Below are 1,153,130 nucleotides of genomic sequence, written 5' to 3' on the forward strand. Positions count from 1 at the left end.
TCACATCGTCATCTTCTAGGATATGAAATAGCTCAACTGGAATGCCAGCACTTCCACTAGCTGTGTTTGTAGTGATGCTCCTTAAAGCCCATTTGACTTCACATTCCAGAATGTCTGGCTCTAGGTGAGTGATCACACCATCGTGATTATCTGGGTCATGAAGATTTTTTGAATAGTTCTTCTGTGTATTCTTGCCACCTCTTCTTAATATCGTGTGTTTCTGTTGCTGCTGCTGCTGCTAAGTCACTTCAGTTGTGTCCGACTCTATGCAACCCCATAGATGGCAGCCCACCAGGCTCCCCTGTCCCTGGGGTTCTCCAGGCAAGAACACTGGAGTGGGTTGCCATTTCTTTCTCCAGTGCAGGAAAGTAAAAAGTGAAAGTGAAGTCGCTCAGTTGTGTCCGACTCCTAGCGACCCCATGGACTGCAGCCTACCAGGCTCCTCCATCCATGGCATTTTCCAGGCAAGAGTACTGGAGTGGGGTGCCACTGCCTTCTCCCAAGGTCCATATTATCTCTGTCTTTTATTGTGCCCACCTTTGCATGAAATATTCCCTTGGTATCTCTAATTTTCATGAAGGGATCTCTAGTCTTTCCCATTCTATTTTTTGCATTGATCACTGAGGAAGGCTTTTTTATCTCTCCTTGCTATTCTTTGGAACTCTGCATTCAAATAAGTATATCTTTCCTTTTATCCTTTATCTTTAGCTTCTCTTCTTTTCTCAGCTATTTGTAAGACCTCCTCAGACAACCATTTTACCTTTTTGCATTTCTTTTTCTTGGGAATGGTTTTGATCCCTGCCTCCTGTACAATGTCACAAACCTCTGTCCATAGTTCTTCAGGCACTCTATCAGATCTAATCTCTTGAATCTATTTGTCACTTCCACTGTATAATCATAAGGGATTTGATTTAGGTCATATCTGAATGGTCTAGTGGTTTGCCATACTCTCTTCAATTAAAGCTGAATTTGGCAATAAGGAGTTCATGATCTGAGCCACAGTCAGCTCCCAGTCTTGTTTTTGCTGACTGTATAGAGCTTCTCCATCTTTGGCAGCAAAGAATATAATCAATCTGATTTCGGTATTGACCATCTGGTGATGTCCATGTGTAGAGTCTTTTCTTGTGTTGTTGGAAGAGGGTGTTTGCTATGACCAATGCATTCTCTTGGCAAAATTCCATTAGCCTTTGCCCTGCTTCATTCTGTACTCCAAGGTCAAATTTGCCTGTTACTCCATGTATCTCTTGATCCTACTTTTGCATTCCAGTTCCCTATAATGCAAAGAATATCTTTTTTGGGTGTTAGTTCTAGAAGGCCTTCTAGGTCTTCATAGAATCGTTCAGCTTCAGCTTCTTCAGCATTACTGGTCAGGGCATAGACTTGGATTACTGTGATATTTAATATTTTGCCTTGAAAATGAACAGAGATGCTTCTATTCTTTTTGAGATTGCACCCAAGTACTGCATTTCAGACTCTTTTGATTATGAGGGCTACTCCATTTCTTCTACAGGACTCTTGCCCACAGTAGTAGGTACAATGGTCATCTGAGTTAAATTCACCCATGCTAGTCCATTTTAGTTCACTCATTCCTAAAATGTCAATGTTCATTCTTGCCATCTCCTGGGTGACCACTTCCAATTTACCTTGATTCATGGAACAAGCATAAGCACTCAGTCCAGTTCAGTAGTTCAGTCATGTCTGACTCTTTGCAACCCTATGGACCACAGCACGCCAGGCTTCCCTATCCATCACCAACTCCTAAAGTCCACCTAAACTCATCTCCACTGAGTCAGTGATGCCATGCAACCATCTCATCCTCTGTCCTCTCCTTTTCCTCCTGCCTCCAGAAGTCCACCCAAACTCATGTCCATTGAGTCAGTGATGCCATTCAACCATCTCATCATCTGTCCTCTCCTTCTGCTCTTGCCTTCAATCTTTCCAGCATCAGGGTCTTCTCAAATGAGTCAGCTCTTCACATCAGGTGGCCAAAGTATTGGAGTTTCAGCTTCAACATCAGTCCTTTCAATGAACACTTCAGACTGCTTTCCTTTAGGATGGACTGGTTGGATCTCCTTGCAGTCCAAGGGACTCTCAAGAGTCTTAATACCACAGTTCAAAAGCATCAATTCCTTGGCACTCAGCTTTCTTTATAGTCCTTAACTCTCACTTTCATACATGACTACTGGAAAAACTATAGCCTTGACTAGACGGACCTTCTTGGCAAAGTAATGTTTCTGCTTTTTAATATGCTATCTAGGTTGGTCATAACTTTCCTTCCTAGGAGTAAGCGTCTTTAATTTTATGGCTGCAGTCACCATCTGCAGTGATTAAGCTCTGAAAGTGAAAGTGAAAGTGAAGTCGCTCAGTAGTGTCTGACTCTTTGCGACCCCATGGACTGTAGCCTATCAGGCTCCTCCGACTATGGGGTTTTCCAGGCAAGAGTGCTGGAGTGGAATGCTATTCCTTCTCCAGGGAATCTTCCTGACCCAGGAATTGAACCTGGGTCTCCCACATTGCAGGCAGACGCTTTACCATCTGAGCCACCAGGGAGGCTGAGCGGTAAAGCTCTAATGGAATTTATAACTGAAACAGAAACAAAACTAATGTTTATTTTATATTCTAAGCATCCTAATGGGTGTGAAGTGTTATTGCATAGTAATTTTGATTTGCCTTTCCCTATCAAGTAATCGAATATTGCTCTTTACAGCATCGGACCTTGCTTCTATCACCTGTCACATCCACAATTAGGTGTTGTTTTTGCTTTGGCTCTGTCTCTTCATTCTTTCTGGAGTTGTTTCTCCACTGATCTCCAGTAGCATATTGGGCATCTACCAACCTGGGAGTTCATCTTTCAGTGTCCTATCTTTTTGGCTTTTCATACTGTTCATGGGGTTCTCAAAGCAAGAATTCTGAATTGTTTTGCCATTCACTTCTCCAGTGGACCACATTTTGTCAGAACTGTCCACCATGACCTGGCCATCTTGGGTGACCCTACATGGCATGGCTTATAATTTCATCAAGTTATACAAGGCTGAGGTCCATGTGATTAGATTGGTTAGTTTTCTGTGATTGTGGTTTTCAGACTGTCTTCCCTCTGTTGGAGAAGGGAACAGGAAGCTTCCATGGAAGCTTCCTGATGGTATAGAAGGGAACAGGAAGCTTATGGAAGCTTCCTGACTGAGGGGGAAACTGGGTCTTGTTCTGATGGGAGGGACCATGCTCAGTAAATCTTTAATCCAATTTTCTGTTGATTGGTGGAGGTGGGTTCCCTCCCTGCTATTTACCTGGGGTCAAACTATGGTGGAGGTAATGAAGATAATGGTGACCTCCCTCAAAAGATCCCAGGCATGTAATGCTACACTCAGTGCCCCCACCCCTGCAGCAGGCCACGCCTGTGCCCAGAGATGCTGGGGCATCCACAGGCAAGTCCAGGACAGTCTCCTGTGGGGTCACTGCTCATTTCTCCTGGGTCCTGGTGCACAAGGTTCTGTTGTGCTCTCCAAGAATCTATTTCCCAGTCCAGTGTAAGTTCTGGCAGCTCTATAGTGGGGTTAATGGTGACCTCCTCCAAGAGGGCTTATGCCATACCCAAGTCTGCTGCACTCAGAGCCCCTGTCCCTGCAGCAGACCACTGCTGACCTGTATCTCCACAAGAGACGTTCAAACACAGTTCTGTATCAGTCTCAGGGGTCCCTGGGTCCTGGTGCGCACAAGGTTTGTTTGAGCCCTCTGAGAGTCTCTGGTGGGAATGGGATCTGATTCTAAACGTGAATTCCCCCCACCTACCATCTTGCTGGGGCTTCTCCTTTGCCTTTTGATGTGGAGTTTCTCCTCACAGTCACTCCAGCGCCTACCATCTTACTGAGGTTTCTCTGACCTTGGACGTGAGGTATTGGTCCAGCATGGTGCAGCTGCCACTCGCCTGGTTCCAAATAGGAAAAGGAGTATGTCAAGGCTGTATATTGTCACCAGGCTTATTTAACTTCTATGCAGAGTACATCATAAGAAATGCTGAGCTGGATGAAGCACAAGCTGGAATCAAGATTGCTGGGAGAAATATCAATAACCTCAGATATACAGGTGACACCACCCTTGTGGCAGAAAGTGAAGAGGAACTAAAGAGCGTCTTGATAAAAGCGAAAGAGGAGATTTAAAAAGTTGGCTTAAAGCTCAACATTCAGAAAACTAAGATCATGGCATCTGGTCCCATCACTTCATGGCGAATAGATGGAGAAACAGTGGAAACACTGACATATTTATTTTCCTGGGCTCCAAAATCACTGCAGATGTTGACTGCAGCCATGAAATTAAAAGACATTTACTCCTTGGCAGAAAAGTTATGACCAATCTGACAGCATATTACAAAGCAGAAACATTACTTTACCAACAAAAGTCCATCTAGTTAAGGCTATAGTTTTTCCAGTAGTCATGTATGGGTGTGAGAGTTGGACTATAAGGAAAAGCTGAGCACCGAAGAATTGATGCTTTTGAACTGTGGTGTTGGAGAAGACTCTTGAGAGTCCCTTGGACTGCAAGGAGATCCAAACAGTCAATCCTAAAGGAAATCAGTCCTGAATATTTATTGGAAGGACTGATGTTGAAGCTGAAGCTCCACTACTTTGGCCAGCTGATGGGAAGAGCTGACACATGACCCTGATGCTGGGAAAGATTGAAAGCAAAAGGAGAAGGAGAGGACAGAGTAAGAGATGGTTGTGTGGCATCACCAACTCAATGGACATGAGTTTTAGTAAACTCCAGGAGCTGGTGCTGGATAGGGAGGCCTGGCACACTGCAGTCCATGGGGTCACAAAGAGTCGGACATGACTAAGCGACTGAACTGATCAACTAATCGTCCCAAGTGGCTCAGTTGTAAAGAATCCAGTTGCCAATATAGGAGATGCAGAAAATGCAGGTTTGATCCTTGGGTCAGGAAGATCCACTGGAGGAGGAAATGGCTATTCACTCCAGTATTGTTGCCTGGGAAATCCCATGAACACAGGAGCCTGGCAGGCTACAGTCCATGGGATGGCAAAAAGTCAGATAAGACTAAGCATGAACATATTGACTAATGAGGTTTAAAATCCTTTCTTGTGCTTATTGGCCATTTGTATACTCTATACATGGACATCACCAGATGGTCAACACCGAAATCAGATTGATTATATTCTTTGCAGCCAAAGATGGAGAAGCTCTATACAGTCAGCAAAAACAAGACCAGGAGCTGACTGTGGCTCAAACCAAGAACTCCTTATTGCCAAATTCAGACTTAAATTGAAGAAAGTAGGGAAAACCACTAGACCATTCAGGTATGACCTAAATCAAATCCCTTATGATTATACAGTGGAAGTGAGAAATAGATTTAAGGGCCTAGATCTGATAGATAGAGTGCCTGATGAACTATGAAATGAGGTTCGTGACATTGTACAGGAGACAGGGATCAAGACCATCCCCATGGAAAAGAAGTGCAAAAAAGCAAAATGGCTGGGGAGGCCTTACAAATAGCTGTGAAAAGAAGAGAAGCAAAAAGCAAAGGAGAAAAGCAAAGATATAAACATCTGAACGCAGAGTTCCAAAGAATAGCAAGAAGAGATAAGAAATCCTTCCTCAGCGATCAATGCAAAGAAATAGAGGAAAACAACAGAATAGGAAAGACCAGGGATCTCTTCAAGAAAATCAGAGATACCAAAGGGAACATTTCATGCAAAGATGGGCTCCATAAAGGACAGAAATGGTATGGACCTAACAGAAGCAGAAGATATTAAGAAGACATGGCAAGAATACACAGAAGAACTGTATAAAAAAGATCTTCACAACCCAGATAATCACGATGGTGTGATCACTGACCTAGAGCCAGACATCCTGGAATGTGAAGTCAAGTGGGCCTTAGGAAGCATCACTATGAACAAAGCTTGTGGAGGTGATGGAATTCCAGTTGAGTTATTTCAAATCCTGAAAGATGATGCTGTGAAAGTGCTGCACTTAATATGCCAGCAAATTTGAAAAACTCAGCAATGGCCACAGGACTTGAAAAGGTCAGTTTTCATTCCAATCCCAAAGAAGGGCAATGCCAAAGACTGCTCAAACTACTGCACAATTGCACTCATCTCACACGCTAGTAAAGTAAGTCTCAAAATTCTCCAAGCCAGGCTTCAGCAATATGTGAACCGTGAACTTCCTGATGTTCAGGCTGGTTTTAGAAAACACAGAGGAACCAGAGATCAAATTGCCAACATCCGCTGGATCATCAAAAAAGCAAGAGTTCCAGAAAAATATCTATTTCTGCTTTGTTGACTATGCCAAAGCCTTTGACTGTGTGGATCACTACAAACTGTGGAAAATTCTGAAAGAGATGGGAATACCAGACCACCTGACCTGCCTCTTGAGAAATTTGTATGCAGGTCAGGAAGCAACAGTTAGAACTGGACATGGAACAACAGACTGGTTCCAAATAGGAAAAGGAGTTCGTCAAGGCTGTATACTGTCACCCTGTTTATTTAACTTCTATGCAAAGTACATCATGGGAAATGCTGGGCTGGAAGAAACACAAGCTGGAATCAAGATTGCTGGGAGAAATATCAATAACCTCAGATATGCAGATGATACCACCCTTATGGCAGAAAGTGAAGAGGAACTCAAAAGCCTCTTGATGAAAGTGAAAGTGGAGAGTGAAAAAGTTGGCTTAAAACTCAACATTCAGAAAATGAACATCATCGCATCCGGTTCCATCACTTCATGGGAAATAGATGGGAAACCAGTGGAAACAGTGTCAGACTTTATTTTTCTGGGTTCCAAAATCACTGCAGATGGTGACTGCAGCCATGAAATTAAAAGACGCTTACTCCATGGAAGGAAAGTTATGACCAACCTAGATAGCATATTCAAAAGCAGAAACATTACTTTGCCAACAAAGGTTCGTCTAGTCAAGGCTATGGTTTTTCCTGTGGTCATGTATGGATGTGAGAGTTGGACTGTGAAGAAGGCTGAGTGCCGAAGAATTGGTGCTTTTGAACTGTGGTGTTGGAGAAGACTCTTGAGAGTCCCTTGGACTGCAAGGAGATCCAACCAGTCCATTCTGAAGGAGATCAGCCCTGGGATTTCTTTGGAAGGAATGATGTTAAAGCTGAAACTCCAGTACTTTGGCCACCTCATGCGAAGCGTTGACTCATTGGAAAAGACTCTGATGCTGGGAGGGATTGGGGGCAAGAGGAGAAGGGGACAACAGAGGATGAGATGGCTGGATGGCATCACTGACTCAATGGACATGAGTCTCAGTGAACTCTGGAGTTGGTGATGGACAGGGAGGCCTGGCATGCTGCGATTCACGGGTTTGCAAAGAGTTGGACACAACTGAGCGACTGATCTGATCTGATAACTTCTTTGGAGAAATGTCAGTATCTTTATTTTTTAAATAAACAAACCACACATTATTATTTTATGTTTTTACGTTGAAGGATGATAATTGATCATATAAGTTGACTAGATCACCTATATTAATCTTTCCTCATGATCATTTAAATTTTCCTTTTTATTTTTCTCTCTTTCCTACACAGTAGATTCTTTAAACAAAATACTTCCATGTTTGTTTAAATATTAATGTTAAACTATTTTCAACCCACAGTTATATATTGCAATCATTTGCTCATTTCCTTGTCTAGACTCTGATCTTCCTGACACTGGGGAATATAAGGATTTAATGGTTATATCAATGAAGTCTAAATTAATATTTCTTTAACTTATCTTAGGACTTTATTTCAGATTATCTAAAGTAATAAAATTGTTTTCCTACATCTTAGGCAGAAAACTTCCTGGCCACTAGTCTCTCTCAAAGGCTAAAGAGTATCATGCCATCTAAAAACTTTGAAAGATGGCAATTAAATAATAACTCTTAATGATGACTGAAGTTATTTAAAAAAAAAAAAAAAGACAGAAAGGAGTAATGACCCTTGATAGGACCAGAAAGTGACTGATAGACTCTAGAATTAAAATCACATTTCTCACATTGATTTTTTCTATATTTATACCTGTGAACATAAAAGAAAGCTTCATATATGGCTGAGAAATGCATTTTATTAATGTTCACCCCTCTGTGTCTACAGGAAACTGTCAAATGAAAATGATAAGAAATGTGAAAATGTAAAAAGAGAGACAACATCAGGAAGAAAAAATGAGAAAGGAATAAAAAGATAGTAAAAAATGGATAATCAAAAGTAAAAGGTTTACATGAGAATAAGAAAAGAGAAAAATGAATCAATCTTAGGAAATCTGAATAAAGGTGAAACAAAGTGAGAGGATATAATAATTACATTGACGACAGAAATGAGAATTATAAGGAATGGAAGAATTTAAGTAAACAAGCAAACAAAAATTTCTCCAGTCAAACATTTTCCCTTTTGCCCTCAGTTACCTAAAATTAATCTCAGTAGCAAATATTGTTGAAAGAATGCAATGCAGTCGCTATAACTTTGAAGTATTTTCTTGATGAGGACAGCACCTTTGCTGAAAGTCAAAGAAAAGTATGTTTTTAGTGCTGTTTCTACCATGTATTAGTTGGATTACCTTTAGTATGACAGAGTTGTATTCTTGGTGTTTTTGAGGGAGGAACGTTTATTGCTGTAAATTTTTACTTATTTGTATATGTTTATATCTCATTCATTCACCCACTCCATCATTTATTTTCTTAAATAAACAATTAAAGAAGTTCCCTGATGGCTCAGTGGTAAAGAATCCACCTGCTAATGTAGGAAACATGGGTTTGATCCCTGGGTAGGGAAGATCCCCTGGAAAAGGAATGGGTTACCCATTCCAGTCTTCTTGCCTGGGAAATCCCAATGACAGAGAAGCCTGCTACAGTCCTTGGGATCACAAGAGTCAGACACAACTTAGCAACTAAACAATAATCTAGGTTGGCAATATCTACTATTTGAAATCAGATAGTATAACTGCATTAGTCAAATACTAGCCTCTCCATTGTTGCTATTCAATCACTAAGTTGTGTCTGACTCTTTGTGACCCCATGAACAGCAACAAGCCAGGCTTCCCTGTCCTTCACATCTCCTGGGGTTTGCTCAAACTCATATCCTTGAGTTGGTGATGCTATCCAATTATCTCTTCTTCCATCACCCCCTTCTCCTCCTGCCTTCAATCTTTCCCAGCATCAAGGTACTTGCACCAAAAACAAACCACGAAAAATGAAAATAGAAAACATTACTGATAGCTCACATCTACCTCTATGTTCTTCCCCCATCTCTCCCAGTGTCTTCTTCTTCCCTCTTAAAGATATCAGTATTCGGGGCTTGATGTTGATCATGCCTTCACTTTTTATTTGATACATGGCTTAATGAGATGAATATGTAAATCTAAAAATCTGTTAAGCTTTGAATTCTTCCTTATGCACATATGCAACAGTTCCCATGAGTCACTATCGTAATATTTTTTGCAAATATCTTCTTCACAATTTAGGTTTGTCCTTACACTTCCTTTGGAGTTTTATTTATTTTTATTGAGGTGACTGTTGCTGAACAGAAGTTCCTATTTTAATGTAACTAACCTTGTTAATTGGTTAGAAATGGGGTTAGATCCCCTGGAAAAGGAATGGGTTACCCATTCCAGTCTTCTTGCCTGGGAAATCCCAATGACAGAGGAGCCTGCTACAGTCCTTGGGATCACAAGAGTCAGACACAACTTAGCAACTAAACAATAGCGCGACTATGAAATTTTCAAAAATTAAAGTTAATGACGTGCCTACCATAGTGTCTGACACATAGCAATTATTCAGTAAATGATAGCTATCTACCCCCTTTTATATTTTAAAATGTTAATATGTAGCTTATTACTCTGTATGATAGATTATAAATTACTTCAGTTTATTGTGAATGTAAGTGAATTTCACAACATAGAATTTCAATACATAGCATAAAAAGCAAATACACATCAAATTATCATCTATAGTTCTATTGCCATTTATCTGCTCCATGTTTTCAGATTACTGAGATATGAAAACCAATACACACACAAATACATGCACATGCATTAGCAAGGAAGGTAGGTTTTGTCCAGTGTTTCTTTGCAAGTTATAGTAAGCAATTCACATTAACTTAAAGAGGAAAAAAAGTAGTGAATAAAGGAAAGTAGGAGGTTAGAAGAGATGGCAGGTAGGAAAGCAAGAAGAAAGAAAAATGGAGTGAGGGTAAATGAAGGAGGAGGAGGAGGAGGAAGGGGAAGGACCAGGTAATAACTATATGTGTGTGTATATATATATATATATATATATATATATTAATATATTAGGAAAGAGTATACATATACATATATATATATATATACATATACATTAGCAGGTAATATATATTTCTACTCTAAGAACCAACCCATTATAACTAACTGTTTCTAGCCTCCTTCCCAAACTCTCAAACAATCTTTTCTAAATAGAGCTACCCCTTAACAGACCAATTGATTGTTCATTATAAGCATTATTCTTCTGAGAGTCTACTACTGTGAATACTGAGGAAACTCAGTGATGAAGCAGGCCTTTTTTCCTACTAAAATGTTTATCTACCATACAGTTGCAAATATTCTCTTTTTTTACATTTATAGCATCCTTTAATTTCATAGATGGATATCTATTTTAGTTCCATACATTTTTTCAGGTTTGAATTTATTATTATTTTATAATAAAAACTAAAATTAATTAAAACTCCAGATCATAACATTTAACTGCATTGAAAAAAATTTCAAACTCTGAAGTGAAAGGGAATCTATTCTCAATTTATAAATCTTTTTTTTTATTAGAACTTATTGCTTAGTATTTGAAGATTTACCCTTTTTGTGTAATCTCATCATTCTTGGATGTTTCACAGTGAAAAAATAAATCTGCTTCCATAGTAAGGCCAATAACTCTGGAGGAATGTATATTTGAGGGACTCCTAATTTTCTATTGTTATATTTGTATCAAATAGCATAAGCATAATATCACATAGGGAGACCTTTGTAAAACACAAAACATTCTGGTTAATAAAATGAATCAAACTAAATAATGCTTTTTGACCTTTACCACAATTTGGAGAACATTAATGCTTGTGGCTGATAACAAGTCAATCATTTATATAATGATATCCATTAGACCTCATGGATATCAAAGGCATTATTCATGTCTATTAATCAGCTGCCTTTGGCTAAGCCTAGCTAATTTCTTTCCCCTGGGCCACCAGTATCATTAGTAACACGTTACTCCCGTCACTCAAAAAGCTTCATGATGAACCTCTGCCATTGTTTGATATGTGTTACCTCCTTGGCATTATTAAAAGGTGCCATTTCATTATTTATATATGCAACCTAATTGTTTTTCAACTGAGAGTATTAAGAAAATAAATCTGTCATATAAATGTGTAAAGTGACAAATAACTCAACAACTGTTTTACAGGAATCAATTAGCCTGATTACTCTGAGGACAATATGTGACTTGGTAAAGGGTTTAACAAGACCTTTATTTCTTTTAGCTTCTGGACTAAGGAGGGTTTTCCACTGACTCACATTAGAATCAAGTGGGATTCTTGATGATTTTTAACACAAAGTGACTCAATGCTACTGCTTCAAATATTCAGTGTATTTACTACACTTCTTTACAATTGATGAATGCAGGCTTAATTAGAGGAATAGAAAAAAAATTGAGTAAAGGTGACTTCCAAAAACCCAAAGAATTGATGAAGGCTCCCTCTTTAATAAAACTGAAGATATGTGAAAGTCAAAGTTTTTAAAGTCAATGGCAGAATTCTGGGAATATATAGGCATATGGAGAAGTAATTAAGATTCTCTAAATAAATTTTCAAATGAACACCTTAAAAATCATTACTACAAAAGTCATATTATAACCTTATCACTGCCACTCATGCATCAGCTCATCAAAGAACAGACTATAGTAATGATAATATGTGTATAGCATTCTTACTCTGCTAAACATTTGCTTGCATTAGTCCAGGTAATCTCAACAAGTATATTACATAGGTTCCCGTATTATCCGTATTTGATAGATCAACAAACTAAAGGTTAGAAAACTCAAAGTTCACACAACTGTTGACAAAATACAGATTCAAACCGAGATCAGTCTGTTAATATTATCAAAACAAGTAGTGAGAAATATTGAAATATCTGAATTTAACAATTTTAGAAACAATTCCACAATGTTAAGTTTTTAAGAACTAAGCATTATTTAAAAATCTGGTAGTGCAAAGAAAAACCATAGGCATTTTTTAAAAAACATTATTACCCACAGAAAAAACTTTAAAATTTCATGTATATATTTTCTTTATTGAAGGAAATTCATTAACTCAATATTGCTCATGTTACTGTATATATAAAAGGTAAAAATGTGTTATCTCTTGAGCACCACAGAATTAAACATCATCTTCTCATGTGTTTCTTAAAAATTGTTACTCTGTTAAAGATATTTTATAGTTAGTTTTTGTAATATCTAAGAACAAGTGTGCTCAAAACCTTGTGTAGCCAACACCAGAAAATGTTGGATATCACTCAGCAAATATTGATTTTTTCATGCTCAACTGTGATTGAAAGAGAATAAGTAAATGTAGGGTGGGTTGAATAAAGAGAAAGTCAATGACCAGACTGCCTTTGCTTTCATATCTTGGCTGTAATAAATATGCTGCTGTGAACATTGGGGTACATATACATTTTTGAACTAGTGTTTTCGTTTTCTTTAGAGATATACCCAGAAAAGGAACTGTTGAGTAGTATGATAGTTCTACTTTTAGTTTTTTTGAGGAAACTCCATATTGTTTTTCTCAGTAGCTGTACCAATTGACATTTTCACCAACAGTGCACAGGGTTTCCCTTTTCTCCACATCCTCACCAGCACTTGTTATTTGTGGTCTCTTTGTTGCCAGCCGTTCTGATATGTTTGAGGTGGTATCTCATCATGGTTTTGACTTGCTTTTCTCTAACTGACAGTGTTGAGCATTTTTTCATGTGCCTGTTGACCATCTGTTTGTGTTCTTTGAAAAAAACATCTATTCAGGTCTTCAGCTCATGTTTTAATTGGTTTGTTTGTTTTGATGTTGAGTTGTATCAGCTGTTAATATCTTTTGGATATTAACCCCTTATCCCTCATATGATTTGCACATTTTTTCTACCATTTAGTGTGTTGTCTTTTAATTTTGTTGATGGTTTCCTTTACTGTACAAAAACTTTTAAGTTTAATTAGGTTCCATTTGTTTATTTTTGCTTTTTTTCCCCTTTGCCTGAAGAGACAGGTCCAAAAAATATTGCTATGATTTGTGTCAGAAAGAGTATAAGTATTCTCAGAAAGTGTATAAGTGTCAGAAAGAGTATAAGTATAATAAGTATTCTCCTTATGTGTTCTCCTAAGAGTTTTATATTTTCTGGTCTTACATTTACATCTTTAGTTCATTTTGAGTTTATCTTGTATATGGTGTTAGAGAATGATCTAAGAGGGAGATTTATAGTATACAAGGTTACGTCAGGAAACATGGGAAAAAAATCTAAACTTACATCTAAAGGAAATATAAAAAGAAAAAACAAATAAAGCTCAGTTATATGCATTATATGTAGGTAAATATGTGTGTGTATATTAGATGATAACAATTAACTGGTGTATAAGTTTATCTTTGAAAAGTTAATTAAGGTTAAATAATTACCTCAGGAAGTGCAGTCCCACTTGCTAAAGGAGATCCTCCAGTACCAACTTCTAAATTTATATTTATATTACAAAGAATGAAAATTTGACCCATTCTGTTCCAGTTTCTTTTAGTTTAATGCCTGGGAGTTTGTTAATTCCAAATTTACTCACAGCATGAGAATCACTTTTTTTAAAAAGATTTTCGGAATAAGTACAGGAATTTCTCTTATTGGAGGTAAAAATAAGAATCTAGTCAGTTAGCATGTCTTTTCATCTAACAATTCATTTAGAGCCCAAAGAGTAGGTGAAAGATTTTTGGCTAAACTGACTTTGAACTAAACGTGTTCATAAAACTTTCTATCATGCTGATAGTAAGTTTCTAAGAAGTGGACACACACACACAAAGTTTGAGGTGTAGAAACATATAATACTATACCTAATTAAATAATCTGATACATTTTGACATATTTATACAGAACTTTCATGCCATTAGAACAATCAGGAAAAATGACTCCAAATGTTTCTTCCTGCCATTTTGTTGCTTAAGGGTTTATAGTATTTATCTTTAATGTGTTATTGTCTACCTTCAAGTGAAATTATACCTAGGTGTAGGTGTAAGAATCTCAAAACAGTGTACTTTCTCCCCTCCAGACATTTGTGTTACCATTGTGATGTAATTGTTTCTGATCAATATGGTTAAATATTTATAAATGTTTTTGAAGAGATGTGTATTCTGTTACTGTTTCAATTAGCACAAGTTGCTTGATTTTAGAATTTCTTTCCTTATTTTTCCCTGCAAGTCATTTGTTAAAATAGAGAAGTTGAAAGCTCCTGCTAATTCGAGATTTATCTATTCCTTGAAGTTCTGTCAGAGTTTGCTACATGAGAATTCATACTATGACTTCCCCACGTAGTTTCCATGCATGTGTATGCTGATGATTACTCAGCTGACTACTAGGGATTGGCCCTACAGATCTCCTGAGTGGCTCTCTGTGCAACTCTCCTGTTTTTGTTCTTTCCTGCACATCTTCACCACCTTTTCCATCTTAGACTCTCACTCCTGCCTCTTAAAGTCGAATTGTCTACTAGGCTCCTCCTGGGCTAACCATGTTTGTAATGGTACCTGAAAAATTTCAGGAGGCAGTTAGCTTTGGCAAATGTAGGACTTCCTCCACTTATTTCCCATCTCTCAGGAATCACTGTCTTTCATTGCCTGACGTCCGGTGCCTTGCAAACCACTGTTTCATTTATTTTGTTTGTCTTGTGTTGTTTCAGGAAGGACAGCAAATCCATTCTTTGTTAATAACTTTTGTTCAAAAGTGAAGGTGGGGTCTCTGTTTATAAATTTCTGGGTCTCTGTCTTCCCGAATACTCTCTATCTATTAATTTATGTAAGCATCTGAAACATTTTTATCAAAGTTAAGACATTTTTCTGTTTGAATCAAATGAGTTATTAGTCTTTAGCATATCTTCTGAATTTCCAGTTTTCTTCATGGCCCAGTATATGAAGAACTTTTTATTATTTACTCATTCAGTACATATTTATTTAACATTTACCCATGCAGTGTTGATATAGGTGCTGGAAAAATTAGGAAAAACTCCTAATGAAAATCTCTGGTAAACTAAAGCTGATATTTAGGAAGAGGAAAAGGGACAGAAAATAAACATGTAACTGTAAAATAAATAATACATTAGGTGGTGATATGCAGTGGTAAAAGGGAAAAATGCTAGAGGGTATAAACATTTTTATGACTTTAGATAGAGGCGTCTATAGTGTCCTCACAGAAAAGTTGACATTTAAAGAAAAACCTAAATGATGTAAGTAAGTAAACATGAGGAAACCAGGAAGCATTTTTCTGGGGAGGGCTTTGTGCTCCTGAGGAAAGGGTGTGCCTGGGGTAACTGAAGATTATTAGGGATTGTCTTTAACTCTGATACTCACAGAAAAATTAGAATTGACCATGGTGGTGCAGTGGTAAAAGTTTCACCTGCCAGTGGAGGAGATGCAAGACATGCAGGTTCGATCCCTGTGTCAGGAAGATCCCCTGAAGGAGGGCATGACAACCCACTCCTGTATTCTTGCCTGAAGAATGCCATGGACAGAGGAGCCTGGCCAGCTACAGTCCATAGGGTCACAGAGAATCAGAACTACTGAGCAACTGATCATGCACCCACATACATGATGTTAAATTTAAAATGAATGTGCTGCTTTGTGTGTGTTAGTGAATGGAGGAAAACACCTTTAAACTACTAACATTTTTATGTTTATAGTGTTTTATATAATGTGCTCTTTACATATAAATATTTCCTTTTATTTTAATGATTGCTATCTGTGTTTGAGGCAGGATTACTATTATTCCCACATGGCAAAGCTGGCACTCTGAAAGGTTAGGGATGTAGTAAGCTCATGCAGTGAACAAGTAGGAGCTCCCAGATTTCGACCCTAGTCATCATCTGCCCTCAGAACCAGCGTCAGTTTCATCCCTTGCTGTCTCACATTGTTCAGTGATCTTCCTGAAAAACCGTATTTCTATGACACATTTCTGTACATAAAATATTTCTACAGTGAAGGTGCCCACAGAATTACAAAGAAATGCTGATACAGTGAAAAAGATGTTGAAGTGTGAACTATGTTCACTCTATGCCCTGTAATTACTCCCACAATTAAAGCTTTGAATTGACACCTTCTTCTAAGAATTGAATTCCTTCGGTGTATGGAAATACTCATCCTGATTACGAGAGTATTTTTCCTTTTCTCTTAAAAATATCAAAGTTATTATACTTTTCCTCATTTTCTGTATCCGTTTATATCATTCTGGTATTGATTAGTCAAATACCATTTGTTATTCTTTTTAAATATTTATATTCAAATGGGTGAGCGTATTTTTGTTCCACTTAACTTCAGTAGCTCATTAAAATTCATATATATATGTGTATGCATGATTTATTTATCCATGTGATGCTTAATATATTTTGAAATGTTCTAGTTGTCATTATGGCTGCTGCTGCTGCTGCTAAGTCGCTTCAGTCGTGTCCGACTCTGTGCGACCCCATAGATGGCAGCCCACCAGGCTCCCCTGTCCCTGGGATTCTCCAGACAAGAACACTGGAGTGGGTTGCCATTTCCTTCTCCAATGCATGAAAGTGAAAAGTGAAAGTGAAGTCGCTCAGTCGTGTCCTACTCCTAGCGACCCCATGGACTGCAGCCTACCAGGCTCCTCCATCCAAGGGATTTTCCAGGCAAGAGTACTGGAGTGGGGTGCCATTGCCTTCTCCATCATTATGGCTATCATTTGGAATTATAGAGAAATTCATGTAGTTCATTTAGCTGTACAGAAATTAATCTCCCATATACAATTAATAAAAAATAAGAAAAACAATATAATTCTATTACATAAGTTTCTGTTAATATTAATAGTGATATCTAATTTATACTATAGTCCTATTAAGCCAAGAATTTCTTGAAATTATAATTTCAAATGTGTATTTTCCATAGATATATGAGATAAGTTCATAGGTGTTTAATCAGCCAAGTTAACAAAGACATGCAGGATTTTAAACTTACCTCAAAAGTCCAATTAAAATAAAAAGGTATAAAAGAAAACCCATGCAATAGAAGAAGGTCATTGTACAAGATGATAATTATTTCATTAGGATTTTCTGTACCTTAGTTACTGTACTAAATTTAAATATTTTAAATGGCAATTTGTTTCATGTTATATTTGACTCTATATGGTTCTAACATGTTTAGTTTTATGATTCTTGTGTATTATCATATGATTATTTGTATAAAGAGTATGCATTTGTGTGTGTTTGTGTATATTAGATGGATGCTAAGTCACTTCAGTTGTGTCCGATTCTATGCGACCCCATAGACGGCAGCCCACCAGGCTCCCCCGTCCCTGGGATTCTCCAGGCAAGAACACTGGAGTGGGTTGCCACTTCCTTCACCAATGCATGAAAGTGAAAAGTGAAAGTGAAGTCGCTCAGTCATGTCCGACTCTTAGCAACCCCATGGATTGCAGTCGAACAGGTCCTCTGTCCATGGGATTTTCTAAGCAAGAGTACTGGAGTGGGGTGCCATTGCCTTCTCTGGTATATTAGATTATATCTCCCTAAAGTGCAGTATTAAATGCTGTGAATTTTTTTTTGCTTTACTCAGTTCTTATTTTGGGAATTAGCTACCAAATTAGCTGCCCCTGCCCCTATCCCAGACTTCTGTGACTAGCAGAATATTCAGCATGCAGTAGCAGGCACTCAACTTATGTTTTTCCAATTAGCATTCTGATTTTTTTTTCCTGCTTAGAAAAATGCATGTTTATTTTAGTCTAACTAGTCCTTCTGTCATTTTATAGGATCAAAAATTAGTCTCAAGATGGAAATTCTCTGGCGGTCCAGTGGTTAGGACTTGCCACATTCACTGCCATGGCAAAGGTTCAATTCCTGGTCAAGGAACTAAGGTCCCACAAGCCTGACAAATAGAAAAAAAAAAAAAGCCAGGAATTGTATAACGTATCTGAGTCTTGATGGAAAATAGTAATCTATGCACATTAAGCATGTAAAATATATATACAGTAGATGCCCTCAAAATAACATGGAGGAGTCTCCAGAGCTGGTATTCTCCACCAACAGGGAATGATTAGATCCAAGAAAGCACCCCAAAAATTGAAAGCAGACTTAAAGCCCTGAGAGTGAGTGAGATACATTTTAAAAACTATTTTATTTAGGTGTAGCTGACTTGTTAAAAAGCTGTACATATATAATGTGTACAACTCAATGAGTTTGTGTACACCTGTGAAGCCATCATCACCACCATCAAAGACTTAAGCATGTCCATCAACACCAAAACATTCCTCCTGCTGCCTTCATTAATTTTTTGTATGTATGGTAAGATCTAACCTATTAGCAAATTTTAAGTATATAGGGCTGTACTATTAGTTACAGGCAATATAGTGGGCAGTAGAACTTCAGCACATCTTATTCATCTCACATAACTGAAACTGTGTACCCTTTGACTGTCACCTCCCCATGTTCCCATCCCCCAAGCCCTGGTTATCACCGTTCCACTCTGATTCTATGAATGTGAATATTTAGCTGCAACTTTCTTTGAACAACCCAACTCAAAATGTATACAATAATAATAATGATAGTGAGCAATTTGTTTTACTATGCAAAATTAAGGCTGATGAATCACACATATTCTCAAACTTTAAAACAATTAGAAATGGTTAAGGGAAATATAAACAAATGGGATAGTAGGAAGAGGTAAAGGTTAAAAGTCTCAGAACATAGATGGAGGGAGCATGGGGAAAAAGAAAATAGAAAAACCACCATTATAAAAAAAAAAAAAAACCTTACAGATATAAGGTTAAAATAGAATTCTTAACCCTCTATTCTTCTTCCCAGGTGTTAGATGTTTCAAAGACTCAGTAGATTTTTTTTTTTTATATATACTAGTCATTACCTTGAGTAATCAATTACCTCAAAGAATTAATGATTAAAAATTCTAGAGAAATTTTGATAACCCTAATGTAATACAGCAACCCTTTTCCAGTTTTTAATTAGATTATTTATTTCTTTGCTAATGTCCAATTAAATTATTTTATTGTACTCATATTTTGTCCTTAGGTGGAGCTCACCTCTTATAAAGGGTTCACCTCTTATAAAGTTTCCCTAGACAATGAGATAACAATTTCTTATTATTTTTTAAATTTATGCCTACTTAGCCTTCATTTTCATAATTTTTCCAAAAATATAATCGATATATTGTTAAATATATGTCTTTATTTTAAAATAGTCTCATCTAATGCTTTTTCCTGCTTTTATGACTTTGTTATCTTCATCTCTCATCCCTAATTTATAGAGTCAAAACTTTGAATGTAAATTTAGTGCACTTCAGGTGAAATTTTATAAAGTTAGTAGTAAGCCAAAATTGTCCTAGAATGAGGCATCTGTCTTATGATACCAACAATCCTTGAATGTTAAAGTTATTTTTGTTAATACCTTGAGGTTGATGGTCAGGAGGCTAAACAACTTCATCAAAGAAATGTGTAAATCTAGAAAGAAGATGTATTAATTTACAATGAGAAATAGAGTCAAGCAGATTATTTGACTGGTCCTACACTGTTTTTGTTTATTTATACTGATTCATAGCATTGTTATTTTATGTAGGACATATTCAATGTGCCTTTTTTCTCTTGACACACACATTGTTAAATACTCCTTTCCCTCCTACAAACATATACACATATAATTTGATATATATACATATATATACAAATGTAACATTCATAAACATATACAATGTGATAAAATTCTTGATCCACGATAGATTTACACTGAAAGTTTTTCAAGTTCTATAGAACATATTTCTTGCTATAGGCTCTCCTAGTGTGATGGTTTTAGGAAGTGGAGACTTTGGGAGATGATCAGGTTGTGAGGGTGGAGCTCTCAGGAATGGGCTTTGCTGTTGTTGTTCAGTTGCTAAGTTGTGTCTAACTCTTTGTGACCCCTTGGACTATAGCATGTCAGGCTCCCCTGTCCTTGACTATCTCCAAGAGTTTGCTAAACTTCATGTTCATTGAGTTGGTGATCATCCTCTGATGCCCCCTTCTGCTTATGCCTTCAATCTTTCTCAGCATCAGGGTCTTTTCCAATGAATTGGCTCTACTCATCCTGTTGCCATATTAAAAAGCAGAGACATTACTTTGTCAACAAAGGTCCGTCTAGTCAAGGCTATGGCTTTTCCAGGGGTCATGTATGGACGTGAGAGTTGGACTATAAAGAAAGCTGAGCACTGAAGAATTGATGCTTTTGAACTGTGGTGTTGGAGAAGACTCTTGAGAGTCCCTTGGACTGCAAGGAGATCCAATGAGTCCATCATAAAGGAAATCAGTCCTGAATATTCATTGGAAGAACTGATGCTGAGCTGAAACTACAAAACTTTGGCTACCTGATGTGAAGAATTGACTCATTGGAAAAGACCCTGATGCTGGGAAAGATTGAAGTTGGGAGAAGAAGGGAACAACAGAAGATGACATGGTGGTATGGTATTATCGACTCAATGGACATGAGTTTAAGCAAGCTCCAGGAGTTTGTGATGGACAGGGAGGCCTGGCATTCTGCAGTCCATGGGGTCACATTGTGTCAGACACAACTGAGCAACTGAATTAAACTGATCCTGTGGCCAAAGTACTGGAGCCTCAGCTTTAGCATCAGTCCTTCCAATGAATGAAAGGACTGATTTCCTTTAGGATTGACTGGTTTGTTCTCCTTGCTGTCCAAGGGACCCTCAAGAGTCTTATCTAGCACCATAGTTCAAAAGCATCAGTTCTTCAGTGCTCAGTGGGCTTAGTGCTCTCATAAAAGAGACTATAGAGAGTTCCCTCATTTCCTCCCCCAGTGAGGATACAATGAGAAGTCTGTAACCTAAAAGAAAACTCTCAAGTGACCATGCTGGCTCCCTGATCTCAGACTTGCAGCCACCAGAACTCTGTGAAATAAATTGCTGTTGCTTATAAGTCATTGGCATTTTGTGACACCAGTCCATGCAGACTAAGACTTTTCACAGTTTTTAACTTCAATGAACAATTATTTTTCCTTAGTCCCAAGATCATGGAAGTAGCCACCTTATAGTCAAGTCTCATGATGTCAACAGCTTTGTTTCTGTATTTAGATTTTCATTATATCTCAAATACTATTGTTTCCTCTACCTTTTTGCTTATTGTTTAAATTTAAATTGTATCTGTTAATATAGCTATTGTTAATTTAAAGATATGGTAATACTAGCAACTAAACAGATTTCATGGCATTAACTTAATATAAACTGTGCACATCTAAACTCTAAGTCAATGACTTTTCACCTCTTAATTGTGATTAATTTATCCTAATATTTAGTATGTTAATAGAAGAGAATTTCATGATGTCCTTTCTCCTTCTATATTTTAAAATCTATTTAAGGGAAATTTATTTTTCAACCTATTATTATGGGGACTAATGACTATAATTTGGCACAAGGGAGGGTTCTCAGGCAGTGGTAATGTTCTCTTTCTTTATCTAGAGGATTGCTATGTAGGGAATATTCTTTCAATCTTTGTCAATATTCACCAAGGTTTACAATTAACATTTCTACATCTTATGCAATAAGTGTTTCTTTAATACAAATTTATTTAAATACATTTTGGGGTTTATCTGTCATTTATAAAATGAAATCTTTGCTTGCTTGAATTTTGAAGTTTATAAACAGCATTGTTAATCATGTTTAAAGTGTAACTTTTCTCTGGATATCATTTAGAGGCAATTATATTTAGACTCATACATTTGCAGAATTTTAAATATGGAAAGCAGTAGAATCATCTATTTCAACCCTCAAATTATATAAAAGAGCAAAGGAGACATAAAAAACTATAGAGTTAATTAGTGGAAGAACTACAATTAGAAACTAACTCACTGGATAATATTCTCTTTTGACATATTTAAAAATAACATCTGGGTCACTCTGCAATTCAACTTGCTTGGGAAAACAGTCACAGACCCATTTCAAGGAGGATAAATAAAAGTATAGATATGATACAAAGTCTGAAATAATTGGTTATTTGTGGTTATTTAAATCTCATTTTAATTTATATTTCATAATTACTATGTTCTCCTTCATCTGAAATTTTCACATCATGTGCTGCCATGAAGTATTATAAACAGTTTGAAAAGATACAATGTCATGTTGTCATCAATGTCATGATTATAAATGATATTCTGAAGCTTGGGTGCTACCAATATTAGACTTGAAAGGAAATGTACCTTATACTAAAAGTACATTTTTATATGCATATTGGTTACATGTAATTGAATTTTATGTTCATTCCACTGATAAATTTACAGATTTAATTTCCATTCTACTGTCTCATCTTCTATTGAAAGCCATGATCTCTATAACAGGATTAAGAAAATTTAGGCTGACATATAAGCTAGCATTCTTTCCTCTGGGACATTCAGAGGTCACCATACCATTGTGATTTTTTATCGAGTAATATATAATTAAACTGGAACTTTTTCCAACAGGATATTATAAGAGATAAAATACTTAGTTTCAAAAACGATTAAACATTTATACGAGAATAGCATATGCTAGGCTAAAAATAAAAGCTATTAATAAAAGCTTTTATGCAGTATTGCTGTCATCAAATCCATCTGTCCCTGTGAGGACTCAGCATGTTCATCCTAGAGTCAAGAGATGCCCTGTTTTGCAAGGACTTTGAATGACCTACCACCCATGAATACAGTCAGATCTCTATATACTTTTGGTTAGATAACAGAACCAACAAAAAGGATACTGTTTTTTGAATCCTGTGGTCTTCATTTCAGTTATCATTTTGCCATGGTGGTTTTTTTTTTTTTTTTTTTCAGTGTCACTGAAACAGCTAACGTTACCACTTATACTTATTCATACATGGGATATCTATGATAATTTGGAACTCACTTTCCAAAGTGGTTTATCCTGTTATTAGCTACAGTTGTTAGAAATGTTGTCTTGTATTAAATAAAAATGGATTTGCATATTGTTTCTGTCCAGTGGTATTTGTTTAACAGCTTTAGTTTACACAAAACAAATTGTAACTTTTTTTTCTACAGCAACACTTCCTGTAGCTATGGTATTGGAAAAAAAAAGAAAAGAAAAAGCAATAATATGAATTAGAGAACATGGCAGAAGGAAGAATTGCTACTATAGTAGCAATTAAGTAATGGAAAATAATTCATAAAATAATATGAACAGGTTCATGGTGGACTCAGTTCCCTGTTTCATAATAATCTATGTCTAACTTTCCTAGCAACTTATAATGTCCTCCCAGATGACAGCACCCTTATCTTTATAGTGTTTGTATCCTCAGTGTCTGGTAACATTGCTATCTACAATTTGTTCAATAAATATTTGTTGAATGGATTCATATTACTTAATATAGATTTTTAAGTAGACTTTTTTTAAGACTATGATAGGTGACTAAATTCGAACATTCTATTAAGTCAAACAGATTTGGCTCATGTCTCACCAAAAAATGCAATGGGATTAGACATTTGGAAATCTAGAACAGATCTCAATGGTCCAATATGTTCCAGATCAATAATGTGAGAGTAAAACATATCATGATATAAATTCTGATTTCATCTTTAAATATGATTTTACAAATGTTTTGGATTGCATTTACAATGTTATTTTATTTATATTTACATATAAATGTAAAATATAGATTTGATGAAATACTAAGAACAATAAAGTAAGAATAGAGGGGTATTTGCAATTATTACATTAACTAAAATCCCAAGATAAACCAAAACCATAGATAAAAATTGATTTTTTATGCCTCTGTTGTTTTGTATACTTTTTACTCCTATAGGAGTCTGAAAGAACAGAAACTATGATATGAAACATATCTTTTGAATTTGGTTGTTAAGCTAAGATTTGGAGCCGAAGAACTTCCAAGGGTCAGCTTCATTCCTCAGATTTACCGTTGTGTATCTTATTCTCTCCCCAGGGTCAAATTCCCTTCTGCTTCCCAGACAATCATTCTTGTATAGTGTTCTCTGTAACTTCATATTCTCCTATTTCTCAGTTCTGTTCCCCCAATTTGAAGGCCTATCATCCCCCAAACCCCACATATACTCCCCCCTCTCATTCATACTCCTCTTTGCCAAGTGAAACCTCCATTCTCCTTCTATGTTCAGTTTAAGTAAAACCTTTCATAAAAACCCCAAACAGGAGTTGTTTATCCATTCTCTGATCCTATACTTTCTATTTAGCATTTGAGTTAAATATCTGCATCATTAATCTGCTTCTCCCCCTCATTTATTAGATCTGGATTTCTGAAGAATAGAGAGCTGTGTTATTCATCAATGTTTTCCCAGGCCCAGCACATCATCTAGAACATAGAGGACATTCAATCAATCATGAAGGCCTGTATGAGTGAATAAATGGCAAAGCTGAAAACAGGGCAGATAAACCCGAAACCTAGACTTAACAGCATGTAAGCAAATTGGATAATATAGATATTATAGCATATGGAAACATAGGACTCAAAAAATAATTGAAAAGAAAAACATTAAGAGTCACCTGACAGACATTAGCTGGAGGAGGAGATGGCAACCCACCCCAGTATGCATGCCTGGATAATCCCATGAGTATTATCCAGGTACCTGGTGGGCTATAGTCTATGGGATACAAAGAGTCCTTCACGACTGAGTGACTGAGCATGTACACACGACAGATATTATTAGATTTGCCAATTGTTAGTGCTTTAAGAGAGTTGGTTTGTGCAGATGAGAGTCAAAACACCTGTATTATTCATTTAGTGCTGCTAAGTCGGCTGCTAGCCAACTCTGTGCAACCCCATAGATGGCAGCCCACCAGGCTCCCCCGTCCCTGGGATTCTCCAGGCAAGAACATTGGAGTGGGTTGCCATTTCCTTCTCCAATGCATGAAAGTGAAAAATGAAAGTGAAGTCGCTCAGTCGTGTCCGACTCTTAGCGACCCCATGGACTGAAGCCCACCAGGATCCTCTATCCATGGGATTTTCCAGGCAAGAGTACTGGAGTGGGGTGCCATTGCCTTCTCCATACATGTCTTGATATACTGTGAAAGTGAAAGTCACTCAGTTGTGTCCGACTCTTTGCAACCCCATGGACTGTATAGTCCATGGAATTCTCCAGGTCAGAATACTGGAATGGGTAGCTGTTTCCTTCTCCAGGGCATCTTCCCAACCCAGGGATCGAACCCAGGTCTCCCGCATTGCAGGAGGATCTTTTACCAGCTGAGCCAGGAGGGAGGTCCTTTATATATGGTACTATTTATTATTAGTTTATGTTCTAAGGGCTTTGCTCTTCTGAAAACATTTGGTAAGTACTTTGAAGTTACTGGATATTTCTCAGTTCATACTACATTTCTGTATTTCCTGGAATGTGGCTGAACATAAGAAAGGTTCACATTCATAATTTTAAGTTCAAAATTGTATCCATTTTTCTAAGGAAGTCACTTCAAAATTTGATGAGTCATGGTAAGTATTTTGGAGCTTCTCTGGTGGCTTAGATGGTAAAGAATCTACCTGCAATGCGGAAGACCCAGGTTCAATCCCTGGATTGGGAAGAACCCCTGGAGAAGGTTATGGGTTGAATTGTGTCCTCTCTACTCTAAATTTTTATGTTGAAGTCCTAATCCCAAGTATCTCAGAATGTGACCTTATTTAGACCAAGAGTCTACAGTGGAAATGAAGTGAATATAAGATCATTAAGGTAGGCCCTAGCCCAGTAGGGTTTCCCAGTAGGAGCTAGGGGTAAAGAGCACAGTTGCCATCACAGGAGACTTAAGAGAGGCAGGTTCAATCCCTGGGTTGGGAAGATCCCCTGGAGTAGGAACTGGCCACCCACTCCAGTATTCTTGCCTGGAGAATCCCATGGACAGAGGAACCTGGTGGGCTACAGTCCGTGGGGTCGCAAAGAGTCAGACACAACTGAAGTGACAGCACACAGCACGCCTAATCCAATATGACCAGTGTCCCTAAAAAGGGGGAAGTCTGGACAGAGAGATGCAAACATAGGGAAGACCATGTGAAGAAACTAGAAAGAAGACAACTTTCCACAAGCCAAAGAGAGAAGCCTTGAATAGATCTTTCCCTCATACCCACCAGGGGACCACATCTTACCAGCACCTTGACCTCAGATTTCCAGCTTTCAGAACTGTGAGGCAAAACATTTCTATTATTTAAGCTAACCAGTCTTTGGTACTTTGTTAAGATGAACTTCACAAACTAATACAACAAGCAGTCACTCAAATATCAAAATGATACCATAAATTCCACTTTTTGTATCTTGCCTTGTTTTGGTAATGACCTTCCCCTTTTAGCCATGTAGAGTGTACTGTCTAATGTCATGGATTAAATATCATAAAAGATATTTTTCCTTTCTTATTTTCTGGGTTTTCTAATTTCTGCTTTTAACATGTAAGATTTTATTTGTTGAAACTCTTTTTTATTTAGAAAATGAACAGAATGACCCTGAAACAGCAATGTTTGCTACAGACTTTGTTGAAGATTCTTAGAGCACTTGAAGAAATCAAGTAGAAGTCAAATATTTGGAGTCCTCAGGGATACTCTGGTGCCTTGAGAAACTCCAATTATTTCTTCCTCTCTATAGACTTTTTCCTCTCCTTAGAAAATGGTGAGATTTATTTTTCCTTTAAATCACATAAATCATTAATTGCAGTGGCATGAAGAGTATCTCAAAATTATAATACTGCAAAACTCATTAAAAGAAATTTCTCTTCTTAGTATAAGATCTGGATTGATAATGAAATCATTGAGTAAGTTATATAATGGGATTTGCTATCCCTGGTCGATGTACAAACTGTTGATACCTAACTTCCCCATTTTCCCAAGATACTAAAAAGATATCATAGCAATGATTTATTTATACAGTGACAAAATACAGCAAGTTGAAAGTGGCTTTAGATAAAGCAGGTATTTTTGGTAACATCATAAATATAGGTAATAAAGGAGGTGTTGTAAAACAATGTACTTTTCTTCAACCTCTTAAATTTTTAATAATCAATTGATTTTGCTTATATGAATATGTATTTCTAAGCTAAAAGCTTATCTGTAAAATTACAAAAATGTACCATTAAATAAGTTTACAGCCTTTTTATTTTTTTATTTTAGTGAATGTTTTGTAGAAGAATACAAATCTCACGCCAAAATACCTGTTTTGATTCCAGTTGTATATAATATAAATCAGTTGAGACAAACATTATTGGTCTTGAATAAAGTTGATGTTTTTGTCGTTTAGTCCTTAAGTCATGTCCAGCTCTTTTGTGACCCCACGGACTATGGCCTGCCAGGCTCCTCTGTCCATGGAATTGGGCAAGAACACTGGAGTGGGTTGCCATTTTCTTTTCCAGGAAATCTTCCTAATCCAGGGACAGATTGCATGTCTCCAGCACTGGCAGGCAGATTCTTGACCACCCAGCCACAGGGAAGCCCCAAATGAAGCTTATAAATCTCATAAATTTGACTTTCCATTTTAATGAAATTGCTGAAAACAGGCAGTGGTAAATTCTCAAAATTAGTCTGGGATAGTGGTTGTATGAGTTTGTTAAGGCTGTCATAACAAAATACTGTGTGACTTAAACCAGGTAAATTTATTTTCTTGCAGTTCTGGAAACTAGACATCCAAGCTCAAAGTGCCAGAAAGTTTGGTTTCTTGTGAGATATTTTTCCTTGGTTGGCCTCTGTCCATATTCTCACTGTGTCCTTACATAGCTTTTCTGTGCTATCTGTATGTTCAAGTGTCTTATAAAGACACCAGTCAGATGGATTATGGCCCACCTTAATGGCCTTATTTTAACTTAGTCATCTCTTTATAAGGTCATATCTCCAAAACAGGCACATTATGAGATCCTGGGAATTAGGGCTTCAACATATGAATTTGCAGGGAAACAATTCAGCCCATAATGGTGGGGAAAAGGATTCTGAACCCTTGTCAATCCCCCTCGTTCCAAACAAAAGGCTGAGTTACAGCTCTAGAGCTTCAGCTAGCAATTTACCTGTGCATTTAGGTAGATGGTGCTTAGTAACTGAGAAACAGCATTATTATTAGTTAGTCATAGTTTTTAGAGAATTCTTCTTACATTTTGTCATATTGTAACTTCTTTTCCCATTCATGAAATTAGGAAATATTTATCTTCTTTAATTCTGTGTATCTAACATCCTCTCCTCAAAAATCTTCTTCAGGAGCTTCCTTATATTGAACCATTGTTTCTATAGAATTAAAACAACTTTTTTCATATTCACTTAAATTAATGAATATCATATCTGTGAAGTATTACAATAGCTCTTATTAATGATATTGTTACCAATAGAGACACAATTCCTGACCTAATTGAGTACAAATCTTCCACAACAGAAAGGCATTATTTAAATTACCAGAACAAATATATCATTAAAATATATGATACAAGCTATGAAGTAAGCATATGGGGATAATATGAGATATTTCATATCTCATAATATGAGAACTCAGTTAAGAGTCAAATGTACTGGAACTAAATAATGTTCTTCACAAATGGTTATGTAAACACTATGGAAAAGCATTCTAGACCCCGCAAAACTCAGACCAAATGATTATGATGAATCAGATGATGAGACATTCAAGATATATTAGAAGGCATGGCTGTAATACAGGAGTAGTAGAGGAGAGAATGGGATAGTAGGCAGATTGTACACACACGGCAGTATAAGTGATAGTATGCACTTTGGTATTTTTTTAAAGACCATTCAGAATGTAAATGATCAGAGGTGAACAGACTCATGAAATATTTACAAGGTATAATTGATATAATGATTGGATTTATGGTTTGAGCGTGAGAGAAGAGGCATTTCAAGGAGGATTCTTAAAATTTGGATTTATGAATCTAATAGTATTGATTCCATTCATTGAGGAAAGGAAGCTATGGATAAGATGGTAAGAGGGAAAGTCATGCATGAACACTGCTTTGGGCATGTTAAGTTTTAGGTGTTTATTAGATATTTAAATATGGAACTCAGTAGATAAGTAATTTGTGAGCTCAGAAGAAATGTTTAGACTCTGAAAGTATAAATGTGGAAAAACCTTGGCTTATTTTTAAAGTATGAGTGCGTGCATGCTAAGCTGCTTCAGTCATGTCCCACTCTTTGCGACCCTGTGGATCCTACAGCCATAGTTCCCTGTCCATGGTTCATATATATTAAGTATGCGTATATGTGTATATATATATGGCTTCCCTGGTGGTTCAGTGGTAAAGAATCCACCTACCAAAGCAAGAGACTTCGGTTCCATCCCTGGATCAAGAAAATCCCCTGCTGGAGAAAGAAAAGGTAACTCACTCCAGTATTCTTGCCCGGAAATCCCATGGACAGAGGAGTCTGGTGGGCTACAGTCCATGGGGTTGCAAAAGAGTCAGACACAACTTAGTGACTAAACAACAGCAATAATTTTATATATCAGATCAGATCAGATCAGTCTCTCAGTCGTGTCCAACTCTTTGCGACCCCATGAATCGCAGCACGCCAGACCTCCCTGTCCAACACCAACTCCCCGAGTTCACTCAGACTCACGTCCATCGAGTCAGTGATGCCATCCAGCCATCTCATCCTCTGTCGTCCCCTTCTCCTCCTGCCCCCAATCCCTCCCAGCATCAGGGTCTTTTCCAATGAATCAACTCTTCGCATGAGGTGGCCAAAGTACTGGAGTTTCAGCTTTAGCATCATTCCTTCCAAAGAAATCCCAGGGTTGATCTCCTTCAGAATGGACTGGTTGGATCTCCTTGCAGTCCAAGGGACTCTCAAGAGTCTTCTCCAACACCACAGTTCAAAAGCATCAATTCTTCGGTGCTCAGCCTTCTTCACAGTCCAACTCTCACATCCATACATGACCACAGGAAAAACCATAGCCTTGACTAGACGAATCTTTGTTGGCAAAGTAATGTCTCTGCTTTTGAATATGCTATCTAGGTTGGTATATATATATATATATACATACACATATAGACCTTACCTTACATTCTATGCAATGCCAGATATAGTAAATCCAAGGGCCTTAAAGGAGCAAAGGGTGGTGCTAAGCCTGGGAAATTTGGTTGCTTATTTTCCACAATGTAAGTAATTTCAGATTTTTTTTTTCTATAGTAATTGTCGATTAACATAAACAATGGGACATATCTATTTGTGTTAATTTTGCTTGTGGTTAATTCTAATTCATGTAAATAAAGTTGAATGAATAGATTTAAAGCATTTTCAAAACACGCATTGAATTGCACAGATTAATAGCAAAAAGTATTGAAGGAAGTCCTTGTTAAGAATGTTTAAAACATGCTACCGAATTATTTTAGTCCTATTTTTATGGAATATTATAATTTTCTAGAGGATTTAAATATACTTTAGTCAGAGTTTTACCAAAAAGATATTTATAGTATCATAGAGAAAACAGTGAATTACAACAGTGTACAAAAAAAGGATAGATGTATATAATGTAGTGGGAAGTGACATTTAGATGGCATTTTGAAGGATTCATAATTATATGGGGAAACATAAAGAATTCATTTTGATTCCAACTCTACCTTATAGAGTTTTTTAAATTAATTTATTTATTTTAATTTTACCTTATAGGTTTATTTTGAGGATTAAAATAGTCAATGTTATGAGACACGAGATACTTATTAAACAATTGTCTGGAAAATACGAAAAAAAATAACTGTTAGTTATCATTACTCTTTCAAAAATTTGTAAAAGGAATTTTACTGGTTATTCAGTTGCTCAAAGAGAAAGTATCCTACTATTTAAAGCTTCCTATTTAAAAAATCTAAAATGTGAGCTTTCTAGATTATTGGCTTTAAAATGTATCAGAAAGGGGGTTATTGATGAGGTATGAACACAAGGGGAAAGAGTTTGAAAGTGTATTTAGAATTACTGAATTTATATCAGAATTAATTAGTTTTATTTTTTTTCCTAATTTTATTTTATTTTTAAACTTTACATAATTGTATTAGTTTTGCCAAATATCAAAATGAATCCGCCACAGGTATACATGTGTTCCCCATCCTGAACCCTCCTCCCTCCTCCCTCCCCTTAGCATCCCTCTGGGTCGTCCCAGTGCACTAGCCCCAAGCATCCAGTATCGTGCATCGAACCTGGACTGGCAACTCGTTTCTTACATGATATTTTACATGTTTCAATGCCACAGAATTAATTAGTTTTAGTTTAGGCTTATTATTGGTTGAGAGTGTATCAGTAGTTTCACTATATTCTGCATATCTATGGAACTATATTCCTGCATTAACACTGATAAATTCCAGGTTTGGCCTTTTAGTTGTTAGACTGTCACAGTGTTTTTTTAATCATTTAATTAAAGAGTAGCAAAAAGCAGTGTTAAACCTAATGAAATGAGGTAGTTTATCTTATACAGTAGCTAAAAATGCAACTGCTGTAGTGCTGACAAGAGTTGATTCAATGAAATGAAAACACCATCTGTGCTGAGAAGACATATACCTGTTTGTATGATTTTCTTCTGAACAGCCCCTTGTTTACAGTGTAAGTGAATTTTATATCAATATAAAGTGTGAGTTTACTGCTGCAGAAGTCCGTAATGTAGGAAACAGACACATTGAAAAACCTAAGATTGATTATCCTTGTAAAAAGCATCAACACAGCATGCACCAGTGAATATGTTGAAAAGCACAGGAGAGATAGGGGTATATTTATATTCACCGGAGGTTAAATCTTGCATTATATGTTCTGGGGAACATTTTAAAACTCTCTCCATATTAGAAAAGTTAAAATGGCAAAATCTAATAACTAAACATAAAAATGAGCATTTGATTTTAAATTCTCTTAAGACATGAGCTTTATCTTACACTTACAGTAAGCTGTATCTGCATATCATTTTAAAGTGTACTTTTACTTTCCATACTTCCTTCCAGGGAGGTTAAAAATACTGTATCGAGTGGAATTTATTACTTACCAGGCACTGGACACTGTACTGAGTGCTTTTCATGGTGGTGATAGTAATGATGATATAATAACAAAAACAATAAGCACATACTCAGACCTGGCACTGGGAGGCTCTGGGAGGTTTATGAGTATATCCTTCAATAGTCACAATTTTCCTGAGGATCAGGAAGAACCTGTGTTACTAAGCTTCAGGTTCCTAAACTCTAGGTTCTGCTAACCCCCACCTCTGCCCTGCTGCTCCTCAAGCCCTAGAAGGGCGAGTTGCCTCCTTGGGTGATTCTCTCTCTAGGTCACCTATAGGATCTCATTTACCCTTTCATCTCTCCAACACCTTGGTACCTAATTTTCTATATGAAAGCCCCTGCCTTGATTTCCTTGTGTGGTTTCTATTTTCCAGTCTGGTCTCTGACCTTTCAATCACACATGATTTAATTCATGTATTCCTTCAAATTAAATTCAGTTCCATTCAAGAAATATTTATTGAGGGCATAAACTGTCAGGCACTATTACAAAGGTAAAGAAACCAGAGTCTTCAGATTAAACAAGCTGAAAGAAGGCCCTCTGAAAGAAGGCAATCTGTTTGTCTCATTCTTCAAGCCACACCCTTGAATCATCAATACCTATAGTAATCCTTTATGGAGCTCTGAAGTATAACTGCTAATTATCATGACCCAATGAAAATATTTTAATACTCTTCCTTCTAACTTCATAATTTAATTTTATTCTCTGCTTTTTAAAGATATATATGTATTTTCACCCCAACTCCTTTAAGAAAAATACTAGATCTATTTGAGCAGATGTGCCACCTGTACAAAACAAAAGTAATAAATGTAAGTATTAAGGGAATATTTAATAGTCTTTAACAGGGCTTCCCTGCTGGCTCAGTGGTAAATAATCCACCTGCCTATGCAGGAAACACAGGTTCGATCCCTGGGTTGGGAAGATCCCCGGGAGAAGGAAATGACAACCCACTCCAGTATTCTTGTATGGAAAATCCCATGGATAGAGGAGTCTGGCAGGGTATGGTCCATGGAGTTGCAGAAGAGTAGGACATGACTTAGCAACTAAACAATAAAAACCAGACATAATCTTGGGTTAACATATATGTAGATTTAAATAAGAGTTTGGAACTATTGTCTCAACTTAGTGTTTATTAAAATTTTATTATTATTATTAACATTGCATTAAAATAAATTTCTTTTCCCTGCCATGGTCTGTTCTAATTCTTAATGAATGAATGTGCAGTAAAAGAATGATCACTTTACCATGTGTTCAAATATGAAAGATTGTCAACAAATAGTTCTTTTTTCTGATTCTCCAAGCACAGGTTACTTTTCAAGTTGTTTGCATGGTGCTTCCTGGAAAATGAATTATCTTGGATTCAAATGGCTAGAAAAGCTATTTCCACTGTTAAGTGGTAATGAAAACAATTTGATATTACTTACTTTCCTGGTCAGAGTGCCACCCTTTGTGCCATGTCATGGCTGGCCAACTATAGCTTCCGTGCAACCCTTTGGCATTGTCAAAGGGAAACATTGTAATTGGTTAGGTTAGATATATAAGGAATAATTGTAACAATAAATTGATAGTTGTATGGATGCTCTTGCTACAGTGATTTTTGTACTTTTATGTAGAGTAAGTCTACTGTTTATTTATATTATTTGGAATCACTTCAGTTTTGCAAGGATGCTTCTTTTAGCAATTACCTCAAAAACAGGAAAGTCATGTGTAATGTAAATTTAAATATGTGTTCAGTTACTAAATCATGTCCAACTTTTTGCAACCCCATGGACTGCATCATGCCAGGCTTCTCTGTCCTTCATTTTCTCCCAGAGTTTGCTCAAATTCATGTCCATTGAGTTGGTAAGGCTAGCTAACCATCTCATTCTCTGCCTCCCCCTTCTCCTTTGGCTTTTAATCTTTCCCAGCATCAGGGTCTTTTCCAATGAGGTGGCTCATTGAAGTACCAAATTCAATTACTCAAGGAGTTTAATGATGGACACATAACTTGCACTTACTGGTATTTACTGTTCCACATAGGCACAGATGATATCATTTATTCATGAAAATCAGGTGTCACAAATCTTGCTAGAAAGCATCACCATTCATTTTATACGCCTTGTAGTCATTTTAAGAAGGTAATTTAGCACATTCAGTTGCAGAAGTTTCAATTACATATCACTCTATAAAGTATTACTTTGCATTTAGATCAAATGACCATTCTACTAAATCAATTTCACTCCTTTATAATCCCACATTTTTTTGTGTGTAGGTAGAAAACTAAATGTTTTGGTTCCATTAACTGAGAACCTCACATATAGTTGAATGATGCCCTGGATATTTTGAAAAGGAAATAGTTTCTTTAGCTATTATTTTTTCCTGCTATATTATAGGCTCTAGGACAGAGAAATCCCTGAAATGTAAGTGGGAAGAAAAAAGGGATAGGAACGTACAAAGATAAACTAGATTATTATTCCAAGATATACTGCTTTATATTGAGAAGAATTTCTTTTTCTCCATTTCACTACTTCTGTCCAATTTTCCTGTGATTTTATTAACTGCTAAATCCTCTCTGTATCATTTCTATTTTTAACAATCATCATTAAGGACTTTTACTGCTTTAGGCATATGCTATGACAATATATAATTCAAATATTAACTATAAATAAAATGGACATATTGGCAAATAGACATGAAGTCAATGCTTAGAATTGTGCTTGACTCATAATAGATATTGAATAAATATTTAGTGAAAGAGTGAAAGGAGAAGACAGACTGTTAGAGAAATTAGACTTAAGAAAGACATGCAATAAAGAAAAAGCACCTGACAAAGCATGCTAGGAACCATTGACTTTAGGCTGAAAGAAATTGTAGGTCAATGGAGAAAGAAACTGATTTATTCAAATTTCATGTATGTGCATAATTTTAGGATAGTTATAAATAATGGCTTTCGTAAAACAGTTTGAAAACAAGGAGCTATTTCCATATTACAGAACCTGAAATACTGTTCATTTAAATAGTTATTCGCTTTCTGGCATGACCATATTTACATAGCTATAGATACAGTTTGCATATAGTTCAACTGCTGATTCTGCCTCAGTCTGTTGAGAAAGTTCTTGATAAAGCATAGAAGAATGGTCTCCTGAAAGCTCCAGAAGTTTTGATAATCCAGCACCAGGTACTAAATCTCACCTTTCATGTTCTAATTAGCAATCCATTATTACTACATATGGCTTTTAATCTTTATGGCCATGCACTATGTTTATTTTTATTGTTAAAACTGATAGCAAGGTAAGCTCTTTTGATAGGGGCAATTCATTTAAGTTAAAACACATTCTTGCTCTCTACAATCTCATGCAATAAATTCTGATTCCCTTTGCTTCCCTTTATGTCTTTGGATCTTATAGCAACATAAAATCACAACCACAGTATCTACTGGCAAGAGTAAAGAAAGAGTTGCCAATTTTTCACGATCACAGAGGGAGGGTTATACACTTCTGTTAACTGCTCCGAAACAAGCTGAGGGTCATCATTTCCATAAAGTTTTTACTGATTGCCTAAATCATGAGTAGTGTACCCCTTAAAACTCAAATGTCTTCATTTTTTTATTCTGTCTTGAATAAACCTTATTAGTATATATTTTTTAAAAAGTTGTGTTTATTCAAAAATTTAACTAAGAATACATATATGAAATCCCTTTATTTTTAATTCAGCTGAAAGAGGCATGCCTTTATGGCAAACAAGGTTCATATATTTATGTCCCTCTCTCACAATTACTATTATGTATTAGCTACTGAAAATCTTTCTTGAAGTAATACAGAAATGGGTGAATATACATTTAAGAAAGGCATCTCAATTTAACAACATCTATAAGTTTTCAGTTACAACCTGCTGTATATTTTTATGATGGTATTTATTCTTTCATACAAATATGTACTTAGTGCCTAGTATGTGCTGGTTCTGTGGCTTTGATAGTTAAAATATTGAAGAATAATACAAATATTTACTTCATGCACATGCTGTGAATTCTTCCTAGTTTATTAACAATAGTTCTGTGCTGCATTTTAAAGAGTTTTGTTGAGGTAAGACATACTTTGTTCAAATTCTTGGGACAAATTATTTTTTTTCTTCATGTGTTATGATTGTCTCAAGCCCTTGTTCAGCCTTGGTGGTGTACCCTACAACTTGGTTCACTCAATACTCACTCCAAACTCCTTTCATTATTTTATTTAACTTGGAAGCTGAAAGATAATTATACAATTTTTCAGCTTTTCCATGCATCTAGGGGTAGGTGTATGGCACAATTTTGAGCAATGGTATACAAACAAATAACTTAAGTACTAAGTTCTGGGTAAATTTTCTTCCCAGCAAGAAGGTAGAGATGGAGCTAAGGTTATCATCTTGATGGTCCATTTTTATTCACTTAAAATTGGATTTCATGATTAGAGCTATAAAGGCATCTTGTGATGGTTCAGTCACAGACAGTCCTCAGATGGCACCAAAAAAACATAAAAAGCTTCTGTCTCTAATGGCATCCCTGGTGGCTCAGACAGTAAAGGTTCTATCTCCGGGTTGGGAAGATCCACTGAAGAAGGAAATGGCAACCCACTCCAGTACTCTTGCCTGGAAAATCCCATGGACAGAGGAGCATGGTAGGCTACAGTCCACAGGGCAGCAGAGAGTCAGACACGACCTAGCAACTTCACTTTCTTTCACTTTCTAATGGCATTATTGAACAGCTGACCCAACATCAACAACTGTCTCCTTCAGACATCTTATGAGTAATAAAAATAAAATCAAGTTTACCTAAATCATGAAAGTTAGCTTTTCTTTTACTTGCAGCTGAATACATTCCTAACTGACTCTCATTACAATTGAAGATAACTCTTGTTTTTTTAATCATTTTATACATCATGGCAGAACTGAGGTGAAATTGCAAATTCACTTCATTAGAAACAATGATTTTGTTCTCTGTCTCACAATTTATAGATGAAAATTACATTTTGCATTTTAGATTTATTAGAAATGATTTGGGTCAGAAATATGTCAGTTACAGGCAGTAGTCCATCAATAAACTAAAGATACTCTAAGTTGGTATGTTTAATAGGGGAGGGAGCAGAAATGTTTTCCCCTTTAGAAATATAACACTTATTGAGAAATGCCAGGAGGTGCTAGTACAATGTGGCTGGTGATATTTTTCTCTTCCACTATAAGTGAAGATGTATGAAACTAGAAGCCAATTTTTCTCCTGTGCTGAGAAATTGAGACTGGATAGCTAGAGAGAGCTGAGCACATTCAAGCAGAATAAAAATACTATGCTATCAAAAGACTCCCAAATAAAACCTCAGCAAAAGAAAGCATGCTACAGGCCCAGGGATTTTCAATACTTATAGAATTATAAGGAAGCAGGGTGTTAAAATTTATTTTCTATAGAAAAAGAAGGAAAAGAGAGAAAAGGAGAAAGAATACATTGTTATTAAAGAATGGTAATTGAAATAGCAAAAAAGGAACATGTTAAACTTTGCTATTTGTATTCATTTAAAGAAGAATTATATTTAAAAAAATTTTGAATACACCGTTTGGAATTCTGAATAGAGTAGGCCTCAGATTATGCAGTGACAAGAAATGGGTCATTTAATTTAAAAACTATGTCCCAAGAGTGACTAGTAATCACACATACATTAAAAGACTTCAAACATAAAATATAAAAATACAGGAATCCTCATTTAATGTAAGCATAAATATCAATTTTCAGGATTAAAATATATATTTTATAGTTTTTACCCATGTTTAAGTGAGTAGCAATAACAGACAATTTTATTACAGTATGGAGTTTTACAAATTATTTAACTCAGTTCTCATTAATATAAGAACTCTTTATTATTTCTTCATATTTATCAATTTTAAAATATAAGACCGCGATAATAACTAGAATAAACAATGTGGCATAACAAAGATAACATTTTAAGTACATAACCAATGGGAACATTGAGTACATGGACATGTTAGTAAAGTTATCATATGAACCATTGTCACAGTTAAATGATTATGAAAGTAAAAGGGGTTATTAATTGGATAGAGCACTGGGAAACAGGTATGAACTATGACAGTCCCAGGAAAAACCTGAAAGTATATTCACCCTATTAACTCTGAATATTTAGATGGTGAGTATTCATTTACCTCTGTTATAGCTAAATGGGGTATAGGATCTATTATAGGAATTAGGAGATGCAGATAAAATGCAATTTATTATTAGGTGTCGTTATTTACTTTCAATTCAGTTCAGTTCAGTTACACAGTCGTATCCGACTCCTTGTGGTCCCATGTACTGCAGCACTCCAGGCCTCCCTGTCCTTTTAGAGAAAGTTAAATCAATGGAATTATATACTACATTTATATTTAATGTGTATTCTTTTTACTCAGATAAAGAATTTATGATGAAACAAAAGAAATAGTCATCTGAAATAGACCATCCTTTTCATTTAATGGCATTGACCAGAAATAAAAATACTTAAATCACACTCTTAATACTACCAAAGACCTTCCTAATTGTGAGGCTCATTCTGTCAAGAAGAGTCTTGGCACCAGACATCTCTGCCCCATCTTTCTGAAAGGCCAGCACTACCATGGTACTGAAGGCCATGCATCGTAGATTAGGTGGACCAGATGTATATACCAGATTTGCTAGAGTCCATCTATAAGCTATAAGACAAATTGAGTTGCACATGGACAAAAGCACTTCTCTTAGGGCTGATTCAGATCAATTTCCCTTGTTTGCCATTTCCATCCACTTTCACACTCTTTAGTTTCAACATTTTCACTATTATAGAAGTTAAGGTTGGTGTGCTATAAAATGTAAATTGCACTGTATCAGATAGAGCGTTTATGTTTCTTTTGGTTTGCCCTTTTATAGTGAATGATTATGAAATGCATGGAAAATGACTACCCAGACTCCGTCTTATAGAAATATTCTTCTAGAATTAATGAAGTTAGTATAAACTGTATTCTGAAGAAAAATTTTATGCCAATTTTTATTTTAAAAAATAAATATATAACCTTCACCTAGATCCACCAATTAAGTAACTCTCCTTCTCCATTACGCTCTCCCTTCTACCTTCTTTCCACCTTTTCTTTCTCTTCCTCCCTCAGACACTCACTCCCTCAAACACACACACACACACGCACTCTTACACTGAAACACATAGTTGTAGGTACCATGACACATCAGCTCTAAATATTTAGAATATATCTCCTCTCAAAAAAAAGACAGTCGTCTTCTTGACCACAATATAATTATCACCTCTGGAAATTTAACCATATCATTATCAGTACTTAATACATAGCACAGATTTAAATTTCAAGAAATTAACCCAGAATACAAACAAAGTTTTGTCGTGAACCTGTCTCCTGTTCTAGACGGGTGTCTCATTTCTTTGGTATTTCATGGTATTGAAATTTTTAAAGAATCAAGGCTAGCGGTTTTCCAGGCCTCCCACTTACTCTACACCTCTCATATCTCTTCACTGTGCCAGACTAAAGTCAAGCTCAACAAGGTCTTCTTCCCCAGATGATTCTGCCAGGCCTGTTCCCTTGGCTGTGGTTTCATGGATAGTAGGTAGGGACAATGGGAATCGGTTCATCCATTCATGTGCATCAGTAATTATATGATGAAGCTTTAGTTCTCTTAAGAGAGTCATCGTTACTCCCACCACTTACCTGCCCTTCATTGAATTTCTTTACTATGACATTCAGAGCACTGAGCAGAAATAGCATCAGGTCAACACCGGGTATGGGCCTTCCTGATGCTTTGTTTTAAATAGTCAGATTCCCCTCATCCGCACCAGTTCTAAGCTGGCTGCTAGGAGCCAAGGAGGCAGATGCCTTGCAACCGTGGCCCTGAGGGCACACCCAGTGGGGAGGACAACTAGCCTTGATTCTTTAAAAATTTCAATACCATTTGAATCTAAATCAAGCTGTCTATCATTGTTTCTTCATTATTATATCCAGATTAAACACTTTTGGCAGGGACTCTATGTAAGTAGTAGGGCTTCCCTGCTAGTTCAGATGGTAAAGAATCCACTTGCAAGGCAGGAAACGTGAGTTCAATCCTTGGGTTAGGATAATCACCTGGAGAAGAACACTCCAGTGTTCTAGTCTGCAGAATTCCATGGACAGAGGAGCCTGGTGGGCTACAGTCTATTAGGGTCACAAAGGGTCCGACAGGCCTGAGCAAAGATCGACACTGTCATGCTACAGAAATGGTGCTATGACTTTAATATACCACATCAGAAAAATATTTCTGTTTATTATATTTCCCAAAATACCAACATAGTAAACTATTTGCTCATGAAAATACTTTTATTAAAAATAATTTTATTATTGTGGCTACCATTTCTACAACCAACAGCAAAGCTAGTAATTAAGATTTAGAATATACCTGAGAATCTCAAAAGTACCATGTTCAAAGATACTTGGATTAATTCTTTTTTTACTTCCTCCAAATGGTTATCAATTTTATATAAAGTTATATTTATTGTTTTGAATTTCTATTCAATTTTAGTTTTTTTTTCATCCTACACATTTAATTTTCCTTTTAAAATATGGAAAAATGTTAATAGAATTTAGAAGGCAAATATATCAAAATGTATCCTCAAAGAAATTCCATTCCCTTCACTGAATCTATTCCTACCTACTAATTTGGTAATCAGATTTATTCCTTATTTCTTTTTTGTATGTGTGCAAAAGATATTTTTTGTTATATAAAATTGTATTATACATGCATTTTAATAAAAATAATATTATTAATTTGTTTTTGGCATCAGGCACTGTAAGGATGATTGAAAAAATTTGAAACAGGTTGTTGTATGAATTTGTAATATTGATCTTTTCCATCTCTCATAAATTACTCAACCAGGCCAGATGATAAAAATCTTCGCTAAAGAAAATATGGCATTGTAGTTCTTATCTATGCACTAAATAGTTTAGCAGCAAAATAGCTTTCAACTGACATTTGGAGATGCCTTAATTGATGCAGCTGTTTTTCATTTTCTGTTTTGGATTTGATTGTCTGGGCAACTGCATAATCCACCTTTATTTTGCACATTCATATTCATGTTTACATACTTCAGTTCAGTTCAGTTCAGTCACTCAGTCGTGTCCAACTCTTTGTGACCCCATGAATTGCAGCACACCAGGCCTCCCTGTCCATCACCAACTCCCGGAGTTCACCCAAACCCATGTCCATCGAGGGCTAATGTTACTATACTATTTTTCTTCATTTATTTTTTACAAGTTGGATTTTTCCTATTTTGTAATTAAGGAGTGAATTTCATCTTGGGATCTAGGATTTGTTTTTAATCAGTGAGTACTTCTCTGTTTTGCCGCTTCTGTAAAAAACTGTAAGAAATAATTAAAATTCGAGATTTGAGATCAGCTTGTTTTTAAACAATTGACAGTAAAGAATGTGAACTGTGAGTAGCAAAGTAGTGGCTGCAAAATAACTGAGTACCAAGATATATAACTCCATGTAACCTCAGAAAGCGGGGACTTGAAATGCAGTGATACACACTCAGTTTTTCCTTCTTTTATTTAACTCTGCCAATGAACTAGTCAAAGGAAATGCAAAGAGAAGAGAGTACTCCCTTTGATAAGTGATCCCATAAACTGTGGGCTTACCAGAAGGCACTTCCCAGTTCTTTCCAACTCTTTGTGACTCCATGGACTGTAGCCCACCATGCTCCTCTGTCTATGGGATTATCCTAGCAAGAATACTGAAGTGAGTTGTCATTTCCTCCTCCAGGGGATCTTTCCAATCCAGATATCATACCCAGGTCTCCTGCATAGCAAACAGATTCTTTACAGTCTGAGCCACCAGGGAAGCCCAGCCTTCAGAACCGTGAGAATAAATTTCTCTTGTTTTCATTCTCCCAGAATGTGGTATTTTATTACAATAGCCTTAGGAAACTAACATAGTGACTAATGGCTTGCTCTCTTTTACTATCAGATTTTCATATGCACATTCCAAGCACATCCTAGACTCTGTCTCCCACACCGCCAAGGCAGTGTTCCCTGTCTGTCCAAACAGAATAATCCTGGCCAAAAACATTCCTCCCAAACTCTCAAAAGAACTCAAATGAACCTAGAAAGCAAGAAGTTGAATTTTCTTGCAGTTTTTCCTCCAACCTCATGGTTCTTACCTCTACTTCCTATATTAACTGCTTTGTTTTTTGTTTTTACAGCTTTGTTGAAGTATAGTTGATATGTGTGTCAGTTGCTCAGTTGTGTCCGACTCTTTGTGATGCCATGGACTGTAGCCCACCAGGCTCCTCTGTTCATGGGGATTCTCCAGGCAAGAATACTGGAGTGGGTTGCCATTTCCTTCTCCAGGGGATCTTCCCTACCCAGGGACTGAACCTGGGTCTCCTGCATTAAAGGCAGATTCTTTACAGTCTGACCCAGCAGGGAAGCCCACATTGATATACAAAGAACTCTATATGAATATGTACAATTAGAAGAGTATACATAAACACCCAGTGATACCATTACCATGATCAAGGTAAAAGACATATCTAACACGTCCCAAAGTTTCTTTGCCTCCTTTTTTTTTTAATTTTAATTTTTTTTTGTCAGATAAAACTTTCATTTTGAATTCACCCTGAGACTCTTACTGTGTTGAAGGCTCCCCAGAGTTCACAGTTGGCATCACAGAACACAGGGCTTCTCAGATCCTGTGGGTCTCATTATAGAATGGCTTTGCCTTCCTGTCAGTATCAGACTGTGGAATATTGACCCTAAAATCAAAGTGTCAGTCCCACTCAGTGCTTTTCAAGCATCCTAAAAACTCAATGCTAATGAAAAGTGTTTTATTTTCTATTCCTTCTTTCATAATAGGATGCAAAATGAATGATCCTTAATTAATAACTGCAGGTTTTAAAAGCCAGTATAAATATTGTCCTTATAAGTGCTCTATGTTTAAGGGAAAGATATATAACTTTCCCTACTGGGGAAAAGCTAAAATTTATAGCACAGAGAAAGATAAAATTGAATTGGGTTGACACTTTACAAAGAGAGTATATGGGCATTGTTTGTCAGTTTCTAAATTATTTTTGTCTGGTGCATTCCTTCAAACATTGGACAATAGAAAATAGGTATAATTCATGACACACCCTACAGGACTGGCTATTTTCTACTAAATTAACCACAACAAATGGAAACAACAGACATTCTTCCTACACAGATTCTGGTATAGAATTAATAACACTGACACTCACTAAACATACAAAATAACATGAATAAGAATGAGAATTTTCTATGGAAAATTAGGCTACTACACTCATATTTGCTGAACCACTTAGAGTATTTTCCTAGTGTAATTAGAAACACATTTAATTCATATCATTGAACTGTGAATCCCACCAGCACTTTATATTTTTCCATTTGTTTCTTTATTTTAGACAATTATTCTTTCACATCTTGTTAGTGAACTTAGATTTTAAGTATATTACAAGAATAACAGAAACCACCATTTCAAATGAATCTATCCCATATTCCAATCCTATGTAAAGTAAAACTGTGCTCAGAATAAGGAGACATGCTAAACAGAAGCAATTTGAAAATGAGTATTATTAGGACAGTGCAATTGTCACTCCTTTATTATAGTAACTACCTTCGTTCATGACAGTCTGTCTCCCCTGGGTTTGTTTCTTACAACAATCTCAGTACATTAGTACCCTACATCCTGTCATAAGCAATGTAATAACATACTGAAATTTCTTTAGTCCCAGCCACATATGGTGCCCAGAAGCTTTGTATATATTCAGCAGCACAACTAGCTCTGTGTGTTCCTGAAATTTAATGAATCAAATGCTGCTTTCTCCAATGCCTTAGCATATCTTTGAGCTTTGAAAAAAAAAATCAGTATTTTTCTTCTATGTGTATGTGAGGTAAGAGGGAAGGGGAAAGTATTTGAATAAATGAAAGCTATAAAATATTAATTATTTGGATAAAATAAAATTATTTTTCTTTTAATAACAATATAGATTAATTAAAGCTAAATAAGTTGAAATAGGGGCTTTCCTGGTGGCTCAGATGGCAAAGAATCTGCCATGTGAAATGTGAGAGACCTGGGTTCAATCTCTGGGTTGAGAACATTGGAGAAGGAATGGCTACCTGCTCCTATATTCTTGGGGCTTCCCTGGTGGTTCAGATGGTAAAAAAAATCTGCCAGCAATGCTGAAGATTGAGACCCAGTTTCAATCCCTAGTCAGGAAGTTCCCCTGGAGAAGGGAATGGCTTACCCACTCCAGTATTCTTGCCTAGGGAATTCCTGGGACAGAGGAGCCTGGCAAGCTACTGTCCGTGGGATCGCACGGTCAGACCTGACAGAATGACTAACACTAACACACTAAGTTTAAGTAAAGGTCCTGTTGGCTGTACATTAGTGGGAAGGATTACTTGTATTTAATATATTAATATGTGTGCATGCTCGGTTGCTTCAGTCATGTCCAACTCTGTGCGACCCTATGGACTGTAGCCTGCCAGACTCCTCTGTCCATGGGATTCTCCAAAGCCAAAATACTGGAATGAGTTGCCATGCCCTCCTCCAGGGGATCTTCCCGGCCCAAGAATCAAACCCGTGGCATCTTCTGCATCACAGGTGGATTCTTTACCACTGAGCCACCAGTGAAGCTCCTATCACTATGTAGAGTTATATAAAGGAAAGGTCAAGCATTTCAATAGTAATATTGTATTTTGTGTACTCTTTTTGCTGCTGCTGCTGTTAAGTCGCTTCAGTCGTGTCCGACTCTGTGCGAACCCCATAGACAGCAGCCCACCAGGCTCTGCCATCCCTGGGATTCTCCAGGCAAGAACACTGGAGTGGGTTGCCATTTCCTTCTCCTTTGCGTGAAAGTGAAAAGTGAAAGTGAAGTCGCTCAGTCGCGACCGACTCGTGGCGACCCCATGGACTGTAGCCCACCAGGCTCCTCCATCCATGGGATTTTCTAGGCAAGAGTACTGGAGTGGCTTGTACTCTTTTTATGATTATATGAATATGGTTTAGTTTGCCCTTAGTAGAATATACACTTCCTCATGTGAAATGAAAATATCTCCTGTCATATTAAACAAGAAATGTCACAGCCGTCAGCAGTTTCTTGCCTCCAAATGTGAATGAGGGCTCCCAAAACTGATCCAGTGGATGCTTCCACTCCCCATGGTGACTGCTCCTGAGCGGGGGATGCAAGAAGCTGCCATCTGCCACTCCTTAAGGTGAACAAGAAAACAAGATTGGCCCCAGATAGCTGAGCTGCATATGAAAGGAATGAATTCAGTGGGCCCAGAGGCTTGCATCTTTCCATACATAGAATGCATATCCCATACATAAATTCCTTAACTTGATACCTGTTCTTTAATGTTCAGACTGCCTGCTCTCTTTGTTGCAAACTTGTATATAGCCTGACTTACTCCTGCCTCCTTCGAGCAGTTTTCTCAGAGCTCTTGAGATGCTGTCACTGGGGGCTCAGGGTCCTAAACATTCCCACCAAATAAAATAACCCTCAACTTTCAGGTTGTGACTATATTTTTTAGTCAACATTCATAACCATGGTTCAATAATAACAGTTTAAAGACTCTGATCAGTACCTAGTCATTGGAGACAAAAGTTTTGACAAACATCAGTAAGAAAATGTAGAACACCTACTAAATTAAGAATTAACTTCCTGTAATTTTAGTAAATCTGTAAAAGTTATAGCAGAATTAAACTTGATTCAAATTTTGGTTAAATTTTTAAGGAGTAATAGAATAATATTATTTCATGCCAGAAAACCCTTCTCAATAAATTATGTGATAACTCTGAAGGTGACTTATGGAGAATATTAACAGCCTTCTATTTTCTCAGCCAAGTTTATGAGTGCAGAGCAATGTTATATCTGTTTGAATTGTTGAACTTCACCAGTTTAAAATGGCTGGGAAGAGATTTTTAAAATGTGATGACAGTTTAGTCAAGGCAGAGAAATCAGCATGCAGGAAGACATATAAAGAAAAAGAAAGTGAATCATTTACGGTCTTTCTAGTCATTCAAGATGGTTATATTGTAGAAGGTGTCACACGAGTGTATGTTCCTGGGTTCTTTGTCTCGTTACAACAAAGATTTGGAGCGACAGACATTAAACCCCCTCAGCCAGCATGTCACAGCTCTCGGGTCTTGGACAGACCTTATTATAAGTCTCAGGTCTCGAATGGACCATGTTATAGCTCTTAGACAAATCAGCGTTACAGTTCAGTGTTACAGCTGTATTTTATTTAGAAGATAGCAGGAAAATCCATCTTCAAGGAGTGAGGGCACGTCGATCCAAAGACGCGAGGAGAAGAGCGCCCCAACGCACGGGAGAGGGAGAGAGAGAGCTAGCTTTGGCTCCTCTTTTTATATGTTTATCTCTCCCTGGGCCTGTCCTATGTAAATTAGGCCAGCCAGGAGTGTTGTTTTTACCTGAGGTCCTCACTCCGGTCCTTGGACCTTCTTTTGTTCTATTTTTGTGGGCTTTTCCCTTCCTTGTCTTTTAGCCACCGCCATTTTGGACTTCTTTTTCCTATTCTACCCACCTAACATAGGCATGGATCATGCTTATAAGAAATGAGCTAGGATTCCAAAAGATCTTAGATGCCTAAAAATCACCACTTTATCAAAGTGCCTTTATCAAAAGACTATGAAGAGACTCAAAGGAATTTAAGCAGAGAAGTAACAGAATTATATTTGCATTTTAGAAATGCTAGTAAGATACCTTGTAGAGAATAGATGCAAGGAGAGATTGCTGGTAGGAAGAGGTGGTTTGCAAGTTTCTATAGGGCAGGGCACTTTTTCTTGAATTCCTTTCCCTCCTTGAAAGAATCTGAACATGGAGTGTTATTGGCAACTGCTTTATACCTTTATCACAGTTGTTCATGGATTGAGTGAATTTTTTGGAGGCTATATTGTAACCCCAGAAGTCTAAAGAAGTACATGGCTCATCCCAGTGTTTGTAATGCATCCAGGAAATATGGTAAGAAGCAGGAATCTACTATTGTCTATGATCCAAACAATACACATATCATCATCAGTTTAATAAATTCTAGGAAGAAGCATTCAGTCCAAATGTCTTGAAACAATAAACAAAGAGCATTTGAAGAGACCCACAATTTTGTGACTACCAAAACTCTAAGGGACATATTGGTAGAGTTTCGGGGACCATTGTCTGTAACCCTCAGGCATGACATCTGTCCACGAGGGGTGCCAAATCAAAGCTTGTCATGAAGGAGGAAACAGAACAGGCTCCATCTTGAAAGCAGGACTCCATCTTGGGCCAGTCGGTGGACTTAGCTATATGCCCAGTATCTATGCAAACGACAAACCAACAGGAAAACCAGGCCCCCGGAAGGAAGAGCCCCAGGGCTCCCCATCACCTAAAAGAATACCCTAATTTTCTGTGTGACCGAATAGAATCATACATTCTATTATGCTTATCGGAGTATGACCACAAGCCTATTGATAATTGTCTACTGTTAACTACCTAGGCTTAAGGCATATGAATCACTGGTTAACTTTGATTGTATCTTTCTTTTTCCTTTGTTCAGACTAGTTTCAGGGAATTTGGGGGAGGTGGGTTTGGGCACTTACGCTTCAGATATATAAGGTTTTCACAAAAAACTGGTCGGGGTCCTTGGCTAAGAGGAGACTCTGCTTTGGGCCCACTGGTGTATTAAACTGCACTCCACTATCTGCATTGTTCTTCTGAGTGAGTTTGTTTTCCGGAACGTGTGGCTGCAACAGTTGAACTCTGCCATCCTCTCATACCAACACATGCACACACATTTTTATAAATATTAGCTAGATTCTACTTTGGAGTGCAGAAAGAAAGGCTGTAAATTTAGGGTTAGGAAATAGCATTTACTCCAGAAAGAAATTATCTGAAGTCATAAATTCTCATCCAGGTAAGGAAAACAGGAGCAGAGAACAAAGGTGCTCTCTGAGAAACAGGTTATATGCTTTTATTCTACTGTGCTCTTCACATTTTCAATTTCCTAACTATCCTCTTATCTTTTTATTTCTTTTTAATCTTTAGTGTTTAAAGATTTTGATTATGAGAGGCTATGCCACAAGTAAATATGCTGGTATCAGGTCTTAGGATGTACACATCACAAATATGTGAAAACTTTTCTTGTAAATTAATAACAAAGAGTTAAAATCTAGTTCTGTAAGAGAGGAGCAAGCCACTTCCTGATCTGTCCATGAAAGAAAGCAGGATGTCAAGAGGCTAGGGTGCAAGATTCTTCTGTTACCCTTGCCTTTCCTCAAGGAGTTGTGTCATGCCACTGGCATGACATATAAAGAAGCTTGAAGCAGGACTAGGTTTAGGAATATATCAGCTTGCATGCAACAATAATGTGAGCAGCAACAGAACATGATTTGTATGTGCTGTGCTAAGGTGCTCAGTGATGTCCAGCTCTTTGTGATGCCATGGACTGTAGCCCACCAGGCTCCTCTGTCCATGGAGATTCTCCAGAAAGAATGCTGGAATAGGTTGCCATGCCCCCCTCCAGGGGATCTTCTCAACCCAAGCATCAAACCCAGGTCTCCCACATTGCAGGCGGATTCTTTACCATTTGAGCCACCAGGGAAGTCTTGTAGACGAAATGTTATTTTTTTCTACTTATTTATTTTTTTCTTTCTTTCTTTAAATGAAAAAAGTATCATCTGCCATCATGCAGAATGCCAGAGAATATGATCCTGAGCTCATAAGACTTCTCAAAACTACATCCAGTGAAGGCTCACTATGGGCTGAATTGTCACCCCTAAAAATTCATGTTGATACCCTAAATCCCAGTACATCAGAATATGACTTATTTGGATTCTTCAGATGTAATCAAGTTAAGATGAGGTTATTAGCATGAACCCTAATCCAATAACATTTTTGTCTTTGTGTGTGCATGCATGCTATGCTCCTGCAATGCAGGACACCCAGGTTTGATCCCTGGATCAAGAAGATCCCCTTTAGAAAGGAATGGCTACCTATTCCAGTATTCTTTCCTGGAGAATCCCATGGATAGAGCAGCCTTGCAGGCTACAGTCGATACGGTCGCAAAACAGTCAGACATGACTAAGCAACTAACACTTTCAAGGTACCTGCTAAGGCGCTTCAGTCCTGTCTGACTCTTTGTGATCCTATAGACCATAGCCCTCAAGGCTGTTCTGTCCATGGGATTCTCCAGGCAAGAATAGTGGAGTGAGTTGCCATGCCCTCCTCCAGGGGATCTTCCCAACCTAGGAATCGACCTGTATCTCTTACATCTCCAGCATTGCAAGTGAATTCTTTACCACTAGTGCCACCTGAGAAGTATAAAGAGGGAAAATTTGTGCACAGAGACATATATGAAAGGAAGACAATATGAAGAGATGTAGAGAGAAAATGACCACCAATAAGCAAAGGACAGAAGTGTGGAGCAGATCCTTCCCTCAAAGCCCTCAGAAGAAACCAACCCTGTCATCACCTTGATTTTGGATTTCCAGCCTACAGAAAGGTTAGGATTTTTATTTAAGACACACAGTTTTGTAGTACTTCATTAGAGCAGCACTAGAAAACAAATGTAGTACCTTTTTTCCTTAGGTTTCATAAATAGACAGTATCTCCTTGCCTTCAAAGGACTTTACTTATCCTCTCCAATGGGTCATGACTTAACCCTTTCCAATGGATCAAATAAAGCTCTACTGTCCACATGCACTTATATATCCTTCTTCATGATCAATTTCTTGGCATGGGTATTAGTAAAGGTCTCAGTCAAAACAGACATGGAGACATAGTTTTAAACTTGAAATAACAGAATTGTCCCTTAGAACAAAGAGAACAGAAAGCTAATCTATTAGCCAGTAGGTTGTCCATGATTATCCACATTTCATGAAATCTTTTATGCTCTACATTCTTTTTGGTAATTATTTTGAATCTTTTTATTTTTATTCATTTACACTTATTTTACATGTTTTATATATTGTACTGAGCCAGGTAAAATTATGGAATTATGCAAATACCTTTGTAGTATACATCTGTATTTTCCAATATGAGATTTTTATTCCAACCAATTCAGCATGTATATTAGCAGCTCAGTGTGTATCAGAAAATATTGTTGGAGATTGGAATACAGCAAATGACAAAATGGATGAAGACCTGCTTCCAAAACAATAAATATAAAAAGAGTTATGCATTGTGTCAGAAACTGAATTGAAAAGAGAAACATGTATTTGCTCCTTTTCACTCTGGAGTTTTTAATATCTGTAGAAAACTTATGGATATTATGAATTCATAGAGTAAAATGCAAATCCATATGGCAACTGTGACCTGCGTGCTGGGATTGCAGACTACCAGGCTGTATTGGGAATTAAGGCCTGGCAGATGATGGATGGCGACAGTGCTGTTTCACTTAATGAAGCCGCTATTGAAGCTTAAAAGGGGAAAGATGACAAGAGGGAACTGAGTGCTTTAGTCTTTGTAAAAAGTAAAAGCTTTGCAAGATTATACCAAGAAGAACTCAACTCACTACTTTTTGAACTTCATTAATCTTTTCTATAAAAATCTATCTCACTGTCAAGTGGCTCAATAGCTACTTTGGGAAAATGCTTTGCTTCTTTGTAATGGAACCAGTGCCTTAATTGTCCTGAGGCCCCAAGGATGTTCCACCTCACAGAAACACTAAAGAGGTGTGCAATGCTCTGGAGAAGCCAGTGTGAAGATGCCAAAATGGTCCAGTCAAGACAGTCAAAACTTGTGACCCGTGGGGCAACTTTTCTGTATTAATTTGTTTCTGAGAACAATAACACATGGAAGAGGAGATAGTGTTACCAAGAATTTTCATGCAGAGATGTTTATTCTTGAGTTAAGGAAAGAGAAGCTTTTGAAATTGTTCTAGTGAATCTTTTTTGTAGTGTGAGCTTAAGGTTTAATGGAGAAGGCAATGGCAACCCACTCCAGTACTCTTGCCTGGAAAATCCCATGGATGGAGGAACCTGGTAGGCTGCATTCCATGGGGTCACGAAGAATCGGACACTTACTAAGCAACTTCACTTTCACTTTTCACTTTTCTGCATTGGAGAAGGAAATGGCAACCCACTCCAGTGTTCTTGCCTGGAGAATCCCAGGAACACGGGAGCCTGGTAGGCTGCAGTCTATGGGGTCGCACAGAGTCGGACACGACTGAAGCAACTTAGCAGCAGCAGCAAGGTTTAATAGCACACACTTTAAGTGTAGTCAAAAGGCTAAACTAAATGTCACAACAAAATATATATCATGAAAACTCATACTCCTAAAAGCAGTCAAATCATTTTTCGGCCGCAATCCCCAAAGCTTTGCATCATCCCAATTAATATCTATTTTTATACAAAAGAAGCAGGAAAACAAGGCATGTGAATTACCCAAGTCTCCTTCCTATGGAAAGCATTCAAAATCCAGCACTATTTCCTTCTTTTAATATTAAAATATGGACATTGATTAATACAAGAACATTTTTCAAATAAGAATGTGTAAGCAGTAAAAATAATTTTGAATGAATACTTCATTATTAACTATTGTTTTTCTTTTGAAAACCATGAGGCAGACAGTTTTCAGTTGTGATATGTGGCCAATTAAATCATCCTGGTATTCTAGCATAGCTCACTTGTATCATACTTTGCCTTCACAGTGCCTGATGTTTTGTCTTTAACACAACTCTATTTCCTTTTAAATCATAGGTACTTATTTTCAGCTTCTTCTTCCCCCCATTGGTTCCTGCATCTGTGAGGTGGGTGGAACTGGCTCTGTATCAGTTCCAACCCTTTAATGATAGGGATCGCATACTAAAAAAACACAGTCTCGAATGCCAAAGGCAGTGTGGAGGAGGCAGAAAATGAGGACAAAGTCTGCTGCTGGCCTAATAATTCGACTTAAAAAATATAGCATGGTGTTCCTGGGGGTTATTATTCTTCTAGCATTCAAAAGAGAATTTAGAAAATCTGAGTTACCAGTTGCCTTTTATCATTTTGATTTAAGCTCATATAAAGAATTGGCCAAAATAGAAACACTACTCACTTCTGATTATAAATGTGAACATACTGAATAAATAAACTAGTGAAATACAATGTTACAAATGAGAAAATAAAAGAGAAAATATGTGTTTTTAAAAAAATTTTAACTGTTAGTCATATTTTTCCCCAAATGTTCTTTCAAATTTAACTGGCAGCAAGATTAATCCAGGATTTAGTTCTTTGGCTATTCATACAAGGAGAACATAAATTATTAATTACAGAATTTCAATTACAAAGTCATTTGAATCTAATTTTTGTTCAGCTTTTCTGGTTTTATTAAATCAGCATGAAAATATAACTAACTATGCTGTTGATCCAAAGATTCAGGGACTTAAATTAAGCAGATCTAATATGGGAATTAGGCAAAAGTAATCATAAATATTTCCTCTTTTATAACAGTTTTTCTAAGATTTTAATATTAAATTTATAATCTATTTGGGGTTTCAGTTTTCACCTTTTACATGTGAAAATCTTGGAAACTGTACTCCCCTCCTTAAAATTAGAAAAAAACTGGCAGACTAACATCAGTGACTCTTATTGGGCAAAGAACAAGTCTCCATAGATAAATCTAGAGTCACAACTGAGACTTCTTACCTGGAGCAAAATTTCTGGATCTGGAATACAAACGTGTAGGTCCCTTAAATGGTGATCTTGATGAATTACTGGAGGTTGATTTACTAACATGAGAATGCACAGGTACCCCCAACACATTCCTGGGCTTCACCATCAAGAATCCTACCAGGTTCGCATGGTAAAAATATGAAAACTACCATCAGGTTGGTCTATTAGGAGAATAACTATTGTAAAATACTCAGAGAGTCATCCCTGTGAAGTGATGACTTATTTCTTAAGGAGAAAATCATTATCAGATCCTTGTCCTAGAGCAGCGGAAGTGAAAGTGTTAGTTGCTCAGTCATGTCCAACTCTTTGGGACCCCAGGGACTGTAGCCCAAGAGGCTCCTCTGTCCATGGAATTCTCCAGGCAAGAATACTGGAGCAAGTTGCCATTCCCTTCTCCAGGGGATCTTCCAAACCCAGGGATTGAACCTGGATCTCCTGCATTGCAGGCAGATTTCTTATCATCTGAGCCACCAGGGATGTAGCAGAGCTAAGACATTTTTCTCACTAGCGTTCCTGTTCATGTGAATGTCACAGGTCAGAGACAATAGTCAAGAAAAGAGATATTTAACTGGAAAACTACAGAATGCTTGTCTCAGGCAACTTACCCCTGCACTGACAGTGCTCCAGAATGATAATGAATTATGGAAGAATGAGCTGTAAGAGATAGACTCTTAGAAGTACTTAGGAAAGTCTCAAAACAAAAGAATTGATGAGACAAAAACAATAGAAAAATGTAAAGTCTGTGGAATATGTATAGCTACTGCAAACATTAAAGAGTGCCCAAAGTCCAGACAGATTAACATAAGGTCCTCACACTAATGGCTCATTTACTTCTATTAATACACTTAAAACATATGTGGCTTTCAATAAAACATTAAAAGGTATGCCTAAAGATAGGAAAAGACAAAGTTTGTAAAGTTATACGATAATCAAAACATCTCTATGACATAAATGTTGGAAGTATCAGAAGAGGAATTTAAAACAATGGTCAATATGTTAAGAGTTCTAATGGAAAAAGTAGACAGCATGCAAAAACAGATGAGAAACTGCGTGTTAAAAAGCAGAGACATTACTTTGCTGACAAAGGTCTGTCTAGTCAAAGTTATTATTTTTTCCAGTAGTCATGTATGGATGTGGGAGTTGGACTAGAAAGAAAGCTGAGTGCTGAAGAATTGATGCATTTGAACTGTGGTGTTGAAGACTCTTGAGAGTCCTTGGACTCTCAAGGAGATCAACCCAGTCCATCCTAAAGGAAATCAGTCCTGAATATTCATTGGAAGGACTGATGCCGAAGCTGAATTTGCCACCTGATTTGAAGAACTGACTCATTGGAAAAGACCCTGATGCTGGCAAAGATTGAAGGCAGGAGGAGAAGGGGAAGACAGAGGATGAGATGTTTGAATGGTATCACCGACTCAATGGGCATGAATTTGAGTAAGCTCTGGGAGTTGGAGGTGGACAGGGAAGCCTGGCGTGCTGCAGTCCGTGGGGTCGCAGAGTCGGACACAACTGAGAGACTGAACTGAACTGAATGTAAGCATAGACATAGGATTTCAAAAAGCAAATCAAAAAGAAATGAGAGAAATAAAAAACATTGTTAATAAAGAAAGGATCCCTTTTATAAGTTCACAAATAGACTTGACTTGGCCAAGGAAAACAAAGGTTAAAGATATTGCCAAAGAAATTTCACAAATAGAAATGCAAAGGGGAAAAAAAAAGAACAGAATATACATTTTCAAAAGATAATTTCAAAAGATGTAACTAACATGCATGCCACTAGAATAATAGTAAGAGAAGAATGAAAGATTTGAGTAGAATAAGTATTTAAAATAATAATGGCTTAAACATTTAAAAAACAATTTATACCAATTTGTTAATCTCTTTCAAAAAATAGCAGAGGGAATACTTCCTAATTCATTCTGTGAGACCAGATTTACACTAATACCAAATCATACAAAGACACTACAAGAAAACTGCAAACCAATATCTGTCATGAATATAGATACAAAAATTTCCAACAAAATACTAGCAAATTTAATCCAACAATTTTTAAAAATATTTATGTGAGGGAATTTCAATGTGCAAGGTAGGATATGTCAAATGAATCTAGGTGTTTATAGTATAAGAAAGGAATCGGTCAGTTTTTTGTTCACCTGAAAATATTTGCTTTACCTTCCATCTTGATACTTTTGGCTAGTCTGAAATTTTAGATTTATTGAAATTTCACAACATTATTTTCTGGTTTTCAACCTAACGTTAGGGATTATATTATCAGCCTAATTTTTAGATGTGTGAACTCTCCTTATTACTGAATGTTAAAATATCTTTTTATTTGGCTTCTGAAATTTTGAGCAATTAGATATTAACATTAAAGTTAATTTCTATAACTAACAATTTGTACTTTGATTAGTTTTGGAAAGTTCTTAGCATTTTATTTTTAGTTATTTGCTCTTGTGCATAGCCTGCACTTTTTCCTCTGGGATCTCAAATAACCTGCATATTGATTTTTCCTCTTTCATCTTTCAGTCAATTGTTCACTTAACTTCTGTTTCATATTTTAAATCTTTGGTTTCCTGTGCTGCATTTGAGTAGGTATTGCAGTTGTGTCTAACTTGAGTGCCAACTATTTAGTAAATATTTAAATTTGGAACTATAAACCCACATGTATGTGAAAAATGGAGTATTTCCTGCTATATCAGTAATCAAGGGTGTCACAATCATCAGTGACAAACATCCAGGGAACAGGAAGGAGAGAAATACCTGTGATCTAACAGCCATCAGATTGCAGCCACTCTCCTATGGTGAACCCAAGGGAGCTTTGGATATGAAAAAAAAAACATATCTAGATATGGCTCTAGATAGCTGACATACATATGAAAGGAATTATTTCAGTGAACACGGAATCTTGCATCTTCCCATGTATCAGTTCAGTTCAGTTGTTCAGTATGTGTCCAACGCTTTGTGACCCCATTGACTGCAGCACACCAGGCTTCCCTGTCCATGACAAACTCCCAGAGCTTGGTCAAACTCATGTCCATCGAGTCGGTGATGTCATCCAACCATCTCATCCTCTGTCATCCCCCTCTCCTCCTGCCTGCAACCCTTCCCAGAATCAGGTCTTTTCCAATGAGTCAGTTCTTCGCATCAGGTGGTCAGACTGTTGGAGTTTCAACTTCAGCATCAGTCCTTCCAATGAATATTCAGGACTGATTTCCTTTAGGATGGACTGGTTGGATTTCCTTGCAGTCCAAGGGACCCTCAAGTCTTCTCCAACACCACAGTTCAAAAGTATCAATTCTTTGGTACTCAACTTTCTTTATGGTCCAACTCTCACATCCATACATGAGTACTGGAAAAACGATAGCTTTGACTAGATGGGCCTTTGTTAAAGTCTCTGCTTTTTAATATGCTGTCTAGGTGGGTCATAACTTTCCTTCCAAGGAGCAAGTGTCTTTTAATTTCATGGCTGCAGTCACCATCTTCTGTGATTTTGGAGCCCGAGAAAATAAAGTCTCTCACAGTTTCCATTGTTTCCCCATCTATTTGGCATGAAGTGATGGGACTGGATGCCATAAACTTAGTTTTTTGAATATTGAGTTTTAAGCCAGCTTTTTCACTCTGTTTCGCTTTCATCAAGAGGCTCTTTAGTTCTTCTTCACTTTCTATCATAAGGGTGGTACCATCTGCGTATCTCAGGTTATCGATGTTTCTCCCTGCAGTCTTGTTTCCAGCTTCTGCTTCATCCAGCGCAGCATTTCACACAATGTGATCTGCATATAAATTAAATAAGCAAGTTGACAATATACAGATCTGACGTACTCCTTTCCCAATTTGGAGCCAGTCCATTGTTTCATGTCCGGTTCTAACCGTTGCTTCTTGACCTGCACACAGATTTCTCAGGAGGCAGGTAAGGTGGTCTGATATTCCTATCTCTTGAAGAATTTTCCAGTTTGTTGTGATCCACTCAGTCAAAGGTTTTAGTGTAGTCAATGAAGCATAAGGAGAGGTTTTTCTGGAATTCCCTTGCTTTCTCAAAACCCAACAGATGTTGGTAATTTGATCTCTGGTTCCTCTGCCTTTTCTAAATCCTGCTTGGAGTTCTTGGTTCAGGTACTGTTTAAGCCTTGCTTGAAGAATTTTGAGCATTACTTTGCTAGCCTGTGAGATGAATGCAATTCTGTGGTAGTTTGGATTGCCATTCCCTCTCTAGGGGATCTTACCTATCCAGGAATCAAACCTGAGTCTCCTGCATTGTAGACAGATTCTTTGCCATCTCCTGCATTGCAGCCAGATTTTTTACAGAATGCTTTTACCCATAGAGAAATTTTATTTGCTTCTATTAAGAGCCACTTAATAGCTTCTTTCAAGCATCACTTCCCCAGCTCCCCTTGCATAAAGGCTTAGTGTCCTTTGATACAGGCTTTCATTGGGTTAACCTTGCTGTTTACCTTCCATCTTGCTTACTTTACCCCACTTCCTGCTTCTTGCATAGATGCCATCTCCTTAATTTAATGTTTCCTCCCATCCTTCCTTCCTTCCTTCATCCTTTTCTCCTCCTTCCTTTCTTTCCTTTTCCTTCCTCTTTTTACTTTTTTGAGTCAGAGAATTCCATTGGTTACTAGTGAGTACAGGAATGCACTAAAATATATATATATATATATATATATATATTGTGTAATTTTATAGGAGGGATCCCAGAATATGTAGTTCACCAATAGAATGATAACCTTTTCTTGACTGATTTTTGTAAAGATTTTTAGGGTTAGTGATATGAGTCTATTTGTACATGGTTTATTTTCTATATATAATCAAGTTAAGTGCAGGAGAAATAGGGGAGGAGAATTTGGGGGAATATATATGGTGAAAAACTTATTATCCTCTCATAATCCCCCTCTAAACATTTAATGATAGAGGATAAAGTATAATATACAAACAATTACTATTCCCGATGATTAGAAGGTGGTTCAGTTTTCTCCAAACTTTAATTTCTGTGACATCTCTGTAAGGTAAGCATTAATGATGTTTATTACTACTCTATTATGGTTTAAGAAACTGAGTGCAAGAGTAGTTATTTAATTTATTTATTTCCTATTACACAGCTAATGGTGGTGTCAGAATTCAAATCTAAGATAGTCTCTATCAATACTTCATGCTTTATATACCTTGCTGTGTTTAAAAACAAATTAAACATCTAGGTGAACATGCAGAAAGGAAAAGAAGAACAACATGGTGAAATAGGACTGTTGTCAAGGGCACTCTGGGTCAAACCTTGGAAGCAAAGTACGTTAATTAAGATTTTGAATTCTGAAGGATATTGGGGGCTTAAAGTTATTCAGACAGATAATAGACTAGTCAAGAAACTACCTTGGCTGTGTATGAAGGTCACAAATAGTCTGCCCTATTAAAGAGAAATGAATATACCCAATACTGGTATCATATTTCAATATGAAATAGAGCTAAATGGATAAAACCTACAAGTGGAAGCATTACACAGTGTACAAGATAAAGGAGGACCTCATTTATTGTACAGATGCATACTGCAACTGGGCATAGCTAGATAATATGCAGTATGAATTAGCCTCCATGCAAAAGTAATCCCATACCTATAATTCTCAACCAACTTCAAGGGAAGGGAGATAAAGATTCCTTGTGACAGTAATGACTGTTAGGGATTGGGGCTTCTAGAGCAAATGAATTCATATCAGTCTATTTTGAAAGGAGGGATACTGAGGCATACTTCCTTGTTAAGCTGCTGAGAAGGAAGAAGAAATCAGTCAAAGATATTCAGATTTTTCTGTCCTAAAAATAACATCTTGAGTTGAAAGCTTATCACAAGCAGAAAGCCAATGAAGCCAAATAGCATTAGTCTTACAGTTAGCATTCTAGGTAAACCGCTTTAAAACTAGATGTTAGGGACTTCATATATGGATAGGATTTAGAAGAATCCAGACAGGTTTTGCATCTATGGTAACACAAAAATATCCCAAGAGAAAAATTTTGTCAAAATGTTTTATGACCTAACAAAGATCAGGATGCAAAAAATCCATGACCAAGTAAGTTCTAAAGAGAAATAACAATATATATCTAGTGGCAGCCTCCATTCCTGAATAGATTTATCTGGCTTTTTATTTAATTCAGACAAAGGAGCAGCCTGAACAGGTTAGTGGAAATATTCAGTGAATACGTTAATGGTAGTATGGTTTGACAGAATATGGAAAAGCATAAAAAGTAAACACGAGTGACCAGGCCTGAATAACCACCCATATAGGGAAGAAGAAAGTGAAAGTGAAACCCCATAGACCATACAGTCCATGGAATTCTCCAGGCCAGAATACTGGAGTGGGTAACCGTTCCCTTCTCTAGGGTATCGTCCCAACCCAGGGATTGAACCCAGGTCTCCCTAATTGCAGGCAGATTCTTTACCAGCTGAGCCACAAGGGAGAAGAAAGCACAGAGAAATTGAGGATACTGTACATTTTTTCTGCCCTTGAATTCTTGAATCTTGCTGGAGTTGAATTCTTATATGTATTAAAAATATCTCAATATTGCAGTTCAGATCTCTGTTGGAATATTAACAAGGTCAAAAGCTATTGAGGGTATAGGACATTGAAAATTGATCTAATCACAGGTGAACTCAATCTAATTATAGCTCTGGGCCATCACCAGCTTAACTCTGTTCTAGGAGGAATCTGAGTAATTAGATCTTCTTTTCAATCACAATAAAGAGTAATGGGCTTTCAATCTTAAGAAAATCAACACAACAAAACCATAGTAATTATAATTCCTTATATTTTATATCCAACATATGGAATAAAATTATGAAAGTGTATAAAATATGCAGAGAAGTATGGTAAAGGAAATCTTCATCAATAAAAGACACTAACAATAGGAATAGATGAACTTTTTTATCAACTTAAGATTAGCAGACAAGGATTTTAATATACCCATTAAAATGTATAAAATGAAAGGAGGGAATAATATATGAAGATATGGAAGTTTCAGGAAAGGAAAAGAAATTCTACATAAGAAATAATGGCAATTAAATTTTTAAAATTAAATTTAAACAATCAAAAGTTAATTGAATGGTTTAACAACATATTGAACACAACAAAAGAAAGACCAGCTTAACAAAATGTAACTTATTTCCAAAGGGAGAAGAGAGAGATAATGGGATAGAGAAGTCATTGGAAATTTAATGACCTATATTTTAAAAATTTGATATTTAACATCAACCATATATCTAAGAACCTCTACCTATCCAAAGTTAAATTAACGCAAAGCAAAAGATGTCCAAGCACATCATATTCAAATAGCTAAAAACCAAAGTTGAACACAACTAGAGAAAAAAATTACATAAAGGTAAGTGATAAGGATGATGACTGAGTTTTCACAAGAAACCATAAAGGTAAACATATGAAAATTTTCAAATGCTATGAGAAGAATAAAATGATCAAATAAAACTAATTGAAAAATGTCAGTGTTAAGGAAAATGTCTATCAAAAATGTTTTATTCATCAAAATGAGGAAAGTAAATAAAGAATTGGGAAACTGCAGACTAGGAACACTATATTATGAATATTGATAATATTCACATATTATGAGTTTTATTTATTTTTTTTTTTAATTTTATTTTATTTTTAAACTTTACATAATTGTATTAGTTTTGACAAATATCAAAATGAATCCACCACAGGTATACATGTGTTCCCCATCCTGAACCCTCCTCCCTCCTCCCTCCCCATACCATCCCTCTGGGTCGTCCCAGTGCACCAGCCAATAAATAACAAATATATGGATATCACAAAGAAAATATATTTGAATGTACAAACAATTCTTATAAATTGATGACTAACGGTCAAACAGTTCCCACAGGAGCAAACAACTTGAACAGGCATTTCACAAAGTAAAGTATGAATATGGCCAATAAGCAGAGGAAGTTATGGCCAGTGTCGGTAGAAAAAAATAAAACTATAAGAAGATACCATTATATACTCCATCAGAATTAAAAATATCCCCAAAATGTTAAAAAGCCAAAATATTAAAAGTTTTCGTACATAAAATTTTAGCAAGAGTGTAGCACCAAGGAGCTCAAACTTTCATCAGTTCAGTTCAGTCACTCAGTTGTGTCCAACTCTTTGCATCCCCATGAGCCACAGCACTCCAGGCCTCCCTGTCCATCACCAACTCCCGGAGTCCACTCAAACCCATGTCCATTGAGTCCGTGATGCCATCCAACAATTTCATCCTCTATCGTCCCCTTCTCCTCCTGCCCTCAGTCTTTCCCAGCATCAGGGTCTTTTCAAATGAGTCAGCTCTTCCCATCAGGTGGCCAAAGTACTGGAGTTTCAGCTTCAACATCAGTCCTTCCAAGGAATACCCAGGACTAATCTCCTTTAAGATGGACTGGTTGGATCTTCTTGCAGTCCAAGGGACTCTCAAGAGTCTTCTCCAACACCACAGTTCAAAAACATCAATTATTCGGTGTTCAGGTTTCTTTATAGTCCAACTCTCACATCCATACTTGACCACTGGAAAAACCATAGCCTTGACTAGACAGACCTTTGCTGGCAAAGTAATGTCTCTGCTTTTGAATATGCTGTCTAGGTTGGTCATAACTTTCCTTCTGAGGAGTAAGCGTCTTTTAATTTCATGGATGTAATCACCATCTGCAGTGATTTTGGAGCCCCCAAAAATAAAGTCTGACACTGTTTCCATTGTTTCCCCATCTATTTGCTTGAAGTGATGGGACTGGATGCCATGATCTTAGCTTTCTGAATGTTGAGCTTTAAGCCAACTTTTTCACTCTCCTCTTTCACTTGCATCAAGGGGCTTTTTAGTTCTTCACTTTCTGCCATAAGGGTGGTGTCGTCTGCATATCTGAGGTTATTGATATTTCTCTCGGCAATCTTGATTCCAACTTGTGCTTCTTCCAGCCCAGTGTTTCTCATGATGTACTCTGCATATAAGTTAAATATGCAGGGTGACAATATACAGCCTTGACGTACTACTTTTTCTATTTGGAACCAGTCTGTTGTTCCATGTCCAGTTCTAACTGTTGCTTCCTGACCTGCATACAGGTTTCTCAAGAGGCAGGTCAGGTGGTCTGGTATTCCCATCTCTTTCAGAATTTTCCAGCTTATTGTGATCCACACAGTCAAAGGCTTTGGCATAGTCAATAAAGCAGAAATAGATGTTTTTTTCTGGAACTCTCTTGCTTTTTTGATACCCAGTGGATGTTGGCAATTTGATCTCTGGTTCTTCTGACTTTTCTAAAACCAGCTTGAACATCTGGAAGTTCACGGTTCACGTATTGCTGAAGCCTGGCGTGGAGAATTTTGAGCATTACTTTACTAGCATGTGAGATGAGTACAATTGTGAGGTAGTTTGAGCATTTTTTGGCATTGCCTTTCTTTGGGATTGGAATGAAAACTGACCTTTTCCAGTCCTGTGGCCACTGCTGAGTTTTCCAAATTTGCTGGCATATTGAGTGCAGCACTTTCACAGCATCATCTTTCAGGATTTGAAATAGCTCCACTGGAAGTCCATCACCTCCACTAGCTTTGTTCAAAGTGATGCTTTCTAAGGCCCAGTTGACTTCATATTCCAGGATGTCTGGCTCTAGATGAGTGATCACACCATCATGATTATCTTGGTCGTGAAGATCTTTTTTGTACAGTTATTCTGTGTATTCTTGTCACCTCTTCTTAATATCTTCTGCTTCTGTTGCTGCTGCTGCTGCTGCTAAGTCGCTTCAGTAGTGTCCGACTCTGCTTCTGTTATGTCCCTACTATTTCTGTCCTTTTTGAGCCCATCTTTGCATGAAATGTTCCCTTGGTATCTCTAATTTTCTTGAAGAGATCTCTAGTCTTTTCCATTCTATTGCTTTCCTCTATTTCTTTGCATTGATCACTGAGGAAGACTTTATCTCTCCTTGCTATTCTTTGGAACTCTGCATTCAAATGGGTACATCTCTCCTTTACTCCTTTGCTTTTGCTTCTCTTCTTTTCAGAGCTATTTGTAATGCCTCCTCAGACAGCCATTTTGCTTTTTTTGCATTTCTTTTTCTTAGGGATGCTCTTGATTCCTGTCTCCTGTACAATGTCACGAACCTCTGTCCATAGTTCATCAGGCACTCTGTGTGAATATAAAATAATGTCTGCAACCCATTGGACTGTAGCCCATCAGGCTCCTCTGTCCATGAGATTTTTCATGCAAGGATACTGGAGTGATTGCCATGTTCTTCTCCAGGGGATCTCCCCAACCAAGGGATTGAACCCACATTTCCTGTGTTTCCTGCATTCCTGGAGGATTCTTTACCTGCTGAACGATAGGGGAATATCTACCACTTTGTAAAACAGCAGTTTCTTTGTAAGAGAAAACTTTTTGTATAACATTAAAATAATTACCACTTTCTCAAATTAATCTGAACTAATATTTTGTAATAGAATCTTCAAAACAGTTTTTCACTGAAAAATTACAGTTTTATTTATATGGCACATGAAACAACAATTGCCAATGCCATTTCAAAAAAAAAATATTACACACGCTGTTACTCAAAGCAAGATATTATATAAAACTCTAATAATTAGGTAATTGTAGCATATTTCATCGGAGAAGGCAATGGCACTGCAGTCCAGTACTTTTGCCCGGCAAATCCCATGGATGGAGGAGCCTGGTAGGCTGCAGTCCATGGGGTCGCTGAGGGTCGGACACGACTGAACTACTTCACTTTCACTTTTCACTTTCACGCATTGGAGAAGGAAATGGCAACCCACTCCAGTGTTCTTGCCTGGAGAATCCCAGGGACAAGGAAGCCTGGTGGGAGGCCGTTTATGGGGTCACACAGAGTCAGACACGACGAAGCGATGCAGCAGCAGCAGCAGCAGCAGATTTCATAGGTCAACAAATATTGCTAACAAATACAATAGAAGGTCTAAAAAAACTACTGTGATGAGAAAATTTATACAACAGAGACTGGGGGAGAAACTATAAACTTTCCAATAAATTTTTCTGAGTTAACTGCTTTTTTATAAGAAATGCATAAATTCTGATTTAGCATTATATACAGCAAGTATTTTCACTTGGCATGTAATTCTCAATTTCAAAAACAAAAATTTAACATTTTTGCAGAAAATCCTATAAATTACTCTTATGACCTAAGTGTTTAAAAACATTTAAAAATAGGACACAAAATATACAAACCACATAGAAAAAGATTAATATATTTAGCTACTGAATACATTAAATATAATAAGTCATCATAAATAATAAGCAAACCAAGCAACATACATATGGAAGTTAATTTGCAGTGCATAGTTAACTAATTAAATGTTATAGCCAGTATATGAATATCTCATACAAATAAATAATGAAAATATGTATGACCCAATTATAAATCAGCTATTCATAGAAGGAAAACAAAGTCAAAATCATTAGATTTTGTGATGCTCTCAGTCTTCTTATAATCAGTGGAAAGCAAAACATTTTGAATTAAAAATATTTGCAAAAAATTTGAATATATAACATTAGCAAATGAGGCTTAGGTGTCAAACAGGGGATACTTCACATAGTCATGAAGGAGAGTAATTTGTACAGCCACTTTTGAGAGTGACCTCAACAATAACTAAAGTATGTATTACCCTAAAATTCCACCTGCAGGAATATCACACAAACAAGAAAATACTCTAAGAATGTTTATCACACTATCTTTTATAACAGTAGTCACTTGGAAACACTGAATTTCTGTCAGGAGAAATATGGACAAATGTCCTACTTTTTTTTTTTACAGTGAAATGATAAATAGCAATGAATATGAATGAACTTGAACTTCATACACATACGAATATGGATAATCTAATCCAGAATCAAATGTTAATGAAGTAAGTTTTAGAAGGATGACAACGCCACAATACAATATATATGTATATATGCTGCTGCTGCTGCTGCGTCGCTTCAGTCGTGTCCGACTCTGTGCGACCCCATAGACGGCAGCCCACCAGGCTCCCCCGTCCCTGGGATTCTCCAGGCAAGAACACTGGAGTGGGTTGCCATTTCCTTCTCCAAATATATATATATATATATTTTATGGGTATGTACATATACCCATATATATATATATATATATATATATATATATATATATGAAGAGCCCTGTTTACCCTTGCTCACCCCCTTATAAAAATATCAACTTTTCCAAATTTTAATTTTATTATTCCAAAATATTTTTTATATCAGACTATGTACATATACATATAAATATATTTATTATATATTTTATACATATATATATTTATTATATATTTTATGGGTATATGTACATAGTCTGATATAAAAAATATTTTGGAATAATAAAACTAAAATTTGGAGAAGTTGATATTTTTATAAGGGGGTGAGCAAGGGTAAACAGGGCTCTTCATATATATCTGTAATACATTAAAAAACTGTCATATATAGGATTAAATTGTTAAAGTCAATAAATCTGCATTGTGGGTCTGAAGTAGTCTGTATTATTTTCTCCAGTAGCTCAATGGTTGATATTTTGGTAGTGAAAGGAAGAGAGACAGAGGGAAAGACAGGGAGAGTGACAGAGGGAAAGAGAGGGAGAGTGGGAGGGAGGAGGAAAGAGAAATAGGGACAGAGGGGGAAAGAGAGAGAGAACAGAAGAAGAAACAGAAGGCAAAACCCATTATGCCACTATACATTTTTAACTTGAATATGAAGTCTGTGACAAATACATTGAACGGCTGTTTTCAAGTGTGGTTTATCCAACCTTTGTTAAAGTTGATATATTGTATTACATATGGGAAATGCCTACTTTATGTCTAGGTAATCAATTCCAATAGAAACCCAGCCATATAGTGTATTGTTCAGGCTACTTAAACCTGAATTCTAGTAATCTTACTTTACTTTCATCTTGAGACTTGTTCCCATTCTGCTTAACACTTATTTTCTTACATTTAACCATAAATGATTTATATCCTTAAGGTTCCCTGAAGTTTGGGGATACAGTGTTCTGTATTTTTGTTAGAACTCAGTTAAATATTATTTAGTTCTCAGAAATTCCATCATTTGGAATTAAGGTCTACATGGCATTTACAATATGTTTGGCTTTTAGACATATGTCTATTTCTTGCGTTAGTGTATGAATTAATGGAGGACAAAGACTTCATGTTTTGATTTTCTGTCCTCTCTTTTCCTTTGCACTATCCTTTGTGGTGGTGTCCTTACTGGCTTAGTGACTAGAGATTAGGTGTCAGTCGTGTCTACCTCTTTGTGACCCTATGGACTGTAGCCTGCCAGGTTCTCCACCCATGGAATTCACCAGGCGAGAATACTGGAGTGGGTTGCCATTCCCTTCTACAGGGGATCTTCCAGACCCAGGGATTGAACCCAGGTCTCCTTGCATTGCAGGCAGACTCTACTATCTGAGCCACCAGGGATGCCCCATGACAGTATTCTGTGCTACCATAAAGGTTTCATTTTTTTTTTACTTATAGAAAAAAGAAACATGAGAAAACTGCCATTCAGTTTTCACTTGTGCCAAAGTAAAGTATATGTTTGTTCAAATCTAGAGGAGTAGTTTTCACGGACATTTTTTTTCCCCAGAAATTCTTTGCACTTTTATATCTTCCTTCATCATTTAGGAGGAATTGATAACTTTCTATATTCACTCTTTTATGAGGCAGGGCATATATACTTGAAGCTAAGTAACTGAAACATCTTAAAGGAAATAAAACTTAGAGATAATTGTCTTAAAGGCAAGAACGATTTTTCTCCATTGAGAGAAATTTCTAAGAAGTGTTTCTTAAATCTAGAATTCTCCTCAAAATGTTAAATGCTAAAAAAAAAAAAAAAAAAATGTTAAATGCTGCTGCTAAGTCATTGCAGTCATGTCCGACTCTGTGCAACCCCATAAACAGCAGCCCACCAGGCTACTGTCCCTGGGATTCTCCAAGCAAAAACACTGGAGCGGGTTGCCATTTTCTTCTCCAATGCATGAAAGTGAAAAGTGAAAGTGAAGTCACTCAGTCGTGTCCGACTCTTTGTGACCCCGTGGACTACAGCCCACCAGGCTCCTAAGCCCATGGGATTTTCCAGGCAAGAGTACTGGAGTGGGGTGCCATTGCCTTCTCCTGTTAAATGCCAAAGTTTAATAAAACAAAAATTATAGTTTTTTTAATTAAAAAAATAGAGTGGGTAATAGTAGAAAGTGATAGAAGAGCAAGTTTCTGACCACCAAAGGGATATAAATTACCTGTTAAAAGTGAAAACAAGAAATGGGAGATGAGAACCAGAAAGTACAAAAAGATGTGACCTATGTACAGGTGAAGATATTTCAGCAGATTCAGTTCAGATCATTCGCTCAGTCGTGTCCAACTCTTTGCGACCCCATGAATCATAGCACACCAGGCCTCCCTGTCCATCACCAACTCCCAGAGTTCACTCAGACTCATGTCCATCAAGTAAGTGATGCCATTCAGCCATCTCATCCTCTGTCGTCCCTTTCTCTTCCTGTCCCCAATCCCTCCCAGCATCAGAGTCTTTTCCAATGAGTCAACTCTTCGCATGAGGTGGCCAAAGTACTGGAGTTTCAGCTTTAGCATCATTCCTTCCAAAGAAATCCCAGGGCTGATCTCCTTCAGAATGGACTGGTTGGATCTCCCTGAAGTCCCAGGGACTCTCAAGAGTCTTCTCCAACACCACAGTTCAAAAGCATCACTTCTTCAGTGCTCAGCCTTCTTCACAGTCCAACTCTTACATCCATACATGACCACAGGAAAAACCATAGCCTTGACTAGATGTATCTTTGTTGGCAAAGCAATGTCTCTGCTTTTGAATATGCTATCTAGGTTGGTCATAACTTTCCTTCCAAGGAGTAAGCGTCTTTGAATTTCATGGCTGCAGTCACCATTTGCAGTGATTTTGGAGCCCCCAAAAAATAAAGTCTGACACTGTTTGCACTGTTTCCCCATCTATTTCCCATGAAGTGATGGGACAAGATGCCATGATCTTCATTTTCTGAATGTTGAGCTTTAAGCCAACTTTTTCACTCTCCACTTGCACTTTCATCAAGAGGCTTTTGAGTTCCTCTTCACTTTCTGCCATAAGGGTGGTGACATCTGCATATCTGAGGTTATTGATATTTCTCCCAGCAATCTTGATTCCAGCTTGTTTCTTCCAGTCCAGCGTTTCTCATGATGTACTCTGCATATAAGTTAAATAAGCAGGGTTAAAGGCCCCTAAACCTTAATTGGATTAAGGGATCTTAGGAAGGTGTAGAGACATACCCAAGTTCTGGAAGAAGTCATGCAGTGTGAAACACATTTTCATTTTGTTCTAACTTGTGAATTATCAAGATTCTTTCTGCATGTTGCTACCAAACTTCTTCCAGTTTTTGATAACTCACCATACCCACTTTCTCCCAACAAAGAATGCAAATTCAAGCCATTAAGAAAGCAGGGAAGGCTGTAAAATGAATTGAAAATGTGTTGGAAAACATAAACCCCAAACTATTTTTAGAGATTCATCGTGACTGCTTGGCACTTAAAATTTTAAATGCACAAAAATTTAATTCCCAGAAATACATTGAACACTTTGAACATTCTCATAAGACATTAAGAGAAACACATTTTTGATCAATTTGATGAATTTCTTATTTGAAAAATTCAGAAAAAAAGGCATGTTTGCTATATGATAGATTTATGTTTAGTGAAATAATCAGACTGACAATTTATTTTCAGCACATTGACCTGACTTTCCTTGATGGTATGTTTTTACAGTTTAAAAATTAACGTGGAACCTCTGATTGGTGTGAAGTTTAATATAAGCTTTAACATAAATTTCTTTTATTATTAGGTATGTTTGGTATCTTAACAATCTCTTTGCCATTTGATACATTTAGTTCTTGATATGATAACTAATTTCCAAGTGAAAATATGGACATTTTGAGTATTATACTAGGGAATGCTTGATGTTACTTAAATATCATTTTAGCTGGTTTGTTTTGACACCAGACTGGCAGAGAGTGGCTGTCAAAATGTACTGTTGAGTGGGGTAGAAATTCAGGTTCCCCATTGGGCCTCCATTGACACTGGACAGGGAAGAACTCGCTCTTACTCCCAACAGGGGAGAGGGCATTCCAGCTACCATTAGGGATCCACTGATACCGCTGGGAAGGAGGTTACCTTGTTACCGTGGGGTACTGGTGAAAGCCCTAGCTGTCCCCTAGGCTTCCTCTGGCACCCGCCCCAGTGTGAAGAAGAGAGGCTTCATTACAGACAGGTGAGGGGAGAGATGCACTCTTGCCTTGAAATCTGTGCTGACTCTTGGCTAAAATTCCTTGAGATGCTGACATCTAATTTGTGCACTTCTCTGTATCTATGTCATACTATAGTAAGATATGCACCTTCTTATCACTTGGTGGGATGAAATTCCTTACTCAGATGTTTAAAACCACCTCACAGAGGTGATTGGTACCCCTCCTGGTGAGAGTGGGAATCCAGGCATCTGTACTGGTTAATTTTATGTGTCAACGTGTCTGGACCATGAAACCCAGATATTTAGCTAAACATCCTGAATGTTTCTGTGAAAGAGTTTCGTTGTTTGTTGTTGTTTTTTGCTGAAGTTAACTTTTAAATGGGTGGACTTTAAATAGATCGCCCCCGCATGGTGTGGGAAAGCCTCCACCAATCTGGCGAGGCCTTACTAGAACCAACCCAATAAAAGCCAGTGTTCCGGCGGCAGCGCTCCTTTGGGTTGCACCTCTTCCTGGAGTCTGCGGTCTGTAGTCCTACTCCGTCAGATTGGGATTCACCAAGCCTCCACAATCATGTGAGTCAATTTCTTAAAATAAATCCTTTTCTTTGTATATGTGTGTATGGATATATGCATGTGCAAATACATCCAGTTTGTTGTGTTTCTCTGGAGAACCGTAAGACAGGCCTGCCAGCCCTTGCTGGATTGTACACAGATGGGGCTATCAGGTTTTTTTCTGTGCTATTTGGGTGGAATACAGTGGTTATCTTTGAAAAGCTTTGTGTTGTGTTAGGTTGCTCCTTCAGTGGTCCTTGTAGAGACCGTAGAGCTAGGTGAAGGGAATGGCGTTTTTACCTCTATGGGTAATTAAAAAAAACACAACACACCTGTGTGGTTTCTGGGTTCCTGCTGCCTGGAAATCTGGGATACGGGCATAAAGAAGATAATCCATGGAATTTACCACCACGTGGCTCCTCAGTTCCTCACTATTCTATATTTTGGGTATTCATTGCCTGTAATAATTATGCTTTTCATGCTTATGTGTTCAAACACCTCTGACTCTTTGTAACCCCATGTACTATAGCCCGCCAGGCTCCTCTGTCCATGGAATTTTCTAGGCAAGAATGCTTGAATGGGTTGCCATTTCCTACTCCAAAGCATCTTCCCAACTCAAGGATCGAACCTGCATCTCTTGCGTCTCCTGGATTGGCAGGGGGATTCTTTACCACTGCGCTGTCTGAGCAGCCAAATGAGGCTTTTTACCTTTTTATTTTTTCTACTCCTTAGTCCCTGTTCCCCCTCCCCCGCTCTGTTGCATCTTGAAATAGTTTTTAGTATTTGAGTTAAATTTAATCTCTCTTGCACATTTTGTCATTTAATGTTAACTACTGACATGAGTCTGTCTGGTGTTTTTCTGTTCACTTGTTTTAGTAACCCCTTTCATAATTATTTACCTGTTTAGAATCCATTTATATACTGAGCAGAATTTCTGTTTTGAGGTCTGAATATCACTAATGCTTGTTTAAGAATATTATGTTGAGGTTTTGTGCTTTATTAATGATTTGAGAAGATTTTTTCAGCACCTCTAATACTTTATCATTTTCTAGTTGCATTTTATGATACTGTGCATTATTTTGAAATTGCTAGTAAGTTCCTGAAACATCAGTAATAATTATTTCTCTGTAAGCAGTATTAAAGAATTTGAGCAGCTTCTCAGGTTTCTTAAATCAATATTGTAGTATTCCATTGGTACTAGTAAGTGCAATTTCTTTAATGGATGGCATATTTTGAGGGAGAGAGTATTAATTTCTAGGGACTCCTTTGTTTCTATAGAACTTTAAATGATCTCCTTGCTTCCTTTTTCACCTTACCACCTTTCTCTTCAAAAAAGTCTTTCTCTTCCATATAACTAATGTCTTGGACTCCATTTCTGGCCTTTGAGGTCTTCAGATTAAGGCCCTTTTTCTCTTACTAATAGCACAGTACTGCATTTAGTTCCTGGAGACCTGTTTTTGGTCACTGAACCTAGAATTCGCAGTAGTAGCAATCATGCAACAGATTCTTCTGAGGGTTAAATTTGTTGTCAGGGTTCTTCCTGAGTTCCCCGTGGATTTTCTCTTGCTTCCAGCTGGAGGCAGTTCTGTTTCTAAAGGTCAGGCATTATTTGTTCCACCTGGATCATCCATGCCACTCTTCTTAAGGTCTGTAATGTTAACTATATTTTGTAAATTCTCCTTTGATTTGCAGTGTAATATTCATAAGTTCCAGGAGACATCTTTGGAGACCATCTGCCTACCATGTAATTAATTTCAGATAATACCCATTTAGATAAACATTCCCCAGTTTCACTATTGAAATACTTCAGTATCCTCTATTGGATGCTAATTGATTATACTAAAAATTGCCCAATAAATCATACACTATCTCCCAACAGGCAGTGGATAACTGTATATGGAAAATCCATTAGAAAAGTACTTTTCCCATAAAATCCTCATTTAGCTTGTCTCCCCTTTTTCTGAGCAGTGCATTTGAAAATGTAGCTTTAATAATTATTGAGCTAACTCCTTTATTTATGAAAAAATGTATTTGTGATTTTTAGACTACCATGTGATATTCTTCTGAGTCTTTTCACCTGCCATGTTTCACTTTACACCTAATCAGCTCCAATAACACTACTTGTATAGTGCTTTATAGTTCACAGGTGCTTAAAATATACAACCTCATTCCATCCTTAAATAATTGTGCTATTTTCAGGTAAAGAATATCAGAGATTCAGAGAACTTAATTTTGACGTGAAACCCTATGACTCTTGACTACAACTGAAACTTAAGCACATGTTTCATTATGCCAAGTTAATTTCTTTAAGTTAATCTGTAGTTACCAGAAATATTTTGCTTCGCTGACCACTTAAGCCATGTGTCTTTTTTGCAAAACTTTTTTTGTGCATACATTTTAGAAAAACTCTGCTTTTACATATATATTTTACTTAAAATTTCAAACAATTTTTATAATTCATTATTTCTATTTTGAGAGTCCTTTTATCACAGCTTTTCTGAAATTAACTATAGGTGAAGCAGTTATTTACATTCTCAATATTATGCACTGTTTATCAACTAAGTGAAGTCCAGGACATTTCCCTACTAAGAAGTTTCTCGAACACTTAAAATCTTCTATTAAGTCAGTTTGCTACTGCTAAGTCGCTTCAGTCGTGTCCAACTCTGTGTGACCCCATAGACAGCAGCCCACCAGGCTCCCCCGTCCCTGGGATTCTCCAGGCAAGAACACTGGAGTGGGTTGCCGTTTCCTTCTCCAATGCATGAAAGTGAAAAGTGAAAGTGAAATCACTCAGTCGTGTCCGACTCTTAGCGACCCCATGGACCGCAGCCTACCAGGCTCCTCTGCCCATGGGATTTTCCAGGCAAGAGTACTGGAGTGGGGTGCCATTGCCTTCTCCAATTAAGTCAGTTTAAGAGCTATTTATTGACTACCTGTTAAGCTATTTATTGACTATTCTGTTAAGTCTCAGACTAAAAGTTGGAAGAATTAAATATGAGAAAGTCATGATCATTACTTTCAAAAAATGACCTTTCAAGAAATAGGCAATCCTAATTCTACCTAAACTTTTTCAAATAATAAAGAAGCAATGGACTGGTTCCACAGTTTCTGGCAGTGTTACTGTTTTGTCCTATTAAGAAAGCCTAATTGGAAACAAGTTATGACAAGTCAGTTTTCCTCATGAAATACTGATACAAAAGCCCTAAGCAAAATCATAGCATAACAAAACTATTAATACACTGAGTTTGATATATCATGGCTGTAAGATTGATAACAGGAATACAAGTTTGTTTTACATTATAAAATCAATAAGAAAAATATTTTTTAGTATGTAACAAGATTCTCTTCTACTTTCCAATAACATTTTCCTTGCTTCCTTCTGAACCCTAACCAGCAGTATCCTCCAAATTCATATTTCTACCAACTGCCTTTTCAAGGCAGTTTGTATCTTCTCTATCATGCTCCTCAATATCCACCAGTCTCCATCCTATGCATAGTTTAATGGTCACTTTCACATTTTAGGTATTTGTTAGAGTAGCAGCCCCACTTCCTAGTATCAAACTTTGCCTTAGCTTTCTATTGCTGCCTAACAAATTACTACCAGCATAATGGCTTAAAACTATACACCCAATTTATTTGGCCAGTCAGGTGTCCATGCCTAGCTTAGCTGAGATCTTCTGCTTGGGAGTCTCACAGGAATATATTTGAATTGTGTTCTTATTTGGAGGTTTTATTAAGTAAGGATCCATTTTGAAGCTTGCTCAGGTTTTTGGCACAATGAATTTTTTTTTTTTTTCTTTTGTGGTTGTAAGACCTAGGGCCACAGCTTCTTGGTGTCTATTCCTAAAGGCAACATGCATTTCCTTGCATGTGTTTACTTTCCTAACATGGTCTCCTAAGCCAGCAGTGAGAGTTTCTAGCCAGTTGGCTAGCAAAATAAAGTCCTATAAAAGGCCGTGTAGCCCTGGCAGGCTACCGTACATAGAGTAGGACATGACTTAAGTGACTGAGCATAGCACAACCATGGGAATGACAGTCCATCACTATGACCTTATTCTTTTGGTTAGAAACAAGACATAGGTTCTACCTACACTCAAGATAAGGGGATTTCACAATACCTGAAACAGTGGCTGACTTTATTTTTCTGGGCTCCAAAATCACTGTAGATGGTGATTGCAGCCATGAAATCGATTCAGTAAATATACTAAAAGCCTTTGACAAAATTCAACACATCCATTCAAGTTAAAAGACGCTTACTCCTTGGAAGGAGAGTTATGACCAGCCTAAACAGCATATTAAAAAGCAGAGACATTACTTTGTTAACAAAGGTCTGTCTAGTCAAGACTATGGTTTTTCCAGTAGTCAGTATGGATGTGAGAGTTGGACGAGAAAGAAAGCTGAGCACCAAAGAATTGATGCTTTTGAACTGTGTTGGAGATGCTTTTGAACTGTGTTGGTGTTGGAGAAGACTCTCGAGAGTCCCTTGGACTGCAAGGAGATCAAACCAGTCCATCCTAAAGGAGATCAGTCCTGGGTGTTCCTTGGAAGGACTGATGTTGAAGCTAAAACTCCAATACTTTGGCCACCTGATGCAAAGAGCTGACTCATTGGAAAAGACCCTGATGCTAGGAAAGATTGAGGGCAGGAAGAGAAGGGGACAATAGAGGATGAAATGGTTGGATGGCATCACTGACTCAGTGGACAGGGATGTGGGTGGACTCCAGGAGTTGTTGATGGACAGGGAGGCCTGGCGTGCTGTGGTTCATGGGGTCACAAAGGGTCGGACACAACTAAGCGACTGAACTGAACTCAGGAATGTTTGGATCACCTTTTGGTCTGACTTCTGCACTCTAAAATGTGATTTTCTGAGAATTTTTAACTAGAATGGATGTGTTGAATTTTGTCAAAGGCTTTTAGTATATTTACTGAATCGATCTTATTTTTCTTACTGTTAAGATGGAAAACTTTACTGATAACATCAGGTTTCTCTTACATCCTAAGATAAACCTCACTTGATCAAGTTGTATTATATTTTTATATATTTTAAGGTCTGATTTGAAAATTTTATGTGAGGCCTTTTGCATATAAGCTTCTTTGAATTATTTTTTCCTTGTAATATCTCACATTTTAATATCACAGTTAACCCTAGCCTTATAAAATTAGAGTCAGGGTATGTTTCCTTTTTCTCTGTATTTTAAAAACACTTACAGGTTTGGCATTAATTCTTATTTTTATTATTACTGTAATTGGCTACTGAAACAATCCAGCCCTAGAGTTTTCTTACTGGGAGTTTCCTTAATTAAAAATTGTACACATATTTATTACTCTGCAGATTTTTAAAATGCATTTAGTGTCAGTTTCAGAAACGTGCCTTTTAAGGAAAGTTTTCATTTCTTCTGTTGAAATTATTGAGAACGTTTCATAATATTCCCTTATTCTTTTGGTATGTGTAAGAATTGGAGTTATAACCTTACTTTCCTTTCAAATACTGCTAATTTGTATCTTGTTTCTATTATGGACTGAATATGCCTTCAAAATTCATGTGTAAAGCCCTGTCCCTCAGTGGTATTGGGATGGGGCCTTTGGAAGGTAATTAGGTTTAGAGGCGGTCTTGAGGGTTGAGCCTCCTGTGGTAGGGTTAGTGCCTTTAAAAGAAAAGGAAGAAGCACCAGAGTTGTCACTTTTATTTATGTGAGGACACAGTGAGAGGCAAGGCAGTCACCTGCAATCCAAAAGGAGGCTCTTACCAGAATCAAATCATGATAGCATCTGATCTCGGACTTCCAGCCTCAAGAACTGTGAAATACCTGGTATGTGATATTTTGTTATGGCAGCCCAGGAAGACTATTTCAGTTTCTTCTTTTATGTATTTTTTCTGGGTTTTTATCAGTGTTATTAATTGGTTGAGATAACCAATTTATTCTTTGTCTTTCCCTATTGGTTGTTAATTTTATTTTGAATTCTGCTCTCATAATTACTTTTTCTACAACTTTCTTTAGTGTTAGATTTCATTTTCTAGATTAATAGAGTATATAGATTTTCATCCTTTGCAACATTGATATTTAATTCTGTTTTCCTCTATTCACTGCTTTCAAATGTTCTTTTGAAACTATTTTAAAGCATTTAAAAATTTCACTTGTGATTCCTCCTTGACTCATGTTTCTTTGTTGTTCAATTGCTAAGTTGTGTCCAACTCTTTGCAACCGCATGGACTTCAGCATGCCAGACTTCCCTGTCCTTTTCTGTCTCCCAGAGTTTCCTCAGATTTGTTATTTCCCACATGTATGGGAGTCTCCATATGTGTAGGGAATTTTTTTGACATGACTGTTAACTGATTTTTGGTTTTTAAGTTTGATTGTGTCCATGTGAGAAAATAGTCAATCTAAGTGAGCATTCCACATGTACTTTAAAATGTAGTCAATAGGCATTGAATATAGTAATCCATAAAAGTTAGTTCAAGAGATTGATAGCAGGTTTTTAGACTTTCTATATAGTTATTTTTTTGTTTACTGATCAATTAGCTATTAAGGAAAGCTTGTTAAATCTTCAATATTATTTTAAATTTGTCTTTATGCCTTAGTTCTTTCCATTTATGCTTCATGAATTTTGATACTTTAATATTTCATTTTCCTAGTAAATCACACCTGATTTTTGTATAATGTTCAAATCTTATTTTGCATTGCCAGTTTTTTTATGCTTGATGGTGGTTAGGTATTTTATTTTCCATTCAGTTGTTTTCAACATGTCTGTGTTTTCATTTAAAGTTCATTGTATAAATACATCTAATTATATTTTTAAAATCTAGTTCACATCACAAACTCTCTAAAATAAGATGTTAAATCTACTTACTGTTTGGTATTTAGAGTTAACTATACCATCTTGCTAATTGCTTAATTTTCATTCTATTTTTGGTTTGTCTGTTCTTGATTTCTTACCTTCTTTTGGGTTATTAAATTTTTAGTGTTCCCCCTTTTTTTTTTATCATGTACAGTCGCCTTAGTTGTACTTTATTGTTTTTAGTTGCTCTAGACTTAATATGTATCCTCATCTTCCCACAGTCTACTTTTGATCAAGTCCTCCAACTTTTAACTCCTCATGTGACATTTCACACTTCTCAATTTTCACTAAACTCTTTGTATTTCCCACTTTTACCTTCCATTTTTTTGCTTCTAATTTTCCATTTTACAAATGTAATAACCCTTTAAACTCTATATTAATTCTGTTTACATGTCCTGCATCTTTGTGACTCATGTATTTTTAACTTCCACATATATTTTAATACCATTTTATTGGACTGTTACTTTCAAGTAGTTAATTATGAGAAAGTATATTCTTATGTAATTTTCCACATATTTATCATGTTTTTTCTTCTTTTTTGTGGATGAAATTTTTTTCTGTATCATGTCATTTGTCTTCAACCTGAAAGGTACCCTGTAGTTTCCATTATAGTATGTTATCTGTGCTTGCAGGGAATATTATTATGTTATTTGGATATTTGTTTAGTCTCATTTAAAAAAATGTTTATTACTGATATATAATACTAGGATTATATTTTTTCATTTTTGTTTTGGCCATTTTAAAGATTTTATTCTGTTCCTTTCCCAGGGAAGTCAGCTGTCACTATTATCCTTGTTTCCTAGTAGAGCATGTTTCTTTTATCTCTGACTGCTTTAACTTTTTTCTTTACATTTGGTATCCAGCTGTATGACTCTGATATACCTAGATATCATTCTGTTTATAAATTTATTTATGAGTTAGTGATAGTCATACAGTTTTTCAAGTTATATGTCATTATATGTTATATATGTTATATTATTAACAGTATTGTGTTTCTCCTGTACAGAAAGGTGATTCAGTTATACATGTATCTACTCTTTTTCAAAGTTTTTTCCCATGTATGTTATTATAGAATGTTGAGCAGAGTTCCCTGTGCAATATAGTAGGCCCTTTTTGGTTATCTGTTTTAAATATAGCAGTGTGTACATGTGAATCTCAAACTCCCAGTCTATCCCTCCTTTCCCTCCTGCCCCATTGTTAACCATAAATTCATTCTCAAAGCCTGTGAGTCTGTTTCTGTGTTATAAATAAGTTCATTCCTATCATTTCATATCTTAAAGTTATTTTCTAATTTTGTGTTCAGACATTCTGACATCCCAATAGTATGCAGAACAATTTGCCCCACTGTTTACAAAAGTATTGTTAACTAATTGGTATGCCTCCTCCTTCTTTGATTTGTCTGTTACTATGCCCAGTTGGATAAGTCCATTCAATACACTTTTGATTTCTGATATTGTACCTTTTGGATATAAAATGTGCTGTTGATTCTTTTTGACAATTTTTATTACTCTGAAGATATTTTATATTGTCTCACTCATTAAGAATCTATTTTTGTTTATCATATTTTATATAGTACTTAAAATATTTAAAATCTTTATCTGCTACATTCATTGTCATCTGGTTCATCTTAAATTCTGTTTCTATTGCCTATTTTCTTGATTATGATTCATAGTTTTAAGTCTATTAATTTTGATGGAATGTTGGACATTTGGATAATGTAGGAGGTCTTACTATTTTTCTCTGAAGAATCTTGATTCTTAGAATAGCAGGCAGTTGAAATAGTGGATGGTGAATTTGGACTTGGATAGTTTTGTTCTTGTACTTTTTTCTCAAGCACCTCTTCCTTGGCTGGGCTCAACTCTCTTGTGAGTTTTGTCAGGGCTTCACTGGGTCTTGTGAGAGCAGGTCTGAGATACAGTTCTTATTCCGAAGGTGCCTCACAGGGAAGATAGAGATATTAAGAAGATGTAAAAGACACAGGTTTACTGTGAGCTGCCCTTGTGGCTCAGACAAGAAGAGTGTGCTTACAATGCAGGATACCTGGATTTGGCCCCTGGGTCGGGAAGATCCCTTGGAGAAAGGAATGGCAACCCACTCCAGTATTCTTACCTGGGAAATCCCATGGACAGAGGACACCATCCATGAGATCACGTAGAGTCGGACACGGCTGAGTGACTAACATTTTCCCTTTCACTTTGTTTACTATGATGCCAAATCCTGATTGCTGCTTCCTCAGTTCACTGGGACAGGGGTACTGTACTTGGGTTTTCTTTACTTGTGGCCATAGTGGGAAGCTACCTCAAGCCATGAAACTGTGGTGGCAGGCCCACCTCATTGTGTCTCTTCTTTGAGACATCATTCTGATACTGCCTATTGTCCATTAAAAAAAAAAGTTTCATAAATTTTGAATAGTATTATGGCTGTTTATAGTGCATATTGGGCTTCCCAGGTGGCATTAGTTGGTAAAGAACCCACCTGCCAATGCAGGAGACTTAAGAGATGTGGGTTCAATCCCTGGGTTGGGAAGAACCCCTGGAGGAGGGCACAGCAACCTATTCCAGTACTCTTGCTTGGAGAATTCCATGAACAGAGGATCCTGGAGGGCTACAGTCCATAGAGTCACAGAGAGTCAGACATGACTAAGTGACTTAGGGCACACAATATTAGGGCTTCCCTTGTGGCTCAGACAATAAATAGTCTGCCCACAATGCAGAAGACTACAATTGATCCCTGGGTTGGGAAGATACCCTGGAGAAGGGAATGGCCCACTCCAGTATTCTTGCCTGGAGGATTACATGGACAGAGAGGCCTGGTAGGCTACAGCCCATGCTGTCCAAAGTGTTGGACACAACTGAGCAACTAACATATAGTGCATATTAACAGTTTTCCCTTTCTGGCTAAAAGCAGAGTTGTTGTTCATCTTTTTTTACTCATTTGCTGAATTTTTTTTTAAGTATTTTTTTAGCATTGACATAATATTTAAAATTAACCGATGATAATAATTATTAATATAATTGTCATTTTGTGCCACAGCACATAGGGAATTGCAGTAAAATAGGAAAGATTTTTTAAAATTTTAGTAAGGGCATATTTTCTCTAAGAACTGAAAATTTGCTCCCATGACCTACTTAAGGCTAACCCAAACCTTAATTCAGAGAGTAAATTGGTTAAAATGGCAATTAATTGGCAGTACCTGCTGCAGAGTTGTGTTGAGGTCACAGAAGAAATATCCACTGTTATGAGAGGAGTTTATCACTCATTGGCATGCAGCCCCAAAAAATAGTGTTAGTATATTATGTTATCATAATTTTTGCATTGCTCATCTACATAAAATATAGAGACAAATGTCTCAATCATGGTAGGAATACTTAGGACATATTTCTTGTACGAAAATGTGCACTATTCTATTACAAGATACTGTGATCCAGTTGTAGAGTACATTATTCTCCTCAAATTACAGAAAATCAACCTTAAAAGAAAGTAATCCTTCTTAGATATAAAAAGGCATCTCAATCAGCATTAATTATATGCTAATTTCAGGACTTACAGATTCTGACAAGAGTTGTCACCTCCTCCCAACAAAACCCATTGTGAATTGCAGGAATCTTCTTTGCTTCTTTTGTTTACATCCTGTTAATATCAGTTCATGTTAGCAGTTACTCACTGGTTGGTATGCAGATTAGTTTTGAATGTGGTCAGCTATAAGGAGTTTGAAATGATACTAGGATTAGAAAATACTTCAGGAGTTTTGCAAGTTGCCTAAGTTATTTGATTCACCAAGTTTGACAATAAATGTAGCAATGAACAGAAGAACGCCTGATTTTGTTCAGCAGTCATTTAAAAATGTGTCGATACATACTAATAATTGACTTCACATTAAGGATAAGTTGATTAAGAATGATTATTTTCCTTTTGGAATTGAGAAGAGAGGTTGGGTAATTTGCATCAGTTCTCACGGGTGGTTGAATTCACAATCAAGATTTCTGAATCCAAATGCAGTGCTTTTTCCTGTCTACTATACTGTCCCTTTATTCTAGCAAACATTTCCTTGCACGGAGAAAGGAAATAATTCCTTTCCTACTCAGGTTTCTATGCTTTTTTAACCTTATTCTAGCTGCCAGGTCTTTTTCTGTTTTTTTTTTTTTTCCCACCAGATTTCTATTTGAATGGCATACTTATGGTCCTACCTTGGTATATTATAGAAAAGTATGCATGTTGCCATATATATCAGATGGTAATCTCTGAAAATTGCTCTTGGCTAAAAATTTCATTATAAATGTAAGATACCATTAGTACAATGTGGAAATATTCAATGGTTAATAACCATTTAAAGTATTCTCTCTCCTTCATGAAGCAGTTATTATTCATAACCTATAAGATATTATCTGGTGAATCAGATGATAAAGAATCCACCTACAGTGCCAGAGACCTGTGTTTGATCCCTGGGTTGGGAAGATCCCCTGGAGGAGGTTATGGCAACCCACTCCTGTATTCTTGTCTGGAGAATCCCCATGGATAGAGGAGGCTGGCAGGCTGTAGTCCACAGGGTTGCAAAGAGTTGGACACAACTGAACAACTAAGCACAGCACAGCACAACATAAGATATTCAAATAGTAGCTATTCCACTCGGTTTCACATTGCAGAGGAAAGCCCTTCTCATTCAAATATTTTGGTATGTTAGGAAATAAAGGGCTCTGGTTTAGGGAAAAGGCCAGAAAAATAGGATTAATTATTTTTCAATAGGTGGATCTCTGTTATGGGATCTGAGGGTTGATATAATACAGACCTTGTTCATGACTTTAAAAGTTTCAAATAGAATGGCAGTCATGTTTACTTGAAGTCACTTTTACACTTAAAAAGACAAACTTCCCCCAAATGTGTGTGCTTCAGAGTATTTGGAAACCACAATATGAAATTATTCATTATTAAATTACCAGGGCTTCAAATAGAAACTTATTACTGTATAAATTGAAAGTGATAAAATTGCATTTCCTTGAAAAATATATAGCAGATCCATTAATATAGGTCCTCTCATTAGTGTATTTCTAGTAGACCTCCTTTAGCATTCACAGCATTGTTTAACTCTCAATAAGAATGTAGACTATTATTAGGGAGAGGGTAAGTAGAAAGTTTGGGGGACATAGATATCCTTGTAAAAATCTCAGCTTTGTATTTAAAATTAGTGTGAGGTGAGATAACTTATTGAATCTCTGAGCCACAATTTGATAATTTTTGTTAAAGAAAAATAAGGTTAATGTTTAAGGGTTTAAAACATGTATCAAAAATACAATATAAGCTAATTACCTCTGATAAAAAGGGCCTTCAATAAAGAGTGGACATTATTACATTTGTCAGTGCTGCCTAGTTGTATGAACTTTGAGAAACAAGGTTACTTTTTCTGTTCAATAGAGTTGAAACAACAACCGCCTCTTTCCTACCTTGAAAGAATGAAAATATCAGACAAAGTTGCTGGCTGGATGCCCAAACCCTTCACTTTAATTCTCTTGGGAATTAACAAACTTGATGTGAAAAGAAAAAAGATTTTTTTTTACTCAGAAAAGAGCACTAAAACACTGAATAGAACCTTATTTTCTTTACCTGCAATCTGCAAGTAGCTTTTTAGCTATAAAAAGTATGCTATGGAGAATTTGTAACACCTATACACAACACAATAAAGAATCTACCTGCAGTGCAGGAGACGAAGGTTTGACCCTGGGGTTAAGAAGATTCCCTAGAGAAAGGAATGCAACATACTCCAGTATTCTTGCCTGGAGAAATCCATGGAGGGAGGAACCTGATGGACTATATAGTCCATGGGGTCACAAAGAGTCAGGCATGACTGAATGACTAACACTCCTTACAAAACGCAGACACACACAGACAAAATGACGTATTCTGTATGTTGACTTTCCTTGAGTTTTCAAAGCAACTAGAAAGTTATTTTTATATTTTGTGCTAGTGATATATAGCTTTTATATCTTTCTGCTAGCTAAGTTCAGTTCACTTCAATAATTCAGTCGTGTCCGACTCTGTGCAACCCCATGGACTATAGCACACAAGGCTTCCCTGTCCATCAACAATTCCAGAGCTTGCTCAAATTCATGTCCATCCAGTTGTGATGCCATCCAATCATCTCATCCTCTGTTGTCCCCTTCTTTTCCTGCTTTCAACCCTTCCCAGCATCAGGGTCTTTTCTAATGAGTCAATTCTTTGCATCAGGTTGCCAAAATATTGGAGTTTCAACTTCAGCATCAGTCCTTCCAATGAATATTCAGAACTGATTTCTTTAGGATGGACTGGTTGGATCTCCTTGCAGTCCAAGGGGATCTCAAGAGTCTTCTCCAAAACCACAGTTCAAAAGCATCGATTCTTTGGTGCTCACCTTTCTTTATAGTCCAACTCTCACATCCATACTTGACCACTGGAAAAACCATAGCTTTGACTAGACGGACCTTTGTTGACAAAGTAATGTCTCTGCTTTTGAATATGCCGTTTAGGTTGGTCATAGCTTTTCTCCCAAGGAGCAAGTGTCTTTTGATTTCATGGCTGCAGTCACCATCTGCAGTGATTTTGGAGCCCTCCAAAATAAAGTCTGACACTGTTTCCATTGTTTTCCCATCTATTTGCCCATGAAGTGATGGAACCCGATGCCATGATCTTAGTTTTCTGAATGTTGAGCTGTAAGCCAACTTTTTCACTCTTTCACTTTCATCAAGAGGCTCTTTAGAGTTCTTCTCTGCTTACTGCCATAAGGGTGGTTTCATCTGCATATCTGAGGTTATTGATATTTCTCCCGGCAATCTTGATTCCAGCTTTTGCTTCATCCAGCCCGGCATTCACATGATGTACTCTGCAGTAAGTTAAATAAGCAGGGTGACAATAAACAACCTTTACATATTCCTTTCCTAATTGGAACCAGTCTGTTGTTTCATGTCCAGTTGTAACTGTTGCTTCTTGACCTGCATATAGATTTCTCAAGAGGCAGGTCAGGTGGTCTGGTATTCCCATCTCTTGAAGAATTTTCCACCATTTGTTGTGATCCACACAGTCAAAGGCTTTGGTGTAGTCAATAAGACAGAAGTAGATGTTTTTCTGGAACTCTTTTGCTTTTTTGATGATCCCATGTATGATGACAATTTGATCTCTGGTTCCTCTGGTTTTCTAAATCCAGCTTGAAATTTTGAGCATTATTTTGCTAGCATGTGAGATGAGTGCAATTGTGTGGTAGTTTGTACATTCATTGGCATTGCCTTTCTTTGGGATTGGAATGAAAACTGACCTTTTCAAGTCCTGTGGCCAACACTGAGTTTTCCAAATTTGCTGGCATATTGAGTGCAGCACTTTAGCAGCATCATCTTTTAGGATTTGAAATAGCTCCACTGGAATTCCATCACCTCCTTTAGCTTTGTTTGTAGTGATGCTTCTTAAGGCCCACTTGACTTCACATTCCAGGATGTCTGGCTCAAGGTGAGTGATCACACCATTGTGGTTATCTGGATCATAAAGATCTTTTTTGTATAGTTCTTCTGTGTATTCTTGCCACCTCTTCTTAATATCTTCTGCTTCAGTTAGGTCCATACCATTTCTGTCCTTTACTGTGCCCATCTTTGTGTGATATGTTCCCTTGGTATCCAATTTGAGGAGATCTCTAATCTTTCCCATTCTATTGTTTCCCTCTATTTCTTTGCATTGATCACCAAGTAAGGCTTTCTTATCTCCTCTTGCTATTTTTTGGAACTCTGCATTCAAATGAGTATATCTTTCCTTTTCTCCTTGGCTTTTATTTCTCCTCTTTTCTCAGCTATTTGTATGGCCTCCTCAGACAACCATTTTTCCTTTTGGCATTTCTTTTTCTTGGGAATGGTCTTGATCACTGCCTCCTGTACAATGTCACGAACCTCCGTCCATAGTTCTTCAGGCACTCTGTCTATCAGATCTAATCCGTTGAATCTTTGTCACTTCCACTATATAATCATAAGGGATTTGATTTAGGTCATACTGAATGGCCTAGTAGTTTGCCCTTCTGATGCTGCTGATGTCACTTCAGTCGTGTCTGACTCTGTGCGACCCCATGGACTGCAGTCTACCAGGCTCCTCCATCCATGGGATTTTCCAGGCAAGAGTACTGGAGTGGGGTGCCATTGCCTTCTCAGGTGGTTTACCCTACTTTTTTCAATTTAAGTCTGAATTTGGTGATAAGGAGTTTGTTATCTGAGCCACAGTCAGCTCCCACTCTTGTTTTTACTGGCTGTATAGAGTTTCTCCATCTTTGGCTGCAAATATAATCAGTCTGATTTCAGTGTTGACCATCTGGTGATGTCCTTGTGCCGTGTCTTGTCTTGTGTTGTTGGAAGTGGGTGTTTGCTATGACCTGTGTGTTCTCTTGGCAAAACCCTGTTAGCCTTTGCCCTACTTCGTTTTGTACACCAAGGCCAAATTTGCCTTTTACTCCAGATATCTCTTGATTTTTGCATTCCAGTCCCTTGAAAAGGAAACCTTTTTTTGATGTTAAATGTAGAAGTTTTTGTAGGTCTTCATAGAACCATTCAACTTCCGCCTTTTCAGCATTACTGATTGGGGCATAGACTTGGATTACTGTGATATTGAATGGTTTGCCTTGGAAATGAACAGAGATCATTCTGTTTTTGAGATTGCATCAAGTACTTCATTTTGGACTCTTTTGTTGACTAGAGTTTCCTCTCTTAGCTAAAAGTTAGCTAACAAAAACCAAGATTCATTTACGAATTCACATGAAATGCCTGGTCAACTATATTTGTTGTCCCATGTTCCCAAGCACTGTTTTATCCAGAATAAAATGTTTCAAAATACCACCTAGTGTTATATATGGATATCTGTGTTTACTGTAGTCTATTCCTTATTAATCATTTATATGAATTGTTTTTAACATTCAACTCATTTTTCCCCTGGCTTTATTGAGACAGAAAAGACAAAAAAAATTGTGTATGTTTAGGGTGTGCAGATTTTTGCATAAGGAAGTAGCAAACCACTCCAGTACTCTTGCCTGGAAAATCCCATGGATGGATGAGCCTGGTAGGCTATAGTCCATGGGGTCGCTAAGAGTCCGACTTGACTGAGCGACTTCACTTTCACTCTTTACTTTCATGCATTGGAGAAGGAAATGGCAACCCACTGCAGTGTTCTTGCCTGGAGAGTCCCAGGAAGAGGGGAACCTGGTGGGCTGCCATCTGTGGGGTCACACAGAATTGATCATAACTAAAGAGACTTAGCAACAGCAGCAATCTTATTCCATTGATCTATGTGCTGGTTTTAATACCAGGGCCATATAGTTTTTATTACTATAGTCTTGTAATATAGTTTGAAATCAGGAAACATAGTGTCTCCAACTTTGTTACTCTTTTTTAAGTTTGCTTTGGCTATTTGAGGCCTTTTGTGGTTCTATACAAATTGTTCTATAGGATTGTTCTATTTTGGTGAAAAATAACATTGAAGTTTTGATGGGGATTGAACCTGTGGATTGCTTTGGGTAGTGTGAATATTTTAATAATATTGTTCCAATCTATGACCATGGAATCTTTCTATTTATTTATGTCTTTAATTTCTTTCATCAACATCTTAGTTTTCAGTGTGCAATTCCCCCCACCCCTTTGGTTATAAATGTTTCCCAGATATTTTATTCTTTTCAATGCAGTTGTGAATGGGATTGCTTTCTTAAGTTCTTTCAGATTATTCATAAGCAGTGGGTAGAAACACAATTTTGTATATTGAATTTTTGTAGCTTGAAACTTCACAGAATTTTAGTTCTAACAGTTTTTCATGGAGTCTAATTATATATGTGATGTATATTTTATATATATATATATACACATATATGTACATTTGTGTTTATATACATGCACACACCAATTATCTGGGCACTCTGTGGCCCATCACAGATGTTTTCATGATGTTAAAGAATTGGTGATCAAAACAGTTATACCACTTGGGGACCTAAAATGTGAAGTAGACAGCCCATGAGGGGTGTGTGTGTGTGTGTCTGTATGTTCATGTAGGACAAATATATAATAAACACAAAAACAAATATCCAAATAAACAAAATCAACCTTACTCTCACTCTCTTCTCCTTTCCTCTTTCCCCAACCATCCCTTTCTAATAAAGTAGAAAAAATATCAGCACAGATTTGCATAAATTTGAAGGGTTTTTCAAATTTATTACAAAAAAATTTACCTTTTGTTACAAAAAAATTACCTTTTGTTACAGAGTCCCTGGTGTGTAAAACAGAAAGTTCTGCAAAAATATTACCGTTTGTTACAGAGTTCCTGGTGTGTAAAACAAAGTTCAAATGCCTAATGTTTGGGATATGATAGTTGAAATAATCCATGGAGAAGCTAGTTTGGAGGAGGCAGATGAAAATAAGGCATTGTCAAAAATTAGTCACTGGATGAACAGGACCCAGAAATAACAATGAACCTGAAAACCTATGTGGCATAATTCATATCTGAATCCAGTGGAATTCAGACCAGTGGTAAAATATGAAGGATTTTCACAAAATGGTTTTTGTCCAAAAATTATTTTGGCTTCATGGAAAATGTGTAGATGGTACTTAAGGCCTTATGACATTGACCATCAAGGGACTCTTTTTTGGTTCAACTAAACATTAAGATTTACACTATGTTAGACCACATTTGGCACCAGTCTACTCAGAGATCGAGATTAGCTCCCACAGCATGGTCTTCCCCTTCAGTGAATATCCTTGAAGCAGTCCATATGGAACCAGGAGAAGAGTCCCACAGGCAGGAATTGCTTGTTTTGAAATCCTTGTATTATCTAAAAGCCAAAAACCTTGTTATACTTCCAGATGCATTGTTTCTGGGTGCTGTACAAGGGATATGATCGTTTACAAGAGTCACTGAATGTCATTGCATTTAGAGAATCTCAAATCAGATTGTCCAAAGATATTTTATTTCATATATGCTTCCTCCCATTCCTGAAAAAAATTACCAATCAGGCATCATTTTTATGTAAAGTAATATTGCCTAGTAATTTTGTTCATAATGTCATCCTTGTAATGTTAAAAACTAGAGTGGGACACTAAACTGAAAGTCAGGTAGGTTCTCATAAAAAGGAAAAAAAGGGGCTTTGCTAAACCTTTGCTCATAGATTCCCTGTAGATCATAACATCTGGGGGAAAAGAGTTCCAATAGAGATAACTGCCAGTGCCAAGAATCTAATTCAGAAATACGTCTGCAATATTTGAACAACAGTCAGGAGCCAAGAAGTCAGACCCTTCATAAAAGGTGGGTAGAGTTAGATGATATTGACCTTTATAGACATTAGAACACTTTGATTTTGACTTAAGTTTAAGAAGATAGCAAGTAGTTTAGAGAATGAGCTTGACAAACTCCAAGTAAGAAGTTTGTCATGAAGGTAAATGTGCAAGAAAAATGTCTGTTTTATTTTGCTTTTACCTTAGTCATTATGTGTTAAAATGTTAGAATTTCTTCATATTCCTTCCTTGATATCTTATTAGTTTTCAAATTTTTTATTGATGTATAGTTGATTTTAAAATATTAGTTTTAAATATGTAACATAGTAATTATTTTTATAGATTATTCTTCTTTAAAGTCATTATAAACAAATGGCTGAATTTCCCTGTGCTGTTATCCTTCTTGCATATTTTATACATAGTTGTTTGTCTCTTAACTTTCATACACCGATCTCTCCCGACCCCACTTCCCTCTCCCTTGTGAGAACCACTCGAATGTACTCTATATCTCTGAATCTGTTTTCTTATAGACAATCATTTGTTTTATTTTTTAGGTTATACGTATGGTAGTAACAGTTTATCTTTGTCTGACTTAATAGTACTCTATAGAAAGTCCATCCACGTTGTTGTAAATGGCAGAATTTCATTGTTTTTTTGTGGCTGAGTAATATTTCTTGATACAGATATATGCCACATTTTCTTTTTCCATTCATCTGTTCATGGGCGCTTGGGTTGTTTCCATATCTTGGCTGTTGTAAATAATGCTGCTATGAACATTAGGGTGCATTTTGTTCCAAACTAGTGTTTTAATTTTCTGAAGCTATATATCTGGCAGTAGAATTGCTGGATTGTATGGTAGCTCTATTTTTTTGTGTTTTGAAGAACGTCCATACTATTTTTCATATTGGCTGCACCAATTTACAGTCCCACCAACAGTGTGCTCGAGTTCTCTTTTCCCTAAATCCTTGGAACATTTGTTATTTATAAACTTTTTGAGGATAAATAACTATTTTGACAGGTGTGAAGTAGTATCTCATTGTGGTTTTGCACTTCTCTGATTAGCGGTGTTGAGTATATTTTCATGTGCCTGTCGGATATCTCTGTATCTTCCTTGGGGAAAAAATACCTATTCTGGTCTTCTGGCCAATTTTTTATACTGAGTTGTATGAGCTGTTTATATATTTTGGATATTAACTGCTTATTGATCATAACATTTATATTTTTTTCCCATTCAGTAGGTTATCTTAGGTATCTAAGATAGCCTTTATGTCACTCTTAATGGTTGTTCATATTTGGACCTTGGGGACCCAAGATTGGTGTTTAAGGTACAAACATAAACTTTTAATTTTTGATAAGTAGTTTGGTAATGTAGTGGAACTTAGTAATAGAGTAAATGTGGTAAAAAAAAAAAAAAAAAAAAAACTAAGTAGGCTCCTGATATATTTTTCTATGAAAATGCACGTAACAGCAACATTGTTCTCATACCTTACTTGTTTTCTCATACCCGTTTCTCCATTTCATTTTAAATATGCCTGTCTATACAATCTAAGGAGTATAAGCTTGGTAGGAAAGCCATGTTAATATTTTGATCTTTGCTTTAGTTCAGAATAACTTCATCTAGTTGAATAGTCTCCACTGGTCTTATTTGCAGATATTTTCAGTCCTGTTTACACCTGTTTTGGGGCTAGAAGCAGTCAAATTATCCAGATTCATTGTATTATTTTTGCATATCTGCTTATAACCTTGGCAAATTTTTCTTGGTCTTTTTTAGTTGTAATTGCCAAACTCAATGGGGAAGCAATTAACACCCATTAGATTTTTAGATTTTCCCAAACACTTTCACTAGAGATATATGTTCAGGAAGAACTTTAAAGTTATCACAGAAGATAATTTACCAAATATAAGGAAAAGATGAAAATAATAGGTGAACAGATAGGAAATCTAAAGCAAGTGAAGTGAAGTCGCTCAGTCATGTCCAACTCTTGGCGACCCCATGGACTGTAGCCTACCAGGTTCCTCCATCCATGGGATTTCCCAGGCAAGAATACTGGAGTGGGTTGCCATTTCCTTCTCCAGGAGATCTTCCCGACCCAGGGATTGAACCCGGGTCTCCCACATTGTAGGTAGATGCTTTACCGTCTGAGACATCAGTGAAGTTCAAAAAAGCAAGTAAATGAAAATTATTTTTGAATTATTTATGTAATCTTAAATGTTAAATTCAACAGATGGGCTATACTAAAGATTGGAGCAGGTTGAAGCCAACAGAGAAATGTAACAGTGGTAAATGGACATAGCATTCCCTCCAATCTGAGGGAAAGAAAGCAAGGGATGAAAAATAAAGAGAATCAGTGAACTGTGAAATATTATCACATAATCCAAAATATGTTTACTAGCAATTTCTGAAATAGAAAAAATATTTCAGTCTACAGTTTTGAGAAATCTGAAACACAAGCAGGATTGACGGATGGTATATCGAACAACCAAAAACACATATATATACAAAAATATCTTAAGCATTCACAGAAAAAAGATGAGTAGTGAAGAGTTGAGCGGAAGGCAGTACAAATAATGGGAGTATAGCAAAAGGGAGCTGGGAGGTAATGCAATGACAAGTTCAATTCAATTTGCTGAAAGGAACAAAAAAAGTCTTTCAATCCAGATACCTCTGTTGTTTGGTCTTTAAGTTGTGTCCAACTCTTTGTGACCTCATGGACTGCAGTATGTCTGGCTCCTCTGTCCATGGGATTTCCCAGGCAAGAATACTAGGGTGGGTTGCCATTTTCTTCTCCAAGGTCTCCTCTCCAGATACCTATAAACACCCAAAACAATTCTTCAAAGAAATGAGAGTAAAATAGATTTATATATAACCAAAAGCTATAAAAATTTAAATAGCAGTGTATCTTTGGTCTATTAAATCCTAAAGATAATACTTCATGCTGAAGGGAAACATCTGAACTATCAGGAAAAATAAAGATGACACTTCATGCTGAAGGTAAATGATACCACCATAAGGAAACTGGGATCCAGAGTAGGGGAGTAGGGAGGAGTGCACCAGGAATGACAAATATATAATTAAGATAAATGGCTTCCTTTACTAATTTCTACTAAACTGGCCTGCATCTATGATTCATAAAAAACTGCCATCAATAGCACGTTGGATGCATGAAAAATTACATTGTTGAACTATTCTTATATTTTTCACAGTATGGTAAAATATATGACTGGTATCACTCAATATAAAGGTCAAATTCTTTAACCAGTATCAGCAATTTAAATCCAGCAATATATTAAAGTTATGATATAATCAAGGGAAGTATTCCAGATATCTAAGAACTTTTTAAACATTTTGTTTTATATATTTGAAAACAGTTCATCACATTAACAGGATAAATAATAAAATCATGAGTTAATTTCAATACATTAGTAACATTTGAAAAAAAATCTAATACATATCCATGATAACTCTCAAGTGTCTACTAATGGAAGGAAATTTCATCCGTTTAATAAAAACAATTACTAAAATGCTCAGATAGCAGCATACCTAATGGTGAAATACTCAGTGCTTTCCCCCATAAATTGAGTTCAAAGCAAGGATGAACACTTGTCTTTCTGTTCAACATTTTATTCAATACTATTGAAATAGTGAAACTTTCCAATAGGATAGAGAATAAGTCAAGGATGTCAGATCTCACTTCTATTTAATCCTATACTTGATTTTTAGCCAGTGAAGTAATTGAAGATAAAATTAATAAGGGGCTATTAATTAGGGTATAAGTCAAATTGTCTTTATATGCTGATAATGATTTTTCCCCTTAGAAACACTAAATTATTTTATAGGTATGTGTCTGTAATTTCTATGTATATATATAAATAATTATAACTAAAAAATTTGGTTGCTTGATTCAAGGCCTATATCTATGTGTGTGTGTATATGTGTGTGTGTTCATATGGGAAACAACTGGCAAATAAAATTATAAATCAATTTCATTTATCAGTTCAGTCACTTAGTTGTGTCCAACTCTTTGCGGCCCCATGGACTGCAGCACACCAGGCTTCCCTGTCATCCACCATCTCTCAAAGCTTGCTCAAACTCATGTGATTGAGTCTGTGATGCCATCTGACCATCTCATCCTCTGTCATCCCCTTCTCTTCCTGCCTTCAATCTTTACCAGCATCAGGGTATTTTCCAATGAGTCAGCTCTTCCCATCAGGTGGCTAAATAGTGGCTAAAACAATTTTCCCTCTTGAACAGTCCAAACTTAAGCCTTGTAGGGATCCTGTGTTGGCTCTGCCTTGTCCAGAATCTAGTGATTCAAGTCTTTCCTTTTGTGATTTCTAGATTATGATGTTTATCCTCATGGTCTGAGATAGACAAATGTCAGCCATCATTTCCATGTTCTAAGAAACTGAAAGGAAGTGAATGAAAATGTTTAATTGAAACAGACTGCTAGATATTTCTCCAGCAAAGATGGATTTATTCAGGGTCTGCAACTATGGTGAGCCTCATAGTAGTCCCTAAATGGCAAGGGAAGAAGAATTCTTACAGAGAGGAAAAAGGAAGCTGTGAGGGTCATAGTAAAGAAAGAGTACTTGGTTTTTCATTGGCTGGGTCCTTGCTAAGAAAGAAGAGGAGTAAGTATGTCTTCTCCTTGTTGGTTTCTGATATGGTTTCAGGGTGTGAGAGCTCCCCTTTCTGGTCTCCCAAATCTATTCAAGCTTTCTGTTTATTAATTTTTTATGAGGTTAAGGGACATGATTTCTTCATTTTCTGTCATGAGATGTTGTAATATCACATTCCTGCACATTTTATTGACCACAGTTAGTTAAAAAAAAAAAAGACAGTGTGAAATGTATATGCGACAGTAAGAATTGGTTGGGCTTCCCTGGTGGCTCAGTGGTAAAGAATCTGCTTGACAATGCAGGAGGTGCAGGTTTGATCCTTGGATCAGGAAGAGCCCCTGGAGAAGGAAATAGCAACCCATTCTAGTATTCTTGCCTGCAGAATCCATGGATAGAGCAGCCTGGCGGGCTACAACCCATAGGGTCACAGAGAATTGGACATGACTTAGAGACTAGACAACAACAAATAATTGGTGAAAGGCTCTATTGCTATAGAAGAGAACAAAAAATGTTCAGTTCAGTTCAGTCGCTCAGTAGTGTCCGACTCTTTGTGACCCCATGAATCGCAGCACGCCAGGCCTTCTTGTCCATCACCAACTCCCAGAGTTCACTCAAACTCACGTCCATTGAGTCAGTGATGCCATCCAGCCATCTCATCCTCTGTCGTCCCCTTCTCCTCCTGCCCCCAATCCCTCCCAGCATCAGAGTGTTTTCCAATGTGTCAACTCTTCGCATGAGGTGGCCAAAGTACTGGAGTTTCAGCTTTAGCATCATTCCTTCCAAAGAAATCCCAGGGCTGATCTCCTTCAGAATGGACTGGTTGGATCTCCTTGCAGCCCAAGGAACTCTCAAGAGTCTTCTCCAACACCACAGTTCAAAAGCATCAATTCTTTGGCATTCAGCTTTCTTCACAGTCCAACTCTTACATCCATACATGACCACAGGAAAAACCATAGCCTTGACTAGATGGACCTTTGTTGGCAAAGTAATGTCTCTGCTTTTCAATATGCTATCTAGGTTGGTCAAAACTTTTCTTCCAAGGAGTAAGAATCTTTTAATTTCATGGCTACAGTCACCATCTGTAGTGATTTGGGAGCCCAAAAAATGAAGTCTGACACTGTTTCCACTGTTTCCCCATCTATTTACCATGAAGTGGTGGGACCGGATGCCATGATCTTCGCTTTCTGAATGTTGAGCTTTAAGCCAACTTTTTCATTCTCCTCTTTCACTTTCATCAAGAGGCTTTTGAGTTCCTCTTCACTTTCTGCCATAAGGGTGGTGTCATCTGCATATCTGAGGTTATTGATATTTCTCCTGGAAATCTCGATTCCAGCTTGTGTTTCTTCCAGTCCAGCGTTTCTCATGATATACTCTGCATATAAGTTAAATAAACAGGGTGACAATATACAGCCTTGACGAACTCCTTTTTCGATTTGGAACCAGTCTGTTGTTCCATGTCCAGTTGTAACTGTTGCTTCCTGACCTGCATACAAATTTCTCAAGAGGCAGGTCAGGTAGTCTGGTATTCCATCTCTTTCAGAATTTTCCACAGTTTCTTGTGATCCACACAGTCAAAGGCTTTGGCATAGTCAATAAAGCAGAAATAGATATTTTTCTGGAACTCTTGCTTTTTTGATGATCCAGCGGATGTTGGCAATTTGGTCTCCTGTTCATCTGCCTTTTCTAAAACCAGCTTGAACATCTGGAATTTCGCAGTTCACGTATTGCTGAAGCCTAGCTTGGAGAATTTTGAGCATTACTTTACTAGAGTGTGAGATGAGTGCAATTGTGCGGTAGTTTGAGCATTCTTTGGCATTGCCTTTCTTTGGGATTGGAATGAAAACTGACCTTTTCCAGTCCTGTGGCCACTGCTGAGTTTTCCAAATTTGCTGGCATATTGAGTGCAGCACTTTCACAGCATCATCATTCAGGATTTGAAATAGCTCAACTGGAATTCCATCACCTCCACTAGCTTTGTTCATAGTGATGCTTTCTAAGGCCCACTTGACTTCACATTCCAGGATGTCTGGCTCTAGGTGAGTGATCACACCATCGTGATTATCTGGGTTGTGAAGATCTTTTTTTGTACAGTTCTTCTGTGTATTCTTGCCACCTCTTCTTAATATCTTCTGCTTCTGTTAGGTCCATACCATTTCTGTCCTTTATCGAGCCCATCTTTGCATGAATGTCCCCTTGGTATCTCTAATTTTCTTGAAGAGATCTCTAGTCTTTCCCATTCTGTTGTTTTCCTCTATTTCTTTGCATTGATCGCTGAGGAAGGCTTTCTTATATCTTCTTGCTATTCTTTGGAACTCTGCATTCAGATGTTTATATCTTTCCTTTTCTCCTTTGCTTTTTGCTTCTCTTCTTTTCACAGCTATTTGTAAGGGCTCCCCAGACAGCCATTTTGCTTTTATGCATTTCTTTTCCATGGGGATGGTCTTGATCCCTGTCTCCTGTACAATGTCATAAACCTCAGTCTATAATTTATCAGGCATTCTATCTATCAGATCTAGTCCCTTAAATCTATTTCTCATTTCCACTGTATAATCATAAGGTATATGATTTAGGTCATACCTGAATGGTCTAGTGGTTTTCCCTACTCTCTTCAATTTCAGTCTGAATTTGGTCATAAGGAGTTCATGATCTGAGCCACAGTCAGCTCCTGGTCTTGTTTTTGTTGACTGTATTGAGCTTCTCCATCTTTGGCTGCAAAGAATATAATCAATCTAATTTTGGTGTTGACCATCTGGTAATGTCCATATGTAGAGTCTTCTCTTGTGTTGTTGGAAGAGGGTGTTTGCTATGACCAGTGCATTTTCTTGGCAAAACTCTTTTAGTCTTTGCCCTGCTTCATTCCGTATTCCAAGGCCAAATTTGCCCGTTACTCCCGGTGTTTCTTGACTTCCTACTTTTGCATTCTAGTCCCCTATAATGAAAAGGACATCTTTTTGGGGTGTTAGTTCTAAAAGGTCTTGTAGGTCTTCATAGAGAAATGAAATCTTTAGTTTTTGTCACACAGTTAACTAAAATTAAATTAAATGAATTAAATTTAATTAAATGAATATAAAAAGTAGCATATTTTAATCAACTCTATAAAAATTTTTAGAAATAATGGTGAAACTAAACTTCTGATCTTCAGCAAACACAGGTATACCTGTGGCAGATTCATTTTGATATTTGGCAAAACTAATACAATATTGTAAAGTTTAAAAATAAAATAAAATTTAAAAAAATAAAATAAAATACATAGTAGTCATATGTATTTTCTTGCCCTAGAAATGGAAATTTTGAAAGATAAAAAAGTGTAATAAAGAACACTTTCTATGAATTGGCTGTATTCATAAAGTCTGAACCAATTACAGACTCTCAGTTTGGGTCCACCAGAAGTATGAATACTTGAGATGGAGTTTAGGTTACAGGATGTTAAATAAGGATCAAGATCTCTGAAGGGTAAGGGGAGGAAGAAGAGTTGAACAGAGGACAAAGTCAAGCTGTGATGCAAACTTGTCAGAGCTTTGACCAATATAGTAGGACATCTGGAACAAGTATTGCCTGGCAGAGTTGCCTGGTGTTGACTTGAAAAGTCAGAACTTTCTAGCTCACTTCTTTCTCTAGATGTTATCAGCCTTGAATAAGGTATGATTTGGGCAAATCCACTTTTGTAGTTGAGATGTTAGTCATCAAATGTGTTCTCCCTACTTCTTTCTCTAGCACCCTGCCGACTGTTTCCTGTGACTCTTCCCAATCAGTCTTCTTTGAGCTGAGTTATTTTATTGCACTTCCAAGCTCCTGGAGCAGTGCATTCTTATGTCTGACCCTTCCAAGGTCTTTTTCTTCCCTGTAGCATAGTGGCATAGTGATAGTAATTTTTGAGATAGTGGTTGCTCAGTTCATCTGGGGATCTGAAAGACCATCATGAACAGAGCCCTCCTACAGGAAATGACTAAGTACACTACTCAGTTTAAGGGTTTATTACAACAACATAATTCAGTCCATTCTCACAGATATCCCCTCATGATTTCTTGGGGAGTAGAATTCTTGGGGAGAAAGAATTCTTATACTTTCTCCTCAAAGCTTACTTCCAGACTGAAGTCATAGATACATAATACATTTTAAAACACACTTTAAAAATCTAGTCTGATAAACTTGTTCTTTTATGAATATTTTAAATTGAGGTATAATTCACATAATGTATTTTCATATGTACAACATAATTTTTTAATATTTGTATATGTATTATGGCATAGTGGTAAAGAATCTGCCTTCCACTGCAGGAGATGCAAGAGACATGGGTTTGATCCCTGGGTCGGAAAGATCCCGTGGAGGAGGAAAGGGCCACCCGCTCCAGTATTCTTGCCTGGAAAATTCCATTGACAGATGAACCTAGTGGACTACAAGTCCATGAAGTCTCAAAGAGTCAGATACGACTGAACACACAGACACACATTGCCAAATAACCATAATAGGTCTAGTTAACATCCATAACCATACAGAGTTACAAATTTTTTCTTCTGATGCGAACTTTTAGCAACTTTCAAATATGTAAAGCACTATTATGAACTGTAGTCACCACACTGTATGTTACATCCCCATGATTTATTTATTTTATAAGTAGAAGTTTGTACTTTTGACTCTCTTCACCTTTCTTCCTACCCCATCCCCCACTTCTGGCAACAACCTGTCTATTCTCTGTTTATAAATATGGTTTTGCTTTTGAGGGTTACTTTTAGATTCTGCATATAAGTGAGATTATGTGGTATTTGACTTTCTTTAACATTTCATTTTGTGTGTGTATATGTGCGAGTGTGTGCACGCACACATGTTCTCAATTGTGTCTGACTTTTTGTGACCCCATGGACTTTAGCTAACCAGGCTCCTCTGTCCATGGAGTCTTCCTGGCAAGAGTACTGGAGAGGGTTGCCATTTCCTCCTCCAGGGTCATTTAGCATAATGACATTCCATTTAGCATATTGCCAAAATGGTAAGATTTCCTTTCTATGGCTGAATAATATTCTTCTGTATATAGATTAGATAGGTAGATAACCACAGTTTCTTTATCCATACATCTGCTGATGGACATTTTGGTGTTTCCATCTCTTGGCTGCTATAATAGTGCTCTAATGAAAATGAGGTACATATATATTTTTGAATTAGTGTTTATATTTCCTTTGGGTAAATGCTCAGAAGTGTTTTCCACTTGTGGTGGATACACTAACTTATATTCTTACCAACAGCGCACAGGGATTCTCTTTGCTTCACATCTTTGCCAATACCTGTTACCGAATATTTCTTGTCCTTTTGATACTAGCCATTCTGACACATGTCAGGTGATACCTAATCGTGATTTTGATATGTATTTTCCTGATGATTGGTGATGCTTAGCCTCTTTTCATGTGCCTGTTAGCTTGAGTATATCTTCCATCAGAACTGTTTATGTCCTTTGCCCATGTTTAAGTTTGATAGTTTGCTTTTTGTTCTTGAGTTGAATTAGTTATTTATGTTTTGGATATTAACCCTTTATCATATATATCATTTCCAAATATTTTATCCCATTCTGTAGGTTTCCTTTTCATTTTGTAGGTTTCTTTGGCTATACAGCTTTTCAGTTTGATATAGTTTCATTTGATTTTGCTTATGTTGACTTTGCTTTTGGAGTCAGGTTAAAAAAATAACAAGACCAATGTCAAGAACCTTACCACCTATGTTTCTTTCTAGGCATTTCTTAGTTTCAGGTTTTATGGTGAAGTTTTTAATCCATTTTTAGTTGATTTTGTGTATAGTATAAGATAGCAGGTTCAGTTTCATCCTTTTGCATGTGACTCTAGTTTCCACAGTGCCATTTATTGAAGAAATTATCCTTCCCTTATTGTATATTCTTGGTGCTTTTGTTATAACTTAGTTGAACCTATTTGTTTAAGTTTATTACTAGGCTCTTTATTCAGTTTCATTGATCTGTGTCTCCTACCAATATCACAGTATCATTCTGTTTTGATTACTATAGCTTTATAATATTTGAAATCGGGGCATATGATGCCTCCAGATTCTTAAGATTGCTTTGTTGGTTTTGTTTTGTTTATTTTGGTATATATGTCTTTGATTTTCTATAAATGTAGAACTATTTGTTCTATTTCTATGAAAAATGCCATTGGAATTTTGACAGGGACTGCACTGAATCTGTAGATTGTTTTGGGTGGTTTGGAAATTTTAACACCATTAATTCTTCCAGTTCACAAGCATGGGACACCTTTCCATTTATTTGTGTGTTTGTTTTTTTTAATCAGTGTCTTATAGATTTCAGTACATGAGTCTTTATCCTCCTGATTAAATTTATCTTAGGTATTTTATTCTTTTTGATGAGATTGTATATAAGGTCATTTTTGTTAATTCTCTTTGTGATTTTTTAATTAGTGTATCAGTCTGATAAAGCAGTTAAGCCAAATCAAATCCTATGTGATTCAAGTGTCAAAGGATATTATGAAGCCAAGCAGTGTGATTCTGAATACACAAGATAGTGCACACAGTTCAGCCAATCAGTGACTACATTCGTTGTCAAGGAATGTTTCTCAGAGGAAAGGGGGTGGACATTGACACAGGATATGTACAGAAAGAAAAAAAGTCCTGAACCCACTGCACAGTGCATAATCAAAGTTGAAATCTAAAACAATTCATTTACCTTTCTTTTAGAATCACAGGAAAAGTTGTCAGAGAGGTAGAAGTTATAGCTTATATGAGAAATTAAACCTGGAGAGGGATCTGGAGTGAGTCTATCCAACCTGCCATTCCAATTGTTAGCTGAGTTCTGAGAAGCAGGACAAACAGGTTTTTCCCTCATTTAAATTCCCACCATGTACATGGTCTATACCATTCACTTATCAACTGATCCCATGCTGTTTTGTGAGCTTTCATATTATCTTTACATGCCATTTGTAACATGTATTGCACATTTGTTTTTATTATGCTTATCTCTTTTTCCTAAATAGACAGCCATTTAGAAACATAATCTCTGTGGGTTATATTGCCAAAATGTCCCATATTATATAACACAGAATTTAGTGATATATTAGAAACAAGATAATATTGATAAGTCAATATTTTTTATACATTCAAATATTGCTTTCACTATTTACTCTCTGTTATCAGAAGTTGTAGTCATGTTGACAAACTGCGTAGACAAAAATGGATAAAAGAATGCTTGTCCCAGATGCCTTAACAAATGGTGTAGATATTATCTTTCCATGCATCAGTCTCTGATAAAAACATGTATTGTCTTTACAAATATAATCAGATGGCCATTATGTCTAAACACTCATCAATACAGGAAACTTGATTCTTAAATTACCACTGACTTGGGTATACTTGGAAAAATCACTTAAACCCTCTGTTTCTTCGATTTGCATTGTAAAATGAGAGGATACAGCATTTTACATTTGTTTTTTTATCACATACTTCTCCATTGAGTCCTCAGCACAAAGCAAAGAGATAAATACACTTCTTTCATTACTATTTTTGTTTTTGATGAAAAACAAAGGTATTCTAGATTATGTAACTTTTATAATAAGTGAGGAAAATGGAATTTGAGTTTAAGTTAAATCTTAAATGTCTTCAGTCCCTAAGTTAAATTGTTGTAATGAATGGAATCATATATAAGTATAAATATAAAATGGACTAGAAAATAGAGAAAAGACCAATAGTTAATAATATCAAAAATAGATCCATTATTTCTTCGAAGTTAGGTAAAATCTAAACATCCTTTTTATGATGCCACCAAGAAAACATTTATGTTGGGGTCTAGGGTTGGCTAGACCAAATGTGCCTCAATGGCATATTAATTATTTTGAATTAAAGTTACATAGGAAATGGCCAAGGAAAAGGGACTCTGACCTTCCTTTCTTTCTTCCTGAAAGCAGAGAAGATCTGTCTCATGTGAAAGATACCCTTCTCACATTTAGAAGTAGAAAGACACCATTGTCATCAAAGATAATGGAATTTGCACCTTGAAGTCCAATTAAACAGACCTGTTACCTCTTTAACTTACCCAAGCCCAAATTCTGTTTAGATTCTTCACTAATTGGGCACCCAAAACCTAAGTTTCTTTGTCCTGTCATTTCTTCACAAGTTTATTGTTTCTTGGTTTAAAAATTATAAAACTGCCTACTCTGGCCACTTCTTAGGTCTTGTTTCTATGGGACTTCATGCATATGAATTAAAATGTTTCTCTCTCTTCTCTTTTTCTTATTAATATGTTTTTGTCAATTTTTTATTATTAGTCCTGCCACAGAACTCAAGTGTACTCCTCTTAAGGAAATTTTCCTCCCCTTGACACTTACCATACAAAATAAATATATAACATTATCTGAGTTTTTAATATGAGCTATTTTAAATAAGGTAACATAATCTAGTGTAATATTACATATACCAACCACAATTATTTGAAATGAGGTAAGTGATATAAGATAATCATAAAAATAAATGATTAGGAGTTAAAATAAGCACTAGTATGAATATTTCTAATACTATGTTCCAAAATCTTGAACTACTAGATAATTACAATTATCATCTAACTTGAATTTGTTTGGAGGATTGTTTGTAATTGAGGCTAGGGAATAAGAACAGAGCTCATGTCTTCCATTAGATCAATCAATATTTTAACATGTTCAGTTCAGTCGCTCAGTCGTGTCTGACTCTTTGCAACCCCATGGACTGCAGCACGCCAGGCCTCCCTGTCCATCACCAACTCCTGGAGTCTACCCAAACCCATGTCCATTGAGTCGGTGATGCCATCAAACCATCTCATCCTCTGTCGTCCCCTTCTCCTCCTGCCTTCAATCTTTCCCAGCATCAGGGTCTTTTCAAATGAGTCAGCTCTTCGAATTAGGTGGCCAAAGTATTGGAGTGTCAGCTTCAACATAAGTCCTTCCAATGAACACTTATGACTGATCTCCTTTAGGATGGACTGGTTGGATCTTCTTGCAGTCCAAGGGACTCAAGAGTCTTCTCCAACACCATAGTTCAAAAGCATCAATTCTTCAGTGCTCAGCTTTCTTTATAGTCCAACTCTCACATCCATACATGACTACTGGAAAAACCATAGCTTTGACTAGATGGACCTTTGTTGGCAAAGTAATGTCTCTGCTTTTTAATATGCTGTCTGGGTTGGTCATAGCTTTTCTTCCACGGAGCAAGCATCTTTTAATTTCATGGCTGCAGTCACCATCTACAGTGATTTTGGAGCCCCCCAAAATAAAGTCTGCCACGTGTTTCCCCATCTATTTGCCATTAAGTGATGGAACTGGATGCCATGATCTTAGTTTTCTGAATGTTGAGTTTTAAGCCAGCTTTTTCACTTTCCTCTTTCACCCGCATCAAGAGGCTCTTTAGTTCTTCAGTTTCTGCCAAAAGGGTGGTGTCATCTGCACGTCTGAGGTTATTGATATTTCTCCCAGCAATCTTGATTCTAGCTTGTGCTTCATCCAGCCCAGCGTTTCTCATGATGTACTCTCCATAGAAGTTAAATAAGCAGGGTGACAGCCTTGACATACTCTTTTCCTATTTGGAGCCAGTCTGTTGTTCCATGTCCAGTTGCTTCCTGACCTGCATACAGGTTTCTTAAGAGGCAGGTCAGGTGGTCTGGTATTCCCACCTCTTTTGAATTTTCCATGGTTTATTGTGATCCACACAGTCAAAGGCTTTGGCATAGTCAGTAAAGCAGAAGTAGATGTTTTTCTGGAACTCTCTTGCTTTTTCAATGATCCAGTGGATGTTGGCAATTTGATCTCTGGTTCCTCTGCGTTTTCTAAAACCAGCTTGAACATCTGGAAGTTCACGGTTCACATATTATTGGAGCATGGCTGGATTTTAACATGTACTTTTGATTAAAAAAAAAAAATAAACTTCTCTTCTTTGAGGTAAAAAATCAAATATATTCCACTAACTTTAAAAATTAAATCTTTAGATTACTAATCTGGTGTAGCTAACATGTGTATATAGGTAGCATGCCTAATTTGCATGAAAGTGAGTAAAGGATGGTTCATCTCCTGTCCCATAAAATAGGAACTTGTTTTGGTAGTTGTTGTTGTTCTTATGAAATGTGATAAACATGTTTATTTAAAACTTGTTTTTGAACATGTTGTTTTTGAAAAAAGTTAAAAAGTGGAAAACATGTTTTTACCTTGAATGTGTGTAATATAAATAAGATGCTTGCCTGAGATACAAATTAGAGGGAAGCAGTAACAAGGATCTGTGGTGACCCCTGGCTCCTTTCACCCCTTACTGAACATTTTAATATTATGGCCTACCCACTCATACTGCTGTTGAGCTTTGAGCACCAAACGACCTCTTTGTCTCTCATGGAAAAATCAAATTTTCTGCAGATGATGACACACTAACTGTGAAGCAACTGCATTGTCCTTTTAAGGACAAAACAATAAAAATCTTGCTGGTACAGTTGTGATTCAGAGGTCACTGTGCCTCAAAGGCAACGAGAGGCTGACCATGTCTGATGATGTAGTGTGTCCCTAATGCCCTTCTTCCTCCTGTGTTCACCGCCTCAGCTGTAAATCTTACATTAAACAGGAGTGTGCTTGTTATCAGTGACATCTCTCCATATTGTCTGTCTTTTTGTTCCCTAAACTTAAGCCTAGTGACCCCATGCAGTGTTCAGTGACAGTTAGGTAGGGTAGAAAAATGTGGTGAAATATAAAAGCTTAACTGTCTACCACATGATAACCCATATGGTCCTAGTTCTACAGATTGTCTGCCTGGTATAAAAGTTGATTATAATGATGTGTCTCTGATAGCCAGAGCAATGGCTCTGGCTAAAATGGAAGAAGTCATAGGAACCAGCTTGTATATTAAGGCAGACCTACAAAAGGTAAGAAAAGGATTCTGCCATGAGTCAGAAACATCAAAAGCCCCATGGCTCCTACTTATTTAAAGGAAGAAGATATTGGTTTATGGCAGATCAAGAAGTAGACCCAAAGACATGGCAGAAAAATTAAAAATCAAAAAAGCAATAGTCATATGTAAAAATATTACCAAGTCTTTACTAAGGTGGATGTTCAAAGAATGGAAACATTGATTGTTTGAACCTAATAAAGCCATCAAAACCCATAGTGGCAGCCATGGAATTAGTAACCGTAGTGGTAGAGTTAAATGGATATGTTAGGCACAACCAGAAAGGTATAGTGGACCGCCTTCTATAAGTTGAAGGAACAGAATAAATTAAAAAGATAGTAATGGGATCTGGACCACCAACAGAACAAAACTAAATTTTGTAGCATTAGAGTTGCTATAGGAAAAAAAAATTGAGGGATCAATAAATGCTTTGAGAATTACTGAGAATGCTCAGTATAAATCTTACTCTTTACAAATTAAATATAAAAAACTATATACACATACTCAAAAATGTGTGTGTACACATATCTAAGCATTATTTATGAAGAAACAGAAAAATCTTTAAATTCATAATTGATAGGAACATTGCTAAAGGCAAACATGTTTATTACCTGTAGGTAGCATGAAAGAATGTTCATATATAATGAAAATGATACTTTGGTGACAAAAGGAAGAATGAAAACAAGAAAACACCCTTAACTGAAAACATTCCTTGCCAATAATACATAAACAATGATATAATCCAGATAATTAGAAAAATCTATGAAAGCCCTGGTAGAAAAACCAAATGTCTTATACTGGAAACAAGAGCTGACTCATTGGAAAAGACCCTGATGCTGGGAAAGACTGAGGGAGGAGAAGAGGGCAACAGAGGATGAAATGGTTGGATGCTGTCATTGACTCAGTGGACATGAGTTTGAGCAAACTCCATGAGATAGTGAAGGACAGGGAAGCCTGGTGTGCTGCAGTCTATGGGGTCACAAAGAGTCAGACATGACTTAGTGTACAACATATACTAGAACCAAGATTTGGATTAAAAAACAACACAAGAACACAGGGGGAAAAATAATGTACTCTAGCCTGCAGCACTGTAAGTCCTCTAACCAGATGACAGGAAAGTGAACAATGGAGATGGCTGTTAAAAAAAAAAAAAACAAAACTATTTCAAGATGGCCATTAAAAAAATACTAAACTGTAAAAGCACCAGCTTATGAATGTAATAGAGATGGGTATTGGGGGAAAAAACTAAGGAAATATGCGAACAAATAAAATTGAACATAGATAAAAATGCATGTAATCTTGTTATACATACTGTCAAACTTCAAATACCCATCTATATAATATCAGAGGAGTATGAAAGATATCATAAAATATCTTAGGAAAAAATTCTGATTAAACAACCAGTACATATACCTCTCCGTTTAGCTAGAAAAGAAAATCTATGGGAAATAGAGGATGGTTTTTTTGGACCATTTTTCTTTTAATTGTTCTCTAAATTTTTATCAGAAAAACAAAAAACAATATTGGAAACGTGATTCACATGTGGAGAAAGGAGATTCATGTTGATCTTAGTAATTAAATAGAAAATATCACTGAAATAGCAGGTTCACTGCACAGCAAAGGTTAATTATTAGACAAAATTTCAAACAGCCCCTAAAAACACATGTCAATTGTACCTTTGAGCAGTGTAGATGTCTCAGTACTCACAAGAAAATCATTCCCACTTTGCACTCACAAAGAAAATTGTCTTATACACAATGACGATTAGCATAATGAAGTAGAAATAGTCTGGCAGTTGCAATCTATATAGAGTTGTTTTTTTTTTTTTTTAAGTCAGATTTAAAAGGAAGGTTTTGGGAGGAAAAGTAATTTTTCCTTGACTCTTCTAGGTTCTTGACTGAGACCCTCTGTAATAAAAAGCTCAATTAATAGGATAAAAACAGAAGTGTGTGTGTGTGTATGTGTATGTATGTGTGGGTTTTGCAGGTGATACTAGTGGTAAAGAACTATGTATGTGTATATACATGTATGTTTATATGCATACATGTATGTTTATAGGTATACATGCATGTTTATATGTATACATATATGTTTATATGTACATGTGTGTGTGTACCTCCTCTCTTGCACAGGGAGGGAGACACCCTTCAAATGGAGATTTCACTTATAAATATTAAGTTTCTCTTAAGCAAGGGTAACTTCTACTGGTTTTCAGAGCTTTTCCTATGTTTGATGTTTCTTAACAATCAGCCTAAAATCGTTCTTATGCCAAAGATGCCTATTTTAGGGTGGCATATTCTTCCCTTCAAAGGATTAACAGTGGAATGTTAATATATCAAGAGCAAGGGAACTAAGTAATAGGTAATCAAGAAATAATATAATAATTGTGTGGGTACAAAATAGAGAATAATATATACAAGTGTCAGTAGAATTAGCACAAAATATGATTAAATTCTTAAGATAAAGTCTTAGAAAGTTAATTTACAACTGGGTGGAGAGAGAATTTGGGAGATTTACTTACCTCTGAGATGTCCATCTTCCCATTTTAAGGAGAAATGACAGCAGAACTTGGACATTTTTAAGTCTTAAAGAGGGGACATGGCCAGGTTTATTTTGTTCTTGGGGAGATGCATTTATATTCTCAAAGCTTAGAGTGACAATCCAGGAGTCTGTCCATTCTGTCCCAGGGGCAAAGAATTTTCTGTCTCTCTACAGGAGGGAGTCAGTGGGAGGTACTTCCTCTTTCTCCTGTAAGCAGAGAAACCCATTTTCCTCTGTTGCCTATGTTACAGACTTTGTATCAGTAAAATACATGACTTGGTTTTGTTACCCCAGGTATAAAAATAGAGCTATAGGAAAACAGTGTCATTATCTATTGAGTTTACATTACTGAGCACAATGTAAGAGCTGTAAGTTTGTTTTACTCAGGTCTGGGAAACAGCCTCTCAGTAGCTCTGAGAAAATCACTTTGTGGAGATAGGAGAGAGGCTAAGGAATGTGTGCAGTCATCTCAGTAAAAGGTTACTGATAGTCCCAAGGAACAGATATCTCAGTTAATGATTATAGTGCTTTGTCTGTGAGTAGAAAGATGCATGAATCAGGGTTCATTACAATTCTTCCTGAGATAAACATCTAACTACCTTAAGAGGCCTGTTTTTCTAAAGTGCAGAGTACCTCATCTTGTTTTTCATTCTGAATTCCTCTCAGGGTGCATGGTTAGTCAGCAACTGTGGTAGCTAATGACTTTATCCTTGTGGAACTGGACAGTAAGCTGTATGCTTTGTTTTACATCATTCAGTTCAGTTCAGTTGCTTAATCGTGTCCAACTCTTGATGATCTCACAGACCACAGCACACCAGGCTTCCCTGTCTACCACCAACTCAAACTCAAAGCTTGCTCAAACTCATGTCCATTGAGTCAGTGATGCCATCCAACCGTCTCATCCTCTGTCGTCCCCTACTCCTTCTGCCTTCAATCTTTCCCAGCATCAGGGTCATTTCCAGTGAGTCAGTTCTGCAAATCAGGCGGCCAAAATATTGGAGTTTCAGCTTCAGCATCAGTTCTTCCAATGAATATTCAGGATTGATTTTCTTTAGGATTGACTGGTTTAATCTCTTGTAGTCCAAGAGACCCTCGAGTCTTCTCCAACACCACAGTTCAAAACCATCAATTCTTTGATGCTCAGCTTTCTTTATAGTCCAACTCTCACATCCATACATGACTACTGGAAAATCCATAGGTTTGACTAGACGGTTGACAAGTTTACATCATTACTTGCAGTTTAATTGAATAATGATAATTATTACCACTGATTACTCTTACTAAGATCTCAGTTCAGTTCATCACTCAGTCCTGTCCAACTCTTTATGACCCCATGGACACTAGCACACCAGGCTTCCCTGTCAATCCCAACTCCTGGACCTTACTCAAACTCATGTCCATTGAGTTGGTGATGCCATCCAGCCATCTCATCCTCTGTCGTCCCCTTCTCCTCCTGCCATCAGTCTTTCCCAGCATCAGGGTCTTTTCCCAATGAGTCAGTTCTTTGCATGAGGTGGCCAAAGTATTGGAGTTTCAGCTTCAACATCAGTCCTTCCAATGAATACTCATGACTGATTTCCTTTAGGATGGACTGGTTGGATCTCCAAGATCTAGGAGAAAACAATATTAAGTTTAGTGGATGTCTTCCCAGGACTAGAAATGCCATACTGAAATATCTCAGAGTTATTAAATATCTACTTCAAAGCGATTAAGTAATAACTTGTAAGTCATCTCTGGATGAAATTGTAGGTTGCTAATCACTGAGATCCAGGGATTTATTTCACAGCTAGAGTAGTTCAGAATTGGACTAATAGAAAGGATATTATGTGAAACTTGTACCTACTTTCTAACCCTAAAGCAAAAAATAGAGAGGTGGAATAAACTATTAAAAACAGATATAAAGGAAAAAATAGATTCAAAATAGACTAATGAAAAATTGATGTAAATACTGCTAGATTTCCATTAGATAACTAAAAAACTATTAAAAGGATAAATTTGCCTTCTTCAATATAGATGGCAATTCCCCATACACTGCTGGAATAACTCTACCTTTGAAAAGTACGTATGTATAGGTATGTGTATATATATATATATATATATATGTGTGCATATATGTGTGTGTGTGTATACACTCCATAATTGTGGAGTCAGTGACAAAAGTTAATGTGATTTCCATAAAGATGATAACCAAAATAGCCATAGCCACTGTGTATAAGTGGGGTAACAGTGGAAAATATAATTTTCAGAAAATAAAATTCTGAAATACTGCACCAGAATTCATATAGTATGTGAAAATATACTATATTGTTTCCTAGACAGGTATTTTCAGTATACCCATATTTTTTTTACAGGCAATAATTTAGAGTTTTATGAGGTTAGTTACAATAAAAAACTGTGCTAATCCTCAATTCTGAACAGTTTTGAGAAATATAAATGATATGTTTAATATGTAATCACTAATTTCCACTTCTTGTTCTAAAACTGGTTATTAAGCAATCATGCAGAAATAAAATACAATCGATGTTTTATTAGAATGAGTTATTTTTTCAGACCATTTAAAAAATATGGTTATATTTACAGACCAATATGTAGGCAATTATGAAATTTATGAATCTACTGATAATCCTTTAGCATCAACTCATTTATATGTTGATGAAGCTTACTAATGTTTCGGAACAATCAAACTGACAGTTATATTACTTAAAGGAAACAACTTATTTATTACTAAACAGACATCCTAGTAACACTAATTTTTAATCACTTTAGTGATGACTTTAAATGGCTTTAGTCACTGAAAATGTAGTCAAAATATTACATTATTTTAGGTACTATATAGGAATGATTGTTCTCTCCAAGGATTAATTTCAGAAATACTGCCATCTTGTGGTGGTCTTCACAGAACCTCTAAGAATTAGAAGGACTTTAAGTGAAAACAAAATTGTCCTCTAATGAGATAAATAGACCCAAGTGAATACCCTGGAAACTGAGGGAGTACAAATAACCTTTATCTTGTCAATGATGAAATATCTCTTTAGTATGCAGCTAGGTGTAAAATTTCAGTGCAGTATTTCAGAAGCAGAAGAAAGGTATTTTATTTGCCTATACTTTTCTTAATAGGAAATAATTCAAGGAGAAATCTAATCAAATACTAATATTTAAAGAGAGAACTTTCTGTTTGTCTCTCTTCAATTTATTTCAGTGTAACAACTCCTTACTGAGTATATGTTATATAAATGTTACGCACTATTTGGCAAGCAGGCATGGGACAGTCGCTACATTTTGATTTCCTTTTGGCTCTGGATGGTGTCCAGTTTCATTTGTACTGTTATTTGGGCTATCAGATTCAAGGGGATACATTCTTATTTTGATACAGTTGGATTGCTTTATGCTCCAAGTATTAAAATTTTCTCCACTCTGTCTAGCCACAGTGTATAGAAATACAACTAATATAGAAAAAACAAGTTTTAGCTTAGGCTACTTCATTTTACCACTGAAATATGATTATTTGAAATACGGAATATGATTATTTTCATTTAATTTTCTCTTATTTACTAGTTTGACTCCAAATTAAACTCAGCTGTTTCCCCAAAGTTACCTCTAACTAAAAGTGGGTAAAAAAATACTAAACATGATTCAAAGACCACTGCAAAACTTTTCACAGGGGACTTCCCTGGCAACCCAGTGGTTAAGACTCCACACTTCCAATACAACGGGCATGGGTTTGATTCCCGGTGAAAAATAAATAAAAATTAAACAATAAAATTTTTCATAAGATACTCACAAAATCACAATCTCCATTTTGTCTATAGACTCTAACTTGTTAATTCAGATGATTAATTATGTTAATTTATGGCTTACTTTGTAAAGGTACTTTGTTACATAAATATTAAAGATGGGGAGCACATGTATACCTGTGATGGATTCATTTTGATATTTGGCAAAACTAATACAATTATATAAAGTTTAAAAATAAAATAAAATTAAAAAAAAAAAAAACAATGAGAATATTATGAAAATTTAGTTTGAAGATGGAGAATTTCTGTGGTCTTTTGTACCAAGGGAATGCCTCGACCTGTAATGAGGCACTGAGAGTATTTGATAGATTATGAACACAAGAACGAGGTCCATAAATACTTTCAAGACCAGATCAGATTCAGCTTCCTCTGGTAACTGAAGCAGAAGGAAGCATTTTCAAAGTGATGCCAGGGTAAAATGCCCTAAAGCTTTGAGTATTGAAGCAGTTTTCACACAATAAAAGGAAAACTCCTTATTCGGCAACTTCGCCCTTGCTCTCAAGACACTCTTTTATTTTCTGCAGCGGAAATTAATGTGAGCACTATCAATGAACTCAACCTTGTAATAAGCTCTGCTTATGTCTTTGCCAAATGTTTTGTGTATCTCTGCATCCAATTCCAAAAAATTCAAGTGCTTTTACTTTCCACTATGAAACATTAACTTAATGGAGAAAGCTCGGTATTTTCCTTCAAGATTGAACCTTTGACCCTGAAACATAATCAAGAATATTACTGCCCTTACTTTTCATGTCTTCAAATGCTAAAAGTCAGTATTAATAAGAGGAGAAAATTTATTGGTTTTGAATAAGTACTGTTGCTGATAGGGCAAGACCAAAATAATATGTTTTCATGTGAATGACACAGCTTCCACTGATGCTCATTGTTTTTAATATTTTAATTCAAATTAATATTTGAATATAATCCATAATGTGAAAGAAAAGCAATTTTTACAGATAAAAATTCAAGCATGATTGGAAATGACAAAATGAATAAGAATCTTAGCAAAATGCTACTTATAACAATTTTTCTTCCAGTTTTATTGAGATACAATTGACATACAACACTGTACATGTTTAACATGTACAGCATAATGATTTGACTTACATATATCATGAAATTATTATCCCAGTTTAGTGAACATTCATCATATGATATAGACACAAAATTAAAGAAGTAGAAAAAATGCTTTCATTGTGATCAGAACCCATAGGGTTTACTCTTACTGACTTTCATATGTAACATACATCAGTGTTAATTCTGTTTGTCATGTCATAATATTACATTCTTAGTACATTATCCTCTAACTTGAAGTTTGTACTTTTTGACTGCCTTCATCAAATTCACCCTATCTCCATCCCCTGCTTCTGGTAATCATGTATCTTTTTCCTTGACTTTGCTTTGTTTGTGAAGTGTAATTGACCTTCAACACTGTGTTAGTTCCTGTTACACAATGTAGTGATTTGATATTCCTAAACATTTCAAAATTATCACCATGGTAGAGCTAGTAACGGTATGTGACCATTCAAAAACATCATTGTTACTGATTTTATTCCCCATACTGTACATTTCATACTCATGATTTATTTTGCAACTGAAAGTTTTTACCTCTTATTCTCCCTCACCTATTTCTTTTCTCCCCCTAGCCTCATCCCTTCTGGTAGCTACCTGATTATTCTCTCTATCTATAACTCTGTTTGTTTGTTCCTTTATTTTGTTTTTTATATTCCACCTATAAGTGGAACACAGCGTTTCTCTGACTTATTTCACTTAGCGCAACTGAAATAGGTTCATCCATGTTGTTGCAGATGGCAATATTTCATTATATTCTGTGCCTGAGTAATATCCCATTGTGTGTGTGTGTGTGTGTGTGTATCTGTGTGTGTATACACACACAGGCCCCATCTTTATCCATTTATCTTTTGGTGGGCACTTTGGTTGCTTCCATATCTGGGAATTGTAAATAATGCTCTGAAAATTGGCATGCATATATATCTTTCCTAATTAGTGTTTTTGATATTCTTTGGATAAATACCCAGGAGTGATATTGCTGGATCATGTGTGCATGTGTATCAAATTGCTTCAGTAGTGTCTGACTCTTGGCAATCCTATGGACTGTAGTCTGCCAGGCTCCTTTGTCCATGGGGATTCTCCAGGCAAGAATATTGGAGTAAGCTACCATGCCTTCCTCCTGGGCATCCTCCCCACCCAGGGGTCAAACCCATGTCTCTTACATCTCATGCATTGGCAGGCAGATTATTTACCACTGATGCCACCTGGGAAGCCCCTGCTGGATCATATGATAGTTCTATTTGTAGTTTTTTGAGCAATCTCCATACTGTTTTTTATAGTGGTTGCACCAACTTACATTCCCACCAATAGTGCACAAGAGTTCCTTTTTCTCCACATCCTCTTGAACATTTATTTATTGTCATTTTGTTAATAGTCATTCTGACATGTGTAGGTGATACCTCATTGTGATTTTGATTTACATTTCCCTGTTTAGCGATGTTGAGCATCTTTTCAAGTGTCTGTTGGTCATCTGTATGTTGTCTTTGGAAAAATGTTTATTCAGGTCCTCTGCCATTTTTTTTTTTGATGTTGAATTCCATGAATCCTTTATATGTTTTGGATATTCAGTTCAGTTCAGTCGCTCAGTCATGCCCAACTCTTTGCAACCCCATGAACTACACCACGCCAGGCTTCCCTGTCCATCACCAACCCCCGGAGGCTACCCAAACCCATGTCCATTGAGTCGGTGATGCCATCCAACCATCTCATCCTCTGTCGTCCCCTGCTCCTCCTGCCTCAAACTTTCCCAGCATCAGGGTCTTTTCCAATGACTCAGTGCTTCGCATCAGGTGGCCAAATTATTGGAGTTTCAACATCAGTCCTTCCAATGAATATTCAGGACTGATTTCTTTTAGGATTGATTGGTTGGATCACCTTGCAGTCCAAGGGACTCTCAAGAGTCTTCTCCAACACCACAGTTCAAAAGCATCAATTTTTCTGCTCTCAGCTTTCTTTATAGTCCAGCTCTCACATCCATACATGACTACTGGAAAAACCATAGCCTTGCCTAGACAGACCTTTGTTGACAAAGTAATGTCTCTGCTTTTTAATATGCTGTCTAGGTTGGTCATAACTTTTCTTACAAGGAACAAGTGTCTTTTAATTTCATGGCTGCAGTCACCATCTGCAGTGATTTGGGAGCCCCCCAAAATGAAATCTATCACTGTTTCCCCATCTATTTGCTATGACGTGATGCAAAAAGCAAAGGAGAAAAGGAAAGATATAAACATCTGAATGCAGAGTTCCAAAGAATGGCAAAAAGAGATAAGAAAGCCTTGTTCAGCGATCAATGCAAAGAAATAGAGGAAAACAACAGAATGGGAAAGACTAGATATCTCTTCAAGAACATTAGAGATACCAAAGGAACATTTCATGCAAAGATGAGCTCGATAAAGGACAGAAATGGTATGGACCTAACAGAAGCAGAAGATATTAAGAAGACATGGCAAGAAAACATAGAAGAACTGTACAAAAAAGATCTTCACGACCCAGATAATCACGATGGTGTGATCACTGACCTAGAGCCAGACATCCTGGAATGTGAAGTCAAGTGGGCCTTAGAAAGCATCACTACGAACAAAGCTAGTGGAGGTGATGGAATTCCAGTTGAGCTATTTCAAATCCTGAAAGATGATGCTGTGAAAGTGCTGCACTCAATATGCCAGCAAATTTGGGAAACTCAGCATTGGCCACAGGACTGGAAAAGGTCAGTTTTCATTTCAATCCCAAAGAAAGGCAATGCCAAAGAATGCTCAAACTACCACACAATTGCACTCATCTCACATGCTAGTAAAGTAATGTTCAAAATTCTCCAAGCCAGGCTTCAGAAGTATGTGAACCGTGAACTTCCTGATGTTCAAGCTGGTTTTAGAAAAGGCAGAGGAACCAGAGATCAAATTGCCAACATCTGCTGGATCATCGAAAAAGCAAGCAAGTTCCAGAAAAACATCTATTTCTGCTTAATTGACTATGCCAAAGCCTTTGACAGTGTGGATCACAATAAACTGTGGAAAATTCTGAAAGAGATGGAATACCAGACCACCTGACCTGCCTCTTGAGAAATTTGTATGCAGGTCAGGAAGCAACAGTTAGAACTGGACATGGAACAACAGACTGGTTCCAAATAGTAAAAGGAGTTCGTCAAGGCTGTATATTGTCACCCTGCTTATTTAACTTATATGCAGAGTACATCATGAGAAACACTGGAAGAAACACAAGCTGGAATCAAGATTGCTGGGAGAAATATCAATAACCTCAGATATGCAGATAACACCACCCTTATGGCAGAAAATGAAGAGGAACTCAAAAGCCTCTTGATGAAGGTGAAAATGGAAAGTGAAAAAGTTGGCTTAAAGCTCAACATTCAGAAAACGAAGATCATGGCATCCGGTCCCACCACTTCATGGGAAATAGATGGGGAAACAGTGGAAACAGTGTCAGACTTTATTTTTCTGGGCTCCAAAATCACTACAGATGGTGACTGTAGCCATGAAATTAAAAGACGCTTACTCCTTGGAAGGAAAGTTATGACCAACCTAGATAGCATATTCAAAAGCAGAGACATTACTTTGCCAACAAAGATTCGTCTAGTCAAGGCTATGGTTTTTCCTGTGGTCATGTATGGGTATGAGAGTTGGACTGTGAAGAAGGCTGAGCGCTGAAGAATTGATGCTTTTGAACTGTGGTGTTGGAGAAGACTCTTGAGAGTCTCTTGGACTGCAGGGAGATCCAACCAGTCCATTCTGAAGGAGATCAGCCCTGGGGTTTCTTTGGAAGGAATGATGCTAAAGCTGAAACTCCAGTACTTTGGCCACCTCATGGGAAGAGTTGACTCATTGGAAAAAACTCTGATGCTGGGAGGGATTGGGGGCAGGACAAGAAGGGGATGACAGAGGATGAGATGGCTGGATGGCATCACCAACTCGATGGATGTGAGTTTGAGTGAACTCCAGGAGTTGGTGATGGACAGGGAGGCCTGGCGTGCCGCGATTCATGGGATCACAAAGAGTCGGACATGACTGAGCTACTGAAGTGAACTTGTGTAATATAAAATCACAGTATATGTGCAAATCTGTCTATATTATTACATTCATATAAAAATATTACAGGTTAGGAGTTAATAATTCTAGAAAGCATGAAATTTTAAAAAGTATATCTCTTCAGTGCAAGTTTTTTGGAATAATATATATATATTTCATATAGAGATATTTGGACATATGTTAGAACTTCTTTGAAAGATGCCAATGTATATTTTAAACAAGCATTTTAGAGTTCGTTCTGAATATAAAACCAGGAAAATGCAAAAAATCATATGTATTTAATTTCTAAGCAGAAATTCAAATGTACTCTGTTATAGGTAAACTGAGGCACTTTAAGTTTTTTTTCAGGAGTTTATCTTTGCGTACGTATGGTGAAATCTCGTATCGTTGAACTAAAGGGGATCACGGTAGCTCTACAGAAGCTTATCAGGTGGCACCATGGTAAAGAATCTGCCTGCCAATGCAGGAGATGTAAAAGATGCAGGTTCGATCCCTGGGTTGGGAAGATCCCTTGGAGTAGGAAATGTATTCTGCAGTATTCTTGCTGGAAAATTCCACAGACAGAGGAACCTGACAGGCTGCAGTTCCTGGGGTTGCAAAGAGTCAGACACAACTGAGCACACACACAGAAGCTTGGAGAGCAGTTTCTATGGAGAAGATCAGGAAGTAAAGCAAGGAAATTAATAGGCTGTAGCTCAAACAGGTGGCTTATTTAGCAACGCCTAATTGGTTGGTTGTGTTGTTCTTAAATTTTACTATCTTGGATTCAAGTACATTAAGATTTTGTTTTGCTTATATAGGCTACCAAGGCATTAGAGCCACCTCAGTGTAATGGCCTCTCTCATTAAATACTTTAACAGATCTTAAATAATTAGATTTTGTGTTTTATTTTTTCAAACAGAATGGAAAAGTTTTGCTGAAATATATCCTCATCACTTTTTGCTGTTTTATTTTTTCTTTGTTTTTTTTATGTCCCCATCAACACAACAATGAGAAGGAAAATTCTAGGAATTGTCTTCCTTTGGAATACATAAATCTAAACATGACTTTAAATTGCCCTTCAAGTGTAAATACAAAGACAGGAAATAATAATTGTTTGTAAACAAGTACCTATAGAAAAATAGTTCATTCTTTCTAAATAACTAGGATTAATCAATCTAAAATACAATGATTTCCGATTATGTAATTATGAAGAAAATATCCACAGTACAGACATAGATTGTTCATCTCTAGAGATGTATCTGTATAGATTTGTTCATCTGTATCATGTATTATCAGGGAAAGCATTTGAGACCTGAATGAGCTACTTTGAACCTGAAAACCATTCATTGAGATTCTCTGTTTATGGGAACTTTGTTGAAGTAATCAATTTGGAATTTTTTAAAATAAAAATGTACCTTTGTGAAAATTTCATAAAGATAAGAATTTTTGAAATTTAAGAAATTAGATAAGACTTAGTGAAACTGGCCAACTACTTTAACTTCTGCAGTGTTGTTTCAAGTTTAAGTTTAAGGTTCAAGTTTCAAGTTTAAGGTTCAATTCTCTACAACCTCCTCTCTGGACCAGGACATGTGCAGGGACAACCACTTCAAACTGTCCTGGGCAGGGCGGCCCATGTTAAGTGGGCAACAGTGAATAAACAGGATTCTGGAAATGAAAATATAGAATTTTTCCTCTGCTTGGACATTTATTAAGCAAGGATTGAAGATAACGTCCATAAGAAGAGAGAAACAGTAGTGAACTTGGCATTGTTTTGTCCAGTCATTCAGCTTCTATGTGGTGCCCATTGTGTGACATGTGTTCAGCATTTAGAGAGCTGTGGGTCTGGAAGTTAAACTAAACAGCATTTAAATTCTAACTGAAGCTCTTGATTATATTTCCCCTTTGTCAAGAATACAAACACTACATTCAGATGGTCAATATCAACATAATCTTTAATAAGAACCACAAATGTGTCCCTGAAACAGAGCAATAACAACCCTGTTTCCTTCTTATATCTGCTTCCAGTGTCTAACAGAATACAAAGATGGGTACAAATGGGACACTAAATTAATTGAAAAGCCAAACATTTTTCTAAAATTCCCTCTGTACTTCTCCTGGGTCTTTGATTTATGATGTTATTTGAATATTCAAATCCCTTTTGTAGAGTCTAAGAAGCATAAATTAAAAGTGAAGATGGAAGCAAGAGACTTAGTTTTTCATGTGTACATATTTTCATTGTTACCTATGCTGATTTTTTTAAAGAAAAATCAATATGCTTGGATAATTTTCAGCTTTACAGATCATTTTGCTTTATATAAGTTCTAATGTGTCTAATAACAGTGAAGGAGAAGGAATATAACCACTATTAATTTTAAAAATTGAGTACGTCATTTTTCTAAGACCTTTTGATATAACTATCATTTTGCTAAATATTCCATAGTATTTAATAATTGTTTTGTAAAGAAAGTTTTATTTTCAAATGCTCATTTAATCTTGTTAAACTATTCATTTTATTTCATTTAGTATAAGAGACATAGTTGTGGTGGTTTAATTGCTAAGTTGTGTCTGACTCTTGCAACTCTATGGACTACAGCACACCAGGCTTCTCTGTTCATGAGATTTCCCAGGAAAGAATATTAGAATGTGTTGCCATTTCCTTCTCCAGGGATCTTCCCAACCCATGGCTTGAACCCAGATCTCCTGCATTGCAGGTGGATTCTTCACTGAATGAGCCACCAGAGAAACCCATAAGAGACATACTTAGAACAATTTATTTAAATGTAGTAGTTATTTCCATCATTTTATGTATTACTGATCCATCTTGACATTGTTGTCTCCAAGTATTATCAGGAAATAGAGCAGGAATGCATGAGAGAAGGAAACTTTGGGGAAGGCCAGGGAAGACCGTTTGAAATATAATTTTTGATTAGTATATTATGTTTGTTCCTGGCTTGGTAAATAGGGCTGTTTAAATTTTCTGTGTTATTTCAAGTGTTAGCTTCCATATCTTTTTGCTTTCCCCACCATCCTAATCTACCAAAAATAGTTTTTTTCAAATATTGCTTTGCCTTATAAATCTTTTTTATACTGTTTATTGTTAGCATTTTGCTTTTTCAGAATAATACTTGTAGTATTATTGAACTGGGAAGTATGTTATGTTGTTTCAAATCACAAATATTTTATCAAATGAATTTTTGGCATGTATTATCAGCATGCTGCTGCTGCTAAGTCGTGTCAGTCGTGTCCGACTCTGTGCGACCCCATAGATGGCAGCCCACCAGGCTCTGCTGCCCCTGGGATTCTCCAGGCAAGAACACTGGAGTGGGTTGCCATTTCCTTCTCCAATGCATGAAAGTGAAAAGTGAAAGTGAAGTCGCTCAGTCGTGTCTGACTCTTCTCGACCCCATGGACTGCGGCCTACCAGGCTCCTCCGTCCGTGGGATTTTCCAGGCAAGAGTACTGGAGTGGGGTGCCATTGCCTTCTCCGTATAAAACATAGAATTTATCATAAATGATGTTAAATATATGCTGTGCTGATAATACTGGAGAAGGCAATGGCACCCCACTCCAGTACTCTTGCCTGGAGAATCCCAGGGGCGGCGGAGCCTGGTGGGCTGCCGTCTATGGGGTCGCACAGAGTCGGACACGACTGACGCGACTTAGTAGTAGTAGTAGTAGTAGGTTTTATAATGACTTTCCATAAGTAAGGAAAAGAGTTTTTGCATGTTTGATTATTTATGAGAAAACTGTCTAGTAATGCTGTTTATCTATTGATTCAAAATGTTAATCTAAATTTTTTTATATAACATATATTATATTTCACAAAATATAAATTCATTCACTCATGAACCTATAAAAATCGCCAGTGAGAATTCATCATTATATTGTCCATAAACCTTGGCTATGATTGGGCATCTAATAAAATTGTTTTTTCACCAATACATTTCATTGCATTTTATGACTTAACAGTAAATATAACAACCTTGCAAACTTAGTTGAATTTTTGAAGATTTAATCAATTTGAGCATAATCAATTTTTGCCTGTTTCTTTTAGTTCTGATTAATTTAAATTTCATTTCCACCCCTTGAGTTATTTTTTTTTTTATCATGGACAATGGCCTAGTATATGTTAACTTTACAATTATTCTATGAATCAATGTGTATGACAAAATGTGGCATGTTTTTACTTTCATCTGCCCCAGCAAGAATGGCTTTTATGAACATGTGTATGTTTTTGTTTGTACTTTGTAGTTTTCTGTTTATAAGGTATCTGGATGACTTTGAATTGGCTGCCAGCATTATTCTTAAGAGTTTCTATACAAACCAAAGTATAGAAAACTTGGGAAGTTATAACAAAAGAATCTTAAGTGGACTTCAGTGTACCTAAAACTTAGACCATTCCTAAAATCATCAGAAGAAAATTAAAAGCTGTAAAACAATACATGACCTTTTTTAAAAAGCTGAGGGGTAATCAGAAGTAAAAAGGAAAATGCATGATAAATTTATGATCTGAAATTCCCTTTTTTTAAACAACAAATGACACATTTTGCGTTTTAGAAAACAAAATCAGTATGTTGAATGCAAAACTGAGAATTTCCCAGAATGAAAAGGCAAAGCAAAATTAAAAAGGTGGTAATAGGAAATTTAATACATGAAGGTAATCGGTATGATGAATGATTTGAACTTTATAGAATAAACATCTTTATTTTTCACCTCTTCAAACAAGTTCCCTTAAATATCCATTTTCTGTCTCTTGTTGACACCTTGGGCTTATTCTACAGCTGTCTATTCATGTTAATTAATAAGACACTATCCCTGTGGTAATTAAGACTCACTTTGTAATTAAATGAGTTTACTTCATTCTAAGCCATCACTTCAGTTGTATACCCAGTACAATGCTTTGTCCCTCACTTTATTGGAGACATGATTTACGACCAATATACAGCAATAAGGAGGAGAGTTTGTTTCTTCTCTCCATCATTATTTTTCACTCCATTTTGCATACCCTCTACCTTCTGTTTTTTCATCCACCAAGGAAAAAACAAACTGAATGGACATCAAAGAGGCTAATTCTTTTTTTCTGGTGGGCATTCCAGTATTGCTACCTCAGGGAACATAGATGTGTTTTAGTCTTGGAGGTTCTGCAGGAGTTTTCCCCACTGAAGAGTGTTCTGATATGAAAGTGCATCCTAGATGTGACAGCTCACTATGCACAGTCTCCAGGTGTCACTCTTCATAGTACGTAAAATAGGCCCTGGCCACATGGGACCTTTTGCCTAGTGACCAGCCTTTTGGGAGCTCAAGCTCAGCTCCATTCTGTAGCATCCACACAGACCATGGTAAGGTCATACCCATTTGCCTTTCCAAACGGAGGAGTAGTGACTCTGTCTCTGGACCCCCTCTCCACCCTCTGTATTACCCAGTCTTCCAGAGATTATATGTTAGATTCTTTCCAGAAATCTATTCCCACATTGAACTCCCATGGAAGCTTCACAGTGGCCCTGTGGGCCTGAGCAAGACACTTGCAATTTTGTGGGCATCCTCAAGATCTATGAACTGTTTTTGTGGACTCCTCATGATGTGGCTTGAGATGGAAAGACTTATTTCTTCACTTCAGGGCAGGAGATGGGTGGCTCAGATAGGAAAGAATCTGTCTGCAATGCAGAAGACTTGAGTTCAACCCCTGGGTTGGGAAATTCCCCTGGAGAAAGGAATGACAACCCACTCCAGTATTCTTGATTGGAGAATTCCATGGACATAGGAGCCTGGTGGGCTACAGTCCATGGGGTCTCAAAGGAGTTGGACAAAACTGAGCAACACTTTCCCTTTGAGCCCTGGCGGCTCAGCAGTGAAAGAATACATCTGCAATGCAGGAGACTCAGGTTTGATCCCTGGATGGGGAAGATTCCCTGGAGAAGGAAATGGCAACCCACTCCAGTATTCTTGCCTAGAAAATCCTATGAACAGAGGAGATTGGTGGACTACAGTCCACAGGGTCTCAAAAGAGTAGGACACAACTGAGAGACTAAACAAGGGAAGGGGATGAGAAGGAAAGTAAAAATAAAAACAAAAGGGATAGAGGAATAATACTCCCAATTTGAATTACTATTCCTGTCTCAGTATTTGAAGCAGAATCTAAAGGATCAAAAACGTCTGAGGACTTGTGTGTGTTCAGTCACTTCAGATGTATCCAACACTTTGCAATCCTGTGGACTGTAGCCTGCGACTCTCCTCTGTCCATGGGGATTCTCCAGGCAAGAATGCTGAAGTGGGTTGCCATTTCTTCCTCCAGAGAGTCTTCCCAAACCAGAGACTGAACCTGCATCTCTTATGTCTCCTGCATTGGCAGGAAGGTTCTGTACACTAGCACCACCTGGGAATCCCCTCGGCGCAGTTCAGTTCGGTCACTCAGTTGTGTTCAACTCTTTGCAGTCCCATGGGCTGCAGAATGCCAGGCTTCCCTGCCCTTCACCAGCTCCCAGAGCTTGCTCAAACTCATGCCCATCAAATCAGTGATGCCATCCAACCATCTCATCCTCTGTCATCCCCTTCTCCTCCTGCCTTCAATCTTTCCCAGCATGAGGGTCTTTCCAGTGAGTCAGGTCTTTGCATCAGGTGGCCAAAGTAGTGGAGCTTCAGCTTCAGCAACAGTCCTTCCAATGAATATTCAGAACTGATTTCCTTTAGGATTGTCTGGTTGGATCTCCTTCCTGTCCAAGGGACCGTCAAGAGTCTTCTCCAACACCACAGCTCAAAAGCATCAATTCGTTGGTGCTTAGTTTTCTTTATGGTCCAACTCTCACGCTCATACATGACTACTGGAAAAACCATAGCTTTGACTAGATGGACCTTTGTCAGCAAAGTGATGTATGTATGTATCTGCATGTATGTATGGTTAATATTATATTGAAACTCATCTAAATGTGAAAAACTACATTTGAAAATAGTTATTTTATATTAATTTAAAAATCATGTCCTTATTTCAGACAATATTTCAAAAATATCTGTCATTTAAAATTGAAGCCCAGTCATCATAGTTGTACAAATCCCATTCCATTTAATTATATTTAGGGTATTCACAAATACATTTACCAAGTTAATGTTACAAAGAGAAATTCCACTATATTTTTAAATTTCTCAGATAACTGATAAAATTTATTTAAAACAAAGCAGACATTCAGTTTTTTAAAATTTCTAATGATTATCATCTGGAATGTGTTTGGTGGTTTAGTTGCTAAGTCGTGTCAGACTCTTGAGACCCCATGGATTGTAGCCCACCAGGCTCCTCTGTCCATGGGATTTTCCAGACAAAAATACTGGAGTGGATTGCCATTTCCTTCTCCAGGGGATCTTCCCAACCTAGGAATCGAACCCAGGTCTCCCGCATTGCAGGAAGATTCTTTACCAACTGAGATATGAGGGAAGCCCTACGAATTTATCATGTCTTTGTAGATCTCAATGTGAAGTTTTATTTAACTGTCTGCACATAGAAAATTCTACCAGAAATATAAAATCCATTAGATATTGGTTAAGTAAATCTTAGGAAGAAATATTTACTTTGCACTAGAGAAAAAAAAATGCTAAATACACTGTTTGCTCTGGCAATCTTTTTTTTTTTTTTAATCTTTTAAAGTTAGAAGACGGCTGCAATCTAATAGCATATAAATATTTGTCCTTTCATTAAATAGGTCCGTATGCATTTCTTATGCTTCAAAACAAATGTCCTCAAATATTACGTGTGTATGTATGTATGTGTGCATGAACTCTCAGTCGTTTCTGACTCTTTGCAGCCCCAGGACTGTAGCCTGAGAAGCTCCTCTGCCCATGGAAATTTCCAGGCAAGAATACTGGAGCAGGTTGCAATTTCCTGCTCTAGGAGATTTCCCAACTCAGGGATTGAACCCATGTCATCTTCAATCACAAGCAGATTCTTCACCACTAGCACCACCTGGGGAGCCCCAAATATTACTTGATAATGCATAATTCTTGACCTCTTGCCTGATGAGTTTCTGAACTAGTTGCCAGAGTAGGTCTCTTAGTTTCTCCATGCTGCTGCTGCTGCTGCTAAGTCAATTCAGTCATGTCCGACTCCGTGCGACCCCATAGACAGCAGCCCACCAGGCTCTGACATCCCTGGGATTCTCCAGGCAAGAACACTGGAGTGGGTTGCCATTGCCTTCTCCAATGCATGAAAGTGAAAGTGAAGTCGCTCAGTTGTGTCCGACTCTTAGCGACCCCATGGACTGCAGCCTACCAGGCTCCTCCATCCATGGGATTTTCCAGGCAAGAGTACTGGAGTGGGTTGCCATTGCCTTCTCCATACATATTACTTATTGCCTTGCCAGATTTTCCCGTCAACAGCAGCAACCCTGACCTTGACTTATAAACAGTGTGCTGAGTTTCAATCAAATAAAATAAGGTCCTCACAGTACATCATGAGGAGATGAGTTTTAGTGAAACTGGTAACCATTAAAGTGATAAATTCTTGTAAAACAGTTTGTGTGTGCATGAGTGTGATAGCAAATGCAGTGGAAGTGCTCAAAAAGCAAAAATCAAATTTATATTCTTCTAGCTTTCCTAGAGAGAAGGTGTCTGAAACAAGCAAGTCATTTAAATTCTTGGATTTTCTCATCCTAGAATTCTATATTCTCTCAAACCATTTCTTATTTAACTAGAGTCCTAGGGGCTAGAAGATTGCCAGAAAGTCTAGTATTTCTTGCTCATGGACCTACAATAATTCCTGAAATGTAGAATGTATTGCATGTTGTTTGTTGTAAACATAAAGATATTGAAATTCTGTTCACAGTAGAACAAATTGAAATCTAGTGAGTTTGAAGGTAAGCATTATAGTTTCAGGTGTAGCCATCAACTAGCTGCAGTAGACACAATTGTAATGAGCATGTATCTAAGATAGTTGATTTTGGCACTTTTTTTTTTTTTTTTTGGCCTTCAACATTTACTCAACAGAGCCTTCTGTTCTAGTGTAAAACTTAATCATTTGAATACATTGAATATTCAGATAATCACATGATTCTCATAAGCCCTCTGTGAAAATTAAAAATATAAATATAAAAATATAAATCTGCCCTTGTAGATTATCTATTCTTGGTAATAGAATGAAACATCCTTTATGGCTTTTACAATGTCATTGAGAATTAATACCTTAATTATATAATTTGGGGAACTTTGGTTTTTTTTTTTTTTTTTTTACTACTGAAGTGATAGGTGAGACCACAGTTAAATGAGACTATTTTGTAGATTTCTGTAATATATTGTCCTTTAGAGGTCTTAGTGACTACAGAGATAAATCACCAACAAAGCCAATTAACATACAAAAAAAATCATTTTTCCTGCTCTTTTATTTTTTTTAATAGTTATATCACTCTTGTAGCTAGCAGCAGGACAACCAATTCACATCAGGTAGATCAATAACAGAATTCATTATCTTGGTTACCTAAGCAATCTAAATGTAATACTGGTTCAAGTAGTGCTGAGTCATTTGCTTAAACTACACTTTATAAGTTTTCTTGATGTTTTTACATCTCTGTTCAACTGGATTTGCCCTCAGATTCTATAAGATAGCGTCCATTTCATATTTCTCAGTGCAACCGGTGAAAACAAAGGAAACCTTCAGTTCAGTTCAATTCAGTTCAGTTGCTCAGTCATGTCCCCCTCTTTGTGACCCCATGAATTGCAGCACACCAGGCCTCCCTGTCCATCACCAACTCCCGGAGTTCACCCAAACTCATGTCCATCGAGTCAGTGATGCCAACCAGCCATCTCGTCCTCTGTCGTCCCCTTCTTCTCCTGCCCCCAATCCCTCCCAGCATCAGAGTCTTTTCCAATGAGTCAACTCTTTGCATGAGGTGGCCAAAGTATTGGAGTTTCACCTTCAGCATCAGTCCTTCCAAAGAACATCCAGGACTGATCTCCTTTAGAATGGACTGGTTGGATCTCCCTGCAGTCCAAGGGACTCTCAAGAGTCTTCTCCAAGACCACAGTTCAAAAACATCAATTATTCTGTGCTGAGCTTTCTTCATGGTCCAACTCTCACATTCACACATGACCACTGGAAAAACCATAGCCTTGACTAGACGGACCTTTGTTGGCAAAGTAATGTCTCTGCTTTTGAATATGCTATCTAGGTTGGTCATAACTTTTCTGCCAAGGATAAAGCATCTTTTAATTTCATGGTTGCAATCAACATCTGCAGTGATTTTGGAGCACAAAAATATAAAGTCTGACGCTGTTTCCACTATTTCCCCATCTATTTGCCATGAAGTGAGGGGACCAGATGCCATGATCTTCGTTTTCTGAATGTTGAGCTTTAAGCCAGCTTTTTCACTCTCCTCTTTCACTTTCATCAAGAGGCTCATTAGTTCTTCTTCACATTCTTCCATAAGAGTGGTGTCATCTGCATATCTGAGGTTATTGATATTTCTCCCAGCAATCTTGATTCCAGCTTGTTTTCTTTCAGCCCAGCATTTCTCATGATGTACTCTGCATATAAGTTAAATAGTGTGACAATATACAGCCTTGACATACTCCTTTTCCTATTTGGAACCAGTCTGTTGTTCCATGTCCAGTTCTAACTGTTGCTTCCTGACCTGCATATAGGTTTCTTAAGAGGCAGGTCAGGTGGTCTGGTATTCCCATCTCTTTCAGAATTTTCCACAGTTTATTGTAATCCACACAGTCAAAGGCTTTGGCATAGTCAATAAAGCAGAAATAGATGTTTTTCTGGAACTTGCTTGCTTTTCGATGATCCAGCGTATGTTGGCAAATTGATCTCTGGTTCCTCTGCCTTTTCTAAAACCAGCTTGAACATCTGGAAGTTCACGGTTCACATACTGCTGAAGCCTGGCTTGGAGAATTTTGAGCATTACTTTACTAGCGTGTGAGATGAGTGCAATTGTGTGGTAGTTTGAGCATTCTTTGGCATTGCCTTTCTTTGGGATTGGAATGAAAACTGACCTTTTCCAGTCCTGTGGCCAATGCTGAGTTTTCGAAATTTGCTGGCATATTGAGTACAGCACTTTCACAGCATCATCTTTCAGGATTTGAAATAGCTCAACTGGAATTCCATCACCTCCACTAGATTTGTTCATAGTGATGCTTTCCAAGGCCCACTTGAGTTCACATTCCAGGATGTCTGGCTCTAGGTCAGTGATCACACCATCGTGATTATCTTGGTCATGAAGATCTTTTTTATACAGTTCTCCTTTGTATTCTTGCCACCTCTTCTTAATATCTTCTGCTTCTGTTAGGTCCATAACATTTTTGTCCTTTATTGAGCCCATTTTTGCATGAAATATTCCCTTGGTATCTCTAATTTCTTGAAGAGATCTCTGGACTTGCCCATTCTCTTATTTTCCTCTATTTCTTTGCATTGATCACTGAAGAAGGCTTTCTTATTTCTTCTTGCTATTCTTTGGAACTCTGCATTCAAGTGAATATATCTTTCCTTTTCTCCTTTGCTTTTCACTTCTCTTCTTTTCACAGCTATTTGTAAGGTCTCCCCAAACAGCCATTTTGCTTTATTGCATTTCTTTTCCATGGGGATGGTCTGGATCCCTGTCTCCTGTACAGTGTCACAAACCTACGTCCATAGTTCATCAGGCACTCTGTCTATCAGATCTAGTCCCTTAAATCTTTTCTCAGTTCCACTGTATAATCATAAGGAAACCTTACATAATGGTAAAAACAAAGAACTTCATAAAGTTCACAAGTTTTTGAAAATCATATTCATGTCTGAATGTGCATGTATATATATAGATATCATGTATATATATATTTCCAAAAGGATATAATAATCTCATAGATTATTACAGCTTCAAATCCAGCTTTAAATCTGATGTTAAGCTCAGATATAAGTTGTCAACATCTGATAAAGTGCATATTTAGCCAAAATGTAATAAAAGGAGAAAAAGGTGGGGATAAGTTTTTAATCTTAGGAGGATAGAAAACTTCATCTCACTGTTAGGTTTAATGTCTAGATCAGGGATTTCCCTGGAGAAGAGAATGGCAACCCATGCCAGTATTCTTGCCTGGAGAATTCCATGGACAGAGGAACCTGGTGGCTACAGTCCATGCGGTCGCAGAGAGTCGAACATGACTGACAGACTAACACACATATATATCTTAAAACATGATCCTAAAATATAGAAGAGAAATAACTCCGAAAGCTAGTAATGAACTAAGGCATGGGGGGTTTGTTTTTTTGTTTTTTTGCTCTTTTGTTTTGTATTTTTACATCATCTGTACCCCCCTGTTTGTTCTTACCCATTTTGAACATATCTGAAATGTGCAGATGGCCTTCCTTTATTCAAGACATAGTCCTCTGCGGCCAATATCTTGTAAGTGTGGTTCAGGTGGGCAGGCAGAGAGAATTCCAAGCATTTTGCTAATGCATATAATTGTAGACCAGGCTTACTTTTATCAAAGTCTAGCATCTATTAAGCAGTGCTAGGGATCTTGCCATTTATATTTTTCTATCCAGAAGGCTCTCTCTAGTCAGCAGTCTTCTGTGCTGTTTACCCTATTAGGATTTATGTCCTGGTTTCTGTTTGACCTCTGGCTCTTTTTTGGCTTCTAAACTGGTTTTAACCACTGACTTGGAAAAAGAACAATGGTCTGATGGGTTATGGGGAAGCATAGGCTACATCTCTCCTGAAATGATGTTAGGCAGAGAGTTCCTGAGAGGAGTTACATTAAATCCAGGAAAATACAGCTTTATTCATATCATATCTTATTATTTTTACAGACTTGTGTTTTAATATTATTATCTTGGTTCTCAATATCGATCTCCTCTAACCCTAGCTGTGTCCAGGTTGGGTTAAGTAATCTTGGATTATAGGACACATGAGATAAACGTCCTCATCTTGTTTTATCCTCTTTATAATTTCAGAAAGTTTTCTTAATTCTGGTTCTAAAGGAAGCAGAACTTGACAGAATTAAGGTGATGATATTTCATTTTAGAGGCGTAAGCTCAAAACTATGAGAAAGGTGATGAAAAGTGAGGCAAAACAAGACACACTGCTTCTCTACCCTCTTCTGCTACATTTGTATGGGCACTGGTTTTTATTCTTTAGGAGGAACTTTTTAAAACAGAAATCTAAGATCACCTGGTAGAAGATTTAAGTTCCTTCTTTTCAACATATACACTTTATTATTCTATTTTAATTATTACGTTTGAGTTTGTCTTTGAAGTCTACATTTAATGCATCACTGTTTTTAATGGTTGTAATCTCAAGGTTGTAATTCCATTTCTAGAAAGAATGGCTAAATACCAAATTATAAAGCTAACACATAAAGTCTAAAAGATGGCTAAGAGTAGCCATTTATGTTTCTTATTTTTCTTATCAATGCTCCCTTTGATGTTCATCTTCCTCTCTATTCTTGCTGCCTTACAATGTGTTAGGTGTTCTAGCCCTTGATAAGGGAAGTTGAAAAATATGTGATGTATTTTTTTTGTTCTATCATATCACAAACTAAAATATGTACTCTAAAAGGCAAACTTTTAATGTGATCCTAATAGCTGTCTCTTAAAGTTTATTCTGTATTCTATTATGTTTAAATCTTTATTTCCTTTGACTTAATGAAAGTCTCATGTTGGTCAATTTGTATTTCAGGCTTTTTCAAGGTTATCGTGAAAATTTGTTATACATGATGGTTGCTTGTATTGGAGTAGTTGAGAGCACAGATGAAAAGGAATTGAAACATTTAAGACTTGGGGAACAGAATTGATAGGACTTTGTAATATAGAAGGTGTGTGAGAGGTGTAAAGAAATTATTTGTTTAAGCTAATTAAGGGAATGACAGTTTTTGTAATTTCCTCTGGTATAATCTTATTCATACACAAGCACAGGTGTGTTCCATTATTTCAATTTTGATTCTAATGTATTTAAGACCAATTAATATAGTTTTGAGTATTTTATATGCAATTATCATGTCCTCTATTATCACAATGATTTATTAATATTTTTGAAATTTGAATATTTTATAGGTGTTTTTTATAATGGTATTATCCAGTTTGGTTTTTAAAAGTCTTAAGATAATTGGATAAAGACATTAAACCTATAAATTAATACTTGTAAGCAAGATACATGATTTGAGTCTCTAAATTGCTAAACGTGTTTTATATGTCTTAATACTACTTTTAGAGCTGTCTTTTCTCACCTTGAAGTATACTGATTTACAATGTTGTGTTAGTCTCAAGTGTACAGCAACGTGATTCCATTTTACATATATCCATATATTCTTTTTCAGATTCTTTACTCTTAGGAGCACTATAAAATATCGAGTATAGTTCTCTGTACTATATAGTAGGTACTTGTTATTTATTTTATACATAGTAGTGTTTATATATTAATCCCAGATTCCTAATTTATCCCTTGCTCCTTCTCCCCTTTGGTTAACCATACATTTATTTTCTATGTCTGTGAATCTGTTTCTTTTATGTATTTATTATTTAGGTTCATTTATATCATCTTTTAGATTCCACATATAAGTAATATCATGGTATATACTATATCTGTTTTGGCTTACTTCTCTTAGCATAGTAATCTTTCAGTTCAATTCAGTCGCTCAGTCATGTCTGACTCTTTGCGACCCCATGACGCCAGGCTTCCCTGTCCATCACCAACTCCCGGAGTTTACCCAAACTCATGTCCATTGAGTCGGTGATGCCATCCAGCCATCTCATCCTCTGTCGTCCCCTTCTCCTCCTGCCCCCAATCCCTCCCAACATCGGGGTCTTTTCCAACGAGTCAACTCTTCCCATGAGGTGGCCAAAGTATTGGAGTTTCAGCTTCAGCCTCAGTCCTTCCAACACCCAGCACTGATCTCCCTTAGGATGGACTGGTTGGATCTCCTTGCAGTCCAAGGAACTCTCAAGAGTCTTCTCCAACACCACAGTTCAAAAGTATCAATTCTTCGGTGCTCAGCTTTCTTCACAGTCCAACTCTCACATTCATACATGACCACTGGAAAAACTATAGCCTTGACTAGATGGAATCAATAAGAACAGTAGGAGAAACTGAAAAAAAAAGTATCAATTCTTCGGCACTCAGCTTTCTTCACAGTCCAACTGTCACATCCATACGTGACCACTAGAAAAACCATAGCCTTGACAAGATGGACTTTTGTTGGCAAAGTAATGTCTTCCTTTTAATATGCTATCTAGGTTGGTCATAACTTTCCTTCCAAGGGGTAAGCGTCTTTTAATTTCATGGCTGCAATCACCATCTGCAGTGATTTTGGAGCCCCAAAAAATAAAGTCTGACACTGTTTCCATTGTTTCTCAATCTACTTCTCATGAAGTGATGGGACCAGATGGCATGATTTTCGTTTTCTGAATGTTGAGCTTTAAGCCAACTTTTTCACTCTCCTCTTTCACTTTCATCAAGAGGCTTTTGAGTTCCTCTTCACTTTCTGCCATAAGGGTGGTGTCATCTGCATATCTGAGGTTATTGATATTTCTCCCGGCAATCTTAATTCCAGTTTGTGCTTCTTACAGCCCAGCGTTTCTCATGATGTACTCGGCATATAAGTTAAATAAGCGGGCTAGGTTCATCCATATTACTGCAAATGACATTATTTCAATCTCTTTTATGACTGAGTAATATTTCTTTATATATATATATATACACACATGTGTATATATTGATACATGTGTATATGAATACATATGTACCATATCATTTTTATCCATCCATATCCTCAATACTGTTTTAATATATATAAGCCACATACACTGTTGTTTCTCTAAAAACAGATTGGTTGCCAAATATTTTCTCTACTTTTATTATTGCTAGTGTAAGGAAATGTGCTAATTTTATTCATTTATATTTGTATAATTTATTGTGCCTTTATTTTTTCCTCTCCATATATATTTGGTTTTTATCAGAATCATCATTTAAATTTTCATGGTTCTAGAAAAATTATTAAATTATAACAATATTAATAGTAGGCTTTGTTACCTTGATTTTTATTTGAATGAGAAGAAGTATTTCTCTTATTTTTAACATAATCTCTCCTCATTCATACATGCTCTATACAGTCAGCAAAAAATAGATCGGGAGCTGACTGTGGCTCAGATCATGAACTCCTTGTTGCAAAATTCAGACTTACATTGAGGAAAGTAGGGAAAGCTATTAGACCATCCAGGTATGACCTAAATCAAATCCTTGACAATTATATGGTGGAATTGACAAAAAGATTCAAGGGATTAGATCTGATAGACAGAGTGCCTGAAGAACTATGGATGAAGGTTCATGACACTGTACATGAAGCAGTGATCAACACCATCCCCAAGAGAAAGAAATGCAAAAAGGCAAAATGGTTGTCGATGAGGAGGCCTTAAAAATAGCTGAAAAAATAAGAGAAGTGAAAGGCAAAGGAGAAAAGGAAAGATATACACATTTGAATGCAGAGTTCCAAAGAACAGCAAGGAGAGATAAACAAGCTTACCTCAGTGATCAATGCAAAGAAATAGAGGAAAACAATAGTATGGGAAAGACTAGAGATCTCTTCAAGAAATTAGAGATACCAAGGGAACATTTCATGCAAAGATGGGAACAATAAAGGACAGAAATGGTATGGACCTAACTGAAGGAGAAGATATTAAGAAGAGGTGGCAAGAATACACAGAAGAACTATACAAAAAAGATCTTTATGATCCAGATAACCATGATAGTGTGATCACTCACCTAGAGCCAGACATCCTGGAATGTGAAGTCAAGTGGGCCTTAGGAAGCATCACTGTGAACAAAGCTAGTGGAGGTGATAGAAGTCCAGTTGAGCTATTTCAAATCCTGAAAGATGATGCTGTGAAAGTGCTGCACTCAATATGCCAGCAGATTTGGAAAACTCAGCAGTAGCCATAAGACTATAAAAAGTGTTTTCATTCCAATCCCAAAGAAAGGCAATGCCAAAGAATGTACAAACTACTGCACAATTGTACTCATCTCACATGCTAGCAAAGAATGCTCAAAATTCTCCAAGCCAGGCTTCAACAGTACATGAACTGTGAACTTTCAGATGTTCAAGCTGGATTTAGAAAAGGTAGAGGAACCAGAGCTCAAATTGCCAATATCCATTGGATCATCAAAAAAGCAAGAGAGTTCCAGAAAAACATCTACTTCTGCTTTATTGACTATCCCAAAGCCTTTGACTGTATGGATCACATCAAACTGTGGAAAATTCTTCAAGAGATAAGAATACCAGACCACCTTACCTGCCTCCTGAGAAAATCTGTATGCAGGTCAAAAACAATAGTTAGAACTGGAAATGTAAAACAACAGACTGGTTCCAGATTGGGAAAGGAGTACATTAAGGCTGTATATTGTCTCCCTGCTTAATTAAGTTATATGCATGTGAAATGTACATGCTGGATGAAGGGTACATCATGCAAAATGCTGGGCTGGATGAAGCAAAAGCTGGAATCAAGATTGCTGGGAGAAATACCAATAACAGATACACAGATAACCCCAAGAAATGATAAAGGATGGCAGAAAATAAGAACTAAAGAGTCTCTTGATGAAAGTGAAAGAGGAGAGCAGAAAAGTTGACTTAAAATTCAACATTCAGAATACTAAGATCATGGCATCCAGTCCCATCACTTCATGGCAAGTAGATGGGAAAACAATGGAAACAGTGAGAGGCTTTATATTTTGGGGCTCAAAAATCACTACAGGTGGTGACTGCAGCCATGAAATTAAAAAACGCTTACCCCTTGGAAGAAAAGTTATGATCAACCTAGACAGCATATTAAAAAGCAGAGACATTACTTTGTTAACAAAGGTCCATCTAGTCAAAGCTATGGTTTTTCCAGTAGTCATGTATGGATGTGAGAGTTGGAGCATAAGAAAGCTGAGCGCCAAAGAATTGATGCTTTTGAACTGTGGTGTTGGAGAAAACTCTTAAAGAGTCCCTTGGACTGCACAGAGGTCAAACCAGTCTATCCTAAAGGAAATCAATCCTGAATATTCATTGGAAGGACTGATGTTGAAGCTGAAACTCCAGTACTTTGGCCACCTGATGGGAAGAACTGACTCATTGTAAAAGACCCTGATTCTGGCGATGATTGAAGGCAGGAGGAGAAGGGGACAACAGAAGTTGAGATGGTTGGAAGGCATCACCGACTTGATGGACATGAGTTTGAGCAAGCTCGGAATTTGGGGGATTTTCAGGGAAGCCTGCTGTGCTGCAGTCCATGGGGTCGCAATGAGTTGGACACAACTGAGCAACTGAACAAACTCCTCATTCATGACTGCTCTTGAAGTAGCTTTGCAGAAATAATAGACTTCTCCAAAGCATGAACTATTATTTTGAGGAATATCATTCAAATGCAGGTATTTAAAAATGGTGAAAAGTGATAATTTTCAGAAATATTCCCGAGTTTTGCCCAATCTCATTGCAAAGAGTAGTTTGGCTGCTTCTGAAGTCTTTACCACACCAGATTCTATATCTGTTGGTTCCAGAATCATAGAGCAATTTATCTGGAAGCTGAAACCATTTCAGGACATACCAACTTTCAGATTATTGGCTAAGAATTAAAAAATAAAGAGGAGTGAAGTGGGGGATATAAACTAGCCAAGTGTGATAATTTGAGTGATGAAGAGGAGTCGGTTTACAGACTCACTGAGATATATTTTGAGATGTGTTGAAGGAACACAGTTTGGATGAGGGGGTTGAAAGGAGAGCAGTAGAGCAAAGGGAATTATTTATGAGATCCCTCAAAGCTAGTGGTTGTACATTTATAAAGCCCAACACCCTGAAGCAAATAATACAGAATCTCAGCTATAATAGTATTGAAGCTTTTGAATAGAACAAGAGAAATTTCTGGTGACTGTGCACAGAAATATAAGCTGCAGCATTTATAAAAATCAGCAGGAGTCATTGAAATCAGTCATGAGTTACAATTAATTCTTATGGGATAGATTCTTCCTATATGTGAAGGGGACTAGATACAGAAAAGAGAATTCGTTTTCTGTTTAAGAGCATCATTTTTGTTGTTTAAAAATGATGTGATGAATAGATAAGTATGTTTCTGTATAAATTATGAAGAAATTTCAAGAAAGGACTGATAAAATTCTTGTATGCAATTTCATAAATTTGATAATTTTCATTTTCAAAAGTTTGTATTAGGCTTATTTTTGTTAACCCTTTTTTATAATAAATATTATTTTTATTTCAAACAAGAGAGTAGTGAAAAGAGGTAACATGTTCACTGTGGAAGAGGACCAGTAACTTGTTCAAGGTCACAGTAAAAGACTTAGAAACAAAAGAAGACATTTTAAAATTTTCTTGAGATTTTTAAATAGAGTAGAAAGAAAGGAGTTAAGTGTGACAGTTTTAATTGGGCTTTCCTTGTGGCTCAGCTGGTGAAGAATTTGCCTGCAATGTGGCAGACCTGGGTTCAATTCCTAGGTTGGGAAGATCCCCTGGAGAAGGGAAAGGTGCTCCAGTATTCTGGCTGGGAGAACTCCATGGACTGTATAGTCCAAGCAGTCGCAAAGAGTCAGACATGATTGAGCGACCTTCACTCACTCACTCCGGAAGAGAGGAGTTAAGTGTGACAATTTTAATTGAGCCAAGATACGAAACACAGAAAGCCTTTAAAATGGAATGACTACACATACAAAATTTTCTTTCAGTGTTTGTTTCTATGTTCCAGACAGCAGCAGTGGTGAATCCCAGTTTTGTGAGAGCTTAAACTCAGACAGTTTGCAAGACATCTTTAGGTAAAAAGTAATACAAAATGATTTTCAAAAGTTATATTTGATAAAAGATACATATTTAATGAAAATAGATAATACTAAATTTTAAATAACTGACACATGACACAAACATAGTAAAATTAAGAAAAAAAAAAAAAACTTTAATTTTGTGACACACTATACTTATTTTGAGGCGGGCATAGCAACCCACTCCAATGTTCTTGCCTGGAGACTCCCCATGGATGAAGGAGCCTGGTAGGCTAATCTCCAATATTCTTAAAGACTTCTCTAGTTTTTCCAATTGTATTGTTTTCCTCTATTTCTTTGCCTTGTTCATTTACAATGGCCTTCTTTTTTCTCTCCTTCCTATTCTTTGGAACACTGCATTCATTCGGGTATTTATTTCCCTTTCTCCCTTGCCTTTCACTTCTTCTCTTTCCTCAGTTATTTGTAAGGCCCCCTAAGACAACAACTTTGCCTCTTTGAATTTCCTTTTCTTTGGAATGGTTTTAGATACTGCCTCGTGTATGATATTATAAACCTCGATCCATCATTTTTCAAGCACACTCTCTACCAGTTCTAATCCTCTGTCACCTCCACCATATAGTCATAAGGGATTATATTTAGATCAAAGCTGATCTAATGATTTTCCCTGCTTTCTTCAATTTAAGCCTGGATTTTACAATAAGGACCTCATGATCTGAGCCACAGTCAGCTGCAAGTCTCCTTAGGCCATAGCAAAAAAATTTGCTGAGTTGTGGAAATAGTTCAGAATTTAGGGAAGCTAAGGTGGCAAGAATTCACAAGAAAGAGTACTAAAGAAAAGAAATCTACACATAGAACTCTGGCTGAGTCTTTTGATTGGTATGAAGCAGTATATGCTTATGAAGAAATCACCTAAAGCCAAGACACACCAACAGCAGGACACAAATCCCAGATGTCATGAGGGTGCAGCGTAGGTAGAGTGGAGAAAACCTACCAAGATACTACAGATCATATAAAATACACAGAAGCATTATGCCTTATTAGTGGGGCCAAGTTTTACCTAGGAAAGGTTACACTAGTTTCTGGGAGATTAAACATGCAAAAAAAAATCACACATTGAAAGGATCAAATCATTTTTAAGTAATGTAACTAAGTCAAAGCTAAAAATATTTCAAAGAATATTACCATCCTCCCCAATATATCTTGCACCAAGTAAAGTTCAAATGTATGCCATTCAATTATTAAACATACCAAAAAACATAAAAATAACAATTATGCACATCAAGAAATAATTCTAGATTTGGAAATTAAATTATTAGACAGTATAATTATCACAGCTATTTAAAAGATTTCAGTGGTGACGGTGGAAACAAAACATACACATGATAAAGAAATATCTGAAAGTACCAAAAAGACACATATCAAACTTACAAGAATAAATATGTAACTTTAGAGAATATCAGCTTATATATCACCTTAGACATTGCATTCAAATAGAAGCTATCCACAATTTTAAAAAACCTGAGCAAACTAAACTGTGTTCCATCAATGATCTATAAGTCGGCATTAAGCATCTTAATATTTGTGTAGGGTCCCAGAAAGAGAAGTTAAGTGTGTGAAGACAGCAGAAAAATAAACTAAATCATTGCTTACAATTTTCAAAAATTGACAAAACCCCTAAACATAAATTTCAAAACCAAGAATTTCAAACACCAGCCACACTAAACATGGAGAAAATCACACCAATACTCATTATGCTACAAATGTTCAGTGCTAACAATGAAGAGGAATCATAAAAGTGGCTGAGAAGAAAGACACATTGTCCAGAAGAGAGAGACATGTCCAAAGGAGCAGAGGCTTACAGATCACTTTTTTTAAATGAAGTAAGCCATTATGTTGTAAAGCAACATCCTTATGATTTTTAAAGAAACTTTCAAACTTACAACAAATAAAGGGAGAAAAGCCATTGGCTGCAGACCAGGATTTTAAGAAACATGAAGTTCTTCAGGTAGAAGGAAAATGATACCAGGTGGACATTCAGGCCTACAGAAAGAATAATTACTGAAAATGATAGATAATGTGGTAAATATAAAATATATTGTATTTAAAGAATCTTACAGAAATTTCAAAGTTTAAAGCAAAAAAAAACCAATAATTTTAACAAGTATTGGAGTGTGTAGCATATATAGAAGTAAAACAGTAGGGCAATGATTGTGTGAGCACCAGATTATGCAAAATAGGATACTCTGATACTATTTTACTGTAAATGAAATAATATTGAGTGTTGACTATGATGACTAACACACTATAAGCCCTAATATAACCAATAAAAATCAGAACAAAGGTACAGCAGTAAGAAAAAGCCAGTGAAATAAAGTGGAATGATATAAAACTCAAGCAAAATAAAAAGAGAACAAAAGTAGATGATTAAAATAGAAAACAGTTACTAATATGGTAGGTTTAAATCCAAATATATTAATAATCACACCTTGTAAATTATTTAAACATCCAAATTAAAAGGCAGAGACTGTCAGTTTAGATTAAAATACTTAAAACAACTACTACAGCAAAAGGCACAACCATTTGAATAACCGATCAGTTTAAGAATGAAAGAAGATACTGTGCTTGTATTAGTGGAAATAAAACCAGCCTGGCTATATTATTATTAAAATAGTTATATATGATTGGTGGGAGCAGAAACTGATACAGTCCCTTTGGAAAATATTTCAACAGTTTCTTTTCAAGCTAAATACATAATTATCATTTGACCCAGAAATTGCACAACTTAGCTATTTACCCAATAGAACTGAAAGTATTTTTGCCAAAAAAACTGTAGGTGTTTATACTATCTTTATACATAAACTCCCTCAACTGGAAACAACCAAAATGTCCTTTAAATGATGAATGGATAAGCAGTGTTACCCTCAGACATTAAAATACTGCTCCACAGTAAATCCAAAGTCCAGATTCAGTTTCAACATGAATTACATCACAAATGCATTATGCATAGTAACGGAAAATACACAGTGTTCGGATGATAATGTGTTACTTCACATGCAGTGTAATTGTACAACAGCATACTTCTACTTCCCCTTATTTTGTGCTTATGTCGTTGCTGAATATTTCACTTCTACATATGCTCACATATCTGTTGTATAAATATATGGGGATGTTATGGCTGAATAATAGCATAGGTGCACATCTCCCTTTTTAAGAAACTTCTGCTGTTTTCCCAATGAACTGTACCATTTTACATTGTCATCAGAAGTTTGAGAATTCCAATTACTCCAATTTCTACCAGTTTTTGGTATAGTCAGTGTTTTTTAATTTTAGCTTTCTAGTGTGTTAAATGGAATGCCATTATGGCAAAACTTTGAACAATAATAATATATTAGAAATTATTTGTATATTAATGCAAATGAATAATGATAATATCTTTCCATTTGGCTATGGCCATTAAATATAAATTACTAGGTATAATAGTGAATTTAGCACAGTCACGGAACATGCGATTGGTATTAAAAAGTATAATTGCATTTCTATGTATCAACAAAAACACATAGGAAAGAATACTGTATACAGTGCCATCAAAGAAACAAAAATGCAGTGTCAAATATCTGTAGAATAAGTATAAGGAAATGTACGCAAGATCTCACTGAGAACTGCAAAAATTTGATGAGGGCCAAAATTAGCCAAGGCAATTTGAAGAAAAAGAACAAAGCTGGAAGGATTACATTATCAGATATCAAGCCTAAAGCTATACTTTTACAAGTGTTCAACAGAGCATAGAGAGGAAAAAACATTTAACAATAATCTGATTCTCGACAAAGGGAACACATCAGAGCAGTAGGTGTTTATAAAAATATTTCAGTAAAGTTGCTACATCAATTGGATATACCAGTGAGATAAAAATAAATCTTGGCTTCTACACTATTCACAGGTTTTGCTATTCACACATTGTAAAAAAAAGTTCTAGATAGATTTAATACTTAAATATTATGTGAGAAAAAATTAAAAAACAAGCCTTCATTACCTAAGATAGTAATGAATTTCTTAAGATAAAAACAGTTGGCTATAAAAAAATGTGTTGAAACAACTTAATCTGAAGAATTTCTGTTTATCAAATAATAGCCTTAAGAGTGAAATAGAAGCAATAGTGTAAGAGAAGATATTTTAATAATATGTCTAACATTAATTATATAGTATCTATAGTATTACATTAAATTTTTCTACAAATAAATAAGTCAAAGAGAGAAAACCCAATATAAATATGGGCAAAGGATAAGATCTTTTAAAAGCTTTTCACAGGAAAGGATATTTAAGGGGCCAAATAACATGAAAAGATGTTCTACTTCAGAAAAGGAAGTGAAAACTTCATGGTGATACCTCTCCATACTCAAAAAGATGGCTAAATTTTAATTAGTGAAATCTGATAAGGAAGAACCAACCAAACTCTCATATACTGCTGGTGGGAGATACATACTCTGGTCAATACTGGTACAGTTGAACCACTTTATATGTATACTTTATAGCCTAGAAGTTCCACTATATGTTTATATACAGAGTACTAAAATAAAAATAGAATAATCCTGTAAATTTATCAAAATCTTCAGAGCAAGACTACCTGTAATAATAAAGGCTATTGACAGCAGACAGAAAATTAAATTCTAGTCATTCCACATAATAGAATGTTATATAGCAAATAGAATGAAAGATCCACTGTGTGTAGGAGTAAAGTTGAATCTCATAAACATAATGTTGAGTGAAAGAAGCCAGGCACAAGACAGTGTCTTATGATTTCATTTATAGGAAGGGCAAAAACAGGCAAAGCTAACCTGTGCTGTTAGAAGTCAGCAGAGTGCTTACCCTTTGAGTGGTAGGAGTGCCTCAGAAGGGAAACACTCAAGGTTTTTCTTGAGCATTAGACATATTCTTTGTGTATATTTTTACAATGCAAGGGATGATTTGCATGGGTATGTTCAGTTGTGAAAATGTGTCTCCTCTTTTCTTTCTCCTCCAACTTTTCTTCTGTTTGCTAAAACAGAACATCGTATGCAGTATAGAAGAAAATGCAATTTGACCTCCTACAGAATATTTGGACATGAGGCATATTATCTGGCAGTTGATTAGTTGGGCTGTAGTGGACTATTGGCTGATCCCTTGGGATATCAGCTGTGATTGTCTTATGTAATTCAGTTCATTCTCAGAATCACTGATTAGTGGCTCCACGTTCAAAAATAGATATTAGAGGGAGAGAAGCCATTTTAAAGCTCTCAATTATTATATGTGATGCCTAGCTCTCTGGGATTAAATTTCTTTGTCATATGCATTGCTTCCAGGTAGTTGGCTGCAAAGTAGCTGTATCATAAAACAATCAAAATTATGACTGAATATATGCAGATATTAAGTCCGAAGCATTCAGGCACTTACAGGCCAGTTATCTGGCACCATTATATTCTTAAATTACTAAGTTTTTAGGGTATATTTTAATTATCACAGGTAATTAAAAATTATGCTATCCAGATAAGATTAAAAAATTGTGGCCTATATTACATGGAAAACTCCTTGATACTCTGTATTAGGTTTGCAATGATGCACACATTTCAGTATCATCCTTTATTATTCTTTGAAGTGCTCCTAGATATTGATTCGTTTGGGGTGTTCAGTAAATTTAATAAATAAAAAATATTGAGAGACATACTGCTGCGGTAAGGAAATTTCCTATTTATATACGCATTAACTTAAGTTATGGAGTAATGGATTCTAGTTCGGTTCAAAGGCAAATCAATGTCATACAGAATGGGGCAATAAAACCATGCCCCATAAAACTTTTCCTGAATATCAGCCAAATCATGGAATATTTGGCAGAATTCCTAGAGTTTTCTTGCAGAATACAGCTTTAGAATTTCTTTAAATGCTCATAAGAACATTTAATGTACATGTTGCCAGTAAACTAGAAAGCTTCAATAACTTTTCATTACCCTGATATTCAGAAGCCAGTCATTATTTTCAGCAGCTCCAAACATTTGGATCAGAAAATAAGTTGTATTCTCTTAGAAAACTAGATTTTTTGTGTCATGAGAGTGCGCTACCATAGAGCTCCCATGGTCTGGTCTGAGTAGTCTGAATGAAATGTGGAGATTACTTAAAGCAGTGAGTGGCTGAAACTGAGAAGAGGTGACAAATGAGAATTGAATGGATATAGATTTAGAGCTTTAACCCTAATTTCCCAAAAGTATGAGGCAAGGAAATGCAGATGAATAGAAGATTCTCAAACAACATGGAAATCCAGAACATTAAACAAAATACTTTAAAGAATTTTGAAGAGAACTAGGACAGTTGTTGTACCTGTTGGGCTTAGATGCTCTAGTATCCTCAGAGAAAATGATAGGTTTTAAAAATGGAGTCAGGCAGAGTAACCAAATTTCCATGATTGGAAGTGAGAAATTTTTAAACCCTAGACAGGTGTAAAGAGCTGACTCATTGGAAAAGACCCTGATGCTGGGAAATATTGAGGGTAGGAAGAGAATGGGGCAACCAGAGGATGAGATAGTTGGATGGCATCATCAACTCAATGGACATGAATTTGAGCAAACTCTGGGAGAAAATGAAGAACTGAGAAGCCTGGTGTGCTACAGTCCATGGGGCCTAAAGGGTCCGAAGAGACTTAGCAACAACAGACACCCAGAAATATTATCATGGTACCTCTAGATGTTGCGTCTTCATTTATTCATGCTACTATTTATCCAACCCTGATTTCTTTTTTCTTTTTACATTTTGCCAATTTATTTTCAGGAGTTCCTATCTGGAAAAAAATTGGAAATTCTGTATGTTCATTTCAATGCCCTACATTCCAGGGCCTTATCTTCCTTGCATCTATTGACTTTATACTACATGTTAGAAATGGTCTCTTGCCAAGTGGTAAGTAATTCATTCAAAATGCCTCAATCTAAAAAATAATTTTTGAACTCCTCTAAGTGGAAAGTTAAAAGTGAGTACAAAATGGACCTGATACAGTTTCAAAGTCCCAGAATCTGATTCTCAATGTCTCTTGTATCAGCTATAGCATTTTAGTATGTAGTTTTCCTTCTCAGAAAATATTTCTCCTTGTGATCTCAAGAGGGCAGCAGCAACAGCTGCTCCAGACCTCACAGGAGATGGAGGAATTGAGAGTGAAGGAGAGGTGGATTTTCACAAGAAAAAAAAAAAAAAAGATGTCATCATAAGATCTAGAGGGTATGGCTACTGATTAAAAAAAAAAAAAAAAAAAAAAAAACACCCTAACAACAGTCATAGAGAGCAACAGTTCAGTTCAGTTCAGTTGCTCAGTCATGTCTGACTCTTTGCGACCCCATGAATTGCAGCACGCCAGGCCTCCCTGTCCATCACCAACTCCCGGAGTTCACTGTAATTCAAATGAATTATTGGACTCACTAATTTTTCTGTTTTTCCAATTTTGTTAGTAAGCTCATATTCTATGTTAGATCGCACACAACAGTAACTCTTCTCTGGTTTAAGGGCCTTCCTCATGCTCCTGGATTTCCTCTACCTCTCAGCCAACTCTTCCCTTGATCTCAAACTCATTGACCCTACTACCCTGCTCACCATCATTAACAAAACATAGATTTGCCTGGCAGATTCTACTCCAGCTCTCCAAAGTTGATCTAATCTTGACTCAGTGGTATCTTTTGCATTAGTCTGTTCCTGTTTGTTTGGAGTTGTGGTTTCCTTTTTTATTCAAATCCATATTTCTTTTCATAAAAATATACCTTTTTTTTTTTTTAATGTCTTTCAGTTCATTCTTTGGTTTTAGGCCAAGAAGAAGAGGCTATAGTTCTATCTACTGCTCAGATTTTCACATTTTGATTCTTATCCATAGCCCTGAAAAAAAACACCACATTCCATGATCATCCATTCCTCCTGAATTGTGAATTGTGGATTCTTTCTTTCTTTCCAAAAATACTATGAGTTTTCTTTGTTGAGATGAAACCTCTGTTTTTACTTACTGGTAAGAGACAATGCTACTAATTGTGAAACTATCTTTTCATAACATTCAATTTATTGCTTTAGCATGTTTATTTACCCTTTTGCATATATGTGTTTTACTTTGAAATATGGCTTTCATTTATATTGTGGGCTAAAATTATATCTGTAGGACATTTTAAATTATAGTAAATGTCAAGAAATGTTTTTTTTAAATTGAGATATAAGTTTTCAGGAAAGTAGCCATTTTTCAAGGAAAATGTGTTTAGTTATATAAATATAATTAAATTGTTATTATACTTTAGTTATTACCTAAAATATTTGTGTTTTAATTGTCACAGACGCCACTGAATAATGATGTTTAAGATTTTTGGAAAAAGGAGAGATGTGCTTCCATAAGTTCTTTTTTAGCTGGTGTTCTATATTCTTTCCATGTTTGTTCAACTCAGTTCCAGGACAGTTTTTATATCTAGTATTGTGTTCCCACAGCAGGTGGGAGTTCAGCCTACTCATATAGGTGACATTTGTATAGCATTTAAAGCTCAGCTGGTATAATTCACAATATTCTACAGTATAGTTTCTCTTCATGCAAATATAGTATAGAAGGTACTTGCCAGAGACACTTAATAATTACCTGAATTTTTAAAAGCACAAGCAGCTAACAATACCATTGCAGCAAGTATACAATTATCACACACTGACTAATCCACTTCTGGCAAATCTTCAAAGACCCCAAAATAAATGAGTAATAAATGGAGGGTCTATTGTACTATTTTCAGTGCAGATAGGAGAAAATTTAGTAAGAATTATTATTAATGACACAGGATCACAACTAAAATATACAATTATATAATCCTTTTACAGTGTTAAAATTGGATAAATTATTGACCGTTTTATTTAATGAAATTTCTAGTTAACTTAGAATAAAAACATTTTGAAAAGTATTTCCTCTAAACATCATGTGGAAATGGAGATTTAGTAGACTCTTTCTGACTATAACTCTAATATCTCTAATAGGAGATTTCAGAGCAGAATATGCGAGGAGTTCATCTGCATGGTTTATTTACTTATAACAACTATAAAATCATGTCAAGTTTTTTCTGCCATGAAGAAAGTAATTTCTATTTCCTGATTTTGTAGGAAGTATGTCCATAGCCCATAGTTCATCTATGGTGGAATGGATACATTGTTCTGCTATAAAAGACATGTGACAATTATAGGTGACTCTTTTTTAAAAAAAAAATATTTATTTTTATTTTTGGTTGTGCTGGGTCTTCTCTGCTTTGTGCAGGCTTTCTCTAGTTGCAACAAGCTGGGGCTATTCTTCATTGCCGTGCGTGGGCTTCTCATTGCTATGGCTTCTCTTGTTGCAGAGCATGGGCCCTGTAGTTGCAGCTTGTGGGCTCTAAAGCATGTTCTCAGTTGTTGTGGCAGCCAGGCTTGGTTGCCCCATGGCATATGGGATCCTCCTGGACCAGGGATTGAACCTATGTATCCTACATTGGCAGGTGGATTCTTACCTGTTACATCACCAAGGAAGTCCAATCATAAGTGTACCTTAATTGTCTTATAAAATTTTACTATTTAAGCTTTTGGGAAGTTGAATATTTGCTAATAAAAATAATTTTATAAGAGTGAGTTTTGAGAGCCTGTTGGCACAAAAACCCCATCTGCCCAGTTGGGACCACCAGACTTTTCTTTTATTCAGCAAGCTTGAATCAGCCCAGCACAGATGCTTACTTGAGGATGAGAATAGCACTCTTCTCCCTGCAGCCCTGTAAGAGGAGTGTCAAAACAAGCAAACTGGACTATGTTAAAATAAAGCACCCATTTAAATTGTGCCTCCCTCACGTTTATTTTATATATATATATATATATATATATATATATATATATATGGTCCATCAATGTAAAGTGTCAACAACTTAGTCACATCACTATTTTGATACATATCAGGAAATTGCTGGTTTGAATTGCTTAGGTTTTCTTATTCAATTGGTGATTTAGGAGAAGACAACTTAAAAGGAGCAACACATTGACCTGAAATATATTTATTTCTGAAAAGGAAAATGGAAGGCAAGGAAATAAGAAATTGAACAAAAATAAACTTGTGTGAACCCTAATGGGATTTAAAAAAATGAGCCATAGAAGGAAGTACTGGTAAAATATCATGTAAGTAAAAACAGTAATTCATTCTGCTTGACAAACATCTTAGAGCAGCAGATGAAAATGTCTAAGTATCTAAGTCCGTATGTGTATTTACTCATTTTAGTGAAAGCATATTATTCCCATAGAAACCAGTAGCAGTAGAGTTACTGTTAAATATCATTCTGTGAATAAAGACCAAAGGAATGAAAGAACTATCTGTACCTTTCCAGGATACTTCCAGAACTTTATGGAAAAGAGATGAAAGACATGATAATCTAAAGCCAATTAGACCCTGTTAAAATGCATCTCTTTATTACCGGTTAATGAAAGATAGACAATTATAGCTGATTTGACTATGAAATGGAACCCCTTGCTGTCTTTTTGAAATGTTTGTCAACACTTCAGTGTGAACTCCTCCCAATAAACCATCTGCTTATAATTTACTTGAATCTCATTACCAGCAACGTGTACCAAAGCAGTGAAACAAGCAAGAGGATTTATGTGATCTGCCTACTGAGATACTGTACCTAATGCTTCTTAACAAATCACCTCTTAATAGTCACATACCTTAGTTTTATTAATGATGTAGCTGTGTCTTTTTTATCTAGAAAATAACATGACACTGTGAAATCATGATTTGCTGAATCATGTAGAAATGTACATTCTTTCACGTACATGGTTCCCAAGTACATTTGAGCTGTGTCAGCTGGCCCATTCTGAACTAAAATGTCAATACCCCTACCAATCCCCTTAAAAAAAATTCAATCTTCTGCAGCTAATTGCCATATCAAATGCAATGAATCACTGTGTACTGACCTAATTCTCCGATGTTGATTTTTGAAAGCACAATGCTCTTTTGGTTGCAGCCATACTTTAGTTTGTGTCTTCAGTGGAAATCAGTTTCCTTTATCTCCATGAGCCCATTGTTTCTGTATGACTCATGTTACTCATATCATACAAGCTGAGGGCATGGAAAATGGATGATCTCTATATACAGTGATTTGAATTTGGTAGTGCTTGGATTATTAAGAATGGCATAGGCAAGATAGATGAGATGATGAAAGCATAATTGAAGCACAAGCTGGAATCAAGATTGCCGGGAGAAATATCAATAACCTCAGATATGCAGATGACACCACCATTATGGCAGAAAGTGAAGAGGAGCTAAAAAGCCTCTTGATGAAAGTGAAAGATGAGAGTGAAAAGGTTGGCTTAAAGCTCAACATTCAGAAAACAAAGATCAGGGCATCTGGTCCCATCACTTCATTGGAAGTAGATGGGGAAACAGTGGAAACAGTGTCAGACTTTATTTTTTTGGGCTCCAAAATCACTGCAGATGGTGATTGCAGCCATGAAATTAAAAGACGCTTACTCCTTAGAAGGAAAGTTATGACCAAACTAGACAGCATATTCAAAACCAGAGACATTACTTTGCCAACAAAGGTCCGTCTAGTCAAGGCTATGGTTTTTCCTGTGGTCATGTATAGATGTGAGAGTTGGACTGTGAAGAAAGCTGAGCGCCAAAGAATTGATGTTTTTGAACTGTGGTGTTGGAGAAGACTCTTGAGAGTCCCTTGGACTGCAAGGAGATGCAGCCAGTCCATCCTAAAGATCAGTCCTGGGTGTTCATTGGAAGGACTGATGCTGAAGCTGAAACTCCAGTACTTTGGCCACCTCATGCAAAAAGCTGACTCATTGGAAAAGACTCTGATGCTGGGAGGGATTGGGGGCAGGAAGGGAAGGGGAAAACAGAGGATGAGATGGCTGGATGGCATAACCAACTTGATGGACATGAGTTTGAGTAAACTCCGGGAGTTGCTGATGGACAGGGAGGCCTGGCGTGCTGCGATTCATGGGGTCGCAAAGAGTCAGACACGACTGAGCGACTGAACTGAACTGAACTTGGTAGGTAGTTCAGACACAGATTCACACTCCTATGTAAATCAGTGATATAAGTAAATATGAGCATTCTCAGAGATCTTTTAGCCAGAGGTTCTTACATGTATTTATAATTACAACATCTGAAGAGGGTTTTCTTTTTAAAATTTTTATTGTAGTATAATTGATTTACGGTGTTGTGTTAGTTTCAAGTGCACAACAAAGTTAATCAGTTATACAAATATCCACTCTGTTTAGATTCTTTTCCCATATAGGTCATTACAGAGTACTGAGTAGAGTTCCCTGTGCTATACAATAGGTTCTTATTAGAAGAGTCGGACACGACTGAGCGACTTCACTTTCCCTTTTCACTTTCATGCACTGGAGAAGGACATGGAAACCCACTCCAGCGTTCTTGCCTGGAGAATCCCAGGGACGGGGGAGCCTGGTGGGCTGCCGTCTCTGGGGTCGCACAGAGTCGGACACGACTGAAGCGACTTTTCAGCAGCAGCAGATTTCTATTTTATATATAGTAATGTGTATATGTCAATCTCAGTTTTTCAATTTCTCTCTCCTTCCTACTTTCCCTGCTGGTTATTAAAAGGTTTTTATTTATTTATTTATTTTAAGAGTTATTCTGGGGTTGTACCCTTAGAGATCTAGAGATTCTGGATCAATTAACTGTTATAAGGCATGACTATCTTTATTTCTAAAGCTCCTCAAATGGTCCTTGTGACTGTTTACAATTGGAACCATATTGTAAAGCCAAGTTTTATCTAGTTAACCTAATCCTTTGGTTCATCTAGGATGTGTGTTTGATGTTCAGAATATGCCAGGTTTCTTTGCTCATTTGACAGAAGTTTTCCTACTACATGGGTTTATCATGTTAATTATTCTAACATGAGATGGGAAGATGACTTTAATTTTATACAAACACATGGAAATAAATGTATGTGTGTTTCCCTTCAGTCAATATCTACTTAAAAAATTAATTTCTCAAAAATTTGAAATTGTCACTGGAAGTGGACTTAGAGAAAAAATTTGACCATGTCTAATACAACATTGCCAGACTCTAACTCTTAGTTTTCTGATTAATTCATATTTAGTCAATTGATTTAACTAATAATGTATATAGCATTTACTATCTGCCAACATGTTTCCTAGCACTTTACAAATTCTGTCTAATTAAAGTGCTGTTTTAATTCCTGTTTGCAGATAAGGAAACTGAAGCACACAGAGAGGTTATTAAGTGGTTTTTACAAGTCACAACAGCTGATGAATATTAGAACCAGGGGATATTCTCAGCTCCTGAATTTAAACTCTGTTATATAGCTAAATTTAACTTCAAAACATAGATGGACAACTTTATAACATTGCAAATATTAATACAGTTTTACTTTGGAATGTCTAAAACATTTGTCTTTAAAAATAAAAATTGTCAACTTGCATTTAATTTATAAATTAATAGAATTTAAATACATATGATGGCCCTAGCAAATGATCAAAGCTGTTTTCATAATTCAGGTGCAGGGATTCAAAATTATAACAAATACTACACAGGGAGTCAATGCAGAAGGATAAGATCCAACTTACAATTTTCATCTCTTTAGAAATTCTAAATGAAAGGTAGATTTTCATTCTCAGTGGTCAGTAATTGATGTCACTATGATCAAACTGCTGTAAGTTAATGGAGACTCAATGATCTTATTCCAGCATCAAAAGAAAAGAGCTTTTTATCCTCCAAAATGATACTTCTACTTACTTTGTTATTACTGTTTAGTTGCTAAGTCGTGTCCAGGTCTTTGTAGCCTATCAGGCTGCTCTGTCCCTGGGATTTTCCAGGCAAGAATATTGGAGTGGGTTGCCATTTCCTTCTCCAGGGAATCTTCCTGACCCAGGGACTGAACCCAGGTCTCCTGCTTTGACAGACAGATTTTTTTTTTTTAACCACTGAGCCACCAGGGAAGCCCACATAAACTTACACTATGATTTAAATATTTCTCAGAAACCTCTGACATCTAGAATTCTTATTGGTTATTAAAACATATGAGTAAAGAGTATAGTTATTTGAGTAATTCAGGTTCATGATCAGTAGAGTCCAAGTCAAAAATAGATTTTCTTTTCCTTTTCCCAATTCAATTCTATACCCAAATGTATGTATTTTGAATTTAATATATATTTTTCCACAACTGGAATTTTTTCATATAATGATACTGGGCCATTTTCTTTGCCAAAGTGTATATATGTATCTTATTCCACATAACTGGATCTTATATTCCTTTGAAATGTGCCATAAATTATTACCATGAAAAATAAGTTCTTGTTTTCTAACGTAGTGATGATGTATATAGGTGTTAATATTTTTCAAATGGCCCAGAAGAATATAGAATTCAAAATAAAAGCCTTCATCTATGTAACTGACAAAGACAACCAGTGCTAAAAGTTTCAATATGCAGATCAGGAAGCAACAGTTAGAACTGGACATGGAACAATAGACTGGTTCCAAATAGGAAAAGGAGTATGTCAAGGCTGTCCCCTGCTTATTTAACTTATATGCAGAGTACATCATGAGAAACACTGGGCTGGAGGAAGCACAAGCTGGAATCAAGATTGCTGGGAGAAATATCAATAACCTCAGATATGCAGATGACACCACCCTTATGGCAGAAAGTGAAGAAGAACTAAAGAGCCGTGGATGAAAGTGAAAGAGGAGAGTGAAAAAGTTGGCTTAAAGCTCAACATTCAGAAAACTAAGATTATGGCATCCAGTCCCATCACTTCCTGGCAAATAGATGGGGAAACAGTGGCAGACTTTATTTTGTTAGGCTCCAAAAATCATTGCAGATGGTGATTGCAGCCATGAAATTAAGAGACGCTTGCTCCTTGGAAGGAAAGTTATGACCAAACTAGACAGCATATTAAAAACCATAGACATTACTTTGTCAACAAAGGTCCATCTAATCAAGGCTATGGTTTTTCCAGTCGTCATGTATGGATGTGAGAGTTGGACTATAAAGAAAGCTAAGCACAAAAGAATTGATGCTTTAGAACTGTGGTGTTGGAGAAGACTCTTGAGAGTCCCTTGGACTGCAAGGAGATCCAAGCAGTCCATCCTAAGGGGAATCAGTCCTGGGTGCATTGGAAGGACTGATGTTGAAGCTGAAACTCCAATATTTTGGCCACCTGATGCAAAGAGCTGACTCATGTGAAAAGACCCTGATGTTGGGAAAGATTGAAGACAGGAGGAGAAGGGGACAACAGAGGATGAGATGGTTAGTTGACATCACCGACTTGATGGACATGACTTTGGGTAAGCTCCGGGAGTTGGCGATGGACAGGGAGGCCTGATGTGTTATGGATCAACACGTTGCAAAGAGTTGGACACACTGAGTAACTGAATTAAACTGAATGTCCATTATTTTATATATGTGTGTGTGTGTGTGTGTGTAGTTTATAGCTACCTTAAAACTGTTTGCTTATCTGTTTTTAAGAGCATTTGTTGATGTACCATCATGAATTAGAATACTTTCATTAATTCATATTTCCTACTCTTTTCACATGTACTATTAGGGGTATTTTTGTAATTACCTCAAGAGTCGGATACAACTGAGTGACTTCACTTTCACTTTTCACTTTCATACATTGGAGAAGGAAATGGCAACCCACCCCAGCGTTCTTGCCTGGAGAATCCCAGGGACAGAGGAACCTGGTGGGCTTACCTGTCTATGGAGTCGCACAGAGTCAGACATGACTGATGCGACTTAGCAACAGCAGCAGCATGTTATTTTCATGATTGAACTTTTACATTAAAACATTTCTTGATTTGCAAATTGTAAGCAGGCCTTGATACCTACGTAAAATGTTGCTTTAGCAACTATTCACATTGATTCCTCCATCCTCAATTTTTTCAGTTTTTACTGCATCATTTCCATGAATACATACCTACTATTTATTCTAAAAAAAAAAAAAAATAGGTACTGTTCATATCCTCACTTTTCTGCTAACTACTGTTATACTTTTTTTCAGTTTTCAGCAAGATTCCTTCAAAATAGGTGATTATAATTTCTCTTTCCACTCAGTTTATTCATACTCATTTTAAAGCATTCAATCTGATTTATTTTTTAAATCAAAAGGAATCAATGCTAAGAGGTCAATATGTTTATATTTTTTAATGATTACTGATTTATTTGAAATTACTTGATAGATTTTTTTTCTTAATCCATAAAAGTCTATGGTTTTTAAGTGAGTGTTGCATCTATTCATATTCATTATGATTGTTGATTTATTTGGAATTATGTACACTGTATCTTTCTGTTTTGTATTTAACATTATTTTTTGTGCTTCCTTCATTAACCTTCCCTGACTTCCCTTACACTGACTGGATTTCTTTGACTTTCATTTTTCTTGCTCTGTTGGTTTGGATGATATATACATCTACACATTCTTTTAGGTTTTTCCCTTTAAATCTTAACACAAAATACATATATATGCATATTTTCAGTAAATTACAAGCTTGCCTTAATTTTTCAACTTTCTCTTTGCTAATTTAGATATTTCTAATATCTAAACTTAATTTTAAACATATCAAATTGGATTATTCTAATTACAGTTTTAAAATTATAGTTGTATGGATTAGTAATATACTTTAATGATTTACTTGCTTGTTCTCCTTGGAGGTCATTACTTTTTTTTTCTGTGGTGCTTTTAAATTTTCTTTCTGAAATATATTCATCCTCTGAGAGTTTCTGTACTCTCAGATAAATCAAAATATATTTATTTTCCTAATGAATAACAGGCTGTTATTCCCTTGTAGGGGCTTCCCTGGTGGCTCAGATAGTAAAGAATCTGCCTGAAAGGCAGGAGACCCTGGGTCGGGAATATCCTTTGAAGAAGGGAATGGCAACCCACTCCAGTATTTTTGCCTGGAGAATTCCATGGACAAAGCACCCTGTGCAGTTACAGTCCATGGGGTCACACAGAGTTGGACATGACTGAGCAACTAATACACACATTCCCTTGTATGTAATGATCCTTAAAGGTTATCTATATTTTCTTTTCTCCCCCTGTGTTTTTGAGTATTTTTGCTCGGAGATCTTTTCTACTCCATGAAGATCTTCCTTCTTGTTTTCAAGATGCAGTCTGGCTTTTATTCAAATATTTAATCATAAGTATTTTTCTTTTTACAGAGATTGTCTTTGCATTTGAAGTCAGCTAAAGTTTTGAGAATATTTCAGTGAAGTATTCTTACATTCATGGTTAGGAAAATATTCAGAGAAGGTAATATTGCATCTTTTACCATGATACAATCTTACATCATCAAAGACACTCAACATACTGAATAAGTTTCCCTGATAATGTACAGCTTATTGAACTGTTTCTTTTTGTACAAAAAGTGCTAGAAAATTTATTTCTTCTGAAGGAGTTAAAGGGCCAGGAACATTTTTTTTTTCCGATATCAGTGTCCTTTCTTGAAAGATAACTCTTTTGTCCTCTTCCTCTAAAAAAATAAGCTGAGGAAACTGAATTAAATCACCTCCTATTTCTAGTCTCATTGTCAACACCATTTCTCAGTTTCCTGAGTCTGCAAAAGTCAGTCCGTTAATCACTACCTCTTGTCTACCTAGTTGAACAAATGGAAGAAACTGACCTTGTTTCAATCACTTGAATCACCAATTTATCTTGTATCACCTGGAAATACCTACAAGTACTCTAAGACTTTTCTTTGGTTTAGGATAAACATGTTACTCAGTTCTTTAACTTCCTTCTCTTATTTCATATGGTATCTTCTGGATTTTCTTCATACTGAGTCTCTATCTATAAGCAGGTATGGCAGAATGTATCAGTGTTCCATAGGATTATATATTTTAGATATATAAATATATACAGAAAATATTGTTTGTATCCTTAAAGTCCCAAACTGTTCCAACTCACAGATTTGCTTATTTATTATCCTTAAGTAGAAATCACCCCCTCTCAGAGAAAGCATGTCACTTGAATTATTAACTATACATTTTCAACTTTGAAATATTCTGATTCTTTAACTTTCCCATGCACTCCTCACTTTTCCCCTACCTCCTTCCTATTGTTTATTTTATTCAAATAATGCTTCTCTTTTTCCTTACATAATGTTTGTATAGGAGACCTGTATACTTACTAATATCTCAACTGCTTTTCCTTTCTTCTTCTGTGGCTAGATTTACCTTTACAGATAATTTTTCAGTATTAGAAAAGATAATAAAGCCATGTGATCCTCCACATCTGTGTTTAAACTATTCTATTTTTACTTAACATAATAAAACCATGTAAAACGTTGTCTAAAAATATTGTAGCAGTGTCTGGGGATGATGCAAAACTCTCCAAATGGGTTTTTTATTGCCATCTTTGTGATAAGGAAAAGATTAAAAATTGAAAAAGGCATCCTTTTAACTTTTGCAAGGAATTATTTAGGCAAAGAGAAATATGTTTATATGCCTGAAGTACAGTGCCCAAAAATAATTATTACAATAATAACTTCATTAAAAATAAAAATGAGCTCATTTAATTGAATTACTTGTAATTACAAATCAATTAGAAACACATCCAGAAAGGTTATGGCATTTTTGGGCTTCAGGTTAGATAACTCTCAGCGGAGAGAAAGCTCATTAACAGTTCCCTATTTAAAGATGAAATAAATTAAGACCTAGGCTTTTAAAGATTTAGATAATTTCTTAAAACATTAAAAAAAATATTTAAAGGAATGAATATGAAACAAATTTCTTCAGGATTCAAGGTTAGAATATAGTTCATATCCGAACAGTATACAGCTATGTAGTATAATTCCTAATAAAATTTATTTTTAAATTTTGCAGTTTTTCTTTTTTTTGGTCAAAATTACATCTTCTGTCAATAATCCCCAGTTGTCCTGCTGTTCAGAATTTGCAACAAATTTAAGCCCTCTATGCCTGTTAACACCTCAAATACTGTTTTGTACTTGTGTGACTCTAGTGAACTGACACTGTATGTGTTTCCTGATCTGTAAAATGAGATTTGTAATAGCATTTGTTTCTTGGTTATTTTGAAAATTAAATATGTGCAAAGTTCAAACTGAAGAAAATTTAGTAATTTTAGTGGTTGCTGCTGCTGTTATTACAGTAATAGTTACTAGTTAATAGCAGTTACTAATAATTAGGCAACAGAGGATGAGATGGTTGGGTGACATCGCCGATGCAATGGATATGAACTTGGGCAAACTCCAGAAGATGACGAGAGAGACAGGGAAGCCTGGCATGCTGAAGTCCCTGGGATCTCAAAGAGTTGGACACAACTTGGTGACTGAACAATAGTAATTACTATTATCTTTCTTAGCTTTCTACTTGTACATTTCCCTTTTTGGTTTGCATATAAAGGACAGTTTATCATCTAGAGCTCCAGTCACAATCCACAATTTCCCTCAGATTCTTCCCATGTATATCTCTCCTCTAATGAGGCTACATCCTCTTGTAACTATTTTATTATCTGCACCTCTGTCATACAATTTTTCCTCTCTTCTACTTCTTTATAGTCCTTTATTTGTGGAGACTGTACAGCTGAGAATTTAAAACTCATTGTTAACTCCTCCCCAACACACACACACACACACACTTCATTTATCTTCCATGATTTTTTTCTCTCTCCTGAGAATCGCTACCTTTGAATGCATGTGAAAAATGATAGGTAACTGAAAGGTCAATACTTTGTCTAAAAGAAAAAGCATCAGCAAACGGCCAACGCAGGTTTGGTTTGCTCAGTTTTCATGTCATAAAGACTGATTTTTTAACTCATTGGATTGACTATAAGAAAAATTTAATGCACCTTCTACCATTTCCCAAGGAGTCTTTTTATAATGAAAAAGAGGGAAAGAGAAATGAAAAAAAACAAAACAAAACAAAACACATGCTGGTTAATAAAGGGAAGCTCAGTAAATTCCTCATAATAAAATTCCTGGGCCTTAGATAGGGAAGCATACAACAATATTCTGATGTTATATAGTTCTCTTTATTCTGATTATTTTTAAAATTAGGTTTTCATCATTATGTATGTACTTATTTTAGTGGAGTGGTAGAAGATAAAATATTGGAGGTTGCTTGTTGTCAAATACTGTTTAAATCCTCAAGACTCAGTAATTCTGTGTAATAATAATTCTAATTCTGAACTTTTGAGTCTAAGGAAATGTCTAAGCTTGAAGAGTGCATTCATGGGTGTGTGTTTGTGAGAGAGAGAGACTCTAAGTTTTAAGTTCTGCGTATTCATGTTTAAGAGAGGAATAGGAAATAAAGAATGAAAAATTTTAACAATTTTTGGTTTATTGACTGGATCTCTGTCAGCAGGCCTTTCCCTGCTGAGGTATATGTTAATTTTCTCTATTATTTTTATACACTGTACCTCAGTTTAAGATATATATAGCTTGAATCAAATTGTTTTCTGTAAATGAAAGCAACTGTGACTTATTCCAAGCAGAATCTGTGATTTTTATGGATTAAAAAATACCTAAGGCAAGACAAATTTTAGCAGAAACATAATCTTGTTACTCAATTGATAGTACACAGTCCTGCTTTCATTAACATATTAAAATAGCAATGTTGGTGAAGGTATCCATTGTGCAGTGTTAGAAGTATCCCAAAGTGGAAAGGGCCTGGTCCTGTTCATACCATAAACATGCTTGGACAAAAGTAATGCCAACATATTTTAAAAAGCATCTGATAACATGTAGAGTTAAAGTAGTTGCCAATAATCATTAAGTGGATTTATAGCTTAAACAGCTGGATTATCTTAAAGATATTTGAAGAGAAAGTGTTAAAGTAGCTACATGCAACCCTAGGTTCTGAATTCTCAGAAAGCTGCATGTGTGTTTGTGTATTGTGTGTGCATGCTAAATCACTTCAGAAGTGTCCCACTCTTTGACACCCAGTGGACTGTAGCCTGCCAGGTTCCCTCTGCCCTTGGGATTTTCCAGGCAAGAACACTGGAGTGGGTTGCCATGCCCTCCTCCAGAGGAATCTTCCCAACCCAGGGATCAAACCCACATTTCTTATGTCTCCTGCATTGGCAGGCAGGTTCTTTACCACTAGCACCCCCTGGGAAGCCCACAGTACTCTAAGATGCAATTAAATGTTTTAGAAAATAAAATTTTAGCAACATAAACTCAGGAGAACAGCTGTCTACAATATCATGGAATTACTATTTCTAAAGTTGGTCTTTATTAAAAAATACATTTTTATGTAAGTTAAATTCTCTTTATAAAGCATTAATGGAGAAACATTTCTCCAAATCTACCACCTAGCTATACCCATCATTAATATTCTTCTAAATAGACTTTATCACTTCATGGGAAATAGATGGGGAAACAGTGGAAACATGGCAGACTTTATTTTGTGGGGCTTTAAAATCAGTGTTGATCGTGATTGCAGCCATGAAATTAAAAGACACTTACTCCTTGGAAGGAAAGTTATGATCAACCTAGATAGCATATTCAAAAGCAGAGACATTACTTTGCCAACAAAGGTCTGTCTAGTCAAGGCTATGGTTTTTCCTGTGGTCAAGTATGGATATGAGAGTTGGACTGTGAAGAAAGCTGAGCACAGAAGAATTGATGCTTTTGAACTGTGGTGTTGGAGAAGACTCTTGAGAGTCCCTTGGACTGCAAGGAGATCCAACCAGTCCATTCTAAAGGAGATCAGTCCTGGGTGTTCTTTGGAAGGAATGATGCTAAAGCTGAAACTCCAATACTTTGGCCACCTCATGCGAAGAGTTGACTCCTTGGAAAAGACTCTGATTCTGGGAGGGATTGAGGGCAGGAGGAGAAGGGGATGACAGAGGCTGAGATGGCTGGATGGCATCACCAACTAGATGGACATGAGTTTGAGTGAACTCCGGGAATTGGTGATGGACAGGGAGGCCTGGTGTTTTGTGATTCATGGGGTCGCAAAGAGTTGGACATGACTGAGTAACTGAACTGAACTGAAATAGACTTAATTGCTTAGAAGAATTTTAGATTTACAGAAAGAACTGAGACAATATAAAGAGGTTTCTCATATACCCTATTCTTAGTTTCCCACATTATTGGTATGATACACTTATTAAATTTAATAAATTATTAGTAACTAGTCTATCTTACTCAGCTGTCCTTAATTGTTACCTAATGTCCCTTTCCTATTCCAGGATCCCATCTAGGATAACATATTATAATTAGTTGCTATGTCTCCTTAGACTTCTCCTGACTCTGACAACTTCTGAGATTTTCTTTGCTTTTGATGATCTTGCCAGATTTAGTGATTAATGATCATATATTTCATATAATATCCTTCTATTGAGATCTGTCTCATTTTACACTATGATTATGATTTTGGGGAGGAAGATCACAGAGGTAAAATGCCATTTTTATTATATCACCTTAAGGGTACATACTATTGATATTAATTATAACTGTTAACATTGACCTCAGTCACCTTGTTGAGATGGTATATGTTAGTTTTCTCTACTGTTAAGTTATTCTTGAAGGCTTCCCAGGTGGTGCTAGTGGTAAAGAACCCACCTGCTAATTCTGAAGACATAAGAGATGCAGGTTCAATGCCTGGGTGAAGGAGGATCCCCCAGAGGAGGACACAGCAACCCACTCTAGTATTCTTGCCAGGAGAATCCCCATGGACAGAGGAGCCTGGCGGGCTACAGTCCATAGGGTCACAGAGTCAGACACGACAAAAGTGACTTAGCACACAAGTAAGTTACTCCTGTTCCCTATTACATGCTACATTCTTGAAAAGAAACTCACTCTAGGATGTCCACACTTAAGCTGCAGACAATTATAACTCTTTGAAGATGTAGAGTGGACATAAATTACTTAGAATTCTGCAGGGGAAATTTTTCTCTTCACCATTTTTTACATTAAGTCATTATGTACATCAGTATGTACTCATGCATATTTATTTTGGAAAACACTTTTCCTGCTTTAATTGATATGATCATATGGTTATTATTCTTTATCCTGTTAAAAAAGGTGGATGGATTACATTATTTCATTTTCAAATGTTGAACCAGTGTTGAGGACCTTCAATAAATCTGACTTGCTTGTAGTATATATGTTTTTGTATATTGATAGATTCAGTTTGCTAATGTTCCATTTTGTTGGGGGCCAGCGTGAGGCACTCTGCCAGTGGCAAAGGTCATGAGAAAGGAGGCTCAACGTACGCAAAGGCGGGATCGAGCCTCAGGAGTCCCCCTGGAAATCCTCGAGCATCTACCCCCATAACCAGAGCCTGCCTACTTTACTACTTTGTGCTCTCACCTACACCTCTGACTTTACGGGGGGCTGTCCCCCACCACCTCTTTCGGAGAAGGCGTTAACTTAGAGCTCCAGTGATTTTGGAGTCCCCCAAAATAAAGTCTCTCACTGTCTCCACTGTTTCCCCATCTATTTCCCATGAAGTGGTGGGACCGGATGCCATGATCTTAGTTTTCTGAATGTTGAGCTTTAAGCCAGCTTTTCACTATGCTCTTTCACTTTCATCAAGAGGCTTTTTAGTTCTTCTTCACTTTCTGCCATAAGGGTGGTGTCATCTGCATATCTGAGGTTATTGTTATTGATATTTCTTCTGGCAATCTTGATTCCAGCTTGTGCTTCATCCAGCCCAGCGTTTCTCATGATGTACTCTGCATGTAAGTTAAATAAGCAGGGTGACAATTGTTGGGAGCCGGCGTGAGGCACTCCGCCCATGGCAAAGGTCATGAGGAAGGAGGCTCAACATATGCAAAGGTGGGATCGAGACTCAGGAGTCCCCCCTGGTTATGGGGGCATCTACCCCCATAACCAGAGCCTGCCTACTTTACTTCTTTGTGCTCTCACCTACACCTCTGACTTTACGGGGGGCTATCCCCCACCACTTCTTTTGGAGAAGGAGTTAACTTAGAGCTCCAGTTAATAAAAACTTCTGGGCGTGACAAGAGTGTTTTAACCTACAAACTCCTCTGAAGGTTCTCTAGCCTGCCTGACAGGCTTGTCCAGCCACATGTGATTGCTCACAGCCTCCCAACCGTGAGAGGCACGAGATGCTTTAAACCTTCTAAAAACAACTTCTTTAGAGAAGTTAGAAAACTATTAGTATAAGTATAATGGGCTGATTAGAAATTGTAATGGTGAAGGGTTTTTCGTTTGTTGAGCCAATGTTTGTTGCTAAGTCTCCACATCCCCTGCCCTTACACACATTAATGAATATACAGAAGAAATAAGTATTAACCTTTGATATTAATCACGTTAGACCTCAGGCTAAGTAAATTCTTTCTGGTACCTTCGGAAGGTGGAGTCTTTTTTAAGAATAATCACCCCTGGAGAAATAAGTGTCCTGGTTGACTGACCGCTGTCACAAGGAGAGGGTCATAAATTGTCAGCAGGCCCCCTGGCCAGAAGATGATGTAACACCCCTAAGACCTCTGTATACATTTGTATGAAGCACCTGACTTTGATAAAAGTCAGGACTGCTGACCCCACATGACTTTTGCATAACATCTCAGTGTATAAAAGTAGACCATGGAAAATAAAGAATTGGGATCAGTTTCTCGAAATACTGGTCTCCCCATGTCGCTCTCTCAAACTCTGGCTGAGTCTCCATCTAGAGCGCAAAACCCACCAAGTTTACTAATTTTGCCTGGGCTTCTAAGATCCAACCAGGGAGGCTTCAGTGTCTCCTCTCCTTCAGGAGAACGGAAGGACACCTGCGGCCTACGTAAGTGGTGCAAACTTCTTTTCTTGAAGTTTTACTGGTCTCCCGCGTAAACCAAGCTACTCAGCCTCTCTTCTCCACTGAATTTTCCTACTGAGCTATCCTCATTCTATTGCTCTTTACATCTCTAATTAATATCTAATTGAAGCTATTGTATCCTGATCCTCGCCGACGCCGTCCCTGCTTCGAACTCCCTGGATCAGCCGGGGCTGGACCTCGGCACCATTTGTTGTTCAGTTGCTAAGTCATGCCCAGCTCCCCTGTTCTCCATCCTACCCGCCCCTGCCAAGTTTGCTTAAATTCATATCCATTGAGTTGGTGATGCTATCTAACCATTTCACGATCTGCCACCTCTTCTCCTTTTGCCTTCAATCTTTCCCAGCATCAGGGTGTTTTCCAATGAGTTGGCTCTTCACATCAGGTGGCCAAGTATTGGAGCTTCAGCATCAATCTTTCCAATGGATGTTCATGGTTGATTTCCTTTAAGATTGACTGGTTTGACCTTCTTACTGTCCAAGGGACTCTCAAGAGTCTTCTCCAGAACCAGAGTTGGAAAGCATCAATTCTTCAGCACTTAGCCTTCTTTATGGCCCAGCTCTCACATCTATTAATGACTACTGGGAAAACCATAATTCTGACTATATGGACCTTTGTTGGCAAAGTGATGTCTCTGCTTTTTAATATTCAATCTAGGTTTTTCATAGTTTTCCTTACAAGGAGCAAGCAAGCATTTTTTAGTTTCATGATGGCAGTCATCATCCGCAGTGATTTTGGAGACCAAGAATATAAAATCGGTCACTGCTTCCACTTTTCCCCCTTCTGTTTGCCATGAAGTGATGGGGCAGAATGCTATGATCCTCATTTTTTGAATGTTGAATTTTAAGCCAGATTTTTCACTTGGCTCTTTCATCCTCCTGAAGAGGCTGTTTAGTTCCTCTTCATTTTCTGCCATGAGAGTGGTATCATCTGCATGTCTGAAGTTGTTGATATTTCTCCTGGCAATCTTGATTCCAGCTTGTGATTCATCCAGTAGAGCATTTCACACAATGAACTCTGCATAGAAGTTAAGTAAACAGGACAATATACAGCCTTTTTGTACTCCTTTCCCAATTATAAACCAGTCTGTAGTTTCATGTCCTGTTCTTACTGTTGCTTCTTGACTCACATGCTTCTCAGGAAACAAAGTGGTCTGGTATTCCCGTCTCTTTAAGAATTTTCCACAGTGTTCCATTATTTTTAAAAACATCAGGCCTGGTATACTTTATGCTAGATATTGATCAAAAGATTGATTTATATAAATTGATATTAAAATAGTTCAAGAATCCTATGCTATACTTAAAATCATGTATCTTTAATGTAACATCAGAAAATAAAGTAAAAATAAAAACATTGTGGATGTTCTAATTAAAAACATGTTTTGTGGTGAATAAAAAGGTTATTCTATGGATACGAAAAGCAATTATGGAGCACATTAAGACTGGAATCCTTATGTAATGTTTAGCTGTTTATATTTTAAAATCAAGACTTTACTAAGTCCTTAGGAGTCTTACACAGCTTTTAAATTTTTTTCTTTTTAATCTTCAAATTCTTGTTAGTAATATTATTATTACAATGTAACATCTTATAACATCTGTAGTCTGTTAGGTAACCATTTATATTTGTTTATGTTATTGCTGCTGCTGCTGCATGGACTCATATTTGAAGCTTTTTTTCTTCTTGATTTCTTTAATTAGACTATTTCTTAATTGGTTAGAATTTTATCTTCGATATATCAAGGAAGGTTCATGTGTGTTGTCATTCCTGAGTTCTTTGATAGTTGACACTACCTGTTAGCTTATATCCTAAACTTGGTGGTTTAGTTGCTGAATTGTGTTCAACTCTTGCAACCCCATGGACTGTAGCCCACCAGGCTCCTCTGTCCATGGGATTCTCCAAGCAAGAATACTGGAGTGGGTTGCCATTTCCTTCTCCAATCCTAAACTTGGAAACATCTAAATTGCAGTATTCTCAGGGTGCACTTTCCATTATTCGGAGCTTTCCAACTCTGTTTTTAAGTATTTTATTGTATGAGAAATGTTTAATTCTAGGTTAACTGGTTCTCCTTTATCCAAGATTTTTTCCCATTTGGTGGCTTTCCTCAAACTTGAAGTTCTGTAGTGTTTTTCTGTATTATAAAGGATCATGAAGAATGTATGTGATTATGTCATTTTTACCTTGTACAAAAACCTGTTTCTTGCTGTTTTGAATTTTATTCTCCCAAATGCTATTTTTGTCCTTGATCTGACTTAAGTCTGCAAAGCTACATTTATATCCCATTTTTTCCCTTTACATTGTCTTAGAGATACTGTTTTTAATTAAAACATTATTACACTATTTAAGTATTTAAACTATCAGAATTTTTTTTTCTATTTCAGCATCATACAAAGTAGTCTGCCTTGTGCATAATATGATCCATTTACATTAATTAATTTTCATTGCTACCATTCTGTTTCTTCTTTTTTTCTCGCTTGGGTAACATTGTCCACATCTTTTCTTTTCTCTTTGACATATCCTCACTGTAATCTCATCATATCTATATTGTTTGTTTCCCTGCTTTCTTACTGTTTAAAACTGTCATTTCCTGTTTTAACCACATATCTGTAGCCTGAGAACATGGCAGGTAAAGGAGAAAGCTCAAGTGAGCCATGTGCCCTCCTTGTTAGAAAATTCAAACTCTGTTTTGGAATCTGCAATGATGTTGAATGCTCATGCAATGTGTCCTCAGTGCCTGCCATGGAATCTGGCACATTATAGGTGCTCAATAAATGATTGTTGACTGAAAGAAGGAATAAATATCTTAAACCAAAACACCTGTCATGTAACTGAATGGTTATTACCCTTCTGCTACAGATTATTGCCCCATTCATTATATTTGAAATTCACACTTCAATTAGCATTAGGAGGCTCATGCAACGCTATGCAAAACTGGAATTGACACACTGTCACATTCACTCATAATTTATTAACCCAAGCAAAGCACACGGTTGAGCCTGATACTGGGGAAGAAATATATTTGCCATCCTTAGGGAGGCATTAAAAACACCAGATGGAAGAGGGTGGATACTTCAAAGAAGCAAATAAATATTCAGGAACAAAAATACAATGGATCTTCAATTGTTCCACTCTTTTCATGCAGGCAGCCCTTTCTAGAGCTCACCAGCCTTAATAAATGTAAGGTAAGGACACAGTCTCAGATTTTTATTCTTCTTATTTGAAGCTAGTATTAAGAATTATCTGTCCTCTGATTGCCTGTCCTATGTCCCTCTAGATATTTTAGGCCTCAGTAATCTTGACTGCCAATACTCTTGGCACCTTTTCCAGTTTCTAAAACCATATGTTAGTTTGCTTAGCAGACACTTTTTAAGGGTTTTCTTTATAATGTTTAATTATTTTAATAATTAAAGAAAATGATAACGTGTTATAGTTCACTTCTGCCTTTTTTACATCCATTCAAACTCAAGTTTTGGCCACGGTCTCTAAAGCAATAATATGTAGTCTGGTATTCTTTCATACTACCATCTCTCAAAATTATGACCTTCAGTGTAATATAGCTTTATCCATGCATAGTTTCAGATACTTAATATATGATATAACACATTATAGATGGTTAGTCTAGTGTTATGGCTCTGTTATTATTTTCTTTATTACCTATCAATATTATTCATATTGAAGATAAAGAATTTTTTTAAGAATTTTATTTATACTGTTCTTTTTAATATTGAGAAACAAAGACACTAAAATTTGCCAGTATTTTAAATTTTATATTAATTTCTTCACATTCTATTTTTTGAAAACCATTAAATCTTTAAAAAATGTACCCTTCAATTTAAACATATTTAGATATATGGTATTCTTCACATTTTTGCCATGTTCTGTTAAGATCTGTAAGAAAACTGCTAGGTGGTGAGTTATATTTATGCATCAGAGAGTAATCTCAGGACATGTACATAACCAGAGTCTGCACGTTCAGCATCAATTTTTGTCATTTGTCTTTTTGATGGTAGCCTTTCTAAGAGGAAATGTTAGGTTATATCTCATTGTGCTTTTGATTTGCATTTGCCTAGAAATTAAAGATGTTGACCACCTCGTATGTACTTTGTGGCCATTTGAATATCCTTTTTGAAACATTGCCTATTCAAGTCATTTGCCCAGTATTTAATTAGATTGTTTGGTTTTTTGTTATTGAGTTGTATGAACTCCTTATATATTTTGGTTGTTAACCCCTTATCAGATATGTGGTTTGCAAATATTTTCTTTTGTTCCACTGATTGCCTTTTAATTTTATGAATGCTGATTGCTAAGTCACTTCAGTCGTGTCCGACTCTGTGTGACCCCATAGACGGCAGCCCACCAGGCTTCCCCATCCCTGGGATTCTCCAGGCAAGAACACTGGAGTGGGTTGCCATTTCCTTCTCCAATGCATGAAAGTGGAAAGTGAAAGGGAAGTCGCTCAGTCATGTCCGACCCTCAGCGACCCCATGGACTTCAGCCTTCCAGGCTCCTCTATCCATGGAATTTTCCAGGCAAGAGTACTGGAGTGGGGTGCCATTGCCTTCTCCGATGAATGCTGATACTGCTGTGCAGAAGCTTTTAGTTTGCTTGTGGCCCTTGTTTGCTTTTTCATGTCTTTCTTAGATGTCATATCAAAAAATAGACTGCCAAGATTCATGTCAAGAAACTTTTCTCCATTTTCTTCTAGGACCTTTGTAAAGTTTCAGGTCTTATGTATTTGTCTTTAATTCATTTTGAGTTCATTTTTGTAAGTGGTATACAACCTTTTCATTCTTTTACATTTTTATGTCTTTACTGTTATTCTATTTTCATTCTTTTGCATGTGAATATTCCATTTTTTACATTAAAGAGATCACCTTTTCTCCATTGAGTGTTCTCGGCTACTTTGTCAAATATTACTGAATTTTGCCACCTTGACCATTTTTATCTCTCTCTCTTTTATGAATACATTACAGGATATGAATATATCCAGTTATTGTTCTTTCTTTCCAATTTAATATATATTTCTTCACCATAAAGTACTTGAATTTTATAATTTATGAAAATGTGGAGGTGTTTGGTAGGTAAAAGTATGTCAGCATTGTTAAAACTAATTGCCTAAAGATTTACAAGGGAAGACACATTTAAAGGCACAATCATTACAGTAATTGCTGCGTTGAATGCTGTGAACTTTCACTATATTATTAAGCAATGCCCTAGAGAGGTGTCATTTCTAACACATGGTTTCTAACATGGCATCTCTTAAACATCTGCCAGTGAATGCCAAATTTATTGAGTATATATTTCTATAATTATGTATTAAATCATTCATAATCAATGAAAACATTATCATTCCAAAATGCAGATCTCATCTACAATCTACTTAAAAGTGTAGAGAATTAGGTTTTAATATCTAGAGCTATAAAATAGCATAAAATCAAAGAATTTTACTTTGTTGGAAAACAATTTAAAGAGAAAAATAGGGTAAGATTATTAAAAGTACAACAGCCACCTGGTTTTTTAAAGTAAATACAAATGACAGAGATTGCATACTTTTAAAAACCAAATGCAATGCCTTTGTCAACTTAAAAATTAGTCACAATCTGAAAGGTGAGAGTTATTTTATTTGGTGGGAAATTAGGACTTCAAGCCAAGGAGGTAGCATCTCAAGTGGCTCTGAGAGACTACTCTAAGAAGTCAGGAGAAACTGCTCCAAGAAGTCAGGAGAGGAGGGTTATATAGACGTTTCCAACAAAGGGGGCAGATGGCCTGAACATCAAAGATTATTGTTAATTAAGGAAAACCAGCTATCTCAAACTGAGGAATTTTGTTGTTATTGTTTAGTCGCTAAGTCGTATCTGACTGTTTATAACCCCATGGACTGCAGCACACCAGGCTTCCCTGTCCTTCACTGTCGCCCAGAGTTTGCTCAAACTCACGTCCATTGAGTCAGTGATGCTATCTAACCATCTCATCCTCTGCTGCCCCCTTCTCCTCTTGCCCTCAATCTTTCCCAGCATCAGGATCTTTTTTTAAATATAAATTTATTTATTTTAATTGGAGGTTAATTACTTTACAATATTGTATTGGTTTTGCCATACATCAACATGAATCCGCCACAGGTATTCATGTGTTCCCCATCCTGAACCCCCTCCCACCTCCCTCCCCGTACCATCCCTCTGGGTCATCCCAGTGCACCAGCCCCAAGCATCCAGTAATCATGCATCGAACCTGGACTGGCGACTCGTTTCATATATGATATTATACATGTTTCAATGCCATTCTCCCAAATCATCCCACCCTCACCCTCTCCCACAGAGTCCAAAAGACTGTTCTATACATCTGTGTCTCTTTTGCTGTCTCGCATACAGGGTTATCATTACCATCTTTCTAAATTCCATATATATGCATTGCCTGGAAAATCCCATGGACGGAGGAGCCTGGAAGGCTGCAGTCAATGGGGTCGCTAAGGGTCGGGCACTACTGAGCGACTTCACTTTCACTTTTCACTTTCATGCATTGGAGAAGGAAATGGCAACCCACTCCAGTGTTCTTGCCTGGAGAATCCCAGGGATGGGGGAGCCTGGTGGGCTGCCATCTATGGGGTCGCACGAGTCAGACACAACTGAAGTGACTTAGCAGTAGCAGTATACTGAATTGGTGTTTTTCTTTCTGGCTTACTTCTCTGTATAATAGGCTCCTGTTTCATCCACCTCATTAGAACTGATTCAAATGTATTCTTTTTAATGGCTGAGTAATACTCCATTGTGTATATGTACCATAGCTTTCTTATCCATTCATCTGCTGATGGACATCTAGGTTGCTTCCATGTCCTGGCTATTACAAACAGTGCTGCGATGAACATTGGGGTACACGTGTCTCTTTCAATTCTGGTTTCCTCGGTATGTATGCCTAGCAGTGGGATTGCTGGGTCATAAGGCAGTTCTATTTCCAGTTTTTTAAGGAGTCTCCACACTGTTCTCCATAGTGGCTGTACTAATTTGCATTCCCACCAACAGTGTAAGAGGGTTCCCTTTTCTCCACACCCTCTCCAGCATTTATTGCTTATAGACTTTTGGATTGCACAGGATTTTTTCCAATGAGTTGGTTCCTCACATCAGGTAGTCAAAGTATTGGACCTCAGCTTTAGCATCAGTCCTTCTAATGAATATTCAGGGTTGATTTCCTTTAGGATTAACTGGTTTGATCTCCTTGCTGTCAAAGGGATTCTCAAGAGTCTTCTCTAGCACTACAGTTTGAAAGCATCAGTTCTTCAGCACTCAGCCGTCTTTATGGTCCAACTCTCACGTCTGTGCATGACTCCTGGAAAAACCACGGATTTGATTACATTGACCTTTGTCAGCAAAGTGATGTTGCTACTTTTTAATATGCTGTCTAGGTTTGTCGTAGCTTTTTTGTCCAAGGAGCAAGCATCTTTCAATTTCATGGCTGCAGTCACCATCTTCAGTGATTTTGGAGCCCAAGAAAATAAAATCTGTCGTTGTTTCCATTTTTTTCCCCATCTATGTGCCATGAAGTGATGGGGCCAGATACCATGATCTTAGTTTTTTGCATGTTGAGTTTTAAGCCAATATTTTCCTTCTCCTCTTTCACCTTCCTCAAGACGCTCTTTAGTTCCTCTTTGCTTTCTGTCATTAGGGTGGTGTCATCTGCATATCTGAGGTTATTGATATTTCTCCTGGCAATCTTGATTTCAGCTTGTGAGTTACACAGCCCAGTATTTCGCATGATGTCCTCTGCATATAAGTTAAATAAGCAGGGTGACAATATACAGCCTTGACGTACTCCTTTCCCAGTTTGGAACCATTTTGTTGCTCCATGTCCAGTTCTAACTGTTGCTTCTTGACCTGCATACAGGTTTCTCAGAAGGCAGGAAAAGTAGTCTGGTATTCCCATCTCTTTAAGAATTTTCCACAGTTTGCTGTAACCCACACAGTCAAAGGCTGCAGAAGTAGATGTTTTACTGGAATTCTCTTTTTCTATGATTCAATGGATGTTGACAATTTGATCTCTGGTTCCTCTGCCTTTTCTAAATTCATTTTGTATATCTGAAAGTCCTCAGTTCACATACTGTTGAAGCCTACCTTGGAGGATTTTGAGCATTACCTTGCTGCAAGTGTCTGGGCTTACTGAATCATTTCTTTTCTTTTTTTTTAAAAATGTCTCCCTTGCTTAGGGAATGTCTGTAGCCTGACAGCAAGTATTCTTCTTGAAATCCCTTAGAACTCACTGGTTCACACTGGAGGGCTGTAATCTTTAAGTTGCTAGTTCACTTTAGGGAGTGGCAGATGGCTGCTCTTTGCAGGCATTGTTCCTCCTGGACTTTAATTCAGTTTTTGGAGGGCTGCAACCATGGATAGTTGTGACACCCTTGTTTATTAATATGGTAGAAGATATTCTCTTTCATATGTTAATGAAGGATATTTTTTACAGTTTAGTAAAGGATAAACATCATTTAGGATAAACATTAATTTAGGATAAATTATTTATCTTTAGAAGGATAAATTGTTTAGTTGAGAAGGATATATTATGTTTTTACTGTTTAGTATCACACTCTGTGTAAGATGAATTGTAGCAAAATAAATTCACTCAGTCCAAAACATCTATACTCTTCCAATTACTAAGATTCAATATGTGTATCTCTGAATATAGCTCAATCTTAAACATCACTCAGGGATTTGAGTCTCATGCTGAGGTTACAAGTAGCATTATTTGGAAGATCTGCTTTTAGTTTGAAATTTTCAGTTTGTATTGATCACAGTGGCCTTAATGCCCACCCCCCAACCTCCAGCTTCACTAAACTTTAGACAAGCTTCTTACTAACTATAGGCCTCTGACCTCCCTTTACTTATAGCACTTACTTTAGAAGACTTGTAACTGTAAATTCTTCCTCTGCCCTTTTGAGATGTAAAACTTCTTAAAAGCCTCTTGCAAGTTTTACAACCTAGGAATGTTTTTCTCAAGGAATTGAGAGCCATTTATTTGAAATATAATCATCAAAGGTGATAGTACAGGCATGCCTCCCTAGTTTTAGTGTGCTTCACTTTATTGTGCTTTGCAGATACTGTGTTTTTGTTGCTGTTGTTTAACAAATCGACAATTTGAGCAACTCTACATCCAGAAAGCTTATTAACATCATTTGTCCACCACTATTTGCTCATTTTACTTCAGTGTCACATTTTGGTAATTCCTGCAGTATTTCAATTTTTTTTCATGGCTATTATATTTGTTATGGTGATCAGTGATCTTCGTTGTTACTATTGTAATTATTTTGGGGTGTCATGAACCATGCCTGTATAAGTTGGGAAACTTCAGAAATAAAAATTATGTGTCTTCTGACCTCTCCACCAACCAATAGTTCCTCCTCTCTCTTCCTCTCATTGGGCCTCCCTCTTCCCTGAGACATAGCAGTATTGAAATTAGGCCAGTTAGTAACCCTGCAATGGCCTTTTAGGCGTTCAAATGAAAGAGTCCCAAGTCTCTAAATCAAAAGCTAGAAATGATTAAGCTTAGTAAGGCAGGCATATCAAAAGCATAGGCTGGAAAGTAGGCCTCTCGTGCCACTTGGCCAAGTTGTAAATGTAAAGGAAATGTTCTTGAAGGAAATTAAACTTGCCACTCCAGTGAACACAATTATGGCGAAAGGGCCTTATTGCTGTGATATTTAGAAAGTTTTAGTGGTCTGGATAGAAGTTCACACCAGCCAAAACACTCCGTTAAGCCAAAGCACAATCCAGAGCAAAACCCTAACTCTCTTCAATTCAGTGAAGGCTGAAGAAGGTGTGAGAAAGTGGCGGAGGAAAAGTTTGGAGCTAGCAGAGGTTAGGTAATGAGACTGAAGGGAAGAAGCCATTTCCATAATATAACAAAGGGAAGCAGCAGGTGCTAATGTAGAAGCTTAAACTTATCCCGAAAATCTAGTTAAGGTAATGACGGTGGCTACACTAAACCAGAGTTTTTCAGTATAGACTCAACAGCCTTCTATTGGAAGATGTCATCTAGGACTTTCACAGCTAGAGAAGCGAAGTCAATGCCTGGCTTCAAAGAAGATTCTTGCTAGGGGCTAACAGAGCTGGTGACTTTAAGTCAAAGTCAGTGCTCATTTACCGTTCTGAAAATTCTTGAGCCTTTATAAATTATGCTAAATTTACTGTTCTCTGTAAATGGAACAACAAAGCCTTGAAGACAGCGCATCTGTTAATACCAGGGTTTACTGAAATAGAAGCCCCTGTTCAGACCTACTTTTCTTTTCATTGGCAATGCACCTTATCACTTAAGAGCTCTGATGGAGAGGTACAATGAGATTAATGTTGGTTTCATGCCTGCTAACAGATCTATTCTGCATGAACCAAGGAGTCATTTCAGCTTTCAAGTCATGACCTAGAGCATCATCCAGTAAATTTCCACTAGCTGATTTCAGCCCAGAGAAAACCTGCCACCCTGTATTTCACTGGAGTTGACTTTAAACTCAGTTTCAGCCTCTGTCCTCTACCATAGTAGTCTAGAATGTCTTCATTGTGTGATTAATTTTGTCCATTTCAGTGTAGAATCAACGTTCAAATATTTTAGTAACTTTTGAAGGGACCTTTAACTTAGCTTATTTAGTTGCACAGTGGGAAACAGAGCAAAATAAAATATCTGACCTTGAATAACATCATCTGGATTTGAGTCTGTTCCTCTCTTTGTAAATTATTAAAGGATGCAGTTCATTTTTTCCTGTAATCACCAAGTAAGCATTGCCGCCGCTGCTGCTAAGTCGCTTCAGTCGTGTCCGACTCTGTGCAACCCCATAGACAGCAGCCCACCAGGCTCCCCCGTCCCTAGGATTCTCCAGGCAAGAACACTGGAGTGGGTTGCCATTTCCTTCTCCAATGCGTGAAAGTGAAGCCACTCAGTCGTGTCCGACTCTTAGTGACCCCATGGACTGGAGCCTACCAGGCTCCTTCCTCCATGGAGTGGGACTCCAGTGTTCTTGCCTGGAAAATCCCATGGAGGGAGGAGCCTGGTAGGCTCCAGTCCATGGGGTCGCAAAGAGTCGGACACGACTGAGCGACTTCAGGACATGATGACGATGAAAGTAAAGATGGAATACATATTGTTTTACTAGCATTGCTATGTACTTGATGTTTATATCTCCCACAACATCATAGATTGTAACCTAATCTTCGATGTGCTGCTATTTGGAGGGGGGACCTTTGGTGAGTGATTGGGTCATGAGGATGGAGTCTTTTTGTGACTTGGATTAGTGCCTTGGGAAAGAGACCCCATCACTACTAGCACAGCAATAAGAGAGTGTTTATGAACCAGGAAGTGGGCCCTCACTGGATACTGAAACTACTGGTGCCTTACTCTTGGACTTCCCCTCCACCAGAACTGTGAGAAATTAATTTTCATTGTTTGTAAGCCACCCACCCAGTTTTTGCTATTTTTATTTAGCAGCCCAAATGGACTAAACACCTTATACTTACTTACCTTTACCAGATTCATTTTTGTTTTTCTTCTAGTGAATAGACTTAGTGATGGGACAGTGTATGATTAACCAGGAATATGATTAAGTTTGGCCTGAACATTGCTTTTAAATGTTTCTTTAAATCAGTGTCTCTGAGAGTAGTATGATTTTCTTAATGTAGTTTGATGATATTTGGCAAAACTAATATAATTATGTAAAGTTTAAAAATAAAATAAAATTAATTTAAAAATTTTTTAAAATATATCAAAAAATAAATAAAGATGAATCAATTTAAATAAACTGATTTATGTAAAAAGCATATGCTGATCATCATTCTAAATGGTAAAGCAGAGCTGTTATGAGACTTCATAGACATATCAAATGGCAGTGTATGATCAGCAGTGACAACACACCTTTAGTCTATACATCCTTCCAAATTGTCTGAGACACCTTTGACATAATACTGATGTTACAATAATTATAATCACATTCATTCATTTACAATTGCTTTGTAAAAAATATTCTGAGTTGAACTATTTAATCCAGAGCTCCTGCCACTTGATTTTGGTTAGGAAAAGTGGTAAGATAAAATCAGATGATAGGAAAAAGCCCAGCAGTTTTGCCAACATAAAATGAAAATTTTCTATATTAAAATATCATAAATACTGTCAGTATACAAGCAATATTAAGGGAAATATTCTCAATATAGAAGGCAAAAGATTAATATATAAAGATTTTCTAAAACAAGCATCTTAACCTGCCTCCTGACAAACCTGTATGCAAGTCAAGAAGCAATAGTTAAAACCCTATATGGAACTACCGATTGGGATTGGGAGTTCAGGATTGGGTTCAGGATTGGGAAAGGAGTATAACAGGGCTGTCTGTTGTTACCCTGTTTATTTAACTTACATGCTGAGCACATCATGAGAAATGCCAGGTTGGGTGAGTTACAAGCTGAAATCCAGATAGGTGAGAGAAACTTCAACAACCTCAGATACACAAATGATATCACTCCAATGGCAGAAAGCAAAGAGGAAATAAAGAACCTCTTGATGAGAGAGGAGGAGGAGAGTGAAAAAATGGCTTAAAACTAAATATTAAAAAAACTAAGATCATGGCATCTGGCCCCATTACTTCATGGCAAATAGAGGGGTAAAAGGTGGAAGAAATAACAAACGTCCTCTTCTTGGACTTTAAGATCATTGTGGATGGTGACTGCAGCCATGAAGTCAGAAGACGATTTCTTCTTGGTTGGAAGCTATGACAAAGCTAGACAGTGTTTTGAAAAGCAGACATCACTCTGCTGACAAAGGTCCATATAGTCAAGGCTATGGTCTCCCCAGTGATCACACATGTTTGTGAGAGCTGGACCATAAGGAAGGCAAAGCACCAAAGAATTGATGCCTTCAAACTGTGATGCTAAGGAAAATCAACCCTGAATACTCATTGGAAGGACTGATGCTGAAGCTCCAGTATTTTGGTCACCTCATGCAAACACCTACTCATTGGAAAAGTCCCTAATTCTGGGAAAGATGGAGGGCAGAAGGAGAAGAAGGCATCAGAGGATGAAACGGCTGGATGGCATCACCAGTGCAGTGGACATGAACTTGGGCAAACTCCTGGAGATGGTGAGGGACAGGGAGGCCTGATGTGCTGCAGTTCATGAGGTAGCAAAGTGTCAGACACAACTAGGCAACTGAACAACAACAACAAAATAAAGGAAAATGAAGTAATTTATTTTTTAAAAAATAAACTATATTTTTTCAGTAAAACAGAATAAGATATTCAAAGCCATCAGATTTTAATAAAAATCAAAAGGAACTGTCCATCTATCAGATTGAGTCAGACACAACTTAGCGACTGAACAACAAGGATTGTTAATATATAGTACTGTTGATATTAATAATATCATTTTATGTAAAATGTTGATCTCTAAGAAATAATCCAAATATCTTGCATATATATGAATGTTTACTGCAACGTTGTTATAATGACCACATATTACTATTACTATAAATGACTTTTGAGGGAATGATAAACTATGATTCACTCATAAAAAATAAAAACTGTGAAATCATTATATATAGTTACCAAGAGCAAAGAAATCTAAAATAATGTTTTAGGAAAAGAGATTTTAACAAAAGCAAAATAGTTGCAAAATTATGTATAAGAATGTTAAAAACAATTGTTACTGTCTACACACACATAAATGCACATAAATATTCTGTATATTCATATCAAATTTTTCCTGATTGTTACCTATGGGTGGTTAATTTATAAGATTTTAATTTCTATCATGTATGCTGCTTTAGTTCTTGGTTTTTTGTTCTTTTTCCATTGATATGCTGTTTTCTTACATTGTTTTAGTTCTGAAAGAGATAAAATGTAAATAGCTAGACATCAAAATTATTTCAAAATTTGTTTTAGGAAAGTTTTACATGGGATAAAAATTTCCGTAAAGCTATGTTTTTAAAATTCACTGATGGTAAATAAAATAATTGAATTATTATTAATATTTAGATATGCCATTTCTCCATGAAATAATAGCTGATTCATGTCAATGTATGGCAAAACCCACTACAATATTGTATAGTAGTCTCCAATTAAAATAAATTAATTAATTTTAAAAATTTGGCGGATTCATTTTGATATTTGGCAAAACTAATACAATTATGTAAAGTTTAAAAATAAAATAAAATTTAAAAAAAAAGTAGAGAGAGAAAAAAATAATGTTACACCCTTATAATTGTCATACTATGAATATGTAAATTTCTTAAAATTTATCCTGAATTCATCACTTTAGGTGAAATGATCAAAAGAGATATGAGAGTTTACTATGAATTCTTTTTTTGAAGTATAGTTCATGTACAATATTATGTAAATTATAGGTGTACAGTATAGTAATAATTTGTAAAGCTTCTACTCTATTTGCATTTATTATAAAATATTGGCAATATTCCCCGTGTTATACAGTAAATCTTTGTACTTTTTTTTTTAAGATGGAATAGTTTACACCTCTTAATCCCTTACCACTATATTGCTGCTTCCCACTCCTCACTGGTAACCATTAGTCTGTTCTCTATATCTAAGTCTCCTTTTTTGTTATATTCCCTAGTTTGTTGTATTTTCTAGATTTCATATATAAGTTATATCATACAGTATTTCTCTTTCTCTGACTTATTTTACTTAGCATAATGCCCTCTAAGTCCATCCATCTCTGCAAATAGCAAAGCTTCAATTTTTGTGTGTGTGTGACTGAGTAGTAGTCCATTGTCTATATATGCCACATCTTCTTTATCCTCTCACCTGTTGATGAACTCTTAGGTTACTTCTGTATCTTCACAATTGTAAACAATGCTGTAGTGAACACTGAGGTGAATATATCTTTTCAAATTAGTGCTTTTTCTTTCTTTTTTTTTTAAATTTTATTTTTTAACTTTACAATATTGATTTTGCCATATATCAATATGAATCTGCCACAGGTATACACATGTTCCCCATCCTGAACCCCCCTCCCTCCTCCCTCCCCTTACCATCATTTTTCCAAATATTTACCTAGGAGTGTCATTGCTGGGTCATAATAGTTCTATTTTTAGTTTTCTTGAGAAACCGATACAGTTTTCCACATTGGCTGAATCAATTTCCCACCAATGGTGTCCAAAGAGTCCTTTGATTTCTATATCCTCACCAACAATTCTTCTTTGTTCTCTTTGGTGATAGCCATTCTAATAGGTGTGAGTTGATGCCTCATTGTGGTTTTGACCTGTATTTTCCTGATTAAGGATGTTGAGCATCTTTTAATGTGCCACTTGGCCATCTGCATTTCCTCTTTGGAAAAATGTCCATTTGAAAATCAGGTTGTTTACTTTTTTGATTTTTAGTTGTATGAGCTGTTTACATATTAGTTCCTATCAATGGTAGTTGATGATGACCCAATGGGATGCCATGATCATTCAGTAGCAAAAACTAAATAAAACTCATAGGTCATTTGTTTTATGAGCAATTATATCATTAACTCCTGGAACTTTAAATTTTCTTAAGTTTATTTTTTCATTGGAAGAGAATTGCTTTATAGTGTTGTGATGGTTTCTATCATACAACAAGGCAAATCAGCCAGTTATACATTTATCCCCTCCCTCTTGAGCCTCCCTCCCTTCCCTCATGCCACCCCTCTAGATCATTACACAGAACCTGTCTGAATTCCCTGGGTTATACAGCAACTTCTCACCAGCTGTTTTACATATATGTTGATGCTTCAATACTGAAATTTTTAAAAATGATCATTGTCAAAGAACTTTAAGGTTTGCTTTGGTTCAGAGAAAAATACTAGATCATTCAGGTATGACATAAATAAAATCCTTTACCATTATAGAGTGGACGTGAGAAATAGATTCAAGGGATTAGATCTGATAGACAGTGCCTGAAGAACTATGGACAGAGATTCGTGACATTGTAAGGAGGCAGGGATCAAGAACATCCCCAAGAAAAAGAAATGCAAAAAGGCAAAATGGTTGTCTGAGGAGGTCTTACAAATATCTGTGAAAAGAATAGAAGTGAAAGGCAAAGGAGAAAAGGAAAGATATATTCATTTGAATGCAGAGTTCAAAAAAATATCAAGGAGAGATAAGAAAGCCTTCCTCAGTGATCAATGGAAAGAAATAGAGGAAAACAATAGAATGGGGAAGTCTAGAGATCTCTTCAAGAAAATTAGAGATACCAAGGAAACATTTCATGCAAAGATGGGCTCAATAACAAACAGAAATGGTATGGACCTAACAGAATTAGAAGATATTAAGAAGAAGTGGCAAGAACACACAGAAGAACTGTACAAAAAAGAGCTTCATGACCAAGATAACCACGATGGTGTGATCATTCACCTAGAGCCAGACATCCTGGAATGCAAAGTCAAGTGGGCCTTAGGAAGCATAACTATGAACAAAGCTAGTGGAGGTGATGGAATTCCAGTGGAGCTATTTCAAATCTTAAAAGATGATGCTGTGAAAGTGCTGTACTCAATATGCCAGCAAATTTGGAAAACTCAGCAGTGGCCACAGGACTGGAAAAGGTCAGTTTTCATTCCAATCTCAAAGACATTGGCAAAGAATGCTCAAACTACTGCACACACATCTCACATGCTAGAAAAGTAATTCTCAAAATTCTCCAAGCCAGGCTTCAACAGTAGGTGAACTGTGAACTTCCATATGTTAAAGCTGGATTTAGAAAACCAGAGGAACCAGAGATCAAATTGCCAACATCTGCGGGTTCATCAAAAAAGCAAGAGTGTTCCAGAAAAACATCTACTTCTGCTTTATTGACCATGCCAAAGCCTTTGACTGTGTGGATCACAACAAACTCTGGAAAGTTCTGAAAGAGATGGGAATACCAGACCACCTGACCTGCCTCTTGAGAAATCTGTATGCAGGTCAGGAAATAACAGTTAGAACTGGACATGGAACAACAGACTGGCTCCAAATAGGGAAAGGAGTCCGTCAAGGCTGCATATTGTCATCCTGCTTATTTAACTTATATGCAGAGTACATCATGAGAAATTCTAGGCTGGATGAAGCACAAGGTGGAATCAAGATTGCTGGGAGAAATAACAATAACCTCAGATAAGCAGATGAAGCAGAAAGTGAAAAAGAATTAAAGAGCCTCTTGATGTAAGTGAAAGAGGAGAGTGAAAATTTGGCTTAAAGCTCAACTTTCAGAAATCTAATAATGTCATGGCATTCGGTCCCATCACTTCATGGCAAATAGATGGGGAAACAGTGGAAACAGTGACAGTGTTTTTTGGGGGTCTCCAAAAAGATGGTGGCTGTAGCCATGAGAATAAAAAATGCCTGCTCCTTGGAAGTAAAGTTATGATCAACCTGGAAAGCATATTAAAAAGCAGAGACATTACTTTGCCAACAAAGTTCCGTCTGATCAAAGCTTTGGTTTTGCCAGTGAGCAAAACTGTATCTCATGTCAAAACTACATGTCTGTATCTACATGTCAAAACTGTATCTACATGTCAAAACTATATCTCACATCACATGTATGGATGTGAGAGTTGGACTATAAAGAAAGTTGAGCGCCGAAGAATTGATGCTTTTGAACTGTGGTGTTGGATAAGACTCTTTCGAGTCCCTTGGACTGCAAGGAGATCCAACCAGTCCATCCTAAAGGAGATCAGTCCTGAATATTCATTGGAAGGACTGATGCTGAAGCTGAAATTCCAATACTTTGGCTCCCTGATGCAAAGAACTGATTCATTTGAAAAGACCCTAATGCTGGGAAAGATTGAAGATGGGAGGAGAAGGGGATGACAGAGGATGAGATGGTTGGATGGCATCACCAAGTCAATGGACATGAGTTTGAGTAAACTCCAGGAGTAAGTGATGGACAGGGAGGCCTTCCATGCTGCAGTCCATGGTGTTGCAGAGATCTGCACATGACTGAGCAACTGAACTGACTGACTGACTTGGCTCAGACAGTAGAGTCTGCTTGAAATGTGGGAGACCTGGGTTGGATATCTGGGTGGGGAAAAATACTCTGGAGAAGGAAATGACAACCCACTCCAGTACTATAACCTCAAAAATCCCTTGGACAGAGGAGCCTGGCAGGGTATAGTCCATGCAGTCACAAAGAGTCATACATGACTGAGTGACATCACTTTCTTTCCCTTTCATTCTCAAGTAGAAAGAAAGTATTTCTAGTGGAGGTTGCAGTCCATATTTTTTTTGCAAACCATATGCTAAACTCAAGAAACCCTCAATGAATTGCATCCCCTTCTGTCCCCTGGTTTCTGAACAGACTGAATGGCAATAATAGCTAACACTTTTACAGTTCTTATAATAGATCAGATAAGAGTCCAAGTTACATTCATCTTTATTCCTCACAACTGCATGAAGTGACCGGAATTTTATTTTCACTTTATAGGTTAGGAAAGTGAGGAAGAAAGAAGTGGAATAAGTCATCCAGGATCATATTTCTGGTAAGTACTGGTGCTCTTACTTGAATCTGTTACTAGCCTTCAAAGTTTTCTTTCTTCCTTTTTATTTGTTGTATTGTGATTATGTCTGCCTTTAGGCTGTACTTCAGATATCAAATTTATAAATGAAGACAATGTTCACAGAGCTGAGATATGAAACCAGGCAGTTTGATTCAGAAGCCAGGTTCTGAACCATTGTTTTCACAGGATCTACATTTATGCTTACATATACCTGTCAATCTGTCTGTACTTACATAGAATGTATATGAATATAGGTGCTTAATTTGTATAGCATCCACAAACACATAAATTATTGTTTTCAGAGAAAATACGTATGTACCTTAAAATTTACATTTTCCCCAAAACTAACTCATTAAGTCAAATGGAGACTGATTCATGGAGTTCATCTTGTTTGTGATGCAGGGCCTATTGTAGGATTGGTTCCTTCACGTTGAACCAGACACTACTTACTATGGCCATCGGGGATCTAAAACCAACAAATCCCTTTTTCCCCAAACAGAAATGGAGAATCTTTTATGAAACAACAGAGTCATCTATACCCCACTTTTAGGGAGTCAAGCGAGAGTTTTTCCTCTAAGAATCTGTGGTACTGAACACAGCATACTTCTGTCTTAGCACTCATGGACCTTGGTCATACATGGGTAGGGATTTGTGGTGACAAGAAAGGTGGTATGGACAGTCAACAGTTTTTCAATTTTGCTAAGCTTAAATTTCCCCTGTATAAATAAGGCATCAGGATTAAACACTCTACTGTTTGTAATAAGCTTCTGGTAAATAGTAGAATAGTGAGTCCCACTGAAAACACAGATTACCACAGATTAATAATTACCACCAACTCAATGGCCATGGGTTTGAATCAGTGTGATGGACAGGGAAGCCTGACATGCTGCAGTCCATGGGGTTGCAAAGAGTTGGACACGGCTGAGCAACTGAACTGTACTGATCACCAGTAACATGATCTTTCTTGAAAGGATGATGAATGTGCAAACCTGATAGGTTCAGGGAGAACAGGAGCATAATCTAAGGGCAATGCTGAGGAAGCATATGACTAGGGAGATAAAACTGAAGAACAAGAGCCCAGGGAATCAAAGGGGAACCAAGGACCCAGTTCACCCTATCAGCTCAGTTCAGTTGCTCAGTTGTGTCTGACTCTTTGCAACCCCATGAACCACAGCACACCAGGCCTGCCTGTCCATCACCAACTCCCGGAGTCCATCCAAACCCATATCCATTGAGTCGGTGATGCCATCCAACCATCTCATCCTCTGTTGTCCCCTTCTCTTCCTGCCCTCAACCTTTCCAGCATCAAGGTCTTTTCAAATGAGTCAGCTATTTGCAACAGGTGGCCAAAGTGTTGGAGCTTCAGCTTCAACATCAGTCCTTCCAATGAACACCCAGGACTGATCTCCTTTAGGATGGACTGGTTGGATCTCCTTTCAGTCCAAGGGACTCTCAGGAGTATTCCCCAACACCACAGTTCAAAAGCATTAATTCTGAGCTCAGCTTTCTTTATAGTCCAAATCTCACATCCATACTCTCCACTGGAAAAACCACAGCCTTGACTAGACAGACCTTTGTTGGCAAAGTGATGTCTATGCTTTTTAATATGCTATCTAGGTTGGTCCTAACTTTCCTTCCAAGGAGTAAGCGTCTTTTAATTTCATGGCTACAATCACCATCTGCAGTGATTTTGGAGCACAGAAAAATAAAGTCTGACACTGTTTCCACTGTTTCCCCATGTATTTGCCATGAAGTGATGGGACCAGATGCCATGATCTTAGTTTTCTGAATGTTGAATTTGAAGCCAACTTTTTCACTCTCCTCTTTCACTTTCATCAAGAGGCTCTTTAGTTCTTCTTCACTTTCTTCCATAAGGGTGGTGTCATCTGCATATCTGAGGTTATTGATATTTCTCTCAGCAGTCTTGATTCCAGCTTGTGCTTCATCCAGCCCAGCGTTTCTCATGGTGTACTCTGCATATAAGTTAAATAAGTAGGGTGACAATATACACCCTAGACATACTCCTTTTCCTATTTGGAACCAGTCTGTTGTTCCATATCCAGTTCTGTTACCTCCTGACCTGCATACAGGTTTCTCAAGAGGCAGGTGAGGTGGTCTGGTATTCCCATCTCTTTCAGAATTTTCCACAGTTTATTGTGATCCACACAGTCAAAGGCTTTGGCATGGTCAATAAAGCAGAAATAGATGTTTTTCTGGAACTCTCTTGCTTTTCGATGATCCAGCGGATGTTGGCAATTTGATCTCTGGTTCCTCTGCCTTTTCTAAAACCAACTTGAACATCTGAAAGTTCATGGTTCACATATTGCTGAAGCCTAGCTTGGATAATTTTAAGCATCACTTTACTAGTGTGTGAGATGAGTGCAATTTGGGGGTAGTTTGAGCATTCTTTGGCATTGCCTTTTCTTGGGATTGGGAAGAAAACTGACCTTTTCCAGGCCTGTGACCACTGTGAGTTTTCCAAATTTGCTGACATATTGAGTGCAGCACTTTCACAGCATTATTTTGCAGGATTTGAAACAGCTCAACTGGAATTCCATCACCTCCACAAGTTTTGTTCGTAGTGATGCTTCCTAAGGCCCACTTGACTTCACATTTCAGGATGTCTGGCTCTATGTGAGCTATCACACCATCGTGATTATCTGAGTCGTGAAGATCTTTTTTGTATAGTTCTTCTGTGTATTCTTGCCACCTCTTCTTAGTATCTTCTGCTTCTGTTAGGTCCCTAAGTTCACCCTATACTTACCGTTGAAAGAGTGGACACAGATGCTGAGATGTGAAGAACTATTTTCATTTTTAAATTCAGCACTTTTTGGAAAGATGCATGAGAGTTGAGTGACAATTCTCTACAACTATAAAAAACACTCTTAAAAATATTTTTAAAAATTTTTGTATAAGAATGCTGCTGCTGCTAAGTCGCTTCAGTCGTGTCCAGCTCTGTGCGACCCCAGAGACGTCAGCCCACCAGGCTCCCCCGTCCCTGGGATTCTCCAGGCAAGAACACTGGAGTGGGTTGCCATTTTCTTCTCCAATGCATGAAAGTGAAAAGTGAAAGTGAAGTCGCTCAGTCGTGTCTGACTCTTAGCGACCCCATGGACTGTAGCCTACCAGGCTCCTCCATCCATGGGATTTTCCAGGCAAGAGTACTGGAGTAGGGTGCCATTGCCTTCTCCATTATATAAGAATATTTACATTAAAATCTGGAAATTCTCAGGGCTGAAAGTTTATAATTGGGAAGAGATCGTTATCAGCCCTTATGGTGAACTCTGTTATAACTGTTACAATATGTTATAACATAACACCATAACAAGTTATGGTGAACTCTGTTATAACATGGCTATAAAAATATCCATGATATAGACTGGCATTATTATCTAAAATCTCCTCTTGTTGCATTGGCAATAAAAAGTAGAGTGTCCACAGAGGGGTTAGTGTGAGTAATAATGCAAAGTTTAATGCCTTATCTTTTATAAATTGAAAGCAATCAAGACATGAGAAATATGACATATAAAAATAAGCTAAGGATTAGAAACATTGTATATGCAGAGGTTTTAATAAATTTATAAGTGAATTACTACAAAATCTGATCTGTCAAATTTTAAATTGACCAAGGGTTATTACAAGATTTACATATATGCTTGTTATTGCCCTGTTTTTAATAGGAAAACTGCAATCAAAGTAAAATCAATAGACTTATTGCATTAAGATGAAAAGATATCAGTTACTAATTGGAGAGGTTAAGGTAGATCTAGGTATATAGGCGTGGCAAAAAAGAGGTCTAAAGTAAAATAAGTAAAAAAGATAAATTACAGATTTGTGTATGTATGTAAGTATGTTTGTGTATATTTATGTGTGCAACTCGGGCTTCCCCAGTGACTCAGTGGTAAAAGAATCCCACCTGCCAATGCAGGAGATGCAGAAGACACAGGTTTGATCCCTGGGTCAGGAAGGTCCCCTGGAGGAGGAAATGGCAACCCACTCCAGTATTCTTGTAGGAAAACTGCCCTGGACAGAGGAGCCTGGCAGGCTACAGTCCGTAGAGTTGCAAAGAGTAGGATACAACTGAGTGACTGAGCACACACGCATGTCTATAACCGAATATATGGGTTTGTGTGTAAGAATATATGTTAAACTGTATGAAAGGTGTGTATATGTAGATATATGATAACATGCACCTGTTTACATTTAGAATATTTCTGGAAATATACAAGAAAATGTAAAAATAAATGACATAGGGACTTGAATGGTGACAATGAAAAATCAGAAGATTTTAAATTTCATTATTCCTGAGTTTAATACCTTTTGAAGTTTTTGCCATGCATGTACATATTGTATCTTAAGGTTACTTTAAAACTTTGTTGCTGTTGTTTACTTCAAGAACTTTATATACTTGATTCCTCTCTGTCACATACAATAGTAGAATCCTCATTTCTGGTAGAGAAAAGGACTGGATATTAACCTCAGTTCTGTTCAGAGTAGGCTCAATAAACTAGTGAGAATGAAATGGAAAACGGTACACAATGGAAAAACCAGCAATTGAAGTTTAAAACTTCCCAATTCTGACTTCCTGAGGTATATTTGCCAAAACTTCAAAGGACTGCACAGGGGAAAGAGTGATAAGTGTATCTATAAAAGAAAATAATAGAAATGTAACTGGAAAAAAAGAGGACAATTATATTGGGTACTAGAGAGAAAGGGATTTTTAAAAGAATAAACTTTTAAAAAAGAAAATAATTATATAAAAATGGCTATCATGGCCCTTAATAGCAGCCCTGGGGAAAGCAGATACCAGTGGCAAAGTCTGTTAAAGTTGATCTCATCAGGTTGATCAGAAAGTTCATGTTTCTAGGAAGAAATGCAACTCACAGCTGTAATTTCTGCTTCCATAACCACTCTACTTCAGACAGAATGGAAAAGTCACTGTTAGGCCTATTCAGGTCATTCCTTCTCTGCCTTAAGGGCCCTATATTGTGCAAAAGGAACATAAAAGAAATTTTGTCTATCTGTCCAGTAGACCATTAACCTTTCAATCAAAATGTTACATTTAAGAAGCAGGGTGCAAAAAAAAATGAAACATATACAAAGCAAAACTACATAATTCTATGCATTCATGTGAATAAGAACAAGAGAATACACAGAAAATGATCTAGAAGTTTAGACATTAAATTCCTCATTATTACCTGTTGAGTTGGGAAAATGAGATTGTGTATTAGATATGGAGAGATATTACTTTATCTGTTTTTTGAATTTTAATAAGATTTTATTATGATTTTAGATGGTATTTTTAAAAGTGAATAAAAAGGATAGATGAATAAGGCAATGGCACCCCACTCCAGTACTTTTGCCTGGAAAATCCCATGGACGGAGGAGCCTGGTAGGCTACAGTCTGTGGGGTCGCTAGAGTCGGACACAACTGAGCGACTTCACTTTAACTTTTCACTTTCATGCATTGGAGAAGGAAATGCCAACCCACTCCAGTGTTCTTGCCTGGAGAATCCCATGGATGGGGAAGCCTGGTGGGCAGCCGTCTATGGGGTCACAAAGAGTCGGACACAACTGAAGCGACTTAGTAGCAGCAGCAGCAGACAGGCATACTGCAAGAAAGAAAAGTATGATCCACTAAATTTAAGATTTTATCTGGTATTTTTAATCTAGATTTTAAGTTTGAAGAACTCTTACTTTTGAGAAGCTAAATAAAATGTATTATGGTTTTATTTCCAATGCCAATATAGCCACTTTCTTTGATCCTTAAGCCTATAGAAGATAGGTGAGTTTATCTGCTCTGCAAATCACATTCCTTTGTGTTGGGCTACAGTTAATGCTGCAGAGAAAGAATTAGCAACTATCAATAAATCATTACATATATAATAATTTATATATTTCAATCCAGCCTCTTGTTAATTAAGTTAGTACTTTTTCTCCATCTGTTTTCTGTCTTAGTTCTCAATCGGTTTAAAACTCAGGGAGGAAGAGAGGTGTGGATTAGTGATCCTCTTTCAAATATTTGACATTTAATAAAGTATAATAATGCATATTTTGTCTCCATGGAAAATAAATCACAATAGTATTTTGAATAACAAATATAGCCTCAGTGAATTCCCCTAAATAAAATATGTTATTCACATTCTCTAAAATGAAATAACTCTAGAAATTAAGATTGCATTTAAAATTAAAATATACCAAAGAAAATTTGAAAATAAGAATTTTCCTAAATAAGGAAAATATTTTTGAAAAATTAATGTTTGTCATAGCCAAACAAAATTTTGAGTCAGTGAATTAAAAAATCTTGAAACAGCAAACTTTATCATTTTCAGAAAAATTCATGCATCCTAAATATTCAGAATTGATATTAATATGTTTTTCAGATAAATCACAGAACAATTTATCATAAATTCTGTATCCAAAAGGAGAGAGAGAAGATGGAGTCCTTATCTTAAAGTTATTACTTTTTTAAGGTCTCTTTTCCAAAGTTGTTTGGAATTAGCAAGGCAACAGAATATCAAAAAATTTTTTAAAAGTTAAACTGGCTAAGATTTGTCAAAGCACTTATCTCACCAAATAGTATTCTCATTTCTTTGTTCTTCATTGTACTTCTTTAAACCTAGTTTCTGTTATACAGTGTGAAACCATTTCTGCTTCAAAGTCAAGTCTGTACTCCTAGCGGAAAGCTATAATTGGAAGTGGTCTGTTAAAGTGGTTCTTTAAAGGCAGAGGACTTGTCTTTTGCTTATGTCCATGATTTCTTGAATGTTGGATATTGTATCAGTCAGATTTCCAACATGACCCTCAAACTGAGTAACTGCAGGAAAATTTAATACAGAGACTGTTTTACAGAGATGTGGGCAGGACAAGAAATGAGGAAAACACAGTAGTTGTGGAGTGTCCTAGAGCTAGCCACTGTGGACAAATAACATACTGAGGCTCAAATGTTGAGCAGAGAATCCCACAGAATCACTCAAAGAGACCTGCCATGCGACATAACATGCCACAGAAGAGACCCAGGGTCCTCCTTATTGTCCTCCCTCCTGGAGCTTCTGCCAGTGCTCTTTACTCTCTAGTCTTAACTGAAACACGAAGGATCTCCTTGGTGATGTACTTAGAGGTCAGCCTCCCAGGGCATAAAGCTGAAGAGAGAAGATTAAACATGTATCTAGAGGGACAAATAAAATTAACCTGGCTCAGATCTCATGAAAGAGAGGGAACATGTCACAGGGCATTTGGCATCAACACTAAGCCTCAGAACCAACAGACCTACAATGTTTCATCTTCGGAAGAGCATACCAATTCCTTGGCAAGAAGATAAGGTCATGAGGACACTGATGATATTGAACCAGAGATAAAGTTCAAGGTTTTGCATTATATTTGGTTTTCTCAGTAAGCCATACTGAAAAAAATGTTAGCATCGTAATAAAATAGATTCACACCTGAGTCAGGCAATTTAAGCATGCCTTTCACCTTACCCAAGAGAAAACCTTAAAGAAGCACAATGTGAAAACAAAAATGTGACATCCAAACAAGATCTTACAACACACACCACCGGAGGAGGCAACTGTCTATTTCATGTGCCTCAGGCTAACCTTCTCCCCTGCAGTTCTAGGAATCCCTGTGTCTGTCAGAATGGTGGCACTATGCTTCCTTTTTAAAGGAGAAGTGCCTTATAGATGTCATCAGTTTTGAATTCAGTATGAGGTTGCTTAGATTATGCAATGAATTTCACATTGCATTGTATAAATTGATTTAAGGGATTAAGAAATATGTTCATTGGTAAGTATTAATAGGCTTATGAGTCTAAATAAGATAAGCATTATGACAATAATCATAAAATTCCCTGCTTGTTGGAGTATATCTGGGACCAGAATGAAGACCCATTTCTGATCCAATCAGAGATGTGATCCATTTGAGAGTTGTCCTGCTCTACTAGAGTTGACAGTTTCATCCAAACCAAGAATGACTACAATCGTATGTTTTGGACAAAATTCAGGGGAAAGCTGTGGGGATAAGGTGAACTAGTGTGGTATACATTTTGTTTGATGAGATGATGTTTGAGATTCAACTGGAAATCCATTATTTTCTACATCATCTACAGTAAACACTGGGAAATGAATATAATTTAAGATGGGTTACCAAGACAGTCAAGTAATAATCCAAGAGAAGACATTAATAATAATATCATATAAAAAATAAAAATTAAAAAAAGTTTTTTCATTTTTTACTTAAAAGGATATCTGTTGTGTACTAGACACTGTGTTGCTGCTGCTACTGCTAAGTTGCTTCAGTCGTGTCCGACTCTGTGCAACCCCATAGACAGCAGCCCACCAGGCTCCCCCATCCCTGGGATTCTCCAGGCAAGAGTACTGGAGTGGGGTGCCATTGCCTTCTCCAATGCATGAAAGGAAAAGTGAAAGTGAAGTTGCTCAGTCATTTCCGACTCTTAGCGACCCCATGGTTTGCAGCCTACCAGGCTCCTCCGTCCATGGGATTCTCCAGGCAAGAGTACTGGAGTGAGGTGCCATTGCCTTCTCCAGACACTGTGTTAGGCTCTGAGAATACAAAATAAACAAGACAGACAAGAATCTGACCCCATAGAGTTTACACTCAAGTACCCAAAACAGGTAATGAGTAAATAAAACAGATGGACAATAGAATACAAATAATGACATGTAATATGAAGAAAACTAAAGTAGGATAAGGATATGAACCTTATATCAAAGCTATGGTTTTTCCAGTAGTTATGTATGAATGTGAGAGTTGGACTATAAAGAAAGCTGAGTGCTGAAGAATTGATGCTTTTAAACTGTGGTGTTGGAGAAGACTCTTGAGAGTCCCTTGGACTGCAAGGAGGTCAAACCAGTCAATCCTAAAGGAAATCAGTCCTGAATATTCATTGGAAGGACTGATGCTGAAGCTGAAGCTCCAATAATTTGGCCACCTGATGCGAAGAACTGACTCATTGGAAAAGACACTGATGCTGGGAAAGATTGAAGGTGGGAGGAGAAGGGGACGACAGAGGATGAGATGGTTGGATGGCATCACTGACTCAATGGACATGAGTTTGAATAAGCTCTGGGAGTTGGCAATAGACAGGGAAGCCTGGTGTGCTGCAGTCCATGGGGTGGCAAAGAATCAGACACGACTGAGCGACTGAACTGAACTGCAGGATATAAAGTCATGGGAAATTCTGTTTCAGATAACGTGTCAAGAAGCTGACATTTGAACATGAACTTGAATTAAGTCTGAGAGCCAGTTATGCAAATATCTGGGGGAAGACCATCCCAGATAAAGGAAACATCAAGGACAAAGATCTTGAAATGGATTGATAATTGGCATGTTTGATGAACAGCAAGGGGTCCATTGTATCTAGGCATGGGAGAGAAACCAGGACTGATGGAGTGGTAGTCAGGAGCCAAAACATTTAGAACTGTTCAGGCAATAGGATAGGGTTTGAATTTGTTTTCTAAATGTGGAGTGATTTGGAATAAAACAAGGAGATGATCTGAGTGAAAAAAAAAAAAGCAGTAGTCACTCTGTATTGTTTTGAAAGGAAACGGGAGGAAGATTGATTCAGGGAGACCAGTTAGGACATGATTGATGTAGTTTAGATGAGAGATGATGATGATCTTGTATACCCTTAGAACTTGGAGCCTCTCCTATCAGTACCCCTTCCATGTATTAGTTTTATGTCTGTTTTGAAATCAAAACTCTGTTCCCTTCTATAGTTCTCAAATAATCATACAGCTTTTTCACTTAGACATTAGACAGCCAGTTGAAACACTGGGTATAGAAAACATATATAACCTAAATGTGATTTGACATCTGCAATAAGTCTCTGATGGTTTCTCTTATTACTTGCCAAAACATTCCCCAATTACTACTTTGCATTTTCTTCATAAGACTCAGCATCATCTTCTGTCATCTCTAGACCAGCTGTTCTGATTGTGAAACTTCAAATAGTTTCTCTAATCACCAACCTCCCATGACTGTGTTTTAAGTTCTGAAAACAACCTGGGATAAATTTAGAAATCAAGAACAAAGCACATATGAGTCTGTAGGTTTAACAGCTTGTGGCTTTTAATGGCATCTGTCCTCCTGTCTTTGAAAAGCTATTTATCACCACAATTCCCTACTGTACTGTTTTGAAATGGTGGCCTTTTTATCTTCTTCACCCAAACATTTCATGTAAGCAAAATCACTAGGATGAGAATAGGAATATCATATTTGTTAAATAACTGATTTCTGTGTGCTTTGGGAAAAAGTAAAGGTTTCTGGCATCAGATGTTCAGATAAAAGTAAACTCGAGATTTCTTCCAATACTTAAAAATATTTACATCCAACATTACCAGGTCACATACCACGTTAGACTTTTTTCAGCTTCACACAAGCATGAACAACACGTGATACATCAGAACAAAGTGGCTGGTGAGATTAAGAGGGTTCATATTAATGGTTTATTCTGTGCCATTGGGTATGAGCATCATCTATATGGGTTATAATTACATCATTTGAGAAATTAGAAATTTCAGTTAAACATATTTAAGCTTCCTTTGGAGTATGAACACATACATGTTTTTGAGCAATAAGCAAATACACATTTTTGAGCAATAAAGTAGAGATCTATCTTATCAGTATTTCATTGGGTGCTTCCAGGTTTAGTTCCCCAACAAAATGATGGACTGAATCACTAAAGGAAAAGGATAGATTAGATCTTTAGTTCTAGTGATTCAGTACAATCCATTATCAAGACAGATTTTTACTTCTGAAGTGCTTATTAAATTAGTAACACACAATACCAAGTAATTTAGCTTGTAATTTTTAATAGTTGCACAATGGGATTCTGTCCTATACTTTTAGAAAAATAAATCATCATTTTTACACATTTTAAGGACACAAGTCTGGCAAGATTTTCTTTACAATACGTGATTTTTTTTCTCTCCCAAATGCATTAATAATACAAGTTTTCCTCTCTTTTTTTTTTTTCCTAGCATCACCACAGTATTGTTCTCTACAGTGTCAAAGTTAGTTTTGTAGCAGTAGATTATAAAACAAGCTAATGTCATCAACATGAGGTTGTTATTGGGCTCAAAATCTTGCCTGTCTGTGGACACATTTCTTTGTCAGGGTCCTGCCATCTCTTTCTCCACAAACTCTGAAATGAACAAGGGAATTCTGTGAAATGTAATGTCACTTACTACCCTTTCACTTTATATTCACTTTGTAGAAACTACTGGCCACATCAATTTACACTATGAATAAAGTCCATATAGTGAGTAATACAGCAGTAGAACAAGGTATTCTAGTCAACCCTTCAGGCACCTAAACTGGTGAAGGCAAGTATAGATGTGAACACTAGCAGAGAACTGAGTTATTTCTATAATTTTAGAAATAGTGAGCTCAGTTTCTTTTTTACCCAAGGAAAGAATAAATCATCTGTTAGTCATAGGCATAAATGTGTGCAGGTCAAAATTAACTTTCTAAAGCTTCACCCTACATACCCTGGGGGGAGAAAAGTAGAGGACCAATTGAGACAGTGTAAATGATACATGTATTACTATCCATTTCCAATGGCAAGATATATCAATAAGTTATTCAGATAGCAACCTCTCTTCACTTTCTTTTATCTGGTTAAATACAGCACTGGATGCTTTGTTTAAAAAGGTTTTGTTTGGTTTTTCCTTAATCAGGAAGACTTTCTTCTTTTCGTTACACTTGGACACTGTCATGCATTTCCACAAGAATGTGAAAAATACCCCTATTAAATTAGTTCACAGATAAGAGGTATAAAGTAAGAGCATAGAGGGGATATCACCTCTGTAAGTTGCCTTGATTTAGAGTTACCAGATTTTATGGTGATTTCTATGTTAACTTCAGGTTTCAGCTGTCAATTTTACATTGCCTCTCTTCCCTGTACATATTACACCTGTTAGAGCAGAGTGCCAATTATTTTGTACTATAGCTTGTTAGAATTTAGTAAACCTTAAGTATAGATGAAATAGGAGAAATGAGGATTTATGTTATTTATGAATAGGTTTCAAGAAAAACATACCTAGACATTTATTAAAGTAGGTTTATCTGCCTGCATATCTTATTTGAATTGCCATACTGTTTACAGAAACCACTGAAATTAGTTCATTTAGTCCTAAGGCTCATGAAATAATTTGATACAACTTGATTTAGTGAGAAAATGCATGTACTATTTGCTGTCTCTTACTTATTAATGTGTTTGCTTTTATTTGGCTGGGTTTTTTTTTTTTTAACTGAAAACTGTTTGATGTGTATATGTGTTTTATTGATACTTGATGTGGTATTGTCATGTTTCTTTTAATATTTAACCAGAATCATATTTTAATTCTATCAGATAAATATATTTATGCCTTTATTTGTATGGATTATTGATGCATCTATGTGAAATTTTTAAAAAAATTTTCTGTAAGTTTCTTTTGTCTGCCAGCTACTGTACTGCTCCAAATTATTTTTTAGATGCTCATCTTTTTTCAAGGGTAAAATGAGCCTGAAATAAATATCTTAAATATTAAGATATTCACTTAGCTCTTCTAATTGTCTAGTTGGACAGTCTTAAAATGAAACTCAATCCATTTATCTTAGCAAATATTAATTTCAAAATCAATGATAATCGTTCGATGGCTCAAATCTCAGTGTCCACTACTAAACTGTTAGTTTTTCTAATTTATAAAATGTTTTGAATTTATCTGAATTAAAAGAAGCATTTTTAAAAGAGAAAGATATGTGTACATAAAATGTGTACATAAAATGAGATGTTCAGGGATACATTTTTGAAATGTTCTTTACCTTGGAGTGGCCTCAGGTGTGCCACTCCTATTTTATGCCCCTTGCTCTACATGTTGAACTGCTCACCTTTTCCTCTTTTTATTATACTCTTAGGTGGCCCAGCTCTCTGAAGTTTGCATGATTTATATTCTCCTCAACATTTATCTCTATGGGCGCTGCTATACATAAACCCCCTCATTCCTTAACCATGGTGCCAAACTGCAGATTTATGTTGGATTTAAGTGCAATACTAAAAGCACCTTTATGTATATCTTCATATGACCATAACTTTAGAACCAAACAGCAATATATGTGTTGTCACAAATACAAAGATTTTTTAATAAGTAAAAACATATTTAATATAAGGATTAGTTTGAATAGCCAAAAGAGAAAGGATTTGTGTACTAAACTGAATGTAAATCCCAGGGTCCAATCTGGGTAATATTTAGTTTCTTAATGTAGAAATACAAACTCAATTCTAATGATAATCTTTCATTACATTTTTATATCACTTGGACTCAAAGTGAATTATCAAACATTTAAAAGACTTTTCATTAGAGTAGATTTTTAACTTAATTTTGCTATAGTTTTTTAATGAATCATCAACTTATTTTTTACATCTCATGTTATAACTAGAATCTTTAGAAATAACAATATTCTAAAAATTGATTAGATGCCCTTTACCACCCATGGCCTAGCAGTTCAAGATGGCCATCATTAGATGAATAAGTTTCCCAGTGGCCATAAACCAGAGATAAATTAGAACTCAGAAACCATTTTATTTTTAACATAATTTGATCTCAAAAGGGTAATCTTAATGATAGTATTAAAATGATTCTTAAGACAATTCCAATTAATTTACCATGTGAGCTGAAGGCAAATGAACTATACTAACATGAAGCTAAAAAAAGAAAAATTAGAGTTAATATAGCAAAAATTGTCATACTAAAAGCAATTATTATATTTTCAACAGAAACATATTAGAAAACCTCAAGTGACTTGTTAGTGTGTATAACTATGGAACACATTTTTAATAATCAGAAATATGAGCCAGATTGCTTTTAAAATTAATATTTATTTGAAATAAATGTGTTATTAGATAAAACTGGTTAAAAGACCTATCCCTGAAATTACTATTCTTTAAAAAATTATTTCTTGACAATTTAAGACTTGTCCTATACCTCAAGAGCAAACACATTTAATATTTAGCTATTTTATTTGGTAATTATCTCCACAGGTCAACAGAATATGAATATACTGTTGTATCAGTTTAAACCTTAACTGTCAGCTTCTTTTGTAAGGTTTTATCATTTTGACTCAATTTTACCCTCTATTTTCCTATCAATATAATTATGCCTCAATTTTTATTTAAAAACATTTAGGTTTTCCATCATAACTTTTTAAATAGTGTTCATTGCTGAGTCTAGAAGATTATCTGATTACATTTCCTTCCTCTGCTTTTCTTGTATTTAAACTGGAGTTAAAAATTGCCCTCTTTTGATTTGGTTTACTTTCAACCTATGAATATCACCCCAGAAAAGCTCTATAAAATGCCTCAATAATTTTTTCATATGATCATGATTTTTTTTATCTCATTTTCAAGCATATTTTATCTTCTGAACACCTGACTTGCTGAGACATCTGACCTTCTACTAAAACAGAGTCTTTGTGTTCTCTAGGCCTCTTATACAACTATCATATGGATACTTCCTTTTTTGCCATAGTCTTGGGAATTTTTTTCATCTGTCTGCTATATGAGATCTCCTATTTCCTTGGTCACAGTTCTATCTTTGTTCATTTCCTTGTTTTGACAGAAATTATCCTTAGGTAGCTTCCTGCAAAATAGACACCCTAGTCAAACATTCTATACTTTGAAAGTCTAAAAATGCTCTTATTCTTTTCTGCTATGGATTAGGTAGTCTGAAGGGATGAAGCATTTTAGATTGTAAGTAGTTTTTACTCATAATTTGGAAAACATTGTTCAAGACTCTTCTTTCTTCTGCCACATTCGAGAATTAGTGGGAAAGAATCCGCCTTCCAATACAGGAAACGCTGGAGATGCAGATTCCATCCCTGGGTCAAGAAGAACCCCTGGAGAAGGAAATGGCAACCCACTCCAGTATTCCTGCCTGGAAAATTCCATGGACTTAGAAGCGCCATGGTGTCGCAAAGAGTTGGACATGAGTGAGCTATTGAGCAAGTGCGCGCGCCTGCGCGCGCGCACACACACACGCGCACGCACGCGCACACACACACACATACACACACACACACACACATTCTGATTCACCATCCTTTGTATTGGACCTACCTTTTTCTGAAATAGTTTGGTGTTTGTCTCGTATCAACCCCCTTATTGAGGGATGGTGGCACACTCCAGGGCTACAGAGATGTTTGAATAATTGACCCCTGACACTGAGAAGAGGAGATTAACACAGTTCTATTAATTTCATTGCTTACAGTCCCTTGGAGGAAGCTGTTTCTAGGAGTTGCACTTGGGTAAGAAACCAGGGGCTGGGGGAAGCAGGCTTTGTTGTACCAAGAGGTTGGACTGCTCTTCATTCCTGTGGAAGGATGTGATTGGCTTATTTAAATAATTGCCTGGACTGACAGGAAACAGAACCTTGGGGATAGGTAGGAACTCTGTCTGATTTCTTATAATGAGGAGGGTTGTTTGGCTAGCGACCCTCATCTGCAGGAGCAGAGCAGGGTGCAGAGCAGCCATTGAGGCAGTCCAGATTTTACAAAATCAAGGCAGTGAATAATATTAAAGTGGGGACTTAAACCCCATTTAGAAACTTACTCTTTTTATATTCTACAATTTCATGGTTAAAAAAAAAAATGTTTTAATAAGAGACTCTTTTTTCATTCCCTGTGCCAAGCATTTTTTGGACCTTGTCTTTCTGAAAATCCATGTACCTATTTCTGAGGTTATTTTAATTATTGCTTTCAGAAGTTTCCATTCCTTTAATTTTACTTTTCTCTGGTTGAAGTTCTTATAGTTAGGTTTTGGATTGCTTCCATTTCTCTACTAATTTTCTAATCTATTTTCTCCTATTGAACGTCATCTTATCTTTTTTGTTTGTTTTCCATGAGAGATAAGACTTTACTTTCCTTACACTTATTTTTCTATATTTGTAGCTATTATATTTAAAATACCAATACCTCTTTTTTCTGTTAATGATTTTTAAGTATATCCTATGGACAGAGGAGCCTAGTAGGGCTAGTCCACGGGGTCATGAAGAGTTGGACCCAACTGAGCGAATTCACTTTCACTTTTCACTTTCCTGCCCTGGAGAAGGAAATGGTAACCCACTCCAGTATTCTTGCCTGGAGAATCCCAGGGACGGGGGAGCCTGGTGGGCTGCCGTCTATGGGGTCGCACAGAGTCAGACACGACTGAAGCGACTTAGCAGCGGTAGCAGCAGCAATACTTCAACAGCTTTAAAGACATTACTACTAATACACATTTTTTCTTTCATTGTTGTCATCATTTCCTTTTTTCTGTTTGCTTGCTTTGTCTAAATCACTCATCCTTAAATGTTGGCAGCTCATTTATATTTACAAATTAGGTACTAAAAATTGATTGGAAGCTCAGTGTACATTGAATTTACTGTAGGGTAGTCAGGTGTCCTGCCTGTGCGCAATAAATCTGGCCGCTGTTTTTCTGGATCTGCTTAGGCAAAAGGGCAGCTAGTCAGATATGAACTTAATACAAAAAAAAAAAAAACTGCATTCCACATTGTGCACCTACATTGGGTATGAAGCCCAGGGACAAATATAGACTTTTCAAGTGTTCAGTTCCTAAGTCACGTCTGACTCTCTGTGATCCCATGGACTGCACCATGCCAGACTTTCCTGTCCTTCACTGTCTCCAGGAGTTTGCTTAAACTCATGTCCAGTGAGTTGGTGATGATATCTAACTATCTCATCCTCTGCTGCCCTCTTCTCCTTTTGCCTTCAATCTTTCTGAGTATCAGGGTCTTTTACAATAAGTTGACTCTTCTCATCAGGTGGCCAAAGTATTGGAGCTTCAGTATCAGTCCTTGCAGTAAATATACAGGGTTGATTTTCTAGACTTCCCCCATCTATAATCAACTTCCCACCAAGCTCTCATTTTTTGCATCAGTACTCATGCTCACACAATATCAAGTATGTCAGATCCTGAAGCTTTCCAAACGTTATGCTGGGTTTTCCTTTAGCTCACCCATTCCTTCACCTCCACTCCAACTTTAAGGTAGTTAGGTATGACATCTTCCTCTTTGTGCAGTCTTTTATCATTTATTTCTTCTCTCGTGTATGCAAATACTGTGGGGAAGGTTTGGAGATTTATTGTACTTCCACTGAAAATGTGAGTGTACAGACTTGAATTTTTTTCTCCTGTTTTGATTTTCTTATTATTAAGGGAAATATTCTTAAGGTTAAGATCAAAGATCCTAAATTTCAAAAATAGTGAAAGTGAAGTCGCTCCATCGTGTCTAACTCTTTGTGACGCCATGGACACCAGGCTCCTCTGTCCATGGGATTTTCTAGGCAAGAGTACTGGAGTGGGTTGCCTTTTCCTTCTCCAGGGAACTTCCCAACCCAGGGATCGAACCCAGGTCTGCCGCATTGTAGATAGATGCTTTACTGTCTGAGCCAAATTTCAAAAATAGCTTTCTTTAAAAAAAAAAAAAGAAAAACAACAACAACTTTGTTTTATATTGGAGTATAGCAGATGAACGATGTTGTGATAGTTTCAGGTGGACAGCAGAGGGACTAAACCATACACATATACATGTGTCCATTCTCCCCAAACGCCCCTTCTGTTGGGGCTACCACATAAATTGGCACAGAGTTCCCTATGCCATATGTCGTTGGTTATCCATTTTAAACACAGCAGTATGTACATGTCGATCTCAAACTCCCTAACCCTTCCCCTCATCCTCCCCCCGTGGTGACCAATAAGTTTGTTCTCTAAGTCTGTGAGTCCATTTCTGTTTTATAAATAAGTTCATTTGTATCATTTCTTTTTGTGCTGTGCTTAGTCACTCTGTTGTGTCCAACTCTTTGCAACCCCATGAACTATAAGCCAGCCAGGCTCCTCTGGCCATTGGGATTCTCCAGGCAAGAATACTGGAGTGGGTTGCCATGCTCTCCTGTAGGGCATCTTCCCAACCCAGGGCTCAAACCTAGGTCTCCCACATTGCAGGCAGATTCTTTACCATCTGAGCCATCAGGGAAACCTTCATTTATTTTTAGATTCTGCATATAAGGAATGTCATACAATATTTCTCCTTCTCTGTCTGACTTACTTCACTCAGTATGACAGTCTCTGAATCCCGATGTCATCCTTTTCTTTAAACTCTCTGGGCATCACTTTCCATATATTTAAGCAACAAAAGGAAAAATTATAATGTAGACATCATATGACGTGTTCTGGGGGTTAAATTGGAAGATCATTGAAAATAACTGGCTGCGTGGTTAGCATATAGCAGAAGTAGAAGCTAAATGTCATACTGTTGTTTCCATTTTAAGCACCAACAACATCATCTGGAACATTTTCATCATCACTTCAAATATCTTTATTCTTCAGTCTTTCTTCTCCATTTACCTTGCTTACCATTTTTCGTAAATGTAGTCTTTCTATAATAAATGGGAATGACTTTGAATTTCTCTTTATAGTTTCTATGCTTTGAGTGATACTTCCATTGTTTTAATCATTTCCATATTGTTGATTATTAATACAACCTCACCTCTAGAAATTACCTTTCTAGAAATCCTGTCCTATAATTGACTTTATTCTACCTAAATTTATCTGTCTTTCATTTGCAATTGAAATTTAAAATGATCCCAAACACCCATGAACCCACTATTTTTAAATAATTTGATTTTAACACTTGTAGCTTGATGACTTGTTCTCCATTCTTTAAAATCCTCAGATCAAAACCTTAGAATAAACCTTAATTTTCTGAAAACTACTTTTTTGTTTTCATTAGCACTGTCCTATCCTATTTCATTCTTAATTTCTACTTGATTAGAAAATATGTCTTCAAACTAGTTTAGTCATCTCTATATATCTATATATCTCATTCTTGCAGTCATGCAGAAAACATTATTTCTTCTCTTTTCAGTGTCAAACACTATACCAGCCTCTGTAAATGAGTGCATTAATGGTTCTGTGTGAGGTGTATGGATAAAGTGATGAACTCAAATTTAGGAGTCAGGACTCTTTAATCTACATAAAAGCCTTTGAAAAAAAGATGAGTTGGAAAATGGTTCACACAAGTCATTCTATGGACAATTACTAAATTAAGCTGTCTTATTCATGTACATACTTCTTCAATAAGTTTCAGTTTCTTCATTTCCTGTCAAGTTAAATCTTCAGCTTGACATTTAGTCTGTTGACAAAATGAGCCAATCATACTTTCAGCCTTCCTATCCTGGTACATCTTTAGGTGCTTAGACTATTTTCTAATGTACCTGGAACATTAGAAATTTCTTCATACACTATCCCTCTCTCTTTTTTTTAGGGAGTCATACTATCTTTTTTATATCCTAATTTTAAGTATCTTCCTCAAGTTTTCTCCTCTGACAATTCTGCTTGTGAAGCTCTATTTATTTCCTCATTGAAGCATTTTCTGATATTTTCTCCATATTATTCCTGCTTCCACAAACTTTCTTCACTGCATATTTTAATGCCTTTTGTAGTATTTATGGTATTCAGCTTTTTATTATGTCTATACTGGATTGTAAACTACTTGAGAGCATTCCCTTTCGTTTATTATGTGTCTCTCATAACAAACTGTGTTGTATTTAATGTGTTCCTATATCTGTTGATTTATGTTTGATTTTTAATGTCAAGTTAATAATACAATCTTTCTTCCCCCAAAACAAAAACTTTTCTGGAAGTTTTTATTTTCATAAATATTGTATCTTCAGCAGTTATGCTGAGTTTAACATCTAATTTTTTTTTTCCCCAAGTGAAATGACAATGAAGCTTCTGTGCCAGTATCATTACCTAGTTTCTTCAGAGGTAGGAATTACGATAAGGTATTTGCTATATAAATTTCATCTTAAGCTAAACTGCCAGGAGTCAGAAAAAAAAATTGTCTTCAGAGCTAAGAAGAGTCTCACATTTTTAATACTTCTTAAAATTCATATCTCTAAAAATATATGCTTGGTTTTTGTACTAATTTTGTCCTATTAGACATGTTAAATAATTAATGCAATGCATGGTTTGGTGTATGAGTACATGTGTGTATAACTCATGCACACATTACTACTATTAAATTACATATAATAACAATACAAAGTGAAAGTGAAAGTGTTAGTCACTCAGTCATGTCTGACTCTCTCTGACCCCATGGACAGTAACCTGTCAATGCTCCTCTGTCCATGGAGTTTTCCAGGCAAGAATACTGGAGTGGGTTGCCATTTCCTTCTCCAGGGGAACCTTCCTGATCCAGGGATCAAACCCAGGTCTCCTGCATTGCAGCCAGATTCTTTACCATCTGAGCCACCAGGGAATACAATACAAAGTCTGTATTAATACAAATCTTAATAAATAATATTCACATTTGTTTCTCTATAACACAATTATGTAGGTAATGGTTAGGAGGTATGTTTTAAAGTAACATAATCCATTAAATTTGAAGCTGTTCATAGAGCATTTACATTTATGTACAATTCTCAAGTTCCTATACTGCATAAATTTAACAAGATGCAAAATACGGTTCTGTTTTTGACATGTACACGCAGTAGTTGTGGTGCTTGGGCTTAATTCCTCCACAGCACGTGGAATCTTCCCGGACCAGGGATTGAACCCATGTCCTCCGCACTGGCAGGCAGATTCTTATCCACTGAGCTACCAGGGAAGTCCAAAATGCAAAATGTACTACTTAACTGAACTTCTTAATAGTTATATTTATTATTTCTATATTTGTTACTTTTAAAATGTGTTATTTGCTTTTAATTTATGTCTTTTCCTGTTTCTAACAGAGATTAGTCATGCGTACACACATGTCAGTTCAAGGTCTTCTTTAGGAAACAAATACCTGAATACATATAGAATGGCTTGAGTGAAAAGTCAGGATGCTACAAAAGAAAGGAATGAATGTGTAGTATTTTCTCCCAGTCGGCACCTCTCCTGAGATTAGATTTATGTCATTCCATTTGCCACTTAAGAGGTATTTTAGTCATAAGAATGGACGAATATTGTGTCTTTTTCAGTCTCCATTACAATTTCTGTGATGAGACTATGGTATGGAAATGTTAATGTTTTATATATTTTTGACAGTAGTAATGTACAATTCTATTTTGACCTTTCTAGTGTGATACAGATCGATTAGCTGGGCACTTTATTTCTTCCTTTGTCTACTGCTGTAATAGTCTATTAAGAAAAAAGGGCAAAATGATCAATCAATCAAACTTTCTAATGTTTTAGATAATAGTCCTCCAGTTTTGCCTAGTTAAGATAGACATATATTCATTGTTTAAATATACCCATAAATATATTTATGTCAGCATAGTGTTCTATTATTTTTAATATATCATTAAAATTTTTTTCTTCTGAATTTTAGTTTTATTTAATATCTAATCTCATGGTCTCCACTGCCAGTTATAGAATTTTTTTTTTAAAGCAAGAAAATAGCTTTTAGCTTCTACTTCCTAGGAAGTTGGGTTGCTTTTTTTGACAAAAAGATTTTTCTAGGTATGTTGGACAAAGTAGCGGAGTCACGGGTATTATTCAGGATAGTAAAAGATCTTGAGGTTTCTGCACATACAAGCAACATGACTGAATCATTTGAATGCATACTTTCAAGTTATTTACTTATGATAATGCAGACAGAGGAAAGAACAATTCAAGTCTCTCCCTTTTGGAGGATCCACATATTACTGTATAGTTTAAACTGGTTCTTATTTGTTTTGTTCAAAGTTTTCTCTGTTGTGAACACCAAACATTCCTCTGAAAACTCTATATGCAATGTCAAAATCACTGCATTACAAGTGGGAGAGAGGTTTAATAAGTAGTGTCCTGCTGGGTCTGGCTCACTCTTAAGGAAATCAATTAATAGCAATACAGTGATTAACAGCACTGTAGGCTGGGTTCCCAGAGTCAATAATTTCCATTTTCACCACTGCAGGGATACATAAAAGAAATACAATCTGTTATCCTGAAGTTAAAACTAGTGTTTTTGCCACCTATTTGGCAGCTTTCAAAGCATTGCAAATTATTGAGGGTCACTGCTTATGTAGTCCAGGTGGCTATTATGCTTTTGATTTCCAGTAGGAACATATTATTTGAATATTTGGAACTTAAGTATAGTGTCCACCTCTTTCCAAAGTGAATTTAAAAATGTAATACAGTCTCACTATTTTGGGAGGACCCAGCATGGTTTGAGATGCTATAAACAAAAAGAACTGGAATTTCTTATCTTTTCCCCTGATAACCTTTTGACTTTCCCTCGATTTTTCCAACACAAGGTAGATTACACTGTTTTGTTAAAGAAAGGAGAAGAAGAAAAGGAGTTATAAGCTGACATTTATTTGTGTTTATGTGGAAGCAATGAAACCATTAAACATGTTAAACTCATAAACCTGTAACCCTGGAGTGTTCCCTTCCTAAGTTATCTCAAGAGGAATCTAGGCATCAGCATGATAACTTTGTCTCACATACCATCTATACCCAATAGATAGTCAAGGCTGCACTTCCCCTCCTTACCTTCTCTGCTACCACTGCCTCCTCCTACATTCAACTCATATCTGTCCAGTTCTCAATTTGTGACAGGCACTCTGTCTTGAATTTCACCTGGATTTTTATACCTATTTATGGTTGCTCACCGGAGAAGGCAATGGCACCCCACTCCAGTACTCTTGCCTGGAAAATCCCATGGACAGAGGAGCCTGGTAGGCGGCAGGCAGTCCATGGGGTTGCACAGAGTTGGACACGACTGAGAGACTTCACTTTGACTTTTCACTTTATGCATTGGAGAAGGAAATGGCAACCCACTCCAGTATTCTTGCCTGGAGAATCCCAGGGACAGGGGAGCCTATGGGCTGCCGTCTATGGGGTCGCACAGAGTCGGACACGACTGAAGCGACTTAGCAGCAGTATGGTTGCTCATGCCTCTAGGTTAGCCTCATCCATGACCTTCGCATCCCTGCTGTTAGATCATCTTAATGTCTCTAGATAGAAAATTTAAAAGGATTCACGTACCTTTTAAAGTTTGGATCCATAATCATATTCCTTAAAGAATTGGCTACTAACTCCCTCTCTGATAGAATCTTTTTTCTGTCACCTAGAGAATATTTAAAATTACCCAACAATACTAAGAAATCAGGTTCTAGACTACATTATTAGCATAAACTAATCTTTATGCTCAGGTTTCATTTAACTGACTTGCCAATTGCTTAATTTCGTTCTACTCAATCTCTTTAACCTACCAATCTCGATTATATATCCCTACTATGTGCCCCCATAACAACTTGTGCTTCCTTTTATTTTAGCACTTATCACTTTGCATTTCTGTTTTATGTTAAAAAATCCCAGGGACGGGGGAGACTAGTGGGAAACCATCTATGGGTTCGCACAGAGTCGGACACGACTGAGCGACTTTACTTTCACTTTCACTAAACCTTTAACTTTGAGATCACTGTAGGTTCATATGTGGTGGTAAGAAAAAATGCAGAGAGATCCATGAGCCCTTTATCCAATTTCCCCCTCTGGTAACATATGCAAAGCATATTACAGCCTGGGTATTGACACTGATATAATCCACTAATCTTTTTTTTTTTTGCCCGTTTTCTTTTTCTTTTTTTTTAATTTTATTTTTAAACTTTACATAATTGTATTAGTTTTGCCAAATATCAAAATGAATCCATCACAGGTATACATGTGCTCCCCATCCTGAACCCTCCTCCCTCCCCATACCATCCCTCTGGGTCGTCCCAGTGCACTAGCCCCAAGCATCCAGTATCATGCATTGAACCCAGACTGGCATCTCGTTTCATACATGATATTTTACATGTTTCAATGCCATTCTCCCAAATCTTCCCACCCTCTCCCTCTCCCACAGAGTCCATAAGACTGTTCTATACATCAGTGTCTCTTTTGCTGTCTCGTACACAGGGTTATTGTTATCATAATCCACTAATCCTACTCAGGTCTACTCAGGTGTATTGGACTGTGTGTGTGTGTGTGAGCATGCACATTTGTTTATATGCAATTTTAGCACAGGTGTAGGCTTATGTATCATCCCCATGGTCAAAATACAGAACAGCTTCAACACCACAAGGATTCCTCAGTTTCCCTTAATGTTATTCCCCTCTTTGATTTAACTTGTTCTGATTGCATAATAAACTCCATGAGATTGGGCCTATTGCTATTTAATAAATATTGGTTATTTTCTGGTTGGATGCTTTTGTGTGGTGCCTGTGTATGTGCGTGTGTGTGAGTGTTTGGATGGATAGATAAACATATGTATACAAACAAAAAAATATAGTTCTTTGATTTTGCTTTTTATTAAGTTGATCTTGATGAAAGTTCTTGTCAATATCTTTGATTTCACATCCAAATGTTTTATTTCTTTTAATATGATAATTGCTATATAATGCTACAGCAGAGCACTTTGTCGGAAAGTGTGTGTGTGTGGTGTGATGCTAGAAATTTGACCCTAAAATGCTTAGTACAAATTGTGGCACACAGAATACAGTGTTTTTGGAAGCTTGGATATCAGGAAATGTGTGATTTAGCACTTCGCATGATTACTGTGATTCACACATATTTGAATTCATGCTAATGCTCTGTGCTAAATTCAGTTAGGTGCCAAGATTTTGAATTTGGGTGCATCCACAATATTTTCCCCTTTTCTGTTTATCTGCTTATTGTGATTGGCGATTACCAGCAGCTGTTGTGCACATTTGCTGATAATAAGAAATGTTTAGAGTTCTGTATCCAGTTTCTCTTGCTTCAAACCTTCTGTGAAAATCAGCTTATCTCCATTTGGCTTTGACTCGGTAAGATTATGTCTTCCCTGTGAGTTTAGTCCTTCCATCATGGGTATAAATCACTGAGATTGGACACACAGAGATGTTGGCTAGAGAGAACAGGCAAGAACAGGGTTCATTCTGGCTCAGTAATTGGAATCAACCCTCATCTTTTACAATAAAGATTTAGAGTTGGTCATCACACATGTTTATCTGTATATCCTTGCATTGTTAACTGGTCCCTGGGTTAGAAGACTGTTTTTTAACAGTGCTTCTATGAAGAAGATCCAACCAGCAGACAAAATGCTGCAAATGGATGCTCAGAGATTCCTCATATTTGGATGTTAGTGCGAGTATGAGGTTACCAAAGGAAGATTTCAGAGATAGTCCGTAGGCATTCTTCAGTTCCATTTGTACAGTTCAGTCATGATATGTGATCTAGAATGGTATATCTTGAAGCAGAGTCTAAAAACCCACAGTCTCTTATCCAATTCATGTCTCTGTGAGTATATCTGTGCCAGAGTAGATAATACAAGAGTGGCTAATACAGAATGAAACAGATCCATTGATTGAGAGGAAGTGGTAATCTTAATTCATCTTAAGTAACTTCTTTAGCAAAGCTTAAGTTAACATGGAAATTACTTAAGCATTTACTTAAGTTAACATGGAAATATGGTTCCCCACACTCAAGTTTTAACAGATTGTATATTAAACAGTTTATCTGTGTCAGTAGCATCTACTCAGTAATCTGAAATACTTCAAATGCTTTTAAAGCCATTTTTGTTTAACTTTAGGTAAATGAGTTTCATTCTGTTAGCTTCAGCAGAAGAAAGGATATTCATTAGTAATTCCATAATTCTCAGTCTGAGAATTATTAAATAGTTGTAAAATTTTCTGCTTATTAATATTACCTGGGAGGCTTTTAAAACCCTGATGTCAGGTAATACCCTAGATCAACTAAGCTGGGCTTATGGGAATGGGACTCAGGCAGCTGTAGTTCTTTCAAAGTTCACAGGAGATTCGAAGCAGCAACCAAGTTTGAAAACCAATGATTAATCAATCATTTTTAGGTAGTCATATGAAAATAGTCATTGCCTCTGCCTTTTTGGGGTAGAAGTCTCTAATTTGTTTGCCCATCGCTGTCATATTGATATTTTTCATTTGCTCTGCTTTACCATCATAAGCACCCCCCTTAATGGTGAGGTCTAAATATTGACAAAATATTTTGTCAATAATTTTTTTTACAGAATATCTCAGAGTTCTTATTTCTGTGTCCTAACCCATTTAACAAAACTCATGATGGCTTCTCTGTTAGTTTTAAGTATGAGAGGCATATAGTTACATTTACTAAAATGTAGAGAGAACAGTTTGATCTTTGACAAGTGTATGCAATCATGTTCACCCTTCAATCAAGATATGCATTTTCACTGTTCTTACTTCCATCTCCATGCAACGTAGTTTTTAATGACTGGATAGTTTTGGTTTGTATGAGTACATGTATGTTTGTTGGTGTCATATTGATATACATTTGTGCCATTTCTATTTCCTCCAGTATAAAATTTAAAATCAGTATCTACTTACATATATATCTGTGCATATGTACAAAATTTCTTCAGGGTAGATAGCCAGAAGTAGAAATCTTTAGTCAAAGCACATGTATCTATTTACTTTTAATAATACTTCCAGTTTACCATACAATATATTGTTTTAGATGGCAGGCCAGTTTTCCTTCAGGTTGTGGAACTAAGGATCCAGATGATGACCACTCTGACCATGTAGAGCAGGGCTTTACACTGGACTGTGAATGCTGTAGTGTGTTTCAGCAGAGAAGCTGACTTTCCTTCTTACTTATTGCTCCTCCATATTTATTGTGAAAGTACAGATTTAATTTAAGCTTTGCTACTCTTTCCCCAACCCCAGTAACCACGGAAGAATTTCCCATCACTTTGAGTTTAGAAGTTTATTTAGAGGTAAACATAACAGTCCAGCTATTCTTATAGCCATGAGTGGTTAATCTATTTCTCAAGCAGCTCTTCAATTAAGTACTTATACTCAGCTGACTTTTAGTTGTTTCTGAACTTTGAGTTTCTTAGCAGCTTCTATGGCAAAGCCTGTTCTTACTTATGCAATAGTTCTGTTTTGTGCCTGTTTGGGCTTTTTTTTCTTTTCAAAATATGGTATCATTGGAGAAGGCAATGGCAACCCACTCCAGTACTCTTGCCTGGCAAATCCCATGGACAGAGGAGCCTGGTAGGCTGCCGTCTATCAGACATGACTAAAGCAACTTAGTAGCAGCAGCAGCATGGTATCATTTGTTTTCTATTAAGTTCTGTTACCTTTCCATTTCTTGCTTTATTGCTATTATATACTTAAAATATCCTTCCTGCTAATTCAAAGGGGTTGAATTGAAAGCAGGTAGAAGGAAATAATAAATGCATGTGTCCTGTCTGTCTCCTGCAAACAGAATCCTTATTTTGACTCTAAGAATCACAACTCACATAATTTCAATAACTGTGATCAACTCATAATATAGCATACTGAATATCTCCTCAAAATTTTATTCTCTTCCTGAAGCTAATAATCACTATATTATGCTGTTCACTCTTCTTAATCTTTAACACACAAAAAAAGAGCCAAATGTAAAAAAAATATATATATATATATATGTGTATATATATATATCATTTGATTTAAACTATTTGCTAATATTGGTATATTCTTGCTGAGCATTTTTGATTGTTTGTATGTGCATGCCTGTATGGATGGATATCTGTTGGAGTTCAGAGGGAACTTCAAACTAAGATAATCCTTGACTCAGAGTCATGGCTGAAGAATGGATAGTGCTTGATTCTATAAGAAGATTATGCAAACCTTTGCTGCCTTCTCTGCTTTTCTGAGATTCCTGTAACTACCTTTTCTGGATAAAAACATAAAATTAAAAAAAAAAAAAAAAAGACTCCAGATTCTCAAAATCTTTAGGCACCAAGGCATTTCTGCTCCTAATCTCATTCAAGGTGTGAGAAGAAATGGGGTGGCATTAAAATTGGCTTAGATGAATTGTAACAAGCACAGTAAAAACACAAGAAACCACTGACTTAAGAGAAAAGCAATAGAATTTAGTGTGTCGGAAGGCCCATTTCCAATTTTTAAATTGTATGTTAATCCAACTATTGCACAAACGTTTTGCAGGAAAGTGAGCATTAATAAAGGTCTTCTTTAATAGAAGATCCTTCTAGATATTTTAGTATTTTGATCATGGCTAACCAAAAAAGAATTTGGGGGTAGGTTTTTTGCTTTCTTTTGATTTGCTTTTGCTTATTTGTAACAAAAAGTAAGATAATGAAATGGGAAGAAATTTGCCTTGGCTTATTTAGTGGCAACCCACAGGACTCCTTCATATGCATAGCCCTTAGACCAAAGGAAGTCAGGGACTTTGACCTTGAATGTGAGTAGCATAATATATACAGCTTGATAAATCGGAGGTCTCCAGAACATCTTGGGAAATTTTAGTAACTTTAGAATCATGACCCTTATTAATAATTTTCCAGTTAGGTACAAAGATATAGAACTATGGCTTATTTATAGGTTTTACATTTTCTAAATGTTTAAAATTTTATGTAAAAATTTTCATAACTGTGCTTCAAAAGAACACACTAAATTCAGCATACATATATGTGTTGAAATAGAGAAAAGTTCAGGTCCAAATTAGGGTGTTATTATTTTGAACCATTATTGTAAGAGTTATAGAGAAGTATTATAAAAACTTGATTTTCACGTATTTGAAATACATGATTAAGAATATTAGGGCACTTCAACCAAAAAGTGGTACTTTAAAAGAACTTTCCATTAAAATAGAACATTTTTCCTGGGTTAATAATGGTGCTACTAGTACTTTTAGGTTGTTTGCAAAGTATAAAATATTATTAACTATAAAGCAAAAATAAATATACAGTTGGTTAATTTTTGACCTTATCAAATGAATTTATTTGATCAAAAAGTAAGTGAATCATATTAACACTTACAGGCTGTTTACCTGTAATATATACATTTCATAAAAATAGAATGAGAACTTGCAGATTCTGTGCAAGGTAGGGTAGGATAAGCTGCAGTAACAAATATATACAAAATGTTAAACACTTAAGCAAAAAACAATGTATCTAATAATCTAGGACTGATATTCCCAGTCAATGAGAAAAGATGTGTGCATGTGTAATAGTTGTCATGGCGAGATGATCATGGGGGTTCTTGCATTTGAATCCCAGACTAATAAAACCTCTTCCGTCTTCAACATGTGGCTTCTCTAAGCAACAGAAACAACAACAATAAAAAAAGAAGGGGAAAGTTTAGCACATCGAAGAGTGCTCATAGGAAATTTTATACGTCTGTCCTAGAGGTAGCACATAGTACTCCCTTCTCATTACTTTGTAATTTAGTTTTGTAGCCACATTTCGCTGCAGTAAAGGTCAGGATGGTAATCTCTGCAATGTGCCCAGGTGAAAAACAAGAGAAATAGTAAAACAAAAACAAGAAAAACAGTATGTATGATTAACTGATTTCTGAATTCAACTTTGCTTTCTTTATGTCCACGGATCTTGAACACTTGAAGAGACTATTTAGTTTCCTCATAAATATGATCTGTTACTTCTTTTTAGAATGCAACATGCCTTTTAGCTCTTACATGTTGCATATATGAATATATGCATGTGGACACACACACACACACACGTACACAGATTGATTTTGTACTTGGAAGAAGCCAAATTTGAGAATTTGAAAGGTAAACTTTCTGACTCTAGGATACTGGTTTGGTTTCCTCTTGAACAATCAGCTGTGCTGCATCCTGCCAAGGTAAGACATGGAGACAGGGAAGGTCTTAGAAATGGGAGAAGCTGCAGGATGTGGCCCCAGAAAGAAGCAGCCCATTATGTAATCACTTGTGCTCTAAGTACAGTCACAGCTCAGACAGACTTCCCCTTTTATGAAAAAGGGTGCTGCCAAACAGTAGAAACAAGGGACTTCTGAGAAATTAGGAGCCCAAGACAGCACTGCTGCTGCCAAGTCAGAAGCAGGTAAAAGAACCTTTGTCATCTTACACAGCTGTGGTTGCCTCCAGGCCTGTTTCTAAAGCTTCTCTATCCTTTGCAGAAGGAATTATGAAGCACAGAGATTTCTGACTGAGCACAGTTAGATTTCAAGGACTTAACCACCTACTCATGAATCATCTTGCAAGAATCTTCATACACTTTGAAGACTCTCCCTTCCATTTTCTGTTTTGCAGTCCTTGAAAGTATTATGCCACAAGCTTGGAACGTTCTCCTTTTTTCTACCTCTGCCACCCCCTCCAGTCTGTTTAGCTGAAAATTGTTTTCTTCAGATCCCAATAGTCTTGATTCTTTGAACATCCTAGGCTGAATGAGCTCTGCCAAGTCAGAGTTGCTCCTTTAGCAGTCTATATTTCACCTTGGAGACAGATGCTGTACTGCCATTGTTCTGTTCAATGCTTACCTTCCCCTATTAAACTGGAAACTTCCTGAGGACAAGGACAATCCACATTACACCACCCAGAGCAGAGCACAGACACCCCTTGGCAATAGTAGGTGCAGTAAACAGGGCAAAAAAAAAATGTTTTGTTATATATCTTCCATGCATGCATGCTAAGCCACTTCATTCCTGTCTGACTCTTTGTGCCCCTATGGACTGGAGCCTACCATGCAGCTCCTCTGTCCATTGGATTCTCTAGGCAAAATACTGGAGTGGGTTGCCATGCCCTGCTCCAGGGGCTCTTCCTGATCCAGGGATTGAAACTACGTCTCTTAGCTGCGCTGACAGGCGGGTTCTTTACCACTAGCGCCACCTGGGATGTAGCATATATCAGTCAACACCTACCATAGACCATTCACATATCTGAAGCAGTTATTTTTACCTACAATTCCAGGAAATTGTGAGGGCTCAGAATTGGAGGTATCCTGCTTTGTTCTGAAATCAAGTGTTTCCTGTGTATATTTCAGTTGACCAAGTACATGAGTGGCCAAGACTGTAGCACACCTGTAGATTATCTTGCTTGTGTATGTTTATGCCTTAGAAGGTTATAAATATGTGAATGGACATTGCAGTTCCATCCGTATAGCCAAAAAAAAAAGGTAATTTAAAACAAATATTCCTTCTATGGATCAGTAGATTCACGTGTTAAAAAGAGGTTTGCTGCTGCTGCTGCTGCTAAGTCGCATCAGTCGTGTCCAACTCTGTGTGACCCCATAGACGGCAGCCTACCAGGCCCCACTGTCCCTGGGATTCTCCAGGCAAGAACACTGGAGTGGGTTGCCATTTCCTTCTCAAATGCATCAAAGTGAAAAGTGAAAGTGAAGTCTCTCAGTCGTGTCCGACTCTTAGCAACCCCATGGACTGCAGCCTACTAGGCTCCTTTGTCCATGGGATTCTCAAGGTGAGAGTACTGGAGTGGGGTGCCATCGCCTTCTCTGTAAAAAAAAGGTCACAGAGCTATAAAGATAAGGTGTTAGGATGGCAGTATGTTCCAAAGTTATAGAAAGGTGACATATCTAAGTATTAATAATTAAGAACATAGATTGTGGAGCCAGATCTTGCGTGTATGCTAAGTCGCTTCAGTTATGTCTGACTCTTTGCAACCCTGTGGACTGTAGCCCACCATGCTCCTCTGTCCGTGGGATTCTCCAGGCAAGAATACTGGAGTGGGGTGCCATTTCCTTCTCCAGGGGATCTTCCTGACCTAGGGACTGAACCTGCGTCTCTTATGTCTCCTGCATTGGCAGGCAGGTTCTTTACCATTAGCGCCACTGGGATCTGGATCTCCCAGATCTGGAGTTCAGATCTCAGTCCCACTGCTTGTATAACTTTTAGGGAGTGATATAGCTTCTCTGTGCAACTAGTTCCCCATTGGTGGTAAAAACGAATGAAAATAATATCTTTTATATAGATTAGATCATACAGATTTTGCTCCTTCCCCAACAACTCATCCTTTTTCATTTGCTTATTAATTTTCAGAAGCATTGTACATAAATATTATTATTTACTTTGGGAAGCATCAACAGAATATGATTTCTGAATGTGTAGTAAATCGGCCATTGAAATAAGAACTCTACTGACTTACAAATTCAATATTATTTTTGTTAGATTACAATTGAGTAATGGTTGTATATATTGCAAAACTTAAGCCAATACCATGATTGTATTTTTTTTTAAGATACCCTATAAAAACTAAAATTTAGGCCTGAGATATTTCATCAAGACTGTGTTCTTACTTTCAGATGGAGAAATGTTGAACAGCACTAATAATATGCAGTAATAGCATTAGCATCTCAAACTAGGAAAACTCTATCACCAAGCAACATTTTGCTTTGTTCAGTTTAGTTTTTTCCTAATAAATGCTGATTCATTCTACTTGAATCAAACCTGTAGATAGTGCTTACAAAGTATAATATTTTTCAGTCTTTTAAAAATAAAAGGGAAAAAATGTAGACAGCACACAAGAAAAGCCATTCTTAGTGCTAGCCAGAAAACGTTAGGTGTTAGGTGTGAAATGATGTGTATAATAGTTAAAAGACTATGTTGCAATCAGAACGAACAAGCTGTGGGCATGGATCATAGCAGAGTGGCTCTGCTCTAATATGCTAAAACATAGACCAGTGATATAATTTGCTCTGATTGTGACAATATTGCCTCTTAGTTTACAATTTTATGCAGCACTATTCTGTGGAAGCCTTTAATATTATTTTGAATGCTCTAGAGTTTTCCTATAAGCTTCACATATATTGCTTAGAATTTGGTCATTGTAATTATAACCTGAAAGTCAATTGCAATATCCTTTAAATTAAGCTTGGCATCTGTAGCTTAGCTACACTGTGTAGAATATAATTCTATTTTTTTTTAGTCTAGATGGTCAATTATAGTGTTCTACCACATGCAATCATTATTATCAGTTTATTCAGGTCTGCTTATAAAAGAAATATGTGATCATCTATGGGGGAGGGGAGCAAATTTTATACCGTGAATCTGAAAAGTGTTCCTTCCTTAGTACATAGGAAGGGAGAGATTTGTTTGGCTTAATAGTGTATAAATAACATTGGAAAATATAATTACTAAGATACAATCTCAATATTTTGCCCAAGTTTAGCCCAGCCATTTTATAATGCAGACACTATCACCAATGTCTTACAGTCCAGGCCTAAGATTTCCTTATCAAATATTGAAAAACAAAGTCATATTTTCAGTTTCATATTCATTGACTGCAGGGGAGTGGAACTATCCATGGTCCTTAATCTATTCTCATGACTGAAATGCCTCATGGACTCTATTTACTTAGTAAGTACAATCCAGTACTGTGTTCACAACCCAGGTCTGCCACTTAATTGTCTTTTTGGGTAAATTACATTTTTACTTTATACCTATTTCCCAAATGCATACATATATAATGTTAACTATAGTATAATGTCTATACCACAGGATTCTGAGGATTAAATAAGCAGGTACTTAGAAAACATTTACCACATGCCTAATAACTTATTGCTTACTAAATATTAAATGTTAGTATTACTGTTTTAAACAAGAAAAAATATATTAATTCCTCTTTACTAGTATTCTTTCCACAGAACTCCTCTGCTGGGTAGTAAGTAATATTTCTCAAAATAATCAATATGTGCAAATGTTTTATCTAAATTGATGATGAAATAAGAATGAATATAGGCAAGATAAAATTTCAGGTAAAAGCTTTCAAAAAGAGCAGTTATGTGATGTATCTTAAGTAATTTCACTTTTAAGCAATAATTTATTTTTTTTATTTTTAAGTACAACATGTAAAACATTAACAGTTCTCTTTTCAGAGGATTAGATTAACTCATAATAAGCATTTAGAATTCTCTATAAACTATTTAATTACTATTTAATATAATGATCTTAACTTTATTACATTATAACTAAGGAAACACACACATTTCCAAGAACTCTTAAATTAAGAGTGTGCATCTGTCAAGTATTTTTTGAAAAGGCAATCAAAATAACTGAGAAACTTATTTTTTATGGATGATATAACCCAAATGCAGATGCAGTAGGACATTCTCTGAATATTCTGGAGTTTAATGACCAATCTCATCTTCATTCACCATTTTTCAACTACTTCTGCTTAAAAGGATAGAAGTAATTCTAAAATCATCTTTCATACAAACACATATACTGCTACAAAATAGAAGAGCTGTAGGAAATGCAAATGTAATACATTTCCTGAGCAAAACATTAGCCCCTTACCTCTGATGTGTCTTCACAGCTTTACCTTTGAAAGGCACTGCCAATTGGAAATCAGCAAACTGTGTGAAATCTTTTTATAGTGAAATTGCACAAAATCCAGCAATTATTAAAGTTAGATAAAATTAAATATAAAAAAAACCTGCATGATAAACAGAATGACACATGATTTTTATATTTATTGGTTGCAGATAACATATTGAAGTTACTTTTTGGCCCTTTCTGTTTGGGATAAAGACCATCATTGACTTTGGGATACTGAAGGATCAGATGTTACCATGCCAAATGGGAAATAGTGATCTTCTTATCCAGAAATTAATTGCCTTTTATAAAACAAATACATTTCACCATAATGAAAAATGTTATATTTCCTGAGCAAATATCTCATAAGTCATTGCAGAAGACCTAGATTTGAGTCATTTTTAGGAGCCATAATGACTGTATTTTTTTTTTTATTAATTGATCTGTATATGCCTAAATGGCAACCCACTCCAGTATCTTTGCCTGGAAAATCCCATGGACAGAGGAGTATGGTGGGTTCACAAGTCCATGGGTTCACAAGGCAGACACGACTTAGTGACTAAACAATAACTTCCATCTAGCCATCTCAGTTACAACTATCTTTTTTTTTTTTAAATGAACTAAGATTGAGTTAGGGGCTTTTTTTGTGATTTGAAATCTAGTGCTCTCAGGCAATGGTCAACCAGACAAATCGTTTTAAATTTATTATCACAGAGCATTCATATGTTAAACTAGGTGAAGAAGTGGGAATTTTTACTCCACTCTCAGGATTTAAGGTTTTTTCTGAGGAGTCCCAGATCGTCCCAACCCTTTCCTACTTCTTAGAGTAAGGTAATGAACTGAAAGTATTCAAGTTGGCAGCCTACGCCCTTCTGATTAGTTCAAAATAAATGGGCTCCTCATCATTATTTTTCCTGTTCAACAATCTATTCAATTCCAGGATTGTGATAATGATGTTTTCTCTTATAGAGCTATTGTGCTACTTAATTAATGTTTGTTACATACTTGGAGATCCTTGGATGGTAGATGATATTCTGGTGCCAAGTACATTATTATTTCATTAAAATTAATGCCAAGATGAAACATAATGTGGAAGGTGATGGCCTGGAAATTATTTCCTATTACCAAGTGGAAAGAATATATTTGTTTGGCAGCTTTCTAAGTACAGTGTAAGCAGGTGCCCACCAGCAGAATGATACATAGAAGAGAAATATTTGATCCAGATAATTTAAATTTTAATTGAATATTTACAAAGTATACAAAGTCTGGGTTTCATTTGCGAAGTGGAGATTCAGACCAATTACTTTGTGAGAGGACAAATAGAAACCTGTAAAAAACAAAAACAAAGTTTCAAATTAAATCACTAAGAAACACTTACTGTAGTGAAAGAGTGTGAGCCTGTGGTCCAGAAGATGGGCTTGAATCCAGGGTTCATCAGTGTTGATGTTGCTTGACACCCAGAAAATCTGTCTGGTTCACTCTTGCATTTCAGTAGATACAACACTGGGCACATACCAGGGACCCACATCTATATGTAAATGAATAAATGTGTTCATGACTTTGGGCAAGACATGTTATAATGTAAATTTATACTACAAAGTATTACAAAAATCAACTTGGATAATAGATATAAATGCTTTAAAAGTATGAAAGTGAAAGTGTTAAAGTCGGTCAGTCACGTTCAACTCCTCTTGACTTCAAGGACTGTAGCCCACCAAGCTCCTCTGTCCATGGAATTCTCCAAGCCACAATACTGGAGTAGGTTGCCATTTCCTTCTCCAGGGGATCTTCCTGACCCAAGGACTGAACCTGGGTCTCCTGCATTATAGTCAGATTCCTTACCGTCTATTTAAAACATTCTTTCTAAAACCTTATTATATAAAATCTCCGTAAAATTAAAAATAAACTAATTTACTGACTTAGATAAGGATGCTTTCTATTTACCCTCTCTAGTTTAAATTTCCACTTTTTAGTTTTATGTCATGTACGTTCAGAACAAGCCATACTGTTTCTGACACCACAAAACATAACACAGATTAATATTTAAAATTTTGATTATAAAATTCTGAAATTCACTAACATTTATCTTACAAGACATGGAAAATATAGCCAAGGATAAATAATACATTTTAAATAAACTCTGTTACCACTACTTGGAGAAAATACAGGGGCATTTTCAATGTATTTCTTTCCTCTGCTGCACATATACACACATTCTCACACATATAAATACATGCATGCTACATTTTAATTTCATATTCTGAATCAGTAAATATCCTCAAAATATTATTTTGAGTGGTTACTAAATATACTTTATAAAACCATTTATTTAAAAATTAATGGCTTATCTCTCCAATGTTTAATTAAAATAAATAGTGTGATAAAATGCATATGTGTAAAACTTTCATAACCATTGCTTTTTATTTCCCAATCAATTGATGAGAAATTATTGTTTAAAAGATCACTAATAAAAATTTAATGTTCCTATACAAAATGTATAATAGCTCTCAAGACTGTAAGAATTACACTGCCATCACTAGTTCCTATACTTATGCTTATTGCTAATTTATATTTCATATTTCCTGACATATGTGTCCATATCCTTTGCCCATTTTAGTGTTTTGCTTGATGCCTTTCATTTTGTTCATAATGAATTATATGTAACGTAGAGAATGCTTTTTGTGTAATAAAAACTTTAATCGTCATATATTTTCACATTTGGAACAAAGTGTCTTAGGCAGGAACATGCCTGGAGTGTTAGAAGGAGAGGAAAGTGGTCACTTGAGTGGAAAGGAATGAAGCAGGTAATTTTAAAAAATGATGTCTGAAGTTGGGGATTGAGGGCATATAGGCCTAGCAGGATATGTAACATCATTAGCATTAACTTGAAGTAATGTTGGAAACTATCGCAGGGTTTTGAGGAGAGAAGTCACTTAGCTTTTTAAAGCATGATTCAACTTTGGCCACTGTCTTTTTACAATAAATTTTTATTGGAATATAGTTGATTTACAATGTTGTATTAGCTTCAGGTGTACAGCAAAGTGAATTAGGGATACATATACATACATCCACTCTTGTGTAGATTTTTTTTTCCATACATCCCATTACAGAGTATCGAGGAAAGTTCCTTGTGCTGTACAGTAGGTCCTCGTTAATTATCTGCTTGGCTACTGTCTTAAGAATAGTCTGTGAAGGAGGCAAAGTGAAAGCAGAAAGACAAGTTAGGAAATACTACATAAATCAGGGGAGAAATGATGTAGCCTTTACATGATGTAGCCTTTTAAATAGAGAAGCAGTAAAGATGGTAAGAGAAAACCAGGTTCTGGAAATATTTTAAAGATATCGCTAAAAGGATAGTTAATTAGACATTTATTCTGCTGTGATATTGGTGATTATATATACAAGTCTAGATTTCAGGGGAAAAATCTGAATTGGAGATGTAAATCTTAGAATTGCTGGCACAGAAGTAATACTTAAAACTCTGGGAAGGAATGAGATCCCACAAGAAAAATAGGAGAAAAGGAACATGCAGTGAGCTCTGGGCCACTTTATTTATTTATTTTTTTTTTAAATTTATTTATTTATTTATTTATTTTTTAATTTTTTTTAATTTCAGATATACACATGCTCCCCATCCTGAACCCTCCTCCCTCCCAACCTCCCCATACCATTGAATGGCATTGAAACATGTGAAATATCATGTATGAAACGAGATGCCAGTCCAGGTTCAGTGCACGATGCTGGATGCTTGGGGCTGGTGCGCTGGGAAGGCCCAGGGGGATGGTCTGGGCCACTTTAATACTGAGAGGAAAGAAAGGAGGGAAGAGACAGCAAAGGAAGCAGGAAAAAGGGCAGAGGAAATGAGATACGAGGCAAGTCAGGAAAAGTGGAAGGGGAATGGAGAAGAGCATGGGCAGTTGTGACAAACGCTAATCCTCAGTCAAGTGTGCCGATAATTTAACATCTTAGAAGGCAGGATCTCCATGTCTGTGGGGCATACACCTAATTGGATTGGGTTTCAGTGAGAATTTGGAGTGGAAGAGAGGAGGAGAGACAAGTCATTCAAGGACTTTTGCTGTAAAATGGGAATAGAACAATGATTAACCAGCAGGCTGGGTAAGTCGGTTCAAGACAAACTCTATATTTTATTTCATACTTATAGTGAGAGAAATACAGTCTACTTGTAAACTAATGAGAATTATCTAGTAAAGAGCTAGGATTTGAATGTGTAAACTAAACAGCAAGAATTACTGTAGCAAAGATCTCAACTAAAAACGACAGTAAGAAACCTAGTGCAGGAGTACAGAGTTTGGTTTTACAAAGGAACAGGAACAACCGAGTTTTGAGTCACGAAGTTAGGTGCAAATGAGGAAGGTGTGTAGACATGGTAATGAGAGCCTGTGGAAACTGTTCACAGTGCCTGATCCTTATTCCTTGGTCATGTGTTTCCTTGAGTGAACATCCTTAGTTTTTTTTTTTTTTTTTTATTTTATTTTTAAACTTTACAATATTGTATTAGTTTTGCCAAATATCGAAATGAATCCGCCATAGGTATACCTGTGTTCCCCATCCTGAAACCTCCTCCCCCTTCCCTCCCCATACCCTCCCTCTGGGTCATCCCAGTGCACCAGCCCCCAGCATCCAGTATTGTGCATCGAACCTGGACTGGCGACTCGTTTCATACATGATATTATACATGTTTCAATGCCATTCTCCCAAATCTCCCCACCCTCTCCCTCTCCCACAGAGTCCATAAGACTGATCTATACATCCGTGTCTCTTTTGCTGTCTCGTACACAGGGTTATTGTTACCATCTTTCTAAATTCCATATATATGCGTTAGTATAACTGTATTGGTGTTTTTCTTTCTGGCTTACTTCACTCTGTATAATAGGTTCCAGTTTCATCCATCTCATTAGAACTGATTCAAATGTATTCTTTTTAATGGGTGAGTAATACTCCATTGTGTATATGTACCACAGCTTTCTTATCCATTCGTCTGCTGATGGGCATCTAGGTTGCTTCCATGTCCTGGCTATTATAAACAGTGCTGTGATGAACATTGGGGTACACGTGTCTCTTTCCCTTCTGGTTTCCTCAGTGTGTATGCCCAGCAGTGGGATGTAGTCAATTTTATTAATCATTTCCTATAGGACTTGTAGTTTTCACATCTTTCATTAAAAGGTCTTCCTTTATTTGATGTGATTAAAATATATTCCTAAACAGTTCACCCTTGAACAACATGGGTTTGAACAGCATGCTGTTGTTGTTCAGTCATGTCTGACTCTTTGCAGCCCCATCGACTGCAGCACGCCAAGCTTCCCTGTCCATCACCACCTCCTGAAGCTTACTCAGACTCATGTCCACTGAGTCAGTGATGCCATCCAATCATCTCAACCTCTGTCGTCCCCTTCTCTCCTGCCCTCAATCTTTCCCAGCATCAGGGTCTTTTCTAAAGAGTCAGCTCTTCACATCAGGTGGCCAAAGTATTGGAGCTTCAGCACCAGTCCTTCTGAGAGAGCCAATTCCTAGGCAGGTTGATAAGAAGTCTGGGGTCCCTGAGGAGGAGAAAGGGGTCTGGAATTCTCAAGGAAGAAGAAAGGACAAACATCTTTTTTTTCCTGTACATTTCTTAGTCTTAGTCACATAAAATGACTTTTTCTTTAAGCCTGGAACTGATGATTACACAACAAACAATTTAGTTTAAACTCTGTACTAAGGATTATATAACACCAATGTATCCTGCTTGAGGACAGTTTCTCCTTCCTGAAAACCTTCTGGCTAATCTTGTTATCCTAAAATGTAAGTTATGGGAGTGGGTCTAGTAAGATCTTTACAACCTGGAGACGTTCTTTTGATTTATTGTAAAAACTAATTGAAAAGTACATAACTCCCTTGCTAACTAACACTAGTGAGGGGGGCACTCTCTGTCCCCTTCTGATGTCTATGCCAGAAGCTTTCCCTGTCCCTTTTCACTTTAATAAAACTCTGCTACTCAAAAGCTCTTGAGTAATCAAGCCTGGTCCCTGGTCTCGAAGATAACTCTTCTTCTTCAGAGATCACTTCCAATGAATATTCAGGACTGATTTACTTTAGGATTGACTGGTTTGATCTTGCTGCCCAAGGGACTCTCCAGAGTTTTCTTTAACACCACAGTTTAAAAGCATCAAGTCTTTCGTGCTCAGTTTATGATCCCAGTGCTCACATCCATCCCAGTGCTCACATCCATACATGATTACATCCATACAGCTTTGACTAGAAAGACTTTGTTGGCAAAGTAATGTCTCTACTTTTAATATGCTGTCTAGGTTGGTCATAGCTTTTCTTCCAAGGAGCAAGCATCTTTTAATTTCATGGCGGCAGTCACCATCTGCAGTGATTTTGCTGCTGAGTCGCTTCAGTCGTGTCCGACTCTGTGCAACTCCAGAGATGGCAGCCCACCAGGCTCCCCCGTCCCTGGGATTCTCCAGGCAAGAACACTGGAGTGGGTTGCTATTTCCTTCTCCAATGCATGAAAGTGAAAAGTGAAAGTGAAGTCGCTCAGTCGTGTCCGACTCTTCGCGACCCCATGGACTGCAGCCTACCAGGCTCCTCCATCCATATGATTTTTCCAGGCAAGAGTACTGGAGTGGGTTCTAGAGCCCCCCAAAATAAAGTCTGTCACTGTTTCCATTGTTTCCCTATCTATTTGCCAGGAAGTGATGGGACCAGATACCATCTTCACTCTTTGAATGTTGACTTTTAAGTCAGTTTTTTCACTTTCATCAAGAGGCTCTTCAGTTTCCGTCATAAGGGTGGCGTCATTCATCTGCATATCTGAAGTTATTGATATTTCTCCCAGCAATCTTGATTCCAGCTTGTGCTTCATCCAGCCTGGCATTTTGCATGATGTACTCTGCATATAAGTTAAATAAGCAGGTGGACAATATGCAGCCTTGACGTACTACTTTCCAGATTTGGAACCAGTCTGTTGTTCCATGTCCAGTTCTGTCGCTTCTTGACCTGCATACAGATTTCCTAGGAGGCAGGTCAGGTGGTCTGGTATTCCCATCTCTTAAAGAATTTTCCACCGTTTGTTGTGAGTCACACAGTCAAAGGCTTTGGCATAGTCAATGAAGAAGAAGTAGATGATTTTCTGGAATTCTCTTGCTTTTTCTATGATCCAACGATGTTGGCAATTTGATCTCTGGTTCCTCTTCCTTTTCTACATCCAGCTTGAACATCTGGAAGGTATCAGTTCAATAGCATGGATCTACTTATATGCTGATTTTTTTTTTCTTCTCAGTAAATAGATACTACAGGACTACACATCTACAAAAAAGTAGGAGTAATCTAATTTACAATCTAATTAGTAATCTAATTTGAATTTTAAATATTAGAAATGTATTTGAGGGAAATTACTAGTACTGTCTCATATGTTTTCATTTATTGTGTTTTTTTCCTTCAGTAAATTCCTACACATACTTTGTTAGAGTTATTTTAGGTACTTAATTGTCTATTAATACTGTAAGTGGTATGAAGTGAAGTGAAGTCGCTCAGTCGTGTCTGACTCTTTGCGACCCCGTGGACTGTAGCCTACCAGTTTCCTCCGTCCATGGGATTCTCCAGGCAAGAATACTGGAGTGGGTTGCCATTTCCTTCTCCAGGGGATCTTCCTGATCCAGGGATAGAACCCAGGTCTCCCGTATTGCAGGCAGATGCTTTAACCTCTGAGCCACCAGGGAAGCCCCTTGTAAGTGGTATACTTTTTAAATTTTATTTAAATATCTGCTTAACTTGGAAGAATAATCAGGAAGTCTATATTTATCCAACACCTGCCCCTTGAATAGCTCCTAAGACAGAAGCTATTGCTTTCAAGTCATTGTTCAATATTAAAATGATGGTTCCAGTAGAGTGCAATTGAAAATTTCAATCTGACTCCCAGGTCATAGATTTTTCTCTTTCCCTACCTCTGGGCTGACACATACAATGAAGCCCTGGAGAAGATTATTTTACTCTTCCTTCCTTGTTCATTACTTTCCCAACTTCTCTGCAACTTCTGGTTTCCCTTCCTTCTTCAAAGTAAGTTTAGTGTCAAAGCAAAGAATTTTACTGGACAAAGTTAAACAGGTAAGGACAATTTACTCAAGACTATTGTAATAGAGGTGAGAGGCCACAGCTCAGTCTCAAATAAACGGTTGGAGAGTTTTTAAGAACTGGAGTGGGGAAGTGTTAGGCCACCTGTTTCCTATAATTGGCTCTACCCAAGGGATAAGTAGACTTCATAAGAGGAAGCAGGTTTAAAACTTGGAGCAAGGCTCCAATTGACATCAGCCTCCTATCATCCCACAGAAACTAGAAGATAGATGCTCTATCCTCCGTGATGACTGCATTTTGAAGGTTGGCTCCCAGGTCCTTCAGAAAGAAATTTTAGGTAGTAAAACTGGCAAGAGGCTTTTAAAAAGATTTACATGTCAATGTGGCAGAGGAAGAATTTACAAGTACACTTTTTTCCTAAAGTAAATGTTCTAAGTAAAGGGAGGTCAGAGCCTTGAGTCAGGAAGAAGCTTGTCTAAAATTTAGTCAAAATGAGTGGAAGATTAAGGCCATCTTGATTAGTGAGTGCACGTTTCTTTTCCCTGTCTTGTGCCTTAGCCAAAATTTAGAGACTATAGGAAAATCCCCTTCTTTCATTTGTAACTTTTTCTAATTGTTTATACTGGTGTTTATAAATACAACTGATCTGTGTAAATTTGTGTATCAGTCCAAAAATTATTTTTTATAAATTATCTTGCTAGCAAATTATGACAGTTTTCCTTTTTTGAGATCAATATTTTTCTTTTTTCCTTAGATGTTTTACTTCCTGTGTTTACCCAAACCTCCCTTATTCAGTATATGCAGGGATAGAAGGCATTCTTTTCTCCTGCCTGACTTTAAAGAGAGTACTACTAACATCTTTAAGAATGGGTAAATTCTGTTAATTAACTATGCGTGTATTATTTCATTCACTCAAATCAACATTATAATATATGATAGTATCTGGCATAATATGTACTCTCACATTATTTTTCTTTTAAAATATGTTCTTGGATGTTCTTATTTATCCTTCATCATTCTTTCAAATTTAAATCACCATTGGGATTTCACATGTATACATTTGAGTCTATCAGTACAATTTTGCAGATAAAAATCATAGATTTCTAGAACCAGATTATTGTTATTAAATATGTTTTGTGCTTTCTAAAGATTTACTTTTGCTCTTTCTCTCTTATATATCCATGTTTATATTACCTTAAATCAACTTTCCTTTTCATTTTCAAGGATGCGTGTTATATTTTGTTTCATTTCATTCCGTTTTTCATGTTATTTATTGTCACATTAATACCCTACATTTAAATATATTAATTATATATTGAAGTGAAGTGAAGTCGCTCAGTCATGTCAGACTCTTCGCGACCCCATGGACTGCAGCCTACCAGGCTCCTCCGTCCATGGGATTTTCCAGGCAAGACTACGGGAGTGGGTTGCCATTTCCTTCTCTAGGGGATCTTCCCAACCCAGGGATCGAACCCAGGTCTCCTGCATTGTAGGCAGACTTTTTACAGTCTGAGCCACCAGGGATGCCCTTCTTAATTATATATTAATATATCTTACATTCTAATTATTTGTCCTTATTCTCTAGATTATAAGAGAGAGTCCTACAGTTTTCATCTGTAATACTGATTCTAATTTACATAGTTTTCTTTCAAAATAGACCGCTTTAGAACTTTTTAGTTTTCCTTATAATATTTTCATATCCCTATGAGATTCCTTTTCTTCTCTGTTTATTTTTATCAAAAATTCTCATTATGTTATCATCTTATCTTTTATCTATTCTCTACGGTCAGCATTTTGAGTTGTGAGTACACAGTTATATTTTTCATATTTGTCTTCATTGCTATTCACTTTTCATGTTGGCTTTTTATCAGTTTTATTACAAATTCAAGTGCTCTTTGTTTCCCAGTCTTAAATGGAGAGGGCTCCAGCTTGGCTGAGGTTTTGACATAAATAGAATGGGTAAATTATTTCTGCCCTCCTAATTCTCTGAGTCAGAAAGCAATCTGGATTGTAATATATGTGTACCCAACTGTCTGTTGTTTAAAGTTTATATCTGATATGATTCTACTGAAATTAAAGGGCTTTCATTTTTTCAATGACAAGAATTTATTAGTGGAGTATTTGAAGCAGGATGCAATTCTTTCCTTTTCAGAAACAGCACATGAGCCTCTGAAGCCCCTCACATACCAACACTCCAGCTTTTTCCATCTCTGTCTTGGCTTATGATGGACTTCACATCCTAGGGATAACAGATCACTGAATGTCTAACTCATTCCTAAGATGGAATGAGAACCAGAGCATTTAATGTAGTCACATTTGAGGGGACTAAGAACAGAATATTCCTGTAAGGTGTATTCATGTATATTTTGGGTGGATGAAGGATCAGATATTTCCCCAGTCTCGTCTGGGAAGATTCGTTTTCTTTGTGATTGCATGGAAATCTACCATCATCATCTTAAAGTTTTTCATTTTTTGCTGTAGGTCTTATGATAGCTCAGTTGGTAAAGAATCCAGCTGCAATGCAGGAGACCCCGCTTCGATTTCTGGGTAGGGAAGATCCGCTGGAGAATGGATAGGCTACCCAGTCCAGTATTCTTGGGCTTCCCTTGTGGCTCAGCTGGTAAAGAATCCTCCTGCAATGAGGGAGACCTGGGTTCGGTCCCTGGGTTGGGAAGATCCCCTGGAGAAGGGAAAGCCTACCCACTCCGGTATTCTGGCCTGGAGAATTCCATGAACTATATAGTCCACAGGGTCACAAAGAGTTGGACATGACTGAGTGAGTTTCACTTCCACTATCTCTGTTATGGTTCAGAACTGTTTCTTCAGGGACCTTGCAAATCCTTGTCTGGTGTTCACAGGTTTTATTTAGTATTATAACTTTGTGTCTCTTGCTGTGTTTTCATAGATATTTCAATTGGAGTTCAGTAACCTCAGCTAGCAGGCATTATTTCAAATTGTACTCAAATTTGGCATTGTTTGTGCTATATATTTCATCAAATCAATAGGTAGCAGAACATCGTGGAAGATTTTGGCAATAGATTGACTGCTGGCCTTTCCTTGTGAGGCCAAAATTTGGGTATTAGTTTATATTTTTACAGGTATTTGAAATATTTTATGAAAAGTAGGTAATGCAGTGTCTAGTAATAGCTTAAATTCTGAATTTCCAGTTTCATTTTTCTTAATCATATTTTCATTTTTATGATCATCAAATAAGCTAACTCACCTTTCCATATATTTTCAAAGTATTTGGTCACAAAAAAGATGTTTTTAAAATACTGCCACATTTAGTTATACTTTTCAGGAGAGAAGTACTTTATAATTATATTTCAGTAATAACCTGATGGGGCTTCCCACGGGATGCTAGTGGTAAAGAACCCACCTGCCTATACAGGAAATGTAAGAGACACAGGCTCAATTCATGCCCTTGAGGAGGGCATGGCAGCCTACTCCAGTATTGCCTGGAGAATCCCATGGACAGAGGAGACTGGTGGACTATAGTCCATAGGGTCGCAAAAAAGTCAGACCTGACTGAAGCGACTTAGCACACAAAAACCTGATGGATAATGATATGAATGTGCACTGGCTGTCTTATTTTGGTGATGTTTTCCCAGTACAGTGCAGCCACATAATAGAATTCCATACACCTGCAGACCAGGGGACTACATGTTATTAAACTCTTTTGTGAACAGTTGACATCAAGAAAGTCTCACACTTTTCACCTGTTTTAAGTAACTCACAAAGATATTTGTCACCCAGCTTCTCGGTTCCTAGTATTGTTTTTCTGTCTTATTCTTTTAAAAATAATTGACTCTCACGGATCCTTTCATCTTTTTAAAAGCAGAAGGAGGGGCTTTAAAAGCAGCAGACTGGGCCAAAAGAAAGACAGAATAATGCTTCAAAGGAACAGTGAAGTGCAATTTGAAACTGTGTTACAGCACTGGGAGCTGCTCAAACACAGAAAGTGTGCTCAGGCTTATGAGAGCTGCCTGCATGCACCACGACTCCTCCAGTCACTCCTATGGAAAGTTATAAGCAGCGATGCAATCACTAAATCACAGCTTTAAACCCCAAAGAAGTGTCTCTCTTTCAGGGCAGCGCTACTGATATTTGGCATCAACTTGGCTAGCTTTTGACCCTTTCCTCTCTGACAGACCTCTTATTTATATTATGCCCTCCTGTCTTAAGCGTGCTTCTCTCACTAAAATCACAAAGTAAGGGGAAAGAGAAATATATCAGGGGTTTTTTTTTGATGCAAGAATCCGTTCAGTGCTCTCTCCTCTTTCCTCAACTCAGAGCCACAGGATAGAGATATGAAATGTTATTAACCACCTAGACAATATACAGTAGCCACATAAATAAGCAGAAGACTACGTAGATTTTTTTTTTTCCTCATGTCCATAGAGAAAACATGATCTCTTTGTCTGCTGATAAGCAAGAGACACCTGAACACACAGGGCTTTAAATAACCACCACTTGAACATGTCTGACTGTTTTGTGAGGCATAAATATGCACACAGGGATGATTCTTCCATTCCATGCGGCATCAACTCCTTGGTAACTGTATTTTGCTGGCACCTAGACTGATTTCAATGGTCTGTGATTTTACTCATCTGTCTGACAATCTTGGGAAGGAGGAAAAGGCTGAAAGCTGAACTCAGCTAGATCCCCCTGCAATGTAATCTTAGGACTTCTCCAGCTCGTCTCCCCAAATAGCTGGCCATCTTTCATGGTGACTCAGACTTCCAAAAGGCTAAGGGTAGCACTTGCTGCATGTTTTAGAGCTTAAACACAGAGTGTCACCAGAGCAGTCTTGAGCCAGGCCACAAGGAGAATAAGAATATACCCAACTCTCAAATGGAAGAACTAAAGAATTTTTGGCATTCTGTTATCCATTTCAGGACACCATGTATTTTTAGGGCCTAGTAATAATATATGGAATAATAAATGTCCTTCACGTTAGTTTCATGCATGCACTGAGCTCAGTAGTGTTTACTAATTCAACATTGCAGGTGGCAAACAGGAATTCACATGTTAATACAGTCATTATGTATTCCCTGTCTTGTGTGTGTGTGTTTGTGTATGCAAGCAAGCATGCAAGCCTCCCCTTCTCCACCACTCCCCAAATCATCTGTGTTACAGAATAAATTTGAGGCAGCTAGACTGGATTCCAAAGCATTTTAAAGTGGTCTGTGGTAAGAGTCAAAGAAGATAATTTATCTCTAGGAAACAACATGGCATAAGCACCATACAATCAGCAGTGGGTTAACCAAGTGTTATTTTAAATCATAAGTGTAAAACAAATTGCCAGTGGTTTATGAACCAAGACATAACCTCTCTGAGCTCATCCTCTCTTTTACCCTTAGCCAAAGACATCGGAGGGAAAGGCAGCAAAACAAGAGCTAGTAAAGCTGAAAGCAGCGATAAAAAGAGGGAAATAAGGTACCTGACAATGCTGCTGCTGCTAAGTCACTTCAGTCGTGTCCGACTCTGTGTGACCCCATAGACGGCAGCCTCCCAGGCTCCCCCGTCCCTGGGATTCTCCAGGCAAGAACACTGGAGGGGGTTGCCATTTCCTTCTCCAATGCATGAAAGTGAAGTCACCCAGTCGTGTCCGACTCTTAGCGACCCCATGGGCTGCAGCCTACCAAGCTTCTCCATCCATGGGATTTTCCAGGCAAGAGTACTGGAGTGGGGTGCCATTGCCTTCTCTGGCCTGACAATAATAGAATAGAATTATTCAAAGGAAAGGAAGTGGGAGTAAAACATGAAAGATAAAGATGAAAGCAAGGGGAGGAAAAGAAAAATATAAGGAAAATGGAAAAGAAAACGGAGAGAAAGGAAGCGATACTAGTTACTTTTTTCATCTCCGATACAGATAATTTGTATCCTACCAGGTATCCATCAACACAAAATGTGCTTTATTTCCATGATAGCTATCTTAAGGTAAATTATTAAGCAGTTATTAGCTAAATATTAAGACGGAAGAATTCTTTGTGGGGTTTTTTTTTTTTTTTGTGGCCTTTCAAGTACTTGATATAATGCTAGAAATTGTATCAGTTCAGTTCAGTCGCTCAATCGTGTCCAACTTTTTGTGACCCCATGGACTGCAGCACGCCAGGCTTCCCTGTTCATCATCAACTCCCATAGCTTACTCAAACTCATATCCATTGAGTCAGTGATGCCATCCAACCATCTTATCCTCTGTTGTCCCATTCTTCTCCACCTTCAAAATTTTCTAGCATCAGGGTCTTTTCCAATGAGTCAGTTCTTCGCATCAGGTGGCCCAAAGTATTGGAGTTTCAGCTTCAGCATCAGTCCTTCCAATGAATATTCAGGACTTATTTCCTTTAGATAGGACTGGTTGGATCTCCTTGCAGTCCAAGGGACTCGAAAGAGTCTTTTCCAACACTGCAGTTCAAAAGCATCAATTCTTCAGCACTCAGCTTTCTTTATAGTCCAACTCTCATGTCCATACATGACTACTGGAAAAACCAAAGCTTCAACTAGACGGACCTTTGTTGGCAAAGTAATATCTCTGCTTTTTAATATGCTGTCTAGGTTGGTCATAATTTTCCTTCCAAGGAGTTAATGTCTTTTAATTTCATGGCTGCAGTCACCATCTACAGTGATTTTGGAGCCCCAAAAATAAAGTCTGTCACTGTTTCCCCTTCTATTTGTCATGAAGTGATGGGACCAGATGCCATGATGTTAGTTTTCTGAATGTTGAGTTTTAAGCCAACTTTTTCACTCTCCTCTTTCATTTTCATCAAGAGGCTCTTTAGTTCCTCTTCGCTTTCTGCCATAAGGATGGTGTCATCTGCATATCTAAGGTTTTGGATATTTCTCCCAGCAATCTTGATTCCAGATTTTGCTTCATCCAGCCCAGCATTTCTCATGATGTACTCTGCATATAAGTTAAATAAGCAGGGTGACAATATACAGCCTTGAGATACTCTTTCCCCGCTTTGGAACCAGTCTTCCATGTCCGGTTCTAACTGTTGCTTCTTGACCTGCATACAGATTTCTCAGGCAGGTCAGGTGGTCTGGTATTCCCATCTCTTTCAAAATTTTCTACAGTTTGTTGTGATCCACACAGTCATACTGTATGCTTAACATTAAATCCAGGTTACATGAAAGGAAGATAATTCAATCTAAATATTTGTCCCGCTTAGAATATAATGAATGGATCATAGGTATTGGCTTTTTATATCACCTTTGTAGATATCGTCTAAGTAAAGAAATGAAAAAATTAAAATAAGTAGATATTGGTCCTAATTATTAGATAAAAGCCCATAAGGTCATTTTCACTTCCTTGATAAAAACTTGCAACTTGGTTGAGGATATGTCTACAATGAAAAGGTAAGTATTAATATTAACATATATCTAATGAACATCATCCAAAACAAAACAAGTCTTTTTTTTTCATAATGCACATTTACCATATTCATCACAATGCTTATGACACACACAAAGCCATTATTGCCCTGTGGCATAACACTACCCATAACTGCAGTAACACTGTAACTTGTTTCCAGTCCTTCTTTTAGGAATCTAAAGTGAGACTGCCATCTTAAGAAAGGCTTTTCTTAGAACCTCAGCTCATTAAAAAAAAAAAAAGTCTACACAAATTTATTCTGGGATTCTAAGGGCACCTTCAGTTGAACATAAAGAACCTCTTATGAGTCTAGCTTAAGAAATACACCACCTCTAATTATACACTATTTCTCTTTTATAATGTAGTATATAAAGTTTAGGAACATATACATCCAAATTGTATGCAAATCCAAAAACGTAGCTTTACAGGCGTTATTATGTATTTGTATGTCTAGTAGAAATGATTCCTGGAATGTAGTTAATCTTGTTTATATGACCATGATTTTGTATTTGTTTTGTCAGTTTCTGGAATCAATTATAATGTGTATATAAATATTATAAATAGCTCTCATTTGAAATTATCAAATTATAATGGCTGTGTGTGCATGCTACGTCGCTTCAGTCATATCCAACTATTTGAGACCCCATGTACTGAAGCCCTCCCGGCTCCTCTATCCATGGGATTCTCCAGGCAAGCATACTGGAGTGGGTTGCCTTGCCCTCCTCCAGGGATAATGGCTGTATATAAACATTATTAACTACTAGAGAATTTAACTAAAGCCTCTACTTCAAGTGTTTGAGTGTGTGTATACATGTATATGTAGTATATGTAGTAATTTTCTAGGGATGTTTGAAGGTGTATTAGTGCTATAATATTATGTACCTTAGTAGTAGTTTAAAAGTTTATCTAGAGTAATCTACATCAGATATTTCAGAGAAGAAGCAAGACTATAAGAAATACTATATTTATATAGAACAACAACTATATTGTTCTATTAAAGCTCTTCCAGGAAGGAAGGGTCTCCACTATGTATTCAAACATTTCTGATTTTTCATTGTTTCTGGTTCAAATAAAAACAATCAGAAGAAGACAGATACTTCTTTAACTTATTATATATATTTCTCACAAATTTATTTTCTCCAAAATTCCCTGATATTTGTATACAATATATTTTATATAGGACATTTCAGAAATTGTGTTTTGGGCATGCCTGCCCCCTACCAGGGAGAAGGCAATGTCACCCCACTCCAGTACTCTTGCCTAGAAAATCCCATGGACAGAGGAGCCTGGTAGGCTGCAGTCCATGGGGTCTCGAAGAGTCGGACACGACTGAGCGACTTCACTTTCACTTTTCACTTTCATGCATTGGAGAAGGAAATGGCAACCCACTCCAGTGTTCTTGCATGGAGAATCCCAGGGACAGGAGAGCCTGCTGGGCTGCCGTCTATGGGATTACAGAGTTGGACACGACTGAAGCAACTTAGCAGTAGCAGCCCCCTACCAACCGTCAACTTCAGAAGAAATAGCATTGTATTCAAATCTTTATTACGTAATGACTTTCAATTGCAAAATATTCTCAATTAAATTTTAGAATCAAAATTCCTTTTTCTCGTCTTTAAACTCTGAACTTAATTTCAAAATTTAAATATATGTTGGAGAAAAAATGCATGCATAAATGGCTTGTTGACAAATATGAAAATTTAAATATTAATATAATACTTTCAAGATATTTAAATTAATGTTTAAGTTCATACATATGTATTTTGGACAGATATTGTAGTGTGTATTGTATATCTGGTATTATTATAGGAGCTAGAAATTTAATAAATATATGCTGTTTACATAGTTTTAAGATATGTCCACCTTGAATCAGAGTATGTTCTTTGATGAGATGAAATATTTCAAATATTATTCTTTAATTCCAAAAGGGGCTAACAATTTTTGCAGCTTAAAGAACCAAAACAAATATTAAAATTAAATCAGTACTCCTCTTAAAGTCAGAAAAGATTTGAATTCTCATTTAATCTAACATCTTATTTAATCTACTAATCATTCTACATTATCCTTGATATATAAAAATTCAACTATTTAAGAGCAATCTATTTCATCGTTTTCAGGTACCTGTAGGGCAAAACTCTTGCTTAAAATTAATAAAAACCTGCTGTTTGTCATTCCCAGATACATGGAGGTGGGGAAGGGGGATGTAGACAACTTATCTAAATTCTAAATATTTATATACTTAAGAGATATACATAATTAATCATTTACTTTTTATTTTAACATCTTTATTTTCCACTGGAATAGAATTTCCACAAGGATAAGGATTTTATTTTGTTGACTGCTGTCCGTCAAACATTTAGAACAGACCTTGCTCACTAAAAAGAAAAGAAAAAAAGAAAGAGAAGTCGCTCAGTCATGTCTGACTCTTTGCGACCCTATGGACTGTAGCCTACTAGGCTCCTACATCCATGGGATTTTCCAGGCAAGAGTACTGGAGTGAGTTGCCCTTTCCTTCTCCAGCCCACTAAAAGGTGTTCCATAAATAACAGATGAACAGATACAGTGTAATAAGTATAAAGGAGAGCCTGGCAGATGCTGTTGAGGAAGCAGAACATTGCCCTGGGCCACGTGACCCCACCTGTAGCTACAGTCTTTTTCCAACAGACTGCATCTGTATCCCTTCTCTAACTGAGAGCTTTCTCCAGCACCAAGGACACTTAACTCCCCATGTCAAATACAGTTCTATAATTATGGGATTCATCACTCCAAGAGCTGTGCTCCACCAATGCAGGACGAGTGTTAGTAGGTAAATGCTGGAGTCTGTTTTCCTCTGGCAAAACAGCTCTGGGGGTTTGTTCCACTGTATTTTTCAGACCTTCCCCACACCCAGAGAGGATTGAGCCTTAGTTGTCCTTATGAGCGACTCCCTTATTAATATAATTTTTATTAAATTTTCTCTGTCCTATTTCCCCCAGATATTCACCTTTGCCTGTAAGGACTACACTTGGGAGAACCCAAACTGTAGACACTTAAGTCATCAATGATATTTCCTCTTGGCAGTAGTTAGTATTACATCAAGTTGAGTTAATGAGCAAGCACATAGGAATAAATGGCTTGTTTGTCTGAATTAGGAAAAGAGCAAATTTGAGAGTCATCAAAATTATGCATTAAAATAACTTAGTCAATACTTAAAGTACAAATAGATTTCAAATATGTTTTGTACAGCAGTGTGCATTTATATTGTCTTTATGTCAGCGCCTGTCACCCTGCTACTTCTAAGTACCTTTCTAAGTTTAAATTGTAGAAAACTCATCTTATAAATAACAAATAGTTTATCATTTCATATTTAATAATTATCTTTCCTGAAGCTTAAATAATTACATTTCAACACATAGTTAAAAACAACAAAATCTTTAATCTTGTATATTTCTTGTCAACAGGGTTTTCAGACTTTGTGTATAAACATTCCAAATATCATTCTGAATATTATTTGTTTCCAGTAAGTTTTCAACTACGTTTGATTTTTGAAATACCTCTTTTTGAAAATATGAACTTTAAAAAAGTAATATGGAATAATTTATTTTAACCCTAAATGAGGAACAGCAAAACTGACATATGTTTTTACATATATATAACTTAGCAGTGGTACTTTTTGATATTGGGTATGTTTATTTTGTATGATTTTGTAAAGTGATGTAAAATGAGATGTCTTCTCTGTTACCCAAGACATTACCTAATTTATGTGATGAAAAGTGAACAAAAGAGGATTTTACATTTAGTGAGAGATTCTATCTTAACATCTCTCTGTGTATATGCTATTAATATATAAGAAGGTATTATTACAATGACTATGCCTTATTGCTAAGTCAAATGACTATAATGGGTTTGTTGGTGTTAATGTAAAGCGCCATAATACAGTGTTTGAAAAAGACAGGCAAATTTATTTCACTTTTCTGTACTAGTTCTAAATTAATAGTCAGTGTTTACAAGACAATTCTTATAATTTTCTACTTACATTCCACTGACAATCACTTGTGCATTTCACTGCAATGGAAGTGAGACATAGAATCTAATCATGTTACCAGAAAGGAAGACACATTTTGAAGTACGACTCCCTCTTCCCTAAGGAAATGGTTAGGGCTTAGTCACTTACAGGTATAAAATCATTTCATATAAATTTAGAATTCTTGAGATTGGTATAAGTTTAAAAGACAATATATATTGTATTCATCCCCACTGAGTTTGCTTAGTAAGTTATGTTTGACCAGCTCTTATGAACAAAAATAATAACAGGTTACTAATTACTAATTAATTCTTCTAAAATTCAAAGAAGTTTAGAAGTAGAATGTCTCATGTAGGCATGTATAACTGCTTGAACATATATTTATTTCAGAATTATTACAGAATCACTCATTCATAACATTGTTAAATTTTTTTCAAAAGCTGAAATATAGAAATTGCAATTATTGCACATATTCCTCCCTGGTGATAAAATCAGTGGCATTGAGCCCATGCCCAGCAAAGACAGCTTCTTTTTTCAGTGAGCTTATGTGTACATTAATAACATAACAAACAAATAAAAATCCCAAACCCTTGCCTACTGCTACTCCTTAGAGAGCTGAAAATATCTAGTAATTTCATCTTTCAACATAACATAATATGTTGAACAAATTGTTTAGCCAAAACATTATCGTTAGAAACATTTACCTGATCTTCATATTGTCATAAACTTTAAATATTCATCACCATGATTATTAATAATAATTGTCTCAGCCTTTAGTTTCAGAAACATCAGGCTTCTTTGCATTGTTCTAATATGTGGAGATAGAAGAATATATAAAATTGATGATTTACAAAAGAGAAAGCCAGAATGAGTCAACTTGATAATAGTTTCATCTAGCTTAGTGAAATATTTTTGAATAGTGCTTATTTTTGAAAGAAAGTAGGCTAGGCAAGGACATAAAAATGCAAGGGTATTTATCTAGTTTACTAGGTTTATAAATTGTATTGTTTAACCATGGTTCTTCTTCCTCACTCTTGCAAAGGTTTCATATGGAAAAAAAAAATTATTTCCCACAGACTTTTTCCTTGGCCAGGTAATTTTTTTGACCAATAGAAGGTGGACAGAACAGAGTTTGCCACTATTTCCTTTCACCACCCCAGTTTTTCCATCTTCTACTTTGAAGGGCACATCATATGTAAGATACACTCCTTCATACTGGTTCCCAAAACAAGGAGACATGTGAAGCAATATTGCATCCTGCATCAAAATCTAGCAAAGATAAGCCCAGGAGAGCTCTGAAGAGTCACAACACATTGTTAAACATGAAAGCAAGATAGAAATGCAAGGCATTGTAAATGGCAGTGTTGTCGATTGAAGGTTATGCATGAGTATAATAAAACTTGCCAATACAGACATTGATATCATATGTAAAATGCTGCCATAACAAAACATAAAGTATGTGGCATTGACATTAGAGATAAATGGTAGTTAGCCATTAGGCTGCTATTATAGACAGAAAAATTCAACCTGTGTATAACAGTGGAACTAAATTTGATAAAATTCTATCCTGAAATAACTTGGGGTAGAAATGTTCTTAATGGATTTCTGAATGAGGGCACAGAAGTCCCTTGAGCTAAAGTGATATGTGCTAGTTCTGAGCAGAAACCTTAAGATGCATGGCATGTTTCTATTTACCCTTCTTGCACTCTTCCTTCCTTCATGAAAACCCCAAGTCCCAGATGAGAGGTGTGTTTTCCTTTCCGCAGGGAGGAGGCATGTGGAACTGACTTACTCCTAATACTTACCCTGTAGCCAATCTCAGCAAAATCTAGCAGAGATAATCTCAAATCCCAGTGCACATATCTACATACTAACATGCCATCCCTGGTTTACTTGTCATTATTAGCTTTGTGAACTTAAAGAAAAATGAACAATGTAAGAGTTCAATTTTATTCAGGGTCATGACAATAGCCAAGGACATAGTCTCTCACTAGCTCTGAGAGAACTGCTCTGAAAAGGCAGGGAGAGGACCATTTATGTACGGTTTTTGGCTGAGGAAGATACGCATCCAAGCATATATTCCTAGTAAAAGATTACTGCTAATCTCAAGTTAATGATTTTTAGTGATATTCTGTGTATAGGAAGATGTAGTTATCTAGGTTCATTAAAATTCCTCCTCAAATCCATATCAATCTATCTGTGGAACCTGTTTTTCCAAACTACAGAATGCCTTGTCCTGTTTTTCATCCTGAATTCCTTTAAGGGTGTTCTGCTGATTAGCAACCGCACAGGTTACAACTCAATTTTTGTCGAACTAGGAAGTAAAGTAACGCTCCTTGGTCTTTGCTTATCCCTTAGTCATCACTTTTACTTTATTTTGACCATTTTCCCTTAGAAAATACCTTATTTCCTAACAGTATTTACTCTTCCACAAAAATAATTGCACATACCTTTTATGGACAGTACCTTTCAACATAAGTTAGAAGTATTTGCAAACAGGATAGATTCTGCTTCATATGCATCCATTAAAATTCTTGTTTCTTGGTTTGATCTAAAATGTTAAAGTATAATCTTAAGTAATCTTCAGTGTGCATTAGGTATCCACAGGCGTTCTAACTGTATATTTAAATTTTTAAGTGATTTAATGGATAAATTTAAATACTCAGTCTTTCCAGTTAACTTCTCAAAAAAAAATCAGAAACTTGATTTGGTTTAAAAAGCATCAAAATATAAAATAATAAGAAAAAGAAACATAGTGTAGAGTTTTTTTTTTCCCTAAACTTAATTAGATATCCTAGAACATTAGATAACTTTAGTAAAATCCATGCAATTAGTAATTAACTTGAAATAATCTAAACGTAACCTAAATATAAAGGCTTCCCAGGTGGCACAGTGGTAAAGAACCCACCTACCAATGAAGGAGAGGTAAAAGGCACAGGTTTGATCCCTAGGTCAGAAAGATCCCCTGGAATAGGAAATGGCAACCCACTCCAGTATTCATGCCTGGGAAAATTTCATGGACAGAGGAACCTGGTGGGCTACAAGTCCATGGGGTCACAAAGAGTCAAACACAACTGAGGACACACTCACAACCTATACATTAGAAAACAGCTTGGCACTTTGTTTCTTTGGCAAGCAATTTAACCTTTATCATTCTTGGTTAAACCGGAAATCTTTGAATGATCTCACGATCACTTTTGGCTACAAGGAATACAGTGAATTAGACACTGTATAAGAGAAGAGATCTACTACACAACTTTGTAAAGAATCCGAGCACTGTTTCACGTACTATTGGGCCATACAGTACACACAAATTTAGGGGGAAAAAACTGAGGTTTTCATCATCTGAAAACTTACCACCATGATAGAAATTTTATTACACAGATATGGCATGACCATGTAATCAAATAATTAAAATTCATTTTCACTGCCAAATATGTATTAATTTTGTTATTAAAATATTTTGAAAACAAAGTTTTTTCCTTTTCTACAGTAATACTTTTAAATTTATGAAATGATTACACTTGTAATCCATTTAAATATTCATCCTATTATAATTTTGTCTTTATATTGCATGCGTGCTGAATCATGTCCAACTCTTTGCAACCCTATGGACTGTATGTAACCTGGCAGACTCCTCTGTCCATGGGATTTTCCAGGCAAGAATACTCAAGTGGATTGCCAATCCTCCTCCAAGGGATCTTCCAGACCCAGCAATCAAACCCACATCTCCCGCTTCTTTACCTTTACCTAAAGGCAGCTTCTTTACCTCGGAGCCACCTGGGAAGGCCCAGGTTGTCCTGATATTACTGCCCTGTAAAAAAAAAAATATATATATATATATATTTAAATATTTAAATATATTTAAAAAATATATATATATATTAAAAAAAAAAACCTCTGTATTTTAGAGAGCTTTGATATATAAAATTTTTAAGTACTGTTTCACCTAATAGATATATGTCTCTGGGAAATCACTTAAGATTCTTGTAATAAAGAAATTAGTTATTGGTTTCAGTTAGCACTTTCTGCTAAGTTAGCTGGTATTTGAATTGCATATAATCTTCTCATTAAAAGCACACATTAATAATTTATCTAGAGATAATATTTTAGCAGGCAGTGTTTAAAAGAGTTTAATGAACTACAAAATGTTTCACAAATCAGTCATCTATAAATGACTCCTTGAATATTTTTCCTGATTTCAGATTTTAGATTAGTATAATAGTTACGGGGTTTTAAAAAATCTCTACAATCAGCCATATGCCTCAGAATCTTTCCAAAGTACTGTATACTAAATCACACTTTTCATGATGCTTAAAAAGGTAAATGTTTTTAAAATGCATGTTATAAGTAGCTATTATGCAGTATTTTAATCTAAATTTCAGGCTACAGAAATACTGGGAATGAGATAAAAATATATAGTTGAAATAATAGTTTCAACTCTTTCTTATAAAATGATTCTTAAATAATTTCTGTATCCATTTTGAGTAACCTGATTTTTCTGAAGGTGGTTTTGTTCCTATATCATCTTTATATTGGATCGAATCAGTAACTCTTCCACTCAGAATATTTTAAATCTATTAAAAATAGATAAATCTCAACCTATTATTACAGTGCAAAGTGAAAGGAATTCATTTTTGTTTCTATTGCCTTAAATGTTGGCAGCATTGTCACTCATTTAGTTATTATGAATAAAATTAACACACAGCAGAGTATGTAATATAAGTATTATGTGAATATTTGTGCATTTCCATTTCACTGGGAAATCCTCATTTCATCCCCATTTGATCACCAGCATTGTTTCCAAAAGTCCTATTTATTAGTAAAAATAATTTTATCTTCATACTTAGCAGTGCGGTAAAGAATCCGCCTGCAATGTAAGAGACCCCAGTTCAATTCCTGGGTTGGGAAGTTCCCCTGGAGAAGGAAGCAGTTACCCACTCCAGTATTCTTGGACTTGGTGGCTCAGATAGTAAAGAATCCACATGCAATGTGGGCTACTTGGGTTCGATCCCTGAGTTGGGAAGATCCGCTAGAGGAGGGCATGACAACCCACTCCAGTATCCTTGCCTGAAGAATCCCCATGGAGAGAGGAGCCTGGTGGGCTACAGTCCATGGGGTCACAAAGTGTCAGACATGACTGACTACGCACACACATGAAAAGTAGGCAAAATATTCTGATGCTATGTTGTATAAAGGAGACCAACATATATATATATGAACACATATAGGTTACAACAATTCTCAACATGTGTGTGCAGCTGTATTCTTAGAGAAATGTACATGGATGTATGTTTATGTATCAGAATATTATGAAAAAGGGAAAGGACATGCATTTTATTTTTAAATATTAATTGGCTATCCTGGGTCTTAGTTGTAGCCCATGGAATTTTTGATCTTCGGCTGTGGCATACGAACTTTTAGTTGTGGCATGCGGGATCTAGTTCCCTGACTAAGGTAGTCCAGTGTATATGCTTTTTAATAAATAAGGCGGGGTCTATTAGAGTACAAATGATAAAGAAACAGCAATAATGTGTAGTTTTGATGTGTGTGTGTGTATGTGTATGTTAATCACTCAGTCCTTTCCAACTCTATGACCCTATTCCCCAGGCAAGAAAACTGTAGTGGGATGCCATTTCCTTCTTCAGGGAATCTTTCCAACCCAGGGATCAAACCCAGGTCTCCCACAGATTCTGCAGGCAGATTCTTCACCATCTGAGCCACCAGGGAAGCCCTTGGCCATACCTCAAATGAATATTTCGAAGCATGCCATCTTCAGAATTGTACCACCTTTAAAACTTACTGCTCATGTAAGACTCAGAGTCTAAATGATTCCAAAAGTCAAAGGTGTTTTTAGTTTAGCCTTATAATTTCTTTACTAATAAGAATCCTTTACACAATTACTGGGCTTCCCTTGTTGTTCAGCTTTTAAAGAATCCACCTGCAATGCAGGAGACCTGGGTTTGATCCCTCGGTTGGGAAGATCCCCTGGAGAAGGGAAAGGCTACCCACTCCAGTATTCTGGCTTGGAGAATTCCATGGACTGTATAGATCATGGGGTCACAAAGAGTCAGACACGTATGAGCGATTTCGACTTTCACACATTTACTCGGCATTGCATTCACCACTAAGTACACCCAAAGTTCTTTCTTAATCATAGATCTCAAATCTGCATTATTTTTCTATCACTTTGCTCCCATGTGTCCCCCTTGAGCTCAGTCCTCAGAGTGGTCTCTGTTTCTCCCTCCCTCCACCCCCCTTTCTTTCTCACTTTTTTTATCTGAGATATTTTATCAAAAGGTTGGTTCCCATGTCCCATTGTTTGGAGTTAGAACCAGTGGCTTTTCAACCCTGAAGAACTTCTTACCCTTCATCTCTGACTGTAAACTGGCCCGTTTCTTCATGTGTTCACTTATCCCTTACAATGTGTTTTAAAATCTATCTCATAGAAGCCAGCACACCCTAACAAGTTATGTTCTAAGTCCTGCCTTCAAGACGCTTCTCCTCAAGTGGCTGACCCAGCAAATACATGTTTATTTCCTTATTATTTCAGGTGATGATTTATTAACTCTTGTAGCTTAAAACATGGATTGCCATTTTTTAAATCCCCAATATTAATCCCCCATGTGGCTAAGTCAATGCCACATTTTTGGTTTTTGCCAAGGCAAAACCCTGCTTCAGAAAGTCACTTTCTGTATCCGTTGTGTGTGTACACACTCAGTCGTGTCTGACTTTGCAGCCCCAAAGACTGTAGCCCACCAGGCTTCTCTGTCCATGGAATTTTCCAGGCAAGAATACTGGAGCCGGTTGCCATTTCCTACTCCAGGGGATCTTCCCAATCCATGGATTGAACCCATGTCTCTTACCCCTTCTTCATTGGCAGGCAGACACCACCTGGGAAACCCTTCTATGTTAGTTAGGCACTGTATTTAATAATGGGAAAGAAAAACTATTCATCAAATAGCCTTTTTCCTGGTATTTCAATGACATTAAAAAGAATGTTTGAGAACAAGTTATTTTAGGTAAACATGTAGAAAAAGAAAAATATGAAAGGCTGCTTGAGAAGTAATAAGAATGAAATACAATGACGGTGACATCCCCACCCCCAAAAAAATACAAGATAAATTATCTCTTTAAAATACTTCCATTGCATTTTTTACAATTGCGAATTAGGGGTTATGTTTCCCTAACTAAATCCTCCTCCAGATATCAAAGAAAGATGAAAAAAGATGAAAAAGGAAAGCCTTCAAATAGAACAAAGAAATTGTTTCTTTACTACTGAGCCAACATCTTCACACAATCCTGACTTTTTAGATGAATAATGAATCACAAAGAAGTTTACAAATGAATGATGCCTTTCCCTCTGAATCAAATAAAAATAGAAAACAACTGTAGAATCGAAGTTGTATAAATAACAAGGGGTTAATTAAAAACTAAAGACACCCACAGCATTTTATTCAAGGCTGGAGAGAGTGGCAAGTTTGAGTAAGGATTTCCTAAATGTAAACAGAACGGGGAAAGGAAACTATTTTGTTGAAATGAGCTTCAAGAAATTGATTTTTACTAATGATAATAAATAGAAATGTTCTCAAGGAGGCAAGTTCAAAAGGTAAATGAGTCCAGGAAATCACAGCCTCATTCAGAAATTATTCCAGCTGTTATTTTCTCCATGTATATAAAGAATAGAAAAAAGAACAATAAACCATCTCAACTCAGATCTACATCATATGTGAAATTTAAATTCACTGACATGGAAATAGGAGAAAAACAATCAGGATAAAGGTATTTCAAAGATATACTTCTAGAATACAAAATAGAGTAACATCCTTTAAACTATACTTTGCATTTATGACCAACTAAAGCATCAACATTTTATTTGGCAGTAAATGAAACAGATTAGGTACTAATGATAGCAGTTAACATGTACAATTATTTTTAATGTTTTATTTACACATTTATTTTTTCATTGGTAATAGTAATACAATACGTGCAATACAGAAAAACAAACCTGTATGTTACCCCTGCCCTGGGTTCTAACTATCTTTCCAGGGGCCACCACTGTTGTCAGTCCTTGTTCATGCTTTCAAAGATGGTCTCAAAGATATTTCAGGTATGTATAAGTATATATGCATATACAGTTATCCACATATGCATGTTTATACGGGCAAAATGTAGCCCACTGTGCACAGCATTCTGCATATTTATATATATTTAATTTGCAATATATCTTGAAATTTTTACATATGTAAATATGCAGCTTCTGTGTTCTCTTTAATAGCTACATATGTAAGCATATATATGTATACCTGTGTATGACTGTGCTATAGTTATTGTCAGCCTAATAATAAAGATCAGATAATACAACTGCCATGTCAGCCGACATGGGATATCTTGATTTCAATTAATATTTCTAACTGCTAAAACATAAAAGGACAACAGTGCCTATTGCCTCACTCTGTCAGAATATATTATCAAAATGTGATTGTGCCTAATGAAACTGTGAAAAATGGCATCTCCTGATTTTAGGTTTTTATTTTTTTATGAATGAGATCAAATACTTATATGTTTGAAAGCTATTTATATTGACTTTTAGTTGAATTAACTGTCCATGTTCTTTGTGTTTTCATTACATTAATGGATATATCATGTTGACATTTTGAGTATATTTAAAAATTGGAGAATTTAACCCTTTTTATGTGATATAAGTTGCAAATATATTCTCATTTTTCAACTTGTCATTTTTATGTATTTCTTCTTCATGCAGATATTTTACATGTATTTGAAATTATCAGTTTTCTTTTATGATACCTAGATATTGTATCAATTTGTTCACTCTAATATTATTATAAAATCCGATGTTTTTGAAAGTTAAGATTTAATTTCTCATGTTTAAGTTTCAGATTTATGTAGAAATATGAAATGTGTAAGGTAGTAGAAAAGAATAAAACTTTGATTTTTTTAACTATAGTTGCTATACATTATTGTATATGTATTCATTATTTTAATGTATATACATTAATGTATGTATTGTATGTATGTAATTACATTATTATTGTAATGTGTATATATACATTATTATATTACTGTATGTTTCTGCTGTACAGCAAAGTAAATCAACTATGCCTATACATATATCCTGTCTTTTTAGATAATTCCTTTCCATTTAGGTTACCACAGAGCACCTAGTAGAGTTCCCTGTGCCATACATGAAACTTCACTTTTTTAAAAAAATGTTTTGTTTTTACTGGGGTATATAACCAGTTCACAATGTTGTGACAGCTTCAGGTGAACAGGAAAGGGACTCAGTCATACATATACATGTATCTATTCTCCTCCCATCCAGGTTGCCACAATGAGTTGGGAACTTGGCTTTTTTATGACGACAATCTGTTGTCCCCGTTGTCTCTCTGGTGGCTCAGATGGTAAAGAATCTGCCTGAAATGTGGAAGACCTGCCTCCAATCCCTGGGTCAGGAAGACTCCCTGGAGAAAGGGAATGGCTACTCATGCCGGTATTCTTCCCTGGAGAATTCCATGGACAGAGGAGTCTGGCAGGCTACAGTCCATGGCATCACAAAGCGTTGGACATGACTGAGTGACTAACACTCAACATATATTGAATAATTTTTACCTACTGATACAGTACATTAAACTCAAATATGTTTTTCTAGATTTTCTATTCAGCAGTGTAACACTTAAACATATTGTACTTTGAGTATCAATTTTATTTCAAACTTTGATAAGCCAACATAATGTCTCTTAAGTTTATATACTGGCTTGACTTTTCATGTTTTTTTGTTTGTAAGTTTCTAAATTGAAAAAGTTGGTTTTGGTGTTAAATCCACAAAAATTTACAAACAAACTTAGGGAAAATTAAAATCAGGAGGTTTAAGAGTTCTATCAAAAAATATGGTATGTTTTTCTGTTAGTTTATATAATTTGTGTTCCAGGGTAGCATTTTCTCTTTCTGATGTTGTTTTTGTAGTTGAGCTCAGATTTATATGCAATTGTAAGAATGCTTCTTTTTTGCCAGTTGATATTATGTTTTTTGATCCTTATCCTATTGATGTGGTAGATTACATTAATTGATTTCTGAATGTTAAGCCTGCCTTCTACACCTAGAATTTTTATTTTAAGTCGCTCAGTCTTGTCCTACTCTCTGCAACCCCATGGACTGTAGCCTGCCAGGCTCTTCTGTCCATGGAATTCTCCAGCCCAGACTGCTGGAGTGGGTAGCTGTTCCATTCTCCAGGGGATCTTCTCAACCCAGGTCTCTTGTGGATTCACCACCCGAGCCATCAGGGAAGCCCAAGAATACTAGAGTGGGTAGCCTATTCCTTCACCAGGGGATCTTCCCAATCCAGGAATCGAACCAGGGTCTTCTTTTGCAGGCAGATTCTTTACCAGCTGAGCTACCAGGGAAGCCCCATACCTAGGAAAAATTCCAGTTAATTGAGTATAACATCTTAATACATTTTTGGATTTCGTTTACTAATATCTTGTTAAGTTTCTGCACGTATATTAAAGAAAGATAATAGTCTGTAGATTTCTTTTTTGTAGTGAATTTATTTGCATAGGTATTCATTATTGAATCAGATTACTTAGTAGATAGAGATAGTCATATCATTGATTTCTCCTTATGTAAGTTTTGGGAGTTTGTGTTTAATTCTGTTTCATCTAAGTTATTACATTTGTAGGCATGGAGCTGTCTGTATTATTCTGTTATAATCTTTTGTGGGATTATAGGTTCATGAGGTCAGAAGTGAGAACCCTCTCTCACTTCTGATACTAGAAGTTTGTCTCCTCTCTTCTGTTTACTTGGTTAGACCAGCTACAAGTTTTTCAATATTTTTCACCTTTTCAAAGAATCAGCTTTTAGTGGTGGTGATTTTCTCTCCAGTGTTTTATTGTTTTCAATATCATGTGTTCTGCAGTATTTATTATATCTTTCTGCTTGCTTTTGACTTAAAATTGCTCTTCCTGCTCTAATTTCCTAAGGTGGAAATGTAGACTATTGATTTTGGATCTTCTTTTGTCATATATGCATTCAATGATATAAATTTCCCTCTAAGCACTGCTTTTGCTGCAACCCACAAGTGTTTGTAAGTTGTATTTATATTTCTATTATATTCAAAATATTTTTCTCTTGAGAATTTAAGTCAAATATTAAAATTGTCGCTTAATGTCTAACTGTTTGAGGATTTCCCAGCTGTCTTTATGTTATTGATTTCTAGGTTAAATCCATGTGTTCTGAGAAAATTCATTAAGCTGTTTTTTATGGTGCAGGTGGTGGTCTCTCGTGGCAAATGTTCCATATGAACTTGAGAATAATGTGTCCTTTGCTACTGTCGGATCTTGCTTTCCTTAAGTGTTATTTTCAGATAGCAGGAATTTTCTGTAGGAGAGAGTTCCTTTATTCTTTGCTTTCCTCAAACTAGCCAAGAGCAACAACTGTCTGGCTTCTCCCCTGCACTCTGTTTCATCACCCCTGCCTTTCTGCCTCACTGAGGGATTGATTTCCTTCACAATTCCTTGTCTGTGTAATTCCTCAGTAAACATCATCGCCTTTTCTGTAGAATCATCCCAGACCATGCACAGTTATAGCTATTGTTTTATATAACATGAGAATACTCCACTTTTCAGATATGGAAGATCCTGTTGGTTCTATAGGATTACCTAATCCACAATGATAAGTAGATCAATATACTGTATCAGATACTTCAAAGAGTTTGTTCAGCAGGGCCACTAATTTACATGAGAATTGCTTGATATTACTCTAATAAGAGTAATTTTCTAAAAAGCATTCTAAAATAAAGTACTTGGAAATGGTATTTTTAATAAATAGCCTAAAAGTTTGGGGAAATGTGTTGATAAACTGCAGGGTACAGAATAAGTAATCAGGGAAAGAATTTGTTCAAAATTAAATAAACACTTTGTAATAATATGCTAATTATAAAACCAACATTTGAAATCACCCATTGTATGTTTTGTATGAAATGCTTGTTATAATGAGTCTAATTTAAAAGAAATTGAGATGCTGATGAGGTAATGGAGCTGAAATGATCTCAGTATTCTTTCTCTTAAGGAAATGTGCTCAACAATCATTTATAAAATGCATATCAACCTCCGGTAAGCCAGGACTGTGGAAGAAAACTATAAATGTGGTAGAAATTAAAACAGCTGGTTCAAAAAGATACCTTTAATATTTACATAATTGTCTGGGACTGAAGTGTATATATTTCAAATGGGTGTTATTTACCTAATAATCTATAAAAAGTCATCTGATCTATCATAGATTTTTTCCTTATGCCTTATGCCAAAGCCTATTAGAGTCCTTCCAGCGAAATATTAAACCGTTAGGTTATAAAACTTACAAATGAGCCATTACTGTCTATTAGGTCAGTACAGGTGCTCTGTATGGGCCATCTCTAGGTTAAAATGGCTTATAATATTTCAGAGATAAAAATATCAAGTCTGTATTACAATGATTTACTATAAAAGATGCTATAAAAATGAAATACATTTTCCAAAAAAAATACTTGAGACATTTTTGAAAAATGTGTAATTTCTAAACTTTTTTAAAAACATATTTGAAAGAATTATTATACAGCTGTAAATTTTTTAGAAAAGTCTATATTTATAGATTATTCAGATGCTATTCTAATATATTCCCAGTTATGTGGGAATAAAGCTGGAAGAATTATCCTAAATTATATCTGAGACTGGAATTCAAGACCACAGATGAAGATGGAGAATTAGCCATGTCTGGAAGAGGAAAAAGCACAGAATTTCAGAGTTCAGAGATCTGTGTTACAATCTGAGCTCTGACACTAACTGTAGAGGCATTTTATTCATTGTGTCCTCAGTCTTACTGTTTCTGAAATAGTCTTACTGTTTCTGAAATAAGGAAACAGTATAATTTCAAAGGACAAAATATGGGTTAGTTAAGTATCTTCAAGACTTTCCTAGAACTCTAATTTTTCTAGATGAAAAAAAAAAAATTCTTGTTTGCCTAGCTAGCTTATCTATTTCATTGAAATTTTCAAAGACCCAGCTTTAGGGTTTGTTAAGGTTTTCGTTTGTTTGTTTTTCATTGATTTCTTCTAATTTTTGTTGCTGTTTTTCTTCCACTTGCTTTAAGCTTATGGAAGAAATATTCTTATTTCTTTAACCTCCCAAGGTGAAAGCTTAGATTATTGATTTTAGATCAACCTTATTTTCCAGTATATTAATTTCATCCTAAAACATTTCTTTTAACCATTCCTCTGGCTTCATCCCAGATTTTTATACATGGTAATTTCTCAATTACATACTTCAAAATATTTTACATTATACCTTTGTCTCCTATTAGTAGTAGTATGTTGATTAATTCCCAATTATTTGGAGATTTTCCAGTTATCCTCCTGTTTTTTAGCTCTTGTTTAATTCCATTTTGTCCTGAGAACACAATTTGTATAATTTATGTTTAAAATTTGTCCAGGTATGTTTTATCACTTTGATGGTAGTAAATACTAATGAACACCTGGGACCTTAAGAATAATGTGAATACTGTAGATTCTGCTGCTGTTGGATGGAGCATTGTATAAATGTCACTTAGAACAAATACATTTATATTACTGTTTAGGTCAACTATATACTACTGATTTTCTTTTATATTTGACCAATCATTTCCTAAATGAAAGATGCTGAAGCCTCCAGCTAAAATAGTAAATTTGCCTATTTTATTTCTATCATTTTTTTCCCTCATGTTTTACATTCTTTTTTGAGTGTATATACATTTCGGGTCATTTATTTTCTTCGCTTTTGAACTGTGGTGTTGGAGAAGACTCTTGAGAGGCCTTTGGACTGCAAGGAGATCCAACCAGTCCATTCTGAAGGAGATCAGCCCTGGGATTTCTTTGGAAGGAATGATGCTAAAGCTGAAACTCCAGTACTTTGGCCACCTCATGCGAAGAGTTGACTCATTGGAAAAGACTCTGATGCTGGGAGGGATTGGGGGCAAGAGGAGAAGGGGACGACGGAGGATGAGATGGCTGGATGGCATCACTGACTCTTGGACGTGAGTCTCAGTGAACTCTGGGAACTGGTGATGGACAGGGAGGCCTGGCGTGCTGTGGTTCATGGGGTCGCAAAGAGTCGGACACGACTGAAAGACTGATCTGATCTGATCTTCTTGGAGGAGTGAACCCTTTATTATTTAACATGCCTCTTTAACTCAATAATCTTTCTTGTTCATAAGTGGGCTTTGTCTGACATTAGCTAATTTAGATTTCATTTTGATTACTGTTAGCATATTTTTCTCCAACCTCTTGCTATCCTTTTGTCTGTTTCTTTGTATTTAAAGTAAGTTACTTTTAGACAAGACACAGGTCTCTTGGACCTTTGTATTTTATCAGTTCTAACAATCGGTTGGTGGTGGTGTTTTTAGACCATTCATATCTAACGTAATTATCATTATGCTTGAATAAATATATGTCATGTGCACAGCTATTTTCTATATGTCACATTTGTTCTTTGTTTCATTTTCCTCTGCTTTTTCTGTTTAACTTATTTTATAAGATTGTCTCAAGTACACTGCTTTTTAAAAAAAATTTAGTGGTTGCTCTAGAATTTTCAATACAAATTTCTTACTGTTAAAAGTTCACCTTCAGTTAACATTATACTGTTTTATATATTACTTAAGACAGAATTCCCAATTCTTTCCTCTCATTCCTTATAACATCACTGTCATTTCACTTATCCGTATGTTATAATCCTCCAAACACTGTCACTGATATTAAAGTAAGCAGGTACCTTTAAGATCAATTCATAATTTAAAAAATTATCTTTACTCCTTCGTTTTCTTTTTATTGATCCAAGTTTCTGATCTATATTCTTTTCTTTCTGCTTTGAGAACATCTAAAATCTGCAAGGTAAGTCTCTTGAGCAAATACCTCAGTTTTTGTAAGAGAAAAATCTCCATTTTTGAAGGATGGTTTCAATATATGTGGGCATTTTTCAAATCTATTTACTCCATTCTATTCTCTCTCAAAATTTCTGATGAGAAATGCCCTGTAATGTTAAATTTGTTCATAAATACATAAGATTTTTTTTTCCTTTGGCTGAAGATTTTTGCAGTCTGAAAATAATATTTAGCTGTAGTGAGTTTGGGGGGATTGTTTGTGTTGTTTTCAGTATTACTCTGGTGTTATCTGAGCTTCTTAGTTCTGCGGCTCAGTGTCTGGAATCAGTTTTGAAAACTTCTCACCCATTATTACTTCAAATATTCTTCTGATCTTTTCTCTCCCCTCTACTCTGGCATTCATTAAAAATAGTTTATACATTTGAAATTGTCTCAGAGTTCTTGGATATCCTTTTCTATCTTTCCTTATTCTGTGTGTTTCACTTTGTTGTGTTATAAATTGTGAGGAGTAAGCATTATCTAATATTCCAAATAAATCTTTTATTTTGGTGATGGACAGGGAGGCCTGGCATGCTGCGATTCATGGGGTCGCAAAGAGTCGGACACGACTGAGTGACTGGACTGAACTGGTAGGGAACTATGTTCTGCTAAAGTCCTTTCCCCTGGAAAGTATGCCTTTATTATGGTGAAGGTCTGGACATATTATGTACTGTTACTCCTGTCTTCTCCCTGCCAGCGCCATGAAACATCTTTCTTGGATCCTCAATGTGAGAAATTGGTACATTTTCTAGACATATTGGAGTCTCCCAAAACTGTGATAATGAGGACTTCCTCATTCTCACACTAGTCACATTCAACAATCCATCAAAATTATCTGGTGTGTCTACCACTTTAGGGCTCCAGTATCATCTGCACCAAGTAAGCAGATCCCAGTCATTAGAGCTCTCTGGAAACATCTGTTTCTACAGATTGAGGTTGCAATACCCCCAGTTCTGTGATTTCTTAGAAATCACTGATCTTCTCTTTTCCCTATTTTTTTTTTTTTTTTGATATAAGGATGGGATAATGATTTCCAAGCTCTTTACATGTAAGAAATGAGATGTAAAGTATAACTAAGTGCTTTTAGCATAAAATTCTTAACTAGGGGGTCCCAGATGGCTGGTCTGTTTTTCTTTTATTGGTATGGCTCTATAAGCCCCATTCAGGAAAATTCTTAGAAAAATAGATCTCTAGAGATTTTATCAAGTTTGGGATCTGGACACCATAATATTAAAAACTACCCTTGATGATTCTTTTGTACAACCAGGTTGTAGAAACTAATGTTCTCAAAAATGTTATTGTTGGCTAGAGCTATCAATTTATTATTCTATATTTTCTAACTTTTAAATGTCTAATATATTTTAAAGCAGTTATTATTATCTTAAATAGTCTATTTTCCATTTTTCTTCAAGAATCTGATCCCACAAATTACTATAATCAAACTGTTGGTTGTCATCAGTGTCGCAAACTTGACTGAAATTGAGGTATGGTATCGAGGTACGGTATAAAGGTATCCATTAAAATTCTAGAAAGCCCTTAAAAATGATACGTGGAAGTATTAATCAGTTTCCTTAAATGATAGAGCAATCCATTCAAATCATTAGAGGGAAGGAAATACCCAATGACATATTTAAAATTCTGTAGTAGAAAGTGATTTAAATTAATTAGGAAGATATAATTGGGGGTCTAGAAAATTTGATATGTAAAATGAAGTTGGAGACCATGTTTAATATTAATAAAGGAATTCAGATCCCGGAACACCTTTGACCTGTCTCTAATAGTGCAAAACTGAACAAATAGAACCTTGGAGTATTTGATAAATTTCTCTCAAAATTGAGGCTAATTTTGATACAACTTTTATTTGTAGATATAAGCAGTATATGTACATTTATATGTTGATAAATATATTCTCTCACAAGATTAAAGTTATAGAAGATTAGAGGAGACTGAGTGAACTAGAAAGCATTATTATGTGAGAAGTCTAGATCTGTATTTTCTTCCAAATAAAGTTTCCTGGAAGAGATAAACCTGGAAGATGCTGTTCCTTTGAGCTCTGAAGCTTTCACTCCTGCAGAGCATGTTATCTTTCCCAAAACTTTGATATGAATAAGGGAAAATTTTTAAATCAAAGTTCGGTGCTACTAAAATATTAATATCCCAAAATTCAGAAGCCTGAGCAAGATATGTCGTCACTGGGCCACAATGTATATTAAAAAACAAAAAAAAAATCTTAGCCAATGACTTATTGTTCCAAATAAGAATATAATAGTAGTATCCTTACCTAAAACACTTAAAGACTCATGCCTTATACAAAGTGCCTAAAATGTAAGCAAAGTGTACTGGTGCTAACACATTGAGCCATTTCCTAGGCAATATTCCTCAAAATAGGGAGTTAGGATGAAACACAGCTGAGTGTTTAAAATAGCTAGATAACAGTATTTTTTCCCCTTCCCCAAATTTCAGTTCATATTTTTCTCATATTGATCTCTGATCCCCTCCACCCAAATTAAATGTATTTTTCCACTGCAGGAGAAATGATATAGTAGGCTTTGTGTGGTTTGCTGCCTACCATTTACAGTATTAACCATGAAAGTATAAAATAAACTGTGAATTCAGTGCATGTTTATGTGTAAACTATCTGCGTTGAGAAGATGCTTCACTTGGTCCCATAGGGTTAGTACAACCTCATTTAAAGTCAGCTTAGCTAGCAAGTAGTCTTCATGTATATAATAAGATTTCTGGTACCCTGGATAAGAATAAGGAGATAAAACTTAAATCATAGTACATGACACTTCAAAAGGTTTTTTATCTCACCTAATTTAAGATTCATAACTAAAGCCAGGCTATGATTTTATTCTGACATTTCATCTGCTTAGCATAAGGAAGAGTCATCATGACCTCAGAATCTGAGCCAGCCACAGCCATCCAGCAATCTAATTTTATACTCGGTAGGCTAGAATATTTTTCATCATTCTGGAAATGTTCTGGTTCATCTAGGAAACACTGGTCTTATATTTTACCTTCTTAAATAGATAATGGAGTAATAGTGATCCTCTAGATTAAGTTTATTTAATGGTTTTAAAATGTAGATTCAAAAAATCTTGTCAATGAGAATAATCCTCTTTAGGTGTTTTGCCAGATGCTTGGTAACAACTGTTCTGTAGTGCAATTTACCCTGAGATATTTGCTTCTTGAAGTTTTCCTGATTAAGTGAATCAGAAGTAAACAGAATGCATTTTATACTCCTCTAAGTTTCAGATTGATGTGCAACACAAATTAAATTACTGTTAACTGCTAAAAATGTTCATTTTCATGCTTTAATTTTAAATTCTTGTGTACATAATACTTTCCCACTGTTAATTTAGCTTTAATCTGATGCAGTTCTATTTAACATATAAAAAACTGGTGACATAAAAATCTATAACTATTTTAAAGAATTATATTTCAAGATTCTGCCTTTTCTGCAGGTAGATGAGTAATACATTTTTGAATGGTGCTATTAATACTACTAAATTCTAAATAAAAATTGAGGCCCATGTATGATTAACAGAAGCATTAGGATACTTTGTGGGCTTTAGGCAGAAGGTGAAAATCAGCAAATTATGTGTTTGTGGGTAAGCTTTCTAAGGAAAAGAGAATTGAGAAAATATTTGATTAAATGATCATGCTTCTAAGAATTACATAGATCTGAAATCCTATAGTCCTTTTTAAAAATATTTTTAAATTCCCCACCACAAATCTCCAAAAAGTAGAATGTTACGACTGAAGCAGAAAATCAGGGAGGAATACCTTCCTAGCATTATCTGCTCATTTCCCCTTTAAGAAGCCCCATAAATATCTCCAGATCACCATAGATTCTGAAAAACTACATTTTTTTCACATTTCTATAAGCTTATCTGCAGTTTTCCCAAATTATTTTTTTTAGCATTATGTCTCTTAGCAATGCTTTTAAAAGTGTCTCTTAAAGATGATGAGGTCAAAGAGAGTTAAGACACTTATTAATAATGTTTAAAAGGTCAAAATCATTGAGCATGTGAAGCATGAAATAAAAGAGCATTCTAGGGATATATCTATTAATACCTTACAGTTAAGAGCTGAGTTGGCTTGAAGCATGACATCACTGAAAGTACAGGTATAAAAAGACATAGAAGCTAGCTAACAGACATGCCCTGAACAAGATTAATGGTTCTCCAGATGTGATTTACAGGAAACTGACTGTCCTCAAGGACATTGCTGGTTGTCTGCCAGCCCAGGTCTGTTGAATTAATGTTTAAATTATTGAGTTGGCCAAAAAATTGAACATCTTATGGAAAACTCTGAATGAACATTTTTGGCCAACAATATTTACCTACATCCTGCCTAATTCAAAGGTGACTTGGATTTGAACTTCATACTAGAAGAAAATTGAGTAAATGAGTAAATTAGCTAAGATTCAAAGTATGATACATCCATAGAGATATCACTACTTAATACAGGAGGTCCAACATCATTGTCAGAATTGATATAAAAACTGAAATGAGTTCACAAATGTCTAACATAAGGAAAAATAATTGTTAACTATAGTGTCCATGACATAGTACCTGTCTTCTCAGTACTTACAGTCCAATCTGTGAAACAAATATGCAGTTTCAATCCAATGCCTTATGGAAGCCTATTAGGTCAAAATATGTGGCCTGGTTTAGTACAGTAAAGGAGGGCATGACACACAATGGGAGTGATGTTCTAGTATCCAGGCAACTAAGGCACTTGTAGTGGGACTAGAGAGATATAGAAGAAGTAGATATTTGCAATATTCAATGACTGCTTTTATATGGAACATGGAAAAATAAGAGAAACCAAGAAAGAATATCTTGGCTGATTGCATATCTTTGGCTGGTGCAGTGTTGTCTAAGATTAAGAAACAAGAGGAGGAGTGTGTTCTGAGGAAGGAGAGATGAGTTTCATTTTGGACAAATGGGGTCTGAGGCTGCCCAGAAGAAACAGATCTCTGAAACTAAGGATAGTGAATTTTTCCCTCTGGGTCTTCAAAAGAAGACATATAACAGAGGAAGCAACTTCCTCAAAACAACATTTTTATATAAATAACATACCAAATTTCTTAGGTCATTTCTTATGTATTCCTCTACAATAGTCCAGAAGTAATATTTAAATATAGTTAACTGAGAGCAAATTTAAAGGTTTTTAAAGAATATATCATCCAATGGATGCATGTATATGTATGCCTGAGTCCCTTTACTGTTCACCTGAAACTATCATAATACTGGTAATCAGCTATACCCCAGTATGAAATAAAAATTAAAACAAAAGTATATATCATCCAGGTAGAGACCTTGAAGGGTTAGGCTGTGGATAATTTTCTTCTCAAATTCTTTTAGTTATTATAATGGGAACTTCATCTCTTTGGGGACTAATGGGAAAACTACTTTTGCCTCTGCCTTCATCCTTGTAACTATTTATTCTGATTTCTGATTAGTGGAATGACAAGAATCTCACAGCTACTAGTATTCCTTCCTCTTAGTAAGGATTGAAGTGTTAAAGATGACTGTTTCTATGTTATTTTCACTTTTAGGCTAGAAAGAATAGCAAGAAGACATAAGAAAGCCTTCCTCAGCAATCAAAGCAAAAAAATAGAGGAAAACAACAGAATGGGAAAGAATAGAGATCTCTTCAAGAAAATTAGAGATACCAAAAGAACATTTCATGCAAAGATGGGCTCAATAAAGGACAGAAATGGTATGGACCCAACAGAAGCAAAAGATATTAAGAAGAGGTGGCAAGAATACACAGAAGAACTGTACAAAAAAGATCTTCACAACCCAGATAATCACGATGGTGTGATCACTCACCTAGAGCAAGACATCCTGGAATGTGAAGTCAAGTGGGCCTTAGAAAGTATCACTAAGAACAAAGGAGGTGATGGAATTCCAGTTGAGCTATTTCAAATCCTGAAAGATGCTGCTGTGAAGGTGCTACACTCAATATGCCAGCAAATTTGGAAGACTCAGCAGTGGCCACAGGACTGGAAAAAGTCACTTTTCATTCCAATCCCAAAGAAAGGCAATGCCAAAGAATGCTCAAACTACCGCACAATTGCACTCATCTCACACGCTAGTAAAGTCATGCTCAAAATTCTCCAAGCCAGGCTTCAGCAATATGTGAACCGTGAACCTTCCTGATGTTCAAGCTGGTTTTAGAGAAGGCAGAGGAACCAGAGATCAAATTGCCAACATCCACTGGATCATGGAAAAAGCAAGCGAGTTCCAGAAAAACATCTATTTCTTCTTTATTGACTATGCCAAAGCCTTTGACTGTATGGATCACAAACTGTGGAAAATTCTGAAAGAGATGAGAATACCAGACCACCTGACCTGCCTCTTGAGAAACCTATATGCAGGTCAGGAAGCAACAGTTAGAACTGGACATGGAACAACAGACTGGTTCCAAATAGGAAAAGGAGTATGTCCAGGCTGTATATTGTCACCCTGCTTATTTAACTTCTATGCAGAGTACATCATGAGAAACGCTGGACTGGAAGAAACACAAGCTGGAATCAAGATTGCCGGGAGAAATATCAATAACCTCAGATATGCAGATGACACCACCCTTATGGCAGAAAGTGAAGAGGAACTCAAAAGCCTCTTGATGAAAGTGAAAGTGGAGAGTGAAAAAGTTGGCTTAAAGCTCAACATTCAGAAAATGAAGATCATGGCATCCAGTCCCATCACTTCATGGGAATAGATGGGGAAACAGTGGAAACAGTGTCAGACTTTATTTTTTGGGGCTCCAAAAAAAGGCAGATGGTGACTGCAGCCATGAAATTAAAAGATGCTTACTCCTTGGAAGGAAAGTTATGACCAACCTCGATAGCATATTCAAAAGCAGAGACATTACTTTGCCAACAAAGGTCCATCTAGTCAAGGCTATGTTTTTTCCTGTGGTCATGTATGGATGTGAGAATTGGACTGTGAAGAAAGCTGAGCACAGAAGAATTGATGCTTTTGAACTGCAGTGTTGGATAAGACTCTTGAGAGTCCCTTGGACTGCAAGGAGATCCAACCAGTCCATTCTGAAGGAGATCAGTCCTGGGATTTCTTTGGAAGGAATGATGCTAAAGCTGAAACTCCAGTACTTTGGCCACCTCATGTGAAGAGTTGACTCATTGGAAAAGACTCTGATGCTGGGAGGGATTGGGGGCAGGAGGAGAAGGGGACGATGGAGGATGAGATGGCTGGATGGCATGACTGACTCAATGAACGTGAGTCTGAGTGAACTCCGGGAGTTGGTGATGGACAGGGAGGCCTGGCGTGCTGCAGTTCATGGGGTCGCAAAGAGTCGGACACGACTGAACGACTGAACTGATAACAACAAATCATTCCTCGTGGAATTCAGGTTTCATAAAATAAGCACGTCTGGATCTGCCTTTTAGATGCAGGTTTGAATGGGAGCCTAATTTATCCCAGTCTCAGGACAAGGTACGTATGAAACTGTGACTTTTTCTTAGGCTGCCTAAGTAACTGTCCAATTGCAGACCAAATCTCCTTTTGCATAGGTCTCAGATGGATTTTGGAAAAAGTGACAAATCTTTATTTTTGCAGCTTTTTATCTAATCTACTTTTCCCAGAAAGAAAAATTTATATTTTGATGCCAATTTAATGTTTGTGTGTTTTAAGTCTTCAAGAATCTGTAGCAGCTGGGGTACAATTTTACCCTCAAAAGAACACACACAGTCTCTCATTGGGATGATTTTTGGAGTATTCAAATACTGAAGAATGGATGGTATACATTTCACTTAAAGTATAGAACAGCATTTTGGTTAGTGTTTCTAAGTGTTTTGGTACTTAAGATTTACTGGAGAAATAATTAAAATGCATATTTTCCAACACAAACCACAGATTCCAGATAAAACAGATTTGGAGTAGAATCCAGCATGTATTCTGAATGGATCCAGTAGAATCCATTCTTTAAAAAGAATGGTAGAATATTCTGATTGAAATATTCATGAATCTTACTTGTAAGAGACAGTTATCAGTTTAGGAGCAAAACAGCAAATGTCTCAAGTTTTTGTTGAATGTTATCCATGTTGGAATCTAAAACTTTACAAAAGCTACATAAAAAAATAACTTTACTCATTGTTAGTTGAAACAGTGTTGCTTATCTGACAAACTGATGGTGATCCATATTGTAGACTGAATAAGAAAAAAATAAAACCATACTTCCCTTAATACTGAGAATTGGAAAACACAAAAAGAGTATGCTGCAATAGGATCAAAAGCCACAGAGTCGTAAATTATCATCTTTCGACTGAGTTTTGAGGAATCAAAAATCAGAAAACATGCATATACCGTTATAAAACTGAGAAAAGATATCAGACCAGAAAATAAGCCAGTTGGTAATAGGATAGAAAGATCCCATGGAGTAATGGAATCATACCCATATTCAGTAATATTCAAAGCAATAGCCAATTTTCACCCTGCAGTTCCTGCTCTAAATCTTTGTCTTTTGTGTGTGTGGTTTGATGCCTATTAATTGTTACATTAAATTCCAAGTTGTTGTTGTTCAGTTGCTAAATCGTGTCTAACTCTTTGTAACCCCATGCACTACAGCACACCAGACTCCTCTGTCCTCCACTATTTTAGATAAATTGTGTTATGTTTACTTTTTATAAAAAGAGTTAAAATAGATACCTCTCCTGGGCATTGTTTTATATGGTATCAGAGCGCCAAAGAAGGAAATGGCAACCCACTCCAGTGTTCTTGCTTGGAGAATCCCAGGGATGGGGAAGCCTGGTGGGCTACCGTCCATGGGGTCGCACAGAGTCAGACACGACTAAAGCGACTTAGAAGCAGAGTGCCGAAGAATTGATGCTTTTGAACTGTGGTGTTGGAGAAGACTCTTGAGAGTCCCTTGGACTGCAAGGACATCCAACCAGTCCATTCTAAAGGAGATCAGCCCTGGGATTTCTTTGGAAGGAATGATGCTAAAGCTGAAACTCCAGTACTTTGGCCACCTTATGCGAAGAGTTGACTCATTGGAAAAGACTCTGATGCTGGGAGGGATTGAGGGCAGGAGGAGAAGGCGACGACAGAGGATGAGATGGCTAGATGGCATCACCGACTCAATGGACATGAGTCTGAGTAAACTCCGGGAGTTGGTGATGGACAGGGAGGCCTGGCGTGCTGCGATTCGTGGGGTCGCAAAGAGTCAGACATGACTGAGCAACTGAACTGAATCCAGAGACCATGCACTTTATTTTATTCACTTTCTGTTTACCTACAGTGTATATGATATATTAACATGAATACCTTAAAATCACTCAGAATACTTTATTACTATTAATACTGAATAAATAATACATAACTCAGTTTTCAAAATATTGCAAGAGAACTTCTGTTAACTGAATTACCACCTAGTCATTTGCTCTCGTGCATCTGCCTCAGGTGTCTGTCACCATCTTATTATACCTTCCACCTTAGATTGTGGCTTGTTTCTTTAATTTACCCTATCTGTGGGGTAATTCTGAACCTTTCTAGGCATGTTTTTATATTACTCTTGGTTTTCTTCCTTTAATAGAAATTGGATCAGTTGGGATCTATCTAGAAATTGGAAACCACTGTGGTGGTAAAGAATCTGCCTGCAAAGTAGGAGACCGGGGTTCGATCCCTGAGTGTCAGAAAGATCCCCTGGAGAAGGGAATGGCAACCCACTCCAGTTCTTGCCTGGAAAATCCCATGGGCAGAGGAATCTGGTGGGCTACACTCCACAGGTTGCAAAGAGTCTAACATGACTGAGCAACTGACAATTTCTCCACTTTCTTTACTTTCCTAGTCATTTCTAACAGGAAATTGGTTACGTGGTGGCTGGAAGAGCAAAAATAGGACTTTCTCAAATAAAATGGAGAATTAATAATTACAAGCAGCAGCTACCACTTTTAAGTCTAAGGGAAAAGAAGAGGAGATAGAGTCGTTAAGAACCTAATAGTTCAGAAGGAGTTGGTCAGAGCGGGCGCTCGGACCTCTGTAAAGTTAACCTGTCTCGGTGCTTCTGCTACCTGGGGTCATACAGTCAGGTTGGCTCTGAAGATGGAGGAAAAAAAAAAATGGAGATTAAAGTTTGTCACTGCTTCTACAGCAACACTAGGGGAACAGAAGTAGTAAATACTTTCTTTACAACTCCCATATTCCAAGCTTTCTCTGGTTTCTACTGCCTGACCTAAATTAAAGTCAGCTCTCAGTGAAATGAATCCCAGTAACAGAATCAGAGTATAGAGGGTTTAATTTAGTGCTGAGAAACAATAACTTTCACTGAAAAAATTAATCTTTTATATGTGCTTTTTAATGTAACTTATTTTGTACTTCTCATTATAGTAATTAACTTCCCTGTGTGTAATAAACATGTTTTCATTTTAAGACTGTGACAACAAATGTATATAAATTATAAATAAAATTATGATTCTTGCTCAGAGAATTACCATCCTATGCATTGAATGAGACTCTCAAACACAGAGTATTTTATGACTATTCAACTTGTAGCTCCTTGAAATGTTTCATTCTTTTTTGTCCTGCATATGCATTTAAAGCTGTAAATGTCTCTCTATACAGCTTTGCTTCAGCTGCATCTCCTAAGTTTTATAAGCCATGTTATTTTTCAGTGCAAAGTATTTTATAATTGTTATTCCAATTTTTTGACCCATTGGTTTTGAAGTTTATGTCTAATTTCCAAACATTTGAGGATTTTCTAATTATTATGTTGTTGCTTTCTAGTTTAATTCCTCTCGGATAAGAAAATATTCTTTGTATTATTTCAATACTTTGCAATTTGTTTATACTTAAGTGTTTAGCATATAGATTCATTTTGGAAAAGTGCCGCATTGTTACTAAAAATGATGTACATTTTGCTTCTTTTGAGTGTAGAACTCTGTAAATATCCAACAGGACAGAATTTTTATATATATTCCTTACAGCTTTGTGTTAGCCTTTTCTAACAGTTACTAAGATTTGCATTCATATAACCAAGTGTGACTGGTAATTTTTCTGTTTATTTCTTTAAATTTTGGCTTTTTGCATTTTTAAGTAAATTAGGATTGTTGTATCTCCATTTTTATAAAGACCATTTATCCACATAAAATGTCTTTCCTTTGCCTCTAATATTTCCTATATCAAAGTTTTTTATATTAGTATAGTTATATCAAATTAATTTGGTTAGTATTTAAATATTTTTACAGTATACTTTTTAAAAGTCACTTTCTATATTCTCATCTAAAATGTGACTTTCATACAGATAGGATGGCAGAGCAGAAAGACATGAGCTCACCTCTTCTTATAGTAACATGAAAATCACAACTAACTGCCAAACAATCATTGACCAAAAAATTGCTGGAAGAAAGAAAGTGAAAGTGAAGTCGCTCAGTTGTGTCCAACTCTTTGCGACCCCGTGAACTGTAGCCTACCAGGCTCCTCCGTCCATGGGATTCTCCGGGCAAGAATACTGGAGTGGGTTGCCATTTACCAAAAAAGATACCTTACATACAAAGACAAGCAAAAGCTACAGTGAGATGGTAGGAGGAACACAATCAAGATAAGATCAAATCCCATAAACGCTGGCTGGGCAACTCGCAAACTAGAAAATAATTATACCTCAAAAGTGCACCCACAGGTGTGAGAGTTCTGAGCCCCATGTCAGGCTGCCCAGCCTCAGGGTCTGGCAACAAAAGGAAGAGCATCTAGAGAATCGGGCTTTGAAGGCCAGTAAGATTTCATCACTGGGATGAGGGAAACAAACTCCACTTGTGGACAGCACCCACAGGGTCTCCTTAGGACCCAGGGCAAAAAGCAGTGATCTCATGAGATGAGGCCAGACTTACCTCCTGTGAAGGAAGGGGCTGGCTGTGGCTCACAGTGGGGACAATGGAACTGGTAGTGGTAGTGCTGGTGAGTACTCCTTGGTGTAAGCTCTCTTGGAGGCTACTTGGTTTTCTAACCAAGACCTGGCCCCACCCGGCAGCCTGTGGGCTCCAGTGTGGGAATGCCTCAGGCCAAACAACCAACAGGGCAGGAACACAGGGCCACCAATCAGCAGGCAGGCTGCTTAAAGTCTTACTAAGTACATGGCTACCTGATAAACATACACAGATTCAATAGCAGAATCTAATAGATAAGGCAGACTAACAGGTAAGTGAGCTGAAAGAGAATGGTGGAGACCACTACTATGGAACATAATAAAGAAAAGAAATGAGTACAGCCTAAGAAATATCTGGGACAACTTTAAATGTACCAATATTCACATTATAGGGGTCCCAAAAGGACAAGAGAGAGAAACAGCCTGAGAAAATATTTGAAAAGAAAATAGCTGAAAAATTCCCTACCATGGGAAAGGAAAAACTCACCCAAGTCCAGGGAATAGTCCCACACAGGGTGAACTCAAGGAAAAACATGGCAAGACAAATACTAACCAAACTGACAAACACTAAAGACAAAGAAAATATTAAAAGCAGACCCAGAGATTATTATACTAAGTGAAGTAAGTTAGACAAATATCATACGATGTCACATATGCAGAATCTAAAAATGATACATATGAACTTATTTACAAAACAGAAACAGACTCAGAGAACAAAGTTCCAAAGGAAAGGCTGGAGGGAGGGACTGATTGGGAGTATGGGATTGACATGTACACTCTATATTTAAAATAGACAACCAGCAAGGACCTACTGTACAGCAAAGGGAACTCTGTTCCATACTCTACAATAACCTAAACGGGAATGTATAACTAAATCACTTTGCTGTATATCCCTGTAACTAACACAACATTATTAATCATCTCTACTACAATATAAAGTTAACATTTTTAGATAAAAATTAAAAAACGTGACTTTCATAAAAATAAAATGGCTCTTTAATGTTTTTAGTCCTTTGACAATTTTTGTCATTTAAATAGATTTCTTTTATGTTTACTTTATTCTGATACAGGTAGACTTAGATCACCATCTTGCTATTTATTATCTAATTGTTCCATGTATTTTATTCTTTGCTAACATCCCTTTGAATAATGAATTATCTTTTCCTATTTTATTTCTTTCATGCATATGTTATTTATATTGTTATATATTATTCTTTTTGTGGTTAGCTGCTAGAGATAATTATTTTACCACATCTCAAACAACATGAGAACTTTACAACAGGTCAGCTCCATGTATTGCATTCTAAACTTTGTGTGATTATCATAGGTTATTTGCTTTAAAAATCAAACATTTTCTTCTTTTTCTTTTAAATATAAAAATACTTTTCCAGTTTGCCTACATATTTTTCACATATACTGCTGCTGTTCATTCATTTCTGATTATGAAGTTTCGATCAGAATCTTTTCCTTTCCACATTTTCCCTCACAGGTAATTCCCCAAAAGATTGTCTCAAGTGATAGTTAATTTCCAAAGGAATAGGAAGACCCTACCCAGAAGTTACCTGCAGATCTTGCCTCTCTGTGCATCCCTGCCCACTCCCTTCCTCGTGAAAGATAGGTAGAGTAAAAAAGCATTAACTTGTAGCACCCTAACAAAAGAACTGTGCATACAGACCAAAAGAATATTTAATTTAAAAAATCCCAAATGCAAAGAAGAAAGTACAGTCAATACTCAACAAATATATGAAGAAAGCCAAAAACATAAACATTTTACAGCTGAAACTGAGCAGGACCCTGCAAGTCTTTCTCGCACAAGCCCCTCCGATGTCCCAGACTCTTGTTTGTGGGACAAGCTTTATCTCCCAGGCATCCCTGAGTTCCAAACATAGGCTTAAGCAGTTAACCATTTAATTAGGGACAGGAATGGGAACAAAGAAGCAACTGAGCAAGGAAGGAGATAATAATATAAGCAGTAACTTAAACTGTGAGATGGGTTCAGAGGACCTTAACTCTCCTTTAGCAAAATAGATAAGAATGTTCATCAGAAAGTCTTGTGGAGACTAGACTCCCCCACCAAGTGCAAACTGCCGACCTCAAACTTGTAGACTCTGGACTGGTTGGAGTTGGAAGGTTAATAGTCAAGATTTCTAAAACACCACCCTACTACTTCACCACCAACCAATCAGAAAATTATCCATGAGCTGATGACACATTCTGTGACCCTTTTCCCTTAACACTGTCTTTAAATACCCTTGCCTGAAAACCACTGGTGGTTTGGGTCTTTTGAGCACTAACTGCTCGTTCTCCTTGCCTGGCACCATGTAGTAAATGTTGTATTGATACTTTCCTTCACCACAGCCTGGTGTGAGTGGATTGGCTTTGCCATGTGTTGAATGAGCAGACTTAAGTCCTGATCCATTTGGCACCATATCAACAAATGGAAGTACTTACAAGTTCATAAAATATTCTATCATGGGCAAACAGTTTAATCAATCCCTACATATTATAATCTCAAAGTTTCAATTTGGACCTTTTCTGCTGACTCTACCTTAGAACTTTCCTATACTAGTTTTTCCAAATTATACCTACTTCTGTCTTCCAGAACAGAGGTGGAGAATTTTACTTTGCCTCTTCAGGGACTTAGATAAGTTTTGATTTTTTGTAAGTGTTCATAACTTTAAAATCTGAAATAAAAGTGATTCGTGATATTTACAATGAATACAGTTTTAAATGAAGTATGACAATAAGACAGAAGAAATAGCCTATCAAAGAAAATATAAACAATGGAAAGTTTTAAATAGTTGTTGAAGTATTTTTGAAATATTAAAAGAGAAGCTGTGCTGCTCTTACATGCTGCTCTTACAGAGTTAAATAGCATATTACTTTTCTAAAAGATCTGTCCAAGGAAATCTATCCAGAGTGTAGCACAGAGGAATTGACAGTGAAAAGTATGCGGAGGAAAGACAAAGGAGGTAGATAAAAAAACTGACATTCTAAATCCTTATAAAGGTGAACAAAGGAGAAAGGAGAAATGGAAGAAAGCTTCTCCTTAAAGAAATAGAATATACTCCAAATCTGAAGGAAAAGCAGTAGAACAGATTGAAAAGACCAGGAATTGATGGGAAGAAACATACCTACATACAAATAACTATGTGCAGTAGAGCTACTATTAACATAAAAAAGAAGCCTGAACCATTGCCCTCGTTAAAAATTCTACAAATGACAAATGATGGGGATGGTGTAGAGAAAAGGGAATCCTCCGACATTGTTGGTATGAATGTAAGTTGGTGCAGCCATTATGGAAAACAGTAAGGGAGTTTCCTCAAAAAACTAAGAATAGAGTTGCCATATGATCCAGCAATATGACTCATGGGCATATATTGGGAGGAAACTATAATTTAAAAAATATATATATGCACCCTTATGTTCAGAGCAGCACTATTCACAATAACCAAGACATGGAAACAACCTAACAATGTGCATTGATGCATGAATGAAGATGATGTTATGTTTTACATACATACAATGGAATGCCCCTCAGCCATTAAAAAGAAATAACGCCATTTGCAGTGATATAAATGGACCTAGAGATTAGCATACTAAGTGAAGTAAGTCATAAAGAGAAAGACAAATACCATATGATATCATTTATGTATGGAATATAAACTGACACAAACTTAACTATGAAATAGAAATAGATTCATGTAGAGAACAAATTTGTGGTTGCCAGTGGGGAAGGGGGATGGGAAGGGATAGATTGGGAGTTTGGAATTAGCTGATGCAAATTATCATATTTATAGTGAATAAACAGCAACTTTGTGGCTCAGATGCTAAAGAATCTGCCTACAGTGCAGGAGACCTGGGTTCAATACTGGGTGGCAAACCACTCCAGTATTCTTGCTTGGAGAATTCCATGGACAGAGAAGCCAGGCAGGCTGCAGACCATGGGGTAACAAAGACTTGGACATGACTGAGAGACTAACACTTTTAACACAAACAGTAAGACCCTACTGTATAGCACAGGGACCTATATTCAATACCATCTGATAAACTACAATGGAAAACAATATAAGAAATAAAATATCATAGGTATAACTGAATCACTTTTCTGTGCAGCAGAAATTAACATTAGAAATCAACTATACTTCAATAAAAAATTTTCTGAATGTTTTCAGATAAAAGAACATTAAACTTTTAATAAAGCAGAATCAGGGCTAATTGGAAGACGACTGACTAGAAAGATATGACCTTCTTCCTCTAACAAAAACACCAAAATCACAACTATATAACAAAACACTGGAAGCTACAAAAAAAGATATTCTACAACTAAAGATGAAGAAGCCACAATGAGATGGTAGATAAGAGGGGGTGCATGCTAAGTCACTTCAATCATCTTCGACTCTATGTGGCTCTATGGACTGTAGCCTGCCAGGCTCCTCTGTCCATGGGATTCTCCAGGCAAGCATACTGGAATGGGTTGCCATTTCCTCCAGGGGATCTTCCCAACCCAGCGTCTGAACCCTTGTCTCTTTCCTCTCCTGCACTGGAAGATGGGTTCTTTACCACTAGCACTGCCTGGGAAGCCCAAGGAGTGGGTACAGCTGTGTTAAAATCCCATACCAGTGGGCAGTGAATAACCTACAAACTGGAAAATAATTATATCACAGACATTATCCCACAAGAGAGTTCTGAGCCCCATGTCAGGCTCCCCAGCCTGGGGGTCAGGCATCAGGAGGAAGAGCCCCCAGAGCATTTGAATTTGAAGGCCAGTGGGGTGTGATTACAGGAACTCCATAGGACTTGAGGGGAAAGAAACTCCACTGTTAGAAGGCACACAAAACATTTCATGTGCACCACAACCCAGAGAAAAAGAAGTGACTCAGTAAGAGCCTAAGACAGACCTACCTGCTGGTCTTGGAGAATTCCCTGGGGAGGTTGTGGTGGTGGAGTGGGGGACAGCTGTGGCTCACTGTGGGGACAAAGACACTGGTGGTGGTAGTTCTAGGGAGTACTCATTGGCATGAACGCTCCTGGAGGCCACCATTTGAGACCTGGCCCCCACACAATAGCCTGTAGGTTCCACTGCTGGGACACCTCAGACCAAACAGTTGATACGATGAGAACATTGTCCCTAACCTCAGCAGACAGGTGGCCTAAACTCTTCCTGAGCCCACAACCACTTATTAAACACACCATTTACATAGCCATGCCACTTAGAAGACAAGACCCAGCTCTACCCACCAGTGGCCAGGTGCCAATTCCTTCCAATAGGAAGCCTACAGAAGCCTTTTAGACCAGCCTCATCCACCAGGGGCAGACTGCAGAAGCAAGAGGAACCACAGATCTGCAGCCTGCTGAATGGAGATTGCAAATAGAGAGTTAGACAAAATGAGATAGAAAATGTTCCAGATTAAGGAATAAGATAAAACCTCAAAGACCAACTAAGTAAAGTGGAGATAGGCAACCTTCCCAAAAAAAGAATTCAGAGTAATAACAGTAAAGATGAAGCAAGATATCAGAAAAAGAATGGAGGCAAAAACAAAAAAGTTAAAAGAGATGTTTAACAAAGAGCTAGAAGCTCTAAAGAACAAACAGATGAAAAATACACTGGGAAGTATCAATAGAAGAATAAACAACAAGAAAAGATAAGTGAGCTGAAAGAGAGAACAGTGGAATCACTGTTGTGGAACAGAAAGAAAATGAAAAGGAATGAGGACGGTCAAAGAGATCTCTAGGAAAACTTTAAAGACATTCAGTTCAGTTCAGTTACTCAGTTGTGTCCGACTCTGCGACCCCATGAATTGCAGCACGCCAGGCCTCCCTGTCCATCACCAACTCCCGGAGTTCACTCAAACTCACGTCCATAGAGTCGGTGATGCCATCCAGCCATCTCATCCTCTGTCGTCCCCTTCTCCTCCTGCCCCCAATCCCTCCCAGCATCAGTCTTTTCCAATGAGTCAACTCTTCACATGAGGTGGCCAAACTACTGGAGTTTCAGCTTTAGCATCAGTCCTTCCAAAGAACACCCAGGGCTGATCTCCTTCAGAATGGACTGGTTGGATCTCCTTGCAGTCCAAGGGACTCTTCAAGAGTCTTCTCCAGTACCACAGTTCAAAAGCATCAATTCTTCGGCGCTCAGCCTTCTTCACAGTCCAACTCTCACATCTATACATGACAACTGAAAAAACCATAGCCTTGACTAGACGGACCTTTGTTGGCAAAGTAATGTCTCTGCTTTTCAATATGCTATCTAGGTTGGTCATAACTTTCCTTCCAAGGAGTAAGCGTCTTCTAATTTCATGGCTGCAATCACCATCTGCAGTGATTTTGGAGCCCAAAAAAAGTCTTTTAATTTCATGGCTGCAGTCACTATCTGCAGTGATTTTGGAGCCCAAAAAAATAAAGTCTGACACTGTTTCCACTGTTTCCCCATCTATTTCTCATGAAGTGATGGGACCAGATGCCATGATCTTCATTTTCTGAATGCTGAGCTTTAAGCCAACTTTTTCATTCTCCTCTTAACATTTGCATTATAAGGGTCCCAGAAAGAGGAGGGAGAGAAATAGGGCCTGAGAAACTCCTTAAAGAGATATTAGCTAAAAAAATCTTCCTTAACATGGGAAAGGAAGCAGTCACCCAAGTCCAGGAAACACTGAGAGTTCCAGGCAGGAGATATATTTATATATGTATGAATATATAAAGTGAAAGTGAAAATGAAGTCACTCAGTCATGTCTGACTGTGACCCCATGGACTGTAGCCCACCAGGCTCCTCTGTCTATGAGATTTTTCCAGGCAAGAATACCAGAGTGGGTTGCCATTTCTTTCTCCAGGGGATCTTTCTGACCCAGGGATCAAACCCAAGTCTCCTGCATTACAGGCAGGCACTTTACCCTCTAAGCAACCAAGGAAGCTTTATATATATATATATATATGTATATATATATACCTCAGATCAGATCTGTCGCTCAGTCGTGTCCGACTCTTTGCGACCCCATGAATAGCAGCACGCCAGGCCTCCCTGTCCATCACCAACTCCCGGAGTTCACCCAGACTCACGTCCATCGAGTCAGTGATGCCATCCAGCCATCTCATCCTCTGTCGGCCCCTTCTCCTCTTGCCTCTAATCCCTCCCAGCATCAGAGTCTTTTCCAATGAGTCAACCCTTCGCATGAGGTGGTCAAAGTACTGGAGTTTCAGCTTTAGCATCATTCCTTCCAAAGAAATCCCAGGGCTGATCTCCTTCAGAATGGACTGGTTGGATCTCCTTACAGTCCAAGGGACTCTCAAGAGTCTTCTCCAACACCACAGTTCAAAAGCATCAATTCTTCGGCACTCAGCCTTCTTCACAGTCCAACTCTCACATCCATACATGACCACAGGAAAAACCATAGCCTTGACTAGACGGACCTTTGTTGGCAAAGTAATGTCTCTGCTTTTGAATATGCTATCTAGGTTGGTCATAACTTTCCTTATAAGGAGTTAAGTGTCTTTTAATTTCATGGCTGCAGTCACCATCTGCAGTGATTTTGGAGCCCAGAAATATAAAGTCTCACACTGTTTCCACTGTTTCCCCATCTATTTCCCATGAAGTGATGGGACCAGATGCCATGATCTTTGTTTTCTGAATACTGAGCTTTAAGCCAACTTTTTCACTCTCCACTCTCACCTTCATCAAGAGGCTTTTTAGTTCCTCTTCACTTTCTGGCATATATATATAATGCAACAAATAACATACAAGGGAATTCCCATAGGATTATCAGCTGATTTTTCAGCAGAAACTTTGCAAGCCAGAAATGGCATGATATACTTGAAGTGATGAAAGTGAAGAAAGTACAACCAAGAATACTCTGTACACAAAGACTCTTTCAGATTTGATGGAAAAATCAAAATCTTAACAGACAAGAAAAATGTAGGGGAATTCACCACCAAACCAGCTTTACAACAAATGTTAATGGAACTTATCTAGGCAGAAAAGGAAAGGCTACAACTAGAAATAAGAAAACTATGAATAGAAAAGCTCACCAATAATATACAGTAAGGTAGGAAATCATTCACACATAGATATGATATCAAAACAATCAATTGTGAAAAGAGAAGAGGACAAATGCAGGATATTGGAAATGCATTTGAAATTAAAAGACCAGCAATTTAAAAGTCTTGTTTATATATAGATGGCTATTTTAAAGCCTCACAGTAACTGCAAACAGAAAATCTACAATCCATAAACACACAAAAAAGAAAAAGAAATCCAAACAAAAACAGAAAAACACCTATAAAACAAATCCAAAAGGATTAACAAAATCACAATTGGAACATACATATCAATAATTAACTTAAATGCAAGAATATCAATGCTGCAACCAAAAGACATAGACTGAATGGATACAAAAATAAGACTGATATACAGGTTGTCTGCAAGAGACTAACTTCAGATCTAGAGATATTTACAGACTGAAAGTAAAGGAGTGGAAAAGGGTATCAAAAGAAAGCTGAAATAGCAATACTTATATCAGATAAAATAGACTTTAAAATAAGGACTACAAGAGACAAGCAAGGATACTACGTAATGATCAATGGATCAATCCAAGAAGAAGATATAATAATTACAAATATTTATGCATCCAACATTGGAACACATCATTACATACACAAGGCAAATAATAACAGAGGAAATTGATAGTGACAATAGTTGGGGACTTTAACACCCCACATAATCCAATAGGGAGATCATGCAAACAAAATTGACAAGGAAACACAACTTTTAAATGACACATTGGACTAGATAAACTTAACTGATATTTATAAAACATTCCAACCCAAAGCATCAGAACACACTTTCTTCTAAAGTGCACATGCAACATTCTCTGTGATAGATCACATCTTAGGGCACAAATCAGACCTCATAAAATTTAAGAAAACTGAAATTATGTTAAGTATCATTTCTAACCACAGTGCTATGAGATTAGAAATCAATTACAGAAGAAAAAAAAAGAAATCAATTACAGGAATAAACTCTGTAAACATACACAAATGCATGGAGGCTCAACAATATGCCACTAAATAACAGATCACTGAAGAAATCAAATCAGAAATCAAAATATACATTGGAAAAAATGACAACAAAAATATGGCAATCCAAAGCCTGTGGAATGCAGCAAAATCAGTTCTAAGAAGGAAGTTTATAGCAATAAAATCCTACCTCAAGAAAGAAAAAAAAATCTCAAATGAACAACCTAATCTTACACCTAAAGTAACCAGAGAAAGAGCAACAAACAAACCCCAAAGTTAGTGGAAAGAAAGAAATCACAAAAATTGGGGCAGAAATAAAAGCAACTAAGAAAACAACAGCAGAGATCAGTGAAACTAAAAGCTTGTCCTTTGAGAAGGTTAACAAAATTATTGGTAAAGACTCCTCAACAAAACAAAAGGGAGAGGATAAATTAGAAATGAAAAAGGAGGAGATACAATGGACAAGGCAGAAATACAAAGGATGATAAGACAATACCACAAGCAACTATAAGTTGCTTATTGCCATAAGCAACTATATGGCAATATATATACCAATCACAAGTACTGAAATTGAAACTGAGATGTAAAATCTTCCAATAAACAAAACTCCAGAATGAGATGGCTTCACAGGCAAATTCTATCAAAGATTTAGAGAAGAGCTAACACACATACTTTTTAAAGCTTCCAAAAATTTGCAGAGGAATGAACACTCCCAAGCTCATTCTATAAGACCACCATCGCCCTGATACCAAAGCCAAACAAAAATATCACACAAAAAGAGAAAATTACAGACCAATATCACTGATGAACATAGATGCAAAAATTCTCAACAAAATACTAGCAAACAGAATCCAACAACACATTAAAAGGATCATGCACCTTGATCAAGTGGGAATTTACCCCAGGGATGCAAGGATTCCTCAATAAATGCAAATCAATAAATCTAATATGCCATATTTTAAAACTGAAGAATAAAAATCATATAATCATTTCAATAGATGCATAAAAAACTTATGACAACATTCAACAGCCATTTATGATAAAACCTCTCCGGAAAGTAGGCATAGAGGGAACCTACCTCAACATAATAAAGGTCATATATGGCAAGACCACAGCAAACATCATTCTCAATGATGAAAACAACAAAAAGCATTTCCTTTAAGATCAGGAACCAGTCGAGGATGTCCACTCTCACTACCATTATTCAACATAGTTATGGAAGTCCTACTAAGTAAGTAAGTGAGTGTTAGTCAGTCATGTCTGACTCTTTGTGACCCCATGGACTGGAGCCTGCCTGGTTCCTCTGTCCATGGGATTTCCCAGGCAAGAACACTGGAGTGGGTCACCATACCCTTATCCAGGGGATCTTCCCAACCCAGGGATCAAACCCAGATCTCCTGCACTGCAGGTGGATTATTTACTGTCTGACCCACCTAGCCACTACAATTAGAAGGGGAAAAAAGAAATAAAAGGATAAAGCAATCCATATTGGAAAAGAAGTAAAAGTGTCACTGTTTGCAGATGACATGATACTATACATAAGAAAATCCTAAAGATGCAATTGGAAAACTACTAGCACTAATCAATGAATTTCGTAAAGTTACAGGATACAAAATTAATACACAGAAATATTGTGCATGCCTATATACTAGCAATGAGACATCAGAAAGAGAAATTAAGGAAACAGTTCCATTTACCACCAGCAAAAAAAAAAGAATAAAGTATCTAGAAATAAACCTACCTAGGGAAGCGAAAGACCTGTACACAGAAAACTGTAAGATACTGATGAAAGAAATCAAAAAGACACAAACCAATGGAGAGATCTACCATGTTCTTGGACTGAAACAGTCAATATTGTGAAAATGATTATAGTACACAAAACAATCAACATTTTCAGTACAATTCCTATCAAATTATCATGGCATTTTTCACAGAACTAGAACAAAAATATTTACAATTTGTGTGGAAACACAAAAGACTCGAATAGCCAAAGCAACCTTGAGAAAGTCAAATGGAGCTAAAGGAATGAGGTGCCCTGAGCTGGAACTATACTACAAAGCTATAGTAATCAAGACAGTATGAAACTGGCACAAAAACAGAACTATAGATCAATGGAACAGAATAGAAAGACCAGAGAAAAACTCATATTCCTGTGGTCACCTAATCTATGACAAAAGAGGCAAGAATATACAATGGAAAAAAGTCCCACTCTTCAGTATGTAATGCTGGGGAAACTGGACAGCTCTGTGTAAAAGAATGAACATTCTTTTTACACATCTTTGTAAAAAATTAGAACATTCCCTACCATCATATTCAAAATGGACTAAAGACCTAAATAATATAAGACCAGACACTATAAAACTGTTAGAGGAAAACATAGGCAGAACACTCTTACATAAATCACAGCAAGATCTTTTTTTTACCCAACTCCCAGAGTAATGAAAATTAAAAAAAAAAAAAAAAATCAGTGTACCTTATTCAAAAGTTTTTGCAAAAGAATTTTGTAAAGGTTTTTTACAAAGGTTTGTAAAGGTTTTTGTAAATTTTGTAAAGGAATTTTGCAAAAGCTTTTGTAAAGGAAAGTGAAGTGAAATCCCTCAGTTGTATACGACTCTGTGCATCCCCATGGACTGCAGCATGCCAGGCTCCTCTTTCCATGGGATTCTCCAGGCAAGAATACTGGAGTGGGTTACTTCTCCAAAAGTAAAGGAAACCATTAAAAAATGAAAAGACAACCCTTAGAATGGAACAAAATATTTGCAATCAAAGCAACTGACAAGGGATTAATCTTAAAATATACAAACAGCACATGCAGCTCAATGTAAAAGAAAAAAAGTCAATCCAAAACTGGGAAGAAGAACTAAATACATATTTCTCCAAAGAATACATACAGATGGCCAACAGGCACATGAAAAATGTTCAACATCACTAATTATTAGAAAAATGCAAACTGAAATTACAGTGAGAATGGCCAGCATCAAAAAGTCTACCAAGAATAAACACTGGAGAGGGTGTGGAGAAAAACCAATCTTCTTATACTGTTGGTGGGAATGTAAATTACTACAGTGATTATGGACAAGAGTATGGAGATGCCTTAAAAACTAAAAATGGAACTACCATATGACCCAACAATCTCACTCCTGGGCATATATCCAGAGAAAACCATTATTCCAAAAGATACAGGCACCTCAGTATTCATTGCAGCACTATTTACAATAGCCAGGACATGGACACAGTTTAAATATCTATCAACAGAGTAATGGATAAAGAAAATATGGTACAAATGTACAATGGAATATCACTCAGTCATATAAAGGAACAAAACTGTGCCAACTGCAAAGACATGGATGGACCTAGAGACAGTTATACAGGGTTAGTAATTCAGAAAGAGAAAAATATAGTATAATAACGAATATATGTGGAATTTAGAAAAATGGTACAGATGAATGTATCTGCAGAGCAAAACAGAGACACAGATGTAGAGAACAAACATACGGACACCAAGGCGGGAAAGGAGGATGGGATAAATTGGAAGGTTGGGATTGACATGTATACACTACTATGTATAAAATAGATAACAAATGAGAACGTATTGTATAGCACAGGGAAGTCTACTCAATGGTCTATGATGACCTAAATGGGAAGGAAATCCAAAATATGGGATATATGTATACATACAGCTGATTCACTTTGCTGTAAAGCAGAAACACAACACTGTAAAACAACTATACTCTTATAAAGAATTTTTAAAAGAAAAAAGAAATATTGACATCATACCAGGCATCTTTTCTCACCAGAACCTTTTGAGACTAGAAATCAACTACAAGAGAAAAACTATAACAAAAACACAACGCATGGAGGCTAAATAATATGCTACCAAACAACCAATGAATCATTGAAGAAATAAAAAAGTAAATTAAAAAATACCTAAAGACAAAGGAAAACAAAAACACAGCGACCCCAAACCAAAAGCAGGGCTAAGAGGGTGGTTTACAGCAGTACAATCTTACCACAAGAAATAAGAAAAATATAAAACAAGCAACCTTAGTTTTACACCTAAAGCAACTAGAAAAAGAAGAATAAACAAAAGCCAAAGTTAGTAGAAGGGAAGAAATCAGAAAAATCAGTGCAGAAATTGAAAAGATAAATAAAACTAAAAGATGGTTCTCTGAAAGATAACCAAGATTGATAAAACTTTAGCCAGGCTCATCAAGAGAAAAATTAAGTGTTCAAATTAATAAAATTAGAAATGACAAAGGAGAAGTTACAATGGACACCAGAGAAATACATGGAATCATAAGAGGCTACTACCAGTAGGTATATGCCAATAAAATGGACACCCTAGAAGAAATTGGACAAATTCTTAGAAAGGTCCAACTTTCCAAGACTGAACCAGGAAGAAACAGAAAATATGAACAGACCAATCACAAGTAATGAAATTGAAACTGTGATTTAAAAACTCCCAACTGCAATTTTAAAAATCCCCACAAACAGATGGCTTCAGCAGAAAATTCTATCAAACACTTACAGAAGAGTTAACACCTATCTTTCTGAAATTATTCCAAAAATTGCAGAGGAAGGAACCCTCCCAAACTCATTCAAATGAGGCCACCATCATCCTTATATCAAAACCAGACCAGGGTACCACACAAAAGAAAATTGCAGCCCAATATCACTGTTGAACATTGGGGAATAAAAACCATATGATCATCTCAATAGATGCAGAAAGAACTTTTTATAAACTTCAACATTCATTTATGATAAAATCTCTCCAGAAAGTGGGCATAGAGGAAATATACCTCAGTATAATAAAGGACATATATGACAAACACACAGCTTACATCATACCCAATGGTGAAAAGCTCAAAGCATTTGCTCTAAGATCAAAAATAAAACAAGGATGCCCACTTCTCACCACTTTTACTGAATACAGTATGGGAAGTCCTACCCATCACAATCAGAGAAAAGAAAGAAATAAAAATATATCCAAACCAGAAAGGAAGAATTCAAACCATCACTGTTTTAAGATGACATGATACTACACATAGAAAATCCTAAAGATGCCACCAGAAAACTATTAGAGTTCATCAATGAATTCAATAAAGTTGGAGGGTACCAAATGAATGCACAGAAATCTATTGCCTTCTATACACTAACAACAAAAGAGCAGAAAGAGAAATTAAGGAAACAGTCCCATTTACCATCACATCAGAAGGAATAAATTACCTAGGAATAAAGAAGGCTACCTAACTTCCACAGCAGTTCAGTAGTAAAGAATCCACCTGCAATACAGGAGACGTGGGAGACACAGGTTCAATCTCTGAATCAGGAAGATTCCTTGGAGGAGGAAATGGTAACCCACTCCAATATTCTTGCTTGGAAAACCCCATAGACATAGAAGCCTGGGAGGCTACACTCCATAGGTGCAAACAGTCTGACACAACCGGACATGCATGCATGCATGCAAACCTACCTAAGAAGGCTTGAGAACTGTACTCTGAAAACTGTAAGACACTGATGAAAGAAATCAAAGATGATGTCACAAAAAGGAAGGGCATACCATGTTCTTAAATTGGAAAAAAATCAACACTGCCAATTGACTTTACTACCCACGGCAATCTACACATTCAATGCACTCCCTATCAAATTACCAATGGCATTTTTCACAGAACTAGAAAAAAAATTTTTTTAATATGTATGGAGACACAAAAAACTCTGATTAGCCAAAGCAATCTTGAGAAAGAAAAACAGAGCTGGACATAGCAGGCTCCCTGTCTTCAGACTATACAACAAAGCTATGGTCATCAAAACAATATGGTATTGCACAAAGACAGAAATAAAGATCAATGGAAGAGGACAGACAGTCCAGAAATAAACCCATGCATCTATGAACTCTGAACTTAACTGATCTATGGTCAATTAATCTACAACAAAGGAGGTAAGAATACACAATGTAGAAAAACAGCTTCTTCAATATCTGCTTCTGGGAAAACTCAACAGTTACATGGATGAAATTAGAATATTCTTTAACACCATACACAAAAATAAGCTCAAAATGGATTAAAGACCTAAAGGTAAGCCTGGGTATTATAAAACTCTTAGAGGAAAGCATAGGCAGAACACTGTTTGACATATATCACAGAAATAACTTTTTGGATCCACCTCCTAGAGTAATGAAAAATTAAAAAAAAAAAAAAAAAAACTGGACCTAATTAAACTCAAAAGCTTTTGCACACAAAGGAAACCATAAACAACCCACAGGACAAAAAAAATTGTAAATGATGCAATCAACAAAGGATACAGCTCCAAAGCATAAAATCAGAAATGCAACTCAATATTACAAAAAAAGCAAATGGCAAACAACTCAATCAGAAAAATGAGCAAAAGAACTAAAAGACATTTCTCCAAAGAAGACATCAGGGTCGGATCAGCTCAGTTGCTCTATATGTGTCTGACTCTTTGCAACCCCATGGACTGTAGCACTCCAGGCTTCCCTGTCCATCACCAACTCCCAGAGCTTGATCAAACTTGTGTTCATTGAGTCAGTGATCCCATCCAACCATCTTATCCTCTATCGTCCCCTTTTCCTCCTACCTTCATCTTTTCTAGCATCAGGGTCTTTCCCAATGAGTCACTTCTTCCTATCAGGTGGCCAAAGTACTGGAGTTTCAGCTTCAACATCAGTCCTTCCAATGAACATTCAGGATTGGTTTCCTTCAGGATTGGTTGGATCTCCTTGCAGTCTATGGGACTCTCAAGAGTCTTTTCCAACATCGCAGTTCAAAAGCATCAATTCTTCAGTGCTCAGCTGTTTTTATGGTCCAACTCTCACACCCATATGTGACTACTGGAAAAAACTATAGCTTTGACTAGACAGAATTTGTCAGCAAAGTAATGTCTCTGCTTTTTAATAAGCTATCTAGGTTGGTCATAGCTTTCCTTCCAAGGAGCAAGTGTCTTAATTTCATGGTTACAGTCACCATCTGCAATGATTTTGGAGCCCAAGAAAATAAACTCTCTCACTGTTTCCATTGTTTCCCCATCTATTTGCCATGAAGTGATGGAACCAGATGCCATGATCTTAGTTTTTTGAATGCTGAGTTTTAAGCCAGCTTTTTCACTCTCTACTTTCACTTTCATCAAGAGGCTCTTAGGTTCTTCTTCACTTTCGCCATAAGGGTGGTGTCATCTACATATCTGAGGTTATTGATGTTTCTCCCAGCAATCTTGATTCCAGCTTGTGCTTCTTCCAGCCTAGCATTTTGCATGATGTACTCTGCATAGAAGTTAAATAAGCAGGGTGACAATACATAGCTTTGATGTACTCCTTTTCCTATTTGGAACCAGTCTGTTGTTCCATGTCCAGTTCTAACTGTTGCTTCTTGACCTGCATACACATTTCTCAGGAGACAGGTAAGATGGTCTGGTATTCCTATCTCTTGAATTTCCACAGTTTGTTGTGATCTACACAGTCAAAGGCTTTGACATAATCAATAAAGCAGAAGTAGATGTTTTTTAGGAACTCTCTTGCTTTTTCAGTGATCCAGTGGATGTTGGCAATTTGATCTCTGGTTCCTCTCCTTTTCTAAATCCAGCTTTAACATCTGGAAGTTCTTGGTTCATGTACTGGTGAAGCCTGGCTTGGAGAATTTTGAGCATTACTTTGCTAGTTAGTGTGTGTGATGAGTGCAATTGTGCTCATTATACACACATAGTTTGAACATTCTTTGGCATTACCTTTCTTTGGGAATGGAATGAAAACTGACTTTTTCCAGTACTGTGGCCACTGCTGAGTTTTCCAAATTTGCTGGTATATTGAGTGCAGCACTTTCACAGCATCATCTTTCAGGATTTGAAATAGCTCAACTGGAATTCCATCATCTCCATTAGCTTTGTTCATTGTGATGCTTTCCAAGGCCCACTTGACTTCGCACTCCAAGATGTCTGGCTCTAGGTGAGTGATCACACCATTATAGTTATCTGGATCATGAAGATCTTTTTTGTATAGTTCTTCTGTGTATTCTTGCCAACTTTTCTTAATATCTTCTGCTTCTGTTAAGTCCATACCATTTCTGTCACTTATTGTACCCATCTTTGCATGAAATGCTTCCTTGGTCTTTCTAATTTTCTTGAATTCCTTCTATTTCCTTGCATTGATCCCTGAGGAAGACTTGTTCTTATATCTCCTTGTTATTCTTTGGAACTCTGCATTCAGATGGGTATATCTTTCCTTTTTTCCTTTGCCTTTAGCTTCTGTTTTGTGAACAAGTTCAAGAGAAGCTAAAAGCAAAGAAGACATACATATGGCCAACACATATGTGAAAAGATACTGAACATTGCTATTTATTAGAAGAATGAAAATCAAAACCACAATGAGATATCAGCTCACATGCATCTGAATGGCCATCATCAAAAAGTCTACAAACAATAAATACTGGAGAGGGTGTGGAGAAAAGGTAACTCTCCTACACTGTTGGTGGAATATAAATTGGTATAGCCACTATGGAGAACAGTATGGAGTGTTTCCTAAAGAAACTAAAAACAGAGCTACCATGTGATCCAGCAATCCCACTGCTGGGCATATATCTGAAGAAAACTCTAACTCAAAAAGATACATGCATTCTATTGTTCATAGTAGAACTATTAACAATAGCCAAGACATAGTAGTAACCAAAATGTCCATCAACAGATGAATGGATTAAGATTTCATGTGTATATACAATGGAATACTACTGAGTCATAAAAAAGTGAAATTATGCCATTTGCAGCAACATGATTAGATGTGGAGATTATCATACTAAGTTAAGTAAATTAGACAAAGACAAATATGATATTGCTTATATGCAGAACAAAAAAGTGATACAAATGAACTTGTTTACAAAATGGAAACATATTCATGAATTTAGATAACAAACTTATGGTTAACAAAGGAGAAAGGTGTGGGGGAGGGATAAATTAAGAGCTTGGGATTAACATATACACTACTATATTAAAATAGATAACCAATGAGGACCCACTGTATAGCACAAGGAACTGTACTCAATATTCTCTAATAAATTACATGGGAAAAGAATTTGCAAAGTGATACATGCATATGTATAACTAAATCACCTTGCTGTATACATGGAACTGATACAACATTGTAAATCAACTACTCTAATGTAAAATTAAAAAACAAAACTGCCAGTGTTCTCATTAAAATAAAATCTTTGGAGACAATGAACAGCATTTTAAAAGAGGAATAACAGATTCTATTTCTAAGTAAATATGAGGTTTGAGTGAAAAAACATTTAAACATGAAAATTCTCAGAAACTATATATAACACCTATAAATTCCCAATGGAAGAAATTCTAGAGGACATACTTCTTTAATTCAAGAGAAAGATAATTAGGTTGCAGGAAGAAAATGTGAGCGATGTAGTTAGGAAGGCTAAATTTTTTGGACTTCCCAGGTGGTGCTAGTGGTAAAGAACCTGTCTGCCAATACAAGAGACATAAGAGATGCGAGTTTGATCCTGGGTTGGAAAGATCCCCTGGAGAAGGGTAAGGCAACTCACTCCAGTATTCTTGACTGGAGAATCCCATGGACAGAGAAATCTGGTGGGCTATGGTCCATAAGGTTGCAAAGAATCGGGCACGACTGAAGCACGTTTGCACACAGATTTTATGTATTAATATGCATAATGGGACAAATTATAAATCTATAAACAAATTTATGTAATCAATAAGGGAAGTGAAGACTGATGGTAAAGATTGATAAAGACTCCCCCTTAGACCAAATTTGACAGAAGATAGCTAAGAGAATGAAAAAAAATGAAAAGAATGATTAGTCATTTGTTTTTTGAGACACAGACTATAGATGCTGATTAATTCTATTTGTACTTGGAAAACATAAGTTTAAATATGTGTGCTAAGTATTGAAAAGAGACTTCTGATTCCTGACCATAATGTATAAAGAAAGATTCTCCTACTAAAATATAAATAGTCTTGAATTGAGACATACTTTGTAAAGCATTTGTGGGCTCATAGGAAAATAAAAATAAAAATCACCAGAAAGAACAAAATAAACAAAAAATAAGCTAAATTCAGACTAGGATAATCACTGCAAGTAATTGTTTTACCTTAGTTTAAATGTCAAAAAGCAAGTTAAGCTATGAAATTAAAGCCTTGAGTCTGTACCAAGGTGTGAGAATATTAGGGTAGAACTATCAAAGGTAATAAAGTTGGTCCAGATAAGTAGAATCCTTGTTTCCTGGCAAAAGTAAAAGTAATTTTCATCTAAGCTGAAACTAAACATGTCTCCAACTCAACTTCCCTGGGTCCCCAAAAGTCCCAGCAGGCACTACAATGCCATTTAACAAGAGGGACAGTCTAAAGAAGTAGAAACTAGACTGGAAAGAGGTAGTTATTAAGGATCACGTATCTTTTATTTGAAATATTGACAGAAAGAGCTGATCAGGAAAACACTGCTAAAATTCCTGTTACTGGAAAAAACATTTTTCATGCAGAGGTCCAGTCAGGCCAGGGGTCCTAAAATGTAAGCCTATCTAGCTTCATGGTTAGTCTGTTACCCTGCCTTCATTCCTGCTCCTCACATACGCTTCCCATCCATGTACACTTCAAGTTAGCCTAGCTAGCCTATCATTGCAATGATACTGGAAGGAGACTAAGTGTATTAATCATCAGTTTGTCAGAATATGTACAGAGATATTCCAATTCAGATGATGTTTATTTTATTGTCCATGGCTTGTAATTGCTTTGCCCTCTGAAACAGAATAGCAAGATCAAGCTCTGACAAGAACATAAAATGGTAGCATAAAACCCACACTAGGAAAAAAGGAGGCTTAGGTTTTAATGTCATTCTACATGCTAGAATGACATTGCAATTCTACATACATTTCTAACAAGTACCTTACCTGACTTTTACTGAGTTTTTTTTTTTTTTAAAACAAAGAAAAGATGCATAAACTGAATGAAGAAAACATTAAGAAACCAAGTATATTTAAAGGGAAAAAAACTCCTATAATGCCAGTTCTTTCAGACATGTTACAAAGAGAGCAAAGGAAGCATGTTATAAGCTCAAATGATAAAGTAGCTGATCTAATAAAAAAATTTGAAACAGCAAGGAAGAATAGTTATTGCTGAAATCTATATTCTCACTTTAAACACTGAGGAAAGGGACAAAAAGAATAGTGTGATAAGAATGAGATAATAGGTACAAAGAGACTGATGATCCAACAGAAATGTCTTAAAATGGAGACTACATCAACGGAAATCTTAAAAATGAATTCAGAGAAATGACACAGCAGAATTTCCCTGAAATGAAAAATTGCATAAGTAGATTAAAGATGCCAATTATACCAAAATGAATTAAAAGATAAAAATCAACATTGAGTTCTCTACTGGATGTTAAAAAGGTCATATATTTTAAAAGTATATTTTGTCTAGGTAGAAAAAAAGAAAGCCAACCACAAAGGCAAAATCAGAGTAGACTCAGGCTTATTCATAAAACCAGAAACAGAACAGCAAAATTTTGAAAGCACTGAGGAAATATTGTTACCAAGAAAAATATATTCATACTAATTCTCATTCAAGAATAAAAGCTAAAGTAATATATTCTCAAATATGAAGAAACTCAGAGACAGCATTCATAAGCCCTTTGGGGAAAATTACTTCTTGAAATTTAGCTAACCGAGAGACAGTCAAAACATACAATTCAGAAATGAGAAGCCATTTAGAAGAACTGGTGGTGTTTATTCAAATCATATAAACTAAAATTTGGAAACACAGAGAACTAAAGAGATAGACCAGAAGTGTAAGCACTACAAACTTGGCCCAGGTCCAGATGTATTCCAAAACACAAAAGTTGTAGAGAGTGAAAGTTATGGTGATAATGACTTCATCTCTGATAGCAGGGAGTTAATAATAAAAAAATTATTATGAAACAGAAATACAATAGAATTATTATAAAGAAATAACAATGCATTATTAGAAAATAGAGTTTATGAAGAAGTGATTTCAACATCCCCTAGAGCACAACTTTAAGTGTTTTTTTTTTCCTCCTGAACCCAATACAATCAGTCCTTCACTCCTCCTATCACATAGAAACTGCTTTTGCTAACATCACCAATGACCGTGTTGTCATACCCCATGACCGCTTCTCAGCCTGCATCTTATCTGCCCCGTGTGCAGCATTTGACACTTGAATTACACCCTTCTTCTGACAAGACTTACTTTCTTCACATAGGATATCAGAGTATGTCCTGATGTTGCTTTGACCTCACGGCCTACAGCTTTTTAACATTTCAATTAATCTTTCTCATACTAGAAGCTGTAAAAGTTATAGAGTTCCTAGGTTATGTCCTTAAACAACTTCTCTGTCCATACTGACTACTTTGGGGATCATATGTAATTTCCTCAAAACACACAATGAATTTTAAATTTCTGTATCTAGCCTAAACATGTCCCTGAGTTCTAGACTCAAGTATTCAACCACTTTCTTGACATCTACATGTAGATATCTAATAGATATCTCAAAGTTAACATGTCAACAGTGAAACTCCTGATACCACATCCTACCCCACTCCCCTTTGGTTCTCATACTGCTCATCCAGTCTTCCCCATGTTAGTAACTGGTAACATTATCTTTTCCATTGGCTCCTTGTTCTCATATCTCATCTCATATCTCATCAAACTCTGATTGTTTTATCTTTAAAAGACATCCATCTTCACTGTAGCTAGTACAAGCCACTATTATCTGCCAACTGTATCATTCCAATGACTCCTTACTGGCTTCCCCGCTTTTATCTTTGTTCCTAAAATCTACTCTCAGCAGAGCAGTGTGTGTTAGTGGCTCAGTCGTGTCCAGCTCTTTGTGACTCCATGGACTGTGGCCCACCAGGCTTCTCTGCCCATGGAATTCTTCAGGCAAGAATACTGGAGTGGGTTGCCATTTCCTTCTGCAGGGGATCTTCCCAACCCAAGGACTGAACCCGAGTCTCCTGCTTGGCAGGCAGATTCTTTACCATCTGAGCCACCAGGGAAGCCGCCAGCAGAGCAGTGAGAAGGAGCCTATTAATATTCAATCATTTTATTTCCTTTTGGGCTCAGAAACATTATATTCTTACCTGTCTCAGAGTAAAATACAGTAACACTTTCTTTGGTTTTTTACCAGTGTGAATCTGATTTCCATTACATCTCAGCGTCATAGGTAATAACTTTTGGTCAACTGGAAAGAAGGACTTTTGGAAGGCAAGACTTTGAAAGACCAATAAAGCCACTATCATAGAAAAATTGTAATGGGTAATAAGTAAGCTAAGAAAGTGTTAGTTTGCTGGTTGTTTGTAAACATACTAAATTTTTTTAAGAAAATGAATTATAAATTTGAAGTCCAAAATTCTTGGCTCAAAATCTAACTAGATGAAAGATTTCTCTGATTCTGTGTAAGAATTCAGTGCAGTCATTGCATTATATATATTTTACCAAACTACAGTATCAGCTGAATTCACAGCTTTGAGCAGACTCACATGTGAAAAGAAAGAGCCTGTAAAGAAACATAACAGAGGAGTCAGAGTCTCCCTTAGAAATGGAAAAAACTACTTTATGAGGGTCTTGATACCTTCCCTGAAGACACTGTGATGATGTCTCTAAGGCACTTTATTGGCCAAGGAAAGCACCTTTCTTTCTTTACCTACTGCCAAACAACCTCCAGGCTCCTAGAGTCAGAGTCCAGCATTCCTCAAAGGACCAATACAAGTTTAAGCTCCCAAAAAAGTATAAACTCAAATCTCAAGATATCTATCACCTTACATAATTACTACTTTTTGTGGTGAGAAACTTTCAAGTATATATTACTGTTGACTATAGTCATCATGATGTACATTAGATCCCCAGATATGATTCATTTTATAACTTGAAGTTTATATCCACTTGACTATTGTCCCTCCTTTGTACCATCCCCAACCCTTAACAACCACAATTATTCTCTTGCTTCTATAAGCTGGGCTTTTTTAGATTCCACATATAACAGAGATCATATAATATTTGTCTTTCTCTGACTTATTTCACTTATTACAAAGGCCTCAAGGTCCCTACGTGTCTCAAGGTCTGTACATGTCACAAATGATTTCTTTCTCTGATGGCTGAATAACAAACATCTGTGTGTATTATATATAGACCACATTTTCGTTATCCATTCATCTGTTTATGGTCACTTAGGCCATTTCCAAGCCTTGGCTATTGTGAATTAATACTATTAATACACTGAACACGGGTGTATAGATGTCTTTTCAAGATAGTGATTTCCTTTTCTTCATATATATATACCCAGATGTGGGATTGCTGGAGTATATGGTATTAATAGTTGTATTTGTTATTTTTTGAGAACTCTCCAAATTGTTTTCCATAGTAGCTGAGCCAATTTACAGTGCACCAACAGAGTACAAGGATTCCATTTTTTTTACATCCTTGCCAGCATTTGTTATCTCTTTTAATAACACCCATTTTAATAATAGGTGTGAAATGATGTCATTGTGGTTTTGATTTGCATTTTCCTGATGATTAGTGATGTTGAACATCTTTTCATATGCCTGCAGGTCATTTGAAATATCTTTGGAAAAATGTCTATTCAGTTCCACTGCCAATTTTTCAGGTTTTTTTTTTTTTTTTTTTTTTGCGATTGCGTTGTGGTTTGTTTACATATTTTGATTAACAACCCTTATCAGATAAATAATTTGCAAATTTTTTTCTCATTCTGTAGGCTGCTTTTTTATTTTGTTGTTTTGTGTGTTTTTTTTTTTTTTTCCCGCTATGTAGAAGCTTTTTATTTGATGCAGTCCCACTTACTTACTTTTGCTTTTGTTGCTTGTGCTTTTAATCTCATATCCAAAAAATTGTTTCCAGGACTGATGTCAAGGAGCTCCTTCTCTATGTTCAAATGGCTGTTTCTGGGAAGGGATGAGTGTTAGAAACTCCTGTATTACCATTTTTCTGATGTCACCCTTACAGTAGTCTTTTTGTTATAAATGGTTAAGCAGTTTCTAATATTTACATGAAAATTCACAGGACATAGGATAGGCAAAATAATCTTGAAAAAGAAGAACAAATGTTAAGGATTTGCACTATCTGATCTCAGTACTTCCTATAAAATCAAGATAGGGTGGAAATAGTGTAGATATAGACAAATAGGTCAATGCCAAGAACAGAATCACTAGAAATAGAGCCACAGGTAAACAGTCACTTGCTTTTTGACTCAAAGCAATTTGATAGGGGAAAAAAGGTCTTTTCAAGGTGGTGTTGAAATAGATAAGTGTATAGGAAATAAATGAAACCTCATTCCATAATAAAAATTAATATGAGCAGTATCATAGACCCAAATGTAAAAGTTAAAATAATGCTTAGGAAGAAAGCAAAGGTTATCTACACCCTGAGTTATACAAAGAATTCTTAGGGACAGCACAAAGGCACTAACCATATAAGTAGTAACTAATAAATATGACCTCATCAAAATTTAAAATTTCTATCAAAATAAATTTTAAGAAATGAACAAGCCATAGATTAAGAGAAAATACCCCTCATGTGTCTAATGACCAACCTGTATGTAGAGTATATTTAAACAACCCTAAAACTTAAGAAAAAGTTTGGTACTTTTTTTTTCTGTGATGACTTATGATTAACTGTAAGCTGAATTATGATCATGAGAGATGTCATAAATATTTCATTACCTTTGGCACTATGACTTGAGAACTCCTCCCATTGAGGGGGGCTGGCACTGTGACTCCCATGGACCAATAAAATCCAGGGTAATCATCATGTGCCATTTCCAAATTCATGCACCAGAAAACCTGCCTGGTTCTTCACTCATGTAATTCTGCCTACTTTCCATATGAACAAGCCCAAGCATACAAGTTGGGGATTAAGAGACCACAAGAGGTGATGCCCTTTCACACTTAAGGCTCTCCTAGACCAGCCCAACTTCACTTATTCAGCAGCTGACTACAAATGCATGTGTGAGATCAAGCAAAACCAAAAAGGCACCAAGAGAGCCCATCATAAATTGTTTACTCAAAGAATTATAAGGTAAATAAATGATTGTTTTTAACCATCTTTTTAAAAACTGTCTACTTGTAAGATGTCTACTCATATTTTCTGTTTTTCTTCTTAGAATATTTGCTAGAATTCTCTAATGAAGTCATCTGGGCCTAGACTGTTCTTTGTAGGAGCAATCATCCTTATTGACTTGGATCCTCCACCCCCATCCCCACACCATGGGGCTATATTCCCAAGAAGTTAAAGCAGAAATAAGCAATTAAAGCAGAGAAAAGCATCACCATTTCCAAGGCAAACTGTTAAATCTCATATTAATCCAAGTCTAGGCCCTAACCACTAAAGCCAAAGAAGATGAAGCTGAATGGTTCTATGAAGACCTACAAGACTTTCTAGAACTAACAGCAACAAAAGATGTCCTTTTCATCATAGGAGAAAGGAATGCTAAAGTGGGTAGTCCAGAGATACCTAAAGTAACAGGCAAGTTTGGCCTTGGAGTACAAAATGAATCAGGCCAAAGGCTAACAGAATTTTGCCAAGAGAAGACATTGGTCATAGTAATCATCCTCTTCCAACAAGAGATGACTCCATTCATGGACATGAGCAGATGGTCAACAACAAAATCAGATTAATTATATTCTTTGCAGCTGCACATGAAGAACCTTTACAGTTAGCAAAATCAAGACTTGGAGCTGACTGTGGCTCAGATCATGAGCTCCTTATTGCAAAATTCAGACTTTAATTGAAGAAAATAGAGGAAACCACTAGGCCATTCAGGTATGACCTAAACCAAATCCCTTATGGTTATACAGTTGAAGTGACAAATAGATTCAGGAATTAGATCTGATAGATCTGAATAACTATGAATGGAGGTTTGTAACATTGTACAGGAGGCAGTGACCAAAACTATCCCCAAGAAAAAGAAATGAAAAAAGGCAAAATAGTTGTCTGAGGAGGCCTTACAAATGGCTGAGAAAAGAAGAGATGCAACAGACAAAGGAGAAAGGGAAGGATATACCCATTTAAATGGATAGTTCCAAAATATAGTAAGAAGAGATAAGAAGGCCTTAAGTGAACAATGCAATGGAATAGAGGAAAACAGTAGAACAGGAAAGACTAAGAAAATTCGAGATACCGAGGGAACATTGCATGCAAAGATGGACACATAAGGGACAGAAACGGTATGGACCTAACAGTTGTAGAAGATATTAGGAAGTGGCAAGAATATACAAAAGAACTACACAAAAAAGATCTTAATGACCCTGATAACCATGATGGTGTGATCACCCACCTAGAGCCAGACATCCTAGAATGTGAAGTCAAGCGGCCTTAGGAAGCACTACTACAAAAAAATCTCATGGAGGTGATGGAATTCCAGCTGAACTATTTCAAACCCTAAATGATAATGCTGTTAAAGTGCTGCACTCAAAATGCCAGCAAATTTGGAAAACTCAGCAGTGGTCACAGGACTGGAAAAGGTCAGTTTTCATTCCAATCTCAAAGAAGAGAAATGCCAAACAAAGTTCAAACTCTCACACAACTGCACTCATTTCATATGCTAGCAAACTGATGCTGAAAAATCCTTCAAGCTAGGCCTTCAACAGTATGTGAAATAAGAACTTCCAGATGTACAAGCTGGATTTACAAAAAGCAGAGGAACCAGAAATCAAATCGCCAACATCCGTTAGATCACAGAAAAAGCAAGGGAGTTCCAGAAAAACATCTACTTCAGCTTCACTGACTACACTAAAGCCTTTGACTGTGTGGATTACAACAAACGGTGGAAAACACTTAAACAGATGGGGATATCAGACCATCTTACCTGCCTCCTGAGAAATCTGTACGCAGGTGAAGAAGCAACAGTTAGATCCAGGCATGGAACAACGGACTGGTTCAAAATTGGGAAAGGAGTGCATCAAGCTATATATTGTCACCCTGCTTATTTAATTTATGTGCAGAGTAAATCATAAGAAATACCAGGCTGGATGAAGCATGAGCTGGAATCAATACTGGGGGTGGTGGCTTAGTCGCTAAATCATGTCTGACTCTTGTGACTCCATGATCTGTGGCCTGCCAGGCTCTGACCATGGGATTTTCCAGGCAAGAATACCAGAGTGGGTTGCCATTTCCTTCTCCAGGGGATCTTCTGAACCAAGGAATCAAACCTGTCTCTCCTGTAGCTCCAACACTGCAGGCAGATTCTTTACTGCTGAACTACGAGGGACATAGCAAGGAGAGATAAGAAAGACTTCCTCAAAGATCAATGCAAAGAAATAGAGGGAAACAACAGAAAGAGAAAGACTAGAGATCTCTTCAAGAAAATTAGAGATACCGAGGGAACATTTGATGCAAACATGGGCTTGATAAAGGACAGAAATAGTATGGACCTAACAGAAGCAGAAGATATTAAGAAGAGGTGGCAAGAATACACAGAAGAACTGTACAAAAAAGATCTTCACAACCCAGATAATCATGATAATGTGATCACTCACCCAGAGCCAGACATCCTGGAATGTGAAGTCAAGTGGGCCTTAGAAAGCATCACTACAAACAAAGCTAGTGGAGGTGATGGAATGCCAGTTGAGCTATTTCAAATCCTGAAAGATGATGCTGTGAAAGTGCTGCACTCAATATGCCAGCAAATTTGGAAACTCAACAGTGGCCACAGGACTGGAAAAGATCAGTTTTCATTCCAATCCCAAAGAAAGGCAATGCCAAAGAATGCTCAAACTACTGCACAATTGCACTCATCTCACACGCTAGTAAAGTAATGCTCAAAATTCTCCAAGCCAGGCTTCAGCAATATGTGAACCGTGAACTTCCTGACATTTAAGCTGGTTTTCAAAAAGGCAGAGGAACCAGAGATCAAACTGCCAGCATCCACTGGATCATCAAAAAACCAAGAGAGTTCCAGAAAACATCTATTTCTGCTTTATTGACTATGCCAAAGCCTTTGACTGTGTGGATCACAATAAACTGTGGAAAATTCTAAAAGAGAAGGGAATACCAGACCACCTGACCAGCCTCTTGAGAAACCGATATGCAGGTCAGGAAGCAACAGTTAGAACTGGACATGGAACAACAGACTGGTTCCAAATAGGAAAAGGAGTATGTCAAGGCTGTATATTGTCACCCTGCTTATTCAACTTATGTGCAGAGTACATCATGAGAAACGCTGGGCTGGAAGAAGCACAAGCTGGAATCAAGATTGCCGGGATATGCAGATGACACCACCCTTATGGCAGAAAGTGAAGAGGAACTGAAAGGCCTCTTGATGAAAGTGAAAGAGGAGAGTGAAAAAGTTGGCTTAAAGCTCAACATTCAGAAAACTAGATCACAGCATTGGGTCCCATCACTTCATGGGAAATAGATGGGGAAACAGTAAAAACAGTGTCAGACTTTATTTTTTGGAGCTCCAAAATCACTGCAGATGGTGACTGCAGCCATGAAATTAAAAGACGCTTACTCCTTGGAAGGAAAGTTATGACCAACCTAGATAGCATATTCAAAAGCAGAGACATTACTTTGCCAACAAAGGTCTGTCTAGTCAAGGCTATGGTTTTTGCAGTGGTCATGTATGGATGTGAGAGTTGGACTGTGAAGAAAGCTGAGCGCCGAAGAATTAATGTTTTGAACTGTGGTGTTGGAGAAGACTCTTGAGAGTCCCTTGGACTGCAAGGAGATCCAACCCATCCATCCTAAAGGAGATCAGTCCTGGGTGTTCATTGGAAGGACTGATGCTGAAGCTGAAACTCCAGTACTTTGGCCACCTCATGCAAAGAGTTGAGTCATCGGAAAAGACCCTGATTCTGGGAGGGATTGGGGGCAGGAGGAGAAGGGGACGACAGAGGATGAGATGTCTGGATGGCATCACCAACTCAAAGGACATGAGTTTGGGTAAACTCCAAGAGTTGGTGATAGACAGGGAGGCCTGGTGTGCTGCGCTTCATAGGGTCGCAGAGAGTCAGACACGACTGAGAGACTGAACTAAACTGAACTGAACTGAACTACAAGGGATATAGCTGAAATCAATATTGCTGAAAGAAATATCAATAACCTCAGATATGCAGAGGATACCACCCTTAGGGCAGAAAGCAAAGGAGACTTCAGAGCCTCTTGATGAAAGTGAAAGAAGAGAGCAAAAAAACTGGCTTAAAACTCAGTTGCAAAACCTAAGGTCGTGCATCTGGTCCCACTGTTAAGTCGCTTCAGTCATGTCCAAGTCATTGCAAACCTATGGACTGTGGAGCCCACCAGGCTCCTCTGTCTGTGGGGTTTTCCAGGCAAGAAGGCTGGAGTGAGTTGACATGCCCTTCTCCAGGGGATCTTCCTGACCCAGGGATCAAACCTGTGCCTCCTGTAGCTCCTGCACTGCAGACAGATTCTTTACGACTGAGCCACCTGGGAAGCCCTGGTCCCATTACTTCACGGCAAAAAAATGGAAACTAGGACAAACTTTATTTTCTTGGGCTCCAAAATCACTGTGGACTTTGACTGCAGCCATGAAATTAAAAGGTGCTTGTTCCTTGGAAGAAAAGTTATAAGAAACCTAGATAGCATATTCAAAAACGGAGACATTACTTTGCCAACAAAGGTCCATATCGTCAAAGCTGTCATTTTTCCAGTAGTCATGTATGGATGTGAGAGCTGGACCATAAAGAATGCTGACCTCTGAAGAACTGGTGCTTTCGAACTGTGATGCTGGAGAACTCTTGAGAGTCCCCTGTAATGCAAGGAGATCAAACCAGTGAATCCTAAAGAAAATCCACCCTGAATATTCATTGGAAGGACTCATGCTGAAGTTGAAGCTGTAATGCTTTGGCCACCTGATGCAAAGAGCCAACTCACTGGAAAAGACCCAGATGCTGGGAAAGACTGAGGACAGGAGAAGAAAGGGATGACAGAGGATGAGATGGTTGGATGGTATCACCAATTCAATGGATATGAGTTTGATAAAACTCTGAGAGATAGTGAAGGACAGAGAAACCTGGTGTGCTGGAGTCCATGGGGTTTCAAAGAGTCAGACATTACATAGGGAATGAACAATAAGAAACAATTAAAATACTCTTGGATCACTTTCTCAGCAGGAATCAGGTGGCACACACTCAATTTAGGGTAATCAAGGACTGTTGAATGATGGATCAAATGTGATCAGGAGAGAGAGATCACAAGGGACATTTGAGTTCTCTGAGTTTAGCAGTACTAATACTCCAACCCTGATACCCAAAGGATCAGGGAACAGTGATTACTGGAAACTGGGATAAGAGAGGAGGCGTGCTCTCCTTTTAAGGGATGCCTCAGCCTAAAGAAACCAGAAAGAGAGCCTCAGCTTTACATTCCTCCCTGCCTTAGATCTTTTGTCACATCTCTAAGGTTGAACTCAATTGGAAACCAAAGAGTGAGAAGCCTATTCTTGTGGTTAAATAGGTGATCCTCCCGGAGCAAAGAACGAGACACAAAAAAAGGTTATATAATGATGTGGGACAGCAAAATGATGTTACAGCATGTAGAGCACTCAAGAAAATATACATTTTTAATTTATAGATATATTTTTTAATGAACTGATGTATGGATGAATGTTGCTGTGTCAATTGTTGCAGTCACTCTGAAGGCAATTTGGAGGCATTCATTGGCATTTAAAATACTCAATTTTGTATTTCTGAAGTACCAAAAAAGTACAAATGCACTGAGGGCTGAACTCTGGAACAGTAACTAAGAGAAAACTTTGGTCACCATCTGGGATTAGTGTAAGCTTTAAGAGAATCTTTACATCTATCTATTGTTTTCTAAACATTAAAAGGCTATTTTGTATATGTACTGCTTTGATAATGGAAAGAATTTAAATTTTAGAAAAACAAATACACTAATTATACAAGAGTCAAGATAAAATAATTCTTGCCATTAATCATTCCACCCTTGTGGCTTTTAGGTTCTTGGTTGCCAAAGGAAAATGAACAAGATTATATAAGATTGTCTAATGAAACATTCTAGTTGAGATGTTTTATTTCTACAAAGCTCCTCCCAGTATTAAATACTGTACCTCTATAAATTCTTCACATAAATTATCATAAATGACAGAAATAGCATTCATGGTACTATCTTATTAGAAGTTTTAATCAAATTGCATAAGCATTCTTCATAAAACATTTTCTTTTACCAAGTAGTTAAAAATATAGACAGTACTATTTGAAGGCTCAGTGAAGAAATTAATGATGTAATCCAAATACATTATATTCAAGTAGTATAATCTAATAAGAATAAAGATATCATATTTTCCATTATTTTTATATAATGTATTATTTAAAGTGTTTTCATAATGACAAGTATATAAACTTTATCTTTTTAATACAATAATCTCACCAAAAATAGTGATCGTCCAACAATAAACTCACTAGAAAAGACCCTGATGCAGAAAATATTGATGGCAGGAGGAGAAGGGGATGACAGAGGACAAGATGGTTGGATGGCAGCACCAACTCAACAGACATGAGTTTGAGCAAGCTCTGGGAGACGGTGAAGGATAGTGCTGGCGTCCATGGGGTCACAAAGAGTCAGTCACAACAGAGTGACTGAACAACAAACAAAAATATAAATGATCTGTTGCTGTTTTTCAATTATTCATCTTTCAGGTATGGTTGGAAAAATTAATAAAGTAACACATGGACCAAAAAACATAATTTATAACAAAATGAGATTATATGATTTTTTAAATGTATGCACCTCTTCTCACCTTTATCAGTTCACATTTAAGCATTCTTTAATATAATGCGTTTCTAAAATTTAGAGAAGAGATATTTTATACTCATTATACATATTTTGTAGCCTCACCATGGCCAAACTAGTTTTGGCATAATATACAAAAGCAATTATATTTTGATGCCTTTCAAGGGTTTTATTACTGAAAGCACCAGATGGAATTGTTGTTGTACTTATAACATTACTGAGGCATGACTTTTTGTAAAGGGTTGTATTTGATCTGCTTACAGATACCAGAAACACAAGTCAAGTCTAAAAAACACAAATAGGAAAATCTAAAAGGAAATCTGAATAAAAAAGATTATGAATATTTAATCCACAATTCTTGGATTTCCTATAAGAATGATGAGGACTGATTACATTGACAGCCATTTTGGTCAGAATGTGATATTAAAAAAAAAAATACACACACACATATAGATCAAGGAAAAGAATGGATGGATTAACAAGTGTCCCAAGAAGCAATGCAAGTTTTAGTCCAGTAGGTTGTTACTCCAAGGAGACCTACAAGCAATGGTGAGTCATCCATTAGCAATAACTTTCCGTTTCTTTAAAAATCCCCCTCCAGATCACACCATGTCATTATTCCAGATAAATAAAAAATGAATATTAACTGCATTATTGATGCTTGATTCACCTCTGGATGATGAGGTCAATCTCAACAGTGGGGAGTTTTAACAGAGTCTTGACAACTTCAAGTCTTAGGCCAATGCTTAGGAGAACAAGACTTTTCTGCATGACATTTGTATTCCCACTCTGAAGGCAGAAATTTTTCCTGAAAAATTATTTTACTCATGTAAAATGTGTTATTTGCATTTTCTGCATATGTGAACCCAGTCCAAATAACTTTACAACGCTGCATTATCTTCTCCAATTTGACACAAAAATCACTTCTTAGTCTCTGGGTAGGTTTGTTATAGCCTCTCTTCCTTTGGAGATACAGAGAAGACAGAGATGGCATGTATTTGCCACTGCTTGGTTTTAAATGAATCACTGTATCTGACATCACTTCAGTTCAGTTCAGTCGCTCAGCTGCGTCTGACTCTGCAACCCCATGGGCTGCAGCCTGCCAGGCTTCCCTGTCCATCACCAACTCCCAGAGCTTACTCAAATTCACATCCATGGAGTAAGTGATGCCATCCAACCATCTCATCCTCTGTTGTCCCCTTCTCCTCGAGATAGTTTTCATCCAGATATTACAAAGGACAGTGGATCACTAACTGGCCCAAGGTCAAAGAGAAGGATGGAGTTTTAACCCAGGTTAAAACTGGTTAAAACTCTGATTCCAAAGTTCTTCTACTAATAAGTTACAATTTCTCCTAAAATAAAGCATTGAATTTAGTATTTCAAGCTATAAATAATGTTTTACTGGATTGAATATCTTCCTATAAAAACCAACATCGACCCAGAATCTCAGACTGTGACCTTCTTTGGAATTAGAGCCTTTGCAGATCTAATTACATCAGATGACAACATTATGGATCAGTGTTGTTCAGTCACTAACATGTGTCTGATTCTTGCATGTCCCAGACTGCAGCACACCTGGCTTTGCTGTCCTTCACTATCTCCCCAAGTTTATTCAAACTCATGTCCATTGAGTCGGTGTTGCTCTCCATCTCATCCTCTATCTCCCCCTTCTCCTTTTGCCTCTAGTCTTTACCAGCATCAGGGTGTTTGCTAATGAGTCAGCTCTTTGTATCAGGTGGCCAAAGTACTGGAGCTTCAGCTTCAGTCTTTCTAATGAATATTCAGGGTTCTCCTTTAGGATTGACTTGTTTGATCTCCTTGCAGTCCAAGGAGCCCTCAAAAGTATTCTACAGCACCACAGTTCTAAAGCATCAGTTCTTCAGTGCTCACCCTTCTTTGTGTTCCAACTTTCACCTCTGCACATGACTACTAGAAAAACCATAGCTTTGACTATAGGGACCTTTGTCTGCAAAGTGATGGATCTGTTTTTAAATATGCTGTCTAGGTTCGTCATCACTCTCCTTCCAAGGAAATCTTTTAATTTCTTGGCTGCAGTCACAGTTGGCCCTAAATGATATCCTTATCAGAAGGTCTTGTGAAGACACACAGACATGGACACATGGCACAGAGGGAAGAAGGTCATATGAAAACAGAGGCAGAAACTAGAGTAACGCAGCTACAATTCAGGTACATCAAAGTTTCCCAACAGGCCCCAGAAAGTAGGAAGGAGCAAGGAAGGAGCAAGGAAGGATTCTTCCCTCGAACTTTCAAAGGAAGCATCGCCTAGCCAGTGCCTTGGTCATAAGTGAATAAAGCGGTTATTTTAAGCCACCAAGTTTGGTGCATTTTGTAAGCAACCCTGGAGAACTAAAACAAAGGCCAGTTAACAAAGAAGGTGTGACATTCTTGTCACAGGGCTACTATAAATAAATGTTATTTAATAACTTAGAAGGTGCTCAGAACCTAATATTTCATCTAAATCATAATTAAAGACAGTAGCCACCAATTTTCTGGTTTTTGTTTCTTCAGATCAGATCAGTCGCTCAGTTGTGTCCGACTCCTTGCGACCCCATGAATCGCAGCGTTACTGTCTTATTTGACTACCACATTCCCCCTGTAGAGCCAAACCCAAGCATTCAATATTCTTAGTGCTCAAGAATTTGTTGGAGAAATGATTTAATGAAAGGTTAGCAGAATTCATCATTGAAATGCCCAGAGTAAATGTATGGAAAAGCTGACTAGTTGAAGGCCTTGATAAAATTTTTGGCAAAACAATCACAGCCAGTATAGGACTTAAGTCATGGACTTTTCCTTTTACATATACAAAAAAACGTATAAAGATGATGAAATGGCTAAAGAACTAAACTCCATTTTTGCTCACTGCCACTTGAAAGAATACTTGCCAAAGTGGAAGACAACATAAGAATGGAATATATGGTTTGTGAAAAATAATTCAGATTGCCCCATCTTGGTAAAAGAGAAATTACCCGAAATATCTGCACACGGGAGTCATGTCTCCAAAATCCTCAGTAACTATAAAAAGTAGAAAACTAAAACTATTCAATACAAGCTGATAAACTTTCTGCACATTAATATCTAAATTTTAAAGAACTGCAAAAAAAATCATTTGCAATGATGAAAATATCCAAGAATCTACCTGGAAAGATGTGAACTGATTTGAGCTGGCTTCTTAGTAAAGAAGCCAATTTCAAGAACAAAGGAAAAGGAGCTCTTGACAGATCCAAGATAGAAGAGGTCTCCATTGTCCTTAATTTGGTAATTTATTTTAACAACCACAACTTTAGATCTATCTACATGCTGTATTTTTTTTAACTTTTACCTTTATGTTTCAGTCATATGCTTAAGCATTGTGTCTTTCACACCATGTCTTTTCTGTGGTCAGTAAAACATTTTTCTCACCAAGCAAGAGGAAATAAAACCTACAACCTTCGAAACAGGGAGAAGAGATCAGCTGAATCTACTTCTTATGTTTTATTTTCTTGGTTCTGCTCTTTTGTGAAATAAAGAAAGCTCTTCTCCTCCATCCATATATTGAATTTATGCAGTAGCCACGAGCCCTGCACCGTGCAACTGAACACTTTTAATCAAGAATGAACAAAAAGACTGCGACATAACTGGACATATGATCCAAGAGTCTAAATTGTCTTTGGTTTAGCCCTCTTGTTTCCATAGCTTCTCTGAATCCTGGAAGCAGAGTCTGAGGAGTTGCTAAGCATGGCTGACATTTCGCAGGTGTTCAGAGCATCCTTGATATTAACAACACAGGACAAGAAAGATCCACCCTTGTGCACAATGCTGAATTCCACAGAGACAGCTCATTTCCTTTTGTTTTCTAACTTGCCATAAAACACATTTTTTCTACAACTTGGTTTTTTAAAAAAAAAGATTAAGTTGTCTGCAGTTGAAAATTAACACAAACACTGCTTATAAATTTATTGAACTTGATTAGATCCTCTCAAGAGTCTCAATGTTTTTGACAATTTAAATAAGAATTATTAAGTGGGTGAATTTGCTCATCTGTTTTGGCATACAAATACTTCCATAATGGAAACAAAGCATTGTATATAGACATTTCCAATAAAATATATCTTTATATAGAAACCATATTAAACAAACAACCAAAATCTTAATAGCAATGTATTTAAATAGAATACAAAGTCAAAAGATGTTATACTTGCAACACTTATGAACATGTAACCTGAGGCAAGTTATTTAACCTCTTTGAGTCTCAAATCCTTATCTGAAAACTCTGAGTAGGAAGATATGCCCTACCAAACTTCATGGGCTAATAACCATGTTATTAGAATTAAGTAGGATTTTTAAAAGCAATATGAAATAAAGGTATCCTCAAAATTTATAGACTGATACTTTACTTTAAAATTGTTTTATTTTTTAATAATCAAGCAATTACATATTTTTAAAAATTCATCAGTGTTAAAAAAAATGCTAAAAATAATAATCTCCTTCTCCACACTTCTTTATCTTACTCTCACTTCCCACATCACCAACCTGTGATACTCTTGAGTATTTTGGCTGTTAATTTCTGTATTTCTAAATATGCTTTTATAATTTATTTCCACTTTTATAGTCATAGATTATTGATATTCTGTTATGAATCACTTAGCTTTTGGGAATCTTCTGCTCCCTACTCAGCAGTAAAGAATGCACCTGCAATGCAATAGACATGGGTTTGGTCCTTGGGTCAGGAAGATCCCCTGGAGGAGGGCATGGCAACCCACTCCAGTATTCCTGCCTGGAGAACCCCATAGACAGAGGACCTGGTGGGCTACAGTCCATGGGGTGGCAAAGAGTCAGACATGACTGAAGCAATTTAGCACATGCACACATGATGTAATACACTAGGAGTAAGTTTCCATACTTGTAACATTTTGTCTAGAGTTATTATTCATTTTGTTTATACCCCTGTAGCTAATATATAATATGCTTTAATAGATCTGTAAAAGCACAATAATTGTTCCAAATGCCCATGTACCTCAGATTCCTTCCATAGCTGTCTTCAACTCTAAATTCACCTGGACAGTTGTCAATATTGGGAACTGCTTCTATGATTCACCTTTGGGAATCTCTTGTTTCCTGAATGCCATCTTTTTAATGTTTCTTTCTTAGTATATTCTCCTGTCTCTTCTAAAAGAGGAAATTATAAAAAATGTACTGTTTTCTAATTATTTGTGTATTTTACAATGTTATAACGCATCCTGTCGCTTGAGTGAACCTGGCTGACTTTAGATCTCTCCTGCTCTCCAACCTCACTGTGCGGTCTCTCCTAAGAGGCTATCAGCAACATTAGGCTGTTGAGTGCTACAGGCCTGATTCACCTGATAAAAACACCCAAAGGCATAGATTCTAGTGCCTTCCAGCATAAACCCTGTCCTTGCAGTGATACAGATAATGTAGCAGACAATGTGAAATCTGATAACACTGAAAAACATCTCACTCACCAGACTCCATGCCAGTGAAAAAAAAAGTTTACAGTACCCAGAAGTTCCCAAATGCACAGGCTGGAATTTATCTATACAAACCATTCTGTACCAGATTTTGACCTTATCTAATTTTCCATCTAATATCTCTTTCAGGATAGGACACAGATCCTGTTTACTTCTCTCCCCAAGTCAGCCTGCTCACCTATAATGTCAAAATATACCGAGTGAGCTGGGTTTTTAGGCTATATTTTTCACATCTCATCACTTCTTATTATATTATGTATCTCTTTAAAATCTTTGCAGAGAAAGAGCACATCCTTTTCTTAATATCTTATAGACAACAGTTGTATTAAATGGAATCCATCTGTTTTTTTTTCCCCCTATTCTCAATACTTTGGGTTCCATTTTTTAATGCAAACCATTTTAGCCTCTTCAGATTGTTAACATACTTCTAAAATGCTGTTAAGCTGGATTTGCTTAGTAAATTTTATTGTCAATTTTACTCCTCTACAATTTCCTCTCCAAGGTAATGAAATACCTTTAAGGATTTGAAGTCATTATTCCACTGATTTCTAGGACCCAATATTGCTATTCCACTCTGATTCTTAATTTGGATGGCTGCTTGTTGTATCAGCGTGGACTTCACTGAAGCACAGACAGTAAGCAGATCTTTTTTTGAGGGTGTTCAGAAGCTTCAAGGTAAAAGGGTGAAATAAACCATTTAGAAGTAGAAATATCTTTGTAAGAAGACCTGGGGTTTCAATTACTTCCCTATTTTTGCAGTTTTACACTTTAATATTTTATAAGTGTACTAGGAAATAAAATTTATAAACCAAACAAACTGATACAGAGATGCTTATGAGAAAAAATTCTCTTTGGTAGCTAAAGGATTCTGAATTATAACTTAAATACAGAAATGTGATTCCTTAACATAAAACTTACTGTTTATTATTAAAACACAAAATGCCAATCATTCCAGCTAAACTGCAACAAATATGATATCAAGGTCTGCATATTGGCATGCTTTCCTTTCCTGCTTCATGGTAATTACCTCTGCTTATCCATTTCCTTTTCTCATGAATCCAACTCAAATTGTATCTTTGAGCCTAAGACTATTTTAAACAAATGAAGAAAATGTGTAATTGTCAAATTGAACTAAATATAAATATATAATCAAGAAAACTGCCAAATTAAAAAAAAAATACATAAAAGGACATGTCCAAAATCATATATTGATCATCTGCACAGTTTTACCACACCAGACAACAGGTCAGATTTTAACCTCATTTTCCAACATACTTTCATTGAGTAACAGTGAAGATAAAAGAAATTTCCAAGTTCCTGTCCTTTCTGACCCATTGAGCTGCTCTATGACCTTCCATCTTGACATTGTCGGACCCCAATTTCACAATCTATAAAACCATTCCTGTTAGATTTACTACTAGACCAATCTTCTAGTCTTCAAATACTTTAGAAGAAGAAAAGATGACATATCCATCCTCTCACTTTATAGTATGTGATTCAAAAGAACACATGCTTCTCTGTTACTTATGTCACTCTGTAATCCAAATTTCACAGATTATATTTTTAAATATTTTGATATATTTTATAAAACTTTAACATATTGTGTTAATGTTGATTGAAAAAAGAATCTTCAATCTATAAATTTAAGTAAAGTATAATTAGAAAGTTACAGAAAACATGAAATATATAATGGCCACAATTATATTTCTACAATAAATTTTTCTTCTTTGAAAAAATTTTTATTTTAACAGAACTGAATAAAAAGATAACATCTGGAATTCTCAGTACAAAATACAACATTCATGGACCACTTACATAGACTGGATATACTATTCTCTTTGCAGATATGAGCATTTTTAGTTCTCTAGTAAAATGTATTATAAAGTAAAGAAATTGAAAAGCTTAGTAATAATGAAGATTGGGATTTTACATAACTTTGACACAAAATATATCCAAGTTGAGATGTGCTATCATCTCAACTTCTTTAGTCTTCACGTCTTTAGATGGCCTTTGCAAATACTGTTTTGGAGACTGTTAGCATCTTCTCCAAGCCTTCTTTGCTCACCCTTCTTCAAAAAATATTGTACATGAATATAGCAATATTGTGAGGGGACTTAAAGATTATTTCAATCATATTTCAGGAATGTTAGTCATTAGATCAGTGTAATTGAATGTTTCAATATTAGCCACTTGATATTGTGATAATGAAAAAGTTGCCTTCAATTTTGTTTAAAAAGTGAAAAATTCACCTTTACATTTATTGTACTTATCAAATTTTTTTCTTTGAATATGAGTCAATATAACCGGATGGCAGGATTGTTAAATTAAGAAGGTCAAAAGGAAGCACATACACCCTCAGTATAACCACCACTCTAAGGGTACTTTTGAGAAAGCCTTCCTCACTAACCAGAGAAATAGGATTAAGGCAGGCTGAATTCAAATTTCCTTACCCCACACCTAAGAATCTGAAATCCTTACTGTAAGTGGGAAGGGAGCTAATATCTCACTTGTCTTCTTCAAATAATTATAGGCCATTTATTAGAAACCAGAAAAAAGACTTAAAGTCAAGATAGTTTGCTGCTGCTGCTGCTAAGTCGCTTCAGTCGTGTCCGACTCTGTGCGACCCCAGAGATGGAAGCCCACCAGGCTCCCCTGTCCTTGGGATTCTCCAGGCAAGAACACTGGAGCGGGTTGCCATTTCCTTCTCCAATGCATGAAAGTGAAAAGTGAAAGTGAAGTCACTCAGTCGTGTCTGACTCTTAGCGACCCCATGGACTACAGCCTACCAGGCTCCTCCATCCATGGGATTTTCCAGGCAAGAGTGCTGGAGTGGGGTGCCATTGCCTAATGTTAAATATCTTATGTATAATTTAGCAGAAGCTGGATTTCATAAAACAACTGTTGGTTGGGACATTAACTGTACATTAATTTTATGGTTAATGTACAGTGAATAAAATATATTTGTATAGAGTATATTCGTACTAATACAAATGCAACATAATCAGTACAACTGAATCAAACAATTGAAATATAGTACAATGAAATATATAACTAATACAATATATTTAGTAAAATAAATTTGGGGAGCAAAACTTTGCATTGAGGAGAATATCTCTGGGTTTAAAGACCTAGAATTATTTCCTAAAGGGTTCCTCTCAAAACATCTAGTTGCAATTTTGTAACCCTAAGAAATAAACTGTGTGTGTAAAAATCAATTTTAATTATGACCTAAATTTGTTTTAAGGGCTTCCCTGGTGGCTTAGTGGTAAAGAATTTGCCTGCCAATGCAGAAGTGAGTTCAATCTCTGGGTCAGGAAGATCTCAGAGAAGGAAATGGCAACCCATTCCAATATACTTGCCTGGGAAATCCCGTGGGCAGAGGAGGCTGGTGGGCCAAAGTTTACAGGGGTCTAAAAAGAGTCAGACATGACTTAGAGACTAAATAACAATAAAATTTGTTTGACTCTTAAATATTCAGGTGCAGTACCCCAGAATCTATATAAAAGAGCTGTTCAACATTTACCAAGAGGAGTGACTATTTCTCTCAAATAGACATTTTAAGTTGTTTGATATTTGTTTAAAATGTTATTCCTTCAGTTCTAATGAGGTAGATGAAACTGGAGCCTATTATACAGAGTGAAGTAAATTAGAAAGAAAAACACCAATACAGTATACTAATGCATATATATGGAATTTAGAAAGATGGTAACGATGACCCTATATGTGAGACAGCAAAAGAGATACAGATTAAAGAACAGAGTTTTGGACTCTGTGGGAGAAGGTGAGTGTGGGATGATTTTAGAGAATGGCACTGAAACATGTATATTATTACATGTGAAATAGATCGCCAGTCCAGGTTTGATACATGAGACAGGGTGCTCAGGGCTGGTGCACTGGGATGACCCTGAGGGATGAGATGGGGAGAGAGGTGGGAGGGGGGTTCAGAATGGGGAACACATGTACACCAATGGCTGATTCATGTTAATACGTGGCAAAAACCATTACAATATTGTAAAGTAATTAGCCTCCAATTAAAATTAATTAATTTAAAAATGAAATAAAATGTTATTCTTTATTTTATCCTCAATATTCTACAAATCTCATTTTTTAGATTGACTGGGGATTAAAAGGATTTGCTGCTGCTGCTGCTAAGTCACTTCAGTCGTGTCCGACTCTGTGCGACCCCATAGATGGCAGCCCACCAGGCTCCCCTGTCCCTGGGATTCTCCAGGCAAGAACACTGGAGTGGGTTGCCATTTCCTTCTCCAATGCATGATAGTGAAAAGTGAAAGTGAAGTCGCTCAGTTGTGTCTGACTCTTAGCGACCCCATGGACTGCAGCCTACCAGGCTCCTCTGCCCATGGGATTTTCCAGGCAAGAGTACTGGAGTGGGGTGCCATTGCCTTCTCTGTAAAAGGATTTAGATACAACCATTACACTACCACACACACATACACACAATATATATATGTAAGCAATGTAAGATTTCATAATTTATTGAGCTAAGATTCACAGCCTTTGATTAAATGATCAGGAATGTCTATCAGTTTAGCAAAATGACTTATACATCAGGTTATTGATTCCTTTATGTTTAACTCATCCAGGCCAAGAATAGGAGTGAAGAGAAGACAGTTCCTGGTAAATGAAATTCCAATCAGCATATTGGTGTTGTTTCAAGAATAGGAGTGAAGAGAAGACAGTTACTGGTAAATGAAATTCCAATTTCAAATTGTGTAGTTTAAGGCTGAATTATCACTTTGCCGTATTTGACCTTGGTGTCTCAGATGGTAGAGAATCTGCTTGCAATGTGGGAGAGCTGGGTTCAATCCCTTAGTCTGGAAAATCCCCTGGAGAAGGCAATGGCAACCCACTCCAGTATTCTTGCCTAGAGAATCCCATGGACAGAGGTGTCTGGCAGGCTACAATCCATGAGGTCGCAAAGAGTCAGATATGACTGAACAACTAACACTTTCACTTTATTTGACCAAGCAATTAATACATTAAGATACAATATTTTAAATGTGTTGGATGCTTGCCCTCTTGCCATTACATAAAGAATGTCATCAATGCTGCCTACATGGTTTTATCATTTTAATTGTTAACAGCCTCAGAAAAGAGCCTAGCCATCATCTGTCACCTCTATGCTGTATTTCCATCCTGCCCCTTTGTGAACCCCCATCACATTTGGGACACTTCTGATGGAGGGAACAGCACTGTGGCTTTCTTTTCTAGGCATCTGTCTATAAGCAACTTGACTTGCTATTTAGGCTCTAGTATCCTTGCAGAGTATATTTAGCAAGTACATGAGACAATAAATTGTGAGGATTTCTGTGTATTCCTGCTATATAACAGGGCAACAGAAGGCTAAGAAGATTCCAGTTTTATATGATGTACTGCTAAAAATCAAGATTTTTGGAATTGACATGAATCTACATTAGCTCCAGATTACAATTCATGTTAATTGCATAAGATGGCAATTTTGTTGAAAATTTGGCAATATTGTGTAATTTAATCATTAAGTGTTTTGATTTTGATGAATCTTTATAGATACTTTACAGGGGAAAAAACCACAGAAGCAAAAACCTATTATGGTTAACTAGCTATCAAAAAGGAGTGATTCCTCATCCTTACTGACTGCTGCTGACACCAAGATTAAAGTACTATATTAACATATTACATTAAGTACTATAGTAATATAAAATGGGGTCATAATCTTTAACCTGGGCAAATATTGGGATAGAAAGCTATGTGTTGTCTAGGGTATATTTCTTTGAAAACATTCACATACATACACTCACAACCACACACAATGTCCTATTTAACACACATTACATCTGAAATCTTCACTGACAACAGTAAATAACAAAAGTTTTACTTGAATCAGCAGCTGTCATGAGAAAAAAATTTGTGGATTTCTCCAACATGGAAAGGAAAATGAAAATTAAAATAAATGCAAGTATGCCAAAAAAGATTAATCAAACAAAAAGGTTCCAAATAATTATACATATATCTCAGGAAGAATCATAATAAATCCCTAGAAATATACAACCTACCCAAACTGAATCATGAAGAAACAGAAAATCTGAAAAAGACTAAGGAGACTGGAATAGTAATCAAACACCTCCCAACAAAGCGAAGCCCAGGACCAAAAGACCTCATTGAGGAAATCTATCAAATATTTAAAGAGAACTGATGTCAATCCTTTTCAAACTCTTCCAAAAATTGAAGGAAACACACTTAAACTCATTTTAGTAGGCCAGCATTATCCTAATACCAAACACAAAGACATTACCAAAAAAAAAAAATTACAGACCAATATTCCTGTTGAACTTACATGCAAAAACCTCAAGAAAGTATCAGCAAACTGAATTTTCCTTCACATTAAGAGGACCATACACCATGACCAAGTGAGATTTATTCCTGAAATCAAAAATGGTTCAACATTTGCAAATGGACTGACCTAATGGTCAACACCGAAATCAGATTGATTATGTTCTTCGCAGCCAAAGATGGAGAAGCTCTATACAGTCAACAAAAACAAGACCAGGAGCTGACTGTGGCTCAGATCATGAACTCCTTATTACCAAATTCAGACTTAAATTGAAGAAAGTAGGGAAAACCATGAGACCATTCAGGTATGACTTAAATCAAATCCCTTATGATTATACAGTGGAAGTGAGAAATAGATTTAAGGGCATAGATCTGATAGAGTGCCTGATGAACTATGGAATGAGGTTTGTGACACTGTACAGGAGACAGGGATCAAGACCATCCCCATGGAAAAGAAATGCAAAACAGCAAAATGGCTGTCTGGGGAGGCCTTACGAATAGCTGGAAAAGAAGAGAAGGGAAAAGCAAAGGAGAAAAGGAAAGATATAAGCATCTGAATGCAGAGTTCCAAAGAATAGCAAGAAGAGATAAGAAAGCCTTCCTCAGCGATCAATGCAAAGAAATAGAGGAAAACAATAGAATGGGAAAGACTAGAGATCTCTTCAAGAAAATTAGAGATACCAAGGGGACATTTCATGCAAAGATGGGCTTGATAAAGAACAGAAATGGCATGGACCTAACAGAAGCAGAAGATATTAAGAAGAGGTGGCAAGAATACACAGAAGAACTGTACAAAAAAGATCTTCACGACCCAGATAATCACGATGGTGTGATCACTGACCTAGAGCCAGACATCCTGGAATGTGAAGTCAAGTGGGCCTTAGGAAGCGTCACTACGAACAAAGCTAATGGAGGTGATGGAATTCCAGTTGAGCTATTTCAAATCCTGAAAGATGATGCTGTGAAAGTGTTGCACTCAATATGCCAGCAAATTTAGAAAACTCAGCAGTGGCCACAGGACTGGAAAAGATCAGTTTTCATTCCAATCCCAAAGAAAGGCAATGCCAAAGAATGCTCAAACTACCACACAATTGCACTCATCTCACATGCTAGTAAAGTAATGCTCAAAATTCTCCAAGCCAGGCTTCAGCAATACGTGAACCATGAACTTCCTGAAGTTCAAGCTGTTTTTAGAAAAAGCAGAGGAACCAGAGATCAAATTGTCAACATCTGCTGGATCATTGAAAAAGCAAGAGAGTTCCAGAAAAACATCTATTTCTGCTTTATCGACTATGCCAAAGCATTTGATGGTGTGGATCACTACAAACTGTGGAAAATTCTGAAAGAGATGGGAATACCAGACCACCTAACCTGCCTCTTGAGAAATCTGTATACAGGTCAGGAAGCAACAGTTAGAAATGGACATGGAACAACAGACTGGTTCCCAATAGGAAAAGGAGTACGTCAAGGCTGTATATTGTCACTCTGCTTATTTAACTTCTATGCAGAGTACATCATGAGAAATGCTGGGCTGGAAGAAGCACAAGCTGGAATCAAGATTGATGGGAGAAATATCAATAATCTCAGATATGCAGATAACACCACCCTTATGGCAGAAAGTGAAGAGGAACTCAAAAGCCTCTTGATGAAAGTGAAAGTGGAGAGTGAAAAAGTTGGCTTAAAGCTCAACATTCAGAAAACGAAGATCATGGCATCCAGTCCCATCACTTCATGGGGAATAGATGGGGAAACAGTGCAAACAGTGTCGGACTTTGTTGTTTTTTTGGGGGGGCTCCGAAATTACTGCAGATGGTGATTGCAGCCATGAAATTAAAAGATGCTTACTCCTTGGAAGGGAAGTGATGACCAACCTAGATAGCATATTCAAAAGCAGAGACATTACTTTGCCAACAAAGGTCCGTCTAGTCAAGGCTATGGTTTTTCCAGTGGTCATGTATGGATGTGAGAGTTGGACTGTGAAGAAGGCTGAGCGCCGAAGAATTGATGCTTTTGAACTGTGGTGTTGGAGAAGACTCTTGAGAGTCCCTTGGACTGCAAGGAGATCCAACCAGTCCATTCTGAAGGAGATCAGTCCTGGGATTTCTTTGGAAGGAATGATGCTAAAGCTGAAACTCCAGTACTTTGGCCACCTCATGCGAAGAGTTGACTCATTGGAAAAGACTCTGATGCTGGGAGGGATTGGGGGCAGGAGGAGAAGGGGACGACAGAGGATGAGATGGCTGGATGGCATCACTGACTCAATGGACGTGTGTCTGGGTGAACTCCGGGAGTTGGTGATGGACAGGGAGGCCTGGCGTGCTGCGATTCATGGGGTCACAAAGAGTCGGACATGACTGAGCGACTGAACTGAACTGAATACAAGATGGCATGGCAAAGTAAGAAGATCCCTAGTTCACCTCATCTCATAGGTACACAAAGTTACAATTATTTACAGAAAAACTATTGATGAGAAGGAGAATCTACCAGAAAAGAACTTCTAAAAACTAGAGATATGAAGAAGGAACCACAAGGAGACAGGAGGAGGAGCAGATTCACAGTATAGTCAAAACCTATACTTTTTGTTGGATGACTTGCAAATGGAAGAGTAATTACAATTCCAATAGGTTTTTCTCAAGGAGTGGGGAGACTGAACCCCACATCAGGCTCCCCAGTCATGGTGTCATGAACTAGTTAGATGAGCTCTGACAATGTTTGGCTTTGAAGGAAGCAGGGCTTACTTAGGGAAGATCCAAAGGGCTATGGAAAGTAGAGATCCCATTCTTAGAGGATGCACACAAAATCTCATATACTCCTGCCCCTATGATAGAAGTAATTTGAAAGGAGCGTGGGTCAAATGAACCTGCTAATATTGTACAGTCTCCCAAAGAGACAGGAGGGAACTGGAACTCATCTGGGGGCAAATACACTAGTTACTGCCATTTTGGAGAGGTCACTCTACAATGTGGACGCTGGACTAGAAAGTGCCATTTTGGAATCCTCCTTTGAACTTATTAATTTCAGGACACAGCCCTGTGCATGCTAAGTCACTCAGTTGTGTCCAACTCTTTGTGAGCCTATGGACCATAGCCCACCAGGCTCTTCTGTCCATGGAATTCTCCAGGCAAGAATTCTAGAGTGGGTTGCCATTTCCTCCTCCAGGGAATCTTCCTGACCCAAGGATCGAACACATGTCTTTCATGTCTCCTGCATTGGGAGGCAGATTTTTTACCACTAAAGTCACCTGGGAACCCAAAATGAAAGAATTAGTCACTCAGTTGTTGTCTGACTCTTTGCAACCGCATGGACTGTAGCCCACCAGGCTCCTCTGTCCATAGAATTCTCCCGGCAAGAATACGGGAGTGGGTAGCTGTTCTCTTCCCCAGGGAATCTTCCCAACTCAGGAATTGAACCTGGTCTCCTGCATTGCAGGCAGATTCCTTACCATCTCAGCCACCAGGGAAACCCACCCCCTACAAACTAACCTGTAGGTTTGTTACTGGGAGGCATCAGGTCAAGCAACTACTGGGCTGGGACACAGCCCCACTCATCAGCAGGAAGGCTGCCTTAGGACCCCATGAGTCCACAGCCACCCACTGACATGTCTGTATCTACCAGTGACAGCAAAAACAAGACCAGGAGCTGACTGTGCCTCAGATCATGAGCTACTTATTGCAAAATTCAAACTTAAACTGAGGAAAGTAGGAAAAAACACTAACTCATTCAGGTTTGACCTAAATCAAATCTTTATGATTATACAGTAGAAATTACAAATAGATTCAAGCATTGTATCTGATAGACAAAATGCCTGAAGAACAATGGACCAAAGTTTGTAACATTATACAGGAGATGGTGACAAAAACCATCCCCCCAAAATAGAAATGCAACAAGACAAATGTCTGAGGAGGCCTTACAGTAGCTGAGAAAAGGAAAGACGTGAGAGGCAAAGAGGAAAGAAAAGATATATATCCAACTTAATGCAGAGTTCCAAAGAATAGCAAGAAGAGAGAAGAAAACCATCTTAAGTAAATAATGCAAAGAAATAGAGGAAAACAATACAACAGGAAGAACTAGAGATCTCTTCAAGAAAATTAGAGATAACAAGGGAACATTTCGTACAAAGAGGGGCACGGTAAAGGACAGAAACGATATGGACCTAACAGAAGCAGAAGATATTAAGAAGAGGTGGCAAGAATACACAGAAGAACTGTACAAAAAAGATCTTCACGACCCAGATAATCATGATGGTATGATCACTGACCTAGAGCCAGACATCCTGGAATGTGAAGTCAAGTGGGCCTTAGAAAGCATCACTACGAACAAAGCTAGTGGAGGTGATGGAATTCCAGTTGAGCTATTTCAAATCCTGAAAGACAATGCTGTGAAAGTGCTGCACTCAATACGCCAGCAAATTTGGATAACTCAGCAATGGCCACAGGACTGGAAAAAGTCAGTTTTCATTCCAATCCCAAAGGGCAATGCCAAAGAATGTTCAAACCACTGCACAACTGCACTCATTTCATATGCTAGCAAAGTAATCCTCAAAATTCTCCATGCTAGGATTCAACAGTACATGAACTGAGAACTTCCAGATTTTCAAGCTGGATTTATCCATTGGATCACAGAAAACCAAAGGAATTCCAAAAAAAGCATCTACTTCTGCTTCATTGACTATACTAAAGCTTTTGACTGTGTGGTTCACAATATACTGTGGAAAATTCTGAAAGAGACGGGAGTACCAGACCACCTTACCTGCCTTCTGAGAAACCTGTATGCAAATCAAGAAGCAATAGTTAGAACAGGACATGGAAAAATGGACTGATTCCAAATTGGGAAAGGAGTACATCAAGCTGTATATTGTCACCCTGCTTGCTGTACCGTTGTAAATATATATATATGTGTGTGTGTGTGTGTGTGTGTGTGTGTGTAAGCACTGCACATTGTATTTATATGCAGAGTACATCTTGTGAAATGCCAGGCTGAATGAAGCACAAACTGGAATCAAGATTGCCAGGAGAAATATCAATAACCTCAAATATGCAGATGACACCACCCTCATGACAGAAAGTGAAGAGGAACTAGAGAGCTTCTTGATGAAGTTTAAAGAGGAGAGTGAAAAATTTGGCTTAAAACTCAACATTCAAAAACAAAGATCATGGCATCCAGTCCCATCACTTAATGCAAATAGATAGGGAAAAAATGGAAACAGTGACAGACTTTACTTTCTTGGACTCTGAAATCACTGCTGATGGTGACTGTAGCCACAAAATTAAAAGATACTTGGTCCTTGGAAGAAAAGCTATGACAAAGCCAGACAGCATATTAAAAAGCAGAGACATCAATTTGTCGACAAAGGTCCATCATGTCAAGGCTGTGGTTTTTCCAAGAGTCGTGTATGGATGTGAGAATTGGACCATAAAGAAGGCTCAGCACCGAAGAATTGATGCTTTCAAACTGTGGTGTTGGAGAAGGCTCTTGAGAGCCCCTGGGACTGCAAGGAGATCCAACCAGGCAATCCTAAAGGAAATCTGTCCTGAATATTCATTGGAAGGACTGAGGCTGAAGCTCCAATACTCTGGCCATCTGATGTGAAGAGCCGACTGATTGGAAAATACCATGATGCTGGGAAAGACTGAAGTCAGGAGGAAAGGGAATGACAGAGGACAAGATGGTTGGATGGCATCATCAACTCAATGGCTGAGTTTGAGCAAACTCCAGGATATAGTGAAGAACAGGGAAGCCTTGTGTGCTGCCATCCACGGATGACTTAGTCATCCGTGGATGGCAGTACACAGTTTTATCTGACTTTTTGCCATTTTCAAAGAGTCAGATAAAACTGTGTGACTGAACGACAGCAACAATCAAAACCTACCAGAGGGCCCAGGAGCAGTCCCCCATAGCAGCATGCAGTTTCCAGACACAGGGTCCACAGGGCCCTACAGCCAGAAACTCTGGGACTCTGTGGTATCCACCAGTGAATAGCCACCAACCACAATACCCCATGGGCCCTGGACCCATTCAGCAACAAACACACACCAGACACAGAAATATAGCAGCCCTCCAGCCTGCCTTCTCAAGACCCAGTCAACACACCAGCAGGCCAACCAGAGTCCTGGGACTCCCAGACTCCAGCCTGCCCACAAGCATGCCACTTCAGGTCTGAAATACTTCTGATTCACCACCAGCCAGCCAGCCATCCTGGGATCCAGCCCCACTAGCCAGTGGGCCAGTGCAAGCTTTGGGATGCCCTGGAATCCAAAGCCAGCCATGTCAGAAGCCAGCCGCACATAAGAGCAGGCCAACAACAGATGTGGGAACACTGCCCCCCTCCCCAGTCGCCCACCCCAGAACCCAGCTTTCCCTGCTGGTGAGCCAGTTCTAGTCCTAGGAACCCTCAGGTTCCATACACCTTGTGATTCAGTCCTACCAAACACTGGTCATCAGCCTCTACACAAAGTAGGGCCTGGCAAGTAACTGGACAGGAGCCAGTCAAACCCACCAGATAACCCATAGTAGTCAGACCACAACGACAGACAGACTCACTCAGCCCACATAGGGGCACCACTAGAGAAGAGAGTGTGCTGATTGGACACATATGGCTTCTTCTATAAAAGGCCATTCCTCCAAGGTCAGGAAATATAACCAACCTACATGATACATAGAAATAAAAGCAGCAAATTAGAAAAAATGAGGGGACAGAGGAATATGCTTCAATGAATGAACAGGATAAGACAGTAGAAGAAAAATTAAGTGAAGTAAAGCTAGGTGATCTACCCAAGAAAGATTTCAAAATAAGAATCATATACGTGGTCAAAGAACTTGAGAGAGGAATGGATGCATAAGACTAGAAGTTAGAAGTTTTCAACAAACAGAAAATATAAACAACCAGAGAGGAATAAAATAACTGAAATGAACAATACACTAGAAGAAATCAACAGTAGATTAAATAGTTAAATGATACAGAGGAATAGAGTGAGCTGGAATATACAGAGTAGGGGGAATCAAAGAAGCTGAACAGAAAAAAAAGAATAAAGAATAAAAATATATGAGGACATTTTAAGAGACCTGTGGGATAATACCAAGCATAATAATATTCTCATTATAGGGTAACCAGCAGCAGAAGAAATAGAAAGGGGCAGAGAACATACTTGAACATAAAATAGCTGAAAACTTCCCTAACCTGGGAAAGGAAACAAACATCCAGACCTGGGATGTGTCTCAGAATCAACCCAAAGAAGAATATTGTCTGCCCTCTGATGGATGAGGATAAGAGGCTTGTGCAAGCTTCCTGATGGGAGGGACAGGCTGTAGGGAAAACTGAGTCTTGCTCTGATGGGCAGGGCCTGCTCAGCAAATCTTTAATCCAATTTTCTGCTAATGGGTGGGCCTGTGTTCCCTCCTTGTTAGTTGTTGGGCCTGAGGCTGCCCAGTCAAAGCCTCTGCAGTCCAAGTACTTATGCCAACACTCCGCATCTCCCAGGACTACTGCTTCTGCCCAGTGCCCCTGTTCCAGCAGCAAGCCACTGCTGACCCAGGCCTCTGCAAAAGACCCTGAAACACTCACAGGCAAGTCTGGCTCAATCTTTGTGGGGAACACTGCTTCTTTCCCCTGGGTGCTGGTTGCACACAAGATTTTGTTTGTAACATCCAAGGGTCTCTGGTGCCTTTCCCACAGTTTCTCCTTTATCTTTGGATGTGGGGTATCTTTTTTTTGGTGGGCTCCAAGATGAGTGCATATCCCTCTACTCTAGCATCTTTTACAAGCCTCTTATCCTCATCCATCAGAGGGCAGACAGAAAAAAGCAAGAACTACAATCCCATGGCCTCTAGAACAAAAATCACAATCACAGAAAACTAACAAAAATGATCACATGGATCAAAGCCTTAAGAAATTAATGAAGCTATGAGCCACACTGTGCAGGGCCACCCAAGAGAGATATGTCATGGTGGAGAGTTCTGACAAAATGTGGTCCCCTGGAGAAGGCAATGGCAAACCACTTCAGTATTCCTGCCTTGAAAACCCCATGAACAATATGAAAAGGCAAAAAGATATGAAACTTGAAGATAAGCCCCCCAGGTCAGGAGGTGTCCAATATGCTACTGTGGAAGAGCAGAAAAAAATGAAGAGGCCGGTCCAAAGCAGAAACTTCACCCATTTGTGGAGAGTCTGGTGGTGAAAGTAAAGTCTGATGCTGTAAAGAACAATATTTCATAGGAACCTAGAATCAAGGCAAACTGGATGTGATTAAGCAGGAAATGGCAATAGTGAACATTAACATTTTAGGAATTAGTGAATGAAAATGGATGGGAATGGGTAGATTTAATTCAGATGACTATTATATCTACTACTACTGTGGACAAAAATCCCTTATAAGGAATGGAGTAGCCCTCATAGTCAACAAGAGAGTCCAAAATGCAGTACTTGGGTACAATCTCAAAAACGACATAATGATTTCAGTTTGTACCCAAGGCAAACCATTCAACATCATGTTAATCAAAATCTATGCCCCAATCATTTATGCTAAAGAAGCTGAAGTAGAACAGTTCTATGAAGACCTATAAGACTTTCTAGAATTAACACCAAAAAAGGTGTCTTTTTCATCATAGGCAACTGGAATGGTAGAGCAGGAAGTCAAGAGATACCTGGAGTAACAGGCAAGTTTGGCCTTGGAGTACAAAATGAAGCAGGGCAAAGCCTAACAGAGTTTTTCCAAGACAGTACACTGGCAATAGCAAACACCCACTTCCAACAACACAAGTGAAGACTCTACACGTGGACATCACCAGACTGTCAACGCCAAAATCAGAATGATTGCATTCTTTGCAGTCAAAGATGGAGAAGCTCTATACAGTCAGCATAAATAAGACCGGGAGCTGACTGTGGCTCAGATCATGAACTCCTAGTTGCAAAATTCAGGCTTAAATGGAAGAAAACTGGGAAAACCACTAGGCCATTCAGGTAATGACCAAAACCAAATCTCTTATGATTATACAATGGAAGTGACAAATAGATTCAAGGGATTAGATCTGGTAGACAGAGTGCCTGAAGAACTATGGATGGAGGTTCATAACACTGTACAGGAGGCAGTAACCAAAAAATCCTCAAGAAAAAGAAATGCAAAAAGGCAAAATGATTGTCTGAGGAGGCTTTACAAATAACTGAGAAAGGAGAGAAGTAAAAGGCAAAGGAGAAAGCAAATGATATACCCATTTGAATGCAGAATCCCAGAAATAGCAAGGAGAGATTAAGAAAAAAAAAAAAGCTTTCTTAAGAGTATAAAGAAATAGAGGAAAACAATAGAATGGGGAAGACTAGAGATCTCTTCAAGAAAACTGAAGATATCAAGGGAACATTTCAGGAAAAGATAAAGACGAGAACAATAAAGGACAAAAATAGCAAGGACCTTACAGGAGCAGAAGTGATTAAGAAGAGGTTGCAAGAATACACAGAAGAACAATATAAAAAATATCTTAATGACCTGGATAATCACGATGGTGTGGTCACTTACCTAGAGCCACCCATCCTGGTGTATTAAGTCAAGTGGGCCTTAGGAAGCATTACTATGAACAAATCTAATGTAGGTGATGGAATTCCAGCTGAGCTATTTCAAATCCTAAAAGATGATGCTTTTAAAGTGCTGCGCTCAATATGCCAGCAAATTTGGAAAACTCAGCAATGGCCACAGGCCAGTAAAAGGTCAGTTTTCATTCAAATCCCAAAGAGCCATGCCAAAGAATGTTCAAACTACCATGCAAATGTGGTTATTTCCCTTGCTAGCAAAGTAATGCTCAAAATCCTTCAAGCTAGGCTTCAATAGTACATGAACCGAGAACTTCCAGATGTACAAGCGAGATTTAGAAAAGGCAGAGGAACAGAGATCAAATTGCCAATATCTGTTGGATCACAGAAAAAAGAGAATTCCAAAAAGAAATCTGTTCTTTTTCATTGACTACACTAAAGCCTTTGACTGTGTGGATCACAACAAACTGTGGAAAATTCTTAAAGAGAGGGGAATACCAAATCACCTTACCAACCTGAGAAACTTGTTTACAAGTCAACAAGCAACAGACAGAACCTGATATGGAACAATAGACTGGTTCAAAACTGAGAAAGGACCAGTACATCAATGCTGTATATTGTCACCCTGCTTTTTTAACTTATTTGCAGAATAAATCATGAGAAACCCCAGGCTAAATGAAGCACAAGCTGGACTCAAGATTGATAAGAGAAGTATCAACAATGTCAGATGTGTAGGTGATACCACCCTAATGGCAGAAAGCAAAGAGGGGCTAAACAACCTCTTGATAAAGGTGAAAGCTGAGAGTGACAAAGTGATCAAAAAACTAAGATCATGGCATCCAGGCTTATCACTTCATGGCAAGTAGATGGGGAAACAATGGAAACAGTTGCAGATTTTTTTTTTTTTCTTAAGCTCCAAAATCACTATGGATGGTAACTGGAGCCATGAAATTAAAAGATGCCTGCTCCTTGGAAAAAACTATGACAAACGTACACATTGTATTAAAAAGTAGAGACACCACTTTGCTGACAAACGTCCATCTAGTCAAAACTCTGGTCTTCCCAGTAGTCATGTACGGATGTGAGAGTTGGACCATAAAGAAGGCTGACTGCTAAAGAATTGATGCTTTCAAACTGTGGTGCTGGAGAAGACTCTTGAGAGTCCCTTGAACTACAAGGAGATGAAACCAGTCAATCCTAAAGGAAATCAACCCTGAAAATTCAGTGGAAGGACTGATGTTGAAACTGAAGCTCCAATACTTTGGCCACCTGATGCAAAGAACTGACTCCCTGGAAAAGGCCCTAATGCTGGGAAAGACTGAAGCCTGGAAGAGAAGTGGTGACAGAGGATGAGATGGTTGGATGGCATCACCAACTCAGTGGATATGAGTTTGAGCAAGCTCTTGGAGATAAAAAAAGGAAAGAGAAGCCTGGTGTGCTGCAGTCCATGATGTCACAGAGAGTCAGACATGACATAGAGATTGCAAAACAACAAAGTGGACTACACCAAGAAACATACACTTTTATTGTAATGGCAAAAATTAGCGATAAAAGAATATTAAAAGCAGCAAGTAAAATCCATAAGTTACATATATAAGACAATTCACATAAGGCAATCAGCTGACTTTTCAGCAGAACCTTGCAGTACAGAAGACAGCAGCATGATAATGTTTAAAGTGATGAAAGGGAGAAACCTACTACCAAGAATACTCTTCCCAGCAAGCCTTCTATTCAAAATTAATGGAGAGATCAAAGTTTTACTGACAAGCAAAAGTGAAAATGATTCAGCACCACCAAATCAGCTTCACAAAAAATACTAAGAGGACGACTCTAAATGAAAGACAAAAAGGCACACTAGAAACATGAAAATTAGGAAAGGAAAAACCTAACTAATAGAAGCAAATATACATTCAGTTCAGTTTAATTCAGTTGCTCAGTCATGTCTGACTCTTTGAGACCCATGGACTGCAGCACGCCAGGCTTCACAGTCCATCACCAACTCCCAGAGTCTACTCAAACTCATGTCCATTGAGTTGGTGATGCCATCCAACCATCTCATCCTCTGTCATCCCCTTCTCCTCCCTCCTCCAATCATTCCCAGCATCAGGGTCTTTTCCAATGAGTCAATTCTTCGCATCAGGTGGCCAAAGTATTGGAGTTTCAGCTTCAGCATCAGTCCTTCCAATGAATCTTCAGGACTGATTTCCTTTAGATAGGACTAGTTGGATCTCCTTGCAGTCCAAGGGATTCTCAAGAGTCTTCTCCAACACCACAGTTCAAAAGCATCAATTCTTCAGTGCTCAGCCTTCTTCACAGTCCAACTCTCACATCCATACATGACCACAGGAAAAACCATAGCCTTGACTAGATGGACCTTTGTTGGCAAAGTAATGTCTCTTCTTTTGGATATGCTATCTAGGTTGGACATAACTTTTCTTCCAAGGAGTGTGTTTTTATTTCATGACTGCAGTTGCCATCTGCAGTGATTTTAGAGCCCAAAAAATGAAGTCTGCCACTGTTTCCACTGTTTCTCCATCTATTTGCCATGAAGTGATGGGACCGGATGCCATGATCTTTGTTTTCTGAATGTTGAGCTTTAAGCCAACTTTTTCACTCTCCTCTTTCACTTTCTTCAAGAGGCTCTTTAGTTCTTCTTCACTTTCTGCCATAAGGGTGGTGTCATCTGCATATCTGAGGTTATTGATATTTCTCCCATCAATCTTGATTCTAGCTTGTGCTTCATCCAGCCCAGCGTTTCTCATGATGTACTCTGCATATAAGTTAAATAAGCAGGGTGACAAGATGCAGCCTTGACTGCATCCTTACCCAATTTGGAACCAGTCTGTTGTTCCATGTCCAGTTCTAACTGTTGCTTCCTGACCTGCATACAGATTTCTCAAGAGGCAGGTCAGGTGGTCTTGTATTCCCATCTGTTTCAGAATTTTCAATCGTTTATTGTGATCCACACCATCAAAGGCTTTGGCATAGTCAATAAAACAGAAATAGATGTTTTTCCGGAACTCTTTTGCTTTTCTGATGATCCACTGGATGTTGGCAATTTGATCTCTGGCTCCTCTGCCTTTTCTAAATTCAGCTTGGACATCTGGAAGTTCATGGTTCATGTATTGTTGAAACCTGGCTTGGAGAATTTTGAGCATTACATCACTAGCATGTGAGATGAGTGCAATTGTGTGGTAGTTTGAGCATTCTTTTGCATTGCCTTTCTTAGGAATTATAAGGAAAACTGACCTTTTCCTGGGGTCACTGCTGTGCTTTCCAAATTTGCTGGCATATTGAGTGCAGCACTATCACAGCATCATCTTTTAGGATTTGAAATACCTCAACTTGAATTCCGTCACCTCCACTAGCTTTGTTTGTAGTGATGCTTCCTAATTCTTGCCACCTTTTCTCAATATCTTCTGCTTATGTTAGGTCCATACCATTTCTGTCCTTTATTGAGCCCATCTTTGCATGAAAAGTTCCTTTGGTATACCTAATTTTCTTTAAGAGATCTCTAGTCTTTCCCATTCTATTGTTTTCCTCTATTTCTTTGCACTGATCACTTAGGAAGGCTTTCTTATCTCTCCCTGCTATTGTTTGGAACTCTGCATTCAAATGGGTATATCATTCCTTTTCTCCTTTGCTTTTGGCTTCTCTTCTTTTCACAGCTATTTGCAAGGCCTCCTCAGACAGTCATTTTGCTTTTTTGTATTTCTTTTTCTTGGGGATGGTCTTGTTCCCTGTCTCCTGTACAATGTCCCGAACCTCTTTCCATAGTTCATCAGGTACTCTATCAGATCCAGTCCCTTAAATCTATTACTCACTCCCACTGTATAATTGTCAGGAATTTGATTTAGGTCATACCTGAATGGTCTAGTGGTTTTCCCTACTTTCTTCAATTTAAGTCTGAATTTGGCAATAAGGAGTTCATGATCTGAGCCACAGTAGTGGTAATAAATAAACTACAAACAATGCTAGCTGAAATGTTATAAGACTAAAGTAGGAAATATCTGAAATATGTAGTGAGGGATATATGAAGCAAAAATATGCAAAATATGATAACAAAAGCATACATAGGGGTTGGGGGGAGAAATACAAGGTTTTAAAAATGCATTTGAAGTTAAGAGAGGAACAACTTAAATAATCACACACACACTGCTATATATAAACATCATGGTAATCACAGACCAAGTCTATAAAAGATCAACATACAAAAGAAAAATGAATCCAACATAACACTAAAGATAGTCAATTAATAACAAGAGAACAAAAAGAACTACAAAAACAACTGCAAAATTATAAACAAAATGATGATAAATACATATACATTAATTACATTAATTGTAAATTGACTAAATGCTCCAGTCAAAAGGCAGAGTGACTGAATAGATACAAAAGCAAAATCCATATACATGGCACATACAAGAGATTAACTTCAGATCTAAAGAAAGACCAAGAATGAAAGTGAGGATGGAAAATGGTATTTCATGGAAATAAAAATGAAAGTAAAGGCAAGGAAGAAATACATATATAAGACAACTGACTTTAAAACACAAACTGTAACATGTAACAAAGAAGGACATTACATAATGATCAAGGGATCAATCAAGAAGATAAACAATTGTGAATACAAATGTACCCAAAATAGGAGTACCTAAATACATAAAGCCTGTCCTAACATCTGGCTCAGTGGTAAAGAATCTGCCTGCCAATGCAGGAGACACAGGCTTAATCCCTGGGTTGGGAGGATGCCCTGGAAGAGGAAATGGCAATCCACTCCAGTCCTCTTGCCTAGACAATCCCATGGACAGAGGAGCCTGGCAAGCTGCAGTCCATGGGGTTACAAAGAGTTGGACATGACTGAGCATGAGGGAGAAGGCAATGGCACCCCACTCCAGTACTCTTGCCTGGAAAATCCCATGGATGGAGGAGCCTGGTAGTCTGCAGTCCATGGGGTCGCAGAGAGTCGGACACGACTGAAGCAACTAGCAGCAGCAGCAGAGCATGCACGCATGCACAATACATAAAGCATATGTTAACAAACATAAATGGAGATAATGGTAACACAATAATAATAAGGAACTTTAAAACCCCTCTTACATCAATGGACAGATCATTCTGACAGAAATAAACATTGGCCTTAAATGATACATTAGATGAAATGAATTTAAGGATATATATAGAAGATTTCAGCTAAAAGCAGTAGAATATACATTCTTTTCAAGTGTATATACAACGTTCTCCAGTACTGTTATATGCTAAGCCACAAAACAAGCACCAATAAAATGTAAGAAAACTGAAATCATATCAAGGGTCTTTTCTGACCACAATGCAATGAGCATTGAAATCAAGTACAAGGAAAAATATGCCCCAAACACAAACACATACAGCCTGAAAACTATGCTACTAATCAATGTATCACTGAATATATCAAAGAAAAAAATAAAGTACCTAGAGACAAATTAAAATTAAAACACAAATGAAAATATACGGGATACAGCAAAAGCAGTTCTATGAAGGAAACTTAGAGCAATCTATGCCTACCTCAGGAAATAAAAAATCTCTGATAAACCTGACCTTACATCAGAGGAACTAGGAAAACAACAGGCAAAACCCAAAATTTGGAGAAGGAAAGAAATAATAAAGATCAGAGCAGAAACAAATGAAATGGGGACCAAAAAAAAAAATAATAACAACTAGAAAAGATGAATGAAACTAACAGCTGGTTCTTTGAAAAGATCAAACAAAAATTGATAAACCTTGAGCCAGACTCATAACCAAAAGCAGGGCGTGGGGGGAGTGGGTGCAGATCAATAAAATCAGGAATGAAAAAAAAGTTACAACTGACAGAGAAATACAGAGTATTGTAAGAGATTACTATGAACCATATGCCAATAAAATGAACAACCTTGAAGAAATGGACAAATTCAGAGAAATGTTCAGTCACCCAAAACTGAACCAGGAAGAGAAAATAAGAACAGACCAATCCTGAGGATGAAAGTGAATCCATACTTCTAAAACTCCTAAAAAACAAAAGTCCAGGACAAGATGGTTTCACAGGTTAATTCTACCAAAAATGTAGAGAAGGGTAACAACTTACCCCTTTCAAACTATTCCAACACTTTGTAGAGAAAAAAATGCTTCCAAATTCATACTATGAGGCCAACAGTGATACCAAAACCAGACAAAGGTATCGCGAAAACAAAAACTACAGGCTAATATCACTGATGAATACAGATGCAAAAATCCTCAACAAAACATTAGCAAATAAATCCGCAATATGTTTAAAGGGTCATACACCATGATCAAGTGGAATTTATCCCAGTTATGCAAGGATGATTCAATATCTGAAAATCAATGTGATGTATCACATTAACAAAATGAATAAAAATCATATGATCATCTCAATATGTACAGAAAAGTCTTTTGATAAAATTTAACATTCTGTTATGGTAAGAACTCTCTAAAAAGCTTGTATAGGGGTAACATACCTAAACATAATAAAGGCCATATATGATAAACCAACAGCTACCATCATGTTCAAAGGTGAAAGGCTAAAAGCATTTCCTCTAAGATCAGGAACAAGACAAAAATGCCCACTTTTCATCACTTTTATTCAACATAGTACTAGAAGTCCCAATCACAGCAATCAGATAAGTAAAAGAAAAGGAATGCAAATTGGAAAGGAAAAAATAAAACTGTCACTGTTTGCAGATTACATAATATTATACAAAGAAAATCCTAAAGACATCACCAAAATACTACTACTAGAACTTAACAATGAATTTGGTAAAGTTGCTGGATACAAATTAATATACAGAAATCTGCTGTATTTCTATACATTAAAAATGAGTTATTAGAAAGTGAACTTAGGGAAACAACCCTATCTGTATAATCTCATCAAAAAGAATAAACTACCTAAGTATAAATCTGAAGAGATAAAAGACCTGTACTCAGAAAATTCTAAGATGCTGATGAAAGACACTGAAGATAACATCAACAGATAGACAGACATACCAAGTTTATGGATTAGAAATTACTAAAATAATCACACTGCCTAAGGCAATCTATAGGTTCAATGAAATCCCTATCAAAATTATCAATAGCATTTTTTTTTTACAGCAATTGAACAGTGATTTTAAAATTTCTATGGAGCCACAAAAGGTTCTGAATAGCCAAAACAGTCTTGAAAAAGGAAAACAGAGGTGGAAGTATTGTGCTCCTTGAGTTTAGGCTATACTGCTACTGCTGCTGCTAAGTCACTTCAGTTGTGTCCGACTCTGTGTGACCCCATAGACGGCAGCCCACCAGGCTCCTCAGTCTCTAGGATTCTCCAGGCAAGAACACTGGAGTAGGTTGCCATTTCCTTCTCCAATGCATGAAAGTGACAAGTGAAAGGGAAGTCGCTCAGTCGTGTCCAACTCTTAGCGACCCCATGGACTGCAGACTACCAGGCCCCTCCGTCCATTGGATTTGCCAGGCAAGAGTACTGGAGTGGGGTTCCATTGCTTTCTCCATTAGGCTATACTAGAAAGCTTCAATAATCAAAACAGTATGGTACTAGAATAAAAGCAGGCATGTAGATGAATGCAACAGTATGGAAAACTCAGAAATAAATCCATGCACTTATGTCTAATTATGACAAAGGAGGCAATAACAAGCATAAGGAAAGGTGTTTTTGTTTTGTTTTTTTCCCCAATAAATGGTACTGGGTAAACTGGGCAGCTACATGTGTAAGAATGAAAATAGAACATTTTCTCACACCGTTAACAAACTCAAAATGGATTAATATCTAAATATAAAACTGGAAACTATAAGACCCTTTTAGAATAAAATATAGGCAGAACATACTTTGACATAATCATAGAGTTTTGTTTTTTTTTTTTTTTTTTGACTCTTTCCTTACACAAAGGAAACCAGAACAAAAATAACAAAGAGACCTAATTAAACTTAGAAGATGTTGTATCACAAAGGAAACCACCAACAAACAAAAACACAACAAATTGAGTGGGGGAAAATTTGCAAAGGATATTACTGATAAGGGATTAGTAGCCAACAACTATAAACAGCTCCTACAACTCAACATCAAAAAACAAAAAACCTGATTAAAAATGGGTGGAAGATTTGAATGGACATTTTGTTAAAGACATACAGATGACCAACAGGCATGTGAAAAGATGCTCAACACCATTAATAAGAAAAATAGAAATCAAAAACACAATAAGATACCACCTCATGCATGTCAGAATGACTGTCATCAAAAAGACCACAAGTATTTGTGAGGATCTGGAGAAAAGGGAACCCTTGAATATTGTTGGTAGCAATGCAAATTGGTGCAGCCACTGTGGAAAATAGTATCGAGTTTCCTCAAAAAACTGAAAATAGAACTATCATACAATCCAGCAATTTCACTCCTGGGCATATATATCTGAAGAAAATTAAAACACAAATTTGAAAAGATATATGCATCCCAATGTTCACAGAAGCATTATTTACAATATCCAAAATATGGAAGCAATCTTAGTGTCCATCAACAGATGAATGGATAAAACTCATGATATATATGTATAATGGAATACTGCTTAACCATAAAAAAAGAATGCAACTTTGCCACTTGCAACAACATGGATGAACCTGAAGGGTATTATGCTTAGTTAAATAAATCAAAAACAAAACTTATGTTATCACCCATTTATGGAATCTAAAAAATAAACAAATGAATAGAACAAAACAAAAATAGATTCAGATATAGAGAACAAACTAATTGTTACCAGTGGTGAGAGGTAACAGGGGAGGGGCAAGATAGCAGTAGAAGATTAAAAAGCACAAACTATTGCTTATAAAATAAACTACAAGAACATATTATTCAGCACATGGGATATAACTGATATTTTATAATCACTTCCAATGGAGTATATAAGGTAAAAATTTTGAATCACTGTTAAAAACTTGAAACTAATAATATTGTAAATCAACTATGCCTCAATGAAACATAATAAAAAAAATTTATTCAATTGATATAAAAAGCATTTGCCAATGAGTATTGTCACCCTGCTTATTTAACTTATATGCAGGGTACATCATGAGAAACGCTGGACTGGAAGAAACACAAGCTGGAATCAAGATTTCTGGGAGAAATATCAATAACCTCAGATATGCAGATGACACCACCCACCCCTATGGCAGAAAGTGAAGAGGAACTAAAAAGCACTTTCTTGATGAAAGTGAAAGTGGAGAGTGAAAAAGTTGGCTTAAAGCTCAACATTCAGAAAACAAAGATCATGGCATCTGGTCCCATCACTTCATGGGAAATAGATGGGGAAACAGTGGAAACAGTGTCAGACTTTATTTTTCTGGGCTCCAAAATCACTGCAGATGGTGACTGCAGCCATGAAATTAAAAGATGCTTACTCCTTGGAAGGAAAGTTATGTCCAACCTAGATAGCATATCCAAAAGAAGAGACATTACTTTGCCAACAAAGGTCCATCTAGTCAAGGCTATGGTTTTTCCAGTGGTCATGTATGGATGTGAGAGTTGGACTGTGAAGAATGCTGAGCGCCAAAGAATTGATGCTTTTGAACTGTGGTGTTGGAGAAGACTCTTGCGAGTCCCTTGGACTGCAAGGAGATCCAACCAGTCCTTTCTGAAGGACATCAGCCCTGGGTGTTCACTGGAATGACTGATGCTAAAGCTGAAGCTCCAGTACTTTGGCCACCTCATGCGAAGAGCTGACTCATTGGAAAAGACTCTGATGCTGGGAGGGATTGGGGGCAGGAGGAAAAGGGGATGACAGAGGATGAGATGGCTGGATGGCATCACAGACTCAATGGACATGAGTCTGAGTGAACTCCAGGAGTTGGTGATGGACAAGAAGTCCTGGCATGCTGCAATTCATGGGGTTGCAAGGAATTGGACAAGACTGAGCATCTGAACTGAACTGAACTGAAAGTATATACCAGACCACCTGACCTGCCTCTTGAGAAATCTGTATGCAGGTCAGGAAGCAACAGTTAGAACTGGACATGGAACAACAGACTGGTTCCAAATAGGAAAAGGAGTATGTCAAGGCTGTATACTGTCACCCTGCTTATTTAACTTATATGCAGAGTACATCATGAGAAACACTGCGCTGGAAGAAGCACAAGCTGGAATCAAGATTGAGGAAGAAACATCAATAACCTCAGATATGCAGATGATACCACCCTTGAGGCAGAAAGTGAAGAGGAACTAAAAAGCCTCTTGATGAAAGTGAAAGAAGAGAGTGAAAAAGTTGGCTCAAAGTTCAGCATTCAGAAAACAAAGATCATGACTCCCAGTCCCATCACTTCATGGGAAATAGATGGGGAAACAGTGGAAACAGTGTCAGACTCTATTTTTTGGGGCTCCAAAATCACTGCAGATCGGTGATTTCAGCCATGAAATTAAAAGATGCTTACTCCTTGGAAGCAAAGTTATGTCCAACCTAGATAGCATATTCAAAAGCAGAGACATAACTTTGCCAACAAAGGTCTGTCTAGTCAAGGCTTGGTTTTTCCAGTGGTCATATATGGATGTGAGAGTTGGACCGTGAAGAAAGCTGAGTGCCGAAGAATTAATGCTTTTGAACTGTGGTTTTGGAGAAGACTCTTGAGAGTTCTTTGGACTGCAAGGAGATCCAACCAGTCCATCCTAAAGGAGATCAGTCCTGGGTGTTCACTGGAAGGACTGATGCTGAAGCTGAAACTCCAATACTTTGGCAACCTCATGTGAAGTGTTGACTCATTAGAAAAGACTCTGATGCTGGGAGGGATTGGGGGCAGGAGGAGAAGCTGACGACAGAGGATGAGATGGCTGAATGGCATCACCGACTCGATGGACATGAGTCTGGGTGAACTCCGGGAGTTGGTGATGGACAGGGAGGCCTGGGGTGCTGCAATTCATGGAGTCACAGAGTCGGACATGACTGAGCGAGTGAACTGAAGTATAAGCATCACATTAACAAAAGAATAAAAATTACATAATCATCTCAATGTATGCATAAAAATTATTTGACAAAACACCGCTCCTTTCATGATAAAAATTCTCAACCACTTAGGTATAAATGCAATATATTTCAACACAGTAAAGGTCATATATGACAAAACCATAACTATCATCATTCTCAACAGTGAAAAGCTGTTTTTCCATTAAGATCAGGAACAAGATAAAGATGCCACTCTGCCACTCTTTTCAATATAATATTAGAAGTTCTAGCCTGAGCAATTAGGAAAGAAAAAAAGATATCCAAATTGAAAAGAAAAAATTAAGATTGCCCATTTTCAGATGATATGATCTTATATTTAGAAAACCATAAGGACTTCACCAAAAACTGTTAAAAGTAATAAATTCAGTAAAATTGCAGTATACAACTCAATGCAAATCAAAACACAAAAATTTATTACATTTCTACACTTTGAGGATGAAAATGTATCAATCAATTAATTTTGGTATCTTTAAATGGGGTGTGATATTGGAAATCTTGAATGGAATAGACTGAAGTCTATGAAAACTGAAAGATTTAAAACCTATGGGATATTCCAAAAGTGTCATTTAGGAAGGGAAAAAAAATAAGGAAATTCAACAGCATGATAAAAGGCAATTACTGTAGACAAAGAAAACCATTTATTTTTTTGCGGTCCACTGATTAAATAGTCTAATAATTGTTTAAAGTAATAGTTTGATAAGATGAATAATGAAAAAATAGCCTAACATTAGCACTTATTCCAAAACTTCACCTAATTTCTGCTGCAGTCTAGGAAAGGACTATGCTAAGTAATTTCATTCACATAGGCTAACCTAGGTATGGGGTGAAGAGATCTCTAGTCTTTCCCATTCTACTGTTTTCCTCTATTTCATTGTATTGTTCGCTTAAGAATGCTTTCTTACCTCTCCATGCTATTCTTTGAACTCTGCTTTCAGATCAGTGTATCTTTCCTTTTGTCCTTTGCCTTTCACTTTTCTTTTCTCAGGTAGTTATAAAGCCTCCTCAGACAACCATTTTGCCTTTTTGCATTTCTTTTTATTGGGATAGTTTTGGTCACTGCCTTCTATACAATGTTATGAACCACTGTCCATAGTTCTTCAAGGCACTCTATCAGATTTAAGACCTTGAATGTATTTGTCACTTCCACTGGGTAATCATAAGGTATTTGGCTTAGGTCATACCTGATGGCCTAGTGGCTTTCCCTACTTTCTTCAATTTAAATCTGAATTTTGCAATAAGGACTTCATAAACTGAGCCTCAGTCAGCTCCTGGAAAGACTAGAGATCTCTTCAAGAAAAGAGAGATATCAAGGGAACATGTCATGCAAAGAGGGGTACAATTAAGAACAGAAATAATATGGACCTAACAGAAGCAAAAGATATTAAGAAGAGATGGCAGGAATACACAGAAGATCTATACTAAAAAGATCTTCATGACCCAGATAACCACGATGGTGTGATCACTCACCTAGAGCCAGATATCCTGGAATGCAAAGTCAAGTGGGCCTTAGAAAGCATCACTAAGAACCAAGGTAGTGGAGGTGATGGAATTCCAGTTGAACTATTCCGAATCCTAAAAGATGATGCCGTGAAAGTGCTGTACTCAATATGCTTGCAAATAGGGAAAACTCAGCAGTTTTCATTCCAATCCCAAAGAAGGGCAATGCCAAAGAATGTTCAATCTACTGCTCAACTGCACTCATTTCACAGGCTAGCAAGGTAATGCTCAAAATCCATCAAGCTAGGCTTCAACAGTACATGAACTGACAACTTCCTGGTGTTCAACCTGGATTTAGAAAAGGCAGAAGAACTAGAGATCAAATTGCCAACATTCGTTGGATCATAGAAACAGCAAGAGTTCCAGAAAAACATCTACTTCTGTTTCATTGACTAGGCCTTTGACTGTATGAATCACAACTAACTTGAAAATTCTTAAAGAGAGGGGAATACCATACCACCTTACTTGCCTCCAGAGAAACCTATATGCAGGTCAAGAAGCAATAGTTAGACCCGACATGGAACAATGAACTGGTTCAAAAATTGGGAAAGGAATATATCAGGACTGTATATTGTCACCCTGCTTATTTAACTTACATGCAGAGTATATCACACGAAATGCCAGGCTGAATGAAGCACAAACTGGAATCAAGATTTCCAGGAGAGGTATCAATAACTTCAGATATGCAGATGACATCACCCTCATGGCAGAAAGTGGAGAGGAACTAAGGAGCCTCTTGATAAAGGTGAAGGAGGAGAGTGATAAAGCTGGCTTAAAACTCAACATTCCAAACACTAAAATCATGGCATTTAGTCACATCACTTGATGGCAAATAGATGAGGAAAAAATGGAAACAGTGGCAGATTTTATTTTCTTAAGCTCCAAAATCAATGCAGATGGTGACTTCAGTCATGAAATTAAAAGATGCTTGCTCCTTGGAAGAAAAACCATGACCAACCTAGACGTTGTATTAAAAAATAGAGACATCACTTTGCCAAGAAAGGTCTGTATAGTTAAAGCTATGGTCTTTCCAGTACTCATGTATGGATGTGAGAGTTGGACCATAAAGAAGGCTGAGTGCCGAAGAATTGATGCTTTCGAACTATGGTGCTGGAGAAGACTCTTGAGAGTCCCTTGGAAGCAAGGAGATCCAACCAGTCAATCCTAAAGGATATCAACACTGAATATTCATTGGGAGGACTTACGCTGAAGCTCCAATATTTTGGCCACCTGATGTGAAGAGCCAACTCATTAGAAAAGACCCAGATACTGGGAAAGATTAAGGACAGGAGGAGAAAGGGGTGACAGGATGAGAAGGTTGGATGGCAGCATCAATGGACATGAGTTTGAGCAAACTCTGGGAAGAACAGCGAAGTCTAGCATGCTGTAGTCCATAGCGTTGCAAAGAGTTGGACACAACTGAGTAACTGAACAATAACAATGGGAGTGAAACTTTTTACATCTTATATTTCATGATAGGCCCTAAGTTTAATGCTTAATTGATTTCTATTTCAACTGTGGCTGCTAATAACTAATGCTTGGCTATAGAATTTTAAATATTAAATTATCTATTCAAACAGTGACATTAAAATTGATGTTTTTCAACTGATTATCCAAATATATATACAGATACTTCTTAGAATAGTTGTGACCTAATCTAGAGACCCCCTTGATATCTTTTTTAGGTTTAGATAATTCTTGAAAGCAAATGCAAATTATGTCTTAATTTTCTTCATTAAAGTAAAGGTATCACCCACTGGTTAGTAACCAGAATATGAATTTACCAATATCCTAATGATCCATGACAGAAGAAAGCACAGAAATCTGAGGCAATGGCTCTAGAGGAAAACCATCAGAGACCAAACTTGAGCTTTGCCTCTTCCTGTTTATGTTACTTTGGGCAAGTTATTTCACAAACCTGTCCCTCAATTTCCTTGTTTTTTTTGTTTGTTTTTTTGTTTTTACATAACTGGCTAATAGCTGTTTTATTGCATAAGATTATTATAAGAGGGAAAATAAAATAATGTACAAAAGTCATCAGAACATTAATATTAACTAACATACTAATTTTGAGTTTGCTACAAGTGGCTCATGTGAAAATCCAAATAAGCATTCTTTGGGACTTCCCTTGTGGTCCAGTGGCTAAGACTCCACACTCCCAGAGCAGGGGGCCCGGGTTCAATCACTGTTCAGGTAACTAAATCCCATATGCCACAACTAAAATCTGGCACATCCAAGTAAGTAAATACTTTTAAGATAGCCATCATTTGAAAAAAATAAGGGGAAAAAGGTAGGTAGACATTGTCCTTCCTTCCCCTAAATTTTATTGTTCTCATCTTCCTGCCTCAAGCACATTATGTTAACACCTTGACATTTTTTCTGGATTATATTTTAATATCCACCTTAGTATAAGAAATGAGTAATAAAGATTGCCTAGCCATGCCCTTTTATAAAAATATACATAAAACATCTATAACTAAATAGCAGCAAAATTATTTTTCTTATCCAAATGAAAGAGTATATACTGCCTTTTAACAAGCAATATAATTATATCCTGTTTTTCAGTTTGTTAAGTGGGAAACAAGATGTATTGATCAGTTCAGGTCAGTCACTCAGTCATGTCCAACTCTTTGCAACCCCACGGACTGCATCACGCCAGGCTTCCCTGTCCATCACCAACTCCCAGAGCTTACTCAAACTCATGTCCGTTGAGTCAGTGATGCCATCCAATCATCTCATCCTCTGTCGTACCCTTCTCCTCTCACCTTCGATCTTTCCCAGCATCAGGGTCTTTTCTAGTGAGTCAGTTCTTTGCATCAGGTGGCCAAAGTATTGGAGTTTCAGCATCAGTCAGTCAGTCAGTTCAGTTGCTCAGTCGTGTCCAACTCTTTGTGACCCCATGAACCACAGCACGCCAGACCTCGCTGTCCGTCACCAACTCCCGGAGTCCACCCAAATCCATATCCATTGAATTGGTGATGTCATCCAACCATCACATCCTCTGTCTTCCCCTTCTCCTCCTGCCCTCAATCCTTCCCAGCATCAGGGTCTTTTCAAATGAGTCAGCTCTTCACATCAGGTGGCCAAGGTATTGGAGTTGCAGCTTCAGCATCAGTCCTTCCAATGAACATTCAGGACTGATCTCCTTTAGGATGGACTGGTTGGATCTCCTTGCAGTCCAAGGGACTCTCAAGAGTCTTCTCTAACACCACAGTTCAAAAGCATTAATTCTTCAGCACTCAGTTTTCTTTACACTCCAACTCTCACATCCATATATGACCACTGGAAAAACCATAGCTTTGACTAGACACATCTTTGTTGGCAAAGTAATGTCTCTGCTTTTTAATATGCTGTCTAAGTTGATCATAGCTTTTCTTCCAAGGAGCAAGTGTCTCTTAATTTCATGGCTGCAGTTGCCATCTGCAGTGATTTTGGAGCCCCCAAAACTAAAGTCTCTCACTGTTTCTATTGTTTCCCCATTTATTTGCCATGAAGTGATTGGACCAGATGCCATGATCTTACTTTTCTGAATGTTGAGTTTTAAGCCAACTTTTTCACTCTCCACTTTCACTTTCATCAAGAGGTCCTTTAATTCTTCTTCAGTTTCTGCCATTAGGGTAGTATTATCTGTATATCTGAAGTTATTGATATTTCTCCCAGCAATCTCAATCTTCATTCCAAGTTTGTGCTTCATCCAGCCTGGCATTTCACATGATGTACTCTGCTTATGAGTTAAATAAGTAGGGTGACAATATGCAGACTTGACGTACTCCTTTCCCTATTTGGAACCAGTCTGTTGTTCCATGTCCAGTTCTAACTGTCGCTTCCTGACCTGCATACAGATTTCTCTGGAGGAAAGTCTGATATTCCCATCTCTTTAATAATCTTCCACAGTTTCTTGTGATCTGCACAGTAAAAGGCTTTGGCGTAGTCAATAAAGCAGAAGTAGATGTTTTTCTGGAACTCTCTTGCTTTTTTGATGATCCACCAGATGTTGGCAATTTGATCTCTGGGTCCTCTGCCTTTTCTAAAACCAGCTTGAACACCTGAAAGTTCATGTTTCACATATTGTTGAAGCCTGGCTTGGGGAATTTTGAGCATTCTTTTGCTACCATGTGAGATGGGTGCAATTGTGCGGTAATTTAAACATTCTTTGGCATTGCCTTTCTTTGGGATTGGTATGAAACCCGACCTTTTCCAGTCCTGTGGCCACTGCTGAGTTTTCCAAATTTGCTGGCATATTGAATGCAGCACTTTCACAGCATCATCTTTCAGGATTTGGAACAGCTCAACTTGAATTACATCACCTCCACTAGCTTTATTTGTAGTGATGCTTTCTAAGGCCCACTTTACTTTGCATTCCCGGATGTCTGACTCTAGGTGAGTGATCACACCATCGTGGTTATCTGGGTCATGAAGATGTTTTTTGTCTAGTTCTTCACTGTATTCTAGACTCCTCTTCTTAATATCTTCTGGTTCTGTTAGGTCCATACTATGGACAGAGGTCCGTGACTTTGTACAGGAGGCAGTGATCAAGACCATCCCCAAGAAAAAGAAATGCAAAAAGGCAAAACAGTTATCTGAACAGGCCTTACAAATAGCTGAGAAAGGAAGAAAAGCTAAAGGCAAAGGAGAAAAGGAAAGATATAACCCTCTGAATGCAGAATTCCCAAGAATAGCAAGAAGAGATAAGAAAGCCTTCCTCAATCATCAGTGCAAATAAATAGAGGAAAACAACAGATTGGGAAAGACTAGAGATCTCTTCAAGAAAAGTAGAGATTTCAAGGGAACTTGTCATGCAAAGATGGGCACAATAAAGGCTGTATTAATCAGTTGAAATGATATTAAGAGTAGAAGTTTTATAATCTCTACCCTTCTTCAAACACTTTACGTTACTGCAATTATAGAAGTTCAGGTTAACTGTCAATGCAGGAGGAATTTAAATTACAAAATTTAGAGAACTACTATTGAGGTAGACTTTTCCATCCTATAGACCTATCATGTCTCCGTACAGTGAAATGTAATCAATTGCATTTACTGCTGCTGGTAAGTCACTTCAGTCATGTCCGACTCTGTGTGACCCCACAGACAGCAGCCTACAGGCTCCTCCATCCATGGGAGTTTCCAGGCAAGAGTACTGGAGTGGGTTGCCATTGCCTTCTCCGTAGCATTTACTAGTAATCTATATAAAAATGTGGGTCAGTATCTAATACAATTTGATTATGAAAAGAAATCTACCTAACTCCTCTATTTTTGGTAGCCTGAAAGTCAAATAAAATGAAAAGTCCCTCAGTCTCTTTGCAACTCTTTGCAATTCCATGGACTATACAGCCCATGGAATTCTCCAGGCCGGAATACTAGAGTGGGTAGCCTTTCTCTTCTCCAGGGGATCTTCCCAACCCAGGGATTGAACCCAGGTCTCCCGCAGTGCAAGCAGATTCTTTACCAGCTAAGCCACAAAGAAGCCCAAGAATACTGGAGTGAGTAGTCTATCCCTTCTCCAGAGGGTCTTCCCGATCCAGGAATCAAACTGGGGTCTCCTGCAATGCAGGCGGACTCTTAACCAACTGAGCAATCAGGGAAGCCCCAACAGAAACAAAAAAAGACAGACTGAGGGAGAAGAGAGAGGGAAAGGAGGTGTAGTGAGGAAAAGAGGACGGGAGAGGGGTTTAATGATTCTGTGCAAATACTACAGATCACAGATTCACAGTCAGTCATGGGCAAGGGGTTAGTGGGAATAGACTATCTTTGTATCTCATTGCAAACTTTCTCAAGAACACAGCCCTTGGGATTATTTTTAATTGGGAAAATACCACATGATTATACATGATTTGCTTTCCATAAGAAAAACATATTTTTAAAAGTTAAATACATTAAATATAAGCCCTGAGTGTTATACAACTACTGACTCAATTTCTATTCGTCCTTAGTTGGGAATCAGAAAGAAGATTCACTGGATTCAAAACGTACCCAGTTCACATAAATTCAAAGCACACAAATATAGTAGTATAGCATTCAGCCAGACAGCAGCTGCATCCAGAGTTCTTGAAATATCTCAGGTGCAAATGTTAGGTCCTCTGCCTCAGGAGGAATATTTCATTACAAGAGATGAAGTTGAAGTGCATGGGGACCACTTCAATTTAGGATGGAGCCTCCATCATCCCTCACTAAACTTTTATACTATTCCAAATAACCCTTGGAGCATGTGCCAACTCATTATAGCTGAAACCCGCCAATCAGAGGTTTAACAATGAACACTTTTGATTCCTGAGTACAGCTGGCTTGATACAAATGAACAAATCAATACTCTACATTTATCTTAACATATTATTGACTAGAGACATATTAATATATCTTTTGTTATGTAAATGTGATTGACCAGAGATGTATCGATATGTTTTTAGACAGTGATACAATTAACATCACAGTGCAAAGTTGTTAAGAGCTTAATGTTCATTATACAACTTATGATTGTCACTATGTCACATTTTGCTCTGTAAGTTTTCTGTTCCAACCTTGTGTGTATTATTATTGCAAATTTATTATCATAATTTTTTAAATGATGCACTGTGAAATTTCTATTTTCCACAAGCAACTGTGAAAGTGAAAGTCACTCAGTCATGTCTGACTCTATGCAACCCCTTGGACTATATGTCCATGGAATTCTCCAGGCCAGGATACTGGATTGGGTAGCCTTTCCCTTCTCCTGGTGATCTTTCCAACCCAGGGATCAAACCCATGTGTCCCGCAGTGCAGGTGGATTCTTTACCACTGAGCCACAGGGGAAGCCAAGCCAATAAAATGGACACCCTGAAAGAAATGGACAAATTCTTAGAAAAGTACAACCTTCTGAGACTGAACCAGGAAGAAATAGAAAATATGAACAGATACATCACAAGTAATGAAATTTAAACTGTGATTTAAAATCTTCCAACAAGCAAAAGTCCAGCACCAGATGGCTTCAAAGGCAAATTCCATCAAACATGTAGAGAAGAGCTAACACCTATCCTTCCAAAAAGCTGCAGAGGGAGGAACACTCCCAAACTCACTCTTTGTGGCCACCATCACCCTGATACCAAAACCAGACAAAGAAATCACACATAAAAAAAGAAAATTATAGGCCAGTATCACTGATGAAAGTGAAAGTGAAGTCACTCAGTCGTGTCCAAGTCTTTGCGACCCCATAGACTGTAGCCTACCACACTTCTTCATCCATGGGATTTTCCAGGCAAGAGTACTGGAGTGGGTTGCCATTTCGTTCTCCAGAGGATCTTCCTGACCCAGGGATCAAACCTGGGTCTCCTGCATTGTAGGCAGACGCTTTACCGTCCGAGCTACAGGGAACATTGATGCAAAAAACCTCAACAAAATACTAGCAAACCAAATCCAACTATACATTAAAAGGTCTTACACCATGATCAAGGGGGATAAATCCCAGGGAAACAAGGATTCTTCAGTATACACGAATCAATCAGATACACTATATTAACAAACTAAAGAATAAAAATTATATGGTTATCTTAGTAAATGCAGAAAAAGCTTTCAACAGAATTCAACACTGATTTATAATTTAAAAAACTCTCCAGAAAGTGGGCATAGAGGGACCCTATCTCAACATAATAAAGGGCATATATGGCAAACCCACAGCAAACATTATTTTCAATGATGAAAAACTAAAAGCATTTCCTCTAAGTTTAGGAATAAGATGAGGATGTCCACTCTTGCCACCATTATTCAATATAATTTTGGAAGTCCTACCATGGAAATCAGAGGAAAAAAGAATAAAAGGAATCCAAATTGGAAAAGAAGTAAAATTGTCAGCTGTTTGCAGATGACATACTATACACAGAAAATCATAAAGATGCCACCAGAAAACTACTGGTGCTAACCAATGAATCTGGTAAAGTACCAAGATACAAAATTAATACACAGAAGTCTCTTAAATTCCTATACACTAACAGCAAAAGATCAAAAAGAGATATCAAGCTAACAATCCCATTTACCATTACAACAAAAAGAATACCTAGGAATAAACTTTAAGAAGGCAAAAGCAGATGAATGGATAAGAAGGCTGCGGTATATATACACAATGGAGTATTACTCAGCCATTAAAAAGAATACATTTGAATCAGTTCTAATGAGGTGGATGAAACTGGAGCCTAATATACAGAGTGAAGTAAGCCAGAAAGAAAAACACCAATACAGTATACTAACGCATATATATGGAATTTAGAAAGATGATAACAATAACCCTGTATATGAGACACTGATGTATAGAACAGTCTTTTGGACTCTGTGGGAGAGGGAGAGGGTGGGATGATTTGGGAGAATGGCACTGAAATATGTATAATATCATATATGAAATGAGTCACCAGTCCAGGTTCGATGCACGATACTGGATGCTTGGGGCTGGTGCACTGGGACGACCCAGAGGGATGATATGGGGAGGGAGGAGGGAGGAGGGTTCAGGATGGGGAACACATGTATACCTGTGGCAGATTCATTTTGATATATGGCAAAACCAATACAATATTGTAAAGTTAAATAAAATAAAATAAAATAAAAAAGATAAAAAAAATTAAAAAAAAGAAGGCAAAAGACTTGTACACAGAAAACCATAAGATACTAGTGAAAGAAATCAAACATACAAACAGACGGAATATACCATATCCTTGGATTGGAAGAATCAGTATTGTGAAAATGAATATACTACCCAAAGCAATCTACAGATTGAATACAATCCCTAGAAAAGTGCCAATGCCATTTTTCACAGTACTAGAAGAAAAAAATCTTACAGTTTGTACAGAAACACAAATGATTCCAAATAGCCAAAGCAAATCTTGAGAAAGAAAAATGGCACTGGAAGAATCAGCCCCCTGACTTAAGACTATACTACAAAGCTACAATAGTCAAGACTATATCAATAGTCAAGACTATATAATAGCAAGACTATAAGATACTTGCACAAAACAGAAATATAGATCAACAGAACAGGATAGAAAGCCCAGAGATAAACCCACACACCTATAGCACTAACCTATGACAAAGGAGGCAAAACATAAATAGAGGAAAGACAGTCCCTCAATAAGTTTCACTGGGAAAACTAGACAATTTCATATTATAAAAGAATGAAATCAGAAACCCCTAATACCATACACAAAACATAAACTCAAAATGGATTAAAGACCTAAATGTAAGACCAGACACTATAAAACTCTTCAAGGAAAACATAGGCAGAACATAAATTGCATCTTTGACATAAATTGCATCAAGATCTTTTGACCCACCTGCTAGAGTAATAAAAATAAAAATGAACAGGGCCTCATTAAACTCAAAAGCTTTTGCACAGCAAAGAAAACCATAAACAAAATGAAATGACAGCCCACAGAATGGGACAAAATATTTGCAAATGAAGCAACTGAGAAAGGATTAATCTCCAATACTTACAAACAGCTTATGCAGTTCAAGATTTAAAAACAAAAAAACTGGGCAGAAGACCTAGATAGACTTTTTTCCAAATATGACATACAGATGGCCAATTAACACATGAAATGATGCCCAACATCACTAATTATTAGAGAAATGCAAATCAAAACTACAACAAGGTACCACTTCACACTGGTCAGAATGGCCATCATCAAAGTCTACAGACAATAAATGCTGGAGAGGATATGGAGGAAAGGGAACCTTCTTACACTGCTTGTGAAAAGGTAAATTGATACAGTCACTATGGAGAACAGTATGGAGGTTCCTTAAAAAGCTAAAAATAGAACCATCACATGACCCAGCAATGCCACTACCGGGCATATACCCAGAGAAAGACATAATTCAAAAATACACATGCACCCCAATGTTTATTGCAGTGCTACTTACAACAGCCAAGCATGGAAGCAACCTAAATGTCCATCAACATAGTAATGGATAAAGAAGATATGGTACATACACACAATGGAATATGACTCAGCCATAAAAAGGAATGGCATTGGGTCATTTGAAGAGACATGGGTGGACCTAGAGAGTGTCATAGAGAGTGAAGGGAGTCACAAAGAAGAAAACAAATATCATATATTGATGCATATATGTGGAATCTAGGAAAATGGTATAGATGATCTCATATGCAAAGTAGAAAGAGGCACAGAGGTATAGAACACATGGATACCAAAGAGGAAAGGAGGGTGAGACAAATTGGGAGATTAGGATTGATGTATATACACTATTGATACTATGTATAAAGTAGATAACTAATGAGAACCTATTCTGTATCACCAGGGAACTCTACTCAGGGGTCTATAGTGACTGGCTGGCTCAGAAGGTAAAGAATCTGCCTACAATGGGGGAGACCTGGGTTTAATCCCTGGGTCGGGAAGACACCCTGGAGAAGGGAATGGCAACCCACTCCAGTATTCTTGCCTGGAGAATCCCATGGACAGAGAAACCTGGTAGGCTACAGTCCATGGGCTCCGAAAGAGTTGGACACAACTGAGCAACTAACACTTTCACTTTTCATGGTGACTAAATGGGAAGGAAATCCAAAAAAGAGGATATAATATGTATATGTATAGCTGATTCATTTTGCTGTAAGCAAAAACTAACACACTATTGTAAAGCAACTATACTCCAATAAAAATTAGTTTAAAATATGAAAGTGCCCCCCTCCCACAAAGGTCCAACTTGTTGACTATCAGGTGAAAGAAAAGAACATATTTTAGAGGAAATAATACCCATAGGACTAAAAAAAAAAAAAAAAAAAGCGGCCAGTACCTGCAGTCTGCACTTCCAAGACAAAGCACAGTAAAACACAGCATTTTTGTAATAGACCTTCTGTTCCCCTGCACAGAGGTGCCTGCTATCCGCCTATCACACTCTAATATTAGAATGCTTCAGCAAGACATTTACAAAGTTTCAAATAAATGCCTTAAGTACAAAAAACAAAAAATAGTTGTTGATATTTACTCAAACATGGGTGTTTCAACATTCACTTACATAACAAATCACCAACCACAGGTGTTAATTTCTGCAAAAATCCCCGTCAATAATGTGTTAACTCAATACTTTGCAGAAGACAGAGTTACAAGAAAGCAGACCCAGTCATATTGCCAGGTCCTCCTGGAGTTCATACCAAATGAATGAAACACTGAAAACTAAATTCTTAAGTATTTAAGCACTATCTACAGATTTTTATTAATTTAAAATCCCTAGACAAGTTTAACGGAGAAGGCAATGGCACCCCACTCCAGTACTTTTGCCTGGAAAATCCCATGGGCGGAGGAGCCTGGTAGGCTGCAGTCCATGGGGTTGCTAGAGTCAGACACGACTGAGCGACTTCACTTTCACTTTTCACTTTCATGTATTGGAGAAGGTAATGGCAACCCACTCCAGTGTTCTTGCCTGGAGAATCCCAGGGACGGGGAAGCCTGGTGGGCTGCCATCTATGGGGTCGCACAGAGTCGGACACAACTGAAGCGACTTAGCAGCAGCAGCAGCAGACAAGTTTAAACTGAATACAAACTTTTTATTCTGAGTACTTTTTAACATTTCAAACATCCTAAACAGCAAATAAAACATACTGAATTAACAATACAAAAAAGATTTAAAATATATAATTTACATATAAACACAATGTAAGTGTATGTCTTCATTATATACAAGTAAAGTGAAGTGAAAGTCACATCCAACTCTTTGTGACCCCAAGGACTATACAGTCCATAATTCTCCAGGCCAGAATACTGGAGTGGGTAGTCGTTCCCTTCTCCAGGGGATCTTCCCAATCCAGGGATCAAACCTAGGTCTCCCACATTGCAGGCAGATTCTTAACTATCTGAGCCACAAGGGAAGCCCTAGAATAGTGGAGTGGGTAGCCTATCCCTTCTCCAGTGGATCTTCCCGACCTAGGAATTGAAATGGGGTGTCCAGCATCACAGGCAGATTCTTTACCAACTGAGCTATCAGGGAAGCATATATAATAGTTTATAATTTTGCTTATAGCTTTATTTTAGTATCATTTATGGTTCTATTAGGGCTTCCCTGGTGGCTCAGTGGTAAAGAACCCACCTGCCAATGCAGGAGATGTAGGTTCGATCCCTGGGTCATGAAGATCCCCTGGAGAAGGAAATGGTAACCCACTCTAATATTCTCGCCTTGGAAATCCCACAGACAGAGGAGCCTAATGGTCTATAATCCATGAGGCACAAAAGAGTTGGATAAGATTTAGCAACAGCACGGTTCTAGCAATATGAGTTACATACTTTATAAGTTGCTTGCAGTATTTTTACTAGAAGTTAAAAGAATACCAAATCCAACTAGCCAAGGATCTAAATTATCCATCTACTGATTTTTGGCCAAAATACAGGATTAGGATTCTTTTCCTTTGGAGATTCAAACTGAAGACTCTCTTGACATCAGCCTGACATTTATTTTAATGTTTAAATTGATTAAAATGTATGGTGTAGGCACCCATATCCCAAACACAGAGAAGAAAGTCTAACAATCAGTGAATCTTCAAAAGCAAGTATTTGTTAAATTGTTATTAATAATTACCTTTTGTTCAACAAGTTTTGCTTTTTGAAACCTAGTTTGAATCTCAAAATATACCTATCATCCATTCCCAATTTTGTTTTACCTTTATTTCAAAATCATTGACCTAATATCATGATATGTTGACCTGTTCTGCTAGCACTATTAAAATTTTACCTCATTAGCATTTTATGATGATTAATAGTATTGAGGCAGGATATAGAAGAGCCCCAAGTTAAGCAGCCAGAATTAGTCCCCTGTGGACAGGTATCCCCAAAATAACAGGAGCGAGAGAGGAGCTTAGTCCTGCCCAGATAAGAGATAAAAGACCACATATTCCTCAAAGTCAAGGAGACCGTCCTGACTACACATGTACAGAAAGACTCCTTGAAAGTCAAAAGAGAGGTGGCATCACTTCATAGTAAGTGATGTCAACCTACCCATAAGCCTCTGTGCTAGAATTCATCTTGGCTAAGAAATGAACATGCACACATAGAGGACTCAGAGTAATGCCAAATACGAACTCAGAACCAGGCAGAGCAAGAGGATTGGCCAAACGAAACCTGGGAGAAATGCCCCATAAAAGTGATTCAAACTACAATGAGGGTGTGACTCTCTGAGCCCATCCGGGTGCCCATCCACACACATCCTTTTTCCTCCTAATATATACTTTTCTTGTTTCTCTACTTTCTGTCTCGATGTGGAAATTTATTTCTACACAGCACATAGGCCAGGGCCTTGTCATTGACTACCAGTCCCTCTTGGCTTAGTGGCTAGGACCGAGTGCTCTCACTGCCGCGGCTTGACTTCAGTCTCTGGCTAGGAACCGAAATCCTGCTTCAAGCTGTTGCAGGTCAAGGTCACCGGACATCAGTATCATTTAAAAAACTCATCTCCTAAGAGATGAGGACTTTGTGTCTTATCAGTTTTCCTTTTTTGAAACATTTGACCAAGGAAACACTTTGATCTCAATATTTAAATTTTTTCGTTTTTTCTCACTGTGACAACCAAAGCAATTAACTTTGACTCCAGTATACTTTGTCTTAATTGATATTACCACTACTTAACTGAAACAGTTGTTATTGCTTCTGAAATACTGATCCTGTTATACTCAGTTCCCAGTCATTCCTGGTTCCTGCCTATATCCTATGTTTTTTGTATCACAATTGCCTTCTGTAATCACAAATACTATTACCTCTTTCTATCTGAGTATTATTAGTCAGGTAAGTAATGTTAGCTGTGTAACCAACAACCCTAAAATCTTGGATGATTAACAATATAAATGTTAACTGGTGGCTGTTGGCTTATGCCAAAGTATAAAATGGTCCCCCAAGTGTGGGAAGAAAAGGTTCTAATAAACCTCTGCTTTATAAAGGGTGCAGAATTTCAGAGAGCCTGTATAACTGACGCTTGGCTATTTCTAATATACAGCTTCAAATTCACATCCAGTCAACAGAACAAGGAAAGAACGAGATCATGGAGCAATTCTTAACTGTCTTTTGCCAGAAGTGACACATCATATCTGCTCACATTTCATTGGTGGCAACTAGTCTTACGACTCCACTTATAATCAAAAGAGCTAGAAAACAATTTATACTCAAGAAAAAGGAAAAGCCAAATAAACATCCGGCCAATCTCTGACACAAATTTCACATAAACATGAATCTTATAGACTCAAATTGTTCCAAATAATGATTGTTTTTATCATTATCATCTTAACACAAAAGCTGCCATGACATTTCCAGTGTAAGCTTTCACTTCTTCCTAAAAAAGATGTTGTCTGAAAAAAAATCCTTTTGTTGTAGGCAATACAAATACATAAAAGAACCCTACTGATCTTTTCTATACTCAAGACAGGAAGTCAGCTAAGGTACCAATTCCTTTCAAATAGAAAAGAGTAGTAAAATCCAATATAAAGACACTAGAGCTGGACAGGGGCCAGTTTCTGGGTGAGTTTTAGCAGCAACATAATGGAAAATGTATATGTAAGATTATAAATTGAAATTTATTTTTTAAATTTAATATATTGTTATATTATTAACATATTATGTCACTGTGCTTTTTTCAATATAGAAATGGGGTTTTATTGACAAAACTAGGAATTTCTACAACTTTGACTGTAGTTACTTTGTACTTCAGGTAAAACCTCTCCAGGCTCAGTTGGGAGCCAAATCAAAGTATTTCCAGGTGAACGATGCTTTGGGTCCAGTTATTTCTGAAATACACCTTTCTACTTATGACTATAATTTGAAAATTGGTCTGACTTCAATAGCTAATAGGCAAACTGTGTCAAAATTTCCTTATAAGATAAATGGTAAATTGTACTAAAGACACACTACATTCTCTTATAAGGAGAACTCAGCTTACCATGCTATCACAAATCGTTATAAAAATCTTAAAACTTTATGTAACTAAATTTCAGGTTTCCAATTCCCTTCACACTTTGAGCGGAAAAGCATCATCATTTATTTTTATTACTGACTCCTGAAATTCTAAGTTATTTTGCGTATTTCATTTGCTGGGCCTTTTCTGTTGCAAAATTCATTCATATGCAGAATTACCCATGATATTCTGAAGAAAACAGGATGTCATTCTCTAAATGAAACACTTGGAAGGAGGGTTATTTCTATTTCAAGCCTCCAGTTTATTTTAATTTATTTTGCTGATGGAGCCAAGATCTGCAAGAACAGTCCCACATTCTCATGCTGATTCTAAGTGCAAAAGTCTACATCATGACCTTTGTATCAACAGACACAATATATCTTTAAAAATAGAGTATTCCAGCTGTATGTGCCAGGGCCCTAGTGGCTTCAAACCTAAACAGATAACATCACTACAGAAAAGCTTCAATCTTGAGGAGAATGGGTTTTGTACAGTTGAATGAGAATTTTTGTTTTTTTTTGGTTTTTGTTTTTTTAAAGCAAATGCTGAGCTTAAAATATATTGCCAGAGTACCAGCATCCAAAACAGAGTGAAAATGTATGCCTCAACTTAAGCAGTTTTTGTCTGTCACTCATTTCATGGTTTATAATCATTCTCAAGTGAATATTATCAAGAAGGTGCTTTTATCTCCATCTCCCTTGGGTACCCTTCTGTACCTCCATGAATGACCCTCAGAGGAGCTTTAGAGGGAGACTGCATTTGCTATTCACATTTGATTGTGCAAGTTCCTGCTGCTGCTGCTAAGTCGCTTCAGTCGTGTCCGACTCTGTGAGACCCCATAGACGGCAGCCCACCAGGCTCCCCCGTCCCTGAGATTCTCCAGGCAAGAACACTGGAGTGGGTTGCCACTTCCTTCTCCAATGCATGAAAGTGAAAAGTGAAAGTGAAGTCGCTCCCTGGGATGGGGTCAAATCAGTGATTTAGGAGCCTTCGTCTCTGCTGCTCATGCTTTCTCCCTCTTCTAGGACCACAGAAGACGATAAACAGCCACTAGCACGTTTAGAGCAAGCTATATGATGTCAAAATAATCAAATAGCTGATATTTTTTAGGATATATATTGTCACTGATTCATATGTCCTTGGAGGCCAACATAATTATTGTAAAGGAGAAGGAAGTTTTGAAATTGAGAATGTGGTCAATGCGGGCCAGGGTGCCCTTAAAGTACCTAGCAGTTTGGATGTTTTTCTCAAGGTGGGTAAATAGATATCCAATGCAATATCAATTAACATTGTATATAACATTGTAGAGTTTTCTACGGTTGACATCGCATTTAATAAATGAACCTTCTAAGTTTGATGGTATAAGTATTATGCATACTTCTCAGCTGAAGAAAGATTTGGAGAATTTATTAATACGTGATTTATTCCATCTCCAAGTTAGTATGTGCTAGAATCAGCATTTTATAAAACTGATCCTTTGATTCCAAATCTTATGCATGCTTATTGTACTACATTAGTGATTTTGTTTCAGATTATATTCTGCAGTGATATGGATCTCTATAAAGGAATTTTAAGGATCACCCACCATAAGGGGAAAGCAGAGAATCCAAGCCAGTGGGACTGCCAGCAGCATCTTTTCTTGCTTCAATCAAAGCAACCCTGTTTCTATTGCTTAAATTGGTATTTGATGTTAAGATTACATTTGAAATTTTTTTAAAACATCATAATTCCAATAAGTAAACAACACAAACAAGTTTCCAATACGAAACATTGTATATGTCATGTACAAAGACTGCTAAAAGTGATTCCTTACATTAAAAGTTCATATATCAAGCTTACCTCCAACTCAAGACTTCTGACTTCAGATTGTGAGATGGATGGAGTGCTGGCTACACCAAGATGGCAGCTCAAGCTTTACCTAGAGAAATAGGAACTATAAGGTTAGAATATTTTTGAAAGGCTACCAAATTTATGTATTTATTATCTCTGCTCATCTTATGTAAAGATCAAGTTGTATGTGTTTTAAATTATTAGATTTAGCAAGTGTCCTTGGCACCTAGGACACCAGTTTTTCTATGAGAAAGGTGACTTATCCTTCTATGACAGGATCCTGAATCCAGGCCACAGCTGACTGAATTAAGGTTAACCTCTAATTCAAGTTGGGCCAATTTCATTATCTTCCACAAAAACAAACAAAAAACACATAACTACAGGTAGGTATCTCAAGCTAAAGGTGAATCATATTAATCGTGTAGCTACAAAAACTACAAAACGTTCCAAGTTTCTTCTCAAACTTTTCTTTAATATTTCCTCTAATTCCTTGACAATTTTTTGTATTGGGGTATAGCCAATTAACAATGTTGTGATAGTTTCAGGTGAACAGGGAAGGGACTCAACAATACATATACATGTATCCACTCTCCCCTACACCTCCCTGACATTCAGGCCACCATATAACATTGAGCAGATTTCCATGTGATATACAGTAGGACTCTGTTGATTATCCATTTTAAATATAGCAGAGTTTTCATGCCCATCCCAAACTCCCTAACTATCCCATCTTTGGCATTTATTTTTATTGTTTAAGGTAGTTCAAGCTTTTGTACATTTCATGCAAAGATAGGCTCAATAAAGGACAGAAATGGTATGGATCTAACAGAAGCAGAAGATATTAAGAGGTCGCAAGAATACACAGAAGAACTATACAAAAAGACCCAGATAATCATGATGGTGTGATCACTCACCTAGAGCCAGACATCCTGGAATGTGAAGTCAAGTGGGTCTTAAGAAGCATCACTACAAACAAAGCTAGTGGAGGTGATTGAATTCAAGTTGAGCTATTCCAAATCCTGAAAGATGATGCTGTGAAAGTGCTGCACTCAATATGCCAGCAAATTTGGAAAACTCAGCAGTGGCCACAGGACTGGAAAAGGTCAGTTTTCATTCCAGTCTCAAAGAAAGGCAATGCCAAAGAATGCTCAAGCTACCTCACACACTAGTAAAGTAAGGCTCAAAATTCCCCAAGCCAGGCTTCAACAACACGTGAACCATGAACTTCCGGATGTTCAAACTAGTTTTAGAGGAACCAGAGATCAAATTGCCAACATCCATTGGATCATCAAAAAAAGTAAGAGAGTTCCAGAAAAAACATTTATTTCTGCTTTATTGACTATGCCAAAGCCTTTGACTATGTGGATCACAATAAACTGTGGAAAATTCTGAAAGAGATGGGGATACCAGACCACCTGACCTGCCTCTTGAGAAATCTGTATGCAAGTCAGGAAGCAACAGTTAGATCTGGATGTGGAACAACAGACTGGTTCCAAATTGGGTAAGGAGTATGTCAAGGCTGAATCTTGTCACCCTGCTTATTTAATTTATATGCAGAGTACATTATGAGAAACACTGGGCTAGATGAAGGGTGGTGTCATCTGCATATCTGAGGTTATTGATATTTCTCCCAGCAATTTTGATTCCAGCTTGTGCTTCATCCAGCCCAACACTTCTCATGATGTACTCTGCATATAAGTTAAATAAGCACGGTGACAATATACAGCCTTGACGTACTCCTTTTCCAAAATTATCTCTCTGTAAAGCTTACTAAATAAAATCACAATTAAGTGACAAGGATTTTAGGATATTTCAATTCAGTTTCTCTTTTATTAATTTCTACCTCTAATCCATAAATCCATTTCTGTATTTTAAGACCCTTCAGTTTTTATGGTTATTACTCTAAAACATTTGAAAACAGACTACTTAATTTTATAATCTTGTCTCAGATATGATCATGACTGCATATGGGTTTTTATCTGAGTACATACTCTAAGACTTTTCCTAAATGATCAAATGAAGTAAAATCCCTATTTTACACCACACTCTATTAGCAGAAACGTAGACTCTACAAAATGAGTGGCCATATATAAAGGAAGATTTTACTGAAGTTTAAACTTCTGAAATTGTATTGTATTTTGCAGTGTATTATTTTATTAACCTGGGGAAAGAGGACACCTTGCAAATCTTTTAGCACCCATCATTATTGAATTAAACAGACTATTTGAAAAATAAAATCCTCATGGTAAACTGCTGAATTGGACCATTCTGAAAGCCTTCTAATCATTTTTATGGTTTGTTCTTAATAGTTGTACATTACTGCCTTATGTTCCCTTGGTTCATGTACCTATCAATTCATAATTGATTACAATAACCTCTCGCCTGTCCTCCATATCTCTGGCTCTTTTCTTTATTGTCACCCCAAACCCAATTCGACCTATACCAAACTTATGAATTAATCCTCATAAACACTGCATTCTCTTCCCAGCTTGTTAAAATGAGATCAAAGTACTTTAAAAAAAATTAATTTTAACACTTTTGGGAGACATTCAAAGATCTCCAAGTTGATACTAGCTTGCTCAATAGAAACTACTTTTATGGAGCCAAGCATTCATAATGTATTTTCTCTAATCTTTATAGTACACTTGGTTATTCCAGTTTTACAACTGAAGACTGAGGCCTAGAGAATGTAACTGATTTTCCAAAGTGATATAGCTAGTAAGTAGAGTCATCTGTTCTTGGACCCAAGTGTGTCTGAATTTCATAAAATATTTCATTAAAAATAACTTCCAATTTCACATAAATTTGGAAAATAATCTATAAGATATCCATCTTTCAAAATCAAAGTTTTTATTAGTACATTCACATGCCTCTTTTCATGGTTTCACTAGGGATTTTTTCCTTTGATGGTCCACAGCTGTGCTTCAATATCTCCTCTTTCCACTGCAATGGGTATATGCACTACTCAGGTTTTTAAATAGAGTACTACACACCGTGGTTACTTCAACACTAGCAAATGACCTAGGCATGGCCAATTCAAATCTTTCCTAGGCATTAGAAAAGTTACATTTACAGAGACATTTTTAAATGTTTATGGGTGCTAAGGTCACTTCAGTCGTGTCCAACTCCGTGTGACCATATGGACTGTAGCCTGCCGGGCTCCTCTGTCCATGGGATTCTCTAGGCAAAAATACTGAAGTGGATCACCATGCACTCCTCTAGGGGATCTTCTTGACCCAGGGATCAAACCCTCATCTCTGACATCTCCTTCATTGGTAGGTGGGTAATTTACCACTAGCACCACCTGGGAAGCCCCTTAAATGTGTACTGCTGCTGCTGCTAAGTCGCTTCAGTCCTGTCCGACTCTGTGCCGTCCCCAGATGGCAGCCCACCAGGCTCCCCCGTCCCTGGGATCCTCCAGGCAAGAATATTGGAGTGGGTTGCCATTTCCTTCTCCAATGAATGAAAGTGTACAGTGAAAGTGAAGTCACTCTGTTGTTTCCAACTCCTAGCGACCCCATAGACTGCAGCCTACCAAGCTCCTCTCCAATACTTTGCCAGGCAAGAGTATGGGAGTGGGTTGCCATTGCCTTCTCCTAAATGTGTACAGAACAAAGCAAATAAAGCCAAAGGATATAGAAAGTGAGTAACGGAAACCTCTAGGTCCAAATATGTGTAAAGTAAACTTGACCTTTGAATTTCACAGACAGATATGACAATGAATTTTTTTTTTGGACTAAGAAAATTTGAATTGAGGTTCTATACTTGCAATCAAAATAGTCCTGACATAAACTGTAAGATTTATATACCGTCCAATGTACTTTGGCAAAAACTGCACAGTCCATACTAAAAAATAACACTTTTAATTTTCTTCATAACATTGTAGACTTCAATAAGCATTTTTTTTCTGGACTGTGTGGTTTCATTTCTCTGATGTGATACATGTTTAACTACATGTCAAGAAGCTGCTAGGTTTTTTCTTTGTATCATTATATTTGCCCGTAAGTTTGATTCATATTAATATTCAGCTAGTTACTACAACCTAATCTTAGATTCTCAAGAAGCTTAGCCCCTGGATGGGATTCTTGATCCAGTAACTAAGATATTCTCAGATGAAACATTTAAGGAGATGAGAAATACAGAAGAGAGGAAGAAGCCTACAATATGTACATGCAGATGAAATCCACCTTCAGCCTAATCTGATGAGGAATTCTAAGCAGAGGAACATCCACAGGGCCATCTTATCCTGAAGCAAGTTGTCTCCTACACTTTAAGGGGAATTCTAGGGAGAGGAGTTTACCTTCAACTGTTAGTAGCCAACTCTCACAGGACCTGGGAGATGGGTGATCTCAGATCAGGAAAGGAGATCTTAGCAAGGCAACTGCAGTCTACCACAACCACCAACTGCCTCCTAAACTGCACAGTATAATCTAGAAAGAACTCAAGTGTTACAATCAGACTGAATTTTTTTAAGTTAAATCCAGTTCTTGAATTTCTGGGTTAACTTGAACAAGTTAGCTCTCATCTACTGGCCTAGGAAACTCCCTTTGTCATGACTTCACTGTTCTTGTTCAGTCCCTAAATCTTGTCCAAATCTTTGCAACCCCATTGACTGCAGCATGCCAGGCTTCTCTGTCCTTCACTATCTCCAGGAGTTCGCTCAAACTCATGTCCATTGAGTCAATGATGCCATCCAACCATCTTATCCTCTGTTGTCATCTTCTCCTCCTGCCCTGAATCTTTCCCAGCATCAAGGTCTTTTCCAATGAGTCAGCTCTTCGCATCAGGTGGCCAAAGTATTGGAGCTTCAAGCATCAATCCTTCCAGTGAATATTCAGGACTGATTTCCTTTAGGATTGACTGGCTTGATCTCCTTGCAGTCCAAGGGACTCTCAAGACTTATCCAGTACCACAATTAGAAAGCATCCATTCTTCAGTGATCAGCATTCTTTATGGTCCAACTCTTACATCCATACATGACTACTGGAAAAACCATAGCTTTGACTATATGAACCTTTGTCAGCAAACTGATGCCTCTGCCTTTTAATATGCTATCTAGGTTTGTCATAGCCTTCCTTCCAAAGGGCAAGCATCTTTTAATTTCATGCTACAGTTATAATCTGCAGTGATTCTGGAGACCAAGAAAATAAAATCTGTCACTGCTTCCACTTTTTCTCCTTCTATTTGTCATGAAACGATGAGATCAGATGCCATGATCTTAGTTTCTTGAATGTTGAGTTTTAAGCCAGCTTTTTCACTCTCCTCTTTCACTTTCATCAAGAGGCTCTTTAGTTTCTCTTCACTTCCTGCCATTAGCATGGTATCAAAGTTGTCATAACTAGAAGTAATGTATTTGAACCTTTTTCATATGATAGGTGCTCAACAGCTAGTAATTGTTAATATGTACATTTGAAAGCAAGCACTTGGTGCCTTTTTCTAATCTCTACCAATTCAGAGAACATTTGATATATACAAATAATTTTAAATAATTTAAAATTTTTGTTATAACTTCTCGCCCCCAAAAAGGTCAGGTGAGGTCATATACATAATAAATGTCAAACTACCTTACAATCTTCATTCTTACACTCTGTCCTAACTCAAACCACAAGCAGCTTCCCCTAAAGTTGTAGTCATTCTTTCTTCTACAATACTCCAAGCTACCTCCCAGAAATGGCCTTACTTGGCCATTTTGAATTTTTCCTTTTGTATTAGTTTACAAGGTCTACCATAACAGATTCCCACAAGCTGTGTGGCTTAAAATGTATTCTGTCACAATTCTGGAGTCTGGAAATCTGATATAAGACGGCTGTCTTCTATATTTCTTCTCATGGTCTTCCCTGTGAGATGTCTGTATCCTCATCTCCTCTTATTAGGACACCATTCATGTCAGATTAGGGACCACCCTTCTTATCTCGTTTTAACTTAATTACCTTCTTAAAGTCCCTATCTCCAAATAGGGTCACATTCTGAGGTACCAGTGTTAGGACTTCAACATCTGAATGGGGGAGGGTACATGAGTTCAGCCTTAACACATTCACTTGTTTGTAGCTAATATTTACCAGACACACCGTTCTTTCCAGTGTAAATCCTACTGGCCTTTCTGGCTTCCTGACACTGCTTGTTGCTCTTCAAGGTTATGTGTCCAGTAACTACTCTGGCAAAGTACTCTATTGAGTACTTTTCGGGCAGGTAAGAGTAATATGAATGGTCATGAATTAACATTTCTATCACATTTTATTTAAAAAATTAGTTAGAAACATATCTTACCATCAAACATATCATTGAGATTCATTATTGATAATAATAATGTTACAGCAGGCAGTGGTCATCTTACCAGAGATGTGAGGGCAAGTTGAAAGAACACTTACTTTGTGAACCTGAGATTATTAGTTGAAGATAATACGACGACTTCACTTTCTCCTCAGTCAAGGTTTTGGTTTTATTTAATTTCAAATTCAGAGTAGACCATAGACTGAACTCTTAGAGAGATGGTATTTACTTTATAAATGTAGAGCTCTTGCAAACAGATATGGTTACTAGAAAGAAAATTACTAGATCAAGATTCTGTTTGCCTGTACATCACATATATCACATCACAGTTTTAGAGAGCTTAGTGTTGTGTTTGCCTCTAACTGCTGCCTGAAGACAGTGTCAGGGCTGGACAAACACAAGTCGAGGAGAAGATGGCTGACATTTTTGTAGTAGAGAGTCAGCTGGTGGGCTGCCTACCAGGCAAAAGGAGTCACTTGTCTACTGAGAATCATGTATCCCCCAACTCAGAGGACTGGAAATCACAGTTGAAATAGCCTTAGGTTCAAAGTCAAGAGCCAGATAATGAGGTGATGGGAGGTATAGGCTATAACCTTACAAATTATTTAAAACAGAAAGAGAGAAACTTAAGACCAGTTAAGATTTTTATTTAACTCTCAGTTCTATAAAGAACATATTCATCATATTTTCTTATTTAATAAATAATTTTCCAAGATCTGCCTGATTACTGATAAATAACCCAAAGCTTTCCATTCCTTTCTTTTGTTCCAGTATGAATTTTTAAAAATGAGCTCAACAGCTCAGAACCTTCAGAGTCATCATTAACTTACCAGTCTTTATTTATTAATGTTCCTTCCTGACATCTTGTGCTCCCTTCTATCTCAAGTATTTGTAAAATTCTATTCTCTTCAAACCCTTTGGCTACCATGAATTATTTCTGCCTTTTCCTTGTACTGAAGACACAAATAATGTAACATATCTTTAAGTTTCTTTTTTTCCTTTCTCCTATTTTGAATATCAGCTTTTATTAAAACAGAACCACAATCAGATTTTTATAAGATACTAATGCCTAATAGTGCAATTTGTGATAATATATTTTCAGACAACCTGGAAATATGTAAACATAAGACCTATGTAATTTATGATGGATATATCTGTATATATTTATACTTAATGGTACATTCACATGTTGGTGACATTATATACTAATACTAGCAATATGCTAGTAATATTTGACAAAGTATTTTAAGACAGATCCTAAGTCAATTTTAAAGTATATTTTCTGTAGGAATTAATCACAGAATATAGGAACTAATCATTATATTTAGTTGGCAACTAAATGTAATATGCCATTCTGAAAGAATATAGAAAAAGGACATTAGAGAAAAACCAGTGAAATCTGAGTAAGTACAGAATTTAGTTAACAGAAATGTACAGTGTCGATTCCTTAGTAGTGACAACCATACCACAGTAACATAAGTTGTAAACAATAAGAACTGGGCAAGGGATAAATGGGAACTTCTGCATTACATTTGCTACTTTTCTGTAAGTCTAGTTATCTTAAAATTTTTTATTAAAAAAGAAAAATATACATATATTTTCTGGAGTGGTGGTGTGTGCCACCTAGATTCCCCTTCTAGCCTAAAGCACACCTTCCTCCAGTTGCTGGGTGGGTTGGCTACTGTCAGGTCTTAGCTGATTCCATCTCAGGTAATTGTTCTCAGCTGAGAAGAATATACTTGTCCAAGGTCCTGTCTCCTCCTGAAGGTCAGTGTGCAGCCAACACCTGGTTGATCCTGGGATATTAATAGCTGGTGCCCTTGCTTCGAGTTAGAGCAAACTAAAATACTGTTCCTTCAGCCTAGAGCTCCCCAAGGATAGACTGAGACCTATGGGTTTACATCACAGTTCAGTTCTTCTCTATTTAATCTTGTTTTCCTTTACTCTTCCACAGATGTTGACCCTGAGGGTAGTCCCTTATAAACTTTTAGCATAAAAATTTTTGCTTCATAATCTATTTTGCAGGCAAACCACCATAAAACTGTTGTTACCAGGAGTGCTCCAAGGAAGCAGGCTCTAAAACAGAATGTTAAAATCGGATCACCCAACAACCAGGTACACAGTGCTATCTCCATTGGTTGCAGGCAGTTGAAATGCAACTGTTAAGCTTTGTCAATAGTTACTGTCTTTTTTTGGTGAGATAAGACATATACACTGGCAGCTATAATATTTAAGTTCCTTGGAAGAGCAAGTTATAAGAACAATCCTACCTTGACAACTCTTACTTGAGGAAGACATTAAAAAGTAGGTGACTAATCACTGAATCAAAGTGGGTGTGCAAGGCAGAAGTCCTCTTTGGTAGCATAAAAAGACTCATTTCCTATAACCAGAGACCAGTAAAGGTAAGGAAGAAACCCACGGCTTAATTATGAAAGGTAGTAGCGTTCCTAGGGAGGAGAGGAAAAAGAAATCTAAAAAATTAGACCAACAATTCAATGTAATTCAATATAAGTAGCAAAGTTCAGGAACAGTTAACTCTTAGCCCCAACTACACACCCCACGTTTGCTATACGGAGCATGCTTGGGACAGATGGAGTAAAACTTGGCTTGAGGAGAGTCCACTGAACTCTGTCTGGACCTGCCAAAGTGGCCCACTCCTTACTGTTAGAGGGTAGAGCTACTAAAGCTACAGCAGAAGCTCTGGTTTTCAAGACAATATGTGTACTCTTTCACACTTCCCCTCATGGCCAACCACTATTACCAAAGCTACGTCACAACATGCTTGGGGATTGGGGAAGTACTGGGCATTCTCCTAAGAAACAAGGTATTATGCTTTGGCAGGGATCTCAGGAAACAGTATTACACATACTGCTCTTGAAGCATGGAGAAAGTAATGGTCCACCCTAAGTTAAACAGAAATACCTGTGGTAGACACTTAAAGGATCAAAACACTCGGAAATAGGCATGTTAGAGTACATATGCTGTGTAAGGCTGGAAAATCCACTAGTGATTCAAGAACTTGAAGAACCAGAATGGTACAGAATGCACTAGTGAGAGGAACACAAGCATGACTATAAACCACAAAGGTTGTTGACACTTGTAACAGGCACAATTGTAATATGTCATAGAAATAAGCTCTATGTAATATGTCATAGAAATAAGAAATAGTAACATGGATTGTTCACTCCCTCTCCCTCATACCAGAGACCAGATGGAAGTATTTAACCAGTGAAGCAAACAGAATTACCATTGTCTTAATAAGAGATGAAGTTGGCGTAAAAGCCAAGAAAGCTGATTGCAAAGAGGTATGGATATAGTTAATATTCAGTGTCCCTAGGATCAAAGTTGGACAGGCAATGAGGTCATTGTTCAGTTTATATAATAGATGGGGAAAGAAGGGGAGAGTGGAGAGGGAGGTGGAGGTTGAGGAGATAGAGGGTCCAGATACCCATGGCATTTAGATAGATACCCATGGCATTTAGATAGATACCCATGGCATTTAGCACTGTTGCACTCATGGGGGTAGAGTGCAGTCTCTATCACCAGGTGACAGAGGAGGGAAAGTAGTAAGCTTTGTTCAAAAGCTATGATTAAACCATAATCAAAGCTATGGCTTTTCCAATAGTCATGTATGGGTGTGCGAGTTGGAGCATAAAGAAAGCTGAGCACCAAAGAATTGATGTTTTTGAACTGTGATGTTGGAGAAGACTCTTGAAGAGTCCCTTGTACTGCAAGGAAATCAAACCAATCATTCCTCAAGGAAATCAGTCTTGAATATTCATTGGAAGGACTGAAGTTCCAATATTTTGGCCACCTGATGCAAAGAATTGACTCTTTGGAAAAGACCTGATGTTGGGAAAGATTGAAGGCAAGGAAGAGGAGGAGATGACAGAGGATGAGATAGTAGAATGGCATCACTGACTCGGTGGATATAAGTTTGAGTAAGCTCTGGGAGTTGGTGATGGACAGGGAAGCCTGGCATGCTGCAGTCCACGGAGTCACAAAGAGTCAGACACAACTGAGCTACTGAACTGAACCGAGGTGGGTTCCACATGTGGAAAGTGCTCATGTGCTCAGTTGTGTCTGACTCTTTGTGACCCCGTGGACTGTAGCCCATCAGCCTCCTCTGTCCATGGAATTTTCCAGGCAAGCATACTGGAGTGGTTGCCATTTCCTTCTCCAGGGGATCTTTCCAATTCAGAGATTGATCCAGTATCTCTTGTATCTCCTGTACTGTCAGGCAGATTCTTTTACCACTAGCATCACCTAGGAAGCCCCCCAAAACAGAAGGGTTTTATTTGTTTTTGGTGTGTCGCAAGACCACAGGGCATGTGGGATCTTAGTTCCCTGACCAGGACTAGAAACGAAGCCCCCTGCACTGGAAGGCAGAATTTTAATTACTGGCCCACCTGGGAAGTCCCCGCACTAGGAGGCAGGCTAAAATGATCTGCTGCTGTACTTCTGCCCTACCCAAGACAGCAGTAAGGGGACCTCTCCTATTGAATAAAGCTTCAGGCAGTATGCTTAGTTGTCATCTTGTGAGGGGACCCAAGATTAAAACACTTAAGACACGCAGTAACAAAAGACGGGTTTTTGGACCATGCCTAGAAAGAGAAAAACCTGAAGGCCAGGGATAAGGAGGTGCCAGGATTAAGCATGTGGAAGGCGCCAAAGAAGCGGGAAGAAAGAGTGAGGTTCTTTATATTTCTTATTAACCCCTACCAGAGAGTATCCACTACAAAAGGGGCACTCAACAACCAAGGGGACAGAATTACTTGATCCGTTATTCTGACATGATCACCAACCCGTGACATTGTCTACCCCACGGCAGGCATGTTAGGTTCACAAAAGACTCATGGTGGTAAAAATATGCATGGCTCCAACCGCCTAAGTTCCTGCTCAGCAAAGCTTATGTAGCCACTACAGTTGCTAAACGTCCAACTTTTAGCCAGAAACATCAACCCTATGTACTAATGTGGCATCCTACCTAAAGGAGAAGAATCTGCCGCTTGATGTTATCAAACCAGGTTCCTCTGGCTCTAGCACGGCAAGCCAGCCGAAATGCCAAGACATCGAGGTTTGCTGCAAAGCGCAAGTTTACTCGCAAGGCAATCAAGCCAGAAGACTGGAAAACAAGTCTCAGTTGGAGAAAGGTGCCACGCGATTGTCTTTCTGGGCAGGCGTAACTAAGCTAAAGGTGGGGCTTTTGAAAGGTCAACAAGCACCGACACTTGCGCATGCCCAGTTGAAGAGCCGGTGGTCCTATCCTGTCTTAAGCAGTTCAGCTGAAACTAAACGCAACTGATTTGAAGTTTCTAGAAAACAACTCAGGCACACATCTTATTATTTAGCCTACCTGCTCTTTGAAAGATGTAAGTCTTCAAAGATGTTTGATTAGTAAAGGCAGGTGAAATGGATTTAACCCATGGTTTCAGTGCCACGTTAATTACACTCAACTCCTTCCACCCCGAAAAAGCCAACAGTTAATTTTGGACAGAAAGAATACGTATCTAGGGCATACATTTGCCTTTGTCATACCACTATTTTAAAAAGTAAAAAACTGTTTAATCCGCTAATAGACCCAGCATGACACTGCCTCGGACTTGGACTAAAGGAATCATTTCATGGCAAAGGGGTGCCATGAAATGACACATGACCACTGAATTCCCTGGTCTTATCAGATATCACGGCCTCCCAGCAGTTCCTGACCTGCTGTGTCCTCAGAGGGTAGAATATATATATATATATATATATATATATCCAGCAGCCATGCATGGGAGAGATAAAAAACAAAGAACTATAATCTCAAGCACTTACATTATTATTTTAAGAAGGATTAAGTAAATTCTCAATGTTGAAAACCTAGAAAGAAGAGGGGCTTCCCAGGTGCCACTAGTGGGACAGAACCTGGCTGCCAATGCAGGAGACATGAGAGGTGGGTTTGATCCCTGGGTCAGGAAGATCCCCTAGAGTAGGGCTTGGCAATCCACTCCGTATTCTTGCCCAGAGAATCCCATGGACAGAGGAGCCTGCCTGGCTACAGTTCCTAAGGTTGCAATGAGTGGGAATCAACTGAAGCAACTTAGCAGCAGCAGAGAGTGATGTTTTTCAACCTTGAACTCTTTAACTTAACCATTTGTCTGTTCACCTTGCATCACTAGCTTTCCATATTTGCATGGAAATCAAAGGACTGAACAAAGAGAAGACAGCACCAAAACAGCACGTACACACCACATAAGACACTTACCATCCTAAACTGGTTTTTCTTCCTTGAAACACGTTGTTGCTTAATCAAACCTGGACTTGTCTTAGAGAGACAGCACTGTGCATCTGTGAGATGGGAACCCATGACTCTGGGTTGACCCAGGAATCGAGAATCTTAAGAATATGAAAGTCAAAGAATACAAATGTTGCCACATGAGCTCTTCACAAACCAAGAAGTCCTTCAATAAGGAAAATCTGGCTTCCAGCAACCTGAGTAGCTTGTTTACCATATATGGGTTGATCGTTGACTAGCCAATCAACTTCTGCCAAGTTTGAACTTCCCCTAACTCCTTAAATTTTATCCCAACCTTGGATGGAGGAGACAGGGTTGATGATCCCTGCCTCCTGTCTCTTTTGTCTATCAACCTCACAATAAAGCTATTTCTTTTCTCAAAAGCAAGTCCCATAGTATTAGCTTCTAAGGGCTTCAGGGAGCAAGCCCTTGCTAGGAATCCACAGCAGGAAATAGTCTCTTAGGAATAGGTAACTAAAGTTGCATGTTAGAGCCTTATTTATACACAACAATGTTCATATTTGTTTCAATATTGACAAACTGGAGTCAGCCTAAACATCCATCAATAGGGAATTAGTTATATAGGATATGGTATATTTACATGATGGATGTATTGTAAATGTAAACGGCAGTCATTTCAAATTTTTTTTCTATTGACTGATTTCCCCAGATTATAGTTACTTGTAGCACCTAGCCTAGAACACAGGACGTTTACTGTCTAATCCAACGAGCTATTGCCCATACAGTATTTGTCTTGATCTCCTTATATAGAACACGCTAGCACCATCAGAGAAGGCAATGGCACCCCACTCCAGTACTCTTGCCTGGAAAACCCCATGGATGGAGGAGCCTGGTGGGCTGCAGTCCATGGGGTCGCGAGGAGTCGGACACGACTGAAGCAACTTAGCAGCAGCAGCAGCGGCAGCACCATCACTCTCCCATCCACAATCCATTACCTGTTCTTCCAAATTATGTACTTTAGGTTGAAAGATGTAATCAAGTCCTGATTAGTAATCACTGTATGTGCCTATAATTCACAAATGTTTAATATATGCCATTGTTAAGAATAAATACATTTTATCTTGCTTTTAAAAATATATAATGGCATAATTATCACTGTATAACATTTTGTAGAAAATCAGAATAAACATAAAATGTAGCATAGTCTGATTTATAAACATTGGGTATTAACCATAATGGGCTTCCCATTATGGCTCAGTGGTAGAGAATCTGTCTGCGATGCAGGAGACCTGGGTTCGATCCCTGGGTCGGGAAGATCCCCTGGAGAAGGAAATGGTTACCCACTCTAGTATTCTTGCCTGGAGAATTCCATGGACAGAGGAGCCTTGCAGGCTACAGTTTATGGGGTTGCAAAGAGTCAGACACGACTGAGCAACTAAGATTTTCACTTTCATTAACCATAATATGATAAAACTTGGTGTGTACATTTGTTGGGTACACCCCACAGGCTTTGTAGGGCCCAGCATCAAAACAAGTATCAAGACTGATGGAAGAGTCTGGATTCAGCAAGAGACATCTGTGACTTAATGAATAGGGGACCTTACATATCTGAAGCAGGGTCCTGGAACGACACTCCACTGTATGCAGCAGATGACGGGCAGGATATGTTGGTGTCCGACTTTGCTTGAGGTGGTTGGAGATTACCCGTTACAGGGGAATTGATGTCAAGTGGGCGCATCAATGGGTTTCCCAGGTGGCGCTAGTGGTAAAGAACCTGCCAGCCAATGCAGGAGACACAAGAGACGCAGGTTTGATCTCTGGGTTGGGAAGATCCCCTGTAGGATGGCATGGCAACCTGCTCCAGTATTCTTGCCTGGGGAATCCCATGAAGAGAGAAGCCTGGCTAGCTACAGTTCACAAGGTCACAAAGAGTCAGATGCGACTGAAGGGACTTAGCACTCAGGCACTCATGCACTCACACAGGGGCTCATCAGTTGCCAGGGAAACCAGTAGAGGGACCTGCCCGCCCATTACCTCCCCTTGATAAGAACAATCACCAGCTAGGGCCTGGGGCAACTACGCAGGATGGTCAGTCCTGTGCTCAGGGTTTAGGTGAAGCAGGCATTCCTCTGCCGGGGGATGTACTGAGGACAGGAGAACAGTCATCCTGAGTGGCCTGACCATACATTATTTCCTTCTTATACTTTTCCATATTTTTCAAATAATTTTACAATTTTATAATCTGAAAATAAGAGCTACATTAAGACAAAAATAAGGAAAAGTAAGCAAGAAAGAATGCAAAAAATAAAAAAGTTAAATGATATAAAGCCCTATCCCAAATCTCTTGTGTACCTGATTTGAAACATTTTAGAGGTTTTTAGAAATAGTTTTTCTTTGTTGAGCATATTTCAAAATCTCTAAGTGAATTGAAGTAAATAACATTTAGCCTAAATGAATGCTAGCAACGTTGTTCTCCAGGGAATAAAATTTGCTTGAAGAAAGGCAGGGTCCATTAGGATTTAGAAAGAACACACAAGTTAGTACACTAGGCCAAACGGAGGCAGAAATTGCTTCTAAGGCCTGCTATTGCCTCCTTTAATCTCACTCCTCCTGGTTCTTTGTTAATTTATCCATGAAGTGGATATGAATATTTGTCTTTCTCAACACTCTTTCTCAATTAACAAGAATTAAAAGTCTACCTTGATATATATATATATATATATATATATGAAAGAAAGGACTTACATCAGGCAATTTATTACTTAAAAAGCCACTTTAGTTAACACCTTTCTGTGTTCTACCCAAGTGATACAGCTACATTAAAGACAAAGCCATTCCCTCCAAATTTAAACAGTTGGCATAAATAAATAATAAATCTATAATGCATTGGACATGATGTGTGATAATTATGTGCCTTCTCTTTTCATGCAGCCATATCAAAGAGCCCAGTCATTCCCTGTTTTACCTCACCATTTACATGCAGTAAATTACTTCAATTTCTTTGCTCATTTATATAGTTAACAAATCTTGATATACTAATAAATACTGTCTGTTACCTGAATTGGAGAAGGAAATGGCAACCCACTCCAGTGTTCTTGCCTGAAGAATCCCAGGGAGGGCGGAGCCTGGTGGGCTGCTGTCTATGGGGTCGCACAGAGTTGGACACGACTGAAGCGACATAGCAGCAGCAGTTACCTGAATAGCCACATTAAAGCTCAAAATGGCTTTGAAATTGCTACCTATATTAAAACAAGCCATACAATCAGAAGGCAAGGGAGTGGTTGTTTAATGTCTAATATATTTCATCATATTTTAAATGAGTATATGCCCAACAGAAAGCCATTAGCACACTCAAAACAGGCTATACTTTAAGGACTGTTTATAGAGGGGTTATTTACAAAGCGTGGGAATTGGGAAAGCAAGGCTAGTTCAGTAAACTGGTTAGTAGTAAGCTTGGAGATCAGAGGGAGGAAAAGACTAGTAACTAGAATCTGGGAGGAAAGTGTCCTACAGAATCAATAGCCTTGGGAACAATAGTCATCTTCCACTGAGAGGCAGCCAACTCAAGGCATCCTGGCAGGAGCAAAGCCACGTCACACTCCCTGGTCTCACCCTCCTCCTTCTCTCTAACTTCCTTCTTTGCTTGCCCATGATCAACATCCAATCTGATACAGAAGGTAAGAAAGCTTATAGATACAATCTATAAAGTTCAACTTGCCAAGACAGAGAGATGAGGAAGAGCCTGATATGTGTACCTGGAGGTCAGAAAGAAAACATTCCACATGATCAGTGAACTTTTTCTCCTTCAAATTGAATGTAAAATATAATGATATTAATAATAACAGCTTATATTTGGGTAGATCTTTAGTTAGTCTAAACATATGTTATCTAAACAGAGAGTTCAGACTTGCATTTTATGATCTCTTCATCCTCTACAACGTGAAATGATATTCAGGATGGAATTTCATTTTCTAGAGGCTCATCAATTCAAAGCCTCCTAGATTCCCAAGAATAAAGACAGAAGATAACTTGTTTTATATGTTCAATCATTTAACCAGTGAAGAAAAGTCGACACATTTTAAGGCTCAGTTTTAATTTCTGTCAAAATTATTCATATTAATAAGTCAGTTATATAAGGTTTGCGGTGAAAAATAGTGGTTCCCACCTCCACACTCGTATTTACAAAAAGTGGGAGTTTTTGTAACTCCCACTCTTCTAGAATTTATCTTCTTTGTTCTACATAACATTCTTGTAAAGTGACTTTTTGATCATTTAATTTCGGGTATTCACTCATTAGTTTGCTGGGGTAGCTGTAACAAAATGTCATAGAGCTGGTGGTTTAAACAACAGAAATTTATTTTGTCATCCAAAGAACAGAGCCTGACTGTCGGGATTCTAGGAGACAAGTCAGGGAAATGAGGGGATGATGACTGCAATTTTTTATGCTTTTACTTCCTTAACTCTCTTGCTTTCTGTACAACACAACGACCCTTGCTTATCCTCGTGGGCACCTTCCAAAGGTCCTGCTGTTGTACCTGCTTTTCTCAGGGTCTGGGAAGTCACTCCAGCTATGAAGAGTAGAGGAGGGTTCTATGACTCTGACTGCTTGTAAAACAGATTTAAAGGAATTCTCCTTTCAAAATCCTCCCACTTTCAGAGATACCTGGTCATAACAATTTCTGAGATTTGGGGGGTATTATGTGATACAAGTGTGATTATTTCTTGGTTTTTAGCATTGCTGGATTAATTCTCACTTTTGACAATATGCTGAGTAATTTACCACTTAACTTTGCATTTCAGCTTTGAAAATTATCCTGCTCAAGTTTTTTTTTTTTTTTTCCTTTTCTCTTGACTGTGAATTTGTGTTAGCCATTACATACTTTCATTGTTTTAGTGGGTTTTCTAGAGAGAGCCAAATTATATGTGATCAGTCTGCCAACTTTAACTGAATGTCCAATATTTTTTCCTTGCTGTTTTCTTAAGAACTAAATAAATTCATAGTTAGCAAAATGCTAAAGCAATATTGCACTCCATTCAGCAACCATCATCAATGTTATATTTTATTACTAATGCAACTAAGATTTTTTTTAAGAGGGTTAAATTGCTCACAAACTCATTCTGCTTCTTTTCCTTACTTACTTCATTTCTAAAATGCAGCAACTCATATTTTCTGATAACATAACCAAATCATTCAGAATTACTGACCTGAAGCTTAGTAAATATAAACTGTGACTTGGTTCTCTTTTCTAATACTTTTTCATTTTCTTTCCTCAAAAATATACTTCTGCTCTGACATCACTTTCTTGGATCTCAGTTTTTTGGCTTTTTTATAGTTCTTTTTTGAAAATTTGCCACTTCTTTGTGTTTGATTTTCACTTATGTATGGATGATGTCATCACATGTATATCCCTTTCCCTCATTGGTCATTCAACTTTATATTCACAAGACTTACGTGATGTTGCCATATTAAAAATAAGCTATTGAATACATAAGCATGTCCATACATTAACCCTTTTTATCTCCCAGGATATGTATCTTTCCCTATTTCTCAATTGTCCTTTAAGAAACTACCATGTTTCTGATTATTGAGGTTAGACAGTAGACTTCTTCCTGTCTCCTTCATTGTTTTGCCGCATCTAATATGCCAATAAATCCTACCATATCGTTCTTTAAATAACCTCAAGATTTCTACTTCCTCTGCTTTCTTGGTATTGCTATTCTCATTCATCTGCATGTCATAGAAATCTGTATTCAGTAAATATGAGGCCATTTAATAAATTTGTATTGTATTGTCCAAATGATAGATTTTGCACATACAATAATCCAAAATGAATGCTGGAAATGTTTCAACCCAAATTAAGGTAAAACCTGCTTCTATTAATCTATATAAGTATCACAATATATTGACATCTGAAAGTGAGAGGAGAAAAAACAAAGTGAGTAAATAGTGTTTTATTACTATTACTACATCATCGATTTAATTCATAAGGACTTTGGAAAACACTTTCCCCAATATCTATTAAGGTAAAAGCATATTAATATTTATTCAACATTGATTAGTTTATTTAGTACGTACTATGTGTTAGTTGTTGGCTGGGTTTTGGTTTTGCTTGGTTAACAATACAAATTTAAATAACAAAATTAGAATGTGACTTCTCAATGTTCAAGGTGAGCAGGTTGACAAGGTTTTATACAACAGAATATGATAGTGCTAAAATAGAGGTAGGGACAAGGCAGATGGGGATTGAAAGGGTGCGATTTTAAACTACATCCAACTAGGTCTTGGACTTCCCACATGACACAGTGATAAAGAATCTACCTGCCAAGCAGGAGATGCAGGTTCAATCCCTGGGTGGGGAAGACCCCCTCGAGGAGGAAATGGCAATGCATTCTACTATACTTGCCTGGGAAATCCCATGGACAGAGGAGCCTGTCCTCTGGGCTACCATCCATGGGATCACAGAGTCAGACAACACTGAGCAACTGAACACGCGTGTAACTAGGTCCTGCTGTTAAGGAAGTCTTCTCAGAGGAAGAAGCGCTTTAAATGAGTATGGATTATTATGAGAGGACCTTCCACAAGAAGACATCAAATAGACAGGATGACATGTTTAGGAAGCTGTGTATTAATTATCTTTTTTCACAATTCATCTTTGTATTAGGATAGATCACAGGTCATACTATGCACTGATTAAAATGATTTTGAAAATGCATTGCTTTTTATTAATTTAAATGGATGTACCATACATGTTAATTTAAAAAAAACATATACTACGGGGTAACTAACACCCTTGGTGTTTTGATAGGTATAATTCACCATTGTTCTTGGAACTATGCTTTATATACTGTAGTTCCCTCCTTCTGAATGATGAATATCCCTGTTGAAAATGACTGAGAGTCATGCAAATGGCACATAATAGAACAGTCTGTACAGTATGTATGCAAAGCAGGCGGCTTTGTAGAAAGAGCTCTGAACCAGAAATCAAGAAACCTAAGTTCTGTTTCCAGACTTCTCTCTAATTAGCTGTGTGACCTTTTTAGAATCAATTATCATTTCTGTGTCCTATGTTCTTAATTTAAAGAGTGACTTGCACCAGATAATGACTACGATTCTTTTCGGCCAAGTTATATATGTCAGTAAAATGACAAATGGACAATTCCCCTTGCCTCTCTTCCTTCATAATTGTGTCTGGCAAGGTTTGACCTTTGTTTCTAAGGTCAGCACAGAAGCCAATTTGTCTCTCTTCTCTACTCCCATAGAATTGTATTTCTAGCTTTCGTAAAATTCAGTATAGAATACAATTTAGCATATAGCTTCCGGGGCCAGACGGCTTGTTTTTTTTAACCCAGTTTTGCCACTTACTAGCTATAAGATCTTGGAAAAGTTTTCTTAATCTTTCTGAGAGATTATTTTTATATCATCTATGTATTTGTTAATTTGTTTCTTCAACTATTTATGGGTATTCCAATACTACCTACTTCATAAAGTTGTGAGATTGAAATGGGTTAAGGCTCTAAAAGTGTTCAGAAGAGGACTTAGCATAGAGTAACTGCTCAATAGATGATAAATTATTATTACTTAAGATATTGACAGTCCCAATAATACTCAGCCTACGCCCTACAAAAAGAGCTGGTAAGAGACAGGACAAGTAAAGAGCTATTCTTTTGCAGGATGAAGTAAAATTTTGTCTTCTTTTGCTCTGTAGCACAGGCTTCCCACATGGTGCTAGTGGTAAAAAACTCACCTGGCAATGCAGGAAGCATCAGGAAAATTCCCTGGAGAAGAGTATGGCAACCCACTCCAATGTTCTTGCCTGGAGAATCCCATGGACAGAGGAGCCTGGCAGGCTACAGTACATAGGGTCACAAAGAGTCAGACATGACTGAAGCAGCTTAGTATGCATGCACCCTCTGTAGCACATGTTGTTTATTCTATTAGGTGTTTGATAAAGAAGTGTAGAATCGTTCACCTCTACCATACAAACACACACACACATACACATATACACACACAAAACTGTGAATGCGGCACTGATTTCTTTGTGTCCCTTATAGCATCTAATAAATTGTCTTCATCTCATCCTTCATCCCTATATGTGAGGCAAAGCTGGGAAATATAAGTGAACAGAACCATCTATATAATCTGTGGGCCCTAGTACAAAATGCAAAACCTTTGTTCAAAAACATAAAAAGTTATTAAACAATAAAACTCTTTCTTCTGCCTACTTTCTCTGTTCGTGCATATGCACCATGTTGCATCAGATTTCAGTTGAAAAGCACCAGTTGAAAGATAAAATGAAGAATTTCAAAACAGTTACAGGGACAGAATTAAGGCAGAGAATCAAAATCTGCAAATCCATACAGGTGAGATTCCCAGAAGGATGAAGTTTACAGCTGAGAGAGAAGAAGTGAGAAAGACAGAGACAGAGAAAGAGAGAGAGACCAAGAGATGGAAAGAAAGAAGACAGAATGAAGGGAGAGGGAGCTGATTAAGGTATTCCCTACTCCATAATGTAGGGACTAAAAGGGACTTCCCTGGTGGCTCAGATGGTAAAGCGTCTGTCTACAATGCGGGAGACCTGGGTTCAATCCCTGGGTTGGGAAGATCCCCTGGAGAAGGAAATGGCAATCCACTTCAGTACTATTACCTGGAAAATCCCATGGACAGAGGAGCCTGATAGACTACAGTCCATGGGGTCACAAAGAGTCGTACGCGACTGAGTGACTTCACTTTCACTCCATAGTGTGAAACCACACCTATCAATCTAGTGCTTTAATATTGCCAGAGTCTTGTGTTATCAATGATAATTCACAGGGGGGAAAGATATAAAATTGAACCTAACCTGTAGCATATTAAGTTCATCATGTAGCTCCTCCATTTTTTAATGGTTCGCCAAACACATTTGGGTAAAACTCTAAGCTTCTGAAATGGTTACAGCACTCTGTTGATCTGAGCCTGTTCTACTACTCTCTCTTGCATCCTACCATTTCTTCCTATTTCACTATATTCCAAGCACACTGGCTTCCTTGCTGTTGCTCTAAAATGTCAATCATCCTCTTGTCTCCCTGTTTAACATTTTATCTTATATCAGCCTGGAATATTTTTCCCAAATGTTCATATGATCCATTCTCTTACTTTTCTCTTATTTCTTAATGTACTCTGATTAACTGGTGCATATTAGAGGGGGCCCTTTTTGATATTCGTAGCCAAAACATCTTTCTTTTTCCCTCTCTGCCTTTTTCTCTGTCACTGTCTGTCTCTCCCCACTCCTTCTTGGTTCATCTCCTTTGTAGCATTTATCACTACCTTTCATGTCTATACTTTTTAATTTATCTATCGCCTTTTCACAGTAGACTATAAGTTCCATGAACCCAGAGATGTTACATTGTTCATTGCTATACCTCCATTACATAGAACCCTGTCTACCATGTAATAGATGGTCAATAAATATTTGGGGGTATGAAAAAAGGTGTGAAGTAATATAGTCTATAGTCACTAGAGCTGTAAAACAAAGAGACAAAGAGGTAAAAAATATTTAGTTAATATTAAGTATCAGATCCTGTGAGAGATATGTATGCCATCTACCTTAATAAAACTTAAAAAAAAAAAAAAGTAAACCCAAAATAACCATAAGGAAGGAAATAATAAAAGCAGAAATAAACAAAAATGCAAATGAACAAGTAATAGAAAAAGACAATGGAAAGACATTTCCTTCAAAAATCCAGAGTTTCTAAGCCTGTAGCTAGAATTATCAAGACAAAAAGAGGTAAGACACATTTCAATATCATAAATGAAGGTTATATCATTACAGAGCCTACTGCATTGAATGAAATATATATAAACACTTTTATGTCCAACAAACATTTGATTAACTTTAATAATATAATTTCCTTGAACGACATACACTACTATACAGCCAAAGTTTATTCCATATAAGACAGATGTAACAGCATTATATCTACTTAAAAAGTGAATTTTTAGTTAAATACTTTCTCACAGAGAAAACTTCATACCAAGAAGTCTTCACTGGTGAATTTTATCAACATTTAAGGAATAAATAATAAAAACCCTATAAAATGATTGTATAGCACAGAGGAAGAGAAACTTCATTTTATGAGACCAGCATTATCTTCATAGCAAAGCCAGACACAGTCAGTGTAAGAAAAGAAAACTGAAGATCAATAGCTTTAATGGTCAAGGGTACATAAATCTTTGTTAAAACATTAGCAAATCTTACCCAGAATCATGTAGCAAGGAAAATAAACCATGAAAAAGTATTTTGGTATGGCATGTTGGTTTAATATTCAAAAAATTAAATAGTATATTTTACTATATTATTAGAAGAAGAAGTATATAGTATATTTTACTATATTTATATAGTATATATAATAGTATATTTTACTATATTATTAGAAGGAGAAAAATATTTTTTCAAAAGGTACAGAATTTAATTTCAAAAATTGAATATCCATTCATGATAAAAAAAAAAAAAAAAAAAAAACAATTCCCAGCCTATTAAGAATAAAAAGAAATTTCTTCAACCTGGTAATGGTAGTCTAGGAAAAATACACTGCTAACATCATATATAGGGGTAAAAGACTGAATGGTTTTTCTCTAAGGCCAGCAAGATGGCAAGCTTATCCATTTTTGCCACTTCAATTGAACACTGTGTTAGAGACTTAAACCACTGCTCTAAGGGAAAAAAAATTAAAATTTTACAAGTTGGAAAAGAATTACAGTCATTTTTATATGCAGACCACAGCAACATTGAAAACCTAAATCAGTTAGTCAGTCAAATAAGCAAGCAAGTGATAAAAAAGCTTGTAGAATACTTAGCTTAGCAAGGTTGCATGACACAGATCAATGCAGACTAGGTTGTGTTGGCATATACTCGCAAGGAACAACTGGAAATGAAAAAAAATTTTAAAAACACTTTACACTAGCATTCAAAGACATAAAGTAATTAGGCATGAATTCAAAATATCCTGCAGCTTACAAAACACTGCTGTGAGATATTAAAGGAAACCTAAGCAATGGAGAGCTATACCACATTCATTCATCATAAATTGTCAATTTTTGTCAACTGATCTATAAATTCATTGTGGTTTCAACAAAATTTCTATAGTCTTTTATGTAGAAATTAACAGTTTGATTCTAAAATTTATATGGTCATATAACAGATCTGCTATAGACAAAAAGTTTTGAAATTATGAACATGGCGGGAGGACTATGACTACCTGCTTTTGAGACTTACAAGATTTCTATTATAAAGCTACTACTGTAGTCAAAGAAGCATAGTGCTGATGCAAGGATACAGGTATAGATGAGTGGAATGGGACAGAGAATCCAGAGATGCACTCACACATATGGCTAATTAATTTTCAAAAGTTACCAAGGGGCTTTAATGGGAAAAAAGAAGTCTTCAATAAAAGGTCCATGAACAAACTACATATTCATATAGAAAAGAATAAACTTTGACCCTCATCTCATGTAATACATACAAATTGACTCCAAATGAGCCACAGACCTAAATAAAAAAGCTAAAACTAAAATAAAACTTAGAACAAATATAGGAGAAAAACTGTAAGGTTTGGGAATAGACAGAAATCTCTTAGGACAGAAAAAGCATTAACATGAAAAATAAGTTGAACTTCAACAAATGACAAACTCTTTGAAAGAGTCTATAAAGAAAAGGAAAAGGCAATCAATAGAGTAGGAGAGGGTATGCGCAATACATGTATCAAACTGAATATGCATAATGAATACTTTTTTAAATGTTACGAGTGAAAAATAAGTAGCTAGCCCAAGCAAAATAGGCAAAAGATTTAAATAGAGGTATTGCAAAAAATTTTATCTAAGTGGACAAAAGGTATATAAAGATAATATACATCATTTGTTATTAAAGAAATACAAATAAATCTATAATTAGATACCAATACATACTCATTAAAATGGCTAAACTGTAAAGATTTACCATCCCAACTGTTGGTGAGGTTGCAGAGCAATTAGAACTGAATGAAGGGAAGATATATTCCACAACCACTTTGTAAAATATTTTTGACAGTTTACTGAATAACTAAGCACATGTATCATAAGTGTTAGTCGCTCAGTTGTGTCCAACTCTGTGAATCCATGGACTGTAGCCTACCAGGAGCCTCTGTCCATGGAATTCTCCATGCAAGAATACTGGAGTGGGTAGCCATGCCGGATCAAACCCGGGTCTCCTGCCTTGTAGGCAGATTTTTTACTGTCTGAGCCACAAGGGAAGCCCCCAAATTATATATATCAGTACATGTGTATGTTTAGATGCTCAGTTGTGTCTGACTCTTTGTAACCTTATGCACTATTGCTCACCAGGTACCTTTGTCCATGGGATTCTCCAAGCAAGAATACTGGAGTGGGTAACCATTAAATCTAGCAATTCCAACATTCTAGGTATTTATGCAAGAGAAACGAAGAGGAAATGAAGCTATATGTCCCCAAAATACTCGTAAACAAAATTTCCTCGGACATTTATTCAGACATCAAGTACATGAATTGTGACTACTTTTATATGAAAATTTGAAAAGAGAAATATAATTTATAATGAAAAGCAGATCAGTGATTTTCTGGGGTTGATTTTAGGGGTTTGAATTGACTGGGAAAGTACATGGGAAACATTTTTGGGTACTGCAAGTATTCCATAGTTTGATCGTGGTTACTCATTAAAATACATATTTATATGGAGAAATTTTATTGTATGTACATCAAACAATTTTATTTCAGAAGAATTTCAGGATGTGTTTTTTGCATATGATCTTTTTAAAATATTTATTTTTATTTATTTGGCTGCAACCAGTCTGCAACAGGCATGTGGGGTCTAGTTCTCTGACTAGGGATTGAACCCTGGGCCCCTTGCATTGGGAACAAAGAGGTTAGCCACTGAACCTTCACGGAAGTCCTGCATATGATCTTAAACGAAGCCAATTAATCATCTCTGAATTTATCACATTCTTTCATATCCTGTGGTGTGAACTCTACCTAGACAAATCCTGAAGCTGAGCTAGTCTTCTGAGCCCTGTTCTCAAGCATCCTTCTCTTTACTAAAATTTCAAGATGCCTCATAATGGAAGCCTCCAACTTGTGGAGGAAAAAAATCCTTGTCCTCACATATAGCAGTTTTTCTGCTATCATTTTCCTCTGGAAATAAATTTGCTGATATCAAAGTTTGTATTTAGAAGATATACTCTGTTTAAGCTAGTCATGCACGCCACTTTCAATGAGAATTATCTGATTGAATATTTTTAAAATGGCAATGCTTAGAACTCTCGAAATGACCTATGATTATATTTTATACAACCTGAAAAATATTTCAAGGGGATTTAGAAAGATTTATATGGAAATTCTATCAAAAATATAAATTTAAACTAGATTTATTTTTAAATGTTTTCCCCTTCTTTCTACTCCCAGAAATTACCTCCTTTGCTGGGTCCATAAACATGGTATTAATCATAGGGCAATATAGTCTAGACAAGTCATATAATTACTAATCAATTTCTTGTATAAAACATTAACTTTCACTTTATTTCCATCAAGCTAAAGATATCATAGTATTTTTTTAAATGATCACATTTGCCCTTATTAGAAGTGCTTGCACTATAAAAGTCAAAACTCGAGTAAGTTTTACTGATACTCCATCAGAAAATGATGTATGGATTAAAATAGAATATATCCAGTTTTATACCCCATAAAAGTGAGAACCACATGATATGTGATGCTGGCTGACTCTATAGCATGTTATCTAGACAATTTATTGTGATGTCTAGCTGTATGATGCACATGTTAAAGTGACCTTGTTGGACTTTATGGCTTACAATCTTCTGTATTTGTTTACACATCCAATTAAAAATCTTTGGTAAATTAAACATTAATCATGATTTTCTTGTTATATATTTTAAACATTTACATTTATGACTTAGTATAACATCCATTTGTTTAATTATTCAAACTCCAACATTGTCATTTTGGGTATTATAAATTGCAGAATTTTTATTTTATTCAAATAAGTATAAAATTGTATGTAGCTAGAGATATCCCTATTGGCTATATATATGAATAGGCTCAACAGCTTAATGTAATCCCTCTAAAGACTATAAAACTTTGCCCGGATATAAAAATTCAATAATGAGCATGTTTTATAAATTGAAATTGATGAAATAATAGATCTATGTAGAGTCTAGATACTTTGTAGCTTGTTACTTGAAAGTCAAATCCCTTTCCTTCCATAAAATATATTTCTTGATCACAAGCGTCAATCCACTAACAATATTCATGTATATTAGAATAATGCCACCAGAGTAGTGAGGAAAGAGAAGTACATAACAATCTGATGAATTTGGAAAAGTATAGCATCACCATCCCTAATTCCAATTCCAAGTAATATAGCTAATTATACAGCAGAAATTCATATACAAGGAATGTTTAAAAATTAAGCTGGTGAACTATTTTTATAGTGCCATTTAGTTTCCTCAATCAATTCTGAAATCTTCCATTAATATCTATGCCTATAAACATGTCTTTAAAATGATTGATAAAGTTCTTTTAAGACGACATTTTACTACCTTTTTGTAACTTAGCTTGTGTTAAATTATGTTTAGTCACTTAATGGTTCTCATGGTTTTCTTTTCTCAAGGAGTGATAAGGAGTGGAGAGCATTAAAAAAAGCTCTCTTTATGGGCAGAAGACAGCACCTACTGTGGGTCTATCAAGTGAGAGGCAAAGATATTAAATAAATTGAATCCTATTCCATCCTTGAAGAATTTAAAACAGGGTAAATACTATCATAGAGATATAAGGTTCTATTGGAATAAAGAGGAGGAAGCTTGCAGCTAATGGTTTTGATGACATACCTGAGTAAGAAATTACCAGATAGAAAAGGAGAGGAATGGCACTTACAGCAGAGGATCCAGAAACAACAACAAAGGAATACAAAGGAAATCTGGAAATGGCAAACATTCTGACAACATATGTCTGTGTTGGTGGTCGTTCAGGGTTATGGGGAGGGGCACGCACAGATGTCAGGAAATGAAATGGAACCATTGCCTGGACTATGGTAACTGTATGACCTGGATAATGATCTCTTCAAAGTTCAGCAGACAAGGGAAGTAAATGTCTTGTTTCATTTTTCTAATTTCCAGCAGATCACTGTGCACTGCAGACCTTGTGTATGCATGTTCAGTCATGTCCCACTCTTTGTGGCCCCGTGGACTATAGCTCTCCATGCTCCTCTGTCCGTGGAATTTTCCAGGCAAGAATACTGGAGTAGGTTGTCATTTCCTGCTCCAGGGATATTCCCAACTCAGGGATCAAACCTGCATCTCTTGCATCCTCTGTGTTGGCAGGAGGATTCTTTACCACTGCGCAACCTAGGAAGCCACTGTAGACTTTGGGTGGAGGGAAAATTTGTTAGAATCTCCCTGGCGATTCAGTGGTTAAAACTCCATGCCTCCATTACAGGGGGCAAGGGTTCTTTAGGCCAGTTAGGAGACCACGGCCTTGGGCCACACGGAAAAGAAGAGTTTATAGAAAGAATAGCAATGAAATAGAATGCATGCAAGGACTTGAGAGTAATTTTATACTTTGTTATAAGCACTTTACTTTACTTACCAAAGTAGCTAGTAAACTTTTTATTGATTCGATACAGAGACACTATAAGTACTTCAGTTCAGATTCTTACTTTCCCTATTCAATTAAATTTTCTCATACAGCCAAAAGCTACATTCTTACCTCAGGAAGAAATGCTTTTTTTTTTTTTTCTCATCAAAGTTTTCCACCTCATTATCTAAAAATGACTCATCTTGTTAGGGTCACTCACATGCTAATACATCATTATGCTTGTCTTCATTTTCCCACCTAGGACAGAATTTATTTCTCTTTCTTTGCTCTTTTTTTGTATTACTTATACCTTCTGTTCTAGCTTTTATTCTTTTTGTTATATTTATTATCACATAGAATCCTCCAGGGTGGGGATCATGCTGTGTTTGACCATCTGTGACACGGATTTCTTTGATCATAAATATGGGATAAATGTATACTGAAAATAACTGAGTCAAACTCAACCTTAATTTTTATAACGTTATCTTTGAGTGATAAACTGCCATGTGATATGTTATAACACAGAATCCCTAGTCTATGATTCGTGTGGGCATATTCACCTTTATTCAATATTATACACAAAAGAGAAGTGTACCTTTGAATTCCATCTATATATGTAAGAGTTAATTTTTGTTCTCAAATATTTGCATGTACACGCTTTCACATTTATTATAATATTATAATGAAGAGTTTTATCATAACATCTAATTTTAGATTGATTTATTCAAGTTATTATTACTACTAACAGCAAACTATTGGTCCCATAGAGTTTTACTACATTTAAACATTATTTCAGTGCCTAAAATAGAACACTAGAATGAAGTTTACTCTTGATTGGACCATAGTTTATTGATAAGACTTTGAGTTATGAGTCCTAACAAGTTATTCTAACTGTACCTCCATTATATAGGCTATTTTGACATAAGACCTTGATTTTTTTTAATTGTCTTTAACATGTAGTCATCCATTATTTCATAAACACAACAATACTTTGTATGTCAAAAATAGGATAATATTTTCCCATACATTACAATTACGATAGATTAGACTTTTCAAAAATGGCTGCAACAATATTTCTAGTCCCACACAATCTTCTAGAATCTTGCCCTTCTTCCATCAAAGGTTGGAGTCTAGGTTCCATTCACTTGACCTTGGAAGAGCCTGTTGAGGAAATAATGAAGTAGACTGGCTCCGTGTGATAGCCAAGTTTAGATATCACAGCAATAAAACTTCTGTCTGGCTCTTGTGTTGGATGCCTGCCCTGGGAATCCAGCCATCATGCTATGAGGAAGACCTGACCACATGGGGAGGTCTGCATGTCTGAGCCCCCACCCAACAACTAGCACCACCTGTCAGCTAAATGAGTGTATGTCACATGGCTTAGAGATGAGCCTTCCTTGCCAAGCCCTAACCGCATTACAGATTTAGGAGCAAAATAAAATTTTTGTTATTTGAGACTATGAAGGATTGTCTAAAAAGGAATAGTCACATGAACAAAGGTAAGTAAAGTGTTTGTAAGAGGTACATTTTGCATTATAGAGCCTTTCCTTGGAATGTGAATGTGACCTCCAGAACAGCAGTTCTTGCTTGTTTGCTTGGCTTCTGTATTCTTGGTGCTTAGAACAGGACTTGGCTCAGAGTATTTAGCACATAAAGTAATAATAAATTTTTGATGAGATCTATATAAATCAAAATAATAAAGGCTTTTGGAAAACATGAAATTAAAAACTTTTGCAAAGTGAAATTTGTCAGAATGTTTTCCAAATTTATGAAAATGTTACTACACTTAAGAATTAGCAAAAAAAATTTTGGGGTACATTTAGAGCCATAAGAATCTCAAAATATAGCACATACCCTGTTTCTCACATTCAATTCTTGTTTTGTTTCAAATATGCACTTATATTGACCCTCAACAGTATGGCTAATTTGGTATACCAACTTTTTATTTAGTTGTGTGTATTTATTCATTTAACATTTTACTAATACCAGAGATACAGGAATTTATTTAATATATCAATACGTATTTCATATGTTCTTTCAAATATCAGGTAATACCTGTAATTTTGATTCAAAATATGCTATTATTCACCCCAAGGCAACTATTCTTCTGAATTCTTGATTTGTAATATACGTTGGAAGGTAGGTGTGTCTTTCTTAAGGTTTTCTCCTAGAGGAAAAGTTTCTGCAGACATTATCCAGCCAAATGTCCAGATTCAGCTGTGTTTTTCACTTTACTGACTTGATGCAAAGCATATCTTCTCTAAACAACACCAGGCTTTAGGGAAAATTTCCCTAATGTAAAAAAATGTTTTATTATTTACTCTGCATTGTGATGCAGAACTCATTCCAAGTGTGATCGACAAGCAGGAACATTAACTAAATAGGCAGAAGCACATAAAAATCAGTGTGAGAAAAATTACTGAGTAAAAAGTCACTGAGTATAATATTATTAGGCATTTTACATTTCGGTACTGTAAATTTACCTATGATGAATCTTACAAACCTCCCACAAAGATATTCCAGTATGTTCTAAAAAATAGCAAAATTATTCATTGATTCTTGTCATTTATAATCACTAGGCTCAGTAAATTCAGAGGAAATTCTGTAATTTAAGTATTTTTAAACTGAAATTTATTAAAATATCATAAACCATTATTCTATTTATAGAATTTATATATTGGACAGAAAGAAATATTTATGAAATAATATAAACTCTTATTAAATAGCTTTGGTTTTTACTTTATTCAAATAATTATCTAGATACAGTCACTACCTTAAAATTTGTCAAATGATGAGATTTGTGTTTTACAAAAACTAGAAATACTCTACAGTAAATGTTAAATTGCAGATTTCATAATGTTTCACTTTGAAACTATATCCTTTGGAAGTCTTTGGAATTAAAAATATAAAATAACAACATCAAAAGCCTAACACAAATGGTTTTAGTTCTAACCCACTGCTCTTTTATATATTTTCCAAAGGTGGCCCAACAAAGAATTAAAATGAAGAGCCCTATTTTTCAAAGACAAGTATTTAAGAACCTTACTCATACAGACATTGTATATCATAGATATTATATTTTAAATTGTTAATACAGTATTTCATATTGCATATAATGCATAAGTGATAAATTTCATTTCATAGATGTATTATATTTTGAAACACATAGGGTGGGTCTTAAGCTAACAAATACCCAAAAGGATGTAAAACAAAATGCTAATTTCACTGGGTAAAGAATGACAAATTTATTGCCTCTTCTAATATTTATCTGAATTATGAAAAGGATAAAAGTAAAAGTGTACCACAGTCTATTATAAGGGACTATTAAATTGAAGAGAATTTCAATGATTCTCTTTTTGAAAATGTAGAATACCAAATAGCTAATGGGTTAGTAGTTTTCCAGACCAATAATTTACAAATAATAACATAAGTAATATTTTACTCAGAAGTGTGAATAAGAAGGATAAAAACATATCCTCTTTCACTTTCCCAAAAGGATTCAACAATTGATTGAATCCTTCAAATTTATTTATTCTCATCTTGAATACTTCCTAAAATATTAATACTAAATAGAAAGGCTTCTGAAATTCACCTTCTGCTTATATTTTCTGACCCCACTTTCCTTAAACCTTCTGCTTAGGAAACAATCCATGAGTTGTAGATCCCATTTGATTCCCATTTCAATACTTTTATTTGTCTTTGTTGTTGTTGTTGTTATATTTTCTTTCCAAAAATCCTCTCAATGCCATCTTCACTTGAACAAATTTGACTCAGAGACCTTAAAACTAAGTTCAAGGGTGTGCTGGGTGTCCCCAGGGCCACTGCCACTATTTCGGATTGGCTGGAAAGATTCACAGGAGACAGGAGATAGAGATATTCACCGCTAAGATTTATTAGAGCAATGGAGTTAGACTACATGGCTGCATCATATGGGGAAAAGGCACAGTGCCTGAAGGAGTCCAGTTTTTTTCTGTCTCTCAATCCCATGAGGTGGCACAGAATGTCCTCTTTTTCAACTAACAAAATGCCCGAACATTTGTGTGTTGTTTCTACTCAGAGAAGCCCATGAGAGACCTAGTTGGGGGACTGGTCATGCAGGCACACTCTGCCTCAGTCCAGTTCAGTTCAGTCACTCAGTTGTGTCCGACTCCTTGCGACCCCATGAATCGCAGCACACAGGGCCTCCCTGTCCATCACCATCTCCCAGAGTTCACTCAAACTCAGGTCCATCGAGTCGGTGATGCCATCAGGCCATCTCATCCTCTGTCGTCCCCTTTTCCTCCTGCCCCCAATCCCTCCCAGCATCAGAGCCTTTTCCAATGAGTCAACTCTTCGCATGAGGTGGCCAAAGTACTGGAGTTTCAGCTTTAGCATCATTCCTTCCAAAGAACACCCAGGGCTGATCTCCTTTAGAATGGACTGGTTTGATCTCCTTTCAGTCCAAGGGACTCTCAAGAGTCTTCTCCAACACCACAGTTCAAAAGCATCAATTCTTTGGCGTTCAGCTTTCTTCACAGTCCAACTCTCACATCCATACATGACCACTGGAAAAACCATAGCCTTGACTAGAAAGACCTTTGTTGGCAAAGTAATGTCTCTGCTTTTCAATATGCTATCTAGGTTGGTCATAACTTTTCTGCCTAGCATGTATTAATATTCAAGACTCTCAGATAGGAAAAAAAACGTGTTCAGCATAAAGCATATGGTTTGCATAGTCTAGGCAGAATGAACTTTCATTTGTTAGCTACTGACTGGGGGCCAAGTTTCCACATGCCAATCAAGGGCCAGTCTTTTCAATCAGGTCTTTGTAAAGATGACATCTCAGATTTGCTATGATAAGTCTTGTTTGCACATGAAGTAACCCCTGAAGATTTAATTCCGATTTCTGGAGAGGTAGATGCTGATCTTAAGTGCTCTCCCTGGATATCTCAGTATTTCCTACTTTGGAGTACCATTACATCTAGCCGTCTCACCCATTTTACTCCAGATACATTTTTACATGAAGCCTAGAAAATACTAAGCACTTAATAAAAGTGCTTAGTAAAGAAAATGTAAATAATTCCTGTTGGCTCAGATGGTAAAGAATCGGCCTGCAGTATAGGAGACCCGGCTTCGATCCCTGGATCAGAAAGATCCCCAGGAGAAGGGAATGGCTACCCACTCCAGGATTCTTGACTGGAGAGTTCCATAGACAGAGGAGCCTGGCATGCTGCAGTCCATAGGGTCACACAGAGTTGGGCGCTACTGAGCACCTAACTACTACTAAGTCCCTTTACTTTAATGTCTGTATAGTCCATCCCCTTTCTCTTCTGAACAATTTATCCCTAATATTAAGTAAGACTGGATAAATATATGTCCATGTGTCAGGTGGAAAGGAGGCTGGCTGAGCTATGGTGCCCTCAAGCAGGGAGTTGGAAGTAAGGAAGGATTCCACAGGGTAGGAAAACTTGCACAAGATGTTGGAGCCCAACCATGATGAGATATGCCTATGGAGAGGTAACCTGACATGTAGTGTCCCAGCCTAGAGCGGTGACTAGGGCAGCCAGGCAAGGCGCGGAACGGTGGGGGTGTGTGTGGGCAGGGTCCAGGAGAGGATTTGACATCTTGGGGCAGGGGTAGAGGGGCCACATGCGGTAGGGGGTGCAGGTAGGCAGTGAAGAGTGGCAGAAAAGAATGATTAGCTCCATAAAGGAGGATCAATAAAACAAATAAACATACCTAGAATAATGAGAGATAGGACTCATGTTCTTTAACCAAATAGTCCACTGATTATTTTGATAAAAACATACTCCTCTGTTAGGGAGAGAGAAGTAAGGAAATAGAATATGAGTACCAGTGAAATGTATTAGGGCTCTTGATTGCTAATAGGTTCTTAAAGTTTTTTATTTTCCCTCTTTCAAGAGTAAGTCACTGCATCTAAGAGAACTAGAAGTGAAATTAGAGATTTGGAAGAGATATTAGTCTCCAAATGTTTAATATCAAAAAATAAACTTGTAGAACCAGAATCATAAACTTGGGTGTTCCATTAAGTCACACTATCTTCTGCATATAAAGCTTACTAGGACATCTGTCTGAACACACCTGTGGGGAGGGTAGCTTCTTTCCCTGAATAAGTTTTCCTTCCCTGTTTTTCATACCTATTCTCCCAATCACTGGTCTCACAGTTGGCAGCACATATCTTTTTCTCCTTAGTTTTCCATATTCAACATTCAAATAATCATATATGTGGTACAATTTTTTTTTCATAATTTGTCTTACGTCCACCATTCACTTACTTTTTATTGTATACTTTATTTGGAGTAGCTAGGGTATTTTTTTTTTTTCTGTTGGTCTTTTCTAACTTTCTCCTGCATGTAGCTAAAATGAAATAAACATACTTGTTGTTTTATCCTTAAAACAGTCATAGAACTAGACACAGTCAAAAAGTGTTGAAAAATCTTTTCAAACTCCTTTCTCCTCTAATTTCGCAGTTTCTTTTCCATGCAAGCAATATCTACGTCCCACACAGTAACTTCACCTCTCATCATGCATTATCCAAACATTTTCATATTTCATGTTTTAAATGTGTTTATATATCATAAAATATGTTTTAAATATTTATGTAATTCTTCACACCTCCTTCTTACCATGAAATCGTCTGCTAGGGTAGAAAGCTAAGCTTTCCAAAATGTACTATCTGGAGTAGATTTCATATTTCAAAAAAAATAATACTGAAAATTAGACACCTATAGATGAAAACATAAAAGGAAATTACTTTATAAAGCATTCCAAGCTTGCTACCCTCCCCAAATCTATACTCACAGAACTCTTTAAAGTCAGTAGGAGTTCTGCCCCAACAAAGGCTTCATGCAAGGGGAAAAGAAAAAGAATTTAAACATAAATAAGTAGAACAAACTTTAATAAGCTCTCTCAATAAGTGTTTACCTGAGGGACTGGAACAGCTGCAATGTAGAAACCTGTTTAATAACACTCTATTAAATAGTCTATTTAAATTAAAATCCAATGCAGTCTAAGTTGTAAACAAACAATATTTACATAATATCAATTTCTAAAAGTAGGGTAATATAGTGATCTTCTATTAACCAAATTTTTAAAAATATTGTATTGTTGTGCTTTTCTTTTCATTCTAATACTTTGAATGATTTATTAACATCAACTCTATAATTGTATATAGAAATAATGAAGCAAATATACTTTGTGTAGCAAAGTGGCTTGCTGGAGCATATCAAGTAGTTTTAAAGAAAGTAAACAAATTAATTGCCAATTTTCTCACAGAATGTGGTTTCTTAAATGATGAAAACCTTATAAGACTTTAAGATTTTCAACAGCCATGAACTACTGAAGACTAATTTATCTTCTTTGCCAATGTTAGTAACATATGCAAGAATTTACTTTTTTCCAGTTTCAGAAAAATGAGACTTTTATTTTTCCGGAAACTTCACTGCTTCTTTCTCATTTGTAGTCACAATTCTAAGTTTATGGCACTGGAATTATTCCATAGCAATTAATCCAAAGTTATAAATATGATAATAAGTCCAAGAAGTAAATTTATAGGTTCCTTCTTATCTTCCCTCTTTTCCCATCTTTAACAAACAGTTTCTTAGAATAAAACACTTAGGGAAAATATTCTGAAGTGAAACTAACAAGCAAGGTTATGTTTGAATTGAAAGAGATTTCCATGCTCTTCTTTTTCATCCCAGATATCAAACTTCACCTGAGGGCAGGCTGATCTTGAACAGCTTGGGTCATGCTAATGTCTAACTTGGTGTCTTGCATATCTTAAGTGACCTGTAATAACACCGTGCTAAAACTGATTTTTTCCCTGTAATTTGTTCTCTGCTTCTTCAACCATAGGAACAACGTGAGCTTCACCATTCATGAGATCATGAATATTTTAATAACAAAAGTATATTCTGTATATTAAAACAACACCGTGTTCCTTCTTAATGATGGCCATCCCATGAGGCAGGATTGAAGCTGTAATATGAGGGTTAGATTTTGTATATCTATGTTCAAAATCTGCTGCCTTTTTGGAGTGCCAATCACATGGAATGTGACGGAGTCTCAGGGCAGCACTGCAGGAACTTGGAAAGTCTAGTCCATTTTTATCAGATAAAATATATTTAAGATTTTCTGTATCTGAGGAATAAAGCTTCTGAAATGGGTTATTTTTAATGGGAGATGTTCAAAGTCTAAAACCTAAAAAGGGGACAATCCTTTGAAAAGGACTTTGAAAAGGACTTTGATGGTACTAATAAAGGGGAATAGAAGTTAAGCTCAGGTTGCCAACTTATCTTTTTAATAGTGCTCCAAAAAAAGGCACAGGGTCATTGCCCTTTCCTTGATGACCATATTCTAGGGACACTGTGAGGTATTTGAAATCTCAAGTATGTTTTAGACATTTAACTAGCTTTACCTGTGCTGTGACTTTCTCATGTCCCCTGCATCTTCGTAGTGTGTCAGGTTTTATTTCTCTGAGGAATAAAGGCCAGAGAGAGAGAGAGCGTTAAAGAGAGACAGTGGTTTTGTATATCTTCCACTGAATCAAGAATCTGAACAAAATCATCATTGAAAAAGTACTTGGGCTAAACACAAAATAATATGGAGCCCAGAAATTAATACAGATAAACTATGTATTTTATATGGAATCATAATTTTTGTGAAATTTTGTAATTGCTATCAAATGTTTGAAGGTGAAAACATTTATTTTTTTCCCTAATATTTAACACTAAAACAAATGTGTTGCTTTAAGAAAAATAACGTATGTGAAATTTGAAGTTGCTAGACCTTAAGATCTAACTCACAAAATTTCAATTACACGCTAAAGGTTTTGCTTATTTTTCCTGTTTATTGAATTTCTTTCTTAATTCAGGACTTTTTTTTTTTCTAATAGGAATGCTGCTGCTGCTGCTAAGTCGTTTCAGTCGTTTCCGACTCTGTGCGACACCATAGAAGGCAGCCCACCAGGCTCCCCCATCCCTGGGATTATACTATATTAAAATAATCTAATACAGGGTTATTTGGAAATGGGTAAAGGTGGTCAGAAGGTACAGACTTCCAGTTATAAGATAAATAAGTCTTGGGATGTAATGTACAGCATGATGATGACAGTTAATAATACTGTAACATATATTTAAAGGTTGCAACAATACAAATATTGTATATTTGAGAGTTGAGAGTTGGACTGTGAAGAAGGCTGAGCACCGAAGAATTGATGCTTTTGAACTGTGGTGTTGGAGAAGACTCTTGAGAGTCCCTTAGACTGCAAGGAGATCCAACCAGTCCATTCTAAAGGAGATCAGCCCTGGGTGTTCTTTGGAAGGAATGATGCTAAAGCTGAAACTCCAGTACTTTGGCCACCTCATGCGAAGAGTTGACTCATTGGAAAAGACTCTGATGCTGGGAGGGATTGGGGGCAGGAGGATAAGGGGCCGACAGAGGATGAGATGGCTGGATGGCATCACGGACTTGATGGATGTGAGTCTGAGTGAACTCCAGGAGTTGGTGATGGACAGGGAGGCCTGGTGTGCTGCGATTCATGGGGTTGCAAGGAGTCGGACACGACTGAGTGACTGATCTGATCTGACCAGAACAAGAAAAAAAAAAAACACTAACAACATGTGGTGATGGATACAAACTAAATTGAAAATTTTATTGTGGAGATAATTTTACAATATATACATATATCATATTATATATGTCAATCATGGTGTACACCTAAAACTAATACCATATATACGTCAATTATATGTCAACAAAAACACTGCATGCTCAGTCATTTCAGTCCTGTCGACTCTTTGTGACCCTATGGACTGTGGCCCACCAGGCTCCTCTCTCCATGGAATTCTCCAGGCAAGAATACTGGAGTGGGTTGCCATTTCCTTCTCCAGAGGATCTTCCTGATGCAGGGCTTGAACCTGGGTCTCCTGCATTGCAGGCAGATTCTTTACCATTGAACCACCTGGAAAACAAAACATTAAAATAATCAAATACAAACTCTTACAATGGGTTGTCAGAGAAGAGGTTATAAGAATGTAGTTGGATATACTAATCTAGATATTGCAATTTGTTTACATCTGTGGAAGGTTAGCATAACTGGTTAAAATATGGGATGAACAGATGCAATGCTCCCCTTCTCCATGGTCACAGACAGATTTCCTGTCCTGGCCATAGACCTCCCAGAGATGTGCCATGGGGGATGAGTAAGGTAGTATGTACCTGTCTGTGCAAATTCATCGTCAGTATGAAAAACAACAACAAACTGGCAAAGAGAATTAATTATTGCAGATATTGTTGTGTTTATAGACTTAAAGGAATATGTGATTTAGGCTTAGCAGACCTGGAAAGGAAAACTGTGATTCAGATGTAGAATATAATCTTTGAAAAATCTTGAGTTTTGTTTCTTTTTGCCTAAAATAAATATAAGAATAGCAAAGCCCTTTTAAGAGTCAACTACAGTATGTACATTGAGAAAGCTTTTTTTTTTTTTAAATAGCCATACACATTTGTCTCATTGTTAATCTGTTTTCCATTTTACATCTTGGTATTAGGTCAGCTTGATTCTCTGACTCTTTTAGAGAGTTATAATAATCTATGGGCTTCCCTGATAGCTCAGTTGGTAAAGAATCTGCCTGCAATGCAGGAGACCCTGGTTTGATTCCTGGATCAGGAAGATCCACTGGAGAAGGATAGGCTACCCACTCCAGTATTCTTGGGCTTTCACCTGCGGTGCGGGAGACCTGGGTTCAATCCCTGGGTTGGGAAGATCCCTTGGAGAATGGATAGGCTACTCACTCCAGTATTCTTGGGCTTCCCTTGTGGCTTAGCTGGTAAAGAATCTGCCTTCAATGCAGGAGACCTGGGTTTGATCCCTGGGTTGGGAAGATCCCCTGGAGAAGGGAAAGGCTACCCACTCCAGTATTCTGGGCTGGAGAATTCCATGGACTGTGCAGTCCATGGGGTTGCAAAGAGTTGGACACAACTGAGCAACTTTCACTTCACTTCATAATAATCTATAATGGAAAAAAGTACATATTAACTATCAATTACTCATTCATTCACTCAATGAACATTCACTGTATTTCTACTGTGTGCCAAGTTCAATGGAAGATACAGAGGATATAGAGATAAAAAACCACTGCCTTCCCTTAAAGAAGTTACAGTCTAGTGGCTAAGGACAAAAAGGAAAGACACAGACCTTAACTAAGCTATTACTGCCTTTGATGAGCACTTGAGGTGGACATCATTTTGAAGAGATTAGGAAACAGTTGCTGGAGGATGTGACACTCAAGGTGAGTACTTGAGACATGGGAAAGAGATTCATGAATCAAGCCCCAAAATCAAGATAAAATACACCCAAGGGTGAAAACTAAAAACAGCTGAGCAAGACCATGACTAAGCTAATATTAAGATAGCATGAGATGAGGCTTAGCAGTAGAAGTTGAGACCTTGAAGGGTTATATTCTCTGCTGAGGTCTGATTACTGAAAAAGATGGAAGACTATTAAAAGGGGTAGTGACATGATTATAACTGCATTAAAAAAAAAAACTAAATAGAAGACAGACAGACTGCAAAGGAAGAAATAATATTGATCCTATCTTCAGGTAACATGATTGTCCACATAGAAAACCCAAGAACTAATAAGGAAGTTCAACAAAATTGCAGCTAGAGATCAATTCACACTAACCAATTGCATTTCTACATACTAACAATGAACATATAGAAACTGAAATTTAAAAAATATACAATACTATTTACAATTGCTCCAAAGAAAATTAAATATTTAGTTATAAACATAATGGAACATCTACAGGATCTGAAAATGCTGATGAAAGAAACTGAAAATAAGAGACCTAAATAAATAGAGAGACATACTGTATTCAAAGATTGAAAGACTCAACATGGTAAACATGTCCATTCTATTAAATTGATTTATAGTTATAATGCAACATCTATTAAAATCCCAGAAAAGTGTTCTGTAAACTTAGACAAGTTAATTCTGAAATTTATATAGAAAGACAAGGACCTGGAATAACTAAATCAATTTTGCAAACGTATAATTAAGTGGAAGGAATAACCTGACTTGAGATTAAGAGTTACGATACAGCTATGGTAATCAGGAAAGGGCTGTGTTAGTGAGGGGATAACACATATCTGTGGAACAAAATAGAGAACCTGAAAATGAACCACAAAAATATACCCAACTGATTTCTGACCAAATAGCAAGAGCAATTTGATACAGAAAGGATACGTTTTTCAAGAAACTGTGTTGAATATGGACCTCTGCTCAATGTTATGTGGCAGCCTGGAAGGGAGGGGAGTTTGGGGGAGAATGGATACATGTATATGTATGGTTGGGTCCCTTTGTTGTTCACCTGAAACTGTCACAACATTGTTAATCTGCTATACCCTGATACAAAATAAAAGGTTAAAAAATTAAAAAAAGAAATGTTGTTGAAGTAACCAACTATCCATAGGCAAAAAAAAAAAAAAGAATCTTGCCCTTACACAAAAAATTGACTCAAAAATAGGTGGACTTAAAGTGTAAGACTATAAAACATTTAGAAAAATATAAGAACATCTTTAGAAACCAGGTGTCAGGTTTAAAAATAATAATAATTTTAAAATCCATAAAAAATATAAAAAGTCATTTATATTGTTCACTCTGTTTTTATGTATATTCACAATTTGCATAATAAGATTTTGCTTGCTTTATAAAAAGGAAAATTTGATAAATTGGACTTCAACAGAATTAAAAAAATCTTTTTCTTTGGGAAACACCTTTTGATGAGGATGAGAAGACAAGCTATGGACTAGGAGAAAATAACATATCTGGACAAAGAACAGTTATCAGAATATATAAAGAGCTCTCCTAAGTCAATAGAAAAAAATAAAAAAGACACCAAAACAAACAAGCAATTAAAAAATTAAAAAATGGACCAAAAAAAGGAACATACATCTTGCTGAAGAATATACAGATGGAAAATATGCACATAAAAATATGTTCAACAAAATTAGCCATTAGAGAAATGCAAATTAAAACCACAATCAGATATCATTACCCACTGTCAGAATAGCTAAAAGAAAAATTAGTGATGATGCCAAATATCAGTGAGGATGCTGAGAAACCTTACTGGTGGTGTATAAAATGACACAGTCATTCTGGAAAAGATTATGGAAGCTTCTCACAAAACTAAACATATACCCATTACAGAACCTAGCAGTTGCACTCTTGATTTTCCAAAGAATTGAAAACATGTTCACACAGTGACTTGTACATCAATGTTCATAACAGCTTTATGCTAAGTTGCTTCAGTCATGTCTGAATCTTTGCCATCCCATGAACTATAGCCCAGCAGGTAACTGACCCAAATGTCCTCCAGTAGGTGAATGTTTAATCAGAGTGTGACACTAGTCAGCAATAAAAAGGAATGAGCTATTGACACATGAAGCAACCTGGATGGGTCTCAACATAATGGGACTGGGTAAAAAAGACAATCTCTAAAGTGTACATATTGCATGATTTCCTTCATAGAGGATAAAACTGTATGGACCTAACAGAAGCAGAAGATATTAAGAAGAGGTGGCAAGAATACAAAGAAGAACTATACAAAAAAGATCTTAATGACCCAGATAACCATGATGGCATGATCACTCACCTAGAACCAGATATCTTGGGGTGTGGAGTCAAATTGGCCTTAGAAGCATCACTATGAACAAAGCTAGTGGACGTGATGGAATTCCAGTTGAGCTATTTCAAATCCTAAAAGATGATGCTGTGAAAGTGCTGCACTCAATATGCCAGCAAATTTGGAAAACTCAGCAGTGGCCACAGGACTAGAAAAGGTGTTTTCATTCCAATCCCAAAGAAAGGCAATGCCAAAGAATGTTTAAACTACTGCACAATTGCACTCATCTCACACACTAGTAAAGTAATGCTCAAAATTCTCCAAGCTAGGCTTCAACTAAACTTTGAACTTCCAGATGTACAAGCTGAATTTAGAAAAGAGATCATAAAAAAAAAAAACAAGAAAATTCCAGAAAAACATCTAATTCTGCTTCATTGATTACACTAAAGTCTTTGATTGTGTGGCTCAAAACAAATTTTGGAAAATTCTTAAAGAGATGGGAATAACAGACCACCCTACCTGCTTCCAGCAAAATCTGTATGCAGGTCAAGAAGCAACATGTAGAACTGGACTTGGAACAACGGACTAGTTCCAAATTTGCAAAGGAGTACGTCAAGGCTGTATAATGTCACCCTGCTTCTTTAACTTACATGCAGAGTACATTATGTGAAATGCCAGGCTTGATGAAGGACAATATTATTGGGAGAAATGTCAATAACCTCAGATATGCAGATGATACCACCCTTATGGCAGAAAGTGAAGATGAACTACAAAATTGATGTAGGTGAAAGAGGAGAGTGAAAAAGCTGGTTTAAAACTCAACATTCAGAAAACTAAGATCATAGCATCTGGTCCCATCACTGCATGGCAAATAGATGGGGATACAATGGAATGAGTGAAAGACTTTATTTTCTTGGGCTCCAAAATCACTGCAGTGACTGCAGCCATAAAATTAAAAGACACGTGCTCCTTGGAAGAAAAGCTAAGGCAAACCCAGATAGCATATTAAAAAGCAGAGACGTTACATTGCTGACAAAGTCCATCTAGTCAAAGCTATACTTTTTCGAGTAGTCATGAATGAATGTGAGAGTTGGACCATAAAGAAGGCTGAGTGTCGAAGAATTGATGCTTTTGAACTGTGGTGCTGGAGAAGATTCCTGAGAGTCCCTTGGACTGCAAGATCAAACCAGTCAATCCTAAATATAATCAACTCTGAATATTCATTGGAAGGACTGTTGCTGAAGCTGAAGCTCAAATATTTTGGCCACCTGATGTGAAGTGCCAACTCACTGGAAAAGAGCCTTGATGCTGGGAAAGGTTGAAGCCAGGAGGAGAAGGGGACGACAGAGGATGAGATGGTTGGGTGGCCTCACTGACTCAGTGGCCATGAGTTTGAGCAAACTCTAGGAGATGGTGAAGGACAGCGAAGCCTGGTGTGCTGCAGTCCATGGGGTCGCAAAGAGCTGGACACAACTGAGTGACTAAACAACAACAGAGGATAATAGATTAGTGATTGACAAGAGATACCAAAGGGGGAGTGAAGGAGATGGTTATGGCTGTGGTTTTGTGGATCCTTGTAATGGTAATCTTCCGTATGTTTGTTGTGATGGTGTTCACATAAATTTACACCTGAGGTAAAATTAGAAAGAACTAAGTATACACACATAAAAATGAATGTATGTAAAGCTGATGAAATCCTTATAAAGTCCATGAATCCTATCAATGTCAACTTCCTGGTTGTGGAATTGTACTATAATATGCAAGAGGTCCGGAGAAGGCGATGGCACCCCACTCCAGTACTCTTGCCTGGAAAATCCCATGGATGAAGGAGCCTGGAAGGCTGCAGTCCATGGGGTCGCTGAGGGTCGGACATGACTGAGCGACTTCACTTTCACTTTTCACTTTCATGCATTGGAGAAGGAAATGGCAACCCACTCCAGTGTTCTTGCCTGGAGAATCCCAGGGATGGGGAGCCTGGTGGGCTGCCGTCTATGGGGTCGCACAGAGTCGGACACGACTGAAGTGACTTAACAGCAGCATGCAAGAGGTCACTTTGGGAAGAAACTATGTAATAGATATAAGGGAAACCTATCATTTCTTACAGCTGCATAAAAATCTATAATTATCTCAAAATAGTTTTACAAAATCAGTCAAGGAGCAGTATAGGAATAGAATGGTAATGAGGGTGGAATACACAAGGGTCACTGGATGAGTGTGTGTGTTTTTAGGAGGGAAGTACTGAAAAACAGGACATGAACTATGATGCCTGTCAGGTTTCTTTCTTGGACTTTACTCACCCAAGGAGAGAAAACAGGAGTAGCTGACTCAAGAAGAAAAGTGATGAATTCAATTTTGATTTCGCTGAGTTTATTTTCTGTCAGCCAAGCACAGTATGTAAAATGTAATACAAGGAGGAAAAACAGGAATTTCTGGAGAAGAGAAAAATATACAGTCTTTTGCTGGAATTTTTTATGTATACTCTTCACATAGCATTTCAACACATGAATGAATATTAAAATATCAGTAACCTGTATATCACAACAGGGGAATTTTTGAACTTAGATGCAAGAGTAAATATATAAAAGTATCTGTGGGGATCTCAAAAGATAGCTGAATAAAATGAATTGCATATCCATTATGCAATAAAATAAAAAGGAACTGAGTTACCCACTATATGCACCAAGTTCCCCATCGATGTTCAGAAGTATTATTCTGCTTAATCCTCATGATAGGCCTCAAAAGTTGTTTTGTTATCTATGTTTTCTAAGCAGAGAAGTTAAGTCATTTGCCAAATGAAACAAAGCCAATGAGTTACTTCTCAGGCTAGAATTTGAATCTAGATGTGTTTGACTTCTAAGCCCATTAACTCTCCACTATCTTAAGAAGCTTGTAGAGAGTGAGGGAGAGCAGATCATAAAACCTTAAAAATTGCAGTTGTGTTTAGTTGCTCAATCGTGTACTTCTCTTTGCGATCCCATGACTGTAGCCCACCACGATCCTCTGTCCATGGGACTTCTCCAGGCAAGAAAACTGGAGAGGGTTGCCATGCCCTCCTGTGGATCTTCCCAACCCAGGGATCGAACCCAGGTCTCCCGCATTGCAGGAGGAAAATTGCAGACTCCATATAATGGCTTATTTAGGAGGTTCGTTGGGTTAAACATACACATTTAGATTTGTAAGTTCAGTTTCCTACAGGGAAATTTTAAAGGTTCTATTTAGGTCACCTGCTTCATCTCTAAAGGATGGCATGCTAGTTTGGCATCAATTGGTTATTCATGATTACCCATTCTCTGGATGCACCTGGCATGTCTGGCTTGGAAAGGGGTTAATTTTTGTCCTAAGCCCTAAGTAGTCCTAACAACAACAGCCCCTTCTTTTGATTATTTTCCCGTTAACAGGTCAGATGATTGTTGTTTTCAGGTGTGCAGGCTATATAAATTCCTTAACAATCATCTTTCAGCTCAACTAAGGCAAACAGAATAACAGCAGAGGTCTTCAGTTCTGTATTCGCAAATTTACATGCTATGTTAGCTCCGACTTCATTAACTACTAACTAGGGATACCCTAAGCCTCTACAGCAGTAAGCAAGATTGCAATCTTTGCATCTCTACAGAAAACCCTGTGCACTGTGAGGTTTGTTTTTCTTCTTCTCTGGTGATTTTCTATAGACTCTGTTGTTTAGTTCACAACTTTTCTTTGAGGTATTCTGTTTCAAAATTTCAAGATTGAGACACCATGCCTAAGATCTCCAGGGCTTGAAAGTTGATTCAATTTAAGACTATACATCACAGTCCAATCTACTTATTTCACAAATCAAGAACAGTCAAACCAAATCTCGAAAAGGTAATTTTCAGGCAGAAATTGGGCGTCTCTCCTTAATCAACATGTATGAAGCCTCACTGTTTCCAAACACTTTTATTATTGTTATTCCTCAGTTAATCTAGCTTTAATTTTGAAAGGCATTTCAACGGAAACTCTCCACATTCCATCCCATATCCATCAAAATTCAGGGCAGACGTGAGTAGTGTATCTCCTAGAAATACTAAAAAGGTGGGTGGTGGGTGGATTTGAGGATATCAGCGTGATCTGATGCGCTGTTGGGTCAGTTCATTTTGATTCTTCACCTTTCTAAAGCGTCCAAACCTGAGGTGTGGGTTTAACTTCTCGCCATTCCCGCCACCTAGTGGTTGTACATGTTATATGTTTGGTTTTAAGGAAGATGCCTAAATGACTGGGGGGCGGGGTACACGAAAAACACAACGCTTGGCCGCGACAATTTCTTAGTCTCTCACATCACCTACCCCTCACAGGGACAGCTTTAACTACTTTAACCATTTCAGATCTGTACTCAGAGAGGCGCAGAGAGAATGAAGGGGACGCAGACTCGCGGAGACGCATGTCCTTTGACGCTGACATTTAGAAAAGGGTTCTAAATCCTTCCTGTCATTTGCAAAGGACGGGAAAAGGAGTTGTGGCGAGACCTGGACCGAGGTGACTGTCTGACTTTTCAGCAAGTTGGACAGATGACATATTAACTCCTGCAACGTTAACGTCTGGTGTGAACAAATAAAGAGGGGAAAAGCACTTAAAAATTCCGCCGCGGGGCTTTGCAGGTCTTGCTACCCAGTAGCCCTCAGAAGACAGCCAATTCCTGCGCGTTCCGCTCTGCTCACTCTCCTTCCCAGCTTCTCTCTCTCTCTCTCTTTTTTTTTTTTTTTTCCCACGCTCGCTCGCCTTGAACCGGGACCCAGGCAGGCAGAAGCAAGGCATCGGTCCCCTTGCTCCTCTCCTCCACCAAACCACCGCAGCCGAGCGCGTGAAGCTTCCCTTTGTTCAACGAGGCTCCGCTCTCCTCCCCAGCAGATCCACCTGGACGCTCTCCCTCGGTGACATTTTTGCGCCGGGGCTGGTGGGTGGCTGGGGTGGAGCGAGAGGAGCCCGAGGGGGCGGGGGCGGAGAAAGGTCAAGCCGAGGGAAAGGCAGGAGACGCCTTTCATAACCTGCGTGGCGGGGAGGGCGCGCGGTTATTTATTTTCTCCTTATTTATTGATCGCACGAGCAGAGCGGCGCGGGGAGCCCAGGGGAGATGCCGGACCACCCACTGGCGGGGAAGCAGCGAGCCGCCCTCCCGCGCCCCCGCGCTACCGAGCGCCCCTTGCCTCCGCGCTCCGGCGTTTGCCCGCGCCGGCCGCGGCTCCGCCGCGCCGCCGCCACCCGCCCGGCCGCCCCGCAGCCCAGCCGCCCCGCCGCCCCGCGCCGCGCCGCTCCGGCCCCGGCCACCGCCGCGGCGCAGTAAGTTGGCAGCAGCGAGTCCCCTCCGTTCTCGCCTCCCCCGCACCTTTTGAACTTGTTGCTGCTGCTCGGCTCGCCTGCTCCTGGCTTTTGGAAGGTGAAAAGGAGGAGGGAGGCACGGAGGGATGGGGGAAGGGGAAGAAGAGCTCGCTTGAGCTTTATTTATGCTCCCATCGGCGCGTCGGCTTAGGCTGTTCGCGAGCTGCTTTCTCGGGAGCCCTTTCCGGGTGCACGACGAGGAGAAAGTCTCTATGCAACTCAGCCCCGGCGCGCACTTTACCAGGTATGTACCGCGGGAGAAGCGCGTTCTGCGCGGAAGCAGATGCTGCTGCCGCGGCAGCGGCGGCGCCTGCCAGCTCCCGGGCGCTGTAACTGTCACACTGTACCTGAGCTGAACTTGAAAAGAGAGTAAAGGGGAGATTGGGCGAGCGCTTTCGGCAGAACCCGGGGGGTGCTCGTAGACGCGGGGAAGGAGGATCTATACTAACGGCCCCCCGCAGTCCGGCCCACCGCCCAGCACCTCGTCTCTGCAAATATACGGCCCGAGGAGTCGAGGCGGCCACCGGACTCCCCAGGAGACGTGGGGCAGCGGCTGGGACCGCATCTTGGAGGCTACTACAACAGGTCGCCTTTTTGAGACTCCTTTGGCGGGAAGGGCCACTTGGAAAAGCGAAGGTTTGAAAGAGCTGAAAGGGAGAGTGGAAGGGTTCCCTGATTCTTCAACAGAATACCACTCAGTGACTGTCCTTGTCTCTATTCTACACAACACATACTGACCCCACGTTATCCAGACTGTGTCGGGGAAGAAATCAGAGACACCTGTTTGAAATCAACTGCAGCATCTAAAGTCACCTGTGTACTTATTTGTGCCAAGGCTGGCCCAGTCCAACTGCTGGAAAGGTTTGGTTAGGTTCTGTTGGGCGTGATTATTAGGACATTGTATTTCCCCCTTCCTGTTACTCCAAAAATATTACCTGTCTTTGAGGGAACTTGCCCTTTTGCGAACTGTGACTTCCATCAGGAGCCCTCCCTTGAATAAGGCTGATACGTCTGGACCACGTGTCTCAGTAGTGGTTTCTTTGACGGGCAGAAGTGGGTGATTGTGGCTACACTGAGGGAACCACTGTAGACTTGATTGCCCTTCCGGCATCTGCTTGAAGGAACCATGGCGGCAGGAGTAGCAGCGTGGCTGCCCTTTGCAAGGGCAGCTGCCATCGGGTGGATGCCTGTGGCCTCGGGGCCCATGCCAGCTCCCCCGAGGCAGGAGAGGAAAAGGACTCAAGATGCTCTCATTGTGCTAAACGTGAGTGGCACTCGTTTCCAGACATGGCAGGACACCCTGGAACGCTACCCAGATACTCTGCTGGGTAGTTCAGAGAGGGACTTTTTCTACCATCCGGAGACTCAGCAGTATTTTTTTGACCGTGACCCAGACATCTTTCGCCACATCCTGAATTTCTACCGCACTGGAAAGCTCCACTATCCTCGCCATGAGTGCATCTCCGCTTATGATGAAGAATTGGCCTTCTTTGGCCTCATCCCAGAAATTATTGGTGACTGCTGTTACGAGGAGTACAAGGATCGCCGGCGAGAGAACGCCGAGCGTCTCCAGGACGATGCTGACACGGACAACACCGGCGAGAGTGCGCTGCCCACCATGACCGCTCGGCAGAGGGTCTGGCGGGCCTTTGAGAACCCCCACACCAGCACCATGGCCCTGGTGTTCTACTATGTTACCGGGTTCTTCATTGCCGTCTCAGTCATCGCTAATGTAGTAGAAACAGTGCCATGTGGGTCCAGCCCGGGTCACATTAAAGAACTGCCCTGTGGTGAGCGGTACGCCGTGGCCTTCTTTTGCTTGGATACAGCCTGTGTCATGATCTTCACAGTGGAGTACTTGCTTCGCCTGGCGGCAGCTCCTAGCCGTTACCGCTTTGTGCGAAGCGTCATGAGTATCATCGACGTGGTGGCCATCCTACCATATTACATTGGGCTGGTGATGACAGACAATGAGGATGTCAGTGGAGCCTTTGTCACACTCCGCGTCTTCCGGGTCTTCCGCATCTTTAAGTTTTCCCGCCACTCTCAAGGCCTGCGCATTCTGGGGTACACGCTGAAAAGTTGTGCTTCAGAGTTGGGCTTCTTGCTCTTCTCGCTCACCATGGCTATCATCATCTTCGCTACAGTTATGTTCTACGCTGAGAAGGGGTCTTCGGCCAGCAAGTTCACCAGCATCCCTGCTGCTTTCTGGTACACCATCGTCACCATGACAACGCTAGGGTAGGTGCCATCAAGGGAAATGGGATGGAGGTTAAATATGTGATTGTTGTGCAGATACTAAGTTTATATACTTATTCAGAGCAAATAATCTTTCTCTTTTTTAAATGGTTTTAGGAAAATATTCTTTAAATGTTTTTGAAGAACTCTTTTGATCTATGAAATGAGTATGATACAGTGATTGAAGTATTTAGGGAGTTGCTGGCCAGTGTTGAATATTAATGCTTGAAAGTGATAAATACATAAAGTTTAAAATTCCTGAACATAAAGATCATTGATATTATATGTATGAACACATAAAATTACAGTGAAAAACACAAAATTTGTGTCCAAGTAAAGGTATGAAAATACAAACTATGTATTGAAATGCCTAGAAAGTGCTTCGGTGCATTGAAATGAAAAGTTTGCATGTATATTTGAAGTATTATTTTCATATGAATACTTTGGCATACACTTTCCCACTAAGAAATATAATTCTCATTTTACAGCATTTTAAAACATAGATTATAGATATTATCAAAGGATTTTGTGATACATATGCACATATCCATCATATGCATTTTCATCATGGCTGATAACTTATGCAGTGTTTTAGAATATCAGAACTGAAACTGATCAACTCAACAAAATGCAGTGGAATGATATTTGCAACATATTTTAAGATTTTAAGTTCATAGTTTCAAATAAAGAAGCAAATGACTTATCCACACATTTGTAAAGAAACTGCAGATCCCATCAGGCAATGGGCCCATGTCCACACAGAGGGCAAAGCAGTAGCTGATAGATTGATGGTCACCAAGGTCTGGTTGTATAAGGGAATTTAGCGTCCTGATTTCCTTCTAGAATTCTTTTCTTCATTATTTTATTTGGCATTAATAGTGCTTTGCAACCAAAGGGACATATTCTGAATTAATATTGTTCTTTAAAATAAAATTTAAGCTAGAATTAAGATTTTTAGATGATTGAAGAAAGATACGACATTATTACTCGTGTTAATTAAACTGCAGAACAATAGCAGCATTTATATGTTAGAGAGTATGGTAAAATAAAATGATAAGATCCTTTAACTTTTATGAGTTCTTAGATAAGCCAGGCTGTGATGTTAGTGCCATTTTTTCTTCAGCTCTATGCTGCTTTTCTTGCATAATTAATCAGTTCAATAAGGATTTGGTAATGGCTGTAAGAAAAGAAGTTATTCCCAAGGCTGCTTTTTAAATTTTGTGTTTCAGCCTAATTTAATTGCCTTCTTTAAATGACAGTGTGGTTAAAGTCAACTTGATTTTATTAGACATATTGTATTGAACAGAATTTCTCATGTTGTTCTATAGCTAATGGAATATTTTAGATGTGATGAATTTCTGGCTAAGTTAAGAAATTATGGTAAAGTAAAATATAGTGACTTATGGTTTTGATTTAGTCTCACATATTTTTGAAGACCTACTAGTGGATTTGTAAAAATGAATCAGTGAAAATTCTATATCCAATCGTTTATATTTTCCTTTTATCTTGTTGGTAATTTTGGGACACATTTTGAAGAAGATGCAGAATACCTTAGCACTGTAGGTGCTTAGTTCTAACCCAGAGGTTTATTGTGTTTATGTCATTTGAAGTCTGTATTAAGGGCAGTTGGATAGTGTAAATTACTGGAAGAACTTCAGATGAGAAGTACACATGAGTAAAAAGAGGACTCTATGTTAAGAGGAAATGAAAGAAGTATTAAAAGGAAATATATTTTAAAAAATTAGGTGTCTCTGGCAGTGTTTTTCATGAAGTATCAGTAAATCATTTTAATACTAAATGCCCTCTACCTGTTTGAATATAGGCATTATTACAATGAATGTTGATGAGGTGCTAATTTCATCTGGCTGGAAAGTTTCAGTCCAGATATGAAAAGTTAGTATTATTTTAAAGCTTCTTTCCTGAAATGACTTTCAAATTTTTATTTTATTTTGAAATTTATTTTTGTTTTCAGGAAAAGATAAGGAAATGTTAAGCATTAATGACAATTTTTGTTATATAAATAAAGTGCTCATAAACCTCTAATTTTGAAATGATTTGAGAAACTAAATCAATGTGCCTGAGTAAAATCTATGAAATTGTTTCAGTTTACAGGTTCTTTATGTTACTACATAAGAAAAGTTAAATAAACACACTTTCTCAGAACTTGGAAGCAAAAGGGGAGGTCACTTTTTAGATTTAAGTTCCACTCTAGTTGAAAATTTTAATTTTCAGGAAATTAAGGTATTAATGATCCTGATGAAATATAGCACTCTAATTTTTAAGATGTAGAAATGTTGATGCAATGAAGATACAATCCATTTATTGGACAACATATATGAACATTTAACAAAGCATATGCTTTATAATATAGCAAAGTTTCCTCAAAAAATGTCTTCTGTTTCTCATCAAAATAGATTTATAATGTATTGTACTTTCCTGAAGAAATAGATTTAAAAAAAAACCCTGCCTTTTTGGTGTCTTAACTTTGGTTGCATTGTGACTCAACAGCTTTATTTAAGAGTAGAAAATATTCAACAAAGCCATTACTTGAATTTATTTTTTACGCTGTAGTCTTGTGTGATGAAGTGTAAGATTCAAACTTTTTGGAAAATATGCAGTAGTTGAAGATAAAATCAATCTGTGTCTGATAGATGACCAGGAATTTCCCATTACAGTGTATGAGCTCTTTTACGTGGCTATTATTTTTAATGGAGCTAATGTTCATCAATTAATGATAATAGAAGTGAAAATGGAATCTTAGACAGTGGTTTTCAAAAGTTTAGTTCATGCAAACATTATCTACATAAGAAGAAAGAGCCAAGAATTTGTAATTTGGGACTGGCAAAATTATCTGTTACCCTCTCAGGTCATTTTAGGCAATATTCAGGTGGTTTTTTGGTCTGAAGAAATGAGTGGGGTTTACTATTGTGTATTCAGCTAATCATTTTAATCCTGAAATAGCAAATATCTGATTATTCTATATTTTATCCATGCTCATTATATAAGTAGTTAATTAATTTGCCAGTAAAATCAATACTTTATAATTTTAAGCCTACCTACTTCCTATTAATTAAGTTCAAAATATCAAAAGCACAGTTTTCAAAATGAATGAAAGAATGTCAGAAAAGTTGTGTGTGTGTGTGTTTTTTTTTTTTTTTTTTTAACAATGTTTAAATCTAATGGCCCTATATGTCTCTTCCTCCATTCCATGGAGGAATTCCATGCTCTTTCTGAGCATACTTGTTGACCTACATGGGGCCCTGATGACCTCTTAACTCTCCTGCCTCCCTCTTTTTCTGTAATGTAATCTCTAGTTCCTACCCTAAACTGCTTTGGGCAAGTAAGAACCTGAAACTCCTCTCTTGTCTTAATGACCTCTGGACTGTAACATACCATTGTCGTTTCTCAGCGGGAACCAGGGATGAACGTCTCCTGCTTTGGTAGGTAGATTCTTTACCACTGCGCCACCTGAAAAACCACACGCATGAATATTGCTAAGTGAAGGTTACTGCTCAGTCACGTCTGACTATTTGCAACCCCGTGGACTGTGCTGGGCTCCTTTGTCCATGGGATTCTGCAGGCAAGAATACTGGAGTGGGTTGCCATTTCTTTCTCTAGGGGATTTTCCCAAACCAGGGCTTGAACCCAGGTCTCCTGCCTTGCAGGCAGATTCTTTGCCATCTGAGCCACCAGGAGAGCTCATAATGTGTTAATCAAATATGTCTTTACAAGGTGCAGGGGAGGGTACCAAAATTTATATCTTTTGGTGAAGAGCTGTGCTGTGAGTAACATCCATTTTTACTTTGGCATACTACAACACATTTTTACAAAGTTCTTTATAGATTATGTTACTTGAGAATTGAAAATGAATTTATAAAGAAATGTAGAAAATGTGATATATATTCCTCTTTTAGCATTATGGGCAACCAAATCTTAAGTGTATACATTTTGTTCTAGTCACCATCTGAATTAGAGGTAATATTTGACATGAGGTATATATTTTTAAAAAGTGTGTATTTACCCATCTTTCTGCATTATTTTCTAAGAGCATTTTTTTGGTTGTTAGACAAAGATATGTCAGGAAGAGATGATATATGTATTCTAGGTGCAGCATCCTAGAAAAGGGATCATTTTCTAATTTTCAGTGGGTCTGATATGATATTCTTTTTTCTTTTCAGGATTTCTTTTTAAAGTACAGATAGACTTGATCTTATACATATTTTATTTGTTTAGTCACTTCATTTAATTCTGATGTCATGCAGTTTGTTTTTGTGTAAACTTTCCTCCTAATTTTACTCATCTTTGAAATGAATTAATGAAGTTCAAATTTCTTATTCCCTAGTTTCTGAATTATTGGTGGAAGGAAATTTAGATGTTATCTATTTAAAATTCATCATTTTACACATACAAGATTTTTTTTTTGGCCTGCTCATAATTACACAGTTAATATTAGTGGTACTTTCTGAAATTTCATTTGTTACTCTTTTTATTCTCTCAAGACCTTAAAACATTATCTGCTGCTAAGTCACTTCATTCGTGTCCGACTCTGTGCGACCCCACAGACAGCAGCCCACCAGGCTCCCCCGTCCCTGGGATTCTCCAGGCAAGAACACTGGAGTGGGTTGCCAAACATTATCTAGGAATGTGCAATAATAATTATCTGGGGATTACTGCTGATGCTCAGAGATAAGAAAGGAATAAATTTATTCTTTCCTGCATTATTTTAATGCATTTCTCTCCTAGTGCTACTCTCTATGACTCACGTTTTCCACATCTCTCAGTATCACTGCTAATTCTGCATTTATTCATACTACTACTGCTAAGTCACTTCAGTCGTGTCCGACTCTGTGCGACCCCACAGATGGCAGCCCACCAGGCTCCGCTGTCCCTGGGGTTCTCCAGGCAAGAACACTGGAGTGGGTTGCCATTTCCTTCTCCAATGCATGAAAGTGAAAAGTGAAAGTGAAGTCACTCAGTCATGTCCGACTCTGTGCGACCCCATAGACAGCAGCCCACCAGGCTCCCCCATTCCTGGGATTCTCCAGGCAAGAACACTGGAGTGGGTTGCCATTTCCTTCTCCAGCATTCATTCATACAGTACTGGAATTCATCATGAGGGGCCCAGTTGACACAACACAAGCATGTATTCTCATCTGGTGAACTATTAAACCATTTGAGGAAAACCTACTTAATGGTGAAATTGTACCTGGCCTGATGGATAAGAAAGTAAATCAGTTATTTTGCCTGAGTTATCTAAAAAAGAGTTTGCCTGTGGATTGTTAAACACTGTACAGTTTAACTTCTCTTTCACTGAAAGAAGGGGAATGGTGAAAAGAACTTCCCTGAAAAGGAGGTATTGTTCTTCTGAGCTGTAAGAATAATTTTGCTCTTTTTTCCCCCTACTCTCCATATGTCTTATATTGTCTTCTGAGCATGAGTGTGTGTGTATATATATATGTATATGTATATATATGTGTGTGTGTGTGTGTATATATATATATATATATATATATATATATGTAGGCATTGTTTTCCCACTAACTTCAGCTGCTACATTTGATGGTGTGGGGTATGGTCTGGTATTGAAGAGAAACTCAGGGTGAAACGCCATCTCTACATGTCTGTGTACATCTGCCTTTCTCCTTGTGTTAGTAGATTCCATTGGAATTTTTTGTCCTTTAGTTTTCTCCTTTGAGAGCCAGCTTTTACACTGATCTTCTCCTTGAAGTCTTCTCAGCCTCTCAAACTTACATCATCTGTAATTGCAATTACACTTGACAGTAGTAAGTGCTATTTTGGGGGATATAATTTATGGTTTTATACCTTGCTCACCTAACTACATTGAAAGGCTTTTGAGGTTTGGGTCTGTACCTTTTGGAGACTTGTTACCTGTTTACTCTGTTGATGATCATTCTGTGAGAGGATATGTGGACACCATGGAGAGCTCCTTAGTCATAACTCATACCATTGCAGCATTATCAAGAGTCCACTAATCTAATCTTATGCTTTGTTCCATGTTAAAAAAAAAAAAAACAAACTTGAAATTTGTTATTTGAACACTTTGTCTTTGGATGTACTACAATCCATCCTTTTAATTTTTCTCTTTTAACTAAGGAGGGCTGTAAGTCATTCTTCTCTGCAAAGTTAGAGTTAAAAGCTGTCAATGGCTATTTCCTTAATCAGTTTGGTATCTGGTGAAAGCTGGGTAAATTGCAGATGGCTCCGGGAAGTATATGGAGATATGTTATAATGTACGTGAATCTGTGCAGAGATGTACTGTCTTCTCTTTCAGGCTCAGTCTCTTTCTAAAGATGAGTAACTCAAGGGGCTCATGGGTCAGAAAGATACCTAGATGACAGATACTTAGTCACTAGAAAGGTATTCTCTGTCTTGGTAAACACAAATTGGACTTTTTTCCTTTATTTAGGTTCACTTGTAACATGGAATTGTTTAAAAACAGAGAACTATTGTCTGTAAATGACATATGAGATAAATATATTCTCTATTCAGGAATAAGTTCTCATTCTAAGTGATTAAAAGGTGGGTTTAAAGAATGTAAATATACGTGTAGATACTTATTCTGGTACGGTACAATCAATTTTGTGCTGAAAAGTTTGACAGATCTGTTATGTAAAGAAGATCCGAATCATAAAAGTGTGGGGAGAGGAGGGAATGAGTTATCAGAAGTTAATAATGAGAAAAACATAACAGAAAAGAGTAGGATGACAGTTGAAATAATGTCAAATAGAATGGGAAAGTTTTGTTCTAAAAGTAAAAGGTCTTGTTCCTTTTGTTCTTACGTGGGCCTCATTCTTCCATCTTTCTTACTTTCTTCACGTTTAAGAACACCAGGAACAGTACTTTTGGAAACTCAAAGTCTTACCAGTTATTTATGCTCTCAGGAGATAAAAATGTGACTCATAGGGTTCAATTACATTTAATAGATTTCTGCTGATCACTTGCTACCTGTCAGTGACCACGGCAGTAAGCATAATAGCCAACTTTCAGACCTTAGGATCTGTGTATTCTAGTAGGAGAAGCAGAAAGTGAATACAAATATATAATATAGTTCCAGGCAGTGGTGGGTGCTATAAAGAAAATAAGGATAGGAAGTATGCTATTGTGGAAAGGGTATAGTAAAAGCCTTTCCAAGGGTGATGATGGCTTTTTGAAAGGATGAAGAGGGTCCTCTGAATATCTGGATGAAGAGTTTAGAAGAGAGAAAAGAAGTACCAAGACTGCAAGGCAGGAGGAATCTTGGTGTGTTCTCCCTAAGGCTGTAATTGAAGCAAAGCGAGGGAGGATCTTAGGAACAAATACTATCTGAAAGGTAGTTGGGATGACATGACGTAGGACATCATGGACCATAGTAAAGACTTTTTGGATTTCATTTGAGACATAATCAGGAGATATTGGGCTTCCCAGGTGGCGCTAGAGGTAAAGAATCCACCTGCCCATTCAGAAGACATGGTGATGCAAGTTCTATCTCTCAGTTAGAAAGATCTCCTAGAGAAGGACATGGCAACCCACTCCAGTACTCTTGCCTGGAGAATCCCCATGGACAGAGGATCCTGTGGGCTACAGTCCATAGGGTCGCGATGAGTTGGACACGACTGAAACGACTTATAACCCACGCATGAGGAGACGTTAGAGAGTTGTGAGCAGGGTAGGAATGGGATATGGTTTCTGTATTAAAATAAGCCCAAGCCCTGAAACATTTAAAATCTTAAAATACTCATTTTAACATTAATTTATTTCCCATGTATAATTTCTCATTCTTTGCTAGATTCATTATACTTACCTTAACTTAAAATTTATATCCAATTATTCATGAGATTTTCCAGAAAAATGGAGTACTTTATGAGTGCATGATTAAATTCTTCCTAGCTGACAAAAATAAATCTAGTTCAAATGAAAAACTGAAATTCCACATTTTAGCTGAAAAGACAAAACTGGTTCTCAATAGAAATGGAACAATCTGGGAAATGACTGAGGATAATTCTTTATTTTGAATATAGATTTGCAGACTTAGAGTTGTCAATGCTAATGTTAGTGTTTAAGAATATCACCTACACTTTGGATTCTATTTAAAGATTTTTCATTTTTTTTCAGTTTTGTATAGGTACCAACCTGAAATACATATATCATCTTCAGGTGTTTTGTTATTTTTGTGAGTTTGAAAGTAAAAATGGTTTACGTGTCTTGAAATCTGTGAAAATTGCCAGAGGATATGTATTTTTAACCCAAGTTAAATTGGAACCAGCTTGTAGCAAATGTATAATGAGAATTAACAGAGGCATTGCTTTGTTGAGAAACACTGTGTTACAGAGTAAAACATAATTATGAATGGATAATTGGAGAGAACTTGGGTTTGGAAGAACAAGAATTGGATTAACAGCATAAAGGTATCTATCTATCTATCTTTCCATCTATTTGTCTATCTCCCCAATAAGCAACTTGTGAAAATACTTCCTGTATCTAAGGGAATTCAGTGTGTCATCTCACTTGGACATGTTCTTTTCATTAAAACATCTGCCCTCCAAATAGTTCTGCATCCTACCCAGAAGTTCTATCCAAGAGATTTGATTCCTGGTGGAACAAACTAGGACTCATGGGGGTATCACAAAGGAAAAAGTCCTGGTATTTACTTTTCTTTGCCTGTGGTGAAAGACAATCACACTCTCATTATTACTATCTTTGGTATATTTTTAATGGAGAACTGGTTTCCTTTCACTGTGCTACAGAAATTAAGCTTTCTAAAGCTGTATCAATATTAATGCATTTTGGAGAAAAATCCTTATGCATATTTTGGATAACACTTTGGGACTTATGAAAATGTTTCCAGTTCTTACCAAATGTGGTGCTTTGGAAATGAAAAATAAGCATATGTATTTGTATTCTTAAATTAGATGGACCTAGTCATTCCATTAGACATTTTGTTGGGTCAGAAAAGAATGTGCTTATGGATTCTCCCTAATGTCTGATTTTCTGCTTTAGTAAAAAGGTACTAAAATCATGGAATTTTGAGGTACAGGGCTCTTTAGAAATCATCTTGTAGATAATTCCTAATTTCCTTGAAGAAAATAGGAAAAATAGAACTAGTTAGTGGAAGAACATAAGCTAGATTTCTGGGGAATATTGAGGTCTAATGCTCTTTAGAGCGCAATACACTGGAAGTCTTCTTTCCTCCATATTTCTTTCTCTTTAAATGGAATATTGCAAACAAAATCAGGTAGTATATATGCAGACTTAAAAAGACCTTAGATAATTATGGCATTTCATTGTAATATAAATAAAACTTGTTACTTTCAGTGACTTCATATTATATATATGTATGTATATATGTATATTTCATAGTCCTCCATTAGATTATAAATTATTTATGTAATAATATATATGAAATATATATTTGTATCTATATATGAATGAAGGGACTATGAACTGGTAACACAGATAAACAAATTCATGTAATAAGTCTCATTTGTTCATTCTTATCTTGGTAATTTGCTAAATTACCAATTTGCTAATCTGTTAAATCTTGTTGAAACTAAAAAGAATTCATTATTGAAGTTTCAACTTTGAATTTAGACAGTTATCTAAAGAGATGATTTTGTTGTTTTAACATCAACAATTTTGAAAACAGGCTATGAAATCAGTGTTAAATAATTTGCTTGACTTGTTTTGGTCTAAAGAGCAGGAATTCAAAATTTGAAATATCAGATTCATTTACATTTTGCTCCAAAAATATTAAGGTATGTTTTATTCATTAAATGAAAATACATATTAAGATTCAAATTAAATAATACTTTAAAATGTTTTTCAGTTCAGCATTATATATCATATTTCGAGGTGATGTTCTCAAGCTTATTTAAATAGTACATTTCTATTCTGAAAATCATAATAAAAATTGTGTTTTTTTTTCCCTAGAATTATTAAGGGGACAACAACTCCTTTAATTTCATCAAATTTTTGACAATTAATATTCTAGAAATTTAGTTAGTAAGCAGATACTTGTAACACTTTACAGAAAATCTTCAAGATGAAGCTAAGTTGATAAATTATAACCAAGGAGCTTACATGTCAATAGAAGAAACATTCAGTTGAAGAAAGCTAAATGTTTGATACAAATAGCTTAAAGAACTAGTCCAAGATGCAATGCTTTTATTCTGCTTTAGGTGCACAGAATTTAACTAGTTATTACCCTTTTGCATGACATACTTCTGTCATTCATCCATCATGGTCCTCCTTATTATTTTATTTAATAACTTTTATTCGTGTAATATGCACAGGTGAACATACCACCAAACAAAAGCTATTTCATTGGTATTTACCTGAATCTAATCATAAGCACCTCTTCTCTCCATTTTGTCCCATTGTCCTTCTGTGCTATAGGTATTCATTATTTGAAATTATCATTCTGAAAGCTGTATGTTTAGTGGAGGTTTTATTGACTTTATAAAAGAATATCTTGCTATGTGCAGTCTTTTTGGTTCTTTCATGCAATATTTTGTTATTTAGGTTCATCCATGTTGTTGCCATGCATTATAATTCATTTTTGGCTGCTATAAAATATTTTATTCCATTGTGTGAATATACTACAATTTATTCAACCACTCTGTTAATGACATTCAGTTTGATTCTGAGTTTTTCAGAAGGGTGCTCATTTGCAAATTGTTGACATGTACAGTTATCTCTCCTGTGTATATAACTTGGAGTGAAATTGGTAGGTTACAGGTATGAATGTACAACTTTGAGGGATAAATCCAGATTTTCCAAAGTTGCTGCATTGATTGGTACTTCCACTAGCAAAGAGTAAACAAAAAATGTAAATAAGTAAAATTTCCAAAAAGACAATTTCTATGAGGCAGTGGGACCAAGTGAGGAGAGGAAGATACTGGCTAAAATGAAGACATTAAGGATTTTTTTCAATTGATACTTCTGCTTTTACCTTGATCTTTTTAAGATAAGCAATGATTATCATTGTAGCAATTATAACTTGCATTTTATTCAACTCCATGACTTGTGGTTGAATTCTTATTTTTTCAGCCTAAGAAGGTCTACACATTACATTCATATTTTCATAATGTAAAATATTAATTTCTATATGTTTGAACTCAAGACCAACCATATCCAAGTCAATAATATGAAAAAATGAAACCTGAAAATACCTGACTAGGCTTTGGTTCACTCATCCTTGTGAAATTAAAAATGAGGATTGAAGTTGATATTCAATTGATTCTTCTGATGTTTCATAGTATTTTATAAAATGTTACATATGCTAAGAAAGTAGTCAAATCCTCTCTATTCACATTATCCAATTTATCAGAACTTTGCTGTAGTTAGAGAAAATATGCTAATTTCAAGGCTTCTCAGACATTCAGAAGGGGATACATCATTGTGAAATAGGATATAAGAATAAATGTCAAGAGGAAATTACTTCCATTTCAGGAAATTCTTAATTATGGAAATTAAGTGAATATTATTTCCAACCCTTCATAGATAACTTTGCAACTTCTTACATGTTTTAAATGAAAGACAATTGTTTTGAAAAGCTTAATGAATTTACAGTGTATACATGTTGAATTTTTTTTTAATATAGCAATTATGCTTTAGGCTTTAAAAATTACATGAATTTGATATCAAATACCAGAAATACCAGAAGATATCACTGTAAATATGCTAATAATAAAAGAATGTAATTTAGAAAATTACTATAAACTTTTATTTATGAAAATAGGGTACTTTATTAAGGATTGACATAGTCCTAGAGTAAAGTGCCTATTGATTTCTCAAAGAATTTTATTATTTTTGTGTAAAGAGTCCAAATACCTTCAAAATCACCTAAATGAAAAGTAAGATTATTTTATTTCAAAACAGTTGAAAGGAGGTGATTTTTTAAATCAGGTAGCAAATTTTGGCACTATATACTGAAGCATTTTAAGCCAAACTTTGCATAAATTAATAAATCACTTTATAGACTATTCTTTTTTTAATTCTGTCTCCTTGTTATTTCCCACATTATTCAGTGCCCAGTTTCAGGATCTATATCCATTGTTTTAAATATTACTAAAAATATGTCTGAATGCAAAATGCTCATATACGTTTCAGAAACACAAACATATGCTATGCTATGCTAAGTCACTTCAGTCGTGTCCGACTCTGTGCGACCCCATAGATGGCAGCCCACCAGGCTCCCCTGTCCCTGGGATTCTCCAGGCAAGAACACTGGAGTGGGTTGCCATTTCCTTCTCCAATGCATGAAAGTGAAAAGTGAAAGTGAAGTCGCTCAGTCGTGTCCGACTCTTAGCGACCCCATGGATTGCAGCCTAAGAGGCTCCTCTGTCCATGGGATTTTCCAAGCAAGAGTACTGGAGTGGGCTGCCATCGCCTTCTCCAACACAAACATATATGTCAATACAAAATGTACAGATATGTATGTATTATACACATTTGCATATGTTGATGTACACATACCTTCTCCTTTTATTTTTCTGGAAGGACATAAAATGAACTATTGATAATAAAACTTTTAAGAAGTCTGGACATGTGGGATATAGAAAGAACCATTTTATATTTCATGGTGTAGCATTTTGTATTAAAAATTTTTTTTCATTAGCATATAGAATTTCTCTTAGAAGAGGGCTTTCTAATGATATTTAGGATCTTTTTTTTTATGATTTTATTTTATTTAACTTTACAATATTGTATTGGTTTTGCCATATATCAAAATGAATCTGCCACAGGTATACATGTGTTCCCCATCCTGAACCCTCCTCCCTCCTCCCTTCCCATACCATCCCTCTGGGTCGTCCCAGTGCACCAGCCCCAAGCATCCAGTATCGTGCATCGAACCTGGACTGGCAACTTGTTTCATATATGATATTATACATATTTCAATGCCATTCTCCCAAATCATCCCACTCTCTCCCTCCCCCACAGAGTCCAAAAGACTGTTCTATACATCAGTGTCTCTTTTGCTGTCTCATATACAGGGTTATTGTTACCATTTTTCTAAGTTCCATATATATGAGTTAGTATACTGTACTGGTGTTTTTCTTTCTGGCTTACTTCACTCTGTATAATAGGCTCCAGTTTCATCCACCTCATTAGAACTGATTCAAATGTATTCTTTTTAATGGCTGAGTAATACTCCATTGTGTATATGTACCACCACTTTCTTATCCATTCATCTGCTGATGGACATATAGATTGCTTCCATATCCTGGCTATTATAAACAGTGCTGTGATGAACATTGGGGTACACGTGTTTTCATATGTTTCTATATAAAAACTTTACAAATTTTATTTAAAATTAAATCCCTTCTCTTAAAATAATCATTTGATAATTCACTCAAAAATGGTCTTTAGTATATAGGACAATAGAGTCAAGCCAACATGGATTTAAACACAAGCTTAGCAATGTTGATCAAGTTATGTTAAACTCTACCTGAGATTTCCCATCTACAAAAATAGGTTAGTAATATCTACCTGGTAGGACTTTTATAAAAATTCAATGTAGATATGTAAAGTTCTAAAACATTACCTTCTACATAGATGCTATATGAGGAATTATTATAATATTATTATTAAACATATGATATTAAATGTAATATTACATATATATATTTTTTGCAAAAGAAGAAATAGTAAAGGAGCAGAAGGAAAGTTTGGGAAGGTATGGTATGTCTATGGCTTTGATGATAGTAATGGTTTCATTGGTGTATATTTATCATCCAAATTCATTAGAGTTTGTGTATATTGAGTATGTATAGCTTCAGAGAGAGAGAAGGACAGGCAGGAAGAAAAGCAAAGGGAAAAAAAAAAACTCTTAATGAAATAAAAGAATAAGTCTCTAGTCAGTTATCCAATAAACAATTAGGCAAGAAATGACTACTGAAGATGAGGAGGAGTTATTAATTGAAGACACACATTCAATCAGGAGACATTTCCTATTTAGAAGCTGGAATTTAGATTTACCATATGAAACTTTTTGTCATTGAAAACTCAACAGTTAATACATTTGATTACCAAATAATAAAAATCCTGTGTCTCTGGTAAACTTGTTTTGATATTATGTACTTAATTGAGCTCACCTTTATTATTTAATACTCTGCCAACTTTTAAAGAGGATTTGAAACAGTTTACTCTCAAATGGACCAAAAAGATTAAATAAAACAAGTGCCAAGTATTAAAGATGAAGGGGAAATGATGGAGAACAAAAAGTCCTGTTATATAAAGCTTTACCAAGCATAAATACAGCTCTGGACTTCCTGGCAGCCAAAGAAAGGAGGGGAAGTGTAGCACATTTTACAGCTCTGTTTAGCCAAGAAAGGAAAGTATCTAACTTCATGATCAGTTGTTTTAGAAGAGTAGAGCCCAAGAAAAATTTATCATGTGATCTTTATAAGCAGGTTATTTAACAACATAATGAACAGTATCTGCACCAATGACTTAACAAAGTATTTAGAACTATGTTTGAACTGACCATATATTATACACATCTTTATAAGAAAAGTATATAATAGTATCTTAAGAATATGAAAGTATTTTCAGAGGAAATATAAACTATATAATAAAGTATATTGCTTCTAGATAATTATAAGATTCATTTGTAAAATTTATAAAATTCTGAGTGATGGAAGACCGTAAGAATTAGGACCACCTGGGACACTCAGGAAGATCCTCTGGAGAAGAAAATGACACCCTACTTCAGTCTTCTTGTCTAGATAATCCCCATAGACAAGAGGAGTCTGGTGGGCTACAGTCCATAGGGTCGCAAAGAATTGGACATGACTGAAGCAACTTAGCACACATGCATGCATAGGACATTTAGAAAAATGTAGCTCCTTAGCAGTCACCTAAAACAAATAATGTCTGGAGGTGGAAACTGTGACAACTGCATTTTCACTTCTGTCATGAAATATTAACAACCAGTGATCTGGAAGAATGTATGTTGAGGATACCTCCCATAGTTTCATCCACCAATATTACTGACCTTGAGCTGATTTTTGAAAGGAGGTAAAAACACACTGTTTAAAACAATGGATCCATGGATGAATTCAAGTGTATTTCTAATAGGCAAGTGGATTTAATTTTTAAATAATTTTGTAAATTCTCTGTAAATAAGGGAACACTGAAAAATGACACTTTGGTCCTTGTTTTTTCATTGTACTGGCCTGTCAGGCATCAAGTACTTAATATCCTTTATGCATTGTATGCATACTCTTTTTCTTAAGAGAAAAATAGCTTTTCATTGGCCTGAAGAACTTTATTGCATTTCCTTGGTGACAAATAGGTGGCATATATTTGTAAGTATGCAAAGTTCATCATATTCAGTTCAACTCACTCGTGTCCAACTCTTTGCGACCCCATGAATCACAGCATGCCAGGCCTGTCCATCACCAACTCCTGGAGTTTACCCAAACTCATGCCCATTGAGTCGGTGATGCCATCCAACCATCTCATCCTCTGTCGTCCCCTTCTCCTCCTGCCTTCAATCTTTCCCAGCATCAGTCTTTTCAAATGACTCAGCTGTTCACATCAGGTGGCCAAAGTATTGGAGTTTCAGCCTCAACATCAGTGCTTCCAATGAACACCCAGGACTGATCTCCTTTAGGATGGACTGGTTGGATCTCCTTGCAGTCCAAGGGACTCTCAAGAGTCTTCCCCAACACCACATTTCAAAATCAACAATTCTTCGGTGCTCAGCTTTCTTTATAATCTCATGTGAATTCTTACTTTCATCTTTTGTCCTTTGTCATTCCTTCCGGTTGGGATTTGGGCTATGGAATTTGCATTAAGAGTAACTTGTAAGAGGACAATAAAAACTAGATTTGGAGGTGAAAAAATCAAAACAAAACCGAAAAATAGTGATCTAGATGAAGAAGCAAAAGTGATAGTTTTCAATATTAGCTAAACTAGCACAACTCAACTTTTAGAAAACTAAGATCATGGCATTTGGTCCCATCATTTCATGGCAAATAGATAGGGAAACAATGGAAACAGTGATAAACTTTATTTTGGGGGGCTCCAAAATCACTGCAGATGGTAACTGCAGCCATGTAATTAAATGACACTTGCTCCTTGGAAGGAAAGTTATGGCCAACCTCGACAGCATATTAAAAAGCAGAGGCATTACTTTGCCAACAAAGGTCCATCTAGTTAAAGCTTTGGTTTTTCCAGTAGTCATGTATGGACGTGAGAGTTGGACTACAAAGAAAGCTGAGTGCCGAAGAATTGTTGCTTTTGAACTGTGGTGTTGGAGAAGACTCTTGAGAGTCCCTTGAACTGCAAGGTGATCTAACCAGAAAGAAAATCAGTCCTGAATATTCATTGGAAGGACTTATGCTGAAGCTGAAACTCCAATACTTTGGCCACCTGATGTGAAGAACTGACTCATTTGAAAAGACCCTGGTGCTGGGAAAAACTGAAGGAAGGAGGAGAAGGGGACAGCAGAGGATGAGATGGTTGAATGGCATCACCGACTCAATGGATATGAGTTTGGGTAAACTCCAGGAGTTGGTGATGGGTAGGGAAGCCTGGCGTACTCTAGTCCCTGGGGTTGCAAAGAATCAGACATGACTGAGCAACTGAACTGAGCTAAAACTAGCAAAAGTAGTAGTTATGTATGTATATATATGCATGCATGCTAAGTCGCTTCACTTGTGTCTGACTCTTTGTGACCCATTGGACTGTAGCCCACCAGGCTCCTCTGTCCATGGGATTCTCCAGGAGTACGTTGTCATGCCCTCCTCCAGGGAATCTTCCTGACCCAGGGATCAAACCCGTGACTCTTACATCTCCTGCATTGGCAGTTGGGTTCTTTATCACTAGCACCACCTAGGAAGCCTATATATATATGTGTGTGTGTGTGTGTGTGTGTGTGTGTGTGTATGTATATATATATATATATATATATATATATATAAAATACATGGATAGAAATTCAGTAACCTTCAATGTGGGTGATGAATGGATTCTTTTTTGTAAAAGCCCCATCCTATCTTGTAACAAAGGACAAGATGTTGTGGCTAATGGCCATTAGTCCTAGCATTCTGTAGAGTAGCTGGAATGAAGACACAACTGCATCCTTTTGGGAGTTTGAGATTGTGAGCTTTTAAAGTTACTGATTTCCTAAACTCTCAGGAGTGGCTGGCCTGATCTTTCCTCAGTGTGGACACAAGTTAACTGACCAGTTGATAATGAACATAAGGAACATGGAGTCTTAGATCTGGGTCTCTGAAGAAGGGAAGAGCTTATGAGAAGCCAAGACAGCACCCAGTATTAAGTCATTCTAAATCTCATGAGACCAGAATTTTCTTTAGGTACTTTTTTCTCCTTTTTATTCTTTTCTTTTTCTTCTATATAAGCAGAAAATTGGTTCAGAGGATTTACTTTCCAAAGAGGATAATTTTTAATCACATGTTAGGAATTTCAACTGTGGAGAACCTAAAGATAGAAAACAAATTACTAGTGCATTCTTAGATTATAATTGAGCATAAGGAAAGTTTTATGTAAAAATTCAGAGAATGACTGATTTGATGTTGAGCTTTTTAATTGGCTTTTCATGGCTGCTGGCCTGTCCAAAATAACTTTATGTTCTTTCCTGGTAAATATAGGAAAGTATGTAATAAACCTTTTCACATGAGGTGTGGATGCAAAGAGAACATACTTATGAAAGATTGATTGAGAATTCCTATGACAAGGAACTGAAATTTTCTTCCTGCCTTGGAGGGTGCTGTCTGGTTGGCTATGAATACAGGATTTCTTGTTATTAACCTTAGTTAAAAGAGGAAACTTTTGGTCAAACCTTATGATTCAGTGATAAAAGTCTTGATAATTGTAAACTCATGGAAACTTGAAAGTCACTTTGTCAGGATTAAGAGACTGGCTTGACATTTCAAAATCTTAATTGGAAGTGAGATTAGTTAGATGGTGCAGGTTTATTCCAAGTCAGGTAAATAGGAAAGACAGTCTTATAAACCCTCCATAATGACACTTTTCCTATACAGAATAGATGTGGGAAGAGAGAGAAAGGGAAGGAGAGAGAGGGAGAATATGAATGAATGAATGAGTGAGTGTGTAAGGAGATAATTTGATTCCTGTAATGGGGCAAGGGAAAGTCTAGATTTATTGACAGGAATGATAAGTGAAAATAAGTAATTATTTAATTAAGTGTGAGAGAGGAAACCAAAATAAGGCCTCTCCTTTAAAAACATGTTTAATTCAAATGGCTGTAACTAGTATCTAAAAAAAAATTAAGCAAATTATTTTAGTTAAAATAGGAAACTGGAACCGAAAACAATAGAATATATTTGAGAAATAGGTCTGAATTTTGATATGAAGTTCTTTTAGGAGAATATCAGAATATATTCAACAGAAATTCATGTTCCGAATCAGGTATCCCAGTAAAAGGATCTTTGGCTTCTATGGAAGATTTGAGCCAGACATAAATATCAACCAAATATCACACATGTCATCCTTCAAAGTTCTGACCTGCTATTGAAATCTGAAATATTTAAAAAAATGGATTTTAAAGTTTTAATCCAGAATATATTTTAATCGGGTCTATAATATTTTCACCTTAGTTTTAGTTGCTTTAGAAGAATCTGTTTAATTGAAGAGCTACACATGCAATTTATTCTTAATAATTTGTTTCTGACCTCACATTGTATTTCTGTTTATTTGTGGTGTCCCTAGGAACCAATTAAGAAAATACCCAGGAACCTATAATGCTCTACTTGTAGCCTTGTTGTGTTTAAGGTGCTTCACTATGCCTGCTGACAAAAGTTCTCTCTTCAAATTGAAGAACCTCAGACTTTAGTTGAAATCTCCCCTGCAGCTTTTATAACAATGCCTGGAACATTGCTTTGCGAATTGCAGATGCTGAATAAAGATTTTTATTCCTTTTTACTGTAGAGTTAAGTTTCCAACTCACTTTAAGTACTTGTATCACTCACAATACTTTCTAGCTTCTTCTGTCTCAGCTACATATTCTCTGACACACAGATATCTGCATATAGAAATAAAAATCCCACAGATGCAAAAGTTCAACATACATTAAAAAAATTACACTTGAAATAAATGTCTAGAGTTTTGACACTTTTTAATATGATGATTTATTCCTTTGTAAAACTGTTTTCCAAATCCGTATTCACTTTCCTTAACCTTCTAAAGTAATTGTCTACATTTCTATATTATTTTCTCATCTCTATGCTGTTGGCTCCTAGCTATACTTATCTATCCTGGGCCAGTCTTCTGAGCTTCAGACAACAATTTCCAGATTTATGCTATCAGGAAATATTATGGTCTTGGTTTTTATAGACAGCATAAGAAGTGGCCATTAAGAGAATATTTCCAATGTAATGGAAAACCATTAGATATAGTGTATTTTCTAGCTAGCACATTACTCAACATCACATATACTAATAGCTATAGAAGTGTGTATATATATATATATTTTTTTTCTTCTATGCTAACTTGATTAGAGTTTAGATGTTTCCTGTGTGACTGATGAGAAGAATTTTAAGGCACATGCAGGATCACCAGTAATGTATGCCATGGCCAATTAGTGACATTGGCCATAGTGGGGAATTGAGGAGCATTTCTTACCTGGCATAAGCAGCCTCAGTGGCAGAAAAATGCAGAGTATATTCTGGGCACAGCGCATAGATTCCTTTGGCACTCAAATATCTGTTGAATGTTGACTGAACAAAAATCTGGAATCATTTGTCACATTTTAAAGCTTAATAAATTCTGCTGTGAATGAATTTGAAAGTAATTATTGTAACACAAATAACAGTCCCTTCACTTGTAAATTTTATTTGTTCTAATATTTGTACTTTTACTTTTCTCATGTGTTTTGACCCTCATAGGTGATAAATATCCCTGGAATAAATGGAAATGAATAAAAAATGTCTTTATGAATGCATAAAATTCTATTCATATTTGCAAAATTGGAGAAGCAATTCTAGCAGGAGAATGGAATAGAGATTGAATTAGATGGCATTTGAATCTTGTTTTATGGTTGTAACACTTGAGCATCCCAAATAATCTGTGATACATAACATATGACTTTATCTCTCTGTAATGTTATTCTCTGTAACTATCTCTCACCATCACCTTAGCATTGGTATTTATTAATAATCAATTGAAACTGGTGTACATCAAGTTTTGCATACAGTTGAATATGCTGGAACATTATTGTGTAACAGAAACAAATATGGTGCCCAGAAAAACAAATCCATGGTCATATACAAAACATAGCAAGTAAGCATTAGAATATAGATGTCAGTTAACTCAATTTATTAAGTATCCCTAGGTGCCAGAGAATATACTTGGCACTATGAAGAAAAGATAAGTATGAGAGACTAATTTCTGTGCAGAGCTGGAATTTTAAATCCTGGCTCTTCTCACTGGCTGACTCTACAGAGCCTGGATACAGTTTAAAGATACATTTGTGTTTGCCTGGTATAAGATGTGTGAAGAACTTTTTAATCCTCTGAAATGAGCGATTGTTTGCCTGGGTTGGAAAGAACAAGAGTCAACCCTCAATTCTTGTAGTCAAGTTAGAGACTATGGAGTATATGAAATTGCAAGGATATTTGAACACAGTTATTCTATCATGGTCTCCTTTCCTCCTTTGAGGCCTGTCCTAGTCGATAGGAAAGAATGGCTAGGCTATATTAACATAACTTTTGAGTTGATTTCTATAGCTGTTGTTTTTCTCTTAATGTTTTTGTTGGTAAAACATAGTTGGTATTTGCAATCTTAAATCCAAATGGACATAAGATTGCCTATGTCCCTTGTAGTTTTAAATAATGCAAAACATAAATTGATAAATAATTCAGTGTGTGCTTGCTAAGTCGCTTCAGTCATATCAGACTCTGTGCAACCCTATGAACCACAGCCTGCCAGTGTGCTCTTTCCATGGGATTCTCCAGGCAAGATTACAAGAGTGGATTGTTGTGCCCTCCTCCAGGAGATCTTCCCAACCCAGAGATTGAACCTGAGTCTGTTCAGTCTCCTGCATTGGCAGGCGGGTTCTTTACTGCTAGCGCCAACTGGAAAGCCACTTAATTCTGTATCACAATGCTAAACACAAATTGATAAATAATTCAGTATCACCATTGAGAATGTTATAATATTTGCTCTCTAAGTATGTTGCTTAAGAGATAAGTATGCTGAAATATATTAAATGTCTTTAAATGTTCTAGTTGTATTTTGAAGGACCCATTTCTTTGATAAGAGGGCAATTCATTTAAATATTACTTCTTGATTTTCTTAGTGCTTTTACTCCCTTGGTTCGAGTTAAGTGAGAGTTGTCGAACAGTACTTATTTATGTTCTTATAGAATCTTGAAGCTAAAAACTTCCTTGTAGGTCATCTGGCTCTAACTTCTACCAGTCGAAAGCCCCTCTTCTTAATATATTCTATTTATATGGACTTCTATGAAATTTTTGGAATATTCTGTGTATTTGGAAGTTTAAGACCACCCGATTCTTTGCAGCACAGCTCATGTTTTATCAAGTTTTAAAAACTGAGCTGACATGGGACACCTTTCTGTATCATCCATTTAGTCAAATTAGGTTTTAGAGATTGAACAGAGTATGTTTTCTTTTTTTTCCCCTTATAATTTATATATTTTTGGTTGCCCTTGGTCTTCCTTGCTGCATGTGGTTTTCCCTAGTTGCAGGAGTGGGGGCTCCTCTCTGGTTGTGGTGCACGAGGTTCTGGCTGCAGTCAGTGGCTCCTCTTGTGGACACAGGCTCTAGGGGCGGGCTCAGTAGTTACGGCGTAGAGGCTTAGTTGCTCTGCAGTGCTTGGAATCTTTCTGGACCAGGGTTACGAACCTGTGTCTCCTGCATTGGCAGTCACATTCTTATCCACTGTACCATCAGGGAAGTCCCCAGAATATGTTTCTTTTTCACATTCTTTCCAGGGCTATGCTTGATATCACTGAAGAGTGATATCAGTTCCTCCATAGGCTTTTCTCTGCTGGGGTGAACTTTCTTAAGTCATTCAAACTTTGTCATGTTATGTGATTTCTGGACCCTCTCATTGCCTTGATCTCAAATCCTCTAAAGCTGATCTGACTGGAAGAAAGTACATTGAGATCATGACCTGCAGTGACACTAATACTGTGTATCTCTGAAGAGGGCCTTAATGCAATGACTTGTATCGATCTTGTGGTAAAATAACAGGTCTTTTATTTTTACTTGAAATGCTATAAAACCTTTCTTTCTTCTCTTTCCTTATACTATTTACTACTTGAGCATAAATTCTACCAGATTTTTAGAATCCTTGCTAAATTTCATTCTGTGAGCTAATAAAAATGCATTGTTTGAATGTTACCTAGCTACATGGCTCAAACTTCTCCATGTGTCTGTTTAATTATATTATAAAAATGAAACAGAACACACAATAGACAGTGTTCTTCTGGAAAAGCTATAAAGGAGTCCGCCTCCCTGGAAGTGTTTATCCATATCATTGTACCTGAAGGCATCCATCTAGTGCAGATAGATACTTAGAATCCGGTAGGGCTGGGAGAAGAGAAGCAGAGAGTATATTAAAAATCCTAATTGAATTGTTCCAGCACCCACGGGCTATTCTGGTTCTGTTTGACCAGCAGCTGAGGTTCATTCAGATTTCTGGTGATTTTTCCCTTTACTTCCTAGGAAGATCATCAATAATGAGCCTATTAAGTCAACTGAGATAGAAAGAGGAGAAGGGTCAGACACATGCAGCTTTCCTTATTTGATCAGATTCATTCCGAGGGATAAAAAATGGAGACCATCATCATTATCACCATGACAGAAGCTCTCATTTAATGAGTCATTACCCCAGGTCAGGCGCTGCAATCAGTTCTGTTTTACATACATTGTTTCTCATTACATGTGATTCTACAACATAGGCCTTACTTTTATTTCACAGATATACAAAATGTGACTTAGAAAAAATTGATATTAATTTTTAATTGATAATTAATTGATAAAATTGATATTAATCCAGAACATGTACACTAAGCACGTTGGTGTGGAAATTATTGACATTTGTCAAATAACTAGTAGTAGGAAGGTAAACTGCTTTCCTAGAGGTAGCGGTGCTGTAGAAAAGGCTTGGTTCAAAGTGCATCAGGGCCAGCAATGACAAAACTGCATTTCCTTCTCTAGAAGTGTGTTTACGAAGACTGTTAGAATGTTCCAAGCGTGTGTTTTTGTGATTTGTAGTGTTCCTAATTGGAGTCACTCAGGATGAAACAATCCTTAGACCACAGCCATTCTAAAATAGTTTACTGAAAAGATGGGTACGTTGTGGAATCTTCCTTATCTTTTAGCCTAAGGAAAAAGCTTCTAAGATGTTTTCTGACATCTTCTGTTTGAAGTTATCATCCAAGCATCTTTGAAATAATACATTCCTGGCTAAAATATACATTCAGTACAACAGAGAGGATGAACTGTGTCACTACTTTAGAAACAGACTTTATGTTGTCTGTAAGAAGTTAGTTATAGACTCTCATCTGACTTGCTTGTTATTGATAACGTGTTGCTTTAGCTCTAATGAACATATATTAAGTCAGAAAACTATGTCAGCTGACACTCAGTAAATGGACAAACAATATTTTCAACAATATTCATCTCTTTTTTTCTGCCTGGAATTAATTTATTACATTCTATCTCATTTGTAAAATCACTAGATTGTTCAGATCAGATCAGATCAGTCGCTCAGTCGTGTCCGACTTTTTGCTACCCCATGAATCGCAGCACGCCAGGCCTCCCTGTCCATCACCAGCTCCCGGAGTTCACTGAGACTCACATCCATTGAGTCAGCGATGCCATCCAGCCATCTCATCCTCTGTCGTCCCCTCCTCCTCTTTCCCCCAATCTCTCCCAGCATCAGAGTCTTTTCCAATGAGTCAACTCTTCACATGAGGTGACCAAAGTACTGGAGTTTCAGCTTTAGCATCATTCCTTCCAAAGAAATCCCAGAGCTGATCTTGAGAATGGACTGGTTGCATCTCCTTGCAGTCCAAGGGACTCTCAAGAGTCTTCTCCAACACCACAGTTCAAAAGCATCAATTCTTCAGCACTCAGCTTTCTTCACAGTCCAACTCTCACATCCATACCTGACCACTGGAAAAACCATAGCCTTGACTAGACGAACCTTTGTTGGCAAAGTTATGTCTCTGCTTTTGAATATGCTATCTAGGTTGGTCATAACTTTCCTTCCAAGGAGTAAGCGTCTTTTAATTTCATGGCTACAGTCACCATCTGCAGTGATTTTGGAGCCCCCAAAAATAAAGTCTGACACTATTTCCACTGTTTCCTCATCTATTTCCTACAAAGTGATGGGACCGGATGCCATGATCTTCGTTTTCTGAATGTTGAGCTTTAAGCCAACATTTTCACTCTCCACTTTCACTTTCATCAAGAGGCTTTTGAGTTCCTCTTCACTTTCTGCCATAAGGGTGGTGTCATCTGCATATCTGAGGTTATTGATATTTTTCCCGGCAATCTTGATTCCAGCTTGTGCTTCTTCCAGTCCAGCGTTTCTCATGACGTACTCTGCATAGAAGTTAAATAAGCAGGGTGACAATATACAGCTTTGACGTACTCCTTTTCCTATTTGGAACCAGTCTGTTGTTCCATGTCCAGTTCTAGCTGTTGCTTCCTGACCTGCATACAAATTTCTCAAGAGGCAGATCAGGTGGTCTAGTATTCCCATCTCTTTCAGAATTTTCCACAGTTTATTGTGATCCACACAGTCAAAGGCTTTGGCATAGTCAATAAAGCAGAAATTTCTGGAACTCTCTTGTTTTTTCCATGATCGAGCAGATGTTGGCAATTTGATCTCTGGTTCCTCTGCCTTTTCTAAAACCAGCTTGAACATCAGGAAGTTCACGGTTCACGTATTGCTGAAGCCTGGCTTGGAGAATTTTGAGCATTACTTTACTAGCATGTGAGATGAGTGCAATTGTGCAGTAATTTGAGCATTCTTTGGCATTGCCTTTCTTTGGGATTGGAATGAAAACTGGCCTTTTCCAGTCCTGTGGCCACTGCTGAGTTTTCCAAATTTGCTGGCATATTGAGTGCAGCACTTTCACAGCATCATCTTTCAGGATTTGAAATAGCTCCACTGGAATTCTATCACCTCCACTAGCTTTGTTCGTAGTGATGCTTTCTAAGGCCCACTTGACTTCACATTGCAGGATGTCTGGCTGTAGGTCAGTGATCACACCATCGTGATTATCTGGGTCATGAAGATCTTCTTTGTACAGTTCTTCCATGTATTCTTGCCATCTCTTCTTAATATCTTCTGCTTCTGTTAGGTCTATACCATTTCTGTCCTTTATCGAGCCCATCTTTGCATGAAATGTTCCTTTGGTATCCTTGATTTTCTTGAAGAGATCCCTAGTCTTTCCCATTCTGTTGTTTTCCTGTATTTCTTTGCATTGATCGCTGAAGAAGGCTTTCTTATCTCTCCTTGCTATTCTTTGGAACTCTGCATTCAAATGTTTATATCTTTCCTTTTCTCCTTTGCTTTTCACTTCTCTTCTTTTCACAGCTATTTGTAAGGCTCTCCAGACAGCCATTTTGCTTTTTTGAATTTCTTTTCCATGGAGATGGTCTTGTTCCCTGTCTCCTGTACAATGTCACGAACCTCATTCCATAGTTCATCAGACACTCTATCTATCAGATCTAGGCCCTTAAATCTATTTCTCACTTCCACTGTATAATCATAAGGGATTTGATTTAGGTCATACCTGAATGGTCTAGTGGTTTTCCCTACTTTCTTCAATTTAAGTTTGAATTTGGCAATAAGGAGTTCATGATCTGAGCCACAGTCAGCTCCTGGTCTTGTTTTTGCTGACTGTATAGAGCTTCTCTATCTTTGGCTGCAAAGAATATAATCAATCTGATTTCAGTGTTGACCATCTGGTGATGTCCATGTATAGTCTTCTCTTGTGTTGTTGGAAAAGGGTGTTTGTTATGACCAGTGCATTTTCTTGGCAAAACTCTATTAGTCTTTGCCCTGCTTCATTCCATATTCCAAGGCCAAATTTGCCTGTTACTCCAGGTGTTTCTTGACTTCCTACTTTTGCATTCCAGTCTCCTATAATGAAAAGGACATCTTTTTTGGGTGTAAGTTCTAAAAGGTCTTGTAGGTCTTCACAGAACCATTCAACTTCAGCTTCTTAAGTGTTACTGGTTGGGGCATAGAGTTGGATTACTGTGATATTGAATGGCTTGCCTTGGAAATGAACAGAGATCATTCTGTCGTTTTTGAGATGCATCCAAGTACTGCATTTCGGACTCTTTTGTTGACCATGATGGCTACTCCAGTTCTTCTGAGGGATTCCTGCCCACAGTAGTAGATATAATGGTCATCTGAGTTAAATTCACCCTTTCCAGTCCATTTCAGTTTGCTGACAGTGACTTATAAAATAAAAAGGTATGATTACAAAGTATATATTTATAAAGACATTATCATGTGACTTAAAATTTAGAGCAACATACATTTACATTATAATGAGCATCTTAGCATGGTTTCCTAGTTTACTAAAAATTAATTAGGACTTGATTAAATGCCATTCCTATGATAAAAAATTTATAAAAGTCATAAATGCGGTAAAGAATATTTGCAAGGAAAATATACTTGTTAGGTAAACACTGCAGCCTGTGTTGTACATTTAACTTCTTTACATTTCTATTATATATACTGTATCTATGTACATAGATATGTAAACATGCAGACATATATATAAAACATATTTGAAAGGCATCTATGTTTATTTATCTTATGCTTTCTCTTCTGTATTAATAACTTTTAGAGGTCAGGACTTGTATCTAACTTAATTTGATCTAATATGTTCTTTTGCTGATTTTTATGTTGGTTTTGATTAAAATATGCAGTATATTATTTATAAAGGGAAATTATCTCAGTTTGGAGATAATGATTTTCAATATGTAGCACTAAGAATTCATATTGACGCCAAGGAAGCAAACTCAATAAAATATCAGTTTAGTTCAGTGTTGGCTGCGAGAATATTAAAATGTTCTGTTTCAGTAACTATTAGAAAATATCAAGATTCTATTCTTTCCTTTATTCAGCAAGCATTTTAATGCCTACTCTGGACATGCTCTTACTAAGTGTTAAGGATACAAAGATGAATGAGGCATAGGTTCTGCCTTGAAGACATATGCTATAGTGTAATTTGTCTCTCTCACAATACACACACACACACACACACACACACACACGTGCTTATATTACAGTGTGAATGGAATAAAGGGAATAACAATAAAGTTATGCCAGGGAATTGTAGGAGACTTGGAGAGGGACAGCTGATCTAGCTGGGAGTCTCAGAGACAGCTGCTTATAGTGAGTTTTGAATAAAATATATAAGAAGGAATATGAACTCTTAAATGAGGATGGAGAATGGGAAGATCATTATAGATGATGGGGATAACAAAAGCAAAAGTCTAGAGCATTTTAGCAGTAATACAAATATTAGATATCATAAGTTCAGTAGGAGAAGGCAATGGCACCCCACTCCAGTACCCTTGCCTGGGAAATCCCGTAGACGGAGGAGCCTGGTGGGCTGCAGTCCATGGGGTCGCGAAGAGTCGGACACGACTGAGCGACTTCACTTTCACTTTTCACTTTCATGCATTGGAAAAGGAAATGGCAACCCACTCCAGTGTTCTTGCCTGGAGAATCCCAGGGACGGGGGAGCCTGGTGGGCTCCCGTCTATGGGGTCACACAGAGTCGGGCACAACTCAAGCAACTTAGCAGCAGCAGCAGCAGCAGTTACTGTGCTAATGGTTTTACATGGATTCTCTAGTTTTTGTCTTACCATAACTCTATAGAGATTTGCAATTTTTATTACTATTTTTCAGATGAGATAGCACAAACTCAAGAGTCCAAATATAGGAAAGTTAAGATTCAAGTGCAGGCATCCTGACTTCAAAATTCCTGCTGGCAAGCACCTTTATACAATCTTGACTTTGGGGTTGGAACACTTCCAGTGCTATAGAGTGGCTATAAACTGTTTCTTCAAAAATGATTCACAAGTGGGCTGGACCCCATACAGTGAGGGTTTATGGAAATTTTTGAGGTAAACACTGAATACTCAAGTATAAATTAAAACAATTGGACTTTTTCTAATGCACAGTGCTTAAGATTTAATTCTGTTTTCCACACATTTAAAAGGTTGGCATAACTCTTCTAGTGCTGGAGAATTTATCTGTAGTCATTCAGTCTCCTCTTCGTAGGTCAGGATTATATTCATGTACAGTATTGACAAGTGTGTTGCATTTGAAGTTGACATTTCTTCCAATTTTGGAAAGCTGTGTTTTACAAGCCATGTTCTTCCAACTGAAGTGTTTGAGGTTATAGTTCTAATTGTGACTTTTGTCCCATGAAATTTTCAAAAAGATTCAACAAGCTGGATCTCATTAAGTTGAATTTCTAAGACCATGGAGAAAGGAAATCTCTATTTCTATTTAATCTCTTAAAAATGAATATCTGATTTCAGATAATTCTCCTGAGAAACACTTTGTCCTAATAATTGGCTCCATATTATCCTTCACTTTTACAAAAGCCTAACTCAGTATGTGTCTATAGTGTGATCAGGTGGGAATATTAATTTTTTTGAAAAAGTTTCAAAAAGTCTATAGTGAAGTAGTCTAAGAAAGAATTCTTTATAAGCATCCTAATTATCTAAGTGGTGCTCATCACATAAATTTGGAAGAATAAGTGCAATACTGTGCTATACATAGTTACTGAGAGATGCAGTTTTCCAGTAGTTAGAGAAATGAAGAACCAAACATATGAAGTAGTCTTTGGATCTGTTGAACTTCCCTGGTGGCTCAGACGGTAAAGTGTCTGCCTACAATGCAGGAGACCCGGGTTCAATCTCTGGGTCGGGAAGATCTCCTGGAGAAGGAAATGGCAACCTACTCTAGTATTCTTGCCTGGAGAATCCCATGGACGGAGAAGCTTGGTAGGCTACAGTCCATGGGGTCGCAAAGAGTCAGACACAACTGAGCTACTTCACGTGGATCTGTTGGCTAAGGTAGAAAAACCCAGAGCTAGACCTGGAAAAGAGGCATTGTTACCAGGAGCCAAGAAAGAGCAATTAGAATTCCCAAACACTAAACCTTTCATCCAGTTAGTAATTATTTTCTAAGAATTTTTTAAGCTGTTAATTTTTTAGAAGTATAATTTTGATATGGTAAGGAGACCTGATTTCATTGTTCTTTTTATTAGTGAAAGCTCTTACTTGACATTTATATTCTGTGATGCCTCTGTTAAATCAGATTAGTTTTAAATAACTTCCCTGCATCAGTGTTATTTTTCAGAGACTATTTTTTAAAATATTTCTATTCATGGCTGTTTTATGAATAGCTATCATTTCCCATGGATTTCAAGCCTGCAGGCCTCTAACTGAAGTGTTTTGGACATTTTTGGAGATATTTCCTCTTTGTTCTGTTGAGTAAACATTTCACAATTAATACTCTTTTCAAGTGTGTTGATATACAAAATTTTAGTTCAGTATTGTCCAGTAGAATTTTCAGTGATGATGGAAATATTCTATATCGTTTGTGTTCAAAAGAGTAGCCACTCTTTTGAGCACATGCATTATGGCTAACATGACCAGCAGTTGCATTTTAGTTGTTGTTGTTCAGTCACTAAGTTGTGTTAGACTCTTTGCGACCCCATGGACTGCAACACACCAGGCTCCCCCATCCTTCACTATCTATATTTAATTATTTAAAATTTTAAAAGTCACATGTGGCTGATAGCTATCTTGTGTAGAGCACTTCTAGTTACGATATATTAATTGTACATTTAACTATGACTAGTACATTTTTGTATTTCTAAAGATGTATATTTGAGATATTAATTTAGACAAGCAAATGCATCATAAAAAGATCTATACAAAGGTGGCACAAGCTTCTACAAGGACTATCCTCTCCCTGGATAACTTTCCTGTAAAATTAGAACAATCGCCTAAAAGGGAAACTCATTGAAATAGAGTACTCCAGCCATGCCACTGTGCTACGATGTTGTTGAAAACAAAAATAAGTTTTCACGTTGAGAACAACCAGAAATATGAACTATAGCAGTCCACTGACTAAAATTTTCTGGCCGCTGATACTTTTCAGTCTAGCTATTTAGTGATTGATGAGTTCGTGATGTTAAATTGAATATTCAGTGTGATTCAGATGATAAATGATTGAGAGTACTTCCTTATCCAGCCATACATTTCTGGTTCCTGCTAATAAACTCTAAAAATAAATGTCGAGAGCCAGCACAGAAAAGGACATTGATTTAAGCGTTTCTTTTAATTTCTGCTTTAATGAATTCAAAACAATAAATGTTAGAGCAGACTAGGGGATGTTTCTCTCAAAGCCTAATCTTGGAGAAACCACACAGAGGATTAAGATCCATTTTTGTTCTGCTCATGTATGTTAATAATAATTGAGCACTGCTATTAGGAAGTGTAACTCTTAAGCTGTGTTTGATATGGCTACTGACTCTTGATCCAAGAGAAAGGGTTGAGGACAGATTCATGTGTTAACGCATCATACATCGTTCAGCCTTACTTGTATTACTGTTTGGTTCTTTTTCATCTGTTTCCTTAGTAAAAGTTTGTACCGTCAGTAAAAGAAACAGGTAAATGCCATTCATAAACATAAATAAATGAGTCAAAATATGTGAGTTAAGAGCTTGATAAAGAGTGAGACTGTCATAACTTTTACACTTTCATCCTTCTCTGTGTGTGTGAGAGAAAGGGAGAGAGAAACTTGCATATGAAAATTCTCCTGGATATGTGAGGTTTTCACTATCTTGTTATATTAATATTTACCCAGTTTTAAACACCAAATTTGTATGGTTTAGACTTAAGTTTAGCTACGAGTAACAGAAAATGAAATGGCTTAAACAAGAGAGATATTTATTTATTTCTCAAATAAAGTCAGTATTCTAGAGATGTTTTGGCTATTTCTTTATCAGAGACACAGGCTTCTTTTATCAAGTTCTCTATCAAGTTCAATACATGGCTTCTACCTCATGATCAGGTGGCTAGCTGAGCTCTTGATATCACATCTGCATTCCAGAGAGTAAAAAGAAAAGGAAAATAAAAATCCTTACATTAGATGCCTTTTAAGAAATTTCTTCCTAGTTTCCATAGGCAGTTTTTCTTTATAGGCCTGATATGACCTGAATGGTCTAGTGGTTTTCCCTACTTTCTTCAATTTAAGTCTGAATTTGGCAATAAGTAGTTAATGATCTGAGCCGCAGTCAGCTCCTGGTCTTGTTTTTGCTGACTGTATAGAGCTTCTCCATCTTTGGCTGCAAAGAATATAATCAGTCTGATTTCGTTGTTGACCATCGGGTGATGTCCATGTATAGAGTCTTCTCTTGTGTTGTTGGAAGAGGGTGTTTGTTATGACCAGTGCATTTTCTTGGCAAAACTCTATTAGTCTTTGCCCTGAATGAACAGCGATCATTCTGTCATTTGTGAGATTGCATCCAAGTACTGCATTTCGGACTCTTTTGTTGACCATGATGGCCACTCCATTTCTTCTGAGGGATTCCTGCCCGCAATAGTAGATATAATGGTCATCTGAGTTAAATTCACCCATTCCAGTCCATTTCAGTTAGCTGATTACTAGAATGTCCACATTCACTCTTGCCATCTCTTGTTTGACCACTTCCAATATGCCTTGATTCATGGACCTGACATTCCAGGTTCCTATGCAATATTGCTCTTTACAGCATCGGACCTTGCTTCTATCACCAGTCACATCCACAGCTGGATATTCTTTTTGCTTTGGCTCCATCCCTTCATTCTTTCTGGAGTTATTTCTCCACTGATCTCCAGTAGCATATTGGGCACCTACTGACCTGGGGAGTTTCTCTTTCAGTATCCTATCATTTTGCCTTTTCGTACTGTTCATGGGGTTCTCAAGGCAAGAATACTGAAGTGGTTTGCCATTCCCTTCTCCAGTGGACCACATTCTGTCAGATCTCTCCACCATGACCCGCCCATCTTCGGTTGCCCCACGGGCATGGCTTAGTTTCATTGAGTTAGATAAGGCTGTGGTCCTAGTGTGATTAGATTGACTAGTTTTCTGTGAGTATGGTTTCAGTGTGTTTGCCCTCTGATGCCCTCTTGCAACACCTACTGTCTTACTTGGATTTCTTTTACCTTGAGCGTGGGGTATCTCTTCATGGCTGCTCCAGCAAAGTGCAGCCACTGCTCCTTAACTTGGACGAGGGTTATCTCCTCACCACTGCCCTTCCTGACCTTCAACGTGGGATAGCTCCTCTAGGCCCTCCTGCGCCCGCGCAGCCACCGCTCCTTGGACATGGGGTTGGTCCTCCAGGCCGCCGCCCCTGGCCTTGGGTATGGGGTTCGTCCTCCTGGCCGCCACCCCTGGCCTCAGGCGTGGGGGCTTGGGGTAGCTCCTCCTGGCCACTGCCCCTGACCTTGGATGCAGGGTAGCTCCTCTCAGCCGAGCTTAGTGCACCGAAGTGTGCTGGTTGCAACCGCCTGCGCTTATTGACTATGCCAAAGCCTTTGACTGTGTGGATCACAATAAACTGTGGAAAATTCTGAAAGAGATAGGAATACCAGACCACCTGATCTGCCTCTTGAGAAATTTGTATACAGGTCAGGAAGCAACAATTAGAACTGGACATGGAACAACAGACTGGTTCCAAATAGGAAAAGGAGTACATCAAGGCTGTATATTGTCACCCTGCCTATTTAACTTCTATGCAGAGTACATCATGAGAAACGCTGGACTGGAAGAAACACAAGCTGGAATCAAGATTGCGGGGAGAAATATCAATAACCTCAGATATGTAGATGACACCACCCTTATGGCAGAAAGTGAAGAGGAACTCAAAAGCCTCTTGATGAAAGTGAAAGTGGAGAGTGAAAAAGTTGGCTTAAAGCTCAACATTCAGAAAACGAAGATCGTGGCATCCGGTCCCATCACTTCATGGGAAATAGATGGGGAAACAGTGGAAACAGTGTCAGACTTTATTTTTTTAGGCTACAAAATCACTGCAGATGGTGACTGTAGCCATGAAATTAAAAGATGCTTACTCCTTCGAAGGAAAGTTATGACCAACCTAGATAGCATATTCAAAAGCAGAGACATAACTTTGCCAACAAAGGTTCATCTAGTCAAGGCTATGGTTTTTCCAGTGGTCATGTATGGATGTGAGAGTTGGACTGTGAAGAAGGCTGAGCGCCAAAGAATTGATGCTTTTGAACTGTGGTGTTGAAGAAGACTCTTGAGAGTCCCTTGGACTGCAAGGAGATCCAACCAGTGCATTCTGAAGGAGATTAGCCCTGGGATTTCTTTGGAAGAATGATGCTAAAGCTGAAACTCCAGTACTTTGGCCACCTCATGTGAAGAGTTGACTCATTGGAAAAGACTCTGATGCTGGGAGGAATTGGGGGCAGGAGGAGAAGGGGACGACAGAGAATGAGATGGCTGGATGGCATCACTAACTCGATGGATGTGAGTCTGGGTGAACTCTGGGAGTTGGTGATAGACAGGGAGGCCTGGCGTGCTGCAATTCATGGGGTCGCAAAGAGTCAGACACGACTGAGTGACTGAACTGAACTGATATGACCATGCCTCCCTGTGAGGAAGCAGCTTGCTAATCCAGGGGTTTTTGACAGAGGAGATGAAACATTTAGGTTCCAATAATAAGATTTCCTTTTGAAGATTAATGTTGAAGTAGAATAACTTTCCTGCCTAATTGTAGAAATAGACTGTTATTTTGGCACATAGTAGAACTGTTTATGATATGTACAAACCTCTAAATGAAAATCCAGAACTGGCTATCTGTTGTAGCAAAGTTAGCATTAAGAAAAAGCCACAGTAAAAAGTGGCTCAGATGGTAAGGAATATGCTGGCTGTGCAGGAGATCTGGATTTGATCCCTGGGTTGGGAAGATCCCCTGAAGAAGTAAAAGGCAACCCACTCCAGTGTTCTAGCCTGGAGAATTCCATGGACAGAGAAGCATGGTGAGCTACAGTCCATGGGGTCACAAAGAGTTGGACTCAATTGAGCGACTAAACATTTTCCATTTCTTTCTCACACAGTAAAAAGAGTTGGTTCCATTGAGGGAAACAAGTCCAGGTCCTAAGAAACACACTTCTTTTAGACAATTTGGGAAAGATTCACTTCACTAGATTAAATTAACTTAGAATGGACTAAATGGACTAATTCATGTTAGTAGGACATTTATAGTTTTGTAATTCCATTGTATTTTGTCCAGAAAATAAGAGGCAGATGATAAAACTTAAACTAATGATGAACTCCTCAGAGCCAAAACATAAAAGAACTAAATGGTGTTTCCACAACAAGGAATCATAAATTCATATAATATTCTTGAGTTCTGGACTTGCATTCTGATGCTGGCTTAGCAGAAAGAGAATGAACTAACAGCATTTGTATTGCTATTTAATAATACTGGTATAGGTTTTTTTTCATTTAGAAATTATCTGAAGCATAGTGTTTATCCTTAAAGTATACAATGAACATGGATATTACTCAAGAAAAAAAGAACACTAAGTAGTGAACATATACTAAAGGTATATTTTCCTTTTGATCAAATTATTTGTATAGTGACAGGTGCACTGTGAATATTCTCACAAATTTAATGAAACAGATTATTATGTTAAATGAAAGTTTTAATTATCATCCAGGAACTTTAACAGCTAAAATCTATCCTCCCCCATATACTTCAAGTTCACCAACCTTATGATACCAAAAGATCAACTTCACATTAAGCACAATAGATGCAGTTTCTGTGGCCCACATTACTTTCTGAAGGTTCGTGGAATGAGTTCACTTACTTAAAAGAATAAGGAAAAATGAAATTTTAGGTCAAAAATTTTTAGTAATTGATATCAATGTATTTATATTTATGCCAACACAGTTATAAAATACCACTTTTAATTATTTTAAGGGAGAGTGGGGTTATAATGTCTCCTTGGATAGCCACATAAGAATCTGAAGAAATACCTCCACTGGACATGAAAAATTGCATATAACAATCATACAACACATAACAAACAATAACCAAAGTTTCTATAATATTAAGTATGGAACCAATGCTATTATGTTTTATATTAATTAACTCATTGAATCCTTACGGCAAGCTTCTGAGGCAAGTATTGTTGTTATAATCATTCCTATTTTATGTGGTTGATGTTACTCTTTCACAAGATTTAGAAACAGCTGCTTCTGAGCATGTAAACATAAAAATGCACAACCACTACATTAGTATCTGCTCAGTAAAGCAATGAAGCAGAAGTAGTCATCAGGTGAATGTTGAATTTCTCCTGCCAGATTTACCAAAGATCTCATTTTTTGGGTGCATTACCATCCAAAAGCTTAGAAGAGGCTTTAAAGGTTTTTTCTCTGCTGCTGCTATTGCTTCTGAGCTAATGAAATTTAATAAATTTAATAAATTTCTGCCAATTTATTAAATCCTGGAATTATTTTCTTTATAAATAAGTGCCACCAAACTACCACCATGTTGGCTCCAATTCTATGGCAGCTCAGTTTCTTCAGAGGAATGTGGTATGGCAACCTCTGAAATTGTATGATTCCACTGTTATTTTTGCTGGCAATAGAATCTGAGTTTTACCAACTTAGAAATTTTGCTTGAATTATGCACATAAAGGTAGCATTTGTATAAGCTAAGATTCAAATAGAGTTTATATAAATTGACAATATATTTTAAATTAATTTATTTATTTTAATTGGAGGCTAATTACTTTACAATACTGTAGTGGTTTTTGCCATACTTTGACATGAATCAGACATGGGTGTACATGTGTTCCCCATCCTGAACCCCCCTCCCACCTTCCTCCCCATCCCATCTCTCAGGGTTGTCCCAGTGCACCAACTTTGAGTGCCCTGTTTCATGCATCAAACTTGAACTGGTGATCTATTTCACATACGGCTCCAAAATCACTGCAGGTGGTGATTGCAGCCATGAAATTAAAAGACGCTTACTCCTTGGAAGGAAAGTTATGACCAACCTAGATAGCATATTCAAAAGCAGAGACATTACTTTGCCAACAAAGGTTTGTCTAGTCAAGGCTATGGTTTTTCCAGTGGTCATGTATGGATGTGAGAGTTGGACTGTGAAGAAGGCTGAGCGCCAAAGAATTGATGCTTTTGAATTGTGGTGTTGGAGAAGACTCTTGAGAGTCCCTTGGACTGCAAGGAGATCCAACCAGTCCATTCTCAAGGAGATCAGCTCTGGGTGTTCTTTGGAAGGAATGATGCTAAGGGTGAAACTCCAGTACTTTGGCCACCTCATGCGAAGAGTTGACTCATTGGAAAAGACTCTGATGCTGGGAGGGATTGGGGGCAGGAGGAAAAGGGGATGACAGAGGTTGAGTTGGCTGGATGGCATCACCGACTCGATGGACATGAGTTTGAGTGAACTCTGGGAGTTGGTGATGGACAGGGAGGCCTGGTGTGCTGCAATTCATGGGGTCGCAAAGAGTCAGACACAACTGAGCGACTGAACTGAACTGAACTGAATATATGTGTTTCAATGCTAGTCTCTCAAATCATTCCATCTTCACCTTCTCCCACAGAGTCCAAAAGTCTGTTCTTTACATCTGTGTCTCTTTTGCTGTCTCTCATATAGGGTCATCATTACCATCTTTATAAATTCCATATATATGAGTTAATATACTGTATGGTGTTTTTCTTTCTGGCTTACTTCACTCTGTATAATAGGCTCCAGTTACATCCACCTCATTAGAACTTATTCAAATGTGTTGTTTTTAATAGCTGAGTAATATTCCATTGTGTATATGTACCACAGCTTTCTTATCCATTCATCTGCTGATGAATTTCTAGGTTGCTTCTGTGTCCTAGGTATTGTAAACAGTGCTGCGATGAACATTGGGGTACTCGTGTCTCTTTCAATTCTGGTTTCCTCTGTGTGTATGCCCAGCAGTGGGATTGCTGGGTCATATGGCAGTTCTATTTCCAGGCTTTTAAGGAATCTCCACACTATTCTCCATAGTGGCTGTACTAGTTTTCATTCCCACCAACAGTGTAAGATGGCTCCCTTTTCTCTGCACCCTCTCCAGCATTTATTTTTTGTAGACTTTTTGATAGCAGCCATTCTTACCTGTGTGAGATGGTACCTCCTTGTGGTTTTGATGTTCATTTCTCTGATAATGAGTGATGTTGAACATCTCTTCATGTGTTTGTTAGCCATCTGTATGTCTTCTTTGGAGAAATGTCTGTTTAGTTCTTTGGCCCATTTTTTGATTGGATCATGTATTTTACTGGTATTGAGCTGCATGAGCTGCTTGTATATTTTTGAGATTAATTCTTTGTCAATTGCCTCATTTGCTATTATTTTCTCCCATTCTGAAGGCTGTCTTTTCACTTTACTTATAGTTTACTTCACTGTGCAAAAGCTTTTAATTTTAATTAGGTCCCATTTGTTTATTTTTGCTTTTATTTCCATTACTCTGGGAGGTGAGTCATAGAGGATCCTTCTGTGACTTATGTCAGAGAGTGTTTTGCCTATGTTTTTCTCTAGGAGTTTTATAGTTTCTGGTCTTAAATTTAGATCTTTAACCCATTTTAAGTTTATTTTTGTGTATGCTGTCAGAGAGTGTTGTAGTTTCTTCTTTTACAAGTGGTTGACCAGTTTTCCCAGCACCACTTGTTAAAGAGACTGTCTTTTCTCCATTGTATATTCTTGCCTCCTTAGTCAAAGATAAGGTGTCCATAGGTGTGCAGATTTATCTCTGGGCTTTCTGTTTTGTTCCATTGATCTATATTTCTGTATTTGTGCCAGTACCATACTGTCTTGATGACTGTAGCTTTGTAGCATAGTCTGAAGTCAGGCGGGTTGATTCCTCCAGTTCCATTCTTCTTTCTCAAGATTGCTTTGGCTATTCGAGGTTTTTTGTATTTCCATTCAAATTGTGAAATTATTTGTTGTAGTTCTGTGAAAATTACTGTTGGTAGCTTGATAGGGATTGCATTGAATCTATAGATTGCTTTGGGTAGTATACTCATTTTCACTATATTGATTCTTCTGATCCATAAACATGGTATATTTCTCCATCTATTTGTGTCATCTTTGATTTCTTTCATCAGTGTTTTATAGTGTTTTGTAGTTTTCTATACATAGGTTGTTTGTTTCTCTAGGTAGATCTATTCCTAAATATTTTATTCTTTTTGTCACAATGATGAATGGAATTGTTTCCTTAATTTCCTTCTCTGTTTCTTCATTGTTAGTATATAGGAATGCAAGGGATTTCTGTGTATTAAGTTTATATCCTGCATCCTATATTTGTTGATTAGCTCTAGTAATTTTCTGATGATGTCTTTAGGGTTTTCTATGTAGAAGCTCATGTATCTGCAAACAGTGAGAGTTTTACTTCTTTTACAATTTGTATTCCTTTTATTTCATTTTCTTCTCTGATTGCTGTGGCTAAAACTTCCAAAACTATGTTGAACAGTAGTGGTGAGAGTGGTGTTGTTCCTGACCTGAGGGGAAATTCTTTCAGTTTTTCACCATTGAGGATAATGTTTGCTGTGGGTTTATCATATATGGCTTTTATTATGTTGAGGTATGTTCCTTCTGTGCCTGCTTTCTGGAGGGTTTTTGTCATAAATGGATGTTGAATTTTTTCAAAGGCTTTTTCTGCATCTATTGAGATAATCATATGGTTTTAATCTTTCAATTTGTTAATGTGGTGTATCACATTGATTGATGTGCAAATATTGAAGAATCCCTGGGATAAAGCCCACTTGGTCATGATGTATGATTTTTTTAATATGTTGTTGGATTCTGTTTGCTAGAATTTTGTTGAGTATTTTTACATCTATGTTCATCAGTGGTATTGGTCTATAGTTTTCTTTTTTTGTGGCATATTTGTCTGGTTTTGGTATTAGGGTGATGATGGCCTCATAGAATGAGTTTGGCAGTTTACCTTCCTCTACAATTTTCTGGAAGAGTTTGAGTAGGACAGGTATTAACTCTTTAAAATTTGTAAAATTCACCTGTGAAGCCATTTGGTCCTGGGCTTTTGTTTGTTGGAAGATTTAGTATTACAGTTTGAATTTCTGTGCTTGTGATGAGTCTGCTAAGATTTTCTGTTTCTTCCTGGCTCAGTTTTGGAAGGTTATACTTTTCTAAGAATTCATCCATTTCTTCCAAGTTGTCCATTTTATTGTCATATAGTTGCTGATAGTAGTCTCTTATGATCCTTTGTATTTCTGTGCTGTCTGTTATGATGTCTCCATTTTCATTTCTAATTTTGTTGATTTGATTCTTCTCCCTTTGTTTCTTGGTGAGTCTGGCTAATGGTTTGTCTATTTTATGTCTCTTCTCAAATAATCAGCTTTTAGTTTTGTTGATTTATGCTATAGTCTCGTTTCTTTTTCATTTATTTCTGCCCTAATTTTTATGATTTATTTCTTTATACTAACTTTGGGGTTCTTCATTTCTTCTTTTTCTAGTTGCTTTAGGTGTAAAGTTAGGTTATTTATTTGGTTTTTCTCTTGTTTCTTGAGGTGAGTTTGTATTGCTATGAACCTTCCCCTTAGCACTGCTTTTACTGAGTCCCATAGGTTTTGGGTTGTCGTGTTTTCATTTGTTTCTGTGCATATTTTGATTTCTTTTTTGATTTCTTCTGTGATTTGTTGGCTTCATTCAGAAGTTGGTTTCATTCACACATTCAGAAGTGTGTTGTTTAGCCTCCATATGTTTTTATTTTTAATTAAAGTTTTTTTCCCTGTAGTTGACATCTAATCTTACCGCACTGTGATCAGAAAAGATGCTTGAAATAATTCAAAGTTTTTGAATTTACCAAGGCTAGATTTATTGCCCAGATGTGATCTATCCTGGAGAATGTTACATTTGCACTTGATAAAAAGGTGAAATTCATTGTTTTGGGGTGAAATGTCCTATAGATATCAATTAGGTCTAACTGGTCCATTGTATCATTTAAAGTTTGTGTTTCCTTGCTAATTTTCTGTTTGGTTGATTTATCCATAGGTGTGAGAGGGATATTAGAGTCTCCCACTATTATTGTGTTACTGTTAATTTCCTCTTTCATACTTGTTAGCATTTGCCTTATATATTGTAGTGCTCCTATGTTGGGTGCATATATATTTATAATTGTTGTATCTTCCTCTTGGATTGATCCTTTGATCATTATGTCGTGTCTTTCTTTTAATTAATCAACAAAAATAACAGAAATTGTGCTGCCATCATATTCTGCCTAACCCCCCTGATGCTTCCTTGAATAAGAGAACAGGGCAAATTGAAATAGGTTACTCAGTGGATATTTCTTACTAAAATACATGTTTGCTAGAATCATATGTATAATTTCAGTATTACTGTATTATGTTTTTCATCTCTAAATATAGCTTTAAGTTACTCATTGGAAGTTAGAACAAATTCTGCACAGGTAGTATTTCAACACATTGCTATAAGATTCTTTCTATATTATACATTTATATACATATTACAAATATATAACACAGAGAACTATTTACCTAGTTAATTTATCTACAATAGCTAGTGTCATTAGTGAAGACACCCTGAAAGTTCAAAGCTGTTCTCTTACAACTTATCTAGCTGTATTATTACTGTAATAAAATGAATAACTGCATATTCTATGCACTTTAAATAATTTTAATTAATACACTAAGCATACTATTAAAAAGGGTCTTAAAATGTTTTATGTATGGTTGAAATGTTTGGGTCTAAGAGAGTGATATAAAAACAGCTTGTTAATTTTATTCTACCAGAAAATATAATGTCGTCTTGTTAGAACTCTTGCCCAAACTGTATTTAAAAGTGTCTTTCTGAACTAAGAAATATATAATCTTTTAACCAGAAACCATCCCAAGACCATAGACAATTTATCAGAATAAATCATACATTTGAAGAGCTTGAATAGATTTTAGAGGTCATCTCATCTAATGCTCTCATTTTACATATGAGAAAAATGAGATGCCAAAAGGTGAAGTGATCTTTACAAGGTCACTCAGTTGTTTACAGGCAGAGATAGATTAGAAATAAAAACAAGCTGTTAGAACCTCAGTCTCCTCATTCCCATCCTTTATGGTACCTTTTGTTTCCTGTGCTACATGTTGTACAATTCAAAGTTCTTTTTTTTAATATACTTTACATTGTTTGGCAAACATGTATTATAAAGAAGAGATGAAAGATGGTTATTATGAGTCAAAATGATTTGAGATTTGTCTTTTGGCAATAAACTTTTCATAGATTAAAATGGGAGAGATGAGGAAATTACTTCATAAAAGAGGTATTGTAGTTTCAAAAAAGAGTAGATAATGAGGTTTATTCCACAAGATCAATGATCAAACTCACCTATAGTTGTAAAAAACAAGCTAGTCTTACCTCTGTGGATTACGAAACAACAAAATTAGTGATTTTTTTCCCACAGAAGTTGAACATTTCTTTTCCAAATAGAGCTACTGTTTACTTATTTGGAACAAGAGGCTTTAGAGGTTAAAGATCAGATCATTAAATACTTGTCCTTGAAAACTCAGAAAAGGCATTTCAATCAGGCTTTCACATCCATGGGTTCCATCACTGACTGTCCTACATTATTTTATTATATATAAGGGACTTGAGCATTCTTGGATTTTGGTATCCCCTGGGTTTTGGAACCAAGTTCCCAAAGGTCCTGAATATAAGTTTGCTTATTGCTTCTGGATATTCGGCCAAGAACAAAATTTTGATTTTGGCAGAATTAGGGGAAATGGCTTTTATGACTTCAACTTCTTTTTGGATGTATCAAGATTTAGAATTATTTTTTGGATATTCATCTGGAGCAGGAGAAAATAAGTTCAGTCTGTCTTCCTAGGCATCCTAAGGTGGGTGAAATAGAAAATGTACCTTTCTACTTTCATTCTGAATATACACACAAACACACACACACACACTCATATCTCTCTTCAGTGTGTCAGTGTCTCTTTTAAAATAACACCTGCACAAATGAATAACTAAAAATTGATCTGTCCAAGAAAGGGATCCTTTTTTCTCTTAGGAATGTTGGGAGGATTAACTATTGTAATATATGTAAAATAAAGCACTTAGTCAAATGCCTGGAACAGAGTAAGTGCTCAATTACTGTTATTAATTGTGGTTGTGGTATTACCTTTAGCTGTTGAGTTAGTAAGGCTTTTTTTGTATGGCACTAAAAGGTATTCTGAAACAACTGGGCCAAATTTTACTTGCACCAGCCATGAATGAGAATGCTCATTTTATCTGTGTTTACCCTATCAGCATAAATGTGTACTACTTTTTTTTTATTTTTATTTTTTTGCACCTCTGATACATAGTTAAATATAAAATAAATCCATTTAATCATAGCCAAAATATAAGTAATAATGATTCTATCCTAGGAATAGGTAGGAGAAGTTCAGTGTCTTGAAATGAACATGGCACATAGAAAAAATAATGCCTTTTAGAAAGATGGTTATTGAGACTTTTTTTGTTTGTTTGTTTTTAATAATGTAAGGAGCAAACTGAATGACACCTGTTTTTTTCTTGGTAAGATTCCACATAGATGGAGGCCTGTTACAGTATTCTCAAAGTGTGGTCCTCAGATGGCAGCACTGATGCCATCATCCGGGAACTTTTTAGAAATGCAAACTCAGCAGGGCATAGCCTTTAAAAGAATGAGATAGCCATAGGATATAACAAAAACTAGGACCACCTAGGTCCAAGATGGTGGAATATTCGACTTCCAGTTCACCTTGAGCCTCATCAAGCGCTCAGTGTAATACATCAGCATAAGCTATGTGACACACCCACCATGACATGACAGTTCCAAGGCTGATCATCAAAGACCAAAAACTGACCACCAAAGACCAAAGACCTGGAAATCTCTGCCTCTTCCCCAAAATAGTTGGAATAATCCTCCCACTCATTGGTGGTGGTGGTGGTGGTTTTTTAGTCTCTAAATCATGTCCGACTCTTGTGACCCCCGTGGACTGTAGCCCACCAGGCTTCAGTGTCCATGGAATTCTCCATGCAAGAGTACTGGAGTGGGTTGCCATTCCCTTCTCCAGGGACTCTTTCTGACCCAGGGATCAAACCTGGGTCTCCTGCATTGCAGGTAGATTCTTTACCAACTGAGACACTAGGGAAGTCCCACTCATTAGCCTATGAAATTACCTAGCTCATAAAAACTATGCCATATTTTAGAGCCACTCTCACCTTCTGAGATGGCTCACACTCTGTCTGTGGAGTGTGTTTCTCTCTAAATAAATCCACTTCTTACCTTAAAAAAAAAAAAAAAAGAGAGAGAGAGAGAGAGAGATAAAAGAGAAGAAATGCAAACTCATATGCTCCAGCCCCTCCCCTACCCCCAAGATGATCTACATTAAGAAGTCTGGGGGCAGAACCTATCAATCTATGTTTTAAAAAGCCCTCCAGCTTATTTCGATGCTCCTTAAAGCAAAGGACCACTGATATATAAAAAAGGCCTCTTTCAATTTTTTTCCTTCCATGTCTCACTTTCAGTCTCCTTCCTTTTACCACCATCTTTTCCTCTCTCTCTCCACCTATCTCCCTTTTTCTCCCTCCATTCTGCCCTTTCTGTTCCTCTGTCCTCTCTACTGTGAATAGGTGGTCGAAAGTAAGCAGTGAATTATTCTGAAACTAGAGAAGAAGACTAATTTAAACTAAATACTCAGCTGATAATTAAACGAGCCTGGATAGAAGTGCCTGTCTCCTTGCATTCAGCCCCACATTCTTTTCACTGTGCCACAGTCTGCTAATAGGTTGAAATGCTCTTGAAGAAACCTCCTTCTATTGTCAATATTATTGTCCTTGGAGACATCGTCTCCCTGAATATAATAGAATTTCAAAGCTTACTGATTTAATCTTTCATGCTTCAGATCCAGACACTGTGCTATATTCTAGGTGAAAGATTGCTATTTCTTTATTATTAAAGGAGGAATTGTGTCTTCCTAGCTATAATTAGTTACATCAGCCTTCACATCAAAAGGGTAGTAATTTTCTGAACCAGAGCTTTGAAAAGTAGCAAGAAAATAATTTTACAAGTGTCTTTTTCAAGAGCATGAAAATTATGAGGCTGTAGGTTCAAACTGTTCAGTTGAAAATGTGTCCAAGTTAAGCCAGACATAAATTTGAATTCTCTTTTTTTCTAGTGGCCCTATGTTCCTATGACATTTTATCTTACCCTGAAGGCTTCATGAGGAGTTGATTAGATAAGTAAAAAAGTAGACAACCTGTAATAAAGGAAATTAAGTAGGTGACATCTTCAACCCAGAGACAATAAGGAATTTTTTCTTAAATCTTAATGAAGCAATGATAAAGCTGTACGTGATTTTCTGCTTCCCACTTTAGTCTCTTTTATTCTCAACCATAAGCTCATTGTTCTCCAAACTGTTCCACTTGCATTTTCCTGCTCGGAATCCTCAGTGGCTTTGCAGAGTCTATGGTTCATAGCTATCCTCAACCCTCCAAGTAGTTCCTCTCTTGATTTCGATCTTCAAGTTCACTTTCCCTAAATGAGACCAGTCTTGTCTGTACCAAGTTTAGCCCAGGTTTTCCTGAAGGCATCCTGTAATAAACTTTCTTACTGCCAGCTTAATTTTGATTTTATGAGCAGGGTCTTAAATTCTGAATTTGAATGCTTTTTAAGGGCCTAACAACTGATAGCAGATCAGTTTCTGAGACTACTCAAATTCATCTTTGGCAAGGCTCTTAACATATATAAGAATGGTTCAGTTCAGTTCAGTTCAGTCAGTCGTGTCTGACTCTTTGTGACCCCATGAACTACAGCACGCCAGGCCTCCCTGTCCATCACCAACTCCCACAGTTTACCCAAACTCATGTCCATTGAGTCGGTGATGCCATCTAACCATCTCATCCTCTGTCGTCCCCTTCTCCTCCTGCCTTCAATCTTTCCCAACATCAGGGTCTTTTCAAATGAGTCAGCTCTTCACATCAGGTGGCCAAAATATGGGAGTTATAGGTTTGAGTATTTCCTAACTACATGTTAATACAATTGAATATTTAAGAAAAATCAAAGTGACTATTATTAGTTCACAAATAATATTCAGCATCAGAATTACAAAAATGTATATGTACTGAATATCCCCCAGAGTTTTGTACCCTAGTCTTTCATACAAATTGTGAATCTGAGCCAATACTCTACTCCAGCCCTGGCAAAAAATAAGATATTTTTTCTTAGAGGAAATTAAATTGATTTTTAAAGAGTAAACAGTATTTCAGACCTAAGCATCATTTGGTCGCTGTAAGGTTTTGATTACAGTCAAAATATATTCATAGGTTCACTTTTAAAACACCTACTGTGTTTAGGATTAGGAGTAAGTTTTCATATCTTATATATTTCTTCCACTAGATTTTTTTCCCCCAAATTTTATGTCATTAGATAACAAGACATAGATCCTTTGGAGAGCTTCACTTTTTACATGAAAAATAAAATTTCACAGCAAATAAAGGGAGCATAGATTATTGTAACTACTCTTTTCCTTGCACTTATTCCTTTTAACAGTGGAAATTGTCAGCAAAAAGTGAATGTTCTTCAAAAACAGCACATGAGAATTTCTATAATTATTCTTTTACAAGGTGGCAAAAGTATACGAATAGGGGATAGTGATGTACCTACCTACCCTGGTGCATCTCTTACAACTTTTCTGTAATGTGTACTGATGCAGTCTTCTCTCTTGAGCATAGTGCATTCATAGTGTCATCGCATTTGGGTTAAAACTACAGCACAATATCTTTCTCTTCTTCATCTTGAAAATAGTTTTGAGAACTGACAATTCGACATCTACCTTGTTTCTGAAGTGAGACAGTCTTCCCAGTAGTAGAAGAAGGTTGAACAAGTAGAGAGAAGTGTTTAAACATGCCTGTGCTGTTAGGTATCTGTTGTAGCACAGCATGCATTACTCATGTTGCGTGATCTATCCTGGAAGCATGTCTCAGCCAACTGAGTGCAGCATATCCATGTGTAAAATATTGGAGTCACTTTATAGAACAGAAGCAAGCTTTAATAGATGCTGCACAAGTTTCTAAGACCAGACACCGTGAAGATTCTCTGGGCTATTTCATTAACAAATTGTATCTCTGCAGCCTGCATTTCTCTACTTATTTATTGAACAGATAATAGGAAGTAACTACTTTCTTTGTGAAGTCATAAATAATATGGCAGAAGGATATTAAATGCACTGAGATGTGACAGAAGAGCTAAAACTTGTGGGTTTTAGAATTTTATGATGCAACCCCCCTTTTTTCCCCCACAAGAACATGTAAAGTAAACAGATATATTTGAGTTGTTTACGTGGGCAATTACCAATTTAACATTTTAGCTGTTGAAATTCAACTCTCTTAAACCCAAAGCTGCTTAAACTTTTTCCTAGAATATCACTTGCTGAAGGACTTTACTAAAGAGAAAAAGAAAGTTATCCCTTAGCATCATCCATAGTTCAGCTTCAAATGGTATAAAACCTTTTATGATTATAAAGGTGGTTTTATGTCCATGCCTCTCATAATCACTGTATGGCTCCTATAAAGGTGATGGGAGGGCACTGGCTCTTCTGGTCTAACATAGCTTTATCCTGTTTACTGAAATAGTTCCAAGCAGTACCATGCCGGGATGATACATTACCATCCTTATTGCTGTCAGCACGAGAGCTCTTTTGGTTTGTCTTTTGAGGGCTTAGTAGGAATGTACAATTATTTTTTAACAGTAAGTGAGCAAAAACTCAAAGGTAAAATTAGAGAATTAAGAGTTCAGGGAGCATAGGCATTATGTTTTTTATTATCAAAATTATCTCAAGTTCTATTGGTCCATATGATTTGTTGGTTCAGACATTGTTTTTATTTGTTACTGATCACTGAAACATGTCTCAGTTTCCTTATCAAGAAGTCTTAATTGTTTTGTCTAAAGAAGTACAGGGCAAGAGAAAAATGGCCTTGGAGACAGATACATCTCAAGTTAATTTTATGTTTGACCGGTTATCAGCTGTGTCAATGGCTAATTACTAACTTCTCTGAGACTATTTCCCTACCTGAATATGACAGATAAAGATTTCTAGTTTGCAAATAAACTTGAAAATAATTATCTCTTTTCCTTTCTAAGACCTTATTAAACTGAATATAAAGCCTGGGTGACAACTAATGAATGTTTATCATATGTTTTTAAGGACTGGGAAATGTGTTGTTATTCAATTGCTATGTTGTGTCTGACTCCTTGTGGACACTGGTAGATGACCCACTAGATCAGATATGCTGAAAGCTAAACGTTTTCTACAAAGAACACCAACAGAAAACAAGGCAGTGTGGTGCGCTTCAGGAAGCCATGCAGCTCAGGAAGTTGAAATACTCTGTATTTTGGAAGAAATGAGTGGAGAATGAGTTAAAGGTCTTTCTTGAGAATGATTCTTGAGAATCCAAAAAGATGATGCTGTTCAAGTGCTGCACTCAATATGCCAGCAAATTTGGAAAACTCAAGAGTAGCCACATGACTGGAAAAGGTCAGTTTTCATCCCAATACCAAAGAAAGGCAATGCCAAAGAATGCTCAAACTACTGCATGATTGCACTCATCTCACATGCTAGTAAAGTAATGCTCAAAATTCTCCAAGCGAGGCTTCAACAGTACGTGAACCGTGAACATCCAGATGTTCAAACTGGATTTAGAAAAGGCAGAAGAACCTGAGGCCAAATTGCCAATGTCCATTGGATGATCAAAAAAACAAGAGTTCCAGAAAAGTATCTACTACTGCTTTATTGACTACACCAAAGCTTTGACTGTGGGGATCACAACAAACTGGAAAGTTCTTAGAGATGAGAACACCAGACCACCTGACCTGCCTCCTGAGAAATGCAGGTCAAGAAGCCACAGTTAGAACTGGACATGGAACAACAGATTGGTTCCAAATTGGGAAAGGGAGTTCATCAAGGCTGTATATTGTCACCCTGCTTATTTAACTTATATGCAGAGTACATCATGAGAAATGCTGGGCTGAATGAAGCACAAGCTGGAATCAAGATTTCTGGGAGAAATATCATTAACCTCAGATGTGCAGATGGCACCACCCATATGGGAGAAAGTGAAGAAGAACTAAAGAGCCTCTTGATGAAAGTGAAAGTGGAGAGTGAAAAAGTTGGGTTAAAACTCAACATTCAGAAAACTAAGACTGGATGCCATGATCTTAGTTTTCTGTGTATTTGAAGAATTTTCTACAATTTCTTCAAATCTTATTTCAATTGTTACCTATGTAAGTCCTTTTCTGTTTGCAGAGCGTATGAAACATTTCAGGGAAAGGGAGAGAGAGAAAATGAGAAAGAGAATAACATGAACAACACACAGTGTTAATTTTAGGATTAAGAAGAGCTTTAAAATGTGTACATAAAGGATAAATGATTTATCTGAAGCTAAGTCACTTGAATTAAGCTAAAATTTTAAAAATTGTTTATCTTTTATAATGGTAAATATATTAATAGAACTTATAGTTATCTTTTAGTAGCACAGCATATATTATTTACAGTTTCTAAGGACAATGAAGAACAGTTTAACTTGATTTATCCTACATTATATTAATGTTTTCTTTAAAATAAATTTTTCTTATTCATAGATAATTGACGCCTGTCGGTATTATTTGCAAAAAGCTCACTTTGATATCTGGCTTAAAACATATAGAATGAGACAAGCAGAGGATTGAGTTTGTTTTTGTGCCTTTATTTCCCCCCTATAGAGTTTACTGCTAGTATATGTAATTGTCTTTAAATAATGTGGTTAAAGGAAAGCTAGTGTATATTATAGAAAGTCAAAGTATATTTTGCAGTTTGTATTTTGCTTGGTGGATGGGTACCTTAGACTCTTTGTATTCTTACTTTCATAGCATGTATACTTTTTTTCTTTTTCCTTTTCTTTATTTAAGTTCCTGGTAAATAAAGCATAGAGGCATCCCAAATCCTCTTGTTAGCAGAACTGTGCTCTTTGGGAATTTTTGCCAATATATCCATAATTCTTAGTTGAAGTTTCAAGAAGCTGAATAAGAATGCCTATTTTAAAGATATTTTAAGTGTTTTATAGATAATTATTCAAGTGGCCTTTGTTATAAGGCAAAATCACAGAGAACAATATAAATATTTAAAATATGTCAGAGTTTCCCATTACAGTGATAGTGTGATTTTATTAATTATAGAGTAAATGGGATACAATGGGATCTTTTAATTTGAATAAGACTTGGTAATAAGCCCAAAGTTCTAAACTGCCTTCTTTTAGTAATAGCAGTGACTGATTTTGGTTGAGTACTACAATATTACAGTAACTATCCTGAATGGATTATTTCCTTATATCCTTAGAACTCTCTCTCTTTTTTTTTTTTAACTGGAGTATAATTGCTGTACAATGTTGTGATAGTTTCTGCTGTACAACAGAGTGAATCAGCTATGTGCTGTGCTGCGCTTAGTCGCTCAGTCACGTCCAACTCTTTGCGACCCCATGGACTGTAATCCACCAGGCTCCTCTCTCCGTGGGATTCCCTAGGCAAGAATAGTGGAGTGGGTTGCCATGCCCCCCTCCAGGGGATCTTCCCAAACCAGTATCGAACCCAGGTCACCCACATTGCAGGCGGATTTGCTACTGCCTGAGCCATCAGGGAACCATATGTATACATATATCCTCTCCCTCTTGAGCCTCCCTCCCACCACTGCCATGCCTCTAGGTCATCACAGAGCACCGAGCTGAGCTCCCTGCACTATACATCAACTTCCCACTAGCTGTGTGTTTTACACATAGCAGTGTATATATGTTGATGTCACTCTCCGAATTCATCCCACTGTCCCCTTTCCCCACTGTGTCCACATGTCATTTCTCTACATCTGTCATACAGAGTTAAGTAAATCCTTAGAACTCTTAAGAGACAGTGATTTCTTTTACCCACTATTTTTTAGATGAGTAAATGATACAGAATTGTAAAGCAGTTGCCAAGTTCATACAGGTAGAACATGATGGTGTAGAAGATATTTAGAATAGATATTTGATTCAGCTGTGGATATTTAAAAATTCCCATTCATGGGCGTGGCAATGAACATCTTAACATACAACCTCAGACAATTACATAGAGGCTTAACTAATTTTCCCAGGTTTTGCCTAAATATGAGCATTATCATCATGGGAATTACAGAAAGTAAACTCAAAAGAGTGGATATTGACAGTGGTAAGGATAGTAACCACAGAATAAAGTTGAATAAATGAATATATAAATGGTAAATGAATAGGTGAATGGGTCTTCTTCAACTATTTCAAGAATATCCAAAGGAGCTCTTTTGTTCTTTTTATTTTTTGATCTGATGGGATCCTTCCCAACATTTTCACAAATCTTGGGCTTCCAAGTCTGATGGCATTACCTGATCTAGAAGGATCTAACATGGCACAGGGCAGTTAAAGACATTCTAAGGGCTTTTCCACCGCAGAAATTTGAAAAAGTGAATTTACTGATGGTAGTTTGTTGATCATTTGGAACTTTATTAACCAATGCTGCACTCAGGAAGCCAGTAATTGTCTGCTTACTTACAAATTTCCATTTTTCTTTGTGATCCCATGAAAACTTCACTGAAAATAGTATATCTGGTTCAGCAGAAGATTGGATTGACGGGAACATGCATAAAGATGCTTGTGGATTAGAAATTTAGCCTCAATTACTGCTGACTAGGGCAGTTATCTTACATGAATTAATAAAGATAGTTTTTTTAATCGTATTACTCTGAAAAATAGGGTATTTCTGTTGTATATGTGTATACATGTATGCATGGAAATGAAATGGAAGATGTATAGCTTGTTCCATTATTAATGTAAGGACTTTCAGGGACCAAAGCGAAAGTGAAATTCGCTCAGTCGTGTCCGACTCTTTGTGACCCATGGACTATATAGTCCATGGAATTCCCCAGGTCAAAATACTATAGTGGGTAGCTTTCCCCTTTTCCACGGGATCTTCCCAATGCAGGGATCGAACCCAGGTCTCCTGCATTGCAGGCAGATTCTTTACCAGCTGAACCAAAAGGGAAGGGACTAAAAGCATTTGTCTTAAGTGTTTTCTTGTGAAAAGAAACATTACCAAAATTAAAAAAAATACATTGTTGTAATATTGACTATAGAAAGCATAGCAATAATTAATTAAACTCCAACCACATTTTCTATCAGTTCTGTTTTTCCTTTCAATAGTAATTACAAGACATGGATGGCAAAGACAGGGAAAATTCCTGAAGCTGTAGCAGCTGGGTCTTTGTTGAATACCTGTTGGCTTCTAAATTGCTTCTAGGTCTGTCCCTGCTGGTGGAGTGCCTAAGTTTAGTTGTTCTTCAGAAAACTCTGCTCAAGATGTCTACAGGGAATTTTTTGTAAATTTAAAGAACAGTGTCCTTCTTTGGAAACATGCAATAATTTTAGAATCTTGTGATATTATATTGTAAGACATAAGCCAACAGTTTACACATCCCTGTCCAGGAAGCTGAATAATAAGTAATCCTGGGAATTTAAACTTCTATTTTAAGCCTCTGTAAAGGTACTCTCATTTCTTTTGTATAAATTCAAAAAAATCAGAGTCTGATCTTTGACTCATTTCAAAAGTATCCCTATACTAGGATAGAAAAATGAACAAGTGCAAGTGGAAAGAGCCCTATTCAGATTGAGTGAACTTATTTCCAGTTTTTTTTGTAATTACTTTTGTGGAAGGTTATGGATAACATGGGACATTATTTATTTTCCAAATACATTTTTTTGTGTGTGCTACTTGTCAAGCAGATAAGACCGAAGACCATATGGACCTTTTTTTTCTTTTTCCAACTCTTGGCTTAAAAGGCTAATTAGTAAGATGAATGATTTATAGACAGTATGAAGGAATAAATGCATAATCAAATTATTACTTAGTAATTCTTTGGCATTTCATATATTTTATTCTGATTATTCCACAACAACATAAAGAAGAAATTATAAATCCCATTTATGCATAGGGAACCATACTTTAGAGGCTTGACTGGTCATTCATTCAGCTAATATGTGTTAGAGCTGGGATAAGCAATGGATGTATAAACAACATAAAGAATGCCAGAATAGTTACAAATTTGTTTCCTGTATATGTTATAATGCAAACCACTATATAATTATAGCCAAGCACAAAGATATATGATATGTGGTTTGAAATTCATAATAATTTCTACTAAAATACAAGTAATCTATATTAAATATGAAAAATAATGAAATGTTATTATAAAAAGTTGAGTGTGTTAAATTAAAATTGCATCTGTCTATTAGCTACATTGGAAGCTTATGTCATAGAGCTCTTTCTTTTTTTTTTTTAATTTTATTTTATTTTTAAACTTTACAATATTGTATTGGTTTTGCCAAATATTGAAATGAATCCACCACAGGTATACATGTGTTCCCCACCCTGAACCCTCCTCCCTCCTCGCTCCCCATACCATCCCTCTGGGTCGTCCCAGTGCACCAGCCCCAAGCATCCAGTATCGTGCATTGAACCTGGACTGGCGACTTGTTTCATATATGATATTATACATGTTTCAATGCCATTCTCCCAAATCATCCCACCCTCTCCCTCTCCCACAGAGTCCAAAAGACTGTTCTATACATCAGTGTCTCTTTTGCTGTCTCGTATACAGGGTTATTGTTACCATCTTTCTAAATTCCATATATATGCATTAGTATACTGTATTGGTGTTTTTCTTTCTGGCTTACTTCACTCTGTATATTAGGCTCCAGTTTCATCCACCTCATTAGAACTGATTCAAATGTATTCTTTTTAATGGCTGAGTAATACTCCATTGTGTATATGTACCACAGCTTTCTTATCCATTCATCTGCTGAGGGACATCTAGGTTGCTTCCATGTCCTGGCTATTATAAACAGTGCTGCGATGAACATTGGGGTACACGTGTCTCTTTCCCTTCTGGTTTCCTCAGTGTGTATGCCCAGCAATGGGATTGCTGGATCATAAGGCAGTTCTATTTCCAGTTTTTTAAGGAATCTCCACACTGTTCTCCATAGTGGCTGTACTAGTTTGCATTCCCACCAACAGTGTAAGTGGGTTCCCTTTTCTCCACACCCTCTCCAGCATTTATTGCTTGTAGATTTTTGGATCGCAGCCATTCTGACTGGCGTGAAATGGTACCTCATAGTGGTTTTGATTTTCATTTCTCTGATAATGAGTGATGTTGAGCATCTTTTGATATGTTGTTAGCCATCTGTATGTCTTCTTTGGAGAAATGTCCATTATCATCACTGATAGTCACAAGTTTAAGGGAAACACACACATGATCTGATCTGCAGAGAATATGAAAAGTACAATAATCAAAAGATACATCAAAGTAAATTGTCAATTTATTGATCAATCAAAGCTTACTCCAATGAATTGCCTTGTAAAGGGGGACAAAAGCATTAGTAAGATTTATTTCAGGCCCATGCAAGCCTTAGAGAATTGAACCTTGTTCAACATTTCATTACAGCTTCTGCTGTTTCCTCTTCTTCCTTCCACCACCACAGATACATGCTTAACTCCCACTCACAAAAGCAGAGTTTGAGCAGACCCAGCATTTTCTGTGGAAATGGATGAATTCACAGGAAACAGTGTTTGAGTTAATAATTATTACACTTTAATCTGAAAACTCCTGATGATGTGTAGTGTGGGAGGCTTCTCAGGGTCTCTAGAAATTTAAACCTTTACAGGTTACTTTCAGGTGACACAGCAAGATGAGAAACAGTGGAAACCTATGGTACTTGAATTTTCTAAAGCAACGTGGAAGACTCAGAAGCAGAATGGTATCTGAAACTGTCCACTACTACTCCTGCAGTGAAACTCAATGTCCCTTAGCAAGACATGGAAAATAGCACATTTATTGGCTCTGAAATATTTGGCACGTTTTGGTGTCACTCTTCCGTTCTGGAATAGTCCCTTAAGCCCCAGTATGTGGGGGTCACTCTGACTCTGATAGTGACCCCTCGATCACCATGTTGTAGATCACTGTTACAAATGAAAGGAAAGTCAAACAGTGAAATATTGAGGGTCTTGTTTTGTGCTTTTTCCTTGAAAGTAAGTATTTTGGCCTTTTTAAAAAATACTTAGTATTTTTGAATTAGTGATTAGCTTCAATTTGGGGATAAGCAGATTACTAAGAATCCAATGATAGTATACATTTTAGAACAGACAGATATTTAAGTCAAAGGAAAATACATGCAATAAACTGTGGGTCTTTGGTATCTCTTAGCTGTTTGGTTTATATTGAACCAATGGCTTTTGTATATTTGTTATATAAATATTTATATATATATATTGTGTTTAATCCTTGAAGAGGTATTTCTAGACAAGAACATCCAGTTATAAGATAATTTTGATGATATTTTAAATACAATGACTGTTAACATAATATTTATAATTTCCTTTTACCTTTATATATTCACATAAATCACCCAGTTAGGTAAATCTTTAGGTAAAATTTAAAATCATATTCACCTTAAACATTAGCTAAATTATTATCTTACTCCCAGTGAAAGTGAAGTCGCTCAGTCATTTCTGACTCTTTGACCCTGTGGACTGTAGCCCACCAGGCTCCTCCGTCCATGGGATTCTCCAGGCAAGAATACTGGAGTGGGTTGCCATTCCCTTCTCCAGGAGATCTTACCGACCCAGGGATCGAACCCAGGTCTCCTGCATTGTAGGCAGACACTTTACCGGAATAAACAAATTTAAGCTACAATCTTTGAGTGAATTTCAAAGACTAAGTGATCTCATCAATGATTGCTTAGAAATTATGTTTCAACAGAGATTAAATAATGAATGAATAGAACCTCAATTTTACTCCAAAGTAATAGTTAAGTTTTATTCTCTTAAGTAACATGTGGGTTATGACAGTGGACAGTTTGGGAAGTATAGCAGTAAGTTCAAAATGCTGAATTATGTGACATAGTACTCAACTGGTAAACAAATGTATTAACCTGTTGAAACTAACTTTAAAAAATTTTCCAGACTCTGAGAGCTCACACATGTAATCTTCTTTGTTTTTCACCGCTGTCAAGTGGCATTTATGACCAACAAGAACCTATTCTAATTTGTAGCTGACTGAGAAATAGCAAATGTTGGTAAAGAGCTACAAAGAAGCTTACTGCGTTCCCTATGACCAATGAGTTTCATGGTGCTGTCTCCTGAAATGATGGGAGAAAAAGTCTTAGAATTGTTCATTGTTATCTGGACTTCTCATATCCAAGAAGAGTGAACATGGAAATAGGTAATGCTGATACATATTCTTAGATAGGGCTTCACTGGTGGCTCAGATGGTAAAGAATCCACCTACAATCCGGGAGACCTGGGTTCGATCCCTGGGTTCGGAAGATCCCCTGGAGGAGGGCATGGCAACCCACTCCAGTATTCTTGCCTGGAGAATCCCCATGGAGAAAGGAGCTTGGCAGATTACAGTTCATGGGGCTGCAAAGAGTTGGACACAACTGAGCTACTAAGCACACACTTGCTTAGACTTCTTTCCCTAACAGTACAAATCACTAGGAGAAAGAAGTTATTAGGACAAATACGGTTTTAAAAGTGAAACACAGATAAGTTGGTTTCTCTAGATGTTACATCATTGTGTTTCTTTATAATGGCAACAATTCTGATCTATTTTTTGACTTTCATTGTTATAAGAACTGCTTTCAATGGGATTGCAGAAAGTATGTCAGATCTCAAGACATTTTAGCTTTAGTATTTAGATAGACCTACCTAAGTTGAAGACTAACAATTCATTACTGAGAAGTGACCATAGCATAGATGAATTTTTGATCTCTCATAGTTGGAGAAAATGAACTTTGTGAATTAGTGTCACGCTTAAAAAGTTTATATAGCACTTTTCCTCTTAGGGAAACTTTAGCAGTGGTGTTTTCTCAGCTCTGTTTATTAGCGTAAATTTCTGAGGGATAGTAAATGAGCATATGTTGGGATTTTATTATATTTGGCATGGATTTCTGAAGCTTTCCTCAACATGTTAGAAATTAGATGGTTTAACAAGATCTGTAAAGTTAGTAAGAATTAGAATTACCAAATCATTGGTAGGTGAGATGCAGAAAGTCAACTAGAGAAGTCAACAGACTACTTGATAATCAGAGTATGAGAGCACATTAAACATTAAGACTTCCTGACAAGCCATTAATCAGAAGAGAATATGTGCACTCACCCAGTTCTGGGCAGGTTCATCGTAGGAAGTGGGACAGACTAAGTACATAGCACACAATCTGCTAAAACTATCTCCTAGAATAGTTTGGAAGAAATAATAGCAACACAGTGTTTTTTTCTAAAACTGTCCAGATTTCTGTCTCCTACTTAAATCTTCTAAGACTCAGTCTTTCGGTTCATCGTGCCTGATGCATACGTACTTGATGGCACAAGCCTATCCGATATTTCTAACCAACTGCTCTCTGTGCCTGTTTTTCTTTTGCACTTTCACCTAAGCTCCTATGCATGCCAATTTGTGTGTCTGTGTACTCAGTTGTGTCCAACTCTTTGCAAGCTTGTAGATGGTAGCCAGCCAGGCTCTTCTGTCCATGGGATTCTCCAGGCAATTATGCTGGAGAGGGTTGCCATTTCCTCCTGTAGGGGATCTCCCTTGACCCAGGAGTCGAACCCTGCATCCCCGACTTTGGCAGGTGGATTCTTAACCACTGAGCCACCAGAGAAGCCCATCTATGACAATACTTGATGCTTATAATTAGCTTTCTTCAACTCGAGGAAACCTAGCAGCTGTCACATAGCCTCACTGATATATTTGTTCCCCTTTTTCTCCAGTGCTGTCACAGTTATTATAGTTCATGAACCTTGATGTCCTATCAATTGTGCAGCACCAGACCAAGAAATCTAGCCCCTGCAAACTGATGAAAAATAACTAAATCATTTGTAACATTGTCAAAACACAGTTTTTACAAATGCATCAAAATTCCAAACATCTGAAAGGAGTTGCTGCTGCTGCTGCTGCTAAGTCACTTCAGTCGTGTCTGACTCTGTGTGACCCCATAGACGGCAGCCTACCAGGCTCCCCTGTCCCTGGGATTCTCCAGGCAAGAACACTGGAGTGGGTTGCCATTTCCTTCTCCAATGCATGAAAGTGAAAAGTGAAAGTGAAGTCGCTCAGTCGTGTCCGACTCTTAGCGACCCCATGGACTGTAGCCTACCAGGCTCCTCCGTCCATGGGATTTTCCAGGCAGGAATATTGGAGTGGTTTGCCATTGCCTTCTCTGGGTAAGCGTACCTTGAAACAAAACAAAACAAAGTATAAGATAAATGCATAAATACATCAATAATTGGTGTATGTCTTTCTGAGGGGAGAAAAGTTGGAAATATTATTTGTTTATTCCCAAAGTTTAAATATATCCATGGTTGATAAAGTCATAGTATGTTATAATAGAAAATTAAAAGTATCTTCAGTTTTAGAAATTTAAAAGTTAAAACCATATCCTTTTTCATCTGCCTTAATATGTCTTGCAAGATATGGAAATCCATGTGCTCTGGTTTCCATACCACTTTTCCTTGTACCTATTAAAATTCCAATTTTGCTTTGAGAGAAAGAAAAGTGATTCCACTTTTAGGATTATTTAGCTAGCTATGTGATGCAAAGGCAATTTTCAGATTTACATTCTTATCACTGCTTCTGTAAGCTCAATTATTTTAACAAGGTCTTTCCAATTTCCCCTAATGTTTTTCATAACTACCTCAAGCTTATGTTTAAATCAAAACTCATTTTTGAAATAACTTATTTCTCCTAGACTTCTGAAGCTTTCAGCATCGTACTTGTATGAAGTTCCTGTTACTACCTATGAAATACAGTATACAGATTTTCTTTTTCCCCAGTTGGTTTATTTGAGCTACAGCCAAAGTAATTAATGTAAATTTTAGTTTTACATTTAACAGAGTATTTTCAAATCAAGATGATGTATTAGCTTCTTGTTCTGGTTACTATGAAGAAGAACTAATGACATTTTAAAACAATAAAATTTCCATTATATATGATAATATAGCATGTACGGATGTGAGAGTTGGACCATAAAGAAGGCTGAGTGCTGAAGAATTGATACTTTCGAATTGTGGTGCTGGAGAAGACTCTAAAGAGTCTCTTGAACAGCAAAGGAATCAAACCAGTCAATCCTAAAGGAAATCAATCCTGAATATTCACTGGAAGGACTGATGCTGATGCTGAAGCTCCAATACTTTGGCTGCCTGATGTGAAGAGCCAACTCATTGGAAAAGACTCTGATGCTTGGAAAGATTGAAGGCAAAAGGAGAAGCGGTAGCAGAGGATGAGATGATTAGATAGCCTCACTGACTCAGTGTATGTGAATTTGAGCAAACTCCAGGAGTTAGTGAAGGACATTGAAGCCTGGCATGCTGCAGTCTGTGGGGTCACAGAGTCAGACTCAACTGACTCTTTAGTGACTGAACAACAACAACAGCATGCTAAGCAGATTCGAGGGATCTGCTTTACAATATAGTACTTACAGTTAATTAACAGTACTGTATTGCACACTTCAAAATTCGTTAAAAGAGTAAATCTCATGTTAATTGTTCCTAGCAGGGGAAAAAAAAAATAGTCTATGGGTAAAGCCTTATATTTGGCAAAGTAATGATATAGATTTTTATTGTACTAAATTATTGTACCTTATGTCCAAATTTTAAAAAATCAAATTGTGACATGCTACTTGCAGATCATTTTTGTAAGTCATTTATATATTCAGTGCTTTATTGAGCAGAAATATTCAGTTCAGTTCAGTCTCCCAGTTGTGTCTGACTCTTGGCAGCCCCCATGGACTGCAGCATGTCAGGCCTCCCTGTCCATCGCCAGCTCCCAGTTTAGTCAAACTCATGTCCCATTGAGTCGGTGGTGCCTTCCAACCATCTCATCCTCTGTCGTCCCCTTCTCCTCCTGCCTTCAATCTTTCCCAGCATCAGGGTCTTTTCAAATGAGTCAGTTCTTTGCATCAAGTGGCCAAAGTATTATTATATATCTCAAATTTCTGAAAAAAAAACAGTTAGGACTACTTTTATATCAATCTGTTTAATGATGAATGGTAGATGTTCTGAGAAAAATAAAGCCATCAAAAATGACATCACAACCTCTAAAAATGCATTAATTATAAATTAGATTATTTTTACATTATTATTTCATTAACCTTTAAAGTATTTCAACACAATTTATACATGTGGTACCTACCTAACACACAGCAAGTTTGTGTCCTTACTTGTAATTACATCCTTCTCCAAAAAAAGGAATGTGTATGTTATGCTTTCAGCATTCAGCTGTGCACAGCCTGGATTATATATTTTCACTGAGAGCATCTCACTAATTAAAAAAATACTCTTTTACTGTATTTGGTCCTAATATGACTTATAAGTTACAAGTTACCAAAGATTTAAAGTTAGGTTTAGGGTTGTGCAAAGTGAGACAGATTGGTTTTCATCTTCAACTTCATCCCAATTTGATTTGTGCAAATCTGTCATTTGGCTGAGATTATAGTACATGGCTTAGAAATTAAATTGCCTTTGGAGATTATTGCTACTGTGCATGTGTAATTAAGTGTTCTCATTATTGTCTATAAAGCTGTACAGACCTGTGGTTTTATGGGAAGAGTGTAAAGCCAATGATTTCAAATCAATCAGTTGGAGAATTCTGAGATGTTCCAACCACTAGTTTTGTGAGAAATTTTAAGAAGCACAATCATCCTACAGTCAGCCTGGAATGACATAAAGTAGTAAAAACTATGCCATATTAATTAAACAAGGATTCATTAAGCACCTGCTATGTCTTTTCCCACTGTGTACTCTAATGTGTGAGGGCTGTCATGAAAGATGTAGGAGAGCTAGGGAATGTTAGATGTGAGAAGAACTTTAGACAAAATCTTGGTCCAGTTTTCTTACTTTATTGTTGAGACCTAGAAAATGTGAGTGGCTTAAGCTCTCGCATCTAAAATTAGTGTCAGTACTAGAATTAGAACACACAAGAGAAAACACAATTAAAACAAGTGAACCTAAGAACTCAGAGTAGGTGTTGGGTTAACTATAAAGATGTGGTGGTGGTGGTGTGGTAATGCGTGTGTGCTCAACCGTATTTGACTCTTTCTAATCCCATGGACTAGGAGAAGGCAATGGCACCCCACTCCAGTACTCTTGCCTGGAAAATCCCATGGATGAAGGAGCCTGGAAGGCTGCAGTCCATGGGGTCGCTGAGGGTCGGACACGACTGAGCGACTTCACTTTCACTTTTCACTATCATGCATTGGAGAAGGAAATGGCAACCCACTCCAGTGTTCTTGCTTGGGGAATCCCAGGGATGGGGAAGCCTGGTGGGCTGCCGTCTATGGGGTCGCACAGAGTCGGACACGACTGAAGTGACTTAGCAATAGCAATCCCAAGGACTATAGCCAGCCAGGCTCCTCTGTCCATGGAATTCTCCAGACAAGAATACTGGAGAAGGTTGCCATTTCCTTCTCCAGGGGATCTTCCAGAACCAGGGATTGAACCTGTGTCTCCTGCATTGGCAAGCGGGTTCTTTACCGCAGTGCCACCAGGGAAGCACTGACTAAAGATAGTGAAGTGTAACTGTTCAGATTACAGAGTGATGCCATGGAAGGAGCATCAAGGGATGTTTAAATATAGTATTTGGTTTTATTGTTATATCTAGATCATAGTCCTTTTTCAGATGCGATCATTATCACTGATTTCATATGAAAGATGAATTATCTGTTGATTATTTCATAATGACCAAAACATGTGCTGAATTAACACTTTGTAGTACTTTACATCTAACTGTAACAGCAACACAACATTCTCATGTTTCTGCAGCATACCTGTATGCTCTAATGGCTATGCTTGCTGCTCATTTGGCTTGGAAATATCTTAAAATAACTTCCCGGTGGTCTAAATCCAGAGGTTGTGGACTGAATAAAAGCTGATGAGAAAGTCTTTCAGTGGTGTATGTAATGTTTTTAGGGCTTCAAGCTCTCTTTTAGGTCTTATATTGAAGAAAATGGAAACACTTTTTATCAATCTACCAAGTAAAATTCATAGTCGATACTAGCATGCCAAATTCAAAAGATGACTTTCAAATATTTGTATTGCTCTTTGTGAAAAATGCTTTAAATGCTTATAAACAGATCATCCTTACTGTATCTCTTAGCAACCTGGAAATTAAATGAAATAACCTTATGTCTACATATGGTAGACTTTAAATTTTGTAACGATCATTGGTGTTTTAAATTATTCACCTATAATTTAGAGACATGATGCTGTTGTTCTCATCCCTGCTAGATAATTTTCCTTTCACTCACTATATTTTACTCTTCTCGTTCCCTGTAATGTTACTACATGGACACATCAGAGCATTTAGTTTTTTATTTTCTGAGCTATGGTTCCCTTCCATTAAACTAATTAATAGAGATGATTCTAATACCTTTCTTTCTGAATGAACCTTAAGTTTCTGTTTCATCTTTTTCTTATTTCTTATAAGGCTGTAAATATAATCTCTGGCATTTCTCCAAAATCAGCATGGAAAAACATGGGAAAACCTATATAACTATGTTTTTTTAAAGAATAAATTATAGAATAGTAATACAGTATACCAAGTTTCACTTTTCTTAAAAATCTAAGCCAAAAATAGGACAAAGACCTTACAATTCACTATGCTATTCCATCAACTTCATACATTACAGTAGACTTTCTTATTAACATCAAAAATAATTGGCATGGGCATTTACATTTCTTCATAAGGTGCAAAAGCTTTTCAGAATATTGGTTATGAAACTGAAAGCAAATGGAATATCGAATCGAGTTCTTACTCTGCTTCTGAAGGTTTGCTTGCTTGCTAAGTTGCTTCAGTCATGTTGACCCTTTGTGATCTCATGGACTGTAGCCCCCTACCACCCCTCTGTCCTTGGGATTCTCTAGGCAAGAATAATGGAGTGAGTTGCCATTTCCAATAAAAAACACTATAGTTAATTCATCTAAATTTGCCATGTTTTTGTACGTTCTTACTTTAAGCCATTGAAAGAACAAAATGATGTCAAAATCACTTGGGAATTATTTTTAAAATATATTTTAGATAATTGTATTGCTAAATCAACACTTAAAATGTTTCAGGAAACTAGAAATAAGGCTTAATATAATTATATTCTTGATTCCATGAAGTCTTACAGTATAAATATTTTTGCCCTCCATTTTATATAGAAGTCATAGAATCAATATTACAGTGCACGTTTCATGCTATATATTCTAATTAGCATTATGTTATCTTTTAAGTTATGAAGTATTTTCTTAACACTCAGATTATAGTTGGTCAGCATTAAAATGTCCTGACATCAATTCCAATGTGTGGAGAAGGGTGTTCCCCCCACCACCCCAGGTACATCAAGCAGTGCTCCAGACATCATCAGGGTGGCCTACAGACAGATTCCACAGGTTAGGGAGAAATAGTAGAAGACTCTTTCCCCCACTTCTTTTGATGCCAGGTTCACGCTTGGCATCATCTGTATGACCAACTGGCTGTAAATCAGGTTCCCAAGACCCCCTCTTTAGGTATGATTAGTTTGGTAAGTAGCTCGCAGAACTTAGACATTTTTCTTACTAGTTCACCAGTTTATTATAAAAGAATTCAGGAAAAACCAGAGGGAAGAAAGAGATGTTTAGGACAGGTATGGGGATAGGTACCAAGTTTCCATGCCCTCTGCAGGTACACCACTCTCTCTACATCTCCACGTGCTCACCAACCCAGAAACTCTTCAAACCTAGTCCTTTTGGAGATTTTATGGAGGTTTAATTACAAAGATATGATTGTTCAAATCACTGGCCTTTAGTGATTGAAATCACTCAGCCTTCAGCCACTCTCCCCTCCCAAGAATTCAGAGGGTGGTACTATAAGCTCCAACCGTCTGATCACAATATCAGTTTCCAAAAGTCATTTCATTAACCTGGCAAACAAAAGACACATTTATCACTCTGAACACTTAGGAGATTCCAAGGGTTTTGGGAGCTGTGAGCTAGGAATCAAAGAAGAAGACTGAATATATATGTATAAGAAATATATTTTGGTCATCTGAATGAACAAATATATATTTTTCTTGTAAATCACAATATCACAGTATTAAATATTAAAGTACATATGTTGCTTTAGGCTGCTGGTGCTGCTAAGTCGCTTCAGTCGTGTCCGACTCTGTGCAACCCGATAGATGGCAGCCCACCAGGCTCCCCCGTCCATGGCATTATCCAGGCAAGAACACTGGAGTGGGTTGCCATTTCTTCTCCAATGCATGAAAGTGAAAAGTGAAAGTGAAGTCGCTCAGCCGTGTCCAACTCTTAGCAACCCCATGGACTGCAGCCCACCAGGCTCCTCTGTCCATGGGATTTTCCAGGCAAGAGTACTAGAGTGGGATGCCATTGCCTTCTCCTTGCTTTAGGCTATGAAAATACAAATGTAAGAAAATACTTTTAAAAAATTTTAACAGGAAATATGCTGAAATTCAAGTTTGTTGAGTCAATCAGCCTGCCTGAGTAATTCTGTCCCACCTAGAGCTCCTTTGCCATTTGGTACTATCTGCATAATAACAAACATTGAATAGTTTTCGAACTGCATGTACCAGGCACTGAAAGTACACAGAAGATGAGTAGCTGACAGACTCATAACATAGTAAGATAGGTGTAATAATGGCCAACTGCACAGACTGTAGCCTACGAAGCTCCTCTATCCACGGGATTTCCCAAGCAAGAACACTGGAGTGGGTTGCCATTTCCTCCTCCAGGGGACTTTCCTGACCCAAGGATCAAACCTACATTTTCTATGTCTCCTGAGTTGAGGGCAGATTATTTACCTGCTTAGCCATTGGAAAAGCCCCTTATATAGAGATACACAGGTATTGAAAAGGAAAGAGTAATCATATCTGTAGAGAGAACTTAGAATGAATATGACCCTGCCAGGTGTTCGAGATTGGAAAGAATATCCAGGGACTAATAGATGCAAAACCCAGAAGTATGAGAATTTGGTATGTCTGTGGTTCATTGTGTGCATGTGCAGCTTATAATGCAATCAGAGTGAAATCATGTAGCTGCAAATTAGGGAGATGCCTTTCCACTCTACGCAAGGACTTCAAGTCACTCAGGAATTTCAAATCAATGTGCAGTGTCGCTGCACATTGGAAAACTGATTGAAGTGGGTTGAAATTGAAAGCAGAAAAGTTAATTAAGAGTTTATTGTAATGGCTGAAAAGGAAGGAAATGAGTGAAGATTGTAGTAAAGGAGAGAGGCACAATTAGGAAGTAGAAGCAAAGGGATATAGTGACATCCTGAAAATGGGAGTTGGAGGGAGGAAGGTAATCGTTCTGCCTCTGACCTGTGGGGGAGAGCAAGATAAAGAATGCAAGAACAGCAGGTTTGTTGAAGATGAGAAGTTTGGTTTTGGATGTTAAATGGTTTGTGGAAATGTTTGGTACCTATAACGCAATATTTTATGAATGAATAAAGGATTGTTCAGTAAGCATATGTTGCTATGCTTAGAATCTATATCTGAAGTGTAGTGTTTGAAAGGGTCCACAGTACCTTCTGTTGATAAGTGCTATCATTTCCATTCACATATGCATACATTCATCAGTTAGTTTGTTCAAGAGATAGTCATAGATTTTGCTGGGTAGCCATGTTTCTGCTTAATCAAAAGCCACAGTCTAGCCTTCTACTATTTTAACTTAGCAGAAAATACTAACAGGTAAACTAACAATTACAGTGCTCTGTGGCTTACTACATTGGGGAATGGTAATTTGTTGTTTAATTTGCATGTATGTGATTATTAGGACAAATATTTAAATAATTATTACCTAGTGCTGTTTCTTCTGTCTATGGATTTTCTGTCTGTATCTTTTGACCATCTGTTTGTTGAAAAGCAACAGTTTAAATATCATTTGACTAGGTCCTTTATTTTTGTAATATTAATAAGCTTTGTTTATTGAAAATGTTATTGTCCATATCATATACTTGATTATTATTTGTTGTTTTTTTCTATTATTAAGACCACAAGAATGTGTTTGCACTTTATTTTTTTTAATTAATAATTTATTGTTGGTAAAAAGACTGGTTAGAGGTAGTTTTCAGTAAAAACCTTTATAAGACCTTGCATCACAAATATACAGACACTATAAAAATTGTGTCAGGGAGGTTTTGGTTCTAAACAATTCTGCAGAAGGTCCTAGTTACACTTTCCAATAATGAAAAATGTTTATAATCAGGTATCTCAGAGATGGTGACGACACATGTGACCAACCTTGCATTGTGCCTCGAGAGAATATGCATATCTACCTTTTTTTCTTCCATTCTTTAACTTTTCTTTCTAGTCCATTTCTTCTCATATACATCTACTGTTCTAGTTAAGTCCAACACACTCTCTTTTCCATACTTCAGTAATATGTCTTGGAAAGAGGAAACCAAATTTTGGATATCTTTCTGTGCTCCCTATCACAAATAATCACTCACACAGTAAGTATTTATTTGGTATAGCATTCTGGAGATGTTAAGATATATAAAATATGCTTAAAGTTCATTACAGAAGCTCAGAAGTTCTGTTCAGTTCAGTTGCTCGGTTGTGTCCAGCTCTTTGCAACCCCATGGACTGCAGCATGCCAGGCTTCCCTATCTATCACCAACTCCCGTAGCTTACTCAAACTCATGTCCATTGAGTCGGTGATGCCATCCAACCATCTCATCCTCTGTCGTTCCTTTCTCCTCCCACCTTCAATATTTCCCATTCTTTTCCAATGAATCAGTTCTTCACATCAGGTGGCAAAGTATTGGAGTTTCAGCTTCAGCATCAGTCCTCCCAGTGAATGCCGAGTTCCAGAGAACAGCAAGGAGAGATAGGAAAGCCTTCCTCAGTGATCAATACGAAGAAATGGAGAAAAACAATAGAATAGGAAAGACCAGAGATCTCTTCAAGAAAATTAGAGATACCAAGGGAACATTTCATGCAAAGATAGGCACAATAAAGGACAGAAATGGTATGGTCCTAACCATAGCAGAAAAGAAGCAGAAAATAATAAGAGGTGGCAAAAATACACAGAAGAACTATACAAAAAAGATTTTCACGATCCAGATAATCACGATGGTGTGATCACTCACCTAGAGCCAGACATCCTGGAATGTGAAGTCAAGTCGGCTTTAGGAAGCATCACTACAAACAAAGCTAGTGGAGGTGATGGAATTCCAGCTGAGCTATTTCAAATCCTAAAAGATGATGCTGTGATAGTGCTGCACTCAATATGCCAGCAAATTTGGAAGACCCAGCAATGGCCACAGGACTGGAAAAGGTCAGTTTTCATCCCAATCCCAAGAAAGGCAATGCCAAAGAATGTTCAAACTACCACACAATTGCACTCCTCTCACACACTAGCAAATAAATGCTCAAAATTCTCCAAGCCAGGTTTCAATAGTATATGGACTGAACTAACAGATGTTCAAGCTGATATTCGAAAAGGCAGAGGAACCAGAGATCAAATTGCCAGCATCTGTTGGATCATCAAAAATCAAGAGAGTTCCAGAAAAACATCTACTTCTGCTTTACTGACTATGCCAAAGCCTTTGACTGTGTGGATCACAACAAACTGGAAAATTCTTAAAGAGATGGGAATACCAGACTACCTTACCTGCCTCCTGAGAAATCTGTATGCAGGTCAAGAAGCAATTGTTAGAACCTGACATGGAACAATAGACAGGTTCCAAATTGGAAAAGGAGTATGTCAAGGCTGTATTTTGTCACCCTGCTTATTTAACTTATATGCAGAGTACATCATGAGAAATGCTGGACAGATGAAGCACAGGCTTGAATCAAGATTGCCGGGACAAATATCAATAACCTTAGATATGCAGATGAGTCTACACTTATGGCTGAAAGTGAAGAAGAACTAAAGAGCCTCTAAATGAAATGAAAGAGGAGAGTGCAAGAGTTGGCTTAAAACTCAACATTTAGCAAACTAAGACATGGCATCCGGTCCCATCTCTTCATGACAAATAGATGGGGAAACAATAGAAACAATGACAGACTTTAATTTTTGGGGCTCCAAAATCCCTGCAGATTGTGACTGCAGCCATGAAATAAAGACACTTGCTCCTTGGAGGAAACGTTATGACCAACCTAGACAGCGTATTAAAAAGCAAAGACATTACTTTGACAACAAAAGTCCATCTAGTCAAAGTTTTGGTTTTTCCAGTAGTCATGTATGGATGTGAAAGATGGACCATAAAGAAACCTAAGCACTGAAGAACTGATGCTTTTGAACTGTGGTGTTGGAGAAGACTCTTGAGAGTCCCTTGGACTTCAAGAGATCCAACCAGTCCATCCTAAAGGAAATCAGTCCTGAAGCTCAGAAAACATGACATTTGTAGTAATGAGAAAAGATGAGTAGGAAATTGCCACTAAAGTATCCAGAAAAATGTAAATAAGGATATTACAAGTAGAAAGAATAAGTTCATTGTGTATATGTACCATAGCTTTCTTATCCATTCATCTGCTGATGGACATCTAGGTTGCTTCTATGTCCTGGCTATTATAAACAGTGCTGCAATGTTGAATCAGTTCTAATGAGGTGGATGAAACTGGAGCCTAATATACAGAGTGAAGTAAGCCAGAAAGAAAAACACCAATACAGTATACTAACGCATATATATGGAATTTAGAAAGATGGTAACAATAACCCTGTATGCGAGTCAGCAAAAGAGACACTGATGTATAGAACAGTCTTTTGGACTCTGTGGGAGAGGGAGAGGGTGGGATGATTTGGGAGAATGGCATTGAAACATGTATAATATCATATATGAAACAAGTCGCCAGTCCAGGTTCGATGCACGATACTGGATGCTTGGGGCTGGTGCACTGGGACGACCCAGAGGGATGGTATGGGGAGGGAGGAGGGAGGTGGGTTCAGGATGGGGAACACATGTATACCTGTGGTGGATTCATTTCGATGTTTGGCAAAACCAATACAATATTGTAAAGTTTAAAAATAAAATAAAATTAAAAAAAAAGAAAGAAGAAATTCATAGATTCCTAAATTAAATGCTAAGTATTGATATATTGCCTGGAGAAGAGAATGGCAGCCCAGTCCAGTATTCTTGCCTGAAGGAGTCCATGGGGTCCCTGAAGGAGTCCATGGGGTCGCAAAGAGGTGGACACAACTGAGCGACTAACACTTCACTTCATTGATATTTTGGAGGCAATAGATGATTCTGGTTGGCTGGAGAACTGTACACATAGAAGAATCCATGCAGGGAAAGGAAGGTAACCTAGGTCAGATTGTGAAGGATTTGTTGTGCCTTACGAAGAAATTTTAATGTTCTTTTGGATTTTTGTTTATTAGACATTGAGAGAGGCCAAGCATTTAAATCAGGAGAATGATATGAATAGACATTAAACGTTAAAAGGTGTCTCCTTTTATATGAGAGGGGGTGACTGAAGAAGAGAGATGCTGACATATTAATACATAGTGATTTTACCTCTAGATGGAGTTTTTTAAACTATCTTATTCATGCTGTGTGTTTGTATGTGCTTGTTGTGATTTCTGAAAAATGCATGTTGAGTATGTGTATTTTGTAGGGAGGATTGGAGGGTGTATCATAAAGATGCAGAACTTTTATAGAAAGTACATCAAACTTAGACAGTTTTAGTGCCTAAGTTTAGTTTAGTGCATTTAGACAGTTTAGTGTCTGTGTTGATGAAATGTGATTGTTGAGTATTGAGATGGGGGCATCTCCTGAAGAGAAACGGGAAGATTAGAGTCATTTTTCAGCTTTAGAATTCTGTTGTTGAGTCCAACAACCATGTTTTATTTATTTACTTTTTTTCATTATTATCAGTACTTTCAAAAGATAATTACTAGTAACAGAGGGAAGTCTGTGTAAAAGGAGTTAACGTAGATGCAGTTGCTGAAATGTAGGTTTTAAAAATTGAAAAAATACTGGAATTAGTAAAGTGTATGCTAGCTATTGATCTGAAAATTAACAATGACTAAGATTAAAATAAGACAGCATGAAAAGCAAGTATTTTTCAAGCAGCACAGTGGTAGGGTTTTGTGTTTTCATTTTGGGCATGCAAACTATGCTTTTTTGTGAAATTTTATATTTTCAGAAATATAAATGATACATTGAGTTTGAACAAATGAGTATAAGAACCATTTTAAGAATATTTTTTTGAGCTGAGGAAGATACAGATATCGGATAAGAGATTAAGAAATAGAAAAAGGTAATTTGGACAGTAAAACGAGAAAAATAAGGCTGATGGATTAGTTTAATCCACACTCTAGAGATTTTGAGATCTAATCTATTATATGGCATTTCTAAAAGGTGTTAAAGAGAAACTATCGGACAACATCTTGAATATCTGAACTAATCAGTTACTGGAGAAAGGAACTAGATAATGGTAGGAGGCAGTTCATGGTTAATTGTTCCTGTTTTATTTGGTCATTCTTAAATTTTTCAACTTAATAATTTGGCAAAGAATATTTACTTTTCTAAGAACCAACTCCCAACTTTTATTGTAAACCTGGATGAGAACCAATCTAAATTCTCCGTTTTTACCATTAATAAGTTTTTGTTTCTAAGTAAGTTCTAATGAGGTGGATGAAACTGGAACCTATTATACAGAGTGAAGTAAGCCAGAAAGAAAAACACCAATACAGTATACTAACTCATATATATGGAATTTAGAAAGATGGATTTAGAAAGAAATAACCCTGTGTATGAGACAGTAAAAGAGACACTGATGTATAGATCAGTCTTGTGGACTCTGTGGGAGAGGGAGAGGGTGGGGAGATTTGGGAGAATGGCATTGAAACATGTGTAATATCATGTATGAGACAAGTCGCCAGTCCAGGTTCGATGCACGATGCTGGATGCTTGGGGCTGGTGCACTGGGACTGCCCAGAGGGAGGGTATAGGGAGGGAGGAGGAGGAGGGTTCAGGGTGGGGAGCACAGGTATACCTGTGGTGGATTCATTTCAATGTTGGGCAAAACTAATACAATATTGTAAAGTTTAAAAAAAAAAAAAAACTTAGGTGAAATGAATCAGTATTGCAGTGAAAAGTCTTTTAAAAAAGGGTAATTGAAATCAATAAAGTATATAAATTCGTCTAGTTAATAACACTTTTTATGTCAAATATAATCTACCTTTATAGGCTTATGAGTTTTAGAACTGCAAGAAAATTCAACATTGAGTCATTCTCGATTATATACTTTCAAGTGGGGAAACTAAGACCCAGGGCTACTACATACCTCACATAAGATAGCATTACCAGTTAGTGACAGAATTAGGAGAAGATCCAACTTCCGTTGTTTGTGGTTCTTCCTGCCACACAGCAAGGACATGTATGTCATATGTTAAAGTTTAGAGTATTTTAAAGGAAACAGTTCATAAAGCAAACAAAAGTACTTCTAGTTATTATAATGTAACTTTTATCTTGAGATTGTTATTCTAGTTTTGCATAGATTAAATAAGATGCTATTTATACTTCACATAACTTATCCATTTAAGGAATCCTTTTTTTTTAAAAAATTTTGCCACTGACACCATCTAACATTTAGACAGTTTCTGTATCTTGTTCTCTGGGTGTTAGGTCACTGTAGGAATGAGAGGTGGGTTCTGTGATGATTTAGACAGGTAGAATGGGGGTGAGTGGGAGGGAGTCTCAAGAGGGAAGGGATATATGTATACATGTAGCTGATTTACATCGTTGTACAGCAGAAACTAACACGACATTGTAAAGCAATTATACTCTCGTTTTAAAAATTAAAAATAAAGTTGATCAAACATACCTAAAAAAAAGCAATAAAAGATGGCACTCTTCTCTTGGTTAGCTAGTTAGTTGTTGTCTGTGATTTGAGCAGAACTCAGTAGTATTATTGGCCCCAAATATATAATGACTTTCTCTCTTAGTAACAGGTAATGTGTTCCAATAAATGAGTTTTATCTGTTGGATCAATGAATACTTGGCTTTTTATCTTGGGCTATTAAACTAAAAGTTTTAAACTAAATCCTGGATGTTACAAAAGTAATTTTTTATATAAAATAACTTTCTGATTTATAATGCAAAAATAAAACTGTTCTGAAACAAAGTCATTGATCAGCACAATGGCTTTGATTAGTAGGTTCAAATAATGACCTGGAAGAAAAACTGTTAGTATTTAAAAATAGAATCAGCCATTTGAAAATAGCAATGTCAGTGAGTATGAAATCATTGGTGATTAATATTGACATGGCGGTGTTGGCATGTGCTACGATGAGGTGTTGACCTTTGGTCATAATGGAGCCCAATACTCACAGTAGAAAAAGAAAGTGACATCTAAAGGGAAGTGGGAGAATAATAGTTCAATTACCAGTGAAATTAGGAACTCTAGTTTTCAAACTTTTTCTTAATTGCACAAATTGATTTCTTTGAAGATAGGAGTTTGATAAATGACATGGGGTTGGACCCACATAAAAGCTTATAAATGAAACCCTCTCTGGTCACATTCTATTTTCTTATGTTAATATATTATTAAAATATTATCTGTATAAGCATTTAAATATTTATGTTAAGTAAATATATGACTGTTTATTCATATGTTGAATATGCACTTCCTTGATTGGGAAAGACCAATACAGAACACATTCATGCACAGCTGCTGCCTTCTATTCTTTTGAACTGACTGAGAAGAGCACTCTGATAAATTGAATGTATCCTTTTTAGTACAGTTCATTAATAAATGTTTCATTACTTTATGACAGAGTGGAATAGAAAAATGACTCTTGTTTTATACTTTGATCGTGGACATCTGGTCAAAAAAAAAAGTGGAAATTTCTGACTTATACCCAAATGTTCACAAGGAAAGTGATTACATATAATATTTACATTAATCTATTTCTTTAAGTGATTTGTTTAGTCACAACAATATGCATAAGTGAACATAAACATCCATGTATATTTATCGATATGGAAGTAAAATCAAGAATAATTGGTGGCCTACTGCTGTAGGAAAAATGGATTTTATTTTGTCTTTAAAATGGAGAATTGGAAGAACTCTTCAAGAATGTTTTACAGATAATTAAAATCATATTCTGCCAGACTCAGAATGTAAAATAATGGATCAGAATAAATATTTATTCATTTTGTTCTTCCACATATTCTGCAAATATGTATTCAGAGCCTATGTGTGTATCTTCTGTCTTGCCTGCAAGAATGTAAACCACAGGAAAACAGTGACATGGTTTGCCTTGATCACTGCATTATACCCTGTACCCTTCACTGTGCCTCAACAGCAAGAGACAGTCAGTAAACACAGATGAATGAGTAAGTGCCTGGTACTGAACTGCATGATACGTATATGGTGGTGGTGGTGGTGGTGTAGTCACTAAGTTGTGTCTGACTCTCGCAATCTTATGGACTGCAGCCCGCCAGTCTCTGTCCATGGGATTTCCCTGGCAAGAATACTGGAGTGGGTTGCCATTTCCTTCTCCAGGGGATTTTCTCAACCTAGGGATTGAATCCACGTCTCCTGCATTGTAGGGGGATTACCACTGAGCCACCAGGGAAGCCCTATGATAGGCAGATGCCGATGATCAAAACAGATCTATTCGACTGCCTTAATGTCCAGCTGAGGGACTGAGGTAGATGAAAACATCAAATACTTATATCAATAAGTATTTAGTGGCAATTGTGTTAAACACTATTAAGGGAAAAAAATGACATTTTTTTTTCAGTTTTGTAAATGTTTGTTCAGTCGCTAAGTTTTGTCTGAATCTTAGCAACCCCATGGGCTGCAATACACCAGTCTCCCCTGTCCTTCACTAACTCTCCTGGATTTTGTGTAAATTCATGTCCATTGAATTGGTGATGCTATCTAAACATTTCATCCTTGTCTCTTCCTTCTTCTCCGGCCCTACATCTTTCCCAGCATTAAGGTCTTTTTTAATGAGTCCGCTCTTCGCATCAGGTGGCAGTTTCGGAGCTTCAGCTTCATATATCTTCCAATGAATATTCAGGGTTGATTTCCTTTTGGACTGACTGGTTTGTTCTCCTTGCTGCCCAAGGGAGTCTCAAGAGTCTTCTCCAGCTCTACCAAAAGCATCAATTCTTCCATGCTCAGACTTCTTTATGGTCTAACTCTCACATCCATTCATTACTACTGAAAAACCATAGCTTTGATTATATAGACCATTGTCAGCAAAGTGATGTCTCTGCTTTTTAATATGTTGTCTAGGTTTGTCATAGCTTTCCTTCCAAGGAGCAAGTGTCTTTTAATTTCATGGCTGCAGTCACCTTTACTCAATGGCTTTGGAGCCCAAGAAAATAAAATCTGTCACTGGTTCCACTTTTCCCTTTCTATTTGCCACGAAGTTATGAGACTGGATGACATGATGTTAGTTTTTGAGTGTCGAATTTTAAGCCAGTTTTTTCACTTTCCTCTTTCACCCTCATGAAGAGGCTCTTTTGCTCCTCTTCACTTTCTACCATTAGAATGGCATCATCTGCATGTATGAGGTTGTTGACATTTCTTCTGGCAATCCTGATTCCAGCTTGTGATTCATTCAGCCTGGCATTTTGCATGATGTACTCTGCATATAAGTTAAATAAGGAGGGTGACAATATATAGTCTTCTCATACTCCTTTCCCAATTTTGAGCCAGTCTGTTCTTCCACATAACGTTCTAACTGTTGCCTCTTGACCCACCTACAGGTCTTTCAGGAGACAGGTATGGTGGTCTGGTACTCCGATCTCTTTTAAGAATTTTCCAGTTTGTTGTGATCCACACAGTGTAATCCACACTTTAGTGTAATCAGTGAAGCAGAAATAGATGTTTTTTTCTGGAATTCCCTTGTTTTCTCTATGATCCAATGAATGCTTGCAATTTGATCTCTGGTTCCTCTGCCTTTTCTAAACCCAGCTTGTACATCTGTAAGTTCTTTGTTCATGAACTGCTGAAGCCTAGCTTGAAATATGTCACTTTGTTGATAATTAATTTCTCTTCCATGTTGTCATAAAATATGCATTGTCATAAATCATGCATTCTAAGTTACTTACATTTAGGCTCAAAAGGAGAAGAGATAAAGAATATGAAATCTATGACATTTCTGGCAGGTTATACTCTAGAACTAAGGGTGTGAATTTGAATATTGTCACCTCTGGTGACCTATTGTCATAGAAGGTCTTTTGAGATTGCAAGTGGTGTTACACAGGAGCTGCATCAATCCTTAAAGATACAGATGGCTCTACATGAGTTTTTGCACACCTCAGGAGGGAAGGCTAATGTTCACTAAATTCAGAATGTGTTTGCAACTGTTTTGATCTCCACATTTATCTAAAACATTTCCTGTATAGACTACTTAACATTTAGAATTCCATCTACCTCTCTTCTTGTGTCAAGAATTACTCTCCCCAAACTGTAAATAGGAAGATTTACTATTTTAAGACTAAACTTTGTTTGCTAGAATAAATCCCAAATTATAGCATCTAAATAAATTTATGAACTAATAAAATTATAGGGAATGATCAGTTTTAATATGAGGCACAAAATACACTGTTTGACACTTTATAGCTTTCCTTGTTATTAACTGAGAAAAAATGTGCAACTAAATCTTGAAAAACCTGTATGCAAGTCAGGAAGCAACAGTTGGAACTGGACATGGAACAACAGACTGGTTCCAAATAGGAAAAGGAGTACGTCAAGGCTGTATGTTGTCACCCTGCTTATTTAACTTATATGCAGAGTACATCATGAGAAACACTGGACTGGATGAAGCACAAGCTGGAATAAAGATTGCTGGGAGAAATATCAATAACTTCAGATATGCAGATGATACCACACTTATGGCAGAAAGTAAAGAGGAACTAAACAGCCTCTTGATGAAAGTGAAAGAGCAGAGTGAAAACGTTGGCTTAAAGCTCAACATTCAGAAAACGAAGATCATGGCATCTGGTCCCATCACTTCATGGGAAATAGATGGGGAAACAGTGGAAACAGTGTCAGACTTTATTTTTCTGGGCTCCAAAATCACAGCAGATGGTGACTGCAGCCATGAAATTAAAAGACGCTTACTCCTTGGAAGGAAAGTTATGACCAACCTAGATAGCATATTGAAAAGCAGAGACATTACTTTGCCAACAAAGTTCTGTCTAGTCAAGGCTATGGTTTTTCCAGTGGTCATGTATGGATGCGAGAGTTGGACTGTAAGAAGGCTGAGCACCGAAGAAGTGATGCTTTTGAATTGTGGTGTTGGAGAAGACTCTTGAGAGTCCCTTGGACTGCAAGGAGATCCAACCAGTCCATTCTCAAGGAGATCAGCCCTGGGATTTCTTTGGAAGGAATGATGCTAAAGCTGAAACTCCGGTACTTTGGCCACCTCATGCGAAGAGTTGACTCATTGGAAAAGACTCTGATGCTGGGAGGGATTGAGGGCAGGAGGAGAAGGGGACGACAGAGGATGAGATGGCTGGATGGCATCACTGACTCGAGGGACGTGAGTCTGAGTGAACTCCGGGAGTTGGTGATGGACAGGGAGGCCTGGCATGCTGCGATTCATGGGGTTGCAAAGAGTCAGACACGACTGAGCCACTGATCTGATCTGAAGATATCTCACATTAATAAATGTAGCACTTTTCGGCGTATGGGCTCATTGAAATCATTCATTTGATTTGCATTTTAACTGTCTAGGGCCTATATCCTGTTTTTCTCCATCCTGAATCCCCTCAGGATTCGCAGATGGGTGTGGCTGCAATGGCAGATGGCTTGACTGTTGCAACATCCTTTGTTTACTGATATGACAACATTCTTCATCTACATTGAGTTTATTAAACTCTGTTTATCATAAAAGAATAGAAAATATGCAAACTGAGAGTTTTGAAAAGTACTTTATAGAGATGATCACTCTTCCTATATGAGAATTCTGCTTTTTAAAAGTTTTAAACAAAACCCTTAGGTTTTTTTTTTTTCAATTGAAACTTTCTATCCAATAATGTGGTAAAACTCTTATTCAAGTCTTTATTACTCTGAATAAATTTTATAGATTTCATGGGAAAAAAAAGCCAAGAGCTAGGCATGTGTTGTTTTTTCCCTAATTATTTATATTTGTTATTATAATGTGTGATTTTTAATTGTCTTGTAAGTAGAGATATAACCTTTTAAAAAGCAAACTCTTTCATCATATTTAAGAATTTGGGGGATTTATTTTTTAATTGAATTTATATGAAATTTGTGAAAATATCAATTATATAACATGGTCAAATTCCCATTGAGTCCTTTCTTCCTTAGGTGAGTTTGAGAGCATGCCTCAACAACTGGGTTCCTAAGTCTTCAGATTCAGTGTTATCTCAGATCTCATGGAGCACATCCTAAGATCTGTCACTAATAATCACCCACTAACACATATATCTTCATGTTTCTCAATTACGTCCTCTAATTTTTCTTTCCGCTACAGTTCGTATACTTTATTTGGATTTCATGATTTAATCTCATGGCATTTCCAACTGGACCTCATGGTAACATCTTGCAATAGCTCAGTCTTTATTGATAGAGTCTTCATTGTTTATTTCCAAAGAATACAACACAGATCTTATGAGGTTTTATAAAAATGTTTCTTAAGTGCTTCAGTAGTCATAGTCATTATTCATTTTTTAGTCAACATTTGATGATATTTTTCAGTTAACTTTGTGCTATGTTCTATACATTATCTCCTTTTATTTTTAGAGCCACTATATTGAGTAGACACTATTATTGTTCTCCCTTTATATGTGAGGATGCTGGTGCTTAGAGCAATTAATTTGCCAACAGCCACACAGTATAGCACAGTGGATAAGAAGAACAAGGACTGAGGGCAAGCTGCCTGGGTTCAAATCCCAGGTCCACCTCCTTCCTGTTATTTGAGCTTCCCTGGTAGCTCAGGAGGTAAAGAATCACCTGCAGGGCAGGTGAACTGGATTCAGTTCCTAGATTGGGAAGATTCTGTGCAGAAGGGAATGGCAACCCACTCCAATATTCTTGGAGAATCCATGGACAGAGGAGCCTGGTGGGCTGTAGTCTATGGGATCCCAAAGAGTTGGACATGACTGAGTGACTGACACTTTCACTTTCACTTTCACACAAGTTCAGTTCAGTCAGTTCAGTCACTAAGTCGTGTCCGACTTTTTGCAACCCCATGAATTGCAGCACACCAGGCCTCCCTGTCCACCACCAACTCCTGGAGTTCACTCAGATTCATGTCCATCGAGTCAGTGATGCCATCCAGCCATCTCATCCTCTGTCATCCCCTTCTCCTCCTGCCCCCAATCCCTCCCAGCATCAGAGTCTTTTCCAATGAGTCAACTCTTCGTATGAGGTGGCCAAAGTACCGGAGTTTCAGCTTTAGCATCATTCCTTCCAAAGAAATGCCAGGGCTGATCTCCTTCAGAATGGACTGGTTGGATCTCCTTGCAGTCCAAGGGACTCTCAAGAGTCTTCTCCAACACCACAGTTCAAAAGCATCAATTCTTCGGCACTCAGCTTTCTTCACAGTCCAACTCTCACATCCATACATGACCATTGGAAAAACCATAGCCTTGACTAGAGGGACCTTTGTTGGCAAAGTAATGTCTCTTCTTTTGAATATGCTATCTAGGTTGGTCAAAACTTTCCTTCCAAGGAGTGTCTTTTAATTTCATGGCTGCAGTCACCATCTGCAGTGATTCTGGAGCCCAAAAAATAAAGTCTGACACTGTTTCCACTGTTTCCCCATCTATTTCCCATGAAGTGATGGGACCAGATGCCATGATCTTCGTTTTCTGAATGTTGAGCTTTAAGCCAACGTTTTCACTCTCCACTTGCACTTTCATCAAGAGGCTTTTTCGTTCCTCTTCACTTTCTGCTGTAAGGGTGGTGTCATCTGCATATCTGAGGTTATTGATACTTCTCACAAGTGGTTATTGATATTTCACATGAGTTGTAAATAGCAAGTTGGGAATCTAGGATTATCTGTTTCCTAAGTAAGTATGCTTCAGAACTGTGCTGTGAATAGATGGATCTGTTTGATTATAGCATCAATAACAGACATTTTACCTTAAATAATGAATGTATCAATGAATTTATTGATCAATCAATTGATGGATGAATCAGTGAATCAGTGAGTGAGAGAATTAGTACATAAAATGCATACTTACTGAAATATGTCTCAACAATAAGGAACGACAGGGAATATTATCAAGAAATGTGAAAATTTAATCTATAGTTTGCTTATCTGTCATTTCATATTTTGCTTCTAAACTTAAAAATAAGACAGTAATTTTCTGAGCCTTTGTATAAGATGCATAGACATACTACAATCTTAATTTTCCCTCGAGTATTGAATATACAAATACATTCAAATTTGTTTTAGTTATATGTTCTTTAAATGTGAGTCTTCCCTGGTGGCTCAGATGGTAAAGCATCTGCCTGCAATGCGGGAGACCCAGGTTCGATCCTTGGGTTGGAAAGATCTCCTGGAGAAGGAAACGGCAACCCATTCCAGTACTCTTGCCTGAAGAATCCCACGGATGGAGGAGCCTGGTAGGCTACAGTCCATGGGGTCGCAAAGAGTCGGAAACGACTGAGTGACTTCACTTTCACTTTCTTTAAATGTAAATTATGTAAATTAACAGATGATATTTCAGTAAGTATGCATTTAATATTTGTGAAACTCAGCTTTCAGTACTTTTTAAAACATCATACTTTTATCTCACTAAAGTCATCTGGGAAATACCATAAAAATATCTCACTATAAATTGTTCAGTTGGTTACTTATTTGCCCTGTCATAATTCAGTTATGAATCCCTTTAACCTAGCTAATGGTGACTGCAACCATGAAATTAAAAGATGCTTACAGCCTTGGAAGAAAAGTTATGACCAACCTAGATAGCATATTGAAAAGTAGAGACATTACTTTGCCAACACAGGTCCGTCTAGTCAAGGCTATGTTTTTTCCAGTGGTCATGTGAGAGTTGGACTGTGAAGAAAGCTGAGCACCGAAGAATTGATGCTTTTGAACTGTGGTGTTGGAGAAGACTTCTGAGAGTCCCTTGGACTGCAAAGAGATCCAACCAGTCCATTCTGAAGGAGATCAGCCCTGGCATTTCTTTGGAAGGAATGATGCTAAAGCTGAAACTCCAGTACTTTGGCCACCTCATGCGAAGAGTTGACTCATTGGAAAAGACTATGATGCTGGGAGGGATTGGGGGCAGGAGGAAAAGGGGACAACAGAGGATGACATGGCTGGATGGCATCACCGACTCGATGGCCATGAGTTTGAGTGAACTCTGGGAGTTGGTGATGGACAGGGAGGCCTGGCGTGCTGAGATTCATGGGGTCGCAAAGAGTTGGACATGACTGAGCGACTGAACTGAACTGAGCTGAACCTAGCTAATGGGCAGCTACTGCAATATATTGTCATGGAAATAAAATAATATCATGTTGTAAGACAAAACTACAAGATAATGAAAAAATAACTAACTTAGTATTTATTTATACCCACACATACTTTCTGATTCAGAACCTTAATGTAAATGTTCCTTGACATTTCAAAATGAAATTTTATCTCCCAAGAATTCATTCTGATGCTATTTTCATGAAAATTTCAAAATTTAATGAATTTTAAGGAAAGAATTCTTGCTTTTTCTGACAGAAAATGATGATTTTTGTCCAATAAAATGAGAACATGTATGTTTGAATCATCATGTTGTCTTTTCTGAACTCATCTCCTGCTTGCTCAGGTCGTTTTTGACAATGAGTGAACTATTCTGAGCTCCAGAATTAGCAATGATTTGACAAAGAATTCTTTCAAATTATTCTTAAGCTGGCCACTTTGGGTTCAAAGTAACTGTTTCTGTATCGGGAGTAAAGGAAGTTTTCTCTGCTGTTACCCACACAGCTAAGAGGTGTTTTGTTTTTGTTTTGTTTTGTTTGAGTCCAGTGAATTTCAGAATTTCCAAAACTGTAGAAAATGCTTGCTGATTGTGCTGCAGGTTTGTCCAGGACTCATGTTTCACTATTCACAACTTTAAAATTAGCATATATTGCAATTTATTTTACATCCTAAATGATTAAATAGAACTCTCTGTTAATATTCACTACTGAGTACTGGTGAATTTGTTAGTTTCTTTTGTTTTACTATAAGTAAATCAAGCTCTATAGAGAGAGAATATTGAATATTGATCCAATATCTAGAACTATATGACCTGAGTTGAAACCCCAGCTCCTAATTCACTAGATAGGTAAACCTTGGGCAAGTTACTTAAACTTTTTATGTATTAAGTTTCTTCTTTGAAATGAGAATTGCAAAATATGTACAGTTTTTGAAAAAACAGGAGTCCATCTATTTTAAATATGAAAATGAGTGCCTGGCATATTAAAAAAAATCAGTAGGTATTTGCCAACATTACTATTCTTCATATAGGCTTTTTTTTGTCAAACACAAACACGAAAGCTGCTGAAATAAGAAAAAGACACAAGAAACTGGTCATTTACTCATATCAAAAATGATAGATGAGTTCCATTTTATGGTGTGAAAAATGATAGAACAATTACACAGGTGCAGATGAATTAATTTATGTAGATATTTGGCTATTTCATTATTTTTATGCTACTGTTTCTAAATAAAGCATGGTGTTTTCAACACCTTAGAAAGGACTTTAAAAATAGATTATAAAGCATCAATGTTGTTAACTATGTAAAATCCACAGACAAACCTAATTGAAATTAAAATGAGGAATAAAACAGGTTACAAACTGATCTGAAAATAAAAAAAATATTGCAAATAATATTTTAATGAAAATTTCACTGTGTTACTTGTAATCAGCTTAATTAATTTTCTTTCTTAATCATTTTTTTAAGATTTCAAAGCAATATAGCTTCCTGTGTTTTAGCTTTTCATACTATGAGAGTTAACAGACATATAGCATGAAACATCTAAGGAGGTAACATTTTTCCAGATTTAAATGTTAACCATATGTCTTATTGGGCTTCTTTTTAGTATTAGAGGTAGCTAGTAATATTCAAATAAATTAATATGTTTTAATTATAATTTAGTTATTTTTTTATGATTCAGATTTGTAGTGAAAAAGGATCAAGGTAAAGAATATTTGCTTTTCCTCTTTTTACCTTATCCTTTTTTAAAAAAAATTCTGTTTTTAATAGTTGAATACTTTTATCTTGATAGTTTTCAAAATTGTTTTGTCCTTGCCCTGGGATCTGAAGAGTGCTTTTTCATTATGAAAAAAGATATATATATATATAGAGAGAGAGAGAGAGAGAGAAGTATAAAAATATGTGTGTAGTTCAGGGATGGATTAGATAGGTCAGGTAGATTTTGCTGCTATTTTCTCTATTAGAGGAATAACAGAAAACTGTTTTTGCTTTGTTTTAGCTTCTGTAATGCATAAGTTAATTGAATAAATTAACAAAGATTATAAAGTAGTAGCTATGCTTATATTTATATTCTGTAAAAACATATAAGAATTTGTCATGTTAAAAGAAAAAATGCCAGCATAATAAATTATCTTGTGGTTCTTCAGAAGTAAGTGAAAGAACCCACAGAACCCAAGAGCCATGCTGATATTTGCCTGCATTTAAGTACCACATTCTGAGATTTTAGAATACCTAGATTTTATACCATTCTTTCTAGCCACAGGCATTTCTTTGCTTTTTTTTTTTTTTTCTTCTTTTAAAATGTCTTTTGTATCCCATTCTCCTGCTTTATTTTAGTAACTTTACTCCATTATAAGCAATACCTGCTGCAGTGTTATTAGGAAAGTATAAAGTAGTAAACAAGTTAATACCAGAGGCAATTATCTTCCACCAAATTAAAACAAGAATAAAATAATGATAAAATAGTAAAACAATAATAAAAAAATAATGAAATAATAATTTAAAGTATCAGAGAAAGGCAAATATCCACTTGTGGAATCATGTTAAAATGTTCCTAACTTTAAGCCAATTATTACAGCTTATCAAAACTGATTTTTCAGCACTTCCTAATGTGAGACATAAGGCAGTTTGCCAAATATATTTTATTCATGCTTAAAAATCAATGATACATTTACAAAGCAAGTTTGAGGGGACTGATTATGTGGAGTAAGAAAAAGTAGATGTGGCTGACATTTCTTGGAAGGTTCTTTATTAAATGTAAGAAACCCAAATGCAGTTAGCGTTTCATTTAATCAAGTAGTGTTTCCAGTATAAATGAATAGCTATTGAAGCCTTTATATCCCGTACTTTTTCTTAAATGCTTCACTGAATGTTTAATACCCTGACATCCCAGTTTGGAGCTTATTTAAAGGAGTCTTTCATAAAACTTGGGACAGAAACCTGCCCTAGACGACCACATGGGGAGTTGTACAAAAGAGAAACAAATTATAAAAGCTCAGTGTTACTTGGTGTCTTAAAATTTCTCTCTTCCCTCTTTCTCCCTCTTTTATTTTACCAAAAAAAAAAAAAAAATGGTATTAATTACTGATCTACTTTAGCTTATGGAGCCTAAATTTGACAATTTTACATAAAGTTTCAAATAAAGTCATTTTATAATAAGTGAAAAGAGAACTTGACAAATCTGAAATTAAGCCATCAGAAATTTGCCCAACATAATAAAGATAACTTATTTAGCAGGTTCAAAATCATTTCACTTCACATGCTATTATAAAATTATGTAAATCAATACACACATCCAGATTTGTTGTGAATGGTCTTTGCTGCTTTTGGTATCTTCTAGACTTTATCTTCCTAACAATCACTCCTTATAGTATTGTCTTATAATCAGAAGAGCATGGGACTGGAGAACAAATACCTGAATCCGATTCTGTTTTAGTCACTTACTTACCATGTTATTCTGATATGTTAAGAAAACTGAAGTTCTGCAGGATTATCTTAAATTCTTCATAGGTTTATTGCAAGAGTTAATGGAAATATCATTTGTTTTCAAATTATGAAGGGCTTATAGTAATCAGATTATTATAATGATAGATCAATTGATGTAATTATGTTCAAATGTTTTTTCACTACTTGGCTGGGTCTTATGAAGTCTGAGTTTCTTTTTCCACACAGATCAGCCATCCTGCAGATGGTTTCTGTCAATCATCAGAAGAAAAAGATGATAAAAGATGGGCAGATCCTTAGAAAGTCAACCCCATTTGTTGAAAAGCAACCCAAACTTTTCAGTTTGGGTCAGACCAACAGTCTCTATGGAAGCACTTTAGAACCTTTGCCTTAATGGCACAGTTGGCAGGATAAGAAAAAGAAAATTTTAAAGTTGTGGAAAGAATTTATATATTTTTCCAGATTGTAATCCACTCATTACATAATTTTGACTGAAATTTAATCAATTATAATTATTCTTTCATTTTGATCAATACAAATATTTTAACTAGCTAATTCCATTCATAATAACACTTTGGTACTGGATTCAGTAGAATAGCTATTAGCATGAGTAAAAAGAAATTATTATTGCCAAAATTATACTTTATATAATGTATTTGTAGACAGTCTTCAAGGACCATCTTCTAAAGTACTTTTCAAAACATGTCTTGATACCTTAGATCTTTACAATTTGTTAGTTTAAAATTTTTTATTTTTAAATTTCATGTATAGTCATTTTTATCTCATGTAAATTAACTACAGTATTAATTAATTTTATATTAATTTTGTCTACTGACAGAATTCCATGCTATGGTATAAGGGTAGAAGGAAACTAGATAATAGATCTGGTTGACATTTTAAGCTGTTAATACTTTTATTTTGGTTTTCTGTTGCAATGGACAGTTCTTTAAGAGGAACAGAGGAAAACCTAGGTGTAGAAGAAGAAAGAGGAGGTCATGAATCTATATCACAGGAACATCAAAACAGGTCAAACAGCCATGGCAGATTAGACTAAAGAATAGAATATTTAAGCAACAAAATAGAAATTTTGAAATAGTTGAATAGATGCCATTTTGAAGATTGATGGTAGTTATTCTACCTATTTATAAAGGCTAGAACTAATGGCAGTCAGTGGTGGTTCCAGGATCATTCATTTCATTTTGTGTCTTTGGAAAAACAGAATTTTCTAATCAGTTTAATCACATACCTATAGAATTAGTTGCTTTCTTCTTCTGATCATTCTCATTTTGGGGGGCTAGGTCCACTATGTTTCTGTAGTAACACATATGTGTTCTCACTAGTGGGATGATAATTGTTTCTGACTTGAAGAACGTGCATTTCAATAAAGGCTAGAATAAAAGTTAACCTTCTGAGAACCTGCAAACAAACCAATTGATGATACTCAGTAAAACCATACTTTCCATAATTTAGTGTTTGTCCTACGAGTCTCGGCAACTTGGTTCATGTGTAAAAAGTTGTGCAAGTGTTCCACTTTGAACTTGCCTCTAAAAGGGAAAAAGGATTATGCACCTCACTTCTTCAAATTCTGTGTCCTGGGGTTAGTAGTAGAAACATTTATTTGTGTCACTTTGAGGACCTACCATGCTAAAATATCGTGACTTCTTCCTAGTATGTAGGTTTTTTAGGCATACGATTTTAATCTGTGCTTCTGTAAATAAAAACTAGCTTTTCCCTTTTTTCCCAATTCTTTTTGCCAGAGTAAGGATACTGTCACAGTTTAAGACCTATTCTCCAAGGTGAATGTGCCAAGTGCTAGATTGGAGGTGACTCCTTGAAGACTACAGCCTGCCTGTGCTAAAGTGAAATGTGAAAGTCGCTCAGTGGTGTCCGACTCTTTGTGACCCCATGAACTTCCCGATCAAGTCACACCCCTCCTCCCATTGAAGAAGTGAGGGATGGAAGAGTAGGATTGAGTTTCAAGAAGCAATACAAATAGGAGACATTTATAATGACCTTGGTAACAAGTCATGGTGTATCTGTGTCTTTTGTATGTTAGTCACTCAGTTGTGTCTTTGCAACTCCATGGATTGTAGTCCACCAGGCTCCTCTGTCCATGGGATTCTCCAGGCAAAGATACTGGAGTGGGTAGCCATTCCGTTCTCCAGGGGATCTTCCTCGCCCAGGGATCAAATGTGGGTTTCCTGCCCAAATCATTGCAGTTAGATTCTGTACTGTCTGAGCCACTAGGGAAGCCCAAAACATTTGGCCTCGCCCCATAGCATGAGGGATCTTATTTCCTCAACCAGAGATTGAACCCACAGCCTCTGCTTTGGAAGTTTAAGTCAACCACTGGACCACAAGGTGGGTCCCATGTCTTTATTTTACTTTAATTTGTTTTCCCTTCCCTTTCTTGGCAGCAATAATGTGAAGATTGCCTTTTAAAGTAAAACGCCCCCAAAGTTACTGCATTAGAAGCACAATTTAATTGCTACATTCATTTTAATCATGGGATTTTTCCTATTTGGCTCAAATAATTAATCATACTTAGGGAAGCACAAAGAAGCAATATCTCAACCAATATTGCTAAGAGGTAAAAACTTATCCTAATGTAAACTCAAAACTATCTATTCTGATTATTTTTTTTCCAACCCTATTGTTTAAGATGGGGCTTTCCTGCCAATGCAGGAGACACAGGTTCTATCCCTGGGTCAGGAAGATCCCCTAGAGAAGGAAATGGTAACCCATTCCAGCATTCTTGCCAGGGAAGTCCTATGGGCAGAGGAGCCTGGCGGGCTACAGTCCATGGGGTCACAAAAAAGTGGGAGATGACTTAGCAACTAAACAACAAATTGTTTAAGACAGGATAAACATAGTTATCCAGTATTTTTGCCTGGGAAATTCCATGGACAGAGGAGCCTGGCAGGTAGTCCATAGGGTTGCAGAGGGTTGGGCACGACTGAGCGATATACACACACACACACACAGAGTTACTTTTTTTTTTTAAAGTTCCCATCTCATTCATTTGTCACAGGAAGTATTTAATCAGAAACCATCAAGGCTTTGTCAAGAATATTATGTAGTTTCTTTAAGGACAACAACAAGGGTAACTATATTGAATAATGGCTGTATCAATTTCCAAACCTTAGAATATACAATTGTGTTAATAGTAACCCTGCTCTCCCATTCCAGATTCCTAACCTAAAACTTCAAGTAAATTGTGCATATTGACATCCAAAGTAGTTTCACCTCCTGTTTTGTTTGTGTGTGTGTGCATGTGTGTGGCTTATATGTTAGTCTGAGTTCTTTTCAGGCCCCTTGACATAGTCTGTCTTGCCCTTACATGTGTAACTTCTTCCCTAGGAAGATGTTCTTTGAAATCAGGTTCTATGAATGGTAAATATGTTTATGTCTATCTCCTACAGTTCGGTAGCATAGGGATATACTTAATGGCAATAATATTATTGTAAAAATATGCAAGTAATTATACAAATCATTCATATTCTGAGTTTTGGTCAAACCAATATATGCTTCTCTATATGTAGAGGGAGTTAGAGTTATTGCAGTTCTGAAGTTAAGTACTTTTGTGAAACAATCAGTTTACTAAACGTAGAGGGCAGACAGGTGAGAAACTATTTCCCTTAAATGTACAGTTCACCCAGTGCATTATTATCAGGTATGATGCTTATTAAAATCTCCAAGTAGTGGAGGTTGGAATTGGAATGACAGAAGCCTAGATCTGTATTTTTTTTAAGGATTATAGGACAATTCTCATGAACACTAAACAGACAAAATAAGCACTGATCTAAGAAATTGTTTTCTCTCCAGCAAGGATTTGTTTACAATCCTAAACTCTGTTTTCCCACATGAACAGGCACGATTAACTATGCCTCATGAGTAATTTTGTTAGCACTGTTTGCTCTGCTTTGTTGTTGTTGTGCTCTTTGTGGAACTTACTAATAAGGAAAAGAAAGAAAAATAATAGGTGTCCTCAAGAGTGAACATACTTACCATACTGCAGAGTGTGGCCCATATCTTTAAACTAGAATCTTACTTAGCTTTTCAATAATATAATACTATTTTTATTCACCTGACTAATCAATGGTGGTTCTTTTATTTATTTAACTTTTGCAGGTAGGTCATTTAAAACATGAAGGATATTCTGAATGAATTTCCATGCAGGTAGTAATTTTTGCTGAGTTGGGAAGATCCCCTGGAGGAGAGCATGGCAACCCACTCCACTATTCTTGTCTGGAGAATCCCCATGGACAGAGGAGCCTGGTAGGCTACAGTCCATGGGATTGCAAAGAGTTGGATATGACTGAGCAACTAAGCCCAGAATAGTAATTTTTGCAATTGGAGTTGAAGTTATTTTTTAATCTGTTCAAGCCAAGATCGTCAAATCTAATGTGTATATGATATAAAACATTATAATCTACCAAAGATTTGATTTAATGTGGCTCTCTGCACTTTGTGTACATAGCGAAGCAATGCAAAATACTAGGAAGAACACTGCAGTGAAATTCAGGAGATCTGGGTTCTGTTGGTGAGTTGGTTTCTGAATGTCTTTCACTCTGTTCCTCCATCTGTAAAATCAGGAGGTTGAAATACATTTCAAATAAATTCCCTTCCTGTTCTAAAGTCATATTTCCACTTAACTTTCTAGACCCAAGGAACTAATATGCATTTGTGTATAAATTATATATAAATAAATGCATGTGTATTTTATACACACACACACACATATAAAATGACAAAACAAGAGCACACGTAGGTATAGAGTTTGGAAGAAAAATATTCCAGAGAATCAGTTTATAAAAATTTTAATGAGATGTATTTTTTGTTTTGAAAACAAAATTTTTCAGTTTTCTAACACGGTAACAAGAACTTGCTCCTTCTGATAAATGATTTTTAGACACTGTGTTCTTTTGAAGTTCCTAGAAGTTTTTATTGAGCTGCACAGAATAAAGTCTATTAGAACATGATATGCTGTAACATGATGCATCAAAAATGTCAAGCTGTTTTACATTTCAGAGTCTCACAGTAATAAAAAGTGTCCTTTTATCCGTTAAATATAACATCTTTACAGAAGAACACTGATAGGAAGAGCTTTAGAAATTTGAACAGCTTAATGATACCACTGAGCACATTGAGTTTGTTATTCACGATGACTGTATTGTCTTTAGGCATCCTAATTATGACTGTTTCATTACCTCTTATAAGTTTATTACTGTATTATTCATTTGTATCATAGTGTGTGACAATGAGCAGAAGTCCAAAACATAATTAAAATATGAAATGCTTGCACAGTTCAGACATAATGTGTGGGTTTTGTTTCTTTTTATACCTCTTTCTACTCACCTTGTAGTAGAATGTATAGTGAAAAGTGATATAGTCAGTCTTTACTTGAATTATTTGGGGAGGGAAACTTTAAAGGGCTTTGTTTTATCTATATTATTTATGTTCTTGCTTTCATTTTTGTCTTCATCTTTCTAATGTAAAGCTGGATTTCTTAGAGTGTTTTACAGTGGTGTTTTCAAGTTACCAGTAGAATTATCTACCTCAGATACTTTGTGAATTCTCTTCCCCTAGGCTTAGTATTGCTTGATGGTACTGTCTTATCAACCTTTTTGCCTGATAATGAGAAAACTGTAAACATAAGTTCAATTTTAAAATGTGTGTTTTTCAAGTGTGTGTTTTTTTTTTTTTTTTTGAGGTGAGGATTGTCTACATATACAAGTTCTTCATAGTATTTTTAAATTGACTTCAGTTATATAAATATTTTTAAACTGCAAGTTATAAAGAAGCATCTGGTTTATTCAGTAAACATATATTTAAATACACTAAAGGTTTTCTATACAGAGCTGAGTGTGATGAAGGGCTCTAGCCTAGTAGGCAAATGACCTGGTTTCAGATTCTGTCATTCCTACTTTCTTTAATTGCTGTAAAATATTAGGCAACATTAACCTTGAATTTCAATTTTCTCATTGCAAACTATGCAAAAGGTGGACCATTACTGCAGTATTCAGGAATAGACTAGAAAATTATTATGGGGAAACATGTAGAAGAGGCATAAACATCACATGCCTGATTGGATTATAGCTTTAAGGTTGGTCACAATTTTGAAAGTCTGTTATTCTGTATAGAGAATTATTAATTATCATTTAGATGTATAGTAGCATCATATTTCAATTCTCAAGGATACATTTCCACTTCTCTGTAGAACTCTGTGTGATGTGTGTATGTCTGTGTCTATTTGTGTGTAGAATGTCAGTTTGACTAAGCTTATACTTCATTATTGGTTCCTCTATAATTTTACATATTTATTGTACACTTGCAATGTGTCTACACTATTCTAGGCACTAGGGTTTCTTTAGGGGAACACGTGTACATATGGACACTCACAAAATATTTAAATAATTGGGAAGTAATAAAGCTATGGAAAACAAAGCAGAGCTAAGGAGAAGAGAGTTGGTTTGCATTTTCACTTAAATGGCCAAAGTCGATGTCATTGAAGAGGTGTTATCTGAAGTGGTTCAGAGGAATAGGCAAGCAAATATCTGGAGAACATCTCAAGAGAGAGGTATACTAGTGCTAACCTTTAGAGCTTAAGTATGTGCTCGGTGTGTTCAGTGAGGAGGTCAGGTGGCTGGAGGTGAATGAGTGAGGGAGCAATTAGCTCAGAAAGGAAGTGAAGCTGTTCTCGTAGTCACTGTAGCGCCTTCTTGACGTTTGTACTGACTTGAGTTTCACTCTAAGAAGAGGAACTAGTAGATGGTTTGGAGCAGAGGAAAGATTTGATCTGATTTAGATTTTACAAGGATCACTGGGTGTTGTGTTGAAATCATTTGCACATAGGTGGATGTGGGAAAACCAGTTGAGAGATGATTTCAGAATCATTGGAATAATAATCGTGGCTTGGCATCAGTGTGGTACCAGTGAAAATTTTCAGAAGGGTTCTGGATATATTTTAAGATACTGCAACAGGATTTCCCCCAAATTGAATATGAATGTGAGAAGGGAAAAATCTGGAATGAGGCCAAGATTTATTTTAGCAACTAAGAGGATGGGTTATCCATTTAAATGAGAGAGAGAGGGGAAAAAAAAAAAAAAAAAGCCTGAGTGGAATAGGTTTACAGGACAAAAGAATGAGAAGTTTAGTTTTGTGCATGTCAGTTGGAGATATCTATTGACAACTCAATTCATCTGACATGTAGGTAGTTGTATATATGAGTTTGAGGTTCAGAAGACATGTCTGAACAAGAAGTATAAATTTGGGTGCTGAGGACTTATTGCTGTTATTAAAATTTATCTGCTGATTGAGGTCATAGTGTAGTGCATGCAGACAGAGAAGAAGAGAGAATAGAAGATTGAAATCTAGGGAACTCTAACATTAAGAGATCTGGGAGAGGAGGAAAAACCAACAAAGATTGAGATGTAAAAATAATATTGTTAGACAAGAACCATGGTAGTGTTATCATGGAAACCAAGTGAAAAAAATATGTCAAGCACAATGTACTTGCTGTTGATTAGTATGATAAGAACTGATTAGTATGATCCTATCTCAAGATATTTTGCTGCAAAAATGAGATGATAATCAGTTATAGCTGTTAGGTGAAATGGGGTTTAAAGGACGATTCTTTTAAAATGGGACAAATAACCTTTTTGCTGGTGGTGATTTTCTATACTACATAAAAAAATTAATAATGCAGAGAAAATGGAATCAATTCCATTGTCCAGTTATTGGATATATGATGGAAATCGCGTTTAGTGCACAAGGGAAGGTTTTAGAGAGGAGTAAATACCATTTATTTATGGAAACTTAAGAGAAAGCAAAGTATATGGGTTCAATTGTGGTGGACCAACCTAGACAGCATATAAAAAGCAGAGACGTTACTTTGCCAACAAAGGCCCGTCTAGTCAAGGCTATGGTTTTTCCGGTAGTCATGTATGGATGTGAGAGTTGGACTATAAAGAAAGCTGAGCACTGAAGAATTGATGCTTTTGAGCTGTGGTGTTGGAGAAGACTCTTTAGAGTACCCTGGACTGCAAGGAGATCCAACCAGTCCATCCTAAAGGAAATCAGTCCTGGGTGTTCATTAGAGGGACTGATGTTGAAGCTGAAACTCTAATACTTTGGCCACCTGCTGCGAAGAGCTGACCCATTGGAAAAGGCCCTGATGCTGGGAAAGATTGAGGGCAGGAGGAGAAAGGGACGACAGAGGATGAGATGGTTGGATGGCATCACCGACTCAATGGACATGAGTTTGGGTAAACTCCGGGAGTTGGTGATGGGCAGGGAGGCCTGGCATGTTGCACTCCATTAGGTTACAAAGAGTCAGACACGACTGAGCGACTGAACTGAACTGAACTGACATGTGACTGTGAGGTTTTCTGGAGCTTCTTTCTAGTCATTTCAGTTTTCTCAGTAGAGGCAAAGCAAAGCTAATTAACTGGGAGTATTACAACAGAAGTGCTGGAAATTTAAGAATAAAGGAGAAAGTATGAAGTCCTTCATGGGTGGAGAGTACATGTACTAGTGAAATATGCTATGATTGTGGGCAGCCCTCAGCGTCCTCAAGCACTTTTTCAAATTGAATTTAACGTGAGATCATTTAGAATTGCTGTGTGTTTCTACAGGCATATTTAGCTGCACAAGTGTAGGTGTTGAAGAGGCAGAGAGTTAAATCCAAATAGGACTGTAATTTTGCCTAGTGAAGGGAGTTGAGGGACATTGAAATGTGTGTCATTCAATTGATTGAAGATCCCAGTGGGCAGATGGCTTGAGATACTGGAACAAATGAGCTGGAAAGAGGAGATGATGGTCAGAGAACTGGATGCATAAAACAGATTGTGAAAGTATGGGTATTACTTGTAATGAATAGATCTAGAAATGGCCATGGAGTTAATTGGCTGAGATAACAGGGAGGACAAGATATTTAAAAGAAAGAAGATTAAGCAAGCAAGAGGCCACATGTCAGGAAGGATCATATAAGTATATACTGAAATTGTCAATAATTAAATCAAGAGTCATGTTGGAAAGAGTGACCATTAGGCAGGAGCTAAAATAGTTAGGAGACTTGGAGGAGTTAATTGGAAAGTCATTAAGTGACTGGAACAGTGAAGAAAATGGGCCATATAATCTGATGACAGGAGACTAGAAGCCAGGATTCATAGGGAGAAGAGGAGAAAAATGATATAGGAAGGATCATCATAATGCGAGTGGCCATCTTTCAGTGTGACCTTTCATAAAAGGCAATTTCTTACATGAGTTTTAAACTTTTTTTCTGTCCAGCTTGCGTTGAAACTCACTGAAATAGTTATAACAGTTTGAACTTTGATATTGATATTTAGAATAGAGAAGAATAGTATTTTGAACACAAAGTGTCATGAAAAAGTACATAGGTGAGAGAGGCTGGAGAGAATTCTGTGTTAGAGAGAAGGATGAAGGAATGACAGAGGGGTGGGCTCCGGTCACGCTCTGCCATCGTGAGTGGCGTGCTCTTCATTAGGTGTTTCACCTCTGCAGTGGGGGTAAAAATAACGGCCTCGCAGAGCCCTCGTGAGGGGTAAGTACAATGATTTATGTAAAGCACCTGCCACAGAATAAACCTTCAATTAATATGTGTTCCCTTCTTTAAAGTAGAGATTCAAATATTGAACATATTTACAAGGCACTGGAACAAAGATAGAATTCTGAGGGAAATAATTTCTATTTCTATCACAACTGATAAATGATTCATGAACTCATTCATGTACCAACTGTGTGTTATTTCAGTGACTTGAGAATGTGCTCATGGACTCTTAGAGATTTCCTTTTTTGATTTTCTAGCTTTATATGACTTATTATAACACCTATAGAGAATAACAATCAGAAGAAAATCTGGCCATGATTCTCTTTTCTAGTGAATACTAAACCAAGTGTCCCTTTTTTGTTTTACTTTTTAAAATTATGTGGATATATACTATATATTATGTGATCATGGAACAGTATGTAAATATATACAGTAAACATTTAGTATTTTATAATTAAACAATTAGAATATTTTATGAATAATGGAATGCATATGACTGATAATTTGTTGTTCAGTTGCTAAGTGACTTTTGTGACCTCATGGACTGTAGCATGCCAGGATCTTCTGTCCTCCACTGTCTCCTGGAGTTTGTTCAAATTTATGTCCATTGAGCTGGTGATGCTGTCTAACCATCTCATCCTTTGCCACCCCCTTCTCCTTTGGCCTTCAGTGTTTCCCAGTTTCGAGATCTTTTCCAATTAGTTGGTTCTTCACATCAGCTGAATGAGAATAGTATAACTTTAAAGACAATATGCATTTGTGATTAAAAATATGCTCATGTTGAATCCCATGGATGGAGGAGCCTGGTGGGCTACAGTCCACAGCAAAGAGCTGGACACAACTGAGCGACTTCACTTCACTTCATGTTGAATAAATGCTATAAAATAATTGTAATCGCTTATATACAGAATTTTAAAAAGCTTTGAGATACATTCTCAGTCATTTAAGATCAACAAGGGAAGTAAAATATCACCCAAGAAAAACAAAGATTCCATATAAAGTTGTATATTGTGTCAGAGGGAGGAGCTTCATTCCGTGTCTTCATTCATGGAGGTATTTAGGACCTTTGACATCACCTCAACTGTTATAGTCCTTGTCAGATCCTCTGTGTGTAGCTGGTAGAAAAGTTCAAAGGAAGAAAGCACATGAAAGATTGTAAAAGTCTTTTTATAGGTCAAGCCTCAAAGTAGTTGAACATCATATTTGCTCACATGGCATTGGCCAGAACTAGTCATAAGGTTCACCCCAGTGCAAAGAGGTTGGACAATACAGTCTAAACATGTGGCAAGAAGGAGAATGTGTATTTATGGGTGAACTAGCTGGTCTGCTCTGGAGCTGCTGTATTACTAGATGTTATATTAGAAGTTAGGTATGAACTCTGTGGTTCAGCAAAAATGTAGAAAATGGATAGGTCATTTTAAGCTATCTGAATACTAGGTAGTAGGTAATGCTTCACAGAAGATAAGGACAATCCAGGCAGGCCTTGCAATGCTCAGGAAATTTGGTTTGTTGGGAAAGGGTCCATTCTGTTTTTCAAGGAGAAAATAGCAATGAGAGTAGAAATGAACTTGCAGTACACTTCAGCAGTGAAATTCATCTGAAGGGGAAATTGGCTTCAATTACTAAGGCATAAGAAATCCTCATACATATTTAGATAGGACAGGTAAGTTGACTAGACTAATGTTTATATGGGATACTGAAATGAGAGATGGTGTGATTATTGACAAGCTGTATTTGTGGTTATGTTATACTGAAGGTAATATACTATTGACAATATGTTTAATAAAGTTCATAGCAAACACAAGTGTAATCCTCAATTCTAAAGCTTTAATTTTGTTTTAATCTGAATAAAGAACTATTTTAACATGATATTCAGGATAGTTTCTTTTTATTGAAATCACTGTATAAGCTGATGAGAATTTATGTTTATTTCCAGGCAAGGGTTTAGCACCTCAGCTCTCATTTTAGATACTACTAGATCCATAATTTTAGACTTGGAAAGAACTTTTGAAGTAATCTAGTCTTAAAAAGTCAAATGACCTTTCTAAAGCATCACAGTTCATCCTAAATCTACATCTGGATATAAGTCTCCTAAATTCTGCAGTTTAAGATTATTATGAAGGAAATCATATTTTCTATTGTCTTAATTATAGCAACTGAAGTGTGCACATCTTACGTTGAAAGGGTCTTGACTAGATTGTCCTATTACTTTGAAAAATAGCTTAATTTAGCTGCAGTTTAAGGAAAAATAGAATAACTAATATGGCACACAAGTGGATATACATTAGAAAACAAATTATGGAGAACAGACTATACCGCCTACTCAGAACTGAACCAGACAAGATAAAGCATGTAAGAACAGATATTGCAGTAATGAGAGCACAGCTGTTTAGGATTTGACGGAAATGTGGGAGACATTATTCATGGAACAAAGAAAAGAAACTTAAGAGAACAGCTTTGAAGCAGCACCTTCATATTTAGCCTCATATTGCATATTTTACATATTTTAATCATATCTCACTTCCTTCCAAAATAGATTTGAGATAGTTTATAGGAAAATAACATTACGATAGCTTGAATGCAAAGATATAAGTGGGGTTTGGGGTATTGGGATAATAATACCAGATTTCTTATACTAGGTTACTAATGCCATGGGTAAACTTTTATTAGGACAAACTTTTGGCATTTAGCTTCTTGGCATTCACATCAAAAAAGAAGAGCAAACTTACAATTTTTGGTAAAATAAGATATTATTCAGTAAAAAGAAGGAGCAGCTGGGCTTTTATCCTCCAATAGTTCTGATCTCTAAGAGGAAATTATTTTGTAATTATTTAATAAGGCAGTTTTACAAGAGTTAGCTTCACCATCATCCTGTAAAAGAATACTAAACTTTTATTTTTTGCCTGACTCTCTGTTGAATTCTTTGGACACAGATGAACAGGAAGCATCCTTACCCTTAAGGAGCTCACAGATAGTAAATGGGTAGTAAACTCCATCAATGGGTTATTTGTAAGCCATAATGGGAGCCCACAGGAAGGAGTGGTCGGCTCAGCCAAAAGAAGAAAACCTCATGTGGGAAGAAATATTGAGTTGATCTTAAAGTATGAATAGATCAAATGTTAAAAGAAAAATGAGCAGGACTTTCTCTTATCTGAAAAAATACATAATTTTGTGCAGGTATTTTTGAGAGAATCTTTGGAGAACCAAAACAGTAATATTCAGATGTTTAAACTTTAGGAGAACTGGTTGGATAAAAAGTACTAAAATTTGAGGAATGGGTGTTTGATTGATACCTTTGACCTTATTTAAACATAACTGGTCATATATTTTTCACCCAGTAGTATGATTTTCTGTTATATAAGTTGTAAGATTGAGACGTTTCCTGCTTTTAAAATGAAAGTCTGGATTATTTTTAATTGTGTTAAAATGTATATTACATTGAATTTGCAATTTTAATCACTTTGTGTGTTATTGTTTTGTTCAATATAAATTTAAATTATTGTGCACCAAGTCTCCAGAATTTTTTCATCTTGCAAAACATACTATATCCACCAAAAAACAACTTTCAATTTTTAACCTCACCATTCCCTGACAACCACCATGATGCTTTCTATGAATCTGACTACTCTAGATCTCTCACATAAGTAGAATCATAAAATAGTTTTTGATTGGCTTATTTCATTTAGCATAATGTCCCCAAAGTTCAGCCCTGTGATCAGAATCTTCTTCCTTTTAAAGGCTGAATGATATTCTAATGTATATATATTTGTTGTTGTTTAGTCACCAAGTCATGTCTGACTGTTTTCTGACTCCATGGATCATAGGCTGCCAGTCTCCTCTGTCCATGGGATTTCCCAGGCAAAACTATTGGAGTGGGTTTCCATTTCCTTCTCCAGAGGATCTTCCTGACTCACGGATAGAACCTGCATCTCCTGCACTGACAGGTAGATTCTTTACCACTGAGCCACCTGGGAAGCCCATTGTATATATATACCACATTTTATTTTATGGATATGGAGAAGGCAATGGCACCCCACTCCAGCACTCTTGCCTGGAAATCCCATGGACGGAGGAGCCTGGTAGGGTACAGTCCATGGGGTTGCTAAGAGTCAGACACGACTGAGCGACTTCACTTTGACTTTTTACTTTCATGCATTGGAGAAGGAAATGGCAACCCACTCCAGTATTCTTGCCTGGAGAATCCCAGGGACGGGGGAGCCCGGTGGGCTGCCATCTATGGGGTCGCACAGAGTCGGACACGACTGAAGCGACTTAGCTTAGCTATCCATGGATATATCTACCTTTTAACTGTTATGAATAGTGCTGCTGTGAATATGGGTATACAAATATTTTGTAGAAACCCTATTTTCAGTTCATTTGAATATATACCTAGAAGTGAAATTATTGAATATCTGGTAATTTTAGTTTTAATTTTTTGAAGAATTAGTATACTATTTTCCATAGCAACTGCACCACTAATAGTGCAGAAGAGTCCCACTTTCTCCACATTCTAACATTGATTATTTTATTTTTTCCGATAGTAGCCATCCTGATGAATATAAATGACTTTATAAGTGGTTTTGATTTGCCTTTTCCCAGTAATTAGTGACGCATGTTTTCTTATGCGTCTTGGCCATTTGTAATCGTCTATTAAAAAAATGTCTATTCAAGGTCTTTGTCCATTTTTAATTGAGTTATTTGGTTTTGTTTTATTGAGTTTTGGTTCTATATTCTAAATATTAATAACTTTTATATCTATGATTTACAAATATTTCCCCCCATTCTTTATGTTGCCTTTTCGTGCTGTTGATTGTGTCACTCAGAAATGTTCTTTGAAGCAACTCAAAGGAAATCCAGTAGTTGAGATGTTCATGGATAGGGAAGGAAAACCTTTGCCCTAGCAGGCAAATGAGAATTTAAGATACTAATTAATTCTGTTTTAAAATATGGGTTGTTAATGCTCATCTTGACAAGGATGAGATTATTGTATTTAAGTCCCTAAATGCAGCACAGATTATGCTGCCCCGTGGCATATTTAATAATAAAAAAAAAAAAGACAGTTTAAACTGCAAAATTTAAATTTTTCCAAGTATGAGAAAAATGTATACTTACTATGAAAGGAAATTGTTTCTTCAAAATTTGCTGCTTTTATTTTTCATCTCTCTCTCTTAGTCTCTCTCCTTCTTTGTTTCCGTATCTCTCTCTCTGTAAATTTCTTTATACTGTTCCTGCCTTACTGGTGCCTTGGTCTCTCTATTATGAAATCTAGAATATGGTCTTGATGAAAATGTGAGAGAAGCTTCCTTTTAGATATTTCACTGACTGCTATGAGCAGTATTAGTAATACAAGCTGTCATTTCTGTAGTACATACTAAGAGTGGTCGTATGCTCTGCTCTGAAAAGGAGGATAGAACAGTTTATTTCCCAAATAGTTAGTTCTCTCCAAATATTTAGTTCAATGAGGAAATTTGAGGCAATACAACTGGATGAAATATGTTTATGGCCTTCAGTGTTTACTATTTCTGATTGAAACTATAGGATGAGTGATATTTACCCAAATAGGTAAGTCCAAATCTTTACATTGTTTGAATTTTCCCAAGCCAGGAATTGGACTGGGGACTCCTGAAGTTGTTTCTAAGAGGGTTTAAACTCAAAAATGTTAACTAGCATCTATATGATTTGTAGCTTTGATGATTTTCCAGGTCTTTTTTTTTTTTTTTTTAACCTTCCAATATATAGTTGTTAAGCTCATAATTTGAGTCTCTAGCCCTTAAATACTCAAGTAATCCTAACAGGTTTGGGGCTATGTACACACAGTTATGAAAACAAAGAGACCTTGTTCTTACCCAGCTATTTAACATCTACATCTGGGCCCTTCACTTATATGGATTTGCAGACTCAGTGGCAACTTCATTAAGGAGCTGAATAACCTCAAGAAGGAAGCCCTTATGTTTGACACTAAAAGGTACATTTTCTAGATGAAGATAAATTGGGAACTGTTGAACACTATAATGCTGCCTCTTTGATTTCAAATATGATGATTTCTCTTAGGTATCCCACAAACCACCATTCTACAGAATGAAGTGATTGTTATAGATTAGTCTAGCCAGTTTTCTTCCTGTTATGGACTGAATGTGTCCCCTCAAAGTTTCTTTGTTGAAATCCTAACCTTTCACGGGGATTGGTGTTAGGAGATGAGGGCATTTTGGAGGTAATTAGGCCATGATGGCAGAGCCCTTATACAAGGTACACCAAAGAACTAGCTTGCCCCTTCCACCACATGAGGTTATATCTGCTGCCACTGCTGCTAAGTCACTTCAGTCGTGTCCGACTCTGTGAGACCCCAGAGACGGCAGCCCACCAAGCTGCCCTGTCCCTGGGATTCTCCAGGCAAGAACACTGGAGTGGGTTGCCATTTCCTTCTCCAATGCAGGAAAGTGAGAAGTGAAAGTGAAGTCGCTTAGTCGTGTCTGACTCCTAGCGACCCCATGGACTGCAGCCCACCAGGCTCCTCCATCCACGGGATTTTCCAGGCAAGAGTACTGGAGTGGGGTGCCATTGCCTTCTCCGGAGGTTATATCTAGAAGGTGCTATTTGTGAACCAGAAAGTAGCCTCTCTCCAGACAACAACTGAACTGTGAGAAATAAATTTTCATTGTAATAAGCCACCAGTCCATGGTATTTTGTTATAGCAGCCTGAACAGACTAAAACACCTCCCTAAGAGGGCTAACAGGAAATGCCCACTCCAGTATTCTTGCTGGGAAGTCCCATGGACAGAGGAGCCTGGCAGGCTATAGTCCATGGAGTTTCAAGAGTCAGACATGACTTAGAGACTAAGCCAGAACCAGAAGAAGGCTAACAGAGGCTTGGCTTCTGGAGATGCTGGCATCATTTGAAGTCTTTCTGAATTGAACTTTAAGAAGCCATTGCTGATCCTGTTACTAAAACCTCTCATGATTATTTTGTTGTTTAAATGATGTTAAAAGATTTAAAAGGCTCTCAGTTTAGAACCAAACAAACTAGGCTCATGTGCCTAAACAAAGATAATATATATCTTGCTAGGTAAAACTCCAGTCTTCTTATCTGAATCAGGAGTTTAGCACTAACCATTTTTGTGCATGCAAAGTAGCTGAGAAATAGTTCCTCTGTTTTGAACAGAGATCAGAACAGCTAGCCTGCTCTATCCTCAATAAAACTGATCAAAACATACTTGACAACCTCATTGTAAGTTAAAGCAGTCTCCCAGATCCAGCATTCTTTCTAACAAAGAATATGAAAGACCAAAGAGAAAGGGTCTTGTCTTGCTGCACCTTAATAGATGCTGCTTTACCCATTATTAAAGATATGTTTAGACACTTCCTTGGAGGTCCAGTGGTTAACACTCCATGCTTTCAATGCAGGGGATACAGGTTTGAACACATGCCATGTGGTATGGACAAAAGTTTTAAAAAAGGTATGTTTAGGGATTAACCGTATCTTTATTTTTTGGATATAAGACTGTATATTTCTGAGTTTTTGTGTATTTATTAAACTTTTGTTTCTTAGTTCCTATAGTTTACTAGAGTGTCCTTACAGAGACGGATGTCATGCCTTACTCATCAGTATATCACTGGTGGTAGAGTAGGACTTGAACATAAATAACCTACCTAGAGAGTCCATAATAATATACCAAACACTTGATAAATATTTGTTGAAAATGTGAGTAAACATGTTGGCATATATATTTGTGTTATAGGTTCCAAAGAATAATTTTAATTGACCCACTCTAGAATTGGCATCATTCCTCTCTGCTAACATCTCACCATGTGTCCCATTTATGGCAAGTATGCCATAACCTATTTCTCAATTTTCTTAAGAAATTCAATTTTGTTCTTCTACATCCACCTGAAGACGACTCACCATGCTTTCCTGAAATCTCTCATGGATTAATTAGATGAATATCTCACACTGTGTGAAATACAAGACCATCACCATCACCACCATCATCACCACCACCACCACCATCACGACCACCATCAGTACCACAATCACCATCACCAACACCACTTCACCATCATGTGTGATCTACACCCTATCCACACACATGTGCACACACACACACTCACATACATGATGCTTTCCTAGGGAATGTGAACATTTTAATGGTGTCTTTCTAGATTTAATCCACCTACCTTCAGTGTTTAGGCCAGAGAAGTAAATATGAGTAAAATAGCCGAAAGTGCAGCCACTCATCTCAGGTAATATCTTTGGATGGATGTTCACTGTGGAAATAACTTGATTTTTATGGTCTTTTTTTTTTTTTCTGGAGTGCATAGTTGCTATGCTGGTTATGCAAATTTGCCCTGTCACTAAATCCTTTTCATGGAACTTTACTGTCTATAAAGGGGAGCTTTTAAATTTCTATATTATTGAAGATACCATGCAAGTTAATTTATTTGACAAATGTTTTTGAACAGCAATTATAGCCCAGATACTGTTCTGTATACTTTATCACTGAGCAAAAACCCTGCAAAGACTGTGACCCTATTGGGGATTTAATTTTAAATTTTGTTTATCAGTTATGTTATTGTTTCTCTATCTTTTACTGTTTTTAGGCTGTAGTTCATTATACACATCATAAAAACAATGAGATCTTAATGTTATATATTATTCTTTCCATCAAGTGCTTTTTTAGTGCCTTTAAAAATGCAATAGACAGTAATTGAATTAATTATATATATGACAGGTAGATACACTATATTGTATATAAATGTGTCTCTGTTATTTAATGGATAAAAAGTTTTTATAACCTGATATAACATTATATAGATAAGATTTTTACAGATTTTGCAGGTATATAAAATAATACTATTTATGATGTAATTTTATCAGTGTTTATAAAAACTACTTAATTATTAAAGTTTTCATCTGTTACCATCAAGTGAGGTTCTCTAAGTGTTCCATACAAGAAAACAGGCATCATTTTTATTGTTAGCATAGTTCATTTTCTCAACCAGTTTATTTTGTTTAAATTCCAGAATCTCATGCTAATACAGTGTTAAGATTACAGATTTCAACCTTCATAACTCAATAAAATGAAAAGTTAGAGTTTTAATAACAGCATTAATTTCCTTATATTTCTTAAGCCTTATAATAAATTGTACATTTAGAACACTAACCAGCAGTACCGGAATTATATATAATCAATGTTGGACAAGTTAATTTTACTAGGAGGATCTAAACTTTCACATTCTCCAATTTGTTTTTAAATTTACAGCTTTATTAGTGCCCTAATGGAAAGATTTTGCATTTAATTTTCTAATTTTTATGAAGCAGACAAGAACAGATAATAAAGGTTGAAAAGTTGATCGTGATTATTTCAGCCTGATGACTATTTTATTAGATAATTTAGAGACAACCCTGTGAATTTTTAATCAGTGTGTTTGATTTCAGAATGCTTATGCTTATAACATGTCCATGATAGTTCCACCTTGGTTTCTTAGAAAATTTCAACTTAGAGACAGATTTCAATTCACCTGATAGCCTGTAGCCGAATACCTGTTATATATTGCAAGTAAAATTAATTGTCAAGTCCTAAATTGGCATTCCATTCATGCTTTCAATTTGACAGGTACTGATTTAAGCAACATACACTCAGTTCCACTATGTATATTTAATTGTTAAATCACTTATAAACTTCAACAACGTAAAATTGAATCCAAACAAATAGCTACCTTAAGCTGGTATATTCCTACAAAATGTTGTCATAAAGTTATTTGAATGTAGTTATTAAAATAAAAATGGCTTTTAATTATCAATCAAATGATATTTTTATAAAAATCTTGTGAATTATCTACATTAAGTATGCAAATTATTCTATTATGATGGAAAAGCCATAGTTTTTTAGAAAGCATTTCTATGCGTTATGCATTACATATGGTATAAGCTTTATTTTGTATTGCATATTACAGTTTGTTTTTTATGTTACCTATGTTTTATATAGTGTATATTCATGGCTTACTGTGTCCTATGTTATGTATATTATGTATCATAGTTATATTTTTTAAAATTTACTCATTGGTTTAAGTGGGACCACCTAAAAAAATCTGAGAGAATGCACACACACACACACAAAATCCAAGATTATGATCGTCAAGGACTCTTTCTAGGTGCCCAGCAGTGTTGGCAACAAGCAAACACAAAGTATACTGTAAAGAAAAATTGACAATGTGATTTCATGTTTTTATTTATTGACTCTTGTTCAGAGTTCAGGTGCTTGGCTTCAGGTTTGTGGATTTCATTTTTATTTTCAAAGTTCAGATAAATATAGATCTGGTAGGCAGTTGTCTTTATTGTTTAATTTGACATATTCCAAAAATTTTATGCTGAAAAATATATCTCCACCTGTCTGCCATGAACACAGCTAACTCCTGGTTCCATATTCTCTGTCATCTTCTGTAACAATGGTTATTAACCTTATCTGGATCACAGACCTCTTTTGAGGACATGAAGAAAGCAATAGACATTCTTTCCATACATGCTATCCAGTGAAAATGACATATATATATAACTTAATGAGTTTTATACATCCACTCTACCCTTCCTCAAGCCAATCAGTGGGCATGTGATGACTTGCTTTTACAAGTTTTTAGAAGGAATATGTTTGGATTTTTCCAGTTGGGGCAATCTGTCAGCAGGTTAATCCTAGTATATAATTTAACTTGTATATGTTTATATATTACAGTATATTTATATCCAGTAATTAGGTAGAATCTTCAAGAATTGAGACATATGACAAAAAATTCAAATTCAAAGTCTACATTTGTAGATAATTCAGAGAACACTTTGCAATCATTACTGATAATTATTAAGCAAAGAGTCCCTTGGACAGCAAGGAGATCCAACCAGTCCATCCTAAAGGAAATCAGTTCTGAATATTCTCTGAAAGGACTGATGTTGAAGCTGAAACTCCAATACTTTGGCCACCTGATGAGAAGAACTGACTCATTTGAAAAGACTCTGATGCTGGAAAAGATTGAAGGCGGGAGCAGAAGGGGACGACAGGGGATGAGATGGTTGGATGGCATCACTGACTCGATGGACGTAGGTTTGAGTAAACTCCAGGTGTTGGTTGGTGATGGACAGGGAGGCCTGGTGTGCTACAGTCCATGGGGTTGCAAAGAATCGGACATAACTGAGTGATTGAACTGAACTGAACTGATGTTTCAGGGGCTTCCCAGGTGGTGCAGTGGTAAAGAATCCGCCTTCCAATGCAGGAGATTCACGTTCAATCCCTGACTCAGGAAGATCCCCTGGAGAAGGAAATGGCAACCACTCCAGTGTTCTTGCTTGGAAAATTCCACGGATGAAGGACTCTGGCAGGTTACAGTCCATGGGTTTGCAAAGAGTCAGATAGGACTGAGCATGGATGCACACATTCTTCATGTTTCAAATGCAGTTCTACACCCTCGGATAAGTGAAGATAAAGTTTCTAACTTCAAGGAAATCATAATCTAGGAGTGAGAAAGACATGTCAGATAATGTTTACAGTAAAGGAAAGATTTTAAGGAGGAAATTGACAAAATAACCATCCTTATCATTTATTAAAAACTCACTAGATGTCAGGCTGTGTGATAATGCTCTCTGTGAACTTACTTAGATAACACTCTATGGGAATTATCTCATTCTGTCTTTGCAACCATGTGTGATAAATACTTTTACTAATTTCGTCTTTCATAAAGGCAAAAGTGAAGTTGCTCAGTCATGTTCAACTCTTTGTGACCCCATGGACTGTAGCCTATCAGGCTCCTCTGTCCATGGGATTTTCCAAACAAGAATACTGGAGTAGGTTGCCATTTCCTTCTCCAGAGGATCGTCCCCACCCAGGGATTGAACTCAGGTCTCCTGCATTGTAGGCAGATGCTTTACCTCCTGAACCACCAGAGAAGTCGTTCAGAAAGGCAAAAGTATAACAAAAGGAGCCTGAGTAATTTGCCAAGGTCACTCAGCTAGGAGGTGGCAGAGGAAGGAATTGAGCTTGATTTGTTGACACAGAGCCTCTATTTCTCAATATTGCATCATCAAAATTTGTAACTTCAGTAGGAAAGTAGAGGTTGAATAGAAGGAGATTAGGGGAAGAAAACTAGTTTTAGGGCAGTTTTTTTTTTTTTTGAGATACTGAAGGCTTGAACTAACTCCATCTTGATAGTGTTAGAAATGATTATATAAAACATTGGACTTGATTTTATATATAAACAGTGAAAGTGTTAGTCACTCAGTTGTGTCTAACTCATTGTGACCTCATGGACTGTAGCCCACCACTCTCCTCTGTCCATGGAATTTTCCAGGCAAGAATATTGGAGTGGGTTTCCGTTTCCTTCTCCAATATGTAATCAGTGAAGGAGAAAAAAATCAAGAGTGACTACCAGGTTTTTAGCTTGAGTGACTTGTGTAATGATGGTGTCAGAGACAGGAAATAAAAGATGAATAGCATGAGGAACAAAGAAGAAATATGACCAGTAATCAATTAAGATTCTTGAAATAGCAGTACCCATAAGACGTCTAGTGGACCCTTGAACATACGGGTTAGGAGCTCAAGAAAGGGTTTTGAACTTGTGTAGGGCCCTCAAATTATGCTCCACAGCCACCTAGGGGGTCTCTAAGATCACTCAGGGAATCAATGGGGTCTGACACTCTAAATAATGTCTTAAATCTATGTCTTTTTTCACTGTCTTGATATTTGCATCGATGCTGCAATAATAATAATGAATAGAGGTGCCTTAGCACAAATGAAGGCAGGGACATCAAATTTTCACATTCTTCATGCCATATTTTCACTGCTTAAAAATAAAGAGCCAGTTTCACTTAGGAATGTGGAAGCAGTAATTAGCAATATTAATCTTAGTAAATTTCAACCTTTGAGATTTTTAATATTTAAATATTTTGTGTGATTAAATGGTAAATATTCACAGAGCCCTTATGCTTCAAACAAAATAGTCTGCTTGTCTTGAGAAGAAATAGTGCACGTGCTCAGGTGGCAGACTGAAATAGCCACTTCTTTCATGCGATACCATTGGGTTTTTTTGAAAGAACAATTGCTATGCCTCCTGTGATTACTGAGATGTGTGTATTTGGCAGATATTTCTTCAGAAAAGAGTGAAGTGAGCCTGTCATAATCACTACCATTAATTTTCCAGCTTTCTAATACATAAGAGACTTTTATGATAGTGTTGGTGGTGATGTTGACTTGTGGGTTGTTTTTTTTTTTTATATTTGGTGTATAATGAAATGTGACAACACTTGAAAAATGAATATAACTCAGGGAACTGTGTTTTACAAATGACAAATGTCCAGTGCAGGATGTTACAAAATTATGCATGGGCAAAAGGTGAATTTAAAGCAGAAAGTATAGGAATGGATTTTCATGTAAAAGAATGTCAAAAGTTCATTGATGGGTTTTCCAACTCCACCTTGGAACTACTTTAAGAAACTGCGCTTGTCACGATTTGGTATGGTATCGACAAAGAATATCCACGATTATCTAAGGATGCTATTAAAATATACCACCTTTTCCCAAATAAATACCTTTTTTTAGGCAGAATTGTCTTCATATATTTCAACCAAGAGAACATATTAACAGATTGGAAACAAAAGCAGACAGGAAAATCCAGCTCTCTTCTGTTAATCTAGTCAGTAAAGAGATTTGCCAGAATGAAAAACCAAGAGCCACTCTTTTAATTTATTTGAGAAAGTATAGTTATTTTTAATGATAAAGATGTTATTTATGTGAGCAGATAATGAGTTTATTATTGCTTTTTTAAAGTAATAAAAAGTTTAAATTAAAAAGTTAGAGTGTATTGGTTGATTTAGAAGTGGTTTCACTCTCAGTTCTAACAGAAAAGATATAGCTCAGCCACTCGCCATTCCCTGAGGTTTCTTTTAGATAATCTTGTGTCCCTTTGCATATGACTTCCATTGCAGAAATGTGTCCATACACATAAAAATCATGTGACTAAGGAGATGCTTATTTGATATAGGCACATATACTTTAAGGGAATTTTTATTTTGCTTTGGTAACTTTAAATATATTGTAGACAGAACTCATAACATTTTATATATTAGATATAAATTTTGTAAACTGCAATACTCTTTAGCTTATATATGTATCCAAAGGAGAAGGCAATGGCACCCCACTCCAGTGTTCTTGCCTGGAGAATCCCAGGGATGGGGGAGCCTGGTGGGCTGCCGTCTATGGGGTCACACAGAGTCGGACATGACTGATGCGACTTAGCAGCAGCATGTATCCAAAATATATTCAAATGAATAATATTGAGCCATATTTTTGAAAGAAATAAAGAATTCTTCAAGTCAGTATCCTGATAAATTTAATGATTCTTCTTAAACCTTATCCATCTAAACGTCTTCTTTGCTTCATTGTGTATGGAAGCTAACATGTGTCTTCTAATAAGAAATTCATACAGCAGAAGCCATAGCTTTATCAATTTATATAGTTATTTATAATTTTGAGAAACATACTTGGTAATATTTCTAAATCCTCCATGAAAATTTTCTTATAATAAATGAAAATATTTCTTATTGCTTGAGAAAATCTGCATAATTAATTTGTACTTAGGTACTTGGAGAACTTGTTTTTGTTTTTTAAATTATTATAGTAAGGAGCTTTTAAAATGTTACATTTTAGAGGTAAGAGCTGCTATATATCAAATAACTCATTTAGATGAGGAAAAGTTATAAGAAAGGACAAATTCGTCTCAATGGGAGTATGAATTCTGTAATTCCTATGTGTTAACCTTGAACTGAGGGAGGGCGCCTAATTCTATATGCCAACTCCAAATCAGTGATACTCTAATGGAAAACTACTGAGATGTTATATGCTCCCTGAGCAGATAGAATGCCATCCCTGGTGATTATATAATTATAACATTTTTTTATAAAGCCATGAAATAATGTGTGCTCCCAGAGGTATGCCATTAATATCATACAAACTATAATTACACTGCTGAGAGTAGCTGCTTTAAGGATAAGAGCAAATAGTAAGCTCTTTCTTTATAAATATAAAATCTTAATACACTGTAATGGAAATTCTATATCATAGATAAATAGTTTCAATGACCACAAGTCCTACAGTAGTGAATAATGACAATAGGTAAGAAATGAGATGATTGTAAAATTGAAATTCTGTTGCCATGATTTAGTTGAAAATAGTTGATCAAAATAGAGAACCCCAGTTTGCCTCACTGTTTGGGTATAACCAAGTGTGGAATGTTGGTAAAATCAAGAAATAACTAAAATGGAAGGAGGAAAAAAATTCACGATTTTCGTTTCCTCCTCCTCCCTTGCTATCGGCTCCTTTTTGGCTTGTCATATTTTCTTCTCCAGCATAGACTAAGAATCTAATATTTCACAGTACTCTCACTGTCTCTGTGTCTTCTTTTATTTTGGCCACTTTCTCCAGACTGCTCTCAAGCTCCATGTGAATCCAGTCATTCTCTTTTATTTCCAGGCTAGTTAGCATTGCTGGAAAGAATTACATGCCCCTGTGGATAGATATCTATAAAAAGTTAGGGTAACAGACCACATTGTGCTTTTCAGTACGGCTTTGCCCCTAGTAAGCTCTTTATTTATTTATTGTTATTGTCTCTCAACATCTATCAGACTTCTCATAATACATTTACTGCCTTTTGTCATCTTTATTCTTTCCCTAATTTATTCTTTTTCTAATTGTACTATGTAAAATTGTCAAAATAGCCAACATTTATTAAGCAAGTGTCATCAGAAATTAGAGTCAGTGCTTAACAATTTCTTTTAATTCTAACAATAGTTGAAAGTTAAGTGTTATTATCCAATTTTTAAATGATTAAATTGAAGACCACCTACACAGTTGTTAACTAGAGGAGCCAGGATTCAAAGTCAGGGTTTTATGACTCCCAAATCAAAATCATTTCCATTACAGTGCACTCTCCCTGTTTTATACTGGGATTCTTAAGTGATTTTAACACTCCTGGTCTAGCAGTAGTTTAAATCTTCCTTAAAGAGAACTTTCCTCTGTAAGAATCTGAAATTCACTCATTTGTGCATATAAACATCTAATCATCTAGTATTATTGCAATGAATCAAATACCCTGAGCAATATAAGAGATTTTTTTAAAAATTGGATAATTTTATTTTCTGCCCTGGAGAGCATCAAAGTCAAATAAGGGAGATATGAAAAGTATTCAGTAAGTACAAGTAGTATGTTAATTTTCCAGGGCTGCCATAACAAAATATCCCAAACTGGATGTATTAAGTAAAAGAAATTCCCTCTCACAGTTCTGTAAACTGTCATCCAGGATCAAGGTGTTTGCAGGTTGGTTTCTCTTGAGGCTTCTCCCCTCAGGTGCAGACAACTGGCTCCCTGCCCTACCCTCATTTGGCCTTTCCTCTGTGTGTGTACTCCTGGTGTCTCTTGCTCTTAAAAGAACACCAGTTCTAGGATTAGAGACCTACCCTTTGACTTCATTTAACTTTAATTACCCCTTTAAATACATTGTAACCCTTTTTGCTACAACAGCAGGAGCTATTCTGTGGCATAGGTAATTAAAAAGAGAGAGAAAGTGATCCTCACTAGTCACAGGTGGCATTCATTCATTGTTCTTTAGTGTTTCATCTTTCCCATTGTGTGTCATAAGGGATGGTAGTGGTATTTTACAAACTGGAATAAATCAGGTTATGATACTCAGCGCTTTCTATAATGGAACAGATTGAGCTCTGTCCGAAGCCTACGTTATAAATAGCAACTTTGGAAAAGATTTTATACGCTGTGCTTAAATAGTTTCAGGAATTTTCTGCCAATAAAGGTGCCTCTCCTCTCTTTGTAACAACACATTCTGTACAAGTAAAGTTATCCGACAGTATATGAGAGGATGGGAAATTGTTTTATATTCACCTCTCTGGTGACCTTTTAAACACAGCAGGGCTTATACAATAATCAGTGTAGGCCACGGAATGTTGGACGTCTCTAAGCATTTCAGATATTGTAAGACTTCATGATATTTTAAGATCTTCACAATGTTGAGTACCTGTACAATTAAAAACTATATAATATTACATCTATTTTGTATAAATGGCAAGGTAAATTTTCATTCTCATTGTTTCCCTTGTCTTTTCCATAAAAATAATGGCCAGTATAAATAAGGAACCAACCTAGACAGCATATTAAAGCAGAGACATTACTTTGTCAACAAACATCCGTCTAGTCAAAACTGTGGTTTTTTCCAGTAGTCATGTGTGGATGTGAGAGTTGGACTTATAAAGAAAGCTGAGCACCAAAAAATTAATGTTTTTGAACTGTGGTGCTGGAGAAGACTCTCAAGAGTCCATTGGACTCCAAAGAGATCCAACCAGTCCATCCTAAAGGAAATCAGTCCTGAATATTCATTGGAAGGACTGATGTTGAAGCTGAAACTCCAATACTTTGGCCACCTGATGCAAAGAATGGACTCATTGGAAGAGACTGATGCTAGGAAAGATTAAAGATAGAAGAAGGGAATGACAGAGGATGAGATGTTTGGATGGCATCACTGACTTGATGGACACGAGGCTGAGCAAGCTCTGGGAGTCGGTTATGGACTAGGAAGGCTGGTGTGCTCCAGTCCATGGAATCACAAAGAGTCAGACATGACTGAGCGACTTACTGAACTGATAAATAAGGGAAGCAGACTTTAAGAACTTCTCCTTTGATAATGAAAGTGCTTAATTTGGGAACAAGTTCTGCTCAGAAAAGATTTTAACCAGAGAATGTAAGTGTGGAAATTATGTTAATATGGCCTTTTCCTTTGGGGGCAGTATAACTCCCCATGCAGAATTCTGGTTTAGGCTACTGAGGAAGATGGTAATGATTTCTCACACCAGCTAGCTCATTTCCCTGTGTCAGTTCAATACAATATATTTTACTGACCTTTATTATGTATTAGATCTCTGATAGGTCTTGCAGGGAGAGGACAAAGGGGTACCTGTCTTGATTTCAAGAAACTATATAAGGTTGTCTTTAGTCTAATAATTTTTCTGAACAAAGATTTCCAAAGACATTCTAGTAGAGATAAAGTTTATCAAAGTCTTCTCCACCCACCCTTTATTTTACTATATGTTCTACACTCTTGTCACATCATATCATACTTTAATCTCTGATATGGAAGCTTTGGAAGGCTATCAACTTAAATGTTACAGAAATTTAACAGAGTATACCCAAGCTCTGTTAAAAGATGATGCCTTTGTACTAATATTATTTAGCTTTATTTGACATTCACTTTGAAAGTAGACTGAGTGGCTCTAAATAAATTTTTAATTAAGAATCTGATTTAGATAATTTGGGACAGCCTGAAGCTTAATTTCTTTTCCCTGTCTCATTAACTCTTTTTTCCCCATGTCCTTTCTTCATTAAAGGAAATGTGATTTGGTGCTTACACTAAATATTGATGCTGTCATTGCATATATTTCAATTTAACAAGACTTACATTTTGGATACAAGGAAACAATGAATGGGGCATTTAAGTAAATTCACAATTTTCAAAAAATGGAAATCGCTTTTTATCCATTTTACTTCATCGAAGACTTAAAACAATGTGTTCATTTTGCTTTTTCTTTTTCCACTTTGTGTTATTTTTGAGCCTAATCTGTGTAAGCAACAGGTAAGATTTGTTTAAAACATTTGTGCAGACAATATCATATATCTTTGTTTGACCTCGGACCTGGGGTAGCTCTTCTCGGCCACCGCCCCGACCTTGGGAGAGGGGTAGCTTAAATGAATTACTGCTACTGCTACTGCTAAGTCGCTTCAGTCGTGTCCAACTCTGTGCGACCCCATAGACGGCAGCCCACCAGGCTCCCCCGTCCCTGGGATTCTCCAGGCAAGAACACTGGAGTGGGTTGCCATTTCCTTCTCCAGTGCGTGAAAGTGAAAAGTGAAAGTGAAGTCGCTCAGTCATGTCCGACTCTTAGTGACCCCATGGACTGCAGCCCACCAGGCTTCTCAGTCCATGGGATTTTCCAGGCAAGAGTACTGGAGTGGGGTGCCATTGCCTTCTCCTAAATGAATTAAGTTCAGCTCAAATACCCACTCTCTTTCTATTGACACACATTTATTGGTAGGCCTTTCACTATTGGACATTCATTGTGGCAGGAAAATCCATGCTTGTCTGTGTGACTACATACAGCTTTGGTGGTGCTTACATAATCTCCAGAGTGGTCCCTCTGTTTTGACTGGCACAGTAACCTTTATCCCTACAGGTTGAAAGTTCCCATGTAACCCAAGTGTACACTGAACACCTGAATTAAACCATGAAACTAAGGGCTGCTTAATGAGTTGCCTTTAGGCCACCCTATCCTAAAAATTTTCCTATCTCACTCTGGAAAATGGAATAAAAAAATCTTTTTCACCCCTTGGCATGAGCAGAGCTCAGGCCCTAGAATTAATTTCTTATTGCATTCTAAAGATGAGACCGCTTCTCTTTTTTTTTTTTCTTAATGAATATAGCTTAGAAATAAAACATAAGTTAATTTCTCAGTAGATTATCTGCCTACATTAAGTTTTCAATAAATCACCTTCCTGTGCTTAAAAGGACAATTTGTAAAAGCCATTGATTCGGGGCTGGAGACTTGGGATTTGAGGCGTTCAGGACAGATAAGAATGAGAAAGACCACTGCACAGTGAGTGAGCTGAATGTTAAGTATGTGTGTGAAAAGCAGAGAGCCATGATCGAAGACCGAAAAGCAGAAAGGCAGAATCAGAAGTGCTGGAAAACACAGCTTCAACATTTGTACATACTGATTTGCTATAATCTCATTAATCCTTATTTGGCTCATTAATGTAATGAGAGAATCTGGTTGAAAGGAAATGTCAAAGTAAGTTCTAATTCTATATTAAAGATTTTTGTGTGGCTGTTCAATTACCTTGAAGAAGTCTAGTTTATTTCTATACCATCAGAACTATGTAGAAGGATGTACAGTTCCTGAAAAATCTAGTACTTTCTTTGTGAATTCCATAAACATTATGGCTGTATGAGGGTTTCCTAAAAGTGATATGGGAAGTACAGCAGCAAAATGATAACCTCACCAATAGCCTTCCATTTTATGTAACTATGTCTGTACATGCGAAGTCGCTTCAGTTGTGTCTGACTCTTTGTGACTCTATGGACTGTAACCCCCCAGGCTCCTCTGTCCATGGGATTCTCCAGGCAAAAATACTGGAGTGGGTTGCCATGCCCTCCTCCAAGGGATCTTCCGGACCCAGAGATTGAACCCGCCTCTCTTACCTCGCTTGCACTGGCAAACGTGTTCTTTACCAGTAGCACCGCCTGGGAAGCCCTTCTATAACTATAGGAATTTATAACTAAATCTACACAGTGTTGTCTCCCTGGGTGGTATTTAAGATATCATTTATTTTCAATTGATCCTAAATCCTTCCCGATGAAATTATAACTAAATGTGTACTAGAAGAAAGTTGCTGCTTTCTTAAGGAATTTAAGTTCTTAAGAAATTTTTTTTTTCTAGATTATGATCGTCCAGCACTTGCTCCATAAATAATTTTTTTGGAACTATTGTAATGTCATGGTCTTTATATAGCCCAACTCTACTCATTTAAATGTCTTTAAAAGTTAAAAGTTACTTATTTTTTCCTGGTTTCAATCTGAGACCATCCTACTAGTATAAACCATTTATTTGCTTGATGGTTTACAATCCATCACCCTGTTCATCTTGAGGTTAACTGAAGGTCTCAAAAGGCATTTAATTAGAAAAGGAAGGAAAAGAAAAAGTTTTGTTTTCAAGGCCAGCAAAGTGGTGACCCTATGCTAATGGTCTGGTATTTAATTGTATTTCCAAATAAAAATATGTAAATCGACTGTGAATGTTGCAGCATATGAATAATGGCAAAAGCAGGAAAACAACGGAGACGCTGTGTGCTCTAATAGCTTACAGGATCTCTGGGTTCTAGCTCTAACTCCGTAATAACTAGATGGCTGACCTTTTGAAAGTCATTTATCCTCCCTGGGCTTCAGCTTCCTCAAGTATAAAATAAGAGGTTGCTGTAGATTCTGCGTAAGTTTCCTAAAGGTCTTTAATTCTCTGACATAGGCTATATATATTATGGCTTCCTATCAGGACCAGTTCAACAAGGAAATACATCTTATCTTTGAAAACTACACACTATATTTTCTGCCTTTTGATTGAGTACTTCCAGAAGTTGGACCAATGGTGTACAGAATCAGGAAACATCCGAGTGGAATATTTTCCCAATAAATTATTAATTGGGACATAGAGGGGGAGGGGTGAAAGGAGGGAAGAGAGTTGTCTTTTAGGGTGACTCTGGTATAAATCCTTGAGTGCCTAGTAAATTTCTTTAACTGCATATGCCCAAACTGAAACTTCTGATATTCTACACAAAATCTCCTTTAGTTGCATCTTAGCTATCTCAGGTGATAGATATCACATCCTTCCAATTTCCAGGTGAAACATCTTGGAGGCATCCTTGATTCCAAGCTTTCTCACATCCCACCGGTTATCTACGACTTTTTGTTCTAAATGTATCCAGAAAACAACCACTTCACATTGCTACCACACTGGTCAGAGCCATTGTCATCATTTATCTCCATCATCACACCAGCCACTTAACCAGAATCTCTGCTCAACCCTTGCCCCATTTTCAGTGGCCAGAGTTCTCTTGTCAAAACCTGAGTTTTGTTTCAGAGATGTACTGTAGCTTCCCATTTGAAGCAGAGTAAAACCCAAAGTCCATATAACAGTTACCACAGCCCTACATGATCTTCTCCCATTCTGACAGTTTTTCCTGACATCTCTTTGCTTTTCTGCCTTTCTGGTATGTCTCTGCAAGCTGTTGCTCTTGATCGGTCTGCCCCAGCCTCATTGGCCTTCTTACTGCCTTTCTTATTCCTGGAGAACATGAAGGACCTTTGTGTTAACACTCACTACTCCTTTGACTGGAACACTTTTTCCCAAATGCTAACTGTATCACCTCCTTTAAGATTCTGCATTATTGTGTTATTGAATCCTGCCCCTCAGTTTGGTTTGTTCACTGATGCATCCTGAACCATCTATTGATAGAACAGGTCCTGGCATAGAATAAGGTACTCGGGAAATGTGTGTTGATGTATTAATCTTAACTGCTGTACTTCTACCACTGCAATTTGTCTTACCGTCTTAGTTGCTAATCTCATCCACATCCATGGTGTGCCTAGTTTATAAATCGAACCCTGACATCAGCTCTGTACTTTGTTTTGCCTAATTCTCTTGGTGGGGGGTGGGGCACTTCACCATTGCCCAAAGTGCCATCCACAGCTATGTACTAAGTGTTCTCCAGAAGAAAAAAGCTTAGTTTAGTAAATGGAGGCCTTTTTGATACTCAGGTTTCTCTGGAGAAACACAGCGAGGAAAAGAGTAGATCAACTTTCAAAATAAAACCATCCTCAGACTAGGAGACACACCTTAAGGCTAGGAAAAGCTGAGATGATGATAGGAGGATAACAGAGATTGTAAGAAGCAAAATAGAAAAGGTACAAAGTACACAAAGAACATATTGGAAAACATAGTTGATATTGTCAACAAAGGAAAAAAAAAAGAGGCATTTAAAGATGTAACAAGATGGTGATATTATGACAAAGCTAAGGTAAAATTCACAGCTGTTACTCATCTCTTTGTATTTAGCTTTGAGATAGCAAGCCAGGAAGGAGGGAAGGAAGGAAAGGAGGTGCTAAATCAAGAGTACTAACTGACATGGCCGGCTTTTGAGATGTGTCCTGAACCAAGGAATCACTTTTCGACTTGGGGAGCAAGAAGAGTTCAAGGCTAGGTAGACAAGAACTACCTGGGTATTGTATCAGATCATAGTGATCAGGACTCCAAGGACAAAGAAAACTGAAAGGCCCTGTACCGCACAGGCCGGAAGTCCGTGTGTCAGTTAGAGATCTTGTTCCTTTCTTCTGTCTCTACTTAGTGCAGAAAATGCAGGTGTGTGTTTGTCCTGGGTTTGGTCAGTACCCTTGACAATCCTGTCTTCATCTGAGAAAGGTAAGGGCCGAGGTGCTGGGCCTGTAGGGGATGAATGCAGTGATGAGAAAACTACTGACATGTCAATTGTGCAGTTACTACTTTTTATGCCCTTGGTTAAGGCTGTAGTAAAAGAAGGAAATGGAAAATGCCACCTGCAAGAAAAGAAAAAAATGAGTTTTTTTTTTCAAACTGGGTGCACATGTTCTAAACAGAAGGTCTGTGTACATTATTAATATACATTTCTGTATGTAGGGAAAACACGTGTTTAGGTGAATCATTTGTGTTAAAGACAATTATAAATAAGGCAGCCATGGGGATCCTCACAGTGCTGGTTAACCTCTCCTTCTCAAGGACCTCTGGGACAGCCCAGCCTGGGAGACTTTGCAGACAGCAGACGGAGCATGACACGGTGGCATGGTGAGTGACAAGTCAGGAATCTGAGCAAACAGGGCCAGAAAGGACGGAAGCAACCACTGTTACTGAGCCTTGGACATGGTAAACTGGTAAACTGCAAAAAGCTGCCTTTGTCTCTATAATCAGTGTGTGTGTGCATACGTGCTCAGTTGTGTCCAACCGTATGCTACCCCGTGGACTATAACCCCCCCAGGCTCCTCTGTCCTGGGATTCTTCAGGCAAGAATACTGGAGTGGGCTGCCATACCCTCCTCCAGGGGATCATCCCTGCCCAGGGATAGAACCTGCATTTCCTCCGTCTCTTAAATTGCAGGCATATTTTTTACCCACTGAGCCACCTGGGGAGCCCCTCTACACCCACAGCTGAAAAGAAATCAAGCAGCAGATCTGAGAGAATTCAGCAGTGGGCCTGTTGTTACAAGAGTTACCACCTGGGCTTCTCCCCTCAGGCTGGTTTGGTCGATTTTCCTGGTGGGTAACTTTGAGTTGAAGAGAATAAGTCGCTGAGGGTGGCTCCACCTGCTTCCACTCTGCAGACCCACACCACTCTGCAGATTCTGAACACCATTCCCAGACTAGTGGAACATAGTCCATAAATACATGCAGATTCTAGAAACTTCCCATAGTAAACAATTGTGTACCCAGGCAGGGCCCCTGTGCTGGGTTCGATACGACATTGTGACTCCATGAAAGAGGAAGAATCAGAGTCCAGAATCACCTCCTGGTCTCTCACATCTTTCAGATTCTAAACTGAGTGAGGGCCAACAGGTGGAGGGGGTAACCCTTAGACATATCCGTAGGTTTAAGGCACATATTAGTGCCTGGGCAGAGCTTCATGGGTTTAATTTACATGCAAACTGGTTGTCAGACACTTTATTGAGATGGACAGAAGGAACCCTCATGCAACCTTCCTCCTAGGGCTTCCTGCCTTGGCCTATCAACTGCATTCTACCTTGAAGCCCCACTTATTAATAGCTCTTTCCCACTTATTAATAGCTCTTTCTTTCTATATATTCATTATATATATAGTGAATCTCATATATATACATATATATATATAGTGGGAGTCTATCCCACTACTTTGGCAAGAGTCACATATGCTTTCAAAACAATTATTAAGGCCATTGTTTTTCCTCCTAGTATAACACACTGCACATCGTAGGTGCTCATTAAACATCTGTTGACTGTTGGCCTCTTTTGTTTATGTTTTGGGGAGTATTTTGGGATTTGGCATTAACAATTCAGAAATTTAGTCCCTCATGTGTCAGAAAATTCAGATGTGGTTTGTGGGATGAAGTGATTGCTATTCAGTACAAATTAGAGCTTTTTATTCTAACTCCAGTAAACTTATGTGTTTAAAAAAATATATTTTTAGTTTGCAATGTGTGATTGCATAATGGAGGCCTAGTAATTTTTTTTCATTAATATTCATTTCACTTAGCAGTTCCTTTTTGTGTCTTTGTTTCTGACTCAAGCTGTGGTTTAGTATGTTAAAATGACATTCCTTAAAAGGAAGTTCTATAGCAGACTTTTAAATAGGCGATCCCCACCCCTGTACCTCTGACCCGCCTGTGCCTAGGGCTGCTTACTTGTGTGGGGTCAGTGGATTCACCTCCTGTTTTACAGGTGTGTTAATAAAGCTCTGTTATCAAGCAGACCTCCCCACTACCCCCGGGGTCAGCCCTTTGTGGAGAGCCAATCTGGTGCAGAGGAATCAACAGAGGGTGAGGTGTCTGTGATGTAGGTGTCTACACCAGAACTCAAGGTGTGAACTCAGATCATTTCACCTCCCTGAGCCTCAGTTTCTTCATCTGTAAAGTGGGGATGGTAAGTCTTCGATTCAAAACTGAGCCCGGCACATGGCAGACACTCAGTAAATTATCTTATTGTTCATGGAGCCCACGTGAATGTCATTGGGTGCCTGGCTGCTGCTTCAGCTGACTCATTCTGGGAGTTAAGTTATGTCTACCAAAGCCAGAACTCTCAAGTTCTGAGCAAAGACAACCCCCTGAAATCTGAGTATGGGTCAACACAGCAGGAGCCAGGGCAGTCAACAGAGAGGGAAATGAAAAGCAACAAGAAATGCACCAGAGAGACAGCGCAAAAGATAAAAATGCTGGAAAGAATGCCTGCTGGAGAAATGGTTAATACACTCAGCCATATTTGTGGCCAGGACAATCACACCGTAGGAATACATTACCTTGTCCTTAGTAAATGTAGAACCAAGTACAGCAAGGCACCAGGAGGGCAGGGAAAAGCATAACCAATAACGATCAAGAGCAAGAAATGATAGGGTGGCTAGTTTTCTCCTGGCTAGGGAAGATTTGCCATCTCTCTTCCTGGAGCCATGGCCAAAGCCAGGCTCACACTTTTCTAGTAGATGTGTAATTAGATGAAAAGCTTAATTTAGCAGTTTGATAAGTTCCATTAGCAGTTTATCTAGGGCATGTAATTAAGCCATTTTCAAGAAAATTCTTTTTGGCTAAAGTCTCCAGTTGAGGATTCTAGTGGAAGATGGTTCATAGAATACATTCCCAAATCCATGAAAATTCTAGAAACCTTCTGGAGCAGACACTAATGTAACAGTCAGGGCTGGCTGTACTAAATTTTGTATGACATTCCGAACTAGATAAGTGAGTACAATCAGAGAGTCCAGAATCAAATCCTGGCTCTGAAATTACTATGACCTTGGGTATGTTATGTCTGTGTTGCTACTCCCTCATTTAGAAAGAGTGGGTGATAATAACTGCTGTATAGAACCTTTGGGAGAAATGTATGTGGTGCTGTATAAATGGCTTAGCAGAGCATAGCCCAGAAGAGTGAAGTAGAGAATTAAACCAGAAAATAACAAAAAAGAGCAGCAGAAAAACTGCCCAAGTGGAGAGGGCATCTGATAGCAAGACCACCGTGCAGAAGAAGGAAATGGAGACACAGGAATATCATGGGACTCTCTGGAGCCAGGGTTAATACCAAACCCTGTCAGCTGGAAGGATGAAAAAAGTTCCGGTGATGGTGGTGGTAATTGCACAACACTGTGGATGTTCTTAAAATGCCATTGAACTGTACACTTAAACATGGTTCAGTTCAGTTCAGTCGCTCAGTCGTGTCTGACTCTCTGCGACCCCATGGACTACAGCACGCCAGGCTTTCCTGTCTATCACCAACTCCCGGAGCTTGCTCAAACTCGGAAATTTTATGCTATGCATATTTTGCTCCAATAAAAAAAGACCAAGTTAAAGAAACCTTGTAAATATAGTTGAAAAAATAAAACATAGCACTTTGTACTAATTTAAATAGGAGTGACCTTGGGTAGTTTATCAACTTTTTTGTCTGTTTCGTCTTCTGTTCAATTAAGTGGAATAATAGTTGTTAGCCTCACTCATCTCTCCCTCCTTCCCTTTTTTCCTTCTTTCTTTCTTTATCCTAAGAAGTGAATGAGACAATACACAGGAAAGCACTTTAAGAATTCAAAATGTGGAGGACTTCCCTGGTGGTCCAGTGGTTAAGATTTAGTGCTCCCAATGCAGGAGGCATGGGTTCGATCCCTGATTAGGGAACTAAGATTCTGCATGCTAAGTGGTGCAGCCAGTTTAAAAAAAAAATTAAAAAAAAGAATTCAAACTGGTATATAACCTCAAGGCATGATTTCGGTTTCTAGGAGAAGATAGGTTAACAGCTATTGAATGCGTGTTATGTGGCAAGCATATATTTTGTGTTTATAATGCATCTGTTTATAATATTTCATATTATGATATATAGTTTATAAATACTGTTTCATACATGGTGGTTATTGTATTTTTGCTATCTGGGATCCATGGAAGTAAAGGGATATATTTAAGGTCAAAGCATAAATAGCAGAATTTAGGATTCGTACCCTGGTGTGCCTGATGTCATTCTGCCAAACTTGTTTCCTGTGGTTTTTAGAGAAGCAGATTCATGAGGTGAACCAAAGGGCTCAAGGCAGCTGGGGCTTTCCTGTTCTATTCTGACAGAATATAATGGCTACTCTTCTGTTTTCTTTGAAAAAAAAGATAAAGGGGGTCTGAATAGCTTCTTCTCTGGGGTAGAGCTGGGAGATAATTTTGGAAATGGTGTTTCTTTTTCCTGATGATATTAGCATTACTGCAGTATCTCATCACGAGGATCCTGAAGTTTTAATAATTGTTCTAAAGTCAGTGTTAAGGAAGTACCTCGATGGGGAATTTCAGGACATGAATAATTTTTAAAAGCCCCACAGATGATTCAAACAGACCTTCCTTGCAATGAGAATGTCTATTCAGTGGTTTAAAGCATTTTTTAAAAAGCAGAGCGTGGGGAGAGACCTTGCAAAATTTTAGAAGTGTCATTCTGATTACTAAATAGCTGTGGGTTTGTTTTTCCGAAGAAAGCCCAGAGACTCAGCTTGTAAGGGTCAGTTCATTTCAGAAAATAGTGATCAATTATTTTCATAATAATTTTCAAAGGAACACATAGCAACGAGGACACAGCTGTTAACAGCTAAATCTTTCTCTTTCATTGTCCTGTCAAGGTGACCAGGGAAGGGTCCCATCAATCCTGACAAATACCTGCTTTAAAGGTTGAAGTTCCTTTGGGATCTTTGTTGCCAGAATGTAAAAAGACCTGGGATAGTTGTTTTATCTGATACTAATTCAGCTGGGCAAGCCATAACCAGGCGTGTCACATCCAAATGTCTGAACACACTGCTCATCTCCCGCCGTGATTGGGCTTGGATTGTAGTACTATGTCCAGGTTCATTTGATCCAAAGCATTTCAGCTTTAGCTTTTGCCTTTCACTGGCCCCAGTGCAAGAAATCTCCAGAATGTAAAGGTTAAAGATTTCTTAACCTTTAATAATTTGATTATATTACTCTTCAGGTTCTTCTTGCAGATCCAGAGATTATTTTTCATTGTTAGTGGTGAAACTGCTAATTGTTAGTTGAGAATAGGGTAAAGAATTTTTATTTTTAATGAAACTTCATTGGGTATCAAGGTATTGTTTGACAGTTTAAGTATTTTTTTATGTGGAAGCCTAGTTAACTACACTGAAAGAAACCGAATCATGTATCCTTGATGTAAATTTTAAAAGTCTACTTAAAGTGCTTCTCAGTAAATGTGAAAATGACCAATTATCTTTGTTATTCTAAAGGTTAATTTTGTCTACTAGAGGAATTCTGATTGTAACTTAGGAATATTTGATAGCATTTTTATTTCTAATAAAATGTACAAATTTATCCCAAAGTATATAAAATCTCTATGCACTCCATTTGAATTTTCAAAAGCAATCATTTTTACTAATTCTCCTTTATCACTTTTGTTTTGTTAGTAATATGAAGGTGTTTATAGGAAATTTGACTGCAAGTCAGATCTCTTAGATGTAATTATTAATTTCCATTGAAACCTGAAAGGGGAGAAAACTATAATGGAGACAGAGAATACTTTCCTAGAAGATGAAGGACAGAACTAAATTAAAGAAGGCATTGCAGAGAAATTGAACCACTAAGTTTCTCCTGAACTATTTTTGTTGTTATTTAGTTGCTAAGTTGTGTCAGTCTTTTGCAACTCCCTGAACTACAGCCTGCCAGGCTCCTCTGTCCATGGGATTCTCTAGGCAAGAATACAAGAGTGGGTTGCCATTTCCTTCTCCAGGGTATCTTCTCAGCCCAGGGATCAAACACAATACTCCTGCATTAGCAGGCACGTGTCCTTTACCACTGAGCCACCAGGGAAGCCTCAAATATTTTTACTTCATCAGATTTCAGTTATTCATTGTCCTTAAAAGGTTACACTGAGGACAACCTACAGCTGCTCATTTCCCAATAAAACTGGAGTTCCTGACTGGACACACTTAAGTATGTTGACAGGCACTGCAGCAGAGGCCGTATTTGGTGCTGGTTTTATTATTTTTGCTCCTTCTTTGATCCATGTACTTGAGCTAGAGCTTGAGAGTCAACAGTACTTTGGAGGTTGAGGTAAATTGGTTAAAGCAGAAAGGAATTTTGAAAAATATAACTTCAAGTTAATATTTCATTAGGATCAGTTCAAACTATCCAAATGTGCACCAACCCACTTTGTTGTTGCTTCAAAAAAAAGGAAAAATCCACAAACAACTTGCAAAGCATGTGGCTAATTAGTTATCTCATATTTTGCTTCAGTTTATTTTCAGCTCTGTGAAGTTAGAAAGATGTCACACCAATGACTTGTTTTATAAGAAAAAAGGCACTATTTTAATCTTCAAAACACAACAGCTTGCGGGGGTCAATCTTTTAAAGTATATGCTTCACTGGTTGCAATTATTAATCAGTTTCCTTCAGGAAATGTATGAAATTAAATATTAAAGTAGAGATCTAAACAGTGCTCCAGTCTCAGGGCTTCTGAGAGCATGATTTTCTTATTAGCCTGAAATAACTGACCTTTCTCAATCTAAATGTAAAATCTGCATGTATATGAAATCCTTATTCTGTCTCTACCTCATCATTTGGCCTTTATTTACCTTTTTGTAGGCACAGTTTCTTAAAAAGTTTACTTTCCATGATGGCATAGTTAACTGCTAAATAAAGATTTTGTTTATAAAAAGGAAGGTTTCACATTATGCTCATTTTGATGTTGTTTCATTCAGCTAACAATATTTATTTACTGCCTATTCTGGGCTTCCCTAGTGGCTCAGATGATAAAGAACCTGCCTGCAATGCAGGAGACCCAGGTGCGATCTCTAGGTCGGGAAGATCCCCTGGAGAAGGAAATGGCAACCCATTCCAGTATTCTTGCCTGGAGAGTCCCATGAACAGAGAAGCCTGGTGGGCTCCAGTCCATAGGGTCACAAAGAGTTGGACATGACTGAATGAGTAACAAACGTAACAAGCATTTACCGTGCCAGTCACTATTGGAATTGCTTGGAATCAGTGAACAAAACAAAGGACCCTACCCTCATGAAACTTACATTTTTATGGAAGATAAAATACATGAATATTAATCGTGCATCATAAGCAAATTACATGGTGTGTTAGAAGGCGATAAGTGCTGTGGCAATAATAAAAAAGAAGATGCAGGCGAGTAAGTGGAGTCATGAGTGCCAAGTGCATGTGGGGATGGAACAGAGAGTTGCATTTTAAAACGGATGATCTGTTTGCCTTATTAGGCAGGTGACCTTTGGACAAAGACTTGAAGGAAGTGACGACCTTAGCAGTGAGAATACTTTTGAGGAAGAACATTCCAGGCAGAGAGAGAAGCTGGAACAAAGACTCAAGAGCAAAAGCTTTTCCTGGAGTGTTTAAGGAGCAGCAGAAGACAGTCTGGCTATAGTAGAGTAAACCAGGGAGTGGTCTCAGGAGATGAGATTAGACAGGGGCCAGAGGGCTGTGGACCTGTGCAGATCCTGGGCATAATTGGTCATGAGAGGAGCTCTGAGAAAAATGAGAAGCTACTGCCACGTTTTGAGCACAGAGTGATGTCATCTGATTTATTTGGATTGTGGATACTGTCCAGAAATTGAGTCAAGAGGAATTTCTACTTGATTAGAATTGAGTTCAAAAAGATGCACACTTATATGTTTTACCTGTGAAAACCACAGGTATCTTGGTAAATAATATTGATAGCAAATAATAATAGTAATAGCTATAGTCATAGTAAATATTAATATACAAAGCATTGCTCTATGTCAGATACTTCCTCTGTTTTACATGTGCAAATGCCATAAATTTTCACAACTCTCTTTTGGGTGTAAACTGTTATTCTCATTTTATAGAAAAGAATGTGAGGCATAGAAAATTAAGTTCCTTACCCAAGATCACAGAGCCAAAAAGGGACGAAGTTGAATTTAAATCCAGCATTACAGAATGCCTTGCTCATAACCTGAACTTCTTATGTGTTGATGCAAAGATTATTTATAGGAGAAGCCCCAAATAGGAAAAGGTAAATGAATGCTTTCAAATTGTGGCTGGAGAAGACTCTTGAGAGTCCCTGGGACAGCAAAGACGTCAAGCTAGCTGATCCAAAAGGAAGGCAACTTTGAATATTCATTGGAAAGACTGTTGCTGAAGCTGAAGTTCCAATACTTAGGCCACCTGATGCGAAGAGGTGACTCATCAGGGAAAAGACCCTAATGCCGGAAAGATTGAAGCAGAGGGAGAAAGGGATGGCAGAGGACAAGATGGTTAGATGGCCTCATCGACTCAATGGACATGAATTTAAGCAAACTCTAGGAGACAGTAGTGGAGAGGGCAATGGCAATCCACTCCAGTACTCTTGCCTAGAAAATCCCATGGAAAGAGGAGCCTGGAAGGCTGCAGTCCATGGGGTCGCTAAGAGTTGGACATGACTGTGGAGCGACTTCACTTTCACTTTCATGCATTGGAGTAGGAAATGGCAACCCACTCCAGTGTTCTTGCCTGGAGAATCCCAGGGACAGGGGAGCCTGGTGGGATGCCGTCTATGGGGTCGCACAGAGTCGGACATTACTGATGCGACTTAGCAGCAGCAGCAGCAGCAGACAGTGGAGGACAGAGGAGATTGAAGTGATGCAGTCTGTGGGGTTGCAAAGAGTTGGACACAACTTAGGAACTGAAGAAAAACAATGAATAGCTCTGAGTGTAGAATGAATCTTATTGAGGGTTCAGGATGGGGAACACGTGTACCTGTGGCGGATTCATTTTGATATTTGGCAAAACTAATACAATTTGTAAAGTTTAAAAATAAAAAGAAAAAAAGAAAAGCACACACAAAAAAAGAATGAATCTTATTTTGCTTCTTTACAAGGAAAAAATTACAAAGCTGAGAAGTATTGACAGGGCTGAAGAGGAGTAATTATATTACTAAAGATAGTAATATCTTATGTCTGTGTTGTGGGGACAAGTCTGGTGTTATAAATCTCAAGAGCCTGCAGCAGTTTTACTCCTTACTATTATCATTCTAAGGAACGATAAGGAACGGCCCTCATTTGGGACATGTCTGTGTTATAAATAATGGCAAAGAGAATATGCCAGGCCATAGGCTGCCTCTTAAGTCTGTTAGGTAACAGACACACATGGCCTCTGCCCACCTTTCATTGGCCATTGCAAGTCACATCACCACTCCTGAGCTCAACAGAGCTGTGCTATATACACATCCCACAGGAACAGGTCCCATAGAATGTGACAAGAAATAGTGAGGAGATTGTAATCTACCACAGTGGCACTGACTTATTTGAATCATGCTTACATACTTTGTAGCTGCTAACCTGCTGGCATTTTCTAAGGCTGGACCAACCTATATATAAAGTAGTACACAGCACAACTAATGGATTCCTTGGGTTAGGAGATCTCTTAGTCTATTTAAATCAGTGCCTAGGCAGAAAACCATTGTGAAGAAGAGCGGAAGTTTTCCTGATCAGGGCTCAGTGGGGGAAAGGATGGGAGACGTGTTCTTCTGGATTTTTCTCAGCAAGTGGATTGTAAGATTCCATGAAATCAGTTTCTTCTAAGGAAAATAAAAATAGCATACTCTAAAAGGTTGGGAGACAGGTAATCTGAGTTGCATCCAGCTGTATATATCTCATGAAGGGAGAGAATTAGTTGGACCTAAAATAAACTTTTATTCACTATCTTATCTTCTGCTTTCATTAGAAGATATATGTAGTATCATAATGTATCAATTTGCACATTTCTTCCATGAAATGTTTGCTCCTAAAAACAAAGCCTTGGTAGTCAGTCAGAATTCATGAAATGAAGAAGTGAATGAATGAATGAAATGACTAACTTGAAGCCAGGTGACTTTATTTGATCAAGGTTGTCCTAAAAGCAAGTGATATGCCAATGGTTCTAATAATTTAATTTTTGCTTTTGATGCTTCACTTCATAGAATCTTTCTAAGATTTTTTTTATAGAATGCAAGATTCTTTAACTTCTGTGGTACTTTACAATTTTCAAAAATTTCATACATGGATTTCATATAATTTTATAATACACCTTTTTACCCTATCCCTGTGCTGCCCCTCCTGCCTTCCTTCTCTTCACTTGTAACCACTAGTTTGCTCTCTGTATCTGTGAGTCTGCTTCTGTCTTTGGTTTATTCACTAGTTTGTAGTATTTTTTAGATTTCACATGTAAGTGATTATGGTATTTGTCTTTCTCTGTCTCTACACTTAGTATAATGCCTTTCAAGTCTATCCACATTGCTGCAAATGGAAAAATGCATATATATCTATATATATATAGATATGCCACATGTTCTTTATTCACTCATGTGTTGATGGACACTTAGGTTGTCTCTGTATCTTGGCAATTGCCGATAGTGCTGTTATGTATGTCGGGCTGCATGTATCTTTTAGAATTCATGTTTTTGGTATTTTTGGATGTATACCAAGGTGTAGAATTGCTGGGTCATATGGGAGTTCTGGTTTTAGTTTTTCTGAGAAACTTCCATACCATTTTCCGTGGGGGTTGCACCAGTTTACATTCTCACCAACAGTGGAAGAGGGTTCCATTTTCTCAACTTCCTCATCAACATTTGTCATCTGTGTTCCTTTTGATGATCACCATTCTGACAGGTGTGAGGTGATATCTCATTGTGGTTTTGATTTTCATTTCCCTGATAGTTAGTGATATTGAACATACAACTCAACATCAAGCAAACAATACAATTAAAAAATGAGAAGGAGAACTGAATAGACATTTTTTCCAAAGAGGACGTGCAGATGGCCTCTCCAGGAAATCATGAATGGATCTATACGATTGATTTTCCTCCACAAAGTTGAACTGTGCACTAGAAGGTCTTTCTTAGGAATGGGACTGCTCAAGGGGACGTAGCCACTCTAGAATGTCATAAAAAATGTGTTCTATATATCAGAGAACATGTGTTTTTTTGTTGGTTAGTTTTGTTTTGTCCTTTCTGAGTCTCTGGTATTATTTTAGATATCAGTTATAAGCTGTGTGATAGAAATTTTCTTGAGAGTTAGGATAATTTTAAGATATTTTTAAAAGAGTAATTTACCCTGTTTATTTCTTGAATTAATTGTTTTGCTAAAGATTCTCCAGTGTTTAAATATTCTACTAATTTTTCTTCAAACATCATGCTTCCTATCCTCTCATTTCTTATGAATCTAGAATTGCTATAAATCAAATTGATCTGAATAGTGGAAATTTGGAGTTTTCTCATGAACAGTTACTTTGAAAATTTAATATCACTATTTACTATTCTACAATGCAATGAATAAAGGTTAATATTTAAACATCTGAATTCCTTTTTGTAAAATAATTTACTTCTATATACCTATGTATATGTGTATATATATGTATATGAACTACATTGTTTCTCTTTCTTTTTTTTTTTTTTCCAGATGAAAATATCCTCCTAGTTTGTAGATCCAGGAGAAAAAGACACAACATTTGGAATGATCTTCTACTTTTTACAAAGAAAAAACTCACTTATTGAACTGTAAACCCATTTTGTAACACCTCTCATTTCTTTTCCTTTTTTTAAATTTTAATTCCAGAACTTTTGCCCAAATAGTCCAAACTTTGAGTGGGAATTTATCTTTTTCTTTCACTGATAAACTTCTTTTGTGATAGGTGTCCTTTTCCATAGAAGAACAGGACTGCTAAGTTTGGCACTGTCAAATACTCTGGAATCAAAGCCCTCTGCTCAGTCTCCAAAATGGAATAGCTGCCACCAGCCTTTCAGCTTTAAGCCTTTATGAACTTGGACTTTTGGGACACAAGTTAGAAGTCTGTCAATTGAATTCCCTTTATAAAGTTTTACTCTAGTTAGGTGCCCTTAGCTTCATTTCCCCTCAGGGATCCTGTGACTTCACTAGAATGTTCTCTGAAAAAATTGATACCTTTCAGTGACTTGTGCCTGAGTCCTGTTGGAATTTTCAAATTAGTTGCCAGTGCTCTGGCACTCTTTCCTTCCCCTAGTTAATTATTAAATTCAGGCAGTAATTTACTCGATTTTTATAGAGGTTGTTTCTACCCTGGCAGTTTTCCATCTTATTTTTGCCTTCCTCTTATCTCATACTAGGTTTTTTAAAATATAACATTGATTTACTTTACTTCCTTTTTCTCCTATAAAGAAGGTAGAAAAATACAATGATCTGATCCTTTTGCTAGGTGGAGAACAGAACTCACACCTCGGCCCTGGTCTCATTTCTGACTGGTGTTAATTGGCACATTGCAATCCAGAATAACCAGTGTACATGTATCATCTCAAATTCGAAAGCAGGAGATTCTTCTATAAGAAGTGATTCATAATGAAATGTAAAAGCTCTTTACCACCTCCTTATAATTGACTTAGCTTTCACTTGCTTCTTCATTTTTGAAAGTCATAATGCACTTAATTGTTCTTTAGGCCTGTTGGTGCTACTGTAAGGAGGGACCTTTCACAGTTTCTGGGTTTCATCAAGAGCTATCTCCACACTGGGAAGAAATGTTCATGAGTATAAACACTTCAAGCTTTAAATAAGTGAAAGTGAAGTCACTCAGTTGTGTCCAACTTTTTGCAACCCCATGGATTGTAGCCTACCAGGCTCCTCCGTCCATGGGATTTTCCAGGCAAGAATACTGGAGTGGGTTGCCATTTCCTTCTCCAGGGGATCTTCCCAAACCAGGGATTGAACCTGAGTCTCCCACATTGTAGGCAGACGCTTTACCAACTGAGCCACCAATACCTTCTTAATTTTAAACTTTATATCTATTGATAGATTCAGTAATACACAAAATTTAAAATCCTATATGTTAACAAAACTTATTTTACTGACTTTTTCTTTAAACATTTATTTGTGTGGGTATTGTTGGGAAGGAAAAATAATTATCTCTCTACTCTTCTAGGTTCTTGGCTAAGACCAAACCCTTAGCTCTAAAATACTTTCTCCAACTAAAGACAAGAGAGGATGTTGTGGGGCAGAGAGCCAGTTATGGGAGGTTTTCAGGCAATAGCACAGTAAACAAAGGTATGATTGTTATTTAGATTTAAGTCTATACCTTCTCCATTGATAAGAGTTTCTGGAGATTTAGCCATCTTAGTCTTCTGGTCTAGAAGGGAAGACACCCTTACACATGGAAATTTTCCTTATAAATGTAAATGTCTTTTGCAAAAGGGTAACTTTTACTTTGTATCCTGTGTCTTCTCTTTCTTAAAAAATAAATGACCAGCTCAAGATAATCCCTATGCCAAAGAGATATATTTTGAGGTAACAAATTCTGCTCCCCTTCAGTGTCAAGTTTCAGCTCAGAAAAATACCATGGAAAATTTGATGACAAGTTTTCCTGTTCACTATTGAGGAATTTGCTGGTGGCTCAGATGGTTAAGAATCTATCTGCAGTGTGGGAGACCCAGGTTCAATCCCTGGGGCAGGAGGATCCCCTGGAGAAGGGAATGGGAATCCACTCCAGTACTCTTGCCTAGAGAATTCCATGGACAGAGGAGCCTGGCGAGCTACAGTCCATCGGGTCATAAAGAGTCGGACACAACTGAATGACTTAACACTTTTCACAGCATTGAAGAATTAAGGCAGTGCCATTCAAATTAAACAATTCTGTAGTTTCTCTGCCTCAATTATGAAATTTTCAGAGAGATTTGAAATCTCATGAAAATGAAATATAGACTGATTTTATATTCTATAGTTCTAAATTTTCTGACTAGTGTAATAAGGCCAGAAATATACAACAGTTGAAATAGTTCATTCTACTACTAGCTTATTTGTGGTTAAAAAAGTTTTCATAATTAGCATAGTTTTGTTGAAAGAGCAGATTGAAAGTATTTTTAAAAATTGTCTACAATTGCCTTTTTGAGTAGGTTTTTTTCTTTCCTTTTTCCATCTATCCCGGAGGAGAAGCCTGTCTGTTTTAGCCTGGGATTACATTTTTTTTTATTAAATGTAATTTTTAGCAATTCTTCATCATTATCATATAGTTGTTTGACCTGTATATTTGTTTATTATTACTTCAGTGGGTACTCCTTAGTTTATTCAGGTAACAAATATTTAAACAAAATTTTAGAGGGAACTGAAAGGTAAAGTATTTGTGACCAAAGATGGTGTACTGTAAATGAGCATTTTATGATTCTGATTTGATTATGACCTGGTTTACTTCCTTATACAATACAGTTTAGTGTGTGTACAGTTTAGTGTGTGGGGTGAGAAAGAAAGCAGATTTAGACTAAAGGTTAAGATATTAATTATATCCCCTGTTACTGTTTTAAGATGTTCCTTAGTTGAATTACTGCAAGTTCCTCCATATAGTTCTCTCTCTGCCCTGTGTCAATTTCATCTTCCAAATTGCCAAGAAGTTAAGCTTCTTAATATATACTTTGATCTTAATTAAGAGACTTTCTTTAAAGATCACACATTGCTTTTCAGATAGAATTTAGACTGTGTAATGGGCAACCTGTGTTCTTTCTTATATAGCCTCTGTTTTTCTTTCATCCTCAAGGCCTGTAACACATCTTCTGAATTACTAAAGCACTTCTCCTAAAAGCACTTTGCCCTTTGGTATTTCCATACCGTTAGACTTTGTGTTTCTTTTGTCTGGATGAACATCTCCCCCTTCAACTACCCTACTGTATTTTAACAGTCCTTTAAGATATAAGTCTGCTAGTTGAGTCTGTCTTCCATATCCCCAAACGTGAAACCCACATATAAGTAGGGCCAGCTGTACTGTGCCACTTTATATCAGGGAGTGGAGCATCCATGAATTTTGGTATCTCTGGGGTCCTAGAATACAGCATGGGGATCTAGGAGCCAATTCTTCCCTCCACTGTATTTGTTCTGATGATCTTCACCAATCCTTATCTATTCAGGCCAAAGTACTAGCTCTTTTCAGGATTTGAAGACCTTGCACCTTTCTGAAAAAGAAACGTATTCCTGCCTTTTAATCATTTCTCACATCAGAACCTAAGCTTATTCAGATGAGCAGTCACTTGCCTCACATCTGACAGTGGCAGAGGGCTGGGAACCTATTAGATGCACGACACATGGTTTTGTTTTGTTTTCATTTTTTATTTAGTTGTTTGATGAGTATTCCACAAACTCTGAATTAAAATCTTGAAAGTCTCTTAGACTATAGTATTTATGATTTGTGTAAATACTCTTTGTTTCCAGTGGAACATACATTTTTGAAGGAATAAGTAAAACAGCTATATTTTCTTCACCAAACACTATTAACAATAACAGCTAAGTAAGAATTATTAATTGAGGACTTCTGTCCATACCAATTCTAATCAGAATATCCTTGGCAATTCAGATTCCTTCTGTCTCCTATATGTAAAAGCTGTGTGGCACATTGCTTATCACATACCATGCAAAGTCTTTTTAGAAGAAAGACTCATTGTTCAGTTCTATTCCTTGTCAGTTTAAATGTACCATAGCAATGGAGATATGCCTTTTCAATATGGTACATGAATTTATACCAAGGCTTGATAACTGAACTGTCAGAATCCTGAATTCATCAGAGACTGCATTATTTTTATGTAGATAAAAAGATATAGTTCTCCACTCTATTACATAAATTGTCATCATAATATTACAGTTAAAATTAATGAACCATTCTCTGGCATTTGAAAAGCCAGTTATCATAGAGTTTTCCTGATGAAGCTCAAGTTTATAAATGAATTAAGTCTGTGTGGTTGTTGCAACAATCATGAACTTATTTTTCAACATTATAAAATAACCCCTTTCTGCCCCCAACAAAGGCTGGCATGACCTAAAAAAAGTAACCAAGTTATATTTAATCAAACTAAGTTATATAGGGCTTTAAGGGAAAAATAATCCTATGAGGAATATTAATTGTCTTAGCAAATATTTCTTACTTAAATGTGAATATTTGCCTTAAAACATATTTTGTTTTTTCTACTTTTAATCAGTCTCAACCAAGCATGCACACTGCCATACCCTTGGTATATATGACTATAGGTCGAATTACATCATTTGATATGCCTTTCTTGTCTCTCAAATAAGAAACTGTCTTTTAAAGTATCAAGCAATATTCTCGGTGACTTTTATATATATTCCATTGCCTCCTTTTGAAATTCCATTAATTTTAGATGAATTTCAAGTATCAAAAAAAGGCTGTTGAGTAGGGGGAAGGTCACACAACGTGTGAGCTAGGAACCCAGTTACAAATAAATAATCTTTGCAAAAATCTTCTATCAGCTTTTGAGGAAATGCCAGATTTTCTTTGCCTTATTAAGAGAGTATGTTATTGAAAAACCTCATTTATATTCATTGAATGATAATTGGCATCTCCCTATTGTTATTTTTAAATATTTCTCATATTTTTATATAAAAATAAACAGTTAAATACAAAATAATTTATAACAGGGATATAAATATAAAAGAAGTTGTTATAATTTGTATATATATTGATATATGCATTCTATTAGAATCACTAGACCAGAAATATCAGGAACTCTGAAATATTGAGTTTGAGCCTATTGACACCATTTATATCAGTTCATTAGCTAATTCTGTCTGCCTTTCAAGAATCATGAAAAACATTGGTCTCTATCAGTTTTAGCTTAACTGGATGCTAAAATGACAGCATTAAAAAATTCACCAATACTAAGTTTTTAAGAGATTTGTACATGTTTATTGTTCCTTTTAAATGACTTTGATGACTTACTAAATTTTTTATTTTTGTCCAGCTTTTCTGGTAGTATGGGTAGAAACTATAGCTCAGGTATTCTCTCTCACACAGGAGATGGGCTTTTTAGTGTATGTCTTCTATTCAGTGGAGAAGGCAGTGGCACCCCACTCCAGTACTCTTGCCTGGAAAATCCCATGGATGGAGGAGCCTGGTAGGCTGCAGTCCATGGGGTCGCTAAGAGTCGGACACGACTGAGCGACTTCACTTTCACTTTTCACTTTCATGCATTGGAGAAGGAAATGGCAACCCACTCCAGTGTTCTTGCCTGGAGAATCCCAGGGACGGGGGAGCCTGGTGGGCTGCCATCTATGGGGTTGCACAGAGTCGGACACGACTGAAGCAACTTAGCAGCTTCTATTCACAGTGTCTCTTAATATTTTGACTTAAGTTGAAGTGAGGATGTTTTCAAATTACAGTTAGATTTTTTGTCTAACATCAGATGTGGTATTGAGGAAACTGAACTCTGAAAACTTGGGTTCAAATTCTAGCTCAGGTCATACATCAGCTGTGTTTTTAGACAGATCACTTACCTTGTGTAAAAGTTAACTTTGTCCTCCTAAATCTGAAAGTAATCATCTTAACTTAATTCCCCCTGAGAGGTTTTAGAAGGATCAGAGAAATATGGGGTATAGGTTTAATTTTTAAAGCAAATTATATGTAGATGAAGTATTTGTCATAGAATGTTACAGTTCATTCCTTAATTTGGTGCATAGAAAGTACATCCAGAGAAGGCAAACAACTGCAGGTTGATGGACTCAAGATTATAAAGCCAGGAGGAGTTTATGTTAGGATTGGTAAAGTTTGATTTTTCCCATCCCTTGACTAGCTCTTTATCCTTTTTAATTTCCAAAATCAGTGAGCAATATGTTAGTAGTTTTCCTAGATATGACAGTTTTTAAAAATACCAATTTTGTATACCTGGCATTCCCTACTCTCTGACCTTAATAAAGGAAGGAATGTATAGGGTCAAGGCAGTGTATTAAGGGGTCAAACATAAGTTTATATTCAGGCTTGCCACTAAGATTCTTAAACTCCTGTCTTATTTGTATTTATGAGTGGGGGCCAGTATATTTGTTTTGTATTATTTTTTAAATGGCACATATTTTAGGACTTTATAGTATTCTATTATATTTCCATGGCTTTGCCTATACTATCCTGTCTGGAATGATCTTACCCGATCTGTCCACCTAGAAAACCTCTGTATATCCTTTCCATTTTGTCTCAGAAGGTGTGGTGTCCTCAGTTTGCCTTCTGTAATGCAGTCAGACAGCTTAGGTGTCCCTCTCCATATGCTACCCTACATATGAAATGTCACCCCCTCTAGAGCTGTTATTATTGGTTCATTTTTCTTTCATTTTTTGCTTACCCTTTTCCCAACCAGACTGTATACTTTTAGAAGAAAGAGAATGATGCATAGAAAGTACTAGATAATTACTTAGTAAATGAATGAATATAAGAAACATCTAATATATTCTGTATCTGTGTGTATATATATGTGTGTGTGTGTGTATATATATATATATATATAATTTGAATTTTAAAATAAGACTTTAAAAGCATTTATATATGCAATAGTTAAAAATATATCTTATGATTACTACATGCCATGATTTCCATTTTTAGGAATAAAAAGAAGGCTAGTTAAAAGTTCAGAAATACATCAAAAAACACATATTATATTGCTTTTTTTCAATAAGTACGAATTTTGACAAAGATATTTGGAATAGAAACTTTAGACCAGCAATCACAAGTTTGTATATCTCCTTTGATTAAACTAATACCAGCTGAAATGAAAGTTTTTTCCCCATGGAATATTTTGTGGGAATTAGGAATAAACTGCCTTTTAATTAAGGTATCTCAATAAATGGTACATCTATATCAGAAATTTCTTTAGTGGCCCTCTATTGTCACAAATATAGATCTTAAGTAAGTGTGTGTGTGTGTGTGTGTGTGAGAGAGAGAGAGAAAAAGAGAGAGAGTTAGTCACTCAGTCATGTCTGACTCTTTGTGACCCTGTGAACGCCAGGCTGCTCTGTTCATGGGATTTTCCCAGGAAGAACACTGGAATGGGTATCTATTCCCTTCTCCAGGATATCTTCCTGACCCAGAGATTGAACCTGGGTCTCCTATATTGCAGATGGATTATTTACCGTCTGAGCCCCCAGGGAAGCCCTTTTAAGTAAATACAGTAACTTAACTGAGTACAATATGATGCAGTATAATAATTGTATAAGTCTTGCATTAACTGTAAAAGTTGCTTGAAATAATAGATGTTTTTATTAGGAAAAAACTACATGCAAAGCAGGTTTATAGAAATTTGATTTTTTTACTGCATTACCTAACCCTATAAATCTTTTGGTATAATCTGCTTTCACATAACTGTAAGAGCTCACTATTAAGTAATAGTTCAAAAACTCAAACATCTAAAAAATGTAGCAAGAAATATAGAAAGTTTCCTTGAATGTTTTGCTTTTTTTTGTTGTTTGATTCTTATTTCATAAAGAATATGTAATGTCATATACTAGAACTATTCTAAGAATCATTACAAGAATGATAAAATCTTAGTTGTAATATTGCTTTTCTCAGTAGCAAATGGCTCATATCTTCTGTAATCTAGGCAGGAAATTTATATCCATGTTTAAGAGGAGAACTCATTTGTTAACTGCAAATATAATAAAATGGAAATAAGTGGCCAGGAAATTTTAATAGTTATTTAAAAGAAGGTAGATCTCTACCAATGCATATTTTTGATATTAGAAAGGTTTAGTGTGCTTTTTCTTCAAGGTTAACTCTTTCCTAAGGATGGAGGAAGAAAGATGATTCTGACATATAGCATAGTCAAGGAAAGCAAGACAGTGTATTTTCTATGAACCATAGAATTTCCAATGTCAGTAATGTAATTGAGTTTGAAAATGCCACTGATAATATTTTGGTTTTTGGCATGCAGCCATGGAAGAAGGCCTTCACCCATATATAATAACCTGTGTCAGGGAAATAAAAATGATTGCTGAATTATTATTATTACTCTTATTTTGTTGATGAAATAGTGGCACAGAAAAATTAGATAAGGTGTCATACTATAAAGTCACAATTGATCAATTTTAGCTTAAGTTTCATGACCCTAGCTTCCTTGCCAATTGTCTATACTGCTTTCAAAAATGATACGTTAAATGTTGTTTATTTCAATGAAATAAAATATATTCAAAAGTCTTTGGGTGACTTCCAAAGAAATTTTAAATTGGCCTTTCTTGAAATCATCCTTAAAATACCTGGACACATAATCCATTACTGTCTTGGCCTAGAAGTCTTTCTAAAAGATTTGTTTCTTATTCCTCCTTGTTGAGTACACATGAAAGTGAACTTTCCAAATGTCTTGAGTTAGATTATATGATATTCTGCCCAATAAAATGTAATTGGGGGAAATATGTGTGATGTGTGGGCAGGGGCAGAAGACACTACTAGCCGAGCCTCTTGTCCAAATGGGGGATGCACAAAGTCAAGTTGACCTCATGTGTCACAGGCACAGTAGTCCTACTGCAGACATCAACTCTATATCAATCAAATATAAATTTTTCATTGACACTAATTATGATGTTATGATACTGAGCTTTGGTTGGGGGGAGGGGTGTTTGTTTGTTCCCAGAACATAATCTATACTATCCTGACATATATCTTATTTTCTGAAGGAAATATGATATAGGATAACTGCAATAAATGTGTTTACTATGTGAAAATATGAATTTATGAGAAAAGAACAAGATGACAAACATCATAATGCCAGTTCAAATTGTAGATAGCTTTTAGAAATAATTATCGCACACAGAAAAGGACATCAGTGGTCATAACTATTTTATCTGGGAATATTATAAAATCCTTACTAGAATTGCTTTACCAACATCATCATATACAGTACTATAAACAGGACCAGTAAGTCACATGTAATCATGTGACTAATCTGTGTATTGTGGGACAGTGCTGTCTTTGTTATTCGTATATGTCTTTCCTCTACTCATTTATAAAGTACTGTATTTGTTCTAAGGTGAGTAGAGGACCTTTAGGTCAGGGGAGTGTGTGGATGATAAATTGGTGCCTGACAGCTTAAGGCCTGGTGTGGCTTCTGGTGCAGCACAGATTCCTTAGTCGTATGACTTTGGGAAATAATCAAAAAAAGCTAAAGAGTATAACACAGGATTTTAGAGCTACAGACTTACTACTGAAATTACACTAAATATTTTTGTAAAGAAAATGCCCAGTTTTATATTGGCACTGACTACTTTAGAGACGAATCATGGCCACAGTATATATAAAAAGCTGATAAAGAAAAATAGTATAAGTCCATTCCCCAAATCTAAACTGAGACAGCATTGTGGCCTACAACATATAACCAGATTTGCAGATTTATGTATGTGTATATACATTATTTGGAGAAGGAAATATACATTATTAAAATTGTTTTAGATGCTGCTGCTGCTAAGTCGCTTCAGTCGTGTCCGACTCTGTGCGACCCCATAGACGGCAGCCCACCAGGCTCCCCCGTCCCTGGGATTTTCCAGGCAAGAGTACTGGAGTGGGCTGCCATTTCCTTCTCCAATGCATGAAAGTGAAAAGTGAAAGTGAAGTCGTTCAGTCGTGTCCGACTCCTAGCGACCCCATGGACTGCAGCCTACCAGGCTCCTCCGTCCATGGATTTCCCAGGCAAGAGTACTGGAGTAGGGTGCCATTGCCTTCTCCAGTTTTAGATGCAGTTATCTCAAAAGCACTGATTTACCAACAATAGTGGTTTAATTAAATGGATTAAATTGCAAAATGATTTCTCAAGGAATTCTCAAAAGCACCAAAGATTTAAAGGTGTTAAAGAAAGTTTGAAGATATGAAAAATTCCCAGAATATATTGCTAAAGAAATCAGGCAACAAAATATTACACATAATACAATTCTTATTTCTTGAAGGTAATTATATACTATAATTGGTTTTTGCTCATGGGAAATGATTTCAAGTTTCATTGTTAATAATATGATACACAATGAAAATAAAACGTGTCAGATTTATTTGTGGCTACATTCTGCCAAATTCTTTATTATCATTTTAATTTGATATAATGGGAGGGATAAAAGAAAGCCTTTTTTTAAGTGTTAGATGGAAAAGTAAGTAGTAAATTAGTGATGATGCAATAATACTTAGAAATGTTTATAATTTCAGATATATCTGAGGAAGATTCAATTGTCCTCAGAAATAAGATCCTCCCAAATATTAGCCAGAAATATAGGCAAGAATTGGGCTTCCCAGGTGGCGCTAGTGGTAAAGAACAATCCTGCCAATGCAGGAGACCTAAGAGACATGTGTTCAATCCCTGGGTCAGGACGATCCCTGAAGGTGGTCACGGCAAAATTATGAGTAAATGGTTTCTATGATGTATAATTGTAAGGTTTGATTAGATTGAAATTTTCTTTCTGGTAGAAAGAATTCTTAGGTATGTTAAAAAATTATATGTAAATATGACTATGCCATAAAATTTTAAGGAAGAAAAAAGAAGAAATTAGTACTTTCTTGTTTGGTTTCCCTAAAACTAAATAATGATAAAAGTTTAATGCATAAGTTTTATACTTATAGAAATAAGACTATAGTCAGTGGTTTTATGTGATTTACTTACTTGACTTTATAGTTGGCCTAGAATCCAATCAACTTTGTCATGCTGAACATGTTTTATTTTTCCTTAAGTAGTTTGAAGAATATGTATAGCTAATTATGAAGCATATTCCAACTAGGAGAAAGTTTTTTTCCTTTCTATTATAATTCAAGAAAATAGGGAAATATTTTAAGATCTAAAAATATCCAATATTACTTTCCCCAGATAATCTCATTATCTGAATGTGAGTCCAAGACCCTAATTGGTTAAATATTGATTAGGTCATTTAAGAGCACAAATTAAAATTTTATATAGCTAAATTTCCATGCTGGGTACAAAAACATGGTAAATTTGTTAAGCTACTGGAAGACTGCAAGCATAGAAAAGCATTCTATCTATTTTAGAATATTTATAATGCATTTTTTTGTCCCAGATGAAATAACAATGTTTACCACTAATAGAATTCAAATACAAATGTAATAACTTGGTAATTTTTTAAAGTCTAACTGCCACATGTTGTTGAAATTTCACTGTGGAACAGAAATATCTGCTCTGTTATTCCTGTAAACTTATTACTTTTTGCTACTCTGAGTTAATGACTAAAATTAATATGCAGATATACATGAGTATCTTTCCATGAGTATATTTTCTCATCCTTTCTTTTTTTCTTCTTCTACTTTTATTGAGATATAATGGACATATAGCATTTCATATGAGATATAATGGACATATAGTATAAATTTAAATGGGGCGTCCCTCATAGCTCAGTTGGTAAAGAATCCACCTGCGATGCAAGAGACCCCGGTTTTATTCCTGGGTTGGGACGATCTGCTGGAGAAGGGATAGGTTACCCACTCCAGTATTCTTGGGCTTCCCTTGTGGCTCAACTGGCAAAGAATCCGCCTGCATTGCAGGATACCTGGGTTCAATCTCTGGGTTGGGAAGATCCCCTAGAGAAGGGAAAGGCTACCCACTCCAGTATCCTGGCCTGGAGAATTCCATGGACGGTATAGTCCATGGGGTCGCAAAGAGTCGGCCACGACTGAGCGACTTTCACTTCACTTCATTTCATAAGTTTAAAGTGTATATGATTTAACTTACAAATATCATGAAGTGATTATATGATTCATCAACATTCACCATCTCATATAGATATAAAATCAAAGAAATAAAAACCTACCTCCTTGTGATGAGAACTTTTAGGATTTATTCTCAATTTTCATATAGTATAACTTACAGCAGTGTTCATTGTATTACTATTTATCACTGTTGTGTATTACAGCTCTGGTACTTATTTATCTTATAACTGGAAGTTTGTACCTTTCAACTACCTTCATCCACTCTCCCCACTCTCATCCCCACACACTGGCCTCTGATAACTACAAATTTGATCTCTTTTTTATGAGATTGTGTGTTCATTTGTTTTTGAAGTATAATTGACATACAACACTATGTTAGTTCTTTGTACACAACATAGTGATTTGAAATTTCTGTACATTTCAAAATGATCACCACGGTAAGTCTAGTTATCATTCATCCTGACTTTCATGTAACCAGAAAGTAGTGGCTAAGTAATAGTCAAATTGAAGTATATTGTAGTATTAAGACTTTGGGGATATTACTAAAAAAACCCCTATGGAAGCATTCCAAGGATTACTCTTGAGTTATGTTTTAGATCATCTTTCTATGTTCCTCAAGAATATTTGGTTTTAATAAATAGTGTATATTATACATAATCTTTCTTTTTTCCCTCATACTCAGAGTTTTCATATTAGCAGAGTCACTCAATGGATGTGTTTGCCAGCCACACCATGGCCATCGTCTCAAATGACATTACCCATCTGCCCACTAGTCACATCTAGGTTTTGTATTTTTTTTAATTTTTGAACTTTGGAGCATAGCCTATTAACAGTGTTGTGATGGTTTAAGGTAAACAGTGAAGGGACTTAGCCGTGCATATACATACATCCGTTCTCCCCCAGACTCCCCTCCCATCCAGGCTCCCACATTGCTTTGAGCAGAGTTACATGAAGTCATATCTCAGTTTACGGCTCTGACCTGCGTGATTCTAAGGCATACATGTGGTTTTGTTTCTCTTGAAGAAAATATTTTAAGGGTGTAAAGGTTCAGATGTCATAGAATTGTCCTGAAATTTATTTTGAATAATATCCTACCACTTTTTTTTTCAGTAAAATCATTTTCCCTTGAATTCTTAATGCATTATTTAAAGCTTATACTTCATTTTCTTTTCCTTTTTTCCTTGTTTTTTTTATCAAGATTTTCTTTTTATCTTGTTACTCTGTGTCAGCCAACAGATCTAATATGCAAAGTTTGCTTTTATACTCACATTTATTCCTTACTGAATAAATAAAGAACTTTTCAGCACATTATGGTTATTTTTTGGAACAGTTTACTTGATAAATGTGAAAATATTAAATTTTTTTCTTTTTTGATTATCAAAGAGTGATTATTTAAACTATTAGAGGCTATTAAGTATATATATGAAACCAAATAGTGTTTCATGTATTAAGCACTAAATGCTCTACAGTTTAGTCAGAAATCATGTATTTGTTGACATATGATGGCAAAATAAGGGACAGGACTTGACTTTAGCAAAACATCATTGAATATGTGAAAACAGACAAGCAACCTTTGGTCCCACATTTGATGTGTCAGTATAGAAAATGTATAAATATATGTACATACACACACATACACACAGATGTGTGTACCATATTACCCTCGTATGTCTAATCTCAGAAGAAAAACTAACAACGCAAAGCTTAATTAAAGAGACATTCTCTGGCAGTATTAAATAACCTTTAATTATTAAGAAGACAGCATTTTACCTTTTCATCTTATATTCCAGATCATCATATATGCTGGCTTATATGTAAATTAAACCATATTAGTAAAACTAGATCTATCTACATTACCAATATGATTAAATTACATGAGGCTAAATGTAACAAAGTTTGTATATACAGATCTTCTTCAACTTATGTTGGAATTATGCTAATGAAAGTTGCTTCAGTTGTGTTGGGCTCTTTGCAACCCTGTGGACTGTAGCTGCCACACTTATCTGTCCACGGGGATTCTCCAGGCAGAATACTGCAGTGGGTTGCCATGCCTTCCTCTAGGGGATCTTCCCCACCCAGGAATCGAACCCTCATGCATCCCTTATGTCTCCTACATTGGCAGGCGGGTACTTTACCACCAGAGCCACCTGGGAATCTACTTGTATGTTGTACAAGTATGTTGGAGTTAATACTCAATAAACTCACTGTAAGTTGAAAAATATAAGTAGAAAATGCATTTTAATACACCTAACCTGAACATCATAGCTTAGCCTAGCCTGCCTTGAAAGTGCTCAGAACATTTATATAGCCTACAATTGGGCAAAATCATTTAACACAAAGGATGATTCATAATAGAGTGTTGAATATCTCATGTAATTTATTGAATACTGTTCTGAATGTGAAAAACAGAATGGTTTTCTGGATATAGAATGGTTGTGAGTGCATCCGTTGTTTATCATTATGATTGCCTAGCTGACTTGGAGCTGCAGCTCACTGTTGCTGCCTTGCCTCATGAGAGTATCATACCACATATTGCTAGCCTGGGAAAAGATCAAAATTCAAAATTTGAAGTACGGTTTCTACCTACTTGCTTTCACACCATCATAAAGTTGAAAATTTCCAAGTTAAACCATCATAAGTCAGGGACCATCTGTATTGCATTCTGCTTCTCAGTTATGTATCTATTGATAAGTTTTATAAATCTTATATAAACAGGGAGCAAAAGACTGTCAACAAGTTAATATTTAGATAGTGGTACAGTAGTAGTTGCTGCTAGGTCTCAGTACAAATTGCTCCCCTTCCCTCCATCCATACGCATAATTTCAGTATGTATCTGATACTCCTGTGCCTGTATAACATGCTCTATAGTTTTACAATAAATTTTAGTGATACTATTTTTTGAAATTGGACATGTGTGTCAACTATCTATTGCTGCATAATGAACCACCCCCAAAACTTCATCACTCAAAACAACAAGTCACTCATTTTGCTCATGGGTCTGCTCTTCAGGCAGGATTCAGCAGTTAACAGCTGGTCTATGCCATGGTGCTCACCTAGGGCATCTGCACTGAAGGAGGGGGCTGAAGGAGCCATGTCCAAGATGATGCATTCATGTGATTCTTGGGCTGGTTCAAGTATACAGAGTACTGCATACCACTGGAAACTGTCCACTAGTTGCTGCTGCTGCTAAATTGCTTCAGTCGTGTCCGACTCTGTGTGACCCCATAGACAGCAGCCCACCAGGCTCCCCCATCCCTGGGATTCTCCAGGCAAGAACACTGGAGTGGGTTGCCATTTCCTTCTCCAATGCATGAAAGTGAAAGTGAAGTCGCTCAATCGTGTCCGACTCCACTAGTTGACTTGACCTAAATCTCTTTCACACAGACATACAAAATCTTTTAAGAACTTTGATTTTCCTGCCTGGAAGGTATTAGGCACAATATAGGTAACAGGCTAAGTGAATCTTTGCTTAAAAATAACACTCCTAGCCATTCTGAGAGCAAAATTCAGAACTGCTTCATATCACTGCTACTCATATTCAGGCAGTCAAATCTTAATAACATGGCCATATCTAGCTTAATAACATGGCCATATCTACCAGACAAGGCTGGTAGTGTAGTCTTGAGCAGGGAGTCCTTATGCCTAGCCAGAACTCTATTCTTGTACAAGAAAGAATGAATTTTTAGTGAAAACTAGCAGTCTTTCATAAATTCCCAGACTAATTACTCTTTCTTTTGTTTATATAAAGTAAGCAAAGATATTTGTACATAATTTCACTTAAAGCATGGATCCTACCATTTTGTAAGGATGAGTTTTTCTAATACAGAAATTCCCTATGTATCTCTGAATATCCCATGCCTAGATCTATGCCTTGAAAGAAAAAAAAAAAAGTGGTTGCTTAATAAACATTAGTTAAATGGCTGAATTTTCCAGCTTTCAAAACATCCACATTATCACCAATTATATTTGTTTACTCCCAAAGTAAGGAGACTTAGTATATAGATGAATACTGAAAAGGGGCAAATTTAACTTCTAATTTAGAATAGAAGAAAGACTACTCAATTCTTCCAAATTCTTAGTCAGTAAAAAAACAGCTATCAAAGCCAGTAACTCTGGCAGAAAAAAAAATGCCCAGTTCCAAGGGATTTGATGTTTTCGTATGTAGACTCATTACTGTTCTAGAAATAGCTGAACTGTGAGCAATGCCTAGCCAAAGACAACATTAAAGGTTTTGAGGAGAGAAAAGTTGTCTTGATATACACAGTTTCATTGGTCCTGTACCAGTATTTTCATATGTTTCTCCTTTCCTTTACAATTATAGCTCAGTTGGCTGGTGCACTGGTTTCCAGTCGTTCTGCATTGAGCTATTTTCATTCTAGCTCATAGTTATTTTCAGTCTCACCTGGAAATGAGTGCAGTGACCACCTGATGATACCGCTTCCATCTAGCCTTCTTTGTATTCCAAGATGGAGCACACGTTATTTTTGGTTTGACACTGCTTTGTATTGATTCTAAGAATTCAGTGCAAGACTTTCCTTTTTTTTTTTTTTTTTGTCTAGCCTCAGGAGTCTGTCAGAATGACATAGCCATTAAAATGTAGGTTTGACAGTAGCACAAAGTCAGAAGCATTTGTACATTGTTTATGCCAGGAGTTGCTGCACTCAGATTTCAACTTGGAAGATGACTCTAGAATAGTTCAGGATATAGAAGTATTTCTGAAGAGTTAAGCATATTTATTTTTATGTTTGTTCCACATCCATTTGTGAGATGTTTTATATGGTCACATGTAATTAATGTATCACAGGTTAATAGTTTCTCTTGCCAACACCTTTCTCCTCTGGCCCTGGCTGCCTTCTTGCCTCTCCCTCCTCAGTGGCTCTTCAGAGCACAGAATGATCTAAGATTCTTCCAGTATTTCAGGGTTGACTGAAAACCACAGATGACCCCAAGGAGTTCCATGAGAAGGGCTCAAGTAGAAAGAGTAAATACAGATCCAAATATTCCTTGGTACTTAGGAATTCTTCTTAAAAAGGCAAAAGAGTTAAAATTAAGGCATCCCTTTCTTTTATATTTAGGAATTCTGAAATCTTTGTGGGATTTAGAATGTTTTTAAATCTAAGAAATGCAAACCATTTACATTTATAGTCTACTGACAAATGCTGACATTTCCAGAAATTTCACTGTTGAACAAAACGGCTGATCACCCTTACCTCCTCATAAAGAAGTGTGCCTTAACATTCTTAACATTATCTTAACATTGCTTGTATTAAGCTGCTTGCTTTCCAGAGATTTCTTTGAAGGAAATGGAGAGGAAGATATTGAGAAATTATATTCTACTTAACATTTCCATAATCCTCAATCAAAGTATGACAGTAATTAAAGTGTATTTCTGTCCTTACCAACTTCAGTTCTTTATTCAATGTAATTTTTCCAGGGAGGCCATTCTAACTAAACTAAATTACTATGCCCATTACTATAGGCTTTATTTTTCTTCTGAGCACATGTCACTGTCTAACACACTATATACTTTATTTGTTGTCTTGTTTGACATCTCCCTTCCCCCACTAGAACATAAGCTCCTTGAAAGTAGTGACTTTTGGTCTTTCTTGACTATTGGCTAGATTCCCAACAGCTAAAGCAGTGTATGCCACATAGCAGACTCTCAATAAATAGTTGTTATGTGAATAATTGAATGACATGTTGAATAAATATGTATATTATTTTTACTAAAAATTCCATGTTATTTATAAGATTTTCCAATTTATTGTCAAAGAATTTTGGTATTATTGACATTTATGTTACTTTAGTTTGACTCTTGAAGTAAAGATGATGACATGGGAAAATTGCCAAAAATAATAGAAATTATAATTGTTTTATTTTCTAATGGGCAATTTAATGAAGAGTTTTAATATTTGTAATTATCTTTACATTTGAGTAACTTATTTTTTTGCCTGTAGGTCATTGCATAAGCCAAATGGGGACTTTTGCACTAAATCTAAGCACATGGTTCTCCTTATAGCTATAGCCCCCTCCCCTGAGTCTTTTCATTATGCAATCTATTAAGATAGCAACATGAAATCCAAGTTTTATTTTATAAATTGATTAGGAAAATAATTCTTCTAAATGTCCTTTTGTGAATGACAAAGATAGGGAGACCTTGATCACAAGAAGTTTGGAGAAAATGAATATTCTCTTTTAACTTGTATCCTTTAACAGTTGAAGATTTCCTTTTTCAGTAAGCTTTGAAACTTCTCTTTGTTTTACCATTATAAACCTCTCCCTGAATTACTGTCTTTTCTTAATAGGATACTAGTGATAATAGATTATTATTTTTGCAATTATTATTATTACTATCACGAATGATAATTTTGTGATGTTTTTGATCATCATTACAGATGAATAACAGTCATCAACATACATTTATATAATCAAAGAAAATATATGAGATTCTTAGGCTAAAACTGGGCTTGTCTTGTGGCTCAGCTGGTAAAGAATCCACCTGCAATGCTGGAGACCTGAGTTCAATCCCTGGGTTGGGAAGATCCCCTGGAGAAGAGAAAGGCTACCTACTGCCTGGAGAATTCCATGGATAGTATTTTCCATGGAGTCACAAAGAGTCAGACACGACTGGGCGACTGTCACTTTCACTTTAGGCTAAAGTTCTCAAGTAAAATTCTCAACGAAATTAGTGTTAGTTGGCCATTACCTGTTTTCCATAGAACTCGATTATTGTAAATGTGTTTAGATTTTTAAAGTTTTGATATATTTAACTTTTTTAATTGAACAGGTTATCTTTTAAGTGTTTACTAATTATTCTAGGATAAATGGAAGTTTAAAGCACCCAGTATCTATTTCAAATTATTGATAAAGTAGAAACTTTTATGGTGATACAGAAATTAACCCCTGCCCCTGGGAAAAGCATCTTTATATAATTGAATAAAAGCCAACTTTTAAATTCAACTGTGTAGAGTTTTCTAGGATCAGTAAAATACACCTGCTGATGCAAATGAGAGTGTAGGAAGAAATATTTTGGCCTAACATCATCAGTATAATCCATCGCCTATGCCTCAGTGCCAACATGAGGCATTAGTATGCAAAGTAGGTGCCCAATAAGTATATGCTGAATGAATGAATGAGTGTGTGCATAAATCTCCTTTCCTCAGTAAGATAGAGGCCTGGGTCCGTGACTCAGATTGTGGTAAGAAAGGGCTGTGATAAAGGTGGAAGGTAAGACCTGTTTGTAGTTTTAGGGAGGGGACCTAAGGGAACCAAAATTAAAGCCCAAGCCAGGAAATTTGGGAATAAAAGGACAATTGGAAAACTTTAAATCCATGGGAGCTGATTGAGAACAAAAACCACCCCAGTGAAGGTTCTGCTATAGACGTCAGTCCAGGTGGACTAGAGCAAAGCTGTTTATATGGGCTTCCATGGGTGTGTTCTCAGAGATGTGAGTTTGCTCTACAGTAATTCTGTTTTTGAATGAGTGATATTTCTTTCTAATCATCTAAAATAAATAAATATAAGCCTATTTCTTGATGAATATATATGTATATATATTCTAGAGTTTATTAGACTTCACTCCTTGCTTTATAATTTTTATGTACAAAATATTGCTTCCATGTTGTTCTATTTAATTATCTAGGGCTACTGAGAAAAGAATACAAGTAGACAACACATAAATAATGCATTTTCAGTAAAGAGAGGCCAATGACCTTAACCCACACAGTAGAAGTAAGAATTTACAGTGTCCATTAAGGAAAGTAAGAGGACAATGATCTTCACATAATATGTTCAATAGGGTGGGCTTAGTGGATTCAAAGGTTTAGTGGATTCAAAGGGCTTCCCTGGTAGCTCAGTAGTAAAGAATCTGCCTGCAGTGCAAGGGACACAGGAGGCACAGGTTAGATCCCTGGGTCAGGAAGATCCCCTGGAGAAGGAGTGGCAACCCACTCCAGTGTTCTTGCCTGGAGAGTTCCATGGACAGGAAGCCTGGCGGGCTTCAGTCCATAGGGTCTCAAAGAGTTGGACACAACGGAAGTGACTTAGCACACACAGTCGATTCAAAAGGTATATAAGATAGCAGTTACTTAATTTGCCATGTGCTAAAAATTATTCAGTTTAAAAATCATCCTTTAACCTAACTTGTTAATTTCATTTAGAATTAACTTGTATTTGTGTTGGTTTCACAGTTTTGTTTTTAAATTGTAGCATTTTAGTTATTTTAAGCTTATGACAATTATAAGCAGAAGGATTGTTTAACATAGATTTATATTTATATAGTTGTGCAGTATAGAAACAAACTTCTCCTGGGTTGTTGAAGCATTAAAATAAAGGTATTTTTCAAGTTTCAGTTTGAGAAGTGGAGTCATGAGAAATTTCTTCAGTCAGCTATTAAGGAGAGAGAGCTGGTTTGGAATTTTAATCTCATTATAAAATTCACAATATATATTAATATTATCTCATTATATATTATTTGATAAATGGATCAAATGTTTATTTCCTATTATAATATTTAAGTTGGCATTAACTAATAAGGTAAAAATGAGCACATTAGCAACTTCTCAAACCAAATATATATTTTTTATTGATGTATAGTTCATCTACAATGTTGTGTTGGTTTCAGGTATACAGCAGAGTGATTCAGTTATATACACACATGCATCGCCTCTCTTTTAGATTCTATTCCCATATAGGTTATTACAGGGAATTAAGTAGAGTTCCCTGTTCTTCACAGTAGGTCCTTATTAGTTATCTATGTTGTGTATAGTAGTATGTGTATGTGTCAATCCCAATTTCCCAATTTATCCCTCCTCCCAACCATACTTTCTACATTACTTTTCTTTGATTTGATTTCATAAATATAAGGTGTTATACTATGTACTAATTAAAATATAAAAATATATGATACAGAGTTTCTAAAAATGGCATATTCCTTGTTTCTAGGGATACATTCCTTGCGATGATCATTCTGATCACAATGATGATGGTTGCTATAGCTTAAGGGGAATTTACCACCTACTAGTGGTGTGGTTTATGTTATATAATCAGTGCTTCTATATTTTACCTAGTTTAATCCCCATGGTAGCCTCATGACAAAGACATAGTTATCATTCCTGTCTTATAGATAAGAAAACTGAGTCTTTCAGAGCTTAGATAATTGAGCTAAGGGCACACAGTTTTTGCAAAGTGGAACTGGATGGGATTCAATTTAATCCCTAAGCTATATAATTCCCCTCAAAAGTTATATTAAAGCATCTTTATGTTTAAGATCCAGTATTAAATAATATAATAATGTAAAGATAAGTAACTAGAAGATAGTTATGACTTTTAGTTTTCTTCATTTTGTGTATCAATGAATATGGCTTTGTTCATAATTTTTTACTTGTTCAGTAATAGATACAAATGAAGCCTATTTGTCATTCATTATTCCCTGGGTAATTCACATTTAAAATTTGCATAGATTGGAAGTGGATGATATTGCCAATATCAAATATAAAAAACTTGGTTTTTAGAATGTTTTAAAAGAGGATATTTCTTAAAGTTAGACCTATTAATATTTTCCAGATTTACTATGTGGATATTATGAGTAATTTTTTCCTTATATTTAATTTGTTCTCCAGGCTTTTTTATGTAAAAAGGTATTTATCACAACAAAGCCAGTGATAATGACTTTGAGAATGATTTTCTTTCTGGGATGATTTCTTTTGCAATTCTAGAATTGCTCCTCCAGAACTGTCAAAAGTACCATTACTTCTCTTGTAATGTTTATGTTAATATTAGTTTATAGGTCAGAGGTGATGTTGTCATTTCACATAACTACTGTATTTGTTATGGTTTAGTTGCTAAGTTGTGTCTGACTCTCTTGCAACCCCATGGACTATAGCCCACCAGTCTCCTCTCTGTTCATGGAATTTCCCAGGCAAGAATACTGGAGTGGGTTGTCATTTCCTTCTCCTGGGGATTCTCCCTACCTAGGGATTGAACTCGTATCTCCTTCATTGGCAGGTGGATTCTTTACCAGTGAGCCACTAGTGAAGCTCTTTAACTACTGGATATAGAATACTAAAATTGATGTATACAAATATCATAGAATTTAGAGATGTTTTATTAAACCTAAACTATTTGCCAATCTGTCCTATGTGGATTCCAGTGGTAAGAATACATATTTAAAGCAAATATCATTTTTATATTAAATTTATGTTTATTACCATACTGTGTTTCATTCAGTTTTTTCTTCCAAACTGTAATGGAGATGTTTGATACTCAGTATGAAAAATGAGTTAATAGGGTGAAGTTTGATAGTCTCAATTTCTCTTATTTTGTTTTCTGAACTGTCCACAGTACCCAGACTTTTTGAATTAATGGACTTTGAATTAATTTCCCATCTAATGAAACTATGTGACCCTGAAAAAGATTTAATTTCTTTGTGCTCTAGGATACATATATATAAAAAATGGGAGATAAGAGTACATAACTATCAGACTTGAGAGAATTAAATCAGATACCAGTATGTTACCATTTCCTTCTCCCACTCCAGTATTCTTGCCTGGAGAATCCCATGGATGGAGAAGCCTGGTAGGCTACAATCCACGGGGTCACAAAGAGTCGGACACAACTGAGCGACTTCACTTACTTACTTACCAGTATGTTAATTGCCTGCCATAATACCAGGCTCATAGAGACTGTGAATATTAGTTACTTTTACCTAATAAGTACTGAAAAAATCATTTAAAATTATTTACTTTTAATCTTAGATACTGTCACAAGGAGAGATTTCTTAGTATCATCTAGAAATTGACTTTCACTTCTCTTTAAGCAGGTAAAATGCACACATGTACTGTTCAAAGTTTTACCTAATGTTTGCAATGTTTAATGTACTTTCTTTCCTCTTTATTTTGTATCAGTATAACCCTGATGACCTGTAGTTTGTTTAAACATCACATATCCTATGAGATTTGATTATGGAAATTTGTGAGAATATAAGATTTTGATATTTCAGACCAATTACTTTGTTTTGGTACTTAAGTTACTTAAATTTTTTTTTCATGTGATGATTTTGTCAGCACCTCATTGAAATATCTCCAGATAAAGCCATTAAATCACAGGGTGATTAAGGTGTATTCTTTTCTATTTTTAATGCATGCAATTTATTCTTAGAATTTCTTACAACTCCACTGTGTTTAGTAATCCACAGATTATACCAAAAATTTCCAAAATTCTCCAATCACCATAAACTTCAAATGGTGAAATTTCTGGAAGGGAAGCAACTTTTCACGTTACTTGTAAAAATGTATGATTTCATAAGGGAAACAAATATGGTAAATTAATATAGGCAGATAATATATTCTGTTTTAGGACATAAATAATCATTCTAAGTATATGCTATAATGAATTTGTAGGAGGAAAAATAACCAGGAATGAAAGAGACTCTAGTGACTATCTGTTAGATCTTCCTGCTGTCAACTCACCACTTAAACCATCTAAATCAAATGAAATGTTCATATATGTCTTACGATTAATGTTGCTTTGACCTGCCTTTGACTGAATGAGAAGGAAAGTAGTTTCTTTTAGCTTTATTGGAAGCAGATAGATTCTTCTTTGGCTACTTGATTGTCAGAAATATGCTGTCTTATGTCATTCAAATTAAGGATGCTGTTTATATTCTCCATTAATGAAACTCTCTTACTTCTAAGTCCTCAAACTTTGGTGCTTAGCTATGTGGGATTTTATCCTAAAGATTTCTAGTTTCATATATTACTGCAAGGTCACATTATTTCTGCAAGAATTTGGCTTTGTTTGTATTTTTTAAAAATCTTTAATGTATGGTGAACTCAAAAAAATTATTCCGCATTCTTTAGTTACAGTTTTACATTGTACAGGGCAAACATATTTGAGACAGTTTTCAGTAACTGTTCTAATATTTAATTTCAAACTCAAGGTTACTCAATATAAGTAAATGTTAACTAGTAAAATGGCTCCAGTTCTTTGACTTCTCATTTAATATTTAAGGTAGAAACTTAACATTGGCTTGGATTATTAAATAATTAGATTTTCCAGTGACATAGAAATTGTATTTTTTTTTCCTCCCTAACCACAGTTGCACAGAATTTGTACTCTATGTATGTAAGTTGCCTATTTTACTTGGGTGTACTTTTTATGTTCACTTACAACTTCCAACAGAGCAAGTTCCAGAAGTTCAGCCATACATTGAGGTAAATAGTTTACCCAGATTTAATAGCTGAACTTCCAAATATAGTCAGATTAATAGGTTCAAGTCCATAGTCTGATCTGGCCACATGCAAGCAATTACTTGTTTAATTTGATCCATGTACATAGCTAAGTTGGTCAGTGTCAAACCCAATATTTACTCTTTGACCTAATTGTACATTCTGTATTGGTCAAATTAATTATAAGATCAATTGGTTTTCCTCCTTATTGTTGAGGATATTATGTGAAGCTCTGTTTAGGGCTTCACAGAGTCGATTGGTATGCCTCAGCTAATAGTTTCCTGATTTATATCCTCAGGGTCAAGAAGTGTTTTTTATGTTAAATGTCCGTGACACTCTGCTGACTTAGCCTGGAACAATTCCAAATGATTTACTCTTTGGGATGGCTGCTGCTGCTGCTGCTGCTGCTGCTAAGTCGTTTCAGTCGTGTTCGACTCTGTGTGACCTCATAGACGGCAGCCAACCAGGCTCCCCCGTCCCTGGGATTCTCCAGGCAAGAACACTGGAGTGGGTTGCCATTTCCTTCTCCGATGCATGAAAGTGAAAGTAAAGTCTCTCAGTCACGACCCCATGGACTGCAGCCCACCAGGCTCCTTGGTCCATGGATTTTCTAGGCAAGAGTACTGGAGTGGGGTGCCATTGCCTTCTCCGTTGGGATGGCTATACCAGTCATATTTTAGCATCCATAATAAGACTTTATTATATGATTTATTTTTCAATAGAAAATTAGTCATCTAACTTGAATTTATATTTTTCACTGAGTTTATATTTTTAACTAACTAGATTATTATTTGTGAGTTTTTATTAACACCAGGAAATGGTGTACCTTCCAGCCAACTCAGTTAATTAGACGGTAAGTATTCAGTATTCCTGAGTTTAATTTAGGTTTTGTGTGTGTGTGTGTCTTAATATAACACTCTAAATAATTTTTGTGTGTTTAACAAGTGTGAGCCATTAGTCATAGGGTGATTCAGTGGCAAGAGCAAGAAACTTTCAGATCCATCTCTGACACCCTATGGAATACCATGACCATGTTATAAAACAGACCAGACATTAATGGGATTTTGTTATCGTTATTTTACTGAATGACCTGTCTTGCTAAATGATTTCACTATTCTATTTTATTAGTAGTTAGCATGTCCTCTAGGCTCTGGAAAGTCAAGCTATCCACATTTAATTATTTTTCATTTTCTTTAAGTTAATCTTTCTGAGCTATTCCTGTGTTACTTATCTGATTTTCTTCCTTAGTTTATCTACAGGTTGCTAGGAATGAAGACCCTGTGTCTATGTATGCATTTTATTCTCCATTTGACTTTACTTTGTTGAAAGGTGATATAGCAGTCAATATAAAAGTGCTATTTTAACAGCTAAAATTATCTAAACTCAAGTTCAATTTGGAGTCTTCTTATTAAAGTCATTCACCAAAGTAGAAAAAATCATTTTAATAAGATTCAAAACATACCCAAGAATATTGCTAAAGACCCTGGTATGTAAGACTAGATATTTTTAACAGATTCCCCACTTATTCAGTCAGTATTTGGTACTTCTTTCCCTTATTCCACTGTTACATGTAAGGTTTTTTGACTACAACTATAATACAAATACAATACAATACAAAGTTAGAACATTCTAACATATGTGTTTCTTTCTCTTGTATCATGGTCCTGTTGGGTGATGGACTTTAAAGTTCTCAGTGGTAGTGCTATAAAAAGTCTCTACGTTTGTCAAGTTTAACAGTGGTCCTCATTTTCTTTAAAATGTGCTAGTTAACAATGAAATCCTAACTTTGGTTAATCTGTTTACTTGGTGACTGAGGTCAAACCTCTAATGAAAGGCAATGGAATGAATATTCAAGTTGTAGTTTTAGCATTTCTGTTGATGGGTTTACTTAAATAATCCTACTGTCCTGGTAATTTGTATCTGTTAGAGTTTGAAATGAGTATAAGGTGCTCTTAGCTATTGCTTCTTTTTTTGTTTAACTCTATATGAGCAAATCAAGGTCATTTATGGAAAAATAGAAACAGAGAAAGACATATAGACTCAGTCATTTAAAAACTGCTTTGAAGGCACAGAGGTCATTAAGGATAAAATAATAACCAATTTCAATAGTAGAGGCAACTCTATTATTAAAACTGAGTGTGAAAACTTTCTACAAAGGGAAAATTTATTGGCAGAAAAAGACATGCATAGCAAATATCATAATAGTGTGTTCAAATAATCATGGCAATTGATATGACACCCACAGTCTTCAGTATATTCCAGATGGGCCAAGAAGAAAAAATAAACATTATTATCTATGTATTTAATTGATGTTCATAGTGATTTGCATGGTAGTTTTGACCACTTTGGCTTCATTGCTGTGGTTCATCCTTCTATATTTCTGATTGTTTTACTTCCCTAATAGAACCACCAACCAACCAGACAACCACCCAGGAAACCAACCTATCTATCTTCTTATCTACTGCCTCTTGTATAAGCAAACAACAAATAAAAATGTTCTATGGGAAACAAACTAACAAGTGAAAACAGTCTCTAGCTCTTTATTATACAGGATGAAATGAAAATTCGATAGTGTGTTTTGTTCCGTTTTGCTCATTTTTCTTTTCCACAATTATCTCATGTAGTTCTTAGGGTCAATACAAAACCAAATGCAAAGGACTCTTCACTCCTTCCGCCCACGGACTCTGCTGTGCCTCCAGCGCCTCTGCTTTTGCAGCTTCTTTTGGTTTCCTTTGCCATCAGCTCAGCCTAATTCAATTTAAAGTCCAATTCATCTCAGTTCTCTGACCCTTTCCCCTCCTGTGCTGTCCTTAGTCATGTCCAACTCTTTGCAACCCCATGGACTGTAGCCTGAGAGGCTCCTCTGTCCGTGGGGATTCTCAAGGCAAGAATACTGGAGTGGTTTGCCATGCCCTCCTCCAAGGGACCTTCCTGACCCAGGGGTCAAACCTGTGTCTCATTCTCTCTCCTGCTATAGAAGGCAGGTCTTTACCACTTGTGCCACCTGGAGTGAAGTGAAGTGAAAGTTGCTCAGTCATGTCCAACTCTTTGTGACCCCAAGGACTATACTGCTGTTGCTGCTAAGTCACTTCAGTCGTGTCCGACTCTGTGCGACTCCATAGACGGCAGCCCACCAGGCTCCCGCTGTCCCTGGGATTCTCCAGACAAGAACACTGGAGTGGGTTGCCATTTCCTTCTCCAATGCATGAAAGTGAAAAGTGAAATTGAAGTCACTTAGTTGTTTCTGACTCTTCGAGACCCCATGGACTGCAGCCTACCAGGCTCCTCTGCCCATGGGATTTTCCAGGCAAGAGTACTGGAGTGGGGTGCCATTGCCTCCTCTGATGGAATTCTCCAGGCCAGAATACTGGAGTGGGTAGCCATTCCCATCTCCAGGAGATCTTCCCAACCCAGGGATCAAACCCAGGTCTCCCGCATTGCAAACAGATTCTTTACCATCTGAGTCACTGGGTAAGCCCAAGAACACTGGAGTGGGTAAGCTATCCCTTCTTCAGGAGATCTTCCATACCCAGGAATTGAACTAGGATCTCTTGTGTTGCAGGCAGATTCTTTACCAACTGAGCTACCAGGGAAGCCCTTTCCCCTACTACTTCCCTACATTTCCACTGCTGCTGCTAAGTCACTTCAGTCGTGTCCGACTCTGTGCAACCCCAGAGATGGCAGCCCACCAGGCTCCCCCGTCCCTGGGATTCTCCACTGGAGTGGGTTGCCATTTACATTTCCATACTACCTTGTAAATACATATGTTTGTTCTTAGGCACTGCTTAGTGGCTAGAATTTGGAATATGTGGGGGAAGTAAAACATCTTGGTCATTGTGAAATTAGCACAGTATTAACACCTATTGGACTCTTAACCATAGGTTATTTAATGAATAAATGAAAAGAATGAAGGAAGGAATAATATGGTATGTGGAAGTCACTCAGTCATATCCAGCTCTTTGTGACCCCATGGCCTATATAGTCCATGGAATTCTCCAGGCCAGAATACTGAAGTGGATAGCCTTTCCCTTCTCCAGGAGATCTTCCCAACCCAGGGATTGAACCCAGCTCTCCCACAATGCAGGCAGATTCTTTACCAGCTGAGCCACAGGGGAAGCCCAAGAATGCTGGAAAGGGTAGCCTATCCCTTCTCCAGCAGATCTTCCCAACCCAGGAATCAAACCAGGTCTCCTGCATTCATTGTATGTTTATTAATAATTTAAAGTTACCTGGGGGCTCTTGTTAAAGTTAGCATTTATCATACATCTATAATTATTTTATGGCATGTGGGGCATATTTTTATTAAAGTTATATACACATACACATTCTATAGTGCTTGGGAAAATAATAACCAATTTTTAATCTCTTACATTAAAAGATATGATTTGCTTTCCAATATATGAAGAAACATATTTTGGCAAGAATGGGGGCCACTTTAACACCTTCTCAGTAAGAATTCTCTTTATAATGTTTCCTAAATATTTGCCATAGTACTTCCATTTACAAAGAGCTAAGTATTTTTGACCTTAAAATAGGATGCATCGGAAGGGATACAATCATTCTTTTACCCTTCATGTTTTTTCTTCTACTAAATTATTCATTTGTGATCAGGGAAAACGTGAAGTGTGACCTGATTTCTAAGAGCATTTTATTTAGTAGAAATTATGTAGTAGGTCTTACACTTCTGAAGATCCTTGCAACATAACATCTACTTTGATGGAAAACTGATTTTATTATCAAGCATGAATGCTATTTAATACTTACCATTTTAATTATTTGATATATTATAACTTTAAAAATTTAATTTTTTCTTTTTAAATTCATTCTCCAGCATTTTCTCTTAAATGTCTTCCTGTACTCCACAGTGTATATTTTACACAAATGTCTTTCAAGCTAGTATCTACACTGTTTTGTAATTCATTGTCCACCTAACTATATAATAAACACTTTCCCATATGATAAAATATTCTTCTGTATTATGCTGGTTAGTTCAGTTAAGTTCAGTTAAGTTCAGATAGTTCAGTTAAGCTTCTCAGTCGTGTCTGACTCCTTGTGACCCCATGGACTACAACATGCCAGGCTTCCCTGTCTGTCATCTACTCAAAATCATGTCCATTGAGTCAGTGATGCCAGCCAACCATCTCATCCTCTGTTGTCCCCTTCTCCTCCTACCTTCAATCTTTTCTAGCATCAGGGTCTTTTCCAGCAAGTCAGTTCTTCGCATCAGGTGGCCAAAGTATTGGAGCTTCAGCTTCAACATCAGTCCTTCCAATGAATATTCAGGACTGATTTCCTTTAGGATTGATTGATTGGATCTCTTTGCCATCCAAGAGACTCTCAAGAGTCTTCTCCAACACCACAGTTCAAAAGCATCAATTCTTTGGTGCTCAGCTTTCTTTTCAGTCCAACGCTCTCATCCATACATGACTACTGGAAAAACCATAGTTTTGACTAGATGGACCTTTGTTGGCAAAGTAATGTCTCTGCATTTTAATATGCTGTCCAGGTTGGTCATAACTTTTCTTCCAAGGAGCAAGCATCTTTTAATTTCATGGCTACAGTCACCATCTGCAGTGATTTGGGCCCCAAGAAAATAAAGTCTCTCACTGTTTCCATTGCTTCCCCATCTATTTGCCATGAAGTAATGGGACTGGATGCCATGATCTTAGTTTTCTGAACGTTGAGCTTTAAGCCAACTTTTTCACTCTCCTCTTTCACTTTCATCAAGAAGCTCTTTAGTTTTTCACTTTCTGCCATAAGGGTGGTGTCATCTGAGTATCTGAGGTTATTGATATTTCTCCTGGCAATCTTGATTCCAGCTTGTGCTTCATCCAGCCCACCATTTTGCATGATGTACTCTGCATGTAAGTTAAATAAACAAGGTGGCAATACTTCTTTCCTGATTTGGAGGCATTCAGTAAGTGATAGCAATAATAAACATTTGTTATTATCATTGCATTTAATAAACAACCGTACTAAAACTCATCTCAGTTCTTTCCCCTCCATAAAGTCTTCGTTTATCATTTCCTCTAAAGCCAACCTCACCCTTTCTGAGCTCCTTGCTTATATTTTCTCTTAATATCCACCATTCTTTTACTGAGATGATAATATATATGTCTTTGTCTCATCCAGTATATTGGATATTAGAGCTTTATTTATCTTGTATCCTCTTTAGTGTTGGCTATCATACAGAGTAGAGACACAAAATTTAAATATTTTATATATAACACAATACTTAATATTTTCACAGTGTATGTGGTTCAGCGGAAACTATCAGAGCACTTGTAATACTATATAGTCTCCCTTTCACACAGTGGGTTCTGTGGGCAGAATCTATTGTATATTCATCATGCTTACAGTGTGTTAGAAGGAAAAAAGTTAGATCATGGGCTTCTTGCCCTTGAAAAAAATTGGGTCTTGCTTTCATTATTTAAAAAATAAATATTAGATGCCCTTTCACTTATGTGATATGATAGAAAACCTTAAATCTTTATATAGCCTTGTAAGTGTTATATTAAAATATCCCATATTTTTTAGAACCTCATGTAACTCAAACATCTGGAAAAACCTATTAACAAATAATGTATAGATTTGTCAAACGTGTTTTTTTATACTGTCATTCTTCCCATAACAATTTTTGCATATATCTTTCTAATAGGTAATTTGAGCCTAAACTGATTATGTAAATTAAAATTTCAGGGAGGCTGTGTCTATGAAACACTAACAACTCAATCATATTATCTCAGAGCATTATTAAGCACCTCACTGAGTAGGAGCAAAAACAGAGGTCAAGGCATTTTGGTTGTCTTAATGTGGTGCTTCTGTTTTGATTTTTTTTAAGTTACAGCTGAATACAACTGTTTTTTATATTAACAGTGATGCCTTTGAAAAATATCTAAATGCATCAGGGCTATACAAAAGGAAAAACACAGTGATGTCATTGGAAAAAAATTAAGGAAACATTTTATCATTTTTTTAAGTGTGTAAAGTAGAAGGAAAACAACTGGCACCCAAATAAAGGAAATTCATGTTATGAACACATGCAGCTGTCAAACAGCAACATTCCAGAACATCTAAACCTTCCACATACTTAGAGGGCTCTGTGCTTATTTATCACAGAACCTGTAATGCTCTGTTTCTGTCTTTTATTGACTTTCCCTCTGGAAGACATTTCATCCTTTTCAAACCATCTTTACACTCCCAGAGCCTACCTAGTACCTGGCACATGGAAGGCAATTGTTGTTTATGGCTTCAATTAATGAAGTAAATAATTATTTAATTAATTAAAGGATGTCTGTGCTTTCCAAGGATTTTCAGACTTTCAGTGTGGAGAAAAATTATCTGCAAATTTAGTTTTAAAGTGTAATTTGATAACTTCTTTACACATGGATTCTAATTCTATATGTTATATAGCCTAAAAGAGTGCATTTTAACAAGGTCACCAGTGTTTCTGACTCAGGAGCAAGGATCAGCCTTTGAAAACATTGATAGAATATCATTCACCTGATTAAGAACTCTTCCTGATTCAGGTAAGTTTTAGCAAAATCACTGGGCCTTGTTCACTGATTGAGAGGGTCACAGTGAGTGAGGATTGAATATAGTGTAAGAAAAGGCCCGAAGGGCTCATTGGGCACAATGGTGAAAGCCTTTGCTCAAACTTTCCCCAATTCCATGTCTGTTAGATTTGTGGGATTTGAATGAATAGGAAGTAAAGCCAAAGACAAACTTGAGAGTGTGGGCAGACTTCAGGACATCTTAAGTATCCAGACAAAGTCTAGTCTTCCAGTTGAGCTGCATTGGGGTCACTATCCAATGGTTCAAGCCAAGAAATAAGCAAGGAACAAAATCTAGGCCAGATAACCGACAAGCATCTCATCTCAAGATATAGATCATACAAGGATATTGAGACCAGGAAACTCTGAGTATGACTTCTGATTCCTAAACAGACCCTTTCTTCCTCAGTTGCTGTTTTAAGTTCACTTTCTCAGTGTTACCTGATGGGAGCTAGCAAAGTATCTGCTGCTCCCAGCACTGAGTATACTTCTTAGGTATTGGCCATGGTGGAAGGATAGATTGTCTAAGTGTTTATACTATCAATTCATCAGAATCTTTGAAAAATATTGCTCAAATCCTTGGACAGTGAGTCACAACTGATACATCAGCATCTCTGGGGAGCACACAGTAGGAGTTAGCTTCTGAGCGTTCTTTAGGTGGTTGGTTCAGATGGTTGGCCTGGTGTGAGAGCCATTACTTTGAAAAGCCTCCATAGGCATTTCATTAGTGAAGAAAATTTATTGTATCTATTAGGAGTCATATCTCTCTGCCCCCATCTTTAACCACATATTTCTGCCTCTTGCACACAACTCCTCTCCTTATCTGGCTCTTAGGAGTCTTCTGTTCAAAATTACTTTGTCATGAGTCATTCTTTCTAACCTTCTAACCATAATAATAATTTCCTCTCTTCCTTTTCTAGCAATTTTCAGTCTAAAAATTTATTTTTCTTTCCTTTTATTTCCTCTGCACAATTTATATCCTAAAGCACTTTCAAATTACATGTCATAATGTCATGTACTCTTCCCCCTTCCATTTTTTCATGCATACGCACATAGGTAGCACATTAGCTGACTTACATTTCTAAAAATAATCAGGGGCCAGTGACTCTGTGTGAACAAGTGAGCAAGGTCATTATTAACCTTAAAATGTAAGAATAAAGTTACAAAATAGGAAAAGTTGCTTAGAAAATGGAAAATAAGTTCAGAATTTAAGCAGGACATCTAAGATGTTTTATACTCCGACTTGTTTTAACAAGATTCTACTCTTTGTAATTCATTTATAGAATGGTTATGGCCTCCCATTGAGTCTGTGCTCCCATTTATTCAGCAACTGTAAATAATGACCATCAGCAAAGCTTTTGAAATCTTCAGATGAAAGGAACTAAATTAAGGCAGCTTCCTGTGTGCATCCCTTTCTCACAAAATGGATGCTGACTGGAATACAGAAAGCAAGGAACAGCAAGCACAGTATAGTGATCTTAGCAACCTAGTGTAGTCTAGCTTTTGAGAGCCATAGATGCTTCTTTTCTATGTACTAACAATTGCTTTTTTTTTTTTTTAATAAATACTGTTTTTCTTAATTGGAATGTGGTATAGTGGGTTTTATCTAAAGATATGAGAGAGATCAGAAAAGGCAATATCAAATCAATTACATTGTGTGGATTAATGTCACAGTAGTTTCTTCAGTTATTGCAAGCTGGTTTCTATTTTAAGGTTATTAGTCATGTACTGTAGTACCTGAGAGTGAAAACTTGCATTACCATCCAAAGATGCTTCATTTTGTTGCTTAACAGGGAAAATTTTGATAAATAAATTCCAGCATAATTTTTTTCTACATTCCTGGGAACTTAAAATGAACTTATAATTTAAAAAATTATATACAGATTATCTTTTTTGCATAGTTTACTTTTACAATCTACATATTTTAAATTATTAGACCGTTGAGTTTGTAGTGGATGATGTTTTAATGTTAATGAAGTGCTTTGTAAAACCTTCTCTTGGTATTATAGTTGAGTTATGGAGATAATACTTACTACTCAGGGCAAAGGGTGTCTAATTAGGTCAGTGTGATACATACAATTGGAAAAGATTGCTTGAAATATCAGTTGAGCTCAGTTGTTCAGTCATGTCCAACTCTTTGTGACCCCACCATGGACTGCAGCACACCAGGTTTCCCTGTCCATCACCAACTCCTGCAGCTTGCTCAAACTCATGTCAGTGATGCGATCTAACCATCTCATCCTCTGTCATCCCTTTCTCCTCCTGCCTTCAGTCTTGAAGTATAGAATATACTTAATGTAGATAACAATGGATTTGCAGTTAAAATGTTATATTAAAGCTCTTTGTCATTTAATCACTCTATTATATCTGATGATGTCAGTATTCAGTACTGTAGAATGCATAGCAAAAAAACAATGTTCCTTACTAAGGTCAAGTTATTGCTGGACATCATATGGGCTATAAGAAAAGGAGACATGTTCTCAACCTTCCAGGACCTCAAAATGCATTTGAGGGATAGATAGATAAAAGGATAGGTAAGCTATATGCTTTTGTTTTCAGAAACACACATCTCACACTCCTTATTTTTCATACAACTCAGCTGACAATTATTTATATCTTTTAGGCTCTCCTATTCTGTAGCTTTAAATAGTTATTTAAATTCATGAACTTTTGTACCTCAGAGAAGATGCATTTGCTTGGTTTTTTTGTATTTGTTTTCTATAACAACTTAGGTATTGTGGATAAAGCAAAAATCTATTAAATGCTAAAGTGTTCATTTTATTCCTCATTATCATTTTGTTATTATAGGATGTAAGCATTTTTAAGTGCACTGTTTATTTCCTTGATGTCTTAAAAAAGAATAAATCGAGGGTTTTTTTTTTCTTTTTTTTTTTTTTTTTCTGTTTAGAGGTGTCATTATGTGCATCTTGGTTTGTGATCATTTCAAAGTAAAATTGTCACTGTTGAGTGGATATGATGGAAATCTCTTGGTTTCCTGGAAAAATGCATTATTGATCTACCTTTATGTCATTTTTATTTTTTCAACTAAAAATGTATGAGGCAGTTACGTGATTTCCTGTGCCTTTTCTACTAAATGACTACTAAATTAATAAGTGAATCAAAGGCTAAAGCATACTCCTTCCAAGGGGTAATTTCATTCTGTAGAAAGCTATCAACTTTATTATTGGTATCAATGATTCTTAGTTTGTCAGTATCTTTGAAATGTCATCTCATAGTTCCTCATCACCAATGTGTAAGATCACCTACAACACCGCAGTATTCACCCTATCTTCTATAGCACTTGCTTTGATTTTATTTCCAGTGTAAAAAGGAGAAGTATTTTTAACTTCTGTAGTTTTTGATAGAAAATTATATTTTTAAGAGTGGAGAGCTGGGGTATTTGCAGAATTTTTGTGACATATTGAAAAGTTAATAAGATTAGAAATTCTATACTTAATAGTATGGCAATAAGAAAATTAATAACTACTTGATAATGTCATTTTACCCTGAAATTTTTTCATTCCTAAATTACATTTGTTTTTTGAACATTCCAGGAGTTAGATCGTTTTAAAAAATGAATTTTCTACAAGATTCATGAAATTCTTTTAAAGCCTCAAGGTTTTGCTTGCTATCTTTGTTTAAATGTCTGATGTAATTATTTTATTTCAAATGCCAAAGCTTGATTCTGTGACTAATACAACTTAGTAAGCTATAGCTGCTGCTGCTGCTGCTAAGTCTCATCAGTTGTGTCCGACTCTGCGACCCCATAGACGGCAGCCCACCAGGTTCCCCCGTCCCTGGGATTCTCCAGGCAAGAACACTGGAGTGGGTTGCCATTTCCTTCTCCAATGCATGAAAGTGAAAAGTGAAAGTGAAGTCGCTCAGTCGTGTCCGATTCCTAGCGACCCCATGGCCTGCAGCCCACCAGGCCCCTCTGACCATGGGATTTTCTAGGCAAGAGTACTGGAGTGGGGTGCCATTGCCTTCTCCGAAGCTCTATCTACTTGTTTGCAAAATGAGGTTTTAGTGAATGCGGTAGCAATAGTTATGGTCCCCGCAAAGATGCCTATATTCTGATCCTCAGAATCTATGTGTATGTTGTGTTACATGACAAAGCACTGACCTTAGCATAAGTAGGTTATCTGTATTATCCTGCTGGGCCAAGGGTCCTTACAAAAGGAAGAGAGAGTCAGTAGAGTCAGAACTAGAGAGGGGGTCCTGAGAAAGGCTCAAATCATTGCTGGTTTTGATGCTAGAAGGGAGTCATGGCCCAAAGAATAGTGGGAGTCTCCAGAACCTGAAAGTGAAAGAAAATGGTTTCTTTCCTAGAGCCCCACAAAGCAATATCGCCCAGTGAGACCCATTTTCGGTTTCTGACCTCCAAAAGTGTAAGATGATAAATTTGTGTTGTTTTAAGCCATTTGTGTGTGTGTGCTTAGTCGTGTCCCACTCTTTGCAACCACATGGACTGTAGCCTCCCAGGCTCCTCTGCCCATGAAATTTTCCAGACAGAAATACTGGGGTAAGTTGCCATTTCCTCTTCCAGGGGATCTTCCCAACCCAGGAACTGAACCTGCATCTCCTGCATCAGCAGGCAGATTCTTTACTACTGAGCCATCCAGAAAGCCCTTAAGCCTACAGGCTTAGGTAATTTGTTACAGCGGCAATAGGAAGCTGTTAAAACAGAGTACTGGAGTCAAAGATAGGAGCATTCTCATGATGTTTCATGGAGAGTCAGTCAACCAAAATTGCTGAATTCCCGTATCTTGGTGATTGTGTGTAAGGGTACCTTTCTGAAATATTGCCTTGTTCAGAATCTTTGTATAGCGCAAATAGCTACACATGTTGAGGCCTAATGCAGAGACAGGGTAGATGAACGACCGCTGCACTGACACATCAACATTTTCCTATATTTCTTTTTAAAAGTAAAATTGTAGAAATTCATCTTATTTCCGCTCATGTTGACTTTTCAAGTTACTAGACATCAAGTTAGAAGTCTTGTAAACACTCTCTTCCTGTAATATTCCTGTTATGAAATAGTATAGTCACCTAGCTTAGTGTTTCTGTTCTGCTGCTGCTGCTGCTAAGTCGCTTCAGTCGTGTTTGACTCTGTGCGACCCCATAGATGGCAGTCCACCAGGCTCCCCCATCCCTGGGATTCTCCAGGCAAGAATACTGGAGTGGGTTGCCATTTCCTTCTCCAATGCAGGAAAGTAAAAAGTGAAAGTGAAGTCCGTCAGTCGTGCCCAACTCTTAGCGACCCCATGGACTGCAGCCTACCAGGCTCCTCCGTCCATGGGATTTTCCAGGCACGAGTACTGGAGTGGGTTCTGGCATGTAATAAAACAGGCCACGCTGCCAACTCTGTGTTGTGGCTTACCGTGTCAGGATGGAAATGCTTTAAGCCTTCAAGGACTACAGTAAGGACAAGGCTTTGAAACAACCAAGGTACAATTAAGTTGGATCTACAAATGCAGGCTAGCCATAGGCTGACAAAAAAATAATATTTAAAAACAACTGCAGTGACTAAATATGCCAGTTGGGAAGTAGACCTTGACTCAGTTAAGGATAAGCTCCTCTCCCCACAACCCTTCTTTAATATCCCAAAACTAATTTATCTCCACAGATGAGAACCAGGAGAACTCTGAACCTGGAGTTTGGAGATTCACCCTGAAGTATCTAAAGATTCCACTTTGAGTCTATATATTGGTTAAGCAAGGTTTTTCAACCTTAGTCCTACTGAAATCCGAGTCAGATAATTATTGTTGGGGGGCTGTCCTGGGAAGTCAAGGATGTTAAGCATATCCATGGCCTCTGCCCACTAGATGTCACTAATGAACCCCTGTGTCAGTCGCTCAGTTCAGTTCAGTTGCTCAGTCCTGTCCGACTCTTTGCGAGCCCATGAATCACAGCACACCAGGCCTCCCTGTCCATCACCAACTCCCGGAGTTCACTCAGACTCACGTCCATCGAGTCAGTGATGCCATCCAGCCATCTCATCCTCTGTCGCCCCCTTCTCCTCCTGCCCCCAATCCCTCCCAGCATCAGAGTCTTTTCCAATGAGTCAGCTCTTCACATGAGGTGGCCAAAGTACTGGAGTTTCAGCTTTAGCATCATTCCTTCCAAAGAAATCCCAGGGCTGATCTCCTTCAGAATGGACTGGTTGGATCTCCTTGCAGTCCAAGGGACTCAATCATGTCCAACTCTTTGCTACCTCATGGACTGTAGTCCACCAGTCTCCTCTGTCCCTGGAATTCTCCAGGCAAGAATCCTGGAGTGGGTTGCCATTTCCTTCTCCAGGGGATCTTCCTGATCCAGGGATCAAACCTAAGTCTCTTGTGTCGCCTGCATTGGCAGGTGGATTCTTTACCACTGTACCAAAAATAAACCCTTACTCTGGTTCTAACAGCCACCATGGTTTCCAGATGTTGCTAGCTATCCCCAAGGGGCATCACCACCTCTGACTGAGAACCATGGGCTTGCAGTTCTTGAGCCATTAACCTTGTTTTCTGCAATGAGACTCCACTTCAGTAGTTGGGCTTTGTCTTAACAGCAGCTTTCTAGGTACCTGTATTTATAGCCAGAAATGGACAGCCCCAAATTTAAATATTGTATTCTCCCTGTGTTGTGGAATATGGAGTCGCAAAACACACCTCAGAGGACACTCAAGACAGTCAAGTACAGTTTATTATGCCAGCAGGTCCAAAGGGAATCAGTTCCCAACAAGGACCCTGATGTTCCTGAGAGGCTGTTTTATACCACCTCCCCTCCACTATGTGACTGGTTACATGTTAGCAACCTCTTTGTTGCATATGATTGACTTTTACAACAAGTAGGTGCTAGGAGAACAAACAATTAAGATTAAAGGAGGGGAACAATGATTATACATCAAGGGGGGGATGTCTCAATGGTAAATCTAACAGGAGCAGCCTGACCTCAACTACAGTCTCCGTTTGCCATCTGTAGGGAGGGAAGTCTCCAGGAGACTGGGCTTTCACTAGCAATGGTTTTCTCCCTCTGGGGCAGGGTTCAGGCCCAGTTCACATCCTGCCTTTAAGATGGATGACAGCTTCAAGATGGAGTCTCTCCTGCTTTCCTCACACTGGCCCCAATACCTGAATCTCAGTCACCATGAAAATCATATTCTCAGCTACAGTATTCTCCATCCCTCCTCTCTGCACATGAACCATGTTTGTGTAAAACCTCTCTGATAAAATATTCTACCTTGCTAGATTTTACTCATTGACTTCTGGAGGCATCTTCCCCAACTGAGCCAGCCTGATGGATACCTATAATTTTTTCATCCTGTTGATCTGTAGTTTGTCCCATTCTACCAGAACTATGCATCTTGCAGTCCAATTTATTTTTAAAAAGCTATCTATCCTCATCTCATTTTCACACAGAGACCACAACCAATAGTTGAGACCAGGATAACAAATAAGACTATTTACAAGTAACAGAAACCAAATAGAGAGAGCTTAAGTAGAAAAGCAATGCAAAGCAAAGCAAGACAAAAATGGGGAACTGATAAAATATCAAGTATCTCAGAAAATCAAAACAGGCAGAATGACCTCAGGATTGCATGCAAGAATTGGGAAGTGGTCAGGCATCCTGCTTTTGTCTCCATCTCCTCCACATCTTCTTGAGTTTCTTTTTTCCAGCTGTCTGGCTTTCTCTCATGCACTGTCCTCATGTCAGGATGGTGAGCCAAAGCTCCCAAGAGTTTGTAAGTTCTCCTTTTCGGAGATTAATCCAAACCAAACTCTACATTTGTGACCACACGTGTGTGACAAACACTTCTCACTGCCCGGTAAGAAGATGCCCCAGAGATGACAGCCACAGATCAATTCAGAAACTTACCCAAATTACCTGGTCACCAATGCAGAATAAATTCTCTATTTTTAAATATAACGTTTATGATTGAAAACAATTCCTCATGCAGAATTTTAATTGTATGAAAGCAATTAAAATATGAACATGTCCTCTTTGGGAAAAACACACATTAGAATAATTATGTATCAGCACTCATTTCACAGTTTATTTAATCAAAGAGACATTTTAAAGGCAGTTTTGCCTAGATACAAAAAAATGTTTTCTGTTAGGGAAATAGAAATTTAATTTTCTTCTGCATACAAAGAAATAAAAATATTAAGATATTTGAAAAGAATTTCTAAGGGTTTTTGCTCAGTGTTCAAACTCATGTGAAAACAGAAATCTATTTCTAAGATAAAAAAGGATAATATAACCTTTGTGTGAAGCTACGATGTTGATTTTTTTCTTTCTGTAAAGCTTGTTTGGTCAGACCATGCTTGAAAATTAATGTTTCAGCAGAGAGCAAAGAAGGAAATTTCAATGTATTAAGACAAAAACCTGGGAAGTTGGGACATTTATGTTTTCTTAGTAAGGAAACTCTGCTTTATTTTCTGACAAGTTCACTGACAGAGCTTTAGAAGTAACATAACGGTATCTGCACTTACCTGTCAGCCAGGAATGAATCATTCTTGAATTTACTAAAAATGACATGATCAACGTGGCATAGTAATGAACACTGGGGAGGGTTTTAAGATACCATGTGGCACCAGAGCCTCTCATTAGTGCCATGGGTCTGATCACTTATTAGTACATGTCATTTTTCTAACCTTTACAGCATTGCTGGTAGGATACAGCAAACACTGCATATCTCTACATTTGTGACACGTCTTAATGTCACATCTCTTAATAAAAAATACCATTTATAGCTTGTTAAATTTTCTAAACATGTTTTAAAGATGATTAAATGGTGTACAGCAAGGAAAATGAGAAAAATCGATAGATTTTGTGAAAAATAAGTATGCTAATACACTGAATGGGAAGAAGTGCTTGTTTCCTGTCAGTTCTTCTGTCCTGGTGAGGCAGCATACGATAGGGGCAAGAGCGGGTGATTCAGGCTAGGATTCGAGACCCAGCTCTGCCAAAAATAACGTTTCTCTTAACTTCTCTTAGATACTTTTTTGATCTAGGATATAGGAAAAGAGTTATATGAATCTTTTATTATTACACCTGACTTTTTTTTTTTCGGGCTTTTTCTGAATGTTTTTTCTAGTATCCCTCTCTCTCCATTGATAAATCAAATAACAAGTGTCAGGCATGGTGATAGGCACCACAGGTAAAATCAGGGACTTCATTGTATAGGTGTAAAGATAATATTGTGATACGTCAGTGGATTCATTCAGCTCCGAATTCATATTTGACTGTATAAAAACTCTTTGGGGAATGAATTTAACAAAGTTTTAATGCTGTTTATTTGTGGTTAAAAAGATGATAGAGAGAAGGTAATGGATTTGTGATTTAAATGCCTCCACCTGAATTTCATAAGTTAACAGGAGAAAGCAAAGGATCCATGTTTTTTCAAAAGGATCAGAAATAAAAATATCTAGTATAGCTTTAGTATTTTAAAGACCAAAGCATTTTATAAAAATTGTGCAAAAGTAACTGTTGGTGGGAATGCAAACTAGTACAGCCACTATGGAGAACAGTGTGGAGATTCCTTAAAAAACGGGAAATAGAACTGCCTTATGATCCAGCAATCCCACTGCTGGGCATACATACTGAGGAAACCAGAAGGGAAAGAGACACGTGTACCCCAATGTTCATCGCAGCACTGTTTATAATAGCCAGGACATGGAAGCAACCTAGATGTCCATCAGCAGATGAATGGATAAGAAAGCTGTGGTACATATACACAATGGAGTATTACTCAGCCATTAAAAAGAATACATTTGAATCAGTTCTAATGAGGTGGATGAAACAGGAGCCTATTATACAGAGTGAAGTAAGCCAGAAAGAAAAACACCAATACAGTATACTAACGCATATATATGGAATTTAGAAAGATGGTAACAATAACCCTGTATACGAGACAACAAAAGAGACACTGATGTATAGAACAGTCTTTTGGACTCTGTGGGAGAGGGAGAGGGTGGGATGATTTGGGAGAATGGCATTGAAATACGTATAATATCATATACGGAACGAGTCACCAGTCCAGGTTCGATGCACGATACTGGATGCTTGGGGCTGGTGCACTGGGATGACCCAGAGGGATGGTATGGGGAGGGAGGAGGGAGGAGGGTTCAGGATGGGGAACACATGTATACCTGTGGTGGATTCATTTCGATATTTGGCAAAACTAATACAATATTGTAAAGTTTAAAAATAAAATAAAATTAAAAAAATAAAAAAGTAAGTCCTGTACATTATTTGTTACTTGTACTTCTAAAGTTGACATTTACCATGTGCTACTTCAAAAGTCTATCACTGCTGATACCTCGTGTGGCAAATCCCAGGGGATCCTGACTATCTTCTGATATTTCCTCAAGGGTGATTTGTAGTTGGGCAGGTCCAGTAGGCTGAGTGGAGCAGATTAATATGAATATAAGCAAGGATTAGAAACAAGAGTGATGTAAAATACATCTTACTCAAAGATGGCATCTTATTCTGATGACTTGCTAAAAATGCAGAATAATTTTTAATTTGCAGTTAAAAAAAACACATTCTATGTATATTTACATAAATGTTTCAAGTAAAAGGAGTAAACAAGCACTAAAATATATCGGTTACATGCATACCATTATAAGGTTCTATCTGCCAAATTTATAACAATAAATGTCACCTTCAAATCAAAATTAAGAGAACAACAGGCTTTTTTAAAAGTCTGATTTGTCAGGTAGTTACTGAACTATCTGTCATCGTATGACTAATTTGTCTTTCTAAAGGCAGAATCATGACAGATATTAAATGTAGAATGAAGGTAGGAGTATTCAGTACTTTAGTGGTTTAGACCTCAGAAAACTCCTGGGGAAATACCATATGCTAGTGTGGCTATAAATTGCATTGAGAGTTTATTGGTTTCTGCCATGGTATGGTAGGTATTGGTTAGTGATGAAAGTGAAGGGAAATTCATTTGTTTGTAGCTTTCATTTTTCAGTTGTGTGCTCTCTGGTAGATGTATTTGTCTTGCAGAGGCAGAAAGGTGCTACTTTAGAATTCAGTTCTAATCACATAAAAATATCTTAATGTAATCTATTTGTTCTCCAGTGGAACCGGAGAGATATAAAATATCTGGTGAAGTAACTATGACGCATCAATAGTTAGTCATAGTCGTAATGGATGAAATTTGCCTTTACTTCTTGAATACAGTTATTTTTCCCTGTCAAAGAATAATTATTTCAAATAAAATTCAGAGCTCTAGCTTTAAGATATGCATTATTTCTTCTAGGAATCTTAAAGTCAGCCTAGTTTGCACAACATAAAATATGTAAATTCCCCATCATTTGAAATTCTCTTTCACTGCATTAATATAAAAGCTTATGATTTTAGTAAATCCCTTCTGCTGGTTTAGAAGCAGCAACAAAAGATGAGTCATACTTGCCCTGAGTGAATAGGAAGAGAATCCAGGTATAGGTCAAAGTGTTTAAAGAAATTTTTTGAAAAGCAAACTTACGCATGGTAAACATTTAAATAACTTCTAGTCAACAGCAGAAATATGTGACAAAGTAGTGCATGTTAATTGCAAAAGTTATGACTTAGGCAATAATTGCCAAGGAGTTCACAGGAAAAGATCACTTCATTGAGGAGGTGAGCCGCACATTTAACCACAGGTAGGAACTGAGCTGAGAAATGAAGGATGGGGTCAGGGCCAGAGAGGCCTTCTTGTCAGAAAAAATGCCCAGAGCTTAGGCAGAGAGATGAGAAAGTAACATGTCTTTTTAGATAAGAGTGAGCATGGATATATGAAGAGCTTCTATATGGAATGGAAAGGCTAGAAAATTAGCTTAGAGTCAGAGAATAATATCTTTTGAATGTCTGGTTAAGTGGTTTTGATTTTATCCTTCAAATAAGTATTTTCCAGATCATAGTCATCAAACAGTTTTATGATATGTGATTGTTACTCCTGGGGAAGGAATAAAGATAGGAATGAAGCTTAGAAGTTCAATGTGTTTGGGAACTTCTCAATTAAAAATAAAGTAAGCAACTTTCCATACAACCGATATTCATATAGCCCTTAGTATATTAATGTGCATTGTGAAACTATGAGGATACACCTTCAGATATGCTAGAAACTTAAAAGAATTTGATATTATTGAACAGTACTATATGAAGACATAAAGGTGAAGGGTGAGGCTAGAAAGTTATACTGAAGAGTTTTCACTTGATCATCCAAGTTCTTGATTATGTAGGTGATGGGGAGTCAAGGGAAGGTTATAGGAAGATTATCATATTCAGATTTATACTTTTGAACGGTCATCCTGGTAACAAGCCAAGAGATTCCTATAATTGCTTATTTAAGTAAGGGGGATCTGAACCAAGGAAATAGAAGCAGAAATGGACAAAAAAGGTCAGTTCAAAAATATTTAAGGAATATAATCTTAAACTCCTGAATAGGAAGGTTACAAAGGAGTTAAGAATGAATGTTGAACTTGTAACTCTGGAGATTGAGTGAAAAGCAGTATCAGTAATCAATTCAGGGAACAAAAGAAGAGCTGAATGGGATGAAAGAGAAATAATGCAAGGAGACAAACAGTGAGATATATCTGTGGTGGATGTTGGGTTTGTGGTCCCGGTAGTATAGCCAGAGAAATCTATCAATGAGATAATCAAACTTACATTTCTGGAACCCAAATATGGATTCTAATAGGAAGGAAATCTAATTTAGAGATAAAGATTTGCAAATCACTGCATGCTGTAACACATGTGAAGACATGGGAGGTGATGAGAACACAGCAGAACAATAGTGAAGACTGAAGGATCACCAAGGATATCATCTGAGAAAAAAAGAGATTAAGACTAGAATTACCCAAACATGGTATTAGAAATTATTTTATAGTCTACTGCTGTTCAGTTCAAAACCAGACTTCCTCATTATTTCATCAGTTAGTTGTGATCAGTGCCCTCTCTACCTACACACACATGCACACACACACAGAGTTTGATGTTCTTATTCACTGAGGAGCATGCTCGGATACAGGGCTTCCCTGGTGGCTCAGATGGTAAAGCATCTGCCTGCGAGGTAGGAGACCTAGGTTTGATCTCTGGGTTGGGAAGATCCCCTGGAGAAGGAAAAGGCAACCCACTCCAGTACTTTTGCCTGGAAAATTCCATGGACAGGGGAGCCTGGTAGGCTACAATCCAAGGGGTCACAAAGAGTCAGACATGACTGAACGACTTCACTTTATATTCAGATACAGATTGCTTTCTTTTTTCCCCTTCTTTCTTTATTTGAATGATACTGTAATTGTTACAGTGCTGTTTGTTGAGACAACTATCCTTTCTCATTGAATTACCTTGCTTGTTGCTGAAAATCGTCAGACCACATGTGTAAGAGTCAATTTTTAGACACTATATTCTATTCCATTCCATTAATGAATATACCTTCATCCTAGTAGTATGTTTGTTTCTATAGCACCACACAATAGCATTATACTGAGTCTTTAAATGAAATAGTGTAATTCCTCCAAATATGTTCATTAGAATGCTTTTGGCTATGAAAGGCCCTTAGTAATTCCATGTAAGTTTAGATTAATTTTGTCACTGTTTACAAAAATTCCTTCTGAAATTTTGATTGATATTTCATTAAATGTGTAAATTAATTTGGCAAATATGCATCTTAATAATATTGTGTCATCTATTTCATGAACATGGTACATCCCAGCACTTACTTATGTCTCTTTTACTTTCTCTCAGCAGTGTTCTATAGTTTTCAATGTAAATATCCTGAGCATATTTTTCATAAGTTTATTCCTGTGTATTTCATGCTTTTAGATATGACTATAAGTGGCATTTTTAACTTTAAGTTTTTACTTGTCTATCATCCTTGAAGAATGTTGAGACAGTACGTGTGGGGAAAAGCACACATCTTTTTACTGTTACTTTACTTTATACCTGGTTATATGTTAACTAGTTAAAAACAAACAAACAAACAATGTTTTTTACTTCTGTATTTTCATAGTGCACGATTAAGTGTTACATAATGTACAGGTTATATTACTTATTATTTACAAAAGAAGAAATTGAAGATTGGAAATATGTGCCATTCTCAGAACTATAGAAAAAGTAGTAGCAAATGATGCAGCAGCACCTGGGCCTTGTGAATCCTGTCTCTCTGGATTGTTCTATTTTCCTCTCAGGTTACCTAGTTAGGACTTTGGCAACTTGTGTAACTAATTGCATCTTTCAAGAGTTATATATAGATAATTATTTCTGCCTGAATACTATCTAGCAGCCAGTGATCAGTAGGTACAACTGGATTAATGTGTTTTACTTCTAACACTATCATACTACATTTTATTTTTTATTTATGTTTTCCCTGTTCCAAAAGAATATTAAAAACAAGGTTTCTTTATCATTGCTTAGTCAGGAGTCAAGTAAAAATGGATTGATTTATAATTATTTAATTCCATTATTAGTAGACTTTAGAACTGAGTCACTGAGAAGTTACACATTTAAATCATGCAAATAAATAAAAATTAAATTCAGAATTATTGAATTGGCATGAACATAGTTTTAATATCCTACCTCTGTCTAGGTAATCAGTGATGGTGGTCTTTTGATTGGGTTGTTCTCAGTTCTGCTCCTGTGTATTCAAAGTCTTGATGTATCACTTCCTTATATGTATTGTAGGGAGAGCTTAAGATTTTACTACACTTTACTAGGTTTGTGACTCACCTGTTACCAAGACTTTTTTAGTTGGATTCACTTTTCCTATTCCTTTTGAAAATTCATGTTTAGTACCTACACTAAACCGCTACTTGTGGTCTCCTACATAGTTTCCTTTTCTGTAATTTCTGTTTTTCTTTTCTGAGCCTGAAAATAACTGTGGCTGATGTCACTCTATTCTGAGCTCACCACTCTGTGTCATAACCAAGGATCTTTTTATGTTGCTAGCCTTTTCTAAGACAATGCATTCATTTTGGAAATACTTCTTTACACCAGATCATGTGTTTTTCATTCACATGTTCAATATAAATTCCCTGCTTTCAGTTAGTTCTGTTGAAATCCTAACCTATGAAAAATCTTGGAAATTTCTTGATATGATGTAGAAAGTGAAAGTTAACTTGCTCAGTCGTGTCCGACTCTGCGACCCCATGGACTGTAGCCTATCAGGCTCCTCCATCCATGGGATTTTCCAGGCAAGAGTGCTGGAGTGGATTGCCATTTCCTTCTCCAAAGAGTGATAATTGTGACTACTGGCACCATCCTCCCAATTCAGTAATGAAGAAGAATGTTTATTTAAGAAGAAAAACATTTAAAGGAAGACTTAACATTCACATCAATAGGGACCATGTTGATAGTGGCTAGTTTATAGAAATCTGCTGAACAATCCAGTGAAATGGTAACATGCTCTTTGAGTAAAGTAAAAGTTTGAAGAGTTATTGAAGACTGGAACATTATCTGCAGCACCAACAGTTTTTCAACTAGGAAATAACTAGAAGTAGAAGAATTTTAAGGTGCTAAACAAACCATAGTTTTTTATAGGTTTGTCCAGATATGTCTACATTTGCAATTTATTAGAAAAATATGTGGTTAATTTTTGACATTTCTTTGATATATAATATCAATAATCGTTCATGTGTATTTATATACACATGTATACATATACACTCATATATCTAGAGAGAGAATAATCTCAAACTATTCAGTACAACATAATGAAATTATATTTCAGTAGCAATTTGATCCTTTTCATGTAAGTTATTCTTGAAATTCTGAAGAAGCATTGTACTACAGTTTATAATAAAACATCAAGAAAAAGTTCTTCAACTTAATAGGAAAAGAGAAATTCATGTTACTGCCTGTTAGTTGGCATTTTCTCTCTGAATATTTTAAATAAATGCTTCATGTTAGGTGATTAACATTAGCTAGCTAGGGGTTTTTCTCTGTGGAAGACTTAGATAAATCAATGCTTCCAGGATGATTTTTTGGCATTATAATATATAGTACTGTTTTATTCCTTAAACTGATTTATTATGTTTCAGATATTTCCTAAGGCAATTTCCTTTTTTTCTGAACATGTACAGTGAGTTAATCTATTAGACTGAAGTTCAATTTTTTCCTCTTGTACTAAATCTGATGATGTTATAATTCTCTCCTGCTAGGGAAAAAAATCTCCTGCTTAAAAAAAAAAAAAAGGCAATATAGGGTGAAATCCTCTATTTGGAAAGCTTTATCCTTTATCATTCTTAATAATTTTTTAAATTTCATATTGGGAACAGTCTAATCATGCCAAGCTTTAAAAATAACAATAACCAAGTTTCATTCTAATAGTTCATTTATATCAAAAATATGGTTCCAGAGGCAGAAACCAAGACATTGTATTTTAAAGTAGTTTAAACAGATTATTCTACTTTCAGCTAGATCACAAGCCATTTAGGGTTTTTCCAAAAAATTTTCTTCCAATAATTACCAGTTTTCTAGTTACCATTACCTCCATTTGAGTATTTCATCACTGTGGATCATTTAATTAAATTTATTGAGTCCATTTACTTCCGTTTTCTTCTGCAACCCAGTTCCTGCAGTGATGGTGCAGATTGGTGTGAGTTACCCTCACGATACCCTATTTGGTAGAGTCTATTGCCTCATTTTGACCTCTTCATCTCCCACAAACTTTTCTGCCATGATTCAGGCAATCAGTCTCACAGCTGTGCTCTATATTTATCCCTCAGAACCGTATCACCTCCACTAATTTAAGCATTTTACTTTGGAAGTATACCTTTAATTATTGAAATAACCTCCATATAACCTCCATATGTGGAGAAGGAAATGGCAACCCACTCCAGTATTCTGCCTGGAGAATCCCAGGGACAGAGGAGCCTGGCGGGCTGCCGTCTATGGGGTCGCACAGTGTCGGACACGACTGACTCAACTTAGCAGCAGCAGCAGCCTCCGTATGATGATTTCCCACTTCATCATTACTTCAGTTTCCTTACTGCTACTGTAATTGTCCTTTCTTCCTTCATCAGCTTGGTTGTTGAAGCACCCTCACTTCATCATTCTTCCACCCTATCAGGACATCCAGTACCTTCTTATCACTATCAGATATCTCTCCTTATTGATTACCTGCTCCCACTCTTTCCTTCTATTTTCATTTTTCTTCTTAACCAGCTTGAATTGCATGGATCATAATGTCACTATCCCAAATTCCATTGCCCCACTGGCTTTAACCTTCTGATCATAAAAATCACAAACCCCTGATGAAGGCAACTATTCGTTTTATGTGGCCTGTGTCTGTACATCTGGGCTCAGCCAGATACAATAACAATACATGTCAAATTAGTGCATACATTACTTACACACATGATATGTAGTTTACGTGAATTAACTCAACTGGACTATTATTGTCATAAAATCCTACTATATTTTTTTGCTCCTACCTTCTGAAAATATTACTTCAAGCCTGCTCTATTCTATACAAATTAAATCTAAATTTATAGGCTTAGTCTAAGGCCTGCCTTTCCTTTCCATTCTATATTTCATTGTAGGCCAGTTAACCCAGTGAATGGCTTCAGCTCAAAACCAGTTGTTCATGCCAATGACTCTGATTATATTTCTAACTCATTCCTCTCCTGACCTCCAGAGGAGTGTATCAGATCTCTTCTAGATATCACCTGTTAGATGTTCAAAAGCACATCACATTCAGCGTGTTCCAGATTATACAGTATTACACCCCTGTGCTCCTTCTGTGTTCCATCCCTTAATGGAATGGACAGTCCTCTTCCTATTTACAAAACTAGAAAATTAGAATCTGGAGAGTCATTCTGAACATCTTTATTTCTTTCAGTCTTTATTCAAATCATTAGCAAGCCTTGTCAAATATGTTTGAGTCACTCCCTTTCTGAACATCACCCACATTGGCACACCCAGGTACGTCTTCTCTTGCCTGGATTGCTTCAGTAGTATCCTGTCTGGCCTGCCCATGTCTTTTCTTAGGTGTCTATCATTTTTTCTGTAACAGCCAGAAATTGTTTGAATTATTAATCTTTCTTAAAACTGTTCTACCCCATTTTGTGCTACATCTGCATTGGCTTTTATCAGTTTATTTCATGTGTCAACCCTTTGTCTGCCTCAGGGCCTTTGCAAATACTCTTGCCTCTATTTCAAAGGTACCCCCTCCCTATCCCACTTTTCTCCCCCACCCCACCCCCCACCTTTGCCTACTTGTTTTATGCTCTTGGCTCAAATATCACTTCATAGAAATCTCCTTGACACTCTAGATAATATTAATTTCTTGCCATTGACTTTCACAATAACTTATAATCATTTCCCATAAAATCTGGCTTAATAACTCTAAGTATGTATTAAAATAACAGTCAATTTCATGACAATCAGTTCAATTCATCAAAAGATTTCTTAGTGTCTACTTTAACACCAGACCAAGTCTGTGCTCTTAAAAATCTCATAATCAGAGAAATCACACACATTTTTAAAATTAAGCAAAACAGTACTTTCAAAGAATCATACAGCCCTTCTTTTGATTGAATGAATGTTTCCTTTGTAGCTTCCGCCAGGCACAAAAGAAAAACACAACCTGGCACTAAAGGGACTTAGACTAGGAGGGAAAATGGTTTTAAAAATGATAGTAAGCTATATATCATGCAGATGTTAAGAAAGCTTTCTGATAAGGGAAAGGTTGAACATGCTGATAAGTATTTTAAATACCTTCCTAATAGGATATCTAGTACCTAAATCCATGCAAATCATAGGAAATGATTGTGGCCCCTCTCCCCATGCCCCATTCCCCCAGGCAAGAAAAAGTTAAGTCTGTGAGAATGAAATCGCAGAGGGACTTATACAAAGTCATGCATTTGCTTTTCTTGGTTGTTGGAATAAATCTGAGCTAATCATAGCCCATCCCCCTCATCCTTCCAAGTTTTTCATTTTTTCAGATGACTGAAAAGATTTATTGAGACCTTCCGGCTGTTCATTCCCTAATAAAGTTCTCCCTCAGTCATCCTGCTAATTTGGTTGACTGGTCTATTTTTAAAAATTAGCAGTTTTCAGAAACAGCCTCCAGTATTGTGGCTATGAAAAATCTGTTGAGAAGAAATAAAAGGCTAAAACAAAATCTAATATGTAAGCAAGTATAAATTTTTTGGAATGATATACGATCCTGTGTTGTGCCACTTTAGTCCCTGAGGCAGGAAAAAAGCAATCTGGTTTTCTGAAACATTCAAATTTCTCACCTAAGCTCAACTAAGAATACATCATTACGGGAAGCAGAGTGGAAAGTCACATTTTATCCTTTAATTTACAGTGTCTCAGTGAGAACAGCACAACACAGAATCCAAAGTTTAAAGAAAGAAGATCTGGCTTATGGTGGATATAAACTTAATTTCTTTGAACCAGGTATCCAGGCCCTGCTGTGTAGATTTAACACTGGGCGTTCTAAGACTTCTTTTACTGGCCTTTTATAAATTTCAGAAATATATGTAATAAATGTTCAGTTAAAAGAAACCACTAAATAGCCACTTGGTAAAAGCTGATCCAAGAAAAGATTTCAGTTGGATTATGAAGTGTTTTACTTGTTTTAAGATAGAACACCTTTTTTTTTTTTAAGATTGTCTTTCCTCTAATACAAAAGGTCAATTCTACTTTCTACCTCAGTTGTGATATTAATCTCTCCTTTTCTTTCTAAATCCTATTAAGAGATCTTAGAAGCTTGACTTTATCATCTTAATGCCAAGATCTTGGCAAGCATTTATCTAGATATAAACAAGGATGCCTTTCAGAAGGTTATATTCACATTGTGATAACGAAGAAAGGGGCTCATACATAAATTACGATGATATCACAAAGTGTAGTGTTTGGTTAAGATTTATAAAGCACCTTTTATTATTTTCCCAACCCAATAAGCAAGAAAAGTTAAGGAGAATTTATCTTGTGATAAAAAGATACACCTCAAGAACAGACTACTTTCAGCAACCAAAGTCTGCCTTGAACTGGATTTAATTTGTATCCAAAACACCAACTGATCTCTCAACCCATAGAGCTTATCAGAATCACCCTGTACAGGAAAGGGGTGGCTTTTAGAAATACCCATTCCCCAGATGCCTGACATGCAGAGATTCTAATGAAATTGGTTTCTAATGAGACTCTGGGAAAAATTGAAGGCAGGAAGAGAATGGGACAACAGAGGATGAGATGATTGGATGGCATCATCCGCTCAATGAACATGAGTTTGAGCAAGCTCCAAGAGTTGGTGATGGACAAGGAAGCCTGGTGTGCTGCAGTCCATGGGGTCACAAAGAGTCAGACACAACTGAGCAACTGAAACTGATACTGAATGGGACCCTGACATGGGTAATCTTTGATTAGTTTACCACGTGATGCTTCTGTTCATCTAGGCTTGAGAATCACTGGCTTCGCTTGACCTCAACTCACTACTCTCAATTGAGCAGCAGCATTCAGGCTAAAGAAACAACTTTGAGTAACTGAAACTCTGAGAATGCTATCTAGCCTCCCACCCATAAGGGGTTGGACTCTTTTTTTCATTTAATTGTTCCACCAAACGAATCCATTGCTTTACTATCCTAACCATTGCTAAAATAGGCATTAAATTATTCAGGCAGGCAGGTCATTCGGTGAAAAAAGAAATCATGAGTTAAATCACTTGCTTAGCTAATTGACACTTTCTCTCTGCTGAAAATTCAGTCGATTGGCCTTCCCTAAATCCTGTGTTGGTGAAATAATTTATCATTGTATCACTGAATCCTTCTGCCTTTTTAAAATATATAAGTGAATATGAGTGACTCCCTGCATTATATTTTCCTCTAAAAAGTCTTGTTCCTGTTGTCAAATTGGAACATATTGTACTTCCTATATATATCACCCACAAGTCATTTTTAAACCTGGATCACTGTCTATCCTGAAATAAAAGGGCTACTACCAGGGAGGGGCAACTTTTTCCTCCTGCAGCTCTTAAAGCTTCAAATTCCCATCTGCTATGCATTGCTGAAGGGGCTGCTAATGAATTTCTCATAGCTTCTGCATTTTTAGGAAGCAAAATTAAAATGACTGGTCAAAGAAAAAAAAAAAGCCCTTTATTTGTAAGTGATGTCTGTTAAATTTCAGCATATTTAGAATGCAGGTGAATCCCATTTGTCCTGGCAACATGTTACAGGCATTTGTATATACAAAGGATTCTCCTTTTAATGCGATTGACTAAGCAATAGGATCTAATATGAAGCCTCTCTTGGAGCTGAGCCAAAATATGTTCTTGGCTATTGGAGCACCTTAATTGACAAGGCAGGAAATGGCAGTGGTAGGAGGTTTTATACATGCAATTGACCCTGGAACAACATGGGTTTGAACTGCATGAGTCCATTAATGGGAGGGTTCTTTTTAAACAGTAAACACAACAGTGCTACATGTCTGCCACTGGTTGAATCTCAGGGCTGAACCTCAGTTACAGAGGAAGCACAGCACATGGATCTTCCTCTGTGCAGGGGACGGCTCCCCTAAACCCTTCATTGTTCAAAGGTCAACTGTAAATGTGTGTGCATGTGCATGCGTGTGTGTGTGTGTGTATGTCAGGTGGTGTGTTCTTTTCCCTCAGTGTTCTTTTCTCCTCACAGCAAAGATCTGAAATAATGGACCAGTGGTTCAGTTACATCTCAAGATTTTATTAAGCAGACAGCAAACATTACACCACAAAGAGGGGAGGGCTGGCTGACCCAAAGAAGCGGCCTCAACACTACTGGGCTTCCCTTTTTCTTACTTTCTGTCTCCTCCCACTGGAGCCTGATTGGTTCTGTGTTATGAAGATAGGGCTCATACTTGCCATCAATCAGGGATGTGTTTTTTTCCCAGAAGTTACCACTCTAGTCCTGGAATTTTTCCTATGTTCTCTTTCTCCAGGGCTTTCTTAACCATCATTTTGGACTCACCTTTTTTCTACTGACTACCTAAGATACACACACACACACACACACACACACACACACTCTCCCGCCACACACGCACGTGTATTTAAGGATATAGAAAAAGTTAAAAATACTGTAAAAAATTGATGGCTACAACTTATAGTCGGGATCTCAGAGTGAATTCCATTAATCATCAGTGTTTTGACTGATTTAGAAAAAATAAACATGGCTGGCCTAAGTAAACTTCTCTGCCAGAAAAAAAATTTTAGAAAGATACTTTTTCTCTCTCCTTCCCTAACCCCTACTAACTAGACCCTGAGCAAAGAATCAGGAAGTTAAGGTCATTAGTTTTGCATAATGGTAAAAATACAGTTCTCTGAATTTGAGTTCTGGCTTTGTCAGTTTCTTGCAGCTTGGCCTTAAGGAATTTTCTAATTTAAGTTTCTTTTTTAAAATTTACGTTAGGGTTGTTATGAATACTATACAATTAATGCATTTAAAGCCTATAGTTAGTGCCTTGCATAGAATAATTTCTCTGTGATTAGTAATGATAAATATTGCACTGCAAGAAAGATATTTTCATAAGTAGACATTATACCAATTTTACTTTTATAATATTCAGAGATTTAAAATTACAGAAAACAGAAACAAAGAATTTATTGGAACACAGTACCTCTTTGCAGTTAGGAGGTTAGTAGAGGAGACTTATTATAAGATTGCGTGGTTGGTTTAAAGGGCTCAAGAATTATTTGTAGAATTGATGAAAATAGGTCTTGATAGGATGGGAAGGAAAAAGGAAGACTTTGGCAATGGTGTATCTCAAAAGAGCAGTTTCCCAGGCACTTAATGAGATGAGCTTCACTTAACTAGTTGCAAGCCAATCATACATACACTGCATGCTCAGTAGTCAAGGACAACTTCAGTAGAAGAGATGTGTATCCATCTGGAGTGGAGAGAGAAGTGTCTCAAAAGACATTTGATCAGCCTGCAAGTAGACAGTGAAACAAAATCCATAATCTTGTCATCTGTCTTTTGATGACTAAGGAGGTGGGATACACTTTCATTTTCTGAGTATAGATAAGAAGGAAAAAATAATGTCAAAAAAAAATATTATGAAGACCAAAGGAAGAGAACACTGTCCTCAAAATGATTTCTGACATGTATATGCCATTGAAAACTATTAACATAGGAATCAAGCATTCATTGTATAATTTGACATATATAAAATCATGAGCTTTGTGAGACAGAAATGTATAAGAGAAAAAATTCAAGTGCTGAGTGATTTTGTTACAGCAATAACAATATATTATACTATTATTGTAATTATGGTTAATTTAGTGACAGGTATTTGATCCTATAAAAATAAAATATATCAATAAAATACATAATGGTAAGAATGAGATATGACTAACATATGGAAGAATGAGATATGATTGACACATATTCAGTTATGAGATTGTACTTGACACTATTAGATTTCCTAATCGTAGTATGTGCACTTCAAGGATTTGCCACTTTAGTGACAGGTGTGGCTAACGGAGGGGTGATGCTTAGCCAACAACAATAATGTCAGTGTCCTTTATGTGTGAATTGAGCACTGTGATCATATTGTCATAATAATTGTAAATATAGATAATTATCTCTCTGTTAGAGATGATGAAACTTTGGGTCAGAGAGCTTAGACAATTTATTTTGCATAGAAGTCCAGGGCAAAGACCTTGTCTCTTGTCTGTGGCCAGGAAACTTTAGCCTTTCCTGTCAAATGACTGCCCACATGACATCCCTGCTGAAAATCAGGTTTCTATTTTGAATATAGAAGAACTGGACATGTTCATCACAGCACTGATTTGTAAGGAAAGCAATGTGAAAGTGTTTAAAACATTTACCATATATTATTGGGTCTGACCTTGATGACACTAAGAGCCTTTTTCCAAAACTCCACTGATGATTGTTCATTTTCAGCCAGGTTTAGAGCTTACTGTTTATAAATGCTATTTGATGAGAACCTGACATGAACCACCTTGATCTTAGTTTACAAAGAATTCCTGTTTTTAGTTAGGACCATATGAATACCAGTCATCATTTCAGGCTGCTCCCTCATTATGGAGGTACCACACTTTGAATTGCTAGGCTGGTCTAATTATAGCCTAGATAGCAAGGTAGAACTCCTCCATGCACAATCTTGGAACCAGCCAGCCCAGCACAAATGCTTCTCCCCAGAAAAGGGGTGGGAGCTCTGGACTTGCCCTCACTTTTTAAGGAGTTGTCACGGTGAGGGCACCACCTGTCAGAAGCGGCTTCTGGGAGATTCAGTGTAGAGAAGCAGCAGGATGACTGTGTGGTAGAAGGCTGTTCAGTACATCCTCCCTGCACAATCTTTAGGAAAATTACTAAGTTCAAAGTGCTAAATGTAGAAAAAGAGTGAAGGGGTGGATCCTCTCATCTGGGCTTGGCATATGTAGCATGGTTGGAGTTTTGCATACTCTAATACAGATATGCCAAAATCTGTTCCCTCTTTATGTTCTAAAGTGATCTAAATATCCTCATGAGCCTTGCCATTCTGGCTGGTTGAAAATAAATACAAGGTTCTCAAGCTTTCCTTATTTAAAACCTTTTGTTGTTGTTCTTCAAAACATTTCGAAACAGTCTCAAGAAAATATGGGATCAATTCAAATCCAAAAAATCCCACTCAATGCTGTTTTTCCCTTTTCTCCCTCCTTCATCAGTGCAGTTATCTTTATGAGACTGGAAAAAGGATCTGTTTTCCTAGGGCTAACTTCTGAGTTTGGACTGGTTCTACCCTCATGTGTTATGGTGAATCATGTTGTTGGGGTGCCCTTCTCTGGCCTTGGTGACTGCTGAGGCATTTCTGTCCCTCTTTGCTTTTCATATGTTACCTGTTAGTAGCCTCTAACACTAAAGCTATCCAATGAGGATAACCATAATGTTCTCATTCTTCCAAGCTGGTTCTCTGGACTCTGCTTCTTTAACTAATGCTGTAAACCTGAGGCTAAGATCCTTCCTCCATCCAGACTCCTGTTTTGGGTTCCCTAGTCTGTAGCTTTAGGTCCTTGGTTACTCTGCTTGCTGTGAACGTAGCTACTGGGCAACCCTCTAATCTTTGACTCAGTTTCTCCCTCCCTGTACCCATTGGGACCCTGTGAGATTTGGGAAATTTTTTCTACTCCAGGAGTCAACATGGAATGCTTAGTTGTTCAGTCATGTCTGACTCTTCGCAGCATCATGGACTGTAGCCCACCAGGCTCCTCTGTCCATGGAATTTTCTAGGCAAGAATACTGGAGTGGGTTGCCGTTTCCTCTTCCAGGGGATCTTCCTGACCCAGGATGGAACCTGCATCTCTTTTGTAGGCAGGCAGATTCTTTACCACCATGCCACCTGGGAAGCCCCAAGACAGTATATCAGAGTCAATTCACCTCACTGCTCAGGGATGTCATTATCCCCAGTATCTGCCACCCAGTCTTAATCAGAGGTGGAAGAACAGGCTCAGAACAGTTTGTCTCAATTGGCTATTGAATTTTAATAGTAAAGGACTGGTTAATGATAACAATGTATCACAAAATCTTCAGAAGGAAAATTTGTGAACCATTTATTTTGTGTGTAGCCATTCTAAATTATTGGTTTTTCAAACCAGTACTTTTCAGTGGAAACAACTTGACCAAAAATTTGTCCTAGACTTCAAGACCCACTGCTCAGGGATGTTTGTAAGAGCACACTGAAGGCATTCTGTCCTAGGACTGATTCTTTGTTGATGCTTCCCACAGACATTTCTGAATTGTTGCTATGCATGTAGCTCGTGGTCTACTGTATACAGGACTTCTCTCAGAAGCCTGCAATCATTGTGGGTTACACCTTTAGAAAAAGATACAAATCTTTTGCCATGGGATTTTCCCAAACTCATCTGGTTAGTCTTCACCACCTTATAGCTTTTAAATGGAGACCTTAGTGTCAGAGCTCTTAATTGACTTCTCTGCCTCCAGCTACCTCCCCTAGACCAGAGGGCACTCGGTTCCTTGATGTCCTCTTTCACAGAAGTCTTCCTGTTAGTCTTGTTGCCTCGTCTGAAAGTAGTGTGGGCCCTTCTTTCTAACCTGAGACCATACATTTGGAAGGGTTTTTGGCAAATAGGATTTATTCATTAGCTCAATACTGTTTAAAAGATTTCCCTAGACTCTGAGGGAGGCAGTTCTTTGAAGATATCAGAAGTCCATTGTCAGACTACACCTTCAACTTAACCCCTAAAGTAAGAGCATCCTGCTGTCTTAAATATCAGTCTTACAGATCACACCTAAATTGATATTTGAGTTTGTTGTTTGTTTTTCTCCCAGAAAGCCGCTTACAGAGTCTCCATATGTTCTAAGCACAAGAACCCCCATCTAAGATGGAAGACAGTTGAAACTGAACTAACTTGTCTTCCTTTACCCTCCTTGACAGACAGGAAATATTTCTCACTCTCAAAGAACCTATTACCATGTTGGCTGGCTCTTATAACAAAATGATACATTTTATCACCTTGTTTACTAACCCTTCCTGTTCTGGTACATACCGCTGGCATTTTAAATTTTGGCTTTCTATCAAAAGCAAACTGCTTCTTATAGTGATTTTGCTCTTTATTTTCTATCAGAGTATTTGAACTCTACTTGAACACAATAAAATATAATAATTTTGGATATATTAATTCCCACATTCTTTTAAGATAAACTTGCTTGTTTCACACTAAGCTTAACTATAAGGCACTTTTCTTAATTCTTCTCATGGATAAAAATATTTAAATGCTGTGTTTGTGCTCAGTCATGTCTGAGTCTTTGTGACCCCCTGAATTATAGCCCACCAGGCTCCTTTGTCCTTGGGATTTCCCAGGTAAGAACATGGGAGTGTGATGCCATTCTATTTCAGGGGATCTTCCTGACCCAGGAATCAAACCCAAATCACCTGCGTCTCCTGCATTAGAGGCAGATTCTTTACCCACTGAGCCACCTGGGTTTGCTTAGTGCTCAGCCATGTCCGACTCTTTGCAACCCCATGGTCTGTCCATGGAATATCTCTAGGCAAGAATAATGGAGTGGGTAGCCATTCTCTTCTCCAGGGATCTTCCCAACCTAGGAATAGAACCCTGGTCTCCTGTATCGCAGGCAGACTCTTTACATCTGTGCTACTAGGGAAGCCACCTGGGAAGCCCATTTAAGTGGTAGGTTATCCTATAGGCTTCTGAGAAAATGGTTAATTACTCTGTGTTTCTGAAGTTCTCACGGTATCTATGCCATTGACAAACTGTAATGTCTTCTGTTGATATCGATGCCAAAGTTAATGTTATTTCAATGGAAACTTGACTCTCAAGTCAGTGGAGCATTGTAACTATGCAGCTTTGGGATCAGAACCTTGGGAATTCAAGCCCTAGCACAGCCACCATTGGGTTTGTAACTCTGTGCATGTTAATAATGTCTCTAAAGTTGTCATTTCCAAATTGTAGATGGTATTAACCTCTTGACGAAACTGAATGAAGCCCACATGAGATAAAACATATGAAGAGTCTGGTTCAACATAAGACCTATAGGAAAAGAGTGAATATGTTATCCAGTGGTTTGTCAGATACAATTCAGAGCAACTAATTAAGATGATGCTATCACATTGCCTTGCAAATCAATCACAAGTAATTAAAGTGGTGGGATATTTTGGTCATAATCTCTTCTGTTAATGGTGGTGACGCCTAACCCTGAAAGCTAAGAACGGATGCCATAGGAAGAAAGATGCATTTGATCTGGAGGCTTTTTTTTTTTTTTTGTAATGTCTCTGGAACTAGGTCCCCTCTTTAATAAACAATCCATCCCTACAGATGGATTTGACCTCATCTTTCATTTCATAAGCAGAGACCAGAAATCAGCCCCATATAGGAAATCTGAACCCAGCTACTAAAGAAAATAATTGGAAGTATCAAAGTAAATGGAATTAAAAATAAATTATCAGCTTACTTGGCAATATTTGTGAAGTCAGGTTTAATCTACCACTTAATCTAAAGGCAAATAAGTGAAGGACAGTTTTTTTTCTCCACATCTTTAAGGCTGAGCTAACTATTTTGTCCTTTAGTGTGGCATGCATCTTGCTAGTGTACTTCCACAGTTAATATCTGCTGCTATCACAGATTTGTCTTGAAAAAAAGAAAACATTGCAAGACAAAGTTTACTCAAAGTGGGGACAATTTGATTCAATTTTTCTAGTAAAACTTCACAATTGTTTCTCTCTCCTTATTGTTTTTCAAGGATGGATATAATTAGTTTTCTTTGTATGGCATATTTGTATATTGTTTCCTCTTCTTTATGCTCTTCTCTGCTATGTTTATATTTATGTAACAGGTGCAAACTGAGCATATAATGGAGGGAAAAACACAGTAATAAACAATAATATCTTGGCTCAGCCCCTCCATCTAGGTTGCTAGAAATTTTATCTTGCCCTATTCACTCTCATTATAAAGAACATTTTGCAACTTTGCAAAGGGATATTGGAATGAAAATACACACATACATGCACACAGACAGCATTCTCAAGGCCACAGATTTGTAATTCTTGCAGGAGGCAATGTTTCTCAGCATCTATTCAATAAACAACTATCTGTGGGGTAGTTAATATCCAAAGGAATATGGCATACAGTGATGAAAGAGTTGAAGCAAACACTTGAATTCTACCTTCATGTTGACCCCAGGGCCAACATCACCTATTTAATTTGCACCTACCACTGCTATATGTTCTAGCTACTTTTATACTGAAGACATTTTCTATTTTCTGTCACAGTACTGTCTCAGTAACTTAACTCTCTTAAGATTCTCTCTTTGTTATTTAGCACAGCAAAATCTCACTGTGAGTGTGCTGCAGAGCCCCATCCCGTGATTCTATACTGCACCATTCCCCCAAGTCACACCGTCGTTTTCAGAGATATACTGGAAGCACATTAACCCTGACCCTATTGCCTGGCTGTATCATGTTTCCCCCTGGCTTGTGAGGAGCAGGCAAAATGAAGTGATTTTTCTCAATCACTTCATCTGCTACACCATTCTTTTTTATTCCTTTTTAAATTCCCTACTAAATTTCAGTAAACTTCTTTTACATTCTTCTGTCTCTCCCTTATAGTCTTCCTCCCTTCCTGTTTCATTTTCATTTTTTATAACTTGTCAATTTTATTTTGGAAGTAAGAGAATGACCTGCATATAGTACTGACTTTTGTTCAGTCACTCAGTCGTGTCTGACTCTTTGCAACTCCATGGACTGCAGCATGCCAGGCTTCCCTGTCCTTCACTATCTCCCAGAGGTTGCTCAAACTCAAGTCCATTGAGTCAGTGATGTCATCCAACTATCTCATTCTCTGTCACCCACTTCTCCTTCTGCCCTCAGTCAGAGTCTTTTCCAATGAGTTAGTTCTTCGCATCAGGTGGCCAAAGTATTGGAGCTTCAGCTTCAGCATCAGTCTTTCCAATGACTAATCAGGGTTGATTTCCTTTAGAATTGACTGGTTTGATCTCCTTGCTGTCCAAAGGACTCTCAAGAGTTTTCTCCAGCACCACAGTTTGAAAGAATCAATTCATCAGCGTTCAGCCTTCTCTATGGTTCTTGTCTCACATCCATTCATGATTACTGGAAAAACTGACTTATCTATTTATATGTAAATTATCTTAGGTGTATCAATAATGGATTGTAGTTTTAAAATTAATAAGAAAGTATCTCCTAGGTCTAAAATGAAAAGAACACATAATTAGGTTTGTATTCAATCATAATGCTTCAATGAATGAAGGGAAGAAAAAAATAAAAATTAAACTCTATTTCTTATAATATTTACTTAAACTGAAATATATTCTCTACATGTCAGCCTACCCAAAATATAAAATCCTATCCAAATTTCATTTTCATAACACTTGTATGTCTTAAAGACAAGGGTATTCATTTAGTAAAAATCAAATGGAAGAAAGAATTTAGAAATTCTTCATGTTCTACAAAGCTTCTATAACACTGAAAATTGATTTACATGTTAGCATTTTCAAGATGCTGATGATCGATTTAATTTTGGGCTTGACTCTTAAAACTGAAATTACCAAGCTAAATTTAAATGTTGTAATCATCTTTCCTGCAGCCGTAGAATACACTACTCTCTTTGGAAAATATTGTAAGGGGCAGTGTACTGTTTGTTTACAGGTCTCCCTTGCATTTATAATATTACTTCAAGTGGAAAAAGCTCCATGGGAGATACCTTCATTGTCAAGTGTACATGATGAATACAGAAAAATCCCAGTTTGGCATTTTAAGCTAGTCATGTTCTCTCGTTTGCTTTGATGTAGAGAGTGGCCTCTGAGCAAATCCCCCGGTGTCTCCCAGTGCCTTTGTCACAGTTTGTTTCATGTTTATTTTACCTAAGTCAGTGTCATTGGATGGTTTTGATCATAAACCAGCATCTGCTAATATTTCACACATATTTAAATTACATAAGGACCCCAAGTTCCTAGAGTATAGCACATATTCTCTCAGCCCTTTTCCCACATATTCTGCCACAGTTCAGGAATGTCCTGTTGTAAGCAGAGCCTTGTCACTCTGCCCCGTGGGCTGCACTGCACACTCAAACATCATTCAGAGGACCAGAAGTCTTGATGAATTTTAGTCTGAACCTTAGACTGACCACTTTTTGTCTCCAGATGAGAAAACTCTTCAGACCATTAACATCCACAAATGGGAAAGACTGAGCTGGGCAAATCAACATTTCACCCACTATTCTAAGCAATGCCATGTGCTACCCTAGCAATGCCAAGGCTCCAGTATTAAGGATAGTAAATTGTGAACGAATTATTAAAAGCTGGCAATGAATGTGTATTTTTTACATGTGAAACAAATATGAGAGTCTAAGAATAGGAAAATGTGTGAGAAAATCTTTATCCATTTTTGTAAGAACCTTTGTATGAAAGAATTCTTTGAATCTGTTAAAAAGATAATACTGATACATTTTAATTAAAAAATTCAGATTCTTTTTTTGTTTGCTGCTAGAATAATTTTTACTTCATTGGTGGTGTGTCTCTTTTCTCACATAGTTATAGAGAAATATATATATGTATATATTTTATCATATTTATAGAGATACCAGTTATCTAATAATTGAAAAAGACGCCCATCTCTCTCTCTCTCTCTTTTTAGTCTTTGACATGTCTGAAAATCTTTCAAAATTGTACATTTTTGTAACATGTATCCTTCTGTATGATCATACAGTCACCCCTGTTTCCATTTTGTATAACAATGAGCTGAATTATAAGGTAAATCTGGCAAGCTCTAGGTACTTCAGTTGGTTTACATCTTATTTGAAAATGTTGGGAATGGAAACAGTAAAAATATAAAGCAATACCTATGAAATTCTCAGAGCTATATTTTTCAATTTGAATGATATACATACTGGAACATAGGGCATTTAAACAAAATGCATTTATCATATTCTAATATGGGTATCAACCCATTCTTTAAACATCTCTACAATTAAAATTCTATAAAACCAAGTCAACAGGTAACTGCCTTAGTTGATTGTGTGACAACTACTAACAGTATGCTGCTTAATAGCTAACAGGGGCTACATTCTGTGGAGCAATCGATTCCAATATACTGTAATAAATGCTATGATAGAAGAGGTACAGATGCTACTGAAGCAGAATTGAACAATGATGAAGTGTCGAAACAATAGCATTAAACGGCAGGAACAGAAAGTGAATATCATGAGAAAAGAAAGAATTTCATTCAAAAAGGATAACATATGTGATGACTAGGAGTCTGGAGAGAAAAAATATGATATTTAAGAAACTGAAGATATGCTTAACTTTATCATGAAGTTTGATGTAGCTGTGGTAAATGACAAAAGAGGAAAAGGTTAAGAGGGTCCAATTAGGAAGAATCAAACTATGAGAAAGCATTTGGGACTTTATATTGAGGGCAATGGAGAACTACTAAAGAACTATAAGTGAATTAACTCTGGCTCTAGGAGGAGTAAATTGGAAGGAGATTGATGCAGTGCATAACATTCAGGTGCATATTGAAATAATTTGATTGAGAGGTGTTTTCTGAACTAAATAAGAGCATTATTGATGGATTTTCAATCAAAAGAAAAAAATTGAAATTAATTTATAACTTGATTTCTTACCTTTAAATGTAGACTATAAAAAGAGCACAGGCACACCTGAAACATTTCTTAAAAGTCCTCTGTGTGCTTCTAAATTTGTAACCTCTATTCCTTATGATTCTCCAACACAACCAAACTCAAAGTGAGGTTCATTGACCTCTAGGGTTCCCCCAGGACATTTCTGGGAATTCACAAGATCAAATCTAATTTCATATTATTAAGATGTTATTTTTTCCCTACTGTGTTGGTCTTTTTACTAATGATGCAAAAGCAATGTTTGTAAAACCCTTGATAGTTTTGTTATAGTCACTTGTGGTCATTATATTCCTCACTTGCAAAAGAAACCTTTAAAAGCCAGTAAATTACTAATTTTAATAATTAGTAATGTAATTAGTAATTTCAACCCTTGGGTACTCATCTTTTTAATAATCTTGTGACCAAATGGGAGAAGTGCAAGAAGAACTTGCACTCCATGTAAACTGTCTCAGGGAGGGGAGGTAGAAGGGAAAAAAAAAATTCATGTGGTTGTCTTCAGTTGTGAGCTGAACTAGACAATTTTTCCTTTGAGCTTCATCGTTACCTGAAAGAGCAAGACAGACAAACTTGTGATTGTTCAGATTTGGTTGTCTGGCTGACATATCAAAAAATGAATAAAATGAACCCTTCATGTAAAGAAAAACCACTGACAATATTTGTTACCAATAATAAAATTCACATTTTCTAGTGAAAATCAGAAAGTTGGAAAACTCGTGTCTGTCACTATACGATTGACATCTAATAAAGACATTCTTGATGGGACTGGAATATTTTTTAAGTATGACTTTTTTATTTAGTATAATGAAATATGTCAACATTTGGAAAATCTGTCTCAATGAATTAATGTTTTCCAAATGACCTAGATATGATTTCACAAACTTATGTGTAGATAACAGATCCATTCAAAGTGAAAGCTGAACCAATGGATTTTAATGTTACAGAGTCCATCTCACTGATGGGTGTGTTTATTTGCTAGGGCCGCCATAACATAATATCACAAACAGGATGGCTTAAGCCACAGGAATTTGTTTTCTCAAAGTTCCAACCATTGTTTGTCCAGCCAAGATCAAGGTACCAGCAGATTTGATTTCTCCTGAGCCTTCTTTCCTTGACTGGCAGATGGCCATCCTCTTGCTGCATCCTCATAGGGACTTTTTCATCCCTGTTATCTCTCTCCTTTTTATAAGGTTACTATTCACTTTATAGCAGAGCTTCACACTTGAAACCCCGTCTAATCTTAGTTGCTTCTTTGAAAGCTCTATGTCCAAAAACAATCACACTGGGGTTAGTGCTTCAAACATAAATTTGGAGGGACATGATTCAGTTTATAACAATCTGTTTTTGGATTCCATATTGAAATCAACTTTTAAGCATCTACCACTTCCCAAGTTTTGGTCTAGTACTGAAGCATATCCATAATTATCTGATAAAGCTGTTGAACTATTATTCCCTTTTTCAAATATATATTTTTGTGAAGCCAGATTTTCTTCACATACTTTAAACAAAACAGAGTATAAGAGATTGAACGCATATATCCAGCTGCCTATATTAAGCCACACATTTGCAAAATGTACAACAATGCCTCTCTCCCACTGATTGTTTACTTTTAAAGATATTTATCATAAAAACATGCTTGATAAATATCCAATGGAATTTTTTCTATTATTTTTAATGCATCAATACTTTTTATCTTAATATCTAGCATGATTAATATCTGTAACCACAATGCACATAAACAAAACCTGTTTTGGGTCCTCATTACTTTCTAAGTGTCTGAAGGGTTATTTGGACCTAAAGGTTTAACATCTACAGCTTTAGAATATCAACACAGATGTTAGCTATGAGACTTTATAACTTGTGGTTACCCTGAAGATGACTCATCAAAGTCAAAGAACAAGTTAGAAGAAATCGGCAACTGATTTAAAAAAAAAAATATATATATATATATACATATATATATATACATATATATATATATTTGCCTGAGAAATACTTGTATTTAAAGGTCAGGTAGAGAAGAATGAGCTGGTAAAGAATGAAAGGAAGACCTACATTTTGTGAGGTGCTATACTGAGATCTAGGTACACTGAAATAAGCAAAACAAATGTGGTCCATGCTTCCACTGAGCTTACAGTTCAATGGAAAAAGGGGGGGAAATTTTGGGGGGAGAGGGGCCAGGAGAGGGTTTAGGAGGGAGAGGTGAGTATTGATTACTGCAGAGAATACATTTAGCTAAGGACAAAACAGTACTCCCCATGGAGTCAAGGGGGTTGGTCGTGGTGTGCTTGTTGAAAGCAGAGTTAGTGGGAATGGAATGGTTACAACACCCTGAGGATTCTGCCTTTTTAGCATTCAGAAAATGGGTCATCATCCAGTCCTCTCTCAGATGAGAAAGGAGGACTGTCCAGTCTTTGAGGGAAGGAAAGTTTCTGGGTTAATCAGCCTCATCATTAGTGTTTGGTGCCTATCACCCTACGTTTCTCTCACTTTAATCACCGCTCCTCTCTCTCTCTGTCTTTCATAAACACACACACACACACAAGCACACACAATCCTCCATTCACAACTGTTCCTGAGACCTTAGATTAGGATGCAGTGGTAGGAGGGTTATTACTTCATTCAACAACATAAATCCCTGTTGATCAGTTCTAATTCCTAAAGCCCATGGCCTCAGGATGAATCCACATTTAATGCCACTAAATGTATGCTCATTCATCCTAGATGAATCCTAGAAGACATCTCCTGAATCAATCAAAACATTAATATTTTCACTATGACAGATCTTCAAATATTTAAAGACAGTCATTTCTTATCCTTTTAGTATTTTGTTCTTCAATGTAAATATCACCAATTCTTTCAAGCAGTTCTCAGTTGACAAGATTTGTATTACTGCATTCATCCTGATAGCTTCCCTCAAGACATATCTTGGTATGTTAATGCCTCTATGAAGATTGCTCAGATTGCATTCTGTATTTCTTCAGGTGTGTTTACAATTATACATGTACATTGGAACTATTACACCTCTTGACATAGAAACTACAGTTTTTTTTAATAATTTAAAGAAACATCATAAATGTACATTTACTTGTCTAGTGTGGCAAGGATAATGCCACGCTAGACAAGGATGATGTTTTGTAGAGACATATAAAATGGAATACCATTCATACCTTATATATATATATATATATGTGCGTGTGTGTGTGAATATAATATACATATACTTGTATATGTGCATACTTAGCATTTTTAGAGAACAATTTCAAAATAGCTTTTAAGAGAAATGAAAATAGTTGTAACATTTTGCCAAGTAACACCATTCCTGATAATTGATTTTATAGGGATAATTTTAAAAAGGATAACCCCTCTGCCATTGCCTGAGCTTGAACATCTTTGTCTCTGTCCTGGAGAATTGTTCGTTTCATCTGCAGTCTCTTCCTTGTTAGTCTGTCTACTGCTTCATTCCCAGACATGTTATTCTAAGTCCCAATTTAGTCATTTCACCTTTCTACTTCAAAACCCTCCAGTGGTTCCCCATCAATTGCAAAGTCAAATTTCCTAACTCGATTTCCATGGCCTTTCACAGTCTGGATCCTGCCTGTTTCCATATCCATCTCCTACTCCCATCTACCCCTCCAGGCTTCAGTCATACGGTGGGTGGGTGGGTCTTATACCTCCAGCTCTGACCTTTTAGAGGATGCAGGAAGGTGACTTGAGGAGGGTGAGAAGAGGATCATAATCAGTATTATCTGAAAGTTTTTCAAACTGTAGAGGTCCCTCTCCCATTTCTCAGAAATACTCATATCCCCCAACCAGAGGTGGGGACCCCTTGTTGAGCGTCGTGGCAGTGTTAAGCCATTGTGAACAGAGAGTGTCATGTCCTTTGGTTGAATTAAAATAGATAAAAGATGGAGCAGCACTGCTCTCCCTGTCTGTGTGCCGTGTAAAATCCAAATCTCTTCAGAATTCTGTTCAAATATACCTTTTCACTGAAGCTCTGTCTGTCTGCTATCACCAGGGCTTCCATACACATTGTATTCATTTGAGCTATATCAGACAGCTATTATTTGGTCATTTTTAGCCCTCAGGACACTCAGTGTAATATGGTTCAATCTACTAGCAGATCTCTGAGCACATCTCTCACTGCATTTAATCCCTTGTTTATAAATAAGTCTGTCTCCCACTTTGTTACCTCTGGAGCATAGAAAACACATTGTATTCCTGATAGCCAGCACTATTACCCGGCTTGTAGTAAATGCTCGAAAAATGAGTATTGGATGAAATGATGATGAATTTAAATATATATATAGACTAATACTCAATGGTAGAAGTAATATGACATTTTATAATCATCAAAATTAGTTCAGTATTGAGACCATGAGCAAACATGCAGTACTACTTGTAGTATAACAACAGGATTAAAACATAAGATGGTTTATGCAAGTAGACAAAGTTTGAAAAAAGCATGAAATGTTAAGATAAGTGATGAGATTATGATAATTTTATAAATTGAGAAATTATGTTCTTTTAACTTAATATTTTTAAAAGAAATGCATTTTTAAGTTTTGGTTAAATACAGGTGGGGTTTCCCTGGTGGCTCAGATGCTAAAGAATCTGCCTGCAGTGTGGGAGATCTGGGTTTGATCTTGGGTTGGGAGGATCTCCTGGAGAAGGGAATGGCAGGCCACTCCAGTATCCTTGCCTGGAGAATTCCATGGACAGAGGAGCCTGTCAGGGTACAGTCCATGGGATCATAAAGAGTTGGACGTGACTGAGCGACTAACACTTTCATTTTTAAATACAAGGTTCAGTTCAGTTCAGTCGCTCAGTCATGTCCAACTCTTTGAGACCCCGTGAACCACAGCACACCAGGCCTCCCTGTCCATCACCAACTCCCGGAGTTGACTCAGACTCACGTCCATCGAGTCGGTGATGCCATCCAGCCATCTCATCCTCTGTCGTCCCCTTCCCCTCCTGCCCCCAATCCCTCCCAGCATCAGAGTCTTTTCCAGTGAGTCAACTCTTCGCATGAGGTGGCCAAAGTATTGGAGTTTCAGCTTTAGCATCAGTCCATCCAAAGAACAGCCAGGACTTATCTCCTTTAGAATGGACTGGTTGGATGTCCTTGCAGTCCAAGGGACTCTCAAGAGTCTTCTCCAACACCACAGTTCAAAAGCATCAATTCTTCAGCACTCAGCTTTCTTCACAGTCCAACTCTCACATCCATACATGACCACAGGAAAAACCATAGCCTTGACTAGATGAACCTTTGTTGGCAAAGTAATGTCTCTGCTTTTGAATATGCTATCTAGGTTGGTCATAACTTTCCTTCCAAGGAGTAAGCGTCTTTTAATTTTGTGGCTGCAGTCACCATCTGCAGTGATTTTGGAGCCCCCAAAAATAAAGTCTGACACTGTTTCCACTGTTTCCCCATCTATTTCCCATGAAGTGATGGGACCAGATGCCATGATCTTCATTTTCTGAATGTTGAGCTTTAAGCCAACTTTTTCACTCTCCACTTTCACTTTCATCAAGAGGCTTTTGAGTTCCTCTTCATGTTCTGCCATAAGGGTGGTGTCATCTGCATATCTGAGGTTATTGATATTTCTCCCAGCAATCTTGATTCCAGCTTGTGTTTCTTCCAGCCCAGCATTTCTCATGATGTATTCTGCATAGAAGTTAAATAAGCAGGGTGACAATATACAGGGTAGGCATGTGTCATACCATTTGCTTACTGTTGAGGGCCTAGAATGTTATGTCTTTACATCTCCTTACATTTTCGTTATTCAGGTGTGTTATAGATGATCAACAACTGTTTGTTAAACAAATGGAAAATTTAAGTGCCCAAAAGTTTAGGTAAGGGAAAAATAGCTAGAAAGTATTTGTTAAGGGATTCAAGTGAATCAAAGCTAGACTTGCTTCAGTCGCATTTAGAAGAAGCACTGGTGAAACAATTAAAAATGGGTCCAGTGCTGTTGGAGGTCCAACTCCCTCAGATCCCGGACCTGTGTCCTAAAGGTGGTGATGAGGTCAAGCTTCCTGGGAGAGTTTAACTAAACCACAGGAGGGATCTACCAGAGAAAAGATAGCAAGTTCTTATTAGTTTTACTTTTTTCCTTTTCTCCTTTTGTGCAGTAGGTAAAACTACCAAAAGGAAAAAAAGAAGGAGTGTCCATGCCTCGAATTCATCTCTTTCAGTGCTATCAGTGTAGAGTTTTCACTGAAGCCCAGGGAGGCTGACAAATCACACTCCTGAGCCGCGGTTGTTAGCCCTTTCTCTTGTAAGCAGGACCTTGTAGCACTTGGGTCTGAGCACAGGCTATGGTTCTAGGAAACACCATTTCTTCTTATTTTTCTTTCCTTTCTTGCATTTTACTTATTTTTCTATCCCAATTTTCTCCTCTGTGAATCATGCAGGAATTCATATGCAGTGAACTGAAGAAGAAACTGTACTAAAAAGAGAAATGGTTAAGCCAAGAGCTCCTATTCTGGTTTGGAGTTTATTGCTTGTTTGCCTTTGGACAGTGGCCTCTTGTGGGGACACAAACTATAGAGATTGTTAAAGCTCATGGGTCCCAATGTGATGCTTTGACCTAATTAGTTTATTTTCACTGCTGTGTAGAAAGATCTTAGAGGAAAAAATAGACCTTTCCAGGTGTGAGCTATTACCCTGAAATAGCATTTCCCACCTGCGTTCATCTGCGATCATTGTCCATTAGTAAATGTCAGAGGACACATTGTCTTCTACTTAAGACTCACAGGAGTGGCAGAATTTAAGAAAAAAGAAATGAGATGTATTTGCATCATAGGAAACTATTGACATCAAATCTTTAGGAAGAAAACATGAATAATGTACTGAATATTAAAATTCATATATATAGACAATAAATTTTAGACTGTCTACCTTCACATTCCTTATAGTTTGCATTATGTTTTCAAAAGCTTGTGTTTCTTAAACTTTGAAAGTAACTGGATATACAGGAAGGACAGCATCTCATTTTTACAGAAAATAGTATAAAGCACAAGGTAATGATGGGTGTCACAAATGGAGAAGCTTGGTAAAAAATGAATTGTGCATTCATACAATTTAGAACCAATCTAACCTTAGACTGAACATTAGTAATAATAATATTAATAACAACAGAATTCAGGAGAAATCTAAATAATTAAATTGAACTATAGTTCCTTCTGGAATATATAACACTTGTGTATACATTATGGCTGGCCTCAATGGAATCCATCATCTCTACCCTTTCCCTTTTTTCCCTTTCTCAATCAAGTATGTTGGTTCCATATTTGGGCAATGGAAGTGTTTTCTCAGCTTTCTTTAGCAGACTTTGCTGCCCCATGAAGGTGCTGTGTGCTATATTAAGGAAAATTAAGATCCAGAATTTAGATCTGCAGCCATGTGATACTTGGTCTAACTAGATGGAAATGTTAGGAAATTACACTTAGAGTATGAGGGCTGAAATGTTGATCATAATAATTTAAAATATGACTACAGACTTGAGAAGTACAGAGCTTAAAAGGAAAAGAGACACACAAACAATAAAAAAAAGGGAAGACCGTCAGATTTTATTATACTTCTGAGATGGATAAACTATTGTTATATATAAAAAGATTACATTATTTCCAGTCAAAATTAGCTGTCATCATTGTTGACAAGTTTAAGGGGAGTACAAAAAAAAAAAAAAAGTAGAGAGGAAACCCAGGGTAGAGTAGACAAATATTCTCATGGTTGATATTAATATGTACAGTGATTCAGGAATGAAGGGTAGTCTATAAATAAAATAATGATGATATGTAGTTTAGTTAAGAAATATAGAGTGGGAGATAAATAAAATAATTAAGTAGATTATGTTAATACAATAATTAGAATGCAGTATTTGATTAATAAGAGTTGTCCTATGAGTCATTTACAAACTTGTAACAGAAAGAAATTTCAGTGTATAAGCTCAGGTGTTCAAGTATGCAAGAAACAGTTTTCTATATTTTTCTCTAGCTGAACTTAATTTGTATTCTGGGCCCCAGTTCCATCAAGTGGCAGAAACTCAATCTCAATCAGCTTTCCCCGACTCTCCTCCAGGACTGTGTCTACAAATTGCCAGGTGGGGGGCCATCTGGCCCTCCGTGTCATCAACTATCCCTGCTGGCACCCGCTGAGACGTCCTTCTTTCAGTCTGGTCTGTGGTCACTGGTCCTTGCAGGTTGCCACTGCAGCCTCCTTGTCCTCATTCCAAGGACACATTCAGTCTGCTGGCTCTCTCTGCATTTTTTGCTGGAGAAATTTTGCTTCTCCTGTCCTGCCCTAGGCTAAGGACAACTCTGTGAGCTGCTCTTAGCCTACATGCCTACTCAAGTCTTGCCTTTAGAGAGTCCTGATTCATTTGAAGTTTTTGTCATTATTCTCCCAACACTGGGTTTATTCCGTGGACATTGATAAAGCAATCATCGTTTCTCAGCAATGTCTCAGTGATAGCTAGACTCTTCTTTTTTGCCTCTCACTTTCTTTTTCTTCCTAGCCTATGGAATTTTGCCATGGAGAGGGAGCTAACATAGGAAAACAGCTTTTATCTACACTTTCTGCATTCTTCCAAATTGTTTGGGTTTTGAAACTCAAAATCCTATGGCTATATTTTATCTCATTTTATTTCTAGCATGTTGGTCACTAATTGATACAATGAGAATGAAATATTCTAACTACCTGAATTAGGGGAAGGAGCATAAGATAAAAAAAAAAAAAAAGTACCAAAAAGAGAAGTCACGTTGGTAATATGATAATATTCTAACCTTCTAGAGCTAATTTTCAAGTAATCAGATAAAATTAATTAAACCTGTATTATGTATTTACATATATGCTACAGAACAGTATGGTAATTCATTTCACCTGTTTCTTATCAGATACTGAACAATACAGAGAATATGTTTCTAGATTTGAAACTATTGGTTTTTTGTACTAACCATTGGAAACAAACTGAAGCCATCACATTAGACTGCAGGTCTGTGTTGTCAGATTCTGAATGGCTAACAAATGTGACCCAACTTTATCCAGTAATAAAGTTTGGAGTGCCTTTAGAGATACATACCTCTTAGGTATATTTCCTAAAAATCACTTCTCTGACTTGATGAATTAGAATTTAAAGAGAAGTGATTATGGATTGTGCTACATAGTGAAAGTTTGGAAGATTTGACTTTTAATGATCATGAAAGGTAAGGTATTTATTTTGGAAGTCAGATGAGCAGCTTGGCAACTTATTATGAAGCTGAAGGGACTTTATAGAGGACCAGTCCACCTCCAATCAAAAGTGTCCACAGGCAGCCTCATTTTTTCCAGGAACAATTTAGGATTTGTGGCAGTAGGGGTCAAGTGCTTAATTTAGTACCCACAATCTTATAGATATTAGTAATAAGTGAAAATTCAATCTAGATGTTATCATGAGTTGGTCATAGTGGTGGAACAATTTCCTTATGCTCTCCTGGAACATCTTATGCTCATTGTTAGTATTCTTAGTGTATCCACTTGATAACAATGTGTTCAATTTCAGTCAGTTCAGTTGCTCAGTCATGTATGAATATTTGCGATCCCACAGACTGAAGCACGCCAGGTTTCCCTGTCCATCACCAACTCCAGGAGCTTGCTCAGCCTCATGTCCATCAAGTCAGTGATGCCATCCAACCATCTCATCCTCTGTCGTCCTCTTCTTCTGTCTTCAATCTTCAAACACTAGCATTAGGGTCTTTTCCAGTGCGTCAGTTCTTCACATCAGGTGGCCAAAGTATTGGAGCTTCAGCTTCAGCATCAGTCCTCCCAATGAATATTCAGGACTGGTTTCTTTTAGGATTGACTGGTTTAATCTCCTTGCTGTCTAAGGGACTCTCAAGAGTCTTCTCCAACACGACAGTTCAAAAGCATTAATTCTTTGGCACTCAACTTTCCTTAAGGTCCAACTCTCACATCCATTCATGACTACTTGAAAGACCATACCTTTGACTATATGGACCTTTGCTGGTAAAGTAATGTCTCTGCTTTTTAATATGCTGTTTTGGTTTGTCATAGCTTTTCTTCCAAAGAGCAAGTGTCTTTTCATTTCATGGCTGCTGTCACCATCTGCAGTTATCTTGGAGCCCCCAAAAACAAAGTCTGTCACTGTTTCCATTGTTTCCCCATCTATTTGCCATGAAGTGATGGGACCAGATGCCATGATCTTTGTTTTTTGAATGTTGAGTTTTAAGCTAGTTTTTTCACTCTCCTCTTTCACTTCCATCAAAAGGCTTTTTAGTTCTTCATCGTTTTCTACTGTAAGAGTAGTGTCATCTGTATATCTGAGGTTATTGATTTTCTCCCAGCAATCTTGATTCCAGCCTGTGGTTCATCCAGCCTGGCATTTTACATAATGTTGAGTTCAATTCAGTTCAGTTGCTCAGTCATGTCCAACTCTTTGTGACCCCATGGACTGTAGCACACCAGGCTTTCCTGTCTATCACCAACTCCCAAAGCTTGCTCAAATGCATGTCTATCAAGTCAGTGATGCCATCCAAGCATCTCATCCTCTCTTGTCCCCTTCTCTTCCTGCCTTCAATCTTTCCCAGCATCAAAATCTTTTCCATTGAGTCAGTTCTTCGCATCAGGTGGCCAAAGTATTGGAGTTTCAGCTTCTGCATCAGTCCTTCCAATGATATACTCTGCATATAAATTAAATAAGCAGGGTAACAATATAGTCTTGATGTACTTCTTTCCGAATTTGGAGCCAGTTCATTGTTCCATGTCCGGTTCTAACTGTTGCTTCTTGACTTGCATACAGATTTCTCAGGATGCAGGTAAGGTGGTCTGGTCTTCCCATCTCTTGAAGAATTTTCCACAGTTTGTTGTGATCCACACTGTCAAAGACTTTAGCATAGTCAATGAAGAAGAAGTAGATGTTTTTCTGGAATTACCTTTTTTTTTTTTAATGATCCAACAGATGTTGGCAGTTTGATATCTGGTTTCTGTGCCTTTTGTAAATCCACCTTGAACATCTGGAATTTCATGGTTCATGTACTGTTGAAGCCTAGCTTGGAGAATTTGAGCATTACTTTGCTAGAGTGTGAGATGAGTGCAACTGTGTGGCAGTTTGAACATTGCCTTTCTTTGGGATTGGAATGAAAACTGACTTTTTTCAGTCCTGTGGCCACTTCTGAATTTTCCAAATTTGCTGGCATATTAAATACAGCACTTTAACAGGATCATCTTTTAGAATTTGAAATAACTCAGCTGAAATTCCATTACCTCCAATAGCTTTGTTCTTAGTGATGCTTCCTAAGGTCCATTTGACTTCACACTCCAGGATGTCTGGCTCTAGATAAGTGATTACACCATCCTTGTAATCTGGGTCATGAAGATCTTTTTTGTATAGTTTTTCTGTGTATTCCTTCCACCTCTTCTTAGTATCTTCTGCTTCTGTTAGGTTCATACCATTTCTGTCCTTTATTGTGCCCATCTTTGCATGAAATGTTCCCTTGATATCTCTAATTTTCTTGAAGAAATCTCTAATCTTTCCCATTCTGTTGTTTTCCTCTATTTCTTTGCATTGATCACTTAGGAAGGCTTTCTTAACTCTCTTTGCTATTCTTTGGAACTCTGCATTCAGATGGGTGTATCTTTCCTTTTCTCTTTTGCCTTTTGCTTCTCTTCTTTTCTCAGCTGTTTGTAAGGCCTCCTCAGACAACCATTTTACCTTTTTGCATTTCTTCTTCTTAGGGATAGTTTTGATCATGGCCTCCTGTACAGTGTATGAACTTCTGTCGATAGTTCTTCAGGCACTCTATCAGGTCACATTCCTTGAATGTATTTATCACTTCCTCTGTATAATTGGAAGGGATTTGATTTAGGTCATACCTGAATGGTTAGTGGTTTTCTATTCTTTCTTCAATTTAAATATGAATTTTGCAAGAAGGAGTTCATGATATGGGCCGCAGTCACCTCTGACCTTATTTTTGCTGACTGTATAGAGCTTCTCCATCTTCAGCTGCAAAGAATATAATCAGTCTGATTCCAGTATTGACCATCTAGTGATGTCCATGTGTAGCATCACCTATTGTATTGTTGGAAGAGGGTGTTTGCTTTGACTAGTGTGTTCTCTTGGCAAAACTCTGTTAGCCTTTGCTCTGCTTCATTTTGTACTCCAAGGCCAAACTCCCCTGTTACTCCAGATATCTCTTGACCTCCTACTTTTACATTCCCGTCCCTTTTGATGAAAAGGATATCTTTTTTTGGTGTTAGTTCTAGAAGTTCTTTTAGGTTTTCATAGAACTGTTTGACTTCAGCTTCTTCAGCTTTAGTGATTGGGGCCTAGACTTGAATTACTGATTTTGAATTGTTGGTCTTGGAAATGAACAGAGATCATTTTGTTGTATTTGAGACTGTACCCAAGTAGTGCATTTCAGACTCTCTCATTGACTATGAGGGCTACTTGATTTCTTCTAAGGGATTCTTGCCCACAGTAACAGAGATAATGGTCATCTGAATTAAATTCGCCCATTCTGGTCCATTTTAGTTCACTGATTCCTAAAATGTGGATGTTTACTCTTGCCATCTCCTCTTGGACCACTTCCAATTTACCTTGATTCATGGACCTAACATTCCAAGTTCCTATGCAATATTGTTCTTTACAGCATCAGACTTTACTTCCATCACCAGTCACATCCACAACTGGGCATTATTTTTGGTTTATTCGGCTTTAAATAAAATCTTTCATATAGATCAATTCAAATAATGTTTGTCAAAGATAAAGACATTAACATAAGGTATAATATTTACATAATATAGATAGATAAGGGAGGAAGGCAAGAAATAAAAGACAGGAGAAGGAAGAAAGGAAGTCATGGAGGACGAAAGAAGGTAGGAAGGAAAGGAAAGAAGGGGTGTGGATGAATGTAGATGAATATTTATATCTTTAGTGAAGAACTTAATAGGTACTAAGAGCAGTTTATTTTTATCACGGCCACTTCATGATCAAAATAGTAATAAAACCATGTAAGATGCATTTTAAGAATTACTTAAGTCCAATTAAATCTCAAATACCTTGAAATTGTAAAGTCCTACATTAAAAAATATATTTTGAGACTAAAAAGTGATCTTGTAGAACATCTCTCTGTCTGCCTTGATATGTGTATCATTAAAAATCAGATTTTATTGTGTACATGTAACCTGACATAAATTGTTTTTATTCATTTTCAGTTTATTTATATACAGTTACTGAAATTATAAACCATATTATATTGTTTTAAGGAGATTTCCCCCCATAATATTCATGTAATATTCAATTCACAGATATTTATTAACCTTCTTATTCAGGTCAGAACCTTGATCTAGAAATTTAAATCTCGTTCAGGGTGTCTGGGTCTTAGTTCAAGAAGGTCAATGGTGGAATAGCCATGCCTGATGCTGCTTTGTTCTGTATATGAACTGTTGGGCTGAGAGAATCAACTCTCCACTTAATTAAGAAAGCAAACATAATGTTTTGAAAAACACTGAACTTTGAATTGCCTTTTAGGGAAAATTAGGGTGTACTGTTCTTCAAATATATGTTGTAGGTGCCATATTTAAGGAAATAACTGAAATAGATTTTTCTCAGAATCTAGAGTCAACCAGTTACAATAGGATTTAAATTGGTTTTGAGTCAGAGGATCTTCAGATAGTGTTTTATTTTGAAATATGTAATCAAAATAGTAGTTTTCAGAAGAATAATTGAGTTCCAAATTTAGCTGCATCTTCGCTCTATAAAAGTAAATAGATACATTAATGTGAATTCTAAGAAATACTCGATTTGCCATTCTTCAGCATCAGTTCAATAATCATTTACACATCATTACCAGGTAAATACTAAATATTAATTGAATCCCCATTCTGGGTTGGTCAGCATGGTAGACCTGGGTATAAAATTAATGACAAGGCCTCCTCTTCAGAACTTATAATCTTGGTTTTTATATGCGTCTGTGTTCCCCACAAGCTCTCTCCTGAAATTATACCATAAAAATTTACCTTCCTCATTGGTTCACCAGGTATTTCCTATATACTAATTTTTAGGGAAAACAAACCTTCTCATGAGATTTAAATGTACTTAGTTCCTGCATAGCCTCTTCTGTGTTCTGTCTTGCTTGCTGCCATGCCAAGAAGGAATGTGTGTGTGATGTCAGGGTGTTTTTGTTCCCTCTTGGAATCTCTACTGAATCCAGAAGTTAGAATGGCACAAATAACATTCATAATTCAAACTCTTTTAAATATAATCCAATCTTTGAAGGTTCAGAAGGCATAGGGATTTTATAGTGATGCCTTCATCATTATGAAACATTATTTCTAAATCTCCTGTAGATGTACTGAGTGTTGGATAGTGAGGAATTCCATTTGATATGTCACCAGATAAATCATACCAAAGTGTAATTGAATTCTAGGATTCCTGAAATCCTATTTACTTTCAATATAGAATTATATTCATTGAGTATAGAAAAAGAAATTCTTAAGCTAGTTCTGTGATTTTGGTCATTCCTCCTTAAAAAATTGTTGAAAACAAAGATTAAACTTCATATTCATGTTCCAGGGAAGGAAGAATAACAGGAATACAATATAATTTAATCTTTGACTTTTAGATGAGGCTGTTTACAAAATTAAAACAAATGGCTAGTGATTTCAGATGAGAGATGATGAACACTTTTCAGAAATGCAAGAATTTATTTCATTTTATTCATCCAGGTAGAAAACAAGGTTTTCTTTAGTTACTTGTAGGTTTCTGAATTCACTTTGCTGTATAGAAACTGAGTGAATAAAAACAGGTAACAAAATACTAACAAAATATTTTGAAAGGAGAGTAGTTAACCTAAAATGTGTACTTTGCATTTCTACCTCTCACTTATTTTCATTCGTATTTTCCCAGAGAGGGGCACTTCCAGAGTTCCCTGTATAACCAGATCCCTACCTGACTTCTGACACACTGAATTGTGCTCATATAAGCCTCCTCCTGAAATGAGGAAATATTTGTTGAATCTCAGAGTTTCTGTAATCCCAGTTAGCTTTAATATATTTCTGGGTTACATCTTTTTCGGATTTTTCTTCTCTGAAGATATGTCTAATTATTCTGTCTTTGCAAAAAAAAAAGAAATATCTTAATGAAGGACAGATTTTCAATAAACAGGTAACCAAAAGTGCTCAAATGTTGAGGGTATCCTTTTCCTGTGACTATAGTAATCCTTCAGTTCAGTGAAAAGTAGGCAGAACATTTATGCTATTGATTCATCTTCCAGTACCCACACTGATGGCTGCATGGAAATAAAATAATACAGGAGCACCTCACATTATACTACAGCTAGTGATTTCATGGAAGACAAGGTACATCAAACCATTTGCCTAGTTTTGGAAAGACAGGATTAGTTCATGAGGGAAAGGATAATTTTATAGATATTTTGAAATTAAACAATGTTTCTGCATGTGAATCCTTGAGTCTTTTCTTTGAAATTGTGTGAAATTGTGTCCAAGCTATTAAACTTTTCTGTTACACAGGTTACTCACCTATTTTAATAAAATATGCCTAAAACCTGTTAGAATGAAATTAGTGTGAAATTTAATAATGTGATTAACATCAAAGGTATGTATGTGGCACATGGTAAAAACTTAATACATATTTATTTTATTTGTTGCACAACAAGTGGGCACATCCTATTCACTTTGTTCTTCAGGAAATAGCTCTTTGGTTTTGAGGCTTGTTAATTGAAGTAGGGGTTGACTTTTAATTCTGTGAACAAATGGCAGGATGAGCTTTGTTTACTTTTCCTTTATGTAGAGTGAACATGAACTCTATAATAGTCTGTAAGACAATAAATTACTTGTAAAAATAAATGGGTATCTAACAGGAAACCCAGAGAAAATGGAACAGAAAAATTGTCTTTTATACAACATGTAATTATCCTGCCAGGGGTCTTCAACCTCCAGGCTGCAGACCAGTACCTCCAGTCCCAATAGCAATGGCATTAGATTAGAAATAAAATGCACAACAAATGTTACGTACTTGAATTATCCCGAAACCTACCCCCCACCCCCAGTCCATGGAAAAATTGTCTTCCATGAAATCAGTCCCTGGTGCAAAAAAAGCTGGGGACCTAGATGATTTTCCTACACCTAGTTGGAAAATGAAACTTCTCCATCTTTGACTGCAACCTGTTATCTTAGTTAGACAACAATTAATTGCTAAGTGAGTTTAGTGAGTTTAACAAATGACTAGTTACAGAACTAAAATCAACTAGGGAAATACCATGGTGCTTCAAGGAATAAGCTCATCAGAAAATATATGTGCTCAAAATTTATGGTTACCATACTCTGCCCATGGCTATAAATTTCTTTCCGGCTATTGATGTAAATTTGTGTAAACTGCCAGCAAGTTGGGGCTTCCTTGGTGGCTCATGGTAAAGATCCACCTGCCAGGAGACTTGGGTTCGAACCCTGGGTCAGGAAGATACCCTGGAGAAGGAAATGGAAACCCAGTCCAGTATTCTTGCTGGGAAATCCCATGGACAGAGGAGCCTGGTGGGGGTTCATGGTCACAAAGAGTTGCACTTAGCAACTAAGCATGCACACACGCACCAGCAGGTTGGCAGTCAGATGATATCCAAGCAAGTTCTTCCTATTTTCCACTTCTTATCTTTTCCCTTTGGTTCACTGAATGGGAAACCCATTTAGAATCAAGGACAAGGCCCAATTCTGGTAAAAAGTACCACAGACCCTGGCATATACTTTCTTCTGATCCAAACAGAGACTGCATACCACAGCTCTTCTCCTGATTCCACAGAGGAAGTTCAGAAGTTCCAGTGTCAAGGGACACTGCCTATCAACAAAGAGACTCTTCCACCCACTGTACTATGTGGAGCCCCCATTAGCACTAAAAGAATTGAAGGAAGGGAGACCTCAGGATTGTAGTCTATGAGTTTAATGCAGCCAGCATTTACACTGTGTACCTCCAGCATGGTCATGGTTAATAACATTGAATGTGAATGCCTGTAGGCTGGTGTGCTCTTCCTAGTCAACTGCAGTCCATTCTGAAACCTGTTATCTTAAATTTGTGGATTTGTCTTTGCAACTCTTGATACAGAACCAAGAGTTACAAACTCAACTCCTTCTTTTATTGCATTAAATAATTAAAACTTTCTTTAATTGAGAAGGAAAGTAATAAGTGGAGACATTACAGAATCTAAAATACCAAATGCTATGCCAAAAAAAAAAAAAAAGTGGGAACCTAAAAGTCAGCAGAGTGAAAGAAGAAACTAGCAAATCCATTTTGAAGCAACATGTAATTAACCTATTGAACATCATGGTTTATATAGTTGGAAAGGATTAATTGCTGGGCGTTTTTAACATGACATACATCAAGTAATTTTTATAGAGATTTATCTAAGAAGTCGCAGAACATTTTTAAGAACACAAAACAGCTTTGTGACTGGTTCCAGCAGCAGACTGTACATAGCCAGCAGTTCCTCTGTACAGTGCCGGCTGGTGTGGTTGGCCATGCTTGCCCATCATTTCCACCTTTTGTGTCAAAACAGACAGGAACAAACCATCTTAAGCTATGCGAATTTTTAAAGACAAAGTAAAAGAAGTAATTTAAGGTCTATAAATGTTTTCATGATTATTAACTGGTTGCCATTATTTTTTTCTGGGAAAGAAGTAGTGTGTACAAGAGTGTATATGCAGAGATGTGCATGCTTGTGTGTTTATGTGACTCACTCTGTCATATCCAAGTTTTTCTGGGCGAGTGGCTCTTAGTCATGAAACACAGGAACTGTGTTAGGTCTAACAGACAACCTCAGGTGTGTAGCCCCAGAGCAGCAGCTCCTGTACTTGCTTTTAACTGCTAATCAGGGTAAGGTGTGCTGCTGAAATTGCATTTTTGACGCTTGCTTTCCCACTATCTCCCTCAAGGCAATGTTATTGTGACAGACCAAAGAGTAGGGGAAAAGAAATTCTGGCTTTGAAAGATTGATAGAATTTTCCTCCCCTTTCAGGTCCTAAGCACTCAGAAAAACTTGAATATCTCACTGGTTAACGATTTCCAAATGGGAAAAAAAAAAAGAGATTTCCTATGGAGGAAAGGGATATGAGTAAGATTAGAACCATAGCCTCTTTCCTTGGAGAAACTGGCTTTGCATCACTTCTCTCCTATCCCTTCTCACTGCCTATAAACTCTACCTAACACCTGCCCATGGGCAATTTTTCCCCAACTCACCTCGCCAATATGGGCCAAAGTCTTCTTGTTGAATTGTGATATTCCTTATTCTCAGTGGGCTTCCCCAGTGGCTCTGCTGGTAAAGAATCCATCTGCAGTGAGGGAGACCTGGGTTCTATCCCTGGGTTGGGAAAATCCTCTGGATAAGGGAACGGCTATCCACTCCAGTAATCCAATATTATTCTCAGTACTTACAAAGACTCATCGTATCTTTCCTCCATTACAAAGCTTTTAAAAACATCCCATTGTCTACCAATTGAGGCACACTTATTTCCATGGCATTTGATGTCCAGTGTGATGTTGGAACCCACTTTCCAATTTTGTCTTTTGTTGCTTATTTTCATAGACTGTATCCTTCAGCTTTTCTCAGATAGATTGCTTTGGTATTCTTGTAGGAGTGTTTTGTTGTGGAGCACTAATTAAATAGCCTTTAACCTCCTTGGGCTTTTAACCTCCTTGGGCTTCCCTGGTAGCTCAGCTGGTAAAGAATCTGCCTGCAATGCAGGAGACCCTGGTTCGACTCCTGGGTTGGGAAGATGCCCTGGAGAAGGGATAGGGTACCCACTCCAGTATTCATGGGCTTCACTGGTGCCTCAGAGGGTAAAGAATCCACCTGCAATGCAGGAGACCTGAGTTCAATCACTGGGTTGGGAAGATCCTTTGAAGGAGGGCATGGCAACCCATGCCAGTATTCTTGCCCAGGGAATCCTCATGGACAGAAGAGCGTGGCAGGCTAAAGTCCTTGGGATCACAAAAAGTCAGACATGATTGAGCAACTATATATATATATATATATATATATATATATATATATATACATACACACACACACACACACACACCTGCTTAGCTTTAGTGCTGTTAACACCAACATCACCTCTCAAGTCATAGTGACAAACAAAAATGCCTCACCTATTTCTGAACCTTCAGTAAGAGAGCTTTACTATCCTTCAAGATGAGATATGCTCTTGAACTTCACTTGCCTTCATTCCTTATTCATGCTGTTGCCTTGGTTTGAAATGTCTTCATAGCTAACTCATGATGCCTTAATGAAATCACCTCAATTCTTAGTTCAAAGAGATTTCACCTTCCTTTTGAATTCCCAAGGCAATTCATATTCATTGAATGCCTACACATGCCAGGCAGTCTTGCTACTTGCTTTATATGCATTATTTCCCCTTAACTTTGTCCTTCCTGGTTCACAGTGAGTGATATTGAAACTTACTTCACAAAGGCCATCCCTCCTACCTCTTCCATCTTCTCACCAGAGGGCAAGTTAGAGCTTAAATCTAAGCTCTCTAATCTTTTTAGACGTCTAACATTCAGCAGTTTCTATCCTAGATATGAAACACCATTTATTAATTTTCATAAAGGCAATATATTGACTTAGTTCTTGCCTAGACTTGCCATTTTCATATCTTACCCTTTGTAAGGATCCCAGCAGAGTACACTGGGATCTCAAAACAGTCTCATAAAAATGCTTGCTATAAAAATCTGGACTCTAAAAAAATGACTAATGAATTCCAATTTCCAGTGTTTATTTTATAACCCAGGGAAGTTCAAAAGAGTCAAAATCCAGGATATCTGATCATTGGTCTGGGATGGGAAGATTGGGTGAAAACAGCTGAAAAAATTAAAACTAAAGAAACATAATGAAATTAGCTTTACCTTTTCAAACGAATACATAATAACAATGTAATACTCTAAAACCAACATAAAATGCCAGGAAAAATTTGATATTTTGAGGATGTTAATGGGTAACAATTCAGAGCACATTAAGAGGGGCGACTGCACAATTTCCATTACCATCAATGAAACTAATATGGTAAAATTCACACATATTGCAGTGGAAGCATGACCTCAACTGTCACTGGACATGTTACTTTTTGTGGTGTGTGATTTTCTCCTCTAATTTGAGGCAATTTAATTTTCTGCCCACTTCACAGAGAAATGTCAGGCTGAATGACTGGAGCATTGATGTTGAACATCTTTCTTCACACATTGTATTTACAATAAAACTGATTCTGTTATCCTTGATAACACTAAATAAAAAGCAAAAGCCACAGTATTCCTTAATATATACTCACCTTTGAAAATCAGAATTTGGACACACATTTTAGTCATACTTGGAAAATAGTAGGAATTTGAAAATTTAAAAACAAAGTTTTTTGTGAACAAAGAAGAAAATTCATTATTGAAGAACAACAAGACAACAATATATTAATTGTCTGACTGTAAAGTTTTAGGATTAATGATATATTGGAAAAGTTTCAAAACTTTGATTCTATGTTCATTTTAAAATTTTTCATAAATCAAATATGGAATAGTGGTTAAAAGGACAGTCTCTGAAACCAAACTGTTCACAGACTGATTCTACTGATAATCAGCTCTGTCATCTTAGATAAATTATGTAACATTTCTGGGTCTCAGTTTCCTTACTGATTAATTGAAAGTATTAGAATTCCTACCTCTTAAGATCATGAAGTTAAAATGAATTAATACCTTTAAAGCACTTAGCTCCTGGGGATGGCCAGTAAATGTTCATTATCGATATTATTATCATAAATATGAAACATATTATATTGGAAAAAACAAGATAAATTCTCATATTTATTTTTATGCTCTTTTAAAATATATTTGATGTGATTATCCTATTTTACTCTATATTAGGGAAAAGGATATCAATGTAAACATGCTATATGAATAATGATTTTAGAGGACTCTTAATTCCTAACAGTCAGTGAATAACAAAGAATGGGACTTATTGACTAATCCAAATACTATTTTTATCTCTCTCTGCCTCTCTTAATCCAACATAGCTATTCGATCCAATTGCCTGAGTATAGGGACCATTTCTTACTGGATTCTTCATTTTTATCATGTAACTCTGGCTTAGCACATAGTTGGCATTCAGTAAATATTAATACAATTCTTTTCAAGATAAAGATTCCACTTTATTTGTACATTTATCCAACTAGCCAGTTCACCCAACCATCCTTTATCATGGCCTGGGGCTTTTCATCTTTAATCTTTTCCATCAGAGGAGCCATTTGAGCTCCATCACCTCCTGATTCCTATATACTGCTCTTAGTACACCCTGGAGAAGGCACTGGCAACCCACTCCAGTACTCTCGCCTGGAAAATCCCATGGACTGCAGCCGGAGGAGCCTGGTAGGCTGCAGTCCATGGGGTCGTGAAGAGTTGGACAGGACTGAGTGACTTCACTTTCACTTTTCACTTTCATGCATTGGAGAAGGAAATGGCAACCCACTCCAGTGTTCTTGCCTGGAGAATCCCAGGAACGGCGGAGCCTGGTAGGCTGCCGTCTATGGGGTCGCACAGAGTCGGACACGACTGAAACGACTTAGCAGCAGCAGCAGTTCACCCTAGTCTCTGTCTCCTTAACACTCACAACCATATTCAGTGCAACAGTATTTAGCCCTGTTTATTTAGTTTCATGGTAAATTTGACTCTTCAACTAGATCATATGCAATTTAAGAGCAGAGATGAATATGATACTTTTTCGTGACATCTTATAGTTTCATTAGAGTGTAATTCTTCCAATCTTAAAGGAAGAGTTGCAATATTGCATTTGTATATTATATGTTTATGCTACTGCTGCTGCTGCTGCTGCTAAGTCACTTCAGTCGTGTCCGACTCTGTGCGACCCCATAGATGGCAGCCCACCAGGCTCCCCTGTCCCTGGGATTCTCCAGGCAAGAACACTGGAATGGGTTGCCATTTCCTTCTCCAATGCGTGAAAGTGAAAAGTGAAAGTGAAGTCACTCAGTCATGTCTGACTCTGTGCGACCCCATAGACCCCCCCAGGCTCCTCTGTCCATGAGATTTTCCAGGCAAGAGTACTGGAGTGGGGTGCCATTGCCTTCTCTGATATGTTTATAAATACACACAAATATATTATCATATGAAGTAGAGGAGTTAAGGAAAGATTCTAGCTTCTAACTCAGGGACACTAAATGAATATGTATTTCCCTTTTACCCATGGGCCAATGACGAGTTGGCCCTGTATGTATTCAACTTCTGCTACTAAGGGAGATGCAGGATAGCAAATAAAATACTTTAAACTTTACTCTGAGTCTAGTACAGCTATTAATCAGTTATAGACACCCTTAACATTGAATTAATATAATTTTACAGGCCATTCTAATTTGTTCTGCATCTCTCAAAATTTGATGTACCTAGTTCTAAATCTGTAAAGATTCAAAGAAATTCAAAATTATAATGCAGCTAATCAAATAATGCAGTGTTTCACTATATAAAGTGTAAGCAAATGTTTTATAAGCAATAACTAAATTAATTAAGGTAGACACTATTTTATCCCCATAAATATAGGTGAAGAAATTGAACTGCCCACCAGACTCCTCTGTCCAGGGATTCTCTAAGCAAGAATACTGGAGTGGTTTGCCATGCCCTCCTCCAGGGGTTCTTCTCAACCCAAGGACTGGACCCAGGTGTCCCACATTGCAGGCAGACTCTTTACTGTCTGAGCCACCAGGGAGGTCCGAAACTGCAAGAGGTTAAATAATAGTCAAAATCACAGTTTGGAAATGGATGAACCAGAATTCGAACCTAGGAATTTTGGCCCCAGAGCCAATGTTGTAACTACCTTGCCATATTGCTGGCAGACCCCGTAGGTTGCCTACACAAAGCCTCTGCCCCCCAGATCCTTTCTGAGACCCTTTCTGTGTGATAGTCACTTTCTTGATCTCCCTGAAGGCAAGGATGGATTATGTAACCTAGTTCTGGCCAACAGGATTAGAAGAAATGCCTTCTGGGTCTTTAATTTTCTTCACTGGCAAAAAAATAAAAAGACGTGTTAAAAGAGGCCCAGTTTCTTCCCTAATTTTAGATATTGATGTGTGAGGATGTAATGCTTAGAGCTTCTGTAGCCATCTCGCAACTGAAAAGAAGGTCAAGAGAATTACAGTGTCACTCTGTGGTTGTACATATCTAGGCTTGTGTACTAACCCTGGACCTCCTTCCTTACGAATAGCTTATACTGTGAGAGTAGTAATTCTTTTTTTTTGCTAAAGCTACTTTTTGTTGAATATTGTTAGCTACAGTTCAAATCGTCCTAGTGATGAAAGTATAAATCGCTGATTTATTCCACTCTTAGATCTTGTCATAAAATATGACATTTTACTTCTAATCAGCAAGATTAGTATTCCCATATGAGTATTTATGAGCATCTTATGTTCTTTCAGGTTTTCATATAGGTATGATTGTATTTGTAAGACTTTTTTTCCTTTATATACCAATTTTTTATTCTTGGCCAAATATGAAACAAATGCAATAATTTTATTTTTTCCAGTTTACTTTTTACTAATTCTAAAATTAGATCACCAGCTTGATTCACAAATTACTAGCTTGAAAACATGTTTTAAATTCCACTGACAAATTTGACAAAGAAAACTTTAATTTTTAAACTGTGGATTCATTTGAATTATTTGACTTTTTTCATATCATATAATAGTAATAGTTAGCAAAATGAAAGTATAATTCAGTTTCATTTCCTTCTTTATATTTAAGTTGAACTTAAACTTGTGTTATGTTAGCCTCTGTCATATGAACTTCCCCAGGCCCCTCTCACCTAAACAATCAATCAGACAGGAAGAAATATCTTTCCTTCAGATTTAAAAATTTGGTTTTCAAAGGATACCATACATGTCCACTTTGCCTCACTGCCTCTCCCTGATCAGATTGAAAGTAAGAATTAATCACCATTTTAAAAGATTTTAGATTATCTGTAAAAGAAGGTAATATAGTCTCAGTTTGCTTTAATTTTTTTTGCTTGTTTTTAGAAAACATTGATTCATTAACAGTTAAACATTTTTGATATTTGAAAAATACATCTTATTTAAGACTAAGAGTTTAATTTTATTGTGATAAGTTAGGGTGTGAAGACAGATTTATTAGCATTAATAGAAGTAGATTCAAAATGTTGTAAACCATTAAGAAAAAAAAAATTATTCCTTAGGGAGTATTTCAACTGAAAGAAGCAAAAAAAAGAGCTTAGAGAAGCCTGCAGTTTACTCTGTAATTTACCTGTAGTGCCTGACAACTATGATGTCAGAGTACATAACACCACAGCTTGTTGGGCTCATTTCAAATCTGCATCTGTAATGAAAAAGTGCCATTTTCAGCCGTTTGCGAATAAGATCATTGAGCAAGACTCAGGTTTAGATATATCACTGCAACCACTCTCTATAATATGAAATTTTGAAAAAAACAAATCAGGATTCCTACAGTGGGCTGTCATAATAGTATCCTCTAAAGATTCCATTGCATGTATTGCTTAAATACATGTGTTCAATTTAAGTGAAGAAACTACCATTCTCCACCTAAGTATATAATAGGATTTCAATAAAAGTTGGCTGATACGAATGCATGATCTGATTTTTACATACCAGGAGAAGAGACAGAGGAAGCAAAATTGGTCTGAGATTGAGTATAAAATCACCTAAAGTTACAGGCTTGAGGTCATATTTGAGCTAGAGGACATTTCCTTCATCTCATATTTTCATAAAGAGGTTAAGACTTCCCATCCACTGCCTAGGAGAGAAGATATTAAAGTGAAGGTTTCTGATACCTCTTCCTACTTAGCCTTGCCTGGAGAGGAGATGGAAGGATTTACTTGCAGGTGAGACTGAGGACCTAACATGCATTGGGCCATGCCCCAAGAATGGGTAAAATTTCCTTTAACTAAAAGTTGAAAGCAATCCTCTGTAATTCTCTTCCTTCTCATTCTCTCCTCTTCCTTCTCATTCCCTCTTTGCTTCTCTCTCTTGCCTTTTTCTCAACAGTGCATTTTCCCTCCCCCTTTGCTTCCTATTTGTGTGTATCTCAAAACTTTTCCAGAGACCATTTGGTTTGAGGTAGGAGGCTGTTTTCTATTGTTGTATGTAACAATAGCAAAGCCAGTGCTGTATCAGATTGTCATGTGGCTCTCAGTGTCTGCTCACAGTTGTTTGGAATCTATAGGAGGAAACAGGTCAACTACTTGGCTTACATTAGTGTTCAATAAAGCACTAAGTCCTAGGGAGCATCAGCTCTCAAGAAAAAAGTATGTTTAGACAAAGTCTGTGGACAGAATCGGAAATTTAAGTGACAGGCACTTTTGTGTAAGATATCAGTAAAAGTTTTTTTAGCTTATTTAGGTGTTTCTTACAAAAATTAAATAATAAAAATAATAATAGGTATCATTGATGATTATATTATTATAGGCCAAGTGCTGTACCATGTGTTATATATTTTTATATCAATTATTCCCTATAACTTCAAACTATAGATTGACAAACTCCTAATAATAATAATGACTAATACTAAATAATAATGACTGCGTTATTATAATGTTTCTATAGACTGGTAAAGTTCAAATGAATAACATAAGAAGATTTATATGAAACAGCTAAGCTCATGGCAAAGGTGATGTCATTTCCCCTTCCAATACCATTTCAGATTTTGCTGATCAATCACAACATAATCAATATGCACTGATACAGAGACATTGAATGCATTTGCCGTCTTCATGCTGTCATAACCCCAGATGGGTCTAAACTCTCGATTTCCTATGATTAGTTGCCACTTAGACTCCTATAAATCTCAGTGGCTTAGAAGAATTTTCCAAATAGTAGGTCATAAGTGAGGCCTGTGTGTACTGATGAATCAAGAGAATCATTTTCAGTACTCTCTCTGTTTTATGAACTGTTCAGATAATATCTATATCTGAAATTATCTAAACTACAACAGATAGAACTTTGTGCTCAGTTGTCTGACTCTTTGCAACCCCATGGACTGTAGCCCACTAGGCTCCACTGTCCATGGGATTCTCAGGCCAGAATACTGGAGTGGGTTGACATGCCCTCCTCTAGGGGACCATCCCAACCCAGGGATTGATCCTGTATTGGTATGCAAGTTTTTTACCATTAGCCCCACCTGGGAAACCCTGGCATATGGTAAACACTCACAGATATTTTTCAAATACGTGATTGACTAAAGATCCCAGTTGAAGGATAGAAACACAGACAGATTTCCCTTTGTGCCATAACTTTTTCTCCTTGTGTCTTTTAATTTATTTTCCTAGTAATTTAACTTTAGAATCTTTTATTTGAGTATATTTCCATCTCCACCCTTGTGAACTCATAGTCCAAGAATCTTCCTTGTGTCCCAAATAAATACCATCATTTCTTGTCCTCCAGATAACAGAGATAAAAGATTTAGGAAATAGTTTACTTAATAAACAGGCTGCATCTTCTACTTGTTTCTTTTTCAATGCCTCCTTCCTTTTGGCTCTCTCTGATAATAATTCTCATCCAAGAACTTAATCTAGGCAGAAGAGAATGTTTCCTTGTTCAAACTTGGGTAAGGGAAATTCTTTTCCTAAGTGTGTCCTAGGCCACCAACTTCCTCTATAGCTAAGTGTAACATTACTATCTCTGTGTATACTTGAAGAGGAACAGTTAAAATTTTACATAAGCTCCTGCTCCTTCTGCCTCTGTAACCCAGCTTGCTCCTTGCAAAGTCTAGATCACGTAGGTCTCAGAAAGTGGGAACTCACAATACTTGGAACTGCAGCTTAACTCACTCACCCTTGTCCTGCTCTTTGCAATCACCCTAGCCCCTGCAAACCCACAAACCTGCTTTATCATGCCTGTCTGTGTATAAAAAACTGTGTAACCCCTTTGTTCGGGGTTCAAATCTTGGAGTGTTAACTCCTCTGGGCCCACAGGCATAATAAACCTAAGTTCTCCAGCTCTCCAAGTGTGGTGTTTGGTTTCTCAAGAATACTGGTTTTGTTAGGGGAAGCACACTGATTGAAACCGCCCACCCTGGCCAGGCACCATAGTAATAATTTGCATGAGTTGTTTTACGACAGGAGGTCCTGGTAAGGAATACGGAACTAATAAGCCACCAACAACTGGAAGAGTTCGGGAAAGGTCAAAAGGAGACACCACATGTCTGACCACCTCCCAGAATCCTTCTCTCTGTCTTCCATCTTGGCTGAATAAGGCGTGCACCACCAGGAAGGACTCTGAGTCAGAATAATTGGCTAAAGACAACCTGGAAACTAATCCCATCACCATAAAACTGGAGACCGCGAGCCATGTTGCAGAGCAGTTCTCCAGGGTTCCCTTACCCTGCTGCTCTCCACCTGGGTGCCCTTTCCCAATAAAATCTCTTGCTTTGTCAGCATATGTGTCTCCTTGGACAATTCATTTCCAAGTGTTAGACAAGAGCCCATTTTCAGGCCCTGGAAGGGGTTCCCCTTCCTGCAACAGTTTCTGCAGCACACTTAGTTGAGCTCTCCTTAGAAAATTTTATTAAATGAAAACTATAGACCAGGCACCCTTTAGGAGCTTTTAAAGGTGTTATGTAGTTTAATTCCAATAACAATATTAGGGCTGTAAATTCTTACCACCATACTACAGTTTAGAAAAATGAAATTGGACAAAAATAGGCAGCGTGCCTACAGTCAGCTATCTAGTGATGGAGCTTACATCCACTCACATCATCCTGACTCCAGCAATGATTCTTTTTCTGCTGCTGCTACTGCTAAGTTGCTTCAGTCGTGTCCGACTTTGTGCGACCCCATGGACGGAAGCCCACCAGGCTCCCCCGGCCTTGGGATTCTTCAGGCAAGAACACTGCAGTGGGTTGCCATTTCCTTCTCCAGTGCATGGAAGTGAAAAGTGAAAGGGAAGTTGCTCAGTCGTGTCTGACTCTTAGCGACCCCATGGACTGCAGCCTACCAGGCTCCTCCATCCACGGGATTTTCCAGGCAAGAGTACTGGAGTGGGGTGCCATTGCCTTCTCTTTGCAAATATTTCTTTGTGTTTCCTATAATTGCAAGTATCTCTTCTTTCATCAAGTGTCTCCTCTTTCATCATTCCAGTTTTATTCTCAGTCCCCAAAGACATCTTTAAGTTACTAAACAGCTTAAGAGAATTTGTTTCATCACCAGGACCTTGTTTTTTTCTTTTTTTCTTTCATTTTAACATTTGTAATTAGAATCTGGAATATAAACCACAGAAGCAGTTATCCATTTTGAATCCATGAAGGGAGGTAAGTTACCAAAAAAGCTAAAAACAGCCTGTGGAAGTATCAGAGGCATTTATATACTGATGCTGATTGTATTTTGTACGCTAACAAGACACTAGAAACAATCACCGTAATTTGAGGGTTCAGCGCACCTTTGACCACTTTCTTTCATTCCAAACAAAAAGCAGCACAAAGAATACAAAAAAAAAAAAAAGATTTAAGAGGCTTGACACTCTTCTTTACAAATTCAACCAAGACAAGTAATTCTTTTTCTTATAGACTATCAGAAAAAATTAATACCTTCCTGGAGAGTTGAGACATGTTTGTTTTACTGCTTTGATACATGACTTGGGGGAAAAAAACGTTCTACTCCATGCTTTATTGTTAAACCTAACATCTGACTTTTGTTCTGCAGACACCCAGCACTTTCCTTGTTCCTGGATGCCAGAAAACTTAGGAGACAATGTACTGCCCCAAGCCTCCTTGCTGGAGGTTATGGTGTCATTAGCACCTTCTGCTCCAGGCGCCCCTATTTAAAGAACTCCTGCAGCTCCTACAAGGATTCGTACCATTGACAGAATAGCAGCTAATTAGCTTTGGTGGTTTATCAGATGCCACTGAGGTCACTCACTTCTGTCCTGTTTGTGGAAAATATTCACAAAAGCAGGTGCCTTTTTCACTATGGCTCCTAGTGTAAATTCTAATTATGTTTTTTTCTCACATTAAAACAATAATAACATTTCTTCCATCACTGCTGTTACCTTCAAGCTGCTGGATATTTCAGATATACAGCTACTGTGCCTTACCCTGTCCCACCCCTCCTGGTTCATTTTTCAGACACACAGATGCTTTCATCAATGCTCTCTTAAAACCTGCTTGACTCTTTCCTTATCATTCATGTTATTCTTTTCAACACATGTATGGTTCTAGGTATTTCAGAAGGTTACTAAATATTTGAGCTGCTGTTTGAAGTTATATAATTGACAGAGACTTTACTAACTGTCAGAGTTTTCTAAGAGATGCAGGATACTTTTTCAAACAAGACTATAAATATGTATGTAGATTAATGGAGATTGTGTTATTTTTGTAATATAGAATGCTATTTTTTGTTTTTTCGAAAAAATAAAGATTTCTGCCCTCATTTAATTCACCTTCTGTTTACCTTTCTAAAATCATAATCTTCCCACTGCAGTACTTGTAGTTTTCCATTGCAAATTTAACAAATAGTGAGTATGCTTAGTAAATTCATGAAATTTTTAAATGTCCTCAAGAAAGTTGGTTCCTTACACACTTTCCTTTTTAAAAATAATCAAAAAGATGATTATTTTCATCCATCTAAATGGAAATTAAGGCACTTAGGATATTAAAAATTTCAGAAATAAAATGGTAAGATTAAGTTCTTCTTACAGTGGAATGGGAGAAGAAACTGGCAACCCACTCCAGTATTCCTGCCTGGAGAATCCAATGGACAGAGGAGCCTGGCAGGCTACAGTCCATGGGGTCGCAAAAGAATCAGACATGACTTAGCAGCTAAACAACAGTTGAATGGAATATGTAAGAAAGTTCTGATAAATTTTTAGTATTGATTCATCTTTCTACAAATAATTTCACTAATGCTGTTTCCTTAGCAGATTTCAAAATGTATTGTACAAGAAAAAAAAAATCCCAAGAAAAATGGATTTTTTTTTTTTAGTTTGGTATGCAGTGGTCTACAGAGTTAAAGTCTTTAGCAGATAACTTAAAATTTGTTATCTGAAATGAAATCCTATAAACAAAGATTTTAAACCTGATAAAATTAACACAAACAGAGTATCAACTTTTGAAAAGAGGAAAGTCCAACATGAATACTCACCACTCAACTCTGGTATGGAGTCTAGATTCTGAGATTCATTCAGCTTTGCTTTGTTGAGAATAAATTTGCTGGTAACTGAGCATTTTAGAGCTTAAATAGTGAAAACTCTTAAGTGTAATGAGTCTCTGGCTGGGGAGAAATATCACCATTTCTAATAGTGCCGTTGTAGTAGAATAACACTTAATGATTATGTAAACTCCTAAAATGCTTTTGCAAATGTGTCACTCACTTAAATAAAAGAGTATACACTTTCTACCTTGACTTCTTTCTCTTGTTGGCTTAAATAATCATCTACCTTTTTACTTTATTCTGTATTAAGTAATAACAATCCCTATTTTATCAGACAATGTGCAGCTCTTTTCCATGAAAAGAAATAACAAGGATATAACCAATAGAAAGGTATAAGAAAGGAAAAAACCAAACTTTTCAAATGAGCACCACAATATAAAACCATACCACTGTAATCGATTTTCATGTTTCCAGTGGAGTGTACAAATATTGAAAGTAAAAATAAATGAGTATACTAGTTGTTTCTTGCTCTGCTTTAATCCTGTTTTTTGTTTATGTATTCACCCATATTTATTTTCTTACCATCTGTATGACAAACTAAGATAGATCGTGCTGCTACTAGTTACAAATCACAAAATCTCAAAATTTAGCACAACACAATCTTATTTGTTATCCTGTGAAGTCTTTTGAAGTTCAGTGAAAGCATATAACTTACTAGTTTTTTCTTGTATCTACTTTTTAAATAGAATCTTTCCCATATAGGCTCATATAATTAAATCATGATTTAATTTTAAATTTTGACAATATATTGTACCCTTCAAGACAGAGGAATTCTGTCTTTTCAACTGTAATGATATAATTTGAAAGATTGTATTAATTAAATCTCTCAGAGTAAATGCAACTGATAATATTATTAAAGGCCTCTTTTTAAAAGTTATTTTAGGATTTTATTTTTTATATTTGTAATCTCTATAAAGTCAGATCCATAGGTGTATAAACAAGCAGTTAGTATTTCTTTTTATTCTTCAAATTACTTTGTATTGCAGAGTATTACAAAGAGCACAGTGTGATAAGCAGAATTCCTCTGTGATTTTGGGTCACTCTGTCTGATTCCTTCCCATTTTGATATGACCTAGTCTAAAATGAGAGACACATTCTTTAAAGTGGCTAATCTGTACAGTTTAAACAAAATCATTCAGCTATCAGTCTTCTCTCTTTACTTTTGGGTTGTAAATTACAGGTTGAATTTACCAGGAGTCACAGTATTTGATTTACAGAAAGAAACAAAGGAGGCCTCTTTGATTGCAACCTCTTTTACCATTTATATCTTGGTTTATCAAAATTGAAGGTGACATTGCTGATTATATTACTCCAAGAAAGGGACCGCTGGTCATGAGTTGAACTTTTTCACCAAACACATGAAATCTTTGCATATAGAAAATAATGCCTTTCTATTCTTGAAAGGTAAGGAAGGATTGAGGCATAAATATTGTAATAGAATATCCTGACCAAATTCATCTGGATGTTGCAAAGGTTTTTCATTTCTTTCTCTTGCAGTTGAGCCTGTTTTTTCAAGAAGAGCATGTACAGAGCCACCCCCAAGCATATCAGCACTGCCTGGTTTTCCCTTAGCTGTCAATTAGACTACAGTGCTATATCAAATTGAGTTGTCAGAGGTCCTGGCTCTGGCTGAGTCTTGCAAGCTAGTTGGATAGTTTGATTTGCCTAGTTAAGGTTATAAAATGTCCATTTCCACAGAGCCAAACCAATAGTATGACTATTTGTCACATGAAAATTTTTATCTCATTTGCTTATTTATTCCTTAGATATTACATGAATAATACACAATGCCTACCTTTAGGAGACTTCAAAGCTACTGGTTGAGGGAGTAGATACATGTAGTGGTGGTTTAGTAGCTAAGTCATGTCCCACCCTTGTGACCCCTAGGACTATATCTCATCAGGCTCCTCTGTCCATGGGGACTGGACAGAATACTGGAATGGGTTGCCACTTCCTTCTCCATGATACATGTAAGAATCATAATAGCTGTTTGAACTATAGTATAGAATAGGAGTGATTCATTCATTGAGACAAGCTGGAGCTTGCTTAGGATATTAGTTTTGTTTATTGCTGCCTAGCATGTCACAGGAAATTAGCAGGTTAAAACAATAACCATTCATTATTTCACAGTTCTCTGGGCTTGACATTCCAGTGGGTTTGCCTGGATTTCATGTTCTGGGTCTCACAAGGCTGGCATCAAGATGTCAGCTAAGTTCAGCTCTTATCTGATGGATCTGAGGAAGAAGGATCTGCTTCCATGCCAACTCAGGTTGTTGGCTGAACCCAGTTCTCTGTGGTCATAGGTCTAAGCTCCTAGTTTCCTGGCTGGCTGTCAGCCTGGGGGCCACTGATTGCTCCAGAGGCCATCTGCCTTCTTTATCATTGGGTCTCCTTCATCTTCAAATCTGGCAATGGCATTTAAAGTCCTTATGCTACTTACATCTCTGACTTTTCCCTTTTGCTACCAGCCAGAAGAACTCATCGGGCACGACTGAGCGACTTCACTTTCACTTTTCACTTTCATGCATTGGAGAAGGAAATGGCAACCCACTCCAGTGTTCTTGCCTGGAGAATCCCCGCGACAGGGGAGCCTGGTGGGCTGCAGTCCATGGGGTAACACAGAGTAGGACATGACTGAAGCGACTTAGCAGCAGCAGCAGCAGCAGAAAAACTCATTACTTTTTAAGAGCTCATATAATTAGATTAAACCTACCTACATGATCTCTTATTTTAAAATGAACTGATTAGTAATCTTAATTATAAGGGCAAAATCCCTTTGGCCACTTAAAGTAACATAATCATTGGAGGCAAAGGTCATGTGGGCCATTCTAGAATTCTGCACACTAAGTTCAAGAAGTCTTTTTATAGATCTAAGGTTGAACCCAGCATTTGAGAGAGGAAGGACAGAGACAACGGGACATTAAAGTTTAGGTCATATTGTGAAGACAACTGGGAAAGTCGAGTGTGCTTGTATCAAAAAAGTCAGGTGATACTCATCTTGGATTCTTATGGGGTAATATTGTGCAGTTTTATAGATTTTGATTCCTGTGCAGCTAAGTGCAAATACCATATGGCAGACTGTGTAATAGATGTATCAAGAGAAGGATACAATAAGACATAGAGAATGAGCACAGAAAAGGGGCATCTTACTCAACTCTCAGCAGATGGAGGTATTCAGAAAGATTTCCATGAAGAAACTTGAACTGAGTTTTTAAAAATAGGCCTATTTTCCAGGTAAGTGGGTGGCGATAATGAATGGACCATGAAGAAAAAACCAAAATATCAAAGAGGGAAGAAAGTGGTATGTGCATAAGAAAGAATATGTTTCAATATTAAACTGAGGAGATCAGTTTGTATATGTTCAATTGGAGGTGTTTGAAATGAATAGAGATGCCGGCAATGGCACCCCACTGCAGTACTCTTGCCTGGAAAATCCCATGGACGGAGGAGCCTGGTAGGCTGCAGTCCATGGAGTCGCACAGAGTCGGACACGACTGAAGCGACTTAGCAGCAGCAGCAGCAGCAGCAGTCACTTAGACTTCTTTGTCTGAAGTTTGGAGGTAGTACTGGCTAAATATAAAGATATGAGCATCACTTGTATATTGGTAGTATTTAAAGTCAGGGGTTTGAAAGAGTCATCCCAAAGGAGAACGTACAGGTATAGGAGTCAAAATCAACGCACTGTAGTAAAGGATTAATGGGAAGTGATAGAGTAGAAAATATGAGTGGGGACTACTCTTTCAAGAAGCTTGGCTTAGAGGAAAATACGCGCTATAATATTAAAGAATGATGTATCTTCTCAAACAGGGCTTTCTCAACAGCCAGTAGACATTTGGGGAGGCATAACTTTGTTATGGGGGGCTGTTCTGTGCATTGTAAGATATTTAACAGCCATCCCTGAGCTCTGCCCACTGGATGCCAGCAGCATATTTGTGACAATCAGAATATCTCGTGACAATCAGAATATCTCCAAGCATTGCCAAATACCTTTGAGGGCAAATTTATCCCCAGTTGAGAACCATTGCTTTAGAAGGCATTCGTTTAAAATAAGCAATCAGTAAGTATAAATGCAATTAGAAGAGGATGAGATTGAATATTAAGAGATCCATTGGGGAAAGAAAAACAGTCTGTTGATGGGATCGTTGGGAATACAAACATTTAAAGATGGAGGAAAATTTGGAGAGTAACACTGTTTACAGGATTTGGAGGAAAACTGAAAGAAGCTGCCAGCCAATGATATCATAGCCTGTGATATTCTCATTATCAGATATTTTTTTAATGAAAACAATTGTCTCTGTTGCTAGCTGAAGACAGTTCTCCCACTTGAGTCCTGGATTCCCATTGTTCTCACTTCCTTGAGATCATTGCTTTAGCAATACTCTCTTACTCTTCCTCAGCAACAAATTGTCCCTCTCTATGGATTATTTCTGTAATAAAAATAATTCAAGATTCTGTGAAAAAAGCTCTTGAACTCACAGACACAAAAGGTAATGTGCATTACTTTCTTATTGCTGCTGTAACAAATTACCCCAAATTTAGTGTTTGCTGCTACTGCTAAGTCGCTTCAGTTGTGTCCGATTCTGTGCGACCCCATAGATGGCAGCCCACCAGGCTTCCACGTCCCTCGGATTCTCAAGGCAAGAACACTGGAGTGGGTTGCCATTTCCTTCTCCAATGCATGAAAGTGAAAAGTGAAAGTGAAGCCGCTCAGTCATGTCCGACTCTTAGCGACCCCATGGACTACAGCCTACCAGGCTCCTCCGTCCAAGGGATTTTCCAGGCAAAAGTACTGGAGTGGGCTGCCATTGCCTTCTCTGAATTTAGTGTTTAAAACAATGCAAATTTACTTTCTTACAGTTTTCAAGGCCTAAAGTCTGAAATGAGCAATATGCGGTTAAAATCAATGTGCTGTGCTCTTCTGAAGGCTCTAGGGCACAATTTGTTCCCTTGTCTTTTCCAGCTTCCAGAGTAGGCCTACATCTCTTGGCTCATGATCCCTTGTCTGTCTTTAAAGTGCATCACTTCAACCTCTGCTTCCATCATCCCATCTCTTATGACTTTGACTTTTGTTCCTCTGTCTTAGAAGGATCTTTGTGATTACACTGGGTCCAAGTAGATAATCTAGGATAATCTTCTCATCTCAAGGTCTTTAACTTTATCACATCTCCAAATTCCTTTTTGCCATGTAAGGTAACATACTAAGAGTTGCCAAGTGTTAAGATGTGGACATATTTGGGTGGTCCTACTCTTTAGTGAAAGAAAGACTGTGAAGCTATGATAAGAATTACTGTAGGTTAGATACAGGGAATGGAGGAGGAAGAATTATATTTTCTCTGAAAGTAAATCAAACCTTGGTCATGATATGTGAAATAAAAGAGATCAGCCTATCCATCTGTTGCTTGACTCCCAAGATTGTTCCAGAATAGAACCCATGCCCTAAAGGAAGGGGTAATAAATCCATGGTGGTAGCTAATGTTCACTCCATTTCATTCTCATTTTTATCAATCTACTAGAAAATTTAGCAGTTTAGCTTCTGGTGCATTTGGAGGCCATCAGGTATTTTTTAAATGCAGCCTCTCAAGAAAATGAAGTTTCATCAGAACCATCTGCAAGTCTACATTCCCAAGGAAGCTGGGTGGCAGACCCAACCTGCTTAGGATACACATTCCATGCAAATGTGTTAGGGCCCAAATGCTACTGATCTGAGATGGTCAATGGAGGTTGCATTATGGCTGTGCCTTCTATCATTAGCAATATGAAATTTTCAATCTGTTTACTTCCTCTTGTCACCTGAGATCATTTTCATAATAAGCTACACAGAACACCTTCTACTAAGCACTGACTCTGGAAAGGGAACGATTGTAACCAGAAGTGGGTGTTGATGCCTAATACATGTAAATGTAGCAAAAAACCATTAGACAATGAAACTTAGCTCCCAGATGGTACTACCATCTGGAACATAAATCCATGAAGGTACTTCTGTAGTATTTTTGTAATGAAAAATCAGGCCTTACTGAGAATTTTTAATGGCCACTTATGAAGTTCACTGTTAGCGTTAGTGTTGATAAATGACAATTATGCATGTATGTATAAACTTGCATTCATCAAGGTGGGATCTGGAAGCGTTGGGCCTCTGTTAAATAAAGAGTGTGTTCTAAACTAATTGGTCTCCGGGAGAATGCATGCAGCTGGTTTAGTAACCGGGGTGTGAAACATTTTAATTCCATCTAAGTGCAGAAAACAGCATTTGTCTATTAGGACTTTTCTCCTTGTTTTCCATTTAAATTCCTCACAAATATTAACTAAGTACTTTACTTAATTCTCTCTTACATTCTCATTTCACAGCTAGATGAATAAGAGAAAGACAATTAGTGATTTATTTGCAGCTTTAAAGTAAATAACAAATGGAGTCTCCTTGCTGTAATATGATTTTCTCTAAAGCAGATAGGAAAATGAAGATGGCCTTGTCTGAACACTGTTTAAGAAGTGTCCTTCTTAATGTCATTACCTTATCTGTAATATGCATCTGTAACATCCCTCAGACAGTACTGTAATAATGGCTCTTTCCACTGATTATTTTCATGGAAACTCCCCAATTTATACTCATAACCTTCCTTTTTGGAAAAAAAAAAAAATCAAGTGACTTCTACATAAAAACTTAATTTTCTGTAGATATTTATAGAAATTGTATTCTTTTATGGATATTTAAAAGGTCACAGCCACAACAAGTCTATCTATATGCTACAACTTTATTTACATATTTATGTACTTTTTAACATTGAATTGGTTCCAGTGTTGCTGTTTTCTACAGGATGAGAGTTGAAGAACTTTAGGGCTGAATTTCAATGTGATCTGCCTGAGAAATGAGCAATAAACAGCAGACAGATTGATTTCCTAGAAACCTGTCATAATGAGATTGCACAGGATATAGGCCCAGCTTCAGGCTTATTCTTCATTGATCCCTGACTGAAAGCTAGAATACAGCTGACCATGAAATCTTACTTGTTTGCATATTAGAGCCCACTTGGGAAATGTGGCCCCTGGATGATAATGACAAATTCTGGAAAAATCTTTATGTTCATGGCATGTATAGATACACACGCACATACACACACACAAAATGTGCCTCTTATCTTCAAAGTTCCCCTCCCCACCTTAGGTCCCTATATTTGAAAACTAAATTGAAAACTTACTAACTTTTGATCCATTATGCATTTTATTGGTATAAATTCCTCAAATGCCAAGCCTGAGTAATTCACAAAACAGAGATGAATTGGATTCTCTCATTTGTGAAGCTCGGCACTTCATCTTTGTCATACCTATAATGGAATAGGTTTAGTTATTAGCTGAATATAATCTTATAAAGATGTGTATTTGAAGGTAAAATGGAATTCCTGTTTTCATCCATGAGTGGCATATTTAAATTCTGTTCACAGTGAAGTGCTACATATAATTTCATTTTAGAATTTTAAACGTCTTTAGTTGATGCTTAGCTTTTTAGCATTAAATATGTCCTGCGTGTTCATTCTTAGCTCCCTGGTGCCAGAAAACTTCAACAAAGGGATATGGGAGAGTCTAACAACACTAATATTGTTAGGGAAATCATCATTAGTCAGTGCCCTTTCAGCAGAAGAGGATTGGGAACTCAAGTCCCATTTCCGTTTCTGTCTGTTTTTAACTGCCAGATGCATAGGATATTTCCCCAGAAAGGTTCAGTGGACTATGACAGAGTCAAAAACCAAATTAGCAGCCCTGGACTGTCTCCATGAACTGGGGTGAAATATAGATCAGCACAAATGTCTCCCCTCTTCTCTGTTAGACCAATTGTTTGTATTTTTCTGATAAAAACAATTATAAATCTGATATGAGTCTGCTAAACTGAAAACTACCAAAATAACTGCATGATGCCAGTGTTGGTATTACTTAAATCAGAGGCTGAAAATCTATATTCTGGTTCATAAAAACCAGAAGGTAACAACACTGAATTTTTAGGTCCTATTACTAGTATAAAAACATCACACTTGGCATTTTGGTTCATTATACAGATTAAGAATATTGGTTGAGAATTGCTCTGAAATCTGAAATTATGACCAGTCACTTATCCTTGATGATAGAGGATATTGTAAAGTTTCACTTCATATGCTGACTATTGAGCTTTAGATCCCTAGAGTGACTTACTATCTGAAATGGTTACCTTTTAATAAATAACAAGATTGATACTCCTTCCATAATTGTGTATGATAATTGGTGTACATAGTACTTCTCTTCCTAAGAAACACTCATGCAATCACAAAATAATAAAGCTCAGACCTTGCTTTGCACCATTTTACCATTACCACTGTCAGCTATATCTACTCAAAAGAAAGAGATTAAAATGTTATTTGCATTGTTAAGTGAGTTAAATTTTAGCTAACTAAGAATATCCAGAAGTCTGGGACATTTATCCCTGAAGTCTCCAACTTCCTTTTCCACTTAACTAACACGCACTTTAATGTAAGTGCATTCCATGTGCCCTGCCAATCTGTCTTTTCTCTAGGTAAGCTAATGCCAACTTTTAAAATACAGATTAAGAAGGTTTATATCCTAGCTCTAAAAACCTAATAATTTAACATAATTTTGTCAAATTTAACCATGCGAAGGCTATTCTTTCCATCATAGGCTATTCCTTTCACATGTCTCATCAAATTTCCATGAACTTAAAATAGAGAGTGTGGTTGTTCTTGGTGATGTTGTTGGTTGTTTGCTTTTGCTTTCAGAATAATGGTAAATAGAAATGAGAAGCACCTCGATGACCTTTACTTCCCTTCCACAGCCTAGCGAGTTTAGAGTTGATGATTCTGTATATGTACATGTATATATACACATTATATATCAATCATGTGAATAAAGTAGTTTTTGATTGTGCTGCTATATTTTAATATGATAGGAAAGACTTTTTGATTGTGCTGCTATATTTTAATATGATAGGAAAGACTATGTTTCTTCATCTGTTAGCAGTACTCCTTGAGAATCTACTAGGAAGTTAGTATCTTTTTAGCCTCACTATTAACCTATCCTCAAATTAAAGATATCATTCTTTTTCTCATATTATAAATCCTCAAAATAAAGATAAATCACTGGGCAGATGTACAAATAATAATAATGTATTGTTATCTTGACTGGGAATATACATTCCTCCAAATGTTTAATTGGAGGAAAAAATTATTTTTAGAAATCTTCAAATTAAGCCTAAATAGAAAATACATGCTTGGAATATATTGACACCACAGAAATGGAATCACTTGGATACTGCAAGGTACACCTTTTTTGACTTGGGTAGCATTCTAATAATGAGTGTCCAGAAATTTGAGCTCTTTGCTGTCACCATCTGTCCACTTCATTCAGAGTCAAGCTATTTAATCTCTCTGAGACTTTAATTCACTATGACCTCACAATCACCATCCTCAGGGACTATGTCATGAGGAGACTAACGATGACAAGATAACATTAGTCTTTCAAAAGTTAACCCTATTGGATAGGATCCTGAATTTTGCTCTCAATTATAAAATATCAGAGCCCATGTCAAATATTCTTTGCAATACTTTTTAAAATGAGTAAAGTGTTAGAGCGAGTTGTAGTAATATGGTAATATTCAGTAAAACAAAGTGTAGGGAAAGAAATCACATACCTTCACCAGGGTGGACAATCACAATGGTAAAATCTTCAACAAAGCAACAGTTAGACTAGAAGAATAAATATGTGTCGTGTGCCGAGTATTTCCTCAGTTAACCCTCACTATATTACTATATTTATTACCCTATTTTAGAAATAAGGAAAACTAAATTCAGATAGGTGATATAATTTACATGAGATTGTAGTGCTGCCGGGTGGCAAGTGGGTGGGAGGTCTTGCTAAAAGGAGTGTGTCAGTATAGTGTGACCTCAGGGATGAGTGGAAAGCAGGCCAGGGGAAAAGGCCTCTCAGAAGAGAGAGTACCTGGAGTAAAAGAGTCCATTGAGTCACAGTGGAAAGTACATGGATTTTACAATAACACTGTGCTTGTAGCAAATCCCTGTCATCAGCTTGTGATCATGGGCAATTTATTTTATCAGGACTCAAGTTCTTGTAAAATAGCAATAATAACATATTTCTCATAGGATTATTATGAAGCTTGAAATACATATATGGAGAGACTCACACAGACACTGGTACTGACAGACACACACAGTTTGTTTTTTATTTGTTTATTTGATTTTTTTTTTCCTTAACTTCATGGAGGAAGCTTGGAATCTATTGAAAAGTTCAAGCTTTAGAACAACCATAACTAGACTCTGCAAACTAGACTCCTAAAACTTAGGAATCACAAGGATACAGAATGCTGTGAACAATGGGAAATCCAAAACTGGCTCTAATTTTATAATTATATTGTTTGTGAAGACAAATGGTGATGCAGGAAAGACACTCAGAAAAAGCTACAGCTGTGAACCTGGGAATCAACATAAGGCTGAAATCCACAAGGTTGAAATTACAAAATCCTTTGTAAGAGTTGATGAAGGATTTTTAATAAAACTAAAAATCAAAACCCAAGAGAAATCCATATGTGAAAATGTAGATGATGATAGTTAGGAGTTCCCTGATAGCAAGGATGGCTGGATCCTGACCCGGAAAGCCTTCCAATCACAATCAGCCTGGAGTCCAGCCTGCATGAGGCCAGCATGCAGCCCCCAGGTTTGCATGGAAGCAGTGCTGAGGTTCAGATGAGAGCACCCAGGGATGGAGGAAACTGGGCTCTGAGGTACATGTGAGACCTGGGTATGGAGCATGTGATGGAGCTGGTGGTTCATAGAATGCAATCCTAAGCAACAATCAAGTGAAGTGAAGGTCGCTCAGTTGCGTCCGACTCTTTGGGACCCCATGGACTATATATACAGTCCATGGAATTCTCCAAGCCAGAATACTGGAGTGGGTAGCCTTTCTCTTCTCCAGCGGATCTTCCCAACCCAGGGATCTAACCCAGGTATCCCACATTGCAGGTGGATTCTTTACCAGCTGAGCCACAAGGGAAGCCCAAGCAACAATGGGTTGTGCTTAATTTAAAGGACTGAGCCTTCCGTGGCTGCTCTTATGGGGAATAATGTATCTGTTGACAGCAATGAAAAGCATCATTTTTGGAAGGCATTCATGTCAGTTTCATGATGCAGGGGAGCTGCAGTTTCTCTGACTGAAAGAGACTCTCCACCATGATGCTTCGGCTGAGTGTTTCTAACCACTCAGCTTGCTGCTCCAGTGCCATCTTCTTTTAAGGGCCTCCTGTGACCAGTATACATAATAGTTCTTCCTCCACGCTCAGTTATTTTTGTGTCAGGATAGCAAATGTCACTCAATACCAACTCATGCTTAGAAGTAATGTAATTTCTGTTTATGTCATAATTAACCTGCTGCTATGTCGCTTCAGTCGTGTCCGACTTTGTGACCCCATAGACGGCAGCCCACCAGGCTCCCCTGTCCATGGCATTCTCCAGGCAAGAACACTGGAGTGGGTTGCCATTTCCTTCTCCAATGCATGAAAGTGAAAAGTTAAAGTGAAGTTGCTCAGTCGTGGCCAACTCTTCGTGACCCCATGGACTGCAGCCTACCAGGCTCCTCCTCCCTCCAGGGGATTTTCCAGGCAAGAATGCTGGAGTGGGTTGCCATTGCCTTCTCCATAATTAACCTAGCTTCCTTTATGCTTAACCTATGCAGTGGTTAATTTAAAAAAAAAAAAAAAAACTTTTAATCTAACCAAAAATATTTTTTGAATTTAGTAATTTTAACAATGTGGAGGGATATTCAGCTTTTATGGCTAGAAGTGCCCAGTCTTCAACTAATTTTCCCTAACTCTGCTTCCCTTCCCTATCCCTGGGTATATTGGGGGAAGGAGGAGGCTTTGTGACCATATCATGAGAAGGAAGATTCAGTATTCCCAGAAGGAGTCCTCAGGTCTTTGGGACCTCAAGGTATTATTCTTTATTTGACAAGTTGATGCCCATCCTGTATTTACACTTGACTGAAAGCTGTAGTCATGTAACTAGTGATGTGGCTTAATGATGCTCTTTGCCATGACCCACTCATCTCAGTGGTCCCTTCACTATGGCACTCCATGGTTTTGTTGCATCTTGTTGTTAACCCTAGCTTGGGTGATGCCCAGTTCTTTCTATGAAGCCACTGTCCCAGCTATTTTTCGTGGTGTCCTCCACCCACAGATTCACTGGCCATTGCTTCTAGGTGGGTGCTATGGATGCCATATGGGAATGGAGGTCTCCCTGTGCCTGACTGTTCTACTCTGCCAAGTTCACATGAGGGCATCAGAGTGCACTGGGGGTCATTTGAGGGTGGCTTCTCTTCAAAGTCCTTAATGAGGAATGGAAACAAGAGAGCTCTGTGCCCTTGCTGCTCCCCAAGCTGTCTGACACCCCTAACCACTGTCTCCCCACCCCAACATTGGTGATCTTTATGTGGTTTCTCCAGGGAAAGAGGGTGGGGAAGTTAAGATCATACGCTTCTCTATACATAGTCTCATTCTAGCCCTTGTCAATCAGGACCTCTGTCATCTGCTCACCTCTGGGCTTTCACTTTTGATCATAAAGGACCTGGCTTTAGCTACCCTAACTGAGCACTGTACATTTCATTCTTTGAGAACTATTGCTATAAGAAATGCCAATTCCTTGTTGACGTTTTTGCTCAGAAAAGTCTTAGGTGCAGAAAGGCAAAGGTGGGACTAAAAGGGATTAAGAGTTTCTAAATATTATGCTCTTAAGAACATGCAGCCTATTCCATAGCAAGCAGTATGTGAGATCTTTATACAGACTCTACTTAAGGGAAGAGGAAATGACAGAGCAGCACCCTGAGTGTATCAGTCCCTTGACAAATGTTAGTTTATCTGTTCCCCTGATACACTAGAATATATTCCTATGTATTTATGTAAGTTTCTAAATATTATGCCCTTAAGATGGAGAAGGAAATGGCAACCCACTCCAGTATTCTTGCCTGGAGAATCCCATGGACGGAGAAGCCTGGTAGGCTACAGTCCATAGGGTCGCAAAGAGTCGGACACTACTGAACGACTTCACTTTCACTTTCATGCCCTTAAGAAGCAAGAGGTAATTACATTTCTATTTTCTTCAATTACACCCAGGGTGCTGCTCTGTCATTTCCTCTTCCCTTAAGTAGAGTCTGCATAAAGATTTCACATACTGCTTGCTATGGAATAGGCTACATGTTATATCCCTTTAAAATTTTATTTGTATCTGAAAATTTGAATAACTTTTAAAAATGTCAAAGCCTTTTAATTTACATTTCCCTATGAGATCCTCACAGTAGCCCTGTTGGTGTGGAAGAAGCTTGTTGGTAGATCTGTTTTAGAAGTAGAAGCTGAGGTTCCCAGAATTTAAATGGCTGGTTCCAATGTCAAATAACAGAGCATGGTGGATGAGAAATAAATTGCAAGGAGGGAATGTCATCTTGCCCTTCTCTTCCAAGCTTCTTCGTGTTCTTATAGCATTAGAGTAAGTGATGGAATGTTTAATGTGCCATTAAAGAATCTGCCTGCAATGTGGGAGACCTGAGTTCAATCCCTGGGTTGAGGGTTTGAACCCTCAACTTTATCCCCTGCAGAAGGGAAAGGCTATCCACTCCAGTATCCTGGCCTGGAGAATTCCATGAACTGTGTAGTCCATGGGGTCACAAAGAGTCGGAGACGACTGAGCAACTTTCACTTTTCACTTTCATTTTTTATCTAAGTTGTGTAGTATTGTGGCAATAATGTTGCCGAATGCTAATCTTAGTACATATCTGACCAATTTACTTAAATTTGGTTAAAATTAAGGACAGAAGAGACAAAATATTATAGAGTTCCCACGAAATCAAATTCTGTTACCTCAAACCATACACTGATAAATGCCATTAAATGGTTTTAGGAGGATGCAAAATGCAATAAGTTTTCAAAGGTGAACATTTATCATCCTAAGAAATGCTCCTTAATTCCACTAGAAAAGAATGTAGTTTTCCGAAAACAGTTGCTTTATGAATGTTAATCTTTATTTCTGTGAGGCCTCAGCTATATGTCGTTGAGTGCATACAACCTAGGGAGAAATTATCTCATCTGTGTTAATAGTTCCTATCGGAGAAGGCAATGGCACCCCACTCCAGCACTCTTGCCTGGAAAAGCCCATGGACGAAGGAGCCTGGTGGACCACAGTCCATGGGGTCGCTAAGAGTCGGACACGACTGAACGACTTCACTTTCACTTTTCACTTTCATGCATTGGAGAAGGAAATGGCAACCCACTCCAGTGTTCTTGCCTGGAGAATCCCCGCGACAGGGGAGCCTGGTGGGCTGCAGTCCATGGGGTCACACAGAGTCGGACACGACTGACGGGACTTAGCAGCAGCATCTGATGAGGTTGTCATGAGATTTAAAAGACATAAGCCAACTTTAACAGTGCCTGGCACAGAGCTGTACTAAACTATAAGCTCTTGAAAGCAGAAATTCTAGTCTGTTTTCTTTACTACTGTAATTCCAGTGTCTATAACAGTACTTAACCTAGAAATATACTTTAATATTTATGTCAATTAATTGAACAATTTTATTTAATCAAATAGGCACTGTAGACAATGTGAAGCTGATCAGCCCATGCCATTGTTTCCTACCATGAATGCTTTAAGTCTATTAGCACTTTAGATTTGACCTGCTCTTCCGCACATTGAATTGTCGTTTTTCTGGTATATGGTGTGTGCATGTGTGTCTGGGTGGGGAGGGTGAGGTAGGAAGTTTAAGTATAAAAGCACTAGGAAATAAGGCTTTTATACATAACCTTACTAATCGCATCCTTACTTCTCCTTTCAAAATATCTATTATACTCTTTCTCTTTTCAAAAGAAATTTGTGCCGACTGATGTTAGAGAACAATACAATGTGATAAAACAGGAGGAAAATTTCGTTCAGTAAAAGGAAAAGAAAGAAATAGCTAAACCATACAAGCCATTGCTATTTGAGCATCACAATGGCCTCAACATTTGTACAGCCCTTAAATTTTACAAATGCCATCCAGCAGGGCTAGCCTCATTTCATGGCTAAAGTGGTAAGTGAGTAGCCATTACACAGGACATTTTTGAGTAGTAGTTAGATTGTTCCATAACACCAGCTTATTTCTCCCTCTGTCCTAACATCAGTGTATAAATGTTAAGATACCGATATGTGAGAGAGTAGCTACATGATAGCTTGAATTTGTTTAGAGAAAGAATTGCATGGAAATGTACTAAGGAGGTAGGTCTGAATAAGGCACTGCAGGCAAGCGTGCTGGACACATTGGGATGGCATTTATTTAGAGCTGACCAAATTAGAATAATATAGGGCCTACAGAATATTTTAGAAACCTTGTTGGATACTCCTTATTTGGGTTCCACACTTGTAGGGTGAGATCCGCATAAGTATCTTTAATTATTAGAAGACACATAGCTTGAAGTCAAAACTAATAGTAAGAATTGCTTTTTTAAAAAATTCTGGTCACTGTTATCTCCATTGATCTCTCATCGCTAGCTTTTCTCTTCAAAATGTTCAGAGTGGAATCTATCCCTTTAAATGAATGCTAAGAATATAATGCTGTTTATTATAATAATTATTTTACATTTATTTGTCATGCATTACACATGAATTCATCAACAATTATTACAGATTAATTCATCAAAAATTTGTAGCAAAAATAACAAGAAATAAACTTTATAAAGTCTGTTACATTTATAATTGCTGTGCTGTTAGGATTGCCATTTCCTTCTGCAGAGAATCTTCGTGATCCAGGGATCACACCCATGTCTCCTGCATTGCAGGTGGATTCTTTACCACTGAGCCTCCAATGAATGTGTTAAAACATACTACTAGTATAAAAGATACTGTGGTATCATATTAAATATGATACTTTTAAAGTGTGCTTTTATCAATTATAAATTTTCACTATGTCATATATTGAAATTTGCCTTACATCATCTGTAAATTGTCACTTAGTCATTCTAGCAACACAATTGATATCAACAATCAGTTCAGTCACTCAGTCATGTCTGACTCTTTGCGACCCCATGGGCAGCAGTACACCAGGCTACCCTGCCTATCACCAACTCCCTGAGCCTACTCAAACTCACATCCATCACGTCGGTGATGCCATCCAACCATCTCATACTCTGTCGTCCCCTTCCCCTCCTGCCTTCAATCATTCCCAGAATCAGGGTCTTTTCCAATTGGTCGGTTCTTCACATCAGGTGGCCAACAATTGGAGTTTCAGCTTCAGCATCAGTCCTTCCAATGAATATTCAGGACTGATTTCCTTTAGGATGGACTGATTGGATCTCCTTGCCATCCAAGGGATGCTCAAGAGTCTTCTCCAACACAACAGTTCAAAAGCATCAATTGTTTGGTGCCCAGCTTTCTTTATAGTCCAACTGTCACATCCATACTTGACTACAGGTAAAACCAAAGCTTTGACTAGACGGACCTTTGTTGATAAAGTAATGTCTCTGCTTTTTAATATGCTATCTAGGTTGGTCATAGCTTTTCTTTCAGGGAGAAAGCATCTTTTAATTTCATGGCTGCAGTCACCATCTGCAGTGATTTTGGAGCCCCCAAAATAAAGTCTGTCACTGTTTCCTCTGTTTCCCCATCTATTTGCCATGAAGTGATGGGACCAGATGCCATGATCTTCGTTTTCTGAATATTGAGTTTTAAGCCAACTTTTTCACTCTCCTCTTTCACTTTCATCGAGAGGCTCTTTAGTTGTTTTTCATTTTCTTCATAAGGGCGGTGTCATCTGCGTACCTGAGGTTATTGATATTTCTGCCGGCGATCTTGATTCCAGCTTTTGCTTTATCCAGCTCTGCATTTTGCATGATGTACTCTGCATATAAGTTAAATAAGCAGGGTTACAATAAACAGTCTTGACGAACTCCTTTGCTGATTTGGAACCAGTCTGTTGTTCCATATCCAGTTCTAACTGTTGCTTCTTGACCTGCATACAGATTTCTCAGGAGGCAGGTCAGGTGGTCTGGTATTCCCATCTTTTAAAGAATTTTCAGCAGTTTGTTGTGATCCACACAGTCAAAGGCTTTGAGTTAGTCAATAAGGCAAAAGTAGAAGTTTTTCTGGAACTATCTTGCTTTTTCGATGATCCAGCAGATGTTGGCAGTTTGATCTCTGGTTCCTCTGCCTTTTCTAAATCCAGTTTAAACATCTGGAAGTTCACGTATTGTCGAAGCCTGGCTTGTAAAACTTCGAGCATTACTTTGCTAGCATGTGAGATGAATGTGATTGTGCGGTAGTTTGAACATTCTTTGGCATTGCCTTTCTTTGGTTTGGAATGAAAACTTTTCATTCCTGTGGCTACTGCTGAGTTTTCCAGATTTGCTGGCATACTGAGTGCAGCACTTTCACAGCATCATCTTTTAGGATTTGAAATAGCTCAACTGGAATTCCATCACCTCCACTAGCTTTGTTCATAGTGATGCTTCCTAAGGCCCACTTGACTCCACATTCCAGGATATCTGGCTCCAGGTGAGTGATCACACCATCATGATTATCTGGGTTGTGAAGATCTTTTTTGTATAGTTCTTGGTATTCTTGCACCTCTTCTTAAGATCTTCTGCTTCTGTTAGGCCAATACCATTTCTTTTGTTTATTGTGCTCATCTTTGCATGAAATGTTCCCTTGGTATCTCTAATTTTCTTGAAAAGATCTCCAGTCTTTCCCATTCTATTATTTGCCTCTATTTCTTTGCACTGATCACTGAGGAATGCTTTCTTATCTCTCCTTGCTGTTCTTTGGAACTCTGCATTCAAATGGGTTTATCTTTCCTTTTCTCCTTTGCCTTTAGCTTCTCTTCTTTTCACAGCTATTTGTAAGGCCTCCTCAGACAACCATTTGCCTTTTTGCATTTCTTTTTCTTGGGGATGGTATCAACAATAAGTTCTTCTCATTTTTACACAAGGAAAAAGAAAAACTTGTCAAAGAAGTAACATTTTCAGTTTACTATAGGGATGTGACTGGAACCAAGTTTTGTTACTGTTTTCATTTTTTATTTATGCCAGAAGCCCATGGAAAAGTGGAAATTATTTATCCTTAACTTGCGTAATGAATCATGAAAAAAGATGTCTCTTTCCTGACGTAATATGAAAAATAAAGAACTTAAATTTAAATATCTGGTGATCTAGGCAAAGGTTTGCTTAAATATTTTTAAATAGTATAATTATAGCTCTAAGAAAAAATTGAATTGGATTAAAAGCCCTACTAACAATTTATATTTCCAACTCTATAACAATTTCTTTTACTGGCCTCTGGCTATAATGTTTTCTACCAGACTCCAGAAACAGGATATTTTATCCCTTTTTTAGACAATCCAGGAAAATAACCATATGAGGATTTTATAATTATATCCAACTAAAAAAGAAACTTGAGCCTCTCTTATTTAATAATGTATTAAATATTAAACCATTAATATTTTTCTCCCTCATTATGCATTTTTATAGGAAGGATAGTACCTTAGAGGAGTCTTGATTCAAATGATAATATTCATTTGAATTTGATGCTAACCAGGGAAATAAGTATTTTCTGAATTTTTGCTGTAGGGAACAATTGAAACAAATGTATTGAAATTCATGACTCACACTTGACTACAGGCAATATCAACTTAAAATTCAAGGTTGTAGTGTTCCAGATGTGTTGTGAGGCTTCATGCATACAATTTCGTCAACAAGAGACAAAAGAAGAGCAAAACCTCATGAATTTTTTCCTAGGAAACTTAAATACATTCTTTTCATGTGCAGCTGTATTGGTATTTGTTTATTAGAAAAAATTTAAATGTATGTTACACATTTGTTTGTTTTCATTTCACATGTAGAACGTAGAGTTAAAGCAGTATTTCAATATTAATTATAGATTTAGTAAATCACTCTTATCTACTCAGATTTACCATTAAATGTATTCTAGTAGAATATCTATCATATATACCTGTATGACAATATGTTAAGATAAAAATTATACTAGATGTTCATAAAATTTCAGCTTTTTTGTGTAATAAAATATCCTAATATTTTTAAGAGATATATTATAAATCATTCAAATATATTTTTTATCAACTCACGCATAAAATGGTATTCTCTTCAGCTTGATTTTGAAATACTTTTAATTTAGTGAATTTGTGAACTTTAAAGACAAGAAAGAAGTACAAGTATATAGAGTTACAAAAGAACTAGGAAAAACATATTTAACTACAAATGATTTTTTACCACCTAAAGCAAACCATAATGATCCTCAAAACATATATCATTATTTTCAAAAAATTACTTTATATATGAGTTATTTCAAAAAAAATTTTTTTTAATATTCTGATTTTTTCAAGGGCTTTCTAAAATGTTTATTCTGATAATTCTGTTTGAATTTTCTATTTGATTTTCATAAACACCATTGTAAAAAGAGAAAGAATCGGAATATAGTACTCAAATACAGAAGGGATATATAAACCATTATTACATGGTAGTGTTGGCATGGTGATGAAGGCTGATATCTGCCCAAAACATAAATTTCTGTGCTCAATTGTCAAGAATTGTATTCATAAAAAGACTTTAAGGTTCAAACTGATAATATTACCATATCTTATTGTTGACTATTTTTTTATTTGATCAGTTTTCATGTGGTAATTAAAGGATTACATTTACTATTACTTATAATTAGGTCTGTGCATATGCTAAATTTTCTTTCACCATTCAGAAGGAGGATGTTTTAACACTTAAGATCTGTAGATGACTGCTATACAAGAAAAATACATAATAGAAATTACAAACCATTTGCAGAGTGTTTTTCCTTTTTGATAAATACATCATTTGAAAACTTTACAAATACGTTGACAAAACCCCTAGAAGACACATGGTAGAGACACATTGTCAATTAATGATTGCATACTATTTTTAAAAGCTATTGATATCATTTTAGTAATATGATATGCTATAGGAATTTGTTTTAAAATACCTCAGGAAAATTATAGAGAGAGTAAAGTGAATGGGGCAAAATCATGAAAACTGTTGAATCTGTTTGATGATTTTATGAGAATTTGGCTTATTTTTATCTCTACATTTCTATGGTTAATATATTCAAGAAGTTTATTAAAAATATCTTTTTGACTATGAAAAGTCATAAATTTGTATTATGTAAGCATTTGTCATTTTTGAAATCAGATTTAATTCTCTTATCTCTGTGCTAACTTTAACATTTCTAACTTTAGAAATACATGGAGAAAATATGTCTTGAGTTCTTTTTGGTCATTAAAATAAACTCTTTGTGGCATTTTTTGGACATCTAAAAAAGCATGTCCAGAAAACTCTTAAAAATCTGTAAATTAAAATCTTTTCTTCTTAATTTTTTTAAAATTGGAAGATAATTGCTTTGCAACATTGTATTGGTTTCTGCCATACAATAACATGAATCAGCCATAATTATAAATCCCCTCCTTTGTGGGCCTATTTCCCTGCTCTTCTTACATTTAAAGGCCAAATTGACTTTTTTCACATTTTCATTTTTTTCCCATTTCAAATAGCATGTAAATTTGCAGTTCATACATTACTCACATTAGTTCTAAATGTGAATCTAAGGAACATTGAAATAATACTCTCATCATATTTCTTGGGTGTAACCTATAAGAAAGTGTGAAAGTGAAAGTCACTCAGTTGTGTCTTACTCTTTGCGACCCCATATAGTCCATGGACTTCTCTAGGTCAGCATACTGCAGTGAGAAGCCTTCCCCTTCTCCAGGGGATCTTACCAGCCTGGGGATCAAACCCAGGTCTCCGGCACTGCAGGCAGACTCTTTAACCAGCTGAGCCACAAGAGAAGCCCAGATATACTGGAGTGAGTAGCCTATCCCTTCTCCAGCAGATCTTCCCAACCCAGGAATCAAACTGGGGTCTCCTGCATTGCAGGCAGGTTCTTTACCAACTCAGCTATCAAGGGAGCCCATATAAACTTATTGTCTTAGGAATAATCACTGGATAACTTAATTGCATTAAGCCACACAGTTGATATAATCAAGTCTATTTGGCTAATCTTGCTAAACTTGAAACTACCATAGTCTTGGGGCAGTGATGTTTAGTTGCTTATCTGAAGCTCTACTCTTTTTTCTCCTTACCTTATTCACAGTAGTCCTCCATTGAACTAAAGAAGCTATTTCACAGGCTCTCTTACAGCTATAGTTTGAGAAACAAAAGTTAGGCAACTTTCAGGAAAACTTTTGAAGAGAGAAAACATACCTTTCTCTGTATTATTTCAATGCTTCTCTAAAGATAGATGATGTTCTCTAACTCAAACTGCCATTTGGGAGCATACCCTATACTCTAGTGACTGCGTTGAATTTTTAATAATAATAATTACTGGCATTTATTGAGTGTGTTCTGAGAACAGTGATAAATTGCCATGGTTAACAGTGATAATTACTTATAATGAACATTACCTAAATTATTATTAATTTAGTTATATTAATAATAATTGCAATTCTTATGTTATTATCTTCATTTAACATGTGAGAAAACCAAGGCTTTGGAAGGTTAAGTGGTTTGAGAAAGTTCACAGCATTACTATGAGGTATAGCTGAGATGCAAACCCAGGGATATCTAACTTGAAAGTTTAGTTTCTTCAACATTGTGCTGTAGGGATTTTCGAAGTAAAGGCTTTATATTTTATTTAAAAACTGACATTAAAAAAACCTTTCATTAACCTATTTTACTTACATGATCAGAGACTTTAAGAAGACTGTAGTATTTGCATCAGATCTTGAAAAGTATGTGGCTTTCAGCAAGGGGAATATTGAGGAGAGAAAAAAATACAAGAAAAGGAAATGTGATGATTTAGAATTTGTGCAGATTGAGTTTGAGATGCCAGAATGACAGAGGAGGACATAACCAGCAGGCAACTGAAATATGAATCTGGATCCTTCAGTTTTTTTAAAAAGTCAATGCCAGACATACAGGTCAGAGAGTCATTTGCTTAAAAATGATATTTTCAGTAGAAATATCTGGGATTATCTGAAAGGAATAGTAGAAAGCTGAAAGAAATGAACACTAGTGAAGAGTTCTTGAAAACATCTACATTTAGAGAAAGGGAAATAAAGAAGGTAGCAATGGTAACTGAGAAGATTCAGAGACATGAGAGGACTACAGTTATGAACTTGCAGTGTCAAATTAGCCAAGGAGAGAAATAGTGAAAGAAAGAAACAGTGGTAGAAAATGTTATAGATACATTCAGTAGGGCTGAAATTCAAAAGTTGAAAATTAGATATCTGTAACCTTGAAGAAAGGAATTTCAGTCTAGCAAATGATTGTTACTGATGAGTAAATTTAGTTAAATAATCAAACACAACAGGTGTAGAATATTGTTTCTAGAAGTTTGATAAAATGGAAGAATGGGTATGATCAGGTCTCTGAGTGGGAAGAAGAATCCAGAGAAGATGCTTTTGTTGTTAAGGTTATATTTTGTTTTGATAATTTTTTATTTTTTATTTTTGTTTGTTTGTTTGTTTTTTAGGGGTTTTTTTTTTGATAATTTTTTAGCATGGAAAATTTAAAATGTGATAGCTGAAAAAATGTTTAAAATGTTGTAATGTACAAGAAGGTTCCTTTTTATCCACATCCTCCCCAGCGTTTATTGTTTGTAGCTGTTTGATGATGGGCATTCTGACTGGTGTGAAGTAATACCTCTTTGCAGTTCTGATTTGCATTGCTCCAATAATTAGTGACATTGAGCATCTTTTCCTGTATTCATTGGTGATCTGTATGTCTTCTCTGGAAAAGTGTCTGAATAACACAGGGAGCCCAACTTGGTGCTCTGTGATGAGAGAGGTGGGAGAGAGAGGAGGGAGGCTCAAAAGGGAGGTCGTATACATATAATCATGGTTGATTTGCTTTGTTGTATGGCAGAAACATTGTAAAGCAGTTTTCCTCCAATTAAAAACGATAATAAGAAACTGAAAAAAACTTTTAATGTGAAGATAAAAAAAAGACTAAGTATTTATGAGGTGCAAGGTAATTCTTGGATATGGAAGTGAGGGCAAGGCTAGTGTAGACAAAGGACACTCTGATGTGACTATTATAAATCTTGATTTCTTTTTGAGATTTTGTTATCAGTTAATCCTTCATTTCTGCTTCTAGATTTGGAAAGGTCTTATACCTATCTTACGACTTCAGGGAGATGGTCAGCTGTCCCTTGTCCTCTTGAGGCCACCAATTGTGGAATTAATTTCCATAATTCTATAAAGGATTCACACCTGCTTTATTTTATGCAGATACATAATGTAGTTTTGGAGAAGGCAATGGCACCCCACTCCAGTACTCTTGCCTGGAAAATCCCATGGACGGAGGAGCCTGGTAGGCTGCAGTCCATGGGGTCGCTAAAAGTCGGACACGACTGAGCAACTTCACTTTCACTTTTCTCTTTCATGCATTGGAGAAGGAAATGACAACCCACTCCAGTATTCTTGCCTGGAGAATCCCAGGGATGGCAGAGCCTGGTGGGCTGCCGTCTATGGGGTCGCACAGAGTCGGACATGACTGAAGCGACTTAGCATAGCATAGCATAGCAATGTAGTTTATTACATAAGAGGAGACGTATACGTCTCTAAAAAGCAACAAATTTCTAATATGGAATGCATTTCTGCTGAAATACATTCCAACAAATACTTTTTTTCCCTAAAATTAAAATGGTCATTTTCAACATTACCAGTTGAAATTGCTTATTATACTTTTAATACTTTTTTCATTTTAAGTGTTTTTTAAAAATTTCTTTTAGATAACATATAATATGTATAATATAAAGTTCTTGCAGGATCTCCAATTAAAAGATGGAATCTAGTATTTATATGACCATTTTATTTTACAAACTTGTCAAAATTTTATAGTTTTGATAAAAGCTAGCAATATGAGAGTTTTATACCTCTGGGTACTTTTTTCTTCATAGTAAAATGAATTATACACATTATTGAATGAATGAATTATACACCCTATTTCTAAGATCCAGGCCTACCTATATTCTATGTGTATATATAAACACACACATTTTCATGTACATATATGTGTGTTAGTCACTCAGTCACGTCTGACTCTTTGTGACCCCATGGGTACTAACCAGCCAGAGTCCTCTGTCTATGGGGTTCTCCCCAAAGAGAGTGGAGTGGGTTGCCATTCCCTTCTCCAGCAAATCTTTCAAACCCAGGGATCGAACCTGGGTTTCCTGCCCAGGTGGATTCTTTGCCGGCTGAGCCACCAGGGAAACTCTATACATATATGTATAAAGAAAAATTAAAACAAATTTAAAATGTTTTGGAGGCATTTTAGTAAACATTGTGAAAACTTCTAAAGTTTATGCTTTTAGGTTTTGTGTTTTTGTTTTGGATGAAATAGAAAATAATCTTTCATTTCATGTAATACTTGTACCCATTAACATTTATTACAATAACTGGTGTGTTTAGTATTATATTAATGATGAAATTACTGAGGTTGTATTTTGGATGTTATTTCTCTACCCTATAAAACTTTCATCTAAATCTCAAATCCTAAAATGCCCAGGGTTAATTATCCTAGAGTAACAAAATCTCCGTTGTCCCTTCTAATAATGCCAAGGAGTTGACTCCATGGCAACATGAAATATCAAAGTGTAGAAATGGAAATATGGTTCCTGAATAGGAATCTGGACAATGACATGTGACCATAGCTTTTCATAAAGCACAAAAGAGGAGAAAAGTAGTCCTTGATTTGCTCAGACAGAAGAGTGACCTTAAGGTGTTTCACAGCAGACTTGCCTTGACTGGATTTCCTATGGACAAAAGATGTACTCTATATGCAGAAGACACTAGACAGTTTTTTTAATCAAGTAGGAAATATAGAAAAGAAAATTGATAACAATTGCCACCTCATCAAAGATACTGTCTATTCCGTTTTTTGTAAAATAATCACCTGAAGATCCCTCATGGTGTTCTTCCTAGCATTTGGTATGACTACACGCTGTTCCTTTATTTTTGTATTTTCCATCTCCGTTCTCTAGAAAATAAGCTACACAAGAGGAGGGACCTTGTTTGTGTTGTCCACTGCTTCTTGTGTGTATGAGTGCTCAGTCATTCAGTCATGTCCAATTTTTTGTGACCCCATGGACTGAAGCCCACCAGGCTCTTCTGTCCATGGAATTTTCCGGTCAAGAATCCTGGAGTGGGTTGCCATTTCCTTCTTCAGGGGATCTTCCTGACCCAAGGATGGAATACACATCTCCCACACTGCAGATGGATTCTTGACCACTGTACCACCTGAGAAGCCCTCACTGCTTATTTACAGCCCGTAACATACATGATGTGTTCAAAATAATTTAAATGCATAAGTGAATGAAATGAACAGATCTGAATGATTAGAATTCATTCACCCATGAGTATTTTGATGTATATTTATATTAACATAATAATTTGTGAAAAGCTAAATAATTATAAGCTATATGGTAATGAAAATGAAAACTATACCTAATATGTTTGAATGTTATCAACACAACCTTTGAAATGTATTTCTAGGGTAAAGCTTTTTTTGCAAAAAAAAACATTAGGTAGGTTTGTTATTAATGGAAGATATGTGTTTAACTCTTCCCCCCATCAAGGAGGCCTACCATGGTTTTAATAATATAAAATAAAAAGGCACAAAACTAGAGAAGTCAAAGAGAATATGAAGAACAATGATGAATGAGAAATATCATAGAGATTTTGGAAATTCAAGAGTGGAAGAGAGGAATGATAGTTAACAGACCATAAAACATGAAACCTAAGGCTTCAGAAGGAAGCCAAGAGGGTATGAGGTGATTAATGTTGCAGAACTCTAGAAAAAAACACTCAAGAATTGCAGGTACCAAATTCTTCTGAAGGTGGAAAGGTAAGGTAAGACTGATTGATTACAAGTTAAAATGGGGAGGAGTTAGCCAGCCAACAAGGGTATTAGGATTCAGAGGTTTCCATGCCACAAAGTGGAATCAGAATACCATTAGGTAGATTCATGGACTCCAGATGGAGGTAGAGCTTTGAAATGAACACAAATAAAATGAGTGAAAATGTCCATGCTGAGTGGTGAGAAATAGCAAGCTTCTTTTTGTGACTGGCCCACTTCTTTTTTCTAGTTTGGCTAACTCACAAATTATGTGAATCAGTTACAGTAATTGAAACAATGCAAAAGGAAACTAAAATGCTACTACCAATGCTGTCCTTTTAAACATATATATAAGCTCTAAATATATGGGGCTGGAACTTGAGGAATGCTAGACATTAAAAAGTAAAATCAATGTTAACTTTCAATCCCAATTTAAATGAATTGAACTATTAAAAAATCTAAGCTACAAAGGAAACACACTACCACAGAACAATTTCAGTGCTCTTGACTGACACAAGCAAATTGGAACTATATGAAGAATCAGTGCTGCAAACGGCTTTGAAAGCCATAAATTGTAAAATCAATACACTAAGCTACTGGAAGCCAATGTGAAAAGCACAGTGCAGGAACACTCGTGGGCCTCACTCCCACCAGTACCTGGCATCCATTCTATAAATTACATTTCAACAGGTTTGGCTTTCTTGCCAAAGAGGCCTTCAGCTCTTACTAGAAATAAGGACTGTTTTTTAAGTAAAAGAGAAAAAAGAAACATACCCTTAATATTAGAGCAAGAAACAATTTAGCTCTTAATATCAGAAACTGAGCTAAGTCACTCTTTTTTGTACAACCAAGTGCCGAAGTCCAAATGGGAGAAAAATGAGCAACTTTTTGAAAAGTAGAATATCAGGGAAAATTAAGGAATTGGAAGACATGAGCTAGAATAAGAAAAATAAAGAGGGAAGAAAATTGAATGTCTTTATCTATCTCCAGTGTCACTAAATTTCACCAAATCTAAACAATAGATTCGATTGCACGGGTCATGCAGGGTCTCCCTAAGCCTTCTCCATCTACGAATTCATGTAGAAACTCTCTGGACAGTATCACCATCACTAAACCTGATGGCCTTGAAAAGGCAAGGTAATGAAATACTGAAACCATATCTCACCTCAATTGCCTAGACTTCACCTCAGTTAAGACCTTTTTTCAAGTAATATGGAAAAGGTCTAAAGATTTTACATATCAAATACAAAAACAGAATCAAAATTCATTATCCATTAAGCAGACAAAGGATGCAGAGTTAAATAGAGGCCCAAGATAGTACTACCAGTGGCTTTATAGTCACTGAAGGACTAGAAGTATATTGTTTAAAATATTTGTGAAAATTGTATTTAAATATTTTATGTAACTACGTATTAATAGTTTAAAAATATTGTTTGTAGAAGATTATGTTATTTAAACATTAAAATAATATTTGTTAATATACAATAAAGTTAGTTCCTTTATTTGGAAAAACAAATGTTACCCTCATGCTTTTTATTTAAGTTATTTCATTTGTTTTTTTTACTAATTCTATATTCCTTTCATAAATTATCTTTTCAGTCCATTATTCTATATTTGCAAAAAAAATGAATTTAAAAGCATTATGTCCTTTAAATAGAGTAATATTAATTGGAAAGTCAAATTAATTACTTGTGACTTATTTTAGGTATCTAACATGCTAATTAAAGCCAAAGTATATTTTCCAGACTTTTTCAAAAATAAGTACATATTCAATAAGTGACTGTAAATAATCTGTCCAATTTTCCCCAACCATTTGAAAGTGTAGAATGTTAGATCATTAGGATAAATCAACAACTACAGCTAAATGTTAACAAGTATCCTGATTAAAATTACCACTCTGCTAGAAATAAATTCAGCCTTTCTGCATATATATTAATATTCTGTATATTAAACATAAGCCAAAATAATCTTATATTCCCATCTAGAATAGTTTTAATAGCTAATAAATCATATCTGAAACAGCATAAATAGAAATTAATTCATATATAATAAAAATTATCTATATATCTTTAGATTGTTTTATTTTTGTTATAAGTTGTATGTGTGTGTTAGTTGCTCAGTTGTGTCTGACTCTATGCGACCCCATGAACCATAGCCTACAAGGCTTCTCTGTCCATGGGATTCTCGAGGCAAGAATACTGGAGTGAATTGCCATACCCTTGTCCAGGGGACCTTGCCTACCCCCAGGTCTGCTGCATTGCAGGTGCACTCTTTACTATCTGAGCTACCAGTGAAGCCCATAATTATAAGTTAGTCTCTTTAACTAATATATGAATGACTCAGATATGGATATAAATCATATATGTTTATATGTTAATATTTGTATGTCAGATGTATACAGTAGTATATACATTAAAGATTAATAACCTAAATAGAATAATAGGTCTATTGCTTTGTTAGTGAATTTATTTCTTGTTTTTCTTCTGAACGATAGACATTTATACAATTAACACAAAGTCATCACATGCTCTAAATAAGTAACTTTCAGAGAAATTCCACATCCACTTCAAAGACCTACTCCTCCTATCCCTGATGGATCATCTGACTTGCTGACAGAGTTCCATACAGTTATTTTTTCATGTTGCATTAATAGCAATTTCAATAGAGACGAAAGTGCTTTTATTTCAGTTATTATTCATTTAATCAGTTATTAGAATCAGTGTTAATCTGAAAAATGGTGGTACTTTATGTAGTTAAAGAAAGCACTAGGCTTCTTGTCCCATCCTAAAGGGACATAGAAGGAGATTTAAAGCAGTAAACACTGTGGATCCTGTAACTTTAGGAAATTAGTGAAGATTACCTAACTCACTCTATGTGTGCTCTATGATACTTTGGCCTTTTATACAGTTCATGAGGTTCTCATGGCAAGTACACTGGGGTGGTTTGCCATTCCCTCCTCCAGCAGATCGCGTTTTGTCAGAACTCTGTGCTGTGACCCATCCATCTTGGGTGGCCCTGCTCATCATGGCCCATAGCTTCATTGAGTTGTGCAAGCCCCTTCGCCATGACAAGGTAGTGATCCTTGAAGGTGACTGCAGCCATAATATCAGAAGATGATTACTACTTAGCAGTAAAGCGATGACAAACCTAGACAGTGCATTGAAAAGCAGAGACATTACTCTGCCGACAAAGATCCCTATAGTCAAAGCTATGGTGTTCCCATGGGTCATGTACGGTTGTGAGAGCTGGACCTTAAAAAGGCAGAAGAATTGATGCCTTCAAACTGTGGTACTGGAGAAGACTCTTGAAAGTCCCTTCGACAGCAGGGAGATCAAACCAGTCAATCTCAAGGGAGATCAACCCTGAATATTCACTGGAAGGACTGATACTGAAGCTGAAGCTCCAGTATTTTCGTCATCTGATACGAACAGATGACTCATTGGAAAAGTCCCTGATGCTGGGAAAGATTGAGGACAGAAGGAGAAGAGGGCATTGGAGGATGAGATGGCTGGACAGTACCACCAATGCAATGAATGCAAACTACGGCACGTGAATGTGAAGGTTAACTCTGGGAGATGGTGAGGTTCTGGGAGCCCTGGCGTGCTGCAGTGCATGGGGTCATAAAGAGTTGAACACAACTAGGAGACTCAACAAAAGCAATGATAATTTTGTCGGAAATACAGAATATATCTGAAAGCATTTTAGATGGCAACTCAGTTTAACACTCACCGTTGTCGATGAACCAGCCAGATGAGCAAAAAAATGGGCAACCAGGCAAGTCATCTTGTCATCCTATAAACAAAGAAGCACCTTTATTAAATTACACTTAAAACCTAGGCTTTTTCAAGGCACCTGGATGAACCCTAGGAAAGCTACCAGAATGCTCTGTCTCCACAGCTTCCCTGGGCAGAGAACAGTTGGGCTTAGAGCATATAACTCCCAGGAATCAGAGATTTCAATAATAATCTAGTGTCTGGAAACTTGGCTGTAAGTAAAATTACAATTTCATTTTCCCCAAAATCTCATTTATACTTAGCACTTCTGTCAAATGTAAATTTAAACAGCATACACGGTAGTATTGCTACCCTTCTGTGTTATATTATATAGCATTATGGTAGTTGCACTCATATAGCATTTAAACTCATTTCTACTTTGTGATCTAGGTACTCAAGAGAACCCAATCCTAGATATTATCTTAGCTAATTTGTTGTTAACAAAGCATACCAGGATTTTAGTTTCTAATACACTTTTAACTGAACTTTGGTATTAATGTTTTTGTTTTAATCCTATATATTTATTTTATGCATTTTAGAACTCTATTCAGAAAAGGAACCCATGTATTTTATAAAAATTCCAAAGGTGTGCATGGCGCGTAAATAGTGAAGATGCTCAAAATGCAGACTGCAAGTTAAGTAGCCGCACCAGATCATATCAAGTCTAAGGTGTTGAGTGATTTCTATGCCGCGCCTCTGTGGCTCTATTCTACCTTAAGCAGTCCCTGGAAGATTGCAAAAGTGCTTAATAGCCACAAAGGGATTTGCAGTGATTGGATGAAAGAATTATTTACAAAAAACAAATATGGATAGCTCAGGAAATAATATTTCTCTCCATATTCAGCATTAGTCATCACCATCTGGCATAAAATTGCTAAAGCAAGCAAATCTGTCATCTTGTTGCTGAAGTTATACTGAGGTTTTGAGAATGACTGGGCAAAGTACATAGGCCACACGTACAAACCTGAATGAGGGACTTAGTGAATGCTAAGTTGTTGTTCTTTCGCTAAGTAGTGTCCCACTCTGTGAGCCCATGGACTGCAGCACACCAGGCTCCTCTGTCCTCCGCTATCACCTCCGCTATTGCTCAAATTCATGTCCATTGAGTCAGTGATGCTATCTAACCACCTGAGAATCCCTTGGACTGCAAGGAGATCGAACCAGTCAGTCCTAAAGGAAATCAACCCTAAATATTATTGGAAGGACTGATGCCATGTTCATCACAATAAGATTGTGAATCATGTTTAAGAAACACATATCTCATGTTGATGTATGGCAAAACCAATACAATACTGTAAAGTAATTAGCCTCCAATTAAAATAAATAAATTTATATTTTAAAAAAAGAAACACGTATCACATGTCAAGTGTTGAGTCCAGTGAGTTGATGATACCATGGGAAGCTTTCTTATTGGGTAAGCCTATGTTCCCTGGAATGGAAATGTTTCAATTTATTATAGGACAAGTAGCATTTGGGTGCCCACAATGGAAAGGCAGTAATGTGTCATTTCTACAGCGATAGGATAGACATATGATTACAGACATTCTAGAAACAAAAGAAAGGTTTTCCAGTATTATAGAAAGGTTTTTCTTTCTTTTGAAGAGATGGAATACTGTGGTTGGTAGCATATAATTCATAATTAAAGGTAACTTCCTTTTATGTCTCATGGAACTATAGTAAAAAGTCTTACCTAATGCATATGGGAATAATAATCTAGATCCTTGGTATATAACAGATCAAGTTTTGTGCATATTCACAGTAAATAATTATTATCTTTAAGTATTAAAGGCATAGGAGTAATATCATATCTTAGCAAAATATCTGTGTATTTATTTCAGTCCTATAAACCCTTCAACTGATTTAAAAAATGAATTCTTGTAATTCTGTCATCTCTTCATTTTTAATTTTAGTTTTAGTTCTCATTTCATATATTTAAAAATTTAGAAGCAGCTAGGAAATGTTTCAGAGAAGGCAATGGCATCCTACTCCAGTACTTTTGCCTAGAAAATCCCATGGACAGAGGAGCCTGGTAGGCTGCAGTCCATGGGGTCACTAGAGTCGGACACGACTGAACGACTTCACTTTCACTTTTCACTTTCATGCATTGGAGAAGGAAACGGCAACCCACTTCAGTGTTCTTGCCTGGAGAATCCCAGGGACGGGAAGCCTGGTGGGCTGCCGTCTATGGGTCGCACAGAGTCGGACACGACTGAAGTGACTTAGCAGCAGCAGCAGGAAATGTTTGAAAACTATTTATGTGATTAGTTCAATTACATAATTAATATAAATAATTAGAACCAGCAATCACAGTTTGTTATGTTTTAATAAGGCTTCCCTGATAGCTCAGTTAGTAAAGAATCCACCTGCAATGAAAGAGACCCTGGTTCAATTCCTGGGTTGGAAAGATCTGCTGGAGAAGGGATAGGCTACCCACTCCAGTAATCTCAGGCTTCCCTTGTGGCTCAACTGGTAAAGAATCTGCCTGCAATGCGGGAGTCCTGGATTTGAACCTGAGTTGGGAAGATCCCCTGGAGAAGGGAAAGGCTACCCACTCCAGTATTCTGGCCTGGAGAATTCTACGGACTGTATAGCCTATGGGGTCACAAAGAGTCGGACACAACTGAGCAACTTTCACCTCATGTTTTAATAAAATATCTATAATGCTAAGAAATTTTATGTAACAGTAGAAATTTTATTATAAATCTTTGGCCTTTTAAATCACATCTAATCAAATTTTTAAATCTATAGTGCTATGTAAAATAGCTGTTGCAATTTCATGCTCTCAAGCAGGAAACTGTCTTCATTATACCTTACAGAAGTTGCTTGCAGACATCGGTATTTTCTTGACCACATTATTTCATGGCCATCAATCAAATAAGCAATTCACTTCTCTAGATCTTGGAACATTTCAGTTCCCCACTATACTTATGAGACTCTACTAAAAAGTAAGATATACACGCAGATAGAAAATTATATATTATACATAGTAACTAAATTATGACATAATGTGCGATTTAGAAAGAAAGTCTTAAGGTAGGTGAATTTCTTGAAGTACGTTATAGATAAGCCACATCAAAATTTGCTAGCATCTCTCTACTAAAACATTGTTATAAATACACACATATATATGCATATACACATATGTATATAAATGTGCTTAGAAAGAAGCCTGTTCCCTTCCCACAGCTTTCCTATCCCATCATGCTATAAGCATCCTATAGAGTAATTAGTATTTTTCGTAATGATTTAAGAAGAAATTTTAGCAAAAGAAACATGTCCTCTGCAAAAGAAAGAAATATATATTTGAACCACAATGATGATCATTGGGGATTTAACAGTAAAGAAGGAGTAATCCTTCTTTTCAAGGAATTTAAAGTTTAATAGGCAGAGACCGACATCTAAAGAAACAATATGTGATTTCATAAAGAATTAATGCAAATACAAGAGAAAGAAACAAATAGAAAAATTGACAAAAGACATAAACAGGCATTTTCTTTTCACATTAGAACAAACACAGAAACACCGTAAACCTATAAAAAGATTCTCAATACTATTAAAAATAGAATATATATGCAAGGAACAATATAAGTTTTTGAAAGTTTAAAAATCAGCAAACAGTATACTGTTTAGGGAAACATATGTGGGGTAAAAGCTACATCTTAAAGCACTAAAGTCATAAGATAAAGCTTAGCATAGCTGTTTCTTTTGGTGGGAAAGATGGAAGATGCCACTTAGAAGACTCAAGGAGTGTCAAGAAGCAGTACTGTCGAGACATAAGTTAATTGATGAGTTTTCAGGTATACTGTATCGTTATAATGTCCTGTAGTATGCAGTACATAGGTTGGTTTTTTTCCTACATATTATGACAACATGTTTAAAGGGAAGAATTTAAATAAGGTATTTATGTCACCTTCTGAGGTTGAAGGCAAAAGGAGAAGGGGACAGCCGAGGACTACATGGTTAAATAACATCACCAATTCAATGGACATGAATTTGAGAAAACTCTGGGAGATAGTGGAGAACAGAGAAGCCTGGTGTGCTGCAATCCATGGGGTCACAAAGAGTCCGATACGACTTAGCAACTGAACAATTTATGTCACGTGAAAATGTGTCTTTCAAAGAGCAATATTTAGAAAGCATGGCAGAAGACTTGCCATTGTGAAGGAGAGAGAAATCACCTGGAAAAGCTGTATTTAGATCATGCACTATTATAAAAAATAAAAATTAGGTAAGGCACAGCTCTTTATAAGAAAACATCTCATGGCTTATGCACAGTTTTTGTTTACCTTAAAAATACATTAATGCTCCAAGGAAATGCCAATTTAGACAATTCTAAAAATGTCCAAATTCCCTACTAAATAGCCCTGCTGTGGAAGCCAAATGATATTTTAATCTTCTAAAATATGGTTGGGGATGTATTCTGACGCAATTGAAATTCTGCAGAAATTTGTGTGCCTGGCATGCTATTTTATTTTTCAGTGCTTTAGACTAATGCATTCTTAAAGGAAATGATTATATCACTGCATGTTAAAGTGGATAACATGTCTGAAAATAGTCAAAATATATGTAAATCAGTATTTCAAGTAGGACCTAATGGAACCATTTATACAGGCTTGTTGAAGTTTGACCCATAATTGTGATTGTACCAGTGTGTTGTCAATTTGACTTCCCACTGCTAGTTGATCACCAGAGGACATAAATAGCCATGGAGTATATAAATGGTGCTGTGTTGCCATAAGTAGTTATTTAAATTCAGCTTTTCTCTACTCCCCTGAAATCATGTGCATTAGTAATAATAAGTAGATTCTTTGGAAATATAATCAAATCTTTAAAATACATTTGTTTCATTTTTCCTTCTCCCTAATATATTAACCTGGAAACCCCTCATATTTACATTTTATAAAAGCAAACATTCAAACCTATTCTACAAGCAGTGGGAAAATGTGGGTTGTTTTTAAACAAACTATGTTTTGAAAATTAATGAAATCAAACATCCATTTCAAAAACAAAAATACTGGCGACCCACGCTTGGATATTTTAAGACAGGACAGAGTGACAAATGTTTTTTAACCAATTCAATATGACCCAGCTCTTTGATGAGACCTGCTTTATTTTGGTGAGATAAGAAACAAGCCTGTCAAACCAATTTTCCCAGGTCACTGTGTCCCTTTCAATCAGGAAAGTTGGGGCTCTAATGTTACTGACCCAGAACTAGGCAGATTGTTCATTAGCATAATGGCTGATCACCCTAATGCATTTTAATGCCATTAACTTTTCCCTGTTCCCAGGAAGGAAAAGAAAATGTGGATAGTTACAATTTTAGATTTGTCATGGGTAGATTTTTGGTTGAGATTTCCTTTTCCCTGTATTTCATAGACTTAGTCACTCATAAACCTACTGCACTTCTGGATAAGGTCAAGATAGATAGATGAATTACTAGAAAAAATGAAGACAACAGTCCAAACTACTCTGTGTATGCTTAATTGCTATTAAGCATTGCCATTATAGCATACAGCATATGCTCTAATGTCCTTGCTCCACCCGCCTTAGGAGGGATGGCTACCTCAGTTGAGGGAAAAGCAAAGTCTCAAATCATTAACACTTTCTTTCAGGCAGCAAAAAGAACAAGAATTTCCTAGGCTTTGAGGAAGTAAAATGTTCTACCTGTTTAACAGGCAGTGTACCAGGGACAGGCAGGAGAACTGTGACAGAGACAAAGAAATTCTGGAAGGGGATAAATTCACACAAGAGAGGCCAAAATCAAATTACTAAAAGTTCAATATATACTGGTGGCTTCAGAACTGATTTCGAATAAGAGGGAATCATTTCCAAAGGTTGTGGGAATCAAGAAGGCAAGACCCATGGCTTTTAGAAGCAATAATTTAATCAGATGAGGAAAAGGGATCTCTTCTGGTGAGAGAGCTCCTTGGGCAATAGCCATTCTATAAAACACCTCACTCTCCCTGAGAAGTTTCCTTGGTAGATAAATGTTGGAGGACTCGGATCTCTTATCTCAGACTTAGTTGATATGGTCACTGCTGGTCCCAGTTGAGGCTACAGGTGGTATCAGATGAGATGACCACGTATTCTAAACTGAATTGCTGCTCTGCAATATGTTGCTGCCACCTGCTTCTTGAAGCTTTTCCTAATCCCTGCCCGCAGGCTTTGACTTTTCTTTTCTCCAAATCTCTGTTGTACTTGATAGCAGATTTCATTCTCTGGTTTCTGTTTTCATTATTTTTGTCTTATCTTACCTATAAGATGTTAACCTCCCTAACAGTGGTGGGGAAAAAAAGTGAAAGTGTGAGTCTCTCAGTCATGTCCAACTCTTTGTGACCTCATGAACTGTAGTCTTCCAGGTCCTTGTGCATGGAATTCTCCAGGCAGGAACACTAGAGTGGGTTGCCATTCTCTTCTCCAGGGGAGCTTCCCGACCCAGGGATTGAACCTGGGTCTACTTGCATTACAGGCAGATTCTTTACCATCTGAGCCACAAGGGAAGCCCTAACAGTGGAATTCCAGGTGTAGTACTTAGTGCAATCACTTGTTAGCTGGAAGAAAATGCATGGAAGAAAATGCATTACGCAGCTTCATGAAAAACTATTAATGTAGCATAATGATGTTGATGATGGCATTTGAATTTGTCCTGGTTCTTTTTAAGATAAAGATAATTTACAAGAACTGTCATATATCCGAGACTATAATAATATCCTTTCTCTGTTAATTGTTATGAGTAGCATGTAAAAATACTGATTAATTATTCTCTTTGTTAACCAGACTGAAATGTGAAGTAAAAATAAAGGATGCTGCTAACTTTTAGAGATAAAAATAATAAGCACAGAAGAGCACACAGTTCTGTCAAGATCTCTTTAATTGCATTATCATTAATTGCTAGAAAGCTCCCACGGTTTCTTTCAAGTGATGTATATTTTAAGAGATCATCTTGCCCTTAGGGTCCCTTTGAAGAGTCAATATGGCCACAATTGGAAAATGAAATTATTCACAGGGCAGCATACTGCTCAATCTTGGCAAATTTTCTGAAAGAAGTGAATCCTTCAGAATGTTTAAAAGATAAGAGCTAACAACTTTTTTTCCGTAAGATTAAGTTCCTGTGTTTATTTAAGTTGTTGTTGTCTAGTCACTGCCATGTCTGACTCTTTTGTGACCCCAGGAACTGTAACCTGCAACATTCCTCTGTCCATGGGATTTCCCAGGCAAGAACACCAGAGTGGGCTGCCATTTCCTTCTCCAGGGGATCTTCCTGACCCAGGGGCCGAACCCCTGTCTCCTGTACTGCAGGCAGTCTTTACCACTGACCACCAGGTTGTGATAATAGGTTTTAAAGAGACAGAGATTTTGATTTCCCTTGTGTCAGGAGGTAAATATGACTCTGCTCCACAAAGTCCTCAGGGACCCAGGCACCTTCCGTTCATCCCAGGTGTAACCATCCTCCTCACATTCCAAGGTGGCAGGTGTAGCTCCATTTATACACTCAGTGTCTATGGACAATGGGAAAAGTGGTCAGGGTTGTAGCACTACTGTGTTTTAAGTAATGGTCCCAGAAGCGCAGAAGCACAGGACATTTTTTCCAACTGCATTTTTTTTTTAATTTTATTTTATTTTTAAACTTTACAATATTGTATTGGTTTTGCCAAATATCAAAATGAATCTGCCACAGGTATACATGTGTTCCCCATCCTCAACCCTCCTCCCTCCTCCCTCCCCATATCATCCCTCTGGGTCGTCCCAGTTCACCAGCCCCAAGCATCCAGTATCATGCATCAAACCTGGACTGGCGACTCGTTACATACATGATAGTATACATGTTTCAATGCCATTCTCCCAAATCTTCCCACCCTCTCCCTCTCCCACAGAGTCCATAAGACTGTTCTATACACCAACTGCATTTTATTGACCAGAATTCATTGCATAGTCAAACTTAATGCAGAAGAACTGGAGAAAGTAGTTTTACTTCAAATACGTCCTCAGGTAAAACTCACGGGTTTGAGTCTGGTGGGAGAAGTGATACAGATGTCAGAAGACCCCTAGCACCACTGCCACAAAACAGTACCCATTAAAAAGAAGGTTTTTAGAGAAATGAATGAATGAAACGAGTAGAAGAAGCAACAAGGTCTTCATGAATTTTGCAATTTGCCATGAAGCTTCTTATTTAATAATCTCTTTGAGGAGATCTCCATTGACCAACGTTTTGTAAGTCTCAGATACCACTTTCCTTGAGGTAGGCCTCTTATAAGGCACAGTAGCTCCCAGGGGCTATTAAAAGAGCATTTAATAAACCAAATAAGAACAATACATTAAAAGGCACCCTGGAAACTCAAGCATGTTAATGTCTATCCACAGGAAATAAATTTTGTCTGAAAGACTTAGGCTGCTCAGTGTGTAAATTTTTTCTTTTTTCTTTAAATTGCTTGCAAAGAGGTCAAATGGATTGCACTCAGTACTGTTTCCTAGCATGGTCACTTGAAGATATGAGTTAAAAGTATTAATATATTATACTATTCATTTCCTAGGAAAATTTTTCTCTGGGACTAGTGCAAGAAATCTGTGATTTGACTCGCACTCAAAATTATAGGCAGGAAGCAGTTCATTCACATGAGCCATGTATCATAAATTATATTCTAATTGCCTAACCTGTCAAGTTTCTATACTGCTAAATATTCAGCTGAAGCAAAGGGAAGAAAACCTCATTATATGCTGAGCTGTATTTAAATGGATTCTCTGATAAGGGAAATTTTACAAAGCCATTTCCAACAGAGTTATGGAAATTAATGAATGTTCAAAATATATTCATGTATTTTATTATAAGTAGATTGTAACTCAATTAAAAACAAATCATAAATAATCTATATTATCCTTTTATTTTTATTTTATATTTAAAGTTCCAAAATAAAGGGGAAAACCATACCCTTATTTTTATCATCAGTAGCAAAAAGCCATTTTATTTCTGATTTTATATGCTGTATTTGGGGTCTGTACAAAGTACATTTTAAAAAGTATAGTCTTAATTTTAAGAACTAAAGCCATTTTCAAGTAATAATTTTCATCACAGAATTTCTTATAGTGTGGCACTTTTAATCATTCTGTTTTCTTTATCTAGAATGTCCTTCAATTTGCTCCACTCCTCTCTGCCAATGTCCCCTCCTCATCACACACCTTTCTGAGAGAAAATCATACTTTTAGCATCCAGTTTACATGCTATCATGAAAATCTTTTATGCCATTTCCACCTAAAAGCCATGCCAACCTCTTTTACCCTCCACAAGTACTTGTCTGGTCTATCATACAGCACACACTTTTATGGTATAGAATCCTGACTTAATCTTATCCCTCCTGTTAGATGACTCATTTTGGAGCACCAGATCTGTATCTGATTAATTCTGGTTCCACCACTTGTCTCCAGGTAGCACAGGATACCTGGCACATGTTTAATGCTCAAACAATGAATAGTTGTGGATGTAGAATATAGCAACACTTCAATAAATACTGGATTATATTGTCATTTTCATTACATTATGTTTTCTACATGGACTTTTTTAGTTCCAGAGAGTTGATTCACTCTGTTTGTTATCAGTGTTTTACTAGTTACTGTTCTCAGAGATCAGAGAAGGTCTCTAACCTGCATTTCTAGAATTTTTTGATGTGAGTTACAAGGGTGGTACTACTGGTGAAGAATCTGCCTGCCAATGCAGGAGATGCAAGAGACGCAGGTTTGATCCCTGGGTTGGGAAGATCCCCTAGAGGAGGAAATGGCAACTCACTCCAGTATTCTTGCTGGGAATAATCCCATAAACAGAGGAGCCTGATGAGCTACAGTCCATGGGGTTGCAAAAAGCTGCACACGACGGAAGCAACTGAGTATGCATGCACAACAAAGTCCAGAGATGGAAAATGATGATTATTTTATAGTTCACCAAATGCTAGCAAGGAAGGGCCCTGCTAGGGACAGCCTCTATTTAACCCATCATCTCCACAAACCATCTTAAACAAGTCAGTGTTCTTATACTTAAATACTTTGCTTTTCCATAGCTGGATTATCAGTTATAAAACTGATATTGTACTGTATTATCAATTATAAAACAAGCTGTATTACTTGTTATTTCCTTCTCCCATCAAGTAATAAAAGTACAGTATGTTTTCTGAAATATCTGACTTGATACTAAGCCCTCATTCTAGGATGCTGCTGTTGCTTCCTCACTCAGTCTTTTGTGACTCTGTGGACTGGAGCCCATGAGGCTCTTCTGTCCATTTAATTTTCCGGGCAAGAATATTGAAACGTTCTTGAAAATTCCATGAAGAATATAACAATGCCCAAGTGTTAGAAATTCTTAGTGCTTGTACTTCTTTGAAAGGCTTCCAAAGAAATGTTGTTCTAAATAAGAGGTTAAAAAACCTTTAAACAACATCCTAGGGTGATTCAATAAAAAAAATGAACAAAACTGAATAAACCAGAGAGTCTAACAAACAACAATAACAATAGCAAAATATAACAAAAACTCAAGTTTCTGTAACTTTTCAAATAAGGACAGAATTTCATCATTACATAATTTAAGATTTTGCCTCACTCTGATGCTGGGAGGGATTGGGGGCAAGAGGAGAAGGGGACAACAGAGGATGAGATGGCTGGATGGCATCACTGACTCTATGGACGTGAGTCTGAGTGAACTTCGGGAGTTGGTGATGGACAGGCAGGCCTGGCGTGCTGCGATTCTCAGGGTCACAAAGAGTCGGACACGACTGAGCAACTGATCTGATCTGATAGATAAACTTTACTTTTTTAAAACATATGCATCTATGAATTATGATGAATATTAGTTTTAAGTATTATTACTAACAGGGTTTTCCTGATGGCTCAGTGGTAAAGAATCTGCCTGTGAAACAGGAGACGTGGGTTCGATCCCTGGGTATGGAAGATACCTTGGAGAAGGAAACAGCAACTGACTCCAGTATTCTTGCCTGGGAAATCCCATGGACAGAGGAGCCTGGTGGCTACAGTCCATGGGGTTGCGAAAGAGTCAGACAGGACTTAGTAACTGAACAACAACAGTATTAATAAGAACATTCCTCTTCAATACCAAAGCATCTCTTTTCGTTCTCTTGTACCACAAATAATGGTTAAATTTGTATTTGACTTCTGCCTAGAATTTGTTCTTTTTGCATCAAAAATAAATGTAATGCTAAACTCACTTTGTTTTGTAAGAACTCATCAAATTTTAGCTTAAAACCTAAAGTCATGCTTTCAGTATAATTTTCAAGTAAGATTAGTTGCTCCAGAATCTGTTTCTGCATGTTCTTTATTTCTTAGTTGCGCTTGTCTTTATACTTTGACATATGTCATCTAGGGGAACAGACTCACAGCACAGTAATGACCTTGCCAAGGACCAAGAGGTGTGTCTTAAAGAATTACAATCTCTTGTAAGTCGATTTATGTGATTACTGTGTAAAACTGAACTTGTTCAGCAATGATGGATGGCAATGCTGCAGGTATTGACTGATCTTTAGAAATATTTATATGACAGGTCCCTTAAGGTTTTGTACATTATGGGAGCAAATAAATGCATACAGAGAAGGAATGAGTTGTGATTCAGGTTCTTAAGCAATGCACTTAATTATCATATTTCTTCCATGCCATCTACAGAGTATTTGCCAGTGTAGTAGAAGCAAGTGGCATGTAAATAAATGCCCTCTGCCCTTTCGGAGCATCACCTTTGTAAAAACATATATGATTTTGCAAAAAACAGAATTATTTCTTCGTGTATAGATGAAGAATTTAAAGTAAAAATCTACTTGAATTATTTAGCTTCTAAACTCAGCATGCTCTCTGATACATTTCCAGGCTGGGAATTGCAGACAGACACAGACACACACACATAAGAAATTCAGTCTATGCTGATAATTCTACTTTGTTTAGGGAATCCCAACTCTAGTATATGAGATCATTTGTTTCCTTCTGTGGCTTTTTGTATTTCCCTAGGTGATTCATATTTTTAAATATCTTCATTTTTAAAATTTAATTTTCCATTAAATATTCAGATGACTAGAAGAAAAATGTCTTGACAAAGTTAAAGTTTTTCAGAACATATACATTAAAAATGTTTCATTGAATCAATTAAACAAAGGATAGTCACAGAAAAAAATCTGTAAAAATTATAAAATGTTTTTAAACAGGGCTTTGAATGAGCTGGATGAATGCATTATAATTAAAAAGCATCTTTATTTCTGTACCTACTATACTTTTAAAATTCACTCAGTGTGTGGAAGTCTCTAGCCAGTGGCTGAAATGTAAGATGCCCCTAACTACTATCTTGGTTAGTAGCAAACTCAGTCCCATGTAACAGTCAGTTCCCTATGACAATCCCAATACTGATTTAAGAGTAAATTGTTTCATCCCCCAAAGCTGAGGCCTGATAATGGTTGACTACTGGATCTGAGAAGGAAATGACAACCCACTCCAGTATTCTTGCCTGGGAAATTCCACGGGCAGAGGAGCCTGGCAGGTTATAGCCCATGGGGTCTCAAGAGTTGGACACGACTGAGCTACTAAATAGCTACTAAATAGCTCCAGTCTATTGGACTGGAGAATATAAGAAATTGCCTTTCCTACTTCCTTCCCCTCTCCCAATCTTTCACTCCTTTTCCCACCATATTGTGAACTAAAATTTCTGACCTCAGCAGAGTCACAGAAGGATGGAGAGAGGCAGGCAGAGAGCAAAGGTAGAGCACCTGCTAATATGACTGCCCCTTCCCTGAGCCTCACAGGTATTCAGACTTTCTCATGGGCCATTTAACCTGGGGTCTGTCATCCAAAGTTCCCTCAGTCTGGGTGAAGGTTTCTCTGTTCTAGCTGGTTGCTTCCTGTTTCAGCAGCAACTAAGACTTCACCAATCCACTTCCAACTTTGGTTGGCTGAGGTGGTTCTATCAAAACAGGACTCTGTCTTCCATTTCTTGAACAAACCATAGGAACTAAAGGTAATTTGAACACAGCAGCCATTCTTCAGTCTAGCACCAAAGCAGTGAGCAAGCTTCTTTGCTCTTCGTTCTTCTGGCTGGAAGTTGGACCCTGGTTCTTTGTAATCTCCTGGTAGCTCAGTTGGTAAAGAGTCCACCTGCAATGCAGGAGACCTGGGTTTGATCCCTGGGTTGGGAAGATCCCCTGGAGAAAGGAAAGGCTACCCACTCCAGTATTCTGGCCTGGAGAATTCCATCAATTCTGTAGTCCATGGGGTCGTGAAGAGTCGGAAGTGACTTTCATTGTCACTCTGCAAGGAAACACATAAAGGTTTTCCAAATGGTCCATTAAAATATTTCTCTCTTGACATGCACCGTCTCTTTTCAGAAAACTCTGCTGTGTAAACATCCCATTTCATGGTCACCTTTCTAACCATGTTACATGCTTGAAGTTGGAAAGGCAAAATTGGTTTTTCAGTTTTAATTTATCTATTTGAATATTTTGCAGGATACGTCCTCTTACTTATCTGCTACTGATTGCCTGAGGGTCTAGGCTGATATCCATTTTAAAATCTTGTTAATGTAATTTTGGGCTTCCCAGGTGGTTCAGTGGTAAATAATCCACCTGCAATTCAGGAGATACAGGTTCAATCCCTGGGTTCAGAAGATCCCCTGGAGATGGAAACAGTAATCCACTCCAGTATTCTTGCTTGGGAAATCCCATGGACAGAGGAGCCTGGTGTGCTACAGTCCATAGGGTCACAAAAGAGTTAGATGTGAACTGGTGACTAAACAACAACCAATGTAATCTCTTGCACTATAGCCACTTAGCACTTCCTTTGCAAGCATCCTAAAATGAATCAAATTCAGAGAAGAAAGAGAAAAAGAGGGGGTTCCCATGTTCAATGCATATCTTGAGGTTTTTCTCCAATTCATACTTTATGAAATGGAAATTAAACAGCATATCCACGATTGTTGTTCTTCAGTCGCTAAGTCATATCTGATTCTTTTGTGACCCCATGCTGGGGAGCAGGGTCTGCAGCATGCCTACTTCCTCTGCCTTCCCAGTCTCTCCCAGACTTTGCTCAAATTCATGGCCACTGGGTCATTGATGTTATCTAACCATCTTATCCTCTGTCTCCCTCTTCTCATTTTGCCTTCCATCTTTCCCACCATCAGGGTCTTTTCTAATGAGTCAGCTCTTCACATCAGGTGGCCAAAGTATTGGAACTTCAGCATCAGTCCGTCCAATGAATATTCAGGTTGATTTCCTATAGGATTGACTGAGGCTCAGATCATAAACTCCTTATTGCCAAATTCACTTAAATTGAAGAAAGTAGGGAAAGCAACTAGACCATTCAGATCAGTTCAGTCACTCAGTTGTGTCCAACTCTTTGTGACCCCATTGACTGGAGCAAGCCAGGCTTCCCTGTCCGTCACTAACTCCCGGAGTTTACTCAAACTCATGTCCATTGAGTTGGTGATAGCATCCAACCATCTCATCCTTTGTCGTCCCCTTCTCCTCCCAACTTCAATCTTTCCCAGCATCAGGGTCTTTTCCAATGAGTCGCTTCTTTACATCAGATGGCCAAAATACTGGAGTTTCATCTTTAGCATCAGTCCTTCCAATGAATATTCAGGACTGATTTCCTTTAGGATGAACTGGTTAGATCTCTTGCAGTCCAAGGGACTCTCAAGAGCCTTCTCCAATACCACAGTTCAAAAGCATCAATTCTTTGGTGCTCAGGTTTCGTTATAGTCCAACTATCACATCCATACATGACTACTGGAAAAACCATAACTTTGACTAGATGGACTTCTGTTGGCAAAGTAATGTCTCTGATTTTTAATATGCTGTCTAGGTTGATCATAACTTTTCATCTAAGGAGAAAGTGTCTTTTAATTTCATGGCTGCAATCACCATCTGCAGTGATTTTGCAGCCTGAGAAAATAAAGTCTCTCACTGTTTCCATTGCTTCCCTATCTATTTGCCATGAAGTGATGGGACCAGATGCCTTGATCTTAGGTTTCTGAATGCTGAGTTTTAAGCCAACTTTTTTACTCTCCTCTTTCACTTTCACCAAGAGGAGCTTTAGTTCTTGTTCGCTTTCTGCCATAAGGGTGGTGTCATCTGCACATCTGAGGCTATTGATATTTCTCGAGGCAATCTTGATTCCAAGTTGTGCTTTATCCAGTCCAGCATTTTTCATGATGTACTCTGCTTATAAGTTAAATAAGCAGGGAGACAACATACAGCCTTGACTTCCTCCTTTCTCAATTTGGAATGAGTCAGTTGTTCCATGTCAAGTTCTAACTCTTGCTTCTTGACCTGCATACAGATTTCTCAGGAGGCAGATAAGGTGGTCTGGTATTCCCATGTCTTTAAGAATTTTCCACAGTTTGTTGTGATCTACACAAAGGCTTATTTAAGTCTGAATTTGGCCATAAGGAGTTCATGATCTGAGCCACAATCAGCTCCCGGTCTTGTTTTTGCTGACTGTATAGAGCTTCTTCATCTTTTACTGTAAAGAATATAATCAATTTGATTTTGGTATTGACCATCTGGTGATGTCCATGTGTAGAGTCTTCTCTTGTGTTGTTGGAAGAGGGTGTTGGCTATGACCAGTGCATTCTCTTGGCAAAACTCTTATTAGCCTTTGCCCTTCTTCATTCTGTACTCCAAGGCCAAATTTGCTTGTTACTCCAGGTATTTCTTGACTTCCTACTTTTGCATTCAAGTCCCCTATAATGAAAAGGACATTTTTTGAGAGTGTTATTTCTAGAAGGTCTTATTGGTCTCCATAGAACAGTTCAACTTCAGCTTCTTCAGCATTACTAGTCAGGGTATAGACTTGGATTACCATGATCTTGAACGATTTGCCTTGGAAACGAACAGAGATTATTCTTTCGTTTTTGAGATTGCACCCAAGTACTGCATTTTGGACTCTTTTGTTAACTATGATGGCTACTCCATTTCTTCTAAGTGATTCTTGCCCACAGTAGTAGATATAATGGTCATCTGAGTTAAATTCACCCATTCCAGTCCATTTTAGTTCACTGATTCCTAAAATGTCAATGTTCACTCTTGCCATCTCCTGTTTGACCACTTCCAATTTGCCTTGATTCATGGACTAATATTCCAGGTCCTATGCAGTTTTGCTCTTTATAGCATCAGACTTTACTTCCATCACCAGTCATGCCCAGAACTGGGTGTTGTTTTTGCTTTCACTCTGTCTCTTTGTTCTTTCTGGAGTTATTTCTCCACTGATCTCCAGTAGCATATTGGGCTCCTGCTGACCTGGGGAGTTCATCTTTCAGGTATCACCATTTAGGTATGACCTAAATGAAATCCCTTACGATTATACAGTGGAAGTAACAAATAGATTCAAGGGACTAAATCTGATAGACAGTCCCTAAAGAACTATGGATGAAAGTTCATGACATTGTACAGTAGGGAGTGATCAAGACCATCCCCCAGAAAAATAAAGGCAAAAAAAAAAAGCAAAATGGTTGTCTGAGGAGGCTTTACAAATAGCTGTGAAAAGAAGAGAAGTGAAAGGCAAAGGAGAAAAGGAAAGATATACCCATTTGAATGCAGAGTTCCAAAGAATAGCAAAGAGAGATAAGAAAGCCTTCCTCAGTGATCAATGCAAAGAAATAGAAGAAAACAAGAGAATGGGAAAGACTAGAGATCTTTTCAGGAAATTAGAGATCAAGGGAACATTTCATGCAAAGATGGGCACAATAAAGAACAGAACAGTATAGACCTAACAGAAGCAGAAGATATCAAGAAGACATGGCAAGAATACACAGAAGAACTATACAATAAAAGATCTTCCTGACCCAGATAATCATGATGGTGTGATCACTCACCTAGAGCCAGACATGTTGGAATGTGAAGTCAAATGGCCCTTAGGAAGCATCACTATGAACATAGCTAGTAGAGATGATGGAATTCCAGTTGAGCTATTTCAAATCCTAAAAGATGATGCTATGAAAGTGCTGCACTCAATATGCCAGAAAATTTGAAAAACTCAGCAATGGCCACAGGACTGGAAAAGGTCAGTTTTTATTCCAATCCCAAAGAAAGGCAATGCCAAAGAATGCTCAAACTACTGCACAATTTCACTCATCTCACGTGGTAGAAAAGTAATGCTCAAAATTCTCCAAGCCAGGCTTCAACAGTATGTGAACCATGAACTTCCAGATGTTCAACCTGGATTTAGAAAAGGCAGAGGAACCAGAGATCAAATTACCAACATCCATTGATTCATTGAAAAAATAAGAGTTCCAGAAAAACATCTATTTCTACTTTATTGACTAACTCAAAGCCTTTGACTGTGTGGATCACAACAAACTGTGAAAAATTCTTCAAGAGATGGGAATACCAGACCACCTTATCTGCCTCCTGAGAAATCTGTATGCAGGTCAAGAAGCAACAGTTAGAACTTGACATGGAACAACTGACTCATTCCAAATCAGGAAAGGAGGAAGTCAAGGCTGTATATTGTCTCCCCACTTATTTAACTTATATGCAGAGTACATCATGAAAAATGCTGGACTGGATTAAAGCACAATTTGGAATCAAGATTGCCTCAAGAAATATCAATAACCTCAGGTATGCAGATGACACCACCCTTATGGCAGAAAGTGAAGAAGAACTAAAGCTCCTCTTGGTGAAAGTGAAAGAGGAGAGTGAAAAAGTTGACTTAAAACTCAGCATTCAGAAATCTAAGATCATGGCATCTGGTCCCATCACTTCATGGCAGATAGATAGGGAAGCAATGGAAACAGTGACAGACTTTATTTTCTTAGGCTCCAAATCACTGCAGATGGTGATTGCAGCCATGAAATTAAAAGATACTTTCTTCTTAGATGAAAAGTTATGACCAACCTAGACAGCATATTAAAAGCAGAGACATTGCTTTGCCATCAAATGTCCGTCTAGTAAAAGCTATGGTTTTTCCAGTAGTCATGTATGGATGTGAGAGTTGAACTATAAAGAAAGCTGAGTGCCAAAGAATTGATGCTTTTGAACTGTGTTGTTGAGGAAGACTCTTAAGAGTCCCTTGGATGACAAGAATATCCAACTAGTCCATCCCAAAAGAAATCAGTCCTGAATAGTCATTGGAAGGACTGATGTTCAAGCTGAAACTCAATACTTTGGTAATCTGATGCAAAGAAATGACTCATTGGAAAAGACCCTGATGCTGGGAAAGATTGAGGGCAGGAGAAGAAGGGGACAACAGAGGATGAGGTGGTTGGATGGCATCACTGATTGATGGATATGAGTTTGAGTAGGCTCTGAGAGTTGGTGATGGACGGGGAAGCCTGTCATGCTGCAGTCCCTGGGGTCGCAAAGAGTCTGACAAGACTGAGTGACTGAAATGAACTGACCTGAACTGAAGTGAGAATTGACTGATTTGAACTCCTTGCTGCTCAAGAGATTCTCAAGAGTCTTCTCCAACAACACAGTTCAAAGCATCAGTTCTTCAGTGCTCAGCCTTCTTTGTGGTCCAATTCTTATATCTGTACATGATTCCAGGAATAAACATAGTTTAGGCTACACTGAACTTTGAGGTCAGAGTGATGTCTCTGCAATATTTTTATGGCCTAGATCCAAGATGAAAGAAACAATAATCCAGACAAATACTACAGAGTTGATGTTTTAAAACTTGAGATTACAAATTCATTTCTAAAGTAGAGAGTGGAAAGCTGTGGCCAAGAATACACATGAGACTCATGTGTCCTCTTTCAATCCCTAAGACTCGAGAGATTTTCTACGTATGTTTTTTAAGCTTCGGCTCTTTTTTCCACATCCCTTCCTTTACCTCTACGTTTCCTCCTCTGTTCACCTTTCTGCCTGCTGTCCTTTGCTTCTCTTTTTTATTTCCTTCTGAAGATGATGCAAACTTTTCTGCAGTGTGGCTCATAATCCTTCAGTTTCCTCTACTAAATAGTCCCTTCTTGATTCTGAGGTCCCCAGCTATTTAAAACTGAAAAGACATCCAGATGGTCACACTTCCACACAGGGTATCCGTTTTGTATGCAGGTTTATACAATTTGGAGTGGGGAGCAAACCACAGTAAGCAGTAGAAATAAAATACAAAATAAAGAATGTAAAATTAAGTTCGAGACCTTGGAAAGGACCCCTGCAAGAGAGGGGCCGTGAAGCTTCATTAGCTTTGCAGCAAGTCCGCCTCTGCATCCAAATATAAAAAGCCTTGAAAAATCTTTTGCTCTTTCCTTCTGTCTTTCTAAAACAGTCATAATTAGTTAGCTGCTTCCCTATGTCTTTCCCCTAGGTTATATAAGAATAAATAATGAAGAAACTTGTTCGTTCAGATCTTCAAGATCTGATTCGTACGTGGGTGTTAAATATAAAAGCTACATCACAGTAATTAAGTAACTCTTTTTGGAATGTGCAAATATATTGTAGTGTACAAAAACATAATTTTGGCTCATTCAACACCCTCACACTTATATAACTAGTAATGATGCCAAAGTAATATTACTATGTCTCTTAAAATAATTCTTTAGTTCAAAACATGCAATAAATAGAATATTTTTTTGAGTTCTTAGACAGTTCCTTATTATACTAACAAAAGTATTTCAACATAGTAAAATATGGAAAGTGTTAGCTTTCTCGTTTCATTATTATTTTACATAAACCTTAAAATATAACCTCAAGAATATAAACCTATTTTTATCATCCATTGAAAAAAGCCTTTATGTCGCTTCTTATTGTAAATAACTAAATTTACAATGCCTGTCCCTTGTGTTATATTTGATGGCAGTTAATTGTTAGTTGGTTTTAATTATACATCATAGTCTTTGTTCTGGAGACAATCCAAAGAGTAGATCATCTTGGTGTGTAATTTACTGAAACAGTTTCTAGGCAGGCTGCCATACTAAAGACCATGTGGTACAATTGTCATTAAAATTAGAAAAATATTGGTATACATGTTTGAATTAAGGATTAGGGGGTGGTTCTATAAATTATGGAAAACTCAGCAAAGTATTATGAAGGTTTGCGTTCAGCCAAAGGCCTAATTTCTAAGTATCATTAGAATACACAGGTATACTTTTTCTACTTGTGGTAAGACTTTGATGATCACTGTTTCTGCTGGGAGAATTTTGCATCACTCATGGATATTGATATACACTTTTTTAGCAGGTGAGTAGGTGGGTAAATATTGTTGGCATCTGGATATTGGATAAGATACTAAGAAATACTATCCTGTTATAAAATATAGGACACTCTAGCTTTTTAAAATAAAGGGCCCAGATTCTGGTTAATATTTGTTAAAGGTAACATTTTTCCCAATTTAAAAAATAGTAAAAGTGCTCAGGCATTATTTAATGTCATAAATTTATTCTCACAAAGTGTAAAACAGCTACTCTGCTAGCTACCATTGAATAACATCATTAAATGATATTTTATTGTTATTATTTTATTTTTTGAAACTCAGTAAAAATATGTCAGGCAGAGACTAGCATAAGCTAGCTGAAGATAAAAACACTAGACGCTCTTTTGAAATAAAAGACGTGTCTTCTCATTCCTTCTTCCTTTTGACATCTATCTTAGGAATCTTCAAAAACAAATCTCAGAGCAGAGAGCGAAGAGAAACAAAATAAGACACAGAAACAGAAGTTGGGTTTGCTGAAGTAAAGCACTGAGCTGCAAATACAAATACAGAAGCAGTGAGCTACAAACTTAGGAAAATATAGAGAAACTTCATGCTTGTAATAAAATAACAAAAAATGCATTTTGGGTTTGTTTTTTTTTTTCTAAAGTGGGATTTTATCATATCAGTGAAAAATCTAAGTTTCAATTAAGTCTCTTGCCCCTGACCCTGTGTCAGCGCACATCCTCTCCAGCTATGACCGTTCCTCCACCAGGTCAACCTAAACCCAGGGAGTTGTTTGCATGATGTATGAACAGCCAGCAGAGTGGTAAGCATTCTGGACTCAGTCAGTGTAATAGATAAATGAGAAAAGCATACTGATGAAGCAGGGTCGTAAGGACCAAACTGCTTTCTCATATCTAATTTTACCCACCATTCAGTGTCTGGGTGCTATTCGTCCTTTTAACACATCTAATTCCTTGTTTAACCTTGTATGGAAAAAAACACATTTGTCATTAAAACCTATTTTCTCATCAAGAAAAGTAAATACCTTATTTCCTTTTGAAGTTTTTATTATTTGAATTTAATAAAAGAATTTTTAAAGTCACTTCTACATTATATTTGCTACCAATACTTTAAGCTTTTTTTTTTTTTTTTAATTTTAATTGGAGGATAATTGCTTCACAATATTGTGTTGGTTTTTGCCATACATCAGTATGAATCGGCCTTATATATATGTGTGTCCCCTCCATCCAAAGAGGAAGAATGACTATCTTGCCTTCTCTTTCAAAATTCTATTTTTTAATTGTTTATTTTCCCACAAAATTTGGAAGTAAATAGAAATACACTAAAAAAAAAAAGTATCTATATTTTAAGTGAAAAGTATGGGGCTATTGTTTTATTCAATAAATATTAAGCTCAATTCATGTGCTGGGACATGTGCTGGATGCTGGGTACACAAAAATAAATACAATTCCTGCCCTTGAACAGCATATAGGCAGGGGCAATGGCTGGTTAATTGGATTAGAACAGCATACTAAATGATGCCAAGATCATAGATTCCACTTATGGACCAATTAGCTTGTCTTTGTTCTATGGCCATAGATTGCATACAGATAAGATGCTTTCATGGGTTTGTGCATTTGTACTCTATCTCTTGCCAAAAAGAACTTGAAAGAGCATCCAGCAAAGATATATAGAGTACAGAAACTTGGTGAAAGATAATAGAAAAGGTTTTTTGAGACTGTATTTCATAAGGCTATTCAAACTTACAAAAAGATGTATTTCAATTTTAGCCTATGAAACACATTGAAACTGAAATGTATTGATTAATTCAGCGATCTGGAAAATACTTAAAAATGTAAGGTGGTTTTAATAGAGTAAAGAAATTCAACAGTTCCCTCAAGGAGATCAAACCAGCCCTTATAAAGGAAATAAATCCTGAATATTTACTGGAAGGACTGATGTTGAAGCTGATGCTCCAGGACTTTGCCCACCATTGATGCTAAAGCCACTCACTGGAAAAGACCCTGACACTGGGACAGACTGAAGGCAAAAGAAGAATGGGGCAGCAGAGGATGAAATGGTTAGATAGTATCACCAACTCAATGGATATGAGTTTGAACAAACTCTGGGAGACAGTGAAGGACAGAGGAGCCTGGCATGTTGCAGTCCTTCGGGCCGCAGAGTTGGACATGACTTAGCAACTGAACAACAACAAATTCGTTTATTAGAAACCAAACCTTAAATATAGACTCTAAATTTAGGATAACAGATACAAATATCCAAAGATAATAATTTGAAGAATGAGAGATTTCTTAGTTATAGCTAGACTATCTATAAACAAATTTTCCTCACTAGAGTTATTAAGTCCTTTTTAATTTTCTTATTTAATTACTATCTGCATTATTTTCCTGTCTTTAATTATTGTGGAAATCATAATAATCATAATTTTATATATTCATTTGCTGAGGAATCCCACAAAGAAGAAACTAAGGATGGAATTTCTGATAAATAATCAGAGGCTGGTATCTCTGCATTTCTGTATATGTTATATATTACATATCATTGTTTTATAAATTGGTTCAGTTAAATTTATCTATTCAAACTGGTTATTCAACAGTATTTAGTAAAACCATACATGATTACAGACCTTATTTTTTCATCTTTTAATAAAATGCATTAAACATTTAGGAAAATCATTTTTCTTAGTCTTGTTCTTCCAGAGCAGGAACGTGGAAAGGAGAGGGAGATTTAGATGTCAGATAAATAAGAGATCCTTTTATGAACAGGATTTCTACTTATTTATCAAATTTGTATTGTATGGTAATATCTGTTGATTTTTCTGTACCCACATACATGGCAAAGACTTCTGATTATCCTGCATATCAGAAGTTCTGGCTAATGGGTTGTAAGCAGAAGTCGTAAGTGTGCAGCTTTCCTTATGTCCATTCCCCTTCCTCCTCTCTCTTGAGTGAAATGCGTTTCTGATGACTGCTTCTTCAAAAGTTATCTGAAATATGAGGAGGCCTTGAGAAGGGGAGCCTACATGTTATAGAATATCAAGGAAGAATGTGTCTGTATCCTTTTTATCAGGGGCTTCTGTCAGTCCTACATCTCTTAATTGTGGACTTTCAGGTGAGAAAGAAATATGTTCTTATCTTACATAAGACACTGGATTTTTCTTTAAATATTTTTTTACTAGCATTTCAAGTGTTGTTAGTGGTAGAGAACCTGCCTGCCAACACAGGAGACGCAAGAGACATGGGCTTGATCCCTGGGTTGGGAAGATCCCCTGGAGGAGGAAATGGCAACCCACTCTAGTATTCTTGCCTAGAGAATCCCATGGACAGAGGAGCCTGCAGTCCATCAAGTCATAAAGACACAACTGAAGTGACTTAGCACACAGGCAGGCATGCACTAGCATTTCAAACTAATTATACCTAACATATAAAAAAAGCATTTTTGACATAACATTGCAGTATTACATGATATGTTTAAGTTGATTTTCATAAAAATAAGATCATTGGGAGTAAATGTCAAATATGTAAAAGTTTATCTTGAAGCTTTGATTTAACAGTAAACTTTTTCTTTTTAGCATTAAGAGGCTGAATCTAGATTGGTACTGTAATTATTTTAAAGAAATTCAGAGTTTTGCTTCCTTATTAACCACAATGCAAATCAAGGCACATTTCTAAGATTTTTAATTAGTCTTTTATTTAAGAAAACGAAAATCATAAACAGATTTGGTTACTTTTTCCTCTTTTTTTTAAAAATTCTTAATAGTTTATAGAACAAATAAAAATTGTTTTTCATAATTAGAAAGATCCCTTCTCTTATGTTTATATATTTTGCTGATATCCACAGTTTTACATTATATCAGAAAGCTAACTTTAAAAAATCGATTGCAATATATTTCTGTTCTCTGGGTATATGAGATTTCCAATCAGAAATGAGTATTTAACATTATCTGAAACTCTAAACAAGAACTCTATTTTTTTTAATAACATCCGAAATGAAGTGATAGATTTTGAAGAGTTCCCACTCAAAGGAAGTTGCCAGAAAGATGGTTTCAAGGAAGGTAGCAGTAGATATAATTCTTGCATTCATTCAGCCCTCTGGCTGCCATATACTACATATTCACAGTAAGGCAGAAAGAAAGAATGTAGTGTTTAAAAAATTAAATTCTATGTTTCAAATGATTACTCTAGCAGTCTTTTCCTAGTGGTCTTTCAGAAATGTTCTAAAAGGAAGCCATGGTGGTGGATGTTATCTACACTCACTGTGGTGATCATTTTACAATGTATACAAATATTGACTCATTATGCTATACACCTCAAATATGTTACATGTCAATTAAACCTCAATAAAAAATAAATTAAAAAATAAAAGGAAGCTGAAGTAAAAATAAATATGAAAAAACACAGATGCCTCAAGTTCCACAACTGCCTATTTTATCTGTTTTGTCAATTGCTTTAAAAATTGTTCCCAATGGTCTATAAAATCAGTGATCCAAACTATAGAAAGCTTGTGTGCCACAGGAATTGTATATGTGTTATGCCAACTTTGTGGCATCCAGCAATACTAACACCAAACCTAACTAGATGAATCCAGTTTTATCCTCTTCCAAATACATACTTTCAGGTTGTAAGTTACCGTCTATGATTTATTTTTTTCTTCCAGTAGTCTCTTCCAAGCTCAAACTGTTTTTGCCCTTCTGTTTCCAGAGAATGGCAGTAATTAACTATTAGGTGAAATATAGGATATTGATAAAATACTAAACATTGATAAAATATTAGAAATAAGACGTATATATGATTTGCATGTGATGAAGTGGGAAAACATGAAAGAGATGTTTCTGTCAAGAAGTTTTCAAATCAGCCCAAGTATGTATTAATTAACTTTTCATTTTACTTGTCATTATATTTATAATGTAAAAATATTATAATCACTGTCAGCACCAAGATGAATCCCAAGAAAAATGGCTACTAAATGTAATGTGGTAACCTAAATGGGATCCTGGAACGGAAAAGAGCATTAGGTAAAAACGAAGGAAAACTGAATAAATTATGAGCTTTAGTTAATAACAATGTATGAATAGCTATTTTATTAATTTTAACAAATATACAACACTAATGAAAGATACTAATAATAAGGGAAATTGTGGAATATATGTGGGAACTCTCTATATGCTGCTTTTCTTATGTCAATGTAAAGTGGTTCTAAAATAAAAAGTGCATTTTAAACATATATTAAAATATTATGTTATCTAGAGATAGGCATTCAAAAAGAATCTCTTGTTTAGGGTTGGATTCTCAATTCAATTTAAAAGTGTCACAAATATTGAACATTTTAGTTCTTTTGGCAACCTGGAGAGGTTGTATAGCTTGTTGATGTTCAAATGGCACCTTAATTTTATGTCGTTTACTGAACGACAGGCAGGTTGGCAGGTTCACCCAACATATTACTAAGTTACCTCAATGCCACTTTTTATATTGTGTCAGTGTAATGCAAAGCAATTTCCAGCTTCAAAATTACTTGCGAACTTATATTCATTTACTTAAAATGGATTTTGCCTCTTTCTCAGGAAATAATTCCTATCATTCTTTCAATAAGATATACAATACCTACCTGGGACTTAGTATGTGACACCATCTGGGATGACCTTTGGTTCTTTGTTCTAGCCAAACATTTGCCAAGATCAGGAGCAGCAGGATAGGTGTTGTGGTGTGAATGCTCTCTCTCTCTTAATCCCTTACATACTTTATGGCCAGGAGAAGGCAATGGCCACCCACTCCAGTGCTCTTGTGCCGGGGTCCAGCCCAGGTGGATCCAGGGAATTCGAAGTAGGGACGGCGTTGGCGAGGATCAGGAAACAACTGCTTAATTAAACATTAATTAAGGATATAAAGAGTAATAGAATGAGGATAGCTCAGTAGGAAATTCAGTGGAGAAAAGAGACTGAAATAAGGATAGCTCAGTGAGGAAATTCAGTGGAGAAAAGAGGCTGAATAATTCAGCCAGAAGGTGAGAGAAAGAACGACATGGGGAGACCAAGTTTCGGTGAACAAGGCCCACACTTTATTTTCCCAAGTAGTTTTTATACCTTAAATTATGCATAGAGGATAATGGGGGAAGGGGTAGAGTCATGCAGTAAGCCAGGCTTTCTTCCTGCAGACTTATCATATGCAAAAGTTTAGGTGATTTGCATCATCTTCTGGCCTGGAGGCCTGTTAACATTTTAAGACCCTTTCTTCAGAAAACTTATTTTTCTTTAAAGGTGATTAGTCAGGCGCCACCCTCCAAAAGCATTAGATAAAGTTGCATTCCTACAGAGCAAAGGTGTGGTGGGCTGTAACAAGAAAAAGAATTAACTCAAGGGTCCCAGGTTACAAACATTAAAGCTACTACTTACACCAATTATATTAATCAATACACTGCCAGGGACACAGCAGGTAAGGGATATGGAAATTTAGCAGCAAACATTGGCCCAACAAGTGAAAATCCCTTCACCAATACAATTTCTAATCAATCTTTTAACTGCTCAAAGGAATCTGTATTTAGACAGTTTAGAACATCTCATGCCTCTCACAGTTGGGAGGCTCTGAGCAATCACATGTGGCCGGAAAAACCTATTCAGGCAGGCTAGAGGACTTCCAAAGGAGTTTGTAGGTTGAAATACTGTCACACCAAGGAATTATTAACTGGAGCTGTAAGCTAACTCTTTTTTCAGAGAGAGGTAGTGGGGGACAGCCCCCCGTAAAGTCAGAGGTGTAGGTGAAAGCACAAAGCAGAAAGTAGGCAGACTCTGGTTTTGGGGGTAGATGCTCGAGAATTTTCAGGGGGACTCCTGAGGCTCGATCCCGCCTTTGCGTATGCCAAGCCTCCTTCCTCATGACCTTTGTCATGGGTGGAGCTCCTCACGCTGGCTCCTGGCAGTGATAGAATTCCAGTTGAGCTATTCCAGATCCTGAAAGATTATGCTGTGAAAGTGCTGCACTCAATATGCAATATGCACTCAATATGCAACATGCCGGCTCCTGGCACTATTGCCTGGAAAATCCCATGGACGGAGGAGCCTGGTGGGCTGCAGTCCATGGGGTCGCTAAGAGCTGGACTCGACTGAGCGACTTAACTTTCACTTTTCACTTTCATGCACTGGAGAAGGAAATGGCAACCCTCTCCAGTGTTCTTGCCTGGAGAATCCCAGGGATGGGAGCCTGGTGGGTCGCACAGAGTTGGACAGGACTGACATGACTTAGTAGTAGCAGTCATAAAACCCTAGAGACAGTCAGTCTCTTTCTCCTCCATCATTCTTTGTGCTTCAGTGTTTGAAGTTTAATGTTTATGTTTTCCTATGTGACAAAAAATTCCCTTGTATACACATCCCTAGCACTAACATTCAGGCTAAGCAGCCTTGAGTCTTTTCTGGCTTCAAAGAATCCCCCAGTCAGCAAAATAGGTTGATATTAGCATATGAAATACTGCATGTTCTAGCTGTCCCAGACAACCAGGCAGGTCTAAGCACTCCACATGTATTAAAATTCACGTTTAACAAACTCTTTGAGGTTGGCACTGTTCTTAATTTTACAGGAAGAGGAAGATGAGGCCAGAAGTTTTTAATTCACTTGCCCAAGATCACAAACCGTTAAGTACTGGAACCCGATTTTCAATCCACAGTACCCTAGATCCTGGGACTTTCCTGGTGGCTCACACGGTAAAGCATCTGCCTACAATGCAGGCAGACCCGGCTTTGATCCCTGGGTCAGGAAGATTCTCTGGAGAAGGAAATGGCAACCCACTCCAGTACTCTTACCTGTAAAATCCCATGGACGGAGGAGCCTGGTGGGCTACAGTCCATGGGGTCGCAGAGTCGGACATGACTGAGGGACTTCACTTTCACTTTCACCCCAGATCCAAATTCTCCACTGTACACCACCTTTCAGAATCGTGTCAGTGCTTGAAACTATCAAAAGAAGCCTTGTTGGGGAATGTAAAGACATAAATCCAAGCCAAACCTTAGCTGGAAGTACTTAAAACACTTTATCTCAGTTTATTCATTGATAAATATATGCGATTTAAGTAAATGCCAGTTTTCCAAAGGTTGGTTGGAGGAAGGGACTATTTGACACCCCATCTTTTAACAACCCTCTCCATGACTTTTGAAAATTCTCTACTCAATAAGCACTAAATTCTTTCCCACATTCAAAATTAGTTGACAACTAATTAAATGTATTAATTTTTAGAACATTTTAAGATGTTGGGCATAATGTTCACAAATTACAGATTTAGCCATCCTAAACAGGTTTTCCTACTTTATCCTCTGTCCCCTATAGCAGTTATCCACACAGCAGCTAGGAAGTCTTTGCAAACCTTAATCACACCCCTATCCACACTTTCTAAAAGCTTCCCATTTTCAGAAAGAAAGAAAAAAAAAAAAAAACCAACACAAAAATCCTAAAATGCTCTATAATCCTAAAATGCCTCACCTAATGCATCACCTGCCCCCATCTCACACACATACACACACACTTCCCGGAGCTTCTTCTAACTACTGACTCCCTTGCACACTCTTTCCTTACCACTCTTGGTGGTGGTTTAGCTGCTAAGTCGTGTCCGACTCTTGCGACCCCATGGACTGTACCCTGACAGGCTCCTCTGTCCATGGGATTCTCCAGGCAAGAATACTGGAGTGGGTTGCCATTTCCTTCTCCAGGGGATCTTCCCAACCTAAGAGTCAAACCTGGGTTTCCTGCATTGCAAGCAGATTCTTTACCGACTGAGCTATGAGGGAAGCTATGAGATAAGCCTTACCACTCTTATCCCCTCATTATTTTTTTACACGTCAAGAATACTCCAACTCAGGGCATCATATTTCTTCTCTGAAGAGTGTTTCTTCACCTGGAAAGCTCTATGGCTCATTCTCACTTTTTTCACATCTCTTCTAAAAAAATCACCTATATAAAAGAGCGTTTCCCAAATCCGACTCGCCCCATGCATGCAAATCATTGTTACCATGCTCTGCTCCCCCCCGCCAAAAAAAAACTTATCACCATCCAACACCCTTATACACTATTTTATTTTATTTTTAATTTATCCTGTCCCCCAAGCATGTAATCTTCTTGAGGGCAGAGATTACCTTTGTTTACTGAATATCTCCAGCACTTGGTCCCTCATAGGTGTAAACTACATATTTGTTGTGTGACTAAATGAATGAATGAATCTAAAAAGTATGATATGCCTTATGCAGTATGTAGTGGGATACACTTATCAATCTATTTTCTTTTCTTCCTTGGCGATTTATACATCCTAAGAATGATTTCTACACTATTTGAATACAATAAGCTGTTACTATCTCAATTTCAGCACAGGAGAGACATATGACAAGTTTTTTTACCTTTTTGAGTTTGTGTCCTCAACTGTATTATGGGAATAATAACAGCTATCTTGCAGATTTCAGTGAGGAGACAATACCTAGAAGATACTAATTTAGAGTTTTATGGAAATGTCAGGCTAATATACAGCTGTTCATCATGGAGAACATTTGTGACCATGACAGAAGAGGAGCCCAGACCAGCCTGTTTGTATTATGATAACAGCGCCACCTCCCCACTGCTTTCCCAAACCTGGCATCTACGGAATTTCTTTAATTATGCTTGCTTTTCATTCAGATGATGGGAGCAACCTGAGATAAATTGCCTTCGCCCTAACCTAGGTGTGTGAATTACCCACCACAATTATTTATTCATACCAATGCCTCCCTTCATTGACATTGAATAATTGAGTGTTGATTGTATTCAGGAAGATCAACAATCCCATAGTACAGTTCACTTTTCAAAACAGAATTCACAACCTTCAAATTAATAAAGAAGAATTAATGCATTTCAAAACAATGCAAGTGCAAAATTTTTATCTACATTGAAATTTGATAATGATATTGATAAAAATTATAGATTAAAGATAAATATTGATAGAAAACTAAGAAAGATTTTTGATGTATGTAGTTGCTTATTTTGTTATAAATATTAGATACTAGAGATTAAAGCATTAAAATTTTAGTATGTATTATGGTTAGTTTTTAAATTTTTAAAATTTGTTAATAAACAAAAAATTTATTGTATCTGTTCAGCTACATTAGCATCCTATTAACTTCTTCTAACCTTCAGAAATTAGGAAAAGGTAGCAATTATACTCTTATCAATTCGCTTTAGAATCAACCAATTAATCATTCATTGCCCATGGCACTAATAAGTTATTAGTCTTCTGGGGACTCATTATAAGGAGCAATATGTAGACAGGTTCATTTAGATAATCTTTTCTGAATGTTGATGAGGTTATTTGTAGATGATACATGCATGTTAGGATCAATTTTAACAAATTACTGAAGGTTTTCTTTCTCCTTTTTTAAAAAAGCAGAAAGGACAGAGACTGTCTAAATCAACGAACAATTACAGTTTTGAGATATCTTTGAAGTTTCTTTAAAGTGAATGAATGGAGCAATTTTCTAGTGAAACCCAGTTTTTGTATCTTAGTCTATTAACCTGAGCAGCTCACAAAATTCTAATGATTGTGTACACACATTCTGAATCAGGTGTTGTGAGATGCGTATTTGGAAGGTCTTAACTATAGAAGACTTTGAAGCCAACCAAGACAGGTAATCAGTAGTGACATTGCTTTACTATTTTTCTACCTACTATTTTTCTACCCCCCCACACACTCACACACACATTTATTTTTATTATCTTAATTCATTTCACTTTTAAATTCTTTTTGCCACTTACAATTCAAATTTAGGTTGTATCCATGTGAGGTTAAATAATTTAACATTTTTATAGACTCAGGTACTCCATTCTTAAAAAACAAGTTATTGGACTAATTTATTTCACTGAACTAGCCTTCCAGTTTCATTAACTTAATGGAATTAACCAGTGGCTTTGGTTGGTGAACACAAGGTAAGTAGTTCAATATAAAGATATAGAGAAACCAGATTGTAGTTTAAATAGTTTTAGCACTTGGGAGTTATTTTTTACTAATTGCCAGCTCTTTGTCAACCCGTTTGCACATGTGAATATAGAAAAATGCATCCTTAAGGTAAAAACCACATTTAATGTAGACATTTTTATTTTAAGAAGGCAATAAAGGGATTTAAAATATCCATCCAAAGGTCTTACAAGCTAAACTTACTGTATACTTCAGGAATTGTTTTGAAGACAACTTGATTTAAACCATACCATTACTCTAGCAAAACACCAAGGCTGACATTTAATGCATTGTTACTAACAATTTAAATTCACTAATGAGTATTAAATGTGAATTCATTAGTAATAGTGGCCTAGACTTGTCCTTGAATGCTCACATGTTGCTTCCTTTGAGGTCAGTGGAATATATGCTAGAAGGATTAAGCAGCTGATAAAAGGATTTATTTTTTCTGTATAGCATACTCATGGAATAGAACTTCTTAGAAAATATGTTGCAAATGTAAACAATATAAGCTAGATCTGATTTTCACAGCCAAACCTGGTATGATTGACGGTTTTGCTTATGACCAATGACCTACTCATATTCTTACCTGTCCACACCAAAAACCCAAAAGGCAAAGAATGCTTTGTAACTGTCAAAAATATGAAAAAACTGTCAAAAGAACATGAAATCAGCTGTGAAGCAAAAGTCGTGGTTCAGTTTTCTCAAAGACAATATATAAATTGCAAATGTCCAAATTATAAGCACTCCACTAATGCATGTCACACTGTGCCCAGGAAACTGAGACCTCACTCATAAGATTTAAATCAAGCATTACTTAAGTATAATTGATAGTCGCATCTAATATAACTATTTATTAAGTATGTTTAAATAGGACATTCTAGTACCCAATCATGTAAAAAAAAAATTAACTTACAATTTACTCTTATTGCAACCAGTTAGATAGTGAATGTATACTTCCACATAAGTTATTGAAGTCAGGAAGTTCACTTCTTTTTAAAATGTATTCTTTTGTTCAATTTTTAAATCTGTTGTTCTCTTGTTACATTATTTTATGAGATCAAAAGGCCTCCAACCAGTACTTTGTGTTTTTTTTGCACAAAGAAAAAGACAGGTAGTTTTGAGTTGTTCTCGCTCTTTCTATTTGCTGATGCTCTTGCCGCCCCCTCCCCCAACCCCGGCCCCAGTCAAAATGACCAGCTCATTTTCCCCTGATTGGCTCCTCCTGCTTTCCTATCTGCCACTTCCTCTTCTATTTTCCTGACCATCAATCCCAATTCATGTCAGACTTCTCATTCACAGTGCAGTGGAAATACATGTGTTTTGTGGAGCCTCCCCTGATCACTGCATCTGGAAGTATTTATTCCTTTCTCTAAGGTTTTATTGCTCTGTTAGTCAGGATCCAGTCAGAAAAACAATCCTTTCCATTTATTTTGCCAGAGAGAATTTAATTAAGAATTTGTTTAAACAGGTATAGGAAGGCAAAAGGAGAAGGGAACCCTGACTTTACAAAGAGACAGTAATTGTAGGAAAAGATACCACCCCTAGAGCTGGGAGAACCTAGCCCTAGAGATTATGGTTATGAGAACCTAGAATTTTAGAGGAAGTCCCCCTGGGGCTGGGCCCCACATCTTCTGGAGGGGACATCTTCTGCCATGGCTGGTGCCTCAGAAACTCAGAGGAACTCCCCCCACAGAATGAGGACTGAATTCTGAGAATGAGGTATCACAGCTGGCTTCACAGATTGAGGGGAAAATGGAATATGGAACGAATTAATACTCTGAGTCAACTGCTGAGATGATGTTGATAGGTGTGCTTAGTCACTCAGTTGTGTCTGTGTCCGACTCTTTGTGACCCCTTGGACTGTAGCCCACCAGGCTCTTCTGTCCATGGGATTCTCCAGGCAAGAATACTAGAGTGGGTTGCCATGCCCTCCTGCAGGGGATCTTCCCAACTCAGGGAACGAACCCAGGTATCCTGCGTTGAAGGTGGATTCTTTACCATCTGAGCCACCAGAGAATCCCATGTTGATGTTGATAGGGAAAGGAAGGAAGAAGGTAAAGTGCCATCTCTCTTCTCCCTTCTTCAATCGCCTACTCTTTTGATTAAAGAAAACTAACAGAGAGCCAGCTGGCAAAGGAGAAGCTACAAAATAGAGCAGAAGGGCAGATTTGAAACTGAGAGATAGTAACTAAGTAACTAGCACTTTAGCATTTTAATTATACCTCTTTCAAATACTTAGCATTAGCATTCCTTCTAATATAGTGTTCTATATTATCTTATCTCCTCTCAGTGTCTAAGGATCCTTGAGAATGGTATGATTCATATCTTGATCTTTCAGATTTCAATTAATAGTGTTGGATAAGTGAACTCTCCCAAATCAAAGCCTTTTCCTTCTCAATTGTAAGTACTGAATGTTTCTTTATAAAGGAAGATCATAGAAAATTAGTTTTTCTTTTCTTTGACACTTCAAATAATTTTTCTAGGATTTAATTGAGTATTCGTATGATAATGCATATATCCAAACAAAAGCAGACAAGAGTTTCTTTTTAAAATTAATCTTTTAGTAGTCTGTATATAAATTAGGCAAATATTGCTTCAATTTCACAAGAGATGAATTGTTTCTCAGTTCAACCTTGCCGCGTTCTCCTGTCTCTACTAAGAGAGAGAGCAGAACCCAAGAAAGAGACACTGATAGTGAAGATGAGCCAAATGAAGAAGGAGCTGTTAGGATAGGGCATCAAAAAGTTGGAGAAGAAACTGGGGTACAAGATGAAGATCTTTATGCTACTCTCATCCAGAAATGATTTACTGGTGAAAGTGAAAGTCAATCACAGAGTGAGTGTGACTCTTCATGATCCTATGGACTGTAGCCTACCAGGCTCTTCTGTTCATGGAATTCTCTAGGCAAGAGTACTGGGGTGGGTTGCCATTCCCTCCTCAAGTTTACATATGTATTGCTTGACTCTCCAAGTACTGCAGAGTTAGCTCACAAAGGGGAATCAGCTGAACTCTGTTAATTTAAATGGTCTGTATTTAACTTGACAGAAAATGGGAACTCTGCTGTTGACCCACAAATGCATATCTACTTATACAAAATACACATACACAGACTCAAACCTATGGATCATTACATGTTATACTTCAGAGATTCAGGAAGGCTTCTTAATGCATAGAAAGATTTTACAATGAGATATTTCCTCATCAACTGAAGAAGTGTTGCATAAAGTTCTATATAAAACTCTAGAAGTCCTGATGTTATTCTGAGAGGTATGAAATCAGCCTTATAACTTCTTGTCAAAATTTTATTCACTCGAAAGGAAACCGTTTGTTCCAGTATAACAATTTTATGTATGGTATGTCAAGTTCTGACCTACAGAACAATGGCAAACTAGGAATTGATTGTTCATTTTACAAATTATTGACTCTACAATTACTTTTATTAATGGGACCTCATTGCATATACAAAAAGCAATTCTATTTATCACAACTGGATTTGCACACAATTTTTCAGATAATGATTTTTTTGTGTGAGTTGATCTGTGCAGCAGGAGGCACAGTCATATAGTTAAATCTGATGAGAGTTAGACCCTGTTAATGATATACTCAATATTCTTTTTTTGAAGAAAATAAGGAAACTATTATTCTCCATATAGTTGTCGAGTCAGAATTGCATCTTCTTGAACTGTTTCTGTAACTGTTGCTCACAAATACTATCCATAGCTGAAGTTCAAGTTATAATTAATGTTAGTAAGCTGTGAAGTGTCAGCAAAATCAGTTTATTATCTGATTGCTTAAAGAAGCAGTGTAGCATAACAGTAAAAAAGCAGAGGATTTGTGTTAAAATACAGCCTCCTTCACTTACTAGCATGTGATCTTAGCAAATTATTTCATTTATTCGAACCTCTCAATGTTTCTTAGGTTTGTTATGCAGATTTAAAAAATTTTGGAGCTCAGGTATTTAGCACACAACTTCAATACAGGATGGCTATTATAAAAACACTGCTATTGTCAAATTTAACCATTTTTTGTACGTCTTCATTATGTATTTATGCATGAACAACTTATAAGATACTCATTTCAGGAGTGCATTTAAATATAAATCCTCTTGTATTTCATAATGATTTTCAATATTATTAAGCTCTCCTTACCCGTAACCTTAACATCCTGGTCAAATAGCTCATTTAAAAAAAATCTGTGCTAGTATTGGCTAGGGCTTCCCACATGGCTCAGTGGTAAAGAATCATCCGCCAGTGCAGGAGTCACTAAATTGTGTCTGACGCTTGGCCACCACATGAACTGCAGTAGTCCAGGCTTCCCTATCCTCCACTATCTCCCATAATTTGCTCAAACTCATGTCTATTGAGTCAGTGATGTCATCCAACCATCTCATCCTCTGTTGTCCCCTTCTCCTCTTGCCCTCAATCTTTCCCAGTATCATGGTCTTTTCCAGTGAGTCAGCTCTTTGCATCAGGTGGCCAAGAATTGGAGCCTCAGCTTCAACGTCAGTTCTTCCAATGAACATTCAGGATTGATTTCATGTAGGGTTGACTGGTTTGATCTCCTTGCTGTCCAAGGGACTCTCAAGAGTCTTCGCCAGCACCACAGTTCGAAAGCATCAATTCTTTGGCACTCAGCCTTCTTTATGGCCCAACTCTAATATCCATCCATGACTACTGGAAAAATTATGGCTTTGACTGTTAGGCTTCTTTCAAAGATACTATGTTAAATCAGCAATTTTGTATAGTTTTTCTCCTTGTATCATCTGGAGAATTTTTACAGTTCTTAACTTCATTTCAGTTCAGTAGAGTTCCCCTAAAAATTGTCACTACACTAAACCATCTGCTAGAATAAAGTTCAGGAATGAAGTTACATATACAGACTATTTTCATTCACTCTACAAACATGTGGATATGATGTGGGAAAATATCATCATAGTGAGTTTCTTGTATTTGTTATATGGGTAAGAAATGTGGAATCTGAGGTAAATAAATAAAAGCTGAAGAACTGAAACAACTCTTTGTTTTCTGTGATAGTACTCTGCCATAGATAGATCATGACTTCCAAAGATTCCTACATTCTAATTTTGGACCTTGTGGATATGATACTTCATGTCACAAAAGAGACTACAGATGCCGTTAAAATTAAGGATATTATTAATTATCCAGGGACTCTCAATATAATCACATGAGCTTTTAGAAGCAGAGTACTTTCTCTGGCTGGAAGAAGAAGCAATGCCACAGAAGAGGAAGACTGAGAGCTTGGAAGCTTGAGACAGACTGGACAAGCTGTTGCTAGTCTGTAAAGGGAGGGGCCAACATGGCAAGGAATGCAAGTGGCCTTAAGAATCTGAGTGACTCTTGGCTAACAGCTATCAAGGCAAGAGAGACCTCAGCCCTTCTACAAGGAACTGATATCTGCTCATAACCTGGATGAGCTTGGAAATAGATTCTTCTCCAGAATTATAACTTACCTGGACTTCTAACCTTAGGGAACTGAGATAATAAATTTATATTATTTTAAACCACTAACTTTATGGTAATTGTTAAAGTAACAGTAGAAAATTAGTATATATATTTCCCCAGTTGTCTTTAATATGAGAAGTGTTATTTCTATAACAGAGCAATCAGACAAAATAAAGCTTTTTTAAATACTAAAATCTATTCTTATGTACTTGGAGTTTTACCCTCAAGCCTGATTTATTACTTCATATTTATTTAAAATAGTTTCTAAAATCCTTATGTGATTGAAGTTAATGTAATATTTATGCAATCAGAGTTAATGTTAAGATATGTAATGACTTTATCAGGTAAGCCATGAATATAAATTACAAATTATCATAATTATTTAAGATCATAATATTTTCTTGGTGAAAATATTTTTTCAAAAGTAATGGTTGCTCTTATTAATTTTGCAAGTATACTTTCACAATGAATTTGTTAACAATAGTTCTTTATAATAAATAAGTAATAGTCATTTAAGAATAAAAATAATTCCAACATAGGTAGAAAATCCTTGTTTAAATGGTTTAGCCTGCCATTTATGCATAATACAAGTTAGCAGAGGATATAGTATTTAACGAATATTGCCATTTCAGTAACCCCAATTCTAAGAATCTATTTTAATGAAATACTTCTAAATATGAAAAAGTTATGCATAAGGATAGTCATTACAGTGTCATTTATGATAACAAAAATACTTAAGTGAACTAGGTGATAGGGAAATGTTTACCCAAATTCTGGGATATAAATGCAATGAAAAATGATGCACTTATATAAAAGACAGCTATGAGTATATAGAAACTCATAAGATTATGGTTTTAAGTGAATATATTAAAAATATGTTATTAAGATTATAATTACTTAAAACTTTTAATATTTGCAAAGGAAGACAATATGCACACATATTAATACTTTTATGAATAATGGAATCATGGTAGTAGCTCTTTCATTTGTATTTTCAAACAATTTATGGTTACATAATTTGTGCAATTTTATTTACATGTGTTAAAAATAAACATCATACTTATTTCTTGAATCCTATGAGTCTGATTGAAGCCCTTCTTCTCATATAATTCCATAGCTTGATGGAGTCTGAGTTTGAACAGGAATGAATATTGCATATTCTTACAATAAAGTATCAAAAAAAATCTTGAAAATGAAGGAGAGAAAAACTGACCCTTTACATTTTGCTCATAGAAATCAGTAGGAGAGCCATTCTCTCCAGTTCATCTTCACCAGTCCAGGTCCAGGCTACAGCACCAAGCACCTTGTCTTCCTTCAGTCCATTTCTCACAGCCCAGTGCAGTCAGAATGATGGATTTCAGCAGGAAATCTGCTCACATTACCTTGCTTAAATTTTCTAATAGCTCTTCTTAGCTCTGAGGCTAAAGGATAAAATTCTTTGCTAACAAAGTTGAGCATGGCCTTCCCCCACCAGACTTTCCAACTGCTTCCCAAGCCCTCACATTCTCACACTCTTCTCTTTGGCTACATCATCCTTCAGACATTGTCCCATACACCGCAGTCCTTTACGCAGGCTCTTCCTTCTGCACCACTTTGTAATCTGTTTGCGATATTAATACCAAATTATCCTTCAGATATTAGCTTTAACATGTGCATTACAGCTCAGAATCTATTGTTATGGTATATGCCCTTATCTAAGGCTCATTTCTATGGACTGCTTATTTAATCAGTTTGTAATTATACTTTCATTTTTTAAAAGATTTGATTACCTGTCTCCATTAACATTTTGGAATCACTAGGAAGATTAGGTCTATCTTTGTTACTTTGTTACTGGGGTGCTAAGAACAGTGACATATAATAGGTGCTCAATGAACATTTTTCAGTGAATAAATGAGTGAGTGAGTAATGGGAAGTGACATTATAAATTAGTTCACAAATAAAATAAAAGGCACCTTTAAATAAAAATCAAATTGCCAGTACAGTATGGCAAATGAAGGTGCCAATGGACTTCGAGAATTATAGTTTCATTGGCAAAGAGCATTAATGCATAAATGAGTCCATCAATCTGGCTTAGTCTAATTCATTAAACATTTGAATCAACAGGTTAAGTCTTCATGTTCTTTTTCAAATAAATCAAAATAAACCTTTTGATTCCAAGTTGGCTTTTGAAGTGATTAGGTTTACAGGAAGAAATGTGACGGCAATAAAACATGAATGTGCTAGCTCAGTTGTCAGTTGTGCTCATGTAAATCAGTAAGTCAATATTCTGATTTATGTAAAATTTTTCATATGTAACCCTGGCCCAAGGAAGTAGTGCTCTTTCAACGTGAGGACCCTATTAAGTTTTGGGATTTGCTGGATTTCACTCTAATCCTGAACTGCGAAAGGTCTACCTAACAAAGTTACCTTATAATTTTTTATTGCATATGGTCAACCAGCCTTTCCCAAACCATGTGTGGTCATTTATAATATATTTTAATTTAATATGCCAATATCCATTGGCTTCTGCACAAGATGAGAAAAAAAATGCATATATATGTATATGAAAATAGAAATATTTGTTTAACAAACACTTCCTAAAGGTGATAGAGAGATGAAGAGAGTTCTTGCCTTGAGAAAGTTAGAGGCAATAAACATGAATCACTGAAATAAAAGAAAATGCAGTAAAATAAACTACAACTGTGTATGTGCTCAAGGAAGCTTATGAAAAATAATAGAGAATATATAATTTCTGAATGAAGACGTGTGATAGTAACTAGATTATGTGACAGACATGAGGCTAAAGTTATTTTATTTTACTGGACAAATGATGAACTAAACCAACTACACATTTAATTTTTTATTGGTGATAAAATGCCAGCAAATGAAGGAAAGATGAAAATGTAGAATTTAGAGCATTCTTTTTTAAAAAGCAGGATGAGAGAGAGAGAGTTTGGATATGTATGCTAGATAAGATAACTGTAAGTGCTATTACAAATAATCTCCAGCTTTTAATGGATACACATATAGAAGTTTTTTGGCCCTCACATGTCAAGGTTTCCTCCATGTGGTGATTCAGGAACTCATGTTCCATCCATCTAATTTTACCATCCTCTTCTGCATTTAAGTAGTTGAAGAGAAAAGAGAATGGAGAAGGTATGCCCACTTCGTGAATACTCTGTCCTTTTCCGTTACTAGAATCTAGTCATAGGATCAAGCTTGGATGCAAGGTAGGATGACTGGGAAACATAATCTACAGATGACACTGTGGAAAGAGCGTCATTAAATGACAGTAGTTTTCTACCAGTTAAGCTCTGTGAAATTTACATTGATGCATATGAAAGCAAAATTTATAATCTCAACACCCTCACATATAGAATACTATAGAACACATATAGAATACTATAAAGTCAGTGAAAGGAAAATAAATATTTTCTACTTTAAAAAACTGCACCCCTAAATGTGCAATTTTCAGTTTCTAGAAAGCATGAAACCTAACAGCTTTACTCTTAGGGTGCAATATAAGGTGGTCAATTTCAGGAAATCATTTCTGCGGTTATATTCCAAATGTTGCCTTTAATTTTCACTTGTACTTATGAATTACAGAATGACAGAATGATTACTAAAGCAACTGAGCATGCTTCTTTTACTATATCATATTTACTTTATAAGCATGATTAGATAATCTTAAATTTGTAGAATATTTTTTCCTCCTTGGACTTTCAAAAATTTTAATGCATTGTTTTTTATTAAATAGTATAAGTATTTAAACACTGAGTCACATGCAGCAAAGGAATAGGTAAAACAGAATTTTTAGATATATTTAATTAGTGTTTTGTGACATTGATTTCCCAGTATCTAAATTGAGCATAATAACATATACCTCAAATTCTCCAAGCCAGGCTTCAGCAATACGTGAACCATGAACTTTCAGATGTTCAAGCTGGTTTTATTTTTTTTTTTCTCTAATTTTATTTTATTTTTAAACTTTACATAATTGTATTAGTTTTGCCAAATATCAAAATGAATCCGCCACAGGTATACATGTGTTTTAGAAAAGGCAGAGGAACCAGAGATCAAATTGCCAACATCTGCTGGATCATGGAAAAAGCAAGAGAGTTCCAGAAAAACATCTATTTCTGCTTTACTGACTATGCCAAAGCCTTTGATTGTGTGAATCACAATAAACTGTGGAAAATTCTGAAAGAGATGGGAATACCAGACCACCTGACCTGCCTCTTGAGAAACCTGTATGCAGGTCAGGAAGCAACAGTTAGAACTGAACATGGAACAACAGACTGGTTCCAAATTGGGAAAGAAATACATCCAGGCTGTATACTGTCACCATGCTTATTTAACTTATATGGATAGTACATTATGAGATACACTGGGCTGGAGGAAGCACAAGCTGGAATCAAGATTGCTGGGAGAAATATCAATAACCTCAGATATGCAGATGACACCACCCTTATGGCAGAAAATGAAGAAGAACGAAAGAGCCGCTTGATGAAAGTGAAAGAGGAGAGTGAAAAAGTTGGCTTAAAGCTCAGCATGCAGAAAACTAAGATCATGACATCTGGTTGCATCACTTCATGGCAAATAGATGGGGAAAGAGTGGAAACAGTGCAGAGTTTATTTTGGGGGCTCCAAAATCACTGCAGATGGTGACTGTGGCCATGAAATTAAAAGATGCTTACTCCTTGGAAGGAAAGTTATGACCAACTTAGAGAGCATATTAAAAAGCATAGACATTACTTTGCCAACAAAAGTCCATCGTCAAGGCTATGGTTTTTCCAGTGGTCATGTATGGATGTCAGAGTTGGACTGTGAAGAAAGCTGAGTGCCAAAGAATTGATGCTTTTGAACTGTGGTGTTGGAGAAGACTCTTGAGAGTCCCTTGGACTGCAAGGAGATCAAACCAGTCCATCCTAAAGAAGATCAGTCCTGGGTGTTCATGGGAAGGACTGATGTTGAAGCTGAAACTGCAATATTTTGGCCACCTGACGCAAAGAGCTGACTCATTGGAATAGACCCTGATGCTGGGAAAGATTGAAGGCAGGAGGAGAAGGGGACGGCAGAGGATGAGATGGCTGGATGGCATCACCAACTTGATGGACATGGGTTTTGGTAGACTCCGAGAGTTGGTGAAGGACAGGGAGACCTGGTGTGCTGTGGTTCATGGGGTCGCAAAGAGTCGGACACGACTGAGTGACTGAACTAAACTGAACTGAACAGATACCTCAGAGGACTGTTACAAGATTCAAATGAAAAGAACATTAAAAGTACTTTATAAATACAGTATCTAGCTCTACCTGTTTATGTGTGTGTAGGTAAGTAGTTTGTTTATGTATGCACACATACACTTATCAGATCAGATCAGATCAGATCAGTCGCTCAGTCATGTCCGACTCTTTGCGACCCCATGAATCGCAGCACGCCAGGCCTCCCTGTCCATCACCAACTCCCGGAGTTCACTCAGACTCATGTCCATCGAGGCAGTGATGCTATCCAGCCATCTCATCCTCTGTCTTCCCCTTCTCCTCCTGCCCCCAATCCCTCCCAGCATCAGAGTCTTTTCCAACGAGTCAACTCTTCGCATGAGGTGGCCAAAGTACTGGAGTTTCAGCTTCAGCATCAGTCCTTCCAAAGAAATCCCAGGGCTGATCTCCTTCAGAATGGACTGGTTGGATCTCCTTGCAGTCCAAGGGACTCTCAAGAGTCTTCTCCAACACCGCAGTTCAAAAGCATCAATTCTTCGGTGCTCAGCCTTCTTCACAGTCCAAACCTAGATAGCATATTCAAAAGCAGAGACATACACTTATAGGCACAGCTAAAATGTAATGGGGGATTAGAACAGCAGAATAACCAATTACTTCCAATTAAGTAAATTAGAAGAAAGGCCTATTTTCTTAGATGCATCTTGATATCCCTCTGCCCGTATCATCAGCCAGTTAGCTGCCTGAAGGCAAATATTGCACCCAACAGACTCTTGGGGTGCCATCCGCCTCTATTATTTTATGAAAAGGTAATATCATAATAATGTGGAATTACATTTCACACACAGAGTTACAATTCACTATTTCCAATCTCAGCTTCCACTTTGGTTTTTTTTTTTTTTCCCAGCTTCCTTCTGGGACTCCACCTCTCACTCTTCCTAATCTCTCTTCTGTAGCTTTATTTGCCCTTCTTGTTCTCAGCCTGTTGTTAGGAAGTGAAATTATTTTCCACTCTAGTCCTCTGTGTTGGCTTTCACTTGGACTTTTCTGAAAAGATCTTGTGTAAGCACTATTCAAAAATCCAAGTTAATCTACCCAGTTGGACACAGGGTACAGAATTAGAACAGAATGCAAGGACTGATTCCTCAACCCAGGATTTATGGCATGACCATGAGTGAATCACTTAATCTCATCAGGCTTAGGCTAAAGGAATTACCTTAGTTACTCATTCCAGGATAGAGAAATTGAAAGATCAATGGGATAAAATATGTAAAGTGGTTTTTGGAAAGAAGCAGAGGGGTAAACAAGAATTCTTTGCATCCTCTCCTGCTTTTCTAAATGAATTGCTCTAATGTCTTTTGTTATGATTGCCTTGTAGGTGGTTCACTTTCAGATACTGCTGCAAATCCTAGGAAAAGTGGTCATTCAGTGTAAGTTAGAATAACAGTACTAAAAATCACCCCTGCTGGACCAGAGAGGGTAAATAAAAGTCATGAATATGCAGGTTTTCTATGTTCTAAATACCAATTTGATAGAAATGTTTGGTAAGGTTAGAAAAATCACATTGTGGTAAGTCTCAGGTTCTGTGTCTCTAAAATCTGATAAATTTAGTGCTGGTTTCAATAATAATAAAACAAATCTCTATAAAGTGCTCTTTTATGGATATACTAAATAATAAAGGGACTCCTTGTATTCTGCTATTTTCAGTAATGCTTCTTGGCTTCAATACTTAGATATACATGTCTTTTTTATTTTTATTCTGAATTCATAATGTTTTTCAATAGACTGTGCCTAAATTGGAGCCACTAGAGAGAGAAAAACCCCAGAGCCTATGTAGGTGAATCATTCAGATGAGGAGGAAAAAAGAGTCTCCAATCCATTGGATTCTGGAGTACCAGGAAATGCCTTTTAAATGCAGGCTTTTGTAGTTCAGTTCAGTTCAGTTGCTCAGTCATGTCTGACTCTTTGTGACCCCATGGACCACAGCATCCTAGGCCTCCCTGTCCATCAACAACTCCCAGAGTTTACCCAAACTCCTGTCCATTGAGCTGGTGATGCCATCCAACCATCTCATCCTCTGTCGTCCCCTTTTCCTCCTGCCCCCATTCCCTTCCAGCATTGGGGTCTTTTCCAATGAGTCAGCTCTTCACATCAGGTGGCCAAATTATTAGAGTTTCAGCTTCAACATCAGTCCTTCCAATGAACACTCAGGACTGATATCCTTTAGGAGGGACTGGTTGGACCTCCTTGCAATCCAAGAGACTCACAAGAGTCTTCTCCAACACCACAGTTCAAAAGAATCAACTCTTCAGTGCTCAGGTTTCCTTATAGTCCAACTCTTACATCCGTACATGACCACTGGAAAAACCATAGCCTTGACTAGATGGACCTTTGTTGGCAAAGTAATGTCTCTGCTTTTTAATATGCTGTCTAGGTTGGTCATAACTTTCCTTCCAAGGAGTAAATGTCTTTTAATTTCATGGCTGCAGTCACCATCTGCAGTGATTTTGGAGCCGAAAAAAATAAAGTCAGCCACTGTGTCCACTGTTTCCCCATCTATTTCCCATGAAGTGATATGACCGGATGCCATGATCTTCGTTTTCTGAATGTTGATCTTTAAGCCAAATTTTTCACTCTCCTCTTTCACTTTCATCAAGAGGCTCTTTAGTTTTTCTTCACTTTCTGCCATAAGGGTGGTGTCATCTGCATATCTGAGGTTATTGATATTTCTCCCAGGAATCTTGATTCCAGCTTGTGCTTCCTCTGGCCCAGCATTTCTCATGATGTACCCTGCCTATAAGTTAAATAAGCAAGGTGACAATATACAGCCTTGACGTACTCCTTTTCCTATTTGGAACCATGCTGTTGATCCATGTCCAGTTCTGACTGTTGCTTCCTGACCTGCATAAAGGTTTCTCAAGAGGCAGGTCAGGTGGTCTGCTATTCCCATCTCTTTCAGAATTTTCCACAGTTTATTGTGATCGGCATACAGTCAAAGGCTTTGGCGTAGTCAATAAAGCAGAAATAGATGTTTTTCTGGAACTCTCTTGCTTTTTTGATGATCCAGAGGATATTGGCAATTTGATCTCTGGTTCTTCTGCCTCTTCTAAAACCGGCTTGAACATCAGGAAGTTCACAGTTCACGTACTGCTGAAGCCTGGCTTGGAGAATTTTGAGCATTACTTTACTAGTGTGTGAGATGAGTGCAATTGTGTGGTAGTTTGAGCATTCTTTGGCATTGCCTTTCTTTGGGATTGGAAGGAAAACTGACCCTTTCCAGTCCTGTAACCACTGCTGAGTTTTCTAAATTTGCTGGCATATTGAATGCAGCACTTTCACAGCGTCATCTTTTATGGATTTGAAATAGCTCAACTGGAATTCTATCACCTCCACTAGCTTTGTTCATAGTGATGCTTCCTAAGGCCCACTTGACTTCACACTCCAGGATGTCTGGCTCTAGGTGAGTGATCACACCGTCGTGATTATCTGGGTCATGAAGATCTTTTTTGTACACTTCTGTGTATTCTTGCCACCTCTTCTTAATACCTTCTTCTTCTGTTAGGTTCATACCATTTCTGTCCTTTATTGAGCCCATCTTTGCATGAGATGTTCCCTTGGTATCTCTGATTTCTTGAAGAGATCTCTAGCCTTTCCCATTCTGTTGTTTTCCTCTATTTCTTTGCACTGATCGCTGAGGAAGGCTTTCTTGTCTCTCCTTGCTATTCTTTGGAACTCTGCATTCAGATGTTTATATCTTTCCTTTTCTCCTTTGCTTTTCACTTCTCTTCTTTTCAGAGCTATTTGTAAGGCCTCCTCAGACAGCCATTTTGCTTTTTTGTATTTCTTTTTCTTCGGGATGTTCTTGATCCCTGTCTCCTGTACAGTGTCGTGAACCTCCATCCATAGTTCATCAGGCACTCTGTCTATCAGGTCTAGTCCCTTAAATATATTTCTCACCTTCACTGTATAATCATAAGGGATTTGATTTAGGTCATATCTGAATGATCTAGTGGTTTCCCCCACTTTCGTCAATTTAAGTCTGAATTTTGCAATAAAGTGTTCATGATCTGAGCCACAGTCAGCTCCCAGTTTTGTTTTTGCTGACTGTAAAATATATTTAAAACACAGAGGCCACATGCAAAGCTGAGGGAAGCCAAATATTCCCTACCCCAATCTGGCAAGGTTTAGAGTCATGGTTCTACAAACCATCAGCTAGAGCTGAAACATTTTCACAAATGACTATATTAGACTGGACCATAAAAAATAATATATTGGTAGGGACAATTCAATGGGTGGAGAACAACCCTGATTGCAAGGAACACTTGTAAATCTTGCAACAGATACACAGTTCAGGTTTACTACTGTCTGTTTCCCCCCTCCTCATCAGCTAGGTTGGTAGGATCATAAACCTAATCACTGATGTTAATTCATTTTGCCTGCCGACACAGCTGCATTTTTCTAAGACTTGACACAGGAAGTGATTTGAGTATGTATGGATTTTACCAATCTGCCTGTCTAACCCTGTGGTGTAAACTGTAACTTTAAAGTTTCCTTGAATCATCATTTTCAGCACTTACATCTTTAAAGGCACCAATTTATTGTGTGCTTCCTAATATTACTGGTTTTTAAATTCTTACAATAGGCTTCCCGGGGGTGCTAGTGATAAAGAACTTGCCTGCCAATGAAAGAGATGTTAAGAGACATGGGTTCAATCCCTAGGTCGGGAAGAGGGAGGAGGGAGGCATGGAGGCGGGCATGGCAACCCACTCCAGTATTCTTACCTGGAGAATCCCATGGATAGAGGAGCCTGGAGGGCTACAGTCCATAGGGTCGCACAGAGTCAGACGTGACTGAAGCAACTTAGCACAATAGTTAAGTATAATTCGTATGATAGTTAACCAGATTGGTGCATTATTCCTATATGTAAATTTGAGCTGCCTAGATCACTAGATATAAAACAAATGTAGGTCCAGTCCCTAGCTTTCATTCAGGGTCTCCTCAAATGCCACGTCTTCTGCAGAGACTTCCCTGGTTCATGCAGAGGGAAGATATAGCTAGCCTGAAATTACCATACTTCTCCTATGAAGCCGGTTACTTCTCATCTCATATTATAGATATGTGTATGTCTCTTCTACTAGTCTATAAAGTTCTGAAAGTTCAAGACTATGGTTTATTAATTCTTTAGAGAAAACAGAATGTTGCTTCCTACTGCCTATAGGATAACAACCAAACCTTTATTGCAGTTTATAAGTAGAGTGGGCGTAGCATACATCTCATCTCTTGAAGTGAAAGGAGGCATTGCTGCTAATTACTTCTGTGATAATAAGTATAAACTGCTATTGTTCTGAGAAAATTGGGGTGTATATCTGCTATACTTCCATGAGTTCTTCATGATTTGGATGGACATTGCCTTGATTTCCAGACTGATTCTCCATCATGCTCTCACATCCACTCTGAATGACAGCCATGCTAAATTATGTGCAGCACACCACAGGTGCAGTGTTCTCTCTCCCATCTAAACCTCTGCAGAAGACTCAGCTGAAATGGCAGTTCTCTGTAATCTTTTCTCAAATCTCAGAAAGAGCTTCAGCCTTGTAGGACTGTGTGCAGATTCTGATCATCTTTTCTTTTTTTAATACTTTAAAATAGTTTTGATTTATTTTCAGTACATCATTAATTATGTGTTTAGAGAATTATTTCTTTTTAAAAATTAATTGTAATCCAAACAGGGCCCAAATAATTACATTCTGATCGGAACATAAAACTAGAACATAACATCAGTTCAGTTCAATCGCTCAGTCGTGTCCGACTCTTTGTGACCCCATGAATCGCAGCACGCCAGGCCTCCTTGTCCATCACCAACTCCCGGAGTTCACTGAGACTCATGTCCATCGAGTCAGTGATGCCATCCAGCCATCTCATCCTCTGTCATTCCCTTCTCCTCCTGCCCCCAATCCCTCCCAGCATCAGAGTCTTTTCCAATGAGTCAACTCTTCGCATGAGGTGGCCAAAGTACTGGAGTTTCAGCTTCAGCATCATTCCTTCCAAGGAAATCCGAGGGCTGATCTCCTTCAGAATGAACTGGTTGGATCTCCTTGCAGTCCAAGGGACTCTCAAGAGTCTTCTCCAACACCACAGTTCAAAAGCATCAATTCTTTGGCACTCAGCCTTCTTCACAGTCCAACTCTCACATCCATACATGACTACTGGAAAAACCATAGCCTTGACTAGACGGACCTTTGTTGGCAAAGTAATGCCTCTGCTTTTCAATATGCTATCTAGGTTGGTCATAACTTTCCTTCCAAGGAGTAAGCGTCTTTTAATTTCGTGGCTGCAGTCACCATCTGCAGTGATTTTGGAGCCCCAAAAAATAAACTCTGCACTGTTTCCACTGTTTCCCCATCTATTTCCCATGAAGTGATGGGACCAGATGCCATGATCTTTGTTTTCTGAATGTTGAGCTTTAAGCCAACTTTTTCACCCTCCTCTTTCACTTTCATTAATGGCTCTGTAGTTCCTCTTCACTTTCTGCCATAAAGGTGGTGTCATCTGCATATCTGAGGTTATTGATATTTCTCCCGACAATCTTGATTCCAGCTTGTGTTTCTTCCAGTCCAGCGTTTCTCATGATGTACTCTGCATATAAGTTAAATAAGCAGGGTGATAATATACAGCTTGACGTACTCCTTTTCCTATTTGGAACCAGTCTGTTGTTCCATGTTCAGTTCTAACTGTTGCTTCCTGACCTGCATACAGATTTCTCAAGAGGCAGATCAGGTGGTCTGCTATTCCCATCTCTTTCAGAATTTTCCACAGTTTATTGTGATCCGCACACAGTCAAAGGCTTTGGCATAGTCAATAAAGCAGAAATAGATGTTTTTCTGGAACTCTCTTGCTTTTTCCATGATCCAGCAGATATTGGCAATTTGATCTCTGGTTCCTCTGCCTTTTCTAAAACCATCTTGAACATCAGAAAGTTTATGGTTCACGTATTGCTGAAGCCTGGCTTGGAGAATTTTGAGCATTACTTTACTAGCATGTGAGATGCGTGCAATTGTGTGGTAGTTTGAGCATTCTTTGGCATTGCCTTTCTTTGGGATTGGAATGAAAACTGGCCTTTTCCAGTCCTGTGGCCACTGCTGAGTTTTCCAAATTTGCTGGCATATTGAACATAAAATCACATGGCATCAAATCTGACTTTGAATTTTATATCTGAAACTCCAATACTTTGGCCACCTCATGCAAAGAGTTGACTCACTGAAAAAGACCCTGATGCAGGGAAGGATCGGGGGCAGAAGGAGAAGGGGACAACAGAGGATGAGATGGCTGGATGGCATCACTGACTCGATGGATGTGAGTCTGAGTGAACTCCAGGAGTTGGTGGTGGACAGGGAGGCCTGGTGTGCTGTGATTCGTGGGGTCGCAAAGAGTCAGACACAACTGAGCAACTGAACTGAACTGAACTGAACTGAAAGTGACCAATGCACGACCTTTATACTCTGACTCACCTATAATGTTTAATACAGTGTTAAAAGATAAGCAGTGAAATATTGGGTTGGCCAAAAAGTTTGTTTGGATTTTTCCCTACAGTCAAAAAGAAAAACCCAAATGAACTTTTTGGCCAACTGAATACTTGTAGATGGTCACCATCTGCCCTTTAAATTGAAGCCCTAACATTTCAGATTGGTAAACTGTGTTTGTTATTGTGGTATCCCTACTATCTATATTAGATATTAACTTTGGTTAACAAAAGCTGTGTTCTTTAACACTGAGTACTCAGTCGCTCCATCGTGTCTGACTCTTTGGGACTCCACGGCCTGTAACCTGCTAGCCTCCTCTGTCCATGGAATTTTCCAAGCAATACTGGAATGGTTTGCCATTTCCTACTCCAGGGGATCTTATCAACCCAGGGGTAGGACACACATCTTTTGTGTCTCCTGCACTGGCAGGTGGATTCTTTACCAACTGCGACAACTGGGAAGCCTTTAAGGTTAACTTCGATGTTATGGCTCTATTATAACTGTGCTTGGTTTCTGCCATTAAAGAGTATTGTGCAGAAATCCAAGGAGACAAAATTTTATGTGTGTTTTGAATAATGAAACATATTTCCAGATATCTCAGAACAAATTAGTCTTACTTTGTTGAGTAAATAAATATTTAAAATACTAATGACTTTCTCTTGGTAGGTAGTAATCTGTATATGTATGTTTATGTATCTTTACATGGACAAACAGCTTAAGATATATAGAGATTTTTTTAAGCTGACATTATTTTTACATAAAAATTATCATATGCCAGATTATACCAATTCAACATTCTGAGACATATCAACAGGAAGCAGACACTGATATTCTTGGTAAGCCCCCCAAAAAGAAAAAGATATTGTTGTATCAAGAGCCCTGAAATAGAAAAAATATAGAAATTTAATTTAAAAATTGTTGAAAATCAATATTTTTGAAATTATAAAAAGTAAAGTGTCAGCTAATGTCCAGAAGGGCAAACTCAGAGGGAACTAACAAAATGTACTAAAACAATAAGACAGTAGGAGCTGAGAAACAGGAGTTGAGCCTGATAGTAAATAATAAAACATGTAAAAATTACATTGCTTTTTCAGTTTTTGTTTCAGTACCATACTAGCTTTTAAAATATTTTCTAAAATGCTTTTACTTTGAAGCTTAGTCTTCAGGCTTTACTAAATATGAATATAACCTCCATTTATTTAGAAATGTAACTTCATTTTCCATAATTACCATCCTAACTGCTATTCCAGTAGGGCTTTGTTAATTCAAACTAATGACAGGGAGACAATTGCTGAATTTTTGCAAATTACTAAGTATATGAACAAATATAATAAAAGTCATGGGTACTTCATCTGAGGATGTACTTTATTCATTTAGCTTGACAAGTTTAGTATAGCTCTTAATTATTCTGATAATACTGTGCATATGCGTGTGTGCTCAGTCGTGTCCAACTCTGCAACCCCATGGACTATATATAGCCACCAGACTCGTCTGTCCGTGGTTTCTCCAGGCAAGAATATTGAAGTGGGTTGCCATTTCCTAATCCAGGGGATATTTCTGACCCAAGGGTCAAACCCACATCTCCTGTGTCTCCTGCATTGGCAGGTGGATTCTTTGCACTGTGCCACCTGGAAAGCCCTCTAATATTACTGGGACCAGCCAATATCCTGATGAGTATTCTTAAAATATAAGAGATGCTTTCTTGCCAACAAATTGCTTCGGTTTAGCTAGCCTAGGATTTCAAATTATGCTGCTGCTGCAGCTAAGTCACTTCAGTCATGTCCGACTCTTAGGGACCCCATGGACTGCAGCCTACCAGGCTCCTCCATCCATGGGATTTTCCAGGCAAGAGTACTGGAGTGGGTTGCCATTGCCTTCTCCACAAATTATGCTAAGAGATAAATAATAGTATTTTCTTGGGAGTGTATTCAACATTAGGATAGCAAAGCTGTTACATACTATAACCTGTCTTTGAGGACCTCACAGTCTAGTATGACTTAGAACTTGCATTTTTTAAAAAATACCTAACACTTCATTTATTTCTGAACTCTTCTTTGGTCATTCTAACTTAATGAGGTATACTTATAATTTATCTTGAACTATGTTTTAGGCTAAAGGGCATTTATCTTTTGTTACTTACCATTGGTATTAGCATTAGTTTTATAGGATAAATTCCCAGAATTTGGGATACTTCCTAAATATTTCCCTAAATGTTTATCTGCTCTTCTGTACAAATTCAAGCTATCACTTGAAGAAAACCTTAAAATTATATCTATAAACTATGATTTGGGGAATAAGTTTTAAAGTTTAGACATCCAGAATGGAAACTGAGATTTTTAGATTCCAAACCTAAGTCATAAAATGTACCCAGGCATGAGACTTACCCACTTTGAGTCCCCAGAATTTTAATTAGTTTCTGAATTCTTACCTTACTTTCTGGGAATGTTTTTTTATTTTATTTTTAGGGCACTAGCTTGTATTTGAATGCTATGACTGTTTAGTCTTAAATCAGCATAATAGAAGCTGGTGTAAGTTAAATAACTTCAAAATTCCTGCTTCCAATTCTGAGGGCACAATTAAGTATCTGGCAGGAAATCCTAGTCTTTTTCCCAGGGGGGCACACACACTTGGAGAGTTTAAGATTTTGCAACATTTGAATTGACTCACAAATCTCTCTACACCCTTTATATTAATCTTGCAACATTAACATTATACAGTCTTTACTCACGAATGCAAGTAAACACCATGGGCCTTGTGTAAAGCCATTTATCCATTCAGTAATCATTTTGTAAATTAATGAGTGAAAAAATGAAAACCTATCATAATTGTAAATTAATGAGTGAAAAAATGAAAAGTGAAAAAATGAAAACCTATCATAAGTGCCCTATTGACCCATACTACCTCAGCAAAGCCAAACTGAGACTTCTTATATTCATTTCTGTGCACATGATCCTGTCTGATTTCTCCTTTAGAAATGTTTTCAGCTTTCCCATGTTAATAACCTCATTATAGCATAATCGTGTTTACTGTGTTATTCTAATACTCATAGTCTAGACAAGCATGTTTGCTTCCTCTTCTCCGTCCTTTCTACTATCTTAACAGATAATCGCCTCTAATAATCCTGGGATTTCCCAAGGTCTCTAAAGCCTTACCCACAGGAAAATAAAAGTCCCTGCCTTTTTCTTGAGCCAGCACATTCTCACTAGATCATGCTTCTTATCATGCTGACATATGAGTGTAATCTATACACTGTCTTTTATGAATGTTTATGAATAATTCAACCAAGGTACTTTCTGATTCTGATCCATTTCAGAATTCAACTAATCAATATTGATTGCATATTATAGAAACACGGTAGAGTGTAGAACAAGAAATGGATCCCAACTATGAAATCTATGTAGCTTTGAGGGAAAATAATTCCATTAAACTCTCCTGAAGTTGTCTTTCCATGTACAAAAGGAAGGTTATACTCGAAGGTAAAAATGAAGGATGTAGATGTTACCTTACAATAAAATTTTTAAGGAAGTATCTTATTCTTTGTTCTGATTGTACCTAACAAAGAATTCTAGAGTGCTCATTACCTCCACACACCCCCAAAGAAAATAGATTTTAATTCATTTTAGAAATTTGACAAAATCAGTATCATATTTTGATTTTTTTCAACTTTTGAAAATATCATGTGTCCAATAGACCAATCAAATAAATGACTTAGAAATGAAACTTATTGTAGAGGGGAAATATTTAATTAAATCCTTAAATATTAAGGTTTGATAATTATTCATTATAGAAAATGGATATTTAAATTGATAATTGTCCCGATTCTTAGCTTTTAAATGCCAACATATTCATGCTGGACATGCTGCTGCTTCTTAATTTTTCTTTTTTGGAAAAATTTTTTTCCATATTTTTTAAATTAAATTTTCTTAAAATTTTTTGCTTCTTTTTTTTTTTTTTCAAAAAAGGGATCTGATTTTTTTCAGTCTTCCTATTTCTACTGACATCTTATTGACTCTCAGAAGAACAATAAGCTGAACCCCCAGGTAATGCTCCAGAAACAATTTTGAGAAGGTAAAATCTATTTCCTATACCTAAGAGCACATAAATAGTTGACTTTTATTCAATAATAATAGCAACAGACCATTTCAACTTTCATAACCAATAGAGCCCGTGCTAATATAATGAAGTACATCAGATTCACTGAGTAATTATGATGGCACTTTATCAGCTCTGAACAAGGTGCTGGCAGAGGAGTCCCATCGATATATTTACCCTGATATACATTGTTATGCAGTATGCAATAAATTCTCTATTTTATAGTCTTCTGGGAACTGAGGGAAATGATTCAATTAGCAAGAACACGTGAACTGGGGGAAATTAAATCAACTTTAATAAAAACATCTATAAAACATGTTGCAAGCAAAGTATAGTGGTCATTAGGGGCCTCATTCCTGGAAATCAATAAAACATTTCAAGGGTCATATTTTTATAACATCTTCTTGCATGTTAGTTGGACTCAGTTCAAGGGCATCCTGAAAACTGCCAAAAACCTGAAGGCTCCTGACTTCAGGGACCCTGCATCTCTAAAGGGGTTGCTAGGTATGCATTCGCCCTATGCATGGAGCTGAGCCTGAGAGAGCACCACAGCAAGTGATCTGTGAATTTAACTTAACGTCAGCTGGAAACTCTTGCAAGAAAAGTGAAATTCGTGAGATTGTTTTGTTTTTCCCTTAAAACCCAAGGATTCCTTGACCAGAAATGGTTTTCATCTATTTTTACCTATTCAGATCCTACTCCTTCATGATTGTGGGAGTGTCCGTGCTTTCTATGGCCTCGTTATACATATATGTATTTTTGCAACTTTTCTAAAATGACTGTGTATTTGTAATTGCCATTACAAAATAAATAAATAAAATAAAGCATATTTGAAAGATAGCAAAAGTTCAAATATGTACATGTCTTCTTTACTGCTTCCTGCTTCCCCCATCTCCATTTTCAACTACTAGCCTCTCGGGTAATTGCTGTTTTCAGCCTAGTATGTATTCTTCTAGAAATAAGTTATACATATATGTATGTATGTATACATGCACACACATATACATATGTGTGCTAAGTTGCTTCAGTCATGTCTGACTCTTTGCGACCCTATAGACTGTAGCCCACCAGGTTCCTCTGTCCATGGGATTCTCCAGGCAAGAATACTGGAGTGGGTTGCCATTTCCTACTGCAGGGGATCTTTCCTACCCAGCATTGAACTAATATCTCTTCTGTCTCCTGCATTGGCACGTGGATTCTTTACCACTAGTGTCATCTGGAAAGCCCCATATGTGTGTGTGTGTGTGTGTGTGTGTGTATTCCTGCCATCACATATATATTCTCTATAACTGATGTAACATTTTATGTATTATTCTGATATTTTTTCACTAATAGTATATATACCACATTCTTTTAACAACTCCGTTTTATTATCTATAATGTATATACTATATTTAACCACTGTTTTGGGTGAATGATTTGACTTTTTTCTGACCCCAAGATTGTACATGTTTCTCTAAAATTATCTAGTATATTTATATATTTTTCTTTTCAGTTAATATTTTTTAATAATCAGACTTTTTTGTATGTAATGAGATTGCCTTGATATAAGCCTAGTTTATTATTCCAATACATTCTACTAATAATTCAGTCAAAAGCCCATGATCCTTTCCCTTTTTCTCTTTCAACTGCCCCCACCTCCTTCCTCCAGGCTATAGACTTTGAGCATTGAGATTTCTTCAAGGAAACTGAGTAATGTTGGGAGCCATGTCCCTCTTCCATGTTGAGACGCAGATTTTTAACTCTGGTGGAACTTGTACTCAGTGTCTTCCAAGCTGAGTGATATCTTCTAGAAACCCTTCACAGTCTGCTTTGTTGAAGGCACATCCTCCCCATTCTCAGAAAAATTAGGAAGAAATTGGCTAGCCCAATAGATATAAACCAAAACAGTCCGTTCATAGACATATTCTTCTATTTCTTCTGCCGCTTCAGATATTTTGAGAGGTAAAATAGTCAATCAACCATCTTAAGCCAGTAGCTTGTATTACCTTTATAATCAGTGCAAGTTATAAAAAAAAATAAAAGCTCTATGCTTCTTTCAGGGCCAATTCAGGGGGCCATCTGTCCCTAAAGCATTTTTTTATCCTACTTCTGTTCAGATTGACTTCTTTTTTAGTGGTTTCTAAAGTTTTTTCTTAAACTTCTACTGCAGCATTAATTGTATTCTTTATTGTCTTATGTCTTTCACTTGGGACCCTTGATTAATTAAAAATCAGGACAATGACTAAAATATCTTTACATTAGCAGCCACACTCATAGAAAATATCAGGATATGTTTATTAAGTGAATACATGGAGGACCATATGGCATATCTCAGAAATAGGATAAGTAATGCATGCTAAGGAGCAGATAGGTTTGTAGAACAGGGGTATTTATCCATCTGATTTGATCACAGAGAATTGCTGTGACCTAATTGTGGGAAATAATAAAATAAATACATTTTAAAATGTAGCTGTGGTTTTTATTATTGTGCTACACAATAACATATTACAACAATTCAGATATACTTACTTTTCTCTGTGATTTTATTACTTTTCTGCTACAAAGACAAACATTGTTCCAATACTTTCAGACCCTCAGGGAAGGAAGAATGATTTTCAAAGTAGTTTATACAAACATGACTCTTTAAACTGGATCAGGAAAGCTTCCTTATAAATGACAGCAGTCATAGAATTTAGACTCTTCGACTGCAATATTAAATTAAATTTTCAATTCTTCCTAGCTGTGAAGAATGATTTAGAGGTTAGATTGGAAAGGAGAACTTGTTATATATGTAGAAGAGGTTTTAAAAGTGATTCATTATTGAAAAAAATAAATTGATGACATTTTATTGAATAGAAGGTCACTTAGCAATGAGCTCTTTCAGTTTGGGCTCCTTGAGTCAATCTAAATATACAGTTTGGGCAAAACATTAATTCACTGTCTTGTAAGGTATTGTATGTCATTTAAAAAGAAACAAAATTGTGATAGGAGTAAATATCTTCTTTTATTATTCTTTGGACTCTATCCATCTTAATACACTAAGACTAGCCAGCACCTTCCAGAACACGGAACAGAAATTGGCTCGCCTTAATGAGATAAACCCACAAGAAAATGAAACAGAAAGATGACGCAAACTTCCCTGAAATGATACCACTCTTCTCCTATGCAACCATGGCTACAGTATTACAAAATGTTTCCACTCCATGCTGTTGTCAGCTGTTTCGTACTAATACATAATGGTAACCCTTGCTCCAATTTGACTGCCATTCACAAGTTCACTGTTCCTTAGCATTGACCTATGTGGCAAACAAGAGTATAAAGTTGTGGGATTTGTGGGAACCTTCAAATTGACAAACATCTTTATATTTTTTAAGATTTTTCTTTATGTGGGCCACTGTTTTAAAGTCTATTGAATTTGTTACAATATTGCTTCTGTTTTATGGTTTGGTTTTTTAGCTGCAAAGCATGCAGGACCTTAGCTCCCTGATCAAAAGTCAAACTCGTACCCCCTGCACTGGATGTTGAATCTTAACCACTGGACTGCCAGGGAATCCCCAACCAATATCTTTATAAACCTCTTTAGCTAATTATCTCCTATAATTTTTTTTTTTTTTTTCCTGTTAGCAACTAATATTGAGCTTCCCAGATGCGACAGTGGTAAAGAATCCGCTTGCCACTGGGGGAGCCACAAGAGACATGGGTTCTATCTCTGAGTTGGGAAGATCCCCTGGAGGAGGAAATGGCAACCCACTCCAGTATTCTTGCCTGAGAAATCCCATGGGCAGAGGAACCTAGTGGACTCTAATCCCTGGAGTTGTAAAGAGTCAGATGAGACTGAGCACACACAGCAACCAACACAGAAGTCAACGCCGTAAAGATAGATATTGTGAGTTGACGTCTCCTAAAGACAGTATTTAGATAGATTCTCTGCTGAGTATTTTTCCTCCTTGGCTATTGGCAGCTTTCACAAACAAGGGACTCCAGTGAAGGTGGTGTCCAGCAAACGTGCAGTGAATGCATATCTGGGAGCCCGCGAACCCATTTGGAAACTACGTCTGGGCCGTGCTCTCAGTCTTCTTTCATATCTTCCCTTCTTACCTTCCCACAAGTATCAGTTGTACTAAAATTTGAGACTAGACACTGTCTACATTAGAGCTTAAGTGAGCAAGATGTTCTCGTAGTGGCTTATTCAGCGATGAAACTGAGTCTCTGAGTTATTGGAATGTAAAAGATGAGGAGCTATTTCACCTTCACCCTGTTCTCTTCTAGAAAGCTTTTCATGGCAACCCTCCAGCTGCTTTTCTTCTAGTGGAATTTGAAATGCTCTATTACCTTGGCTAAGTTTCAACTATGTCAGTAAAATCCCAGATAGCAAATCAAGCTTAGCAGCTAAAGTGCCTTTCCTAAGTAAATATACCCTGACCCCCAAATATGAGAAGAAACACCTACCAGTAGGATTATTCCACAGTCAGTTTTAATAAAGGCAGCCATTTTCTTGTGCAGGGCATTCCACTGTTGAACTCGGTTTAAAGGAGCCGCCAGTCTCCCTAAACTGAACTCAGCTCACGGCAATACTTGAGGAGTGTACTTCTTGAGCTGCAGGTATGACCACCACTACACCAGTCACCAGTGTAAAATGCCAGAAACTTGCCTGAAAAGGGAGCTCATCCGTGTTCCCCTAAGAAGCCATCCGGACCAGTCGGTTCACCGTATCATACATCTTGGATAACTTCAGCCTCTGCAAACAGCCCCTTCCTTTCTCTTCTGAAACAAACTACTCAAAGCATGTGGCTTCTGATGGTTACATCCGCCACTTTTCTTAGTAGTGCTAAGTAACATTGTCTTCACTCTCAAAGTCATCATTGAAATTACCTGCTTTGTATTTCATCACTTTGGGGGATTTCATGAAGGTCTTCCATCTAACATTCACATCCTAACAAGTTGTGTTTTTATCCCATCTTATGAGCCCGTTTCCAGGGTCTCCCTAGAGCTGGTCAGTATCAGTCATTGGAGGCAACATCTCTAAAATCTCATTTTTAAATATTTCACAGTCTGACCACCACTCACCACCTCTCCACCTCACTTCTATTAGCCAAGCTTTAGCCATTATTCAATCCCATAGGAACCTGCAATTCATTGACACTACTCAGGTTTTACTGTCCCTCACCCCCACTTAACCTTCCTCACTGCCCTTGTACGTATCTTAGATTACATGACTCACCATTATAATTGTCATTCCTTTGCCTACCCTCTCTTGTTCTTTGCGTGTTTTTTTTTTCTTTTTTACCTTATCAAACTCACCTGTCAGACTTGAGCTTTTGTTAAAAATCCATTTCTCCTCCTACTGCCAGCCTACACTGTGCAGTGAACATGGTTGAAGAAACTGACAGTTGTACTGACAGATGTTAAATTTATGGCCACAGATTTATGACTCAGCATTGCCCAGAAATCCTCCTGCATTTCTCTAGTCAATCCATGCTCCCACACTCTGAAATAGCTATTTGATGCCTTCTCTTCTCTCCTCAAACCTCAAGTGCCTCCTCCCTCATCCTAACTTTTTCAGCTGATTACCTTTATTTTTATATCCTTTGAAGAGAAGCAATCAGATGATAACTTTCTAATTGGCCCACCACAAATCTACCAACCTTCTTTATTTACCTATATATCAGTACTTCTGTTTACTCCTACTTTAGTGGCTGAACTGTCCCTGACACCATTGAAATCCAGCAATCCAAACTGTATCCTCCTCTTCTCATGCACTCAAAGTCTTGCTCTTATAAATAATTTCACTTTTTTCCTGCACCAGTTAACTGATTGTTCTCATCGGCATACAAATGTTCTGAAATATTCCCACCTTAGGGAGAAAACTCCTTTGATCAAATATCCCTCTCCAGCTGTCACCCTTTATAGAAAAACTCCTCAAAAGGTTTGTTTCTATTACTTTCTCTCTTGATATTTTTATAGATGTGCTTTTAAGCCCACTTTGCTTCTGAGTTCTCTTTCCTGGGTCACCAGGAACATCAACCCTGCTTACTTCAGTGGTCAGTTCTCAGGTTTCGTTTTATTTGATAGCTGCTTTGACATAGTTAATTTACTCCCTCCTTTGCAAAAGACTTTCTATACTTGGTTTCCATGCCACAACACTTTTCTGGTTTCTATCCTATTTGACTAGCTCCTCTTCTAATCACATTTCTTGGTTCTTTATTCCCTTCCTAATAAATGTTGGAGTTTTGCAGCTATCTGACCTTGGGCCTCATCTCTCTTTAATCCACATTCACTCTCCAGATGATCTTATCCAGTCTTATGGCTTTAAATATTGCAAAACCTCTCAGGCCTCAAGCTTCATATTCTCCTGAGTTCTGCTTGCCTGTCCAACAGGCATATCAAACAGAACCCTTGATGTATGTGATGTACGAATGGAGTCATACTTTTTAAGTTTATTTCTAAAAACCGGAGGGAAGACAAAGAAAAGAGGTGATTCTTGCTAAATCTATGCAATGATTGTATCAATATCAATTATGTTTCAAATTTTCCCTATAGTTTCAACGCATCATTTTTTATTAAAAATAAAAACTATTTTCACATTCTTTAAAAATATCAAATATCAATACCTGTCAACATGTGACATGGCTACAGAAAATATATATCAAACAAATAGGCTCACATCTAACCAAGTTATAAAGTATAGGCAATAAACCTTTAAATCACTGAAACCTGAGCTAGATTGTTATTTTTAATATCCTAATACAATGGATGATATAATTGATATATCAACATAATTGATGATATATAATTGTTACAGTATTCTAGTTCTAAAATCTTGTATTCTTTTAATGAAAAAAGCAGATGTCACAAAGATAGTTGTGACCTATCAGTTTGAGTAAAGCAGGGTTAAGTACTGACAACAAAACTTGAAAGTTGCCCCCTAGCTGAGATACAAAGATAATGTATTCCTTTCAGATTATTACAAAAACAAAAGATATGCAAGATTACTGAACTTTAGTGGCAGGATGATGTAGAAAAGAAGCATAAAACAATAGTAAGAACATGATTAAAATTTGAATGAAATATATTGGTTGTGAAAATTTACAAATAGAACAAAAGACTCATTAAATGCAAATACAACTCACACGCACATACATTCCCCTGGAAAGATACGATGTGCATGTTTATAGTAGTTTACAGATGAAAAGTTGACTCATGATATTGCTGTCTTCTTTTTACTACCCTGTATTTTATATTTTTGTTGGTAAATATTCATTATTTTCATATCAGCAAAGGTTAATAACAGTACATTATTTAAATAAATTACAGCCCATCTTTAAAACCTTAATCTCCATATATTTACAAAGTATTTCACCTTTAATTAAAGGACTTTCAAAGTCTACTGCACTTAGCAACTTTCCAGTCATTTTTATGGTTTATAATGTGAAAAATGCTCCAACTAAGGAGATCTGCCTTCTGATCTTCAGGCATTGTGCAGGTTTTCACCTTTAGCTAAACTTGTAATGCCTTCAAGGTCCAGCTCACATTTCATTTCCTCCATGAACCCTTTGAGACCATTATAACCTTTAGAGATTATTCTCACTCTAGATTCTAAGAGCATTTTCTATATACTGTTCATCTTGTCAGAAGACAAAGGACTTCTGACAGTTTTTAAAATTTAAGTAATTGTGTTCCCTAAGTATTTGACATTACTAAAGAAACAAAGTAAGTAACCTGCATCAAGCTGAGAGCTCTACCTACAAAGATCCTTAACAAATGTTGGTATTATTCTAAAGGATGATATGCAAGCTAACATAAATCTGTTATTAATGTTTTAAAATAATTTATATTAAACCAAGACATGTATTTGTTTAACCGAAGATAAATTTAAAATATGTTGGTTTTATGAAAAATGGGTCATATAACTAGATAAGTTGATCTTCAACATCCCATTGTTACTGCTTCTTGTCCAGATCTATTCACAGTCCCTTCCATCTTGACATATAAATGTTTCTACAGCTCTCTTTGCAGTCCTTTATCCACTGTAAGTATGGGGAGTTAATAGCTTGATATCAATTACATAATATAACTCTTGTTAAATGATAACTGATGCAGAATAATTAAGGGTCTTCTTTGAAACTGACTAGTTTGAAAAGGATTGAAAAATTCCAGTCATAAAAACGGAGTGGTAAGGCCAAGAAAAATTCTTCATTTGCTTGATGCATTGTCATTCCTAGCTCAAACATTTTGAAAAAAAAATTGTTTTGTTTGACAACATTCCACAGTAGTATAGAAAACAAATATTAAAATGTCTCTTTTATGAATCTGTTGTACAGAAGATGTCCAAATAATTTATGTACATACACCCCACTCAAGGAAGTGAAGTATAGTAATTCCACGCCCTTGAAGGTGGCATTAGGACTTACTTCTTAATAGTAGAATATGGAAGGAGCAGGGCATAACTTATATTGGAGTAATGTGTAAAGCAGGACCTCAGCTATGTGATCAAGGCTCACATCTTCAATGTTAGACCTACTGATAGCATGTACCATTATAGGATTTAATAAGAAGGGCATTTTACTTTTGTGGTTTTCCTCTCCCAAACCCTAACTTCAGTCTAACCACAAGAAAAACAACAGACAAACCCAAATTGAGGAACCCTAAAAAATACCAAGTGATATTCCTCAAAACTGTCAAGGTCATCTGAATACAGAAAATCTGAGAAACCACTCCTGTATAGAGGAGCCTAAGGACACATTATGGCTAAATGTAAGGTGGTATCTTAGATTGCATACTGGAACAGAGCAAAAAAGGGAAAAAAGCAGTTAAATCTAAGCGTAGTGTGGGCTTTAGTTAATAACAATTAACCAATGTGGGTTTCTTAATTGAGGCGATTCACTATAGTAATGCAAGATGTTAGCAATAGTCAAAACTGGGATAGGTATAAATGGGGTTTCTATCTTTGCAACTTTTCTATAAATCCAAATCTATTCTAAAATAAAAGTATTATTTAAATTATAAAATGTCTTTTGTACTATCCACTATAAAGTAACATTTAATGTTTACCGGAATATACCACATCATGTACAGTGATACAAGAAATAATTTTTGATCTTTGGTATGTAATATTCTTTAAATGAAAATGGTGCTGGTTAAAGAAGAATTGTTCTAGAAAGTCATTCTATGTCTCCAGCAAGATTGTGTTTTATGTATAGTCTTTGGTTTTAAAGAGTTATAACTGCTACAAATACAGTTGAAATACATGTCTCAATAAATAAGAGGGAAAGTGGATGAATCCTAGTAAAACCTGACTGTTATAGTAATCTTCTGGAGAATTATGGGCCGTTCTATATCCTTTGGATGTCTCCACTCTTCTGTAGCTAAAGCATGACTTAGTTCCATCATTATTCCCCTTCACAAATAACAATATATATACATTCTGTGTGCTTGTCTAATCTGGCGTATGTAGTTCAAGAATGAAGACTCATTCTGCTGATTTGTATACTTTGAGCCATAAAGGGTTTAATAGTATTTTCTCTCTGCACTTCCATTCCAGTTTCTGGTTTCTTTGAGAAAAGGTAATTATTGGGAATCTCTCACAAAAACTTTTACTTAATAGGTGTTTTGTGCAACAATTAGATGAGGCGGTGTTGTTTATTTCTAGTAGTTTATTTTGGAGCTGGGAGGTAACAGAGCTCACTTGCCATACAACCTTTATTATTTAAAGGAAGAAACTGTGGCAGAAAGGGGTAAATGATTTACCTAAGGGTACATAGTACATAACACACATACGCATAGTTCATTGCAAAGCATGTACTGTACATCTTATTCCTACTATTGTTCTAACATACTTCCCACAAACTAATATTCACAGCTGTTTTTTTCCCCAGTGTTTTGGACTTTAATAAAGTTATTTAAATGTGTAGTTATCACAGTTTCTTACAGAATATGTTGATACATTTCTGACAAGTGAAGTAACCATTTAAAACTGTACTGTATAATTCGTGGATGATAATAGGATATACACTCATTTATTTCTATATATTAACCCACAGCAGGATAAAGGAGACTGGAGACAGTCTGTGATCCGCAGAAGATCTTCAGCATTACTTGTATTTTTTGTGTGTGTGAGTGTGTATGCATGTGTATGTAACACAGCTGAAAGGTAATTGAAAAATATACAGTCTAGTAATTTTGTATTTTGCTCATTTTTGTGCTAGAGATCCCCAGGCAATGTGGCCACTAGTTAAGCTAGTCACCCTTTGAAATTATTTTGTAAAACAAACAATTGTTATATGTAATATAAGTAATGTATATCAATTATATAAATTATAGGTAAGAAATCCATACATATAGGTAAGAACAAAGATGAAGATTATTATAAAAAGTCAAATAAATATTTAGATTATCAATTGATAGCTAGTATTACAGGATGCATATACACATATCTTTAAATTCATCTTTTCTTATAAACAGTTTATTTGCATATTTGCCTTAGGAATTCAGGGACAGCTATGGAAACTATCTAGATTTGGTTGGCAAAAGCCTCTAGCCGCGTGAAACCAAAGTCACCTCTGAATAAAGCTTTATGGCTTATGATCAGTTTGCTGATTCCTTGTGCTGTACTAAGTAACTTCAGTTGTGTCCAGCTCCTTATGAACCCATGGACTGTAGCCCACCAGACTCCTCTCTGTTCATGGGATTCTCCAGGCAAGAATACTGGAGTGGGTTGCCATGCCTTCCTCCACGGCATCTTCCCAACCCAGAGATCGAACCCACATCTCTTACATCTCCTGCATTAGCAGGCAGGTTCTTTACCACTAGCGCCATCTGGGAAGCCCTGCAAAGGTTTGCTGATTCCTTACAAGGGTATTGATGTCTGGGTTCCATTTGATAGAAATTCTTGCCAAGGAACAGTGAGCACAGGTGTAGAACCAAGGAAGGAAGATGGGGAGATGAGATTCTTAGAGACACGGACTGGCATCCCCCGTATAGTTCCCAAGGCTATGACTCGGGTATCATCCAAAATGGAACTTGATGATGGGAACCCAGAAACAAACTTTGGCTATGAAGCCTTGACTTGAGCTGGTGGATAGCATAGTGAGACATCCCTATTAACTCTGAACTCCTAATAGCACAGCTCAAAGACATGTGGCACATCCAGAGGTGAAAATAATCGAATGTCTTCAACTAGAAGAACAAGGTTCCACCATAGTGAACCCAACAGAAAGGGACTTAGAAATCAAACTAGCAAAGGCATCAAATGAAATTATATTCTTGTAAAATGTTTCAGCAGTAGATGTTACATAACAAGTTAAAATGCTGTTTAAGCTTACCTTATGATTTAAAACTGTCAAAACCTCTTTAAGACTATTTTTATAAATTGTGCTGTTTTAATATGAGTGCATAAGCATTAATAGATCTATGCATTAATGATGTACTTTTCATATAGGCTTTAAGCTTCATGTCCTAATATAGTTATTTAAATATTCTCCAGCTGGTGTGAGAAGCACCATTTATAGCAACTTTTTGTCACACCTTGTTGATATATATTAGTTTTGACTGTGTTTTTAAAACATGTCAAAATTTGGGAGTGACATTACATTTTTTTCTTAATTAGAGCCTCAGACATTTGGATGATGCCAAAGTCTTAGATAAATATTCATATATGGAGTAATGCTCAAATTTTATACACTTTGTTAGCAGGCCAACTACAAGAGTATTTGTACCCAAGAAAGCTGCTTCCTGGGAGGATATCTGTGTCTACACAGGCAACTTTTGACCACTATAGTAGATAAGTTGATCAAAATATAATCAAATTCATCAAAATAATATGTTGACTTTTTTGACTGACTTTCTTGAATGGGATTGACTCTGCTTCACTAAATACAGAAATGATAACAGCTTTCATTGGTCAGTGACTGAATTGGCTAGTATCTCTCTATATAGCTAAAACATATTTTATGTGCAAAATAGTTAACATACTGACTTGATAGTTTCAAAATCACTTGAAATTATTTTATTATTTTTATAAAAATTCATTCAATATGGTAGAACTCAGGACAATATCGCTCGTGTATCCTTTCTCCACCCCAGCCTATGCTCTATTTTGACTTTTGCCCAATACATTTTTCAAATGCAGTTAAAAAGATTAATGGAAAAATAAAGAACCATAAAGTGCTACCTATTATTAGATTCAAAAGTTATACAAGTACTCATCAAATTGCTGTTAAATTTCTAAATCTGTACTCTCAATTTCTGTCCTTATCTCAACTTAAAGTTGGAGGAAGCGGAGAACCCTAGCTCCTTTGAGTACCTCTGTTTTAGAAGAGATCTGTTGTTCCCCAATCTGGCTAATCATTAGAGCTACCACTGGGAAAGCTTTATAAACGAGAGATATCCGCATTGAATGCATTTATTCAGATGATGGAGGAAGTGGGAGCACTTCCCATTTAGATAGGAGTGTAAAGTGCATCATCTACGCACACAAAAAACAGCTACCACAGAACCTCATGAAACAGAGAAAAACTGGAGAGCTTCCAAGTTCAAATTTCAGAATTCTCAGTCTGGAGGAGGATTTTCTGAGCTCATGCGTGAGGCTTGCATGCTGTAAGCACATAAGGCCCATCAGTTGGCAGCCACCAGGATAGGCCATAGTCCTGGATCTGGCCTTTCCAGTTGCTCCTGGTGACAAGCCTGGAAGCACCAGATGACCTGAGAGTAGGAAGAGGAACTTGGCCTCAGTGGTTTGCACAAACACTGGGACGACCCAGAGGGATGGTATGGGGAGGGAGGAGGGAAGAGGGTTCAGGATGGGGAACACATGTATACCTGTGGCGGATTCATTTTGATACATGGCAAATCCAATACAATATTGTAAAGTTAAAAAATAAAATAAAATTAAAAAATTTTTTTTTTTTTTTTTTTTGTGATAAATCTTCTGGTCAGGAGGAAAGAGAAATGGGCCAGATTATGTCATTAATCATCAAAATTGTATCTACATGTATATATTTGATGATAAATTTACAGGCATCTAGGGCAATTCATTTGAAGGTATTTTATAACCAATGTCATATTGGCTCTTCTATTTAGCATTTTTCTGTATGAGGAAGGAAGACATCATTATAACACTCTGAATGTTCACCTTAAATACATGTACCATTTTATAATCGTTTATTGGTTTAAAGAGATGTTTTTTGTGACTTAATTTTGATTAAATATTTCAGATATTTTGATATTGGGAAAGTGAACGTTACTCAGTCATGTCCAACTCTTTGTGACCCCATGGACTATACAGTCCATAGAATTCTCCAGGCCAGAATACTGGAGTGGGTAGCCTTTCTCTTCTCCATGGGATCTTTCCAAATCTGGGATTGAACCCAGGTCTCCTGCATTGCAGGCAGATTCTTGACCAGCTGAGTCATGTATCAGGAACATGGGCCAATTGTTTGTTCACTCATGCTTGTGCTCAGTCGTTTAGTAGTGTCCAACTCTTTGCAACCCTATGGATGCGACCCTATGGACTGTAGCCCGCCAGGCTCCTCTGCCCATGGATTCTCCAGGCAAGAATACTGGAGTGGGTTGCAGTGTCCTCCTCCAGGGCATCTTCCCATCCCAGGGACTGAACCCATGTCTCCTGCATCTCCTGCATTGGCAGGCAGATTATTTACCACTGAGCCACCTGGGAAGCCCCTATTTGCTTACTGCTACTTGATAAATTAATGGAGTTAAAAATATAACCCGAAATTTCAGATTCTCAAGACTCAGTGCTCTGTTTGAAAAGCAGTAAATAAATCAAAGACAGTGTCAGCATCAGCCATCAAACAATAATATCAATATATTGGATTACATTCCAATTCATTACAGTAAGCACTTATCATACATTGGGTAATTTTATTTCATTTTCAAATGTCAGCACCTTTTAAGAAATTTTTAAAGTCAGTTTTATAACTGGTTTTGGGAGAAAGAGTCACAACACTTGACACTGTTCACTTGTATAATTATTTTATATTATGAGAGTGAAGCAGTTTTGAAAGAAGTTGATCATTCCTCTCTAAATAGCACAGGATTTCTAATGTATTGATTCTCCATAACTGTGAGAAAAATAATAAAACTACCCCAATAAGTGTCCTAATTTCTAGCACAGCAACAACATCATGTTATTAAAACCTAATGTGACATTGTTTTAAGTAAAATGCCCTAACCATCCACCATCTTTTTTTCAGTTCACTTCAGCATATTTCCACATTGTTTAATGAAATGTGTCCTGTTAGTGGAATACTTTTATTCCTAAATATAGACAGATATTTACCTTTCCCAGTAATCTGTTGATAGCATCTAATACAATTTGGAGGCCAGAGCACATGGAAAGCATGACTTAATGTTGAAAAGTTGTCTGTTGTAACAACATTTTGCATTAGGATGCAGTGAATGGCTTCTATTTATTGCTCACTTGCTATGTGTCACGCAATGTAATAAATAATTCTAGCTGTTATAGCAGTCCAGCAAGGCGAGGATTGTCCCTGTTAACCCAGGCATTTGACCCTACTTTTTCATGACCAAAGTCAGTTTTGATAAATTTGCATCCAGAAAAAGATAACACACAGGGGCGCACACGTACATACACACACACACACAGACACAAATGCTGCACTCAAGAATTTAAAGTGGATAGGTTTCTAAATTTATTTTTTTCACTGCATAGTGCTGTTTATTGTAGAAATTATGTCCAAACATATGAACTTTAAAAACCAAAGATAGTTGTCTAGTATACAGGATGCATCCTTTATATGTGCTTCCTACTGATTCTCAAAAATCTGCCAGTTCCTTTTATTTTATCTCTCTTTCTAAGCCAAGGTTGCATAGTCCATTTAAGTGTCTAATTTGAAAAGAAGCCTGGGAATTTTTTCTCACCCAGCCTGCCTTCTGAATGATAGACATCATCAAATGCAACTGACATTCATTTCCGATAAGAACCTACATTTTAGACAATTATTATCTCCTAAAAAGGTGTCCCTTTGTATGAGCTTTTTGGTGGCATGTGTAGTTGGGATAGACCATCATTCTAACTAACTAATCTGAAAAACTGAGTCAATAGAGAAGGAAGTGATGATCCCACGACTCACAAGAAAGCAAATATTGGTGATCGCTGTCTACCTTATCAATTTGAGTTGTGGATTTCCATAGCTAAAAGCATTAGCATTCACATGGAAATGTTTATTCCCCTCTGAACTGGCTACCTTCAAAAATAGGTTTTGATTGAGACAGGAGCATATTGTGAAAAATAAATTTCTTAAGGAATAATATTCTATGTTAACGCAAATTATAATAGGTTAGGAGCAGTAGGAAACAGGAAAGCAAAAAAAAACAAAAAAACAAAAAACTGCAACTGAGAAGATTAACAGAAATTCTAAGGAATGGCTCATGCTTGGATGCCATCCCATAATAGACACAGCCTTATCTTTTACACAATTTTGAGCAAGGATGCCATTTAATTTATATGTACTCTTTAATATTTTCACAACAATGGAAATCAAAAATACAATATCATCATTAAAACATCTTTTTCATTTTATCCTAAATAAAATTTTATTTAAGGAACTGTTTTTAAATTAATAACCATTATAAATTAAGAATCCCTATGCAACCACAAGATACTGGAAATGTTTTCATAGACAATACATATCAATCTAAAATTAGCAGTGGCCTCTTGACCTTGGCTTTGTAATTGGTTAATCCTTAGGAAAAAATCTATGAATCATGGCTCCATCTACAACATCATTTTAACTATGTCAGTATCAAATTCTCAGCACAAAATTTGCTCTCTTGCATTTCTGTCCTTGATAATAATTACACGTGTTCCCACAAATTCATCCTCAATAGCTTTTGCTCATTTCTTAATTCCTCAGTGACTGAAAAAGTTGAAGTTCAAAAATCACCTGATTTTCTCGGGAAGTCAAATGATAAGCGATGATAAGTGCTGTTATGTGTAAGTCTGCTGAGAATTCCCTAAGTTATCTTAGAAATAAGAACAAGTCTGAATATCAAAAAATAGAGATAACTCCTACTTATAGAAAGCCTTTGAGGATACTCAATACTCTTAGTTCCTTCATGGTTCTGAAAACTACTTTAGAGACCTTTTCCCTCTCTCCTATCCAAGCAAACATGGCCATGGATGTAAACTGAATATTTAGATTCCAATCCGAGACATGTCTTTGAAAGGAAAAATGTCTTGCAAAAGTAACTTGATTCAGGCTGTCATTCTGTGTAGAAATTACTTCTACCTCCCACCCATCAATCTCTGTATTTCTATGTGCCTACGCTGAAGTAGTCGGGCACCAAGAATGAGAGAGTAGAATTGAACAAGGCAGATATCCATCTTCCTAGTCTGCCCTCATTGAAGTTCAGTCAGAACTAAGAGAAAAGATTGGAGAACTTTGACTTATGCAGAATTATTTGAACATTTGAGTATTCAACTATGTCTTACAGGTGTTAAGAAATAACAAAATGGGGATTAAATACCCAAAGAAAGATTTTCATTGTGTAAATTACAGGCAAATGTCTTCCCTGAGTCTATAAAGTTTTATTCTTTAAGACAAACTATTTGCCAAGTTAAAGTTAAATAGAAAGAATCAGAATAATTCCTATATAAATTACCTTTAAACAGAAGTATCTCTTTCAGTTTGTTTTTTTTTTTCCATTGACCTGATTTAAATTTCAAGTATAATCTGTGTAGAGTCTCTTTGCATCTCCAGTTTGCAGATAGTAGGTCAGCCAGCACAGGACTAATACACTAGTAAATGAAATGTAGGGTTTAGTAAGCATGACTTTGAAAACAAGGTAGAAGTTATTGGTGTTGAAGCAGTTTAAAAAAGTACTCAGGGTTATAGAAAAAAATGTCATTCAGAAAATAAATGAATAGCATGTTCTAACCTCTCATTTTACAACTGCTGTTACCAAGAAAACAATCAAATTTGAAATAAATCATCCTTTGACTAGCAAACCATTAGAGCTCAAAAATCATTGTTTTTAGAATTCAGCATTATTAGCTTCTTGACTCTCTGAACTGACCATATACTGACAAATATACTTAAAGTATGGGAAAAAACATAATCTACAAGGAGAGATTGCACAAGAAATTTAAATAAAACATCCAGAACTAAAATATACAATAACGTATTCACAATATATATACATGTTTAATTTTCTTCCCCAAATTTTGGCAAGATAAACATCAAATAGCAGTCTTCTGACCTCTATCTCTGCCTCCCAGTAGAACCTGACAATTCAGGAAAGTAATGATCTCTACTTTGAAAATCAAATTTGTTAGTAGGCCCCAATACAAGTTTATTGAACACCAGTTAACCCCGTTAATGCAACAGTGCAAAAGGGTTGGAAGAAGGACATGAGTAAAATGGGGACATCAGCAGTAAATACTCTTTTTTTTCCTTGAATTTGGGAGACAGATCTATTGAAACTTAGCAATGTATGTGAGAGAAATCATTTTATATGTACTTTTCAAAGTAATCCACACCCATTATTTCACTTGATTCCCTTAATAACACTGTGAATTAAGGAAGGTTTACCTATTTCTGTATTTGAAATTGGAAATCCAGAATTCAAAATTTATTTTCCCTAAATCTCATGACTACTGAGTCATTGATGCAAAAGTAGAAGTCACCAGGTTCATCTGACTGTAAGTTCAGGTCCTTTTCTTTTAAATCCTCTGACACCTGGAAAACATCTCCTTCCACAAGTTCACCCTGACAGTATCAAAATTGGAAGCTGGACAGTTAGCTCGTTAAACTCTTGGGCAATAAATAGTTCATTGAGTACTCAAAAAGATTATTGTCTACATGGATAAGAATGCAATACAGGATACAGATTTAAGTTAACATTTAGCACAGTAAGAGAAATTATCCATTTTACATCAGTGTCTAGTATAATATGTACTTCATGCTATCTACAATGCAATGTTAAAAACAAATCTTACGTCCTTGAACATTGTTTATGCTCTCATGTTGTGGCTTCTCAGTCAATATGAAATGATATTTATATTTTTCCCATTTTCATCTTCTATTTCACTCTTCCCATGAAATCTAGATCTGTTGTCAAAATCTGAAATGACAACAGCCATGTTATAACCAATGTTCTTCAGTAATTATAAACTGTTAAGCACTGGTACCAGAGTCAGAATCATTATTTGAAAACAAAATATGTAATATGCATGAATTTATGAGAAATTCACCTGAGTGCTCAATAGTTATGTACAATTTAAATCTTCCTTCCATTCAAATAAAACGAGAGCTAAAAGGCCCAAGACAGATAGGCAAATTGTGAATCAGTCAATAGCCAGCCTCAGAGTTGCCAAAATCCCTCGGACTTTCACCATGAACCTCAATAAGAGCTCAGTGACTGAAATCATTGTCCATTCTGCTCTAATAGTATCTGAAGAACCTCTGCTTCTGATTTCACTTTCTAAGAAAATGGGTTTTTGTGGGTCATGTTGTCCCCGAGCCTCCATTTTCTTTTCAGTTTTTACAGCAAAAAAAAATCTTCCCTTTTTCTTATTTCTCTGGCAAAATGACAAAGAAAGACTCAGAGATATGGTTGTTGCAGTCCTGTAGAAGCTATTAGAACTCTCAGTTGCCTCTGCTTTTTCTTTCTGTTGTTGCTATTAAAGAGTCCAGTACATCTAGGGGTGATATGGATTTCAAAGTCAGCCTGAGGATGTGGATAAATTATTCACTCATCTTAAAAAAGTACTTTACTTAAAATAACTCTAGGCAACTAAGAATTATGCTGTTCTTCTATATTTAATTTTAAGTACAAAAAAGAAAAGACTAACAGGTGCTTCCTGAATGTTCTTTGTATCGTCAATAGTATAGAATGTCATCACATGATTGACGAAACGTGAATACTGACTTGAGACTTGAGTAATACATTAAGAATGTGAGGCAGTCAGCTTTGTTCACCTTTATGCGTCCTACGGATTTTTAGATACAGCCTTTTCAAGGATGGAAGGAGGCAGCAGTATTTCAAACAGAGCTCTGGCCTCAGATTCTGTCACAAATAAGTGTGACAGTGACCAAGAGGCCTAAATTCTTGGGGACTCAGTTTCCACATTTCTGTATTGAAGCAGCTGTTCCAATGTTATGACCTTAAAAATGCTTCCTCGGTGCTATAAAGAAAAGATGCCTCCTCTAGTCAGCACCTGGGTGCTTCCGAGAAACTGCTGAGAGAAATGACCGGTAGGATTTCCAATAGAGCATGTGTTTACCTGGGTAATTGCCCCCTAGTTCAGGAACCAGAGGAGGAGTCTGGAGACCCATTCAGAATAATCAAGCTTTCTCTTCTGTGGAAGTCTACTTTACTTGTGACTTTTTCATAGTGTGAAATTTTGTGTCAGAATGAAACTGTCCCAAATCACAGTGTTAGGTGGAGGGGAAGGTATGGAAGGAGAAGGTAGAAACTTATTCCTGACTGGATGAACTAATTAGAAGCACTGCTACTAGGGAGGTGAGCAGGAGTCTTCCTCAGTTTAAAATGGTGTGATCAGTTTCTATGTGGGGTGAGTTAGGAGAATCTGAAAGCCCAGCATCCTCCAGAATGGCCCGCCTTCCAGCCTGCCTTTATATTCCTACCCAGCACACCTTCCCCAGAGAGACTTATTTCTTTGAGATCAAACAAGAGAAGTCTTGCCTCCACAAAGCTCTTAGTGGGAAAGCAAGGTTCCACATCAGTACCTTAGCAGTATATGCTCATTAAATATTTGTTGAATGAATGAATTAAAAAGAAATGAAGGAATGGGGCTCTTGTAGCTTTCCCTTGGGAAGTATACTGTCAGATTCAGTCATTTTAGCAGAGCCTGCTGAAGGGGAACTGGAATAGAAGTTATATTTCAGTGAGAAAGAGAGGGGGTTGTTACTGGTGGTGGTCAAGTTCCATGGCTACATGTGCTAATGAAGACTGTATAAAGGGCTGGACCAGAGAGGCTGCCAAGGGAGGTGGATAGCCCTGGACAGGAGGCAGAGTGAGGGACGCACCTTGGAGAACTGACCACAGATGGACATCTAGCTCAGTGACAGTGTGACAGATTTTGTTCCCATCACCATTTCTGTTTGGTTGTGGCATTCAGATGTCATCTTTTTTTTTTTTTTTTTATTAACTAGACTTTGAATTCAAATGAAGCACTCAGTTGCAGGAATTGCATTTTAACAGGGTTGGTATCTCAGGGAAATCTGACCCTATATCCATTAAGATGCCAAAAGCCACAGAGACAAGGCTGACCCTTTTGAAGTGAAAGCAGAAGCAGCGTGTCAGCATTAGACATGGAGATCCTAAAGGGAAGGTACATTCATACTGCATTATATTTGAGCCATGTTGGAAATAAAAGGCATGCCATTTTTAAGAGGACCTCTATCCCATCTCTTTCTGTTCTGTAGATCAGTCATCATTTATAGAAATTAGCCATTTTCTAGCGAGGACACAGGGGGGAATATATAGGAAATTGAATGGGAAGAGGACAGAGAGAAAGCAGACAAATGAGAAGAGTCATTCTCTGCAAGCCTCACAGCACACTCCTGCCACCAAGGCTGTGTCTTTGCACACTTGGGATTTGTGAGTTGACTAACACTGCTATAGTGTATCTGTTATGACTTAACTGACATGTTGCTGCCAATTACAGCTAGAACCCTGTAGTGGGTTATAGATACAAATAACATTTAAGATAATTTCTTTCCTTGATACCTGGAGGAATTGTGAACTCAACAGCAGGTTTTCCCTTTACTCTAAAAGCATTCATCCTGCTAACTGAGTAAAATAGCTATTTTTCAGTTCATGCTGAGTTTTAAATGTAATGTGTTATAAGATGTTTATTCTCTCACCGATTAGCTCCCATTATCATTAATGGGAGTTGCCTGAACAAGTGCTCCATGAAGAAGTGAAAATATTATCTTCTTAGGCTGCTTTTTAGGGAGATGCTTTCTTTGAGTGAGTTCTTTTCTTCACTTCAGCTCTCCTAAGTGTGACATCCTTTGTTGGCCTGTCAGATTTTGTTTTGTTTTGTTTTGTTTTTTTCCTGTAGTATTGGCAGATAGCACAGAGAGAGCCATAGCAAAAATGATTATAATAAAGGACATAGAGATAATAAAGACGAGATGGAAGAGAAGATGGAAGCATGGATAATTCAGCAATCTTCCCCGAGTGCACAGCCAGCCTCACACAGAGCTGGAATTAGAAGCTGCCTCTGCAGAAGAATGTTTTAGGATTGCAAGGTACCTGTCTTCTCATCCCCCACCCCATTCCCAATTCTCATGGGTTCTGCCTGTTCTCTTGCCTTTGAGGGGAATGATACTAAAATTGGAGTTACTTTCCTTTTCTTTTTTAAAGTTTAAATACCCTAAAAAGCAAAGTATATTATCAGCTGATTTAGTAAGGTAGGCGGTGAGTAGGATTACTATCCCCATTTTACAAACTGAGAAAAATGAAGTAAACACAAGATTCAATGCCATTTCAGAAATTGGTCAGAGATGATTATCTCTTAGCAGGATGATCAGAAACAAAATGGTTAGAATTATCCCCATCACTTCGTTACCTATTTTGCTTGAAGCAGAGAGACCCGCAAGGTGTGGCCAAATGAAAGCAACAGAATGAATGATACTCAACTGGTCAGACCTCACTGCAGGCTGATGGATCTGCAGATTTGCCAAATGGTATTTGACTGTACTTGATTCCATTTCATGTTAAGAAATAGGAAATGGTTTTGCAACCAAGCACTTTGTAGTCAACCACAGGAAGCGCCACTGTTTTGTATTCACACATGCTCATCAGGGTCTCCAGGGAGCTGTTTCAGGATAAAACATGCCTTGATAACTCTCTGCCTCTAGAGTAGGAACAATTTGCCTTTATGTTTGTGGAATCTCCCGATGAGTCTGAGAGAAAGCAAATTCTGAGGAAGGAAGCAAAGTAATAAGTCACTTTCCTATGGACTTTCCCACACATGAATGGAGTTGGAAAGACAACCTTGAAATAGCACTTCTCAAATGGAAATACCTCAATTTATAAGATTAAATTGGGGTGTTATAATCAGCAGCAGACCAGCTCTAAGGAAGGGTAGTGTTGTGTTGAAATCCCATGAGGAGCAAAGAATAAAGATAATTTGCAATTATTTATTGTAGAGAACTAAAGATTGATAAATGCCAATCAATATTCAAGTACAATAAAAGGTTTTCTATTCATTAAGATATTTTAATAAACTGGCAGGACTCTAATAAAGTTATTCTTTATGCTATGCTTAAGTGAAAGACTCTAAGAAAGAAAGGAGATGGAATAGTTACTTGGAAATATTTGAATGATTTCCACTATCAGTGGGCATATAAAAATTTCTTCTAAAATAAATCTATATAATTATGAACCATTCCTATCTATCAAAAATAGATCCCTAAGAACCCCTAGTAGTGAAAAGCTCAGCACATAGCTTCCTATCTATCAGTTCCTTTTTTTGTTCATATATATTTACTCATTCATTGATCAGTTTTGCCAGGCCCTGAACTAGGTATTGGAGATATAAAATTGAATCACACAAGGTATGTGGAGAAAATTTGAAATTGAATTCTATCTGGTGATAAGATTGTACCTGTGAATCAGGGCTTTTTATGGAATATAACTCATCAGATTTTTCTCAATGCACAGGAAGACACACCATCACATTTGTTTCATTGTGAGTTAGCTTTCACACTTAAAAAAATTGCCACGGAATACTGTTGTAAAAGCTGCATGACTTCTCTTTAGCTAAACTAGGAGAGGTCTAGATTTTTTAAGGCTCTCTTGCTTTTCCTCTTATCAAACTGTGTCTGTGCTATAAAGGATAGATAGCAGCGTCTAATCACCGTGGCCTGTAATCTGTATATCCAGTCATTCATTCATCTAATATACATTAGATGTTTATTATGTGCCAGGCACTCACTGTACTCAGGTACTGAAGAAATGAAGATGAATGAAACAAAATCCTTGCCCTCAAGTAGCCTCTGGAGTTAAAGCACCTCCAAGAGGACGTCTGATAACCAGGAGATAGAATGATAGTACTGGGTACAGAGCATTTCTCTTTGACCTTTTTCAGGCATCATAACAACTCAGGTTGACACAAGATACAAGAAACCCAATGAGAAAGAGATTCCAAGAAAATGGACTGCAATCACTCTCTACCCTCAAGGGAGATAAAAATCTTATATAAGTATATGCAAATCCTAGAATGCAACATTTCCTTAAAATCCTATGTATGTGAATTATGGTAAGCTCCAAATGTATTAAAATTTCAGTTTTACTACACTGAAAGAATTCATAAAAGTCACTTTCTATTAGCTTAAGAGAATGGGCAGTGTTTTTATTTTTTGGATATAAAGGACTAATTGTGAAAGAATTTTAAAATCCATACTTTTTATACCTCGTCTTACCTATTCCTGCCATTAGCCACCCCTCTCAACACCTTATCCTTTTGTCTGTCATTTTTTGAACCTCTGCTTTGCCTTTACAACTGGGTGTAGGTTCCTTGACTGTGTGGCTCCTGTACCTACTACAGTATACTCTGTGCACTGGGTACTCAATATGCTGTTTCTGCTACTGCAGCTGCTGATGAGGTTGATAAATTAACATCTCAATCCATCTCTAAATAGAGAAATGGCCTGCATCTGTTGGGGATGATTTTAGACCATCCTGTAGCACAGAGATTAGATCACTCAGCAAAGGAAAATGATTCTCATAGTACTTATTGACTGAGGGGAGATGTTTAAAGAGATGGGCTGAAATTAAGTGCAGGAGAAAAGGAGATTCTAGCAGCTTTTTACACCCACATTATATGGCTCAGAGAATGGTGTGAATGTCAGGTGGGGAGTAGGGGGGGGATCCTCGATGTTGCAAATTTTCCTTCTCTTCCTTAATAAAAGTTTATTATGCAGATTGCTTAGGGAAAAACTGGAGCTCTTCTGGGTCATCTCCTCTTGTGACTTACTGACCTTGATAAGCAGCTCATACCCTATGGGCCTTTTCTTTTAATGTGCTTCGGGTGGGAATTACTGGTATTTTGTTATTACTCCCTACAGAGTTAGCCTACTTTCCTGCTGAGCTGGAGAGGATTCAAAAATTAGTTTTGGCCACAAGTACACACCAAAGAGTAAAGAGTAGCTAAAGACCCAAGAGGCAGTAACTGGAGTTCAGAGAATTAACTCAATTATATATTTTAGAGTAAATACAATATGTCCTTCTGCTACTGTTATTGAACCATACTTGGATCCATTCACCCATACACAGTAAAGCCAATTTGCTGATGCTGTGTTTTGGTAAAGGGAAGTATAGTGTTTGTTGTAAGTACTGAACAAGGGGTATGAGACAACTAATCTCAAAAAATCCAAACTCTTCAGTGGCTTTTATAGAAGAGTTTCTAAGGGCAGAATGAGGGAGAGGCGTCTCAGAGTGTGTGATCAGCTTGTGTACAAGTCTCTGATTGGTTGATGGTGGGGAAACAGGGCAGTGTGGCAGAGGTTATTATCAATTCTCTGGCTCCAGCTAATCTTGTGGCCATATACTCATAGTCATTATGTAGTTAACTTCTTACGTTTAGTGGGGGGTTAACGTCCATAAAACAACTTGGGAATGAACATTATATATTTTCATCTGTGTACCTCAGGGAGGAACTGACGATTCTGTGACTGCCACATGACTGATTTACTATTTCAATTGTTACCAGTCTTCCTGGCCCCATTGCTACTTTTGTCACTACGTGTTCATATCCTTTCAATCATTAATTCTTGAGCCAGGCTTTTGTGACTTGCGGGAGGCCCAGGAGACTACAGATTTTCTACAAACAATAGGCAGGCAGAGACCATAGCAGGGGTGGGAAGGCTCCTTAGGGTCCTGTTCAATAACAGTAATCCTGGCCAGTTTCACATCATCTCCAATATCAGTCAGAGCCATGGTTCTCAAACATTAACTGGCATTGATATCATCTGAAGGGTTTATAAAAGACTGCTGGCATTTATCTCCAGAGTTCCTGGTTTAGTAGTTCTGGAATGAGGCCAAGAATTTACATTTCTAACATTCCCAGGAGATGCTGAGTCTTAAGACACATTGAGAAACCCCCTGCGATACAGAAAGAGAAGACATTCTCATGGATCTTTGGAGTTAAACACAGAATGAAACCTGGCTAGCTATGCTTCTTACATGACATGTTTTACCCTCTCTTCTTCATGGAAGAAGACTTCCTTCATTTCTCTTAATCTCTTTCCTCCATTTATTTACATAATTAAAGGTAACAGTGGAGCTAAGAAGGAAACACCAGGAATCTACAAAGTCCTGATTGATCCCACACCTAAATATATGGTGCTTTTCTTTCATTATAATGTGAATTTAAATGTAAATGTGTGCCAGGGAACCACAGTGTTGTACAGCTACCCAGAGATCTGCAGGTCCTTCATCCTCCCATTCTCTCACAGGGACAATGATGCCACACATTCCAGGTGTCTGCTGACCCCTGGTGGTTGGTGATGCCATCCCCTATTTCTACACTGAGTTTTAGAAAATAACCTACGGGAGGATTATGGTTCAGGGTCATGATATACCATAATGACATTGACCAATCACTTTCAATTTGGGGAAAAAACATGGACAGGTTAATTATTTTTTCCTGATTTACATTTTCTTAGTAGAAAGTAACAATGATTGGCAAAATCTTCTACTCCATGAAAATCAAATCTGTCAGGTCAACATCTTACAAATTCAAGACAGTGAGCTTTCTACAAAATCCAACTGTTTGCTCAGGATTTAGCTTCTTAAACTGTAGAGATTAAAATCTGAGTGTAAAGGAGGCTTTGTGTGGTTTCAAAGAAATGTAATTTAAAGGCAAATTTAAACAGGTGTACGATGTAAATCAAGTGTGAAGATAATGACACTTGTTTCAGGGGACATTTAAGTTGGATTGTTTCCAATTGAGTTGCTCAATATTCCGAAATATGAGCATATCTGCTAGAAAATTCACCATGTTTAGTACATAGTTGTTAAGTGAGTGTACCTATAAACAAGATAAAGAGATATTTTTTTCTATAGATAAAGAAAATAGCTTAAAGTGCATTTAAAATACCATGTTGTTAGCATTAAAGAATTATAACTTGTAATATTTTAAAGGGGGGAGTTTAAAACTGAAAAGGAGAGCATTGGAAATGACTGACACTTGAGCAGTTCTTGAATTCAAGGCAGACATGAACAGACACATGAATTACATGAGTGCTTAATCGTTCAGTCATGTCAGACTCTTTGGGACCCCATGGACTGGAGCCTACCAGGCTCTTCTGTTCATAGGATTCTCCAGGCAAGAACACCAGAGTGGGTAGCCGTTCCCTTCTCCAGGGGATCTTCCCAACCCAGGGATCAAACCTGGATCTCCTGCATTGCAGGCAGACTTTACAGTCTGAGCCTCCAGGCAAGCCCCATGTGAAGTACAAGAGAGTGCTGATTCCTTATACACACACTTTATACCATCATCTTGTATGTGACTTTAAAGAGATCAATAGTAAGTAGAAAATATAGTAAGTCCTCTACATACAAACAAGTTTCATTGTGAGAGGGAGTTTGTAAGTCCAATTTAAGTTCTACAAATTTAGCTCAGGGACCCAACTAACACAATTGACTATTTAGTCTGTCAGTCAATTGAGTCCCTCAGTCCTGTCCAGTTCTTTGGAACCCCATGGACTGCAGCACGCCAGGCCTCCCTGTCCATCACCAACTCCCAGCGTTTACCTAAACTCATGTCCATTGAGTCAGTGATGCCATCCAACCATCTGTTGTCCCCTTCTCCTCCCGCCTTCAATCTTTCCCAGTATCAGGGACTTTTCACGTGAGTCAGCTCTTCGCATCAGGTGGCCAAAGTGTTGGAGTTTCAGCTTCAACATCAGTCCTTCCAATGAATATTCAGGACTGATTTCCTTTAGGATGGACTGGTTGGGTCACCTTGCAGTCCAAGGGACTCTCAAGAGTCTTCTCCAACACCACAGTTCAAAAGCATCAATTCTTCAGCGCTTTCTTTATAGTCCAACTCTCACATCCATACATGACTACTGGAAAAACCATAGCCTTGACTAGACGGACCTTTGTTGGCAAAGTAATATCTCTGGTTTTTAATATGCTGTCTAGGTTGGTCATAGCTTTCTTTCCAAGGAGTAAGTGACTTTTCATTTCACGGCTGCAGTCACCATGTACAGTAATTTTGGAGCCCCCAAAATAAAGTTAGCCACTGTTTCCACTGTTTCCCCATCTATTTGCCATGAAGTGACAGGACCTGATGACATGATCTTCGTTTTCTGAATGTTGAGCTTTAAGCCAACTTTTTTGCTCTCCTCTTTCACTTTCATCGAGAGAATCTTTAATTCTTTTTCACTTTCTGCCATAAGTGTGGTGTCATCTGCATATCTGAGGTTACTGATATTTCCCCCAGTAATCTTGATTCCAGCTTGTGCTTCATCCAGCCCAGCATTTCTCATGATGTAGTCTGTATATAAGTTAATATGCAATACTGTACTGTAACAGGTTTATAATACTTTTCACACAAATAATACATAATAAGCAAACACAAAAAAATTAATAAAACATTTTTCACCTTACAGTATAGTGCCTTGAAAAGTACAGGAGTACAGTACCACAGCTGGCACACAGGGGCACACTCGCATCTTTGAAAGTTTGCAACTTGAAGGTTCGTATGTAGGAAACTTACTGTAGTGACCCCCCTAAAAATCTTCCAACACTATTTGTTGTCCTTCCATTCTTCCACACTTTAAAAGGGAAAGACATAATGAACACTAAATTGAATATATTTTCCTGGTGAGCCACAGAGAAGGAATCTTTACAATGAATAATCTTTAAATCAAGGACTGGCTTGATGCCCCTGAGCCCACTACACACAGAGAGCCTCCTATTTCAAGCAGCTTAAGGCAACCCATTATTCTGCTGATAACATTAGGAAGGAGAAAACAACAGAAGCTGTGAGGAGGCTTGCCTCAAGGAGCACGGAGACGTGTGCTGGGGGGAACAGAAGGGCCTGACTATGTGGACACCGTTGCCACCTAGAAGGCTCTCCCTTCTTCAGAAAAGCTTAATCCTTAGCCAGCAATTTGATTCTGTTTTATCACTATTTCAAAGTCTTTTTCTGGGAAGGTTCTTTTAGGATTTCATCAGATACGTGGCCATTTTGCTCTATTCACTATGACATTTTATTTTATTGGGATGCAAAATGAGGACTTGCTACTAAAGCACAGATTTGTAAGAGAGAAGATTTATTGCACACATGCACAGAGAACAGTATTACCTGAAAAAAACACGTGCTGGCAAACGTCCTAGACTTACAATATTAATAAAACAGATTTACCTATATAATAGACATGAAATATAAATCGCTGTATGGAATTTGTGGCATATTAACATTGCATAAAACCAAGTTTCCTTGTGTAGAGGTCTATTGTTTTCGTCCCAGTTGGAGATTTTACACTGTTGTTCACTAACATTTTTACAGAGGTTGCTGTGCATATTGTTAAATTGATGAGTGTGTTAATCTGTGTTGTTTCTGTTGTTTAGTTGCTAAGTCCTGTCTGACTCTTTTGAGACCCCATGCTGTAGAGGGGGCAGGCTCCCCTATAGCTCTATAGCCCACCAGGCTCCTCTGTCCATAGGATTGCTCAGGCAAGAATATTGGAGTGGATTGCATTTCCTACTCTAAGGGATCTTCCCAACCCAGGGATCGAAGCCACGTCTCTGGTGTTGCAGGTGGATTCTTTACCACAGAGCCACCTGGGAAGCCTGTGTTAATCTATAAAAGTCCCCAGTTCTTGAAGTTTGCAACCTAGTATTTCATTTCTGAATCTTGCAAGTTGGCAGCTAGTGTTTCATTTTTCCTGTATGTGAGACAGCACATCACTTGTTCCTATCAATGAGAAATACTTTCCAGAATATTTTATGTCATTTTTAATTGTATATAGATATCTTTAAAACCATGTGTAAAGTGATGGTATAAAACAATTCATATAAGTAGTAGCTAAGATTCTCTTCCATGTCTTTAATCATTCTGTTGGTATTGCTTGCACCATCATTTCCCTCTTCCAACACAAAAGCTCATGTTCTCTAAGAAATACTCCTAAATCTTTCAATGCCTACATTTTTTTTGTTTTTATTCCTAATAACCTTCTTACTGTACTAATAACATACAACTTTCCTACCAAAATATATTATACTTTTCATTGATTTGCATGTCTCTCTACCAATAGCCTAGGTTCTCTGAGAGGCTCAGAACTGTGTTTTCTGTTATTCCTGAATTCCAACTCCAGAACATTAACACTTAATAAATACCCAGTAAAAATCCTTCGCATAAAATTTCAAGTTAACACCCAGAGTAATCCTAGTTTCTATGACAGTTATAGAGGCAACTGAGAAATAATGAGCAATTAAAAGAGACTAATTCTTATTCTGTGGTATATAAGTACCACAATCCTGAACAAATATAAGATTTGAATATCTGCAAATGTCCTAATTGGCTAACTTTCTGTGACCTGGCTTAGAAAATTAACAGTATAGGCCTCTTAAAATTGTTATTAATGTTTCCCCCTGATGCTTTTACTACTATTATTTTTCTATAGCTACTACAAAATATTCAGAGGCCTTTAGAAAATCATCACATAGATCTTCATGGGATGTTTCATTATGTTTTCATACAGTTGGGAACTCAACAAAACGGTATACATATCTAAAAAATTATGATCTGATTATTATAAGCTAAGATTTTATTCCAGAATTAAATAATAAAATAACCAGAAAACTGTGCAAGGGAGAGACTATAAATGGCCCTGATGAATCACAAAAGGAGAGGCGCTGCAATCATAGGTAGGGGGGTAAGACATTGGAAGGACAACTATCACACCCTTAAATTACAGCATGCTTGGTGACATTCACAGCTCTGAAAACCTTTTCCTCCTACACACAGGCACTCCCTCATCCTAACTGTTCACCCCTAGACTGGAAGGGGACATTAACACCTTATTTTCAGCTCAGAATTAAATTAATTTTATCTATCTGTACATCACTTGGAATTCTAGGAAAAACTAAACAGGAGCTGTAGGATATATGGGAACAACTAATTAGCTGCTCTGTTTCTTACAATATCTTCACTTGAATGATTCTCTCATTGAAAATAATGGTCTATGTCCTATGGTGAAACAGATTGAGTCAGCTGTTCCCTGAGTTTTTCAAGGGATAAACTGATGAATTTGTTCTTTATTTGCAGGATAATTTGGGCCTTAAATTTCTATTTTTCTATAATTGTCTTTTCCCTCAAAAGCTCTACCCTGTTTGTCTATGTAGACTCAGCCTCGTCGGGTGAGAAGCAGAAGCAAATATTACAGAGATCATTATATCCAACAGGGCACAATAACGTAAAGGTATGAGGTAGTCCAAAACATCATGTCATCAGGTCTTGGACTACCTCCAAGATAATAGAAATTATCTGAATAGATAGATAAATGAATGATAAGTCATATAGCCAGAGTTCACAGAGTAATTTTTGTTTCTTTGCATTACTAACATATAGAACTAAATAAGGACTTCCCAGGTGGCACCAGTGGTAAAGAACCTGCCTGCCGATGCAAGAGATGTAAGAGATGTGGGTTTGATCCCTGGGTCGGGAAGATCCCCTGGAGGAGGGCATGGCAACCCTTTCCAGTATTCTTGCCTGGAGAGTGGGACGGAGAAGATCGGCAGGCTACAGTCCATAGAATCACAAAGAGTCAGACACAACTGAAGTGACTTAGCACAGCACAGACCCAAATATTGGTTAAAAACATTGAAAATATTGCTACATTCCTCAGAAGTTGAGTCACAAGAATGCAGTTAGCCTTCAGTGTATAACTTTATTCCTTGATAAGTGATGAGTACTCTTTCCCTTTTACAGCTGAGAAACCAAAGGCTCAAGCAAACTAGAAAATCTCAACATTGTGCAGGCAAAAGGAGAAGATCTGACTACCTTGAAATGGTACTGAAGAATTTATTTACAGGGCAACAATGGAGAAACAGACATAGAGAATAGACTTATGGACATGCGGAGAGGGGAGGAGGGGATGAGAGGTATGGAAAGAGTGACATGGAAACTTACATTCAGTACAGTTCAGTTCAGTCACTCAGTCGTGTCCTATTCTTTGCGACCCCATGGACTGCAGCACACCAGGCCTCCCTGTCCATCACCAACTCCTGGAGTTTACTTAAACTCATGTCCATTGAGTCGGTGATGCCATCCAAACATCTCATCCTCTGTTGTCCCCTCCCTTCTCCTCCTGCCCTCAATCTTTCCCAGCATCAGGGTCTTTTCAAATGAGTCAGTATCAAGTGGAGTATTGGAGTTTCAGCTTCAACATCAGTCCTTCCAATGAATATTCAGGACTGATTTCCTTTAGGGTAGACTGGTTGGGTCGCCTTGTCATCCAAGGGACTCTCTAGAGTCTTCTCCAACACCACAGTTCAAAAGCATCAATTCTTCGGTGCTCAGCGTTTTTTATAGTCCAATTCTCACATCCATACATGACTACTGGAAAAACTATAGCCTTGATTAGATGGACCTTTGTTGGCAAAGTAATATCTCTGGTTTTTAATATGCTGTCTAGGTTGGTTTTAACTTTTCTCCCAAGGAACAAGCGTCTTTTAATTTCATGGCTGCAATCACCATCTGCAATGATTTTGGAACCCCTCAAAATAAAGTCTGCCACTGTTTCCACTGTTTCCCCATCTATTTCCCATGAAGTGATGGGACCGGATGACATGATCTTCATTTTCTGAATGTTGAGCTTTAAGCCAACTTTTTCACTCTCCACTTTCACTTTCATCAAGAGGCTTTTGAGTTCCTCTTCACTTTCTGCTCTAAGTGTGGTGTCATCTACATATCTGAAGTTATTGATATTCCTCCCAGCAGTCTTGATTCCAGCTTGTGCTTCATCCAGCCCAGCGTTTCTCATGATGTACTCTGCATATAAGTTAAATAAGCAGGGTGACAATATACAGCCTTAACGTACTTCTTTCCCAATTTGGAACCAGTCTGTTGTTCTATATCCAGTTCTAAGTGTTGCTTCCTGACCTGTATACAGATTTCTCAAGAGGCAGTTCAGGTGGTCTAGTATTCCCATCTCTTTCAGAATTTTCCACAGTTTGTAGTGATCCACATAGTCAAAGGCTTTGGCAAAGTCAATAAAGCAGATGTTTTTCTGGAACTCTTTTGCTTTCTCAATAATCCAAAGGATTTTGGCAATTTTATCTCTGGTTCCTCTGCCTTTTTTAAATCCAGCTTGACCATCTGGAAGTTCACAGGTCACATATTGTTGAAGCCTGGCTTGGAGAATTTTGAGCATTACTAGCGTGTGAGATGAGTGCAATTGTGTGGTAGTTTGATCATTCTTTGGTATTGCCTTTCTTTGGGATTGGAATGAAAACTGACCTTTTCCAGTCCTGTGGCCACTGCTCAGTTTTCCAAACTTGCTGGCATATTGAGTGCAGCCCTTTCACAGCATCATCTTACACCATAAGTAAAATAGATAAGCAACGGGAATTTTCTGTATCGCTCAGGAAACTCAAATAGGAGCTCTGTATCAACCTAGAGGAGTGGGATGAGGAGGGAAATGGGAGGGAGTTTCAAAACAAAGGGGATATGTGTATACCTATGGCTGATTCATGTTGAGGTTTGACAGAAAACAGTAAAATTCTGTAAAGCAATTATCCTTCAATAAAAAATTAATTATTATTTTTTTTAAAAGGAAAATACCTGGACTCAGGATTAAATATCAGCCACCACTCTTAAAAAAAGATTTACCTTAGGGACTACTGCCTTTGTTATTTTATCTCCAGTTAATGACTGTGCTTTCTAAATGAAGAAATTTATGCAAATGGTCTGATAGGAAAGGAAAAGGATCCTCATGAGAAAGTGGGATAATTTGCTTGAAATTGAGACTCTGTTGGATAGTCATGGCTCTGAAATAAGTGTGCTATGGAGCACAGGGTAGAATCCAGTCTGTGATATCATGAGTTGCTCTATGCTAGCATTTGATTAGTCACTTCCCTGGTGGCTCAGATGGTAAAGAATTTGCCTGCAATGCAGGAGATCTGGGTTTGATTAGAGGAGGCTGGTGGCTTACAGTCCATGGGGTCGCAAAGAGTCAGACATGGCAAAAAGCATTTAATTTTAGTTAACTGTGATCCTTGAAACTTGATTTGCTAATCTTCCACATCCAAATTTGAGTTTATGAATTAATTTTCTAGTGACATCAATCAGAAGATTAATCAATACCTTAATACATTGTAACTCTGATCACCTAAGGAGGTATTGCAAAATATCCACAGTCCTTGGAATAAAAAGTTCTCAGATAAAGGGCAATACTAACATAAAATAAACAATTTAATACTGCATTCAAAAGAGCTTTCCATGGACCATGATAGAGCTGGAATGACTTTCCTATTCATCTATTGAAATCATAAGGTGACTGTCTTTCATAAAAAATAATTTTAAGCAAACGGTGCATGTGGGCCAAAATTGTTGAGTCGTTCTCAGTTAAAATTTAGCATTAGTATGGCTGACTCATAAATAATTCAACATTGATATAAACACTCCTGATTTTCACAGGAAAGTCTTTTTCCCAGGTCCCCAAAATCATTTTTGCAGTCCATTTTTATTACACAAAACCTTGCCATAGATTAATCAGCAGAAAGAAATTCTAGGTATTCAGTAGTTTTAAAAGGCTACATTTAAAAGACTTGCTACTTGAAGTAGAATGATGAATAAAATTTGATTTAAAATATTTGCCTTTTAAAAAACCTCCAGTCAAATAACCAGTGGGAAAAGTGACAGGAAATTATTGGAACTAGTCATTTTTTAAAAGCTACTATCATCTTAAATTATAAGAATTCAGTTTCTATAGATTATTTCCTACGCTCAAGGTCAAAACAGTGTGGTAAAGGGCTTAAGCTAAAATCTTTTGCCTTTTGGGGAGAGAAAGGTTTTGTGTTAGAAACAGATGCAAATGAATGCTAAGACGGGGGAAATCTTACAGAATTGCATTTAAAAAGCTGTCTTTTAGAAAATTCTTTCTACCGGCTTGTCTCAATGAACAAATAAGCAGCAGGCTGAGAAATCAAGATCATTAGTTTGATATCCCCCTGCCTGAAATTTTCCACATGATGTGTTTCTCTCAATGTCTCATATTTGAAATGCTGAATAATTGCTCAAATCTGTTAAAGCCATAAATGTTAAAAGGATCATTGGATAATTCTTGTCCAACTTACTAATTTTAGTAGAGAAGAAAGTGCATCAGAGAAGCTGTATATGATCTGCCCAATGCTACAAAAATAACAGGACACATTGTGGTCAGTTATTACGCTAAATGTTGATTAGCCTGTAAACCAGCCATGGTGGTGGTGGTGGTTTGGTGGTTTAGTTGCTAAGTCATGTCCAACTCTTGCAACCCCGTGGACTGTAGCCCGCCAGAATCCTCTATCCATGGGATTCTCCAGGCAAGAATACTGATGTGGGTTGCCATTTCCTTCTCCAGGGGATCTTCTAGACCCAGTAATCTAACTGGGGTCTCTTTGCACTGCAGGCAGATTCTTTGCCAACTGAGCTACTAGGGAAACCAACCAGAAGTACTGTCAAATTGCAGCAGCTTTACAAAGAGTAAAACTGATTAACAAACACACCAGGACCTCCCTGGTGGTCTAGAGGTTAAAACTTCACCTTCCAATGCAAGGGGTACAAGTTTGATCCCTATTCGGGGAGCTAAGATCCCACATGCCTTGTGGCCAAAACAACAAAACATAAATCAGAAGCAATATTGTAACAAACTCAGTAAAAGCTTTAAAAATGGTCCACATCAAAAAATCTTTAAAATTAAATAAACAGAAATATACCAACTTGTGCACAAATATACATGCTTGTGCACAAATGATCAATCTTTCAAAACAATTACTTTAAGAGGATACACAAACATTCCAATGATTGCAAAAAAAAAAAAAAAGAGAGTTTTGGAGACCTCATTTGGAGCCAGATCTTCCAACATTTACACATGTGTTTAGTTATTTCTTAACAGTGATTGAGAGTCTACTACACACTGAGTATCTCAAATAAAGATATAAAAGCCATTATGTCCTTGTTCTTAAGGATAGCAGTAGAAGTAAAGATGGACACAAGGAGAATGAGTAGGAAACACTATCAATCAAACTGGAAGATTGATACGATTCAAGGCACACAAGAAAGGTGGAAAGAGTGAAGGTAAATAATAACTTGCATTCACTGTATCAGGTACTGATTCAAGGATTTATGAAAATTAATCCTCAAGCCAACATATGAAGTATAACTGTTTTCATCTTTATTTTACAGATGAGGAAACCAAGACTCAGATATAATGAACTTGGAATTTTCCAAAGTCACAGAGCTGGAGTATGAACCCAGGCAGTTCAGCTACAGAGCCCACAATTTTCATTACTAAACTTTTACAGAATGGTTTTGATGGCTTAAGTAGCTAAGCAGATGGAAGTATTTCTGAAGTATACTAGGTGTGAAGAAGTCCAAACAGAATTATGAGGAAGGGAGAAAGATAATGTGTTTTTTTTTTTTTTCCAAGTTTGGACAGACTCAGGAAACTGTTATTGAGTCAGGCATTTTTACAGTGGTCAGGGCTGCATTTTTCTCTAGGAGTTATCAACACAAAGGTAGCCACCTAATGGCCAACGTTGTTCAGACAGGTTATACTGAGTGATAAATGAAGTTCTCTGAAGTTCAAACACCCACACTTAAGGAAACAGAACAGAAAATAAACTAGCAAAATTGAATGAGATGGAAACATCAGAAAGAAAAAGAATAAAACATGAGAATACTGTATTAAAAATTTAAAGATTAGAACATGTTCCACAGTGTCAGCTTCAAAGGCAAGTCAAGAAGTTGAAGGATGAAAATATAGCCACTGAAATTGAAAACAGGAGGTATTGAGCAAAAGAGTAAAAAAACTGTTGTGTTGCATGTTGAACCATGAGTTTGCGGTGGTCAGGAATTAGTTGTGAGATGGACTTCTTGTTGAAAAATATTTATTGTGAAGAGAAGAAATAGTTGGGGTTGAGGGAAGCAAAATGGATTTTTTGCCCTGAATAATAATGTCCTGATTTTTATATAAAAAGATGTAAGGTGCTCTCTCACATAAAAAACAGGCTTTTAATTATATTCAAAATAAAACAGTCTCTTAAAGAACAATTATTTGGCATCATTTGAGACATTAAAAAAATAAATTGCAAACCCTAAGATTAATGCCATAAAATAAAACAGATAAATTTTACAAATGTACATAGCAGAAACTGCACTAAAGATCTATCATGAGCAAATACAGGCAGAATCAGAAATGATATGAGGAACAAAAGTAAAGATGTCAATTTCAAGATAATGAAAGATACTATATGCCAGTAATAGAGTCCATGAGATGAAGTTCCATTGTGAAAATGTATTTGGGAGCTATACTAATATTCAGGAAAAAACTTCAGCCTATCAGCAACATGAAAAAATCTGAAAAGTCAGGCAGTATGAAATGTGTATATTCTAGTTTACCTGAGACCCCAATCTAGCTGTTTATTATTCACCACCATTAGAGGTTCTAATATTACAAGTGGTTCTCTAAAATAGAACCCTAGCATATCTGTTAGAGGAAAGCTCAATATAATTATTTTCCCTGGTAATCAAAGAATTATCCTTTGAGAAAATGCTGTCTCTTAAAAGTTGAGAAAATGGTACATGAACCTATTTCTAGGGCAAGAAAAGAGACACAGACGTAGAGAATGGACGTGTGGACACAGGGTCGGGAGGAGAGGGAAGGACAAATTGGGAAAGTAGCATTGATATATATATATATATACTACTATAAGTAAAATACAGCTGGTGGGAACCTGCAGTATAGCGCAAGGAGCTCAGCTTGCTGCTCTATGATAACCTAGGTGGGTGAGATAGAGTGGCGGGTGGGAGGGATGTCCAGGAGAGAGGGGATATACGTTTATATACAGCTGATTCACTTCATTGTACACAGAAACTAACACAGCAAACGTTCTTGCCTTTCCACTGTTAGGAAGGATATGCACTTAATAAACTTAAAAATAATTTAGAAGAAAAATACTTACGTAGTGACAGGCTTTTCTCTTAAGGAAAAAGCCTTTCCTCCTGAATTTCCTACCTCAGATTACAACACTGTTCCCTCAATTGCCCAGCATGTGAGATATCCTTCTCGACTCTATTTCCCTGTCACCCACATCAATCACTAAATCCTTTCCATTCTATTCCCTTTTTATAGGCTACATCAATCTATCATCTGTTACTCCAGTGTCCCTACTTAGACTTGAATTATCATTTTTTAAGCCTTCAAACTGGTCATACTGCCTTCATTTCTGCTCCTTCCCAATCCATTCTTCGCATAGGGAGGGATCATTTTAAATGTAAATGTAATTTCCTCAGTGTCTCGCCATCACCAAAAGATTGAAATCCGAATTTGTCAGCATGATGTACCAAATCTTTAATGATGTGATTCATGTTTTCTTTTACCTCTACATTCAGGCCACACTTAACCACTTGTACTCTTTCAAATAGTCCAGACATACTCCTAACTCCAAGCCTTTGTAGAAACTCTTCCCTCTGCCTGGAATTCCTAACTGTAGCTTTCCCGCTTCTTTACCTGGCTAACCCTCTACCCTTCCATTTGTCTACATAGCTGTGTTCCCTTTCAGGAATCCTCCCCCTCCCCCTTATCTCCCAAAGGTGATTTAAGTATCTCTTATATACTCTCCATGCAGCCCATAATTAGCCCCTTAGAACATTTGTAAAACCACATTAAAATTGCCTGTTTATATATTTATGTTTCTACTTGTAGCTAACTTAAGGATAGACAGCATTTCTTCTATACTTTTAGATATATATTACCAGGAAAAAAGTGAGTAAATGAAAATTTTCTAAAACCCTCATTTTTGTGTAATATGAAAATATGTGAACAAGTAACTTTCTCTCTGTAAGCCTCTGTTTTGCTTATCCATAAAAGCACAGGATCACTGAAAAGATCAAAAGGGATACTTAAGCGAGAACTCATTAATAATAATAAGGCAGATATCTAATGTGTGCTATATTATTGCATTTTGTTGTTGTTGTTCTTGTTACTGGTCCTCTGTGAAACTGATGCCATGGATACAGCTGCTTCTATGATCGCCTTGAGACAGCACTCTATATTCTTCTCCATTTGCAGATCTGGGCTCTCCCATCCACATTTTGACAGCCCATCCATCAAAGGATTCCTTGGAGAAAACCACAACAGTAGCCCATGGATTAATAACTGGTTACTAAGAGTTTGCATCAATAAATTAGAGCTGTTTGATTAATAAAGATGTTATTCAACAAGGATATAAATGCATATACTTCTGCCATACAGTTCTTAATAGAGTATAATAGAATTAGATTTAACCTCAAACTCATCAGAATTAATTTAACTCTTTGGGGTTTTCTCTATAGAATTGCTTGTGGTTGAAAATTTTAACTCAGGAAGTTTTACATGCATTTAGGAAAACATGTAAAAATCAAAGGAACAAATGTATTTTTGATAAAGCATGAGAAATGTCAAGCTTATCTCTAGTAGTCCTTTTGTAGTTGTGTAAGGCCTAAAACATCTGATTCTCAATTTTCAGTGTCTAATTATTACCTAACCTAAGATTTATAATAAAATATATAATTAATACTCCTACTGCTAGAAATTCTGATTCAGTACTGTAGTTCAGGGCTGAGGAATTTGCATTTTAATGAGAACCTCAGATGATTTTGATACAGGTTTTAATCAGTTTATCCTTTAGAATCCTCTCTACAAAATGTGCCCAACTTTGTTCTTATTTTTAATCGTACTTAATATATTATTGAACATGCCTGTTCACACAGAGTGATGTTTGTAGATGCTTGCAGTGGGGATGAGTTCTCATTTTCAAGATTCATATTCACTCATGCTCAATTAAATTTCAATACCAGGCGGCTCAGTGGTAAAGATGGAGAAGGCAATGGCACCCCACTCCAATACTCTTGCCTGGAAAATCCCATGGACAGAGGAGCCTGGTGGGCTGCAGTCCATGGGGTCTCGAAGAGTCGGACACAATTGAGCTACTTCACTCTCATTTTTCACTTTCCTGCATTGAAGAAGGAAATGGCAACCCACTCCAGTGTTCTTGCCTAGAGAATCCCAGGGATGGCGGAGCCTGGTGGGCTGCTGTCTATAGGGTCGCACAGTGTCGGATATGACTGAAGCGACTTAGCAGCAGCAGCAGCAGCAGTGGTAAAGAATCTACCTGCCAATGCAGGAGCCACAGGAGAGGCAAGTTCGACCCCTGGTTCAGGAAGATCCCCTGGAGTAGGAAATGGCAATCCACTTCAGTATTCTTGCCAGGATAATCTCATGAACAGAGGAGCGTGGCAGGCTACAGTCCATAGTATCACAAAGAGTGGGACGAAATCGAGCTCTTATGCAGGATAAATAATGCATTTTTCTTACATTTTAATGGAATGCTATATATTATGATATAACTATTATCATGTGACTGTTATCCTGTTACTGGGATTGTATTAAAAAAAAAAAATAGAATGGAAAGGCCTGAACTGGGCACAAGAAGATCTGCCTTGTCACTGCTTCTGTGAGCTTAATCAAGGCACCTCATGGCTGTAGACTTCAAAGTCCATATCTGAGCAAGGAGTTTGTACTAAATGCTCTTGAAAATGCTTTTCAGATTGAAGGCTATAACATTCACATTTTAATTTACAAGTAAAAGATGTTTATATCTGACAATAGCTCTTAATCTGAGTTGAGTGAGGAATAAATATGGGATATTTTCAAAAGCATCATGGCATTATGTATCTTATGTTTCACTTATAGTCTGCCCATCACAGAAAAGAAGGAATAAGACTTAATAAAAATAGACATTCTAGGACTGTAGCAGCCCCTCTGGTTGCCTCTTCAGTTAAGGGACTGGTATCAAGGCCATATTGAATATCCATCCAATGAATAAAATTATCAGCTCATAATATAGTTGTGTTGACAGCTTTTCTGTGAAAAGCCTATTTAGGATCCAGTAAGTTCTAACACAGTTGGTTTAGGGACTTTTGTTTGTAAGACTCTTTCTGCCTAGGTGTGAAGTCATGGATCATTTTCTAGACAAGAATGAGAGTTCCTGAGATTCCATAATTTTTAAGATGAAATGCATGCTTGTCTATTAAATCAGGGGGAAAAAGAGGCCTGGGATTCTCTTCTTATAGTGTTCCTTCTTTGAATAATAAAAATATGACTCTGTATTCTTACAGAATACCTGAGAAGGAATTTGCAAGACTGCTTCTGTTCTATTTAGAAAATCAAAGTCTGCATTGTTGACAAATACTTTTTAACTTTCGGAAGTTCTGTCAAGGTGAGCATGATTAGTCGATTTTCCAGTGATCCACAAGGATTACAGAATTATTCTCTAATTCCTAAGTACACAAGCCATCCTATTCATCAAAGGAAACTTAAGGGTCTTAATATTGAGGGCTCCCAGACCATAAGAGTTGTATCCAGGGGTTAGCTGATGGTTGTCATGGACAGAAAGAGCCCCTGGGAACTTTTAATACTAAAATGGTTGCTTTTGCTCAGGAATATGTAACTTTTTTTTTTTTTTAATCTTACTGACATGTGTATGCTGAGGGTACTACTTTGTCATTTGTATTCATCTACTCTGAAATAGCAGAACACTGTATGGCTGAGGGGAAAGGGAAAGAATTAATTGGGAAAAGACACATTGTTTTCCTTATTGTCGCAAGTTACCTGGTGTAATGTAACCTAGAAATTTATATGTCTTTTAAAATATTTCTGTCACTTCTTTAGCAAGAATTTCTATTACTATTTTATAAGACCTCCTGAGGCTCAGGGACATTTAACAAATCAACAGAACAGAATATATACATACACACACATATATATAAACACATAAAATTGTGGTTTCCAAACTTCATTTCCATATATATATTTTTTGTTCTTAAGACATTGCTCCTTCTTAATATTTAAGTTATTCATCTTTTCCCACATGATTTTCATAAAGAACTTTATACAAATAAATTTAAATACATTTACATTTATGCCTAAACCTCTAGCACTTGGCTAAGATGTTGGCTCACTTATGAAGCTTATGATTGTATTTTACTAATGAGTGCATTGAAAAACACTAAACAGTTTGTTTGTGTGTAAGCCTGTTTTGCATTTTTAGAAACAGGAAATTCTTTTTCATCAGTGCATCTATTATCCAACATGTCTCTGAAGAAAAAAATCCTGTAAAATAATACCCATGTTCTTGTTTTTGTTGTGCTGCTTGTCTATGTTCAAAGACCATTGGAACCAACCCCTTTATTATCTCTTCAGCAGTCACAGTGATTGCTATCCTTTTACATAGAATATGAAGGTTCTTCTTTACAAAAGCTCTGTAATAGATATAACCATAGTCTGATCTGTGAAGAGCCATATATAATTGCATATACTTAATGTAATTCCTTAGTAATCCAGAATTTCAATAGAAATGATATCCAGTTTATCCACTTGATACAAATGACTGCCTCAGATATAGATGTTTTGAAATCCATGTATCTTTCATCTGAAAAAGTAGCCAGAGATCTAAGAAGAAAATAAATCTGTCACAATTTTGAGCTCAGAAGTTGATTTTCTTTCAGGTATACTTACAAAGCTCTAGCTCTAGTTTTCTACTTTAGATGGGAGTATGGTAGAGCCCTCCCAGAATTTCAGCTGCCATGGTGAGGACATCCCATAAACTTCTGCAATCCCTTGTCTTTATATGCAGATATTTTCAGAGAAACACCAATACTGAAAATGAGTAAATGCTTTTCTCCTCTCAGTATAAAGTATCACTTATAATTGCTTCTTGACACAATAATTATGCAGTATAACATTTTCATTAAGATTTATATTGCTGCCTGCAAAGCTGGTTGCAGATATTAAATCTTGCACACCGACATCATGTGTGCCATCATGCTGGTAAAGAAAACCAATGCTTAGGGAATCAAATGAGATATCTATAGGTCAGATCACAATCTGTAGGATCAAACCAGGTTAGCACTCATTTCTTTCATCTTTCCAGTTACACATAGGTTGCACCAATGATGCATGTGGTGCTCCTGGAGCACTACAGGAGCATATACATGCTCCTGCATATAGGATTAATTTAGCGTTTCCCTATGTATGTTCTTGGTAATAAACCTACATAAAAAATGGTCGATACAGATCAGTTTCCAATTTAATGCATTGCAAAAATATCCAGGAACATTTATATAAGCCTTTCCAACATAAGTGGAGGAGCTAAGTTTAATGACTTTGAGGCAGGAAGCAAATAAACCCTTTTCTAACCCTGAAGATTAATACTGTAGAAAATTCAGTGGGGTTACATGAAGATTGCTCTGTATTAAACTAAAAATCCCAGACTTTAAGCTCCATAAGTATTTTGTGATGAATTAAAAATCATTTGACTCTAGAACTACTGAGTTTCTAAAGAGACTGACGAGATTCCAATTTATCCTTAGCAAAATGTAAATTCCCATTATTAGGATAAAGACTAATCAAGTAAAAAGTCTTATTGAACCTCAGATAATTCAAATGACTATAAAAGAATTAGAAATTAAGTGATTACAATTTCTCTCAAAACACAAGTGTATCTTACTTTGGGGCAAGTGAAAAAAGTGAAAGTTAAAGTCACTCAGTCCTGTCCAGCTCTTTGTGACCCTCATGGACTATACAGTTCATGGAATTCTCTAGGCCAGAATACTGGAGTGGGTAGCCTTTTCCTTCTCCAGGGGATCTTCCCAACTCAGGGATTGAACCTAGGTCTCCTGCATTGCAGGCAGATTCTTTACCAACTGAGCTAGCCAAGAAGCCCGCTTTTAGGTAAAGGTTTTCTTAAAATCAAACCCCAAGACTTCCAAAGAGTTACTTAAGAAATGTGACAGATGTCCAATCATGGAACTCTGGCTTTAAAGTACAATTAACAATCAAGATTAGAACACCTAGATGAGTGTTGTGAGATGAATTAGCATTTGAATTCTGGGCCAGGCTATCTGATCTCTAACATTCCTTTATTTTTTATCTTCAAGTTACTAAGCTTCTCTGTGTCCTCAAGCCCCTTACCAATAAAATGGCGACAATGAGATCTACCTCTTGAAGTTATTATGAAGATAGTAGTATAGTGTGTTAGTCGCTCAGTCATGTCCAGCTCTTTGTGACCCCATGGACTGTAGTCTGCCAGGCTTCTCTGTCTGTGAAATTCTCCAGGCAAGAACAGTGGAGTGGGTTGCCATTCCCTTCTCCAGGGGACCTTCCCAAACCAGGGATCGAACCCAGGTATCCTGCATTGCAGGCAGATTCTTTACCATCTGAGCCATGAAACAAGTTAATTTAGTAAGTGCTGTGTAAGTATTTGCTATGGTAAATGTCATGAGGATTGTTATGAATGATTTGATATTTTGGAATTGATTATTCATCCAATATGTTATAAAGGCAGGACATGTCTGGTTTTTCTTAATTTTTTGTGTCCCCTGGCACTTCCTGGATAAATGCTCCATAACTTTGGCTGAATGAATGAATGTATCTTTCACTTCTGGTCACTCTATTTCTCACTAGCACCACCAAAAGATAAAAACAGGAAGTGAATAGGAATAGAGTAAAAAACAAAATGTTAATTTGGGGGCATAGTTCTGACTTTAAGTTCATCCAGGAGGACATCTGTATTAAGTACACTTATTTCTCAATTTATTCATGCTATGCTCATCTCTTTCATATAAAAATATTTTTGAAGTGACCACACTATATGCTCTAGTTACCATCTTCCTTATCTATAATAATACTGAAGAATCTTCACACATAAGAGGAACCTCTAATTTCAGACTTGATTCCTTGATTGCTTAGTTCCTGGATTAATGATAAGAGAAGCAGAATACCCTCCAGTGCTGTGTTCTACAATTTCTAATTGTTAATTATTGCCTCTGAAAATTATTTATCTAATTATTTCCTGATTGCATCCCCTTATTTATAAATAAAGTTTAATAATCCAAATCACTTACTTCACTTTGGGCGATGTCATTATTAGTACAAATCAAAATTAAGAACCCAGACTGGAATATGAAACCTGAGCCTTCTGCTTGTTTACCACCTTTGGCCAACACCCTCATCACACACACACACACACACACACACACACACACACACAGGCACGCACAATGCTCCTGCATCACCATAAAGAAACACAATCCATATTTTAAAAAAACAAACTAACTTTGCATTAGTAAATACAAAATTCTGCTATAAGGGAAAATTTTCTTGTTTTCCAGTCATATACCTAGCAGGTATTACTTAAAGTTTACTTTGGGGAATAGCAAAACATTTTTTTTAGCTTAAGTAATCTTCCTGGTAAAACAGTATAATATCTCACCAAGGTGATTTTGTAAACTCTTGTTTATAAATTGAGATTCTCTGATAGAGGACAGTGGAGGTGGATGTGTAATTGGAGAGCTTCTGCGCTGGGCCACAAGACTGACAGGTTGATTGAGCTGTAATGGAGGCAAGGGACCTTTCAGCCGGGGGACTGATTTTTATTTGACAAATGCTAATGATGGTTGAAAAAAGATCACTGAAACACTCCCAGCACTGTCTCTGTTAGGTAATAAATTAAGGATGTTTAGAGAAGTGCCAGTCTCCCTCTTTGTGTAAATACTTATTTTAATTGATGTTCTCCCTACCTCTTAACCTTTGTGTAAATAATTTGTGTTTGTTAGAACATAATTTTAGAATATCTGCATGATATAAGGAAATAAAATTTTTAGAAATTAGCAATTGATTTCGAGTGATAGTTGTTTTCCATTTTCTTCAATTTTTCTTTATTTCAGATAATCTTTGTATGATCTTTTCTCTTGTGTTCTCTCAAAACAATTTATTGCTAAATCCCATAATATCCTCTTTTATACCAGTGTATAAATAATATATTATTTTTCTCACTAAAGATGCTTCTCAGTTAAAGATTTGACCATTCTTGGATTCATTATAGTTTTATCTCTATTATAGTTTCCTCACATTTTTACCTTCATCTTCAGATTTCTTAAAATTCCAATCACCAAGCAACATTTCTTTCAAAAATATAACACCACCAGTCCTGTTGTTTTTTAAAAATTTTATTTACTTATTTTAATTGGAGGCTAATTACTTTACAACATTATAGTGGTTTTTGCTATATGTTGACATGAATCAGCCATGGGTGTTCATGTGTTCCCCATCCTGAACCTGCCTCCCACCTCCCTCCCCATCCCATCCTTCAGTTCTTAACACCAAGTAACATTTCCTGTCCTGGCTAATATCCAAAGTGGCATAAACAGTTGGTATTTCCTAAATATGTCTTGTGTTAGTAATGTTAAAAGGGTTTGAAAAATAAAAGTGCCACTATGAGACAAATACTGCTGTAACTGCAGATTCTAAGGACTTACACTCCATTGCTCCTACACCCTGTTGCTCCTATCTTGGCTTCCTTAGCATTTCTGTGACCACACTCATCCACACCCACTCCTCCACCACCCACATCTCACCCCACTTGACAGCTTCGCCAGAGCAGAGCCTATAACTTCCTCTCCATTGCCACTCACATTCAGATATTTATGATGTGGTTGATGTATGGACTGTTTGTCCCCAGGTATCTATGCTTCACTCAGCCTTTCCTATATTTAGCCCTTGTTTGTGACTAATACATCTATCTAGTTTTACAGCTTTGAATTGAACAGAGAAGCTGAAATATGAATAAAATAGAGAAAAGGATTTAGAAGGACATTTTTAGCTTTAATAAATGAATTAAAATTGAAATCAGATAAATAATATGGAATCCTGCCTCCACTTGGGCACAGTTTTTAAAACTCTGTGCAAGGCATAGAGCAGTGACGCAGTATGGGTTTGAGCGAGGGAAGGAAGAAGATAAGGAAAAAGCAGAAGGTAAGGCAGCTTGGCCGTTCTTTGAATCAGTTTCTGGATTGAGGGCAGACTAGCTTTTTATGCCCCTCTTGCTCCACCCTAGAAAAATGCACAGGAAACAATTTCGGTTGAGGTTTTTATTTTATGTAAAGTATCATAGCAAGAAATGACTCCTTAGGGTTCCTTTGCATGTTCAACATCTGCCTTCTCTTTAGAAGCTACATAACTCTTTCTCAATGAACCATCTTCCACAATATGTAGTACCTAAACATCTGGCTAAGTAAAACCAATTACACTATTAAAAATAAACCAGGATTTGCCAACAGCATGATCAATTAGCCTACCCTTCCTCAAAGGCAGACACTAGTACTCCAAGGACAATCATATGAATTTGCTGGTTATGTTTTTCACGTAGAATATTTCTCTTTGTTTTCTCTGATGCCAATGCACTCAATCTCTTCTCTCAGAAACCTGTTCAGAGTGGTAAAACTAGGGAATACTGACTGAAAGGGAAACAATAGTAACAGAAATGCTTAGCTTCCTAACCAGGATTTTCCAGCTCTGTCTTCACGACCAGTTCCTTATTGGTGATGTTTTTCTGCTTTATCTTCATCCATTTGTCACTTAAGTAAATGAAAAGAATAATTTCCCTAATTCTTATCATACAGGCTTAGGTTGAGGATGGATCTGTTGCTTGATTTTTCCCACCAGTACTGTGTCTGCGTTTTTGTTTTTTTCAGGTAGATTAAAATACAGTTCATTGATTGCTTAAGAAATGTACAAAGACCATTTGATCAAATATGTTTTTACATTAATATGAGAGTGGTTAATGTGTAGGTGCATACGCTGTGGGATTGGACTGGAGAATGGATTTTCAATGCAATCTCTTCTGTCACTATGTGCAAAGACAGTGCAGAGGTGTACAGATCCTCTTCACCTTCTCCTTGTGATTGCACGAGAGCAAGTGAGAGAAGATCTTATTGCACATCACTAGCCTGGTAAAAGATCAAAATTCAAAAAAGTTCAGTTACGACTAAATTTGTATTACTTTTGTACCATTGCAGAGTTGAAAAAAATCATAAGTCAAAACCTCATAAGTCTAGGAACATCTTTTTTATTAATTTTTATTGGAGTATAGATGATTTACAATGTTGTGTTAGTTTCTGCTGTGCAGAAAAGTGAATCAGTTATACATATACATACATGTACCTACTCTTTTCTTATATTCCTTTCCTATCGAGGTCATTAAAGAGTACTGAGTAGGGTTCCCTGTGCTACACAGCAGGTTGATATTAGTTGCCTATTTTATATATAGTAGTGTGTATGTGTCAATCCCAGTCTCTCAATGTATCACTCCCCCCTTTCACCCTTGGTAACCATAAGCTTGTTTTCTACATCTGTGACTCCATTTATGTTCTGTAAATAGGGTCATTGGTATTAATAACATTGTTTAGTTTCCCCATGTAAGCAATATAATATGATGTATGTCTCCTCTTACCTCACTCAGTATGCAGTCTCTAGGTCCATCCGTGTTGCTGCAAATGGCATTATTTCATGTTTAATGGCCAAGTAATATTCCATTGTACATATCTACTACATTTTCTTTATTCATTCCCCTGTTGATGGACATTTAGGTTGCTTGCATGTCCCGGCTATTGTAAATAGTGCTGCAGTGAACACTGAGGTACTTTTATCTTTTGAAATTATGGTTTTCTCCAGATATATAAGTGGGATTGCTGGATCATATGGTAGCTCTATTTTTAGTTTTTTCTGTACTACCATAGAAACAAAGCACTGCTGTTTAGGAGTGTGTTTATATGGTTTGTATGTGGTTCATTACTCATACAAATGCTTATGTATACATCAGAGAATGCATTGACTTATTCAGTGTGACAAACTACTATAAGTTCTATTTAAAACCTCTGATAAAAACAGTAAAACTTGATTACTTTAATCTCTCACAACAGGTAAATTTACATATACAAGAAAATTGGGTCACTTATGTTGCAATGCTCAACTTTTTTCACTATTTTTTGTTTTATATTATGTATTTCTAATCATATTTCAGGTGCAATTGTAAAGTGGTCGTTGGGAAAGGTAGCCTCAAGTACCATCTTCAAAGTTAGACTGAAATGTTGGAAGTCTATCAGAAATGCAGAAAGAAACAAACTTCCAATCTTAGCTCATCTGAAGTCCCCATAGCACTGCAAATTTAAGTGACGACTTTTCCTGAAACAGTTGTTCTGCCACTTGCAATTTTCCCACCTTAAATTTATTTGACAATTACTGTTCTTACTCACATAACATGGGCTGCTTCTCCTAGTAGTCCAGTGTACCTAAAGACTTTTTCATAACAAATGAAGGGAAAGGGTTTGGAAAATACATCTTCAGTTTGACATTTGGAGAGAGGTTTCATTCATATAAAAAAAGGCTTTGGGATTCTATCAACTTGAGAGTAATGGAAATGCAAGCCTAGAATAGTAAATAAATATCTCTGTCAGAAAAAGAAAGAGACTTTTGCATAGCTGGTACAATCACAAGGCCAAAACTTTATATATAGTCAAGTGACATACCAAACAAACCCTCAGCAAGATACCAATTCTGTAAAAGTCCACTTTGATAAATTACTTAGAAGTTGTTCTGAAATTAAATCAAGAAAACAAAATTTAGGATCCTGTGAGAAATCCTTTCTTCACTTTCCTGTATAATGTTATCATTTTAAATAACTTAAATTTGGACATTAAAAATATTTGTACCTTGCACCAGTGCTTTGATCTCTGTGATTTTGCCTCTGTGTTAGGCATTTTAAGAGAGATGAAGTGAAAGATCCTCTTAGAATGAGAAAAAAATAAAACTAATTAAAGTAAATCCTAGGAAATATTGAGGTTTAAGATCCTTGACTTTTTCTTGTTCTTTCATGGGTTACTACTACCACTAAGTCACGTCAGTCCTGTCCGACTCTGTGCGACCCCAGAGATGGAAGCCCACCAGGCTCCCCCATCCCTGGGATTCTCCAGGCAAGAACACTGGAGTAGGTTGCCATTTCCTTCTCCAATGCATGGAAGTGAAAAGTGAAAGGGAAGTTGCTCAGTCGTGTCCGACTCTTTGCAACCCTATGGACTGCAACCTACCAGGCTCCTCCATCCATGGGATTTTCCAGGCAAGAGTACTGGAGTGGAGTGCCATTGCCTTCTCCATTCATGGGTTAGAGAACAATATTTATATTTTTCCATCACAGAATTTAAAATGTGAACAAAAATAACACTGTTGATAGATGTTTATAATGATGTTAAATGTATTCGGTTTTAAAATCTGAAGGACTTTCTTTTAATTGCCTCCAAAAGAATTGATTTTAGGTGTACATCGACCAAGGTAGCGAGAACTCAATCAGTCAAGTGTGTTGTGACTGTGCAAATGAACACTTGAATTCTTGACAGCAGCCAGGTTCTACATACCATGCTGCTGTTGCTGCTAAGTCGCTTCAGTCATGTCTGACTCTGTGTGACCCCATAGACGGCAGCCCACCAGGCTGCCCCATCCCTGGGATTCTCTAGGCAAGAACACTGGAGTGGGTTGCCATTTCCTTCTCCAATGCATGAAAGTGAGAAGTCAGAGTGAAGTCGCTTAGTCGTGTCCGACTCTTAGCGACCCCATGGACTGCAGCCTACCAGACTCCTCCATCCATGGGATTTTCCAGGCAAGAGTACTGGAGTTGGGTGCCATTGCCTTCTCTGTCTACATACCATACATGAAAATAAAAATGAAAGGTGATTAAAAATAGTAATGGCAATACTTGAGAGGGAACAAATGATAGCAAAAATGCCACTCAGTAAGGCCTTTGGTTACAATATATGATAAATGACCCAACCATTTAAAAGGAAGAGAGAACCTGGGTGTTAAGTAAATGGCTATTGTAGCAAAAGGACGAAGTATCAAGGAACTAAAATCAATTCTCAAAAACTTCTAGACGAATGGCTCTCAAACTTGGCTGCACATTTCAATCACGTGAGGAGTATTAAAAAATACCAACTACCAAAGCCTGGGTCCTTCTCTCAGAGAACTTATAATGCTGGGAGATGACCTGTGCTTGGGGATTTTTATGGTTTCTAAGTGATTCTAATGTGGCACCAGATTACAATCCACTGCTCTAGACTGTCTCTCAACTGTGTTCAATCACTGCCTCTCTCCCTCATTCTTGCTCTTTCTGTCCAAATCAACTTTTGCAATACAAATAATAATAATTCCATCTTTGAAGGGGCTAGGAATGATGGTTTTCTGGAGCTGTTTTTTTTGAAGTATCCAAAATTTCCTTACTTAGAGTCAGATCAGATCAGATCAGTCGCTCAGTCATGTCCAACTCTTGTGACCCCATGAATCGCAGCACGCCAGGCCTCCCTGTCCATCACCAACTCCCGGAGTTCACTCAGACTCACGTCCATGGAGTCACTGGTGCCATCCAGCCATCTCATCCTCTGTCGTCCCCTTCTCCTCCTGCCCCCGATCCCTCCCAGCATCAGAGTCTTTTCCAATGAGTCAACTCTTCACATGAGGTGGCCAAAGTACTGGAGTTTCAGCTTTAGCATCATTCCTTCCAAGGAAATCCCAGGGCTGATCTCCTTCAGAATGGACTGGTTGGACCTCCTTGCAGTCCAAGGGACTCTCAAGAGTCTTCTCCAACACCACAGTTCAATTCTTCAGCTCTCAGCCTTCTTCACAGTCCAACTCTCACATCCATACATGACCACAGGAAAAACCATAGCCTTGACTAGACCGACCTTTGTTGGCAAAGTAATGTCTCTGCTTTTGAATATGCTATCTAGGTTGGTCATAACTTTCCTTCCAAGGAGTAAGCATCTTTTAACTTCATGGCTGCAGTCACCATCTGCAGTGATTTTGGAGCCCCCAAAAATAAAGTCTGACACTGTTTCCACTGTTTCCCCATCTATTTCCCATGAAGTGGTGGGACCGGATGCCATGATCTTCATTTTCTGAATGTTGAGCTTTAAGCCAACTTTTTCACTCTCCACTTTCACCTTCATCAAGAGGCTTTTTAGTTCCTCTTCACTTTCTGCCATAAGGGTGGTGTCATCTGCATATCTGAGGTTATTGATATTTCTCCTGGCAATCTTGATTCCAGCTTGTGTTTCTTCCAGTCCAGCGTTTCTCATGATGTACTCTGCATATAAGTTAAATAAACAGGGTGACAATATACAGCCTTGACGAACTCCTTTCCCAATTTGGAACCAGTCTGTTGTTCCATGTCCAGTTCTAACTGTTGCTGCCTGACCTGCATACAGATTTCTCAAGAGGCAGATCAGGTGCTCTGATATTCCCATCTCTTTCAGAATTTTCCACAGTTGATTGTGATGCACACAGTCAAAGGCTTTGGCATAGTCAATAAAGCAGAAATAGATGTTTTTCTGGAACTCTCTTGCTTTTTCCATGATCCAGCGGATGTTGGCAATTTGATCTCTGGTTCCTCTGCCTTTTCTAAAACCAGCTTGAACATCAGGAAGTTCACGGTTCACATATTGCTGAAGCCTGGCTTGGAGAATTTTGAGCATTACTTTACTAGCGTGTTTGATGAGTGCAATTGTGCGGTAGTTTGAGCATTCTTTTGCATTTCTTTGGGAGAGTCAGTCCTTACTATAAGATGGATCCCATTCTTCACTCTTATAAAGAGATATTAGTATCAATAAATAACTACTTATCAAGAGTCTCCTAATAAAATGATTCTGATGGTTTAAAATCTGTACACCTTGCCATATGGTGCTCAGAGTTTGGGGAACCTTCAATCAGGAGAATATGCTTTTATTCATCCCTGAATCTCAAGCTGCATTTGAACAGAAGCAAGCTGATGACGTGGTATCAACACATTATGGATAAGTATACCCCTAACTGTCATACCCTTGGAAAAATCTTTCCCCGTCTCTTAACCCAACTTTCTCATTTCTAAAATAAATGAGTTTGACAGGGTCATCTAAAGTTCTTAACAATTCTCATATTGTAGATTTCGTTTCTTTTCACATCTTGGTGAATTTTTTTTCCTTTGTATAGACACACGTGTATTGCTATACTACTCAACTAGGATCATGATATATATAAAGTTTTGCATCCTAATTCTCTCAGAACTTTGTATCATGGCTGATTAGACTCTGTCATGCTTATTGTGGCAAACAGCAAAAGTTTAGAATAAAAATATTTTCAAATATCATGCAGTTTTAAACAGTGTTATGTCTTACAAATGCTACTGTTAAACATTTAGGTTGACTCCACTGTTTTTGTATTCATAAATAATGTTAAGAGGAAAAACTCTGTGCCTTTGATTACTTCTAATTATTTCCTTGGGCTAGGTTCTCTGAGATAGCAATTTCAAAGAGTATGAATACTTCTGGAGTTCTTTATTCAAATTGGCAAACTGCATGTCAAAAAAAATTTGTTTGCAAATGTAAAATCTTCTAGCAGCATGAGAAAGAGCACCCGACACCATACTGTCACAGAAATGAATTGTCTTTTTTTGTCAGTTGTATAAGTAAATGGAAGATTTACCTCTAAACCTGTTTTCTTCATTCTCCCAAAAAATAGACCACTCTATCCATAGGCCAGTAGTAGAAAGTGAGAAGAATCCACAGATGATGACAGCCTGATAAAGACTGATGTGTTTACTATATAATGTCTTACTGTTCAAAAAAAAAAAAAAGGGATCTTGGTGCCAATATCCAATATATGAAAATGCAATGATGACTTTTTTTAATGTTAACATTTGGAGATTTTAAATGATCTGTTTCATATTTTAAGAGAAGCTAAATGTTACATCTGAGAAGAGAGGAAATAACACTAATAGTATAGTTGAAAGGTCATTTTGATTTTTTTCCTTTTAATTTTTGTCCATAATTTATTATGAATGTGCAATTGTAAAATATGTTTTTCCTGGAACATAAGTCATTCCTACTATTCTGCAAATTGGCTTTCTCTTGGCTGCAGAAATAAGAATAAAGAGCTACTTGCCTTCCATTTCAGCCCATGCTGACCAACACTTACTTAACTATGCCTTCCTGGACTCTTTAAAAAAAAAAAGCATTTTTCAGAAAAACGTCTTTCAAATAAGTTTTATTCATTCAGGAAAAATCCTCTTGTGAAGCAATGAAACACCAACTTAAAATTCAACCCATTTTATATTGCCATAAAAAATGCTAATTCAGCACGTTAAATCTTATTACTTATGGTTGCTCTACAAACCTACAGTTAGCCAATAATTGCTTTGTAATTATTTTCTATCCTCAGCAAGGTGAGATATACCATTCAAGAAATAAACTTTATGAAATCTACATTTGTTCTTATAAAATGAAAACTATCCCTAGAGATCCACTCCAAAATGGGCAATTTAATAAAGTGTTTTTCCAAAGATGTACAGAGTCCATATATTTCTAATTTTGTTTTGAGTTAAATAAAGAACATTTATTTTAACTATAATAGACCAGAAATAAACTATAGAAGGAGTATAGTATAAAATTGGGCAATTTCCCTCTGTGCTAAATATGCTAGAGTGGAAGAAAAGTTAAGCATTGAGACAATGGCAGAGGGGACCTAGACTTGAGTTATGGTAACAAATCTGGGAATGCCCTCAGTGGCCCAGGACTGGACATCTTGACTTCATCTTTGAGAAGCATTTGGTTAAGAAAGAGTCTTAGAAGTCCTCAATGTTCCTTTGATTATACCCATACCCATACATAGCATTTCACATGACAACCCCACTGCCTCCATCCCATTTCTTACAGATATTAAGCAATCCTTCTGTTACTGTCCAAGTTTGCATATCAGTAGACCATGACCATTATCAGTAGGGCAGTGAAACCTAAAGGAAAAGAATAAGAGAAAGCTACTCCAGTGTACTCTTGCCTGGAAAATCCCATGGACGGAAGAGCCTGGTAGGCTGCAGTCCATGGGGACACTTAGAGTCGGACACAACTGAGGGATTTCACTTTCACTTTTCACTTTCATGCATTGGAGAAGGAAATGGCAACCCACTCCAGTGTTCTTGCCTGGAGAATCCCAGGGACGGGAAGCCTGGTGGGCTGCCGTCTCTGGGGTCGCACAGAGTCGGACACGACTGAAGTGATTTAGCCGCAGCAGCAGGTGGTACAGAAAACAAGTGAACTGTCCCTCCTCTTCTCAATTCTCTCCCCTCCTCCTCCCTTTGTTCCTTCCTCTTTCCCAGCTCCCTCTTCCTTCTCCTCCCCAGGCCAACAGATAGCAAAACAGATTTGAAACTTGAGAACCAGCAGAACCCACTGATCAGAATTAGGACAAGGAATCTTCTAAGTGATCATTATTCAGACAGTCTCTCATTGTTTACAAATGCCTGCCCCTGTTCCAAATGTCTAATGTTTTCTTTTGATTCCTGAACACATTTGCAATTCACCTTTTCTTAGAACTTGTATTCTATTAATAAGAAAGACATAGTTTTCTTTTAAATTATAAGAAGCCATATTTTATTTTTGACAAGCTACTTTAATATCTTACGCTGTCTGTTTTGTAATTTGCAACCTGAATCTGAAAATAACTTCCATATAACTTCAGTGTAAGGGCTTGTTTTAATTCTGACACAATGATCAACTTGAAAAGCACTCAAAGGAAGATCAAATAATAAGGATAGCTCTGCAAAGAATCTTAAATTCAATAGAAGACTGGCCTAAACAATTTTTATATTATATATCCACTGTAAAAATTTATATATTGTTTAAGATGACATATAGTAAAATATACTCTGTAAGTCTCCTAAATTGAAACTTGAAACTAAAGCTTCTGAGAACTCAAGATAAATGGTTCCTAATGTAATACCTTATTGAAGTCGTGAAGTTGTGTCCGACTCTTTGTGACCCCATGGACTGCAGCCCACCAGGCTCCTCCATCCATGGAATTTTCTAGGCAAGAGTACTGGAGTGGGTTGCCATTTCCTTCTCCTCACAAGGCCGTTTTCTAAGCTTATTCATACTGTTCTGAACAAATTTGCTAAGTGTGACAGTGTCAGCAGATCATAGTTTTTAGAGTCAGTTTAAGTAAAAGTAAATTTATAGTTTGTTTCTCACTTGCTTGTAGAAGCCCTATGGAAAATATTTTCTGAGTGTGATAAAGTTTATATCGCAGGTGGCCCTTGAAACAAACAGAGCCTTGCCCCCAGTTGTGCTGATATAAAGATGTTTGGATTTAACAGAAGAGCCTAGGACAGAAAGATCTTATCCATTTCTACCTTAAATCATCTTCTCTCTCAAGAAAGAGAAATATATATCCTGATGGGGATATAATTAGAGTATAAAGGAGGAATGAAATACAATAATAAGGAGCCAAAATAGCAATGCTTCAGTTTCTATCGATGGGGAGAGAAGCAATACTCCACCTACATTTTTTCATCACAGAAGAAAAATGTGGCTTGTAACTTTAGTATTCTGTTCAGAAGAGTAGGCATGATGAACAAGCAGGAGGCTATTTGCCTGGAATACAAAATTGACAGATCTTAACAATTTACCAAAATGGAAAAGCAAAAGAAAAGAAAACTCTGGGTTCCCTTAATGTTTAAGGGTAATACATATCACTCTTCATCAAGAAAAGCAGTATAATTGCTTCCTGCCTTTCTCTGTGGACTTTTCAGAACCTGGTCCATGGCCTCTCCTAGCCCTAATTCTGCAGCAAAGTTAATCACTCCCTTCGTGCTGCCCCTCCGATATCCAGACGCTTCTCCATCATAATAAAACCAATACAATATTGTAATTAGCCTCCAAAAAATAAATAAATAAATTTTAAAAAAATTAAAAATAAAATAAATTAAATAAATTAAAAAAAATCATGTAACCCTTCTACTAGCTCCTGTTCAATTTTTAAACATTATTTCTAGCAAGTTTAACCTTTTCAATGAAGGGTTTTGTTTTACCATCATATTTACCCTCATCATTCTAATATTCTGCAGTGAAGCTTCTGTCTTCATCCTGTACTGAGATTGTTTTAAGGATACAAAAATGGTCATCTGCTCCTTAAATTACTGTGTTTTCCTGCACTGTTCTACTGCCTTTTCTGTTATTGGCCACTCCCTGCTTCTGCCACATGTTAGATTCTGTCACACTGCAAGGACTTGAGTCTGTTCCAATCCCTCTGACCACTACTCCTCCACCTCTTTTGCTGGTCTTTCTCCATCCATCCTTTCTATAAAATGGGCTTTTCCCTCAAGATATGTACCATTTCTCTCTCTCTCTCTCTTTTTTTTTTTTTTTTTGCATTTTCTTCCTTAGAGATCTTATCCCTTATCCACTCCTAAACTTCCAAGGATTAAATCAATGTCTCTGAAAATTTTTAAAGGATAATAAAAATATGAATTTAATTAATTAATTAAACCTGAAAGCATCTCTTCATATTCTCATCAATTTTGGGCTTATCCTTGGCCTCAATCTTAACCCATAGGGAATTTTATTTTTACATAGTTTATTTTCTTTCTTTCTAGCCTCACATTCAGCTCCTATATAACCCATAGAACTTTCAAAATGACTTCAAACAGTTTTCTTAGCTTTTAACTTACTCTCTTGTCTCTTGTTCTATCTGGTTTACATTCTGTCAATCTCTTTGTATGTGAGTATGTGTTCTGTGTGTGCCTATCTATTCTTTCCCAACGTCGCTGTAAGCTCCTGAAGGGCAGAAATCATATTATGTATTTGCAGTATAACCTATAAAACTAGCATATTATTCATGGTTCATGTTGAATAGATACTTGTAACCATGATGATAATTGATAAGAATTTAGTCATTGGTGGGGCTTCCCTAACAGCTCAGTTGGTAAAGAATCTGCCTGCAATGCAGGAGGTCATGGTTCGATTCCTGAGTCGGGAAGATGCGCTGCAGAAGGGATAGGCTACCCACGCCAGAAATCTCAGACTTTCTTTGTGGTTCAACGGGTAATGATTCCGCCTGCAATGCGGGAGACCCCGGTTCGATCCCTGGGTTGGGAAGTACCCCTGGGGAAGGGAAGGGCTACTCACTCCAGTATTCTGGCCTGGAGAATTTCATGGTCTGTATAGTCCTTGGGGTTGCAAAGAGCTGGACATGACTCAGCGACTTTCACTTTCATTAGTCATTGTTTCGGAGAGTGGATAAGGAATATCCTGTACCCTTTCCTTCCTTACTTTAGACCTCTACTCTGATCAATGTACTCCGCACCATAGGACCACTCCAAGTTCATCACCATTTCCTCTAATTCTTCTTTTATTTTTCTTTTTATTTTATTGAAGTATAGTTGATTGACAATGTTGTAATAATTTCAGGTGCACAGCACGATTCAGCTATATATATGTGTGTGTGTGTGCATATATATAAATATTCTTTTTCAGAGCCTTTTGCCTTATCAATTCAGTTCAGTCGCTTAGTCATGTCCGACTCTTTGCGACCCCATGAATCGCAGCACGCCAGGCCTCCCTGTCCATCACCAACTCCCGGAGTTCACTCAGACTCACGTCCATCGAGTCAGTGATGCCATCCAGCCATCTCATCCTCTGTCGTCCCCTTCTCCTCCTGCCCCCAATCCCTCCCAGCATCAGAGTCTTTTCGAACGAGTCAACCCTTCGCATGAGGTGGCCAAAGTACTGGAGTTTCAGCTTTAGCATCAGTCCTTCCAAAGAAATCCCAGGGCTGATCTCCTTGAGAATGGACTGGTTGGATCTCCTTGCAGTCCAAGGGACTCTCAAGAGTAACATTGAGTATAGTTCCCTGTGCTATATAGTAGGACATTTTTGGTTATCTATTTATATGTAGTAGTGTGTATATGTGGAGAAGGAAATGGCAACCCACTCCAGTGTTCTTGCCTGGAGAATCCCAGGGACGGGGGAGCCTAGTGGGCTGCCGTCTATGGGGTCGCACAGAGTCGGACACAACTGAAGTGACTTAGCAGCAGCAGCAGTGTGTATATGTGGAGAAGGCAATGGCACGCCACTCCAGTACTCTTGCCTGGAAAATCCCATGGACGGAGGCGTCTGGTAGGCTGCCGTCTATAGGGTCGCACAGAGTCGGACACGACCGAGTGCCTTCACTTTCACTTTTCACTTTCATGCATTGGAGAAGGAAATGGCAACCCACTCCAGTGTTCTTTGCCTGGAGAATCCCAGGGATGGGGGAGCCTGGTGGGCTGCCATCTATGGGGTCACAGAGAGTCGGACATGACTGAAGCGACTTAGCAGCAGCAGCAGCAGCAGTGTGTATATGTTAATCCTAACCTCCTAATTTATCCCTCACCCCCTTTCCCCTTTGGTAAATATAAGTTTATTTTCTGTGTCTGTGAATCTGTTTATGTTTTGTAAGTAAGTTCAATTGTATCTTTTTTAATTCCACATAAAGCAATATCATATGATATTTGTCTTTCTCTGTCTGGCTTACTTCCCTTAGTATGGTAATCTCTAGCTCCTTCCATGTTGCTGTGAATTACATTATTTTATTCTTTTTTTATGGCTGAGTTATATTCTGTTGTATATATGTATATAATATATAAATACCTGTTGTATATATATATGTATACTGAACATTCATCTTTCAGTGGACATTTAGGTTGCTTCCATATCTTGGCTATTATAAATAGTGTCACAGTGAACATTGAGGTGCGTTCTTCTTGATGACTATTTTATTTCCCAAATTTATATTTAAAAATATGAATTGTTTTATAATGTGCTTTATATTATTGATATTGTGTTATTCAGTTTTTTTAAATTGAACTATGAACTGTTGAACTAGAGAAAATATGTATATATACACACAGTTATGTTTATACATGCAGACACAAAGATATATGTATATGTGTAAATGTGTGTATATTATATTTTGTATCAATATTATTTTGCTAGTGCTGCCATAATAAAGAACTACAGACTGAGTGTGTCTTAAATACCAGAAATTTATTTTCTCCCAGTTCTGGAGGCTGGAAGTCTAAGACCAAGGTGTCAGCAATTTTGATGGCTTGTAGACGACAGTCTTCTCCACGCTTTCCATGGTCTTCCCTCTGTATCTCGTTGTGTCCAGATTTCCTCTTCTCATACGGACAATAGTCATATTAGATTAGAGTCTACCAAAATGACTTTATTTTAACTTAGTTGCTTTTTTAAGGATTCTTATCTCCAAATAGTCACATTCTGAAATACTGGGGATTAGGACTTTAACATATGAATTTGGGGATAACAAATTTCAGCCGTGTGTGTGTGTGTGTGTGAGGGTGTGTGTGTGTGTGTGTGTGTGTGTACAGTGATGTAAACCCAAATTAAAAAAAAAATTGAGACAAGGATGTATAGGAAGACATTAAGCTTTGAAGAAAAAAAAAAAATCACACAAGAATTTAATTAGCCAACCAGACTGATGTCTAAAGAATTCAGCTGGGAAGGTGTCAACCACAGGGCATCAGGGAGGTTATCAGATTCAACAGTCTCATCTCAGAAAGAGAAGGAAGTGGCTAATAGATCCAGTGGAATTTCAGAGGGTGTTAGTCATTTCAGTTTTTATTCCCTTGAGAAATTCTCATGAAACTGAGGTAAATATCTGGAATGCACAATTGACAGAGACATATGGAGTGCATGCTTTACTCATATAAATAAGCTTCCTATCCTCTTCGGGGGCATACATTACATTCTGAATTACCTCACAGCACATATGCTGCCCTTGTGTATCAACAGCTTAGCCTCCCATGCAGATCCATTTCCTAAAACTGTCCCCAGACATGGGTCATTTATTGATTGTGTTTGGTCGTGGCTTTTACTGATCAGTTTTAGTTTCACATTCAGGAGGCTCTTACAGCACATTTGAAAGTTTCCTTGCTGAAATCCCTGTTGTTATTTCTTAGGTGACTCATGTTGCAATTTTCCAACCTGACTCTCTTAACAGAAGAAACGCTTTCACTCAGTGAAAATGGATTTTATGTTCAATGTCATTCTAAACTGTCAGTGAAAAGGTTGAACATGTTAGTATTTGAAATCGGGACACATTGGGAACAATATAAAGGGATCCTGTTTGGGAATTAGCTCCCTGAAGAACATTCTTGTGCAGCAAAGACTCCCCCCAATACCCCACAAACTCTCATAGAAACACAATAGAACTCTCAACAGTCCCTACTGGTTATCCTCAAGACATGAACCCACTTTCTTCCACATCTCCATGCAAGACATTCTGCACTGTGCAGGCACACTTTGCGTGAAAGATGAAATATTTGCCAACACAAAATAAAGGCTGAAACTGTGCCATTGTGTTGAGCTTGTTAAAAATACCTTATTCGTTCTCATGGTCAGCCCTGAAATAAAGAAAGCAATCGATGACAGAAAAAGAAAGGAACCACAGGTAGGATTTTCTTGGGATATTTGTGTGAGTTAAAGCTGACTTTTTTCATCTGGCTCAGCATAGCCTTTGCAGGATGGCAGCATTTGGGTTGACAGGACTTTTTTCAAACTGCGTGTACCTCAGTGTTCCTGATACATACGTAGTGTGCCTGTTCTTCGGAATGACCAAGTATGATAGCGGCATTATTAATGATTGCTTTTTGTACACATGAAGAGCTGGGAAATTTTAAAGTTATGTAAATTCACCTCAGTGGAGACATGTCTAGCTCTTAGATGACTCACAAGGAAACATGGAGGGAAGAACATAGAAAAAAGGGGGAAAGATGGGGAAAGTAAGGAATGTACTATAGTTGACAAAGGCTTAATGTGGTCCAATTTGAAATTCTTAAAATATATGCAAAAGGGGAGAACTGTGAATGTACTCACTACACAGGCACAATGTGGGTAGACAGAATAAATAGAGGAAAGATGCCAGAGCTTTCTAGAGGAAGCTAGGGTCTGAAATTAAGGTAGAGTGGAAGAGGGTCGGATTGTAACATATATTTAAGGAGATAAGAGATCATTCTCCAGGCAAGAAGGGGAGAAAGGAAGGTAGGAAAGTAGAAGGCAGGTGCCATTCATATAAGCAAGTAAAGAATAAATTCCAGGGAGCAAGGCTGGGCCATGGAACTAAAGACAAGACTTGGTTAGTGATACTATAACTGGGAGTGGGGTCTGGCTTGCCCGCCCCTCAAAAGCCAATAAAGAGGCAAGACTGATGGAAAGGAAACTTTGATTTATTTTGGATACCAGTAACTGTGCAACGGGTGGAGAAGGGGAAAGAATCCAAAGGCTGACTCCTCCCCCATTCCTCTGAAAATCATTATGCAAGAGATTTATAGGTGAAGGGAGGGGGGCTACATGTAGAAACAGCACAGTCAGCGCTGACAGTCATCTTTAAGTTGGTTATGTGGTGGTCTGACTAGTGTTTATCTTGATTGTTTTAAGTATAGTTAAGCTTCAGTTTCAGAGTTGGTTTGATTCCATTTCTTCAATACAAATTCTCAGAATTGTGGTGGCTTCTGCTATGGCTAAGGCCTGGTCAGTATGAGTTAACTTCTTCCATCCTGTGGGGGTTTTCATATCTACGAGACAGCTCACAAGATATAGTTATCTATAGCTCATGAAGAGGAACTACAGGTCCTTGACTGAACTATTATTATTTAGTCATGTTGGACTATTTTCTCTTGTTTCTGCATTTTCTCACTTCTCTGATTAAGCATATTCTTTGGCTAACATTTTTCCACAGACAAAAGGCAGGTGGAGGACATGGGGTGGGGACATAGGGTCTTGCTCCATTTTGATACAGATAAATGCTTAGCTGTTGGAACCAGGGACCTCTACCAAAAGCGATATTTGATAGCAATGGCAATGAAACTTAATCTCTTAAATGTTCATTTCTAGTAAATTAGACAATTTTCCCTGATGTCTTTGAGCCATCACTGCCTATTCATGGAGTCCACATTAATGAGAAAATTCCCAGATTCCACTGGGTTGAATTGGCAGCTTTTAAAGATTGATTTTTTAATAGTCATATTGCTCAGTCCAGGTCAATGTATAAATTCTGAGCTCATTTGTGTAATCTTTTCTCAAGAAATATACCACAGTCTACTCTCCTTGATATCTATATGGGCTTTTTTTCGCCAGTATAACTATTATATAGTCAGATTCCTAAATATATTAGCTAGCGTACAGTATAAAACATACAGTGGTCATCAACACACAAAAGTGTGCACATAGTAGCTTCGTCTTACAATATAATGACATTATACCTTCTTATGAAAATCACACTTACATATTCCAAAGTTAGACTAGTGATATTGGCTCTTATTTATTTTTTTGCTGAAGACTTTTTCCATTATTATTTTCTCTATTTAAATACTGAAATGCTCATCATTATTGTATTTTTTCTTTGTTTCTGTCAAAGGAAAAAGCAGTCTTTGGTTACACTTAACGTTCACCAAAATCTTTTAGAAGATATGGTGTTGTTATCAAAATTACTATAAATTGAAGTATCAGAAATTGTCAGGTACAAGTAAAAAATGTTCTGTCACTTTTAAGCAGTTGATTCTCTCTTTTCTGTGCTGTTATAATTCTGTACAACTGTACATTTTGTAGACTAACTGTCAAAGAGCTGAAGATGTATTATTAGCGATTTGCAGTATTTTATTGTTAAGATGTTCACTGCTTTCTCAATGGTTTCCTGACTTTCAGAGGATTTTTTTTCTTCTTCTTCTTCTCATTTCCTACCAGAGTAGCATTTTAAGTAGATGTTATAAATCTCTGCCAAAGGCACATTCATAGCCCTGCTTGAATGGTTTCATTTAGGCTAAGACTACCCTTACTTTTCAAGTCTCTTCAAGATCTTTATCATGATGAAATAACACTTTGTTTTCATTCAGTAATAAAGCACAACTTCCTAAGCCCCCCAAATAAATATAGATGCCTTCTTTGATTTTGGAATAGATCCAATACTATACCACATTATTAAATTAACTTCAATTTTCTATTTGAAATCCATCATGGGTTTTTTGTGGGGTTTTTTTTTCTCTTAAGGCTAGAAGAGTAAAATCTCTGAATATATATTTTTAATATGTCCACTGTTTTAGCTCTATAAATCAAATACCCTTGATGCCCCAATGTTGTAAACATTTTTCTGTAAAGGCAAACAGTTCTGGTATCTTGTTTTGCAATTTAAGTCAAACGTTTTGTAGAATGCTAGTGATGAGTGCGGCATGTTTTTTTTAAAGCTCCCAACACCTCTAATTTACCCCACAGTTATTTCTCTTCTTTGTATTAAAGATTTGTATTTATTAGCATTGTGACACAGGGCAAAGAATCTTCAGGTGTTTGCTTTTAATACTCAAGGTAGTATACCAAATCTAGCAGAGACCTGTGTTGAATCAGATTCAAAATGGAAAGTGGAAAATAGAAATCTTTCCCAAATTCTATTTCTAACCTAGCCAGACAGACACCAAGAATACAATTTATTTGAAAGATGTCATGATTTTTCAAAATTTTAACCTCAAGACAGTTATATACTATTCTTCTTGATCTAGGTTTCACAGTCAGTAAGAATGGTTTATTCATGTGGTCATAATTGACAGGAGAATGCATATCATAATGAGTTACAGGATTTTTTTTTCCAAGTGAATAGAATTTCTAACAGATATGTCTATCTTCTGGGAAAGAAAAAAAGTCAAGTGAATCATAGGTGATATAACCTGTCTCGTCAACGTTTCTTTTGTAACATCAGTCACTCTTTTCTCTCCATATAATGATGAAGAACAACCACTTTCAGGTTTATAAAATCTCCTATCTTCATGATATATCAGTCTCATGAAGTATTACTCTGCCTTTATAATAATGCACGAGGTCCATATTACAGCTCCTCCTGTGTGCTGTCACATATCTTCTTGTAACTTTAACTTTTTAGTGTTTCAAACAGATTAAAAAAGAATTTAGTAGTATCACAGATGCTAATCTATAGGCAGCTCTGATAGATTTTGTAGTAGACTCAAAGGTTCTCTAAAGTCTGAGACCTGTGTTTAGAAGCCAAGGGTATTTCACATGGACTTTATTGTACTTTGTTTTTAATTAATTTTTATGGGAATATGCATGCTTAGTCACTCAGTTGCGTACAACTGTTTGCAACCCCTTCAACTGTAGCCCTCCAGGCTCCTCTGTCCATGGAGTTTCCCAGGCAAGAATACTGGAGTGGGTTGCCATTTCCTTCTCCAAGGGATCTTCCTGACCCAGGGATTGAACCCATGTCTCCAGCTTGGCAAGTAGATTCTTTACCACTGAGCCACCTGGGAAGTCCCCTATTTTATTTATAGTAGTAGTGTTAATCGCTCAGTCATGTCCATATGTATATGTCAATTTTAATCTCCAAATTTATCCCTCCTTTCCTTTCCTCCATGGTAACCATACGATTGTTTTCTACATCTGTAATTCTATTTCTGTTTTGTAAATAAGTTCATTTGTACCAGTTTTTTAGGTTTCACATATAGTTCAGTTCAGTTCAGTCGCTCAGTTGTGTCCGACTCTTTGTGACCCCATGAATTGCAGCATGCCAGGCCTCCCTGTCCATCACCAACTCCTGGAGTTCACTCAAACTCACATCCATCGAGTCTGTGATGCCATCCAGCCATCTCATCCTCTGTCGTCCCCTTTTCCTCCTGCCCCCAATCCCTCCCAGAATCAGGGTCTTTTTCCAATGAGTCAACTCTTCGCATGAGGTGGCCAAAGTATTGGAGCTTCAGCTTTAGCATCATACCTTCCAAAGAACACCCAGGACTGATCTCCTTTAGAATGGACTGGTTGGATCTCCTTGCATTCCAAGGGACTCTCAAGAGTCTTCTCCAACACCACAGTTCAAAAGCATCAATTCTTTGGTGATCAGCTTTCTTCACAGTCCAACTCTCACATCCATACATGACCAGTGGAAAAACCAAAGCCTTAACTAGACGGACCTTTGTTAGCAAAGTAATGTCTCTGCTTTTGAATATGCTATCTAGGTTGCTCATAACTTTCCTTCCAAGGAGTAAGCGTCTTTTAATTTCATGGCTGCAATCACCATCTGCCGTGATATAAGCAGTATTTAAATGGCAACCCACTCTAGTACTCTTGCCTGGAAAATTCCATGGATGGAGAAGCCTGGTAGGCTCCAGTCCATGGGGTCACAAAGAGTCAGACATGACTGAGAGACTTAACTTTCTCTTTCTTTCACATGTACTTTAAAAATATGTTTGTATTCATATTCATTTCTGAGTAGTAGAATATCAGTCAGAGAAAGGATATTCTCTTTGTCTAATATATAACAAATCTGCTTTTAACATGTGTGCTCCTCTCCTTAGCTGAATGTTTATAGTTATAATTTGGACATGATTCTTTGGTCCTTACTGTAATAAAAACTCACATGAAATTTAATGAGATTTTACCAAAGTAAGGAATTAATGACATTTCTGATTTTAAGTGCTTTTCTTATTATTTCATTATATATTAAAAGGTGTATGGAAGGTAATTTAGAAGTCCATATCTCACTATAACTTGCATTTTGTAATCCTGATTCCAGAATTAAAGTGATGGAAATGATAGTGTGTCCCTTTGAAGGGCATAGACAGTAATCATTGGCAAAAATAATCAGATCAGATCAGTCGCTCAGTCACGTCCGACTCTTTGCGACCCCATGAATTGCAGCACGCCAGGCCTCCTTGTCCATCACCAACTCCCAGAGTTCACTCAAACTCACGTCCATCGAGTCCGTGATGCCACCCAGCCATCTCATCCTCTGTCATCCCCTTCTCCTCCTGCCCCCAATCCCTCCCAGCATCAGTCTTTTCCAATGAGTCAACTCTTCACATGAGGTGGCCAAAGTACTGGAGTTTCAGCTTTAGCATCATTCCTTCCAAAGAAATCCCAGGGCTGATCTCCTTCAGAATGGACTGGTTGGATCTCCTTGCAGTCCAAGGGACTCTCAAGAGTCTTCTCCAACATCACAGTTCAAAAGCATCAATTCTTCGGCACTCAGCCTTCTTCACAGTCCAACTCTCACATCCATACATGACCACAGGAAAAACCATAGCCTTGACTAGACGGACCTTTGTTGGCAAAGTAATGTCTCTGCTTTTGAATATGCTATCTAGGTTGGTCATAACTTTCCTTCCAAGGAGTAAGCGTCTTTTAATTTCATGGCTACAGTCACCATCTGCAGTGATTTTGGAGCCCAAAAAAATAAAGTCTGACACTGTTTCCACTGTTTCCCCATCTATTTCCCATGAAGTGGTGGGACCGGATGCCATGATCTTCGTTTTCTGAATGTTGAGCTTTAAGCCAACTTTTTCGCTCTCCACTTTCACTTTCATCAAGAGGCTTTTGAGGTCCTCTTCACTTTCTGCCATAAGGGTGGTGTCATCTGCCTATCTGAGGTTATTGATATTTCTCCCGGCAATCCTGATTCCAGCTTGTGTTTCTTCCAGTCTAGCGTTTCTCATGATGTACTCTGCATATAAGTTAAATATGCAGGATGACAATATACAGCCTTGATGAACTCCTTTTCCTATTTGGAACCAGTCTGTTGTTCCATGTCCAGTTCTAACTGTTGCTTCCTGACCTGCATACAAATTTATCAAGAGGCAGATCAGGTGTTCTGGTATTCCCGTCTCTTTCAGAATTTTCCACAGTTGATTGTGATGCACACAATCAAAGGCTTTGGCATAGTCAATAAAGCAGAAATAGATGTTTTTCTGGAACTCTCTTGCTTTTAATAGAGGAAAGTAAGTATGTAAAATTTATGTATATATGTACGGATGTGACAGTTGGACTGTGAAAAAAGCTGATCACTAAAGAATTGATGCTCTTTAACTGTGGTGTTGGAGAAGACTCTTGAGAGTCCTTTGGACTGCAAGGAGATCCAACCAGTCCATTCTGAAGGAGATCGGCCCTGGGATTTCTTTGGAAGGAATGATGCTAAAGCTGAAACTCCAGTACTTTGGCCACCTCATGTGAAGACCTGACTCATTGGAAAAGACTGATGCTGGGAGGGATTGGGGGCAGGAGGAGAAGAGGACGACAGAGGATGAGATAGCTGGATGGCATCACGGACTCGATGGACGTGAGTTTGAGTGAACTCTGGGAGTTGGTGATGGACAGGGAGGCCTGTCATGCTGTAATTCATGGGATTGCAAAGAGTCGAACATGACTAAGCAACTGAACTGAACTGAACTCAATATGTAAATATACATAAACCTTAATATATATAATTTATATGTATACATATGTATGTAATAAATACACACACACACACACAGAGGACTCCTTAACTCTATCAATATGTCACAAGTGAAGTGGTCCAGATGAAGCCATTGGCAGGAGACTGAGTTCTGCCATCAGGGGCAAAGGCCCTCAGGAGCTGGTTTAATTCTAGGCTATCTCAGGATTTGGCACCCAAGGCTCTTGAGGAAACAGTAATGAGCATGTTGTTCCTGAATGGGTCCCTCAAAATAGAATCTGGGTCCCTTAGGCTAGAATCTAGGATCAGAACCTCAGAGACCAGTTAGTTTGGAATCATCTTAAAACTGAATCTAATAGGAAGTTACCAATAGAAAACAAAGCAGAGCACTGCTCACCCCCCTATTTACTGGAAAGGATGATTCTCTTTCACAGCTGCAGTCACTCGCCACCCTCCTCTTGACATCTGTGGGCTTCGGAAATACAAGCTTGTGAAGAAAACTACATTAACTTACCAATTAAGATGAAAACTTTAAAAGGGGTTGTAGGATGGCATAGCAAAATAGAAACAGGAAGAGGACTGAATTAATTTTGTACCATCGTCTAATGTATATTTTTAAATTATCCTTATCTAATTTCTTTAAGTTTGGAACCTAATTATCCATGTGCCCATCCATGTGCCTATCTGGCAGTATTTTTTTCAATAATGTTTCACGTAGCAATATTGTGGGGTTTTACAGTATTATCTCTTGCAGCAAGTTTGAAAGACCCAAATTAAAATGTCATAAAACAAAATAAAGTATGTGTGATCATAAAGCAAGGTCACAACACATTCATCAAAAACACCTTCTCCTCAACTAGCCCAGAAGCATTCTTCAGAGGACACAGGGTGAAACCAGCAAATATTTAACCCTACAATTAGGAGCTAGGCTCTAATTTACTTGGGCCTATTATATAGCTCACATTCCTAGGCCTTATTTATTTGCACAGTGCTGAATTCAGGCATGCAGTAGCTCAAGAATCTTCTTTCCTTCTAAAATGAGAACTTATGTTAACATAAATGATGGACACTAGATTTTCAGTGTACATTAGACTCTGGACTAGGATATGGTAAATTGATGGTGTGATATAAATAGCTGAGGTGAATGATGACTATGCATGCTGCTGCTGCTGCTAAGTTGCTTCGGTCGTGTCCGACTCTGTGCGACCCCATAGATGGCAGCCCATAAGGCTCCCCTGTCCCTGGGATTCTCCAGGCAAGAATACTGGAGTGGGTTGCCATTTCCTTCTCCAGTGAGTATGACTATGCATAACACAAGAATAAATAGAAATTTTGACTTTAAAACATAACTGTTAGTATGTTTTAGTGTATAATATACTAAATATGTTTAGTATATAATATACATAAGCATGCTTTGAACTGTGGTGTTGGAGAAGACTCTTAAGAGTCCCTTGGACTGCAAGGAGATCCAACCAGTCCATCCTAAAGGAGGTCAGTCCTGGGTGTTCATTGGAAGGACTGATGTTGAAACTGAAACTCCAATATTTTGGCCACCTGATGCAAAGAGCTGAAGCATTGGAATATACCCTGATGTTGGGAAAGATTTAAGGCGGAAGGAGAAGGGGATGACAGAGGATGAGATGGTTGGATGGCATCACTGACTCAGTGGACATGAGTTTGGGTAAACTCCAGGAGTTGGTGATGGACAGGAAGGCCTGGCGTGCTGCAGTTCCTGGGGTTGCACAGAGTTGGACACGACTGAGCAACTGAACTGAACTGAACACATAAACATATTGAAGAATTTAGTGGACTATTTTGGGAGATGACACTGTAGACTTTTTAAGCCATAGAACCAATAACATTTAACAACCATTTTCTACAAGCGAAAGCATTTGCAAGGGGACAGTGACTATTGAAGTGCTTTCCAGTTCACTAAGCCTAAAATCCTCAAATGCTAGGACAAGGTAGCAGGCAATAAAATAAAGTTTATGATTGTTACTTTTGTATTTTAGCACCCATTTTAATACAAAAAGTTTGCCTTTTATGAGTTCAATTTCTTTTAAAATAACTTATTCTCTTGGAAAAACAAAAGCCACCATTTCTCTCCTCAGTGGAGAACTGGAAACTTTACAAGTGAATTCTATTAATTCAGCTGTCTTTTCTGGGGTCAGAACTTGGGCACATTACTTGATCTCACTGTGCCTCAGTTTGTTCCTGTGTAGAATGGAGATTGTAATAGTAGTAACTTCCTAGAGTTGACTGGAAGCTTGAGTGGAAGGATCTAAGTACTCAATATACAGTTTTATTATTATTACCGTTATTATTATTATTGCCATTTATATATTACTTTTAGTCAGAGAGAGGCCTCTGAAGTTTACCTCTTGGTTGTGTTCCTTAGTTTTCATAAAGGTTCTTACCTTCGTCCTCTTCACAATGGGTTGTTTCTCTCTTGGATCAGTCACCAAAAATACACAGATTCTTGTCAGAGACTTCAGCCTTCAAATCCTTGCTGTCAATTCTTACCAAAAGCCTGATTGTGGTGAATATGAATGGGACGTTAAAGCTATGTGTTCCTTTATTGGAGGGATTCTGAATGTGAGGAATATAGGATGCTGCCAGGTCTTTAATTTTATAGATTTTTCATTATGGATATTGCAACTGTAATTTTGTGTCTATATTTTTGGAGGGAGACATTCCAATCAAAGCTTTCATCTGATTCTCAAAAGGATAGGTGGCCTCAAAGACACAATTTTTGTGAGATTTTCTGAATATTCTGATTCTATCTTTGTATCAATGCAGGTCCTTATAAAATTATATATATAGACTATATAATTAATAGTTTGGTCTTTCATAGAACTTTTTACTGAATTAGATTTTAGTGTTGTCATTGTCATCTGGTTTCAATGACATTTATTCTGTAGATCTTCATTTTGCTTGACCTTTATAATAACTTTCACAATAATCTTGTTATGGGGACTTGATAAGAGAAATATCACTTATGCCTCAGTGTCAGAAAAAAATCTGAAAAGCTGTCTGTGTTTATCTTACAAGAAAAGTAAATATTTTTTTTTCTTGGACTGTTAGAAAATCTCCACTGCAATTTATACACAGGTTTCCCATGTTAAATTAATCTTATTTACCTGCCATTATTCTGCTTCCTCTGACTTTCCCACTCATTTTCTTTGAAAAAGTAAAACATGAGTAGCGCTTTTCCTAGTATATATCACCAACCATTTTTGAGGCCTTTCAGTAAAGTTATGCCTCAGATTTCCACCCATACGGTTGTGATTATAAATGAAACCCTTTTTTACAAATTCAGTGACTGCTCAGAAGATATTTGGGGATTTTAGGTTAAAAACCTGTCACAATATTAAAGTGTACTCTTTTGTAGCTTGCTTTATCCTGAGTTATTGCTAGGTGAATGTCAAAGTAGCAAAAGAATGGATTGGCCTACAAAGGAAGACAGCATGTTTCAGTAGGCAGGGCCCTACTCCTGGAGTTGGAAAACTGATTCCAGTCTAGGCTCTAGGACTTCCGGGAGAAGTTTATCCTCTCCAGGAGTAGAAGACATTACCACTACATTTATACACCTCATGAGATTGTGTTAAGATAAACAAAATAATAGATAGCAGAACGCGTTGTGGAAAATACTATAGAAATACAAAGTACTGACACAAACTATAATTTGAGGAGGTAGATTTATTCAACTTTCTTGCCTAATGAAGAATCACAACCACACTCCACCCTACCTCTTTTTTAAGATTTTTTTTTTTTTTAATGTGGACCATTTTTAAAGTCTTTACTGAATTTGTTACAATCTTGCTTCTCTTTTATGTTTTGGATTTTTTGGCCCTGAGGATTGCAGGATCTTAGCTCCCCCATCAGGGACTGAACCTGCATGCCACTGGACAGCCAGCAAGTTCCTCAACCTTATCTTTGAACCTGTGGTTAAAGAACTCTCAAACAATATAAATTTAGTTAGTCTTTCATTTAGTCTGCCTTCATCATCTATTATTTATCAGATCTTGGGCAATTTTCTGAGCCTGCCTGTCCCTCAGTCTTCTCACAGCTTTTTGAGAGGATTAAATGAGATAATGCCCTCTGGAATAAATGGAACACTCTCTGTGTAGTCTTTTCCTTTGTGGTGAAGTTTGAGAAATCTTAGCAATTGTTACTAATACGTAATTCCTTTGCCTTGTCCTTAGAGTTAATGGGCTTCCCTGGTGGCTCAGAGGGTAAAGCGTCTGCCTGTAATGCTGGAGACCCGGGTTCAATCCCTGGGTTGGGAAGATCCCCTGGAGAAGGACATGGTAACCCCACTCCAGTATTCCTGCCTGGAGAATTTCATGGACAGATGAGTCTGGTGGGCTCCTTTGCCTTGTCCTTAGAGTTCATAGGCATTTCAAAATGAAAGCCCATTTCATTAAGCTGAAATATAATATATACACTAAAGTTAAATGGTTGCCAATACTAGCAACTGGTGGCTGACAAGATTTTATAAACAATAATTAATGAGATCCTAGGCACTGATTAAAATTTAGTGGAAAAAAGTGTAAATTTAAAAATTGCTGTTCAAAGTGTCCTTTTATTTTAACAGCAGTGGATGCAGCTGAGGGTCTTTAACAAGGCAGCTGTTACGTGTTTATGATGTCAGGTGTGTTCATTCACCAAGTACACAGTCCAGGTGTAAACACAACTCCAACAAAATACAGTCCTGTAACAACAGAGCCATGGTCCCCTTCCTCCGTAACAATTGTTACGGAAGGGGTGGAAGGATTTATTGTAGTTTTAATTACATACAAAGTTTTAGAGAAAGTGAACCAAGTTTCTTGTAAAATCATAAATTATCGTCTTCAGTATGCATGCCACAGCCTTTTTTTACAATCTCTTTATTGCAGCTGTAATATAGTTGGAACAATTATATAAATTGTAAAGACCAGAAAATATTAGTGTGTCTAGGTCTAATAAAAGTAATTTCATTTTGATCTGAAGAAAATTAAGATGCATAGTCATTAAAGTGCTTCTACTGCAACTCAAAATTTCTTCATAGTATTAATTTCTTATAAATGTCTTTTATGAAGATATTTATGGATTTTAAAAGGAGATGGGAATGATTAGTGGAATTGCAACATGATCTTGACAAACACTCTTGATACTAATATTTTCTGGGAGGCCGATGAGTTACCTGTTGTCAGTATGCATTGAGAAATATCAAACATTACAAGCAAACATTTTTTGTTAAAGTGTTCACAGGAAACGGCCATTTCAAATACCAGCAAAAACAGTTAGTCTATATAGGAATAAATATAAAATGCTTTCAAAAACATTTTGTGCAAACCTTGTTTAGTTTAGCTAAGCAGCAAGATGAAATGAAAAGCTCCTACCTATCAAATATTCCTTCCCAGAGCAGAATTGCAACCCAAATAAGATGCAATATGTGACAGCTGATCCAATCACAAGCTAATTTAGCTCTTCATTGTTGCTAAAGAATTCTTGATTTGGAATAGAATAGCCTCTTGATTGATTCTCCAAACAGAATTAACTTCAAAATGCACAAACAAGTAGCTAAGTAAATTTCTCTACTGGATGAGGTCCATAGGCATTGTCCTTTTATATGCTGGAGGAGAATGTCACAGAAGTCTTTCAAATGTAGACTCCCTGTCACTTTCCACTGTTATTAAGACCAGGTCAAATGGTTAATTTGATAGGAAAGCCACTTCCTAGCCACAAATATCCTCAATGATAGTAGCCAGGTATGAAAAATTCATCCAAACAATTTCATCAGCTAGGAACTTACCTACCACAGGACCTATTACTGATGTTCTATGACCAGAGATCTATTAAATCACAAAATGGAAGGACATTGTTATATATATATATATTCTTTTTTTTCTTTTAAATCAGACATAAATAAGCAAAAGATGTAACCAGACCATTACCTACACCCAAAGTACAAATGTGATACCACAGAAACCAAACGTTTCTTCTCCAGTTCTTTCCCCACTTCATTAGAAGTGTAATCAAGACTTTTGCCTGCAGTCTTCCTCTCCACCCAGTTATTCTATGAGGAGGGCAAAGGGAGGTTTGCTCGCATATCACAGAGCAGCATCTCTGCTTGAATGCCCACAGACCACTGTTGCCTCTGGACAGCTGCCCACACCAGAACCAGCCTCCACCAAATGGCCAGCTTTGTCACTCATCTCTGTAACTCATGGGGGTCTGCCACTTTTCATAACCAAGTAATTCACAGGGCAGAGATTTTGGAACAGTAATACATGAGGGTATTTTCACAGGAGGCTCCAAACCTCATTGAACATCAGAATCATCTTATATATGCTTTTAAAAATAGATTTGGGAATCTCACCCCCAACCAACCTAACATGAAACTCTAGAAGCAGATCTCATGACGATGGAATTTGGAACAAGTTCCCCGCAATAAAGGCATTTAGTCAGGGTGCAAAAAATAGTTGTTAATTAATAGGCAGATAGTACAACCTCAGTATACAGATTGGCTTTTGGAAATTAACAGTTTGTACCACAGCCTGTTTCTTTCTGCAGTGGAACACCTACTTCAAAGCCCCAAACATACAGGGAGAGTTAAAGAAGTCCTCAAACGTTTAATGACTATCTGGTGGTTGGTGCATCAGAAGTCCACACTCTACCTCTGGAGAGAGATGTTGCCTAAGACTCCCGAACACCAAGCAGAATAATCTCACTTCTGTTCCCATGAAATCTATAGTAGAAATCAGTAATTTAAAAATCCCCTTTAAAGAAATTGTTATGTCATTGCTAATACCTCAAAGATACATTGGGGCTTAGAGATTGCCAAGCCAAAACAATCTCAATGATATTATTTAATCCCCTTCTTTAGAACCCATAGAATAAAAACAATTAAACTTTTAAATGATCAAGTGAATTTCCCTTGAAACTACAATGTGAATTTCTCAAAAGGTAGAGTTTGTACCTGTGAAAGTGAAAGTCACTTAGTCGTGTCAGACTCTTTGCAACCCCATAGACTATACAGGCCAGAATACTGGAGTGGGTATCCTTTCCCTTCTCCAGGGGATCTTCCCAACCCAGGGATCAAACCCAGGTCTTCCACATTGCAGGTGGATTCTTTACCAGCTGAGCCACAAGGGAAGCCCTTGTACCTGTAGCACCCAGCAGATATAAGGCTCTGAAATAATATGATCTGAAAGGAAGGAAGTGAGGGAGGAAGGGAGGAAGCAGAAAAAAGAAAGGGAGTGAAAAAGAAAGAGAATCTAAGGGACAGAGTGAGGGATCACTGAGTGAATGAATGAATGCCTTGTTAATACTGACCTTATGTCTGCCTTTTTGGTAATCTTTATGAAATCAGAAGATAAAGATTCTCACCCTCTTCATTATAATGACATTAAGTGAATTTTTCCAGATAACCTTTGATAAGTGCGACCTTGTCTCTATTAATTGTATTTCTCAACAGTGTAAGGCAGGCTGGATCTAATTTTCCCTGAAGAATTCTTTTATAATTATGTAAACTTTGAGGCTTTTTAATGAATTAAATATTAGCCAAACTATTATCAGATTGTTATTCATGTATGAAAAGTATCAGCCAATATATGCTTAGAAAGTAACAAAGCAGAGATATGGTTCCAAAAATATGAAGGATCAATATGCATATTAGCAGTAGGAAGTTTTATGTTAATGGAGACACTAACATTTTATGTTAGCAAAAATTACACAAATGCTGTGTTGTAGATCCTGTCATGCAAGTTTTTCAGGTAAAGAAAGGCACAGAAAGGGTCAAAATCTCCATCAAGTCCAACCCACCAATCACATGTGTCAAAACCCTATTTTGAACTCAGTGTGTTTGACTTCAAAGCTTATGTTCTTTGGAGGTAAATATTATTAGGAATCTGGATGAGGATTGAAACTGTAAATAATACTACCAAATAAATATTTACTGCATCACATTCTGTTTGCTATGTGTTAGTTCCTGTGTAATCGCTACCTAATCAAAAACCGGTTAGATTTTATGTCTACCCTAAAGAATTCTACAGTCTCCACAGAAGGATAAAACGATGCTTATGTGACTAACCTACATGCTGTTAAGCCCTGAGAAGTTAACATATATTTAGAAATTCTGTATGCCAAGCACTGTACTGACCACTATATGACAACCTCATAGGAAATTCAGAAAACTGAGACTGAGAGACAGGAAGTAATTTGTCCAAGACTGAAGTTCAAACTTAGACTATTTCTGGTCCTCTTGCCCTTAACTATTGTATTTCTTCCCAGGTTAGAAAGTAAAGAGAGACTGAAAGAAGGGAGATCGGTTAGGTTACTGCAATAATCCACATGAAAGATGATGAAGACCTGAACTAGAATGGCAGCAGTGGAATTGGAAAGGAATTAGGTGAGAGACACTTGAGAGAGGAGAATGAGAGCCCTCGATGCCTAATTGGATGTGGAAGAGGCAGTGAGAGGTATTGATAAGAGACAGGGAGGAGTCACAGATCAAGGGCTTTAGACCAAATGAAGAGACGAATGGTATGTCCTTAACAAAAATAGAAAATAAAGGATCGAGAGAGGTTTGGAGGGAGGAGAAATGGGTTTAACTTTTAAAAACTTTTTTGGAATGATTCTTTAAGTTCTGTAGTGCTTCACAGTTTTTAAAAGTTTCACACACATAATTTCATATAATCCCATAATAACCTTTTTTCCCCCTAATCCCTCACCCCTGTATTGCCCTTCCTCCCTTCCTTCTCCCCACAGGTAACCACTCGTTTGTCCTCTCCATCTGTTAATCTGCTTTTTCATTTTCTTCACTAGTGTGTTGTATGTATTCAATTCCACACACAAGTGATATATAGTATCTGTCTTTCTCTGGATTTAACTTTTGACATGTTTAGTTCAATTAAAAAATGTGTCCTAGATGCAATGATTTCTAATCTTTTAAGACACAGAAATAAAAATGTCCACAAATATAGATTGAGCAGGAAAGTCTGCTGTTAAAGATCTGCTATCTATCCTATTTGCAGTGAAGGAATGGAGATGCAGATATGGACAAAGGACTTGTAGACACAGTGGGGGGGGAGAGAGTGGGACGGATGGAGAAAGTAGCATCTACATATGTACACCACCATGTATAAAATAGATAGCTGGTGAGAAGTTGCTATATAACACAGGGAGGACAGCCTGGCTCTCTGTGATGACCTAAATAAGTGGGATGGGGAAAAGGGAGGGATACCCAAGAGGGAGGTGACATATGTATAATTATGACTGATTTGCAATGTTGTATGGCAGAAACCAGCACAACATTGCAAAGCAATTTTCCTCCAATTAAAAAGATGCTATCTATCACATATGGAAGGGCACACATATTGTTTAGCTTCCTTTAATGAAACTCTATCACCAAATAAAGGGTATTCCTCATTAGAGTCTTATATTTCTGGGAGGTACAGCACTTCCTGGATCTTAACAGTCTCTGCAAGTCTCATTACATGATGACTGACAAGAACCTCAGTTCAGTTCAGTTGTTCAGTTGTGTCCAACTCTTTGTGACCCCATGGATGGAGCATGCCAGGCTTCCCTGTCCATCACCAACTCCTGGAGCTTGCTCAGACTCATGTCCATCAAGTCGGTGATGCCATTCAACCATCTCATCTTCTGTCATCCCCTTCTCCTCCTGCCTTCAATCTTTTCCAGCATCAGGGTCTTTTCCAGGGAGTTGGTTCTTTGCATCAGGTGGTCAAAGGATTGGAGTTTCAGCATCAGTCCTTCCTGGGGACTACCTTTTGGGAAAGTGAAATAAACTAAAACATTTCCACCCTGAAGGTCCTGGGAGAGTATCCCCACACTTAATCATTGTTTTTATTTTAAATTCTCAGGCTAAAGATTATTTGGGAACTATAAATACTTTTCAGTTTGATGAAGTTGAGCTGGTCAGTCTAGTTTCGAGTTACTGTGTTCTTCTTAGAAGACAGCCTGTACTAAACTGCTAGAAGCTATGATTTAGATATAGAACATCATCCTCTGTCCCTCAGGGACTCTTCTTTCAGTCAAGAGGACCATCTGGGTTTGGTTTTGTAGATTTGTTCACAGATACTAAAAACTGCCTCCCCAAAAGCATTTGGCCTCCTGGGAACAACATTTTTTCTCCAGAAAGAGTGCTTCAACCCCAAACCATTGGTACTTCTGGTTTTGCAGTAAAAGGTTTTATTTATATTTCTTTTTTATTCATAACTATCTAAATGAAGTAGTTTCGTTGAGGGGGGAAAAAAAGGTTAGTCTTTCCTTTATGACTTAAATTTTAATATGATTGAATTTTGTGTAAATACTCAGGAACATTGATGGAAATACTTATTAACTCTAACCCTAAAACATATCAGTAGTTCCTTTTATTACTGAATAGTTATCTTTGTGCTCGACAAGTTTAATGCATTTATGTGATAGCTCCATATTTATTGTTAAATTACCATTTCATACAGGGAAGACACATGGATTATGTAGTTTTTTATATGGGATTGCTAAGTTATTTGGTAGTTATATGTTTAAGAATCTGACAAGCTTTTCCAAAATTTGTCATGCTGACAAACCATGGATGAGTGTTTCAGTTGCTTCACTCTCTATCAGTACTTGGTATTGTCAGGTTTCTTTCACATGGGTGGGGAGAAAGTGGGGGTTATTTTCATCTTAATTTTATTTTCACATTAGTCAAATAGTTGTTCAGAACTTTTGCTCATTTTTTACGGTTGGGTTGGGTGTTTTCTAATTATTGAGAATTGAGAGTTCTCTGTATGTTCTGGATAAAATTCTTCTATAGTGTTATTTTCCTGCAAATATTTTCTCCAAGGCTCTTGCTTACGTCTTTCTTTTCTTAAATGTCTTTTACAGAGAAGAGCTTTTAATTTTTATGAACACCAACTTATGTGTTTTTATTCCATTTATGATCATGTTTTTAGTGTCAATGTAATGAAATTGTTCATTTACCCAAGGTTATGAAGGTTTTTTTTCCTTTGTTTTGTTTTACATATTTTGTTGTTTTGTGTTTTAAATTTTAGGTCTCTGACCCATTTGAGTTAATTTTTTATATGGCATGAGGTATAGATCAAGGATAATTTTCTTTTAATCTGGGTGTCATTGTTCCAGCAGTTTGTTCCATTTATTTTTCCATTAAATTGCCTTTGAGTCTCCATAAAAGATAAATTGTCAATGTATGTGTGAGTCTATTTCTAAACTCACTATTTGGCTTTATTGATATATTTGTCTATCCTTTTGCAAATACTACAGTCTTGATTACTGTAGCTTCATAGTAGGTCTTAAAATCAGATAGTGAGTCCCCTAAATTTGCTTTTCTTCTTCAAAATTATTTTGACTATTCTGGATTCTTTGCATATCCACATAAATTTTGGAATACACTTATACCTTTCCATAAAATATTCTGCAGAAATGTTACTGAATCTCCAGACAAGTTCTGAGAAGAACTGACATTTTAACAATATTGCATCTTCCTCAGTGTATTTCCCCACTTACTTAGGTCTTGATTTCTTTCATCAATGTTTTTTGGTTATTAGCATTCAAATCTTGCACATTAAGTAAAATTTGCAGTTATATACTTCATGCTTTTGAAGTAAATGGTGCTTTGTTTCAATTTCCAGTTGCTAGTATATAGAAATGAAATTAATTTTTGTATGTTGACTTTGCATCTGGCCACACTGCCAAACTCACATATCAGTTCTAGTAGGTTTTATGAAGATTCATTGATATCTATATAGATAATCATAACCCTGTGAATAGAAATTTTATCTCTTTGTCTCTGATCTGTGTGCCATTTTTGCTTGCTTCATTCACTGGCCTTCTACAAAATGATGAATTGGAATGATAGGAGCAGACATTTTTACCCTGTTTTTGATTATAATGGAAAAGCATGCTGCTGCTGCTGCTAAGTCGCTTCAGTCATGTCCGACTCTGTGCGACCCCATAGACGGCAGCCCATAAGGCTCCCCTGTTCATGGGATTCTCTAGGCAAGAACACTGGAGTGGGTTGTCATTTCCTTCTCCAATGTATGAAAGTGAAAAGTGAAAGTGAAGTCGCTCAGTCCTTACCGACCTCGTGGACTGCAGCCTACCAGGCTCCTCTGTCCATAGGATTTTCCAAGCAAGAGTACTGGAGTGGGTTGCCATTGCCTTCTCCAGAAAAGCATATAGCCTTTCCCAATTAAATATGGTGTTTCACCTAGATTTTCAGTAGATGCCTTTTCCTAGGTTGAGATAATTATCTTCTATTTATACATTGAACGTGAACGTGAAGTCACTCAGTTGTGTCCGACTCTTTGTGACCCCATGGACACCAGGCTCCTCTGTCCATGGGATTTTCTAGGCAAGAGTACTGGAGTGGGTTGCCATTTCCTTCTGCATGGAATCTTCCCAAACCAGGGATCAAACCCAGTTTGCCCGCATTGTAGACAGACGCTTTACCATCTGAGCCACCAGGGAATTTATACATTAAGAATTTTTGTTATGGAATGATGTGATTTGTGTCAGCTTTTTTTCCTGCATCCATTGAGATTATCATATGGTTTTCATTTTTCTTCTTTAGTGTATTAATACTGTGCTTCTTTACTTAAAGAACTTTGTAAGGGTCCACATTGGATAATCACAAGATGAAAGCATTATGTCAGAGGACGGAGTTTCTTTCCTGAAGTTTACACAGTGCGTATTTATGAGGTTAAATCAGACTTCAAACATTCAATACCACTTCACCCTTCTGTGTACGCTGAACAGATAGATACTGAAAAGCCTTCTTGGTCTCATTAAATCCTAAAGAAATTATCCAAATATTAATTTTTAATAATTCAGTTCTCTTTTAAGTTAAAGTTTAGAATATCTAAAATTATTATTCTGGCTAAGATTAACAGAATTAAATGTAATTCTATTAACTCAGAGGTTTATTGGATGTGTAACATATTCAAATTTATCTCATTGGAGTGAGTTCTATTGAAACCTTCTATTAACAGAGAATAGATATTTAAGAATGTCAGCATTTCCAAATGGATCTCAAACTTCATTAGCTTTTAATTTCAGATAATCTACTAACTGTTCATTCAAAAGAAAACTAGCAGACTGTGCAAGTAAATTGTAAGTTGAATTTTCAAAATAGAGGGGACTAACAATGACGTGTCTAATTACCAGATGAGCATCATTGCTTATATTAAGACATCATCTGCCATTACTTATTAGAGATTTGGGAAAATTGATTATAAATTTCCTTTATTCCTAATTCTAAGTAACTTTATATATGATTTTCAAGTTTAGCATAATATGCAGAAATTGAAAATATCTTAATGTGGTTCATGAATTATTTCAATGAAAGTTTGTTAAATTGAACAGTTATAGATAAATCAATGAATCATGTATCATTTTACTGAAAAATGTAAATATTCCATTATGAATAATTCCATAATCTCTGTCCAATTTTAGTTTTAAATTTTTGTATTTATATATTTTTATTGAGTCACCCTTTATCTGGTAAATCAGATACATTTTTTTAGTACTACATAGTCAATCAGTAAGTACTTAAATAGATTTTTTTTCCTATGCAAATTCTTCTGCTAGGTGCTACAAATGCAAAGATAAATGAAGGCTAGCATGTGCCTTCTTGGAATGAATTTATGTGCTATTCGACTGAGTAAATTAGATTCATAAATAATAGTTAAAATATTATAAATACTTTCAGAGTAGGGAATGCATTGTATTTATGCATGCATGTAGCTATTGTGCTAAAACTGGATGTTGCATTACATGCACTCACAGGCCTGATGCTGCAATAGTAGGACTCTAAACAAATATGGAGACAACACAGAGGCTCTAAAGACCAATTCTTCTCTAAACAACAAAAAATAATCTGTTTAGAGGAGATGATATTTGAACAGAATCCCATGAGTGGGAGAAAGAAAGTCGAATAGTAGAATGGCATAAGCAAAAGTCTCTTCATGCTTGTAAAGTAGTGTCCAAGACTCAGCTGACTCTACCATGTAAGACAGTGGTTGCAGAAACTGGCTTTTAACAAGAGCTAACCTGTGGACAGGGAATGGAGATTTAGTCTTTTTGCTTCAGTTCAATTGAGTCACTCAGTCGTTTCCAACTCTTTGTGACCCCATGAATCGCAGCACACCAGGCCTCCCTGTCCATCACCAACTCCCGGATTGACCCAGACTCACGTCCTCGAGTCAGTGATGCCATCCAGCCATCTCATCCTCTGTCGTCCCCTTCTCCTTCTGCCCCCAATCCCTCCCAGCATCAGAGTCTCTTCCAATGAGTCAACTCTTCGCATGAGGTGGCCAAAGTACTGGAGTTTCAGCTTTAGCATCATTCCTTCCAAAGAAATCCCAGGGCTGATCTCCTTCAGAATGGACTGGTTGGATCTCCTTGCAGTCCAAGGGACTCTCAAGAGTCTTCTCCAACACCACAGTTCAAAAGCATCAATTCTTCGGCGCTCAGCCTTCTTCACAGTCCAACTCTCACATCCATACATGACCACAGGAAAAACCATAGCCTTGACTAGACGGACCTTTGTTGGCAAAGTAATGTCTCTGCTTTTGAACATGCTATCTAGGTTGGTCATAACTTTCCTTCCAAGGAGTAAGCGGCTTTTAATTTCAGGGCTGCAGTCACCATCCAGTGATTTTGGAGCCCCAAAAAATAAAGTCTGACACTGTTTCCACTGTTTCCCCATCTATTTCCCATGAAGTGGTGGGACCAGATGCCATGATCTTGGTTTTCTGAATGTTGAGCTTTAAGCCAACTTTTTCACTCTCCACTTTCACTTTCATCAAGAGGCTTTTTAGTTCCTCTTCACTTTCTGCCATAAGGGTGGTGTCATCTGCATATCTGAGGTTATTGATATTTCTCCCGGCAATCTTGATTCCAGTTTGTGTTTCTTCCAGTCCAGCATTTCTTATGATGTACTCTGCATATAAGTTAAATAAACAGGGTGACAATATACAGCCTTGACGTACTCCTTTTCCTATTTGGAACCAGTCTGTTGTTCCATGTCCAGTTCTAACTGTTGCTGCCTGACCTGCATACAGATTTCTCAAGAGGCAGATCAGGTGGTCTGGTATTCCCATCTCTTTCAGAATTTTCCACAGTTTATTGTGATCCACACAGTCAAAGGCTTTGGCATAGTCAATAAAGCAGAAATAGATGTTTTTCTGGAACTCTCTTGCTTTTTCTATGATCCAGCGGATGTTGGTAATTTGATCTCTGGTTCCTCTGCCTTTTCTAAAACCAGCTTGATCATCAGGAAGTTCATGGTTCACATATTGCTGAAGCCTGGCTTGGAGAATTTTGAGCATTACTTTACTAGCATGTGAGATGAGTGCAATTGTGCGGTAGTTTGAGCATTCTTTGGCATTGCGTTTCTTTGGGATTGGAATGAAAACTGACCTTTTCCAGTCCTGTGGCCACTGCTGAGTTTTCCAAATTTGCTGGCATATTGAGTGCAGCACTTTGACAGCCTCATCTTTCAGGATTTGGAATAGCTCAACTGGAATTCCATCACCTCCACTAGCTTTGTTCATAGTGATGCTTTCTAAGGCCCACTTGACTTCACATTCCAGGATGTCTGGCTCTAGGTCAGTGATCACACCATCATGATTATCTGGGTTGTAAAGATCTTTTTTGTACAGTTTTCTGTGTATTCTTGCCATCTCTTCTTAATATCTTCTGCTTCTGTTAGGTCCATACCATTTCTGTCCTTTATTGTGCCCATCTTTGCATGAAATGTTCCCTTGGTATCTCTAATTTTCTTAAAGAGATCTATAGTCTTTCCCGTTCTGTTGTTTTCCTCTATTTCTTTGCATTGATCGCTGAAGAAGGCTTTCTTATCTCTTCTTGCTATTCTTTGGAACTCTGCATTCTGATGCTTATATCTTTCCTTTGCTCCTTTGCTTTTTGCTTCTCTTCTTTTCACAGCTATTTGTAAGGCCTCCCCAGTCAGGCATTTTTCTTTTTTGCATTTCTTTTCCACGGGGATGGTCTTGATCCCTGTCTCCTGTACAATGTCGCGAACCTCATTCCATAGTTCATCAGGCACTCTATCTATTAGATCTAGGCCTTTAAATCTGTTTCTCACTTCGACTGTATAATCATGAGTCTTTTTGCTTAGGATCCACTTCTCTGCATAAATGCAAATGGCAGCTAAAGAAATCTAACTATATATTAAGTTGTATATTATAGGACATATTAAGTTAGCAACAAAGTGTTATTTATTACAACAGATTCTTAGCACTGCAAAGTCACCCTGATCCATCCTTTCTGCCTCCTTCTCTCAAAAAGCCCCTGTAATAGACCACTACTCAGAACATTAAAACTTCTCACCAACAGTGAACCACAGTATCCCTTGGAACACATAACCCCTTCTCACTTAGCTAATTTACAGGTTCACCTGTTCACATGTAAGGCCAGTATAGAAATCCATTTGGTGATTTTTGCAATTTGATCACCTTTAAGAAGTAAATAAGAAATTTTCCAATATAAAACTGTCTAGTGAAGATAAGAGCATATAATTTAGGACACTCAGCAGCAGACAGTGTTAGTTATTGCTGTTCCCTGTGTGTTGAACAAAGGCTGCAGAGCTCTGTTCCTACTGACAGAATTATGGCCTCCACTTCAAGCTTTTTGTGGTACAGATGTAAATAATGAAGTCATATAAACAACAATAATGGAAAATTTCAACTTCCTCTACATTTTTGAAATTTCCTCACTGTAGAGAATTCATGGATGTTAAATGGCTTATCATGGAAAAAGATTCAACCTCAGTGATTCTCTAAATGGATCAAAATTCCTGGTTTTGGAATGCATCTGTCCACTCTTTTTTCCTTCAAATACACCACTAAGCTTTCATGCACTTTTTTCTTGTTTGTTTTCTTCTTGGTCCTCCTGCTTCAGCTGCAGGTAATCTATCCAGTATACCCGGACCCCATGACCCAACCTCAACATGAGGAAGTTATGGAGATGCTGAGCAGAGCAAAGAATTGATGCAGGTAACACAGAGGAGGGTGTCCCTCTTAAACTACAGTAATGGAACTTGAATTCTTTTCCAGTCTTTGAACTGTTTTATTATGTGATAGATTACGAATTTCAAACCTAAAACTCTCAGGGGATATGTGAACAGAATCCCCTTTAGAAATTTGTCCTGCCCCCCAAAACAACCATCTCAAATCTTCTGAGAAATGAATGTCCAAAATTCAGAAAGACATCCCTGAGAATGTTACATAGCTCATCATTTTCTTCTCCAGTTGTTTCTATGGAAACAGTTCAGAGGAATTCTTGAAATAAAGTAGAGCAGATCAAAATAAAGACTCAGATTCTTAAACAGTTTGTGTGAGTATTACTCTAGAAAGCTATTAAAATGCTCCCTTCCACCCGTGAGAGAAAGATGAGCAGAAACTCAACACAAATTATGTGAGGCATTCAATTATTATTAACCTCAAAGAAGTATTTAATAGAGCAAAACAATTCCTGGAAAAAATTATGTAGTCTACATATAAGTTTAATGTAATAGAGAGAACATTCCCTACACATGGAACCAGAAGACATACACTTTCCCACTCAATGACATATGACCTGCTTGATTTTGTGTAAATTCTTTGAATCACCATCTCTTCATTTGTAAAATTAGAGCTTAATAGAGTATGGATTTCCTATTTAATGGGTTCGTATGAAGTTCAAATATAATAGCAAAAGTGGAAACACCATTTATAGCTCCTCAACTCAGAAGGAGCCTATGATAAGTGTTCCTATTTTAAAATTTTTTGGCCTATGGCACATGTGACCTTAGTTCCCCAAGCAGGGATCAAACTGGCACCCCCTTCATTAGAAAACAGAATCTTAACCACTGGACCACCAGGAAAGTCCTTCTAAGAACAACTTCTCAAATATCCAAGTGGACTGCTCATGTGTCAAACCCCAGACCAGACAATTCCCAGGAATCAGGTTGTCTTCTTTTCTGAGGGTGAATGTGATTCTGAATTCATTAACATACTCTGAGTACACAGTTAAGGTTTTGGGCTGGTGTCCAGTCCTGCATTTGATATATCTTATCTGTTTTGCAGGACTGTGATGAGTGGCACAATACTATAGAAAAAGCAGGTGGTCATTAGTGAGACAAGCATAGGCCCACTCATGACCCCACACCTATTAACCCTCTGTGGCTTTCACCTCCTATTCTTTTTGGGTAGAGCCAGACATCATATCCTGACTTTCTCCAGACCCACCACAAATCCCGGTGTTCAAAGTTTCTCTGTTCCTTGTCCTGTGAAAACTTATTTGCAAAATGTTCATCATAGTGAATTTTATCTCTGGTGGCAAAGTTGGAGTTGCAGATTCACCTGCCTATAATAAGAAATACAATGAATCTTAAGATTTAAGAACTTAAAAAAAAATTATGGGAAGTGGTATATTATATGGGCTTTGTAATTAAGTAAGCCTGAATTCAGGACCCCATCTTATCATTTTTTCACCCATTTGTCCTGAATCTTAATAAACCTCAGTTTCCATAGCTATAAAATGGGAGTGACCCTTGAGCCATACCTAACAGGATCATGTAGTTAAATGCAATATAAAAAAAGGCATTGTAAGACCTGATGCCTTTAATGAATCAGATCAGATCAGTCGCTCAGTTGTATCCGAGTTTTTGCGACCCCATGAATCGCAGCACACCAGGACTCCCTGTCCAACACCAACTCCCGGAGTTCACTGAGACTCACATCCATCGAGTCGGTGATGCCATACAGCCATCTCATCCTCTGTCGGCCCCTTCTCCTCCTGCCCTCAATCCCTCCCAGCATCAGAGTCTCTTCCAATGAGTCAACTCTTCGCATGAGGTGGCCAAAGTACTGGAGCTTCAGCTTTAGCATCATTCCTTCCAAAGAAATCCCAGGGCTGATCTCCTTCAGAATGGACTGGTTGGATCTCCTTGCAGTCCAAGGGACTCTCAAGAGTCTTCTCCAACACCACAGTTCAAAAGCATCAATTCTGGAGGTGCCAAGATGGCGGAGGAGTAGGACGTGGAAAACACTTTCTCCCCCACAAATTCATCAAAAGAGCATTTAAACGTCGAGTAAATTCCACAAAACAACTTCTGAATGCCGGCAGAGGACATCAGGCACCCAGAAAAGCAACCCAACTCTTCGAAAGGAGGTAGGAAAAAATATTAAAGACAATAAAAGAGACAAAAGAGGGAGGGACGTAGTTCCGTCCCGGGAAGGGAGTCTTAAAAAGAGAGAAGTTTCCAAACACCAGGAAACCTTCTCACTGCCGAATCTGTGCCGAGCTTTGGAAGCACAGAGGGCAACATAACAGGGAGAAAAAATAAACAATTAAAACTCGCAGATTGCGAGCCCTACGGTAACTCCACCAGCGGAGAAGCAGCGCAGACGCCTGCATCCGCCATTAACAAGCGGGGGCTGGGCAGGGAGGCGCGGCGCGGGCTGCATCGCTGAGAGTAAGAATCTGGCCTGAATACCCTGAGCACTATCTGAGCGAAATAATTTGGGCTAGCAAACCAGACTGTGGGATATCTACCATGCGAAAAGCCAGCCCTAACCTAAGACACCGCCAGCCCGCGCACGGAACAAAGGACTAAACAGAGATAGCCGGCTGCAGACCTTCCCCCTCTGGTGACAGGCAGCCAGAGCCGGAAGGGGGCAATCCCAGCCCCAGAGAGACATTATCTATAAAACTGGCTTCTTTGCTAACTAAAACTTATTGGGGGTCTGGACGGTCAACATCTGCCTGAGAAGGTGCGCCGGTTTTACACCCAGATAACCGAGGTTCGGGGAGGCGATAAGTCGCAGCATTGGCGCTCGCCAAACACCTCATCACCTGAGCTGCTCGGACCTGGGAAGAGCACAAAACGCAGGCCCAATTGAGTCTCCGCCTCTGAGGACTACCTGAGTGCCTGAACCTGAGTGGCTTGGACCTGGGAGGTGCATGCAACCCAGGGCCAGCCTCGGATTGTTCCCGGCGGAACAACCTAGAGCCCGAGCAGTGTGGGCAGGGAGGCTACACGCGCCGTGAGCGGGGGCAGACCCAGTGTGGCTGAGGCACTGCGAGCGCACGCCAGTGTCATTTGTTTGCAGCATCCCTCCCTCCCTCCCCACAGCGCGACTGAACAAAGAGAAGAAATACAGCTCCACCCACCAGAACACCGACACAAGCTTCCCTAACCAGGAAACCTTGACAAGTCACCTGTACAAACCCACACACAGTGAGGAAACGCCACAATAAAGAGAACTCCACAAACTGCCAGAATACAGAAAGGACTCCCAAACTCAGCAATTTAAACAAGATGAAGAGACAGAGGAATACCCAGCAGATAAAGGAACAGGATAAATGCCCACCAAACCAAACAAAAGAGGAAGAGATAGGGAATCTACCTGATAAAGAATTCCAAATAATGATAGTGAAATTGATCCAAAATCTTGAAATTAAAATGGAATCACAGATAAATAGCCTGGAGACAAGGATTGAGAAGATGCAAGAAAGGTTTAACAAGGACCTAGAAGAAATAAAAAAGAGTCAATATATAATGAATAATGCAATAAATGAAATTAAAAACACTCTGGAGGCAACAAATAGTAGAATAACAGAGGCAGAAGATAGGATTAGTGAATTAGAAGATAGAATGGTAGAAATAAATGAATCAGAGAGGATAAAAGAAAAACGAATTAAAAGAAATGAGGACAATCTCAGAGACCTCCAGGACAATATTAAACGCTACAACATTCGAATCATAGGGGTTCCAGAAGAAGAAGACAAAAAGAAAGACCATGAGAAAATACTTGAGGAGATAATAGTGGAAAACTTCCCTAAAATGGGGAAGGAAATAATCACCCAAGTCCAAGAAACCCAGAGAGTCCCAAACAGGATAAACCCAAGGAGAAACACCCCAAGACACATATTAATCAAATTAACAAAGATCAAACACAAAGAACAAATATTAAAAGCAGCAAGGGAAAAACAACAAATAACACACAAGGGAATTCCCATAAGGATAACAGCTGATCTTTCAATAGAAACTCTTCAAGCCAGGAGGGAATGGCAAGACATACTTAAAATGATGAAAGAAAATAACCTACAGCCCAGATTATTGTACCCAGCAAGGATCTCATTCAAGTATGAAGGAGAAATCAAAAGCTTTTCAGACAAGCAAAAGCTGAGAGAATTCTGCACCACCAAACCAGCTCTCCAACAAATACTAAAGGATATTCTCTAGACAGGAAACACAAAAATGGTGTATAAACTCGAACCCAAAACAATAAAGTAAATGGCAATGGGATCATACTTATCAGTAATTACCTTAAACGTAAATGGGTTGAATGCCCCAACCAAAAGACAAAGACTGGCTGAATGGATACAAAAACAAGACCCCTACATATGTTGTCTACAAGAGACCCACCTCAAAACAGGGGACACATACAGACTGAAAGTGAAGGGCTGGAAAAAGATTTTCCATGCAAATAGGGACCAAAAGAAAGCAGAAGTCACAATACTCGTATCAGATAAATTAGACTTTAAAACAAAGGCTGTGAAAAGAGACAAAGAAGGTCACTACATAATGATCAAAGGATCAATCCAAGAAGAAGATATAACAATTATAAATATATATGCACCCAACATGGGAGCACTGCAGTATGTAAGACAAATGCTAACAAGTATGAAAGGAGAAATTAACAATAACACAATAATAGTGGGAGACTTTAATACCCCACTCACACCTATGGATACATCAACTAAACAGAAAATTAACAAGGAAACACAAACTTTAAACGATACAATAGACCAGTTAGACCTAATTGATAGCTATAGGACATTTCATCCCAAAAAAAAAAAAAAAAGACTGCTCACTATGGCAATTATTGAAGCTGACTTAGGGTGACATAGAGGCTTATTTCCCTTTACCCTTTTGAGTTCTTAGCTGAGGATCTCTGTAAGAAATGACAGAATAGCAGGACAAAATCAAACAGAAGTTTATTAACATAAAAAAATAAAAATAAAATAAAATAAAAAAAAAAAGAAACCGAGAGAAACTCAAAATGTCTCACCTGTAAAGTCTGGTCATTAAAAACCTTATATGTTTCAGAGGAAACATCAGTAATTTAGTGAAAATACTAAAAATAGATTCTAGTTGACAATTAAAGAATTTTGATTATTTATACGTGTTTTACTCTGAAAACCAAGGTAAAAATATTGTTCTGATTAATTTAGTTACATTCATAAAAGCAGGTTATTGAAGTATTTATTAGAATTAGGTTTCAGTAAAACATTTATTGGAAACAGTATAAAGCTCACTGTACAAACATGTGGCTAGGAACAGAGCAGTGTGCAGGCTTATTCTGCTGTGTCAAATGGCTATGTTGAAAATCAGATGAAGAGTATCTATAGAACATTTATTGAAATATTAAAAAAAAAAAAAAAAGAAAGACCAATAAAATTTTCAAGACAGAAATTTGTATCACCTTTGTACAGCTTTATATTAATAAACAGCAACCAAATAAAATGAAAAAAAAAAAAAGCATCAATTCTTCGGCTCTCAGCCTTCTTCACAGTCTAACTCTCACATCCATACATGACCACAGGAAAAACCATAGCCTTGACTAGACGAACCTTTGTTGGCAAAGTAATGTCTCTGCTTTTCAATATGCTATCTAGGTTGGTCAAAACTTTCCTTCCAAGGAGTAAGCGTCTTTTAATTTCATGGCTGCAGTCACCATCTGCAGTGATTTTGGAGCCCAGAAAAATAAAGTCTGACACTGTTTCCACTGTTTCCCCATCTATTTCCCATGAAGTGGTGGGACCGGATGCCATAATCTTCGTCTTCTGAATGTTGAGCTTTAAGCCAACTTTTTCACTCTCCACTTTCACTTTCATCAAGAGGCTTTTGAGTTCCTCTTCACTTTCTGCCATAGGGTGGTGTCATCTGCATATCTGAGGTTATTGATATTTCTCCCGGCAACCTTGATTCCAGTTTGTGTTTCTTCCAGCCCAGCGTTTCTCATGATGTACTCTGCATATAAGTTAAATAAGCAGGGTGACAATATACAGCCTTGACGTACTCCTTTTCCTATTTGGAACCAGTCTGTTGTTCCATGTCCAGTTCTAACTGTTGCTTCCTGACCTGCATACAAATTTCTCAAGAGGCAGATCAGGTGGTCTGGTATTCCCATCTCTTTCAGAATTGTCCACAGTTTATTGTGATCCACACAGTCAAAGGCTTTGGCATAGTCAATAAAGCAGAAATAGATGTTTTTCTGGAACTCTCTTGCTTTTTCTATGATCCAGCAGATGTTGGCAATTTGATCTCTGGTTCCTCTGCCTTTTCTAAAACAAGCTTGATCATCAGGAAGTTCACGGTTCACATATTGCTGAAGCCTGGCTTGGAGAATTTTGAGCATTACTTTACTAGCGTGTGAGATGAGTGCAATTGTGCGGTAGTTTGAGCATTCTTTGGCATTGCCTTTTTTGGGGTTGGAATGAAAACTGACCTTTTCCAGTCCTGTGGTCATTGCTGTTTTCCAAATTTGCTGGCATATTGAGTGCAGCACTTTGACAGCATCATCTTTCAGGATTTGGAATAGCTCAACTGGAATTCCGTCACCTCCACTAGCTTTGTTCGTAGTGATGCTTTCTAAGGCCTACTTGACTTCACATTCCAAGATGTCTGGCTCTTGGTCAGTGATCACACCATCGTGATTATCTGGGTTGTGAAGATCTTTTTTGTACAGTTCTTCTGTGTATTCTTGCCATCTCTTCTTATTATCTTCTGCTTCTGTTAGCCAACCATACCATTTCTGTCCTTTATCGAGCTTATCTTTGCATGAAATTTTCCTTTGGTATCTCTGATTATCTTGAAGAGATCCCTAGTGTTTCCCATTCTGTTGTTTTCCTCTATTTCTTTGCATTGATCACTGAAGAAGGCTTTCTTATCTCTTCTTGCTATTCTTTGGAACTCTGCATTCAAATGTTTATATCTTTCCTTTTCTCCTTTGCTTTTCACTTCTCTTCTTTTCACAGCTATTTGTAAGGCCTCCCCAGACAGCCATTTTGCTTTTTTGCATTTCTTTTCTATGGGAATGGTCTTGATCCCTGTCTCCTGTACAATGTCACGAGCCTCATTCCATAGTTTATCAGGCACTCTATCTGTCAGATCTAGGCCTTTAAATCTATTTCTCACTTCCACTGTATAATCATAAGGGATTTGATGTAGGTCATACCTGAATGGTCTCGTGGTTTTCCCTACTTTCTTCAATTTAAGTCTGAATTTGGCAATAAGGAGTTCATGGTCTGAGCCACAGTCAGCTCCTGGTCTGGTTTTTGCTGACTGTATAGAGCTTCTCCATCTTTGGCTACAAAGAATATAATCATTCTGATTTCGGTATTGACCATCTGGTGATATCCATGTATAGAATCTTCTCTTGTGTTGTTGAAAGAGGGTGTTTGTTATGACCATTTACTATTATTCTGTATTATGTACTATTATTCTGTTAGTGATTGCTGCTATTCTTTTTAAGTGAGCCTTGACAAGGATGGTTTACATTTTCTGTCTTTTTAGTTTGGTATTTTTAAACTAAGGTGGTACTCTCTTCTTTCAGAGGATCCAATTTAGATTCAATGTTCTCCCTGGCAATTAATGTAGAAGCAGGTGCTCCTTGCATTCTCTTGTCTGGAATATGCCAAAGTTTGATTTATTTTTATTTAGATAATTATGCTTTAATCATTGTGGAAAGCAGACTGCATACTTTTCAGTACTGTATTAAGTACAGAATATAACAGAAAGAATATCTTTTATGGTGCATCATTTTTCAGCTAACAATTATAAAAAGAATGACATTGATAAATGTGACCTCTTAATCATTCCAACATACCTTTGACATAGGTAGAACATTACTGCTTATAATACATATAAGAAAATTATTGTGCAGATTATTCCTACTCTACCCATTTGAAATTTACTCCTCTCCTGAATTTCAGGCAATTTTTGAAATGGCATCAATGCAAATTTTGGTTCTGTTTTTTATTATTACAATCATTGATCTCTCCACATTGATACATATAGGTGTACATCAGTAGTCTTCAGCAGGCAACTTTGACCTCCGAGTGACAGTTGTCAATGGCTGAAACAGTTGCACAACCATCATCTAATTCCAGAACATCTTTTTCATCGCAAAGGAAACTATACCCATTAATCGTCACTAAGGCCCTCTCTCAAATCCCTGGCAACCTCTACTCTATTTTATTTTGTCCCTATGAATTTGCCTCTTCTGGATATTTCATGTAAATGGGGTCATACCATATGTGGCCTTTTGTATCTAGTATCTTTCACCTAATGTAATGTTTTCAAGATTTATCCATGTTGCAGCATATATTGGTACATCATTCAGTTTTATGGCTGAATAATATTTCATTATATAGTTATACCACATTTTGTTTATCCATTCATCAATTGAGAGACATTTGGCTTGTTTCCACTTTTTGGATTTTATGATTAATTCTAGTATTAACATTCATATACAGGATTTTCTGTGGGCGTATCTTTTCTGTTCTCCTGGGTATATAATTAAGAGTGGAATTGATGTGTCATATAGTAACTCAATGTCAGAATTTGGAGAGACTGCCAAAGTGTTTTTCAAACTGTCTGCAACATTTTACATTTCTACCAGTAAGGATAAGGGGTCCAATTCCCCAAACTCAACCAAGACATTATTTATCATTTTTTAGAGCCATCATACTAGCTGTGAAGTGATGTTGATTTTAATTTTCTTTATGGTTAATGATGTTAAGCATCTTTTCCTGTGCTTATTGGCCATTTGTATATCTTCTTTGGAAAAATGACTATTCAAATCCTTTGCCTATTTTTAATTGAGGTTTTTTTTTTTTTGTCTTTACATTATTGCATTGTGAGCATTATTTACATATTTTATATACAAGTTCCTTATCAGATATATGATTTGCAAATATTTTCTTCCATTCCATAGACTCTCTTTTCACTTCCTTGATAGGGTCTTTTGAAGTGCAAAATTTTTAATTTTGATGAATCCAATTTATCTATCTTTTTCTTTTGTTGTCTATGATTTTGGTGTTATATCTAAGAAACCACTGCTTGATCAAAGATTGTAAAGATTTTCTCCTATATTTTCTTTAGTGAGTTGTACTGTTTTAATTCATCTATTTAGATATTTGATCTACATTAATTTTTTTATATAATGAGCATAGAAATCCAGCTTCATTCTTTATATGCACATGGATATACAGCCGTCCCACTACTCACTGAAAAGACCATAATTTCCCAGTTGAATTGACATGGCATTCTTGTGGAAAAATCAATTGACTATAAATATGAGAGTTTATTTCTGGACTTTTAATTCTGTTCCATTGATCTGCATCTATCTTTATGCCTGTGGCTCACTGTCTTGATAACTGTAGATTTGTAGTAAGCTTTAGAATCATAAAGTGTGAGTTTTACAATTTGTTCTTCATTTTCAAGATTGTTTTGATTATCTTAGGTCTCTTGCATTTCTGTATGAATCTTAGGACAGATTGTCAATTTCTACAAAGCAGCCTGCTGGGATTCTGATAGGGATTGTGTTGAATCTGTAGATTAACTTGGAGAATTTTGCCACTTTAGCCGTGAAAACACAGGATGTCTTTCCATTCACTAGGCATTCAATTTCTTTCTATGAGGTTTTGGAATTTTCAGTGTATAAGCCTTATGCTTCTTTTGTTAGATCTATTCCTAAATATTTTATTCTTTTTGAAGCCTCTTATAAATGAAATTGTTTTCCTCATTTTGTTTTTGGTTTGTTTATTGCTAGTGTATAGAAACACAGTTGACTTTCACATATTAATTTTATTTCCTTCAGTCATCAGAACTCATTGTTTGGTTCTTTGTTTATGTGTGTGTCTATGTATGCATGCCTGTGTGTATTCCTTAGGGTTTTCTATTACAGGATCATGTCATCTGCAAACAGAGATAGATTTACTTCTTCCTTTCCAATTTATATATCATTTATTTTTTTTTCTTATCTAATTGTCCTGATTATAAACTCCAGTAAAATGTCTTTTTCTTAATCTTGGGGAGAAGCATTCAGTATTTCACCATTAAAGACAATGTTGCTGCTGCTCCTGCTAAATCACGTCAGTCGTGTCCAGCTCTGTGCGACCCCATAGACGGCAGCCCACCAGGCTCCCCCGTCCCTGGGATTCTCCAGGCAAGAACACTGGAGTGGGTTGCCATTTCCTTCTCCAAAGCATGAAAGTGAGAAGTGAAAGTGAAGTCGCTCAGTCATGTCCGACTCTCTGTGACGCCATGGGCTGCAGCCTACCAGCCTCCGCCGTCCATGGGATTTTCCAGGCAAGAGTACTGGAGTGGGGTGCCATCGCCTTCTCCAAAGACAATGTTAGCTGTAGGTTTTTCATAAATCCCCATTATTAGGTTGAACAAGTTCCCTTCTATTCCTGCTCCTGCTGCTGCTAAGTCGCTTCAGTCGTGTCCAACTCTGTGCGACCCCATAGACAGCAGCCCACCAGGCTCCCCCGTCCCTGGGATTCTCCAGACAAGAATACTGGAGTGGGTTGCCATTTCCTTCTCCAATGCATGAAAGTAAAAAGTCAAAGTGAAGTCACTCAGTAGTGTCTGACTCTTAGCAACCTCATGGACTGTAGCCTACCAGGCTCCTCCTTCCATGGGATTTTCCAGGCAAGAGTATTGGAGTGGGGTCCCATTGCCTTCTCTGCTTCTATTCCTAGTTGGAGACATATTTTTATCATGAAAGAGTGTTGGATTTTGTCACATAGTTTTCCTCCTCTATTGAGACAATCATGTGTTCTGCTCCCTTAGTTATTGATGTTTTGTATTACAGTAATTACTTTTCAAATGTGAAACTAACCATGCATTCTTGTCAAACTGCTTGCTTTCACTGTAATTATAGGGCTAATGGTTCTAAAGGCTCCTATGAAGCTGGGAAGAATAGACTGGAAATATGTGAATTTAAAACATGTAAAGCTCACCTATGGAGATTCAGCCATTCTTTTCTTAGAATAAATGCTTTCTAGATTATTACAAGCCTTTGGTTATTTTCCAGACTTTTGTAAAAGTCTATTTTGACAACTTTTGTCAGCATTGTCATTGTTCTTATGAAGGTGAGGTTTTCAGAGGTTCTACCTTATCATTCCCACTTCCACCACTCCATTAATGCAATCTTTTACAGAAAAGTTTTTTCTTCCAGTTTTATTGAGACATTAATGTAATCTTAAGGATAGCATTGAATATTTCTGAATATTCCGTTTAAAATATCTGTAGGGTAAGACACCTACAGACTCTCAATTTTACTTTCTGGTTCTATCTACTCTCTCATAAACCATGTTATTACTTATCTCTGTTAGTCCCTTTATCCCAGGTAAACATTCATCCATTATATTAATTTTTTCATTATTTATTCAGTAAATTCTATGCTTAAGGCACTGTGATAGACTGTTTAGTGTATACAAGATTATTCTCAGTGTGATAAATAAGACCTGTGTAACTAAAATATAAGTCAAACATGATAAATGTTTTAAAGGGATACAGGTAATGGGATTTAAAATAAGGGTTAAAAGATACTGCTCTCACCTTGGAGAATAAATAGGAGTGGTTCCGCAGAGGCTGTGCTGCTTGTTTTAGACAGTGTGTGAATAGAGGTGAAATGTGCAAGATGGGGCAAGATGATTTTAGACAAAGGAAGCAGTAGAAACAGGGGCATGGACTTTAAGAAAACACTAGTCCCAGCCAGGAAAACGGAAGTAGGTCTGCTTGAGTGTTGCTTAGAGTCTGAAAGAAAATAGTGACAATTAAGGTTAAAGAAAGATTAAGCCTAGACTAACTAAGCAGTGCATTTAATCAGTCTAAGGAATGTGGATTCTTTTTTCTGTAGGAGGCATAGTGCTGTTAAAGATTACATGATTAGATCTGTACTCCAAAAATCTCATTATTTATACATCTGTAATAATTGAGAAATTTAATTGAAGGATATACTATGATCAAATATAATTTAGCATCAAGATAAAAGCAGTATAAAAAGATGGAAATTATTTTTAAAAATCTTATGTATGGATGTGAGAGTTGGACTGTGAAGAAAGCTGAGCACAGAAGAATTGATGCTTTTGAACTGTGGTGTTGGAGAAGACTCTTGAGAGTCCCTTGGACTGCAAGGAGATCCAACCAGTCCATTCTAAGGAGATCAACCCTGGGTGTTCTTTGGAAGGAATGATGCTGAAGCTGAAACTCCAGTACTTTGGCCACCTCATGCGAAGAGTTGACTCATTGGAAAAGACTCTGATGCTGGGAGGGATTGGGGGCAGGAGGAGAGGGGGACGACAGAGGATGAGATGGCTGGATGGCATCACTGACTCGATGGACATGAGTTTGAGTGAACTCTGGGAGTTGGTGATGGACAGGGAGGCCTGGCGTGCTGCAATTCATGGGGTCGCAAAGAGTCAGACACGACTGAGTGACTGAACTGAACTGAACTGAAAATAGCATAGAATGCAAGATAAAGAGGGGATGGAGACACTAGCTTCTGATTATTTTGTAACTTACTTGTTTTAGATCTGTTTGCTTTATAGAGGTTCTTAGAACCAGTAATCTTTCATTACATGTATAAGCACAACTAAAAGTCCCAGAAACAGGATACCACATACAAATAACATTATCCAGGCATTCCTTCCATTTGCAAGTATATGGAAAGGTTTTTAATGGTGTTGCCACATTTTCTATTCACAAGACACTTTTAGTTTTTCCAGCCTAATTTATGGTACCTCTGATCCCAGCACAATAGATTATTTGCTGATCATCTTTTGTTTGACAGAGTCCAAAACTGAGCTCCAGTATAGTCTTCAAAGTCCCATTTTAAATTTTCTTCTGTCATTTCACTTCTGCTGGTTGGGCTTCCAGCAATTTTCTATTCTTTACTCCCAGCCCTTCGGAGTTAGATGGTTTCCAGTAGTTTATTCAATCAGCTACATCATCAGGAAGACTAGTAGTCTTTTAACAGTTAATGTCAAGTATTACCAGCAACTCCTCCAAATGCCTAAGTTGAAAAATTTTTTCACTGTTTGATCTAGTAGCTGATACCATCAATATTTCAGACTTCCAAAGGCCTTTTCAGCTTTCATGATTAAATTCCTTTGTAAAAACAACAAAAACAAGTAATTTACTAATTATATAGTGTGCCCTCTGACAAGTTACCTGTACACAGACTAGTTGTCTATTACACAAAGAAAATTTTACTCTTTATTGAAACTTTCCCTACATATGCTCAGGTATGACCTTGGTTTTCAGCAGGTTTTAATCATCTCAAAACACTATGCTGATCATGCAAAGAGATTCATAATATTCCGAATATTTTTCTTACTCAGTTAAGACTGCAGTAGTACAAAAGCTACTGAATCACTGTCTTAAGGACTTTGATAACATCCATAGAATATTAAGTTGAGGGAAATATATTCTATAATAAAGCTTCCATTTCCCTCATGATGTTTTAGAGCATATTAGATTGACTGAAATTGCTAGCCAACATTTTTCACTTTCATTGATGAGGAGAGGGTTGAACAGCACTCAGTCAACCCTGACATAACTGTGCACACGATTTGGAGTAGCTTTGGGAACTCACTTAATATTTCTTGGCAGTCAGATCTACTGAGGCCTTGCCGGAATCTGATACACCAATATGGTCAAACCAACACTGGGAAAGACTAATGCCTATATTGTGTACCGGTAGTATGGATATCTTGACGTCACCCGCTATTTTTCTATAATTGCTGTACAAAAAGAAAAATTGAGTTTGAGTTTTGTGAACTTTTGAAGCTTAAAGTCACTGACAATTTTGTAGCACAAGCCATTCCTGAAGACTCCTCCAACCTGTTGTGTTTACAATGGGAAAAGTTAAGGCCAAGACTTCTGATTAAAGTTTAAGGGATCTCCTTACCACTAGATCTCTTCCATACAGGTCCAGCTACATAACTTTCAAAATAAAAATGCCAAGCCTCTTGTATAGAAATTATTTTTGAATTTCAAGACATTTACCTGAACTTTAAAACAAGTCCACACTTGTTTTGTTGTCCACAACAAAGTCCACACTTTGTTGGCAGTGGTGGTTTAGTTGCTAAGTCATGTCCAGTTCTCACAACCCCATAGACTGTAGCCTACCAGGCTCCTCTGCCCATGCAATTTTCAGGCAAGAATACTGGAGTGGGTAGGGCTGTTCTAATTCTAGGACCCTGTTTGATGGCACAGGTCACATGCTCCTAGAACTGCCCTTCCTCCTTTTGACTATGAATGCAGAACAATATAAAAACATTCTGCCTTGGATTTACGTTCACAATCTACTCATAGAAATGCTAAATGTTTAAATATACAGTGCTGTTTTGTAACAATTTGGAAAGAGTATAGTAATTATCCCATAAATAAACACACAGCTATTTGAGTGCCTGGGTTTCAGGTGGCTCAGTGGTAAAGAATCCACCTGCCAATACAGGAGACACAGGAGATGTGGATTTGATTGCTGGGTCAGAAAGATCCCCTGGAGGAGGAAATGGCAATCCACTCCAGTATTCTTGCCTGGATAATCCCATAGACAGAGAAGCCTGGCAGTCTACAGTCTATGGGGTCACAAAGAGTCGGACATGACTGAGCAACTGAGCACACACAGATATGTTATCATACTTACTTAATACATAACCCCAGATACTCAATGGAATGGGTGACTAAACTGCTGAAGATGTCCAACTGTATTACAGAAAAGATAATGAAAGTATGAGGCAGGTTTCGATAGCACCTCTTAGCCACATCAGCTATACTTCTTGGTCTCCCTGAGAACTATGGAATCATCTTTGAAACATTTCAAGAATAAGAAGCCATGAAACGAGTTGCCAGTCCAGATTCCATGCACGGTACTGGATGCTTGGGGCTGGTGCACTGGGACGACCCAGAGGGAGGGGAGGGGAGGGAGGAGGGAGGAGGGTTCAGGATGGGGAACACGGGTATACCTGTGGCGGATTCATTTCGATATTTGGCAAAACTAATACAATATTGTAAAGTTTAAAAATAAAATCAAATTAAATTAAAAAAAAAAAAAAAAGAATAAGAAGCCAGATTCCTCCTCAGAAACTGAAAACATCACAGCACTAGAACCAGGTGTTTCATGCAGGGTAGCTGGGTTTAACAACCTCCATCCCCAAAAGCAAGAGAAATGAATTTCCTGGACTAGTGATTGTTCCATTCTAATATGCACGTGAATCACTGGGGATATTGGTAAAATGCAGAGTCTGAGTTATGGTGAAGGGGGACCAAGATTCTGAATTTCCTACCAGGTGTCCAGAGATGCCTGTCCTGCTGCTCTGCGGACTATACTTGAAAGGCAGGGCCCTGGAGGAATCAAACAATCACCTGCCCAGAAATAAACCCAGGACAGCTGTGCCACTATGCAGTCACTCTTCATGAGGAAACTACTTTCAGGGCTTTGTATAGTCATTCTGTGGTTATATCATTTTTAAGGAAGCTGTTTCTCTCATTTTAAAAAAAATATGTCTTCATACTAAAGAGGAACATAATAGGATGCTCTTCATCTGCTCATCTTGTTTCTATTGCTTTTTTATGTAGATACATGTGTATTTTCAGGATTGTGAAGCAGCCTGCCCTTTTATCCTTTCCACCAACTCAGCTCTTATTCTTAGAACTCTAAGCTCCCACCTATCAAAAGCTTCTTCCAATATCAGTTTCTGAAAACCCCCATCTTGCTACCCCAAAGAAATCACACAAGATTTGTATGCTTTAGTTTGAGTTTTAGTTCTATCATTGTTGTTTCATTGCTAAGTTGTGTCCTACTCTCTGTGACCCCATGGATGGTAGCCCTCCAGACTCCTCTGTCCATGGGGTTTTCCATGGCAAGAATAATGAAATATGTTGCCATTTCTTCCTCCAGGCCATCGTCTCGATCCATAGATTGAACGGCATCTCCTGCATGGCAGGTGGATTCATTACCACTGAGCCACCAAGGAAGCCCAGTTCTATCCTTAAGGGAGGATAAGGTCCTGCAGCTATCTGGAAGTACAGAAAGGTGCCATTAAATGAAAGCCAGTGGGAGACAAGATTGCTCTGATGATGAATATCTGGGCTCCGCTATGCTTTGTTGGTTTCCCAGGTGATGCACTGGTAAAGAATCTGCCTGCCAATGCAGGAGATGCAAGAGATGTGGTTCACCCCCTGGGTCAGAAAGATCCCCTGAAGGAGGAAATGGCAACCCACTCCAGTATCCTTGCTTGGAGAATCCTGTGGACAGAGGAGGCTATAGTCCATGGGGTTGCAAAGAGTCAAAAATGCCTGACCAACTAAGCATACACACATGTGCTTTATTACTTAATAAATTCCAAATAGTTTCAGAGGATGTTTCATGATTATACACATAATTTGCATAATTTCTGTGCATTTCTACAACATGAGGCTACAAAGAGTTTTTATCAATTCAGAACTTCATGTTAATAAGAAACAGAATCTTAAAGAAAACAGGGGTGGCCAACCATGACCTTTCAAGGCCATTTGCATCAGTTCATAGACCTCCTCTGGCCCAGTCATGGAAGACTTGTAACTTGGTGCTTCCCTGGTGGCTCAGAGGTTAAAGCGTCTGCCTGCAATGTGGGAGACCCGGGTTAGATCCCTGGGTTGGGAAGATCCCCTGGAGAAGAAAATGCCAACCCACTCCAGTATTCTTGCCTGGAGAATCCCATGGACAGAGGAGCCTGGTGGGCTACAGTCCACCAGGTTGCAAGGAGTCGGACATGACTGAGAGACTTCACTTCACTTCACCCTATATTTTCAGGGGATGTCAGTTAGCATTGAAATGAGTTTTTACCGAGAGGATGTGACTGGGTTTGGGATATTTATTTGGTTAGATTTGGGGTGAAAAGCACTGGGGAAAATTGTTCTCAAAACTCCTGTCTGTGTCCAGAAGACCATCATTGAATTGTTCAGATTAGAAAGGAACTGATGAATAAAGTTGCAGAGATTAAAACCTGAGAGAGAGAATTAAAAAAAAAAAAATTCTGTTCTCCACAATAAAGTGAAAAACAGACTTTGTTCCAAGATGAGTCACCTGATAAGATGACCTTGTAAGACTTCCTTTTAATGATATTTGAAACATCCCCACAGGTTACAAAACCCTGGACTCATCACAGGGCTCTTGCCTATGCTTGCTTGAGAAAACCACTAACATAAGTTAGAAGAGAAAAGGATATTTCATAGGAAGAAATCTTTGGCCCATACTGTTTATTTTTTTCCTCTTTTAAAATTTTTTTTTATGCAGACCATATTTAAACTCTTTGTTGAATTTGTTACAATATTGTTTCTGTTTTATGTTTTGTTTTTTTGGCCTCAAGGCATGTGGGATCTTAGCTTCCCAAGCAGTAATCGAACCCACACCCTCTGCTTTGGAAGGTGAAGTCTTAAACTACTGGACTACCAGGGAAGTCCTGGCCCATGGTACTTAGACCACACAGGTGCGGCCGTGTACTAACAACTCTGTTGAATTTACTCTTACCAAAAAAGACAGCATACAACCAATCTGGGTTCTCCAACCACTGAAATGCGCCTGATCCAAAATGAATGCAGCAAGTTGGTTCTTAAAGCTTTCCGAATCTCCCCTATAGAACATTTAGCCGAGAGCTCTCTGTACACAAAATATGTCTTTTGTGAATTGTTGCCTACTAATGAGCAGATAGAGAGCTGTTGTGCTATTGCTAATTTGTCCCTGAATTAGGATATAAAGAACTGATAAACAACTCAGGCTGAATTTAAACAAGCAACTATATCAGAACAAAACACTGCAATTCATCTTTCAAATCCCCTCTGCCCTAACACTTAAACTTACAGTTCATGAAATAAAGAGGTAATTTACACTTTAGTTCCATCACCCTGTCTCCTCATGACACTCATTTTGTGTACACTAGTGTTTCCCATTAAATAAAGTAATTAAGAGTCATTCAGCAGTGAAGGAAATACATAAGATGTTCTGCTAAGGAACTGAATTATGAAAGAATATGTAGAAAAATAAAACAGCCCTGTCTGTTTTACTGCACTGTATGAGACGCATATTTATTTTGCAAAGTCTTTCATACTATTCCTCAAATAATTAAATTTTACCCCTTTTCGACTGTTGCATTGAATACTCAGTTATTGCATGCACACATTAAGAACCCAGGTCTTCATGACTCACTGAGTAAAGTGTAAGTCCTAAGAAACATGCATTTCAATCATGGAGGTTAGTTCTAGAAAGAATGAGAAATGAAAGAGTTCTAGAAAGAATGAGAAAAAATATTGGATGTGTAATGAGTTTTGGTTACTAGCCTTTATAACTTTTTAATCTATCAGAAACTTGATAAACTCATGAACACTGTAATCACATGTGTCTCATTCAATTACTTCTTTAGGCATTTGAAGAAGGATGTTAAAATTGAATTTCCACTGATAAATTGGAAGAGGGTTGCATGTTATTCTTAGACCTTGTTTCACAAATCATTTCATAAATTCAAATTGTATTTTTTTAAACTTGTTCATAATTAAATTGTAAAATAAATGAAATTTCAAATAAATTGTTCTTTACAGAATAGTATGCATATGAGTTTAGGAAAAGCAAAAAGACAGCCATAGAAATTGAGAGGAAATTCAATGCTTTGTATAGTAGAAGACCGAATGTTTACCTTAATTTTCAGTTCCTCTTGGGAGGCCATAATCTGGGTTTGAGGGACATATATGAGCTATTACACAATGACTCAAAACAAACAAACAAACAAAAAATGGCACACCACAGTACCACCAAAGGTCAATTGGTCTGTTCCATGCTTGCAGGTACCCGGAAAATGAAAACCTCAAGAAAGGAAACTTGCAACCATTTACACAATTAAAGACAGTCATGATTTAGCATTTTTTGCTTTTTATTTTCCCTCCATAATGAACAAATTCCTTTTCCTTGAATTGCTCCTTACATTATACCGTGATGTAGGAGGGGAAATTCTGGCTGGGGAGGCAGGTATTTAATTTTACTTATGAGATGTTTTGTCATTTTTAGGAGTAGAATTACAGTCATTTCTATATCTTCTTGATTGTTAAAATCCCTAAAAGGCAGCTCCTTCTTCACTACAAAGATACTAACCAAAGTTGAATTCCATATTTCATATCCCAATATCTTTAAATTATGTATACTCCTATTGTTGTTGGAGTCTAAAATTTATTTGTATATAACATGCTTTTTAGGTAGACAAATCTCTAATAAAGCATTTTAACCTTTGGAGTAATTTTTTTTTAAAGATTGTACTCAAAGCTAAGTGCCTCAAACAGATGGCACAAACTGTTTCAATGGAGACTCATTTTTAGATTTGCTTGATTTGAACCTCAGGACCCTTTCGTCTATAATAAAGTCTATAGAAGTAAAAATCCACCTCATCTAGTTTTATTTGCAGTTATAGACTCTGCTGTTTCATTCAATTCCTTTGCCAGAACTCTTCCAGATTTTACCTCCCAATATCCTTTCCCCATACACACATATTCTTTCCCACTTATATTTATATTTTCCCCAGCTAAACTCAATTAAAATGTGATGAACATTGGATTAAAACTTCATTTAGTAAGCTAATGTATGCCAGGAGATAGTCAACATCACAGGATAAGTATGGTAAAAATGTTTTTAGTGTATTGATTTTTTTCTAATGTTAAGTAATTATATTCAGCACTTTGTACTAAAATGCACAAGAATACCTTATGGAGAAAATGTTTTAAAAAACATTGGCATAGTGTTTAAAATAAAACAAGATACTTCAAAGAAACTTCCAGAGGGAGGTATTTACCATTTTCTGCCTATGAGAAAATGTGGTGGAAAAGTTTAATGAGTACAATATTAGGCATACTATGTTATACCTTGACCTTTCCTTTTCAAACAATATACACTAGCAATTTAACTGCATTCATCATAGAGTTTATTATAGAATTCACAGTAAGAGGAGATAAATAAAATCATTTTAATAAGCCTTCATGGACAGATGAAGAAATGAAGTCCCTGAAAACTTGAATGATCTTTTAAATCAAATTCACACAGCTAGATATCTACAATAACCACGTGAGGATTTATAACCCTGACCCTAGCTCATGTTTTCCCAACTACTCCATAATGCTTCATAGACATGTTTGTTATACTCTGCTATTGCTTCAGAAATCCAGAAAAGAAGGATGACTTGGCCAAGTCATCAGTGACAGAAAGTGGCCTTACCATTGAAGTCCTTCACTGAAATCTGACTCCAGGATAATTTATAAACAGAATTTGGATTGGCAGATAAATTTGTAAACCCCATTGAGAGGGGCACCATTTCTGAGGGCCAGTGGTCTAATTATTCTAATGGTCAAGATATTCTCTTGTAGAAAGTGTTTGTTAGGCTAGCCCAGGGAAATAATAATAGCGAAGAGGGCCAGTGGTCTAATGATTCTAATGGTCAAGATATTCTCTTGTAGAAAGTGTTTGCTAAGCTAGCCCGGGGAAATAATAATAGCGAAGAAGGCCAATGAATGTTTTATTGTCCAAAGGAGAAATACTCTCCCTTTCAAAGCAGTATGCCCATTGTCTTCCTGGAGGCTGACACTTGTCACTTTCCTGGATGTATCCTTATCTGATAAGGGGCAACTGCAGCTCAGAGTGACAGAATGCTAAAGTGCTGCTGTTTCCTCCCCAACAGCCAAAATCTTCTCAATGTTGTTTATTGTTGCTTTAGCATTTCCTCTATAATTCCTGCCTGTGGTTACCAGAATTTAATTCTATATAAATCACCTTTTTAACCATTCTGCTATTGTAGTAGAAAATAGGAAAGAGTAAAATGTAGCAAATAATTGCTTCTGCAGGGCCTAGGTTTCCTGGAATGATAGCTTCATAGCATGATCTGAAGTTGTATCAGACTACATGCGCTCCTTTTCCAAAGGACCATTTCCTTCTCTCGACTGAATCCTTTGCTTTGAAGCTACTTGATGTTCCAGGATGACATGTTAAAATGACTGGAATAGACTTGCAAGTTCAGGGAATTCTTACTTTTGGGAATTTGATTCCACATCAATCATGAAGGTTGAATTTTTCAGTGAGTTAAAGTAAATAAATTTTCAGAGATAATGGTGAGAAATACCTGAGATGTTATTACACTGGATATCAAGTTGGTTCAATAGATCAGCATGACTGAAACACAATAAACATTATTGTTGAAGAGTTGTGACAGAACAGAGATATTCCTGTGTAATTTTGGAAGATTTTGAGTGTCATTCTCATCTGAGTCCCTCTGACTTTATTCAGTAGGTTAAGAGAAACATAAACAGTTTGGAAGAAATAAAATGATAATATGCTCTAGGAAGATAAACCTGGTAACACAACGAGGGTGGGACGGTAGCGATAACCCAGAAGAGTGGCACATTTGTGTATATGCTTGGTCTCTCGGTTGTGTCTGACTCCTTGTGATCCCATGGATTATAGCCCACCAGGCTCCTCTGTCCATGAATTTCCCAGGAAAGAATATTGGAGTGGGTTGTGATTTCCTACTCCAGGAGATCTTCCTGACCCAGGGATCGAACCTGCGTCTCTTGTATCTCTTACATTGGCAGGCACATTCTTTACCACCTGAGAAAGCCCAGGGAGGCATTTACCCTTTGCAATAATATAGATAAGAAACAATGATACTCATTCAACAAATATGTGAGTATTTTCATGCTCCAGATTCTGTGTTTTGGTACTATGATGGGAAAATAGACTAATATGACTGCTGTCTTTATGGAGTTTACTTTTCAGTATCCAGGAATAGACAAAAAGAAAATCTAATTAATGCTGGGGAAAATAAACAAATACACAAAATATAAGGTGACCTAGGACAATATACTATAATATGCTGAACAATGGGGGTCCTAAGAAGTTGGTATGTCAGCTAATGTGATCAGCAGGAATCTCAACACAACCACTGCAAAGAAGATATTCAGAGGAATAAGGAAAAAGTTTTGCTTGTCCAAAGTACTCAGAGGGGATCAGGGCAATTGAAACTTAAATGATTCTGGAGAGACCAACAAGGACAGGAGGGAAGTAATCATTAAGAGCCACTAGTGAGTGAAGTGAAGTCGCTCAGTCGTGTCTGACTCTTTGCGACCCCATGGACTGTAGCCCACCAGGCACCTCCATCCATGGGATTCTCCAAGCAAGAATACTGGAGTGGGTTGCCATTTCCTTCTCCAGGGGATCTTCCCGATCCAGGGATCGAACCCAGGTCTCCCGCATTGCAGGCAGACGCTTTAACCTCTGAGCCACCAGGGAAGCCACAGGAGGTGGCAAAGACAGGATTTCATTCTAAGTGAAATAAACTGCAATTGAAAGGATAAGTACAAGAGAACCTCATGCTTAAATTAAGATTTACTTGGTAAAAAGGATCACTTTGCTACTGTGTTAATACTGGTTTGTGGGAAGGAGGTAGAAAAGAAGAGATGAGATGGTAACTGTTGGAATGATGTGAAGGAGGCTTAATAAAAATAGACAGGAAAGAAGTTGTTGGATTTGAGATTTCATTTTGTAGATAAATTGCTGATGATTCAGAGTTGTATGTTTAGAAAAAGGGAGTAATACCAGATACCTGGCTTCAGAAACTGAATATATTTATTGAGAAAAATGGGAAGGACAAATTGACTATATTTTGGTTGTATTAAGCTTGAGATGTCTGGAAACATCCTCAGAATGAGAGAAGTATCATCACACATGTGATGGCCAAGGGATCAGGAGATGTCATCCCAATTTCAGCAGTTATAGAGCCTCATCAAACCCTACACTCAGGCAGTTCTCTCTGTCCCCCTGTTTGTAGGACAGAAACACTCACATGGAGACCCCTGAGGAGGTTCAGACACTCTCTTTTAAGTCACATCAACTATGCTGAAATGAACATTATAGCAGCATTAAGAGTATATCCCAAAAGAGATGAAGGGCTTTTTTGTCTCATTTGCCTATTGTTAAATGCTTTACAATGCAATGTTGTCATAGAAGAAATTTTATCAACATTATCAGAGCTTACATACCAAACAAGTTCTTTCCCTTCAAAGCAACCCCTTTAGGAGGCTGCATGACATTATTTCTGGAAACTTCCTTTGAACTTGCCTTAAAAGGAAAGAATACTTTTAAATAACAACAAGTTTTTTTCTCTATCAGATCAGATCAGTCGCTCAGTCATGTCCGACTCTTTGAACTAATTTTCAGAAACAACCAACATTTCAATAAGCAAAGTATGGTATATAAATTGAGGATAAAAATTAGACAAAGGTTATAAAGAGACTATAAATTAAATAGACGTATTTTCCCACATGGCTAATAACTGACTGAAAAAGACAATTACAAAAGAAGAGTTACACAATAATTGAAAGTAGTTGTAGCTTCCCATATTGACCCTTGGTTTCTACATAATTGTTTGACATTTTCTTGAAACCTTAATACTTCAAAATCATACCAAACATTTCAACAGATAACACTAACTAGAGTCTATTCCTCTGAGATGCTTCACCTTCATTCCACATATTCCTAATAATTACAACCAGCATTAGCCACCATCTATTGCAAAGATGTTTCTATTTAAATTTATATGAAATGCAAAGGAACATAAATGAAAGTTGCTCAGTCGTGTCAGATTCTTTGTGACCCCATGGACTATACAGTCCTTGGAATTCTCCAGGCCAGAATACTGGAGTGAGTAGCCGTTCCTTCTCCAGGGGATCTTCCCAACCCAGGGATCGAATCCAGGTCTCCTGCGTTGCAGGTGGATTCTTTACCAGCTGAGTCACAAGGACAATACTAGAGTGGGTAGCCTGTCCCTTCTCCAGGGGATCTTCCCAACCCAGGAATCAAACTGGGGTTTCCTGCATTGCAGGCAGATTCTTTACCAACCGAGCTGCCAGGGAAGCCAAGGAATATAAACACTTATCTAATAGGTTGAGTTCTGCTAGCCATTGTAAAAAGGCAATTTAGCCTTGAGTGACTCTTTGTAAAGAGTTCTCTGTTTCGCTATAATTCTGAATCTTTTTCATACATATTGTCAGGGAAATTGACAGGCACATTGTGAATTTCATGAATTACACCCAGACCTGGAGAATTTGACCTTTACTAAAATTAGTTTTACAGTAAAGAATTCTGCTCTGTACCACCTGAGCCTTTTTCCCACAATGGAGACACTACTAATGACTCTGAAGATTTCTCAATGGGTTGCAGCAACCAGCATTTAATCTTATTACAGCAAACAGCACCCTAGAGTTAACATGTGAAAATTCAAGGAAGTACATCTTAGTTCCAATCAAGGATCCTCCAGGGTGACCCAGTGTGTAGTGTACCAGTCCACTACTAAGAATTCAAGATATGCTCAATGTGGCAGATTCCTAGATTACAGGTTTTGAACCAGCCAACTCCAGGTTGTTTCCTGTTCAATGATGAAATTTACAAAAGACTTACTGTCTAAAGAAGTTGCCATAGTTTCAAGGTCAAGTTGTATCTATTTTTGCTTTTCTGATTCTTATTGTTGTTTTGAAATTTCCCTCAGCCTTGACTTCTGTTTATCCTTCACTGGATTATATAGAGTATCAGGGTAGTCTTTGTTACATTTATGTTCTCAGTGTATGGTAGAGAGCAGATTATAAATAAACATTTTTGTGGGAGGGAGGAAGGGAGCAGGGGAGGAAGTTAAGTTTACTGGATTTCAGAGGCTTGAAAAAATTGTGGCCTGGAATCAAAAGGCCTGTATTAAAAATCCTATTTGCCATTTAAAAACTAAGTACTCTAAGGGAAAAATTATTTTCTCTCATTACACACTAATTTCTGCAACTAAAATTTTTGAATACAGTTTGTACCAATCTATAAAGGCTGTTGTAAGGATTAAATGAGATAAAGCATATAAAGTTGTTAGTATAATGTGCTGTGCTTAGTTGCTCAGTTGTGTCCAACTCTTTGTGACCCCATGGACTGAAGCTCGCCAGGGTCCTCTGTCCATGGGATTCTCCAGGCAAGAATACTGGAGTTCGTTGACATGCCCTCCTCCCGGGATCTTCCCAACCCAGAGATCAAACCCAGGTATCCCTCATTGCAGGTGTATTCTTTACCAACTGAGCCACCAGGGAAGCCCTGTTAATATAATAACTGTGTGCCGTTATAATTGAAAATAGTTCTATATATTTTAGCTTTTATCTTGATGGAATATTACGAATTCATTCCAGAATCTGATGGATATGGACCATCTCCTCAAATAATTTTCTGGCTTTAACAAGCTCTTCAAAACTATCCATGTGTAAGAACTGTTCATTAAATTTTAGTCACTTTCTTCAGCTCCACATCATGACTCAGTGAAGTAAAATCTACCTATTTTATAAGGACCAGTCACATTTTTAAGGAGGAGAATAGAATAAAATATAAAATAGGATGTATCTTACATCTTATTTAAATATGGAAAACAAAGGTAAAAGTTTCATGGAACTTTGTTTCAGGTATTTGTGTGTGTGTGTGTGTGTTAGGTTTTTCTATAACTTGCATTTTTCAAGGTGGGTTACACTAGAGCATCCTTCAGACTCTAATGCCTAATTATCTTCTTAGCCCTTCTTGTTCTTAGCTTCTCCCAGTGTCCTTGATTCTCAGCCCTTTCTGTTTATCATTCTATCTTGTCTCTTTGCAAACATTTGAGTGCAATGTGCACATGAAAGTGACCAGAGGGTTAATCATTTTAAAAATGAATTAACTAACTGCAATGATCATTGTATATTAACCGCATCAGCAGCATAAATGTCGTGTTCAGAAGATAAGATGTATGATGTAAATTCCAGGAGTGCCATGTAGATGACTTATTCTAGTTTCCCTGTAATACTGCACTTAGGCTTTGACCTGGGAGCATGTTATACCTGAAATGGATATAACAAGATGCTTCTAGCAACTATGTTCTTCTAGATAACATCCAAATCACCGATTATATTCCACAGCTTGACATGTTACAGTCAAATTTTGCTATGGCGTGATACCTTATAACGAAGCTGTAATGAACGTGTGCTCTAGATGTTTGGAATGAAATTGCTTTAAGCTGATTTGTCCACTTTCCAATCTTGGAACCAGAATCAAACAATGAGTCAAGTGACTCTTCTGTAAAACGTAATTCCATTTCTACATTTAAAATATTTTCTATTTAAATTTTATACAATCATAGAAGCCTTAAAGTTTTGCAGATGATGTAGACATCATCTAAACTCTTTGTCTCAGTGGTCATTAATCTAATTGTCTTCTTCCTAAAAAATTACCTCATAAAAGAGGATAGTTTCTCACTGAGTCTAAACTGAATTATAGCTACATTAACTTTATGGTCCTTAATTATAAACATGTATTATTTGGTGCAGAAGTTTATCAATTATTAATATATAACATTTAGTATTTGTAAGAATGTCATTGTTTCATAAGGAAAGACATAAAAATATTTCAGAAGAAAGTGCAAGCTTTTGTGTCTTCCTCTTAACCTATATTTTCTCTAATTATCACATTAGTCATTGATTTATAGTGAACTAGGATTGGCCTTTTTAGTTACAGTTTAATTTAGTCTAAATGAACTTCAGTCGGCAACATTTTGCTGTGTTTCAGGCTAGAGACATCAGTTAAGAAACACATAAAGTATTTCTTTCTGATATCCTCTGTGCTCACATTGAAGATTTTAGGAAGATTTGCTAAAAGAATTCCAGAAGTTGAAGGTCATTATTTACTGACTATCTCTTATCTTAGATGTTTTTTCTATGACTAAAGAATGAAATAGGTGTCATATGATGAAATGAAAACATGACTAAACTTTGTACTCTAACATCACCTGCCTTTTGTACTAAGGATATGGATGTGTCTTGAGGGTAAACAGCTTCAGTAAGCTTCAAAACATTAATGTTCCAGATGTGTGACTTCATATATTAATACACTATATGAATAGTTGAAACAAAACAGCAGCCTGTTCATACATGAATTCAAGAAATCAGAAAACCAACCAGTGGTGCAATAAATATTATTTTGTTCATGCAAACTTAGAAAATATAATTTACAGGCATGAAATAGAATTTGTAACAATGGCAACAGAAACTAAACAACCAGAATATAGTCACATGAGATGGTTCCTTAAAGAGCATTAACTCAACAGTCAGGAAGCCTTAATTTTATTTTTCTTATTGTCATGACGATTCTTGGCTTGTTGTAATCTTTTGAAAACTGAACATCAAATTATGAATTTGTGGAACAGAAATACAAAAGCAGGATTCATATTGGTCCTATTCAAGATCATATGTGGGAGCCAAGAGGCTAAAAAGGATTTGTTTTGCAAAAATTTCAAGCTGTGGATTTATTCATAAAACTAATATTTAGGCCACATAACTATCCTTCTTTTAATATCTTAAAATTGAACAATTCTAATTATGTGAAGAAAATTATTAAGTCACCTCAAATAATGAGATTCTTGAAAATATTTTTTCAGAACAAAAATAGTAATATGAATTAGGAAAAGAAAATGATAATTAAGTAGCCTTTAAAAATTAGTATCTTGAGTTTTTCACTTAAATACTATCATTCATCCTCTAATATGAAAAACTGTCAGAATTCTAACTGCAAAAAAAAAAAAAAAAAAAAGCTCTGTTACTGTTAAGAGGAATTCAGACATTTCCATTTCTTTACAATCTATAAGTCCTCATCCATGAAAGAATATAATCTGAAGATCAGACTCAACATTGAGAGCCGAGACCATGTTTATCTTGGTCACTTCTGTGTCTCTAGCAAGTGTTTGTGGTTTTAATACAGAAGAAAACCATTTCTCCTCCGTATTTTTCCCCAAAACATTCTATTACAAAAGACAATTTCTTGGGAAAACTAAGTGAATGTGTTTCAATTTTAGCCCAGGAATTTGTAAAAACTCATGATTTTAAGAATTAGGCTTCTTCTCTCCTCTGATAGGAAAAGGGATAATTGATATCCTAAATCATAAAGTCTTGATCCAAATAAGTTAACCAATACTGAACAAGAAAACACCATCTTTGCAAAGGTCTAGATCCTGGGCAAAGCCAGGCTCATCTTGGGTAAAGTTAAAAAAGGAATTTTAACATACTTGTATGGGTTTCCCAGATGACTCAGTGGTAAAGACTCTGCCTGCAATGCAAGAGACCTGGGTTCAATCCCTGGGTTGGGAAGGTGTGCTGAAGAAGGAAATGGCAGCCCACTCCAGTATTCTTGCCTGGGAAATCCCATGGACAGAGGAACCTGGCAGACTACAGTTCAGAAGGTTTCAAAAGAGTCGGACACAGCTTAGTCACTAAACAACAACAATGGTTTCTTGTCACCTTCAGCCTCTCTGATTCTGCCTCGTTATCCTTAATCTTTCACGTTTGCTTCTGTTAAACACATTGAAGGATGAAGTGCCAATTTTTGCCGTGATTCTGGAGACAGTGCACCTGCCTGTTTGCTTAACCCAGAGACTCTCAAATAAGGGTTAATACATTCTGAAGTCTGTGATAAATATTTTTAGTTATCATAGTAGCAAAATTAAACAACATGGACAGTAAATAAGCTTTTCATTAAAGTATTTTTTTTTATTTTAAGATCTGCTCTTTATTACAAAATACAGTTTCTTTGATAAAATACCAAGAATACTGGAGTGGGTAGCCTATCCCTCAGATGAGGCGATGGCACCCCACTCCAGCGCTCTTGCATGGAAAATCCCATGGACGGAGGAGCCTGGTAGGCTGCAGTTCATGGGGTCACTAAGAGTCGGACACGACTGAGCGATTTCACTTTTACTTTTCACTTTCATGCATTGGAGAAGGAAATGGCAACCCACTCCAGTGTTCTTGCCTGGAGAATCCCAGGGATGGGGGAGCCTGGTGGGCTGCCGACTACGGGGTCGCACAAAGTCGGACACGACTGAAGCGACTTAGCTGCAGCAGCAGCAGCAGCCTATCCCTTCTCCAGGGAATCTTCCCGACCCAGGAATCAAACCAGGGTCTCCTGCATTGCAGGCAGATTCTTTACCAACTGGGCTATCAGGGAAGCCATTTATAAAGTAATGCTGATATTAAATGTTAGGTTGTTTTTTACAAAAAAAAAAATTAATAAAGTTGGAAAATTTTGTTGTCACCAAGAACAAATAATTCAAAACATGTAGGCAGCTGGTAATATTCAATAGAAAAACACATTCTGAGACTGAATAAAAAGAAGAAAAAGAGAAAATGTTACATAGTTTAATGCAAGAAGGAAATAAGATTAAAGGGGTGAATTTCAGTATCTCCAATTATAACTGTCATTGACTGTTGAAGGCAGAAGGTCTAGAAGTGCTATGAATGCAATCATTTCCTTTTTTGTTCATCTTTTCTGAAAATCCTGCTGTCTCTGATACTTCTGTTATGAATAGAATTCAATTATATAAAAAAAATGAAGGAATTTATTTTGGAGAATGAAACTAGCCTTCTTTATCAAATACTTGTTTCTTTATTTGACTAACCTGTTTAGACCTGACCAAGTTATAAAGAAAACTCTTACAGTATACTCTATATGCTGTACTAGACTATAAGAAAAAGAAAATGCCACTTATTCCAAAATAAATAATCCTCTATTTAAGTCAAGTGCTTATTGCCATCTTATATTGGATTTTAAGCAACTTAGAACTGATGTGTCTGAGTTTGTTTTAAGAGCACTCAACATATGTTAAGCCTCTCTAGAAGAATGGTTTAATTATTAATACATAAACTTAAAAGTTTAGAGTTCATGAAAACTAATAAATTTGCAGTTACAGGATGCTTTTTTAAGAGAGGGAGCCTGATGCTACTTCAAAATAGATATGATAATTTCTCTATGGGATAATTGAATGGGAGTTTTTACCCAAAGATTATTTACCAAGGATTATTAGGTAATTAAATTAACTAATTAATTAATTCATGTAAAATCATTATGTATAGTATTATCATTTCCATTAATAAGTAAGCAAATACATTAATAAAATATATTCTACTTTTCCACTGTATTCAAGAGATTATAGTGGAATCATGTAATACTCAGGCTAATTTTATTATTTTATTCTCTCAGGTTTTCAACTTATCTTAACTAACCTAACTCTTCTATTTCCAGGCATACGTACACACACACACACATGCACACACACTTAGGCCCCCTTTCTTTATATTGAGACATTTGTGGCTAAACCAAACCAGTGTATGCCTATGTTGTCAAAATTGAAAAAAATAATCTCCTTTGGACATTGTTAATTTTCAGATACTAATGTAATATTTATTTTGTACCTGCAATCAGTCCTAGAGCAGAATCAAAGAGAAATAAATGTAAAAACTTGAAAAGTCTTTGAAATCAAGTTTAAGAAAAATAGAATATTCAACAGAAAACTAGTGTGTGAGTAATGATATAAATGACAAGTTTAGGGAGAGGAGTGTCAAAAGGAAAGAATAGAGAAAATAGACATGGATTTAAATCCTGACCTGGACAGTAGCTAGTAATCTTTTAAAATCCCTCCATTTTTCATGCATGAAATGAGGATACTAATGACTACAGAGCATGATCATTATGGTGATTGGAAACGAGGCGCCTTAAACGTCTAGCACTGGACCAAGCATATGCACAGAGTCAGCAAATAAGTGTTTATTATTAGTAATGATACTTCTAAGAATGTGTGTGCTTAGTGGCTGTTGTGTCTGACTCTTTTACAACCCCATGGACCCACCAGGCTCTCTGTCCATGGGGATTCTCCAGGCAAGACTACTGGAGTGGGTTGCCACGCTCTCCTTCAGGGCATCTTCCCAACACAGGGATCACACTCAGGTCTCCCCCATGGCAGGCAGATTACTAACTGAGCCACCAGGGAAACCTAAGCATACTGAAGTGGATAGCCTATCCCTTCTCTAGGGTATCTTCCCAACCCAGACATCAACAAACTGGAGTCTCCTGCATTACAGGCAGATTCTTTACCAGCTAAGCCACCAGGGAAGCCCACTTCATAGCATAAAGAGTTGGATTTGTATTTGGTTGTGATCTTTCTCCCTTCAGCCTATCCCTACTCTGGACACTTTGTTTAACTTCTCTTGTGACCCTTATGTTCACTCTGCCTTGATTATTTTAATGCTCCATAATTAGTCAGTGATCTATATGAGGGCAGGTATGATTTGCTCATGTTTGCATCCTCCACTGTGGAGTTCCTCCAACTTTACTCTAGTGAGAGATCTAATTAATCTTGCCATGAAGACTCAATCCTGGCTCAGTAGGTCACGATGGGATTCTGGGATTCTGCATTGTCAGCAATGCTTCTGGTTCCTGTGACCTCTCTTCGAGTATTGTGACCCTACAGCACTTATACCACTACTTTGTATGTGGAAGACATTCAATAATGTTTCTTGAAATAAAAAGATACTTTGAAACACAATTTAAATTGTCAAGTTAGTTACAGAAACAATCATTTGGAAGATGTTCAGAGGAATGAACTGCAGGAAATTTTATGAGTATTTGCCCAGGTTGTAAAGAAATATAGAAATACGAATGGTCAGAGTGAACAGCAAGCAATTCTAGGCTTGAAGAAGAACATGAGCCAAATTGTGGAGAGGGCAAAGCACAAACAGGGTTCCTAGATTAGTACAGCCAGTGTGCCCAAAGTGTAAGGTTTAGTTTAGAATGAAAAGAAGTTGGAGCATGTCAGTTGATGCAAATGTTTGACTAATAAGCAATAAACAAATGTAGAGTTTTTGAGCTGCCTGTAAAGTGATCATTATGTTTTTAGGAAAGTTATTCTTGGTGGTGATGTGTAAAATGGTTCAAGAGAAAATGGAAGATGGGAGGTTCAATGATTCTTAACTCTAGCTTCTAACTATAAAATTCAATTAAGCTTCCAAGATTTAAATTTCACATCAAATAAGACATCCTTACATAGCATTCCTTTTGCTATGTTAAATCACATTTTAACTAACCCCAAACAAAATTAGAAGAATCAGTATAATTCAGTCTCAAGATAAAATTGTTTCATGGATCCTTCTACCAAATAGAACACATTAATTATGATGCAACTTTCCTGAATTTGAGCACCTGCAGACTTTTTAGATCTTCAACAACTTTACCACCAAGAAGAAAAACTACAAAAGTAACTTATGGCATTTGATTGGGAGACTCATATTTTGGCACATATTGTTATTATTCTCTTGTATTTAATAATGTTATTAAACAGCTAATACATGGAATTACTAATAATCCATGGGAGAGTAAGCCAGTCAGATATTTTCCATAAAAAATTAAAACATAAAAAGAGAACATGGCATTATCTAATAATATATTTAATGAAAGGAGTAGTCATATTCGAGATAGCAGTTTTATTATATTGTAAAAGAATCAACTCAAGTGTTGATCAAATTTATAAAGTTCACAGTTGAGAAAATCACTCACTAATGTATATCTAAAAGCATCTAATTTCAATTTTGCCCATTATGTGATTCATTTCCCTGGGGGGGAACTAAAATGAAACTTGGCCTATATTGTATTGTTTTAACATCTAACTATAGTATATAGCTGCCATAAAATTAACTGAACAGTAGCCCTCATAAGTAATGTCTAAGATCAAGTGATTTAGCGTATTGCATCACTTAGAACCAATGAAGCAGAGTAAGTAATTGGCAGAAAAGAATTTTAAAAAACATAGTAAAATAGCGAAGCAAGACTGCTGCCATTAACAGAAAAATGTAATGATCTCATTAAAGACAATGCATGCAGTCTCCATTCCAATTTTCCCATCTCTGGATTTTTCTTAAGCTTTGCAAAGATACTATCTACTATCACATAATTTTTAACTTAATGTAAATGTAAAATAATATATTTTAGAACTTTATTATAGGTTTCTTATTTATGTTGCAGTGTTCCATATACAGTATAGATATTTCAATTGATTTCTTGCTCCCCTCTTTCCCAATCTAAGATAGAATCATTCATTTAATTCAAAAAGAAAACTTCTCAAGGTAAGAATCCATTAATTCATATACTATATGAGGGAGAAAAATTTATTTTACTTGTAGAGAACACAATAGAAGTCATGAAATGTAAAGATTATTGGAATGAGACATATCCAGAAGCATATCTATGCTTTACAAACTGTGAAATATGACTTGGAAAATCATGTTAATTACTTTCTTCTGAGAAAGTTGGGGGAACTGTGAATGTGTTAGACAAAAGCAAGAACAAATACAAGAAACAAAAATTTTGGATTCATTGCTGATTTCACTTTTGCATTTTATCACTGATTATGATAAATCCTCAATATTTTGTCCTAACTGCAAATTGAAAAAGAGACGTTTTAAACTACCTTTATAAAATTTCTCTGGGAGAATATGATTTTAAATATGAAGGAAATGGCAAGCCACTCCACTATTCTTGCCTGGAGATTTCCATGGACAGTGGAGCCTGGCAGGCTACAATCCGTGGGGTTGCAAAGAGTCAGACATAACTGAGTGACTAAAAATTAAAAAAAAAAAGAAAGGATATGCTAAGGGACAAAGAGACACTTCAAATTTTGTGACTTTTTAATCTAAATCAGGAACTTATTTTCAATTTTTGTAACAATGCTTATACTTATAGCTTTGCTTTAAGTTTAATATCACTATTAAGAATGTGTGTTCTACACTAATATTTAATCTTTTCTTGCATTTTCGGTTTTATTGCCTTATAAGTAGTTAATAAATTTGTCTGATCTACTTTTATTTCTACATAAAAAAACAAACTCTAAGAAGAATATTTGTGCGCTAGATATATAATGAAAAATTTATTGAAACCTTCCTTGCCAATAAGCATGATAGTGGGGAATCCATAGAAAAAGGGTATGACCTCTTTTTTTCAACTATCATTTAATCCTTTTGAGATGTAACAAGGATTCATAAAAGTAAATGCCAATTATCATTCTGTGTATTTCTAATGAAATGTAGGTTAAAAGAGTAATCATAGCTAGGTGGTACTAACCAAGGTGATCCTGAGGTTAATGAGTTTTGTGAAGAGTTCATGGGTGGATAGTTGTAGTATGAGTACCATCGTCAGTCAACACTATTTATTTCCAATGATAGTATCAAAAACCGGCATATCTCTAAATCAGTCCATATTTAATGGCACCACTCTTTTTTCTTGAATACTGGAATTTATTTAAAAATAAATGTTACTGTAGCTTCCTCTGTACATTAATATTTAACCGTCTTTAAGATTCAAAAGCTGATTAATTGTGTGACCTTGGGCAAATCATTGCCTTTCTGTTTGTAAGATTTTCTTCCCATTTTTCAAAATGAAATTATAGTTTTTGCCCTATGCAACCCATAATGTTCTTTGAAAGTCCAAATGAAGCTCACAGTAAATATGTTTTAAAAAGTGTGGTACACAAAAGAAATATATCACTGTGAGAATCTCTTATGGAAAACCTCATGCTTGTTTGTTCATGATCCTCAAGTTCCCATCTGGTTCTGTGATACACGCTAAACAAAGCCTCTGTCTTTTTGAGTTTGTCTAATATTCTATCTAGAGCTGGCCAACATTGACTCCCATCTGTACACAGAACAATTTTCATTATATATACCACAAAGCTATTATATTCTGATATAACTTTGAGTAAGCATTTGGTACAGTAGTGACCTAAACAGAACTGGAAATTGAAGGCACTGTTTCCACGAATCCTTATTAAGTATCTGCAGTGTGTCCAGCTTCACAATTGTCATGGGGATACAGAAAAGACTATGCCTATCTTTCTGGGTCTTTTCAAATAGTTGAAGAGAAAAACAAATGAACATAGGTTAACATCCTATTTTCAATATGATTATTTAAAAAATGACTAAAGGAGAAATATTTATATATTTTAGCAAAGAGGTATTTGATTTAAAAGGTTATAGTAGGATTAGTGAGGTTGATTTATGTCAGTTTTTCAAAAAATGTCTATTTTAGAAGTAAAATTCCTATTAAATATTACCCACTATAGTTGATTTCAGCTCTAAAAGAATTGTTCTTTAATTCGATTCACTTGACTATGCCCTTCTATCAGTCATATTAATAAGCTTTTCAGAGAGCTTAACTCTTCTATGGAATTAAGGTAATATGGTTGGTCTATGCTGTAGTTTAAGGTGGAACGTTAATGGCAATGTCCCAAATAGTTTAATCAAAGATTTTCATGCATATAGAATTATATATACCCAGTGTGTATGTACATTTATAACCAATTACATATAATATTAAAATCACCTATAAGTGTGTTAGAAATAGGTGAGGCAACCATCCACTTGTTTGCAGACACCTAATAATTGCTGTTTCCTTTATGCCTTTGGTGGAGAAGTCTTAAGGAATCCAAAGTCAAAACTTGAATCTACAACAGTTGGCAATTTGAGAAATTAAAGAAAAATATTTGTTAGTCCTGAAAGTTTGATATAAAAAATACACACTGGTTCCAGAAATCTTTGACCCTGTAGATATAATGGCATATATACATGCATACATGTATACATATGCTTCCCCTATGGCTCCTCAGATAAATAATATGTTTGCAGTGCAGGAAATACAGGAGACACGTGTGCAATCCCTGGGTCAGGAAGATCCCCTGGAGAAGGAAATGGAAGCCCAGTCCAATATTCTTGCCTGGGAATTCCCATGGACAGAGGAGCCTGGCAGGCTACAGTCCATTGGGTAGCATAGAGTCGGACATGACTAAGCTACAGTTACATAAAACCATTTTATCTATATGTAGATATAGATATTTTAATCTAAGAAGCACTGATGGCAACAAATGTTCAAATATATGGAAAGGAGAAAAGCCAGATTATAAGACATCAATCCATTATAAAGCAGTAACTACCTCAAATTATTAAGACAGAGGTTTCAATCACTTCTTTTCATGAGTTGAGAACAAGGTGGGGAAGCTAAAAGTATAAAACCAAACAAATGCACAAGCCAAAAATCCATGCTATTTTCTGAACACAGAGTGGAACCCAGGCACTCTTAGAGTTACTGCATCAAACACAAAGAGAGAAAATCAGTGCAGACATTCCCCAAGCTCAAGGGAATGTGCACATTACCAGACACTGAGGCAATGTTAGCTATGGTGCTGCCAACCAACTGTGACTGTCCCCATAGGAAATCCCTTCTTAGGTAATTTCAAGTTTTTAATAACTGTTTTTCCAGGTGAATAAGTCAGACTTCGAAGCAAGGTACATCTACATACTTATAATTGAAAGGACTAAGAATGTCATTTCCCTTGGCACCTACCTGTCATAAATAAGAGTACCACTAATGAAATCAGAACTAACAATCTCCCTGTTGGGGAAAAATGTTTCCCTAATATGCCTAGGAATTCTAGAGGCTATATAAAGAGCATATTCCACAAGCTCAAGTACCCAGTTCCAGCCACTACATAAATGGATATCACCCCAAGGAACTTCTATAATTAAATATGTATTTACCACAGTCTCTACACCATCACTCTGTGCAACTTTTCTGAATTAATTCAATAAATTTTTGTTGTGCTCCTACTTTGTGCACGGCATTGTTCTTATGTGCAGGTAAAACTACAGTGATAAACCAAAGTCTCAGAATTCAAGGACTTCTATTCTAGATAATGGGTGAGGATTATGTGATGAATATGATGACACTATTAAGAAAAATGGGTGGGATAAGAGAACAAGTGATACAGGAGCTCATGGAAGAGTGTCTGATAAAGTATTATTTCAGGAATAATTTAAATTAACTAAAAGAAAGAGCCATGTGCATATCTGTGAGAAGAATTTTCAGAACAGAAGTTGTTCAAGGGCCCAGGAGCAAGAAACTGCTCAACCTATATGAATATGAGAAAGAAGGCTCAGGTTCGTCTAGAGAAAGAAAAGAGGACAGGATGAATTAGGGTTGGAGAAGACAGTGCAAAGTAAATGATGTAGAAATTGTAAAAACCATGCACAGAACTTTTGATTTTACTTTGAGCAAGGTCAAAATTAATCAGATGTATATTTTAAGTGAATTACTCTGCTCATTGAATGATAAATGTATGTAAGGAGCCAAAATGGAAGTTGTGCATTAGTTGGAAAACTATGACAATAAATAGTACAGGTGAGAGCTGGATGGCTTCCATTGGTATGGTAGCTGACGTGGTTAGACAAAAGCAAGATTCTAGATATATTTGAAGGCTGTTAGATGAACTGTGGTATGTGTGTGACAGAAAGACTAAATAATGATTCTAAAGTTTTTAGTCTGAACAACTGTGATAGTGGAACTATGTTGGAATAGATGGGTGGAAACGAAGTTTGGTTTTCAACGTAGAAAGTTTGAGATGTCAACTGAGCATCTAAAGGGAAATGTTAACGAGCCTGTTGGATATAGGAGTCTGGAGTTCAGAGGAGAAGTTGGGGCTGAAGTTTTAACTGTGGGAGTCATCAGTGTACATAAAATAATTAACAAAGAGGGAGTGCACCAAAGGAAACAAGTGCCAGCACTGACATTTAAAGAAGGTAAGACAGTGAGCCAATGAGCATATGATCTTGGTATTTCCCTCACTGAAGGAGAAGTTCTCAAAGAACAATAAATCAGTTGTTGTGCTGTGTGCAGCATTAGTAGATAGACATGTAGATAGGCAATTAGCAAGTCACTTTCATAATGATGGGGCAGACCCACGCATTATTGATCCCAATACACTGAGACAGTTACTCTTTGGCCAATGCAAAATCATTAACATTTGGGAGATTATCAAGGCAGTGTAGTGTCTTATAAAAAGAAACATGATTCAGAATCTAGGTGTTATAGACAGTGATGTAAAGAATCACAGTTGCTGTTGCATTTGTTTAATGTACAAAAAGTTTTTTTTTTTTTTCTCATGCTATCCAAAATTTTAGATGTCAGTTTCCATTGCTCTAGTTATAGAAATGAATATTTCTGTATTATTCAAGCAAGTCTATCTATTCTGACATGAATGGCAGAGAAACTGTTATACCGAAAGTTCAGGTCAGTTTTTCCCAACAACTTGTTTTAAATGCAAGGAGATCCAACCAGTCCATTCTAAAGGAGATCAGTCCTGGGTGTTCATTGGAAGGACTGATGCTGAAGGTGAAACTCCAGTACTTTGGCCACCTCATGCGAAGAGTTGACTCATTGGAAAAGACTCTGATGCTGGGAGGGATTGGGGGCAGGAGGAGAAGGGGACGACAGAGGATGAGATGGCTGGATGGCATCACCGACGCAATGGATGTGAGTTTGAGTGAACTCTGGGAGTTGGTGATGGACAGGGAGGCCTGGCGTGCTGCGATTCATGGGGTCGCAAAGAGTCAGACACGACTGAGCAACTGAACTGACTGAGTGACTGACTGTTTTAAGTATTTTTATAAAGGCACTGTTAGGAAGCATAGTAAATAAAAATATCCATATAATACTAGTTAAATTGTTTCCTACTGCTTGTATCATTGCTTATATCTTATTGCAGAATCATTAGGGAAATCTCAAACTACTTCAATGATAATTACGGTATCTCTCTTAAAGGGTATTGACTCACGTATTTTTCACGATATGGTCTTCTAGGATAAATGACATGAGTTTTTAAATATTTAGGTTAAACTTTTGCATTTTCATTTGTTGTCCTGTTAATATGAAAATTATTCTTGCCAGAAGCAGACTACAATGATATTTTAAGGAAGAAATTGAAATGAGGTATATGTGCCTGCTAATGCTATGAGAATAGTGCTAACTACGTCTGCTAACTAAATCTGCAAATTAGAAAATCTTTGGTTTAGTGATCACAGCAGCCTTAAGGATCTGCAGTTTAAAAGAGATTAGATGTATTTCTAACAACTGTTTCCAAAGCTGTTGATAGAAAAGGAAATGAATGCCTATTATCTTGAAAAATGTCTGAAAATTATTTCATGGTAATATTTTGATCCTTTTTTCATTTGGATGACATTGAATCAAACATAGGGTATCATAAAATATCACTTTTGCAAGCTTAAATAATATATTCTTACAATCTATCAACTGAATCATTATCTATCCAACTGTTTTTTCCTGAGATCCTGACATACTTGTCTAGAACTAAAACCATGAATATACTAAAAAGTAGCCTTGCATTTAGATAGTTTTAACATTTCCATTTGAGGCCCAGTGATTTTTTTAAATCAAAACTAGAGTCTAAAGTTATTGAAGCTCATTACTTTGGAAAGGCTTAAAATAATGTAAATGTGAAAGACCACATTAAAAATGTAAGCTTTTATATTTTTTTTCACTTTTTAGGAAGATACACAGAGAAATCAACATTAGAGTTTTCCTCTAGCAGGAAATACAATTGCATAGTCTACTGGATACAATGCTTTCTAAAACACTTATTTAACTATTTTTTGGAGTTGGAATTCTGGACAATATTTGAAAGGAATGACTATTGTTTGGACATAGATTACCTTCTATAGCTATACATAGAAAATATTAAAAAGTAACTTTATGTGTGCATAATTCATTTTATCAGTTTCTAATAAAAGCATCAAGTACCAATTAATTAACCTAGAAAAGGAGATTATAAATCCTTCATTATACAAATGTATAAATTCTCTTTTAAAAAATTCTTACAAAGGAACAGAGAAAGATTAAAATGATAGATACCCTTTGTGGTCAATATTGTCCTCGTTTTATTCATGTCTTCACTATGTTGTGGATTTGGAAAATCTAGCCATTAGGGCATCATCTCAATTTATGACGTCAGGGCTTCCAATTTGATTGCAGGTTCTTGTCATTACTCTAAGACCTCCATTTTCTTGGAGGATAAATGGATTCCTATATATTTTTGAGATCTCTCTGGGACATAACGTGATTTCTGTATGATTAGAGAAAAGCAGTTCCAGTAAATTGTATTCATGATGCACCATCTGCTATTAAAGTCTCCCGACTTTCTATTTCTTAAAAAAAAAAAGGTACAGAATATCTCATAATTCTGCAATTTGCTATCATTAGGATGTAATTTTAGCAATATATATGCACACATGCTGAACAGTGAGAAACAAGGGCATACTTCCAGAAAACAAATAATTCTGTCTTGCATTTGTATATACTTTGCATCTAAGAAACTGAAAGTGGTTAAAATAAATGCAAATTTAAAGCCAGAGATAACAACCTGTAGCTTACAGTTACTGCTTTCTTTAGAGAGGTGAAGTACATCACATACAGAACAAGTAACTGGCTCTGTCTAGAATTATTTGAAGAGTGAGTTGAACATTCTGAATATATATATATGCCTTCCCTGGTAGCTCAGTCAGTAAGAATCTGCCTATAACACAGGAGACAGGTTTAATCCCTGGGTCCAAAAGATCCCCTTGAGAAGGGAATGGCAACCCACTCTAGTATTCTTGCCTGGAGAATCCCATGGACAGAGAAGTCTGGTGGGCTACAGTCCATGCGGTCGCAAATAGTTAGACATGACTAAACCACTAACACACACACACACACACACACACACACACACACACACACATTTACTACTGAAATATGGAAGTGTTTCCCTTTCATTACAAAGTGAGAAAAAATATTATTTGACCAAAAATTCCCATACCACCCCTGTTTTATTTATTTGATTTTACTAAATAATAATAACCATGACTTATTTATTGCCTTCTTTATAATATATGTCTACTTAAATTAACCCATTAAATCATTACACCATCACTAAGTGTTGTTATTTACCATCTCACAGATAAGGAAATAGGTATGGAAATTTAGGTCGCATGCCATAGATCACACAGTGAGGATCTGAGGTTAATATTCTGCTCTACTACCTTTATTTTTTTTTTGAATAATTATTTTATTTTTATTTTTTTAATATAAATTTATTAATTTTAATTGGAGGCTAATTACTTTACAATATTGTATTGGTTTTGCCATACATTGACATGAATTGGCCATGGGTGAACATGTGTTCCCTATCCTGTACCTCCCTCCCACTCCCTCCCCATCCCATCCCTCTGGGTCATCCCAGTGCACCAGCCCCGAGCATCCTTTATCATGCATCGAACCTGGACTGGCAATTCATTTCACATATGCTAATATACCTGTTTCAATGCCATTCTCCCAAATAATCCCACCATCGCCCTCTCCCACAGAGTCCAAAAGACTGTTCTATTCATCTGTGTCTCTTTTGCTGTCTTACATACAGGGTTATCGTTACCATCTTTCTAAATATATGCATTAGTATACTGTATTGGTGTTTTTCTTTCTGGCTTACTTCACTCTGTATAATAGGCTTCAGTTTCATCTACCTCATTAGAACTGATTCAAATGTATTCTTTTTAATGATTGAATAATACTCCATTGTGTATATGTACCACCGCTTTCTTATCCATTCGTCTTCTGATGGACATCTAGGTTGCTTCCATGTATAGAAAACTATAAAACACTGGTGAAAGAAATCAAAGAGGACACTAATAGATGGAGAAATATACCGTGTCATGGATCGGAAGAATCAATATAGTGAAAATGAGTATACTATCCAAAGCAATCTATAGATTCAATGCAGTCCCTATCAAGCTACCAATGGTATTTTTCACAGAGCTAGAACAAATAATTTCAAAATTTGTATGGAAATACAAAAAACCTTGAATAGCCAAAGCAATCTTGAGAAAGAAGAATGGAACTGGAGGAATCAACCTGCTTGACTTCAGGCTGTACTACAAAGCCACAATCATCAAGACAGTATGGTACTGGCACAAAGACAGAAATATAGATCAATGGAACAAATTAGAAAGCCCAGAGATAAATCCACACACCTATGGACACCTTATCTTTGACAAAGGAGGCAAGAATATACAATGGAGAAAAGATAATCTCTTTAACAAGTGGTGCTGGGAAAACTGGTCAACCACTTGTAAAAGAATGAAACTAAAACACTTTCTAACCCCATACACAAAAATAAACTCAAAATGGATTAAAGATCTCAATGTAAGACCAGAAACTATAAAACTCCTAGAGGAGAACATAGGCAAAACACTCTCCAACATAAATCACAGCAGGATCTTCTATGACCCACCTCCCAGAATATTGGAAATAAAAGCAAAAATAAATGGGACCTAATTTAAATTAAAACCTTCTGCACAACAAAGGAAACTTAAACCAAGGTGAAAAGACAGCCTTCAGAATAGGAGAAAATAATAGCAAATGAAGCAACTGACAAAGAATTAATCTCAAAAATATACAAGCATATCCTGCAGCTCAATTCCAGAAAAATAAATGACCCAATCAAAAAATGGGCCAAAGAACTAAACAGACATTTCTCCAAAGAAGACATACAGATGGCTAACAAACACATGAAAAGATGCTCAACGTCACTCATTATCAGAGAAATGCAAATCAAAACCACAATGAGGTACCATTTCATGCCAGTCAGAATGGCTGCTATCCAAAAGTCTACACACACCTGGAGAGGGTGTGGAGAAAAGGGAACCCTCTTACACTGTTGTTGAGAATGCAAACTAGTACAGCCACTATGGAGAACAGTGTGGAGATTCCTTTTTTTTTTTTTTTTTAGATTCCTTAAAAAACTGGAAATAGAACTGCCATACGACCCAGCAATCCCAATGCTGGGCATACACACTGAGGAAGCCAGAATTGAAAGAGATATGTGTACCCCAATGTTCATCTGATACCTTTAGAGGTAGCCTTTGAACTAAGAAGGACTCTCCTTCTGGAAGTCTGCTGATTAGCTGCTGTCTACTGATTGGCTGTCTATAGTCTGTTTGCAAAGAGACACCAGGATTACCCCATCACTGACCAGGACTCATTTTATTTCACTACATTAATGTGAATCTCCAATCTTTGTATAAGGAGGGACTTTAAAACCTGCAGAGAATCTTAAACTGTTAGTCAAGCTACAAGAAAAATAGTTCCATTTGTAACAGCACACTTACAGGCTTGATTATCCAATGTAAATCACATAGATAAAATTTTGATTTATTGTCATTTCAAGTATTGAGAGATATGTCTTTTTTCCTTCTCAGAGAAAAGAGAAATTGAGAGGCTGTAGGGTTAAGAATGTCTCTCTCTCATTTTAAATTAATTGGCAATTTTCTCTTAGAACTAGTTGCTCTTTCACTGGAGCTGTGAAAAGAAGGGTTATCAAATTTCTGTTTTTTGGCAAACTTGGCAGGTAGATCTGAAGAGACTAGTCTGTTAATCTGTTTGACTAGACTAGACTGTTAGAGGAAGCTATTTATCGATGCAGAGAAAATCATTTTTCAAGCACATTAAAGCCCAACCTGAATCTGCAATGTATTTATATAAAGAGAAACCAACTCTAATGCTAGAATTTAATGGGTGGTCAAGAAAGAGCAATAAACATGCTGTTTCCTATGGCATGCTGTAATATTAGAGTCAAACTTAAGTAAGCACAGGGTTATTGGAATTATCTCATTTAATTCTCCCCTAGAACTCATGAGGGTTATTATTTCTCCTTTTACAGATGAAGAAATTGAAGCTAAGAAAATTTAAGTGCTTTATCAAAATTACCTGAAGACTGTGGGCCCAAGACTGGAACCCAGAGAATTTAATTCTATAGCCCATGTTCTCAACCATTTTACTACTCTGAATTTATCATATGGTATAAATAAGAAAACTAAGTAGTCTCTTCTGACAAAATAGCAACTTTCACATTATGGTCAAGAAAATCTATAGCCTGAACTTCCATCAGCCTTATTAGAGAATATGTTAAGTTTTATATTGAGTAACATAGCAAGGATTTCAATCTGAGCATTGGGCATGCATTTTGAAGCTATTTAACATAAGGAAAATAAATTATCATATATGCATGAAAATATATAGTTATAAAGATAAAGTAAACTTTCTAAATAGTACCTAATATTGCCATATCCTTGACATTTGTAGAATCTTTTTATTTTAGACAATGTAATATTGATCTAATAGATAGGCTACAAAATTTAAAGCTACAAATTCTAGACTTGTAATCCAGCCTTCGGTAAGAAACGCTTTTCAACTCTTTGAGCCTCGGTTTCTTTGTTCATAAAAAGAGGGTATTACACAAGCCATAACAAACATTAATTGAATAACAATACTTATTATAATGCCTTTTTACATCAAGATTTTGTTTATAAGTTTAAGTGAGAAAGCATGCTGTAAACACACTAAAATTTGATCCAAACATTGGAGAGTATTACTTTTCAATTCTGTCCCTACTCGAATGTCTCAAACACATTTCTTACTTAGTAAGACCAATACTGAACTGCTCCATTCACCATGTTTCCTGACACAGGGATTGGTACTATATACACCGGCTACTCAATCCAGAACTCTGAGTGTTATGCTCATGATAGACCTCAGCTTATTTGCCACATCCTGTTCTTCACCTCATCTGTTAAATGAACCCCAGAGAGCTCCCAGAGCTATCCACCATAACTTACTGCCACCATCATTCCTCATCTGACACTTCTGGTAACTCCTAAGAGACTCCTCACATTTTTCTCTTGCTCGCCTCCTGTCTACTCACTTTGCAGCCAAAGTGAAACTTTAAAATTACAAAAGTGACCATGTTACCACACCAGCCATAGGATGAAGTCCGTCCATGTTGAGATCTCACGACTCTGAATTCCCCCCAGTCCATCCTCACCTCAGGCTGCTCCCCAACCTCCAGATCTGGATATCAGCAATTTTGGAATTTGCTGCAAAAGTACCTCATAGCACCTCTTCCTCACATCTTGGCCACATGATGCTGCTGTCTTATCCTGAAATAGACTTACCTATTCTTTACTTGTATTATCCTTGTTGACCCTCAGAATGTATTTATTGACATCATTCCTTAACAGGGAATTTCCCAACCCCTCAAACCAGGTTAGATCCTCCTGCTAGCCGGACTCTAATACCTTCTACTTCCCTGGTAAAAATACTCATGACATTTAAGTTTCTTGTTTCATAAACTTGCCTGTCTTGTTCACATCTGTAGCCCTAGATTCTAGAGCAGATCATTCATAAATATATTAATATTTAAAAACTGTGTGATATAACAGAGAAATGAATGGATAAAATAATACTAAACATTTGGTTGGCTAGGATAAGAATCAGCATATCTCATCTTGAGACACACTGGAAGGACTAAGTACTGGCTGTGGGTGTTACCTTGACTTGTCAAGATTATTAGTGTCTCATTATAAAGTTTGAGGGCAAAGAGAGTATCTTATTCTCTTTATCTTGAGAACCAGAAGATGTTATGAACATTATAAGAACTACAGAAACATTCATAGATGTAAGGGATGAGGTGAGCTTCTTTGTTAAAATATGAAAGAATGAAAATGCAACAGAGGTAACATAATGAGATGAGTGTTTGTTACTTTCCTCAGAATAGACAATAGGAGCATATATGCTTATTCCAGGGATGCCTCCATTTTCATGATACTTGAGATTATTTTTTTAATTATATTTGGGTTAATAAAAATTTTCTTCATAATATCTTTAACAATTTTAAGTATTTGAGCTTCAATTATATTTTTGAATTTTTAAACCATGCAAATTTAAGAGCTGTGAATGGTGAGTATAATTGCAAAGGTAAAATATTGTTTTTGAGTTTAAGGAAAAAAGAAAAATAATGAAACTGAATTTCTTGGATGACTCTTAAACTAGGCTCTCCAAGAAAAATTCTTAGCGTTTCAAAAACATTTAAAACAATGGAACATGAAGGCTTCAAATGACAATATTTTTTTGCTTACCCAGGGATGGGTATATTTATTTAAAAATAAATTTCTGGACTAAAGGCATTTATTATTAAGCTTGAAAACACAGCTGTGGTCTTTCTATTTCAGAAGTCACTATCTTCTGTTTGAGTAAAGTGGTTTCTAGGCCTCATTTCTAATTCTACAGCTATTCTCTTGATTGATGGATTTATTTATTCACTGATATATTTAGCAAATACACAGTGATCAGAAATTATCTGTTAGAGATGGGATATGCAACAATGCCCTAAAAAAAATAATCTTACTTTGGGTAGTGGGAATTTGGACAAGATCCAAGATTATAACGACTGACAACAGAAGTCAAGGCACATAATATCATTATGGAAGTTTAGTGAAAGGAAGAGCTCAAGCTAGCTGCAAAATCTTCATTACTGTTATATAATAAGCATTCTTCCTCATTATGAAATATTTATGCTTATGCTAAAGAGTCTAGACCATGTTTCTTTGTATTTTAATAATGCTTCATGGGCTATGTTTGCTGTGGATGCTATTATTTCTGGCATAATTAAGTAATGAAGCAATTAGCACAGCAGGCACATGTCAACTAGATAGTGGTTAAAATTTGTGATTAACTAGATTTTTTTGCTGTGTTTGCCAATATCCTCCTTCTTATCAAATGAAGCTGCACTTTTCTCACTGTGAAAAGACTGAGTTCCCACACAGTTGAAGCTTTGCCTGGATAAAAATGCAGCTAGATGAGATTTAGCAAAATGTCTTGATGGCATGAAAGAGAATATGAAAGAGCTCTCTGAATATCTGTGAAGGAAAATACTAAGAACATCATTTAGGTTAAAAAAAATAACATAATAAGCATTTCGCAAGATAGCTCAATTGGTGGCTCACTCCTCTGTAATCCACCTGGTAGTAACACAGTTCTTCATTTCTTTTACATGATGCCTAAACACCCTCTGGCAAGTTGACATCCAAATACTCTACTGTTAAGGGCTTTAGAAAAGGCAGAGGAACCAGAGATCAAATTGCCAACATCTCCTGAATCATCAAAAAAGCAAAAGTTCCAAAAAAAAATCTATTCCTTCTTTATTGACTATGCCAAAGCCTTTGACTGTGTGGATCATAATAAACTGTGGAAAATTCTGAAAGAGATGGGAATGCCAGACCACCTGACCTGCCTCTTGAGAAATCTGTATGCAGGTCAGGAAACAATGGTTAGAACTGGACATGGAACAACAGACTGGTTCCAAATAGGAAAAGGAGTTCATCAAGGCTGTATATTGTCACCCTGTTTATTTAACTTATATGCAGAGAACGTTATGAGACACGCCTGGCTGGAAGAAGCACAAGCTGGAATCAAGATTGCTGGGAGAAATATCAATAACCTCAGATATGCAGACGACACCACCTTTATGGCAGAAAGTGAAGAGGAACTAAAGAGCCGTTGATGAAAGTGAAAGAGGAGAATGAAAAAGTTGGCTTAAAGCTCAACATTCAGAAAACAAAGATCATGGCATCCAGTCCCATCACTTCATGGCAAATAGATGGGGAAAGAGTGGAAACAGTGGCTGAATTTATTTTGGGGGGCTCCAAAATCACTGCAGATGATGACTGCAGCCATGAAATTAAAAGATGCGTATTCCTTTGCAGGAAAGTTATGACCAACCTAGATAGCATATTAAAAAGCAAAGACATTACTTTGCCAACAAAGGTCCATCTAGTCAAGGCTATGGTTTTTCCAGTGGTCATGTATGGATGTGAGAGTTGGACTATAAAGAAAGCTGAGCACAGAAGAATTCATGCTTTTGAACTGTGGTCTTGGAGAAGACTCTTGAGTCCCTTGAACTGCAAGGAGATCCAACGAGTCCATCCTAAAGGAGATCAGTCCTGAGTATTCATTGGAAGGACTGATGTTGAAGCTGAAACTCCAATACTTTGGCCACCTGATGTGAAGAGCTGACTCATTTGAAAAGACTCTGATGCTGGGAAAGATTGAAGGCAGGAGAAGAAGGGGATGACAAAGGATGAGATGGTTGGATGGCATCACCCACTCAATGGACATGAGTTTGGGTAAACTCCCGGAGTTGGTAATGGACAAGGAGGCCTGGCATGCTGCAGTCCATGGGGTTGCAAAGAGTTAGACACAACTGAGCAACTAAACTGAACTGAATTGAAGGACTTGCCGAACTATGAACAGGAAACCTGGTACTTACAAATTCTATTTTTGTGGCCCCTTTATGTAAACTTGCAGGAAAGAGAACACGGTTTATCCAGAATCAAGATCTGCCCTTATAATTTCATTCAACAGGCATTCCTTATGAACCATTCCATGTGAGCACTTTACTCTCGGAGCCAAAGATTAGTAAGAAGTTGTATCTGCCCTTGAAGAACATACAGTTTAGGCAAAGTAAGTAATTAGATTTGCTTCAGAGTTAAGTCATGTTTCAAAACACGTGTCATAACTGCCAAAACATGTTTGCTAAATTTTGATGAGTCCCAGTTCTTGAATTGGGATGAGATGGCTGGATGGCATTACTGACTCAATGAACATGAGTTTGAGCTAACTCCAGGAGATGATAAAGGACAGGAAGTCTGGCATGCTGCAGTCCATGGGATTACAAACAGTCAGACAAGACTGCAACTGAACAACACCACCAACAGTTCTTGAATTGAGTCTTCATAACTTGCTATCTGGCTTCTTTTTTCTTTCCATCGACTTCAAAAGAGTCAAATTAAAGAAGAAATTGGAAAGGATAGTATAAAGGGTTCAGACATGAAGGCTGAAAATCAAGCTCCTCCTCTGCTTCTTACTTGTTGGATTAATCCAAAACTTCATTGAGTCCAAAATACATGGATGATAATGCTAACTGTGCTGCCAAAGTACAGCGGGTTGTAACCAAACTCAAAATAGATAAAGAATTTAAAATGGATACTGTTTTTCTTCTAGTTTTATTGAGATATAATTGACACGACTGAGTGAGCGAAAGTCACTCAGTTGTGTCTGACTCTTTTCAACCCCACGGACTATACAGTCCATGGAATTCTCCAGGCCAGAATACTGGTGGGTAGACTTGCCCTTCTCCAGGGGATTTTCTCAACCCAGGGGTCAAACCCAGGTCTCCCACATTGCAGGATTCTTTACCAGTTGAGTCACAAGGGAGCCCCAAGAATACTGGACTGGGTAGCCTATCCCTTCCTCAGCAGATCCTCCCAACCCCAGAATCAAACCGAGGTTTCCTGCATAGCAGGCAGATTCTTTACCAATTTAGCCATCACAGAAGGCCTATAATTGACATGGAGCACTATATAAGTTTAAGGTGTACAACATACTTATTCAACTCACATACATCATGAAATGATGACCACAAGAGGTGAGCATCCACCATCTCATATAGACACACTTTTAAAGAAATAAATTACTTTCCCTCATGATGAGAACTCTTAGAATTTGTTCTCAATAACTTTCATGTATAACATATAGCACTGGTAATTATCACATTGAACATTCACGACTGGTACTTATTTATCTTAAAATTGGAAGTTTGTACTTTTCAATTATCTTCATCTAATTCCCCTTCCCCCAAACCCAGCCTATGATAACCACATGTCTGATCTCTTTCTGTGATTTTTGTCTGTCTTGGAGAGCTTACCTCATAGCTCAGTTGGTAAAGAATCGCCTGCAATGCAGGAAACCCTGGACCGATTCCTGGGTCGGGAAGATCTGCTAGAGAAGGGATAGGCCACCCACTCCAGTATTCTTGGACTTCCCTTGTGGCTCAGCTGGTAAAGAAACTGCCCACAATGCAGGAGACCTGGGTTTGATCCCTGAGTTGGGAAGATTCCCTGGAGGAGAGAAAGGCTCCCCACTCCAGTATTCTGGCCTAGAGAATTCCATGGACTATATAGTCCATGGGATCTCAAAAAGTCATGACTGAGAGACTTTCACTTGTCTGTTTTTTAAGTATAATTGACCTACAATACTATGATAGCTCCTGGTATACAATATAGTGAATTAATATTTCTATACATTTCAGAATGATCATCATGATAAATCTAGTTGTCATCTGTCACCATAAAAAGGTTGTTGTTGTTGTTCGGTCCCTAAGTCATGTCCCACTCTGCTACCCCATGGATTATAACATGCCAGTCTCCTCTGTTCTCCACTATCTCCCAGAGTTTGCTCAAATATATGTTCACTGAGTCAGTGATGCTACCTAACCATCTCATCCTCTGTTGCCCCCTTCTCCTCCTGCCTTCAATCTTCCCCAGCATCACAGTCTTTTCCAATGAATCATCTCTGCATCAGGTGGCCAAGTATTAGAACTTCAGCTTCAGCAACAGTCCTTCCAGTGAATATTCACAGTTGATTTCCTTTAGGATTGACTGGTTTGATCTCCTTGCTGTCCAAAGGACTCTCATGGGTCTTCTCCAATGCTACAATTCTAAAGCATCAATGCTTCAGCGCTCAGCCTTCTCTATGGTCCAACTCTCATATCTATAACATGACTACTGGAAAAACCATAGCCTGACAATATGTACCTTTGTTGGCAAAGTGATGTATTTGCTTTTTAATATGCTGTCTCAGTTTGTCTTAGCTTTTCTTCCAAGGAGCAAGCGTCTTTTAATTTCATGACTGCAATTACTGTCCACAGTGATTTTGGAGCCCAAGAAAATAAAATCTGTCACTGCTTCCACTTTTTCCTCTTCTACTTTCCATGAAGTAATGGGACTGGGGGGTTCCCTGGTAGCTCAGCTGTAAAGATTACACCTGAAATGCAGAAAACCCTGGTTCAAACCCTGGGTCACAAAGATCCCCTGGAGAAAGGGTAGGCTACCTACTCCAGTATTCTTGGGCTCCCCTGGTGACTCAGATGGTTAAGAATCTGCCTACAATGCAGGGTTCGATCCCTGGAGTAGGAAGATTCTCTGGAGCAGGGGATGCAACCCACTCCATTATTCTTGCCTGGAGAATGCTAATAGACAGAGGAGCCTGGCAGGCTACAGTCCATGGGGTCACAAAGAGTTGGACACAACTGAGCAACTCAGCACACACACACACAATGAGACCAGATGCCATAATTTTAGTTTTTTGAATGTTGAATTTTAAGTCAGTTTTTTTCACTCTCCTCTTTCACCCTCATCAAGAGGCTCTTTAGTTCTTATTTTCTTTCTGCCATTAGAGTGATATTATCTGCATACCTGAGGTTGCTTGATATTTCTGCCAGTAATCTGGATGCTAGCTTGTGAGTCATCCAGGCTGGCATTTTTCGTGCTGTATTCTACATGTAATCTGGGTAACAATATACAGCCTTGAAGTATTCCTTTCCTATTTTTGAATCAGTCCATTGTTCCATGTCTGGTTCTAACTGTTGCTTCATGACCCATGTACAGGTTTCTGAGGAGACAGGCAAGGAGGTCTGGTATTCCCATTTCTTTAAGAATTTTCCACAGTTTGTTGTGATCCACACTCAAAGGCTTTAGCATAGTCAGCGAAGCAGAAGTAGATGTTTTTCTGGAACCCCTGGCTTTCTCTACAATCCAACAAATGTTGGCAATTTTATATCTGTTTATTCTGCCTCTTCAAAACCCATGCTGCTGTATATTTCATACCTGTGACTTATTTATTTTGTAACTGAAAGTCTTTACCTCTTAATCACCTTCACCTAGGTCTCTTTCTTTGAAAAATATTATTCTTATTCAAAGTTTTTCTTTACGATTTTTGCATTTCTCAACTATTTCTAGGCAACTGTCCACTAAAGGAGTAAGAAGCAACTCCGGTTTGATTCTTTCATTGGGCGTCAACAATAGCATACAAACACAGAAAAGATTTTGTTTCTGTCCATTTCTGACGTAAGCATTAACCCAGAACCACAATTTATTTAGCTGTTTCAATGCCCATTTTATAATATAGATAAATAGATTAACTTGATGTAATCACTATTTAGGTGAAAAAGTCTTTGCTTTTGGTAACTTGGGGCTTCCAAGATGGCCCTAGTGGTAAAGAATCCACCTGCCAATGCAGGAGACATAAGAAACACAGGCAGGTTTGATCCCTGGGTCGTCAAGATTCCTTGGAGGAGGGTATAGCAACCCACTCCAGTATTCTTGCCTGGAGAATCCCATAGACAGAGGAGGCTGGCAGGTTACAGACCATAGCGTCGCAAAGAGTTACACTGAAGGACATGTACAAAGGACACAGCTAAGCGATTAAGCACATGTAGACACACGCATGGTGACTTTTTACTAAGTCACAGTTAGAAAATATGTCTTCCAAATTTCTTAACATAATTAAAATGCTTGAAGTGTCTTTATACCTTAGTCTGGAGAGTTTGATAGCCAACACAGAGTTCTGGAATCTATTCGGAAGAGATTAGCTCCTGGGTGGCTTTTGCTGAGAGTTTGAAAATAAAGACCCAGTGGTATGCCTGCCTGCCTCAAAGCTAAAATAAATATAAAGAGGCAGACATTGGAAGATAACCATTCTTTAAAAATATAAACACAACTGATACAGGAAACAGTAAAACTGAGATATCAGGTCATATTGGCTTAAGTGACAGAGGAGAAATAAGTGTCTGCAGTGAAGTTAAGATCAGAGCAAAATTTTGACAGGTTCATTTTGGATTAGGGCCTTCCCTCAGAATTTCTGGGTTGTGTGCTGCTAAAGAGCCTACATGCTCTCAAGCTTTTTTATGTTGCTGATTACATCCAAAACAAAGCAATGGGAAGCTATAAAATATCTGCAATGTGGACTCTCCATGACTGCCTCTTTACCTGACCTTTCAGAGACTTAAATCTGTAAGATACACTCAACCACAAGCCAAATGAATGGCAGACATGGTCAGGATAGTAGATTTAAGATGACTTCTAAGTGTACCTCTAGAGCCTCTTGATGAAAGTGAAAGAGGAGAGTGAAAAATTTGGCTTAAAATTCAATATTCAGAAAACTAAGATCATGGCCTCTGGTCCCATCACTTCATGGCAAATAGATGGGGAAACATTGGAAACGGTGACAGACGTTATTCTTTTGGGCTCCAAAATCACTGCAGATGGTAACTGCAGCCATGAAATTAAAAGACGCTTCCTCCTTGGAAGAAAAGTTATGACCAACCTAGACAACATATTAAAAAGCAGAGACATTACTTTGCCAACAAAGGTCTGTCTAGTCAAAGCTCTGGTTTTTCCAGTAGTCATGTATGGATGTGAGAGTTGGACTAAAAAGAAAGCTGAGCGCCGAAGAATTGATGCTTTTGAACTGTGGTGTTGGAGAAGACTCTTGAGAGTCCCTTGGACTGCAATCAGTCCATTCTAAAGGAAATCAGTCCTGAATATTCATTGGAAGGACTGATGCTGAAGCTGAAAGTCCAATACTTTGGCCACCTGATGTGAAGAACTGACTCATTTGATAAGACCCTGATGTTGGGAAAGATTGAAAGCAGGAGGAGAAGGGGATGACAGAGGATGAGATGGTTGGACGGCATCACCGAATCGATGGACGTGAGTTTGAGTAAGCTCCGAGAGTTGGTGATGGACAAGGAAGCCTGGTGTGCTGCAGTCCTTGAGGTCACAAAGAGTTGGACACGACTGAGCGACTAAATTGACTAAACTGAGGGGTATGTCAGTTCCATAATAGATGCAGTTAGGAAACTAATTTGCAGGGAGTTCCCTGGTAGTCCAGTGGATAGGAGTACATCTTCCAATGCAGGGGAAGCATGTTCAATCCCTGGTTGGAGAACTAAGATCTTCCATGCCAGGAAGCAACTAAATCTGCAACTGGAGAGCCCACACACCACAGGTAAGATGATACAGCCAAAAATAAATAAATATTTTAAAATACTAATTTGCAAAAAGGAGAACTTTCCCTGACATTTGGGGAGAGATGTGGATTCTCTGCATAATTAATAACTGGACATTTACTTTGTAAACTTTCAAGTTTATTTTCTTGAGTGTTCTATTTCATGTAAATCCTAAAAGGGCCCTTTGGACAGAATATGATATTAGCCCTTAGGAGAGGGATAGAGGTGATGTATGTATAGTTCTCAGTGTGATGGCGAATCATTTCCTCCCTGAGAGTTTGAGAATAATAGGTCCTATTTGGAAACAGTGCTTTCACACTGAGGAGGCTCATGTACCTCCCTCTGCTTCAAAATGGAAAGTGCTGTCTGGAAATCAAAAGAGTCCTTGCACCCAACAGGTGCTTCATGCATCCTTTAGGCTTGTATAACAATGAAAGATACCATTAAAAGTGCTAGGTATAGATTATCTACAATCATGCCCCACCCCCCACCCCACCCCCACCCCCACCTTGAGAGAGAGGGCTTGTAGTATTCATGTGTGTGCCTGTGTTTGTGTGTGAGTGTCTGGAGGGAAGGGGGAGACAGAAATTGATTTATGAATATGAAAAACAAAAATATGTAGGTTATCACTTTGCCAGATTCCTCTGTAGAGATATTCTGCTGCAAATGTTTTTTAAGCTTATTTTCCCAGAATGAATTTTATAGAACAGTTTTCCTTTGGTGCCTCATTTATACTTGAAAGAACTTCAAATACTAGCGTGCACACAGGATTACTGAATAAGGCCTAGAGAAAGAGATAACGGCAGCAACTTTGATGGCATTGATTTGGGGAAGAGATCTCCTTCTTGGCAGCAGAGGACAGAGAAAATTCTATCATTTTTTCTGACTTTATTCAGAGAACAAATACAAGTGAAAAAGAGTAATTCTGAAACAGCACAGAATCAGGAGGCCTGCTTTTGTGGTGGGATCTTAGGAAACTTCTCCTTTCAGTATGATACATTTTTAAGTAAAAGAGAACAAAGCTTAAAAAAAAAAAAAATGCTGGTCTTTTTATAGTGGATGAAATTATTCCTTCCAAGAAGAGGCAGGACTATGGACCTCTGTCCCTTTGCTTTAAAATATGCTACCATCAGCTCTGGCAAGGAACAGTACAAACTCTTAATTCTCGCATTCTTCTCGTGAACACTGGTCATTTACAATAGCATGGGAATAGTGGCTTTTTAAGGATACCTGCCTGTAATGCTGAAATACTAGACACATAAATCAGTTTAAACTCAGGATAGGAGAGATATAAGCAAACTTCACTCCAGTCTTCAGTAGCAGATACAAGTAAAGAATGCATCTAATTCAACTCACCCATCCTTAAAACTGAACAGTGCGTCTGCCTGCTTTGTTATGTGTTTGAGTTAACCAGAGTGAGCATTGAAAACTAAAAAATACTTCACACAAAGAAATTTTTCTGCCTCCTGGGTGGAGTTTGTTTCAATAGCTTAACATTATTAATATCCCATTGTATATTTAAATATATTTTGTTTACCTAATAATCTTAATTCTAAAAATATAAAAAGGTAAATGTTCTGTAGAATTCTCATGCACATGCGTATGCATTGCACCACCTCTGCCACATTCATTTTTCAGACTTATGGATATTTTAAATGTAGCTTTTTTAATAACATTGAATGCTTTCAAAGATTGATTATTCAGCAGTATTTCTTCCTTCCCTCTGTGGTTTTAGCCTACCCTGTGGAGTGTGTTGATGAAAAGTCTTGTAATATATTGAGCCTTCACTGGAATTTATTGTCCTTTTTAGATGACACATATAAATATCCTAAATGAAATGTTGGCGCCGCCATCAAAGTACTAAAATATGTCATCATTCCTCTCCAGCAATTTCATATTTTACGTGTATTTGATGTTAATGTGAATGTTATATTCGGGCTTAATAAATATATGGTAAGAAGAAAAGTAAATGTCAATAGGATCCTTGAACTCTTTTCATTAAATGGTTGTGTTGCATAAAAATACATCATAAACATAAGAGGCATCATAAATCTTATTTATCAACGGTTTATAGTTCCATATATTTAAGTGATTTATATTTGTATAAATGTATATTTCCATAGAGAAAAGTCTAAAGTTATAATGCAAATATATAAAAACATGTCTCACAAAAGAAAAAAGTTTTATGTTCGTTGCTTTGTGAATTTGGTTATTACTAACAGCTCATGGTATAAATCCTTCATTTGGCTTCTTGCTCTGAAAGATATAGCCCAGTCATTGGAGCCATCTAGCTGAGGGCCAGGTTGGTGATATGATTTGCATTTTTTCTGTGTGGGCTATGTTTCTCATAGGAGGATTACAGAGTGAAGGCAAGGGAAAGAAAGAGAGTTGAGAAATGCCCCTTCTACAACCAATATAGAATATCTAATTACCTAGAGAATTAAAATGGAATCTGATTGAGGTGCTCAGGGCTTCATCTAGGCCAACTGCTTAGTTAACCTGGCAGATCCAATTACCTTGACTCTGTAGATCTGGCATCAGCTCATTAGGGGCTGTCATTTAGCAGCCCCCAGCAAATCCTAAACTGTTGAACCCAAGGAGAAAACATGAGGAAAATAAGATGGTCTTTCTGGGACGGCTGTTCCAAAAGGCCCTGTGCCCTCCCAGTTCCCTAGAGCAAGCAGGAAAGATTTCCAAGCAAGCTTTTCCCTTTTAGAGACCAAACTAATCTGTGACCTTGTGTAAATCACATTGATCATGGACATTTTTCTCCATGTTATCTGCCTCTCTTTTCCACTGGGTACCTGAATCCCACTGACTTTAATAGGATTTGTGAGTGGGTATCCCAGGAGAAAGGACCACCAGATGCAATGGGCTGATAGAAATATCAGTGTCACTGCTTCATATCCATGCAATGACATGAAATGAAAGAAGACATTATTAATGTCATTATTATATCACTGAATTGGATATTCCTTGTAAAATAAAAGCTCCACCCAGCCCAGTGACTCAGTAGGTAAAAAGAATCTGCCTGCAATGCAGGAGACCTGGGTTTGATCCCTGGGTTAGGAAGGTCCCCTGGAGAAGAAAATGGCAACCCACTCCAGTATTCTTGCCTGGAGATTTCATGGACAGAGGAGCCTAGCTGACTAGAGTCCATGGGTTCACAAAGAGTCAGACACGGCTGAGCGACTGGGCAAATAATAATGTCATTATTATATTACTGCATTGGATATTCCTTGTAAAATAAAACTTTCCTGAGAATTTTTTCTTATTTTATCCATTTGATTGATACTTAAAAATCCAATTGCAAAAATTTCTTGGAAAGTATGACCAGTGTTCTGCATTATGAAGTATAAAAATGAAAGATAATGGTAGGGGGGGAAAAGAAAATGTTCACCTACTAACATGTAGCCTGAAAAATCAGCCATTGTCATTCACTAAGAAGATTAGCGTTTGTAGAACTTCCCTGTCCTGATCGTTGCTGGGATTTTGATGCCTAATTTAACTTCATATAACACAAATATTACTGAATCAGAATTTATTAAAGTACTTCTGAATGTTTGCTCTGGAAAGTGTCTTTCTAAGGGGCTTCGTTTTTTTTTTTTTTCCATATCTTTTCAACAATTGGCTATTTCCAGGTGTTTTTGTTTTTTGAATCCTTTCCCTATTTGTATCACAAAAAGATCCCAAGATCAAAGATACTGATCTTACGCTCAAAGAGAAATCTACAACCAGATCTGTCCATTCATCTAATAAAAAAATGCAATTTTTATTGTGTAAAAATTTTAATATATGGATGTCTCAGTGGTAAACAACCTGCCTACCAATGCAGGAGACGCAGATTCAATCCCTGGGTCAGGAAGATCCCCTGGAAAAGGAAGCAGCAACCCACTTCAGTATTCTTGCCTGGGAAATCCCATGGACAGAGGACCCTGATGGCTACAGTCGATGGGATCACAAAAGAGTTGGGCGTGACTTAGTGACTAAACAACAGCAACAACATAAAATATACATAATTTATATACACTATTTTGTATATTAAATGTTTGTATTTTATAAAATATCTTTATATAAATTTTATTATATAAAATACTATGTGGCTTTCATTAAATACTTTCAAGAGAAATAAAGATACTTTGATGCATTTTTACAGCCTTTTTTCTTTTCTGTTAGATATTCCACCTTTTAAGTCAGGAACCATGTTTTATTATAATAATGAACATTTACAAACCACCTCAGAATTTACAAAGTATTTTCACATATATTATCTTTTTAAATATAACTATCTGTGTATGAAACAGTCATTATAGGTTAAAAAACTGGTTCTCAAAGAGGTTGAGTGTTTTGCCAAGGTTATATATCTAGAAAATAAAATGCTAAGACTTTAAACATGTTTTGTGATTCCAAAATTGCATGTGTTTTTTTCCATACTATACATCAGAAATTCTATAATAAAACTTTCACTCTTTGAAAATGGTAACTTTCGTTCTATGGCATGCTGCAGGTTTCAGAGCACAATATTCCATAATATCTGTCATAAAAATCCTTCCAAACACAACTAGCTTAACCTTTGCACAGTAAGTGTGAAACAAAGTTTGATAATTAAAGGAATAATAGATTGAGTAGTATATATCAGAATTTTTTACTGAATAAGGTATCATCCTCAAAAGCCTTTCTGTATTTCACTTATGCTTTTTTGTGCCTAAGTAAGGAACTAAGAATATTAGCTATGGGAAATGCAGTTTTAATCTCATGAATTATATTAACATAAAAAGAAAATGTAAAAGTAGGCTTAATATGATAGGCTGTGATTTCTGAACATGATCATAGAATAAGAAATATACTGATTTGTAAAGTTAACTTCATCATATAGTATTAAAACTTCCATATATTTGTCAAAACTATTAACTTAGAACATCAAGCTCTGTTTCAGTGTGTATGACTTGATCAAAGTAGTATTTATATCTTTAACTGTGCAATGTTTTATTTTAAATGTCTATGAGGGCTATTTGGGAAATAGAACACTACATCAGGATCAGGGTTTGGGCTTCGCAACAAATGAGAAACCAAAGTCCTTTTTAACACCAAACATAATTGGAAGACTGACAATAATAATCACAATTTTTTTTTTCAAAAACTGATGTCAAATATACCCACTATTTTATATTACACACATGGAACACTACAAAATAATCATACAAAATACTTTATAGAGAAATTTTAAATACTGTTAGGAATTTCCTGGTTGGCCAGTGGTTAGGACTCTGTGTTTTCACTGCTGTATCCCAGATTCAATCCGTGGCCAGGAAATGAAGATCCTGCAAGCTGCACAATATGGCCAAGAAAAACTTTAGCCATGAGTGAAACAGAAAAACATTTACTACCTACTCTCAGAAATAGAGCAAGTTTACATAGCATATTCATTTTTTAGTGATAGAAATCCAAGGAATCTTTAAAATAACAATTTTATAATACAATGCTAGTATAATACTGTTAGTTTTCTATGTTATTATTAGCTATTTTCAGGGCATATTACTGGGGAAAACATAAGTAATCTAGGCTATTTCCTCATGTTATCTTACTCAAAACCATCTCAAAATTAACTGGTGAAAGTATATATGTTTCTAAAGTGAGATATATTTAAATGTTGACTAACGCATATCCTAGTTTTTAAGAAACTGAATGAAATCTCCTTAGGGACACAATTATGATGTCTGAGAGTTTAGAGTAATATTTAAAGGGTAAGACAGGAATTTCAGAATATTATATACTGAGAAATATAATATGGTAAGTGTTAGATGACGATTAAATACGGGAAAACCATTCATTTCAGGGACATTCCTGTTTTTAGCTCTCCTGGAAAATATATTAGTCACACACAGAACTTAGTTCCATTTCTGAAGCCCAGAGATTCTAGCCAGGCTCTATTAACAAATAAAATTTGATGATTCGAGAATGGTAGATGCTGTAAATGATAAACCTGTTAGCTTTTCAAAGGAAACTGCTTGGATAAATGATTTAAAAATCAATTTCCAAACCCCTAAAAAAGAACAAAGTGCCAGGAAATGGCTGTATTTAATTTCTATATTAATTTGATGTAATATACATCAAAGCAAAGAAATCATTGGCAAAGATTTTATTTCTGGTCAAAATGACAGCATCCAGTTTTGTCTCAACTAAATAAAATGTTCCTTATAGGCAGAAAATGTTTGTCTTTCCCACAAAGATAGAGATATACACATCACAAATACTCACATCATAATTTCAGGATGGCTTTAGGTTTTGTTTACTGATAAATGCTCATTACTATCTGCCTGGAGAGGCCAATGGACAGAGAAGCCTGGTGGGCTACAGTCCATAGGGTTGCAAAGAGTCGGACATACTGACATGACTTAGCACACACATGCACACATTAGAAGCCAGGTCCTATCTTTGGAATTAATTAAGAGCAATTTTACTTATGAGTAAGAACTACAGAAATTATTTGTGCATCTAATATATAGTCCCTCTCCTAATACACATGAAACTGCAAATAACTTTTGTTGAGAATTCTTATAAACCCCCTTCAGTCAGTTCAGTAGCTCACTCATGTCGGACTCGTGCGACCCCATGGACCGTAGCATGCCAGGCCTCTCTATCCATCACCAACTCCCAGAGTTTACCCAAACTCATGTCCAGTGAGTCGGTGATGCCATCCAACTATCTTATCCTCTGTCATCTCCTTCTCCTCTTTTTCCAGCATCAGGGTTTTTCCAATGAGTCAGCTCTTTGCATCAGGTGGCCAATGTGTTGGAGTTTCAGCTTCAACATCAGTCCTTCCAATGAACACTCAGGATGGACTGGTTAGATCTCCTTGCAGTCCAAGGGACTCTCAAGAGTCTTCTCCAACACCACAGCTCAAAAGCATCAATTATTTGGCACTCAGCTTTCTTTATAGTCCAACTCTCACATTCATGCATGACTACTGGAAAAACCATAGCCTTGGCTAGACGAACCTTTGTTGGCAAAGTAATGTCTCTGGTTTTTAATATGCTATCTAGATTGGTCATAACTTTCCTTCCAAGGAGTAAACATCTTTTAATTTCATGGCTGCAGTCACATCGGCATTGATTTTGGAGCCCAAGAAAATAAAGTCTGTCACTGTTTCCATTGTTTCCCCATCTATTTGCCATAAGGTGATGGGACCAGATGCCATGATCTTTGTTTTCTGAATGTTGAGCTCTAAGCCAACTTTTTCATTCTCCTCTTTCACTTTCATCAAGAGGCTCTTTAGTTCTTCTTTACTTTCTGCCATAAGGGCGGTGTCATCTGCATATCTGAGGTTATTGATATTTCTCCCAGCAATCTTGATTCCAGCTTGTGTTTCTTCCAGCCCAGTGTTTCTCATGATGTACTCTGCATAGAAGTTAAATAAACAGGGTGACAATATACAGCCTTTACGTGCGCCTTTTCCTATTTGGAACCAGTCTGCTGTTCCATGTCCAGTTCTAACTGTTGCTTCCTGACCTGCATACAGATTTCTCAAGAGGCAGGTCAGGTGGTCTGCTATTCCCATCTTTTGAAGAATTTTTCACAGTTTATTGTGACCCACACAGTCAAAGGCTTTGGCATAGTCAATAAAGCAAAAATAGATGTTTTTTTTTTTTCTGGAACTCTCTTGCTTTTTCGATGATCCAGTGGATGTTGGTAATTTGATCTCTGGTTCCTCTGCCTTTTCTAAAACCAGCTTGAACACCTGGAAGTTCACAGTTCACATATTGCTGAAGCCTGGCTTGGAGAATTTTGAGCATTACTTTGCTAGCATGTGTGATGAGTTCAATTGTGTGGTAGTTTGAGCATTCTTTGGCACTTCCTTTCTTGGGATTGGAATGAAAACTGACCTTTCCAGTCCTTTGGCCACTGCCGAGTTTTCCAAATTTGCTGGCATATTGAGTGCAGCACTTTCACAGCATCATCTTTCAGGATTTGGAATAGCTCAACTGGAATTCCATCACCTCCACTAGATTTGTTCGTAGTGATGCTTTCTAAGGCCCACTTGACTTCACATTCCAGGATGTCTGGCTTTAGGTGAGTTATCACACCATCATGATTATCTGGGTCGTGAATCTTTTTTGTATAGTTCTTCTGTGTATTCTTGCCATCTCTTCTTAATATCTTCTGCTTCTCTTAGGTCCATACCATTTCTGTCCTTTATCGAGCCCATCTTTACATGAAATGTTCCCTTGGTATCTCTAATTTTCTTGAAGAGATCTCTAGTCTTTCCCATTCTATTGTTTTCCTCTATTTATTTGCACTGATCTCTGAGGAAGGCTTTCTTATCTCTCCTTGCTATTCTTTGGAACTCTGCATTCAGATGCTTATATCTTTCCTTTTCTCCTTTGCTTTTTGCTTCTCTTCATTTCACAGCTATTTGTAAGGCCTCCTCAGACAGCCATTTTTCTTTTTTGCATTTCCTTTTCTTGGGGATGGTCTTGATTCCTGTCTCCTGTACAATGTCACGAACCTCCGTCCATAGTTCATCAGGCACTCTGTCTATCAGATCTAGTCCCTTAAATCTATTTCTCACTTCCACTGTATAATCGTAAGGGATTTGATTTAGGTCATACCTGAATGGTCTAGTGGTTTTCCCCGCTTTCTTCAATTTAAATCTGTTTGGCAATAAGGAGTTCATGATCTGAACCATAGTCAGCTCCCAGTCTTGTTTTTGCTGACTATATAGAGCTTTTCCATCTTTGGCTGCAAAGAATATAATCAATCTGATTTTGGTGTTGGCTATCTGGTGATGTCAACAGATGTAGAGTCTTCTCTTGTGTTTTTGGAAGAGGGTGTTTGCTATGGCCAGTGCATTCTCTTGGCAAAACTCTATTAGCCTTTGCCCTCATTCATTCTGCACTGCAAGGCCAAATTTGTCTTAGTGGTTGTGTTTACTAGCTGGAATTTGATCCTAAGTATATAGAGTAGGATCAGAATCTATTTTGGCCACATTTGTTTTGACAGTTAACAGTATCTGGACCATGATAGACAATGAATATTTGTTGAATGGATTTACAGTTACTCTAGTTTATGTGTTGCTGTGTCTGTGTGTATTAGTCACTCAGTCATGTTTGGCTCTGTGACCCCACGGATTTAGTCTGCCAGGCTTCTCTGTCCATGAATTCTCTAGGCAAGAATACTGGAGTGGATTGCCATTCCCTTCTCCAGAAGTTGCTAGTTTGCATTTTTCGGCTTCTCTGGTGGCTCAGTGATAAAGAACCCACCTGCCAATGCAAGAGACGTGGGTTCAATCCCTGTGTGGGGAAGATGCCCTAGAGGAGGAAATGGCAACCCACTCCAGTATTCTTGCCTGGGAAATCCCATGGACAGAGGAGCCTGGTGGGCTCTAGTCTATGGAGTCTCGAAAGAGTCAAACATGACTTAGAGACTAAACAACAGCAACAACAGTTTGCTTTTTCCTTGTGAAGTTGTTCTAATTCTCTGTAAGCTATGTATATGTCCTATATCTGCCTTGAATCTCTGTGCCTACTGCAGTGATATGCATTCAGGAGGGCACTTGTGATATGTTGTTAAATGACTCAGGAAATTGGTTTAGTAAAACAAATATAAGTTCAGAAGTAGTTCCAGTCCTCACAACTAAATGAAGAGATTGAACGGAACTGTAGCCCTGGGCCCCATTGCTATAAAAGTCTGCCTGTCAGCTGGCCACGTGAAAAAGGTCATGCTGATATATGGTTTTGTGTCCCATGGCTGAATATTTTACATTCATTTGTATAAAGCTATAAACTCAAGGGACACTTAGCAAGGCCCATTTTCCTCCTCTTTTAGGAAGAACTGGAAGCTCTCACATTTAGTGAGAAGAAAATAGATCCCATCATGTAAGCATCCACCACCAGGATGTGGCTTTGTCACCTCTGTGCAGATCTGGACCATGAGATTACTTCTGTAACAATAGGATATTAAACTGAGATCTGCTGGAATTATTTTACAATCCAGACATTTTCCTATGACAATCTGACCCAAGATTGTCTTCCTATAACCACATGTGACATATTTAACAGAGCCCAGTAAGTGACTTTTTTCAAATGATGAAAAGAAACTTAAAAATTATTCACTCCACAACAACCACCCTATATCACTGGCATTCTTGATGGTCTGACTCCTGCCTGGTTCATGCCTGCCACCATGATAGCTCCTGAGTGTGAGTGAGAGAAGTCACTCAGTCGTGTCCAACTCTTTGCGACCCGATGGACTGTGGCCCACCAGGCTGCTTTGTCCATGGATTCTCCAGCCAAAAATACTGGAGTGAGTTGCCATTTCCTTCTCCAAGGAAGGAGCTCCTTCCTAGTACCTACTTTTCCTGTTTTCCAAGAGCTCAGACTTGTTTGCTGTGAGATGCAATCATGGCCAAAGACGTCTTTTAAAAAATTAGTTCTTTATTAATGACTTTGTTGATTGTGATTTGAAATTAGACATTTGACTCTCAGTTTTGATTATTGTATATTAAGTCAAATCTTTCATTAACCTTTCTTTCTGATTTCTGTCCATGCCAACATACAATAACAAACATTTTTCACTCCAATACTCTGTGAATAGTTGCATAGCTTCCTTTTTATGGAGTGGTGGGGTTGGGGGCGGGGGGCGGTGAGAAAGGAAGAAGCTAGAGCTCAGTTTCTAAATAAGGAAGCTATTTAAAGCAAAATACAAGGGAATATATAGATATTCTACCGGTGGGGAAAAGAATTAAATAATTTTGTTTTCATCTCAGTAAAAAATTAAAAACCAAATTACTACAAACCATATCCCTTTAGACAACAGTAAGAAAAGTGCATAGTTTTGCAAATCAAAATATAAGTCTCGCTGTGATTTTTGAACTTCCCTTCTTGATTTTATTTATTCGTGTGTGTTCAATCTTATAGAAAGACAGCTCACAGAACCATTTTATTAAACTTTCAGATTCATTTTTCAGATATACAGAGTTTTAAGAAACAGCCTAAATGATAAAGTATTCATTGAAAATATTAGGCCAAGAGTATTGCTTTTATCTGAGGCATTTGAAGTAATAATCTCTATACTACCAGGTCTTGAACTTGACTTCCCCTACAAGTTATATGTTTTCCATTTTTAGCTCTACCCTTACACAGTGATGTGCCCACTTTATTGAACATATCTGAATTCAAAGGTTTGTGATCTTAATTTGCCCTCAGTTAAGCATCATATCAAGCTTTAGGGCATAGAGTTTGCTTTCGGTGTATCAGCCCTAGGCTGCCTGACTGCCGTGACTGCCACTGAACTGAGCTCTCTGTGGCTAGCTACACAGGTGAGGATAGTACCTTTAGTTTTCAATACTTAAATCATAACATCCATGGCTTTTAGGAAAGCAGGAGGATATCATCACCATAGGCAGTCCCTGCCTATACCACTGTTCCTCAACAACCCATGGACCATGTGCCATCATTTTTATTTCACTCCTGATAAAACTGTTTGCCTTCTGTGTGTCCTACACATCAAAATTTCTCTCACCTTTCCCACTCCCTTTACAAACACATGAATGATTTGTTAGGAAAGCAGTCTAATTAAATGTTTGTTATCGTATTGAAAATAAAGCTCTTTTTATTTCTAGTTAAGAAAGCAAGAGTTTGTGGAAACATTTGGGTGTGGGGGAAAAAGAGGTTAATTCTTTTCATTTACATGAATTATTTACCATTAAATCCTAATTGTCTTTCAGTATAATACTATTAATATACTTCATTAAATATTTGTCAGATTAACTTTGTTGTAAGTTTCCTTCTGTTTTAATATTCAGTTCTGACTATATGTGTATGTTTGTGTATGTGCCATCTGGTTTTATACTTTTATGTTCACCTAGCATGGAAGACTAGTTCCAACTTTTAATTAATTTAGTGGAAACATTGACCAGAATGTATAGATTTTTATTCACATACATATGCTACATATAGACTTAGGTATGATCATGAATATGGCTATGGTTCTTTTGTGTATATGTATAGAGATGCATACAGAAATGTTGCCTTGTTTAAGCAGTCATGTATAAGTACAGGAATATTATCAGTGGCATATAAACTAATTAGCCATTAGTTACATTTTATTTTTTATTGAATGCCTAAGTGGGTGAATGATTTTATACTTCTAACAAAAAATATGATTAAAGTATCATTTTCTTCTCACCTAAATTACCATCTGTTTATCTAATGTTTTGTCACCAAGGAGAGAGAGAGAAAACCTGATGGCCCATAGTAGAGGCTCAATAAATATTTACAATTAAAATAATGAATAAGTAAAGATATTCCAAAGTGGCACAGTGGTGAAGAATCCACCTTCCAATGCCGGAGAAGCCAGAGATGCAGGTTCAATCTCTGAGTTGGGTAGATCCCCTGGAGAAGGGAATGGCAACCCTCTCCAGTATTCTTGCTTGGAGAAGTCCATGAACAGAGGAGCCACACAGGCTGTATCCATGAGGCTGCAAGGAGTTAGATGCGACTGGAAATGCGTGTACACACACACACACACACACACACACATACAAACACACAGTAATGATCACAGATTGGGATGAGTTTGTATAAAGTAAAGTGAAGTGAAGTCGCTCAGTCGTGTCTGACTCTTTGTGACCCCATAGACTGAAGCCTACAGGCTCCTCCGTCCATGGGATTTTCATAGTGCAGATCAAAAACAAAAAAAGCAGAAGAGGGACTAAAAAGATAATAAAGAGAAATGGGTGCTCAACTATGGAGTACCATGGAAATGGAAGCAAAAACTAAATGCAGAGTAGAAGTAGAAGGAAGAAAGAGAGAAAAGTTAAGGAATATATTTTACTAGAAGGACATGGAAATAGAGAAGAATGAGGAGACAGACAAGAAGTGAAAAAGCAAGAGCACAGTTACTGAAGGATGGAGGGAGAAAGAAGAAGGATCTGGAAAGGAGCAGAGAAGGCCCAGCAACACATGTGAGCAAACTCAAGCAGAGTGGAATTCAGACAGTGCAGAAATGCAAAGGATAGCTTGATATAAGACAAAAGGAACTAGGCCGCTGAGTTAACTCTTGAGCTTCCAGTATGTATTTATGACTTTGGGTTGCTTTTAAATTACAAATTTGGCATCTTCCTCATACTTTAAAAATAACAAAAATTGATGAAGATTAACAGGCCTAAAAGCCCTGAAGAATTAGGCTTCCATATGTGCTATGTATACAGTTTACTACGGCAACCCTAAGACATAACTCGCCTATGTATTTCAACTGGAATAGCATTTTCTGTTTATGGCTACTGTGGTTTTTATCACTTAACTTACATCTCTTAGTAATACTACAAAGTTATTGAAATTGTATTTTAATTTCTTAAAAGCAAATTCTTCCTGGAGATGACATTCATGTAATTAAAAATTAATAATCACATTAATGAAATTTTGTTTAGAAAATTGAAATGCAACTCATAAAAACAAGAAGTTTCATGGACCTGTTGACCCTGGAAGGAAAGGTCTTAAAGATAGACTTATCTTAACCCCTCATTTAAATGTTGAAGACAGTGAGCTACAGTTGTTAAAGGGATACTCCCCGAAGGCATGTAACTAATTAGACATAGAATTGAGTAGAACTCAAAATTAGACTTATTTTCTTTGTTATAATCAAGATACATACTCCTGTGATTTTTTTTATATAGTTCTATATAATGGTGCATAGTAATGCACCATTACTCACACATTAGCATTGATAAGATTTTTTTAATCCTATGGCATTTTTTTTTTTTTTTGTACTATGGAGACAGTAAAAAATTGGAATACATTACAGAGAAGAAAACAATCTTCTAAGATAAGTAAGACATAATGTTCAATGGATAAATAATAGGATATTCCAAGAATGTTTACTTTATGTAAATAGTTGGAGAGAAACAGAGAGGGCCAGGGAAGGAGAAAGAGACCTAACAAAGTATCTTTTCTCAGAAAGACAAAGGTATTTCATTGAGGAATAAAGGAAATTAATCAACATTGCACTTAGATTGAATTGTTTCATATTTGTGTTCATAAAAATAAAATAAAGAAAAATGGATCATCAAAATTCCATTTGACTAAGGTTTCATATATGGAGTGTGACCTTTTAAAAGAGTAATGAAAACCATCAGAATTTGGGGGAAGGGGTCATAAATATTTTTAAAACTTTCCTGGTCTATAGAGATTATTCAAGACTTCTGTGATAGTCTTGTCTAGTTTGCCTAACCGTGTCATACTCTTATGGGGCAAAGGGGAATACCAATATACTTCATACTGGAGTTGGCTTTTTGGTTATATTGATGGTCACACAACTGGAGACTGTGACTAATTGTGTTATCATGGTTTATTAGTGTGGGTAAGAATTCAGAATTAACAGTTAATTCAAAAATCTCATTGAGCTGTGACTTACAGACCTATAATGAATAATACAAAATGAATAGCATCTTGTTATTTTGACAACAAGCCTATCAACAAAGCTTGATAGGCTTTGTATAGTGCTTTTATATTCACAATTTTTATAACACTGTTTAAGACAAGTAGGAAAAATCTCAGTTTGAAAATGAGGTTAGACATAGATGAATTTATTTGAAATGTGGTGTTGGAGAAGACTCTTGATGCCTTTGACTGCACGGAAATCATACCAGTCCATCTTAAAGGAAATCAGTCTTGAATATTCATTGGAAGGACTGATGCTGAAGCTGAAACTTCAACATTTTGGCCACCTGATGCAAAGAACTGACTCATTTGAAAAGACCCTGGTGCTGGGAAAGATTGAAGGCAGGAGGAGAAGGGGACGACAGAGGATGAGATGGTTGGATGGCATCACCGACTCGATGGACATGAGTTTGAGTAAACCCTGGGAGTTAGTGATGGACAGGGAGTCCTGGTGTGCTGCAGTCCATAGGGTTGAAAGAGTCGGACACGACTGAGCAACTGAACTGAACTGAACTGAAATTAATATAGGAAGTCTGTTTTGAAGTTAGGATTAGAATCCATTTCACTTAATTCCTAGCTTAGAGCCTCTTCCATCCAGCAGAAGATGAGCCCCAAGAAGGCAGGAATTTTTTTTAAGATTTATTTACTGCTGTATCTCCACCAAACTGCTGGGCACATTGTGGGAATTCAAAAAGTTCATGTTGAATTAATGATAAGTCTACATCATTCTGCTTCTCTTTGGTATCTTGGTTGCTTTTCCTAAATTTTAAGTTTGAGGTCATAAATCATTTTAAGACAAATGATTTATTCTGGACACCTTTACTTCCACCTTAACATTAATATCATTTTTGAGTCTTTCTGAAAGGAAAACATTTGGTCCCCATGAGCACCTTACACATTTCTGATTTTATCAATCTTGTAATGACTCTGCTGATTTCTGGTGAATCATATAGTTCAATTCAGTTTTCAAAGCTGTTGGAAATCTGTTAGTTTTAATGTAAGATACATTATCTCTTTACCTCCCAAATTATCCAAAGCCCTCCCATGACAAATAATGTAATCTATGAGAAATGTATCGGAGCAGGAAAAATAAACAACTAAAAGGGTAGAAAGAATGTTCAGTTCCAGATGCCCTCATGCCTCTTGACTTTAGCTGTCTGTATTTCTCAGTGATTACAAAAACAGAACCAAAAAACTTGGGGCAAAAAAACCATTGTTAACTCATAATTTAGAGACTGTGGTAGTAGAGATAACTAATCAGAAGTCCAGATTCCCTCATGTAGTCCAAGAGAATGGAACTTGAGAACTAAGAAGACATTTTTAAAAATGATCTTAATTGAATCACATTTGGGATAAATGGAGATGTATCATCTCTATGTGGTTCCATGAAGTGAAGTGAAGTGAAAGTCGTTCAGTCATGTCCGACTCTTTGCAACCCCATGGATCATACAGTCCATGGAATTATCCAGGTCAAAATGCTAGAGTGGGTAGCTGTTCCCTTCTCCAGGGGATCTTCCCAACCCAGGGATTGAACCCAGGTCTCCCACATTTCAGGCAGATTCTTTACCAGCTGAGCCAAAGGGAGGCCCAGGTGGTTCCACAAGCTACCTCTTAAGGTTGGTGTTTGGAAGGCTCACCACTTCAAAATCATTCCCATTTTGACACTGATTTCAGTTCTTTCTGCTAAAATAGGAAACTAGGCATAACTTGAGTTTGGAGAGAGGAAAAGACTAAGATACCATACCACAAAAGAAAAACAACTTTGCAGTTTGCCAGAACGTTTTAAATTTCCTCATCTTGTTATAATTTTTACCTCTTCTTCTTTCTCCTACTGATTAGCAGGAAAATTTAGTGTATGAAAGATGTATTTTTGGTGACAGCAAGAACAGAGATGATTGGAGAAACTTACTCTCTCTATAATCATTGTTCATGGAGAAGAACCACCAGGGAGAGTGTAATAGTCAAAGCTCAATAAGGGAAAGATTTGAGATCAAATCTCAGTAATTCTGCAGAACTTGGATAAAGGGCCACTTGGTGATCTCAGTAGGGCCTGAGAGATATCTTCCATAGTTCATTTATTCCCCAGAAGCAGTATCTTGTCTTTCATCCAAAGCTTGGATTTGGTGTCTGAATGTCTTAAGACGTGAACTCTGCCTTTACAACTAACTAGCCATGTCACCTAGAATGAGCTTTCTCTTAAAGATGTCAATTAGTTTATCTAAAATGATAATATTATTTACATCATATATTTATTGTGAGGATGAAAGGAGATATTGCTCAGCATCTATTAATTCATAATACTCGATTGGTCAAAAGGTTCATTTGGATTTTTCTGTAAGATTTTATGGAAAAACCCAAATGAACTTTTTGGCCAACCCAATATAAGCAATAGTTAACACATTTACTATGTAGCAAGTGGTATGCTAACTACTGAGGATACACAAAGTCTTGAGTTCCTGACGTGAAGGTCTCACAGCTCAGCAAAGTTGCTGAGAGGTCAGCAGATAAACACAATGAGAAGGGCACACAGTGAGAAGGGGCATAATGTAAATAGAGCACTGTGGGAATTGTCTGTGGGAAGGAAGAATCATTAACTTTGCTTGGGGAAAGTTAACAAGCAAGAGACTTGAAAAAAGGCATGTTTTTGTGTATATTCCATCTACCCAGCTTTAAACTGTGCCTTAAATGCAGTCAGAGCTTTTCCAATTCCGAGTTCTCTGTACTTTAGAGATATATGCTTCATATATGGTTTGTGCTCAAAAATGTTTCTGATCAGCAATTATTTTAATGCCCTTTCCCATTAAGTTGTATTGTATTATTACAGGGGAGGCAGGGGTGATTGAAATCTCTCACATGGTTCTACAGCCAGTTTTAGTAGCAAATTGTGCTTGATTCTTTCTTCAAATCCTAGGATGACTAAAGAATGCAGTTATTTCCTACTTTCAATGAGAAAAAAAATTTTTAACAGAATGAAAAATATATTTATATTTAATTAAGCAGATGTTGACTAGAGATATAGTACTTTCTATAGAATACCCTATGAATGTGAGGAATAATAGATACTGTATCCATTGCTGGTCGGCATGTTAAATGGTACAGTTTATATGCAGAGTGACTTGGAAATATCAACCATTATTTATAATTCACAGAATATTTGATTCAACAATACTAATTCTAAAAATGTATTATACAGACATATTGGCCATCAGTGAAGTAACGTATGTATAAAGATATTCATTGTAGTGGTTTTAACAGCAAAAAGTATGAAATGACATAAACGTTCAATTGGTAGTGAATGGGGTTTTTTAATTATTAGATAAATTTTAGCATTGTATGAATGTACATTCAAACAGTTACATAGAATGTAATTCTATGCAGTGGTTAAAAACAATCAGATGACACAATAGGTACTGATACAATGTCAAGCAAAATGCAAAGTGCACAATAGTGTGTATAGTATAAAATAATTAATGCAGAAAGATATAACTAGGTTTATAGATAGTTTTGAATATCACTCCAGATAAATGCATTACATTTGTAGATTCTTGTATATTAGTAACTATCCCTAAAATGATAGACAAAAAATAGTCACAGTGGTTACAAGGGAAGGAGAGAAAACTGAAATATCCACATATCATTATATATACTTTTGTTCTCTTTGGACATGATGTGTATATATTACCTATTCAAAAAGCACTAAATGAGTTAACAAAAAAAATACATAAAACACAGAATGTGTTCCCAACCATATTTATAAAAATTTTCATGGAGGTAAGTTTTTCTGTAAATTCATGAGCTATACATGTTAATTCATTTTTATATTTATGTAGAAGAAAGTTTGAACTTTTTTGTAGTGGAAGAATATTTTTAAAATTCTCTAGGTTACTTTCTCCCCCAGGAAGTCAATAAACTTCAATTACTTTACTCCACAACAAGCAGCGTCAGCTATAAAAAAAGGAATGAATCCTATATTTGATAGTATAAATGAGGCATAATAATCAAAGGGAAAATACTTTTGAAAAGAAGAATGTGTAAGCTAGTGGATCCTTGGGACACCAGCCGTAATTTACACACCATTACTTATTCAGGGTTGCATTCCTAATTACTCCTTGAAAAAAAAAAGATAATTATTATACTGTGGTGATTACTGCTTCAATCACATAAAAGAAACAATGCTGATATAGGCACATCTTAAAGAACTATAACTCTAGTCTGTTGATAAAATTATTTATGTACAATATTTTAAGGGGAATATGTTAATAGAAAAAAACACATTTCTTAAAGGAGCATTGAGTTTTCAGTAAACTCTTGTGCTCAAGTTTTTCCAGAAAAAGTACGTAAAGTCAGTTTAATACTAGATTCTAATTGTTCATGACCTACTAGATTTCTCACTGACATTTGTTAAAGAAACATTATTGAACCATGTACTTGAAGATTATTAAGATGATAAAATTTATGTTTTTTTTTACCACAATACTAAAAAACAAAATTAATGTAAGATTGGAAAAATGGAAAAGGCGAGAAAAAATTTGCCTTTTTCTTGTGAATAATTATCTATATTCTAGTTAGAAAAAGTCTAAACACAAACATTAATATTTGCCTAAAATTATAATTGCAATTTTATATCTCTATGTATGTATATCTAATCTAATCAATCTAATTATATAAAGCAAAGCTAAAAAAAGAAAGACTATTGCCTTGATGGCACATATTCAAATCACAAACTCTTCTGGGGTTTTAGCTGTTTAAAATTACATTTAATTCATAATTTGCAGAAGTATTTTAATAAAATGGAGGGAATTTAGTATTGCATCAACTCTATTCAGTTACAGATCATCTATAACACATATTTAATACTTAATGTTGTTCTATACTAGCATGTATTTCTTCCATGACTGATCTGGCTTTCCTGGTCATCAGTTGGGATATATTTATAAATACTTTTTTTTTAAGTTGAGAGTTAAGTTTTATTCAGCAGGCAGAGAAATGGGGTATCAGTAAACAAAGTGTGATACTGCCATATCAGTAAACAAAGTATCAGGCGAGTGTATGCTCCTCGGTTCTGTCTCCTCGCAACAAAAATTTGGGGTGACAGACATTAAAGCCCTCAGCGTGTCACAGCTCTCGGGTCTTGGACAGACCGTGTTATAGCTCTCAGGTCTTGAGTGGACCCTGTTATAGCTCTTAGACAAATCAGTGTTACAGCTCAGTGTTACAGCTCTATTTTATTTAGATAATAGCAGGAAAATCTCGGAGAAGGCAATGGCAACCCACTGCAGTATTCTTGCCAGGAAAATCCCATGGACAGAGAAGTCTGGTAGGCCGCAGTCCATGGGGTCGCGAAGAGTCAGACGTGACTGAGCAACTTCACTTTCACTTTTCACTTTCATGCATTGGAGAAGGAAATGGCAACCCACTCCAGTGTTCTTGCCTGGAGAATCCCAGGGACGGGGGAGCCTGGTCGGCTGCCGTCTATGGGGTTGCACAGAGTCAGACACGACTGAAGCGACTTAGCAGCAGCAGCAGCAGCAGAAAAATCTATCTTCAAGGCGTCAAGGCATGTCAACCCAAAGACTTGAAGAGAAGAGCGCCCCAGCTTGCGGGAGAGAGTGTGTGTGAGAGAGAGAGAGAGAGCGAGAGAGAGAGAGCCCTTTGGCTCCTCTTTTTATGTTTTTTTCATCCCCCTGGGCCTGCCCTATGCAAATTGGGCTTAGCCAGGAGTGCTGTTCTACCTGAAGTCCTCACTCTGGTCCTCAGACCTTATTTTGACCTTCCTTTGTTCTGTTTTCCCGGGCTTTTCCCTTCCTCGTCTTTTAGCCACCGCCATTTTGGACTCCTGTTTTCTATTCTATCTACCTAACAAAAGGATGTCACAGTCATCAGGGTTTGCAGCCATCACCGATGGTGAGCTGGTGAGCCCTGAGAGAACACAGGAAGTAAAGAATACCTGCCATCTAGCAACCATCAGACTGCAGTCACTCCCTACAGTGACTCTCTGAGAAGCTCAGAGTGTGCAAACAGGATAATGGCCCCAGATAGCTGAGGTACACATCAAAGGAATGATTTCAGTGAGCCCAGACTCTTGCATCTTCCCATTCATAGAAAAGCACTAAATTCCTTAACTTGAGATAGCTGGTATTCCTTTAACTCATAATAATCTTTCAACATTCAGACTACCTGCCCTTAATTGTAAAACTTTTGTATAACCTGCTCCCCACCTTCATGTCCTTGGAGCAGTTCTCTCAGGGTTACTTAAGATGCTACCCTGTGGGCTCAAAGTCCTAAAAATTCCTGCCAAATTAAACATAACTCTCAGTTTTTAGGCTATGAATATTTTTAAATTCCACAGACATACTGAGAACTTCAAGACTGGGAAATAGCATCTTGAGTAATCCTGAGAAAACTGCTCCAAGGAGGCAAGGGGCGGAACTAGGACATACAGGAGTTTTCTAACAAAGGGAAGGTAGTAAGAACAAAAGATTACTGTTAATAAAAGAAAATTAGATATCTCAAGCTAAAGTATTTAGCATTTTTCAATATATGGGAAGATTCAAGAGTCTGGGCTCACTGAAATCATTCCTTTGATATTCACCTTAGCTATCTGGGGCCAGTATCCTGTATTTTCACATCCTGAGTTCCCTCAGAGCTCACCAGCTTACCTGGTGGCTGGAGGCGGCTGTAGTTGCTGATAACTATGACATCCTTTGTTTACTGATATTGCAAGCAATGTTTCATTTCTCAGTTCCCCCTCTTGGTCTGAAATTTGATCAATGTTTGGGAGACATTTCATGACCAGTTTTTGTCCCATGTTATAAATACAATTTTTCATTAATATCCTAAGTCAAACAAAATTCAGAAGGTGAACATGAGGAAAATACTTACTTTTATATTCTAGAGGCCAAAGAACGTTCGTGCTTTTTAGATTATGCACATGACTGCATCTTTACATTCGGAGAAGGCATTGGCGACCCACTCCAGTACTCTTGCCTCGAAAATCCCATGGTAGGCTGCAGTCCAAGGGGTCACTAAGAGTCGAACACGACTGAACGACTTCACTTTCACTTTTCACTTTCATGCATTGGAGAAGGAAATGGCAACCCACTCCAGTATTCTTGCCTGGAGAATCCCAGGGACGGGGAGCCTGGTGGGCTACCGTCTGCAGGGTCGAACAGAGTCAGACACGACTGATGCAACCTAGCAGCAGCAGCAGCCACATCTTTACATTACTGTGGACTAGACTTGACTTATAGATATTTAACCAAATGAACCATAGAAAACTATTTCCTTTCACCATTTGTCACTGTAAAGTGAATGTCTAAATCTGAAATGGTAGAAATGGAGCTTTCCTTACATTTTTAAATACACAGGGCTGAGATTAAATATTTAGAATTCATATCCAACGGTATCTATGATGTATTTTAATAAGGTCATGAATAATGAAGTAATTTGATACAATGTGAGAAAAGCTGTGAAGTGTAGCATTCAAGTGATATTTATCTATAAGCTGTATCCATTTTATGATTCTCTTTTCATAAATTTTACTTCCACTTGTGGAGTTGTGTGGCACACTGGCTAATTAATATGACTTATCCTGTGGCTAAGCAGGAATGTTTTTCACTTTTCCTTTATCCTTTACCTTGTGCAAAATTATTATTCCCCTCAGCACCTCATCTATCTCTCCCATTCACCCTAGGGAGTCCCCCATGCAGAACAACTAGGAGGTGTATATGGAGGAGTAACAATCTGGCAGCCTCATCATAAAATGTGATATGTTAGCTATTTCCCTTTCCAAGGGACCTATCCAGCTGAGACTGTATGAGGCCTCGGGGCCATACATGCAAATACAGCAAACTCACATCCCAAGAAAACTTTTTGGCAAAAAGACAGAGAGAAATGCCTCTTCAACCGTGCTTTCACAGAGGGGAAAGCATTCTGTTTTCTGGAAGTTTGTTGTGTCAGAGAAATAAACAGCTATAGCCACGTGGCAAGAGGAGATATTTTTACTGGACCAGATATGCATAGAAATGGAATTCAGTTCCATGCATTCTTACTGCTGATTCTGGGAAGATTTTTCATCTCTAATACACAAAGGCCATTTTGAAAAATTGAATAGGGTACTGTCAAAACAGTAAAAAATAATTTGAGCATATGTTATTAGAGATAGATTGTTTTTGCCCATAACAGATGTGAAAACAAGCATTGATATACAACATATCAAATTTTCTCTTTCACATTATGGTACTGGCCCTCATTTGGGCCCATAGCTGGTTCTTGGTAGACAGGAGGATTTTACTGTTAGTTTATATTCATTATGCATGTGCTTTACCTTGTGACTGATTTTCACTATTTGATAGACTTACATAGGTTTATATAACCTGATTTTACTCTTGACCAGTAAAACACATTCTGAAGGATCTTACTAATATTCATGCTTAAGCTTGTTATAGAACCAAGAGAAGCTAACTGGCCTGGACATTGGTTAACCTAACACCAAATCCATTTTCCACCAAAATTTGATCAGTACCCCTAATCAAGCTCATGTGATATTATAGACAAAAGGCATTTTTTTCAAGAAGAGCTATCAGTAGTATTAGTTGTAAGTCCTAGACAAGCAAGAAATTGAATCTGCTTGGTTCCTACTCTATCCCCAATGTCATAAACTGTTCAAATATTTATATTCTTTCATGGTTCAGATGCCAGACCTCTATGCCAAATCATCCCCAATACATGAAATCATATGAGTGATTTCACTATTTTAATCAAACAAAATTATTCTGGCAAATATTTATGATATACATAATGTCTACCAGGTGACTTGTCATTTAGGCATAAATGACATCATGTAAGTGATCAAAGTTAGCATTATTTAAAGTAACCAAATCAGTTGTCTTTTATGTTATTCTCCCTTCATTGATCAGTTTTCCCAGGTTTATTTTCAGCCGTGGCTGTCTTCCCTGATATTATGTGAAATTAAGTCATTATCTACATCAGCAGCACCATCCAACATTCAAACCTTAAGAGAAAAAAGTCCTGACTCTTGACCTTCAAACACCCAGGGGTTACTTCTCAGAGTTCTAGCCCCAGCACAGCAAGGTGTTTTCTTTGTTCCAGGATTCAGCCTGAATAATTATTATAATCCTCTCATTGCCTCACATTAAGGTACTATATGAAAGTAAAAGTGTTAGTTGCCCAGTTGTGTCTGACCCATGGACTATAGACCCCTGGGTTCCTCTGTCCATGGATTCTCCAGGCAAGAATACTGGAGTGGGCCCTTCTCCAGGGAATCTTCCCAACCCAGGGATCGAACCTGGGTCTCCTTCATTGAAGGCAGATTCTTTACCACTAGTGCCACTTGGGAAGGTACTATATGACAATATATTAAAATGCTTTAAATGAAGGTGTGCTCTTTCCACATGCATTCACTCAACAGTTGTCCAGTATAGTACATGATAAGCATTGTGGGATGGCTCTACAGCAGCAGGAATATATTAAGTAGTGAAAAATTACGAAGATGAATAAAACTGAATCCTTCCTTCAAACTTAAATACCAGTAAGAGAGGTGAAATATGTGCAGGGATTGGAACCTTCCTGACATTGTATGAAATAATCCTCAATATATAACTAATGGAATGAGTAATGACTTCGCCTGTTTTGACTGCTAATAATAAAAATACAATAAACTGGGTGGCCTATAAACGAGAGACATGCATTCCTCATAGTTTTGGAGGCTGAGAAGTCCCAGGTCAAGGCATTAACAGATGCAGTGTCCGATGAGGGCTCCTTCCTGGTCATAGATGACCATCTTTTCCTTGTGTCTTCACATGGCAGAAGGGGCAAGGGAACTCGCTGGAACCTCCTATAAAGGCACTAACCCCACTCATGAGGGTTCTGTCTGCATGACCTAATCACCCCCTCCCCAAAGCTCCATTTCCAAATACTGTTACATTGGATCAATATATAAATTTTTTTAAGAGAAAGCCAACATAAACATTCAGTCAATAGAGGTAATTTTTGCTAAGATAGGGATTTATAAAAACAGGATACCTAAAGGTAAATGCTGGAAAGGGAGAGGTATTCTACTACGTTTTTTGGAGAGATGGGAGCAAAGAAGAGTATTACAACTTGTGAGACTTCCCAGTACTCCTCTGGCCCTGCCGTGTTTTCATTTGTGGAAAAGTATGCAGAAGGTTTGTGTACAGCTCTAAGATGAGGGGATCTGAGCCTCCACATGTCCTACAACTAAGCCGATGGGAGACCACTCTCTCAAACGCTTTACTAACTCAGCTCTGAGTTATAACTACAGCTGTAAGATGATACAATCACATGGACTCCCTGATCAGAGACCTTAATCCAACAAGCATGTCAATAAAGGCACCACCTGCAAAGCAGTATTTCTGTGTGGAATTATGTGACGTATTTAAATTCTGTCTATGCAAGGGTGGAAAATGACTGCCAAATGCATGGTTGCCTCCTACATTTAAATTGCAATTGTGAAACTTTTCTTTGATTAAGATGTTGTAGTGTTGATTACATACCATGAAGAGAATATAGTAAGTAAATTTGCGACTGTCCTTGTACGTCAATCCAATGAGTCATTGAAAGAGAAAGCTAATTTCGACAAGGCAAATATAGCAAAAGAAAGATTACTGTTGGATTTTCTTGTTGCTTCGGAGATCTGTAGGAAAGATTATCACCCCCTAGAGATTCTGTAGGTTCCTTGTAGGTGAGATATTATGAGTGGCTGTGGTTGATACAGTATGTTCACAAGGTAAGTAACTTCTTGTTGTAGACATTTCCTCCTACTACAACACATGGGTAAGGCATACGTAAAGTCATGTTATTCAGATTCTATTTTCTTTTTTTTTTTTTTTGAGTTGGTAACTGGTATCCAGGAGGAAAGCACGTTTTGACTCTCATTGGCCCTGAAGTTTTCCTTCCAATTAAAAGCAGTGAGCATTGTACAGAAAGTCTTTTGATTAAAATGCATACATGCTTTTCTTTTAATTTTCAAAAGAGAAACAATGACTGATCATGTGAAGAAAGCTTCTTAACCAAAAAGAATGTCTTTTCTCTAAATAAAACAAAAGTAGATATGAAAAGGAATCTTCAATTAAGAACGGATCATTTCTTTCCTGTGTGTATCATGATCTCCTATTTCTTTCCAGTTGGTTGGATTTCAATAGAAATAACTTTTATGTTAAGTTTGCTTAGCCTTAATTTACTATAGAAACTCAAACCATGCCATTATTATTGGTTAGGATAGGGCTGTCAGTGTGGCCTTGAAAAACCATTATATGCAAATGTGCAAACACAGATCATTATAATATGAACTGAGGCTTGCTTGCATACAAAAGTATCAATGGTATTAGCATAGCCAAGGATATCTTGTAAAGGTTCTGTAGTTTCTATTAAGAATACAGAATTCTTGGATTCTATTGAATGATGAATTTATTTTAAAAATGTGTTCATGCCATATAGCTTTTTCCTACCCACCATATAAAAATGAAACATCCAAGAGACTTTTTTCCAAAAAATGAGGAGGTAAAAGAAGGAGGGTTTAGTATCACAGTCTTCCAATCCTATTTTATAAGGGAAACATTCTCAAATATTTAGATGAGGTTTTTTAAAATCAACACAGTTTATAAAGCAAGTGGACTCAAAAGGTCTGAACCTAAATGATAATTTTGGAGGAGTGGAGAGCAAAGAGGACTGATCCTCCTAACTCTCAGAATGACTGATCTGTACCACTCCTAGAAGCAGAGACAAAAAGCTCTATTTATTTAAAAAATGATTATGAAGAAGCAGGATTTTTTTTTTAACACAAAACATGCAACGGTGCTTCTCGTCATGATACTTATGGCCACATGATACTTACTTTAAGCCTCCTGAGGCTTAAGTGTGTGCATCCTCAAGTCGTGTCTGACTCTGTGACCCTGTGGACTGTAGCCTGCTATACTCAGGGTACGATTTCTATAATAACTTATTGAAGGAAGAAGGGGAGAAAAATGGGAAGGAAGGAGGGAAGAAAAGACAAGAAGAAAGAGGAAGATGTACGTCATAAAAAAATACAGGCTTGGCATCAGCATTTGTAAGTCGTCTCTATAGGTTTTCAAGTAGTACTACAATCATTGTGTGCCAAGGACAATTATGTTGATGAGAAAATGGAACTCATGAACCCCTTGTTCTAGCCCTAAAACTTTGATTCCATTTAATCTATGACTTTTCAGAAGCCTTAGGTATCACATTAGTGATTCGGTGATTATTCTAAGTCAGAGAACGCTGTAGGAGAGATATTTGGAGGTAGGTAAACTCCACAGGACTTCCCTGGTGGCTCAGATGGTAAAATGTCTGTCTACAATGTGAGAGACCTGGGTTCAATCCCTGGGTTGGGAAGATTCCCTGGAGAAGGAAATGGCAACCCACTCCAGTACTCTTGCCTTGAAAATCCCATGGACGGAGGAGCTTGGTGCAGGCTACTTATCCATGGGGTCGCAAAGAGTCGGGCATGACTGAGCGACTTCACTTTCACTTTTCACTTTCTAAACTCCACAGTGGGCTTCTAGTGGCTCAGCGGTAAAGAATCTGCCTGCAATGCAGGAGACTCAGGTTCGGTCCCTGGGTCAGAAAGGTTCCTTGAAGGAGGACATGGCAACCCACCCTAGTACTCTTGCCTAAAGAATCCTATGGACAGAGGATCCTCGCAGGCTGCAGTCCATAGGGTCCATAGATTCGGAAACAAGTGAAATGACTAAGCAGCAACAGCAGCAAACTCTGCAATAATTTTCCAATCAAATAGTAACAGAATAGTTAGTTCTCATACTCTGGAAAAATATAAGAATATCTATCTTCAGAGATACTGAATATTATATTTAATTATCATTTGTTCCAGATTACTGCTTTTTCTTGAAAAGATCCTTGAAGCCATGTTTTAATTAGTCAAAGTTTAAAGCTCAGGGACCCCAAATGCTGATGTTTCCAGAAAAGTTGAGTTTTGTGTGGATGGCAGTGACACTGCCATTTAAGTTCATAAACTTAAATCCTTTTTCTATTCAGATTTTAGAGCAAACAAGTGGATATTTAAGGGGATGATGGAGTGGAAAGAAATAAGTTTTGTGTGTCACGATAATAAAATAATTTATTGAGTAATTACTGAAATAATCTAATTTTTTTTGAGTTGGTTGGTTAATGAGTTGATATTTATTTGTCTTTCTGTAGTTCTACATAAAAAAAACAAACAAACAGATATTTCAGTTGAACACGACAACGTCTACCTCTCTCCAAGGCAATACCCACACTCAATTTGTTTTACACTTACAACTTTACTTGATATGTCAATGCACTTTCCATTATCTTAAATTGAGTTAATTCCTCATTAACCATTTTACTGAGTTGCATGCCTATATAGCACAAAAACAGATTCAAGACCCCTATTTTCTTTCAAATATTGCCAACAGCTTTTATTCCTTCAGGATATGGAGGAAAGGTGTTGTGTTTGTCTGTGGACTTGCTAGCAATAAAGCCAACATAAAATTACGTAAGGAGGAAGAAGGAAGATTGGGAGGCTTTTCTGTGCTGCTTTTACTAATCTAAACGGAATCACTGGAGTCATTTACTTTCCATTCTCTTTATGATAATTGACTCACACAGCCCATCTCTTTTTCTTCAAATAGTTCTGAGATGATCAAACTAGATTAGATGTTTCTGTGGTTGTGTCTTATTTTATAAGCACCATTATTCAAATAACAAATGGGAAAATCATCCAGAAGCTTGCATACCCAATCAAGTATAAAGTTGCAATTGCTCTATTAGTAATTACAGATAGTATTTCAAATATTGGCCACATTTTTGCAAATAACTGAATATGCTAAATATTAAGTTCTTGATTAAACAAATAAAATTTCAAATCAACCAGAAAATAATAGTGGAGGGGAGGACAGAATTATTAAGAAAACTATTACAGAATACAAGTAATTTGAACAAGAAATTTGAAAGGATTGTATTTTAAAAGATCAAACAGGTTTGATGGTTATTCATAAGTGACTGCATAATGCTGGTCTAGCATTACATCACAAAATATTTTTAATATTGGATCAATGTGATAATTGTTAGTCATACATCTAAATATGCCATTTGGCAGGGTGTGGGGGGGTGGTGCAGGAAAGGAATATTAAAGAACATTGTGACCTGTGACATTAAAAGGCAGAAATTACTTAAAAGGACCATGATCAACAAGAAAAAAAATATGAATTCCTACAATATAGGATGGACAACTGTAGTTGGTCAATTTTGAATATGCACTATGTGCCAGGTACCCAACTAGTGTCTAAAAAGTGCTAAGATAAAAGATTCAGTTAATTTGCTTGAGGAATGAATGTGCAATCTAGTACTTATTAGAACAGTGCAATTCTGATAAAACAGGGCCACGAAATGTAAATGATAGTTTAGGTCACCAGTGGGAATTTCAGATTAGAGTTTTACTTCTCTATTTACTCAAGGGTAAATTAGAATATGTGCAAGTGAGAATGTCCCCATTTTCCTGGTTGTAGTCCAGTGTGACATATTTGTAAGCCCTTACGGAATCATCTCTAATGCCTACCATCTGGCCCAACCCAATCTTGCTAAGCTAAGTCAGCACAGTTAGTCTAACTCTTGACCACTAGGTCCCTCCACTTTATCTAAGAGCAAGCTCCAACAAAGGATAATCCTTCAATATGTCTGTTTTTATTTACCATTTACATGTAGTTCTCTGGGTATTTAATAATTCAAGACAACAAAAAAGCACCAATACTTAGGAAATTAACAGTAAAGAAATTTTAGGGTCAAATTTACTCAATAGCTGTCTAATGTTCTTTTTAGCTACACAGAGGGAGAGACAAAAATTGGGAAAAGAGTAGGAGGAAGAAAGAAATAGAGAAAAAAGACTAACTGAATCCTGCAGAAGACTTCATAAGAAGAAAATATATAACAAGCTGAATTCCCATCAACTATCTTTTACTTAGGCATAAGGTGACAGGCTAATTTTAAGCTTAGCTTCTTTTTCCCCTAGTAGAATACGACTCTTGCTATAGCAAAGACCATAGGCTTTGATTTCTCATTTTTAATTTGATAAGGAAAACCTTTATGGTGGCTAGTTATAGGAATGTGGTCTAGTAACAAAGATGCCTAACTTTGAAGGACTTTCTAGATTCTACTAAAAACTGTGGATCTCCCCAGAAAAGTGCAGATACACATCCTATATATCTTCAAAGTGGTCTCAGAATTCTTGCAATCATCAGTGAATATTGTTTATCTATTTTAAGTGCATTTCCAATCAATTAATTTACAGTAATGAGAAAGAAAATAATGAACTTTATTTTGGATAGAGGGATAGATAGATAATAGATAGATAAATAGCTATTGGGTTGGCCAAAAACTTCCTTTGGGTTTTCTGTAAGATGTAATATATATATATGCATATATACATATATACAAAGTAACATAGTAAATCCTGGGTCAGGTGAATGCATGCATATAATAAAAACCCTAAGAAACATCATACTGGATGAGATTAATGGGTCTTCAGCCCCATACTCAGTTTCTAAGAGTGATGTTAAGAAAAAATTGGAGATCATGAGAGTTACCTCATGATTCCCAATTTATGTAAAATGTTAAAATCCTCTCTAATCTAAATATCTCTAACATTTTCACAGTTACCCAGTTTCTGTCTCTGGGCTTACCTGGTGACTTATTTGGTAAAGAATCCACCTGCAATGCAGGAGACCTGGGTTCAGTCCCTGGATTGGGAAGATAGCAACCCACTCCAGTATTCTTGCCTGGAGAATCCCCATGGACAAAGGAGCGTGGCGGGCTACAGTCTGTGGGGTCGCAAAGAGTTGGACACGACTGAGCAATGAAGCACAATTTCTGTCTCTACAGATGTTCATGCAGCAGACGTGAACATGTCTGAACTTCTCTTTATTGAACTTCAGAAAAAGGAGAAAGAAATAAAAAGGAAACAAAGAAACAGCTGGGCCAGACACATCACTCCACTTTGACCTCAGCTTCTTTCCCTGACAAAAAGCACAAATACTCTTCTCAGATATGAGATGATGACACAGAATACCAAAGATGACATGTGGTGCCAAAGTAAACTTATTGTATACCGACAGCCCCAAATAGAAGCAGAAAGTGCCTTTAAATATGTCAGTAACTAGGAAGTTTTTTTTTTTTAACTATGCCCAAATGACCCAGAGGAAGAATATATATATTAAAATATGTGTCTCTTATGTCACAAAATAAAATCAAAATTCACTGAAGCACTCTTATATAATGGCTTACTAAGGGGAAAATGTGTTCAAAATAAATTTCTCGTGGGACAAAGTTGCACATTTAACCAGTGTTCCTATATTATCAAAATGAATGGATTTTCTTCCTTGAAAAATTTCATACATCAATAGTAACATAGAGTTCAGTAATTATCTTCTGTCTTTCTCCTTCTAACAAGGTGTGGTGCAGTAATTCTTCTCTGTCAAGATGTAAAGTCACTGGGACTAGAACCGAAATTAACATACATTTCACATAGGTCATGATCTGAGAATATCTTTTTTTTGAAAAAGTGAAAAGAAATAGGGGCAGGGGGGTGGAGGAGGGAAGAGGAAAGATTTCCTGAGAAAGGAAAGTCATTATTTCAATAGGCCTTTAAAATAATTATCTCTGCATTAAAAAATGCCAAAAACAAATTCTAATGGATTCGAATAGTCCTTTTAGAAAGTGTTTCTGATTTTTAAAATGTTTCTTAACATAAAGCAATCAGGTACCTAGTTGAATAGTAAAATTACATTGTATCAGTTTCAGGATATTAGTTCAAGTCTAATAAAATTTTAATAGAAATATGTTTGATGACTTTAACTTACTGCTGAATGAATAGCACTCTGCAGGATTTGATAGTATATGACTCGAGAAAAGATTATTAAGAAGATGTATAATGTACTTTTATAAAAGATATTTGCAGGAAACCATTAGATGATACAGAAAATCAATAATGCCCTAGTGCCAATTTCAGCAACATTAAAATTACAGAGCTCGTTGATATTTATGATGATAGAGCTACCAAATCATTTCATTTTTATCTTTCACTACATTGGCATTTCTCTTTATTATCTAAGACCAGTTGCAAAATTTGATCAGTTCTTTTTAAAAGTGTTTTATAGATGATCCTGTTTCTAAACAGCTCTTCTCAAAGAACTTGAGCAGTCCATTCTTTCTAGTTCAGCCTGTAAATAGATTAGTAAAGCTCTTTCCTTTTAGGGAAGCCATAATAATTATAAAATATTAAGACATTTTAAATGGATCTTAGCAGAACTAACTAAATAGAATTTAATAAACGGAGTTACTCAGCTTTCTTTATTTGCCAGAGGAAAAAAATAATGAGAGTCTAACATTATTGTCTCCCATGTGTAAAACTGAGGTGATAGTAATAATAATGAATTTTCCAAGAGGAGAATTCTATTTAGGCTACAAATAAATCTTTTGAGTTTCATCCATGCCCTTCCCTAAGGTCGCTCAAATTATCATACAAACAGGATATGTCATACAAACAGGAGCTTCCATTTACTTGGCGTCTGAAGTTACTCTGAGTTTCTCTAAACTGCTAGAACGTTATCACCAGTGGAATTTACATAAACTTATAGAACTAGGAGAGAAAATAATGGATATGGTGAAATACTATTTTGGTCATTTGCTAACTTGGTGCTCTGGCCATAGGAAAATAGAAAATATTTGACTACATATCTCAGTTACTGAGCTTCTCCATAAGTAAGAAGGCACAAAGAGATAACCCACTGAAAGGCTGTCTTTATTTTCTATCTGTAACAAAAAGGACAAGAAACACTTTAATGATTTTCCAAACTCTGAGCCTTTCTAGTTGTAGAATATAGAAATAGCAACTGCCAGAGGCAAAATCTTCACACAGGTGGCTTTCATGAATTGTGAAGTCCGTGACACTTATAAGAAACTGGGAGAAACCTTTCAGATCTTATCTGTACTAAAATTCTCATGAATCATCCTTTTCCATAGTAATCAGTCTGGTATAGTCAAACTAATACAACCTCTTTTTGTTCAACTCCAGATCCACAAACATACAGCATTCCAGTTATCTCAAACTGGATATCTTATAACTTCCCCAATATCAACATGTTCAAAATTAAATTCACTGTATTTCCCACAAAATCTGCTTCTCTTGTTTTATTCCCATTCTCATGGTAAGTATCTACATTTAACCAGTTGCCCAGCCAGAACTCTGAGAGTTGTCATGTACACTGAGTTTCTTCAGCCACTATTCCTATTTGTGTTACATCTACAGAGCTCAAAGTCATCCTCCACATCATTATTTCACACTCAAGTGCTTCATCAACCTCCGGACCAGTCCCCTGTCATGTCTTACCCTGCTCTAATCAACTCTTTGCTCTGCAGCTGGAAAGGGCTTCAGTTCAGTTCAGTTCAGTTGCTCAGTTGTGTCCAACTCTTTGTGACCCCATGGACTGCAGCAAGCCAGGCCTCCCTGTCCATCACCAACTTCCCGGAGTGTACTCAAACTCTTGTTCCTTGGGTCGGTGATGCCATCTAACCATCTCATCCTCTGTCATCCCCTTCTTCTCCCACCTTCAATCTTTCCCAGCATCAGGGTCTTTTCAAATGAGTCAGTTCTTCGCATCAGGTGGCCGAAATATTGGAGTTTCAGCTTCAGCATCAGTCCTTCCAATGAATATTCAGGGTTGATTTCCTTTAAGATGAACTGGTTGGATATCCTTGCTGTCCAAGGGACTCTCAAGAATCTTCTCCAACACCACAGTTCAAAAGCATCAGTTCTTCAGCGCTCAGCTTTCTTTATAGTCCAACTCTCACATCCATACATGACTACTGGAAAAACCAAAGCTTTGACTAGATGGACATTTGTTGGCAAAGTAATGTTTCTGCTTTTTAATATGCTGTCTAGGTTGGAATGGGCTTACCAAAATGTAAATCTTATGATATCATTCCCTCGTTGTAAATCTCTCAATGTTCCTGACAGCCTACAGAATAAAATACATCTTCATAATGGCATAAAATGTCCTCCATGACCTAGACACAACATCCAACATCATCTGCATTTCCCGATCTATATTCTAGGCATCCTGAATTGCATGTTTTTGAACATTTCTTTCTCCTTCCTCCTCCCCTTATATAGCCTTCCCTTCTTTACCTGCCTAACTCTGATTTTTCTTTCGGAGCCAACACAGATAACACATGCAAAATGCCTTACTTAAATGACCTGCCATTGGCCAGCCTAATCTAGGTGTCCCTCTGCTGACATCCAAAAGTATTTTATTTATATTTGTCCTATAACAGACTCTACCTGAAAATCTAAGGCACTCGATATAAAGTCTGAAAAAAACCTTGAATTTGTATCCTAGGGTTTCATATGAGTTCAATCAATATAATTTGATAGAATAATAAATCAAGGAATGAGTATATGAGTGCAGGTTTAGGCATGTTAAAGTTTATCTAGAATTTCCTGAGGGAAAACCATCAGTAGGCCTGGTTATAGTTTATGTGTTTGAGAATTTTTTAGACAAATATTTTCAGATAAACAACCTAATCCAGCCAATTATTAAGTTTTCCTTTCTCCTATTAAAAAAATATAGCCACATCCTAAAGGTAATTTGTTGGTGTATCTTCCTAGTTCTATAATTGCATAAACTTGTAGTTTCTTGGCCATCCACATGTGCCCACAAGGCTCAAGGCCCTCAAATGCAATGTTAGTGCAGTTTACTTCTAGTCTACCGAGGTATGTGTATGGGAGGAGGGCTTTTCTTTTATCAAAAAAGTAAAATAGTAAAGTGCATCTTTTATAATAAATTAAATTCAAAATAAATGCATCTTCAATATACATCACTTTCAAAAACAAATTCTTTATTTTTATAGAAGTTTGATGCCTGTTTACTAACTTGATCTTATTCCAGCCTTGATTAGAATTTCTAAAAAAGAAAACTTTCCCTACCTGTAGTTTTTTTTTTTTTTTTTGGAAATTTGAATATATTTCCTCCTTTTCTTACAAGTCTTTCATCAAAACACATTTCATCTATCTAGTTAATTAGAATCAATACAAAATTTTAACTCCATTCACACTACTGAAGCCTGCTAACTCCTAGAGTTTTTAACCTGATGATTCTTGAGTTGCTAGTTTTTTTCTGTAGTGAGCGCATGCTTTCGTGCAACGTATGTTTGAATCTCTGGAATATTGGAATATATATAGGAATGAATCATAGAGAGTTCCCATAGGCCACAGACCTGTTTCCATCTCAGACCCCTGTGCCTGCAGCCGGAACTGTAGATGTCAGGAATGAGAACAGCCTCAAAGTCATTGTGTTCTCATAATGCTTTGCTTATTCCTCAATGATTTCATTTATCATGGTATTATAATGAGCTATATAGCTGCTGTCCCCTTGACTACTCTGTAGATTATCTGAGTGTAGCATCCATTTACTCACTTTTCTATTCTCAGCACCAAAACAACATAGCATTTAAGGATGCTTAATAGGTGGTTGTTGTATTGAATTCTTTTGGCCAGTTGCTTTTTTTATTGCCAATGTTGAAACGATTTTATTTTTTTCGTGAAGTCTTGTGTTTAAATGCTTCCCTCTCTTTTTGCCATTAAATGGACTCTTATCATTAGCTGAAACATAGTTTGGATGTATTTCACTTTGTTTAATTGCAGTTTGGGTATTGCTTAGTCTCACCGTGCTCAGCTCTGCATCATTGAATTTAACACATTGACTTAGTTTCTAGACGTCTTTAAATTGTATGGATTGTTAGTCTTTCTCAGTAGTAGAGTTACCTGTAGCATTTTCTTATTTGGTTTAACACTCGGTTCATTCATTTCAGATTATAGGAATTCTAAATACATTGACCACAAACTCATATTTCTTTAATAACGTCTTGAATATTATCATCAGATTCATTTGAAGATAAATGTTTCAAGATATAACGATGAGTTAAGAAGTGAGCAAAATTCCTGATCAATTATTTACATTTCTCTTGGGAAATACTGTATGTATATTTGCCACAGTAACCAGACTTATTTTCTAGTTTTCTTCCAACATTTACTTCCCTGTGTCTCTTGCTATTTCAAAATGCAATACTAAAATGCTTATAAAATCAACTGTTTGGTGATGTAGGATAGAAAGTAGAAAAGATATATCTGGATGACCACAATCAACATTAGAATTAAAAACGGTACCTTCTTTTAGTGATGGACAGGGAATCCTGGCGTGCTGCATTCCATGGGGTCGCAGAGTCGGACACAACTGAGTGACTGAACAAAACTGAACTGAACCTTCTTTTAGAGGACTTATCTGTAGTAATCAAATCTGTTCTATTTTTGAAGGACAGAAACCTGGAATCATGAAGTCATAACTAATTGAGTCCTGATTAAATAAGCATTTTGTTAATCCAGTGGGTAATCACTATGGAAAAATCAAGCAATACATGATCAGAGTAAGTTGAAAACTGCTATTCTTATCTTGCAGACCCTGACAGTGATCAGGCTGCCAGGATTTAAGAGCACAGCGTGACTATCTAGCAGTGTTTGAAACTGAATAAAAGCAGAAATCATAGCTACTGGACCTAACAAAAAATGTTTTTCAAGACTTGATATTTAGTGACAATAGAGACAGTGCTACCAAGACAACATCTGTGAGTAAATGGAAATGTACTTCATTTATTAATACATGTCTGATATCAGAAGGCAGCCAGTCACCTTGGAAAAAATCATTCCCAGGGAAGGATTAGCCAATAAGCCAAGAACTGATAAGATCCAGGGAAGGATGATGAAACAGACCATCTGTGAGTCCCAAAGACTCTCTATCCAGCTAGTTGTTGTGAAATAGTTAAGGACAGAGGTGGACCTGCTATTGAGTGTTTATGACCATATATAATCTGTGGTTAAAACTCAAGTACATATAAAGTATCCAATGTTGATCTGAATGTTACTTTAAATTATAGAAATTTGAATAGCCAGAAGATAGAATATAGGAACTCCCACGTCCAGAGACATCAAAACTATCAATGAGATGAGGTCTGTCAGTCTTTGGGATATCATCTCCAGTTGTTATATGTGATTTCAGTTTTTTCATTTTCATTTTCAAAATGCTAAGTTATTGCAAAGACTAGCCTCTGAAGAAAAGATTGTAGTCTAAGTTGACTAATGTAGGCTTGTGTTTTAAAAGGCGATTCAAGCTTGTTTCTAGGTGAGTAAGACTATGTATAGAAAGTGTTATTTTAGGGTTCATGAAACTAATAGGTAGTCCATATGCTTTAATCAGTGTTCCATCTATATATTTTATCAGAAATATAATCATTAATTTGTGAACCATTTTGTTGAATTGTCTGTGAAATAGATGGCTTTAATGAATTGAGACCAAGGCTGATCCTTCTCTCCATTTATTGAAAATAGGCATTTTCTGAACAGAACAGAACACATGTACTGTGTTAGTATGGGTTATATTTAAACTTCATTGTGGTTCATGAATATTAAATCTAAGATGGTTAGGGGGATCTGACCTTAGTAAGAACATTACTTACATTTATACCAGCAGCTAAATAAGTACTGTGCATTTCCAATTCCCTGTTCATTTGATTGCATAGGACTTAGTTTTACAGTTTTTAATTCTCTAGAACTCTTCTACCATTGATACATATGATACATAATACAAACATATATGTGTGTGTGTATATATATATATATATATGCATTTTAAGATTTTATATTTATAGTCATTGATATGTATATATATTCCCTCTCAATAAGGGCATACTGTGAATATAAAAGTCCAGTTGTGTGTGTGTGTGTGTGTGTGTTAGTTCAAAACACCTTTCGGGACTTGATCCAGTTGTCCTTGGCTTTAGAACTAAACGTGTAAGGTAACAATACTTTCTAAAAGAATTTTAATGCTTTTAAACCTTAAGTCTTTCTAAAGTACTAAATCTTGTAGAGAATATACACAGATGACATGACTAGGCAGTTACAAAGCTTTTACAAACAGTGAAGTTTCCCTACTTGTATGTATTTCCATCCTGTATGTATTATTCCATCTGGTGGTCTACCCTGAAGCTTCGTTTTATCACCCTACTTGTCCTGTAAAGTTTCTTGAGATTTTTATTGAAAGAAACAATGCAAATGCTAATTAGTTATATTTTTCATCATAATCTCTTTTTTTATATACTAAAGGAGTCCTCTTCCTTTTCTGTGCCTGCTTCTATACTCTACTTCCACTGAGTTTCACAGCCCCAGAGCTATCATTTTTAGGCTTCTAATATTGTTTTCTGTTCACAGGGCTTAATAACTACTTTTTAATGGATTTTGTTTACCTTAGAGGCAGGCATTTTGGGAAATTCTGCTTACAATAGGGCAGCATTAAAAACTTCTATGTGGCTTTGGGGGCTTCTTCCCTCAGAAAATTAAAATGGTTTACTCTTTTGACTGCAAGAGGAATGGAAAGAATTCCTTTTAAAATGAGACACTTGGAATTTGAAAGGGATCACAAAAGAAGACAACCCTGCATTCATTTAAATATAGAAACAGCACATTTTATGCACATAATTAATTTAGTTCCTTTATTATTATTATTATTTTTTTTTTTTTTTACCTACTAAAAGAGAGGGGCTTCCTTCCTGGCTTGTTAAGATTCTGCCTGCCCATGCAGGAAATGCAGTTGAATCCCTGGGTCAGGAAAGTTCCCTGGAGAAGAAAATGGCAACCTACTCCAGTATTCTTGCCTGGGAAATCCCATGGACAGAGACCCTGGTGGGCTACAGTCCATGGGGTCTCAAAGAGTTGAACATGATTAGTTCCTTTATTTTTTTTCACCTGCTTGAAGAAATTGCAGCCTAACCAAGCACTAGAAGTGAAAGCTCCATTGTTCCACTATGAATAACCATGGAGTCCAAGCTGTACATCCTTTTAAAATCTTTTCATTTTAAACTTAAAATTCTCATCATTTTTGTCCTTCATTTTAAGGACAGCAGTTACTAACCCATAGAAGAAAAAGTATTGAGAGGATATGCTATGCTATGCTAAATCACCTCAGTGTGTCCGACTCTGTGCGACCCCATAGACGGCAGCCCACCAGGCTCCCCCGTCCCTGGGATTCTCCAGGCAAGAACACTGGAGTGGGCTGCCATTTCTTTCTCCAATGCATGAAAGTGAAAAGTGAAAGTGAAATCCCTCAGTCGTGTCCAACTCTTAGCGACCCCATGGATTGCAGCCTAACAGGCTCCTCCATCCATGGGATTTTCCAAGCAAGAATACTGGAGTGGGGTGCCATTGCCTTCTCCAATTGAGAGGATAGTTATCATCTATAGCAAGATTTCATAGTACAAACAAGGCCCAAACAGGAAAGACACTGTTAGAGAAAGTTGAAATACAAAGAAAAAAATATATTTCCCCACCTCCTTAATATGTGTTTGGAAAGATAAGATTAATAGAAATGAGCATTGTCTTCATTTTCTTTCCATCCTCTGAACTCCTGGACACATTACCAATATTTCTTTACCACATTTACTATCTGCCTTGTTTTAGTTCAGAGAAGGCAATGGCACCCCACTCCAGTACTCTTGCCTGGGAAATCCCATGGATGGAGGAGCCTGGTGGGCTGCAGTCCATGGGGTCGCTAAGGGTTGGACACAACTGAGCGACTTCACTTTCACTTTTCACTTTCATGCATTGGAGAAGGAAATGGCAGCCCACTCCAGTGTGCTTGCCTGGAGAATCCCAGGGATGGGGGAGGCTGGTGGGCTACCGTCTATGGGGTTTTACAGAGTCAGACATGACTGAAGCAACTTAACACTTAGCACTTGTTTTAGTTACTACTATGTATACATGTTATATCTCTGATTCTAGACTGTGAGGCCATGAGGGCAATGGTTTGTGCCTATTTCATCCAGATATGATACCAGGCAGCATGCTTTACAACAAAAGGCACATAGCAAATACTCAATGAATGACTAAAACAAATTACAAGGCAAAATAACTCATACTCAGTGCCACACACATGGGATCTCTGACCAAATGTCATATTACAGAGTTTTTCTCTGGCCACCAGTCTGTATTTTTCTCCAGGCATGATCTCTCTCTCTCTCACCATTCAATTTTAAAAGTTATTACTGCTGCCTTTCACTCTATTAAATATTAATTTATTTTCAGTCAATTCCAATACTGAGTAAGCTCCTTGGAAGAAAGAAATTTTCTATCCACTGTTGTGAAAATAGTTTCCTTTTAGAGCATTCAGTAAATATTTGTTGAATAGATAAATGAAGAGATAAAGTTATAGTAGAAAATTATAAGTTTAATTTTAGATAAAATGGATTTAAGGCACTGACCAGATATTTTCAGTAAACTCTGAAACATGAGATCAAAAAGAGCAAGTCTCTCCCATGGTCTTGAGGTCCCTGACCATGTCAATGTTGTACTACTGTTATCAAGTCCAAATTCACTGTACTCACAGCATGACATGTGGATGAACCTGAGAGACAAGGTGTTGAGGCAAGGAATACAACTTTATTGGGAAGGGCGGCTGACAGAGAAGATGGCAGGCTAATGTCTCAAAGTAACCACCTTGTTGGGGTCTGGAAGCAAGGTTCTTTTATAGAGTAAGAGCGAGAAGGAACGAGGAATTAAAGTCAAAAGGCAGAATGGAGAAGGAGAGGCAGTGAGGAAGTAAAGTAAAAAAGATCTTCAGTCTTGCAAAGCATCTCCAGGGAGGACCAGTCTTTGGAAGGGATGTGTTAATCTCTTCTTTTTTGTAGCCATTTACAGGTGGGCAGGGTCAGATTATCTCTTTAAGAGCTGAACAGGCACTTTAGTTTAAACAGTCAGTTAGGGCTTCCCTGGTAGCTCAGCTTGTAAAGAATCCATCTGCAATGCAGGAGACCCAGATTTGGTTCCTGGCTGGGGAAGATCTGATACCCACTTCAGTATTCTTGGGCTTCCCTGGTGGCTCAGATAGTAAAGAATCCACCTACAGTGCAGGAGACTCAGGTTCAATCCCTGGGTTGGGACGATCCCCTGGAGAAGGGAATGGATACCCACTCCAGAATTCTGACCTGGAGAATTCTATGGACTGTATAGTGCATGAGATCACAAAGAGTTGGACACCACTGAGTGACTTTCACTTTCATTGTCAGAGGGGAAATGTCCTTTGATGAAAGCAATCATATGTATATGATTATAATAATAGCAATGAAAAGCAGGTCAAAGAAACAGTTTCCAACATGCAGTCAGAATTGGTTTTTCTCTGTAACGCTATGTGTTGGCACAGCTGTTGGACATCAGTAATGGTATACTTTGCTTGTTAGTGCTTTAAGGTGAAACAGCTACTTCACATTAGAGGACTGAGATTAGTTTCACATTTTGAATGAAGTATTCATGGCTAGTGTGTGTGGATCACAACAAACTGGAAAATTTTTCAAGAGGTGGGAATACCAGACCACCTGACCTGCCTCTTGAGAAACCTGTATGCAGGTCAGGAAGCAACAGTTACAATGGGACATGGAACAACAGACTGGTTCCAAATAGGAAAGGGAGTACGACAAGGCTGTATATTGTCACCCTGCTTATTTAACTTATATGCAGAGTACATCATGAGAAACACTGGGCTGGAGGGAGCACAAGCTGGAATCAAGACTGCTGGGAGAAATATCAATAACCTCAGATATGCAGATGACACCGCCCTTATGGCAGAACGCAAAGAAGAACTAAAGAGCCTCTTGATGAAAGTGAAAGAGGAGAATGAAAAACCTGCCTTAAAACTCAACATTCAAAAACCAAAGATCATGGCATCTTGTCCCATCACTTCATGGCAAATAGATCGGGAAACAATGGAAACAGTGACAGACTTAGTTTTGGGGGGGGGGGGCTCCAAAATCACTGAAGATGGTGACTGCAGTCATGAAATTAAAAGACATTTGCTCCCTGAAAGAAAAGCTATGACCAACCTACTACTACTACTACTACTACTACTACTAAGTCACTTCAGTCGTGTCCAACTCTGCGACCCTATAGATGGCCTCCTACCAAGCTCCTCTGTCCCTGGGATTCTCCAGGCAAGAACACTGGAGTGGGTTGCCATTTCCTTCTCCAATGCAGGAAAGTGAAAAGTAAAAGTGAATTTGCTCAGTCGTGTCCAACTCTTAGCAACCTCATGGACTGCAGCCTACCAGGCTCCTCCGTCCATGGGATTTTCCAGGCAAGAGTACTGGAGTGGGGTGCCATTGCCTTCTCCATGACCAACCTAGACAGCATATTCAAAAGCAGAGACATTACTTTGCAAACAAAGGTCTGCCTAGTCAAAGCTATGATTTTTCCAGTAGTCATGTATGGATGTAAGAGTTGGACCATAAAGAAAGCCGAGTGCCAAAGAATTGATGCTTTTGAACTGTGGTGTTGGAGAAGACTCTTGAGAGTCCCTTGGACTCCAAAGAGATCAAACAAGTCCATTCTGAAGGAAATCAATCCTGAATATTCGTTGGAAGGACTGATTCTGAAGCTGAGGCTCCAATACTTGGGCCACCTGATGTGAAGAGCTGACTTTGGAAAGTACCCTGATGCTGGGAAAGATTGAAGGCATGAGGAGAAAGGGACACCAGAGGATGAGATGGTTAGATGGCATCACTGACTCAATAGACATGAGTTTGAGCAAGCTCCTGGAGTTGATGATGGACAGGGAAGTCTGGCGTGCTGCAGTCCATGGAGTCGCAGAGTCGGACACAATGGAGCAAATGAACTGAACTGAACTGATTCATGGCTAGTGTATCTCAGGCTATGTAAACAAGCAGTTCCCCCAAAATGGCTTATTTCAAAGTGGCATTTGGATGGCAATATGGCCCCTAATGAGTTCACTGCCTAGGACTATTATTTCAGAGCACCGGACTGAAATTAGGAGTTCCAGGACCTTCATTGCTACTAAATAATTGTGGAACCACAGATTTCTGTGGAACCTTAGATTTCAGTTCTCTCTTCTCTGGATAGAGGTATGGAGGGTGTAGAGATAGCATACTTGGATTTAAAATTCTTTCCAGTTGTACTGCTTCTAAATTCTTTTCTCATTGAGGAAGGTTTGGATAGAGTAATGGGGAAGATGAGGGAAAAAAGCAGACTGATCATGTTCTTACTAAGCACATTTATTCAGCAACTACAATTTTTCACCTGTGCTTACATCTGGTAACATTTCTGTTAGAATGATTTAAAATGTATCAATAACAAATAATTTCTATATCTGACTATAAAATGAAGGCACAATCATTATAACTTGTGCTTTCTACTAAATTTTTTTATCAAGAAGTTACTTCTATTCAATTTTTCTTATCAAACTATCCTATGCATATAAATGAGTTTGGGGCTACATAATTCCTCTCTATCTTTTGGGTATCACTGTTTACATTTTTATTGTTGACTGTCAAGAAACCTATTTGTAAGCAGTATTGATTAAAAATAAACAGGTAGGGTATGTAAGTGCTGGTTTTATATCAGAAATTGGGGATCATTCTTAATACCATATGGTAAATACCCTTTACTGAATGTCTGTATCAGTTCAGTCCAGTTCAGTCGCTCAGTCGTGTCCGACTCTTTGCGACCCCATGAATCGAAGCACGCCAGGCCTCCCTGTCCATCACCAACTCCCAGAGTTCACTCAGACTCACGTCCATCGAGTCAGTGATGCCATCCAGCCATCTCATCCTCTGTCGTCCCCTTCTCCTCCTGCCCCCAATCCCTCCCAGCATCAGAGTCTTTTCCAATGAGTCAACTCTTCGCATGAGGTGGCCAAAGTATTGGAGTTTCAGCTTTAGCATCAGTCCTTCCAAAGAAATCGCAGGGCTGATCTCCTTCAGAATGGACTGGTTGGATCTCCTTGCAGTCCAAGGGACTCTCAAGAGTCTTCTCCAACACCACAGTTCAAAAGCATCATTTTATTTATCTCAATAACATAATTAGGCTAACTAAGCAACTAATATTAACTTAAAAATAATTAAATGAAACTCCCCAAAAGGCACAGTGTAACTTTTTAGGTAGATAATTGTACAATGGACAAGATACTGGTTTTTAAAAAATGATAAAATCCTACATAATGTAATGAGTATAACTTAGCTTTGATTGCAGTTTGTTGTATCATTTTCAAAAATATAGTCTCAAAACCTGCTAGAACATAAGCTATCATAACTTGAAACAATTCATTTCATCAATGCAATAGTTACCTTTCCTTACTTTCCTTGATCTAAATTAAGAAACATAAACATAATTTTACAAGATTTCTAAATGTTTTCTTCAAGTGCAGTTTGTTTTCATTGCCTCAGTTATTTATCTCAGAGATATGTGGAGGAATAAAAGATAATATTAACAAATATGAGATCCATAATACATATGTTGTTGCAGATAACAAATTAAATTATCAGGACACTTAAAAATTTTAAATTAGCAATCTTTCAGATACATTTTTAGTAATGGTCACTTTTCCTAATTAATAGACTGCAAAGTAAAATAAAATCTAGGACAGTGAATTGGAATAACATATTGGGACTTCCCTGGCAGTCCAGTGGTTAAGACTTTGTCTTTCAATGTAAGGAGTGCTGATTCAGCCCCTGGTCAGGGAGCTAAGATCCTACATACCTCATGGCCAAAAAAACAGAACATAAACAACAGAAGCAATATTCTAATAAATTCAATAAAGACTTTTACAAAATGACATGTAAAATGGGTTAAGATTTCTGTGAGGTGCTTTTCCTTCTATGAAGCATGAATATATACAAAAAGCACAAAGATTCCATGGAAGCAACCAAAAATCATCCCAACTATCCACTCATGGTAAAAAAACTGTTCCTACTGATTAGCCATTTTAATGATTATTAAAAGATACAGCATTCTCTTTTATAACAACACCATACAGCTAAAGCTGAGAAAGGGCTTCAGGAATGAAGCTGTGGCTCAGAATTATATGAATGGGGAACATGGTTGTATCAGTTAAGATTATTTTTTAGCTATATGCTACACAATGCCTAGATAGAGTACTTTAAGAAATAGTGAATTATTGTCTCTCTCTTAACAAGAACTCTGGGGTTAGGCTGTTCTGTGTTTGACTTAGCTTAATAATGTCTGTTCCACTTTTCTGCTCTGTCTTCATTTGGTGTGCTGGTGATTTCCCTACTTAGGGTTTTAAGGTCCCTAATAGCTCAGTTGGTAAACAATCCATCTGAAATGCAGGAGACCCTGGTTTGGAATAAGCAACCCACTCCAGTATTCTTGGGCTTCCCTTGTGGCTCAGCTGGTAAAGAATCCGCCTACAATGTGGGAGACCTGGGTTAGATCCCAGGGGTTGGAAAGATCCCCTGGAGAAGGGAAAGGCTACCCATTCCAGCATTTTGGCCTAGAGAATTCCATGAAATATATAGTAATGGGGTGGCAAAGAGTTGGACATGACTGAGCAACTTTCACTCACTCACTCAATAGCAGCTATAAGCACCATGTCTCCATAGAACAACTTCCAAATGAATAGAAGGGCAAGTCTTCCCAAGTTTTGGAGCTTCTAGCAGACTCTCCAACTCTCCTGTTGACCAAAACTGCTTCACTTGCTTATCTCAAAGCCAATTATTGGCAAAGACAAATGGGCTTGCCATGGCTTACTTAGACAAGCTATTGGTTTATCCCATGAAACCTGGTTGGATGCCTCTTTTTCAGAGAAAAACATTATCTCATATGTGAGCAAAATTGGACTTCTTTAAGGAAGAAGAAAGACATATGGCTGCAGAAAAAGAAAATATTGATATCTGCCACAAAAATTGAATATGAGTGCAATTTTTCAAATGAAAAATATAATTAAATTCTGACTTTCAGTCAGTCCTGAAAGTAGAGACACTGACGAGATTACTTCCTCCCCCTAGCAATTGGAGTCAAGTTTTATATCAAACACCAAGCATGGTGTCTTTCGTTCAGCACATGTTTGATGAATAAATGAAAAAGTCCTATGGTTTGTTGAATTGCTTTCTCTGATGATGACACTGCAAATGGAGATGAACGAGGAACTTTAGTCTACTATCGACATACTAGTTGGCATTTCTTCAACAAGTCAGCAAGAGGACACACTAATAATGATGAGTGCCCTAGAAACTCTGTAGGATATGGGGTTGAAAGATGTCCATGGAACTCAGAAGTGCTTTATCCTCTGTGCAAAGGGATAACATCAAGAGAACTAATTGGAAAGATACTGGTAGCATTTTCATAGTTGGTGAAAGAAGCAGATGCTCAAATGTGAAAAGTTCTATTTTCTAAGATACTTCACAAAAGGGATGATGATTTAAACTATTTAAATAATATTATAACTGGCATGTAATATATGCACACTTTGAACATGTATAGCACAATCAGGACATTCTGTACTCAAAGAAAAAGATGACTGAGGAGATTGAAAATTTGAGAATAACAGTGTAATCAATGACAGGATCCAATGAGTAGAGGTACGACAAAAGCGAGTTCTTGTACAGAAACTTCAGTAAAATAGAGGATGAGAACTCTGAATAAAAGTTAAATCCCTTTGATATTTGTTTAAGAAGAAAAAGAAATTAGAAGTGGAAATAACACTTTAAACATTCAGCTGACTTGAGAGTTGAGACCTTAAATGCAGATGGAGTAATGGTAGGAATAGTGAAGTAAACACAGATGATTCCATTGCAGCTTGTATAAAATTATTTTGTAATTTTTTTAATGTTTCTATGGCTTCTTACTTGGGCCATTGGGATAATAGGAGCCATTTCCAAATAGAACCTTTATTTAGTAAAACAGTTGTAATAAGAAAATGGAGTACTTTATCATTACCTAAAAGCAAAAGGGATATTGCTCATTAACTAGAAAGCCTCTGTCAAGACAAAGCCTAAGTTTGTACAAAGGCTGAACTCTGTGTGCACGCTAGCGTGGAGTCGTCTTACACCTGGGGCCTTCAAATATAGCAAGTTCTTCTTTGCTAACATATGTCACATGAAGTTCAAGTTAGCACACTGCATTTCAGTCCCTCGGGCTTTGTGGCTTATATAACTCCATATAAGTAGAAGTCATTTTTAAGGAGCTATAGATTAATAAAAAAATTATAAGAAGCACTCCTAGAATATCCCAATAGAGTATCTGAATTTACCTCTTGATGATGAGATCTAGCAGACTGGCTAGTAGTTTTCATCCTGTTCCCATTAAGAAATTAAGAGGTTTTGCAATTCTAGCCAACTTTCAGCTACACAGGAACATACATACTCTGTGTAGACTCTGGTTAGTTAGTTTGATGGACTTCCCTGGTGGCTCAGCAGCAAAGACTCCACCTGCAATGCAAGAGACGAAGGTTGGATCCCTGGTCTGGAATATACCCTGGAGAAGGAAGCTGCAACCCATTACGGATTTCTTGCCTGGGAAATCCCATGCACAGAGGAGCCTGGCAGGCAACAGTTCCTGGGGTTGCAGAGTTGGACATGACTTAGCGACTGAACAACAGCAACAGTTACTTTGGTAGATCTTCTCATAGATCTTAAGTCTCAGAAGCAATTTACAGTAAGGCCCAGAGGCAGCAACACAGATGAAGGCTGGGAAGGGGGGAGTCCCTGTGTGTGTCTAAACTAAGACGAGGGCAAAGGTGAGAGTCTGTCACTCCACTGTAGGGAATGTCACCTTTAACAATTTCGTTGTTAAAAATTGAGCAGCTGACTCAGCACTGAGAATGTGTACACTCTGAGGGTTCTTCAGCATCATGAGACCTGTCATGGCCCAATATAGACACTGATGCAAGAGCTTGTCCAAGTTCTCACAAACATTTCTTAATATCAGATTACGTGTCTAGGGACAATTATCTGACAATATATAGGAAGTAGCTATGATGATATCACATGCCACAGTGTCACTTGGCAGTATTTGGAGGTCTGAGATAAATGCACGATCATACAGCTGAACACAGAAATTTCCAAATTCAAGGGTTGCCAACTCTTGCTTTACAATCTATTTGTCACTGCCTAATCTGGTCTTCATCAGCATTGCAATGTCAACTCCGTATCTGCTGTCACAAAAGCAGCTACATTTCTACTCCACAGCTTTATTTGAATCCTGATAAAGTATGTTTTATTCTACATAAGGAAGAGAGCTCTTAGAAAAAGCAGTTTCTGAGGAACATTGTGACTAGCCAATTGTTTGTTGTTTTGTTGTTTTTTTTTAGATTTCTTTCCTCCTAAGATGAAGGAAAAAGGGCTGCCTATCTGATTGGAAGAGAACCTTTCTTCCCCATTCCCTTGGTAGTCAGATGTTGTCCTATTAGAACCTGTTTCTACCTTTCCTCTGAGTCCTTTATAAGGAAAAGAAGCAGGAATCCCTGGGTCTCAGAGAACATACGCAAGACACTGCAAAGATTAACGATTCATCTTCTCATCACACATGCTCTGGTATTCAGCAGAAAGCAGAATTTAAAAACTTTCTCTCTAGCAAAGGTCAAGATATTAGTCTCTGAGGGATATATCCTAGAGGATCTTTACATCAAGCATTTTGCATTTCTGGAGCCCCACATAAGAATATCTGGATTCCGAATAAGATTCAATGATCAGATCAGATCAGTCACTCAGTCGTGTCCGACTCTTTGCGACCCCATGATTCCCAGCACGCCAGGCCTCCCTGTCCATTACCAACTCCCAGAGTTCACTCAGACTCACGTCCATCGAGTCAGTGATGCCATCCAGCCATCTCATTCAATGATAAATCATAGTAAACAATATTCTAATCAAGGCACACAAATACATAACCCTTACAGTCAGTGAAACTGGAATTGAAGTTTACCTTTTAAAATACTTCACCTTTTTGTAACAGTTTCAGTTCAGTTCAGTCGCTCAGTCGTGTCCAACTCTTTGCGACCCCATGGATTGCAGCATGCAAGACTTCCTTGTCCATCACCAGCTCCCGGAGCTTACTCACTCATGTCCATCAAGTTGGTGATGCCATCCAAGTTCTCAAACTCTGTCATCCCCTTCTCCTCCCGCCTTCAATCTTTCCCAGCATGAGGGTCTTTTCAAATGAGTCAGCTCTTCACATCAGGTGGCCAAAGTATTGGAGCTTCAGCTTCAACATCAGTCCTTCCAATGAATATTCAGGACTGATTTCCTTTAGGATGGACTGGTTGGATATCCTTGCAGTGCAAGGGACTCTCAAGAGTCTTCTCCAACACCATAGTTCAAAAGCTTCAATTCTTTGGCATTCAGCTTTCTTTATAGTCCAACTCTCACATCCATACATGACTACTGGAAAAACCATAGCCAGTTGTAACAGTTTACTTCTTTCAAAAGAATCTCTTTTGTTATTGAGGTTCAGCTATTTAATTGTACTTTTAATAATAAAATAAGGGTAGACAAATCAATTTGCAGGTAATGGAAAGCATTTAGCATTTATTTCAGAGTGGGTAGGCTGAATACCTACTGAGACTTGGAAAAAGCATTCTTGAATCTCAGCTTCAGATAAGTCCAATGATGAATGCGACTTTCTCAAAACTTAGGGCTGCAAAAACTAAAGCTTTACCATGTAACAGATATAGTTATCCCTGATTTATATTTAACATAAGAAATTGCAATTGATTTATATGTCATTTTAGGTAAGAGTTGCTTAAAGTATACCAAGAGTTCACACACTTTTTCTATAAGATCCCAGGGAATAAATACGTCCAGTTTAAAGACCTCACACACTCTGTGGAAACTACTCAACTCTGCTGTAGTAGCATGAAATAAATCACAGAAAACAGACAAACAATTGAACATGTGTGAATTCTGGTAGCACTTTATAGGCCTTGAAATTTGAATTCCATGCCATTTTCTTGTATTATGAGTTTTTTTTTTTTTTCAGCCATTTAAAATTTTAAGAACCATTTCTAGCTTGCAGGCTGTACAAGAACATGAGGTAGATGGAATTCATCCATGGGCTATAATTTGCCAAACTGTGCTCTATAGACGGAGATCTTCCCAGGCCCTGAAGGTCTGCCATAGAGCAATGAGAATTCATTGCCCTCATCTCTGGGCTTCTGAAAAGTTTGTCATTCTCAGTCTTTGTTTCATTTTGAGACTCCATCTTCATTACATAACATAATTTTTGAAGAAAAAGATTTAAAGAGTAGTATTCAAGCCTGGTTATGATTTTTAAAAAAGAACTACCTGCACCTCTGTGAACATGCTTTGTCTGCATTTCCTGATGTTAATGCTCTCAAAAGAGAAAGATCTTTTATAAGACATAGCATGAGGAAGGGAAGTCTTACCTCCTGTATGGCAATAGTCACATCTTGAATATGAAGGAAAAAGCAGGGAAGTGGTTTGCAGACGGGATAACTCAGTGATGTATCCAAAGGCAGACCCTACATAGTCAATCTTCTCTTCCAACTGGTGCCCTCTCTGCTTTGCCATTCCTCCAGAAGCTAGAGAGAACCTTATTAAGGTTACTATCCACACACAGTGTCATTATATTACAGTCTTATTTTTATGAAAAATGGAACTGTGAGTTGAAACATGCATAGTGGTGAACCTAACTCAGATATTGTCATTGCATTTTCCCTTCTGGACAAGAAAAATACAAGATGGGACACAAAATGAAAAATTCAACAAGTACCATACAGAATACCATGAGACATTGGTACTATTTTCCTTTTCTTTGTCACCAATTTTGAATCATACTGATAATACTTGAAAAAGTTCAGTTCTCCTTTTTTAAACATTTGCCCCTTAGACACATACATTGAAATAGGTGTTTTGTTTTGTCTCTGGACTAAAATAGCCTCAGCTCAATAATCTCATTTTGTAGTTTGCTCTATTTTTGTTTATAAAGAGTATGAGTCTAAAATCACCATCTGTATAATTTGGACCTAATACTTACCTGAAATATATGTAATAAATATTCAGTCATCAAATTTATGATGCAGGTTGCCCCTCATTTTATTTTTAGATCAATATTCTGGTTTAGTAATTATGATTTATATGAAAATTTGTTTATAAATCATCACTATCCTTCTCTCTAAAATTACCTGGATAATATACTTGAAGATTGCAGTAAGCTGCTTCTTTCTAACATGAAATTTATGTAAGTTGACTTCATTTTGCAGCCCCCTACCCCTTTTTTTCTCCTTAGAGAAATAAATGAGAGTAGGAGACTAACGTCTTTTTTATCTTGGGATTATTCTCCATTAAGAAAATTCCCCAGAGCAGCCTTCAGATAAGTAGCAGAATTCCTGGTCCTTTGTACCAGTGGAAAGGAATGGAGAGTTTGAAGGTTATATACTATGGCCAGCTCTTGAACCCTTTTACCATTAGCCAAAGGGTGTGTAGTGGTTCTATTCAAATCAACAATGCTCCTAGATACTTCCTGATCTTCACCTTCAAAGTACAAATTTTTTTACCTAATTCTGACTTTGGAAAATATTTCCTTCTTAATAGTAATTTTTTATCAAAAATGAAAATTATTTCTTTTTAGTGACAGACATCCAGTAGACAAGTATATTCCCTGGTACTTGTCCATGAAGAGCTAGTATATTATGCGAGTATGAGACATGCAGAAAAATACCTTCTTTAGAATGACTTTTAAGTTGGCCTTCTTCTTTTTTAAATAAAAACACTTACATATGAATATGATTATATTACCTTTTCATGTAATACTTCTTAAGAAGGAAAGGAAATCCACAAATAACTCCCAGTAGGTCTTGATGACATTTAAATAAAGACCTAAAGGCCTTGAAATCCCATGGACAGAGGAGCCTGATGGGCTATAGTCCATGGGGTTGCAAAGAATCGGGCACAACTGAGCAACTAACACTTAACTTAAAGGCCTTGAAGAGAATTTCAGGAAAGTACAAAAGCTCAGAAGCAGTAGCATGTCTGGGATTGGTGAAGAATAACATGGAGGCCAATGGGCAGCACTAGTACAGGGAGTGGGAAGGGCAGGGAATTAAGTGGGTGTCAGATAATGTATGTCTTGTAGACCATCCCAATGATGGTCTACCCAATAATGGTTTGGTTTCATCCTCAGTGAAGTTGGAAGACAATGCAGACACTATTGATACTATGTATAAAATAGATAACTAATGGGAGCCTACTGTATAGCTCAGGGAATCCTACTCAGTTCTCTGCAGTGACCTAAATGGGAAGGAAACCCCAAAAAGAGGGGGTATATGTATATGTATAACAACCACTTTGCTGTACAACAGAAACTAACATAATATTGTAAAGCAACTATCAGATCAGATCAGATCAGTCACTCAGTCGTGTCCGACTCTTTGCGACCCCATGAATCGCAGCACGGCAGGCCTCCCTGTCCATCACCAACTCCCAGAGTTCACTCAGACTCACGTCCATCGAGTCAGTGATGCCATCCAGCCATCTCATCCTCTGTCTTCCCCTTCTCCTCCTGCCCCCAATCCCTCCCAGCATCAGAGTCTTTTCCAATGAGTCAACTCTTCGCATGAGGTGGCCAAAGTACTGGAGTTTCAGCTTTAGCATCATTCCTTCCAAAGAAATCCCAGGGCTGATCTTCAGAATGGACTGGTTGGATCTCCTTGCAGTCCAAGGGACTCTCAGGAGTCTTTTCCAACACCACAGTTCAAAAGCATCAATTCTTCGGCACTCAGCCTTCTTCACAGTCCAACTCTCACATCCATACATGACCACAGGAAAAACCATAGCCTTGACTAGACGAACCTTTGTTGGCAAAGTAATGTCTCTGCTTTTGAATATGCTATCTAGGTTGGTCATAACTTTCCTTCCAAGGAGTAAGCGTCTTTTAATTTCATGGCTGCAGTCATCATCTGTAGTGATTACTCCAATAAAAATTTACTTAAAAAAAGAGACAATAAAGGATTTTAAACAGAGCAGTAAAAGCCATCAGACATTTCTAACATCAGGGTATCTCTGGCTACTAGACTAAACTTGACTGTGAGGGACAAGGTATAAGCAGAGAGACTGATAAAGAGGCTATAATGATAATCCTGGAGACAGAAGATGGTGACTTGAGCCAGGGTGTTGTCAGAGGACATGTAAAGAAGAGAGTGGACAGTAAGTATATTTCAGATGTTGAGCTGACATTGTTTGCTGGTAGATTGCACACTGAGTGTAAGAGAAAGAAGTCTAGGATTGCTCTGAGATTTGGGGCCTGAGCAACTAGAGGAGTGATGCTGCCTTTATACTGAGAGAGACAGAGAGCAATAGAACCAGAGGAGAGAATTAGGAGTGGAGGTTGGGACATGTTCATGTTGAGATGCTTACTGGACATCAGATGGACATGACGTATGGGATGTTGGATATGTGAGTCTGGAATGTGAGGACAAGATCTAGTTTGGGCATCACCTGAGTATTAATGTTAGAAAGCCATTCATATGATCATCAATATAATATGAATATAGAAGATAAGTGCTGCTGGGGCTAAAGCTGAGTGATTCCAGTCCAAAGGGGTCCATGCAACATGGAGGCTAAGAAGCAGAGCTCAGTTAGGAGGAAAATCAGCAGAACTTCAGGTCCTGAGCCAAGTGAAGAAAGTGTTGCCAGGAGGAGCATGTGTTCACTGTGTGAAATGCTGTGACTGGACCCAGGGAGACCAATACTGTGAATTGACCTTCAGCTCTAGCAATTTAGAGGACATTCAAAGGAGCGATTTTGGTGAAGTAGTGGGGAAGAAAGTTTAATAATGAAAGGAGATACACGATGGGTGGCAATTCTTTCAACGAATGTTGTTATAAAGGGAAGGAGGCAGCCAGAGAGGGAAGTGGAGTCAAGAGAGGTTTTTCTTTTGTTTGATGATGGGGAATTAGAGGAGAGAGAATGTGTGTGTGTGTGGTGTATTATTACAGGAAAGCCACCTCCTAGAGCAACAAAGATCACCACAGCTCAATAATCTACTCCAGGGACTTCCCTAGCGATCCTGTGGTTAACACTCTGTGCTTCCAAGGCAGGGGCATGGGTTTGAGCCCAGGTCGGGGAACTAAGATCCCACATGCTGTGTGGCCTGGCCAAAAAATAAAATTATAAACAACAGCAACAACAGAAAATACTTCCTTAAAAAAGTAGTAATCTACTCCAACGATGACTTCTGAAATGATGACCCTTGTGATCATCATTGATGATCATTGATGGCCCTATGATGCTTTGTGAATCATTTAACTCCAAATTTCCTATTAAAGATCCTCGGAAACTAACTTTTCTTTCCTCTCCCAGTTTTGGCCATAAAAATAGTCCCTTACTATAATTAGAGTAAAAGTTATACTAGATTATGTTTCTGTTAGTGATTGGACCCACGTTCCCCAGCCTTGACAGACAAGGACAAGTGAGGATAAGAGATTTCCCAGGTGCTGTCCTTTAATAAAAAGTTAATTTTATCCCAGACTGCAAGACCTCCTGCAAGGAACCCATCCCTTCTAGGATTAACTCAAAGAGAATTATTATCCAATAAGAGAGAGCCTTGCTGCTTGGGACAGCTGACTTTTGTCACTTCCTGGCAGGAGGTTTTATGTAGATGGGGACTTTGAGTTCTCTATTCTGTTCAAGCCACAGGGCTTGGGAGAGAATTCAGCCCCTACAGGCATTCCATACTGTGAAGCTGCCTCAGCTCTATTCATTACAATGGAACTCCTACAAGCGAAGAAGCTTTATTTCCTATTGAGTGGTTGTAATGTGATTGAACACAGAGTTTCTGGGCAGCCGACTGTTTTGAACTCCGAAGTACATTTTCCCCTCAAAGGAACAAAGGAATGTCTATTCATTTAATCAAAGGAAGAGTAAACCTATAAAAGTCTACTAAAACAACTACTATCCTGGAAAAATGAACCAAACAAGCATAAGATACAAACAGAGAATAGAAGTGTGTTTGGTTGTTATGTCTCTTATACATCTTCCTGATTCCAGAACTTCAAAATACTGAAGTATCAGCATTCATACATTTTTCAAGATCAGTTCACCAACACAGATGCATTTACATTTTCTATCAGCTTTTTGAGTTCTATTCTAGCATAGTCTGTTTTTCTGTTTATACTTACAGAAAGGGGAAAAGGAAAAGATACTAGTAGCCCTGTTATTCACTCTCATAATGCCATCCATCTCTGCTTTGTACTTAATAGTCATAATTCTTTATGATCACCATGTCCTACTTTGATTAAAGTTTGTCTTTTTGGTTTATTGGGACTTCCCTTATAGCTCAGTTGGTAAAGAATCTGCCTGCAATGCAGGAGACCCTGGTTCGATTCCTGTGTCAGGAAGAACCCCTGGAGAAGGGATAGGCTACTCACTCCAATATTCGTGGACTTCCCTGGTGGCTCAGCTGGTAAAGAACGCCTGCAATGCAAGAGACTTGGGTTCAATCGCTGGGTTGGGAAGATCCCCTGGAGAAGGGAAAGGCTACCCACTCCAATATTCTGGCATGGAGAATTCCATCGACTCTATGGTCCATGGGATTGCAAAGAGTCAGACATGACTGACCTTCACTTTCTTTCTTTTGGTTTATTAGATAGTGAATAGGTAAGGGCAGGGATCACATTGAGGCACCGACTTATCCTCAGTGATAAACATCATACTTAGCAAATGGGAAGTAGTTTAAAAATATTTTCAATAGATACTGAAAAAAGAATGAGAGAAAGGAGGGAGAGGAAGAAGGAAAGATAAAAAGGGGAGAAGAGAGAAAGGAAAGAAGTAGGGAAGTAAAATGTTGGGTTGGCTAAAAAGTTCATTTGGGTTTTTCCATAGCATTTTTTGGAATAGATTCCAAGAGCTTCCCATGTGTGATTATTGCATGTCTAGCTCAGCATTAGCTATTCTATATACACCATCTCAAAAATCAACCCTCACAAAAAAGAATTATCATTCCCATTTCACAGAAGGAAAAACTGAGACTCAGAGAAGCTAAGGTCTCACAACCCGCAAGTGGCAGCTAGAACAGTATCCTATCTACTTCTCCAATGCATTTATCCACCTCTTTCCATTCTACTCTCCTGGGACAATGGGGAAGCAATATGACAGAGAAAGGCCAGAAAGGAGATAAAACATCAAAACATATGAAAATGGACAAACATGATCTTTTCTGTCTACTTTCTAGGAATTAGACTCAGAACCAACTCTGGGCAACCCATGTTGATGCCTCCTTTCCCAAACCCATTTGCGCTGGTGCCTCCAGCTTGATGCAGTTATCATCTACATTTCCCCAAACTTTAAAACTTGGTGTCTGTGTCCTCTCCACATTTTGGTAGAGCAAGCCCATGCCAACTTGATATTTTAGAGGCTAGCCCTTCATGTTGGACACCTAGACCTGGGTATAGTCCTCACAGGTGGGCTTTACAAAGTATTTTATGTTCATAAGAACAGTGTGGTCTGGTGCCTGGAATTCATTAAGTCAGACAGTCTATAAATAAATGACTTGTAAATGGTTTCTATTGGAGATGACCATATATACATTCAAGTTGGAGGACAGCTATCTTTTCTTTTATGAGCCAGGCCAGAGATAATGTCAAGTCCAAATTCAGCTGCCCTCTGTTCCAGTAGGCAATAGACAGATTTTCCATAATAATTTCCTATGGCCTCCAATGATTGGAAAAGACTAGGACTAAAGTGAATGAGAAGGGCCACTGCAATTCTAGTACTTGTTGATGCTACTACCCATCATAATGCCTAGGTTGCTCAGATGTTTGCCCTTGTCCTGTGCTGGTTAATATACGCTTATGAAGTTAAAAGCTCAGCATTGAGCAAGTTCAGAAGTCATGACTTATTGTTCCAAGGAAGAAAATCTCTGTAAAATTTCTGTTGTTGTTTTCTGTTGTGTTATATGAGTTCCTTGTATAGTTTGGATACTAACCCCTTATCAGAGGTGTGGTTTGCAAGTATTTTCTCCCATCCCATAGGTTGCCATTTCATTTTGTTGATTGTTTCTTTCGCTATGTAGAAGCATTTTAATTTGATGTAGTCTCATTTATTCTTTATTTAGGCATCATATGCAAGAAGTTACTGTCAAGACCTATGTCAAGGAGGCTTTTGCCTATGTCTTCTCCTAGGATTTTTATGGTTTCAGGCCTTGCATTTGAGTTCTGAATTCATTTTGTGTTAGTTTTTGTGAGTAGTATAAGGTAGGGGTCTCATTTCATTCTCTTGCATGAAATATCTGATTTCACCTATACTGTTTATTGATGAAACTATCTGAATTAGCATTTTTTAAAATAATCACCAAGTGTGTATGCCTTCAAGTGAAACTATAATGAAGAAAAAACAGAAAGTGCCGTGTACATGTATGAACCTAACAATTGCATTTATTGATGATAATGATAAGAACAGTGAAAATGGAAATTTCATCTTCTTAGGCTTATTCATGGAGCACTGCATTTAAAACTCTTTATTTATTTTTGATAACATTTGAGATCAAAATACATATAAACTATTTCAGGGTAGAAGTTTACTAGTTTATAAATGGAAGTTGATTGACCACAAGGCCATAAGTTGATTTCAAAAAGAGGTGTAAAATGAAATGCCAAAGTAAATCAAAGAGTCAACTAATCCTCATATAAGAAGTACCACTTACTGAAGTCCCATATCATATCAATCCTTTTACTTAATAGTCTCAGTGGAAACCACTTCTGGGGGCATCAAACAAGGCAACCAGCCAGAAATGTCATTATCCCAAGCAACATTTCTATTTCATAAAGCTAGCTAACTCAAACTGTAATTTATCTTTAGAAAAATCTGGTTTTATCTTTCCTAGACAACCCAATATGATGCTGTTTTCCATATGGGTTGCAGACATTCTTGGTTAGAACTGAATGAGTAACAGGAAATCATTTCACTATATATATATATATATATATTTTTTTTTTTTTTTTTCCCCTCAGCAGAAAAAAGTTTGGCTAGGCTGAAGGATAAATTACAATTTTATTAAGGGTTCCAGGACCAAGTTTAATCATTCTCATTGCTAATTAGGAGCGGCCAACAAAGACCCCACCCAACATGTAATACTTTAATGGAAGTATGTGGTGACCTCCTGGGTCATTTTTCCATATTAAAGTTGGTCATGTTGCAAAACTGTGAACTGAACTGAAACTTTAAATTGTCTTATTTGATCCGTAAGTGAAATACTCCTAGATTCTCAAGCAAATATAATTACTTAAATATTTGAAAAATACATTTATATTCATTTGCAAACATTGACATTGTCCCTTTTTTAAATGTTGAGCATATCCTGTTTTGTAGAGCCTTGAACTGCTGATTCAGAGGAAATGTTATCATTTTCACATAGGGCGAGAGAGTATTGAGGGGATAAATCTTCCCTAAGTGCTGATAAATGAGTGAGTTTGCATTTTAATTACAGATATAGTTTATGTGTTTCCTCCTTTCAAATCTCCAGATTACCACAAGGTAAAGTAATCAGAGGAAAACTTTTTATACTGCACCCAATAATTTTTTCATTACTTAACTAAGCATCTTTCCCGTGTTGATTTTGAGAATGCCAGCCTCTAAAAATTAATAATTTTTCCACCTAGATGAATAAAATAATCCCCCTTTAGATTTATCTCTGTGTGAGAGGAATTTTTATTATAATTATTTGTTTCAGAAGCTGCAAAGAGCTCCAGGATATTTTAAAAGAGCACAGAGATACCTCATAATGAAGAGTCCCTAGTCTTATATGCTAAACAGGTTTTAACAGCTTTTGCAGAGTATAAATTTTTCCTATAGACTCTAATATTTAAGTCATGCATGTGGTGATATACAGATGATCCTTTAGAGGGATTTCATAAAAACGTGAGAGCATGTAAAATGCAAAAGAGTAAGGAAGCAACAGATTTATCCCCGTAGACCAACTGCAAGAGAATGAAAAGTAAAAGCTAAGAGGCTCTTGACAGGCTAATGGTAAGAACAATAATCAACAAAGCTGTGAAATATAGTTAAAGTGTAAGTAGCCTGCCTCTAAACAGTAAAATATAGTTAGCAGGGCCTGAGACTGATGAAATATTTTCAGCATCATGTATCAACTGCTCTCAAATAAAATTACTGGACATTTTATAAAATAATAAAGAGCTTTTGTTTATAGTCCATCCAGTTGTGGTTGTGGGTTTTTAAATATCACTGTATTTACACTCTGAAAACACATCAAAGAGTAATTATTTAGGTTACCCACAACTCTCATATTTTAGAGAAGAATATCTGTCTATGTAAATTGACTTTAAAAATATATTTAGAATCAGTTTGTTTATCACAGAGCAACTATTGCAGGTTACTTGAGAGCGTGCAGGCTTCAGCTACACCATCCTGCTGGACCTAAGTTTCAGCCCTCCTGCCTGCTAGTGGAAGCAGTGACAGATTTTTTTTGGGCTTCAAAATCACTGCAGATGGTGACTGCAGCTGTGAAATTAAAAGATACTTGCTCCTTGGAAAGACAGCTATGACAAACCTAGACAGCATATTAAAAAGCAGAGACAGCACTTTGCTGACAAAGGTCCGTATAGTCAAAGAGGTAGTTTTTCCAGTAGTCATGTATGGATGTGAAAGTTGGATCATAAAGCAGGCTGAGCACCAAAGAACTGATGCTTTTGAATTGTGGTGCTGGAGAAGATTCTTGAGAGTCCCTTGGACTCCAGGGAGATCAAACCAATCAATCCTAAAGAAAATCAACCCTGAATATTCATTGGAGGGATTGATACTGATGTTGAAGTTCCATTAATTTGGCCACCTGCTGCAAATATCTGACTCATTGGAAAAGACCCTGATGCTGGAAAAGACTGAAGACAGAAGGAGAAGGAGGCAGCAGAGGATGAGATGGTTAGATAGCATCACTGACTCAACGGACATGAATTTGAGCAATCTCCGAGAGATAGTGGAGGACAGAGGAGCCTGGCGTGCTGCAGTCCATGAGGATGCAAAGAGTCAGACACAACTCAGGGACTGAAGGACAACAAATGATGATATCCTAGACAATTTCCTAAACCTCTCTGTGACTCAGTTTCCCAATTTGTTAAATGATATTCATCATCATCATCTACCTTAAAAGGTTGTTATGAGGATTAAATGAGACTATACATATAAAACTGTAAGTAACAGTGCCTGGCATGCCTTCAGTAAATGTCAGCTATTCATGACTACCATGAGTTATGAACTAGTCCACATGCTATCTCAGCTTGAAATAATGGATGAAGTCATTCGTGTAGAAAGTCATTCAACAAATATTCAGTGAGTGCCTACTGGTACCAGGCTGTAGATTAATTGGCTAACTTTAGAACAAGTCCAAATGTCAGACCCAATAAGTGGGCTAGGATTCTAATCACGGTTACTCTATGATAGGAATTTGGTATTGGAATCTGGCATGTATGTCTTCCTCCTCCCCAAGAAAACAATTGTGTTTTGGGTTCAAAATAGAGAGAAACAGGAAAATACTACTATCATTCTTCTGTAGTTCTTTCCTCTGTGTGTGTGTATGCTGGGTCACTTGGTTATATCCAACTCTTTGTGACCCCATGGACTGTAGCCCACTGGACTCCTCTGTCCATGGGATTTTTTAGGCAAGAATAGTGGAGTGGGTTGCCATTTCCCCTTCCAGTGAATCGTCCCAACCCTATAGAGGCAAAGAACAGCAGTGCAGGAGAAGGGAAATCCCCCAGTAAGGTGAGAAATATTTCCAGGCAGAAATGAAACTTGAAATCAGTCTTAGAGGATGAATGAGTTTTTCAAGGTAAAGAGGGATAGGAAAACAAGAATGTTATCCCCCAAAGAGAAAACACTGGTGGAGGGAGAGGTGGAGGCAACAGCTTGACATTTAGGTGGGTGAGCTGAGTCTTAGATTTGTAGATTTTTTCACGATTACAGAAATACAACTCTAAACTTCAGGAAATAGAATGTACAATTATGAGTCATCAGAAAATAGGTAGCATGTGCAGTGACAGAGAAAGAAACTCAAGATAGAATCCTAAGAAAACCAACATTTCAAGCATGGTGGGAGAGAAAAGACACAGCAAATTGAGAATAAGGGGTGGCTACTAAATTGGGAGATTCAGGACCAGAACTCCCACAGAAGCTGGGAGTTAAAAGTGCTTCCCAGGATGATGTTAAAAAGAGAGGCAAATGCCAAAGGTTGGTCCAGAAAATTTATGTTAGAAAAGTCTCGTCAAAGTGAGGATAAAGAGTGAGTTTACACTAATCTTTCATTAAGTTTATCGCTAAAGGAAAAGACAGTAAAGTAGATGGATACTGAGTGGTGAGAAATGGTGTGTTTTGTTTTGTTTTTCCATTATGTGTATTTACTGCAAATAATGAGCCAGTAGAAAGGGAGAAGCTTCACATGGCTAATTCATATCAGCCTAACTACACTTCAGAAAAGAACACTTTCCTTTAAAAAGAACACTCAAAGTTATCTGTACCCATAGTAACTCTTTCCCACTAGGTAGCAACATGCCTTGTGGAAGTAGTGGGAGACATGATCCCAGAGTGATAGCCTGTTCAATTGACAAAGTCACATTTTTATTTATGGCCATCATATGAAATTATGACATGATAAATATGCTACGTCTTAGTTTTTTTGTTTGTTTGAAGTCAATATTCCATTTTGATATGATCTTACAACCATGATATAGATCATAATTAGGCCCCTGTCAACGTGCAAACTTTTAAGCACTTAAAAAATACCAAAAAGAAATGGTAGTTGTGTGATGTGATGAAGGTGTGAGCTAATGCTATGGTGGTAGTCTTTTTACAACATAAAAATTTATCAAATCAACGTGTACACCTTAAACTTATGTTTAAGTTTAATACATAACATGACAATGTTATGTGTCAATTATATCTCAATGAAGCTGGGGGAAAAGTACATAGTGAAAAAAGTTATTTTGTATTTCTTTAGAATATAGTCTTGTGATTGTACACTCTTAGTTGCTATACTGATATACTCAAGGCACAGTAGGGCTACACAAAATATTAAAATACATTTTGAAAGTCTTACTATTTTTAATAATATTGGAATTTTAAAAGTACTATATAGGAAAATAAAGCAAGTTAATATGTTATATTTATATTGTTAAGGTCCAAGATTTTTCAATGTAAAAGAAGAGAGATACTATTATGAAATCAAGAGATTAAATAAAATCCATATAATGATTAAAAAAAATACAAAAATTAATTTTCCAAAGTTGACAACAATTTTAATTAGATTGGCAAGGTCCTCAGTGAATCAAACAAATCAATATTTTCAGTTCTGTAGGTGTAGCACAAAACTATCTTAGGATGGTTAAGACTAATTTGCTTTATTAAATGTTTACTGAATGCAAAAATACATGGTTCCGCGGAGTCATAAAGGAAGAGACAATACTTAATAAAAGTTAAAAAAAAAATTCAGGTAACATCCATTATGTTATGTATCAAGACAACAAACAAGATAAGCATGCAACTTAAACAAGATAGAAGTATTTTTGACCCTTACATAAAGGAATAAAAGAAGGATGTAGAAGGCTGATATAGACTCCACAAAGTCTAGAGACAGCCTCCTAGATCACTGCTCCCCCATCCTTACGATGTGTTCTTATCCTCACAGCCAAAGAAGGCTGTGAGAGTTCCATCTATTATATTTATATTCTGGGCAGTAGAAGGTAGAAAGGGGAAAAATAAAGATATTTCCTTTCCTATTTAAGGAAAGTTCCCCTGAAGTTCTTTCTAGCATATGTGCATTTATTTCACTGCTCAGAACTTAGTCACATGATAAAACCTAGCTGAATTATTGCCTAGTTGAAACACTGCAATGCATAGCAAAAAAATTAGGGTCCTGCCCTCCTACATTGTTGGTGGGAGTGTAAATTGTTGTGACTACCTATGGAAAACAGTATAGAGATTTCTTAACAAACTAAAAATAGAGTTGGCATGTGATCCAGCAACTCCACTCTTGGGCATATAACCAAAGAAAAGTCTAGTTCAAAAAGATACATGCATCTCACTTTTCATAGCAACACTATTTACAATAACCAAGACATGGAAGCAACCTAAATATCCATGGGCAGATGAATGGATAAAAAAGATATGGTACATATATATAGTGAAATACTACTCAGCCATAAAAAAGAATGAAATAGTGTCACTTGCAGCAACATGGGTGGGCTTAGAGAGTATCATACTACAGGAAGTAAGTCAGAAAGAGAGACAAATATATGGTATCATTTATAGGTGGAATCTAAAATATGATACAAATGAACTTATTTCAGAAACGGAAACAGGGTCACAGACATAGAGAACAAATTTACGATTACCAAAGGGAAAAACAACAGGTGGAGGGATAAATTAGGAGTTTGGGATTATCAGAAACAAACTACTGTATATAAAATAGATAAATAAGAAGCACAGGGAACTATATTCAGTATCAAGAAATAAAATATATATCACTGAATCACTTTGCTGCACATAGAAACAAACACAAAATTGTAAATCAACTTTGCATGCGTGCACGCTCGCTAAGTTGATTCAGCATTTCTGACTCTTTGCAACCCTATGGATTATAGCCTGCCAGGCTCCTCTGTTCATGGGGATTCTCCAGGCAATAAACCTGGAGTGGTTGCCATGCTCTCCTCCAGGGGATCTTCCTGACCCAGCAATCAAACCCGCATCTCTTACGTCTCCTGCATTGGCAGACAGGTTCTTTACCACTAGCATCACCTGGGAAGCCCATAAACTATACTTCAATTAAAAAAAAAATAGTGTACCAGTTCTATTAGTGATTAGCTATATTGGCTGTATAGACATCTCTGCCATACTGTTCTACCCGCAGTGAAGCTTCCAAAAGATCCCTCCTTGCCCAGCAGGGAATGAAATGAAAAGCAAAGTAGGCTCTAGAAGAGTTTAGGGTAGAAATCAGGATGGCAAATAGGTCATGTTCTAAGAGAGCTCATATTCCTAAGTCAATTGCCTGGAAAGTTTTGGTAGTCCACTTTGTGATTGTTCTCTGTCTTAGCTCAGTTAATTCTAATGTATCAATGAAAAGAATGGAAAACTTGGCCTCAAACATGGAATGGCAAATTTCAATGTCCTAATTGGTCCAATGATTAGGGGGCTAAGTTGACATTCTTGAGAAACTCTGGAATGGCTGCTATAAAAGAGAAAAAGCATCTGAACATGTAAAAAAAATCTGAAATTTTCACACATGCCACTTTTCACTGGAACATGAGCTGGATACAACCATCACTGCCATCCACTGAATTGAATGGGCAATTCAGTGATAGCTGCCTCTGCTGCACATATGGAGAAGGAAATGACAACCCACTCCAGTATTCTTGCCTGGAGAATTCCATGGACAGAGGAGCCTGGTGGGCTACAGTCCATAGGGTCAAAAAGAGTGGGACGTGACTGAGTGACTAAGCAGGCACTGCTTATCAGCAACTTCTTTCAGGAATTATCCAAGGTCAGTGTTCTTCCATTCTTACTACTGCATGACAGAAGTCAGCATTTAGCCATCAGCATCCAGATGGTGATATTCAGGACCTTGGCAAACTCCCTTTCAAAGGTTGTGATCCCTCGTGAAGTTGCTCAGTCGTGTCCGACTCTTTGTGATCCCATAGACTGTAGCCCACCAGGCTCCTCCATCCATGGAATTTTCTAGGCAAGAGTACTGGGGTGGATTGCCTAGCTGAATATTGAACTCATTTTTTTTCCCACTTTTTACAGTTAAAATTATTTGGAACAACGTGGCTATGTTGACAGAATATTTGGCTGCCAATTTTTTCTTTCAGATAGCTACAACTGAAAAATGACCTGAGCCTGCTCATTGTAACATTCAGAAGGACAGAGATCACACAGCACTAGAACCTAAATGGGGCCCTAAGTACGAGAAAGAGAAAAGAAAGTGCATCCTCAGGGTGAGAAATTGGATATTTGTTAGAGGTACATGGGACTTGCAGAAAAGTGCTGATACATTGCAGGTGGCACTGGTCGCGCTGTGGTATCAGCAGCGTCACATCGGCAGGTCAGATCGAACTTGCACGGTAATCGACAAGGGCTCGGACATGGATGGCAAAAAGCCAGGAGCAAACCATTTCCCAGAAATCCCACCTTGTAGCTACACAAAGTCGCTTTATTTCACCACTAGCCTAGCACACTTGTCTTATGAAGCTTTTGACAAAATACTATGTGCATTTTGGGGAAGCATCCACATCTTTGGTGATTTCCCTGGCATCTTTCTGTAGCCAATAATAAAAATAGCAATAGCTAAACACTTATTGAGTTTTTACTGTATGCCAGGCACTGTACTAAATTTATATTCATTTCATCTCATGTAATAATGGCTGTTGGCCAAATACTATCCAGACCTGTCTACTTTCCTTCTAATAGAATCCTGAATGAAAAAGTCTAGGTAAGGAATATTACCTTTCATAACCTCTATCTGTTTATTTGAGAAGAACAAAAATCAATATCAAGTATAATCAACCATAACATATCCAAGTAGCAATTTTTAGAAAAAGGCACTTCTAAAATATCAGAATTTCATAATAAATTCTGGTTTGTTTTTGGATGATGCATTATTCAGGATGATAGAATTCCCAAGATGATCTTTTTCCTAAAGGCTTACATATGCCGTATAAATCCTTGAACTTCAGCTTGAAATGCAGAAGTGATTCTTAAATCTTAAAGCCCCGGTCAGGTGTGTTATTTTTATAATGTATAATGTATCTCTTCTTCAAAGGCTATTCCTGCTCAATGAGAAAATTCACAGTCTTGAGTATTTATTTACCAAAGTTTCTGTTCAAGGAATATTTAAAAGCTGTTGACCAGGTCGTTTCAATGCAAGCCATAATCATTTCACAGATAGTAAGAAAAGAAGCACAAAAAGATAAGGGCATAACACAAGCCATGTTTAAATGCCCACATTTTGAATCTTATATATATACAAACTTCAACAAAATTCATAGAGTATTTGCTATTTGTAGTCAACCAAGATCTGTGTTAAATACTATTTTGCCCCTTATCACTTGAGTGACCACATGTAAGTTACCTAATTTACCTAATTTATCTAATTTTATTGTCCCTATGCATATCATACTACACTATGCATGGATTAGAAATAATATATGTAAAACACAGCAGGTGCTATTGATAGCAAGTATTACTCTCATTTTCCAGTTTTTAAATAATCTAAATGACATAAAGAGTAAACCCTTTAAAATGAATAAACATGTGGAATAAAATTTAAGACACTTTTTAAAGGAATTTAAATATTTAAATGTATTTAATACTGCCTATTGATATTTTCTTTTGGAATAAAACTGTAAAATATTAGATGTGAATTTACCAGAGGTAGATAGTGCCTCTGGTGGTAAAGAGCCTGCCTGCCAATGCAAGAGACATAAAAGACAAAGGTCTGATCCCTGGGTTGGGAAGATCTCCCAGAGGAGGAAATGGGAACCCAATCCAGTATTTTTGCTGGAGCTGGTGGGCTTCAGTCCATGAGGTTGCAAAGAGTCAGACATAACTGCAGCAACTTAGCATGCACAATAGTTTTTATTCAAGGAAAAACAGTTCTGAGCTATGACTGGGATTCTTGTACACTATCAGAATAGGCAAAATTTAATAGAAGGAAACCAGGCTCTGCTTCAACACTTATTTTGGAACTTTGAGCTGTACCACTTGTACAAAATCAATGACCTTAATGTAAAAATAAGGGATTGAATTATACAATCTCTATGGCTTCTAACATCCAAATGTCATATGTCCAAAAGCACATAAAATTCCACCAGCAGAAATTAATTCCTTTGACTTTAGACACTGGTAGGTAGTGTGGTATAACAGATAGAGGTTCGTTTGAAGTCAGCAAAGCTGAGTTCCAGCCCAGCTTTGCTTTCCAGTTACATGATCTTATCAAGTTATTATCAACTCTGAGGCTATTTTATCCCTTTTAAAATGTGGATGATAGCTACCTGCTGAGGATGTTGAGAACATTAGAAATGATGTCAATATTCAATAATTTACAGTATTATATGGTCCATGGAATTCTATACAGTCCATGGAATTCTCTAGGCCAGAATACTGGAGTGGGTAGACGTTCCCTTCTCCAGGGGATCTTCCCAACCCAGGGATTGAACCCTGATCTCCCACATTGCAGGCAGATTCTTTACCAGCTGAGCCACCAGGGAAGCCCATTCAATAATTGTGGTGGCAATTTAATTAATCACAGCTATTATTTTCCAGAGTCCTCCAGTAAAATGCAAATTCATTGGGAAGGATGATTTTTTTAGGACTTTTTTTTTAATCTACCGGGAAACAAGAAGCCACTCAAGTCCCAATAAATGAGAGATGTGAAGCAGGGGTGTCAGGATGTTTCAGAGAGACCCATGGATCTCAAGGTGGAGTATCTTGGAATGGAAGACTGAAAAGGAATAAAGGTCTTACTCTCTGCCCTTCTTTATCTCTGCTCACATGATATTTCCCCTTCTGCAATATCTCTCTTCTTTTCTTTACCCTTTCCCGCCTTAGTATCCACAGCTCCTTGGAGCCCTCTTCTATCTCTTTTATCCCCATGTATGTATGTGAGTATGTGTGTGCTCAGTTGTGTCTGAATCTTTGTGACCCCATGGACTGTAGCCCTTGGGGCTCCTCTGTCCATGGAATTTTCTAGGCAAGAATACTGGAGTGGGTTGCCATTTTCTATTCCAGGGAACCTTCCCCACCCAAGGATCGAACCTGCATCTCTTGTGTCTTCTGCATTAGTCAGCAGATTCTTTACCACTGTACCACCTGGGAAGCCCTTTATCCCCATAAAAATTTCCTTATTGAATAACCTGTATTTCACTTCCAGCTGAGGAATAGAATGTAAAACCGGTAGGTGGTGTTATGCAGTTCACAGTTCAATCTATGGAGTGTAAGAAGACCCTTTAGAACGCGGATGTAGTAGAGGGTAGTACTCCATCATAAAACTAAAGGTAACATTAAATGCTTGTCACCATAACATTAATTTTCTAATAAGATGTATACAGTTGAAGTAAGGATGGATACAGTTTAGGGGGGGTGCTGAAGCAGGTAATTTTGAGGACCCTTTTAAGGCAAACATGCAAAACGAATGAAACATTTCATAGAAAAATATTTGTTTAGAATTATGAAGGTATAGCAAATTATATACTTTAAGAAAGTAAAAAAAAAAACATAAATATTACAAAATCCAGAAAATATATCTATGAATTAATCTTTTAACACACATCTGTTAATATTTTTCCCCATATTTTTAGGTTGCATACTTACTGCACACCTCCTTGCTTAATAATAGTATTTGTAGTATTTTCTCTTATTAGCCATGCCTCAGGGCATGGTGTGTGGAATCTTAGTTCTTCAACCACGGTTTGAACCCATGCCTGCCATATTGGAAGTACAAAGACTTAACCACTGGACCACCAGAGAAGTCCCTGTAGTATTTTCTACAGAGAGAATATAAACAGAATTTAGTTTTTGCTACAGCATGGATGATCAATAGAGAAGGCAATGGCAACCCACTCCAGTACTCTTCCCTGGAAAATCCCAGGGACGGGGGAGCCTAGTGGGCTACTGTCTACGGTAGCCCACAGACTCGGACACGACTAAAGCGACTTAACAGAAGCAGCAGCATGGATGGTCAAAGTTAGGCTTTATTTCATTGATAGGTGGTATGCATAAAAGGCTTCCCTAGTGGCCCAGATGGTAAAGAATCTGTCTGCAATGTGGAAGACCTGGGTTGGATCCCTGGGTCAGGAAGATCCTCTGGAGAAGGGAATGGTTACCCACTCCAGTATTCTTGCCTGGAGAATTTCATGAACAGAGGAGGCTGGTGGGCTATGGTACATGGGTTCGCAAAGAGTCGGACACTATTGAGTGACTAACACACACACATTTATGCATCAGTTCAGTTCAGTCTCTCAGTCATGTCCAACTCTGTGACACCATGGACTGTACCACGCAGCACAACAGGCCTCCCTGTCCATCACCAACTCCCAGAGCTTACTCAAACTCATGTCCATCGAGTCAATGATGCCATCCAACCATCTCATCCTCCATCGACCCCTTTTCCTCCCGCCTTCAATCTTTCTTAGCATCAGGGTCTTTTCAAATGAGTCAGTTCTTCACATCAGATAGCCAAAGTATTGGAGTTTCAGCTTTAGCATCGATCCTTCCAATAACTATTCAGAACTGATTTCCTTTAGAATGGACTGGTTGGATCTCCTTGCAATCCAAAGGACTCTCAAGAGTCTTCTCCAACAGCACAGTTCAAAAGCATCAATTCTTCTGCACTCAGTTTTCTTTATAGTCCAACTCTCACAACCATACATGACTATTGGGAAAAAGGTAGCTTTGACTAGACAGACCTTTGTTGGCAAAGTAAAGTCTCTGCTTTTTAATATGCTATCTGGGTTAGTCATTGCTTTTCCTCCAAGGAGCAAGTATCTTTTAATTTTATGGCTGTAGTCACCATCTGTGGTGATTTTGGAGCCCCCCCAAATAAAGTCTCTCATTGTTTCCCCATATGTTTGCTGTGAAGTAATGGGACCAGATGCCACGGTCTTAGTTTTCTGAATGTTGAGTTTTAAGACAACTTTTTAACTCTCTTCTCACTTTCATCAAGAGGCTCTCAGGTTCTTCGCTTCCTGCCGTAAGGCTGGTGTCATCTGCATATCTGAGGTTAGTGATATTTCTCCCAGCAATCTTGATTCCAGCTTGTGTTTCCTCCAGGCTGGCATTTCGCATGATGTACCCTGGATATAAGTTAAATAAGAGGGTGACAATACACAGCCTTAATGTACTCCTTTCCCAATTTGGAACCAGTCTGTTGTTCTATGTCCAGTTCTAACTGTTGTTTCCTGACCTGCATAGAGATTTCTCAGGAGGCAGATCAGGTGGTCTGGTATTCCCATCTCTTTAAGAATTGTCCACAGTTTGTTGTGATCCACACAGTCCAAGGCTTTGGCATAGTCAGTAAAGAAAAAAATAGATGTTTTTCTGGAACTCTCTTGCTCTTATGCCCAAAGGGATGATCCAACAGATGTTGGCGATTATCTGTGGTTCCTCTGCCTTTTCTAAATCCAGCTTGAAATCTGAATGTTCATGGTTCATGTACTGTTGAAGCCTGACTTGGAGAATTTTGAGCATTACTTTACTAGCATGTAAGATGAGTGCGATTGTGTAGTAGTTTGAACATTCTTTGGCATTGCCTTTCTTTGGGAAAACTGACCTTTTCCAGCCCTGTGGCCACTGCTGAGTTTTCCAAGTTTGCTGGCATATTGAGTGCAGCACTTTAACAGCATCATTATTAGGATTTTTAGGACACTTATGCATAAAACCTATTTATTGCTTATAGTACTATTACAGGCTTGTTTAGTAAAAAGGCAAGAATTCTGTCTTTCCAGAAGTGTAGCTGAGTACAATTCTGCTTTAAGATTCCTATTAAAAGTGTATGATGCAATGTACCCTGCATTATCAATTCTATCCCCAGCAGGAGAGAACTTGTCTTTCACTTTGCATTAATGGGAACTGAATCTTTCGCTTCTTAGTTTACACATGTGATGACTGACAGAATTTTCCTTAGACTAGTTCTGGCTAGTCCAGGAGAAATACACCTATTTCTGTTCCCAGATGATGCAGAACATATTTCTATATTGATAAAGATTGTAGCCTTGTACCTGTGGGTGAGGTACCGGATGACTGACACAGAGGGTGGTAGGTATATACCTGCAAATAATCCCTACACCAAGACAGCGATGACAATAGTAACTATTCTCGGGAGTGGCTATGAATCCCATAAATGTAACCCACTAAACTCAAACTAAATGTATACCCAGTTTAATCCTTTAGTCAGATCCTAACGTGCTCCAACACTCTCTGACCATAGGGGAAATATGAAGGCAGGAAAGTAGAAGTAGAAAGAGATAGCAGCACTAGTCTATAGACATACAATAATTGACTCTATAAAATTAAACAAATGTATACTTGACACTGTGGACACATTGGTAGGCCCCTTCCCAGAGCCCTGAAGTTCATTTGCCCTTGGTGGGGGTGAGCAAGGGGTTGTCGAGCACCAAGGATGCGGCTGAGGGACAAGGCAGGCTGCAATAGGACACCTTTCCATCAGCTGAGGGCTCTGGATGATCAAGGGAGGAAGCGGTAAGAGAGCTAGTGATGAGGGGCACAGTGACAGCAAAGACCACCTTCCCCATCACAGGATTTTGCCCGGGGACAGTTCTATACTTGCCAGCCTTTCCCAGATGTTTCTGCTTTGGCATGAAGCTAGCTAAGTTGACCTCAGACCTGGGATTCCACCAGGGAAGGTGACAGGGAAGAGCCTGTTTTCAAATAAAAGAGGCTTATGGGAGACGATAATTCCATGATTGGCAGAAAGGGAGACACAAAAGTGACAACCCAAAGAGAAGAAAGGCACTTTTTCTTTTTTTCATTTTCATAACAGTTGCTAAAATTAATGACATGTAAAAGAAAACTAAAGACAGGAAGGAGAGACCTTCGCTAGCTTTCTTTAATTGAAATGCTCTTATGCCCAAAGGGAAGTGTGCTATCACAATTATAATGAAACAAAACTGAGTCCGACAGCATATAGATTCAGAATTCAGTAAATTCATTAGAAACTGATATGCATGTGTAAGAAAGAGCTTGGAAACGAAGACAGAATGAACAAAATGGAATCCTATTCCATACTTAAAGTGAAAGTGAAGTTGCTTAGTCGTGTCCGACTCTCTGCGACCCCGTGGACTGTAGCCTACCAGGTTCCTCCCTCCATGGGATTCTCCAGGCAAGAGTACTGGAGTGGGGTGCCATTTCCTTCTCCAGGGGATCTTCCCAACCCAGGGATCAAACCCGGGTCTCCTGCATTCCAGGCAGACGCTCTAACCTCTGAGCCACCAGGGAAGCCCATTCCATACTTAAAGTTCAGCTAAATATCATTAAAGGAGTGACTATGTCCATAATGACAGAGAAGGCAATGGCATCCCACTCCAGTACTCTTGCCTGGAAAATCCCATGGATGGAGGAGCCTGGTAGGCTGCAGTCCATGGGGTTGTGAAGAGTCGGACATGACTGAGTGACTTCACTTTCACTTTCCACTTTCATGCATTGGAGAAGGAAATGGCAACCCACTCCAGTGTTCTTGCCTGGAGAATCCCAGGGAGGGGGGAGCCTGATGGGCTGCCGTCTACGGGGTCGCACAGAGTCAGACACGACTGAAGTGACTTAGCAGTAGCAGCAGTATGTCAATAATGAACCTTCTAGAAAAATATTTACACACATACTGCCTAATATGAATGGATAATGAGGATAAGGCAAAAAAAATCAACTTTTAGACAGGCTAGTGTCAGCCTTCTAATAATGATAAAGCTCTCTTGTGTTCACTGTGGACTATTATCAGGACTGTCCTGATGTTTTTATGTGTATCAGATAGTCTTCATAAATGCCTTATGAGAGAGGTATTTTCATTTCTTCCTTTGATCAATTCTTTCCCCAATTATCTCCTCCTCATGTCTTAACTTAAGTATTTACTACCCAAAATAAATTGGGTCTCAATACCCTCCGGAAAAGGCAATGGCACCCCACTCCAGTACTCTTGCCTGGAAAATCCCATGGGTGGAGGAGCCTGGTACGCTGCAGTCCATGGGGTCACAAAGAGTTGGACATGACTGAGCGACTTCCCTTTCACTTTTCACTTTCATGCATTGGAGAAGGAAATGGCAACCCACTCCAGTGTTCTTGCCTGGAGAATCCCAGGGATGGCGGAGCCTGGTGGGCTGCCGTCTATGGGGTAGCACAGAGTCGGACACGACTGAAGCGACATAGCAGCAGCAGCAGCAGCAATACCCTCCCCAGTTTTCTTTTTCAAAATATCTTCATATTTTTTAATAGCCCTTATCCGAATGTGTAATTATGCACTTATTTTTTATCAGTTTAATTTCTGTCTTCCTCTCTACCATGTAAGTCCCATGAGGGTAAAGAAAGTTACTTGTGTGCCTCACAGAAGCACAGTATGTTCAATAAATATAGGTTAATTAAATAAGCTCAATAAAGGTTAATTAAATAATTAAATGATGAGAAAACTGGAGCTTAGAAAAGTGAAGCCATATCCAAGTGGCAGAACATGATTTAAATCAAGCTCTGGGTGACTTCAAAACGTTTGAAATTAACCACTGTTATACCCTGCTCATGCCAGCTAGGCTACATAATTTGCAGAACTGAGTGCAGAATAAAAATTTGAGCCTCTGTTCAAAAAGCAAGGGAAAAAGTCCCTTAAAAACATTAAAATGCAAAGCTTTGTCCCTTCTTCCATAGTTTATCTTCACTTGTAATTCTTTGCTACTTATTGTGATTCTAAGTAAAGAAAACTTACAACTTTAAATTACTACCATGAATTTTATTTTTCATCTTTACACTGGGCAATATCAGTGTGAAATGCAAATATGAATATTCCCCTTATATGCAGAAACAGCAAAATTACATAGTTCATATTTCATAATTCAAATACATATGCATATTTTGGTTTTATAAGAATAGTAGAGATGCTAAACAAAATTAACTCAGTTGTTTTTATGTACCTTCATGATTATGTTCTCATTATACCCACATTGTCTACCGAGCTTGCTGATGAGTGAGGAAGCCCTGAGGGAAAAGCTTTGGGTTGCTCCGGATTGCCCTGTCTTTCCCCTTTCCTTCTGGTTATCTTCCCCATAAGTGGTCAGCGAAGGAGGAAAAGAACAGGAGTAAAAAGGGGTGTATGTGGTGAAGGTTCTTTGCTTGTTCATGTTTCTTAGGATGCCATTCCTTCTTTCTATATTAGAACCACATTCTGGTTCAAGAGGAAAGCGTGACTTTGCAGGGCTGTGAGCACCCCTACTTCCTCAGGCGGGGATGTAATGCTCAGAGCAAGATGTACTTGCTCTGTCTTGCTGAACTCCCACATAGTGTGTGTGGATCCCCCAGGAGCCTATGCCCATGGGACGTGTTATATGCAAATAGAGCAGCAAGAACAGCTGACTCCCAGGCTGTGTGCAGCTCCTCTGCTCTTGCGTGTGCTCCAGCATCCCACAGGATTGCACTTACAAAACACAATCTCAGATGGAATTAAGAAGAATTTCAAGATGGCAGCAGCAGAGCATTAAACCCAGCAGGGGGCCTTTGTGAGCACATGACCTTGTGCTCATGCAAGGTCACACACCTGTGAAGCCGGCCCTGTGCACTCCGTGTGTCCACTGTGTTTTGCTGCTTAGTACCTGATGGCACTTTAATCACACTCCAGATTCACAATAATGAATCATTATAATAAAGATCCGGAATTTCAATATACTATGAGGACAAGGAAGAATGACAAATATTTCCTAAGCCTCTTTTCAAACTCCTATTGTAACTGATAAGGAAAGCACATGCATATGTTTGCACACCAGGAATAAGGAATTATTTTTATTTGCAGACATTTATAATTGCTTTGCCATTGACTGAGCTATTAAATATTCAAATCTGAGCAGGGAGCAGGTAATTTAGTGCAGCAATATTTTCTCCTCTGTCTCATTATAAAAGTTGAATAAAAGTTAAATTATACAATAATGCAATTGCAAATATTTTAGCCAGGAGGGCATTGTACACTTCAGTCCCTTTGAAAAGAGAGACAATGATAAACAAAGTTAATTATCATCTCAGTCCTTTTAACCTGAGTTGATTTTGCATTTTGCCTTCAGTGTCCCCTGATATGAATCCCAGTTCTGAAGGCAAGTGCTCCAAACAACAAGTTTTCTTATTTACCATCGTAACTTGTGACTGTCTTGGCTTAAGCAGCCATAATAAGATTGGTACTCAGACTGTATCAAGAAAATTAACAAGCTGAGGATTTTAGCTCTGTTTGACAGATGGGAAAATTTAGTCTCATCAAGGTTAATTCACACCCAGGCTACACGGCAGCAGTAGCATTTGCACTCAGGTCTGGCAAAACATGCATCCTTACCTGATCATTCTTACTGCACTCACTAAAGCAAGAGAGATGGCAATGATAATATCTGTATGGTTTTACAAAACTAGAGATATTGTACACTTTTCCCCCCTCAGTCTGAGTTTTTAATTTACATTAATCAGTTAACCATGTTCTTAGGTAAGTTTTTTGTCTGTCTGCACTGTTTCTCACATACTTTCTGCCTTTCTGCCACTACTTTTCTGAAGATATAAATAAATGGAATATTTCCCTAAAGTGAAATTGAAAATCACTTAGTCGTGTCAGACTCTTTATGACCCCATAGACTATACTGTCCATGGAATTCTCCAGGCCAGAATACTGGAGTGAGTAGCCTTTCCCTTCTCCGGGGGATCTTCCCAACCCCGGGATCCAACCCAGTTCTCCTGAATTGCAGGAGGATTCTTTACCAGCTGAGCCACAAGGGAAGCCCAAGAACACTGAAGTGGGTAGCCTATCCCTTCTCCAGTGCATCTTCCCGACCCAGGAATCGAACCAGGGTCTCCTGCATTGCAGGCAGATTCTTTACCAATTGAGCTATCAGGAAAGCCCATATTTCCTTAAAGTGAAAGTGAAAAGTGAAAGTGAAGTCTCTCAGTCGTGTCCGACTCTTTGCAACCCCATAACTGTAGCCTATAGGCTCCTCTGTCCATGGGATTTTCCAGGCAATAGTACTGGAGTGGATTGCCATTTCCTTCTCCAAACTATACCACAATTAGAAAATTTTGTACCAAACATTTTCCTAGTTCATATATATGACACAAAAATATAAAATGTAGATTAAATATTATATTTATATACTTTTATATATTGTATGTCACATTCAATGCTTATATAAAAATGATAAATTATCAGTTGTCTAAAGTTCAATCCCTGGGTTGGGAAGATCCCCTGGAGAAGGAAATGGCAACCCACTCCAGTACTCTTGCCCAGAAAATTTCATGGATGGAGGAGTCTGGTGGGCTACAGTCCATGGGGGTCTCAAAGAGTCGGACACGACTGAGTGACTTCACTTTCACTTTTCACTTTCACTTTAAGATATATCATATCTTCTCATCAAAGATACTGATTTTAGCATTTGATAACAGATTCAAAATACTGATTTCATCAATATAGTGCATATGTACATTTAGATCGCTGTTTATATTCCACATGTTCTGTAACATTTATTATTTATTCAGTAAAACTGAAGGTCAGTATATGTTAAGCAATGAATTTAACATTGGATTTAAATGACTTGTATATACTTTTCCAGGAAGCCTAAAATAGTTTAATGTCTGTTAGCTATAAAGATATTCTTGTCCAAACTTAATTTAAGGAGCACCAAAGAAATTGAAAGAAATTATATTTTCTTATGAAAACGACTAGTACCAGATAGGCCATGGAGAGGGTCATGCCACCAGCAGGGACCCAGTAGGATTCCCTAAATTAAATTACATAAGAAAGTAGCCTTTCTTGTCACTGAGGATTTGACGCAACTCCCCTGGATTTCCTTAGGAATAAGTAAAAAATGTTAAATGCTTTTCGTGTTTTATACAAGTTTTGTTCAGATTCAACTAAGAGAATATTCTGGTTCTCATACTTAAGGGTTTAGTTTCTGGGCAAAAGGAGTTCATAACAGATTTTTCAGAATGAGTTCATTTTTTATTTTGGTTCATTTTAATATGAAGGATCACCAAGATCTGTATTTAAAGTTAGGAGCACAACTAATTTTATTTAGTCTCAGGCCATACTCAGACAACACAAGAGACAAAAAATAAAAATATATAAGCTAAAGTGGACAGCAAAAGAGCTGATTGTGTAACAAAGACTCTAAATAAGGTTAGGGAAAATTAAGAAGACTAAGTGCTTGCGCTCCAGAGTTGGCAGCTGATGTCCCAGGTGCTTCCTCCCAATTGAAATGATTAAAAGTCGATGTGATCAGGCAGAACCAAGGCTTTTTGCTCTACAGTTTGTCAGCATGGACTTTAAAAGGACTGAGATTAAAAGCACTTACTCTTTGGTTTGTTGTTGTTGTTCAGATGCTAAGTCGTGTTGACTCTTTGCAACCAAGGGACTGCAGCACAACAGGCTCCTCTGTTCTTCACTGTCTCCTGGAATTTGCTCAGACTCATGTCCACTGAGTCAGTGATGCTAGCTAACCATTTCATCTTCTGCCACTTTGCCTTCAATCTTCCCCAGCATCATGGTCTTTTCAGTGAGTCAGCTCTTCATATCAGGTGGCCAAAGTATTGGAGCTTCAGCATCAATCCTTCCAATGAATATTCAGGGTGGATTTCCCTTCCTTGCAGTCCAAGAGACTCTAAAGAGTCTTCTCCAACACCACAGTTTGAAAGCATCAATTCTTCTGTGCTCAACCTTCTTTGTGGTCCAACTCTCACATCTGTACATAATTACTGGGTAAACCATAGGTTTGACTATATGGACCCTTGTCAGCAAAGTGATGTCTTTACTTTTAAATACATTTCCTAGGTTTGTCATAGCTTTCCTTCCAAAGAACAAGTGTCTTTAATTTCAGGGCTGCAATCACCATCCACAGTGATTTTGGAGACCACGAAAACAAAATCTGAAACTGTTTTGAATTTTTTCCAGTCTCTTAGCCATGAAGTGATGGGACCAGATGCCATGATCTTTGGTTTTTAAATGTTGAGTTTTAAGCCAACTTTTTCCACTCTCTTCTTTCACCTTCAAGAGGCTCTTTAGTTGTTCTTCACTTTCTGCCATTACAGTGGTATTATCTGCATTTCTCAGATTGTTGATATTTCTCCTGGCAATCTTCATTCCAGCTTGTGCTTCATCCACCCTGGCATTTCTCATGATGTTCTCTGCATATAAGTTAAATAAGCAGGATGACAATAACAACCTTTCTGTACCCCTTTTCCAGTTTTGAACCAGTCTGTTGTTCCATGTCTGATTCTAACTGTTGCTTCTTGACCTGCATACTGGTTTCTCAGGAGACAGGTAAAGTGGTCTGGTATTCCCATCTCTTTAAGAAGTTTCCACAGTTTCTTATGACTCATACAGTCAGAGGCTTTAGCGTAGTCAATGAAGCAGTAGATGTTTTTTCTGGAATTCCCTTGCTTTCTTTATGATCCAGTGAATATCTGAAATTTGATCTCTGATTCCTCTGCTTTTTCTAAACTCAGCTTATACATCTGGAAGTTCTCAGTTCACATATTGCTAAAGCCTAGCTTGAAGGATTTTGAGCACAACCTTTCTATTGGGCTTCCCTTGTAGCTCAGTTGGTAAAGAATCTGCCCGCAGTGCAGGAAACCCGGTTTGATCCCTGGGTTGGGAAGATCCCCTGGAGAAGGAAATGGCAACCCACTCCAGTATCCTTGCCTGGAAAATCTCATGGGCAGAGGAGCCTGGTGGGCTGCAGTCCACCAGGGGTCACAAAGAGTCAGGCACGACTGAGCACTAACACTTACTTACTTACTTTCTATTAATAGTATGTGAAATAACCTCAATTTTCCAGTAGTTTGAACATTCTTTGGCATTGCCTTTCTTTGGGACTGAAATGAAAACTGATCTTTTCCAGTCTGTGGCCACTGCTGAATTTTCTAAATTTACTGACATATTGAATGCAGCACTTTAACAGTATCATCATTTAGGATTTGAAATAGCTCAACTAGAATTCCATTATCTCCACTAGCTTTGTTCATAGCAGTGCTTTCTAAGGCCCACTTGACTTCACACACTAGATTGTCTAGCTCTAGGTGAATGGCAACACCATTGTGGTTATCTGGGTCAATAAGAGCTTTTTTGTATAGTTCTTCTATGTATTCTTGCCACCTCTTCTTAATCTGTTCTGCTTCTGATAGGTCCTTACTGTTTCTACCCTTTATCATGCTCATCCTTGGATGAAATGTTCCCTTGATATCCCCAGTTTTCTTGAGGAGATCTCTAATTGTTCCCATTCTATTGTTTTCCTCTATTTCTTTGCTTTGTTCATTTAAGAAGGCCTTCTTATCTCCCCTTGATATTCTCTGCGACTCTGCATTCAGTGGTGTATATCTTTTCCTTTCTCCCTTTCCTTTCAGTTCCCTTCTTTCCTCAGCTATTTGTAAAACCTCCTCAGACAACCACTTTGCCTTCTTGCATTTCTTTTTCTTTGGGATGATTTTTTTTCACTGTCTCCTCTACAGTGTTACATGACTCTGTCCATAGTTCCTCAGGCTCTCCATCTACTAGATCAAATCCCTTGAATAAATTCATCACCTGCACTGTATAATCATAAAGGATTTGATTTAGGCCATATCTGAATGGCCTAGTGGTTTTCCCTACTATCTTCAATTTAAGCTGAATTTTGCAATAAGGAGCTCATTATCTGAGCTATAGCTTCAGGTCTTGTTTTTGCTGACTGTATAGAGCTTCTCCATCTTCTGCTGCAAAGTATAATTAATCTGATTTCAGTATTGACCATCTGGTGATGTGCGTGTATAGAGTCATCTCGTGTTTTGGGAAAAGATTGTTTGATATGTCCAGAGTGTTCTCTTAAAAAAGATTCTATTAGCCTTTGCCCTGCTTCATTTTGTACTCCAAGGCCAAACTTCCCTGTTACTCCGGTTTCTCTTGACTCCTTACTTTTGCATTCCAATCCCCTATGATGAAAAGAACAACTGTTTTTTTGTTTGTTTGTTTTTTGGGTGTTAGTTCTAGAAGGTCTTGTAGGTCTTCATAGAACCATTCAATTTCAGTCTTTTCAGCATTAGTTGGGGCATAGACTTGGATTACTGTGATGTTGAATGGTTTGCCTTGGAAATGAATGGAGATCATGCTGTCATTTTTGAGGCTGCATGCAAGTACTGAATTTTGGACTCTTATTGACTATGAGGGCTACTTCACTGAATCTGATTCATACTTGTATCCATGGATTCTATTTAATTTTTTTAAATATTTGTTTTGTTTTCCTTTGAAGTTTGAATTTCTGAATTGTATTTTTTTCAACTTAGTTTTATAGTCTAGGAAAAATATAAATGAACAAAAGAATATTAGATAAGGAGAGCAAACAGAAGTCCATAATGAAAAGTGCAAAACATTTTCACCCAAGAAAGTAAATTTTATTTGATTTTAAAATAGAAGGAAATTTAAAAAATAAATACAATAAAATAGAAGGTAATCAAAAGAAATGGTTCTCTTAAACTGAAATTTCAAAAACCAGCTACAGGTCCCTGAAGTGATGGCTGAACCTAAATTTCCTGAAGGGTACAGATTCAGGATATACCTCTATTTGCTTCTTGAAAGACATTTATTCCACCGGCAAGGTCCAGAGTACTGGGTTCAGATTTTAGCTCTGCCATTGATAAGCATACATGGCATCTGCTTGCAACTGGCATCATTTGTAAAAAGAGTCAAAAGACCACATGTAAGCCCCTGGAAGAGTGTGAGGTCAGGCCCACCTACACCTCACTTCTTTTGTGATTGTCCCTGCAGATACTTAGCCCTTTTAATCCTACTTTCCTTTATCTGCAAAATAAGGGTAGTAATAATACCTCCCCAATGATGGGATTATGTACTTTTTAGAAATATGATTTGTAAAATGCACCAACTCTTCTCCAACAGCAGAGTCCACCTGGATGAGATGATTTAGAATATAACCCCCATCACAAATTGGAAAGTAGAAAGAGTGAATATGCTTATCCCCACATTTTGCAGAGGAGCGGTCTCAGGTTCGGAGAAGGCAATGGCACCCTACTCCAGTACTGTTGCCTGGAAAATCCCATGGACAGAGGAGCCTGGTAGGCCACAGTCCATGGGGTCACTCAGAGTCGGATACTACTGAGCAACTTCACTTTCACTTTTCACTTTCACGCATTGGAGAAGGAAATGGCAACCCACTCCAGTGTTCTTGCCTGGAGAATCCCAGGGACCAGGGAGCCTGGTGGGCTGCCGTCTATGGGGTCACACAGAGTCGGACATGACTGCAGCAACTTAGCAGCAGCAGCAGCAGCAGCAGTCTCAGGTTAGATTATTCACTCCATGTCCACAAATCTGGAAGGAGACAGGTCTGAACTTGACTGCAGGTGTTCTGACTCCCTGTCTTGTCAAGATTAAAATAAAATATCTCACAATCTTGTTGCTTCAAATAAAATTCTTTCAACTGGGAAACACTAATAAGGGGCATATTATGCTAGTGTTTGATAATCAGCAATGGTGGATTCTTATTTTTAGCAAAATCCATGCAGATTTCACCCCTTGGCAAATGTATGCTCAGAGATGGCCATGACTCCTGACAAGAGTCACCAGAATAAACCCTTATTCAAATGTTCCTGTCATCTCTCACTAATCTGAAATTTAACTGCATCTGTTTTTTCCTGAAATGAACTAAAGTGCCAGCTGGGACTCAAAGACCTTATTGTCATTGGGAGATTCTGCTATAAGGTTATTAGTTATGTGAACTGCACAGCTAAACTGTGAGGGAAAGGACTTTAAAAAGCCTGGATAGTGGTGATGTACTCCTCTTGGTTTGGTTAGGTTTAGTTTTTCTGGAATATGTATGTATGTGTATGTGCTCAGCCATAGGGACTCTGTGACCCCATGGACTATAGCCTGCCAGGGTCCTCTGTCCATAAGATTCTCCAGGCAAGAATACTGGAGTGAGTTTCCAGTTCCTCCTTCGGGGTCTTCTTAACCCAGGGATTGAACCCATGTCTCCTGTGTCCCCTGCAATGCAAGCAGATGCTTTACCACTGAGCCACCAGGGAAGCTCTAGTCCAATAACAATATTAGCTTGATAGCAAGCATTTTTTCTGTATGATAGCTTATTCCAGGAAAGCTCTAGAATTAAAATAGGTTTTTACTCATATCCGGAGAGTAGTAGATCTTTTACTGTGCTTTCTTGAATACTTAGATTATTATTTAATCTCTAATGCTAAGAGATAGTGAATACAAGAAAATAAAAAATTTGATACATAATTCTGAATCCTATAGTCATAGGACTATAAGCTAAAGGACTTATAAAGGACTACTAAACAAGCTCACATGTTTTCTTCCTAAAAATTGTCCTTTCCTTCCTTCATGCCTCCCTTGAGAATGGTACTAATATGTTCAATCCTCGAGAATTTTAATTTACCACCTAAAGTTAATCAGATAAAGCTTCTTTTATATGATAAGGAAGTTCTGACAAAGAAAGCAAATTACTATTTCTATCTGATTATGTAAGTAAAAACATGTGTTGTTATAAATACAATGCAATTAACATGTAAAAAATGTTCAGTTATAATTCATAGATTCATTTTGTTATAACCCAGGATGAGCCAACATTGTGCCTGCAAACGGCTATCCATGGAAACAATTAATTACATTGATTTGGTTTGCCAGTTGCTATTTCTCATCTTTAAACTCTTTTTACCCCCAGAATTGTATACTAATTTGTAATCACACAAATTTAGCAATATTCAGATGCATTTTGTCTGCTCCTTCTGTATTATCAGTTTTCTCACATTTAATATTTATGGTACTTACCTTCCCCTCAGAGGTATGTTCTCATATGAAATAGAAGATAAAAATGGAAAATCTCATCACAATAGCCATTTATAACTTTTGGGAATTAAGACGTCTTTCTGTTAAGATTTTGAGTTTATAACAAGCACCCATTTTTAATTAGAGAGCAGAATGCCATATATTAATTTTTCATGTGAATTAAATATAAATTAAATCACAGAAAAACTTTTTGGAAACACCAAATAGCTCTTAGGATAATTAAAGACTTACTGGGATACTAGGAATCAATGATTGTAAATCAAGAACTTAGAGCATGAAGATGATGCAGACCAAATATACCAAATAGACCTCTCATTCAGCTCTCTGGCTTTCTTTGGCATTCACCTTTGGGGCATTAGAGACGGAGCACTGCCATAACTGAGCAAACGACTAAAGAAAGAGGATCTTGACTGATAGAGGTCGTACTGTGGACTCATGTCTCTCTGCTTACTAATAGCAGGGATTTGGCAGAGTATTTAAAGTAAGATTCTCTATCTTGTCCCAAAGTTAGTTCTACCTTGCTTTTTGGTTTGTTTTGTTTTATGTGTGTGTGTGTGTGTGTGTGTTTAAATATAATTGTTAAGGTTAGCTTATAAAAAAAAAGAAAATTGGTAGTTGTGTAGCCTGGTAAAGTGAGATTTTTAAGGTTTGTTGTACTTCTCTGCAATTACTTGTACTTTTCACATCCAATTATCAAAGAATAGAAACTATTGCTACACTTAACTCTCTGCTTCCAGTTAATAAATCATAACTGCTGGCTGCTGAATGATTTTTCAAAAAAGATATAAATAATGTCATTTCGATCCCTGGGTTAGGAAGATCCTCTGGAGAAGGAAATGGCAACCCACTTCAGTATTCTTACCTGGAGAATCCCATGGACAGAGGATCCTGGCAGGCTACAGTCCATGGGGTCACAAAGAGTCAGACACAACTGAAGCAACTTAGCACGTACTTTTGTTTCTTAGTAGAAAAGTTGTACAGTTCAGTTCAGTCACTCAGTCATGTCTGACTCTTGCGACCCCATGGGCCACAGAACCCCAGGCCTCCCTGACCATCACCAACTCCAGGAGCTCACTCAAACTCATGTCCATTGAGTCAGTGATGCCATCCAACCATCTCATCCTCTGCCGTCCCCTTCTCCTCCTTCCTTCAATCTTTCCCAGCATCAGGGTTCTTTCAAATGAGTCAGTTCTTCTCATCAGGTGGCCAAAGTATTAGGGTTTCAGCTTCAGCATCAGTCCTTCCAATGAACATTCAGGACTGATTTCCTTTAGGATGGACTGGTTAGATCTCCTTGCAGTCCAAGGGACTCTCAAGAGTCTTCTCCAACACCACAGTTCAAAAGCATCAATTCTTAGGCACTCAGCTTTATTCATAGTCCAACTCTCACATCCATATATGACCACTGGAAAAACCATAGCCCTGACTAGATGGACCTTTGTTGGCAAAGTAATGTCTCTGCTTTTTAATATGCTGTCAAGGTTGGTCATAATTTTCCTTCCAAGGAGCAAGCATCCTTTAATTTCATGGCTGCAGTCACCATCTGCAGTGATTTTGGAGACCCCAAAAATAAAGTCTCTCACTGTTTCCATTGTTTCCCTATCTATTTGCCAGATGCCATGATCTTAGTTTTCTGAATATTGAGCTCTAAGCCAACTTTTTCACTCACCTATTTCACTTTTATCAAGAGGCTCTTTAGTTCTTCTTCACTTTCTGCCATAAGGGTGGTGTCATCTGCGTATCTGAGGTTATAGATATTTCTCCCTGCATTCTTGATTCCAGCTTGTGCTTCATCCAGCCCAGCCTTTCTCATGATGTACTCTGCATATAAGTTAAATCAGCAGGATGACAATGTACGGCCTTGATGTACTCCCTTTCCTATTTGGAACCAGTCTGTTGTTCCATGTCCAACTCTAACTGTTGCTTCCTGACCTGCATACAGATTTCTCAAGAGGCAGGTCAAGTGGTCTGGTATTCCCATCTCTTTCAGAATTTTCCACAGTTTATAGTGATCCACACAGTCAAAGACTTTGGCATAGTCAATAAAGCAGAATTAGATGTTTTTCTGGAACTCTTTTGTTTTTTCAGTGATCTAGCAGATGTTGGCAATTTGATCTCTGATTCCTCTGCCTTTTCTAAAACCAGCTTGAACATCTGGAAATTCAAGGTTCACGTATTGCTGAAGCCTGGCTTGGAGAATTTTGAGCATTACTTTACTAGCGTGTGAGATGAGTGCAATTGTGCAGTAGTTTGAGCATCCTTTGGCATTGCCTTTCTTTGGGATTGGAATGAAAACTGACCTTTTCCAGAAAAGTTGAAAAGAGGTTAAAAGAGCACCTCACGTGCATCATAAGAAAGATTGTAGAGCTTAACATTAACGCATGGTTCCGTAGCTCCACATCTTTAGTTAATGGTACCATGTTTTAGTGGGGCTTCCCAGGTGGCACTAGTGGTAAAGAACCTGTCTGCCAGTGCAAGAGACATAAGAAGACACGGGTTTGATCCCTGGGTCCAGAAGATCCCCTGGAGGAGGGCATGGCAACCCACTCCAATATTCTTACCTCAGGATCCATTGGGCAGAGGAGCCTGGTGGGCTACAGTCCATGGGGTTGCAAAGAGTCGGACTGGGCCGAAGCTACTTAGTATGCACGCACACCATATTTCAGTAGGTACATAGTGATGAGTCCTCATAGGCACCAAAATGTTCCCTGATTACATTAAAACCAACATGTAGCTGTCTGTGTGTTTCTTTTTCTCACTTGCTAGCTTTCCTGAAAGCCACCTATCTTGTGTGAGTTTTGTCATTAATTAATAATTACGGAGTTAAACTTATATCTTAGCTAATCAGTTTGGTTTTTGAAAAACTATTTTGTTTTAAATGTGAAATTTGTTTGATAAATAATTAGCCAAGAGAACTTTCCTACTTCCCTACTCACTTAGTAAGCCTAGGCAAAATTCCACACAAAATTATATTTCCAGGCTAGCAGGAGCTCATAATTACCTAGATTCACCCTTATTTCAAATCTTCTGTAATCTCTGGGTGTTTCAACAAGAAAGTGTCATTCAGATGATAAAAACTTGTTTCCATATCTTATTCCTTCTAAAATATAAAATAATTAGCATCAAACTGTGTATAAACAGTAAATTAAAAACCATGAATAGAGTTAGAAAATTATATTAAAACTTGTTTTTTCTGGTTTCATTTAATCAAATTTCATTTAAGGAAAATGAAACATGTTGGCCACATTCCTTTTTTTGGCTTCCCTAGTTTAATTTGCTTATTGGGTTCTTCACTCTCTTCTTTGCACAGAGCAAGGTTTCATAAATACATATTGACATGCCCACTGTAGGCTTATACGGAAGGGCAAATTAATCCTCCATTGTGTAGCAGTCAAGTCCTATTTAGTGGTTTGTCTACAAAGATCAATACAGGGTCTCTAAGGCATAATGGCTGGCTCCATTCACTCCTGCTAGACAAACAAATGCCCTTTTAAAAGTCAGTTCACGAAAAAAGCTTTTTCTAGGCACAACCAGCCCTAGGTAAAACTTTCAAACAGTCCAAGTTTGGATTTCAGTGCTGCAGGCTTCATTGCTGGGCCTGATTTCCATATTTGAACCATTTTTTCCCCATTACAAGTGCCTTTAAGAAGCGGTTTGATACATAAATTTAATCCCAAAGAGATACAAATGAGTTCAAAGGCTTAATGTGTTAGCACTCTCAAGAATAGTTGTATTTCAGCCAAGAGAAGAGTTCTTAGGCAGAATAAGTCTCTATGGTGGAATTCAAGTAATTCAAAGAGCATGAGAGACAGGAAGTAGCCAGGAAGGTATCTGAGCATGGTCATAGGCAGGGACTTACTCCACCTGCTTATAAGACCATTCCTGCTGCTAACACTTGTCGGAAAGCCTCTCATTATTAACATATTCTTTCTCTTTATTGTTTGGCTCACTCTTTTTTTAGCCTTCTAGACTCAATTCCAATCGACCTACTTTCCAAATACTTGTGGGAGTATTTCTCAAGTATGCTCAACTCCTGATGAATCCCAGAATTCTTCTTGTTACAGTGGTAATCATTGCATTATTATTTCCTATGTAGCCTCTCTCCCTACTAGAAGTCACCTAGAACAAGGTCTGCCTCTTTTAGTCTCCCTCTGCCTTCCCAGACTTAGCAAAGTGCTTGGAACACAATAAATTTTCCTCCTACCCACTGTACCCCAAATTAGATAAAGAGTTGGCTGCCACCAGACAATCAATCCATTTCCCCTTTGATCTGCTGCACACTCATTGACACCAGGCTTCCAGTCGTGGGTAGAGTGGGCTATGATGGGAAGGGCAGATGAGCTGGGAAAACAGGGGCTCCTCTATTCTTCCCTCCTAGAAGGTACATTTCCTAAAGTCAAGAATTACAAAATATGTGAAGAAATATGTATGACAGTATTGAGGAAATATTTCCTTGAATGATTTCAAGCTCTTCCACAGGAAAACAACACTTAACATTTCCAAAGTGAGTTGATTACACAAAGAATGGCCCCTCTAAGTCAGAGGTTGATAAGACACCACCCACAAGTCCAACACAGCCTATCTCCTGTTTTTGTACCACTTGTGGTTTTAGAAGACTATTTACGTATTTAAATAGTTGGTGATGGGTTTAGTCACTAAGTCATGTCTGACTCTTTATGACCCCATGGACTGTAGTCCACCAGGCTCCTCTGTCCACAGGATTCTTCAGGAAAGAATACGAGTGGGTTGCCATTTCCTTCTCCAGGGGATCTTCCCGACCCAGGGATTGAATCTGGGTCTCCTGCACTGCAGGCAGATTATTTACCGACTGAACCACCAGGGAAGCCCATTTATTTAAATTGTTAGGGAGAAAAATCAAACGAAGAATATTTATTGACACAGAATTATATGAAATTCAAATTTCAGGGTCCATAAATACAGTTTTTATTTATTTATTTATGGACACAAATTTTTATTGGATTATAGTTAGCCTCATTCATTTATGGATTCTCTAGGGCTGTGTTTGCACTTTGAACAGTTGTTATAGAAGCCACATGTCCTGCAAGGCCTAAAATATCATCATCTTGTCCTTTACACGAAGAGGGCTCTAAATGAGCATATAAGAAATAGTGTGTGTGTGTGTGTGTGTGTGTGTGTCCGTGCACACGTGTGCTCAGTCACTCAGTCATGTCCAACTCTTTGCCATCCCATGGACTGTAGCCCACCAGGCTCCTCTGTCCATGGAACTTTCCAGGCAAGAATACTGGAGTGGGTTGCCATTTCCTACTACAGGGAATCTTCCCCATCCAGGGATCGAAATGACATTATTTACATCTCTTTTGAAAAATAGTTCAGACACAGTTGCCTATGAGGAAAAGAGATTCTTTAGTGTTGAATAAAGAAAACCATTGGGACATCCCTTCTTAGTGTGAATAGTAGAGGTATAAACAAGATAATTAATGACGTTTTCAGTAGAAGTTAGATAAAATAAAACATTGCAAACAATAACCTCAGGCATCTTGGAGGTAAGAGAAAAAAATACACAAGTATTTAGAAACCTAAAATAGCAAGAGTTCAATTGCTTATTTATTACTCTAACTTTCTTCCTCAGCTATAAGATCTTTGGGGAAGAAAAAAGAACCAAGTATTGAATTTATTATCAGTACCTCACTCATTATAGGAACTTTATAAATTTTTTAGTAAGAAAGGGAGAGAGAAAAGAAAGGAAGAAAATAGATTTAAGAGGAGCATTTGCTTTTAGCTTTTATCATTCACTTTAACTTAGTTTTTTCTTTTTTATATGTGGAAGTTCACTACCTTAAGTGCTTTTATCCAAGCAGACAATTTTATTTGTATGCGTAAAACCACTAGCAAATGTATTAAAGAATATTTCAAGGAATGTTACTCATGCTGTTTCAAGTTTCAGCCTCATTTTCTCAAAGTGAAAAATCAAGCACTGTTGATCACATAGTGACTGCTCTTTGAGGTTAAGGCCCTGTGTTATAAAGGCTTTAACTCTACAACTGTAAATAGTTATCTTAAACACTCATTAGTGGTAGAAACAGCAAGCTGTCAAACAAATTTTAAGAGACTATTCTAGCTATCCATGTTAATGACATCTATAATGGAACCGCTATATTCTTTCTTGTTTTTAATTTAAAGCACACATTGTATATTATCATTTTATTGCCAAAACCCACATCCACAATCTTATATTCACTTTTAAACATAAGAATATTTTTTCTGTACTCAAATTTATAACTAACAGCCAGGCTCTATCATGTTTAGCTGTAGACTTTCATTACTATAATAAACAACAACAACAAAAATAACAACAACCAAAGCAGATGCTTCTGCTACAAACAGCCTCACAAACAACTAAATTGTGGAACTCTCTTCATCTGGGAAGGCAATTTGTTTTTACATCTCTTCACCTGCCTTTAAAATATGCTTTAATTTATTACTAATGGCATTCCCAATGATCTGCTGAAGGATGCAACTCTGAAATGATTTATTCTAATGAAGAGCCTCTTGTCAGCACTTACTTACCACGAGGCTTGGAAGGCCCAAGGGACCAGATATTATTACATACTGTGCCCAGTATCATACAAGTAGAGCATTTTACAATCATCAGATCTAATTGGACATCTTTATAAGATTGCTTTATGCTTGGCATTTTTTTCCCCTCACTCTGTCCAAATGGACGTTTTGGTTCTTTAGTTTACAGTGGGTTGAAACACACACCTTTGATAGAAACTGAAAAGCCTCAAGCCTGCCCTAGCAGGAGGTCCGACTGCCCCTTATTCCTTAAGGTACGAAGCCTGATGTGCTTATGACATTTCCAAAAGCAGGATGACATGACATGACACGTGGCACTGCTATGCAGAGAGGTTCTATCAGTCTGACTACCAGGATTCTAATTCTGGTCAAATGTAATTTGCTGCTTTTAGGGGAGTTCTGGAGTCAGTCAACCAAAAAACAGGTCTGTGTTTGGGTCATAATAACTTGAAATCAGGATGGACCTTAGCAGTGTGCTGTGGTGAATGCACAGAGACCTGTTTGGAGGGGAAAAGCCCTAGCTTCAAGTTGGATTTTGCCTTTTATTAGCTAGACCCTGTGGGTGCATGCTAAGTCTCTTCAGTTGTGTCCAACTCTCTGCGGCCCTATGGACTGTAGCCCACCAGGCTCTTCTGTCCATGGGATTCTCCAGCCAAGAATACTGGAATGGATTACCATGCCCTCCTCCAGGGGATCTTCCTGACCCAGCGATCGAACCTGTATCTCTTATGTCTCCTGCATTGACAGGAGGGTTCGTTACCACTAGCATCACCTGGGAAGTCCTAGCTAGACCCCATTGTTGTTCAGTTGCCAAGTTGCATCTGACTCTTCACAACCCCATGGACTGCAGCACACCAGGATCCTTTGTCCCTCACCATCCCCCCGAGTTTGCTCAAGTTCACTTCCAGTGCATTGGTGATGCCATCCAACCATCTCATCCTCTATTGCCCTCTTCTCCTTCTGCTTTCAATCTTTCCCAGAACCTAGTGGGCTTCATTTCCCAGGCTGGCTTGTGATCTGATGTTCTGCAGGGTTGTCCAATGGGAGATTGGAAGGGGATGGGAGAGGAGTCAGGTTTCCTTCTTTGCATCTTCTAAGGCAGCAGCTAACCCTCTTCAGTGGCTCTTTCTTCTCAGAGGCTCTAAGGACCCAGCTTCCATTAGGAATTTGCTCTTGAGGTCAGCAAGCTTTCTCTTCCTTTGCCCCTGGATCAGGAAGATCCCTTGGAAAAGGAATGCCTTCCTTTTCCTGCTACCACCCCCTGGGTTAACCTTTAGTCCTGTCTCTGCAAACCCACCACCCCACCCCAACCCACCCCCATTGTCTGCTCCCCCACCATGAAAATAATTCCATTCATTAAGTCCATTCTCTTATAAATACTTGAGGTGGCTTCTGCTTTCCTGCGTAGACCTTGAATACAAACAATAGTATTTTAAAAGTGAGATATTGTGCCTATAATCTAATCTCATTTCCAGAAAATTAACTAGATAGGAAAATGCAAAGAGATGTAACAAAAATATTAATATGCTTGGAATGTGGGATATATTCTGGAATTTTTTAAACTTTAATTTCTAGTTTTAACTTATTTTTACATAATTTGTTTCCTCTTTTCCTTAAAATGAAACCTCAGGCAAATAATATTTTATAGAATTTCTTCTTAGTTGGTTTATGTTTTAACAGATGCACCATTTTGTTTCATTTTAAATTGTTTAAGCTAGATCCTATCAGAATGCAAACACAGGTGAATTTTCATACTGAAATCTGACCAGTTAGGACTATAGAGATAGAGACTTATGTTTATTTAAGACCCTTCATTTGTGTTTATTCAGAATAGGCCTTAACTTACGTAAGTAGTAGAAAAAAAATGATCATTTATACAAATGAGCTTACATACAAAACAGAAAGAGACTCACAGACTTAGAGATGAACTTATGATTCCTGAGGGGGAGAAAGGATGGGGTAAAAAATAGAGTTTGGGATGGACACGTACACCCTGCTATATTTGAAATGGATAACCAACAAGGACCTACTTTTTAACACATGGAACTCTGCTCAATATTATGTGGCAGCCTAGATGGGAGAGGGGTTTGGGAGAGAATGAACACATGTATATGTATGGCTGAGTCTCTTCCCTGTTCACCTGAAACTGTTACCACATTGTTAATTGGCTATACTCCAATACAAAATACAAAATTTTAAAAAAGATCTAAGTTATATTACTGGATACAAGCTTTTTTCCCCTCTGCCTATTATATAGATAAAACAAAAAGTTTTAACATGTAGCAGTGTGCCAGTGGGGGAGAAGGCAATAGCACCCCACTCCAGTACTCTTGCCTGGAAAATCCCATGGGCGGAGGAGCCTGGTAGGCTGCAGTCCATGGGATCGCTAAGAGTCAGACACGACTGATCGACTTCACTTTCACTTTTTCACTTTCATGCATTGGAGAAAGAAATAGCAACCCACTCCAGTGTTCTTGCCTAGAGAATCCCAGGGATGGGGGAGCCTGGTGGGCTGCTGTCTATGGAGTCGCACAGGGTTGGACACGACTGAAGGGACTTAGCAGCAGCAGCAGCAGCAGCAGTGTGCCAGGGGACGTGATTAGACTTGAAACATGTCTAATAATTAATTTATAGCAATTTTTCACCATCTAAGTTTTTTAAAAGGATGATTGTGTAATGAGGGGTGGGTGTTTAATATTTTGGGGAAACATGTAACTATTATATCCTTATCAAGGTCATTAAATAACATAAAGCAGAACTTCCTTAAATTTGCTGTACATACAACTTAGGCAATTAATTATAAATTTTAAAATTTACTGTTAAATTATAAAATTTAAAATTTGCTGTACATACAACTTAGGCAATTAATTATAAATTTTAAAATTTACTGTTTCTTACTGTTAAAGAAAAAAGGATGAATTCATCAATGCTTTACTATCCTGAGAAGAGGTGAAAGAATCTAAACACAAAATGAATATAGTATCTTCATTCAATTGTAGGAAATAACTTTGCCTCACATTGAACAGAATAGAATTGTTCTCCAAAAGCATCTCTAATGTAAATATAGGTCTTTGGAGTCTCATCAAAATCAAAGTTTGTTTAAGGATATAGAAACTTTCTAGGTTAAATTGAAGACCAGAAATATCTGGCTGTCTTTGGGAGGTTAAATCACAGCTCCTCCAGTCTCACTTCCTTTTGTATTTAAACAGCTGTGACTATTTACATGAGGCATAATTGTATTAAATCATTTATGCTTAAAGAATATTGAAACTTTTAACAGGAAAGAAGTAGCTTTCCTGGTCAGTGACCAGGCTGAGTGATGCATAGATAGGGAAGTTACAAGGCAGGCATCCAACCTGGCTGTATGACTTGGAGAAACTACTCCATGTTGATGAGCTCCAAACTGAATTCTCACCTTCCCTACAAGACAAGAGAAGCCCAGCCTCTGCCCATGGTCAGCTGAGTGAGGGGGGCCAGGCCATTCCTGGGATTACCTTTAGATAATACAGACAGAATGTGCCCCTCCTCCCCAAATTCACTTGTTAAATCCTAACACCCAGTGGGATGGTATTTGGAGGTGGGGCCTTTGAGAGGTGATTAGGTCATGAGGGCAGAGCCCTCATGAACAGGATTAGTGCCCCAAAGAGCTCCTTCCCTCCTGCTGCCTGGTCCTCACAAAAGGCAAAAGAACAGCCATCAGTGACCGAGGAGGTGGGTTCTCACCAGACACTAGAGGTGTCAGCATCTTGACCTTGGACTTCCCAGCCTCTAGATGGCAGCAGTGACACAACTTGTGTTTGCAGCATCACCGTTTCCTGAGACGCTGCAGCTGCCAAAGCAGAACCTGACTCCCTAAGCACATCTTATGTCCAGTATAATTAGAACTGTGCGCCTTCTTTTCTGTAAAATTTAAGAACTAGATAATATGTGGCAAAATTATTAAGCCTTCCTGGGCAGAATTAGAAACAAAAGATGTGTTAGGTCATTACTGGATAATCTATAAGTAATTTTTAAAGTATGGCTCAAAATAAAATATGTAAATACTTGAAGACATCTCAAAGGTACCTTGAGGCCTATAACAGCTAACAGGTCTTAGACTATAAACTCAGGTGGAAAAAAATAAAAACTTTCACAATAAACATCTTCACTTCATGCTTTTATTTTGCCCAACTGAATTCTCCTCTAAGACTTAGGCTTCAAGCAAGCTCCTGGAGACCAACTCCTCCTTCTTCCCATGACAAAGGCACTTAGGAGTCTGAATGGATTATAAATAGTGAATAATTTTGGTGGTGTTAGATATCAGTGGCTGGTTATAAGAAAACAGACTTAACGAGCAGAACTGTCCAAATGGCTTTGGGATTTGTCTCCTTGGGTGGCAGCCTGCAGTGTAGCAGCAGTGACTTGGAAACAGGAACAGTGGGGCACTTCCTCCAACAGATTTACCTTTCAAAGGACAGGAAGAGATGGAAGCAACAGCAGGAGGTAACTGAAGAAAGTTCCCAGTGTGAGAGTACCTCTGACAGTGTTAAAGATGAAACCCCTTGGGATGCACAACCAGAACACACAAAACTATGAAAACTGGTGACATCAGCCCACAGCCAAAATGATCAGGTATTCGCTGGGACCTTGACTTTGCTTGAAGTATTAACTATCTTCTGATGGAAGACAAGCCTATCTGCTCCAATATACTCCCAGGGCATAAGCAGATAGACCTTGTTAAGAAAAATGGGCAATGCTCACTATCTAAGATTAGCAGCATCCTCAAGTAGAATACAGAGATGTGGAAAGACTCAGCCATCTCCTAGGATGACATGTGAGATTCAGAGAAGCATGAGTCATATTTGTTCAACTTGTTGGGCACTTGAGGATTGCAAAATCTGTCAAATTTGAGGGGGTTTGTATTTTGAAATTCTGGCTGGATATATGTTGGTTAAGCATGTGACAATGGAAAGTGGGTAGGAACTGAAAAGTGTCAGGTCTCTTGACTTCTCTGTTCATGTAAAATCATGTAGGTTAAAAATAATTCCTCTGGGTATAAAAAGTAAGGTTAATTGACAGGGTAGAACTAGGTTATTCTGGGCACATCATATAAGTATCTGAAGAGGAATTTAGACAAATTGAGGAGATGAGTTGGTGCTGGGTCTGGAGAAGAAAAGGAAGTCTGGTTAAGAGAAAATAAGAGCAGGAGATGTATACTCACCTTCACTCCCTGCCATTATTTATTGTTTACCATCAGGCTCTCCCTGGAGGATTTATTTAAACCATAAACATTTATTGAGTTTCAACTACTTGCTCAGCTCTTGGACAAGGTCTGTGCTAAACTGGGTTTATAATGATGACATGATCCTTGACCTACTGGACCTCCTAGTTTAGTGAGAGAAAAAAGACCTGTACAAAACTAATTGTGCTTTATTAATTGCCAGCAACATGGGAGGCATCTGAGACAGAGGATATTACTTTTATTGGACAGAGAAACTTGTCAAGAAATTCTTCAAATAAGAATTGATGCTAGAGCTTTATCACTGAAAATTAGGAGTTCACCCAAAGGATTTATGCAAAGGGGAGTATTCTAGAAATAACAATATATACAAAGGATAGAAGAATGGAAGGATTCCTCTAGTACATTCCTAGTACATTTCAGTAATACAAAGTTATTTGCTCCGATTACAATATAAGGTTTGTGGGGTGAGCGGTGGAGGATGGGATGGGAGAGTCATGAAGAACTGGGTGTATCATGCTAAGAAGCTGGAGCTTTTTCCTGCAGGTGATGGAGAGACAATGAAGGCTTTCATGCAGGAGAATGACATGATCAGACTCTAAGATATGTGAGAGTGAAAGGATAGCTCCAGGCAACAAAGACTAGGCTCCAAAAGCAGGGGAAAGTATTTCCGGTGGTCCCACAGCTGGGCAAGCCAGCTCCAGGTGTTTGGTTTTGTTTTGTTTTTCTATATGCATGCTCACAATAATCAATGGTACATGTATTTTCATAGCTTTTTAAAAAAGAAAGAATACAGTATGAGAAAGTGGGCTCTGACAAGAATTCTTTGAAAGTTAAAAAGAAAAAATTTTCTTTAAAGATTTGTAAAGGCTTTTACTAATGATACTCACTTGGGTAACATGTTTTATCAGTATACTGGGTCATAATCATATGCTTTATTTGTAGCCTTTAAAGTATCATTTGATCATATAGTAGGCTAGAAACAAGAGAAAACGAAAGAAGTCAGAAAAAAAAATTGTGTTTGAAAGAGGCACAAGCTGGAGAAAGGGTTAGTAAGCCCTACTGAAATCTCATGTTGAGAGCTTAGTGCATAAACGGGAATAAATGTGCTAAAAGAATCTCCCTCATCTCCTCAGTTTTCCCCTTTAATTTCCAAACCTGGTCCTTTAATTTCCCCTAATTTTTTCACTAAAAGTCTTGGCTAAAGGGCTTCTTATTGAAAATAATACTTTAGTGATATCTCACATTACAGAAATTTACTTCTCTTTCTACAAGAAATAGAACATGCTGTCAGAATTCTGGTCCCTCTTTTTGGAAGCACCTTAAAAATAGATAATCAATGAAACTGGTAAGGTTTTTGTCTTGTTCAACTATTTCCAGAGGAATAAAATGCCCAAGATATATCCTAAATATTGAATGTGTGTAGGCAAAGATAAGGAATCGGTGCAGGCAATTTACTGGAAATACTTCTCTCTCTTTCCTTCAGTTTGTGAAAACCAAAAAAGATCCTGGTTTCTACTTTCATTTAGGCTTTTATGCCCCCTAGTGGATATATGGTATTTCTGCAGCTATAAAATAATGCTGTGATTTTTACAGCATTTCCTTTGTGCAGTGTGTGTTCAAATTGCTTACACTGACAATTGATATGCCCTTAAATAATCAAATTATAAATTTTGAACATTATTTGGAAACTCCACTTGTGATAATTCAATAAAAGCTTCAAAAATTTTCAGTAAAATGCCTATGAAGACTGAGACTATCATGGAGTTCCCTGACTCATCTGAATTTTATCCATGAGTTCCTTAAGAATCCATGGACTCCTGGCTAGGAACGTCCAATAAAGGGAGTGTGGGGTTATGCTAAGATTATTAATGTTGTAAACAGTAGAAAAAGAAAAAAAGAAAGATACGCTTTTTAAAAATAGCTCAAAATTTTGGCTTCAATTTAAAGAAACAAGAGAGTACACATATTACTTGAAATAACTATATATGTTAGATAATCCAAAAAAATATCAAACTTTCTACACAGCCAGGATAGTATAGTGATTGATCCTACAGGAAGAGAGGTGGAAGCAAAATCAAGGCAGCTCTTTTTAGGCAAACATTGATTTTAACATGTCAAAGAGAAATCTGTCTATTGTCAAAGTAATAGCAGGACCCCTCTGGCAAACAAGTTCTGTACCATAAGCAGGTGTTATATAGTAACACTTTTTTTAAGCTGTTTTTTATTTGCAAACATTGCAGCTACCATAAAAATTATCCATCAAACTGTGATCCTTATAGAATAATAAGTTGATGGCAGAAAAATTCATGAATAACATAGCTACTGAGACCCTAAGGGGTTGAATTATTAGTTAAGAAGTGATCCAGCTTCCAGGTTAGAAGAAATTATTTCTCAGTCTAACTCAGAAGAGCAGTCAGATCTAGGAGAAAAATTCAGACACAAAATCAGTAATTACAACACACACACACACACACACACACACACACACACCTATGCACATACACACACATAGCTAACTGCTTTCACAAGGAAGTTGTTATACATATTACTTATATTCCTCTAATTATTTTGTTACACATCTTAATCCATTTGGGCTGTTATAACAAAATATCACAGATTAGGTAGTTTATAAGCAACAGAGTTCTGGAGGCTGAGAAATCCAAGGTTATGGTGCCAGCAGATTCTTTGTGATGGTCGGTGAGCTCCATTTCCTGGTTCACAGACAGCCCTTCTTTCTGTATCGTCACAAATCGGTGGACTAGGGAGCTTTGTGGGGTCTCTTTTTATAAAAGTATGAAGCCCATTCATGAGAGCCTCACCCTCATGACCTAATTATCTCTCAAATGCCCCCCTCTTAACATCATCACAAGGGACATTAAGATGTCAACTTATGAATTGTGTGTGGGGATAGTGAGGCATTCAAATATATCATAATCATAGCAGGTATCTATTTTTCAGATGCTTCCCTGATGGCTCACTGGTAAAAAAAATCTGCCTGCCAGTGCAGAAAATTCAGTCAGGAAGATTCCCTGGAGAAGGAAATGGCAACCCACTCCAATATTCTTACCAGAGAAATCCCATGGACAGAGGAGCCTGGCAGGCTACAGTACATGGGGTTGCAAAAGAGTTGGACATGACTTAGCAACAAAATTTTTCAGATACTTGTATCCCCAAATCTTGGTTTATGTCTGATATGAAAATGTCGGGGTTTTTTACTCTAACATAGTAAAATACAGTCTTTATTGAACCAGCACCTGCCCTATACAACGTACAGGATGTTCTGGACTTCAATGCAGCTGCACAGAGTCCATTCACTCTGTCTCTGATAACTTGCAATTTAAGACTTTTTCATTATAAGAAAGAAAAAAGGAGAGTGAGTTTGAATTACAGTAAGCATCAAGGTTTATTTTCAAATCAGCATTTCCTTCCTGTTATACGAAGATCTGTTCTACCTTTATAATTATTCACAGAATTCCTGGGTTTTGTTTTCTTTCTTGTTATCCATGGGAAAGAGTTTCACAGATGGAAAGTCATGCCTTTGCTGGGGAGGTTTGCCTTATATAACATTTCTTCTTTATCCAATGAGCCTACATTTATGCTCTCCAAACGAAAAGAGAAGAAAAAAATAGAAGCTATATGAATAGGACTAGGAAGCTAGCAGTATTGTGTTCGCACTGTGTAAAAAAAATTCAAGGAAATTGTTCTTCATTTGAGATCTAAATGTATTTAGTCATCTGATTTCTGGAGAAATGCCAAAAATGGAAAGTTTGAGTAGATATTAGTAGAATTTGGTTTGCAATGTATTATGCTTGAAAATTATCCACGTTCGCATCTATTTCAGTATTACTTGATAAATTGTAAAGATAAATGGACAAAGGATAGATGATATATTCATTTGATTGTCTTAGTTAACAAGATTTACCACTGTTTGATTGTCTATGTTAACAAGATTTACCACTTTTTTAGCATTGAGTGCATTCCAGAATTCAAGTACTTAGCATGAAAGTTTTGGATAATATTTGAGATTAAAATCTTCAAGAACCAATGACTGAAACTATTCTTGAGAAATTGGTCCTCCACTCAATATGATCTTTCACATATGGCAAAATATTTAATTTTAAACAAGTATTTTAGGGGGCTGTAAGTACATATTTAGAATTAACATTTTATGTGAATAATACCCCTATATTGTATCTTTTAACTGATATAAGGAGGAAAGGGAGCAATAAACATAAAGTTTGGGGGATGCTCAGGGTGAAAAAGGAGCAGAAAGAACCTACGGTGACTCTCTATGGTAAATGTAGGAGAAAGAAGGGAAAGTTAGAAGAAAGAGAGGAAAGCAGATGTATCGGGAAAGCGTCCCTTCCATTAATAAAGTTCAAGTCTGCTCATTTTTCATTGTGTAAAATTTATTGATAGTTTTTCTTTTATATGATGCTATTCTCTCCACTGTTTTCTTCTTTCTTACTTGACCTTAGAGGCCTCTTATAGTCTTTGAATCAGTTTTATTTACATATAGAAAAAAAAATGTCTCTGTGGAAACAAAAACACATCTTTGTAATGTTCTAATGTAACTGTTTTAGGAAAATGGATTTTTGAAGACTTGAGACCTAATATAAAAATCTGAAGAAGACAGAAAGAATAGACTATATAATACTTTTGGGCTTAGCATAAATGTAAACATCAGGAGTTGGGCAAAGTGAGATGTGTTTTTATATGATAAAAAAAAAAATACCAACCATTGTACAAGTTGCCTAGGATAAGAATAATCATTAAAAGATGGGCAGTATGGTAGGCAATATATAAATTTTAAAATGATCATTTAGCCACTTAAGTGTCACCTCTCATGAGGAAGCTTTCTCTGCTAAGCCTTTCTTCCACTGGATTTCAAAGAGATTACTCCTGAGGTCTGTAATGCTGTTTAGCTTCTTAGTAAGAATTGGAGTTTGAATACTCCAGTAGGAATAGGAATAGAAACAAAGGAAAGCAGCTGGTTTTGCTAGCAAACTGTTTCCCTTCCCTACCAGATTCTATGCCCAATTACAAGTTTGCAATAAAAATTACCTGTTTCAATTCTCAAGGTCATTCCCAAACAAGCATGCATGCTAAGTCACTTCAGTCATGTCCAACTCTTTGCGACCCTATGGACTGTAGCCCACCAGGCTCCTCTGACCATGGGAGTCTCCAGGCAAGAATACCAGAGTGGGTTACCATGCCCTCCTCCAGAAGATCAGCCCAACCCAGGATCAAACCCAGGTCTCTTAGGTCTCCTGCACTGGCAGATGGGTTCTTTACCAATAACACCACCTGGGAACCCCTTCCCAAGTGAGAAGAGAAACCAAATGGACAATATAAGAACATATACAAATCATACTGTGCCTTTTCCATGATTCTCCAACACAGTCAAGCTAATGAAAGGTGCTTTGAATATTAAAGATATCAATAGCAGTTTAATTCTAAAAAGGAGAGAGGGGTAGGGAGTAGAATAGACAGAAAAGTACATTTAGTGCCAAAGGGCGTGTGGACGGAGGCAGCAGGTGTTCCTTTCGGATCACCCAAGCCTTGGGCTGCCCTTACACACATAATCACAAGGCTGCTTGGTCTTAATATCCTGCCCCTTCTGCTTCCTTGTGCTTTCGCCATCTTCCATGGCCTTGAGGATCATCTTAATTTTCTTTGTTTTCATTGATTTTTGGTTCCCCTGGGTCTTCGTTGCTGCTCGCGGGCTTTCTCTGGTTGCGGCAACTGGGGGCTACCATTTGCTGTGGCGCATGCGCTTCTCACTGTGGCGGCTTCTCTTGGAGCACCGGCTGTAAAGGACTGTTGGGCTCAGTAGTTGAGCACATGAGCTTAGTTGCCCTCAGCATATGGAATCTTCCCAGTCCAGGGACTGAACCCATGTCCCCTGCATTGCCAAGCAGATTATTAACCCTTGGACCACCAGGGAAGTTCCATCCTAATTTTCTATTATGTGGGAAAGATCTGTGGAACCCAGGAGTAAAACATTGAGAGGTGTTCCCACCAATGAGGATTTTGTTCTCCCTGCTTCTTCCCACATAATCATAGCACACTGGCCAGTCGTCTCAAGCATTCGCTTATGCTTTCTTGACTATAAAGTAAATTCGGATTTAAAAACAAATATGACAAAGGCAAATAATAGATACAATTGTATTTGATGCAGATTAGCAGAGCTTTATGGCATTAAACCACCCCTTTTTTGTCTATTACCTCTTTTCCCTTATGCATCCTTCTAGATGGGAATTTGCTAACTTTCAGCAAGCTGGTTCATACCCTTACGTTTCCCCCTTTTGTTACAGTACAAACAAGATATTTCATTTTACCCGTCTTTTCCCTCTGAGTAGTAAGTTCACTTTCTGCTTTATTTATTCAAATTATAATCTCTGCTGCTAAGTTGCTTCAGTCGTGTCTGACTCTGTGTGACCACATAGACGGCAGCCCACCAGGCTCCTGTCCCTGGGATTCTCCAGGCAAGAACACTGGAGTGGGTTGCCATTTCCTTCTCCAATGCATGAAAGTGAAAAGTGAAAGTGAAGTCGCTCGGTCGTGTCTGACTTAGCGACCCCATGGACTGCAGCCTACCAGGCTCCTCCATCCATGGGGTTTTCCAGGCAAGAGTACTGGAGTGGGGTGCCATTGCCTTCTCCGAAATTATAATCTCTATTTATATTCAAAAAGGATTTGCAGTGATTATTTTTCTAGTTGAATCCCAGACACCTCATCAAAAATTTCTTTCCCATGGAAACCTGCTTTATCAATTGGCCCAGCATCTCTTTGACTGAATCCCGTAGAATCTATTTTCTCCCTTCTTTTAGGTGCAGCCTTTCTGATAGCATGATTACCCCCACCCCATCACCACCATCAGCTGTCAACTGAGTTTACTAATCCCCACTCTTCTTAACATCTTACTGAGCTTTGGGTTCAGCCAGCCCTTTATTTTTTCTAATAATCACAAGTATGCTGGCCCTGCCTGCAGGATGATATAATGAGCCTAAAATTTTAAAAACTAGTTAAGAAATAGTAATTTTAAAAAATCTCAGAGAGGCAGGACAAAGTATATGATGGATTCATTTAGTTATTTTACTTATATTTTTAAAGGTTTACTTTAATTACATGGACTTAATCTGTATCTTCTCTGGCTATAACAAATAGTTAGGTTTTTATTTACTTTCTCTTCTGAGAGACTTTTGAGATCTTAATTGCTAAACATTAAAATCAAATCTCTGTTTTGAAAAGCAGCTTTTATGTATGCATGTACATATGAAGGGGATGTGTGTTAAAGACTTCTTCAGAGCCCACGCATAGTCAGTGCAAAAGGAAAGAAGATATTTATAAACCATGGCTGGGTACTCAATGTGATCTGTGGCAAACATGGTATAAAAAGTTGATCTTCCACTGATATATCCTTATGGCAAGAAAGACCCCAAGCCTTTTATGCTCACCATCTACATTCGTTTAGTTTTGATTGTTTCCTTACTAACATCATTTTCAGATTCTGATTTAGCTTCCCTGATGGACTATGGAAAGAGGTCCTGTTTCACATGGATGCAGTCTGTTTCAAGTTCTTGGGCTGGGTTGTTTTGTTTTGTTTTAATGTAAATCAATTCTGTCATATTGATGCCAAAACCGTGTATGAATTTCAGTTATAGTGAATTAGCTCAACTACTGATCAAATACGGACAAGAGTGAATCACTGGGCCTTCAAAGCAAAAGACCAGAGCCTGGAATAGGGTCAGCAAATGTGGTGCTGGTTAGTACAGCCTGTGGTCACTCTCAGCAGCCTGTCCTGAGCCAGTTCTGCAATTTCCATCTCCACGTGTGTATGTGTTAGTCACTCAGTCATGTCCGACTCTTTGCAATCCATGGACTGTAGCCCCTCAGACTCCTCCATCCATGGAATTCTCAGGGAAGAATAATGGAATGGGTTGCCATTCCCTTCTCCAAGGTATCTTCCTGGCCAAAGGATTGAACCCAGGTCTCCTGCATTGCAGGCAGATTCTTTATCATCTGAGCTACCATATTGACATATAAATGCCCAAAAAACAGTGTTAATTAGAATGACATGTCCTAGATCACTCTTCAAGTTAGAGTATCCCCAAGTACTCCCAAATTCCTTGAGTCTGGATTCCAATATCTGTGCCTTGTTTCTAAGGACTAAACTCTCAGTGCACTGAGCACCCCAAAGCCCTGAAGCAAACAGGGAGTAGTTGGCACTTCAAAGGTGCAGCCCAGTAACTTGTGCAATGCTATAACAGATCTCCTTCTTGAAACTAATAGAATGTTTTGTGTCACTTATATCTCAATAAAACTGCATATATTAAATCGATAGGTTGTACACCTGAAACTAATATAGTGTTGCATATCACCTGAAAGTGAAAGTGAATCAAAGTCACTCAGTCGTGTCTGACTATTTGCAACCCCATGTACTGTAGCCTGCCAGGCTCCTCCGGCCATGGGCTTTTCCAGGCAAGAATACTGGAGTTGGTTGCCATTGCCTTTTCCAGGGGATTTTCCCAACCCAGGATTTGAACCCGTGTCTCCCTCATTGCAGGCAGACTATCATCTGACCCACCAAAGAATCCCTAATACCAGGCGTATCACCTATATTTCAATAAAAAAAAAAAAAAAAAAAAACTCCTCCTTGTCCCCTTCCCCAACAATGAACTGTTAGAAGAACTCTGTATCAATAAGGTAGTGAAAACATATTCATTTAAGTAATATTTAGGAAGAACTTTCTGTGTGCTAGTGAGATACAAAATAGAATAACTGCAGTTCATCAAGGTTATAATCTCATGTCAGCAGAGTATGTGGGGAGCCAAGGAAATTGTTTCACATTAACAAATTAGAAAGTTTCATGTGTTAATAAGTCCTTTAAAGGTAATCAAATGGGAATATGTTTTAGGGAAAGACTTGTGTGAAAAAATAATACCGCTATGGGGAATGTGGCCAGAAAATAACTTCTGGAAGAGAGACATTTAAGTCTCAACCTGCATAATGATGATCTAGGGGCTTCCCATGTGATAGGAAATCAGATGGTCAATGTGGCTGGAAGACGGGGAGCTGGATGGAAGACAGTGTGAAATATAGCCAGAAACTAACTGAAGGATGTAGGCCTTTGGAGACAAAAGTAGGAACCTGGGTTTATTCTAGTTTCAAGTTTATTAGAAGGTTTAAATAAAGTAGCAGTAGCCCAAACTCCATTTTTAAAGCCATAACCCTTGCTGCTATGGTGGTGTGAATTGTAACTTGTAATGGGGCAAATGTAGAAAAGAGAATTCAAGTGAGAAGTGGTATCCCTGGCTCTGGTTGAGGAAAGAGACCCAAATGGAATATAATTTGGTTTGGTCAGAGTCAACAAGGCTAGCTGAGTAGTGAGATGCATGGACTGAGGATAGGGTGGCTTTTTCAATGTTGATATGAGCAACTGGGTGGTTTGTGGTTCCATTTAACTAGAAATGGTAGATTGCAAGAGGAATAGATTTGAAGGGGCTAGAGGGAGCTAGGGAGAAGGCAATGGCATCCCACTCCAGTACTCTTGCCTAGAAAATCCCATGGACGGAGGAGTTTGGTAAGCTGCAGTCCATAGGATCACTAAGAGTTGGACACGACTGAGCTACTTCACTTTCACTTTTCACTTTCATGCATTGGAGAAGGAAATGGCAACCCACTCCAGTGTTCTTGCCTGGAGAATCCCAGGAACGGGGAAGCCTGGTGGGCTGCCGTCTATGGGGTCGCACAGGGTTGGACATGACTGAAGCGACTTAGCAGCAGCAGCAGCAGCAGCAGAGGAAGCTAGGGAAATAAGAGTTCCTTTTTGGCTAATTTAAGCCTTAATAGGCTCTTAAATATCTAGTGGTAGGAATAATCAGAGCAGAAACGACTGAAGAGATGAGTCTGATTTTCAAGACAAACATCAGAGATATCAATGTAAATTAGTGTGTCAGTAGCATATAGACAACAAATATGATTCCAGGAAATCCTGGAATCTGCCTGCAGTGCAGAAGATCCCAGTTCAATTCCTGGATCAGGAAGCGATAGGTTACCCACTCCAGTATTCTAGCCTGGAGAACTCCATGGACTGTATAGTCCATGGGGTCACAAAGAGTCGGACCCAACTGAGTGACTTTCACTTTCAAAGTACAGATAGTTCAAGCTATGGGATTGGATAAAATCACATAGGAAGAGGGTTAATACTGAGATGATAAGAGCCTGAGACTGACATTACTCTAAGATTTAGAAATCAGATAAGAGAAAAGGAGGAGCCAGAAAAGGAGATGGAAAAGTAGCAGCCAGTGAGGTAGAAGGTCACTAAGGGAATGTGCTAACCCTGAAGACGATAGAAAGTATTTTAACTAAAGAGAAAACCAATCAAATATAAATAAGAGATTAAGTAAGATAATCATGGAGAAATGGCCATTGTATTTCATATATGAAGATTAATGGGACCTTGGAGAGTTCAAGTTTTTAAGACATTATATCTGATGAAAGGAATGTGATGTACCACTTTTTCTATTTAAATTTCATAACCAGTCCAATGTAGAAAAAAAAAAATTAAGTGGAAAAGAGTGTTATCTAGACTATAACATTCAGCATGGAAATAGTGACTATAAATAAATGTAAAGAACAATGCCATGTAATGTAAAGGACAAATCGAATAGCTCTCATTACATCATCTGGCTTCTGCAAGGACAAAAGGTAATTTTTATATTCAGATATTCATGATGCCTGGATTATTGAAGTCTTAAACCATGTATGTTTTAGCCATGAAGTACAGATGTGTGCATGCCTGCTAAGTCGCTTCAGTCTTGTCTGCTTCTTTGTGACCTGATGGACTGTAACCTGCCAGCCTCCTCTGTCCATGGGATTTCCAGGCAAGCATACTGGAGTGATTGCCATGTCCTCCTCCAGGGGATCTTCACGACCCAGGGATTGTACCCATGTCTCTTATGTCTCCTGCATTGGCAGGCGGGTTCTTTACCACTATTACCACCTAGGAAGCATGAAGTAGAGATAGATTGGTCCAAAAAATCACTTGACTGGAAGCTAAAAACTATTTGTAGAAGATGGAAATAACTTTCTGTGACTTAAAACAATTTTTTTTTCTATCCCAAGGTATGGTGACATGGTACCGAAAACCATAGCAGGGAAGATTTTTGGTTCCATCTGTTCACTGAGTGGAGTCTTGGTCATCGCTCTACCTGTCCCAGTGATCGTATCCAACTTCAGTCGGATCTACCACCAGAATCAACGAGCAGACAAACGAAGAGCGCAAAAGGTGAGTATTCAGTTCTGTGCAACCATGATTTAGCATCTCCCACTCTGTAAAGTGAGCTTTAAAATCCCTTACTGGCTATTCAGTGTTCTGGTTTGGGTCGATAGTTGCATCAGTCAGCACAAGCTAAATTATACTACAGTAAAAAAGAAGCTTAATATCTTAGTGACTTAAAGACAAAGAGTATTTCTTAATCATGCTACAGATTACTCTGGTGATAGAAACTCCATCTTAACAATGTACCTCTGCAGTCATCAAGCAGAGGTAAAAGGACATGATGAATCACAGCCTGACCCAAAAGCTTCCTCTTGGAAGTGGGCCAAGTCACTTCCATCTCTATTGCATTAACCCAAGTAAGTCGCTTGGTCATGTGTAACTTTAGAACTGGCAGAACAAGATAATCCTACTATGCAACCACAGACGAGAAGAAAGAAATATTTGGTGAGTAGCACTAATGACAACAGTAAAACCAATGATAGATTCTTGGCAAATTTTATTAGAATCAGATTTGTAGATCTGATTCATTTAGTCTCTGTCCATCAGAGATCAAGCTGGTTCCAGTAGACTGGGGCTATTAAAGGGCACCAAAATATGTCTCAGATGTCCACCATAGTTGACACAGGAAGTAGGAGAAATCTGATCATTAGTAGCTGAGTCTTATTTTTGGCCCAGCACCTTACTGTTTCTTTGAACTTCACATCAATGACCTCATCCATCTCAGAGGAAACAGGTTGCATATGCATCCGTGAAATGGAGAAAACAACACCTACCTCACAATAAGATTAAGATGATATGCAAATGTATATAAATCTATATAAGCATAATATAATGCTATTTATTGGTGGCTTCCCATGTGCGAGGTATTGGCTAGATGTTTTAAAAATCATGTAGTCTTCATAGCAAGTCTAGGAGTTACTTACTATTACTATTTGTACTCATAGATGAGAATTCTAAACTACCCAAAATTTGAGAAATTTCAAGATTACATACCTTACAAATTGGAAATCTCTCATTCAATCCAAGGCACCTGGCTCCCAGGTTCATACACTTAAACACTATAATAGATATCTCCCAAAAAAAGTTAACTAAAGGTGAGCACATAGCCTCTCCCCATTCTTTGTTAAAATAATCACCTTGAGAGTCAGAGCCCTTGTTGCTTAGAAATAATTATGGAAATCTTTTATAGTTTCCTTAAGGCTATGGAGCTAGATTTCCAGGATTCTTCATGGATACTGTATCATGTCCTTTAAGAATAGATTTGTTTTTTTTTAAATATCCATAAACTGTGACTAAAGTGGATGCACAATCTAGATAGTGTGGTGTAACTATAAAATACCACGAGAGATTCTCATGCAGTTTGTAACTAGCTTTGTAGGTAATTCTAGAACAAGGTTTTAAACATGTTTTTAAACAGTGTTGATGCCTTTAGTAAAATAAAAAGTATACTTTATACTTCATACAGTATACAGTATTGTTGTTGTTGTTGTTTAGTCACTAAGTCATGTCTGCCTCTTGCAACACCATGGACTGTAGCCTGCCAGGCTCTTCTATCCATGGCATTTCTCTGAAAAGAATACTGGAGTGGGTTGCCATTTCCTTCTTCAGGGAATCATCCTGACCCCACAGAATGGAACCTGTGTCTCCTGCATTGTCAGGTGGATTCTTTACCACTGAGCCACCAGGGAAGCCCCATATAAAGTATAAAAATCTCATATAAAGTAACTCTTTGGAAATGCAAGTTAATCAGTGTGGCCACACAGCATGTTGTCCAGAGAATTTGTTTTTGTCCATTGTCAGAGATCTGCTCTCTTTAGCAAGAATCACTCTTTCTGCCTTGTACTTTCTTCCTTTACAGAATCCCCCATTTTTTGGACAAGCATCTAGTCTTTAGTTATTGTAGAGAATGATGGTAAATAAAACTGGCAATCCAATAAACAAGGAGGAGTAGAAAAAGGTACCCTCTTGGGCAATTGTAGTCTCCTGTGGGGCACACTGTTCACAAACAGAGATGGCGAAATTTTGTCCACAATCAGCCTCCGTCATGCCTTGTCACATACCACAGCTTTGTCTCTGCCCACACACTACAATCCCTCTACTGGACACACAAGTGCATTGTTTAAAATAACAGAAGTCTGGGCTTTCCTGGTGGTTCAGTGGTAAAGAGTCCTCCTGCCAATGCAGGAAGATCCCACATGCTATGCAGCAACTAAGCCCGTGGGCCACAACTACTGAGCCTATGCTCTAGAGCCCAGGAGCCGCAACTATTGAAGCCCGGGTGTCTTAGAGCCCGTGCTCAGCAACAAGAGAAGCCACCACAATGAGAAGCCCCAGAACTGCAACCAGAGAGTAGCCCCCACTCTCCGCAACTATAGAAAAGCCCACATGCAGCAACAAAGACCCAGAACAGCTAAAAATAAATGAATAAATAAAAATTATTTAAAAACAATAACAGAAATCCTGCAAAACCTTAGCTCTCCAGCATCCATCCATCTCCCTTCTAGAAATTTCGTCTTTAGTATGAGCTATCTATCATTCATCTTCTGAACAGCAAAAAAAGAGCTACCTGCATGAAAACTGTAGGAAATACAAATATGATTTTCAAATAAACCAACATTCAAAATATATGTATTTTTTAAATTTTGTCATCTGCAACAAGCAAATCGATAAAGAAAATCTTAGAATATTTGAGAAGCTTTTCTATCTAAATAAATTTAAAATGCATAAATAAATATGGTATTTAAAAAGAACACTAAATTGAAAAGTATGTTGTATGAATTTTTTAATCTTTAAAGTATCTCTATAGTCTAAGTTTCTGCCATAATGAGTGAATTTTACATACTGTAACTACTAGAATAATTGGCTTAATAAAGTCAAATATAATAACTTAAAGTGACAAGTTCAGTAAATAGTCTGTGACCAATAAACTGAACATAGTTATCCAAGAAAGAAAGATAAATATGGAACTAAATAAGTCACCAAAGGGTATTTTCTATTTTCCTTCCCAAGAAATGTCTTAAAAAATAATAAACATTTATTAGGCTAAAATAATTTAGATTTATCTGAAACTGGGTGATTTGACAAATATCAAAGTTATGCAGAAATAACCAGCTAAATTCAGTCAAGTAAGATGTCCATTCAGTAAAAAGTAGCAGTCAAGCTGAATAATAAATAACAAAATGCTTTTGAGGCCAAAATTTTTTATATGTAATCCCACTGCCAGCACCAAGCTCAAGCAAAAACTTATACAAAATAAAAAATAGGTATGCAAACAATACTGTACTCAAAGTTTTAACCACTTTGTGGAGGGTTTAAGTAAAAAATGAGAATCTTGCATACCTGCACTTGCCATTTTCAATTATAATAGCAAATGTTCAGTATCTCAAGAGAAATCCTCTTCTACACACACACACCCCAGGATAGAATGACAGAATATGAAGAGACACTTAATCTCTTTTCTTACTCTCTTCAGATTTCTGAATCTTACTGTCCCAAGTCCTGCATTCTCAGTGAAACCTTCCCTTAGCAGTCATTTCTCTCTTTCTCCCAAATCTTATGTCACTTGCTATCTCTAGTCTCCATTTGACAATTCTATTTGACTCTATTTTTTTAATTAATTTATTTTTTATTGATGGATAATTGCTTTACAAAATTTTGGTTGTTTTCTGCAAACCTCAACATGAATCAGCCATCAGTTCAGTCAGTTCAGTTCCTCAGTCGTGTCCGACTCTTTGTGACCCCATGAATCGAAGCACGCCAGGCCTCCCTGTCTATCACCAACTCCCGGAATTCACTCAAACTCACGTCCATTGAGTCGGTGATGCCATCCAGCCAACTCATCCTCTGTCGTCCCCTTTTCCTCCTACCTCCAACCCTTCCCAGCATCAGAGTCTTTTCCAATGAGTCAACTCTTCGCATGAGGTGGCCAAAGTACTGGAGTTTCAGCTTTAGCATCATTCCTTCCAAAGAACACCCAGGGCTGATCTCTTTCAGAATGGACTGGTTGGATCTCCTTGCAGAATCAGCCTACATATACACATATCCCCTCCCTTTTGAACTTCCCTCCCATCTCCCTCCACATCCCACCCCTCTAGGTTGATACAGAGCCCCAGTTTGAGTTTCCTTAGCCATACAGCAAATTCCTTTTGGCTATCTATTTTACATATGGCAGTATAAGTTTCCATGTTACTCTTTCCATACATCTCACTTTATTTTTGACTTTTATCTTTTCATGAATAGTATCTTCCTAGCCGAAGTTTAATATGTCTTGAGAGCAGGTACCATGTCTTGCATTGTGATGCCTTATACTTATTTCCGTTTATCAATCTACTATTTCTGATCTTCTGGTTGAAGGCTAGCATTCAACAGACATTTCGCATGGTGCTCCACAAGACCGAGTAAACCAATTAACTTGTAGTATTGTATGTAGTAAACCAAAAGAAAAGTCGTGAATGAAACCAGTTCTTTTTCTAACACAGTACCTGACTATTGTGGCTATTCAGTCACTAAATGGCTATTCAGTCACTAAAACTCAACTGTTTCTTTTTTCCTCAACTTAGAACTACTTCTGCAGTAGTGGTTTCTGTAACATGTAGGTTTTCTGTTATGGAAAATATGTCATTTTCCTTTGTCGGAGGGTATCTTTGAGTAGTGTGTGTGTCTCATTCGTGAAAGAAAGTAATACTTCTTAATACTGAGCCTAATGCTTGGAGAAAGACATAGGTGAGACTAGTAACTATGATATAGGTAATATAATTACATGCAGTGGTTGCAAAAAAAAGGGTGGGGAAGAGGAAGGTCAAGGGACGAAGGGAAGCAAAAAAGGCATTGAACGTTCCAGGACACCAGTGAGACTTTAGGATTGATGTTTCAACCATAACCTCTTTCTGGAAACCAAATGTATATTTCTATTACTTATTTCTGAATTATTACATCAATTCTAAATCATTTCCAAACGTGCTTGTCACTTCCTGTTGTTTTATTGTCTGTCCTGAAATCCTGGCTGCACACCACAGCTTTTCAAATTAAACATTTTCTACCTTCCAATTTCATTCTCGAGCATTGTCTCAGTATTTTGAGTCATCTAAACACTGTCGTGCCAACAAACAGTGAAATTTGTCTAGTTTTCGCATCACTTATAAAATGATTTTTGTACAGAGTATTATTTTAACCTGGAATTGGCACACAGGAAGAAGAAATTCACAGAGGAAGAGAGAAGGGGTTAGGTTGAAGCCAGATGCTATCTTAATGCTTTTTTGAGAGCTTCAAACATCTCAGTGTTACTGTCAAATTCTGTGGGTGTTGGTAAAAAGGCACCTTGGTACCACTTTGGAGGGAAGTTTGGTAAAACCTAGCAAACGAAACACATGCACGCATACCCTTTGACCTAGGAATAGTTCTACTTCTCGAAATTGCAGATCAGCTCATCATGACGTTCCAAGAAGGCAGCATTGCTGGTAGTAGCAAAAAAAAAAAAAAAAAGATGCCTTGAAAATTCATTGTGATTGGTTTTCTACCTAAAGGATGCTTCATTCCTACAGTGGTATATTATACAAGCATAAATAAATGAGGCGGCTCTATATGTGGAGATATGGGAGGAGTCCAACCTGTACTAAATGAAAACAGTTGCGTGCAGAAGGCTGTGCGGCAAATCATCCCAAATGAATAAAAATGTATGGATGCATACTTATGAATATATATATATATATATATTTACTTTTATTTGCCTAGTATATTTCTGGTAAATGTCTCTAGAAATTTTGCCAGTAGTTGACTCTGAACGACAGGAGTAGGTAAGCCCAGAGAGACTTTTGTTTTTCACGTACTTTTGTAGTGTCAAAATTTGTATCATGCGGACATGTTCATTTTCCATTTAAAAAATCTAGATCATTAAAATTGTTTTGTTAAAAAGAAGATTCCGGGATTAGAGACTGAGATGGTCTCCCTCTGGTTGTTTAGAAAAAGCAAAAGAGTCATTGTAGGGTAATTGTACAAGTTCTTACCCAGGTCATTCCAGTCGCTTCCTGAATACACTTGCTAGACATGTTTAGTATGGGCAGAACGGTCACCAAATAGTGCTCCCCAGGAAGCAAAAACCAGACCCTTACCATGAAAGTCTGGGACATATATAGAATAGCAGATTTAAAGTAGAATGAACTATCAAAGTCCAACCAGTAAACAAAGATAAATTAGAGGATTTTTTTTTAAGAGAGCCCTTGTTTTTTGGTACAGGGACTTCATTGGCCAATTGAATAAAAATAATTGCAAAAACAAATTTGAAATTCAAGGATGCAGATTCAACTGAATAGCCTTTTTTTTTTTTTTTTTTTTAAAAGAGGGACTGAAGGAAGGAAGGAGAGAGGGAGGGAGGAAGGCAAGAAACAGAGAGGAGAAGGGAAGGAAGGACTGGGGAGGAAAGGAAGAAAGAGAACGGCAGTAGGTTCCTGGAACTTAACTACTAAATTTAAAAAGAACATTAGTTTAAATGAAAAGAAGTTGGCAGCTAGTTTGCTGGGTCTTTATTTCACTAAGTTACTCAGATTGGGATAAGTGAAAATATAAGTAAGACTGCTATTTTTCTTGGTGCAATTGACCAGAAACAACACTAAAATAACTTGAAATTGAAGTGCAAGTCCCTCAGTCATGTCTGACTCTTTGGGACTCCATGCACTGTCCATGGCATTCTCCAGGCCAGTATAGTGGGATGGGTAGTCTTTCCCTTCTCCAGGAGATCTTCCCAACCCAGAGAGCGAACCCAGGTCTCCCACATTGCAAGCAGATTCTTTTCCAGCTGAGCCACAAGGGAAGCCCAAGAATACTGGAGTGGGTAGCCTATCCCTTCTGCAGGAGAATTTCCCAACCCAGGGATTAAACCAGGGTCTCCTGCATTGCAAGCGGACTCTTTACCAACTGAGCTATCAGGGAAGCCCTGAAATAACTTAATCTTACTGTAAAACCTTAATTACCTTAATTACCTAAATTCTTACCTCTAAACTCCAAAATAAGTCATCAATCTCAGTGATAAATGTTAGCCAAAATCAAACACTCAAATGTTGAAAGTCTATTTTTCAGTAGTTAGTGTGAAAAGCTGGTATGCTTTTTTAAATATGTGTGCTGACAACAGGATTATATAAGCATGCAATCAGTGTTTTAAGAAAACCAATCATAGATCTTAGGAGGATATTGTTTTTTCGCTCTTACAGAAAGCCAGACTGGCCAGGATCCGGGCAGCCAAAAGCGGAAGTGCAAATGCTTACATGCAGAGCAAACGGAACGGCTTACTCAGTAACCAACTGCAGGTATAGTCAAGAATTTCTCTTCTTTTAATGTTCAACTTATTGGTGCAATATTGATTTAGTTCTACTTAACCGTGTAATTTTATTGTGAATAATTATGAAAATGGCTCCGAAACAACAAAAGTGTCATTTGTTAATGTAACCTCGCCCTGTACCATCTTATTGGCTGTAGGCTAGAAGCTGGGATATGTCATACTGCCAGTGAGTCATGATTCCCATTCATGATCAGGCAGTATTTGGCACTATCTCGTGTACACATGGGGAAAATTCTCAACAGTTCAAATACTTAGGTTTTTTTATTTCAAACTTAGATGTGTTCCTTAAAGTTCATTTGGGTGTCGATAGGAGGGGTGATGTGATATCTTGTTTTACAGTAAGTCCCCTATATACCAACAAGCTCTGTTCTGAGAGTGTGTTCATAAATCCAATGTGTTCATAAGTCCAACAGGGTTAGCCTGGATACCCAACTAACACAATCGCCTGTATAGTACTGTACTTTAATAAGTTTATAATCCTTTACACAAATAATAAAAAACAAACACAAAAAATAAAGAAAACATTTTTAATCTTACAGTATAGCTAGCACCTTGAAAACGTATACAGTTGTACAGTACCAGAGCTCGCACACAGGGACTGCATTGAGTGAACAGGCGAGAGTTTTGACTGGAGGAGGGAGAGGCATGGGAGATGGCAGAGCTAAAGAATCGTCAGTAATAGGAATTGGAAGGCAAGCTGCAATTTCACTCACACCTGGATTTGATGGCACAAGTTCTGGTTCCTTGCTGGAACCAGATGTACATTTGAATCTTTGAAAGTTCACAACTTGAAGGTTTGTATACAACCAATTTACTGTACTTCTTACTGAAGAGGGAACATCATTCAGTGTTATGAAAGTCACATAGTATAAAATGTAATTTGAGAAACTTAATTTTCACCTTAAAACTTTCTTTTAATATTTAGGATCCCAATCATCTTTACTTGCATAATAGCTTTTGTGTAGGTGAGCATGATGTGGTTTCAGGATTATGTAAGTACTAGGCTAAAAATTATTATCCAAAAATAATGGCTCTCAGACTTTCAAAGGTAACTGGGAGATGAATGAATAAAAGAGAATTACATTTTCAATTCAGGGAGGCAAGTCTAAAAGCCAAGACCACTAATTTGATGAAAATGTAAATGATGATTATCAAACTCAAAAGGAACTCTACATGTGATCCTTTTCGGTTTAAAAAAAAAAAAAGTAAAAATAAAATACTGCCATTTAATCTCAGAAAATAGGCCAGATCTCTCAGTAGAAATATGTAGCTGAGATTCTCATTGTTTGCAAATAAAAGAGAAAGCCCTTCTGTCTTCTCTCTGTTAACAGTCCTCTGAGGATGAGCAGGCCTTCGTTAGCAAATCTGGCTCCAGCTTTGAAACCCAGCACCACCACCTGCTTCACTGCCTAGAAAAAACCACGGTAAGGAAAAGGCAGGACTGCCTGCCCCTGCAACTCAGACAGTAATCCCATTGGTTTCTGTGAATATTTAAGGTTTCCAAGTGTGATTGCACTGTCCACGGTAAGGAAAAGGCAGGACTGCCTGCCCCTGCAACTCAGACAGTAATCCCATTGGTTTCTGTGAATATTTAAGGTTTCCAAGTGTGATTTCAATGTCTGCATTACTGCAAAACATACTAAGCGTCCCCCCCCAAAAAAAATCCACAATAATTGAAATTACTTTGAAAGGCTCTAGTGACATTTCAACATAGAAAGTATTTTATAGATTTATTTAAAATGTTATTAACTTTAGGCTAAAACATCAGTTGAATGTAGATAGAAAGTTGTGTTCTAATAGCTGACTGCAAGTTCTATAAAATATCTTTTCCTGCTTCTTAAAATGCTGATTAAACAGAAAAAAATAATGAAGTTTAAGTGTTCCTGACATCTGGGAAAAGGGAATAGCAATAACAAAATAGAGAATAACTGAAAATAAACGTTTCTTTCATTCACAGGTATAATGAACAGATAGACAATAAAAACTATCTATTCTCTTAAGAAAAATGACACGTTTAGTTACTGGTATACCCCTAGGGCCTGAGGATTGAGTCTGCATTTCTTCCCTTATAAGCTCCCAGTTGGACCTCCTCTTTAACAAAGGCATCTGTTTCTTAGATAGGTTGTCAAAAGGGATCACAGTCTGTGACCACAGAGCAGAATAAAATTTTCACTGTATTTGAATCAAGTCTGCTTGTCCATTCACCAGAGACACATATTTGTAGTCAATTCTGACATATTGTTCATCCATGTATTCATTTACCTATATAATCTTTCAACTAATATGTATTTCTTGCCTATAATGTATCAGACAGTCAGCCAGACCCAAGATACACCATGAAGTCAAGTATGACCTCTGGCCTACTTGAGCCTCCAGGTTTGGGACAAAATATGGATGTTACTAGAGAAGGACAATAAGCAAGGAAACAAACAATGAGGCCCCAGTGGACTAGGGGCGAAGAAGGGGCAGCCAGAAGGTACAGGATCGGGCAAGGCTTCCTGGAGAAAATTGAGTTGAGACCCACAGGACGGTTATGAGTTAGTTAAGCAAAGAGATGAAGGGGCTAAAAGCAGGTGTAAGTGCCTGGAGAAGACTGGAACTTGGCCTAAGAGGAAGGAAAGGAAATTGAGGGTTGTCAGAAGGAAAGAGGGTACTACGTTGCAAGTATTATCGAGTCCAAGTTCACTCTGCTCACGACATGACAGGCCTATAAATTGGAGATGAGGTGCTGAGGCAAGAAATAACAACTTTATTCAGAAAGTGGGCAGACCAAGAAGATGGCCGACTAATGTCTCAAAATAACCATCTTATCAAAGTCTGAACACCAGATTCTTTTATAGAACAGAGTGGAGGTAGATGAGGAAGTAAAATAAAAAGGCTATTAATCTTGCAAATATCTCCTGGAATGGTCAGCTTCAGGGAGGGGATATGTTAATTTCTTCCTTCCTGTACCAGATGGACAGGGTCAGGATGTCTCCCTCAACAAAAGCACATTGGTTTAACATTCAGGCAGAGGGGCAGGGTTCCCCAAGTCAGGCCATTATGTATAGACAGTATCATTTTGTAAACAAAAGCAACAGGAAGCAAAGGTTAAAGAAGTAGATCCAACATGGAGTCAGATTTTGACCTTTCTTATAACACAAGGGAGAAACAGAGGAAGTCAGTGGGCAGATAACCTTGGGTTTTGGAGGCACGTAAAGAACTTTGATCTTTATCTCATAATAAATGGAAAAATATTAGAAAGTTTTAAACAAATATTACTGGTTACTGATTATATTAGTATCTTAAATAAAGTTCTATATTAGGATAACTTTGAAAGTTAAATGACAACACTAATCAAATTTATTTATCCTTACCATTTTTTTTCTTTTTATTTTCATTTTTTGACTATTTTACCTTTTGTGAAAGTGTTAGTTGCTCAGTCGTGTCCAACACTTTGTGACCCCATGAACTTGCATTGCAGGCAAATTCTTTACCATCACAGCCACCAGGGAAGCTTTTTAGGGCTATTTTAATCATAAATTATGTAACACTAAATTATTATTAACACTAAACTGAATTACTAATATAGTTTACATGGAGCTACCTACTCCAGAATATGTGGTAACCTGTCACAGAATGGCTTCTTCCCTTCCAATCACTGATGAGATAAATTAGAATGTCATGCCTTATAACTTGTATGTTGTGTGTGAAATGTGCATGTAAGAGAAGAAAACAGAGTGTGAACAATCTGTTCCTTTGTAAGCAATAGTTTTTTCTATAAAAATTAATATTTAACATGAAATTCGGTCTTAGATGATCATAGTATCCTCTGGACTTTAGAATGTTAAATTTCATTTACTGCAAAATGCTTATTTTAGCAAAGAAGTGGCAAAATGAATAACTAAAGCAATCTATTTCCTATTAGCCAGCAATTTCCTTCCATTGTTTTACTAATATTTTTGGATGAGAGGTGGTTAAGTGAAATTTGGCATGAGCAAAACGTTCCATTATAAGACTATTCCCACCCACACAAAGAAAAAAAAATAATAGTAGTTGAAAACATTCTTAGTAGTTCAAACCAAAAATGTTTTATCCTTTATTTCTGAGGTTAAAGTCTTCCATACACAATTTATGGGCCAATTCTTTATTAAATATTTTAAAATTAAATTTTGCACTGTGTTTCTGTATGATGTGCTACGTGAAATGATGTCCATCACTGATGACTTCTGGGTTATAAGAACATAGGTACAGATCATGGGTCCAGCCAGTAATATATTACAAAGATAAGAATGGAGACCTCAGAAGTTCAGTGTTAACCACTTCCAGGTCAAATATAAAGTAATACATTTTGATAAATATATTTTACTTATTTAATAAGTCATAGTTTTCTGTATACTGGGAATTTTAGAGGAGCATCTAAAGAAATGGGAAATGTCTTCGTTATCTCATTTTTCTGATTAAAAAATATTTTCAATCCCATGTGAAAGTATTTGCTAATATATAACAGACAATCTTACTTGGAACATTCTATTAAAATAGTCTCTCTATCATAACTTCAGTCTGTCAATTTGTTTAAAAAATAACATACATGTAAATTTGCACATTCCCTATGGGTTTTATCTATACTCATTTTTGAGTATTTTAATATTTAGTTTATAACTTCCAGATTGTATGTTTAAATTAGTAAATGATATTTCAAATAAAGTTAGTCTATAATGGATGCTAAATCAGCCTGTGTATATCAATCTCAGATTCTAACTGGAGAGATATTATTTTCATACAAACGACAACATGAAGCTTTGCTATCCTAATTATTATGAGAATGGTACTTTTTTTACCCATTAGATAGTCTAAATGTACTGTGGGCATATTTGAGTTCTAAAAAGAAAGGTATTCAAATCTTTTTTTTTTTTTAAGGTAAAATGTGATAATATTGTAAGTCAACTATACATCACTAAAAATAATAAAGAATTTTTTTAAAAGTTAAACTGTGTTTCTGTGCTTTCTCCACATTTCTTACCGCTACGAAATAGAATCACGAATTTGTGGATGAACAAGTCTTTGAAGAAAGCTGCATGGAAGTTGCAACAGTTAATCGTCCTTCAAGTCACAGTCCCTCTCTTTCTTCACAACAAGGAATCACCAGCACTTGCTGTTCAAGACGACACAAAAAAACCTTCCGCATTCCAAATGCCAACGTATCAGGAAGCCACCGAGGGAGCGTGCAAGAACTCAGCACGATTCAGATTAGATGTGTGGAGAGAACCCCACTGTCTAACAGGTACCTGAGATTAGTTTGTGTGCGTCCACACACCTGTGCTGTTTTTCAGAGCACATCTGCACCAGCTGTCACGCTGTTACTTCTGTGACATCTAAATCCTAACTCCTTGGGTTTAGAATGAGACAAAACTGATCTGAAACAAGTAGGAAAATCGATCTACTGTAATATTCATGAAGAGGCAAAGACAGTAGCTAAATCAGTACTAAAAGAGTAGAAAGAAGATAAGAAGGTCAGGCATTCACAAATATATTTCTACCTCTTCAACCTCACAACTTTGTCTTAAGCAGATACCTCTCCACTTAGGAGTCCCCTAAGTAAACATGAATGACCTGAAATTTAGGCAACACAACCACAAGTGACAAATTAACATTGATATGATTGTAAGGTATTCAATACATGCCAAAATATATCCACACAGTCATTGTCACAGTGAAAAATAAAACTATGCCAGAAGGATCTTTTGAATCAGTATACGGTTTTGATCATGAAGGTATTTTGGGCCTCAACAAACACAAAAACCAATCCAATACCAAAAAAAGGTAAGTGAAATGTTCAAATGGTTTACCTCTGGTGAGTTTATGGACAATTTAAGTGTATTTTTCTATTGGCATTTTCCCTTTGCTTCTCTTTATATGTCACTTGTTTTGACCATAATCATGCATGTGTAATAATAAGTAGTACATTTCAACCATGTAAGTCATTAAAAATATCGATTTCTGCCCAAATGATTTTCCTTTGCTCTTCGAATTAAAAAGCTTACCATTTCAGATTAACAATCCATTAATTCAGTCCAACTTCTTTGTTGACATCCAACCATCTTTGGAAAGTCTAGACAAGATTCTGAATTCAGGCTCTATCAATTTTATGTAATCAGATGTTTCTGGGATCAGAATGTTAAATGTTGGAGCAATGAAGATTTCTGTCTCTAAGATAGTCTACCTGTATGTTGCTTTACATTTATTCCAGAACAAGGTAGGAAATGGAGTAGTGTTCAGGAAAAAAAAAAAGAAAATCTTGGGACACAAAAATCTTGTTTCCTATGAAAAAGAATAGTTTAAAGCTCCTACGTCTACACTCCTTATCCCTTTCCCTTACACCCCACCCCCGCCTCCCCACACAGAGTATATAACTCATGCAAAAATAGCACTGGGGAAAACTTTTAAGTATTGATAATGACTAACTTGAGTTCTTAATGTTTGCTGTCACTAAGTTGAGAGCTTTAAGGGCATCCTGTATCCCAAAGAGACAAGATAGTAAAGTGACTCTGGTCCAAAGAATTAAGATATATCCACAGGGTATGTCCCCTTCATTATCATTGTTGTTTAATCACCATGTCGTGTCCAACTCTTTTGCAACCCCACAGACTATAGCCCACCAGGTTCCTCTGTCCATGAGATTTTCCAGGCAGGAATACTGGAGTAGGCTGCCATTTCCTTCTCCAGAGGATCTTCCCAATCCAAGGATGGAACCCGCATCTCCTGCATTGGCAGGAGGATTCTTCACCACTAGTACCATCTGGGAGGCCCATCCCTTTCACTATGGCATCTCAGACTTCTCAGAGATCCTGTCTTAAAGAAAACTCTTTTACTTTGCTCAGCCTAGGTTTTCTAAAACTCACCTGATCCTCTTTTTTGCATTCTCAAAGCAGGAAACACTTTGAGAAACACTAATTGAACCACACTGAGCTGGCTTTTAGACATTTATTTGATGTTAATGCCCTAATGTTCACGTTAATTTATCTTAAGCTTTGGTGTTTCATTTTTCTTAATTATGGTGATTGTTTTTAACCTTTTAAAATGTTACTGATAAACATGAAAACATGTATTCTTTAGTTGTAAGAAAAAAAATTTAAGTAAACAACCTTCTTTCTTAAATCTTTTCTTCCTCATCAGCCGATCCAGTTTAAATGCCAAAATGGAAGAGTGTGTTAAACTGAACTGTGAACAACCTTATGTGACTACAGCAATAATAAGCATCCCAACACCTCCAGTCACCACCCCCGAAGGAGATGACAGGCCAGAGTCTCCTGAGTACTCAGGAGGCAATATCGTCAGAGTGTCTGCTCTGTAAGACAATTGGAATCAGGTTCAAGAGAATTTGAGCCCTGGCTGTGGAAAGAGTCCCAATGTGGAAGAAAGAAGAAATAATAAACACTCTGCAGATGAAAATGACAAAGCAAGGAGGTTGGTAATGAAACAAACACAAAGCTTTCAACCTTGTGGATGGAAATAAAACCACCAAATGGCATTTCTGGACAGAGTTTGACCTGTTATACAGAGAAATAAAATAGTCTGTGGCCCTTTGACTGTGAATGAGCACAAATGAAATGCCGCCTATTGATGCTTCTTATGACCAGAACTCTTTTTTTAATAAAATAAATCTTTGAACATAATGTTCCAGTTGAATGCAAAACAAAAAATATGGAAAACATTTTGATAAAAATTTTTCCTGTTAAAACCATGAACATTGGCGATGATGAAGATGATTACACATTAAAAAACACAAACACACAACACATTTGTATTGACTGAAGGAAACCATCATAATGCATGCTAGAATTCTTTGGAGCCGTTATCTCAGTTTCCTTATGTTGTCTTCAGAATAGGCATGATAAACTATACTAGTAGAAAGAGGGAATTTCTGTGCACTTACAACAAGCTGATTGTTCATGTTCCATGGTGGGCTGTGCAAATAAACTCCTTTTAGAACTGCAGTATTTCTCACGGGGATGCTCACTAGTACATCTAAAGTGTTCAGATAGTTCAGTATGAATCATTGTTTTACCTTGCACCTAGATACTGTTACAACTGCAATAATTAATTGTACACTTGTTGTATCAGGAATCAGGATATTTTTGTTGTTGTATTTCCAGATCTTCAGAGATACATTAAGAGCCACATTCCATAGAAAAACTTCTGGTGTGGCCAGGTTTTAGATAACCTTTTAATCCAAAACCCTTGTGCCATAAACGTTTTTCTGTAATATTGTTTGGTCCACTGTATTCCTGTGACAGTGAATGATTTGTTCCTGTATTTCTATAGCACCTTTCTATTGGGTTTATCGTCATCTACTAGACTAACGTTTTGTAGTTCAAAGGAATTTCCTACTTTTGTATTCCCCGACAAATTATCTTATCAGCAGATCACCATCATCTTCAATCCATTTGTCAAGAATTAGGGAAAAAAAGGAGTTGACATCTGTGAATTATCTCTGACTTTTTGCTGTTATGGAAAAGCCCAGATACTGTATACATCACTGTATGTTTCATGAAAAGAATTAGCTGGGACTAATATCACAGAACCAGTAATCCCAGACTCTCACATAATGTATTATTTATTTTGCTTTAGATCTCAAATACGTTTTGAGAATAACTAATGTGAATTGAAATGCAGAGATAAACTGGAGTGCTTTATGTAGCAGTATTTGATGAAAGCATGCTTTCTATGCCATTGAGGAAGGCAGCACAGATTTGTCTCAGAAAGGTTCCTGTTTATTGCAAGGAGCAATTTTTCTCCTCTAAATCAGGAGGACAGGATTTTGATGATGCAAAATTGATCTCTATGTACATTTAAGTGAAAAGTCTTGATATCTTTTCACCTTTAAAATATATCAGCAGACATGTCTGCACGTGACAATGTAAAAAAGTTTTATGTCCAATGAAAAGTTTTGTTCATTCCAAACCACCACTGTAAGGAATGAAGTTTAGCTTCAACACATGGAAAGAGTAAATAATTATCCCTCTACTATAGAGATTTTAAAATGCTTAATCATAATTTATCATAAAAAGGAATTAACCCAACCATTTTCAAGTAAAGCCAGAAATTCTTGCTTCCCATTTCTAGACTAGCTTCTAGAACAAAGCTGTGCACACAGTAGATTTATGAACACTTGCTGAGTGAAAGTCAGATAAACTCTACTATCTCTAGGGAAAAACTGGCTTTATACCTAGTATGTCTTTTTAAAAGTCACTAATCTTCCTGAAGTGTGAATATTAACAATTATATTAACACCTGCCTCATGTCACTTTATGCTTCTAGAGCAAATATATAGTGAAACTTCTTTGATGGCATTTGTTGAAAAACTTTTTAAAAAGTAGGTTAAACAAAACACAATCAGGAATACTTAGGTCTTTATTCCCAATAAAAAGTTCTATTTTCATGTTCTTAATATTACATTTTAAAATGCAGTTAGATTACTTCCGTTGACAATTCTGCCTCCTTTTCAAGTTATCATTTATCCAAAACTATTAATTTCTTTAGACTTTTGGAAAAGAAAAAAAAACTTTTTGGTGTTTTAGGTGATTTAAAAATATACTGTGTTGGTGGTGAATGACTATTGATGACTGTGTTAAGTGCATCTGTATTGTAAGTGAAATGTAATTATTTCTGTGTACCATATGGAGTAACCAAGGTCATTGTTTTTGACAATTTTGTTTGAAATTCATATATCTTATTTCAAAGGATAGCATAATATCTGCATTATGCTGGAAAAAAATAGACCTTTGGAGAATACTCAAATAAAACATGTGCATGCTTGAACAGGACAACATGGTTGACTGTTGCCCTTTTTTTTAAGACTTCCTTCTTTTCCAAAATCTAGTATGTACTACACTCTTCATACATATTTTGGGAAACCTGTAACGTGGACACACTCAAAGAACCCATCGATTGTGAGTGAAACAAATCTACTCTAAATGGTGGAGATAATAATTTTCTGCCAGCATTGGGAATTTAGGCAGAGGCTTCAGTAGAAAAGTTACTATCATTTAAAGATAAAAGAGTGCCACTATTTTAAATGGTCATTTTTGGAAATATCTTGGCAACTACACCTCCATAGCTGGAGAAGGGAATGGCAACCCACTCCAGGATTCTTACCTAGAGAATTCCATGGAGTGAGGAGTCTGGTGAACTACAGTCCACGAGGTCACAAAGAGAGACAACTGAGCGACTCTCTCTCTCTCTCTCTCACACACACACACACTCCTCCATAGCTACTAACTATGATAATGTAAGTATATTGCTTGGTTTTACTAGTTATTAAGAAAAAAGTAGGGTTGAAATCAGTTGATTTTTTTGTATAGGATATTTTCAAGTAGAATGCTTTCTTCAGTGTGTGACCCACAGTTATTAGTCTGTACCCTAAATGCCACTTGCCTCTTAGAGAGTGTGGACCAGAGAGAAGACTGATGCCTGAACTTTATGTACTTCTTGATCATCACTGCCTGAGTTAAGCAAAGAGAAGCTCTGGGGTAATAACTTTGGTCAAAACGCAGTTAGATTTTTTCCCCCAAATATTTATTTTATTTATTTGGCTGTCCCAGCTCTCAGTTATGGTACCAGGGATCTCTGACTTCATTCTGGCATGGGGAATCTTAATTTGCGGCATACAAACTGTTAGTTTCAGTAGGTGGGATCTAGTTCCCTGGTGGAACATCAAACCCCAAGCCCCTGCATTGGGAGCCTAGGATCTTAGCCACTAGACCATGAAGATTCTTAGTCAGACTCTTTTCTGTCTATGGAAAGAGGTGATTTATTTGTATAGTTATATGTGCATGTGTTTGTGTATTTATATTTCTATATATACATACAGATTTTTTAATTCTCCCTTTATTTTTTTTTAAATTTTATTTTATTTTTAAACTTTACATAATTGTATTAGTTTTGCCAAATATCAAAATGAATCTGCCACAGGTATACATGTGTTCCCCATCCTGAACCCTCCTCCCTCCTCCCTCCCCATACCATCCCTCTGGGTCGTCCCAGTGCACTAGCCCCAAGCATCCAGTATCGTGTATCGAACCTGGACTGACAACTCGTTTCTTACATGATATTTTACCTGTTTCAATGTCATTCTCCCAAATCTTCCCACCTTTAATTCTCCCTTTAAAAATACACATATACCGATGGTTTCTGTTCAATAGGGGACCAAAAGCAAAAAAATGTTAAGAGATTATTAGAAGGACAAAGAGTAAATCATCGAGTACCCAGAGAGCAACTAGTGATTCTCTTGATAGATAATCTCCATTTTTCTCTTATTATTTTCCTTTACACTCTTTGATTTATTGAGATGCTAATCTTTCATTAAAAAGATTTAACATGCCTCCCTATTCCTTCAACTCAGTTACAGAGTTGGCCTAGAAACAGCCTCCAGGGAATTATACCAATGTCAGTCAACCACATTGCTTAAAAAAATAAAAAAGGTTCTTGATTGATGCCTCTTGAGTTTTACAAGAAAGGCAACTCCTCTTCCCTAGCATGTTATTAAAGTGTTTGTTTGATTAACTCATGTGTTCAAGAATGGTTGTTGGTCAGCACTGTGTAAACTTCATCAGAACTGTCAACACAATCATGTAGGCACACTATAATTTTTTTTAAAAAATAAGAGTTTAAATTATCCACTGGAGGTGGCTGTGTTTAGGGTGGTAAAACAGTCTCCAAAAAGTAAGTTTATACTTAAAAGGAATTTTGACTTTTGAATACCACATTTGCTTAAGACAATTATAAAATATATGTTGTGTCTAATTCTTTACAACCCCACAGACTGCCCCCTGCCAGGCTCCTCTGTCCATGGGATTCTCCAGGCAAGAATACTGGAGCGAGTAGCCTATCCCTCCTCCAGTTGATCATCCTGGACCAGGAATCGAACCAGGGTCTCCTGCATTGCAGACAGATTATTCACCAACTGAGTTATCAGGGAAGACCCCTCCTACTCCAGAGGATCTTCCCAATCCAGGAACTGAACCCACATCTTTTTGCGTCTCCTACATTGGCAAGTGGATTCTTTATCACTGCACTGCCTTAGAAGCCCTATAAGATATATCAGTTTGGTTCAGTTCAGTCGCTCAGTCGTGTCTGATTCTTTACAACACCATTGCCTACAGCACACCAGGCTTCCCTGTCCTTCACCAAGTCCTGGAGCTTGCTCAAAATCATGTCCATCAAGTCAGTGATGCCATCCAACCATCTCATCCTCTGTCATCCCCTTCTCCTCCTGCCTTTAATCTTTCTCAGCATCAGGGTCTTTTCCAAGGAGTCAGTTCTTCTCATCAGGTGGCCAAAGTATTGGAGTTTCAGCTTCAGCATCCATCCTTCGATATATGTAAGCCATTTATACATATATATATATATATAGAGAGAGAGAGAGAGAGGAGGAGAAGACCCAGGTTCAACCCCTGGGTCAGGAAGATTCCCTGAAGAAAGGATTGACTACCCACTCCAGTATTCTTGCCTGGAGAATCCCATGGACAGAAAAGCCTGGCAGTCTACAGTCCCTGGGATCACAAAGAGTAGGGCACAACTGAGTGACTTTCACTTTACTTTATAATATTTTATATATATATATATAGTGAAATACCTTTAGTGAAAATATTAGATCCATACTGTACATTCTAATCCTATGATCTTTACTGCCTGCCATATCTTTTCCCTTCTTTCTCTTCCAGCACGAATCATTCTTTAACTAGATTATTCTCCCTCTTCCCCTAATCACTTTCTTTTCTCTGTTTTCTATGAAAATCCACTATGTAAGTACTATTCATTCTGTTTATCACTCAAGTCATTGGGTACACAGGATGGACTACACATTGTGATAGATGCTGGAGAAATAATGATTAGGAATCCAAACCAAATAAGTATTCTCCTTCCTGCCACATTGACAGTCATTTTCCTACTTAACCTCCTGACAATATCTCTCCAACAGAGTTTACATCAGATAGTGTTCTTTGAAGTATTTTCTAAAATCTTCACATCACATTATTAAAATCCTTGTTCTGTAGGCCATGGTCCTCTTTCTATGGAGGAACTGAGGAGCAGAAAAAGAGCACATGTGTATTTCTGAAGAATGCAAAGCAAGACAAGGCAAAGCAAACAGAAAAGGAGGCAAAACTTCACCTTTATGATTTAAGCATTGTAAAAATACAGTCTTTTCCAAGTATACACTCTGCTCTTCCTTCCATAGTTTCAAAAGATGTGAAGAAAACTATTAAATGATGTATAATTTTTAATTAAACCATGGAGATCTATTTTATAGAAATATTGAGGCAGCTATCTCTTCTCTCCAAGTAAAACAGAGTTTATTTTAAAAATGGGGGGTAGGAGGAAGCCTAATTATATCCCTGCTCTAATGGCTGCAATTTCATTATCAAAGAGGATCAATGTTTCCTTCCACTTTCTTTGATCTAAATTTTTTTTCTTATCTTGCAAAATGTGCTATAATTCATAGCCTGATTGACTATTGGCAAATTAAAATAAAGATGGAACCTAGCTGGGAAATACAGTACTGTCCTAGTTGACAAAGATTTTCTAACAAGGCCATATCAGCACAGCAAACACACTGAGTTAATTTTCCAGGAACAGAGAGAATTATGTGTTGGAGCGTGCATCATCTCTCACTCGTCCCCCTTTTTGAACAAGGCCTGCCAACATTCTCAAGGTTGCTGATCAGGGCTGTAGTCACATGTACAGCAACTAATTGGCCCATAGTCCACATCCTAGAGGCTTATAATAACACAACAGCAACGTTTTGGAATTAAGGTCAAACCCACAATTCCCACCCTTCATTATCTTTTGCAGCTTCTTCAAATTCCTGCAGGCAAAACTTCTGGAGGATGATAATGAAATGCCTATTGGCATTTAGTTCCACATGCAAAATAAGGCACTGAAAGATTCACTCAGATAGGCAAAGAGATGGCATAATTCAGTATTCCAAATAAATATAATACAATTAAAATATTCTTGGATTTTTCCATCCTCATAAAGAAGTCCAACATTTTTCTGCAGGTAGTTGATAGCTTTTATTTTCTCCGAATAAAATAGAAAGCTTCAATAAAGGTGTAAACATGGGCATTTGATTTATATGGAACTGTAGAAAATTTAATGTACCTTTTAAAATGGTACTTGGGATATAACTGCTTGTCATAAAACTTCTTTGAGTTTCATCGTTTGCGTGTTTTATGTTCCAAAATAACAGTGGCCTATTAATAATCTCTTTACCTTCCACCTCAATCTTTCCTTCCCTGTTTCTCAAAAGGTGAATGTGTTATTTCTTTAAAGTATTGATATTGTGTCCAAAACTTCCTTTATATGAAAAATTAAAGTGCAATATGATTAAAAAGAAATGTATAGAAAAAATAATATTATATATGGCTGTTGTTTTCAAATCCTAACATGATAAATTATAAAAATTTGCTTCAATGAAATAGTAAAACTTCTCCAAATTGTCTTACAGAAGGAGAGAAATTTTAATTTCTGTCTTTTTCCAATGTAGGAATACACAGTAGATAAAGTATGATATAAAAATCAAGCTATATTTTGAACAGGAGACATATATAATATCAGACAGCTCTGCTAGCATCTGAAACAAAATGCATTTATTCATCCAAGTGTGCAGGAGCCAACTAATGAGAGACTAAGAAAGAAATGGGGCTATGAGTGACTGGAGGAACCTGAAACTATATGGGGTTTGAAAGATACAAAATTTGAAGAAGCCGAAGAATTCAAAATCACGTCAATTCCTTTTACTACCTTACCTAGAATTCAGGTCATTGGCAAAGATTCTGGGAATTTAGTTCAATTACACTGCAACTGTTTACTATGAGATATAGAGGATCAATTTTGTATGATTATCTGAAATTAATGCAAGGTATTTCACTCACTATCTATAGCCTCAAGTTGTAATAAGTGTCTCAACAGAAATTTAGAATGAACAGTAAAATGATTATAATAAACTCAATTTAGGAGAATAATGTTAAGGCAGTAAGACAAAAGAGTGAGATTACAAATGCTTCAGTTTTTGGTGTCTGAGTATCTCTGATTCTGACTAAATGTGTTTCTATAATAATCCCTGAACATAGTCAACATTTAAACACAAATGAACTTTAGCTTGACTATCGTTCATTTTTAATTAGCTGTTATTTCCCTTCTCTATTCCTTCTCATAATGGAGTAAAATATCTTTAATGACCAAAATACTTTCAGAACACAGCCTCAACAGTTTTTCACAATATAAGAGAAAGTCAAAGGGCCAGCAGATGTGGATTTGCTCTCTGGTTTGGGAAGTTCCCCCCGAGAAAGACATAGCAACTGACTCCAGTATTCTTGTCGGGAAATCCCAGGACAGAGAAGCCTGGCAGGCTATACTCCATGGGGTCGCAAAGGGTCAGATACGACTTAGCAACTAAACAACAACAAAGAGAAAGTCGAACAAGTTCCCTTAAGCATCCAGTGCATTTATCATAATAGAAACATGTAAAGCAATATAAAATATTACTATGAAAACATAAGTTTTTAGGACATTTCTTGTATATACATTTCTATTTTTAATCACAGATTACTATAGAATTTATGCAGTGGTTTCCTTATGAAATCTTTTGCATCTCAGATAAAACTCAGGAGACAAAATGTGGCAGGGAGAAGACTGAAAATACACACACATACACTAACCCTTATGGCAGAAAGTGAAGAACTAAAGAGCCTCTTGATGAAAGTGAAAGAGGAGAGTGAAAAAGTTGACTTAAAGCTCAACATTCAGAAAACTAAGATCATGGCCTATGGTCCGATCACTTCATGGCAAATAGATGGGGAAAGAGAGGAAACAGTGGCTGACTTTATTTTGGGGGGCTCCAAAATCACTGCAGATGGTGATTGCAGCCATGAAATTAAAAGACACTTACTCCTTGGAAGGAAAGTTATGACCAACCTGGACAGCATACTAAAAAGCAGAGACATTACTTTGTCAACAAAGGTCCATCTAGTCAAGGCTATGGTTTTTCCAGTAGGCATGTATGGATGTGAGAGCTGGACTATAAAGAAAGCTAAGTGCAGAAGAGTTGATACTTTTGAACTGTGGTGTTGGAGAAGACTCTTGAGAGTCCCTTGGACTGCAAGGAGATCCAACCAGTCCATCCTAAAGGAGATCAGTCCTGGGTGTTCATTGGAAGGACTGATGTTGAAGCTGAAACTCCAATACTTTGGTCACCTGATACGAAGAGCTGACTCATTTGAAAAGACCTTGATGCTGGAAAAGATTGAAGGCGGGAGGAGAAGGGGATGACAGAGGATAAGACGGTTGGATGGCATCACCGACTCAATGGACATGGGTTTGGGTGGACTTCGGGAGTTGGTGATGGACAGGGAAGCTTGGCGTGCTGCCGTTCATGGGGTCGCAAAGAGATGGACACAACAGAGAGACTGAACTGAACACACACACAGAGGTGGAATGTAGAGTTCCATTCATTTTATTGCCTGATATGTTTTAATGAAATGTGAAAGGAAAGTTTTTCTTGCCAGTAGTCATATCTTCGGGCATTTTTTTTAATCTTTGTTGATTGTAGAAATTATAATGTGGTAATGTCTAGGCTTTTTAAACAAATCTTCTTGAAAAGAACCATCATGGTTAGCATTCTTAGGATTACTAGACAACATTGTCTCTTTTCCAAACTTCAAAGCTTAGAATGCCTGAAACTGCAGGTTAGCTGGAACAGGGGGAAAATAAAACAGCAACAATTTTTAGTATACACATGTAAAGGGGAAACTCATTGCTTTTTAACTTGCAAATGTGTTGAGAATCTGTCTCTTTTAGGATAGTTTGAAGTAAAGCAATAGATAGGTTTCCAAAAATTTTAATTCATTTCTTGGCTAAATTTGTTTTCAATTTTAAGGTAATTTTATCTGATATTAAAATTGTGAAAACCAAGCTATCCCTGTATTCTATTACCATGAAGTTAAAAAGAAGACTAACAACTTCAAATCCTCACTTACAAAATGTATCTATGGACTTCTGCCCTATTCTCCCTACTTTTCAAGTGACTAAACCACTTTGTTTGGACTTTATAATTTATAAGATTCACAGAGGTATACACATGCCCACATTCTCCAGTCCATGTTAATCACTGTATATGACACTATTGTGGAGAACTGGGGACACCCCAGAGGATGGAAGCGAAGTCCCCTTACTCAAAGGGCACATTAGATGCATCCTGAATATTAAACAGTGAAGATGCAACTCAAGAAAGTTGTTTTCAGCTCCTTTAATTGATAGTATAATGCAGCTTAAAACTGTGTAAATTTCAAGAGGTTTTTCTAAAAAGGAAGTGGATTTTTTTTTTAAGGGATGAATCTTGCATTAAACTCCAGCTATAACAAAAATAGTTCTGCAGAAGGGCATAATGGCTCTCAGGCTGTACAGGTAGCCATTCTATTCATTCCTTTTCTTTGTGAGCACATCTTATGTTCCATGCAGTGTGTTAGTACCTGGGATAAATCAGTAACAAGATCCTACCCTTGTTGGCATTGTAAGGGAGGAAAAATCATTTTCCCTCTACCCTTGTGAATTCTTGGCTCAGATCCTTTGATACAAAACACAGATTAACAAGAGAAAAACAATCAAAGAAAAATAAAGAAGTTTATTAACCTGTATGTTGTTTTTATTTTTTTGTTCAGTCACTAAGTCATGTCCAATCTTTGCGACCCCATGGACTGAAGCATGCCAGTCTCGTCTGTCCATGGGATTCTCCAGGCAAAAATACTGGAGTGGGTTGCCATGTCCTTTTCCAGGGGATCTTCCTGATCCAGGGATCGATCTGTGTCTCCTAGGGCTTCTGCATTGCAGGCAGATTCTTTACCCCTGAGCCACCAGGGAAGCCCCGGGATCTCTTAGGAGAGAGTGAATGATTTTTAGAAAAGGTAATTGGGCCCTTAGAAAAACAGATAGAAAGTATAATTGTTTATGACAAAGTGTGTCTGGGTATGGTGTTAACTGCAAGTCTTCTCTCCTATAGCAACAGTCAGTCCACCTTGGTTGACAAAATGCCTGGGGAGAATTGATGACAAAGGAGTTGCTTTTGGAGCTCTATCTTTAAGCAGATGAGATCAGTTCAGAGCACTTCTCTCCCTGCCTTTACTGTTTTTCAAGTGCCTACAAAAAGTTCCCAAAGTCACTCAGTCATGCCCCAGTACATGAGACCCCATGGACTGTAGCCCACCAGGCTCCTCTGTCCATGGACTTCTCCAGGCAATAATACTGGAGTGGGTTGCCATTTCCTTCTTCAGGGGATCTTCCCAACCCAGAAATTGAACTCAGGTCTCCAGCATTGCAGGCAAATTCTTTTTTTTTTTTTTTGCAGGCAAATTCTTTACCAACTGAGCTATCAGGGAAGCTAAATGTCTAATACTTCGTGATCCTATGGACCATAGCCCATCAGCTCCTCTGTCTACAGATTTCTCTAGGCAAGAATACTGGAGTGGGTTGCCATTTCCTCCCCAGGGGATCTTCCCAAACCAGAGGATCAAACCTGCGTCTCCTGTATTGGCAGGTGGGTTCTTTACCGCCAGTGCCACCTGGGGAGCCCATAAAATGTTCATATCAGCCATGAAATGGTACGGTGGGGAGAAGTTGAGGGAGACTTAACATGGTGTTAAAGAAAAGGCCTCTAGGAAAAAGCATGTGGGACATGCAGAGGGAAGAACCAGACACACACAGAACATTCCAGGCCTAGGAAGCACATATACCTTTGTCTTTGGAATTTTAAGAATCAATCTATTTGATTTCAGTAAAGTTCATGGGTTTTTATTTTTCCCTTCTACTATGTCTTATTTCAGGCCTTTATAGGATCTAAAAGTTGGAGGCCAACTTTTTCTGGATATTTTAAAGAAGTCAACAGTTTATCATTTTTGGTTCCTATGTCTTTCCCTTTTGTATTTAAGTACTAACACAAAGGTCTTCCAGTAAAAATGACAAGTAATATTTATTTATAAAGCAATCAACTTGAGCCATCCATCTCAAGTCTCTGCAACAACTCTGGAGTTAGAAAAACCATTTTCCAGGCTAGGAAATGGACTTTACCTGGGTCACACCACCAGCAAATGATTAAGATGTTATTAAACCTGAATCTGCTACAAAACCCATGCACTTCCCCCTCGACCACAGTCTCTCCTTATGTTAACTGTAAAACTAAATAGTATCAAATCTGCATGTAATACACAATTCTGAATTTCATCATTTAAAGGCAATAAATCTAGGCACATCTTGTGACTTGCTTATCATACCTGTACTACTATGTTTCCATCAATGAAGTGACTAAGGACTTGCACCAACCACAATTCTTTCCTTCACTTCATTAATTCAACAAATGTTGATTAAGCATTACCCTGCTCAATGCTTGAAATAAAACAAGGGACAAGACAAATGATTTCCATCATCATAGTATTTTCATCCCGTTGAAAAGACTATCACTATGCAAATCAATACACGGATAATATATAATTTCAAATTGTTAAGATTCAAGGTCCAGAAAAGTTCTTTTTGAGAAAATGACATTTACTGGGGCTCAAAAGAGGGAAGTGGGAATTATCTCAAAAAGGGGGATAAAAACATTCCAGGCAGCCCCTAGAAGCAAAATTGAAATTCACAGGTAGAAAAGCCCTTGAAACGTTTGAAAACCTGTTAGAATGGCTGTGTGGATGAGCCACAGTGAGTGATGGGGGATTGAACACAGCTTGGAAGTAGACATGGCAGAAGGTGTCTAAATTTATAGGCCCTTCCACTTAAGGATCTTGGACTTTGTCCTCAGTCCACTGGGAAATCATGAAGAGTTTTGAGCAGAGGAGTGACAGGAACCAGTTTGTGCTTTTTAAAGATCACTCTAGTTGCTGTGTGCTGAAGAATCAGTCAGAGAAGCAGGCAGCAAAGGAGGCAGGAAGTCTAATTAGGAACCCATTTCAGTAACTGAAGTGAGAGATGAGGTGTGGCTGATGTAGAGTGGTGTCTGAGAGAACTGGATGACTTAAGAAATAGTCTGGAGTTAAAGTCAAGGAGACTTGGTAGTGATGAGTGTCAGCATGAGAAAATTCTAAGAAAACTACCAATTTCTGATTTCAATAGCTGAGTGGAAATGTCATTTGCTGAGACAATCAGAAGTGTTGCTTTGAACATATAAGGAAAGGGGATAAATAATAAGAAGGAGAATTGATAAATATTTATTAAATGTTTACTATATGTTAGGCACAATTTTTAAGTGTTTTAAATGTATTCATTTAATTGTCATCAGAAAAACCCTACAAAGCTGTGGAATTAAAACATATTCACAACCCAAAAGTTAAGAGTTATGCTTTATTTGGTGAGAATTTTTAGGACTTCAAGCCTGGGAAACAGCATCTCAAGTAATCCTGAGAGAACTTTCTGAGGAGGTGAAGAGAGGATCCAGGTTATATACAAGGTTTGCAACAAAGGGCAGGAAGTCTGAACATCAAAATCATTGTTAATTAAAGAAAACCAGATAACCCAAGTTAAGAAATTTAGTGTTCTATGCATGGGAAGTTACATAGAACTTGAGTCTTTCTGACTCAAGAGTCTGGGTTCACTGAAATCATTTCTTTTATATGCACCTCAGCTATATGGGGCCAGTATCCTGTGTTTTCACATCCTGAATTTCCTCAGGGCTCATGGTGGGAAGTTGCTACAGTCTGATGGCTGCTAGATGTTCTAGCCATCTAGGGAAGGTGTTCCTTCCCTCCTGAGTTCCCTCACGGCTCACCAGCTCACCATCTATCATGGCTGCAATTGCTGGTGACTGACATCTTTGTTTACTATGACAGGACTAACATTCCAGTTCTCAAAATACATACTAGTACTTTCTTCTAATTTATAGACAAAAAAAGCAGAATTTTTGCAAACTTACATAAAGTCACACAGCTTTTTGACTCGGACTCTGAATCCTGAATACCTAATAACTCTAAGGTCCATCTAGTCAAAGCTATGGTTTTTCCAGTAGTCATGTTTGGACGTGAGAGTTGGACTATAAAGAAAGCTGAGTGCAGAATTGATACTTTTGAACTGTGGTGTTGGAGAAGACTCTTGAAAGTCCCTTGGACTGCAAAGAGATCCAACCTGTCCATTCTAAATGAAATCAGTCTCGAATATTCATTGGAAGGACAGATGCTGAAGCTGAAACTCCAATACTATGGCCACCTGATGCGAAGAACTGACTCATTGGAAAAGACCCTGATGCTGGGAAAGATTGAAGGCGGGAGGAGAAGGGGATGACAGAGGATGAGATGGTTAGATGGCATCACTGACTCAATGGACATGAGTTTGAGTGAACTCCAGGAGTTGGTAATGGACAGGGAGGCCTGGCGTGCTGCAGTCCATGGGGTTGCAGAGTCGAACACGACTGAGCTGAGGACTGAACTGAACTGAACTGAACAACTCTAGGGATCTCTCTCTTTGATCTTTAAGTAAGCAGTCAGATACAGGAGGGAAGTTACAGCACAAAAGAGGATTCATTGCACTTATTCACCAGGGAATCACCATCACAGAAGAGGTATTTAAATTCAAGAGTATGCAACAAAGTGTAACATAAGAGAAGGATCCCTGCAATGATCTAGGAAGAGCTAGAAAGTAGTCTGAGAAAAAATATAATCAGTGAACAAGAGGAAGCAGGGTGAGTGTGGAGGATTTCAAGACAAAGAGAAGGGGCAACTCACTGAACACTGCTAACATGCCTAGTAAGGTATGAAGTGCAGGTGTTTGGACGATGTGGCACCGGAGTGGGCATTATTCAATTAAACCAAAGCCCATGATGTGACATGAGGAAAGCAAAAGCTACACTGTATTAGACACTTGAACTGGAGAAAACATTCTGGAACTCCTTCCCTCCAAAGCACAGCTCAAAGATGAAGAGATTTCTGAGAAGAAATGGGATAAAAGGGAAAGGTGTGTGTGTGTGTGTGTGTGTGTTTTCATTTTCTCAACTTAATGGGATATAAGATGACATGTTCCAATATTGGTAAGAAAGATCTAGTAGATAGAAAAATAAAGGTTGAAGTTTCAGGGAAGGGAAGAGAAATATGGAGAGTGAAGAAAGAGTGGCATGGAATCAGAGTGCAGGAGAAGGACAAGACACTGCAAGGGAGGATGGGAGGAGGTGGCTTCCTGTGGGGCACCTCTCTAATGGTGGTACTCTTGTAGTTGTGTTGTAACAGACACGGAATAGTTGCTGAATGTGCTACATTGCTGTCCTCTGTTTGTGCTCCCCAAGGAATTACTGTGTCTCATGGGAAAAAGCATGCCCTTACACTGCTCTGAATAAAAGGAGGAATGACTTTCCTCTGAAGAGCACCCAGAAATCTCTGAAGCAGAAAGTCATACCAGGCATGGATGGCACTCATATATACTTGGGGAAAACGGACTTTTTCATGTTTCTTTTTCCCCTTACACTTCTTCTCTGTGCTGTCTCTCATTCCCCAGTGTTGCCCAGTCCTGAAGATGAGAAGGAATCTTTGTGATCCAGGGAGATCATTCAGGAAGTGGCACCTGAGTCAGCAAGCTGCTACCCTACCACCCAAGGGGCCGTGGGTCTCATCTTCTGAGCTCCCTACACTCGGTCTTATCTCTGGCTGTCTTCATCAAGTGCTGGGAGGAATATAATCTAATTATCACAACTCACAAAAAGATACAGATGATGGATGCAACTCCCAGGAGATTTGCAATTGAAAAGAAACCACTTAAACTTAATGCATCTCTAGAGAAATATTAATATTGAGAGAGAAGATATCTGTGGTCCCTGAGTTTTCTCAAGGGAGAGAAAACTGCCTAATCTACAGGGTCGATCAAGATGGCCCTGTATATACCAGACACACCAGATACACATGGAAAGGCACACACACACACACACACATGCATACACTCAGACACATTTCCAGACACACACTAACAACACATTGAGACACACATACATTATACACACCCACACAGCATGCACACAAACACACATACACACAGATACAAGTGCCCACACAGTGTATGCTGACATACCTAAGTACTGTGTACAGTGACGATCAGTGTCACTGGTCAGTGAGCAGGGACAAGAAAGTGTACAAAATTCTAAGTCAGAGCAAAGAGTTTGGGTTTATTATTCTAAGTGGCTTTCTAAGTATAGAAAGTTGTTATGTGTTTTAAATGCAGGTGTGATAAAAACTGAATTTATTTTCAAAGTGCCATCATGGCTGGGCTATGGAGAATACTTACAAGGACCAGAGAATAAACAGGGAAACCTTTTAGGAGGCAATTGCCATGGTCCAGGTGAGAGGAGAGCTGACTTGGACTAGAGTGAGAACAGTAGAGATGGAGACAGTGGTAGACCCAGGAAAGACACTGAGCAAAGTGCCAACAGAACTTGCTGAGGGATTAGACAGGAGGTGGGGAAGAGCTTAAACAACTGGGTGGATTTACTGAAAATGGGGAGGCTGGGAGAATACTCTGGAAGCAAGAGTTCTGTGAGCCATGGTACATTTTAAATTCTTGTGATCCTTCCGGAAATGTCAAGGAGAAGCTGGATGTACAAAACCAGAACTACAAGGAGAGATCAAGGCTGAAGACAGAAATATAAGAATTGTGAGAAATAGGGGTGGAGTTTGGAGATGGTGTGAGAGGGTGTTGGGAAGGTAAGTGTGTGCATAAAGAAGAGCTCTGAGCAGCGAGGGACTCTCCAACATTTCAAGGCAAATGAAGAAGTTGGGACAGCAAAGAATACAGAAGAAACTGTTTAGTAAAGGATGACAAATACCACGAGTTTCCCCGGTGACTCAGGGATAAAGAATCTGCCTGCAATGCAAGAGCTGCGAAAGACACAGTTTCAGTCCCTGAGTCGGGAAGATCCCCTGGAGGAGGAAATGCCAAACCATTCTGGTATTCTTGCCTGGAGAATCCCATGGACAGAGAAGCCTGGTGAGCTACAGTCCATGGGGTCACAAAGAGTCAGACATGACTAAAGTGACTTAGCAGCCTCAGAAATATGTGAACCAGCTGAAAAAGAATCTGTCTACTTTATGTGCTTTCTCCTGCAAAGCTAATTTGAGCGAGGCATTGTTGTGGTTCTAAGGATATGTCCAAGAACTCTTTGATACTCCCCCTTCCAAGAAGTAGAGCTGAATTTCCCTCCCCTGTGAGTGAGCTGCATGTAACTTCTAATTTATTGGATCTGGCAAAGTGATGGGCTATGATTTCAAGATCAGCTTATAAAAAGATGGCAGCTTCCATTTTGGGTGAGCGTTCTTGCTCCTTATCACTTTCTCTCTCTCGGATCACTTGATCTGAGGTGGGTGTGCTCCGAGGTGACTGACATACAGAAGACCTGAGGGCTCCGGTGGACAGCTCATCTCAACTTGCCAGCCATTTAAGTGAACCAGCTTGGAACTGGATCCTTTGTTCCCAGGCGAACCTTCAGATAACGGTTGCCTCATCCAATGTCTTCATGAGAAAACCTGAGCTAGAGCCATCCAATCAAGCAGCTCTCAGAAATTATGAGGTAATAAGTATTTGCTGTTTTAAGTCATTAAGTATCTTTTATTAAATTGAGATATAGTTGTTTTACAATCTGGTGTTAGTTTCAGGTGTATAGCAAAGTGATTCAGATATATGTCTATAGACATGGATATAGAATTATATATTTTTTCATGTTCTTTTTCCTTTTGTGGGCATGCTAAGTATCTTTAGTCGTGTCTGACTCTTTGTGACTCCATAGACTGTAGCCTTCCAGGCTTCTCTGTTCATGGGATTCTCCAGGCAAGAATACTGGAGTGGGTTGCCATGCCCTCCTCCAGGGAATCTTCCCAACCCAGGGATGGAACCCACATCTCTTGTATCTCCTGCTTTGGCAGGTGGGTTCTTTACCACTAGCACCACCTGGGAAGCCCTTTATCCTTATAGGTTATTACAAAATATTGAATATAGTTCCTTGTGCTATACAGTAGGTCTTTGCTGATTATCTGTTTTATATATAGTAGTGTATGTATGTTATCCCAAACTCCTAATTTATCACTACGCTTCTTTCCCCTTTGGTAAATAAGCCATTAAGTTTTAGGCTTAGCATGTTAAAAGCAATAGATGACTAATGACTCATCATAGAGGACAGATATGCTGTGTAACTGGTGCTGCTGCTAAGTCGCCTCAGTTGTATCTGACTCTGTGCGACCCCATAGACAGCAGCCCACCAGGCTCCCCCATCCCTGGGATTCTCCAGGCAAGAACACTGGAGTGGGTTGCCATTTCCTTCTCCAATGCATGAAAGTGAAAAGTGAAAGTGAAGTCGCTCAGTCGTGTCCAACTCTTAGCAACCCCATGGACTGCAGCCTACCAGGCTGCTTCATCCATGGGATTTTCCAGGCAAGAGTACTGGAATGGGGTGCCATTGTGTAACAACTGTGTGTAATAAGCTTCCCCTCTACTGCTTTACTCCTAAGAGAAAAAAAAGTCAAACATGCTAAGTGTATTTGCTGCTGCTGCTGCTAAGTCGCGTCAGTCGTGTCCGACTCTGTGTGACCCCATAGATGGCAGCCCACCAGGCTCCCCCATCCCTGGGATTCTCCAGGCAAGAACACTGGAGTGGGTTGCCATTTCCTTCTCCAATGCATGAAAGTGAAAAGTGAAAGTGAAGTCGCTCAGTCGTGTCCGACTCTAGCAACCCCATGGACTACAGCCTACCAGGCTCTTCCGTCCATGGGATTCTCCAGGCAAAAGTACTGGAGTGGGGTGCCATTGCCTTCTCCGAAGTGTATTTGGAGAGACCAAAATTGATCGCATTTTTTGTCAGCACAGAAATGAGCCCTTGTGGCATGCATCTATGTGTGGGTAACATCTTCCGCCTTCAACTATTTTGGTCAAAGTACTACCTACCTGAATCAGTATTCCTGGTGATGAAACACTATCCCTTAGAGTCAATACACTGTGTGTTTCATAAAGGATTTCCAAAAGAAGTTGCTATAAACATTCTCAATCTCCCTAAAACTGGAAAGTCAAGACCAAGAGAACACGGAGAAAGGAAGGAGAATGAGGAGTCAGTGAGATGTAAAGCAAAATCCCAGAAGCCTGGTCTCTACCATCACCTGGCTGTGAGACTGGGAATATGTATTCAGTCTTGTTCCTCAATGTCTCCATCTCTGAAATGAAGTTCTGCTCATCTCCCATAGTGATGAGAGGGTTAAATAAAAGATGTGAAAAGTCCTTTTAAATGACAAGGTTTTGGGATAATCCTATCTACTCCCTCTGCTAGTGGTGTGTGAATAGAAATAGCTGGATAGAGGTCAATGGTTTGTTTGAGGAGGGAATACATTTATTCAGGTGACCCTAAATGTTCCTCTTTCAAATTGTTCATATATTGCATGAGCTCAGCACATTTTACTCCAAAGTACACGTTTCTGCCCAAGTGTCTCAGTGTAGCTTCATACTCCTGATTCAGCTATTCTTCTATTTCACTTTTATAAGTGGTTATTAGAAGCTTGCTTTTACTCCTCTTTGAGAATTCTCAGTCCAAGCTATTTTATTGAATTAAAGACACAGAAAATCTCAGGGAAGTGCTGTCAGTTCTGGTTGGGTTAGCTAGTGTTTTCAGCATCAGTTTCTATTCTCCTTTCTCTCTGTTAAAATCATTAAAAAGAATCAGTCATCACAGCAGTCAGTGGTAAGCAGATGATAGTGTTAAAGGCCACGTACACATAAAACCCACACTTCGAGATGAAATGTGTATAAACAAAATATATGTGCTCTTGCTTGGCTATTGCAATAACTGTGGCATCAGACTTAAATTTTTCTTTTTTATTAGCTTCTTCCTCTCCTAACCTCTAGTATAAAGGAGAAGGGCATTCCTAGGAGAAGTGCCTGGTCTCCAGGAATGAATGAATAAAACGATCATAATGGCAAGATTGACGCATCTAACTACTCAAAGAAACATGCAGAATTATCATCTCTTCATAAAAAATTTTGAATTAGAGCATCAATTTCATCTACTTCTGTCTTTGTCTTCTTAGAGGTTAATTTTTTGGTGATCAATTCTTTTTAAGGGCTTTTATGTTGAGAATTACTTTTCGAAACACCTGCAATGTGATCTGTGCTTACAAACATATTTACTTTCAACCACTGGCTTCATTTTGATTGTTTGAGAGTTTAGAATATTTTTAATATGAAATATTTTGGAAATACTGAAGAATAGAAAGAATAAACAAACAGTTGTGTTCTCACTACTGAGATGCAACAAATGTTAATGTTTTGCTTTGTTTGGTTCAGATATTTTTATTGTTTTAAAGCAAAAAAGCATTAAAATGGCAGGTGAAGACTTCCAGCTTCCAGTTTCCTTCTTCGCTTTTCAGATACAAACCTAAGATTTGTATGTTACACTGACAATTTACTTTTCAATAGTTGTTATATCTATATCTATATATGTGTGTGTGTTTATAGGTATGTATAGTATTATATATGCAATTTAAATGAAGTTGAGATACCAGATGTCTTTGGTATATTGTAGAAGGACACATTCAAAGATTTAGGAAGTCAGGAATTTGGAGTGAATTTATCATGTGTGTCCCATTCACCAAACCAGTAAGTCTAATCCAAGGGAGTGTTTAGAAATTATTACATTTACCAATGCATTGAGAAATATACTATCTGCCTGCCAATACAGGAGATGCAGGAGGCACAGGTTTGATTCCTGGGTCAGGAAGATCACCTGGAGGAGGAAATAGCAACCCACTCCAGTATTCTTACCTGGAAAATCCTGTGGACAGAGGAGCCTGGTGGGTTACAGTCCATGGGGTTGCAAAGAGTCCCCCAAAACAACCAAGCAACTAAGCATCAACAACAACCAAGAAAAGGACAGACCTCCTAAAAAGCTCAGGGTGCTTCAAGCCAGTGTTGATGTTGAGAGATGCTCCCTTTGAATTGCACTCACTGACTCACACATTAAGCAACAGCAGGAGGTGATGAAACACATAGCAGGATTCGAGCAGTAATCAAAAGTGTTTAATCCACGAAAATCTTTGTGAGTGGCTCATTGATTATGGTGTTCCTAGAACAAATATATTTGAGCACTGGATAATATAAGAAAGCCATTTTTAATCTTTAATTCTTGTGAACAGAGTCTTGACTTTGACATCACACAGAGTCACAACTTGTCACTCAATTTCTAAACTTGAGCCAGCTTGTAAACGTGCCCTATAAATGAAAGGAGAACCAGATTCCCTTAAGGATCTCCCTTGCCACACCACCACAAGAAGTTCATGTAAATCTTCTGCCTTTAGTTTCCTAAAGCAACCTGATGTCATTTACTATTATGACTGTGCCATGGGGAAAGAGGAATACTCTTCAGACATTATTGAACTGGCTCAGAACTAACACTAATTCTGGAAGTGTGGCCCTACTCAGGGGAGGGACTTAAGGAAGTCAGTTCAGTTCAGTCGCTCAGTCATGTCCGACTCTTTGCGACCCCATGAATCACAGCACGCCAGGCTTCCCTGTCCATCACCAACTCCCAGAGTTCACTCAGACTCACGTCCATCGAGTCAGTGATGCCATCCAGCCATCTCATCCTCTGTCGTCCCCTTCTCCTCCTGCCCCCAATCCTTCCCAGCATCAGAGTCTTTTCCAATGAGTCAACTCTTCGCATGAGGTGGCCAAAGTACTGGAGTTTCAGCTTTAGCATCATTCCTTCCAAAGAAATCCCAGGGCTGATCTCCTTCAGAATGGACTGGTTGGATCTCCTTGCAGTCCAAGGGACTCTCAAGAGTCTTCTCCAACACCACAGTTCAAAAGCATCAATTCTTCAGCGCTCAGCCTTCTTCACAGTCCAACTCTCACATCAATACATGACCAGAGGAAAAACCATAGCCTTGACTAGACGGATCTTAGTTGGCAAAGTAATGTCTCTGCTTTTGAATATGCTATCTAGATTGGTCATAACTGTTCTTCCAAGGAGTAAACGTCTTTTAATTTCATGGCTGCAGTCACCATCTGCAGTGATTTTGGAGCCCAAAAAAATAAAGTCTGACACTGTTTCCACTGTTTCCCCATCTGTTTCCCATGAAGTGGTGGGACCTGATGCCATGATCTTCGTTTTCTGATCAACGACCTACACTAAATGGAGCTGAGAAGCCAGAAAGCCTTTATTATAATACAGAGAAAGAATGCAAAAATTAGACCTCATGGGTGTGAACTCATCTGTGCAGTTTCTGAATATAAATCATGCTTCAACAACAGAAAATATATCCACTTCAGCTGTTTGATCTATGGAGTAAGGACTATAAAGCAGGAAGGATCAAATAAAAGTGATTGGAATAGCCCCCTCCCTTCAAAAATCACCAGGAATATGTCAGAAACAGGTGCCAGTATCAAATTTGAAAAGTAAGTGGTGGAGATTTCCACCCAATCCATTTAATTCACCTACATGGTTTATGCCAAAGACACATGGATCTTGTACACTTACATGGACTCTCATAAAAATAATCAGGTAGTGTTGCCTCTTGCACTGTTGGTCTAAATGTGATTAATAGCATGCCACTATAAAATGTGCCAAATGCTTTTCCTCTAGACCAATTAGTAAAGACCAGAGAAGCAGTTTGCTTTTATGTGGCAGGGCAATACTAGACATTCCATTTATTAATTCAGGGCTTTCAAGACTTTGTCTCCTCTGTGGTAATCAAGTTCCAGGGAGTTTGATCATCTGATCATCCCATCAAACATTATGGATGCTATTTTGGTGATATCATTCTAACTGACCCTGTAATTCAATGTGTGTGAATAACAATACATGGGAACTAAATTCCTGCAAGTTGTCCTTCACCTTGACGAATATGACACCATTTTCTCAGCAAGCAGTCCTCTTTAATTTTTTAACTTTAACAAATGTTGGGGGGTATAGTTGCTTTATAACATTGTGTTAGTTTCTGCTGTACAGTGAAGTGAATCAGCCATATGTATACATATATCCCCTCCCTCTGGGACCTCCCTCCATCCTTCCCCATCTCACCCCTCTAGGTCACCACAGAGCAATGAGCTGAGCTCCCTGCGATGTGCAAGAGGTTTCTACTATCTGCTTTATACATGGTGTGTATATATTTCAGTCCCAATCTCCCAATTCATCCCATTTTCCTTTCCTTACCAATACCCACACATCCATCTCTACGTCTGCTTCTCTATTCCTCCCCTGCAAACAGGTTCATCTGCATCATGGTTTTAGATTCCATATATATGAGTTAATATATAATATTTGTTTTTCTCCTTCTGACTTACTTCACACCATATGATAGATTCTAGGTTCATCCATGTCTCCACAGATTCTTTATTTTGTCCCTTTAACTGAATTTTTAAAAAAAATGTTTCTCCTCAAAAACCTCCCTTAAGTAGCCTCTCTTTCATGACGTGCTCAGTTTTTTCTTAATTTTCATGCCATTTCTTCTCTGCGTCTTTCACTAGTTGTACTTCTCCAACACACACGCACAAAATTATCACTCAGTCTCTGTCATCGCTCATCATGTCTTCACAGGGAATGTGCTTTTGTGTCAGAATCCATGAGGAAAGAGGACTCCAGTCTAGAAATTTTGAGTAGAAAGAGATTTAATACAGGGAATTAGAAGCATGCCCAACTTAAGGGCTGAAGGAAGCAAAAGTCCAGAAGATGCCCAGAAGTCTAGAAACAATTGCTCAATTACCATGAGGCTCTCAGTAAGAAGTCAGATTACAGCTGCCTCAGGAACAAATGAAGACAGGGCCTTCTGAACATCATAAAAATGGCTCTTATTGGAATAAGCTACCCTGAAGCCACATAAGAAGGAAATTTTGAGGAATGAGCACCATATTTCTTTCCTATGAAAGATAGGAGAAGGAAGAAACAGAGGCACTGCTGAGTTAACAGAAGACAATCCCATTGTTTTCAAGGCTCTAAGCTCATCACTATTAAACATTTTGTCCTTTAAGAACCTGACTTGGTCATGACAATCTCAAACTTGAATCAAAAACAAAATCTTTACCACAGTTCCGCCTTTTCTTTTCCTCTTCTGTATCTGGGACTCTATTGTCCTAAATTTTGAGTTCCAAATCAGGAAGTCAAAATTTGTTTGTTCTTCACAATTTGTGAGATTCATGATTTTTTACTTTCCGTAATTGGCTTTTCTTTTCTCAACCATGTTGCAAACATAATACTTCAACTTATTATTACCCAGTTTCTATTGTCCTACACTCAGGTATCCTAGCCTTCAGATACTTTTCTTTCAGACTATCCTGCATGTTACACAAATGTAAATTTCAAAAATAGGGTTCTGCTGATAAAAATACTTGTGGGGTTCTCCAATGCCCTCAGAAGCCTCAGAATTAAGTCCAAAATTCATATAAGGCCCTCCATTATCTGACCCAACCTACATCTATGTTTCCATCTTCTCTAATCATAAAGGGCTTCTCTCTGCAGGAGACACACACGATGCTGACACCCATCTCTTTGATTTTCATAATGGCCCTGACCTGAAATATCCTTCTCATTAAAACTTGCTTCACCACAAATACAATTTTTCCATGATGCACCAAAACTTCAGCCTACTTTGATGTCTTGCTATTTCTGAAATCCTATATCTGTACCACACACATTGCATCTAGCCTTACACTCTTTTTCAGGGTTTTAAATCCAATTCACAGATTAATGAGTACCTTCAGTTGCCAGAAACTACCAGGCACCAGTTAACAAGTCCATGTCCATTTGCCTGATCTCTCAATTACACTGTGAGTTCCTTGAGGCAGGGATTATAACATATATATATATATATTTATATATTTATATATATTCTGATCTTCACAGTGTCCAGCCCAACTTATTCTACATAGCAGATGTTCAATGGGTCTCACTAAACTGAACTGAATTGGTCTCAAACTTGGCAAGAGAAAAATAAGAAGATGAATTCCACAGAAAATGAGGAAAGATTAGAAGGGAATTAGGAACCATCATTAGACATCTGATTGTCAGATTGATTCATATTGAACCTCAGCAGAATAATAAATAGCACATTATACCTTCATCACAGCAATTTTCGTCTCCAATTTTGTCAGAGGACAGCTTTCCAGAGGGAAATAGATTTTTAAGCTATGCATGTATGGAGAACTTAACAACACAAGAGCAGTTAAATTCTCACACACCTCATCCATAATATATAAAAGGTAATAGCCCAAGGCTTAATTTTTAATTCTATGCATCTATTTTTTCTCCCATTTAACTGTTCGAGTTACCAGACCCTGCCCTTTGACAAGCATTTAAACAATGAATTCTACAACAGGGGTAAACTTTCTCCTGCCTCAGTAAGTAACAGATGCTGTCTGTATTTCTTTACTAGATCAATCAAAGACCATTATTTACAGGCCTATCTTGTTAAACCTTCTTTTAAGAATAAGGAGAAGAATACATTCTGAGAGTATGGTAGAGATATTCTGGGTTGGAGCAGAATTAAATCCCTGAGGAGTGGAAGAGAGGCTACATCTGATTGCTTAGCTTGTTGCTGAATCATTGCAAGGTCCCAACCTATCAGGCTTAATAGCTGGCTCAGTATTTGATTTATTCAGTTCTGATGAGGCAAAATTATCTTAAAGTATAGCAGGAGAGGGACTTCCTTTGCAGTTGAGTGGTTAAAACTTCACCTTCCGATGCAGGGGGTGTGGGTTCGATACCTGGTCAGGGAGCTAAAATCCCACATGCCCTGCAACCAAAATACAGGACATAAAACAGAAGCAATATTGTAACACATTCAGAAAAGACTTTTAAAATCATCCACATCAAAAAAATCTAAAAAAAAAAATTAAAGCAGGAGAAATTATTCCAAGTTCTAATAAACGATTAATGACTAGACACGAGGGTTCAAAAATTGCTCAAGTGGTTAATGAAGAAAACGTCAGCGAAGCTCAGGGCATGACTGCGAACATACAGTTCAAGTAGGAGCAAGGTAGGAAGTGAACCACAGCCCAAACAGGCCAGTAGGGACCTAGCCTATAGGAAATGGGGTTCAAGCACTGTCAGAGCTTGAGATATCTCTTAAATTTCCTAGCATCCCCACGACAGTCTCCTCATGCCCATGTGTTTTCCCTCCCTCCATGTCCTCCCCAAAGCAACCACTGATCTGCTTTTGTCACTACAGATTAATTTGCATTTTCTAGAGCTCTGTATAAACTGAATCACATAGTATGCACTATATTTATAGTTTGGCCTCTTTCATTCAGCTTAATTCTTGTGATTTTTACTAATGTTGCTTTGAATATCCATGCATACACAAAGGGAAAAGGAATATGTTTTGGTACCATATCTAGGAAATTACCTGATCTGAGGTTACAAATCTTTTCCTATGTTTTTATAGAAGTATTATTTTTCAGTTGTATATTTATGTTTGTGACCAGTTTTTAATTACTTTTGTTCATGGTCTGAGGCATGGAACAAAGTTGAAGGGGGAAGTTTTATTTGTTTTTGTGTATGGATACCTAATTTGTCCAGTGCTGTTTGTTGAAAGTAAAGACTATCCTTTTACCACTAAATTGTCTTTGTACTTATGCTCAAAATCAATTGTTCTTATATATGTAGGGTTCATTGCTAGACTTTTTACTCTGTTTCATGACTCTATTTGTCTATTTTGATATCAGTACCACATAGTCTTGATAGCATTATAATATTCTTCAAAATTCTGCAGTATTTATCCTTAAAATTTGTTCTTCTGGTACAAATTTTTAAAAATATTTTAGTTCTTTTGCATTTTCATATGAATTTGAGAATTAGCTTGTCAATTTCTACATGAACACTTTCTGGGATACTGATGGAAATTATATTGAATCAAAAGATCAACTGAAGACAAATTATCATGTTAACAGTAATAATCTTTCTGATTCAGGAACATGCTATATATCTTCATTTACTTACGTGTTACTTAATTTCTCTCAAAAATGCTTTTTAGCTTTCAATGTATAGGTCTTTCATATCTTTTTCATTCCAAGAAATATCTTTTAGTATCAAAGTGACTGAATTGAAATGAACTGAAAGTGAAAGTTGCTCAGTCGTTTCTGACTCTTTGTGACCCTATGGACCATAGCCTGCCAGGTTCCTCTGTCCATGGAATTTTCCAGGCCAGAATACTGGAGTGGGTAGCTGTTCCCTTCTCCAGGGGATTTTCTCAACCCAAGGATCAAACCCAGGTCTCCCACATTGCAGGCAGATTCTTTACCAGCTGAGCCATCAGGGAGGCCCAAGAATACCGAAGAGGGTAGCCTATTACTTCTCCAGCGGATCTTTCCAACCCAGAAACTGAACAAGGATCTCCTGCATTGCAGGTGGATTCTTTACCAGCTGAGCTACAAGGGAAGCCCTTTAGTATCTTAATGTAATTATAAATCCATACTCAGTTAATCATGTCTGATCCTTTGTGACCCCATGGACTGTAGCCTGCCCAGCTCCTCTGTCCATGGGATTCTCCAGGCAAGAATACTGGAGAGGGTTGCCGTTTCTTCTCCAGGGGATCTTCCCTACCCAGGGATTGAACCTGTGTCTTCTGCATCTCTTGAATTGGCAGGTGGATTCCTTAACCTACTGAGCCACCTGGGAAGTCCATAATTATAAACGGCACTTTTCAATTTCAATTTCTGGTTATTTCATGGGGTCGCAAAGAGTTGGACACAACTGAGCAACTGAACTGAACTGAACCGAATATATAGGAAATAATTTAGTTTTTCATTTTGACTTTGTATTTTGCATTCTTCCTATAATAGCTTTTTAATTCGAATAGTACTTTTGTAGATTTCAATGGATTTTCTATGGAGACAATCATGTGGTCTACAAATAATGAAAATATGAATCCTTTTTCATTCTTTTCCTTGCCTTGTAGAATAAGAAAAAAGTCTCATGTATTTACTCATGTAGTAGCCCCTCTATTATCCTTTGACATCTCACGTATGGTCTGTTGACAATGGATTTTTTTTCAGGTTTTGTATGTCTGAAAAAGTTTTCACTTTATCTCATTGAAAAGGTTTTTCTATGGGTAGAGAGCTCTAATTTGATAATTTTTTATTTCCACACAAGATATATATTATTCCACTGTCCTCTTGAATACATTGTTTTGTCATGAAGATGCTTGTTCCTCTCTACATAAAGACTGTTTTCCTCTGACCTCTTTCAAGATTTGATTATATCGTGCCTTGATGTAATTTTCCTTCATGTTTTTGTGGTTGGAGTCCTTTTATATTCTTGGATATTTTAAAATCAAACTTGGAAATTTTTTCTAACATTTATTCCAGTCCTTCTTTTGCCCCTTCCCTTTGAGGACACAGGGTACGTGTATGTTAGACCATTTGAACTTGTCACAGTTCAGTGATGCACTTTTCAGTGTTTCTGATTTTTTTCTATCACTGGTTTCTTTTTTGCATCATTTATATTGCTATGTCTTGAAATGCATTAGTCTCTTCTTCCTCAGTTCCTAGTGTTCTGTTAGTTCTATCCAGCATATCTTTCACGTCATACTTTATAGTTTTCATCTCTAAAAATTTCTTTATTAAAAATATCTTCCCATCTCTGCTTCATTTTTTTAACACATGGAACACCACAATAATTATTCCATTAATACCTTTGCTAACTTTAACATGTATTCTGGATCTAATTCAATTTATGTTTTTCTCTTTACTTAGGATCATATTTTCTTGCTTTTTAGCTAATCATCTTTGACTGATTATCAAATTTTATAAATGTTCTCTTTATGCTCCAGCAAGGAGACCTTTGTATTTCCTTAAATAGTCTTGAGCTTTGTTCCAGATGTACTTATAGTATGGGAAACAGTATGATAATCTAGGGTCTTACTTTTATGATGTATTTGGTGCCAGTAGAGTCATATTAATTTGAAGGCTAGCTATTCTCCACTACTGAGGTGAGCCTTTCTGAGTACTCTACCCACTACGCTGTGAATTATGAGATTTTGTAGTCTGGCTGGTGAAACAGCACTATTCCCAGCCATATGTGGGCACCAGGCATTGCTCTAATTCTTTTGAATATGTTGAACACTCAAAGGGGACAGTCTACATATCCATCAGGCTTTTTGTCTGTGCATCTCTCTCTTCCATTACTCAGTCCTCCAAACTCATAATGCCCTACTCTCCCTGTATTCTGAGCTCCATTTCTTCTCATTGTGGAGTTCCCTAGGCTCTACTTAGATTCTCCATCCTTTTGCCACATCCTGGAAGCTCTCTCAAGGCAATGAGTTGGGAAAACTGTAGGACTCACCTCTTTTGTCACCAGCCTCATAGATCACTATCCTTAATTGTCTGATATTCAGTGTTTTAAAATCCATGTTTCAAATATTTTGTTCAGTTCAGTTCAGTTCATTCGCTCAGTCGTGTCCGACTCTTTGCGATCCCATGAATCGCAGCACGCCAGGCCTCCCTGTCCATCACCAACTCCTGGAGTTCACTCAGACTCACATCCATCAAGTCAGTGATGCCATCCAGCCATCTCATCCTCTGTCATCCCCTTCTCCTCCTGCCCCCAATCCCTCCCAGCATCAGAGTCTTTTCCAATGAGTCAGCTCTTCGCATGAGGTGGCCAAAGTACTGGAGTTGCAGCTTCAGCATCACTATTGTTGCTTATATCAGGCAGGAGGGTGAATTTGGTTCCTGTTATTCCATCTTGGCTGGAAGCAGAAATCCTATTTTACATTTTCAATGTTGATAGCAATAGACTAAAGAATTTCTTTTCTTATACAAATGACAGTATGCATACCTTCCACATATTTAAACCAAAATAAAGTTTTAATTAAATATATTTAAAGGACTCTAACTTGTCCTTTTGATAATATCTATCAAAAGTGAATATGTCACACATATACGAAACAAATGAATGTAACTTTTGAATATATACACACAAAATCAGGAAAAAGTACAAGTTAGTAAAATTTAGCAATATATTAAATTGACAATATACCATGACCAATAAATTAAAAATAACTTAGGAAATTTGTTACCACAATGTGCTCAGTTGCTGTCATGTCTGACTCTTTGGAATCCCATGGACTGTAGCCCACAAGGCTCCTCTGTCCATGTAATTTTTCAGGCAAGAATACTGCATAGGGTTACCATTTTCTACTCCAGGGGATCTTCCTGACCCAGAGACTGAACCAGGGATTAAACCTCTTACATCTCCTACATTGGCAGGTATATTCTTTACCACTGAGTCACCAGGAAAGCCCCCATTTCACACTTGATCTTAGTCAAAACAGCAAGAAGCCATAGCCCTCTTATAATGCAGTTAAGAGCATAGACCTTGAGTTTTAAAAAAATCTGTTAAAATACCAACCCTATCATTTACTGGCCATATAATTCTGGGCATGTTTTTTAACGTCACTGATCCATACTTACCTTAGCTTTATAAAACTGACCTCATTGAGATTACGAGAAGAATAAATCAAACACTCTGATGTACTTAGCAAAAAATTTTGGATTACCACATTTATTTAAGTTGCTTTCTGGAATTTGCATGGAAATTGCAACATTAGTAGTGATCCGCTCCAACCTCCAGCTCTCCAGAGATTTCTTCAAGGATGTGCACTCAGCTTTTACTCTGTACACTCCCAGTTAAATAAATGTAGATTTAAAAGTTAAAGGATTGCAAGTTAGGCATAAAAGCATTTTATAAATCTAAGATACTATTATATGATTAGACCACAAATACAATTTGATAGTTCACTCAGACATTAGTAAGACTTGGCTAAGCTCTAAACACATTCTGCAGATCCAATCTACATCCATTTATAGCTAAATAAGTATTTAGCCTTTGATAACCCAGTGTCCCATCTCACTCAAGAAGAGACGATATCCTTTAGAGCAGTTTCTCCTTCTTGGAATCATTTAGGACAATAGCTTTTGATTCATTTAACCGACTCACAGTTCATGCATATATTAATTCACATACATAGTGATTTATAACATACATAAGAAACAGTATCTAGGCTTATGCAAAATGCTGAGTGGGATACAAAATGGCATAATATTTTGTCTCGTGAGACCAGAAATATAAAGAAAAAATACTATCAATGAAAAATAATATTATAAAATGGAAAATGCAAAGAGCAGAGTAGCAACAAATAAATACTGAGCTCAGAGAAAGAAGGATGGCTAAGGGGTGGAGTGGTCAGGGAAAGCTTCAGAGAGGGAGTGGCTGCTGCACTGGGACCTGAAGGTTGAGAGCAAGGTGAACTATGGCAATGATGGCATGTCAGGGAAACACCATAAGGTGAGCAAAGACAAGGCCAGGATGTGTGGGATGGTGGAGGCAATGAGGGAACCGTGGTTGACCCATCTGGTGGTATACAGGGACAAGTGGGAAACGTTTAGGGGATAGGTTTGGAAAAAGAAGTTTAAGTGGAAGATTTTATTCTGTAGACACTTAGACATGCAGCAGAGATGGCTGCTGCTGCTGCTGCCGCCAAGTCGCTTCAGTCGTGCGACCCCATAGACGGCAGCCCACCAGGCTCCCCCGTCCCTGGGATTCTCCAGGCAAGAACACTGGAGTGGGTTGCCATTTCCTTCTCCAATGCGTGAAAGTGAAGTCGCTCAGTCACGTCCGACCCTCAGCGACCCCATGGACTGCGGCCTTCCAGGCTCCTCTGTCCATAGGATTTTCCAGGCAAGAGTACTTGAGTGGGGTGCCATTGCCTTCTAGTGGACTCAGATACCCACTTGCCTCTCCTTTTATGGTCATCGAACTTCCTGGCTTAGCTGGATACATGGGTCTCCAGAACAAAGACTGTTTCCCACTCACCCCTCCAGCCATGATACGTGAATGAAAGCAGTGTGGGCTTCTGCGCATGTCCTCAAAGGAAAGAGGCGAGCCTCCTCCCCTTTCACTTTTCACTTTCCCCAGTCTGCCACCTGAATTGTGGAAGTCGAGTGTGTCATTTGGGACCCGGTGAATAAGGGGAGCATGGCACAGCACGGTAGCAGGAGAGGAGTCTGACACTCTGACATCCTCAGGCAGCAAGCCTCGGGCTACTCACACACATGTTTATAAAGTCACTTCTACTTTGTGTAGGCCACTGTGTATTACACCTATAGTGTGTGCTGAGCTATTGCTTCCCTGCAGTCCTTACTTAGCCAGGCAAGCCCTACAATGGCCATTCGCCTCTGAGGCTCGTTTGACCCAGTGTGCTATAGAAATGACTTACACACTTCCGAACTGGGAATCTCTGTCTTAGTTTAAACAGGGAATCCCTGGAAGTGTGTAAGGAAGTGACATGCTAAAATTGTGTTTTATAAGAATTTGAGCAACACATCAGTGTTACCTGGAGCTAGAATTGGGGACTGGAAGAATTTATAGCAAAGGGACATGATAAAACTCTTTGAGATGATGAAATATTCTAGATCGTGATTGTGGTTTTGATGATGAGTGTGTGTGTGCATGAGTATGTATAATATATATATGTATGTTTGTCAAAACTAATACTTGTATGTGTGTGTGTGTGTGTACCATGCTTAGTTGCTCAGTCATGTCCGACTCTTTGTGACCCCATGGACTGCAGCAGGCCAGGCCTCTGTCCCTCACCATCTCCCGAAGTTTGCCCAAGTTCATGTTCATTGCATCGGTGATGCCATCTAGCCATCTCATCCTCTGACACCCTCTTCTCCTTCTGCCTTCAATCTTTCCCAGCATCAGGGACTTTTCCAATGAGTCAGCTGTTCACATTAGATAACCAAAATACTGGAGTTTCAGCTTCAGCATCAGTCCTTCCAATGAGTATTCAGAGTTGATTTCCCTTAAAATTGACTGGTTTGATCTCGTCCTTGAGTGTGTGTGTGTGTGTGTATGTATATGTATATATATATATATATATCCTCAGTAAAAACTGAGTAAAGAAATTAAGTTGGCTGTGTGTGAAAAACAGATCAGTGGGAGGAGACAAGGGGTGGGGAGAACAGTTTATGACTTCAAACAAAACTTTAGATCATTTGAACTTGTTCTGGGAATATAGTGGGAAGAAGGAAATCATTAGACAAAAAAGTCATTTTGAGGGAAGAAGTAACAGAATTTGGAGACAAACTGGTCCTGGAGATACTGATTCACATGTGAGAGGATCTGCCTTTTCTATGTGAAGCATGAGCTAAGCTTCCCCACAGGCTGGTGAAGATGCCACATCACAAAACTGAGAGCGAGGAAGATGGAGGGCCACACTTACCACTTAAATATATTTTCCAGTCTCTCCTAGTCCTTTTTCATATGTAAAATGAGGTTAACGATGATATGGATTTTGGAAAAGTTGTGAACAGCAGAGAGAAAAAAAATGTGCAAAACACCTAGCAGCTTCTGGCCTGTCACCTGCTAGGCACCCATGAGTGCATGAGACTGAGAATAGCTGTAATAATCACATATTATAATAGAGAATAGGTGAGCTTGCAAGATGATATTGAAGACTATCCATACGTGTTTCTAGGAGGTGGTTGAACACTGTCAATGTTTGTGCACATGAGGAAATAAGACCTTGGCTATTAGGAGAGACAAAGTCACTGGTAAATCACAGAAAGATAGGAAGTGGGGTCAGGTAAGGCAACATGGCAGTTGGCAGTATTGTTTCAAAAGGAGGCGGCTCCATTTGCCACAGAAGGTTCAGCGGTGTGTTCATTTCTCTTTTCTTTACCTCCCTTGACTCACACACAGATGTGGGAGTTGAAACAAAAAGATCTTGTAGCATGCTGCTTAAGATTCCCCTCATACAAAATTTGGTTCTCAGCCCATTTTCTGTCAGGCTTCCTGAGATAGGAAAGCAGTGCATAAAAATTCTCAGGCTTGAAGTGAACTCTCCTGAGCTCCAGACGGGAATTTACAGCTGCCTGTAGACACTTCCATCTGCATGTCCTGCAGGCATGTCCAACCCAGCATGTCCCAAACCAAATTAATTACCTTCCCACACACTGGTTCCCCCCTCCAGTGTTCTGTCTAGGTTAATGCCGTAGCCAATTTCCCAGGTACAAAATCTAGACATTTCAGTCCGTTCACTTCTCGTCTCATAACCTGCAAGATCAGTCTGCTGTCATCTTTGTGGATTCGCCCTTTTGTCGTTTGTGCCCTGCACTCCGTTGTTTGACTTCCATTGCCCTAGTGAGGTTTCTGCTGTCTCCTGGAGTACGACAACAGCAATTAGCCTGGCCCTCTCCAGAGGCTTCATGTCCAACTCTTTGCGGCCCCGTGGACTGTAGCTTGCCGGGCTCCTCTGTCCATAGAAGTTTCTAGACAAGAATACTGGAGTGGGTGGCCATTTCCTATTTCAGGGGATCTTCCTGACCCAGGGATCAAAATTGCAACTATTGTGTCTCCTGCCTTGGCAGGCAGATTCTTTACCACTGCTCCATCTGGTGGCAGATGAGTTCTTTACCACTTAGTGTCACCTGGGAAGCCCTTCAAGAGACATTAGGCTCCTGCAACTCCAAAGCACTCCTTAACGGATACCAGCGAAACGATGGCCCACCCCACAGAGCTGTGTAGTGGATGTACCTGTGCCCCTGTTCCCAGCTTCTCAAGTGGCTAATCCAGTTAAATTCCCCAAGCACAAATCACTTCTCTTTCTGAAAATACTTCGGTAACTCACCACTGAGTTCACAGAACGAAGTCCCCAAACCCAAATTTCTTCCATTTCCTTTTCCCATGGACTTCCCTCGTAGCTCAGTTGGTAAAGAATCTGCCTGTAGTGCAGGAGACCTGGGTTCGATTCAGGATTGGGAAGATCCCTTGGAGAAGGAAATGGCAACCCATTCTGGTATTCTTGCCTGGGACATTCCATGGACAGAGGAGCCTGGCGGGCTACAGTCCATGGGATCACAAGAATTGGACACAACTTGGCATCTAAACCACCACCACCTTTCCCATGGTATCTCTTCAAGCTTTCTATGCTCCATCTATGTACCTTGAATGGCAGGCCCTGTCCTTCAAGCAGTGTAACTAGCTTCTCCCAACACTTTCAACACCATTTCCACCTCTTAGAATTTTTTATGACCTGGACATCTTTTCTTACCTTCTGTATTGGAGTATAGCTAATTAACAAGGTTGTGATCATTTCAGGTGGACAGCAAAGGGTTTCAGCCATGCGTATACATATATCCTGCTGCTGCTGCTAAGTCGCTTCATTCGTGTCCGACTTTGTTGCGACCCCATGGACTGCAGCCTACCAGGCTTCTCTGTCCATGGGATTCTCCAGGCAAGAACACTGGCTGCTGCTGCTGCTGCTAAGTCGCTTCAGTTGTGTCCGACTCTGTGCAACCCCATAGACGGAAGCCCACCAGTGGGTTGCCATTTCCTTTTCCAATGCATGAAAGTGGAAAGTGAAAGTGAAGTCGCTCAGTCATGTCTGACTCTTAGCCACCCCATGGACTGCAGCCTACCAGGCTCCTCCATCCATGGGATTTTCCAGGCAAGAGTACTGGAGTGGGGTGCCATTGCCTTCTCCTACATGTATCCACTCTCCCCCAAACTTGCCTCTCATCCAGGCTGTCACAAACATTGAACAGAGTTTCATATGCTATATAATAGGTCCTTGTTTGTTATCTGTTTCAAATATAGCAGTGTGTACATGTTGATTTCAGTCTCCCCAACCATCCCTTTATCCCACCCTTCCCCCTGCTCCATAGTAACCATAACTTTGTTCTCTAAGTCTGTGAGTCCAAATAATGTAAATTTTTAACCTCAGAGTTAGTGGCTCCTGGAATATTCTGCTCGAGCTAGCTAAGCTCCTCTCTTCCTTCCTGACTCAGGTTGCAGGCCACCTTCTTCATCTCATATTCTTAAGCAGGGCTGCATTAGCTGCGTATTCTTCTATTATTCTCATTGGTGGCTATTACAACCAGATTTTACAATGCAAGAGGACAGATACCATCTCTTATTGTCATCTCTGAATCTCCAGGACATTTTGAATTGACTATTCACCAGTCTGAAAATAATCTTCTTAATTTCTTACTATAAGAAATCGTTTTTTTTTTAAATAAAGCTTTTACAAATAGCAAAGAAACAGCTATTTGTTTGCAATGTGCCCAGTGAATTCCCTCAGCTCCACTGTATTAAATACACTTTTTAAAGTCCCTTGCAGTTTTATTATTCCAGGTGCACTGCAACCATAAGAAGCCTTTGTGGTCTACTGCTATAAATGTCATTTGGCCCCATTAAGCAGTGTATAAGTGCATGAGGTGATTGTCTAAATTTATGTCGAGTATTCTTGAGACTATTAAGTCAGGTAATACATCAAAACTTTAGAAATTAATTTTATATATTTTGTTGTTGTTGTTAACTGAGCTCAACATAACATATGCTTGTTCTTTCTGTGACTGTAAGATATTTCAAAAGAGAAGTAGCTAAATTAGACTAATAATAAAATTTAGTAGCTAAATTATCCAAATAATTCAAATAATACAGCTGTCTTAATTACTTGGCATTTTAGGTGAAATTATAGGAAGCTGAGGTGTTGAAGAAATTAGAAAAAGGGATACTTATGTTTTTGTTTAATTTTTTAATATTTTGGACCACACTATGCAGTATGTTGGAGAAGGCAATGGCACCCCACTCCAGTACTCTTGCCTGGAAAATCCATGGATGGAGGAGCCTGGTAGGCTGTAGTCCATGGGGTCGCTAAGAGTCAGACATGACTGAGCGACTTCACTTTCACTTTTTACTTTCATGCATTGGAGAAGGAAATGGCAAGCCATTCCAGTGTTCTTGCCTGGAGAATCCCAGGGATGAGGAGGCCTGGTGGGCTGCCGTCTATGGGGTCGCACAGAGTTGGACACGACTGAATCGACTTCACTTTCACTTTTCACTTTCATGCATTGGAGAAGGAAATGGCACCCTACTCCAGTGTTCTTGCCTGGAGAATCCCAGGGATGGGGGAGCTTGGTGGGCTGCCATCTCTGGGGTCACACAGAGTCGGACATGACTGAAGCGACTTAGCAGCAGCAGCAGCATGCAGTATGTGTGCTTCCCAGGTGGCACCAGTGGTAAAGAACCTGCCAGCTAAGAGACGTAGGAGATGAAGGTTCAGTCCCTGTGTTGGGAAGATCCCCTGGAGGAGGACATGGCAACCCACTCCAGTGTTCTTGCTTGAAGAATGCCAAGGACAGAGGAGCCTGGTGGGCTACCGTCCATGGGGTCGCAGAGTCAGACACGACTGAATCGACTTAGCACACATGAAGTATGTGTCATCTCAGTTCCCTGACCCATAGTTCAAACCCATGTCTCCTGCAGTAGAAGTGTGAGTCTTAACCACTGTACGAACAGGGAAGTCCTGGGGATGCTTATGGTTCTGATTGAGCAAGTTATCTACTCAATTTTTATTTAAGTTATGGTAAACATGATATTTAGCAGTTGATTTCAAATATTGTATTCCTTAGGCTCCTTTTCTTCAGAAAATTACTTTAAGAAACTGGGATATGAAAACACTGAGAAGATAAATTGAAATAAATGGGCATATTTTGTATTATATCAGACAACTACATTATTTATCATTTAGCTTAAAAAGAAAACTTGAAAAGTAAATGGGCATCTTTTTGTCATTTTTCAGTGAAGATACATATTCTTACAGAGTAGCTTTGGGTTTTAGAGATAGTTATTATTACTTTATTCAATCATGTTGTCTCAGATTTTCCCCCTTGCTAATATTTTGAATGGTGAAAGTGATTATAAAGTATAAAAATTAGACACAGGCAAATTTTTACTCTCTAGAAAATATTTATTGACACATTTTAATTTCCTTTCTATTTTCTGAGAAATAAACATAATACACAAAATACAGTAAAATGCACTTTTCCCATTTCAAATAAATATAGTTTACTCTTGTAAAAAATTTAATAATCTGTGTAATTCACCACAGTATCTTAATCAGTGAAATAAGGCAAAGAAAACCTCTAGCTAAACTGTCACTTACTTTAAGATTCTCTTGGCTTTTTGCTAGAGAAAAGGAAAACTATTCTCTGTAGAATTATATTGAGACTTGGAGACTGCTGCTTCTAGTTTGGAGAAGACAAAGATAAGTTCCTTTATAAAGTGTTTAGTGTCAAAATGAGTCTCAGTTTGGCAGAAGGATAATATCCAGGTCTTTGCTGAATGAACTAAAGTTATATGTAAACTTTTTCTGTTAATACTTCCTAGAAACTAGACTGCATTCTGAATTATAATGATTCCTTTGTATCACATGAGTAATTTTTCAAAATTAGTGGTTAAGTATTTAAGTTAACACTTATGTATGTAATATAAACCCAAGACAGAATGTTAAATTTAGCTCTATTAACAGGAAAGGTTAAAATAATGGTGCTATACACTATGGATTTATCCTTTTCACAATTGTTATTCTTCATGTTATAAGAACTGAAATCTACTGAATTATACAGAATTAACACAGACTCAACACAGACTCATATACACATATATCCCTGATCAGTTTGAGACAATGTTATAGTTTGCTCTTGTAAGTAGTAAGAATACTTTTAGTAACCAGCAAAAATCACATTTAGGTAGTCACCAATCTTCAGAGTGTACTTATGTATAATCTATTTCTCCTCAAAAGAATATATCACCAAGTAATAAAAGTCATTAGTACTGTCTAACTTCCTATGTTAGCAGTTATTTGGAACTTTATATACTAGTAAGCTTATGGAAGTAAATCAAACTTTACTGTAGCTCCAACTCCACCCTAGCATGTTTCGGCACATTTACATGGATGCAGAAATGCTGGTCAAACTCTGCCAAAGCATAAACCTCAAAGCATAACTGTGTTCAGTAAAAATCTTACACAGGCTATAAAGTGGGTATTAGATCTGTCCTCAGCATTACAAAAGGTATCAACTATTGTCCAGGTGGTGCTTTATCATATATGGAACTTTTCCCACTTCCTTTCAAAGAGTGGAACGTTATGTGCTTGGGTATCCTTTTATGGCAACATTTTCATTTCTACACATTTCTGAAACAGTTAAGTGTGTGTTCAAAAAATTCACAAGTCCAGTAAAATAAATTTGTGGTTTCCTTCTTTGACAGTCTCTATAATTCCTCCATCTCAAAATGTGTGTTAAAGCTGTTCGCCATGGATGTGTGTTCAAAGATCCTCGACAGGCTTGGTTTCAACAGTTCCACTGAATGACAAGGCAGATGCTGAGTGGTGTCATTCTTCAGAGCCATCATTTGGTCTGTCCCAGGCTCCCGCCTGTCATAGTAGAGAGCCCAGAGCAGAGTAATGGTGAGAATCATGGCCAGGATCTGTGTCACTCCAATAGAGATCCCCAGAAACCTCAGCACCTGCAGCTGTTTGGTTCCTCTCAAAAAGGAATACATTTTCTTCCCACAACCCTGTAAAAGAAATAATATGGTCAATATTCCTCTCACTGTGTTACAGAGGATCAAAATAGTGAAAAATAAAATCATCCATCAGTTAGTGGAACCAAACAATTTGAATTACAAACTTTTAAGATAGTGACTCTCAAGAGGGAACCCCTGTGAGCTGCTGGATTGGAGACAGAGGTGTGCATTCTCTGAAAATAAATTTTAATTATTAAAATAACTGCCTTCTTGTCTCCTTCCCCAGCTTCTATAAATAACTCAACTAAATCAAGGAAACCAAGGCTACTGAACCAGCCTATTGTTAATTTGTGGATTATAGTAGAGGAGAGGAATACATAATACATAACTCTTAAATTTCCAAAGACACTTATAAGTAACTATACCCTAATAAGTCATTACTCTTAAGAAATAAAAATCATGTAAAACTAGTCACAGACACATTTCAGTAACTACCTTTTCTGGTATACCATGTAATGCAAATTAACAGCAAAACATTAGCAGTTTTATCAATTTCACCAAAAGTGAAGTTAAAATATTTATAAGTAATACTATTGATACTTAATACTGCTTTAATAAAATAACTTCTCTATTCATCTTACCTAGTTAATACACACACACACACACACACACACACACGCACACGCACACACACACACTGAGAAACCAAAATAGATGACACAAAGACAATCACCGACATTCAGGTATTTTTCAGAGTTCCACTCAGGTAATTCATCAGAACCCACTCGCACTTATGCTTATATGTAATTCTAACATCCTTATATGACACCATATAGATCATGAACTTCAGAGCCAGAATTCTGAATTCAAATTCCTGCTCTGCTATTTATAAGCTTTGTGACTTTTTTCATGTTACTTAATCTCTCTGTGATTCAGTTTTCTTGTATGAAAACATGAATGATAATAGGGCTGGCCTGTTTGTGATCTTGGGGAAATTAAATGAACAAGCACAATTAAACACCTAGAATGTGATCTCATATATAGTAAGAGCTCAGTAGGGATCAGATTTATCTGATATATCAGCCCACAGAAGATTAGAAAGCACAAATTAAAAGAGCTGCAAAATCTATGAAAAGCAGGTATTAATGGACAAGTATGAGTACAAAACTTTTTTAGAGAATAAAACACCAAAAGCATGGCATTGTGTTCCCACTGAGTACTGATGAAATAATCCTTGCCCACCTGTAACAGCGAAGGTGGGGGCCACTGTTTCTCAAGACAGTGAAGTAACTATCCAAAATGATGTTTGCCACTGAGACTTTAGATCATGACTCTCCTCATGATGCAAAAAAATCTTTAACATAGTTTGGAAAGAGGCACATCAAAACTACTTAAAAAGGTTTAGCTTCAGACATTTGGAAATTAACATCATTGCGAGTAATGCAGCACAGATCATCATATCCATCTCCAAAGAAATTGATATAAAATGGCTTTGCATGGTTTAGTTGACTCCTCAACTGTTTTCAGTACTTAGTACAAAAATGGATCTTTAATGAATGAAGAACAATTAAAATAAAATCTACAATTAAAGGTAAACTACTCAAGAAGTGCATATGCTAATGATACAACCCTGTGAAATAAGTCAATTATTATTTGATGTTTACCTTTTCAGCAGTCTCTGGTGCTTAAATTTTACCCATATAGTTCTTCCCATTGGCATGTAAAGATCTCCCATCCCTTTAGACTAACTCACTCTAAGCTGAATAACTATGCAGAAAAGGTAAGACTTTTTAATTTGTGATTAAAACAAAGCAGAAATCGACTATGCTTCATACTCTGGCATCCAGTAAAGTCTGTTTCAATTTTATTTTAAACAGCCGCATATACCAAAACAAAGATACAGTAAATTATATTATCTAGGATATTTGGGAATGTGATATATTAGATAACAGTGAATGTTCCAGAGTGGGAGGGGAACTTAGAAGTCAAAAAGTTCAGCTTTTTAATTTGTAAAAATACGGCTAAAAAGCACTTCTAGAGTAACATCCACAAAACTGGCAGAAAAAGGACCTCTGAATAGCCTGTCCCCCATATAAGCAATGAAAGCACTACAGAAAATTGTCAGAATCAACTTTTTTTTGAACTCTGGAAATTAACCAAATGCTTGCAGCAATCTGAGGAGCATTTATTCAAGAGAAGCACCTGAATCTCAGTAAGAACAGCAAGCTTTGTGGCATTTTAATGTGCTTTACTCCCATACCCCTTCCCCAGCTCTGCAGGAGCCTTGAAAATAAACAGCCCACAATTATGGTAAAAATCAGTGGTCTGGCAGCCACCAAAGGCAACAGAAAAGGGTTGGAGCTCCTTCAAAGACCCACTGTCAGAGAACTGTCATTATTTGTCCTATCTGGTGGTTCCCTGAAAGAGCTCACTAGCAAAGCTGTCTTTATTTGACTTGACTTGCAGTTCAACCTGGGCAACAGAATTTTCCCTCTGGGGAGTATTTGTCAAAAGCATTCACAGGTAACTGCTCAACACTGAGGCTGCCTGAGGCAGTGGATAATAGTTGCACACAATGGGCTAGTCAAAAGCCGAAGGGAAAAAACTGGAGAATGTGAAGTCCTTTGTGGTTTTGGCAAAGCTCTGACATATTTGCAGGGATCTAGAAAGTTACACACGTGAGTAAGGTTATGCTCAATCCCAGGACTGTGCACATGTTCAAGAAAGAACTAAGAAGACCCTAAGATCTCACCTCTGGCTCATATTAATTGAGGCTCTATGCTTCCTCAGCAAAGTCTGGAAGACTTATGGGTTCTGGGAATCTAAGGAAACCTCAGTGGCCACACAAGAAAATGCAATAAAATATTAAGACAATCCAGGCTGTCATGAATGGGTTTGGATCCCAGTGAAAAAAGGGTTTGGATCCCAGTTCCACCCAAAAAAGTGGACATAGGATTGTATCGTTATGGCTCATAGTCAGGACCTGGCCTCCTTAGAGGTCACTGGACTGGAAGATTATCTCCATGTCAAGGAGGGTAAAGGTGGTTTATTCAAAGCAAAGGCCCTAGTTAGACTCCTCAATTTTTTTTTTAATTTTATTTTATTTTTAAACTTTACAATATTGTATTGATTTTGCCAAATATCAATTTTTAATAAATAAATCAGCCCTATTACTTCTTCATTTAGTTTACAAAGATAACTCCCAAACTAGACAGAATGTAAGTATTTAGTTTAGTACTAAGTTTGTCATCAGAATTTATTAAATTATAGTTTGTCCTTCTCTATCAAAAACCCCTCAAAAAGAGATGTTATCTATAGACTCTTTAAAATAAATAAAACCAATTGCCATCTCTAGGTACTTCAATTTATATCTAAATACCACACCAGACTACCAAATTCTGCCATGCTGCAATATATTAACCTGTGCCCTTACGTTTTATTTTCCACTGAAGTGTATTTCAATGATATTGAAGAACACCATAAGAAATTACTCTATAAAAATTTTGAAAAATAATATTGAAGGTATTTTCCTAGGTATTTTAGAGTGGTAGATATAAAACTGCACTTGAGCAAATACTTTAGAATTTTGCTCCCTTTGAAAAACTAGAATACATGCCCTCCAAACATTAAAATGATCCAGACGATTATGTGTCATTTCACCTGGGCTTTCAGAAAGCTCAAGGACAAATATGAAACTAAACCACAGTAATCCCATTTGCCTTCACATCAAGCATGTCCAATTACTCTTTCTTTAATCCTGGCTTTCTACTGCTATTTATGTATTTTTCCCTTCCAGTTTTATTGAGTTATAATTCACACAGCACTGTGTAAGTTTAGGGCATACAACATAATAATTTGACTTACATATATCATGAAATGATTATCACAATAAGTTTACTGAATATCCATCATCTCATATAGATACAAAAGAAAAGAAAAAGAAGAAACATTTTTACATTTAAGAGTTGTAATGAGAACTCTTAGGATTTACTCTCTTAACAACTTTTATATATAACACACAGCAATGTTAATTATATTAATCATGTTCTACATTACTTCTCTAGGACTTATTTAGCTTTATCCAATAAATAAATCTTATTTTTATTATTCATCCATTGTGCCTTTTTGTTGTATGTTGCATTAAATCATTTAATAAAAATATACAAAGTGTAAACATATAAATAAAGCACAAATCCCTCTACATTGTGTATAATTTAATATTTCTTTAGTAATTCAGGAGGCACTGTAAAAACTTGCAGCCTATTAGGTATCACGCTGAATTTCAGAGAATTGCTTACACTATTACTTAAAGTTAAGGATTAACTTTCCAAATGAATATTCTTCTTCTTGGAAAGAGAGTATTTTTTTCAGATTTCTGTGTACAATATGATTGTCTGCCTCAGCCACTCTCTGAATTCTTCATAGAAACAGCTCCGGGTTTATGGCCTATTCTGCAACACCCTCTTCAAAGTAGTTCAGTCTGAATACAAGTTGTGAGCTTATTTTGAGCCAGTCAAATAATCATGAATAAGATTCACACTTTTCAGTGTAAACTTGGATTTTTTTGTTGAAAAGCAAGACACTAAGTCTAAAGAAGAAAAAATATAAATGTGTCTCTATATAATCTATTCAACTATTCACAGATATTTAGTTGCACAAATAAACACTGTTGAGTGTTTGCTGTTGAGTGAGACAAAAAAGGAAACAGAAATGTTAGAGTTCAAAACTGCATTCCATTTCACAAAGACTCTTTTACTCACAATAGGAAAGAACTAAATTGCATTTATTTGCTTTTCTCAAAATAAAATACTGAGTTGATTTACCTTGAATATGTTTTCTTCCTAAATAAAGCCATGTTAGCACTGCATTAATAACCTCAGATAATTTAAAGGTATGGAATAAGACAAGCTGGCTAACCTACTTTGCTTGCTGCAATGTTAAAATTCTGGTCAACTGTAAATAACAACACTACCTTTTTATCAGAGAGAAATTACTAATCCCTGTATTTCCTGGAATCTATCTGAAGGCATGTCAAGATGCCTTACTTCACTTGAGGAAATTATACACTTGAAATTATTCTCTGATCAAGCTCCAAGATGAGTTTCTAAAATTAGAAGAACTCCTGTGGCTTTTCAGTACTCAATATTCACAGGCCACATCAAAAAATTAGACAGACTTCCAATGTGCTTATGAAGATAAAGTATAAATAAAATCTAGGTGCCAATACATGCCAGTATTGATATCTTCATAACCAATTTTTCATAATAAACATAACTCCCAAGTTTGAGATGACAGTGTTAATTATCAGGTACAAATAAATAACATTCAGTCCTATTTATTTTAAAATTGAAAAACTGAGTGATAGCAGTTCATGAGTTCATGAGCTTTAAAGAAGTTGGAGCAAAAGTTCTCCACTGATAAGCATAAGCTCTGCAGGAAAATAAACCCGTCCTTAAAAAAAATTAAACAGCAAGTAATAAAATTCACTACAAGATTTTCTGTTTTGTTAAGAGTAAAGTTACTCACACCCATACACAGGAAAAGCAGTAGAAAAAGTCTTCATGTATCTCAAAAAAACCCACAGACACTTGTATCTCATTTCATCTTCACAAGATCCCCATTAGAGATGAAGAATCCCAAGTTTAAAAGACTACATTTATTGAACATCTGTCATTTTTACCAAAAATATGAGGGTGAAAGAGGAGAGTGAAAAAGCTATCTTAAAGCTCAACATTATAAAAACTCAGATTATGACATCCAGTCCCATCACTTCATGGCTAATAGAAGGGGGAAAGTGAAAGCCGTGACAGATTTTATTTTCTCGGGCTCCAAAATCACCGTAGATGGTGACTGCAGCCATGAAATTAAAAGATGCTTGCTCCTTGGAAGGAAAGCTATGAAATCTAGACAGCATGTTAAAAAGCAGAGACATCAGTTTGTGACAAAGATCAGTATAGTCAAAATTATGGTTTTTCCAATATTCATGTACAGATGTGAGAGTTGAACCATAAAAATGGCTGAGTGCTGAAGAATGGATGCTTTTGAATTATGGTACTGGAGAAGACTCTTGACAGTCCCTTGGACAGCAAGGAGATCAAACCAGTCAATCCTAAAGGATATCAACCCTGAATATTTATTGGAAGGACTGATGCTGAAGCTGAAGTTCCAGTACTTTGGCCACCTGATGTGAAGAGCCCGCTCACTGGAAAAAGACCCTGATGCTGGGAAAGGCTGAAGACAAAAGGAAAAGGGAACTGCAGAGGATGAGATGGGTAGACAGCATCACTGACTCAATGCACATGATTCCAGCAAACTCCAGGAGACAGTGAAGGACAGAGGAGCCTGGTGTGCTATAGTCCATGGGGTTGCAAAGAGTCAGACATGACTTAGTGACTGAACAACAAGTGTTAGAAAACCCAGAAGGTAGTATTCTCCCTAGGAAGGTGAGGTGCAGGGGCAGACGTTCACTGTCTAAGCAGAAAATGTATAAATACAAATTGCTCATTAGACGTCATCTCTCACTGGGCGCTTTTGTCCACCTAAATGTTTGTCCTTAAGAACTGGAAAAATGTGAAAACGAAATGAGAAACCACATGAAGTCCCCAAAACCTTGATCTAAAATCTACCTTCAGCCAACACAAATAGAACTAGAAAATTCATATTTTCCTGCCATTACTAGCAAAATTTAGGGCAATTTGGTTAGTTAAAAATCTAATCATGGGTCACTATTTTTTCTATTTACCCTAATAAATGTTAATAAATTCCTGTTATTATTGTCATTTGCTACCACCATGCATTGAAGATTTGTGTTTATTTCGTGTCAAGTGGTTTGCTAAAGGTTTCTTATTAAGTAGCTTAATTTATTTTTTTTAATTATAATGAGGCAGATACTACTATTATCTCATTTGATGGATAAGGAAATTGAGGTTTAGAAGTGAAAAAATCTACAAACACTCAGCTTCCTCCTCACCATGTACTCCACATCTTGAAATTTTAGTGACTAATACGAGTATGGGCTTTGGAATCAAATAGATCTGAGTCCAGTCACTGACTAGCTCTATAAAAATGGACTAGGGCACTGAACCTCTCTGTGCCTCACCTTTCTTATCTGTAAAATGGAGATAATGATACAGCACCTTCAAATAAATGTTATAGGGCTTATATATACATTTATATGACATACATAAAATGCTTGCTCAGAGAGTTCTATATGTGACTCATTTGAAAAACCCTATGTGTCCTTTTCAATCCCTAATTTACTTTAAATCTCAGCTATTACTGTAGTATATATTACAAACAGGAATTATTTGAAGGGTTGTAAACATGCTAATTCACTCACATGAGATGGGTATTTGTTATCTTCATTTTAAAGGCAATAAAAATGAAGCACAGAGAGGTTAACCCAAAGAGTCTAGTTTGGAGCCTATGTCTAGTATGGAGTCTAGTAAGGAGTCTAGTTGGAGTCTACTTTGGAACCTCTGAACCATGATTCCTCACGAAGGAAAACTCATTCCTAGAATCCTCTCCTCCCTTGGCCTTTAGGACACTGCTTTCCATTTCTTCTCTACCTACAACAGGTGTCTTCTCTGTCTTTAAGTATTGCCATTCCCCAACTTCTGTCCTTTGCTGCATATATTACGCCATCTCTTTGTGTAGTTTTACCTCCTCCTATGAATGTATTGCTTCCTACAAATTGATACTACCTGAAAACTGTTAAGACATCCCACTTGCCCCAGTGTGTTCTCCACTCTTCCTAGCATAGCATTTTCTACAGGAACATAGCCTCCTATCCGGAGACCACACTTACCAGCCTTCCTTGCTGCTAAGCACAGTCTTGTAAGCCCAGGGAATGTGTGCAGAGGTGCGGAGGGCGGAGCTTCATGCATTGGATGCTCCCCATCCTACTTCCTCCTCCTCCCCACTACTGCAACTTAAGGAAAAGAGGAGCAATTGTGGAAGACAAATGTTTAAAAAAGTGACTGTCTAACCACCTAAGACCCCTGGGTAAACCTGTACAATAGGGCTGCCTGGCAGCCTGGACCAGCTGGCTGATCTATGAGAGAGAAACAGAGTTCTACCTTATGCAAGCCATTGTATTTGGAGCTAGCACTTTCCTAAATAGGGCACACAAAACCCAGATCTCTGGCTGAATTCTGTCTCCTGAGCTTCATACTTCCTAGTGGGTTTCTGCACATGGAAGCCCTGATAGGAACCTTAAGCTCAGCATTTCCAAAATGGAGCTAATCAAATCCTACTGCTCCCCTCAACAAATGACTTCTTCATCTCTCCAGAGCCCAAGTCAATGTCAAGCATCCTGTCCTTGCAGCTTCCCTGTCACTCACTCCCCACCCCCACCCCAGTCATCCTTCTATTCATTCTCCCCCTTTAACTATCTTTCACATTCATTCCCTCCTTGCCCTCCTCAATGGCACACCTGAATTCCAGCCCTTATAATCACTCATGTGAATTACTTGCACAGTTCCCTACCTGATTCCCTTCTCATCCCATCAAGACACAATTCTCACCTCCACTCAGACTTCACAAAGCCAACCTAATGATTTTTTTAAAGCATAAATTTAAAATTGTTACTCTGTGAGGTACTTTCTCAGGTCAAAATATTATTATGGCTTTCTATATTGGTACCTTCTAAAGGCAAAATTTGCAAGTCTCTACTAATAAAGCACAGGAGGAAAAATAAGTTGTTTGAATAGTGAATAGGTAACAGGAAACTCGCCAGTGACTATATTGAGACAGAGAGAGAAAGGAAAGAAGGCATTTGTATACCCGAAGCAAAACCGGCAGAACAGTTCAAGACCTGATTAGATCAAGCAAAGCTTGAAGATAAAAGGAATTTCCACCCCCACCAAGCCCAAACTGGTCCTGCAAGGCTTGGATGATAAGACAGCTATCACCCCAGGTCCCAGTCAACCCCGATCCCTGCCAGCAGTTAACGGAGGAGATAATGAAGTCAGCAGAGAAGCACGAGGGAGTGTCTTTGCCTTTATATAAAGGAGCCCTGAGAATGGAACTTCTTGGGGATATTCCATCTAAATAACCACGGAACTTGAAAAGCTTCCTACCGTTCACCGTTCAGGCAATTCTATGTATGTTTATCTGAAAATGGCGCTTCATTATTAATAAATCAGCATCCCATAACTACTCTGTCCTCAGCTTTACTTTCCTAACAATGCCTCAAATTGGTGAACTTGTTTGTCTTTTCATCTGGCAACTACTCACAGACTTCAGGATAAAATACACGCATTAGCAGGACATACAGGGCTTTTCATAAGTCAGCACCTGCCCTGTTCAGCCCTTCCCATGCCCCCTGCACCCACTGGGCTGTCCTGCTTCTAGCTCTAATTCTGCACCATTGCCTCTGCCTGAAAAGTCCTTTAGGGACCCAAGCCACCCACATGTTTTTCAGCACCTGGCTAACATTCACTTAGCCTTTAATAAGACTGGAGACCCAGTATCTACTACCTGCTCTGTGTGTTCTCACCGCACAACTCCATTATAAAGACAGTGGCATGAAGAACCGCCCACCCAGTGTCAGGCTTCTTCCCATGCCCCAGGTCAGGATCATCTCCTTCCCACCTCTTTTCCTAGTCACTGACGGGAGGATCATTCCTTCACAGATTTAACCAGTTTCACAGTAGTGCAACTGGATGGTACCTGGCCAAGGTTCTAAGCTGTTACCTCTTCCTTCCTGCCTTGGGTTCCTTTTTTCAACACTTTCCCCTAATTTTGTTTGTTTGGGGCATGGCAATTTACCTGGTCCCGAGAAGAATCCTACTAGCAGCACAACAGCAGGATGAGCTAGGAAAAAAATAATCCATCCCATACCTAGGTAGAGCTTGCCAGAAGGCCACACCCCCATTCCCCACCCCGTCCTTCTGTACCCACAACACTGTCATCTTTCTTCCTCTGGTTCAGAAGTGCTGACATAATATTTATGTGTGTAGGATGCTGTGTGTGAAAATCATAAAATTAAACTTCTATTAGTCAAAGCAGACACATAGGACTGACTCACCTTTCTAATTCTAACAAAAACGTTGGCAGGAGAAGAGTATTAACAAAGAGAGTTGAGGGCTGAGATTACTGCCCCTCCCCAGAAAAAATGTACATAGATTATAAAATGAATATCATTTTCAAGGACAGCAGGGTGCAAAGAAGATGGGTGGGGCCAGGACCTCCAATCCCAGGAAGGCTGAATTCCTGACTCTCAGCTCACTGAAAGGTTAACACACAACTGGGAGAAAAGCCTCAAAACAAGCCATCTCACATGATCACCACGGCTGCCCCCACCTTCAACTTAGGGGAGCATCTCTGCATGTCCGTTTGCTTTCTGAGAGGACTGCAGACCTAGACACATCGTTATCATCTCTGTTCTTTTTCCTGCAAGTCTGGACTCAGAGAGAAAGACACATCCCCTTCATATCCATACCCCTCAGGCTCGTGCTTAGTCGTGTCCGACTCTGCAACCCCATGAACTGTAACCCAGCCAGACTCTTCTGTCCATGGGATTCTCCAGGCCAGAATACTGGAGTGGGTTGCCATTTCCTCCTCCAGGCGATCTTTCTGACCCACGGATCAAACCCAAGACTCCTGCATCTCCTGCATTGCAGGCAGATTCTTTTACTGCTAAGCCAGCAGGGAAGCCCTGCCCTCCTCTCTCTCTCTATTTATATAGAGAGGTTTTCTGTCACTCAGAAAAGAAACAACCAACCATCTAAAAAGGAAGAAATGGTTTAGGGCAAAATTATTTGCCATAAAGGAAAGTATTAAGAATATTTGATATTCAAACCCAATACCACAGGGAACTTGTTAAGATTAAAGGTCTAAAGAAAAAGTATCTAAATGGCACACAGCTTCGTGGAAACCAGCTCACCGTCTGGCCCTTGCATAACCTCTGTGAATAACTAATTTTCTGAAGAAGCAGTCCATCTCTGAACAGTTGTCTTTCTCCTAACTACAAAGCAAAGGATTGTGTCTTTGGACATATACTTTACTTGACTCTCTCTCCCTCTTGCTTGTACATTTGAGTTGGTCCTTTTGAAGTAGGGCCTGTTGTTAGCATGTTTAGCTCCATTTCTTTTTCTTGAGGTGGCACACAGAGGATAAACATGCTTTTTCAATTTTTTTTGAGGAGATGTTTTTTCTTCATTTTCTGTCTGAGATAGCAAGCACTGTAACTATTCCCTACAACTGTGTTTCTTCACACTTTTAGGTATATTGTCTCTTCCCGAGAAAAGCTGATGAAAGCTATGGATACCGGTCGCTGAAAAAATGCATGCAAAATATCAAAAATAATTACAATAGTATCACTTTTCTCTTGAAGCCCATCCAAGAGTTGGGCTTGGGTAAGGTCCCTGGGCAAGGAGTAAGAAGTCCCTATTTTACCCAAACTTTTAACTCTACCAGCCTTCTTTAGTCTTCTTTCTCTCTTCTTATTCTCCAGTCAAGTCTAGAGCTCTAGTAGCTGACAGGATGGAAAACTCAGCAAGGGAGAGAAGGAAGAGATGCATCTTAGTCCTGTATTTTACCAACTTAAACTCTGATGTTTCATTGAAGCCAAGTCTCACACCTAATATTTAGAGAGTGTGATTACATTAAAAATCAAATTAGAGGGTAGGAAGTAGTCAGGAATCTGTGGTCCAGCCACCTCCAGGATGAAGGAAGGGTAGCTTTTACACTTGCAGTTTTCTGGGTGAAAAGATACTCCTCAAAAGATCTTTGCCAGGCCAAATCCTTGCCACCAACTGGGCTAGGTTCAAATGTCATCTCCTAAGAGAACCTGTTCCTAAACAGCCTATCTTAAGTAATCCCTTCATAGGGCTTCCCTGATAGTTCAGTTGGTAAAGAATCCACCTGCAATGCAGGAGACCCTGGTTTAATTCCTGGGTCAGGAAGATCCACTGGAGAAGGGATAGGCTACCCACTCCAGTATTCTTGGCCTTCCCTTCTGGCTCAGCTTGTAAAAAATCTGCCTGAAATGCAGGCAGCTGGGTTCAATCCCTGGGTTGGGGAGATCCCCTGGAGAAGGGAAAGGCTACCCATTCCACTATAGTCCATGGGGTCACAAAGAGTTGGACACGACTGAGTGACTTTCACTTCACTTTCACCAAGAAAGTCATTCTTTAGCACATGGCCCTGTTGAGAGTCTTCAAAGTGCTTTTCACCACTTGAAATGATCTTTTACTGCTATTTTTTTCTTGTTAAATGTCTAACTAGAATATATGTTATACTGCAGGAGAACTTTTTGTCCCCAACATTCTCCACTATATCTTCAGCATTCACAACAGCACTTGGAAACCAGTAAGCAAAACTTTTGAATGAATGAATGGGACAGAACCAAATTGATGTTCAGAGATATTTTCATCTGTGAATTTTTGAATGTATACTTTTATACAAGTGGATAGCTCATTACGGATATTTGAGGAGCTGTGTGCCAAACCAAACAATACCTCTGATAAAAATGTTTTTAAAATGTGTGATTACTGCTCTATTTCCACTCTGTCATTTTTCACAGATTTCAAATATGTCATAAAATATTATTGGGTCAGGGACCATGCAGGCCACCAGATGGTTCAGAATGATTTATTTCCTTGATTTCAGACTGCTGAAGAAAGATTGCAGGAAGAAAGTCAGTTCTTATCTCTAAGCTTACAGAATATGAAAGATAAAAGGGACCTTGAAGTTCATCTAGTCCAGATTCACTCTTAATTTAAAAATCCATTCTACCTACCAATGACATAGTTATCTGACCTTGACTTTAATATTTTTAGTGATGAGACACTCACTGTTTTACAAGAGAACCTTTATCACAATTGGACGGATTTTGATGAGCAAGGTCTTCCTTCTATTGATTCAAAATTTCCTTCCTGTAACTTCTGGCCCTTGGAGCAACAATGAATAAGTCTAGTTCCTGTTCAGAATGATGAACTTTGAAATATTAGGAGACATCAAAATATCTCTTTTTAGTACTTACTATTTCAGAATAAATTTCCTGAATACCAATAGCTGTTCCTCACTTGTTTACCCTTTTAGACCCCTCATGGTTCAGGTGGATGATCTCTGGGCACACTGCAATTTGGAAACGTTCTCCAGGGCAGAGAGGAATTAACTCTTATCTTTAATGATGGATTTAATTGTATTTGTGCCATAAAGCTACTAAGTTATCCACTTTTGTAAGTCAGCTATACATATAATTATGTGCTATATCATTATCAATATCAGCATCTGTTATTAATTATAAAATGCAAATGCAAATTACTCTGATATAATGAACCTCTATCTCTGCTGGAAGTCTGTCTCAGACTTCCAGAGAACATCTCAGAACTGATAATGTCAGCTTGCTTTGGAAAGTCTTTGATGAAAATATGAAAAAAACTTTTAAAATAATATGGATCATCAATTGGCCCATGCACAATAGTGTAGCTCTTTTTAATCTTAAAATTCATGTAACAGCAATTATAGACATCCTGAAGTAAAGCACCATTAAAATACTACCAGCAAAAGTGAATTGCCTTTTTAAACCAAAAATTTTCATTAAATATTTAATTAATTGCTTCTCAACTAAGTAACAAAATTGAAGTGAATCTGTCCATATTCAGATTTTGTGGGAAGATATGGCAAATTCATCCATGTTCTGTCATTCTCAAGGGTCAATATTGGTTATAATCATATTACTAGTATTAATCACCAAAGAAGGTAGAAATTATTATATATGTAGCCCAATAATTTCCCATATTGACTTCCTACTCCTAAGAATTAACAAATGGATTAGACTAAGTTCACACTAGGAACACTGATAGGTTTCAACTCATATGTTACATTCACATCTATTCTGTAATCATCTGGGGCTTTTTATGGATTTTGGTTTTGGATTTTATTCTGAAAAATTTTTTTTTTAATCCCAGGAGGCAGCACTCCCTGGGGCTCACATTCCAATAAGTAAATGTCTGTCTATAGTCATCTGTTTTGCTTTTTTTTTAAACCTAGTGGTGAGTTATAATGTCTTTGAATATCCACAATTATGTCTGCATTTACTATTATCTTAGAAATATTTAGCACAACCTCCTGTTTTATGAAATCAACAAGACTTTAACTATTGAACTTAGGTGACCATCCCTACTACAGATACCAACCAATATTCAGCTTTCACCCCCCAAAAAAGATGTAGGATATCACTGAGGAACTCAAGAGACACTGAACAAATAATTCTTCGTTCAATATATCTTGTATATTCTTTTCATTCAAAGCCAAAATGCTACTAAGCATAATATGCTTAAAATGATAACATCTAAACACAGTACTTCCCAGTAGTGTGGGGCATGACTACAAGTATTTTGATTATTCTTTAAAATAAACAACCTGAGTTATTCAGCTGCTTCAAAAATTCTCGGCCCCTCCAAATTCATATGTTAAGGCCCTAATCCCCAGAACCTCAGAATGTGATCTTATTTGAGAATAGAGTCTCTGCAGATAGAGTTAGTTAAGATGAGGTCATAGCAGGGAAGGATGGGTCCCTGGTCCAGTGTGACTGGTGTCCTTATGAAAAAGGGAAACTTGGAGACAAATGCAAACAGGGAGACTGCCATGTAAAGATAAAGGCAGAGACGTGGGTGATGCTTCTACAAGCCAAGGAATGCCAGTGATGGACAGCAAACCACCAGAAACTGAGGGAGAGGCACAGAACAGCTGTTTCCTCACAGGCATCAGAAAGAACGGACCTTGCTGACACCTTCATCTCAGACATACAGCCTTTAGAACTGTGAGTCAATAAATATGTTTTGTCTAAGCTACTCACACTGTGGTACTCTCCTACCTTAGGAAGACTAACACAATTCTGAATCTCTTAAAAATATTTGGCACTTCTCTCTGTGGCATGTCTTCAGAGCCCAAAGAACTTTATTTTGGATATCTTAAATGTGACATAGCCTTGTCCTCTCATATGAATTTTTTAACAGCCAAAAGTTACTCATATTTAAGATATGTATGAGATGAAGCATTGGTATGGGTAATCCAGCATCTTTTTCAAATTTGTTAATTTACACTATAAATTAATAAAACTGATTTTCTCTTTGTGTATCTTTACAACTGACTTTAGCAAATGGCCTAAAAGGTGTTTGGAACAATAATAGTATTTCCAGGGAAAAACAGATGTGTGTTGTGTGTATATATTATATTATGAATGGTGTCAATTGTTATTTTTATGTTAAGATGATTTGTGGTACCCAGATGCTTGACTGGTGAGGTATCTGGGAAATGATCCCAGCCCATCAGCTGGAGCAGCTTCCCGGCATCTGATTTACGTTTTGAGCCTCCATTCTAGATCAAGACTATAAAACCTTCTGTAAAGATGTTTATATCCGTGTGGTCCTACATAGGAACTGCTAGCCCCAAGTAGCTGTGGAGCACTTAAAATGTGGCTAATGCAACTGAGCAAATGCAATTTTTATTTGGTTTAATTTTAATTGAAATAAGAACATGTAGCTATTGGTTGGTAAAGAATCCACCTGCAATGCAGGAGACCTGGGTTCAATCCCTGGGTCGGGAAGATCCCCTGGAGACGGAATAGACTACCCACTGCAGTATCCTTGGGCTTCCCAGGTGGCTCAGATGGTAAAGAATCCACCTGCAATGTGGGAGACCTGGGTCCAATCCCTAGGTTGGGAACATTCCCTGGAGGAGGGCATGAAAGCCCACTTCAGTATTCTTGCCTAGAGAATCCCCATGGACAAGGAGCCTGGCAGGCTACAGTCCATGGGGTCTTGAAGAGTCAGACATGACTGAGCGACTAAGCACAGCACAGCTATACTAAGCACAGCACAACTATACTGGAATGATGTAGTTCTAATTTTAACTTGAAAATAGGATTCCCTTAATGAAGTTTGAAAGTCACCATTAAAAATGAAGGAATAAGAACGATTCTGCTAACAAATGAATAACTGATGATTCCAATAAATTCTCCCAGAAAACATAACTATGAAAGTTTCTTGGCCACTTGATAACTGATTTGAATCCTAGTGAGCATCTGTCATTAAACCAGCTAAAACTAACATCACTGATCATTAACCAGCAGGGGGACCTGAAGACTTGAGGATAGCATTTTCTCTGGGGAGTGGAGAGAAACACACAATTGTGTGTGTGTGTGTGTTGTCATTTTGTTTTGTTTTGTTTGTTTTCTTCCTCTCCCCCACTCCCATGTTTTAGTATATCGGAAGCCCTAAAATACCTATTCTGCTCAGGAACTCCAAACCTTGTCTTCCTGAAAATCCAGAGTTAGTCACACACTCTGCATGTCTATTTTAAAAGCACCCTTAGGAGACGGCAATGGAGCTTGGTTCTAGATAACACAGTTCAAACTCCAATTAATTCTAAAACCTAATCTTTCCCAATTTTCTCTGTTAAAATGTGATCAGTATTCAGACTTTTATATTTATTTTTAGCTTGGTTCCCTTTCTTCACATTTCAGAGGAAAAAATATTTCAAGTTCTTCATATTTAGATAGAGGAGGAAAATTGCATTGGCCCTTTGTTGGTTCTTTACTTCCATGATAAGTGAATGACACAGGGCCCTACCTCTTGGTAGAGGTCACTGAGATCTTCCTGGTGGGCCTGTCTGGAACATCCTGGGAATTCCCTAACACAGCAGGAATCCGGGGGCCAGTCCATCTCTGTCATTTCCAGCCAGTCGGTGAAATAGACAACGCCACAGCACTTGAACTGCAAAAGAATGACCGGTCAGGCTCAGAAACAACAAAAATATTTTCTTAACTTTTGGGAGATTAAACGTTAGATTTCTTAAATTTTTGCACCCAGAGCTGAAGTCACTTCTGTCATCACCTAATGATATGTGCACATTCTATACTGACAACAGAAATGTAGAAGAGGACTTCATAATGGAACAATTCTGAACAATAACGCCCATAATGCACGAAGACAGATCAGGCATGACTGGGACTCATTCCCCAAGTATAAGCTCCTCTACAAGTGATCATAGAGCGATAGTATTAATATGCATACTAACAAAACAAATAGCTGAAATCATGCATTTAACATTAAGCCTCTAGCTACTAGGGAATAGTTGATCAATCTGTTTGCATATTGCCTAGTTACCGACTTAACTGCTTCACAAATTCAAATATTATACTAAATGTTTCTGTAATCTCTGTAGAAAGATTTTTGGCCAACAGCCCACATCACAAATATTACCCAACTTGAGTTCATTAACCACTAAATTTCCAAAAGTTTCTGAGATATAAACATAGGTTTGGCCGACAAAATTTTATTCAACTGAGTGAGAATCTTGAAAAAAGCTGTCATATCCTATCACCATAATCTCAGAAAAAATGATGTGCTTATAGCTTGAATAAAGTTGGGTTTAAGACAAACTAAATTGTCTTTTTTTTTAAGTCTCATTTCACCAAGTATTAACAAAAACTTTCTCTGGCCAAGGTTTAGAAACACTGCTTAAGGACTGCTTAATTTAGATTAGATTCAGAGTAATTAACTATGAAAACTTTCTGCCCTTGGGTAGAGGAGGATTACTCTTCCATACAGTCAGAAAGAAGGACTATACATGAGCAGTCACTGAAAAGAATTCTGCCAAGAGCAGCTGGCTTTGAAAATCATGTGGACCAACTGATCAATCTGTGTTCAGGATTAACTCTGCATCATAAAATATCACAACCCACCATTTCAAAATTTATCTAAAACAAACTTTAAAGAATTCTGAACTTCTTTTGTGAAATGAAACAAGAGATGATTTAACATGTTTTCAGTTGTTTAAACATCTATTTTGAAACAGAAAAAAAATCATCTTGAATACTATAAATGATGAATCACTGATGCTATGAGTAATATTAAATTTTCCAAGAAACTTGAGAAATAATTTTAGTATTTTCATTTTATATATTTTTGTCTAAAAGATACAATTATGCCACAAATATCAGAAATTAAGGCAAACATAATTTAATACCATATATTTCACCTGTCATTAAGTATCCATAAAAACACACACATAGTAGAAATGACCACTTTCTCAAAATCATAAACTACTACATTTCCAGGTTAGTCTTTTTACATCCCTGCATGCAGAGGAAACCTACTTCTCATTTCCTAACATCGTGTGTTTTTCTGTGTGATGACAGGAGGACAGTTCTGGGAACACTCTGACTCCATCCACAATGGAACAGTCCATTTATCTGGCCTTGTCATGAAGTGAGGGGCTGCACAGAAATGACTTTTCCAAATAATTTAAGCATTTCATGTTTTGGACCAAACACTTTTTTATTTTAATAAGTCACTGAGATATTGTTTCTTTTTACATAATTGCTTTTCTTCATCAATAGAAGATACTGAATTGATACTGAAATTCTTCCTGAGAACTCCCTTATGACACAAACCCATTCTTAAACCATACATGACTATGGACTACATCTCCTTAGACTATTCCTGCCTCCTGTAGAGTCACATTGTGAGATGGAATCACTCCTCTAACATGTTGTCAACTGGAAAATCCCACCACCATTTCACATAAGCAGAACCAGATGAACAGGTCAAGTAAGTTACCAAGATCACCAATCAGTGAGTGATGGAGCCTATTCATTCCCAAGCCTGTACTCCCACCTCTATGTTAAAAAAAAAAATACATTTTTAGCATCAGTTTTTTTAAAAAATATTGAATAAACATCACTAGGTCTCAAGTGAGTTTCCACTAAAGTGAGATGCGTGCCTAAACCACACTGCATGAAAAGTCAGGAAAACTGCTGCCTGACAAGGTTGCTCTCAGCTCTACAATTTATTTTGGGAGAAGAGTGTTATCAGCTGAACTGTGTCCTCCCGACCCTACCAGCAAAATTCATGGGGTGAGGTTCTAACCTCCAGAATGTGACCATATTTGGGAAGAAATATCCTTACAGAAGTAATTTAATTAATCTAAGGTCACAAGGGTGGGACCTAGTCCCATATGCTGCTGTTTAGTAACTCAGATGTGTCTGACTCTTTGTAACTCCATGGACTGTAGCCCACCAGGCTCCTCTGTCCATGGGATTCTTCAGGCAAGAATACTGGAGTGGGTTGAAATTTCCTCCTCCAGGGAATCCCATAGGACTGATGTCTTTATAAGAAGGGGAAATTTAAACACAGAGGGAAGATGACACAAAAGAAGACACAAGGAGATGACTTTGGCCATCTACAAGCCCAGGACAGAGGTCTCAAAAAAAAAAAGCAATCCTGCTGATGCCTTGATCTCAGACTTCCAGCCTCCAGAATTGTGAGACAATAAATTTCTGATGTTTAAGCCACCCAGTCTGTGGTACTTTGTCATGGATGCAGCTCTAGCGAATTAATACAAGGGCCTTTGAAAAACTCTTCCAGGAGGCCCAGAGGTCTTCCCCACCTCCTTTTGGGTGAAATAGGCCTACGAGATGGAGGAGAGAACTTAATATACAACAAATCCAAACACAGGAGTGCTATTGTTTGCAGTGCTATACAGTCTACCTAAGTTGGATCCCTCTTTGTACCATTAGGGGGAAAAAAAAAACAAAACCTCACTTTATTTTTTGACTTGGAATATCATGGTCTACAACACAAATCTCAGAAAATAAAGAGCTCTGGGAAGCTCCCATTCAGGGCAGTAGCTGAACAGAGCTTACTATAAATTCCCCACATGCTTCATTTATTTTCCCTTCACATTGCTTTTAATACAGAGGAAAAATAAACAAACAAAGTCAGGAAGCATTTAAATAAACAGGAAATCTGTGCTGCAATGATAATTTTCACCATCTCAACAACTGTAACACAAAGAGCCAGATTTGGAGTTTACCCTGGACTTGAACCTCTGCCCATATCCAAGACAGAGTGACTGAGCAGAGAGCAGGACACCTATTGTGCAAGACACTGATCCTCAAACACTCGGAGCCCAGGGTTAAATGACATGAACAGAAAGAGATATACTTGGTCACCTGAGAATCTCACTCCAATCACGAGGAAACTGCTTGGGAGAAGAACTTAGCTTGAATCAATGGTTAAAGTAACCAGATTTTAAGCAACTAAATATAGTCCCTCTTTGAGAAGATAATGGGATGAGGTGCTATATGCAAAGTAAGTACAAAAACCTAAAAGCACCTAACTTTGTAATGTTATTATTAACAATCATAAGCTAAATGAGATCAAACTCAGGATCCCATTTAATTTTCTCAACACCCAGAAGAGACAGGTGCTTTTATTATCCCCATTTTGCAGATGAGGAGACTGAGGCTTAAAGAAGTTAAGCAAATTACAGAAGCTCATGTAATAGTAAGCAGCAGAGCTAGAATTTGAAGGAAGGTCTTTCTTTCTAAAAAGCTATGCTTTTAATGATATACTGAGTCCTAATTCCCCAATGAGACCCATTATTTTAAATTTCTTAATGGTGTTTAAATTATAGGAGAGCTCTAAAAATCATGAAAAATGATCCATTCAAATACAGCTTGGGTAGTTATCAAGGAATTCTCATTAAAAAGGGAAAATTTACAGTGGTTTAGCAAAAGAGCTTTAAAAAACTCTACAATATATGTGAACCATGTGAAATGAAGGGGAAATGATGTATATGGGAAGAAAAGCAGGGCATAGAGCTACTTCAAGTACTTCTTGATAAAGAACTACACCAGTGGTAACTAAATCATGGGCTTAACTGCTCAGCACAGAGAAAATGACCAAAGCCAAAGCTCTGCATACTCATGAACATGTGCCATTTATTCCATAACCTCTACCTTAGAAAATGTAGCACTTACCTCTCTCTGAAAAAAATTCCAAGCATGAGTAAGCCACCGGTATCTCGGTAAGCCAAAATTTGTCATTCTGGCTTTCAAAGTGACCATGTCTGACCACTGAACTGGAACCTAGAAATTAAAAGAAACAAAATATCAACAACTCTAACATTCAAACAGCCACATTCAGACACATATATGTTTACATATTCACAAACACAATCACTCATAGACTCATCCACATATACTTACTTGGAATATACTGCAGTTGACAGATACTATCTTAAATTTATATTTGTTTGTGGTTTAAATTAACTCAGGGTTATTAAAAACTTAGTGAATAATCTCTACATGTGCTAAATGAGGAGTTACTTCATACTAAGCAAAATAATGTGAAATCACTTAATGCCAATATCAAGTTTAAGGAAATCACAAACAAATAAGCTATGTGATCTATGGGCTTCCCTGGTGGCACAAACAGTAAAGAATCTGCCTGCAATGTGTTCTATAGATACACCTGAAGAGCTCCTAATAACAAACGATCCCTGCTGAAAAATGCCCTTTGATTTGAGTATATAATGCTATGAAATTGTTCTTTGAAGTGACTGCAGATTATGATACTAAAATAAACAGAGAAGAATTAAGAACAGAAAGAGTTTAGCTCAAGTCAAGCCTCATTCCAGAATAACCTTGTAAATACATTTTCAAGAATTGGATTTTAGAGGCAATTAACAGAGTTTAATCACAACAGAGCTTCAGGTACACAATACAACAGCTGGCAAGAAATTTAGTTTCAGCATATCATGCTGTGATTTTCTTATAGCTGGAATTTGATTTATTAAAACATTGTTTTGAATTTTTATATCTGTCATGAGAGACATTAATCTATAGTTTTCTTTTAATCTCTTTGTCTAGTTTTCGTCATCATGATAATGCTGGCTACATAGAATGAGTTGAAAGGTATTTCCTCCTCTTCAACCTTTTTGGAAGGGTTTGTATAGATTTATCTACAGTGTCACAGGAGAAATGGGGTCACACAAATCGTAGTCTCTCCACACCTGTGGTATTAAAGTAACTCTTAGGAGACTAGACAGACGTCCACATCTGATCTATAGGGCAATATGAACTGGGCTTAGTTGAGCAAATTTGACACTAATTCAAGATTCATATCTTTTTGAAATCTTATTTTTAACAATAGTAATATCAACAGTAGTTTAAAAATTCCTGGCCACAAAAAATCTTCATTTTGTTCCTTTGTTAATTTTCATTTTTATTACTTGGAAATGCACAATACAAAAGAAAACACCCCAACATCTAGGCACACAACTTTGTTCCCTAAATAATGAGTTGATTGGGTATTCTTTGTGTTCATATGGTTTGAACAAAGTTCAGAGAACTAACCAAAGTTCAAGCTACTTCCTATAAATTCTTATTATTTCATATCCTTTGAACATAAAATAAATGGAAGTGAAATACATTCTCTAGAAATGTATGATTGGAAGCAGTTAGTATTATTGACAGATTTTATCTAGAGAAGGAATGATGAATGGGAAGTGAATATGTATAAAAAACAGAAATAATGGGGAAATAGGCTGTCTGACCCCAAATATCTTGATTCGGTTATTGCTATTGTTCAGTCACTAAGTTGTGTCTGACTCTTTGCAGCCCCATGGACTGCAGCACGCCAGGCTTCCCTGTCCTTCATTGCCTCCCAGAGTTTGCTCAAAGTCATGTTCATTGTGTCGATTGCCATGTTCATTGCCATGTTCACTGCCATCCGACCATCTCATCCTCTATTGCCCCCCTTCTCCTCTCGCCCTCAGTCTTTCCCAGGATCAGGATCTTTTTGGTTATTAGATCTGGTTATTAGAACAGTCTTATTTTTAATTTATTTTCCAAAATAAATATAAGTTGTTTCCCTCTTGTGACCACAATCCATCTGAGACTAAATATAGCAAGAAACAGAGGAGGTCATTGAGGTTCTGGCACAAAATGCAGTGATCTGGCCATGAAGGAAAACACACACGTATATTGGCTTCTTGCGTGGAACAGCTAAGAGCACAAAGCCCATTCTATGTAAAGGCTGGGTTCTGCAAAATTTGGCAGCTAATAAACCTTAATGGCACTTTTCATTCACACTGCTATTAGTGCAAAAGCAATAAAAAAATTCTGACAAACTTTTTTCCTAAAGGACTACTTTCCACATTTCTCTTTTAAACAGCCCTTATTTTATCCTGGTGACTTAATGGAGGGGGGAGGAGATTTACACAAGCAAAACAGTGATGTATGCTTCAGCTGGCACAGCAGTGTACACCCATGCAGCACCACTGTGATACTAAGAAAATATTTGCCAATGACCCCTTCATAGAATAGAAGAAAGTACCTAAAATACATACATTCCTTTCTGTCTCCTCAAGTTCCTTAGAATTACATTAGAGTCCAAAGATTTCCTTTCAAATACTTAAATTAATTCATTTCAAACTCATTGTAACTTAGGAAATTAATCAAATATTAATGTGACATACACACTATATAAACCATTTTTAAAATCCACTAGAAAGTAAACTCACTTTGAAAACCTTTTAATTACCAAAAAAGAACAAAAATGTTGAAATGAGGCCATCAAGAATTATATAGTTAAGTTCAGTCACTCAGTCGTGTCCGACTCTGCAACCCCATGGACAGCAGCACACCAGGCTTCCCTGTCCATCACCAACTTCTGGAGCTTGCTCAAACTCATGTCTGTCGAGTTGGTGATGCCATCCAACCATCTCATCCTCTGTCCTCCCCTTCTCCTCCTGCCTTCAATCTTTCCCAGCACCAATATACTGTATAATTACTGTATAATTTATGAGAATTATATAATTTACTATCTATTCTTAAATGTTAAGGAGATCCATGTGTTTTTTGAAATCAGAAACAATTAATGACACCAAAACTGAGTCCCTGGACCCAATTACCACTTCACTTCCTTAACAAACCAAGTTTCTAGGGATAGTGTGAAAATATGATTTTCAAAGACAGCAAGAGCCTTTCTATTTTAATGGGACATTTTGTTTTGAAGATAGTGTTTAACTTTATATTAAACTAGCTAGAACCTGCCCTGACTTTTCAATTTTTAACAGAGAAGAAAATAACGATAAATTCCCTCTTCTTCCTAAGAGTTGTCACATATTGAAAGCGTGAGTATTTTCAGAGGGGTTCAGAGGTGTGGCAGTGCCAAAGGGCAGCCTACGTGTAAGCTGAATTATGTAGAGTAGCCACTAGGCTGTAATTATCACTTAGTATTAAAACAGAGTCACAGTACAGTTGCAGATTCAACATAGAACCTTTAAAAACTGCATCAGTACCAGAAATGTCTTCAATTTTCTTACACAGCTCCCAAAATGCCTCTCAGAAACGTAAAAGAATTTTCTCTTCTCAAGAGCTCTTAGGGGCTTCCCTGGTGATCTGGAGGTTAAGACTCCACGCTTCCACTGCAGTGGGCAAGGGTTTGATCCCTGGTCAAGGAACTAAGATCTCATATGCCATGCAGACAAATAAATACATAGTAAAAAATCAAACAAACAAACAAAAAAGAGCACTCTTAAGTTTTTAAATGTTGAAGACTCATCTGGAGAACTTGCCACAAATACAAATACCCAGTCCCCGCCTTTCCCTCTATTCCAATTTAGCAGGTCTGGCCTACAGACTTATACTGTGCATTTTAAAGAATCACTCTGATGGACTCCTGCTATACACAACCCAAAGACTACATGTTGAAAAAAGCATCATCTTCCTGAAATAGAATTCTTCTATGAGGCTCAGAGTAGGCAGCCTTCACAGACATACAAAGGTGCTCAACCTCACTGATAATCAATGCACCAATTTTTACCAATGGAGTGAGCAAACATTAAAGAAGTGATAATGCCCAGTGGAGCAAAGGTGTGAGTGGTAAACCAAACATGGCTGGTAAAACCTTAAGGTTAAGAAACTCTCATTCTCATTCATTCTTAACGCACACTTCTTAATTTGGAAGAAGACACTTCAGCTTGCTGTAAACAGAAGGGCGTGTTTCCTAGACATCAGCCTACAGCTGAAGTCAGCATTTTACAAGGTTTTCAAGTAGCTTTTCAAGATTTCTTAAGACCTGTTGCACATGTGAACATTTCCTATTATTCACTCAGAACTTCATAAAATTGTTCAAGAACATATATTATTTTGGTTTATTATATCCATATCTAAGCAATCTGTGGAATTAAAGACATGTATTGGAGTAGAGGAAATGAAATATTACAAATTACACTTTGGAACTAACTGTGATGTAGAGACAGGAGAGAAAACATTACATTTTAGAAGTATTGGGAGTATGCATTGTGACAGAAAGCATAAACATTCAAATTAATAACCATGTACCTAACAAATCCAGAGTATCTGATTTAAAAGGCTGAACGAATACTGTTTCAGAGTGTGGTTATATTCCATTTTGAACTCACCATTATTTCTTGTTCATATGTCCAAACACCACAAGCCAGTTCTACACAGAAAATGACAAGTAAACTTCCAAAATACTGTAGGAGAACAGAAAATGAATGCTGTTAGGATAGAATCAAAGTTAAATACAGTCATCAGAGACAAGCTAAGTATTATTCAGTGTCGTTCACCCAAAGAACAAGAAACCAGAGACACATATTCAAGAAGCTCCCTCCCTAGGGAGCAGATGGGGAAAATTTCAGCAAATTTTGAGGCATCGGCAGACAACATTCAATACTTACCTAAATGGGTCATTTGGATAGTACTCCATTTATCAAATGCTTTTATAATTAATTCTCTCAACAGATAACACTACCTTATTTTACAAATGAAGAAATTAATGAGAAAGTATACAATATGACTTGCTCAAGAACATGCATAATAAATTTTAGAGACCTAGACCACTGCACGTGTTCTGTGTGCTGTTCCTTGCCACTTCTCCAGTCAAGCAGGTCACTTTACAGAGTAAATAGTAAAAGGGTGAGAAAGAATGGGCTTTCTGAAAGTTCACTAATTCCAGCAGAATTAAAACAACTCCACTGGACTTTCTAGTGGTGCAGTGGATAAGGATCCGCCTGCCACTGCAGGGGACATGGGTTCAATCCCTGGTCTGGGATGATTCCACATGCCGCGGAGCACCTAAGCCCATGTGCCCCAACTACTGAGTTCAAGCTCCAAAGCCTGCAAGCCACAACTACTGAGCCTGTGTGCTGCAACTACCGAAGCCCACATACCCTACAGCCAGCAAGCCACAACTGCTCAGCCCATGTACGGCAACCACAGAAGCTCGTGCGCCTAGAGTTTGTGCTCTGCAACCAGAGAAGCCAGGCCAGTCATGGAAAATTTGTCTTCTCTGGTGCCAAAAAGGTTGGGGACCATTGCTATACAAAAGATAAAGTAATATTTTCTTAAAGAGATTCCATTTTATAAGTCCTTTTATTTTCAGCCTATGTAGTATTTCTGGTCAGTTTCAATCTACTCAAATCTCATTTCCAAGTACTGCCTTACTTTGAAGATTTTAGCCTTAATTAGAAGAAAATTCGTGAACACAGTACTCCAAGTCAGTTTTTCTCCAAATTTACCTTAATACTTAAGAAATGTCTGCTGCTGCTGCTGCTGCTGCTGCTAAGTCACTTCAGTCATGTCCGACTCTATGCGACCCTATAGACAGCAGCCTACCAGGCTCCCCTGTCCCTGGGATTCTCCAGGCAAGAACACTGGAGTGGGTTGCCATTTCCTTCTCCAATGCGTGAAAGTGAAAAGTGAAAGTGAAGTCACTCAGTCGTGTCCAACTCTTAGCGACCCCATGGACTGCAGCCCACCAGGCTCCTCCATCCGTGGGATTTTCCAGGCAAGAGTACTGGAGTGTCTAGACATGAACAATATCATATCTTCACTTTATATTACAAAACAACAACAACAAATGTTCAATAACTATTTTCTAGGTAAATGTTCTTATCTTTAATAAGACCCTAGGAGAAAGTGAGACTCCAGAAAAAAAAAAAAAAATTACACTATGATATACTTTTGCTTTCTCAGATCTCCAACCTAAGTTTTGTCCAAAACTGACTTCCGGTTAGGGTTAGGATGAGATAAAACCATCCTCATATTGATCATTGCACAGAGAATCACTCAGTCACTTTTAGTTTAAGGGCTGGATCTAAGAGCAGCATTTATAAAACCTGGTGTTAATCCATAGTTTACACAGAACAAAACCAGCAAAGAATTCAGCAACAGCTCCTGCTGAGCTTTGTTATGGTAGGAAGTGTACATACGTATCACATTTCACTACAAAACCGTCTGTTGTCCTCAACGTTATTGGAACATTAGTGGATCTCTCCTAATGATGTCAACCTGTGTCTCTCCAGCTCTTACTCTCCCCCACACACATGCTGTGCTGAGATGATCTGTACCAATCACATTTGTTTCCTTGGTGGCTCAGACAGTAAAGAATCTGCCTGTGATGTGGGAGACCTGGGTTCAATCCCTGGGTCTAGAGGATCCCCTGGGGAAGGGCATGGCAATCCACTCCATTATTTTTGCCTGGAAAATTCCCATGGACAGAGGAACCTGGAGAACTACAGTCCATGGTGTCACAAAGAGCTGGACACAACTAAGCGACTAAGCGCACAATCGCATTTGCAGAGTAACTCTTGCCCTCTTCCTCCACAAATGCTGTCCTAGAAGGGTGGGAAAAGCTCTGAATTTGGAGTCAGCCAATAGCAGTTCAAACTCAGCTCTGAAACACTCTGATCTCTGGAAAATCATTCAACTGCCCTGAGTTCAGTCTGCTCATCTGTCTGATGAAGATAAAAAGAAAGTCTTCTTCACTGTCATGATCTGATTTGACACATGGGAAAGCGGTTGGGAAATTTTAAATTTTTGAGTTTGTAAAGCATTATACAAATGCTATTCTGAAGTAGTTTTTGAAATACAATCCCATATGGACTTGTCCTTTCCTCCTGGATTTGCCGTTAATTCCCTGCAGTGTGCTGCAGTTTCTTTCTCATCATTGTTTTCCAGTATGTCATCTCTTGTTCTTTATCATTTTATGTTTCTCCTCCCCCTTCTGTAGCAGAGCTCCTGTACATCAGCTCTCAGCGGCTTCAGCTTTTAAACCAGTTGGCTGCCTCACCCACAAGTCACTGTGCTCACTAACCCGCCAGACCATGGGTTCTGGCTGGCAGGGATCTTGTTCATAAACATTATTTTATCCTCAGTGCCTAAGGAGCACCTGTCACACAGCAGGTATTTAATAAATGTCAGTGGGAATAATGATCAGCTTACTAACTGAGGAAAAAAAAAAAACAATTTCAGATTTCCTTGAATTTCTCTGGCTAATTTAAGCTCTGAGTTTCTTGTTAACATTTGACTCCCCTTGACTTCTGCTTACACATTTCTATTCTAAATATTGCCTCTCTGTTTTACTACTTGTCTTTTTGGAGGATTATCCTATGATAGTTCAGTACACCTTTAAACATTTAAGACAATTTACATAGTTAAAGAAAAAGGAACCATATGCAGACTCTCCTCATCTTTCCTGAGCTTCTATCAACTGGATATTTTAAATAAATAAAGTCTGAAGAAGTGTATTTATACAAGGGACTTAGAATACAATTATTTGCATTAACAAACTATTTTATTTGCTTTAAAAATGATTTGATATGACTTTCTTAAAAGAGCTAAGTTCTACTGCAAGCTAAATTTGTGTTCTATGAATAAGTTTTATCCCTAAACACATATTCATGAAAAAACTGCATCAAGTAAAGCAAGCTAATAATAAGATACACCTTCAAAATTATGCAATTAATTAATGATTTTTTTCACTAAATCTCTAAAGCTGAGACTAACTACCTTTCAGTTAAAAAATAAGCGTCCTCAACTGAGTTAGATAATAGAAGATTAGGTAAAACACTGTAGATGAAATTGCTTTGTTGACTTTTTTCAACTCTACAAATGTAAGAACGTGAGCTTCGAGATAAAATAGACTGGCTTCAGATTCTGGCTCCTTTACATACCAGTTGGTTGACCTTGGGCAAACCACTAAGCCTCAATTTCCTCATCTGGAAAATGAGAATATTAAAATTACCTTGCAGTGCTTCACTAAGGATTTGGCCAGGTAAAGAACTGCCCCATAGGAATCATTACCTAAAGGGTAGCTATTATTAACCATATCCTGGTATCTATTAGAAAATAAACTCCAGGAGTACAAGAAGTACCATTATATTTTAAATACTTAACACACTGCTTGGCACAGAACACATACTCCATGAATATTTCTTTAATAGATGTAACTATGATTGGAGGATGACAGCAAGTAAAACTGCTTGTTTCATCCTAAAGACAACCAGCCACTTCCACTAGAGAACAGCTAATCCCCCAAGTTATTTGGTGAAATCTTTAGCAAAAATCCCTGTCCACTGAGAATATAGCTGGTATTTTTCAAAACATCTTTATTAGGAAACTAAAGAAGGAAGGGTGTGGAGGGTGGGGAACTCGACTTCTTTTTTCAAAATACTGAAATCAATTCTTCTGTTATTTTAAACAAAGGTTGGCCACAGAAGGGCAAGAATGGCACAGTTTACTAGTCCCTTTGTCCCCTGGAAGTATTTGAGGAGGAAGGTAAAGACATGGAATCCTGCCTTCCTATTTAACCCTTCATGACTTGTAAATAAACACATCCTCCAAGAGAAATAAAGGGGATTCATTTCCCTTATTAAAGATTATTTCATCTTATTACATGTGTACAGACAAGAGAGTAAAATCTCAAGGAGGTCTTTTCTTAAACAAATATTGATTTATAAAAATAAGCTGGTCCCCTGACACTTCCCCCACTCCCCAGAATTTCCCCCTAAAGAAAGTAGGTTAAATACACGCCTTTATCCCTTTTCCCTCTTGAAACTTCACTTCAACAACAGTAAAGGGATATTTTTAAAAGACTTAAACCCAGAGATAAAGGAAAAGAAGACAATAGCAAGCATATTTTGGAAGGTACAAAGCAAATAGATGACTAGCAAGTTTCTCAGCAGTCCCCCAAAGCTGAACGCTTAATCGTCAGTGGAGAAAGCTGGGAATAACCTGATTCATATACAGAGCCCCGCAGATGCTCATGTGCTGGCAGCCCTGGTATGGGCATCCACTTGTGGAAGTGGATGAAGGTAGAGCTAAAAAGAGGATGATGTGTTGAAAACTTGTTTAGGAAGAAATTAGAGCCCTCTGGTCCCCTTCTCTACTATGTAGCTGAGTGACTACCCACCCCTACCAGTACAGAAGTTAAAAGATGGGGTGTTATTCTGTGGAAACAGTAAAACAGAGTCTCAAAACTGGGGACACTAGGTATAGCCGAGGATAAAGGAGAATACTAGAAACAGAATAGTTCATATTTAAATACTTTTCCCACAAAGGTTCAAAACCAAAATAGCACTGGACTTCTCAGTAAAATATTGGAAGCCCGAGGCAGCAGAAGAATGTCTTCAAAATTCAGAGGGAAAAATTATTTCCAACCTTTAATTCTACAGCCATCAGAATTAACATATAAGGGTAGCAACATGGACGGACATGGAGATTATTGTACTAAGTGAAGTAAGTCGGACAGAGAAAGACATATATCTTATCACTCATATGTGGAGTCTAATTTTTTTTAAAAATGACATAAATGAACTTATTTACTAAACAAAAACAGACTTACAGGTATCGAAAACAAACTTACAGTTACCAAAGGGAAAACGTGGGGAGGAAGGATAAATCAGGAGCTTGGGATTAATACACACATACTACTATATACAACAGATAACCAACAAGGACCTACTACACAGGGAACTCTACTCAATATTCTGTGATAACCAACATGAGAAAAGAATCTAAAAAAGAATGAATATATGTATACGTATAACTGAATCACACTTTGTTGTGCATCTGAAACTAACACAACATTGTAAATCAACTGTACTCCAACAAAAAAAAAAATTTTTTTTTTTTTTAAAGAACATGTAAGGGTATATAAAGCCATTTTTTAGGCAGGCAGTTTTTTAAAAACTGTATTTCCTATGTATGTTTTTTCAGGAAACTACTGGAAGGTATGCTCCCTAAAATGAGAGACTAAACAGAGCGGGACAATGACCTGGATTCCAGGAAACAAGGGATCTAAAACAAAAGCGAGGCAAAGGAAATTCAGAATGGTGGTCAAGGGATATCCCATGACGGCAATAGCTCCAACAGTCTAGACTGGGTCTAAGACACACTGAGATTTCTTTAAAAATAATCATCGATAGACTACCCCAAATATTTGAATATACAAGGAGAAAACATACACCAGAAGAAGTTTAGAGTTAGAAATATTAATACATGAAAAACAAGGAGAGTTATTAATCCCCCCCCAAAATCCAAAGTATTATTCCAGAAAGAAAAGGTAAACCCAATAATTTACCTTGCCCAACTGTGAATAACATTTACATAGTCATGATCATGTAAACACTGTTCTAACCAAAATGATATATCTGTGTTGAGGGGAGACAGGAAGTATCCATGGTGGGGGAAGGGGTTTGCTGAGGGCAGGAAAGGATACCAGTTCCTCCTATTCCATAGATGACAATGGATAGACCCTTAAAACTAGAAGAATGAAAAGAGTTACATTAAAATGTGATGTAAAGACATGGATGAAAATTTCAAGGGAATCTGCTAAAACAAAAACTGAAAGTCGTTGCTTCTTTCTTTGGAGTGTAAAATGATAAAGGTGGAGGACTACTATTTTTCATAAGAAGCATTTTAGAATTAAATTTACATTTTGTGTATGAAGCACTCTGATAAAAGTAAAAATAAAATTAAACAATAGCCCTGCCCCTGACAACCTGGAGATCAAGATAAAAAGGCTGGTAGCTGGAGGATTTAATATGTTTTGTACAGAAAAGGTTATTCAAAAAGGCTGAAAATTTTAAGTAGCTCAATTATACTTCATGCTTATTGGGAGTAAAGGGGGTGATTGACAGAAACTTATGCTCAGGTGATGAAACACCTTATGCTAAATGTACCTTCACTAACTGAAAATAGGGATGCTATACAAAATACAAAAGGTGTATATTTAAATGTAATTTGGGCTTCCCAGGTGGTACTAGTGGTAAAGAGCCCATCTGCCAATGCAGGAGACATAAGAGATGCAGGTTCCATCCCTGCGTTGGGAAGATCCCCTGAAGGAGGGCACGGCAACCCACTCCAGTGTTCTTGCCTATGAAATTCCATGGACAGAGGGGCCTGACAGGCTATGGTCCACAGTGTCACAAAGAGTCGGACACTACTGAAATGACTTAGCATATATGCACACAAATGTGATTTACAAACTCCTAGACGTCTCTTTCACCAGACCCTATTTGGAAATTTGAATCTCTCCTGTGATACTGCTTATTAAAACCACACATACAGTCTATTTAAATCAGTGTGAGCTGGATTATTTTCTATTCTATATTTTTTTCTATTTCTATTTTTTCTATTCTATATATTTTAAATAAAGTGAATATATTTCTATATTCACTTTAGTCACAAAATTTTGAAGCTTAGAACTCTATGTTAGGGGCAATTTTGTTCCATGAGAGAGAGGCTTGGATTTAGTTTATTTGCTCAAGAAACATTTATGTTTGTACATATAATCAAGTACTATAAATATATAAAGTTAAAAGTATACAGAAGTAGGTAAAAATCAAGTATTCTTACACATATATGCATATATACAAATGTATGTGTGCTTATTATGCCAAGGATGTATGTACATTATATGTTATTCTTCAATAAGTATTGCAAAAATATAATTAGCTGTACCTTTGAAAGAGAGAATGGAACTAGATTCACTGAGAGACAACAGAATGCTCACAGCACAGTTACTGCAGCCAAGCATCCTGAATTCAGATACTGACTTGACCACTTAATAGTTGGGCATATCACTTAACTTTTCTGTGTTTCTGTATCCCCATGTACAAAAAGGAAATAACAACAATGGGAACCTTATAGTACAGTTGAGAGAATTTAATGAGCTGATACATGTAAAGCACGTACAATAGTGGTTGGCAAATAGTACATGTTATATCAGGCATGTTGATGGTGATGTTAACAATACCTTACAACCCATCACCTATAGATCCCAACTACTGAACACACATACATACAAGTACATGCTCCCATGGGTGTTTACAAATGCTTTCTTGTCTTTGAACTAAAACACCATATTCTCATCTTTGAACTTATCCAGTAGGGGAAAAAAAGACTACCAATAATATCAAAATTTTAAGGATAGCAAAAATATTCCTTTTTCCCTCCACCTAACAGAGTGGAAACAGTGTCAGACTTTATTTTGGGGGGCTCCAAAATCGCTGCAGATGGTGATTGAAGCCATGAAATTAAAAGATGCTTACTCCTTGGAAGGAAAGTTATGACCAACCTAGATAGCATATTCAAAAGCAGAGACATTACTTTGCCAACAAAGGTCCGTCTAGTCAAGGTTATGGTTTTTCCAGTGGTCATGTATGGATGTGACAGTTCGACTGTGAAGAAAGCTCAGCACTGTAGAATGGATACTTTTGAACTGTGGTGTTGGAGAAGACTCTTGAGAGTCCCTTGGACTGCAAGGGGATTCAACCAGTCCACTCTAAAGGAGATCAGTCCTGGGTGTTCTTTGGAAGGAATGATGCTAAAGCTGAAACTCCAGTACTTAGGCCACCTCATGTAAAGAGTTGACTCATTGGAAAAGAACCTGATGCTGGGAGGGACTAGGGGCATGAGGAGAAGGGGATGACAGAGGATGAGATGGCTGGATGGCGTCACTGACTCGATGGACATGAGTTTGAGTAAACTCCTGGAGTTGGTGATGGACAGGGAGGCCTGGCGTGCTGCAATTCATGGGGTCGCAAAGAGTCAGACACGACTGAGCGACTGAACTGAACTGAACTGAATAATGCCTAGTTAAAGGCACAAATGCTGCCTTAACTGCTATGTCAAGTTCCTGGACAAGTTACATCAAAAATTCCACCTCCTCTTTTCATGTTTTGAACTTACATTAAGTCAGTCAGATCAGCTTTTTTTAAATTAATAGTAAAATTAATTTTTGTTCTTATTCATATTTTGCAATTTTTATAATGAAATACAATGCCATATGGCCAATGACTGCTTAACAGTTCTTTCATTGAACTTTCATAAAAACACTAATAAGTGAAATAAGCATTACTTAAGCTTTTATATAAAATATTTCAAATACTTTTTACTTTGGAGAAAACAGACTCATTTAATTTTCTCATTTCTAACTTCTATCAATCTAATGAAAACAAGAAAGCAATCTGCCTTAACAAAGCCAATCAATTTATTGAGTGGTAATATTTATTGAGGATATTAAACTTTATAAGCAGTTGAGAAATATAGGAAAAGATACATTCATTACGAAGAGCCTTTTTATAAGAAATATGCTCTATTAATATAAAACTTGGCCTCATCCTATCCAGTTTTATGGACAGAGGACTCTGAGATATAAACTATCTAAAGGAAACAAAGAATCCTATATCCAACGTACCATAAATAGTGTGTGCATGTGTGTGTGTGTGTGTGCACTCAGTCATGTCTGACTCTTTGCAACCCCATAGACTGTAGCTCACCAGGCTCTTGTGTCCACAGAATTTCCCAGTCAAGAATACTGGAGCCTACTCAGTAAGAATACCATTTCCTACTCCAGAGGATCTACCCCACCCAGGAAGTGAAACTGTGTCTCTTGCGTCTCTGGCACTGGCAGGCGGATTCTTTACCACTAGTGCCACCTGGGAAGCCCTACCATAAATAGACAAAATAGTTATTCTCCAAACTGTTTTCCTGGAAAAGAATTTTTACATTAAAGCAAAACTGTATGTCTTTCTCATAAGTTTTTCTGTGCCGGCAAGCAGATAATCAACTACATATCACAGAACTCCTCAGTGAGGATATATTTCACTAAGCAAAAAGTAAAAATTATAAACATTGTAGAAGTTACTTTAATCTGCTAGCCTCTTAATTTATAAGTAAAGACTCAGGTTTTTTTCTTAAGTAACATTCAACACAATTTAAAACCACCAAAGTCAGATTTGCTTATCTTGGAAAATGAATACAACCTGAGACTCACCTCTCTGCAAATAAAAACTATTTTAAAATATAACATACTTGACCAGACATTTGAATATTTTAAAAACATGGTGCCTTTGGACTCCTACTTACATACTACGTAACCAACAGTTTTAATAAACAAAAAGTTTGATGAAAGCCTGAATTCACTAAATGATAAATGATAAACTCCAGTCTCTACCCTGTCAAATGCTAAACTCTGCAAGCTTTCAGTGTTAAGTATCTCTGTGTCAGTTGTTTATTTTTCCTTTCCCAGTGATTGGAGGTTTAAAAATATTATATTACTTATAGTTAGTAAATAAGAGAATTCCACTGCCAAATATTTGTACAAGATAATGGAACAGCCGACATTCTGTTAAGAATCCACCCGGATGAAACTAACAGTCCAAGAGCACTTGTGCTTAGAACACATCCCTACACAAAGCCTTTGTTTTAGCCAAGTCTCAAAACGATGTCATAGCAGACATAGGCTTGGTACTTTCTGAAGGCCAATTATTCACCACGCTTCATGTGTCTTTACAAAAATTTCCCCAAAAAAGGCAACATTAAATTTCCTTTCTTTAAAGAATCATAAGTGAGATGAGTTCAATCTAGTTGAGAAAAAGCTAGAACCATACACCAGTTTTTGAAGAAATAAAGTCTTGTCATTCTTGAGCCCATGCAGAAAAGTGAGCTAAAGTAAGAAAGTGATTGGTAAGCTGTGGTCCTTTGCGCATGTTTACACTTGAGTAAAAATATAGAAAACTTTTTGTAATAATGTATCTTAATTTACCCTCCTTTCCATCTTATTGACACTGGTAATTGATGAGCTAGTTTCTCTATCAGAGATGCTAGTGAAGTTCAGATTAGTAGGTGTTTGCTTCACACGCAGTTCAAACCGCGAGACAGAGAAATGCGTTATGCCAGGATCAGAGGGACTCGGCCAAGGGCTATGGGTTCTCAGGGTCAGTGATGTATATCGTGACAGGTAAACCATTAAGGGTGAGACAATAAAGCAACTGGTCTCGCTAGACGGGTCACCACATATATAGTTTCTGCTGCTTTGTAAGCCAGGTCAGCTAAAGTCTACAAGCTTGGCCCCATTGCAAATGATTTACAGGGTGTTACTGGTCTTAGAAGAAGCTGTCTCTATGCATTACTGGGCTGTTCCTCACAATGCGAGACAGGGGTCTCCATCACCAGAGCCTGGAGGGAAAGTACAGAGGAAGTATCCCAAGCAACCAAAGGACGCTAGGCTTGATTCAATCCCAGTCACGCCTCTCACTCAGACCCAAACATGGTCAGATCCCCTGCAAACACCAGAGGGCCAGGAGTCATTACAACAGGCATCTTTAAAACAACATCAGTTAGAGTAGGATAAGAGATTGGAAATTCTAAGAGACTTATTAGATAAAAAGAGAATACATACTTTACTATCCATAATAACTTTTAAATTGATCTATATTTGCAAAATTATATTCTAAATCACATTCTTTGGCTTTACCTTTATTTTCAAACAAGATACACATTTTAACTTATCTTTGCACATTTTTCGGAAAATCTCAAGCCAACTTGTTAAAAGAGTTTTAACAGAATTCCCTGGTGGCTCAGTGGTTAGGGCTCCACGCTTCCACTGAAGAGGTGACAGGGTCAGTCCCTGCTCAGGGAACTGGGGTTTTCGCAGACTGCATGGCAAGGCCAAAAAATTTTTTTAAGAATATTAAAGGGGAATGTATTCTTTAAATTTTATAAATTCATGAATACAAATATTTATTACAAGTGAAGAAGTTTATTGTTTTTGGGGGTTTTTTTTGATAAATCTACTCGAGTAAAAGTACTTTGTTCCTGAACCAAAAATATGTATTTTCCTTTTTAAAATAATAAAATGTAAGAACACAAGCCTGTCTGTCCACAGTCACGCTTAAAGTTCAGGGAAAGAAAATCATATGTGAATAACGATATAATTACAAAATTTTCACCAAAGTGCCCAAACACCAGTAATAGAATCTAATTGGTGAAAGACACAATTTAATAGCACAAATTACAGATGAATTTTTTTAATGCATGTTTGTTACAACAAATATTTTAGTTATAAGAATGTTAAAAACTTGAGATCCTTGAAGACCTGCTTTTATAGACAGACTAATAATAATTTGAAAGGTCCCTATCCATTATCATTAGATAAGTGCTTCTAACGTGCTTAAAAATTTTGTTCTCAAACAAGTTAAGCAGTTCTGTAACAATCCTCTGCTACTAGTCAACTGTTTATGGAACGTTTTTTCCCCTGAGTCTGGGAAACTGTGGCAGCATTCCAAAGAACTACTGTTCTGACCATTCCACAAGAGCCCTTGTCTGGCTGGTCTCCCTGAGAGCACCCTTGCTGCACACCCAGTTTCCTGGTGCCTACTTTAGCTTGATATGACTATAACTTTGCTATTAAACCTGAACTCAAAACATCCAGAATAATAAAATTTTTATTTCTGATGTACATCTGTGAAAAATTTCTAAAACCTTAGCTAGACTGCCCCACCTGAAAACCTTTATTCCTTCATTAGTAAAGGCACATTGATAGAAGAAAAATACATCTTCCATTCTCTCTTCTATCATTAAAAAAGTTTCTCTAAATGCCAAGTCTGCTTAGCCCAGAGCGGCAGGATTGGGTAGCGATCCCCCGCCGGGTAAATGAGATAAGAGCCCAGAAGAAAGTAAGAAGGGATACTGCTTCAGGGTTATGTGGCAAAAGATAGAGCAGATCACATCACTCTTCAGCTCCCCAAACTTCACACTGCAGAGTATATGCACAGGATATTCAAGACATCCCCATGATTTGGCTTAAGTCACACAGTCAAGTCTTAGCCCTGCATGCCTGGCACACATCTCTCCAATGACCTACACATGCTCTTTGCCAAGCACTCCATGAACTTCTGAATCTTATCACAATTACTCTCTCCACTAGCCTTTCAACTCCTCAAAGTCCCTTGCTTCCCCAGCAAAGGTCTTTCCATCAACCTTTGCCCACCTCTGCCCATGATTCACCGGAATTCTGCCTTCCCCCTCAGATCTCAGTTCAAACGCTTCCTCTTGTCGCTATTAAATACTTCCCATAGAAGAAGCTATCTATCCTTCCTCATAGTGGTTGTTGTTGTTTTTAAGTACTTAAACAACACAAAAAAGAGCTTTTAGAATTAAAGTATTTTAATTACAAAACAAAAACTTCTCAGGGTCTCCTTAAAAGTTATCAGTCCGTGTCTTCAACTCAGCTGTGTAAACTCTGCACAGAAACTGGAAAATTTATATTTTAAATGGTTGTTTCCTAGAAGAGTCACTGAACAGATTCATATTTTTACTTAATTAGAAACAATTTTGACATTGGATATATAATCTAATAAAATTCCAGTATTCTAAAAGATGTTTCTGAAATGTCTTCACAGCTGTGACCATACTGAGAAAATGCATAGCTTCCAAATTATAAAGTTTTACAGGAAAGCCTGGTGTGCTGCAGTCCATGGGCTTGCAAAGAGTCAGACACGACTTAGCGACTGAACAACAGCATCAAAAACTGAAATAATATGGTAATCTACAGAAAATTCAGGGATAATCGCTTATTTCTGAATAATTCAAATATATTGCTTAAGAGGAATACTAAGTGATACAACTACAGTGCTTATATACTTAAAATTAGTGTTTCTGTAATGTGAGCTGAGAAGATTCATCTTAATTTGAGCACATCATCAGAGCCTGTAATCACCCTGTATCTGAATAAAGAAGGAAATGGGCTCTTCCCTGGTGGTTCCCAGTGGTTAAGACTCCAAGCTTCCACTGCAGGGAGCACAGATTCCATACATGGTCAGGAAACTTCCCTGGTAGCTCAGCAGTAAAGAATTTGCCTGTCAATACAGGAGATGCAGGTTTGATCCCTGGGTTGGGAAGATTCCCTAAAGAAGGAAATGACAACCCACTCCAGTATTTTAGCCTTGGAAATCCCATGGACAGAGGAGCCATGGAGTCACAAAAGAGTCGGATGAAACTAAGTGACTAAACCACCATCACCTACTGGCAACTAAGCCCCTGCATGCCACACAGCATGGCCAAAAAGAAAAAAAAAGAAAGAAAGAAAGAAAAGAAAAATTCACATTTTTCAGATATTGCATACAAGTAAATATTAAACTTCATTTTTCCAGAAAGTCTTTCTAAAAGTTATTTTCCTCATTATAGCTTCAACAATTCTTAATTCTCTCATCTTTTGTGTCATTTGCTTGACTATTGATTTAGCTCTATTGCCTAAGTCTTCTAGATGATATGATTTCAAATGAATAGTTACTGCTCCACCCAGGCCAAAGGAAGTCAATAGCAAACGTGAAAGCAGAAACTCTACACAATTGCTGAATTAGCCTCAAGGGAGCATTTGCTGAAATCACCCTTTTAAGAGCATGTGCTGCCAGAGAAATATCTGTCACTGAACTCCACACAGACTGGGGACATTCACCAAATCGATGGGTATAGATTTATATCCCTTACATTTAGCCAAAGCTATCGCAAATGTATATATTAAGAAACAATATATAACAAAGCTTAAAATGCTTACTATGACAGAGTATACCTAAATCATACCAAAGTCAGAAATACAAAACCTTGAGCCATTCATACTTCAAACCCTAAAGTAAGCAAAAAGTCCAAAGAACACTCCAGATCCTGTCACAAAGACCCACCACTAAGGGCAGGAATATCATGACATTTCCTTTCAAATACATTTGCTTATGTGCTTTCCTGGGGTATAATTAGAGGCAATACGGCCAGCTTCATTTAAGAAACCAAGATGTGCAAACTGAGCCTCTGGATGCAGAAATGCCTGCATCATCTTTGGTTTCCTCTGACTGAAATTTTTGTGAGTTTAACAACTAAATTTTAAAACTACAACTTTAAAAGAATTCTAGTTAACATGTCAAAATAAAATGCCTATATTGAATGGGATATGTGTCTATTAGATTAGAAACACATAGATACTGAATAATATCCTGTTTCCTGATGTCAAGTCATACAAACATTACTATCATGTGCAAAAATACTATCTCAGCAAGATATGCTGAATTCAGCTGTCTTCCATCCAGTCCCCAAAGTCTTGGTCCAGACCCCATCCATGCTTCCAAGGACTAGGGGTTGTGCTCAGTCGATCAGTCATGTCCAGCTCTTTCGTGACCCCATGGACTGCAGCCTGCCAGGCTCCTCTGTCCATGGGATTTCCCAGGCATGAACACTGGATTGGGTTGCCATTTCCTTCTCCAGGGGATCTTCCTGACCCAGGGATCAAACCCAGCTCTCCTACTTGTGTATAACCACTAACCATCCTTCCCAAAGCCTCCATTCCTAAATGTTATCATTTCATCAAATGCTAGACACACTCACTGACCACAGTCCAAGGGAAAACATTAGACTCTCCTACAAAGATCTTCATGGTCTTCAGACTACTTCAACCACTTTTCACTGACACCATAGCCACCAGAATTTCTAAGTTTTGCCTAAACTTGCCATGTTCTTTCACAGTTCTTTTTTTTTTTTAATAAGAAATGCTTGTTTAATGTGGTTTGTTTTCTTCTTTTTTTAATTAATATATTTATTTTAATTGGAGGCTAATTACTTTGCAGTATTGTAGTGGGTTTTGCCATACATTGACATGGATCAGTTGACCCTGAGGGATGGGATGGGGAGGGATGTGGGAGGGGGGTTCAGGATGGGGAACACATGTACACGGTTCTGTATCTTTGCACACAGTCTGCATGTAACTTCCCTCCTCCGCCAGAAAACTCTTACACACTTTCAACATCCAGCTCAAACAAAGACTCTCCTGCAAAATCTCCTGGAAACCTCCAGCTGCTCCTTATTCAGGGTTCCCACACTAATTTATTTATAACTTTAATGGTCTATTTTGCTTTTTTATTTTTTGCAGTCTCCCATTTCATCTCTGTATCTCGTGTTTATCACAGACTGGGTACTCAATATATGTTTACAGAGGGGAAAAGGAAAGACAGGGGCAGAAAAGAGGCAAGAAAGGAAAAGAGAAGCTGTCTGATTCTTTGATAGGATAAGGGAGAACTAAGGCTGGATTTTTAGAATTCCTTTTGTAATAAGAACATTAAAATATTATATACCTTTAAAAGTTGAATGACTACTGAATACGTTAGAATTATAGATGAAGCATATTTAAGTCTTATAGAAGTTATGCCAGCAATTAATTAAATATATTCCAGTCATTGGGTGGTGGAGTGAAACATGTACAGACTTTGAATGTAATTTGTATCTAAATGCTGATGAAAGCAACTAGCAGCTGTGTGTCTTTGGGCATCTTACTTTCCCTCAGTTATAAAATACATCTAACCATATAAAGTTGCTATAAGTATTTTCTGAGAAAACAGAGCGAAACTCTGGGCAGATGCTGAACATGTAATCAATGATATGATGGACCTTGACTTAGAAATAAAGGTACTAGGCTATCAACCAAAACTATTAGCAGATAATAAAGATACTTAATTTAATAGTTTAATTTTAACTTAATAGGTTATCAGTAGCATTATCACTATTAAATGTGTAACTACTTGAAAGAAGAACTTTGAGTCTGTAGGAAATTAACTCCAATTTAAAGATATTCCAGTTTTGCATTATGATTTTAAACAACAGAACACTGAGGATGGTTTATTTCTCCATGGCCATTAAAAATGTACTTGATTTCCATCAAGAGAATCATTTCAAATCTGGTGCAACCACTGGATATTTTAAGAAAGTTTAAAAGTGCTTCCACATAATCACTAGCTATGTGAAAATTCTCTGGGATAATAAGGGTGAAAAAAAAATAAAACCTTTCCATTTATATATAAGGTACTGATCTTACACATGTGAGATGCATGCAACTTAATTTCTGACCAGGGCCTGACAAGTTGTGGGTTGCTGGCAGTCGAGTACATATTAACATCACACTCTGACAAATGACAATCTCCTGATGGTGACATTCAGCTGCTGTCGATATTGTAAACACATCTGTTCAACCTGTTTACATTTCCCTTGAGCTGGCACCACTTTCCTAATGCCTATGTTAATAGCAAGGTAGAACTGCAATAACAAATGAATTACATTTAGTCTACAGCTAAAAGCCTTGGGAAGTACCCATCTAAAGCTTAAAACCAATTTCCATTTAGCTTCGGTTTCTCTCTAAAATAGAAAAGAAGTTCTGCTACTGAAATTACTTTGAAAGTCATGGCACATTCAAGTTTATCTTCTTAGTCATTTTGGCTTGTCTTCCCAATATAATTGGGATTTAATTACTCATAATCTCTTCCTACAAATACATCGAAGTTTCTGTTCTGTGACAGTTTCACATTTTTAAGATAAAATCTGGTTACAGTAGGGTTGCTAACTTCAGGAAATAAAAATACAAGATGCTCATTTAAATTTGACTTTCAGATAAGAAAATGTTTTAGTAGATGTATATCCTAAATGTTGCAAGGAAAATACTTATACGAAAATATTATTCGTTGTCTAGCTGAAATGCAAATTTAATTGTATGTTTAGGAAACTTAAATTAGGGTGTTTTAACAATTTGTACCTATAATTCAATAGAAGGGTCAAATTCTTGATCACGATTCTCAATAAATGTTTTCCTACAGATGGCCTCTTAGCCTGCAGTTGTTTCTTTGGGGGGTGGGGGTAGGAGTCGGGTAGAGGGTAGGAGAGTTGTAAAGCTTTTTCTTGACCAGTCAGATGAATAATGGCATTTTGACTTTGACTTATGCTTAAGTAGCACCATCACCCAGTTGTCAGCTCTTTTTTTAGTAATCATTCAAGAGATACGGCAGCTCTCAGAGATACAAGTTGTCTTTAAAAAAAGAAAAATGTTTCCTCCTCTAAGATAGTTTATGGGTCTTAAAAGTGAAGCATGATTTTGAATACAAGGAAGTGCACAATTTGGATTGAACGTATTGGGCTTTCTTAAAATTTACAACTACAATTAAGGAACCTTCCAAAGTTTTTTTTTAATTAGGATAAAAAGCTAAAGGACACAAAAGAAGAAACCATGAGAGTTGCCTTGCAAATATTTGCCAAAGACCTAATAACCCATCATAACCTGCATGAGTGCTGCCCCACTTTAACAAGCCACTATTGTCTGAACCTATCTAACAGCCAGGTTCCTGCCTGAAAATCTCATCCATCATTGTCTTCCAGACACCATCCTTCATGTGATGTGCTGACCACTTCTACTCACACTGTTCTAATTTTCTGGTTATTATTTGAGTTCATAAAAAAATTATTAAAGCAATAGGCAAGATGAATGGTTCATATTATCAAGCTGTTTGTAGTCTGATAATCTGGGCTGGTTATAAAAAAGGAAATTTATAATAAGAGAAAAGCACTGAACTTCAAACGTTGAAACATGTCTGTTGGAGACCCTGGTAAAAGCCCAATGAGAATGGACTTGGCAGTCAGAAACATGGAGGTGTGAATCAAAGCTTTACCTGTTAGTGCTGAGTGACCTTGGACATATTAATAAACCTCTCTGAACTTCGTTTATAATTATCTATCTTAGATGATTGTTGAGTTTAAAGTGAAAGATTTATAGAAAACATTTTATACAATGTAAGATACATAATCCATATTAAACTAAGATACTTAAGTATTTAGGAAAAGGAAGCAATTAAAGAGCAAAATCCCTGGAGAAGGAAATGGCAACCCACTCCAGTATTCTTGCCTGGAGATTCCCATGGACAGAGGAGCTTGGCAGGCTACAGTTCATGGGGTCGCAAAGAGTCGGACATGACTGAGTGACTAACACACACACAAAGAGTAAAACAGTGTCGTGAAGGTGCTACACATATGTTGTTAGAACTAGACTGTGATGGTCTGAATACCATATGCTCCATTTATTAGCTATGCAAACTTAGGCAAATAATTAAACCAATCTGTGCCTCATTCCCGTACCTACAATATGGGAATAATCATCTATCTCAGGCTCAGACGGTAAAGAATCCATCTGCAATGCACGAGACCTGGGTCCGATCCCTGGGTTGAGAAGACCCACTGGAGGAGGGCATGGCAACCCACTCCAGTATTCTTACCTAGAGAATCCCCATGGACAGAGGAGCCTGGTGGGCTATAGTCCATGGGGTCGAAAAGAGTCAGACATGACTGAGTGACTAAGCACAGTACATCTCATTAGAATTGTGGAGAGGACAAAACTGTTTAATTAATATAAAACTCTTTATGTAAATCTATACAGCCTGTAAGCCTTACGTTTTGTCAGTACCTGAGAAAAGTCAATTACTTTTGATTATCATCATCATCTTCATCATTATTACAATTTCAGGAGGCACTATTTCAGACAAACTGTAACAGGCTGTTAGTACTGAAACAGAAGTATTAGAAGAAATCCCTAGCTAAGAGAACAGCAAGAATAAGGGCAGGAAAGAACACAGCCAGAAAAGTTCGTTCACGGGTCAGAAAATCCAGTTGGACCAGAAAATAATGAAGTAAGAAAGCTAGAAGTGACAGATGAAAGTTTGATTGCAGAAGAGTTTGATGCAAGATTAAGGTGTCTCTAAACACTTCATTACCCCATCAAGAGTCTTTCAGGGTTTTGGAAAACAGGAGTAATGTGATCACTGTAGCATTATATTAACCTTGCAGCACTGACTTGGGGTAAATTAGAAAGAGACAACAGAGGCAGGAAGTTTAGTTAGGGGGCTATGAAGTGTTTCAGTAAGAAGTCAGAAGAACCTGATCCTGGGCATTCCAAATGAGAATAGAAAAGAAGGCACACAGGATCCGAAAGTTGTAGAACTAGAACCTTAAGGGACTTGGTAACTGTTTAGAGAAAGAGGCTATGGAAAGAAAGCCAGAGGGGAAGAAAAAAACTGTCTGAGAAGCAGGTTAGTTATGAGCAACAGGTAACTGGGACCTAAGACTGCAGATCATTCTTCAAGCAAAGGATAGGTTGTGCTGGGTCTAGACAGGAAACTTGCTAGAAGGAGAGAAGCAGCCTGATGTGAATGGGGGAAAAACCGCCACAGATAGTCAAGGGGAAGAAACGACCAATGTGCGGATGGCAGCCATGGACATGGGGAACAGCGATGCACCAAAAGCTGCTTTATGGAAAAGAGTACATCCACTTTTGAACTGTGGTGTTCGAGAAGACTCTTGAGAGTCCCTGTGGGCAGCAAGGAGATCAAACCTGTCAATTCTAAAGGAAATCAACTCTGAATATTCATTGGAAGAACTGATGCTGAAACTGAAGCTCCAATACTTTGGCAACCTGTGAAAAGAGCCGACTCATTGGAAAAGATCCTGATACTGGGAAAGACTGAGGGTAGGAGGAGATGGGGGCAACAGAGGATGAGATGGTTGGGTAGCATCATCGACTCCATGGACATGATAGAGTCATGTCAATGGACACTATCTTCTTCTCCAGAAGATAGTGAAGGACAGGGAAGCCTGGCATGTTGCAGTCCATGGGGTTGCAAAGAGTTGGACACAACTGAGCAACTAACAACAACAACCAGGCAAAAGGACAGGGGATGGGATACAGCATCATCAAACTACTCCAGTCATCCTCCTGAAGGGTGGGCTGATCCCTTGGGATTGAGCTTGGAGCTCTTCTCTAGCCTCAGTACTCATAGTAAATCTTACTAGAGGTCTCTTCAGACAGTAGTGAAACTGTCTATCCACTGTGTATAACCTGGTCTGATGGCAAAGGTTAGTAGTGCCTATATTCTCTGAAGTGTTTGAAGAATGAATGAATGAACAAATTACTGTCCCTTAGAACCTCAGCCCTCCATGCCACCTTTGCATCATAAGGTTCTTTCAGCATTACAAACTAGCTCCTATGCACAAGTCTCTATGATTCATCCTGCCCCAAGGAGAGCCCAAATTACCTTATTTGTCAAATTGTTTTACTTTCATTCAAATTACCTAAAGGAATGCATAGATGGTTTTCAAAATATATTCCTAAAAGTCTTTGAGATTCTATGAAATACGTTATCCTACCCCTCCCCATCCCACAGTCCAGGAACCATCCAGAATCATACAAGTTGGGAGAAGGAAGAATCATATTAATAGTAGCCAGACCTAATGACTGTATACATGGGACATCATTGTAAGACTGTGGTTTTAGAAAATGATTCTGAGATTTTAAGTTTCAATACTATATCCATCCTTTAAACTATGTTTTATATAAGTCCTTTATTTTATGTTTAAATTATTATCCAAATTTCTTAAATTGCAACATAAGATTCCAAACCCTTCCACCTCCTTTCCCCTGAAAGAACAATGACATATTATAAATAAAATATAATCAAGATCATTGTATACCAAAGTGGACAGAAATGAGGATATGGGCATGTACCCCTTCTCTGAGGGTAGTTCATTTTCTGCAGCATTTTCTGTTTTCCAGTCACGCGACCTGAAGAGTCATCATCCATGAAGCCAAGTAATACATTAACACAGGTTGTTCCTGTGAAATGCAAAGCTTTAGTTTAGCTTCACGCTAAGATTCTGTTTTAATGGGCTTGGGACAGAAGCCAGGAGAGCCCTGGTGTGCAGAAGCTGGCTCCGGAATGAGAATTTGTGCTCATCTCTCCCCAGCTCTGCATTCAGCAACACTGTGTTGGTAACCTGAAATTGACCATGCTGGGAGTATTTACACCACAGAAATCTTCAAATGCTACAAATCAGGGCTTTTTTCTGCTCAGGTATCTAGCATATCAGCACACCACTAAAAAAATTTTTTTAAGTTCCCTATAAGAAATGAGTGCACAGATACCATTGAGAACTACTGCAAAGAAAGGGATATACTCAATAAATTGCTTTTGTAGGAATCTGAAGTGTCCGCAATTACATGTTAGCAGTCTCAACTACCTGGTGCCATTAACATATTTTATACACTCAATGAGCTTCAAAAATCTATGTGTAAACTGTATTTTAAATGTTTCATATTAAAGGGGGGGTTGCTCATTTCTAAGCTAAAAATCTAATCATAGATTTTGGAATCATAGAAATGGAGTACTGAAGGGAATTTAAGAAGTAATTTAGTCCAATTCTTACCAAATTAAAAAAAAAAAAAAAAAACTAAGATTATGGAAACTGAGGCTTACTTCTTTTCACTAACCTAGGTAAAGGTGCTTGGTGCTTAGTCACTCAGTCGTGTCCGACTCTTTGTGACCCCATGAACTGTGGCCCACTGGCTCCGCTGTCCGTGGGGATTCTCCAGGCAAGAAAACTGGAGTGGGTTGCCATATGTAAAGGTAGCACTAGGATTATGATGCCTTTCTCTCTGTTACGTCCCCACCTGAATTCCATATGGGTTTAAGTGGTGGGTTTGTTTACAACAAGAAAGGAGAGAAAGAAACAGAATTCCATGATGACATCTCAGTTCAAGTCCCAAAAGGCTTATTGGAGTGGTAATAAGGTCCCTGACACTAGAAAAAAAACTCATACTTTCAAATGAAAATGTCAACATGTGGCCTGAGTGAAATAATTAAATAGTGTACATATTTCTACACCTCATCTTCTGAGTACAGCAAACACTTGTACTGACATCATTTCTCATGGAAAGAACACTTCCCTTCTCACAGGATGTTGAACAATGACCACAGATTAGGGAACTGCTCTCACAGTTCCCTACGTATATAATCTCCTGCACTGATGAACCAATAATACAATACCGGTTGGTCTCTTTAACCACAATAAAGATGAGATATAAACACCATACCCATGCAAGTAGTAACAGATTTCTTTTCACTGTTCCACAGTATCCTAACATCCCCACGATGATTAGGAAACAGCAAACGGCAATCATGACCGGATGAACCACAGGAAAGTAAGTCAAAATGACAGCCTCCTCTACCCTGAAAGAAGAACAGAAAAGATGGTCGAATAGCAATATCCCATCTCGCTTTCTGCACACATAAGCAGATATTCTTCTATGATACTTTCATTAAGTCTTTATATTATAAATAGAATAAAAAGGCACCCAAGACATAGCACAAGACACAACTGACTTGTGCACTGTGCTGTCACCAACTTGCTTGTTTGTTTCATGTTTTATCTTGTTTGGTTTAGTTTTTTATACAAGTGGTACAAAAAAAAAGAAAAAAACTTCCCATCTCAGCTCATTTAAAATATATTATAAGATAGGGACCTACAGTTTAAAAAGTCCATTTAATATTAGCGCCGAAGCCTTAACTTTCATGAGGAAACCACATGAAACTTCAGTATTTCCCAGCTGAGAAGACTCTCTTCTCTGATCTGGGACTCCGCATGCAGTGTGCACTTTTCCAAAAATATGAAACACTGCTACGGAAAGGGAAATTGGTCTATATTATAAAGAAGGGAGGGAGATGCCTTCTCTGCTCAAAAACCATGAAAAATGATTAACTAGAGCCTTAACAGTAAGAGTAATAACTAGGATAACAGAAAAAAGACCATTACTAAGTGCTTACTAAGCTCCATCCTGTTAAGGACTTTACAGAAATCCTTAGGAAAATTCAAAGAGGTATATAATTCCTATTCAGAGATGAAGAAAATGAGGCTCAGAGACATTAAGTAGTTTGCCATTTGTGATGTTAGTGGATTAATCCTTGAAATTGGGTAAGAAAATGACATGCAGGGTTTGGTTTTCATTAGCTCAGGAATATGAAGGCAAGAAAAAGTTGGCAATTATTTTCTTAAGGAAAAGTAGCTGTGCTGTCCATTGTAACAAATATGGCTTGGTTCAAACACTTCCAGGACAGGCAGGTGGTATTACCATAACCAGAGGTGTCCTCTACAAACAGCAGTATACCTTAATGAAAATTCTAGAAAATCCAAGTGTTACCATGGGCAGGAAAAACTTTCCAAATGATCGGGGGTGAGCACTACCATCTAAACAGCTGAGGGCAAAGTTTCTTAGAAATTAGTGTCTGAGGAAACCCTGATGAAAGAATTCAATCATTAATTATAAAACCTACCTTGTTTCTGCAGTTAAAGTCAGAACATTATTTAGGTAGTCCCTCATCCAAGCAGACACAGCCAACACGCTGATGGACATTAACTGTGGGTAAAAAATTACAAATTGGTGACCAAGAAGTTATTCATCATGCTCTGCAGGACTTATAACAAAATACTGAGGATTTTATTTACATAATTATTATGATTTTTCCTAATGACCATTTACCACCTGTTGAAATTTACTTTTACTATAAATATCTGCCATTCTGTTTTGTAATTACATCATAGCCACTAAATAGAATGTCACTAAATAGGACACGGAGAGCTGAACTATTAGAAAGACCAGGACAGGAATTTCACAGAACAACTAAATTATCAAATGTACAAGATGAGCCTAAAATACATCATACGTAAAAGCAAGGAAGCAATAAAATACTACTGATGTCCAAAAAGTTACAGGCACTAACTTCAAAGGACTTCCACTGGCTAAAGTTAAACAATTTGGCCATCAAAATAATACATAATAATAACAACTGCAATGGTTAAAACATCCAATACACTAAAGTCTACGAATTCACAAAAATATTTAAACAAAACTCACTAAACAGCTTTGGAGGATATTAGATATTCAACTCATCATTCAGAAAACTGATAAGAATCCAATGTTTATTCAATTTTTCCCATACAAACTAGAGAAAGAATCAAAGACTTAATGAAAGTTTTTACAGAAGAATATCAGCTAATACGTACAGAAAGCAAGATAGAATATCACTATTTGACAAGCTTTTCTGAAATAATGGCTCTCTTGGCAAAGATCCTCAATGACTGCCAAAATTATCAGGTCAGTGGCTCTCAGTCCTGTCTGTACATCAGAATCACCCAGGACACTTAAAAAAATTGCTGAGCCCAAGTCAACCCTGAATAAATTCTTGGAAGTGGAGCCTGTGCATCAGAAGTGTGTAAAGGCTGCACAGATGTTCTAATAGGTAGTACAGGGCTGAGAGCTACTGCATTAAGTGAAAAGGGACTGATGGGGACTTTTTAAAAAATATTCATTGAATTTATTTATTGGCTGCGCCAGGTCTTAGTTGTGGCACACAGGATCTTTAGCTGTGGCTTGTAGGATCTAGTTCCCTGACCACAGATGGAACTCCATCTGTGTTAGTCTTAGCCACTGGACCACCAGCCCTGATGGGGACTTTTAGAATGGGGACATAAAATACCAGATGCCCTGATCAATCTTAACATCACAGAAAGAGACAACAGAGATAATATCTCCCAATGTGATGCAATCAGAAGTACTCAAAGATACTTTTGAGGTATTTTTACCAAAAAGTCAAACGTGAATCTAATCAAGCCTCAAGCTCTAACTATCAGTTTACAGGAAATACAAAGAACAGATTTAAACTTGTTAAATGCCACCATGGGCATGCAATCGACAAAATAAAAAATGTAAGAAATTTTACAGAACAAATGATCTGGTTTCTTTAATTAAAAAAGCTGGGTCATTTGTAGAGATGTGGACAGACCTTGAGTCTGTCATACAGAGTGAAATAAGTCAGAAAGAGAAAAACAAATAGCATATATTAATGCATATATATAGAAAAATGGTACAGTTGAACCTAGTTCCAGGGCAGGAACAGAGACAGATGTTGAGAATGGACATGTGGACACAACAAGGGAAGGGGAGGGCAGGATGAATTGGGAGATCAGGTTTGACATAAATACACCACCATGTGTAAAACAGATAGCTAATGGGAAGCTGCCGTATAGCACAGGGAGCTCAGCTCAGTGCTCTGTGATGACCTAGAGGGGTAGGATGGTGGGGTGTGGAAGGCAGGCTCAAGAGGAAGGGGATATATGTATACTTACAGCTGATTCACTTTATTCTATAGCAGAAACTAATACAATATTACAAAGCAATTATACTCCAATTAAAAAAAAAAGCTGGCAAGTGGAATAAAAAGATGGAAGGTGAAACTGTTTTAACTTAAAAGAGATTGTCCAAGGCCATGTTGACCTGGTTTGGATCCTGATTTAAATGAACCAACCACAAAGAACCATTTATGAGATGATGGGGGATATTTTAACATGACTGAGTATTTGAAAATATTAGGAAATTATTATTTAGTATTGTAGATATGACAATGGTATTACTTTTTTAAAAGAATCTTTATGTTTTAGAGATACATGATGAATGGTTTAAAAAATAATCATGATGCATGGGAGTTAAGTGGGAAGTGGAGATTGTGTGCATAAATGGGGATTAATTATACTGTGCTCTCTACTTCTGTGTGTTTTAAATTGTCCATAATTAAAAAAACAAAATTAAACAGCTACTATCTAGAATATGTTCAAAATGAGTCTTCCTGGGAGGTTTTTCTAAGAGCTGAAGGTTAAGCCTAAGTTCTAAAGGTCTTTCAGAAAATTTTCTCAAATGTGCCTTACCTTAAGTGCAATACAGTGAATTTCAGCTTAATTTGATTTTTAATAGTTTCTGGCATCTTAATGAACATTAAGTACCATTATGTTAGAAGTTTTCTTTAAATGCTGAAATAATGAACATACAAGACAGGAATGAGTCTTTACTGACTCAAAGAGTGGCCATAAAACATGCTTTCTCAATAAAGGCTCCCAGGTAAGCACGACACCTGGAGCTCTGTGACCTCTTGTTCAGTGAAACATAGTCACCTGCCTGGAAAATCAACTGGTAACCTTATGTTGTCTTCATTTAGCTGAAAATACAGTAGATTCCCCCCTTATCCAAAGAGGATATCTTCTAAGAAATCCAGTGGGTGCCTGAAACCACAGAGTGTCTCAAATCCTGTATGTACTAATGGGCGAGTAGCAAATGCAGCACGGCTACGTGGACAAAGGGATGAGCCACATCCTAGACCGGACAGTGGGAGGTTTCATCCTGCTTCTCAGAACCACATAAAACTTATGAATTGTTGATTTCTAGAATTTTCCATCTAATATTTTAGGACCACGGTTGACCATGTCTGACTGAAACTACAGAAAATGAAACCGAGGGTAAGGGGAACTACTTCATTTACCTAGCACCAACCCTCTGCCTTGTATTCTCTGTATCAGAGTCTCAGACCCAAAAAATGTATAAAAGTAGCAAGATCCCAGCCTCTGTGGAGCTTCTAGATAATTACAGTGTAAAATGTGACATGAAAACCTGTTCAAGGTCTTGCAGATTCTGAATGGTAGAGCTGGATTCAAATCCAGGCCTTCATCTCTGAAGCTTCAGAGTTAGTCACTAACTACCTTCCAAATGCAGAAAGAAGCATTATGCTCCACAAACGGGAGGAGCTTCAGTAGCATGGAGGGTTTCTTTTTCAAAAGGGGTGGGGAGCAGGGAGTAGCACGAAGATCATCTGTCTGTAATGCCCAGGCTCAGTCTGAGCATCCGAACAACATTCTTTGCTGAATGAAGGCTCAGGGCTCAATGGCCTAAAACAGGTTAAGAACCTCTGGACCACAGCTCAGAGGAGAATGAGGCCAGTTATTACCATCCTCAAAAATGCCTTGTATGGGTTTCCCAGGTGGCTCAGTGGTAAAGAATACACATGCCAATGCAGGAGACACAAGAGACTCGGGTTCAAGCCCTGCATTGGGAAGATCCCCTGGAGTAGGAAATGGCAACCCACTCGAGTATTCTTGTCTGGAGGAGCCTGGCAGGCTATAGTCCAGGCTGTCACAATGAGTGGGACATGACTGAGTGACTGAGCACATACAGGCCCACTTGTGAACACACACACATTACCACCCTCATCCCTGTTGGGAGTGAAGAACAGATTGTAAACCTAATAAAAGTTCCCCAGGGGCTCTGTCACAGTGTATTAACTGTGCTTATAGCTCCTGCAAACTTGATGCTTTAACATCTGTTCTACATGCTCATGCTGGACACATCTTGGTCTGGACAAACCGATAATATGCCTGAGTCACCTTGCCTTGGCCACCTTCTACCTGACCTTAGGAGGAGTCCTTCTCCAAGGGACATAGCTTTCATTTTTAAATACAAACCAACCAATCCAGAGTGCACACTCCCAACCACTCCTTTATCGAGCTCTTTCATTCCAGGCCACTCTACACCTGCCCAAATCACCACAAGGTCCATGTGCCAGACAACTAGGGAGAAAGGCTGCTGAAAGTATTCAAATTAGCCAATCCGAAACCTATTTACCCTGCCTTGCCAGTTCCTTCTTGAAGAAGCCCCAGTAAAAGTACTTGCCCAGTGCCGTTCTCTCCCTGCCTCGTGATGGACCCCATGCTTCCCCTCTTGGCCCACCATGATGAGAACTGTACTCTGTCACTTGGGATCTTCAAGTATAACACACAACGTTTTCAATGACAGTTATCTTCTGATCTGTTGACCCTGAAGTGAAGTAAAATGAAGTGAAAGTCTCTTAGTCGTGTCTGACTCTTTGCAACCTCATAGACTGTAGCCTGCCAGGCTCCACTGTCCATGAAATCCTCCAGGCCAGAATACTGGAGTGGGTAGCCGTTCCCTTCTCCAGGGGATCTTCCCAGCCCAGGGATCAAATCCAAGTCTCCTGCATTACAGGTGGATTCTTTACCAGCTGAGCTACCAGAGAAGCCATTTTCAATGACAGTTACCTTCTGATCTATTGGCTTTACCAGTCCTCAATAATCACAGAACCTATTACAACACACAGAGCTAGCAGGGGACCATAAACCATTTGATTAAATCTGAGGCTAAATGGTCTTCCTCTACTTGGCTATATGTGGGTGTTCAAATAACTTATATGTTTAAGGAGGTCAGGAAATTCTACCATTGTGCCATTTTATTTATTCACCTTAATTCTTTGGCAGTTATTAATAATCCTCTCTTCTACCATCTTCAGAATAATAACTGATACTGATTTCTCCATGTTTTAATTTCTCACAGTCTATTGAGCCAATTTTCAATTATCATAGCTCTAAGACAGCTATTAGGGCTTGTGGCTCAGACAGTAAAGAATCTGCCTACAATTCAAGAGACCTGGGTTTGATCCCTGGTCAGGAAAATCCCCTAGAGAAGGGAATGGATACCCACTCTATTATTCTTGCCTGGAGAATTCCATGTACAGAGACCACAGTCCGTGGGGTCACAAAGAATAGGACATGACTAAGCAACTAACACTTTTACTTTCAAGACAAGTAGCAATAAATTATCAGATTTTTCATTTTGTATAATATAGTATCAGTGGTTGTCATTATATAAACAGTACTTCCATTCATAACTTCCTTGGAGAAGGGAATGGCAACCCACTCCAGTATCCTTGCCTGGAAAATCACATGGACAGGAGCCTGGTGGGCTGCAGTCCATGTGGTTGCAAAGAGTCGTGCATGACTGAGTGACTAACATCCATTCATAACAAAAATGTTTTTTCTAAAAACAGCATATTCAAAAACATTTCTAATATGGTAGAATGGTTAAAAGCATGGTTCTGAAGTGATTCTTTCTTTCAAAAAATATATATTGATCAGCTGCTCTCTGTCAGGCACCGTGCAATGAACTGGAGATATGTTGATTGGCAATAGCAGGCACCCTCTCAAATCTATGTTGAAATTTTATACTAAGTGAAGAGTTCACATGTTAGTCAACTCATGAGAGACATAAACGTGTAACTGTAAACTGTAATTAAGTAAGAGGAAGGAATAATATGAGTTACTGTAGGAACTCATTTTAGGGTGGCTCACCTAGTCCATGGGGTCAAAGGGCCTTCTCCAGACAGCTAAGATCTAAAGGATAATTATCAAGTTCATTAGGGAAAGGGAGGCTGAAAAGAACATTCCAGTCAGAAAGAACAGCAAGAGTCCCAGAGTGGAAGGCAGCAGGATATGTTCAAGGAAGGGAGACCGGCACAGGGCAGGCATGAAAAGCCAGACAGGGGCCAGATCACGGGTCCTAGAGGTCACTGTTTGTACGTCATGTGATGACAATGACCATGTGATACCATTGAATCCAAAAGTCTTGGTTTGAATTTGAGTTCAGCTCTGCTCCTTTCCATCTTCATGACTTTGGGTGTGTCACTTAACCTTTCCTAAGCTTCAGTTTCCTCCCATATAAAACATTATAATAGCAAGTCCGACTTCATAGAGGATTCCAGGGATGAAAAAAGAGCAGGATTCTTTTACATACTATCTATTACTATCTCAAGCCACTTTTGACCTCAGGGCTTTCTCTTAATCTTTCTCAGTTTAGGAGACAACTCCTCAGTTCAGTTCAGTTCAGTCACTCAGTCATGTCCGACTCTTTGCGACCCATGAATCGCAGCACGCCAGGCCTCCCTGTCCATCACCAACTCCTGGAGTTCACTCAGACTCACATCCATCAAGTCAGTGATGCCATCCAGCCATCTCATCCTCTGTTGTCCCCTTCTCCTCCTGCCCCCAATCCCTCCCAGCATCGGAGTCTTTTCCAATGAGTCAACTCTTCGCATGAGGTGGCCAAAGTACTCGAGTTTCAGCTTTAGCATCCTAAATCAGTTCAAAAATGGAATCTTCCGCTATGTGAAGGTCTAACAAATGGAGGAAAAAGGCAGACTTTTCCATCTACTGAACTAGAACCATCTACTGAAATAGAACCATCTACTGAACTTCCACAGCCATTCTTGGTTCTGACATCTCTAAAACTGAACTCGTCTTCATTCTTCTGGAAACCTGTATGTCCCTCCCACTGTTCTTCCTTTCTCAGTAAATGGTATGATCAATGCTTCAATCACAGTCACTGGCACCTTGGCAGGCAGCCTGAACCTCTCCCTCTTCCTCAGTCTACATCTCATTACTTTCAAGTCCTGCAGATTGTTCCTGCAACACGCCTCGTGAATTCCTCCCCCTTTCCTGCCACTTCCGGCTAGTCCAGGCCCTCAACCTCTTGCCAGGCAATTATAATCCTCTTACAATAGGACTCTCCAGTTCATGGATTTCACCTCAAATTCACCCTTCAGTTAGCTTTATAAAATGCAAATCAAGTTCTTCTGCTTATAAACCTCTAATAGCTGCCCCTTATGGCTCCTTGCCATCGCTCACTTCTACTTCCTCCAGCTCTCTCCTAGAGAATAAGTTTAAATTCTGCAGCAGACACACAGAGCCCTCTCCAGTTACCCTTTGACCTCTTCCTTCAACTTATTTCCTGCCAGCTCCTTCCCACACACATTCTGTCCTCGTATGACCAAAGTCCAGCTTCTGCTTCTCTGATATGTACCACTGCAGACCTCCTGAACCTATGTCTTTGTCCCTGTCGTTTCCTCTGCCTAAAATGCAATTCTGCTCCAGCCTGTCCATCTCAGGAGCAGAACAACCTTATCCTTAAAGACCAGCTCAAACATGAAGCTTTTCTCCCAGCTCCCTCCTTACCCAGAGTCAGTGTTCTTGTCTAGACTTCAGAGCACTGATCTACTGTTGCCTTACCCACCCATCTCATCCACTAGAGGTCACAGACCACTGCCTCTAGCTTCCTCTCACAATAGAGTACCAGGCCCAGTAGTGAGACCTGCTACATGTTAGATGAATGAATGAGAACATAATTAAAGGAAGATGATTTCAACTTGTCAGATAAGCTAACTAATGGAGAAGCTCAGCAAAATCAGGAGATGGTTTAAGTAGAACCGAGCTTTCTATCACTGGAAGTTTTCCAGTAGAGAGATGCTTGCCACATTACATGATCAAAGATTTATATATCAGGTCAGAAGCTGGCTTAAGTGTTCTCAAAAGTCCTTTAAACTGCAAACGTCATATTCTACTTGGCTCAACTGCTTTCTATCACTGTAGTTATCCAAGTGTCACAACTGTGCATAGAGTTATCAGGCAAAATAAATAATACCAGCACAAGCTTGATCTCATAGCAAGCAAGCAATTCTGAAAAGAAGCTGCTTTTTATTGACATTATTTCCAGCCATGTTAAGTGTATGAGAACAGTTCAATTCTCGGAACGATTTTACTCACTAGGGTTGAGAAAATAATAATGGTAACAATGAATACAGTACATATTATAGCAAGAAACCAAGCTAAAATGAGATTCGGTCACCTCAGTATCTAATCCTGATGTTATTAAATCCAGAAGGACAAATTATGCAAGTAATTTAGGACTCCTTACTAATAATGCTATTGTCCACTAATTTTCCAACTTAAAATAATTCTTCAACTGCCATTCATGATGACTAAATTATTAGTGCATTGTAGTTATCACATGTAGCAAGGTTCATAGCTCTTTACATCTTCTCCAATATAGAAAAATATTACCTGTAGTTCAAGGAATATTTAGAAAATAACACGAATATTACTTTTTTAAGATTTTTTTATGTGAATAATTTTCACAGTCTTTATTGAATTTGTTACCATATTGCTTCTGTTTTCTGTTTTGGTTTTTTTTGGCCACAATGCATGTGGGAGTTAGCTCCCTGACCAAGGATCCAGCCTGCACCCTGTACATCGAAGGCAAAGTCTTAACCATTGGACCGCCAGGAAAGTCCTCACAAATATTACTCTAAAGAAATATATTTAATGTACTACTTGGCAGGTCCTTTGCCACCTTCTGTCTTGCAAAAACATTGCTGATACATTCTGGCTTTGCTTGAATCTAATCATGTAAAAAATGAAAATCAGGTTTTCTAAATCAGAATTTATTATGAAATGTATATGTATAGTTTCCACCAAATAGTAAGGTCACAGTCAAAAAACAGCCATTTTCATCCTTCAGCTGTCTGACACACGTAATATATAATCTCATATAAGGTGACAGTAACACCAGTCATTTCTGCTCCAGGCTGACAGATGTCTAAAGCCTCCTACCTAAACTTCTCTTTTTATGTCAAATCTGTTAGCAGAGAGCAGAATGGGGAATAGAGTCCGGGAACTTAGTTACATTTCTGTCTCTACAGAGAACTTGGACAAGTAATTCAAACTTTTAGAAACTCTGTTCGCTCATGTTGAAAATGAAGAAATTGAACTAGGTGCTCTTAAAATTCCCTTTTTTTCTTAAAAAACAAAAAGACTTTAACTGTTATTTATTAAAATGTAAAGGTAAATCAATTTTTGATAATTTGGAAGCTGGTAGCCCAAGGCAAGGACTTCCCAGGAACATGCCCATTTCATGTTTCCAGGCCTGCCCCCCTCTGCTTTTTAATCAGTTCACGCCTCAACCAGCTTCCCTTCTAGCGCTGGGGGCAGCAGCAGAAAAGAGCAAACAGATAAGACTGTTGGTAAATGCTGTGAAAGAGTAGGCATTGTAAATGATGGCTGAAATGAGTTCCGGAGATTACTTGTGGGCATCATTTAAGAATGAACATCTGCTAATTAGGCCTGAATAAATCAATAGCACCTTGGAACTGTGCTGACTAATAGTTTCTATAGATCATGTTGCCCTGCAGACAGGTGACCATACATCCTACTCTGACCAGGATGGCTCCGCTTTGAATCCCTGTTATCCTGGCATCATTATCAAGAGAGACAATCCCTTTAACTTAACTATCAAACTTGGCCTGATTTCCACAATAAGTGAACTGGTTACTCCATAGACACTGCAGGTCAAAGAAAGGGGAATGGCCTCGTTCTACACCATGGTTTCTTCAGAGACATGACTGTGACTGTTCTGAGTGGAGATGGTGAGTGAGGGGCCTATGAGTCCAGTTGGCAGCAAGACTGTGCCCCAAAGAAACCTCCACGCCCTTCTCCTTGAAACGCTTCCTTAAGAAGCATGCAGTGGCCTGTCTTTGCTCAGCTGAGCCAACTGCATTAAAAAAAATTGTATTAGCTTTGCCCCTGAGACTAAAGTTTATTTAATGTTTATTTTTAAAAAGCACTGACATTTCTTGGAGGGCTCCCCACTATTCCTTAGGAAGAGTTAAAGTAAACTGGAATGCCTTTCATAGTATAAAGCTGGGTGGACGGCGAGGGGGATGGCATCAATTTTAAAAGTAGTATTTTCATATGACCATATAAATGCTGTGTGAATGCAAACACCCACTTGCCAAGAACCTCTTTAGGGTCTTCATGGGTCAAACACCTAAGATTCACTACAGAGAGCTGGAGAAAAAGAAACCAAACATAAAGCCTTCTGTTTTTTTCATCTAGCTTGTATGGATCCCAAAAGTGTGAACCAGATTTCCTGTCTACTTTTTAGGCTTTCTTTTATAAGCTTTTTTTCATATTTCACCAAGAGTAGTTCCTCTTTCTTGCTACTATCTTTGGTAATGGTAACAATGGCTCCTATCTGCTGGTGAGAAAAGAGACTTTAATACAGATGGGATATTATACTTATAGAAAATAATAAACAAATGTGTGAGGAATGCTGTGTTCACCAATTTCAGGAATTTCCAAAAAGAACATATGCATTCATATTTCCAATAGCAGAAAATTATCATCTAAGAATGGCAAACACTCATACGATAAAGCCACAGAACTTGTCTTTAAAATGGAGGAAAGCTTTCATTTATGAAATAATATGTCATTTAGAAAGGAAAAGTGTGATACATTTGAGGTAAAAATAACCCATTTCCTTGCTCCATCGTGGCCAGAACGTGAATCATGGTCTCAAAAGAGCTCTTCGGGCAGTTTGTTCACATTCCCTCTGTCTCATGTGCCCTTCCCCATTACAAACCCACAAAACTCATGACAAACCTCAGGGGCCCAGATCTTTCTGCCCACCCCAATACAGCGGAACCAGTCTCATGCTTCTTTAAGTAAAAGAGCCACTCAACAGATGGTAAATCAAGGTGACCGGATACATAGCAATGAATGAATGTGGTGCAATTGTGATCCTGAATACTCTGTGAATTGCTTCCTCTTAGACGGGTCTATCTATACCTCCCACTTAACAATTAAATATGCAAGATATAATTTTACTGAAACGAATCAGCTTGATATCCAACTCCCGGAACACAAAACCAAAATTGTATAGGTCCTCAGTGTTTTTCCAAATAAAATTTATTTTTCTTTCCTTAAAATTCTTGTTTGGTAGAGAAGAGGAGAAGATATCAGTATAGTAGAAGTGAATAGCGGAAAAGTCTACATTAAGTGCTAGTCTATGTTTATTGCTTCCCTGGCGGCTCAGCAGTAAAGAATCTGCCTGCCAATGCAGGAGACTTGGGTTTGATGCCTGAGTTGGGAAGATCCTCTGGAGAAGGAAATGGCAACCCACTCCAGTATTCTTGCCTGGGAGATCCCATGGACAGAGGAACCTGGTGGGCTATAGTCCACACGGTCGCAAAAAGTCGGGCACAACTTAGCGACCAAAACAAGAAATGCTATGTGAAAAGTAAAAGGATATAGCTTTTGATCCCAAAGGTAACAACAGCAGTTATCTCAATCCCACAAAACCAGACACCAGAACAATCATTCTCTCTATCCTCATGATAAACTCAAGTTCATGCCACACTGGTTTGTTCTGCTTTTAATTTCAAAAGAACTAAAAGCAAGGATTAAAGCCTTGCTCCTCCAAGTTCGGCACTCAGACCAGAGGCAATGGCATCACAGAGGGGCTTTTAGGAATGCAGGCTCTCAGGCCCAACCTCAGAGGTACCATATCAGAATCTGCATTTTAATAAGATGCCCAGGTGATTTGTAGGCACGTGGAGGTTGAGAAGCACTGCTGTGGAGGACTTGGAATGAGCAGGTGGACAGCTAATCCCTTCCTACTGAAGATGTTTACTTCTCTGCTGCAAATAAATTCACCACCAATCCCAACAGTAAAACTTTTGCTGCGCTTAAAGGAAAAAAAAAAGACTTTGAATCTGCTCTGCTAACTTACTAACAAGTGAATGAACTTCTCTGAGTAACATCTCTTTACTACTCCCTCCACTTCCATTTTTCATGGCTATTATGAGAATTAGATGAGAAATTAGCCTCAAGATGTCCAGGAATGTGCCCGGCACAAGGAATAAAACTGCTTCTCATTCAATAAAGAAATATAGGATCTGCAAACATTGCTTTATCATTGAAAGAATGACATCAGTGTTCCCAAAGTTAGTGTATATGTTTCATACAGCTCCAACAAAACTCCCAACAGATATTTTTAATTGTACAAAACAATCTTAAAGTCCATATGGAAAAAGAAACCTTAACCAAGATAAGAAAGGCAGGTGCTTTAAGAGAACACAAGAACAATATATATATATATATATATATATATATATATATATATATATATATATATAATTCAAGAGAAAAATTCTACTGAAAACATACAAAACTCTGTTTATATAAAATGATTTGTTTATATAAAGTGATGCTCAAGCTTACTGCTAGTGGAGGAGGAAAAACAATAAAGTAACAGTGAAATAACATTTTAAACTTTTCAGATTGGTGGAAGTCAAAAGGTGTCATAATACCAACAAGATGGTAGCAAATAGTTGTGTACCTATAATGGAGTATATGGGTACTTTTATTTCTAGGAGATGGATTCCCAGGACAGAATGACTAGATCAAAGGAATGCAGGAGTGGTAGAAACAGTAGTAGTATTAATCATAACAATAACAGTTACTACTATTACTACTACAATGACTATTACTAATACAATGATTCCTTTGACTCAACTGGTAATCTTATTACAGTAGACTATTACGGAGCATCATTATGTAGTAGTAGTAACAACTGCAGGTACTACAACTATTATTGCTACTGCTACTACGTCGATGGCTCTTATTAAGTAGCACCGTCCAAGTACTTTATGTATATCAACTCTAATCCTTCCAACAACTCTAAAATATAGGAACTACCATTCCTATTTCACTGACTAGGAAACTGAGACACTAAATATGCCTGGCAAACATAGTAAGAACTACATAAATATCAGCTATTTGGTTGTCATCATTACATATCCTCTCACATAGCAATCCCACTCCTGCAACTCTAGCCAAATGAGAAAAAAACAGCCTAATAAAAAAATAGCAAATATGTACCTGAATGGGTATATGTGGACAGGTATGAGAAAAGATATTTTCTCATGAAATAAAGAAAAATACTGAGGGATGCACACTAGGCAATTAGCACATATTATTCTGGTGGCAGAGAGATGATATTTGGAGAAGAGAAGGGCTAGAGAAAGGGGGAAGCAATTTCAATAAATCAAAACATGCACAAGGAAAGTGAGAGTGTTGAAGGACCAGATAACAACAAAGAAATAACATTCTACATTCTTTGGGGACACAAAGAGCCGTGGAGGAGTTTAAGGAATAGGTGTTTTAAATTTCATTACTCAGAAGGGCAATATTTTTGTTAAATGATTTGAATCTCCCCAACACATACACAAGATACAAATTATTGAGAAAATTGCCAAAAAAATTATTCTTTGTCGAATAAAAAACGCCCTAGTAATTCCAAGGTTCAAACACAGTGCTCATCCAAGTAAAGGCCCTGTCTAGGGGCAAGAGAGCCAAGTTCTGCTCCTGGCACTGTCACCAATGGGCTATTTGACCTTTGGCAAGTCACTAACCTACATTTATTTTTCTCATACCCAAAGTAAGGAAGTTCAACAGATCATCTTTAAATTCCCTTTTAGTTATAAAAATGTGATGATTCTGTAATTAAAAACCATAAAGTAGAAAAGTGAAAAACTAGTAAACAGAAGTAATCGTTATTGCACATTTTAGAGACACAGTGTTAGAGATCTTAATACTTTATAGGTAAGCAGATAATTTAATGACCCACTTAAATATGTACATTTTTAGAATTAAAAACTGCAATAAGATCAATTAGGTATTTTACATTTCCAGGTGGCAAATATGCTTTAATTTTCATGTTGAGAAAAAAAACATTACCTGTTTTGATATCTTTCCGATTACTTGCAGAATTAAGGCTTAATTTGTCACCTTAAAATGGAACCATCCATAAGTTCAACCAAAATGTCATCCTCTAGAGACCATATGTCATAACCGAATGCAAAAAAGCTGCTCAAGCCCAGCAGGTCAGCCAAATAAACACATTACTCATTAAAAATTCCAACAGAACATTCTGAATATAAATTACTAATAGAATACAAATTTGGCACACACAAAAAAGTATCTGCTTAAGCATGACAGCTTCTGAAATCAACACTGTTTTAATTTTTATAGTTTCCTCATAAGTTTTGTAAATAACAATGTGATTATTAATAACACTTAATGAACATTTACGCCTGGCTGCAAAGCATAAAAAGTCACTAACTCAAAAGGCATAAAGATTTCCATGAGCTTGTTAAATTTTATGTATTTTATTTCCTTAAATGGTTATGGGATTTTCCAAAAGCATACACAAAATTCCTTAAAACTTTGCCAACTTAGAAACAGTTACATGAAAACCACCTTTTCAGACTATAAGGAATCTCCTAGAAAACTCTACGCAGTCTCTTAATAGGATATCTGGGTATGAATTCCTACAACCGAAAAAAAATAGTAAGACTTCTTGCTCCAACCAAATTTTATAGGATGACGTAAGGAAACAATTTATGGCTTGCACGGTTATCTGAAATTCCTGAAAACAAGCAGTTCCCTAAGTAGTATGTCAAAATTTTCTTATCTACAAGCACAAGCACGTGCATTTATTTATATCCCTAGATTAACTTCAAGTCTAATTTTACTGCCACTAGTATCCAGGGGTGGATTTCTTTTTTCTAATTACAAATGGAACTTGAGCTAGATCAAAGGCATTTAAAGGTCAAAATATACTTCTGCGAAAAATACAGGGTGTGATCGCATGTAATTAATTAATGCTTAGCCATGCCCTTTGGCGCTTTATGTGGTGGCCGCAGGAAGCCGAGTCCAGCCGTCCCCACCTGTTGGTGCAAGTGGGCTGCTTGACTTACCCAGAAGAGCAGATTGAGCGCGTAGAGCAGGCAGCGCAAGCACTTCACAGAATCTTCTCTCGCCATCGTGAGCCCCAAGAGAGAGAAGCCCCATCCTTTCAACACATCCTACCCCGACGGGCTAAACAGCAGCGATCTGCAGAGGGCGGGGGAGAACAGGAGACTCCTAACCACCGCGCTCCCCAACCCCCGCCCATCTCTCCTCTGTCAGCCCTCAGCCCGGTCCAGGGTCTGGTCCGAAGCCTATCTCATTCTAGACATCGTTTCATGGCAAATCACTTGTTAAAGTTATAATAGTAACCTAAACTTCCCAAAGTTCCAAACTGGCTTCAGATAACACCTGCTGGGGAAGAGAAAAGATCGTCTCCCTAGATGAATGAATGCGCGCACTACATTTGCGTTCTCAGGAGACACGCGGCGGTGTCCTCTGCATTCTGATGAGACGCTCTTTAAAATCTCCCTCAATCCACACCGCTCCTCTGGGACAGCTCTGCTCCGAGCGGTCCCGAAGGTTAGAAAGCACACCACCACCCCCGGAGATGTCACAAATGCCGCCCGAGACATCGAAGGTGCGAGTGCCCCTCTCACTGGGACAGTTCCTGCGCCCCCCACCTCCGCAGCCCCTTCCGCATCCCGCAGCTCCGGTGTGAACACGGGCCACTGGAGGGGGCGCAGCGCTGAGCTGGGATTCCGCCCGGCGACTAGGGTTTCTCTGGGAGAATGTGAGAAATGATGTTTCGGCCCCGGAATGATGGATTAGTCGGGGGCGGGGGGCGGGGAGGGGCGCAGGGGAATTAGGGCCGGTGCAGCTGTGCAGACGCCGGCTTAGTCATTCATGTCCCCCCCTCCCCCGGCCCCGACCCGGGTCCCGGCCGCGACCCCGCGCTCCCAGCCGCCGGAGGAGCACAAAGCCCAGCGCGGTCAGCGGCCCCACCACCCCGGCGCGCGCCCCCGGCAGGGCGCGCGGGGAAGCGCGGGCGGCTGGGAGCCCCGGAGCCAGCCTCTAAGTAGTTTAGCACACAGCGCCCACGGGCTGGCGGGACAGCGGGCAGGAAGGACGAGAGACGCGCGGCCACTCACCGTCCGCGCTGGGCTCCGCGCCCCGATCCCGCCGGGGGACAGTCTGGGAAGCGCGGCGGGGGCTCATCGGGGCAGGGGTGCTCCTCCCGGACAGCCGCAGGGCTGCATTGGCTCAAACTGGAGACGCTTCCTTCTCTTCCTCTGCCCCCGTCCCCCCCGCCGCCGTCGCCGCCTCCTGGGAAAAAGGAAAAAAAAAAAAAAGTCCTGGGCAGCAGTTGCTGGAAAGTCTCTGCTAAGCCACCTCCCAGCGCCGCTGTCCCTCCCAAGTCCACGCCAAGTCCGGACGAGGCAGCGGCGGCGGCCAGGGCCAGCTGCACGCACTCTCGGCGCATGCTCGGGCCGCCGGCCGCGCGGCCGCGAGCCTAGTGGCTGTTTCTTGTCCCCTAGCCAGTCGCGAGCCCCTCGAAGGGACGCCTCACCTTTACGCGGGCCAGAGAAAGCTAAAGCCTAGGCGCTTTGAAAACGTTCGCGCAGCAAGCCCCTTTAAAATGGTGGTGTCGGAGGAGGGGAGGCTGGGTTATAGCCATAGGGAAACAGGCTTTTATTATATGAAAATATTTGTGTTTGAGAAGGGGGGTGGAGTGGCCCAGCTTAGTTCCTGCAATGAGAAACTAGTTTTCACAACCTTTCGAGAGCCACCTCCTGTGATTTGTCACTAAGGTGGTGCCCTCTACTCCTTCTTATTGCTTTGTTGCCCTCCCTGAGTTTAAAAAAAAAAAAAAGGAAAGAAAACAGTTCTTTCCCACTTGCATAATGCACTCAGAGCATTTACTTACACCCCAGGGTAGGCATGTGGAGGTCTGACACCCGGAATAGGAAGAATGCCTTTAACCCTTTCACAAGTAGCCCAAATTTTCCAAAGGTTTCTCGCAATAAGATTGAGTTTTAACTGGGTGGTTTATCTTGAATTGTGTACAGTAGTGATGGGTTTTGAATTTTTTTTTAACTAGAAATTTAGGAAATCTTACTAGGGGAAACTGTACTTCCAAACGTGCCTTCTCCTTTGAAAGTTAAGAAATTTCACATGTAAAATACTATCTAATTTTGATGTTTTATGCTTTGTAGTTCACATTTCTGATGACTTCTGTGCACATTGTGTGGCAAATAAAGTTTCACTAACAAATATGAATTACCTAAAAATATAAGCAGTATCTTTGAAGAAACCTAATAATAGGAGTCCTCCTTAAATTTTCTTCAGAGTAGACATGGAGTAAAATGGAGTCCTACGTCCCTCATTGCCTGTCTAGCATCAATTGCTACATGACCAGGGTAATGAAGAGACACACATTGTCATTTGGATAGAAGTAAAATTAAGACCCAAAGAGAATGTGAGTGTCCTGGGTTATGGGAGGAAAAGTCTTGGCAAGCAAGTGGCTAAGCTGAGTGTAAGGCAGCAAGCTTCAAAGAGCACAAAGACAGCCATACACTCCAAACACCAAGAAAATGTCCAGTCACCCATCAGATGAGGCTAAGTCTGGCCACAAAGTATCTTCTGGAATCACAGCGAGGAGCAAAGCAACCCTCTTTGATCCTCAGTTACTGCTCAAATTGGGATGTATACAAGTTCCAAGCAGAGGGCCTGGAACCACCCGCCATCTGAATGCTGTTGATGCCACGCATTCCTCTGAGTGACAGAAATATCCCCACCACGAGGGGAGTCTATGACTGCCACTAAAAATGATGGAAAGAGTGCCAGTCACTCCAAAGTCCCTGAACAGAGATACTCTTCTCTTTCTAGAAAGCAGGAAAAGTATCTTTCAGATTCATCAATCTGGGCTTCCCTGGTGGTCCAGTTGTTAAGAATCTGCCTGCCAATGCAGAGGACAGGGGTTTGATCTCTGGTTCTGGAACTAAGGACTTCCCTGGTGGCTCAGATGGTAAAGCGTGTTGCTTACAATGCAGGAGACCTGGGTTTGATCCCTGGGTCGGGAAGATCCTCTGGAGAAGGAAATGGCAACCCACTCCAGTACTCTTGCCTGGAAAATCCCATGGACAGAGGAGCATGGTGGGCTACAGTCCACTGAGTTGCAAAGAGTTGGACATAACTGAGCAACTTCACTTCACTTCACTTCACTTCACTTCTGGAACTAAGATCCCACATGCCCCAGAGCAACTAAGCCTAAGCACTATAACTACTGAGGCCGCTGTCTGGAGCCCACACACCACAGCTAGAGAGTAGCCCCCCTTCTCCTCAACCGGAGAAAGCCTAAGTGCAGAAACGAAGACCCACCACAGCCAAAAAACAAAATAAATAAAATCTTTTAAAAAAATATCTTAAACCTATAAAGGGCTCCAGAATAATAAAATTTTAAAGGAAGATGATTTAGAAGTACATATCCCACCCTCACCTCCACCTGCTTTTAGTAAATGAGGAATATAGAGCCACGAGAAGCTTTAAAAGTTACACCTCTAATGAATCAGATTCCAAGCTAAAATCCAGAATCATATGCTCTAAGTAGTTCAGTGAGTCTCAAAATCGCTGTGTATTAGAACCACTGAGGTAGTTTTGGACAAACCCAAATACTCAGACTATAACCCACACTAATTAATTTGGAATCTCTGCAGATGTGGCCTGGTAATCCAGATTTTTCAAAGTTTGCAAGGTAATTTTAATCTGTAGCAAAGTTTGAAAACCCCTGAAGCTAACACTCTACAGATGCCTAAAAACTAGCAAAGGAGTTTCTTCAGGTTCAGCTGGATCAAATCCCTCACCATGAAATGATACCTGGGATTATTTCTATAAATTAAGAAGAAGACAGAGCTGCAATTCCTGTTCTAATATTCCTGAAGAATGGTTTATACAAGTCTATGGATCAACATCTCAGTAGAGGAGCCCTCACCATATTTGAGGCATTGCAGAACTGGTTAGTTTTAATAGCTTAAGTCTGACCATACCTGCCTATAACTGGTACCACTCAACTCTCATTCTGCCTTTTGGAATCCACAGCACAAGCAATCCTTCTCCCATCTGACAGCCGTTCGACTCCTTGAGGGCAGCTGCTAGGCCCTCCCACTCCAAGTATTCTCTTCTCTGGGATCATAGAAGCACAGTAAGACTTGACAGCTGTGAAGCTGTCATTCTGTCAGCTCTACATTTTTCTCCGTGAGAATAGCTACAAGGGTACAATAGAAAAATCCTCAGTGGGCATGATGGTTTGAACATAGAATAACACACGAATAAAGAGGTATGATCTGTTTCTTGCCCACCTGTGAAGTAGGAACCCAGTTTAATGGTTGCGTATGCTTCACTCAGTACCTTTGAGTGAAGGTACATATGGCACTTACAGTGCCATATGCTGAAGAGACTGAGGATAAGATGGGTCCCTGTACTTCCCCCTGGTAGCTCAGATGGCAAAGAATCCTCCTGTAATGCAGGAGACGCAAGTTTGATCCCCTAGAAAAGGAAAGGGCCACCCACTCTAGTATTCTTGCCTGGAGAACTCCATGGACAGAGGAACCTGGTGGGCCACAGTCTATGGGGTTGCAAAGAGTCAGACACAAATGAGTGACTAACTGTTTCACTGTCTGCCCTTCGAGAAAAGACAAAACTCTTCAGTGTAGAAAGCAATAGCAGTCACTATTTACAAGCAATCACATGTGTGTTGCTCCTAGCTCAGTTCAGTTCAGTTTAGTTGCTCGGTCTGTCCAACTCTTTGCGACACCATGGACTGCAGCACGCCAGGCTTCCCTGTCCATCATCAACTCCCAGAGCTTGTTCAAACTCATGTCCATAGAACTGATGATGCCATCAAACCATCTCATCTCGGAGGCGTCATCTCCTTCTCCTCCTGCCTTCAATCTTTCCCAGCATCGGGGTCTTTTCCAATGAGTCAGTTCTTTGCATTAGGTGGCCAAAGTATTGGAGCTTCAACATCAGTCCTTCCAATGAATATTCAGAACTGATTTCCTTTAGGATTGACTGGTTGGGTCTCCTTGCAGTTCAAGGGACTCTCAAAAGTCTCCTCCAACAACCAAAAGCGTCAATTCTTCAGCACTCAGACTTCTTTATGATCCAATTCTCATATCCATCCATGACTACAGGAAAAACCATAGCTTTGACTAGATGAACCTTTGTTGGCAAAGTAGTGTCTCTGCTTTTTAATATGCTATCTAGGTTTGTCACAGCTTTTCTTCCAAGGAGCAAGTGTCTTTTAATTTCACGGCTGCAGTCACCATCTGCAGTGATTTTGGAGCCCAAGAAAATAAAGTCTGTCACCGTTTCCATTGTTTTCCCATCTATTTGCATGAAATGATGGGACCAGGTGCAGTTATCTTGAGTCCTAGAATTTTCTTAACAGTGCGAGAATTTCTTTGGTATAATTGTTCTGCAGTTTATGGGTCATCTGCTTGGCAGCTCTATGGTGGGGCTAATGGCGATCTCCTCCAAGAGGGTTTTGCCACATGCTACATGGGTCCTTGTGCACACAATGTGTTTTTTTTTTTTTTTTTTTTTTGAGCCCTCTAAGCATCTCTGGTGGGTATGGGGTTTGATTCTAAACATGATTTCACCCCTCCTACCATTTTGTTGGGGCTTCTCCTGTGCCCTTGGATGTGGATATCCTTTATTTGGTGGGATCCAACATTCTCCTATTGATGGTTGTTCAGCTGCTGCTGCTGCTTCTAAGTAGCGGCAGTCATGTCCAACTCTGTGCGACCCCATAGATGGCAGCCCTATAGATGGCTCTTCTGTCCCTGGGATTCTCCAGGCAAGAACACTGGAGTGGGTTGCCATTTCCTTCTCCAATGCATAAAAATGAAAAGTGAAAGTGAAATTGCTCAGTTGTGTCGGACTCTTAGCCACCCCATGGACTATAGCCTTCCAGGCTCCTCTGTCCATGGGATTCTCCAGGCAAGAGTACTGGAGTGGGGTGCCATTGCCTTTTCTGGTTGTTCAGCAGTGAGTTGCAATTTTGGAGTTCTCACGGAGAAAATGAGCACATGTCCTTCTATTCTGCCATCCTGGTTACCTCTTGTGTTGCTTCTAGAACTGGAACAAAACTCACTAGCTAAGCAGTAAGGTAATACAAGTTCTTCACTCCACAAGGCAACTCATTTGTCCATATCTTATTGTGCTCTTTCTGCTCAGATTGTGCAGAGGGAAGGAACTGCATAGGTATTTTGGTAGGGTGAGTGAGTTTCTATTGCTTCTTGGTATAAAACCCTCACAGTATTCCTTGGATGGTTCTTCACAATTAATACAGGAAAGAGATCTAATATGTTTTGAGAAGTATTATGTGTCTGATGTTCTCCCCAGGTGGCTCAAAGGTAAAGAATCTACCTGCCAGTGTGGGAGACACAAGAGATGCAAGTTTGATCCCTGCGTCAGAAAGATCCACTGGAGCAGAAAACAGAAACCCACTCCAGTATTCTTACCTGGAAAACTCCATGGACAGAGAAGCCTGGTGAGCTACAGTCCATGGGGTCACAAAGAGTCGGACACAACTGAGTGTGCACGTGCACACACACACATGCACACAGGTGCCTGACATAATAAGTGTTTCTCATAAACTATCTTATTAATGCCTCGTAATGACATAGTTGGATACTGAGACTATGAGAGCTGATTTCCCCAGGGCCATACAGGTAGTAAGTAAAGAAAGTGAGGTTCTAAGATGGGTCTGATTCTTCCCAGTGTTACCCTTCATTACAATACTATTTCAAATTTGGGTGGAAATTCACTGATGATCCTCAAGAAGAAAAATATTCTAGACATTTTATTAGTTCTTGAGCATATGAAGCTGTTTCAAATATGTATACTTAAACTATGACTGGAGAATCTACTTTCACTGTTTACTTCTGAAAGAGTATACTCAGTTGGACCCGAGAATAGCCTTTCAGCACTGAATTAAATATTCGCTCAACTATAAGCTTGACAAATAAAATGCAGGATTTGCATTTCAGATCAACAATAAAAAAATTTTGGCATAAAGATGTCCCAAATATTACATGGGTCAAGTATCACACTGGACATACACATACTAAAAAAGTATTCATTGCCTATCTGAAATTTAAATTTAACTGTGCATCCTGCATCTTTATTTGATAATTCTGGCAATCCTATGCAAACTAAATATTCAATTCAAAGTGCCACAACAATAAGGATATACATAAATATATTATTTTACAAATCCCAAAATAACCATCCATCACATTAGCAATGACATCAAGGAATCAACTCTTTTACCACTGAACTCTTTGATACACACAGTGTGTCAGCTAACATTCTTGGGCTTCATCTTCTCATACTCACATGCTGCTCCTGCTGCTGCTGCTGCTAAGTCACTTCAGTCGTCTCTGACTCTGTGCGACCCCATAGATGGCAGCCCGCCAGGCTCCGCCATCCCTGGAATTCTCCAGGCAAGAACACTGGAGTGAGTTGCCATTTCCTTCTGCAATGCATGAAAGTGAAAGGTGAAAGTGAAGTCGCTCAGTCATGTCCAACTCCTAGAGACCCCATGGACTGCAGGCCACCAGGCTCCTCCGTCCACGGGATTTGCCAGGCAAGAGTACTGGAGTGGGTTGCCATTGCCTTACAAGATAACTGTGCAAATCCAGGCATTATGTACAGGTTTTACTTTTACAGAGGGCATAAGCTATTCCCACCTATGGCTCGCCCTTATACTCAAGGAGCCCTCTCCCAGAAGTTTGGCAACAGGTTATTCCTTATGATTCATCAACTAGAACCCTATCACATACTGATGCATGCACAGATTATTGGTGAGGATATGGGTCTTGACTTGTTTAAAGAAATCTAGATGCCTTTCCTCTGCCTGGGGCAATTCTCTGAAGCACATGGTCAAATGGAAGAGGGTAGATAACTGAAAATAATCAGATTTTTGAACTGCAAGGTGGAGAAAAAAATGGGTGTTGCCATTTTTTCTCCTGTTCACTGCTGAAATCCCAGCTCTCAGCCAAAAATGTCTGCAGTCCTACTCAGCAAAGATGCTTAGTTCCTGAAGCAGGAACATCCTGGCAACCGCAAAGAACCCTAAGAAAATTCAGATCACATCATTTCCATCCCATGCCATCAGCTTCTATCCTGTATCCACATTTACCTTTGTAAACCATATGACTGGATAAAGAATGGTCCAAATTAGTACCCTGGTATAAACTCCTAGAAGAATTTCCTCAAAGTTTATCCAAACCTCATACTCTGTACACAGTTCAGGATTTGGACTCATTTCACCAGCTGTCATTGGTACAAATAATCGAATCCTATTCAATAAATATTTATTTAATTGTTAGTACAAACTCAGAATTGTGCCAGGAGATACCAAAAGTTCTAACATAATTTTGAGTCTCAAAGAACTTGTAACATCATTAGCCTACTTTCTCTTCAGAAGGTCAAACTTACAGAACTTGAGAATTCTTTCCCTTTGTAAAAAGTCTTAATTGACAGTTCTTTAAAACAAGCTATAAAGAAAAGGAAGGAATGTAGGTTCCATTTACAAACAGGCACCAAGCGCTATTTTTCTTAGAAAGATCCCTAAGGAATAATTCCATTATCTTGTGACATCAGTTTCTTTTCACATCCACAATACAACTAGAAGAAAGATAAACAAATATTTATCATGAATACTAGACATCTGTCTTCATCTGCTACCCCTTCAATTCACTTATTGTTTTTTAAAACATTTAGGTTCCTCCAACAGTACATTCATAAAACATTTATTTATTTACACCAGATACAAATATTTAAGTTTTAAAATTATTTTCAGTTAGCTAATCCAAACTCTTGAATGTCCTCAGCTTTCATATATAAACTATTTTATGCAACAAAAAGAATTGTGATTTTGTGATAATAATTCAGCCTTTATGAAAGTTTTATCATTGAAATTTAGACTTTCTATTTTTATGTTATTATTTGTGTGCATATATATTAGCCATAACCATGTGTGGCAAATTAGAGATGTAATAAATTTTCATTTCATATTTCATGGTATGAATGTGTGAATGATTGACTGAAAAATAAGGGGGGGGGGAAGTGCATTCCTGCTTTATTTCAGTGATGATACTGCTTTTTTTTAATTGCCAAGAACTAACAATTGCCATTATGTTTTACTATCTTTGTATCGTTTGTATTCTTTCTTAGAAAGTAGTCTCAAATGATTACTATTCATAGTAATAAAGGAAAAGATATCATGTCAGGGACATAAGTCATCCATACATAACTCATATAGGTAGTTTTAATAAATTATAAGAGTTTTTACTATTAATATATTTCTTAGCTTTATCAGGAATATTACTAACTAAAGCTGGAAAGAAAAAAAAAAGACTTAGGTTATAATATGTTTGTTTTAGAAAACTCACACATATTTTCCAGAATGACTACTAGGAATTAAATTCTGTGTTTTCTATTGCAAGTTTTATATTGATGGTGTTTTATAAGTCTCTGCCACCTTAGCACTGGGTCATAGAAAGGAACCTTGTAAGTCTGCCAGTGTGAAGATGAGTTGGTTCTCCCTTCAGAGAAAGTGGCTTCAAACGTAGCAGCAGCCAGCTTGGGCTGCAAGGCTGACCAATATTTTAATTTAATTAATCAATATGTTAATTTAACTAACTTTCCTTAGATGGGGCATGAAAATGAGACTGTAACAACCAAAAACTTATGCTATTTAAGTTTATTCTCTGTCTTGAAGCTTCCCTGTTAGCTCAGTTGGTAAAGAATCCACCTGCAATGCAGGGGACCTGGGTTTTATTCCTGGGTGGGGAAAATCCCCTGGAGAAGGGAACCCAATCCAATATTCTTGCCTGGAGAATTCCGTGGACAGAGAAGCCTAGCAGGCTATACAGTCCATGGGGTCATGGAGAGTTGGACGTGACTCCATCTTGCACTTTTCTTTCTTTTATGATCCCCAACTTCCATGTACACTAAGAACACTAGAAATCATTTCTCATCATCCTTCCTCCACACCCCTCACTGTATTCAGGCCAGTGTTGCCAAATCTCCCATGAATGGATCCCGTTTGTTGCCCATCCAGAGTTTCACAGCTCCTTGTTCAGTTATGGGAGCGGACGGGGATGGCCAGAACCTAAAAACTAGACCAATCAATTAGGGTGTGACTGGAACTGGAGTGAAGACCCATCAAAGGGCAATGTGAATTCAGGCAGCCAAGCGGAACCAAGTATGAAGGGAATGTGTTGGTGGGGGCGAAGTGGAAATCTCAGCAGGAAGACAGATGGCAGCATCAGAGAGGCTCAGCAAATGGTCCCAGGCAGGTGCCCTGGCAGACAGACAGAATTCAGTGGCACAGGAGTTGGGCAACAAAAACATGGAAATGTTCCCCAAAGGCAGGAAGAGGACCCCCCACTTCCACCGCACGTATGTCAAGGTGATAGAGCCCCTCTCTGCCAAGACTCCATCAGGTAAGCTTGGTCCACGGAGATGAATGCAGTTTCCTAGAAAAACATGATTCAAACACAAGAACCACAGTCCCAGAGAAATTCCTCTAGTTTCTACTTTTAAGAGTCACAATGTTAAGATTAGAAAAGCTTGTGGTTTCTGGATTAAGGGCTGAGGAGTTGGCCCATTATTCAGAGGCAATGACAGCCACTGAAGGGTTCCATGTTATCAGAAGCATTAACATAACCAACAACAGCAGGGGTTTAAAGTCAGACCTGGATCAGAATGCTGGCTTCTCTCTTGCTGGTAATGTGATAATGAGCAAATGATCTCACCTCCATAAGCCTCAGTTTCCTTATCTGTATACCTACCTCCTAAAGTGGTCATCAGTATTATTCATATGTGAGGGGCCTAAATTTAGCTGGGGTTACACTGTCCTTTGAGGTTTAAATAGAATAAGCTGAGCCTCTTTCCCGCAAGCAGTGGGTAAACTTGTTTTCCCTTTGCCATTTCTTGGGAGATTGCAAAATGGCTGTCTGGGGAGGCCTTACAAATAGCTGTGAAAAGAAGAGAAGCGAAAAGCAAAGGAGAAAAGGAAAGATATAAGCATCTGAATGCAGAGTTCCAAAGAATAGCAAGGAGACACAAGAAAGCCTTCCTCAGCGATCAATGCAAAGAAATAGAGGAAAACAACAGAATGGGAAAGACTAGAGATCTCTCCAAGAAAATTAGAGATACCAAGGGAACATTTCATGCAAAGATGGGCTTAATAAAGGACAGAAATGGTATGGACCTAAAAGAAGCAGAAGATATTAAAAAGAGGTGGCAAGAATACACAGAAGAACTGTACAAAAAAGATCTTAACTACCCAGACAATCACAATGGTGTGATCACTCACCTAGAGCCTGACATCCTGGAATGCCAAATCAAGTGGGCCTTAGAAAGCATCACTATGAGCAAAGCTAGTGGAGGTGATGGAATTCCAGTTGAGCTATTTCAAATCCTGAAGGATGATGCTGTGAAAGTGCTGCACTCAATATGCCAGCAAATTTGGAAAACTCAGCAGTTGCCACAGGACTGGAAAAGATCAGTTTCCATTCCAATCCCAAAGAAAGGCAATGCCAAAGAATGCTCAAACTACTGCACAATTGCACGCATCTCACACGCTAGTAAAGTAGTTCTCAAAATTCTCCAAGCCAGGATTCAGCAGTACGTGAACCGTGAACTTCCAGATGTTCAAGCTGGTTTTAGAAAAGTCAGAGGAACCAGAGACCAAATTGCCAACATCCGCTGGATCATCGAAAAAGCAAGAGAGTTCCAGAAAAACATCTATTTCTGCTTTATTGACTATGCCAAAGCCTTTGACTGTGTGGATCACAATAAACTGTGAAAAATTCTGAAAGAGATGGGAATACCAGACCACCTCAACTGCCTCTTGAGAAACCTATATGCAGGTCAGGAAGCAACAGTTAGAACTGGACATGGAACAACAGACTGGTTCCAAATAGGAAAAGGAATACGTCAAGGCTGTATATTGTCACCCTGCTTATTTAACTTCTATGCAGAGTACATCATGAGAAACACTGGGCTGGAAGAAGCACAAGCTGGAATCAAGACTGCCAGGGGAAATATCAATAACCTCAGATATGCAGATGACACCACCCTTATGGCAGAAAATGAAGAGGAACTAAAAAGCCTCTTGATGAAAGTGAAAGAAGAGAATAAAAAGTTGGCTTAAAGCTCAACATTCAGAAAACGAAGATCATGGCATCTGGTCCCATCACTTCATGGGAAATAGATGTGGATACAGTGGAAACAGTGTCAGACTTTATTTTTCTGGGCTCCAAAATCACTGCAGGTGTTGATTGCAGCCAGGAAATTAAAAGACGCTTACTCCTTGGAAGGAAAGTTATGACCAGCCTAGATAGCATATTCAAAAGCAGAGACATGAGTTTGCCAACAAATATTCATCTTGTCAAGGCTATGGTTTTTCCAGTGGTCATGTATGATGTGAGAGTTGGACTGTGAAGAAAGCTGATCACTGAAGAATTGATGCTTTTGAACTGTGATGTTGGAGAAGACTCTTGAGAGTCCCTTGGACTGCAAGGAGATCCAACCAGTCCATTCTGAAGGAGATCAGTCCTGGGTGTTCTTTGGAAGGACTGATGCTAAAGCTAAAACTCCAATAATTTGACCACCTCAGGCGAAGAGTTGACTCATTGGAAAAGACCTTGATGCTGGGAGGGATTGGGGGCAAGAGAAAAAGGGGACGACAAAGGATGAGATGGCTGGATGGCATCACCGACTTGATGGACATGAGTTTGAGTGGACCTCAGGAGTTGGTGATGGACAGGGAGGCCCAGCGTGCTGTGATTCATGGGGTGGCAAAGAGTCGGACACAACTGAGTGACTGAACTGAACTGGGAGATTCTTGGGATGTGAGAAGAAGGAGAAACAGTCTTTCCAGAGTTCTGTATATAGAAGGTCACCTTCTAGAAGGTTCTGAAGGTCATCTTCTCATCCTGTGCGTGCTTTTGTCTTCTCTAAAGGACAATAAGGTTAAAACGTCTGCCAGCAATACGGGAGACCTGGGTTCGATCCCTGGGTCAGGAAGATCCCCTGGAGAAGGAAATGGCAACCCACCCCAGTATTCTTGCCTGGAGAATCCTATGGATGGAGGAGCCTGGTGGGCTACAGTCCACGGGGTAGCAAAGAGTCGGACACGACTGAGCGACCTCACTTCACTAAAGGGCAATAATCTTCAGAAAAAGAACCTTTCCCCCTCAAAATATCACCAGCACAACCGTCTGTTCGTAGCTGTCTTTGACTGAAATCCCAAAGAATCTGAGAGGACTTCTGCAGCAGCATCACATAGATGGCAAAAACAAATATTAGAAATCTTGTGCTATTCTGGCACTGCTCATTTTTTCCTAGTTGTCTTTACCTGGAGTTTCCGTGTTGACTGACCCCACCTTCTCTGTACTGTTCTCCCACTGTTTACATTCCAACCCCAAATTCCTGGTCACTTCTCATGCAAATGACATAGCTATCTTTTTTATTTTATTGTCTTCTGTCACATATGTTTTTTTTTTTTTTTCAAGTATAACAGAATTTTATGACATCAATTTGCATTACATGATTATCTATTTGTAATCTTTTTTTTTTTTTTATTCCTTTATTTCTCATGTGTTCCCCATCCTGAACCCTCCTCCCTCCTCCCTCCCCATACCATCCCTCTGGGTCGTCCCAGTGCACCAGCCCCAAGCATCCAGCATCGTGCATTGAACCTGGACTGGCATCTCGTTTCATACATGACGTTTCACATGTTTCAATGCCATTCTCCCAAATCTTCCCACCCTCTCCCTCTCCCACAGAGTCCATAAGCCTGTTCTATACATCAGTGTCTCTTTTGCTGTCTCGTATACAGGGTTATCGTTACCATCTTTCTAAATTCCATATATATGCGTTAGTATACTGTATTGGTGTTTTTCCTTCTGGCTTACTTCACTCTGTATAATAGGCTCCAGTTTCATCCACCTCATTAGAACTGATTCAAATGTATTCTTTTTAATGGCTGAGTAATACTCCATTGTGTATATATACCACAGCTTTCTTATCCATTCATCTGCTGATGGATGGTTTTAAGAACTGGGCCATTTAAAGAAGGCAGAATGCTGAAGAATTGGTGCAAACTTCAGGAGATGGGGAGAGACAGGGAAGCCCGGTGTGCTTCTGTTCATGGGGTCCTGAAGAGTCAGACAGGACCTGAAAAACAGCAGTCTTCTGTCAAACTATGCTCTAGAGATCTCAGCTTTCAGACAGTTTTCTTCCTAAGGGACATTCTGGTGCAAGGCAATCAGCAAGAGATTCACAGCCCATGTAGCAGGTAGATAGCTTTCAGAAGAGAACATGGAATTAAGAGAACATGGAATTAAGATAGCTGGGAGGAGTCATTCTGGAATCAGAAAAAAAAAGCAAACCCTGACCCTGGAAACATCCTTCCAAGAAGCCACATTTTGATTGGATTAGGTTGTAGAGGAATATATTCCTGGTTGTTGTTGTTCTTTAGTTGCTCAGTCGTATCCAGCTCTTTGCAACTCCAGGGACTGCAGCACGCCAGGCATCCCTCTCCTTCACTATCTCCCAGAGTTTGCTCAAGCTCATGTCCATTGACTCAATGATGCCATACAACTATCTCATCCTGGGATTCTTCAAGCAAAAATACTGGAGTGAGTTGCCATGCCCTCCTCCAGGGGATCTTCTTGACCCAGGGAGCGAACCAGCATTTCTTAGGTCTCCTACGTTGGCAGGTAGGTTCTTTACCACTAGCCACCTGGGAAACCTGTATATGCCTGGCAGCATTATTGAAAACCATATAAGAAACAGTGAGGACTTCTACAGTGGTCCAGTGGTTAAGACTTCGCCTCCCAATACAGGGCTTGCAGGTTCCAACCCTGTTTAGAGCGCTAAGATCCCACATGCTTCATGGCCAAAAAGCCAAAACATAAAACAGGGGTTTGTTATAAAACCCCCGAAGCAGTTTTATAACAAATTCAATTAAGACTTTAAAAAAATGGTCCACATAAAAAAAAAAAAAAAGAAAGAAAGAAAGGGAAGCAACAACAGGCAATTAGTGGAGTTTATCAGCTGGTGGTGTCAAGAACGGAGTAGAAGAGAACCCAACGAGCCCCACTGCCAGGCTGGTGGGGGCACCCAGAGCTGTGTCTCCCTGAGCAGCAATATGAGAGGCTTAACACCATGGAGGAAGATAGACTTCTCTCAAATAAAAGATCCAGCCAGTCACTCAACAAACAAACAAGCAAGTAACAGTCACAAGCCCCAACGTGGGAGGAAGTGACCAGTACCTAGAGTTGTTACAATGAATTATCTAAAATACCTAGTTTCCAACAAAAATTGTGGAGGCCTGAAAAGAAACAGGAAATTGTGACTCATATACCAGGGGGAAGAAGCAGACAACAGAAACAGCCTGTGACACTGACCTGATGTTGGGGCTAACAAAAAAAGATGTCAAAGTAGCCATTATAAATATGTTCACAGCACAAAAGGAAGTATGACTAGAGAAGCACAGGAAGGTATGACGGCAATGTCACATCATGGAGATAATATCAGTAAAAAATAATGAAATGTTAAGTGTTCTAGACTCAATGACACATTTTATATTTATACATATAAATAGATCATATATAAACAAAATATGTATAAACAATACATGATATCCATGAAATGTGTCCTATTACATATAGGAATACAATTGTAAAAAATTGCCAATAATAGCACAAAAGAGGTGGGTAGGAGCAAAACTATAATGGACTAGGCCAAAGACTGTTGTGATAAGGTAATAATTTTTAAAAAACAATTTTACTGGAATAAAGTTGCTTTACAATGTTGTTTTATTTTATGTTCTACAGCAAAGTGAATCAACCATACGCATAAATATATCCCCTCTTTTTTGGATTTCCTTCCCATTTAGCTCACTATAGAGCCCCAGACAAGGATCCCTGTGCTATACAGTAGGTTCTCATTAGCTATCTTTATACACAGCTGTATATACATGTCAATCCCAGTCTCCCAATTCATCTCACGCTCACCCTTCCCCTCCTTGGAATCCATTCATTTGTTCTCTAGGCCTGAGTCTCTATTTCTGCTTTGCAAATAGGTCCATCTGTACCATTGTTTCTAGATTCCACATATAAACGATATTATTCAATATTTGTATTTCTCTTTCTGTCTTCATTCTGTATAACAGTCGCTAGGTCCAGCCATGTCTCTGCAAATGGTACCATTTCATTCCTTTTTATGGCTGAGTAATATCCTGTTATATTTATGTGCCACATCTTCTTTATCCTTGCTGGACACTTACATTGTTTCCATGTCCTGGCTATTGTAAATACTACTGCAATGAACATTGCCGTGTGTGTATCTTTTGGGATTATGGTTTTCTCTGGGTATATACCCAGGAGTATGATTGCTGGATCATAGATAAAGTAATAATTTTTAAAATATAGAAAGGAAAGATGGAAGGATGGGAAGAAGAGCAGAGCGAAGAAGGGATTCCTCTGTTCTGCCTCATCAGAGATCTTGACACCAGCCCTTATCTTCCTTAGCAGTTACTTGTTAAGTTCCTGATCCCCACTCTGGTGCTAAAACAAGCTGGAAGGAAGGCCAAGTCTATTTGCTACCAGAGCTTTTGAGCTTCCCTTTGACCCTAGCTGTGGCCTATCTCTATTGGCCTGACACTTGATCCAGAACTAACTATGGGCCCCTGCCTTCTTTCCCTACCTGACATTCCAATTTCAATTCTTAGTTAGAATCAGAAATTCTCCCATAAAGCCTGTCTTCTTGCCTAGGCCCTAATACTATTCTTAATCTCTTTCTCAAGAAGCTAGATCTAGCTCCCTATATTTCATTTGCATTCTTACTTTTCTAGGACCCTTTGAGAATGGACCCTTAAACTACTACAGTGCTCTGACTTACTCAACTTGGAATTTTCTTGATGTTCTTCAACTCTCTCCAACCCTATCAGCCCCCCACGACTCTAACCACACTCCAAGCACATGCATACACACATTTACTCACATGCATACACACATTTACTCACCCATATTGCTGGACTTTCTTGGATACTAAAACCTGCAAGAAGCAAGTCTGGGTCTGCCTTGACCATTCAGACATACACCTCAAACCCCACAGCTGGGGCACTGTCCCTGGCTCTTTCCTAGATTGACCTGTAAATATTTGATGGCTTTTGTGTCTTTGTGTTTGTTTGCTTAAACTTGCATGAGTTTAACAGTTTAACAGTGAATATTTTAAAGTCTCTTTTCAGGGTGGCTCTCATAGCTTTTAAAAATGAGCAAGTTATTAGCTTCACTCCTGAGTGAATCTGTGACAAAACCGTCTTCCTAACTGTCAGGCTGTTTTTGTTGGTTTGTTTGTTATTTTAGTCACAGTGAGCCTGCAACATAGCTCTTACCTGCATCTTGCTCTCTTTATTGTCAGAAGCAAAGGAAGAATCTTCTACTCTACTCTGGGCAGAAAAATTCAGAAGAAGCAAGATGACAGAATGGAACTCAAAGTAAGAAGAAATACACCCTAATAAGGGTCTAGAAAAATGCATGAGCTTTAGTGTAAGGATTTCATGATATCTGTTTTTGCATAAGGTGTGTGTGTACATGTGTGTGCTTTTACCCATTTATGTTCTGTGTCATTAAAGTTCGAAGATCAGTAACTCCAGTCATAGAAGTATTACTGAACTAACCTTTTGAAAAAAGTCTGTGAGAAAATATTTGAAGGAAAACTTGCTTCTTGCAGATTATAATATTTCCAAATCTTCAAGCCTATCGGGTGAGTGAAATGACCAGGGCACTAGGAAACCCAAGATGAGGTTCTCATCCAGATTTTTCCTGAGCCAGGAAACCTAGGGCTGTTTAATGGCTTTCTGTCTGGACAGACAGAGTTTTTCATCCCTCAGTTCAGTCGCTCAGTCGTGTCTGACTCTTTGCGACCCCATGAATCGCAGCATGCCAGGCCTCCCTGTCCATCACCAACTCCCGGAGTTCACTCAGAACTCACGTCCATCAAGTCAGTGATGCCATCCAGCTATCTCATCCTCTGTTGTCCCCTTCTCCTCCTGCCCCCAATCCCTCCCAACATCAGAGTCTTTTCCATTGAGTCAACTCTTCACATGAGGTGGTCAAAGTATTGGAGTTTCAGCTTTAGCATCATTCCTTCCAAAGAACACCCAGGGCTGATCTCCCTCAGAATGGACTGGTTGGATCTCCTTGCAGTCCAAGGGACTCTCAAGAGTCTTCTCCAGAGGCATTGAGGCAGCGAGCGCAGAGACGGCTTTAGGGGTGGAGATGCTGCTTGAGGAGCCCGCAGATAAGTTTTTCTATTAAAAAAGATAGGCATTAGTGTATTTCTTTAGGGATTATAAGTAGTGAGAATACGGAGATACTGCTTTGCATTAAGTTCTTAGATAAATTTTAGGGAAAATATGAAGACTTAAAGAGTAGTTGGAGAAAGGAAGAGGGAAGAAAAAAGATAATTTTAGAACCTGATGGAGGTTAAGAGCTGAAATTTTTTCATGGAGTGAAAAATTTAAGAGAATTGATGAGCTAGGACTGCAAAGTCTGGATTTTTTTTTTTTAAAGCCTTAACTTGAAGGGCAACCTTTTACCTTAACATTAAAACGTTGGGTTACGTAAATCGAACCTAAACGTTTTAAAAGGTTGAGTTGTAGATGATTAAAATACTATAAAGGCCATCTTAAGATTTAACTGAAGGTGGTTTCAGAAATAATGCCTTCAAATTCACGGCACAGTAAAAATGGCGTCATTTGAAGCCTGCTTGATATTAAGGCTTTGTTTGGCTGAAGTTGACGGAAATATTAGGAATGGTAGGAAAGAAAATTGGAAGTTTGAAGTGGAAAATTCGGAAGACAGAAGTACAGGAAGGTGAAGAAAAAACTAGAGAAGATAGAGACACACGTTTTAGAAGACAAAAAACCTGAGCCTAGTAAGTAGGCAGAAAAAAAGACAAATCTAGGAGAAAATTGAAAATACGGGCGAGTGCTTAAGATAGAATGAAAAGAAAGCTATTGGACGCAAACATACAAGATAGACGTCTAAAAATTTAGATAGTTCAAAATCAATAATGTTGGATAAATTACAGGAACAAAAACTAAGGAAATTTTTATAGCCAATAAGAATTTATTGTAAAAGCCCATCAACTTATTTCTGGTGGTGCAAAAGTTAGATCTCAGAAGATGAGGGTTTTTTTAAAACTGCTGTAGACCAGGACCAACTTAGAAGAAAATCCGGAAACTAGGAGAGTCAGTTTAAAATCTCAGCAAAAAGTTACTGAAGGGGACTGAAGTAACTTAAAAGTTAAGAATGTATTTGGAAGAGTTAAAAATCTGAAAGGCCTTAAATGCGGTAGCGTAGTTTCCTTTGGAAAATGTAAAGGACTTTATAAGTGAATTAAATTGAAGAGCAAGAATAACCATCGAGTTATTGGACTTTGAGCTAAGATGAATGTTTAAATCCTGAGGACTAGGCGCTAAATAACAGCTGACGCAGGTGCTACGCAGAAGTGGATTCAGTGAAGCTAGGAAGACAGGAGCGGCAGACAGGATTCGGAGTCAGTGTTGGTGAAAACTAGGACTGAGGAGCCAGCGGCAGTTCGTGAAGATAGGAAAGAGAAGCCCGGGAGCCAGTGCGACTTGGTGAAGGAAGCTAGGAAGAAGGAGCGAGTCCTAACGATTTGGAGGTGAAGCTAGGAGAGGATTCCAGGAAGGAGGAAGCCAGTGCGGTGTGGTGAAGCTAGCGTGCGGCTTGGCTTGGCAACCACGCGGAGGCGGCGAGCAGGCAGAGTGGAGGATAGATAGAGGATCCTAGAGCAGCAGCCCAGTGTACGAGCCCTGCAGGGAGAGCCAGTGGTGTGGTAAAAATCCGTGAAGTCGGCACTATCGTGGGTTTTTTTTCTCCTGTAACTCAGTATGGTAATATCTCTTATTAAATTTTCCTAATAGTAATGGGGGAGTTGTGTACTTAAGCATAAAGGGGATTTTATTACGGGGATGTAGGCCGGTTTTCGGGTGTCGTAGGTTTCTCTTTTTCAGGCCTATTTTCTCATGCATCTTGTCTGGAGCTTTTGAGGGCAGACTTCAAGGCCCGGAGGAATGGTAGATGGCAAGTGTTCTTGTTTTTAACCAATATGAGGGATATCCTGAATCTGGTAGAACAACTGTGAGACAACTTCAGCAAGCTTTGTAAACAGGTTTTATATTCAGTTTGGGGGTAATGAAGCATTTCAGTTTTGTGAGTAGAGGGCCTACCTTTATTTTCTCACCCTGTATTTTAAAAGTCTTCTAAATATGTAGTTTCGGTGTATAATTCTGGGCGGGGGGAGTTTTTTTTTGGGGGGGAGCAAAATATGTTTTGAGTTCTTTTCCCTTTAGGTCTGCCTAGAATTCCAAAGGCAAATGACTCGAGGTAACAGGCGAAAAGAAAATCCAATATCAGGATAATCAGAACACTGCAGGTTTACAGTTATAGAAACTCTAGCACAAGCAGCTTTCACTTTGAGGTCTGTGGCGCAGCTGTCCATTGGAGTAATGGCTGGTAGTTTATTCTTTTTTTCCCCACCCCTTTATTAAATATTTTTATAAAGTACGTAACTGGTTATTTTTACTTAAATATTTTGGGGGTGGTGTGAACAGGGAAGAGGGTGGGGGAGAAACTTTTTTTTTCTAAGATTTTCCACAGATTCTATAGTACTATTGACAAACTGAGTTAGAGAAGGATTGTACTGCTACGCTGTTTGGCACCAACACCTTCAGGGATTGGAGCAGCTTTTTTCCTTGGAAGAGTATTCCCAGTGAAGCTGAAATGTACAGCCCAGTGCAGCTTTGGTTCATATTCAGTCATCTCAGGAGAACTTCAGAAGAGCTTGACTAGGCCAAATGTTGAAGTTAAGTTTTCAAATAACGACTTTTAAGATACCTTTATTAAAGGGGAGGGGCAAATTTTGGCGATTTATAGTTGGCAGTGGCTTGTGATGATTGGGATGGGGGGGCGTGGGTTTAGGTAATTGTTTAGTTTTTGATTACAGATAAACTCATGCCAGAGAACTTAAATACTTAAGGTGGAAAAACTAAAGAAATCTCAACTTCCAAGTTGGCAACTAACTCGAAATCCTCTGGTTCTGTTTTGCCCCAATTTTTGAATTTAACAGATGGGAAAGTTGATGAAGATTCACTGGATTTAAAAGAGTAGGGCTTGGGAAAGGAAAATGACTGGGGGTTGGTCTGGCCCTCTGCGCTGACTTAGATAAAAACTTGGGGAATTTTTTTTAAATGGTAAAGTTCGGATATAGTAGTGTGTGGTTCTCTCTTGGAATATTTTTCAGGTGATTTAATAAAACTTAATACTACTATAGGAGCTTCAGAACAAAGGAGGTGGCTTAATGATCCTGAAGGGATTTCTTCTGGTGGTAGCTTTTGTATTATCAAGTAAGATTCTTTTTTCGGCTGTATATAAGCAAGATTGTTTGGTTTATTCTTTTCTTTTTTAGCGTAGGAAAAGTTTGTTGTTAAGATATGCTTCAAAATTATTGTTAATTGTATTTTGAATTTACATCTAAGCCTTGTAAATCATAACTGATAAGAGGGGGTGGGCTTTTGTTGATGAGGGAGGGGAAACCTTTTTTTTTCTGTAGGCTTTTTTCAGAAAGAAAAAGACAAAACGAAAATAAAAAAAAAAAAGAAGAGTCTTCTCCAACACCACAGTTCAAAAAGGCGCTCAGCCTTCTTCACAGTCCAACTCTCACATCATACATGACCATTGGAAAAACCATAGCCTTGACTAGACGGACCTTTGTTGGCAAAGTAATGTCTCTTCTTTTGAATATGCTATCTAGGTTGGTCATAACTTTCCTTCCAAGGACTAAGTGTCTTTTAATTTCATGGCTGCAGTCACCATCTGCAGTGATTTTGGAGCCCAGAAAAATAAAGTCTGACACTGTTTCCACCGTTTCCCCATCTATTTCCCATGAAGTGATGGGACCAGATGCCATGATCTTCGTTTTCTGAATGTTGAGCTTTAAGCCAACTTTTTCACTCTCCTCTTTCACTTTCATCAAGAGGCTTTTTAGTTCCTCTTCACTTTCTGCCATAAGGGTAGTGTCATCTGCATATCTGAGGTTATTGATATTTCTCCCGGCAATCTTGATTCCAGCTTGTATTTCTTCCAGTCCAGCGTTTCTCATGATGTACTCTGCATAGAAGTTAAATAAGCAGGGTGACAATATACAGCCTTGACGTACTCCTTTTCCTATTTGGAACCATTCTGTTGTTCCATGTCCAGTTCTAACTGTTGTTTCCTGACCTGCATACAGATTTCTCAAGAGGCAGATCAGGTGGTCTGGTATTCCCTTCTCTTGAAGAATTTTCCACAGTTTATTGTGATCCACACAGTTAAAGGCTTTGGCATAGTCAATAAAGCAGATATTTTTCTGGAACTCTCTTGCTTTTTTGATGATCCAGCAGATGTTGGCAATTTGATCTCTGGTTCCTCTGCCTTTTCTAAAACCAGCTTGAACATCAGGAAGTTCACGGTTCATGTATTGCTGAAGCCTGGCTTGAAGAATTTTGAGCATTACTTTACTAGCATGTGAGATGAGTGCAATTTTGCAGAGTTTGAGCATTCTTTGGCATTGCCTTTCTTTGGGATTGGAATGAAAACTGACCTTTTCCAGTCCTGTGGCCACTGCTGAGTTTTCCACAGCATTCTATAAACTTCTTTCATTTTAATATTATAGTTCCAACATTGAACAACTGGATCACATATTTTAAAATTCTGTCCTTTTGAGTTTTGACAAAAATTACTATCCATGGTAGGTTTTTTAGAAGCAAAATATTCATAACCTGTCATCCTTTACTTAAGTTTAAACATTAAGTGCTGATATGGGGAAAGTCCTTCAACTCTATTGATAACAATAGTTTGGTGTTTGGTATTATAACAAACCACTTATTGTTCCATTTTGGACCAATTATTGGACTTATTTGTTTAAGTCCAAAGTTAGGTACATAATATTAATTTACATGTTATCTTTGGGCTTCCCTGGTGGCTCAGATGGTAAAGAGTCTGCTGCAGGGCCGGAGACCCTGGTTCGATCCCTGGGTCAGGAAGATCCCCCCGAGAAGGAAATGGCAATCCACTCCAGTATTCTTATCTGAAAAATCCCATGGTTGGAGGAGCCTGGCAGGCTACAGTCCATGAGGTTGCAAACTGTCAGACACAACTGAGTGACTTTACTTGCTTTCTATTGGTTAACAACAATCTCCTGCTTCTTAGAGGGTTTGGAACTTGTGCTTGTGTTACATAAATCAAATACTTATACTTCCTCTAGGTGTATCTGGCATTATAAGTGTTAAATTTGCTTTCTTTCTTATTCTTCTTTTATCTTTCAAGTCTGAAGATGGCTGTGAATTAAAACATGCAATTGTATTATGCATACTCATTCATACTTAGTGCTATAATTTTTTAACTTTGGACATTCATAGAAGGTATAATTGTAGTTTATTAATCTGTGCTAATTAATAGTTACTAATTTTCTCCGTTCATTCAGATTCAAGACCGTCAATCATAATGCATTTAACCCACTATTATTCAAGATAAAAATGGCAATATTATATGATTTTTGTGATTTAACAGTCATCACAAATAATTAGTACATCAGTAATCATTCATAGCTCAGTATAAGTACATTTGAAATTCTCAGTTGAAGAGAACGAGAGAAAGTTTTAATTTTCAAAAGATATGTTTTCTGTTAAATGGTAGTACCAAGTGTTCTGGAATTTTCTTTTACCACACAGATAATAAAACTGCAATCATTTGGACTAGAAATATCAAACTCATTTCAATAACTGGTTCATTAAGGCACACTTCCCACTTTGCATGTTGCATCCCCTACTTGAATACTGAAAAAGAAACAAAATGCACTCTGATGAAAACAACAATTATAATACAAAAGAAATCAGTAATGCATCAGAACAGAAAAGCATGGTTAAAAGTAGGCTTTGGCTGCAATTATCCTCCATTTGAGAAATTTTCTTAATGTAAAAATGGTAAGGCAAATCATGAGTGTTCATGATTAGTTTAATTAGTTAGCAGCACTAAGGCACATTTAATTTAATCTGTACCCTTTTTATATACTCTAGTCTAAAGACCTTAACTATAGAAAGTCTGAATATTTTACCACTTTAAACCTTTTACAGTATCTACATCATAAAATCCTTCTTATATACCCTTAGCTCGAAATCCCACAAAACTCCCCCGGACCAGTTTCCCAGATTATGCTTGGTTGTTTGTGCTGAAACATTACAAGAGGAGGAAAGCATTAAGGAAGCTGGTGTGACTGGAGTTGGAACAGAAAAGGAATGAGGGAGGGAAGGAAACAGGAAAAAGGAGCAGAGGAAGAGATCTCGGGGGAAGAAAGGGGAGGAGGTTGAAATAAGAAAGAAAGAAGAACCAGAAAAGGAAGAGTTAATGAGATGGTTGAACAGGAGAAAAGCAGGAATACAAAGATGGTTTTACACTCATATCACTCATTGCTGAGCCAAGCCTATTTTTACCTATATATCTATGATCCTGGCATTAGATTTTTTTTTAAAATCATCCTTTTCCCTCTGGGATAAAGCATCTGAAGATAGGACTATGATTCTCCAAAAGAGAAAATTTTCCAAGTTCCCTAATACTCTAATAATTTTTTTCCATCCTCCCATAACCAGGGAAATTCTGAACAACTCAACAAGACTGAGAGTCTGTCCTCTTTCCCAGGATCCTGTGTTCTTGCTTCTCTCTGGAAAGTGTATGCATAATCATTCAGTCGTATCTGACTTGTCGAAACCCAATGACTGTAGCCTGCCAGGCTCTTCTACCCATGGGGATTCTCGCCATGCCCTCCTCCAGGGGATCTTCCCAACCCAGGGATTGAGCCCAGGTCTCCCACATTGCAGGTGGATTCTTTACCTTCTGAGTCACCAGGGAAGCCCATGAATTCTGGAATGGGCAGCTTATCCCTTCTCCAGGGAATTTTTCTGACCCAGGAATCGAACTGGAGTCTCCTGCATTTCAGGCAGATTCTTTACCAGCTGAGCTACCAGTAAAGCCCTCTGAAAATGTGGCCCTTAATCAACAGAGAGCTAAAGGATGCTAAGAATAGCCTGGGCTGGAAAGCAACTTAATGTGTGTATTTTTTTGGATGGTCGGGACATCCACTCTGTTTAGACATGCTAACACAATAGATTTGCCTCTGAATTAGTTTCTTCCCCTGTTTGCATCAATGGCAAAAAAAAAAAAAAATCAATCTTTCCTATTAGTAATTTTAAAAGTAATTTATGATCAGTAGTTTATTTGCTATTCTGACTAGCTTTTTAAAAACTATGCTTAGAAAGGCTGTGCTAAATGAGCTCTTCTCAAATCTTTATGTATAAAGATTCAGATATTTCAAGTGCAGCTGTACATTAAAACGTTGTTTATATATATGAATGAAATCTTGATTTGTGACCTGTAAAAGCCATTTGATAATAATTCAATTTTGGTAAGAGATCTGAAGTAGAAATTCTCAAAAGAAGTAGTTTTAAAAGCTTGTCTATCACCAAAATTAATGTGTAGTAAAATAAATGTGCAATGAATGATCAAGGAAGCAAGCTCAGATTCATTATTGAACCGAAATATTAAAAAAAAAAAAAAAAAGCTGCACAACCTTGTCAAGTTTTCAAGAGGGAGGGAACATTTGGGAACTCATGTATAATTTCATCAGAGTTTATATTCATCTGGCAAGCATGGATATGGCTCTACTGGTCATTAAAATATTAAATGCTTCTGAAATCACTGCTGCTCTGAGTTTTGACTCCCCAACCATCCGGCCCACTCTCCCACAAGCTTGGCACCATCTAGAAAATAAAGCATTAAATTTGGGGCAGCGTTTGCCTGCCAGGATCTATGGAACATCCATTCCAGTTTGTTGTTGTCTGGACCATAATGGTATTAAGTATTTCAAGTGCCACCTCAATGCTTGCTGCCGTTTTTCATGGATATGAAAGGATATATTTGCAGTGGGAAGGAATGATAACCATAGTCTTCTGTTTGTTTTTAAACTGCAAACTTTTATACACTTCTTTCTTTCAGTGAGGTCCAGCCTATCTCCGTCAGTCCCTGGTGAGAACTTGTTCTATATACAGGCTCCAATGTGGTGAATCAACTTCCATTGTCAATTTTGTGCTGCATTTAAGTGAGCTGCTGCTCCTGATGATGTAAGCATGACTGCACTGCCCTTGTGTCTCCCTTCTTCTTATGTTTTTTTCCCCCTCTCCTCTCTTGGTTGAAGTAGAAGAAGGTGTGCTTGTGGAAGGTTGAGCTAGTCCTCCTCCAGCCAGTGTAACAATGTATTTACTAGGTTCATGATCACAGCGATTTGTGATCACAGTATTTTCCTGTGCAAATTTTCATGTGAATTTTTGAGTTAGTTTCCTGCTGCAAGCTTCCTTTGGATCTGGATTGAAGATAGTACTTCTAACAGAGATCATCTCTCCTCACTAACAATTACGTGGACAAGTCTAAAATGAAACAGCTTTCGGCTTCCGTGGTGGCTCAGTGGTAAGAATCTGCCTGTCAATGCAGAAGACCCGGGTTCAACCCCTGGTCCAGGAAGATCCCACATGCCACAGAGCACCTAAGCCTGTGTGCCACAACTACTGAGCCTGTGCTCTAGGGCCCAGGAATCACAACTACTGAGTCCATGTGCTGGAACTACTGAATCCCAAGGGCCCTAGAGCCCGTACTCCATAACAAAAGAAGCCATAGCAATGAGAAGCCTTTGCACTGCAGCAGAGAGTAGTCTTCTCTCTCAGTAACTAGAGAAAAGCCCTGAAAGCGATGAAAATCGAGCATAGCCAAAAATAAATATAGAAATAAAAATGATAAAAAAATAAAATGAAACAGCTTTCTCTCCCCTTTTCAAACTGAGTTCCCTAGGATGAGGACCACCATGGAGAGAAACCCCTTCCTCCTCCAGAGACATATCTCAAAGGCCTTGGTTAAGTTGCATTGTGTCCAGGTGTATCACCTCACTTCTAGAAGTTAAATACAGCCTTCTTGGCACCATCTAGGTTTGAGATGGTGTTCATTTTGATCTCCATCACATACACACAATGTGAAGTGTTAGTTGCTCAGTCATATCTGACTCTTTGCAACCCCATGGAATGTGGCCTGCCAGGCTCCTCTGTTCATGGGGATTCTCCAGGCAAGAATACTGGAGTGGGTTGCCATGCCCTCCTCCAGGGGTTCCCTGGGATCTTCCCAGGGGATCTTCCCAACCCAAGGATCAAACCCAGGTCTCCTGCATTGCAGGCAGATTCTTTACCTTCTGAGCCACCAGGGAAGCCCCATTCACACAATCGGATGGGCTATAGGAACCTACTTCCTTTCTCTATCTTCCTTACTACATTGAGCGTCTTCTCAGTTATTCTTAATTGTTCCATCCTAATCAAAAACATCGCCCCCCAAACTGAGTTTCTAATTTAACTGAAAAAGCCCTGAGGTACTGAATAAAATAGTACCATTTCTTCTTTCTGCATTTAGTGGAAAAGTATTTTTTGTTTTGTTTTTTTGGCTGATGTAAACTCTCATTTCTAATTCCTCATTTTGTTTTGTCCCTCTTCTCTGAGGTGAAATGACTTGGGGTAAGAAGCGACTGAACATTGAAGTGTCACATGAAACTCTCCCTTTTCCACTCAGCACTAATGAAAATATTTGCCTTCTACTTAACTAACAGGTCTTTTCTTTAAAACTTGCTGAACTTGTTTTTTAACTTAGTGACTTCAGTGCAGAGCGTAACAGGGACACTTTAGATTTTCATCTCTTTCATTCCTGAGAGAAGAAAGAAAGGGGAAAAAAGTTCCCAAACTTACAGGCCAAATCAGAAGATTGAAAAAAAGTTTCTTAGTTCATAAAATAATCATTCAAACCTCTCATTGGCTCATAAAATTATTGCTTTCCACTATTTACCCAAAAAAGCACTTACTATCACAGATATAATAGATGCAAATTGCCAATATAGCTTTATTTTATTTTATAATAATATGGAAAGCACAAATAGGAATGATCATTCATCATGAACATAAATATAGCACTTTGGAATATTAACAGAAATATTTATTTATTTCTAGCTCAAATTGAACATATAGAATACCCAACTTTTTTTAACTCTAAAAATATCTCAATTCTACCTGGAAATGCCCTTCTGTAAGTCTAGCCATGCAGTTGTAAAATATTGGTAAGACATAAAGGCATATAGTGTCAGCATAAGATTATTTTAAAATGTTTCATCTATTCCACAAAATTATTCTGCTAAAGCTAAATAAATAGTCATCGAATTACTACTCAGAAGAGTCAGCAGCTGCTTCTATTTAAGGCTTTCAAATATGTCTCTACTGTCCCCTTCTTACTCTGCTAAATTAACCCTGGAAAGAGACAGTGGGATCAGTTTCAAGAGTCCTTTCTCCCTGCAGGGCACTGGGGGGATGATGGAATGGGGAGCAGCTGTATTTCCTGAGCCCACTCTGGTCCTTCTCGTTATTTTTCTTCTTTTTCTTTTCCTCCAGTCTCCCCACCACACCCTTGTACCATCTCAATTAGTTCTCAAGCTTTAAACTGCATTGATATCTTGATGACTCCTATAAGTACATCTCTAGCCCAGAACACTTCTACTGGGAACTCCAGTTTCTAGCATCCAACCAGCTACAGGTTATGTCAAGTTCATATGTGCATAATGGAGTTCTTAGCGATGGAACGCTACATCACTTCTGAACAAGCGGTAAGTGGGATCACCATTCATTTCCACTCTAATGGAAAGTTCTGTCAATTCTACTGTAAAACACACTGCAAATCTGTCTCATTTCCTGCACTCAATGCTACCCACCTACTCAAAAAAACTGCAGTTTCTCAAGTGGGATACTTCCTCAGCCTTTGCCACACTGATATTTGCTCCATTCAATCTACTCTCCAGAAAAAAAAAAAGTAGAAATCACTGTCTTATTATTACAGAAAAGAGAAGTGAGGTTCCTGACAGTAAATAAATTTGTCCAAGGCTACACGGCAATAAAGGATAGAACTAGAATTTTAAGCTAGGTGAATCACCTCAGAGGTTCAACAATTTATCCCATTTCATAAACCACAAAACTGGTCCAGCTAGTTCAAATTTTGAGTTCTTTTTACTAAATTATACTGCTATTCTATATTTAAAGGAATAAGGACCAGAGGAACACTTTTTTTGTCTTCAAAATTAAAATAGACCAGAAAACTCATACATGCATACTATGTGTCTATGTTTATATATATACATGTTGTTCCATTTAAAAGGTGACTTTAGGGACTCCCCTGGCTGTCCAATGGTTGAGCGTCTGTGCTCCCAAAGCAGGGGGCACAGTTCCATCCCTGGTCGGGAAACTAGGACACTGCATGCACACCTTGAAGTCTGAAAAAAAATTTCCTAATAAAAGGTGGCTTTAGACAAAGACTTAATTGAAAAATAGTGGATTTCAGTAAGATTGTTAATGGAAGAGCTCTTTTCCCTTTCATATAGCTTTCTTTAAAAACCTTGCTTTTTTTGCATCCAAATATTCTCAGCAGCTTTGATCTCTTTCTATCTCTCTCTGCCTCCTGGATCATTCTATTTGATTCTTTTAACATTGTTTACAGTTGGAGACTGATATAAAATGCCCCTTTCAGAATTTCAGCAACCACAACAGTATGTAGAAGACAGCATTTTTTATGATTTCCATAAGAGTTTTAAAGTATAACATTTTGCCTGGAATAATCATGGTTGGGGACAGGATTAAAAAAAAAACACACAAACATCAACTGGTTATAGGAAAAAAACTAATACTAGGGCATGTGATTGGTGAATGAAGGAGACCTTAAGGAATTAAGTAGGCAGCCAAAAATCTATGGGGACAATTGCTAGGCTTAGGGATTTTTCTCACTCCAATGGTGTATGGGATATGTGATCTCTGGGAGATTGTGTGAGGCCAGAGCTCCAACCCCATGAAGTCTGAAGTTCGAGTTTTTGCAGGGTATCATTTACACCCTGCAGATCATCGCCTAACATTGCACAAGGGTCTTTGGAGCCTCCGTTTGGCAGCCAGCCATGATTCACTGCAGCAGCATATTGTCAAGGCAGCTGGCCCTTCATCTGCACACACACAACACACACACATACTCAACCCACTGCTGAAATTAACCCTTTCTCACCTAACAACACATACACTCCCTCGTTTTTACACTGCTTATAAAAATCACATGTATTATTCCATTGAAGACCAGTTGTCTACTGCCTCTTTTCATATAATATCTCTAAGCTTTCTAACAACCATGGAAGGTGGATATTATCATTTTCAATTTACAGATGAGAAAACTAAGAGATTGAATACCTGGTCCAAGGTCTCAGACCTAGTATGCAGATGAACTCTAATTCATACTAACATCTGTCTGGTTCCAAAACTCTCCTGCCACTGATAACCAGTGATCTATTCATGCTTCACACAACAAGACCTAGAGAAGAGGCAAAAGCTCTTTTGAAGTGCAAAGTCATGAAACTCATTAGGAAGTTAGGTAAATTACATTACTAAAGTTTCAAGTCTGTCTCCATTATTACCAGAGCTTACTTGCTTGAGAACCATAAGAATCAATGATTACCCAAAGTGTGTGCTTTAATCATTAGGATACGTCATACTTTAAGTACTCAGTACTTCAAAGAAACAACTTATTTTAATAAGGCACTAAATAATGTGTAGAAGTCCCAGAAAAGGAAAGGACTTGGCCATCATGTGGTCAGAATGTAGTAGATTCAAAGTTAGCTGCCTAACTTTCAAAGGGCCATCCTAAGTTGGCATCCTCTAGTGAATTTACCTAATCTAGACATTGACCTCAGGAGAAGGCAAAGGCACCCCCCTCCAGTACTCTTGCCTGGAAAATCCCATGGACGGAGGAGCCTGGTAGGCTGGAGTCCATGGGGTCGCGAAGAGTTGGACAGGACTGAGTGACTTCACTTTCACTTTTCACTTTCATGAATTGGAGAAGGAAATGGCAACCCACTCCAGTGTTCTTGCTTGGAGAATCCCAGGGACGGGGGAGCCTGGTGGGCTGCTGTCTATGGGGTTGCACAGAATTGGACACAACAGAAGCAACTTAGCAGCAGCAGCAGCAGCAGCAGACATTGACCTCAACTTTTTGATAGCAGGATTTTGATCTGTGCCTGACACTAAAAGTGATTCCTACTGAATGAGAATCTGCATTCTTCCAGATTGGGTCCCAGGTGGAAAAAAATCATTAATAGACTGTTAGTTAAAAAGTAATCAATTTAGTATACTTAAATGTAAAAGATGCTTACTCCTTGGAAGAAAAGTTATGACCAACCTAGATAGCATATTGAAAAGCAGAGACATTACTTTGCCAACTAAGGTCCGTCTAGTCAGGGCTATGGTTTTTCCAGTGGTCATGTATGGATGTGAGAGTTGGACTGTGAGGAAGGCTAAGCGCCGAAGAATTGATGCTTTTGAACTGTGGTGTTGGAGAAGACTCTTGAGAGTCCCTTGGACTGCAAGGAGATCCAACCAGTCCATTCTGAAGGAGATCAGCCCTGGGATTTCTTTGGAAGGAATGATGCTAAAGCTGAAACTCCAGTACTTTGGCCACCTCATGCGAAGAGTTGACTCATCGGAAAAGACTCTGATGTTGGGAGGGATTAGGGGCAGGAGGAGAAGGGGATGACAGAGGATGAGATGGCTGGATGGCATCACTGACTCGATGGACATGAGTCTGAGTGAACTCTGGGAGTTGGTGATGGACAGGGAGGCCTGGCGTGCTGTGATTCATGGGGTCGCAAAGAGTCGGACACGACTGAGCAACTGAACTGAACTGAACTGAAATGTAAAAAGGGGCTTCCCTGGTGGCTCAGGTGGTAAAGAATCTACCTGCAATGCAGGAGACCTAAGTTCAGCCCTTGGGTAGGGAAGATCCTCTGGAGAAAGGAATAGCTACCCACTCCAATATTCTTGCCTGGAGAAGGCTGTGGTCAGAGGAGCCTGGCGGGCTACAGTCCATGGGGTTGCAAAGAGTTGGACACAACTGAGCAATTAACTTTATATGTAAAAAGGGATTTGTTCTTCTTTGCAGTTTTCAGTTCATTTTATAAACCTTATAAAAAACCATGTAGAAAGATAACATTTTCACAGTCCCTTTAAAGGAGGTCTTTAGTTGCTATCTGGACCAGTTATAAATCTTGTTGATTTAACTCCTTTTAAACATTTTAAGCTGCCCTAGTGCATTTAATATGCTCATTTTTTTCCTATGCATACATAAATTATCTAACAAACTTGCTCAAGTATTTAAGCAATACTTAGAAAATCAATAACTGAATGTTAAAACTGGTTTCAAGTTTTTTAAATCTTCAAATACTTTTATAAAATTAATTATATTCAGTCTAGACACATGATCCTCTATCACTTCTTAGTTAGGCATTTTAAAACAATGTTACAAGGTTGACCTGTTTTTCTAACAGGTTAAAGCCTCTTATGCATTACATCTACTTAATATAGCAAGTATGCACACTTTAATTAATATAAAAGTATTAATATTACATTTTGGTTCTTTTCAACATTTCTACAGTTAATTCTACACCTCCCAGATATGAAAACTTTACCACAAAGGAAACATACCATCTCACACAATTTTGAGGGTTACATCCCCATAGCATTTTTGGAGCTGCCTACTCATCTGCTCAGTGACCTCAAACAAGTCCTGGGATAAACCTGGATCCTGTCTGTGACAGGGCTAGAATGTACTGAGCTTGGTAGATTACAGAAGTTTATAATAAGGACTTCCACAGTGAAAGAAAAAAACTTCATGTGGCTCATATCCATTAGAAGTGAATCACATTCAAGTCAGGTTAGAGTCTCTAACTTCTGCAGGTGGCCTTGCTTCTCAGTTGGATTTTGCTTTCCTGAGTTCTAAGACAAGTAAAGGTATTCACATCTAGGTATAAAAACATTGGATTGTAAGAAAGAGATGAGGGCGAAGAAAGACATCTCTCTCTTCCATCTTCTCTTACTAGATAAGACATTTCTCCTCCTGTGGGAAGAAGGAAACAAGGAAAAGAAAAAACAACAGGATGTCTCTTCAGGAATCCTTCTCAGTTCTACCTACACAAGAGGGAATAAGTGCCCTGTGAGCCCTGGCAACAACCGTCTTCACATGAGGAATTGCTCTGCTCTGTGAAAGGGCTGGAAAAGGTTAGATCAGGACAGCATCTACCCTGATGAAGTCAGGATGGCACAGCCCATGACAAAGATTCTCATTTTCCCACATTTCTATTGAAGATCAATCACTTTTCTCACCTGTAGTTGTTTTGTTTTGTTTTTTTTTTTATGTTCTGTTAACATAAAAAATCTAGTTGATGTCAAATCTCATGGGCCTGAAAGCTTTCTGCCTTTCAAAACACTCTACATGTCTCTATTCTCATCCATTATTATATCTCAATCTTAATTCCCTCAATTCCAAATCCATAAAGGATAACACAGTCCCACCAGCATCATATGAGAAGTACTGAATAGACTCCATGGAGATAAAACCCCACCACAAGGCAGACAGGTTCTTTTCTGTTACATTCTCCTGGGAACTTTCATTTAATAGTAGTAATTGCTTTCCTTTTATAGATATGTCTAGCTTGCAGTTTAATTTTTTAAAATTAAAAAAATAATTGTTTAGTAATAAATACATGAGTGCTGAGCTTATTTTTAAGCAGTTCAGAACAGTCACTCAGTCATGTCCAACTCTTTGTGACCCTGTAGACAGCAGCACACAAGGCTTCCCTGTACATCAAGGAAAGGTTAAAATAAAAGTCAAAAAACTGGTTAATTCTGGGAGTAGAAGTGGGGAAATGAAACTGGTATGGAGCACAGGGTACTTTCCAAGTACAGTTAATCTGCATTGTTGGGTACAGTGGTGTTTCTTGTTATTATGCATACACTAGTTATATATTTTAATATATATATGAATAGTACATTTCAAAAATAAAAAATAGCTTATTCATGATAAAAATGGCAAGTGTGATGATTCCATTTATGTAAAATTTTATGTATAGAGTTTATGTATAAAAATAGAGATGTTTAAAATAGCAGCCATCAAAAAATCAATAGATGATCTCTCCAGATGGGGAGAATTCAGATGGGTTTTGGTTTGTTTATATTTGGAAGTTTTTTGCTGAATTGTTCTCATAATATTCATATAATTAGAAAAACCAATAAAATACCATTTTCATTGTGAACCAAAAAGAAGCATGTCTTACACACAAAAAATTATTCAAAAATTGTACATGTAGCATTGCTTTTTCATATTTATTTTTAAATTGTATTTGGAAGCATTTTTTTTCTCCAGTTGAAGAAACAGTAATATCTGGTATATTGTGTGTTCAGTTCAGTTCAGTTCAGTTCAGTCGCTCAGTCGTGTCTGACTCTTTGCAACCCCATGAATCGCAGCACGCCAGGCCTCCCTGTCCATCACCAACTCCCAGAGTTCACTCAGACTCATGTCCATCGAGTCAGTGATGCCATCCAGCCATCTCATCCTCTGTCATCCCCTTCTCCTCATGCCCCCAATCCCTCCCAGCATCAGAGTCTTTTCCAATGAGTCAACTCTTCGCATGAGGTGGCCAAAGTACTGGAGTTTCAGCTTTAGCATCATTCCTTCCAAAGAAATCCCAGGGCTGATCTCCTTCAGAATGGACTGGTTGGATCTCCTTGCAGTCCAAGGGACTCTCAAGAGTCTTCTCCAACACCACAGTTCAAAAGCATCAATTCTTTGGCGCTCAGCTTTCTTCACAGTCCAACTCTCACATCCATACATGACCACTGGAAAAACCATAGCCTTGACTAGACAGACCATTGTTGGCAAAGTAACATCTCTGCTTTTCAATATGCTATCTAGGTTGGTCATAACTTTCCTTCCAAGGAGTAAGCGTCTTTTAATTTCATGGCGGCAGTCGTCATCTGCAGTGATTTTGGAGCCCCAGAAAAATAAAGTCTGACACTGTTTCCACTGTTTCCCCATCTATTTCCCATGAAGTGATGGGACCAGATGCCATGATCTTTGGTTTTTGAATGTTGAGTTTCCAGCCAACTTTTTCACTCTCCTCTTTCACCTTCATCAAGAGGCTTTTTAGTTCCTCTTCACTTTCTGCCATAAGGGTCGTGTCATCTGCATATCTGAGGTTATTGATATTTCTCCTGGCAGTCTTGATTCCAACTTGTGCTTCTTCCAGCCCAGCATTTCTCATGATGTACTCTGCATATAAGTTAAATAAACAGGGTGACAATATACAGCTTTGACGTACTCCTTTTCCTATTTGGAACCATTCTGTTGTTCCATGTCCAGTTCTAACTGTTGCTTCCTGACCTGCATACAAATTTCTCAAGAGGCAGGTCAGGTGGTCTGTTTATATGGGTTCAAATCTCACTTCTGGTACTAAAATCTGTATTATTTTTCTATTGCTGCTGTAACAAATGACTGTGAACTAAATGACTTAAAACAGCACCAATTTATTGTCTTACAATTCTAGAACTCAGAAGTCTAACACAGATCTCCTAGGTTGCAATCAGGATTTTTGCAAGGCTGCATGCCTTTCTTGAGTTCTACAAGATCATACATTTCTTTGTGTTTTTCAGCTTCTAAAGACTATACATACTTGGTGGTTTATAGCTCACTTCCTCCATCTTTCTAACCATCCTTCCTTCCAATTCTCTGCTTAGCCTGAGAGGTTCTTAAAAGGACTCAGATGATTGGGTTGGACCCACTTGGATAATCCAGTTGTCCCCATCTCAAGGTCCTTAAGATTAACTGTATCTTCAAAGTAGCTTTATCCATGTAAGATACAGATAGTAACAAGCCCCAGGAATTAGACAGGAACATGTTTGGGTGGCCATCATTCTGCCTAAGGTAGTTGGCTTTGCAGATACAGAAATGTAATTCTGCTAATTCTCTGTTTATCCATATATAATTTCCCTCTAATTTAAAAAAGATACATAGAGAAAGTTCTTTTATTCGTCAGAAAACATATAATCAAATGTGAGCATAAGCTGAATTTATTAAAAATAACTTCTAAACGAAAAATGGAAACCATTGTTTACACTTGAAAGTGTGAAAGACTCAGTCGTGTCTGACTCTTTGCAACCCCACAGGACTGGAGCTCACCAGGCTCCTCTTTCTGGGGAATTCTCCTGGCAAGAATACTGGAGTGGGTAGCCATTTCCCTCTCCAGGGGATCTTCCCACCCCAGGGATTGAAGCTGGGTCTCCTGCATTGCAGACAGGTTTTTTACCATCTGAGCCACCTTATGACAGTCAAAAACTAGGTAATTTTTTAAAATGTCAAATAAAGTAAAATCACATAAATCCTGAAAGCCCGAACTTTATAATTTAGGGATTTAATAAAATAAATTTTCTCCAATAAACTTTTAAGAAGACAATATAATCAGACTGCCACAAAGCCAGAGTAAGAATTATTGTACATATTATATATATGCCTCAGCCAGGGTTAGCTTTCCAAATGGTGACTGGAATGCCAGTGGGAGCTCATCACCGCACCCTATTCAGACCACCCCTTACACTCCATCCATCACTTGTGTTGAAAATTCCTCCAAGAGAGATTCATTCCTTTGGGTTCAAAACCTCTATTAAAATGCCAGTACTTAGAATATAAGCTAAATATTAGCAAAAACCCTGGCCTGGATTTGTTAAAAACTAGCATAAAACTTGACATTTGAGAAGAGAAGTGCACCAGAGAAAATCTACCAGAAGGTTGGAGTGGTTTATTAAAATGGAAACTACAACATCTAATTTTCCTTATTTTTCTAATTTTTAATGCACCATCGTTTATTGATAATAAGAAAATCATGTCAAAAAATTTAAAAATAGATTAAAAATTAAAATTAAAATTTCTATAGAAATAGAGAAAATTTTATTAAATTTTAAAATTTATATATAGAGAAAATTTTATTAAATTAAAAAATAAAATTAAAAATTTTATGTATATAGACATTTTTATTAAATTAAAAATATAAATGTCCTGACCAAAGAGGACAGTGATAAGGGATTCTTGATGAGACAATATGAAATCTAGATGCTACTTTGAAGAAATGGAAACAAATGTATGCAGCCTTTCATAAATCATTGATCATATTTATGCCTAATGTTCTGTAACATTTTCCCTATAGTGTCAGTTTATTCATTTTAATAAGAAAATAACTGAAATTAACACCAAATGCCCTATGAAAATACTGCAAACAAGGACATTACAAGATTACTTCTGCTTCTCCTCAAGAGTTTGAAAGCTTTATATCACTCAGTAGCATATTTCATTTTAAGCAGCCTCGTCTACTTTCATCTCTGTGCTATGTATAGCACGCAGGACTATCTTCATAAGATCAAAGGGAAACTCACTGTACTTTATTTACAAAGGCAAATTTAATGGGTAACCAAGGTACTTATTTTACTAAACTGACTAGTCCCTTTGAACTACTATCTCCACTGATCCTCAGACTATGCTCAAATGTGGAGAAGGCTTCCTTGAATCTGGAAAATGTTCTTAGCCTAATTGGTGCAAGTTCTTTGAACTGCATGCCATGGATCTTACTAGGCTGTAAGTGTACAAGAGAGGTTCCTTCAGGACACACAAGTGCTAAAATCCTTTCAAAAACAAAAACCAAAACAAATGAAAAACACAGAGACACTGCAAGATCGAAACTTTTTGATCTTAGAATCAATAGCAGACAAGAATAACTCCTTCCAAAGTCCATGATTATGATATTAGTAGTTTTCACAATAATTGGCACAGTTCTCTATGTGATTTAGCTGTGGGATAACTTATAATGCTTACTTTTACATTAAGTAGAAAATATGTTTGTTCTGTGTGTAACATTGATATCAATGCAATAGTGAATATATGTCAAACAAAACATTACAATAGTAAATAATATAGATTTAGGAGTTTTACATTCCAATATACCAAACAGAAAGAGTGATTTTGCCTAAGTTGCGAGTGTCTCTGAATGTCAGATTTTTTACCTTCAAAATAGGAAGTCCCTTTTTGTGATAGACATCTGCTCACCAGAATTTCTGAGTCTCCTGCTTTGGGGTACATGAGGAAATTGCATTCTGTTCCCCATTGAAGTGACACAGACTGATGTAATTCACTTTGGCCAATGAAATGTGAATGCAAGTATATATAGTATGTCATTTCTGGGAAGACGCATTAAGTGGCATTATGAAACTTTACAAAGTGTCTTTCTTTTCAGTTTAGAAGAATGTATCGATATGATATGGAATGGCAAATATGAGTCATCATGTGGAAAAGGCTGCCTTTCAGAATTACCAAACCTAGAATCTTGCTGCATTTAAGCCGCTGAGAGCTGTTATCACAGGATAACCTACTCTATCCTGACTAAGCATCTTTGTGAGATTAATGAAATGATGAAGTCAATGCTATATGTATATACAAACCACCTACCTGAGTCCTTAGCACATTTTAGTTGATTAACAAGCACTCCTTCTTTTCCTTCACTTTTTCTTCAATCTTGGGCATTTTTTAAAATGAGACTGCTTTTATAAGCTTATAATAATACAAAATTAATAGTTTCCCTCTCACTTTTTACTTTTTTTTCCCTTTTACCTTTTCACCTCTCTTGCATCTTTTTGATGATTCATAGCAACCATCTATTAGGGGCAGAGGTAAAAAAGTACTTCGTAAAACCACTTTCTCACTCCTCATAGTGGCAGTTTCAAGAAAGAAAATTTGAAGATTGGTTAAAATCACCTGCAACTGCTATTTCTGTCTTCCAGAAGCTTCAAGCGGATTCCTCTCTGGTTATTTTCCTTTGATTCTCTCTCCTTTGACTACTTCTTAAGAACCATGGCACTTCAGAAGCGCATTTCCCATTATGTTTCCTTCAGAATCAGAAGTTTTCTCGGTCTAATTGGTCTGAGACTTAGCTATACTTTTGTTTAAATTATCTTGGTCTTAAATTGATTTTTTTGAATGTGGACCTAGAAAATGAAAGCAAAAACAAACAAAAAAAAGAACAAAACAATTTTTCTAGCTCAGTGGATTCAAAAATGAGCTTGAACATACTTTATATCATTAATGGTCAACATATGCAGACCACTGATTTTGTGCCAGGCCCTTTGCTTGAGTACTTTGCGAGCCACCCTTTATGTAATCTCCTTCACAACCCTATGAAGTAGGCACCGCAATCAAGAATGATGAAGCTGAGCTTACAGAAACTAACTCATCAACATCTCTGCATAGAAATGAGAGGAGAAGAGGCAGGTGTCCATGTGATTAGAGTCTCCCATCAGGCCATTCTGTAAGTTACCAGAGCCTACGCTGTAGACATACAGGAGCAGATCTTCCTAAATTGATTTCTTACATACCAAGCACCACTTGATAACTGCATCACATCCCACCTTCTTCCATAATAAATGGAATGCCTACAATTATATATAGGAATATAACATGCAGAGAATATTTGTATCTCTAAGTTTCCTGGAAAGCAAAGGAAGGAAGAAGACAAGGTACTTTCATTTTCTCTTTGTCACCCAAGGTTGCAGTAGCAATTATTTGCTTATTATACTTGGGTTATTTACAGAAAACATTTACAAGGAGATTTTCAAATCTACATCTATCGAATTACTGAATATGGTTGGATAGATGATATTTATGAAAGAAAGTTTATAAATTCGTGAAGATCATGAATATTTATGAAACATGGAAGTCTGATCCTTGTCTCTCAAAGTTCAGTTTCAGAAGGGAAAATCTTTGAAATATATACTAGATTTTGTTGTAATTGCGTAGTTGTGGTCACTTGGTGTGATGAGGAAGAGAATAACACAGCTCTACTTTTCCTTGCAGAATACTTCCATTTCATTCCATGGTTAATTTAAGATGCTATAGAAAATCATCTCTAGTGCCTTCTACTTCCTAACCTCAACCTTCATTTTTACTGTAAGAAGGTGGCTTACAGTGCTTCAAAAGTTTTGATATAGGAAGAAAATATTACATATAACAAATCAAGCGAGCATGACAAAAATCAAGAAGCAATCGAAAAGTTATAAATGTAATTTTCAGATTAGCAAATAGTATTGCCTTTAAAATGGCAACTAGCTTCTTTATTTTCCCATATCATCTTTATTTCTATTGCAATTTGTAAATCTCAATTTTTGCATATATATATATACACATATATATGTATTTGTGCATATATATATATATATATATATTGGAGAAGGAAATGGCAACCCACTCCAGTTTTCTTGCCTGAAGAATCCCATGGACAGAGGAGCCTGGTGAGCTGCAGTTCATGGAGTCACAAAGAGTTGGATACGACTGTAAGTGACTTAGCACTAGCATCATATATATATATATATTCATGGAAATTTTATAGATGTAAACTTCTTGAAAGTCCACCATTCACTTGATTCAATTTAAAAATACTAATTCTACAGAGATCAACAGATTAAATGGGAGAAAAATATTTGGGGCTAAAATGTGCCATATAGTTTCATGTCGTTTAATATAGATGAATAAATGTTCATTTGAATCTAAGTTTATGTGCCAAATCAGAAGGAACTTGGGAGGACATCTTGTTCAGCCTCTAGGCAGGGGAGTCTTTAAATTACCAAAAGCAGTTAGTTATTAAGAACTCTTGCTTGATTAGCCATAAATTTGCTGTAGGGAAAAGAGGTCTAGATGAAATGAGGAGAAAGCTGCTGTTTGCTCAAATAGCAATTTTAATTTTAATTTTGCTAACTGTCGGTAAATTATAACAGGAACACGTGTTTATTATAGCAACTGAGCCAAGCAAAAGTTATACAAAAATAGAGGAAGATACACTACCTCATGTTTTAAATACCTTTCTGCCCACGTACCTTCTGCAGAGGTAACCCGCATTTCCACATGATCACACAAACCAGTGCAAAATCACAGCCGCTCTCTCCTTCTCTTCTCTTTCTCTGTCTCTCTCTCTTTCTGTTTCTGTCTTTCTCCTTCTCTCTCTCTCATTGGCACATACTCACAGGTTTTGTGAATTGTTTTAAAAAAATAGAGTAACACTATATTCATTAAATGCAGTCGGATGTTTTCCTTTAAAAATGCATCACATACAGCAAAGAAAACAATAAACAGAATAAAAAGACAACCTACAGATTGGGAGAAAATATTTGCAAATGATGTGACCATAAGAGATTAGTCTCCAAAAGTTACAAACACTTTATGACGCTTAACAGCATCAAAACAAACAACCCACTCAAAATACGGGTGGAAGACCTGAATAGACATTTCTCTAAAAAGGGCATACATAGAGCCAATAAGCACATGAAAAGATGTTCAACATCATTGGTTATTAGAAAAATGCAAATCAAAACTACAATGGGATATCACCTCACACTGGTCAGAATGTCTATCATCAAAAATCCCATAAACAACAAATGCTGGAGAGGGTGTCAAGAGAAGCGAACCCTCCTACACTGTTGGTGGGAATGTAAACTGGTACAGCCACTCTGGAGAACAGTATGGAGTTTCCTTAAAAAACTAAAAATAGAATTACCATATGACCCTACAATCCCACTTCTGGGCATATACCCAGAGGAAAACATGATCCAAAAGGATATGTGCATCCCAATGATCATTGCAGCACTGTTCACAATAGCCAAGTCATGGAACCAACCTAATTGCCCACCTAAAGAGGAATGGATAAAGAAGATGTGGTGTATATAAACAATGGAATATTACTTAGCCATTAAAAAGAATGAAATAGTGCCATTTTCAGCAACATGGATGAACTTAAAGAGTGTCATACTGAACGAAGTAAGTCAGACAGAGAAGGGGAGATATTGTATAATGTCCCTTATATGTGGAATGTAAAAGAAATGATACAAATGAACTTACAGAAAGAGACACACAGACTTCAAAAACAAACTTATGGTTGTTAGTGAGAAGGGATAGTTAGGGACTCCGGGAAGGTCATGTACACACTGCTGTATTTAAAATGGATAATCAGCAAGGACCTATTGTATAGTACATGGAGCTTCGCTCAGTGCTGTGTGCCAGCCTGGATGGGAGGGGGTTTGGGGAGAGAATGGATACATGTATCTGTCTGGCTGAGTCTCTTCACTGTTCACCTGAAACTACCACAACATTGTTAATTGGCTATACCCAATACAAAATAAAAAGTTTAAAGTTTGAAAAAAATACATCATATATGTGCCTCTGAGTCGATAAATACAAATAGAATTCATACTTCTGAGTAGCTGTGTTGTGTGGAAGTACTAAAATTAATTACCCATTCTTCTAGTAATAACACTCAAATTGGTATAGTTTTAGACCATTAAAATCTTTCAATAAATATTCTCATGTGCAAATATTTACAAACTGATAATATTTATTTCTATATAATAAGTTCTTCAAAGTGATTTCAGCCTAATTACAATTTTTTGCAATAAAGATTTCAGGTATTAATCCCAGATCTGTGAAATCCATGGCTTTCTAAGCAACTCACCTACAGCTAGTTTGGTTATAAGTATTTCCCTTAATGACCAATTTGTCTAAAACAAATTCATGGTAGACCAAGTAAGCTCTTCATTTTACTCTCTTTCTTTAAATATATGCTTAATATTAACTTTGTGGGAGAAAATAGTTTTCAACCAACCTTAGCTTCAAAAGAAAAAATTTGTATTATATATCCTGAATATCACAAAACTCCTATTTTTTTGTAATTGACTTTCATTTATAAATCCTATTCCCATAATTTTTAAATTTATATATTTTTTCACCATGAAAGAATTTCTCCAAAAGAACTTATCAGGAGGCATGTTAAAAGTTTGTAAGCTTAGTTAATAAAATACATCCTTTTATTTTCCTGGACTTGCTATGTATTTATAGAGTTAGAGCATGAACAGAAAACAGAAAGAAGAAGTTAGAAAGATATTTACTATGTCAAAAAGTGTGATTTCTTAATGTGGGAAATGTAGTGGAGTGAAGTATAATATGGTATATTGGTGTTTCTTCCTTGGGGTCTCTATATATGTACACATATTGATGCACTATTTTTTTCATTTACTGAAACCGTTATGCACAAAGCACTGGATGATATGGTGTACTACACAGCTGAGACGACATAGACCCCATCCCATTAACACATAGAGATTAATCTCTCCCATTCCTCTCCATTGCCTCATATAGAGCTGATTGAATTTGGTCTTGGCCAACAGCTGTTAGAAAAAGCATAAACTGTCCTTCTTTTATTTTATGCATGTTGATCACTTTGTCATTAAGTTGTCTTTCACCTAGCTAAAGATCTTCTGATTCCTATCATATTATTTGATTTTTTTAAAGAGCAAAGATAGAATGATTTTAATAAATTATATACATACTATATGTACATACTGAGGGCAACTGAGTCCCAAATGTATCAGACCTAAGTCACCGTGGTAAAGAATTCTTAGATGACAAAGATATTAGATAAGAAATATTTACCTATACCTTGATCATAGGTAATACATTGCATGTTAAGGAAAATATCTCCAAGGAAACTGTACTGTAGTGCTTTGATAGGAGTTTCTTGTTATACCATTGTCATTTCTATGAATTCATCCTCACTCAATTTGATATTTAAGAAGACAAAAAGAATAAACTAACTGTTTAGAACAGTTTTCTATAATTACCAAAAATTGGAAACAAGTGATATCACCTTCAACTGATGAATGAGTTAACAAACCATGGTATACCCATCAATGGAATACCACTCAGCTATTCAAAGGAATACACTTCTGATAAACACAAAAACATCAATGAATCTAAATCTATTATGATAAGTTAAAAAAAGATCTGACTCAAAAAGCTGCGTAATGTCTGATTCTGTTTACATGGCATTCTGAAAATGGCAAAACTACAGGGACAGAAAACACATTAGTCACGGGTTTTGTATACCAGGGACTCAGTCTGAGACAAAAGGATAATGACATAAGGTGCATAAGTGAATTTGGAATGAGGACGGAACTGTACTCTATCTTGATTGCAGTGCATTTTTCAAAATGCAAAAAGAATGATTTGCATTATATGCAAATTATACCTCAATATAAACCAAATACCACCACCATCAAAAAAGAAAAATATTTTCTAGTAACTGCAAAATATTCTCTCATTAAGTGGAACATACTAACTCTACAAAAACCTAATGTATTAATTTATATGGATTGCCCTAAGGTGAAAGATATAGTTATAATCTGAGACAGAACATTTTTTGAATTTAATTCACAAATGCCTACATAAACATGATCTAAAGCCCATATGTCTGCCTGTTTAAAATTGTATGTTTTGTACAGCATAAGCAGAAAGTTGATGGCTTGGCAGCTGTTAGCATTTGTTCGGTTTTCACTATTTGATAAAATGGTAAAAATTTTTTGTCAGAAGTAGCAAAAAGGTTCTATTTTTATTAAATAATTAGTTTTTAAAATAATTTTTCAAATTGGAAATTGACCAATCTTATGTCATAGTTTTTAAAATAAGGGAATTAATAATAGTATTTAAATCAAACATATATGACAATTTTAGTAACAGAAAAATAGACTCTTTCAGGAGAAACTAATATAAAATATATATAATTTTTGTACATTGTATATGTGATTGTATATGTGCTACAAAAGACATGTACCAAAAAGGTACTTGTTTTATAAATCTGTTAGGAAAATAGAAATATCACTTTAGAAAGAAATATGTCACTCAAATGACTCGTCAATGCCATGTTAACCACAGAGGAGAGAGTAGTCTCTCACTCAGTGGTGACGGAAATAACCCGAGTAACTCATAGATCCCTTATACTGGTGGACTCTGTAGAAGGTCTCAGTCTCTCAGGGCTTGCAAGTCCTAATCCTTCACTGAGAATCTAAAGCCCTTTACCTCAGAATGGGAGCTGAGACGATCCCCATCCATCAGATTAAACCCTCGTAGTCAAACCTATCTCAGCCTAAATAGAATGTCACAGCCTTGTATCCTCACAAGAAGTGGAAAATACTGATGTAAGCCAGAAAAATTCAGTGTAAGAAAATACTATGGATTTGTGAATGGCCTGGCTCCCTACTGAATAGAGATATAGAGGTCATAATCAAGTGTCATGGTGGCATTTATTCTTTCCAGAAAAATCATGTACAGAAGGAAATTGGAAATGGGAGAAATAGAAAGACTAACGGAAAAGTAAGTTGCCTTGAAAAGCAAAACTAGAGACAAACAGACACGGTCTTAGTAAAAGAATGACCAGAGTGAGAGATTATGCTTCTAGTTCAGCTGAACAAAGGTGTCTCCTACCCACAAGTGTTCTGTTTGGAGAACCTAAAGCCTCTGGGGTTTGAACTGCTTGCTCTCAGGAATAAAAGGATAACTTGTGACTATATCTCTCCCTTAACAAGGGTTCCTAAAGTTGTGATGGTGCTGTAGTGGTGCCTTAACCAAAAGGCAGGGGTCAGAGCTCTGCACCTGCCCAAGACTGAGAAAAGACCAAGAACTCTCTGTAAAGCTATTCCACAAACTCCTAACTGTCAAGGTAGAAAGTCATCTTGCTAAAAGTGATTTTTAATTAAAATCAAGACTGAGGCAAACGATTGTATTTTTGAAGGTGTGTGATGAGTAACTTGTGGAGCATACCTCAGGGAAAATTTCTGTTGGGGCCACTGTGGGACTTCCCAGGAGAATTAGGAATTTGAGTGTAAAGAAAGACTCTGGTCAGAGAGAGTAGTTGACTAGTTGGGTTGACTAGTCTACAATCGTGGAAAAGCAAAAACTTGGGGGAACACGGTTTTTTGTTTTTTAGTATTTCTCATATGCAGATAAATTGGTCTTACCATCTTCGGAAGGGTTTAGTTGTGTAAGAGAATTGAAAGGAGAAGAAATTTCCAATAACAAATTATGTGTTTATAAAATACATTGCAGACAAAACTGGAGGAAATTTTATACCCATTATCAAAAGCCCAAAGAAAACAATAGAGGTTGACTTTGTGTTTGGAACTAACGGAAAGGGTAAACTCAGGAACAGCTCCGTGTTCACCCTTTGGAACCAGACAGTTGGGTCACAGAACATGGGTTCAGATAACTTGTCCAATTTTTACTGACAAAGATTCCCTCCATGACTGAAATTTAGTCAGGCTCTTCTTCACCTAGACCTTGAGTTTTGGGCTTCAGTGTTCATCCTTTAATTTCTAATTTTAGCAAGAATCCTGCTAAATGGGTTTAGGCAGAATTCCCCTTCCTGCATATCTGATCACCCTTAACATCAAGTTCCTCATCCTTCACCATTCCCCAAGTTCTGTCAGATCGCCCTGGCCTGACTTTCCCCAAGAATCCTATTAAATCAGTGTAGCTAGAATTCCCCCTTACTCCTGATAGTTCCCCACAGTAATTTTCCATCCACCAATCCCCAGGCTGCTCCCTGGAAAAAATTCTCATTTTTCCAGGTTATATTCAAAATTCAGCCAGTTCTGTGCTAAGGTCTTTTTCACCAATTGCAATAGCTTTTTTTTTTTTAAAGCTATTTAATTGCAATCTGTTTTTATAGGCTTAACTACCACCCAGCTCTGGTTTTTCTTTGACACCTAGCTAATGGGAAGGGTACTCTACATTAGATGTTGCTGTTGGAGAACAGAGTTTGCAAAACTCTCTGGGCTGGGCCTGATCAGGCACTTCTCTGAATAACTGCTTCTCCAGCAGGGCTCACCTGATACTTATTCAATGCTGTGGTTCCCCTACAGCATTTATGGCATTAAAAGTCATTACAAATTTGAGATTAGCACAGTGGTAAAGAATTCACCTGCCAAAACAGAAGATGCAAGAGAGATCAGGAAGATCCCCTGGAGGAAATGGCAACCCACTTCAATATTCTTGACTGGAAAATCCTGTGGACAGAGGAGCCTGACAGGCTACAGTCCACAGGATTGCAAAGAGTCAGACGTGACAGAGCATGCAGACATACATAGATACACACTATTATAATAAGTTATAAATACAGACACTGGAAGCTAGGCTCTTTCACTGTGGCTAGATCTCTTATCAAACTTACTCAGTTCAGACTGCGGCAGTATTCAAGGTACATTTTGCTTGAGCATCCAGGCCTTCACTAATTATTTTTAAATTACAGTATCTTTTCGTACAGTTTCAGACTGAAACTGCAAGGCTCAAATAGGAAGTGCCATCAACTCTTTGTATTTAGCAGAGGGAAATGTGTTATAAAAGTATCTTATTGCCACCTTTTTTGTTATGCCATTAAGTGTATGTGTGTGTGTGTGTGTGTGTGTGTGTGTGTAATAGAAAGAGAAAAACAGAGACAGGGGAAGACAGAGAAGAGCACAGGACAGGCAGTCACATCTTCATATAGGTCTAGTTAATTGTAGGTTGATGTGTCTGTGTGTTTGAAATCTAAGTGTGGAAGGAGAGACCAAACTCTGGTTGAGATGAACAATAAAATTTATGAAAAATAAAATTTTCAAAAACTACAAAGTAGCTCCCTATCCATAGAGGCCATGTCTTTGAAAATTCCTGTCTAGAAGAATGTAGAGTTGAGAAAAATAGAGTAAGTGAAGTCAGAAATTAACCAATTAAAGCTGTTAGACTTTTATATTCAAGACACAAAGCAGAAAATAAACTATTATCATGAAGGATATGATCAATGACAATTGATGAAAACAAGTTAATAATTTGATCTGTACTGTGCTTTGTTGTTCACAACCCAAGCCTCTATGAAGACTCCATCTCTTTGCTGCAGCTTCAGCAAGATACATGCACAGCTGTTGGATTAAACTGAGGGTGTTTGTACAGGCGAATGAACTGTTTATAGAGTCATAGTCCACAAGGTTCAGACCCAGATCAGTAATGGAGTCACAACCAAAGAGATCATTTTAAAGTAATTTAAACTCTTCACATACATTTCTTAAAGTCCATGAAGGCAGCATATTTCTACTGCAATGCTTAAAATTCTCCTTCCCCATTTCATCAGCATCATTCTCATATCGTAGTTTCCATGCCCCTCCTTCCAAAATTCCTCTGAAAGTCCTCCATGAAAGTTTTAATCCTCAAGCCACTCTAGTACTCAAATTGCTCTCTTTGGGCCCACATTTCTTCTTTTAATAGTTCGTCATGAAAGTTCCAAAGACAAGAGAAACAAGACAGGACCTCTTTTGGAGATCAGTAGAACTGTGGTGGTGGGTCCAGAGGGATAGAGAACTGACTAGATAAAGCTAGAATTTATTTTCATAGATAAGAGGGGGGAGAAAGGCCAGTATCATCCATTGTTTAAGAAATTAGCCATCTTTGGTCTTCCCTGGCAGTCCAGGGGTTAAGATTTCACCTTCCAATGCAAGCGGTGCACATTTGATACTTAATTGGGGAGGTGGAAAATAGATGGGAAAACAGTGGAAACAGTGTCACACTTTGTTTTGGGGGGCTTCAAAATCACTGCAGATGGTGATTGCAGCCATGAAATCAAAAGACGCTTACTCCTTGGAAGGAAAGTTATGACCAACCTAGATAGCATATTAAAAGGCAGAGATATTACTTTGCCAACAAAGGTCCATCTAGTCAAGGCTATGGTGTTTCCAGTGGTCATGTATGGATGTGAGAGTTGGACTGTGAAGAAAGCTGAGTGCCAAAGAATTGATGCTTTTGAACTGTGATGTTGGAGAAGACTCTTGAGAGTCCCTTGGACTGCAGGGAGATCCAACCAGTCCATCCTAAAGGAGATCAGTCCTGGGTGTTCATTAGAAGGAGTGATGCTAAAGCTGAAACTCCAATACTTTGACCACCTCATGCGAAGAGTTGACTCATTGGAAAAGATCCTGATGCTGGGAGGGATTGGGGGCAGAAGGAGAAGGGGACAACAGAGGATGAGATGGCTGGATGGCATACCGACTCGATGGACGTGGGTTTGAGTAAACTCCAGGAGTTGGTGATGGACAGGGAGGCCTGGTGTGCTGCAATTCATGGGGTCGAAAAGAGTCAGACACGACTGAGCGACTTCACTTTCACTTTTCACTTTCATGCATTGGAGAAGGAAATGGCAACCCACTCCAGTGTTCTTGCCTGGAGAATCCCAGGGACAGCGGAGCCTGGTGGGAGGCCATCTATCCGGTTGCACAGAGTCGGGACACGACTGAAGCGACTTAGCAGCAGCAGCAGCAGCAGGGAGGCCTGGTGTGCTGTAATTCATGGGGTCGTAAAGAGTCTAACACGACTGAGCGACTGAACTGAACTGGACTGAACTGAACTGGGGAGGTAAGACCCCACATGCCCTGTGGCCAAAAAACCAAAACATAACACAGAAGCAATATTTGTAACAAATTCAATGAAGATTAAAAAAAATTGCCATCTCACATTGAGAAATCTTTTTTGTTTTCTTATGCAAATGTTTAATGATTTCCTGGCTTAGGGATGTTGTCATTTATATGACAATCCCCGGCTTATGCTTTCATGTCCTGGTATTGTATCTCTGATTCATCTCCACCAGCTTTTTTTTGTCTATGACCCAGTTCACTCACACCTCTTCTAAGGACTAAGTTTTCTTCTCTTTAACATTCAGTATCTTTTCCAAGCCTGAATTGCAAAAGAAAGTGCACTTACTCTTCTATTTGACCTCTTTTTCACTTCATTGATTTATTATCTATTCTTTTGTATTTTCTATTTTTATTGAAGTATAGTTGATTTATAAAATTATATTAGTTGCAAGTATACAACCTAGTAATTCTATGTTTTTATAGATTACACTCCATTTAAAATTACTTCAAAATAGTTATTCTATTTACCTGTGCCCTACAATATGTCCTTGTTGCTTATTTAATTTATGCATAGCAGTCCGTGTCTCTTAATCCCAAACCCTTATCTCCCGGCCCCCTGCTTCCATCTCCACTAACCACTAGTTTGTTGTTTATATCTGTGAGTCTGTTTAAGTTTTGTCATATGCATGCATTTGTTCTATTTTTTCGATTCCACATATAAGTGAGAACATAGAGTGTTTGTCTTTGTCTAACTTATTTCAATAACATGCTACACTCAGTATAATGAAATATTACTCAGCCTATAAGCTTATTCTTTAATTATCAAAAGAGTAATTTGAAAAATCACATATTGGCTAATTTACATGAATATATAAATAAATTTTAAATGCTTAAGTTTTGCCGAAGGAGAATTTTTACTGGGAAATGACTGCTGTATTTCTGCCTTCATTTATTCAAGTAAACTCTCAACCCAGAAGATCATGTTTTGTTCAAGGCATTATTGCATGACTTGACCTTGGCTTGTACGGTTTGCTATGTGTTTCTTCTGCTCGCTGATTGCAAATGTCCCCTTTCAGCTTACTGCAACAGCTGCTTCAACATCCTGTTCACAGCGGTGTTAGATTGCATCAAGGATCACTGAAATGCCAGAGGACTGGCTGTGGTCCAGAATCTTGGTAGTGGTGATATTATCTGGTCATTTTAGATAAAGTATGGCTTCAATTGATGGTGATGAAATGTATTAAGTACAAGATAACAGTAATTATGACAAATGAGATCTTAAAAAAAAATGTAACAAGTCACAATCCGCTGCTGTTCTTTAGACCTTTAGTTTGGTTAGGAATCCGAAGCCAGGGTCACAGATTACACTGCCGTCCAGCCCAGCTGATTCTGATGAACTGTTTCACTTAGTGCACCAATTAACAGTGCATTCTGTCTGAGTCTGTATGTAGTGATAGCCTTAATTCTAATTTGGCTGATACAAATGTTCAATGCATGCAGTGTAGCAGTGATCCAATGCATGCTACATCAACCTTCAAAGTAGTTGTTTAATGTTCAATAAAATATCCTGAACCAGTTTTTCCATAATTGCTTCCATGCTTTGTGTCATATGCCCCTGGAAACCTGGCCAAAACATTGCATTTTGTATTTATCAATGCCTGGCCTGGCAACTTCTAAAAACTCTGCCAGTCAGAGAAGCTATAGTTTGGATAGACACTAATTGTGATCATCTGACTCCCGTTTTGAGAATGTGAATGCAACAAGAAGGCTGCAGCTAGTAAAAAAAAAAAAAAAAACAACAGAAGTAGACATTGGTACAATAGAAGCAGTGGAGACAAAGCTTTGGGAGAATGGGACTGCACAGTCCACGTCCAAATAAAGACTGTCATTTGCTAATGCTTCCTGTAGGAAGGAACAAGGAGGCAGCCGAAGCTGAAGTTCCTTGACTGGCCTTCCTAGGGATTATGGCTTATATTCATCAAAAAGTTGATGAATTTTCTTTTACAAAGCACCTTGATCACAGCAACATCTGTGATGCTGACTTTTGAAAACCTTTTTCCAAATAATAAAGAAATTGGGAAAATGTCTAAAACATTGTAAATGAAATAGTTACATGTTATTTCTTAATTTTTGTGGTAAATACACATAACCTAAATTTACCATTTGAAACATTTTAAAGTGTACAGTTCAGTAGCATTAAGTGCATTAATAACGTTGAGCAAACTAAGGAGGAGCAGGGCAGAGATGGGTAAGGTTAGTTTGAATAACTTCCTGCCCACAATTTTTATTGTTTTACAACCAGGGCTTTTGCTACTAAGCAAGACTTAAAACTCAGCAACCTCAGATATGCCGATGATACCATTCAAATGGCTGAAAGTGAAGAGGAACTAGAGAGCCTCTTGATGAGAGTGAAAAAGCTGGCTTGAAACTCAGCATTCAAAAAACTAAGGTCATGGCATCCAATCCCATCACTTCATGGCAAATAGAAGGGGAAGAACTGAAAGCAGTGACAGATTTTATTTCCTTGGGCCCAAAATCCACTGTGGACTGTGACTGCAGCCATAAAATTAAAAGACACTTGCTCCTTAGAAGAAAAGCTATGACAACCCTGCTACTGCTGCTAAGTTGCTTCAGTTGTGTCTGACTCTGTGCAACCCCATAGACGGCAGCCCACCAGGCTCCCCCATCCCTGGGATTCTCCAGGCAAGAACACTGGAGTGGGTTGCCATTTCCTTCTCCAATGCATGAAAGTGAAAAGTAAAAGTGAAGTCGCTCAGTCGTGTCTGACTCTTAGCGACCCCATGGACTGCAGCCTACCAGGCTCCTCCATCCATGGGATTCTCCAGGCAAGAGTACTGGATTGGGGTGCCATTGCCTTCTCCAATGACAACCCTAGACAGCATATTAAAAAGCAGAGATATCACTTTGCTGACAAAGGTCCATATAATCAAAGCTATGGTTTTTCCAGTAGTCATGTACAGATGTGAGAGTTGGACCATAAAGACGGCTGACCACCAAAGAATTGATACTTTCAAACTGTGGGACTGAGGAAGACTTGAGAATCTCTTGAGCTGAAAGGAGATCAAATCAGTCAATCCTAAAGAAATCAACCCTGAATATTCATTGGAAGGACTGATGCTAAAATTGAAGCTCCAATACTTTGGCCGCCTCATGCGAAGAGCCAACTCCTTAGAAAAGACCCTGATGCTGGGGAAGATTGAAGGCAAAAGGAGGAGGGGGTGGCAGAGGGTGAGATGGTTAGATAGCATCACCAACTCAATGGACATGAATTTGAGTGAACTCCAGGTTATAGTGAAGGACAGAGGAGCCTGGCATGCTGCAGTTCATGGGATCTCAAAGAGTCGGACACGACTTAGTGACTGAAAAACAACAAAGACTTAAAACTGCCATTTAAGAAATGTACTTGTGATAATTAAACTACTTATTACTTGACTTGTGGCCTGTTCTTATCAAACTAAAGACTAAATGTAATTTTGAACCTAAGACTGTGCTAAAAAATATAGTTCTTGATCAAACCCACTTGGTTCATATATATTTTAACTACATACAAATGCATATATATAGTCATTCAGGAAAAAAATCAAACTCAAATATTTTCTATTTTTCCAATAAGTGCTTCATTTTGTAAAATCAAGTGCTTTTTATTTATTTGATGGGAAAGCACTTATTCAAACAATCATAATTAGGGAATTAGAGATTTTTTAAACTATCCTTTTAATTGTAAAAATTATGTTTTTAAGAGTCATAGTGCTAAAGGGTTCTTTTGAGAGAATATGTCCTGCATCCATAAAGCAAAGATAACTCCCTGTATTAGAACTGTGAACATTTATACATATTCAAATTTCATGTCTATTCAAACACATTTTTAGGGGTGGGTGATACTGAAGCATTTGCAGTTTTGAGGCTTAGTCTTCCTTTAATCTGGAATAGCGCCCCTGCAGTTTTTTGATTTGTCGTGTTTTGTTTTGTCTTGCATGATCCTGACAATGTTTAAAGACTCTAGCTACGTTACTTTGTAGAATATTCTCAGTTTGGGCTTGTCTGATGTTCTTCCACAATTAGATTCAGGTTCTACATTTTTGGCACAAATACTACAAAAGCAATGTTGGGTTTTTCCAAAGCATCGTGTCAGGAGGCATATGCTATTAATTTGCCTCATTTCTCTTAATATTAGCATTCGTTATGAGTTTAGGTAGTATCTGCCAGATTTCTCAAAATTATTTCTCTTTTAACAAATACCAAAGTATTTGAGAGGAGATACTTTGAGACTACTTAGATGTCCTATTTCTCATCACACTGGTATCCATTTGTTCTTGTATCCACTCATGATTTTGGCCTGAACTGATGGGTGCCAAACGGTTACTTTCAAACTTTACTATTGCTTCAGCATTTCACAGTTGAGATTTCTAGTTAAGTTTTGCCTCCTCAGTCTTTTGTCATTCCCAGATTTTGGTTAGTGGGAGCCCCTTTAAACTGGTTCCTAAGGACAACTTAACTCTTTATTTTGTCTAATAGGAAAGACATGAGATGGATAGATGTGGTATAATAAAAAATATATTTGATCTTTGTCCTTAGTTTCTGACACAGAGATTCTAAAACTCTTGGACTGAGTGATGTGAGTATCTTTTGTTATTTATAACAAGCTTTTTTCCACCATACCTGTCTTCTGCTGAGATGACTTGGCAGGCCCATAGATGGCTTCCAAATAAGGACTAATCACAAGAAAATGCAAACAGGTAATGAGAGAATAGGGCTTCCCTTGCTTCCCTTGTGATTCAGCTGGTAAAGAATCCACCTGCAATGTGGAAGACCTGGGTTCAATCCCTGGGTTGGGAAGATTGTCTGGAGAAGGAAAAGCTACCTACTCCAGTATTCTGGCCTAGAGAATTCCATGGACTGCATAGTCCATGGAGTTGCAAAGAGTGGGACATGACTGAGCGATTCTCATTTCCACTTTCAATGAGAGGATAAGGACCTTCAGCATCAACCTTCAACTTCCAGGCAAGGGAGAGGGGCTGGAGACTGAGTTTAATCATCAATGGCCAATAATTTAATCAGTCACATTTAAGTAATTAAATCTCAACTATTTAAAAAAAAACCACACAACTAAACAACAGAGTTTGGAGAGCTTCCAGGTTGGTGAACAAACTGGGATGCTGGGAGGGTGATGTGCCTGAGAAGGCATGGACACCCCCTGCCACACCTAACTCTTGCATCTTGCCTAATGGACCCCTTCCACGTGGATGTTCTTCTGTCATATCACTTATCAGTTCAGTTCAGTTCAGTCGCTCAGTCGTGTCCGACTCTTTGCGACCCCATGAATTGCATATCACTTATAATAAGCCTTTAAGTGTAAAAACGGTCTATTCCTGAGTTCTGAGAATTCTAGTTCATTCTAGTGAATTCTTGAGCCTGAATGAGGTGGGGAGTTGTGACAGTTTCACAATTTGCAGCCATGTGAGACAAAATTGTAGTTAGCCTGTGTCCGTGAGACTTGGGACTGGTGTCTGAGGTGAGAGCAGTCTTGTGGAAATCAATCCTCATGTCTGTAGCTTGCTATGTATTCTAAGTCACTGCAGTTAGGTTCAATTCTTTGTGACGCTATGGACTATAGCTTGCCAGGCTCCCCTGTCCACGGGATTCTCCAGGCCAGAATAAGGAGTGGGTTGCCATTGGGCTTCCCTGGTGGCTCAGACTGTAAAAAGTCTGCCTGCAGTGCAATCCAGGTTCTATGCCTGGATTGGGAAGATCCCCTGTAGAAGGGAATGGCTACCCACTCCAGTATTCTTGCTTGGGAAATCCTCATGGACAGAGGAGCCTGGTGGGCTATAGTCTATGGGGCCGCAAAGAGTCAGACACAGCTGAGTGACTAAATCTGTAGAGTCTGATGGTAACTCTGGGTAGTTAACACAAGAATAGGATTGAATTGTAAGACACCCAGTTGGTGTCAGAGAATTGCAGAATTGCTTGATGTCTGAAAGACCATGGACCTGGTGTCCTAAGAGCTGGATACATAACATTAGTTTCTAATATTTATCTTAAATAACAAAACTTCTGGATAAAAAGCAGGTCTAGGATGAAAATAACCTCATTATTTTCATTCCTTTCTCCTTGTTCCCTGTTACTGTTCAGGGTTGTTGAGGAACAGTAACAGGGAAACAACGAGAAAGAAATGAAAGGAAGACAGTAGGGAGCTTCACTTTTCACATCTGGTCCTCTGATGTCCTGATGTCTCTTCGGCTGTTCTCAGGATCTGATGATCCTCCCACGTCTTCACCAAATTGTCATGGAAAATTAGATGACAGAGTCCAATTTTATAGCTGGATTTCGTCAATCACAAGTATGTAAAAATGAGAGAGACACTCACAAGCTGGATGTGACTCCTGGCCAAACCTCATTTCCTTAATTGGACTTGCTAGAAGTGCAATTTATATTCAAAAATGAGTCAAGGGATTTTCTTTAGGTACATTAAGTCATAAAGCAAACTGTTCATGGCATTTAGGCTAACTTATGATAAGTTAGCAAACTTGGAGAGTTACATAAAAGAGTGCTGATAATGTGTTTTAAAAGTGGCCACAGTATGTTTGTCCAGGGGAAATGAAACACAAGGATTTCATCAGTTCATTGAGCTCATAACTACATATACGATTATGTAGTTTTGACTATTATGGAGATTGATTTCTTCTTGTAGAGAAGAGAGGAGCCTGAGTCCTACAATGAACAAGACATTACACAAAACAGAGCTACTTTTAAGGGTCGGGTAAAATTGCTGTGGTTGTTATTAAAACATAATGGCCTCTAAAGAAAGTGTCCTGGAATGGAAAGGACAGAGTTTCCCTAATCATCCCCAAATTTTCTGCTCCTAGAGTGATTGTCGCACTCCTGCTCATTTACAGAAAGCTGTTGGATTAGCAGAAGATTAAATGATGCCACTTTGGTTAATCAAATTTAAGTATATGTGATTGGTTTTCCATACCAAGCTCCTCTTGTTCCTATAATACACCAGACAAGCTCTTCCCTAGGACTTTTTACTCTCTGTTGCCTTTACATAGAACATTCTTCCCAGAGGTATCTGCCTAGATTAGTCACCTTGGGCTGTTATACATATATAATGCCATATGCTGCTGCTGCTGCTAAGTCGCTTCAGTCATGTCTGACTCTGTGCGACCCCATAGACGGCAGCCCACCAAGCTCCCCCATCCCTGGGATTCTCCAGGCAAGAACACTGGAGTGGGTTGCCATTTCCTTCTCCAATGCATGAAAGTGAAAAGTGAAAGTGAAGTCGCTCAGTCACGTCCAACTCTTAGCGACCCCATGGACTGCAGCCTACCAGGCTCCCCCATCTATGGGATTTTCCAGGCAAGAGTACTGGAGTGGGGTGCCATTGCCTTCTCCGAAAAATGCCATATACCGGGGGCTTAAGCAACAGATATTTTTATTTTTCACAGTTCTGGAATCTGGAATGTCTGAAATCAGGTGCAGATTCAGTGTCTGCTATGAATCCCTTTCCTGATATGCACATAGCTACTTTCTCATGTTGGGAGAGAGAGAGAAAGAGAGGCCTTTGGTCTCCTCTTCTTTTATAAAGGCACTAATTCCAACATGCAGTCTCCACACTCATGACCTTATCTTAACCTAGTTAACCTCCCCAAAGCCCTACCTCCAAATCCCATCACACTGGGGATTAGGGACTTCAACATATGAAGCCCCATTTGGGCAGACACATTAAGTCTATAGCATAATTTCTAAGCAAGTTTTAATGGCTCCAGGTGAGCCTACTTCCTTCTTCTTCTTCACTTCTTATTGTCCACATCTTCATATGATCTTTCTTTGATTATCCCTTCCTAACTCTGAAGGGCAAATGGGTAAAAGACCAGCTGGATTCAGACTGTGAGCTTAGGACTAATGGAAAGGAAAGGGAAAATATTTCAGTTCCTTTCTCCCAGCCTTTTCAATTTTTAATTCTATGGGCTTTGAGAACACTGCACTAGAAATTACCAGAAGTAAACTCATGTAGCTTGCCCAACGAGCTGTTACAGGAATTTTTAATGAGAAATGTTATCTCCTGTGAATTTCACTGAACCACTGAAATACAGTCTAATAATATCTTCTAAGGATATCAACTTTAAAGCAGGGAACTACTTCTTAAGAAAATGTCTTTTGCTATGTTTTAATGTATATTAACGTATAATATGTTTAACATACTTAATGTATGTTAATGCAATTAAAATTACAGCAAATAAAATTAGTCACAAGATTTACACTACCTATTGTCCATTTATTCTAAAATATGCATTTAGGATAATTTTAGGTCATTAATTATTGTTTATTCAGGTTTTGAAATTTAATATCTGATCAATAATTCTGCAAATCAACATACAACATATTTCATTTACATAATCTGCCTTTTATTTGTAATTTCTGTTTTAGAGAATTAATAAACAATATTTTGTTCTAAAAGTAACAGATGAATTACCATATTCCTTGTATATCTGCTTATAGAATTCTATCATTAATCATGACACTCTGGTTCAATCAGTTATATAATTATCATTTTACCACATTCTTGTATAAGTATCCTGGCTTACAGATTTCTGTGCCATTGATTATTTCACTGTTATATAAATTCTTTTATACCAAGGAAAACCCAAACTTCAATAAATAAGAGTACAAGAAACCCATACTTCAATAAACTAAGAGTTCTTATTTTAACAAATGCAAACAATAACCTCCTACATGTAAAACTTTTCTGTTAAAGTAAACCTGGAGTAGAGAGTCCCAATCTATGGCCAAGTAAAAATAACCTTAAGGAAAACAAGTGGAAAAGTACAGCTTGGAAAACAAGAATTTTCATAATTATTGTTAACCATATAATATACATTTCCATGAAGTTAATGTTTTTCCCTATTTCCACACATATTTTATCCAAGAGAAGTGTATAAAACTCCTACTGACTTTGAAAAGGCTTACACTGACAGGTGTAATGTTATTAAACTTCAAAGTGAAAGTTGCTCAGCTGTGTCGGACTCTTTGTGACTCCATGGACTGTAGTCCATGGAATTCTCCAGGCAGGATACTAGAGTGGGTAGCCTTTCCCTTCTCCAGGGGATCTTCCCAACCCAGGGATTGAACCCAGGTCTCCCACATTGCAGGCTTATTCTTTACCAGCTGAGCCACAAGAGAAGCCCAAGAATACTGGAGTGGGTAGCCTATCCCTTCTCCAGCAGATCTTCCTGACCCAGGAATTGAACCGGGGTCTCCTGCATTGCAGGTGGATTCTTTACCAACTGAGCTATGAGGGAAGCCCTCATTAAACTTCAAAAGGGGCAAGCAATCCTCTAAGTTCACCAACAATTCACTGAGAATAAAACTGTTTACTAACTCCTTGACGATTTAACTGAGAAGTATATTTTAGTTGTACGTGCATCTTTTGGGTTCTTGTCTCACTGAATGGTGAAGACTAGGAGTGGCCAGAACCAGAATTTATAATAAATCACTGAAGCCAAAAAGACAGGCACAGGCTCATCTAGTTGTTGGAAAATAGAGAAGCCCAGTTCAGGAGACATAAGATAGTGTCTAGTATTGGACAACAGATCGTATCCTTTTACTGTGTGGTAGGCAGACCCTAGAGCTTCCCAGGTGGCACAGTGGTAAAGAATCTGCTTGCGAGTGCTAGAGATGCAAGAGATGGAAGTTCAATCCTTGGGTCAGGAATATCCCCTGGAGAAGGAAATGGCAACCTACTCTCATACTCTTGCCTGAAAAATCTCATGGACAGAGGAGACTGGTGGGCTACATTGTTGAACACGACTGAGCAACTGAGCACACACACCCCCAAGGATTCTCATCTCCTGACAGTCAGTCCCTTGTATATTCTCCTTGAACACTGAATCAGGGCTGCTATGAATGACAGAGGACAGAGGTGACAGTGTGGGACTTCTGAGGTTGGTTTATAAAGGGCCCTGAGGCTTCTGCTTTGTTCTCCTGTATTGCTTGTGCTGAGGGTAACCAGCCATTATGCAGTTAGGAACACTCAAGATCCATGGATCTTGGAAAGGTCCATGTGGAGCAAAACCAAGATTTGCTACCAAAAATTGGTACCAATTTACCATCCTCGTGAGACAACCTTCTTGGAAGCAGGTCTCCCAGCCTCAGACAAGCCTTCAGATGACTGAAGGCAGATATTCTGACAACCTCCTGAGAAACCCTGAAACAGAATTGCTGCCTGTCAAGAATCCCTTGGACTGCAAGGAGATCCAACCAGTCCATCCTGGAAAGGAAATCAGTCCTGAATATTCATTCATCAAGGACTGATGCTGCAACTTCAATACTTTGGCCAACTGATGCAAAGAGCGGACTCATTTGAAAAGCCCCAGATGCTGGGAAAGATTGAAGGCGGAGAAGAAGGGGACAAGACAGGATGAGATGGTTGGATGGCATCACTGACTGAATGGGCTTGAGTTTGAGTCAACTCTGGGAGTTGGTGATGGACAGGGAGGCCGGGCGTGCTGCAGTCCATGGAGTCACAGAGAGTCGGACATGACTGAGCAACTGAACTAAACTGAACTGACTGAACTGAAGCAGCTCTTCAATTCCTGACAAAGAAACTGTGAGAGACAGCAACTATTTACCAGTGTTTGAATTGATGCTTTTGAACTGTGATGTTGGAGAAGACTCTTGAGAGTCCCTTGGATTGCAAGGCGATCATTCCAGTCAATCCTAAGGAAATCAGTCCTGAATATTCATTCGAAGGACTGTTACTGAAGCTAAAGCTCCAATACTTTGGCCACCTGATGCAAAGAACTGACTCACGGGAAAAGACCCTGATGTTGGGCAAGATTGAAAGCAGGAGGAAAAGGGGATGACAGAGGATGTGATGTTTGGATGTCATTGCTGACTCCATGGACATGAGTTTGAGGAAGCTCTGGGAGTTGGTGATGGACAGGGAAGCCTGGCATGCTATAGTCCATGGGGTACCAGAGTCAGACATGACTGAGCAACTGAACTGAACTGAAGTCACTAAGTTTTAATTTGTTGTTAAACAATAAATAATGCATATTCCAATCATTATAAGACAATAAAGAGGAAATCAGGACAGTAACAATCAATTAACAATTCAGCTTGGTTCAGTCACTCAGTCATGTCCGACTCTTTGCAACCCCATGAATCGCAGTACACCAGGCCTCCCTGTCCATCACCAACTCCTGAAGTCCGCCCAAACCCATGTCCATCGAGTCGGTAATGCCATCCAGCCATCTCATCCCCTGTCATCACCTTTTCCTCCTGCCCCCAATCCTTCCCAGCATTAAGGTCTTTTCCAATAAGTCAACTCTTTGCATGAGGTGGCCAAAGTATTGGAGTTTCAGCTTCAGCATCAGCCCTTCCAATGAACACCCAGGACTGATCTCCTTTAGAATGGACCGGTTGGATCTCCTTGCAGTCCAAGGGACTCTCAAGAGTTTTCTCCAACACCACAGTTCAAAAGCATCAATTCTTTGGCGCTCAGCTTTCTTCATAGTCTAACTCTCACATCCATACATGACCACTGGAAAAACCATAGCCTTGACTAGACGGACCTTTGCTGGCAAAGTAATGTCTCTGCTTTTAAATACTCTATCTAGGTTGGTCATAACTTTCCTTCCAAGGAGTAAGCGTCTTTTAATTTCATGGCTGCAATCACCATCTGCAGTGATTTTGAAGCCCCCCAAAATAAAGTCTGACACTGTTTCCACTGTTTTCCCATCTATTTCCCATGAAGTGATGGGACCAGATGCCATGATCTTTGTTTTCTGAATGTTGAGCTTTAAGCCAACCTTTTCACTCTCCACTTTCACTTTCATCAGGAGGCTTTTTAGTTCCTCTTCACTTTCTGCCGTAAGGGTGGTGTCATCTGCATATCTGAGGTTATTGACATTTTTCCCGGCAATCTTTTTTTTTTTTTTTTACCACTATAAGGTATGGCATATCATATGAGACAGCACGTTTGCCTATCTTCTTACCACCTAGGCTATGGAATCCCTGAAAGAGTGCTCTCTTGGTGTCCTGAAATTCCTGTTGTTTAACAGAGTCAAGACTAAGCATTGGCCTAGTCTGTTTTCTTGGCTCCTGCTGGCACTTACTTTGCACCCAGTGTATTTGTTCTCAGTGTTTGACATTATCTTACAAAAGCAGAATGTGATCAGAACAGTTAAACCTCACTGTTTTAAAGTAATGAAGACGAGATCTATACATCAAACTCTTATTTAAAATATAGTAGGCAACACTTTATAGAAATCAGATTTGTGGCTTACAAATGACATGGGTAGGGAAAAAATGTATTTTATGAAAGAAGTAATATACTCTCTAAAGTGCAATGAGTGCTGTGGAAAATACTATTTAGAAAATTGTGATCTTGAGTCTTTCCTATGCCTGGCCCTGTCAGGGTTGGATATGGAAAGTGTCTTGGGATAGATTATTTTTTGTGGACAGGCTCTTGCAACCAACGGCATATTCTTTTGTTTGTTTGTTTGTTTTTTTTTCATTTTTTTAAAATTAATTTTATTTTATTTTTAAACCTTACATAATTGTATTAGTTTTGCCAAATATCAAAATGAATCCACCACAGGTATACATGTGTTCCCCATCCTGAACCCTCCTCCCTCCTCCCTCCCCATACCATCCCTCTGGGTCGTCCCAGTGCACCAGCCCCAAGCATCCAGCATCGTGCATTGAACCTGGACTGGCATCTCGTTTCATACATGACATTTCACATGTTTCAATGCCATTCTCCCAAATCTTCCCACCCTCTCCCTCTCCCACAGAGTCCATAAGACTGTTCTATACATCAGTGTCTCTTTTGCTTTCTGGTATACAGGGTTATCGTTACCATCTTTCTAAATTCCATATATATGCGTTAGTATACTGTATTGGTGTTTTTCCTTCTGGCTTACTTCACTCTGTATAATAGGCTCCAGTTTCATCCACCTCATTAGAACTGATTCAAATGTATTCTTTTTAATGGCTGAGTAATACTCCATTGTGTATATGTACCACAGCTTTCTTATCCATTCATCTGCTGATGGACATCTAGGTTGCTTCCATGTCCTGGCTATTATAAACAGTGCTGCGATGAACATTGGGGTACACGTGTCTCTTTCCCTTCTGGTTTCCTCAGTGTGTATGCCCAGCAGTGGGATTGCTGGATCCCGGCAATCATGATTCCAGCTTGTGCTTCTTCCAGCCCACTGTTTGTCATGATGTACTCTGCATATAAGTTAAATAAGCAGGGTGACAATATACAGCCTTGATGTACTCCTTTTCCTATTTGGAACCAGTCTGTTGTTCCATGTCCAGTTCTAACTGTTGCTTCCTGACCTGCATACAGGTTTCTCAAGAGACAGGTGAGGTGGTCTGATATTCCCATCTCTTGAAGAATTTTCCACAGTTCATTGTGATCCACACAGTCAAAGGCTTTGGCATAGTCGATAAAGCAGAAATAGATGTTTTTCTGGAACTCTCTTGCTTTTTCAATGATCCAGCAGATGTTGGCAATTTGATCTCTGGTTCCTCTGCCTTTTCTAAAACCAGCTTGAACATCTGGAAGTTCAGGGTTCAAGTATTGCTGAAGCCTGGCTTGGAGAATTTTGAGAACTACTTTGCTAACATGTGAGATGAGTGCAATTGTGTGGTATTTTGAGCATTCTTTAGCATTGCCTTTCTTTGAGATTGGAATGAAAACTGACCTTTTCCAGTCCTGTGGCCACTGCTGAGTTTTCCACATTTGCTGGCATATTGAGTGCAGCACTTTCACAGCATCATCTTTCAGGATTTGAAATAGCTCAACTGAATTCCATCACCTCCACTATGTTCATAGTGGTGCTTTGTAAGGCCCACTTGACTTCACATTCCAGGATGTCTGGCTTTAGGTGAGTGATCACACCATCGTGATTATCTTGGTCGTGAAAATCTTTTTTGTACAGTTGTTCTGTGTATTCTTGCCACCTCTTCTTAATATCTTCTGCTTCTGTTAGGTCCATACCATTTCTGTCCTTTATCGAGCCCATCTTTGCATGAAATATTCCCTTGGTATCTCTAATTTTCTTGAAGAGATCTCTAGTCTTTCCCATTCTGTTGTTTTCCTCTATTTCTTTGCATTGATCGCTGAGGAAGGCTTTCTTATCTCTTCTTGCTATTCTTTGGAACTCTGCATTCAGATGGGAATATCTTTCATTGAAAGCACAAGGGTCACTGTGAAAGTGACTGAGATCTGTGGCACAAGCTCACGGTTACATTAGCAGCAAGGACTTTAAGAAAGAAATGCCTAAATACATCCTATTGAAAATGTGCTTTGACCACAGTAGTATGGGGGAGGGAAAGTGCAGATGAGAGACTAGCAATTTATGGAGAGAAATATAAGCCTAAGGCTCTGAATTAGTCATAATAATAAGAACTCTTCTAACATCTGTATAGTATAAATATAAATAAAAATTATTTCACTTGCTGTTTCAGATGGAACTTTAATACAATTTCTATGAGTCATGCTCCTCTTTTTCCTGACCTCTAGTCCTGAGTTTGGGCTTTTTTTCCAAGAGTTTATTTTAAGTCATTGTAAAACAGGAACTATTTTAAAGTCACAATTTCTTGATCTGTAAATTAACAAAAATTTACAGTAAGAGTGTTTGATTCTTTTAATTCCTGCTGTGTTTATAAAATAGAAGTATTTACAAAAACAATATATTCCTTTTGTGTTTTAAGTTTCAAGGAAATTAGTTGTTACTTTCTGAGCTTCCCAGGACCTGCTAAATGGATTGCACTCTCCAAAAATCACCTGGATTTTTAAAATACTCTTTACTCTGTTTCTCATTCAAACATCATAGTGTCCTATTCTCACTTAGCTGTTAAGAAATAATGAATAAATCCATTCTTAAAATACACTCATTTCTAACATCTCCCAAGGGATAGGTATTTTTATAAGTATAAGAACACATTTAATGGTGGTTTGTTTATGAAAAAACAACTTTTGGAAGGAAAGCCTTCCCACATAGACATTTTCCAAACCCTGCATGAACTCAGGCCTAGGTGTAAGTGAGGATCAGCAGGGAATTAATATTCGAACAAATGAAGACATTTAGACCAGTTAAGCTTTGGAATAAGGAAAGAGTGACACAGAGTTGTGTTAATTCAAGTCATAGAAATTTTCATTCCTGCCTACCTTTCTCCACAGACCAGCACTTAAGGAAATTATACTCTTTATACACCTAAAAATACAATGGAATATAAACTAACTTCCTCTTCTCTCCCTCCCTTCCTCTTTCTTTTTCTCTTTCTTCTTCTCTTTCTTCTATTTTTTTTTTTTTTGCCTACCTTCACTTTAATGTACAAACTTGCTCTTTGATTTCTATCAAAAAATATTTAAACGGCTGTTTAAAACATATTTGGAGTTTCTGGTTACCATTAATTGAACGTTTACCACATGGTAGGTATTGTGCTAAACTTTTCATCTAAGGTAGTCAAGTATGTATTATCACCCTCACTTAACAAATAGCGAAATAAGAGTTTGGAAGAGAGAGCAAAGAAATGACTTGTCAGTGTCACAGTGACAGTGTAAGTTACCCCTGGGATTGGTTCCCAGGTCTGCGCAGTTCCAATGTCCATGATTTTCATGACTACACTATAAGCTTGGGGGAATGTTGCTGTTGTAGTGCTTACAGATGTCAGGCCTTCCTCTGAGAACTTTATATTTAGCTACTCTTTTATTTTTCACAATAGCCTTATGAAGTAGCAACTATTAACCCCATTTGACAGACAAATAAACTGAGGCAAAGAGAGACTAGTAATAGTCAATAAGTTGTGGAGAAGATATTTGATCCCATGCTGTCGAATTCCTAAGCACATACTACAAATCAATACATCAACAAAAGTTAAAAGATAAAAAAAAAGCACGGTATACTTTGAAGACACTTCAAAACATTTTAAGAAAAATTAAAGTTAAAATTTGTCTCTAAATCTATTGTCATAGCAATAAAAGCAATAAACAATGTCTTATCAACAGCTTTGAATAAGAATCAGAAGGGACTTCAATTCTTTAGAGGGACTGGTGGTTCAGTGACTAAGACTCCCTTTGTACTCTCAATGCAGAGTGCCTGTGTTTGAAACCTGGTCAAGGAACTAGAGTTTGCATGCTGCAGCAAAGATTGAACCTTGCTTATGACACAACTAAGACCCAGTGCAGCCAAATAAATTTTAAACCAAAGCAAAAGAATCAGGCCTTGGGAGACATTTCATTATTTTAGTAATTCAAAAGTAAGCTTTCAAAATTGGATTATATTTTTAAAAGGTTCAAATGCTTTTTATTTTTTTAAGATTTTATTTATTTTTATTTTATATTGGAATATAGTTGATTAACAGTGTTGTCTTAGTTTCAGAGGTACTGCAGAGTAATTCAGTTACGCATAGATATGCATTTATTCTTTTTCAAAATCTTTTCTCATTTTAGGTTACTAGAGAATGTTAAGCAGAGTTCCCTGTGCTATTCATAAGTACTTAGTGGTTATCTCCTTTAAATATAGCAGTGTATACATGTCAATCCCAAACTCTCAATCTGTCCCTCTCCTCCATCCATCCCTCTGGTAACCATAAGTTTGTTCTCTAAGTCAAGTCTGTAAGTCTGTTTCTGTTTTGTATGTAAGTTCTCTATCATTTTTTAGATTTCACATACAAGTAATAGTGTATATTTGTCTTTCTCTGACTTACTTCCTTAGTATGGTAGCCTCCAGGTTCATTCACGTTGCTGCAAGTGGCATTGTTTAATTTTTTTAAATGGCTGACAGTATGTATATGTGCTACATTTTTATTCATTCATCTGTTGATAGATATATAGATTGCTTCCATGTCTTGTCTATTGTAAATAGTGCTGCAGTGAACCTTGGGGTACATGTATCCTTTCAACCAGATTTTTCTCCATATACATATCTTGGAGTGGGATTCAAAGTTGCATTGTATTTTAATTCATTTAAAACAATTGCAAAGATGAGTCTTCAAAACTTGTGTCTTTCACTGCACACACAAATAAAACATTAAGTTAAAATTGATCTTTTCAACTTTCACTTGTCTAAGGGTTGATCATTGTTAAAGACCTTTATGCTAACAAGAGTAGATAATGATAATGTAAGTTAATTCAAACAAATTTTTGAAAAATGGAAATTAAATGGTTAAAAGCTGGTAATGGCTTTGCAGACTATAAGAAAACAAAAAGGAAATTATGACTAATTCAGCTGTAAATTAAATGAACTAAAAGAGAAAGTCTGTATTTCTTTAAATCTGGGCTAAAAGTCAAGTTTGAAGATACATGGAAATTCCATTTTCCTGTTGGTGAACCAAGTAATGAGTAATTTTGATTTTGAAATAGATAAATTGACACCCACAATTTATTTCTTTGCTTAAAAGTAGATGCATTATTTAAAGTAAATTTTTCCATAAGAAAGACATATTCATGATAAAGAACTACTTAATCAATATTAATCATCATCAAATTGCATATATTGATATGGCTGTCTTTAAGAGTCTGCAATGAAGATGGTTAACATGCTTACTATTGAGAAAAGAATGTATGACTGCATAACGCTAAAAAGCAGATTGTGTGTCATTGTGTGTTTATAATGTAGGCAGGGAAGGGAAGGAAGGAGGAGACAGGAGAGGCACGGGTCCTACTGGAGCTAAGTTTATGTAACTGGTTGCGATTTTAAGAGAAGTTAAAAGATTTTCTTTACTGACCTTGATTTTAAAGCTCTGAGTTTTAAAGGAATGAGAAGGAGAATCCATTTGAACAAATAACTCTTCAAGAAAGAAAAAAAAAAAACTCTGAAAAGATAACTTTAAACGTTATGGATAGACATAGGTCATCATGAACTCTTATTCTACTAGATTATACTTCATGGTGTGAATGGGAGAGAGAAAGAAAGCAGTTCCTTCTATGCAGAAAAGTTAATTGGGAGCACTCATAAGGGAAAATCATGTCTTATGTTTGATATATCAGCTGAAATATATCCAAAATACTAAATCAAGAGCTGGAGTTAAGAAATCGGGGAGATTGTACTTGACTCTGGAGATTTGAAACTAAGAAAGGTTCATGGTCAGTGATCTCCTTTAATGTAAATGAGAAGGAGTTAAATAGAAGTTATTGCTGCTAGGGAGAAAACAATTTTTTCAATATCTTGTGCTTCTTAAAACTATGCTCTAAGTCTAGTTTTCTTGGCAAATCACTTAAAAAAAAAAAGAGGAAACACTAAAAACAGAAAACAAAAATGTGATCAGAACTAAATGTCAACATGCTTTTCAAATCATGAGTGAAGTAGAATACATTATTCTTTAGATTAGCTGTAAAATAATAACCAACTAGATACACGAGGCATAGTTAAAATTATTCAATAAAGGCTGAAAGAAAAAAAGCAAACAAATATTAATCATGTGGGGAAAAGTGAGTTTTATGATATTAATATTGGGCAATTACTAAGTCAAAGCAAAAAGCATTAAAGAAAAAATATACTTTAAAATAATAAAAAATACAATTATAGTAAATATCTCTAAAGGATCTTTATGCACCAAAAAACAGCTTCAAAATTTAAAAAGCCAAAGTTGTACCACAGTGATGCCAAATTACCACAACTTTTCAAAAATTCCTTTAAGCATTTACAAAAATTTACCATTTGTTAAGCTACAAAAATTCAATAAATTCTAAAGTGTAGAAACAAACACGGGGCAAATTGTTGTTGTTGCTCAATCACTAAGTCGTGTCTGACTCCATGTGACGACATGGACTGCAGCACGCCAGGCTTCCTCATCTTTTGCCATCTCCCAGAGTTTGCTCAAACTCATATCCATTGAGTCAGGGATGCCATCCAACCACCTTGTCCTCTGCTGTCCCCTTCTCCTCCTGCCTTCAGTCTTCCCCAGCATCAGGGTCTCTTCCCATAAGTCGGCTCTTCACATCAGGTGGCCAAAGTATTGGAGCTTCAGTTTCAGCATCCGTCCTTCCAGCGAATATTCAGGGTTGATTTCCTTTAGGATTGACGGGTTTGATCTCCTTGTACAAATTGTATGATCACAAAGTAGTAAAATTAGAAGTCAACAAAAATAGAAAACAACAGCAATATCTGGAAATTCGAAATCTTCTGGTAAAACAATATCAAAATCAAAATTTTATAATGTTTGCAATGTATAGTAATAAGAATGAAAAATAAAGCACTGCTTAAAGGAAATGCTAGCATTATGCACATGCATTGCTACACAAGAATGAATAAAAATAAATGTTTTAATCTTGAGAATTTAAAAAGGAGCAATCAAATACAATGAAAAAAAAATTGTTCAGTAAGATTTTTGGTTGAAACCAATATATATGAAGTCTGATAAATTTAGATAATTAATGAATTTTTCAGAGGAAACCTTAAGTAGTTCACCAGCTCTCTGGCAGGACCTATGAACCAAGCTTAGAAGCTAAGACCAATATAGAACATCACAGCACTGAACTGAACATACAGTCACCACTGCTAAGTATGGGAAGTGGAGACTGTACCACTGGCTCTGCAAGTTGCAAGCGTTGGATGTGGACACCACCACCCTTATCAGAATGAATCCCTCATAGAGTTGGCGTCATCATTAACTTCTAATTTCTGATTTGGTCCACATTGGGTTCATCTTATGGGCAGAGCTGAGATCACATACTAAAAGGAAATCTGGGAAAGCAATCATCTACATGGCTTTTATTCTCGTAAGATAAAGAATTCCCTAAACATAGGCAATACATTCAAGACAAATCAAAAATATGACAAATATCACCACAGCGCCCAATGCATTAGCTTCCCAACATTGCACACTCTTTTTCCAAAGCTGAACTTCTGAAAATAACATCAATAAGAGCAACCTAGGGCTTCCCTGGTGGCTCAGTGGTAAAGAATCCGCCTGCCAATGCAAGAGACTTGGGTTGGATCCTTGGGTCAGGAAGATCCCCTGGAGAAGGAAATGGCAAACAGCTCCAGTATTTCTTGCTTGGGAAATTCCTTGGACAGAGGAGCCTGGCGGGCTACAGTCCATGGGGTCACAAAAGAGTCAGACATAACTTAGTGACTAAACAACAAAAAAGCACAACCTAAGATAATGCAACACAATTACATTATCTCCTTCTATCACTGAAAACAAATTCACCCTCTACTTAAAAAGAGACCCTCTAAAATCTTATAAATGACTACATCTAAACCAGCAGATGGGCTTCCCTAGTCAGATGGTAAAGAATCTGCCTGCAATGTGTGAGACTTGGCTTCAATCCCTGAGTCAGGAAGATCCCTTGGAGAAGGGAATGGCTACCCACTCCAGTATTCTTGCCTGGAAAATTCCGTGGACAGAAAGGCCTGGCTGGGTATAGTCCATGGAGTCACAGAATCAGACACAACAGAGCAACTAACACTTTCACTTTTCAAGCCAGCAGAGTCAGGCTAGAGGTCAAATATTTGGGAAGAGGGTCACTCCCACTTGAATTACATTCCAGGGCTCACATATTGGAGAAGCAGCACTATAAATGGGTCCCCGGTTTAGAGCAAATAGTGTATCCTGTAAGATAGTACAAGAGATCTGAATCTTCAACTGCCATTATACTAATCCACAGGGACGAATTCTTTTAGAATTGTTCTTAAGACTTGTGAATCCCATGATTCAAAACTGACTTTATTCCCTAAGGAAAAACTCACTGCCATTCTAACTTGGAAGATTTCCAGTATACTCACTCTATCACAAAGTTGGCTGTTGCTGTCAAATTTGACACATAGTTGTGGCAGTGACCAACTCAGTCTTGATGAGAAAAGTTCTTGTGGTTGAGCTTAGGCAAAATCTCTGTCCTTGCCACAGTGCTCACTGATATCCACAAAACTGAGTATCTTGCTCATCTAATTATGGAAAGTTTACTTTGCCACGGAGGTCTTTTGTGAACGTGCATACGAGACACAAGTATTCTCACATGTTGGATCATTACCCCAAACCCTTTATTACCTACCTCCCCAACCATCTTTTTCCGAGTTCCAGATCATTTAGTCAAACCATTAGGCATATCTGTAAACTGACATATCTAACTACCTTACCTTCAGTGTTCCCAAGCCACAGTTTTTTAATTAGCATTACTTCCATTCTGTTCAGTCTCCCCAGCCACAGCCTGTCACAATGTTTCATCTTTCATTTGACTTTATCACAGGAGGAATTCTCAGTAGCATGATGACATCACAAATAGATTTAACACCACCCCACTTATCACTCTCTGACCAGTTAATAACCAATTTCAAAATTCTATTTTAAGAAGATGTTCTTTAGGGTTGCTTCTGGTACCAACAGTTTCAGCTTGGGTTTTCCAGAAAGCAGAGCCTATGGTTAAATGGAATTATACTATTCCTATACCATTAAGAAACTAACATATGTGCTAAGTTGTTTCAGTCATGTCCAACTCTTTGCAACCCTATGGACTGTAGCCTGCCAGGCTCCTCTATCCATGGAATTCTCCAAGCAATGGAGTGGGTTGTCATGCCCTACTCCTGGGAATCTTCTTGACCAAAGGATTAAACACACGTTTCTTACGACTCCTGCATTAGCAGTTGGATTCTTTACCACTAGTGCCACCTGGGAAGCCCATTAAGGAATTATTCTGTTATACTATTCCATTTATTAAGGAATAAAATCTGAGGGAGTAGAGATAAGAGAAAAAAGGCAATGTGGGAAGGAAGGAGAGGGGATATGAGAATGAAATTTTTGACCTGGCCACTGCTTTTAGTCAAGAAGTGTAAAAAAAAATACATTCCCAGATAATCATTTGGTGGTTGGGAGGTGAAAAAATCCATTAGTTGCTGTCTTTCAGTGGTCAAAGATTTTCCCCATAGTTCATTAAGTGCTCTGAAATTCTAGGGTGTGCATGCAGAGGCGTGATCATAGAGCAGAAGCAGGAACTAAGAGGCATGCAGCATGGGCTGGAGATAAGAACTGCACAGTATAGGTGAAAGGGATGAAGCACATTGTGTGAACACCATGCACAACCACCTGTCTGGTTGTGCAGTGGTGAGGTCAGCCAATGCTCAGGCAGCTTAGAACAGATGACATCAAGGGCTCTGAAGTTGTTTATACACAGTGTCTGATACGCAAGGACCCTAAAATATCTGTAAGTTCTTAATATTCAGGTCTTGGCAATGAAGCGTTAGCCACTCAAAAGTGTCCAACTCTTTGCGACCCCATGTGCTGTAGCCTGCCAGTTTCCTCTATCCATGGGCTTCTCCAGGCAAGAATTCTGGTAGATAGCCATTGTCTTCTCCAGGGGATCTTCCCAATCCAGGGACTGAACTTGGGTCTCCTGGATTACCATTTCTTTATGGTCTGAGCCCACCAGCGAAGCCCATCTTGGCAATATTATTTCACTAATATAGTGAGCCAAGATAATTTCTAGTAATATGTTGAGATAGTCACTGTCTCTATGGATCATATTGTGGCATGGAGCTAAAGTAAGAAAGGTGCACTGTTATCCCTTCTAGATGAAAGGTAACTTCTGATGTTCTCACTTGAGATATAGAAAAAAGCATTCACAGATTCAGTAGCTGCATACCAGGTGCTGAGAGATGGACTGACTGTCTCCTGGAAATAGACCACATCTGAAACAACAGTAGCAATTAGTATTACCACTGAATTAAACTTACCCAAATCTGTTTTCATTCTTGCAAACAAATTTTTCTTTGGCTAAGTGACAGTTTGACAAGAATCACAAGCACTAAGCATCTAACTGCTGCTGCTACAAAGTCGCTTCAGTCATGTCTCTGTGCGACCCCATAAATGGGAGCCCACCAGGCTCCCCTGTCCCTGGGGCAAGTGAAAAGTGAAAGGGAAGTTGCTCAGTCGTGTCCAACCCTTAGTGACCCCATGGACTGCAGCCCACCAGGCTCCTCGTCCCTGGGATTCTCCAGGCAAGAACACTGGAGTGGGTTGCCATTTCCTTCTCCAATGCATGAAAGTGAAAAGTGAAAGTGAAGTCGCTCAGTCATGTCCAACTCTTTGAGACCCCATGGACTGCAGCCTACCAGGCTCCTCTGCCCATGGGATTTTCCAGGCAAGAGTACTGGAGTGGAGTGCCGTTGCCTTCTCCGAAGCACCTAACTACTCCTTAATAAATAATTATGAAACTATTCCTAGGTGTCAGGTACTTTTTTGAGCAATGGGAGTAAAACAATGAGCAAAACAGGCAAATATCTTGACTTTACCGAGTTTATGTACTTGAGAGAATGAAGGCAGAAATCAAAATGAATAAATAATATACTTCATATATAAGATTGTATATTTCATGTATACATATATGAAAAAAAGAGAGGGAGAACTTGGCTGGGGAAGGAGTTGGGAAGCGGGGGGTGGGGTTGACATTTTATATCCAGTGGCCAAAGAAAAAGTGTCCCTGCGAGGGATGTAATTTGACTGACATTCACAGAGTTGGAGGAAACAATAAATAGAAAGACCATTAGATAGAAGCATGACTGGCATGTGTAAAGAACAGTAAGGAAGTCTTCATGACTGCAGTGTAGTGAGCGAAGTGAGAAGACAGAGCAAAATGACAATGGAAAGGCAATAGGACCAGTCACTTTGGTCTGAAACAACACTAGCAATTAGTATTACCACAGAATTAAACTTACCCAAATCTGTTTTCATTCTTGCAAACAAATTTTTCTTTGGCTAAGTGACAGTTTGACAAGAATCACAAGCACTAAGCATCTAACTGCTGCTGCTGCTAAGTCGCTTCAGTCATGTCTCTGTGCGACCCCATAGATGGGAGCCCACCAGTCTCCCCTGTCCCTGGGACAAGTGAAAAGTGAAAGGGAAGTTGCTCAGTCGTGTCCAACCCTTAGTGACCCCATGGGCTGCAGCCCACCATCTGGGTCCACTTGTGGATCATTGTTAATTCTTGTCTCATTGGAGGGTTCTGAGCAGAGGAGAAAAATCATTTGCCTTATCATAAAGATAATTCTGCCAGTTGCATAGAGAATGGACCCTAGAGAGGAAGGGGGTGGGGAGAAGCATGGAGCCAGTTCTCATTCTATTACAGTCACACAGAGAGATGATGGTAAATTTTCCCAGGCAGACATCTTTCCACTTTTAATGGTAGAATTCATCTTTCTGACATTCCTGAAATGTATATAATTTTTGATAACTGTAAATTTTAGGGGGAGAGAGAGAGTTTCCACTTGACCCTTCCTACTACTGTTACAAAATGGATATCTTCCCAGTTGCTCAATAGATCTATTTCAACATTATATTATGGAACAAGGGTAATTATCCTAGACTGAGTTCAGAGCACCACTGGGCCCACTGGGAGGCAAAGTCAGTTGAAAACTCTACTAATTACATGAATTCTATAAGCACTTACTTTCACTTGTGGATCATGAAAATTCTTCGTACCCAAGAATTGACAATTAGTTGAGAGAACTATCCACTAGCCTCATAATAGTTAAGTGTATTCCCTTAAGTGCCTGTTGTTTCTTTGGGAAGGTTAGTAAGAAAAGTGATGTCACTGGTTCACAATGATGTGAGGTCTCTTCTCCACTGTTCCAGTCTCCTCTTCACTAAAGGGATTCTAGGTATTCTAAATTGACTGAGGTCTTGGAACCTAATGAATGCATGCTGAGTCCCTTCAGTCGTGTCCAATTCTTTGAGACATATAGACTGTAGACTGCCAGGCTCCTCTGTCCATGGGATTCTCCAGGCAATAATACTGGAGTGGGTTGCCAGGCTCTTCTCCAGGGGATCTTCCCAACCCAGGGATCGAACCCAGGTCTCATTATGTCTCCTGCATTGCAGGCAGGTTCTTTACCACTAGTGCCACCCAGGAAGCCCCTTGGAATGTAATACACGGCTTCCAATCAAGCTCCTGTTCTCTAGACCTTGAGTTTAGGGTTATAGAGAATAAATAGTACCTTCAGGTGCGTGCTGCCCATCTATTTAATATACCAGGACCTAACCAACAATTAGCCATCACCAAAGATCTTTGCAGGTTAGATCATTCAGATTACCATTCAAACCCTGGTGGTTATTAACATCAAACCCATTCTGCCCCTAGTAGTTAAATGCCCTATTTGAATGCTCATGCTGCTTTGGATTCCAGCACCCCCATTGTAATCAAAGAACTCAGGCCAACTGCATCATTTATACCAGCATTCCAGGTTTACAGAATATTTTTCTAGAGTATTTTTCAAAGTTAGTGGTGCTCTCCTCATAAATATGTTTCTCCGTGTCTTGGTAAAAGGGAGATCTTCTGGTCCACAAAGCAGACAAGATTAAGGGGACAAAATCACATTTGGTAAGTCCATTCCAGCCTTCCTGTTTAGATTCTTCTCATAAAGGAACAGTGACATTTCAACTTCATTAAATCTAGGTTACTGTTAAATACATAGTCAACCAGTCAGAGTACTACTCCCAACTGCTTATCTACATGAACCCATATACAGAAATCAGCCTTACCTAAAATTGTTTCTCCCTTTCTACTTTAGTATCTTCACACTCTCTTTGAAATTCTATTCTCCCATTTTCTATATAAATTAGCACAATGTTGCAAATGTGGGCAAGTTAGCCTTTTCTTCAGTTTAACTTGATTTAGTCTCTGAGTCAGGCTGGAATTTGATCCTACATGTCCTTTTGAAGACAATCAGAGGAAATGCCAGTGAGAGATGAGCAGACTAGCTTCCCTTGAGAGGTAACTGTCTCAGGAATGGTCAGTAAGGGATTTTCAACTAAGGCAAGAATGTCCTCACTTTACCACAAAAGGAGGATTTGTTTTTTCTGGCAGCGGAAGCTAAGAAAGATTCAGGAATTGAGGACCTCTGAGTCATCAGAAACTTCCCACAAGACCCCATTCCTATTCTTCCTACCCTACTCATTTTTAAACAACAACCAAAAAAATCATTTTACTCACACAAGATCTGGTAGGATTGTGAATTTCCCTGATGCCACAATCCTATAATTTGTAGAATCATATTTGGAGTTTATTGATTACAAAAATAAAATTATTTTATCACAGTCACAAATTCGTTAGAATTCCTTGAGAAAATAATTTAGGAGTTTTATATATTTTTTAACTTCTCCAGCACAGTGGTGAAGCAAAGAGCATATTATTTTAGAATTCCTCATGACTTCCAGGCTGGAGACGAACATAATCCTAATATCAAAACATACATGCAAAAGACTAGAAAAGAAAACTAGAAACCAATAATCCTCATGACCTGAGACACAAAAGGTCCTCAAAATATTAAAAAATCAATTCCATCAAAATATAGAAAATATTTCTGTAGTATAATCAGGTGGGGTTTATCCCAGGGATGCAAAGTTGGTTTAATCTTCAAAAATCAATCAATGAGGGAATTCCATGGTTGTCCAGGAATTAGGATCCCATGCTTCCCTTGCCGGGAGCATGGGTTGGATCCCTGGTGGAGGAACGAAGATACTGCAAAAAAAAAAAAAGAGAGAGAGAGAGAAAAAAAACTCAATTAATGACATTCACTATGATATCTCAGCAAAGGGGGGAAATTATATATAATATGACTGGATTTACAGAAAGTATTTGACAAAATTCAACACCGATTCACAGTTTTGTAAAACAGTTGTCAACACTACTAGGAATAGAAAGGAAGAACTTCTTCAGTTGGATAAATGCTACCTTCAAAACTCCTACTGTCATCATAATTGTCATCACATTTGGGCTTCCTTGGTGGTTCAGATGGTAAAGAATCCACCTGCAAAGCAGGAGACCTTGGTTCCATCTCTGGGTTGGGAAGATCCCCTGGAGGAGGCCATGGCAATCCACTTCAGTATTCTTACCTGGAGAATCTCCATGGAGAGAGGAGCCTGGTGGGCTATAGTCCATGGGATCCCAAAGAGTTGGAAAGTGCTGAGTGACTAAGCACAGCACAGCACAGCACCATCATGTTTAATATGAGCAATTGATCACACAGGGAATGGCAAACGACTTCAGTATTCTTGCCTTGAGAACCCCATGAGCAGTATGAAAAGGCAAAAAGATAGGACACTGAAAGGTTAACTCCCCAGGTTTGTAGGTACCCAATATGCTACTGGAGATCAGTGGAGAAATAACTCCAGAAAGAATGAAGAGATGGAGCCAAAGCAAAAACAACACCCAGTCATGGATGTGACTGGTGATGGAAGTAAAGTCTGATGCTGTAAGAGCAATATTGCATAGGAACCTGGAATGTTAGGTCCACAAATCAAGGCAAATTGGAAGTGGTCAAACAGGAGACGGCAAGAGTGAATATCTACATTTTAGGCATCAGCAAACTAAAATGGACTGGAATGAGTGAATTTAACTCAGATGACCATTATATCTACTACTGTGGGCAAGAATACCTTAGAAGAAATGCAGTACTCATCATAGTCAACGAAAAAGTCCAAAATGCAGTACTTGGATGCAATCTCAAAATGACAGAATGATCTCTGTTCGTTTTCAAGGCAAACCATTCAATATCATGCCCTGACCAGTAACACTGAAGAAGCTGAAGTGAACAGTTCTATGAAGACTGACAAGATCTTCTAGAACTAGCACCCCATAAAGATGTCCTTTTCATCATAGGGGACTGGAATGCAAAAGTAGGAAGTCAAGAAATACCTGGAGTAACAGGCAAATTTGGCCTTGGAGTACAGAATGAAGCAGAGCAAAGGCTAATAGAGTTTTGCCAAGAGAATGCACTGGTCATAGCAAACACTCTTCCAACAACGTAAGAGAAAACTCTACAATGGACATCACCAGATGGTCAACACCAAAATCAGATTCATTATATTCTTTGGAGTCAAAGATGGAGAAGCTCTATACAGTCAGCAAAAACAAGACAGGAGCTGACTGTAGCTCAGATCATGAACTCCTTATTGCCAAATCTAGACTTAATTGAATAAAGTAGGGAAAACCACTAGACCATTCAGGTATGACCTAAATCAAATCCCTTATGATTATAGAGGGGGAGTAAGAAATGGATTCAAGGGATTAGATCTGATAGAGTGCCTGGTGAACTATGGATGGAGGTTTGTAACATTGTAGAGGAGGCAGGGATCAAGACCATCGCCAAGAAAAAGAAATGCAAAAAGGCAAAATGGTTTTCTGAGCAGGCCTTAAAAATAGCTGTGAAAAGAAGAGAAGCTAAAGGCAAAGGAGAAAAGGAAAGATAAACTAATTTGAATGCAGAGTTCCAAAGGATATCAAGGAGGGATTAAAAAAAAAAAAAGCCTTCCTCAGCGATCAATGCAAAGAAATAGAGGAAAACAACAGAATGGGAAAGACTAGAGATCTCTTCAAGAAGATTAGAGATACCAAGGGAACATTTCATGCAAAGATGGGCTCGATAAAGGACAGAAATGGTATGGACCTAACAGAAGCAGAAGATATTAAGAAGAGATGGCAAGAATACACAGAAGAACTGTACAAAAAAGATATTCACCGGACCAGATAATCATGATAGTGTGATCACTCACCTAGAGCCAGACATCTTGGAATGTGAAGTCAAGTGGGCCTTAGGAAGCATCACTATGAACAAAGCTAGTGGAGGTGATGGAATTCCAGTTGAGCTATTTCAAATCCTGAAGGATGATGCTGTGAAAGTGCTGCATTCAATATGCCAGCAAATTTGGAAAACTTGGCAGTGGCCACAGGACTGGAAAAGGTCAGTTTTCATTCCAATCCCAAAGAAAGACAATGCCAAAGAATGTTCAAAGTACCTCACAATTGCAATCATCTCACAACATTAGCAAAGTAATGGTCAAAATTCTCCAAGCCAGGCTTCAATAGTACGTGAACTGTGAACTTCCAAATGTTCAAGCTGGATTTAGAAAAGGCAGAGGAACCAGAGATCAAATTGCCAACATCCGCTGGATCTTGAAAAAGCAAGAGAGTTCCAGAAAAATATCTGCTTTATTGACTATGCCAAAGCCTTTGACTGTGTGGATTGCAACAAACTGGGAAATTTTTAAAGAGATGGGAATATCAGACCACCTTACCTGCCTCCTGAGAAATCTGTATGCAGGTCAGGAAGCAACAGTTAGAACTGGGCATGGAACAACAGACTGGTTCCAAAAGGAAAAGGAGTAAGTCAAGGCTGTATATTGTCACCCTGTTTATTTAACTTATACACAGAATACATCATGAGAAACACTGGGCTGGAAGAAGCACAAGCTGGAATCAAGATTGCCGGGAGAAATATCGATGGACATGAGTTTGAGTAAACTCCGGGAGTTGGTGATAGACAGGGAGGCCTGGTGTGCTGCAGTCCATGGGGTCTCGCAAAGAGTCGGACACGACTGAGCGACTGAACTGAACTGATTGCTTAGCCTTTACAACTAGAAATAAGGCAGGAACATTTTCCTTACTAATACTTTTAACATTCTAGGGATTCTACTCAGTGTGAAAGAAAGTGAAAGTCGATCAGTTGTTTCCGACCCTCTACGACCCCATGGACTGTAGTCCACCAGCCTCTTCTGTCTGTGGAATTCTCCAGGCAAGGATGTTGGTATGGGTGGTTGTTCTCTTCTCCAGGAGATTATTCCAACCCAGGTACTGAACCCAGTTCTTCCGCATCACAGGCAGATTCTTTACCATCTGAGCCACCCAAGAATACTGCAAATGGGTAGACTATCCCTTTTCCGGGGATCTTCCTGACCCAGGAATCACATCGGGGTCCACTGCATTGCAGGCATCTGCCCAGTGTAATTGAGGACAAAATAGAAAAGACAACTTAAATAGTCTACATTAATTTTCTAGGGCTTCTATAACAAAGCTCCAAAGACTGGGTGGCTGAAATGACAGAAATTTGTTTTCTCCTGTTTCTTTAGTCTACAAGACCAAAGTCAAGGTGCAATAAGGCTGGTTACTTTTGGGGGTGGTCTGCTCTTTGTGTGTCTGAGTCTAAATTTCCAGTCATATTTGATTAGAACCCACCTTAATTCAGTTCAGTTCAGTCGTTCAGTCGTGTACGACCCTTTGCCACCCCATGAATCGCAGCACGCCAGGCCTCCCTGTCCATCACCAACTCTCGGAGTTTACTCAAACTCATGTCCATCGAATTGGAGATGCCATCCAGCCATCTCATCCTCTATCATCCCCTTCTCCTCCTGCCCCCAATCCCTCCCAGCATCAGTATCTTTTCCAATGAGTTAACTCTTCGCATGAGGTGGCCAAAGTATTGGAGCTTCAGCATCAGCATCAGTCCTTCCAATGAACACCCAGGACTGATCTCCTTTAGGATGGATTGGTTGGATTTCCTTGTAGTCCAAGGGATTCTCAAGAGTCTTCTCCAACACCACAGTTCAAAAGCATCAATTCTTCGGCACTCAGCTTTCTTCACAGTCCAACTCTCACATCCATACATGACCACTGGAAAAACCACAGCCTTGACTAGACAGACCTTTGTTGGCAAAGTAATGTCTTTGCTTTTTAATATGCTATCTAGGCTGGTCATAAATTTCCTTCCAAAGAGTAAGCGTCTTTTAATTTCATGGCTGCAATCACCATCTGCAGTGATTTTGGAGCCCAGAAAAATAAAGTCTGACACTGTTTCCACTGTTTCCCCATCTATTTCCCATGAAGTAGTGGGACCGGATGCCATGATCTTCGTTTTCTGAATGTTGAGCTTTAAGCCAACTTTTTCACTCTCCACTTTCACTTTCATCAAGAAGCTTTTTAGTTCCTCCTCACTTTGTGCCATAAGGGTGGTGTCATCTGCATATCTGAGGTTATTGATATTTCTCCCAGCAATCTTGATTCCAGCTTGTGCTTCTTCCAGCCCAGCGTCTCTCATGATGTACTCTGCATATGTTAAATAAGCAGGGTGACAATATACAGCCTTGACGTACTCTTTTTCCTATTTGGAACCAGTCTGTTGTTCCATGCCGAGTTTTAACGGTTGCTTCCTGACCTGCATACAAATTTCTCAAGAGGCAGGTTAAGTGGTCTGGTATTCCCATTTCTTGAAGAATTTTCCACAGTGTATTATGATCCACACAGTCAAAGGCTTTGGCATAGTCAATAAAGCAGAAATAGATGTTTTTCTGTACCTCTCTTGCTTTTTCCATGATCCAGCGGATGTTGACAATTTGATCTCTGGTTCCTCTGCCTTTTCTAAAACCAGCTTGAACATTTGGAAGTTCACGGTTCACTTATTGCTGAAGCCTGGCTTGGAGAATTTTCAGCATTACCTTACTAGCATGTGAGATGAGTGCAATTGTGCAGTAGTTTGAGCATTCTTTGGCATTACCTTTCTTTGGGATTGGAATGAAAACTGACCTGTTCCAGTCCTATGGCCACTGCCGAGTTTTCCAAATTTGCTGGCATATTGAGTGCAGCACTTTCACAGCATCATCCTTCAGGATTTGAAATAGCTCAACTGGAATTCCATCACCTCCACTAGCTTTGTTCGTAGTGATGCTTTCTAAGGCCCACTTGACTTCACATTCCAAGATGTCTGGCTCTAGGTGAGTAATCACACCATCGTGATTATCTGGTCATGAAGATCTTTTTTGTACAGTTCTTCTGTGTAATTTTGCCACCTTTTCTTACTATCTTCTGCTTCTGTTAGGTCCATACCACTTCTGTTCTTTATCGAGCCCATCTTTGCATGAAATATTCCCTTGGTATCTCTAATTATTTTGAAGAGATCTCTAGTCTTTCCCATTCTGTTGTTTTCCTCTATTTCTTTGCATTGAGGAAAGGCTTTTACCTCAATTTAAATGAATTACGTCTGTAAAGACCCTATTTGCAAGTGGAGGCACATTCTCAGGGGATTAGGACTTGGGAATTTGGGGGAGATAATTCAGGCCACAATATTTCTTTTGTTCACAAATGATATGATTATCTATACAGGAAATATTAAGACATTTACAAGAAAAAAAACAAAAAAAAACTTATTACAGCTAAGTAAATTTAGCAAGGTAACAGGATATACAGGATATATAGTCAGTATTTTAAAGTTAATTATATTTCATATACCAGTTTAAAAGAAAGGCATATTCTAGGATGACAACTGTGTAGGAAGCTCAGACAACAATCAGTACCAATTAGTGAAGTGAAGTGAAATGAAGTCGCTCAGTCGTTTCCGACTCTTTGCAGCCCCATGGACTGTAGCCCACCAGACTTCTTGGTCCATTGGATTTTCCAGGCATGAATACTGGAGTGGGTTGCCATTTCCTTCTCCAGGGGATCTTCCCAACCCAGGGATCGAACCCAGGTCTCCCACATTGTAGGCAGACGCTTTACCGTCTGAGCTACCAGGAAAGCCCAATTAGAGTAGAATATAAAAAGAGAGAGAGAGTATAATTGTGAATTAAAGGTGGTTGAAGATTTCATATAAGAAAAATAGAGAAATAATTAGAAACTACAGGGATGGGGGTTGGCGAGGGGGAAAGGGCTATAAATAACAATCTATGGTCCAAATATAAAACTAAGCCAAAAATGGTATGATTTTGAGCACTTTGTGATAGTCGGTCAGTCGTATCTGACTCTGGCACCCCATTGACTTGGTGAAGTGTTATAAACTGGTAATAAAAACACTTTCGATTGTCCCCACAGTTGCAACGTTGGACCTCTAAGGAAGAAAAGCTTCTTTGCCTAAGAACTAAAACAGACTTTTATTGTCCTAATGATTTAAATGTTGTTTATTTTTAATCTTTTAGTGTCATCCTAGAGACATCGGAGAAGGCAATGGCACCCCACTCCAGTACTCTTGCCTAGAAACGCCCATGGACGGAAGAGCCTGGTAGGCTGCAGTCCATGGGGTTGCTAAGGGTAGGACACGACTGAGTGACTTCACTTTCACTTTTCACTTTCATGCACTGGAGAAGGAAATGGCAACCCACTCCAGTGTTCTTGCCTGGAGAATCCCAGGGACGGCGGAACCTGGTGGGCTGCCGCCTCTGGGGTCGCACAGAGTCAGACACAACTGAAGCAACTTAGCAGCAGCAGCAGCAGATACAATGGAAGGAAGATTAGTCTGTGGTTACAAGACAAAACATATTAACAAATATGACAATTTAACAATACACCTGCAGAAGGTGGGAAACTGAAGGGGAGGAGTCAAGACAGAAAACAAGGTGGGCACACTAGTGAGTCCTTCTTCCAAGGGAAAAGTCCAGAGATGCTTGCACAAGATGTTGGAGTTAGGATTAGGGTTGTACACTTTTAGTGTATATCTAATTAACATTACAAACATAGCCAATGAAAGAACAATTATTTATCAAACCCTGAAAGTAAGGAGGGAGTGTAAGTGTTCTAAATTTTCATCTTTTGTATTGAAAAGACAATATATCTTACCCAAAATTAATAATTTAAGAACTTTATAAACATGAAATTTTGAGTTCCCAAGGCAACTACTAGAAGAACTAAAAACAGAAAGAGTATTTACCTCCAGAGAAAGGAAGAAATCTGAGGAAGGACAGGGCAGAAGTCTGTTGCACTGTATTCTAAGCTACTTTATACCATTAAATTGTTACCACATACAGGTGTTACTCTGAAAAAAATCTACATGTAACTATCAACTATTCCCTTCATTTCTATCTACAAAATTTGGGGACAACTGAATGATCATTTAAAAAAGAGTTATTTTAGATTGCCTCTCTCATTTAATAATTCGAAGCCAAACTTCAGATTGTTTAAGCATATTAATAAAGAAATCTTAAGATAGCTAGAAGAAAATGGAGTGAACATTAAAAATCTTAAAATGGAAATGCTTTTATTGCCACATTATGTAGAATTCTGAAACCATAGTGAAATATTGATAGATTTGATGAAGACTGGGAAGATTCCTAGTCTTTTATTATATCATAATTTTTATTACAATGAAATTAATAAGAGTAAGTAATATTATTATTAATTTTTCTAAGGGGAAGTATGATGTTGAGTACAAAAAAATGGACTATCTCAAACCCTCTTTGATTTTCTGGGTTTTTTGATGACTATTTATTAATTTGGAAAAAACTAAATATATATTTTAAAAGTTCCTTGAATATATACAGTCCAGTGAGAAGAGAATAAATGTGTCTGAATTTCATTAAATCAACTGCAGAAGAACATATGCTTTGGTAAAATGTGATGGGCTTGGCAGTTCCCAGAAATAAGTTATTAAATACTGGAATAGTCTACCAAAAAAGTATCATCAATTATACATTCGTATAATATATGAAATACATTTCATTTTCTTAATATTTAGATGCCATTGATCATTTTTTTGTTTGTTTGTTTTTTTTTTTAGTGAGTAAAGAGTTGCAAGTGTCAGTGCTCAAGATATACACTAAGAAGTCATGGGTTCTACATTTTTGGATCTTTTATTCTAAAATTTCTACTACAATTTTGCATAAAATGTGATGATATTTTCATTAAAAGTATAAAGTTATTTATTTTTATTGATCTGCTTCTGCTATCACTTTTAGGAACTAGAGAAGTAGAAAAAGGAAGAAAACTATGGAGGACGAATGGTAATATAATATAAAACTTTGTTTATCACTGCCCTCTACTGTACAACTTTCTCAAACCAACACTGTTTGGTTAAGGAGACAATAATGTTACTGACAAGCATGGAACATTGACCCAAGAAGTCTGGGAATTCAATGACAACATCAGTCTGCAGCAGGTTTTCTCAAGCTTGACATTTGGGACCTGCTCACTATTTGTTACCTGATATCTCAGACAGTAAAGAATCGACCTGCAATGCAGGAGACCTGGGTTCGATCCCTGGGTTGAGAAGATCCCCTGGAGGAGGGTATGGTAACCCACTGCAATATTCTTGCCTGGAGAATCGCCATGGACAGAGGAGCCTGGTGGGCTACAGGCCATGGGGTCACAAAGAGTCAGACGTGACTGAGGGACTAAGTGCAGCACACTATTTGTTTCAGGTGGCTCTTCTGTGCACTGCAGAAAGTTTAGCAGTAGCCCTGGCCTCTACCTACTAGATGCCAGTAGTACTACCCCAAGTCATGACAATTAAAATGTCTCCAGACATTACCAACTGTCCCCCAGGGCACAAAATCACTTCTGGTTGAGAACCACTGGTCTGCAGTTTAGCAATCATATCTGTAACATAGTCTTGTTATGAATCAAGGCCCTAGGCATCCAACAATGTTATGTGTTCCAAGAATCCACTTATAATCTATATGACATAGAAACTTCCTTGTTTACACCATTAGTTCAGCCCTAAAATCACACTTGTTGAGCTAGATGAGGAGGCAACTCAAGTGGTAGCATACCGCTAATCGCGCCCTTCCTCTCAGCATCACGCCCTCCCGTTATTAGCACACAATCCGCACAGTGTGAGAATTCTATCATTAATTAGTCCTGAAGCCTGAACAATGTTTTTGCTACCTTAGCCGAACTTGGCATTTTGCATGTTGCCCAGTGTTCCAGGATTTCACTTGGCAAATAATCCTTTCCTCCTTGTGTTCTTGACCTCATTTCCTATTTGTGTATCTGCTTCCCCCAGATCCTGACCTCTATGTGTCTGACCCGAGGCTGATAAAGAGACTAGGTAACGAGACCAAGAATCCTGACTGTTTCCTTTACTTAATGACTTGGCTTGGTATTTTGACTCCTGGATACCACTTTGACACTGTAGGCAGCACAATTCAGCGTGAAGGTTTTTAGAGAAAAAAACTGATGATTTAAAAAAATAGTTGGCAGATATGTGCTCAGTTTTATAGATCTTGGGAAAAACTGGGGAGGCAGACACAACACACTACATAGGTTACCCATCTGATCGCTTTTATTTCCCTCTCATTCTGTCTCTTCATATATATTTTTGATTACAAAATAATTTTAAAACTTTGGAAAATGTATAAATATATGTAGAAAATACAGTCACTTCTATTTTCACTTTTGCTCAGAAATAATTACTAACTAAAGTAAATTCAAGTCTAAATCTACATATATCTCTGAGTGTGTATGGATCCATCCACATACACTTTTTTTTAAATTAAAGGTACTATCATATTTCTGCTTTATTGACTATTCCAAAGACTTTGACTGTGTGGATCACAATAAACTGTGGAAAATTCTGAAAGAGATAGGAATACCAGACCACCTGATCTGCCTCTTGAGAAATTAAATGCAGGTCAGGCAACAACAGTTAGAACTGGACATGGAACAACAGAATGGTTCCAAATAGGAAAAGGAGTTCGTCAAGGCTGTATATTGTCACCCTGCTTATTTAACTTCTAGGCAGAGTACATCATGAGAAATGCTGGACTGGAAGAAACACAAACTGGAATCAAGATTGCCCTGAGAAGTATCAATAACCTCAGATATGCAGATGACACCACCCTTATGGCAGAAAGTGAAGAGGAACTCAAAAGCCTCTTGATGAACGTGAAAGTGGAGAGTGAAAAAGTTGGCTTAAAGCTCAACATTCAGAAACTAAGATCATGGCGTCTGGCCCCAACACTTCATGGGAAATAGATGGGGAAACAGTGGAAACAGTGTCAGACTTTATTTTTCTGGGCTCCAAAATCACTACAGATGGTGACTGCAGCCATGAAATTAAAAGACGCTTACTCCTTGGAAGGAAAGTTATGACCAACCTAGATAGCATATTCAAAAGCAGAGACGTTACTTTGCCAACAAATGTTCGTCTAGTCAAGGCTATGGTTTTTCCTGTGGTCATGTATGGATGTGAGAGTTGGACTGTGAAGAAGGCTGAGCGCCGAAGAATTGATGCTTTTGAACTGTGGTGTTAGAGAAGACTCTTGAGAGTCCCTTGGACTGCAAGGAGATCCAACCAGTCCATTCTGAAGGAGATCAGCCCTGGGATTTCTTTGGAAGGAATGATGTTAAAGCTGAAACTCCAGTACTTTGGCCACCTCATGAAAAGAGTTGACTCATCGGAAAAGACTCTGATGCTGGGAGGGATTGGGGGCAAGAGGAGAAGGGGACGACAGAGGATGAGATGGCTGGATGGCATCACTGACTCGATGGACGTGAGTTTGAGTGAACTCCGGGAGTTGGTGATGGACAGGGAGGCCTGGCGTGCTGCGATTCATGGGGTCGCAAAGAGTCAGACACGACTGAGCGACTGATCTGATCTGATCTGACTATCATATTTCGCACAGTATTTGTAACCCATTTTTAAATTAATACTTTATAGTGTATCAGGTGCATGCATTCTAAGTCCCTTCAGTGGTACCTGACTCTGTGACCCTGTGGACTGTAGCTCAAAAGCCTCCTGTGTCTATGTGATTCTCCAGGCAAGAATACTGGAGCAGGTTGCCATGCCCTCCTCCAGGGGATCTTCCCGACTCTGGGATCAAACCTCAGTCCCTTATGTCTCCTGCACTGGCGAGTGGTTTCTTTACCACTAGCGCCCCCTGAGAAACCCAATGTATCAGGCGTGATCGCCAAAATAATTAACAGCCCATAGAACAGAGGTTGGTCTCACCTGAGTGAGATTATTCATTCATAACTACATAATAAGTGAGGCTCAGAGAGTCTAGTAGGAAGAGCCAGGGCAGCTGGGGTGGTATGGAACACTCTGGTGGCTCCAAGCAGGTGCTCTTTTCCAAGCAGTAGAAATATGTCAATTATTTATTATTTTAATTAAGAGTTCTACTTTTTTTTTTTTTTTACAACAGTGTTAGGTTCACAACAAAATGAGGGGAAGGTACAGAGATTTCCCACATAGTCCTTGCCTCCACTTGTGCACATCCTCTCCCAATATCAACATCCCCCACCAAAATGATGTTTGTCACAACTGATTAATCTATACTGACACATCTATACTGACTGAGTGAGTAAGTCACTCAGTCATGTCTGACTCTTTGCAGCCCCATGGACTATACAGTCCATGGAATTCTCCAGCCCAGAATACTGAAGTGGGTAGCCTTTCCCTTCTCCAGGGGATCTTCCCAACCCAGGGATTAAACCCATGTCTCCCGCATTGCAGGCAGATTCTTTACCAGCTGAGCCACAAGGGAAGCCCATACTGACACATTGTAATCACCCAAAGGACATATTTTGGAGAAAGCAATGGCACCCCACTCCAGTACTCTTGCCTGGAGAATCCCATAGATGGAGGAGCCTGGTAGGCTGCAGTCCATGGGTCGCTAAGAGTCGGACGCGACTGAGCAACTTCCCTTTCACTTTTCACTTTCATGCATTGGAGGAGGAAACGGCAACCCACTCCAGTGTTCTTGCCCAGAGAATCCCAGGGACCGGGGAGCCTGATGGCTTGCCATCTATGGGGTCGCACAGAGTTGGACACGACTGAAGTGACTTAGCAGCAGCAGCAGCAGCAACAGCAAAGTACGTATTTAAAAAAATATGGTTCACAACTTTTGATGTTGTACGTTCTAAGGATTTGGAAAGATGTATAATGACCTGTAATGACACGTTTCCATCATTATATTATACAGAGTATCTTCACTGCCCTAGAAATCCACCTATTTACCCTTCCAGTCCCCCCCTGTAATCCCTGGCACCCACCAGGCTTCTTAACGTTGTCATACTTTTGCCTTTCCCAGAATGTCGTAGTTGGAACCATGCTGTGTGTAACCTTTGCGTGTTGGCTTCTTTCACTTAGTAATATGCCTTACCTCCTCCACATCTTTTCATGGCTTGATAGCTCATTTCTTTTTAGCACTGAATACTACTCCATTTTCTGAATGTGCCACAGTTTATAAGCCATTCACTTATTGAAAGACATCTTCGTTGCTTCCAACTTTTGGCGACTCTGAATAAAACTGCTATAAACAACCACGTGCACATTTTTTTGTGTGGATATAAATGTTTGACTCAGGGATCAAACCCTCATTTCTTACATTGGCAGGTGGATTCTTTAGCATTGAACTGCCTGGGAAGCCCCTTGTTAGCTACCTATATAGCAATAAAAACATGATATATGATGGCTAGAAAGTACCTGAATATTTGGATATCTTATCCACTACATCTTTATTTTGGTCTCCAGCACTTTTTCCTTCCACTAAATCTAGACCTTCACCATTCTTCAAAGGACCTTCAGTTCTCAATCAAACTTGTGTAAATTCCTCTTGCTGAATAACCTAGTAGCATCTCCCAAATTTGACCATTTGGGACCTGAACCACTTCAGTTCAGTTCAGTTCAGTCGCTCAGTCATGTTCGACTCTGCTACCCCATGAATCGCAGCACGCCAGGCCTCCCTGTCCATCACCATCTCCCTGAGTTCACTCAAACCCACGTCCATTGAGTCAGTGATGCCATCCAGCCATCTCATCCTCTGTCGTCCCCTTTTCCTCTTGCCCCCAATCCCTCCCAGCATCAGGGTCTTTTCCAGTGAGTCAACTCTTCGCATGAGGTGGCCAAAGTACTGGAATTTCAGCTTTAGCATCAGTCCTTCCAAAGAAATCCCAGGGCTGATCTCCTTCAGAATGGACTGGTTGGATCTCCTTGCAGTCCAAGGCACTCTCAAGAGTCTTCTCCAACATCACAGTTCAAAAGCATCAATTCTTTGGCACTCAGCTTTCTTCACAGTCCAACTCTCACATCCATACATGACCACTGGAAAAACCATAGCCTTGACTAGATGGACCTTTGTTGGCAAAGTAATGTCTCTACTTTTCAATATGCTATCTAGGTTGGTCATAACTTTCCTTCCAAGGAGTAAGCGTCTTTTAATTTCATGGCTGCAATCACCATCTGCAGTTATTTTGGAGCCCCCCAAAATAAAGTCTGACACTGTTTCTACTGTTTCCCCTTCTATTTCCCATGAAGTGATGGGGCCAGATGCCATGATCTTCGTTTTCTGAATGTTGAGCTTTAAGCCAACTTTTTCACTGTCCTCTTTCACTCTCATCAAGAGGCTTTTGAGTTCCTCTTCACTTTCTGCCATAAGGGTGGTGTCATCTGCATATCTGAGGTTATTGATATTTCTCCCAGCAATCTTGATTCCAGCTTGTGCTTCTTCCAGCCCACTGTTTCTCATGATGTACTCTGCATAGAAGTTAAGTAAGCAAGGTGACAATATACAGGCTTGACGTACTCCTTTTCCTATTTGGAACCAGTCTGCTGTTCCATGTCCACTTCTAACTGTTGTTTCCTGACCTGCATATAGGTTTCTCAAGAGGCAGATCAGGTGGTCTGGGATTCCCATCTCTTTCAGAATTTTCTACAGTTTATTGTGATCCACACAGTCAAAGGCTTTGGCATAGTCAATAAAGCAGAAATAGATGTTTTTCTGTACCTCTCTTGCTTTTTCCATGATCCAGCGGATGTTGGCAAGTTGATCTCTGGTTCCTCTGCCTTTTCTAAAACCAGTTTGAACATCTGGAAGTTCACGGTTCACGTATTGCTGAAGCCTGGCTTGGAGAATTTTGAGCATGACTTTACTAGCGTGTGAGATGAGTGCAATTGTGCGGTAGTTTGAACATTCTTTGGCATTGCCTTTCTTTGGGCCACTTACCAGACTGTATTTATAGGATTTCCCTAACTATCTGCTTCTCTTATCAAGATGTACATTCTGTAAAAGCAGAAACAGTGTTATAGTCATATTTTGTATCAGTGGTATTTGCTGTTTGATAAATGTTCACAAAAATGAACTAAATATTATTCTTTCTGGGTTCTCTAGGAGCCTTATTTATTGATCACATTAATATTTAGGACTCCAAATGATTTTTTTTAAATACAGAGCATCATGAATTACCATATTACTTTCAGTTTCCCTCTGCCTACTCTTCTGTGCTAAGTTTCGTCAGTTGTGCCTGATTCTTTGCGACCCTTTGGACTTTGCCCACCAGGCTCCTCTGTGCATGGTATTCTCCAGGCAAGAATACTGGCATGGGTTGCCATGCCCTCCTCCAGGAGATCTTTCCAATGAACCTGCATCTCCTGTGGCTTCTGCATTGCAGGCAGATTATTTACCACTGAACCACAGAGGAAGCCCCTGTTCTTCTAGGCAACTCTAATTAAAAGCCACTTTGGAAGTCAATCAACTCTTGTATCTGAGAGTTTTTGAAAATGTTCTTTTTAGAAAATTCTCATCAGCATTCCATTCTAGTTATTTAAATGACCGCTGGAATCCTATTTTCTTCACAGAGCTTAGTAGTTAGCAATAATGATAACTTCATCTTGCTGTCTCTGGTTGAACTTGGAAACTTATGAACTTGTGCTTGATACTCATGAATTCATTTATTCAATAATTCATTACATCTTTATTAAACTCATATTACCTTCAGATCTGTGGATCAACAGATGAATAAAACATGGTGTTTGCCCTTGAGGAATTCCAAATTAATAGGGAGGCAGGCTCTATACTACAGTGTAGTGAGTTTCATAAGATATTTATGTACAGAGTGTATTAAAAAAAGCACTGTATTGTCATGTTTCCACATTCAATTTCTTCAGAGGTAGGAATATCCTAAGTTTAGAAAAATGTTTTGCCCCTAGTAGCAAAATAAGACTTCCTAAGTCTTTAATGATTAAAAACAAGATTTATATTAAAATAAGAAAAAAAAACTTGACTTCTCCAAACACTGCTTCTTGTCAATATCATAAGGCTACTTTGTGATAAACAAGAAAAGAAAAGGAAAAGGAAAATATTTTAAGGTTTTCCAGCACTGTTAAATATCCATACAGTCACTGAAATGTTTTCATGTTGTAACATAAAGAGAAGATGCTTGATAATTTATCTTTATATTACCAGTCTCACAAAAATTAATATTAGTGCACCTAAGGCTTTCAAAATCAAACACAGAAAAGTAGTTATAGACCATGATGTCATTGTGCATAATTACATTTATATCCTACTGTGAGAAGCCTCTAAGTAAGTGTTCCAGCATACCTAACACTTGGAGCAGATAATTTTCTTAATATACTCTCCTTTCTTAATAATTTAAGAAAATTATTTTCAAAAATAATAATCAAATGAAATAAATAATGATAATGTCCAGAAAAGAAATCCAGACAGTATACGTTCTTTTATTAAATTTCATTATATAGTCATGCTCGTAATGAATAATTAATTTTACAGTGAAAAGGAAAGAAGTAATGGCTTAATCCCTTTTAATTACATTTAAGCATTTTTTGAAAAGGGAAAACATACTGGTGTGTTGCACGAATAAAGAACTACATTAAAATGTAACAGCACTGAAATATCAAACAAGAAAGCTAACAATTTTAAAAGAATACATTTCAATTTTCAAGATATTATTTAAATTCAGGAATGTTTCATGTATGAGCTAAAATTTGCATTTTACAAACAGAAATATTACCCCAGCAGTTCACAATTTCACTGTTTTACATTTAAAATACAAATGAAAACTTCAAGTGATCATATAGAATTACATAACTGAATAATTCAAGTTCTGCATCTTTGTGTTTATAAACCAGCATGCTTTCAATGTTTATTTCCGACCCAGTATTTAACAGGAGTATGTAATGCCAATTATAAAAATTCAACCATAACTTCAGAGATTGTTTAGAACTTACACCAACAAAATATTTTTTCAGGGAGAAATGTTTTATCACTGACATTGTTTAGACTCACTGGCACATTGTGACAATAAAAGCAGATTGCAAAAGTCAGTTTTATTATTTTTAATCCTCCAAAGACAATGCTCCCTCTTATTTGCCGGCTCCTGTTGTAATGCCCTTGGAATAGAACTTACTGGACCATTTACTTAATGGTACTGTCAATTCTACAAATAATAGTGTTTCATGGTTATACTTCTGTACTAGACTCCGTGCTAGGTACTCTTATATGTTACTCTTGAGCCTCACCACAGTGTAATAGGGCAAAATACCCTTCTTTATTCTTATTTCAAGGGTGGAGTAACAGTCTTAGGAATATTGAGTAACTTGACTCAGGTCATAAGAGCAAATAACAGAGACAATGTTCAAACACAAGTCTGTCTGATTGAAAAGCCGTTACACCTAATAGTGCTTCCGATTATTCATCAAAAAGTAGGAATTGAGTGACCCTGGGAATAGAGCAGTGCTTAAGAAACAGACGTGGTCAGTAACATGTTCTGATTAGTTAAGCACCTCACTTTCCACAGCGGTGGCCACTCTCCTGTGTCTTATCGCCCTATATTAGTTTTACCTATTCAGAAACTTCACCTCCATGAGTATGAGTCATAGAGTATGTACACTTTAGTGTTTCCGTTTTTTCCTATTCTTTCTGGAACTCTTAGCAATCAGGTATTGACACTTCAAGACTGATCCTCAAATTTTCATATCTTTTTCTCTTTTTCTTGTTTGTTCTGCTTTCTGTATTAATTTCATCAATCCTGATTTCCAAGACTTACCTTTTTAGAATTCCCCTGCTTATTTCATCTGGTATCAATCTCTCAGAGTCCTCATTTCCTTAAGTGAGTTGTTACATTTGAACCTGAGCCCATTTCCAACAGAAGTTCTTCTTTGTGTCTGAGGAGCAACCCTATTGGGTACTAGTGTATCTGTCTCCATATGAACTCTCTCACTTTTCAGTGGGCCAGACCCATGCTTACTACCTTGTTAAAGGGTCCCTGCATTTTGTGGAGAGTCTCAATTTGGACTCTACCCTCATGCACGGGTGTAGGTCTGGGGTCTGTCCTTGCCTGGAGAGTCCTGGGGACGGGGGAGCCTGGTGGGCGCCGTCTATGGGGTCGCAGAGTCAGATACGACTGAAGCAACTTAGCAGCAGTAGCAGCAGCCTTTTCACTTATGATTTCAGGTGGATGGTTGGCAACCTTCTTTGCAGTTTGACACCCAGGAACCAGGTCAGGAAAGTAGAACCTTCTTTAACGACATCTCTTTAGTAAGTATTGAGAGTGGGAATGGCTGGAAACATCCATAGGTATGGAATGTAAGACTATTGCCCTACTGCTTGGACTTCCCTGCTGGCTCAGCAGTAGGGAATCCCTCTGTGGGACTTCCCTGATGGTTCCTGGATAAGAACAAACTGTCAGTTTCACAGAAGCAACAGCCCTTTGAGGTCACCGGCTTTTTGCAAGATGGTTAGTTTTCAGTCAGCTCAGTCACTCAATCCTGTCCAACTCTTTGCGACCCCACGGACTGCAGCACACCAGGCTTCCCTATCCATCACCAACTCCTGGAGCTTGCTCAAAGTCATGTCCATCGAGTTGGTGATGCCATCCAACCATCTCATCCTCTGTTGTCCCCTTCTCCTCCTGCCTTCAATCTTTTCCAGCATCAAGGTCTTTTCCAGTGAGTCAGCTCTTCGCATCAGGTGGCCAAAGTATTGGAGCTTCAGCTTCAGCATCAGTCCTTTCAATGAATTTCCAGGACTGATTTCCTTTAGGATTGATTAGATTTAGCTCCCTACAATCTATGAGCTGAAGCCTGTTTTTAAAAAATGATAATGAAGACAATTTAGGTGATGTAAGAAAATGTTATTTAACACTTTTTGAAGTGGACCGTCTCCATTTGGAGAACTGCATAATGAGGTTGAAGGCAGGAAGCTTTTGTAAAGTGAAGAATAAAGAACAAGGAAGAGGTTAAATATCAGTAAAAATATCTAATCTGCTGGGGCCACATAGTCAAGCTTGCTTGGTTGAAGGAAATACATATAGAGCCCACAATGGGCTTGGGTTTTAGGGATTGGCTGACTGGATACACTGTGTTTATGGTCAAGCAGAACATTTACAGGGACATGAAATATGTCTATATTTTAGTTTGCAGATACGGCACCCATGGAAGGAGTGGCTCCATCTTTCAACTAGAAATTTCATTTTCACTCTGCTACAGTCAGAACTCCACCACCCATCAATTAAGGCAATAAACTCTCTAGTTCTTTCTGTTCCAACTTTTGCTCACTATTCTGAGTTGATGCTTCATTTCCAGCACATGAGGGTTTCAAGCTTTTTATCCAGAATTTCCAGTTGTCTTGAAGAAATGATCTTGTGACAGCTTCATAACCAATTATCCAATATTCTGTTCAGTATTTTCCCTCTCCCATGCACTGAACCCTCACTTAGCAATCCTCTCTGCAGTGTCTTCTTAATTCTGCTCCCATTAGTCACCTGCCATCTTCTTCCTCTCCTCTTCCCCAGATTCTTCCATCACAAACACCCAGGAACCAGGTCAGGAAAGTAGAGCCTTCTTTAACGACATCTCTTTAGTGAGTATTGAGAGTGGGAATGGCTGGAAACATCCACAGATATGGAAAGTAAGACTATTGCCCTACTGCTTGGACTTCCCTGCTGGCTCAGCAGTAGGGAATCCCTCTGTGGGACTTCCCTGATGGTTCCTGGATAAGAATCGCCTGCTAACGCAGGAGAGACGGGTTCAATCCCTGATCCAGGAAGATCCCACATTCCACAGGACAACTGAACCATGTGCCACAAGTAGAGAGTGGCCCTCTTCTCACCACAACTAGAGAAAGCCTGTGTACAGCAACAAAGACCCAGAGCAATAAAAAATAAATACATAATAAACTAAAAATTTTAAAAAGAGGAAAAAATGTTAAAGAAAAAAAGAGTCTGCCTGCAATGCAGGAGACATGGGTTCAATCCCTGGGTTGGGAAGGGTTCAATCCCCTGGAGTAGGAAACAGCAGTCCACTCCAGTAGTCATGCCTGGAAAACCCCATGGACAGACAAGCCTGGTGGGCTACAGTTCATGGGGTCCCAAGAGTAGGACATGGCTTTGAGACTAAATCATCACCTTATTCTCTGCTTATAACTGATCTAGTAAATGGCTCAATGGATTTTAAAGATGTAAAATTAGAGAAGTCTTATAAAGATAGCATTTTACTCTATTATAGAGGTCTATCAGGGAGCATATATTGATTGGCACAAAGTGAAGAAAATATCTCATTTCAAAGTTTTACTAGCAAGTTTTCAAGATGATAGTTTTCTTTGTAAGACATGGAAGCGGCAGAACCTTAAGCCATAGGCAAAGCTTCCCCTGAAGACATGCTATATGAAGAATTTAAATTTTCCTTTGTCTTGGACTCCTGTCCAAGACGGTCATGTTGCATCTGCTTTGAACCTCTTCTGATTCCTTCTACTTAGCCTTCAGTGCAGTCTTCTCACGTAGCCTTTCTTGAACCAGTTCTCTGAATTTAGTATGACAGTAGCAACACAACAGGTGAGTTCTAGGTGGTGTCCAGACGCAAAATCAGCAGGGATCTAACACAAAGCTAAGAGTAGAACAAAGGGGCATCTGCATATGGATAACTTACAAGGGGTCTTAACAGTCTTAATGATGATGATAAAGAAGCTGTCATTTATTGTATAATATTTCTCAGGCATTAACCTAAGTGCTTTGCATGGATGGTATTATTTCAATCTGACACTCCTATAACTTTGTTACTATTGCTCTTTCTGGTTTACAGATCAGGAAACAGAGGCACAGAGTGTTAAAATAACTTTCTCAAGATCACACAACTCATGTTATCAAAAGTGACAGAGAAAAGGAGAAAAAGGCAAGGAAAAAAACAGAGCTTCTCTGGAGTATCTCGGAAACAGGAGTTTGTGGACCACCTATTTATTGTGTTGAAATTAATGCAATTCTGTCACTCTGACATCAGTTTTCAAGCTTCTTCATTCCCAATTTAAAATCCCAAGAGAATGCATCTGATAGGTCCGGCTTTGGTCTGTTCTTGGTAAGTTAATAAGCTCTAATCAGCTGTACAGTAATGTAATACAGATATGGTCATCCCTATATAGAAGGGGCCCTTCCTAGAAATGCAGTAGTGGTTGTTAAGTGGGCAGCTACTCCAAGTAGTATTTGTTATATGAGTTAATGATGTAAGAAGCTATGACATCTGTGTACAATTTTCTGCAGCTGATACATGGTCCAAGAATAATAATTACAGTCATTACATACTCTTGGTATAAGATAGGCTCAAGGATGTATTGTACAATATAAGCAATATAACCAATATTTTGTAATAAATATAAATGGAAAAAACTTTATTTTATAATAAACTATAAGTGGAAAACAACCTTTAAAATTGCATGAAAATAAAACATTAAAAAAACAAATATCAAATCATACATTGTACTCTTGAAAGTAATATGTTATAAGTCACTTATGCTTCAATAAAAAAAGAAACAAAGAAAAAACCAACAAAAATCACATCCATTAAATAAAATACATAGGGTGTAAGTGCTATAATTTTTTTATTTCTCTGGAGTGGTGGATATATATTGACTGAATTGCAAATGATATATTATCTCTGTTTCCTTAATATGTTAAACTCCCTGAAGCTCAAATTAACCTGAAATGATGGACTTCTATTTCTTCAATTTTTGACAGCATGTTCTTTCAGCTAATTGTGAATGAACCACCTGCTGAAAACAACCAAAAATGCTGGGTTAAAAAATCAAATAAATTGATGTACTAGTAACAAGTGAAGAAATTCTCACAGGGGATAAAAAGAAAGGCAGCAAGAAAAATGAAAGCATACTGAGAAGTAAGTGAGGGCCAGTGGGCTTCATGCCTGTCTTGATCAGGGGACTCCAGGAGAAAAAGTCTCCCTTGACAATCTATAATAAGCCACTTTGATTTGAGGCCCAAATTCATTCAATCTGTACAATCCAATAAACCTCAAGTGGATAATTTAATCTGGTACTAGAATTGATGGTGCCTCCAAGAAATTTACAGAAGCAAATTCTAATAATCTCTAGGAAAACTTAGTTTTAACTATGCTGCTGCTGCTGCTAAGTTGCTTCAGTCGTGTCCGACTCTGTGAGACCCCATAGACGGCAGCCCACCAGGCTCCCCCGTCCCTGGGATTCTCCAGGCAAAAACAATGGAGTGGGTTGCCATTTCCTTCTCCAATGCATGAAAGTGAAAAGTGAAAGTGAAGTCGCTCAGTCGTGTCCGACTCTAGCAGCCTACCAGGCTCCTCCGCCCATGGGATTTTCTAGGCAAAAGTACCGGAGTGGGGTGCCATTGTTTTCTCCGAGTTTTAACTATGGCCTGTAAGAATTTCCAGTTACAATCCCAGAAACACACCACAGAGTCACAGATAATAACCCACAAGGAGGCAGACACCATGTGCAAAAGTTAGGAGACACAGCAGACAGCACAAAAGACCCATAACATTTTCAGTACTGGATTTAACAGAGTACTGCTGCTGCTGCTGCTAAATCGCTTCAGTCGTGTCCGACTCTGTGCGACCCCATAGATGGCAGCCCACCAGGCTCCCCAGTCCCTAGGATTCTCCAGGCAAGAACACTGGAGTGGGTTGCCATTTCCTTCTCCAATGCATGAAAGTGAAAAGTGAAAGTGAAGTCCCTCAGTCATGTCCAACTCTTAGCGACCCCATGGACTGTAGCCTACCAGGAACCGCAGTCCATGGGGTTTTCCAGGCAAGAGTACTGGAGTGGGGTGCCATCACCTTCTCCATTAACAGAATACAGACTATTCTTAATTTGTATAGGAAATTAGAAAATGGCAGAAAAAGAGAAGCTAACAGAACTTATAAAACTAAAAAGTGTTTGAAAAATTTGAGATGGATCATATAAAAGAAAGGCTAAGAGAAATGGAGGATAAAGTGAGAAATTCTTACCAATGTCCTATAGATGTTCTAAGATATAATGGAGAAAAATAAGAAATAACACTAAAAAGATAAAGGGTGGGAATTTTCTATAATTGTTGCAGGACATTATTCCTGAGATTCAGAAATCCTCTTAAATCCTAAGCATGGTTAAAAAAAGTTTGTGTGTGTGTGTGTGTGTGTGTGTGCTTTCAAGGCAAGAGAAAGGGAGGGAAGGAAGGAATTCAAACCTAGATTCACCACCGTGAATTGCAAAAATATCAAAAATGTCTTAAAAACAGCCAGAAGAAGGAAGGGAGGGAGGAAGATTTAAGTCGCTAAATCCTGTCTGACTCTTGCAACCTCATGGACTGTAGCCCGCCCGGCTCCTGTGTCCATGGGATTTTCCAGGCAAGAATACTGGAGTGGATTGCCATTTCCTTCTCCAGGGGATCTTCCTGACCTAGGAATCGAACCCAAGTCTCCTGCATTGCAGGCAGATTCTTTACCAACTGAGCTATGAGGGAAGCCCCAGATTTTAGATAAAAGTACAGAAAATAAACTAGGTAATTCTCATTGAGACTCAGGTAAATTTCCTTCGCGATTCATCAGACAGGTAACTCTCCTGATTAAGAACTGTGGAAAAGTCTAGTGTATAAGAAAAAGGAGGGAGAAAAGAAATGCAAATACATAACGTGTTTCAGCTCCAATATGAAAAACAGAAATAGAATATTAAATTATGAACTAAAGACACATTTCCCTGGGGGGAAAAAAAGTTAAGTAAAGACAGGTGAAAAATAACAATACCCAATCTCTATTGAGTGTTAACGTTTTTAAGAAAAAGGAAACAAACTCAGCAGTGAAGGGCTAAATATAACACGGTTGAACAAACGCGGGAAGTAATCGAAAGAAAAAGACAACGTCCGGGGTGACAGACGTTTAATACAGTTTATTTATTCAACCTTATATAGTTATTGCAAAAATAACCCATTAGATATTAAGACATCATCCGTTATTCCTGGTTGCTCACTTTTTTTCCCGTGAAGGTGTACGTATATGTCAATTACATTAGAATGAAGACGAGACGGACCTCAAAATACAGTGTGTAACAGGCTATCGAGAACTATTGATGCATC

At 37.5% G+C, this 1,153,130-nt stretch overlaps 2 protein-coding genes, 2 long non-coding RNA genes and 1 other non-coding gene across 9 annotated transcripts; 2 read left to right on the forward strand and 3 right to left on the reverse strand.

Moving 5' to 3' along the window:
- Positions 1–212,923: 212,923 nt before the first annotated feature.
- LOC132345186 (uncharacterized) lies at positions 212,924–250,800 on the reverse strand. Of its 3 annotated transcripts, none has more exons than XR_009494379.1 (3): positions 250,699–250,800; positions 233,610–233,710; positions 212,924–213,032 (listed from the first exon to the last, which is right to left on the reverse strand). It is a non-coding gene; the product is annotated as an uncharacterized lncRNA (long non-coding RNA). The 3 variants fall into 3 exon arrangements; XR_009494380.1 differs by having other exon boundaries at positions 212,924–213,233; XR_009494381.1 differs by lacking the exon at positions 212,924–213,032 and adding an exon at positions 229,797–230,278.
- Positions 250,801–388,556: 137,756 nt separating this feature from the next.
- KCND2 (potassium voltage-gated channel subfamily D member 2) lies at positions 388,557–952,317 on the forward strand. Its single transcript, NM_001191184.1, has 6 exons — positions 388,557–389,671; positions 936,699–936,861; positions 944,058–944,153; positions 945,517–945,609; positions 949,201–949,448; positions 951,341–952,317. The coding sequence occupies exons 1-6, from the start codon at positions 388,557–388,559 to the stop codon at positions 951,516–951,518; spliced, it is 1,893 nt and encodes a 630-aa protein (NP_001178113.1). The 3' UTR covers positions 951,519–952,317.
- On the reverse strand, positions 903,157–903,228 carry TRNAS-GGA (transfer RNA serine (anticodon GGA)). The gene has a single exon. It is a non-coding gene; the product is annotated as a tRNA-Ser (tRNA).
- A 36,624-nt stretch (positions 952,318–988,941) lies between the features above and the next one.
- On the reverse strand, positions 988,942–1,055,347 carry TSPAN12 (tetraspanin 12). Of its 3 annotated transcripts, none has more exons than XM_005205654.4 (8): positions 1,055,229–1,055,347; positions 1,054,149–1,054,284; positions 1,039,377–1,039,459; positions 1,038,140–1,038,275; positions 1,015,752–1,015,826; positions 1,011,301–1,011,408; positions 1,007,105–1,007,248; positions 988,942–990,572 (listed from the first exon to the last, which is right to left on the reverse strand). In XM_005205654.4, the coding sequence occupies exons 2-8, from the start codon at positions 1,054,212–1,054,214 to the stop codon at positions 990,267–990,269; spliced, it is 918 nt and encodes a 305-aa protein (XP_005205711.2). In that variant the 5' UTR covers positions 1,054,215–1,054,284; positions 1,055,229–1,055,347; the 3' UTR covers positions 988,942–990,266.
- Positions 1,055,348–1,079,885: 24,538 nt separating this feature from the next.
- Positions 1,079,886–1,088,509, forward strand: LOC104972173 (uncharacterized). Its single transcript, XR_001500102.3, has 3 exons — positions 1,079,886–1,080,409; positions 1,082,759–1,082,970; positions 1,087,267–1,088,509. It is a non-coding gene; the product is annotated as an uncharacterized lncRNA (long non-coding RNA).
- The last annotated feature ends 64,621 nt before the right edge of the window (positions 1,088,510–1,153,130 follow it).

The sequence above is a fragment of the Bos taurus genome, chromosome 4 (genome assembly GCF_002263795.3).
Source record: "Bos taurus isolate L1 Dominette 01449 registration number 42190680 breed Hereford chromosome 4, ARS-UCD2.0, whole genome shotgun sequence".
In the NCBI taxonomy this organism is placed as follows: Eukaryota; Metazoa; Chordata; class Mammalia; order Artiodactyla; family Bovidae; genus Bos; species Bos taurus.

Bases quoted from the DNA above. Each gene is read 5' to 3' on its own strand.
- KCND2 (NM_001191184.1), top strand. From the start codon at position 388,557: ATGGCGGCAGGAGTAGCAGCGTGGCTGCCCTTTGCAAGGGCAGCTGCC. The intron at 936,862-944,057 runs GTGAGTATTCAG...TCGCTCTTACAG, and splicing joins ACAAACGAAGAGCGCAAAAG to AAAGCCAGACTGGCCAGGAT. The intron at 949,449-951,340 runs GTACCTGAGATT...CTTCCTCATCAG, and splicing joins AGAACCCCACTGTCTAACAG to CCGATCCAGTTTAAATGCCA.
- TSPAN12 (XM_005205654.4), bottom strand. From the start codon at position 1,054,214: ATGGCGAGAGAAGATTCTGTGAAGTGCTTGCGCTGCCTGCTCTACGCG. The intron at 1,007,249-1,011,300 runs GTAAGTGCTACA...ATTCTTTTGCAG, and splicing joins GGAATTTTTTTCAGAGAGAG to TTCAAGTGCTGTGGCGTTGT. The intron at 990,573-1,007,104 runs GTAGGGCCCTGT...TTTCTTTTACAG, and splicing joins TCAGTGACCTCTACCAAGAG to GGTTGTGGGAAGAAAATGTA.